The 1,153,433-nt window shown below is 42.6% G+C and overlaps 13 protein-coding genes, 5 long non-coding RNA genes, 2 other non-coding genes and 5 pseudogenes across 70 annotated transcripts; 16 read left to right on the top strand and 9 right to left on the bottom strand.

The window, feature by feature from the left end:
• Positions 1-108,655: 108,655 nt before the first annotated feature.
• On the bottom strand, positions 108,656-108,771 carry LOC149125109 (U2 spliceosomal RNA; annotated as a pseudogene).
• Positions 108,772-115,911: 7,140 nt separating this feature from the next.
• Positions 115,912-128,574, top strand: IBSP (integrin binding sialoprotein). The gene is made up of 7 exons (XM_008267617.5): positions 115,912-116,036; positions 118,316-118,383; positions 118,456-118,506; positions 118,602-118,679; positions 123,621-123,683; positions 126,396-126,557; positions 127,145-128,574. The coding sequence occupies exons 2-7, from the start codon at positions 118,330-118,332 to the stop codon at positions 127,664-127,666; spliced, it is 930 nt and encodes a 309-aa protein (XP_008265839.1). The 5' UTR covers positions 115,912-116,036; positions 118,316-118,329; the 3' UTR covers positions 127,667-128,574.
• Positions 123,345-123,416, top strand: TRNAM-CAU (transfer RNA methionine (anticodon CAU)). Its single transcript has one exon. It is a non-coding gene; the product is annotated as a tRNA-Met (tRNA).
• A 16,944-nt stretch (positions 128,575-145,518) lies between the features above and the next one.
• MEPE (matrix extracellular phosphoglycoprotein) lies at positions 145,519-167,277 on the top strand. The gene is made up of 5 exons (XM_051819576.3): positions 145,519-145,630; positions 147,522-147,596; positions 151,840-151,893; positions 153,187-153,279; positions 165,693-167,277. The coding sequence occupies exons 2-5, from the start codon at positions 147,534-147,536 to the stop codon at positions 167,142-167,144; spliced, it is 1,662 nt and encodes a 553-aa protein (XP_051675536.1). The 5' UTR covers positions 145,519-145,630; positions 147,522-147,533; the 3' UTR covers positions 167,145-167,277.
• LOC127483361 (U2 spliceosomal RNA) lies at positions 147,906-148,023 on the top strand (annotated as a pseudogene).
• A 155,611-nt stretch (positions 167,278-322,888) lies between the features above and the next one.
• On the top strand, positions 322,889-330,201 carry SPP1 (secreted phosphoprotein 1). Its single transcript, NM_001082194.1, is given in 7 exon segments — positions 322,889-322,963; positions 323,994-324,061; positions 324,172-324,210; positions 326,672-326,752; positions 327,013-327,054; positions 328,383-328,697; positions 329,394-330,201. Coding segments are annotated over 6 exon segments (936 nt in total). The 5' UTR covers positions 322,889-322,963; positions 323,994-324,007; the 3' UTR covers positions 329,799-330,201.
• A 21,649-nt stretch (positions 330,202-351,850) lies between these two features.
• PKD2 (polycystin 2, transient receptor potential cation channel) lies at positions 351,851-408,794 on the top strand. Of its 4 annotated transcripts, none has more exons than XM_002717010.6 (15): positions 351,851-352,559; positions 361,597-361,710; positions 375,364-375,497; positions 377,203-377,453; positions 382,182-382,406; positions 384,799-385,027; positions 389,888-390,055; positions 391,617-391,798; positions 392,886-393,006; positions 396,023-396,121; positions 399,873-399,994; positions 401,697-401,814; positions 403,138-403,301; positions 405,709-405,856; positions 406,620-408,794. In XM_002717010.6, the coding sequence occupies exons 1-15, from the start codon at positions 351,959-351,961 to the stop codon at positions 406,854-406,856; spliced, it is 2,913 nt and encodes a 970-aa protein (XP_002717056.3). In that variant the 5' UTR covers positions 351,851-351,958; the 3' UTR covers positions 406,857-408,794. The 4 variants fall into 4 exon arrangements, 3 of the variants coding, with proteins under 3 accessions (XP_002717056.3, XP_089159225.1, XP_089159224.1); XM_089303099.1 differs by having other exon boundaries at positions 351,955-352,209; XM_089303098.1 differs by having other exon boundaries at positions 352,250-352,270.
• Positions 408,795-423,455: 14,661 nt separating this feature from the next.
• On the bottom strand, positions 423,456-476,483 carry LOC100346814 (broad substrate specificity ATP-binding cassette transporter ABCG2-like). The gene is made up of 17 exons (XM_051819578.3): positions 475,908-476,483; positions 473,512-473,585; positions 462,210-462,431; positions 458,462-458,521; positions 457,293-457,407; positions 456,583-456,735; positions 452,350-452,507; positions 443,311-443,462; positions 440,841-440,945; positions 439,457-439,707; positions 436,213-436,295; positions 431,507-431,596; positions 429,857-429,981; positions 428,552-428,706; positions 427,133-427,222; positions 426,229-426,311; positions 423,456-423,657 (listed from the first exon to the last, which is right to left on the bottom strand). Exons 2-17 carry the CDS (start codon positions 473,583-473,585, stop codon positions 423,510-423,512), a joined length of 2,064 nt encoding a protein of 687 aa, XP_051675538.3. The 5' UTR covers positions 475,908-476,483; the 3' UTR covers positions 423,456-423,509.
• A 41,763-nt stretch (positions 476,484-518,246) lies between these two features.
• LOC127483174 (uncharacterized) lies at positions 518,247-538,869 on the top strand. Of its 2 annotated transcripts, XR_016212421.1 has the most exons (6): positions 518,247-518,469; positions 523,545-523,986; positions 525,277-525,457; positions 526,538-526,658; positions 538,140-538,238; positions 538,400-538,869. It is a non-coding gene; the product is annotated as an uncharacterized LOC127483174 (long non-coding RNA). The 2 variants fall into 2 exon arrangements; XR_016212422.1 differs by lacking the exon at positions 526,538-526,658.
• Positions 538,870-563,230: 24,361 nt separating this feature from the next.
• LOC100008640 (ATP-binding cassette sub-family G member 2) lies at positions 563,231-689,659 on the bottom strand. 14 transcript variants are annotated; one of them, XM_089301664.1, is made up of 17 exons: positions 689,075-689,659; positions 614,418-614,561; positions 606,647-606,868; positions 594,543-594,602; positions 593,730-593,844; positions 593,019-593,171; positions 590,674-590,831; positions 585,668-585,819; positions 583,545-583,649; positions 581,789-582,039; positions 576,518-576,600; positions 571,042-571,131; positions 569,546-569,670; positions 568,253-568,407; positions 566,811-566,900; positions 565,904-565,986; positions 563,231-563,435 (listed from the first exon to the last, which is right to left on the bottom strand). In XM_089301664.1, the coding sequence occupies exons 3-17, from the start codon at positions 606,847-606,849 to the stop codon at positions 563,288-563,290; spliced, it is 1,971 nt and encodes a 656-aa protein (XP_089157790.1). In that variant the 5' UTR covers positions 606,850-606,868; positions 614,418-614,561; positions 689,075-689,659; the 3' UTR covers positions 563,231-563,287.
• Positions 631,648-722,797, top strand: LOC103350759 (uncharacterized). 10 transcript variants are annotated; one of them, XR_016212416.1, is made up of 5 exons: positions 631,648-631,784; positions 658,902-658,965; positions 690,006-690,073; positions 696,241-696,368; positions 703,041-703,927. It is a non-coding gene; the product is annotated as an uncharacterized LOC103350759 (long non-coding RNA). The 10 variants fall into 10 exon arrangements; XR_016212414.1 differs by lacking the exons at positions 631,648-631,784; positions 658,902-658,965 and adding exons at positions 688,483-688,620; positions 722,529-722,797 and having other exon boundaries at positions 703,041-703,222; XR_016212413.1 differs by lacking the exons at positions 631,648-631,784; positions 658,902-658,965 and adding exons at positions 688,483-688,620; positions 720,465-721,935 and having other exon boundaries at positions 703,041-703,222.
• On the top strand, positions 656,181-656,287 carry LOC127483384 (U6 spliceosomal RNA). Its single transcript, XR_007909557.2, has one exon. It is a non-coding gene; the product is annotated as a U6 spliceosomal RNA (small nuclear RNA).
• On the top strand, positions 661,874-671,443 carry LOC149125108 (uncharacterized). Its single transcript, XR_016212420.1, has 2 exons — positions 661,874-662,010; positions 671,413-671,443. It is a non-coding gene; the product is annotated as an uncharacterized LOC149125108 (long non-coding RNA).
• LOC127483172 (nucleoporin SEH1 pseudogene) lies at positions 683,432-687,931 on the bottom strand (annotated as a pseudogene).
• LOC149125107 (uncharacterized) lies at positions 694,850-696,966 on the bottom strand. The gene is made up of 2 exons (XR_016212419.1): positions 696,829-696,966; positions 694,850-695,080 (listed from the first exon to the last, which is right to left on the bottom strand). It is a non-coding gene; the product is annotated as an uncharacterized LOC149125107 (long non-coding RNA).
• On the bottom strand, positions 699,474-725,026 carry PPM1K (protein phosphatase, Mg2+/Mn2+ dependent 1K). 7 transcript variants are annotated; one of them, XR_016212405.1, is made up of 8 exons: positions 724,633-725,026; positions 717,342-717,858; positions 716,021-716,121; positions 712,716-712,831; positions 709,104-709,269; positions 708,807-708,951; positions 706,565-706,699; positions 699,474-703,096 (listed from the first exon to the last, which is right to left on the bottom strand). XR_016212405.1 is itself a non-coding variant. In XM_008267615.5 (7 exons), exons 2-7 carry the CDS (start codon positions 717,779-717,781, stop codon positions 702,965-702,967), a joined length of 1,119 nt encoding a protein of 372 aa, XP_008265837.3. In that variant the 5' UTR covers positions 717,782-717,858; positions 724,633-725,026; the 3' UTR covers positions 699,474-702,964. The 7 variants fall into 7 exon arrangements, 3 of the variants coding, with proteins under 3 accessions (XP_008265837.3, XP_002717053.3, XP_051675540.3); XR_016212407.1 differs by lacking the exon at positions 712,716-712,831 and adding an exon at positions 711,628-711,656; XR_016212404.1 differs by lacking the exon at positions 712,716-712,831 and adding an exon at positions 711,369-711,558.
• LOC100345779 (putative E3 ISG15--protein ligase HERC6) lies at positions 724,924-853,562 on the top strand. 7 transcript variants are annotated; one of them, XM_089303095.1, is made up of 24 exons: positions 724,924-725,039; positions 778,761-778,832; positions 799,475-799,634; positions 800,487-800,563; positions 805,013-805,240; positions 806,816-806,910; positions 809,514-809,641; positions 810,695-810,831; positions 812,363-812,430; positions 817,112-817,233; positions 817,745-817,804; positions 821,228-821,321; positions 822,244-822,433; positions 828,347-828,498; positions 832,076-832,186; positions 832,488-832,595; positions 839,602-839,769; positions 841,521-841,664; positions 846,503-846,669; positions 847,726-847,789; positions 848,932-849,002; positions 849,823-850,006; positions 850,115-850,217; positions 852,113-853,562. In XM_089303095.1, exons 10-24 carry the CDS (start codon positions 817,178-817,180, stop codon positions 852,334-852,336), a joined length of 1,896 nt encoding a protein of 631 aa, XP_089159221.1. In that variant the 5' UTR covers positions 724,924-725,039; positions 778,761-778,832; positions 799,475-799,634; positions 800,487-800,563; positions 805,013-805,240; positions 806,816-806,910; positions 809,514-809,641; positions 810,695-810,831; positions 812,363-812,430; positions 817,112-817,177; the 3' UTR covers positions 852,337-853,562. The 7 variants fall into 7 exon arrangements, with proteins under 7 accessions (XP_089159221.1, XP_089159220.1, XP_089159219.1 ...); XM_089303094.1 differs by having other exon boundaries at positions 821,222-821,321; XM_089303093.1 differs by lacking the exons at positions 724,924-725,039; positions 778,761-778,832 and adding an exon at positions 731,115-731,605 and having other exon boundaries at positions 821,222-821,321.
• Positions 853,563-858,420: 4,858 nt separating this feature from the next.
• Positions 858,421-919,284, top strand: HERC5 (HECT and RLD domain containing E3 ubiquitin protein ligase 5). Of its 4 annotated transcripts, XM_051819569.3 has the most exons (23): positions 858,425-858,838; positions 860,853-860,973; positions 861,965-862,041; positions 863,992-864,213; positions 866,003-866,094; positions 866,314-866,444; positions 868,857-869,002; positions 873,594-873,670; positions 876,144-876,247; positions 877,042-877,101; positions 878,164-878,257; positions 882,185-882,374; positions 884,867-885,021; positions 892,628-892,741; positions 893,779-893,889; positions 896,051-896,221; positions 901,084-901,227; positions 901,810-901,976; positions 909,650-909,716; positions 910,752-910,822; positions 916,040-916,223; positions 916,311-916,413; positions 919,010-919,284. In XM_051819569.3, exons 1-23 carry the CDS (start codon positions 858,544-858,546, stop codon positions 919,213-919,215), a joined length of 3,102 nt encoding a protein of 1,033 aa, XP_051675529.2. In that variant the 5' UTR covers positions 858,425-858,543; the 3' UTR covers positions 919,216-919,284. The 4 variants fall into 4 exon arrangements, 3 of the variants coding, with proteins under 3 accessions (XP_051675529.2, XP_089159217.1, XP_089159218.1); XR_011378349.2 differs by lacking the exon at positions 910,752-910,822 and having other exon boundaries at positions 858,421-858,838; XM_089303091.1 differs by lacking the exon at positions 866,314-866,444 and having other exon boundaries at positions 858,783-858,838.
• Positions 898,705-899,776, top strand: LOC100340082 (biorientation of chromosomes in cell division protein 1 pseudogene; annotated as a pseudogene). The gene has a single exon (XR_016212408.1). The product of XR_016212408.1 is annotated as a biorientation of chromosomes in cell division protein 1 pseudogene (transcript).
• A 14,216-nt stretch (positions 919,285-933,500) lies between the features above and the next one.
• PIGY (phosphatidylinositol glycan anchor biosynthesis class Y) lies at positions 933,501-934,278 on the bottom strand. Its single transcript, XM_008267613.5, has one exon. The coding sequence runs from the start codon at positions 934,276-934,278 to the stop codon at positions 934,063-934,065; it is 216 nt and encodes a 71-aa protein (XP_008265835.1). The 3' UTR covers positions 933,501-934,062.
• PYURF (PIGY upstream open reading frame) lies at positions 933,501-936,316 on the bottom strand. The gene is made up of 2 exons (XM_002717003.6): positions 936,030-936,316; positions 933,501-934,509 (listed from the first exon to the last, which is right to left on the bottom strand). The coding sequence occupies exons 1-2, from the start codon at positions 936,215-936,217 to the stop codon at positions 934,368-934,370; spliced, it is 330 nt and encodes a 109-aa protein (XP_002717049.1). The 5' UTR covers positions 936,218-936,316; the 3' UTR covers positions 933,501-934,367.
• Positions 936,317-936,678: 362 nt separating this feature from the next.
• On the top strand, positions 936,679-997,156 carry LOC149125106 (uncharacterized). 2 transcript variants are annotated; one of them, XR_016212402.1, is made up of 5 exons: positions 936,679-937,442; positions 964,371-964,413; positions 987,287-987,392; positions 988,149-988,258; positions 995,001-997,156. It is a non-coding gene; the product is annotated as an uncharacterized LOC149125106 (long non-coding RNA). The 2 variants fall into 2 exon arrangements; XR_016212403.1 differs by lacking the exon at positions 987,287-987,392.
• Positions 989,159-993,418, top strand: LOC127483170 (protein-L-isoaspartate O-methyltransferase domain-containing protein 1-like; annotated as a pseudogene). The gene is made up of 2 exons (XR_016212401.1): positions 989,159-990,231; positions 990,444-993,418. The product of XR_016212401.1 is annotated as a protein-L-isoaspartate O-methyltransferase domain-containing protein 1-like (transcript).
• Positions 997,157-997,728: 572 nt separating the features above from the next.
• HERC3 (HECT and RLD domain containing E3 ubiquitin protein ligase 3) lies at positions 997,729-1,141,148 on the top strand. Of its 7 annotated transcripts, none has more exons than XM_008267611.5 (26): positions 997,729-997,892; positions 1,000,191-1,000,252; positions 1,018,950-1,019,204; positions 1,072,868-1,073,027; positions 1,075,637-1,075,713; positions 1,076,808-1,077,029; positions 1,077,908-1,077,999; positions 1,078,822-1,078,952; positions 1,079,480-1,079,640; positions 1,081,495-1,081,571; positions 1,086,478-1,086,602; positions 1,088,603-1,088,662; positions 1,091,458-1,091,569; positions 1,091,867-1,092,056; positions 1,094,173-1,094,336; positions 1,094,456-1,094,569; positions 1,102,003-1,102,026; positions 1,102,120-1,102,209; positions 1,103,691-1,103,861; positions 1,105,681-1,105,824; positions 1,108,091-1,108,257; positions 1,112,948-1,113,014; positions 1,113,498-1,113,580; positions 1,136,516-1,136,699; positions 1,136,902-1,137,004; positions 1,139,392-1,141,148. In XM_008267611.5, exons 3-26 carry the CDS (start codon positions 1,018,979-1,018,981, stop codon positions 1,139,598-1,139,600), a joined length of 3,153 nt encoding a protein of 1,050 aa, XP_008265833.1. In that variant the 5' UTR covers positions 997,729-997,892; positions 1,000,191-1,000,252; positions 1,018,950-1,018,978; the 3' UTR covers positions 1,139,601-1,141,148. The 7 variants fall into 7 exon arrangements, with proteins under 7 accessions (XP_008265833.1, XP_089159215.1, XP_008265834.1 ...); XM_008267612.5 differs by lacking the exon at positions 997,729-997,892 and adding an exon at positions 998,529-998,675; XM_089303086.1 differs by lacking the exons at positions 997,729-997,892; positions 1,000,191-1,000,252 and adding an exon at positions 1,018,231-1,018,369.
• On the bottom strand, positions 1,124,952-1,127,518 carry NAP1L5 (nucleosome assembly protein 1 like 5). The gene has a single exon (XM_008267610.5). The coding sequence runs from the start codon at positions 1,127,471-1,127,473 to the stop codon at positions 1,126,916-1,126,918; it is 558 nt and encodes a 185-aa protein (XP_008265832.3). The 5' UTR covers positions 1,127,474-1,127,518; the 3' UTR covers positions 1,124,952-1,126,915.
• Positions 1,141,149-1,153,433: the final 12,285 nt, after the last annotated feature.

The raw sequence follows: 1,153,433 nt of genomic DNA, 5'->3' as shown, positions 1-1,153,433 counted from the left end.
TGTTTACATAAATGCCTACTCTTCTAGGCTTTTAGAATAGTAATAATTATGTCTTCCTCCTCTATATATTCCTACTATCCAAACTTGAGCTTGACTTGCAGTTGGTAGTTAACTAATGTCAAAGTAAAGAAAGAAGAAAGAAAATATCATATGCTATGGAAATCCACTGTGTCAGTTCAGTCTCCACTCAAAAAGTTTAAAGGGTATAAATTGAAACAAGTTCAAATGAGTAAGAAAACATTTATCACATTTATGAAGATATTCTTAAAGTGGAAATTGAATCAAAAGACAAGTTCATTTCTGGTGCACAAATTTTTTGGAAATCTATGCATATGAAGGGTTTTCAAAAGTTTGTGAAAATGTTTATTATGAAAAAACTAGGGGCTGATGCTGTGGCGCAGCAGGTTAATGCCCTAGCCTATAGCACCAGCATCCCATATGGGTGCTGGTTTGAGACCTGGCTGCCCCATTTCCCATCCAGCTCTCTGCTATGGCCTGGGAAAACAGTAGAAGATGGCCTAAGTCCTTGGGCCCCTGCACCCACGTGGGAGACCTGGAAGAAGCTCCTGGCTCCTGGCTTCAGATTGGCACGGTTCCTGCCATTGTGGCCAATTGGGGAGTGAACCATCGGATGGAAGACCTCCCTCTCTCTCTGCCTCTCCTCTCTCTGTGTGACTCAGACTTTCAAATAAATGAATAAATAAATCTTTTTTATTTTTAAAAGAAATCCCATAGTTTGTATGACTCTACTGCTCTTCTAGAACACTCGGGAGAGACACTCAGGGACTAGCAAGGGTGGGATACCATTGCCTTTCTTTGGTACAAAAGCACCAAGGGAAGAAATTTTGCTGCAAGAACCTAGTTAGATGATAGCCTAGTAAGATAATAGCCACCTTGTTATGCAATTTACTTGTTTTTTATAGACTTGTTTACACCTGATCTCATGCATCATTTCCATGTAGTAATAGAATAAGTCCAACTTTGTGATTGGTGGGACAGAAAACATCCAGCTCATGATCAGAAGATTAGGTTATATGGTTACTTGGTATGGCAGACTTAGACATTCAGTCTCTTATAGTTTAGTAGCAAACTAGAACATTTTTGAGGGCTTCTGATGCTGTCTTCACCAGTGAATGTCTTGGTGAAGAAGGTTACCAGTCCTTCTGGATGGTATCATTAGAGAGTGGCTGAGCAAGTTCAGTGTAATAGGTTCACTCCAATATTATCATGTCCTTAAGGCTTACTCACCTTGCTCTTCAGTATGTCAGAGAAATTCTATCACTTTAGACTTATTGGCAATATTGCCAAGTGCATGAGGTAACACATTAAGTGTCAGAGTTGTGCACCCACATTGATGAATTTGGCCCAACACAACAGTGTATTTTTTCCCCTTGTTTTAAAACCTTAGGAGTGCACTCCTTGTAAGGAATTCAGAATCACCAGCACAAATTTGGAAGACCATACAATTTCTTCATCCTCTCTTGGAGCAGACCTTTTCTACTGATCAATAATGAGATCTGTTGTGCTTCTGGCAACAAGGAGGAATGGTGGGGAGGATCCCAAAGAGAATGGGTAGCCCCTCCTGAAGTTGTTTTTTTTTTTTTTTTTTTTTTTTTTTTTTTTTTTTTTTTATGTAAGGGGAGTCTGTTACCCTGGAGAAGATGAAAGGCTACTTCAGTTGGCAAGGAAGATTAAGAGAGATTTGCAGGACTTAGTGTGGTCCAATTCTACCACAAAGTTTCCATACTAAGGAGTAGAATCTCATTCCTTCACAAACAAGGTCCTTAGCACAACTTGACCAGATTTCTTATTAACTGATTTTAAAACTCTGCAGCATATGCGGTCAAATCTTGGGCTTAGTTGGTAGCTACATCTTCCTTGAAGTTACAGGAGACAAAAAAATTCCCTTTGACATATCACAGGGGCATTCTAATTTCCCCCCTTCACCTTGATTTGGTGGTGTAAGGCTTTAGGTATATCCATTCTTAACGATCTTAAAGGCAGTCAGAAGTAGCTAAGTCACCCCCACAGGTTTGCTATCCTCACTGAAGTAATAACAACAAATATCCATTGACTTGGTCTCTCAAACCTTGTTCACCACTTGCTCTCTATCATGTGCTGCTGCTGCTGATCAATTAGCATCATGCCTTTGCATGCTGCGTTGTACCTATGACATATTTCTTCTTGTTCAGGAGATTCTCTGGGACTCATGGCAGCTAATCCAAGATCTGCTTTGAGAATCTTTTTCTTGAGATCCTACCTGGTACCAATCATGTTGTCAGTCATTGTTAAAGGAGGAAACAGATGGCATTCTTAAAAAGATATAAAACTGAAGAGGACTTTATGAAAGGACTTTATACAGATGTCTGTGCACAATTAAGGAAACAAATGATGTTGAGGCAGTTGGGTTGCTGCAATAATTAGAAGCTGTTACCACTTACAGGAGGGTAAAGAGGAAGGAATGGGAAGAAGTTGACCTCTGATAGTGGGTGTGCCTGATAGGAATGACCAAACCACAGCAAGAAAGGGGGTTGGGGATGGGGGTTAGCACCATAAACTCTCTCCCCTCTCATCCTCTGATCTCCTGAGATGCTATTTCCTATTGGACAAAGCCAGATAGTCCAGATGGTGAAGAAATCAGAGACTCACCTGCAGGCAGCTTATCTCTTTAAATTTCCAGATGAAAGAAAATGGGGAATAGAGGTATGCTATACATTTCTTATGTATTAAACTAATATGGATTATATTTATGCATATTCTCAAATTACTAAGCCTGTTTATATTTCATCAGAATCTTAAATTTTTGTTAAAAGTCTGCATATTCAATAGATTAATATAATCTCGAATGAGGATACAAGACAGGGAAGTGGGAGATAGGAAATACATAGGCTCTAGAAAAAAGACACCTTAAAATGAGATTTTATCAAATTAAAATTCTGAATTAAATGATCTGACTTCAATTTGACCCTTTTATTTTAACTTCCTATAAAGAGAAAAGCTCAGGAGAACATTTACATGTGGGTAATGACTTCAAAATAATGTTTTCACAAGCATAAGTAAATAAAAAACAACTTGAAATGTTTCATATTGCACTTAAGATGCTCTTGTAGGAAGTTAAGAGAAACTAGTCGGGAAAAAAATGATGTGCTTTGAATTCGATTCATGTTTGGAGAACCCTTCAAGAAGGTTTCCCTCTAATTCAGCAAAGCCACTTGGAACAATAGTAGTTATAGCATTTTATTGTGAGTCCTCCTAAAGTCTCCTCTAAATATAGATAATCCTATTTTTCTTTCACCGTGACTGATAAAACTCTTCAATGAGGTAAAGAGAAAGATTAATTTGAGTAAGGTTAAACATAAAATGTGTGGGGCCGGTGCTGTGGTGCAGCAGGTTAACACCCTGGCCTGAAGCATCGGCATCCCATATGGGGGCCGGTTCTAGTCCCAGCTGTTCCTCTTCCATCCAGCTCTCTGCTGTGGCCTGGGATAGCAGCAGAAGATGGCCCAATACCTTGGGCCCCTGCACCAGAGTGGGAGTCCCAGAAGAAGCTCCTGGCTCCTGGCTTCAGATTGGCATAGCTCCAGCTGTTGCAGGATGGAAGACCTCTCTCTCTGTATCAACCTCTCCCTGTAACTCTGTCTTTCAAATAAATAAAGTAAATCTTTGAAAAAATAAAATAAAAGGGCGGAGCCAAGATGGCGGAATAGTGAAGGCGCGCACCGATAGTCCGGGAAAATTTAGTTTAATAAAAGCGGAGTTACGGTAGCCTCAGAAAAAAGAACCAGGAAGATATTGCAGAGGAAACCCTTCTGGATTGAGTGGTCGTAAATCAGAGGACCTACTGGGAGAACAAGGTCGCCCACCTCGCGGAAGCCGAGCCGCGGGACTGAGCCGCGGAAGCCGAGCCATGGGACCGAGCTGCGCAAGCCGAACCGCGGGACCGAGCCGCTGGAACGCGAGGTGAGCCGAACCTCAATAGCCCGAGACACCGGCAGGCAAGCGGAGAGAGGAGACTAGAGGGAACGACCCCCGGGGCGGGGGGAACTTCACCAGGCTAACTGGAAGAGAGAGAGGGTGACTGGCACGGACACGGGTTTCTCTCTCTCCGCTCACCTCTCAAGGGCGAGCAAGACAAAGAGCAGGCGCCATCTTGGACATACGTCATAAGCAGAGCGACCTCAGGTCTGCACCAGCCCTGAGCCTAGCAGAAAAACCTGACTCTGGGCGGGGCAAATTAACAGGAGATTAGGACCTAGTAAATTTGTGGTGCTACTGAACTGAGACTGTGAAAAAAGAGACGGTGGGGGAGAGAACTCACAGAATTCACGTGAGCACTCTCCAGAGATGCTATAATTCCATAACTTTGGCAACCCAGTGGGAGACTGAAGGAGAATTTGAGCCCACTCTGAGGGCAGAACAGATTCCCTGTGTGGTCCTTGGGAAAGAGCTTCTGATCTCTGGCTCCTGTGGGTATATCATTTGCCTGCTAACTACCTCCAACTTCGTTCAGCTGTGCAGAATAACTTCCCTTTTGAATCAAAAAAAAAAAAAAAAAGAAAGAAAGAAAGAAAGAGAGAGAGAGAGGTTTACCACGCCTAACCTGGGAGTGTCACCTTTGGCACACCAAACAGAGCTCTCAGGCCACACCCATCTCAAGCCCTAAGGCTCCATCAAAAACAGATAGTCCACTTAATCTAGAGTCATAGTATAACAAGAAAAAGCACCACAGTGAAGAAACCAAATATCTCCAATATGCCAAATAACAAACGCAAAAACCAAGGTAATAAAAACAAGGAAGTCACCATGAAGCCCTCAAATGAAAAAGACACCCCAATTCAAGATTATGAGGATGATGATATAGAAGAAATGCAAGAAGCAGATCTCAAAAAATTGATAAGAACATTAAGAAGTTCTCAAAAACAAATTCTTGAACTACAGAAATCCTTAATGGACAAGATAGAAAATCTCTCTCGTGAAAATGAAATATTAAGGAGGAATCAAAATGAAACGAAACAACTAGTACAACAGGAAACTGGGATAGTGACTGAAGTGAAGAATTCAATAGATCAAATGAAAAACACAATAGAGAGCCTTACAAACAGAATGGGTGAAGCAGAAGAGAGAATATCGGACTTAGAAGACAGAGAACAGGAAAGGATACAGTCAGACCAAAGAAAAGAAGAGGAAATTAGGATTCTAAAACATATTGTCGGGAATCTTCAGGATACTATTAAAAAAACCAACATTCGGGTTCTAGGAGTTCCTGAAGGTATGGAGAGGGAGGAAGGATTAGAAGGCCTTTTTAGTGAGATATTAGCAGAAAATTTCCCAGGTTTGGAGAAGGACAGAGAAATCCTAGTACAGGAAGCTCACAGAACCCCTAATAAACACGACCAAAAGAGATCCTCACCACAACACGTTGTAATTAAACTCTCCACAGTGAAACATAAGAAAAGATCCTAAAATGTGCAAGAGAGAAACGTCAGATTACTCTCAGAGGATCTCCAATCAGACTCACAGCTGACTTCTCATCAGAAACTCTACAAGCTAGGAGGGAATGGCGAGATATAGCCCAGGTACTAAGAGAGAACAACTGCCAGCCCAGAATATTATATCCTGCAAAGCTCTCATTTGTGAATGAAGGTGAAATAAAGACTTTTCATAGCAAACAGAAATTGAAAGAATTTTTTGCCACTCGTCCAGCCCTGCAAAAGATGCTTAAAGATGTGTTACACACAGAAACAAAGAAACACGGTCATCAATATGAAAGAAGGTAAAGGAAGGAAAGCTCACAGCAAAAGATCACAGGGAATTCAAAGCATATATTAGAACTTATCTTTGGCAAATGGCAGGGCAAAGTTACCACTTATCATTAGTCACATTGAACGTTAATGGCCTGAACTGTCCACTTAAAAGACACCGATTGGCTGATTGGGTTAAGGAACAAAACCCATCTATTTGCTGCTTACAAGAAACTCATCTTTCCAACAAAGATCCATACAGACTGAAAGTGAAAGGCTGGAAAAAGATATACCATGCCAACAGAAATGAAAAAAGAGCAGGCGTAGCCATCTTAATTTCAGACAACATAAACTTTACCACAAAAACTGTTAAGAGAGATGAAGAGGGACACTACATAATGATTAAAGGATCAATTCAACAGGAAGATATAACAATTATCAATGTATATGCACCTAACTACAGGGCACCGGTTTATCTAAAAGATTTGTTAACGGACTTAAAGGGAGACTTAGACCCCAATACTTCAATACTCCACTCTCAGAAATAGACAGATCAATAGGACAGAAGATCAACAAGGATACAGTAGATTTAAACGACACTATAGCCCAAATGGATCTAACAGATATATACAGAACTTTCAATCCTACAGCTAAAGATTTTACATTCTTCTCAGCAGTACATGGAACCTTCTCTAGGATTGACCACATACTAGGCCATAAAGCAAGTCTCAGCAAATTCAAAAGAATTAGAATCATACCATGCAGCTTCTCAGACCATAAAGGAATGAAGTTGGGAATTAGCAACTCAGGAATCCTTAGAGCATACGCAAACACATGGAGATTGAACAACATGCTCCTGAATGAACAATGGGTCATAGAAGAAATCAAAAGAGAAATCAAAAACTTTCTGGAAGTAAATGAGGATAACAGCACAACATACCAAAACTTATGGGACGCAGCAAAAGCAGTGTTAAGAGGAAAGTTTATATCAATAGGTGCCTACATCAAGAAATTGGAAAGGCACCAAATAGATGAGCTTTCAATTCACCTCAAGGATCTAGAAAACCTACAGCAAACCAGACCCAAATCTAGTAGGAGAAGAGAAATAATTAAAATCAGAGAAGAAATCAACAGGATTGAATCAAGAAAAACATTCCAAAATATCAGCCAAACGAGGAGCTGGTTTTTTGAAAAAATAAACAAAATTGACACCCCATTGGCCCAACTAACTAAAAAAAGAAGAGAAAAGACCCAAATCAATAAAATCAGAGATGAAAAAGGAAATGTAACAACAGACACCACAGAAATAAAAAGAATCATCAGAAATTACTACAAGGACTTGTATGCCAGCAAACAGGGAAACCTATCAGAAATGGATAGATTCCTGGACACATGCAACCTACCTAAATTGAACCAGGAAGACATCGAAAACCTAAACAGACCCATAACTGAGACAGAAATTGAAACAGTAATAAAGGCCCTCACAACAAAGAAAAGCTCAGGACCAGATGGATTCACTGCAGAATTCTACCAGACATTTAAAGAAGAACTAACTCCAATTCTTCTCAAACTATTCAGAACAATCGAAGAAGAGGGAATCCTCCCAAATTCTTTCTATGAAGCCAGCATCACCTTAATTCCTAAGCCAGAAAAAGATGCAGCACTGAAAGAGAATTACAGACCAATATCCCTGATGAACATAGATGCAAAATTCCTCAATAAAATTCTGGCCAATAGAATGCAACAACACATCAGAAAGATCATCCACCCAGACCAAGTGGGATTTATCCCTGGTATGCAGGGATGGTTTAATGTGCGCAAGACAATCAATGTGATACACCACATTAACAGACTGCAGAAGAAAAACCATATGATTCTCTCAATAGATGCCGAGAAAGCATTTGATAAAATACAACACCCGTTCATGATGAAAACTCTAAGCAAACTGGGTATAGAAGGAACATTCCTCAATACAATCAAAGCAATCTATGAAAAACCCACAGCCAACATCCTATTGAATGGGGAAAAGTTGGAAGCATTTCCACTGAGATCTGGTACCAGACAGGGATGCCCACTCTCACCACTGCTATTCAATATAGTTCTGGAGGTTCTAGCCAGAGCTATTAGGCAAGAAAAAGAAATTAAATGGATACAAATTGGGAAGGAAGAACTCAAACTATCCCTCCTTGCAGATGACATGATTCTTTATTTAGGGGACCCAAAGAACTCTACTAAGAGACTATTGGAACTCATAGAAGAGTTTGGCAAAGTAGCAGGGTATAAAATCAATGCACAAAAATCAACAGCCTTTGTATACACAGACAATCCCATGGCTGAGGAAGAACTTCTAAGATCAATCCCATTCACAATAGCTACAAAAACAATCAAATACCTTGGAATAAACTTAACCAAGGACGTTAAAGATCTCTACGATGAAAATTACAAAACCTTAAAGAAAGAAATAGAAGAGGATACCAAGAAATGGAAAAATCTTCCATGCTCATGGATTGGAAGAATCAATATCATCAAAATGTCCATTCTCCCAAAAGCAATTTATAGATTCAATGCAATACCAATCAAGATACCAAAGACCTTCTTCTCAGATCTGGAAAAATTGGTGCTGAAATTTATATGGAGGCACAAGAGACCTCGAATAGCTAAAGCAATCTTGTACAACAAAAACAAAGCCGGAGGCATCACAATACCAGATTTCAGGACATACTACAGGGCAGTTGTAATCAAAACAGCATGGTACTGGTACAGAAACTGATGGATAGACCAATGGAACAGAATTGAAACACCAGAAATCAACCCAAACATCTACAGCCAACTTATATTTGATCAAGGATCTAAAACCAATTCCTGGAGCAAGGACAGTCTATTCAATAAATGGTGCTGGGAAAATTGGATTTCCACGTGCAGAAGCATGAAGCAAGACCCCTACCTTACGCCTTGCACAAAAATCCACTCAACATGGATTAAAGACCTAAATCTACGACCTGACACCATCAAGTTACTAGAGAACATTGGAGAAACCCTTCAAGGTATTGGCACAGGCAAAGAGTTTCTGGAAAAGACCCGGGAGGCACAGGCAGTCAAAGCCAAAATCAACTATTGGGATTGCATCAAATTGAGAAGTTTCTGTACTGCAAAAGAAACAGTCAGGAGAGTGAAGAGACAACCGACAGAATGGGAAAAAATATTTGCAAACTATGCAACAGATAAAGGGTTAATAACCAGAATCTACAAAGAGATCAAGAAACTCCACAAAAACAAAACAAACAACCCAATTAAGAGATGGGCCAAGGACCTCAATAGACATTTTTCAAAAGAGGAAATCCAAATGGCCAACAGACACATGAAAAAATGTTCAAGGTCATTAGTAATCAGGGAAATGCAAATCAAAACCACAATGAGGTTTCACCTCACCCCGGTTAGAATGGCTCACATGCAGAAATCTACCAACAACAGATGCTGGCGAGGATGTGGGGAAAAAGGGACACTAACCCACTGTTGGTGGGAATGCAAACTGGTCAAGCCACTGTGGAAGTCAGTCTGGAGATTCCTCAGAAACCTGAAGATAACCCTACCGTTCGACCCAGTGGAAAGAACAGGTCTTCAAAGAAGGAGGTACCTTTCTCTGAAGGGAGGAGAGAACCTCCACTTTGACTATGAGCTTGTCTAAACAAGATAAGAATCGGAGAACTCAGAGGGCTTCCATAGGCTTGGAAACTCATGACCGGAGCATAGGGAGACTGCTGATGCCATAGACAGGAGTGTCAATTGGTAAAGTCAACAACAGGAGTCACTGTGCACTTACTCCTCATGTAGGATCTCTGTCCTTAATGCGCTGTGTATTGAGATTTAATGCTATAACGAGTACTCAAACAATATATTTCACTTTGTGTTTTTATGGGGGTGCAAACTGTTGAAATCTTTACCTAATGTATACTAAACTGATCCTCTGTAAAAAAAAAAAAAAAAAAAAAAAGAAAGAAAGAAAGAAAGAAATTGTCAACTCCCAACTTGACTCTCACTGGGATTAAACATGACAATAGGTCTGATCTGATTTCATCATCATTTAAAAAAATCATCTATTATTTTTCACTTTTTGTTTTTGTGTGAGCAAACTGTTGAAATCCTTACTTAATGTATACTAAGCTGATCTTCTGTATATTAAGATAATCGAAAATGAATCTTGATGTGAATGGAAGGGGAGAGGGAGTGGGAAAGGGGAGGGTAGCGGGTGGGAGGGACGGTATGTGGGGGAAGCCATTGTAATCCATAAATCGTACTTTGGAAACATATTCATTAAATAAAAGTTAAAAAAAAGAAAAAAAAAGAAAAAATAAAATAAAATGTGTATCTGGGGTAGCGTAGGCTCTCAGGCAATTGAGAAGGGCATAAACTTTCCTTTCATGTTTCTAATTCATACTTCCAATTTACAAATGTAAAGATTACTTTACACCTACAAAGAAAAGCCTATGCAAAAGATTAATTGGAAAGACAATGAATTGCACTTTGCTTTATTCTTCAGTACTCTAGTAACTGAGACATTACTTAAAACACTGACATTATCTGACCCACACATAAAATAACATAAAAGTACTGGGCATTTTAAAATGTATAAACTGGCAAACCTTCTCTCATTTTTCCTCTACTTTTAAAATATCTAGGATCTAAAACTTTTAAAATAGTTCAAAACATTCACATATGCTAAGTGCCTTAAGACTCTAAATTTGATCTAAAGCTAGTGTTTTATGATTTAAATTCATTTACAAAGATTTAAAAAATAACTTTTAAAGTGATTTGAAAAGTAGGAAGAGAAACAGAGGTGGACAGAAACATAGAGCTTGTCCAACCCTGTATCATTTCCCCAGTGCCCACGAAATCTGGAGCTGGACCTGGCTGAAATCAAGAGCCTAGACCTCAGTCTGGAGCTCCCTCATGGGTGGCAGGGATCCAAGTAGTTAAGCCATTACTTGCTTCCTCTTAGGGTACACATTTGTAGGAAGCAAGAATTGAAAGAGTAGCCAGGATGTGAACCCAGACACTCCGACATGGGGTGTGGATTTCCCAAGAAGTGTGTTAATGCTGAGCCAAATACTCAATCGAATTTGCAAACATTTTAACAAATTATTACATATGCTTATGTTTATAGCTTTTAACAAAAACCTTGACTGATAAAGGATAACAAAAACAAAGCTAGGTAAAGCCACTATGAAGATACTTCAGAAATTTGAATATAGACTTACCAATATGACCTACCTCTTCCACTTCTAGGAATTTACCCAAAGAAAATAAAATTAGCATATGAAACAGTTATCTTCACCTCCAAGTTTATTGCAGCTCAATTCATAATAGCTCAGACATGGAATCAACCCAAATGCCCATCAACTGAAGACTGGATAAGGAAATTATGGGATATGTACACTATGGAATACTACACAGTGGTAAAAAATGATATCTGATCCTTTATAACGATATGAATAACCCAAAAATCATCATATTTAGTGAAATAAGCCATTATCAAAGGGACAAATACCCTATGTTCTCCCTTACCTATAGTAACTAATAGAGCACCTAAAAGACAATCTGTAGAAGTAAAATTGACACTTTGAGAAGCAAGGGTAGGAACAGCCCTTGTCTTGACTGTTGAGGAACAGTTTTTTTTTAATACTATTTGTTGAACTCTTGACTTAAATATATGTGTATAAAGTCACTTGAAAATAGATCTCAGTAAAAAATAAGAGTGGGAATAATAGAGGAAGGAAGAAGAGGGGTAGGAGTATAGTGGGGAGGGTGAACATGGTGGAAAGAATCACCATGTTGCTGAAGTTGTAATTATGAAGTGTATGGAGTTTATAACTCTAAAGCTATATAGTTCTGTATTCATAAGGATACAGTTTAAAAACTTGCCGTGGGACCCCAAATCCCCTTAAGCTGGATGGTAAAAATATCATCTTAAGTGTTAAAGTGATCATATGGATAGGATTGAGTTTATGGTAATAATAACAGACAGAATTAAAAAGGAGTGAATACTCCAACATGGGAAGCAGTTTACACAGCAGACTCAATCACTTTAAATGGCACTCTGACCTCAGAATCAGCCCTTAAGTCATTCTGGTCTGGCTGAAAAGCCCATGAGAGCATTTCAGGCATGGAAAGCCAAGACACTGTGGCAAAAAATGTCCTATATGAAGGGCCTTGGTGGGTGAGACCCCAGTGGAAAGAAGTGGTCATCAAAGAAGGAGGTACTTTTCTCTGGTGGGAGGAGAGAACTTCCACTTTGCTTATGGCCTTGTCTAAATACTGACAGAGTTTGTGGACTCAAAAGTCTTCCATAGCCTAAGCAGCTCATGTCAAGAGCCTCAGGTGATCACTGACCTCATACATAAGAGTGTTAATTGTTAAATTAACAGTGGGAGTCACTGTGTATTAACTTCCCATGCAGGACCTCTATTCTCAAAGATTTGTATTATAATTATGTCTAAGTGCTCACAAAAAAATGTATCATTCTTAGATGATTCGGTAAAGTTAATTAAGTTTCTAAAAAAAGTGAAATTAACTTCAGTTTGTAAAGATGCAAAGACTTTGAATAGCCTTTGTCTTGACTGTTGAGGGATAGGTTTGTGTGTGTGTGTGTGTGCAAATTTTTTACCTCTTTACTTTTTACTTAGTATAGAGTTAGTCTTCTGTGTACAAAGTTAGTCAAAAATGGATCTTAGTGGAGAATGGGACTGGGAATGGGAGAGGGAGCAGGAGGAGGGGTGGGAGAGTGGGTTTGGTGCAAAGAATCTATGAAATGTATGAAATTTGTATTCCTTAAATAAAAGGTTTCTTTGGGGGAAAAACAAAGCTAAGTTTAAGAAGTTTTAAAATTGAAGTATACTTTCATAGAGTAAATGCATAGATCCTAAGTATCTAATTTAATGAGACAAATTATGTACACACAAATATGTACACACATATCATTCACCCTGCTATTAAGAAATAGAAATTTTCTGCTACCCAAGTCTTCTGTGCCTCTTTACAGACAATTGTCAATTCTCTACCACCACCACCACCACCAAAAGAGGCAGTTGCTGTTCTATCACCATAAATGAGTTTCACTGTTTTAGAATTTCAAGCCAATGCACTCTTACCATATACTCTTTTGTTTCTGTACTTTCATAATGATGGTTTTGACACATCTCTATTTTTCGTTCATCAGTAGCTCATTCCTTTTCACTGTTGAATAGTTCTCAGTAGCATGAATATTGAACTATATGTGTTTATCCCATTTTCTGTTGAGGAATATTTGAGTTATTTCCTATTTATCCTTTTATTATAAATGGAACTATGACTACAAATATTTTGTAGATATATACATGAATTCGTAGCAGCTGGCTTTCATTGGCTGTATAGTGCTGTTGTGTGTCCCTTCCTAGCGTTGAGTTCTATTATGTTATGTTTATAACTTAGAATTGGTAATGGTAGAAATAGTCACACAACAGAAATGGGCAATGTTACAAATAAGGGCTTTAATTTTTTAATGTTTATCATTAATTAATTTTAGAACTGGTGGTTAAATATTAATAAATAAGTATTGGGTAGATATCTAGGAGTGGAATTGCTGAGTCACATATTCAACTTTACATGATGATAATTTTTCAAACTATTTGTGTGATTTTCTTTTTTTAACATTTATTTAATAAATATAAATTTCCAAAGTACAGTTTGTGGATTACAATGGCATTTCCCCCCCATAACTTCCCTCCCACCCGCAATCCTCCCGTCTCCCACTCCCTCTCCCCTTCCATTCACATCAAGATTCATTTTCAATTCTCTTTATATACAGAAGATAGATTTAGTATATATTAAGTAAAGATTTCAACTGTTTGCACCCACAAAGAACATAAAGTGTAAAATACTGTTTCAGTTCTCTGAAGGGAGGAGAGAACCTCCACTTTGACTATGACTTTGTCTAAACAAGATAAGAGTCGGAGAACTCAAGGGGCTTCCATAGCCTTGGAAACTCATGACTGGTGCATAGGGAGATTACTGATGCCATAAACAGGAGTGTCAATTGGTAAAGTCAACAACAGGAGTCACTGTGCACTTACTCCTCATGTAGGATCTCTGTCCTTAATGTGCTGTACATTGAGGCTTAATGCTATAACGAGTACTCAAACAGTAAATTTCACTTTGTGTTTCTGTGTGGGTGCAAACTGTTGAAATCTTTACTTAATGTATACTAAACTGATCTTCTGTTAAAAAAAAAAGAAATTAGCAATTCCCAACTTGACTCTCGCTGGGATTAAACATGACAATAGGTCTGATCTGATTTCATCATCATTTAAAAAATCATCTATTATTTTTCACTTTATGTTTCTGTGTGGGAGCAAACTGTTGAAATCTTTACTTAATGTATGCTAAACTGATCTTCTGTATATAAAGATAATCGAAAATGAATCTTGATGTGAATGGAAGGGGAGAGGGAGTGGGAAAGGGGAGGGTAGTGGGTGGGAGGGACGTTATGGGGGGGAAGCCATTGTAATCCATATTCTGTACTTTGGAAATTTATATTCATTAAATAAAAGTTTGAAAGCAAAAAAAAAGGCAAGTCTGTAACTATATTTGGAAAATGTAGCACAACTCCCTCATCAGTTGTTAGAACTATGGAGGAGGGACCAGCACCATGGCTCACTTGGTTAAAAAAAATACTGTTTCAGTACTAGTTATAACATTACTTCACATTGGACAACACATTAAGGACAGATCTCACTTGAGGAGTAAGTACACAGTGACTCCTGTTGTTGACTTAACAATTTGACACTCTTGTTTATGGCATCAGTAATCTCCCTAGGCTCTAGTCATGAGTTGCCAAGGCTATGGAAGCCTTTTGAGTTCACCGAATTCGATCTTATTTAGACAAAGTCATAGTCAAAGTGGAAGTTCTCTTCTCCCTTTAGAGAAAGGTACCTCCTTCTTTGGTGGCCCATTCTTTCCACTGGGATCTCACTCACAGAGATCTTTCATTTAGGTCATTTGTTTTTTGCCAGAGTGTCTTGGCTTTCCATGCCTAAAATACTCTCATGGGCTCTTCAGCCAGATCCGAATGCCTTAAGGGCTGATTCTGAGGCCAGAGTGCTGTTTAGGTCATCTGTCATTCTATGGGTCTGCTGTGTATCCCACTTCCCATGATGGATGGTTCTCTCCCTTTTTGATTCTATCAGCTAGTATTAGCAGACACTAGTCTTGTTTGTGTGATCCCTTTGACTCTTAGACCTATCAGTGTGATCAATTGGGAACTGAAATTGATCACTTGGGCTAGTGAGATGGCATTGGTACATGCCACCTTGATGGGATTGTATTGGAATCCCCTGGCACATTTCTAACTCCACCATTTGAGGCAAGTCTGATTGAGCATGTCCCAAATTGTACATCTCTTCCCTCTCTTATTCCCACTCTTATATTTAACAGTGATCACTTTTCACTTAAATTTAAGCACCTAAGAATAATTGTGTGATTTTCTACTCTATTCAGCAATGAATGAAAGATGTAATTTCTCCACATATTTGCCAGTATTTGATGTTGCTATTCAGTGGAATTGTAGTGGTATTTCATTGTAGTTTTAATTTTCATCAATGACTACTGTCTTGAGCACTTTTTGTCCATGTTGGCTTTTGTCAACTTTCTGTTGAAGTCTTTGCCCATTAATTTTATTGTGTTGTTTGTATTTTTGAGTTATATGACTTCTGTATTCTCTATAGAAGTCTTTATTCAATATATGTTTCATCTTTTTATACTTTCACATTTTAACAATATCTTTTGCTGACATAGTAAGTCTAGATATAAAATAATATAAGCTTTTTAATTTTGTTCTTTGGTTACAAAGTAATCTAGATCACTTGAGTTTCCAAATATAGTTTAGAATTTGCTGGGACTCTGATTGCAATTGCATTAAATTTATAAGTTAATTTGGGAAGATTTGTCATACATATCTCACATCTGCATGAACATGTTCATGCCCATGAGGTGTTACAAATGGTGTTATAATGTTAATTAGATTAAGTTGATTGACAGTGTGGTCCAAATCTGCAACCTTACTATTGTATTTCCTCCATAGTTCTTTTTTTTTTTTTTAATTTGACAGGTATAATTACAGACAGTGAGAGAGAGAGAGAGAGACAAAAAGAAAGGTCTTCCTTCTGTTGTTTCACTCCCCAAATGGCCGCTACAGCTGGTGCTGCACTGATCTGAAGCCACAAGCCAGGTGCTTCCTCCTGGTCTCCAAGCACTTGGGCCATCCTCCACTGCCCTCCCGGGCCATAGCAGAAAGCTGGACTGGAAGAGGAGCAACTGGGACTAGAACCCGGCACCGATATGGGATGCTGGCGCCGCAAGTGGAGGATTAACCAAGTGAGCCATGGTGCCGGTCCCTCCTCCATAGTTCTAACAACTGATGAGGGAGTTGTGCTACACTTTCCAAATATAGTTACAGACTTGCCTTTTTTTTTTGCTTTCAAACTTTTATTTAATGAATATAAATTTCCAAAGTACAGAATATGGATTACAATGGCTTCCCCCCCATAACGTCCCTCCCATCCGCAACCCTCCCCTTTCCCACTCCCTCTCCCCTTCCATTTACATCAAGATTCATTTTCAATTCTCTTTATATACAGAAGATCAGTTTAGCATACATTAAGTAAAGATTTCAACAGTTTGCTCCCACACAGAAACATAAAGTGAAAAATACTGTTTGAGTACTAGTTATAGCATTGAATCTCAATGTACAGCACACTAAGGACAAAGATCCTACATGAGGAGTAAGTGCACAGTGACTTCTGTTGTTGACTTAACAAATTGACACTCTTGTTTATGGCATCAGTAATCACCCTAGGCTCTTGTCATGAGCTGCCAAGGCTATGGAAGCCTTTTGAGTTCACCGACTCTGATCATATTTAGACAAGGCCATGGTCAAAGTGGAAGTTCTCTACTCCCTTCAGAAAAAGGTACCTCCTTCTTTGATGGCCTGTTCTTTCCACTAGGGTCTCACTCGCGGAGATCTTTCATTTAGGTTTTTTTTTCCCCCAGAGTGTCTTTGCTTTCCATGCCTGAAATATTCTCATGGGCTTTTCAGCTGGATCCACATGCCTTAAGGGCTGATTCTGAGGCCAGAGTGCTGTTTAGGTCATCTGTCATTCTATGGGTCTGCTGTGTATCTCACTTCCCATGTTGGATCATTCTCTCCCTTTTTGATTCTATCAGCTAGTATTAGCAGACGCTATTCTCGTTTATGTGATCCCTTGGTTCTTAGTCTTATCATATGATCAGTTGTGAACAGAAATTGATCACTGGGACTAGTGAGATGGCATTGGTACATGCCACCTTGATGGGATTGAATTGGAATCCCCTGGTATGTTTCTAACTCTACTGTTTGAGGTAAGTCAGCTTGAGCATGTCCCGAATTGCACATCTCTTCCCTCTCTTTTTCATACTCTTATATTTAACAGAGATCACTTTTCAGTTAAGTTCCAGCACTTAAGAAGAATTGTGTATTGATTACAGTATTCAACCAAAAGTATTAAGTAGACCCAACCAAAAAAATACTAAGAGGGATAACATATCAAGTTGCTCATCAACAGTCAGGGTGAGGGCTGATCAGTCACCGTTTCTCATAGTGTTCATTTCACTTTAACAGGTTTCCTTTTTGGTGCTCAGTTAGTTGTCACCTATCAGGGAGAACAAGTGGTATTTGTCCCTTTGGGATTGGCTTATTTCACTCAGCATAATATTTTCCAAATTCCTAACAGGGATCACTTTTCAGTTAAAATTTAAACACCTAAGAATAATTGTGTGTTAATTACAGAGTTCAACCAATGGTACTAGAACAAAAAATACTAAAATGCATAAAGTATTACATTGTACATCAACCATCAGGACAAGAGCTGATCAAGTCACTGTTTTTCATAGTGTCCATTTCATTTCAACAAGTTTCCCCCTTGGTGCTCAGTTAGTTGTTGCCAATCAGGGAGAACATATGATATTTGTCCCTTTGGGACTGGTTCAATTCACTCAGCATGATGTTTTCCAAATTCCTCCATCTTGTTGCAAATGACCGGGTTGTAGCTTCATTTATTTTTAAGGTCTATTATGAAGTTTTTGCAATGGTAGTATAGTTATGCCATTGTATCAGCCGTTTTATCATAATGAAAAATTTTTTTTTAGCTTTTCTAATGTTTCTTATCCTGACGTGGTATACTTTTTGAACATTAATATGGTCATTCCATTCCAACTTCTGATTAATATTTTTCCTTGGTAAATCATCTTTTTAAATCCTTTTACTTTTAACCTGTGTCTTCATGTTTGGAGAGAATCTCCTGAAGATAGCATATAGTTGAGCTTTGCCTCTCTGCCTTTTGATTGGTTGCATATCTCTTTTATGCTTGACATAATTACTGACATGATTAAGTTTAAGTTTACCATTTTACTATTTGCTTTCAATTTATCCCACCTGCCATTTTAATTTTTTATTTTTCTTTGTCTCCTTTTTCTTTAAGCAATCATTCTTTTTTATTTTTATTTTTATCCTTTTCTTCTTTAAATTTAATTTTATTTTTCCTCCCAAAGAAAACTTTTATTTCAGGAATACAAGCTTCATGAGCTTCATAAGTACAACTTTAAGAATATAGTGATTCCTCCCACCATAATCACCCTCCCACCCATCCTTCTGCTCCCTCTCCCATTCCCAGTCCCATTCTCTACTAGATCCATTTTCGATGAACTTCATACAAAAAGAACAGTTCTATACTAAATAAAGCATTCAACAATCTGTACATACATACACACACAAAACAAAACTGTTCCTCAATAGTCAAGACAGGGGCTGTTTCAAAGTCATTGCATCTTGAAGTTAATTTCACTCATTTTTTAGAAATAATCAACTTTACCAAAGCACCTAAGAATGATATATTTTTTGTGAGCACTTATGTTGCAGTTTATTTCTTCTGAGAGGAGGAGCATGGTAGGGGCAAGATGTGTGGAGTCACCACACAGGCCCCGGGAGTCAGGTGAAAGCAGGCCAGAGGCGAGCAGCCTACAGACTCATTTATTTAAGTTGGTACAATAGCTTATATAGCCAAGGCAGCCAATCCAGTCAAGAGGCGGTCTATGATCTAACTAATCACAGCCTGTTGCCAGGCAGTATCTAAAGCCATCCAATCACAGCCTGTTGCCAGGAAGGCTCTGTTTGCCATGTGGGTTTCAAAGTCATCAATCACAGCCTGTTGCCAGGCAGGCTCCATTGCCAGGTGGTTTCCCAGGGAGTTTTCAAAGCCACTCCTGAGTAACTGACGTTCACTTGCCAGTGGCCATCTTGGCATGGCCTTCTCATTCCACCACACACTTACACATAATTATAATACAACTCTTTGAGAACAGAGGTCTTGCATGGGATGTTAGTACACAGTGACTCCCACTGTTAATTTAACAATTAACACTCTTATGGATGATGTCAGTGATCACCTGAGGCTCTTGACATGAGCTGCTTAGGCTGTATTTAGACAATATAAAATAAAATATAGACAATATAAATAAAATAATATAAATATAGCTTAGGCTATATTTAGACAAGGCCATAAGCAAAGTGGAAGTTCTCTCCTCCCACCAGAGAAAAGTACCTCCTTCTTTGATGACCACTTCTTTCCAATTGGGTCTCACCCACCAAGGCCCTTCATATAGGACATTTTTTGCCACAGTGTCTTGGCTTTCCATGCCTGAAATGCTCTCATGGGCTTTTCAGCCAGACCAGAATGACTTAAGGGCTGATTCTGAGGTCAGAGTTCTACTTAAAGTGATTGCCATTCTATGAGTCTGCTGTGTGGACTTAAGCAATCATTTTTAAGGGTTTCTTGCAACACCAGGCTTTATTTTTGAAATTTATTTATTTATTTGAAAAGGAGGGAATGAGATGGAGAGAGATAGAGAAAGACAGCAGGACAGAGAGAAAGAGAGAGAGCACTCCCAGCCACTGGTTCACTCCCTCCAAATGCCTAAAATAGATGAGGCTGGGCTAGGGTGAATCCAGGAACCAGGAACACAATCTGAGTCTCCCACACAGATGGCAAGAACCTAGTTACTTGAGATCTATTACTGTGCTCCCCAGTATTCACAGCAGCAGGTACCTGGAATAGGAGGCAAAGCTGAGTCTCAAACACATGTACTCTGTTTAGGAGTGTTAAGTATCCGAAACAGCATCTTAACCAATATGACAAACATCTGTTCCTTAAATATTTCTTATTGTGCTTTATTTCTTGTTTTGGCTCATCATCTCATTCTTTTACTTCTCACTTCTTTAGAGATTTCTGTAGGGTATAAAATATGAATTCTTAACCATCACATTATAATATATCATAATATGTCACTTCATCTTTAGCATAAAATAATTTATAAATATACTCCCTTATACCTTCTTCTCTCCTCTTTTTAATTTATCATATATCTTACTTCTGTACATTATGATTCCCATCGACGAGGCTTCAAGCAATCAATTGCTTTGCAAAGAAATTAAGGAAGGAGAAAAATGTGTCCCACTCATTCTTTACTTGTGTAGATCTGCTTTCCACCTGGCACAATTTTTTTTTCAATCTCAATTTGTTATTTAACATTTCTCGTAGTGTAGGCTATTGCTTTTGCTATTCAAAAGTATCTTTATTTGTCTTAACTTTTAACAGGAAATTTTGCTTAATTTCGAATTCCAATAGTTTATTTCTTAGCATGTTAAAATTTCATTCTATTGTTCCCTGAGTTGTGTTGCTTCTGATGAGAATCCAGTGGTTACTCTCTTGTTATTTTCCTGTCTGAATATCATTTTTCTTCTGGCTGTTTTGAAATTTTTTCTTTTAATTTAGTTGAAAACAATTGCAATAAGATATGCTTAGAAGTGGTTTTCTTCATGTTTATGTTGTTTGTGATGCATTCCTCCATCATTGTCAGTATCCTAAATTGGGATTTTCAAAACCACATTGGAAAATGTTCATTTCTTGTTAAGGAAGTGGAAGAATGTCCTCAGAGACATTAGCAACTTGGTGCTTGACAGTAATACCCTGCAGGTTGTTATCTTAAAATTAAATGAGAAATTTTGTACAATTACTTCTTTTAATTTTTTTAAAGATTTATTTATTTATTTGAAAGACAGAGTTACAGAGAGAGGTAGAGACAGAGAGAGAGGTCTTCCATCTGAAGGTTCACTCTCTAGAGTGCTGTGCTGATCTGAAGCCAGGAGCCAGGAGCTTCTACTGGGTCTCCCAGTGGGTGCAGGGGCCCAAGGAATTGGGCCATTTTGCACTGTTTTCCCAGGCCACAGCAGAGAGCTGGATCAGAAGAGGAGCAGCCAGGACTAGTACCAGCACCCATATGGGATGCCGGTGCTTCATGCCAGGGCTTTAACCTGCTGTGCCACCGTGCCGGCCCCAAGCATTTTTTACCCCAAGCATTTTTACTGAACTCCTGGGTCTTCTATTCTACACATAATAGAAGACTCTGCAATACTCCACAGATCACTAAAGCTCTGTATCTTTTTTCAGTCTTTTTTTTCCTTCTGTGCCTCAATTTGGATAGTTTCTATTTACCTTCCTCAAAATGTTTTCTTTTGCCATACCCAAAATGTTGTTAAGCCCAATTCAGAAAATTTTCAGATGCTGGGGTATTTTTGAAGCAATGGTTTTATTTTCTCTCTTCTCTCTCTTTTATTTTCCATCTATTTGCTGAGATTGCTATGTGTTTATCTTTGAAATTAAATATTTGATCATATTTATTGATAATCCTATTTATAATAGTTGCTGCAAGTCTTTGTCTATTCATTCCATCATCATTGTCATCTTTTTTTTAAGATTTATTTATTCATTTGAAAGTCAGTGTTAGAGAGAGGCAGGGGCAGAGAGAGAGAAGAGAAAGATCTTCCAGCCACTGGTTTACTCCCTCAAGTGGCAGCAATGGGCTGAGCCAATTTGAAGCCAGGATCCAGGAACTTCTTCCAGGTTTCCCACATGGGTGCAGGGGCCCAAGAACTTGGGCCATCTTCTACTGCTTTCTCAGGCCATAGCAGAGAGCTGAATTGGACGTGGACAGCTGGGATTTGAACTGGTACTCAAATGGGATGCCAACACTTCAGGCAGTGGCTTTACCCATTATGCCACAGTGTTGGTCTCAGTCATATGTTTCCATTGCCCCTTTTCCCTCCTGCTTTGGTCATTTGTTTATTCTTTATATGCCCAGTAATTTTCATTTTTTTGCCTTAAAATAGAATTGTACATTATTAGGTTTTGATTTATTTGTCTTCCTCTAAGGGATGTTGCCTTTTATTTTGGCAGGGACTTAATTTTGGAAGCTCTATTTGCTTCTGCCAAGCCTTGGCTTTAAGCTTTATTAGAGCAGGTCTTGACTGTCTCTAATGCTAGGGCTAAAATAGTCCTATTCCTGAATCATAACTTTTCTGGGACCTCAAGGTTGTTGGTATTCCACTGTCTCCCAGCATCATATATGCTCTGATATTTCCATCTAGGTCACATCTCCAAAGAAGTTGCTGTTTACTATGCCTCTCTAAATTTTACCATATGCATGTACAGGTGTCCAGAGAAATAGTGAAAAGACACTTATATAGATCTAGGGGCTCTTCCCTTGCTAAACTTCCTTCTTTCTGTAAGCTCTAGGTGCATTTTCCAGTTACTCGGCTAGTCCCAAACTTCAACCTTATATTCATATGACCAATGATACTGTTTCCCTCTGTTTTGGTTTTACTTTCCAGGGGGCAGAATTTGGAAATTTCTCCCAGGTGGTAAACTAGAAGAAATATGGCATTCATCTAAGCTTCAATACACCCTAGGATGTGAGCTCTGTGTTAAACAAAATCTGAAAAGAATTGCATCATGTATTTTGTCCAGTTTTATAATTTTTAATACTGAGAGGACAAGTCTAATACCTATACCTTCCATCTTGGCCAGAGGCAGAAGTGATTTTCAAAACTCAGCTCATTTTCTACTTAATGAATGATTTAATATCCTCGCAGGTATTAGTTATTTGATGCTTGAGCAATGTCCTTCGACCACAAAAACGTATCTTCATTGAGCAGTTTCTATGCCATGTTTCAGACTAAATGCTTCTTATATACTTATTTGACAGGTAGAGTTACAGACAGTGAGAGAGAGAGACAGAGAGAAAGGTCTTCCTTCCGGTGGTTCACTCCCAAAATGGCCGCTATGGCTGGCGCTGCACCGATCCGAAGCCAGGAGTCAGGTGCTTCCTCCTGGTTTCCCATGTGGGTGCAGGGTTCAAGCACTTGGGCCATCCTCCACTGCCTTCCCAGGCCACAGCAGAGAGCTGAACTGGAAGAGGAGCAGCCTGGACTAGAACCCGGTGCCCATATGGGATGCTGTCGCCGCAGATGGAGGGTTAACCAAGTGAGCCATGGTGCCGGCCTGGAATTGTGTTTTCTTTAGATGTTTGCTAGAATTCATCAGTTAAGCCGTCCAGTCCTGGGCTTTTCTCTGTTGGGAGGGTGTTTATTACTGATTTAATTTCTGCCTTGATCATTGTTCTGTTTGGGGTTTCTATGTCTTCATGACTCAATTTTGGTAGATTTTACATGTCCAGGAATCTGTCCATTTCTTCTAGATTTTCCAGTTTGTTGGCATACAGCTCTTACTAGTAATTCCTGATGATTCCTTTTTATTTCTGTGGTATATGTTGCTACATTCCCTTTTTCTTCTTTGAATTTCTTGATTTGTGTCTTCTCCCTCTTTTCTTTTGTTTGGCCAATAGTGTGTCAATTTTGTTTATTTTGTGAAAAGAGCAGCTCTTCATTTTGCTGACTTATTTTTGGAGTTTTTTCCTATCTTTTTTTATGGAAAGCTTTTTTTAAAATAAATATAAATTTCCTAAGTACAACTTTTGGATTATAGAGGGTCTTCCAACCCTTACCTGTCCTCCCACCCCCAAACCATTTCATCTCTTGTTCCCTCTCCCATCACACTCTTCATCAAGATTCATTTTTTAACTTTTATTTAATAAATATAAATTTCCAAAGTACAGCTTCGGGATTATAGTGGCTCCCTCCCCCATAACTTCCCTCCCACCCACAACCCTCCCTTCTCCTGCTCCCTCTCCCATTCCATTCACATCAAAATTCATTTTCAATTATCTTTATATACAGAAGATCGATTTAGTATATATTAAGTAAAGATTTCAACTGTTGCATCCACACAGAAACACAAAGTATGAAGTACTGTTTGAGTACTAGCTATAGCATTAATTCACATTGTACAACACATTAAGGACAGAGATCCTACATGGGGAGTAAGTGCACAGTGACTCCTGTTGTTGACTTAACAAATTGACACTCTTGTTTATGGCATCAGTAATCACCCGAGGCTCTTGTCATGAGTTGCCAAGGCTATGGAAGCCTTTTGAGTTTGCTGACTCAGATCTTATTTAGACCAGGTCATAGTCAAAGTGGAAGTTCTCTTCTCCCTTCAGAGAAAGGTACCTCCTTCTTTGATGGCCCCGTTCTTTCCAATGGGATCTCACTCACAGAGATCTTTCATTTAGGTCTTCTTTTTTTGTCAGAGTGTCTTGGCTTTCCATGCATGAGAAACTCTCATGGGCTCTTCAGCCAGATCCAAATGCCTTAAGGGCCGATTCTGAGGCCAGAGGGCTGTTTAGGACATTTGCCATTCTATGAGTCTGCTGTGTATCCCGCTTCCCATGTTGGATCGTTCTCTCCTTTTTGATTCTATCAGCTAGTATTAGCAGACACTAGTCTTGTTTGTGTGATCCCTTTGACTATTAGACCTATCAGTGTGACCAATTGTGAACTGAAATTGATCACTTGGACTAGTGAGATGGCATTGGTACATGCCACCTTGATGGGATTTTATTGGAATCCCCTGGCACATTTCTAACTCTACCATTTGGGCAAGTCCAATTGATCATGTGCTGAACAGTACATCTCCTCCCTCTCTTATTCCCACTCTTATATTTAACAGGGATCACTTTTCAGTTAAATTTAAACACCCTAAGAATAATTGTGTGTCAAGATTCATTTTTAATTAGCTTTATATACAGAAGATCAGCTGTATACCAAGTAAAGATTTCAACAGTTTGCACCCACACAGACACACAAAGTATAAAGTACTGTTTGAAGACTAGTTTTACCCTTAATTCTCATAGCACAACACATTAAGGACAGAGGTCCTACATGGGGAGTAAGTGCACAGTGACTCCTGTTGATGATTTAACAATTGACACTCTTATTTATGACATTCACTGACCTTTTGTATTTTTCTTCTCTAATTTTATTTCTTCTGTATTTTTAACTATTGCTTTTCTCCCATTGATTTTTGATTTGATTTGTTGTTGTTTTTCTATGTTCTTGAGATGTATTGGTAGCTCACTATTTGGGACCTTTCTCATTTCTTCATGTAGGCACCAATTGCTATAGTCTACCCTCTTAACATTGCTTTTGCTGTATCCCATCAGTTATGATATGATGTCTTCATTTGTTTCCAGAAATTATTTGATTTCTTCTATGACCCACTCCTCATTCAGGAGTATGTTGCTCAGTCTCCATGTGTTTGTATATGTTCTGCAGATTCTTGAGTTTTTGATTTCCAGCTTCAATCCAATGTGATCAGAGAAGATGCATAGTTGGATGTCAAGTGTTTTTTGAATTTTCTGAAATTAGCTTTATGACCTAGCATATGACCTAGCATTGATGAGAAGGTGTATTCTGCTACTGTGGGGTGAAAAGTTATGTAGATATCAGTTAGGTCCATTTATTCCATAGTGTTGATTAACTCTGTTGTTTCTTTGTTGATTTTCTAATCTAGTTGTTCTGTCCATTGATAAAAGTGGGGTTTTGAAATCCCCTGTTACTATTTTATTGGAGTCTATGTCTTCCTTTAGATTCATGAGCATTTCTTTTAAATAGCCAGGGACCCTTTAATTGGGTGCATATACATTTATTATAGTCACGTCCTCCTGTTGAATTGATTCCTTAATCATTACACAGTGCCATTTTTCGTCTCTTTTAACAGTTTCTATGTTAAAGTCTATATTGTCTGGTAGTAGGATGGCTATACCAGCTCTTTTTGGTTTCTGCTAGCATGGAATATCCTTTTCCATCCTTTCACTTTCAATCTGTGTGTATCTTTGTTGGTGAGATGTGTTTCTTGAAGGTGTCAAACAGACGGGTCTTGTTTTTTAACCCGTTCAGCCAGTCTGTGTCTTTTAACTGGAGAGCTGAGGCCATTAAAGTTCAAGGTGACTACTGATAAGTAATGACTTGGCCCTGCCATTTTTCCATAAATATTCCTATTGTTTACTTTGGATTTCCTTTGTACTTTTACTGGAAGATTTTCTTTTTTCATTTTCTTTATTTGTAATACAGAGTTAGAGAGAGAGAGGTACAGAGAGAAAGGTCTCCATCAGCTGGTTCACTCCCCAGTTGGCTGCAATGGCTGGAACTGTGCCGATCTGAAGCCAGGAGCCAGGAGCTTCTTCCAGGTCTCCTACACAGGTGCAGGGGCTCAAGGACTTGGGCCATCTTCTACTGCTTTCCCAGGCCATACCAGACAGCTGGCTCAGAACTGGAGCAACTGGACCTAGAACCAGCGTCCATATGGAATGCTGGCACTTCAGGCCAGGGCTTTATCCTGCTGCGCCATAGTGCTGGCCCCACTGTGAGATTTTCTGCCTTCACATTCTTTCATAATGATGGCTAGTTCTGTCTTTCTGTGTGTAGCACATCCTTAAACATCTTTTGTAAGGTTAGATGAGTGGTGACTTTTTTTTTCCATTACTGTTTGTTTTGGAAGGTCTTTATTTTTCCTTCATTCATAAGTGTGGGCTTTGCAGGGTACAGTACCCTGGGTTGACAGTTTTTTCTCTTAAGACTTGGACTACATCTCGTTGTTATCTTCTAGCTTTTAGGGTTTCTATGAGAATTCAGCTATGAGTCTAATTGGAAAATCTCTGAAAGTAATCTGTCATTTCTATCATGCACATTTTAGAATCTTTCCTTTATGTTCTACTGTGGAAAGTTTGACTACAATGTGTCATGGTAAAGATCTTTTCTGTTCATATCTGTTAGGAGTTCTATGTGCTTCCTGTTTTGGACATCCCTTTCTTTCTCCAAATAGGGAAAATTTTCTGTAATTATTTCACTAAATAAGCCAGCGTCACGGCTCACTAGGCTAATCCTCCGCCTTGCGGCGCCAGCACACAAGGTTCTAGTCCCAGTTGGGGCGCCAGATTCTCTCCCAGTTGCCCCTCTTCCAGGCCAGCTCTCTGCTGTGGCCAGGGAGTGCAGTGGAGGATGGCCCAAGTACTTGGGCCCTGCACCCTGTGGGAGACCAGGATAAGTACCTGGCTCCTGCCATCGGATCAGCATGGTGCGCTGGCCGCAGCGCGCCGGCCGCGGCGGCCATTGGAGGGTGAACCAATGGCAAAGGAAGACCTTTCTCTCTCTGTCTCTCTCTCTCACTGCCCACTCTGCCTGTCAAAAAAAAATTCTAGTCCATTCTCTCTTTCTATACCTTCAGGAACTCCTAAGACCCATAGCTTAGGTTGTTTAAGATTATCCCATAAATCTCCAATACTAATTTTAACTTTTATAACTTCTTCTTTTTTGGTCTGACTGAAGATTTCCAAATATTTATCGTCAAGTTTGGATATTCTGTTTTTAAGTTTTCTAACTTCTTTTTGTTTTTCATTTGTGTGTGTGTGTGATTGAATGATTTTCAAGTATTTGTCTTTTGGCTCAGATAAAAACAGATATTCTTTCTTCTTCTTAACCATGTCTGCTGTTAAGGTTTTCCACCACATTTTTTATTTGATCTATAGAATTCTTCATTTCTAATAGTTCATTTTGATTCCTCTTTAAAAATCTCAATTTCATGGGAAAATTTTCATTCATGTCATAGATTGGTTTTCTTTAGTTCATGGATTTGCTTCTGAGTGCTTTTGAGTCATCCTATGATTAGTTTTTTGAATTGTTTCCAGGATTTCCTCAATCTCTTCATCTTCGCATTCTAATATTGAAATGTTTTTATGTTCCTTTGGGGAGAGTTATGGTGTCTTCCTTATTCTTGTTTCTTGAATTTTTGTATTTGTTTTTAGGCATTTGTGGAGTTGATTTTTGTTTTTTTCCTCTGATGGCTTTTATCTTTGAGCTATGCCTATATGGTTTGGAGGAATGTCTGCACTTTCAGTGAATAACAAGAGGTGTGGGCTCAGTGTGGCAAGGGAGCTTGCTCTAGGACAGGATGAATATCTAGGGTAACACCCAAGCTGGGCATGGTAGATCTCAATGGCCAGGTGTTAGACACCAGTGTGTTCTCTACCACTATATGAACTGCAAAAATGATCTGTGCAGTCCTCACTGTGAACATAGTTACCACTACAATTACCTTCTCTAGGCAACCAAAGAGCTCCAAGCACATAGAGCCAGACACAGTGATTGTCCAGAGACCTGGCTGCACCCTGCATCTTCCCTTGTAACCACTGAGTCCCCACAGTCTCAGCACACCAGGCTCCCACAGTCGCTGGGTGCAGGGATTTCTCTCTGCCCATCAGCCTGCCTAGTCAACAGAGAGGCAGATGCTCCCCGAGACAGCTCTGCCTAAGCATCTTGATTCTGGGAGGTTGTGGGTCCCTGACCATCCTACGTGATTGCCCAGCCACCTCCCAGCGAGGTTCAAACTCAGAGGAGACAGTGGATTGTTCTCCTTGCAAGAATCTTTGGATCAAACGCATATACAAGGACCGCTGGCCAAATGTTGCTCTCTGCCCGCTACTGCCACCAGTACTACCAAGAAGATGGCACTCTGTCTCAGCCAGTTGCTGCCCACACACAAAGTCTTCAACAGCTACCACTCAAATCCAAAATGGCGCCTGCCATTTCTCAACCAGGCAGTGGGTGCTGTTGTGGGGAAGTTGTAGTGAGATAAATGTGTCCCCTCTACTTTCACTGGGTCTGCAGGCAACTGCTAGCCACTGCTAGCCCCTAGTCAGGGCAGCGTTTTCAATGGAAAATTTCAGCAAAAGGAGTGAGATTCTCAAGCATTTCTTGGAAGAGTTAGAATAGGTGATTAAAGATGCTTTTATCTGTATGATCCTCAACACAAAGCATGATGAAAGCAATGGCTACCAAGAGGTAGATATGGTATATCAAAGAAAAAGCTGATCAGTCAAGAGCAAAGGTCATGACAACAGTTCTTTGGGATGCTCAAGATATTTTGCTTGTTGGGTTTCTCTGGGGTGGGGGTGGCAAAGAACAATAACATCTGCTTCTTACAAGAATGTTTTGAGAAATTGAGCCAAAGCTTTTCCATAAAAATGCTCAGGAAATCTTCACCAAAGTGTTCTTCCCTGGCATGATAATGCCCCTATTCCCCTCATCGAATAAGGGCAGTTTTTCCAGACTCATCATGGGCAATCATTAGGCACTCCCCTTACAATTTTTATTTGGATCCTTGTGACTACTCTTTGTTTCCCAATATTAAAAAAAATATCTAGGGGCTGGCGCTGTGGAGCAGTAGCTTAATGACCTGGCCTGAAGTGCCAGCATCCCATATAGGCACCGGTCTGAGTCTAGGCTGCTCCATTTCCAATCCAGCTCTCTGCTGTGGCCTGGGAAAGCAGTAGAAGATGATCTAAGTCCTTGGGCCCCTGCACCTGTGTGGGAGACCTGGAAGAAGCTCCTGGCTCCTGGCTTCGGATCAGCACAACTCTGGCCATTGATAGAGCTGATGCTGAGAAATAGTTTATATATATTTTTAAATATTTATTTTATTATTTGGAAGGCTGAGTTACAGAAAGAGAGGGAGAGACAGAGTAAGGGAGGTCTTTCATCCACTGGTTCACTCCCTAAATGGTTTCAACAGCCAGGAGCTAGGAGCTTTTTCTGGGTTTCCTCCATCGGTACAGGGGCTAAAACACTTAGAACATCTTCTACTGCTTTCCCAGGCCATAGCAGAGGGCTGGATTGGAAATGGAACAGCCAGGACTTGAAATGGATCCCATATGGGATTCTGGTGCTGCAGGCGGCAGCTTAACTTGCTTTGCCACAGCACTGGCCCCTATTTTTATTTTTATCTTTTAATTCCATTTTTCCATGAACATTTTAAGTCCCCTTGTACCTGTGTTAGCATGCACAGATTCTAAAGACATACAAATATTTCTTTTTATAAATTCAGTTTGTAGATAAAACATTACACTCATTGCTCTGTGCATGATGACAGAGTTATGTTAAATAATCCTCTTATTCCAAAATGAAAGGTGTTCAATCAAAAGTAAATAATTACAACATGTTAATAACCAGGGAAGCTGATTGTGGCATATACAGGAAATCTACCATTTCACAATTTTTGTTTTGTCATTTAAAACTACTCTGAAATAAAAAGTTAAAAAACAGGCAATGAGGAAGTCTAACCACCTTGCTTTCTTTTCTAACATGGGTTTTTTTTTTTTTCAAAACATATATTTTAAAATCTATTTCATACATGCTGTCCTTTCTCTTTCCTAGAGTAAATATAAATAGAAAGGCTACCATACATATGTAACAAGGGTTTCCAAATAGGCCTTTTACATATAGGCCCTTGATTGTGATCCCTCCAAGCAAAGCTCACAGAAACAGAGGTGGTGGGCTCGTGCGGCGAGGCAGGTAAAGCCACAGCTTGTAGTGCTGGCATCCCAAATGAGCACTGGTTTGAGACCCGGCTGCTCCACTTCTGATCCAGCTCTCTGCTATGGCCTGGGAAAGCAGTAGAAGATGGACCAAGTCCTTGGGCCTCCTGTATCCACGTGGAAGACCCAAAAGAAGCTCCTGGCTCCTGGCTTCAGATCGGCCAAGCTCCGGAAGTTGCAACCATTTCAGGAGGGAACCAGTGGATGGAAGACCTCTCTTTATGCTTCTGCCTCTTCGTAACTCTGCCTTTCAAACAAATAAATTAATTTTAAAAAAGAAAAAAACAGAGGCAGTGAGACTGACAGCTGTTTGATCTTGTGCTGTTATATTTTGTATTTTCATACACAGAACAGGTTGGGAAGTTACAGACATAGAAAAATATAATAAAAAGTTCCAGATTCATTTTTGTTTGGTTTTAATATAGTCATTTTCTTTTTTCCACTTCCAATGTGACTGAAAGATTTAATTTGAGTCATGCCACAGGAATGTGGTTTCAAAGAGAAAAAGAAGTCTAAATATCCACCTTCCTGTTCCTCATTTAAAAAGAGAATAATTTGCTATAATATATATTGAAAGGCTTTCAGTGGTGTCCTTTTTTTTTGGCATTTGAAGTCTTTCTTAACAAGCAAATACATATAAAATACATTAAAATTAAAATATGGTTCTCAAAAGAGGACTTCAAGCAAAATACAATTGTTCTTTTGATGTGTTTCAAAACAATATCATGAGTTAATTTTATTAAGAAAATAACAAATTTAATATGTGTGTAGCTTCTTTTTTCCCACTCCAAAATTTTTTTAGCTATAATTTCTCCTGAGATGCTTATTGAATTTTTCTGAGAACCCCATCAGTCTTTATAAATAGCAAATTGGAAACAGGGGGCATATAGCTCCAAGTCTTTAATTTGGGGGGATGATGGGCAATTACAACGTTGGAACAATACAGTCAGTACTTGGAAGGCAACGGACTGGAGCAAAGAGGTATATAGAATTGCTGCAGGCCTAGTCTTATTTAGTTTCCAGCAGCACTGATAGACTCAAGTTACCATCTCTCTTTCCCTGTATCTCCTAAAAATTGTACTTGGTTCCTGTAAGTTAGTCCCTTTCATAATAGTCTTTCTTCTTTTATCTTTGAGTTTGCCACACTCCTTCTATGAAACCCGATTCACAAACAGTTTGCTGACCATCAATGGAGCAGGGACAACACACCCAATGAGTGTTCAGATTGGAGCCCACAGCAATGATGAGCTCTTTCTATGGGCCAAGAACTCTCCACAGAGTTCTCTGACTTAATTTCAGTGACAACCCAGGTGGGTGAGAATCATGATGTCCATTTTATTGATGAGCAAATGGAGGACTGGAGAATCTCATGCCCAACAAAAACAACAGAAAGTGGAACGGAAATCAAATCCACCCTTGTTCAACTCGAAGTCCATTTGTTTCTCATAGTGTCCATTTCACTTCAACAAGTTTTCCCTTTGGTGCTCAGTTAGTTGTCGCTGATCAGGGAGAACATATGATATTTGTCCCTTTGGGACTGGCTTAATTCACTCAGCATGATGTTTTCCAAATTCCTCCATCTTGTTGCAAATGACCGGGTTTCATTGTTTTTGACTGCTGTATAGTAAATGGACACTATGAGAAACAGTGACTTGATCAGCTCTTGTCCTGACGGTTGATGTACAATGTAATACTTTATCCATTATAGTATTTTTTTGTTCTAGTACCATTGGTTGAACTCTGTAATTAACACACAATTATTCTTAGGTGTTTAAATTTTAACTGAAAAGTGATCCCTGTTAGGAATTTGGAAAATATTATGCTGAGTGAAATAAGCCAATCCCAAAGGGACAAATACCACTTGTTCTCCCTGATAGGTGACAACTAACTGAGCACCAAAAAGGAAACCTGTTAAAGTGAAATGAACACTAGGAGAAACGGTGACTTGATCAGCCCTCACCCTGACTGTTGATGAGCAACTTGATATGTTATCCCTCTTAGTATTTTTTTGGTTTGGTCTACTTAATACTTTTGGTTGAATACTGTAATCAATACACAATTCTTTTTAAGTGCTGGAACTTAACTGAAAAGTGATCACTGTTAAATGTAAGAGTGGGAATAAGAGAGGGAAGAGATGTGCAATTCGGGACATGCTCAAGCTGACTTACCTCAAACAGTAGAGTTAGAAACATACCAGGGGATTCCAATTCAATCCCATCAAGGTGGCATGTACCAATGCCATCTCACTAGTCCCAGTGATCAATTTCTGTTCACAATTGATCCTAATGATAGGACTAAGAGTCAAAGGGATCACATAAACAAGACTAGTGTCTGCAAATACTAGCTGCTAGAATCAAAAAGGGAGAGAACGATCCAACATGGGAAGTGAGATACACAGCAGACCCATAGAATGGCAGATGTCCTAAACATCACTCTGGCCTCATAATCAGCCCTTAAGGCATGCAGATCTGGCTGAAAAGCCCGTGAGAGTATTTCAGGCATGGAAAGCCAAGACACTCTGGAAAAAAAAAACAAAACCAAAAAAAAAAAAAAAACTAAATGAAAGATCTCCGTGAGTGAGATCCCAGTGGAAAGAACAGGTCATCAAAGAAGGAGGTACCTTTTTCTGAAGGGAGCAGAGAACTTCCACTCTGACTATGACCTTGTCTAAATATGATCAGAGTCGGTGAACTCAAAAGGCTTCCATAGCCTTGGAAACTCATGACAAGAGCCTAGGGTGATTACTGATGCCATAAACAAGAGTGTCAATTTGTTAAGTCAACAACAGGAGTCACTGTGCACTTACTCCTCATATAGGATCTTTGTCCTTAGTGTGCTGTACATTGAGATTTAATGCTATAACTAGTACTCAAACAGTATTTTTCACTTTATGTTTCTGTGTGGGAGCAAACTGTTGAAATCTTTACTTAATGTATGCTAAACTGATCTTCTGTATATAAAGAGAAACGAAAATGAATCATGATGTGAATGGAAGGGGAGAGGGAGTGGGAAAGGGGAGGGTTGCGGGTGGGAGGGACGTTATTGGGGGGGAAGCCATTGTAATCCATAAGCTGTACTTTGGAAATTTATATTAATTAAATAAAAGTTTAAAAAAGTCCATTTGTTTTCTCTTTCACATGTGACTTTACAAATATCTGGGAAACAAAGCTTAATTTTTTTTAATTTTCTTTTTTTAAAAAGATTTATTTATTTGAAAGGCAGAGTAACAGAGAGAGAGAGAGAGAGAGAGAGAGAAAATAATTTTCCACCTGCTGGTAAACTCCCCAAATGGCTATAATGGCCAGGGATGGGCCAGCTTGAAGCCAGGAACATGGAGCTTTATCTGGGTCTCCCACATGGGTTTCAGGGGCCTAAGAAATTGGGCCATTTTCTGATGCTTTCTAAGGGGGCATTAAGAGAGAATTGGATTAGAAGTGAAGCAGCCAGGACTGGAATTTGTACTCATATGGGAGCCAGCATTATAGGTGGTGGCTTAACCTGCTGTACCACAATGCAGCTCCACAAAGCTCAATTTCTGAGATTCCAGTGAAGAAGGTCTTATGGCCTGTACATTGCTTGGCCTTATGTAATGTAAGTCATGAAATCTTCCCTCCTCTTGTATTCTTGCCTTTTGGTTCTGTTCTTTCTTCTAACCTTGCAGTCTAGCTCTGAGTTCTGTCTTCTCACAGTCACTTTGGTTCCACTTTGCATTATCACCCTAAAAAGCCTGAACCAAGTTTACAAACTCCTTTTAGGGACCAAAATTGTGGGATAGCAGGTAAAGACACTGCCTGCAATGTCTGCATCTCATATGGGTACCAGTTCATGCCCTGGCTGTTCTATACAGGTCTCTGCTAATGCATTTGGGAAAAGCAGCAGAGGATGTTCAAGTGATTGGGCCCTTACCATCCACATGAAAGACCTGGATGAAGATGCTGGTTTTGGCCCTGCCCAGCCTTGTTAATTATTATTTATTTGAAAGTCAGTGTTACTGAGAGAGAGAGACACAGAGAGCGAGAATCTTCCATACACTGGTCCATTTTATAGATGGATGCACTGCTTGAGCACATAGAGTAAATCAGATACTGAGTTAAATAATGTTTACAAGATGTATAGATAACTATTAGAGATACCTTAAGGCAATATTAGCAGGGCAAATAAGAAAAATACACAAGCACCATAAACAAGAGTGTCAATTTGTGAACACCATGAGAAAGTAATAGGGCTAAAAGAATCTAGAAGGCAATGAGGAAGAGAGAAGGATTGCATGCAAGTGCAGTAGAGGATTTTGTTAGGAAATATTGGGAGAAAGAGCATTCACATTGGCAGGCTTTCCTGAATACAGGCTCAGAGCTTGGTAAGGGCACTATCATGGAATAGCAAGTAGCTGTGGTTTAGATGATTGTTGACAATTATTTTTAAAATATCTACTTATTCGAGAGGCAGAGAGACAGAGAGAGAGTGCTCCCATGTAACAGTTCACTCCTCAGATGCCTACATGCCCAGAGCTGGGCTGGGATTGCAGCCAGGAGCCAAGAAACCAGTCTAGGTCTCCCACATGCACAGCAGACATCTAATGACCAGAATGAGCCCTGTTGCTTCCCAGGATTGGCATTGTGAGGAAATTGAAGTTAGGAGCAGAGCTGGGAATCAACTTAGGAACCCAGATATTGGAAACAGTGATTAACCAGCTTCTGAACCACTAAGCCAAGCATCTACCCCTGGCTGGGCTTTAAAGGACATTAAGGAGAATTGTAGGGAAAGAGTATGTGATGGAAGATGTTAGAAACCATGTAATGTGGGGCCGGTGCTGTGGTGCAGAGGGTTAAAGTTCTGGCTTGCAATGCTGGCAGCCCATATGGGCACCAGTTCAAGTCTCAGATGCTCCAATTCTGATCCAGCTCTCTGTTATGGCTTGGGAAAGCAGTAGAAGATGGCCCAAGAGCTTGGGACCCTGAACCCAAGTGGGAGACCCAGAAGAAGCTCCTGGCTCCTGGCTTTGGATCAGCTCAGCTCTGGCTGTTGCAGTCATTTGGGGAGTGAACCAGTGGATAGAAGACTCTCTCTCTCTTTCTTTCTCTCTCTCTCTGTAACTCTGTATTTCAAATAAAAAAGGTAAATCTTAAAAAAAGAAATCATGTAATGTTATCATGGGGGAAGGCAGAATCATTAGAAACTTCTGTAGTGGTATAATCAGGGCAATGTTTTGACAAAAACTCATTAAACATGGGTTAAAGATCTAAATCTATGACCTGACATCATCAAATTATTAGAGAACATCAGAGAAACCCTGTAAGATATAGGCACAGGCAGACTTCTTGGACAAGACCCAGAAGCACAGGCAGCCAAAGCCAAAATTAACTATTGGGATTGCATCAAATTGAGAAGTTTTTACACTGCAAAAGAAACAGGAAAGCAAAGAGGCAACCAACAGAATGGGAAAAAATAGTTGCAAACTATGCTACAGATAAAGGATTAACAACCAGAATCTACAAAGAGATCAAGAAACTCCACAACATCAAAACAAACAACCCACTTAAGAGATGGGCTAAGGACCTCAGTAGACATTTTTCAAAAGAGGAAATCCAAATGGCCAACAGACACATGAAAAAATGTTCAGGATCACTAGCAATCTGGGAAATGCAAATCAAAACCACAATGAGGTTTCACCTCACCCCGATTAGATGGCTTACATACAGAAATCAACAAGCAACAGATGCTGTTGAGGATATGGGGAAAAAGACACACTAATCCACTGTTGGTGGGAATGAAAACTGGTAAAGCCACAAGTGGAAGACAGTTTGGAGATACCTCAGAAACCTGAATATAACCCTACCATACAACCCAGCCATCCCACTCCTTGGAATTTACCCAAGGGAAATTAAATTGGCAAACAAAGAAGCTACCTGCACCTCAATATTTATTGGCTCAATTCACAATAGCTAAAACATGGAATCAAATTAAATGCCCATCAATGGAAGATTGGATAAAGAAATTATGGGATATGTACTCTGGAATACTAAATAATAGTTTAAAAAAATGAAATCCGGTCATTTGCAACAAAATGGAGGAATCTGGAAAACATCTTTCCCTACAATTCTCCTTAATGTCCTTTAAAGCCCAGCCAGGGGCAGATGCTTGGCTTAGTGGTTCAGAATCTGATTGATCACTGTTTCCAATAGCTGTGAAATCAGTGAGTGAAATAAGCCAGTCCCAAAGGGACAAATATCATATGTTCTCCCTGATAGGTGACAACTAACTGAGCACCTAAAAGAAAACCTGTAGAAGTGAAACTGACACTATGAGAAGCAATGACTTGATCAGACCTTGTCCTGACTGTCAAGGAACAGCTTACTATTTTATCTTTAGTATTTTTTCTACCTAATACCATTGGTTGAACTATCTAATTAACACACAATTATTCTTAGGTGTTTAAATCTAATTTAAAATTTATTGCTATTAAAAATAAGAGCTGGAATAAGAGAAGTAGGAGATGTACAGTTCGGCACATGCTGACTTGGACTTACCCCTAGGGGTAAAGCTAGAAACTTGCCATAGGACTCCAAATCCCATTAAGGTGGCATGTACTAATTCCATCTTACTAGTTAAAGTGATCAGTTTAAGTTCATAACTGATCATAAATATAGGATTAAATGTCAAAAAGATCACATAAATAAGACCAGTGTCTGCTAACAATAATTGATAGAATTAAAAGGGAGAGAATGATCCAATGTGGGAAGCGGGACACACAGCAGACTCATAAAATGACAAATGCCCTAAACAACACTCTGGCCTCAGAATCAGCCCTTAGCACATTCAGATCTGGCTAAAAAGCCACGAGAGCATTTCAGGCATGAAAAGCCAAGACACTGTGGCAAAAAATGACATAATGAAAGATTTCTGTGAGTGAGATCTCGGTGGAAAGAAGGGGCCATCAAAAAAGGAGTTAACTTTGTCTGAAAGGAGGAGAGATCTTCCACTTTGATTATGGCCTTGTCTAAATAAGGTCAGAGTTTGTGGATTCAAGAGGTTTCCATAGCCTTGGGAGCTCATGACAAGAGCCTGACATCATAAATAAGAGTGCCAATTGTTAAATCAACAACAGGAGTCACTGTGTACTTGCTCCCCATGTAGGATCTCTGTTCTTAATGTGTTGTACTATGAGAATTAAAATTATCTTCAAACAGTACTTTATACTTTGTGTGTCTGTGTGGGTGGTGCAAATTGTTGAAATCTTTACTTAGTAGAGAGTTGATCTTCTGTATATAATTTTTTAAAGATTTATTTATTGATTGATTTGAAAGTCAGAGTTACAGAGAGAGAGGAGAGGCAGAGAGAGAGAGAAAGAGAGATCTTCCATCTGATGGTTCACTCTCCAATTGGCCACAACGGCCAGGGCTAGGCCAATTTGAAGCCAGGAGTCAGGAGCTTCTTTTGGGTCTCCCACGTGGGTGCAGGGGCCCATCTTCTGCTTTCTCAGGCCATAGCAAAGAGCTGGATCAGAAGTGGAGCAGCTGGGACTAGAACCAGTGCCCATATGGGATACCAGTGCTTCAGGCGAGGGTGTTAACCTGCTGCGGCACAGCGCCGGCTCCTGTATATAAAGATAATTAAAATGAATCTTAATGAAGAATGGGATGGGAGAGAGAGTAGGATATGGAATGGTTTGGGGTGGGAGGGCGGGTGGGGGGAAGAACTGCTATAATCCAAAAGCTGTACTTAGGAAATTTACATTTATTAAATAAAAACTTTCTATTAAAATTAATAAGAAAAATAAAAGATCTAAAATAAAAAAAGAATCATGTTTTGCATGTCTTCCCTAATTAACAGCAAATCTGTTAAATTTAAAATAATGTTTGCATATTTCTTTCACATTTTCTTAGAACTCACCACATGGGCCAATGTTGTGGCACAGCCAGTTAAGCTGCTGCCTGCAACACTAGCATCCTTTAGGGGAAGACTGATTTCAGTCTTGTCTGCTCCACTTCTGATCCAGCTTCCTGCTAATGTGCCTGGAAAGGCAATGGAAAATGGCCTAAGTACTTGGCACCCTGCCACCTATGTGGGATTCCTGGGGGGAGTTCTGTCTTTCACTTAGCCCCAGAACTGACTGTTGTGGCCATTTGTTGAGTGAACCAGAGAATGGAAGATCTTTCTTTCACTCTCTGTCACTTTGCCTTTCAATAAATAAATCTTTAAAAAAAAAACTCAGCAAAAACATGAACACAAAAGAATATTAAATAAATAGCCAAAATGATTACTAAGTAACAAATTATACTTGATAGTTTCTTGACATATTTTGCAATTTATCAACTTTCATGTCTATTAGAATTTGATTTTCTTAAAAAATTGTGAAGTATAGAGTCTAAGTTAGACGATCTGATATTTAAGGAAATTATCCTTTGTCTCTGAATCAGCTTACTGACCAAAAGTATATATTAGGGAAGCTTCAGATAAAGCACATATTAAATCACAACTTTAATACTCATGATATTAACCTCATTTTTTCTATTATAGATTCTAAAAATTTGTATCTGCAATTTTTCTTCAGGTGTTATCAAGTACCTGGAAGATCTTTCCTTTTATTAAATATTTATTTATTTAGAATTCAGAGTTACAGAGAGATAGAAGACAGAAAGAGAGAGGGAGAGATCTCCAACTGGTCTTTCACTCCCCAGATGGCTGCAATGGCCAGCCCTGGGTCAGGCCAAAGCCAGAGCCAGCAGTTTCTTCTAGGTCTTCCACATGGGTGGCAGGGGTCCAAACGCTTGGGCCACCTTCCTCTGCTTTTCCAGGGAGCTGGATCGGAAATGAGGCAGCCGGTACACAAGTCGGCTCCCATCTGGGATGCCGGTGCTGCAGGTGGTGGCTTTACTCACTATACCACAACACTGGCCTCATGATGTTTTCTTAAAAAGTTTTTTCCCCTTGTTTCTTTATTTTTCACTGATGCACACTTATACAAATTTATGGGGCATAATATGATGTTTGAATACATGTGTACATTGTAAAATTGAGGAAATCAGGGTAATTATATCAATTACCTCAACCATTTATCATTTCTTTGTGATAAAATATCCACAATCCCCTTTTCCAGCTATTTTGAAAAACAGGGTTCTTTGTTATTGGGTATAAGTTATTTTGCCACACAAGCAGACACCAGAATGTAGGCCTCCTCTCTAGCTGTAATTGTTACTGATGAACCTTTCTCTAACCCTTCCTCCCTCTTATCCATTCCAGACTATGGCAACCATTCTCTTACTCCTGCTTTTGTGAGATTGACAATTTTTTATTTAGTAAATATAAATTTCCAAAGTACAGTTAATGGATTACAGTGGCTTCCCCCCCATAACTTCCCTCCCACTCACACCCCTCCCATCTCCTGCTCCCTCTCCCATTCCATTAAGATTCATTTTCAATTATCTTTATATACAGAAGATTGATTTAGTATATATTACGTAAAGATTTCATCAGTTTGCACCCACACAGAAACACAAAGTATAAAATACTGTTTCAGTACTAGTTATAGCATTACTTCACTTTGGACAACACACTAAGGACAGATCCCACATGAGAAGTAAGTACACAGTGACTCCTGTTGTTGACTTAACAATTTGACACTCTTGTTTACGAAATCAGTAATCTCCCTAGGCTCTAGTCATGAGTTGCCAAGGCTATAGAAGCCTTTTGAGTTTGCCGACTTCAATCTAATTCCAACAGGGTCATAGTCAAAGTGGAAGTTCTCTCCTCCCTTCAGAGAAAGATACCTCCTTCTTTGGTGGCCCATTCTTTCCACTGGGATCTCACTCGCAGAGATCTTTCATTTAGGTCTTCCTTTTTTTTTTTTTCCAGAGTGTCTTGGCTTTCCATGCCTAAAATACTCTCATGGGCTCTTCAGCCATATCCGAATGCCTTAAGGGCTGATTCTGAGGCCAGAGGGCTATTTAGGACATCTGCCATTCTATGAGTCTGCTGTGTATCCTGCTTCCCATGATGGATCGTTCTCTCCTTTTTGAATCTATCAGCTAGTATTAGCAGACACTAGTCGTGTTTGTGTGATCCCTTTGACTCTTAGACCTATCAGTGTGATCAGTTGGGAACTGAAATTGATCACTTGGACTAGTGAGATGGCATTGGTACATGCCAATTTGAAGGGATTGAATTGGAATCCCCTGGCATGATTCTAACTCTACCATTTGAGGCAAGTCCGATTGAGCATGTCCCAAATTGTACATCTCTTCCCTCTCTTATTCCCACTGTTATATTTAACAGGGATCCCTTTTCAGTTAAAATTTAAACACATAACAATAACTGTGTGTTAATTACAGAGTTCAACCAATAGTACTAGAACAAAACAAAGAAAAAATACTAAAATGGATAAAGTATTACATTGTACATCAACAGTCAGCACAATAGCTGATCAAGTCACTGTTTCTCATAGTGTCCATTTCACTTCAACAGGTTTCCCCTTTGCTGCTCAGTTAGTTGTTGCCAATCAGGGAGAACATATGATATTTGTCCCTTTGGGACTGGCTTAATTCACTCAGCATAATGTTTTACAGATTCCTCCATTTTGTTGCAAATGACTGGATTTCGTTGTTTTTGACTGCTGTATAGTATTCTATGGAGTACAGGTCCCATAATTTCTTTATGCAGTCTACTGTTGATGGGCATTTGGGTTGGTTCCAGGTTTTAGCTATTGTGAATTGAGCTGCAATAAACATTAATGTGCAGACAGCTTGTTTGTTTGCCAATTTCATTTCCTTTGGGTAAATTCCAAGGAGTGGGATGGCTGGGTTGTATGGTAGGGTTATATTCAGGTTTCTGAGGAATCTCCAGACTGACTTCCATAGTGGCTTAACCAGTTTGCATTCCCACCAACAGTGGGTTAGTGTGTCTTTTTCCCCACATCCTCTCCAGCATCTATTGTTGGTAGATTTCTGAATGTGAGCCATTCTAACCGGGGTGAGGTGAAACCTCACTGTGGTTTTGATTTTCATTTCCCAGATTACTAGTGATCTTGAACATTTTTTCATGTGTCTGTTGGCCATTTGGATTTCCTCTTTTGAAAAATGTCTATTGAGGTCCTTGGCCCATCTCTTAAGTGGGTTGTTTGTTTTGATGTTGTGGAGTTTCTTGGTTTCTTTGTAGAGTCTGGTTATCAACCCCTTATCTGTAGCATAGTTTGCAACTATTTTTTCCCATTCTGTCGGTTGTCTCTTCACTCTCCTGACTGTTTCTTTTGCAGTATAGAAACTTCTCAATTTGATGCAATCCCAACAGTTAATTTTGGCTTTGACTGCCTGCGCCTCCAGGGTCTTTTCTAGGAAGTCTTTGCCAGTACCTATATCTTGCAGGGTTTTTCCAATGCTATCTAATAATTTGATGGTATCCGGTCATCGATTTAAGTCTTTAATCCATGTTGAGTGGATTTTTGTGTAAGGTGAAAGGTAGGGGTCTTGCTTCATGATTCTGCATGTGGAAATCCAGTTTTCCCAGAACCATTTATTGAATAGACTGTCCTTACTCCAGGGATTGGTTTTAGATCCTTGATCAAATATAAGTTGACTGTAGATCTTGGATTGATTTCTGGTGTTTCTATTCTGTTCCATTGGTCTATCCATCTGTTTCTTTACCAGTACCATGCTATTTTGATAACAACTGCCCTGTAGTATGTCCTGAAATCTGGTATTGTGATGCCTCTAGCTTTGTTTTTGTTGTACAAGATTGCTTTAGCTATTCAAGGTCTCCTGTGTCTCCATATGAATTTAAGCATCATTTTTTCTAGATCTGAGAAGAATGTCTTCGGTATTTTGATTGGTATTGTATTGAATCTATAAATTGCTTTTGGGAGAATGGACATTTTGATGATATTGATTCTTCCAATCCATGAGCATGGAAGGTTTTTCCATTTCTTGGTGTCCTCTTCTATTTCTTTCTTTAAAATTTTGTAATTCTCATCAGAGATATTTAATGACTTGGTTAAGTTTATTCCAAAGTATTTGATTGATTTTGTGGCCATTGTGAATGGGATTGATCTTAGAAATCTTTCTCAGACATGGCATTGCCTGTGTTTACAAAGGCTGTTGATTTTAGTGCATTGATTTTATATCCTGCTACTTTGCCAAACTCTTCTATGAGTTCCAATAGTCTCTTAGTAGAGTTCTTTGGGTCCCCTAAATAAAGAATCATATCATCTTGCAAAGAGGGATAGTTTGAGTTCTTCCTTCCCAATTTGTATCCCTTTAGTTTCTTTTTCTTGCCTAATAGCTCAGGCCAAAACTTCCAGAACTATATTGAATAGCAGTGGTGAGAGTGGGCATCCCTGTCTGGTACCAGATCTCAGTGGAAATGCTTCTAACTTTTCCCCATTCAATAGGATGTTGGCTGTGGGTTTTTCATAAAGTGCTTTGATTGTATTGAGGAATGTTCCTTCTATACCCAGTTTGCTTAGAGCTTTCATCATGAAAGGGTGTTGTATTTTATCAAATACTTTCTCGGCGTCTATTGAGATAATCATATGGTTTTTCTTCTGCAGTCTGTTAATGTGGTGTATCACGTTGATTGTTTTGCACACATTGAACCATCCCTGCATAATGGGGATAAATCCCACTTGGTCTTGGTAGATGATCTTTCTGATGTGTTGTTGCATTCTATTGGCCAGAATTTTATTGAGGATTTTTGCATCCATGTTCATCAGGGATATTGGTCTGTAATTCTCTTTCAATGCTGCATCTTTTTCCGGCTTAGGAATTAGGGTGAGGCTGGCTTCATAGAAAGAATTTGGGAGGATTCCCTCTTCTTCGATTGTTCTGAATAGTTTGAGAAGAATTGGAGTTAGTTCTTCTTTAAATGTCTGGTAGAATTCTGCAGTGAATCCATCTGGTCCTGAGCTTTTCTTTGTTGTGAGGGCCTTTATTACTGTTTCAATTTCTGTCTCAGTTATGGGTCTGTTTAGGTTTTCGATGTCTTCCTGGTTCAATTTAGGTAGGTTGCATGTGTCCAGTAATCTATCCATTTCTGATAGGTTTCCCTGTTTGCTGGCATACAAGTCCTTGTAGTAATTTCTGATGATTCTTTTTATTTCTGTGGTGTCTGTTGTACGTTTCCTTTTTCATCTCTGATTTTATTGTTTAGTGTTTTCTTTTTTTAGTTAGTTGGGCCAATGGGGTGTCAATTTTGTTTATTTTTTCAAAAAACCAGCTCCTCGTTTGGCTGATATTTTGGAATGTTTTTCTTGATTCAATCCTGTTGATTTCTTCTCTGATTTTACTTATTTCTCTTCTCCTAGTAGATTTGGGTCAGGTTTGCTGCAGATTTTCTAGATCCTTGAGATGCATTGAAAGCTCATCTATTTGGTGCCTTTCCAATTTCTTGATGTAGGCACCTATTGATATAAACTTTCCTCTTAACACTGCTTTTGCTGTATTCCATAAGTTTTGCTCTGTTGTGTTGTTATCCTCATTTACTTTCAGAAAAATTTTGATTTCTGTTTTAATTTCTTCTATGAACCATTGTTCATTCAGGAGCATGTTGTTCAATCTCCATGTGTTTGCGTATGCTCTAAGGATTCCTGAGTTGCTAATTTCCAACTTCATTCCTTTATGGTCTGAGAAGCTGCATGGTATGATTCTAATTCTTTTGAATTTGCTGAGACTTGCTTTATGGCCTAGTATGTGGTCAATCCTAGAGAAGGTTCCATGTACTGCTGAGAAGAATGTAAATGCTTTATTTGTAGGATGAAAAGTTCTGTATATATCTGTTAGATCCATTTGGGCTATAGTGTCATTTAAATCTACTGTCTCCTTGTTGATCTTCTGTCCTGTCCTTGTTGATCTTCTATTTCTGAGAGTGCAGTATTGAAGTCCCCCAGTACTATTGTATTGGGGTCTAAGTCTCCCTCTAAGTCCCTTAACAATCTTTTAAATAAACTGGTGTCCTGTAATTAGGTGCATATACATTGATAATCGTTATATCTTCCTGTTGAATTGATCCCTTAATCATTATATAGTGCCCCTCTTTGTCTCTACTAACAGTTTTTGTGGTAAAGTTTATGTTGTCCGATATTAAGATGGCTATGCCTGCTCTTTTTTCATTTCTGTTGGCATGGTATATCTTTTTCCAGCCTTTCACTTTCAGTCTGTATGCATCTTTGCTGGAAAGATGTGTTTCTTGTAAGCAGCAAATAGATGGGTTTTGTTCCTTAACCCAATCAGCCAATCGGTGTCTTTTAACTGGACAGTTCCGGCCATTAACGTTCAATGTGACTAATGATAAGTGGTAACTTTGCCCTGCCATTTGCCAAAGATATTTTCTAATATATGCTTTGAATTCCCTGTGATCTTTTGCTGTGAGGTTTCCTTCCTTTACCTTCTTTCATATTGATGGCAGTGTTTCTGTGTTTCTGTGTGTAGCACATCTTTAAGCATCTTTTGTAGGGCTGGATGAGTGGCAACAAATTCTTTCAATTTCTGTTTGCTATGAAAGGTCTTTATTTCACCTTCATTCACAAATGAGAGCTTTGCAGGATATAATATTCTGGGCTGGCAGTTTTTCTCTCTTAGTACCTGGGCTATATCTCGCCATTCCCTCCTAGCTTGTAGGGTTTCTGATGAGAAGTCAGCAGTGAGTCTAATTGGAGATCCTCTGAGAGTAATCTAACATTTCTCTCTTGCACATTTTAGGATCTTTTCTTTATGTTTCACTGTGGAGAGTTTAATTACAACGTGTCGTGGTGAGGATGTCTTTTGGTCATGTTTACTAGGGGTTCTATGAGCTTCCTGTACTAGGATGTTGCTGCTCCTCCGCACGCGGAGGAGCCGCACTGGACCGGACACTTGTTGTTCCCTTTTTTTTACAAGTCCTTTCTATAGTAAAGTAAGAATAAGTAAACAGCAAACTCCCAAAGCAAGAATGAGTAGAGAGAAATGAGAAAGAACGAAGTAACGAACTTCCCCGCGAACTCTCCAACGCACTCTACAACCAACCCACACCACCGTGCCGTCTCTCTCCTCCTATATAGTCCTCTCCACCAATCCGTGCTCTGCTACCCACATGCCGAGCACGCCACTCTCCTCCAATCAGGAGCGGCTCTTGCAGCTTGTCAAGTTGGTGAGAGGCAGCTGGGTAGAAGCTGTACGCTCCTCTCCCAGCGCCACATTGTGGGAGAGCAGATGCATAGAATAAGTCTTAATTCCAGTAACAGTATAGTCCAAGTTGCTCCCCACAGGATGTCTCTGTCCTTCTCCAAGCTTGGGAAATTCTCTGCTAGTACCTCACTAAAAAGGCCTTCTAATCCTTTCTCCCTCTCCATGCCTTCAGGAACTCCTAGAACCCGAATGTTGTTTTTTTCAATAGTATCCTGTAGATTCCCAGCACTATGTTTTAGATTTCTAATTTCCTCTTTTCTTTGGTTTGACTGTATACTTTCCTGTGCTGTCTTCTAAGCCCGATATTCTGTCTTCTGTCTCACTCATTCTGTTTTTAAGGCTCTCTAATGTGTTTGTCATTTGATCTATTGAATTCTTCATTTCATTATGATTTCTCATCACTATCACAGTTTCATGTTCTACTAGTTGCTTCATTTCATTTTGATTCCTCCTTAATATTTCATTTTCACAAGAGAGATTTTCTATCCTGTCCATTAAGGATTTCTGTAGTTCAAGAATTTGTTTTTGAGAACTTCTTAATGTTCTTATCAATTTTTTGAGATCCACTTCTTGCATTTCTTCTATCTCATCATCTTCATAATCTTGAATTGGGGTATCTTTATCATTTTGGGGCGTCGTAGTGTCTTCCTTCTTCTTGTTACCTTTGTTTCTGCATTTGTTTGGCATTGTGGAGATATTCTTTGGTTTCTTTACTGTGGTGTTTTTTCTTGTTATACTTCAACTCTAGATTAAGTGGACTGTCTGCTTTTGATGGAGCCTTAGATGCTTGAGATGGGTGTGGCCTGAGAGCTCTGTTTGGTTCCTCAGGGTTAAGGGTGTGCCAAAGGTGACACTCCCAGGTTAGGCATGGTAAATGTCTCTCTCTCTCTCTCTCTTTCTTTCTTTCTTTTTTTTTGATTCAAAATGGAAGTAATTTTGCACAGCTGAACGGAATTGGAGGTAGTTAGCAGGCAAATGATATACCCACAGGAGCCAGAGATCGGAAGCTCTTTCCCAAGGACCACACAGGGAATCTGTTCTGCCCTCAGTGTAGGCTCAAATTCTCCTGCAGTCTCCCACCGGGTTGCCAAGATTACCGAATTGTAGTGTCTCCTGAGAGTACTCGCGTGAATTCCATGAGTTCTCTCCCACACCATCTCTTTTTTCACAGTATCAGTTCATTAGCACCACACATTCACTAGGTCCTAATCTCCTGTTATCCCCCCCACCAAGTCAGGTTTTTCTGCTAGGCTCAGGGCCGGTGCAGACCTGAGGTCGCTCTGCTTATGACGTATGTCCAAAATGGCGCCTGCTCTTTTTCTTGCTCGCCTTTGAGAGGTGAGTGGAGAGAGAGAAACTCGTGTCCGTATTGGTCACTTTTTTTTTTCTCCTCTCTCTTCTAGTTAGCCTGGTGAAATTTTCCCCACGGGGTTTCAATCCTCATTCCCTCTAGTCTCCTCTTTCCGCTTGCCCGCTGGTGTCTCGGGCTATTGAGGTTTGGCTCACTTTGCGTTCCAGCGCTGGTGTGTTGAGTCTGCCACTGGTGTTCTGAACTGTGGGCTCCCACACTCTCCACGCAGGTCCACTGTGAATCACTGGTTCCGGAAGAGTTTCCTCTGTTGTTTCTTCCCCTATTTTTCCTTGAACCTGCAGTATCTCCACTTTTATTAAACTGTCTCTTCCCGGACTATCAGTGTGCTCCCTTCCTAATCCGCCATCTTGCTGCTCTCTCCTATAACAACTCGAGATTGACATTTTTATATCCCATGTAGGAGTGAAATCAAGCAGTATTTCATTCTGCATCAGGCTTATTTAACTTAGCATGAAGTCTTCCAGGTTCATGAAGTTGCTGCAAATGACAGCACTCCCATGTTCATTGCAGCACCATTCACAGTATTCAAGAAACAGAAGCAACCTAAGTGTCCATCAGTGATGGATGGATAGTGAAACCAGTGTGAATACACACTGGAATGCTATTCAACCAGAGAGAGAGAGGGAGTGAGAGAGAGAGAAAAGATCTTTTTTTTCTTTCCTTTACAAAGTGTGATTCAGTCATTTTGTATGCCCACTTCTAATATGTAAAAAATTATCGGTTAGAGTGAATGCTTTCAAAAGCCAAATCAACAGCACTGGTGGTTTAGACCAGGCCAGAAAGTTCAGGAAAACCAACTACTCACTCTCTGACCTCCTGGCACGAGCAACCATAGAAGTGCCAAGGCTATTCAAGGGCTGTGAAAACAAACCAAAATCCTCTCCTATTTCCTCCGAGGATTCCCTCATTGGAATCACGTACATCTTCCCAACGCCAAGGATGAGGAGCTGAAAGATAAAAATGATTGGGTTATTAATTCTCACAAACCAGTTCTTGGTAGAAGGCAATTTTGCTCAATTGGGGAGGATCCATTCATTATGGATATTAATGTGAAGTGAATGGTGTACAGAGATCATTTAATTGATCTGTGATGCTGTGTGTACCAAGTCCTCAGTTCAAACCTGTAGTGAGGATACTCCCTCAGAGCAAGAGGAAGAATTCTTGAGAGGAAGGTTCATCAGGTTATAGAAGGAGAGAGCACCTTTATAATGTATCCTGCCTACAGGCAAAACATGCTCCTTCGGACCAAATTCCTTCTTACTGGTCAGCTGTAAAATATGCTGTAGGGAAAATAAATTTATGCCCAGATAATACTCTAGGAGTAGCAAGTAAATATAGAGCTGTTTGGAACATTTATTTATAACTATGGAAACTTTCTTCATAAAAACTCAAAATTCTTTCAGGAGAGGTTGATGGGATATTTGCATCTACCTTATTTTCCAGCAAAATTTAGCAGGTTGTGCTATTTGGAAATATATCCCATTTTAGGTTGGAATCATGCACTTATTTTTTTAAATGTCATCAATATTCCTGGCTTCCTTTCATTTGTCAAACTAGCCTTGTTGCTTACAAAGGAAAGTACTGTGTGTGCAGTGTTTTCTATACTTGAGAAATTCTTTGGTTTGCTCTTTTGGAAAAATAATTACTCTGGAGTCCAATACAGATATTAACATTGGCGACATCTGGTCCCATAGCAGTGCAGGGTCAGGAGAGATGTGTTTGAGCTGCACTAGTTGCATAAAAGACTACTTAGTGTTTTTTCCTAAGCTCAGGAAGGACTATAGTTGCAAAGTGAGTCAACATCCTGTAGCTTCCCACAATGTATCAGGCGGAGACATTTATATTTTCTTTCTTGTATGTGGTACTGTCTATAGTGTCTCCCTTCTTTCTAAATATGCTCTTCCCAGACAGTGCTGGTCTAGAAGTTGTTTGTACTGAGTGGTTTTGAGGGGGGGTTAAAATAGCAAGTCCAAGCACATTATTATTATTTTCAACCTTCTCTTCAAAAAATGCCAGGCACTGTATGCATTTACTCGTATGAAGCAAAAATGGTAATTCCCAGTAGAACTACGGTATGGAGGAGGGGAAACAGACGCACTGGTCAGATTCAGAGCGTGACTACCACATACCACAGAAACATGAAAGAAGAAAGCTATTGTACAATACCCATGCTCTGACTTCAATGAGCAAATTGACCTAGATGGCATGTGTGCACCTTATTTCAATGACATTTTGCTAACAGTAGGTTGGCTTGGTTTCATATTGCTCTGGGTAGTCAAGGAACATTTCAATGTATTTGATGTATATTGCCCAATTGTTTTGACTCTATATTGCAGTGGGAGAGTGGTATCATGGACAGAGACAGACACACAGTTCCTTCATCTAGATGGAGAAAAATAAAGATTTAGGGGAATGACTGAGGAATAACCGAATCATCACATTCTTAATTGTAAACAGAGAAATCTCTTTAAAATTTTTCTGATGTTGGATGAACATGCATCTTAGGGTGAGTGCCCCAGAAGCAGATCTTATGAAAAGGATTGAGTGAAGTAGCCAACTGAGAGGTGATCCCAACAAGTGAAGTTTGCAGTGTGTAACCCTCCTGTCACATGGATGTGTTCCAGTTTACAAAGTGGAAATTCTTCAGATTCTAATGTTTCAGACCTTCATGGAGGTTCCATTAGTTAGGCAAGGTGGATTAAATTATTCCCCACTTGTCATTGAACTCATTTTTCTATCCCTTCTCCCATCCCTGGAGAATGGGAAGTAGAACGGAAATTCCTGAACATCTCGTTGTTGATTTGTTCCTCTGACAACCAGCTCTGATTCTGTAAGCCACCTCATGAGCACAAACTTGGATATGGTTTGTGAGACTTCTTATGAATACCAAAAATCATTCCTCACACCTCTATCACTCAAGAGATTAAAAGGATTTTAGAAATTCTATACCAAGAACCATGGGCAAGGAAGAAATATGTATTCCTTATTAAGTCACATTCATGAAAGTCAAAGAGAGATTGATGATTTATTTTATTTTATTTTGAAGACTTATTTTCTATTTTAAAGACAGAGTCACAGAGAGGCAGAGGCAGAGAGAGAGAGTCTTCCATCTGCTGGTTCACTCTCCAAATGGTTGCAACGGCTGGAGCTAGGCTGATCCAAAGTGAGGAGGTAGGAGCTTCTTCTGGGTTTCCCATGTGGGTACAAGGGCCCAAGGACTTGGACCATCTTTTTACTGCTTTCACAGGCCATAGCAGAGAGCTGGATCGGAAGTGGAACAGCCAGGTCTCAAACCAGTGTCCATATGGGATGCTGGCACTGCAGGCAGCAGTTTTACCTGCTATGCCAGTTTCAACTCCAATGATCTATTTCAGACTGAAAGTGTCTAAAGAGATATGGCAACTCAATATGACATGTGATCTGGACCTTTTTCTACAAAGGACATTTTATGAGATAAAATCTTGAATGGTGTCTGGAGATTAGATATAGTGATAATTAATGATGATTTCCTAATGTTGATGCTATATGTGAGTATACAAGGATAGGAGCATGTTCTTATTATAGAAATAACACATTTAAGTATTCAGAGTGATGGGGCATCTTGGTAACTTATTTTCAAATGTTTTAGGATAAGACAGTCTGTACCATTCATGTAACTTTTCTGCAAATGTGAGATTGTTTCAAACAAAAGTAAATGATTAAAAAATAGAGACTCAATTACATAAAATCTATCCACACCCTTTTCCTTTTCAAAAAGGTCTTTCCTTGGTGGTGGGAAGGCCCACACAGAGCATCATTGCACCACTAGGTAAGGACTACAGAGCCAAATAAGATAATACATGCCAGAACTCCAGTGGATGACCAGTCTGGTTAAGCAGACTTTTAGCTGCAGAAGAACTACCTGATGCCAATACCCTTGTTCATAGTTAATCCCCTTCCCAAGTGTTTGAAACAGGTAAGAAATCTCATGGCTATTCTTTAAGTAAGTTTTAAGAAAGGAATGTGGGCCGGTGCCGCAGCTCACTAGGCTAATCCTCCGCTTTGTGGCGCTGGCACACCGGGTTCTAGTCCCGGTCGGGGCGCCGGATTCTGTCCCGGTTGCCCCTCTTCCAGGCCAGCTCTCTGCTGTGGCCAGGGAGTGCAGTGGAGGATGGCCCAAGTGCTTGGGCCCTGCACCCCATGGGAGACCAAGATAAGTACCTGGCTCCTGCCATCGGATCAGCGCAGTGCGCCAGCCGCAGCACACTGGCTGCGGCGGCCATTGGAGGGTGAACCAACGTCAAAGGAATACCTTTCTCTCTCTCTCTCTCTCTTTCACTGTCCACTCTACCTGTCAAAAAAAAAAAAAAAAGAAAGGAATGTGGAAACTGTGAGGGATACTTGACAGAGTCTTGAATTTATAGGTACAAGAATTTTGATTAATATTTTTAATAAAATCATTCATGTAAATGTGCATTATGAAAAAAGTATGCATGGATTCCACAATTTTATATCAAAATAAATATATCTTTTAATTCTACTTCCTCACAATCTTTTTGAAGTCTCTTTATAATAATTGTCCTTTAATAAGAAGGATATTAGTATATAAAAGGGTTTTAATACAGTTTAAGATATGTAGAAATTGCCTAATTTTCCCACAGAAACAATAACTGTGTAGTTCTTAGTTTGATCCTCCTTTATATAGGTATGCTAAGATTGAACCAGACACAGCAGGAAAGCAACAAGTACATTGTCTCTTCCCTGAAGGTGAGGTGAAGCACTCTCCATGTTTCTCAAAAATTGGAGTACATATTCAGATCTGTGGTTTACAAGGAGAGTGACATTTTTTTAAGGTGAAAAAACATATCTTTAGAATTAGCCAACTGGATTCAGTTTAGATGACCTTAATTTTGTTGGTGACATCCAAGGCATCATAATCAGGAGCCAATCAAGCATACACCTTCTTCTCTCCATCAGGCCTGATCAAGATACTGACTTTGGCTACATCAGTGTCATAGGGTTTCTGTTCAGCCTGTTTGATCTGGTGCTTGTTGGCCTTACCATTGATAAACATTGACAATAAATACAAGTGTATTGTCTTCTCTTTTCCTCATGGCTGACTCAGTGGTCAGGGGCAACTTGACAATGGCATAGTGGTCAAGCTTGTTTCTCCTGGGGGTGCTCTTCACAAGATATTCGGGTCCCACTGGAAGCATAGTGTCTTGGGCATGGATCTTTGTCTTTGTGTGGCTATGGATACCTTTCAGTGGCCTTCTTGGCCTTCAGAGCCCTTGCTTTAGCTTTGGCTTTGGGAGGGGCAGGAGCTTCCTTCTTCGCCTTTGGTTCCATCTTGGTGAAAAGCGAGAATGAAATTATGAGTCAATCTTTTCTTTTGTTTGCCACCTAAGAGTGTTATTTTTTTTTAAAGAAAGTGTATCTAATTCATGTGCTTTAAAATTAATTCCTCCTGCTGAATGGATGAAGACTTCCATTAATTATTTTTAAATCATTAAATACGCTTTTGTGAAGCACCACACTTGCCTGTCACCATGACTCTAGACACATTGTAAAAAGCCATACCACTACTGAATGTAACCCTTACAATCAGGGGTGAATCTGGTTTCTCCACCTGTTCTGATAACATTGCTTCAACACAACAACTGAATAAATATGGGATACTTTGAAAATCTCATGAAGAATGGAATAAAAAAAGTTTATTTTGACACAAAACTTTTGAAATACATGGACAGGGGAGTCTTCAAACAGCTCATAGAAAATGCATAAGTACTTGAAACAGCTATGGATGGATTTCCAAAATCTTTGCAGCAAACTTATCCATTAATTTCATTATCCACAAACTTTTTGAAATATGTTCGTATTACTCATATTACTTTATCCTCTCAGCATCTTCAAAGAATCATTCCTTACAGGCCTCTTTCCATTTGCATGATTGCTGTTCCATTTCTATATGTGACCCTTGGTCATAATGATTGCTTGGTTAAGTCATGTGACCCAAGCTGGGTCTATCAGTCCTTTTGCCAATAATTGCAAGAGTAAAATAAAGATATCAGTGCTACAACTTATAAAGCTCATAACAGTCACCAGCTACATCTTTACATATTTTATATAATTTATTCACTTGAGAGGGAAAGAGAGAGAGAGAGAGGGAGGGAGAGAGAAAGATAGATCCCATCCACTGGTTCACTCCCAGGCAGGCTGAAGCTGGGAGCTGGGATCTCAATCCAATCACTAGAGTCATCACTATTGTCTTGCAGGGTCTATTTTAGCAGGAAGCTGGAGTCAGGTTGAAACCCAGCCATACCAATGTGCGATGTAAGGATCTTAACTAGCATCTTAATCTTGGGGCTAAATGCCCTCTCTTCTTATTTAGTTTCATTTTTTATTTGAAAGGCAGAGCTAGATAGAGACAGACAGACAGAGACTTTCCATCTTCAGGTTTACTCCCCAGATGCTTGCTACAGCCAGGGATGGGCCAAGCCAAAGCCAGAGCCTGGATCTTAACCTAGATCTTCCAGATAGCAAGGATCAAAGTATTTGAACCATCATCTACTGGCTCCAAGGGTATACATTATCAAGAAACTGGATCAGAAGTAGAGGAGCCAGGACTAGAATCATATAATATAGGATGTGGGCATCCCATGCAGTGATTTAAGCACTGTGCCAACTTTCCTCCCTACTTCTCATTTGGAGTGTGTTGAGCAACAAAAAGATGGGATATAGACAGCAAGACAAATGAAGCTGCCTTATAGAGACAAGAAAAGAGAGATGGAGAGAATTTTATCAGTTTTGAATTCTTAGTTTTGCTGTTCCTAAAGCCCAGCTGCATTTCTGTCTTCAGGTTTCATCCACTGTCCTAATATCCTTCTCCATGAATTCTCTTTTTCTGCTTAAGCGAGCTAAATTTAGTTCACTTACCTGGAGCCAAAAAGTATCAATTGGAGATTGACAACATAAAAGTGGGTTACTGCAGAAGACAGACCCTAACACATAAGAGCTAGTGACTTCATATGAAAAGAATTGAGAATTCTGCCACCTTTCATGCTTGTATGGGAACTACAGTTCTTGTACAGTGACAAAACAGCCAGCCAGACCATTTCCTTTTGGTCCTCAGACCTTGTGTCCATGAAAGCAGGAACAATGAGGCCTAATAACAATTTTGCAGGATTCCCATGTGTTTAGAAGTTGTAGAGAATACTAGAAAAAAAGACTAGCTCCTGGCAGGTCTGCTCCTTGGAAAGCAGATGAGTGTCACCAGACAAGTGTGTCATCTTGTGTCTCAGGCTGTTTATTGAAGTTTGTTAGCTCACGATTCTGGAGGCTGGAGTTCCAACTAGCATCTGGTGAGAGCCTTCTAGCTTCATCAAAACAAGGTAGGGCTGCCCACATGGTGAGGCATGGCAGGAGCCATAGCTTCAGGCTCGCTTCCTCTCTTTATAAAGCCACAAAAGCCCTCACGGGGTCCCCACCGCCATGACCTAATTACCTCCCAAAGTCCCATCTCTGAACATTGTTCACACATGAAATCGGGGATTAGGCTCCCAGCGCATGAATTTTGGGGGAATATTCAACCATAGCACCCTATGAAGAAAAGCCATTTTCCATCTGAACTAAACTGTTGGAGGCTATGAAACACGAGATAATCAGTGCCTTGCTGTATTATAACTGCCAAATTCCCTGTTGAAGAAAATGAAGGGATTCTGGTATTTGAAATGGGGGGAAGCTAGAAGAATCAGGAAGCGCTGAATTTCCTTTAGAAACTCACTGCTGTAAATCCATTGCCAGTTAAAATACCCTGTGCACATTGATGAGCACATGGGCTGGAATACAGCCAGGGGATGGGTGCAGAGTTCTAGGCCAGATCAACCTTCTTCATAACACCACCACCCAAGCCTCAGAGAATCTTGTGACTGATTCTATAAAGTTCAAAGCTGTCAGAAAAAGCAGAGCATCCACTAAGATTGTGAAGAAGCCAAGAGTATGGGGCCCTGCTTGAGGTACAGAATCAGAGTTCAGATGGTCAACCTTTCTGTCTTTTGGTTTTATGAAAGGAATTTTTTAACATATTAGATTTTTACAGTAACAGTAAATGCATGATAATTACTACAATACAATTCTCATGTTAATGTGATATTCATACAAAGAAACAGGTTCAAAATAATTCCTAGGTACAAGTTTAAGAATATAATACTGCTCTCTAAAATGCAATACACCAGCAGTGTAACACAGCATTAGGGGAATTGTAATGCAACAAACATCAAGCCCTTGCTCAGAGGACTCTGGGATTTTTCAACCCAAAAGCAATCTCTAGAAACTCACCACGGCTGGGCTATTAGGGTGGAATGGCTGTCCCACAGGAAAGTCCTTTTCTGTTCTCAGGAATGATCCTGAAAGACTGGACAAGGGAAGCTGAAGCAGCCACATTGGTTCAGCAAAGAATTCACTCTACTCCAATTAAAACTGCCACAAAGCATTAATAATGAGAACACAGGCAGAAAGATGACAAAATCCTATCAAGAGCACAAAGCTATTAAAATTAGACAAAGATAAATAGCCTTGTTCCAGCAACACTACACCCATGATACCTACTGGCTCTCAGAAGACGGAACCTAGTTCTGCTACTCATGAGACATATAACACTGGACAGGTTTTTAAAAACATGTACCTCAGTTTCCTCTCCTCTCAGTAGGTAGAATAAGAATAGTGACCATCTCCCGGTGTAATTTGGAGGATTATATGAACAAACGTGCAAGTCCCTTAGCGTAGTACCTGGCCTTGCTACTCTGTTGTTATTTATGTTGTCAAATTTTAGGTTCCTTGTGAAAGACAAAACATTTCATGGCTGAGTCAAAGCTTCTCTAACCCTGATCAACCCCTATTGTGTCTGAAGTAGTTACATGTTGAACCTGCTCCATATTTTATTGCCAGCATCCACAAACTGCTATTGACTACATCCACAAATGGCTCCAAACTTGGGTGAAGTATCTCAGTTGAGGTTAGACTTTGTTTTATGCCTTCCACCAAATCTTGTTAATCTGTCCATTGGCGATGCTTGTTTTTATTAGGAAAAGGAATAAACTATAGAATACTCTAAATTTGATTTCAGTCTAAAATTCATTTAAACCCTATGTGTTATGAGTGACTCCAGTAAACATGATTTAGTTCTTGTTCTCTTGAAATTCACAGTTTAGCAGGGGAGATGGATTTCTTCATGGTTCATACAGTGAGACAAGGGGCCATTAGTGGTTTGTGCAGGACATGACAGGAAATGCACAGTTGGGTGGAGCCATGATAGCTGAATGATGAGGACATTTCAGGCCAGGGTGAAATTGTGAACAAGACTGTGGAGATTTTGAAATCTCCTCTTGCAGTTATACCATGGTTAAGATGCCGCGTCCCACATTAAAGTGCCTGGGTTAGTTCCAGTCTCTGACTTTAGCTTCCTGCTAACACAGACCCTGGGAGGCAGTGTTGATAGCTCAAGTGGTTGGGTTCCTGTTACTTATGTGGGAGACCTGGATTGAGTTCTCAATTCATATTTGGCCTCAGCGCAGCACTGGCTGCTTTGGGCATTTAGGGAGTGAACCAGTAGATAGGAGTGTTCTCTCTCTCTTTGTTAAATAAATTTTCTATTCAAAGTAATAAGACAGATATTTACTTGGTAGACCACCTAGTAATTTCTTGAGAAAAAATAGTGTCCTGTGGGGTATTGGATGTGAGAAACCATTAGGAGCCATCCAGGTATCACATGATGCAAGTCCAAGAGCAGCTGCTACAGATGAGAAACTGACAGCCCTGTGCATAGCTGGGTGATGACAAAGGAGTCCCTTCATTAGAAACCTTCCTTTAGGACGGCTTGTAGAACAATAATTAATTTTATTATAGCTTGAGTTCTTCCTCTAAATCATTACTTTTTCAATGAAATAAATACCATCTACAGGTGCTTATTTTTATAATAACCACCTCGTTTATTTACAGGTATTTCTTAGCTTGGCAATTATAGGTTTCTCTTAGTCACAAAAGCTTGTGACTACTAGGCAAACAAGATACTTTCTGTCTTCAGTCATGTACATCCAAGTTCAAAGAATATATGGAGCCTAGTGGAAAGCATCATTAAGGGCTTAAAATTGTTTATATGAAATACATGAAATCTGTTCTCTCTATATGAAATAAAAAATTTAAATGTCAAATGTGTACTTTGAGATTGTAAGGAGTAAAATTATGAAAACTGGAAAAATGTTGCATCTGGAAATTTTGAACAATATTGAGTCCTGAGCCTGGTGAAAGCCCTCTTAACTGAAACTGTATAAGAGTGGGCTTGGGATGTTGAAATCATGATGCAACTGGCTGGCAGGTTAGCAGATCACAATACTCAATGGAGCTTTGTTTAAGTTTGACATCCTCCTTCACTAATCTCCTTGAGACTCAGGTTTATGTGAACTGCTTTTCTTTCTCTCTTTTTTAAGAATTTTAAAAATTTATTTTCTCTTTGTTTGAGAGCCAGAGAGACACACACAGAGAGAGAGATCCTCAATTTGCTGTTTCATTTCTCAAATGTCCACAAGAGCTAATGCTGGGTCAGCATGAAGCCAGGAGCCAGGAGCTCAAATCAGGTCTCCCAAATGGGTGACAGGGTCAGAAATAGTTGAGCCCTCATCTGTTACATCCCAGGATATGAGTTAGTAGGAAGCTGGATCCATTGAAGAGGAGCTAGGACTTGAACCAGGCACTCTGAAATGGGATGAGGGAGGTTCAAACAGTGACTTTTTTCATTGCACCAAATGCCTGCCCTGTTTTTCTTTTGAAAATAATGTAGTGATATTTCTTTTTTATAGAAAATTTTTATTTAATAAATATAAATTTCAAAAGTACAACTTTTGGATTATAGCGGTTCTTCCCCCCCCCATAACACCCTCTCACCCACAATCCATCCCATCTCCTACTCCCTCTTTCACCCCATTCTTCATTAAGTTTCATTTTTAATTATCTCTATATACAGAAGATCAACTCTATACTAAGTAAAGATTTTAACAGTTTGCACCCACACAGACACACAAAGAATAAAGTACTGTTTGAAGACTAGTTTTACCATTAATTCTCATATTCTCATAGTAAAACAAACAACAGTTTACACTCTTATTTATGATGTCAGTGATCACTTGAGGCTCTTGTCATGAGCTGCCAAGGCTATGGAAGTCTCTTGAGTTCACAAACTCTGCCCTTATTTAGACAAGGCCATAAGCAAAGTGGAAGTTCTCTCCTCCCTTCAGAGAAAGTACTGCCTAAAATAATGTGGTAATATTTCAAAAAGCCTTTATGTTCAATTATTCTTTCTCTCTTTACATGTTTCTCTTATCTGGCCATGTATCACATACTGAAGTTTCCTCAGTGTTTTGGGCAATTACATTTTAAAAACATTTATTTATTTACTTGTTTGTTTAACTAACTTGAGAGGGAGAGAAAGAGAGCGAGCACTTTCATTTGCTGGTTCTGTCCCCAAACACCAGCTATGGCCAAGGCTGAGCAATTCCTAAGCCAGGAACCAGGAACACCATCCAAGACTCCTGTGTGGGTGGTAGGGGCCACCCTATCACTTGAGCCTTCACCTGTTGCTACCATAGGTGTGCAAGCAGGAAGCTGGAATTGGGAGTGGAACTGAGACTTGAACCTTGGTACTCTAATAATGGGTTGCAAGCATCCTAAGCAGTGCCTTAAGCACTGTGCCAAACAGGATTACATTTTTCTCATGACATGCTCTTTTAGGAAATGTTATCTGGTCTTGTGGCTTCAGTGACCACTTCTAGCATATGACTTCGTCCCAGACTTCGGATTTCTGTGTGCTATTCCAGCTGGACTTCTCTACCAGAATGGCCCACCAATGTGTCAATGTTCCTCACCACCTTTATACCACTATTCTACTCTCCATTCTGTTTTGTCTTATTATAAATATTTCTGTTTAGACAAAAACTATGGTTGTACTTAAAGCTGATTGAAGAGATAGAGACACTCTTCTATGGATGTTCCAGACTTTTCCAGGAGTTTCAGAACTTCATGATTCTGTAAAATGTATCATTGCCTTAGAACATTTGTTTCTTTCTTGGTTTCCTTTTTTTCCAGTGTATTTCCTGCTTTGAGGATTATATGGCTCATTTCTTTGTTGTGGCGGCACTTAGACTCAGTTCTAGTTACTATGTGGTAAGACTCACTGTGTGTAGCAGGCAGCTAAAATTTGCTAACCAAATATCTATTGCCTACTGTATATTCCTAGGGGTAGGAAGATGATTGGTTGCAGTGTGTGTGTGTTGGGGGGGGGGTCCTGATAGAATTTTTCTTTTTTTTTAAACTTTTATTTAATGAATATAAATTTCCAAAGTACAGCTTATGGATTACAATGGCTTCCCCCCCATAATGTCCCTCCCACCCGCAACCCTCCCCTTTCCCACTCCCTCTCCCCTTCCATTCACATCAAGATTCATTTTCGTTTCTCTTTATATACAGAAGATCAGTTTAGCATACATTAAGTAAAGATTTCAACAGTTTGCTCCCACACAGAAACATAAAGTGAAAAATACTGTTTGAGTACTAGTTATAGCATTAAATCTCAATGTACAGCACACTAAGGACAAAGATCCTACATGAGGAGTAAGTGCACAGTGACTCCTGTTGTTGACTTCACAAATTGACACTCTTGTTTATGGCATCAGTAATCACCCTAGGCTCTTGTCATGAGCTGCCAAGGCAATGGAAGCCCCCTGAGTTCACTGACTCTGATAATTTTTAGACAAGGCCATGGTCAAAGTGGAAGTTCTCTCCTCCCTTCAGAGAAAGGTACCTCCTTCTTTGATGGCCCATTCTTTCCACTGGGATCTCACTCGCAGAGATCTTTCATTTAGGTGTTCTTTTTTTTTTTTTCCCCCAGGGTGTCTTGGCTTCCATGCCTGAAATACTCTCATGGGCTTTTCAGCCGGATCTGCATGCCTTAAGGGCTGATTCTGAGGCCAGAGTGCTGTTTAGGACATCTGCCATTCTATGGGTCTGCTCTGTATCTCACTTCCCATGTTTGATCATTCACAAAGTTATGGAAATAGAGTACCAGTACCTAGATTGTGGTGATGGCTTCAGGTCTATACGCATTTGTCAAAAACTGATCCAGCTGTAGTTTATCATATCTAAATTATGCCTTAATAAACATGACTTGTTCAAAAGCTTCCTGTGGTACAATGGTTGTATGGGTGGGCCACCCTCCTGAGCAACTGTGATGGTTGGGAGAGGGACACAGAGAAACTGGAAGATGGTGAAGAACAATGATTTTGATCTTTTGGAGAGGTTTCAACAGAAATGTTTCTCTGAAGATGCCATCTGGGTTGTCTTGTCCTGTGATTCTCACCAAATATCCTTCAGCGTATTTCCTTGTCAACCCAGAAAGTAAAATTCTGGAGTTGGACACTTTAAACAAAATCCAGAGGTCAGCTGCTCATAGGAGCAGACTAAAAGGGCCACCTGGCAAGATGCAAAGTCACAAAATTAGAGATTGGGAAGCAACCGCTTATTCTAAAACAACAACAACAAAAGAAAATGAACAAACAAAAAACCAGACTGATGAGATGGAGGGGAAGAACTTCTAAGAATGAGAAGAGGAAAACAAACCAAGATTGTAAATTGCCATTCCCCCGTCTCACGTCTCCTGCCCCTAAACCATCTTATGTGGGTTTGTTTACCATTGCTTGCAAAGGTTATTTCTAGTTGCAGCATTTCTGTGCAACCCCAAAGCACACTGCGGGAAGAACAGAAACACCCTTCTGACATCATACTTGTTTTGTCCTTGATGATTCCTTTAGTACCTTAAAAATATTTCACTTATGGCCTCAGATGATCCAAGTTGCATTTCAGGGGTTCAGCATACATCAAGAGACAAAAATAAGACATTCTTGTCCCGAAGAGCTGACATTCTAGACAAAGGCAGACCCCAGAGATGAAAACAAAAGCAACAAACACTAACAACAGGTGAAAATCAGCAAGTAAATTACCTGGCTTGCTGGAAGATCAAAGGAGCTGATCTAGTGTTTTAGTTGTATGCCCCAAATTCCTAGGTTGTAGTGCTTACCCTTAGTACCCTGGCATGTGACACTTGGGAATAAGGTCATTACAGATGCAATTAATGAAGATGAGGTCATCATGTGGGCTCTGATCTAACATAAATTTGGATACAGAGGGACAGAAATGCGTACAGGGAGAATGCACGGGGAGAACACCATATGAGCATAAAAGCAGCATCAGGGCCATACATTTACCACATCAGAGATTGTCAGCAATCATCAGAAACCAGGATAGCAGGAGGGAACAGATTCTCCCAAATTCTTCAGACGCTTAAATAAAAGATGTATTTATTTGAAAGGCAGAGCCACAGAGAGAGAATTCACACACACACACGCATAAATGCACACACACAGACCGAAAGAGAGAGAGAGAGAGAGAGAGAGAGAGAGAGAGAGAGAGAATGAGAGAGATCTTCCATCTGGCTGGTTCACTCCCCAGTCAGCTGCAATTGGGCTGAACCAAGTGGAAACCAGAAACACAGAACTCCATCCAGGATTCACAAGTGGGTGGCAGGTGCCCAAATGCTTCATCTTCAGCTGCTTTCCCAGGCTCATTATCAGGGAAATGGACTGGAAGTGAAGCAGCTGGGATTTGAATTAGCACTCATATGGGATTACAGCATCAGAAGCTGTGGCTTAACCCGCTGTGCCACAGTGTCAGCCCCTCATCAGACACCTTGATAATGGACTTACAACCTCTAATTTCTTGAACAAGAAATTTCTGGTTTTTAACCACTCAGGTTCTGTTATTTTTTTTTATAGTAGCCCTAGTAAATAGGTACTGGGGCTTTGAAACAAAACAGAAGGGAGTAAGAGGTATTGGTAATCCCTTCCAGGGAACTGGCTCATTTAGCCATTTTTCATTTAGAGAAACCAAGAAGAATGACCATTCTTATATCAGAGTGCACCAATATCCCATATAAGAGTACCAGTACCACTGGTTGCTCCACTTCCAATCTAGCTTCCTGCTAATGTACTTGGGAAGGGAGCAGAAGATGACCAAAGTACCTGAGTCTGAGCCATCCATGAGGAAGACCTGGACTGAGTTCCTAGTTTCTAGCTTCAGCTTGGCTCAGACTTGGCTGCTTTTGGGGAGTGATCTAGCAGAAGTGTGTGTGTGTGTGTGTCTCTCCCCCTCTGTCTGTTGCTCTGCATTTCAAATAAATAAATAAATCTTTAAAAGATCATCATTGGGGCTGGCGTTGTGGCATAGCCAGTAAAGCTATCACCTGGGATCATGATATCTCATACTGGCACTGGTTTGAGTCCTGCTGCCCCACTTTTTTTTAGATTTTATTTCTTTATTTGAGAGGTAGAGTTACAGATGGTGAGAGGGAGAGACAGAGATAAAGGTCTTCCATCCACTGGTTCACTCCCCGATTGGCCACAATGGCTGGAGCTGGACCAATCCAAAGCCAAAAGCCAGGAGCTTCTTCTGGGTTTTCCACGCAGGTACAGGAGCACAAGCACTTGTGTCATCTTCTACTGTTTCCCAGGCCATCAGCAGAAAGCTGGATCGAAGAGGAGCAGTTGGGACGCGAACTGGTGCTCATATGGAATGCCAGCACTGCAGGTGGAGGATCAACCTGCTGAACCACAGTAGTGGTCTCTGTTCTACTTTCAGTCCAACTCCCAACTAATAACATGGCAAAAGCAGTGGAGGATGGCTCAAGAGCTTGGGTCCCTGCCACCTGCTTGGGAGACCTGAAAGAAGCTCCTTGCTCCTGACTTTGGTCTGGCCCAGCCCTCGCCATTGTGGCCATTTCAGGACTCTCTCTCTCTCTCCCTCTCTAATTCTGCCTTTCAAATAAATAAAAAATAAATCTTAAAAAATATTATTTAAAAAATGAATAAAACAAGCAACCTTTTTATTTTTTAACTTTTATTTAATGAATATAAATTTCCAAAGTACAGCTTATGGATTACAATGGCTCCCCCTCCCCATAACTTCCCTCCCACCTGCAACCCTCCCCTTTCCCTCTCCCTCTCCCCTTCCATTCACATCAAGATTCATTTTTTTTTGATGGGCAGAGTGGACAGTGAGAGAGAGAGACAGAGAGAAAGGTCTTCCTTTTGCCATTGGTTCACCCTCCAATGGCCACCGCGGCCTGTGTGCTGTGGCCAGCGCACTGCGCTGATCCAATGGCAGGAGCCAGGTACTTATCATGGTCTCCCATGGGGTGCAGGGCCCAAGCACTTGGGCCATCCTCCACTGCACTCCCTGGCCACAGAAGAGAGCTAGCCTGGAAGAGGGGCAACCGGGACAGAATCCGGCGCCCCAACCGGGACTAGAACCCAGTGTGCCAGCGCCGCAAGGTGGAGGATTAGCCTAGTGAGCCGCGGCGGCGGCCTAAGATTCATTTTCAATTCTCTTTATATACAGAAGATCAGTTTAGCATTTATTAAGTAAAGATTTCAACAGTTTGCACCCACATAGAAACATAAAGTGAAAAATACTGTTTGAGTACTAGTTATAGCATTAAATCTCAATGTACAGCACACTAAGGACAAAGATCCTACATGAGGAGTAAGTGCACAGTGACTCCTGTTGTTGACTTAACAAATTGACACTCTTGTTTATGGCATCAGTAATCACCCTAGGCTCTTGTCATGACTTGCCAAGGCTATGGAAGCCTTTTGAGTTCACCGACTCTGATCGTATTTAGACAAGGTCGTAGTCAAAGTGGAAGTTCTCTCCTCCCTTCAGAGAAAGGTACCTCCTTCTTTGATGACCTGTTCTTTCCACTGGGATTTCATTCGCGGAGTTCTTTCATTTAGGTGTTTTTTGGTGGTGGTGGTGGTGGTTTTTTTTTTTTTTTTTTTTTTTTTTTTTTTTTTTTTTTTTTGCCAGAGTGTCTTGGCTTTCCATGCCTGAAATACTCTCATGGGCTTTTCAGCCAGATCCGAATGCCTTAAGGGCTGATTCTGAGGCCAGAGTGCTGTTTAGGACATCTGCCATTCTATGGGTCTGCTGTGTAATAAGATCATCATCCATAGAGTATCATTAGTGGCCTCTCTTTGGTGGAACCAGAGTTCAATTCATGGAATAGATTTCCCAGGGTAGTGATGACGGCAGGGAGAGCACTGGGTCGGAAGTTTTTGCCTGCTGTGTAGGGCTTGTGCCTATTTCCCATTCAATAAACCAAAAATGGTTACAACACTTCTTCACAGGGTTGTTGTTGTAAGAGTTAAATAAACCAGCACATGGAATGAGCTCTTCAAATCATGCCTGCCATTGAGTGAGCCCTCAAAGTGTTATACCTGTTGTTATTGTTCAGCGAAGATGCACCTGAACAGACTTCTGAAGTCATCCAATAACTTACAGGTTGTAAAGCATGAATCTGAGTCAATGTTGATAAAAAGAGTTTACAGAATTGTTCCCATTGTGCATTGGGTTGACAAACTAATGGGAAAAGCAGAGAGTAATAAAAATTTCAAAACAAATCAGCAGTGCCTTTGTGGTTATTCCTATGAATCGACAATACGTAGTACTTTCAGGCCACAAATAGGGCCTGCAATTGGTTCACGGGATTGGGAATAAAGAGTAAAATTTCAGATGTAAGAATTGACTACTGAGAATGTGAAGAACAAGGTTCCAGGAAGAAACTGAAGATCTCCAAGGGTCCTTTGTCCATAAGGACTTTTCTTGTTGAATAAGGAAAGGAAACCATTGTATGTGGGGTGTAGCAAGTGAGAAAAGCATTGTTCAAAGTGAGGTTGTGTAAAAACACAGCAGTCAGCTCACATGGACTTTGTCACCTTGTTAATTATTTGACACAATGGAACCTGTGTAAGGTGTTGAGTCTGAGTTGTGGTGGTGATAGAGAAGGGTCTCTCCAGGACCAGGACCAGGTTGCTGGATTATGTCATGGTTAGAAAGAGTATCATTCACTGAGAAAGAGCACACTGAAGAGAGCTGATTTGGGATAAATTGAGTATATGATGCCTTTGAGACAACTAAGTAAAAAGTGTCCAGTGGTCAGTTGAGCATATGGGCTCATGGTGCAAGGATGAGTCACGTAAACATGAGGCATTCTGGCATCCATTTCCTGAGAAAGATGTAAGGCAGTGGGTATTTTGTGGTCTGACAGTACCCTCCTGGAATGCAGGGCTAGTCCTTGGGAAAGAAATGGACCAACTGGCTTAGTGTGTAATACTTTCTTCCTTTTTGACAATTTCTATTTTGAGCCCCCAATCCCTTCATTGCTCAAACATAACCACAGTCGGTCAGAGACCTAGAGATTTCTATAGAGCTGTGTCTAAATGGGCGAGCTTGAGCTTGGGTGGTAGCAGTTGTCTTGCAGGGTAGGCTGATGATCTTCAGTGCCATCCATCTGCACAGTTAAGTCCTCAACCATCAGTTCATACAAGCACAATGAGATATTCCTTATCCTATCCACTTGATCCTCTCAGGTGTAGCAGCTCTTTTTGTTTCTTCCTCATAACACTTGGGAGAAAGAATTTTTCTGTTGCTTCTGTACAGTTTGAAGAACAGGAACCTATGACTGTAGGCCTGCACCCAACATCCAACTTTCCCCCTTTCACTCCCTGAAGACTCCACCATGAAAGTAGATAGTATATACCCTCTGACTCCAGGTACCCCAAACCTCTGGAGGTTTTCAGCCTCACCAGGGCTGTCAGCAGGATGTGGGAGACCATGTTTCCCAGTGAGCTTCTCCAAGACCTCTTAAGGATCCTGTCATCTCTCAGTGACTCTAAACCATAAGGCATGGGAACAAGCCTCAGCTCGGATTCCCACTCACTTCCCTCTCCTTGATGTGATTCCTCCCTCCTCCCTCCACCTAGCTGTGGAAAAGTCTTCTCATCTGCTTTCATCTGAGATCTTGCTTTCGCTGAGGATTTGGCTTTTACAAACCAAATCAAAGCAGGTTCTTCATTTTTCTTCTATCTCATATGATTCTTCTGGATTCAGAAGAAAGCAAATCCTCAAAGATAGTAAAGACAAGACATTTGAAAGACAGGCTCAAAGTGCTTTTTTTTAAATGCCTCATGACAGTCAAAAGAGAAAGATACCCTTTACTTCTTTTAGATGATTTTACAATCAGATTACACTGTCTAGGTTGCCTATGTTAAATGCCTGTTTGGTGTATGTTGCATAATTACTCTTGTGGCCAGAAGGAGACCATGTTTAAGAACCTCTATGACTATTTTTACTTGCATAAATCTCAATTGACCTGAAAGTTCATTGCATATGCTATTTTCCTTCTAGTACCTTCTTAAAAGAGTTTAAGTGGAGTCCTGTGAAGCAAAACTAACAGAACCTGCAAAACCTCATGAAATTCATGATGTTTAAATCATTCTATTTTCTTGTCTAACAAGGCCCATTATATAAAACCCTACTCCAGTCATATTTCATAACACACTCTTTTCTCGGTTTCCAAGAGCCACAGGAGCTATACATTAATTTTTAACCATTAATGTTGTGGGTATGGGGATGAGCTTTGAATGTAATATAGCAAAAATAAAAGTATCAGTACATATTATTATATTGTTAGAAGAATAAATATTCAAGGAAAGAAAGAAAAATATAATATTGGATTTTCATTATGCTACATTTTCTACCTAACCTAATGAAACATAAATTCTGAAAGTTTTACACTTAAAGATATACTCCATCTTTCTCTAGTATCAGAGAGAAAAACAAATCAATGGTTTTAAGGTAATACATGTACAGTTAGAGCACATCAGTATGTTCATTTTATGAAGGTGTCATTTGTGAACTGATACTTCAGAGCTTGGGATATAATTGGCTGTCAACAGTGTATAACTGGATGAAAGATGTTTCTGTTCATAACATCAGTACCTAAATAGAGGTGTCTACAAGAAAGAAGGTTAAAAGAATAATGTAAGTATTAGCATACAACCTATTCCTTTGGATGCTATTAACTAACTCGGGTAATCTACTGCACTACTTCTTGGCTTTACAATGTTTCCATATACTAGCAAGATGAACAAGAATTTTCTTTATTAAATGGTAGACTACAATATATGCAATATATTTTCCATTATCTATTATTTTCTGCAATATCTTTCTTCCCCAAATAAAGGAATTTTAATACAAAGCGGTTGCATACAGATATTATAAAATCTTATTCTTTCTTAGAACGGGTGGGAGGTGTGAAGTAAAATACCATTAATTATTGACTTTTTCTTTTTCTTTTTTTTTTTTTTTTTTGACAGGCAGAGTGGACAGTGAGAGAGAGACAGACAAAGAGGTCTTCCTTTGCCATTGGTTCACCCTCCAATGGCCGCCACGGCCGGCGCACTGCGGCCGGCACACCACACTGATCCTAAGGCAGGAGCCAGGTACTTATGCTGGTCTCCCATGGGGTGCAGGGCCCAAGCACTTGGGCCATCCTCCACTGCACTCCCTGGCCACAGCAGAGAGCTGGCCTGGAAGAGGGGCAACCAGGACAGAATCCAGTGCCCCAGCCGGGACTAGAACCCGGTGTGCCAGCGCTGCAGACAGGGGATTAGCCTATTAAGCCGTGGTGCCGGCCTAATTATTGACTTTTGAGAGAACTCTACACAGGTGAAGGCATATTTGCAAAATTCTCATAATGGATGAACAAAAGAAAAAATTCAGATTCTTCATTAATTCAGATTTTTCATTTTTGTATTCTTTAGTACATTTACAATTCTTCCTTCAAACATTTCTGACAGGTATTTCTGAGATTTTTCTAATATTCCAACACCTTTTTAGAAATATTTATTTGTTTGTTTGAGAGGCAGATACACAGACACACAGAGAGAGCTCTGGGGCTTGTGTTGTAGTGCAACAGGTTAAAATGCTACCTATGACTCTGGAATCTCATATCAGATTTGAGATCTGGCTGCTCTACTTCAGACCCAGCTCCTTGCTAATATGCCTGGGAAGGGAGCACTTGGGCCCTTTATACTCATGTTGGAGGCCCAGATGGAGTTCTTGGCTCCTGGCTTCAGCCTGGCTCATGGCTGGCTTTTGTGACTATCATTTTGGGGAGTGAATCAGTGGATGGAAGAGTCTCACCCATGTGGGAGACCCGGAAGAAGCTCCTGGCTCCTGGCTTCGGATCAGCGCAACTCTGGCCGTTGTGGCCATCTTGGGAGTGAACCAGCGAATGGAAGAACTCTCTCTCTGTCTCTACCTCTCTCTGTAACTCTGTCTTTCAAATAAATAAAATAACTCAAAAAAATAATGGAGATGGAAAAAGATCAGTATAGAAGCTGTATACCGATCCTTTAAAAAAGACAGGCAAAGTAAAGAAAGAAATAAAAACACTCATCAAATAACTGTTGCTATAAAACAATAAATATGGTGAACAAATATTGTCATTAATTTAAACAAGTGTAATGAGGTAATTGTTTCTGTGAAGCAAGACAAAATGTATACTTGAAAACCCATGGAGGAGATGCACAGAAGGCATAAGGACATGAAACATTATTAACTAGTATAGCTCAAGAATAAAAGGAGTCAGAACAATTATGGCAAAATTGAAAGGACCATAAGAGAGAAGAAATATTGCAAAAACATAACAATGGACATAGTACACAAAGTTGAGAAAACAGGTGATTGAACAAGAAATAGTTTGGAAGGCTTAGAGAGACAATGATAGATACAGAAAGTAGGCAACAGAGCGTCAAAGCAAATATAAGCATGGGTATCAACAAGAAAACAGAGTAGAACAGAAAAAAGTTGAAGAAACATTTTTTGATGTCAAAGGAAATTCAGTCTCAATTGACAAGGCATAATATGAGTTGAAAAGTTGATAAAAAAAATTCTCAACCCTGAATAATTTTAAATTTATTGCACATCAATAGTAAAGAAACTTTTGGACTTCCAGGCAAAAAACATAAGCTAACTCACACAAGAAAAAATAATCAGGCTCACCTCTGACTTCTTGACATCAAATTAAATGTCAGAAAATAATTTAGTAGGGCTGGTGCTGTGGCATAGCAGGTAAAGCTGCCACCTGCAGTGCCAACATCCCATATGGGTTCTAGTCCTGGCTGCAATACTTCTTATCCAGCTCTGCTATGGCCTGGAAAAGTAGTAAAGGATGCTCCAAGTTCTTGGGCCCTTGTGCCCACGTGGGAGACCTGGAAGAAGCTCCTGGCTCCTGGCTTCACATCAGCCCAGCTCTGGCCATTGCAGCCATTTGGGAAGTGAACCAATGGATGGAAGATCTCTCTCTCTCTCTCTCTCTCTCTCTCTCTCTGCCTCTACCTCTCTGTAACTCTACCTTTCAAATAAATAAATCTTTTAAAAAAAGAAAATACTGTTTATATTTAAAAATAATAATGATGTAGTGATAACTAAAAGTTATCAAAGAAAGAAAACACCATCCAAAGATTTCATAGATAGTCAAAATACAAAAAGTAAAAGCTTGTAAAACTGGAAAGAGAAGGAGAAAAATCTGTAATTGTAGATGGAGGCTTCATTACTTCAACATTTTAAAAGAATGATTTATTTTTATTTATCTGAAAAGCAGGGAGAGCAGAGAGAGAGAGATCTCTCATTTGTTGCTTCACATCCCCAAAGCCCTCAACAGCCAGGAACCTGGAACTCAGTCTGGGTCTCCCACGTAAATGGCAGTGACCCAGGTACTTGAGCCACCACTTGCTGCCTCCCAGGGCATTTATTAGCAGGAAGCTGGATTGGAAGCAAAGTCTGAACTCTAACCTAGGCACTCTGATATGAGATGTGGGCATTCCTAGCAGTTATTTAAGCACTACACCTCATGCCTACTCTAATACCTTGAACATTTTAATCAATAGAACAAGTATAGGAATGTATGTATTTCAGGTCACCATTGTGTAAACTGTGAAAATACAAATCCACAATTCCCTGTTTCTACAAGCAATTCTGTTCAAATCAGCTCTCTTACTTCCCCTGGCATTTCCAAAAGGGGAGAAAGTGATTATGATGTTGTTGGCGGCAAACTTTTGAGAGTTTATCTGCAACAGGAGAAAATATGCCAAATGACGGATGTAACCAGAGTCAAGAAATGGATACCCTGCTATTTATATGAGGGGAGCACCTCAAACAGGGTTTGCAATCTTGTTTCACTTCCAATCACTTCTATTTATATGCCATTCACTGCTCTAGGCACTAACAATATAACAATGCACAAAACAATGATGTCTCTGCTATTATTGGGTTCATATTCTATTGAAGGTGTGAGGTGGAAACAAACTTGCAAATAAATGTGTATGCGTGTATGTTTGTGCTAGTATATGTGCTTATGCCATAGTATCAAGGGGTTGTAAATCCAAAAGAAAAATAAAATATATGTATATGTGTGTATGTGAGGGGTATTATTGAAGAATGACTAAGGTGCAAGCATGGTCTTTTATAGGATCATTAAGTTTTTCTGATAGAGTGAACAGATACTTGAAGGAAACAAACTGAAAGCAACAGAACAATAGCAAGGTGTGCAAAGCAGAAGCATGGTTGACATGTTCAAAAACAGCAAGGCAGTGTGAGAGTGTATAAGTGTGTGTGTGTGTGTGTGTGTGAGTGAGTGTGTGTGATAGAAGATGTTAAAGAGGAAGCAGGGAGCCAATAACTTGGAGCAACGTGATCACCATAGTGCAAAATTGTTCCCTTAGAAAGATAGAAAAGCCTTTTGGAGGGTTTTTGACAGAGAACTGACATGTTCTTGTGGGGTTTTTGGTCTCTCTTTCATAAAGTATGAAAAGACATTCAATCAAAATTTTTCTTCCTTTTCATAAGCCTGTTCTACCTACCCTTGCATGAAATCACTCGGAACAGTTTCTTGTCAATTGTGCCAAGGTTTCTTTATGCATGTATAATTATATACAAACCTTACTATTATTATCTCACTTTTTTACACAAATGGTTACAATCTATACAAGAATGTTGTGTTGCATGTTTCTTTGTTGAATAAATAAATATATCTTGTTATATCCATCTATCTTAATAAATATTTTGAAAATGTCCATATTAGTACACAGAGAATTAAATATGAAAATTATCTCAAGAAATGATGGCATCAAAGTTATTTAACCAGTATCTTATTGACAAGCATTTGCAAACAGTGCTGCAATGACTAAACTTGTATGACATTATTTCTTTGTTTTTGTAAAGATTTATTTTTTACTTATTTGAAAGAATTACAGAGAGAGGTAGAGGTAGAGATAGTGAGATAGTGAGAGAGAGAGAGAGAGAGAGAGAGGTCTTCCATCTGCTGGTTCACTCCCCAAAATGACCCAACAGTCAGAGCTTAGCTGATCCGAAGCCAGGAGCTTCTTCCGGGTCTCCCACACAAGTGCAGGGTCCCAAGCGCTTGGAGCATCATTCACTGCTTTCCCAGGCCATAGCAGAGAGCTGGATTGGAAGAGGAACTGCAGTAACTAAAACCAGCACCCATATGGGATGCCAGCTCTTCAGGCTGGAGCTTTGACCCACTATGCCACAGCACTGGCCCCGTGATGTTATTTCAAATGTGTCCAAGTACATCTATAAGATAAATTCATGTAAGTGAAATTGATTAATCAATGGACATGTTCACTTGTGATTTCACTAGATTCTGTCAGGAATTGCAATAATTTAGAGTTCCAGTAACAATGGATATGGTTGAGTGTTTTCTTCCAGCTTTCCCCACTCCAAATGCTGTTTTAATGGGAACAACTTTTACTAAGAGCTATTGTAAGCTCATTACAAAAATTTATACATTTAATCCTTAAAGTAACTCCAGTATGGAGGGGTATAATTATGAAGCCCAGGAAACAAGTAATAGAGAAGTTGATGAATGTGCTCATACTTACTCTTCTAGTAGGACTTCGAGACTTAGAGCCCACTGGCTCAGAACATAGGCTCCCTACCAGAACTCCAGTCTCTCCAATAAACTTTTGCACTTTGGCCAATGTGAGAGGTAAAAATTATATCTTTTTTATTTCTCTCATGAGCAGAGGATAGATCTGTTTAATTCGTTAAGATTCAAATTATGATTTATTCTTCTCCAAATTATTTGTTCATAGCATTTACCAATATTGTGTTGTTGCTGTGTTTTTATATTCACTTCTGTAATCCTTTATACTTGAGTAATGACTCTTTGCTTGTAATATGAGTTATACAAGTGGCAAATATTTTTTTCATTTAAAACACACACACACACAGAAAGAGAGAGGGAGAGGGAGAGGAAGGGGGGAGAGAGAGAGAGACAGAGACAGAGACAGAGAGAGATACAATAGAAAGTTCTTATCACTGGTTCACTCTCCAGATTCTCAGAATAGCATGGGCTGGGCCAAGACTGGATCCAGGAGCTGCAAACTCAATCCAGGGCTCCTATGTAGATGGAAGGAAGCTTATTTCTTGAACTATCACTGTGGCTTTTTAGAGAAGGCATTAACAGGAAACTGGAATTAAGAGTGGGATCCAGGGATTGAATCCAGGTACTCCAATATGGAATGTGGGCATTTTAACTGCCAAACTAAATGACTGCTCGTTCCTTATTTTTTATGTCACTTTGTATATTTTTCCTCATACATTAGAATTCCATTTTTAAAGAGTTATTTACTTATATGAAAGTTAGAGTTACAGAGATAAAGGGAGAGAAAGACAGAGAGATATTCAGTCCACTGGTTCACTTCCCAAACTGCCACAATGGCTAGAGCTGTGCCGATCCAAGGCCAAGAGCCAGTAACTTCTTCCAGGTCTTCCACATGGGTGCAGGGATTCAAGGACTTGTGCCATCTTCTGATGCTTTCCCAGGCATGTTAATAGGGAGCTGAATCAGAAGTGGGGCAGCTGGGACCTGAACCAGTGCCCATATGGGATACCATCAGACACCAGCACCATAGGTGGCAGCTTTACCCACTTTCCCACAGAGCCAACCCCAACATTCAGTTTAAATACCTGGCCATATTGAGAATTTGTTGAGATATCTGAAGAAAACCTACCTGTTTATATACTAGTAAGAATTATCTAGCAGAGAAGGAAATTTCTTAAATAAATTGAAGATTGCTGGAATGGTGCATGAGCAGGTAAGAACAGGTGGATCCCCGTGCAAATTAGACAGGATAACAAAAAATTTAACCATAGTGATACATGGAAAGGAAGAGTGCATGGCTCATCAAGTTTCAGCCTGTCTCGTTTTCTACCGTATGTAATTAGGGTATAAATTTCTATCTAGATACAGTTTTTTAAACTAAGTATTGTAAGTTTTTATAAACAGAATTCTTAATTCTCTTGCCTTTTTTTCCTGAATTGGAGCATACAACTCTTGATTAAAATGGAATAGGTAATTGGATTCTGCAAAGTACATGGCTCTCTGCTTCTGCTTTATCCTCTGGGGTCACTTGGTGAGCTCATTGTCATACAGTCACACCACCTTCTTTCCATTTCTGGAAAACATTAAATATCTTTCTGCTTTATACTTAATGCTATTGTTTTCTTGTTTTCAGTGAATTTACTTTGGCATACTTGTGTCTTGAGAAAGTCTCAAGGTCATAACTGAATGTACTCACAGCATATTGCTGCTGACAATTTGTTCAAGGTCAGAAACTGGGATGTATCGTGCATAGCTGGTGTCACATAACTGTATTTTGTCCTCTGTATTACATGCCATATTTCCAATGTGTCATGACCCTAACTTTTTTAGATCTTTCTCCTCCAGGACAGCAAAAAAGTCTTCAAAAAGTGAAGCCATTGGGTGGTCTCTTGGGTGCTGACCTCAGAGCTGATGCCAGAAGTTGGGTGTCCACCCTATGAAAAAATAAACACATCCCATCATTGTTGACACTAATTGTGTCCTTCACTTGTGTCTCCTCAGAAGAAAAGCCAAGAATGCAATTTCCATGAAGGACAAGCTCCTTCTCCTCTCTGGGGGTGGCCTCTTTAGTACAGGGTTGAAGTTAAGTTCCAGTGTGGTGTGGGATTGTGCACATGGCCAATGACTGTGCTATTCCTAGTATGTAGAGAAGGGAGGCAAGATACTCTCTTGGGGCATCTATTATCCATGACTCAAGTAGAAAATCTTTCTACAAAAATTAAGGGAAAGCAGAGTATGCAAAATAATAATAATAATAATAAGACTCAGTGATTGTTCAGAATTTTATTCCATTATACATAATTGCATAGGTATGATATTTTATCATTTAACATAGTATTATATATAACCAGATTTGTAAATTATTAACTTTTTTTTTATCTTTTATTTAATGAATATAAATTTCCAAAGTACGACTCATGGGTTACAATGGCTTCCCCCCCCATACCGTCCCTCCCACCCACAACCCTCCCCTTTCCCACTCCCTCTCCCCTTCCATTCACATTGTATAAACAATATACTCAGCAAGAGTTGAACTACTGATTAGTAAAATGTGATATTGGTCAGTCTCCCACAGGGTAAGTCTGAGTTGCAGTTACTAAACGTACTCAACTGTCACACATTCTATGGTATCATCTTCATTAGTAAAAAACCGATATTTACTCTTCAATAGCCAGGGCTGGATTCATGGTCTTATGATTCAAGCAGTTGCTCAGGGTCTCATACTTAAAAGTGCCTAGTCTTGGTTTAATGCTCTGCTGTCATTGTCTTGAAATTCTTAACGGTCATTCACAGGGGTTCACATTTCTATTTTGCACTGGGACATGTAAACTTAAAGACAGAGCTACATATTCCATTTATATTCCATTCACTAGCTTTTCTTTTCTTTTTAAAGATTTACTTATTTAAAAGGTAGAGTGAGAACAAGAGGTAGCTGATTCTACCTCATGAAGGGTGGGGCCCAGTACTTGGGCTATTGTCTCTGCTTCCCAGGTGCTCCTTCTGTGGGCAGTAAGTGTAACAGATTCCATTAGCTACTGTATATATTGTACTTTGTCCTACCAGTATGTATTCTGGGACTAGTCAATTGTTCATGACTACTTTAGTTTGCATCTACAGACTTGAGTACTTCCTGTAAAATTTGGCCTATTGTCTGAGATAAGCCGCCCAAGTCAATAAACAGATGTTTTAAAGTAACTTTATTAGGCATAGTAGGAAATTCCTCCAATTATGGAGAAAGAATTCACCAGGGAATTTTTTTTTTTTTTTTTTTTTTTTTTTTTTACAGGCAGAGTGGACAGTGAGAGAGAGAGAGACAGAGAGAGAAAGGTCTTCCTTTGCCGTTGGTTCACCCTCCAATGGCCGCCGCTGCAGCCGGCGCACAGTGCTGATCCGATGGCAGGAGCCAGGAGCCAGGTGCTTTTCCTGGTCTCCCATGGGGTGCAGGGCCCAAGCACCTGGGCCATCCTCCACTGCACTCCCTGGCCATAGCAGAGAGCTGGCCTGGAAGAGGGGCAACCGGGACAGAATCCGGTGCCCCAACCGGGACTAGAACCCGGTGTGCCGGCGCCGCAAGGTGGAGGATTAGCCTATTGAGCCACGGCGCCGGCCTAAGGGAATTTTCTTGCCAAGAGCAGCCTCCTGAGAGAATCAGGAGAAGAGATAGACAAAATATATCTGCCATGAAGTACAATAGCCTTGATATGAAAAAAAAACAAGATTTTACTTATATTTTTGCTTTTTAAATAAATATTTGAAATCTTCAATTGGCTTACATAGTAGGCAGACTTACCCTCTGTGTGTACCTGAAAGGACTCAAAAGGTAAAAAGTTTAATCCTTGACAGATATACTTAGATAGAAATTTCCTGCAATTTAACTACAGTAGGAATACTAATTAGTACCTGGTAAGGTCCCTTCCAATAAGGCTATAAATGATCAGAAGGTGACTCTTACTTTTATATGTTTAACAAAACTAGACTTCCTGGGGGAGATTGACTGTTCATGGCTTTTGGGGTCTGGCACTGGGAGAATTTTATTACACTAGTTTTTCAGAACCCTTTGTACCTGACCTAGATTGATAATAAGCTTTATCTGATCTTGAGTATCTGAATCAAAGAGGATGTCAGAGATGCTATCCTCATCCTGAGGAGGGTAATAGACAATAAATTAAGCCACTATTCTGAGCTCTATTGGCAACAATTAGCCAGAGTCCTATGAAGAGTATGATTAGCTGGAAGCACTGGTGCACTCACTTCCCGAAAGCATGCAGATCTTACTGTGGCCCCTGAATCTAGCTGCTTAGAAAAATAGTAGGCCACCAGCCATAAAGTTGGACCCAATTTCTGAGTGAACACACCCAGGTCTATTCCCTGTATCTCTGTTACAGAGTGAACATCTTGTCCAAATTTCAGATTCTCAATGTCAAGTCTTCTCATAATAGCTCTCAATTCTTTGGAAAGTCTCCTCTCTTTCCCCTGTGCAATGAAGTAGATCTGTATCAAGACTCTTTAACACCTCAGATAAAGGTTTGGCTATCAACCCAAATCCTAAAATCCAAATACTTCAAAAACATACAATCCCCAGGAATGTCCTTAGTTATTTCTTTGTCTGGTGGCACAATACATAATATAGATTTCTTCATATTAATAAAAAGAGCATGTTGGCCGGCGCCGCAGCTCAGCAGGCTAATCCTCTGCCTAGCGGTGCTGGCACACCCGGTTCTAGTCCCGGTCGGGGCGCCGGATTCTGTCCCGGTTGCCCCTCTTCCAGGCCAGCTCTCAGCTGTGGCCAGGGAGTGCAGTGGAGGATGGCCCAAGTGCTTGGGCCCTGCACCCCCTGGGAGACCAGGAGAAGCACCTGGCTCCTGCCTTCAGATCAGCGCTGTGCGCCGGCCGCAGCATGCTGGCTGCGGTGGCCACTGGAGGGTGAACCAACGGCAAAAAGGAAGACCTTTGTCTCTGTCTCTCTCTCTCACTATCCACTCTGCCTGTCAAAAAATAAAATAAAATAAAATAAAATAAAAATAAAAAGAGCATGTTTCCTGGAGTCAGAATATATCCTTAAATGGTTTACCTTCTATTGAGAATTCTGACCTTTGGCTGGGAACACTCTATACCTTTGCTTCCCTAAATAGTTTAAGACATATATAATATCTTCATCAGAATTTTCCTGATAATGATATCATCTACAAATTGTATAATGGATCCAGCCTTTAATTGGAGCTCCCTAAGTTCCTTTGTTAAGAGAATTGCCAAATCTGACCTGTTGATTAAGACCTTGCTTTCCATATCGGAGTGCCTGAGTTTGATCCCCACCTCCAGCCCCTGACTCCAGCTTCCTGCTAGTGCAGATGATGGGAGACAGCATTGATGGTTCTATAATTGAGTTCCAGCCATCCACATGGGAGACCAGCCTTGAGTTCCTGGCTCTGGGTTTAGACCCAGCCCAGGCTTTGGCAAATATTTTGGAAGTTAATTAGCAGATGGGAACTCTTTCTGCTTATCTGTATCCCTCTCTGTGTGCCACTCAAATAAATAATTTTTTGGAAAAAAAAAGAGAATTGCCGAACAAATGAAGACTATCTATAAAGCTTTGAGGAAGGGCTATCCAAGCATATAATTGGTTATATTTGGAATGGATCAGTACATTCAAACGCAAAAAATACTGAGATTCTGGGCTTAATGGTATTCAGAAGAAGGCACTCTTTAGGTCTGGAGCTGTGTACCATGAGGTGCCTTGAGCTATCTGTGTTAGCAAAGTGTAAGGTTTTACCACAATTTGGTAAAGTGGAGTAACTGTGTCATTAATAGCCCTGTGATCCTGGACAAATCTATATTCCCAATTTGGCTTTAAAATGAGCATAATTCGTTATTACAAGGATGCTGACATGGAACCAGATACCATGTTTGGAAAACTTACCAATCAAGTGTATGAGCCCCTATCCAGCTTCTGGTTTTATGAGAAAATATAGTCTTGTCCTTTAAGATGACTCTGACAGATACAACATGTGTAGCCCATCCCGGTATTTCCTGATCCCAGACCTGAGGATCTGCCACATTTCTTATTTTAGCAGGAAGATCTTTCAGACTGGAGTTTGCCTCAGTGCCGATTAACTAACAAATGACTTAGGAGAAATTAAAGGCCAATATTGTGACGCAGCAGATCGAGCCACTATTTGCAATGCTGTCATCCTTATGTGTGCCAGTTTGAGTTCCAGATAACCCATTTCTGATTCATCTTCCTGCTAATGCACCTGTGAAAGCATGGTTAGAGGGCTAAATTATCATATATTAAGTGTAGCAGAAGCTACATCCATATGCCAGGAGCCAGATGACAGGTATGTTTAAACCTGCCTTTCTCTGGATACTAGTTAGCACAGAACAGAAAGATTACAGTGGCCATCAAGCACAAATCAGACTGTGAGTAGGCTGGCTGCCACCCAAGAATTACTGTCACTGTCTGTCTTGTGCCCTCAAGGGAAGAGTGGGGACTGCCCCTTTTCTGCCAGAGCAGGAAATCCCACCTCTGGTGGCTAGATGTAGTAACTCCTACCACAGTTAAGATTCATCATCTGGGGCCAGCGCCGTGGCTCAATAGGCTAATCCTCCACCTTGTGGCACCGGCACACCAGGTTCTAGTCCCGGTCGGGGCGCTGGATTCTGTCCCAGTTGCCCCTCTTCCAGGCCAGCTCTCTGCTATGGCCCGGGAGTGCAGTGGAGGATGGCCCAAGTGTTTGGGCCCTGCACCCCATGGGAGACCAGGATAAGCACCTGGCTCCTGGCTTCGGATCAGCGCAATGCGCCGGCCGTGGCAGCCATTGGAGGGTGAACCAACGGCAAAAGGAAGACCTTTGTCTCTGTCTCTCTCTCTCACTATCCACTCTTTCTGTCAAAAATAAAAAAATAAAAAAATGCATCATCTGGGGCTGGTGCGGTGGTGTACTAGATTAATCGTCCACCTGCGGTGCTGGCATCCCATATGAGCACCAGGTTCTAGTCCTGGTTGCTCCTCATCCAGTCCAGCTCTCTGCTATAGCCTGGGATAGCAGTAGAAGCTGGCCCAAGTTCTTGGGCTCTTGCACCCGTGTGGGAGACCGGGAAGAAGCACCTGGCTCCTGGCTTCAGATCGGTGCAGCTCCAGCCATTCTGGCCATTTGGGGAGTGAACCAATGGAAGGAAGACCTTTCTCTCTGTCTCTCTCTCTCACTGTCTGTAACTCTACCTGTCAAATAAATAAATAAAAATCTTAAAAAAAAGATACATCATCCCCAGTGTCTTGATGTAGTAACTAGATAACAGGAATCTGCTTCTTGCCCTTCCTCCTCCTGCTAAACAAAGGAGAGGGGTTAAGAAGGCAGGCACTAGGCTGAAGACAATATGGAGGACAAACATGAATCGGCTACCTGGTGTCCAGCAGTTATGAATCAATGCCAGGAACTGACCTGTCCCACAAAAGACACTAGCTCTAGGAACACAATGACACCAGATTGTGGCCACTTATGCACTATAAATGGGTGGCCAAGGGCTTGTATTTTCTTTCCACCTGTTCCCACGTATCATTCCTTCCCCTGTCTTCAACCTTAATGTTTCCAGATTGCAGCTTATCTCTAACAATTACTAAGAGAAAGAATAGAAGAAGTGTGATTTGCTTTTCAAAAGCTTTCCCAAGATTTTAAAAACAGAGAAATGTACCTTTAAACTGACCAGTTTCTCCAAACCCTGAGAAGACTGTGACCATGGATGGGTGTGAGGGTTCATTCATCTAATGCCAGTTTTTGGGTAACAGTCATGTTCCAATTATTTCTACCTCCTGGATCATTCATCAGTTGTGATGTGGGCATGAGTATATTCATTCCCAATCAAGGTTCTTATGTCACACAGAGATAAAAATTCTAACTGGAAACCACTAACATGCACAAATAGGAAAGAGATTTATTTAACAGTGAGGGAATAAACATATATTCACATGTTGGAGTAGGCTGCTGCCCCACGAAGAGAAATACCCACCATGAGTGGGCCAGAGAGTTGCCCATGAAAGAGAGAGAAAATAAGAACAGTACTTCAAAACATGATATGTGGCAAAAAAAAAGAGCTCTCTCCCACTCTCTGATTTTTTTATGAAGTAGAGGATGGTAGTACCTTAACCAAGTATAGAAATGGGGTGAGGTCTTAGAATGTGCCCTGGTCCTCGGTGAGCACAATACATCCAGGGAAGGTAGGTATATCAAGCTAACAGTTAAAGAGATCAGGTAATATTTCAGGGTTGTAAGAAATTTTAGTTTAAGATTTACATGCTGGCACTCCAGTGATATCTGGAAAGACCAGCGGTAATAAGAGGAGGGGGCATGTGTGACAGAGAAAGATCTCATATTCATGGTGTTTTAATGCATTTTGAATTTCACACATAAGTAAATTAATATTTTAATTATGATTAATATGACCATGCTTTGACAGCACTGACTCCTTTCTGAACTTGTGCTTGTTACACAAGCTGTAACTGAGCCTAGTGGCTGACTGACTAAAAGCCACAATAAAAACTGTGTGGAAACCTGCAAGGGAGATGACTGGGTCTTCGTTTGAAGCTATGGGGCAATAAATACCAGGACCTTCAAACTGCCATTTGAAGCACATCTTTCTGTGACTCTACTCTCTGCAAGAATGCACTCTGAAAATACATCAGTCATAAGAGGCTCTTCTGGAATGAAATGCCCTTTATATCACTGCTGATGGCTTGTTGACAACCTAGAGTCATTGAAAGTCACCTTGAAGGAGCATATTTTCTCAGACCATATGGAAAATTTTCTCCATGAATGCATGGTACACATTCTCATTACTCACATTCCGTGCCTGAGTAATTTTCTTTTGACTAGCTTTTCAGATATTCTTTTTGCTTCTTTTTTTGCCTACTCTGCTTGTGTATATTGTACAAGCTCATTAACTCAATAACTATCTTTGTTCCATTTGGCTTGTCATTTGATTACAAGGTAAGAGGATTTACCATTCTTGGAAAAATTATAATCCTTGAGGCTGAAATTGTCATGGTATTGGGGAAGCTGGACCACTCTGGCTGGTCCAGCTGATACATGGCCATTGATGCTTTCACAAAATACCATGTCCGTGTTACAGGAAGGAATAGTCCCCTACAGCAACTGTAGAAAGTTATACACAAAATTATCATCTTCCATCTATATAGACTCCTACGCTATCTTATTTCAGATTGGAGCCCTTCCTTTTGCTTATAAACTGTTTCCTGCCTACCAGATTAAAATTCAGTGTCCTTAGCTGACCATTCTTAAACCAATAGTTAGGCAAAATGAATTGCCTCTCAGAATAGTACTAACAGCACTACTCACTTATAATTAAAGTATTGTTCCTTCCTACCACTTAATTAACATAAAATAAATTCATCTACTTTTACAGAAACACTACAATTGCGACAATGATGATTTCTGGCTCCTGTTTTCTATTCCAACATCTTCAAAATAGATTATTTCCCTGGAGAAATTCCTTGTTACACATCAATTTACAATAGTAATTCTTCCATGAAGAAAAAGGTAGCTTGTGTAAAGTAAATATAAGGGGGGAATCTAGTGCAAATGAAAAATTGAATATCATTTATTTGTCTAATATCTCCAATCTAGTCCCTGGAGTTTCCTTTTTTTCCTTTAAGATTTATTTATTTTATTTTAAAGACAGCATTACAGGTGGGGGAGAGGAGAGAGAGAGAAAGAGAAAGGGGGGAGTCTTCCATCCGCTGATTCACTCCCCAATTGGCAGCAATGGAGGGAGCTGTGCCAATCCAAAGCCAGGAGCCAGGAGCCTCCTCCGGGTCTGCCATGTGGGTGCAGGGACCCAAAGACTCGAGCCATTTTCCATCGCTTTCCCAAGCCACAGCAGACAGCTGGATCAGAAACAGTGCAGCTGGGACTAGAACCAGTGCCCATATGGGATGCTGACACTGCAGGCAGTGGCTTTACCTACTATGCAGCAGCACCGGACCTTCCTCTTTTTTCAGTCTTTTTTTGCTCTTTTGAGTTTTAAACAAATGTGCCAGGGGATTCCAATTCAATCCCATCAAGGTGGCATGTACCAATGCCATCTCACTAGTCCCAATGATCAATTTCTGTTCACAATTGGTCACACTGATAGGTCTAAGAGTCAAAGGGATCACACAAACAAGACTAGTGTCTGCTAATACTAGCTGATAGAATCAAAAAGGGAGAAACGATCCAACAAGGGAAGTGGGATACACAGCAGACTCATAGAATGTCAGATGTCCTAAACAGCACTCTGGCCTCAGAATCACCCCTTAAGGCATTGGATCTGTCTGAAGAGCCCATGACAGTGTTTTAGGCATGCAAAGCCAAGACACTCTGGCAAAACAAAACAAAACAAAACAAAACAAAACAAAACAAAAAAAAAACTAAATGAAAGATCTCTGTGAGCGAGATCCCAGTGGAAAGAATGGGCCATCAAAGAAGGAGGTACCTTTCTCTGAAGGGAGGAGAGAACTTCCACTTTGACTATGATCTTGTCTAACTAAGATTGGAGTCAGCGAACTCAAAAGGCTTCTATAGCCTTGGCAACTCATGACAAGAGCCTAGGGTGATTACTGATGCCATAAACAAGAGTGTTAATTTGTTAAGTCAACAACAGGAGTCACTGTGCACTTACTCCCCATGTAGGATCTCTGTCCTTAATGTGTTGTACAATGTGAATTAATGCTATAACTAGTACTCAAACAGTATTTTACACTTTATGTTCTGTGTGGGTGCAAACTATTGAAATCTTTACTTAATATATACTAAATTGATCTTCTGTATATAAAGATAATTGAAAATGAATCTTGAAGGAGTGGGAGATGGGAGGGTTGCGGGTGGGAGGGAAGTTATGGGGGGAGGAAGCCATTGTAATCCATAAGCTGTACTTTGGAAATTTATATTTACTAAATAAAATTTTTTAAAAAACCAAATAGCTCCATTTGTTTAAATTCTTCCTTCCCATACTTTAAAACTTGCTTCCATTTCTTCTCATCATATTCATTCCATATTCTTGCAATCCTGTATCTGTTTTTACGATCTGGCTACTCCACTTGAGTTCTTCAGGAAAAGGAACACAGAGACACAGAATGATGTTTCTATAGTTTATAAGTCTATGTTGGAGTTTAAGTTGGGATCTTTGGCATCACAGCTGAGTTTAACAAAGTACAGAAACCAAGAACTCCGTAAAGGAAATTAGTTTTCAAAGAGAGCAGAACAAGAAAGTGTGGATATACCACATTGAAAGAGAAAACTTACCTGTGGCTTTCTGTTGCCATTGTATTGTTCTAATTGAGTTTCCATTTCCTGACACAGCTTAAGAAGATTTTTGCTTCAGAAAAACACATGATTCTTCATGAAATATGTCCCATTTTTCTGGATACTTTGGTTTCTACATCTGCTAGAAAGTCTGTGACCAAGTTCACCCTAGTGGACAAAATGGTTTCCATTGACCATCACTTTTTGTTAAGTAAAGAATTTTCATTTCAATGTGACTTTTCACTGAATGAGCACTTAAATGTGTATATTAGGTATGCATTTCCTCACTAGGTTGCAATTTTCAGATTGTAATTTTCATTTCTTTCTAATCCCTTGAAGCCTTTATTCATGATAGATGATCTCTGGATACTTGTTGAATGAATAAATAAGTAAATAGTTGACTCTTCTTTATTAGTGTTTAGAAAGATGATAGTAGCAAGAAACTCTGAAATCTTTGGACTCAAAAAGAATAAGCCATGATGAATGGAGAAGCCTAAATGGGAGAAATACTGGTGGTGTTTCCTCTTCACAGAAGATCAGAGGATGAGCCATGGAGTGAGCCACTGCTCAGATCAGAACCTGAGGCAGGTGCAAGTGGTCTTCCAATGCTCCAGCATCCTAATTCATTTTCCCCTTTTCCCTTCCAGTGACCTTCAGTACTACCAAAATAAATCCCAACAGAAATAAATTATATTTATGTTTAAAAATGGGGAAGTATATTCAGACTCAAACATTGTTTTAGCAGTAACCTCACTACCTGCAATCTGAGGGACATCACATTCATTTATTTTGTTTTTCCTTGCTTTGCGTATTTCTGGAAATGTGGTTTCTCTTTAGAATAACTCTAGGGTGGAAACATGTGAGCATTCTCAAGTTGTTAAAACAACCACTAGTCCTCACATTCAAAAGGGGCAAATAGAAATGGTGACTTCTATTTCAACAAGCTAGGAAAATAATATTTAGGGGAAGAAAATAAGAGGGAAGAAGCCTCAATACACTTGCAAGAAATGCTTAAAGGTGATCCAACCCTTTGCTCTTAAAAGTTTGGCTATCTAAAGAGAAACATCATGGAGCCACACCTTCAGTTGGCTAAATATGTTTTTAAGACACTAAGCTGCTCATTTACAGATTTCTGCTTAAAATTTCAACCACATTTTAAACACAAAACTTTGTGGTCCATTAGTTAACAAGATGTCACCAAAGAAAATACTGCTGCATAGGGTGTTCCTCTTAAGACACTTGGAAGCATTAGACTGTAGTTGATTCCCCCACCCGCTACAGTGACCCTTTGGGTTACAAAGCACTGGTTTGCTAATGGTTGGTTTCAGGCTACAGTGTCCCACAAACTGTCATATTCTTTTTCTATGGTCTGTGAATGATATGCCTTAAGAAATCATGGCTGATATTTTTTCATCTTCCTCCCTAATTTTCTCACTAAAATGTTTAATTAGTGAAAAGACAGCATATTTATAGATATAATAAAACAGTAGAAGAAAAAATGTTTTAAATACATGCACACTATGTTATATTGGGATATATACACACCTACGTACATACACTCACATATTTATTTATTTAAAGGACACTTTAAATTCACAGAATTGCGATTCAGAAAGCTGTGCAGTTGTGTTTCTCTGGGCCATGATAAATGTGAATTAATACCCAGGCAACAAATTCCTCCAGATGTTCCAAAGTAGAAGGAATACATGCACACAAGAATTATGAAAAGTGGTGTTCAATGTTACATTGATTTAATTTAAGATCTATGAAGTGAAACATATTGAAGGTCTACAATAGCAGATAGAGATATACTCATGAAATTTACAAGCACTCTCATTTTTCACAAAAACCTTAAAATGGATGTCATCATCCCTATTTTACAAATGCAGAAACTGATAAATAAGCTAAAATGAGAGGGTCTTGAAAATTAGTTATTTGAAAAAGAGGGAGAGGGAGGGAGGGAAGGAGGGAGGGAGGGAGAGAGAGAGAGAGAGAGAGAGAGAGAGAATCTCCCAGTGCAAACTGTGATTTGCTTCCCCAAATGCCTGCAACAGCCCAGTCTGAACTAGATTTAAGCCAGGAGCCTGAAAATCAATCTAGGTCCCTCATGTGGGTGGCAGGGGCCCAAGTAGCTGATCCATCACATGTTGTCTTCTAAGGCACACATTAGCAGGAAGCTAGAAACAGGAGCAGATCCAGGTGTGTCAAATCATGACACACCAATATGGGGTGTGGGTGTCCCAAGTGGCATCTTAATCTTTGTGCTAAATGTCTGTCACATGAGTTTTAATTATAATAAATAAGTACTCATGTGAATAGCTATGCCAACAACTTCTAAATTTGTGATTTGATTTTTGGCATGATTTCAATGTTTATCGTGTAATGAAAATTAGTGATGCAATATTATGAATGGCAATATTAATGCTCTCTATTTTTTTTGTTTGTTTCCAAAGTCTCTAGTAAGAATTCTCCAATCAGAGTCAAAAAAGATTACAAATAAAAGTAGTGGAATCAGAATAAAGGAAAAGGTAATATTTCTGGACGTTTATATTAAACTGTGAAAATTAATGATGACAAATAATGTGTGAAAAATGCTTAATAGTGTGATTCAGTAAATCATGCTGTAGATAAAGAGAATCAAACACAAAATATAATTTAAATTGAGAAAAGCATTATGTTTTACTACATTTATTAATAGATTCCAATTAACAGAAGCTATCAGTAAGAATTAGCCACCTAAATAACCAGCATTGTAAAATCTTAGGATAGGGGCCAAACTGTTTTTGTTGGTTATGCCTGGAAAGTTTTACTCCTTTTCTATGCTATCAAGAGTTAAAATAAAGAATAAGATCTCTGATATCACACAAATTTACAACAGATATATTTTCCAAGATCAACCTCTAGTTCTAGAATTTTTGGATCTCAGTACAAGTCTAACAGAAATTTTCCTATTGTAAAATTCTTTTAACACACAAATAAATTCATTTAACTAATACAGTTGAGAGGGAAAGATTAAAATGGAAGGGATTCATTTGCAATATTATGTAATGCTGAACAGGAAGTATCAAAAAAAGAATTGAATAGAATTCTATAAATGCCTTCCAAGTTATATATATGCTCAAGTAAAAAAACAGACCCATGGACTCATGTCAGTCTTTGGCAGGACTTATTTATCAGACTTGCCCCAAATGGTGGAATGAGAAATGTGCCAGGGGATTCCAATTCAATCCCATCAAGGTGGCATGTACCAATGCCATCTCATTAGTCCAAGTGATCAATTTCAGTTCACAATTGATCATACTGATAGGACTAAGAGTCAAAGGGATCACATAAACAAGACCAGTGTCTGAATACTAACTAATAGAATAAAAAAGGGAGAGAACGATCCAACATGGAAAGTGGGATACACAGCAGACTCATAGAATGGCAGATGTCCTAAACAGCACTCTGGCCTCAGAATCAGCCCTTAAGGCATTTGGATCTGGCTGAAGAGCCCATGACAGTATTTTAGGCATGCAAAGCCAAGACACTCTGGCAAAAAAAAAAAAAAAAAAAAAAAAAAAAACTAAATGAAAGATCTCTGTGAGTGAGACCCCAGTAGAAAGACCCCAGTAGAAAGAATGGACCATCAAAGAAGGAGGTACCTTTCTCTGAAGGGAGTAGAGAACTTCCACTTTGACTATGACCTTGTCTAACTAAGATTGGAGTTGGCGAACTCAAAAGGCTTCTATAGCCTTGGCAACTCATGACAAGAGCCTAGGGAGATTACTGACACCATAAACAAGAGTGTGAAAAGATATTTTAAAGGGTATATGTAAACTCTGGTTTCATTAAAAGGATGTTTCTTGGCAAACAATTTTTATGATAGAGAACATTAAATTTTAACATTATACAACATCAGAGGGACAGATGTGTAATTATTATTTCAGAAAAATAGACTTAAAATAGACTTAATTGATTTTGATTTTTAAGAGAAAATTTCTTATTCAATCTGAAATTTTTGTTTTTTAATTAGTGTTGAGTCCATGGTACAGTGTTCAGCCCATATGGACTATTTATACTTTAATTTTTATCTAATTTAATTCATAGTTATTGATGTGATCAATGACATATTAGGTTTAAACCTAACTTTCCCTTTGTACCATTTTTTATATCTTTCTATCTCTTTTCTTAGTCTATCTTGGATTAATCAAGGATTTTTTATATTTTATATTTTCCTCATCTATAAGTTTACTAGTTGTGCACATGCATCGGATCAGCATGGTGCGCCGGCTGCAGTGCGCCGGCCCGGCGGCCATTGGAGGGTGAACCAATGGAAAAGGAAGACCTTTCTCTCTGTCTCTCTCTCTCTCACTGTCCACTCTGCCTGTCAAAAAAAAAAAAAACAACAAAAACCACAACTTAGTATAATCTTATGAGTATAAAGTAACCTGAAAATAGTTCTTTGTAAAAATTAAGAGTGGGAATGGGAGAAAGAGGAAGAAGAAGGGTGGGAACATGGGCAAGAGGGAGGATAGAGTGGAAAGTATCATTATGCTTCTAAATCTGTACATACAAAATACATGAAAATTTTTAAAAATTTTATTTAAGTTATATAAAAGAAATCAATAAGAAAAAAACTGATGAAGAGAAGAGAAGAAGGGAGGGGGCTTGGGGACGAGATGGGGAAGGAGGGAAATATGGTTGTCTCCTTAGAACTGTATGTATGGAATGCATGAAATATTTGTCTTTTTTATTAATATAAAGAGAACAAAGTGAAATGTACCTACAATCTGTAATGAATATGTTAGATTAAAATTATTTTAAATAAAATTTAAAAAAAAGAAATTTGGGACACTTGAAATTCATTCATTCCTTTGTCTTTTGTAATATAGTTATGTATACTTATTTTACATATTTTTGGGCTTAGTAAGATATTGTTGGTATTATTTTTAGTCAATATTAATTTCATTTGTTTGTGTATTTCATCCTTTCCCTTACTCTTCAGGAAATATTTCCTGAATTTCCATGTGGTCTTCTGAATCAATTGTCCTTATTGAAGAACACCTTTTTTTAGTGCAGGTCTGATGGTGAAAACTTCTCACCTTTTGTGTGTCTGGAATGTCTCTATTTCATTTTCACCTTTGAAATTTTCACCTTTGAATTTGAAGTTAGAGATTATTTTCTTCTCGTGCCTTAAAAATGTTATTTTATTGTTTCTGTATTCCATCATTTCTGTTGAGAAATCATCTGTCAGTCTTACTGATGATTCTTTGAATTAGTGTATTTTTCATCCTCTGGTTGATTTTAAGATTGTACGTTTGTCGTTGGTTTTCATGGCATTACCCTGATGTGCCTCTGTGTGGATTTCTGTATATTTAGTTTTATTATTTATGCATTTCTTGAGTCTGTGACTTTATGTCTTTTGTCAATTTTGGAAGTTGATCAGGTGTTTTCTCTTCAAATACTGCTTCTGCCTTATTCCCTCTTCTTTCTTTCAGGACTTAAAATGCATAAATGGAAGAAATTTGTAACATTCTCTTCTTTTTTCTTATTGTGTTTCAGTCTAGAAACTTACTACTAAACTATATTTCCGTTCATCAATTCAAAGATACTTCAAAAAGTTCGTGGAAATGTAATTAAAAATGTTTATTTTTAATGACTGCCAAAGTTGAGTACCTGTAACTGCATCCAGGTCTCCCATGTGGATGACCAGGTTTCTAGTACTCAGGCCATCCTCCACTGCCCATTAGCAGAGAACTGGATCAGAAGTGGAACAGCTGGCACTCAAACTGCCATTCAGATAGGAACCTGACATTGTGGGTAGTGGCTTAACCCACTTGTGGCTTAACCCACTGAGCCACAACACCGGTCCCAAAAGACGTTTATTTTAATGCCAAAAATTTAAATTCATGCACTGTTTTTTTTTATAATATGTGTTTCCCATGAACTTTTGAAAACTCTTTGAATTCTCTTCAGCTGTGTCTATTAAGTTGTTAATGCAATGTATTGTGATTTTAATTTCAATTATTGTGTTTTTAGTTTTTGAGTTCCTATTTGAATCCTTTTTATAAGTTTCTGGGATCTGATAAAATTCTTTATATTTTTTGACTACATTAATAATTGTTGATTTAAGTATACATGTGATATCTGCAGTATCTAGGCCACTTAAAAGTCTGCTTCCATTCTCTAATTTTTTCTTGGTCTTGTTACTTGGTATAACATAACTATGTTGACATATTAGGTGTTGTTTAGGGGAAAATGTAGAAGCTCTGAATGCCATTATAATCCCATACAGAGGAGGCAAATGAGGTAGTTGAACTGCCCAAGTGAAGAAGTTTTATTCTGTAGGTGAACATTCTGTAAACACTCTGCTTCGCCATTCTTTTCTCTCAGTATGCACATCAGCATCCTTTTCCAGAAGGATCCACATTCTCTGTAGGGAAGAGATTCAGGTGTGAATTGGGTCCTGCAAGGTGAACACCCAGTTGCTTCCTTTACTCTGTGCTGACATACTCATGCAGCTCGTATCAGGGGTGTTGTTGCTTACTGTAGGTCACAGCTCAGTCCTCTTGTAGACACTCCAGAAGGAAAGTGTCTCCCCTTACAGCAAATCATACTCACTTCCTGAATGTAGCTCATAACCAAAAGCTCCTCAACTCCCAGCTTTGCTGGGCGTGCAAAGTTGTAGATTCCACCTGACTTAATTCAGGGCAAGGCCCAGCAGCATCGCTGCTTCAGAGCTCCCAAGGGGTCATCGTGGGCGAGCTGGGGAGTCTGTTACAAATGAGTCACAGCTCAGCTTCCCTTATTCACAATTCTGCTTCCCCCTCCACTTACAGAGATTGCTGCTGAAGGCTTTCATCATCTAGGTAGGGGTGGGCAGTCCAGTGAAATTACTTAATCAATCTACTGTCATCAATTGTCCAGTGGCTCACACCTGCTCTTTGTCCCGATTTCAAACTCAGAGATCCTTCAGGACTTCCTTCACAACAAGTGTTACTATTAAATCTTATTTTCTTTCTTTGTTTTCTGTTCACATCAATCCTGTCTGTGCCAATCCTCTAGAAGTGTCTTTGAATTCTGACCAACTAATAGCATTCATTTTCAATAGTATGGTTATTATTCATTCCTTTGTGGAAAGAAAAATCTGTTCACATTTAGTGAAACTTGGGGATGGGGCTGGCGCTATAGCATAGTGGGTAAAGCTACCGCCTGCAGTGCAGCATCCTATATGGGCGCCGGTTCAAGTCCCTGCTGCTCTGCTTCTGATTCAGCTCTTTGCTATGGCCTGGGAAAGCGGTGGAAGGTGGCTCAAGTCCTTAGGCCCCTGCACCCGCATGGGAGACCCAGAGGAAGCTCCTGGCTCCTGGCTTCGGATTGGCGCAGCTCCCTCCATTGCTGCCAATTGGGGAGTGAACCAGCAGATGGAAGACCTCTCTTTCTCTCTGCCTCTCTTCTCTCTCTGTGTACCTCTAACTTCCAAATAAATAAATATTTAAAAAGAAACTTTGATGAGAAATAAGAAAGACAAATGTATTTAGTCCCTCAACAGAGATAAGTGTCATCATGCCATATCTTGCACTAGAACTGTCCTTTGTGAATTTTTTTCCTATAAATTTTGAGGTTGTGTGGTAACACCAAGAGGTCCTGTAGAGTTTTAGATAAAGGTCTCATTAAATGTTTTAAGGTATTGACTTTTCCATCTCACTTGATTAATGTTTTAAACTGTGTTATTTAGGAAATTAAAAATGAAAAATTCATCATATATTTAATTATTTATGCTATTTTATCCTGTCACAATATCAAAATAAATATACTTCAATAATTTCCACTAAATGGTCTACTACTAAGTTTGATGAGAAACTATTCTATGCATATTTAAATATTTATATCTTTTTTTCTTGCACTTAAGTGTACATATTTTCCATTTTTCCTCTAAAATTAGTGGGTATTAATTATGTAATCACAAGAATTTCAAAAAACAGTTTTAAAATATCATATGGAGTGAAATATCAAATTTCAGTTGTCTAAAAATTCTGTGGAAGCAATGAATTTCTGGTGACATGACCTGAAATATGAATAAAATTGAGGCTGTCTACAGATGGACAATTACCCCATCTTTCAAATGTTTTCTCTTAAAAACAGATGATCTACTCTGGGCACTTGAGTAAAGCTACACAGTGGACAAGTCATGCCTGATGGCATTGGATCCACCTGAAAGTTGTTTATGTATGTGTATACTTTTCATCAATCATCACACATCCACATTTAGATGTGGTCAACATTTCTTCATTTTCCCTGGCCAGGAGGTTGAGTGGTTAGCCACTGGGGTTCCCTTGGGTTGAGTCAAAGCTTAATGGATATGGAGTCCTAGATTTGTTTGGATTAACAGCAATTTTAAAGAAATGATTATGGCTTTAAAAGACTTTTAGTCCACAAGTTCACCAAATGGCAGCTTATAGCATTAGAGAAACTCTATAGAGAATCTTTAATTTCTGGGAGGACAAAATTGTAATGGATCCAGTTAAATGTGAAATAAAACCGCCAAATGACCATTTAAGCTGTCTTTCAGTTTAATGTTATCTATCTTGATTTCTAATCACATTGAATAAATGTAACTATTTAGATCTGGGAATCAAGAATATATAAGTGTTTCTCCTGACTGTAATTACTTCAGAGATTTAACTTCTTCCCTGTCACTTTTTAACTGTTAAAGTTAGGACTATGCTATCAGCAGAAAAGAGAATTTTCTGAATTATCTTTCTTCTGATCATCACATATCCACATTCAGATATATTCAACATTTCTTCATTTTTGAGTGGAATGCCAGTATTAATATCAACTCTATTTTAAACTTGCTTTATATAAATCTACCAGATAAATTTCTGGGTTTAGACTGAATCCTGTCTACCTTTACAAAATTCTTGGCTTTTGTCATTCTAGTGTTTTTGTTGGTTCTTCCTGAAAGCTATAATCAATGTTGGATTTACCCAGCAGCTATGCTAAACACATCCTTACAACACGAGCAGGGTGAAGTCACCCAAACCATTTTTTTGGAGGAAAATATATGCTGGTTCAAATTTTGTTTAAAATGCTTTAAAACTCTCACAGAAGAAAACAATGCCTTAAAACTAACATCATGGATAGGATCCAAGATGACTGAATAGTGAGAAGCTGCATTGACCTCCACCACAGAAAGATGCTGGAAAAACAAAATAAGAGCCCAGAGGACTGATTGAGAGAAATTTTCATGGAGAAATGACAGAACACAGATTCCATAGGGCAGCTAGGAGAGAGGACAGACAAGCTGCTATTACCAGTTGTGCCAACAGGCACTCCTACATCCATGCTACCAGCTCCCAGCTGGGAAGCATCACCTTGGCAAGAGAATGTAGGAAGATGCCACAGCATTCACCTCTGGCAGCTTTAACTGAGAAAGAATTCCACAGTTCCCACAGACTTCAATTTCAGCCTGGAGAGCTGACAGGGATCTGAGCAAGTACTTTGCTCAAAAAAAAAGCCACGTTGCTTCCCTCCCACCTGCCCAACAAAGTGCCAGACTCAATTTGCTGTGGTCGTTGCTGCTGGACTCTCATCGACTCAGGGACAGCAGGCAGTCCTGCTACTATTGGAGGCTGCTGGATCCAGAGACAAGGCAGTTTACAGAGTGGAGAGCTGACCCTCTGTGCCCAGTTATTTTGAGAGTTCTGGACATAAACCTCAGAGCTGGGAAGGTTGTGGGTTGTGGCTGGGTTTTTGTGTATCTACCAAGTCTGACTGTGGAGACACTGAGATCCTTGCACACTAGGGATAGATATCACAGTGTGGTTGGGGGACACAATGTAGAGTGAGTCCGTTCTCTGGATATGGCACATGCCTGGGTGAGTGCATGCACTGGCCCCATGGACTCACTCTGAGCTGTGAAATGCCTAGATCACACAGGCACAGAGGAAGGCTGGGACTTTGGGCACACCAGCTGGATGCAACATTTTCTCACCTACTGACTGTAGCCAGAGGGGCTCCATCATGCCTATCTTGGGTGTCACTCTGGACCCTTGTCTCACCCATCAATGGTGATTAGAGTTCCCTGGTCCAACCCAGCACACATCACACAGTCCTACCCAGCACATAAAGCTCAAGTGTAAGTCTTAGGTGCCCCACTGAGCCCCAGAGACAAATCTCCGGAAATAAAGCCTTGAATAAAAAAATCCACCAGAAGAAATAGAAACAAGAAATCCCTCTAGATGCACAAAAATTAATGTAGAAATGTAAGAAACAAAAACAAGGAAGGCATTATAACTCCCTGAAATGAACACAATAATACATTAATATTGGACTGTGAAGAAGGGGAGAATGACAAAATGCCTGAAAAGGAATTCAAGAGAATGATTGCAAGGTTGGCCAAAAAATAGAAACAGTTAAATGGAATAGGAAACCAGGCGATGACATGGATCAGAAATTCTGAAGAGATAGAAATATATGAAAAATCAACAGAAATGTTAGAAATGAAGTATTCCATAAATCCAATAAAAATATAGTTGGAAGCCTGAACAAAAGACCAGACAAGGCAGAAGAAAGAATATCTGATCTAGAATAGAGGATTTTTGAAATATCTCAGTCAGAAAATAGCAGATGAGGAGGAAAAAGAAAGTATGAAAACAGAGCAGGATATCTGGGATGAACAAATATGAGTCTTAGGGGTTCCTGAGGAGTAGGGACAAATAATGGCTTAGAAAACCTATTAAATGAAATAACCGCAGAAGTTTTCCCCAATGTGGTGAAAGATAAGGACATCGAAATAAAGGAAGTATATAGAACCCCAAATAGGCATGATCAGGAAAGATCCTCACTATGACACAATGTGGTCAAACTTTCAAAAATAAAACATAAAGAGGATATCCTAAAATTTGCAAGAGAGAAATACAGCTCCCATCAAATTGATAGCAGATTTCTCAACAGAAATGCTATAAGCCAAGAGAGAATGTGAAAAAAATAGTCCAAGCTCAAAAAATAAAAAATTGCCCAACCCAGAAAAGCTTTCACTAATAAATGAGGGCGAAGTACAACCCTTGTAAGACAATTAAAAATTGGAATAATTTGTCACTACCCAATCAACTTTAATAATAATAATTAATGAAATATTACACAGAGAAAGACAATCAGCATCATGAAAGAATACTGAGGCAGAAAACCTTCTGATAAAAGAAAAAAGGAGATTGAAAACAAACAATAGGATATTTATAGAAACATTGTGGGACCAAATCATTACTTATCAATAAAAACCTTGAATGTAAATGGACTACATGCCTCAATTAAAAGATACAGAGTGGTTGAATGGATAAAAAAAAAAGACCAATCTTTATGCTGTCTGCAAGAAACATACTTCCCCAACAAAGTGAATTGAAGGATGGAAAAAATATTCCATGCAAATGGAAATCAAGAGTTCAGGAATAGCCATACTCCTGTCAGACAAAATAGGCTGTGAGACAAAGACTATCAAAAGGTACAAAGAATACCATTATGTAATAAATAGGGAATCAATTCAACCAGAAGACGTGATTATAACAAATGTATATGCACCCAGGGCACCTAGTTTTATAAAGCAAATGTTAATGGCTCTAAAGGGAGACATAAGTTCTAATATAATAATGGGGAACCTCAACACCTCAGTTTCATCAATGACCAAATTGACTAAACGAAACCACCAAGTAAGAAGTAGCAGAACTCATCTGTACTATAGACCAAATGGATCTAACATTTATCTGCAGAACATCCCATCCTACAGCTGCAGAACAGGCATTCTTTTATCATTGCTTAAAATATTCTCTAAGATAGACCATACACTAGGCCACAAAACAAGTCTCACAAATGTAAAAACTGAAGTCATACCATGTATCTTTTCTGATCACAATGGAATGAAGCTAGGTATTTCCACAAAATGAGCTCTAGAAAATATACAAACACATGGAGACTAAAAAACATGCACTTGAATGAATAACGAGTCATAGAAGTAATCAAAAAGGAAATTAAAAATGTATTTAAATTAATGAAAATTAAAGCAAAAACATATCAAAGCTTATGGAATACAACAAAAGCAGTGTTATGAGGAAAGTTTACAGCAATAAGTAGTTACATATAAAATTGGAAAAGTATCAAATAAATAACCTAACAATTTGTTTGGATGACATATAAAAAGAAGAGCAAACCAAGTCTCAAATTAGTAGGAGAAAAGAAATAATAAAAATTGGAGAAGAAATAAACCAAATAGAAATAAAAAAAACTATGCAAGAGGTCATTGAAATGAAGAGCTGTCTTTTTGATAAACAATATTTATGAACCATTGGATTAACTAACAAAAAAGTTATAATAACCAAATTAAGTCAGAGATGAACAATATGTTACAATTGATATCACAGAAATACAAAGACTCATTAGGAGTTATTACAAACAGCTATGTGGAAATCTAAACAAAATAAATACATTCTGGAAATACGTAATTTACAAAAGTGAAAACAAAGACATAGAAAATCTAAATAGACCAATAACCAAAGCAGAGATTGATTCAGTTATAAAGGACTTCCCCAACAAAGAAAAACCCAGGACTAGCTGGCTTCACTGCTGAATTCTACCAAACTTTTAAGGAAATACTAATGCCAATTCTTCTTCTTCTTCTTCTTTTTTTTTTTTTTTTTTTGACAGGCAGAGTGGACAGTGAGAGAGAGACAGAGACAAAGGTCTTCCTTTGCCATTGGTTCACCCTCCAATGGCCGCCATGGCCAGCGCACTGCGGCCAACGCACAGCGCTGATCCTAAGGCAGGAGCCAGGTACTTATCCTGGTCTCCCATGGGGTGCAGGGCCCAAGCACCTGGGCCATCCTCCACTGCACTCTCTGGCCACAGCAGAGAGCTGGCCTGGAAGAGGGGCAACCAGGACAGAATCCAGCGCCCCGACTGGGACTAGAACCTGGTGTGCCGGCGCCGCAAGGCAGAGGATTAGCCTAGTGAGCCGCGGCGCCAGCCCATCAATTCTTCTTAAACTATTCAAAACAATTGAAATAGAGGGAATCCTACCAAATTAATTCTATGAGGTCAGTATCTCCTTACTTCCAAAACCAGAGACAGATACAACAACAAAAAAGAAAATTATAGCCCGGTATACCTGATCAACACAGTATTAGCAAATTAACACAGATGCAAAAATTATCAACATATCACACCAAAAGATCATTCACAAATCAAGTGGGATTTATCCCAGGGATGCAGGATAGTTTAACATGTGCAAATCAGTAAATGTGATGCATCACACAAACAAAATAAAGAATAAAACCATATCATCATCTCCATAGATGCAGAGAAAGCACTTGGCAAGATATGACATTCCTTCATGATAAAAAGCTTTTAAAAATTGCATATAGAAGGAACATAGTTAACACAATCAAGGATATATTTGGCAAACCCACAGCATCACATTGAATGGGTAAAACATGGAAGCGTTTCCACTAAGATCCAGAACAAGAAAAGGATGCCTACTCTTACCACCATTAGTCAATATGGTTCTGGAAGTTTTAACCCAAATCATTAGGCAAGAGAAATAAATCAAAGGGATACAAATTAAGAGAAGGAAGTCAAATTATTCCTGTGTGCCAACAACATTGTCCTTTATGTAAGAAAAACAAAGGACTCCACCAAGAGACTGTAGAACACATAAGAGAATTCAATGAAGTTGCAGGTTATAAAATCAACAGAGCAAAAACCAATAGAATTCTTATACACCAACAAGATCCTGGCTGAAAATGAATTTATACAAATAGTTCCATTAACAAAAGCTACAACAATTTTGAAATATCTTGATATGAATTTTGCCAAGGGTGTGAAAGAGCTCTACAATGAACATTACAAAACACTAATGAAAGAAATAGAAGAAGCAAAAAATGAAATATCTTCCATGTTCATGGATTGGGATATTTAATATCATCAAAACTTACTCAAATTAATTTATAGAATTATGCCATCCCAATCAAAATTCCAAAGGCATTCTTTACAGATCTAGAAAAAATCCTAAAATTCATATGGAAACACAAAAGACCCCAAATAGCCAAAGCAAAATTAAACAACAACAAAAAAAACAAAGCAAGAAGCATCACGATACCAGATATTAAGACATGGTGCCACAGGGCTGTTATAATCAAAATGGCCTGGTACTGGTACAAGAACAGACATGTTGATCAATGGAACAGAATAAAAACCCAGAAATTAATCCATGCATCTACAACTATCTAATATCGACAAAAAGGTAAAATGACTCTGTGGAAAAAGGACAGTCTTCAAAAACTGGTGTTGGGGAAATTGGATTTCCACATTCAGAAGTCTGAAACACAACCCCTACCTTACACCTTACACAAAATAAATTCAAAATGGATCAAGGGTCTGAAATTAAAATGTGAAATTATCAAATTACTAGTAGAAAACATAGGGGAAATGTTACAAGACATTGGTCTAGGCAAACCAGTACAACCATTTCCCATGTCACAATAACCATTTTTAAAAAAACACTTATTTTGGAAGGTAGAGTAACAGAGGGAGAGATAAGATTCCAGAAGCAGGGCTGGTGCTGTGGCACAGCAGGTTAAAGCCCTGGCCTGAAGCGCCGGCATCCCATATGGGCACCGGTTCAAATTCTGGCTGCTCCTCTTCCTATCCTCTGCTGTGGCCTGGGATAGCAGTAGAGGATGGCCCAAGTCCTTGGGCCCCTGCACCACGTGGGAGACCCGGAAGAAGCTCCTGGCTCTTGCCTTTGGATCGGCACAGCTCCGCCTGTTGCGGCCATCTGGGGAGTGAACCTGCAGATGGAAGACCTCTCTCTCTGTCTCTACCTCTCTCTGTAACTCAGTCTTTCAAATAAATAAAATAAATCTTTTTTAAAAAAAATCCCAGAAGCAGACAATTAAAAACAAAAACATACAAATGGAATTACATAAAGCTAAGAAGATTCTGCATTGCAAAGGAAAACGATTAACAAAATGAAGAGACTAACAACAGAATGGGAGAAAATAATTGCAAACTGTGCATCCAATAAATGATTGATGTCCAGAATATATAAAGAACTTAAGAAACTCAACAACAACAAAATAAATAATCCAGCTAAGAAATGGGTTAAATATGTGATCAGGCATTTTTAAAAGGAGGATATATATATGGCTAACAGAAACATGAAAAATGCTCAGAATTGGGACTGGCACTGTAGCATTGTGTGTTAAGCCACTGCCTGCAGTGCTGGCATCCTATGTGGGCACCAGTTCAAGTCCTGGCTGCTCCACTTCGGATCCAACTCTCTGCTATTGCATCTGGGAAAGCAGTAGAAAGTGTCCCAAGTGCTTGGGACCCTGCGTTCACATGAGAGACATGGAAGAAACTCCTGGCTCCTGGTTTTGAATCAGCTCAGTTCTGGCCGTTGGGCCATTGTGGCCATTTGGGAAGTGAACCAGAGGATGAAAGATTTCTCTCTACGACTCTCTCTTTTTCTCTCTGTAACTCTGCCTTTCAGATAAATAAATAAATCTTTAAAAAGAAGAAGAAAAAATGCTCAGGATCACTAGCCTTTAGGGAAATGTAACTCAAAACCACAACGAGGTATCACCTTCCTTCAGGTTAGTTATTATCCCAAAATCAAAAATAACAAATTCAAGTGAGGTTGTGGAGAAAAATGTATCCTAAACACGGTTGGTGGGAATGCAAATTGGTACAATCATTATGGAAATCAATATGAAGATTCTTTTGGAACCTAAAAATAGATTTACCATATGATTCAGGGATCCCATTCCTGGGAATACATTAAAAGTAAATAAAATCAGCATATGAAAGTTACCAGCACTCTCATGTCTATAGAAGCTCAATTCACAATACTAGGATATGGATATGGAATCAATGTCCATCAACTTATGATTGCTTAAAGAAAATGTGAGATATTATATATATATATGTATATATATATATGATGGGTTATTGCCCAGCCATAAAAAGAATGAATTCCTGATATTTGTTAAAGAAATAAATAAATAAAAAATAAAAACAAAAAAAGATGCAACTGGAGATCATTATGCTAAGTGCAATAAGCCAGATCCACTAAGGCAAATATCACAAGTTTTCTCTGATTTGTGGAAGTTAATATATAAAGAGAGTATAAAAATTGTGTAGATGTCATATCCTTGGGTATTTAGTTACATACCACTTCACTCAATTAGACTAACTAAATGACAATACACACTTGTTTCTCCACATTATGATCACTGTTATGAATCCCTCAAGCTGAAATATTAATATTTCTATTTTCAAGAAAATAGAATGTTGTGTATATTTAAAAATATCTACATTTGCAGTGAATGAGGCAAAATGTTTAAAAATTAGAAAATAAAAAAGTTTAAAAGGAAATAAACATCATAAAAATCAAATTATGGAACTGTCATAATTATTTTGTAATTTTAAAAAGGTTTTAATTTCATGTCGGGAGCACCTGAATTTTTTTTCAGATGTTCTACAGACTTCTTAGCTTTGCTCTTATTTGCTTCTTTGCTTCAGTTCCGATAAATCATTTAAGCATCTTCTTTTAATCTTTATTTTAAACAAAATGAGAGTGATCAATTTATATTTGTACTTTACCACATTAAAGTCATTACTTATGCTTTTATCCTAGATCTTCCTATATGATCAGGGAGCATTTCAGAGGAATGACTGATGAGTTCTGTGTGGGATACAGAAAACAGTTCTTGAGAAAAAGTGTTATAGGTGTCATCATATGAGTAATTGTGGAGGAAAAGAAGAGGAAATCACATTTGTTTTATACTTTCAATGTGCCAGGCATTGCCAGTTGTTCATCAAACCTGTTTCCTGTTGTTTCTATGCTGAGAATGACATCATATTTCCCAGCCATCCTTATTGTCAGGTGTTGCAAAGTGACTGACTTATAGCTGGTAGAAAGAGCATGGATACTATGTTCACTGCTTCTAGTTCTGATCATCCTCAAAATGAGATTTGCAACACATACATGTATAAATACACACCTATACACACATGTATAAAGTTTGGTATCTGGGCCGGCGCCGTGGCTCAATAGACTAATCTTCTGCCTGTGGCACTGGCACACCAGGTTCTAGTCCCGGTTGGGGCGCCAGATCCTGTCCCGGTTGCCCCTCTTCCAGGCCAGCTCTCTGCTGTGGCCCCGGAATGCAGTGGAGGATGGCCCAAGTGCTTGGGCCCTGCACCCCATGGGAGACCAGGAGAAGCTCCTGCCTTAGGATCAGCGTGGTGCACCGGCTGCAGTGCGCCAGCTGCGGTGGCCATTGGAGGGTGAACCAACGGCAAAAGGAAGACCTTTCTCTCTATCTCTCTCTCTCTCTCTCACTGTCCACTCTGCCTGTCAAAAAAAAAAAAAAAGTTTGGTATCTGATTATTTTAATTGATTAGATTTGGCATGCCCTTAACACATCTCATTTTTTTTTTTATCTATCAAGATGGATTCTCTTTTATAGATGAGATGATTGAGGTTCACAAGCTCAGAATTGTCAATTTATGTTAGGTGACTGAATCAGGACTTCACCCAAGTATGTGAGTATGTCTGCACAGTGTGATTCTACCTGATGTCTATGTCTTCGAGGAGCCCTGGAATCGGGTGTGTATATATTTATTATAGTCACATAGTTCTGTTGAATTGATCCCTTAATCTTTACATAGTGCCCTTCTTCATCTCTTAACCGTTTATGTATTAAAGTCTACTTTATCTGATATTAGAATTGCTACACCAGCTCTTTTTTGATTTCTGTTAGCATGAATTAAGTTCTTTCATCCTTTCACTTTTAGTCTGTGGGTATCTTTGTTGGTGAGATTGTTTCTTGTAGGCATCAAATAGATGGGTTTTTTATTAACTTTTATTTAATAAATGTAAATTTCCAAAGTACAACTTCCGAATTATAGCGGCTTTTCCCCCCATAACCTCCCTCCCACCCACAACCATCCCATCTCCCAATCGCTCTCCCATCCTATTCTTCATCAATTTTCATTTTCAATTATCTTTATATACAGAAGATCAACTTAGTATATACTAAGTAAAGATTTCAACAGAGTGCACCCATACAGACACACAAAGTATGGAGTACTGTTTGAGTAGTAGTTTTACTGTTAATTTGCATAGTACAATACATTAAGGACAGAGATCCTACATGGAGAGTAGGTGCACAGTGACTCCCATTGTTGATTTAACAATTGACACTCTTATTTATAATGTCAGTAATCACCCGAGGCTCTTGTCATGAGCTGCCAAGGCTATGGAAGCCTCTTGAGTTCACCAACTCCGATCTTGTTTAGACAAGGCCACAGTCAAACTGGAAGTCTACTCCTCCCTTCAAAGAAAGGTACCTCCTTCTTTGATGGCCCGTTCTTTCCACTGGGATCTCATTCACAAATATCTTTTACTTAGGTCATTTTTTTTTTGCCACAGTGTCTTGGCTTTCCATGCCTGAGATACTCTCATGGGCTTTTTAGCCAGATCCGAATGTCTTAAGGGCTGATTCTGAGGCCAGAGTGCTGTTTAGGGCATTTGTCATTCTATGAGTCTGCTGTGTATCCTGCTACAATGGGTCTTGTTTTGTTATCCATTCAATCAGTCTATATCTTTTAACTTGAGACATAAGGCCATTTACATTCAAGGTGACTTGATAAATAACAACTTGGCCCTGCCATTTTTTCATAAATACTCCTATTGTTTACTTTGGATGGCTTTTGTACTTTTACTGAGAGATTTTCTGCCCTCACCTTATTTCATAGTGATGGCCATGTTTCTCTGTTTCTGTGTGTAGCACATCCTAAATCATCTTTTGTAAGGCTGAACAAGTGGTGACAAATTATTTCAGTTTCTGTTTGTTATGGAAGGTCTTTATTTCACCTTCATTCATAAATTAGAGCTTTGCATGATACAGTATCCCAGGTTGACAGTTTTTTTCTCTTAAGACTTGGACAATATCTCAGCATTCTATTCCAGCCTGTAGGGTTTCTTATGGGAAGTGAGCTGTGAGTCTAATTGGAGATCCTCTGAAAATGATTTGGAATTTCTCTTGTGCGCATTTTAGAATCTTCTCTTTATGTTTTACTGTGGAAATATGACTACATTGTGTCATGGTGAAGATATTTTGTGGTCATGTCTGTTAGGAATTCTATGTGTTTCCCCTATTTGGGTATCCCTTTCTTTCTCCAAATTGGAGACATTTTCTATAATTATTTCACTAAAAAGGCCTTCTAGTCCTTTCTCTCTTTTCACATCTTCAGGAAATCCTAAGATCCATATGTTACATCATTTGATAATATTCCATAAATCTCCAACACTGTTTTTAAGTTTTATAATTTCATTTTTTTTGTTTGAACTGAAAGATTTCCCAATATTTGTCATCTAGCTTGGATATTCTTTCTTCTACCTCATCAAGTCTGTTGTTAATGTTTTCCACCACAATTTTTATTTGAGCAATTGAATTCTTTGTTTCTGTTATTTCAGTTGGATTTCTCTTCAAAATCTCTATTTAATGGGAACATCTTCATTTGTGTCATTATGGTTTTGTTTAGTTCATGGGTTTGCTTCTGACTGCTCTTGAGTAATCCTATAATTAATTTTCTGAATTCCATTTCTGACATTTCAGCAATCTCTTTACCTTCATATTCTAATTTTTAAATGTTGCGTTCCTTTGAGAGGTGGTGATCAAGTTCTTCCTTGCATGGAAAACCTTTACATAATGATCAATATACTTATTAAAATATACTATTTATGAGATGCATTTTTAAAAAAGATTTATTTTATTTATTTGAAAGGCAGAGTTACAGAGTCAGAGAAGCAGAGAAAGATCTTCCACCGTCTGGCTCACTCTCCAAATGGCTGCAATGGCTGGGGCTGGGCCAGGCTGAAGCCAAGAGGCTCTTTCTGGTCTCCCACATGGACTCATGGGACCAAGCACTTGGGCCATCTTTTGCTGCTTTTCCAGGCCATTAGGAGGGAGCTGGATCAGAAGTGGAGCAGCCAGTGGCCAAATGGGATGCCAGCACTGCAGGCTGCAGTTTAACTCACTATGCCACAATGCCAGCCCCATGATAAGTCTCATATAAAAAATAAATGTAGTTATTACACACAGAAGTTAGATAATAAGTGTTCAAAATGTTTTCTGAATGTATTGAAAAGTGAAAGACTATTGACAAATCGATCAACTTTAAATCCAATTATAAATGAAAATAAAATAATTATATCAAATGTAAATAAAAGGGAAAATTAAGTAATGAAGGGGCAGCAAAGGGATATTATTTCTCAGCAATAATATGTTTTATGCAACTGCACTTTCTTTCTTTACAGTTTGGAACAAATAACTAGATTGTGTTAACCAAGCTTGGTTTTAGAAAGTGAATGAAGCCATTTTCTTCCTCCAACTAGCGCTGTAGAAGAGCTTTGTCTGACCATGAATTTTCTTTTGCTTTTTTGACTAGGAATAGCAAGTCGCTTAGGGTCTGCCTTAGAGCCATGTATTTTTTTTAACCACGATCTTTGCTCCCACTGCTGTTTCTCCAGCCACTGATGAGACTGTGCTTATAACTTCTCAATGGGCCTCTGAGTTGGACAACGAGTGGTTCCCTTGCAAGCCAATGGCTCATTTGATGCATTATCCTGCTTGCTTTGCAGTCTTTTATTCGATTGTTCTCAATTTACTTATTCGTCTGTGAGCCTTCTCTCTGGTCTTGAACAATATGTAATACCAGTTTTACAGTCTTTGAATTTCATTCTAATAATTTCAGTTTGAAAAACTTGGTTCTGGGAAGCCAATAGCAACTAGAATTATTGCAAAAGTTATTGAAGCAACATTTAGTCTTGGAAGCAAATAATAAATTGGACAAATTATGTTTAAAATAAAGTGATATTGTAAATGATAAATTAACATTAGCACAAAATAATACAAGAAATATTTTCATCATATGTTGCTATCACTACCTTGACTCAAATCAATTCCTAGGGCTATATATAATATCAAGACTAGTGTCATATTTGTGCAATACCATATCTAGATATATATTCATGAATTTAAGAGAGATGCAAGTTTTTCAAGAGTTCATCCATTTTCATCTTTATCCACCCAGCATATATTCTGTTATTCTGTTGAGTATTTCTTAGAGAAATATTCTCATTACAGTTGTACCTTTGCAGGACACTGCCACCTATTTCTAACATTATTTTGCTTTAAATGTGCAGGGTCAATAAGCTGTTAATATTGTACTTTAGACCTTTTGACAAACCAAAGTTTGTGAAAATTATATCGTTTACTTCCAATTTTAAAGCATCCAAATCCATAGGAAAGTTTTGTCACTCATGGTGGCCAACACTCCTTCCACCACAGAGACCCATTCTGGCTTCTTGCGGGTAGTGGCTTCTCACTGTTTGATATAGTAGCACTGACAGAAGCAAAGCCTCTGCCCGTTTACCTTAATAAAGTATGAACTTGAACATGGAGAGAGCTTTTGAGCTATTACAGGAAAACATAATTACAAGGAGGACTTGGCTCTGGTTTTGAATCAGCCTGAAATTGTAGGCAGATCCCTTGACCCCCACCCTAGATGTAAAGCCACAAGACCAAGAGAGGACACCATCAATGCCAACTCATCAGATGTAGAAAAACAAGGAGTTCCATATGTTTTACTTTTATGACTTTATGCAATTAAATGGAAAAGCTTGAAATTTTAATGGGCTCTTTATTGTCTCACAATTTTATTTACTATTTTCTTTATACTAGAGAGTACTGAATCTACTTTGACAACTTAATTTTATATTTCCATCATGGAATAACTATTTCTAGGGTTTTAGATATTTCTATCTCTAATTGACACACAGTTTTTAAAATGCAGAGGTTAGTCTTCTTCTGAAACTAACACTTTTCTGGGTATCAGATAAAAATAGGAATTTCCTCATAATTTTTGATGGTTATAATGACAAAAGTTCGTGATTTTTAGAGTAGTTAAATTTCTTACATAATCTGATTTATTTTATTTTTGAGCTTGGCCTATCATTTAGCTATCACTTAATTTCATTTGTTTTTATAAAAATTTAATTTTTTTTTTCATTTTAGAAATGGAGAAGGCACATGTCATCTCATTCTCTGCTTCAGAACACAAATGTACCAGGAGAAGATAAAGGTATGAATAACTATCTTGATTTTAAAAATCCCTCTGAGAGAGGTGTTTTTCAAACATTTAAGATTTTAGGTCTAAATAATTGGTATTTTCACCTTTAGTGGGGTTGATAAGGGACTAGGTGGAGAACAGAACTTACGTCTCAAGCACAAATTCTGGTATAGAATCACTGACAGCAGGGGCTAGAGACTACTACAAGAAATCATCCAGTCAGTCACCAAGTATTTAATGAAGTTCTTTTATAAATGCTGAGCCATGATGACAACACAGAGAATTATTTGAAAGAAAGAAAAACAATGAAGCAACTAGAAAATGAAAAAGCACAAAGAAAGAAAGCTAAAAGTAGAAATGTTTAGGCCCGAGGATGTACATATGAAAACCTGGTTGTGGGCATGGCAGTTGGGAAAGAGCCAGCTGCAAGAAAATGAGAAATACATAGAGAGATTCTTTTTCCAAAGGGAGAAGCTTGCTTAGCATGCATCAGACCAGAGGTATTCCTGAGAACCTATACTGGACACAGTCAAGCACAAAATACCCCTGTAGTTCTCAGTCAAGGTCCACTAAGTGATTAGCTGATCTCAGATACCCAATGGGGGTTGGTTGTAGCCTTCATAGTTGTTGCAGTAGAGTGAGCCATATTGCACAAAATCACAACAGGACCACAATAGACTGGCAGTGATTTCTCTGTGTGTGTAATCACAAACTGTTATTACTGTAGAGTATTGCAAAAGGTCCGGAGGAGTGGAAAACCTAGGGAACACCAAAAATATAGCACAGCAGTAACTCTAAGACTATACTTGTCAATTGTGGAATTGCTGAAATCATGATTTCTGAGAACAGATTTCTTAGTTCTTCAGCAAAGAATGTGCTGATATGATAAAAACATTAAGCCTTTAAACATAACAAAATGAACACACATGAAACATTCAGGTTAGTCACAAAGTAATTGAATAATCAAATAATATAAAACTTTCTCACTGATAAGTAAAAATGTATTTTTGGCTGAAAATACAGAGCCAAAGAAAAGATTCCCTATTGGGTAGACAAAATCTAGTTCTTAGTGTTAGAAAAAAATCCTAGATATTTACAATGGTTTGTGGCTCTCCAAAAGCTGAATCCTATCCAACAAAGTTTTATTCCTTAGTATTTGATTTGTTTCCTTGGAGAATTTTAAATTAAATTAAATTAAATTTTGCTCCTATGCAAGATGATACAGAAAAAAGTAGGAAACACCATGAGAGTTGATCTCTCATTCATTTATTATTAATCAGGGATTATTTCCGGAATATTTCCGGATGCATTACCTACATCAGGCATTGTGCTAACAGGCCATAGATACAGTGGGCAATGAGACTTCACCCCTATCTTCAACAAATCATAATTTATGTAGAAGGCATAAAAGATAAGTAACCAGCCAGAGAAGAGGCAGATCTGTTATCATTGGGCAGAAGAGGGGCTACAGTGATGTATAAAAGGAGTTTCCCAACCCAGGAGTGCTAGGGTTGGAAATCAGGACAGGCTTCCTGCCAGACAGGCCTGCAGAACTGAGTCAATGTTAGCACAGCAAAATGAGATAGAAAAAGATAGCATGTGCAAAGGCCCTGAGAAAAATGACATGCGATATGGGAAGGAAATGATTATTTTAAAATGGTTGATCTTGATATGTGAAAGTCAGGAGGGTAGGTATGGAGTCACACATAAGAAGCAGGCTCTCAAGGGCTTTCCATGCAACTCACAGGCTTCAAACTTTCCCTAGAACCATGGGAGATTTGAAACAAAGATCTAAAATGTGTCAGTGATATTTTAACATTTGCTTTGATCACAGTGTGAAAATATCCACTGATTCACAAGCATGGAAAGCCAAGACACTGTGGCAAAAATGACCTGAAGGAAAGATCTCGGTGAATGAGATCCCAGCTGGGATCTCTGCTTCAATTGTCAATTGTTAAATCAACAACAGGAATCACTGTGCACTTACTCCCCATGTAGGACCTCTGTCCTTATTGTGTTGTACTATGAGAATTAATGGTAAAACTACTACTTGAACAGTACTCTATATTTCGTGTGTCTGTGTGGGTGCACTCTGTTGAAATCTTTACTTAGTATGTACTAAGTTGATCTTCTGTATATAAAAGAGAATTGAAAATGAATCCTGATGAAGAATGGGATGGGAGAGTGGGAGATGGGATGGTTGTGGGTGGGAGGGAGGTTATGGGGGAAAAAGCCACAACAATTCAAAAGTTGTACTTTGTAAATTTATATTTATTATTTAAAGAAAAGAAAAAAATCCACTGCAGGGAAGGCAGTAAAGTGGCTCTTGTATTGACCCAGATAAAGCAGCAGTAACCTCCATGAGGTAATAGTGGTTGTACAGGTGGATGGAAGTAACAGTGGAAGAAGGGCCTGAGAGTGCCACCTTGGGGGGAAGGTAGAAGTAGGTGATAAGGGCGATGTTAGATTTCTACCTTGAGCAACTGGATGAAGAACACAGAAGAAAGCACAGTTAGGAATTTGAGGAAATTTCAGAACCTGGAAGTGGAGTTTTCCATTGTAAGTTTAACTTAGGACCTTGAGACAAAAGAGGAAAGGCTGTACTAAAATAGCAGATTTGTAATTGAAGTCATGGGAATAAAAGGGCTCATCCAGAGAGACTACAGAAGAAGAGATGGATAAGGAAAGAACCATGAAATGTAAGAATAAAAAAGGCAGGTGAGAAAGAGTCGCAAACAATGCAGCTGCCAATAACAGGGAGGGAAGAGGAAAGGCAGAGAGTACCATGGCATGGGTGTGGTAGAAAGGCAGAGCTTTAGAAAGAGGAGAAAGTAGCCTGTGCCTCAACTGCTCTAGAGACCACACAGGTATCAGAAAAGGAGTGAAAATTCTCCATTCCAGTTAGCAAGCAAGAACTCATTGACTGACGCAAAAGAAGTCTTTGATGATCTCTATGAAAACAGTTACCACACAGTTGTGGAGGCAAAAGCCATTTTGCAGTAGTTTATGAGTGGATAGAGAAGAAATTGAGATATAAAATGTTGGCCACTTTTGGGGGCTGATGTTGTGGCATAGTGAATTAAGTTGCTGCCTGCAATGCTGGCATCCCACATGGGCACGGGTTCATGACCCAACAGCTCCACTTGCTATCCAGCTCTCTGACAATGCGCCGGGAAAGTAACAGAAGATGGCTCACGTGCTTGGGCACCTGCCACCCATGTGGGAGACCCAGAAAAACCTTCTGGCTCCTGGCTTTGGCCTGGCTCAGCCTTCGCGGTTGTGGCCGTTTGGGAAGTAAGCCAGTGGATGGAAGATCGAGCTCTCTCTGTAACTCTGCCTTTCAAATAAATAAATCAGTAAATCTTTAAAAATAATGTTGGTAACTTTTACACACTTGATCTTAGCCAAAAGGCCGAGAAGCGATGTTGTTGGTAACTTTTAAGAAATTGTAAAGAGGAAGCAAGAGACGTGATAAGAGGTGGAAATGTGTATGGGTGGGAGAGGGTTTTGTTTCTTTGTTTCTGAAAAAATATTTGAAAATTTAACTCCAATGAAAGAAAGCCAATAGAGAAAAATTGATATAGTAGGGAGATAAAGAATAAAGTGGAAAGCTAGAGAAAGATCCAACAAGATTTAGCCTAAATTCACTCATCCCAAATCCTAAATAAAGATGATTTGGAAAAAGAGAAGCAAAGTTGAGGGTTTTGCTTGTAGACAGGAACCACATCACAAAAACCCGTCTCCAAATCCTGCACCCTCAGACCTCCCATCTGCAAACAGTATTGAATGCCCACCTCTGATTTCTTCTTGGGAAAGGATAAGGAATCAGTTGATACATTTCCCTGATGTCCACCTGCTGGGAAGTTCTACTAGAACTGCCAGTCTTATGTAAATAACCATAGATGTGGTCTCCCTGACTACACATGAAGTAATTCAAACAGAGGCAGTCCTTGCCCTCTAGACGATCCCAGTGAAAAAACAGACGACGTGGAACCATCCACCACCACCACCACCACACGAGAACTTGATGGTCTCAAATAAGAACCTATATTAGCTCCAAGTTTGGTGTTTGGTGTTTGTTATTTCTGGCACATGGAATACATGAAAGCTTTGCTAGGAACTGGGTGGCATTAGAAAAAGCATTACTTAACTTTCCCATACATGGGGAAGGCCTGGGCAGAAAGAAGAACGCTAGGGCTTTGATTGCATTATAAATTCTAAGGATAAAACTTGTATATGGTGTCCCCCACTACTCAGGCTTCCAAGAGCTCAAGAAGCAACAACAATTGACTGATTGTTTAAAATCCTAGAGCCAGAGGCTTATTGATGGGAAAACTAGGGAAAGATTGAACAGGTAAGTCTGGGTGGGAAGGGAAGGTTGAATGATGGCGTATGAAAGAGCAATGAGAGGATGGGGAGACAGCTGAGAAGAATTCTGCAAAGATTTGGTTTCAGAGATAATAAACAGGATGTGGAGGGTAAGAGAGAAATAAGAGGAGTAGCTAGTTTAGAAATAAATATAATGTTGATATAGCAAATATTTTAGCATTTTTCTGATATACTTTGTCAGTTAGTCCAGAAAGTTCAAGCTGATTAAACTTTCAAAACAGAGCTGCAAAGAGATTTTACATGAAAAAAATATTTTAGAAATATTTATCTACTTTTTAGCCATGGCTATTTGTAAGTATTATACAAAAATAAAGGAAATATATTCTAGCAGGCAAGAAGGAATAAGTGAGATTAGAAAGGGAGGTAGGGATTAGCTATATTTAGGTTGAGCATTTTACTCAAAGCCAAAAGCTAGCAAAAAGGCAATTTAATGGAATGGGAAAAAGTATTCACAAACCATGAATCTCATAAGGGATTACTTTTCAGAAAAATAGAAACTCCCACAAATCAATAGCAAACAAGGAAACAAAATTAATAACTCAATTTTTAAAATGGGCTAAAGACTTGAATAAGCATTTATTCAAAGAAAACATACAAATGATCAGCATGTAAATGAAAAGACTTTTTAGGGCCACTAATTATCAGGTAAATGTAAGTAAAATCACAATGAAATATCACTTCACTCTAGTTCAAATGGCTATTATGAAAACAGAAGCCAAAATACTAATATTGGAAAGAATGTGGAGAAATTGGAATCTTTGTATATTATTGGTGGGACTATAAAATATTATAATCACTATGGAAAAGATTAGGAAGTTTTTTAAAACAGAAATAGAACTGCATGATCCAGTGACCCCACCTATAAATATTTATCCAAAGGAACTGGAATCAAGATCTTTATAGAGATATTAACACACCTATATGTTCATTGCAGCACTGTTCACAATAGCCAGATGTGAAAACAACTTAAATGTCCAGAAATGACCAACTGAATGAAGAATAGTGACATATGTATACAAGGGAAAATTTTTCAGACTCAAAAAGGAAGGAAATTTTGGGGGGGCAGGTGTTTGGCCTAGCAGTTAGGATACTGGATCAGAAGGCCATATCCCATATTTGAATGCTTGGGTTCAACTCCCAGCTCCACTCTGACTTCAGCTTCCTGCTGATGAAAAGCCTGGGAAGCAGCGATGATGACTCCAGTAATTGGGTTCTACCACCAATGTGGGACACCTGAATTGAGTACCCAGTTCCTGACTTTGGTTGCAGTGGTTGGGATCTTACTCTATCTATCTGCTTATCGAAAAAATGATTTAATTAATTTTTAAAAAGGAAAGGTGGGCCCGCATTATAATGTAGTAAAGCTGCTGCCTGTGATGCTGGCATCCCATATGGGTTCTGGTTCATGTCCCAGTTGCTCTGCTTCTGATCCAGCTCCCTGATAATTGCCTGGGAAAAGCAATAGAAGTTAGCCAAAGTGTTTGGGCTCCTTCCACTCAACTGGGAGACCCAGATGAAGTTCCTCTCTCCTGCCTTTGACCTGGCTCAGCCTTGGCTGTTGTGGCTATTTAGGGAGTGAACCAGCAGATGGAAGATTCCCTCTCTGTCTTTCCCTATCCCTCTCTCTGTGTAACTCTGACTTCAAAAAGAAGAAGAAAGAGAAGGGGAAGAAGAAGAAGGAAATTCTGCAATGTGAGGTAATATGGATTAGCCTAAAGTCTATTATGCTGAATGAAATAGGCCAGTCCCAGAAAAACAATACTGTGTGATTCTACTGATGTGAGATTTTTACAATAGTCAAACTGGTAGAATCAGAGCGTAGAATAGTGATTGTCAGTGGCTGGGCAAAGGGAGAAATGTTGGGTTGCTAATCAATAGGCATTAAGTTTCAATTATTCAAAACAAGTAAGTTCTACAGATTAGTCAACTATATAATGTGCCTATAGTCAACAGAACTGTCTGAGATTTAAAGAGGGAAATCTCATTTTAGTGTTTTACCATAATAAAATAAAATTTTAAAATTAGAGAAATAACAAAATAAAAGCTAGCACGTGATAAGATCAAGATTTCACTCCAATATTTTTTTCCAAGTTGTATGACCATAGAATTGATTGGAAAGGGAAGTAGGCAACATGCCCAGGATTTGAATATTATTACAATAGCCTGGTAGTAGTAATGAGGACTTGAACAAAGATACAAGTGACTAGAAGGGAGAAGATTGGATTCCAAAGAAAATGTGGCAGTGGTATTAATAGAATTTGACAACTGGGTATGTGTGGCAGGTAAGAAAGAGGGTCCATTACAATGAGGATGGGGTTTTCCCAGAAATGACTCATCTTACAATGCACCTGCTCATGTAAGATGAATGTCTGTTCACATTCTGTCTACAAGCACCAATTCATAACAACCCATCTAAATGCAGTGTTGTGATAGTGAGAATTGCAGTCAGAGGTGTTGTTGAGATAACCCTGAATACAGGAAAAGCAAAGTTAGATAGGATCTGTGATTTTTTTTTCCTTCCTCTAGTACTATTCCTTGGGAAGAATGCTCCAAAGAGTATATATGAATAAATCTAATCGATTTTTTTTCCACAAGACTGTTGGTGAGGGTATATCAGGTTTAATAATGTGTTGAAAATAAGATACCACAGAATATCAGAAACTGAAATAGCCTTAGAGGTCAACTAGTTCAATCAGCACCTTAAAAAAACCCTTGTTTACAAACCATTTCAAACTCACAAAAGTGGAAAGAAGCATCATGAATCCCATTAATCTATCACCAGTTCCCCAAATACCAACTTATGATCAGTCTTCTTTTATCATTTTCCCCACCCTAATTTAACTGTTTCATCTAAAAAAGATAAAAACTATTTTAAAAACAAGTAATAATGAGACTAAGATAATTGCTAAATGGATCCATTTTACATGTTCATCTAGCCTTGTATAAGGGTGCTTCAAAGTTCATGGAGAGGTGGGAGTATGACAGAGCAGTTAAAATGTTGCTTGACACACCCACATCACATATCAGAGTGCCTGGGTTTGAGTTCTGGCTCTGTTATATGCATCCTGGCAGACTTGGCTGTTGCGGGCATTTGGGGAGTGAATCAATAGATGGAAGATCTCTGTCTCTCTTTTCCTTCAACTCTGCCTTTCAAGTAAATTAAAAAAAAAAAAAAGTCCATGGGTGCTGGCATTTGTGGTGTAGCGGGTTAAACGTCTGCTTGTGACACAGGCATCCCATACTGGAGTACCACTTCAAGTCCCAGCTGCTCTGTTTCCTGTCCAGCTTCCTGCTAGAAGTGTGTCTGGGGAAAACAGCAGATGAGGCTCAAGGACTTCAGGTTCTGCCTCCATGTAAATCTGAGGAGTTTCAGGCTCCAGGCGTAAGCCTGACACCTCTCTCTCTCTCTCGCTCGCGCTCTCACTCTCGCTCTTTCTCTCTCTTTCTCTCCCCCCCCCACCGTGTGTCACTTGTCTTTCAAATAAATAAATAAATTTTTTAAAGGAGTTCATGGAAATGGAATGAAAAGATGAGTGAAAACCTGAAAATTTTGAAAGCCATCCACAAGGGGTCTTCATAAAGTTCATGGAAATTACGGGAAAACTATGCATGGATTTTAAAATTTTACACCAAAATAAACATCTTTTCATTCTATCTTCATTAACTTTTAAGGTCTTCCATCCACTGCCTCACTCCCCAAATAGCCCCAATTGCCAAAGCTGGGCCAATCAGAAGCCAGGAGCCAGGAGCTTCTTCTGGGTCTCCCAAACAGGTGTAGGGGCTGAAGGGCTTCAGATCAGCGCAGCTCCATTGTAGCCATTTGGGGAGTGAACCAGAAGATGGAAGACCTCTCTCTCTCTCTCTCTCTCTCTCTCTTTCTCCCTCTCTCCCTCCGCCTTTCCGTAACTCTGCCTTTCAAATAAATAAATAACTCTTGTTAAAAATTTTTCCTATTTTAAAAATATGGGCCAAGCTGGAACCTCAGAGTATTAGGTAGTAGAGTCAAGTTGGTAGGAAAGTTAAGAATAAAATCCCAGTCTTTTGTTCTTTGTCGCTACCCCTTGTATCACATGGTGGTCAACAAATTCCAGCTGCAATGCAGTGGACACTCTATTGGGCGTTGCACAGATACGGTCCTGTCACTAACAAAATCCAGAAGTCATTCAAGTCTTGTATCTCCTACTTCTACTTGGGCCCACCGATTTTATGTTCTTGCCATCTCTGTCATTTATTCCTGTCTCCCCATCCCACTGCTCCTGCTGTGGTTTGTACCTTTTCATTGCTCTCCTGGACTACTTAAGAACCCTTCCTCTGTAACAACCATGGTTTCCTGACCACCTCTCCCTTGTCATCAAGAGTTTTCCAAACTGCCAATTGGAACATCTTACTTTTCTGCTTTTACTGTTTGGTATCTCAGTTTCTATGATAGGGTTTATTGTCCTTAGTGTGACCTATCTATTCTTCCATCTTTATCTGGCCTTGACTATGACTAACCTCATCTATCCCCTCACTATACTCCAGCCCACTGAACCACTGACATCTTCTTTATCTGACAGCAGATATATGTAGTGTGTGGACTCTAGAATTGCACAGACTTGTCTTTGATCCTTGGATCCTTCCATTTCCTAGATGTGCAATCCAAAGCATACTTACCATCTCTGTGCCTCAAGTACACCACTTGAATAATAAGAATAATCTCAGAATCATTCTCTCTCTCTCTCTCTCTCTCTGTGTGTGTGTGTGTGTGTGTGTGTATTGAACAAAATAGTGCAAGTGAAGAACCAGTATGTAAACATCTGGTGAATATGAGATAGTGGTATTACGTGGCTTCATACTTTTTCACATCCTTTGAATTTATTCCCAAGAATGCTTCCCTCTTCCTGACAACTTTTTCCCTCCTGATAACCCAGAAGATCCCTACTGTTACATCAAGGACAGCTCTACTGCTCTTTTGTCAGTTAGTCAAATATCCCTACTTTCACAGCACCTCTGGCCTTTGCAGAAATTTTGGCTGTTGTGCCCTACAGCCCTAGGACTGTCTCCTTACACAGATGTGAAATTTTTAAAGACAGGGATTAGATTTTTCTTGTTTGGCTCCCCATGTCCTGTAACATAGTCTGGCTCAGTGGCAAACTCAGTAATTCAAGGTTTGGTAAATTGAACTATATTTACAAGGTCGAATTGAATTGAAAGAACCACTTCTATTGTTATGAGTCCATGTTCTCCAAGCAACTTTCTGAAATAAAAATGGAGTTTATCCAAAGAATCTACAGAGTGACTGGCAGACAATTTAAGGATATTTATTAATTTTGAGTTTCTAAAGTAAATCTTGCAACTAAAGGAAAAATAAAAGTGACTGAACAAGAATGTGCAAACTACTAAGCTAGATTTCCCATTGCAAGTTTAAAAATTAGTACTTGTAATTTCAGTTTTCATGCATTTTTTCCATAACAATGGATGACTCTTGCCAGCTACAGTCATTTTTTCTATATTGACAAGAAAAAAGAAATAAATAAGAAAATGAGTAGAAAAGAGGTTTACAAAAGTTCAAGAGAATAAAATGCACAACATGAAAGGATGACACAAATGGACAATCTAAAGTTATTTATTTTAGGAAACAAAAGATACAATCTTCCCCTCTGTAGCATGTTCCTTGAAAGTTCTAACTTCTAAACTTAGCATTGTGTTTAGAAAATGTAACTGATAGAATCCAATGGATTTAATTTATGTTATCAGTTCTAATTTATGAGTCTCTGTGGTCTATTTCAGCAGGAAGTGTAAAATAATGACATTGAAATATTAATTATTTATCAGCTCCTTTTCCTTGAGTTTCTTAATATTTTAAAACTAAACTAACATAGGATTTTATCTGATGACAGTAATTTTTTCTTTCAACATAATAAAAATTTGCATAATTATGAAATTTTAAATGGTAAATCTTTTCCCATTTATTTTAATTCAAATCCAGTATATTATTATATATATTCGGAACTCAAACTATTCATCTTCATCTAAACCTTCAATTAAATTCCACAATGCAAACCTCTTGGCACTAGAACCACGTTTCATGTTTATTCAACTCAGCCTGTGTTTGAAAAAGTGTTGAAGTTTGGGGGTTTTCTGGTGAGACTCCACATTCTGACATCACCTTGGCCGCAACAGTGATTGGCTGTTGGAAGGCAAAGAAGGGTTTATAGCCTGCAAGAGCAAGTGAATGAGTGAGTGGGAGAGCAGAGAAAGCACTCAATCTGTGCCACTCACTCTAGTGAGCTTGCCTCTTCACTCCAGGACAGCTGAAGGGTAAGCTCAAATATGACAGTTTGATTACCTTAAATCAGACATTCCACAGTTTACATCTCTGGACTTGGCTTTGATTTTTTAAATTTAAATACTGATGTTATTGCATTGTGTAAAATAGCTATGATTTTAGATTCTTAAAGGCTAACCTTGTTAACCTAGGTATGTAAATAAGTTCATATTATATTCTTAAAACGTTATGCACATGAACTAGAAAATGCTTTTTATTTTCTATCTCTATACATCATATATAAATGTTTGCTTTCTCATCCTGATGCATTCACATTAACCTAACTGAAATACTATTTTGCATTTGCAAATCTGCCTAGTTATATGTAAATTTCTCCATGAATTATATCTAGTCTATACTTGCATTGCAGATAATATCTTTTTAATAATTATGCATTAGGTTTTAAAGTGTTACTATCCTATAGTTCTAAAATCAGTACAGAGGCCGGAGGGAGGATAGAGTGGGAAGTATCACTGTGTTCCTGAATCTGTATATAGGAACACATGAAATTTGTATATCTTAAGCAAAATTTTTAAAAAAAGAAATAAAAAATAAAATAAAATCAGTACAGAAAATGTGTGGTACTGGGGAAGTAACTAACTTGAGTGGTTCATTTTACCCTTCCCAATAAAAATGTGTCATTAAATTCTCAAAACTGTCCTTCAAGAATGTCTGAATTGTTGTCTGGGTTAGTAGTGGTCACAATACAAGTATTTGCTTTTTGATGAGTCACAAAATAAATAAAATGAGATTTATGTAGGCAGCCAACTGTGACTTACTTGAATCACTTGGTTCTCCCAGCCATGTTCTTACCTGGTTATTTCATGGTTGTTATGAAAAAAAGTTTATGCAAACAAAACTCCCTCTGCAGTTATATGTGTTTGTGTCTCTAGCTCTTTAACATACTATAAATATTCCAACTCTTCATAGATCTGCAAAATGATAGTCTTCCAGTCTGCTGATGGGCTTGACTTTGAGTGGCAAAATTCAAAGCATTATTTAGAGTACCCTAATTACAATGGAAGCTTCTTAAACAGATGGAACCTTTCAAGGGCAAAACTTTTTTATTTTCATATGGTCATCTAAGAGAAAGAAGTGTGTAGGCATCAAAATCAAAAGACAAACTGCCGATAAAAATAGAGTGTAATTCTCAACGCATAACAGCTTCTCCAGGCTTCATGTCTTACTCTCTGCAATGCTTATCTTAGTGTCAATACTCGATAAGGATGCAATATATTGTGAGTGATAATGACAAAATACAAAACCTACCTGTAGGGAGTAATTAAATATGTTACTTTTTGAACTGTGTTTCTGGGGAAATTGCCATCACAATTACATATTGCTTCCAAAGTGTTGCCAGCACCATAACTATATGTGCAAAAGTGCTCTCAGTTAAATGTGTCTGTAAATGCAAGTAGGTGGTTGTTCATTAGTGTCCAGTAAAGTTTGTTCAAGCTCTCTAAAGGTGCAATTTCGAAGTAGAATTTTATTAAATGGAGTAACACTAAAATAGGATTCGTTACCTCCTTTTACTTGCGAGGAATTTATGTGGAACTGAGGTTCTTTGCATGACTGTTAACATAACCCAAGGACTGTTTAGGAACTGTTCTCATTTTGAAAACTGCATCTTCAATTTTTGACAGAATCTATGTCTCCATCCATGCTCATCACCTAACCCTGAAGAGTCTTGATTCACCCCATTACAGTCTTTCAAAACACATAAATACCAAGTATTCTGAGGTATCAATAGGAAAATGGTTTCTACTCTCCACTTTACAAACGAAATTTTAGTTCAAAGCTTATCAGAAGCAGGAAACTGCCTGTCGGATCATTGACATGAATGTGATCATTTAAAAGACATTCAATTTTTGCTTAGTTTTTAATTATAAACAAACAAGGCACATAACTACTACTTTAGCAATTCAATCCATTTAGCTGACACTTCTATGTGAGTGCCAACAGGAGACTCCTTCAACCCAATGTGAAGTAATCTTAAGTATTCAAACGCCTTGCATGATGAAATGATCCTCCAGGATTGCGTCATACTGCAAATAGGTTAAAGCCAAATATAAACTCAAGATGATGGAAACAGACCAAGTAAGCTGAGTCTTAATGCATATGACTTAAATGGAGGTGATAATTTAGTTTTAATTATTCCAAAGGATAATTATACACAAATGAAAACAAACTAAGTACTTCCTCTTCAAGTGCAAACAAAAACATAACGCTCTTAGTTTTCACACTTACTACCTTACCATTTCATTCATTCCAGAAACAATCACCAAAATGAAGACTGCTTTAATTTTGCTCAGCATTCTGGGAATGGCCTGTGCTTTCTCGGTAAGTTCTTGATTGAAAGAACTTTGTATGTAAAAGAAAGGATATGTAATGACTAAGTGTTCTTTTAAACAGATGAAAAATTTACATCGAAGAGTCAAACTACAGGATTCTGAAGAAAATGGGGTAATGAATTTTAGCATACTTCCTTGGCCTGATCCCATTTAATACAGGCCTATTGCACACTGAACATGAATATCTTGTTTATTTTGTTTCTGCAGGTCTTTAAGTTCAGGCCACAGTATTATCTTTACAAGCATGCCTACTTTTATCCTCCTCTAAAACGGTTTCCAGTTCCGGTAGGTATAAAAACTAATTTTCCTTCTCACTTATTATCATTTAAAGGACAGCAAATTTAAGTGCAAAATTCAACTCTCACTGAAATTCAGTCAAAAAGACTACTTATTACAAAATATTTGTTTTTAGTACAGTAAATAATGTTTATTTCTATGTTCTGTTTTTGAAACTGAGCTAACACACAGAGTGTAATCATCTGGGTCTAGTACAAACGCACACCTTTGCCCATTGAATGAACTCACTGACAAAGTGTACAACCTTATCAGTTGTTGGCAGTTAAGTCAGCGGTAAAGTCAGCAGCTGTAATAGTTGGTTCAACACTGTCATACAACCGTTTTACAACAGACAAATGAAAGTCCTGTAAATAACAGGGGAATAAAATGACTTCATAAACAGCAGAGATGATTCAAATAAAGAACCCGGATAATTAATGAAGATCTTCTGGACCCTTGACCTTGTAGGTGACCAGAACACTGATCATACATAGGAACATAATTACAACAAAGTGTGGCCTACGACTACAGAGGAGAGAGGAATTCATTAAGTGCTCAAAGCTTATTTATGAGAAAAGCAAAACCTCCATAACATTTGTAAACAAAAGGGAAAATAGCTAAAATGAAAAATAAGAGTTTCCATTTTTGCTGGGTTACCTGTGAAGAGGGCCTTTGAAAAGTGGAGGGCATGGGGTGTGGTGTTGATTTTAAATATAGGACAAGCCAGTATTGTACTATTTTTATTAAAATACAGTTTGGGCTCAGGGCACCAATTATGCACCATTTGACCCAGGACTCTTGAGACACTAAAAGCAGTCAGGATTCTGAAAACAATGTCCTAGCACAGTGGCTTGGCAATGCAGCTCACCATATGTTGGGCTAACTCCCCTCCAACTCATACAATGAGAAATGATCATCTTGAAGTAGTTCCAGCACCATCATAATTATGGGGAATTTGGGTGCCCACAGAAATATGAGCATAAATGATATAAGAGTTGTGGGTTTTCAGATTTATCTTCCATCCCTCGGTTGACCTCAGGCCCATAAATAAACACTGCTCATTTGGAAGTTTATTCTGCTTTCTTTTTTAAACTCAATGATAATCAATTCAGCTTTCTGACTAGATCCTCACTTTTTTTTTCAAATAACAGTTATGTAAAGATATTTCCTGTCATCTAGATATTTTTACAGATAGGTATGTGTGATCCAATTAAAATGGCCATAGTAAAATGAATTACAAGTTAGATTTCTCATTATTGATAGGCTCAAAGTTCATAGATCTTTAAGTAGATTTTCAATACACAAAATATATAAAATCACATGCAATTAATCCCCTTTCAACAAATGTAGAATGTGTAAGATAGTTGTGGCTTTTTTTTCTTACTATTTGTTGAAGTCATTAATTAGCGGAGGGTTAAGCTTATGATTATAAAATAAATTGAAAGTATGTCATTGTAAAGATTAAAAGAAAGAATAAGAAAGGAAGGAGGAGGGAGGGTGTGAGCATGGGCAGGAGAGAGAGTAGGGTGGGTAGCATCACTATGCTCCTAAATCTATCTATCTATCTATCTATCTATCTATATGATGTACATGCAATTTGTTCACTTTATATAAATAAAAAATTGAAAATAAAATAAAATTCAATAAAACCTATCTCCAAATCTGACTTCTGACCCAATAAAAGGGTATTTCAAACGTTTATGGAAAATGGAATTAAAAGGTAAGTTCGTTCTGGTGCAAAAACCAGACTTGTTTTATTTTATTGTATTTCTGACATATTCTCCTGCTTTACATAATCTGATTTCTCTTAAACTAGGTATTTAGTGCCCAGATTGTCACCTCAAAAAGAATTAAGCTGTATTGGCTTTGAAATGCACATTTTATTCAAACAAATCTATGTATATACAAATCACTCCTACTTTTTTTATAAGATTTATTTATTTATTTATTTGAAAGGCAGAGGCTACAGAGAGGCAGAGGCAGAGGCAGAGGCATGGAGAGAGATATTTTACATCTGCTGGTTCACTCTTCAAATGGCCACAACAGCCAGGGTTGGGCCAGGTCAAAGCCAGGAGATTCTTCCAGATCTCCCACATGGGTGCAGGGGCCCAAGTACTTGGGTCATCCTCTGTTGCTTTCCCAGGCACATTATCAGGGAGCTGGATTGGAAGTGGAGTAGCCAAGACATGAACCTGTGCCCATTTTGGATGCCAGTGCTGCAGGCAATAGCTTTACCTGCTATACCACAACACCAATCTCACAAATCATTTCTAGAATATCAACTTGCCTGACATTTGTTACATGGGTTACAAAGCTATCAGCAATCTACTGTAGCTTATCTAGGTGCTAGATTATAGAAATCAAAGTATCATTAAACTTAACACCTTAAAGTGTTTGAATTGAAAAAGAATTTTTTATTATTCAAACGACTCTTTAAAAAATATTTTATTTATTTGAGAGGTAGAGATACAGATAGGGAGAGAAGAGAGAAAGGTCTTCCTTCCATTGGTTCACTCCCCAAATAGCCACAATGGCCAGAGTTATGCCGATCCAAAGCCAGGAGCCAGATGCCTCTTCCCGGTCTCCCATGTAGGTGCAAGGAACCAAGCACTTGGGCCATCCTCCACTGCTTTCCCAGGCCATAGCAGAGAGCTGGATTGGAAGAGGAGCAGCTGGGACTAGAACTGGCACCCATTTGGGATGCTGGCACCACAGGCGGAGGATTAACCTACTGCGCCACGGCGCTGGCCCCTCGAATGATTCTTGATCAGTATGTGAACTCTCATAGGGAAATAACTTATATTTCTTTAATCACACTCAAGAGCTGGATACAGGCTGGCGCCGTGGCTCAATAGGCTAATCCTCCGCCTTGCAGCGCCGGCACACCGGGTTCTAGTCCCAGTCGGGGCGCTGGATTCTGTCCGGTTGCCCCTCTTCCAGGCCAGCTCTCTGCTATGGCCCGGGAGTGAAGTGGAGGATGGCCCAAGTCCTTGGGCCCTGCACCCACATGGGAGACCAGGAAAAGCACCTGGCTCCTGGCTTCGGATCAGCGCGGTGTGCTGGCTGCAGCACGCCGGCCACGGTAGCCATTGGAGGGTGAACCAATGGCAAAAGGAAGACCTTTCTCTCTATCTCTCTCTCTCTCACTGTCCACTCTGCCTGTCAAAAAAAAAAAAAAAAAAAGAGCTGGATATAAATATTGTGGATTTCCAGGATTATTGTCCATTTTTGAAGTCTTTCTTGCATATATTTTATATCTGACTTCATTTCAGACTTCTGGAAGAATCAACAGAACTTAGTGACAAAAAGAAAATTCTAGGGCTTCAAGACATTTCATATGGTTTTTAAACTTTTCTCACTTTAGGTTCTAATATAAGAATGATGTGATTGAGTTAGGGAGAAAACAGTGAGGAAGCAAGTTTAATGCCTGAAACATCCCCACTGAGAAAAGCAGCTCTCATTACATAAATATACCATTATACCATCCTCTATATTTAATTTAACCAGCAAATAGAAATAGTTCAAAAATAATCTTCTTATGTATTCACCCTCTGGGTTAGGGAAGGTACAACCATCAAGGTCATAGCAGTAGAAGAGCAGGTCTAATTATTCTCTTCTCCACCCAAGGTTATTCTTGGCTCAAGGGGACAGGCATTCCCTTTCCTTGGGTGGATGACGTGGCCATCTGAAGAATGAAGCCAACAGGGCTGGCCCTGGACAGGCCAGGACCTGAGGTTTTCTCATATCTGGTGTCTAACCCAGAGGATACAGATCCTTCTGCAGCTTTATTTTCTACATGCATGATGCCTCACCGAGTCATTGAATCAAAGCTAAAATTTGCAGAGTGGAAACAAGACTGTTGACTAGGTTTCCTTTTGTATAAGCGATGCCATTAGGGATGATTGCAGAAAAGGAAGGACTATTTGATTTGGGTTATTACTGGGGGAAACATGAAAATCCTCCTCAATGTCTCCCTACTGTTTTTAAGCCTCTGGATGCAGGTGTTTAGGTTTATATTTCCTTTTAAAACTTCACACAGCTCATTAACCTGTGACTATATTATAAGACACAGATGCATTGGATAAATCACTTTCATTCAATACTTTAGTGGTATAGTACTGCATAAATTCTTAAATAAATGTTAATAAATTTTTGTTACCTAACTTGCCTCACTTACATAAATTAACCTCTTTTTAGAATTAGGTTTAATTAGATTAAAAGATACTGTAAATTTTATGTAATTCAATTTTTGAAAGTAAATTCTAATTTAAATTCACCAGGAGAGTTTATTATATAAGAGAATCATCCACCAACAACATGTATCTTATAATAAACTGAATCATATTTTTATTTTTTATATAAAAAACATATGATTCGTGCCTTAACACAGTATCTTCCTTGAACCGGTTGGAGAAGTCAGCATTCTTTGTCTATAATATTTAAAACTTGGAACAGATGGTTCCCTTGTTTCCTCAGAATTAAATAATTCCAAGATTCATTGCTCTAGTGTTTACCTATAAAATGTTTCAACTTACTGTCAATACTTTCGGTTACTGAAGATGAGATATCCCAAATTGTATAACACTTTCTTCTCTCTAATCTTATCTCATTTATGCAGTCTTGTCATATATTTCTCACACTAGCATAAGACCTATTCTAAGGAACTAGCACAGAAGCAGAGTGGCGCAGCGGAAGCGTGCTGGGCCCATAACCCAGAGGTCGATGGATCGAAACCATCCTCTGCTAAGTTCTTTTTCCCTTCAATTTTCTACCTAAAATTCCGTAGTTTAATTTACAATAAAGTGTTCATATGTTTGAAAAAAATGGCTCAATCAAAAGAGTAATATTACTTAGTCTGAGTAAATGCTTGGTTATATTTTATCTTATTTCAATCAACAGGAAATTTTAATTATTGAATGTATATGTACTCACGTGTGTGTTTTATTATAGAGCAGTGACTCATCTGAAGAAAATGGAGAAGGTGATAGTTCAGACGAGGAGGAGGAAGGAGAGGTAAGAATTTTACAGTCTTTTCATAATAAACCAGGCAGCACAAAAAAGCAACTAGGAAACCTGTCTACTGTACTCTGGATTCAGCAAATTGCCACTGCCACCTTTCCAACTGCCTAGTCTTACATTCTGGGCAAGTGGAATATTATTTAAATCAGAATCAACTAAAATACCATTTAAAATACTGTTGAAGTTCAGGGTTAAATTTACCTGTAAGTGGTACACAAATATGAAAGTATCTCCATTTTAAGTGGAAGAAACACAAAACCTGAGAAAGGCAACAGAAAGTATTATCTATATTTAGGCAGATATAACAGAATGGTAGAAGACAAGTAAATAATAATCTTAAATTCAGTGCCATGGCTTCCTAAAAGACTATACTTTAAAAACTTCATGTACTAAGGGGGGTAGTACATAAAAGCTGTTACTACAGTTCATCCATCTTTCATAATTCACAGGATAGGGTTATTCTTTTTAATAGTAATTCCATCTCTTTTTGTCTAATAGAAAATTCATGTTCTTACAAAAATGCAAATACTCAAGATGTATAAATATTTTCCTACATAGTTCTATAACTTAGTATAATCTATGGCTAAAAGTTATCTGCATATCCTGAAAATTGTGCCAACATGTTTATAACTGACACTCTTGCCTCAGGCAACATACCAATTAGAATGCATTTTCCTGGATAGGCAATTATAGTTATCCACTAGTCTGGGAAACTTCTAAATTCAGATATTCTGAAGTGCTATTTGTGAATGGACAATGACAGTCAGAAAGGGATCAGGTATAAATATCAACCGTTTTGAAAACAAAGTGGTGTGGGAACCTGAAAGGTAACAAATTATTAGTTAGTTTGTTTGTTTGTTTTTTTAGCCCACAAAAGTAACATTGCCATACTATAATTTACACTAATAGCTTGAAGGAAGGCCTTACAAGAATTTCAGGCCAGTACCCGGAAAAATACCACCTACAGAATCCCACGAAATTTGCCTGGAGTTCCACATAGCAGACTTACACAAGAAGCTATAGCTAACATCCATTTGCGCTGCATAGTGACTGTACAATTGCATTTCCCAGTTAGATTGCATACTTTTGGGCAATGGTCCTTCATTTATTGTGATGGTGGTTGAGAATGGAAGAAGGTTAAGACTGGTTTGGGGTTCTGATGAAAGAATGTCCAACCAATGCTTTGCCAGCAGTCTCCGAATACGTACAGTCCTCCCAGTGTGTATCTGCAAAGCCCTCTTGACTCAGATCCCCTGAGTTTAAATCCCTGCATTGAAGAACTGTATAGTTCCATAATATACATCTCCTTATACTGACAGGCATAATTTGTTTTTAAAAAAATATTGATATAAAGAGAACAGATTTCATGTATTCTAAGAAGATAACTGTAATATCTTCCACATGCATGATGCCCAGTAAATACCTGATGCTTTTATTTTGAAACTTCAGAGGACTAACTATTCCAAAGATCATTCATTAAACGTGATAATGGAAAAGTGGATGAATAAAACAGGGAGGCATTCATCCTGAGGAGATTCTAGAACCTCTTCTTCCTCCACTTCTTCCCTAAAACTGTGTTAGAAAATTAATTCTAAATTGTTAAATTTAGAATCTGCAGAAGTTGTATTTAGATGAGGAATGTACTTAGGCATATTTTCTACATATGCTTGGTGATAATACTTTTTTTTCTACTCCTAAACTATTTAGTCTCACTTTTATAAAAAATTATTAAAATATATATAATAAAATTATTCTAAGTATAGAGTGCATTGAAATTATAGAATTTTAACCAGGAACTTTTTTTCTAGGAACTTCTTGAAGACCTCTTGAATATTCTCCTACTCTAAGGATATTTCCAGTTATTGTAATTTTAATTTCTCCTATACTCTTGAAAGATTTAGTTTGTTGAAGTAAGGTATAAATGTAAAATATAGATGGCTTAGTGTTGTGGAATACTTGGAATTATTAGTTAGGATGTTCTTTTGGGGTGGACTCCAATAGTATTAAGACCCTTCATGAAAGAGTATAATTTAAAATTTGATGAAACAAACACATTTCAATTTAGTCACTTTGTTTTAGTAGCAAAACAGAATAAACTGAGTTTTGTTTATTTGTTTTGAAGTCTGAAGTTATCCTAACACCACATTCTCTTTTAAAAATATCACTGAAAGAACCTCAATTTTCGTTCTCATGTATAGCATGTGAGTGCTATCAACTTGAAATCCTAGCTTTTACTATTATCTATGAACTGCATTAGGAGATTAGCTAGATTCATAAATAATTGCATTAGAACATGAAATAAAAGCAAAAGAATAAAATGTTAAAGATTATAATACACCTTCATTTCAAGAATATTAGTTTTAAAATATCTTGACATAATAACCTAATACACTACTAAGAATTTCTTGGAGTATTTAGTTTCTTCTTGTAAAGAAAAATTGGTTTGGGACCAAATGCCTGAAATACAAATATTTTTGAATGTATAATAGAGAAATGAGAAATAACTAAAATACACTATGGAGTGGATTAAATAACTTCGAGTTGAATTCTTAGGAGTAGATGTGAAATGGCTTAATGGAAGGCAGAATTGTCACTTCTGGGTGACAAGCAAGCTGAGGGATACAGCATCTTTCCAAATAATGGTTCATAATTTCTTAAAATCTTGAGCCATAGTCCAGTAAAATCACTTCTCTTGCTATGGACCAGGAGACTTCTAATGAAGAAGAAAACAACGAAGATTCTAATGGAAATGAAGATGAGGAATCTGAGGCTGAGAATAGCACGCTTTCTTTCACAACACCTGACTACGGAGAGATCACACGTGGAACAGGATATATAGGATTAGCTGGAATCAAACTTCCCAAGAAGGTAATAATTCCTCCAAGACATTCACTGTTTTCATTTTGTGACTGAAGTCAAAACTGTCCCAAGTACTATACACGTAGTATTTGACACTATCTTCATGAACTCTTTGTCAAAGGGAAAACAGTCACCACTTTCCCTCCCATTGACCATTTTCCCGTTGACAGAGAAATCAGGAAAGATTTTTTTCCCCAGGCACGTTCTCTTGCCAGTAGTTAACACACTGACTCCTCACTTTGTAACAGAAGATTCTGGGTGAGCAGCTAGGAACAGATAAGCAGGTCCTGAGGGATGGAATCACATTTCAGATTCCAAGACAGAAAGAGTTAAGCATCATGGCTATAAGCTTTATGCCCCCCAGAGAAGGCTTCTCAGGCGCATTCCTGCCCCATCAAAACCCATGCCAAGGTCGTTGTCTTGAATTTTTCTTTTTCAAGGCCTTACCAATCCTTTTCTAAATAAAACTGGTTTCCATTCAAAATGATGCCTACAACAAGCGGGTCAGTACAGAGCACTGTGTTGGATTAGGTCAAGGCCGTAGATTTAAAAAGTTTCACACCTAGATTCGGGTTATTTCAAACTTTTCCTTCCAGGCTGGGGCCATAGAAAACAAAGCAACAGAAGAGGAGGAAAGTGATGAAGAAGAGGAGGAAGAAGAGGAAAATGAAAACGAAGAAAACGAAGCAGAGGTAGATGAAAACGAGCAGAGCATCAATGGCACCAGCAGCAACAGCACGGAGGCTGAGAACGGGGAAGCAGGTGAAGGAGAGAGCGTCACCGCCACCGACGCAGCCGGAACCGCGACCCGGGGAGAGTGGATCAGCAGGGCCGCCGAGACAACCACCGCTCCTAGTGGCGGGTTCGAACCTACAACGCCGCCACCGGAGGCCTATGGCACCACCTCCCCGCCTTTTGGGAAAACCACTGCCGCTGAATATGGGGGGGAGTACGAACAAACAGGTAACCACGGATATGACGATGGTTACGAAATCTATGAAAATGAGAACGGGGATCCTCGTGGGGACAATTACCGAGCCTATGAGGATGAGTACAGTTACTACAAAGGGCGTGGCTATGAGGGCTACGAGGGTCAGGATTATTACTACCACCAGTGAAGGTCCGGCCAGGGATGAATTCCTCCACTCTGGCTCTGCATTTGGCGACCATTTCCAAAATTTAACTCAGGAAGGTTCACTATAGCAAATGTGCATGTTACAATGTGGAACAGGTCTACCGTTCCGGAGTGATTTTCTGTTAATTGCTTCTACAAGTAATGGGCTTCTTGTTGCTTTTCCCTATAGTGTTATTGAAGGGCCACTGTAAATGAGGGCCACTGATTAAAATGATACACCAGTCCATGAGATCAAATTTGAATGCTCTGGGGTTGTAGTACTACAAAAGTACTTTTAACCTGTTTGCAATAGTGTCAACTTCAAAAGCACACTCTGTACCAGAAATGTTTCCAAGAAGAGATTCATTGACATTAATGGTACTGTATACAATATATGTGCAGTTCCTTAGTCATACTACCTATGCAACACTGTGTATCAAGTTTAATTAACATTCTCATGTATTTTTATGTCACCTGGATGTATAGGCTTTCTTGGGATTTTATCGCAAATAAAAATGCAATCCTTGAAATGTGTTATGATTAAGAAGAAAAGTGGGAAATCAAAATGGAAAAAGGTTAAATAGATAAAATTTAGAACAAAAGAACTAAAGCTTAATTTAGAACTAAATAACAAAAGCTTATTTCCACTGTGATTTAAGACTCAGAGGACTGTAAACATTTTCTTAGATAAATCAACATAGCTAAGCCTTTTCCATGTTTATGGATAGCATCAGCCATGAGTTGACTGAACCAGCAAATACAAATTTAGGATGCTTAGCTAAATTTACATTCCAGATAAACAAATAACTTTTAATATAAACAAATCCCAGGCAATGTTTTACCTTTGTGAAATATTCAGGAAGTATTTAAACTCAATAAAAAATTCACTATGTATCTGATATTCAAATTTCACTGGATGTCCTGTGTTTTCTCTGGCAGTTCTACTCCTACGTAATTTGATTTCAGATGAGGTAGGAGGTAGAATAAAGTAGAAAACTCTTACACACACACAGACACACCCACAGAAGGGCTGATACACAAAGCCTTAGCAGCAATTTAGGCTTCTAAGATAAATATGAAAACAAATTTCAAATGGAAGTAGTGAAGGATTGTGGAAAGGAGTAAGAAGAGTGGAAACATGTATCCATCTTTTTTATTTACTAATTGATAAGCTATATTGAACATGTACTAGAGATACAGACAAATGTTTACATATTGTACAGATAAAATGAAGAATGCTGTCCTAAGAGTGATTTGGGTCCCATTGCTGTCAGTTGTATGGTGTCACATGCACCAGTTCATTGTCCATAACTTTTTATTTTGGAAAATATCAAGTCTCCAGAAAAGTTGGAACACTACTACATGAGCACCATATTGTACCTTTCACCCAGATTCATCAGTGGTTAACATTTTGTTGTGTTTACAAGCTCTTTCTGTTCCTGTGTGTCTCTCTGCACTTATATATACATCTTTACCAGACCATGGAAGAGGAGGTTGGTTGCAGACAGCACGACCTCAATATGCTTTATGCCTAAATTCTATGGCATATAGCATTAAAAAATTATCCTACATGGGCATACTAGGATTCTCATTCTCAAGAAATTTCATATAGATACAACACTATTTTCTAAGAATCTGTCCATATTCAAAATTTCCCAATTGTGCCAATAGTGTCATTTATTGTAACTCACTTAATCTTCGCAAAACTTGGACAGGTAAGAATTATTATCATCCTCAGTTTTAGTGAGAGGAGACTGAGGCATAAAGAGGTCCCAAGTAGCTGAGCTGCAGTCAGAGCAAAGGCAGGGTGGCTTTGCCATCTGTGCTCTTAAGTATGATGATTCATCAGTGCATATTTATTGGTAATGGATGGGCAGGAAATCTCTGCTGTTGAGAGCATTCTGAAAAGAAAATCTTGTCTTGTATCACAATTTTCTGAGGCCAGCCATCTTTTCTGACTTGGATATGAAAGGATATTTTCAAATATACAATCTGCTTATTTTTTGTATATCTGTCCCTGGAGATAAAGAGCTGTGAGAGAGTTAAGTAATAAGGTTTTACTGGGGATAGGGCATCCGTCAGAATGGAAAGGACAGAGAGAGGGTGCCCAGTCACTCGGACTGGGGGAGAGCGAGATTACATGGTTGAATGGAGAGAATACACCTGGGCAGGCCAGGCGGGTGGCTCAGCAGAGAGCAGAGAGTTGAGCACAAAGTCTTTGTTGGGTGAAAATTAGCAAATTCCTCCCCAGATTTGCTAGCACCAGGCAGAGTGAAGGAGAGTCCCTTAGGGCGTCTGTGTAGGTTTTATTGCCCCATATTATCAGGTCAGGCCCATTTGGTCCAGAGGAGAGAGACCACTCCAGGGAGCTCTCCTTGGGAGAAGGGCTGGGATCACCTGGAAGGACATCAGGGTCTGGGCAGGACTTTGAAGTGCAAGATGCTGGGCTTCTGGAGCTTCTGCAGTAGGTGCTGGTCTTCAGGCCCTTCTCACACAAACATAGGCTAATTTCTAACTTCTTGCCTAACATACCTTTCTAGGCAGCTTGATAGTGTGCAAAGCACATAATCTCTGAGCTTGAATAATGATGTTGCCAAGATTAAATTAACTTACATTTCTAGTTTTCTATTTTATTTATTTATTTTTATTTGAAAGAGAGACAAAAGAGAATATCTTCCATCTTCTAATTTAATCTCCAAATGTCTACAACAGTTAGGGCTCGGCCAAGCCAAAACCAAGATCCAAGAACTCAATCCAGGTCTCCCACGTGGGTGTCAGGGACATAACTACTTGAGCCATCACCTGTGGTCCCCTAAGGTGGGCATTAGCAGGGAGCTGGAATTAGGAATAGAGTCAGGACTCAAACCAAGGCACTTCAATATGGGATGTGGGTATCTGAAGTGATGTCTTAACCATTGCACCAAATGTCTGTCCTTGCCCTAGTCTTTCTTCCATCATCTCCATATAAGGATGACATTCAGTTGTTGTTCAGAACCTGATGTGTTATGAGATATTCAGTGTAACCACATCTCTTCCCTGCCCTCCCCTCCCCTCCTATTCCCTTCACTTCCTCTCCCCTACCTTGCTACCTTTTAACAGCAGTGAGAGGTACCTTATTGTAATAAAATTAATGGGCCATAAAAACAGTCTTTTGAGAACCCAGCACACTTTTTTTTTCTTGTCTTAATGCATCCTTGCCAAAACACTCATTTTGATGAGATTGAGGCGTTGGGACCAATGTAATCAATACTTTTTTTTTTAAAAGATTTATTTATTTATTTTAAAGTCAGAATTACACAGAGAGAGAAGAAAGGCAGTACCATCCATCTGATGGTTCATTCCCCAACTAGCTGCAATGGCCAGAGCTGAGCCAATACGAAGCCAGGAGCTTCCTCCGGGTCTCCTACATGGGTGCAGGGGCTCAAGGACTTGGGCCATCTTCTACTGCTTTCCCAGGCCATAGCAGAGAGCTGGATTGGAAAAGGAGCACCTGGGAATAGAACCTGCGCCCATATGGGATGCCAGCACTTCAGGCAGCAGCTTTACCCACTATGCCACACCGGCGACCCCAATCAGTAACTTTTTTAAGAAATATAGATACTCTTTGTTATTTATCTTATTGTCACTAACTACTTCAGTATATCACAGAATCATCATGTCATATATTTGGAAGAATCTTTATAGCCTGTGAAGTAGATTTATTAATATTCAGAAGTTACTAATTTTTATGTAATAAAATAAATCAATCTATTCTGTCGTAGTTTCTCCTTTAGCTTTTGGCCTGTGGAATATGCATTTCCACACCTCCCTCTCCTACCTAGGGGATTATGCAAGCTCATTTCTGATTCCAAGTGTAGAGAGTGCCCCTTCCATTCCTCCAAGCATCCAGGCATTGCCTTTAGGTTACTGGGTCTTTTGAGGGGAACTGTGGTAAAGCAGGCACTCGGAGAAGCCAACAGCAGCAGAGGGAAGTTTCATGCCACTGCCAGATACTAGCAAGAGAAGGTAGTCAGACAGAGAGGCCTGTAGACAACCACCTCACTCAAGGCTCAGCTGAAGGCAACATCAAGTTCACAGAGGAAGACTAAAGGAGCTGGTGAGAGCTGTGATTTAGCACAGCTCTTGGGCACGCCACTGATGCCCCTCACAGAAGTTCTCTCAGCCAAATCATGTAATATCTTCTACATGATAGTCCCTCCTTGGCCAAAATATTTTTCCTACTTAGATCACATGGTAGAGTTTTAGTGTCCTTCTACCATCATAGTTAACTAGCTTCCTAACCACTGGCTCCAATCTCCATTGAGCTTGCTCACCAAAAGCTATATACAGAAAAGTCACTCTGTTTAGATAAGTGAATTTATCTAGAAATCAGAGGAAGAAATTTCACATAAGAGAATATATAACACTTGGGACCGGTGCTATGGCATAGCAAGTAAAGCCTCCACCTGCAGTGCTGGCATCCCATATGGGCACTGGTTCAAGTCCTAGCAGCTCCACTTCTGATCCAGCTCTCTGCTATGGCCTGGGAAAGCAGTAGAAGATGGCCCAAGTCCTTGGGCCCCTGCACCTGGGTGGGAGACCTGGAAGAAGCTCCTAGCTCTTAGATTCAGATTGGCACAGATTGGCCATCTGGGGAATGAACCACCAGAATGAACCACCCCCCCCCCCCCGCCTCTGCCTCTTTGTAACTATGACTTTCAAATAAATAAAATAAATCGTCTTTTTTTTTAAAAAAAAAGAATATATATAACAACCCTAGCAATTATTTACTCCTTTGTCCTTTGATCTTAATGAGATGATGTCATTTTAGAGGTTTCATGTTCAGGTGATCAAAGAAGAACCTCTTTCAGAATAGACTGCCAATAAACAAGGAAAATGCTCTTGCATGCTATTGTCAAAATAGAACAACAAGGTGGGAATTTATTCTATTTAAATACATCCAGTGTTATGATAAAGGTGTTTTTTTAATAGTGGACAGAAACTGGTTTATGTGCAGGGAAAAGGGCACTAAATGGTTTCTGTGCTCCCAGTCCTGATGCCATTCATCTGGCCCTTTCATGTTAGATCATTTTACCCCAAACCTTAGGTCAGCCTCAAGTTGATCCAGTTCTTACCTTGCACCAAGGGCTTTCCAGCTGGGTCTTTGGTGTGATGGTTTGTCAGCGTACTCTAGGACGTTAGTCCTATTCTCGAACCCAAAGTCCATCAACTATCTCTGATATCACTCAACACTCTCCGCCAGAATCCACACATGGTACCTGCAAGAATCTTCAGTCTCCTTTTAATTTATCAGGACCTTCAACTCATGTCTACCACTGCGTCTTCAGAATTGTACTGAGTATCCATATTAAATTTAATTCTTATTTGGAACTTTCTTACTCAATTTTAAGTTCTTGTCTAAGATATCCCATTAATAATTGTGTGTTTGTGCTGATGCATGAGGGTGGAACATATAAGATATTAAGATTAAGTCTATAGGGCCAGCGCCACGGCTCACTAGGCTAATCCTCCACCTGCGACACTGGCACCCCGGGTTCTAGTCCTGGTCGGGGCGCCAGATTCTGTCCCGGTTGCTCCTCTTCCAGTCCAGCTCTCTGCTGTGGCCCGGGAAGGCAGTGGAGGATGGCCCAGGTGCTTGGGCCCCTGCACCCACGTGGGAGACCAGGAGGAAGCACCTGGCTCCTGGCTTCGGATTGGCGCAGCGCACCAGCTGTAGTGGCCATTTGGTGGGTAAATCAACAGAAAAGGAAGAAAAGGAAGACCTTTCTCTCTGTCTCTCTCTCTCTCTCACTTTCTAACTCTGCCTGGCAAAAAAAAAAAAAAAAAAGAGAGAGAGAGAGAGAGAGAGAGAGAGAGAGAGAAAAGATTAAGTCTATAAGAAGAATAATATAACATATATTGGAGGACCTCAAAAAGTCTGGAAAGTAGAATTCAAAGATAAGTTCATTTGCACAGTTTTTTCGTCTGAAGACCTCTTGCCTGGTGCTGTTTTGAAACTTTATTTGTATGTTCTACTCCAGAATTACTATTTCTAGCAGAATCTATCACTACTTCGTCTTTGTTCCTGTGTATACACACTAGAGGTCCTACATGGAGTTTTTGTAGTTTTCTTCTTTTAGCTGGAGGGCAAGACAATGTACTGAGTCCTTGCATATGGGGCCATCTGGACATTCCAAGGGTTCCCAGGAGGAATACTTAGCCAGTAAGAAATTGGCTACATTTCCTTTCCCTGAATGAAATTATTGAGTTGTGTCCCCAGAGAGGTTGAGCCCCTGTTGTCCTCAGTGGTGCTCATCTCATGGTTAGCCTTTCTCCCTTCCTGTCTCACCTGGAATTCCCAGGATCATCAAATCAATTAGATCCACCCAGATCCTGGTCTCAGTGTCTCCTTGGGAGAGAGCCTAATCGTAGGTGCTACTTCATGATTACATTGCTTCAAATCTGAAATTCAAGAATTTTTCCTCAAGAGAAGATGCTGTGGTCATCACAACAAGGTTACGTAGTCAGGACTGGAATTTTGGACCTTCTTCACTCTTGCCATATTTACCCGTTTGCATCAACACCTTAATTGCCTTCCTGCTCTTCTAGTAGCACTCTACACCAGAAACAAGAAAAGGTAAACTGTTAAGAATTAGACTTCCAAATTATTTCAAAACCAATGTGAAATAAGCTAAGACCTGATGTATAGCTGAAAGGAAAGTAGTGGAAAATAGAATTGAAACTATGAGTTTATTTTGATGCAAAATTAATTTTGAAATCCATGCATTTTTTAATAATATGTATTTCCAGTTATTATGAAAAAATACACCAAAATAAAATCACACTTTTAATTCTACTTTCCATTAACTTTTTGGATTACCCTCATATAGGTTGAATATATATGTTTTGAATACCTTTTAAGATATTTTAAAAATTCAATGAAGACAAAGAGATGGGTAAAAATAGTTCTTTGTGCTGTTTCTTTTGATGTTTTATTAAAATGAGGTAAAATCTTGAACTATACTTATTTTTAGTCTTACTGTAGCTGCCTAGTCTGACTATTGCTGTACCTTATGGAGTCCACTGAAGGGAATTCTGAGGTTCCATGATCCTTGAGCGATGCACATACAAAGAGACTGAGGGAGATAACAGCATAATCCTGTAGGGGGTGGTCCTTACAGCCAGATACAAGACCTGAGCACCATGATTCATCAGTGAACACTTAAACGCAGACAAAGGGCAACTGGGTGTGATCCTATAGTTGATGCTTAAATGTGCACTTACAGGGTTAACCATAAATAGTCGTCTAGGCCTTTTTTCAGTTCCTAACCAATTAGCCAAGATAGTGCCTGCGCATTATCAACACCCAAACTGTCGTGTTCTAACATGGGACAGCAACTGAGTTTGGGCTTTAAAAATAATCTCACCTCATTTTCATTCTTGGAGGTTTATCTCTCACCTATCCTCTGTTGAAATGGATTTCACTTTTGGCAGCAGGACTTCCACTTGTCAATCAGTCCTTAATCTGAGTCTTTTTTTGTGTATTTATTTTACATTTTTAAGGTAGCTGGAAACCCAATCACCTTGACTCATCATACATTCCAGGATAAATCATGTAGTTTTGAGTAACTTGTGCAGTTATGGTAGACTTCATGATTCTCTACCTTACCTGAGTGCAGATTTCCCGTACTTTTCTTTCATATCTTATCAAGTGGTCCTGAAGCTGCAGAGTTATTGGTAACCTGGCCAAGAGAATGGTGACTACAGTTGCTTGGTTCACATGCCATACTTCCATAGATTCAGCGAGTAAGGAGATAAGAAGCTCAAATGGGATAAGAATATGTATTTACACAGAGAGCAAAAGCAGGCTCAGCATAGTGTCTGCTCCCTGCATCCCTTTCCCCACAGGAAGACACTGATGTGGAGGGGACAGATGCCACAGGTGGATGGTCATTCTGCTGTTGAGAAGCCAGCAGCTCAAACCCTCATCCAAGCAGGTAGGCTTGCAGAGGAGTCCACAGTTAAACCCTAAAGGGATGAGGTTGAACGTCCAGTGCTTAACAGAAACCAGGGAGATGGATGAGAAATGGTCTTGTGGTCATCTCCCACAGGATAGGGAAGTGGCTTCTATTTACTAAGCCACTCATCTCTTCTTGCTCCAGAAGGAATCACAGGCACTTTTTCAGGACTCCGGTTGGGCTAAAGTTAATTCTTGACTCATATGTAACCCATCCAGGTGTAGCTTATATGGAGCTGTGCAAGGCTGTCAGGGCGGTAGAGTAGAAGTACTCTCCTATTTACCTCTTTCAGATCTCAAAAGCTTTACATGTCCTGTATGGTTCTAAAGGAGGCTAGCCACACATGAGCGTTCAGCCAGGATAAAGAAGTTCTTAGAGCCTGAAAGAGGGTGACTTCTACAAAATGACGCATGGAAGACATGCAAGCCTTCTACATGCCATGGTATGTTAAATGGTTTTTCCATACAGGCCACATATGGAGGTGGATGGTCTGTGGATATTAGTGTGCCCATAGGATAGCTGCTTCTCAAAGGTAACCTGCTCCCTTCCTGTGGCCACCCCATGTCCTAACCTCTCATTCCAAGTCCCTCTTATTTCCTTCAATGTAATGTCCCAATCAATATCCCCCAGAGATGGCAGCCCAGGAGACCTATGTTTAATTTGTGGGGAACACTCAATATCCTCCTTTCTCTTTTGGTTTATTATTGTGACATAAATACTACACTCTACATAATTCAGAGTTGACAGTGTTGATTTTCTACCATCCTTTCTTCTCTTAATGAAATTTTACCATTGCAAAAAAAAGCTTTGGCTTTCAAAAATGATCTGATGTGGGCTTCAAGAGTCTATTTCAGCAGTTAAAAAAAAGGAAATGCTTACTTTCTTCCCATTGGGTTTCTTTATATTAAAGACTCAGTCCTTCTCCAGGGAAAGGGAATGAGTTTGACTGATGAGAACAAACAGTGCAAGTGTGACGAAGACAAACAAATGTAAACATGTTATTTTGAAAAAGAAAACCTAAAGTCAAGAAATATGAATCTCACTTCAAAAAAGGAATCAACTTTAATTAAAAATAAACCCTGAACCAATCTCTTGGCTGTTTGTTTATCCAAAGGAAGTGCAGTAAATATTTCCTGCCCTTAGATCTTTAAAATACTCAGTGGGTTAGAAACCCATTAACTTGATTTGTTGGTCTTTGAAAAAGAGTTCCCATGCAGATGATATTCTTATCCTGTTCTTTCTCAGGAGGTTTCTAGGATTCTAGGATTCCCAGGGTCCAATAAGTTAAGACCTCTCCCAATAAGACCTCTCCCAATGTGCACAGAACTTATTTTAATTTATTTCTTGGTTCACTCCTCAGATTCCTGGAAGCTGGGAACTCCGTTCATATTTCCCATGTGGGTGGTAGAGTCCCAAGGACTTGAGGCATCACCTGCTACCTCTCAGGGTGCACATTAGCAGGAAGCTGAATTTGGGAGCAGTACCAGGACTTAAACCCAGGTATCCCAAGCAGCATTTTAACCACTGCACCAAACATCCACTCCATGTTTCTTTTAAAATACAAATTCAACAGGACTAGTGCTGTGGTGCAGTGGGTTAATCCTCTGCCTGTGGTGCAGGTATCTCATTCTATATGAGTGCCAGTTTGAGTTCCAGTTGGTCTGCTTCTGATTTAACTCCCTGCTAACGTGCCTGGGAAGGCAGTAGAAGATGGCCCAAGCACTTGGGCCCCTGCCACCCACAAGGGCTCCTGACTTCAGCCTATCCCAGCCCCAGGTGTTATAGCAATTTGGAGAGGGAACCAGTGGATGGAAGGTCTTTCTCTCTCTCTCTCTCTCTCATTCTCCCTGTAACTCTGATTTTCAAATAAATAAATAAATCCTTTAAACACCCTCAGATTTCTTGGTGTTTGATACAGCAGTCTGTGAGTCCTCTCCTTTTTGCAGCTATTTAATAAAAGATTTCTGACATTTCCTGTATCTAAATAAAACAAGAAGTATTCAATAAACATTTTGTCATTATGCTACAATTTCAAGTTCTGTGACAGAGATTACGAGGTATGTCTCACCACTTAGTCAGCTGAGACAAAGCTTGGTCTTGATTCTAGTTGTAGGATCATTGTATAACATCAACAGCACTACTTGAACCATGGCTCATCAATGGGCCTTTATCAAATGGTCTATCATCAGATCCAGAACAGCAACCATTGTGAGAGTAACTGGGTGAACGCTCACTACTCGAATTGCTACTGGGGAATGTCTTCACCTCATTGTGTTCTCCAGAAATGGCTGCAACATTAACTCCTATTTGACAAGCTCTTCTGCAGGATGAGGTTGACACTTCTCCATCAAAGTACAGGACCTATATCTGCACCTCCTTCCATCTAACTGTTTTGATCAACATGCAGAAAGTGACTCTGTAACAGCCTAGGAATTAACCCATAAAACTGGGTACGGTGGGAAGAATTATTATGTTCCTAGTGTTGTATTTATGAGATGCATACAAATAAAAAAACTGACTTAGCAGGCTCTGCTTTCTGTGCTTGAGACCCTAGGACTCACGAAATACAGGAGGAAAACCTCCTGAGAAAGAACAGAATATAACAGAATGCAATTTGCATGAGACCTCATATTTTTAGACCAATAGCTCCAGTTCATGAGTTTTCAACTCATAGAATATTTAAAATTTATTTATTTATGTTTTTATTTAAAAGGCAGAGAGACAGAGACAGAAAGACAGAGAGAGATGCTGTATTTTCTGGTTCATCTCCTAAAGGCTGAAAACAGCTGAGGTTGGGCCAGGCTAAAGACAGGAGCCTGGAACTCAACCTATGTCTTCCACATGGGTGGCAATGACTCAACTCTTTAGGGCATCACCTGCTATCTCCTAGGGTGTGCATTTGCAGGAAGCTGGAATCAGACATGGAGCTGAGACTCAAACCCAGGCTCTCTGAGTTAGAATACAAGCACCCCACACATGTCTTAACCACTGTGCCAAAACCCACCCATACCCGTGGAGTATTTTTGAGTCTTGAGACACCATGCAGGAAGTCCAGCCTACTGTGATGGATAGAGGTCAGGTGGAGAAGTACCAAGGCGCCATGTTGGATGTGCAGCGCAGTGATGTGTTCAGATGACACCTGCACATGCTACTCTCTGATTGTGCTGTTCCCAAGTTAAACCATGCAGCTGAGCCAAGTAAACATATAGAACATTGAGGGAAAATAAGAAATTGATGCTTCATGCTACTAAGTTTTCAGGTGGTGCATTATAGAGCAAATGATAATTGGAACAAAAAGTGACAAGCATTGTGAAAGAAGAGCTAAAGTAAAATGATAATGCAATGCAGATTAACACGAAGTGAAAAATTAAACACTGGGAAGACTAGATATGCCCTCATTGGGGAAGAAAATATGTGCCTGATACAACGAATAACTACCTGGTAATGTCCTCATGTCCTTTCTCCTGCAGAGAAGATTCTGAGTCCTGAAAAACAAAACGACAACTCCTGCAAAAGACTATTTTGAGAAGAAGAGATATTTTCCCTTTCACGTCGCACAACAAGGTCCTGCAGCCACTTCCAGCAGTGTCACCATGTCCTGAGGGAAAGGGCTGGGATCATTATAATTACATTTTAACTACATCCTCTGAGCTACATTTTAAGATGTAATAAGACATCTTTCTAATATAAAAATAAAAGCTAATTATATTGACATGTCTTCCCTTTGCTCAGTAATAGCTGAATGAGTAAACAAAAAGCTCAGAGCCAGCTTCGTGCTGCTCTGTGACTCTCCATGGTTCTGGATCTGGCTGAAATTTTTATGTACTTCTGTTGAAATTCCCAAACATTGAGAGAAAAAATAATAACTAAAAATAAAAATAATTTGAGGGTAAATGAGAAAGTTGGTCATAAGTGACATCTTAGAAAAAGTGACCCTTTTCTAGCTTAGGATGAATCTTGATATCCCTGAATGAATGTATTTCACACAAAAACATTTTCTTCTGCTAAAAACAGGGCCAGACTCCCAACACACTCATTTCAGAGTCTATTTCAGACATCAATGGGAACTAAATATTTCTATGAAATGCCAAAGGCTTGACAAATCTCAGTGTCTGGCGAAGAGGAGAAGGCTTAACAGGGGCCCCTCTGTTCTCACACACGGTAAAGATTTCTCCACTGATGCAGGAGGGAAAATGTTTATTTGCTGCAAGAATTAGGAAATAGGGAGTAAATTCAGTTGAACATATCAAAGATGCATAGTTTATTTCTAACCATTTAGTATGACAAGAAATATAAATACATTACCTTTTTGGTGTTAACAAGAAATTGAGAACCATGATCACAGAGTGGGGGGAAAATCTCCTACAACACCAAATTTTTAAAAAAATGTATATCAAAGCATTTGGGCCCAGGGCACAAGCACAGAGAAGATGAGTCCCAGAAACAGTGAGAAAATAAAACAAAAGAAGTTATTCCTAGGTGATCACCCACTAGCTGATACTGATGTATGGATTCCTGGCTAGTTAATATTTTATATGATTGAACACACTCCAGTGAGGGGTAAGAAATTAAAAAGCTATCACAAGTCGAAACATGTTCCATGGGTTATTTTATTTGAGATTTCTTTGAGGAGCAATTCCTTCTGTCAGTAATGCTCGGAAAATGCCAGGTCAAGTGCACCATCAGTGGGGGTGTCCATTCTCCAGCCATGGACCAAGAACCAGAGGAAGTTCAAGTGGCCATTGTACCTGTCTCTGTCACTTCCTCCTTTTCTCTTACTTAGCTTTGTTTTCCAGTTAAATAGAGATGATGTGAAGATAGATAATCTTTTTGAGTATAAGTGAATTTTTTAGTCTTAAAATTTAACAATTTTTGAGCCGGCGCCGTGGCTCACTAGGCTAATCCTCCACCTTGCGGCGCCGGCACACCGGGTTCTAGTCCCGGTTGGGGCACCGGATTCTGTCCCGGTTGCCCCTCTTCCAGGCCAGCTCTCTGCTATGGCCAGGGAGTGCAGTGGAGGATGGCCCAGGTGCTTGGGCCCTGCACCCCATGGGAGACCAGGAAAAGCACCTGGATCCTGGCTCCTGCCAGGATCAGCGCGGTGAGCCGGCTGCAGCGGCGGCCATTGGAGGGTGAACCAACGGCAAAAGGAAGACCTTTCTCTCTCTGTCTCTCTCTCTCACTGTCCACTCTGCCTGTCAAAAAAAAAAAAAAAAAATTTAACAATTTTTAACATTTTTCCACATTCACTTCCTATATACATATGACATACATATTCATATACACTATTTTTCTTGAAAGCAGAGGTATTAACATCATGAAATGAGTGACACATGACACTGATCACAACCTTGGCTTTAACTCTGGTTATTGGTTCTGAGTAAATATTATAGTAAAACTCTTTATTAAGCAAAAACATTCAGGACACTTACATTAAGTGCTTCAACTTAAGGGGCAAGTTCCAAGAGAGTTAGAAGTAAAATCTCTACTTCCCAGAACTTTAGCAAATGATCACCCTTTTAATTTTTTTCCCAGAATTTCTTCTCTGCATCCTTCCCAGCCAGAACAGGCTGTTCCTTTTTTTGCGTTTGTCAATTGCAGGTTCTAAATTTAAGACTCGAGTTGAATTTTTTTTAGCTTTGAATTCATTTTAATTTTGAGAGCATGTATATTTAGCTACTGCCAGTTCCCTCCTTGGTAGAACTAGTTTTTTCTTTTAAAATTTTATGAATTTTTCCTTCCTAGAACACAAGTTCTTCTAGATCAGAATTAGATATTTTCCCACTAGTTAAATGAAAGGGAAACACACAAACTAAAATCGTGAAGAGAGAAAAACTAATGAGAAGCACACATGAGAAACGTCTGAAACCATCTGTACAGTAATCTTAGTGACGATAACCAGGAAACATTGCCTAAGGCTGTACCATATACAGGGCACATTACCAGCTGCCAGATGTTTCAAAATACACGTTTAATGCTATGGACAAGTGTTAATGCTTAAGATATTGCATAGCTTACAAATTGTTATAGAAATCCCTTCATTGTTATTCATTATTACAAGAACATCCAAAGTTGACATTGAGCATTTTCCTGATTTTCCCATCTGTGTACTGTTTATACAGCTGTTGTTACATTGGGAACAGTGAGTTACAGAAGATGCCAATGTCTCAGGGCCGAATTATGGAGTCTTTATTTCTGAACGCTGGCGGCTGCCTGGGGGCATGTGCTCTCCAAATCATGCAGCCCTGATTGAGCTCAGGGCTAAGCTCATAAAGGCAAAACCACATCTTGCTGGAAGTTAATTATAAAGCCAAGCATTTGTTGCAGAAGCAAGAGCAAGCAAGGTTTCCCAGCACTTAATGTAAACAAACCTTACAGATAACATCCTTACAAGATTAGTTTTTGAGCAGATAGCAGTTGTGCGCTGGTTAGAGGACACCCAGGGACAAAGTGGAGGTCACTGGCACTTCACTGTGTCTCTGTCCAGTCCCAGAGTTGACCGAATGCTCATATTTATTGCCTTACTTTCTTTCACTTCCACTTCCTCTTTAGCCTCTTTCCATATCACCCAAATCATGAATATTTACAATCTAGAGAAATCTTAAACTCTATGTTTCATTGCATTTGCCTCTGCATGGAATAGGTCATGACTGACAACTGTCAGGAAAAACAACAAAGGACAGAAAGGAGATACCAGATTTGTATTTTTTAAAGTATTTATTTTATATATTTGAAAGGGAGAGAGAGATGTGTGTGTGTGTGCTAAGAGATGTCCTAACCATTGTTTCACTCCCTGAATGCTCACAACATCCAGGGATGGGCCAAGCCAAAACCAACAGCCTGTAACTCAATTCAGGTTTCCCACATGGATGAGAGGGACCCAAGTACTTTAGCCATCACCTGCTGCCTCCCAGGGTGCACACTAGCAGGAAGCTGGAAGCAGGAAGCAGTGTTGGATCTAAACCCAGGCACTCCAACATGGGATGTGGGTGCTCCAAGCAGCATCTTAACTGTTGCACCAGATGTCCTATTATTATTATTATTATTAATGGGAAGAATCGATGAGATGAGTAGCTACTTTAGCAACTAATTGGGCCCTGGGCTAAGCACTTTCTGGGGTTTGTTAATCCAATGTTCATGCTAATCTTATTGAACAGTTGTGCAATGGTTTCAAAACCTCAGTTTGGAGTAAGATTATCTAATTGTAATCTCTGACTTTTCTGCTTATTTGCTGATATGTGACTTTAAGCAAGTCACTTAAATGCTTAATGTTATGTCAATAAAATCAAAAGTATGATAATAGTATCTGCATCCCAGAGTTATTGTGATAATAAATGAGTTAATATAAACAATTAAACAACGCTTGGAACACAGCACTTTCTCACTGATAGTTCAGCTTATTAGTAGGCTCCACATTTTCAGATGGAGAAATAGAGAGACGAGGGATATGATTTGGTTATTTAAGCAACTTGTCACAACAAGCCAAGATTAGAGGTTGGATTTGAACACAGGCCTGTTTGAGGCTCAAGCTACCAAAGTCAAATGTCTCTGTTATCAGTGACAATGTTTAAATATTCTAAAATCCAGGGTTAAGTGGTTGTGAATCAATAAGAGCTCCACCCCCAATAGCTCAAATTCTAAGTGGTTTTTAAAAAACCAGCCCAGGACACTTAAAGGAGGATTTGCAAGACTTGGAGAAAGCAAAATGGGATTTGCCCTGAACTAGAAAAGGCACCATTCTCTCTCCAAAACTGTCCAAGGCTGTTTTGTTTGTTTATTTTGGTTTTTGTCTATTCGGGGAGGTGGGAGAAATTGAGAGTTTACACTTCAGTCTCATTACATATCATTTCTAGTCTGTAAAATTTGTCTTTAACTGTAAGTTGTTCTTGTCACAAAGTTTAGGTTAAATAATTCTTACATAACCTCTTAGTAACACTTTCACATATAGATTTAATATAAATAATTCCATTAAATATTATAATATTTTAGACTGAGTGGAGTCTTCCAAATTGTTATAATCATGATTTTGGCAGGCAGTTTGAGCAAAGCATGTGGGAAGATGATTGTCCTGGAAAGGTTTACTGTAATACAGCTGTGCCCTAGTTTCACTAAGAAATTCAGTGTCCGAAATGAACCAGTTTATAAAATGCAAATTCAAATCCAAACTCTCAAAGTTTCCCTTAAAACCATCTTCTTAAGAATTTTCCCTGTATCAATAAAAACAACTTCATTCTTACACTTGGTCAGGGCAAAAGCTTTGGTGTCATCCTAATTTTGAGTTTCTCTTATAGCCCATACCAGCTCCACCAGCAATCCCATTGGCTTTCCTCTCTAAATATAATCAGAACAGGATGGCTTTCCACCTTCCCTTCTGCCACCACTCTGGTCAAACCCCAGTCACCACTTGCTCCGATTATCACAAGAGCCAGTCTGTTCCTTTTCTTACTTCAGTTTCTCCTTCAGTCATTCCTCTGCTCAAAACCTCCAAGCACTTCCCTTTCGGCTCAGGGTCAAATCAAAAGCCTTGCCACAACCTACAGGCCCCATATCATCATCTATGTAATACATTTTCTTACTTCATTTACTGCTCTTCCCCTTGCTCAGTCCCTACCACCAAATTCTGTTTCTGGGACAGGCCAGCAGGGACAGGCCTGGCCTCTTTTCTGTTTCTCGGACAGGCCAGCAGGCTCCCGTGTCTGGCCCTCTGCTCCTCATGTTCCTTCTGCCATAGGTGGGGTATCTTAGTGCATTTATGCTGCCATAACAAAATAGCACAGAGACACGTTGTTCACAGCTCTGGAGGCCGGAAGCTCAAGATCAAGACACCAACAGCTTCAGTGTCTGTTGACGGGGGCTATCCTGCCTCCAAGATGGCACCTTGTTACTGCATCCACTGGCGGAGACAGATGCTGTGTCTTTACATGACAGAAAAGCAGAACAGCAAAGAGGGCCTGGCTAGCCCCTCCAGCCTCTTAGATGGTCACTGATCCCATTCCTGAGGGCTGTGTCCTCATGACTTACCCTCCACCTAAAGGCCTCTCCTCTTGATACTGTCACAATGGGACTTAAAATTGCAGCACAGGAAGTTGGGAGAAACACAAACGAGGGGTCTTCCTAAAGCTCATAGCAAATATGTGTTATGGAAAAAACAGTGCATGGATTTCTGAATCTTTTATTCAACTATATACTTATCTTTCAATTCTATTTTTTCTATGAACTTTTGAAATGTCTTCATATGTTCAGATCATAGCAAGGTCCTTACGCAGTCACCTTCTCATGAAGCCTTCCCAGAACTCCCTACTAAAAATTCCCCACCCTCAGTGATTCTTATTCCTCCCCCTGCACCCAAAGTGCTTTTTCTCCTTAGTCTATGTCAACATCCATTATGAATATAATGTATTTTGCTTTTTGATTGTGTTGTTTATTGTCTGTCTATCCACTTCACACTGAATTCTATATTCCATAAGTACAAAGATTCTTTTCTGCTTATTCTGGTCACTGCTGTTTGCCCCATGCCTGTCACAGAGTAGGTGCTCAAAACATTTTTGCTCAATGTTGCTGAATTTCATTCAGGCAAAACTGAGATTATATAGCTTCTGCATAAAAGGAGAGCAAGCCTATTTCCCACTTATAAACTTGGCGGGCATTCAGTTGATTCTAATTAATAGTTATGAAATCAGTTCTCATTACCTGACAACATGATGCCCAAACCGAGGTATTTATATTTTCTGTTTATCCCACTTTCTGGAACATTTGATAGCAGCTTTTCACCACAAAACATTTTTAGATTAAAATTACTTTGCCCCCTATGGTTATCTGTGGGCACCTGTAACAAATTGTTTGCCAATGCTAAGTGAGCCAGTGCTGATTGGCCCCTGGGAACTTTAACAAACTTTAAATTTCAGCAAAATGCCCCCAAGCCTGCTAATGCTGCAGAGGAAGGCAGATATTCTGAAGGTAGAAGATTCCAGGTAATTTGACTCTCTTTATGTTCTTGATAGCAAATAGCTTTATCCTGGAGTTGTTTACATTTTCAAGATACCACCTAAGAAGGGTTATTGATTTTGAAAGCTAATGAAATTGAAAATATTCTCTACTGAAAACAACTGTGTAATAATTGGTGCTTTGTTTTTATGAAATAGAATGTGTATTACCAAACTCTAGAAACCATTGACTATAATGGATAGTTTGGTAGCAACCTTGCCTTGGCTTCAATCAGCAGTGTGATTGAGATCCACAGGTAACACAGAGATGCTAGTTTTCTTCTATCCCTTCACAAACCAGGTTGTATTCCTTTACAAACTGGAATCAGAAGAATCTGATCTTATCCCTATTCTCAGATCTCATCTGTGCTTATATTTCTACTGATCTGCCCTAAGTTATTGGAGAAGTGACTTATGTTGTCCTGACCTAAAAGGTATTTATTTGGAAAGGCTGAGATCCAGAATAGCTTATTATTTGGGGATATTTTTAAAAGTTATATATATATGTGTGTGTGTGTGTGTATATATATATATGTCTTCCAATAAAATTTTTTACTTTGAATCAATTAGATTAGAAGAATACATTATTTCTTCCCTGAAAAGTGGTTTTTCTTCCAAGTAATCTCAAATACTGGTAGGCTATAAGGATCACTCTATGTCTGTGTGACAGTTTGTAAAATATTTAATGTTCATTAAAGTAGAAAAACTGGTGGTCCAAAGCTGCATTGAATTTTTTTGTTAACTAATGACTATGTGACTTAATTGAGCTCACTAGATCCTTTTAATACATTTACTAAAATATAAATATGTACCATTATCTGCTAACTGTGATGTTTTAAGCAACATTTTGTGGAAGCCAATAAAACATATGATTTATATGATTTACTTTTTTTCTTTTAAATATTTGTTTATTTATTTGAAAGGCAGAGTTACAGAGAGGCAGAGGGGGAGAGGGGGTGGAGAGAGAGAGAGAGAGAGAGAGAGAGAGAGAGAGAGAGTCTTCCATCCTCTGGTTCACACCCCAGATGGCCACAATGGCCTGAGCTGGGCTGATCCAAAACCAGGAGCCAGGAACTCCCTCTAGGTTTCCCACACAGGTGCAGGGTGCCAAGGACTTGGGCCATCTTCTCCTGCTTTCCCAGGCTATAGCAGTGTTAGATCAGAGGTGGAGCAGCTGGGACTTGAACTAGTGCCCATATGGGAAGCTGATACTGCAGGCAGCAATCTTACCCACCATGCCACAGCACCGACCCCATAATTTGTTTTTAAGTCAAACACATGTAAACTTTCTGTAATAAAATAAAATAGAGAACTATTTAAGACAGCATAGAGTCCTTATCGTGAACACTGTGCAGTAATATTGCTTGACTACTTATCCCAGTCCTTCTCTTTAATATCTGTGAATTAAAAAGGAGTCTCTGACCCCTGACAGACTTAACAGGACTGGTGAAAGTTGCTACATTAATTGAATGCCGCTCAGCATTACACAGGTAATTAAATTAAATAATCTCTAATGAGTTTGGATTGACAATCAAGCAAATAAATATATACTTATAAAATTCATTTCTATAAGTGAATCTATTATTTTAATGACTTTCAACAATTTTTATTTTGACTTTAGAATAACCAGATAGACAACATTCTTAGATTATAATATGTACACTTGTGTTTTAATAAATTATACATAGTCACATAAACATATATGCTAGTTTTTCACATATAAATTAGTCATAAATACATAAGAGTATGTATTTATATATGTACAAAACAAAAGACCACGGGCTGCTACTGTAAGGATGTTTATGTATTTACCTGAGTATTTTTGCTGCAATTCTTCATTGAAAATACTTTGGGGTAAAGCATTCTTGTCTTTTCACAGAGATTCTCAAAAATGCCGGTTATCTACATAGGACTGCTCCTCTTAGGTGTGTCCTGGGCAGCACCAGTGAGCATGGTAAGCACCTAAACTTGATTTTGTTTCATATGATTCTTGCTCTCTGTATTTTTCTTTTAAAGCAATGCTTATTTAAATTAGTAGCATTTACCTAATTCTGTTACAATAAAATACCAAGCTAATAGAATGCATCCAAACACCTACTACCACGCGAGCAGGCCCTCAGCAAACACCCTGAGTTACAAGATATCTTACCTTCTAAGGAACACCGGGAACGATATTTGTGAGAAAACTAATAGCCAGTCACAGCATTGCAAATCATCTGAGACTAATGAATGATCCTCAAATTCTCAATTTAATGACACATCAATCACTTCTTGGCCTTTTGGCTAAGATCAAGTGTAGTATCTGTTCTTATAAGTTTAATGACACATCAAAAGAATCTTTCAATATTTCACTAGAAACAAAGAATTTGGCATGAACATATTAAAGTTACTAACTAAATTTTATGAATGATGATGTAAAGAGAGGAGAATATTTTTATGTTTCTTGCAACACCCCAAAACTGCAGGATCATGTTAATGATGTTTTCCTCATCAGTGAAGAAAAAGATAGGAAGTAGGGCCCCTAAGCTCAACCCCAGGTCAAGTTCTTTACTCCTTTTATGACTTTTCTCCTGACTCACACAGTTGCGTATTCAGGATGTGACCAAATTGTCTTGTGACAATGCTGTTACAGACATTTTCTGCAATGCAGACACAGTGCAAATTAGATAATGTCTGAACAGCATCCCAACTTCTCAGAGTAACCTTTTTGGTTGGAGAACCTTGGAAACAAGCAATCTTCCCATTGTTTGTCATGTTTAAATATAAGTCCTGTCTGACAGGGTGACCAGTTGGTACCAGACTGACAGGGACAAACCACACCATCCCGTGAGGACTGTAGAAGCACACATCCGTACACAGTCCTGAGGGTGGCCAGCTGCTTAGCACAGGCTTCTCTTGGGTCCAATCCACATGATGTGGTTCAGTGAGGGCCATAGAGGCGTGCACTCAGGGATGATGGTGGAAGCCTGGTCTTGCTGACCCAGCCCAATCTAACCAGCTGAGGATGCATTTATTTTGAGCAGCACATTCCAAGGAACAGCTGGAGTAGTATTTTCTGACCATTTTCCAGTAAAGTGCTATGTCAACATTGATCCACTAACCACTGGTCAAAACAGGGTGCCAGCTTTCCTTCCCAGAGGGAGACAATGTCATCTTCGTCACAAGGCCACGTTCAAGCATGGGACAACTGCCAAGTGGGTATGGGGGAAGAAAGAGGGGTGCAGATTTCAAACCAAAGAGTCAGCAAGAACAGAGAGATGAAATTCAGAACTGCAAGTGGTCAAATGTGGTTTTTCCCTCTTATATATAGATATCACTTTAGCAATTACCTCAATTGTTTAATAATAGATCAGTGGTATAAGACATGAGTATATACCAAGTTGCTTACACATGGCTTGGAATTGTACTCCAAATACCAAACAAGTTTAAAATGGAAGAAAATAGAAGATGATTATTGGACCTGCAATTCAATTAATATTCATCAGTATGTAATTAGCCTAGAAAGACTAGGTCACAATAAGTACTGAATTATACAAAGGTTCTCTATAGTGTCAAGTATATATTTAATACATACATAAGTGTGTGTGTGTGTGTTCTTAAAGAAAAAACCTAATGTCCCTTATGGTCATTTTCTGCTCAGTAACTGCCCATCTCATTTTGGTTTTTCATTTTTTTTAAACTTTTATTTAATGAATATAAATTTCCAAAGTACAGCTTATGGATTACAATGACTCCCCCCCCCATAACGTCCCTCCCACCCGCAACCCTCCCCTTTCCCACTCCCTCTCCCCTTCCATTCACATCAAGATTCATTTTCGATTCTCTTTATATACAGAAGATCAGTTTAGCATACATTAAGTAAAGATTTCAACAGTTTGCTCCCACACAGAAACATAAAGTGAAAAATACTGTTTGAGTACTAGTTATAGCATTAAATCTCAATGTACAGCACACTAAGGACAAAGATCCTACATGAGGAGTAAGTGCACAGTGACTTCTGTTGTTGACTTAACAAATTGACACTCTTGTTTATGGCATCAGTAATCACCCTAGGCTCTTGTCATGAGCTGCCAAGGCTATGGAAGCCCCCTGAGTTCACTGACTCTGATCATATTTAGACAAGGCCATGGTCAAAGTGGAAGTTCTCTCCTCCCTTCAGAGAAAGGTACCTCCTTCTTTGATGACCCGTTCTTTCCACTGGGATCTCACTCACGGAGATCTTTCATTTAGTTTTTTTTTTCCCCCAGAGTGTCTTGGCTTTCCATGCCTGAAATACTCTCATGGGCATTTCAGCCGGATCCGCATGCCTTAAGGGCTGATTATGAGGCCAGAGTGCCGTTAGGAAATTTGCCATTCTATGGGTCTGCTGTGTATCTCACTTCCCATGTTGGATGGTTCTCTCCCTTTTTGATTCTATCAGCTAGTATTTGCAGACACTATTCTTGTTTATGTGATCCCTTTGGTTCTTAGTCCTATCATTATGATCAATTGTGAACAGAAATTGATCTCTGGGACTAGTGAGATGGCATTGGTACATGCCACCTCGATGGTATTGAATTGGAATCCCCTGGTATGTTTCTAACTCGACCGTTTGAGGCAAGTCAGGTTGAGCATGTCCCGAATTGCACATCTCTTCCCTCTCTTATTCCACGCTTATATTTAACAGAGATCACTTTTCAGTTAAGTTTCAGCACTTAAGAAGAATTGTGTATTGATTACAGTATTCAACCAAAAGTATTAAGTAGAACAAACAAAAAAAATACTAAGAGGGATAACATATTAAGCTGCTCATCAACAGTCAGGGTGAGGGCTGATCAAGTCACCGTTTCTCATAGTGTTCATTTCACTTTAACAGGTTTCCTTTTTGGTGCTCAGTTAGTTGTCACCTATCAAGGAGAACAAGTGAATGGAAGGGGAGAGGGAGTGGATAAGGGGAGGGTTGTGGGTGGGAGGGACGTTATGGGGGGGGGAGTCATTGTAATCCATATTCTGTACTTTGGAAATTTATATTCATTAAATTAAAGTTAAAAAAAAAATGAAAAACCAAAATGAGATGGGCAGTTACTGAGCAGAAAATGACCATAAGGGACATTAGGTTTTTTCTTTAAGAACACACACATACACTTATGTATGTATTAAATATATACTTGACACTATAGAGAACTTTAGTATAATTCAGTACTTATTGTGACTTAGTCTTTCTAGGCTAATTACATACTGATGAATATTAATTGAATCTGCTAGCTACCTCCATTTTTCCTTCTCTGAATTAATGTTGTCCCAGTTGATGGCAACAATCAGGTTCCATGCTTGGGTGTGACCCTACTATTTATATACAGGGCTCTGGTTTCACTCCTGCTGGGCCATCAGGAGCACATTAATTCAATCTAACAATTGCTGGACTTTACCCAGTCAATGCACACATGTAGTCCACTTCCCTGAACTCCAGTTTGAATTCATGCAAACTCAACAACTTCTTTTTCAGTGAAAACCCATGCTCCAATCTCTTCTACCTGGGATGCCATCCTGCCCTTCTCCCCTCTCCACCCACAGGGCAGTTTGCTGTGCTGGAATTGGTTTCTGTGATGGAGATGGCACTGCTCCCAGTAGGGGAAGAGAGCTGGTGCTCACTTTTGTCATACCAAAATCAGTAGTAAAGATGTATGTGCCTGGGCCACTGCTGTGGTGCAGCAGATTAACACCCTGGCCTGAAGCACTGGAATCCCATATGGATGCCAGTTCAAGACCCGGCTACTCTGCTTCCAATCTAGCTCTCTGCTATGGCCTGTGAAAGCAGTGGAGGATGGCCCAAGTGCTTTGGCCTCTGCACCCACATGGGAGACCCAGAAGAAGCTCCTGACTCCTGGCTTCAGATCAGTGCAGCTCCGGCCATTGCGGCCAATTGGGGAGTGAGCCATAGGATGGAAGACCTATCTCTCTCTCTCTCCCTCTCTCTCTCTCTCTCTCTCTCTCTCACTCTTTTTCTGTGTGTGTGTAACTTTGACTTGAAAATAAATAAATAAATCTTTAAAAACAAAAAAAGATGTATGTGCCTATCTTTTTTGGTCAGAATGACCTTCCACATTGAACAATACAACCCAGTGAGGGAAAAACAAATGAAACAGCTGTTGTTTGAAGAAATGAATGAAAGAATGAATGCTCCATTTGGTGAAGTTGTATTTCTTGTTTCCTTTCAGACATTTCGACCTCAGACGAAGGAAACTCAGCGAGGCTGTGTGGAAGAGCAGAGGGTAAACAGGATTCTTCTCAAATAATCTATTTGGGGTCTGTCAAGGAAAAAGTCCCTAAGAGAAGATGTTGACTGTCAAAATATTCCTGGGTTCTTAGAATGGAAATGCAAAATTACACAACATGATTTTGACACTTTCTGGTTAATCAGGTATTATAATGCACACAATATGTGACAGGAAAGAGGAAAGCATTCTATACGGAGATTTCTTCCTCTTCAGTGTGATTTCTTCCTTCAAATGAAACAATAGTTTGCCAGGCAACATTTAAGGGATAATTGATAAGAATTACGGGAGACTAGCAAACACCATTTCTCCACCCATGCACGTGAAAGCTAACTATACATAATGGAGGAAAAGTAAAGGTGGTTAACAGGTCTGTTTACAAAATATTTATTTATTTGTTTGTTTGAAATGTAGAGTGAGAGAGAGAGAGAGGGTGAGACCAAAATGGCCAGGTTGGTCAAGCTAACCTCAGGTGCCTAGAACTCCATCCAGGTCTCACAGGTGGTTCCTAGCACCTAGGCCACCTTTAGATGCTTTCCCAGGCACATTACTACAGAGCTGGATTGGAAGTGGAGTAGCTGAGACATGACCTGATGTTCATATGGGATGCTGGCTTTGCAGGCAGCAGCTTAACCAGCTGCGCCACAACACTGGCCCCAGTTAACAGGTCTCAATGGGGAATTCCGTTCACATGAAGTTAGTTTCTATATACATCCAGAAAATTAAACAAACACTAGATGCTTTTCAAAATGCAGACTACTTTTACACATCACGATTTTCCCCGTCAGTATTAGAAAACTCCGTTCTAAGAACTAACAATCTTCTGTTCTTTATCTCAGCTGACAATTACAATGGCCAAAACTACAAATTTAAGAGCCTACATGTTCATACTATGAGGTTTATCAATTGGATATCAGACATGAGTGTTGTAAAAAACCTGCCTTTTCTCCTAAAACCCCACCCTCTCCCATCTGAGAATATTTCCACATGCTTCATTTCCACTGAAACTTAGTAATAAAATTGATGCACCCTGAGAAGGAATGCAGTTGACAGTCAGGCTCAGAGAAACCAGATTTAGAGACACCCAGTAGAAAACTTGGAGGAACAAATTACTATCTTCAGGAGCTGGCTGACGTGCACCCTCCTGTGGTTATAAGAAGTACTACCGATTGTCAGAGGCAGAATGCTATTTTCCCCAAGTTAAAAAATAAATGGCTCAATGAAAACTAGAACCAGAAAGCTTCTCGGTAAGAGATAAACTCACCTAAACGTAATGTTCTGGTTTTGTAGATGACGTACAAAGGCCACCATGAGAAGCATGGGCATTACATTTTTAAGTGTGTTTACACACTGCCTGGGAAGAAAAATCAAACCAACGTAAAGGTAAGCTGCATATCTAGGTGAGCATCCTCAGCGTAAGCCAGACCATGGCCCAAGCCTAGGGGGAAGCATAGGGGAGAGGAAGTTCGTTTTTGCCTGCTCTCAGGTTTCTCTCTGTGGCTGCCACCTTTCCCCACACTCCTGACTCTTCACGCTCCTCTACCATGGAACTCTGTTCCAGAAACTTCCTGACCTCTATCCCAGGGTATCCCTTCCCTCTGCCTCAGAACCTGCTGCTGCAAGTGTGGTACTCATGGATCCCAGTTGCCCAAAGATGGCCGTGTTAGTGCTTCTTCGTCACATCTGGTCTCTCAGGAGGAGGTCGTCTGGATAGATTTCACCATGTGCTGTTGGTAGGGTTTTCAACAGAAGAAAGCATTTTGGCCCAAAAGTGTCACGTCTTAGTGTCTCTCAGACTCAGTCTACAGGCGACAATTCCCGCTGTGGCAGGGTGCTCAGAAGAGAAAGAATGAGGCCCCTGTCACAGGATGACAATAGTTCTTTTCACTCAGTGCCTTCTTGCAGATTCATGGGCCAAAGAGCTGGAAAGAGCCTAAGATGCCATCAGTCAAAGACTATTTGCTTTTCCCAATCTGGCTTGCTTCCCATGGAAGTAGTAGTTTCCTTTCAGAATGCTTTTTTCTTCTGCTCCACATCCTTTCCATGACATCTCTAAGGCTACATCTAATTGCCTGTTAAAATTCGTTTCCACTTATTCATTGTGACAAGTGGATATTGAGCTCTTGCTGTTGTGCGAGATACCATGTGAGGGAAAATAATTGAGACAACTTACTTCTTTCCCTCCAGGATCTTGGGCTTAGTAAAGAAATAAAAAGTACTTCCAAAAATCACCATAGGCTGAGAGAGAATGTGGAAAGTACTATGTGAGTGGTGCAAAAAATAAAAGCATAATTTAGGGGCTTCAAGTGGAAAGAAATTAGTTCTTGGCTTGGTGTTCAAGAGAAGTTATGTACTGGAAATAATTGAGCTGGGTCTTAGATGATGAGTGGGATTTGAATACACAAAAGCGAATAGGAGAGGCCATTCTCCACCAAAGGAATAATATAAGCCTATGATAGACCTTCAGTCAACAGTATCATCAGAAATCATTTAACACAAGCATTTTTTTGCATTTAAATTATTTTCTGCAATGCACAAATGATTAAACATAACATACCACAGTTTAAAAGTTTTTTCATTTACAAAACATTCTTCTAACTTATAAACTCAGTTTTCTACTGAGATGTACACAATTCATTATTATTATTCAGACTACTCTTAAAACTGGTAGAAGCATCAACAATCAAGCAAAATTTCCCACTTCAGAGCAAGAGCAGAAAAACTAGGAAGGGACTATTCTAATCTAATTTTCTAACCTACTTGTTTAACTAAAAGGGTTATTTCAGCAAGGAGTAAATGACTGTGATTACAAAAGGAAATACAAATGTCCAAGTTAAACTCTCTAATACTTAATGAATTAGTCAAATGTTTAAAAACTTTATTCAGAAATAAGTCACTACAAAGTTTACTTCTAATTTTTTTCCATAGCAAAGTCTTACATATTTTCAGAATATGCCTGCCATATAAAATATTGGTGAATTAGTGATGTCATAACTTCAACAAAAAATCATTTCATGTGGCATGTTAAAAATACTACAAGGTAGCGCTTTTGTAGATCATTTATTAACAAACTTCTTGAGAGTAGAGAGCATCTCTAAAGGCATTTTTATCTTGAGATTTAAGTGTGAGCTGATTCAACACCTCCCCCACTGCCTCCAGCAGTGTAAACTCAGGGAATCCTCTTATTTGGGAGCAAAATAAGACATCAGGGGTTTGGGAAGGGGAAGAAGGAAGGGAGAGGGAGCAGCCAATCAGAATCTTTTTTCGATAACATAGCATCAAGAGCCACAAGCTTATGGGACCCACAGGCAGAGGGTGACAGTACATAAGCAGAGGGGTCTAGAATAAGTTCATGGCCATCAGCCATTTCAGATAATAGTGGAGAAGTCTGGAGATCGGGAGAATAGCTGTGTGTCCTATAATGAAAGAAATATCATTAACATTATGTGGGAAAGCAACCCAACATTCATTAAAGAGACACATACAATTCTGTATGAAATGGTAGTAACTGCCGTTGATATAAAGCATTTTTGTGCTAGACATTGTGCTAGATGCTTCACATGCATTATATCATTTATGAAAATCATTTAATTCACCGAAAAATTTTTCTTATTTTGTAACTGAAGAAGTTGAGACTCAGAGAAATAAAATAGGTTTCCCAAGCTCACACAGCTCATAGGTGACAGAGTTGGTAACTAATTCCAAAAAAGAAAGGCCACTTGGCAACTCGGTCCTGGCTCCCCTGGATCCACTTTTTTGTTTGTTTGTTTGTGAGGATTAACAGATTTATTTTTTCCTTTCTATTATTTCTTTTTCTCACCTTATTGTACTTCTTTTTTTTTAACTTTTATTTAATGAATATAAATTTCCAAAGTACGGCTTATGGATTACAATGGCTTCCCCCCCATAACGTCCCTCCCACCCACTACCCTCCCCTTTCCCACTCCCTCTCCCCTTCCATTCACATCAAGATTCATTTTCGATTATCTTAATATACAGAAGATCAGCTTAGTATACATTACGTAAGGATTTCAACAGTTTGCTCCCACACAGAAACATAAAGTGAAAAATAATAGATGATTTTTTTAAAATGATGATGAAATCATATCAGACCTATTGTCATGTTTAATCCCAGTGAGAGTCAAGTTGGGAGTTGATAATTTCTTTTTTTTTTTTTTTACAGAGGATCAGTTTAGTATGCATTAAGTAAAGATTTCAACAGTTTGCACCCCCATAAAAACACAAAGTGAAATATATTGTTTGAGTACTCGTTATAGCATTAAATCTCAATACACAGCACATTAAGGACAGAGATCCTACATGAGGAGTAAGTGCACAGTGATTCCTGTTGTTGACTTTACCAATTGACACTCCTGTCTATGGCATCAGTAGTCTCCCTATGCTCCAGTCATGAGTTTCCAAGGCTATGGAAGCCCTCTGAGTTCTCCGATTCTTATCTTGTTTAGACAAGGTCATAGTCAAAGTGGAGGTTCTCCCCTCCCTTCAGAGAAAGGTACCTCCTTCTTTGAAGACCTGTTCTTTCCACTGGGATCTCACTCGCAGAGATCTTTTGCCAGAGTGTCTTGGCTTTCCATGCCTGAAATACTCTCATGGGCTTTTCAGCCAGATCCGAATGCCTTTAGGGCTGATTCTGAGGCCAGAGTGCTATTTAGGACATCTGCCATTCTATGAGTCTGCTGAGTATCTCACTTCCCATGTTGGATCACTCTCCCCTTTATTTATTCCATCGGTTAGTGTTAGCAGGTACTAGACTTGTTTATGTGCTCCCTTTGACTCTTAGTCCTTTCATTATGATCAATTGTGAACTGAAATTGATCACTTGGACTAGTGAGATGGCATTGGTACATGCCACCTTGATGGGATTGAATTGGAACCCCCTGGTGTGTTTTTAACTCTACCATTTGGGGCAAGTCAGCTTGAGCATGTCCCAAATTATACATCTCTTCCCTCTCTTATTCCCACTCTTATGTTTAACAGGGATCACATTTCAGTTAATTTTTAACACTTAAGAATAACTGTGTATTAATTACAGAATTAAACCAGTCATATTAAGTAGAACAGACAAAAAAAAAAACTACTAAGAGGGATAATGTATTAAGTTGTTCATTAACAGTCAGGGCTATGCTGATCAAGTCACCGTTTCCCATAGTGTCCATTTCACTTCAACAGGTTTCCTTTTTGGTGTTCAGTCAGTTGTCACCGATCAGGGAGAACATATGGTATTTGTCCCTTTGGGACTGGCTTATTTCACTCAGCATGATGTGTTCCAGATTCCTCCATTTTGTTGCAAATGACTGGATTTCGTTGTTTCTTACTGCGGTATAGTATTCTAAAGAGTACATATCCCATAATTTCTTTAGCCAGTCTACCGTTGATGGGCATTTAGGTCGGTTCCAGGTCTTAGCTATTGTGGATTGAGCTGCAATAAACATTAGGCTGCAGACCGCTTTTTTGTTTGCCAATTTAAATTCCTTTGGGTAGATTCCAAGGAGTGGGATGGCTGGGTCGAATGGTAGGGTTATTTTCAGGTTTCTGAGGAATCTCCAGATTGACTTCCATAGTGGCTTGACCAGTTTGCATTCCCACCAACAGTGGGTTAGTGTCCCTTTTTCCCCACATCCTCGCCAGCATCTATTGTTGGTAGATTTCTGAATGTGAGCCATTCTAACCGGGGTGAGGTGAAACCTCATTGTGGTTTTGATTTGCATTTCCCTGATTACTAATGACCTTGAACATTTTTTCATGTGCCTGTTGGCCATTTGGATTTCCTCTTTTGAAAAATGTCTATTGAGGTCCTTGGCCCATCTCTTAATTGGGTTGTTGGTTTTGTTTTTGTGGAGTTTCTTGATCTCTTTGTAGATTCTGGTTATTAACCCTTTATCTGTTGCATAGTTTGCAACTATTTTTTCCCATTCTGTCGGTTGCCTCTTTGCTTTCCTGACTGTTTCTTTTGCAGTGTAAAAACTTCTCAATTTGATGCAATCCCAATAGTTAATTTTGGCTTTGACTGCCTGTGCCTCCCGGGTCTTTTCCAGAAACTCTTTGCCTGTGCCAATATCTTGAAGGGTTTCTCCAATGTTCTCTAGTAACTTGATGGTGTCAGGTCGTAGATTTAGGTCTTTAATCCATGTTGAGTGGATTTTTGTGTAAGGCGTAAGGTAGGGGTCTTGCTTCATGATACTGCACGTGGAAATCCAGTTTTCCCAGCACCATTTATTGAATAGACTGTCCTTGCTCCAGGAATTGGTTTTAGATCCTTGATCAAATATAAGTTGGCTGTAGATGTTTGGGTTGATTTCTGGTGTTTCAATTCTGTTCCATTGGTCTATCCATCTGTTTCTATACCAGTACCATGCTGTTTTGATTACAACTGCCCTGTAGTATGTCCTGAAATCTGGTATTGTGATGCCTCCAGCTTTGTTTTTGTTGTACAAGATTGCTTTAGCTATTCGAGGTCTCTTGTGCCTCCATATAAATTTCAGCACCAATTTTTCCAGATCTGAGAAGAAGGTCTTTGGTATCTTGATTGGTATTGCATTGAATTTATAAAATGCTTTTGGGAGAATGGACAATTTGATGATATTGATTCTTCCAATCCATGAGCATGGAAGATTTTTCCATTTCTTGGTATCCTCTTCTATTTCTTTCTTTAAGGTTTTGTAATTTTCATCGTAGAGATCTTTAACGTCCTTGGTTAAGTTTATTCCAAGGTATTTGATTGTTTTTGTAGCTATTGTGAATGGGATTGATCTTAGAAGTTCTTCCTCAGCCATGGCATTGTCTGTGTATACAAAGGCTGTTGATTTTTGTGCATTGATTTTATACCCTGCTACTTTGCCAAACTCTTCTATGAGTTCCAATAGTCTCTTAGTAGAGTTCTTTGGGTCCCCTAAATAAAGAATCATGTCATCTGCAAAGAGGGATAGTTTGAGTTCTTCCTTCCCAATTTGTATCCCTTTAATTTCTTTTTCTTGCCTAATAGCTCTGGCTAGAACCTCCAGAACTATATTGAATAGCAGTGGTGAGAGTGGACATCCCTGTCTGGTACCAGATCTCAGTGGAAATGCTTCCAACTTTTCCCCATTCAATAGGATGTTGGCTGTGGGTTTTTCATAGATTGCTTTGATTGTATTGAGGAATGTTCCTTCCAACCCCAGTTTGCTTAGAGTTTTCATCATGAACGGGTGTTGTATTTTATCAAATGCTTTCTCGGCATCTATTGAGAGAATCATATGGTTTTTCTTCTGCAGTCTGTTAATGTGGTGTATCACATTGATTGTCTTGCGCACATTAAACCATCCCTGCATACCAGGGATAAATCCCACTTGGTCTGGGTGGATGATCTTTCTGATGTGTTGTTGCATTCTATTGGCGAGAATTTTATTGAGGATTTTTGCATCTATGTTCATCAGGGATATTGGTCTGTAATTCTCTTTCAGTGCTGCATCTTTTTCCGGCTTAGGAATTAAGGTGATGCTGGCTTCATAGAAAGAATTTGGGAGGATTCCCTCTTCTTCGATTGTTCTCAATAGTTTGAGAAGAATTGGAGTTAGTTCTTCTTTAAATGTCTGGTAGAATTCAGCAGTGAATCCATCTGTTCCTGGGCTTTTCTTTGTTGGGAGGGCCTTTATTACTGTTTCAATTTCTGTCTCAGTTATGGGTCTGTTTAGGTTTTTGATGTCTTCCTGGTTCAATTTAGGTAGGTTGCATGTGTCCAGGAATCTATCCATTTCTGATAGGTTTTCCTGTTTGCTGGCATACAAGTCCTTGTAGTAATTTCTGATGATTCTTTTTATTTCTGTGGTGTCTGTTGTTACGTTTCCTTTTTCATCTCTGATTTTATTGATTTGGGTCTTTTCTCTCCTTTTTTTAGTTAGTTGGGCCAATGGGGTGTCAATTTTGTTTATTTTTTCAAAAAACCAACTCCTCGTTTGGCTGATTTTTTGTAATGTTTTTCTTGATTCAATCCTGTTGATTTCTTCTCTGATTTTAATTATTTCTCTTCTCCTACTAGATTTGGGTCTGGTTTGCTGTAGGTTTTCTAGATCCTTGAGGTGAATTGAAAGCTCATCTATTTGGTGCCTTTCCAATTTCTTGATGTAGGCACCTATTGATATAAACTTTCCTCTTAACACTGCTTTTGCTGCGTCCCATAAGTTTTGGTATGTTGTGCTGTTATCCTCATTTACTTCCAGAAAGTTTTTGATTTCTCTTTTGATTTCTTCTATGACCCATTGTTCATTCAGGAGCATGTTGTTCAATCTCCATGTGTTTGCATATGATCTAGGGATTCCTGAGTTGCTAATTTCCAACTTCATTCCTTTATGGTCTGAGAAGCTGCATGGTATGATTCTAATTCTTTTGAATTTGCTGAGACTTGCTTTATGGCCTAGTATGTGGTCAATCCTAGAGAAGGTTCCATGTACTGCTGAGAAGAATGTAAAGTCTTTAGCTGTAGGATTGAAAGTTCTGTATATATCTGTTAGATCCATTTGGGCTATAGTGTCGTTTAAATCTACTGTATCCTTGTTGATCTTCTGTCCTATTGATCTGTCTATTTCTGAGAGTGGAGTATTGAAGTCCCCCAGTACTATTGTATTGGGGTCTAAGTCTCCCTTTAAGTCCGTTAACAAATCTTTTAGATAAACTGGTGCCCTGTAGTTAGGTGCATATACATTGATAATTGTTATATCTTCCTGTTGAATTGATCCCTTAATCATTATGTAGTGTCCCTCTTTGTCTCTCTGAACGGTTTTTGTGGTAAAGTTTATGTTGTCTGAAATTAAGATGGCTACGCCTGCTCTTTTTTCATTTCTGTTGGCATGGTATATCTTTTTCCAGCCTTTCACTTTCAGTCTGTATGGATCTTTGTTGGAAAGATGAGTTTCTTGTAAGCAGCAAATAGATGGGTTTTGTTCCGTAACCCAATCAGCCAATTGGTGTCTTTTAACTGGACAGTTCAGGCCATTCACGTTCAATGTGACTAATGATAAGTGGTAACTTTGCCCTGCCATTTGCCAAAGATAAGTTCTAATATATGCTTTGAATTCCCTGTGATCTTTTGCTGTGAGGTTTCCTTCCTTGGTTTCCTTCCTTTACCTTCTTTCATGCTGATGACTGTGTTTCTTTGTTTCTGTGTGTAACACATCTTTAAGCATCTTTTGCAGGGCTGGACGAGTGGCAACAAATTCTTTCAATTTCTGTTTGTTATGAAAAGTCTTTATTTCACCTTCATTCACAAATGATAGCTTTGCAGGATATAATATTCTGGGCTGGCAGTTTTTCTCTCTTAGTACCTGGGCTATATCTCGCCATTCCCTCCTAGCTTGTAGAGTTTCTGATGAGAAGTCAGCTGTGAGTCTGATTGGAGATCCTCTGAGAGTAATCTGACGTTTCTCTCTTGCACATTTTAGGATCTTTTCTTTATGTTTCACTGTGGAGAGTTTAATTACAACGTGTCGTGGTGAGGATCTCTTTTGGTCGTGTTTATTAGGGGTTCTGTGAGCTTCCTGTACTAGGATTTCTCTGTCCTTCTCCAAACCTGGGAAATTTTCTGCTAATATCTCACTAAAAAGGCCTTCTAATCCTTTCTCCCTCTCCATGCCTTCAGGAACTCCTAGAACCCGAATGTTGGGTTTTTTAATAGTATCCTGAAGATTCCCAACAATATGTTTTAGATTCCTAATTTCCTCTTCTTTTCTTTGGTCCGACTGTATCCTTTCCTGTTCTCTGTCTTCTAAGTCTGATATTCTCTCTTCTGCTTCACCCATTCTGTTTGTAAGGCTCTCTATTGTGTTTTTCATTTGATCTATTGAATTCTTCACTTCAGTCACTATCCCAGTTTCCTGTTGTACTAGTTGTTTCGTTTCATTTTGATTCCTCCTTAATATTTCATTTTCACGAGAGAGATTTTCTATCTTCTCCATTAAGGATTTCTGTAGTTCAAGAATTTGTTTTTGAGAACTTCTTAATGTTCTTATCAATTTTTTGAGATCTGCTTCTTGCATTTCTTCTATATCATCATCCTCATAATCTTGAATTGGGGTGTCTTTTTCATTTGAGGGCTTCATGGTGACTTCCTTGTTTTTATTACCTTGGTTTTTGCGTTTGTTATTTGGCATATTGGAGATATTTGGTTTCTTCACTGTGGTGCTTTTTCTTGTTATACTATGACTCTAGATTAAGTGGACTATCTGTTTTTGATGGAGCCTTAGGGCTTGAGATGGGTGTGGCCTGAGAGCTCTGTTTGGTGTGCCAAAGGTGACACTCCCAGGTTAGGCGTGGTAAACCTCTCTCTCTCTCTCTTTCTTTTTTTTTTTTTTTTGATTCAAAAGGGAAGTTATTCTGCACAGCTGAACGAAGTTGGAGGTAGTTAGCAGGCAAATGATATACCCACAGGAACCAGAGATCAGAAGCTCTTTCCCAAGGACCACACAGGGAATCTGTTCTGCCCTCAGAGTGGGCTCAAATTCTCCTTCAGTCTCCCACTGGGTTGCCAAAGTTACGGAATTGTAGCGTCTCTGGAGAGTGCTCACGTGAATTCTGTGAGTTCTCTCCCCCACCGTCTCTTTTTTCACGGTCTCAGTTCAGTAGCACCACAAATTTACTAGGTCCTAATCTCCTGTTAATTTGCCCCGCCCAGAGTCAGGTTTTTCTGCTAGGCTCAGGGCCGGTGCAGACCTGAGGTCGCTCTGCTTATGACGTATGTCCAAGATGGCGCCTGCTCTTTGTCTTGCTCGCCCTTGAGAGGTGAACGGAGAGAGAGAAACCCGTGTCCGTACCAGTCACCTCTCTCTCTCTTCCAGTTAGCCTGGTGAAGTCCCCCCCCCCCCGGGGGGTCGTTCCCTCTAGTCTCCTCTCTCCGCTTGCCTGCCGGTGTCTCGGGCTATTGAGGTTCGGCTCACCTCGCGTTCCAGCGGCTCGGTCCCGCGGCTCGGCTTCCGCGGCTCGGTCCCGCAGCTCGGCTTCCGCGCGGTGGGCGACCTTGTTCTCCCAGTAGGTCCTCCGATTCACTACCACTCAATCCAGAAGGGTTTCCTCTGCAATATTTTCCTGGTTCTTTTTTCTGAGGCTACCGTAACTCCCCTTTTATTAAACTAAATTTTCCCGGACTATCGGTGCGCGCCCTCACTATTCCGCCATCTTGGCTCCGCTCCGGATCCACTTTTTTTTTTTAAAGATTTATTTATTTATTAAAGATCAGAGTTACAGAGAGAGGGAGAGACAGAGTGAGCAGTCTTTCATTCGCTTATTCACTTGCCAAATGGCTACAATGGCCAGAACTGGACCAATCTGAAGTGAGGAGCCAGGAGCTTCTTCCAGGTCTCTCACAGGAATGCAAGAGCCCAAGCACTTGGGCCATCTTCCACTTTTTTCCCAGGCCATCAACAGGGAGCTGGATCAGAAATGGAGCAGCTGAGACTCGAACTAGTGCCCATAGCAAATGCTGGCACCTCAGGCACAGGCTTAACCTACTATACCACAATGCCAGCCCCCTGGATCCAGTTTTGCATATTCTTTGTAATCACCCCTAAGAGTGAGCTTCCAGCTGGCCATCTTTATTTCTCCATCAGTGGCCTTTCACCTATTACCACATCCTCAATTAACACTTCCAAGAAGATGTTCACACATTCAACAAAAGCCAACAGATTGAAATGTGGCAGAAAAGGACAGAATTAAGCTGTATTAGTAAGAACAGGACTGTGGCCAAGGCAAGGAAGCTAAGAAATGCTGTGTGCTTTGTGCCACATCAGCATCTACAGCTGATTTGTGATTCAAAGCCAAAGGAGAATTAGACAGATGATGGGTCTGGTCATAGGGACCCAACAAGAGAGAACTGCAAGTATCAACACTCTGTACCCTCCAGGATGCTACCTTTGCTGTTCAGGAAGTCATTTGGCACTGCTTAGGACAGGTGGTGCACAGCTCAGTTCCACACATGTCCAAGTCCCTCAATAAATAACCCATAATGATTTCATCTTATTCACCAGTTCAAATGCCCACATAGTGACCTTGTAAACTCTAGCTCATTCTGCAACTTGGAGATAGAAAGAAAGTGTAGCATTAATTCTTCTATAATTATTTTGGTACACAAGAACTCCTAGCCAAGGGATTAATACAGAAACAGGAGAAGGTGCAGAACTTAAAATCAACTTGTTTAAACTAAAGGTCATCTAACAATTTTAATAGTTCTCTAGGTACATCCTGCAGTCTCCTCTAGCTAAATATTCTCGGGCCCTCGCTCCTTTGTTGTTTCTTAATGACGACACCCAGGTATGGCATACATCACCTCCACACAGCATAGACCTCGTGTGCAAATGGGCCTTGCTTCACAGCAGAGAGGAAGACTTGGGATCTTCAGACACACATGAGACAATGCCGCAGGACTTGTGTGTTCTTGGCTCCACAGCGAAGGATCTATTCAGTACAACTGCGGTGGGGCCCAGGGGTGATTCATCTTTTCTTGGCTCTCACAAGCAGATTTGACCCCTCTTTGTTTATGATTCAGACTTGGCCCCAGTGTGTGTGCTCCATCTCCATTGCTCCTTTTATGGTCACATCGCTCCCTCTATGATAACACCATCTGGAAACCTCTGGACTGGACTCTCAGACCATATTTTATTTTTTATAATTTTTAAAAGCTATTTTTACTTATTTATTTGAGAAATACAGTGGCAGAACTCCACCTACTGCTTTATTCTCCAAATACCTGCAGCAGCCAGGGCTGGGCTAGACTAAAGCCAAGAACCAGAATTTTAATCCAGGTCTCCCATATAAGTGATAGGAACTCAAATACTTGAGGCATCCCTGCTGCCTCCTTCTCCCCCCAGGATTAGCAGCAGGGCTGGGAGACGCACCCAGACACTCTGACATGGGATATGAGTGTCTTAACCCATTCTCATCAGTAGGCCAAATGCTCAGTCCCCTCAGGACACTTCTGTGTCCAGCTTGTGTCACAGAGAATCACTGAGTGACACAGGCCAAACTCAAATCAGCTCCTTAGTTCTGTGTTCTGCCAAGTGTACTCCAGGTTGGCCTCGCACTGGCTGAGAAGTAGCATCTACACAGAGTCCACCCCAGTCTCTGAAAAAGGAGAAACAGAGACACAGGCCTCCGCTTTTTCATCATCCAGAAGCTGATCACAGATGCAGATTCTCCAGCCCAGCCCTGGACCCACTGAGTCAGACTCTCTAGCCATTGGCCAACAATTTTGTTTAAGCAAACCTTCCAGATAATTCCTATAAATGGTAAACTGGAGGACTACTGATCTAGACTATCAAATTTGCTTTATTATGTGACAAAGGCAGAAACAAAGAAAATTAATGGATACTTTTTTTAGACAATAACTGGGCTGCAAAACTGCTGCAAAGCCCTATATTGAAAGTCAGAGCTGAGTATTACCTGCGATAATTTATTTGTAGATTTTGTTAAAAAGAAAAAGGAAATCTTGTGGTAACTCATGATGATCAGGACAAACACACACACACCACAAAAGTTTAATTTTAAATAAAATTCATTTCACTTGCTATGATCCCTACGTACAAAATGAGAACCATGCTCTTTTTATCATGCTATTCTTAACTTCAGATCCTCCTTTAAAATCTGGCTCTAAGCTACATTTTCAAATTCTGTCTCTCCTAATAAACTCCTATAGAGTTAATAGACTCTTTTTTTATCGAATATCTGATGGATAGCTTTCTATACTGCATAGGAATTGTTTGATTTTTAAAAATTTAACATAAGATAATCGCTATGTATTGAAAATTGTACTTTAGGAAGAAGAGAAGAAAGACAAAGAGAATGCCGCTCTTGACCACTTTGACAAGAGAAGAAATCAGCAGCTGTCACCTAAAGATACTGCGCAGGGAAGAGATCTGGCCCTTTTGGAAACCATTGGAAAGAACCGGAGTGTTAAATCTCAAACACCTTCCACAAATAGGCAGACCCTGAATGAAGACCTCAGCGTTATTACCACCAGTGTCCACAATGACCGAGAAATGTCCATTTATCCTGAACCCACTGGGGACAGAGGGGTTGAGGATGGAGATGATGCCACTGGCAAATTCCATGACCAGGAAGAGTACAGTACAGGGCTCATTGGAAAGAATACACAGCACACCATGGGGCCCATGATGGTGACTGGAGCCCTGGGGGAAGAAAACCGAAAGAGTAAACTTAGGAATGTTGTAAGGAGCATTCCAGAAGGTATTCACTATGCCAAAATCCACTCAAAAGAAAAAAGGAACCATCAAAGAGATTCTCAAGTACAGAGTAGTCCAATAAAAAGCAAGAGCATCCGTCATATCCAACACAATGCTGATTACCTAAAACAGCTCCCCAAAGTCAAAAAGGTCTCTAGGGATTTTGAAGGTAGTGGTTACACGGGGAGAGGGGACAATGACATCACTCCATTCAGTGGAGATGGCCAACCTTCCAAGGACATTCCTCGTAAAGGAGGAGTGATTGGTCCCGACCCAGGAGGTATAGATGTCCAAACAGGGTTTTCAGGTCCAAGGAAAGCTGAGGCTATCGATCCCGACACAAAAGGACCAGGCTATAATGAGATCCCAGAGAGAGAAGAAAATGGTGGTGATGCCTTTGGAACCAGAGATCAAACAGCGAAAGAGGCTACTGATGTCAGCCTTGCAAAAGGCAGCAATGACATCATAGGTAGTACCAATTTTAAGAAACTCCCTGGAAAAGAAGGAAACAGAGTGGATGCTGACAGCCAAAATGCCCACCAAGGAAAAGTTGAATTTCATTTCCCTCAGGCACCCTCACAAGGAAAAAGAAAAGAAGGCAGTCGTGATGCAACCCCAAGTACCAATTACAATGAAATTCCTAAGAATGGCAAAGGAAGCAGCAGAAAAGGTACGGGACACTCTGATAGAAACCAAGTAAATGTACATGAGAACCAAAGATTTTCCGCCAAGGGCAAAAGTCAGGACCTGCTCAGTCCTTCTCGTGGTCTTGATAATGAAATGAAAAATGAAATAGGTTCCCATGGTGGCCCCAATAACAGAGGGAATACAATAACACACAGCAGAAAAAATCATTATGTACCTCACCCACAAGACAATGAGGCGTGGAATAGCGGTGTGCCTCAAAGGAAAGGCTTGTGGGGTTACAGAAGATCTCATTCCAATAGGAGTTTTAGGCTCCGTAAAAAGGACGACAGCAGTGAATCATCAGACAGCGGCAGTTCAAGTGAGAGTGATGGTGACTAGTCCCCAGGGATGCCAGCAGGCCGTGGTCTGAATACCTAGCCCCCTGCAAGCTGACAACAGCCCAGAGCCACCCAACAGCAAACCAGTGCCGGGGAGGATAGAGTGGGAGAACCAAGTGAACCAAGGAGCTTGGTCTCCTCCGGGGAACTTTCACAACTTTAATGGTCACAGTATGAAATTCTATTCCAAGTTATAAGGTTCTTTAAGCAAAACAAAAATCTTATTAAGAATTTATGGAATAAGTACTATTTGCTTGAATGTATGCCATTTAAAACATAGTCTGTGACTCTCACAAACATCTTGTTATGTTGGTTGTATTGTAGCCTTGAAGATAAACGATCTCTTTTTGTGATAATCTCTAATTAAATGATCTATAGGAAAGGCCGTTGTCTGTGGTGCATCATTACCCAGGCAGGGAGATCAGTCCCACCTCTAGCAAAAGCAGCACCCATGGAATTAAAGGCTGGATGGAATCTGAAGGTGCTTCCCCCACCACTCTGCTTCAGCCACCTCTTCCTCTTCCCTCTGACCCTATGCCTGGTAAAGATCTCCTACTTCATACCCTTCCATGTTCCTCCCCCTTACTCTTTTACAACATCTTATAACACAAATGGTATTTCCTGAAATAAATCTCAGCCCTTTTGTCAATTCTACCTCCTTCCAGAGAATAGAGTAGATGGAGGACGGATAGAAGACATGAAATTTGAGGAGGAAGACAAGGACAAAGGCAAAACAAAATGTAGGTAGACAGATACTGTTCACCGGCCATTCCTAAATCATTTCTAGCCTACTTCTTTCTTCTGTCATTCAATGTAGAAGCGACATCATTACCAATGTGACACCATTCTGGAAATTAGATATAAGAATCCCAGTAAAAGAAGAGAAAGCATTTTTCAAGGCTTTTAATCTTCCTGATAAAAATAAAGCCAACCATGACCTTTTCTCCTTTCTCATGCTCTTCTTCTTGAATCAGCATGAACATAATGCCTGGAGGAGCAGCAGCCATTTTGTGGCCATGAGGAAGTGAACAAAATAATCACAGAGATGCAACTGAATCAACTCCATCATCCTCCATCTTTCAGCACCCTATGTTCTGTGAGAAAAATAGTTCTTTAGTAGCTAAAGACTTTGCTTCACTTTGCTGTAACGTGTTTGTCATTTTTTGCTATTAAATTGAATTCCTGATATGCCTCTCCATTCCTCTAAACAAGGACAATAGGAAAAAGAAGAGGACAGGTGGGAGGTGGAGAGAGAAAGGTGCGTGTTATTTCTCTGGTTTCTTTAACATGTAAGTTTCCAAGGAGCAGAGAGTACTGCTGCCACATTCAGTAAGCTAGGCTACTGAGTTGAGTCTGCTACTTGTATAAATACAAGTCAATGTCAGTACAATATTATGATGTCTTCAAAAACAATCCAAACACCCCCAGTGGATAGTTAGAAGTGCTTCTCTCCTAAAAAAAATGAGAGCACGAGCTGTGGCTAAATCAGTGTCTCCACATACACACAAGTAACTGTGGCTACTGTGGCTTGAGTGGCTCCCAAACGGCATGCTTCCGTAAATCCTTTAGTCTGCACAGCTTCCCTGTTACCTGGGAATTTTCACATCCTGCAAATGAGGAAACAGACACAGAACTGTAAGTGTCCCAACTATTAGCAGGAATCTGGGCCCAGGCAGTCTGCTCCAGAGACTGCTGTTCCCTACTCCCTGCACTGCCATACATCACAAAGATAGATACACATAATATACAATGGACGCCGTATGTGTAGGCAGATGTACTGGGACTTCTATACACACATACACACACATGGATATTGTAAGACTATGTGTGTACACGGTGGGGGGAATGCTAGGTAGAATCTGAAGACAAGGAATATGGCTTTTTTCTCTTTTGTTTTCCATCTTCCAGACATAACAGAGGCCAGTATCAATGGAAAGACAACATATCACCCCATGTCACCATCAGAGTTCGCTAAGAAACTATTTATAGTACTTCGCTTTTTAAATAAAACATAATTTGGCATTAAAAAAGCTGAATGAAATGAATAAAACTATCAGAATAGGAATTGCAGATAAATGAATTGAAATCAGCCTGCTACTTGTATTCCAGGTTATATTAGACTTCTCCATGCAAGAGGTCTGCTCACAGGAAAAGTACTTGGTGTGGTAAAGGAGAAATGCAACCTTCTGGAGAGAACAGATGTTTTCTACGGGTACTTCCAGGTGGGGCCTCCCAGAGGTCATCCACCTGGCCTGCTCTCTAGTCAGGAAATCGCACATTTCTGTTCCCTGGTCCCATTTTGTCTCTTGTCTTCTACCTTGAATGCTCATGGCTGTTTCTTCAAAACACTGACAAGATCCATGCTTCTCAGCTTAAGGAAAACAGGAAGCACATCTGCCAGACATTGTTCTCAGATTCTGCAGACATGGGTGAGTTCTTCCAGACAGGGAAGGACCAGAGAGACACACACAGGGACAGCCGGCACGCAGGCCACTGGCCTGTGCTTTGTCCAAACTCATGTCTCAGCCAGCAAGCTGCACCAGCTTCCTTCATTCCTCCCCACCCATGAACACAGGAAACACCAGCTCTGTGTGGCTGCCCTGTACACAATGACTGACGTGGACATAGTCTGCCACCTTGTGTCTGCAAAGAAAAGCTCACTGTGCCCAGCCCTGGGAGCAGGCTCCAGGTTCTGTCACTGATTTGCACACCCGCCACTGCTTCCAACCTCTCCTTACCTAGATTTCCCCACTTGGAAGAATCTACCTTGCTGTCATAGCCCTAACTATTCTGTTCTTGGCAACTGCCCACCATCAAGGAAACATAGCTGATCCTGCTTAGCATAACATTCAGCCCACTGGAAAAGGGTTGGCTGAACAATAATATTGTGCAAAATGCTATGGGAATTAAAAGAAGAGATGCTCTGACATTTATCAATGGGATCATGCAGTCAGGGAGAAATGCATTTAAAGTTCCAAGATAGAAAGCAGTAAGTTCAATAATAGAAAGTAAGGGTACTTCAAAAAGGTCCTGGAAAATTGAATTAAAAGATAAGTTTATTTTGGTGCAAAGAAAGAAAGAGAAAGGAAGGAAAGAAGGAAGGAATTAAGGAAGGAAGGAAGGAAGGAAGGAAAGGAAAGGAGGGAGAGAGAGAGAGGAAGGAAGGAAGGAAGGAAGGAAGGAAGGAAGGAAGGAAGGAAGAAAGAAAGAAAGAAAGAAAGAAAGAAAGAAAGAAAGAAAGAAAGAAAGAAAGAAAGAAAGAAAGAAAGAAAGAAAGAAAGAAAGAAAGAGGGCCAGCACTGTGGGGCAGCAGGTTAAGCCGCTGCCTGCAGTGCCAGCATCCCATATAGGGGTCGATTCTTGTCCTGGCTCCTCCACTTCCAATCCAGCTCCCTGGTAATGCACCTGGGAAAGCAGCGGAGGATGGCCCAAGTGACTAGGGCCCTGTACTCATGTGGGAGACCTGGAAGAAGTTCCCGGCTTCACCCTGGCCCAGCTTCAGCCATTATGGCCATTTGGGGAGTGAACCAATGAATGGATAACCTGTCTCTCTGTCTCTCCCTCTCTCTCTGTAACTCTACATTTCAATAAATAAAATAAATCTTTAAAAAATGAAATGCATGCATTCAAGGGATCTTTCAATAGTTCATGAAAATGAGCATTATGAAAAACTGCATGGATTTTTTTAAAAATTGCAATAAAATAAAGTTCTTTATTTCCTATTTTCCAGGAATTTTGGCAAATCTCCTTTCACACAAATTCTGAGGAAAGATGAACAATAGCTGCAGGGAAGAGTGAGGATATAGTAAAAATCCATTTTCCCTAAGGCAGAATACTGTTAGAGAGGATACAGGCAGTAATAAGTCTCAACAAGTAAGAACCTGCACGGCAGGTGATCATAAATTCTACAATGAGTGTTTCAGGGATTAATAAAGATCACCCCCTCCAGAGGACTGGAAAGAGGTGGTGGATGAGGTAGGAGCCAGGAGAATTGAAGGAAGCAATCTGGTTGTCAGGAGGTCACACAACAGGCTATTGCTGTAGACAACTACAACAAATATGGTATCTCCTCACTTGGGCTTTAGGACAAGCTTTGAAGCAGGAACTCACACGATGTAAGTTTCAAAGTCGCTAAGGCCCTCTCACAGAAGCCCAGCTTCCAAAAACAACTTCTATAAGCATGATCTCTGCTAGATTTTTCAAAAGATTTTGTTTATTTCTTCAAATGGCAAAGTTGGAGGAAAAGGAGAGGGACAGAGAGAGGGAGCTCTTCTATCCAGTGGTTCACTCCCCAGATGGCCGCAATGGCTGGGGCAGGACCAGACTGCAGCCAGGATCCTGGAACTCCATCCTTGTCTCCCACATGGGTGCAGGGGCCCAAGCACTTGCGCCATCTTCTGCTGCTTTCCCAGGCAAATTAGCAGAGAGCTAGATGGCAAGTGAAATAGCTGAGATCAAGCTGGTGCCTAAATGGAATGCCAGTGTTGTAGTGGCAGCTTGTCCTGCTGCATCACAATGCCAGCCCCCACTAGTCAGGATACTGATACTTAAAACTGTCAGTGTTAAAATACAGTCATAGACATCGCAAAGGAAAAAGAGAAGAAATAGATGAGTCTGAATGAAAGCCCCAAATGGAGCATTGTGGGAGTGGGGGGACATTATGCTGCAGTGAGTTAGGCCACCATCCAACACCAGCATCCCACATATAAGCACCAGTTCAAGTTCCCGCTGCTCCACTTCCAATTTAGTTCCCTGCTAATGCACCTGGGAAAGTAGTGGACAGGGGTCTTGCCTCCATGTAGGGAGTCCTGGATGGAGTTCCAGGTTCCTGGTTTTGGACTGGCCCAGTCTTGGCCATTGTTGCCATTTAGGGAGTGACCCAACAGTTCCGAACAGTTGGAAAATCTCTCTCTCTCTCTCTCTCTCTCTCCTCTCTCATTATGGCTTTCAAATAAATAAAATAAATCTTTAAAAACATGAAAGGGGAACTGGGGGCAGAAAGCAAAGGGATGGGTGAGAAAGGATTAGAAAAAAAAAACCAATGATATAGTCTGGAAAGTAGAACAAAACTCCAATACAAACAGAGACTCTGTTAAGAAAAAAGTAAAAATGGTAAGTGGACTCACATGATATCTATTAGAAAATGTGCATGAACCTAGATAACTTAGACTAAGAAGAGCTGCAAGTTAACTCTGCCTCATTAAATATAAATTTATAAATTTATGGGGACAGTTTAGTATAGCATACATGTTGCCTAGTTAGAATTATTTCTGTTGCTCTATTTGAATTTTAAGCAGTTTGCTTTGATTGTTCGTTTAATGGATTGTAACAGTATTTAAACACTTTTTATTTAAACTTTTTTACTTAAAATAATAAGATAGAAGGTCTCTATATATTACCCCAGGGATAGGAGAGTACTTCAAGAAGTTAATGAGAACATGAGATGAAAAGATAAGTTTATTTTGCTGCAAAAAGTTTTGAAATCCACACATATGAAATTTCTTCAAAAGGTTACTGGAAAATCCAGATTATAACAAAATATCTATTATATGATGAAAGCAATCTTCCATTTTAGCCAGAGAGGATTCTGGTGCAGGTGGTCTTGGGACCATCTTAGAAACACCACACTAATGAGTGGGTGCTGGCCTAAGGCCATGAATAGAATCCAGGGTTTTACATTGGCAGCAGGTCCTCAAATGACTTTAACACTGGCCAAGCTTGGAAACCACTTGTAAGGCCATCTTTCTCAGTCACCTTCAAACCAGTGTTGTGCTTCTGTTGGTGGTCTAGGCCAGTCCAGAGCATCCCTGTATTAACATCAACAAATAATAAAAATACAAATGAAATGGAATGTCTAAGCCACCATGCAAAAATCGAGCAGTAGACAGGCTCTTGTGAAACACAAACTGTTCAGAGTGTGAACACGGCTTCCCCCATTCACTGCCCCATGGTAACTCCTCTGGTGGTTATGTATGCATGGTGTGCTGCAGGTCACGCAGGAATCAGTCATTCAAAGAGGGTATGACCACACTATTCAAAGTTATGTCTCTGGACGAGACAGAATGAAAAGTGTCACAGGGAAACAAAGGAGGAACTGAGGGGGCAAAAGCTCAAGTGCAGAGGAGCAAGTCTGCGTGCTGACCTGGGACAGAGCTTGCTGCCTGTCCTTGCACAAACGTTTGCATTCTGGCAGACTCTTCCCTGCAAAGAGCAACTTGGGTTAGCAGAGCTTTTGAGCAATGACCCATGAGTCTGTGTTGCTGTATGAAATCTGCCTTTTCTCCTTGTTCGGTGCTTTTTCAGTGTTGTCCACAGGAGATCAGCTTGTTTTAAGGCAGAGAGCCCTGCCAGGGAAAGCCCCCACAGCTGCACCACTGGGTTTCATAACGAACAGCAGGAGGTTGGTGGTGCCAATGAAGTTGGTGCATAGAGTTGTGAAAGCCCAGGCCTCCAGTCCACCCCAAAGCCAGCAGACCCAACTCTCCACTTGATCTGCGACAGGGTGCATGGTCTTTCAGGGACTGTTAAATGAGGAGGTCTCATGGTTTCAAATTCCTCTTGCTTGTTCACTTTTCTCTTAGTAAAAGCATGTGACAGTAAGCCTTGAGTCTGTTTGCATGGATTTGCTTTTCAAAATGATATTCCTAATCATAAAATAAGTTTTTAGTATGTAAACTTACAAAAATGTAAATGTGAAGAAAAATACAAAGGAAAAATTAGGTTCAGCACATTTTCTCTCTAGTCTTCTTTCTAGGTATTACTTACATAGATTTTAATAAAATTTTTTATTCTTTTTGGTATCTTGTTCTGTTATCTCAATATGTCATTTTACAGCATGACTAAATATGTTCAAATCATTTCAAAGTTTCATTATATGAATCTATCACAATTTGTTAAGCTTAATATTAAAAGATATTTAGTGTTTTCTCTTGTAGGTTGTTTTTTTACATCAACTCTTGATGCCACTAGTATTTCATCATTATCCATAATACTTACTCTACCTTTTTTCAGCTTCACTGAAGAGGTATTGGCAAATAAAAATTGTATATCATGGCAGTCCATTATTTTTTTTTTTGACAGGCAGAGTGGACAGTGAGAGAGAGAGAGACAGAGAGAAAGGTCTTCTCTTTCCGTTGGTTCACCCCTCAATGGCCGCCACAACTGGCACGCTGCGGCTGGCGCACCGCGCTGATCCGAAGCCAGGAGCCAGGTGCTTCTCCTGGTCTCCCATGCGGGTGCAGGGCCCAAGCACTTCGGCCATCCTCCACTGCACTCTCAGGCCACAGCAGAGAGCTGGACATGAAGAAGAGTGACTGGGACAGAATCTGGCGCCCCAACCTGGACTAGAACCCCGTGTGTCAGCGCCGCAGGCAGAGGATTAGCCTATTGAGCCACGGCGCCGGCCAGGAGTCCATTATATTTAAATGTCTGCACAGCACTTCACTGCTTGGACAATTTTTAGCTAAATTCTATTAATGGACATTGAAATTGTTTTTTGTTGGCAGGCGCCATGGCTCACTAGGCTAATCCTCCGCCTATGGCGCCGGCACTCCGGATTCTAGCCCCAGTTGGGGTGCCGGTTCTGTCCCGGTTGCTACTCTTCCAGTCCAGCTCTCTGCTGTGGCCCGGGAAGGCAGTGGAGGATGGCCCAAGTGCTTGGGCCCTGCACCCACGTGGGAGACCAGGAGGAAGCGCCTGGCTCCTGGCTTCAGATTGGCGCAGCGTGCTGGCCACAGCAGTCATTTGGGGGGTGAACCAATGGAAGGAAGACCTTTCTCTCTGTCTCTCTCTCTCACTGTCTAAATCTGCCTGTCAAAAAAATTATTTTTTGTTAATCATGACTAAAACCAGCTTTAAAATAAACATCTCTGGTCACAAATTTTTCATGTATAGCTAGACAGTAAATTCCTGGCTTTGTTTTAAATATCAGATACAAAAATGGATCATTAAGTTGCATATGTCTAAAACTAGGTTCTTAAAGCAAGTAGGTAAGTAAAGATGGTCCCCAACTTACAATGATTAAACTTGGGATTTTTGACTGCAGGATGTGCAAATGCAACATATATTCAATAGAAATCATGTTTCAGGATCTATTCCCAGATCCACTTCCTGACTCCAGGATTTTGCTAATCCAGACCCTGGGAAGCAGCACGTAATAGGTCAAGTAATTGGTTCATGCTACCCACATGGGAGACCCAGATTGAACTCATGGCTCCCAGCTTTAGCCAGGCCCAGCCCTAGCCATTGTGGGCATTTGGGGAGTGAACCAGCAGATTGAAATTCTCTTTCTCTCTCTCTCTCTCTCTCTCTCTCTCTGCCTCTCAAATTAAAAATGAATGAATGAATGAGAGAGGGGAAGTAAGGAAGGAAGGCAGGCAGGCAGAAGGAACTGTAGTTTGGATTTAGATTTTTGCTCTTTTCCCCACTTAATGACATGCAATGCAATTCTCTGTCCAGCAACCACAGCTCCCAGTGAGCCATGTGATCAGGAGAGGAAACAGCAGATGCTCCACAGTGTACAGTGTTGCTAGGCTGTGATGTTCAGTATGGTAAGTGCATTGAATGCCTTTTTGAGTTCATATATCTTCACCTTACAATAGGATTATTGAGATACAGAGCCAGGTTTGAACTGGAGACTGATTATGCCATGGAGAGCCATATTCAAGAGCCTCTGTGACTGGAAAAGAGAAAATCGTCACTAGATGGCAACCTTACATGCTTTTCTCAAGTACTGAAAATTAAGAGGAGGAGAGAGACTATCTCCCTTACTGTGTTATTGTGAAAATATACAAGCAGGTGCCTCTCTTTTATAATGTCCATATCCCATTATGTTTCAACTCCATAATCAAAAATAAGGGCTCTTTTGTTTAAACAGTGATAGCCTCCCCAGCAAATTTTTAATTCTGGTTTTGTTTGCACACATCTCTCCAATAAAACCCTGGATTTCCTGTTTCCTTTGATGATAGTTGAAATTTATCTTGACTAAAAATATCTCTTGTCTTTCTTACTAATGTCTGGATGTCATTAAAGCTGAAGACCAGCTGTGCTCAGTTTTGTGAGACTAAACCCCTCAACTCTGACTCACCCTACAGAGGTTCATAGACTCTTGGAAGGAAACTTAGGGGTCATCTGGTACAGTGATTACCTAAAGCAGGATGACTTTGTCTTATCAAGGCTGACTGAGAGCCTAGACTTCTGCTCTTGAGAGGCTGTCACTGGTGCCTCCACCCCATCACCACCATGGCAGCTGCCTCCACCACCATCACCACCACCACCATGCTTTGATCAGAGAAAACTTAGAGCTGAGACTTCCATTCCAGCCAACCTGAAATGAGCGCAAGATAGACCACTTCCACTTGGCAACTCCTTGCTGGAGTGGAGCGGAGGATATCAAGTGGAGAGTCATTAGCCAGTGCCTATCAGTAAGGATGCCTCCCATGCAGGCTATCAGCAGAGACCAGATGGGGAGCCAGTGCCCTCACCCCTGCCTGGAGATAGGAAGGAGCTCACTCCCTCGACCCCGAATGTCCATGGAGGCCAAGAGGAAAGCTGGGCTTCTACTTCCCCCTGCTGGAGTGGTGTTACAGAAAGTCAGCAGAATCAGAAGCACCCACGATCCAGAGCCTCATAACGCAAGGTGAAACTATCCAAGACTCAGCAGAAAATCAGTCATCATACAAAGGAACAGGAAGATCTTGAACTGAATGGAAAAAGGCAGTCAATGGATACCAACAACTCAGAGGCACAGATGTTAGAATTATTGAACAAATCATTTAAAGCCATCATAAAAATTCTTCAATGAGAACTTCATAAACACACTTCAAACAAATGAAAAACAGAAACTGCTAGTCAAGAAATAGAAAAATATAAGAAAGAACCATGTGGAATATTAGAACTGAAAAAATAATGACAGAAATGTTAAAAAAAAAAAAAAAAAAACCCGTAGGGGCCAGCGCTGTGGCGTAGTGGGTAAACCGCTGTCTGCAGTGCTGGTATCCTATATGGGCGCTGGTTCGAGTTCCGGCTACTCCACTTCCAATCCAGCTCTCTGCTATGGGCTGAGAAAGCAGTGGAAGATGGCCCAAGTCCCTGCATAGGAGACCTGGAAGAAGCTCTTAGCTCCTGGCTTCGGATCGGCACAGATCTGGTCATTGCTGCTAATTGGGGAGTAAACCATCGGGTGGAAGACCTCTCTCTTTCTCTCTGACTCTCCTTCTTTCTCCATATAACTCTGACTTTCAAATAAATAAATAAATCTTTAAAAAAATAAAACTTAGTAGATGAGAAGAATGGAGGGAGCAAAGGAAAGAACTCATGAACTGGAAGATAGAACAATGGAAAATATTTGGTCTGAACACAGCATTTACCATTGTAAAACCAAGGACAATTTTATAACTTTTTTGTACATAGCTGTTACATGTAGGGCAATCTGTCTTTAAGTAGGGGTAAATTACTCTTAAAAAATGAATCCTAGATAGTTTTCCTTGCAAGTCAAGCGTCTTGTTGTTTAAATAAACTTCTTGTTTAAAAAAAAAAAAAGGAACAGGGCCTTAGTGACCTGTGGAATTATAACAAAAGACCTAGTATTCGTATCACTGGAGTTCTAGGAGATGAAACAGAGAGCCAGGCTGAAAAAGTACATGAAGTAATGGCTGGAGAATTTCTAAATACGGCAAAAGACAAAACCCTATAGATTCAAAAAGCTGAGTGAACCCCAAACAGTATAACCCTAGAGGAATCTGTAATGAGCTAGAAAAATCATATAGATTTCCCCACTCTAAATGAACCTAGTGAGAGAATCTGAAGCACCCAGTTACCTAACTGTCCCACAGTAAGATCATTGGATCTCCCCTTTAATGGAGGCATCTATTTCCTGACCTAACTAGAAGGTTTACAGAATCATAACACTATTGCATTCACCACAAGGGAGTATTTCATGCAAGTTGCTTATTGGTGAGTCTTTAGTGGTGGAGATTTTATTATGCCTTAGGAAACAGGATTTTCACTGTTGTCTTCTTGCTGATAGGAGCTTAAACGTATGGCAGAATTTTGTTGGAGACTTACTTCACTGTTAGATACCACCATGGCAGTAAAGGTGTGAGAAGCAACACTCCTAGTTACTGCGTATTACCAACACACACTAGAAGAACCTGAAAATTGTGAATAACAGGATCAACTTAGGCCATTCACAACAATACAATACAAGCATATTAAAACAAACAGCCTAAACAGTTGGGATACATTTTTATAGTTTGTATACTTGTAATATATTACACCAATCCTCTTTATTTAGTGGTAATATATTTCCTGCAGGAAATATCATATTATGTGGTTTAGATGTAGAGGAATAAAGAGTATAGATAAAATAGATAGTTTATAGATAAGATAATAAGAGTTGAACTTAATTATTACATATTTGAATTAAATATTTGAGTAGAGCCCCACTTCCTGAAGATTTGAAATAAATACAATAACTGACAGTAACTAAAGGAAAATCAGATAACATGAAAACTAATGTAGGTTTGAGTCATCAGAGAAATATATTTATAAATATCAGCAAACCACACCAAAATTTAAAGGGTTTAAAATACCGAGTTGTTGTTGTTTTTTTTTTTTTTTTAATCTCATAGACCTTTGGCTTATGTAAGTGCTCCTTCCTGACTGGGCTTCTCCATTGACCTCGCCAAGGTTCTCCTCAGCACCTGTCAGCTGGGAGCTGGTTGATGCAGTGTAGCACTCACAGGTCTGCTGGCTGGTAGGCAGTTGCCTCAGTTCTTGCATTTGTGACCTTTCAACCTCCAGCAGGCTATCTCTGGCTTACACTCACAATCATCTTTTGTGTAAGCACTTTCCAGTGTGCCGCTTGCTTCATGATTGCTAAAGACTCATTGGCAAAAGCAAATCAGAAAGCTGAGCTCTAAGACAAACGACTACTTAAGCAATAACCACCCAAATAACTAAGGATGTGGTTAGAAAAGGGGAAACATTGCAGCTACTTTTTCATCACCCTTAAAACATTGTGTCAACCATGCATATTATACCAATGTATGTCAATCTTTGTCTATTCTTTTACTGAATAATTTTTTTGCCATGGCAAAATGGTCTTCTGTAGTCTAATCTTGCACAAAAATTAATGTTAAGTGCCTTATGTTTCAAATTTAAATGAGCTCAACAAAAGGATAGCAGTAAGAATTATACTCATTTAATAAACAAGTATCTATTGAAAGCCATCAAGGTAGGACATCGCCCTGCACAAAATCAGCTAAAATTCCTGCCTGTAGTAAAATCTCACAAATTTGTTGGTTACAGAGAATAAACAAGTAAAATATATGGTATATAGCAACAAATGTTAAGAAAAAACCTAACTTGGGAAAGACGGCTAAGATTGTGTGGGAAAGGCTAACATTTTATGTAGGGTTCCAAGAAGTGCTCTTGATGAAAAAATGACTTTTGAATTAAAGCCCAGAGAAAGCAGGGAGGCAAGCAAGATGATAAAATGATGATGGAATAAATGCTCCAAGCAGACAGAATAGCCAGTGCAAAGATCCTGAGGCTAGAGTGTGCGTGGCATGTTTGAGGAACAAGTAGGACTTGTAGAGCTGAACAACAGTAGCCAGGTGACTATGGGATGAGATTGGAGGTATAGCAGAGTTAGGGCAGACACAATGCCAAAACACTTGATTTTATGTTCCATACAAAACACTTTGGTGTTTAAGTCATAGAGGAAAGCCATCAGAGTGTTTCAGGCAAAGCAGTGCCATTATCTGACCTATATTTCTGTAGGATTACCCAGCTGCCAGGCAAAGACTGAAGCAAAGGCAGAGGCAATGGGGCAGGTTAGGAAGCCATCAGTGTAAGGCAGCAAGAGGCAAGAGTGGCTCAGAGTAGTGACAGAGTTAGAAGTATTTGGAATCAGGATATATCTGAAGGCAAAGTGGCTAAAGTTTGCTGGTGGATTGGATCTGGCGTGTGAGATATATGGAAAGGACCCAACAATGAGTCCCAGCTTTTCAGCCTCAGCAATAAAAGGATGGAGCCGCAATCCTTTTTTAAAAGATTTCTTTCTTTATTTGAAAGGCAGAGTTATAAAGAGGCCAGAGACACAGAGAGAGAGGGTGAGAAAGGTCTGTCTTCCATCAGTTGGTTCACTCCCCAGATGGCCATAACAGCTAGAGCTGGGCCGATCCAAAGACAGAGGCCAGGAGGGAGCTTCTCCCAGGTCTCTCACACAGCTGCAGGGGCCCAGGGACTTGGGCCATGTTCTATTGCTTTGCCAGGCCATAGCAGAGAGCTGTATTGGAAGTGGAGCAGCTGGGACATGAACCAGTGCCCGTATGGGATGCCGGCACTACAGTGGCAGCTTTCGCCACTACACCACAGTGCCAGCCCCAGAGCTACACTTCTGAGATGGGTAGGAACAGAGTGGCAAGTAGCAAATACCAGACGATGTTAAATTTGAAGTGTCTGTGGCACAAACAGCTGATACTCCTACACTCTGTCCTCTCGCGCACTCCAGTGCACACCAACCCAAACTCCATGAATGCTTTATTGGATTTCTTCATGGCTTTGTTTCTCCTCCTGATTACCTTATCATCATCTCCTCCTCCAAAACAAAACAATGAAAAATCACAGCAACAAAAGCCAAGTACCTAGATCCTTTCTCAGTCTATTTCTGGTGCAACTGAAATTAAAATAATACCTGTTAGACCCCAAAAGGCAATGCCATGGAGGAGATATCCACTCCTTCTTGGGGATTTAAGAACAATCAAGCAAGGGATATAAATTTGAGAGTTGTAAGAAAGCATGAGATCATGAATGGAGCTTAGCCATCTTAATATCAGACAAAATAAACTTTAACACAAAAACTGTTAAGAGAGACAAAGAGGGGCACTATATAATGATTAAGGGATCAATTCAACAGGAAGATGTAACTATTAAAAAAGTATGTGCACCTAATTACAGGGGACTGGGTTATTTAAAAGATATGTGAAGGGACTTAAAGGGAGACTTAGATTCCAATACAATAGTATTGGGGGATTTCAATATTCCAATTTCAGCAGTAGACTGATCAACCAGACAGAAGATCAATAAGGAAACAGCAGATTAAATCGACACTATAGACCAAATGGATCTAACAGATGTATACAGAATTTTTCATCCTACACTTGAAGAATTTACATTCTTCTGAGCAGTGCATGGAACTTACTCTAGGATTGACCACATTCTAGGCCATAAAGCAAGTCTCAGCAAATTCAAAAGAACTGAAATCATACCATGCAGCTTCTCAGACCACAATGGAATGAAGCTGGAAATTAGCAACTCAGGAATCCCTAGAGCATATGCAAACACATGGAGACTGAACAACATGCTCCTGAATGAACAGTGGGTCACAAAAGAAATCAAAAGAGAAATCAAAAACTTTCTGGAGGCAAATGAAGATAACAATACAACAAATCAAAACTTATGCGATACAGCAAAAGCAGTGTTAAGAAGAAAGTTTATAGCAATAGGTGCCTAAATGAAGAAATTGGAAAGGCACCAAATAAATGAGCTATCAATACATCTCAAGGATCTAGAAAAAAAATACAGTAAACCACACCAAAAACTAGTAGGAGAAGAGAAATAATTAAAATTAGAGAAGAAATCAACATAATTGAATACAAAAAGACATTACAAAAGATCAGCCAAACAAGGAGCTGGTTTTTTGCAAAACTAAGCAAAATTGATAAACCATTGGTCCAACTAACTAAAAAGGGGGCAGAGAAGAACCAAATCAATAAAATCAGAGATGAAAAGGGAATGTAACAACAGACAACACAGAAATAAAAAGAATCATCAGAGGCTGGCGCCGCGGCTCACTAGGCTAATCCTCCGCCTAGCGGCGCCGGCACACCGGGTTCTAGTCCCGGTCATGGGTGCCGGATTCTGTCCCGGTTGCCCCTCTTCCAGGCCAGCTCTCTGCTGTGGCCAGGGAGTGCAGTGGAGGATGGCCCAAGTGCTTGGGCCCTGCACCCCATGGGAGACCAGGATAAGTACCTGGCTCCTGCCATTGGATCAGTGTGGTGTGCCGGCCGCGGCAGCCATTGGAGGGTGAACCAATGGCAAAAGGAAGACCTTTCTCTCTGTTTCTCTCTCTCACTGTCCACTCTGCCTGTCAAAAAAAAATTAAAAAAAAAGAATCATCAGAAATTACTACAAAGAGTTGTATGCCAGAAAACTGGGAAATCGCAGAAATGGATAGATTCTTGAACACATACAACCTATCTAAATTTAACCATGAAGACATAGAAAATCTAAACAGACCTGTAACTCAATCAGAAATTGAATCAGTAATAAAGGCCCTCCAAAGATAGAAAAGCCCAGGACCAGATTGATTCACTGCTGAATTCTACCAGACATTTAAAGAACTAACTGCAATTCTTCTCAAACTATTCAGAACAATCGAAGAAGAGGGAATCCTCCCAAATTCTTTCTATGAAGCCAGCATCACCTTAATTCCTAAACCTGAAAAAGATACAGCAGAAAAGAGAATTACAGACCAATTTCCCTGATGAACATAGATACAAAACTCCTCAATAAAATTCTGGCCAATAGAATGCGACAACACATCAGATCATCCACCCAGACCAAGTGGGATTTATCCCTGGTTTGCAGGGATGGTTCAATGTGCGCAAATCAATCAATGTGATATACCACATTAACAAGCTGCAGAAGAAAAAACATATGATTATCTCAATACATGCAGAGAAAGCATTTGAAAAATACAACACCCTTTCATGATGAAAACTCTAAGCAAATTGGGTGTAGAAGGAACATTCCTCAACACAATAAAGGCAATTTATTTAAAACCCATGGCCAGCATCCTATTGAATAGGGAAAAGTTGGAAGCATTTCCACTGAGATCTGGTACCAGACAGGGATGCCCACTCTCACCATTCCTATTCAATATAGTACTGGAAGTTTCAGCCAGAGCCATTAGGCAAGAAAAAGAAATTAGAGAGATACAAATCGGGAAGGAAGAAGTCAAACTATTGTTCTCTGCAGATGATATGATTCTTTATTTAGGGGATCCAAAGAACTCTACTAAGAAACTATTGGAATTCATAGAATAGTTTGGCAAAATAGTAGGATATAAAATCAATGCACAAATCAACAACCTTTGTATACACAGACAATGCCATGACTGAGAAAGAACTTCTAAGATCAATCCCATTCACAATAGCTACAAAAACAATCAAATACCTTGGAATAAACTTAACCAAGGATGTTAAAGATCTCTACGATAAGAATTAAAAACCAGGGACCAGCACTGTGGCACAGCAGGTTAACCCCTAGCCTGAAGCACTGGCATCCCATATGGGTGCCGGTTTGAGTCCTGGCTGCTCCTCTTTCAATCCAGCTCTCTGCTATGGCCTGGGAAAGCAGTGGAAGTTGGCCCAAGTCCTTGGGCCCCTACACCAACGTGGGAGACCTATAAGAAGCTCCAGGCTCCTGGCTTCTGATCAGCCCAGCACCAGCCATTGCACCCATCTGGGGAGTGAACCAGCAGATGGGAGACCCCCCTCTCTCTCTCTCTGTCTCTCTTTCTGTGTGTGTGTGTGTGTGTGTGTGTGTAACTCTGCCTTCAAATAAATAAATAAGTAAATCTTAAAAAGAAAGAGACAATTACAAAGCCTTAAAGAAAGAAATGGAAGAGGATACCAAAAAATGGAAAAATTTTGCCTGCTTATGGATTGGAAGAATCAATATTATCAAAATGTCCATTCTCTCAAAAGCAATTTATAGATTCAATGTGATACCAATCAAAATACCAAAGACATTCTTCTCAGATCTGGAGACAATGATGCTGAAACTCATATGGAGGCACAGGAGACCTCAAATAGCTAAAGCAATACTTTACAACAAAAACAACGCCAGAGGCATCACAATACCTGATTTCAAGACTTACTGCAGGGCAGTTATAATCAAAACAGCATGGTACTGGTACAGAAACAGATGGATAGACCAATGGAACAGAATAGAAACACCAGAAATCAATCCAAACATCTACAGCCAACTTATATTTGATCAAGGATCTAAAACCAATTCCTGGAGCAAGGACAGTCTCTTCAGTAAATGGTGCTGGGAAAACTGGATTTCCACATGCAGAAGCATGAAGCAAGACCCCTACCATACACCTTACACAAAAATCCACTCACCATGAATTAACTATCTAAGCCTACAACCTGACATCATCAAATTATTAGAGAACATCAGAGAAACCCTGCAAGATATAGGCACAGGCAAAGACTTCTTGGAAAAGACCCCGGAAGCACAGGCAGTCGAAGCCAAAATTATCAATTTGGATTACATCAAATTGAGAAGTTTCTATACTGCCAAAGAAACAGTCAGGAAAGTGAAGAGGCAACCAACAGAATGGGAACAAATATTTGCAAACTATGCAATGGATAAAGGTTTAATAACCAGATTCTACAAAGATATCAAGAAACTCCACAAAAACAAAACCAACAACCCACTTAAGAGATGGGCCAAGGACCTCAATAGATATTTTTCAAAAGAGGGAATCCAAATGGCCAACAGACACATGAAAAAATGTTCAGGATCACTAGCCATCAGGGAAATGCAAATCAAAACCACAATGAGGTTTCAACTCACCCCGGTTAGGATGGCTCACAAAGAGAAATCAATAAGCAACAGATGCTGGTGAGCATGTGGGGAAAAAGACACACAATCCACTTTTGATGGGATTGCAAACTGGTAAAGCCACTATAGAAGACAGTTTGGAGATTCCTCAGAAACCTGAATACAGCCTTACCACATGACCCAGCCATTCCACTCCTTGGAATTTACCCAAAGGAAATTAAATTGGTAAATAAAAGAGTTGTCTGCACCTCAATGTTTATTGCAGCTCAATTCACAATAGCTAAGACCTGGAACCAACCTAAATGCCCATCAACAATAGACTGGATAAATAAATTATGTGATATGTACTCTACAGAATACTACAAAGCAGTAAAAAAAATGAAATCCAATCATTTGCAACAAAATGGAGGAATATGGAAAACATGATGCTGAGTGAAATTAGCCAGTCCCAAAGGGACAAATATCATATGTTCTCCCTGATCTGTGACAACTAACTGAGCACATAAAAGGAAACCTGTAGAAGTGAAACTGACACTATGAGAAACAAGGACTTGATCAGCCCTTGTCCTAACTGTTGAAGAACAATTTAATACTTTATCCCTTTTAGTATTTTTTGTTCTACTTAATACCATTGGTTGAACTCTTTAACACACAATTATTCTTAGGTGTTTAAATTTAACTGAAAGGTGATCCCTGTTAAATATAAAAGTGGGAATAAGAGAGGGAGTAAATGTACAGTTTGGCACATGCTCACTCAGACTTACCCCTAATGATAGAGCTAGAAACATGCCAGGGGTTTCCAAATCAATGCCATCAAGGTGGCATGTACCAATGTCATCTCACTAGTCCAAGCGATCAGTTTCAGTTCATAATTAATCATAATGATAGGATTAAGTGTCAAAGGGATCACATAAACAAGACTAGTGTATTCTAATAATAACTGATAGAATTAAAAGAGAGAGAATGATGTAACATGGGAAGTGGATACACAGCAGATTCATAGAATGGCAGTTGCCCTAAGCAGCACTCTGGCCTCAGAATCAGCCCTTAAGGCATTCAGATCTGGCTAAAAAGCCCATGAGTGTTTTTCCAGCATGGAAAGCCAAGACACTGTGCCAAAAAAAAAAAAGGACCTAAATGAAAGATCTCTGCGAGTGAGATCCCAGTGGGAAGAACGGGCCATCAAAGAAAGAGGTACCTTTCTCTGAAGGGAGGAGAGGACTTCCACTTTGACTATGACCTTGTCTAAATATGATCAGAGTCGGTGAACTCAAAGACTTCCATAGCCTTGGCAGCTCATGACAAGAGCCTTGGGTGATTACTGACATCATAAATAAGAATGTCAATTGTTATATCAACAACGGGAGTGACTGTACGCTTGCTCCCCATGTAGGATCTCTGTCCTTAATGTGTAGTACTATGCAAATTAACAGTAAAACTACTATGCAAACAATTCTTTATACTTTGTGTATCTGTGTTGGTACAAACTGTTGAAATACTTAGCATATACCAAATTGATTTTCTGTATATAAATATAATTGAAAATGAATCTTTACGAAGAATGGAATGGGAGAGGGCATGGGAGATGGGATGGTTTGCAGGTAGGAGGGAGGTAATAGGGGGAAAAGCCACTACCATCCAAAAGTTGTACTTTGGAATTTTATATTAAATAAAAGTTTAAAAAAATAATAAAAAAAGAGTATTGATTCCTGGGTCCCACTGCAGATTGATACAAACAGCATCTCTGCTTCCCCAGGGTCACACTGGAAGTCTGCATTTTTAAAGTCTTTTGAGACATATCTTAATCATAGTAGGATTTGCTATGGTTTTGTTGTTGTTTGTCTCCCAGAGGTTTATATATTGGAGCTTGGTTCCTAATATGGTGATACTAAGAGGTGGTGGAACCTTTAAGTGGCAGGGTTATTGGAGATGCTGATGTTGGAAAGAATTAATGCTGGTCTCAAGGAGTGAATTTGTTCCTATGAGAATGGTTATAACAACAAAAAGAGTCAGATTAATCCCTGAATTCCTCTGGCTTCCTGTCTTATCACATAGCCTCTCTTTCTTGGGTGCACGCTTGCCATTAATACCATCTGCCATGCTGTGGCACAGCCAAGGAGCCCAGCAGAGGCTCACACCCTGCTCTTGGGCTTCTACAACCATGAATTCAATAATACTCTTCTCTCTACAAATTACCCAGCCTAGGGCCTTTTGTTATAGTAGCAGAACATGAACTAATCAAGAGACATTGACCCTCAGGAGCTTACATCTTTTCCTTTTTGGGAAATTGGTGGTATTAGTGGCATGACACAAATAACTTTTGTTCTTTCCTGGTATGTTCAAAATAGAAAAAATTTCCAACTGTAACGGGACTTCTCAGTAGCTTATCTCACTACCTAAGCAAATTGTGCCCTTGTAATTAAGATTATATGGATCTATTTTTCTGGGGTTAAGGTCAACTGTAGTTCATAATGTTCAGTTGCTTGAGGCTTCATATTCTTAAGCTAGACTAACCCAAAGCAGGTCTATAGGAAATTGTATTCTTTCTAAGATGTGAAATCAGATCAGATAGTAAGGTTTTAGTTTTACCATGGTTTTACAGATTTTTTTTGCAATAATGACTATATACTAGTGATATTGATTATCTGTACTATACATACTTATGTATCCAAGTGAGAGCTCTTTGAAATAGTTGTCTAGGGAAGTTGTAAGCTTTATTTCTGAAAAGGTTTTAGAAACACCATCAGAATTCATGGCAATTATAATATTTTACTTTGGCTTCTTCATTCTCTTAGGTAGTCTTGATTTTAGAATTAATAATGTAGGCCGGCGCCATGGCTCACTTGGCTAATCCTCTGCCTGCGGCACCTGCACCCCGGGTTCTAGTCCCGGTTGTGGTGCCGGGTACTAGTACCAGTTGCTCCTCTTCCAGTCCAGCTCTCTGCTGTGGCCTGGGAGAGCAGTGGAGGATGGCCCGAGTGCTTGGGTCCCTGCACCCGCGTGGGAAACCGGGAGGAAGTACCCGGCTCCTGGCTTCAGATCAGCGCAGCGCCGGCCGTGGTGGCCATTGGGGGAGTGAACCAATGGAAGGAAGACCTTTCTCTCTGTCTCCCTCTCTCTCACTGTCTAACTCTGCCTGGCAAAAATTAAAAAAAAAGAATTAATAATGTAAACACTCATAAGAACTAACATCATTTCATGACTCTCAAACGCTTACTCCTACATAATAACCCCATGAACATTTACTACACATCACCATAATACAAACTGAAGATTTTAATGTGGTCACTTCATAGCTGAAAACTCTCTAAAGGTATTATGACAGTTAGTCTCATGTGTCAACTTGACAGGGCTAAAACACGTCCAATAACTGGCAAATGTTATTTCTGAATATGTCTGGGAGACTGTTTCTAGAAGAAAATAGCATTTGAATGAAATTTAGTAGAGAAAATCACTCTTCCCAATGTGGTGGGCATCATTTAACCGACTGAGGCCCTGAGAAGAATAAAAATGTGGAGGAAGGTACATTTGCTCCCTGCTTGAGTTGTGACATCTATTTTCTCCTGCTCCAAGGTACTCCTAATTCTCAGGCCTTTAGACTCCAGAACTTATCCCAGCAGCTCCCCAGGTTCTTAGGCCTGTGTTGGACTGAATGATACTCATTACTGGTTCTCCCTGGCCTCCAGTTGGCAGGCAAGCAGATCATGGCACTTCTTAGCCTCCATAACCACATGAGCCAATTCCCATAATAAATTGCCTCATTTATCTCCATGTATCTTCTTGAATCTGTTTCTCTGGAGAGCCCTCACTAATTCTAGTATAGAATAAAAACCTGTAGAGATCCATAGAAAGATGGGACCAATGACCCAATCTGCAAAGGCCAGTAAGCATAAAGTGTAGTCTCTTGTTCCAAGAGCAGAGGAACATGCTGTTCTGTAATGAAATATAAAGCTCTTTCCTTCTTGTGAATATCTCATCTGCTCAAGCACATACTACAGTGTCTCATCAGCCTTCTCTGATAAACCGTAAGTTCAATGATAACTACAAAGAATTTAAAGATGGCAAGAGCAAAGCAATAAACCAAACATGGTCCTTATGAGTGTAGCATTCCACATGATAGCCCAGGTCACAAGCCCAGGAAGCCAGCCCTGCAGAAATAACTGCTACCCAGACACTGCCAGCTTCCACTGATGTATGAGCATGCTTCAGAAAGAACATGGGAAGTGAATTAAAAGGTAAGTTTATTTTTGGCACAAAAAACTTGAAATCCACACATAGTTTTTTCATAACATGCATTCTCCAAGAAGTTATTAAAGACTCCATCTTTTAAAAATTCCCAACTTTGTCTTTACTCTTTCTTTTTGCAAAAAAAGTGTTTGTGTTTTTAGTTTTTGTTTCCTTTTAGGTAAAACAGCAAGAATATTCATGATGCTGAGACAGGTATACTTGTTAGGGTAACAAAAAGCATACCTGAGCAGTGGGTTCAGAGAAGGGAACTGTGGGGAGACAGCCCCTTCCTGACTGGCTTACTGAGGCAAGCCCCCAAATCCAGCATATGGTGCCTTAATTTACCTCATGTTCAAACAAAGCAACATTCACCCGTGGGTGGGTTTCTACAAACACTTTGAAGATCCTGTTATACAAATCTTCATGGAAACAAAGTGGAAAAAAGCTAGTATTATCCCTGTCCACTCTCTTCATCCCACTTCATTTCCTCTGCTTCCTGTGGCAGCCATATCTAATTCAACAGACATTCACAAACCTCATGGCTATTAGACAATGGGTGGTGAATTCATATGCTCCACATGTTCTAGGTGTCTGAGAAAGCACACGTTGATGATTTAAAGCAGGGTCCTAGTTCTGAAACTGAAATTCTTCAGTCCCAGAAGCAGCTGCATGAGAGCATTGTTCATAGTATTAGGAGAAAATAGAGATAACATGAAATTCATTTTTAAATACTAGGTTTTCTTTTTACTTCCAGAAAAGTCATCTGCCACTACCCCAATCATATTGATAATGTGTTAACCAAGGTTGTGCTCCCTAGATTGAACTTCACAGCTTAGGTGTAAGAAACAGAATATCTATAATGAGAAAAATAGCCATGACTAAACTGAAACTGATGCAATGCAATGCATTGCTGTTTGACAATGAGCCTGAGGAAGAAACTCTCAGACAAATGAGCAGAACTTTCCATGAGGCATCTCAGACAGAGGGGAAGAAAGCAAGCAAACTGGTGAGGGAAGAAATTAGAACAGCAAAAACTAAAAGTTCCCCACAGTGAACATGAGGTAGAAGGTTTTCCAGTCACAATGAAAATAGAATTTGCTGATGAGGTCATAATCACATTGGACACTCAAAACTGGGAAAAAAGAGATTTACAGAAAGCATTGCTTATTTTTAACACAAAATTTAGAATATTTCCAAACTCCATTTGGGAAGTGCCAGCCTGCTCCTGATCATTATTTGATTCCTGTTTCTCTCTCATGTCCATCATTTCTTTACCAACACTCAGAGGCCAACTTAAGAGTGGTGGAGAAACACCACACTGCATTTAAAGATTCTAGCCATGTTTTGCTCCTTTAACTTACATAATTGATTCAGGTGATTTTGATATTTATCATTGGAAAGGCATTTCTTATTAAAGAGATGGGAACATTTGTGCTCTTAAAGTAATGCAAAAGCTCCATGCTTTCCTGACCTAAGAGCTCTTGCATTATTTTTGAGAAGCCTAGTTTGGTACTAGTATTGTAATCCATTGAGCAAACAACCTCACACTTCAGTGAAGTAAGCCTTCTCTGGTTACCAAAATACTTTATTCACAATACAGTGAATGGCTTTAAGTATATCCCTGACAGTGAGAAATGAACCATTGATTTGAGAAAAGATTCTATTAACTTAAACAAGGTAGACCTCACCATTTCCTAAGAATGACCTAAATCTGCAGCATAATATCTAAAGAACCATTTCTTCTCTTTACACCGCTAGAAGACATAGCTGCTTTTGAAAGCAGATTGTAAGGACACCTGGTTCCTTAGTAGATTCTGACACTAGATTTTTAGATTTCCCATGGAGATGAGTTTCCAAAGTTGGAGGATTCCAAGATGGTGGATTAGGGAATGACATATTGCGCTAGGCAAGAAAAAAAAGGAAAAAATAGGGTAGAAAGTGCAATCTCAGGGAAGAATTGGAGAGAAAACCCCACTGGAAATCTTACAAGAAGAAGAGGAATGCTGTGGACCTGTGTGGAGGGTGCAGACATGCAACACGAACATGAACAACTGCAACAGCCAAGAGCCAGAGTGGGAGGTGCTTGGTGGAGGCTTGCAGAAGGAGGTGGGACTGGACTGCAGCAACGGAGTGGTGTAGCCAGAGGAAAAGCATGGTGTGAGTCTGGGCAGGAGCCCTGGGGGCTATTGGTTGCTAACAGCTGCCCTTGGATTCATTGGAATTAGAGGAGGTGCATTCATCTTATGCCAACTTCCCCACAACAGTGCCCACTGCCTGGCTGAAAAGAACGGGTGCCATTTTGGGTTTGAGTGGCATCTTTGGAAGCCTTTGTGTACATGCACAGTGACTGGCTGAGACAAGACACCATCTTCAGCAGTACTGATGGCAGTGGCAGGGAGAGAGCAACATACGGTCAGTGGCTCTTGTGTACATGTGTGAACCAAAGATTGTAAAGAAGGGAAAATTCTGCAGTCCTCACTGACTTTGAGCCTGGCTATGAGGCAGCTGGGCACCCACATACATCGGTGAGGCACCCCAAGCCTCCCAGGATCAAGATGCCTAGGCGGAGCTGGTTTGGGAAATATCTGCTGCTCTGTTGACTAGATAGACTGGCAGGGCAGAGCCAAACCTCTGCACTCAGCAACTGTGGGAACCTTCTGTACTGAGACCATGGGAACTTGGGGACTCGGTGGTTACATGAGAAGGTACAGGTTGTAGCTAGGTCCCTGGGAAATCATGCTCAGAGCTTCTTGGTTGCTTGGGGGTAGGTAATTACAGCAGAAATTGTGCTCATAGTGAGGATTGAGAAAACAATTTGAGCAGTTCATACAGTGGAATGGATGAGTGTTGAATATACTGGGAGCTAACACTCAGGAATTCCTCAGCTTGGAAGAGGGAAGTAGAGGGGGAGATCACACCAACAGAGGTGACCATTCCCCCACTTCTGTAAAAAGAGGTGACCTACCATGCTCAACTCAGGAGTTACTCTGGATACTTACCCAACGCTGGAGTACTGACCAGAGATACCTGGCCACACCCACCATACACCTCTTGGTATTCACTGAAAGTGAGGCATTCCACTAAGCCACAGAGTTGTAGCTCAAAGATAAAAGCCATCAGAGAAAAAAAGAAGCAATTAACTCCACAAATACCTAAAAACAAACACAAAAATTCAAGAAACAAGAATAAAAAAATACCATGACACCTCCAAAGCAACACAATAATTTTAGAATGTGAAGATGATGAAATTGAGGAAATACAGGAAATTAAATTCAAAAATTAATCATGGGATTACTCAAAAGCAATTAGAAGCAAATCCATGAACTAATAAAAAAAAAGAAAGAAAAAAAATGACATGAATGGGAACTTTTTCCCATGAAATTAAGATTTTAAAGAGAAATCAAACTGAAGTCTCAGAAATGAAGAATTCAATAGATCAAATAAGAAGTGCAGTGGAAAGGCTTAACAGCATACTTGGCGAGGTGGAAGAAAGAATATCCAAGCTAGAAGACAAATCTTTAGAAATCTTTCAGTCAGACCAAATCCCCTCACCCCCCCCCCAAAGCCAACAAGAAATTAGAAAACTTAAAAACAATGTTAGACATGGGAAGCAGTCCACACAGCAGACTCATAGAATGACAAATGCTCTAAATAGTACTCTGATCTCAGAATCAGCCCTTAAGGTATTAGGATATGGCTGAAAAGCTCATGAGAGCACTTCAGGAATTGAAAGCCAAGACACTGTAGCAAAAAATTTTCTACATGAAGGATCTCTGTGAGTGAGACCCCCAGGGAAAGAAGTGGCCATCAAAGAAGGAGGTACTTTTCTCTGAAGGGAGGAGAGAACTTCCACTTTGCTTATGGCCTTGTCTAAATACTGACAGAGTTTGTGAATTCAAAAGGCTTCTATAGCCTAGGTAGCTCATGTCAAGAGCCTCAGGTGATCACTGATGTCATACATAAGAGTGTTAATTATTAAATTAACAACAGGAGTCACTGTGCACTTACTTCCCATGTAGGACCTCTGTCCTCAATGAGTCATATTATGAGAGTTAACTGTGAAACTAGTTCTCAAACAGTTGTGTGTGTGTGTGTGTGTGTTGTGGTGTGTATAAAATGTTGAGATCTTTACTTGGTATAGAATTGATCTCCTGTGTACAAACTTAATTGAAAATGAAGCTTAATGAAGAACGGAACTGGGAAGGGGAAAGGGAGGAGGAGGAGGGGTGAGAGTATGGGTGGGAAGAATAACTATAGCCCTCAAGTTGTATTTATAAAATCGGTATTCCTTTAAAAATAAATTTATTAATTAATTTAAAAAGAGGGAATTTTATAGCAATCAGTGCCTAAATGAAGAAATTAGAAGCCGGCGCCACGGCTCAATAGGCTAATCCTCTGCCTAGCGGCGCCGGCACACCAGGTTCTAGTCCCGGTCGGGGCGCCGGATTCTGTCCCGGTTGCCCCTCTTCCAGGCCAGCCCTCTGCTGTGGCCAGGGAGTGCAGTGGAGGATGGCCCAGGTGCTTGGGCCCTGCACCCCATGGGAGACCAGGAAAAGCACCTGGCTCCTGGCTCCTGCCATCGGATCAGCGCGGTGCGCCGGCCGCAGCGCACCGGCTGCGGCAGCCATTGGAGGGTGAACCAACGGCAAAGGAAGACCTTTCTCTCTGTCTCTCTCTCTCACTGTCCACTCTGCCTATCAAAAAAATTTAAAAAAAAATAATAAATAAATAAATAAAAAGAAATTAGAAATGTCCCAAGTAAATGAACTATCAATGCTTCTCAAAAAAACAACAACCCAAACCCAAAATTAATGGGATAAAAGAAATAATTACAATTAGAGAAGAAATAAACAAAATCCAAACAAAAATACAAATGAGCAGTGAAATGAAGAACTGGTTTTTTGGAAAAAAAAAAAAACTAACAAAATTGATACACCATTGGCCAAAAAACAGAAAAAAATAAGATGGAAAAGACCCAAATCAATAAAATCAGAGATGAAACAGGGAATGTAACAACATATAACACAAAATGAAAAGAATCACCAGGAAATATTACATAGAACTCTATGGCAACAAATTGGAAAACTTAGAAGATATGGATAGATTCCTTGACACTTACAATCTACCAAAATTGAGTCATGAAGACATAGAAAACCTAAACAGACCAATTACCAAGACAGAAATTGAACCCATAATAAAGACCTTCCAAAAAAGAAAGCCCAGGACTGGGCAGCTTCATAGCTGAATTCCATGACATTTGAAGAATTGATTGCAATTCTCCTCAAGCTATTCAAAACAATGAAAGGGAGAGAATCCTCCCAAATTCCTTCCATGAAGCCTGCATCACCTTAATTCCTATACCAGAAAAAGGTGCAACAGAGAAAGAGAACTATAGACCAATATCCCTGATGAACATAGATGCAAAAATCCTCCACAAAATATTAGCTAATCAAATCCAACAACACAACAGGAAGATCATTCACCCAGACCAAGTGGGACTTATCCCTGATATGCAGGGATGGTTCAACATTCACAAATTAATATATATATATATAATACATCACATTAACAAACTGAAGAAAAAAATCTTATGGTTATCTTGATAGATGCAGAGAAAACATTTGAAAAGATATACATTCTTTCGTGAAAACTTAAGCAAATTGGATATAGAAAGAAGATTCATCAACAGAATCGAGGCTATTTATGAGAAACCCATGGCCAGCATCCTATTGAATGGGGAAACACTGGAAGCATTCCCCCTAAGATCTACAACCAGACAAGGGTGCCCGCTCTTACAATTGCTATTTAATAAAGTCCCAGAAGTTTTAGTCAGAGCAATTAGGCAAGAAAAAATACTAAATAGATACAAATTGGAAAGGAGGAAATCATACCATCCTTATCCACAGATGACATGATTCTATATTTAGGTGACCCAAAAGACTCCACCTTGAGACTCATTATTGGAACTCTAAAAATTTTGAGTTTTATAAAGTGGCAGAATATAAAATCAACACAGAAAAATTAATAGCCTTGTATACACAGACAATTCCATGGTTTAAAAAAAAAAAACTTTTAAGATTAGTCCCATTGACAATAGCTCCAGAAAGAATTAAATATCTTGGAATAAATTTGTTCAATCATGTCAACAATTTCTATGATGAAAATTAAAAAACACTAAAGAATTAAATAGAAAAATACATTAAAAATGGGAAATCTTCCATGTTCACACTTACCAAAAGCAATTGACAGATTCAGTGCGATACCAATCAAAAGACCAACAGTATTCAACTGATAAAAGGTTAACATCCGAAATCTATAAAGAGCTCAAGAAACTTATCAACAACAAAACAAATAATCCAGTTAAGAAATGAGCAGAGGACTGGAACCAGCATTTTTCAAGAGAGGAAATTCAAATGGCCAACAGACACATAAAAAAAATTCTCAGGATCACTAGCCATCAAGGAGATCAAATCAAAACCACAATGATGTTTCACCTCAACCCTGTTATAATATCTCACATATGAAAATCAAGAAACAACAAATTCTGGTGAGGATGTGAGAGAAAAGGTATACTGGTCTACTGTTGGTGGGAATGTAAACTGGTGCAGCCATTGTGGAAGACAGTATGGAGATATCTCAGAAATCTGAATATAGACCTAAATATGATCCAGCCATCTCACTCCTGAGAACTTACCCAAACCAAAAGAAATCAGCATATGAAAGAGTTATCTGTACCCATATGTTCATTAAAGCACAACTCACAAAAGCTAAGATATCAATCCCAATGTCCATCAACTGTTTACTGGATAAAGAAATTATTATATATATACATTAGGGAGTACTAATAAGCTTTTTAAAACACTGAAATCCTGTCTTTTACAACAAGATAGATACAACTGGAAACCATTATACCTAGGGAAATAAGCCAGTTACAAAAAGACAGATATATGTTTTCCCTGATCTCAGGTAACTAATAGAGTACCTGAAATGTAATGTTTAGGAGTGAAATGGACATTTTGAGATTATATGATTGTTTACAGCCCTTGTCTCTTGTGTTGAAGAATAGTGTTGTTTTTTTCTTCATACTATTTGTTGAACTACTTTACTCAGTGTATGGTTAACTATAAGAACATTAAGTAAACTGAAAATAGATCTTTATAAAAATGAAGGATAGGAATGTGAAAGGGAGGAGAAAGAAGGGTTGGTGCTTGGGTGGGAAGGACTCTAGGGAGGGCAGTATCAATATGTTCCTAAATCTGTATATGAAATACATGAAACTTGTATAACTTAAATCAAATAAATAAAAAAATTTAAAACTAACGCTAAAATTTTAAAAAGTAAAGTTTCTCTAGAAATTAATATCTCCTTGGGGAGCCATACCAAATACATGTAAACTACTTCAACAGAACAAGTTAAATAATATTTTTGAAACAACATGAAAGGCAACAAAGAGTAATATATGACCAATTGGCCAATGTATGGCTAACTGTTCAAGAGAAGTAGGGATGGCTAAGAGTACAAGTGACCAGGAAGAGCTTTCTAGAATGAGGCCTGAGACTTGGCAACTGCTCTTCAGTTGCCTGTGTAGACTAACACAAACATCTAAGCCAGAACAAGTCCTGCTGGCGAGAGTTAGTTAAAAGTGTTACTGAGTATGTTGGGTTCACTATGAACTCAATCATTGGCTGGACCTAAAACATTAAAGCACAATGAAACATTTGAAAATCCTGGTGACGTCCACTGTTTACATATTGGAAAAGCAGAATTATATATTTTATAGTCTGGGGATGCCAGAGTGGCATCCCTTTGGGATCCACAAATTCCCTCCCTTTTTAAATATAGTTGTATATTTAGGATTTGGGGTTAGACACATGTTAAAATATGACACAAATCTTTCCTGATGGATAGTTCAAAATGCCCAGTTGTAATTATGTAAACACAGAAATAATGTTACAAAGGAAGTAAGAGGTTTACATATTAAAATGAACACTAACATTACCAGTGGTGCACAAATATAATTTAAGTCTATTATAAGAAAATGTTCAAGATTTATCCCAATTGTGTCTGCCAAATTTTGCTTTCATTCTGTGCTAGCATTTGTAAAAAGTTTTAAAGAAAAATTTGTGTTTTATATTATCCAAGAAAATGATTTTGTGTTAATAATTGTCTCCTAATGAAATGTGGAATCTTGACAAGAGTATTAAGGGGAATGGAACTAGTGGCTAAGCATTGTTTTGCTGATTTTTTTCAATTTATTCTCCTTTGATCAAGCTTTCAGGGGACTTCCTGAAGCTGACACCCACGGCAACCCACCAAAGAGGAAATGATTTAGAAGAATAACAAATCCAATGTGAGGGAGGATAATTTGCTGTTAAATATAGTATACATGTGTATCTAAAATTACTGTGAAAGATTCTCAAAATGTTAATACCTAGACAGATTAATCAACTAACAATTAGTAAGCCTTAGGGTAAATACAGAAAACCTGCCAGTTTTTCTTTTTTAATTTAGGTATTTATTTTGCAGACAGAGTAAACCCACAAATAAAAAAAGATCAACTGTTTAAAGGGTTAAGCAAACACTTTTCTGTTGTGCCTAATGTTAGTGCACACTGAAAGAAGAATTGAATGGGTGCTCTGGTAAACAAGTCTTGCTTTCACAAAGTATATTCCCTAAAAAGACATCAAAGTAGTGTTCTACTTAAATACACAAGTATACTATAGTGCCTTTTGATTTCAAATCTGGGAAGATGAGGAGACCATAAACAGCTTGAACAAGGGTGGGACATGGTGTTAAAAGGCTAGGTACAGGCCTGGTTGTGGTGTAGCAGATAAAACTGCCACCTGCAATGCAGGCATCCCATATTGGCACTGGTTTGTGTCCTGGCTGCTCCATTTCACATACAGTCCCATGCTAATGGCCTGGGAAAAGCAGCGGAGGATGGCCCAAATGCTTGGGTCCCTGCATCCACGTGAAGACCTGGAAGAATCTCTGGGCTCCTGGCTTTGGCTTGACCCAGCCTTTGCAGCCATTTGGGGAGTGAACCCCTGGATGGAAGATAATCTCTCTCTCTCTCTCTTTCTCTCTCTTTCAGCCTCCCTCCCATTCTCTCTTTCCCTCCCTCCTTCTCTTTCTGTAACTCTGACTTTCAAACAAATAAATAGATCTTTAAAAAATAATGAAGGCTAGGAAACACCTTAGCCCATTACAGATACACTCTGGTCATGATATACCTGCACCTCAATGAGCAGGAAAGTCAGTGGCACGAGGACGAATAAGTCAACGAAACTGATTTCTTTGTAAAAGAGATGATCATAGGAACAGTGACAATGACTCCAAAAATTGGAACAACAAATGTGTATTAGGAAGGGATGTTGTCTATTTTATCCAGAGAGCAGCCTTTACAAGTACAAATGCCATATTCTAAGTCTCAAGTGTTGTGGACCACAAAATCAAAGCCTTTTAACTTGCGGGAAATTGCTAAAACTCACAAATAGAATTTAATATATGATTAAAAGAATCTTACAGAAAATTGACTGAGAATACTCATTATGGCAGTTTCTAGTTTTGCCATCTTTTTCATCAGAAAGCAAGCCCTGATTTAGGGCATAATTATACTTCACCACTGATTTGTTTCAAAAAGTACATTATTCTGTCATTTCTTTGAAATCTAAAAACATCCTGTTCCTTGAGTGACTAAAATATTTTATTTAGACTTAATAGTGAAGGAATCTGTAGGCTTAACTTTGTTTAAAGAAAAAAAAGCACTGTTTTTGCCAATTACAAAACATGGAAAATTGTAAGCAATACTGTTGGTTGCACTACTCATAAGACTCGGTGCTTCTATTTTTCCCTTCTCTGCACACTGCTTAAACTTGTTGCTCCTTCCTCTGCTAAATATAGCTGGCTTCCTGCTATTTTCACAGCCGACTGGAGAATTTCATTAGGAAGCTGGAAATCTAACACCATCACTCTGATGAGTAAAGCGGTCAGCTGATATCTCACCTTGTTCCAGTGGAAAAATTTACCACTAGAGGTGCTGAGTGACAGCATTGAATTCATTAAAATAGCCGATTAGCATGATCAACAACAGGTAAAAGCCTTCTTCTCACTGCTCTCCCTTGGCGGGCAGATGTTGAAAACTCTGGTTGGAAGTACCAAAGGGATGCCAACTCTTCTTGTCCAAACCCTCTGTAGTTTTTTGAAATATGACTGGAGACGGCTCTTCCCAGCCTGTATGCAGGTCAGGGAGTCTCTCCATCACTGACCAGCCCTATAAATTTCTAGTGACTTCTCGTTGCCTGCAGAATGAAGGCCACATCCTCAGACCAGCCTTCAAGGTCTAGATGTTTCTTTCTAACTTTATCTGCATTTCCCTCTTATACAAATCTTTTGCCTCAAAGAAGTAGCTCAACTCTGCCCAAGCACACCTTTGGATCTTTCTCATCTTTGTCTGGAACACTCCAGATCGCCTCTCCCACTGATCCTGATGTGGCAAAGTCGCATTCAAAACTTAGATCTGTTAGCTTTTAAACTTAGCTGAATAGACATTAGCCTCCGTGTATAAGAGGAGCCAAAGAAAATGGGACTTTTTAAAGAAAATAGATTTCTGTGCAATGGAACAAGCCCTGAAAACAGACCAGCAACTACATCAAAGTAATTGCTGTTGTTCCAGAACTGTATTAGATGGGTTTTAGCCCCCTCTCTGGGACAGCTTAGGGGACTCTCCTCTGACCTCCACAAAGGGGGCTATTAGGTCCATAGCACTATGCTGATAAGGTCCTGGGAGGATTTTCATGAACTCCACATCCAGAAAACCCGAGTAATTTTTCAGAAGAGGAAGGGGGAAGGAGAAATGGGGGACCCATACTCATGTCCATAAAATCTCCAGCCTGAATGCAAACTGGGCTCTCAGTTCTTTACTGTGATGCCTGCCTGGTCTGTCAGTGCACTCCCTTCACTAAACTTGGCTAGCATGCTTGCTGTTACTGTCTCACGTCTGAATTCTTCCTTGCACAGACAGGGACCTCTGAGTCGCCATCTGGGATAACAAGCTCATCTCTGATAATTCCCTGGCCAGCACTAATTCGTTTACACAGTACTGTGTTCTAACCCAGTGTTTGAGCTTCTTCTCATTGACATAGATCATTGATCTAAGGTGCTGAAGTTTCTAGTTGCTGCCAATTGTTAATTGCCTTTAGCACTGAAGAATGGAACCATCTCTACTGGTTTAACAATTGTCAGTGATAAGATCCTGTATATGAATGAAGTATTCTTATATAAATATTGAACAAACACAAAATTTTTCCCAACTTCACCTAAAGCTGTAGATTATTTTAAGATGATTTAATTAAAAATAGTACACATTTTCTGTGTTTAATTGTAGAATTATATACAGTTCATAATAGAGTTCCATTTCCTTCCTGGCCACAAAACTGAGTTCACAAATGGTGACCTACAGACATCATTAAATAGACATTTTCTTGATATGTTGTAAAAATTGCACAGTTCATAATATAAACATAAAATTATTCATTTAATCCATCTTCTGCTAAAGTAAATTTGAGGAGATCTGTTTCCAAACATTTTATAATTATTCTTAGCACTGTAAAGATATTCTCTTCATCTATCCTTGGAAGTTTGTGGAGTGTCTAACGTGGAATCTCTGAGTCACAGAGGTTTTGATGCATTTTGAGAAATCTTGTCAATTAATTCTGGTGCCCTTTAGTTTCAAATGTGGGAAGATGAGTGGGTCATAACCTCAATATAAACAAAAGGGCAGCCGGCCCTATGGCGTAGCGAGTTAGGCCGCCGCCTGCATGCCAGCATCCCATATGGGCTCCAGTTCGAGTCCCAGCTACTCTACTTCTGATCCAGCTCTCTGCTGATGGCCTGGGAAAGCAGCAGAAAATGTCCCAAGTTCTTGGGCCCCTGCACTGCGTGGGAGACCCAGAAGAAGCTCCAGGCTCCTGGCTTTGTTGGCTTCGTATAGGCTTAGCTCCAGCCATTACAGCCATTTGGGGAGTGAACCAGTGGATTGAAGATATCTCTCTCTCTCTCTCTCTCTCTCTCCTTCTCTCTGTGTGTAACTTTGACTTTCAAATAAATAAGTAAATCTTTAAAAATTAAAAAATAAAAACAAGCAAGCAAAAAAAAAGTGGGATGTGGTGTTAAAAATCCTGAGAAGGGTCCTAGCTGCTAATCAATAACCTACTGCTGTGTGGTAGTTATGATTAATTTGTGAAATTTTCCCGTGCAATAAAACCATTAATATGACACATTATTAAAAAGAAATATAATAATATGGTGCTTATGTTCCAAAAACACATGACATTAATTCTAAAACCATCTATGGATGTCAAGAAAATTGTTGGTAAAAAAAATCTAGGGGCCAGTGCTGTGATGTAGCGGGTAAAGCTGCTGCCTGCGGCACCGGCATTGCATATAGGTGCCAGTTTGAGACTTGACTGCTCTACTTCTGATCCTGCTCCCTACTAATGAAAGCAGCAGAAGATGGCCAAGTGCTTGTGCACCTGCTACCCACGTGGGTGACCAGGAAGATGCTCCTGGCTCCTGGCTTCCAATCAGCATAGCTCCGGCCCTTGCAGCAGTCATTTAAGGAGTGAACCAGCAGATAGAAAATTCTCTCTATCTCTCTCTCTCTCTCTCTCTCTCTCTCCCCCCTTCTATAACTCTTTCAGATAAATAAATAAATCTTTTTTTTTTTAAAAAAAAGACATTAATTCAAAGTTGTATTGAAAAATTGTGAAACTTGAAAATTCCTTAATGACTAAGGAAATATGAATAGGGTCTTGATTCTTATTAGATAAGAAAGAGCAAAATATAAGTTGTCCTGTGGCCAAAGAGGGATTAAAAGTCAATGAAAGAATATAATATCACCATCCTGCAAAGCTAATGAATGAATAGGTCTAGCCAACTGTCATCAAGTCTTGTTAAACTCAGAAAAGAGACGGCTCCACATGGAGTATCTCTTGAAATTACACAAAACCCCCTATGAAAGTTTTGTCCAAAAAGTCATATCCAAATCTGACCAAAATTGAAACTGTAGATATAACTACCATACTACAAAAAATAAAGAAGTTGTTGAGACAATTTTATTAATTTGCAATCAACAAAATCAGACCAATGACCCATTCCTCTGAGAAAGGAAAAGGGAGACAAAAAATTCATAGATTGAAAAACATTTACGGAGGTTTATGTACAGTATCTGCATCCTGATTCCAACAAATCATAAAAATAAAATACAAGAAAACTGAGAAACTTAATACTGGCTGGAAAGTTTGTGAAATAAAATTAGTGTTATTTTGAGGCATAACAATGGTATTATTTTAAGTCCTTATCTTTTATAAAAGCATTGTGAGATATTTATAAATGAAATGATATTACACCTGGGATATGCTTCGAAATAACCTCAGTGGGAAAAGTAGATGATGAGACAGGTGCAGGTGTAGAAGAGACAGGATTGAACAAAAGTTGGTTGTTGTTGAAACTAGTTAAGAGGGACATGAAAGTTCATTGTCTTATGATCTATATTTTCTATATTGTTTGAAATTTTTCTGTAACCAAATACTTAAAAACAGAAAACATTTAAGACATTGTAGAATGTTCTTTGCTAACTGTTAAGATCCATTTCAGATGGGTGGTTTTAGAAAATTGGAGTACTCCTACACAATGGCCACAACTTCACTAAATGACTGGAGGCTGACTTCCAAACCCTCTGCCTGTGATTGTAGGCAAAAGCAAAAACAGGGGCAAGATGGTATGGAAAGCATACTTACAAGTGGCTTCATCAGCCAAACGAAAGCTGTAATTTAGTCAAAGGAACCAGCAGTCTTTCTTAGCTTTCAAAATGTGTTTGCACACAGAAAGGGGCATGTATAGAGACCCAACAGAAACGTGTAATCTTTGGCCCAGACAAATGGATGCCCTTGTGGACAATCACAACGTGGAATTTGTCATCTCCCTCACATAGAATTTGCTTTGGTTACAAAATCTACCCACTTCCTTCCTCAGGGGGTCCTCTTTTCCTCTTGTCCTTTGGCAGGCTCCACCCCACTCCAACTTGTACCAAAGAAAATAAAATATTATTTTCCTGGCCCAGCTATTCAAACATGAGGGTGAGAACTGACTTAGTAAACACATGATAAAGTGGGTTCCTTCTGGCCAGTCTTGTTTATTGATCAGGATCTTTAGTACAAAGTTCAAACTGACGAGTTTCTGGGAAATATTGCCTCTCTCCAAGGTTATCAGAGCATCCATTGTTTCTTTGTTTGTTTTTTAATTGAAATCACAACAGAGAGTGACCCTCAAATGTTCCTTTCATTTCCATTCAATAATATTACTCCCTCCACTTCTCCATATCATTATGTTCAGAGTTCATTGAGAAGTCTTAGCGTTAGAGCCAAGAATGGGTATTACAAATCTGTGGAAACTAACAAGATGTTTCCAAGATAGGAATGGATCGTGGTCATAGAATATAGCTAGGAGTAGTTCATGCTGATCTAATGAAATAATTTTGATTCGAAATCTTTACTTTTTTTCATGCATGTTAATAGAACACTCTGTATTACTGGTGAAAAGAGTTAAAAGATCCCTTCAATTTTGATGTTTAACATTAAAAAATGATAATTTATGTATATGTGCACTTTTTAAATAAAATAAATAAATGCAAATCTTAAAGAAAATAAATAAAAGTGTTTTAATTCACAGATGACATAATCTTTTGGGTAGGAAATTCTTGTAGAACTAATATACATTAGTTCAGTGAGGTCACAGGCTACAATATCAACAAACCAAATTCAATCTATTTTATTATCTATTAACAATGGACACAGACACTAAAATTAAAACGTTCACTTGTTCAACAAAAATGTACTACTTAAATATAAACCTATAGAACTTAAGATTTTAAACTACACAGTGTTTATGAAAGAAACAAATAAACAGAGACACATCATTTGTTCTTGGATTGGAAGACATAACAGAGTAAACAAGTGATAAGTCAACAACAGGAGTCACTGTGCAATTACTCCTCATGTAGGATCTCTCTCCTTAGTGTGTTGTACCATACAAATTAACGGTAAAACTAGTATTCAAACAGTATTTTATACTTTGTGTGTCTGTGTAGGTGCAATCTGTTGAAATCTTTACTTAGTATAGAGTCAATCTTCTGTATATAAAGATAATTAAAAAATGAATCTTAATGAAGAATGGGATGGGAGAGGGAGTAGGAATCTTAATGAAGAATGGGATAGGAGAGGGAGAGCAGGTGGGAGGGTGGTTACGGGGGGAAAAACCACTCTAATCCAAAAGTTGTACTTTCGAAATTTATATTTATTAAATAAAAGTTTTCTAAAAAATGTGAATGATAAAGAAAGTAAAATAAATGGTAAATGACAAGAAAAAAATAAAAAAAAAATGTTGAATAGGGAAACCTTAGGAAAAAGACCAAGCAAAAAATTAAGAAGCTGTTGGATATACAAAGGAATAAGAAAAAAAAAAGAATAAACAAGTGAGTGCATGCAATACAGCAATTATACTCGTGAGCATTTATGTTCTCACAAAACCTTGAATAAACATCTCTTGTAGCTATAATCATAATAATAACTAAAATCTGAAAATAATTTGGATGTCTTTCAACAGGTGAATGGTTAACCAAATTATGGTGCATTGATACTATATTTGAGTGGTCTTTAAAATGTCCCTAGAAACATGTATTAGGGAAAAACTATACATGTATTTCAAAATTTGTTGTACCAAAATGAACTTATCACTTAATTCCATTTTTCCAAGAGCTTTTTGAGGTCCCCTCTCACTATTCAGCAATAACAAGGAACAAATTATGGATACATATAAGTATCTCCAAAAATAATTCTGAGTGAAAATAAAATCAATCTCAAAAGGTTACATACTGGGGCTGGTGCTGTGACATAGCAGGTTAAGACTTCATCTGTGGTACCAGCATCCCACATGGGCACCAGTTTGAGTCCCAGTTGCTCCACTTCCAATCCAGCTCCCAGCTTATGGCTGGGAAAGCAGTAAAAGACAGTCTAAGTGCTTGGGCCTCTGTACCCACATGGGAAACCTGGAAGAAGCTCCTGCGCGCGCTCTCTCTCTCTCTCTTTCTGTCTCTCTCTCTCTGCCTCTACCTCGCTGTAGCTGTGCCTTTCAAGTAAATAAATAAATCTTTTTTTAAATTAGCTTATTATAGAATAATGATATTGCTTTACCATGCATTGCACTATGATCTGGGGAAACCCAAAAATCATTTTATAGGAATATACTTATAAAAGAGTTTATGAGGCCAAATATTGAGATATATAAGACTTCAAAGAGTTCAAGGAAAACAGAATTAAAATTGAAATCCATTCATATTTTGTTCATAATATACATTTTTGTAGACCCTGCATTGTGAGTATTTCAAATTATTTTCACAAAAGGAACTGCATGTTTTAGTTCCATTTTCCATAAACTTTTAAAAAAATATTGTATTTATTTATTTGAAAGGCAGAGTTATAGAGAGGCAGAGGCAGAGAGAGAGGTCTTTCATCTGCTGGTTCACTCCCCAGATGGCCACAACAGTCAGAACTGCATCAATCTGAAGCAAGGAAACAGGAGCTTCTTCCGAGTCTCCCACATGGGTACAGGGGCCCAAAGACTTGGGCCATATTCTACTGCTTTCCCAGACCATAGCTGAGAGCTGGATCAGAAGTGGAGCAGCCGAGACTCAAACTGGTGCCCATATGGGATGCCAGCACTGCAGGCAGCGGCTTTACCTGCTATGCCACAACACCAACCCCTCCATGAACATTATGAAGTACCTTGCATATCATTCATACACTGTATGTATGTTATATATGCCATATGCGTGCACATGTATACATATAACAAGTATACATTTAAAGAATAGTATATTTATATACTAATAAATATATACTCATATACTTAAATAATAAATCCCAGGACACATAAAGCAATTATATGTGTGTGTATTTTTAATACACACACACATACATACAGTTCTGGAAAAAGAGTAAGGAATACTCCAAAGCATACTTACACATACTTTAATAAACCAAATAATAAGGTGAAAAATTTATCAAAAAAGTGGGTATATCTATTGGAGCACAAGAGAAGCAAACATTTGATAAGAAGCTTCATTTCATTTAATACTTTCAGACACCATAAGAGGTAATCATTACAATATTTATCTTATCAATGAAGAAAATGAGATTCAGGGAAAGTAAAGAATTTATCTAAGATCATAAAGTTACATATATCAGGGACAAAATTAGATCTCAGTTCTTTGCATCTTCAAGCCTTAGCTTTTTTTTTGTCATGTTAAACTATCTTATCCAGGAAAATATTAGTATTTTCAGTTATAAAGGCATTTAATTTTTCCAAATGGCTTCTGCATATGTTCTATCTTTAAAGTGGTTGAGGTGCAGGCATTTGGCACAGAGGTTAAGATGCCGCTTGGGGCACCTATATCCCACCTTGGGCTATCTAAGTCAGAACCTCAACTCTGCTTCCAAACTAACTTCTTGCCAATGTATATTCAAGAAAGGCAGCAAATAATGGCTCAAGTAGTTGGGCCCCTGTCACTCATGTGGGAAACTCCAATTGATTTTCAGGCTCCTGGCTTCAGCCTGTCCCAGCATTTGAGGAATGCACCAGTGGATGGGAGCTCTCTCTAGCTACCCTCTCTCCTTCTCTCTCTCTCTCTCTCTCCCGCCCTGCTTTTAAAGTGGAATTAAATAAATAAAAATTTGAAAGCATAAAATTAAACAACTCCATGTGTTTACAAGGGTAGATACTATTCTCTATATTTTATGTTTAACAAAACTGAAGTGGGAAAAGGTTAATGACTTGCCCAAGGTCAACTGTTCCATCAGGGCAGAAATCAGAGCCAAAAGCTAAATCCCAAGTTTCCTGGACTGGAGCTATTTTCATAGCATCGCATTCTTTCTGCAGCAGCTGTAAGAAAACAAGCTTGGGTTGTGGGAGGAAAGTCTCACCAGCCTGGGGAAGTGGCATTGGGCAGGGAAGAGGGGGTGGCACGTCTGTGACTCAGAACTGAATGGAGCCTAAGAGGGCAGGGAAAACCCTCCCTCAGGTGAGGCAATAAGCCACATCCTTGACTATTTGTGTGAAGAGTTCCCCTGGTAGCTTCCACAAGAATTTTACATTGGCCTTAACGTGTCCTTTTTGGTTAAAGCAAAAAATATTTTTCTGAGAATTTTTATTAGATAGCCTTGACCTAACCTCTTGACCTATGTTTTTCAATCCTGCACACATTCAGAAGCTTCCCTATACCTTTGAGGATAGAATTCTTCCAGGGCAATAGAACTAACCACAGTCATGAAAGGAAGTAGCAATAATAACATGAAATGAAGAAGATGAACAGAGAAGGCACTAGCATTTGGGGTTTACTCCAGGCCTGGCATGGAACCAAGTTCTTAACATCAATTACATCATTTAATCCTCAAAATGCTCTGTGAGATTGGTGCCATTTTCCTCTGCTTTTTACATATGAAGAAATTAAGTCATGGAGGAATTGGGTAATTTCCCTAAAATCCAAGAGCTTTCAAATTTCAAAACCAAGATTTGACTCTGTGGTTTCAAAATCTTAACTCAGCTCCATGCAAGAACATTTATTTACCCAGTAGTTAATGTTCTTATTGAGTAGGTGAAAAATCCGTAACCCCTATAAGCTCAAACTGCTAGTGATATTGTTAATGCTTAACAACCATTGTTAACACTGATTGAACAAGGGGTTTGTGACAAGCACTGAGATAGGACTTATATCTATCATTCCATGTAATCCTTGGTGGCAATACTATGAGACAGGTATTATTATTACAATCAGCAAATAAGAAAATTGAGGTATAGAGAGATTAATTGTACAAGGTCACTCAGTAAACAAGTGGTTTGAATCCAAGAAGTCTAACTATAGTAATGTCAAATTTTTTCAAATATTAAATATCTTTGTTAAAATTTGTTTTGAAGTCTAGTTTTTTATTTTTTGTAATTTTTTTAGTTGTTTGCTTGGTTGGTTTATTTCATTGCCTGCTATAGGTGGGGCTGAAACAGGCCAAAGTCAGGAACCAGGAACTCCATCCAAGTCTCCCACATGAGTGGCAGGACCCAAGAACTTGAAACATCACCTGCTGCCTCCCAGGTGCAGGAAGCTGAATCAGAAGCAGGGGTAGGAATTGATCATAGGCACTCCAATATGGGATGTAAGAATCCCAATTTATGACTTAACCCACTGCACTACAACACCTGTCCCTAAAAATGATGATATCTTAAAAGAAGATTTTGTGACCAATTAATAGAACAATGTTTACCTATTCAAAAGTTATTCTGACATTTGTTCTGAGAGCATAGTATTCTAAGTAGCAAAGTTAACTAGTTATTGACAAATCCTGAAGACAAATCAATGGCATTCAATCACTTAGAAATCATAACAACAGAAAATTTTCAACATCCCATACAGAGTAGAATTCCAAGACCTCTACGAAGTTCCCACAGCAAATGTTTCACAACTCTCCATCTACCCACCATATCCTGCACCATTACCTGTTTTTGACTTGAAAATACTAGGAAGACATTAATCTACTCAAAAACAAAAGAAAATAACCTGCAAATTTCATACTATGTTGTTGCTAAGATATTAACTTTGCCTAAAGGAACAACAAAGGAAAACAGACTTTCAATTGTGTTTGGGTATTGAGGTTCTTGGAACCTTGACCTCAGTATTTCTACACTTTTAAAGAAAGCAGGAGGCAGGCATCTATCCGAGCATTAAGACTTCCCTGTCTCATGTCTGAGTACCCTAGGTTTCATGACCAGCTCCACTTCCTCATTCCACTTCTCAGAGTGCTAATGCAGCACTCTGAGAGGCAACAGTGATAGTTCAGGTAATTGGGTTCTTTAACTCCTGTGGGAGACTTGGATTGAGCTACCTCCTTGCTTTTACCCACAACATGAGTCATTAGAGACATTCGGAGAGCAAACCAGTAGATACAAGTGTTTCTCTCTCTCTGTGTCTCTCTCTGTTTCTCTCCTTCTGCCTCTCTCTCCCTCTCTCTCTGATATATAGATAGATGATAGATGATAGAAAAAGAAAGAAAGAAGGAAGGAAGGAAAGAAAAAGAAAGGAGAAACGTCCAAATGTACCTGTAGCTTTCTCTTGCTCCATGGGGAAGAGAAGACTTTCTCTTTGGGAAAACACTGACTTTGACACAAAATTCAATGTGTCTTACAGTTATGACTGCCTGAATCTGGTATCAAGCCTTCTGCTGGAGAAAGAAGTGAAGGAGAATGGGGAGTCATGTTACTCATGTAGAAAGTGTTGGGCAGTGTGAGCTCAGGAATAATTATGATGAGTATGAGGATGTTAACTTGGGGTTGAGCATGGACAGCCAATTTCCCTTGGGAAAAAGGAGTCTGGAATCTAGAAATAGAGGTGCACCCAGCTGGAATCCTATCCGGCCTGCCATGGGCATAAGTAGGGCAGAGAGATAGGTGGACCTCTGTGGAGGTATTAGGCTGGCAATTGTTACAAATATCTTGGGCTTGAATCCATTGATACCTAACAGAGTGTCATGATTTTCTCTCTTCCTGCATGAGAGTTTCCCTCTGTAATTCATGAGCCTTTTGAAAAGTTTCTCTCAATGCCACTACATGCTGATAGTTATGTTTGGGCACACGTGGAAGGAGCTCACATTCACATTGGGGGAAATTGTGTAAGGGGTGGAGACAAGAACCCTAGAAGGCTGGTCACTAGATGCTAAGAGGTGACCCAGGGGAGGTGGCTAAGGAAACCAAAATTGTCAAAACAGAAATCTGATGTAAGTCCAGATCACCTGAGCACTAAACAGATCTCCTTAAGTCACTTTGGATAAATTTACTTATTTTTTTCTATGTTAAAAGGTTCCAAATTATTTTTATTATGAACAAATCAACAGGAATGGCCCCACTCTACACACAAGGTCTTTGAGAAAACATGACTTGGTGTTAGTAAGAACTTGTGATTCAAGGGACAGAGAGCCCGTGTTTTTGTTCAAGTCCTGCCCTTCACTCAGCCCTTCTGAGCTCGGTGTCAGCGCAGTGCAGTGGGGATGGATGCGGATGGGCTTGCTGTGCCTGTGTATGGAGTCCAGGGATGGGTATTGACAGAGACCCTTTTTTTTTAAGGTAGAAGTTAAACAAAATCTAAACAACTAAAAAAAATTGTGCTTTAAAAAGAAAGATAAACTGAACGAGTCCTTACAGTCATTCATTCAGCACCACAACTATGTAATATGTCACCAAAAACAGTAACGGGAAGACCTCCATTGTTCTTACCAAGGCCTTTGCAGTGCAGGCCCACACATTTATGAACTGTGTATCCATATCAGCTGAATGTTCCCTGGTAGACACTGGGAAATAAAGAATTAGAGAAGTCAGGTGTTCCTCTCTCTTCGGTTCTACCTAAATAAGAGCAATAATTGGTCTCTTTCAGAGGAAACAGAAACTTCTCTTCAAATGGATTAAATAACAAAGAAAAGTACCACCAAGGCCACAAATCTTAATTTGATTATGCATGTCTTTTAATTACCTTATCTAAGTTTTGCTTCCACATTCATCTCTTTATCTGAACTCCCCAATCCCATACACACACACACACAGAGAGAGAGAGAGAGAGAGAGAGAGAGAGAGAAAGTGATGTATCTATCTTTCATTGACTTACACAAAAACACACACAAACTAGAAAGACGGATTTTGATTGTTTTTTGTGTTTTGTTTTAGTAATTAATCTTCACAAGCAATCATTTCATTTGGGCACATCTTAAAGGATACAGAGTGGCAGAAATTGAGTTTTAAACCCTATCTTCTCATCTGATCATTGAATTGTGTTAAAAACAAAAAAGAAAAATAGGAACATGAACAATTTCCTTCTTCATGCTTATTGTTTTAAAATGATGATGAGATTCTGCCTAGCCCAAACTCTTCAAAGGACACACTAAACTCCCCACACACAGAGCTAACATTCCAAATTCTTTCCTTCCTTTTCCTTGCTCAAGTTTAAAATCTTACCAGTATTAATTTCAGTGTTCTGCCCCTAGCTATTAAGTCACAAACCACACTGGGCTGGTAAGAAACAAAGAAAGAAAAGAACCATTATTCACAGTCAAACCAGACAGTCTACAAATAGCTCTATAAAGTCAACTGAATTATGATTTTTCGTTTCCCCATGAGTCAGAAAAGAAAAGCTCTCACCATCCAGCTATGCAAGTTTGGGGTGGGGATCATTGATTGGACAATGAAACAGACTTCACTTGCAAAAGATATAAAATTGGCCAAGAAAGCATGCTTTAGTCTTTCCTGATAAGAATGCAATACAGAGACCAGATTCTGATCATGCTTCCAGGTCTGTCTCATGTCTCACAGCATTGCACCCCACAGATGGCCATGCTTGTCGTGCCACCCTGTCACTGTGTCTTTCTTTCTGCCTCTCCCACCCCGTCATTCCATATGCTCACTACATCTTCTTCTTTCCCCCTAGAAACCCCAGTCTCAGCCTCCTTCAACCACAGTGGACAGCTCACTGTCCAGTGCTCCCAGGACACTTTCTATTCTACTCTATCGCCTACCCTCATTGGTTGTTCTGAGTGTTGACTGAGTGCATGTTCCCTACCAGACTTTGGAGAGTCCATGAGAATGATCAATTTGTCTTGTCTGGTCCTGTAGTTCCCTCATGTGCTCTGGACATGAAATAGGTCTAATATATTTTAAATGTTTTTTTTTTCTAATGTGTGTTCTTTGATTAACCCATTCTTTTATTCATCTCTCTCTGTGTCAAACACCATATATTTTAAAGCTAAGAATATGGCTGGAGTAGCAAAAATGAAATCTGAAGTTGCAGGTGACAGGCAGAGGAAGGAAGGAAGGAGGAAGTCTCCTCAGGAGAGGAACAAAGGTATACAAGGTCAGAGAGGTACAGCCTGAACTTGGTAAAAAAAATAAATAAGATTTGTGAAGAGGTAGGCAGTTCCTAGGGCAGAAGCAACAATTACCTGTCTTTCCAGGGAACAGTGGAGAAGAGACCAAGCCTCACAGGAAAGTACCACATCCAAAAAGAAGCTCCCAGGAAGTGGCAGAGACCCAGTAGTGTGTTTTGATAGGGCAGTCCAACAGCCCAGTTAATGCTTGTGTGCTGACTCTCAAGTGTGTAAGGAACCCAGGAACTCCAACATGTCCCTGAGTAGGGACAGAAGAGAGAGCTGGTCAGGGACTGATAACCTGGCCTGGGGACACCCACAATGAAGATGCTGTATGGTAGACAGCCTGGAACACAGACTGTGTGAATGTCACAGCGGACATCCAAAACACCCAGGGAAGGGTTAAGGCAGCAGAAGTTAAGCAGTCTGGATCCTCACCCAGCCGAGAGAACAGATTACAAATTTGCCAGCTACAGAACAGTTCAGTGGAGGACAACAGGTCATTCAACAGCCACTCTGAGGCCGTCAAGGAGAGTTCAAGGGACAATCGCGGGAGGAATTTTCTTCTTGCCTTCACTGAGCAAGCTAGTCCCATAGCCCAGTGGAATGGATGCCTATCGGAGGAATCCCCCCAGAGGGAGAGAAGATTGTTCCCAGTTCCCAGGACAGAGATTGTCAATTAAATGGACTCCCAAACTTTCAATCTGGATACCAAAGGAAGACAGAATTCATGTGAAGATGACACAGACTCCAGATCCACTCAAAGACTACCTAAGTTCACCTCAATGCCGCATGGTATTGTGGTAGCCCTTTGATATTATGGTCCCACATGGTGCCCAAAGTGCCCTAACGGCCCAGAGACATTTGTCATGGTCTCAGAAACAGGAAGATGCTGTATAAACAGAATTAAATACTTAAGGGAAGCAATTATGAACCCAGAGAATACAGGTAAGTTTAAGTGCAAGGTCATCATCTTATGGGGGAAAAAAAAAGAGTTGTAGTATTGGCCAAGTTCTCCACCAACTTTTTATTCTTCTGCCACACAAAAGCAAAACAAAAACAAAAATGACTCTCAGGATTCAGCCCCCACCCAAGATTGCTGAAGATTTCATGGGAGACAGAAGTTTCTACCATGTATCACACAAGGGGAGAAAAAAGACCAATAAAGCACCCCCAACCTTAGACATTTCTCCTTCCCTGCAAATTCCTCATCAGAGGTCTCCACCATGGACCCTACCTCCGTACTTGCAAAGGCAGTCTTCAAAATCACCCCCCCTCCCCAGCAGTTCAGCCTTGTTCCTAAACTTGCAAATTTAATCAGGAGAATGAAATCCTAAATTCTAAAATAAACTCAATGGTAATTGAGCAAACACCTTGTGCTCTTTCATCAAATTTCCAGTTTCTTTTCCCTAAACCTCCATCCCACGCAGACTGACAACCTATACACCCCAAAATAATGGATTTAGTTTTTAGCCACAGAACACTTGATGAATGTGAATTACATGTTGCCTCTATATTTACAATTGTATTATGTGCACATGGTGGCAGAGATCTGGTTTGTAAACTAACGTGTAGAATGTAACAGGAGAAAGGTGTCTGTGTTTTCTCCTGTGCCTCACTTTGCCTCCTGTCTAATGTTTATGGTTCTTTCCTTCTGACGCACACATGCACACACTCACTGCTCTGCATTAAGGCCCCACTGAACACCAGCACAATCATAGGAACTCAAATATCACTGATCTCACAGCCTCCCTTTCAACTGCAATCCAGAGTGTTTATATACACACAGTATTCCAATCTACTTTTAAATATAAAATGTAATCATATACGTTAAAAAGTACTTATTCTGTTTCCAAGGTAGAAGTTCTATAGATAGAAAGGGGAAAAATAACTTCAGTTATTTATTAATACTCTTCTTCTTTTCCTTAAAATTAGTTTTATTTTAAAAGGAGAGAGAGAGAGAGAGAGATCTTCCATCCACTGGTTCACCTCACCCCAAATGCCCATAGGAGTAGTGGCTTAGCCAGGCCAAAGCTGGAACCAGAACTCTGGGTCTCCTCCAGGGTGACAGGGACCCAAGTACTGGAGTCATCACCTGCTGCCAATCAAGGTGCACATTAGCAGGAAGCTGGAATGGGAAGCAGTGCTTTGAGTCAAATTCAGGCACTCTGATACACTGATACAAGATACAAGCATCTCAAATGTTGTCTGAATTCCTGGGGCAAACATCAGCCCTTCCTATTATTTGCTGATGTGGAGTATTCTTAAAAGTTTCTAGGTTTTACTCTTAAAGCAAAATTGAATATCAGTGTTGTCATTTGTTTATTTCTTGATCCTGAACATGTGACAATCTCTCTGCACTACAATAAAATAATAAGAAACCTTATAATACAATGACAGACTTAAATTTCTTAGCTCACTGCCTGGCACATGATAAATCAGTAGGAGCGTGCTAGCTATCATAAACTAGGAACTTACTAAAGATTTAATATTTATTATTGTATTTAACCTAGACAATAACCCTGGGACTTGGGTACCATTATTGTCTTCATTTTAGTCAATGAGAAAACTGAGTTTATAAAGTTAATAAATATGGTTAATAAAATGAAGTTAATAAAGTTAAATGATGAAGGGGGAATTGGACACCAAGTCTGTTTAATTCTTCATCACTGAAATAGGGCTAACAATTCTTCTCTGACAGTATTGCTATCTGGACTAAATGAGCTAGTTCTGTACCACACAGAATGTGGCAGTCATTCAATACATTTTCATTTTCCTCCTGTTCTGCTTTGTTGTAACTTGACCTTTCATGTGGCTTCTCATTGAATTTAAAATTATTAATGTTATGCTACAGAGTTGGCACTTCCAATGGCCCCTAACTTTTTAGCCATTTGTTAAGAAGTTTATTTGAGAGTGCTCATAATTTCATATAGAACATGCTAATGCCTATCCATTGCATTTCCATAGTTTCAAGACATAGCAAGGTAAAAGCAAAACCCAAAGTTTACCATTTACTTATTACTAAATAGGCACTTATATGGCTACTTAGAAACTACAAACTTCTAAAAAATATAGGTAGTAAATTTTTTTTAAAATTATCATTTAGAATTATTTTAAAAGAATAACTTTTCCTTTGAAACCATGCTAAAATCAATACACTTTCACCTTTCTCTAGCATCTAGACAATTCTCAGGTTATTTTATTTTATGTATATATATTTGTATGTATTTTATAAATACAATATTAGGAGCGTAGTAATTCATCCCACCATACCCTCCCTCCTACCCACTCTCCTTCTCATTCCTCCTCCCTCTCCTGTTTAGTCCAAGAAAGAAAAAAAAAAGAAAGAGAGAGAGAGAGAGAAAGAAAGAAAGAGGGAGAGAGAGAGAAAGAATTGAATAAAAAAAGGAAATCTACTCCTCAACAGTCTAGACAAGGGCTGTCCTATGATCTTGTTTCTCTAAGGTGATTTCACTTTTTTTATCCCTTCTTCTTTTCCCTTCCTTCCTCCTCCTTCATCCTGTTTAGAAACTTAATTGCTTTGATTTTTAAAGACTTATTTATTTATTTGAAAGGCAGAGTTACAGAGAGGCAGAGGCAGAGAGAGGGAGGTCTTCCATCCACTGGTTTACTCCCTAGATGGCCGCAATGGCTGAAGCTGTGCCAATATGAAGCCAGGAGGCAGAAGCTTCTTCTGTATCTCCCATGTGGGTGCAGGGTCCAAAGGACTTGGGCCATCTTCTACTACTTTCCCAAGCCATAGCAGAGAGTTGGAAGGGAAATGAAGCAGCTGGGACTCGAATAGGCACCCATATGGGATGCTGGCACTGCAAGTGGCGGCTTTACCTGCTATACCACATTGCCAGCCCCCTTAATTATCTTTAAATAGGAACCCAAGAATGATACAAGTTTTGTGAACTTTTAGGCAGAACTATAACTTATGAGACTAAAAGGAAGTGATTCTTAAGAACAAGTTTTACTGTTAAGTATCATGATACTACTCTTTGGAGACAAAAGTCCTGTATGGCAAGTTAGTACACAGTGACTCTTGCTGTTTGTTTATCAAATAACACTCTCATGTATGACATCAGCAATCACCCAAGCTCTTTACATGAGCTTTCTTGGCTATGGAAGCCTTTTGGATCCACTATCTAGACAAGGCCCTAAGCAAAGTAGGAGTTCTCTCCTCCCATCAGAGAAAAGTGCATCCTTCTTTGATGGCCACTTCTTTCCACTGCAGTCTAACCCACAGGAGTCCTTTATGTAGAATATTTTTTGCCAGAGTGTCTTGGCTTTCCATGCCTGAAATGCTCCCCCTTGGGCTTTCCTGCCAGACTGGGATGACTTAAGGGCTGATTCTGAGGTCTGAATGCTACTTAAAACAGTTGTCATTCCGAGTCTGCTGCTGTATGGGCTGTTTCCCATGTTGGAGCATTCACTCCTTTTTAATTCAGTATATTATTATTTCCAAACTCTTAATCCTATTTATATGATCACTTTAGCACTTGATCCTATCTAAATCATCACTTTGCCTATTGTTGCTTTTGCAGTGCAGAATTTGATGTAATCACATTTGTCAGTATTGGATTTGATTGCCTGGGCCTCTGGGGTATTTTCCAAGAAATCTTTATCTATGCTGATGTCTTGTAGGGTTTCCTCAGTGTTCTTTAATAATTTCGTGGTGTCATGTCATAGATTTAGGTCTTTAGTCCATTTTTAGTGGATTTTTGTGAGAAGTATCAGGTAAAGGTCTTGCTTCATGCTTCTGAATGCAGCAATCCAGTTTTCCCAGCATCATTTGTTGAAGAGACTGTTCTTGCTCCAGGGATTGATTTTAGCTCCTTTGCCAAGTTAAGTTGGTTATAGATACTTGGGTTGATTTTGGGTGTTTCTTTTCTGTTCTATTGGTCTATCCATCTGTTTTTGTACCAGTACCAGGATGTTTTGAATATAACTGCCCTATAGTATGTCTTGAAATCTAGTATTGTGATGCCTCCAGCTTTGTTTTTGTTGTACAAGATTGCTTTAGCTATTTGGGATCTCTGATGTTTCCATATGAATTTCACCATCATTTTTTCTATATCTGAGGAGAATGTCTTTGGTATTTTGATTGGTATCACATTGAATTTATAAATTACTTTTGGAAGAATGGACTTTTTATATAATTCTTCCAATCCATGTGGAAGATTTTTCCATTTTTTGGTATCCTCTTCTATTTCTTTCTTTAATGTTTTTTAATTCTTATTGTAGAGATCTTTGACATCCTTGGTTAAATTTATTCCAACGTATTTGATTATTTTTGGTAGCTATTGTGAATGCGATTGATCTTAGAAGCTCTTTATCAGCTGTGGCATTGTCTATGTATACAAAGGCTTTTGATTTTTGTGTGTTGATTTTATATCCTGCTACATATCCATGCACTTCTCTGAGTTCCAATGTCTCTTAGTGAAGTCTTTTGGGTCCCCTATGTATATGATCATGTCATCTGCAAATAGGGATAATTTGACTTCCTCCTTCCCAATTTGTATCCCTTTATTTCTTTTTCTTGTCTAATGTTTCTGGCTAGAAATTCCAGGACTATATTGAAAAGCAGTGGTAAGAGTGGGCACCCTTGTCTGGTTCCAGATCTCAGTGGGATTGCTTCCAACTTTTCCCCATTTAGTAGAATGCTGGCTGTGGGTTTGTCATAAATTGCCTTAACTGTGTTGATAAATATTTCTTCCTTTCACAATTTGCTTAAAGTTTTCATCATGAAAGGGTGTTGTATTTTGTCAAATGATTTCTCTGTGTCTATTGAGGTAATCATATGGTTTTTATTCTTTGATTTGTTAATGTGTTGTATCACATGGATTGATTTGTGAATGTTGAACCAACTTTGCATGCCAGGAATCAATCCCACTTGGTCTGGGTGGATGATCTTTCTGATGTGTTGTTGAATTTGATTCACTGGGACATTGTTGAGGATTTTTGCATCTATGTTCATTTGAGTTATTGGTCTGTAGTTCTCTTTCTCTGTTATATCTTTTTCAGGTTTAAGAATTAAGGTAATGCTGGCTTCATAGAAAGAATTTGGGAAGATTCCCTCCTTTTCAATTATTTTGAATAGCTTGAAAAGGATCTGGGTTAGTTCTTTTTTAAATGTTTGGTAGAATTCAGTGGTGAATTCATCCAGTCCTGAAATTTTTTTGTTGGGAGGGTATTTATTACTGATTCAAGATCTGTCTTGGTTATTAGTCTCTTTAGGTTTTCTATGTCTTCATGGCTCAATTTTGGTAGGTCATATGTGTCCAGGAATCTGTCCTTTTCTTCTAGGTTTCCTAATTTGTTAGCATACAGTTCCTTATAGTAATTTCCAATAATTCTTTTTTATTTTTGTGGTGTCTGCAGTTACATTCCCTTTTTCATCTCTGATTTTATTGATTTGGGTCTTCTCTCTCCTTTTTTTGGTTAGTTGTGCCAATAGTGTCTCAATTTTGTTTTTTTTTTTTTTCAAAAAATCAGCTCTTAGTTTTGCTTAGTTTTGTATTGTATTGGTTTTGATTTTGTTGATTCCTTCTTTAATTTTAATTATTTCTTTTCTCCTACTAGTTTTGAGTTTGGTTTGCTGTTGTTTTTTCCAGATCCCTGAGGTGCCTTGATAGTTCATTTATTTGGTGCTTTTCCAATTTCTTGATGTAGGCACCTATTGCTATAAACTTTCCTGTTAACACTGCTTTTGCTGTATCCCATAAGTTTTGATACGTTGTTTTGTCATGATCATTTGTTTCTAGAAATTTTTTTAAATTTCTTTTCTGATTTCTTCAATGACCCACTGTTCGATCAGGAGCATGTTGTTCAGTCCCCACATGTTTGTATTGTTCTGGGGATTCCTGAGTTATTGATTGCCAGCTTCATTCCATTGTGGTTGGAGAATATGTATGGTATGATTTTGAATTTTTTTAATTTGCTGAGCATGAGGTCAATCCTAGAGAAAGTTCAATACACTGGTAAAGGGCCGGTGCCATACAACTTGCATGAAGGGGGAAGGGATTCTTCTGAATTGTTATCACCCCGCTGCTTGAGTGGGGGGTGAGGTGACCTCGGGTATTGGTGGGCACTCTCATGGAAGCTGGGGACAGCCACCACCCACCTGCATTCAAAAGTTTAAAAACAAATCAAAGGAGCAAAATGGCTTCTCCTGCTGGCTTCCAGTCCCAGCCAAGTGGCTGGTGGTGGGAAGAGGGTTATGCCAGCTCCCTATTTGTTTGTTTTTTTCCACATGGAACTTCAAAAGCAGTTCACCATACTCTCCCTTCCGCTGTTATCTGCTGTGCTACAGGCCCACGGATTCCCTGCTCATCTGGTCCGCTAAGGCCAGCACTCCTCTCCTTGGGTCCAAGCTTTGTTGTTTTTTTTTCCTCCCTGTTTGCTCTCCCGGGGTGGTCCTGGACAGTCTCTGCTGTTCCTGCTGGATTGCCTGCTTCAAATTTCCCACAGCTTCATCTCAGGCACATAGTTTCTCCTCTTTTTTAAATCTTAATTTTGCCCTACAGAATTCAGTCCATCCTGTCATTATTCTGCCATCTTGGGGCCCCCCTTAGGCCATTTTAAAAATGTCTTTCCTCCCATATTTTTGATCTGAGGTCAGTCTTACTCCTCATTCACAAATCTGTGATGGTTCTTAGCAGCCTGTTACATTAATTACAAAATCCATAATCTGACAATTAACGCTGTCCATTGCCTTACCTAGTAAGAGTCTGGCTGACTTAATCCCACTCCCTGCCAAGTGTGTCCCAGTTTGGACCAAACTCCCCCTGAACACACTGGCTGACCTTACCCATAGCATCCCCATTCCCCATGACTCACTCATCTTCCTTCCTCACTCTAGAGGAAAGATGTTTCTAGGGACCTGCTTCTGTTGCCTCAGAATGCTCTCCACAAGCATTTCACACATTCTTATTAGCCTCATTCTTAATAGCTCACATATTTGCTGCTAGTTCTAATACATTTCCAAATTGATCACTGCTGGATAAACGAACACCCCTAATGAGCTGATCTGGCCACTCATCAGTGTATCAAAGCCTTTTAGTAGGTCTTCTGCCAGTTTTCTATACAGTATAGATTTGTTTTATCATTTAAAAACGTTTCCAAAAATAATAGCAGCAAACATTTCCTACTGTACTGTGAACACACACAGGAGCAGTTCTAAATGTTTCCCGTAGGAAAACTCATTCATCTTGCTGAAGTATGTTTTTGTTTTTAACCCCAGTTCACAGATGAAGCAACACAAACACATACATACACATACACACACACAGGGAAATAGTTTGCAAAAGTCCACAAATCAGGAAGTAAAGGAATTGGTTTTTGAGGTCAGTCAGTCTAGCTCAAGTGTCCACACTCGTGACTTTAGGGTATATTTATTTAGTTGCTTTTATAAAGAAGGGCCATAAAGTCAGAGAGCCTTGGGTTTTCCATTCTGGTCTTGATTTGGGGAAGTCACAGTGTCACTGTGCTTCAATTTACCCGTCAGGAAATTGAGGTTAATCATAGCTGCTGTACAGAGCTTGTTTAGGAACTCAGTGAGAAATATGTGAATGTCCATGATACAGACAGCACAGACACAGTAGCCACTGATGCCACCATTCCCTGCTGTCTCTAATGATCTTCAGTCACTCTTGTCTTGAAATCCTATTGGTCTATCTCTGAACCCCCCAGGGGCTCTGGGTCTCTCTCTGTCAATGGTCCTCTTCCCCACTAAATTGTGTCTTCTTTTGTTTCCTCTCAACAAAGCTCTGTCTTCCACCCAGAATCTGCTCAGCATATGTTGTGTGTTTAAAAAAATTGTTCAAATTCACTGGTTATAAAAACCATGAACACATCTGAGTCTGGCCTGCATCAGCTTGCTTACAGCAGCATGTACTCATTTCAGAATGACACATTTCCAACAGGTAACCCTGTAAGAAAATCCACTGGCTTTCCACTTCCACACTCACAGGCATTGCTTTGGCCAAGTTACTACAAGCCCTTTGTACATTCTGCATACAAGTGATCAATTTGCTCCAAGTTAAAAAAAAAAATCCTTTGTTATTTTATGGGAAAAACAGCTTTTTCAAAGTGACTTATTTTCATTCACACAAAACAATGGCATTGATGGAGGAGAATGAACCAGGGAATCTGTTGAAATCCTTCTAAGAGGAAGAAAGCCACCCTCCCTTTGTGAAGTGGGCTTCGTGTGATCATGCTCAGAGGAGGCTGATTCATTCCTTCCCCTCTCCTCAGCCACCTCAGGGGCCTTCTCTCCTCTTTCTGTGCCTTTCTGAATCCCATCACTCTTGCCACTGGGTCAGCAGAACACAGATCGGTCAAACAGGAAGAAAATCTAAACTAAAGTAGGAGAAAAAGAAATATACTTTCCTTTTTAAATTAGAGAAAAATAAAAGGCAACTCTCCTCTGGGAACCTTCTACAATTACTAATAGAGTTAATCAAACCACGCAGTAATCCTTTTTAAATCTTATTGTAGTGTACGTATATATAGCATGATGCATAAATTGTAAGTGTGCAATTTAATGGACTTTACACATATATTTAGGTACCTATGTAACTGTGTGTGTGTATATATATATATAAACCATACAATCCCACCAAGATCAAAAGATACCATAGGGGTACACATTTGGCCTAAGGGTTGAGATGCTCTTTGGATGCCCACATCCCATGTGGAAGTACCAGATTTGAATCCCAACTCCACTCCTGATTTCAGCTTCCTGCTAGTATGGACTCTGGGAAATAAGTGATGGCTAAAGCAGTTGGGTTCCATGGTAAAGCCAGATTAGAATTCCTAGTTCCTGGCTCAGCCTGACCCAGCCCCAGACTAATTGTGGTCATTTGGGGAGTAAGCCAATAGATATGAGCGCGCTCTCTCTCGCTCTCTCTCTCCACCTTTCAAATATATCAATAAGTAAATATTTTCTAAAAAATATATATAATACATCCAAAACTCAGAAAACTCATGCTTCTTCCCTTTCAGTTCTCACAGAGCTAACCATTCTAAGTTCTCTCACCGAAGATTTATTCCCTGTTCTTGGACGTTTTGGCATAGGAATCCAGCTCATTCTCTATGCGTCTGGCTCTTTCCACTCAGCCTTGTGTCTGTGAGATTCACTCATTGTCATGTAGAGCAACAATTTGTTCTTTTTTTATCCCATTCTTCAGATTTTATGAATAGAGCAGCTATTAGGAATGAAGCACTATAAACGTCCTTGCATTTTGATGGCTATAGAAGAACTATGTACTAAATTTTTACTGAATCCTCCTACTTCTGCTTCTCTACCTCAATCTAATATAGCCACCACCATCCCAGGAATCTCCCTGCTCCTCTTCTAGGTCTCAATGGATCTGTCCTTGTCTATGGAGGATATTTCAACTCCCAATCAGTCTTTCAATGTCCTCCATGATTTGGCCACAACCTAATTCTCTAGGCGTATGCCCTGTCTAATTTCAAGATTTATTATGCTCCTGCAGTCTCTAGTCAAAACACATAGCTCGCTGTTCTCCACACATAACTCAAACGATTTGTTTATGAACATACCGATCTCTCCCTACCCAGAAACTATTTTATCACCAATTATAAATTAAGGATAAATATTTGAATTTCAAAAATTTGTTTGCCTCAGATTATTTTAAAGACATCTTCCTGATATGACTTTGGAGGAAGGTTATGAAAAGTGACACAAATGACTTCTCGGAATTTTCCACAACAGTTTGGAGGAAGCCTGGTGCCTACACTTGATTTTACAAACAGGTTAAGTTTAAGGGCTTCAGAGAATACTGATTTTGCTGCTTCCTAATGATATTACCTGGAGTAAAATATTTAACTTTTCTTTTTTTTTTCTTTTTTTTAACTTTTATTTAATGAATATAAATTTCCAAAGTACAGAATATTGATTACAATGGCTTCCCCCCCATAACGTCCCTCCAACCCGCAACCCTCCCCTTTCCCACTCCCTCTCCCCTTCCATTCACATCAAGATTCATTTTCGATTCTCTTTATATACAGAAGATCAGTTTAGCATACATTAAGTAAAGATTTCAACAGTTTGCTCCCACACAGAAACATAAAGTGAAAAATACTGTTTGAGTACTAGTTATAGCATTAAATCTCAATGTATAGCACACTAAGGACAAAGATCCTGCATGAGGAGTAAGTGCACAGTGACTCCTGTTGTTGACTTAACAAATTGACACTCTTGTTTATGGCATCAGTAATCACCCTAGGCTCTTGTCATGAGCTGCCAAGGCTATGGAAGCCCCCTGAGTTCACTGACTCTGATCATTTTTAGACAAGGCCATGGTCAAAGTGGAAGTTCTCTCCTCCCTTCAGAGAAAGGTACCTCCTTCTTTGATGACCCATTCTTTCCACTGGGATCTCACTCACGGAGATCTTTCATTTAGGTTTTTTTTTTCCCCCAGAGTGTCTTGTCTTTCCATGCCTGAACTACTCTCATGGGCATTTCAGCCGGATCCGTATGCCTTAAGGGCTGATTATGAGGCCAGAGTGCTTCATTTGCCATTCTATGTGTCTGCTGTGTATCTCACTTCCCATGTTGGATCATTCTCTCCCTTTTTGATTCTATCAGCTAGTATTTGCAGACACTATTCTTGTTTATGTGATCCCTTTGGTTCTTAGTCCTATCATTATGATCAATTGTGAACAGAAATTGATCACTGGGACTAGTGAGATGGCATTGGTACATGCCACCTCGATGGGATTGAATTCGAATCCCCTGGTATGTTTCTAACTCTACTGTTTGAGGTAAGTCAGCTTGAGCATGTCCCGAATTGCACATATCTTCCCTCTCTTATTCTCACTCTTATATTTAACAGCAGTCACTTTTCAGTTAAGTTTCAGCACTTAAGAAGAATTGTGTATTGATTACAGTATTCAACCAAAAGTATTAAGTAGAACAAACAAAAAAAATACTAAGAGGGATAACATATTAAGCTGCTCATCAACAGTCAGGGTGAGGGCTGATCAAGTCACCGCAGAATATTTAACTTTTCTAAGCCTTAGTTTTCTCATCTGAAAAGTAGAAGCAAGAAACTTCCTAATAGGGTTTTCATAAAGGATAAATGAAATTACTTACAATCATGATAAGCACAAAGGAAGATGTAAGAAATCATATTTATCATTAATAAAGAAGCTGTAAATGACAGAGGCTAAGAGTAAGAACTTTAGGGCCAAGGTGCTGGAATTCAAATCCCAGCTCCTCTACTTGATGTTCTAAGACGTGGGTATGTTGCTAACCAGCCTATAACATGGTTTCCTCATCTGAAAGTGGCAATTACAATAGTACCATCCTCAGAAGGCTTTGGAAAGAGTGAAAGCATTCGTCTGTGTAAGGCACTGTATGTGACAAACACACAGTGACAGTGTTCTGTACGTCTCAGCTACTTACAGCACTGCCGTTATTATACAACAACCTCATTAGTGGAACCACCACTCTTTTTTTTAACTTTTATTTAGTAAATGTAAATTTCCAAAGTACAGTTTATGGATTACAGTGGCTTCCCCCCCCCCATCATTTCCCTCCCACTCACACCCCTCCCATCTCCCACTCCCTCTCCCATTCCATTCACATCAAGATTCATTTTCAATTATCTTTATATACAGAAGATTGATTTAGTATATATTAAGTAAAGATTTCATCAGTTTGCACCCACACAGAAACACAAAGTGTAAAATACTGTTTCAGTACTAGTTATAGCATTAATTCACATGCGACAACACATTAAGGACAGAGATCCTACATGAGGAGTAAGTGCACAGTGACTCCTGTTGTTGACTTAACAATTTGACACTCTTGTTTATGGCGTCAGTAATCTCCCTAGGTTCTAGTCATGAGTTTCCAAGGCTATGGAAGCCTTTTGAGTTTGCCGACTTCGATCTTATTTAGACAAGGTCGTAGTCAAAGTGGAAGTTCTCTCCTCCCTTCAGAGAAAGGTATCTCCTTCTTTGATGACCCATTCTTTCCACTGGGATCTCACTCGCAGAGATCTTTCATTTAGGTCTTCTTCTTTTTTTTCCCAGAGTGTCTTGGCTTTCCATGCCTAAAATACTGTCATGGGCTCTTCAGCCATGTCCGAATGCCTTAAGGGCTGATTCTGAGGTCAGAGGCCAGAGTGCTATTTAGGACATCTGCCATTCTATGAGTCTGCTGGGAACCACCATTCTTAAGTATTCAAAGTCTTGCTAGGCAAGGAAAAGACTAAAGCAATTAACTTCGAATTTTTTCTTTCTTTCTTTTTTTTTTTTTTTTTTTGAGAAAGATCATTCCGAATTGGAGAAAAAAAAAAAATCGGTAGAGGCAGAACAGCAGATCCAGAAGAACCACTATAATGGTATGGTTACTGACACATGCCACATGACTGAATTACCTGAATCCAAGCTGAATTCAGGTTTTGAAATGAATATCTCTGAGAGCCCTTGCCCAACATGCAGGTAGTGCTTAGTAATTCACATTGATTCCATGTGTGAGCCTTGAGACCCCTTATTAACTTCATCAATAGAGCCTGTTTACCACAGAAAAACTGGGCTCCCTCACACTAGCTTCTAAGTCATTCAAGAGTAATTTATACTTTCTGAAGACAAATTACAATAAGAGAATAAGGCTAGTGTTCATTGCATATAATGATAGAGTGACCTCTTTATTATATTTTTAAAAAAGATTTATTTACATTTGAAAGCATAGTGGGGGGGGCAGGAAATTACATCTGCTGATTCACTCCTTGAATGGCTGTAACAACCAGGGTTGGGCCATGGTAAAGCCAGAAGCTCCATCCAGATCTCTCATGTGGGTGGCAGGGACCCAAGTGCTTAAGCCATCATCTGATGCTTCGACAATCGTGTTAGAAAGGAGTTAGATCAGAAACAGAATAGCTGTTCAAACCAACACTCCAATATGGGATGTAGATGCCCCAAGAGGCCACTGTACCATAACACCTGTCTCCTTTGTTTTATTATCTTGCTCCTGTTTCACAAATGAGTAAACTCTGAAATAAGAACAAGGCAAGGGGCCGGCGCTGTGGCGTGAAGAGTAGGACCACTGCCTGCAGTGCCGGCATCCCATATGGGCACCAATTCAAGGACTGGCTGCTCCACTTCTGATCCAGCTCTCTGCTATGGCCTGGGATAGCAACAGAAGATGGCCCAAGTCCTTGGGCCCCTGTGCCCGCATGGGAGATCTGGAAGAAGCTCCTGTCTCCTGGCTTCAGATCAGCGCAGCCCCGGCTGTGTGGCCAATTAGGAGATGAACCATCGGATGGGAAGACCTCTCTCTCTCTCTCTCTCTTTCTCTCTCTCTCTCCCTCTCCTCTCTCTGTGTAACTCTGACTTTCAAATAAATAAATAAATCTTTTTTTAAAAAAAGAGCAAGGTAAGTTATCTATAACCAAATAATTTGAGAAGCAAAGACAATGATATAAACCCACATATTTGAATCCAGAACCTATGAGATTCCCACACAATGAGCAAACTTCTAAATTTTTTGGCTGGTGGGAATTTCTTAAAAGTGACTTTCAACAGAGTAGATCCATTGGAAAAATTAGGTAAAAAAATTCCTCAGAGCTGGCGCTGTGGTGCAGTGGGTTAAAGCCCTGGCCTGAAGTGCCAGCATTCCATATGGGTGCCGGTTCTAGTCCCGGCTGCTCCACTTCCAATCCAGCTCTCTGCTATGGCCTGGGATAGCAGTGGAAGATGGCGCAAGTCCTTGGGTCCCTGCACCCATGTGGAAGATCTGGAAGAAGCTCCTGGCTCCTGGCTCCTGGCTTCAGATCGGTGCAGCTCCGGCTGTTGCAGCCATCTGGGGAGTGAACCAGCGGATGGAAGACCTTTATTTCTATCTCTACCTCTCTCTGTAACTCTGTCTTTCAAATAAATAAGATAAATTTTTTTTAAAAAACCTCAAATTCTTTAATGATAGGATAAAATAAAAAGGAGCAACTATGTCAGTTCCTTCAGAACTCTCTGGGGTATGTTTTGCTGTCCAACAAGAAATGGAGAGTGATGGAGAGGGTATAGGAGTGACGTTTGCTCTGCTTTCCACGGAAGTCTAGTTTTCTGATGAGAAGAAACAGGATGAATGCTGCAATGCTGAGGAACAGAAGTTTTGGCCACCAATGAGGTCTACGGGTCAGATGGAGGTAGTTTTATGGTCCCCAATCACACTTGTGCCTCTGGATCCCTCTAGGTTCCATTGCCCCTTGGTTCCTTCCTCCTTACCAAATGTTTTCACTTACTGCTAAACCATTTTCATCAACACACTCAAAAGTTCTTTGAGTTGGTAAACAGGAAAAATACTGTAACATCTCATTCTGTAAAACGACAGCACCCGTTTCTTACCCTGGGGTTAGAAACTTTTCTCAATAAGCCCTACTTAGAAATGTTAGAATAAAACTTCTGGGGCCAGCATCTGGCACAGTAGGTGAAGCCTCCTCCTGAGACATTGGCATTCCATATTGGAGTGCTGGTTCAAGTCCCAGATACTCTGCTTCTGATTCTGCCCCCTACTAATGTGCCTGGGAAGGCAGTGGATCATGATCCAAGTGTTTGATCTCCTGGCACCCATGAGGGAGAGACCATGATGGAATTCTTGGCTCCTGACTTTGGCTTGGCCCAGATGTAGCTGTTGTAGTCATTTGGGGAGTAAACTAGCAGAAGAAACAAAACTGTATTTTGTTCAAGATGAGTAGTGAGCACATTTCAAGTGATGGTAGTGACACACGCTAGTGACTTGCCTATTTCAGTGATATATGGGTGGAGAGAGTTGTGTTACCACCTCCCATCTGTTTGTCAGGAAGTGCTTCAAGGGGGAAGTGGAGGTTAAGTCAGAAAGGGAAGAGTTAGGAGAAATATATTTGGGGCAGACACTGTGACATTTTTGGGTCACCTGCATCCTGTTTCAGAGTGCCTGGATTGGAGTTGCTACTCCATTTCTGATCCAGGTATCTGCCAATGTGAAGCCTGGGAGGCAGCAGATAATGGCTGAAGTACATGGGTTCCTGGCACCCATTAGAGAGACCTAGATGGAGTTCTGGGCTCCTGACTTTGGTCTGGTCCAGCCCTGGCTGTTGAGGGCATCATGGAAGTACGGCAGTGGATGGAGGACCTCTCTCTCTCTCTCTCTCTCTCTCTGCCTTTCAAATACATAATACACTTTGCAATGAAAAATTATATTCAAGGAACAAAGCATCACCTAACAAAACAATTCTAGGAAATAGAATGGCAGATGTCCTAAATCAGCCCTTAAGGCATTTGGATCCAGCTAAAAAAGCCCATGAGAGTTTCTGAGGCATGGAAAGCCAAGACACTCTGTCAAAAAAAAAAATGACCTAAATGAAAGATCCCTATGAGTGAGATCCCAGTGGAAAGAATGGGTCATCAAAGAAGGAGGTATCTTTCTCTGAAGGGAGGAGAGAACTTCCACTTTGACTATGGCCTTGTCTAAATAAGGTCAGAGTTTGTGAACTCAAGAGGCTTCCATAACCTTGACAGCTCGTGACGAGAGCCTCAGGTGATTACTGACGCCATAAACAAGAGTGTCAATTGTTAAATCAACAACAGGAGTCACTGTGCACTTACTCCCCATGTAGGATCTCTGTCCTTAATGTGTTGTACTATATGAATTAACGTATAACTAGTACTCAAACAATACTTTATACTTTGTGTTTCTGTGTGGGTGCAAACTGTTGAAATCTTTACTTAGTATATACTAAGTTGATCTTCTGTATATAAAGATAATTGAAAATGAATCTTAATGAAGAAGTGGATGGGAGAGGGAGTGGGAGATGGGATGGTTGTGGGTGGGAGGGAGGTTATGGGGGGAAAAGCCGCTATAATCCAAAAGTTGTACTTTCAAAATTTATACTTATTAAATAAAAGTTTTTTTTTAATTCTAGGAAATAAATGACAAATGATATTTTACAGAAAAGGGACTCTAAAACTGCTTCAGAAAACAAAGGAGTTGTGTAAGTTTAAGAAGACATGTCACTGCTCTGCAGGGTCTCATCCCTCCGGTGCTCACCGCTCCATGTCCAGAGCTTGAGCTCTCTTAGGGTATCAGCACTTTCTGCGTAAATTATTTGAATTCCACCGCCCATATCTCCATACTCTGAGATGAAATTGTTCTGTGTGTAATGCTCAAGAACGGAAATTTCAGCCTAAATTAAAATCTCTCCCCTGACCAACCATGTTCTGCACTCGGGCAGGTGGCAGTTGTTCTATTACTTTGTGTCTTTCTATCGTTAGCATCACTTTTCTGTGCTGAATCTCTCTTCCTAACATTGTCAAATTTGATGAAGCCAAAGAACAACAACTGTGCTTCTTTGTTTAATCCCCAGAAAATGTGCTTGGTACACATTGTACATAATAAATATTGCTGGCATAGGTTTACAATCCAAACTTAAGCTTATTTCCTTTGATGGACATCTTGCATGTTTTCCATTCTCTTTTTATAAATATCACCACCATACTTCATATGTCAGTCAGGTATTCTGAGGAGCAGACTAAAATGAAATGCATGAATTTACCAAGGGAGGGAGCCCAGGACATAACCCTAAAATCGTCCTCCTTGCTTTGAGTGTACATACCAGATCTTGTGAGTGTGTAATTAGGGCACACATAGTATGGAAAATACCTCAAGTTTCTTTTGCGAAGATTTTTTTTCCACTGAGGAAAGGAAATGTTACTCTAACTTCAAAACAGAGAAGGTAAAATCCACTAAACGAGGCGCTCATTTCTTGCAAAGTGTCCAGAGCGTTCTGCTGTGGAGAGATTACCAGGAAGTGTAGACTGAGCTATAAATATTCGCAGCGGATCACGGAGCATCTGCTTTTCATTTGTGCCTGGGTGGCTTATACATCAGACAGGAAAACATGCCTGGTTTTAAGAGGTTTGAACAGACGCCATTCGGTAAGTGCCCATTTCCCAGGGTTTGTTGTCATTTTGGTTAGAGAGCTCCACCTACCCAAACAAAAGTGAGCACCAGACCTCCAACGCGCGCCTTCCAGCCTGAGCTTTAACACTTAAAAAAACGGAACAGGGAGCAAACCTTTTGGCCTGTTCTGCCACACAAATATGTTTAAGCCAATGATTCACAAAATATTTTCAACACTTTATTTGAGCAAATGATATGGTCTTTATTTATCAGTCTAATTCTGATGTTTATTCAACCTCCATTTTGTTACTTCTGTGCCCTGCCATGGTTATTGTTGTACTCTAGAGCTCTGACTGTTTTGTATTTAACTTAACAAAACATGCTTCTAGTTGATTAATGTTCCATTTGATCATTATTACAAGTAAATGCAGTATGTTAATAGCTTAAGAAAAGGGCGTTGCAATAGTAGGCAGCACCACTCTCGGCCTTTTGGCTAAGCTCAAGCATAGAATCTAGGCAGCAGTTACCAGCTATTTAGAAAAAGTGGGTCAAATTGGAAATTTGCAAAGCCTCTTTGGCTCTTTTATTCTTCAGTTCTGCCTGATGTGTTACATCCTCCCACATTTATATTGCGAGCATGTGGAGTGCTTCATAAACTGAGCTTGGTCAAGGTCTCAAGTCCCACAACACAAGTTTTCATGATTGATTCTCTGCCTTCAATCATGCAGCCATCAAATTTGTTTTCTTGTAGCAAACCAGGCTAACAGGGGCTGGTGCTGTGGTACAGCAGGTTAAGCTGCTGCTTATGACACAAGCATCCCATATGAGTGGAGGTTCAAGTCCCGGTTGCTCCACTTTCAATCTAACTTCCTAGGAAGGCAACAGAGCTGGACCAAGTACTTGGACCTCTGCCACCCTTGTGGAAGACTTTGCACTCCAAGCTCCTGGCTTCAGCATGGTCCAGCCCTGGCCCTTGCAGTTATTTTGGGGAATGAACCAGCAGATCAGCTCTCTATCTCCCTGTGTGTGTTTCCCTCTCTCTGCAGCTCTGTCTTCCAAGTAAATCTTTCAAAAAAAAAATAGAAAAGAAAACCAGATTGACTTAAAAATTCCCTTTAACAATTTCTCAGCTTATGTGAGAAAAATATTTCTCAAGATAACTATAATTTATATTTTCTGACCTAAATATATAATTCATGAGTTCCACAAACTAGCTTTCTCTGACCCATATCTTGAACAGCTCTCCCAAGACTTTGGTCCTTATCAACCGTTCATGACCAAAGAATAGTCTTTTGACTTGAACTTTAGTTGGTTAGCTTTTTTTTTTTTAATTGTAACCATGCTAGCCAAGTTTAATGGGAAGAATATACCTGACAGACCCAGCTGGCATCTCAGGAAAGAACTGAGAGCCCAGTGTGCATTCAGATTGGAGATTGCTGCGTGGAGGGTTTCCCCCGCGTGGAATCCCGGAAATTCCTCCCAGAACTTCATAGCACAGCATCACTGGACCTAACAGCCTCCGTGGTACACAACAGGGAAGAATCCCCTAAGCTGCTCCCACCTAAGAAGGACTGAGACTCACCTAAGAAGCTTATTGAACAAGGGCAAGACTTTTGATATATAAGTGCTAGTCTGTTTCCAAGGCTCGCTTCTACATGTTTCCTCATTCCACTACACAGAATAAATCACTATTTTCTTTAAAAAAAAATTCCCGTTTTCCTCAGCCCCTCTTTAACACATAAGTTAAGGTCTACCCAAGTTAAGGTCACACATAAGTTAAACTACCTAATGACTGAAGATTCATTGTGTTTTGAACACACATGCAAGTGAGTATAGAAAACAAAAGATGCAAAATAATCCCTCAGAAAGCTTTACTCTATGGTGGATGTCTTGGTCTGTTTTTTTGTAGTGTTAGAACAAAATACCTGCTACTGGGTAATACATAAAGAAAAGGAGTTTGTCTCACAACTCTAGTGGCTGGGAAGTGCAAACAGTATGGTGCCATAACATGGCGAATGGTATCACATGGCAGGAGCACCTGCAAGTTGTGAGCAGTGCCTATGGTGAGAAGCAAGAGGCTGGGGGGGGGGGGGTGGCGCTAGGCCCAATCTTTTATGACAACCTGCTGTCTTATGAACTAATCTGGCACTGTGAGAACTACATTAATCCCTTCTGAGGGTGGTGCCCACGGGAACTAATTCTCTCTTAAAGACTCCACCAGTGGGGTCAACACTGTGGTGCAGCAGGTTAATGCCCTGGCTTGAAGCGCCAGCATTCCATATGGGTGCCGTTTCTAGTCCCAGCTGCTCCACTTCTGATCCAGCTCTCTGCTATGGCCTGGGAAAGCAGTGGAAGATGGCGCAAGTCCTTGGGTCCCTGCACCCATGTGGGAGACCCGGAAAAAGCTCCTGTCTCCTAGCTTCGGAATAGGCACAGCTCCAGCCATTGCACCAATTGGGGAGTGAACCATCGGATGGAGGACCTCGCTCTCTTTCTCTTGCTTATCCTCTCTCTGTATAACTCTGACTTTCAAATAAATAAACAAATAAATCTTAAAAAAAGACCCCACCACTTCAGTACCAGTACACTGAGGACTACGTGCTTCAGACCCTACCACTCATGTGGTTGACCTGGATAGAATTCCAGGCTCCTGACTTTTATTCCTAGCCCAGCACTGGCTCTTGCTGCCATTAGGGGAGAGAGCCAGTGGATAGAGGTGCTCTCTCTCTCTCTCTATTTCTCTCTCTCTGTATGTGTGTGTGTGTCTCCCTCTCTCTCTGTTATTATGCCTTTCAAATAGTTAACAGCAATCACTATGAAAAATATGGTGTGGACAGTGCAGTAAGAATGTTGTGGGAAATGGAAAGAACATATCAGACCTCAGAGGGAAAACAGCACAGACAGTAGAACCTGCATGGGAGATGGGAAGATGTTAAAATCATTAATTAAGCATGATAACAAGTATTTATATTCTCCTGCCCCACCCCCCAAAAATGTCCATAACTCCTAATTTATCAGGCCAGTTTCTATCCACTTCCTCTGAAGTCAGTCTCTCTGACTTCAGTTTCCCAGTCCCTTGGGGCACAGAATTAGAGACCACAAAGAACATTAGAGAACCCAAAAACCAAGAGGAAGGAAAGGACCTAGCAAGAGAGGCGGCTTTGCAGTTGGTGAATGAGCATCTAAAAGGTCGAAGATGTGAAAAAATAGGGACCCAAGAAATATTCCAGAAGGCCATAAAATGTATACACTTTAATGCTTTTAAAGATATACCATGAACAAATGGAATGGCTTCTAAAATGTTGAGTTGGAACTGTGGTCCCCATGTGGCAGCTGCAATAAGGTCACCCAAATAGATGCAGTTGTAATAGTGCACTAGGACTATGAGCTAAGGGACATCCATAAAAACTTTTTCATAGGGTAGAAATGCAAATGTTGGTGTTGCTAGCCAGTCATGGAAATGGGCACTCAGCCCATTGCCCAGTCTAAGCGCATAATTAACCCCACAGATTTCTTGGGTATTTGGAGTCCAGGAAAGCCTGCAGGACCTAGTCCTGAAGTTCATAGTTTCAGTGGCAGAAAACACCTCCTTCTCTTCTTGGCTGAGCTCACTCCCATCACTGTAGAGGAAAAACACAAAGATACATGTGCATGTTCTTCTTTTTTTTTAAAAAAAAATTATTTATTTGATAGATTTACAGAGAGGGAGACAGATAGAGATTTTTCCATTTGCTGGTTCACTCCCTAAATGGCTGCAGTGGCCAGAGCTGGACCAATCAGAAACCAGGAGCCTGGAACTCCTTCTTGGTCTCCATGATTGGCAGGGGCCCAGGCACTTGGGCCATCTGCTGCTACTCTCCCAGGCCCACCATTAGGGAGCTGGATTGGAAGTGGAGCCCAGGGCTCAAACCAGTGCTCACATGGGTTGCTGTGCCACAGTGTGGTCCCATGTGCCTGCTGTTCTACAACTCTCATTGTGTTTATTCCAAACCACCTTTTCCTGTCACGGGGCAAAGGAAGAGAATTTATTGTCGAATCTAGCAGGCCTGGAGGTAGAGAGCACCTTTAGACTTTCCACTGGAGCACAGTTTTCTAATTATGTTCGTGATTGTCAATCATCTGTCATACACAGGAGGTAAAATGATAAACTAATAAGATTTTTTCCAATAATACATGAAAGATGTAAGTGAAAGTATGTGATTTCTTTCCAAAGGGTTACCATGGGTCATTTTACCTTGAATCTGAAAATGCTGACCCTCTTCTATTTCTGAAGTAAATTTTGCAAAAGACAGACAGACCTATTTTAGGAGTACACAAGAAAATGTCACAGTATTGGTATACTTAATTAATTATATTTGGTTTCAATGACTTTCAGCCAATTTCAATATCAAATTTATCCCCAGAGTATGACAATATGCCATTGAAGAATTTGTTCAAAGAATGAGAGGTGCCGGTGCTGTGGCGTAGTGGGTTAAGCTGCTGCCTGCGGTGCTGGCATTCCATATGGGCGCCAGTCCAGCTCTCTGCTGTGGCCTGGGAAAGCAGTGAAAGATGGCCCAAGTCTTTGGGCCCCTGCTCCAGCATGGGAGACCCAGAGGAGGTCCTGGATCCTGAATTCAGATCGGCACAGCTCTGGCCATTGTGACCAATTAAGGAGTGAACCAGCGGATGGAAGACCTCTCTACCTCTCTCTCTCTCTCTCTCTCTCTGTCTGCCTCTCCTTCTCTTTCTGTATAACTCTGACTTTCAAATAAATAGATAAATCTTAAAAAAAATGAGAAATAGCTTTTAGTGCAGCTGGAAAAAGAGGGGCTCCAGTCTGTTTTAAGCATGGTTAAACTAATTTAAATGAACAAATGGCTTGCTTCAGGGACTGACACAAATGGGAAGAGAATTAATATTAGAGGTCTATTTTGGAAGAAATAGATCATTTTCTTTTGAAACACATTGAGATATAATTCATATAGCATAAAATATCCTGAAAATTTAATAGTCCTTATTGTATTCACCAAGTTGTACAATCATCACCACTATCTAATTTTGTTTATTTATTTTTAAAGATCCATTTTATTTATTTGAAAGGCAGAGTGACAGAGAGAGAGAGAAAAAGAAAGAGAGAGAGAGATCTTCCATCTGCTGGTTCACTCTCCAAATGGCCGCGATGATCAGGTATAGGCCAGGTAAAATTCCATCCAGGAATCAGGAATTCCATCCACATCTTCCATGTGGTAGCAGCGGCCTAAGTACTTTGGCGGTCTTCTGCTGTCTTCCCAGGTGCATATGCAGGGAGCTGGATTGGAAGCAGAGCAGCTGGGACTCAAACCAGTGCTTTGATGTAGGATGCCGGAGTCACAGGCAGTGACTTAACCACTTAACACCAGCCCCCATTATCTAATTTTAAAACATTTCCATCATCCCCAAAAGAAACCCTATGCCCATTAGCAATCACTTCCGTGTCCCCACCTCCCCAGTCCTTGGCAACTGTGGTTTTGTGGACATTTCATATAAAGGGAGATACACAGATGTAGACTTTTGTTACCTCACAGTCTCCAAAGAATGTTAATACCCATCTTTTTTTTAAGATTTATTTATTTATTTGAAAGTCAGAGCTACACAGAGTGAGAAGGAGAGACAGAGAGAGAGAGAGAGAGGTCTTCTTCTGTTGTTCACTCCCCAGATGGCCACAATGGCCGGAGCTGGGCAGATCCAAAGGCAGGTGCTAGGAGCTTCCTCCAGGTCTCTCACGCAGGTGCAGGGGTCTCTCATGCAGGTGCAGGGGCCCAAGGACCTGAGCCATTTCCTGCCGCTTTCCTGGGTACATTAGCAGGATGTCCACCTTCTGTTAATGACAAGAAGAAACAATGTCCTGAATAAGCTACTTGATTTAAATAAAAACATAAGTGATACAGCACTTTACAATGAAGGCCATATTGGGCTGGTGTATGGCTCACTTGGTTAATCCTCCACCTGCAGTGCCAGCATCCCATACAGGCACCGGATTCTAGTCCCGGTTGCTCCTACTCAAGTCCAGCTCTCTGCTGTGGCCCAGGAAGGCAGTGGAGGATGGCCCAAGTGCTTGGGCCCTGCACCTGAATGGGAGAACAGGAAGAAGCACCTGGCTCCTGGCTTCGGATTGGTGCAGCGCTGGCTGTTGCGGCCATTTGGGGAGTGAACCAATGGAAGGAAGACCTTTCTATCTCTCTCTCTCACTGTCTATAACTCTACCTGTCAAATAAATAAATAAAATCTTTAAAAAAAATAAGGGGAAGATTTTTATTTCTAGATACCTGCAGTGATTAAAGATAGTTACCCAGTAATTACAGCAAAATATTTATTCAGAAGTTTTTATTCCTAAGGAGAAGACTGCTGGTGGGCTTTATTCAGCACCGCGGCAAGTCGGGGCACATGCAAACAGGTGTCCTGATTCCCAAACTGAAGTCCTACTGCTGGCCCCTGCTGCCTGAATACCACAGAGCCCAGTGATACACAGGGCTTTGCTCACCACTGTTTTGGGTTACACTTGTTTTCCATGCTATCTCCCTTGTGGGGAACATTAACAAGATAGTTGGCTAAGAGAGAGAACAGAGGTGGGAACACGAATGAAATGAAAATGGAATATTATGAAAAACTCATATTCAAAAGGAAGGATCACAGTACAAGGTCACAATTCCATTTTGAGAAAATGAAAGTATCTTACTTTTCCAAAAGTGAAAAGGAATTTTCAGTATGACAGTATTATCATAAAAAAAATTTATGTTGAACTGCCTATGTACCGTGGTGGAATGACAAGGAAATTTGAAATAACAATAGAACCAAATTCAACTCTTCTCTCTCCCATCCTCTTCTTTGCATTGAAAAAAAAAGTTGAATTCATTTATTTGAAAGGCAGAGTTATATATACAGAGGGGGATCTTCCATCTACTGGTTCATTTTCCAAATGGCTGTAATGGCCAGGGCTGAACCAGGCCAAAGCCAGGAACCAAGAGCTTCATCTGGGTCTCCCACATCGATGCAGGGGCCCAAGCTTTTGGGCCATCCTCCACAGCTTTCTCAGGTGCTTTAGCAGGGAGCTAGATTGGAAGTGGAACAGCCGGGACTCCAATTGGTGCCCATATGGGATGCCAGCCTCACAAGTGCTGGCTTTACCTGCTGTGCCACTCCACTGCCCACTCTGTGCGTTACCGGATGCCATTCATCCATTGACACTGGGATATAACAGGAACAAGTCAGTTACAGTCCTTGGCCTCTTGGCACCTTGTGGAAGGTGCTAGGCAGACATAAACAACTAGTTGCAACTCTGATATGCACAATGCAGTAGGAATATGGGTCAATCTATTTTTCACACAAATAACCCTAAGTAGTATTAGTTGAAACAATAATTAAAATTGTCAGTCTTGGTACTTTAAGTTTCAAAAAATTCATTTCTTATCCAACATGGCATCTAACAGATGCCAGTCACACCTGGAACATTGCTCGTAGGTGTAATTTAGTAAAGATAGGCCCTGTTGGTGCAACTAAGTTTTGTGCAGCAAAAAGTTTCACTCTTCCTGGATTGTTATTCATTTAACAGCCAAATGAATCCTTTTTGACTCCCAGCTGGAAAAGTTCAAGCTTTGCTAACTTTAAATTTGAAACTATTAAAATATACTTTTTTAAAAAAGATTTATTTTATTTATTTGAAAGACAGAGTTACAGAGAGAGGTAGAGACAGAGAGAGAGAAAGGTCTTTCATCTGCTGGTTCACTCCCCATATGGCCGCAGTTGCTGGAGTTGAGCTGATCTGAAGCCAGGAGCCAGGAGATTCTTCCTGGTCTCTCATATGGATGCAGGGGCCCAAGCACTTGGGCCATCCTCCACAGCTTTCCGAGGCCATAGCAGAGAGCTGGATCAGAAATGGAGCAGCCTGGACTCAAACTGGTGCCCATATGGGATGCCAGCACTGCAGGCAGGGGCTTTAACCCACTATGCCACAGCGCTAGCCCCAATAGAATATACTTTTATTCTAAAATGTTTCAAGTCAACAAACATTTGGTAGGATGAGGTACCAGTGTACACTGCATCCGCCCCTGTGTTCACTTGTTGAAGGTGCCACAAAAAGTACCACAAACTGAATGACAACAGAAAAACAGTTTATTCTCTCAAAATTCAGGAAGCTGAAGTCCAAAATCAAGGTCTTGGCAAGGCTCTGCTTCTTCTGAAACCTGTATGGGAAGGATCTTTCCAAGCCCCTCTTCCCAAGTTCTTTTTTTTTTTTTTTTTGACAGGCAGAGTGGACAGTGAGAGAGAGAGACAGAGAGAAAGGTCTTCCTTTTGCTGTTGGTTCACCCTCCCGGTCCAAATTCCCCATTTACGTGGATACTAGTCCTATTTGATTAGTGTCCATGCCACTAACCTCATTTAAGTTGATTACCTCTGGGTGAAGACCCTATTTCATATAAAGTCATAACCTGCTGTACTGGAGAATAGGACTTCAACAGTTCGACTCATCACAGCCCCAAGAAAACCGATACATTCTTATTACAAAGGTATTTTAAAAATTGCTTGTTTAACCACCCCAGCCCAGCAGAAAGCTTCAAAGTCAGCCTACGAGTTTACAAATGAAGGGAGCGAAGCACTACCTCTCCTGTGACTGTAGTTTTCCATGTTCATGAGAAAGAGGCCCGAAGAGATTAAATGTTTTTAAATGTCTGGAAATTTCCATCACATGGAAAAGAACCTGAAAACAATGGGAAACTTTATAAAGGAAACTTGATATAGCACTGAATTAGATTTTTCTTATCATGATCAGAGATGTGCCTTATGCCTTGAGTCAAGTGACTTCAACAGCTAAGTATGATGAGAAAGGCACAGCAGGGCATCAAAAACCGTAAGGTCAGCTCCACTATGAGGAAGAATAAGAGTAAATAGTTGGGTTCAACAAATATTTATTAAGCACAACTATGTACAGATACTGTGCAAGGCAGTGTGAGGACACACAATTGAATATGGACTTGCCTTTAAGAAGTCTATCTCTCTGAAAGAAGATATAAGATACATATAAAAATGTCTATAACACAGGATGGTTTCAGAGGACAGAGGCAAGAGACTTATCCCAGTGGAGGAAAAGGGAGAACAAAGTAGCATCTTGAAGTAGAAGTGTGCTGTCGGGGCCATCACTGTGGCGCAGTGGGTTAACAACCTGGCCTGAAGCTCAGGCATCCCATATGGGCGCCGGTTCTAGTCCCGGCTGCTCCTCTTCCAATCCAGCTCTCTGCTATGGCCTAGAAAAGCAGTAGAAGAAGGCCCAAGTCCTTGGGCCCCTGCACTCATGAAGGAGACCTGGAAGAAGCTCCTGGCTCCTGGCTTCAGATCGGCACAGCTCTGGCCGTTGCGGCCAATTGCGGAGTGAACCAGCGGATGGAAGATATCTCTCTCTCTCTCTCTCTCTCTGTCTGCTTCTCCTCTCTGTGTAACTCTGACTTTCAAATAAATAAATCAATCTTTTTTCAAAAAAAAAAAGTGTGCTGTCTTCCCAACAGTCAAATACGCAATGATGGCAACCGATGTGCCTATTTTTAGTATTCCACGCCATTTCCAAGTGCTGCATGAGCACCCTTTCTCTGGTATAATACTGTGACTTTGATTTTTAAATAGAATCAGACTTCTATGTCTTAACAGGCACTCAGTGATTTAGGTAGTATTAAAATTTGAATGGAACAAAATGCTCTCATTTTGAAAGCATTTTCCTTTCTCCATAATCCTCAAATAACAATGAACAAAGCCAAGCTTCTACCTCCAAAAAGAACCAGAATGTAAACATGTCAATTTTTAAATTGTTATATGTAATGATGTATCAGAATCTACTCATAATAAACTGCAGAAGATACAGACAAAACTAGAGCTTGCTATTAGATGAAGCACACTCAAAACTACAGTGGGGTACATTACCACACTCATAAAAGATGCCCCCAGTGATGTCGTAATCATCAGAAAGGAAATGGTGTTTATAGACAGCTGGTGCTTACACTTAGCAGTAACCAAAGCCTCATCTCTCCCCTAGGGCAGGGTCACCCACCCAGCTCAATGTTAGTATCTAACATAGTATTTTTAAAGAGTAAATATGGACTTTAAAAGCATAATTATGAGGATTATTTTATTTTTACTGTATTACTTCTTAAACAATACTTTAAAAGCTATAGGGGCTTGGTGCTGTGGCATAGTGGGTAAAGCTGCTGCCTGCAGTGCCGGCATCCCATATGGGTGCTGGTTCAAGACCCGCTGCTCCACTTCTGATCCAGCTGTCTGCTATGGCCTGGGAAAGCAGTGGAAGATGGCCCAAGTCCTTGGGCCCCTGCACCCACGTGGGAGACCCAGAGGAAGCTCCTGGCTTCAGATCAGCACAGCTCAGGCTATTGCAGCAAATTGGGGAGTGAACCAGCAGATGGGAGACCTCTCTCTTTTTCTCTCTGCCTCTCCTTCTCTCTGTGTATAACTCTGCCTTTGAAATAAATAAATAAATCTTTAAAAAAAAGTTATACATACTGATGTATGCATGATCTTCAAAATAATTATGGAAAGCATTCATTAGCTTATACTTCAACTTTTTCTAAAGCTTTTTAAGGTACCCTCATCGAGGCTGACCCTGATGGAGCCTGGTAGGAAGAGTGTTGAGACGTGATAAGAGAGAAAAAACTTTCCTCCACCCTCTCAGGGCTGAGAATTAAGCCAACAAAGGACAGATTTACAGGAGAATGCCATGCAAGCTTTCTTGAACATTTTCACATGTGCCTGGGAGCTTACAGGAAAAATGAGCACTCAAGTGGTTAAGACCAAGAGCTTAGTATGCCTTTTCACAACCTTGACAAAACAGGGGCAGGCGCTTGGCATGGTGGTTAAGATTCGGCTTAGGATAGCAGAGCACCTGGCTTTGCGTCCTGGCTCCACTTCTGACTCCAGCTCTCTGCTAATGTGCACCCTAGGAGGCCTCAGGTGATGAGTCAAGTAGCTGGGTCCTGGCCACCCTTGTGAGATTGGGTTCCAGGCTCCTGGTTTCAGCCTAGCTCAGGCCCAGCGGCTGCATGCATTTGGGAAATGAATTAAAGGGTGAGAAGGCCGGCGCTGCAGCTCACTAGGCTAATCTTCTGCCTTGTGGCGCCGGCACACAGGGTTCTAGTCCCAGTCAGGGCGCCAGATTCTGCCCGGTTGCCCCTCTTCCAGGCCAGCTCTCTGCTGTGGCCAGGGAGTGCAGTGGAGGATGGCCCAAGTGCTTGGGCCCTGCACCCCATGGGAGACCAGGAGAAGTACCTGGCTCCTGCCATTGGATCAGCATGGTGCGCCGGCAGCAGCACGCCAGCCACGCCGGCCATTGGAGGGTGAACCAATGGCAAAGGAAGACCTTTCTATCTGTCTCTCTCTCTCACTGTCCACTCTGCCTGTCAAAAAAAAAAAAAAAAAAAAAGGGTGAGAGATCTCTGTTTGTCCATGTCTGCCTCTCTGCCTTTCAAATCAAATGAAAATAAATAAATAAATTTAAAATTGGCATAATCATGGTTATGGGGTACAGCCTGATATTTTGATATAGGTACACAAACGTAACTGTATTTTTTTTAAAACAAAAGAACAAAACAAAGGAAAAGGAGCTTAAATTTTTAGAGGCAGTAAATTGTGGGAAAGTGACCAGGAAGTACGAAGGCAACCAGTGGAAGATAAGAGCTATTTTAGTAGGCTTGTTTAGACAGGTCCATTTTGGTGTTGATTTCCCAGTGTCTGGTGATTAGAATAGTCTGTTCCCGTTACACACAGAGCACCTTCCTCATGGGCAACTTTCTGACCTGCTTTTAGGTAAGAAGGAGGAGAGAGGTCAGAGAGTCCTGCCTGTATCTGTTGTTTCTCAACACCTTCAGCTCAAAATAATCAATACACCAAAGCGGCGTCCTGGGGTGGTAAGTCCTGACTCTGTTAAAAGCTGAGCAGATGTGCAGTATGACCAGAGCTTAAAGGATGATTCTTAAGGACAACATGGGCGGCTGCAGGGTAACAGAAGCCAAATGCAGAAGCCAAATGGAGCAACTCAACCAGCATTTTCATCTGGACCACAACCAGCAACACACTGGTTATTGACGCTGAAGAAATGAACTGGACACACTGGCAAAGAAAAGCCTACACATGAGGAGCAAGCCACCACTGAAAGTTACCTTGTCTTCAGTCCACTTCTACTTCCTCTGCAACTCCCTGTGCCCCAGATGAGAACCTTGCTTTTCAAAGCTTTGTGTTTTGGGTTTTTTTGCAATTCCTCATTGGACTCATAAAATATTACTTGACTATACCACTAGCTCCTCAGACTTAATGTGTCTGAAGCCTAACCCAAAGATGGGTGGGCATTGTGGCACAGCTCGTAAAGCCACTGTTTGGAACGCCTGCATGCCATATCTGAGTGCCTGGGTTCTAGTCCCACCTCTGCTTCCTATCCAGCTTCCTTGCTAATGTGCACCCAGGGGGCAGCAGGTGCCAGCCCAAGTACTTGCATCCCTGCCACCGACTTGAGAGACCCAGATGGAGTTCCTGGCACTTGGCTTCAGCCTTACTCAGCCTTCTTTGGAGAATTTGGGAGTGGACTAGTTAATGGAAGATCGCTTTCCATTTCAAATAAATATAAATATAAATATAAATATAAATAAATTAAGTAAAAGCTAACCCAGCATTCCCACTCATAGCCTGTGTGTACAGTAGTGACAGCCCCATCATCCAAAGCACCCAAATAAAAATTCCACCTTCTCCTTTCCCTCACTGGGTGGCCAAGACCTGTATAATCCAAGACCTGTACAACACCAAGACCTGTACAATCCACTAAGAACCTCTAGACATTGCCCCTGCTTTTCTTCCCCTTTGGCAGTCAAGATTCATTTTTTCCTGTGTGGACAATGAACCTCACCCTAATGTATCTCCCCACTTGCTTCTTTGGCTCTTCCTCCCCTCAACATCCAGCTCACCAACTTGCTACTGAAAAGATTTTGTTTTAAATAAAAATATGATCACATTTGAGCTTGTTTTAAATCACTGAATGTATCTTCATTGTCTTCAAAGTGGGGGAAAAGCTCTTTCACACGAGTTACGAGGTTGTTTGTGAACCAGCCCCTGCCTATCTCTGGAGCTTGCTCTCCTGCAGTGTTGCTATGCATGATGGCCACAGCCAGACTGACAACTGACAGAATTTTGAACACTCCTTGGACTCTTTCAGCCATTATTATGCTATTCTCTTACCCAGAATGCTCTTCTCTGCATTCCCACTAGATTTAGCAGGCGGTTCCTTCTGAGGCTTCAGGAAAGAATCTGCTTCCTTGCCTTTTCTAGCTTCCAGAGAGCCTATGTTTCCAAAGCCGGTGAGCCCCTCCTCGTGCTCTACCCTGACCTCTTGCTTCCCTTGTCACATCTCATCTCTCATTAGATCTCCTTCTCTCTCCCTTTTAGGAGTGTGCTTCAGATTATGTTAAGGGCCCCCCCCCCCAAATAATCCAGGATATTCTGTCTCAAAATCCTTAATTTAACCACGTCTGCAAAATCGCTTTTGCCATATAAGATGCCACTCAGCAGTTCTAATAATTAGGACCCGTGGATTTCTCTGGGGGCCATTATCCAACCAATCACACCTCCCTTGGTTTACCGCCACCTTTCCAGATGCAGTGTGAACATTTGTCTCCTCTGGAAAATTCCTTTACCTATGATTCCCTTCCTCCTTCCCCTTTCTACCTCCTACCATACACATTGGATACTTTGCTAAGGCAGCCAAGTGTCTGGGTTTGCCTGGGACTGAAAGGGCTCTCCAGTCCCAGGAACTTCAGGGAGGAAACCAGGAAACTGCCGGATGCATTAGAATATGGGTCAGTTATGCTGAGTTCCCAGCTCCCTTTCCTACCAGCCTACCACAAAGCACCCAACACGTGGAACTGTGACTTATAATTCTCAGTTCTCTTGTCTTTCTCTCTGCTGGGCGGTGGGCAGAAATGTGTTCCTCTCTTGCTTATGATGCTTATGCCTCAGTTTCCAGCACAGGGTAGATGCCCCCTCAGTGAGTGGATATTGATGGAGTTTATAGAGCGACCCTGCAATGGCAGCCAACCTAGACCTAGTGGAAATTTTCCATCCTGTGGCCTGAACAAAAACAAAATGAAACAGAACACCAAACACCAGCATAATGCGATATGTTCTCTTTTTGGGTACTCTTCTTTTTTTCTTTCCTCAACCACACTTGCAAATTGAGTTTCACTAGACACCATTCTTTACAAGAACCCAGATGTGCACAGTTATTGATGGAACACACTGTCTTCTATCACACAGTGGCTCCACTATTTACAGCTGATTGCTTCACCTCTTGTCTTGCCCGTTCCTTGAACTCCCCTTACCACCAAACAAAGCAGATTGAAAAGAGAATTTTAGCCAGGTTCTGGGAGTCTTCTAGTATTTCTCTATTCTTTTCAACATGGATAAAGTCATCCATTCTTGGAATTTGCATCCTGAAAGTCATAGTGGCTGGAGCAGTGGATATGTAACTCACTCAGAAGACACTTCCCCCTGTGTGCTTTTCTGCCAACTTTGTTTACCTCCATAACAGTGTCCGTCGATAAAGGCACCCTGCAACATAGTCAGAAATAATGGAAAAGTTACTGAGGTAAACATCAAAAAGCAAGACTCAGACAAAGACATCATTTAGTCTGAGCCAGACCTATTGATTCTACAGTCTCAGTTCTGAGAAAAGTCTTTTCCATTGCTGAGTAGTGACTTTTATGCCCTGAAACCATGTGTGCCTATAAATGCTTGGAAACCATCACTTGAATGCAACCTTGGGACAGATAAAGGAGTGAGGGGAAGAAATAATTAAATACACGTCTTCCAATACACCCTTTAAAAAAGAGAGAGAAACTGGGAAATCAAAACTGATTTATGTTACACATACGCAAAAACAGTTGCTAAGAAGTTGAGATATTCTTTTTTTAAAAAATATGTATTTATATATTTGAAAGTCATAGTTACACAGGAGAGGAGAGGCAGAGAGAAGAGGGGTCTTCCATCCAATGGTTCACTCCCCAACTGGCCCAAACAGCAGGAGCTGTGCCAATCTGAAGCCAGGAGCCAGGAGCTTCTTCCAGGTCTCTCACAGGGGTGCAGGGGCCCAGGACTTGGGCTATCCTCTACTGCTTTCCCAGGCCATAGCAGAGAGCTCAATCAGAAGTGGAGCAGCAGGGTCTTGAACTGGTGCCCCTATGCTATGCCGGCTTTCAGGCTGAGGCGTTAACTCGCTGCACCACAGCACCGGCCCCAAGATATTCTTAATGAATGAGAAAATAGCACATGGAAATTTTAAATGAACATCAATTCAATTTTGTTTATATATATATATATATACATATAATGATGAGCTATGCCTTTCATATAGACTTAAATCACATCAACCAACGTGAAGGATTCAGTGCAAATGTAATTCTAGAGGGAATTATTTGGAAGACTCCCAAACATTGTAGATAAAAGGCAGTTATGAGGGATCATCAAAAAGTTCATCGTGGCATAGTGGGTAAGGCTTGCAGTGCTAGCGTCCCATATGTGCGGCAAGTTGAGTCATGGCTGCTCCACTTCTGATCCAGCTCTCTGCTATGACCTGGGAAAGCAATAGAAGATGGCCTAAGTCCTTGGGCCCTTGCACCCATGTGAGAGACCTGGAAGAAGCTCCTGGCTCCTGGCTTCAGATCAGCACAGTTCTGGCCATTGCAGCCAGTTGGGGAGTGAACCAGTGGATGGAAGACCTCTTTCTCTCTCTCTCTCTCTCTCTCTCTGCCTCTCCTTCTCTCTCTGTGTAACTCTGACTTTCAAATAAATAAATAAATCTTTTTTAAAAAGTTCATGGAAATATGTATTATGAAAAATAATTTTTTGACAGGCAGAGTTAGACAGTGAGAGAGAGAGAGACAGAGGGAAAGGTCTTCCTTCCATTGGTTCACCCCCCAAATGGCTGCTACGGCTGGTGCACTGTGCCGATCCAAAGCCAGAAGCCAGGTGCTTCTTCCTGGTCTCCCATGCGGGTGCAGGGCCCAAGCACTTGGGCCATCCTCCACTGCCTTCCCGGGCCACAGCAGAGAGCTGGACTGGAAGAGGAGCAACCGGGACTAGAACCGGGGTGCCGGCACCGCAGGCAGAGGATTAACCTAGTGAGCCACGGCACCAGCCATGAAAAATATTATTATGGATTTCAAAAAATGTTTTGCACCACAATGGATTTATTTTAATACCATTTTCCAAGAACTTTTTGAAATACCCTAATACATTTTGGTTTGGAAAAATATCTTAAACTGTAGTGAAGTGATAAAGAGGGAAAACTCTTAATGATTCTATTTTAAAATACATGTTTTATGTAAGGTTAGGATTAGGGTTAGTGTTAGGGTTAGCTACAAGCTCCCTTCATGGAGGTAACCCATAAAAGATTATGACAGGTAAGTGACTGGTCTACCCAAATATAGCCACCAATGCCCTGATTTAAACCTTGGGGACCCAGCTCTTTAAGCTCTTGCCATCATTTGCCTGCAAATGTGTCTTCATAGTTTCAATTTCATCTCTAAACTCACTGAAGGGTCATCTGTCACTGATTTGTTTTTACTACTTATTAATGAGTTACAAGGCAGACTATTAAAACCAACTATAAGGGGGAAAATAGATTTCCTTAGCTTTTTGTACTGTCCAGATACAGGACATATGACTACCAGAAATGAAAAGGAAAGAAAATGTCCCCTCTCTCCTCCCACGGAGTCTGACCTTCTCATTACCTGCTCCATCAGATTAAAATTTTGAAATGAGACTAGTTAAGCTGGTTTAAATAATCTCTCTTACCTAACCATGAGAAAAATTGCAGAGCCCCAGTAAGGTCATGTTAAATGTTAACCTCTACCAGGAATTAATCCAAAGCTTTGCCAGCAGAACAGGAAGGCACATTTTATGAATCTGTGGTTGATTTATTTCTACTGTGTTTGCAGAACACTGGGTGGCATTAATCCACAATTGCTACCAAAATAATAATAACAATCTCTTTGTCTTCATAATATTTTTGTGTCTATGTTCCTTTTTATTTGTTACTTCTCTTATCCTCTAACTTGGCCAAAATCTTATTTCTCTGAGTCCTTAATATTTTATCTTAGAGCTGCAGAATTTTACAGTCAAGACGGGATCAACAACTAAGGCAGTAATTCCCAGATGCTTTTTTATGCGAACTAGTAAAATTTCCCAAATGTTGGTAACTGATTTCAAGTTGCCAAGTTTGTATTTTGTCTGGTATATTAAAAATCAAGACAGAAAGAAAAACTGCCAACTGCCATCAGCATCATTTCATAAATGAAAAGACTTGTTCACTCCAAGAGAAGGCTACAACCTTGGGAGGGTAAAAAGAAGATTCTGTTTGAACTTATTTTTACCTTAAAACTTACCGATTTGTTTCTTCTTTTTTAATCACAGACTGATAGAACTTTGTCCAAAATGAGACTGATCCACAGACTGTACTTTGGGAACAACTGATCTAATTTTATTCCCTAACCTTCAGCAGAAATAAAGCTCAGAATCACTGAGCCAAAAGCACACAGCTCATTACTTGTGGAGGGAGCCAGGCTTAAAAAACTAGGTCTCCTGACTTTATGCAATGTGCACTCCATCCTACTCACTGCCAACTCTCTACCCCAACGGAGAGCTAACACTACCTTTTTTATATAACATTCATGTTAATTCGTAAGGTTAAATAAAATTATATATGTATTTTAAGCCTGACACTACCAAGTATACAATAAGATTATACAAAATTAAGGCTTTACTCCAATCTGTAATGATTATAAAATTAGGAGTTTAGCACCATAATTTTCTAAATTCCTATATTCAAAAGCAAAGTAACAATGTCAAGCAATGGACTAATTTTACCAATTTTTCAAATGATGCAAAATCAATGTTTAAAATTATTTTATTATGAAGTTAATTTAAAATCACTGCATAAAACCATGTGGACATATTATCCCAAGATGACAAACTAGATTAAAATATGTGTCTACTTAAAAGACCTAAAGACAACATTCCAAAAATGGCAATGGTCATGTCTGATGATAGTAGGAGGAATAGCTTGCAAATATGATGATAAACCATGAATACATTTTCCTTTTTTTTTTTTTTTTTTGACGACAGGCAGAGTGGACAGTGAGAGAGAGAGAGAGAGAGAGGAACAGAAAGAAAGGTCTTCCTTTACTGTTGGTTCACCCTCCAATGGCCACAGCGACCAGCCGGCGCACTGCGGCCGGCGCATCACGCTGATCCGAAGGCAGGAGCCAGGCGCTTCTCCTGGTCTCCCATGCAGGTGCAGGACCCAAGGACTTGGGCCATCCTCCACTGCTTTCCTGGGCCATAGCAGAGAGCTGGCCTGGAAGAGGGGCAACCGGGACAGAATCCGGCACCCCGACCGGGACTAGAACCCAGTGTGCCAGTGCCACAGGCAGAGGATTAGCCTATTGAGCCACGGCGCCAGCCACATTTTCCTTTTGAAAGGTCCTATATTTTTCACTCTTTTAAGTAATGTTCATATTTCCTTTTGAAATCGTAAACATCAACTATATTTTTAAGGCCAAAGAATAAAATTATATCCAACATCATGTTTGTGTCTGTAGGTTATGCCAACATGCTCTTGTTTTTTTCAAGTAAATTGACATATTTATCTTGGATTCATTTTGGATGAATGGTTTGATGAAAATCCAAATCGCATGCCCATGAGTAAACTCACAGCCCCACGTGACCCTGTACTGCAAAACTGAAGTGTATCATTGCTTTTCACAGATGGAGCAGCAGCAACTTTTGGAGGAAAGAGGCTGTGTTTGCACCATCCCTGACCAACATTTGAGTAAAGTGCACATGCCAGAAATCACAATGACAAAAAGGCGGCATCTTCCTTTCATTAAATCACATTTCATTAAATCACAATGGGCACACTACAAACGCTTGGTGGGGGGAGAACATCAATTTGAGTGAAGGTGTATGTACTTTCTGTTTTTGCAATGCAGCTTAGGAAGATTAGTGTTAAATGTACGGAACTACGTGTGTTTTTCCTATGTATTATTAAAAATAAGTAATTTAATTTGTTTACAGGTAATGGAAATTTAGAAATTAGAAAAATCACACATTTTATTTCACTTCCCACAATTAATTTCAAAAAAAAAGCCATAACAACTGAAGAATTCACAGGAGGAAAAATGGAATTAATAATGTTAAATTATTTTATGGCTTCACTTGCTGCTAAACAGTAAACAGATGCTTGACCCTGTTAACAGAATCCTGGGTCACAGTGAACAGTCTCCGTAAGAAATATATGCTTTTAAATGTGTTATTTATTAGGCCGGCGCTGCGGCTCACTAGGCTAATCTTCCGCCTTGCGGCGCTGGCACACCAGGTTCTAGTCCCGGTCGGGGCACTGGATTCTTCCCGGTTACCCCTCTTCCAGGCCAGCTCTCTGCTGTGGCCAGGGAGTGCAGTGGAGGATGGCCTAAGTGCTTGGGCCCTGCACCCCATGGGAGACCAGGATAAGTACCTGGCTCCTGCCATCAGATCAGCGCAGTGCGCCGGCCACGATGGCCATTGGAGGGTGAACCAACGGCAAAAGGAAGACCTTTCTCTCTGTCTCTCTCTCACACTGTCCACTCTGCCTGTCAAAAAATAAATGAATAAATGTGTTATTTATTTTAACTGTTATCACAAAATCACTTAAAAAAAAAAGACGTAAGAATGGAGAAGAATAAAATATTGTGAAAGCTTGGATTGTTTGAATCCAGGTTTCAAGATTCCAATCCAAATTGGCCGAGGGGAAAAGGAGAACTCATTGTTTTATATAACTGAAAAACCAAGAGAAGATCTAGCTTCAGTTGAGGCTGGCTCCAGGACTCCACATGATGTCTGCAGAATCTGTTTCTCTCTCTCTCTCTCTCTCTCTCTCTCTCTCTCTCTCTCTCTCCTGAATCTGCTCTCTTCTATTTCTGTGTTACTCAGCACTCCCAGGTACAGACAACAGAGCCCAACTGGGGCTAGTTTAAGCAGAAAAATAAATGTATAAAGTATTTTAGGGAGCTCACACCATCTTTGGAAAAGTTAAGAACCAAATTTGGGACTTGTAGCCAGAAACAACTGCAAGTTATGTTAGGAACCAGCTCACAGGAGAAATCATTGCCAGGACAACTGGACCCAATAGCTCTGGTTCCAGGCACTGGATGTTCCCACTGGAACCATCACAAGGATGCTTCCATAAATGGAGTAAAGCTGCCACCCGCCTCCCGGAATAAGTCCTTCTTCTCCATCTCACTGGCTTTGATTAAAAATCTGACAAGAGAGGGTCTGAGTGGCCGAGCTAAGAACACCCATGCAGGTTTGGGAAACAATGGCCCACAGGCCAGACAAGGCCCACAAAATCATTTAGTCTGGCCCTTCCAAGGAAACCACAGACAGGACTTGAAATTCAATCAATCTATAGCAGGCTAATTTTTAAGCTGATAATTTTGTATGGCCCATGAATGAGGTTCTGCTTATCTAAAATTTGGCCCTTGGCAGAAGGAAGTGTTCCCCACACCTGGAGAAACTAGGTAGGTAAGAATCTAGGCTTTACTGAGGCCAGCATTATGAAACAGGCAGCTAAGCCACCACTTGCAGTGCCAGCAAGTTCAAGTCCTGGCTGCTCTGCCTCCAATCCAGGTTGCCGCTAAAGCACCTGGGAAAGCAGCAAAAGATGGTCCAATGACTTGGGCCCCTACCACACATGGGAAACCAGGACGGAGTTCCAGGTTCCTGGCCTCAGCCTGGCCTGGCCCCAGCTCTTGCAGTCATTTGAGTAGTACACCAGTGGATAGAAGATCTCTCCCTGTTTGTCTCCCACTCTGCTTGTCTCTCTGCCTTTCACGTAAATAAAAGAATAAAAGATTCCAACATTTACAGATGAAGGCATTCTCATAAACCAGGGGATTCACTGACACAGGAAAGTTGTTAGAAGGTGATGAGTGGACAAAAAGAATCTCAAATACACGTCACAGCCTTAGGCATTCTTTGCTGCCAAATGGCTGTCAACTGATAACATCTGCTCAAGTTCAGATCATAACAAAGAAAACATCTGTGATCTTCCTGCAGCCCTGGTGAAACACTTACCTCCCACTTGCTCTGATAATCTCTCATGTCCAACCTAAACCAATCATGTGGCTGGGAAAATGTGTAATTATGATTGGCCAGCCCTGAATCATGTGCCCACACTATGGACCTAGAGGAGATGCCAATTCTACTTGCAATATTTGAAGTGCTTGGTCTGAGAGCAGAGAGGATGTGGTCCCCTGGAAAGAAATGCTTGATGGTTTCCAGAGGATGAGTGGAGGAAAGTATGAGGGAGCAAAAGTGACAGATGTTTCCTATCAACATTTTGATATCCAGCTTAATTTCTTAGTCCCATCAAAAAAACAAAGTGGTCTGGTCAGACCATGTGATCTGATTTGGATGACCGTTGGTCATTCTAGTAGAAAAAATAATTACAAGGGCCAATGTTGTGGCAGAGCAGGTAAAGCCGCACCTTGAATGCAAGCATCCCATATGGGCACTGGTTTCAGTCCCGGCTGCTCCACTTCTAATCCAGCTCCCTACTAATGGCCTGGAAAAAGCAACAGAAGATGGACCAAGTGTTTGGGCCTCTGCCACCCACATGAGAGAATCAGAAGAAGCTCCTGGCTCCTGGCTTCCTCCTGGCTCAGCCCTGTCAGTTGCAGCTATCTTGGAGTGAACCAGTGGATGAGGGTCTTTCTCTGTCTCACCCTGTGTTTTTTGTCTTTAAGATTTATTTATGTATTTGAAAGTCAGAGCTACAGAGAGGGAGACAGACACAGAGAGGGATAGAGAGAGATCTTCTACTTGCTGGTTCACTCCCCAGATGGCCACGATGGCTAATGCTGAACCATGCCGAAGCCAAGAGCCAGTAGCTTCATCCAGGTCTCTCACGTCGGTGCAGGGGCCCAAAGACTTGGGCTATCTTCCATTGCTTTCCCAGGCCATAGCAGAGAGCTGGATCCAAAGTGAAGAAGCCAGAATACAAACCAGCGCCCATGCGGGAGGCCAATGTCACAGGCAGCAGCCTTACCTGCTATGCCACAGCACTGGCCTAGTGTCTCTCCCTCTTTCTGTAACTCTTTCAAATAAATAAATAAACCTTTTATATAACAATAATAATAATTGCAGTAATAATCACAGTAACATTTGAATGACGCTAGACTGTTCTGAGCTATTACATATTTGGTACATACAATGTTGTGCTGTGTGACATTATCTCCATTCCATAGATGTAGGGATCCTGAAGCACAAGGTTTTAAATAATTTGGTCAAAGTGAGATAGCTAATTGAGTAGAATAACTGGAATGTGAACCAGGGCAGTCTGACTCCAGAATCCCTTTTCTAGTCTATATAATATTGATTCTTTAGAGAATGGGTTACCTGTCACTGGTGACAGAGAATTCTCAGAGGCTGTAGAAAGGGAAACGTGAGAGGTATTTTGCTATGTAAAGAATAATTGATGATGTTTCCTCCTCTTGGCCAACTTCAGGCAAAAAAATGCCTCATGAAGAACTCACAAACATTCTTATATGCCCCAAGAGTATGGGTTCTGGTAGCTGGGGACAGGTCAGACACAGGGGATTGCATGACTCATGTCTCCCAGGCTGACTCAGTTTGCCAATACACTCGTTTGTTGCAAGAAAAACTACTTCTGGAAGTCTGTGGCCTATCTGGCTGCCAGAAGTTATTCTCCAACTCATCAATTCCCCCTGGAATTCCCCTGCCCATTGGCCAATGAAGGAGCACCGCCAGATTTCTAAGTAGCTTCTGGGATCTTGTGCTGAGTGTAGACAAAACTGTGTGGTCCACCTGATTGACCAGCCTTTCTTGCTTCTCCCACAGCCATGTGATGCTAAGGAGAGCCATGAATGCTTCCCAGCCTCATACACAAAGCTGTTAGTCAAAATACAAGTTGTACTAGAAAGCCAATCTAATGTCTGCTAAGCTCTATCTTTGGTATCTACATCTGGCTGTGGCAATTTTTGCTCTTTCTCAACCATTGTCACCATGTCACACATTGAACATGTGGCAGCAAAGCTAATTATTTCCATCTACACTACAAGAAAGACATAGCCTCCCCTTTTTCCAGCTGATAGAGGCTGAAAGTATTGGACTCCATTGCTTCTGCTATAAGACAATTACTGGAAGTCTTTGTTTTTTTGGGAGACTATGCCCTAAAAATAACAAATAACAGGATATATATGTATGTGTATATTGTGTGTGTGTGTATAAAATACATCACCCCAGAAGAGTCTTGGGCAATACCCCACAATTAATCATATTAACACCACTACAGTAAAACAAGCAAATATTCCTATAATATGAGAGGAACACTTTGAGGACCTTACTTGTAATTCAGGTCACACCTTGCCATCAAAGAGACAGAAAGAAAGAGTTCCCATCTGCTAGTTCACTCCCCAGAAGCCCACAATAGGTCTCAGGTCTCCCACATGGGTAGCAGACCCCAATTATTTAAGTCTCCACTGCTACCTCCCGTGGTCAGCATCAGTAAGAAGCTGGAGTCAAGAGCCAGAGAAAAGTGTCAAACTTAGGAACACCAATATAGGGTTCAGGCTTCTCCTTTTTTTGTTTTAGAAAACTTTTATTTAATAAATATAAATTTCTAAAGTACAACTTTTGGATTATAGCGGCTTTTCCCCCATAACCACCCTCCCACCCACAAACCATCCCATCTCCTACTCCCTCTCCCAGATCATTCTTCATTAAGATTCGTTTTTAATTATCTTTATATACAGAATATCAACTTAGTATATACTAAGTAAATATTTCAACAGTTTGCACCCACATAGACACACAAAGTACAAAGTACCACTTGAAGACTAGTTTTACTGGGATCTCACTCACAGAGATCTTTCATTTAGGTCATTTTTTGCCACAGTGTCTTGGCTTTCTGTGCCTGAGGAATTCTCATGGGCTTTTTAGCCAGATCCGAAAGCCTTAAGGGCTTCCAAACCACTGCACCACTGCAGTTTTTAAATTTGTCTGTTCTTACTTCTCTGTTCCTTTTCCTTTTTCTTCTCTTTCTTCTATTCATCAGACATCCCATTGTCTGCCTACTTCCTTTTCTTCTTTCTTTCTCCTGAATTTTAGAGGAAAATTAATTTTTCATACTGAACCATAACCAACAAGCAAATTTAAAAAGATACACTTGTATATTACTTAGCATCTTAAATCAAAAACCCATTGTCCTTGTTCAAACCCTAGGTATCACTGTGGCCAGTGCTGTGGCACAACAGGTTAAAGCCCCAGCCTGCAGCACCAGCATCCCATATGGGTGCTGGTTCGAGTCCTGACTGCTCCACTTCTGATCCAGCTCTCTGCTATGGACTCCTGAAAAAGCAGTAGAAGACGACCCAAGTCCTTGGGCCCCTACACCCATGTGGGAGACCTGGAGGAAGATCCTGGTTCTTGGATGCAGATCAGCTCAGCTCTGGCCATTGCGGTCATCTGGGGAGTGAACCAGTGGATGGAAGACCTCTCTCTCTCTCTCTCTCTTTCTCTTTCTCTCTCTCTCTGGCTCTATATATCTCTGTAACTGTATTTCAAATAAAATAATGAAATAAATCTTTAAAAAAAACTAGAAATCACTTCCAAATTGTCCACACAGCTAGGTTTTCAACAAAACGAGCAACTGACTTAATCTCTAGATACTTCCTCTTTATATTTATGTAGCAAATATTTATTGAACATCTACCATGATCCAGAAACTGCTCTAAGTTAGTGTTGTTAAAAGGAAAATTCCTTAGGCCAGTTACACTTGGTAGAATTTATTTGAACAAACAAAATAAAAGTGATTCATAAATTAGGTAGCTCCAGTCCCAGATCAGATTCTGAGAACTCCAACCAACAACATAATCCAACAGCATTTGTAGGAAAAACAGAGGTGAGAAATAGAAAACCATTTAACTGGCTACAATCTAGTCAATTTTTAGTCAATTGGTTAGAGCTTAATCAGTTGATTGCTACAGCTTCTTAACAAGGCCTTTGGTAATCAACTGAAGGTCAGTTATTGTAATTAAACTCTTGTTTGGTTTGGGGAGTCCAAAGCAGGTATTCTGTCCAATTCTGTGGTCTTCTACAAAGTTTTAATTAACAGCAAAAGTGAAAAAAAAAAAAACAGAGACTCCTGCTCTCCAGAGGTATATATATTCTGTCAGCATGATATGAAAAGACTTCAACATTTTAAAAATACCGTGAATGAATATCATCAACTGATGAGTTAGTATAATTCAACAAAACTATGATACAAAACACCAAAATTAATACGTCCAGTATTCTATACATCTGAATCTCAATGAATGAGAAAAAAATATCTCTGTGCATAGATCATGTGATCTTATTGTTAGAAAACCTTAGAGGTTCCTCAAAAAGATTTCTTAATAATAATAGTGAATTCAATAAAAGTACAGGATATAAAACCAATATACAAAAATCAGTTGCATTTCTACACTAACAATGATCAATCTGAAAAAGCAATTAGGAAAATGGCTTCATTTTCGGTAATATGAAAAATAAGTACAATACTGAGGAGTAAACTTAACCAAGGAGGTGAAAGACTTACACACTGAAAACTACACAAGATTGCTGAGGCAGGGCAGGGGGCACTAAAGATGCAAATAAATGGGAATGCTCCCCATGTTTGTGGACTGAAAGAATTAATATTTTTAAAATAACCAATGTGATCTGCACATTGAATGCACATTGAACTTCAAATGGCATTTTTACTAAAATGGAAAAACAATCCTAAAACTCCTGTGGAATCTCAAAAGATGCTGAGTAATCAAAGCAATCCTGACAAAGAAGAATAAAGCTGAAAACCTCACACTTCCTGCTTTCAAAAAATATTACAAAGCCACTGTAATGTGTTCCAAAAAGCAAGAACTCAAAACAATATTTGTATTTGCTCACACATGTTCAATGAAGCATTATTCACAACAGTGAAAAGATAAAAGTAACCCAAATGTCCATTGATGGGTAAATGGATGAAGAAAATGTAGTATACAGTGAAAAATATTCAGGCTTAAAAAATAAAGAGGTCCCCTCAAATACTGCAACATGAATGAACCTTGAGGACATTATGGTAAGTGAAAAAAATCAGATGCAAAAAAGACAAATACTATACAATTACCCTTATATGAAATATCTAAAGTAATCAAATTAATAGAAGCATAACATAGATTGATGGTAGTCAAGGGTTGGAGGCAGAGGGAAAAGACAAGTTGCTATTCAATAGATATTGAATTTCAGTTTTGCAAGATGAAAATATTCTAGTTATCTGTTGTCTAACAAATGTGTAAGTAGTTATCTCAACACTTTAAGATGGCAAAGATGGCAAATTTTATGTTTTTATAACAAAAGGAGAGAGAGAAAGGAAAGAAGAGAAGGAAGGAAGGAAGGGAGGGAGGAGAAAGGAGAAAGGAGGGAGTGGGGGAGAGAGAGAGAGAAATTATTGCCAGCACCCCAGAAGTCCCATAGAAATTGTCTTAGTCAATAACTACTGACCCCCTCTTCAAAGATGATTAATATGTCTAACACTGTAATTTGATTTTGCTTGTTCTTAAAATTTATTTCAATAAAAAAGTATGTAAAATAGCATCAGTAAAAAAAATTTTTTTAAACTTTTAATAAAACTTATTTTTCCTTTTCAGAAAATTATTTTTCTATTTTCATTAATATAAAGACCAGGTTTCATGTATTTCACAGACATAATTCAAAGAAGACAGCCATACTTTCCTCCCTAGGTTTTCAAATACCACAAATTTCATTTGTCAGTCAGCAAATATCTCAAGTATTATGTCATATTAATTACTTTTACCTCCACCATTTTTTCTCAAAAGTATTCTAGTTTAGAGGAAAAATTCTTTTGTAACTCTGGTCAAAAGTGTGTTTATCTTCCTTCATAATACATAATGGTGGCCTGCGCTGCTGCTCAATAGGCTAATCCTCCACCTGTGGCGCGGGCACACCGGGTTCTAGTCCCAGTCGGGGAGCCGGATTCTGTCCGGGTCGCTCCTCTTCCTGTCCAGCTCTCTGCTGTGGCCTGGGAGTGCAGTGGAGGATGACCCAGGTCCTTGGGCCCTTCACCTGCATGGGAGACCAGGAGAAGCACCTGGCTCCTGCCTTCAGATCAGCACGGTGCGCCGGCCGCAGCGCGCCGGGCCACGGCGGCCATTGGGGGGTGAACCAACGGAAAGGGAAGACCTTTCTCTCTGTCTCTCTCTCTCACTGTCCACTCTGCCTGTCAAAAAAATAATAATAATAAATACATAATGGCAAACTATTTCTCAAAGTGAATGAACCCATCCATACCCCCACCAGTATATCTGAGAGTTCCAGGAACTTGGCACCTCATTCACCCTTAGTACCATCAGTCTTCTCTAAGTTTGTCAATCTTCTCTAAGTTGTCATGATCACTCATTATAATGTTTATTTGCCTTTCCAGATTACTGTTGCATGAAACACCTTTATATTTGTTTACTGACATTTAAATGGGCCTTTTACAGATTCCTGTTCATGGTTACTGTACATTTTTCTTCCAGATTATCTTTCTTTTCCTTATTTAGTTCTATTTTTTATGTCTTTGAAATTCATTCTTGGGCATATTGTCTGTATTGCAAAAATATACAACTCTTAAACTTGACTGTTAACACTCCTAATAATACCTCTTGATCAAAAAATGTTCCTCATTTTAATGTATGCCAATTTTCCACATTTTCCTTTAATATTTGTCCTTTTTACATGATCTTCAAATAAATTCTTTCTACTCAAGATCATGAAGGCATTCTTAATTATCCTGTAGAAATTTTTACATTGTCTTTCATGTTTTCTGTACAATGGTTCTGGAATAGATTTTGGACACAGTGACTAGGACAAGGATCATTTTGTTTTCCATTTGTATATCCAACTGAAGCATTATTCACTGTTTTGAAGCTGCCCTTTCCTTTTTTTAAGAAGAATTTATTTAATAAATATAAATTTCGAAAATACAACTTTTGGATTTAAGCGATCCCCCCCCATAACCACCCTCCCATCTGCAAATCATCTCATCTCCTACTCCCTCTCCCATCCCATTCCTCATTAAGATTCATGTTTAATTATCTTTATGTACAAAAGATCAACTTAGTATATACTAAGTAAAGTTTTCAACAGATTGCACCCACACAGACACACAAAGTATAAAGTACTGTTTGAATACTAGTTTTACCATTAATGTGCATAGTACAACACATTAAGGACAGAGATCCTACATGGGGAGTAAGTGCACAGTGACTCCCGTTGTTGATTTAACAATTGACACCCGAGGCTCTTGTCTTGAGCTGCCAAGGCTATGGAAGCCTCTTGAGTTTGCAAACTCTGACCTTATTTAGACAAGGCCATAATCAAAGTGGAAGTTCTCTCCTCCCTTCAGAGAAAGGTATCTCCTTCTTTGATGGCCCCTTCTTTCCACTACAATCTCACTCACAGGGATCTTTCATTTAGGTCATTTTTTGCCATAGTGTCTTTGCTTTCCATGCCTAAAATACTCTCATGGGCTTTTTAGCCAGATCTGAATGCCTTAAGGGTTGATTCTGAGGCCAGAGTGCTGTTTAGGGCATTTGCCATTCTGTGAGTCTGCTGTGTATCCCACTTCCCACGTTGGATCATTCTCTCCTTTTAATTCTATCAATTATTATTAGCAGACTTATTTTTGTGATCCCTTTGACACTTACTCTTATCTTTATGATCAATTATGAACTTAAGCTGATCACTTTAACCAGTAAGATGGCATTGGTACATACCAACTTAATGGGATTTGGAGTCCCATGGCATGTTTCTAGCTCTACCATTAGGGGTAAGTCTGAGTGAATGTGTGCTGAACTGCACATCTCCTCCCTCTCTTATTCCCACTCATTTTTAACAGGAAGTTGTCAGTTCCTTACAGTGCCATCATTGTTATAAATCAAATGTCTACACACATGAGTCTGTTTCTGGGATCCATATGCATCCCATTGATTTATTTATCACTCTTTGCATCAATAACATATTCTCTTAATTTTGTACCTTTGCAATAGTAATTTCTGTTTACTGAAGTAGGTTCTTGCTCCTCGTTTTTACCCATGAGTTTCTTTTCTGTGCCCTTTGTTTTTCCATATGCATTGTAGAGTCACCTTTCAATTTCATCAAAAGCCATATTGGACGCCTGCAGCACGGGTACTCTGGGTTCTAGTCCCAGGTGGGGCACCAGTTCTGTCCCAGTTGCTCCTCTTCCAGTCCAGCTCTCTGCTGGTGGCCCAGGAAGGCAATAGAGGATGACCCAAGTGCTTGGGCCCTGCACCCGCATGGGAGACCAGGAGGAAGCACCTGGTTCCTGGCTTCTGATCTGCACAGTGTGCTGGCCGTAGCGGCCATTTTGGGGGGTGAACCAACGGAAAGAAGACCTTTCTCTCTGTCTCTCTCACTGTCTAACTCTGCCTGCCAAAAAAAAAAGCCATATTGGAAACAATAATGATATGACAAGTAAGTTTTACATCCTATATTTAACTCTGTTAACTTACAATTATACTCATTATTTATCTTTGGATGTCATGAGGGCACCAACTCATTATTTTGAAAGCTATTAAATAAGGACACATCTGGACATGGTCTGAATGAACTATGGTCTAAATGCTTGTGTTCCCCAAAATTCATAAGTCCTAATTCATAAGTTAATGTTATCAGAAGGTGACATTCAAGCCTTTATAAATGAAATCAGTACCCTTGTTTTAAAAACTAACAGGGGCTGGCATTGTGGTTTAGAGGGTAAAGTTATTGCCTAAGAAGTTGCCATTACTTATGGGTCCAGTTAGAGTCCCAGCTGTTTCACTTTTGCTCCAGCTCCTTGCTAATGGTCTGGGTTTGGGTCCCTGCCACTCACCTGGAAGACCCAGAAGAAGCTCCTGGCTCCTGGCTTCAGATCAGCTCAGCTCTGGCCATCACAGCCATTTGGGGAAGTGAACCAGAGGATGGAAGAGATCTCTCTCTCTCTCTCTCTGTAATTCTGCCTTTCAAATAAATAAATAAATCTTCTTTTTTCTCACAAACTTATGTCAACCACTGATATTTTCATGGATTTTGTAGTGTTTTATTTTAGAAGATGTCTTTTTTTTAACTTTTATTTAATGAATATAAATTTCCAAAGTACAGCTTATGGATTACAATGGCTTCCCCCCCATAATGTCCCTCCAACCCGCAACCCTCCCCTTTCCCACTCCCTCTCCCCTTCCATTCACATCAAGATTCATTTTCGATTCTCTTTATATACAGAAGATCAGTTTAGCATACATTAAGTAAAGATTTCAACAGTTTGCTCCCACACAGAAACATAAAGTGAAAAATACTGTTTGAGTACTAGTTATAGCATTAAATCTCAATGTACAGCACACTAAGGACAGAGATCCTACATGAGGAGTAAGTGCACAGTGACTCCTGTGGTTGACTTAACAAATTGACACTCTTGTTTATGGCATCAGTAATCACCCTAGGCTCTTGTCATGAGCTGCCAAGGCTATGGAATAAATCTTTTTTTAAAAAAAGTCTGAGTGAGCTCTCCCATCCATTCTGTCATAAGAGGACATACGAGGATTCAACTCTGCACCTGAAAGCATGTCCATACCAGACATGGGATCCGCTGGCACATTGATCTTGATTTTCCCAACCTCCAGAACTGAGAAATAAATTTTTGTTGTTTATGCACCATCCAGTTTGTGGTGTTGTTATAACAGCCTGAATACACTAAGATAGTCCATCTCTTGATAGAAGTGCCACTACCTGTGAAGTGTTCTTGCCAAAATTTAAACTTGAATCTGATCCAGACAACCAATTAATAGGAAATATAGAAGCAGTGGCCCAAGGGGGAGACACGGAGGAAGCTCCTGGATCCCGGCTTCCAATCGACGCAGCTCCAGCCAATGTGGCCATTTGGGGAGTGAACCAGCAGATGGAAGACCCCCCCCCCCCCGTGTGTGTATAACTCTGACTTTCAAATAAATAAATAGATATTTTAAAAAAAGATGACAGAGAGTAGGATCATATTGAATCAACTCAGATGTCCTTTAACCGATGATTGGATAAATAAATTGTGGTATATATACAAGATGGAATACTACTCGGCTGTAAGAAAGAATGATCCTGTCTTTCACAACAAAATGAATGCAACTGGAGACCATTATGCTCAGAAAAAGAAACTAGTCCCCCCCCCAAAAAAAAACACAAATATTATATGTTTTCCCTTATTTGTGGAAACTAATATACAGAGTATTTAAAAAGTAATATATATGAGTAAAACTGACATTTTGAGATTTGATTACTGTTTACAGCCCTTGTCCACACTCTTGAAGAACAGTGATTTTTCTACTTACTATTTACTGAATTTTTTATTTAGTGGTGGGTTAAGCTTGTAAACATAAAGTAAATTGAAAGTATGTCATTGCAAAAATTAAAAGAAAGCTAAGAAAGGAGAAGGCAGAGTGAGTCTAAGGGAGGGAGGGTAGTTTGGAAAGTATCACTATGCTCTTAAAACTGCATATATGAAATATATGAAATTTGTTAAAACAAGAAAAAAAGATCACAGGAATTTAACTGAAAAAAACTGGGTTATTGACAATCTGAAGGACTAGTTTCCTCAACAAATAAATTGTAGGCGGTTGCAAGGAGAACAGCTAGGAGAAACTAAGAAACAGAAGGCGAAACTAAGAGAGACTGGAGACCGATCTGTTGGGAGACAATTCCCCATGGGTCTCTTGTGTTTCCACATGTCTTGACAGCAGACGCATTTGCTGCCTTTTAGTTCTGGATTATCTTCCCATGAATATTTTTATAGTGAATAGGTTCAGAAGCCAGAGATAATAAAGAAGTATCTTCCTCAAGGGCTGAGCCTGCCAGGCGTGCCTGCAGCTCATTCTAATGAATCAGAATCTGCTGGAATTGGGATTCTTCTCTTCATCTGTAATGCAGAACTATGATCTGCAGGGTCTACCCAGCCACCCCACTCCACACTCATGGGGTTGAAGGTAAAACAAGCCAACATTACTATGAGTAATAAAGTCCTTTGTCATTGACATTTTTTAAAAAATTACTTAAAACATAGACAAGGAGAGTGATAAAGGGACTGGCCAAGAAGCCACTGTGCACACGATGTTTTGTGTCAAAGATAAAGAATATTGAGTTTACAGAACCCCAATTTTTCAAAGGTGCTGCTAGCAAACTTAACCAACTTTTGCCCTTCAAGGAGACTTTCCCTTGGTCAGGAAACAAATCTGCCTCTGACTAAGAAAGAGACAGTGGAATTGCTGGCTCATAGGGTAGTTCTATTTTAAAATTTTTGAGGAACTTCTGTGCTGTTTTCCATAGCAGCTATACAATTTCACATCCCCACCAATAGTGTACCAGAGTTCCAACATCTCCACATCCTTACCAGAACTTATTTTCAGCTTTGTGAGGCAATCTGTCATTGTGCTTTTGATGTGTCTTTCCCTGATGACTGGTGACACTGAATATAAGTTTGTATACTTGTTGGCCATTTGAACATCTTCTTTGGAGGAATGTCTGTTCAAGTTCTTTGTCAATTTTTTAATCAGGCTATTCTGGGTTTCTGTTATTGAATTATAGAGGTTCTTTATAAATCCTGGATATTAACCCCTTGTCTCATATATGGTTCACAAATATTTTCTCCCATTCTGAAAGGTGCCTTTTACACTATTAATTGTTTCCTTTACTATGCAGAAATTTTTAAATATTATGTAAAGCTTTTGTCTATTTTTGCTTTTGTTGTTTATGCTTTTGATGTCATTTCTAAGAAATCATTGCCATATCTAGTGTCGTGAAGATTTTTGCATGTTTCCTTCAATAGTTTTATAGCTTTAAGTCTTACATTTACATATCCCACACGTTTCACACTTAGTTTTCTATTGTCATTCAGTTTAAGATAATGTTCACTTCAATTTTGATCCCTCTTCTGACCCATAAATAATTTCAGTTAATTTTTAATTACAAAACAGTACAGAATCTTCTAATCCAGTGCTAACGAAAATTGTGGAAGTTTAAGCAATGTCTGTTTCTCCTACTTAGCAGGACTTGGATTTAATTTGGGTTCCTCTGGTCTCTAATGCTAACAAAAGTGCTGCTCAGAACTCTGGCTTCATTTCAGACGTGGAAAGCCAAGACACTGTGGCAAAAAATATCCTACATGAAGTATCTCTGTGAATGAGACCCCAGTGGGAAGAAGTGGCCATCACAGAAGGATGTACTTTTCTCTGAAGGGAGGAGAGAACTTCCACTTTGCTTATGGCCCTGTCTAAATACTGATAGAGTTCGTGGTCACAAAAGACTTCCATAGCCTTGGTAGCTCGTGGCAGCTCAAGTGACCACTGACATCATAAATAAGAGTGTTAATTGTTAAATTAACAACAGAAGTTACTGTGCACTTACTCCCCATGTAGGATCTGTCCTTAATGATTTGTACTATGAGAATTAACTGTAAAACTTGTTCTCAGTGCTTTATACGTGTGCGTCTGTGTGGGTGCAAACTGTTGAAATTTTTACCTAGTATAGCATTGGTCTTCTGTATATGAAGTCAATTAAAAATGAATCTTAATGAAGAATGGGATGGGAGAGGGAGTAGGAGGTGGGATGGGAGTGTAGGTGAGAGGGTGGGTATAGAGGGAAGAACTACTGTATTCCTAAAGTTGTACCTATGAAATTTTTATTCATTAAATAAAAGCTTTTAAAAAAAGAGAAAATAGATAATTTTTCCAATGTACCTGATATATTACCTTGTGTATCATAACTATTTAATATGTAGAAATCATAATTCACATTGTCTTAATAAAAGAGTTACTCATTTTTTTTATCTGTCTTTCCAGGAATCAGCAGGTCTTCCTAGAAGAATCCCAGCCTGCTGAACTCACTTCTCTGAGTTTTCTTCTCTCAGCTCTTAGATTTATAATTCTTCACTGCTATTTTAGCTCTCCAATGACTGCAATCTGGTGTTTTGATTTTTAAAATATTTTGTTCCAATTGTTCAGTCGTTCTCATAAGAAAGATTAATCCAATCTAACTATGCTGTCATTTCCAGAAGTATAAGTCCGTCAGATGGAAGAAAAATACTCTCTCCCTCCCTCTCTCTCTCTTTCTCTCCCTTAAACACACAAACACACACACACACACACACACACAAGAGGTTTTCAAAAAGTTTGTGTAAATGTGTATTATGAAAAAAACTGTATGTGGATTTTAAAAGATTTACAGCAAAATGAAATTATCTTTTAATTCCATTTTCCACAGACTTTTTGAAGTGCCCTTATAATGTGTATGTGTTTGTGTTGTGTGTGTGTGTGTGTGTGTGTGTCTGTTTAACTGATATGCAGGTTTATGTTATTTAGTATTTGAATAATGATTCTCCGTTTGGCAATAAAGTCTGATACACTCATGAATGGTGTGGGAAGAGATGGGTTCATGTATTGGAAGGTTGTATAAATTGGCAAAAGGACTAAATTTCACATCTTGTTCATTATGGTGTGGAGCCAAGACATGCAAGAGAAAACAGGAGCCCAGAAAATGGAAGAGGTCCTGAGAATTTACGGAAGTCTTAGGGAGAGTTTTGGATACTCCCATGTCAGTCTTTCATAAGTATTGACGATTACAGACCTCTGGGTGGCAAAGACCTATGTGTCACTCTATTCATCTTAAATCATTCTTTACCCATGCATTCCTTTGTTTCTTTTGTGAAACATGTGTGGGAATTGTAAACTGTGCTGCAAACAAAATCACAATAGCATCCCAAAGCTAGAGGTAATGAAAGAAACTGAGAGGCTACTAATTATATCAATGCAAAGGTAAACAGATCAGGTCTAAATCTGTTATTGTCAGTTTTGATAATTTAACTTGTTTCATCAGGTAATAGTGAAGTCTTACTGTAAATTGGAAAACATTTTTTAAATTTCTGTGGGAGAAATAAATTTATTCTATTTTTAATTTTTTAAATATATTTATTAATTTGAGAGACAGAGAGAAAGAGAGAGAGCTCCCATCCACTAGGTTTCCTGCACAGGTGGCTGGAACCCAATTACTTGAGCTGTCACTGCTGCTTCCCAGGTCTACATTAGCACAGAGCTGGAGTCAGGAGCCGGAGCTGGGACTTGAACCCAGGCACTCCAACATGGAATGCAGGCATCTTAACCACCAGGCTAAACCACATGATCCTTCTTATTACCTCTATAGACATTCTAGGTGAAGGTCCCCCTTTTTGATGAAACATCTTATTTATTTATTACCTAATTTTTATTTCTTGAGCCTTCTTGGGCACGTGACTCACGATAGAGCAGAACAGACTACAAACTTCCGCTGTGCACACTGCTGGCGGTGATGAGACAACTGACCTTAACCCTCCTTTAGAAATTGTCTGGATCTGAGCAGAAGACGTCCATAACAGACTTAAAAATGTTTTAATACTGCTGCCAGCGTACTCAGTCAGAAATAATATGTGGTTTGACCAGAGAAATAAAAAATTGGCCGACACATACTTGAAAAAAAAAAGGAATGCTTTCACAAATAAGCGAAATAAGTGACACACAAGAAAATCCAGAGGATGTCATTACAAGCATACTCCTTTTCCTGCTCTACACACAAGTAATTATTAAATTTATCTTTGTAATAAATTGTTCTGCCAGTATAATGCCTGTCACTATTTGATTCAGTGTTTTTTTAAGATTTTATTTATTTATTTGAGAGGTAGAGTTACAGAGAGAAGGAGAGAGAGAAAGATTTTCCTTCCCCTGGTTCACTCCCCAGATGGCCACAAAGGCCTGAACTGAGCCAGTCTGAAGCCAGGAGCCAGGAGCTTCTTCCAGGTCTCCTACCTAGGTACAGGGGCCCAAGCACTTGGTCCGTCCTCTACTGCTCCCCCAGGCCACAAGAGAGAGTTGCATCAGAAGAGGAGCAGCCGGGACACGAATCTGCACAATATGGGATGTCCATGCTGCTGGCAGAGGCTTAGCTTACTACACCACAGTGCCAGCCCCTGATTCAGTGTTTATTCAACTTTGTTGCATCAAATGCATGTAACAGTAAAATTCTCAATTCAGTAGAATTCTCATAAAACATGAGTATTTTCTATTATAACTAGTTTGAGAAGTTAGCAATGATGAAGCACAATCCTCAACTTTTGCCTCCCAGTGTCCACTCTCATTCTTTGCCTGTATTACAACCTTGTGTCCCCAGTCAGTTACCAGATCATCAAGGTCAGTTCACTTATAACCTAAAAGATTAGCCACTAGCAATGTTCTTCATAAAAAGAGGGGAAGGGAAGATGGGTAAAAGAAACAATTCTCCTGAGACATAGCTGTTAAATCTCTGCTTCTTCAATTAGTCACCAGATCTATTGTTAAACAACCATGGCTTTCCTACAACATTCATCCCATTTTTATACTTAATCTCTTCAAGCATCTTGGTTGGATGGTTCTTAACCTGTTTGCCCAAATCAAAATTTTAGTCCTGTAAGAGCTGACTCATTTGTTGTTGCTATCTTTATTGCACTGCTACAGTTCTCTATTGCTGGGGCCATAGGGTTACAGAGTTCTAAGTAGTTAAAAGGCCCATTGGCTTCCACAAATAATCCTCCTCATTCCCACTGTGTAGCAGAACTTAGCTTCCTCTTGATTAACTGGATTAATCAATCCAGACATAATATTAATCCCTTCTGTTTGTCTTTCTTCACCAGCCTAAAATGAGAAATGGAAAATTTCAACTTCTTTTTTTTAACTTTTATTTAGTAGACATAAATTTCCAAAGTACAGTTTATGGATTACAATGGCTTCCCCCCCCCATAACTTCCCTCGCACCCGCAACCCTCCCATCTCCTGCTCCCTATCCCATTCCATTCAAGATTCGTTTTCAATTATCTTTTTATACAGAAGATCAATTCAGTATATATTAAGTAAACATTTCAACTGTTTGCACCCACACAGAAACACAAAGTGTAAAATACTGTTTCAGTACTAGTTATAGCATTAATTCACATGCGACAACACATTAAGGACAGAGATCCCACATGAGGAGTAAGTACACAGTGACTCCTGTTGTTGACTTAACAATTTGACACTCTTGTTTATGGCGTCAGTAATCTCCCTAGGCTCTAGTCATGAGTTTCCAAGGCTATGGAAGCCTTTTGAGTTTGCCGACTTCGATCTTATTTAGACAAGGTCGTAGTCAAAGTGGAAGTTCTCTCCTCCCTTCAGAGAAAGGTACCTCCTTCTTTGATGGCCCCTTCTTTCCAGGGGATCTCACTCACAGAGATCTTTCATTTAGGTCATTTTTTTTTGCCAGAGTGTCTTGGCTTTCCATGCCTAAAATACTCTCATGGGCTCTTCAGCCATATCCGAATGCCTTAAGGGCTGATTCCGAGGCCAGAGTGCTGTTTAGAACAACTGCCATTCTATGAGTCTGCTGTATATCCCACTTCCCATGTTGGATCATTCTCTCCCTTTTTTATTCTATCAGTTAGTATTAGCAGACACTAGTCTTGTTTATGTGATCCCTTTGACTCTTAGACCTATCATTATGTTCTATTGTGACCTGAAATTGATCACTTGGACTAGTGAGGTGGCATTGGTACATGCAACCTTGATGGGATTGTATTGGAATTCCCTGGTATGTTTCTAATGCTACCATTTGGGGCAAGTCAACTTGAGCATGTCCCAAATTGTACATCCCCTCCCTCTCTTATTCTCACTCATATTTAACAGAGATCACTCTTCAGTTAACTCTAAACACCTAAGAATATTGTGTGTTAATTACATAGCTCAACCAATGGTATTAAGTAGAACAAACAAAAATACTAAAAGGGATAAAGTATTAAATTGTACATCAACAGTGATGACAAGGGCTGATCAAGTCATTGTTTCTCATAGTGTCCATTTCCCTTCAACAGGTTTCCCCTTTGCTGCTCAGTTAGTTGTCGCCAATCAGGGAGAACATATGATATTTGTCCCTCTGGGACTGGCTTATTTCACTCAGCATGATGTTTTCCATATTCCTCCATTTTGTTGCAAATAACTGGATTTCATTGTTTTTTACTGTTGTATAGTATTCTATAGAGTACATGTCCCATAATTTCTCTATCTAGTCTACTGTTGTTGGGCATTTAGGTTGATTACAGGTCTTAGCTATTGTGAATTTAGCTGCAATAAACATTAAGGTGCAGACAGCTTTTGTGTTTGCCAATTTAATTTCCTTTGGGTAAATTCCAAGGAGCAGGATGGCTGGGTTGAATGATAGGATTATATTCAGATTTCTGAGGAATCTCCAGACTTACTTCCATAGTGGCTTGACCAGTTTGCATTCCCACCAACAGTGGGTTAGTGTCACTTTTTCCCCCACATCCTTGCCAGCATCTGTTGTTGGTAGATTTCTGAATGTGGACAATCTCAACTTCTAATACCACTAAACTATTACTGTATTTCCCCATGAATGCATCCCTCCCTATGGTATTGTAAACCCACAGAATCCAAGGTTGCGTGGATAGAAGGAAAAAAAGTCCCCAAAATAATAAGGTCCATTATCACCTACAGCCCTGTCTCCTGTACATAAGGTTTCCAATACTGGGGAAGATGATACCATATATTGGCTTCTGGTTTAAGGCAAATACTGCATCCTGATTTGCCATAAGTGAGCCTTCAGATGACATTCCATGGTTCCACAAAGTTGACCTATGCATCGCAAATATTGTCTCATTGAGGGGTCAGTGATATCCTCTGGCTGCAGATTGGATAATCAGTGAAAGTAGCTACAGATAAGTCATGATGAATATGAGCCCATGTTCATGAGTCCACACATAGTCTCCACATAGATGCCCAATGTCAACTTCATAAGCCTCCATTGATCAATCATATGAATGGCTAGGGACAGAGGCTGATTGGCATTCCTAAAGGAAATGATCCTATCCATTCAATTATTGAAAGCATTCGTCCCACACTTGGGTACCCTCTAATGGACATTTACATGGGGCAAAAATGCTCTCCCTCTCTGCATCCATGCTGAGAGACCCACCATGTAACTTTCTCCCAAACCTAGTTACCAATCTCACTTATTCTTTCCAAGACTTTAGCTGCTGGCCAATAATTTTGTCTAAATCCATACTCTAAGCTATTTTCTCTTCCATGTTAAGTGGAAAATCAGAAGATGGCCCCAAATGCTTTCCAGTGAGAAGAATTTGTTCCCATGCTGTCTTTCAGCACCACCTCCAAGTGAAGCTGAAGGCAGGGGCTACCCATCCATCTGTTGGATGCCCACCTTTCATCCATTCATATACCAGGCCCATTCTTTTTCCTTCTCCTTTATGGTCACAGATAATTCTTCCAATGAGAATACATGTGTCATCTGATTTTCTGTTACAGTTGTTGTTACTCTGATTGGCAGTTTTTTTCTTTTTTTTAAGATTTATTTTATTTTTTTTTGAAAGACAGAGTTACAGAGATAAGTAGAAACACACACACATACAGAGAGAGAGAGAGAGAGAGAGAGAGAGAGAGGTCTTCCATTGACTGGTTGACTCTTCAAATGGCCCCATGGCCAGGTTTGGGGCAGGATGCAGCTAGGAGCCAAGAACTCCGTCTGGGTCTCCTACATGAGTGGCAGAGGGCCCAAGCACAAGGGCCATCCTCCCTTGCCTTCTCAAGCACATTAGCAGTGAGCTGGCTCAGAAACAGAGTAACCAGGACTCAAAAGAGCACACCGATGTGGCATGCCAGCATTGCAAACACTAACTTTGATGTAGACAGGCAGAAAGAAGAAAATTTATTGAGTCTGTAGAATGGCAGATGTCCTAAATAGCACTCTGGCCTCAGAATCAGCCCTTAAGGCATTCGGATATGGCTGAAGAGCCCATTAGAGTATTTTAGGCATGGAAAGCCAAGACACCCTGGAAAAAAAAAGGAAGACCTAAATGGAAGATCTCTGTGAGTGAGATCCCCTGGAAAGAAGGGGCCATCAAAGAAGGAGGTACCTTTCTCTGAAGGGAGGAGAGAACTTCCACTTTGACTACGACCTTGTCTAAATAAGATCGAAGTCAGCAAACTCAAAAGGCTTCCATAGCCTTGGAAACTCATGACTAGAGCCTAGGGAGATTACTGACGCCATAAACAAGAGTGTCAAATTGTTAAGTCAACAACAGGAGTCACTGTGTACTTACTCCTCATGTGGGATCTCTGTCCTTAATGTGTTGTCGCATGTGAATTAATGCTATAACTAGTACTAAAACAATATTTTACACTTTGTGTTTCTTTGTGGGTGTAAACTGATGAAATCTTTACTTAATATATACTGAATTGATCTTCTGTATATAAAGATAATTGAAAATGAATCGATGTGAATGGAATGGAAGAGGGAGCAGGAGATGGGAGGGGTGTGAGTGGGAGGGAAATTATGGGGGAAAAATCCATTGTAATCCATAAACTGTACTTTGAAAATTTATATTTACTAAATAAAAAATAAGCAAAAAAAATGTATTGAGTCTGTAAGCTGGAGACCATGCCCTCTACCACACCCGCTGTGTGATCTCATGCCTGTACCTGATCTCACCTGAATGCCCGCCTGCCCATCAGGGTACATAACCACTCCCCTTTGGGAGTGAATAAAAGGCCTGGAGCACTGGCCCCTTCCTTTCGTGCCCTTGTCTTCAGGGTGTGGGTGGCCTTCGGGCCACCCACTCCATGCTTTCCTGCCTACATAATTGCTGCACGTGGCTTGCTCCTGGCCTGCTCTCTGCTAGGTGTGGACCCAACTTAGCCTCTAGACTTCTCTTTCTCACTTAAATAAAGATCTCACTCTTCTGTACATTTCTCTCACTGAATAAAATCTTTAAAAACTTACCATGTTGTCTGGTCTGTTTATGTAATATTCAGAATTCTCTGAATATGTGGCAAGAGCCCACAAACTTATTAACATTGAAATGTTAATAAGCAGGACAGTATCAACTTGACCCACTGAGCCAAAACATCAGCCTCATTTCTCACTTTAGATGGAATATCTCCAAATACCCAAAACAACTGAATACCTAAAAACTTACGTGGTAGATCCTTGAAACGGAATTGTCTTCACCCTCCACATGTGTCTGTCTTACTAAGGCAGGTAAGTGTTAGAGAGTTCATGCTCCCTGGGTCCAATTAGCATAATTTCATCAAATTGAGCCACTAGCATAATTATGCTCCATCATGCATCAGCATGATCAAGTCCCCTCCAAATCACATTAAAACAGAAGCAGAGTGAGTTGATGCAGAGAACCCTTTAGTAGGTTAGTAAAGTGTCTTGCTATCCCAGCTACTTGAAAGCAAACTGCTTGTATTACTTGGCTGATAGAGATGCCAACAAGCATTTTCCATATCAGCAGCTATATACCAAGCCAGAGGCTATGTTTTATTTGCTGTTCCAATGAAGATACAACACTCAGGATTTCAACTACAACTGACATTACCGCCTTATTATGTCTATGATAATCTAGTCATTGATAAATGGTCAAAATGTCAATATATTAATGGATTTTCTCCCACTGCTACAGGGACTTAGCAAAATAATAAAAATGGTTATTTCCTCAAATGGAAATAATGCCTGGCCTCTTGTTTCTAAATGCTGGGTTCTTTTGCCTGCAAAGGTGTTAACAGCATGTGGGTTTGAGGGCTAGAGTGGGAATTAATTAGACGGGACTTTTAGTGGAGGATTTGAGGCTTTGAGGTTGAAGGGAGGTCTGGTCTCCCTCCAGGAGAGAGTTGGCATCCTGGAGTTTAAAAGAGTGATTAGGTAAGCCCTAAAGGCACTCGGATCTGGCTGAAAAGCCCATGAGAGTATTTCAGGCATGGAAAGCCAAGACACTCTGGCAAAAAGATCTCTGTGAGTGAGATCTCAGTGGAAAGAACAGGTCTTCAAAGAGGGAGGTGCCTTTCTCTGAAGGGAGGAGAGAACCTCCACTTTGACTATGACCTTGTCTAAACAAGATAAGAGTCGGAGAACTCAAGGGGCTTCCATAGCCTTGGAAACTCATGACTGGTGCATAGGGAGATTACTGATACCATAAACAGGAGTGTCAATTTGTAAAGTCAACAACAGGAGTCACTGTGCACTTACTCCTCATGTAGGATCTCTGTCCTTAATGTGCTGTACACTGAGGCTTAATGCTATAACGAGTACTCAAACAGTATATTTCACTTTGTGTTTCTATGGGGGTGCAAACTGTTGAAATCTTTACTTAATGTACACTAAACTGATCTTCTGTTAAAAAAAAAAAAAAAAAAAAAGAAAAGAAACTATCAATTCCCAACTTGACTCTCACTGGGATTAAACATGACAATAGGTCTGATCTGATTTCATCATCATTTAAAAAAAAATCATCTATTATTTTTCACTTTATGTTTCTGTGTGGGAACAAACTGTTGAAATCCTTACTTAAGGTATACTAAGCTGATCTTCTGTATACTAAGATAATCGAAAATGAATCTTGATGTGAATGGAAGGGGAGAGGGAGTGGGAAAGGGGAGGGTGGTGGGTGGGAGGGACGGTATGGGGGGGAAAGCCATTGTAACCCATGAGACGTACTTTGGAAATTTATATTCATTAAATAAAAGATAAAAAAAAAAAAAAGAGTGATTAGGTAGAAGTTTCCATAAGAAGCAGAGTTGTGTGTCCTTTCCAGGGCAGCACCCTTTGAAATTATCAAACTTCTGAATAGAATGGCAACATGGATCTGAAACAAATCCACTAAGAACCTTCACCCGTGCAACCAGCAGAGGGCCAGTGGTCAAGCTCAGCTCACAGAAGCCAGTAGTTATCCATCTTCCAGTGACCGAAAGAGCTGGAACAATGAGCATAGTGGTAAGCAAGATGGATCAAGGGAAGCAGATGGTTCTTGCGCAATCCCAAGGAGAAGGAAAGAAGTTCCATGAAAGATGAAGGCATTTACATTAACAGGTTACCTAGGCAGCCCGCAAAAAGACAGTGATATTTACCCAAGAAGATCCCAAAGGTGTTTTATTCTGCTGCATACATTCATTTGTAAAACCCTTTGAAGGAATCCTTGATACAAAAGTACTCAGAAGTCAACCATATTCAAACCATGAGTGCAAACCCAAGGACAATGCAGGCGTGACTTTTGAAGAGTGGAGTTAGAACAAAGGAACTACCCTTTATTTCCCTCTATGAATCTATCAACCTTGCTTTCACACTACATCCTCTAAAGTCTTTTCATAAAGCTCTTAATAGACATGTCAATGTAGCACCTTTTAAATATTGTTTAAAAGGTCCTATTTGGGGAAATTTCATTAAAAGGAGAAATCGCTACCCTGCTTTTCCATCCTCCTGATAAAAATCCATAGAATATTATTTTCACAAGAGCTAAAGTTTTACATGTAATGTTTTCACAAAGAATATTTTAGAATCAGTCTTGCTTTAAAAATAGTCCTGCTCACTCCATCAGTTCTTAATTAAGTGCAGATTTCTCAACACACTTTGAAAAGTAGAGTAATTTGCCCCAGGTCTGTGGCTTTCTACATAATTCTAGTGCCAACACAAAGAACGCATTCTCTGCTTGCCTCTTCTAGTTGCATAGTGACTAAATATCCATCAGGAGAATCATCTTCTGCTTGAAGTTGGAAGGCATTCTTCATTGGATTTTTCATAAACACTCAACCATTATATCTTTTTGACAAATTCGTTTCTTCTTCTCTAGTTAGCAAAATGCATCACACTTTACTTAACTCGACACAGCTTACATTTGAAATCTAGCTGCTGAGCCACTCTCTCCTCTTACAGATTCAAATGACGCAAAGGCCTAATGAATTTTTCTTGTTCTAGACCACTGAATACTTAGCACAAACATATACTAAAATGCAGAATTTCCCAATTCTATCAAAAAGTGTTTTTTACTTTTTAAATTTTCCTACTCACAGAAATACAAGAACATGTAAGTCATATCCAGAAATTATTCAAGAGCCACATTCTTCCATTAAAAAAAGAAAATGAGGATCACTGGGTGGGCATTTTTCCCAACAATTAAGATGCAGATTAAGACAAACACATGGGGCTGGCACTGTGGCATAGCAGGTAAATTTGCTGCCTGCAGTGCCGGCATCCCATATAGGCACTGGTTCGAGTCTCAGCTGTTCCACTTCCAATCCAGCTCTCCTCTACGGCATGAGAAAGCAGTAGAAGATGGCCCAAGTCCTTGGGACCCTGCACTCACGTGGGAGACCCAGAAGAAGTTCCTGGCTTCTCACTTCAGATCTGCACAGCTTTGGCCATTGCGGCCATCTGGGGAATAAACCAGCAGGATGGAAGACCTCTCTCTCTCTCTTTCTCTCTGCCTCTGCCTCTCTCTAACTCTGCCTTTCAAATAAATAAAATCTTTTAAAAAAATATGTACACACACCATGTTGGAGTGCCTGGACTTGATACTCAACTATGCTCCTGACTCCAGTTTCCTGTTGATGCAGACCCTGGGATGCAGCAATGATGGTTCATGTGATTGGGTTCCGGCCACCTGGATTGAGTTCCTGGCTCTCAGGTTGTTGCAGGTATTTGGGAAGTGAATCAGCAAATGGGAGCCCTTTCCTTCTCTTTCTCTCTTTCTCTCTCTCTCTCCCGTAAATAATTTTTTTTTAAATTGAGGATCAGCCACCAATGTTATTATATGTGCAAGCTGGGATATTCAGAGAAAGTTTAAAGGAAAAAGGAGAGACTGGAAATGTCCCCAAAAAGCCTCTCTAAACAGTTTCTATAATTTACTCTTATTTGTTTTCACTTTTCCATTTGTGGCCTAATAATGGCATAACCGGATCTAGAAACATCATCCACCAATATGACAGGTGAGGTTTTTCCACCCACATGAGCTCATGCATGAAACAGCAGGAACTCATCATTTTCCAGGCCTATGGCTTTCAAAAATTAAAAAGTAAAATAAAATAAACCTTCCAAGAACACTATACTCTGGTTACTTTGGTATAGTGAAATGTTCACCAAAACTGGAAACAATATTCTGTGGGTGTTCTCCAGACAAGCTGGTGGCCTAATCCTGGATCCCTCTAAGAGGAGTTTGTTGTTGATACAGCTTTCGCAAGGAGTCAATTACTCAGGCTTGGAGTGGGTGTTTGGCTCAGCAGTCAAGACGCTGCTTGGGACACCTACATCCCATATTGGAATGCCTGGGTCCCAGTCCTGGCTCAGATCCTGATTCCAGCTTCCTGCTAATGTGTAATCTGGGAGGCAGCAGGTGATGGCTCAAGTACTTGTACTTGGTTTCCTACCACCAACATGGGAGACCTGGGTTGAATTTCAGGCTTTCCCGTGTCAGCCTGACTCAGCCCTAGCTTTTGCAGACATTTGGGCAATTAACTAGCAGATTGGATGTGTGTGTGTGTGTGTGTGTGTGGTTTGCCTCTCAACTGAAATATATATTTATATGATTAGTCCGGGTTTTTCTTCTGCGACACTAAAGTTGTACCTCCACCAAGTCTATAGAAGGTCAGTTCTCCTGGGATCAATCAAGTCAATAATTTAGTTGGAAGTTTTCTCTCCTTTAGTCGAAAATTGAAGAATATTATAGATCTCTACTGCTACAAATAGAAAAGTACAATCAAAGGGCCAGCGCTGTAGCTCAGGGGGTTAACACCCTGGCCTGAAGTGCCGGCATCCCTTGTGGGCGCCGGTTCTAATCCCGGCTGCTCCACTTCTGATCCAGCTCTCTGCTATGGCCTGGGAAAGCAGTAGAAGATGGACCCGGCCCTTGGACCCCTGCACCCACATGGGAGACCCAGAAGAAGCTCCTTGCTCCTGGTTTCAGATCTGCACGGTTCCAGCCATTGCAGCCAATTGGAGAGTGAACCATCGGATGGAAGACTCTCTCTCTCTGTCTTTCCTTCTCACTCTGTGTAACTCTGACTTTCAAACAAATGGATAAATCTTTAAAAAAAAAAGTACAATCAAAAAAAACAGCAAGATAAAAACTATTGGTAGAAGAGCTTTTTAATCTGCTACTACAGTGCGGGAACTGAATGAAAAGAAGTAAAAATACAGTCTGTCAGGGTTCTTCTTTCTTCAATTCAACATTTCCCTAAATGAACATTAAAGCAATGAAACACTGGACTCATGCATGACCTCTGTCTTCTTGGCTGAGGAAGAAGCACCTCAAAGTTTTCTTTAGTGTTAACAGTGTACAGTGGACTCCGTAGATGGATTCAGAATCCCTTCATCTTTGCATTCTCTTCACTGTGATACCTTTGTCAGCAGCTGCAGTGCGCTGCATGTTTCTGGACAGTTCCTTTTCAAAGGAACAAGCCCTTGTCCATGGAGGCGATTAATAAGCCTTTTTAGGGGGTTGTTAATCAGGGATACCAAATTTCTGTTACCTCCCCATGAACAGCAATATTGATTCAAGTTTGACTGAAGACCCACAATAATATTATGTTAGTAAATATCTCATCATCTAAATGAAAGCGCACAATATATCAATTTCTTATGTATTGGTAATATTTTATTGTTTTAAAAACAAAAACAAACAGAAAAACAATGTAGACTGCAAGACTGCAGTTTCTCAGTTTGGGCACAACTGCTCATGGTGTCCTTGACAATGTGCGTACCAGCTGCTTCCCCCAGGCCCACAACAACTGCACTAAGAAATGCTAATGTTCAGTACATGGAACCTTCTCTAGGATTGACCACATACTAGGCCATAAAGCAAGTCTCAGCAAATTCAAAAGAATTGAAATCATACCATGCAGCTTCTCAGACCATAAAGGAATGAAGTTGGAAATGAACAACTCAGGAATCCCTAGAGCATACGCAAACACATGGAGATTGAACAACATGCTCCTGAATGAACAATGGGTCATAGAAGAAATCAAAAGAGAAATCAAAAACTTTCTGGAAGTAAATGAGGATAACAGCACAACATACCAAAACTTATGGGACGCAGCAAAAGCAGTGTTAAGAGGAAAGTTTATATCAATAGGTGCCTACATCAAGAAATTGGAAAGGCACCAAATAGATGAGCTTTCTATTCACCTCAAGGATCTAGAAAACCTACAGCAAACCAGACCCAAATCTAGTAGGAGAAGAGAAATAATTAAAATCAGAGAAGAAATCAACAGGATTGAATCAAGAAAAACATTACAAAAAATCAGCCAAACGAGGAGCTGGTTTTTTGAAAAAATAAACAAAATTGACACCCCATTGGCCCAACTAACTAAAAAAAGAAGAGAAAAGACCCAAATCAATAAAATCAGAGATGAAAAAGGAAATGTAACAACAGACACCACAGAAATAAAAAGAATCATCAGAAATTACTACAAGGACTTGTATGCCAGCAAACAGGGAAACCTATCAGAAATGGATAGATTCCTGGACACATGAAACCTACCTGAATTGAACCAGGAAGACATCGAAAACCTAAACAGACCCATAACTGAGACAGAAATTGAAACAGTAATAAAGGCCCTCCCAACAAAGAAAAGCCCAGGACCAGATGGATTCACTGCTGAATTCTACCAGACATTTAAAGAAGAACTAACTCCAATTCTTCTCAAACTATTCAGAACAATTGAAGAAGAGGGAATCCTCCCAAATTCTTTCTATGAAGCCAGCATCACCTTAATTCCTAAGCCGGGAAAAGATGCAGCACTGAAAGAGAATTACAGACCAATATCCCTGATGAACATAGATGCAAAAATCCTCAATAAAATTCTCGCCAATAGAATGCAACAACACATCAGAAAGATCATCCACCCAGACCAAGTGGGATTTATCCCTGGTATGCAGGGATGGTATAATGTGCGCAAGACAATCAATGTGATACACCACATTAACAGACTGCAGAAGAAAAACCATATGATTCTCTCAATAGATGCCGAGAAAGCATTTGATAAAATACAACACCCGTTCATGATGAAAACTCTAAGCAAACTGGGTTTGGAAGGAACATTCCTCAATACAATCAAAGCAATTTATGAAAAACCCACAGCCAACATCCTATTGAATGGGGAAAAGTTGGAAGCATTTCCACTGAGATCTGGTACCAGACAGGGATGTCCACTCTCACCACTGCTATTCAATATAGTTCTGGAGGTTCTAGCCAGAGCTATTAGGCAAGAAAAAGAAATTAAAGGGATACAAATTGGGAAGGAAGAACTCAAACTATCCCTCTTTGCAGATGACATGATTCTTTATTTAGGGGACCCAAAGAACTCTACCAAGAGACTACTGGAACTCATAGAAGAGTTTGGCAAAGTAGCAGGGTATAAAATCAATGCACAAAAATCAACAGCCTTTGTATACACAGACAATGCCATGGCTGAGGAAGAAATTCTAAGATCAATCCCATTCACAATAGCTACAAAAACAATCAAATACCTTGGAATAAACTTAACCAAGGACGTTAAAGATCTCTACGATGAAAATTACAAAACCTTAAAGAAAGAAATAGAAGAGGATACCAAGAAATGGAAAAATCTTCCATGCTCATGGATTGGAAGAATCAATATCATCAAAATGTCCATTCTCCCAAAAGCATTTTATAAATTCAATGCAATACCAATCAAGATACCAAAGACCTTCTTCTCAGATCTGGAAAAATTGGTGCTGAAATTTATATGGAGGCACAAGAGACCTCGAATAGCTAAAGCAATCTTGTACAACAAAAACAAAGCTGGAGGCATCACAATACCAGATTTCAGGACATACTACAGGGCAGTTGTAATCAAAACAGCATGGTACTGGTACAGAAACAGAAGGATAGACCAATGGAACAGAATTGAAATACCAGAAATCAACCCAAACATCTACAGCCAACTTATATTTGATCAAGGATCTAAAACTAATTCCTTGAGCAAGGACAGTCTATTCAATAAATGGTGCTGGGAAAATTGGATTTCCACGTGCAGAATCATGAAGCAAGACCCCTACCTTACACCTTACACAAAAATCCACTCAACATGGATTAAAGACCTAAATCTACGACCTGACACCATCAAGTTACTAGAGAACATTGGAGAAACCCTTCAAGATATTGGCACAGGCAAAGAGTTTCTGGAAAAGACCCGGGAGGCACAGGCAGTCAAAGCCAAAATTAACTATTGGGATTGCATCAAATTGAGAAGTTTCTGTACTGCAAAAGAAACAGTCAGGAGAGTGAAGAGACAACCGTCAGAATGGGAAAAAATATTTGCAAACTATGCAACAGATAAAGGGTTAATAACCAGAATCTACAAAGAGATCAAGAAACTCCACAAAAACAAAACCAACAACCCAATTAAGAGATGGGCCAAGGACCTCAATAGACATTTTTCAAAAGAGGAAATCCAAATGGCCAACAGGCACATGAAAAAATGTTCAAGGTCATTAGCAATCAGAGAAATGCAAATCAAAACCACAATGAGGTTCCACCTCACCCCGGTTAGAATGGCTCACATTCAGAAATCTACCAACAACAGATGCTGGCGAGGATGTGGGGAAAAAGGGACACTAACCCACTGTTGGTGGGAATGCAAACTGGTCAAGCCACTATGGAAATCAGTCTGGAGATTCCTCAGAAACCTGAAGATAACCCTACCTTTCGACCCAGCCATCCCACTCCTTGGAATTTACCCAAAGGAATTTAAATTGGCAAACAAAAAAGCGGTCTGCAGCCTAATGTTTATTGCAGCACAATTCACAATAGCTAAGACCTGGAACCAACCTAAATGCCCATCAACGGTAGACTGGATAAAGAAATTATGGGATATGTACTCTTTAGAATACTATACTGCAGTAAGAAACAACGAAATCCAGTCATTTGCAACAAAATGGAGGAATCTGGAACACATCATGCTGAGTGAAATAAGCCAGTCCCAAAGGGACAAATACCATATGTTCTCCCTGATCGGTGACAACTGACTGAACACCAAAAAGGAAACTTGTTGAAGTGAAAGGGACACTATGGGAAACGGTGACTTGATCAGCATAGCCCTGACTGTTAATGAACAACTTAATACATTATCCCTCTTAGTAGTTTTTTTGTCTGTTCTACTTAATATGACTGATTTAATTCTGTAATTAATACACAGTTATTCTTAAGTGTTGAAATTTAACTGAAATGTGATCCCTGTTAAACATAAGAGTAGGAATAAGAGAGGGAAGAGATATATAATTTGGGACATGCTCAAGCTGACTTGCCCCAAATGGTAGAGTTAGAAACATACCAGGGGACTCCAATTTAATCCCATCAAGGTGGCATGTACCAATGCCATCTCACTAGTCCAAGTGATCAATTTCAGTTCGCAATTGATCATAATGAAAGGACTAAGAGTCAAAGGGAGCACATAAGCAAGTCTAGTACCTGCTAACACTAACCAATAGAATAAATAAAGGGGAGAGTGATCCAACATGGGAAGTGAGATACTCAGCAGACTCATAGAATGGCAGATGCCCTAAATAGCACTCTGGCCTCAGAATCAGCCCTAAAGGCATTCAGATCTGGCTGAAAAGCCCATGAGAGTATTTCAGGCATGGAAAGCCAAGACACTCTGGCAAAAGATCTCTGTGAGTGAGATCTCAGTGGAAAGAACAGGTCTTCAAAGAAGGAGGTACCTTTCTCTGAAGGGAGGAGAGAACCTCCACTTTGACTATGACCTTGTCTAAACAAGATAAGAGTCGGAGAACTCAAGGGGCTTCCATAGCCTTGGAAACTCATGACTGGAGCATAGGGAGATTACTGATGCCATAGACAGGAGTGTCAATTGGTAAAGTCAACAACAGGAGTCACTGTGCACTTACTCCTCATGTAGGATCTCTGTCCTTAATGTGCTGTGCATTGAGATTTAATGCTATAACGAGTACTCAAATAATATATTTCACTTTGTGTTTCTATGGGGGTGCAAACTGTTGAAATCTTTACTTAATGCATACTAAACTGATCCTCTGTAAAAAAAAAAAAAAAAAAAAGAAAAAAAAAAAAAAGAAAAGAAAAGAAAAGAAAAGAAACTATCAACTCCCAACTTGACTCTCACTGGGATTAAACATGACAATAGGTCTGATCTGATTTCATCATCATTAAAAAAAATCATCTATTATTTTTCACTTTATGTTTCTGTGTGGGAGCAAACTGTTGAAATCCTTACTTAATGTATACTAAGCTGATCTTCTGTATATTAAGATAATCGAAAATGAATCTTGATGTGAATGGAAGGGGAGAGGGAGTGGGAAAGGGGAGGGTTGTGGGTGGGAGGGACGGTATGGGGGGGAAGCCATAGTAATCCATTATTCGTACTTTGGAAACGTATATTCATTAAATAAAAGTTAAAAAAAAAAAAGAAATGCTAATGTTCTCTCTCTCTCTCTCTCTCTCTCACACACACACACACACACACACACCCATCTTTGGCCACAACACTCTGTGTTTTGTGTTTTTGATTCCTGTTAAATAAAGTAAAATGTAATCAAACTCAGCAGTGTGTCTATCTGGGATAGGAGAGGGTTGGGGGGAAGATGCAATTGAGGGGGTTGTGTTTTTTTCTATGCCAACTTTAAAATTATCAGTGTGTTGGTTGGCTAATTGATCATCTGTTTTACTAGGAAAAATAAACCTTACTAACGGGAAAATAAATTATTTTTGAAGTCATTCAATGTTTTACTTTGGGTATATATATATATATCTCCTTCTCTATGCAACCTACTTCATCTGGGTCAGCATTCCTTTGAGAAGGAACCCTATTACATTCCTTTATTTTCTTAAGAAGAAAAGTCGGCAGAGTATTTTTTGCCTGATTAGTTTTGCTTCTTATTTTTATCTATTTGAGAGGTAGAGGGACAGATAGAAAAACAGAGTTTTCATCTGCTGATTCACTCCCCAAATATCCACAATGACTAGGATTGAACTGGGGCCAAAGCCAAAAGCTACATGGGTGGCAGGAATGCAATTATTGAGCCATCACTGCTGCCTCCCAGGATCTGCTTTACCAAGAAGCTGGAGTTGCAATCTAGAGCCAAGAATGGAACCCAGGCATGCTAATGTAGGACACAGGAGTCTTGAATGGTACCTTAGAAGTTAGGTAGGAAGTTAGAAATACGCCTGTGTGTGAGGGGCCTAAGGAAACCGGCATCTACAAAATCCCACATTGGAAGCAGCCCAGCATCTACACATCAAAGTCCTGCCCAGATCTTGATAACCCTTCAGGTAGTCCCAGCCCTTCCCCCATGGGAAAGCTCTCTCCTCAGCACCACATGAGTTACCTGGCCTGATGACAGTGAGCAATAAAACCTCCATATTCTCCTCCAAGGCAGGCACCCTAGGGAAGCCCCCTCAGCCTGGTGCCAGCAAGACTTGCCTGTCTGAGAACAACAGTGGCATTTACACACAGCAAATCCTTTGTCCTGGAGGAGGAGAAGGAAGTGAAAGAGGAGGAGGAGGAGGAGGAGGAAGAGGAGGAGAAACCTCGACCCTTTTCCCCTTTCCTGGAGTCTAGACAAAGACTGTATGCTCAGCTCGCTCAGGTCTCTGCTGAGCCCTGAGCTGCCCACATGGCCTGCCAGGTGTATTCTCTCCACTTAACCATGTAACCCTGCTTCCCCCCAGTCTAAATGACTGGGCACTCTCTCTCTATCCCTTCTGTCCTTACAGATGCTCTGTCCCTAATAAAACCTGCCAACTCTGCTCTGTGTCTCATGCCTGAACTCCTTCTTGACAAGAACCCCATGGCTTCTCTCTGCTGACATTAACAAGCAGGCCAAATGCTCCCCTGGGCTCTGTTACTTTGTCATGTCTACATGGTTCTAAGAACAGATGTGTATGATCCATCCCAGGTCAATAATGACAACGCAAGTCTGAATTAAATCAAAAGGTGCCCTGTTGCTGTATGCTTCCCATCAAATACAAGCAATTTAATTATACCAAAGGCACAAGGAAGCATAAGTACCAAAACCAGTACTTAGGCAACTTCATGTAAAGGATGGTATGAAAAAAATCTAGGAAAATGTGTCAGGTTAAAGGCTTATCTCCTTTCTCTTCTCAAACTCACCAACATGGCCACAGAGGAAACAAATCTTACCAATTCAGAGAAAATAGAAAAGGAAACAACAGTGAACCAAGGATTAACACGTTTTTGGTAAACAGCAATGGCAGGAGAGGAGGTATTGAGCCTGCTGAAGAGAGGAGGTGTTGCCCAGAGCCTGGAGGGAGCATTGCTCCTGCAGATTAAATGATCCATGGAATTGAGGCAGTGGGCACTTCATACAGTGAGATTGAATTGTGAGGCTGCTGCCAGGGAACCTGCTAAAAACCTCTGTTGAAAAGATCAGGTCACCCCCTTCCCTTTGTACATCAAAGCAACGCTCCCTCATTCTTCTTACTACCTACACCCTACTACAAAGGCCAAAGGTATCTTCTCTGGGGATGTTCAATCAGCAAGGCTCCATATTTGTAAACAATGGCTAGAATGAGAATGAGAAGTCAGGGTAGGGCTGAAAGGGAGAGCAAATGTAATGTCCCTAGGGAACTGTATTTTCATTCTTTCCCTGGCCCTATTCTCCAGGGCTGGGAGCCAGGAATATATTCACCAGGTTGGAGAGTGAAGGACCCCTTTCTGGAGACATGAATGGTACCTGGGACATAGGCAGTGGGCAGTGCCCTGCTGAGAAAAGACAGTTCAACCCCAGTGTGCCACAGTGACATGTATTTAAGCACAAGTCCCACCCAAAGCAGACAGTGTCCATCCAGAGAGGCAGTGAAGGCGCTGGTTAACAGCACAGACTCTGCGGTCTGGATTCACATGCAGGCTTCAGCTCCCCAGGCCCTCTTTGACGTTGGACTCAAAACCTCCCTGTGCGTCTGTTTTTCATTATCAGTGAAATGGAAATAACAGTGGCTCCTTCCTTGTGATTATTACATTGGGGGACATTTATTTTACTCTTCTGGGGCTTCCATAGTGAAGTGTCACAGGCTAGCTGGCTAAAATAAGAGAAAATCATTTTTTCACAGTTCTGGGGGCTAGAAGTTCTGGGGGCCATCAGGAACAAAAGCCAAAATTACCTGACAACCTAAGTAAGGCCTCCAGCTTAAAGGCCTAAGACCAAGAAACATTGCTTAAGAGAAGGAATTTGGAGTAAACTGAGATACTACAGAGAACAAAGGAAAATGTCAAAGAAACTAATGAACGTAATTAGAGGAATGATTGAAGGTCTTGGGATCAAGTGAAGAAAGAAGAGAATAAAGCAAAGGGCAGTTTAGGAGAAACATAAAAACATTAGAAGATCAAACCAAGAGATGAAAATGTTTCTGCAAGAAAGTATTTTGCAATCATGCTCTTGGAATCCACATCTGTGAGGAGGATAAAGGAAGAAGGACTGGGCAAGGGCAGAAGTTAAACTGCAATGACGTGGCAACGCAGACCTAGCCAAGTCTATTGGGGGAAGGATTTCCCATTTTTAATGTCTTCTTCTATTTCTTTCTTTAATTTTTTTTTAATTTTCATTGTAGAGATTTTTTTGACATCCTTGGTTAAATTTATTCCAAGGTATTTAATTCTTTTTGTAGCAATTGTGAATGGGACTCATCTTAAAAGATTTTCTCAGCCATGTCATTGTCTGGGTATACAAAGGTTATCGATGTCTCTCTGTTGATTTTATACCCTGCCACTTTACCACTCTTTCAGGAGTTCCAATAGTTTCACAGTGGAGTCTTTTGGTTTCAATACACATAGAATCATGTGATCTGCAAATAAGAATGGTGTGATTGCCTCCTTTCAAATTTCTATCCCTTTGATTTATTTTATTTATTTATTTATTTATTTATTTATTTATTTATTTTTGCCTAATGATTCTGGCTAAAACTTCCAAGACTTGTTAAATATCAATGTGAGAGTGGGCATCCTGATCTGAGGGATAATGCTTCCAGTGTTTCCCCTTGCATTATGATGATGGTCATCTGTTTATCATAAATTGCCTTGATTCTGTTGAGGAATGTTCTTTCTAAACCCAATTTGCTAAAGGTTTTCATCATGGAAGGATGTTGTATCTTATCAAATGCATTCTCTGAATCTATTGAGATAACCATATGATTTTTTTTCTTCAGTTTGTTAATGTGCTGTATCACATTTATCGATTTGTGAATTTTTTAAACTTTTATTTATTAAATATAAATTTCCAAAGTACAACTTTTGGATTATAGTGGCTTTTTCCCCCCATAACCTCCCTTCCACCCGCAACCATCCCATCTCCCACTCCCTCTCCCATCCCATTCACATCAAAATTCATTTTCAATTATCTTTAGATACAGAAGATCAATTTAGTATATACTAAGTAAAGATTTCAACAGTTCACGCCCACACAGACACACAAAGTATAAAGTACTATTTGAGTACTAGTTATACCATTAATTCACATAGTACAACACATTAAAGACAGAGATCCTACATGGGGAGTAAGTGCACAGTGACTCCTGTTGTTGATTTAACACTTGACACTCTTATTTATGGTGTCAGGAATCCCCCGAGGCTCTTGTCATGAGTTTCCACAGCTATGGAGGCCTCTTGAGTTTGCCAACTCCGTCTTATTTAGACCAGGTCATAGTCAAAGTGGAAGTTCTCTCCTCCCTTCAGAGAAAGGTACCTCCTTCTTTGATGGCCCATTCTTTCTGCTGGAATCTCACAAAGATCTTTTTGCCAGAATGTCTTGGCTTTCCATGCCTGAAATACTCTCATGGGCTTTTCAGACGGATCCGAATGCCTTAAGTTCTGATTCTGAGGCCAGAGTGCTGTTTAGGACATCTGCCATTCTATGAGTCTGCTGTGTATCCCACTTCCCATGTTGGATCATTCTCTCCTTTTTAATTCTATCAGTTATTATTAGTATACACTAGTCTTGTTTATGTGATCCCTTTGACTCTTAATCCTATCATTATGATCAAGTATAAACTGAAACAGATCACTTTGACTAGTGAGATGGCATTGGTAGATGCCACCTTGATGAGAATGAAGTGGAATCCCCTGGCACGTTTCTAACTATACCGTCAGGGACAAGTCTGATTGAGCATGTGCCGAGCTGTACATCTCTTCCCTCTGTTATTCCCACTCTTTTATTTAACAGGGATCACTTTTCAGTTAAATTTAAACACCTAAGAATATTGTGTGTTAATTAAAGAGTTCAACCAATAGGATTAAATAGAACAAAAAATACTAAAAGGAATACATGTAAGTTGTACATCAACAGTAAGGACAAGGGCTGATCAAGTCACCATTTCTCATAGTGTCCATTTCACTTCAACAGGTTTCCTTTTAGGTACTCAGTTAGTTATCACCAATCAGGGAGAACATATGATATTTGTCCATTTGGGACTGGCTAATTTCACTCAGCATCATGTTTTCCAGGTTCCTTCCTTTTGTTGTAAATACCAGATTTCATTGTTTTTTACTGCTGTATAGTATTCTATAGAGTACATATCCCATAATTTCTTTATCTAGTCTACTGTTGATGGACATTTGGTTGGATTACAGGTCTTAGCTATTGTGAATTGAGCTGCAATAAACATTGAGGTGTAGACAGCTCTTTTATTTGCCAATTTAATTTCCTTTGGGTAAATTCCAAGGAGTGGGATGGCTGGGTTGTATGGTAGGGTTATATTCAGGTTTCTGAGGAATCTCCCAACTGACTTCCATAGTGACTTTACCAGTCAGCATTCCCACCAACAGTGGGTTAGTGTCCCTTTTTCCCCAACATCCTTGCCAGCATCTGTTGTTGGTAGATTTCTGTATGTGAGCCATTCTAACCAGGGTGAGGTGAAACCTCATTGTGGTTTTGATTTGCATTTCCCTGATGGCTAGTGATCCTGAACATTTTTTCATGTGTCTGTTGGCCATTTGGATTTCCTCTTTTGAAAATTGTCTATTGAGTTCCTTGGCCCATCTCTTAAATGGGATGTTTGTTTTGTTGTGGAGTTTCTTGATCATTTTGTAGATTCTGTTTATTAATCCTAATCTGTTGCATAGTTTGCAAATATTTTCTCCCATTCTGTTGGTTGCCTCTTCATTATCCTGACTATTTCTTTGGCAGTACAGAAAGTTCTCAATTTGATATTATCCCAATTGTTAATTTTGATTTGACTGCCTGTGCCTCCGGGGTATTTTCCAAGAAGTCTTTGCCAGTGCCTATATCTTGCAGCATTTCTCCGATGCTCTCTAATAATTTGATGGTTTTGGGTCATAAATTTAGGTCGTTAATTCATGTTGAGTGGATTTTTGTGTAAGGTGTAAGGTAAGGGTCTTCTGCCTGTGGAAATCCAGTTTTCACTGCACCATTTGTTGAATAGGCTGTCCTTGTTCCAGGAATTGGTTTTAGATCCTTGATCAAATAAAAGTTGGCTGTAGATGTTTGGAATGATTTCTGGTGTTTCTATTTTGTTCCATTGGTCTATCCATCCATTTCTGTACCAGTACCATGCTGTTTTGATAACAACTGCCCTGTAGTATGTCCTGAAATCTGGTAATGTGATGCCTCCAGCTTTGTTTTTGTTGCACAAGATTGCTTCAGCTACTTGAGGTCTCCTGTGCCTCCATAAGAGTTTCAGCATCATTTTTTCCAGATATAGAAGAATGTCTTTGGTATTTTCATTGGTATCGCATTGAATCTGTGAATTGCTTTTTGGAGAATGGACATTTTGATGATATTGATTTTTCCAATCCATGAGCATGGAAGATTTTCCATTTTTTGGTATCCTCTTCTATTTCTTTCTTTAAAATTTTGTAATTCTCATCATAGAGATCTTTAATGACTTGGTTAAGTTTATTCCAAGGTATTTGATTGTTTTTGTCACCATTGTGAATGGGATTGATCTTAGAAATTCTTTCTCAGTCATGGCATTGCCTATGTATACAAAGGCTGTTGATTTTTGTGCATTGATTTTATATCCTGCTACTTTGCCAGACTCTTCCATGAGTTCCATTAGTCTCTTAGTAGAGTTCTTTGGAGCCCCTAAATAAAGAATCATATCATCTGCAGAGAATAATAGTTTGACTTCTTCCTTCCCAATTTGTATCTCTTTAATTTCTTTTTCTTGCCTAATGGCTCTGGCTAAAACTTCCAGAACTATGTTAAATAGCAGTGGTGAGAGTGGGCATCCCTGTCTGGTACCAGATCTCAGTGGAAATGCTTCCAACTTTTCCCCATTCAATAGGATGCTGGCCGTGGCTTTTTCATAAATTGCTTTGATTGTATTGAGGAATGTTCCTTCTATACCCAATTTGCTTAGAGTTTTCATCATGAAAGGGCATTGTATTTTTCAAATGCTTTCTCTGCATCTATTGAGATTATCATATGGTTTTTCTTCTGCAGCTTGTTAATGTGGTGTATCACATTGATTTGCAAACATTGTACCATCCCTGCATACCAGGGATAAATCCCACTTGGTCTGGGTGGATCATCTTTCTGATGTGTTGTCACATTCTATTGGCCAGAATTTTATTGAGGAGTTTTGCATCTATGTTCATCAGGGATATTGGTCTGTAATTCTCTTTCTCTGATGCATCTTTTTAGGTTTAGAAATTAAGGTGATGCTGGCTTCATAGAAAGAATTTGGGAGGATTCCCTCTTTTTCGATTGTTCTGAATAGTTTGAGAAGAATTGGAGTTAGTTCTTCTTTAAAAGTCTGGTAGAATTCAACAGTGAATCCATCCAGTGCTGGGCTTTTCTTTCTTGGGAGGGCCTTTATTACTGTTTCAATTTCTGTCTCAGTTATGGGTCTGTTTAGGTTTTCTCTGTCTTCATGGTTCAATTTAGGTAGGTTGTATGTGTCCAGGAATCTATCCATTTCTGATAGATTTCCCAGTTTGCTGGCATACAAGTCTTTGTAGTAATTTCTGATGATTCTTTTTATTTATGTGTTATCTATTGTTACATTCCCTTTTTCATCTCTGATTTTATTGACTTGGGTCTTTTCTTTTTTTAGTTAGTTGGGCTAATGGTATGTCAATTTTGCTATGTTTTCAAAAAACCAGTTATTCGTTTGGCTGATTTTTTTATAATTTTGGAGGGATTCAATTCTGTTGATTTTTTTCTCTAATTTTAATTATTTCTTTTCTCCCACTTTGGGTCTGGTTTGTTGCAGTTTTGCTAGATCCTTGAGATGCACTGAAAGCTCATTTATTTGGTGCCTTTCCAATTTCTTCATTTAGGCACCTATTGCTATAATCTTTCCTCTTAACACTGCTTTTGCTGCGTCCCATAAGTTTTGGTATGTTGTGCTGTTATCCTCATTTACTTCCAGAAAGTTTTTGATTTCTCTTTTGATTTTTTCTATGACCTAGTGTTCATTCAGGAGCGTGTTGTTCAATCTCCATGTGTTTGCGTATACTCTAGGAATTCCTGAGTTGCTAATTTCCAGCTTCATTCCATTGTGGTCTGAGAAGCTGCATGGTATGATTTCAATTCTTTTGAATCTGCTGAGACTTGCTTTATGGCCTAGCATGTGGTCAGTCCTAGAGTAGGTTCCATGTACTACTGAGAAGAATGTGTATTCTTCAAGTGTAGGATGAAAAATTCTGTAGATATCTGTTAGATCCATTTGGTCTATAATGTCGATTAAATCTGCTGTTTGCTTGTTGATCTGTCTGGTTGATCTGTCTATTTCTGAAAGTGGAGTATTGAATTCCTCCAATATTATTGCATTGGAGTCTAAGTCTGCCTTTAAGTTCCTTAACATATCTTTTAAATAACTCGGTGCCCTGTAATTAGGTGCATATTTGTTTATAATAGTTACATCTTCCTGTTGAATTGATCCCTTAATCATTATATAGTGCCCCTCTTTGTCTCTCTTAACAGTTTTTGTGTTAAAGTTTATTTGGTCTGATATTAAGATGGCTACACCTGCTTTTTTTTTTTTTTTGGTTTCTGTTGGCATGGAATATCTTTTTCCAACCTTTCACTTTCAGTCTGCATGAATCTTTGTTGGAAAGATATGTTTCTTGTAAGCAGCAAATAGATGGGTTTTGATTTTTAATCTATTCAGCCAGTCTGTGCCTGTTAACTGAAGAGTTGAGGCCATTTACATTCAATGTGACTATTGATAAGTAGTGACTTTGTCCTGCCATTTTCCCAAAGATATTTCTAATATATGCTTTGAACTTCCTGTGATCTTTTACTGAGAGGTTTTCTTCCTTTACCTTCTTTCATATTGATGGCCATGTTTCTGTGTTTCTGGGTGTAACACATCATTAAGCATCTTTTGCAGGACTGGACGAGTGGTGACAAATTCTTTCGATTTCTGTTTGCTATGAAAGGTCTTTATTTCACCTTCATTCACAAATGATAGCTTTGCAGGATATAATATTCTGGGCTGGCAGTTTTTTTCTCTTAGTACTTGGGTTATATCTCGCCATTCCCTCCTAGCCTGTAGGGTTTCTGAAGAGAACTCTGCTGAGAGTCTAATTGGAGATCCTCTGAGAGTAATCTGACGTTTCTCTCTTGCACATTTTAGGATCTTTTCTTTATGTTTCACTGTGGTGAGTTTGATTACAATGTGTTGTGGTAAGGATCTCTTTTGGTAATTTTTATTGGGGGTTCTATATGCTTCCTGTACTTGGATGTCTCTTTCCTTCTCGAAACCCGGCAAGTTTTCTGCTAGTATCTCACTAAAAAGGCCTTCTAATCCTTTCTTTGTCTCCATGCCTTCAGGAACTCCTAGAATCCAAATGTTGGGTTTTTAATAGTATCCTGTAGATTCCCAAAAATATTTTTTAGATTTCTTATTTCCTCTTCTTTTCTTTGGTTTGACTGTATACTTTCCTGTGCTGTCTTCTAAGTCCGATATTCTGTCTTCTGTCTCACTGATTCTGTTTTTAAGGTTCTCAAATGTGTTTGTCATTTGTTCTATTGAATTTTTCAGTTCATTTTTATTTCTTTTCAATATCTCAATTTTATGTTCTACTAAATTCCTCATTTCATTTTGATTCCTCCTTAAGATTTTATTTTCATGAGAGAGATTTTCTTTCCTGTCCTGTATGGATTTTTGTAGTTCATGTATTTGTTTTTGAGAACTTCTAAATGTTCTTATCATAGATTTTTTGAAATCTGTATCTTGCATTTCTTCTATCTCATCATCTTCATAATCTTGTATTGGAGTGTCATGTTTACTTGGGAGCATCATAATGTCTTCCTTATTCTTGTTTCCTCAGTTTCTGTGTTTGTTGTTTGGCATTGAGGAGATATTCTTTGGTTTCTTCTTTTTTTTTCCTCACTGCGGTGGCTTTTCTCATTATACTATGACTCTAGATTAAGTGGACTGTCTGCTTTTGGTGAATCTCTAGAGGCTTGTGGTGGGTGTGGCCAGAGAGCTCTGTTCAGTTCTTCATGGTTAAGGGTGTGCCAAAGGTGACACACCCAGGTTTGGTATAGTAAATCTTCTCTCTCTCTTTTTTTTTATTCAGAAGGGAAGTAATTCCACTCAGCTGAGCTCTTCTCCTTGATGGCAATCAGTGCCTGAGCGCTAGCCCCAGTGGGTATAATGTTCCTCTGCCCTATCCCAAGGACCACACAAAGGATCTGTGCAGTTCTCAGTGTGAGCTCAGATTCCCCTGCAATGTCTCTCACCGGGTTGCCAAGGTTACTGAGTTTTTGCCATCTCCCAGCGAGACCACTAATGTCTCAGTCACACTGTGAGTTCTCCCACACACCCTCAGTTTTTTTGTTTGTTTGTTTGTTTTTTGTTTCACAGTCCCAGTTCATAAGCTCCACACACTCACTAGGTCTTAATCTCCCGTTATTTCTTCCCATCAGAGTCAGGTTTTTCTGCTTGGCTGAGGGTGGGCGCAGCCCTGAGCTGGCACAGCTGTTACATATGTCCAAAGTGGTGCCTGCTCTATTGTCTTCCCTGGCTTTGCAAGGTGAGTGGAAAGAGAGATTCATTCCATACTGGTCCCTTTTATTTTTTTTTCTCTCCTCTAGTTAGGCTGGTATACTTTCCCCGACGGGACTTCAAGCCTCATTCCCTCTAGGCTCTTCCTGCCACTTTTCTGCCAGGGTCATGTGTAGGATTATATTCAGGTTTCTGAGGAATCTCCAAGCTGTGGAAGGTCTTTATTTCACCTTAATTCATAAATGAGAGCTTTGCAGGGTACAGTATTCTCGGTTTACAGTTTTATCTCTTAAGACTTGGACTATGTCTCGCTATTCTCTTCTAGCCTTTAGGGTTTCTATGAGAAGTCAACTGTGAATCTAATTGGAGAACCTCTGAAAGTAATCTGCTATGCACATTTTAGAATCTTTTCTTTATGTTTTAAAGTTTGACTACAAAGTGTCATGGTAAAGATCTTTTCTGTTCATCTCTGTTAGGAGTTCTACATGCTGCCCATTGTGGACATCCCATTCCTCCTCAAAATTGGGGAAGTTTTCTATAATTATTTCACTAATAGGACTTCTAGTCCATTCTCTCTTTCCACACCTTCAGGAACTCCTAAGACCCATATGTTGGGTTGGGTTGTTTGATAGTATCCCAAAAATCTTCAACACTAATTTTAACTTTTCTAATTTCTTCTCTTTTTTTTTTTTGTCTCATCGAAAATTTCCAATTATTTATCTTCAAACTTGGATATTCTTTCTTCTGCTTTATCAAGTCTGCTGTTAAGGCTTTCTGCTGTATTTTTTTTCTATTGGATTCTTCATTTCTGATATTTCATTTCTCTTTAAAATCTCAATTTTATAGGAAAAAATTTTACTCATGTCAAGTATGGTTTTCTTTAGTTTGTGGGTTTGCTTCTGATTGCTTTTGAGTAATCCCATGATTAATGTTTTGAATTACGTTTCCAGCATTTCCTCAATCAGTTCATCTTCACATTCTAATATTGAAATGCTGTTGGTTTCCTTTGGGGATGTCATGGCATCTTACTTATTCTTGTTTATTGAATTTTTTTGTGTTTATTTTTAGGCATTTGTGGAGTTGTTATTTTTTTCCTCTGATTTTTTTGTCTTTCAACTATGCCTCTGGGGCTTAGTGGAATGTCTGCACTTTCAGTGAACATCAAGAGGTGTGTGGTGGGTGTGGCCAGGGAGCTCTGGTCAGTGCTCCAGGGTGGGACGAGTATCGCCCAAGTTGGATGCAGTAGATCTCCTCTTGTTAACAGAAGAAGGGGAATGGTCACCTTTGTTGATGTGATCAGCCCCTCACCTCCTCCTCGCCAAGCTGAGGAATGCCTGGGTGTTAGCCTCCAGTGAGTTCAATACTCATCTGTTCTGCTGAATGAACCACACAAACGATCCGCACAGTTCTCACTGTGAGCACAGTTTCTGCTACAATGACCTGCCCCAGGCAACCAAGAAGCTCCAAGTGTGTGGAGCTGCAACCAGTGATTACCCAGACACCCAGCTACACCCTACACCCGCTCATATAACCACCAAGTCCCCACAGTCTCAGCTCACAAGGCTCCCACAGTTGCTGGGTACAGAGATTTCATTCTGCCCTGCCAGCCTGCCCAGTCAACAGAGAGACAGATGTTCCCTCCCTTAGCATCACACGTGTACACAGAGCCACTGGCCAAATGTTGCTCTTTCCCTGCCACTGCCATCAACACTGCCAAAAAGATCACATCCTGTCTTAGCCAGTTGCTGTTCCTGCACACAAAGACTTCCACAACTCCTGCCCAAACTCAAAACTGTGCCCACCCTTTCTCAGCCGGGCAGCGGGCACTGTTCTGGGGACGTTGGAACAAGATAAACGTGCCCTCTCTACTCCCACTGGGTCCATTGGCAACTGCTAGCAACTGCTAGACCCCAAGGATCCAGTCCAGACTCACGGCACACTCTCCCTCTAGCTATATCATCATGGATTGCTGCAGTCTGGTCTCACCTCCATCTCCAAGCAGCCACCTGCTCTGGCTCTTAGCTGCTGCAGTCGTGTTGTGTCCCTGTCCGTGCTATGCATCTGTATCCTCCACACAGGTCCACAGCATTTCTCTTACTCTCATGGAATTTCCGTGTGGTTTTCTCTTCTGAGTGCACTTCCTACACTACTTTTTTTTTTTACTATTTATTCCTAGCCTAGGGCAGTACATCATTACCTAGTCTACCATCTTAGAGTCTAGCTATTCTTTTATTTTAAAGATTTATTTGTTTATTTGAAAGGCAGAGTCACAGAGAGAATGGCAGAGGGAAAGAGATCTTCCATCCACTAGTTCACTCCCCAAGTGGTCACAAAGCCAGAGCTGAGCCAGGCCAAAGCCAGGACCTGGGATGCTTCATCTGGGTCTCCCACATGGGTGCAGGAGCACAAGCACTTGGGCCATCTTCTATTTGTTTCTATTTGTGGAGCAGCCGGGGCATGAACAGGTGCATATGGGATGCCAGCACTGTAGACAGCAACTTACCCAGCCATGCCACAACACCAACCCTGAGGTTTTTATTTTTATTTGAAATCTAAGTGCCATGCCTATTTGGAAGACACCACCTATCAAGGACTGGCTACATAAATCACAAGGCTCAGCCCAGAGTAAAAGTGTTGCCCCTTGTTCTAGGAGTGTTAAGAATTTCAGACAGCAGCAGCAGGGCAGTAAACCTAGGGTGGCATCCTTCCAAACATGAGCTGGGATGGACTGCACAAACCATAAGCCCCTGATTCCTGGTTGTCTCTCCCAAGCTTTCACTGCTGTGATTAGCAAGGGCAAGTAAATAGAGTTAGCTAGGAAGTCTGTATAAACACTTTTGTCCTTGCATGCAGAAAGTGTCAACATCTGGTAAGCTCCATAGTTGAACATGTACAAGGCAAGGCTCTCCCTGTGAAGTTCCTTTAGGCCTGTGTCTCCTCCCCTTCCCCCACCATGCTCTGCTGCTCCAGGTGCACCACACACCTGATCTGATTCCCATGGTTCCTTCTACCCTGGAATATTAACATGGCTGGCCTGGAGTGAATCTCACGGGGTGACAGAAAAACACAGTTCTGAACTCTGGAGCTTGAGGGACTGCGTTCCCATTTGCTTGCTGGTGACTGCTCATGTGCGTGGCAGATTCTGCACATTCTCAGCAGAGGACTAGAGAGCGAGCCATGGGGAAGAGGAACGGCATTCTTTGCAGAGTGATTGGTCAGACGTGGGCAGCGGCCAGTGGTGTGGAGCAGCCTGCTGACTTCGGCGTTAGAAAGTCCACTTCAGAGTAACAGCAGTTAGCTTTTTGAAAACTTAAAAAGGCCTGGTGGGAATTAGCACATGGGCTCATGGGCTTCAGACTTCTTCAAAGAATTACAGTAGTTCTTCCCCTTCTAAGGGAAAAAATGAACTGAAGAACACTATTAAAACCCGAATAATGCCACTTTGCCAGGTGGCGGAGATGGGTGGGAGTTCCACAGAAGCCCCCATGTTTTTGAGAGCCCTAACCCCTTCCAAAACTGACGACTTCTCACAGTTTCATGTTTTCTATGAGAGCAAACTTACGATTTGCTCAGTTTGATGTTGCTCAACTCCATGGTTTTACACTTCACAAAGAAGCCCTTTCTGTCATCGGGAAGGCTGAAGTGATAAAAGAAGAATGTTTCGGGACCAATTTGCGGTAGCAAAACAAATAATTACAGTTAAAAGTGGTTTTTTTTAGCTTCCTGGAACCTCTGGGTCAGGAATTCAGGAAGGACTTAGCTGAGCAGCTCTGATTTGGGGTCTCTCATGCAACTGCAGCCAGCCATAGCTGAAGCTGCATTGATGGCAACTGGGGCAACATCTCTCTCCATCCATCTCTCTCTCTCTGTCTCTGTCTCTGTCTCTGTCTCTCTCTGGATTGAGGGTCTCTTCCTGTGCTCTCTGCACATGGGTGAGTTTGGGCTTCTTCACAGTACAGCTGCTCAGGGCAGAGGGACTGTTCATGTGGCAGTTGACTTCCTTGAGAGCAGGTACCAGGAGAACCTGACAGAGGTACATGGTGATTTCAGGACCTGGCCTCATAAGTCACATGGTATCACTTCCATCATGACTGCACATTCGAGGTAATCACAGGGGCCCTCCATCTTCAAGGAGAATGGCCTGAGAGCCCATTTTGATTGGGGGCATGTCAAAACAGGGACAGCACATGGAGAATCTAAGATATTAGTGCCGCTATCTTTGGAAAATGCAGCCTTCAGACATGACATCGATGCCATTGTCTCAGTCCATTTGGACACTATACACAATACCATAGACTGGGAGGTTCAAACAACAGTAGCTTATTTTCTCACAGTTCTGGAGACTAGGAAGTTGAAAAGCATGGTGCCAGGATGGTTAGGTTTGGTCAGGACCCTCTTACTGGTTCACAGACAGCTGTGTTCTGACTATGTTGCCACTTGGTGATGAGCTGAGAGAGAGGAAACAGCTAATTCACACCTCTTCTTATTCACACTGTTAGTACTTATATCAGTTTCAGCACATGCAATGAATCATTACAGCACTTGGTATCTAGAACTCTTTTTTTTTTTTTTTGGACAGGCAGATTGGACAGTGAGAGAGAGAGAGACAGAGAGAAAGGTCTTCCTTTTGCCATTGGTTCACCCTCCAATGGCCGCCACAGCCGGCGCGCTGCGGCCGACACACCGCGCTGATCCGAAGCCAGGAGCCAGGTACTTATCCTGGTCTCCCATGGGGTGCAGGGCCCAAGCACTTGGGCCACCCTCCACTGCACTCCCGGGCCACAGCAGAGAGCTGGCCTGGAAGAGGGGCAACCGGGACAGAATCCGGCGCCCTGACCGGGACTAGGACCCGGTGTGCCGGCGCCGCTAGGTGGAGGATTAGCTTACTGAGCCGCGGCGCCGGCCTCTAGAACTCTTGAAGCATACATGAACTTGATGTAACACCCCAGTCCTGAGGAATGTGTATGTCTTTTAAGACAGGCTCATTGCTATAAGAACAATCAAGGAAATTTTTTATTTATTTATTACTTTCAGTGTTGAGGTAATAAGAGCAGTATCAATAGTTATGTCTGAGCACAGAGATAACATTTATATTGCCTTCAGGTAGTAAAATAACCCACGAAGAGTTATAGCATCTCATTACCAGAGCACCCCTGACCCTCATCCAACCAGAATTCATTAGGTCCTGATTTGTTTATACTGTATCATTATTTTTTTCCCTTAACACATTGCACAGTAATCAACTCAGATCCTTGCTGTGTCGCACATTCATTTTGCAAACATGAGAAAGTTATGTATTTTTGTGCTTTTTCCCATATGCACAATGGTAATAAAAGTTAAGAGTTGTTAGGAGGACATAAACCATTTAATAAAAATTGTGTTATGTCTTTGTCTTTCTTCCCAATCATGACTCAGATGAAGCAAACAATATAGACCAAGCAGTAAACATAGACACGTGTATCTCAATCATTTCTTGTTATGCAGAGATAAAGGCAAAAAATCCAGTTCTGGTGACATTTTAACTGAGCCTTACTGATGTATGCAAAGATACGTATGACAAATATAATAATAAAAAAAAGATTTTGTTCCTGAACCTCTCTTCAACCTATGTTTATTTCCTTTGGCCCCTGGCCATGTTGTTTCATTCTTTTGCCTCTCCTGCTGGACTTGGCATCTTAATTCACCTTTTGAACTCTTTCTTAGTTTGTGAACATCTCATTTCTTTTCCAAACTTTCACTTGTTAGCTGTTTCCTGGAACAGTGTCTCAATAAGTTATGGTCACTTGGCCTTGACCCAGAATGCCACCCTGTTTAATTCCCCCCACCAACTGTGGTGCACCACATCTTGCTGCACATGACCCTGAGGGGCATGACTCACTTCTCTCCCTGCATACACCACAGAGGGCCAGCCAGTGATCCAGTCAATGTACAAACCAATATCAACAAGGACGGGAGCACAGAATGCAAAATTAAGTATTAAGAGTCATCTTATGAGACAGTAAAATTAGGGATAATGTCCCTCCCTCTGCAAATAAAAGCATACTTCCAAAAGTGGGGGGGGTGCAGAATGAAATTAAAAGTTAAGTTTATTTTGCTGTAAAAATTATGAAAGCCATGCATATAAGAGGTCTTTAAAAAGTTCCTTGAAAATGTGTATTATAAAAAATTGTTTGCAGATTTCAAAAGCTTTGCTTGCTAAAAGCAAATGTATCTAATTTTCACTTTTTAAAATTCTATTCATTTGTTTTTATTTGAAAGACAGAGTCACACAGAAAAGAAGAGACAAAAGTGAGAGAGAGCCAGCACCGTGGCTCACTAGGCTAATCTTTGGCCTGCAACGCTGGCACCCCGGGTTCTAGTCCTGGTTGGGGCGCCGGTTCTGTCCCGGTTGCTCCTCTTCCAGTCCAGCTCTCTGCTGTGGCCCGGGAGTGCAGTGGAGGATGGCCCAAGTGCTTGGGCCCTGCACCCGCGTGGGAGACCAGGAGGAAGCACCTGGCTCCTGGCTTTGGATCGGCACAGCGCACCGGCCACGACGCGCCGGCCGTAGCAGCCGCTTGGGGGGTGAACCAACGGAAAAAGGAAAACCTTTCTCTCTCTCTTTCTCTCTCTCTTTCTCTCTCTCTCTCTCTCTCTCTCTTTCTCACTGTCTAACTCTGCCTGTCAAAAAAAAAGTGGTGAGAGAGAAAGAGAGAGAGAGAGGGAGATACTCCATCCACTGATTCACCCCCCGCCCCATATGGCAACAGCCAGGTCTGGGTCAGGCTAAAGCCAGGAGCCAGTAACTCCATCTTGATCTCTCACATGTGTGGCAGGGGCCCCAGCACTTGGGCCATCGTCTACTGCTTTTCCAAGTTCGTTAGCAACAAACTGGATCAGAAGTGGAGCACCTGGGACGGGAAGTGGTGCTCCAGCATGGGATGCAGACATTCCAAGTGGCAACTTGACCCACTGCACACACTGCCCTCTAAATTTATCTTTAATTCCATTTTTTCACCAACTTTTTTTTGACAGGCAGAGTGGACAGTGAGAGAGAGAGAGACAGAGAGAAAGGTCTTCCTTTTTTCCATTGGTTCACCCTCCAATGGCTGCTGCGGCCGGTGCGCTGCTACCAGCGCACCGCACTGATCCGAAGTCAGGAGCCAGGTGCTTCTCCTGGTCTCCCATGGGGTGCAGGGCCCAAGCACTTGGGCCATCCTCCACTGCACTCCCGGGCCATAGCAGAGAGCTGGCCTGGAAGAGGGGCAACAGGGACAGAATCCGGCGTCCTGACCAGGACTAGAACCCGGTGTGCCGGCACCGCAGGCGGAGGATTAGTCTAGTGAGCTGTGGCGCCGGCCTCACCAACTTTTTGAAGTGCTTTTATATTCATTAATTTTGGAAAGGATAGGGGAGAGGAACATAAACATGAATAGATCTTACAAACCCAAATATTTGTGACTAAGAATTCTGAGGTTTCCAAACTTTTGTGAGTTTGAAATGTGGAACTCTCTTTAAGTCTGTTATTATTGTGCAGTACAAGGAGCAGAGATGCAATAACCTGGCAGACATCAGATTCTGCTTCTGTCATTAAATAGAATGCCACTGAAAATTGGACCTATAACCTCTCATCTATAAAATGTGCTTAATAATACCTGCCTTGCAGCAGTGTTGTGAACAAAATCCTCAACAGTTAGGACAGGGCTTGGGACACTGACATCCCATATCTGAGTGCCTGGATTCAAGTCCCAGCTCCACCTCTGATTTCAGCTTCCTGCTAACGCACCCTCTGCGAGGCAGCAGGTGATAGCTCAGTATTTGGGTCCCTCCCACTAATGTGAGAGACCTAGATTGAATTCTTGGCTTCTGGCTTCAGCCTGTCCCTACTATTGTGGCCTTTCAAATTAATAAGATAAATTTTTAAAATAAAAATGTTTAGGGGCTGGTGTTGTGGTGTAGTGGGTTGAGCCTCCACTTGCAGCACCGGCATCCCATACAGTGCCAGTTCAAGTTCTGGCTGCTCCATTTCCGATCCAGCTCCCTGCTGATGACCTAGGAAAGCAGCGGGAAATGGCCCAAGTGCTTAGGCCCCTGAACTCACATGGGAGATCCAGAAGAAACTCCTGGTTTTGGATTGGCTCAGCTCTGGATCTTGCAGCCATTTGGGGAATGAGCCAGTGGATGGAAACCCTCTCTCTGTAACTCTACCTCTAAAATAAATATTTAAAAAATTTAAATAATTTTAAAAAGTTTTAAAACCCTGAAATTGATATTTGATCAGCAGACAAGTTACTTCCTTTCCTCTCTGAATTAGCACGTCTACAAATCCTTATTGGAACCCAAGTGAGTAAAGGCAAGAGAAAACATGAGTGCATGAAAGAAAACACAAGCACCTCAGCCAGCGGTGACCATCCAGAGGCCCTGTGGAAGCTCCAGGTCAAAGAGAAGGAATCATATTAGTCCCTCCTGTGCACCAAGACTGATGGCGAAAAGAATTGATTCATGAGAAACTGTAGTCAACTGCAGCCTAAGAGTATTAAAGAAAAGATTTCAGAAATAACAAATCATAAACTTGAAGCTGTGCACCATTCTGAGTAGCAGGGTGAAATGTCACACTGTCCCCCTCCATCTTATCCAAGACATGAATGGTCCCCTTTGTCCATCATATCCAGGCTGTGTACATTATCCACCCAGTAGTCACTTGTTAACCCTGTAGATTCATTACAGGGACTGATGCAGTGCCACAACGCTCATGTTCAAGCAACCTTTATTTTTTTTTTAAGATTTATTTATTTTATTTGAAAGTCAGAGTTACACAGAGAGAGAAAGAGAGGCAGAGAGACAGAGAGGTCTTCCATCCATTGGTTCACTCCACAGTTGGCCGCCATGGCTGGAGCTGCGCTGATCCAAAGCCAGGAGCCAGGAGCTTCCTCTGGTTCTCCCACACAGATGCCTTGGACCATCTTTTACTGCTTTCCCAGGCCATAGCAGAGAGCTGAATCAGAAATGGAGCAGCCAGGTCTCAAACCGGTGACCATATGGGGATGCTGGTGCTTCAGGCCAGCGTGTTAACCCACTGCGACACAGGGCTGACCCCAAGTAACCTTTATTTTGCTTAACAATGATCCCAAGGCACAGCAGTAATGATGGTAATTTTGATATACCAAAGAATTGCCATAAAGTGCTTCTTTTACATAAAAAGGTAAAAGTTCTCAATCTCCTAAGGAAAGAAAAAAATGTATACTGAGACTATAAGACCCACAAACAGGGGCCGGCATGGTGGCATAGCGGGTAAAACTACCACCTGCAGTGCTGGCATCCCATATGGGTGCCAATTCGAGTCCCAGCTGCTCCACTTCCAATCCAGCTCTCTTTTCTACAGCCTGGGATAGCAGCGGAAAATGGCCCAAGTCCTTGGGAGACCAGAAAGAAGCTCCAGGCTCCTGGCTTCTAGTCGGCACAGCTCCAGCCGTTGCAGCCATCTGGGGAGTGAACCAGCAGATGGAAGACCTCTCTCTCTCTCTCTCTCTCTCTCTGCCTCCCTGTCTCTGTCTCTCTGTCTTTAAAACAATAAAAGATTATTTTTGAAAAGTCAAGCTTAGTGAAAAAAAAATTTGAAACCCATGTATCTTGGAAGATCTTCAAAATGTTCATAGAAAAATGCATATTATGGAAAAAACTATGTATGAGTTTCAAATTTGGTGCAGTAAAATAAACATATTTTAATTGCATTTTTCACTAAATTTTTTGAAGTCCCTTGTAGGTTTGTATGTATAAGCAAAAACACGATATTTATAGATTTCAGTACTCATTATGATTTTGGACACCTGGAGTTCGAGCATTGGAACATATTCCCCATGGAGAAGGGGATTCTTTAGGACTTTATTTTTTTCTGCTAGCTAAGAAAGAATTCTCCATCACAAGAATAGTTCTATAAGCAAGGATTTCCTCACTAGTGACCAAATTTTGAAGAATACATTTTTAAAATATTGTTGAATTGACTTACAAATTACTATTCCAAACAATTGACTTTTGAGGGCTCACATACTTATCTTTTTTTTATGACTGTAGTCTTTGTCCACTTCGGTAGGGTTCTCCAGTGTAATTTTCAGCTTCTGAGACAGAGCTATGAGTTACACGATTTTTGCTAACTCAGCAGTGTGCGCCCATGCGCTGCGGTGAGGGTTTCATCTTGAGGCTGTGCTTATGTGCGGGGGCCAAGCAAAGGTCTCCAACGGATGAGCTATCATTATCACTCAGGCACGCAGACTCTTCACAACTTACACAGGAAGTTAAGGAGACAAGAACCTTCTGCACAAATCCAGCTACACATACCGGGAAAAAATGCATAAACCAGAGCCAAAAATAACTCCCTGATATCTGCTCTTCAGCCCCAAGGTACTTTCCAAAAACATAGCAAACTCCGATCATTGTAGTTTATCCAGGAACAGGCTTTCCATTATTTTCTTAAACAGGCAAAAATAGAAATTCTCACAACAGGCAAACTTGAATATAAGTATTTTGATATTGAAAGCTATGAACACAATTTGCTATTTTTTAAAAATATATAACTTCATCTTCTTTTTTAAGATGTATTTATTTGAAAGTCGGATTGACAGAGAAAGAAAGAAAGAGAAGTTTTCCACCTGTTCATTCATTCCCCAAATACATGCAACAGCTGGGTGTGGGCCAGGTTAAAATCAGGGTATAGGAACTCAACCTGAGTCTGCCACATGGGTGGCAGCGGCTGCCTCCTAGGGTGCACTTTAGCAGGAAGCTGTATCAGAAGCTGAGTAGCTGGACTAAAACCAAGCACTCCAACATGGGATGTGGCATCTCAAGCGGCAGTTTCACCTGCTGTGCCCAACATCAGATCCATCACAGTCTGCTATTTTAGTGCATTGCTCACTACGTGATGTTATATCGTGCATTTATTTGTTAAAGTTCACGGTCAGCTTTCCCACTAGAAATCAAGCTGCTTGAAAGCAGGGCTTTGTTCTGTACATTTTAGTTTTGCTGAGTAAATGAACTGCTAGTTACCAGCACATGCTTGAGTATCATGCTTCTTTTCTTCTATAAAAATAATGAAACTAACTAACTGCATCGTAATAGTAAGGTACAAAATAAAATCATTCTGCCATTCCATAGCTGCAAACATGGTTAGATTTCACAAGCATATTTTGTGACTACATTGAGTACTTATTGCCTTTTTCACTGGCTTTGGACTCCTGTTACTTTCAAATGCAAAGGCATAGTAATAAAGTTACTTGGTACACTTATAATTCTCCCAAATGATGAGCTAACAAAAGGACACACTTTTCAAAAACCAGTGACTATTTGCATTGGATTTTATATAAACTTTTAAATGGAAATACACTGATAAACTTATATGTTTGTGAACCACACCAAAGTTTAAGCAGAAGTATCTTTAATTGATGTTATCTTTTTTGTAGATGTATTTATTTATTTGAAAGGCAGAGTTACAGAGAGGCAGAGGCAGAGAGAGAGAGAGAGAGAGAGAGAGAGAGAGGTCTTCTAGCCGCAGGTTCACCCCACAGATGGCCACAATGGCCAGAGCTGCGCCAATTCGAAGCCAGGAGCCAGGAGCTTCTTCCAGGTCTCCCACGCGGATGCAGGGGCCCAAGGACTTGGACTATCTTCTGCTTTCCCAGGCCATAGCAGAGAGCTGGATAGGAAGTGGAGCAGCTGGGACTCGAACCAGTGCCCATATGCGATGCCGGCACTGCACGCAGCGGCTTTACCCACTATGCCATAGTGCCAGCTCTGATACTATCTTTTATGATTTAAACTTTCTGTGATCAGTAATTTGGTAGAAGTAGTTCCTGTGTTTTTTTGCACTGGATGAAATATGTTAAATAATACAGCTAAATCTACTGTGTCTGGTCAAGCAACATATTCCAGAAAAATGTAGTACGTTTTTGTAATCATTTTTGACCAACAAAATTAAATGTAGTACTTGGGTCCTCTGGCACACTGGAAGTTTCCCTCAGTTCCAGTCATACAGGCCGAAATTTCCTTCTTCAGTACAAAGCACAGGACTTTTTGTTTCTTGGGGCCTTTGCCTGCATCATTCTCTCTCAATTCATTCTCTCTCTCTCTCTCTCTCTCTCTCTCCCTTTCTCATTCCTTCCCCTGCTTTCATAGCCACTTCCTTATTCACCTCTTCAGAGAGGCCTTCTTTGATCACACCATCTACATAATTTATTTGTAATAAAGAATCCAGCTCTTTGCTTGGTTTTGTTTTGGTATTTTTCCCATTTCCTCCCTGTCCCAATCTCCTGAGAGAGAAAGTAGGTGTTAGTCCCCATGAAAAGGAGCATATTTCAAATTCTCTGGCCTTTTCAAGAAGAGAGAGAATCGAGCCGGCGCCGTGGCTCAATAGGCTAATCCTCCACCTTGCGGCGCCGGCACACCGGGTTCTAGTCCCGGTTGGGGCGCCGGATTCTGTCCCGGTTGCCCCTCTTCCAGGCCAGCTCTCTGCTATGGCCAGGGAGTGCAGTGGAGGATGGCCCAGGTGCTTGGGCCCTGCACCCCATGGGAGACCAGGAAAAGCACCTGGCTCCTGGCTCCTGCCAGGATCAGCGCGGTGCGCCGGCTGCAGCGGCGGCCATTGGAGGGTGAACCAGCGGCAAAGGAAGACCTTTCTCTCTCTGTCTCTCTCTCTCACTGTCCACTCTGCCTGTCAAAAAAAAAAAAAAAAAAAAAAAAAAGAAGAGAGAGAATCATCTCTGGGGATGACCAGGAAGGTTTTGTAGGACAGATGCTTTCCCTTCCCACCACAAAGGGAGAGACATCACATCTTGTCCATGCAACCAGTGTGGCCTCTGCTTGCCCCATTTGAGTCCAGCTTCCTGTCCTCGATCAGCTTGGTGCTATGGCTGCCCAGTTGCCAATCCTCACTGTGTTTGCTACACTCATTTTTCTTCTCTGATCATAAACTTTTGAATTCACTCAAAAGTTGTGATTAATCTCACTTGTCTTAGCTACTCTGAGCCCTTCTTCCCTCCAAGTACTTGTAGTCTCACGGTGGGAGAGGGTTCAGGATGTGGCAGTGGCCCCTTCACTGTAACAATAAATCCAGGATAAAGTCAGTGATCTGGGCTTTGAATGCCCCTGAAACCTATCTCCCTTCAAGCTTGAGCACATAATGACCATTCGCTGTCATTACTTTTACTCTCCACCTTTGTGTTCTTATCTCTAGTTTTGTAAACACTGCTCATCTTTAATAAATATTCTGGGCTATCCACTGCATACTTGAGCAGGTGCAGCATTAAACTTACCAAAGGTTAGAGTTGTTTCCAAATTCAAACAAGAGCCTAGTGCCAAAACATGGCCTGTGTTTGGCATTAAGTGCCACAAGATCAATGGCTTCACTACGAAAAAGCAAAAGGAAGATGCACTGCTGTTCAGTGTCTAATAGCTCAAAATCACAATGACACACTTCCTATCTTTCCGTAGAAGCAAGAGCGGCCATCCCCATAGTAGCATGTAAACCTGTTACTCCAGCCAGCTGAGCCAGCTGAGATGGTAATGCCAGCTCATTTGAATTAACACGTATTAACTTTGTTCTGGAAGGGGAAAGTATGATCCTAAATTCCCTGAAAGTATGCACATAGTTGCACTTTCCTAAATCTGAATAAATAGTGCCACTTAGCTATTTTTAAATTAAGCCTCTAGTTCCCATGGTTCTCATATAGAAAATCCTGCAAGGACTGTCAGCCATCAAAGTCATCCAAGCAGGACTTGGGGCCTGCTACAAAATTTGTGTCCCTACATTGATAATACTGTCATGGATGCACACTCAATAATGCAGCTTGAGCTGGTGCTGTGGCATAGTAGCTTAAACCTCCACCTGTGGAGCCTGCATCCCATGTGGACACAGGTTCACTGATCCAGCCCTCTGCTTATGTCCTGGGAAAGCAGGAAGATGGCCCAAGTGCTTGAACCCCTGCACCCACATGGGGGACCCAGAAGAAGCTCCGGGCCCCTGGCTTCGGATCGGCCTGGCTCCAGCCATTGTGGCCATTTAGGCAGTGAATCAGCAGATGGAAGACATTTCTCTCTTTCTCTCCTTCCCTCTGTCTGTAACTCTACCTCTCAAATAAATAAATAAAATCTTAAAAAAAAAACACATTCTTTACCAAAAAACTGCAGCTTGTAACCTTTTATTGCTGGGTTGATATTTGTTAAAATGAAGATTGGTTCTACCATTTATCAGGAGGAAGCAAGGAACAGAGGCAGAAAGGGAGGTGGGTGGGGGAGAGAGAGTGAGAGGAAGAGACAGAGGGAGAGAGAGGGAGAGAAAGAGAGAGAAAAATGAAAGAAGAACCAACCAAAGTTTCTATGAAATGCTTTCTATCTAAACTATTTTTAAAAAATAGTTTCCTTTGCACTTACAGAAAAGGTGATGTCTCACCCAATCAGGACACGTGCTTACTTCCCTAAACAGCTCATAATTTTCCATCCATAAAAGCAGTCACTTGACTTCAGCAAGCTAAAAACTCCCAGGAAACAGAGAGAACATGAGCTGAAGGCTAACCACAGTTTCAGACTTCACATTTCCCGATATATTGCCCAGTTAAATGCAGTGAGTGTATTTGGCTGCCGAGTCCCCAGCCTATTTATTTGACATTATAGCAGTCACGTTTCTCTTCATTGCGTATATACAGAATCGAATTGCCTGACGCAAAGTTTCATTTTTAAATATTTTTTATGGTTGCGTATTTGTCAAATCTCCCAGCTGTCACAGTTTGTTTTCTTCTTTCTCCTTTGCTTATAAGATAGAATAAGAAATAAGCCAGCGTGATTTCCTACAATTAATGTGGGATATAGCTTCATGCATTTCTGTAAAACGTGTTTGACATGCTTTGAATTTCACACAAGTGCTAGAATCACAGCTAACATTTCTGAGAGATGACAACACTGAACCTTCACTGATGCCTTGTTAAACTCCAGGTACTTGGCTCAGCTCTTTATTACTGATCTCATTTAATCTTCACAGTAACATTCGGACAAAGGTGCTATTTCTGTCCTTAGCTGACAGTGGAAGCCTGAGAGCTGTGAATAACTCAGTGCCTCTATAAAGAAGTGACCGATGCCACAGGGCTACCACGAAGTCCTTGCTCTTAATGTTTCTGCTACCTTGTATAGCATGAATGCCTTGAGACAACTAAGTGTCTTCCTCACACTGCAAGCCCGAAAGCAGTGAGAGGGTCTGTGATTCAGGCAAAGCCTAATTCAAGCTTTGACCTCTCCCTACAGGTCAACCAACAAGGCCCTTAGCTCACAAAGCTGTAAGGACCCAACCAGCAGCAAGGCATTTCACACCCACATAGACCAAGACCGTGGGACTGCCTCCCCACCATCAGTGTGCTGGCTGCTCAACTCTCAGGCTCACTGCTTTCGCTGAAATATTCTCCTCTCTGTTGCTGGTGAAGAGTTCACTGAGAGATTGTGTCGTTAACAGTCTTAATGCACATAGTAAACACCATGACCTATACTGGATAACGGTTTATGATTTCATGCAAATCTCTGAACTATGTTGATGAACTGCATAGTTATGAGCAACGTTCCTGGGGAAATAGTGTTTTGTAAGTTCCCTTTCAATGAAAATTATTGTCCTCCCCAAAGAGTACAGTTATATTATCTGATTCTGCATCATCTTCCTATTTTCTTTTCCTTATCAATTTTTTCCATTCCATTCTTCCTTTCTTTGTTCTCTGTTTTCTTACACATCCATTCTAAGAAGTATTCATCTAGAAATGATAGTACCCCCTCCCTTAAAAGAACATATTGTGGAGAAAATGAAGAAAATCTTGGCTTGAGGCAAAGCACAGTCATGTTCTATAAGCAAAACATTCTTAGAAATCTGGAAACACTGCAGTCTCTGATCCTTGAAACAGAGAAAGCACTAGGCCTAAAGGAACAGTTGCTGACTTTTTTATGTGAAATTCCCTGAAGAGGGTACCAAGGAGACAAGAATGATGGATCCTTAATCTCTGTATGTTCTCCAAAATCTATTATCTCTGGATTGATCAAACTCTCAGAAGGAAGCCAGAAACTATTTTAACCAAAAGAATTTAGCACTGGGGATTGATATTATGGAAGATGAAAGATTTGAAAAGTCAAATGGGCGTAGTGACACAACAACATCAGGTAGTCACTCCCCCACGCCCAAAACCAGAGGAAGGAAAGGGAATGGTAGTAGAGGCCTGGACCTGGCATGAAATAAAAGCTGGAGCAATGAGGAAGACACATGCTTGGTCAGAGATGCTGCTGGATGCACAGAGAGGGAAGAGGAAATGCCTGGGCTTCTCCCTTCTACCTTCCTGCCTGTCTCCGTAAGCACCACTCATTGACTGAAGCCAATCAAAGGCAAGGCCATGGATGCTTGAGAAATGCAGCCCAGAGGTGACTTCCTCTGATCCAGAGCTGAGCAAGGAGAATGGGAGAACTGGATCCAAGGACAGCCGAGCTCTGGTTACCATGTTCCCATTCTCTCTTCCACAATCATGTCGTATTTTATTTTATTTTATTTTATTTTATTTTATTTTATTTTATTTTTATTTGAAAGTCCGAGTTACACAGAGATATGAGAGGCAGAGAGAGAGAGAGGTCTTCCATCCAATAGTTCACTCCCCAATAGGCTGCAACGGCCAGAGCTGCACCTGCCCTACATGTCGCTATTTCTAGTCATCCCTTCTCCCACCAAAAAGCTATAACTCAAAATGTGAGGAATTTCAGAGCTCATGTAACAACTGCTGATTATCCAATAATGTTACGACATGAGGATAAAGTTCAAGGAATAACATGTGTGAAACTGAAAGAAAATCTACTAAATTAAAGTGCAAAGGATGGGGCTGGTGCTGTGGCACACAGGGTTAAAAGCTCTGGCCTGAAGCGCCAGCATCCCATATGGGTGCCAGTTCTAGTCCCGGCTGCTCCTCTTCTGATCCAGCTCTCTGCTGTGGCCTGGGAAAGCAGTAGAACATGGCCCAAGTCCTTGGGCCCCTGCACCCATGTGAGAGATCCAGAAGAAGCTCTTAGCTCCTGGCTTCGGATCGGCACAGCTCTGGCCATTGTGGCCATCTGGGGAGTGAACCAGAAGACCTCGCTCTCGCTTGCTCGCTCGCTCGCTCTCTCTCTCTGCCTCTCTCTGTAACGCTATCTTTTAAATAAATAAAATAGATCTTTAAAAAAAATTTTTTAAATAAAGTTCAAGGGACCTTGACATAAATGCTTCATGTTCTGGAAGACTTATTAAAATTTAGTTGTAGACTGTTTCCTTATTGAGTTTTCATCTTATGCTTTCCTAGAATATAGCCATCAAGCCAAATTTGGCAAATTTATACTGGTAAATCACATTCTGCCAAATTATATTATTTCTTTATGCTTCCACAGAGATATTTCAATGACTATTTCAGAATAATTGAAGAGATTATGAGGACCCAAAAAACCAATAATGCAAGGTACTTTTAAAACATTTTTTTTTAATTTCCCAATTTTCAAAAATACTCTTGTCTTAAACACCCATTATATCTCGTTATTTTTTAAAGCCGCAAATGTATTTAAAAAATAAAAATCCTAAAGTAGGATATAAGAGGCATTGCCAACAACTTGACCTGTTCAGCATAGATTTGCTTCCTTTTTGTCTTTTGTCACACCACGAGAGTGCCTATAACAAGTGCCAACAAAACTAAGACTTTGTGATCTTGAAAGTGAGAATGGGCCTTGGTTGATTTCATATTCCAGCGCCTGGTCCAGTGTTGCACACCATACAGGCATTCATGAATGTTTCTTTAAAGGATTAGCCCTCACATCAGAAAGAGAAGAAGAAGGATCTTGGGATATCATAGAAAATAATGAAGAGAGGCTGATGATTTTAAATTCTGCCAAGCAAAATCTACACTGCTTTTTTTTCATTGTCCTTTGGATAGGGTTACCAGACAGAATAAGTATATACCTAGTTAATTGTGATTTTTAGATACATAATGAACAATTTTATAAAATCAATAAGTCCCAAATATTTATGTATGAAAATGTTTGTATATTCAAGACATGATTAGACTAAAATGTTGTTCATTGTCTAGCTAAAATTCAAAGTTAGCTGATTTTCTATGTTTTTATTTGCTAAATCTGGCCACCTCATCACTTTAATCCATTTGTGCTAATATAACAAAATATCTGATACCAAAAAATTTATAAAGAACAGACATTTTGGGGCCAGCGCTGTGACATATCAGGTTAAAGCCATGGTCTACAGCGCTGGCATCCTATATGGTCACCGGTTCAAGTCCCAACTGCTCCACTTCCAATCCAGCTCCCTGCTAATATACCTGAGAAAGCCACAGAAGATGGCTCAGGTCCTTGGGCACCTGGAACCCAACTGGAAGAGTTGAAAGAAGCTCTTGGCTTCTGACTTTGGATCTACACAGCTCCAGCCATTGTGGTCATTTGAGGAGTGAATCATGGGTAGAAGATTCTCTCTCTCTCTCTCTCTCTCTTTCTTCTTCTTCTTCTTTCTTCTTCTTCTTCTTCTTCATCCTCCTCCTCCTCCTCCTCTTCTTCTTCTTCTTCTCCCTCTCTCTCTGTAACTTTGCCTTTAAAATAAATGAATAAATCATAAAGAAAAAAAAAAGAACAGACATTGTCCCCACAATTCTAGAGGTTGGAAGTGCAAGGTCAAAATGCAGCAGGTTGGTTGTCTGATGACAACTGTTCTGTGCTTCCAGGACAGCTCCTTGTTGCTGCTCCTTGCAGAAGACAAAAGTGATATTTCCTTGGTCAAAGGCCCTCCCCCAGTCAAGCGCTTTAGTAAGGGCTCCTAATATCATTCATGAAACAGTCCTCATAGCTCAGTCACTTCTAGAGACCACACTCCCAGCACTGTTGTGTTGGAGATTAAGAACCAACATGAATTTTAGAGGGGGCAAAAACATTCAAACAATAGCACACACCACAAGGTTAAGTACAAATTTCTGTTTTATCATGGTTTGAAAATAGATTATGGAGCAGGTGTTGTGGCACAGTGGGTTAAACTACTCCCTGCAACATCCACATCCTCAGGCCGGCGCTATGGCTCACTTGGCTAATCCTCCGCCTGTGGTGCCGGTAGCCGGGGTTCTAGTCCCGGTTGGGGTGCCAGGTACTAGTCCTGGTTGCTCCTCTTCCAGTTCAACTCTCTGCTGCAGCCCCGGAGGGCAGCGGAGGATGGCCCAAGTGCTTCAGTCCCTGCACCCACATGGGAGACCAGGAGGAAGCACCCAGCTCCTGGCTTCAGATCGGCGCAGCGCACCAGCCATAGCAGTCATTAAGGGGACTGAACCAACGGAAAGAAAACCTTTCTCTGGCTCTCTCTCTCTCACTGTCTACAATTCTCTTTCTCTCTCTCACTGTCTAACTCTGACTGGCAAAAAAAAAAAAAAATCCATATCCTCTATTGGAGTACTGGTTCAAATCCTGACTACTCAGCTTCCAATCCAGCTCCCTGCTAATGGGCATAGGAGGCAGAGGATGATGACTCAACTCTGTAGGTCTCTGCTACCCAGGAAGGAGACTTGGATGGAGTTCCCAGTTCTAGTTTCAGCCTGGCCATCTGTTGTGACCATCTGAGGAATGAGCCAGTGGATGGAAAATATATCCTTAAATATAGCATTCCCTCACTCTCTGTCACTCTGCCTTTCAAATAAATAAATCTTTTTTAAAAAATAAATAACCAGGCAAATTGGGTGGTGATAGCCATCCAATGAGGTTAGCAAGATATCAGTGGAGAAACTAACACAGATCATTCTTTTAAGCAATTAAAAATTTACTTTTTTTTTTTAGTTTTTTTTTTTTTATTTGAAAGGCAGAGTTACAGTGAGAGGAGGGGAGAGAGAGAGAGAGAGAGAGAGAGAGAGAGAGATCTTCCATCTTCTGATTCACTCCCCAAATGGCTGCAACAGCCAGGGTTGGGCCAGACCAAAACCAGAATCCTGGACCTTCTTCCGAGTCTCCCATGTGAGTGCAGGGACATAAGGACTTGGGCCATCTCTGCTGTATTCCCAGGCACATTCGTTGGGAGCTAGATTAGAAGTGGAACAGCCAGGTCTTGAACCAGTGCTCATATGGGATTCTGGCATTGCAGGTGAAGACTTAACCTGCTACGCCACAACACCATTTAATTACACCATTACATTACACCATAATGTAAGTGAATAAAATAATTTGTGTAGTAAATAAATAAGTGATCAAATAAGTAAATAGAAGAGAAGAATTTTGGATATTCAAGCAAATGGTTTTGCATGCCCTGATTTGGCCATTAAAATTAATTATTATAAGCTAATATATAGAACAAGATGTTTCTTTTCATTCCAACACTTACAAACTTCATTGATTTCTTTTTTTTTTTTTTTTTTTTTTTTTTTTTTGACAGGCAGAGTTAGACAGTGAGAGAGAGAGTCTGAGAGAAAGGTCTTCCTTCCACTGGTTCACCCACTAAATGGCCACTATGGCCGGCATGTGGCAACAATCTGAAGCCAGGAGCCAGGTCTCCTCCTGGTCTCCTATGCGGGTGCAGGGCCCAAGCACTTGGGCCATCCTCCACTGCACTCCCGGGCCACAGCAGAGAGCTGGACTGGAAGAGGAGCAACCGGGACAGAATCCGGCGCCCTGACCGGGACTAGAACCCAGGGTGCCGGCCGCTGCAGGCAGAGGAATAGTCTAGTGAGCCACGGTGCTGGCCAACTTCACTGATTTCTTAGCTTTCTTTCCACCAAATTCCTCATTTACCATATATTCTTATGCTTACTGTATATTCTTAATGCTTATAAATTTTTGTAAAAACAAAAGTTTCAAACCCTTTGTGTGTAAGAGCTACACATATATAGCCATGCATTCACTCAACCCTGATATAGTAAGATAAAAGTTTAACTGATTTTATTTCCTGGTCCTATTCCTGCCCACTAAGTAAACACTCATGATAGAAGATAGGACCACAGAGGGGCAGGCGTTTGCCATAGCAGTTACCCTGCCTCTTAAACACACATCCATATGGAAGTACCTCGGTTTGAGTTCTACCTCCATTCCCCATTCCAGCTTCCAGCTAATGTACTTCCTAGAAGGCAGCAGTGATGGTTCAAGGGGTTGGGTCCCTGTCTCCTATATGGGAGACCTGGATAAAGTCCTTGGCTCCAGGGTTTTCTCTGGCCCAGCAACCCTGGCTTTTGTGGGCATTTGCAGGGTGAATCGATAGATGGAAGATCTCTATCATCTACCTATCTCCTCTCTCTCTCTCTCTCTCTCTCTCTGCCTTTCAAACACATAAAAACGTAGTTTTTTAAAATATGTTTTAAAAAAAGAAAATAGGACCATGTGAAATAAATCAGTTACCCAATTTTACAAAATACCATGAAGGTAAGGTAGATTTTCTTGAATAAATTATTGCATGTAGGACTTTTTAGCCTTCTTTTTAAAAAGTACAATTTTAATTCATTCACATCCCAAAGAGTCAAAGATTAAAAGATGTAAATGAAAGTCTCAGATCCTTTTCCTTCTGAATTCGAAATATTATCACCTGTAAGATAAAAACTGGATTCTTAAGAAACCAAGATTGGTGAAACAAGATATATGTTTAAAATCTCAGTGGGGGTCAAGACACCACAATGTTACATGTGTCTGAACCACCTCCACAAAAACCAAAATAAAGCTGAAGCCCAATCTGAGACGCCTTGGCACTGTCTAAAAGCAGAAAAAGGCCCCTTGATGACCCCAGCCCGCACTTCCTGCACAGCCCAGACGAGTGGGTGCACCAGCTCTGCTCAGAAGCCACGCAGAACTTCTTTCACTTCTTCACTAAGAACTCTGGCTAAGCCCTCCACACACCAGGAGACCACCAAGGGTTGGGGAATAGCAATGAAATGTACAGGAAAGGGTCAGAACTGCAGCTCCCAGCCATAAACAGTTTATAGTGTAACTGACTCTTCCCTCTAATTATGGCCATCCCCATATTAGGATGGCAGAGTGTTTTAAAATCCTTCAAGTTTCCTAGAATTTACCACCCACACAATATTTGATCTGGTGAGAGGCAACCAAGACTAAAATTAATCTGTAAGCACATCCCTGCCAGTGAGCGGAAGTCACCCGAAGCCTGCAGACAACATGACCCTTAGTTCTCAGCTATAACTGGATGGGTCGATTTTACTCTCCTCACTACCTGCCACTGTCTTCCCCTTGGTGTGCAGGTCAAAAAGTGAAAGGTGTCCCAAAAACTGGTAGTTCCGTTAAGGAGTAAAACCAAAGGATGCTGCGTGAACAATTCAGAAGTCTCAGGTTGATTTACCGTGTAGTAGGAGGTAAAAGCTGTAGCCTCCTCCTTTGCAGAGCCAAACTATCTAAGCAATGTTTAAGGACTTCTGTGCTAGAGACAGCACAAATGTGAGGTCCCCTGGTTCCCAACATAGGACACTTAAATCTGTACTAAAGCGGACTAATCTGATAAAAGTGGGATAAACAAAAACAGACAAGAAAACGGTGGGCACTGAGTGGAATAAGCCGCTGCTTAGTAGGAGAACCACACTGAGTTCTGGGCTCCTGACTTGGGCCTGGCCCTGCCCAGGCATTACAGCCAATTGGAGAGTGAATGAGTGATGGAAGCTCTTTCTCTCTTGCTCTTGCTCACTCTCTCTCATTCTCGTGCTCTGTCACTCTGCCTCTCAAATAAATACAAACGTTTTCAAAAACAGACAAGAGGAACCTGCTATCCTAGTCACTAATATTTACTGATATTACACACTACCTCCATATGAAATTAAATGAATTACATATTTAATATATAAAATAATCACACCCAATTTTTAGCATATTAACCTCATATGGGCTTATTTTGCATTTCAAAATAGGTAAGTAAAAATTAATAGAAAATACGTATGTATAAAGTTATGGCATTATAATTTAAACTTACTCTTTGGGGTCTGGTGATCTGGAACATAGATACTAGGATTCAAAAGCTGTGGTTTGAGCAATATTATGTGTATGATATTGCATTAATTAAGGTAACACCTGCTATTGTAACAGACACCAAGATCCTTACAGCAATAGAAGCGTAGTTCTCCCTCATGAAGCACCTAATAACAGGGTTCTTGGCTAGCAGACAGCTCAAACTATGACTTCCTTGGAAACTTGACCTCCAAAAATGCTTCAGAGACCTCCCCATTTAGCCAAAATGTGAGGAAGAGGACTGCGGAGGAGGCACACTTAGCTTTTAGGCACATCAACCTGAAAGTAAAACACATCACTTGAGTTCACAGTTGTGGGGAGCAATTCGGACTGGACTGAGTTACTGGAATTAAGACTTATTCTATGCATCTGCTCTCCCACAATATGGCGCTGGGAGAGAAGTAAACAGCTTCCGCACAGCTGCCTCCGGTTCAACCAATAAACTGTAGGACTTGCTCCTGATTGGAGAGCAGCGTACTCGGCGTGTGGGCAGCCGAGTTAGGATTGGCGGAGGAGGACTATAAAGGAGGAGAGAGACGGCATGCACCGGGAACATCTAAGGGGAACATCTAAGGGGAACATCTGAGGGAACACCTGTGCAGCCCCCGAGAGAGCCGGCCGGCGGTGTGCCGCTCCCCTGCGGAAGTGGGGAATGTGGCCAGGGGGAACTGCCCTTCCACGGAGGTGGAAGGGATAGTAGCCAACCCGGGAAGAACCAGCAGCAAACCCGGGGAGGGCCGAGCAGACGAAAGAACAGCGCAGGGTCCTGTGTTGCTCCTCCACGAAGAGGGGGAGCGACAACAGTCTTTCGGCAAGAACAAATCACAGGGTCACATCCAAGTGCAGGGGATGATGAGAAGTGCAGCTTCAGCTGGGCAGCTGCTTCCCAGAAGCTGCTCTGAAGAAGCTGGACCTCCAGTGTCCGGTCAGAGGTGCCTGGCACAGTTGTTATGCTAGATGCTATGAAGAACTCAAATGGAGAAAGATTGAGGCCAGCTGTGGATTGCGCCTTTCTCTAGATATATGGTACCTGTTAAAATAGAGCAATCAGTTCAAAGTGTAGAATACAGTCAGCTAATATTCAAGGCCATTATATGTATTAAATATGAAGCTAGTGATATTAGCCCTCAATCAGTAGCTGTGTTTGGAACTGATGGATCATAGCAGCCTGAGATCAGCAGGGATGTAACATTCCCTCCCTGAATGGCACAAGGCCACAGCATGATGCTACCTGAGGAGGAGGGCTATGTAGAAAAACAAAGCTTTGCTTTATTCTTAGAGCTGAACCTGTTAGAGACAAGACTGTTCACTCATTCTACAAGCTATCTCTCATCAATCTTATTATAATGTATAGCTCTCATTTATGCTTGGTTTTTATTTTAACCAACTTTGGCCAAAATTGGATGCCTCTGATTTTTATTCACATCTTAGAAGTTGCCCCCTAAATGTAGGTTCCTCAACTGAATTGCAACTGAGCATCTTAGAAGATTTTTCCAATTCTAGCAGATAACTAACCATCTCCTCATCTGGTTCCCTGCTGGACCTGAAAATATACTCTATTTTTTAGAGATTTTTTTTGTTTTTTCTTTGTAAAGATTTTATTTATTTGAGAGGTAGAGCCATATATAAACAGAGGGAGAAATAGAGAGAAATTTCCTCCATCTGCTGGTTCATTCCCCAGATGACCCCAATGACGGGAACTGAGCTGATCTGAAGCCAGGAGCCAGGAGCCAGGAGCCAGGAACTTCTTCTGGGTCTCCCATGTGGGTGCAGGGGCCCAACCACTTGAATCATCTTCCACTGCCTTTCCAGGCCATCAGCAGAAAGCTGGATCTGAAGAGGAGCAGCCAGGACACAAACTGGCACCCATACGGGATACCTGCACCGCAGGTGGAGGCTTAGCCTACTACACCACAGAATGGGCTCCAGAAATATATTCTTGGATGTCTTTACAAGGAATGAAAGAAAAACAGGTAAACAGATGTGACTGTCAGAGCAAATGGCTTCTATTATGATGATTTGAAACAATGGAGGCCCTAACAGCTGAATTCATATAGCTGTTAGAAATATTAGACCTAGTGTTTATTTTCAAATCTATTACATCATAGGTGTTCCATTAAAACATAGACAGCTATCATTATCTTATTATAATTACTATTAGTATTTTTAACATCTCTCCTTCAATAAGCTAAGGCAGAAGCTTTGTTCTTTATTACTACAGAGGGCATAACAATTATAAGGAAATATTTCTTAGGGACAAAAAACAAGCAAGAGAAATTGTGGTAGGACAAATATGGTTACAAACTTTGATTGTGGATAAACTCTTGAACAATGCCATCAGGTACTAAGTAAAATTCAAAGTTGTCTAGACCAGTGACATACAAAGATATCTGTAAATGAAGAGGATGTGAATACGGGAAAGAAAAATCTAAAAACATCTCCAGATTACGATATGCCTGATCTGTTTGACCATGAAGCTGCCCCTAAAACCACAGGAATTCTTTTCCAGGAAAGAAGCCAGCAAGCCTCCTCAGCCAGTTTCTCCTCAGCCTCCCACCACTGGTGCAAGGGAACCTGAAAGACACGCATGTGACCCACAGTGAGAAAATGTGTCTAGAAAACCCATCGTGTGGAATTGTGGGAGGAAAGGATAGCAAATCTCCAGTACATGAAAGACTGACTTCCTAAAGTGGGATGCTGGGAGTGATTTCCCTCCTTTAAAGAAAGCTTTATTTTTGCTAATGGAATACTCCTCAGTGTTTACCTGTGACTTCCAGTATAGTGAACACACATGGTATTTTGCTTAAACACATCTCAACTCTTCAACTTTCACCACCTGTAGCTCTACTGGAGATTCTTTGTGGCAAATTTTTCCCTTCCTGGTCTTTGGCTTGAACCTCTCTCACATTCTCCGTGCCACCTCTCTTTCTATAACCCATTTGCTCTTCCCATTGTAATGTCAATATTTGATTCCTCATGAATTTAAAGCAGAAACATAAAAATCACAGAATTTTAGAGCTGAAACTGACCTGGTAAGTGATCCAGGTTAACTCTAATAAGGAATGGGAGACCCAGATAAATGTAAAGAAATTTCAGAACCCCAGAGAAAAGGGGAGAAGGGAGAGGGAGAAAATCCAGATTCTTCACATTCTGCAAAGGTATTTTTTAAAATTTATATAAATCATTTCAAGAACCCAGCAATATTCCAGCTCCTTGGAGTTGAAATTAAATGCAAATGTTACATGTCACTTCCATGGGATTAAGCATTATTAAAATAACACTCCTTTGTTCATTTGCCCCATCAAATATTGACTACCCAGCAGGAATCTGGATCCAGATGTGAATAAACCCCAGCCTTACCTTGCAAGAAGTTTACCTTTCAGTGTAAGGAGACAAACATATGAGGCAATAAGATATCCTAGGTGCTATGCTAGATCAAGTGCACGGTGCATGAGGCACACAAAGGTGGGAGAGGTTAGTTCTACCAATTCAGAATTTAAAATGCTTTTAGAGGATGCTTTGATGCTTGACATGAGCTACTCCTAGAGAGATGTGTGACCATTTCAGTAGCAAGCTTGGATGAACTAAAGGGATATTCCAGACATGAGGACCATGCAATGTAAGCAAAGGTACAGAGACTTGAACCCCACGAGGCTTGTTAGAGAGTACAAGGAGAGGAGTTGGTGAAAAACAAGGCTAGAGAGTTGGAAGTAGGCTAGACCCCATCAGACCTCATGTTATGTAAGAAATAGTTTCACCTGATCAGTCTTCTGGGCACAGAAGTTCTCAGGTGTGAGCTGGCTATTCATGCTGTGAGCTACTTTTAACAGGATCCAGAGAAGTTGCTTAATTTGCAGCTTTGTGAGAGTGATTGAAAATAATTATCAGGGGACAGATGTTTTCTGCCGCAGCTAATACCCTGCTTCCTGGTGGGTGTTGTGGAGTAGCAGGGCAGATAAGGTGCATTTGGGTCATACACAGATCCCATATGGGGTCCCTGGGGTCATATGCTGCCATCACTTCCGATCCACCTTCCTACTAATGTATCTTTGGAGGCAGCAGATGATGGCTCAAGTTCTTGGGCCCTGCTGTGGGCAAGGGAGAACAAGATAATCTTTAAAGAAAAAGAAAAAAAAATGTGTTTGAGGATTACCGCATTCTATATTGGAGAACATGGGTCTGAATCCTGCTTCCAATTACAGCTTCCTGTTAATGTGCACCCTGGGGTCCAGTGCTGTGGCATAGTAGACTAAGCCTCTACCTGTGGCGTTGGCATCCCATATGGGCCCTGGTTCACATCCTGGCTGCTTCTCTTCCAATCTTGCTCTCTGCTATGACCTGGGAAAGCAGTAGAAGATGGCCTAAGTTCTTGGGCCCCTGTACCCACATAGGAGACCCAGGAAAAGCTCCTGGCTCCTGGCTTCAGATTGGCCTAGCTCCAGTTTGCAGCCATTTGGGGAGTGAACCAGCAGATGGAAGACCTCTCGCTCTGTCTCTCCCTCTCTCTGTCTACTCTACCATTCAAATACAAAACCAAAATCTTTAAAAAAAAAAAAAAAAAAGTGCACCTGAAAGGCAGAAGTAATTGTTCAAATACTTTGGTCCCTATCGCCATATGTATATATTTAGCTGCTTCTTTGTCTAGTTTTTTTTTTTTACTCTTACTTCTGATTTTCTGTTCTACATAGAAATGATCACCTTTTTATATAAACCTTATAAGTTCTCTACCAAAAGTTACTCAACCACCAGATATTAAGTAAGAGTTCTCATAAATTGATCTTGATCTCCCCTCAAATGCATCCTGCAAAATGCCTCTTACTGGTTGCTCATTGTCACAAAATATCTCTTCCTTATGAACAGTGAGTGACCGTGAACTTTTTAAAGTATCTTTATACAGGACCCATGAAATCATGGGCAAGGGAAGGAAAAATAAGGTTAAAATAAGGTTATTTTGGTGCAAAATCAAAATATATACAGTTTTATTCATAATGCATTTTCCATGAACTTTTTGAAAGTCCCTCAATGCACAAACTTCACATTTTTGCACCAAAAAACTTCTCTTTTAATTCCATTTTCCATGAATTTTTTAAGTATCTAGTATTTTCAGATCACAAATCACCCTTTGAATTTTTCTTCCTACATGGATTTATAGAACATTTGGAGAGTCTGACCTTTCAATTCTAACAAACAACCATTAGACTAAACAAGAATGGCAACATTACAGATCAAGCCTCTGTGATTTAAATTATTCAGCATGTTAATTCTGACAATTGAAAAATCCTACTCAGAAAAAATGTCAGCAAAAGTTTGTGTACAAAAAGCAAGAAATGTGAATCCCCCTCAGAAATCAGAAGAACACACTGTCCGTTCCAGACATTACAGAATCGTCTCCCATTACAAATCATTGTTCAGATTGGAAGCATCCCAGACACATTCTTCAAGCGTGAATTCTCAAGGCTGTACTGGGAGTGAGACCTCGAGTTGGTAACCTTCAGGTGAGTGTAGGCAAGGGGGAACTAGGACAACAGGGTCTACCTGGGATTGCTGAAGGCACCAACAGAGCAGAACAAGAACGCCTCGCTTCTCCTGGTCCCTGTCCCTGACTGCGTAGTGCATTGCCGCTGGGAAATACTTCCTCATCCAGCATTCTAGGAAATGGAGGCTTCACAGCTGTGAGGCATTTCTGTCGTAAAATGCACGGATGTTCTACCCTGATGGAAGAAGGAAAGTGCTAGAATCGGACTGAGACCTGGAGTCCTTTTCACAAAGGCTGCCACCCTGTGGTACTCTGTAGCTATGCCCACAAGAGTCCTGAGAAGGGTCACAGGGTTCCTCCCACGATGGCTGGGCGCCAACAACCTCTATTCCTATAACTCTCCAAATTCATATTGAATCATCCCCTTGGCCACAGAGTAAACGACAGCAAATCCTGTGGAAATCTTGTTGTTTTTAGAATTTGTGGACTTCCCTCCACTAAAACGACAACATGACAAGCTCATGTGGGTAATGTGTTTAAAGGGAAAAAACAAATCATTTTTAAAAGCAGAAATAAGAAATCTATTTTGCAACTCTAAAACCTGTGTCTTTTATATGTTATAGAGCTAACTGCCATGTTGATTATTTAAGTGTGTGTTTATAAGCTACAAATTAACAATACCAACTCATTTGGAACACAACCAATTTAAAAGGGACGTAACCCCACCATGACCAAATGTTAATTAAACCTACAAATTAGTTATACTAATAACACTGCAAGAAATTTAATCTATATTTATATTAAAAGAAATATTTGTAAATAGGACTGACACCTTGGAACTAATAATAAATAGCATCATTTTATTTTTAATCTCAACTCACATATGATGCTTGCAATGGACGTGTAGGATAAATGAAAGTTTCAATCCTCATTTCACAGCTAAGTAACTTCCGAAAGAGGAAACGTAATCTAGAAATGATATTAAATATCTGCTACCTTTCTATTCTACCCCAGTATTCAGAATTGAACTGTAATTTTCTTCTCTCAAATAATGTGTAGATATCCAGTAAAGCTTTTGAATATACAAATTATTTTTTTCTCATTAAATAACCAAATTCATATATTTTGGAAGAAAAACTGGGAAAAAAACACAATTCAGAAATCTAATCTTCCCTTAACATATGCATAGCCTGGGGCAGGCCCTTGGTCTAGCTGTCAAGCTCACATCCGACACTGGAGCGCCAGCTCTGGCTCCTGATGCCAGCTTCCCATCAGTGCAGACCCCGAGAGGCAGCAGAGAGGGCTCCAGCAACTGGGCTCCTGCCACCCACGTGGGAAACTTGGATTGTTGTCCTGGCTCCTGGCTTCAGCCTCAGCCCAGTCTTGGTCATTGCAGGCATTTGTAGAGTAAAGCAGCAAATGGGATCTCTCTCTCTCTCTCTCTCTCTCTCTCTGATAAATAAAAAATCTGTATTTTTCAATTGAAAAACACACTAGGGCGTTTGCCTCTAATGCATACCCAACATTGTTATTTGTACATATACTGACTCATGTAAACCTCTCAAAAGTTCCAGGAGCTGGGTTAACAGGGTCTGCATTTCACAGATGAGGAATACAGGTATAGATAGCCTAGTGATGTGTCCAAGGTCAGGCCAGCAACTCTAGACGGAGCAGGGTTCAAGGCCGCAGCGCGGCTCCTGAAGCAGCCCTCTCAGGCGGTCATCCTGCTCTCGGTCAGACACGGCCCTGACTGCTGCAGCATCCACCGTAAATCGCCGCTCACTCTCTTAGTTGGTGCGGTTTTTATACGTATTTACCAGATTCATCACCTCTGAACAATTCAGACCGTGCAACAAAAATCCATGTCTTTGAAAGGTCACTGCAAGTCTTCCAACGGAACGAGCATGAATAGGGACCTCAGTGTCACTAAGATCGTTCATCTAAATGACAAGCTGCTGCTGACTTGAAGTCACAAAACGGAGCTTGAGTAGAAAGGGACAGAGGGACGCTTCCTCTCGCTGGGCCTCGACAGTGGCCTTCGAGTTCTTCAGGAAACAGAACGGCAACTGTGGTTGCGGATATCACCTTCATCTATTACTTGGGGAAACAAAAGCCCTTTCTATTTCATTTCATTCCAGGCTGATTTACATGCGTATTTTTTCGCCTAACTCAGAAATTATAAATAAAATCTCTGTAAGAACTAGTTACTTTCCCTTTCTTTTAGGAGACCCCTAAGTGCTCTTCCAGGAGTCCGAATGCCATTCCAGTAAATGGCAAAGCCAGTTAACATTGTGCATAAGTGCGTGTGTGTGTGTGTGTGTGTGTGTGTCAATTTTGGTTTCTTTTGTTTTTTGTTTCTAACCACAAAACCAGAAGGGGAAGTGTGGGAGCAGGTGGGCTGGGCTGTGGCAAACAACCTCATGACACATCTCTCCGCCTCCCTGTGTTGCTGGAGGATGTTGGAGCAGCATTTAAATCCCGAGAGGCTCCGGCTGTCAGCAGCAGGAGGAGGCAGAGAGCGCAGCATCCTCTGGGACTGGACTCATCTCGGGCCAGTTGCAGCCTTCTCAGCCACACGCCGACCAAGGTAAGCCTGCAGCCTGCTCCGACTGTGTTGCTGTCCATACTTTCAGTTGAATTTCATGGGCAAGTTCAAGTTGTAAGGAAAATAGTTTAAGCTGTGATGCTGTAACAGTTAGACTGCAGTTTTTGTGTTGTTGAATAAGCAGATCAGATATGTTACAAGTCTGGAACCAAAGTACTCAGATATTTTGAAAGCCAAATGCAAAACTTAGAAACATACCTATTGAATTCTCCAAAGACCTGAAGCAACTGCTTCCAGTCAGAAAAAAGTAAAATTCTATGCCCCCTTGGAATGAGTGTGTGTCTTTTAAATGGCTGGATGACTGTGGAGGCATTAAATAAAGAATAATCTTTTGTGCTATTGTAAACCACTGATAATGCTATTTTTAAATGATTTGGTCTATCTCATTTTCAAGGAAAAAATCCTTTCTGCATATTTTACTTCTGTGTTTAGCTGTTAAAAATGTCAACAAGAAATTTTTTAAAACCTGTATGCTTTCACTATTTTCTTCTTCATTTCAAACTTCTAGACTACCTTACCTAAATAACTAACTTGAAAGATAGCTATAATTCAACTAAGCAGCAGCTTCTTAATAATTTGGGTGTAAGAATGTGTTTTAAATGCATGCTGGAGAAATGGGGACAGCAAATTTCTTTCATTTTTTTTTTGCCCTTTGTGTTTTTCTTCTCTGAATATTAGGTACTCCCATGCGTGCTTATTATTTTAATTAAATTTCTGTTGATAATGCTTTTAGGTTTAGATATCGAGTAGGGGTGATATAATCTCTGGAACTCTAAATTAAAAACTGAATAAAATGGAGACTTGTAAAATTCCCCTCTCACTTGTCTAACAGTGAAGTGGAAAATGGAAGTGACAAACATGAATTCCAAAGACCATGTTACAAACAGACGAGTTAGTCCAACAAGTAGAATACATTCAACAGAATGTTTTACTTGTGATTGTTGATTATTTTGTAATGTGGCAGATTTTTACATTTTAACCTATGAAGCTGTTCTTACAAAATATTTTGCAGGAACAATCACCACCATGAGAATCGCCGTGATTTGCTTTTGTCTCTTGGGCATGGCCTACGCCCTCCCGGTGAGTGCTGCTACTCTTACAGGAAATTCACAGGAATAAGTGAACTGGGTGCCTTCTTGTGCTAGAACACAATCCCGCAGTAACGTTGCTTCCTCTTTTCTGTTTGAAAGGTTAAACACGCTGATTCGGGCAGCTCCGAGGAAAAGCAGGTAAGCACCTTTGAAGTCTGTCATCTAGTGAGATTGGTCATGTATTCATTGCCAGGAGTAGCCAAACATCTTTGTTGCAATTTGACTTACCTTCATGGTCAAGCCCATTCATTTACAACCCTGCTAATTGACCTCTGTTATGAATCTAGACCCAACCTAAGCACAGTATAGTTTTTGATAAATGCGTGTTCTTAAAAGCAAGCTGGGCTTGTTTTAACATGATAAAATAATTATCTGGGTCATAATCACATGTGAAGTGAATTCCATGAAGTGGTGTGACTTTCTTTCCATGAGTCAACCTGCTTTTCTAGAAGCAGAAAATTCCATCCTTTGCTTTACTTAGGGGAAAGCTATGTTTGAAATTCACCTTGGCTATGGCTCAGGACTGTTGTCTGACCACAATATCGCCTAAGAAATTTGTAGGACGCCCATTGTGCAAAGAAGGTCTACTTGTGCTGTTTGTATCTATTGTGCTTGTCAGCTGACTTTAGATCACATTTTTCAAACCAAGCATAAGACCAAACCAAACTATTATAATGATTTGACCAACACCCTAGAGGTACCTGCCCCTCCACAATAGATGAAGCTGTGCCAGCCACACAACAAATGGGCCTTGTTCTGAGAAGCTTGGACAAAAAGGCACACAGAGTTCAATTCCAGATGAATAGAATAGAGGCCAATGCAGAGTTGCCTAGGGTCACGGCCATTAGACTGCTTAATGAAGACATGAAGAGAGGTGCTCTGTGTGTGTGTGTGTGTGTGTGTGTGGCTGTGCATGTGTGTACATGTGTCTGTTGATTTGCGAACACAGATAGAATCACAATAACAAAGTAGAAAAGCTAACATCTCCAAAGAAGGTACAAGCCATACTATTCAAGGAAAGAACTGGTGCCTTTTAAAACAGAATAAAATCTGGCAAGGGTACATTGATGAAAGGCACATAGGCCATGACATTATGTCACTAAAGTCATGTACCATTGCTAGGAGAAATTCTCTCTCTTGCTCTCTCTCCCCTAGCATATTATAGTCATTTTCTAGACAAATAAGTCTCTGGCGGCTTAGAAAAATAGAATTCTTGTGCAACAATGTTGATATATTTTGTACTGTCTGATAAGACAGCCACTGGACACACATGGCTACTGAGCACTCAGAATGTGACTATGGCACCGCATTGGCCTGGTGGTTAAGATGCTGGGTAAAGACTCCATGTTCCATCTCAGAGTGCCTGAGTTTAATGCCCCATCCCAGCTTCTGATTCCAACTTAACGGCTTATACAGACCCTGGTAGGTGGCAATGATGGCTCAAGGGATTGGATCCCTGCCACTCTTGAGAGAGCTGAATTGGGTTCCATTCCCTGGCCGGCACTGCAGCTCACTAGGCTAATACTCCGCCCTGCGGCGCCGGTACCCCGGGTTCTAGTCCCAGTTGGGGTGCCGGATTCTGTCCCGCTTGCTCCTCTTCCAGTCCAGCTCTCTGCTGTGGCCCGGGAAGGCAGTGGAGGATGGCCCAAGTGCTTGGGTCCTGCACCTACATGGGAGACCAGGAGGAAGCACCTGGCTCCTGGCTTCAGATCAGCGCAGTACACTGGCTGTAGCGGCCATTTGGGGGTGACCCAACAGAAGGAAGATCTTTCTCTCTGTCTCTCTCTCTCACTGTCTAACTCTGCCTGTCAAAAAAAAAAAATCCATTCCCCAAATGGTCACAACAGCCAGGGCTGGGCCAGGTGGAATCCAGGAGCCAGGAGCTTCTTCCAGGTCCTCCCATGTGGGTGGCTAGGGCTCAAGTATTTAAATCATCATCTGCTGCTTTTTCTAGACTATTAACAGGGAGCTGGATCAGAAGTGGAGCAGCCAGGACATGATCTAGCACCCTATTTTTTTCATATTAATTAACTTATACTGAAATAGCCATGTGTGGCTAGTGGATACCATACGAGCAGCCTTAGGGAGTTTCTCCTTGCTCCACAAAAGGGAAACAAGGAAGATCGGCTGTAATTCCAGGCATCCCTGCTTCCAGTTCTTTATCTGAGCTGAAAATCCAGTCGGCAAAGACAGGACAGGAAAGCACAGTATTAGGATCAGTGTTAACAGCCAGTGTGCCTGGGTTTGAGCTCTACCCCTTACTACGACTTAGCTCACTGTGGCTGTTTCCTGATGTGTGGAATGGGCAAACTCGCGATGCCTGTCCTGCAGGCAGCTGAGAAGCCGCAATGAATTCATATTTGTAAAGCAGGTGAAAAGAATAACTGGCCCACGGCAAGTGCTACTAGGAGTTCAATGCATGAATCTGCAAGCAAACTAAATTATAAAAACAGACTCTAAGTCTCTGGCTGACTACATGAATGCATACTGTGTCTGTCCATCCAGAGGCTCAGTGAAGCATAGCTGTTTTTTCAGGTGATCTCTTATAGACCTTTGTTTCTTTCATTAATAATGACAAGCATGCAACTTCTTTTGACAGCTTTACCACAAACACCCGGATGCTCTGGCCACATGGCTAAACCCTGACCCATCTCAGAAGCAGAATCTCCTAACACCGCAGGTATTTTTAAACTTCTTAAAACTAAACAACAAAAGACAGCTTCCAAGCAGGCCACCGGGGCTGGATAAATGGATCATTCCTGCCTTTTGATAAATGTGTACTTAAGAGACCAATTGATCTGCCACATTGGTTTCTTCCTGTACTAAGGCAATGACCAATGAGATTGAAATATAATGCTTGCTTTGGGTCGGAAAGACTAATTTTTGAATCAAACGCTATGGATATACGATGTATACTGATACATGCCCTTCTTTCCTCAGAATGCTATGTCCTCAGAAGAAAAGGATGACCTTAAACAAGAGGTGAGGTCTCACATTCAGTTTAGGAAGCATTACACCTTACAGAGACAGGAAAACCCATTGCAGGGCCTCTCTTCTAAAGAAATTCCATTAGCAAATTTCTCGGGAAAACATCAGTCCTAAAACTTGCTCAGAAAGAAAACATGTATCTATTAAATGTCATTAATACTATATTTCTTCAGATAAGTTTAGTGTTGCAGGAAATGTTAATAATGCCTGCTATTTGAAACACTCAGCCTCTTGCAATGCATTTATGGTGTTTTGTAGATGTCTTATCTAATATCTAAAGGTATCTAATCAATGCCTTCCAAGGCCAAGAGTGTATCCGGGAGGGTTTCTGTTCCTAACATAAGAGTTTACTTGACAATTATTCTGTTCATTAGGATTATTAGTATGCCTTGCTGAGCAAAGGAATGAATTACAAGGATTTTCTGGGGCAGGTATTCAGCCTAGCAGTTAAGATGGTGGTTCAGATGCCTGTGTCCCATACTGGGGTACCTGAGTTTGATACCAGGCACTGGTTCCTCATGCCAGCTTCCTGCTAGTGTAGACCCTGGAAGGCAACAATGATGGCCCAAATTAGTGGGCTCCTGCCACCCACATGAGGGACCTGGATTGAGTTACTGGATCCCGGCTTTGGTTCAGTTCGTCCCTGGCCACTGCAGGCATTTGAGGAGTGAGCTGGTAGATGGGAGCAAGCGCCCCACCTCCCCTTCTCTCCCTGGCTCTTAAATAAATAAATGGAATTGTATTTCTTTTAATGTTATTTTCCTTAAGATTCAGTTTGAATATGCTATTTAGATAAATGATTCATTGTACTTGCGGATTTGAACCATATTAGACTAACTGGTTCATATTGAGCTGCAGTTCACCCACACATGCATAACAAGGTCACCTTTCGATTATCCCTATAGAAGGGAGTCAGTTATCGGCTTTGACACATGCATTAAAATATGAATGCTCTGAACTCTTGGGAATTCTCACAACTCTGTATCAGTATCTATTGCATTATTGAATTTAGTAAAATAATATCTAATATGTACAAGAAATGTTTTTATCAATATGAATGTTATATTTATGAGTCAAAGAGATCTATGAAAACATTTTTATTGAAAAGCAAGAAAAGTACCTGAGAATATTATTCTAGTTATCCTTGCAATAAAGAAGACGTTACAACATGACCACTTTGGTGCCTAAAAGCCATGGAGTATACTGTGGGTGCAAAGATTCTGAAAATCAGTAAAAGGAAGACAGTAGAATACTAATGCATTTAAAGCCTAAGGAAAAATAAAAGCCCATAGACTAACTTCCTGTGCCAACCTGATTTTCAGACCCTCCCGAGTAAGTCCATTGAAAGCCATGACCACGTGGATGATATTGATGAGGATGAGGACGATGACCACGTGGATAACCAGGACTCCAATGAATCCGACGATGCCGACCACCCCGATGACTCTCACCACTCCGACGAGTCCCACCAATCTGATGAGTCTGATGAAGTCACTGTGTACCCCACTGAGGATGCAGCAACCACAGTTTTCACTGAAGTCGTTCCCACAGTAGAAATATACGACGGCCGTGGTGACAGTGTGGCTTACAGACTGAAGAGGTCAAAATCTAAGATGTTCCACGTCTCTAATGCCCAGGTAAATCTTTTAACAAGCACGTCTGATGATTGTGACCAGAGCTCAGCTCTAGGAAACCAGAGTCTACACATTCATTCTTGCATTCAGCAAGCAAATGTTTGTTAGTAACTTTTCTTGACACTGAGGTGAAACCTTCTTCCACTTGGTGGGTTTTGTTTAAGTTTATGTGATTTTCCCCTCATGTTGTCTCACACAAAATTCTATTTTTTCGAATTCTTGTTCTAAAGCATTTATTGTGCTCAGTTTTTTTGGACCCCCCCCAAAAAAATTTTGGAAAACTATAATTGGTTTTAATACATAAGGGTTGTGTTTTGAGGTTAGTTACCACTGAGGAATTATAGAGCTGCAAATTACACTGAGCCTTCAGTCAGAGGGTCTGGATTTGACATAGTTTGTCAGTGACTATGCACTTTACATTTTAACTTTTAATTCACTCTGCCTTTAAGTAAAACAGATAGTGAGACCTATTTCCCAGGCCTTATGATATATAGGTGATGTACCTATTAAATTAAGGATATGACTGACATGAAAAGGCTGCGTAAAGTACAAAGTAGCATGCTGGTATTTTTTTTTAATTCAACCAAATTTAGACAATTTTCAGTATAATTTGATCTAGAAGTTAGAAAGCTGAAAGGAATGACAATGTCTCCCCCGTGGCTGTCCAAATACTTCTATTTCTGTTTGTGCTCCTATTAGTATCCTGGTGCTTCAGAGGAAGACCTCAGCTCACACGTGGACAGCGAGGACTTGGATGATACACCCAGGGCCATCCCAGTGGCTCAGCACCTGAATGTACCTTCTGATTGGGACAGCCAGGAGAAGGACAGCCATGATGTAAGCCAGGTGGATGACCACAGCGTGGAAACCCAAAGTCACGAGCAGGCCAGACAATATAAGCGCGAGGCCAATGATAACAGCGTGGAACATTCCCACAGCATCGATAGTCAGGAAAGTTCCAAAGTCAGCCAGGAATCCCAGAGCCGTGAATTTCGCAGCCACGAAGACAAGCTAGCCATCGAGCCGAAGAGTGAAGAGGATGAAGAGCACAGACAACTCCGTGTTTCTCATGAATTAGATAGTACATCTTCGGAGATCAATTAAAAAAGAGAAGGAAAGCCTAATTTCTGATTTTGCTTCTAGTAAAAAGAAAAAAAAATACATGATAGCAAGATGCCAGCCAATATGAAATGCTGATTTCTCATTTTGGTGGATGAATGTATACGTAAGTGAATCTGGAAATAGAGAATGTTTTTAATCAGTAGTGTAGTTTGTTGTTTCGTGTTAACTCCTTCATAAAATAAAAGCTCCAGCATTTTGTCTAAGTTCTCCCCACAGAAGAAATGCAAACTATCAATGCATTTTAATGTTTGGTTGTATTTTATGAGTAGAAACTTATGGAGAAGGATGTAACACTTTATGTCATTATCGTCTTTTGTTTTTCAAATTAGTGTATATTTTGTTGTGATTTTTGCTGTGAATAAATCTTTATCTTGAGTGTAATGAGAGTTTGGTGATATCAGATGCTTTCCTTGGGGGGTTTCCCACAGCTGTGGGAATTAACAAAAGGGGACTGAGTAGAGAGCAATCTAGGTCCTGGGAGATCAGCGAGATCAGCTGTTCAGTTTACTGATGGAGCTGCAGTTCCCCGCCAGGGAGACAGGGGGCGAGGGGAGTTGAAGTTCAGTTGGAACTCCTCCAGCCAGAGGCCACAGCCACCCAGGAGAAAGGGCTGTTTTCTAATTTTAACAAAGCTAATGGATAAATCACTGAAAGCCTAGATGCAATCAGAAATCAATTTTGTTTCCCATTACTACCCATTAATGTGCTCAGTAATTGCTACTCCATTAATGTGCTTTCCTGTCCTTGATGAAACCTTGTATAGATCCCATAACTATTCTTTTTTTTTTAACTTTTATTTAATGAATATACATTTCCAAAGTACAGCTTATGGATTACAATGGCTTCCCCCCATAACTTCCCTCCCACCCACAACCCTCCCCTTTCCCGCTCCCTCTCCCGTTCCATTCACATCAAGATTCATTTTCAATTCTCTTTATATACAGAAGATCAGTTTAGCATACATTAAGTAAAGATTTCAACAGTTTGCACCCACATAGAAACACAAAGTGAAAAGTACTGTTTGAGTACTAGTTATAGCATTAAATCACAATGTACAGCACATTAAGGACAGAGATCCTACATGAGGAATAAGTACACAGTGACTCCTGTTGTTGACTTAACAAATTGACACTCTTGTTTATGGCCTCAGTAATCACCCTAGGCTCTTGTCATGAGTTGCCAAGGCTATGGAAGCCTTTTGAGTTCACCGACTCTGATCATATTTAGACAAGGTCATAGTCAAAGTGGAAGTTCTCTCCTCCCTTCAGAGAAAGATACCTCCTTCTTTGATGGCCCCGTTCTTTCCACTGGGATCTCACTCACGGAGATCTTTCATTTAGGTGGGGGTTTTTTTGTTTTTTTGTTTGTTTGTTTGTTTTGCCAGAGTGTCTTGGCTTTCCATGCCTGAAATACTCTCATGGGCTTTTCAGCCAGATCCACATGCCTTAAGGGCTGATTCTGAGGCCAGAGTGCTGTTTAGGACATATGCCATTCTAGATCCCATAACTATTCTGATCACTCCCAGATAATTTTAAAAATATAGAGTCCATTTGTAATGGGAAAATTATTTAAATTACTTTTTTAAGGAAAGGTTTTGTTATTTATTTGAAAGGCAGAGTTACAGAGAGAGAGACAGAGAGAGAAAGACATCGTCCATCAGCTGGTTCATTCCCCAGATGAGCACATCGGCTGGGCCAAGCCAGGTCAAAGCCAAGAACCTGGAATTCCATCCAGGTCTCCCATAGGGGTGGCAGGGACCCAAGCACTTGAGCCATCTTCTGCTGTTTTCCCAGGTGAGGGCTGGGTCAGAATGGAGCAGATGGGACTTGACCCGGTGCTCATATGGGATGCTGGCATCTCAGGCTGCAGCTTAGTCAGCTGCACCACAACACCGACACACAGGAAAATGTTTAAATTCTGTGTCAGAAGATAATCAGAATCCTCAATTTCATTTAAAACTAAAATTTCTGGAAGACTTAAGTAAAATAAGCTCCTTTAATCTGTGTCTTATTAATCTGCTTTTTCTAAAACTAGATATTACATATGGAAGTTTTAAAAATCTTCTATTGTCCCTTGGAATTAAAGGAAAAATATTAAAATTGTGCAATTTCTAAAAAGGAAATATTGAAAACAAAATCTATAGGATAGAATGATACCAATGATAACATGTAAATCCATAATCTTAAATTCTTACAAGAATCTAAAAAATAAGTAAATTGAGCACACATTTTTTAAATAAAAAAATTATCAAAGAAAGCAGAATAAAGGAAAGTTAAAAGTAAAAGTAATGAGGTAGAGAATAGAAAACAGTAAAAACTAATAAATCAAAATTATGCTTCAACAAAATAGGTAAACCACTAACTAATCTAGTAATTTTTCTAAAATAAAACAAATACAAAATAAAAACAAAAAGATAACCAATAAAACTAAGGGAATTTTTAAGTTACAAGGAACTACTATGCACAATTCTATACAAACCAAATAGAAATTTGACAAATTTTCTTGGAAAATATGATACTACACCAAAATCAACCTTTGTATACATAAAAAGCATAGACAAATATATTTCCATAGAATAATGAGAAAAAGATTATCAAAGAATAACTATAAAAAAACTAGATCCACAATATTTTATGGGGAATTCTATCAAATCTTCAAAGATCAGATGATTTTAATGTAGTTGAAAGCATAGAAGGATACAAAATGAAGGAAAATCCCCAAGTGATTTATACAAAACAAGTGTGAATTTGACACGTAAATCTGAAGAAGAATGCCAACACACGCACAGAACTATCCTGCAGTCTTACACGTGACTAGCAATGGAAGAATTCTAAATAATATATCCACAAACAGGTGTCAAAGCAAGTGCAAAGAACAAATCATAATTAAGGAAGGCCTATGCCAGCACTTTGGTGCTTCAGTTATCTGTGGATTCATTCTTAGAAGTCACCATATTTCTAGTGATAAGGAGAAAAATGCACGAATAGATTTCTCAAAATTAAACAGGACTTTGTATTAGTTCTTGCTGTGAAAATAAGTAACAAACACACTCAAATTCTCTCAATGACTACAACATGTAGTATTTACTTTTCTCTCTCAACAGTCTCTGGGTTAGCCATGGTTCCCTGTGATTCAGGCCATGGGGTGGATTCACGTCTGCTTCATTTCTCTCCAATTAGGAATCCACATCTACCCAGGACATGTCCTACCAATGATAGAGGAAGAAACATCAGAGAAATGAGCAGAGACATGATGTGTTAGGCTCAGAACTGGAACAAGGCCACTTTTAATCAAAACCCATTGTTCAGAGCAAGTCATATGGTCAAATGCAATGGCAGTAGAAAGTAAAATGTTCCCCTCCCCTGGTGCATCATGATAAAAAAGGGGAACTGGAAATACTTGTGAGAAAATTATAAAACTGTAAAAGCTTGTGATGAATTTCAACACATTCCTGATTTTATAAAATAAAGTTACAATTAAAGGACATTTTCTTAAATGGTGAACAATTGTATACCTCAACCTCAAAACCAGCAACATACTTAATGGAGAAACACAAGGGGCATTCCCATTGAAATCAGGGACGAAGCAAATATGTTCTTTATCTCCACTACAATTTTTGTTAGGTGCTAATGCACCTAAGAACTAGTTAGGAAAAAATTAAATATTTCTGCATAAGTGATAGAATATTATACCGGGAAAACAGGGAATGACTATTGACAATAAGAACTAATAAATTCAGTAAGATAGTATGATAAAAATTTTACCTAAAACAGATTTTTTTAAAGCACAAACAACAGGCATTTAGAAGATATATGTCATTTGATACAGAAATTTTAAAAGGATAAAGTATTTTAGGGTAGATAGATCTATATCAGAAAACAAAGCAAAATAAAGCAAAACTAAACAAAAGATTGTTCCTCAATGGAGGAGACAAAGACTATAAACAATTATCCATTCTCCAAATGACTATTCTGTTCAAATACATTACATTTCAGGTACTCTATTAGTTGCATCAGATCAGGGAGAACATATGATATTTGTCTTTTTGGGACTGGCTTATTTCACTATGTATTATAGATTCCAGTTGTGACCGTCTTGTTGCAGAAGACAGGATTTTGTTTTTTTGTTTTCTGGTGGTTTTTTTACAGCTGAGTAGTGAGCAAACTGATAATAGATCATTGTAAAAATTAAGAATGAGAATCCTAGAGGGAGGAAAGGGAGGATTGGAATGTAGGTGGCAGGGAGGGGAAGCCCCACTTTGTTCCTAAATCTGTATATAATAAATATATGAAACTTGTATAACTTAAACAAAAAAAAAAAAACAGAAAAACAAAACTAGTAGAGTACTCTTGAAATGCAAAAAAGACTTCAACAAATCAAAATAAATTGTTATTGTTTTTATATAGGACTGTTCAATACTATAAAGATACTAATTCTCACCAAGTAATATATAATGTAATGTTATTCCAATCAAAATAAAAGTAAGCTTGGACCAGCGTTGTGGTGCAGTGGATTAAGCCATCACCTGCGCTGCCAGTATCCCATGTCACAGTGCCAGTTCAAGTCTCAGCTACTCCATTTCTAATCCAGCTTTCTGCTAATGCACCTGGAAAACGCAGTTGAAAATGGCCCAAGTGCTTGGGCTCCTGTCACTCATGTGAGAGACCCCAGTGGAGTTCTGGACTCCCAGCTTCCACCTGGACCAGCCTTGGTTGTCGCAGCCATCTGGGGAGTGAACTAGTGGATGGAAGACTGTCTCTCCCTCTCTCTGTGTTACTCTGACTTTCAAATAAGTAAATAAATTTTAAAAATAAAATGAGGGGCCGGCGCTGTGGCATAGCAGGTAAAGCCACTGCCTGCGGCACTGGCATCCCGTATGGGCACCAGTTCAAGTCCCATTTGCCCTACTTCCAATCCGGCTCTCTGCTATGGCCTGGGAAGGCAGTAGAAGAAGGCCCAAGTCCTTGGGCCCCTGCATCTGCGTGGGAGATCCAGAAGAATCTCCTGGCTCCTGACTTCAGATTCGTGCAGCTCCGGCCATTGCAGCCAATTGGGGAGTGAACCAGCGGATGGAAAACCTTTCTCTCTCTCTCTCTCTCTCTCTCTCTCTCTCTCTCTGCCTCTCCTCTCTCTGTATAACTCTTTCAAATAAATAACTAAATCATTTTAAAAAATGATGCTGGTATCCCAGCTGGACTCTGGTTTGTGTCCCTGCTGCTCCACTTCCAGCACAGTTCCCTGCTAATGCACCTGGGAAAAGCAGCAGAAGATGGCCCAAGTGCTAAGGCCCTGCCACCCACATGGGAGATCCAGATGAAGTCCCTGGCTCTTGGCTTCAGCCTGGCCCAGCCCTGGCCATCTGGGCTATCTAGGAGTGAACTAGCAGGTGGGAGATCTCTCTCTCTCTCTCTCTCTCTCTCTAACTCTGACTTTCTAATAAGTAAATATTTTAAAATAAATAATAGAACATATTTGAAAATAAAATTTAAATTTAAAAAATCTATAAAAGTAAGCTTTTCCTGTAGCTATGCAAACTAATTCCAAAGTTATTTTTCTGTATAGAAAAATAAGCGTAAGTAGAATGTGAAGGAAAGCAATGACAAATTAAAGCACTAAAAGGGGCACTCACCCTAACAAATATTATAACATACTGTGACACCTCTCTAATCGAGACATTGTGGGACTGGCACGTGAATGGTCAGTGGAAGAGAAGAGAACAGTAAGTCCAGAAATAGATCCAGGCTCTGTTGGAAACTACTGTATGATGACGTGATGTCAAAGATCACTTGAGAAAACAGAGACTTTGAAATAAATGGTGCTGGGAGACTGAATATCCATTTGGACAAAAATAAAATTGGATCTGTATCTCACACCATACAAGAAAATAGTCTCCAAATAGATCAGAGATCCAAAGGTAAAATGAAACCAAAAGAAAAAATATCAACTACCTGAGCGAGTTTACAGTCTTCGTGTGGGGAAAGCTTTTCTACCTGTGAAAAGAAAATGCCACCATGCTCGAGGACACCCCCAGTTAAGTGCAGCAGTCGCTTGCACTCCGTGTGGCACTTCTTCATGATCAACCACAGGTGACAGCCTGGGTAACACAGCATCCCATTTGCCATGGCAAGTGGCTCAGCACAGTGTTCAAATCCAAGGGTGTGACTACGTTAATCCTGCAATTGCATTTGTGAATGATAGTCCCATTCTGCAGGCTTGTCCCACGAGGCCCATGCACTGTGGGATGCTGGGGCAACCATATTCTTAGACAGGAAGCACCAGGGACGAGTTTTGGTGAACATGTCCGTTTTATCACCGATCAAGCTAATTCAGGGCAACACTAATTCTATAGGATAGAACCGATATTGGTGCCACTATGTTTGTCCAATCTGCTTGAAGGTCACGTAGGCTAGTAGCTTCCCAGGTGGGCCTGGGCCACACCCGGGAGCAATTTACCCGATTGGCCTTCAACAGAAGGCAGGAGTGGGGGAAGTGTGCCTGGGGCTCCTGCTGCCTGCCAGCAGTCAGGTTAACCCCCTGCATGGGCAGTCTCCCAGCCAGGTACAGGACCACCCAGACCATTCAAAGACTTCCCTGAACCACTTCTCTAGCAGTCGGGGCTCATTCAGAAGACAAGAAACACCAGTGATTTCAGCAGGGAAATTTTAGGATAAGGAGTTATGAATTGCAACCAGGGCTAACCAGAGAGGATAAAAAAAGACCTTGATCAATTTTGTAAAACTGAGAGAGCCCAAATAAGGAACTGCTTGCAAAGCAGAGCTCCCTCTCCCAGATGCTGAGATTCAAACTTCTTTGGAGAGGGTGTCTCTGAAACTTAAGGAATGACAGAGAAGTTTTCTGTGTTATCTTGGATCGAGCCTAGTGCACCACTGGTGGGCTGAAGTTAGCAAACAGGATACTTCCCACAGGGATGCCAGCAGGACAAGGCTGGAAAGGAGCGGGAAACCACAAGATGGGACCACTGTGCAAGAAATGAGATAAAGTGAGTGCCACGGGGTGTTCTGTTGCCTGACACGGAATAGCCACACAACCAGGCAGCCAACTTAAAAGCTAGAAGACAAAGATATCAAAAACAGCCTGTTTCCCGTAGTGTCTCACCATCGCCCTCTACTGGCGAAACTTGCCAGGTGCCAGCTGGCACAGGAACCACGTTTAAAACGTCCAACTAACGAGATCACGAAGTAGGACAGAAGCAATGAATTTGGAGCAAGGAGACAATCAACTGATAGCCAGCACACATTCATCAGGGAGAAAAGGCTAATTCCTGCACAAAACGAATCCAGGATATCTTTTTATGAGAGAATGAAAGCAAGCACTCAGAGACAAAATGAAGTCCTAGCCAATGGACCAGAAGGCTTGAAGGGAGCCTCCATTGACCAAAACTAGAGTAGCTTGCACAGTAAAGAGAATAATGACAGGAAGGGACCATAACAAAATAAATTTTTAAAAGTCCATTAGTGTAGCTGATATTTAAAGAGAGAATGAGAGAGGCATAAAAGAAAGCTCTTCTTTATAGATGAACGCCACCTAATAAGAATGCATAGGAATGATCATACTACAAATTCACCTTGCAAGACACATCACAATAATTTACTCAGGGGGTTATCACTAGTGAATATTAAAATCACTGCCCAAAGGTGATTGGGAAAGGGATTCACCTGGTCTCAGAATATTACCCTACAAATTACCCCATCAGGAAGATGGTGCTTTTTTTTTTTTTTTTTAGACATTTGGTGTTCACCATCTACATCCAATATTCAAATTTAGCTTCACTAATGGGGTTATGAGATGCAACAACAACAAAAAGTGATGCAACGAAAGCTGCAACAATATCTACAAAATGTTTTTGTAAAAAATGTTAAACAGACTCAAATCACTATAAAACATACAAAAAAATTAGTGGCCCAGTAGAGGTGTCCAGCATTACCTTCCTCTTCGACAGAGAAGAATCAGAATAACAAACAACCATCTTCATTTTGAGGTGTCCACCCGAGAGAGAACATGGGGATTCAGCAAGGGAGACACAGGAACCCTCTAGGACACAGAGACCTAGGATGGCAGCATAAAGAGAACAAAACCCTATGACAGCTGTGACCCTGGCCCCCCAGCGTGGCGAATCCCCATTTCAGGAGAAAGGACAGAAACGAAAGCCACCGCAGAGCCCATGTGCATGAGCCCCTTACACCAGCAATCCTAGCTACCAGAGGGATCCATCACAGACGTGAAGCCCTCCAAGGGAGTACCTGGGGAGCTCGTGGTAGCTTTGATTCAGAGGAGGAACTCCCATTCTCTTGTCCCCTCCCAACTCTCAAAGCACAGGCTGAAGCAAAGCGGTATAATCTTGAGAAAGTGGTCACTGTTGGAATTCACACTGCTGACAAAACCCCTGATTATCCCCAGCCCTAACACACCACAGACATTCCACCACAGTTGGAACAAAAGATGGCAACCTCACAAACTCAACTAGATGCAACAGAGCAGGCGTAACCCCAGCACCCCAGCTCACACAGAGCTGTGCACAACAGGACAAGAGGTGAAGAAGAGCAGGGGGATCCTGCACCCAGGACACTAGAAGGGGCACTTGCCCCCTCTTACTGGAGACCCATCATCACCCACCCTCATCCCTCTCCCATCATCACCCACCCTCATCCCTCTCCCATCATCACCCACCCTCATCCCTCTCCCATCATCACCCACTCTCATCCCTCTCCCATCATCTAAGGCATCTCCTGCTACTTCTGTGATGATGCACATTGGAAAGGCTGCCCTGGGTGCCTATAACCCAGCTCCTCAGATGGCCACTGGGCTGCCCATCCTGCCAAACTGATCCTCAAAGACCTATCTTCAGGATAAGTCTTTTGAGAAAGCCACCCTTTAGAAGCAATTAAGACAAATACATGAAATTTGTTTACCTTAAGTAAAAAAATTTTTCATAAAATTTATTTGCCTTGGAGCCGGCTCCGTGGCACAGTAGGTTAATCCTCCACCTGCGGCACCAGCATCCCACATGGGCGCCGGTTCTTGTCCCAGCTGCTCCTCTCCCAATCCAGCTCTCTGCTGTTGCCTGGGAAAGCAATAGAAGATGGCCCAAGTCCTTGGGCCCCTGCACCCACATAGGAGACCTGGAAGAAACACCTGGCTCCTGGCTTCAGATAGGCGCAGCTCCGGCCATTGCGGCCATCTGGGGAGTGAACCAATGGAAGGAAGACTTCTCTCTCTCTCTCTCCCTCTCATTGTCTGTAATTCTACTGCTCAAATAAATAAATAAAATCTTTAAAAAAATTATTTACCTTAAATAAAAAAATAAATAAAAGCAATAAGAACAACTAATCCAACAACTATGTGGATATCAAAGTAAGGATGTCAAGAAATATGAAAACCAAGGCAACATGATGTCACCAAAGGAGTACAATAATCTTTTAATGAAAAAACTCCAAATAAAAGGAAAATGATGAAATGGCTGATAAAAAATTGAAAAGGAAGATTATAAACATACCCAGTAAGATATAAAAGAATATAAATAGTTTAATGAAAGGAAGAAGTCAGCATATCACACAAATGAGAAATTCAGTAAAGAAATAGATGTAGAAAATAACAAACAGAGGGGCCGGCACTCTGGCACAGCAGGTTAAAGCCCTGGCCTGAAGCACCGGCATCCCATATGGGCGCTGGTTCTAGTCCTGGCTGCTCCTCTTCGGATCCAGCACTCCGCTATGGCCCGGGATAGCAGTAGAAGATGGCCCAAGTCCTTAGGCCCCTGCACCCATGTGGGAGACCCGGAAGAAGCTCCTGGCTCCTGGCTCCTGGCTCCTGGCTTTGTTCGCATCGGCACAGCTCCAGCCATTGCAGCCATCTGGGGAGTGAACCAGCAGATGGAAGACCTCTCTCTCTGGCTCTACCTCTCTCTGTAACTCTTTCAAACAAATAAAATTAAAAAAAAAAAAAAGAAAAGAAAATAACAAACAGAAATGTTGGAAATAACGACAAGTAAAAATAAAGTTGAAACAACAATAACAGGTTATAACAAGCAGAATAAAGAACATCTTATCTTAAAGACAAATCTTTTGAAATATCTCAGTAAGACAAGAAAATAATGAAGACAGGTTCTGAGACCTCTACAACACCACAAAATTAACAAATATTTGCACTTCGGGTTTCCCTAAAGTACAAGAGAGGATTACTAGGGCAATTAAACCCATTTAATGAAATTATAGCTTAAAACTTCCCCAGTCTTTGGAAAGATGTGGACATTCAGGTACAGTAGTCCCATGGGACTCTAAATAGACATGACCAGAAGAGGTCTGATCATCAGACTCTCAAAAGCAGCACACAAGAGACAATTCTAAAATTTGCAAAAGTTCAAATCACATAAGTTATCCCCCAGTAGACTAATATCAGAGTTTTCAACATAAATCTTACAGACCAGGAGAAAATGGAATTATATATTCCAAGTTCTGAGGGAAAAAAAAAAACTTAAAATCAAAAGTAGTATACCCAGCAAGGTTATTCTTCAAAAACAGTGGAGAAAATAATTCTTTCCAAGATGAGCAAAAATGGGGAAATTCAGCACCACCAGAACAACCTTACAACGAATGCTTAAGGGAATCAGATATCCAGAAACAAAAGATAGCCACCATCATAAAAACCTGCATAAACATATAGCCCATTAGAAGAGCAGGTACCCAAAAGAGAAATAACAGAATCAAACCTTATTAATAGAGCAAACAATCAAACCAAAGATTAACAATGAAAGAGGAGGAAAAAAATATTACAGGATATTAGAAACAAACAGGAGAAATTATCTAAAATGACAGAACCCTTTTTAAAAATTATATTTATTCATTTTATTTGGAAGGCAGATACAGAGAGACAGAATTAAATTATTTATCAGAGACAACCTTGATTGCAAATGGACTAAATTCTATAACCAAAAATAAAGACTGGAGCTGGCAGTGTGGCACAGTGGGTTAAGGCACTTCCTGCTATGGCAAAATCCCATATGAGTGTCAGTTTGAGTCCTGGCTACTCCACTTCAGACCCAGCCCCCTGCTAATGTGCCTGGAAAAGCAACAGAAGATGGCTCAAATACTTGAGCCCTGGCACCCACGTGGGAGGCTTAGATGGAGTTCCTGGCTCCTCGATTCAATTTGAACCTGCCCTGACTGTTGCAGCTATTTGGGGCGTGAACCAGTGGATAGATAGAAGGTGTCCTCTCTCTCTCTCCCTCTCTCTCTCTCTCTCTCTCTCTCTCTGTGTGTGTGTGTGTGTATGTGTGTGTGTATGTGTGTGTGTGTGTATGTGTCCCCACTCTCGGTAACTCTGCCTTTCAAATAGATAAAATAAATCTTTAAAAAACAAAGACTAGGGGCAGGTGCTGTGACTCTGCCCGCAGCACCAGAATCCCATACAGACTCCAGTTCGTGTCCCAGCTGCTCCTCTTCCAATCAGGTTCTCTGCAATAGGCTGGAAAAGCAGTAGAAATGACCCAAGTGCTTGGGCCCCTGAACTGGTGTGGGAGATCTGGAAGAAGCTCCTGGCTCCTGGCTTCAGATCAGCGCAGCTCCAGATCAGCGCAGCTCCAGCTGTTGCAGCCACATGGCGAGTGAACCAGCAGATGGAAGACCTCTCTCTCTCTCTCTCTCTCTCTCTCTCTCTCTCTCTCTCTCCTTCTCTCTGTCTGTAACTCTACCTCTCAAATAAATAAATGAAAGCTTAAAAAAAAAAAAACTAAATGGATGGATAAGAAGGAAGAACCAATAACACACTGCTTACAAAAAACCTAGTGGCCCGGGAAAGACATAAACAGACTGAAAGTAGAAGGATGGAAAAAGATACTCCATGCAGATGGAAACCAAAAGCAAGCTGGAGTAGATAAACTTGAATCAGACAAAATAGTCTTTAAGATAAAACTGTGAAAAGGGACAAAGAAAGTCACTATGATCAAGGGATTAATTCAACAAAATAACTATTCAATAATTATAATGTGTATGCACCTAACACTGGAGCACCCAATTTTGTAAGGCAAACATTACTAGATCTAAAATAAGAGATAAACTCCAACGCAGTGATAGTGTGAATCTGGAACTTCCTACTCCTGTCAATAGACAAATCATCTAAACAAAAAATCAGCAAAGAATCATAAGAGTTAAACTGTATTATAGACCAAACAAACCTACAAGACATTTACAGAAAATCATATTCACCAACTGCAGAATACACATTCTTTTCATCAGAACATGGAGTATTTTCTAGAATAGACCCCATATTAGGTCACAAGATAAGTCTCAATAAACTCAAAAATTGAAATAATATCATGGGAGCCGGCACTGTGGCGCATTGGGTTAACACCTTGGCCTGAAGCACTGGCATCCCATATAGGCACCGGTTCGAGACCTGGCTGCTCCACTTCCGATCCAGCTCTCTGCTGTGGCCTGGGAAAGCAGTAGAAGATGTCCCTAGTCCTTGTGCCCCTGCACCTGCATGGGAGACCTGGAAGAAGCTCCTGGATCCTGGCTTCAGATCAGCGCAGCTCTGGCCATTACAGCCAATTGGGGAGTGAACCAGTGGATGGACAACCTCTCTCTCTCTGCCTCTCCTTCTCTCTCTGTGTAACTCTGACTTTCAAATAAATAAATAAAACTTTTTAATAAAGAAATAATATCATGTACTTTTCAGAATAAAAATGGAATAAAACTAGAAAAAATAACAAAATAAACTTTAGAAATTGTGCAAATATACAGAGGCTGACCAACATGATTCTGAGCAAATAATGGGTCGTTAGAGAAATCAAAAGGGAATTTAAATGTTTCTTGAAAAGTAAGCTAAAACAGAAACACAGCATAACAATTGTTATAGAACACAACAAAACTATCACTAAGAGGTATGTCTTTGGCAATATAACCCACACTGAAAAATAAAAATATATCAAATAAACAACTTAATGATGGCTTTCAAGGAACTGAGAAAGCAAAAATAAGCCAAACTCAAAATCAGTAGATGGAAAGAAAATACAAAAAGTGGAGGAACATTTACAGAATCTTAAAAAGAAGGTGGGAAATTGAACCAAGTATATTATGCTCCAAGCCATTTGCTTTATGTTTATGGCAACACAAAAGTATTCTTAACTTTGTGCAGATTCTGGGAATAATAAAACATTAATGACTGCATCTTTAAAAAAAAAAAAAAAAAACAGGGCCAGCGCTGTGGCATAGCTGGTAAAGCCTCTGCCTGCAGTGCCAGCATCCCATATGGGCTGCTCTACTTCCGATCCAGCTCTCTGCTATGGCCTGGGAAAGCAGGAGAAGATGGCCCAAGTCCTTGGGCCCCTGCACCCACCTGGGAGACCCCGAGGAAGCTCCTGGCTCCTGGCTTCGGATCAACTCAGCTCTGACTGTTGCAGCAACTTGGGGAGTGAACCAGGAGAAGGAAGACCTCTCTCTCTCTCTCTCTGCCTCTCATTCTCTCTTTGTAATTCTGGCTTTCAAATAAATCTTCAAAAAAAAAAAAAAAAACCTACCCAGTGAAAAATCTATCCAGGAATATCTGAGTCAGGAGAAAACTTAAGAAAGTTGAATCCATGTTTCAAAGGTACTGACAGTGAGCAATGAGTACATTTAATCGTATAAGAGAAAAAAAAAAAAAACCTAAATGAAAGATCTCTGCGAGTGAGATCCCAGTGGAAAGAATGGGTCATCAAAGAAGGAGGTACCTTTCTCTGAAGGGAGGAGAGAACTTCCACTTTGACCATGGCCTTGTCTAAATATGATCAGAGTCAGTGAACTCAGGGGGCTTCCATAGTTTTGGCAGCTCATGACAAGAGCCTAGGGTGATTACTGATGCCATAAACAAGAGTGTCAATTTGTTAAGTCAACAACAGGAGTCACTGTGCACTTACTCCTCATGTAGGATCTTTGTCCTTAGTGTGCTGTACATTGAGATTTAATGCTATAACTAGTACTCAAACAGTATTTTTCACTTTCTGTTTCTGTGTGGGAGCAAACTGTTGAAATCTTTACTTAATGTATGCTAAACTGATCTTCTGTATATAAAGAGGAATGAAAATGAATCTTGATGTGAATGGAAGGGGAGAGGGAGTGGGAAAGGGGAGGGTTGCGGGTGGGAGGGACGTTATTGGGGGGAAGCCATTGTAATCCATAAGCTGTACTTTAGAAATTTATATTCATTAAATAAAAGTTTGAAAGCAAAAAAAAAGAAAAGAAAAAAGAAAAGAAAAGGCAAAACTACAGACTCCATTTAAAAAAAAAACAACTCAGTAATTGTCAGAGGCTAGTGGGGAGGAGGAGAGGAACTGAGGATCTTTGAACAATGGATCTGCTTTGTATGCAGCTATGATGCTGACTGCATGTCCCCATACATTTGGCCAAACTCACACAAAATACAACATTAACAGTGACTCCAAACATAAAAATGGACTCTGGATGATAACAATCCCCTCTTGGGGATGTGGATAATGCAGCCTGTGCATGCATGGGGGTAGGTGGTGTATGGGGAATCTCTGTACCTGCCACTTAATTTTGCTGTGAACTTAAACTGCTCTAAAAACTAGTCTACTTTTAAAATCATGCTTTAATTTTAAAAAGTGCTTATATTGACATTTACATTTATAATCATTTCTATATATCATTCAGACAGAAACCCAACACAGCTCGCTAATGCTCACTAATAAACTAATGAGTACTCCTTTATGAGCCAAAGTATGGATTATAACCAGAAAAAGTCATTACATAAAATTAAAACATTGAAGTTTATAAATTTAAAATATCTTATGTATCCAGTAAGCAAGCATATGGAAAAACCTCTGTAATCAAGCCAGGATGGTGTTAGCTAAAGGGCCAATATAAATACAATATCAATATCAATAACAAAACATTCAGAAATACAATCACACATATATGATATGGTCAATTGAATTTCGACAATGGTACAGAGATGACTCAATGGAGAAAAGGATAGTATTTTCACCTGCTTTAAAACAATTTGATGTTCATTTGCAAAAAGACAAGCAAAACAAACACAAAAGCAAAACCCTCCATCCATACCTCACACCATATACAAAAAGTATCTCAAAGTGGATCACATGCCTACATGTAAAACCTCAATAACAAATCTTCTAGGAGAAAATATTTGTGATCTTGGGTCAAGCAAAGATTTCTTAGATAGGATATCAAAAAGAAAAAAGTATAAATTAAAGTGAATCAAAATTACAAACTTCAAAAGAGTACCATTAAGTGGATATAAGGATACTTTTTAGAAGGGTCTTTGAGACACTGTTTACAGCAAAGATTTCAAAGTTATAATTTAATGATATTTAAAAAGGAAAGTAGAGTACACACTTCCCAAGGTGCCTCACTTCCTAATGCTTGCAGACTGGAAGCCTTTCAGCCATCCCATACAACTTACCTGTCTAAGTAGCTCAGACAAGGGGCCCAACCATGTATTCCTATGTCTGCCTGTGCATATGACTAACACAACACCCACCAGTCTGTATTCCAATCTATTACTTAGTACAATATTATGTGCAAATGATAGAAACCCTAACTTAAATAAATTAACCAAAAAAGGAGAAAATTTTGACTCATGAAGTCCAGAGATGGATCTAACTTCATTTATTACTGACTCAATGAAGAGCTCAAACGATCTCATTAAAATGTGATCATTCTCCATCTCTTTGCCACATTTTTTTTTTTAAGATTTATTTATTTATCTGAATGTCAGAGTTACACAGAGAGAGAAAGAGAGGCAGAAAGAGAGGTCTTCCATCTGTTGGGTCACTCTCCAATTGGCCGCAACGGCTGGAGCTGTGCCGATCTGAAGCCAGGAGCCAGGAGCTTCTTCCAGGTCTCCCACACAAGTGCAGGGTCCCAAGGACTGGGGTCATCCTCTACTGCTTTCCCAGGCCATAGCAGAGAGCTGGATCGGAAGTGGAGCATCCAGGACTCGAACCAGCTCCCATATGGGATGCCCACACTGCAAGTGGCAGTTTTACCCACTATCCCACTATCCCACTGCCACAGTGTCTTAAAATACAGATTCCTAGGACCTACTTAAGGCTTGAAGAGTCAGAATCCCTAGAAGTTAGACTCCAGAATCTGTATTTAAAATAAAACAGAAACACCTTCCCAAAAGAATGCCACAAAGCTCTTACTGGTAAAATGATTTGTCTGTGTATAGCAAGCTAACTACAAGTGTCTTGCAGATGAGGACAACTTCTTTTTGCACCCGAATCGTATCTAAGATTGTACCAGATGGGCACAAAACAGGTCCACTGCCAAGTTTGATAGCTATGGGAATGCTGTGAGCCTCACTCACACTAGCATCAAAGGCACTGGGAAAAAAATTCTGATGAGCTTTTAGAGACATCTGGGTTCGTGTAAATATAGCTGGAGTTAAAGTTTCTTAAAACAATTAGACCCGAAGGGTATTAATGGATAAATTAGAATTAGTGAGGAAAAAACCTCACACAGCATTTCAAAGAGCTCTATTCTTGGCTCCACCTTGTTCAACATTCTTTTGAACTTGGAAAAAGACATAGATGATAAATATAATACCTGCATCTGATAAAATTAGGAGATGACACATGATAAAGGGTGTATTTTATAATGTTCTTGAACAACACGCTCACCGAGCCACGTGTTCAGTTTTGGTGTTCCGCCAATCGGCATTGTGCGTATTTTCTTTTTCGTGCCTATATTGCTGGCTCCAGTTTTCTTCTGAGTATCAACATTTTGGCCGCCAGCTTGTCTAGACTTACATCTTTACAGCTCCAAATCTTCTGGGAAGAACCGGTTTTTCTCTTCCAAAAACTGGGGAAAAGTTCTGGCCTGATTTTCATCGAACAGAACCAGACACTCCACTTGCTATGAAACACCAGTCACAAGGGCCACGGGACACAGTGCTGTCATTGACCCTGACTATTGTCCAGTCTTGTCACTCAGGAGCTGGTGGTAATGTCAGCCACAGCTGAGACAAGCACAGATGCTTGTAGGTGGTCCACTCTCTCTCAAAAAAGTGGTTGCTGTTGTCATTAGAAAGGGGGCTGGCTGCTGAGCCTCTGAACAACGGAAAAGCCAGAGGCGCCTCGCACCAGGAGCTCATGCTCTACTCAGGAAGACGACTATCAGTGTAAGATGGTAAGTGCTGGGAGAAGGGTTTACAGAGTAAAGGGTAAGCAAGTTCACGCGGAGGCCATGGTTGTGGCCCCAGGAGACATCAGAGGGAGTTGATGGCTAAGGATTCTTGTCTGTGTGTGGTGTAGAAGAGGAAGTGGGAGTCACATGAGGAGGTTTCCAGCTATTTCCAAGACTTGATTGCCCTTGAAGGTAGGGATCATGTCGCGTGGTTTGTACCCGCCACTGCTTGCTGGAGTCAAATCCCCACTGGGAGGCTTGAGAGGGTGGAAACTCAGTCTGACCGCGGTGTTTCGAGGTGGGATCTTCAGGAGGTGATTAGGATTAGACAAGGGCCTGAGGGTGGAGCGTCCATGTTTGGATGCTGGCTCTATAAGAAGACACCTTTGCACTGGTGCCCTGCCTGTCTTTTGCCGCGGGATGAAATGCACTACCTCACATCTTGGCCAGGACTTCACCACGTGGTGCCTTGACCTTGCACCTCCAGAACTGTGAAGCAAAATGAGCTTTTTTTCTTTTAAACTTTACTGTGCTATGGTGCAAAAAGCAACAGAAAGTGAACTAATACCCACGTCTTATCTTTGCTTCCCCAGAAACCAATATGGTACTGGTGTCTAGAGACAGTCAATAAATGTTTGACGAACTCCTTAATATTCCCTCACGGCTCTTCAACAAGAATCTATCTAATGGTGGATTTGGAAGGTGACTAGCTAGCTTCCTATTCAGGGAAGGAAACGGACACAGCCAGCTTAGGTCATCACAGTTGCGCCACCCCCAGCCAGTGACGATGCCAACACTATCCCTGCAGAGACAGGAATACACGCAGGCCAATCCAAACCAAAATCCAGACAAGAAGAAGACTCGCTTTTGTAAAAAGCAGCAAAATGCGAATTAGAATAAAGAAAACGTTTCTATGGTGCTTAGAAGTTCTTTTTCTAAAGCCCCAAACACCACTAATGATTACAGATGTCAAGTGGTAAAAATGTATTTTACAGTGTTCTTGAATAAATAAGGCCTGGGGAAAAAAAAATGAGGGGGAAACATGTTTGTTTGGGTGAATTGCTAAGCAACACCACACAGCCAGAAACTCCTTTTGGATTTCCTTTTGAAGGTGGAGACTGCGAGACCAACGGATACATTGGCTCGTGCCTGTTTCATCAGTTCATGTTTGAAAATAAAAGCAAAACAAGGAGACAATTCTAATAATACAAAAGCTAGAGGTGCGGAGACTACTATGTATTAAATTAGACTGTGTTTTTAAGGTTGCCTTTTAAAATGGCTTCCTCGAACGTCCACCGTGGCACCAAGATGAAGTAGGGTTTGCACATGTCTCCAGAAAAATCTACTACTCGGATGAAATGGAACCAGTGTGTGGACTGGGCTATCTATGCTATTCAATACTGAACACCCTATAGATTGCTAGAATTTGTCATCTGAAAACAAGATTGTAAAAATCAGGCATTTGGCCAGCACCGCGGCTCACTAGGCTAATCCTTCACCTTGCGGCGTCAGCACACCGGGTTCTAGTCCCAGTCAGGGCACCAGATTCTGTCCCGGTTGCCCCTCTTCCAGGCCAGCTCTCTGCTCTGCCCCGGGAGTGCAGTGGAGGATGGCCCAAGTACTTGGGCCCTGCACTCCATGGGAGATCAGGAGAAGTACCTGGCTCCTGCCATTGGATCAGCGCGGTGCGCCGGCCGCAGCGCGCTGGCTGCGGCAGCCATTGGAGGGTGAACCAATGGCAAAGGAAGACCTTTCTCTCTGACTGTCCACTCTGCCTGTCAAAATAAATAAATAAATAAAAATAAAAAATAATCAGGCATTTAGCATAGCATTACGATGGCACTTAGGACGTCTGCTCCCATATCAGAGTGCCTGGGTTTGAGTCCTGGCTCAGCTCCCACTTCCAGCTTCCAGCTAATGCACACCCGAGGAGGCAGTAGTGATAGCTCATGGACTTGAATTCAGTTCCTGGCTCCTGGCTTCAGCCTGGCCCATCCCTGGCTGTGGAGGGCATTTGGAGGGTAAACCAGCAGATGGGAGATATTTTCTCTCTCTCTCTCTCTCGCTCTCGCTCTCGCTCTCGCTCTCTTTCTCTCCTATCCACCTTTAAAATAAATAAACATAAGTCAATAAAAATTTTTAAAAATAGGATGTGGCAAGCAGATGCAGAAAAACACAACTTTCTGTATCACACGTCGGTAGTAAGAGAAACCTTTTGAGAAGCAGGGCTTCAAGATGGGTAATAAAGGAAAGAATTCTGTGGGAAGGGAGAAAGTTATGCCTCAGGGCCAGCCCAGGCAAAGAAGAGACTCTCTGCAGGGGAAAGTCGTGGGAAGACACAAACACAATAGGCAACAGTAAGAAAGCAGACAGACTGCATGTACTGGAATACACGGCTTGGGTGGGGTTTGTGAAGCCTAATATCGAAATTAATACAGTGGAACTCCTGGAATATAAGATCCAGGAGCCACGGAACAACTACTATTCAAGTAACAGTACACACAGTTGGCTGGGAACATTTCTTGTGACGCTCTAGAAATAAACTTTGGGGTAGGCACACAACAACGTCAGAGTCGGGGATATGTAGACACATTCTCAGTCCATCTGAATTATCTTAAGGGTAGGAATATAGTCTCAGGAAGAATGCTTCAGATTTTAATAGAGAGAAAAACCCTTGGGTTCAGGGTCTGTTCCCCCTTCCTGGGCCTGCCTCTCCTCTCTGGGCCATGCGGGGAGGCGTCTTCATCGCAGGAGGTCCCTGCATGGCAGGCATCATAGCCCTCCCCCACGACTGCTGGGGGCCCAGGGCTGTGCCATTGAACGCTTCGCATGCCTACCTCCTAATTCAGCGCACCAGGCATTTCCTCAGAATGAATTGCTAAAGAGCATGAGCCCTGGCCGGCCTTGCCTTTTGAGAAGCCAAAATGAAGTGAAGAACGCCTATCCCTAGGTAGAGCCATAGCAGGATCATGCAACAGGGAGCCAAAACAACCCCAGTAGGAGTGGATCCTATGAGCACAGGGCACCAACAAGTACAGTTGCACAAATAAGCAGTGTGGGAGGCCACGCTAGAGAAGTAGATCGGCAGTTGTTACGGCTAAACGGGGTCCTCTCAGAAACTGCCATGCAGAAGTCCTAACCAGGGTATAGGGCCTAGGACTTTAAAGAGGAAATTAAGGGGGCTGCCGCTATGGCGCAGAGGGTTAACACCCTGGCCTGAAGCACCGGCATTCCATATGGGCTCCGATTCTAGTCCTGGCTGCTCCTCTTCCAATCCAGCTCTCTGCTATGGCTTGGGATAGCAGTGGAAGACGGTCCAAGTCCTTGGGCCCCTGCACCCACGTGGGAGACCCAGAAGAAACTCCTGGCTCCGGATCAGCGCAGCTCCAGCCATTGCGGCCATCTGGGGAGTGAACCATCAGATGGAAGACATCTCTCTCAGTCTCTACCTCTCTCTGTAATTCCGTCTTTCAAATAAATGAAATAAATCTTTAAAAAAAAAAAGAGGTAATCAAGTATATTTAAAGAAGTCATCGTGTTAAAACGAGGGCATCAGGGTAGGCTCTCCTTCAGCACCACTCTCTATCCCTACAGGAAGAGAAAAGCAGGACACAACCCTTTGCAGAGGGAAGCTCATGTCAGGACACAGACAGAGGGATTCCTGCACACCAAGGAGCCAGGCCTGCGGAGACGCCCACCCTGCCCACAGCTCAGGAGAAAATTGACGTCTCTGCTTCCAGCCCCGCCTCCCAGGTTCTCTGGTACAGAAGCGGTAGCGAACAGATACAGGAGACGATTCTGAAAACTGGGCCGAATCACGACATAAATTAAATTTTATGCTCTAAGCTTCCGGAAGCCCACAAAGGTGTCTACACAATCAACATGCCCAATGAGCACCTTTGCTTCTGGAATACAATTTGGGGACACTGTGGGTGCTGCAGTGGAGGATGGAGGTGGAATTGACAGGGATCAATCGATCCACGTGGAACCGCACGGGAAATAAGGCTCCAATGAGAAACCAGGAATTGTTGGGGCGGACAGAAGATTTGGGGAGGGGAGGAACGCAGACAGCAAGGGCATCAGGCAGAAGGGTATCCTGGGAAGAGAGGGGATAGCGAAGTCCCAAACCTCAGCTAGCAAAAGGGGGCGTGGAGCAGGTTTGAAAAGAGGGACAAAGATTTTTGTAAAGCGCCAGACCCTTTCAGTCAATCGGAGCTCTGGGCCTAGGGCCTGAGGCGCGTCTGTGTCACTCCAAGGCCATCACTGGGCACTGGGGGTGGGGGGCGAGGGCAGGAGGGGGACACCAAGGATCTGACAGTCCCAGGACAAACCCCTGGGATCCCCACAAGGTGTGGAGGTGGGAACCCAGCAAAGATAGAAGAAACCACCCCCAAAGGCCGCAAAGTCAGGGAACAGAGGCAGTGTGTGCAAAACAAGTGAGTGTTTGCAAGTTCAAGGCTCCTTGCCAAGAGGGAAAGACGTTTGTGGCCCCGCTGCAGACCCCAGCTCGGGCTGGTTTTCGTTCGTCCGCACCATCCTACAAAAGGGGTTTCTCGCTCTCCCCCTCGACACTTTGGGAAATCGAGGCAGAAGTGGCTGACGGATAACGGAGACGCACGCATCCTGCCAAGGTCAGGCAGGGGGGCCACAGCTCCAGGAGCCCTTTCCCCGCAGGTGGGCGGGCGAGCCGGCGGGTCGGCGACTCCCTCCCCGAGCCTTCCACCCAAATGGAATGTGGGCGCCCGCGCCCGCCTGGGCTCCGGCTCCACTTGGAACGCGCGCCCGGGGCGAGCGCGCGGGCCGCTGGGCGCGGCGAGGGGCGGGGAGGCGGACGAGGGGGCGGGGGCCGCGGGCTGTGGGGCGGTCGGGGGCGGGGAGCAGGCGGCGGCGGGCCCGGGGAGAAAAGAACATGGCTCCGGCGGTGGGCAGCGCCGAGCGCCGCGCCGTGCGCCCGCGCGCCGGCCGCCAGTGACCGCGATGGTCAACTCGAGCCGCGTGCAGCCGCAGCAGCCGGGGGACGCCAAGCGGCCGCCCGCGCCGCGAGCGCAGGGGCCCGGCCGGCTGGCGGCGGGCGTCACGGCCGCGGGCGCCGGCCTCGCAGCCCCGGGCGGCCTCCGCGAGCAGAGGGGCCTGGAGATCGAGATGGAGCGCATCCGGCAGGCGGCCGCGCGGGACCCCCCGGCCGGAGCCTCGGCTTCCCCTTCTCCTCCGCTCTCGTCGTGCTCCAGGCAGGCGTGGAGCCGCGATAACCCGGGCTTCGAGGCCGAGGAGGACGAGGACGAGGAGGAGGTGGAAGGGGAGGAAGGGGGCATGGTGGTGGAGATGGACGTGGAGTGGCGCCCGGGCAGCCGGAGGTCGGCTGCCTCCTCGGCCGTGAGCTCGGCGGGCGCCCGGGGCCGGGGACTGGGGGGCTACCACGGCGCGGGCCACCCGAGCGGGAGGCGGCGCCGGCGAGAGGACCAGGGCCCGCCGTGCCCCAGCCCAGCAGGCGGCGGGGACCCGCTGCATCGCCACCTCGCCCTGGACGGGCAGCCGCCCCGAGTGGCCTGGGCCGAGAGGCTGGTTCGCGGGCTGCGAGGTAAGAGCGCCTTCCGCAGCGGCCGCGGCGCAGCCCAGGGCCGCGGGCGCCGGCCGAGCGGGCAGCTGTCCGGGCTCCTGCTCGCATCCCGCGCCGCGTCCCCGCCTCCCTTGGAAGCGCCTCTGCTCGTTGGGCTCCATTTCCGGTACCCGGCGCGGAATGCCTCTGCACCCTCGTTAGCCAGTGCCTCCCTCTTTGGGATGTGTGAGCATTTTCTGTTGTACTGCTGAAAATAAGGAAAGGCTCGGTTAGGAAAGGGTCCGCCTTTTTGTCTTTTTGTCTGCTGCATGGGGGAGAAAGTGAATATTGCTTCCTAGTATAACTGAGGATGGTTGCAAGCACGCTGTTGCTTCTGCCAGAAAACCCAAAGAGAAGTTCTGCACCGGCACCCGCGCTCTTGCCCAGGTCCTGGTGCTCCTCCCCATCCCAGCCTGGAAAGGGTGACCGCCCGGGTTATCCCGGGCGTGGGCGGGGTCTGCCTCGTTGGGTTGTCCCTATGTTGTTTTGGTGATGCTTTGTTGATGTTTTGGGGAGAAGGAGTTGTTGGGAATGCCACGAATAGAAGAGAAATGACCTGAAAACAGTGATTTGGTCATTTCGAACTTGAGACTTTTTTTTTTCCCTAAAAACAAGTTGCAAAGAAAAGCCTCCATTACTTAAAAACATTTGGAAGTATGTTTTTACGTAACTAAATTCACCTTCTTTGAAATGCTGTCGGAATGAAGTCACCATATACCAATTGATAAATGTGTCAGAACTCAGTGCCCCAACTCTTCGGAAGGCAGGAAAGGAATTTGCAAAATTGCTAGTGCTGAGTAAGAGGACTCGAATTTTCCAATAGCAGATGGGATGCTGTTTTTACAGTTTTGTCAGAGGCATCATCAGGAAAACGTTGCATTGGCTCTTACCCTCCAGATTATTTTAATCTCCATTTTTGTAGAGTTTCTGTTCTCACTTCTTTTGCGCTATTCCCTGCCTTCTGCTTGTTGTCAGTTTTGAAAGGCCAAGGGAAAAGCTATCCTGGTGCTATTACGGCAGCGTGATTGAAGACCAGGTCGGACTTGCGTTCCTGCGTTCAGAGCCCAGATCCCATTTCTATCACTCATTGGCTGTGTGACCTTGAGCAAGTCATTTGACCTTTGTGAGCCCCAGTTTTTGCACCTTTTTAAACAAAAGAGATGCTCCTCATACTTAGTGTGGGGTTTACTGGAAAATTAAATTAGGTAAGACTTGTAAAATGTGTAGCAAGTCTTTGCCATGTTGAGACTACATCAGAAACTGATAAAAGTATGCGTTTTGGTGCTGCTTTTATAATAGTACTCTAGTTAATTCAGGAAAACTTGTATGAATGTATTCATAAAATACTAGTACTTCTAAAGGTTCAAAAGGAAATTATATATCACTTTACACTACTTAGAATATACTCTTTAAAAATATTCACTGAAGTGAAAGAAGTTTCTTAGAAGTTAATAAATAATGGTAAGTCACATGATCGTTTTAGCTCAGTTTAAGCATTTGACAACCCACTTAACCTAGTAGGAATAAACTCAATATGGAATACAATGAAACAAGTGTATATACAAATTTATTTCTTTTGAAAAGATACCAGAGGAGCCAGCTTTGTGGTACAGCAGGTTAGATTGCCACCTGCAGTGCTAGCCCCAGCTGCTCCACTTCCCAGCCAGCTCCCTGCCCTGGGAAAGCAGCGGAGGATGGCCCAAGTCTTTGAGCCTCTGCACCCATGTAGCAGATCCAGATAGAGTTCCTGACTGGCCTGGCCCAGTCTTGGCCGCAGCCAACCAGGGAATGAACCAATGGATGGGAGATTGCTCTTTCTGTCTCTAACTCTGCCTTTCAAATAAATATTTTCATCAGTCATCGATGTCAGAAGATGTATATTGAATGAGGTCAGCCTTAAAACTTCTAGTCAAACCACATCAGTGGTCTAATTTGTCAGCAGGCAGACTACATTTTTAAGAAACTTTAAAAATTCATTCTATAACTTTCCTTTATGAAGAGGTGTAGTTGATATTCTTATCATTTATCAGAAAGGCTATGTTTATTAAAGATTTTGCAGCACTAGCAGCTACAAAAAGAAATGAATAGCACATCACCATTTTCCTACAGACAAAACCCAGAAAGTAAAATGAATAACCAGGAACAAGCTGCGATTTTTACCTTGTTGGGCTCACACGCACCACCAAAGCAGCACCCCCAGACCAGCACAAAGTGACTTTAGCAATTTCTAACTGGGGGGAGATAGGACAAGTTTGGAGTTGATCAGGACCTTCCCTACCTTTATGGCTTCCTACAATTTACTCAAAACTTCTGGGCCTCAGCTTCTCGTTCATCAAGTAGGGGAGTTGAACCTAATCTCCAAGTTCCTTCCAGCTTCACTGTGCTCTAGGTTCTTTAAATTCTAATGTATTTGTTTTGTTTGAAAGAAAGAGATCTGCTATCTGCTGCTTCACTCCCCAGACTGTCTACAATAGCCAGTCAGAAGCCAAGGGCCAGGAACTCAAGTCAGACTGTCACACGTGGGTGGCAGAGACTCAGGTACTTGAGCCATCACCTGCTGGCCCTGGAGTGTGCATTAGCAGGGAGCTGGAATTGGAAACTGAGCCAGGACTCCATCCCAGGCCCTCTAATCTGGGATGTGGGTGTCCTGACCGGCAGCCGGACCACTGTGCCAAACACCTGGCCCCTGGATGGTTTAACTACGTGAATCCAAAGTGGACAACAAGTGGTGTTTTTTGCCCCTTGGACAATGGATCGTGTGTGTCCTTAGCAGAAGAAAGATAGTAAAGAAAGGAAAATGCTTGGCTGTGGGCTGCATCATCTAACCAAGGCATTAGAAATATGCCCCCAAATGTTTGAAAGCTTTTTAGCAGGCACCAATGTGCTGAAGGAGACTGAGTGAACAGTGTGGGGTGCAGGAGAGCTTTCAGACGGACACGCCTGAGGCCAGAAACCCAGGTAGGACACAGCCAGGGACAAGGTGACGAAGTCCAGGACAAAAGGAAGCAAGGCATGGCTTAAAGGTTAAAGGGTGCCCGGACCTACAGGTGTCTCCAGCAATCTTGTTCATTCTTTTTAACAAATGCCTTTTAGGGTAAAGATAAAAAACTAGCATTCTAGTTGAGTTTCCAAATTTTTGGAATTCCTACAGTTGAATGTTTTATGGGTGTATCAACTTGTTGAAGTCAGTTCTTATTTGTTATTGTAGACAAATGTGTATATTCTTAGACTTTGTGTATGTGATTTTGCTTTTTTGTTCCTGGAGAAGTAACAACATGTTAGCTACACTAGTTGGAGTAGGCTAAGCTTCTAAAACGGAAGCCCGCCCTCCTGTTCAGTGCCTTTGCTCGTGTATTGTTCCTAGGAGGGTATTCTGAGTTAGTGGCTTTGCTCCATGCGGTTATTCCAGCACCCAAGTTCCTTCCCTCTCATGACTCTCCCAGGAGTGCTGTCATTATCCACATGGTGCAGGCTGGACAGCCGCATCCAGGTTCTGATGCAAAGAGCTTCAGGAAGACTCACCAGGGCCGTTGACACAAAGCCCTCACCCTGGATCTGGCCTGCGTCTCTTGCATTCCAGCTCTGTTGGCAAGGCTCTTAACTGTGTGACCACGGGGACCTGTAGGGGCAGCTGGAGACTAAAAGGCAGGCACACGTGCTGGAGGAGAGGGGTGGATTTTGTCAAGTTAAGAATTTTTGTCACATTACTGCTAGGGCTCTAGTGAGATAGTAGGTCTACTGGTCTCCAAGAGTCTGACTTTGACATTGAAATGGGCATGCTGTTTAAGTGACCTCTGACACAAGCTTGGTCACCATGAATTTTGCCATGATCTATTTAACTTGCATTTTTCCTGCCTTCCCTTCTGCTGTCTGAAAGGGAGCATATTCAGCAACTGGAAAGATTATTAAGACTCAAAGATCAGAACCTGACTCTAGGTGATGGCGCCACACAGAAACTGCGAACATCCAACCCACCAGTCTTTCTTGCAGATCTCATACAGTGACTCATAAATCTAGTCTGCCCTGAGGCTTCAGAGCAGAGTCTCATTTCATCCCCAGCTGAGCATTTTCCCAAATTAGAAGTTATCCAGGGTGTAGAGGACAGTTTTGCCCCTCAAAACATCTGGCAGAATGTGCTAAGGGTAGCAACGGTCCCACAAGAGAATCCCCAAAGCAATGAAAAGCTAAGATCTGGAAACACACTTCATTTTCCCAGCTGGTGCAGGGGGAGGGATGTAGCTCCTGTTAACTCCTGGATTAAATTAAGGATGCTGCTGACAAACATCCTGCAATGCACATGACATCATCTCTGCCCGCCCCCCTCCCCACCACCACCCTGCCTATCCGATTCAAGTGGAGTCCGACAGTGTGTGTCCTTTGGTGTCTGGCTTATGTCACTTAGCCTGATGGTCTGTCTCTCCGTTGGTGTCCATTTCAGAATGATGTAGAGATCCTGCTCTAAATGGATTTGGGGTTCATCACAAATAGCATGAGGTTCCTGCGTATGGTAGCATGTATCTGGATTTCATCCCTTTGCATGACGGAATTCTGTCCCACTGTATGTACATGAATGGACATGCCACGTTTTGGTTTTCCACTCATTCTTTGTTGGAGACTTGGGGTATTTCCCTATCCTTTTTGGGCTACTCTGGCTCTCCCTTTACTTTTAATTCAAACTTTACCCATCTCTTCATCTTTTTATTTTTTTAATTTACACTGTAATTTTAAGCAAAGGAGATGAAATATTTTCATGACTATGGGGACTTTTTTGAGGGGGTTTTGCAGTCAACAAACATTTTTTGAAAAACCGACTCTGGTAGATCCTAGGTCCCATGGATACAGATGAATAATACAAGCTTTGCACTTTGAAGCAGCTCAGAGTTTAGTAGGGGCAACAGAAGTACACATAATTGCAGTGCAAGTCACAGGTGAGGGAGGAACCCAAAGAAGAAAGGATCTACTGCACCTGGGGAAGTCAGAGGAGGCTTCCAGAGGGAGTGAAACTTGAGCTACATTTTGAAGAATTAAGGGAAATTCAAAGAGGGGAAAACAAGAACAAGACTAAGCAATCGGAACCTTTTCAAGTAGGCATTTGGAGTCAGTGGAAGCTTCAGGCAGGAGGCTGATGTCTTCACCTGTCTGGGAGTGAGGTGGGTGGGATTGGCGGCTGGGAGGCCAGATCAGGAGGTGAGCCTGCAGGGGAAGGTGAGGAGAACTGTGTCCGAGCAAGTGAGAGGGATGGCAGGGAACTGGAGGAAAGAACTGTAGAACCTGCTCCATGTGAGAGAGAAGAGAAAGACGTGTTCTAGGTGAAGTCCTAGATTCTGGCTTGGTAGCATCGACCCAAACAGGGAGAATGGGTTTCTTGAGAAAGAAAAAGTGGCCGGTGCCGCAGCTCACTAGGCTAATCCTCCGCCTAGCGGCGCCGGCACACCGGGTTTAGTCCCGGTCGGGGCGCTGGATTCTGTCCCCGTTGCCCCTCTTCCAGGCCAGCTCTCTGCTATGCCCCGGGAGTGCAGTGGAGGATGGCCCAAGTACTTGGGCCCTGCACCCCATGGGAGACCAGGATAAGTACCTGGCTCCTGCCTTCAGATCACCGCAGTGCGCCGGCCACAGCGCGCCAGCCATGGCGGCCATTGGAGGGTGAACCAACAGCAAAGGAAGACCTTTCTCTCTGTTTCTCTCTCTCTTACTGTCCACTCTGCCTGTCAAAAAAAAAAAAAAAGAGAGAGAGAGAAAGTAAGACCTTTGGGGGGCATGTGAGTGAGGTGTCAGCAGAGAATACAGGTGAAACTGACTGTTAGCCACTGTGTACACAGGGTCTTCAAAAGGATCCTGGGAATGGGTACTACGAGAAACTACACATGGGTTTCAAAAATCATCTTGCATCAAATAATCCTTAACATCCATTTTTCCACAGACTTTTTGAAGGACCCTTATATACAAGTTTGCACCTCAAGAGAGGGCTGAGAATTCAAGATTCAGGAGCTAGTATCATTGAAAGTAGCAACTGACTAGACTAGAAAATGGACCAAAACTAGTAAAATGTCACTCCCCTTTCTAAATGTGTCTTATAATTCAAATGTGTATTGAGAGGGATTGCATTCCTCTGTCTGAAGAAGCCCACATGTTTCTTAGAGGATTGGCTCATCACGTTAAGACACCAGAGAGTTTGGTCACACTATTCATAATGAACTGAAAGTCTATTCAGATCTGGATCTTGACATCATTCTGAAATCTGGACCAGCTGGGTGTCCGCAGTAGGACATTTTATAGGTTTGAATTTGTTTCTGGAGCTATAAACAGACCTCTTCCAAGCACTCTTAAATGCTTTATACATGGTATTTCTAATTCCCAGGAACTTCCACGAAGTAGTACTCTTGTTCCATTTTCAATTGGGGGTCATGACCTTAGGTAAATTCTCACAGCTCATAGGTGGCTGGGTTAGTGTGAGGCATAAAACCTATGCTGAACACCTTTTGACATGGAACTGGAATATTTACAGAAGAAATAGCGCAGCTGGGATTGGTTCCCCAATGGTTGAAGAGGACGTGTGAGAGTTTCAGTGAAGCACAGTCACTGACAAGCTGATAGTTGTGGGGCTTGATAATAGATGGTAAGAGTGCATTATATCAGTCTCACTTTTTGATGTTTTCTGAAATAAAAAGGTTTTGAGAAACCTAGGAGAAAATTGTTGGGGAGGCGACTTTTTTTTCAAAGTCAACTGTTTATGTTTGGGACATCTTTTGTTTTGAGTCATCCATCTCAGAGAGTCCACAGAGGGTTCATATTAAGTAACAGCGTGCAGAGGAACACGCTGTGTAGGTGATGTCCTCTGGCTGCAGACCCTGGCATTAGCAAAGCGCCCTCTTGAAACTAAAGGAAGTTGGAAAGCTGCCCAGTGTCCCTTCCATTCCACTGTCTCCCTGACACCTGGAGATACCCTGTTTACTTGGACATGAGCACCTAGAATGCAGGGAAGGTACTGCACACTAACCAGGGGGATTGTGGGAAAAGACCGCAGTTAATTCTGATGAATGTCATCCTTTAGAACACGGCCTCCATCCTTAACCATTCGTATCCTATCCATTCTGCTTAACCCAGGAAGTAGCTATTTTTCCTGTTTGTGGATGCTGCCGTTTCTCACCCATCAGCAAGTGAACAGGTTCCAGGGGCAAAACAGAATGAAAATTTTAAAGCAGTAAATATTTAGGGAAGTAAGTAATTTAGAAAAAGTAAATTCATACAAGGGTACTATATGAGAATATAAGTAAGGGGACGTGTTTCTTTCATGGTTTCTTTTACTATTTTATCTCAAAGGCTAGGATTCAATTGCCCTAGACTATTGCAAGTTTAGGTTAAATAAAACTTAATAAGAGTTTGTTTTTTTCCTACATGTAGGCCACACAAGTGCATTTGTAAATATTAAGAGCCACACTATTCCTTAGTGCATGGTTATCTATAAACTATGGGAAAAACTGAAATCACGGACCAAGTGGGACAGGGCAGAAGTCTTTCATGATGATAGTCTAACAATCTGTATTTACATGCATATTTTAGGCTTGGCTGCCAAAGAAATCTTTCCCGAATAAATGGCGGTGTGGCTGTTACAGGGCTACCGAGCCTAACACTTGGCTGCCTCTGTGTTATACTGAGTTGTAATTTTCCATGTCATCTACATTTGTAATAATTCCTTAATATGATAGAGTTTTAACGAACAAACATTCTGCTTGCTGCATTTCTTCTGAGTGAGTAATTCCCTGACAACTACCAGATCTTGGCAGAAGCAAATCTGGTCATAAGTTAGGCTCCACTTTCAGTGTGCGAAATTTAGGATGCGTAATACGATGTATTTGAATTCAGATACAGATTTTTCCTAAAGGAAATTTAGAGAGAAAAGGAAATGAAAAAACCCAAATTTAGGAGTAGAACTAATATTTTATTATGACTTAAAAAAATACATAAACACTAGTGATGAAGTCATTTCTTTGATGTGAAAGACCATAGGCCATTTTTCCCTCTTCTTGGTGTGGTTTGATTGTGGCTTAAGTGCTGAGTTTCCATGATTGAAAGAGTTAAGATGTGTGGGATAAAAGCGCGAGGCAATATGCAGGGGCCAGGTTGGTTTCTACTAACAGTCAACCCAGTCTGAAAGCCCTGAGAAGTTTGTCTTTTTTGGAAAAGGTTAAGGTTCTTCCAAGTAAGCAGCAATGTGACTTGACCACACTATTCATTAACGGGTTTGGACAGCCACCATGTCTGTCTGCCAGCCCTATCCCAAACTGCAGGAACTCTCCAGCAAGCTCGCCGAGGGTTATGTCATCTGCACTTAGCCAGCCCCACTCTTTTTCCATCTGCTAAAATAGAGAACATGGTTGCTGATTTTACTCTTTCTCCAAAGGGGGAGACAGAAGTTGGATGAGTTGTTGCTCTTAATGTAAACAGCATGTTAATTGGCTTTTGAAAAATCTGTTCAACCAAGCATGCGTAGTGTAGTCAGTCACCATTGAGTTTGTTTCAGGACAAAGACCAGCACAGAGCAGTATGTTAGATGCTTGATTGATTGCTTCCTTGTCAATTTGAGCCATCCGAGGCTTCTTTGAATCAACGTGACTTAGAAGATATTATGTGTAATGTAGTCATGATGGGTTTAGTGGGAAGATAACAAGTGGGATTCTTGCCCAGATAGGAGGAGCTATGTGTTAGGCACATCTGTTTAATCTTAGTTTTAACTCATTTCCTGTTCTGTTTCTAAACTTTTACTCAGATGTCCACAGTGGTCTTGAGAGTTTAGACAATGATCAATCATTGCCTTGTGTTTTGCACATTTTGGGGGAAGATTGCGAAGTAACAGATTCTCCTGCTAAGCCAGAGTTTCAGTTGCATTCAGAGTATGCTAGATACAGATACAGGAGAATCTTCCATACAGATTATACTCTTTATTCTGTTTTTTTTTTTTTTCCTTTTTGTCATTGATGAGATTTCTTAACTAAAATGACTTTTTCCCATTATATTGAAGGTCTCTGGGGAACAAGACTCATGGAGGAAAGCAGCACTAATCGAGAGAAATACCTTAAAAGTGTTTTACGGGAACTGGTCACATACCTCCTCTTTCTCATTGTATTGTGCATCTGTAAGTAGACTGTTTCCTTTTGAAATATGGGAATGTTTGAAAGTGTTTGACTTGAAAATATCATATTTAAAATAAAGGACCTGTACATGCACCAGAAGACTCAAGTTAGAAGTTGCCTACCCGGTCTTGTTGCCAGTTCCAGTCTAGAATTTGGCTAAGTTCTCTTCTGCCCTCTGACAAACATTAACTAAAAATCTGCATGGCCAGTTCATTGTCAGTTGTGACCATTTTTGCTAATAAATGCACATGGCAACCTGCCAGAAACGAAGAAGCTAAGTAAAAGGATGTTTTGCATTGGATTTTGTAAAAATATATTACCACTATTATTAGATCAACAGATGTAAAGTCTACCTAAGAATTGTCTGCAGCAAAATCACATTTCACAAATAACATTACCTAACATCATTGCTTTTGACACGTATTTGGAGAGAAGTACACATCCCAGGCAGTGGGAGTGGTGTGAGTAAGGTAGAGATCATGGATGTTTGAAAGTCCCCAGCTTTGGGATTTGGATATGTCCTATCAGTCTACCTCATTATTTCTTTTAACTCTTCAATAATTAGTAGGCTTTTACCTACTGGAAATATATGCAAACCTTTGTCTGTCTGTCTTCTCTTCTTCAGTTTGTCCCTATATCCTCCAATAGGGTAGTGTAGGGACACCTTAGCTAAAAATTAGCTACAGAATCCATTTGCTCCAAGTCTGGAAATTCATAGGCAGTGGATCTACCCTCTGCTGTATCAGAGCATGTTGGGTGGTGGATTTCATGCGTGCCCTCTGTAAAACCTTTTATGAGAACAGATAAGGTACCATATTCATGACCCTTAAGACTTTTTTTAAAAAGATTTATTTATTTATTTGAAAGTCAGAGTTACACAGAGAGAGAAGGAGAGGCAGAGAGAGAGAGAGAGAGAACAAGAGATCTTCCAGTCATTGGTTCACTCCCCAGCTGACCACAACAGCCAGAGCTGTGCCACTCCAAAGCCAGGAGACAGGAGCTTCTTCCAGGTCACCCATGCGGGTGCAGGGGCCCAAAGACTTGGGCCATCTTCCACTGCTTTCCCAGGCCAGAGAGCTGGATTGGAAGTGGAGCAGCCATGTCTTGAACCGGTGCCCACATGGGATGCCGGCGCTTCAGGCCAGGGCATTAACCCACTGCGCCATGGCACTGGCCCTGAGACCTCCTTTTTAAAAAGTCAATTATTTGTTTGAAAGGCAGAGTTAGAGAGAGAGAGAGAGAGAGAGAGATTGAGAGATCGTCCATCTGCTTGTTCACTCCCCAAGTGGCCTCAATAACCCAGGCTGGGCCAGTGTAAAGCTAGGAGCCAAGAACTCCATCCAAGTCTCCCACGTGGGTGCAGGGGCCCAAGCACTTGAGCCATCTTCTACTGCTCTCTCAGGTGCATTAGCAGGATAGGAAGTGGACTAGCCAGGATTCAAAACAGTGCCCATATGGGATGCTGGTGCTGCAAGTGGTGGCTTTGCCCACTATGCAACAGCACTAGCCCCTATTGGCTTCTTTTTTTTAAAAGATTTATTTATTTGCAAGAGTTACACAGAGAAAGAAGGAGAGGCAGAGAGAGAGAGATAAAGGTCTTCCATCCATTGGTTCACTCCCCAATTGGCCGCAGCAGCTGGAGCTGTGCTGATCCAAAGCCAGGAGTTTCTTCTGCGTCTCCCACGGGGTGCAGAGGCCATCTCCTACTGCTTTCCCAGGCAATAGCAGAGAGTTGCATCAGAAGTGGAGCAACCAGGTCTTGAACCAGCACCCATATGGGATGCTGGCACTGCAGGTGGCAGCTTTACTCACTACGCCTTAGTGCCAGCCCCAATTGGCTTCTTATTTTTAAGTGTACAGTTGAGCAGCTATCACAATCCAATTTCAAAACCTTCCACCATCTCCAAACTGTCCCCCAAACTCTGCTCTGTTGGCTGCGTTGGACTGAGTCAGCACCGCCCTTTCTCCTGCAGACACTTTCACTTGGCATTCTGCTGGCTGCACCCTCCTGGCTTTTGCCGGCCGAGGAGTTCTTGGTGTTTGTCCCATTTGTCTAAGACCTTCCTGGTGCCCCACCATTCTGCCACCTGCTTCTGAGTTTGACTGTTTTAGATTCTTCTAGTTTTTTCCCTATAGAATATGTTTGATAAGGATGCATCCGAACAGTCTTCTTTAATACATGTTGTTGTTGGTGTCGCATACTTTCACAGCAGCATGGAGCTGTCAGGAAAAATATTTCCAAAGTTGCCCTCTGTTAGCCACTGAGAACAACCAGGGCTGCCAAATTCAGACAGTTCACTTACTTGTCTAGAATCAGTAAAAATCTTCATAGTTGATCTAAGATGTTTATTTCTCTACTGTGTCAAAATCTCCTATAAGTGGCATGACGTTATTTTTTAAACATATTATCTAACACAGAAATACTGACAAGTTATTCATGCAGTTAGAGCCGCAAAGCAAGAGATGTGGTATTTTTCACTTTTATGTTCTAAGCTGTTAGAGCTTGAAGTGCTGAGGTCACATTGGCTCCTGCAGAGAAGTGGTGCTTAAACATTAAACTGCAGTGGCCTGAAATATTAACAGGCTGTTCGCAATGATGGAGGTTTTTCTATTTTTTCTTATACAGAATAGTTTACCTCTGTACAGCTAGGATTTCAGTGGTCCCCTGAACTACCTGGGCATCAAAATCATCAGGAGACTTTTTTTTTTTAATTACAATTTGCCCGGATCAACTAAATCAGTGCTTCCAAGATGTGACCAAGGGAACTGAATTTTCTGATGCACTGATAAGTTTAAGAAGTAGGCTGGATAAGTGAACTAAAGACCATGAGTTTTAGGAAACATGCCTGAAGTCACATAACAAATCTTTCTTTCTCATCTTAGAATTTTCATGCTTTCTGTTCATTTTCACAGTAATCACATTGTTTCTTATAGCAATAGTTCCACACTTTACAAAAATAAGATCTTATTTTCAGAATATTATGCAATCTCTGGGTAAGAAGTTATACGGCCAAACTTCCACTGAATGCTGAAAGCTCCCCCACAGAGTCCCCCCAGAATGGCCCGTCCTGCTGCCTCTGAGCAGGAGTCCCAGGTGGAAAGAGTAACTTGCTTGGAAGAATTCACCTCACTTTTCTGTAGCGAGTTAGAAAGTTTTTCCTTGTATGAAGCTGAAGAGAATCCCCGGGACAGCTCCCGGTCGCCACCACCAGCCTCACCTCTACCCAGTACCTTTTCCACAGCAACCCCGCAGAAGTCTGGAGACATACACCCAGTCTCCAGATTAAACCTTTCCGGTTTCTTCAGCTGTTGTTCATGTGATTGGAGACGAGATTTTGAATAACACACACAAGGGAAACTTCAGCTGGCACATGTTCTGTTTGTCACTGTCCCCAAGGAGCAAGAATGTCACCAGGAGGAAGGGGCCAGCAGCTTCCCCGGCCAGACGCTGACTTGAGGTCCATGCATCCTACCATGGCCAGACCACTGAGGCCGCCTCAGCACAGGAATGATTGATCCCTTAGTGTCCTCCCTGGAATCTGTAGCGCACTGTGTCGCCCTGCTCATGTCTGAGCACTTTTTTCCTGGATCCTGCTGAGGGACCTCCCTCTCCGCCGTGCTAAATTCATCTCGGTAGGATCTGCTCATCATTCCGATCTGTTGAAATGATCTTGGATAGAGATCCGTCTCACACATCAGCCATTCCTCTCAGCTTACAGGATCGGCAGGGTTTCATCTTGTCCTTATCTCTGTGAGCTAATAAATGCAAACAGCCTGAGAGTATCAGTCCATTAATCAATACTCTTTGGGTGGAGTTTACCTCATTATGCTATCATCCAGCTCTGAGCATTCCTGAAACAGCATAATAGGAAACAATTTTTTCTCAGTGCCTGTCTGCATAACTCCACCATTCCTCTGTCAGCTGTTGGCAAGAGTAAGTGAGGATAAACACCCAGCACAGCCCTACTGGCTCCTTGTGATGGGATTTTCCCCCACTGCTCAAAAGCTGCCTTCTAAGACTTCTAAAATCTTAACAACAAAATTACTACTAAATGACCAAGAATATCAGACATGTCACTTTGTGTGCAAATGCTAGAATTTGTATTTAACCTTATGCTTTGTAAGTTGAAAGCTGTTAATATCAGGTAATTAGGGCTCTGGAAGACAGCTTGACATAGTGGGAGAAGTGTGGGTTTTTTTGCATCACACAGTTCTAAGTTCAAATCCCAGCTCCACCACTGACAAGCTAGGTAAACCTGGAAGTGTTACTTAACTGTTTCCAAGTCTTTGTTTCCTCATCTGTAAAGTACTTGTTGAAAGATTGTTGTGAAGGGGCTGGCATTGTGGTACAGTGGGTTAGACCATGCACTGGCATCCCATATGGCCGCCTGTTCAAGTCCCAGCTGCTCTACTTCTGATCTAGCTCCCTGCTAATGCCCCTGGGAAAGCAGCGGAAGATGGCCCAAGTGCTTGGGCCTCTGCACCCAAATGGGAAACCTGAAAGAAGCTTCTGGCTCCTGGCTTTAGCCTGGCCCAGCCCCAGCCATTGCAGCCATTTGGGAAGTGAATGAGTGGATGGAAGATCTCTCTCTATCTCTCTTTCTGTAATGTTGCCTTTCAAATAAATAAATCCTAAAAAAATTTTTGATTGTTGTGAAGATGAGAAACAATAAGTGAAAAGACCTTTGGGTGCTCTCTGTCATACAACAGTAGTAAGAAGTCAGTCTTCCCAAAGATTGGTGGCAGTGACTGAGTTATTTCATCAGAACTACAGGTTCTGATTTTGTGCTTCTAAACTCCAGTTCCCTCGGAGCACCCAAGTGCCTATGAAGAGTTTATATTTCATCTTGCCAATATTAGCTCCCTCCTCTCTTTTTTTTTTTTAAAGATTATGTATTTATTTGAAAGAGTTACAGAGGGAGGGAGAGACAGATCTTCCATCCGCTGGTTCATTCCCCAGGTAGCCACAAGGGCTGGGGCTGGGTGAGGCAGAAGCCAGTAGCCAGGAGCTGCTGCTGCTGCTGCTGCTTTTATTTTTTAAGGTTTATTTATTTATTTGAAAAGCAGAGATACAGATAGAGAGAATTCTTCAATCCACTGGTTCACTCCTCAAATGGCCATAATGGTCAGTACTAGGCCAAACTGAAGCCAAGAGCCAGGAGCTTTTTCTCTGTCTCCCTCTTGAGTATAGGGGCTAAAGTACTTGGGCCATTTTCCACTGCTTTCCCAGGTGCATTAGCAGGGAGCTGGAGAGGAAGTAAAGCAACTGGGACTCCAACCAGCACCCATATGGGATGCCGGCATTGGAGGTGGTAGCTTTACTTGCTATACCACGATGCTAGATTGCATTTGAAAAATCAGTCTACCTTAACCAAGGGTCAGAAATGACATTGAAATTATGTAGTCCCAGTTTGTGTAATTTAGGATTAATTCTTACTTGAAACCTAGATTGCTATGAATTCACCATCAAAGTACTTGAGAGAGAGAGAGAGATATAAATAAATAGATGTTACTGTTAAAAATAGCAGTGATATTTCTGTTGTGTGAGTTAGCTGAGGTAAAGGAAGGAAGAAAGTGTATTTTGGAAGTTCTTTGACAAAGGCAAAGGGAAGTGGTTGGTGAATCTTTGATGAAAATGCTTTTGCTTTTCCTTTTCCTGTGCTGTCATTCTATGACATTTTTCTGAACTCTTGAGTTCAAACTCAGTAATAGAAATCACAAAAACTGCTTGAATCAACATCATAGATGTAGTACTTCTTTCTGTCAAAGAAATAGGCAAAATTTAAGAAGTAGAAAAGGTAGCAAATGTCAAGTCACAAAAGATTGATTTTTTGACACATTTGAAATTCACAAGTCCCTGAGAAAAACAGTGGACTTCTGTAAATTTTTACAGAGTATAAAAGATAATCCGTTATTGTGCCAAAGTCTTTAAACTCATTAGTACCCAAGTAATGAAAATTGAGAAATGAACAACAAAACCATAACACAATAGGCTGTGTCCTGTGACAAGAAGAGCCCTTCTAGGAGGAAATGTATGTGTCTTTTTTCTTTATCTTTGGATGGAGACTTTGACTTGTTCTTTTAAAAACAAAGGGTCGGGGGAGTGAGACCTTTTATTTCACTTAGGAGAGCCTCGTCAGGATACTAGTATACAGACAGTTTTCTTGGTTTCCCAGAAAGTCCATGGGGATTGAGTTGTTGCTAGCAAGGCCCAGAAGTCTGTCAGTGGGTTAATCACACCAGCAGGGAGCCGATTCCATTCCTGGTGGTAAACATCCTGCCAGCTCCCCACCGAGCTTCCCACAACAAACACCTTCAGTCTGAAGAGCACAGGGTCCATGGGAAGTAACCATTGATGTCTTTAACTATGGCTGGAGAGTTCCCTGTCCTTTTTGATCAACTCAGTTTTAGGATCAGATGTGTAGTGCAGCCACTTTGGGACCCCCACATTCCATATTGAATGGAGTACTGGGTTCCACTCCTGCCTCTGCTTCCAATGTCAGCTTTCTGCTGATGTACACTCTGGGAAACAGCAGATGTTCGCTCAAGTGCATGGTCCCTACCACTCATGTGGGAGGCCCAGATGGAGTTCCAGGCTCCTGACTTCGGCCTGGCCATGCCTCAGCTGTTAAGGGTATTTGGGGAGTGAACTAGTGGATAGATCTCTCTCTGTGTATATGTCCTTCTCCCTTTCTTTTGCTGTCTTTCAGATAAGTGGTGACAACAAATGGAAGATCTGTAGCTATTACTTTAAACTTGACCTTTACTTGCATAACTTTTTGTCTTCTTGCTCATATATATGTCAATAGTGAATATCTTTCTTGTTTTAAAACAAAACAAAACAAGATACTAGGCCAGTGCAGGCATTCTCAAAACCACTTGTGTTAACAGCTTCCACCCTTTAAAGATTCTTACTACAACTTATTACTTAACAATTTTCTTTGAAATTATAACCAAAATTGGATTCAAATGTTTGGGGGTTTGCCTTTATTTCATGGACTCTCTTATTGATTCTGCAATCTCACGTTGGTCTCCTCAAAAGCCCTCCCCAGGCCTCTGGGGGATGAGGCTTTTTTTTAGTTGTCAAGTTCTGTAGGCTGTTGTCAGCCCCTCTGGCATCTACATTCTAGAAACTTCTCTCTCCAGGTTCTGTGACTTCTGTGTCCCTCATCGCTCTGTTCTCTAAACATGTTCATACAGCGTGTCCTCTGCGACTGAATCTTGGACTTTCTGTTGCAGACACACTTCAACCAGCGCATGTGTGCTCCCGACTCTATAACTACACCTCTCTGATGGGTGCAAACCCCAAGCCAGCTTCTACTGGACATATCCAGTGGGATAGCTCATGGGTATCTCATCCCTAAATTCCAAAACCTGCAGTCATTGTTCCACCCATTCACACCTGCTTGCCAATTAGCACACAGAGGGACCCCAGAGAAGGTTCAGGGACCTGCCTACAGTTTGGCCCAGAAAACAACCTTTGTCACTCCTCATGCTTCAAGATCAGCGCAAGTGCCAGGTCCAGGAAGAGTCTTTATTGGTGCCCAGCTGAATCAGCTCCTTCCTGCAGGCTGTGCTGCGGGCGCTCTGGACCCACCTCTGTCAGGTTCACACCCCTCCCTGTGGATCACTGGCCCAGTCCATGCATCCGACTCCCTGACAGCAAGCCGGGAAAGGATGCTCTCATGCACATCACAGGATAGGCACAGAATGTTGACAGCGTTGGCCATTCCCGTGAGCTCTCTTATCCACTAATGCTCCTCATTCATCAGTGCCCAGAATTTTTTCCCAGTACTGGTACCTACTGAACCAGTTCCAGCCTGAAATTTCTTCAATTTGTGTAGCGCATTGGCATAGAGATGTGCACTTGTGGTCAGTAGAGTCCCTTCACGTCTATGTCCTTTGTCTTCATCAACTCCTGAAAGACATTAGGTTTCTTTTGAACAGTGGTGGCTTCACTTTGTGACAGCCTCGACGGCTCGAATGAGGGCATCTGGTGCTCCCTTTCCATTAGATTCAGGTCTATTTTTGTGGTACTTTTGGTTTCCTCTTTGGCCCAAGGGTTATTAAGAGAAAAAAAAAAATACTTTATTCCTCAGTGACTTAATTTTGTATGTGTAAACTTGTGTATTCTCGTGTTCATTTTCAGAATTCGTGGTTAAAAATGTTGCCTGCTTGGCTTTTTTGTTTGGTTTTTGAGGTTTGTTTGCTTTCTCTTTATGGTATAAAACAACAGAAAGATATTGCCTACAGTTGGGAAGGAGAAAAGTCTGAAACCAGGATACTGATGGACCATGCGCCCCCGGCAGCCCTCAAGGCCCCTCCTGGCCTCTGTCTCACTTCTGCTGGCTTCCCAGAAGTCCTTGGTGGCCTCGGGGTGCACCTGCATCACTCCAGTCCTCGACCTTCATGCACACATCTTCTTAGGACGCCTTCCTGGTTGCTTAGGGATTTACTGAAGCTCCCTGTGGGGCCCAGCATATTTACCAATTTTTGTAAATGTTCTGCAGAGATTTGAAAAGTAATATCAGTAATCCCTGTTGGTACTGAATGAAGTTTGATGTATACATTCATTTCAAACCCTTCATAGTCCACGTAAATTTTCTCTCCTTTCTCTCAAAAGTTGAGAGATGGTAGGGTTAAAGTTTCCAACCACAATTATGGCTTAGGTATTATATTCCTAGCAAGCATTGTTCCATGTGTCTGGATGCCCTGTTATTGAATACATGGAAATTCATTATCGTTCACTCTTAGTGCATGGCATCATTTTTCACTCTAAAGTAATCTTTTTATCAAACTCAATTCTCACTTTATCAACTCCTTAGTCAGATGATTACAATTCCACTTAACACTTTTTTTTTCCAAAGGTTTATTTATTTTAAAGGCAAAAGTGAAGAGAGAAGGAGAGATAGAGAGAGACAGAGACAGAGAGATTGATTGATCTTCACTTCTCAGATGGCCACAACAGCCGGGGCTGGAACAGGCCAAAGCCAGGGGTCAGGAGCTTTCTCCAGGTCTGCCACATAGATGCAGGGGCCCAAGCACTTGGGCCATCTTCTTCTGCTTTCCCAGGCACATTAGCAGGGAGCTGGATCAGAAGTGGAGCAGCCTGACTCCAACTGGCACCCTTACAAGGTGCTGGCCCTGCAGACAGAGTCTTAACCTTCTATGCTATAGTGCTGGCCCAACCGCTTAACACTTTTTTTTCCTTGATAGATTTCTTTATTAACATTTTTAAAAGCTTTTATTTAATGAATGCATTTTTCATAGGTATAACTTTAGGAATATAGAGGTTCTTTCCCCCATACCACCCTCCCACCTTGACTCCCATCCCACCTCCTACTCCCTCTCCCATCCCCTTCTTCATTTTGGTTCATTTTTAGTTTAATTTTATATACAGAGGACCAACTCTATGTTATGTACAAATTTCAACAGTTTGCACTCATGCACACACACAACATATAAAGTACAGTTTAGGAACAAGTTTTGCAGTTAATTCTCATAGTACAACTCATTAAGGATGGAGGTCCTACATGGGGAGAAGTGCACAGTGACTTCAGTCACTTTACATTTTTAAAAAGATATTTGTTCCTGATATATTTTCTCATCCCTTTATTTTGAATGGGTTTCTTTTAAAAATTCTAGAGGCAGGCTAGTGCCGTGGCTCAATAAGCTAAACCTCCACCTGCGGTGCTGGTACTGCAGGTTCTAGTCCCAGTTGGGGTGCTGGTTCTGTCCTGGTTGCTCCTCTTCCAGGCCAGCTCTCTGCTATGGCCCAGGAAGGCAGTGGAGAATGGCCCAGGAGCTTGGGCCCTGCACCCACATGGGAGACCAGGAGGAAGCACCTGGCTCCTGGCTTCAGATCAGTGCAGGGCACTGGCCGTGGCAGCCATTTGGGGAATGAACCAATGGAAAGAAGACCTTTCTCTCTGTCTCTCTCTCTCATTAACTCTGCCTGTCCAAAAAAAAAAAAAAAATTCTAGAGGTGCATTTTTTTAAAACTTTTTAATCCGTAATTTAAAACTCCTAATCTAATAAATTTAATCCCTTCACATTTCATGCTTCTGTCAAATCTCTGTCACTTTTATTTTTTTCTCTCTTTTTTATGTTTTCCTTTTTCCTTTTGGTAAATTATACAATTTTTCTTTGCTTTTTTATTCTAGTCATTTGGCATTTATATAATAGATATGCTTCTCCCCATGGGAGACCAGGAGAAGCACCTAGCTCCTGCCTTCGGATCAGCGCAGTGCGCTGGCTGCAGCACGCCAGCCGTGGCGGCCATTGGAGGGTGAACCAACGGCAAAAGGAAGACCTTTCTCTCTGTCTCTCTCTCTCACTATCCACTCTGTCAAAAAAAAAAAAAATAGATATGCTTCTACCATACCTGTTATTTGTTGTAATATTTGAACCTATGTTTTTCAGAAGTATCAAGAATAAAATAATATCCATGACCTATTTTGAAATGGTAGACTGTATTTAAGGCAACTTTTGTTAATTTAGATGCCAGCTGTTTAGAGATGCCATGTTTTAACATATTTTGTTCTTCCTTATTTTGTAGAAAAATGGAAATGGGGTTACCATAAGAGATAAATAGCAGAAGAAATATTTGCACATACAGAGACAGTGGATGCCACCTTGCAAGTGGGCTTTCTCCACCAGGCACTAAAGGGGAAAGGATGTGGCAGTTTCTTGCTTCCATTACTTTTAGAGTGTGCAGATATCATCACGTGCCTTTCTCCACTTGAGCTTCATAAACACTGTAGATATCACCATTCTCATTTTCTAGATCACAGCATCAGGCTCAGAAGAGTTCAGTAGTTGCCCAAGATGCCAAGACTGCAAGGCCCACAATCACAAACACAGAAGCAGATAATGGGACTGAGCCAATTGAAACTCAGACCCAAACCATTTTGACTCAGTATCTAGGGATCATTTAGCTGCCACTTACAAAGGCTTATGGTTTGGCTAACTCCTGGAGTGTGTGGAGCTGTCACTCAAGGATACCCTGGACCAGTTGAGGCCTGGCACAAGGGAGGGACCCAGTTAATGTTGGGGGAAAAAATAGGGATTGTTTCTCTGGCTGTCCAGCAGAGGGTGCCACATAGCCAAGGAACTTTGTTGCTTCCCTTTCTATAAATACAGCCATTAAAGCCAATACTGATCCTGAGAATTTCAAAAGTAAAACTCAGTATTGGTTTTTGAGAGAGATTTTAAAGTCAGTGGCTAAAATCCTTATATATTCATACTTGCATTTAATGATGCCATATTTATAAATAAAAATTTAAACAATGGCTCACATTTCGTTTTTAACAACAAACCCACAGGTAAAAACTCCAGAATACAAACCGATCAATCTAAAATCCATCAGCATTTCAAGTTAACTGAAAACAATCAACTCAATTTTTAGTAGGCTTTGGGGGGCCTTTCTACTTACTTTTCCATATCAACTGTGTCCCCTTGAAGGACAGATGCCCTTTGCAGGGTGCAGTGTACCTGCGTCCATCCCTTTGAGGGAGCTGGGGACACCCTCCCTGGGTACACTGGGAGCTGCTTCTTGAAGACAGCTTGCTCATCTGCATGTCTGACACCTGTTCCAGGAATGTTAGAACTCCAAGCCCTGGCTCAGTCCGGTTTTGAGAAGCAGCTGGCATGCTATGCTGCGCCTGAAGAGGGCAGCACTTACCCTGATTACAGTGGCTCATGGGCTGGCAGGTGAGGGATCTGAGCAGTGCACAAGTTGTGTGGATTATGCATACTCTTCGCTTAACTGGCTGCTTGAGGAGAACTCCAAAACTGCCTCCTGTTTGAATCCCGATGCCCTCTCCCTTCATAATCTTGACTTTCTATGATGCTTGAAAGGGCTGTAAGAAGTCAAACTTTACTAGGGAGCATTTAATGCCAAAATAATTTCATACAAGTTTAATATGCATTTTGTGATGCCTAAAAACTTACAGAATGAGATCTGTGTCAGTCACTTCCTGGGAATTCAGGGCTACTGTCAAAAGAAGTATAAAATGCCTTCCTTCCCTTTGAAGCTTTCTCATCAGCTAATTGTAGGAGTTACAGCATAGTACACCTGTGATCATTAGAGTCCAGCATAAGAGAGGACTTGTCAAGGTGCTGAGATTTTTAACAGGTGTGTTAGGGCAATCCCCGTGAGGAGGAAAACCCCCCACTATTAGATGTAATTTTATTGCCTTTTTTTCAAGTTCAGTCACAATCCCCATGGGAATGTTTTTATTGAGGAGACAGGAATTTACAAAGTAAAGTCCAGAGCTCCCGGTGAGGATGCCCCCATGAGGCTCAGAGGTGTCAGTTGGTGGAGGCCACGGGGACTGGAGGCCAGCTCCCAGAACTGCAGACCTCGTAGCCCATGTCCATCCCGGGTGAAGAAACAGCTGAGAACTGCCCAGAGGAATGACAGCCAGGAGCCCCAGTTGGGGCCGGCCTGCCGAGTGTGGCCCCAGTAGTCCAAGACCCCGGGAATCAGGGTAACACGAGCGGCATCACTGTCATGGGAGGGACGGTGGCTCACAGCCAGTGTGGGCCACTGCCTGGTATGGGTGCAGCAATTGTAAACGCGGTAATGAATCCTAGAACCTGGGGGAAGCTGCATCTGATTTCTGATTTCCACCTCAAAAGCATTGGGAGAACCACAGAGAAAATAAGTATAGAGATCTGACTTCCTTAAAACAGATATTTGTCAAGTGTTAGCCACTCGTGGGTAAATTTCAGCTATTTTAAGAACCCCAAAAAACCCTATGGGGTAATTAGGCCTTCTTACAGAAAAGGAAATTTAAGCTCAGAAAGTATAATGAGCTTGCCCAAGTCACTTATGAATTCCGAGTGGTAATTAAAGGAAGTGTAATGAAGGAACTATTCGTATAGGTGAAGCAGGGTTAAGGTAACCAGAAGAGGGGGGTGAGTCACTTGGGAAAGGACTGAGGGACTCAGGGAGGGGATGGGATGGCATGAACCCAGTGCAGCTGGGGCAAACTGATTCTTCCGGAAGCAGTGGCCAAGGTTAGAGGATGCACTGGCAGGTACATCCAGATCGTGAGGGAGTAGAATGTAGGAGTGGAGGGAACAAACCAACATCTCTCTCTCTCTCTCTCCCCTCCCCCTTTGACTCCCAAGGGGCACAGTCTCCCCGGTGGCACAGTCCACAGAAACCAGCCTCAGGGGCAGAGCAGAATGGCAGAGGCACTGATCTGGAGGGAGCCAGGGCCTGGTGTCCTGAGCAGCTGTAGGGAGAGGAGGCAGCAGGTGCATGACTGAGCATGAAGAGCTCAGCCCAGATTTTCCTGGGGCCGGTGCAGCTCAGCTAACTGGGATGTGGGCTCCAGTCCTGGAGGCAGGTGGGAGGTGAAACTGAACAGGCCTGATGGAAGGGCTCAGTGTCCAGTGAAGGCCCCTGATCTTAATTTGATTCTCAATAGTGAGTCAGTGTTGTTTCACATAATCCAACAAACATGTTTTTTTTCTAAGCTAATGAGATGAGGAGATGGACTGAAGAGGGAAGGCAAGGGTGAGAGAAGACCTTGTGTGGCTGACTGCCCATCAGCCGGAACCGTCCTTTTGTGAGGGCTTTTGGCTGGTGAACAACGTGTCTGCAGCTTCTTTGTAGAGTTCACTGGGCTCCCTCTGTGTTCCAGTGACCTACGGCATGATGAGTTCCAATGTGTACTACTACACCCGGATAATGTCCCAGCTCTTCCTGGACACTCCCATTTCCAAATCGGAGAAAACTAACTTTAAAACTCTCGCTTCGATGGAAGACTTCTGGAAGGTATTTGCAAATGACTTTGAAAGTACATCTCTATCACTGAAAATTGTTCATTTAGCTTCCTAAGTTCAGTGCATGAATGTGTACCTGCAGGGCCTGCTATGTGTTTAGCACTATGAGATGTTGTAAGTTGAGTGAGTTGGTAGAAGTTACTGTTCCTACCCACCAAGAAGAGTAAACTAATATTCACTGGGAACCATGCATGTGCCTTGCACCATGCTATCTCATACCTGATTTACTCTCCATAGTCACCTTCCATGGTAAATGCTAATAATTGTCCCTCAGTTTGTAAATGAGGAAGAGGAGACTCAAGGTGCTTTCGTTGATATGGTCACATGGCTAAGGAATAAGAATAGTGGGCGTTTTTCTAGTCTGACAACCACTTCTTCATTCTAGTTTATAATTCATTCAGTCATTCATGATCTCATAAATAGTGAATGAGGTCTCATAGGACATAAGACCCTGGAGAACAGTGCAATTGCTCTGTGTTGCTTCATTCTCTGTTTCATCTTGTTGATGAGTGTGTATGTCGCTGGCCCCAGCGTGGTGCCTGATTCGAGGTAATCACGTCATTTCAAAGCCCTGCTAATGTAAAAGTCAACTCAGCCCCTTCCCCAGTTGCCACAGATTCCAGCATAGTAGCAGGACATAAGCAATGAGTAATATCATAGGAAAATATTAAAAGAATCTAAGAAAATTGAAGGGAAATTGGGAAGGAAATGATTGTTTTCTCTAGGGAGATACTTTTGAAAATTTTTGCTAAACCCTGGGTCACAGCTGTTGATTTCACACACTGATAAAATGAGGTTGAAGGAGCCTCTTCACAGGGGGCAAACCACACTTCACAGTATGGCTGTTTTCATCACCCCAGGAGGGCCATCAGCCTATATCTATTCATTGTCCTTCTGATAAGGATAATATGCTGATAAATGACTAGATCTATATTTAGTTATGCAAACTAACAAGAGCCTTCTCATATATACAGTTTCGTGACACTAAATGCCAACCCAAAACAGGTAGGCAGGGGTTGCGGAGTTCATCATGTAGCAAGAGCAAGCCCATGTTTACAAAGCCCAGTTCACAATGGACTATGACTTATCCAGAAAAAAATGAAACCCTAACAATTGCAACAAAATGAATGGAACTGGAGATCTTTATGCTAAGTGAAAAAAGCCAGAGCCAGAAAGATAAATAATCACATTTTCTTATTTTGTCAAAGTTAATATAGAAACAGTATTCAGAAACAATAACAAAAAAAGAAGTCCAGACAAATGAAAGACCCACCAGAGGGTAGAGTGTGGCCTTCTCTCTGTGACCATGTGGGTTGCTTTTTCTCAAGGGAAAGAAGAGTTGATCGTGGTTGTGGATTTATGCAACACCATTCCTCCCTCACCTTTAGTCCTAGAACAGAACTCAGGGTTAGCATTTGTTAAGCGCACACTTGGTGACTCTGTGCCAAGTTCAGTGACCATGCAAAGGATGAGTTTTTCGGAGGCAGGATCCCTGGGTCAGAAGCCTTTGTTCCAGGCTTCACAGCTAGCAAGCTATGGAGCAGCAGCCAAACCAAAATCTTTCAGGTGGCAAAACCCATTCTTAACACTTGCCTGTGTTCCTACAGTCGCCGGACTCGGCTGTGTGAATTGTCTAGGCAGGACCAAGGATAGCCACTTAGCTTACAAGTTTTCAAAAATGATACCTTTGCTTGCAGTTCACAGAAGGCTCCTTGTTGGATGGGCTGTACTGGAAGATACAACCTGACAACGCGACTGAAGCTGACAACCGCAGTTTCATTTTCTACGAGAACCTGCTGTTGGGGGTGCCACGTATACGGCAACTCAAAGTCCGCAACGGCTCCTGCTCCATCCCTCAGGACTTGAGAGATGAAATTAAAGAGTGCTATGATGTCTACTCTGTCAGTAGCGAAGACAGGGCTCCATTTGGGCCACGAAATGGAACCGCGTAAGTGTCAGTGATTCCGGCTACTTGGTGGCATCCACTCACTCATTCATTCCCAACCTCCTGCTGAGTTCATTCCTTTGTTCTCTAACAGGTCACTGAGGGAAGGATGCCTTCAGAGATCCTTCAGTGCCTATCCTTGTGCCATGGCCAATTTCTTAGATTTTCTCTACCTTTGAACCCCTGTTCTGTTTCTACACACCTGTTTTTCAAAAGGCTAACTTGTTGACCATACAACCCATGAAAAAGAAAGTATCTGAGCCTTTGAAGTTTGCATTTAAGTTGCTGGGGCTGTTTCTGTAGATCCAGTAACATCATCCACTAGATTTTTTTAGTAGGAAGTTTTCTGAAATTCTTTTATTAGCTCTTACAAATAGGATTTTGCTCAGAATGTAATTATTTAAAATGTAAGCATGTGAGGCAATCTTCTGTCTGGGTCAAAGCCCATGTGTTTATGGCTTTCACTACAGTATGTATTTGTACCTGTGACTGTTTGCAGGTTCTTTTGTGCATGTTGGTACCTCTTCTTCGTATCTTATATTTTAATGGGGGGGGGGGGGGACTTACAATTTTTAGAAGTGTTATAATTGTAATGAAGAAATGGGAAGAGTTGGGGCTGACACTGTGGCACAGCAGGTTAAGAGACCACGTGTGAGGCCAGCAGACGCAAGATCTCTCTCTCTCTTGCTCCCTCCCTCTTTCTCTGTAACTCTGCCTTTCAAATAAATAAATCTTTAAGGAAGAAATGGAAATACCTTGGAGGCTGTCTCAGGGTGGAACTCTAGGGGTCAGTGCACCACCTGAGTCACTGTGGGCAGTGTTGTTTTAAGCTTTGCTAAACGGGTTCTATTAGTCCACCTCCATCCTTTTCTCGGGGACTTAGGCAAACCAGAGTCCAGGTTCGTTGAGAGACAATAGGACAGACACCTTTGGTGACCAGATTCTTTGTCTCCCATCCAGTGTATAATCTGTTTGGTACCAGAGGTCATAAGAAACAAATCCAATAAAATGTTAACCAGGAGATTTGGAGCAAAGGGCCTGAATAATCTTGAAAGATTTTGCAGCTGAAGATGGTGATGGCACTTATTAATTCTCCCTTTCTAGTTCCTGCAAAGCATAAGAGAGCCCTTCATCTGTGCCACCTGTCCCATAGTTTGCTGCTCAGAAGAGAAAGAGGCACAGCCACCATCACCCCATGCCAGATAGTGTTTATAGATGCTGTTCTGTCATCCGTCCTTTACAAAACCACTCTCTAAAGTACCTGTCACCTCTATTTCATATGAAAAACACTGAGGCAGAAAAGTCTGGCACTTGATGAACTTGTCCCTCTTTAGGGACCTCAAGTCAGTCCCTGAGTCTGGTCACCCAAGGAAGGCAGCCACATCCTGTCAGCACTCTGGAGACAGATGTCCTGATGTAGGGTCTCGACTCCATCCTCTAAAGCTTTGGGATTAAATTGACCTCACTGGAAGGGCATCAATATGGAGGAATAAGGAGGGAGCTTACTGCTGTAGTCTAGGGGAATATATTTTTAAAAACGTGGCGAGACTGCAATCTCAGGGAAGAGTTAGGGAGAAAACGGCAGAGGAAACGCCATGCAAATTAGAGGGGCAGTGTGGATCTGTGTAGAGGTGTGAACACGCACATTTCAGGACCCAAAGCTGCAGCAAGAGCTTAGCATGACTCTGGCTTAGAGCCCTGTGGGAGACAGTATACCTGCTAACCTAGAGGGAAATAATGGGGCACTGGTGTCCTGTAACTATGTAAAGAGTGGGTAGGTGCCATTTTGAACAGATGTAACAGCTGCACCAGCTCATGTCTGCACCCACAGCAATCAGCTGGGAGGACATATGTGAGGCTGGCTGGGAGAATTGATGGGGGTTGGTTGCTCATTACTGTGGGAGTCTTGTGTTCTGGGACTGTGAAAACACTGTAGCTGCATGTGAGGGTACAGGGTGTGGCTGGGTTTTTGGGCAGTCACTGTGGGTGGTGGCTCCACATTGCTCAGGGCTCCCTGATTCTCTGGTGAGGGTCATTGCTGTAAGATCTGATCCTTTATGTGGTTCTTGTGCAGTCCAGATGGATATTGTACCCACTAGGGCTAGCAATCAGGCATTGGTATCTTTGGAAGAGAGGAGATAAGCATAATACTACGCCAACAGAGCTGAACAAATATCTCCTCTGATAAAACAAACAAACAAAAAACATTTACTACACCCAATTTGGGAGTTACCTTGGATACTCCCCTCACCTTGGAGCACTGAACAGAGCTCCCTGGCAACACTCAGACATACTCCAGGTTATTCAGTGAAAGAGCAGATATTCTACTAATCCACAGAAGCATAGTCCAAAGATAAAAGCCATCACAGGAGAACAAAAAAGTAAACCAACAAGTATCCTCATAAATGCCTAAAAATAAATGCAGCAATTCAAGAAACAAGATCAAGGAAGAAAACAAGACACCCTCAAAGGGACACAACAACACTTCGATACTGAAATGTGAAAATGAAGAGATTGAAGAAATGCCAGAAACAGAATTCAAAAAAATTGATCATAGGATTATTTAGAAGTAATCAGAAGCAAATCCACAAAGTAAAGAAATACATACATTACATGAAAGAAAATTTTTCTCATGAAATTAAGATTTTAAAGAGAAATCAAAGTGAAATATTGGAAATGAAGAATCCAATGAGAACAGATAAAAAATATGATGGAAAACTATAACAGAATCTGTGAGTCAAAAGAAAGAATATCCAAGTTAGAGAACAAATCTCTGGAAATATTACAGTCAGACAAAAAAAAGAAGAAATTAAAAAACTAAAAAACAGTGTTGGGGATCTAAGGGATGCTATCAAATGACCCAACATATGGATTCTAGAGTTCCTGAAGCCATGGAAAGAGAGAATGGATTGAAAGACCTTCTTAATGAAATAATTACAGAAAACTTCCATAATTTGGAGAAAGAGACATCCTAGTACAAGAACCACATGGAACTCCTAATCGACATGACCAGAAAAGATCTTCACCACAACACGTTGTAGTCAAACTCTCCTCAGTAAAGCATAAAGAAAAGATTCTAAAGTGTGCACAAGAGAAATGCCAGATTACTTCCAGAGATCTCCAGTTAGACCCACAGTGGACTTCTCATCAGAAACCCTACAGCCTAGGAGAGAATGGCAAGATATATTCCAAATCTTAAGAGAAAAAAATATTAACCCAGAATACTGCACCCTGCAAAGCTCTCATTTATGAATGAAGATGAAATAAAGACCTTCCATAACAAACAAAATGTAAAGATTTTGTCACCACTCATCCAGCCTTAAAAATATGCTTAAGGACATGCTATATACAGAATCACAGAAACATGGTCATCACTATGAAAGAAGGTGAAGGCAGAAAATCTCACATTAAAGGTAAAAGGAAATCCAAAGTAAACAATAGGAATATTTATGGAAAAACAACAGGGCCAAGTTGTTACATATCAAAAGTCACCTTGAATGTAAATGGACTCAACTCTCCAGTTAAAGACACAGACTGGCTGGCTGGATTAAAAAATAAAACCCATCTTTTGCTGCCTACAGGAAACACATCCCACCAACAAAGTTACATGCAAGCTGAAAATGAAAGGATGGAAAAAGATAGTCCATGCTAACAGAAACCAAAAAAGAGTTGGTGTAGCCATCCTAATATCACACAAAATAGACTTCAATACAAAAACTGTTAAAGGAGACAAAGAAGAGCACTGTGCAGTGATTAAGAGATCAATTCAACAGGAAGATGTGACTGTAATAAATGTATACACACCTAATTACAGCTATTACAAGAAATGTTGATGATCTAAAGGAAGACATGGACTCCCATGTAATAGTAATGGGGGACTTCAATATCCCACTTTCAGCAGTGGAAAAATCAACTAGACAGAAAATCAGCAAGGAAACAATAGTTATTCAACACTATAGACCAAATGAACCTAATGGACGTCTACAGAACTTTTCATCCTACATTTGCAGAATACACGTTCTTCTCACCAGTGCATAGAACTTTCTCTAGGATAGACCACAGGCCAGGCCATAAAGCAAGTCTCAGCAAATTCAAAGGAATTGAAGTCATACCATGTATCTTCTTGCCCACAATGGAATGAAGAGGGAGATCAACAACTCAAGAATCTCTAGAATATATGCATACACATGGAGACTGAACAGTACACTCCCAGATGAACAGTAGGTCATAGAAGAAATCAAAAGAGAAGGCAAAAAACTGTTGAACATTTTTTCATACTATTTGTTGAAATCTTTACTTAGCATAGAATTAATCTGTGTATAAACTTAATTGAAAATAGATCTTAGTAAAAAATGAGAATAGGAGAGGGAAGAAGAAAAAGAGTGGGAGTGTGGCAGGGGGAGGGTGAGTAGGATGGGAAAAATCACTGTGTTCTTAAAGTTGCATTTATGAACTGCATGAAGTTTGTATACATTCAATAAAAGGTTTCTGGGGGAAAAAATTGACCGCACTAAGTCTCAGGACCCTCATTCCTAAAATAAGCCAAACCACTGTGTGAGAATTAAGTAAGAAAACATGCAGGAAACACTGTGCAAAGCACATCACCCAATCTGATAAGATGTGTTTGATACTTAATCTTAACCAGGAGCCAGCTGTCTTTGTAGTTGCCACAAATGTTCCACTGATTTTTCACCACTGGGTTTTTTATTTGGGTCTTTATTTCTCAACTAGTTGGACCTACACAAGTGAAAAAGACTTGAATGGGAGCAGCCACTGGGGAATGATTGCCACGTATAGTGGAGCTGGTTATTATTTGGATTTGTCAAGAACCAGAGAGGAAACAGCTGCCCAGCTTGCTGGCCTCAAGAAAAACGTGTGGCTGGACCGAGGAACCAGGGCAACATTTATTGACTTTTCAGTATACAATGCCAACATTAACCTGTTCTGTGTGGTCAGGTGAGTGCTGAGGGCAGTAGCCCTCCCATTTCTGTGTGGGTGTGTGTATGACCTTTTCTGGAAAGAGGTCAGAAAACCCTGGCCTGCAGTTGTCTTCAAGATCCAAACTGAACACAGGGATGGGGTGAAAGCTGAAAGCTTACTTAGAAAACCGCCCTAGAACATTGCAAGTTGGAAAAAACCTGAAGTCTAGTCCAGGTTCATCCCAATACTGGAATCTTTCTAGAAACCACTGTGTTTTTCTAATATTTATCCTGAGCCATTGTAAGAATGCCCCTTCCACCAGGTCCCCCAGCCAGCAAATCCTGCACCATTTCCCTGAGTGTCCAGCTTGCAGATGATGCCCGTGCTATTTGAACACAAGGGCAGTTATCGGGGGTGACGCCTGGTGTTCACTCAGTAGGATGCCTGGGTACCTGCTCATGCTCAGCACTCACCCGTGGCCCATAAAGTTCCATCCCCACATTCTGTGACATTGCCATCATGACTGCTCTGGGAGATGGTGAGGAAACTGACAAAGATTCCACTGGCCTCCCTGAGGACTCATTCACTCATCATTTACTGAATGCTTAATGTTTGCCAGGCACTGTTCTAGTCTCTTAGGACAACCATCCATGTCCTTGAAGAGCTTATGTTCAACAAGGAAGATATAGATAATAGACAATAAGCAAAAGAAAACATATATATAGTATGTTAGAAGGTAATAAATGCAGGAGCTGGCAGTGTGGCACAGCAGGTTGAGCCACTTCCTGTGCTGCTAGCATCTGATATGAGCTCTGGTTCAAGGCCTGGCTGCAGTGCTTCCTATCCAGATCCCTGCTAATGCACCTGGGAAAGCAACATGTGGCCCAAGTGCTTGAGACTTTGCCACCCACGTGGGAGACTGAAGTGGAATTAGTAGCTTTTGGCTTTTGGCCCATCCTTGGGCATTACAACCATTTGGGGAGTAAACCAACAGGTGGAAGATCTTCTCTATCTTTCTCTCTCCATAACTCTGCCTTTCAAATAAATAAGCCAGTTTTAAAAAGAAGGTGATAAATGCTATTTAGAAAGAGAAAGATACAATGGAGCAAAGCAAGGGCAAATAGAGTTTGCCTACTTGAATCTTCCTGGTGAATGTGTCACAACACCCAAACACTGGAGCATGGACCACCTATACTTACATTCAGACACAAAATGAGAAGAACATCGTCTCATAATAACGCTGTTGTCATTTTTGAGGTTAATCTCAACACTGCTTTATATGGCAGTTGAATTTTCCCAGTCCATGTATTTAAAAACTTTCGCAGAATCACATTAGATGAAATAGTAGTTGTTAGCAGAGATGAATGAGAATCTATTGTAGTTATCATTGAGCTTTTCCTAATAATTGCAGTTACGACGGAAAGAGGATAGAGGTAAAGAGATAAAGAGGTAGCTCTTATTGAGTATTAAGTAGCTATCTGTTGATAGATGCCTTGAGTATTTCTTTCATGTCCTCCCCATACTGTAAAGATGACCATGGTCAAGGCTGTTACTTCGTTTCTCTACCTGCTTTCTAAGTTGCTGACATGGTGGCAAGTGCAGGGCCAGATGAGGTCAGAGGGAGATGACCGGACAGTCAGAGGCCACTTCCTTCCCTTCCGAGCTCATATGGAGGCTGTCACAAGGCTCCTCACTTCAGTGTTGCTCTTCTGCGTGTTTGGTTCTCACTTTCATGGTCTAACATCTACAAAATGGGAATTTGACCCCAAAAATCCTCAGCCCAGTTTTGATACAGTGTCACCAGAACGAATGTCAAATAAGGGAGGTTAGAGATGATAAGCACTTCTTGAGTACCTGTTAAGGATAAGGCTTTGTGAAAGAGAGAAAAAAGTACCCCAGAAGCCAGTCTCTTTGATGCTAATGAGTGTTAACTAATGAATGGATGAGTAAGAGACTCAGTCCCATATTTGTACAGTACAAAATATATATCCCACTTCTCAACCAGATCATACATGTTTTGAACACATGGCTTATATTTCTTTGTTCTTTGTGCTGTGCAGTAGAATGACTTGCAGTGAATAGAAGTCCTTAGCAGGCTTGTTTGTTGATGAACTTTTATGTGTAAAAAATTATAAAGCATTTTGAGCAGTATAAGTATCAAAATATCTGAGGGAAAACTCAAGAGGAAGTAATCCTTTTGGAGTGAGAGACCTTGGGAAGCCTTAGACCTTTTAGGGACCCAAATTCTACAAGTATGGAGTTACCGGCTATGATAAAAATGTTTTGCCACTAGTAGGGGTGACTGGGAGGAGTAGTTTCTCTACTTTATACTGCAGGACAGAATAGAAGAATGTTTAAGAATGTGTTCCTAGCACCTCCATGTGTTGCTCTTGCTGCTATTGTTTTAATTGTTCTTATTGCCACGCAGGTTATTGGTTGAATTCCCAGCAACAGGCGGCGTGGTTCCATCGTGGCAGTTTCAGCCTGTAAAACTGATCCGCTATGTCAGCACTTTTGATTTCTTCCTGGCAGCCTGTGAGATCATCTTTTGTTTCTTTATCCTTTACTATGTGGTGGAAGAGATACTGGAGATTCGCATTCACAAGCTACACTATTTCAGGAGTTTCTGGAATTGTCTGGATGTTGTGATCATTGTGGTAGGTTTGAGGGCAACTCCAAATTCCCCTCTCTGTTCTAAACACATGTGAATGACAGTCTCTGATCGCTGCAGCCTTGTGTGTCTTGATATTCCCAAAAGAGAATCTCAGATTTCCCCTCAGTAGACCAGCTATGTGGTGTTACTAATTATTTATTCACTATGCCTAAATAATCTTTCTAGACATAGAAGTGGAGCAGCATTTCCTGTATGTTTGCAGCCACATTCATATTGAGAATAACTCAATAATTCATGTTTGGCTTCAGCATGCTCTGTGAGGTATAGAGGAAAAAACAGTTTTATCTTGTTTATTTTGCTCTTTTGCTAGTGCTATTTTTTCTTCAACTGCTAGTAAAGATTAATTTATGTTTTTCTGCACTTGTGTAAAGTTGTGGCAAGAAGAAACATGCTAAAAATACCTTGAGTGGCAGAAAAAACTTCCTGCAGCTTAAAATTTCTTGTAAAGAAAGTACAGTTTATGTAATTGAACATTAACCAGAACATAATTTGATTTGGAACTCTGATGGATATAAACTCTACGTTTTTGCTTATGTGATTCACTTATATTGAATTCATTGAGAATAATGATAAAAATATGAGTGTGATATTACGCTAATAACAGGCTTCTCCTTTTTTTGCCAAATATTTCAGTACCAACAAAAGACTAATCAGTAGTATTCAGCTCTTTGATCTTGCAACCTATCAGTGAGAACTTTGACTATATAGCCTAATGAATTTATTTATAAACTGTGTGTGTATGTGTTTGCTGTTATAATAGGTAAATCTGTGAGGCTATAGATATACATAAGATTTTAAAGTGTATAAAAATAAGTACTAATAAAATTATAAAACATTCTAGTTTTAATGCCTTCTTCCCACACCCCATTAAACTGCCTAACACCCCATTTGGAGATCACAGGGAAACTAGCCGATGATGTCATGAAACGTGAAGATAGTTTATTTGGCTCAGCAGCCACAGCATTTTTTTTTTATCTTTTATTTAATGAATATAAATTTCCAAAGTACGACTCATGGGTTACAATGGCTTCCCCCCCAATACCGTCCCTCCCACCCACAACCCTCCCCTTTCCCACTCCCTCTCCCCTTCCATTCACATCAAGATTCATTTTCGATTATCTTAATATACAGAAGATCAGCTTAGTATACCTTAAGTAAGGATTTCAACAGTTTGCTCCCACACAGAAACATAAAGTGAAAAATAATAGATGATTTTTTTTTTAAATGATGATGAAATCAGATCAGACCTATTGTCATGTTTAATCCCAGTGAGAGTCAAGTTGGGAATTGATAATTTCTTTTTTTTTTTTTTTTTACAGAAGATCAGTTTAGTGTACATTAAGTAAAGATTTCAATCGTTTGCACCCCCATAGAAACACAAAGTGAAATATACTGTTTGAGTACTCATTATAGCATTAAGCCTCAGTGTACAGCACATTAAGGACAGAGATCCTACATGAGGAGTAAGTGCACAGTGACTCCTGTTGTTGACTTTACCAATTGACACTCCTGTTTATGGCATCAATAATCTCCCTATGCTCCAGTCATGAGTTTCCAAGGCTATGGAAGCCCCTTGAGTTCTCCGACTCTTATCTTGTTTAGACACGGTCATAGTCAAAGTGGAGGTTCTCTCCTCCCTTCAGAGAAAGGCACCTCCCTCTTTGAAGACCTGTTCTTTCTTCTGGGATCTCACTCACAGAGATCTTTTTGCCAGAGTGTCTTGGCTTTCCATGCCTGAAATACTCTCATGGGCTTTTCAGCCAGATCCGAATGCCTTTAGGGCTGATTCTGAGGCCAGAGTGCTATTTAGGACATCCGCCATTCTATGAGTCTGCTGAGTATCTCACTTCCCATGTTGGATCACTCTCCCCTTTATTTATTCTATCGGTTAGTGTTAGCAGACACTAGACTTGTTTATGTGCTCCCTTTGACTCTTAGTCCTTTCATTATGATCAATTGTGAACTGAAATTGATCACTTGGAATAGTGAGATCAGCCACAGCATTTTGCAAGCATTTCTTTGAAAACTTGCTTCACTGTGCCAAGACAACAATTCGGACAGTGTATGTTTATAGAGAGCAAGGAAGGGCTCCTGGAGTCCCACTTCTCCTGTGAAAGGTTTTCTGACCAACGAGAAGGAAGGGCTCACCTACTCACCCCCAAAGCCGGTCCTGTGCCCCAGGGGCCCTTTAAACCTATGATAAGAGCCAAGGCATTTGTCTCAGCTGGTCTACATTTGCTTCCTTCCAGCTGAAACCTGAAAAGAAACTACATTCCAAATGTAAATATTTCATCTTTAAATCCTTTGAGGTTCTGTCCAGTGTGTTCCAATACTGTGAAGTCTACAGACTTCCATCAATCAGCTTTTTGTCCTCAGCCACAGTCTTTCAAAACTAGTGGAATTAATAGAAGAACACTCTCAGCAACTCTAAACTTAAATAATGCTGTTGATCGCCAACTTCCATAGGATGGAAATGACTCAGCCGTTCACTCGGTGAATGTTGTCTGAGCATCTGCAATGAACTTGGCTCTGATCTAGGCATTGGGAATATAGGAATGCATGAAATAACCAAAATTCTCGCCCTTAAAAAGCTTATGTCTTGTACAGAGAGAGAGTTCTGTTGTAGCTAGGGGTGAGAATCTCAAAGAAAAATCAGGATTCAACAGCTTGAATGCTCACAACATCTCTTTCCTCTTCTCTTTTCTCTCATTTTCTGTTTGGAGGAAGATTCGCAGAGAAATGTAGTGAATTTGTATTAATGCTGTTCCAAATGTTCCATATTTGTATAAAGGTTTGTCCTGTGCAGAGTGAAAATAACTGGACGGGATAACAAATTTTACCTACGAGAGTTGGGCAAAGGGTTGTTACTGGAGTCACTTTATCAGCCTGGCGTCTTCAGCCCCCTCGGCTAAATTTATGTAGAAAAACATTTTTGGTGTAGCCCAGAGAGTCACAGAAATTATCCCAGCATAGAAATACAGTATGGCCTCTGGAAATCCTTCATAGGAAAGGCAGATGGTAAGGTTATCATTTTAGCTGTGATTCACAGCCACACAGGTCATTTCTATGGCAGTAGCCTGGGATGAAGGTCTGGCCTGCAGTCTTTGGCCGTCATCCAGGGGCAGAGAGACGCAATAGACTGCAAAGGTCAGAGCACCTGCTACAGGCCACCTTCTGCAGATTGCCATCTCACTTGGGAGCAAGGTTATGATTAACCGCCAGACTGTCTACACATGTCCCTTAATTCAGTGACAGTCGGCTAAAGGGGCTGGTGTGCCCTTGGATCTGGTTGCATAGCCCAGGGCCAAAGAAATGTGAGAAGTTGTGTGGTCCTGAGTTAGGGGACATAAATTACTTAGTTGTTGCATTTATCTGTTCTTGACTAGAGTATAAGTTTCTTTTTGTTTTAATTCAGTTATTTGTATTGTATTCACAGAGTTATGCAATTATCAACATAATCTAATTTCATAATAATTTTGTTCCCCCCGCCAAAGAAACTTTGCAACATTAGCAGCCATTCCCAATCCCTGTCTTCTCCCAGGCCATGGAAATCACTAACCTACTTTCTGTCTATGGATTTGCCTGCTCTGGACTTTTCAGATAAATGAAAGCATGCACTAGGTGACCTTTTCTGTCTGTCTTCTTTCACTTAGCATCATGCTTTCAGGGTTCATCCAAATCAGGATCTGAATCAGTGTTTCTTTTGATGACCAAATTATATTCCATTGTATAAATATACTGGTTTTTTGTTCGTTCATTCATTCATCAGTTGACAGGCATTTGGACTGTTCCCACTTCTTGATCATTAGGAATAAAGAAGTTTCCTTTTTGTTGGTTATATACCTAGGAGTGGAATCACCGAGTCACATGTTAACTCCATGTTGAACCTTTGGAAGAACTCCAAACTGTTTTTCTTTATTTTTATTTTTATTTTATTTAATGAACATAAATTTCCATAGTACAGCTTATGGATTACAATAGCTTCCCCCCCCCATACCCAACTGTTTTTCAAAATAGCTGCACCATTTTCCACTCCATCAGCAAAACACACGAAGTCCAGTTTCTCCTCATCTTCAACACTGACTATTTTCCCTTGATTTGGTCACAGCCATCAAAGTAGATATGAAGTGGCATCTCAGCATGGTTACTTTTCATTTCCCTAATGACCAATGAAGTTAAACATTTTTCATCTGCGTATGGGTCATTTGCATGTGTATTTTTATTTTTTAAAGATTTATGTTATTTATTTGAAAGTCAGAATGACAGAGAGAGAGAGAGAGAGAGAGAGGGTCCATCCACTGGTTACAAGTTTCTTGAAGGCAGGCTTTGTCCAGATTGCTCCTGTTTATCCCTCCTAGCCACCCCCCCACCAACACACACACAGTGCTGTGTCCCATAGACATCTACAGAGGAGTTGTTGAGCAGAAGAAAACATAAATGACTATAAATCAGAGAATGAACAGAAACTAGAAAAAAAATTTTTACTTTTAAAAACCATGAACAAAGATGGAAAACAAGATGAGGTCAAGAAAGCTAAAGAGTGGACAGTGATTTTAAATAAGGGTGGCAAAAAAGAACTGCTTGAGTTTGAGTGTGTTTCAGCATCATCCCTTGTGAACATGGATGTGGGTGTGTGTACATGCATGTTTGTGCACGCACATGCACGCATGCATTCATTGGATTTCCTAACAAAGCAGGGGACATGTTCTTTACTGAGTGAGTAGCTTTTGTGAACGCCATTGGATAAGTGAGTTTTAGAGTTCATGGTGAACAAAATAAAGTAGTCATTTTGAAGTAAATTCCATATTGCTAAAACACTAATCAGAGATCTTTTCTTTTCCAGCTATCGGTGGTAGCTATAGGAATTAACATACACAGAACATCCAATGTGGAGGCGCTGCTGCAGTTTCTGGAGGATCAAAATACTTTCCCCAACTTTGAGCATCTGGCATACTGGGAAATACAATTTAACAACATAGCTGCCGTTGTAGTATTTTTTGTCTGGATTAAGGTAACTTACAAATGTCATGTTCTGGATTGTTAATGTTTTTTTCTCTCTTTGTATTACCATGAGTCACATAAAACACTGGAGGACTTGAATTTACCTTTGTAGCAAATGTGTGTCAGCTGAGCCTGGAGTCCTAGGCTGAAACAGCGGCAGGTGCAGTGTCAGCTGATAGGGGGTGACCAGATGAAGGAAAGGGAACTAGAGAGAAGGGGCGGGATCTCCTGGAGGAGAGGAAGAGATGCTGTGCTTGCTAGAAAGACGCCTCTTTCCAGGTGAGACTGAGGGGAGCTTTCCCTAGGACTGAGGTTGGGACAGACTTCTCTGGGTAGTATCTCACTCATTTCCTTCTCTTCCCAGGGCATGTTGTTTGTATCCATGTGTGTGAAATGCTAGGGCATTTGTACACAATGAGCCTCAATTCTGGAGGTGCAGGACTTTCAGTAATTCTGGGGCAGCTGCCAGCCTCTCAGCCTATTCTACAATTATGCCATTCAGACAGTAGCTGCCAGCCACCTGCAACAATTGAAATTTAAGATTACATTCAATTAAAACTTCAGTTCCCCAATCCCACCAGCCATATTTTAAGTGCTCAGTGTCCATGTAGCAAGTGACTAATGTATTAGACAATGGAACTAGAGAACATTTCCATCCGCAGAGAGAGTTCTTTGGAGCAGCACTGTTCTAGAAAGTGCTTTCCTGACTTAATATTTGCTCCTGGAAGGCCTGAGGTTTCTGAAAGGGCCTAGACCTTATCCTGTGTCTCTCTTGTTTATCCAGCTAGGTGGTTATTCAAGAGATGCTATCACTAACACATTAAGCCTTCATCATATAATAGTAATAACAATCAAAATCTCAAATGAATAGGAATTCTGTTAAGTCATGTTATTACAACCACACTCAAAATTTTTTCATTGTGGCCAGAGACAATTTATAAGAAAAATCTAGATGGGAATGGTTTTGTGACATAGCAGGTTAGGCTGCCGCCTGCATAGCCAGCACCCCATATTGGCACCTGTTTGAGTCCTAGCTGCTGTGCTTCTGATCCAACTCCCTGCTAATGCCCCTGGAAAGGCAGCAGATGGTGACCCAAGTACTTAGGACACTGCACCCACATGGGAGACCTGGATGGGACTGCTGGCTTCAGCCTGGCAAAGTCCTGGCTGTCGCAGCCACTTGGACAGTGGGCCAACAGATGGAAAATCTGTTACCTCCTTCTCCCTCTGTAACTCTGCCTTTCAAATACATAAGTCTTAAAAAAAACTCTATAGAAATTTTCATTAGGTAAAATTATGGAAATCTTTCAACATGTGACTCAGGCTGTTGTGTTTAGTGTTTTGCTTGGAGGTATCTTGCGCCAGACACTTGGCAGTTAAGTCCTTTGAGGCAGGGATTGTGACTTGACTTCTAAGATCCCCATGTGCTCTTCCACCAGGATGTTTACCTAGAGCCGTGTCACATGTGACAGAATTCCATTGCTTTCCAGAGCTAAAGAAAAGTGCATTATATGTATAGACTACATTTTGTGATTTGCTTCACATGCTGATGTCCTTCCTGTCTTTCACAGCTCTTCAAATTCATCAATTTTAACAGGACCATGAGCCAGCTCTCCACAACCATGTCTCGGTGTGCCAAAGACCTCTTCGGCTTTGCTATTATGTTCTTCATTATTTTCTTGGCATATGCTCAGTTAGCTTACCTTGTCTTTGGCACTCAGGTTGATGACTTCAGTACTTTTCAGGAGTGTATGTAAGTATCTGTGGAATTAAGAAGAAAGACTTGGTCACAGATGTCACTGCTTTCTTAAGGATAAAGAAATCTTCTGGGTTGCTATTGACCACCAAGAATTTAAAAGTGGTTATTGACAATAGAAATGAATTACCTTTTCCAGAAACATTGACCCACCAGTCCAAAGACATACATTCAGAAATGCCAATGCTTAAGACAGCAGTCCCAGCGTCATAAGATACAGAACATCCATAGCCAACCAACAGTATTACAAAGGCCAAGGTCATCTTACTGGAGATGCAGATGGTAGCTTTGGAAAAGCCATGTGCCTATACTTTCATTCCCATTGAATATCATTGCATACATTTTGAACTTCAAGTTATTTTCTGAGGGGAAAAAAGATATTTCTAATTCCAAGAGAAACTCAGGCCACTACTGGAATTTTCAGTCTTTTTCCAAAGGTGCCAAATATAAATTTCAAAACAAAACAGAACAGAAAAATAGCCAGTCTTAGATTTCCATGTAAGTGAGAAAGCAGTTAGGAAAGGAGATCATGGAAATGAAAATTGATAGAACTTTGGCACAGGGGTCCCTAGTTAATGCTATTTGATGCAAATGAGGAATGGAAATGGTTTTACTGGCAAAGGCCCAAGACTAGCAACATTCAGCCACTTGAATCCCACTCCAGGTACATGTAAGAATATTGGGTCTTTGAACACATGTGATATTGTTTCTCTTGTTTTTTTTTTTTTTTTCTTTAAAAGATTTTAACTTAAGATCTTTGTGAAGATTTCAGGTTATCATCTCCTCTCAAGATTAGGAAGTTTTTCAGCCAGTTGCTTTATAAGTCAGTTAATGATTATCATATTTTCTTTTTAACCAAATGGAAATAACGTACGTAATAGGAAAACATATTAAGATTCTTCCAGAAAGCTCCAATAGATGGTTTATATAGCAATAGTTCTCTAGAGGGGTTGGCCGTTCTGTTATTTGGCAGCTATCTAACTGCTAAAAAGTTCCAAAAATGTGAAATCATCTTTAAGAAGAGTTACATCACCTGCAGGACATTCTTAGTTTTTGTGTTGTGGTGTTTTGTTTTGTTTTATAGCTTTACGCAGTTCCGTATCATTTTGGGCGATATCAACTTTGCAGAGATTGAGGAAGCTAATCGAGTTCTGGGACCACTTTATTTCACCACCTTTGTGTTCTTTATGTTCTTCATTCTTTTGGTATGTACATTTTTGTTCATCATGAAGGGATTTATCTGTTCCATGTTCATAAATCACCTCTTCTGTTTTCTCTCACATCCTACTCCATATATTTAAAATAAAGACCCAAGAAGTAGAAAAAAAGTGGATGTGAGGAAATTTGTTTTATTTTCCATTTTGTTGCTAAGCAGTGTTAAAAGTCTTTACAGTGGGCTTTTTTTTTTTTTTACCATATATGTGTCTATACAATGCAAAAACAAAAAAAATAGGTCAAGTACAAATTTATAGTTACCTGAAATTGTGCTTTTCTCAAAAGTCAGATATGCTCACATGCTTTTCTCCTTCAGCACACGTGTCAGCATTTTCAGTCAGTTGCTAGCATGACTCGGCAGTTTTCTGCTTCTTCTTTCCTCTTTAGAAAACAGGAACTAACAAAGCCAGCCGAGGTCCAGGATGTCCAGAGTAGTATTTAAGTGGATGCTTTACATGTCAAAGTGAATGTTCTAGCTTAGGCATAGTTCACACATGCAGAGACTGCCTACATAGAATATTGAAATATTAACTCTACAAACCTAACAGTGAATGGAAGTTGCTTTAAAATTATTTTATAAAAATTCTTTCACTCTCAATTTGGTAAAAATTAACATCTTTAATGCTTTTGATCTAAGTGATTTGAGTTTTTTAAAGGTGTTTGTTCTTTGTCTTAACATTCATATGTTCATCTGTACACTCAGGTGGTATTAAATTAAGTTACCTTAAATTAGGCAGTGATTTTCACTTATACTCTCACATTTACAACTTTCTTTATGTGAACTATCATCTGAAAAAAAAACAACAAAACTGTTTCCATTTTCAATAAATGCTCCAAAGATCATGTGTAATAGGTGAAGTAAATAATCACATTTTCAGTTATTCAGTGTCATATTGCCAGTCAGTCCAGGTATTTTTGGTTGATGTAAGGTGTTTACTGATTATTACCTATCCTTTAATAGAAAAAGTGAAAGGGTCAGGAATATCACACATGTCCATTTGAGTCTTGCTGTGTGCAAGTATCATGGCTACTCTTTTATAGATTGATTTTATTTATTTAAAAGGCAGAGTAAAGAGAGAGAACGAGAGAGGTCTTCTGTTCACAGGTTCACTCCCTAAATGGCCACAACAGCCAGGGCTGGGCCAGACTGAAGCCAGGAGCCAGGAGCTTCCTCTGGGCCTCCCATGTAGGTGCCAGGGCCCAGGCCATCCTCCATTGCTTTCCCAGGCACGGAAAGCAGGGAGCTGGATAGGAAGGAGCTGCCAGGACTTGAACCAGTTTTCATGCTGTTTTTTAAATTTAAGCCTCTCACACTTGAAGAAGAAAATTGGAAAATAAAAGCAAACCTTTGTTACTCACTAACATGGGTAGGAGTTTGGATTTCCAAGCATCCATATCTCTACCAAGAAAACCAAAACCAGGAATTTAGAGTTCTGCAACTTGACCGTTTAGCTGACCTCAGGACACCTGGTTTCACAGTATATCTGTGTGTCAAGTAAGGGTTATAACTTGGCCATGTGAAATGCTCAAATTCAAAAGAAGCCGTTGGTGGGAATGGTTCAGTTGAGCCTGGAATCTCCCTCCCTTTCTCCCCCCATCAGGGAAGGACCTCCCACTGCAAATGGACTTCTGCATTAAGTGACCCCTGTGAGACAGGAAGCAGGGAGGGGCGGGGTGCACTTCCTCTCCTCATCCCCTCAGGAGCCTTTCTTAGCCAGTATCTATTTTTCAGCACCTCCTCAGGGGACCCACGCCTTAATCCATTTCTAGGAAGACATTTGCAGGCATTAGTTCACAGTCATTTGGAAACAAAAATACATTAGATGCCTGGGCTGGAGGGAAGAAACTGGAAGATGTTACTCCACCCTGCCCTGATAAATATCCACCCCTGGAATTGAATTTTTATCCAGGAACTCATATGTATTCTATATTCTCTTCTCACTTATTCTATAGAATCTTCTAAAGTATTCCTTTACTGAGAGACATTTAATAGCATATTAAAATAAAAGAGTCCCTGATGATGTTTCCTTGGACTTGTGGGGAATACAGACATAATCAAATACACCATCATGTAGTTATAAAACTCATTTATGTGCCGCAGAAGAAAAACAAAGGAAGCACATGTGAAAGATCTACTGGAATGCAGTGCTTTGAGAAGACCTGTTAGAAACACAAACCATTGCCACTGGGGGAGGATAAAGTATAGAAAATAGACTAAGCTTTCCTGGGCAATAATAATAAGTTACATAGCCCTTACCCTGCCTTGGGGCTTCTCCTAAGCACTTTCTGTACATTATCCTGTTGACCCTCACAACAAATCTCTAAGGGAGCTACAGTTTTGCCATTTTACAAATGCAGCAACACATACATCAATCTTTCACATGAGGCTTAGAAAAATTAAACAGGGTAGTCTCAGCCCAAGTTTGCTTGCGTCCAAAGTCTACATGTTTTCTACAGAGCTTGTCTTTCCTGTCTTCCAGCCAAGCCTAATGTCCTGCCATTTGCAGAGGTCTTTTTAGCTCTTCAATACCTGTTCTGTACATCTCAGATACGGTTGTAAAACAGAATTTGAATAAGCATAGACTTATGCTTGTCTGTGTTCACTTTTGAAATGCGAAGAATTGTTTTAGATCTTTATACCCATAGTAAATTATGTAAAACTTTTTATTCATATAAAACATAGATGAGTAAAAAATAATAAAATAATCCTGCTATCCACAGGTAAATACATTAGTACTTTGTCGCATTACATTCTTGCCTGATTTTGCAATATATATCACAACACCTGGTTTTGTAAGTCAGAATATATATTATGTTTTCCCTGTGCTATGACTTAATGGGAAAAAAAAAAACTTTTCAAGAAATGTAGCAGCAAAACTATTAACTTGTGATTTCATAAAGCACTCAGATTGGGGGAAAAGATAAATAAAAAGGTATGTGTTGATATTTGTAAAATGTATTTTGATTTCTTCCTTTAATCTCTACCTTCCTTTGACTTACAAACAGAACATGTTTTTGGCCATCATCAATGATACTTACTCTGAAGTAAAATCTGATTTAGCTCAGCAGAAAGCTGAAATGGAACTGTCCGATCTTATCAGAAAGGTAAGAAAAATGCATGTTCTCACAATTGTTTCCTATATGACATGAGCTTTGTTTCAAGATGTCAAAAGTAGTATTTCCAAATCAACATTGAACCACTCAAATTGATTAAAGTAAAAAGATTGCTTTGTTTCAGGAATAATTTAAATGTTCTGTGACTTGGAGGCTTGATAAGTGTACTACCAGCTTGGACTTGGATTCTGGGAGTCCTCACATACCCTGGAATGAAATTCTCAGTGATCTTTTTGACTCCTAGAAGCTACTGGGCTGTTGATTTTACCTCCTTGCTTTGTTGACACCTCCTGTAGTTGGCGTGGACTTGGAAATGCAAAGTTTAAAATAAACTGGAGAGGACAATTATATACATAGTTCCTACCTCTGCTATGTCAGTTACAACTTCAAAATGAAAAGAGAGGCTTCAGCAGAAATGCTTGGTGTTTGACCCTTTTGCCCTTCCAGGGTGGTTTTTAAAAATATTCAAAGGAAAAGGTGCATTGTTTCAGGCCATCGCCTGAGGGCCTGAGAACTTTTCCTGGGTACCTTCTCAGGACCTGCTTAAGTTGGACAGGAGGGCAGGACTGGGAAAGTTGTGCATATTTGTTCTTCTCATGGTGACTTCTTTGTTTGGTTTAAGGTATAAAACTTAACACAACAACAAGTAATTACATTTAAAGTGTGTGGCTTGTTCTCTGACGTTGTTTGCGGAGATAGACTGGATCTTTCACTGTAGTGTTTGTCTTTGGCTCAAGCCATGTTGCCCGTGGATTATATTCATCAGAAAACTTCAGCTTCTCAAAGCAAAGGCTGCTGGATGGGACCAAAGAGTCATGTTATCCTGAATTCCACATAACAGTGTTGACATCATAGCAGCTCCCCACAGTGCATTATTAGCCCTTCTCACTTTGCGCCGTTCTTTACCAGGGTGCAGTTAAGTAACACCAGGCCCTTAACACAGAGTTTGGTTTCATTATAGAGTACACTAATTGTGAGTGCAGAGTACTGATCTGCACTGCCAGCTGTTGGGGCCACAGATCATTACCTAGGTAACCGACATGTGTGATGTTCAGTGACCAATCATGACTTGAGTTTCAGTCTGTTGCTGATTAGTCATTGAACATCTACTCTTGGGTTCACATACAAAGCACATGTTGTTTCCTTGACTCCCCATAATAAATCTGTGTGACATTTTGCAAAACTGTACATGATAAAAAAAAAAAAAAGAGAGAGTAGGGGGCCAGCAAGGATGAAAGACCAAGAAAGAAATGACAAATTATGACACTGGAAACAGTGTACTGGAGTAATCAAAGGAGTAGTTGGCCATGGAAATATCGACACTGCTGCCATTTGAGAGATGCAGCTATGCAGCTGGGAAGACGTAGTGAAAGCAAATTGATCAACATGGATGAGGAAAGTCGTTATAAAGGAAAGGATGGAGATGTCTTGAAGGAAGTGCCACCTGCAAAAACTTCACAGTGGAGGAACTCTTTTATGAGAGCTCTTTTGTGAAATTAACAGTGCAAAAAGTATACTGGAAGTGGGCCCTTTATAAAGGAGTTTGACAAGTGACGCGCATAAAAGGTCTCCCAGTCCGTATCCCAAGGTATGCAGTGTGGTACAGCATGAGAAGAGAAAAGCAAGCACTGGAGTCCTCTCCTTCCTGGTGTTCCTAATGTTGTAAATGTCAGTGTATTGCATACTAGCTCTGCCTTTAAATTCCTCTCTGCCTTTGTCACTGACACAAAGGCAGTGGTTAATGTTTTGACAAAGTTCTAAAGGTCACAGAGCAATCATAATCTTCCCTAGGTGACTCAGACTGCCCTGCACTAGGCCAGCTTGAGGGGAGCATTCATAGTCCTGCACCAGCACGCAACACCCTGTCTGCCTATATTTGTCAGTGAAAAATCCTTATCCGCATTTCACTGGGATTTTTTTTTACATACTTAGCATATATCAGGACATTTCTGACTACAGCACAATATTAGAAATATAAAATTAGGGGCCAGCATTGTGGATTAGTGGGTAGGGCTGCCGCCTGCAATGCCGGTATCCTGTGGGCGCCAATTCATGTCCTAGCTGCTCTCCTTCCATTTAGCTCCCTGTTGGTAGCCTGGGAAAGCAGTGGAAGATTCTTGGGCCCCTGCTACCCATGTGGGGAGACCTGGAAGAAGCCCCTGGATCCTGGCTTCAGCCTGATCCAGCCCTGGCTGTTGCAGCCATCAGGGAAGTGAACCAGCGGATACAAGATCTCTCTGTCTTTCCCTCTCTCTTTGTCAATTTTACTTTCAAATAAATATATCTTTTTAAAATATTAAAACTGAAATATATAAAAATAACCTATGACTCAGGTTTCATAGTATTTTTTAACTTTTATTTAATAAATATAAATTCCCAAAGTACAGCTTTTGGATTATAGTGGCTTTTTACCCCCATAATTTCCCTCCCACCCGCAACCATCCCATCTCCCGCTCCTTCTCCCATCCCATTCACATCAAGATTCATTTTCAATTATCTTTATATACAGGGGCCGGCACTGTGGTATAGTGGGTAAAGCTGCCGCCTACAGTGCCAGCATCCCATATGGGCGCCGGTTCTAGTCCTGGCTGCTCTACTTCCTATCCAGCTCTCTGCTATGGCCTGGGAAAGTAGTGGAGGATCGCCCAAGTCCTTGGACCCCTGCACTAACATGGGAGACTCTGAGGAAGCTCCTGGCTCCTGGCTTCAGATTGGCACAGTTCCAGCCGTTGTGGCCAACTGGGGATTGAACCAGTGGATGGAAGACCTCTCTCTCTCTCTCTCTCTCTCTCTCTCTCTCTCTCTGGCTCTCCTCCTCAATGTAACTCTGACTTTCAAATAAATAAATAAATCTTTAAAAAAATTATCTTTATATACAGAAGATCAACTTAGTATATACTAAGTAAAGATTTCAACAGTTTGCACCCACACAGAAACACAAAGTGTAAAGTACTATTTGAGTACTAGTTATACCGTTAATTCACATAGTACAACACATTAAGGACAGAGATCCTACATGGGGAGTAAGTGCACAGTGACTCCACTCCTGTTGTTGATTTAACAATTGACACTCTTGTTTATGGAGTCAGTAATCACCCGAGGCTCTTGTCATGAGTTGCCAAGGCTATGGAAGCCTCTTGAATTCGTCAACTCCGATCTTATTTAGACAAAGCCATAGTCAAAGTGGAAGTTCTCTCCTCCCTTCAGAGAAAGGTACCTCCTTCTTTGATGGCCTGTTCTTTCTTCTGGGATCTCACTCACAGAGTTCTTCATTTAGGTGTTTTGTTTTTGTTTTTGCCAGAGTGTCTTGGCTTTCCATGCCTGAAATACTCTCATGGGCTTTTTAGCCAGATCCAAATGCTTTAAGGGCTGATTCTGAGGCCATAGTGCTGTTTAGGACATAAGCCATTCTGGTTTCATTGTATTTTTAAGAACTGTTGGACATAACCAAATACTCTGGGGCAGATGTGAGCTATGTAGTAGTTATCATTTCTGTCACATGAACATCTATGAGTAAGAGACCTTAGTTCTTGATGTATTGAAAGACCCTGACTCTTTCCTTACATCTCACCTGAAGAGTTTTATGGAAAACTAAGGATACATTTATAATTTATTCATTTGATACCTGCTTGCTGAGTGGCCAACTTACACCATGCTTTGTAGTATTACTATTCTAAACAAAAGCTAAAGTAAGTGCAGAAGGAAAATTGAGTATTTCTGTGTATTTTTTTCCTCCTAATAGGGCTACCATAAAGCCTTGGTCAAACTGAAACTGAAAAAGAATACCGTGGATGACATTTCGGAGAGTCTGCGGCAAGGGGGAGGCAAGCTAAACTTTGACGAACTTCGACAAGATCTCAAAGGGTAAGAATCCCACTTCCTGAAGGCCAGGAAAATTCTTGCTGCTAAGGATAAATTGGAGATAAAGGAATTTCTGGCCCAAGGACTCACAGAGAGACTTTCTTAGTTTCAGAAGCGGGTGTTTTTCTGAACAATTTGTAAGGGGAGTGCTGGCTACTTAGAGGATGAAAAGAATGATAGTGCTTATAAGCACTGTGAATCCTGTTGTGTTTGAGGCATCCAAAATTCACGTGTTTGCTAGATTTTTCTCTTGAAATCCTGCTCTTCTTTTCTGTGCTGCATGCATTTACTGTTATTATTGATGTAAAACAGCAGGGTTCAAGTGTCATTATATCTGTGCTCATTGTGAATCCCATAGCTTTTCTAGTTAGGAAAAAAATAGTCTCAAAAATACTCTGTCATTTTTTAGTTAATATTTTCCCACTAATAGTATTTTAGAAACCTTTAGTCATTTTAGTAAGGTGTCTACAAAAATTTAAAACATTACATATTGTATTTGAACTAGTTAGTGAAGAGCGAAAAAAAAAACTAGCTTAAGCTTATTGAGGCTGTAGGTGTTCCATTAGTTGAATTTCAAAATTGTTCATCAGAGATAGGTTGAGACCGGACAGTACTCATTAAACTAGCTCCTGTGATGTGGAAAGGCACCCCGGAAGCATTGGAGGGCATGTGAGCGCATTTACACACCATGGCTGTGGTTGTGATGTGCTCGTAGTTACATACAGTAGTGACACACCAACATTTGTGTTGCCCAATAATCTGGAGTTGTGTCCTTCATTTGTACTAAAGTAACTATAAAGTAATGCCATCTACAAAAAAGAAACTTTATGACTGTATTGTATTTGGGAGCCTTTGTACAGCTAGGTAAAGTTTCCATGATACAAAGTATTTGGATTTTAAAATTTACTATTATAGGGAAGAAAACATGGCATTATTCCATGTGCTTAAGTGATAACTTGTTTATTGAGTTTCAGAAGAAAACATATGAAATGAGTAATTGTCATTGTTAGCTGTAATGATGTTAAATTGGCAAGTTGTAGCATAAAGCTTAAATCTCTGTTTCTCAAATGTGAACTATAGTAGTCTAATGCTGCTTTGTATATACTGTAAGTACTACAGATAGTCTCAGCACTGAACAGGTATTGATAACTCTCGAATGCAGCCTTTGATGTAGGTATTCTGATACGCCTCAGAAAGTATCTCAGTGTCTGCAAATTTGTTAATCTGTTTGATAATGAAGATACTTCTGCTCTTTAGTTGTTTTTGTTCCATATTATCATGTTTAAATTTGAATTTTTACATTTTTACTACTGTTAATTTAAGTATAGTTTGTTCAGTGGTTAAAATGGGGTTGTCAGTGAAGAAATTTAAAAAGAGCCTCATTCATGTAACTGCTGAAGTAAAAACTACATTTTGTGTTTTGTGTTCATACACTTTTAATGATCAGTATCTGTTTAAATGTAAGTGATGATATCTAAAAAAAAATAAACACAGTAGTATATATCTAAAAAAGAAAGAAAGAAAGAAAGAAAGAAAGAAAGAAAGAAAGAAAGAAAGAAAGAAAGAGAGAGAAAGAGAGAGAGAGAGAAATGCTGGTCCTCCCATTCAGTGATTTCCTCTTTTCCTCCTTCCATTTTGATGTCTCTGTGTTTGGTCTGGATCATATACAGGAACGAGTTCATCTGTATCCTCTCAATAATTTCAGGAAGGGCCATACTGATGCGGAGATCGAGGCAATATTCACAAAATATGACCAAGATGGAGACCAAGAACTGACGGAGCACGAACACCAGCAGATGAGAGACGACTTAGAGAAAGAGAGGGTGGGTCTAGGTTAGGAGAAGGTGATTTGCCTCAGCCCCCACGGTGTGTCAAACCCTGTCTCTCTGGGGGGCTACTGAGATACCTCTCTTTGTGTGTGTCTCTGTCTCTATGGTTTATATATTAGTACCCCACTTATTCCATAAAGATATTGTTCTGTGAAGGTGCAATAAGTTAGCATGAATATAAAAAGTCAAAGTTGGCCCTAAGCTTTCTAGTAATCAATTGAAAAGAGAAGCTTGCTTAAGTTGTATAGTTCACAATGTCAGTGAGAGTGTGGGAGAGAACAAAGATTTAACTCTTGCCTTCCATTTGATTACTTACACAAAGTAGCTGCAGGTAAGTTGAAATGAACTTTTATAAACAGAAAGAATAATTACAAGGCTTTACCATTAGCTTTCAAAAACATGGCTTAACAAACGAAAAGATGCATGATGGCTGAGAGACATACAGAGAATGCCGAAGAATATTGTACACAAAAACCACTTTCCTATGGGAAGTCTAAAACAGCAGCTTCCAAATGCTGTTCCAGAGAACAATGCTAGTAGGTGGCAAACTTTACCAGCCACAGTGGGATGTGAGCACACACAATGAGTAAGCTCTTCATGAGGCCATGTTTCGTCAAAAAAAAAATTTTTTTTAAGACTTTATTTATTTATTTGAGAGATAGAGTTACAAAGAGAGAAGGAGAGACACAGTGAAAAGTCTTTCATCTACTGATTCACTCCCTAAATGGCCACAATGGCTGGAGCTGGGCCATTCTGAAGCCAGGAGCCAGGAACTTCCTTCTGGCCTCCTCTGCGGGTACAAGGGTCCAAGTACTTGGGCTGTCTTCCACTGCTTTCCCATGCCATAAGCAGAGAGCTGGATCAGAAGAGGAGCAGCCAGGACATGAACCGGTGCCCATGTGCAATGCTGACACCACAGGCAGATGCTTAGCCCCTTGTGCCACAGCACTGACCCCAAATTTTTATTCTGAAATTATTATATCCCTCCTGACTTTAGATATCTTAAATTTTATCTTTTATCAGACGAAAGTGAAAATGTAGTTCTTCACTTACATTTTTCTTTGTTGTATTTACAATGTTCTTGCTTGTCCAAACAAAAAGCTGGCAATTTCTTGCTCTTTGTTAAAATCTGTTTTGAGAATTTGTCAATCCATGGAATTGAGAAGTGTGGGAAACCTGGTGTGTGTGGATTTCTTTGACCACAAAGAAATCCTAGGTAAATGGCAGATGCCCATTTCATATTGCCCCGACCCATGGCGAAACTTCCTTGGGGTCTCAGTGCTCCTGCTCCTCACGTTCTGACCCTGTGTGCTTCAGGAGGACCTGGACTTGGATCACAGCTCTTTACCACGTCCCATGAGTAGCCGCAGCTTCCCAAGAAGTCTAGACGACTCTGAGGAAGACGATGACGAAGACAGTGGACACAGCTCCAGAAGGAGGGGCAGCATCTCCAGTGGGGTTTCTTATGAAGAGTTTCAAGTGTAAGTGTAAATGAACTGACAGAATTCGAGTTGACAAGGATCCAAAGGAGACAAAACAGTTTCTTCCATCTGTCTCACTCCTTTCCATTACTAATCATCAATTCTTTTTTAACTTCTGTCATCATTTTCTTTTGATAAAAGAGTTGTGTTTATGATAGGAAAATTAGCAAATGAGAAAAAGCAGAATATATTAAAGTGTTCCACATTCCTACCAATCCAAAATAGCTAATTATATTTTAGTTTTTGTATTTCTGTGCACATGTGTTTATCTGTGATTTATGCCTGAACATGTGGTCTATCCTGGAGAATATTGCATGTGCACTTGAAAATAATGTGTATTCTGTGGCTGTTGAGTGAAGTTGAGTGTTCTGGTAATGTTTGCTAGATAGAGTTGATTTATAGTGTTATTCAAGTCTCCTGTTTCCCTGTTGAATTTCTTCCTCTTTCTATTTTTGAAAGTGGGGTATTAAAGTCTCTAACTATTATTATTAAATAGTTTATCACTTTAATTTTATAAGAGTCTGCCTAGTGCATTTTGGAACTCTGTTATTAGGTGCATACATGTTTGTAATTATGGTTATGTGCTGCTTAATGATGGGAATACACTCTGTGAAATACATTAGGCAATTTAATCAAACTTCATAGAGTGTACTTACACAAATCTAAATGGTATAGGCTACTTATAGGCTATATATTATACTTTGTTGATCCTAGGCTATAAGCCTATACAGCCTGTTACTATATTGATCACTCTAGGCAATTGTAACACAATGATACTTATGTGTCTATATTTATCTAAATGTAGAAAAGGATACTGTAAAATTACTACACAGTAGGAATTTTTATTAGAGATTTAATTATTTATTTGAGAGGCAGAGTTACAGATAGAGAGAGGGGAAGACAAAGAGAGATCTTCCATCTGCTCATTCATTCCCCAAATGGCCACAACAGCCAGAGCTGGGCCAATCCAAAGCCAGGAGCCAGGAGCTTCTTCCGGGTCTCCCACATGGGTACAGGAACCCAAGGACTTGAGCCATCTTCTACTGCTTTCCCAGGCCATAGAGAGAGCTGGATAGGAAGTGGAATAGCCGAGACATGAACTGGAACCCATATGGGATGGGAGTGCTGCAGACAGAGGCTTAACCTACTAAGCCACAGCTCTGGCCCCTGCCGTAGGAGTTTTCTAGGTCATTATAACCTTATGGGACCACTGTCCTATATACAGTACATATTTGACCAAAACCTCATTATTCAGCCCCTGACTAAAGGATATTTCCCTTTTCTAAAAAAGTAAAAAAGGTTTATTTGTTTATTTGAAGGGCAGAACAGCAGAGAAAGGGAGGGAGGAAGTGAAAAGGAGAGGAGAGGTTGAGAGATCTTCCATCTGCTGGTTCACTCCCCAAATGCCCACAACAGCCAGATCTGGGCCAGGCTGAAGCCAGGAGCCAGGAACTCCATCTTGGTCTCTCATGGGAGTGGCAGGAGCCCAAGTGCTTGGGCCATCTTCTGTTGACTTCCCAGGACCATTAGCAAGGAGCTGGATGGGAAGCAGAACAGCCAGACTCAAACTAGCACTGCAGTATGGGATGCCAGCATTGTAAGCATTGGCTTAACCCACTACACCATAATGCCAGCTCCAGTATGTCTTCCTAGTAGGCTGATCCTGTTTTCATTGTAAGACGTCCCACTGAATTTTGGCATTTTTAGCAGCATCTTAGAATTCTGTTTCATAAATGAACAATCCTCTAACCAATCTCCTGTCCATTGGTTACTGAGCCAGTTTTCAGTGACCCCAGCACTTTAGTGCATATCCTTCTAGCTAAAGTTACACCTGAAAAAACCAGGATGTCTGAAGGAAGGGATTGTATGCACCTTTTAAGACCTCTGAGAGGTGGCCGGCGCCGCGGCTCACTAGGCTAATCCTCCGCCTTGCGGTGCCAGCATACCAGGTTCTAGTCCCAGTCGGGGTGCTGGATTCTGTCCCGGTTGCCCCTCTTCCAGGCCAGCTCTCTGCTGTGGTCAGGGAGTGCAGTGGAGGATGGCCCAAGTACTTGGGCCCTGCACCCCATGGGAGACCAGGAGAAGCACCTGGCTCCTGCCATCGTATCAGCGCAGTGCACTGGCTGCAGCACACCGGCCACGGCGGCCATTGGAGGGTGAACCAATGGCAAAGGAAGACCTTTCTCTCTGTCTCTCCACTCTGCCTGTCAAAAAAAAAAAAAGACCTCTGAGACAATGTTGACTTGCAGGCGAGGTTTTCCAGTTAGCTCTACTAACTAGTGGCTGAGAGTCCAAAGCCCAAGAAAGTGTTTCAGATTATCAGACTGCTTGAGAAACAGGTCTCAGCGTTTCCATGCAAAAAGACACTGACAAGTGGCTTGGCCCCTCCCCACTGTGCTTCCCGCAGGCTGGTGAGACGCGTGGACCGGATGGAGCACTCCATTGGCAGCATCGTGTCCAAGATCGATGCCGTGATTGTGAAGCTGGAGATCATGGAGCGGGCCAAACTCAAGCGAAGGGAGGTGCTGGGGAGGCTGCTGGACGGAGTGGCCGAGGTGAGAGTCACTGTGGGCTGGGACCCCAGGGTGTACTGATAAAAATAGATGTGGATACCATTTCTAGTTCCAAGGACAGTTTGCATTGATGCTATAAAAAATCATGTGGTCATATTGTATAACCCTTATCCTGAGATGCTTGTGTTTCTCCATAACCGAGGATCAGATGGTAATTCCTAATACCCCACACACTGATGCACCTACTGGAGGACAGAATGAAATGGAAAGTTACTCCAGGCCAGCGCTGCGGTTCAATAGGCTAATCCTCCACCTAGCGGTGCCGGCACCCCGGGTTCTAGTCCTGGTCGGGGCGCCGGATTCTGTCCCAGTTGCCCCTCTTCCAGGCCAGCTCTCTGCTGTGGCCAGGGAGTGCAGTGGAGGATGGCGCAAGTACTTGGGCCCTGCACCCCATGGGAGACCAGGAGAAGTACCTGGCTCCTGCCATCGGATCAGCGCGGTGCGCCAGCCGCAGCGCACTGGCCGTGGCAGCCATTGGAGGGTGAACCAACGGCAAAGGAAGACCTTTCTCTCTGTCTCTCTCTCTCACTATCCACTCTGCCTGTCAAAAAAAAAGAAAGAAAGAAAAGAAAAGAAACTCCAGTGATGCTGAGAATTTCCTTCATTTGCTGCAAATCGCTCACCTAACTACTGATAGATTATTTAGTGCCTGGATTTCCTAAGGCAGTTTCTTAATACAAGAGAGCACATACCAGAGTGTGCATGACCACACCCCCTAACATCCTAGTTTCTTTTTCTCTCTTAGGATGAAAGACTGGGTCGAGAGAGCGACGTCCACAGGGAACAGATGGAGCGGCTCGTTCGGGAAGAGTTGGAGCGCTGGGAATCTGATGATGCAGCTTCCCAGCTCAGCCACGGCTTAGGCACACCAGTGGGCCTGAACGGTCAGCCTCGCCCCCGGACCTCGCGCCCTTCTTCCTCCCAGTCTACAGAAGGCGTGGAAGGTGGAGGTGGAAATGGGAGTTCCAATGTGCACGTGTAAGGTGTGCCCTGGCAGCTGTGTTCCCAAGAAGTGAGAAAGGCCACGAGTATTTATGTGCCCTGAACACCATCGATGCTGGTCTTTGGGACCGATTGCTAATCTTCTGCACTTTAATTTATTTTATGTAAACTTTACCCATGGATCAAAGATATTTTTTCTTTTTGTCATAGAAGAAATTGAGGTGTAAATATTGAGTATAGGAAAAACAAATTCTTTGTAAAGTTTATAGAGTGGTTTTTCCCAATTGCTACCGTGACTGGGTCTCCTCAGTTGACAATGAAGTGGCCTAAAAGCTACAAGAGAACAGTCAAAGGGCTTCTGAGTGTCACCTCCCACCACAAAATCAGTGTTGTCATTTTTGTCCAGCGTGTGAAGGGAACGCAGGGCATTCCTTTCCACTCAGGAGTAGCTCATGAGCTTCATACAAAGCTTCCTTTGAAGAAAGGGGCCTGTGATTTCAACTACCTTCCTGGGGTAAACTTTTCTAAAGCATGAACTGGAAAAGAACTCCAAACCATAGAATGGGTATGTGGTCATTATGCGAGCATTCGTGTGAGTGGTTGAATCCTGTTGAGTACTATGCCTCCTTATTATTTCACCGTATCTGTTGTCTGCGGAACTCGCTGTATCACTTCATTCTTCTTGTTTTGCCTCACGTGAAATGAATTAAGTGAAACCAAAGAATGGTTATAAGATAAAATGAAATCTCTAACCATAAGAGAATTGTAAGGGAGCACTAAGTTGTTATTAGATTTGGCTTTTTCTGAAAATTTTAGTACAAAGATTTATCCATATGTTGTCTTTCCCATGTGGCGCAACTCACTGCAACTAAATTTGGTATTATAATTAATCCAGTAAAACAGACTTACTAAAGTTCTTAATAGGCACTGAAAGATTTAACTCAGCAAATGTGTGCATAATAAGCAAACTTTTATTTCAGAATTTATAAAGCATTGTAAAACTGAAGCTTTGGTTTTATGCTGTCTTAAGGTAATTCTCAAATATTCTTGGTCTTATATTGCAGAACTAGAGTTTAGAATCCAAATGAAGCTCAACTCATTAAAAAGGAAGTTCTCATGCTGAAAATTCATCTATCAGCAGTATCAGCCCAAATGTGAGTTAGCAGCAGTTGTCTTCATTAGGAGACAGGCTCACCAAATTTATGAGGAAATATCTATTTCTCAGTGAAAAAAGAAAAACCTTATCTTTCAAGTGTTAAGGAACATGACCTTTTGAGAGCTAATGGGACAAGCAAGACAGAACAAAGTGGTCATGAGTAATCTTCACTTGGAGAACAGTCAAAATCTCACTAGAGGAGAGTCCTGTGGTTAATGCTGTATTTTTACATTCACAAATGGCCCACTTAATTGGTAAAATATGTCAGTCAAATTTCCAGGGAATAAACAGCCTCTCTAGGTTAGCTTCTATAGAAGTGAACCACACTGGGTTTCTTTAATAGTTAATCCTAACTAGTTCATTTCTATATTTTCTTTCTTCTGAATATGCTACACAAAATTCTTTATTATTCGGTACTAAGGTTTGCATTCCAGGGATACTGAGTGTACGTGTTTATGAGTGTGTACCATGTTGTTACATGTAAACAAACTTCAATTTGAAGTGCAGCTCTATGTGGTATCCATGTGTATTGACCATGTGCCATATGTCAATTATGGTCACTAGAAAGTCTTCCTGATACTATTATACTGGTTTTCATTTCACTTGTAAACTTTGGCAGAATTCTTTGTTTTTACCAGTAAGTTGCATATGTTTTCCTGTAGTCATGAAGAATTCCCTCCTCACCCCTTCCCTGTCACCTCTCCCTCTATGTTGATATAATTATGAAGATGTTACATATGCAAGTCTTTCGCAACAATCAGGAATTTCATAAACGTGTAATACGGAGCACTTTACTTCCTAATAAACACTTGACCAAACACAGATGTAAGGGCCGTCTGTTTCCTAAGTACAAGCTGTCGGGTAATGTGCCTTTTATCATGACACAGGTAGTAAAGGCTTAGACTTCGAAAAACACACCTTCCCTCTCCATGTCCAAAACCTTAGTTGACACATTTCCATGTTATACCGAATACTCATGTCAAATAAGGCAGGGGTGGGGAATATCTGGCCCACAGGCCATATGAGCCCCGTGAAATCATTTGGTCTGGCCCTGCCAAGGCAACCACAGGTGCACTCGAAATCCACTAAGTCTATAGCAGGCTGCTTTTTAAGCTGATGGTTTTGTATGGCCCACAAATGAAGTTGTAAATATCCACGTGGTCCTTGGCAGAACAAAGGTTCCTTACCCCTGCCTTCAACACAGGGCTCTCATTCATGATGTCGTGTTTTTTAGTTCCCTCATCAAACCCCAAGACAAGGAATGCACGGCATGGTTTATTTGGGAGGCATAGGCAGTGGAGGCAGTGGAGTGGGGGAAGACAGGGAAGGAAAGGTGTCAAGGAAGGGTCTGTCACCAGGCTGGCTCCCACTGCAGGGCGCTGTGGTGAAATTCAGTGCAGAACACACGGTTCAGACTTACTCCACCTGAGGGGCTAGGGCTGTGATGGGGAGCCTGCTCCGGGAGGATGGTTGTGATTTCCCAGCACTTCCGTAAGAGCAGCCCTGCTGGCCTCAGAGGAAGCCCACAGAGAGCTGCGGAGCTGGTAGCTGAAGTGCTGTAGCACACGGGATATGGGCAAGGGGCCCACGGTAACCATTACGTACAGTCATGGGGCTCATCTCCAGGGAATTCTGCTCCCTTAGAATACAATGCAAATGGTGCCCTTGGAGAGTTGTGCCACACGACTTTCCCTTTGCAGTCCATCCGTAAACAGGGAAAGTCTACAGTAGAGGGAAAATAACACTCGGCTAGGGTTCTGGTCCTTACTGTATGCCCAGTAGCTATATGGCTGTGCCAAGACATCTGACACAGGAGTCCACTTTGTCTGAAGATTCTATCCTCATTGTAAACTGAGAATTATCTCCCTCATGGGATTCTGTTGACAAAACACCACATTACAGCTGGATTTTCTGTTACAAATGGAAGGAGGTAGAATGGTACCTAGCAGTTAACTGCTGAACAAAAAACTGTGTTCAGTCAGCAAAAAGGAAATGATTTCAAAGACAAATAAAGGGTACGGATATTGCCAAATGATTAACCCAATATGTATTTTAGTCTCCTGTAAGTTAATATACACACAAGTTTATATATTTTTTAACTGGGATGTTGTGCAGGATAATAAGCCTTAGTAACACCACCTTGAGTTTTGCCCTCCATTTTTGGTTGTCTCTCTCTTTCTGAATGATCCTGACCACCTGCCTGCCTAGCTAGCACAATCATAAAGTTATCACAAGCCTTCCTGGTTAGGCTAAGAAAATGAACAGGACATCTGATACCAACTCCTAAAACATACATAGCCAAATGTCAGGTGTTTCTGTTTTTTAATTTCTTTGAGAGGAGAGAGGTAAGACAGGAAGAGAAAGGGATGACCATCCACCGGTTCCCTCCCCAGATGACTACAGTGAAGTATTTTACAAGCTTCTACCCTGGTTCCCTATTGATTTTTCAATGTATGAATTTGTTGTTTTGTGAAAAATCATGCTAACAACTTCTGACCAGATCACCTGTCTGTCCTGGTGGAGTCCCATGTGTAAGTTGCCTAATAAACTCTCATTCTTCTGTGGAGCTTCCTTCTTCCTTTTTTGGTCTCAGGATCCCTTCTCAGTTCAGGGTTGCATTACAAAGATGCTGTGCCGGGTTGGTGTTATGCAGCAGGAGAAGCAGTCATTTGTAATGCTGGCTTCCCACTTGAGCTGTCCTGCACGCAGATTAAAAAACTGAATATACTATACCATTCACTGTGAACCTACCAAATGGAGTAAACACTGGGAAAATTTGATCCTTCAAGAAAATGGAAGCTATGTTCTATTTATAAGCAATAGTTAATAATGTTCTATTTATAGTTAAAAGCTATTGAGTACCTTAGAAAATGAAATAATTTTGAAAAAATGCAGGGGCCAGCACTGTGGCGCAGCGGCTTAAAGCCCTGGCCTGAAGCACTGGTATCTCATATGGGCGCCAGTTCTAGTCTGGCTGCTCCTCTTCCGATCCAGCTCTCTGCTATGGCCTGGGAAGGCAATATAAAATGGCCCAAGGCCTTGGACCCCTGCACCCATGCAGGAGACCTGGAAAAAGCTCCTGGCTCCTGACTTCGGATCGGCTCAGCTCCAGGCGTTGCAGCCATTTGGGGAGTGAACCAGTGGATGAAAGACCTCTCTCTCTGTATCTATCTCTCTGTAACTCTGTCTTTCAAATAATATAAATTTAAAAAAAAAAAAAGAAAAATGCAGTATTCATTAAGATTTGAAGGCAGCCAGTGCTTCCAGAAAATCCAAATGAAATGCCCTTGAACTTCAGCCTTAAAGAGATGTATTGAATGGCCAGAGTTAAAGCTGTTACCGTAAACTTTATTATTTATCCTGCTTCCTCTCTTACTTCATCAAAGAAATCTGAACACAGCACTCAGATGAATGTGCAGCTGCAGATACAGAAGCTTGTTCCCTCCATTGTAGCTAGTTCTGACACTCATGAAAAAACAAAAAATTCAAAAAAAAACAAATTCAAAAGAACATGTACATAATATTAAGTAAATTCTATCAAATAGTATTTCCTTTTCCACTTTATAGGAAAAGAAACTCACTTTTTATAATGTTCCTCAGTTTCTTTGCTGTCCACCAGGCTGAGCTTTCCCAAGCTTGATGAGGAAGAACCAGTGATAATCCCAGATGCTTATGACAGGAAGGAGAGGTGAAAGGAAATGGCTAACGTGGAAAATTGCTTTCATGCTTCTTACCTCAAAAGAGCATAGGAAAAGGCTGTTAGAATACAGAAGGAGGATTAGAAGACTGGTAGAGGAGGCAAGATGGCGGAATAGGAAGGGAGCACACTGATAGTCCGGGGAGAGATAGTTTAATAAAAGTGGAGATACTGCAGGTTCAAGGAAGTGTAGGGGAGGAAACAGCAGAAGAAACTCTTCTGGAACACATGATTCACAGTGGACCTGCGTGGAGAGCATGGGAGCCCACAGTTCGGGACACCAGCGGCAGACTCAACACACCAGCGCTGGAACACAAGGTGAGCCGAACCTCAATAGCCCGAGACACCGGCAGGCAAGCAGAGAGAGGAGACTAGAGGGAACGACCCCCGGGGGGGGGGGGAGTTCACCAGGCTAACTGGAAGAGAGAGAGAGAAAAAAAAAAAAGGTGACTGGTACGGACACGGGTTTCTCTCTCTCCGCTCACCTCTCAAGGGTGAGCAAGACAAAGAGCAGGCGCCATCATGAACTTACGTCATAAGCAGAGCGACCTCAGGTCTGCACCGGCCCTGAGTCTAGCAGAAAAACCTGACTCTGGGTGGGGCGAATTAACAGGAGATTAGGACCTAGTAAATTTGTGGTGCTACTGAACTGAGACTGGGAAAAAAGAGACGGTGGGGGAGAGAACTCACAGAATTCACGTGAGTACTCTCCAGAGACACTACAATTCCGTAACTTTGGCAACCCAGTGGGAGACTGAAGGAGAATTTGAGCCCACTCTGAGGGCCGAACAGATTCCCTGTGTGGTCCTTGGGAAAGAGCTTCTGATCTCTGGCTCCTGTGGGTATATCATTTGCCTGCTAACTACCTCCAACTTCATTCAGCTGTGTGGAATTACTTCCCTTTTGAATCAAAAAAAAAAAAAAAAGAGAGAGAGAGAGAGAGAGAGATCTACCACCCCTAACCTGGGAGTGTCACCTTTGGCACACCAAACAGAGCTCGCAGGCCACACCCATCTCAAGCCGCTAAGGCTCCATCAAAAATAGACAGTCCACTTAATCTATAGTCATAGTATAAAAAGAAAAAGCACCACAGTGAAGAAACCAAATATCTCCAATATGCCAAATAACAAACGCAAAAACCGAGGTAATAAAAACAAGGAAGTCACCATGACGCCCCCAAATGAAAAAGACACCCCAATTCAAGATTATGAAGATGATGAGATAGAAGAAATGCAAGAAGCAGATCTCAAAAAATTGATAAGAACATTAAGAAGTTCTCCAAAACAAATTCTTGAACTACAGAAATCCTTAATGGACAAGATAGAAAATCTCTCTCATGAAAATGAAATATTAAGGAGGAATCAAAATGAAACGAAACAACTAGTACAACAGGAAACTGTGATAGTGACGAGAAAACATAATGAAATGAAGAACTCAATAGATCAAATGAAAAACACAATAGAGAGCCTTACAAACAGAATGGGTGAAGCAGAAGAGAGAATATCGGACTTAGAAGACAGAGAACAGGAAAGGATACAGTCAGACCAAAGAAAAGAAGAGGAAATTAGAAATCTAAAACATATTGTCAGGAATCTTCAGGATACTATTAAAAAACCCAACATTTGGGTCCTAGGAATTCCTGAAGGCATGGAGAGGGAGAAAGGATTAGAAGGCCTTTTTAGTGAGATATTAGCAGAAAATTTCCCAGCTTTGGAGAAGGACAGAGAAATCCTAGTACAGGAAGCTCACAGAACCCCTAATAAACACGACCGAAAGAGATCCTCACCATGACACGTTGTAATTAAACTCTCCACAGTGAAACATAAAGAAAAGATCCTAAAATGTGCAAGAGAGAAACGTCAAATTACTCTCAGAGGATCTCCAATCAGACTCACAGCTGACTTCTCATCAGAAACCCTACAAGCTAGGAGGGAATGGCGAGATATAGCCCAGGTACTAAGAGAGAAAAACTGCAAGCCCAGAATATTATATCCTGCAAAGCTATCATTTGTGAATAAAGGTGAAATAAAGACTTTTCATAGCAAACAGAAATTGAAAGAATTTGTTGCCACTCGTCCAGCCCTGCAAAAGATGCTTAAAGATGTATTACACACAGAAACACGGTCATCAATATGAAAAAAGGTAAAGGAAGGAAACCAAGGAAGGAAACCTCACAGCAAAAGATCACAGGGAATTCAAAGCATATATTAGAACTTATCTTTGGCAAATGGCAGGGCAAAGTTACCACTTATCATTAGTCACATTGAACGTGAATGGCCTGAACTGTCCAGTTAAAAGACACCGATTGGCTGATTGGGTTAAGGAACAAAACCCATCTATTTGCTGCTTACAAGAAACACATCTTTCCAACAAAGATCCATACAGACTGAAAGTGAAAGGCTGGAAAAAGATATACCATGCCAACAGAAATGAAAAAAGAGCGGGTGTAGCCATCTTAATATCGGACAACATAAACTTTACCACAAAAACTGTTAAGAGTGACAAAGACGGACACTATATAATGATTAAGGGATCAATAGAACAAGAAGATATAACAATTATCAATGTATATGCACCTAACTACAGGGCACCGGTTAATCTAAAAGATTTGTTAACGGACTTAAAGGGAGACTTAGACCCCAATACAATAGTACTGGGGGACTTCAATACTCCACTCTCAGAAATAGACAGATCAACAGGACAGAAGATCAACAAGGATACAGTAGATTTAAACGACACTATAGCCCAAATGGATCTAACAGATATATACAGAACTTTCAATCCTACAGCTAAAGATTTTACATTCTTCTCAGCAGTACATGGAACCTTCTCTAGGATTGACCACATACTAGGCCATAAAGCAAGTCTCAGCAAATTCAAAAGAATTAGAATCATACCATGCAGCTTCTCAGACCATAAAGGAATGAAGTTGGGAATTAGCAACTCAGGAATCCCTAGAGCATACACAAACACATGGACATTGAACAACATGCTCCTGAATGAACAATGGGTCATAGAAGAAATTAAAAGAGAAATCAAAAACTATCTGGAAGTAAATGAGGATAACAGCACAACATACCGAAACTTATGGGACGCAGCAAAAGCAGTGTTAAGAGGAAAGTTTATATCAATAGGTGCCTACATCAAGAAATTGGAAAGGCACCAGATAGATGAGCTTTCAATTCACCTCAAGGATCTAGAAAACCTACAGCAAACCAGACCCAAATCTAGTAGGAGAAGAGAAATAATTAAAATCAGAGAAGAAATCAATAGGATTGAATAAAAAAAAAAAACATTACAAAAAATCAGCCAAACAAGGAGCTGGTTTTTTGAAAAAATAAACAAAATTGACACCCCATTGGTCCAACTAACTAAAAAAAGAAGAGAAAAGACCCAAATCAATAAAATCAGAGATGAAAAAGGAAATGTAACAACAGACACCACAGAAATAAAAAGAATCATCAGAAATTACTACAAGGACTTGTATGCCAGCAAACAGGGAAACCTATCAGAAATGGATAGATTCCTGGACACATGCAACCTACCTAAATTGAACCAGGAAGACATCGAAAACCTAAACAGACCCATAACTGAGACAGAAATTGAAACAGTAATAAAGGCCCTCCCAACAAAGAAAAGCCCAGGACCAGATGGATTCACTGCTGAATTCTACCAGACATTTAAACAAGAACTGACTCCATTTCTTCTCAAACTATTCAGAACAATTGAAAAAGAGGGAGTCCTCCCAAATTCTTTCTATGAAGCCAGCATCACCTTAATTCCTAAGCCGGAAAAAGATGCAGCATTGAAAGAGAATTACAGACCAATATCCCTGATGAACATAGAGGCAAAAATCCTCAATAAAATTATCGCCAATAGAATGCAACAACACATCAGAAAGATCATCCACCCAGACCATGTGGGATTTATCCCTGGTATGTAGGGATGGTTCAACATTCGCAAATCAATCAATGTGATTCACCATATTAACAGACTGTAAAAGTAAAACCATATGATTATCTCAATAGATGCAGAGAAAGCATTTGATAAAATAAAACACCCGTTCATGATGAAAACTCTAAGCAAACTGGGTTTGGAAGGAACATTCCTCAATACAATCAAAGCAATCTATGAAAAACCCACAGCCAACATCCTATTGAATGGGGAAAAGTTGGAAGCATTTCCACTGAGATCTGGTACCAGACAGGGATGCCCACTCTCACCACTGCTATTCAATATAGTTCTGGAAGTTCTAGCCAGAGCTATTAGGCAAGAAAAAGAAATTAAAGGGATACAAATTGGGAAGGAAGAAGTCAAACTATCCCTCTTTGCAGATGATATGATTCTTTACTTAGGGGACCCAAAGAACTCTACTAAGAGACAATTGGAACTCATAGAAGATTTTGGCAAAGTAGCAGGGTGTAAAATCAATGAACAAAAATCAACAGCCTTTGTATACACAGACAATGCCATGGCTGAGGAAGAACTTCTAAGATCAATCCCATTCACAATAGCTACAAAAACAATCAAATACCTTGGAATAAACGTAACCAAGGACATTAAAGATTTCTACGATGAAAATTACATACCTTAAAGAAAGAAATAGAAGAGGATACCAAGAAATGGAAAAATCTTCCATGCTCATGGATTGGAAGAATCAATATCATCAAAATGTCCATTCTCCCAAAAGCAATTTATAGATTCAATGCAATACCAATCAAGATACCAAAGACCTTCTTCTCAGATCGGGAAAAAATGATGCTGAAATTCATATGGAGGCACAAGAGACCTCGAATAGCTAAAGCAATCTTGTACAACAAAAACAAAGCCAGAGGCATCACAATACCAGATTTCAGGACATACTACAGGGCAGTTGTAATCAAAACAGCATGGTACTGGTATAGAAACAGATGGATAGACCAATGGAACAGAATTGAAACACCAGAAATTAACCCAAACATCTACAGCCAACTTATATTTGATCAAGGATCTAAAACCAATTCCTGGAGCAAGGACAGTCTATTCAGTAAATGGTGCTGGGAAAACTGGATTTCCACGTGCAGAAGCATGAAGCAAGACCCCTACCTTACACCTTACACAAAAATCCACTCAACGTGGATTAAAGACCTAAATCTATGACCTGACACCATCAAGTTATTAGAGAACATCGGAGAAACCCTTCAAGATATTGGCACAGGCAAAGAATTTCTGGAAAAGACCCGGGAGGCACAGGCAGTCAAAGCCAAAATCAACTATTGGGATTGCATCAAATTGAGAAGTTTCTGTACTGCTAAAGAAACAGTCAGGAGAGTGAAGAGACAACCGACAGAATGGGAAAAAATATTTGCAAACTATGCAACAGATAAAGGGTTAATAACCAGAATCTACAAAGAGATCAAGAAACTCCACAACAACAAAACAAACAACCCACTTAAGAGATGGGACAAGGACCTCAACAGACATTTTTCAAAAGAGGAAATCAAGTGGCCAACAGGCACATGAAAAAATGTTCAAGGTCACTAGCAATCAGGGAAATGCAAATCAAAACCACAATGAGGTTTCACCTCACCCCGGTTAGAATGGCTCACATGCACAAATCTACCAACAACAGATGCTGGCGAGGATGTGGGGAAAAAGGGACACTAACCCACTGTTGGTGGGAATGCAAACTGGTCAAGCCACTATGGAAGTCAGTCTGGAGATTCCTCAGAAACCTGAAGATAACCCTACCATTCGACCCAGCCATCCCACTCCTTGGAATTTACTCAAAGAATTTAAATTGGCAAACAAAAAAGCGGTCTGCACCCTAATGTTTATTGCAGCACAATTCACAATAGCCAAGACCTGGAACCAACCTAAATGCCCATCAACAGTAGACTGGATAAAGAAATTATGGGATATGTACTCTTTAGAATACTATACCGCAGTAAGAAACAACGAAATCCAGTCATTTGCAACAAAATGGAGGAATCTGGAACACATCATGCTGAGTGAAGTAAGCCAGTCCCAAAGGGACAAATACCATATATTCGCCCTGATCGGTGACAACTGACTGAACACCAAAAAGGAAACCTGTTGAAGTGAAATTGACACTATGAGAAACGGTGACTTGATGCGCATAGCCCTGACTGTTAATGAACAACTTAATACATTATCCCTCTTAGTAGTTTTTTTTGTCTGTTCTACTTAATATGACTGGTTTAATTCTGTAATTAATACACAGTTATTCTTAAGTGTTGAAAATTAACTGAAATGTGATCCCTGTTAAACATAAGAGTGGGAATAAGAGAGGGAAGAGATGTATAATTTGGGACATGCTCAAGCTGACTTGCCCCAAATGGTAGAGTTAGAAACATACCAGGGGATTCCAATTCAATCCCATCAAGGTGGCATGTACCAATGCCATCTCACTAGTCCAAGTGATCAATTTCAGTTCACAATTGATCATAATGAAAGGACTAAGAGTCAAAGGGAGCACATAAACAAGTCTAGTACCTGCTAACACTAACCGATAGAATAAAAAAAGGGGAGAGTGATCCAACATGGGAAGTGAGATACTCAGCAGACTCATAGAATGGCGGATGTCCTAAACAGCACTCTGGCCTCAGAATCAGTCCTAAAGGCATTCCGACCTGGCTGAAACGCCCATGAGAGTATTTCAGGCATGGAAAGCCAAGACACTCTGGCAAAAAAAAAAAAAAAAAAAAAAAAAAAACCAAACCTAAATGAAAGATCTCTGTGAGTGAGATCCCAGTGGAAAGAACAGGTCTTCAAAGAAGGAGGTACCTTTCTCTGAAGGGAGGAGAGAACCTCCACTTTGACTATGACCTTGTCTAAACAAGATAAGAGTCGGAGAACTCAAGGGGTTTCCATAGCCTTGGAAACTCATGACTGGAGCATAGGGAGATTACTGATGCCATAAACAGCAGTGTCAATTTGTAAAGTCAACAACAGGAGTCACTGTGCACTTACTCCTCATGTAGGATCTCTGTCCTTAATGTGCTGTACATTGAGGCTTAATGCTATAACGAGTACTCAAACAGTATATTTCACTTTGTGTTTCTATGGGGGTGCAAACTGTTGAAATCTTTACTTAATGTATACTAAACTAATCTTCTGTAAAAAAAAAAAAAAAGAAAGAAATTATCAATTCCCAACTTGACTCTCACTGGGATTAAACATGACAATAGGTCTGATCTGATTTCATCATCATTTAAAAAATCATCTATTATTTTTCACTTATGTTTCTGTGTGGGAGGAAACTGTTGAAATCTTTACTTAATGTATGCTAAACTGATCTTCTGTATATAAAGAGAATTGAAAATGAATCTTGATGTGAATGGAAGGGGAGAGGGAGTGGGAAAGGGGAGGGTTGCGGGTGGGAGGGACGTTATGGGGGAAAGCCATTGTAATCCATAAGCCGTACTTTGGAAATTTATATTCATTAAATAAAAGTTAAAAAAAAGAATACAGAAGGAGTATTAACACAATGGGATATATTTAAATACTTTATTTTAAAGAAAATTTATTCATTTACTTGAAAGGCAGAGTTACAGAGAGAAAAGGGAAGAGAAAGAGATCTTAAGGCTGGGCCAGGTGGAGGCCAGGAGCCAGCAACTCCATCTGGGTTTCTTACACGGGTGCAGGGGCCCAAGTACTCAGATCATCCGCTGCCTTCCCAAGCAAATTAGCAAGCAGCTGGGTCAGAAGTAGAGCAGCCAGGATTCAGAACCAGCACCCATATGGGATGCTGGTAATGCAGGAGGTGGCTTCACCCGCTGCACCCCAATGAGAGCCCAAAATTCTTATTAATATAACAGTAGGTTCTGGGGCCAGCACTGCAGCGCAGCAAGTTAACCCACTGCCTGAGACACCAGCATCCCCTATTAGAGAGCGGCTGCTCCACTTGCAATCCAATTCCCTGTTAATGAACCTGGAAAGACACAGAGGATGGTCCAAGTACTTGAGCCCCTGCCACCCATGTGGGAGACCAGGATGGAGTTCCTGGCTCCTGGCTTCCACCTAGCACAGACCTGGCTGTTGTAGCCCTTTGGGGAGTGAACCAGCAGATGGTAGTGATGCACTCACTCTGTCTCCTCCCTCTCTGGCCATGCGTGTCTCCTTCTGTGTCACTCTGCCTTAAAAATACATACTTTTCAAAATAAGCAGCTATTAAAAATTGTTCCATGGGGCAAGCGCTGTGTCACAGTTGGTTAACGCCCTGGCCTGAAGCGCCGGCATCCCACATGGGTGCTTGTTCTAGTCCCAGCTGCAACACTTCCGATCCAGCTCTCTGCTGTGGCCTGGGAAAGCAGTAGAAGATGGCCCTAGGGCTTGGGCCCCTGCACCCACGTGAGAGACCCGGAAGAAGCTCCTGGCTTCAGATCGGCGCAGCTCCAGCTGTTTCGGTTAATTGGGGAGAGAACCATCAGATGGAAGACCTCTCTCTGCCTCTCCTTTCTTCTCTCTGTGTAACTCTGACTTTCAAATAAATAAATAAATCTTAAAAATAAATTGTTCCTCTGTTACATTTATTTTGTGTGTGAAGTATAGGTATATATTCTCCATGGAAAGAGGGATGTCTGCACACAGGTCATTATGACCAAACCTTAGTTAAATAAAAAGCAGCAATTGTACCAAGAACAGGAATAATGGATTGAACTTACTGATCACATCATAATCATATAATAGGATAACATGTCACAAGATGATGCATTAATCATAAAAAGAAAAAATGCTCATGATCAAAGACAAAAAGAGAATGCTGTGTCCAGGGCCTGCTGTTGCAAGAATACGGCAAGGCAGCTCCTGCCAGGCCAACCACTGCTCCAAGACGGCCACAGTCACAGGGGTCTCCCTCGGCAGTCTGCACTCCAGGGATTCACCAGCTCACTTAATTCCTGTAAAAACACTGCAAAGTATTTTAAAGGGGGACACAAGAAGCACTGTGGTCTCCTGAACTGGATCCTGGAGCAATAAAAGAATACGAGATGGGCAGGCATTTGGCCCAGCCGTTAAGACACTGGTTGGGATGTCTGCATCCCTTCTTGGAGTGCCTGGGTTCAACTCCTGACTCCGGCTGTTGATTCCAACTTTGCGCCTGTGCAGACCCTGGGAGGCAACAATGATGGCTGCAGTGGTTGGGTCCCTGCCCACACATCAGGGACTGGATTGAGCTCCTGTCTCCTAGCTTCAGCCCAGCCTAGACTTGGCCACTGTAGGCAGTTGAGGAGTGACCCAGTGGATGGGAGCTCTGTCTCCCTCTCAAATACATAAATAAATAAATAAATAAATAAATAAATAAATAAATGTTAGTGGAAGAGTGGTGAAATACGAATAGAGTATATGGTTACTTAAGTCATGTACTGATGTGAATTTCTTAGCATGGACAAACAGACCCTGGTAGATACAATTTTCACAGTAAGGGATGCTGGGCAGAGGTACACAGGAACTTGCCACGTTACCTCTGCAGCTTTTCTATAAATCTAAAATGACTTCAAAGCTAAAAGTTTGCTTTTAAGAGTGGGGAGACATAAGTACATACTGTATACACAAGGAGACGAAACTGAGCTGTGGTGAATTCTGCTAACACCAGAGAAGAACACCAGTGTCATCTCAGAAATGGCCTAGGGAGAGGGAGGAGCAGGTGACTGGGAGAGGCACGGTCCCTGTGCACTGCTGATGCTCCATGCATGAGCAGGGCTGGCAGGTGCACATGCGTGTTCATTTTATAATTCACTGAACTGTACTTTGCCACACATTCTCCTTAAATAGAAGGATTTGAAAATACTTCCCTGCTCATGATAAACATTTTCCCATTCCTGCTAAAGATTAGAACGAGGCGGGCACCATGGCTCAATAGGCTAATCCTCTGCCTTGTGGAGCCGGCACACAGTTTCTAGTCCCGGTCAGGGTGCCGGATTCTGTCCCGGTTGCCCCTCTTCCAGGCCAGCTCTCTGCTGTGGCCCAGGAGTGCAGTGGAGAATGGCCCGAGTGCTTGGGCCCTGCACCCACATGGGAGACCAGGAGAAGCACCTGGCTCCTGGCTTCGGATCAGCATGATGCGCCGGCCACAGCGCGCCAGCCGTTGCGGCCATTGGAGGGTGAACCAACGGCAAAAGGAAGACCTTTCTCTCTGTCTCTCTCTCTCACTGTCCACTCTGCCTGTCAAAAAAAAAAAAAAAAAAAGATTAGAATGAAGGGAAGATACAGGAATAATTGAGTTCTATAAGCAGGGAACTGAGACAGGCAGAACAGTCATTAAATTCCAACTAAAATTTTCAGTGTAGAAGGGGTCTTGGAAATGACAAAATCCAGGAGTAGCCAGCATCCTTTAGAGCAGTGATCTTATAGACATGGATGCAGAGGAACCAGGTATTTTTGCAAAGTCCACCGGATGATTCTCATGCATACTCAGATTAGGAACCACTACAAGAAGGTTAAGAGACTTTCCAGAGCCAGCATGTCCCAGAAATGGCACAGGACTCACTATCACCAGAATCCTGGCCCTCTAACTCCACTTACCATCTAAAGCCCCAAGTCAAGACTCCTGAAATATTTTAATGCCATCAGGGAAACGGCAGTAAGTTCCAACTCTAATATACCTATCAAAGACACTTGTTTCCCATCATAACTGCTCTCCAGAAAAAACACTGGTTTTTCCAACATGGTTTAGATAGCATACTTCCTATACAACACTAATACATTTGTTATTTGTTAAATATGAATTGAGCATCCCAAATCCAAGAATCTGAAATCCACAATGCTCCCCAAGGCCAAACTTTTTAAGTACCGACATGATGTCCAAATGGAAAATTCTATACCAGATGCTTTAGGTGAGTTGTAGTCAAAATACAGCCACAGTAAGTATTATGTGTAAAATTACCTTCAGGCTGTTTGTATAGGTGTAAATGAACAAAAATGAATTTTATATATAGACTGGGGACCCTTCCTCAAAATATTTCATTGTTGATATGCACACACTCAAAAATCTAAAACCTGAAACACTTCCATTCTCAAGCCTTTTGGATAAGAGATACTCAACCTGTAATGGCAGATGATTGGTTCATAAGATAATTAAACTGGAGGGTACAGTCATAGCTACTGAATTTTAAAAATGAGGAAACTGGTACCAGAAGTATTAGTAATCTGTCCAGAGTTTCTAGAACTGAATTCCCCTTTTTTAGGTCAATAAATTAGACTAAACTTCCCCCACAGTTACTGTCTGACAGATGAACTAATAGACAATGAGTAGCATCATTAATTTTTGACCTGGGTTTTTTCACATATAATGCAATTCTCTGTGACTTCTAAGAATGTTTTTGTTGAAAATAAGTGTTGCTGGGCTGGCGCCACAGCTCACTAGGCAAATCCTCCGCCTGCGGCGCCAGCACCCCAGGGTTCTAATCCCAGCTGGGGCACCGGATTCTGTCCCGGTTGCTCCTCTTCCAGTCCAGCTCTCTGCTGTGGCCCGGGAAGGCAATGGAGGATGGCCCAAGTCCTTGGGCCCTGCACCCGCATGGGAGACCAGGAGGAAGCACGTGGCTCCTAGCTTTGGATAGGCGCAGCACCAGCCATAGCGGCTATTTGTGGGGTGAACCAATGGAAAAAGGAAGATCTTTCTCTCTGTCTGTCTCTCTCTCTCACAATCTAACTATGCCTGTAAAAAAAAAAAAAAAAAAGAAAGAAAGAAAGAAAGAAAGAGAAAAAATGTGTTGCTGACGCATGAGGGATGATGGCAACGGAATAGAAGACCACACAAAAAACTTAACTGAATACTTAAAATACATCAAATAGCTCCTTTTTAATATTAGGACAACTCAAAGTAAATTAAAGGGAAATCATGAATATTTTTTAAGAAATAACAGTTTTAGGTAGGCAATTGTGAGGAAGATGACCATCATACAACCCAAAGCCACGTGATTCTTCCACAAGCTCCAGGGTGAGAGATCGATGCCCTGATTGGTCAGATACTCCTTGCCAGTACATCTGAAATTCAACAGAGCAAGAGTGTGAGTTCAGTGCTAGCATCTATCAAACCCCATCAATCCATTCATGTTCCACAGTTAAAGAAAGAAGCCAAGTATTCGATAGTTCTCCCTTCCTATGGGAGTACTTCTCAAAGGGGCAGGTGTTGTGGTGCAGAGGGTTGGCTAAGCTGCCTCTTCAGATTCCCACATCCCATCAGAGGCCTGGCACCTCCGCTTCCCATCCAGCTTCCTGGAGATGTGCACCCTGGGAACAGCAGGTGATGGCCTAAGGACCTGGGTCCTGCAACGCCCATCAAAGATCCAGCTGGAGTTTCGGGCTTTTGTTCTTGGCCTGGCCCCAGTGTTCCAGCCATTTGGGGAGTGAGCCAGGGAAATTAAGGTATCTCACCACCCCATCACCACCACCACTACCACCACCAAATAAAAACTCTGAGGGGAAAAACGGCTGTGGGAAAATGGCATTAAAAGATAACTTTCTTTTGGGGCAAAAATGCTTTGAGAGCTAATAATGGCCGGCGCCTCAGCTCACTAGACTAATCCTCCACCTGCAGCACTGGCATCCTGTGTTCTAGTACCAGTTGGGGCACCAGATTCTGTCCCAGTAACTCCTCTTCCAGTCCAGCTCTCTGCTGTAGCCCAGAAAGGCAGTGGAGGATGGCCCAAGTGCTTGGGCCCTGCACACACATGGAAGACCAGGAGGAAGTACCTGGCTCCTGGCTTCAGATTGGTGCAGCGCGCCGGCCATAGCGGCCATTTGCGGGGTGAACCAATGGAAGGAAGACCTTTCTCTCTCACTGTCTAACTCTGCCTGTCAAAAAAAAAAAAAAAGAGAGAGAGAGAGCTAGTAATGGATACTGTGGTTACCCAGCTTCAAGACTTACAGCACAGGCAGTAATCAGGTTTAAGCCTCTGAAGTGTAACAGCTGGAGTAGACTGGGATGGCAGGGCCCTGCCACGGCCTGGTACAAAAACTATCTGGTGCTCCCAGTTACCGCTGGGTACCATGTGTTTGTGCACCACTTGGAATCCAGCAGTTCCCCAAACAACCACTGCCTGTCTTTGTAAGAGTAGTGTCCTGCTTCGTCCTGTCAAGACAAGGCCTTAGCTTACGCGTCCTATGAAGTCTATGGTGGCTCCTCATATGGGCACCACTTTCCCCACCCATTTCATCACGACCAGCTGGCTGGCAGTGACTTGGGGCCTCAAAGAAGTCACACACAGATCAAACCCAAGGCAGCGGGTAGAACTCAGAAAACCTCTCTCCAGGCCGGTGCTGTGGCACAGTAAGCTAAGCCTCTACCTGTAGTGCTAGAATCACATATGGGCACTGGTTCAAGTCCCGGCTGCTCCACTCTGATCCAGCTCTCTGCTAATGGCCTGGGATAGCAGTAGAAGATGGCCCACGTCCTTGGGCCCCTGAACCCACAGGGGAGACCCAGAAGAATCTCCTGGCTCCCAGCACTGGTCCAGCTCAGCTCTGGCCACTGCAGCTATTTGGGGAGTAAACTAGCAGTTGAAAGACCTTTCTCTCTGTCTCTTTTTCTCTCTGACTGTAACTGTTCCTCTCAAATAAATAAATAAAATATTTGAAACAAAAAAAAAAAGAAAAAATCTCTCTCCCCTCTCCCTAGAGGTTTCTCACATGATAATTCAAAATACTAATTTATCCTATTACTAATAATTATTCCTATTGACATTCAAGAGAGATTTGAGATACCACTCTCATTCATTTATGCATCGAAATTGAAACTTCAGGGACCAGCATTGCAGTATAGTGGGTAGAACTGCAACATGCAATGCTGGCCTCTCATATGGATACTGGTTTGTGTCCTGTTTGCTCCAATCCAGCTCCATGTTAATGCACCTGGGAAAAGCAGTGGAGGATGGTCCAAGTACTTGAGCCCCTGCACCCACGTGGGAGACCCAGATGAAGCTCTTGGCTCCTGGCTTCAGCCTGGCCCAGCCCTAGCCATTGTGGCCATCTGGGGAGTGAATCAGCAGATAAAAGTTCTCTGTCTCTATCTCTCTTTCTATCTCTCCCTCTGTAACACTTTCAAATAAATGAATATTTTTTAAAAATTGAAACTTCCCATTAATCATAGAAAAGGACATGCTATTAAATTTCTTAAAAGAGTATCTTCTAATTTTATTAAAACCTGCATTTCTATTTTAATGACATTAGGCAAAAATGAGATTTCCTTTTCAACTCAGTGAAATGTGTGTGGATTTGTTTAGGGGATACATCCTTTTGCACGGAGTATTCTGAATCAGTTGAAGCAAAAAAAGAATTAAAAAAAGAATGACAACTGTGCAGCCTTTTATTTCACGATGTCTCCAAAGCGTGGGATGCAGAAGTGCCAGGATCTTTACAAAGAAAATGCACACCCCCTTTACACTAGTGCTGCTTTTTAGCTCCTCCTCCTGTCCACGGGTTAGACACATCACCCATACAATTCTAGGACTCTAAGCCCTATTAAAATATCCAAGCAGCTCATCTCAAACTCAAATATTCTCAAGAATCACACCACAATAAGAAGCCAACGCATTACGACACTGAATGCAAACTTACATTGCATAGTCACAGGTACTGTTTGCCGTGACATTCAGTCCTGGGCAGAAGTTCTGTCCCAAAAATTCATTATACTGCAAAGCCTATAACACAACGGGAGCAGGGCAAGGTAAATAGTTTCAAATTTCAAAATGTTTCCAAAGAATTATCACAATCATGTCCTCTGAGTGTGGTCTTTATTGCTATTTCTAAAAACATAGCAGGTTTCACATTCACAGTCTTTCTAACAACAAAGCAACTGTTTTCTCTGGCAGGGAAGAGGCCTAGGCTTTGGATTTTTTGGTTTGTCCAATACAAAGGAACCAAATGTCTGGCTAAGAGGGGAGATCTCTGGCTACATTACCCCATGGTTCTTTCCTTCTCTTCTCAACTTTCTAATTTTATATGATTTTATTAATTTATTGTCATAATCTTTTGCTCTTGCTGATTTTCATCAAATCCAGCTGTGATTGTCCAGAGTCAGAAACTCAATTATGCTATATTCACACAATGACAGTTTTCTTTAGCCAAAGCAAATATGGCTATGTGTATTATTTAGTCTTGGTTTTCCTTCTACTCCCTCTTTCAATATAAACTATCAATTCTAGTCTACCATCTTCTCATTTGCTTACTGAACTGAAACACAGCCGTATGTTTTCTACCAGTTACTTGATCTGTCTTCTTTAAGGGGAGATACCTTCCTTCCCTTACCTCCCTCACACACTGAGATGACTGGAGAAAATCCCAGTGACCCCTGACCTGTGCTAAGCAGCTCTGATAGAAATTTCTCACACATTGCTCCCAAAATGAAATTCCCAGATGGGAGATTTTCCCCACCATGCCTGGGTAAATGAGGGGGAGAGGCTTTATTTCAGCTCTTCCTAGCTTGGGAACCCAATCACAGGGACAGCCAAGGACAACTTACGGTATAGCCATATTTAGGGATGCTCAAGTACTGAAGCCAGGACAGCCAAGATGCAATGGTTGTGAGGTTTACCAACAGACCTGAGAAAATCTATGAAAGAAAACGCCCAGGGTCAAAACCGGTTGAGTGATTACATGAAGGAATATAAAATATCCTCAAGTCACCTACAACCTGCTATACACTCCTGCTCAGCCCAGCTCTTCCTGGATATTCTTTCCACTTACTCCAAACGCCTGCTAAATCTTCCTCCCTTGCATTTGCATATTTGTACATTTCTGAAGTTGTTTATGGCTTTAAAGGGCGGATAATATACCTGTAATCTATATTAGATCTTCCATTTAGTTGGAAGATCTTTAATTGTCAAGACCATTCTCAGCTTTCCCTTTAACTGCACACAGCAGAAAATCAAGAACAGGGGCCGGTGCCGTGGCTCACTTGGTTAATCCTCTGCCTGCGGCACCGACATCCCATATGAGCCCCTAGTTCTAGTCCTGGCAGCTTCTCTTCCAGTCCAGCTCTTAGCTGTGGCCAGGGAGGGCATGGAGGATGGCCCAAGTGCTTGGGCTTTGCACCCAAATGGGAGACCAGGAGGAAACACCTGGATCCTGGCTTCGGATCGGTGTAGCACCAGCCATAGTGCCCATTTGCAGAATGAATCAATGGAAGGAAGACCTTTCTCTCTGTCTCTCTCACTGTCTATAACTCTACCTGTCGAATAAAAAGAAAAGAAAATCAAGGACCGCTGTCCTTTAGTATTCATGGAGCACTGGTCCAGGACACCCCCTACTCCCACATGCACACACACAGATGCTGAAGTTTCTGATTCCAAATGGTGTACTATTTACACATAACCCATATAAACCCTGATACTTTAAGTATACGCATCTTACACATTTTAAATCATTTCTAGATCACTTGCAATACTTATATAATATAAATACTATGTAAATAGTTGTTTACTGTATTGTTCAGGGAATAATGACAAGAAAAAAGTCTGTTCATGTTTGATACAAATGCAGCTTTTCCCCCAAATATTTTCAATCCACAGTTAAACCCACTTTGGACAAACAGCTGGCAGTTCTTTAAAACCAGCTGAATGTCAGGCAAATAACCTGTCATTTTAGTCTGTATGTATCTTCTAATCAAACTTTTGATTTCCAGAGATCAACCTTATCAAGGTTTCATCACGTGTCACGAGCAGTGGTGTATTAACTAAAGCGATAGTGACCATTTGGAAACAGTGGCCCAAAAGGCTGGATAAGGAGGAGGGAACCCAGCGCGTCCCCTCACACAGGCTGTGTTTCAGTACACATCTTCCTCAAAACATCAGAGTCCCATTTACAGAATCCCCCAAGGCAGGTTTTACACAGCAAGGGAGCGTGCAGGCAGACGCACAGTTCACACAGTTCACACACTCACCATCATGAACACGAACAAGATGTTCATGAGAAGCATGGCCATGGACACCACGCTCTGACCTGCTGCTATGGCCAGCGCCATGGAACTGGCAGAATACGCCACCATCATAAGGGTAAACATCATGATGAAGAAAGCATCCACCGTTGGTTTCAACCCTGGGTCAGACAGAAAGCAAGAGGTCAACCCAACTGCCTAGGCGCCATGAATGTGGAATTGTGTATTGGGCATGCAACACCATGATATTTTCAGAAACCAGTATCAAAATGAAATATAGTTATCTACTATCTAACTACCCCAGATCAACAAATTCATTGCTTCCCTCTGTGTAACTGCATAAAGTTGCCATATAGTTTTCTTTTTTCTACTTAACTACATAAGCACATTTTCTTGTATTATGCATATTTGTATGTGTAATTATGAACCATTTCTGAGTTCCTGACAAGGGGCGCTACAGGCAACACAACTGGACAACATTCTACTGCCTTCTCTTCTCACAGGAAACCCACCAGTAGTGTATTCGTTTACCCAGACATCACTGCACTGCTCACTATTGCTGTAACTACATGAGTAAAGAAACTGTGACCATCAGGGTTGCATGAACTCACAGTGGCTTTACTATCTGCATCCATAACCTAATCATCTGGACAAACTACCATCTACCTCGGAGAGAATGGTGCTACCTCACGTTTCATAAGATATATTTTATATACTATATTGTGCCAATTCTACAGGTCACACAGTCTGAAAAGTTTTGCAATAGCTCTAAGAATACCAGTCAGGAGTCCAGGGGTCAAGATCTTTCTCCTAATTATGAGATATCTCTCATTGGTAAAATGGAAGGCTTAAGCTTAATCAGGCATTCTCATGCTGTAGTACCTGGCCAAAAATAAGTATCTTGAGCACATGTGTGTGTGTCAGTGAAATACATGAAAATTCTGATACACTGAGCCTGGAGGAAGCTTGGGCATACACAAATGATGTTGCCTACACTTATGTATCAAGATAATATCTCAGCTCCTCCAACAGAGTCTCTCAAATACTTTTATAAATTCTTTCATTGCTTGTGCCTGACACAGCCTACCTCAGTAAAATACAACTTTAAATAGCTGTACAAGCCTGGGGAGGAAAAACCCTTAACAAAAATGGCAACAGGGAAGAGCTATTTTACAGTGCACAATACAGACTGACACTTCCCCATCCCAGGGCTTGGTCTCTAGGTCTGAGAACCAAACCACACTGGCACAGGGAAACTGGATGCCCATCCAGCTCAAGACATAAGACCCATCCTTTTTGCTCGTTACTTACCTAACATGAAGTATATTATACAAGTAAATATAATACTTGGCAACAACTGCATGAGTAGTAAATCAGAAAACAGTTTTCCAAAGAAATAAGATGATACTCTGTAGTATCCACTGATGTATTCGTGTCTGTGGAACAGAAGCACATGTTGCACACCCCAGATTAGAAGGCACAGACCAGGTGAGACTGCTTGCTGGGCAGACTTCCGCTGCCACAAGAACCTAACACCACAGCTCCTCACAGCCTCCAGGCTAACCCCACCCCGCCCTGCAGCGCCTTAGATGTCAGCTTCCTCCCTGAACACCCATGAAGTCTCCCTTCAGTCGTCTGTCTCATTCTTCATGAAGGTTTGTCTGACCACGAAGGTGGCACTGTTATTCTCCAAGCCCCCGATGCAGCTTCGCATTACTAAACACTTTCTACTTCTACTCTCTTGTGAAAGAGAGAGAGAGAGAGAGAGAGAGAGAGGAAGGAAGGAAGGAAGGAAGGAAGGAAGGAAGGAAGGAAGGAAGGAAGGAAGGAAGGAAGGAAGGAGGAAGAAGGAAGAAGGAAGAAGGAAGAAGGAAGAAGGAAGAAGGAAGAAGGAAGAAAGAAGAAAGAAGAAAGAAGAAAGAAGAAAGAAGAAAAAAGAAAGAAAACCTGGGGCTGACATTGTGGTGCCGTGGGTTAAGCCACTGCTTGCAGTGCTAGCATCCCATACAGGAGGAGCGCCAGTTCAAGTCCCTGCTGCTCCGCTTGTAATCCAGCTGCCTGCTATGTGTCTGGGAAGGCAGCAGAAGATGGCTCAAGTAGTTGGTGCCCTGCCACCCATGTGGGAAACCAGGATCAAGTTCCTGCCTCCTGGTTTCAGCCAGGCCCAGACTTGGCTATTGTAGCCATCTGGGGAATGAACCAACAGATAGAAGATCTCTCCCTTGGTCTCTCTCTCTCTGTTGCTCTGCATTCAAATAAACAATTTTAAAAACAACAACAAAGGTGTCTCCCTTCAATGATCTGCCTGTCAGTCATATATCCCTGTCCGTTGTCAAATCTTAATCCTCATGCATCCTGAAATCATTCTCCCACATCTCCAAATTATTCCCTACTATCTTCACTCTTTCCCTCCCGAGTGATTCCTCCACATGTGAGCAGAGGCGAATCTCTCCATCTCTGGAAACAGCAAAGCAGCCCTCTTGTTACTGGGAGAGTGCCTTCTGGCTCTGCCCACTTCCTAGTCCAGGGAGGCTGAACTGGCTCTCACTCTTTGTCCACTTTGCCTCCCCACATTCAAGTGGTTGCTAAATGAGCCACACAACCTCTCCTTGCAAGGGTCATCCTGCCTATTATTTGCTAACAACAAGGGTACACTTGGGCTCCTGCATGGCTCGCTTTCTCTGCAGCAGGTGAGCTTGCTGACTGGGCCCTACCATACAACTCTTCTTCTCCCTTCTGACGCATGTTCTCACTTAATAGTGGGTACCCCCATGCATATTGCAAAACTTCATGTTGAACATGATAGCATACAATGCTTTTTTGGAAATTTTAAAAATAAGAACAGAAAAGAAAACAAAAACCACTAGTAATCCCCAGGATCCCATCCTTGGCCCAATCCTGGAGGTGACCAGGTAGACCAACAGCCATGGATGCCCCTTCCCAGGACACAGCTCTACTCACATAAAGAGCTTCTTCTCCACTACAAAGAGCTCCACGGCCGACATGCTGCTGAAGCACTGGTTGGTGGTGAGGAAGAAGAGCACCCCAGCTCTGCCAGGAGAGGAAGGAAGCAAAAGTACCACGGTCAACGCACCACTCATGGGTCAATTTTCCACCCACAAAACTTGTTCCACAAAGGATATCTTACAACATTAAACAGGCCCCAAAAAGTAAAACTGTCCTGGCTGAAATAAAGAAGAGAGGGTGGGCACTGGGCCTAGCAGGTAAGACACTGCCTGGGACACCTGCATCCCACATCACAGAGCCTAGGTTTGAGTCCTAGCTCTGCTTTCAATTCCAGCCTTCTGCCAGTATGCACCATGAGAGGCAGCAGCTGACAGCTCAAGTAGCTGAGTCCCTGTCACCTATGTGTGGGAGACCTGGACTGTGTTCAAGGCTCCTGGCTCTGGCCTGGGCCAACCCTGACTGGGGAATAAACTGGTGCATCTCTCTGTATTTAAAATAGGGAAGAAAGAAAGGAAAGAAAGGAAAGAAAGGAAGGAAAGGAAGGAAAGGAAGGAAAGGAAGGAAAGGAAGGAAAGAAAGGAAAGAAAGGAAGGAAGGAAGGAAGGAAGGAAGGAAGGAAGGAAGGAAGGAAGGAAGGAAGGAAGGAAGGAAGGAAGAAAGGAAGGAAGGAAGGAAGGAAGGAAGGGAAGAAAAGAAAAAAGAAAAGAAAAAGAAAAAGAAAAGGAAAAGAAAAGAAAAGAAAGGGAAAGGGAAAGGGAAAGGGAAAGGGAAAGAAAGGAAAGGAAAAGAAAAGAAAAGAAAAGAAAAGAAAAGAAAAGAAAAGAAAAGAAAAGAAAAGAAAAGAAAAGAAAAGAAAAGAAAAGAAAAGAAAGGAGGGAAGGTTAGGAAGGAAAGGAAAATAGTTCATAGGCACGCAAATATTATTATAGATTTTTTATTTTTAAAGATTTATTTTTATTTGAAAGGCAGAGTTACAGAAATTGAAAGACCAAGAGAGAGACAGAGACAGAGACAGAAACAGAGGCAGACAGAGATTTCTGTCCACTGATTGGTTCACTCCCTAAATGGCTGCAATGGCCAGGGCTAGGCCAGCCTGAAGTCAGGAGCCAGGAGCTTCATCTGGATGTCCCATGTGGGTGCTGGGGCACAAGACACTTGGACTGTCTTCCACTGCTTTCCCAGGCATATTAGCAAGGAGCTGGATCAGAAGTGGAGCAGCCAGGATTCAAATCCACACCAATATGGGATGCCAGTGTTGCAGCTGGCAGCTTTACCTGCTATGCCACAATGCCGGCCCCTCAAAAATGGTTTTAACACTTAAGGAATGAAGAACTAAGTGTACAAGCTGTTTTAAAAGTAAATGTTTATATGACATTAAAATGAATGGAAAATAGCCAGGCCCAGTAGACAAATAGCGATGTACCTTTCTGTACAGAAATGAATCTAATGATATCAAGTTAAAACCTAATTTAAGAAACCTGGGACACAGCCTAGTTCAATTTATTGTCATACATCTAACGGTACAATAATATTCCCAGTGATTCTGAAACAGCAGACAGTGAAATTCCTTCTAAATCACAAGATGATTTATTTTATAGTAAGTGAGGTTTTTTATTAGCACAGAACTTATGCATCCTAATTCCTGTCAAGGTAGTAACCCACATGTCATACCTGCTTGCTGATCCAATGTTTTATTTTATTGTGCATTATTCTGGACTGTATCTACCACTCTGTGCAGTAACTGACACTCTGGACCTTCTGACCATCACCTCCTCATTCGCTCCACCCCCGGCTCTGGCAATCACCACCTTACTCGCCAGTGCTGAGACTGATTGTCTTAGATGCTACCTTAGTGAAAACATGCGATATTTATTTCTTCACACCTCACTTACTTCACTTACTGTAATGTTCTCCAATTCAATACATGCTATCACAAATCACAGTATTTATTCTTCATACTGAGTACTATATATATAGGTGTACATGCACCACATTTTCTTTATCCATTCATCTGATGACACTTAGGTTGATTCCCTGTTTTGCCTATTACAAGCAGTAATGCAATGAACGTGGTAGTGCAGACGTCTCTTCAATATATTTCACATCTTTCGGGTAAATGCCCAGAGATGGGATACAGGATCCAAAGAGTAATTTTTCAAAATGCCTTTCCCTTAGCATAGACTATTTAAGGGTTTCAATGGCAAATTTCCAGTGCATCATTAAAATTTCAATTGGAGACAGATTTCTTATTTGACTTCCCAAATGCCTCTTTTTGCACAAAATAAAAGATTCTTGGCCTCTAGGGTCTATAGGGTCTGTGACATCTATGCTGGAAAGGAAATGGCATCTGAGGCGGGTGCTGTGGCATAGAGGTAAAGCAACCCCCAATGATGCCTACATCCCAAATGGGCGCCAATTCATGCCCTGACTGCTCCACTTCCGATCCAGGTTCTTGCTAATGGCCTGGGAAAGAAGCAGAAGATGGCCCAAGTGTTTGGGCCCCTGCACCCACATGGGAGACCTGGGGGAAGCTGCTGGCTCCTGGCTTCAGCCTTTCCCAACCCTGGCCATTGGATTCATCTGGGGAGTGAACCAGCAGATAGAAGATCCCTTTCTCCCTCTCCCTTTCTCTAGAACTCTTTCAAATAAATAAATTAGTTTTTTTTTTTTTTAAAGAAAGAAACAGCATCTATGAAGAGTATAAGCCATCCATTACTGTGCACTTGGAAACAACCCAGAGACTGCAGTCTTCGGGGAAAGTAAATGGATGAACAAGGGCACAGCTCTGGAAATCATCACAATGATAACCTCATGAGATATGAGATAATGGATTCTGTGTGGAAAAAAAAAGTATTTTACCTGAATAAGGATCAACTTTTATGTTTATTCCTTCTTTCAAAAAGAATCGGCTTTCCCCAGACCTCAAAGTGGATTTAACCTAAGCTTCTCCAGCCTTCCCCAAGTAGTAGAATGGGACGAACCCATCCAGCCCTGTGGCCTTGGGGAGGTTAGCACAGAGCCCCGGTTCCTCCCACAGACTCTCTCAGCACACGGATTAGGAGAACGCTGAGGTCTGGGCCACTGTGGAGCACCTACATTCAGAACATGACAGGGTCATGGAAAAGTCTCATCATACGGGCAGGCATGTGGCACACCAGTTAGAATGCCAGATGGAGCCAGCTGCACCCCAACTCAGAGTCCCTGTGTTCTATTCCCGGCTAGGCTATGGGTTCCAGCTTCTCACAAATGTGCACCCTGAGAGGCAACAGGTGATGGCACAACCCATGTGTGAGACCCCAACTGAGTTCCCAGCTACTGCCTTTGGCCTGGCCCAGACAGAGCACTGGGCTAAGCTGCTGCCTGCAATACCAGCATCCCCTATGAGCACCAGTTCAAGCCCAGGCTGTTCCACTTTGATCCATCTCCCTGTTAATGCTCCCTGGGAAAGCAGTGGAAGATGGACGAAGTGCTCGGGCCCCTACCACTCATGTGGGAGCCCTGGATGGAGTTCCAGGCTCCTGGCTTTGGCCTGGCCCACCCCAGCCATTCCAGCCATGTGGAGATTATGCAGCAGATGGAAGATCTCTCAATTTCTGTCTCTCTATGTCACTCTGCCTGTCAAATAAACAAAAAAAATTTTAAAAAAAGAATAGAAAATGGTGCAGCAGTTATGGAAGATAGTATGGCAGTTCCTCCAAAACTTCCTAGTGTTTCTCCATGACCCAGAAATTCTAGTTCTGGTCATTCACCCAAAGAACTGAAACCAGGACCTCCAACAGATATGTATGCACTCACAGCAGCATTATTCACGATGCCAAAAGGTGGAAGCAGCACAAGTGTCCATCAGTGGGTGAATGGGTAAAGAAAATGTGGTTTATACATAGAAGGGAATGTTACTCAGCCTTGACAAAGAGACTCGGATACACCCAACAATACGGACGAACTTTGCAGACATTATGCCAAGGGGAATAAGCCAGTAACCGTGAGATTCCACATGGTTCTTGTTTAATGGGTAAGGGATTTCCATTTAGGAAGATGAAACTTGTCAAGATAAGTGGTGATGGTGGTTGCAACAACGTGACTGTATTTAATGCCTCTGATATCTACACTTAAAGACGGTTAAAAGTATAAAATTTATGTTCACATGTCTTATCACTTATCCATACACATATACTTATACAGCAAAGCTTTCAATTCACTGATTCACCTTACTCCTCAATAAAAAAGTGACATTTACCTGTACTTTTCTTAAATTAAGACTCTTAAATGTACTTTCATAAGCTTGAACAAAGTAACAACATGGTCTCAAGATCCAAGGTCCGGCTGGCGCCACGGCTCACTAGGCCAATACTCCGCCTGCGGCGCTGGCACACCGGGTTCTAGTCCCAGTCGGGGTGCCAGATTCTGTCCCGGTTGCCCCTCTTCCAGGCCAGCTCTCTGTTGTGGCCCGGGAGTGCAGTGGAGGATGGCCCAAGTCTTTGGGCCCTGCACCCACATGGGAGACCAGGAGAAGCACCTGGCTCCTGGCTTCAGATCAGCGCGATGCCCTTGCCGCAATGCACCGGCCGCATCGGCCATTGGAGGGTGAACCAAGGGCAAAAGGAAGACCTTTCTCTCTGTCTCTCTCTCTCACTGTCCACTCTGCCTCTCAAAAAAAGAAAGAAAGAAAAAAAAAAGATCCAAGGTCCACACTGACTTACCTATTCTGGATTCCAGCAGAATCATTTTCTAGCCCAAAGTAAATGGCACCTATAACCAGTCCCAATACAGTTGTGACAATTATCTTTTCAAAAGAGAAACAGAAAAGAGTTTCAATTAGAGATAAAAACACACCTAAACCATTCATTATTATAGCATATGTATCTACTCAATCATTATTATTGCATATGTATCTACTCAATCAGCTGTCTCCAATAGCTTAGACACTGTGAGTGACCTGGCCCAGAGTCCTTGGCAGAATAACACGGGACACATGAGACTTCTTTCTAAATTAAATTAAAACTTTAGTTCTCTGGGCTTTGAAGACAACAAATCAGAAAAGTGGAGATTCCCAGGGCTCTGCTTTTAGAGGAAGAATCCAAAGTCCAAGGGACCACACCCTAAGCTGAACTCTCACCCTGTGTGCCCGGGAACAGGCCCTGTTTTATAATTCTAGTGGTTCAAGGGAAAACAGGATGTTCTTATTCTGAACCTTGGAAATAAATAAAAGTTTAAAAACACACATACGCAAAATCTAACAATGGAATTGTTCATATCAGGGAAGGCAGAGGCACACTGAAGTCTGCCTATCCAAGCTCTGGGGGGGAGTGGCAGTGGCACGCCTGCCCTGGGAAAGTGCAAGGTCATGGTCACCAAAGCATCAGCCAGCATTCCGTGTGGGCACCTGGGGCTTCTGGTGCTGCTCCCTGGCACTCTGCTCCACCAGCCTCAGCCAAGGAGCCCTACAGCCCGTGCTGCACACCGAGGCTGCAGACTCTCACCTCCTTATCTACCTTCGCCCATTCAATCTGTGTGGCTTGCTTCTAAAGAGACTAGACAAATATCACATCTGCTTTTAGGATTCAGGGTCTCTTAAAGACACTTCAGTTAGCATTATAATCACTCAAGGACATGGCTGGCATGAAGCAAATCAAAGTGGAAAAAGCGCATTGTGACCTGTCAAGAGCACGATCTAGAAAAAACACTACTTAGATGTGTCACTTACAGAGATGTCCTTTCAAATTTCCTCGGCTAATAAGACAGAAATTTGGAAATCCATTGCCTGCATAATTTCATTACCCTCACAAAAAAACGATGCCACTTCACCAGGTTAAGCTTCCCAAATGAATGCTGATGACCCTATCAACAAGCAGGCACACACATCTTTACTAGAGGTACACTGTCCCATGGTATAACCTTGTATTTTATTATTTGAAAGGCAGAGAAACAAAAACAGACAGAGACATCTCCCATTTAATGGTTCACTCCTCAAACAGCCACCATAGCCAGGGCTGGTCCAGGCCAAAACCCAGAACCTGGAACTCAATGCCTGTCTCCCACATGGATGGCAGGGACCCAAGGACCTGAGCCAACCCTTGCTGCCCCCCAGGGCATCCATTAGGAGGATGCGGGAATGGATAGCACAGCTGTGACATGAACCCAGGCACAGCTGTAGAGGATGCGGGCATCCCAAATGGCATCTTACGTATAACTTTTAAGAATATTTGGGCTGGGCAGTCGCCGGGGCTCACTAGGCTAATCCTCCGCCTGCGGCGCTGGCACACCGGGTTCTAGTCCTGGTTGGGGTGCCGGATTCTGTTCTGGTTGCTCCTCTTCCAGTCCAGCTCTCTGCTATGGCCCAGAAAGGCAGTGGAGGATGGCCCAAGTGCTTGGGCCCTGCACCCGCAAGGGAGACCAGGAGGAAGCACCTGGCTCCTGGCTTTCGATCGGCACAGCGCCAGCCGTAGCGGCCATTTGGGGGGTGAACCAACGGAAAAAGGAAAACCTTTCTCTCTGTCTCTCTCTCACTGTCAAACTCTGCCTGTCAAAAAAAAAAAAAAAGTAATATTTGGGCTTTTCCAACTGGCCACTCATATTTGTTTCTTTTGCACTCAAAACTTGATATCTTATACTAACACTGTGAGAATTATCATTAGGAAGTTTCCTAACGGTTTCAAAGTAGTTAAAGTATTTAATTGTGTCACGTATTTACAAGGTGTGCCCATGTTATTCTTTCTTACATGAAGGAAAAGAAAACAAACAGGCAAACTAAACCTTAGACAATGTAGCACGTGACCCTGTCCATGACTTCTGTGTATCAGATCTCTGATCTCTGGCTTCTGTTTTAAATACAAGGCTACAGATGTTCAAATGTGCTTAACCAACATTTCTCAAGGTATGTTCTGAGAGATGCTTGTGACTGTCACTGGAAAAAGAAAGAAATTTATCCATAATCAAATGTTTAATATGCTCATAGAAACAATGTATCTACAAGAGATTAATGGGAATGTCTTCCAAACTGATTTGATCAGGAAACCTTCCAAGTATGAAGGGACCATTCTCTCTCTCTCTCTCTCTCTCTCTCTCTCTCTTTCTCTGTCTCTCCACCTTTCAAGTAAAAATAAAGATCTCAATCCAAGATCTTCCAAATACAACCTTTAGTTAGAAGCCAAGTCTGAGTTCTATCAATAAATAACTAATCCTAACCAAAGTACAGCTGTAAGACAACAGACACAAGCCTTATCAGCAGGAAGCCATTAAACATTCTAACAACTCCATATTCAAAAACTTCGAGAAGCAAAAAATACACAAGATGAAAGACAACAAGCCATAAGTCAAATAGAGCCAGCCAGCTATTTTTTTTTTCAGCCCACTAACTGAGGATGGTTTTCCCATTTTTTTGTAATGATGGGGGTGGGGAGTATATAAAAATAGTATTTTTTGCAATAAAAAATTTATACAAAAACTAAAATTTCAGTGTCCATGAGTAACGTTTTATTGGAATACTGCATGTTCGTTCATTTAGGTCTTAGTTCTGCTGTTTTCAGGCTAAAGTGGCAGGAATGACAACCTGATACCACATTACCCACAAAACCTACATTTACCCGGCCTTTTACCAAAAAAGGTTTATTTCCTCTTAAGCTAACATTCCAGTATTTATAAATCTGAATAAGAACTGTCCCAGTTCTGGCTATTGCAGGCATTTGGGGAGTGAACCAGTGGATGGAAGATCTCTCTATCTCACTGTAACACTTTCAAATAAATACAGAAATCTTAAAAAAAAAAAATTCCCAAGAATAAGAACATGACTGTGTTTTACTTGTCCTACATCCCAAAGGGTGTAGGAGTAACAAATAAACAGACGTGTGGGTAGAAGACACACAGAGTCAGGAGTAGAGTACATCAGAACCAAAATCTTCCCAAGTGAGTATTTCATGGCTTAATTGAAAGAACCTGTCAGGCTACCTGAGCTATGGAGGCCTGAGGATTGCCCAGCAAATTTTTGAATGAACGCCTGATGATCCAGCAGAACTGATGATAGAAGGAGGTGACATAAGTGATCTCCTTAAAGGCTATGCTCCTCTTCTTTTTCTGAGCCCCTGCGAGTTGATCTAGTTCCGCTTTTGTTTCTCTGTAGAAGCAGGACATGGTATAAAACTCGGCTAACGTGTCTATGAGTGGCTTCTCTCTCTTAGAAGGCTCTTCAGTACTGTTGGCTTGGGAATAAAAGGAGACAAGGAAGGGAACCATTACTGACAAACTAACAACAACAACTGACTTGGCTCATCTCCCTGCCACCCCTTTCTCAGATTCTCAAAACATCTTAATGCTAAAGCTTGAGTACAAAACATTTCCGGCTCTGTCACTGCTTTAGACGTTAGCAAAACACAGCTACTCGACCTGACCGATGCCACAATCTTAGGCATGCAGCAAACATAACTGACCTTGCTCCAATTATTTGGAACCTCATTCTTCTAAAATAGATGGCTTACCATACAGAGATATAATCATTTCTTTAAACAGTAGAAGATGGCTTCCCACACCTTTATTAATAATAGTATTGAAACCAGCTCTCTGCTGTGGCCTGGGAAAGCAGTAGAGGATGGCCCAAGTCCTTGGGTCCCTGCACCCACGATGGAGACAGAGAAGAAGCTCCTGGCTCCTGGCTTCAGATGAGCTCAGCTCCAGCCAATGCGGCCATTTGGTGAGTGGACCAGCAGATGGTAGACCTTTCTCTCTGCCCCTCCTCCCTCTGTAACTGTGCATCTCAAATTAATAAATCTTCAAAAAAGATTTGCTTTCTCCTATGCACAAATGCATCAGGTGCCAAGAATTTTTAAATACAATGTAAACAATTAGTATTTTCATGGACTCTCCCCTTAGAATAGACATATCATATAAATGCTCTTTCATAAATTAAATAAAAAACACCCACAGCATTCATGGAGAACAAAATTTATGTGTTAACTGGCACTAGGAAATTTATTAACATACCATTGACGAATCAATCATGTTTTAATTTTTGTTTTATTTGAGAGGCCAGAGAGAGAGCACTCTCTCATCCACCAGTTCACTTCCCAAATGCCCACAACAGCCAGCACTGGACCAGGGCCAGAGCCAGGAATTCTATCCAGGCCTCTCACCTCAGTGGCAGGAACCCAATGACTGTGTCACCACTGCTGCCTCCCAGAATGCATTCGAGGAAACTGGAATTGGAGGCTGGAGCCAGACAGCAAACCCAGGCATCCACACTACCCCCAGGGAATCACTCCCTCCCCCAGGCTAATGAGTCATTTCATTGCTAAACTTTAGTCAATCAATCAGGCAAAAATCCCTTAGATTCACTTACCTTCACTGCCCTCTTCCTCTCTGCTTAACACCACAGCAGAGGAGTCTCCATTGATCACATCCAGGAAGAAGTCCGCAGGGTTGTTGTAGGGCTCACAGCGGTAACCTACAAAAGAAGGCAACCCCAAGAGCACAAAGATGACCTTGGAAAAGAGAGAGGATTCACTTCAGAGGGAGCAGGAGGAGTGGCTCGGGAAGCCAAGAACTAACAACGTCTCCACTGCCTTCATTAAATTAGCCTTTCCTTTTACATATGCAGTCACACAACACTTCAATAATTCTCTGTCTCTGGTACCCATGAACACGTATGTTCCAAACCTCTCTTGGACTGGTCCTCATCTTCGGTGAGTCCTTACCAATCTTAACTCACAGAAACAGCTGCCAATATACACTGCTGCTCATCTGTACTTCCTCCAAAGGCTAAATATCGGTCCCAAGAAAGAAACAGTAAAAGCCCAGGTGCATCCCCCTGTCTGGGAAGGCTGAGGTGGAAGAGTTCCTCTCCTGAACGCAGACGTCCACATCATCATTGGCCACGCTGCCAGAATTCCAAGGAGAGAACTAGCCTACAGGGCAGCATTGTCAGGATGTGTGCAACACAGCACATCTGACCTGACCTCACCTTCTTAGGGCACAACCACCTGAACTCAGCTGGGCCCAGAGTCTGACTCTTAGATTCACCTGCCCTAGACTGCCGGGCTCATGTACAAGGGATTTTCAAGAAGTCTATGGAAAATGCAAGTTATAAAAAAAAACTATGCACTGTTTTTGTACCCAAATAAACCTCTTAATTCCATTTTTATAAACTTTTATAAACATCATGTTCTTGATTACTTTAATTGTTAGAGATTTTTAAAATAAGTTAAGAAAGACTGAATATTTAAAACTTCATTTGGAGTCATGAGGAATCATCAGTAATCATATCTAAATTATCCAACTGAAGCAGACTACAGGAACCATTTAATAACTCACATAATTAATCTGAAATGTAAAGAACCAGACAGCTTTGAATTATGAAAAATGTTGGTCCATCAACATCAAATTTAGGACTAGCCTTCATATTAGCTGATGGGTCACTCACACCCTTTCAAGGCCTAAATCTGTGATCTGCTCCATGAGTCCTTATCAAGACAAACCAATTTGCCACAAGAGGAAAAGTGATAAAACCTAATCTATTATGTGGTCAAAAAGACAGTGATATTAGGCCTTTCCAAAAGTGCTGAACTGACAGAATAATTGGCTGTGAGTCCAATATGTCAAATTTTATTTTTTTAAAGATTCACTTATTGGGGCTGTCGCCATGGCTACTTGGTTAATCCTTTGCCTCCGGTGCCAGGATCCCATTTGGGCACCGGGTTCTAGTCCCAGTTGCTCTTCTTCCAGTCTAACTCTCTGCTATGTCCCGGGAAAGCAGTGGAGGATGGCCCAAGTTCTTGGACCCTGCACCTGTGTGGGAGACCAGGAAGAAGCACCTGGCTCCTGGCTTCGGATCGGCGTAGTTCTGGCCATAGCAGCCATTTGGGGGGTGAACCAACGGAAGGAAGACCTGTCTCTCTGTCTCTCTCTCTCTCTCACTGTCTAACTCTGTCAAATAAAAGGGAAAAAAAATGATTCACTTATTTACCTGAAAGCTAGAGTTACGGGGGGGGGGGGGGGGGCGGGGAGGGAGGGAAAGAGAGAGAGTGAGAGAGAGATCTTCCATCTGCAGGTTTTCTCCCCAAGTAGCCACAATGGCCAGGACTAGGCCAGGGCAGAGCCAGGAGCTACATTCAGGTCTCCCACAATGGGCATTCTCCACCACTTTCCTAGGCACATTAGCAGGGAACTGGATTAGAAGTGGAGCAGCCAGGACTTGAACCAATCCCCATGTGGGATGCCAGTGTCGCAGGTGGTGGCTTTACTCACTATGCCATAATACCGCCCCCCCAATATGTTAATTATTGAATTTTCAGGGAATGGTCAGAGATATAGGCCCAACAGAAAAACACAATCCAGCTCCCTGCTAATGCACGTGGGAAAGCAGCAGAAGATGGCCCAAGTACATAGGCCCCTACTACCCTTTTGGAATACCCAGATGGAGTTCAGACTCCTGGCTTCAGCCCTTGGAGCCCTTTGGGGAATAAACCAGAGAATGCAAGATCTCTCTCTCTCTTTCTCTGTGTGTGTCTCTCTCTCCTTCTCTCTGTAACTCTGCCTTTCAAATAAATAAATCTTGAAGAAAAAAAAACCACACAGACACACACATGAATGCATATGCAAATAGAACAGGAAAAGCAAAACAACCCAAGCAATAAGCAAGTGCTGCAGAATGAGGAACAATCCTAGCAAGCACCAGCTGACCACAGAGGTCTCGAGGGCCGGAACTCATGGTGCGTCTACCCAAAGACCAGACAGCGCTCCTATGGACCCCTCTCGTTCTTGTTCAGGATTCTAGGAATGCAGGGTCTTCTGCATGGAAGGGTCAACCATACCAGCTGATGCGAAGTACTCCAAAGCCTGCTGAGCCGGTCCATGGAACATAAGTTTTCCTGAGGCCAGTAAGGTGAGGCTATCAAACAACTTGAAAATGGAATACCGAGGCTGATGAATGGAGAAGATGATGGTTCGGCCCTGCGTAGACATTCTAAGTTAAAAGAGAGAAAAGAAGTCATTCAGTAGCTGAAACTTGTACTTCTTAGTAACATAATTTAGTACTGCCTTTGGAACACGTGATCCTGATTTAATTTGATTTTTCTCTAACCTCTCATATTACCCACCTGGAAGATGGGAAATATACATTCAATGCTATTATTTTTAAAAAATATTTATATATTTACTCAAAAGTCAGAGTTACACAGAGAGAGGAGAGGCAGAGAGAGAGAGAGAGAGAGAGAGAAAGAGAGAGAGAGGTGTCTGTCTTCCATCTGCTGGTTCACTCCCCAGTTGTCCGCAATGGCTGGAGCTGCGCAGATCTAAAGCCAGGAGCCAGGAGCTTCTTCCAGGTCTCCCACGTGGGTGCAGGGGCCCAAGGACTTGGGCCATCTTCTACTGCTTTCCTAGGCCACAGCAGAGAGCTGGTTTCAATACTATTATTAATAAAGGTGTGGGAAGCCAGTGTCGTAGCACAGTGTGTTAAGCCACCACCTGCAATGCCGGCATCCTACCAGTTCAAGTCTCAGTTTCTCCACTTCTGATCCAGCTCCTTGCTAATGTGCTGGGGAAAGCAGCAGAAGATGGCCCAAGTGCTTGGAACCATGCATCCAGGTCTCCCACATGTCTCTCCCTCTCTCTCTCTCTGTAACTCTGCCTTTCAAATAAATAAATAAGTCTTAAAATTAAAAAAAGATGAGGGTTTCTTACAGTGTGCTCCATAGAGAGTATAGAATCAACTATAACATTTACTAAAAAGGCAGATTCCTGGGTAGTCTTTCCAGTCGCTGCATTAGAATCTGTGAAGATGGGTCTAGGGAGTCCTGTGTAATTTTAACCAGCACTCGCCTCTTGGGGGCGGAGCCAAGATGGCGGAATAGTGAGGGCGCGCACCCGATAGTCCGGGAAAATTTAGTTTAATAAAAGCGGAGTTACGGTAGCCTCAGAAAAAGGAAAATTGCGGAGGAAACTCTTCCGGAGCTATTCGCTGTGACTCAAAGGACCTACTGGGAGAGCAGGGTCGCCCACCACGCGGAAGCTGAACCACGGGAGCCGCAGAGTCAGAGCGCCAGTGCCAGAAGGGGAGTCTATGTGACAAAGACACCAGCGGGGAGAGGAGGGACGCCCAGGGCTCCAAGTCCACACATTGGCGCTGGAAGCGGAGGTGAGCTCAGTAACCGGAGATATTGGCAGGGAAACGGCAGACAGAATTTTAGAGGGACGCGGGTTTTGAAGCGGGAAAGTCCAGCAGACTGACTACAGGAGAGAAGGAAAAATTAATAAATAAATAAATAAATAAAAAGGTGGGGGCGTACTGGTACAGACAAGTTCCACCCTCCGCCAACCTTGCAAAGGCGAGCAAGAGACAAAGAGCTGGGATATACATAATAAAAGGGGAGAGTTAAGGCTACAATTCAGTAGCCTAGGCAACCCAGTGTGAGTCCTCAGGAGAAACCAAGCCTGCACAGACTCTTTGGGTAGAAGCCAGAGATCGGAAGCTAAATACCATCCATTCTGCTCAGCCTTGCAGTATTACTTACCTCCTGAACAAAAAATAAAATAAAATAAATAAATGAATAAATAAATAAATAAAGAGAGATTTACCATGCATAACGTGAGGGTGTCACCTTTGCACACCTGTAACCCTGAAGAACCAAGCAGAGCTCTCAGGCCACACCCATCTCAAGCCTCCAAGGCTCCTCCAACAGCAGGCAGTCCACTTAACACGGACATAATATAATAATAATAAAAAAAAAAAAACTCACAGTGAGGGAAACATAATTAACCATGCCAAGCAATAAACACAGAAATCGAGGGAACAAGATCAACGATGACATTATGATGCCTCCAAATAAACAAAACACCCCAAGCCAAGATTATGAAGATGATGAGATAGAAGAAATACAAGATACGGATTTCAAAAAATTTATGATAAGAACATTTAGAAGTTTTCAAAAACAAATCCTTGAAGTACAGAAATCCTTATTGGACAGGATTGAAAATCTCTCTCGTGAAAATGAAATTTTAAGGAAGAATCAAATGAAACGCAGAAACTAGTAGAGCAGGAAAGTGTGATAGTGAAGAGAAATCAAAATGAAATGAAGAGCTCAATAGATCTAATGACAAACACATTAGAGAGCCTTAAAAACAGAATGGGTGAAGCAGAAGAGAGAATATCAGACTTAGAAGACAGAGAACAGGAAAGGATACAGTCAAACCAAAGAAAAGAAGAGGAAATTAGAAATCTAAAAAATATTGTTGGGAATCTACAGGATACTATTAAAAAAAACCAACATTCGGGTTCTAGGAGTTCCTGAAGGCATGAAGAGAGAGAAAGGATTAGAAGGCCTTTTTAGTGAGATATTAGCAGAGAACTTTCCGGGTCTGGAGAAGGACAGAGACATCCTAGTACAGGAAGCTCATAGAACCCCCAGTAAACATGACCAAAAGAGATCCTCACCACGACACGTTATAATTAAACTCACCACAGTGAAACATAAAGAAAAGATCCTAAAATGTGCAAGAGAGAAACGTCAGATTACTCTCAGAGGATCTCCAATCAGACTCACAGCAGACTTCTCATCAGAAACACTACAGGCTAGGAGGGAATGGCGAGACATAGCACAGGTGCTAAGAGAGAAAAATAGCCAGCCCAGAATATTATATCGTGCTAAACTCTCATTTGTGAATGAAGGTGAAATAAAGACCTTTCATAGCAAACAGAAATTGAAAGACTTTGTGGCCACTCGTCCGGCCCTGCAAAAGATACTTAAAGATGTGCTACACTCAGAAACACAGAAACACGGCCATCAATATGAAAGAAGGGAAAGGAAGAACACCTACCAGTAAAAGAGCATGGGAAGCTCAAAGCATATACTAGAAAATATCTCCAGGAAAATGGCAGGGCAAAGTCACTATGTATCAATAGCCACATTAAACGTGAATGGCATGATCTGTCCAGTTAAAAGACACAGACTGGCTGACTGGCTTAAGGAACAACACCCAACTATTTGTTGCCTACAAGAAACACATCTCTCTAACAAAGATGCATGCAGACTGAAAGTGAAAGGTTGGAAAAAGATATTCCATGCCAACAGAAACCAAAGGAAAGCAGGTGTAGCCATCTTAATATCAGACCAAATAAACTTTAACACAAAAACTGTTAAGAGAGACAAAGAGGGGCACTATATAATGATTAAAGGTTCAATTCAACAGGAAGATGTAACTATTATAAATGTATATGCACCTAATTACAGGGCACCGGTCTATTTAAAAGATATGTTAAGGGACTTAAAGGGAGACTTAGATTCCAATACAACAGTACTGGGGGACTTCAATACTCCACTCTCAGAAATAGATAGATCATCCAGACAGAAGATCAACAAGGAAACAGCAGATTTAATCGACACTATTGCCCAAATGGATCTAAAAGATATCTACAGACTTTCAATCCTACACCTAAAGACTTTACATTCTTCTCAGCAGTGCATGGAACCTTCTCTAGGACTGATCACATACTAGGCCATAAAGCAAGTCTCAGCAAATTTAAAAGAATTAGAATCATACCATGCAGCTTCTTAGACCACAGTGGAATGAAGTTGGAAATTAGCAACTCAGGAAACCCTAGAGAGTATGCAAACACATGGAGACTGAACAACATGCTCCTGAATGAACACTGGGTCATAGAAGAAATCAAAAGAGAAATCAAAAACTTTCTGGAAGTAAATGAGGATAACAACACAACATATCAAAACTTATGGGATACGGCAAAAGCAGTATTGAGAGGAAAGTTTATAGCAATAGGTGTCTAGATCAAGAAATTGGAAAGGTACCAAATAAATGAGCTTTCAGCACATCTCAAGGACCTAGAAAACCTGCAGCAAACCAAACCCAAATCTAGGAGGAGAAGAGAAATAATTAAAATCAGAGAAGAAATCAGCAGGATTGAATCCAAAAAAAAAATTACAAAAAATCAGCCAAGCGAAGAGCTGTTTTTTTGAAAAAATAAACAAAACTGACACCCCATTGGCCCAACTACCTAAAAAAAGAAGAGAAAAGAACCAAATCAATAAAATCAGAGATGAAAGAGGAAATGTAACAACAGATATCACAGAAATAAAAAGAATCATCAGAAATTACTACAAAGAGTTGTATGCCAGCAAACAGGAAAATCTATCAGAAATGGATAGATTCCTGGACACATGCAATCTACCTAAGTTGAACCATGAAGACATAGAAAACCTAAATAGAACCATAACTGAAACAGAAATTGAAAGCGTAATAAAGGCTCTCCCAACAAAGAAAAGCCCAGGACCAGATGGATTCACTGCTGAATTCTACCAGACATTTAAAGAAGAACTGATTGCATTTCTTCTCAAACTATTCAGAACAATCGAAAAAGAGGGAATCCTCCCACATTCTTTCTATGAAGCCAGCATCACCTTAATCCCTAAGCCAGAGAAAGATGCAGCACTGAAAGAAAATTATAGACCAATATCCCTGATGAACATAGACGCAAAAATCCTCAATAAAATTCTCACCAATAGAATACAACAACACATCAGAAAAATCATCCACCCAGACCAAGTGGGATTTATCCGTGGTATGCAGGGATGGTTCAACATTCGCAAATCAATCAATGTGATTCACCACATTAACAGAAAAACCATATGATTATCTCAATAGATGCAGAGAAAGCATTCGATAAAATTCAACACCCTTTCATGATGAAAACTCTAAGCAAATTGGGTCTAGAAGGAACATTCCTCAATATAATCAAAGCAATTTATGAAAAGCCCACAGCCAGCATCCTATTGAATGGGGAAAAGTTGGAAGCATTTCCACTGAGATCTGGCACCAGACAGGGATGCCCACTCTCACCACTGCTATTTAACATATTTCTGGAAGTTTTAGCCAGAGCCATCAGACAAGAAAAAGAAATTAAAGGGATACAAATTGAGAAGGAAGATGTCAAACTATCCCTCTTTGCAGACGATATGATTCTTTACTTAGAGGATCCAAAGAACTCTACTAAGAGACTATTGGAACTCATAGAGGAGTTTGGCAAAGTGGCAGGATATAAAATCAATGCAAAAAAATCAACAGCCTTTCTATACACAAGCAATGCCACAGCTGAGAAAGAACTGCTAAGATCAATCCCATTCACAATAACTACAAAAACAATCAAATACCTTGGAATAAACTTAACCAAGAACATTAAAGATCTCTACAATGAGAATTACAAAATCTTAAAGAAAGAAATAGAAGAGGACACCAAAAAATGGAAAAATCTTCCATGCTCATGGATTGGAAGAATCAACATCATCAAAATGTGCATTCTCCCAAAAGCAATTTATAGATTCAATGCAATCCCAATCAAGATACCAAAGACATTCTTCTCAGATCTAGAAAAAATGATGCTGAAATTCATATGGAGGCACAAGAGACCTCGAATAGCTAAAGCAATCTTGTACAACAAAAACAAAGCCAGAGGCATCACAATACCAGATTTCAGGACATACTACAGCATGGTACTGGTACAGAAACAGATGGATAGACCAATGGAACAGAATTGAAACCCCAGAAATCAACCCAAACATCTACAGCCAACTTATATTTGATCAAGGATCTAAAACCAATTCCTGGAGCAAGGACAGTCTATTCAATAAATGGTGCTGGGAAAATTGGATTTCCACGTGCAGAAGCATGAAGCAAGACCCCTACCTTACACCTTACACAAAAATCCACTCAACGTGGATTAAAGACCTAAATCTACGACCAGACACCATCAAATTATTAGAGAACATTGGAGAAACCCTTCAAGATATTGGCACAGGCAAAGAATTTCTGGAAAAGACCCGGGAGGCACAGGCAGTCAAAGCCAAAATCTACTATTGGGATTGCATCAAATTGAGAAGTTTCTGTACTGCAAAAGAAACAGTCAGGAGAGTGAAGAGACAACTGACAGAATGGGAAAAAATATTTGCAAACTATGCAACAGATAAAGGGTTAATAACCAGAATCTACAAAGAGATCAAGAAACTCTACAACAACAAATCTAACAACCCGCTTAAGAGATGGGCCAAGGACCTCAATAGACATTTTTCAAAAGAGGAAATCCAAATGGCCAACAGGCACATGAAAAAATGTTCAAGGTCACTAGCAATCAGGGAAATGCAAATCAAAACCACAATGAGGTTTCACCTCACCCCGGTTAGAATGACTCACATACAGAAATCTACCAACAACAGATGCTGGCGAGGATGTGGGGAAAAAGGGACACTAACCCACTGTTGGTGGGAATGCAAACTGGTGAAGCCACTATGGAAGTCAGTCTGGAGATTCTTCAGAAACCTGAATATAACCCTACCATTCGACCCAGCCATCCCACTCCTTGGGATTTACCCAAAGGAATTTAAATTGGCAAACAAAAAAGTGGTCTGCACCCTAATGTTTATTGCAGCACAATTCACAATAGCCAAGACCTGGAACCAACCTAAATGCCCATCAATGGTAGACTGGATAAAGAAATTATGGGATATGTACTCTATAGAATACTATACCGCAGTAAGAAACAATGAAATCCAGTCATTTGCAACAAAATGGAGGAATCTGGAACACATCATGCTGAGTGAAATAAGCCAGTCCCAAAGGGACAAATACCATATGTTCTCCCTGATCGGTGACAACTGACTGAACACAAAAAAGGAAACCTGTTGAAGTGAAATGGACACTATGAGAAATGGTGACTTGATCAGCATAGCCCTGACTGTTAATGAACAACTTAATACATTATCCCTCTTAGTAATTTTTTTTATCTGCTCTACTTAATATGACTGGTTTAATTCTGTAATTAATACACAGTTATTCTTAAGTGTTGAAATTTAACTGAAATGTGATCCCTGTTAAACATAAGAGTGGGAATAAGAGAGGGAAGAGATGTACAATTTGGGACATGCTCAGGCTGACTTGCCCCAAATGGTAGAGTTAGAAACATACCAGGGGACTCCAATTCAATCCCATCAAGGTGGCATGTACCAATGCCATCTCACTAGTCCAAGTGATCAATTTCAGTTCACAATTGATCATAATGAAAGGACTAAGAGTCTAAGGGAGCACATAAACAAGTCTAGTACCTGCTAATACTAACCGATAGAATAAATAAAGGGGAGAGTGATCCAACATGGGAAGCGAGATACTCAGCAGACTCATAGAATGGCGGATGTCCTAAACAGCACTCTGGCCTCAGAATCAGCCCTAAAGCCATTCGGATCTGGCTGAAAAGCCCACGAGAGTATTTCAGGCATGGAAAGCCAAGACACTCTGGCAAAAAAAAAAAAAAAAAAAAAACCTAAATGAAAGATCTCTGTGAGTGAGATCCCAGTGGAAAGAACAGGTCTTCAAAGAAGGAGGTACCTTTCTCTGAAGGGAGGAGAGAACCTCCACTTTGACTATGACCTTGTCTAAACAACATAAGAGTCAGAGAACTCAAGGGGCTTCCATAGCCTTGGAAACTCATGACTGGAGCATGGGGAGATTACTGAGGCCATAAACAAGAGTGTCAATTTGTAAAGTCAACAACAGGAGTCACTGTGCACTTACTCCTCATGTAGGATCTCTGTCCTTAGTGTGCTGTACATTGAGACTTAATGTTATAACGAGTACTCAAACAGTATATTTCACTTTGTGTTTCTATGGGGGTGCAAACTGTTGAAAGCTTTACTTAATGTATACTAAACTGATCTTCTGTACAAAAAAAAAAAAGAAGAAGAAGAAGAAGAAGTAGAAGAAGAAGAAGAAATTATCCATTCCCAACTTGACTCTCACTGGGATTAAACATGACAATAGGTCTGATCTGATTTCATCATCATTTAAAAAATCATCTATTTTTCACTTTATGTTTCTGTGTGGGGGCAAACTGTTGAAATCTTTACTTAATGTATGCTAAACTGATCTTCTGTATATAAAGAGAATTGAAAATGAATCTTGATGTGAATGGAAGGGAGAGGGAGTGGGAGAGGGGAGGGTTGCGGGTGGGAGGGACGTTATGGGGGGAAGCCATTGTAATCCATAAGCTGTACTTTGGAAATTTATATTCATTAAGTAAAAGTTAAAAAAAAATTTTAACCAGCACTCCAGGTTGTCTGTTAGTATGCTCCAGTGTGAGAGGTATTTATACACTAGCATCAACGCAATGGTGGTAGGCCCAGTTCTCACTGCTGATTCGATTAACATCACCAAGTACTTGGAGTATCTTTGCTGAATGCCTTAGAGATAACTTCATTTCAATTTTCACAGGACTCTTATAAGGGAGTTCCACTGGTATTACCACTTTCATTTTACAGATAAGGTCGAAAGGGTCAAAACTGGCCAAGGTGTCCTGATGTAGTAGGGTGCAAGCCTTAGATTTGATCTCTGGTCTCACTCCATGTCAGAGACAGCACTAAGCTACCTTTTCAGCAGAGTTAGCACTTATAAGAAACAAAGGCCAAAATCACTATTCAAAAGTATCACTCAAAGGATTTTATGAGAAGAATCACTTCAATGTTAGCATTTTTAAGCACCTACCATAGGTTAGCAACATGCACAAGTGTATGCTGGCTCACTGAGGATCAGGGCAGGAAATCAATTTCAATTCAATATTGAAAAGTAACTAGAGGGGTCGGCGCTCAGGTGCAGCAAGTTAATGCCCTGGCTTGATCCAGCTCCCTGCTAATGCACCTGGGAAAGCTGTGGAGGATGGCCCAAATGCTTGGGACTAGGCATCAACATAGAGGACCCAGATGGAGTTCTATGCTCCTGGCTTTGGCCTGCCAGCTCTGGTGTGGCCACATGAATAAATAAATAATTTTTACAAAGAACAATGTTCTCACAGAGTTTACCTTTTCAGGAGCAGAAGGACAGCATTTGCTGTGCTTGAGTCTAAGCTGGTGTTGGGCTCATCCAGGAACAAGATGGAAGGATCCGTAATGAGCTCCATTCCTATACTGGTCCTTTTCCTCTCCCCTCCGGACACCCCACGGATAAACTGAGTTCCAACCTAAAACACAAATTTATCAGCACCGTCAACAAAACCACCACAGTCACTCTCACCGGGACCTCCCAGCATCGCCACCCCTTAGGAGACTTTCCATCTCACTGTCCTCATTCAATACAAACAGCAAACCATGAAGCCTGGGAGGAGGACAGTGGTCTGCTGTGTGAACTACGGCTCGGGTCAGAGCTGCTGACGAGGCCCAGGTCTAACAGTTCACAGTGTTCCTTACCAAGTCAGCTAGTTTTAAGACAGTCAGGTTAGAATGCTCAAACATGGCGCTGATATAGTGGGATCACAGTCTAGAAGGGGAGACAGAGATGGGAGAGGAATGGATAGGTCTTCTAATAACCTCCCTCACTCACGTCGGCAGTCGCCAGGTGGACGAAGGAGACTGGACGCGGGCAGCCAGGAAACTCACTCTCTCCCACACCCTATTAGCGCTGAGGTACCCCAGACTGACCCTGTGCACACCCTGCCTCCCGCAGAATTAACCCTGGTCCACTGTTTCAGACAAATCCAGAAGGCAGGATATTCTACAGGGCAATGGGTTCCACTTTTTCAGCCAGACGATGTCACTTTGGTAGTGAAAAGAAGACGACTTTGGGGTGACAGGAAGTAGGAATCAACTTTTACATTAAGAATCTCCAGAGACGGGGTGGGCAGCTGGCACGGCAGTTAAGGCACACTCAGGAAGCCGGCTTCCCATACTCGAGTGGCTTCTTCAAGTCCTGCTCCTCGGCTTCCCATCCAGTCCCACGCTAATGCGCACCCTGGGAGGAAGCAGGTGATGGCTTACGTACCTGCGGCCCTGCCACCTATGTGAGCAACCTGGATGGAGTTCCAGGCTCCCGACTTTAGCCTGGCCCAGCCCCAGCGGTTGCGGTCATTTGGGGAGAGATTGAGAGGATGGAAGACCCTTCTCTCTGTCGTTCTGTTTCTCCTCCTTTCAAATAAAATGAAAATAAATAAATCTTTTAAAAGTTTTTTTTAAGATTTATTTATTTATTTTAAAGTCAGAGTTACACAGAGAGAAGGAGAGGCAGAGAGAGAGAGAGAGAGAGGTCTTCCATCCGCTGGTTCACGCCTCAATTTGCCGCAACAGCCAGTGCTGTGCTGATCCGAAGCCAGCAGACAGGAGCTTCTTGCACGACTCCCACATGGGTGTATGGGTACAGGGGCCCAAGCACTTGGGCCATCTTCCACTGCTTTTCCAGGCCATAGCAGAGAGCTGGATCAGAAGTAGAGCAGGCGGTGGCTTTACTTGCTACGCCACAGCGCTGGACTCTTAAAAGTTATTTTTAAAAAAAGAGTCTCCAAAGAGAGAGTGAAATGCAACCTCGGCCCTTGTGCCCTGGATCCTAGTATCAGTCGAGCTACAAAAGTCACCTGGAGACAATCTGGGAAATGTGAATGCATGCAGGTGCGACACGGTTGATGCTATGAAGAAACTGTTCCTTCTGTTGATAATGGTGTTGTGGTAATGTAGGCAAATGTCTTCACTGTTTTACAGATGCATAGTGAGTGTGCAGGGGTTAAGTATGACTTTCTTTAAACTATTTCAGTGAGAAAAAACCTGACGTAATTATGGACTAAGATGTTAACAACTGAGAAATCTAGGTGAACAGTATTAGTAATCATACTCGTATTAATTACCTAATAATCATATAATTAATACAGCAATCAATGTTCTCTACTTTCTGTTTAAAATTCCATGAAAAGTAAAAAACATCTAAAATGTGTTATTTCTTTTTCTTTTTTTTTTTTCACAGGCAGAGTGGACAGTGAGAGAGAGAGACAGAGAGAAAGGTCTTCCTTTGCCGTTGGTTCCCCCTCCAATGGCCGCTGCGGCCGGCGCACTGCGTCCAGTGCACCGCGCTGATCCGATGGCAGGAGCCAGGTACTTATCCTGGTCTCCCATGGGGTGCAGGGCCCAAGCACTTGGGCCATCCTCCACTGCACTCCCTGGCCACAGCAGAGAGCTGGCCTGGAAGAGGGGCAGCCGGGACAGGATCCGGCGCCCCAACCAGGACTAGAACCCAGTGTGCCAGCACCGCAGGCAGAGAATTAGCCTAGTGAGACATGGCGCCGGCCTAAAATGTGTTATTTCAATCAATTATTTCATTCAATGAGACCACATGAATTCTAAGACATCACCAACTGCCTTTGTGTATTTTCCTCAAGAATCCAAGTAACTTAGGGTAATGATGCCTAGTGGTAAAGAACAGAGTAGAAGAAAGGACTTTACTGAAAATATGTGGAGCCAAAGCAAAGCTAGCTCAGAAAACAAAAATAAGGACTAAATGGGGACATTTCAGTTACTCTTCCAAACAAAATACAGCAAAACATGGTCAGTGTCATAGGAAGCAGCAGCCAGCCAAGTGTCCCAGCTTCACTGCCATTGAGTGAGGGTTCTCACAGGGATTAAACCATAGCCACCACACTGCAGAAGCTCACTTCTCTTGCTCTCTCTCCTTCTCCCCCCAACCACAACTCAAATCTAATCGGGTTGTTTTAATGGAGCAGGTGTTTAGTCCAGCACTGAGGTCACCTGTGTTCCACATTAGAGTGCCTGCCTGGATTAGATTCCCAGCTCCGATTCCTGATTCCTAACATAGGCCCTGGTAGGCAGCAGGTCATTAGGCTCCCACCACCCAAGTGGGAGACCTTGACTGAACTTGATTCAGCCCCAGCTGTTGCAGGCATCTGGCAAGTGAACCAGTGAATGGAAGCTCCTGTCTCTGTTTCTTTCTGCTTTTATCCATCTGTCTGTCTACCAATCTATTAACCTATCAGTAACAACATCTCTCTCTGCCTCTCAAATTTAAAAAAGAAAAATAAATAACAAGCTCATTTTCACCCAAACCATCAAGTGGATTTTCAGCAAAAATTCCATACCTATTAATGGACTGTATGGTTCACTTATTTTTTTCTTCCTAATCTTGCACAACTCACAAAAAAAGATACTTTGTTCACTCTTTCTTAATCCTACACACAACTGTATCTCTTAAGCCTCAAAGACAACTTGGTATATAACAGTCTATACATATAAATTGTTAGAAGAAAAGAAAGGAAGGAGATGATGGGAGACAAAAACGCCAAGAGGAAGGCTGCAGAAAAATAACTTGGACACTACACAGACCAGAAATATATCCTTATTTGACCATGTCACTCCCCCTCTTCGTGGAGGAGCGACACAGGACCCTGCGCTGTTCTTTCGTCTGCTCGGCCCTCCCCGGGTTTGCTGCTGGTTCTTCCCGGGTTGGCTACTATCCCTTCCACCTCCGTGGAAGGGCAGTTCCCCCTGGCCACATTCCCCACTTCCGCAGGGGAGCGGCACACCACCGGCCGGCTTTCTTGGGGGCTGCACAGGTGTTCCTTCAGATAGATGTTCCTCTTAGATGTTCCTGGTGCATGCCGTCTCTCTCCTCCTTTATAGTCCTCCTCCGCCAATCCCAACTCGGCTGCCCACACGCCGAGTACGCTGCCCTCCTCCAATCAGTAGCAAGTCCTACAGTTTATTGGTTGAACTGGAGGCAGCTGTGCGGAAGCTGTTTACTTCTCTCCCAGCGCCATACTGTGGGAGAGCAGATGCACAGAATAAGTCTTAATTCCAGTAACTCAGTCTAGTCCGGTTTGCTCCCCACAGACCAAATATAATTCTGGAAGCCAATTATAGCCATATTAAACATTTGGACCAAGAATCCTGAGGTTCTTGCCGTTTATCAATTCCAGAAATATTTGTCCACAAAGCCATGGAACACAGTCCCCAAAGGAAGACAGAGAAAACAACAGTGAACAAGGGAAGAACAAAGAAGGAGAGGACAAGTTGGTGCAGAGCTGCCAGTGCACCTGACTTCCCCGGTGAGGGTGGCAGGGCACGAGAAAGCCTTTCCCCTCTGGGCCACACCCCATTTCCGGGATGCATCCATTGTTAAGAGTTCTGTGCAGGAACCTTCCCACCGTGGAACGAGCCACGTTTGCCCACACACATTATAGCAAGCTCTGAATCAGAGGCCCGTCGCCCACTCTGGGGAGATCCAACGTGCTGCTCTGACCCCATGCGTTTCCTTCACATTACCTTGGAATCTGCCACTTTTTCCAGACCCAGCTCTCGAATGACCTTGTTAATCCGTTCATTTTTTTCATGGTTCGACATAGTGGTTGGAAGCCGAAGCGTTGCGGAGAACTGCAAGTTTTCTCTCACCGTCAGAGTGCCCATCACGACATCATCCTAAAGGGAAAATGGAATCGGAATGAGACCTAGCAAGTCTTTTCCAAGATTGTCACGCTCCGGTGTGTGTAACTAATGCACAAAAATAACACACCTAGAGTGAAGTCCTGTCCCTTTCAGGAAGGCACTGATAACTGTGTGCAGAGGCAGCTGCAGGCCTCAGGGAACTATTTCCATCCCCTCCCCTGCACGCCCAACTAGAACACAGGAAGGGTCACCACCACAGCACCCATTTCCAGACTGCCCTACACAAGGGTTTGCCAAAACATCTCTCTAGGCAGGGACCAGCAGGAAGGGTGAAGGCAGGACCAAAGAGGACAACCGTGGTACCCTGTAGGATGGACCCAATAACTAGAATTGACATCACTGCCCTGCCGAGGGTCACACCCCAGGTGCCCCCACCTTTCCATGGAACCCTCCCTCAAGCTTTGGAAGATTATGAAAATCTGGCGTCACAAACACTGTTTCCACAAGCACACTAATGATCGACTGGATGCACACTCCACCAGCAGCCAAGATGCTTGCCCACAGAGAAATGCCAACCCAGGAATACTTACTTGCACCACATACCCCGAATTACACTTGAAATTGGCAGGTTGTGGTGCTCCGTTTATCAAAACATCTCCAGTCAACCCGTGTGGATCTTTCCTGGCGGCCAACACATCCAACAACCTATCAAAGGACACAGATGTCAGGGTCTCTTCCTCTCCAGCACAGGCTATACACCAAAACCTGAATCCAAACTCTGCTCAAGTTAGAAAAACCACTGGAATAAATGTGTAGACATTTCCTATTGCTACTGCAGGGAGTCAAAAGTTACATACAGCTTTTCAATTGTGTGGAGGTGTCAGAGCCCCTGACCCCTAAGTTGATCACGGTCAACTCCACTGCTATATTTAAATTCTCACCTTTCTTTTTTCATGATACACATTTATAATGCCCCAAAACACAAAAGCAAGACACCATGACTGATCTGGCACAGAGCCCCCCAGTGACTCTCCCAGCTGTCCAGCCTCGGTGGTCCCTACAGAGGCAATGTGTTCCTTTATCTCAGGCTCAGGCTCACTTAGGCCTTCAACTCTATCCTCTGACTTTTAATATGATCCTCTTCTCTCTCTTCCAACCCATTAGCTCTTTTTTTTTTTTTTTTTGACAGGCAGAGTGGACAGTGAGAGAGAGAGACAGAGAGAAAGGTCTTCCTTTTGCCCTTGGTTCACCGTCCAGTGGCCACTGTGGCTGGCTGCAGCCAGCGCACCGCACTGATCTGATGGCAGGAGCCAGGTACTTATCCTGGTCTCCCATGGGGTCAGGGCCCAAGCACTTGGGCCATCCTCCACTGCACTCCCGGGCCACAGCAGAGAGCTGGCCTGGAAGAGGGGCAACCAGGACAGAATCCGGCGCCCCAACCAGGACTTTAACCCGGTGTGCCAGCACCCCATGGCGGAGGATTAGCCTAGTGTGCCGTGGCGCCAGCACCAACCCATTAGCTATTAATATGGCCAACCTCTGCCAATCAACTTATCCTGTCTCATTAGTAATGCTGACCTAGTAAGACCTCCTGTTCCTTGGGAAAGAACAACAAATTAACACAACTGCATGGTGTCCACAGCACCTTGACATTGACTGGGCACACACAGCAAATGCACAACCAACTCCCATGAAAGTGATTCTGGAAAGCATATGACAAGTGCACAGCAGACACCTGCTTGGAATCTTTTATACTCACGAAGATTTGCCTCCACCTGTGGGTCCCAGGATAGCATTGAGGCCAGGCTTCATGATCCCACTGTAAACACAAAAGCATACGAATTTACTTTTCCACTCAACACTGAATATATTCAATGAAGGTCGATGAGATTATAGACAGAAAACAAGCACAACCAACTCTTAAAGACAAAAGATGTGAACAGAAGTCTTGTGTCCAAAGTATGCTTATCACAGTAAGAAAGTGACCCTGGTCCTCTAAATTCCTCTCATTTCTTCTCCAAACCTCTTGTAGCTTGTACAAAGTGACACATCCAGCATTCACAATTCCTTGAAAAGTACCATTTAAAAAAAAAAAAAAAACCAGAGTTAGAATCAGAATCAGAGAGGGAGGACAGAGAGAAAGATTTTCCATCTGCTGGTTCACTCCCCAAATGGCTGCAATGGCTGGACTAGGCTAGGCTGAAGCCAGGTGCTTCATCCAGGTCTCCCACATGGGTGCAGGGGCCCCAGTATGTAGTCCACCCTCCATTGCTTTCCCAGACACATTAGCAAGAAGTTTGACTGGAAGTAGAAAAGCTACTGCCAGACACATTAGCAAGGAGCTTGATTCGAAGTAGAATAGCTGGGACACAAACTTGCATCCATATGGGATGCTGGCATTGAAGCAGGCAGCTTAACCCACTACATCACAAAGCCAGCCCAGAAAAAGTAACCTTCTTGTGAAGTATCTCTGTTACACTTACTCTTCTTGACACAGAATCAGGACAGAACAGCTTCTGAGTACTATTTCACTATCAACCTATTCAGGCCACCTCACTTGCAACCTAGTCAAGTTCTATACAATTAATTAATCACTGAATTGTAGAATACCAACAGCAGTGTTTGAACTGCTAAAATCTAATAACAACAACAACAACAAAAACCCACATCTTAAATAGAGATCCAAAAGTGAGGGGCTGGCATTGTGGCATAACAGGTTAAGCTATCACCTGCAAAGCCAGCATCCAATATGAGTGCCAGTTCAAGTTCCAATTGCTCCACTTCTGATCCAGCTCCCTGCTAAAGTGACTGAGAAAGTGGACCCTGCACCCATGTGGGAGATCTGGAAGAAGCTCCTGGCTCCTGCTTTTGCCTGACCTAGCCCAGGCTATTTCAGCCATTTGGAGAGTGAACCAGCACTCTCTCATTCTCTCTCTCTCTTTTCCCTGCTTCCCTCCTTCCCTCCTTCCCTGTAACTCTGCCTTTGAAATAACTAAATTATTTAAAAAAATAAAATCCAAAAACAAGAATAAGACACTTCAGAAGAAAAAAGAAAATATCAACACAGTTCTTAACCTCAAATAAAAGGGGAGGGAAGTCTTAATCCAATTAATAAAGTAAAACATACACCACAAAATAAATCCTTTTCTTCCTTGTTGAATGTCAGACATGTTTAGAACTTCAGTAGGGGATGGGGAATCCACTAAGTGCATGTTTGAAGGTAGTGTGAATATTTGGATCGAGTATCGGAGCAGAAAAACCTGTAGCAGTGTTGACTCTGCTGAGACTCAAGAAGGCAACAAAGAAAATGGTGAAGTGGAAAGAACCAGCGAAGGAAACTGAAGGACCAGTGCTCTGGTGTGGAGGGTAAAGCCACTAGTGCCGGCATCCTATACGGGCGCCAGTTTGAGTCCTGGCTGCCCCTTTTCCAATCCAGCTCTCTGCTGTAGCCTGGGAAAGCAGTAGAAGATGACCCAAGTTCTTGGGCCCCTCACCCTCATGGGAGACGTGGAAGAAGCTCTTGGATCCTGGCTTCAGATGAGATCAACTGTTCCCGAGCGTCCCACAGAGACAAGAGGGTGTTTTCCACGTGAAAGGTCAAAGCTGAAGCCACCTCATTCTCAGGAAAAAAAAAAATTGTGAAGGCTTGAGCCAGCACACTGTGCTGATCCGAAGCCAGGAGGCAGGTGCTTCTCCTGATCTCCCACTTGGGTACAGGGCCTAAGCACTTGGGCCATCCTCCACTGCCTTCCTGACCACAGCAGAGAGCTGGAGTGGAAGAGGAGCAACAGGGACAGAATCCAGCACCCTGACCGGGACTAGAACCTGGGGTACAGGCACTGCAGGCAGAGGATTAGCCTAGTGAGCCACAGCGCCGATTGATTCAGATCCTAATTTTCATTAGTTCACATTCCAACTACGTAAGTCAAGCTAAACTATAGTTGTGTTATATTTAAATACATTTTCTGCCTGTCAGAGAAAGTATTAAGGGAAAATATTAAGTTCATTGTTAAGACTAACAGGCCATTAAGTTAAAACAGGACAGATTTTTTCTTTTTTGTTTTCATGAAAAATGTTGAACTCTTTACTTAGTGTAGAGTTGGTCTTCTGTGTATAAAGATAACTAAAAATGGATCTTAGCGGCAAATGGGACTGGGAATGGGAGAGGGAGGAAGTGGAGGGGGGGAGTGAGAGTTGGAGGGCGGGTATGAACTATATTCCTAAAGTTCTACTTATGAAATGCATGCAGTTTGTATTCCTTAAATAAAAGATTTCTTTGGGCGAAAAAGAATTAAAAAAAAAAAGAAAATCAAAGTACTTGCTCAGTATACTGTCATTTCTACCTCCTTGCTTCAAGAACATAAAAGGCAGAAAGTGTTCAAGTACCTAAAAAGCACCTGACTTACAAGTAAATCAGAAAGTCTTCTATTTCACAGATTAGAAAACCGAAGCTGAGAGTTTAAAATGATTTCCACTCAGAGCAGATGTTTAGCCTAGTGGTTAAAAGCACACATTCCACATCAGAGTAGCTAGGTTGGATTCCTGTTTCTGGCTCCTGACTCCAGCTTCCTGCTAATGCACCCATGGACAGTAGCAATGATGGCTCAAGAACCTGCGTCCCTGCCACTCATGTGGCATGGAGTCCCTAGCTTCTGGGTTCTACCTGGGCTGGCTCCAGTCACTGTGGCTACTTGGGGAGTGAACCAGCAAATGGGAGGGCTCTCTGTCTCTGTCTCTCTACCTCTCCAGTGAATAAATACAATTTTAAAATAAATAAGTAAAATAAAAATTATTTTCACCATTAAAAGAAAGCAGTAAATCAAACAGCCAGCCTCTTTCCATCAAAACTCAAGATTTATCCAGGAAAAAGCAAATGACACACCAATTGTTCAGCTGCCCAAGCAAAAGATGATGTACATGGTACAAACACTTCTAAAAACAATTTGGGAGCTGGTGCTGTGACAGAGAAGGTTAAAGCCCTGGCCTGCAGCACCAGTATCCCATATGGGTGCCAGTTCATGTTCCTGCTGCTCCACTTCCAATCCAGCTCCCTGCTAATGCAGCAGAGGATGGCCCAAGTCCCCCAAGTCCTTGGGCCCCTGCACCCACATGGGAGACCAGGAAGAAGCTGCTGGCCTGGCTTCAGATCAGCTCAGCTCTGGCTGTTGTGGCCATCTGGGGAGTGAAGCAGCAGATGAAGACCTTCTCTCTCCCTCTCTTCTCTCTCTCTTTCTCTGTCTCTACCTTTTGGTAACTTTCAAATAAATAAAATAAAGCTTAAAAAAAAAAAAAACAATTTGGCAGATCCTCTGAAAGTTAAACAGAAGCCCTACACGTGACCCAATCATTTCACTCCCAGTCTAGCCTGAAGAAATGAAAGCATGTGTGTGAGTATCTGTACAAAGACCTGTGCCTAAGTGTTCGCAGCAGCCTTACTGGTAAAAGGCAAAACTATAAAGGTTCATCTCAGGTCAACAAAGCATCTCATAGAAAGCGCATGCACATATTTGATGTCTGACAGGATTTCTTTCTCAACTGTTTTGCGACACAGGAGAAAGCCACTCTTGACTTTTACTCGATAGCGGATGTTATGAAAACTTAACACGGCTCCCTCATTCGGTGTCTTCAGGTCGTTGGTGGCTGTCCCAGGGAGGCCATTGCTGTTTCTTTGTGACATTGGCACAAAAATCTGGACATCGTCGGAAGACATCGGGAAAGTTTCTGCCTTTCTGTGGGGGGAAAACAACTATAAGTTGACAGTCCAGATAAACCAGGTTATACACACTAGGTAACAACGTATTTAAAACGAGTCTGCTTTAACCCGTGCTGGGCAGCCCACGTGGCTGTCATCTCACCGCAAAAAGAACAACCACCCAGGAAAAAGTGCAACAACAATTAGAAGTGAGCCTTGATTTTTTAAGGTCTAAAGGATGGAATAAATTTACAAAAAACACAGGGCCCTCTCAAACCATTCAGTTTCTGGGAATAACTTAGAATCAAGTGCCTTCCCAAAGAGGTTCACACCTCTCTTAAAATGTACCCCTGTAAAAAGTAAATAAATAAATAGGTCTGGGCCTCATAACTAATAAGGCCTTAAAGCCCACATATACTTTGAAGATGGAGGAATGTTTCTTTTATGCTGATTATACAGGGGTAGTCCGAGAAAACATAGCGAAGGTGTGGAAAGGTTTAGCAAGACAAAAAGGGGACGAGTGTCATAGAGCAATGGTTTGAGGCCTGGTTTAATCAGTCACCTTGGCTGACCACCCTTATATCCACCCTTCTCGGTCCCCATGGGAGGCTTTCGTTAGCTTTGACCATAGGTCCATGTTTCTTAATAAGCTTATAAATCAAAAAGTCAATAAATGCCGGCGCCACGGCTCACTAGGCTAATCCTCCGCCTAGCGGCGCCGGCACACCGGGTTCTAGTCCCGGTTGGGGCGCCGGATTCTGTCCCGGTTGCCCCTCTTCCAGGCCAGCTCTCTGCTGTGGCCAGGGAGTGCAGTGGAGGATGGCCCAGGTGCTTGGGCCCTGCACCCCATGGGAGACCAGGAGAAGCACCTGGCTCCAGGCTTCAGATCAGCGCGATGCGCTTGCCACAGCGCGCCAGCCGCGGCGGCCATTGGAGGGTGAACCAACGGCAAAGGAAGACCTTTTTCTCTGTCTCTCTCTCTCTCTCACTGTCCACTCTGCCTGTCAAAAAATAAAAAAAAAAAATTAAAAAAAAAAAGTCCATAAATGGTAAAAGTTCACAAGTATAAAAGCATGTTCTTGTTAAGGAAAGTTCAAAGGAAAAGAGGTTTTTAAATAAAGGAAGGACATGGTTTGTAAAAAATTTTTTATCTTAATGGCTAGTTTATGCTATACTGGAATGGAAAAAAAGAAAGATTTGAGTAAGTTACAGAAGGTGTAAGAAAGTCACAAAATATTATGGGAAGAAGAAACTTTTGGTTACAAAACTATTAGTCTATTTTCTTTTACATAAAATCAAAATCTGATCCTCTTTTAAAACAATGAGTTAAAGTAATCTCTTATGTTCTCTTGATGTCTCTGTTAAATTCTAATTGCTTAAAAAAAGCTGAGTTTTTATTAAGAGCATGCGTGGTTCACAGATGGGTCAACAAAATATATAGGGCACCATAGATATTGGAAAGCTGTGGCATATAACGCAAAAACCACCATTGTATTAGAGTCCCAAGAAGAAAACCTTAGCAGTCAGTTTGCTGAATTACAATTAATATACCAGGCTCTAAAACATGAGAAAGGAAGGGAGTGTCACCTTTTTACTGATTCGTGGGCCATAGCTAAGAGTCTAACTACCTCGATCACTAAATGGAAAAAGGATAATTGGCAAATTCATGGCAGACTCCTATGGGGGGATAAACTATGGAAAAAAGAAATATGGGAATTGATTCAATGTACTAATGTCACTGTCTTCCATGTAGATGCCCACAGTACAGTGAATTCTACGGAACATAAGTATAACGTGGACGTGGATCGATTGGCTACCATAGCAGAGGTAGCTACAGTTCTTCTTGCTGAGCTACTTGTCAATAAAGTGATTTCATAGTTCCATAAAAGATACACGGATCAGCTATTCTTTTTTTTTTTTTTTTTTTTTTAACAGGCAGAGTGGACAGTGAGAGAGAGAGACAGAGAGAGAAAGGTCTTCCTTTGCCGTTGGTTCACCCTCCAATGGCCGCCGCTGCAGCCGGCGCACCGCGCTGATCCGTTGGCAGGAGCCAGGATCCAAGTGCTTTTCCTGGTCTCCCATGGGGTGCAGGGCCCAAGCACCTGGGCCATCCTCCACTGCACTCCCTGGCCATAGCAGAGAGCTGGCCTGGAAGAGGGGCAACCGGGACAGAATCCGGCGCCCCGACCGGGACTAGAACCCGGTGTGCCGGCGCCGCAAGGTGGAGGATTAGCCTATTGAGCCACGGCGCCGGCCCGGATCAGTTATTCTTGTATCAAAACAAATTTGTTTCTGTTTCCAAAGCAGCACAAAACTGTGGTAACATTATGTTTCTTTTAAATATAGAAAAGTGCTTTAAAAAGTAAAATGTTGTATACTTCAGGATAAGAACAACAAATCCATAAGATGATTAAGTGTGGCAATAGCCGGGAAAGAAAATGCTGTTTCTTTGGAACTCTCTTCTAAACAATTGTTACTGAACCCGATTCCATTCCTCAAGGGGAAAAAAAAATAGGCGAGTCCCAAAGAATTAAATCTGATCTCTGTCCCTAAACACATTTCATATTTTTTTAAACCAAAATACTGTTGACCAAAATAAAACAGTCATTCCTGGAAGCTCACAGCATTTTGTTCACAATTCCACATACAATGGGAAGCCAAGGAAAGAAAAACAGTGATGACTTACCTGCCAGGGTTTTCCTATAAAAGTCCCAAAGATCTCCAGCAATGTCTCAATCCTGAGATGACGCCTTTAACACCTTGTCTTCCAAGCCCCCTGAAGGCCCCCTCAGCACTTCCCATATTGCAGTAAGAGCCTGATTCCTGACCCTTCTCCTCCACACTGCACTGTGCACCTCCAATTCCCACGTCATTTTTGAACGCACAAGTCACAGGTGGAATTTGCCTACAGACAGTGAACTCCTGTGAAAGCAGGGAGGACCAATGCCTGCTGTTAAACCTTCAGACCTCCTCAGACCCCGCTCTCCCTGTTGCAGAGGGGCTTAAAGGTAAGACACGCGCCAGCAAGATGAAGTCACTAGCAGTCAAGTTAAGGAGCAGACGCTCTGGAGTCCCCTGGAGAGCTGAGACTCTGGGAGGATTACTCAACTGCACACTAAGTATACAATGAACAAGGGCAGGTGTTCAGCCGAGTGGTTAGGATGCCCCCATCCCACAGAAGAGCACCCAGCTTTGACTCCTGCCTTCAGCTTCCGGCTACTGCAGATCCTAGAAGGCAAGAGTGACATGATGCCTTGAGTAACTGGACCCCTGTCATTCACATGGAGTTCCCAGCTCCTGGCTTCAGCCCTGGCCTACCCCAAGCACTTGAGGGCACTTAGGGAGTGGACCAGCCAACAGGAGCTCACTCCATCTGTCGGTTTCTCTGCCTCTCAAATAAGCAAACAACAATTAACAGAAAAAAAGTGAAAATACAAACATACACGCATGGGAGGAGAGAGAGAAAGAGGGACTTAGCCTCAAATTTTCAAACGTGAGGATAAATCCTAAATTATGTCATCTAAGAACTCAATGTATATAAGAGTTCAAAGAAACTGTAATTCTCCCACTTCAAGGCAGGACACGCAGGGTATGGCCTTCCCGACTTCACTCGCTACAATCTCACAGCCTCTGACTACTGAGAGATTAAGACCTGGGAGTAGCCAGCAGCAGGCTAATGGAGAAGACAAGCAGCAGCTCTAGTGAGGCAGGAGAAGCCCTGAAGAGGTGATGGGCAACATATGCAGTTCCTTCTGCAGGACATTACCTCTCAGAGAGAGGCAGCAAGAAAACCAGGCTGGGGCAGGCATTGAGGTGTATCAGCTAAGCCACATCTCCCAGCACCTCCACTTCTGATCCGGCTCTCTGCTAATGGTCTGGGAAAGCAGTGGAAGTTAGACCAAGTAGTTGGGCTCCTACCTTCCACGTGGGAAACCCAGTTGGAATCCCAGACTCATGGCTTCAGCCTGGCCCAGCCTTGGTTGTGACAAGGGACTGGGTAAAGCCAGCAAGGGAGCTAAGGGAAATTCATGGCTCATTACCAAAAGAGAAAAAGTGTGTCTGGACAGTGCTACTCACCGTTCAGACTAACCATTGTTTTAGGGTCAAGTTAACCTCAAGGACTATTACAAAACAGTGAAACTGACCCTCTGTAGGCACAGTCACTTTCAGACTTTTGAAAGTGTGCGCAGTAGTGTAAGCTCCACAATGGAGAAACAGACCATTTCCATCACCCCAAAGAAAACCCGCTCTCCCCACCTCAGCCCCTGAGGGCCACTGAGCTCTTTCCTGTCCCTTTCATTTCTCAGTGTATCTGAATGCTCTCCTTAAATACAAATAAATCTCTGTCGCTCCCCGTCTTCGTGGAGGAACGACACAGGATTTTGCGTTGTTCTTTCATCTGCTCGGCCCTCCCCGGGTTTGCTGCTGGTTCTTCCCGGGTTGGCTGCCGTCCCTCCACCTCCGTGGAAGGGCGGTTCCCCCTGGCCACCTTCCCCACTTCCGCAGGGGAGCGGCACACCGCCGGCCGGCTCTCTCGGGGGCTGCACAGGTGTTCCTTCAGATAGATGTTCCCCTTAGATGTTCCTGGTGCATGTTGTCTCTCTCCTCCTTTATAGTCCTCTTCCGCCAATCCCAACTCGACTGCCCACACACCGAGTATGCTGCTCTCCTCCAATCAGGAGCAGGATCAGCTCCTGGAGGTCATCACTCAAGTTGGCAAGAGGCAGCTGCGTAGAAGCTGTTTCCTCCTCTCCCAGCGCCATATTGTGGGAGAGCAGATGCACAGAATAAGTCTTAATTCCAGTAACTTAGTCTAGTCTGAGTTGCTCCCCACAGATCCCCCTTTCTTTTTATTTTTGGCGTTGATACGTGCCTGTCTTCGGTGCCCCGTGGCACACACTCTGCTCTGCTTGCTAGAGTTGCCCACAGGTGCTTACAAGCCCTACCAATCAGGCAAACCGAATCCAGGTCCTCTCTTCGCCATGTTGTGAGGAGGTTTTTAGGCGCTGATGCGTGCCTGAGTTCGGTGCCCTGCAGCTCATGCTCTGCTCTGCTAGAACTGCCTGCAGGTGCTTACAAGCCCTAACAATCAGGCAAACCGAATCCAAGCCCTCTCATTGCCGTCTTGTGGGGAGACTTATTGGTGTTGATAACGTGCCTGTCTTTGGTGACCTGCGGCGCATAAGCTGCTAGCCGCCCGCAGGTGCTCACCACCTCCCTAATCAGGCAGACCGAATCCAAGCTCTCTCATTGCTGTGTTGTGGGGAGGCCTTTCTCTATCTCCGGGCATTCCTATTTCTCCTATTTTACTTCTATCTACCAGCATTCCTATTTCTCTCATTTTACTTCTAGACTTCTGTTTCTCTTATCCCTGTGGCTTCCCGGCGCCCGCCCCGAGGCTGCTTCTCGGCGGCTTCCCGGCTCTGAGCCGCTTCAGCCAGCGCTTCTCTCATCTGCGCGGCTCGGCTTCGTGCGCGCACTCTGCGGTCTCCGCGCCCCTTCACGCCCGCACCACAGCCTCGCACTAGCCCCACGTTCCCTATCTATTCACGCCCCGTGCTCTCTCTGCACGCGGCGGCTTCCGCGAGTCACACAGCTCCAGCTCACGTTTCCGCCACTGGTATTCAATCTAAGTTCCCCGGGCTAACCTGGCGAATTCAACCCAGCCCACGCTTCCGCCTCACGGTTTGGCTTCCCGTCTTTTGCTCCCCAGGCTAATCTGACGTATTCCAACCTAGTGGCCCACGTCTCTGCCTCTGGTTCCAGATTTTCGCCTTTTGCTCCCCGGGCTGACTTGAAGAATCCCAAGATAGCTTACGTTTCCGCCTCGGCCTGCCCCCGCAGCTTCAATTTCCCTAACATTTTTCTCTACCCGGTATGTTTCCCTAAGTTTTCTTCCAACAATATTCCTCCCTCATTTCTCCTGGCTTCTCCCCACAGTCCGTATCCGAGTCTGTTTGTTCTGGCTTTCACTTTCGCTTTCGACCTTAGAGATTTCTCCCAACTTCCCCCCGTAGTCCGTATCCGAGTCTATGCCTAGGCTTTTGATAGCTTCTTCCGGCACCTTTTCCGTCCGGCTTTCCCCTAGGCTCTTTGCTAGTCTCTCTCTCCGGTAATTTCCCACTTCTTCCCATTTTTTCCCTCCTAGGTTTCCGATCCGAGTCACGGCACCATTATGTCGCTCCCCGTCTTCGTGGAGGAACGACACAGGATTCTGCGTTGTTCTTTCGTCTGCTCGGCCCTCCCCGGGTTTGCTGCTGGTTCTTCCCGGGTTGGCTGCCGTCCCTCCACCTCCGTGGAAGGGCGGTTCCCCCTGGCCACCTTCCCCACTTCCGCAGGGGAGCGGCACACCGCCGGCCGGCTCTCTCGGGGGCTGCACAGGTGTTCCTTCAGATAGATGTTCCCCTTAGATGTTCCTGGTGCATGTTGTCTCTCTCCTCCTTTATAGTCCTCTTCCGCCAATCCCAACTCGGCTGCCCACACGCCGAGTACGCTGCTCTCCTCCAATCAGGAGCAGGATCAGCTCCTGGAGGTCATCACTCAAGTTGGCAAGAGGCAGCTGCGCAGAAGCTGTTTCCTCCTCTCCCAGCGCCATATTGTGGGAGAGCAGATGCACAGAATAAGTCTTAATTCCAGTAACTTAGTCTAGTCCGAGTTGCTCCCCACAAATCTCCATGTGACTTTTCTCATTTTACATTCCCCAAGATCTGCAAGAAATGTGTCCAAATTGTTTTCTCCAGGGATAGCAAAAAAAAAAAAACCTTCAGTCTGGAAAATACCTAGTCAAATAGTAAATAAAGCAATCTAGACCAAGTGTAATTTACATGTGTGTTACAGCCCAAACTCTCTTCATCTTATCTGTAATTTAGCAGTTGTCTAGGAAAGCCTAAGGCCATCCATAAAACACTCCCTAAATCCTCCTAGAATGGGTGGGACTTGAGTTCCTCCTGCCTTTGAACTTACCAGCCATGTAACCTTGGGAGAAGGGCTTAGCTTATGTAACCTGGCAGGCACTTGGAGATACAGAAGCAACTAATAAAACAGATCAATATCCCTGCCATTGGGCAGCTCAGGGGGTGCCACTCCTAAGCAATGCCAGTTGGCTGTGACTGTTGAGACTGGAAAGCAGCAGAACAGGATGGGATCTGTATTTACAAGGACTGTTGACTTGGGTGGGGGTAGGGACAGTGCAGGGGCCCCACTGTGATTGTTAGGAAAAGGGCACAGTTTTATCTATGGTGTGATCTACACCTTGACACCATCCTAGGCTCTAGCCCCCACTGCCATTGCTGGAAGCCAGGTGGCCACATGGCCCAAGCTCCACCCCAGTCCTAATGGGATTCACTGCTCCTGCTGCCCTTCCTGACTTCCGACAAAGTTTTAAAAGGACCTGTTCCTGAACACATGGCTCTCTTGGCTCCTCTCATGCGCTCTCCTCTCCTCTCATCTCTATCTTCTCTCCTCGCTAGCTCCTTTCTTCTCTGTCTCTCTCTTATACTCTCCTTCTCTCCCTTTTTCCCTCTTCACCCCTTCCCTCCGGTCTGTTCTGCTGGAGTTTCTTCAACAAACCCTTTCCCTTACTCCAGTGTTTGGTGTGCTTTGTGACGGCCTAACAGTGATGAGCCAAGATGGAGACATGGCCCTGAACCCCCTTCCTTCAAGCTCCTTAAAAGACTTTTTAAAGCAGAGAGGGAGAGATCTTCCATTTGCTGGCACACTCCCCAAATGCCCACAACAACTAGGGCCGGTCCAAGCCAAAATCAAGAGACCAGAATTCATTCAAGGTCTCCCATGTGTTGCAGGCACCCAGCTACCTGAGCTGCTGCCTTCCAGGGTGCCCACCTGTGGAAAGCTGGAATCAGGAGCGGAGCAGGGACTCAAACCCAGGCACTCTGATGTGGGATTCAGTCAACAGCTTAACCACTAGGCCAAACACCTGCCCACTCCGAAGTCTTATTTCTCTCTGTAGGTTCTGCCCTAACCCAAACACCAGAACAAAACACTGAGAAACTATAAACAGGAACAGCCCAAGGAACCCCAGATACACACCTGACGATGCCAGCGATACTCTCTTCTTAGCTGCCAAGAAGGTGGGGATGGCACTGAAGCCCCACAGGCAGGAAGCACCTTATTCCCACAGCAGTCACAGCCAAAGAGGGTCAGTGAGGACCCCAGCAGGTTCCCCTGGTTCCCAAAACATCCCCCATCCCACCTCTCCCCAGACTCCTCAAACTGGGAAAAACACAGGCAAAAATAAATAACAATCCTTTAGCTTCAGGCCCAGGAAACTGGGGGGGGGGGGGGGACACCTAATTTATATTTCAGAGGAGCTACCTGAAAAGCTCCTAACAAAAGGAGGAAGCTTAGGTCCAGGGTGAGAGCAGGCAGGTGCAGGCACAGGCCCTGGGGACTCCACCTTCCTTCCCACTTCTCCCTGGGCAAGGCTGACCCCGCCTCACTGGCACTGTGGGGAGATAAGCAGCAGGGAGAGACGGTGACTAGAGACATTTGGAATCCAGGGGTCCAAAGGAAAAAAAGAGGGAGAGGCAAAAGTTAAACCAAGTCTGGTTAGAATTTACCTGAAGCAGGGGCCAGAATTCTGTGGTGCCCGCATCCCACATGGCCGCTCTACTTCCCATCCGGCTCCCTGATGATGACCTGGGAAAGCAGTGGAAGATGGCCCAAGTCCTTGGGCCCCTGCACCCGGGTGGGAGACCCTGAAGAAGCTCCTGGCTCCTGGCTTCAGATCTGCCCAGCTCCAGCCTTTGTGGCCATTTGGGGAGTGAACCAGTGGATGGAAGACCTCTCTCTCCCTCTCTGTCTCTCCCTCTCTCTGTAACTCTACCTCTCGAAAAAATAAATAAATCTTTGAACAATAAACAAACTTAGAATATTTTAAAAAGAAAATTTTACCTAAAGCTACAGAGCACTGGGTCTATAACCCCATTCTTCTCCCCCAAGTCTCCTCAAGTCTAACACAATATCCATGACAAGAAGGACAATCCCTGTCCCCTTCCTGCTTTTAGTTCAGTAATCATCTCGATCTGATACTAATAACGATGAACAGAAAAGCAGGTGGACAAGCAGCACTTGGCTCTCAATGTACTCATTCAGATCTGCCTAAGAAACACATCCCACATCCTGACCCGCATCCCACATCCTGACCTGCATCCCACATCCTGACCCAGGACACAAAGGGTAAGTGAGGGAACAGAGACATAAGCCTCCACCATTGCCCAATATACAGATAAACATTGCAATGCCTTCCTTGCCTTTGAATCTCAATTGGGTCTCACATCCTATTGCCTTCATACCCCACCCCCAACAGCCATCCCTCTTCCTGCGGCCCCCTCCCCCAGCCCCCAGCCCTAACCCTCCTAAGATATAAAGAGGCCTGGCCCCTGAGGGTCCCGGTCTTCTGCCAGGTGCATGTGGGCAGTTGGCCACCACCTCTGCGAATTTATTTTCTCTGAATAAATTCAGTCTGGCTATAAATTCACACACTGCCTCCTCCCTCTACTGCGCCTCTTTTCCTAACATTTTGGTGCTCCCTGTGAGGAGGGGAGCCAGGAGTCAGCATCCTGCCAGATCAGCCGCTCCTGCATTCTCTGGGTGAAAGCTGTGATCCCCACCCTTCCTCCAAACTCTCTTCTCCTGAACTCCTTCCACTTTTTACTGCCTCTGCTCACCCCGACCTTCTCTTTCCTACAATCTCCTTTTTCTCTGCTGACCAAGCAGCCCTGAGAGACACCCCTCTGGAACACATCCTCACTCCTGCTTGCACTTCTTGGTTCCCAACGAATACACAGCCAGAGCCCTTTGCAGGATCTCATTCTCGACCCATCAGACTGGTAAGAGAGACCTTTGTCACCTCTAGGGAGCTGGGGCAACGCTCAGGACTGGTTCATTCCCCTCCCCCTCCCCATAGGGCCTGGGCTGTTTAGTGGTTTCCTTTGCTTAGGGCACTTGGACACTGGTCTAAGCTCGGGATTTCTCACTCTCTCCTCTTAGGAGGACTCAGAACTTCAGGTTGGGGTAATCCTTTCCTGGGGGACCCCTGTGAGAAGCACCCTCTTCCCTCAGGCCATATTTTCCCTAATCCACGGATTCCAAAATTTCTAGCATTTCACCCAACTCCCCTTGGGCCTGCCTCTTAAAAAGCTTGTGCAAGCTAGGCCTAAAGGGAAAGACAAAATGGTGAGCTGATTAAGAAAGCTCTTCTCGATGCTGCCTAGCTGCCAACAAAATCCACTGAAACAATACCTATCCACTAAAACAATACCTACCCGAAGCTAACAAGGCTGATCTGACAGCTAAAGCTGTGGCTCCTGGGGAACCAATCCCATCTTCTCTCTTGAACTTAGCTCCTGTATACTCAGAAATCTCTCAGTTCCAACAACAAGGGGTATTTAGAAAGGACTCATGTGGCTTCTAGATGAAAAACTAATACTCCCTTCTTTCCAAGCTAACTTTCTAAAAAACCTCCCGCCCTTAGCAGGCCAGACAGGATGGAGAATTGTAAATGAGATCTCTTGATGGTTTTTTGTCCCCGCCTGGTAACTGAATGACAATCTAATTGTCAAGGTTTTTTCCCTCCAAATTGTTCTTAAAGCCAACTGCAAGCAGTCCCCTTTGGGTTTTCCTCTCTTGCAAGCCCCCCTCCAAGCCGCTCTGGCTGGAAGTCCTTGATTCTAATAAATACTTTTAAATATCTTTGCTGTCCGCTTGGAAATTTTTCTTCCATGTGAGACAAAGAACCGTTAGAGGTTAAAGGTTGAGGCATGTCTGATCCTCATTGGTTGACCTTTAGGTGCCCAGGGGGACCTAGACAAGGACTTTTCACTTCCAGAAGTGTGGGTAGGGAGTCCCCATTCCTGGAAGTGTGGGCCTTTTCTCCTTGTGGATCCCAAAGCTACCAGTAACCCCCTACAACCTCACCCACATGCCACCAGTTAGGCGAACATGTTACCTTCTGGTGATGGTGGACACCTTCTCAGGGTGGGTAGAAGCTTTCCCCAGTACTAACAAAAGAGTTTCCACTATTATTATTAAATGATATTATCCCCAAGATTTGGATTATCTGCTTCCATTCAGTTAGACAATGGACTGGAGTTTACCTCTCAAATTCCTCGAATCCCATCTGCCTCTCTTCATGTCTCATGGCATTTTCACATTCCTTGTCGTCCCCCATCTTCAGGAAAAGAAGAACGGATGAATGGAATTTTCAAACAGGCTCTAACTAAACTCTCCGCCCAGGTCCTCTTAGACTGGGGAAAACTCCTCCCTTCAGCTCTGGGAAGAATCAGACCCCTTCCCTGGAAGCCCTTAATGCGTAGCCCATTTGAAATTCTCTATGGAAGCCTCTCCTTCACGTAACTTTCCTCCCCAACAGAACTCTGAAGCTATTCCTCCACCTCTCCCTTTCCCTCATCTCACCGAAATGCACTCTCCTTTATGAACCGATGCAGCTACCCAAACCACTCTCTGCCTCCCGACTATATTCCTATCTTTCAACCTCATGACTGGGTTTATCTAAAACAAAATGAGGCTGCTCGACCAGGTGATACTGACTACCCCACCACTGCCAAACTCAAAGGGCACCCTCCTTAGGTGCATTTTATTTCATTAAAACTAATAACATCCCCCTCACTTAAGTCTACCCCCACAGGACCCACCTCGCAGGCTGTCGCACTAACAGGATGTATTTACAAGGTAATTCTGCCTCATTTTGGCCATGGTTTCCACCGGAGGCAATGTCTCTATTATCTCCTTTGGTACTCATAATCATAGTGCTCCTATTTCTGCCGTATATAATTAACTTATTCCAAAGGTTCTTGAAGGAGCATCACAAGACCCTCACTCAAGTCCCGGCTCCAAGTCTATGCTCCCTATCAGCAGGAAGTAGCCCCATCTCCTTATCTATACTCAGAGTCAGGATTGATGGAATAAAGACAGATAAACAGTGGAATGTATTCCTTGCCCTTGAATCTCAATTGGGTCTCCCACCCTATTGCCTTCATACCTCATCCCCCACAGCCACCTGAAAGACAAGTTGCTGGAACACCTGAAAGACTAGTTCCAGGAATTCCCCTCCCTGCTGCCCCTACCTCACCCCAATCCCTAGCCCTCCCTAAATATAAAAGGCCTAGTCCCAGAGGGTTGGGGCCTTCTGCCTTGTGCTCTACACCCACCACCCAGAGTGTTCACAGCCAGTACATTGCTAACCTCCAATGCAATCATTCTCTTAATACTTCATTTACACCTTCCAACAAGTTAATTATGTGGCTCAAAACTCAACAGCCACTTTTCTCCCAGTGAAGGACACATGACAGGTAATTAGGATGGGTTTGAGGGGGTAATGGGGGCTGGTAAAGAAAATGATTGCTTAAGGCCGGCGCTGCAGCTCACTAGGCTAATCCTCCGCCTGTGGTGCCAGCACCCTGGTTCTAGTCCCGGTTGGGGCACCGGATTCTGTCCCGGTTGCTCCTCTTCCAGTCCAGCTCTCTGCTGTGGCCAGAGAAGGCAGTGGAGGATGGCCCAAGTGCTCGGGCCCTGCACCTGCATGGGAGACCAGGAGGAAACACCTGGCTCCTGGCTTTGGCTCAGCGCAGCGTGCCAGCCTTTGCAGCTATTTAGGGCGTGAACCAATGGAAGGAAGACCTTCCTCTCTGTCTCTCTGTCTAACTCTATCAAAAAAAAGAAAATGATTGCTTGTACAACTCTGTGATTATAAAATAACCAGAGTGGTACCCTTCTAATAGGCTGACTGTATTGTCCCTGAATTACATCTCACTCAAGCTGTTACTGAAAAGACAAAAACCACGAAACCAAACTCGTTTTGAGATTATCAATGACTAGTTTACATCCTAAAGTGAACTGGAAACAGATTAAAAATAAAAAAAAAAAAAACTTTGCAAAGCCTGCACTGTGGTGTAGTAGGCTAAGCGTCTGTCCTGGCATCCCATATGGGCACTGGTTCAAGTCACAGCTGCTCCACTGCTGATCCAGCTCTCTGCTGTGGCCTGGGAAAGCAGCAGAAGATGGCCCAAGTGCTTGGGCCCCTGCACCTGCACGGGAGAAACAGAAGAAGCTCCTGGCTTTGGATTGGCCCAGCTCCAGCCATTGCAGCCTTTTGGGGAAGAACCAGCAGATGGAAGATCTCTCTTCCCCCTTCTCTCTGTAACTTTGCCTCTCAAATAAATAAATAAATAAACCTTTTTAAAACATCCTTTGCTTTCTGTAGCCTTATGCAATTGACAGATAAAGAAAGGATGGACATTTGAGCTCTTCAACTTCCACTAAAACAACCCAATCCTAACTTATTACAGCTGTAAGCAACACAGAATAAACCTTCCCACTAGGTATCACCTTCAATTGCTGCCAACCCCTACAGAAACCACTGAAGGAGAGAAATGTTTAGAGTCATTGAAGAACATGAGGGCCACCTGCGCCTCTATAAAAATCCAGATTTATCCCCCTTCCCTCTCCCCCGCGCGCTCTGCTCCACACTCACCAAGGCGGCCTGCCTGGCCTCAAGTCCAGCTGCCTCGGGTTCGCACAGCTGGCCCGCACGCAAACTGCAGGGCCTTGGACACCAGATGGTCACACCTAGAGTCACCAGGCTGGTTTCTGATGAATGACTTCAACAATGAAATGCTTGCGCTCCCTGGACTGATAAAATCAGGAACAGAATCTCAGGGTGGGGAAGGGAGAAGGTCTTTTGGATGAAAATATGCCCGTGAACAGTTGAGGCTTGATTCCTCACAGTCCGGTACTGAGGCCTTTTCTGGAGTGTTCTGGAGCTGTGCAGAAGCTGGGAAGCAATCCTGCGAGTTGAGAGGAGATTCGGACCCCCTGCATGTGTGTGGCCCTCCCAACCCTCATCTGCTGTGGCTGCCCCCGAAATGATTAGGATGGAGCTATTTTCCGGTTTGCCTTTATACAAACAAAAATCAAAATCTCAGTGATTTAAATCCACATGGATTTAACCCAATACAAGAAAAGTTTTAGCCAAGAAGCCGATATAAGAAAAGCTGACTGTAAATAATGCTTTCAAACAGTAGGGGCCTGCGTCGTGGTGTAGCTGGTTAAGCCGCTGTCTGCTGCCATGCCCATGCTGGCATCCCATACCTGCACCTGCTGGAGTCCAGCTACTCCACTTCCCATCCAGTTCCCTGCTATTGCGTCTGGGAAAGCAGCGGAAAAGGGCCCAAGTACTTGGGTCCCTGCATCCATGTGAGACAGCGGGATGGAGTTCCAGGCTCCTGGCTTCTGCCTGGCTCTACCCTGGCCATTGTGGCCATTTGGGAAATGAACCAGCAGATGGAAGATCTCTCTCTTTCTCTCCCTTTCTCTGTAACTGACTTTCAGATAAGTAAATCTTTAAAAGAAAATAGCAAAAAAATACTATGAGTTTTAAAGGAATTTAAAATATATATCCACAATACACCCAAACGTTTGCCTGAAAATTTTTTTGGATTAATTTCTGCCACTTTAAAGATACTTAGATACTTATTCAGAAATCCATTTTAATCATACTTCATTTTAGGGTGAAATTAGGATAATTTCTCAGACTTGGCTTTTAGTGACGGCAAAAGTAGAAAAACATCCTCCAAAGAGTAAGGTTTTAATGATACTAGCAGCTCTGAAGGCAGTTCAAATATTGTAAAAACACACATGCAATTGCTATAAAGCACATCAAGAAAAGTTGAATAACATTCTGGGATTATATATACAAAAGAAACCAAAACCTAAATATGGAAAATAGCTGGGGGGACAGCACTGTGGCACAACAGGTTAAAGCCCCCATCTGCAGTGCCAGCATCCCATTTGGCTGCCAGTTCAAGTCCCGGCTGCTCCACTTTGATCCAGCTCTCTGCTATGGCCTGGGAAAGCAGTAGAGGATGTCCCAAGTCCTTGGGCCCCTGCACTCGCAAGGGAGACCAGGAGGAAGTTCCTGGCTTCTGGCTTTGGATGGGTGTAGCTCCTACTATTGTAGCAATCTGGGGAGTGAACCAGCAGATGCAAGACCTCTCTCTCTCTCTCTCCCTCTCTGAACTCTGCCTTTCAAACAAACAAATAAATAAGTCTTTAAAAGAGAGAGAGAAAAAAAAAATAGCTGGACACAGCAATACAGGAAAATGTTAGTTTGTTTCAAGGAGTAAGAGAGATCTTTTTCTATTTCAGTAACTATTGTCATCTTTTTTTTTTTTAAGATTATTTATTTTGAAAGAATTACAGAAAGAGAAGGACAGAGATCTTCCATCTGCTGGTTCACTCCCCAGATGGCCCCAAAGGCCAGTACTAGGCCAGGCTGAAGCCAGGAGCTTCTTCTTGGTCTCCCACGTGGGTGCAGGGGCCCAAACACTTGGACTCTTTTCCACTGCTTTTCCCAGGCTATTAGCAGGCGCTGGATAGGAAGTGGAGCAGCAGGACATGAACTGACACCCAGATGGGATGCCAGCATCACAGGCAGCATTTTAACCCGCTCTGCTACAATGCAGCTCCCGCCATGCCCCATCATGTGTCTTTCCATGTACACTTTATCCATTTATCTTTAAACAGCACTCATTATAAAATTATATGCCTGCATTAAATCAAATTCAGAATTACACAGAAAAGAAGGGGAAGAAAGGACTCAAATCCTTACCACAAATAAGGCTAAGACCTCTGAAACAACAAAAAATTATTTTAGTCTATTTTTTTTTTTTGACAGGCAGTGTTAGACAGTGAGAGAGAGAGAGAGACAGAGAAAGGTCTTCCTTCCGTTCCTTCCATTGGTTCACCCCCCAAAAGGCCGCTTGGCCAGTCCAATGCCAAGAGCCAGGTGCTTCCTCCTGGTCTCCCATGCAGGTGCAGGGCCCAAGCACTTGGGCCATCCTCCACTGCCTTCCCAGGCCACAGCAGAGAACTGGACTGGAAGAGGGGCAACCGGGACAGAATCCGGCGCCCCAAACGGGACTAGAATTTGGGGTGCCAGCGCCGCAGGTGGATGATTAGCCTAGTAGCCACTGCGCCGGCCATTTTAGTCCATTTTATAAATACTTTCTGGCTTGTGGTTTTCCTATTGATCAGTCCATTTATAAGGGTACTTCAAAAACTTCATGGGAAAGAGGAATGAGACTGTTTGTTTTGCAGCAAAACATTTGAAATCCATGCATAGTTTTTCATAGTATGTATTTTCTGTGAACTATTTGATAACCCTGTATGTGCTACCTAATATAACTAAAGTTATATTAAATATATCACCCTGGTACTTTATAAAGCGGGTCTTAAGTGCTATCAAACTTTGCCAAATTGAGATTAAGTCGGCTTTGTATAAGTGTCTTACACGGTAAAGAAATGAGCCATTTTGATTTGAAAGCTAGCATTTTCTTTGGGGGCTAATTGTTTTCAAGTGCCCTGATTTCACCTTCAGTGTTTGAGGATTTTAGGTTACAGAACTTTAGAGAGGAAGGAACCTTTAGATGACTGACTCACTTCACAGATGTGTCATCCATTCACATGAGCCCTGAAGTATCACCTTGACAGTATGGACTCCATTTTGGAGAACCTGAGACTCCATTCCAGGTAGGTAACCCCTCCCCTGCCCTGTGAGACTCTGATCTGAAACTATGATCTAAAACAGTTGAACAATAGCAGTCCACTACGTCACACTTAGCAGAGCATAGAAACCCCCAAGCATGATCGCTCAAGCTTGGAAGTGGATAGGCTGCACCTGGGTTAATGATAAAAATGTAATTTGTCTATGTCCTACATATGATTAAAACCAATACCTGGATTAGTGTCAAGAGTATAATTAAAATTGTTAAGATTGTAACTGGTATTGTCAAGATTATAACCGATACTAGTTTCACATAGATTTTAGATCAGCTTTACCCCAGTAACTATGTATTCCCCCCAATCCTAGCAACCATGTATTCCCCTCCCGATTTTGCGGTTTTTACCTTAATAAACCCTATTGCTTTGGGCTTCAGGGTCGAGAGTCCTTTAGGGCATGGACCCACTCTCCACCGCCAGCAATAAAGGACCATCACATTTTATCAATGTGTGGTGCTCCTTTGTTTACACTTGCTCAGGTACAACAGCCCGATTTGTCCAAGGTCAAATTAGGTGACTGCAACCTCTGCCACCACTGCCCTCTGCCCTCCACCCTGTGACTGCTCTTGATTTCATCTGCGAAGAATGACTGCCCAGTATTTACAGGGCCCAGTGCCGGTCTCCTGGGAAGGATCCATGCATTCCTTACAGCTGATTCCAGTGGTGAATTTCCAAAGAGGGCTCATCATGGCATGGTGGGCATGGTGATCTGCCAAGGCTCCTGGGAGGCCTCTGATGAACTTGGTAGAACAAAGTTCTCTATCATGGCTCAAATAGTGCTAAGTAAATGAAGGAGAGGAAGGTTCACTCTGAACAGGAGATGAGAGAAAAGAGTACAGCAGTGCTCAGGGAAACTATTTTGCATTTGACTTGAATTAGCTGGGTCAGGACATATGTGCCTTCTAAGAAGACAAGCCAAAAAGAAGAAAGCAAATATGGTCATTGGGGGTCCAGGTACCTTGGTAAGCAGATAGAAATGGAATCCAGAGGAATTTGAATGTGAACACTTTTTTTAAAAAAATTGTGGCAGTGTAAAATCAGAATCAAAATGGAATGAGTGTGGCTAAAACTTAATTGCAGACCTCTTATTTCTGTACATATTAGCTTTGCTTGCTAACGGCTAAGGGTGTATCTTGTGAAACTATGTGGGCCCAAATTCCCAGGAACTAGGTTGACCGAAATGTGTCCTCCACTGTTATCTTGGATCTGTCATTGAGTTTGTTATCATTAACCATTATCTTACAACCATATCTTGGATCTGTTATTGGGATTGATATTGTTATCTTACAACCATATTCTGGTTTTCCTTTTTATTGTTCACTGCATGCCAGGAGTCTGGTTCGAAACTGTGAGCCCTAGTGGACAGAACACTATAAAAAGCTGTGTAACCCACTGTTGGGGGCCGCACTCTGGTAAGGAGTGTCTGTCCCAATCAGTGGCTGGTCCCCATCAGTTACCTTGCCTCTCATTTGCTTCTTATTTTCAATAAATTTCATGCATGACTGTCACTGGTTCTTATAACATTTTGTTTTAGCTGACAAGTGGATGCAACAGCAGAAGAGATAGAGTCAGAATATACCCTCATACAGAAATGAGGGGATTGGAAAAAAAATTTGTATGAATAGGATAAAATATAAAAATATAAGGTTTATTTCTCAATGCAAGCTTCATCAAGATCAAGACACTTTTGTAAGTGATGATCCCAACCATTTTGTCCATCCATAAAGCACTGAGGGTCCTTGGAATTTAACCATGGGAACACGGTCTTTCTTATAATAACTGAAGAAAAACGGATGCCCTTCAAGATTTGCTCATTTATTTATTTTAAGGCACAAAGACAGAAAGCAATCTTCCATCTGCTTGTTCACTCTCCAAATGTCCGCAACAAGTAGGCCCAGGCCAGGCCAAAGCCAGGAGCCTAGAGCTCAGTCAGAGTCTCCCATGTGGGTGGTGGGCACACAAGTAACTGAGCCATCACCTGTTGCCTTCCAGGGTGCAGATTAGCAGAAAACTGGAATTGGAAGCAGAGCCAAGTCTTGAACCCAGGCACTCCAATATGGGATGTGGGCATTCCAAGCTGTATCTTTAACTACTCACCAAACTGCTGCCCCTAGAGATTTTTTTTTTTTTTTGACAGGCAGAGTGGACAGTGAGAGAGAGAGACAGAGAGAAAGGTCTTCCTTTGCCATTGGATCACCCTCCAATGGCCGCCGCTGCAGCCGGCGCACCGCGCTGATCCGATGGCAGGAGCCAGGATCCAGGTGCTTTTCCTGGTCTCCCATGGGGTGCAGGGCCCAAGCACCTGGGCCATCCTCCACTGCACTCCCTGGGCACAGCAGAGAGCTGGCCTGGAAGAGGGGCAACCGGGACAGAATCCGGTGCCCCAACCGGGACTAGAACCCGGTGTGCCGGCGCCGCAAGGTGGAGGATTAGCCTATTGAGCCACGGCGCCGGCCACCCCTAGAGATTTTTTAAGATTGAGAAACAAAGTCAGAAGGACTGAAATGTGTAAGGATGCTTATTGGTTTCCCTTTGAAACTCACAAAATGGCTGTGTTTGTTGAGAGGAACGAGCCCAAGCATTCTTGTGGGGAAGAACTCTCTGGCGAAGCTTTCCCAGGCATTTTTCTGCTGAATTTCTCAAAACACTCATTAAGAAGCAGATATCATTATCATAAAGTCAGTAAGCCTTGAGCAATCCAAAAATTGTTGCTGTGAACTTTGCCCTTTACTGGCCCACTTTTGCTTTATCTGGACCACACCTACCTCTCTGTACCCATTACTTTGGCCATGCTTTATTTCAGGATCACACTAGTTAAGTCTTGTCATCTACCTTTCCAGGTCCTCCAAGAAATGCTTCAGGATCTTGATCCTACTTGTCTAGGATTTTCATGGAAAACTCTGCTCTTGTCTGCAGCCGAGTGGGGCACAATTTTAGCACCTATCCAGCAGACTCTCTCTGTGTCTGCTCTGTCTCTTCTTATTTATCACCTTGCCTTTCAGGAATAAATAAATAGATCTTTAAAACAAGATATGGAAATGAAACAAAAAGTGGGTATATGATTAATCCAGAGAAGGACAAGCAGAGTGTGTGTTTTGTATGGCTACTACAGGCATGTCCTAGGTTCTTCTCCCTTTTTTTGTGTGCTTATCATGTTTGCATTGCTCTATTGCTTCGGGGAAAATTCCTCACTGAACTCCCCACAGGCAAATTTTGATTTTTCTGGTAAATTAATACTATAAATAAAGAGAAAATTAATCCTTTGCACTCTTTCTATAAACAGATAACTTCCGTGTTTAATTTTTCTAATTATTTTTAAACATTGTTTCCTAATATCTTCTCTACTCCTGCCTTCTTGATAATTGACTTTCATAGGTGTCTCATATGTTATCTTTTATCAGTTCTTCCAAGGAAAGCTATTCATTCCCATTTTATAGACAGATCATAAGTACTTAAATCAGGGCAAGGAGACTTCAAAATGTTCATAAGAAAATGGAATTAAAGGCCGGCGCCGCGGCTCACAAGGCTAATCCTCCGCCTAGCGGCACCGGCACACCGGGTTCTAGTCCCGGTCGGGGCGCCGGATTCTGTCCCGGTTGCCCCTCTTCCAGGCCAGCTCTCTGCTGTGCCCAGGGAGTGCAGTGGAGGATGGCCCAAGTGCTTGGGCCCTGCACCCCATGGGAGACCAGGAAAAAGCACCTGGCTCCTGGCTCCTGCCATCGGGATCAGCGCGGTGCGCCGGCCGCAGTGTGCTGGCCGCGGCAGCCATTGGAGGGTGAACCAACGGCAAAGGAAGACCTTTCTCTCTGTCTCTCTCTCTCACTGTCCACTCTGCCTGTCAAAAAAAAAAAAAATGGAATTAAAAGATAAGTTCATTTTGTTACAAAAATGTTGAAATCTGCATATGTAAAGGGACTTTAAAAATTTACAAAAATGCATGTTATAAAAAAACTACGTGTGATTATCAAAAAGAGTTTGGATCAAAGTAAGCTTCTCTTTTAATTCCATTTTTCCTTGAGTTTTGGGAAATACCCTTATACTCTACAAGAAAAAAAGAAGACAAATTTTAAAGTAAATTTTATTTTAAATGACATGCCTTCTGCAAAAATGAAATGCCCTTACTCTTAATTTCCTAGAGTCATAAATTGTTTCTGTGACCTGTAAACTGTGTCAAGTGATAGCAGGTATTTTTCACTATGTAAGAAGCCAGGTAGATAGTGTCCATGAACAGTGATTGAAAAAAAACTACTTAACAACAAAGCCCAGTTTACTAAAAAGAGATTTAAGAGAAAAAATTCTGGAAAAGAGAAGTAAAAAGACTTCTGGTAGTGTGCATTAGATACATTTATATAGAAAATAATGTTATCCACTGTGAAAATTATGATGGTAGAACATAATGGAAACACAAACATAAAAGTGCATCAATAATGAAAAGTAAGAGGGAGGTAAAAAGAGGAGAAGTACCTGGCTCCTGCCATTGGATCAGCACGGTGCGCCGGACACAGCGTGCCGGCCGCGGCGGCCATTGGAGGGTGAACCAACGGCAAAGGAAGACCTTTCTCTCTCTCTCTCTCTCTCTCTCACTATCCACTCTGCCTGTCAAAAAATAAAATAAAAAAAAAAGAAAGAAATGTTCTCACACTTTATAGCAGGGAATTATTTGATGCCATTAAAATGAAAACAATTAAAAACTTATGTGTGCAATTTCCAAATATTCATTATAGCATCAAATTAAATCAAAATATTTTTAAGATTAATTTATTTATTTGAAAGACTGAGCTACAAAGCAGGGGGAGAGAGGGAAGAGAAAGACATCTTTCCTCCACCAAACGTCTGTAACCCCTGGAAATCCATGTGGGTCTCCCACATTGGTGCAGAGGCCCAAGCACATGCACCATCTTCTGGGACTTTCTCAGGCACATTAACAGGGAGCTAGATCAGAAGTGGAGCAGCCAGGTTGGAACCCACACTCATATAATATGCCAGCATCACAAGTAGCAGCTACATCTGTTCCACCACAACACTGGCCCCTCAGAGCGTTTTTTTTTAAACTCAAGGTTAACGTTCAAAATGTGAACTATTATTTTTACTACTCACTTCATAAAAATTTTCTACATTGAGTTATTTGAAATGACATGTATTGTTCTTTTGGGGAAAAAAAGTGAGCTTTTATAAGAATGGAATTTCTAAAGTGGTAACGAGCCAATTTAATCATCTGTGTTAAGGAGCATGTGTAAGAGAGGATGCCCTTCCAGATATTCTTTTCTGCCTTTCTGATCCATATCTGAAAATATACTCTCAAAATCTCAAACTTGGAATGCTTCAACTTGGGCCAGTGTATGCCCACCACTGAGGATGTCTGACATGTTCAGTAGCATTTTGATGGTCATAATGTCCAGAGATACATGCAATGATCAACAGTAGCAGAACAGAAAACAATCTGTAAAACAAGTGGCAGCATCATACGGAAGAAATCAAGGCCAAGTCAAACACCATAATGATTTCCTTTTATGTTTTCTTTCAAGAATTCTTTAGTTTTAACCTTTACCTTTTAGCTTTGATCTAATTTGGGTTACCTTTTTATATATGATATGTGATAAAGGTCAAATTTAGTTATTTTGCATGTGACTATTCAGTTGTCCTGGCACCATTTATCGAAAAGAGTGTTCTTTTCCCATTTAAAGATCTTGATATCCTTTTTGAAAATCAATTGAGATTGGATTAAGATGGCGGAGTAGGGAGGGAGTTTACTGCTAGGAGTCTAGGAGAAGATAGTTTAAAAAAAAATGGAAACAATGCAGTCTCAGGGAAGAGTTAGGGAGAAACCAGCAGGGGAAACTCTATGTAAACTGGAGGAACACAGTGGACCTATGTGGAGGGCAAAGACGCACACAGCGAAGGCCCCCTCCAGCCGAGAACCTCCAGAACAGCGTAGGAGAGCTAGGTGAGATCAAACTGCAGCAGCTCAAACCACTGGTGAGAAAGCTGCAGGAAGAGGGAATCTGGCTTGAGACTCATGGGGGATAGTGTGCCTGCCAAGCTAGAGGAGAAAAAACAAAGGGGGGAGCACTTTTTCTCTCTCCCTGAGAGATCCAGGGAGCTGGATCGGAATGGAGCAACCAGGACTCGAACTGGCGCCCATTTGGGATGCTGGCATAACGCCACAATGCTGGCCCCTAACCTGATTGATTTCTATTTTAACAAAATCTCTTGTAGAGAAATAGATTGATGCCAATGCTTCTATTCTACATCACAAAATCTTGTGAAAAATGCATTATAGTCACCTTTATGGATAGGCCCAAACTAAAACTGAATTATATACGAGTAGTTTTACAATAGTCCATCAGAACAAAGAATATGTTAACACAAAAGGTCTGTCTGGTGTACATAGACCCTACAGAGCACGTGCAGTGCATGGCTGGCTCAGGGAGCTCTGCATCTGAGCTTGCCTCTGGGTTTTAACTCACCTGGAGGCTGATTTTGTCTCAGTCATTTAATCTGCCAAAGGGTGGATCATCTTTTTCTGCAAAGTTTTGTAGGGATAAGTCCTAGCATGGAACAAATACCCCATAAAGGATATCTTTGTTATTATTAATCACAATTACCAGAGTTGGGGAACACTTAACTATGCTTTTCACACTGGATCAGGGTAATGTGAAATCTCCAAGCACTGAAGACATGATTCTGTCATGGACAGAGCTAGCACCACAAGGACTTTCCATTGCTTGGATGTAAAGGCTGTCAAGTGCATCCACTTTTGTATTCAGGTGCATAGAAGTGCCTGGTAGAACGGAGTGTCTCTGTTGTAGTAATAAATATCACACAAGAAGACCAATTAATTACCGTTCTCGATCATACCTCAATTTCTTGAGTTTAATTATTACGAATCAGCCACCATGAGTGTCATCTGCACAAGTACACTGACGTGTTTCTGAGCCCACAAAGCTAAGGCCCAGCCTCTTAGCTAGGTTGATCTCCCTTGCCAAGTGCCGGTACTCCTGCTTGGTCAACAACTAATCCAGGTATCAAGACAAACAAAAGATCTGTTTGCTAGAGCTACTGAGGCAAGAAGTTGGCATTTGAAACATTAACAGACTTCCAGTTGCTGGTCAGTCACGGAGCTTGGAAGCTGCCACTGCGTTCTAATTACAAGCAAAAAGTTAAAACAAGCTGCAAAACCAACAGCTCTTCTTTGAATTAATTTGAAGGTGAGGGAGATGAAAGAAAGAGAGAGAGAGAGATGAGAGAGAGACTCAGAGAAAGTTTTCATTTGCTGGTTCACTCTCCAAACGCTCCTGACTGAGGCTGACGCCAGGAGTCATGATCTCAATCCAGGTCTCTCTGATGTATTTGGCAAGATGCCGCGGGCGTCTCGGGGAGTCTGGCCAGCCGACTCAACCCAGAGCCCGCGACGACGGTTTCTCGGGCGAGAAAAGAAGAACGAACGACGCTTATCGGTCTTCAGTAGACTTTTTATTAGAGAAAGTAGACGTGACAGAGGTAGAAAGGAAAAAGGAAAGGAGAGGAGAGAGAGAGAGCTTCCTCCTCACACCCGCGGCTTATATACAAAATGTGACCAATCAGAAGCAAGCTAGAGTCCATGCATCAGGCACACCAATCTGGTCTCTGTTCACGTGAAGGGCACGCGTCCTTCGGCCAATCAGGTGAGGTGTCACGCAGCAGGCAGGCAGGCAGACTCACTGTGGGGGGTCCTGGCGCCATCTTGTTGTTTACCGCGACCTCCATCCCTCCGCCTCAGAAGAACCCCGCCTGTTGGAAAGCCCCCAGTCAAAACTGAAACTAAAAACCTCCGCCTAGCGATGCCACCGCGGACTATTCCCTGACAGCAAGAACTTTACTTGGACCACCACAACTGTCTCCCAGGGTCCACACTTGGAGGAAGCTGGAATCAGGAGCTGGAGCCGGGCATCAAACGTAGCTACACGGATATGGGACACAGCCATCTTAAGCACCAGGCTAAATGATGCCCTTCCCTGATGAGCTTATTAATAGAGTGGTCTCAGCTGAGGAACGAGTCTAAGCTTGAGGATGCATCAGTAGAAACTGAAGACTAAAGAAAAAAGAGCAAAATATCCAAGAACCAGCAGTGGGAAGACCAGCAGGAGTTGAAAAAAGGACAAAAGCAATATTTGAAGCAACTCTGAGAATTTCTTCCAAAACAATGTCAGATACCAAACCACAGATTCAGAAAGTTCACCAAACACCAGGCAGGATAAATGTCAAGTAAATTACATACAGGTATATCTCATTCAAACTGCAGAAAATCAAAAAGAAAAAAAAAGTCTTGAGCGGAGCCATAGAGGAGCACTGGTAAGAATTACATCTCTGCGGGCTGGCGCCGTGGCGCACTAGGTTAATCCTCCACCTGCAGCACCGGCATCCCATATGGGTGCCAGGTTCTAGTCCCAGTTGCTCCTCTTCCAGTCCAGCTCTCTGCTGTGGCCCAGGAGGGCAGTGGAGGATGGCCCAAGTGCTTGGGCCCTGCACCCACATGGGGGACCAGGAGGAAGCACCTGGCTCCTGACTTCGGATCGCCATAGTTCTGGCCGTAGCGGCCATTTGGGGAGTGAACCAATGGAAGGAAGACCTTTCTCTCTGTCTCTCTCTCTCTCACTGTCTACAACTCTACCTGTCAAATAAAAATAAATAAAATTTTTTAAAAATTACATCTCCAGGGGCAGGCACGTGGCACAGTGGTTAGGATGCGGTTTGGAGCACCTGCAGCCCGCATCAGAGCACCTGGGTTCAAGTCCCAGCTCAGCGGTGTCCCAATTCCAGCTTCTTGCTAATGCAGATCATGGGGGCAGCAGGCGATGGCTCCAGTAATTAGGTTCCTGCCAACCACAGGGACACCTGGCTTGAGTTCCGGGCTGCTGGCTTGGACGTATCTGTTAAGGGGATTTGAAGGAGTGAGCCAGAGGATAACAGACCTCTCTCTTCGTCTCTTTGTCTTTCAAATGGAGGAAGTAAATCAACAAATTGTTTAAAAGAATTATATTTCAGGACAGGTGTTTGGTTCAGTAATTAAGATGCCTGCTTTTGGGGCCGGCGTTGTGGTGCAGTGGGTTAACGCCCTGGCCTGAACTGCCGGCATCCCATATGGGTGCCAGTTTGAGATCCAGCTGCTCCACTCCTGATCCAGCTCTCTGCTATGGCCTAAGAAAGCAGTGGAAGATGGCCCAAGTCCTTGGGCCCCTGCACCCACGTGGGAGACCCAGAAGAAGCTCCTGGCTCCTGGCTTCAGATCGGAGGTGGAAGGGACGGTAGCCAACCCGGGAAGGACCAGCAGCCAACCCGGGAAGAACCAGCAGCAAACCCGGGAAGGGCCGAGCAGACCTAAGAACAGCGCAGGGTCCTGTGTCGTTCCTCCACGAAGAGGGGGAGCGACATAATGGTGCCGTGACTCGGATATGAAGCCTAGGCAGGGTTTAGTGTCGTTCCTCCATGAAGAGGGGGAGCAACAATAGGTCAAGCCACTGGGTTCTGGCCACCCACATGGGAGACCTAGATTTCGTTCGTAGCTCGTGGCATCAGCCCTGGCCCAATCTTGGCCATTGTGGGCATTTGAGGAGTAAACCAGCAGTTAGGAGATCATTCTATCAATCTGTCTCTGTCCCTCTGCCTCTCAAATAGATAAATTTAAAAAATTTAAAACACTGGCCTGTTTGGGAAATTTGGCAGTTATCTAATTCTGACTTCTTGGGATATCAGATAAGCAGTTTAGTTTCAATTTGATGAAGTAGACTTTTGCAGGAGTGATTCCATTTTTATTTGTAGCCTATTTGGGGGGGGGGGCTCTGTGGGGAGCAATCCGGATTGGACTAAGTTACTGGAATTAAGACTTATTCTATGCATCTGCTCTCCCACAATATGGCGCTGGGAGAGAAGTAAACAGCTTCCGCACAGCTGCCTCCAGTTCAACCAATAAACTGTAGGACTTGCTCCTGATTGGAGGAGAGCAGCGTACTCGGCGTGTGGGCAGCCGAGTTAGGATTGGCGGAGGAGGACTATAAAGGAGGAGAGAGACGGCATGCACCGGGAACATCTAAGGGGAACATCTAGCTGAAGGAACACCTGTGCAGCCCCCGAGAAGAGCCGGCCGGCGGTGTGCCGCTCCCCTGAGGAAGTGGGGAATGTGGCAGGGGGAACCGCCCTTCCATGGAGGTGGAAGGGATAGTAGCCAACCCGGGAAGAACCAGCAGCAAACCCGGGGAGGGCCGAGCAGACGAAAGAACAGCGCAGGGTCCTGTGTCGTTCCTCCACGAAGAGGGGGAGCGACAGGGCTCAGTGCAGAAGCTTACATCAAATCTAGTGGCCTCTTATAATTTTTATGCAACAATTTCCCTCCAGGTAGTTCTACTTTTCATTTTTTGGGCACTTCCTTACTTTTACTTCCATACCAGCAGTACTAATCCACATATATATTTGTTGCTGTATCACACCCCAACACGTCACTCCTGAAATCAGACTGTCACCTTTCTCCCGGTTTTAAACTTTAGTCTAAGAAGTTCTTTTTTATTTTAATTTATTTTTTTAATTTGACAGGTAGAGTTATAGACAGTGAGAGAGAGAGAGACAGAGAGAAAGGTCTTCCTTTCATTGGTTCACTCCCCAAGTGGCCACTATGGCCAGAGCTACACCGATCCGAAGCCAGGAGCCAGGTGCTTCTTCCTGGTCTCCCATGAGGGTACAGGGGCCCAAGCACTTGGGCCATCCTCCACTGCCCTCCTGGGCCACAGCAGAGAGCTGGACTGGAAGAGGAGCAACTGGGACTAGAACCTGGTGCCCATATGGGATGTCAGTGCCGCAGGTGGAGGATTAACCAAGTGAGCCATGGCACTGGTCCCTAGTCTAGGAAGTTCTGCCAAGGTCCAAACACCATGTCCTCCTCTCTGCACACCAAGCTATCAATTATATCAAGTCAATCTGAACCCCTTTTGGCTTAGCCACTCTCCCAAGACACTTGGGTTGTTGTGTCCCGGACCGCATAGATAGGAAGAACCAGCGAGACTCACTGTAATGCAAAGAACAAAGAGACTTTATTACGGGTCCAGCATGCTGGGGCCTGACCTCCCATGCAGCGCAGAGCTGGGAGACCAAGACCCCCTTTCTTTGTTCCCGGGGTTTTTATAGTTCTCAGGCATCAAATATTAAGTCCACATTCCTTTTCCCTCATATGGCCATACATGGAGCCCCCTCCATTAGCTGCCCCCTTTCCCCACCTGGCCCTGGGGGACCAAGGACTGCCCTGTGTCAGGTTTCCTCTCCTCATACCAGGTGCATCCTGGGCCTAGCCAGTTCCTTTGCCTTGTGTGAAGCCTGTCATGGTGTGGCTCTGGCCTCTCACATTCCCCCCCTCTGACAGGTAACTTAAACAGAGGAATCCTCCTCTGGATTGGGCGGTAGGGATTGATACTGTTGCCTTAAAACCATGAGGTGGACAGTGTTCACTCTCTCCTCTACAAAGTTTACAAGCTTATTAAGAATACCCCAGCCTATGGTCAAAGCTAGCAAAGGCATCACAAGGGGCCCGAGAAGGGTGGATATAAGCCTGGCCAGCCAAGGGGGTCAATTAAACCAGGCCTCAAACCATCCCTCCTGTGACATCCACTCCCTTTCTCGTCTGGCTACACCTTCCGCACCTTTGCCATGTTTTCTCGGACTACCCCTGCTTAATCAGCGTGAAACAACATTCCTCCCCCAGTGCTGTGCAAACCCCCCTCGTTGCAGGAAGACTCAGTCTAATCCCCTTCTGTTTTGCAGTACTGCTTCTGACAAAGAGGTTAAGGATTTTTCTAAATGGGTGATGGAGTCTTCTATTCTTTTCATGTCTGAGTCAACAGCCGCCCTCAGAGCCGTCAGTCCCTGGCCCAGCCCCTGCTGACCCTAGTCCTAATAGTGTTGCCAGTGTTATTGCAGTTACTGGCTCTCCACAGACTCTGTACCTTAAATTCCCTTCCCAGTGGGCATACATTTCTTCTTCTGTGTGATATAACACCCTAGGCAAAGTAACTATCATTACACAGAACTCCTTGGAGGCATTGAAAACCCTACTGTTAATACACGGGGTGAGTCCCGTTTTTCAGCATATCCACCACCCCTCTCTCCCTGGAATGATCCATTTAGATTTTCCAGTATTGTTAAAACTTATGGCACAAAAGTCCTGCCTGGCCTTTGGGACTTGCCCCACACAGGAACCCACCCCAGAGACTTCCTGTAGAGCTATCTTGGGTTTCTCCTGATGCATCCAATTACAGAACTGGCTGGTGTTGGCTTCTAAAGGGGTTGCATTCAGTCCCACTGCCTCATAATAAGGTGGTCTGACATCATAACACAGCCAACAGGCTTTGGTTATCTCAGGCGTAGAGTGATTTAGCACGCTATATGTGGCTCGCATAACATCCCACAGTGGATCCCCATACAGAGCGTTCCCTGCTTCAGGGACATTAGTATTGTGGGTTTGGTTTTCCGGCCCAGGAGTGGAGGTTGAGAGACCAACAGGGGAAGGCTTTGGACCTGTCAGTTGGCCCCTATTTTTCTTTTTTATTTTGGTTTGATTACTTTATTTGGCCCTAGTGCTACTGGGGGCGAGAATACAGTCTGTTTTAGCCTAACTGTAAACAAGATTCCAGAATCCGTCCTGGACTGATAGGACATCATGCCCCAGGTATATCCTACTGACCACCCTGGGACCTTTTTGCCTTCCTCTGTGAAGGTAAGAATAACCTGATTACAGGTCTTAGGAGATGACACTTCTTCATGGCAGAGTTTCCTACTCCTGTCATCGGAAGATTAACTGCTGCATCCATGACACAGAGTACTGCCCAGGAGTAGGGTAAGCAAGTCTGCAGGGGCATGTGCTGGAGCAGCTTCCTTTTATCCTGCTGTAATCATCTGAGCTATCCCTAATCCAATACCCTGACCTGGTGGCCTTGCAACGCCAGCTCTTACAGAAATAGTTTTCTGGCCCCCCACATTTCCCAATTTTTTTTTTTTTTTTATGTCCAGGGCATACATAAAACTCGAGTTTCCTCAGCCAAGCGATGCCTGGCCCATTTGCACACCAGTGGGTTGGGTGTTCACGGAATGTCTGGTCAGCAATTTTCTTCACTATATTACATAAGTCAAAGGTAATCTCAGGGAACCAGGTCCCGGCCGGCTGATGCCTGGACAGTGCCTGTATAACTCTTCTTCCCACGGGATCGATCATTTCCCAGGTGAGGTTACTCGGACAGTGGGGTTCGTCCCCATACTCATTTTGGAAACGACCAGCAGGTACAGGATCGATAGAGTCAACATCCAGGCGGGTCAGTTTCAGCCAAAGGTGGCCTTCCAGGTGCTCTCGGCCATGGGGATGTCTGGCCCTCGGGCACGCCTCACATGTGAGTGGTGAACCCAGGCCTTGATCCCATCCACCTTAACAGTGGGAGTCACAAGAACAACTACTTAAGGCCCCTTCCATCGTGCCTCTAAAGATTTTTCACTACGGCGCTGCACCCATACCCAGTCCCCTGGTTCCAGGTCGTGTCTAGCATCTCGAATTTGTCAGTTTCCTTGGTCAGCTCCCAAAGTGCTGGCCACAGCTCCCGGTGTACCCCGTGAGTGCTCTCATGGTATCTAGGAGTTCCTTGGTGGTACTTCCGGTTAACTTATGGTCCCCAGGCAAATCTGGGCATATGAGAGGGGACGACCCATACATTACTTCAAACAGAGTCAAGTTAAGTGTATACGGGTGTTCCTTACACGGAACAGCACATAAGGAAGGAGCGTCACCCAGTCTCCACCACTCTCCATTACCAATTTAGTTAGAGTCTCCTTTAAAGTTCGGTTCATCCGCTCAACCTGTCCTGAACTCTGGATATTGTACTCACAGTGTAATTTCCAATCTATCTCCATTGTTTGAGCCAATTCCTGAGTGACCCTACTAACAAAAGCAGGGCCATTGTGGGACCCCAAGGCCCTAGGAGAACCATACCTGGGGATAATGTCTTCCAGAGTACCTTAGCCACAGTATTCGCTGTCTCTTTCTTGGTTGGAAAAACTTCCACCCACCCCGAAAAGGTGTCTACGAAGACTGAAAGATATTTATATCCACACTTGCCTGGTTTTACCTCTGTAAAATCTATCTCCCAGTTTTGTCCTGGCCTCCACCCCCTTGCCCTTACGCCTGTGTGTTGTCCTAGCTTTTTTCTGGCATGCATCACCTGGCAAGCCTGACACCGCTCCCCCATCTCCTGGATGTGCACTTCTGCAAGGGAAACCTTATCCTGACGGTGTCTAACAGAGCAGTCATCTTAGTTTTTCCCAAGTGAGTGGTTCAGTGTAAGTGGTAGACAAGATGCTCTCCAAGATTCTCGGCAGGATGAGGTTGCTGTCCACATCCCACCCCATCCGTCGCTGTCAACGTGAATCCCTTTGCTTCCCATCCACTGCCAATCCTGTGCATCCTGGGGTCAGGAAGGTAGCTCTCCCATCCCTGAGGCCGGCAGACTCAGGGGCAGAGTAGAGATGCAGTCCAGCCAGGCAGCCTCTCTGGCTGCCGTGTCAGCCCTCCAGTTTCCCTGCACAATGGGGTGATTCCCCTCTCTGGTGGCCTAGGACATGGACCACAGCAAGGGCTTTAGGCTTTCTAGCCACCTCTAGAACATGTAATATTTCCACCTGGTTCTTGATCTCTCTCCCATCTGAGGTCTTAAAACCCCTCTCCTTGTATATGGCGTCGTGTATGTGTAGGATGGCAAATGCATACCGGCTATCAGTGTACACTGTTAGTCTTTTTCCCTCTGCCAACTCCATAGCAGCAGTCAAGGGCACAAGTTCAGTCTTTTGTGCCGAGGCGTTTTTCCCCAAGTTTCTCTGGTAAATAACTGTCCCTTGAGTATCGACCACAGCCGCCCCCACGTATCACACTCCCCTTTCCATGAAGCTGCTGCCATCCGTGAACCAAACATAGTCACTTTGTGGCAGGGGACAGTCCCTCAGATCCTTTCATACAGCAGCTACCTTGGATAAGACGTCCTCACATTCATGTAGAGGCTTCTCCAAGTCCGGATTAGGCAGCAATGTTGCCAGGTTCAACACAGGAGGGCTTTGAAACTGGATCCCAGGAGAGTCCAAGAGCAGCCCTTGATAATGGGTCAGTCTGGCATTTGACATCCATTTCCCAGGGGCTTGCCGCAATATCCCCTCTAATGTGTGTGGCGTTGTGATAACTAAGGGCCGCCCCAACGTTAACTTGTCAGCATCTTGGACTAGGAGAGCAGCTGCTACGATAATGTGCAGGCAAGTCGGCCACCCCACTGCCACAGAGTCTAGTTTCTTTGACAAATAGGCCACTGGCCCCAATGTCTGAGTTAACACTCCTTTTGCAATTCCTTTTTTTTTTTTTTTTTTCATCCAGAAACAAATCAAAGGGCTTGCTAGGATCCGGGAGAGCCATAGCCGGTGCCGATAACAAAGCTATTTTTAATGCCTTAAAGGCTTTGTCCTTTTCCGGGCTCCGTGTCCAGTCTTTACTCTCCTTACAGCCTTCAAACAACGGTCGGGCTATTTCTGCATACCTGGATATCCACAACCAGCAATATCCTACTGACCCCAGAAACTCCAGCACTTCCCTCACATTGGAAGGAGTGGGTATGCTGAGAACAGTCCTTTTCATAGCTCCCGTCAGCCACCTTTCTCCCCCCTCCAACTTGCATCCCAGATAAGTTACCTCTTTGCAGCAGATCTGTGCCTTCTTTGCACTCACCTGGTATCCCAGGTCCCCGAGAGTCTGGAGGAGGTCTCGAGTGCTCTTGAGGCAACTCTCTTTTGAGCCGGCTGCAATCAGTAAATCATCCACGTGCTGCAAGACGGTGATCTCAGGATGGGAAGTCCTGTACTCACCTAGGTCTTCACTCAGGGCTTCACTGAACAGCGTGGGGGCTATTTCTGAAACCCTGGGGTAGACAGGTCCAGGTTAACTGCCTGTGCCAGCCCGTCTCATCATCTCTCCATTCAAAGGCAAAAAGCTCTTGACTTCAGGGGGCCAGTGGTATGCAGAAGAAGGCATCCTTCAAATCTAAAGTAGTGTACCAAACTTGGGAGGGCACTAGTCTGCTGAGGAGTGTGTATGGATTGGACACAGTGGGATGTATATCCTCCACCCTGTGATTGACTTCCTGTAGGTCCTGTACTGGGAGGTAGTGCCCCCCTCCCCGCTTCTTCACCGGTAATAGGGGTGTGTTCCAAGGCGACTGACACCATCTCAATATCCCTGCCTTTATGAGTCTCTGTATGTGGGGAGTTATTCCCTGTCTAGCTTCCGACATCATGGGGTATTGGCATACTTGCACCGGTTCTGCCCCCGGTTTTAGTTCGACCAGTATTGGTGCTCGATGCGTAACCATTCCCATTCCCGCGGTCTCCGCCCAAGCACCCCGGACTTCCTGTAGCAGAGTGCCAACCACAGGGGAAACATCCCTGTTTCAGTCATCATCATCTGAAATAGTCAACATTCATCCTGAATTGCCATAGTAAGCACCTGAATAGGCTTCCCTTGTCACCTTTATTCCTTCATCTTCAAAGTTTATGTGGGCTTTTACTTTGGTGAGAAAGTCTCTCCCCATCAGGGGGGCTGGGCATTTGGGCACAACCAAAAAGGAATGGGACACTTTCTTAGATCCCAGATTTGCTCTGTGCTTTGTAGTCCACCTACATGGTTTAGATCCCTTAGCACCCTGGACCCAGCTCGTTTTAGACGTTAGCTTCCCTCCTGCTGTTTTCATCACCAAGCCTTGAGCCCTGGTGTCTACTAGAAAGTCCACAGGCTTCCCCTCCACCATAAGTATGACCCAGGACTCAGGGAGGGGTACTGAGCCCCAACCTCCCTAATCGCTGTTGCTTTCTCTTCCGGCAACTAATACCTTGGGCTTCGCTCCTGGTGGAGGTTCCAATTCGCCTGACCTTTCAGGGTATTCATTTTTCCAATGCCCTTGTTGTTTACAGATTGTGCACTGATCTCGCTGGAGATGGGATTTGCAGTCTCCAAGTGGAGGGGTGGGATTGCGGCTTGGCTCCTCCTGCCACCACCCCCATATCCCAACTCCATCTTAGTCTTCAGGACTCTAGCTGTTCCTCCCTAGAAACCATGATCCTAGTTAGTTCCTTCTGCTGTCTATGATTCTCCCGGTGCTCTTCCTGCCTAAACCTCTCTTCCCTCTCTTCTGGGGTCTCCCTGCTGTTATAGACACCCGTTCTGCCACCTTTAACAGGTCCTGTATGGTCTGATCCGTGAGCCCCTCCAACTTCTGTCATTTCTTTCTAATGTCTGGTATAGACTGACTTATGAAAGCTAACATCACAGCTCCCCTAGTTTCCTGCGACTCTGGGTCCATGGGTGTGTACTGCTGGAAGGCCTCTAGTAATCTCTCTAGGGATGAGGCTGGGATTTCATCTGGCCCTTGTCTGATTGAATTTACGTTGGACAGGTTATCAGCTTTCTTGCCACAGCGCGGAGACAGGATATAAGAGTCTGGCGGTACCCTCGGAGATGCTCCCTACCTTCCGCTTGATCAAAGTCCCAGGCTGGCCAGGTTAGCAGGAACCCTTCATTGATGAGGTTGAGCTGAGTCGTGGGCTGCCTGTTGTCCCCATGTACGTGCTTCTGGGCCTCGTTTAGAATCCGTTCCCGCTCCTCCGTAGTAAACAGGACCTTGAGGAGTTGCTGGCAATCGTCCCAAGTAGGATTATGGGTAAACAAAATAGAATCTAAATGGCCAATGAGATCCTGCGTTTTTTCTGAGAAAGGGGCATGTTGAGCCTTCCAATTATAGAGGTCGCTGGTGGAAAACGGCCTACACTCCCTGTTCGCCCCTGGAGGCCCTATGGCCCACAATGGAAATGCATGCACCATAGAGGATGAAACCAAAGCTTCCTACTGTAGAGGGCGATGAGAGCGGGTGCCATAAGCTGGTCCCGCATTAAGAGAGGGAGGTGGGGGAAGTAGAGTGCTCCTCACCTCAGTTCCCAAGTAAACCTGAGCTACTTGAGGGGACAGCAGTACATGCGATACAGCCCCACTGGGAGGGGCAGGGAGGGGAGGTGCAGTGCTCGCCCCCGAGGACCTGAGCTACTTGAGGGGGCGGTGGCACATACGGTGGAGGTACCTGCATCTCCCCAACCTCTAAATCTAAGAGACTCGGGTAAATACCTGAGTCAAGCAGAACCGGGTTGTTTTCTAGCCCCCTTGCGCGCCTGCACGTTCTCCCTGGGTTGTTTCGCTACTAGCACCCTCGGTCCCTTCTCTGCAGGGGGCGCAAAGTGAAAATGTTTCAGCCAAGGCGGGTGGTTCACCACCATATCCTGTCACACTAGGATCTAGGGTAACTGGTCCCGGTGTCCCTGGCGCCCTGGCCTCAGTCTTCTCTTTGACCCTGCTTGTTTTTGCCTGGTCTAACATTCCCTCGGGGGGCCAGCCTACCTCAAAAGCAGGCCACTCAGTTGAACAAAGAGTTACCAATTTTCCTTTTCTTACTTCCATGGAGAGGTCACAAGCCCTGGATCGGAAATCTGGGAAGTGTGAAGTGACCAGCGACAGTGGTGTACTTACCTGCTGGCCCATGATTCCTTGCCACTCTCTGAAAATTAAAGCCGTGAAGCAAAACAGCATCACAGAGGCACACAAAGACAAGACAGTAATACGTTCTGGACTGTAGAAAAGGGGACAAATTCTCACCAATAACCGTGAACTATGCTATGTGTATATTGCTCTGCGGGAGTGACCCACTTTATCTTAGTCCAAACAATTTAATCCTAACAGTGCGCACACCCTTACCTTGGGGTTCTTGGCCAGTAGGGGCGTCTTCCTGCTGACAGACCGAGGCCCCCAGTGCGTCTGCTTCTGGCCACACACTGGTCTCCCCCTCTTTCTCCTTTACCCCTTACGCCTTCCAGAATCCTCCTAGAGTCTGTGGCCCTCTTACGAAGAGACTAGGCCTTGGCATGTTACCTCTTACACCTTCCAGACTCCTCCTAGAATCTGTGGCATTCTTACGAAAAGAATAGGCCTTGGTGTGCTACCCTACAAATAAAGTCCCACTACAGTGAGGGGCCACTTCTTGCGGGCCTCTCCAACCAGACAGATCCCGGATGGGCCACCAAATGTTGTGTCCTGGACTGCCCAGACAAGAAGAACCAGCAAGACTCACCGTAATGCAAAGAACAAAGGGACTTTATTACGGGTCCAGCATGCTGGGGCCTGACCTCCCGTTCAGTGCAGTGCTGGGAGACCAAGACCCCCTTTCTTTGTTCCTGGGGTTTTTATAGTTCCTGGGCAAACAAGTATTACATCCGCATTCCTTTTCCCTCATAGGGCCATACATCGAGCTCCCCCATTAGTAGCCCCTGCTCATCTGGCCCTGCCAGACCAAGGACTGCCCAGTATCAGGTTTCCTCTCCTCATACCAGGTGCATCCTGGGCCTAGCCAGTTACTTTGTCTTGTGTGAAGCTTGTCATGGCGTGGCTCTGGCTTTTCTCAGGGCTTCTTCAGTTTTCTGGTTTTTCTCTTGCTTTCTAGATTACTGAGAATTCCTGCTTAGTCCAACAATCAGAACTGAAAGAGGAAGCAGCCAGGCAACCAGGGCAGATGGACAAGAAGTTTATCAAGCTGGACAGAGTGCAGACTTGAGGAACCATGGGCAGGTATAGTACTGACAGACAGTCACAATGAAGTAGGCATTTCTGGAAATTATATTTCCCATGTGGTTTGTGGGCAGCTGGGGCAGGGAGGGGTTTTAGTTTCAACAGGGCTGATAAATCAGAGGATATGCTACTTGTGGCTATAAGAACTAGACCCTGAATGGGGCCAACCATAGCACAAGCTGAGATCTGAAGACCTGGAATCAGTCCTGGGGCTCCACCTCTTGAAATTGAATTTTTGAGGACTGGATACAGAGTGGTTTTGCAGTAAGATCTAAAAACTATTTTGGTGCCCCATATTTTTTAATCATAATTGATATAGCTTGTTGCATTTAATTAATTCATTAATCCAATAGATTATCTCAGGTATTGGCCATACGCAGAACATTGTGGGTGATACATCTATGAATTGAGGTAATTCTTGTTCTTGGTGAATTTCTAATCTGAAAAGAGGAAAAAGGAATGTCCACAACATAAGCATGAGGCAGGACATTTGTTTCATGAGTAATCCAAGTTAAGAGTTCAAAATAAGGAAAAGCAGTCTCTGTTGAGATATCGCACTTAACCCTCACAATCAGCGGGAATGATGAACACTACTACTCCCGTCTTACAGGTAAGGAAACTGAAGATCAAAGATTGTGCCAGGCATTTGACCTAGAAGCTAAGACACCTGCATTCCACATCAGAGTGTCTGGATGAAATACCCAGCCCCTGCTCCTGATGCTAGCTTGCTTGGAGGGCAGTGGTGATAGATCAAGTAATTGGGTTCCTGCCTCTGATATGGGAAACTGGGATTGAGTTCCTGACTCTTGGCTCATGCCCTGCCCAGCCCAGCCCAGGCCCTTGAGCCCATTTAAGAAGTGAACCAGCATAAGGGAACTCTGCCTCTCTCTCTCTCTTTTTAAGTTAAACTTTGTTGTAATATTTACTATTTTTTTCTTTTTTAAAGATTTATTTATCTGAGAGACAGAGTTACAGAGGGGGGAAAATAGAAAGAAGTCTTCAATCTGCTGGTTCACACCCCATACGGCTGCAATGGCTGGAGCTGGAGCTGGACTGAAGCCAGGAGCCAGGAGCTTCTTCCAGGTCTCCCACGCTGGTGCCAGAGCCCAAACACTTGCACTGTGTTCCACTGCTTTCCTAGGCTGTAAGCAGAGCACTGGATCAGAAGTGGCACCGCTGGGGCTTGAACCAGTGTCCATATGGGATGCCAGTCCTGTAAGGGGAGGCTTAGCCTGCTTCACCACAACGCCAGACCCTCTGTCTGCTTCTCAAAAAATAAAGCTTTATAAGATGGTTAGTAAGTCTCCCTAGGCTGAACAGCTCCGCACTCCCACTCCCCTTCCACTAAAGCAGCAGTGACCCAGGGTTGCAACATTCAGGTGTGGAGATCATAATCATTTTCCCTTTAGTGTTCTCTTACTCCTTCCCTTCCCATCTTGGTTTTCACTTGGTCATTACTTAGTATAATTACAATAGCTCTTTCTACTTTGGATAGCTTGGAAATTGCCATGCTTCCTGGGGGAAGAGAGACTTGAATTGTGCCTTTAAGAAAAACAAACTACCATATTTCACTGACTCTAAGATGCTCACTTTTCTCCTATCTTAGCATCACTGACATCAGGATGAATTTTCCCATCAATGGCAACTCAGTTACTGTTCCTTAACCCCATCAGCCAATCAGTGTCTTTTAACTGGACAGTTCAGGCCATTAATGTTCAATGTGACTAATGATAAGTAGTTTTGCCCTGCCTGCCCTGCCATTTGCCAAAGATATCTTATAATATATGTTGTGAACTTCCTGTGATCTTTTGCTGTGAGGTTTCCTTCCCTTACCTTCTTTCATATTGACAACCGTGTTTCTGTGTTTCTGTGTGCAACACATCTTTAAGCATCTTTTGCAGGGCTGGACGAGTGGCGGCAAACTCTTTCAATTTCTGTTTGCTGTGAAAGGTCTTTATTTCACCTTCATTCACAAATGATAGCTTTGCAGGATATAATATTCTGGGCTGGCAGTTTTTCTCTCTTAGTACCTGGGCTATATCTCGCCATTCCCTCCTAGCTTGTAGGGTTTCTGATGAGAAGTCTGCTGTGAGTCTAGTTGGAGATCCTCTGAGAGTAATCTGATGTTTCTCTCTTGCACATTTTAGGATCTTTTCTTTATGTTTCACTGTGGTGAGTTTAATTACAACGTGTCGTGGTGAGGATCTCTTTTGGTCATGTTTATTAGGGGTTCTATGAGCTTCTAGGATTTCTCTGTCCTTCTCCAAAGCTGGGAAATTTTCTGCTAGTATTTCACTAAAAAGGCCTTCGAATCCTTTCTCCCTCTCCATGCCTTCAGGAACTCCTAGAACCCGAATGTTGGGTTTTTTAATAGTATCCTGTAGATTCCCAACAATATTTTTTAGATTTCTAATTTCCTCTTCTTTTCTTTGGTTTGACTGTATATTTTCCTGTTCTCTGTCTTCTAAGTCCGGTATTCTCTCTTCTGCTTCACCCATTCTGTTTTTAAGGCTCTACAATGTGTTTGTGTTTTGATCTATTGAATTCTTCATTTCGTTAAGATTTCTCGTCACCATCACAGTTTCATGTTCTACTAGTTGTTTCATTTCATTTTGATTCCTCCTTAAGATTTCATTTTCGTGGGAGAGATTTTCTATCTTGTCCATTAAGGATTTCTGTAGTTCAAGAATTTGTTTTTGAGAACTTCTTAATGTTCTTATCAATTTTTTGAGATCTGCTTCTTGCTTTTCTTCTATCTCATCATCTTCATAATCTTGAATTGGAGTGTCTATTTCATTTGGGGGCATCATAGTGTCTTTCTTGTTCTTGTTACCTCGGTTTCTGCGTTTGTTGTTTGGCATATTGGAGATATTCTTTGGTTTCTTCGGTGTGGTGTTTTTTTCTCATTATACTGTGACTCTAGATTAAGTGGACTATTTTTGATGGATCCTTAGAGGCTGTGATGAGAGTGGCCAGAGAGCTCTGTTTGGTTCTTCAGGATTAAGGGTGTGCCAAAGGTGACTCACCCAGATTGTTCTCTTGCTCGCTCGTTCACTCTCTTTTTTTGACTCAGTTGGGAAGTAATTCCACATAGCTGAGTGGAATTGAGGGTAGTTGATGTATGAAATCTGGCCCCTGTGGGTATTTGTCTGCTTACCCCTGGGACCACACAAAGAGTTTATGCAGCCTTCAGTGTGGTCTCAAATTTCTCTGCAGTCTCTCACCAGGTTGCCCAGGTTACTGAGTTTGTGTACTCAGTGAGTTCTCTGCCCCCCTCAGATTTTCACAGTCTCAGTTCGTTAGCTCCACACTTTCACTAGGTCTTAACCTCCTGTTATTTCTCCCCACCAGAGTCAGGTTTTTCTGCTTGGTTAATGGCGGGCGCCGCTTTACATACGTAAAATGGCGACGGCTCTTTGTCTTGCTCGGCTTTGTAAGGTGAGTGGAGAGAGAGGCTAATGTCCGTGCTGGTTCCCCTTATTTATTCGTTTTTTTCTCTCCTCCAGTCAGCCTGGTGAACTTTCCCCAGTGGGGCTTCAGGCCTCATTCCCTGTAGGCTCTTTCTGCCTTTCCCTGCCAGTGTCTTGGGTTACCGAGGTTTTTGTCTCACCTCCCCTTCCAGCGCTGGTGTGCAGATTCTGCAGCTCGGCTTCTGTAGCTTGGCTTCTGCAGCTCAGCTCCCGCGGCTCGGCTCCTGCAACTGGACTTCCATGCGGTGGGCGACCTTGCTCTCCCCGTAGGTCCTCTGTGTCACATCCACTAGATCCAGAAGAGTTTCCTCTGCAATTATTTCCTGAGCCTTTTCCTGAGGCTACAGTAACTCCACTTTTATTAAACTATCTTTTCCCGGACTATCAGTGCACACCCTCACTATTCCTCCATCTTGCTCTTTAAATATGATTTATCAGGCCGGCGCCGCGGCTCACTAGGCTAATCCTCCGCCTAGCGGCGCCGGCACACCGGGTTCTAGTCCCGGTCGGGGCGCCGGATTCTGTCCCGGTTGCCCCTCTTCCAGGCCAGCCCTCTGCTGTGCCCAGGGAGTGCAGTGGAGGATGGCCCAGGTGCTTGGGCCCTGCACCCCATGGGAGACCAGGAAAAGCACCTGGCTCCTGGCTCCTGCCATCGGATCAGCGCGGTGCGCCGGTCGCAGCGCACTGGCCGCGGCGGCCATTGGAGGGTGAACCAACGGCAAAGGAAGACCTTTCTCTCTGTCTCTCTCTCTCACTGTCCACTCTGCCTGTCAAATAAATAAATAAATAAATAAATAAATATGATTTATCACAACTCAGTTACTGTTGTCTGGGGGCAACCATGAGATCGTTCTTGTCACTGCTGATATCGGCCTGAACATCCAAAGTATCAGCCTCAGAACTTGCAGGGTGGGCACCACCTGCCTGGAACAAAATGGCTAGAACAGCAGTGGACCACACTCTGCCTTTGTGAATCAAACAGTTCTTAGAATGGGACAGGGTAATACACTGGGCAACATACCTGGGTGTTCAGTGTGGGCCTACTCTGCATAACCTGAAGCCAGTTAACAGCCCAGCAACAGTTCCTTTATGGACTATGCAAGAAGGAGTCATATCACTACCACTCTTGAAGGCACAGAGACATCCATGACTGCACTCAAAAGTGACTTGGGGCAGGCTTTAGGCTTTTGGCCTACTGATTAGAATTCTTACTTCCTGGATTTTATTTGCAGCTCTGAATCCTGATTCCAGCTTCCTGCTAATGCATGCCCCAGGAGGCAGCAGGTGATGGGTTCAGTATACATATGGGAGACCCAGATTGAATTCCAGGCTCCTGGCTTCTGTTTGGCCCAGCCCTGGCCATAGCAGACATCTGAGGTGGGAGATCTGTTTCTCTTTGGAATAAACAACTAAATAATTGACTAAATATATATATATATATGTATATTAAAAAGTCAATCAGAAGAGTCAGTTTGGGGAGAATAATTTTGTTAAATTTATTTTAAGAAATCTTATATTTAATGAGTACAAATTTCATTAGTACAACTTTAGGAATATAGAGATTCTTCCCACCAAACCCACCCTCCCATCCCAACTTCCACCTCCTCTTCCCATTCCCAGTCCCGTTCTCCAATAAGGTTTGTTTTCAATTAACTTTATACACAGAAGACCAATTTTATACTAAGTGAATATTTCAACAATTTTCACAGATACACACAAAATATCAAAACTGCTTGAGAACAAGTTTTACAGTTAATTCTCATAGTTGAACTCATTGAGGACAAAGGTCCTGTATGGGAAGTAAGTTCACAGTGACTCCTGTTGTTAATTTAACAACTAACACTCTTTTATTTATTTATTTATTTATTTATTTATTTATTTATTTGAAAGTCAGTCAGAGTTACACAGAGAGAGGAGAGGCAGAAAGAGAGGGGGGTGGTCTTTCATCTGCTGGTTCACTCCCCAGTTGGGAGCTGCATCTACCAAAGCCAGGAGCCAGGAGCTTCTTCCGGATCTCCCATGCAGGTGCAGGGGCCCAAGGACTTGGACCATCTTCCACTGCTTTCCCAGGCCATAGCAGAGAGCTGGATCAGAAGTGGAGCAGCCAGGACTTGAACCGGTGCCCATATGGGATGCCAGCTCTTCAGGCCAGGGTGTTAGCTCACTGTGCTACAGCACTGGCCCCACTACTAATACTCTTATGGATGACATCAGTGATCAGCCGAGGCTCTTGACATGAGCTGCCGAGGCTACGGAAGCCTTTTTGAGTCCACAGTCTCCATCAGTATTTAGACAAGGGCATAAGCAAAGTTCTTTCCTCCCTTCAGAGAAAGTACATCCTTCTTTGATGGCCCCTTCTTTCCGCTGGCCTCCCACTCACCGAGATTCTTCACGTGGGACATGTTTTTATGCAAGAGTGTCTTGGCTTTTCAAGCCTGAGATGCAGGAGAATAACTTTTAAGAGTACCTTAACCAGTTAGTTTTATTTTTATTTATTTTCTAGGTAGGTACATATGATTTTTAAAATCTCTAATCAAAGGTAATAGCTCTTTCCTAAAGTAAAAAAATAATTCTAAGTGAAAAAGAATGATTTTTTTCAGTTTAATTAGCAAAAATTAATTAGCAAAAAATCTCTTCAAAGAACACTTTTAGACTACTTTCAAATGACTGAGGTACTTTGGGAAGTAGAGCAATTCTCTTACTTGAATGTATGACTGTAATCAAACTAGCATTGCACTGAGGGGAAAAATAAGATGGTAATAAAGATAATGAAGGATGAAGGGGTCGGCGCTGTGGTGCAGCAGGATAACGCCCTGGCCTGAAGCGCCGGCATCCCATATGAGTGCTGGTTCGAGTCCTGGCTGCTCCACGTCCGATCCAGCTCCCTGCTATGACCTATGAAAGCAGTAGAAGATGGTCCCAAGTCCTTGGGCCCCTGCACCCATGTGGGAGACCTGGAAGAAGCTCCTGGCTCCTGGTCGGGTCGACGCGGCTCCAGCGGTTGCAGCCAACTGAGGAGTGAATCATCAGATAGAAGACCTCTCTCTCTTTCTCTCTGCCTCTCCTCTCTCTCTAACTCTGACTTTCCAATAAATAAATCTTTAAAAATAAACAAACAAAAAGATAACGAAGGATGTAGCATATAAACGAAAGTCTGTCTTGACCTCTTCCAAATGAAAACAGGTTTGGCCATTTATCTCTTAACCATCTGTATGTTAAAGTATTTTTAGTGATTTACTAGAAGTAGAGCTTTCAGTGCAGACTGGCTCTTTAAAAAAAAAAAAAAAGATTTATTTATCTGAAAAGCAGTGTTACAGAGAGGCAGAGAGAGAGAGGTCTTCCAGCCACTGGTTCACTCCTCAAATGGCCACAATGCCTGGAGCTGTGCTGATCCAAAGCCAGGAGTTTCTTACAGGTCTCCCACATGGGTTCAGGCATCCAAGGACTTGGACCATCTTCTACTGCTTTCCCAGGCCATAGCAGAAAGCTGGATTGGAAGTACAGCAGCCGGGACTGGAACCTGTGTCCATATAGGTTGCTGGCACGGCATGCTGCAGCTTTACCCACTATGCCATGGCGCCGGCCACCTGGCTCAGCTTTAATTGTTCATGATGGTGCTTTCTAGGGCATAGTGTGAGGACATGGTCCAGTTTGCATGAGCAATCACAGGTTACAGGTGTTGTCCCCACTTAAGTATTAGTAGTGCTCCCTCCCCTGTACATCCAGATGCTCTAGCTGGTCTAGATGAAAACAACAATAATCCTTTGCTGGACTCTGGCGCCCTCTTATGATTAGAGGCTGAAAAGTCTTGATGGAAACCAAGGAGCGCCCTGGGCCATTTCACATTCTGATACTGCATATTCTGAAGAGAGAAACCACCACAAAGTAGGAGCTTACCAAACGGATCATCTAACATCTCAGTTTTGTACTTTCATATCAAGAGAGTGTATCACCGACGACCCCTCGTGGTGCTGCCATCTTCAAATCTAGGGCCCCTTCCCCCTCCCTCAGTGCTCTCAGCTCCTGGGCCACCACCACCACACTCCCTCACATTACTTCTGTCCTCATGCTTGGTGACTTCGGCATACACATAGATAACCCTCCCAGGGTGCTGGCCTCTGGCTACTTCAGACTCTTCTCCAAGGAGCTTGTTCTCCACCATGCCTCGGCTATGCACTCCCAGGCATTCCACAGACATTACTATCAATCTTGTTTAGTACATCTCACTCACCAACTACCATGTTTTGTCTCTCCACTTAACTCTCTCTACCCTCCCAGCTCCTGCAGCCCACTGTAGTCCAGTATTTCACTGTGCCTCATGCCCACTGTCTCCATGTTGTGATGGATTCCATACTTGCTGAAATTCCATGACCACTCAATACCATTGTACCCTTCCAGACACCTTCAATGTCCTTGCTCCTCTTTTGCTTGGCAAAACCACAAACCCAAGTTACATTCATGTCTCCTCCACTGTTTGCCTACACCCCTGCACCTGGATGTAGTAGAGAAAAACACATAGGAATAATCAATCTGATTTCAAATTCGTGATCAAGAATCCCAGTGCCAGGGTCTTCAAGGGTGCCAAGTAACTCATACTGAATGTCCCTAGTCCAGTCATTCTTCTATTTTCCTATTACAATTTCACCACCTTTTCTCCTTTCTCTCCTGTAGTCATTTTCAGCTGATAACCAAATGCCCTAATAACCATATGCCCTATTTTACTGAACTAGAGCAAGCAAAGGAAAGTTCTAGATCCCCGTCACCATGTCTGTCCAAATACCAGACCTCTCTGCCTCCCCTTCCATGTCTCTAACCTGTAGGAACTCTGGTTCCTGTCTAAGGCCTAAGACATTGTCTTTGCTTTGCATTAAATTCCATCCTCACTTTCCCAACTCACTGACAGCCATTTTCCCCTTTCTCTTCTATATCCTCTGTACCAGCCCATTCCCATGCTGTTATTTGTTTATTCCATCTCTAAGAACATTTCTCCTGCTCCCATGTCTCCTGCCAATTACTGCTGTGTCCTCTTTTACAACAAACCTCTTCAAAAGAATTCCTCTGTACTCACTCCTCCAGCCCCTCCCCAATTCTCTTTCAAACTCAGTCCAATCAGAATGAGGAGCCAGAGTGATACATGATGGCATTAGGCCCCCTGGGTTTTAGAGTGGTTTGCTACAGTACAAATAAGTGGCAGAGCACCTCAGAGAGTGCAGTGCAGGCCTTCTCTAGGAAGAAGAGAGCCCCTATCCTCAAAGAGTTGTGCACTTTTGCCTCCTTGTTTCAGCAAAAGAGGAGTTAAGGGTACAGATTGCAAGCATGTTAGACCAATGGAAATCAGATGTTTTAACTGAGCCAAAGTCACTGATAATGATTGGGGTACACTCCCAGAATTTGAAATTTAGCATGTTGGTGGGAGTCCTGGGGTGGTGCTAATGATATGCAAGGTTGGCTAATGAAAGCTGGGATTCATTAATAGTCTAGAGTTAATGGGGCTGAAATGCCAGGAATTCCCTAACACACTCTTCAGGGAAATAGAACTGGTCCACTATGTTCTACCTCCTCAGCCACTCACTAACTTGACGCTTGTGGGAAGAGCTATTAAGAGAGAATAGAAAATGCATCAGGGAGGCAGGCTCTTCCTGAAGAGCCCTGAGGTCAGAAACAGTGGAGGACAAGACAACAGCAGAAATGCATGCACTTAGCCCAGTGGGAATAAGGGAATTCAAGCATGTTCAAGGCCAAGTGGGAGTGTGTCAGTGTCAGGGACAATGTGGTCCACTTTCCCAAGTCACAGAGATGGAGCAGTAATCAGACTGCTCAACCTGCTGTGCCCTGTGGCAAGGAGCTTCCAAGAAATCAGAAATCAGAAACTGACTGCTTCCTATGACGCTGCTTGACATAGGGAGGCAGGAAATAAAATCTAGGTCTGCTAGGGCAGAAACCCAATCCAAATTACCAGTGTGCCTTCTACTTAATAACCCACAACTGAGTCAGTTCAGAGTCTGAGAGTCCCTGATGCCCCTGACAAAAGTTCTTGCAATATAGCAGTAGGTGTATTCCAGGGATCTTCCACTAAGCCAGTGCACTACGGACATTCTGGGCTGGGCATTTCCTTGTTGTGGGGGCCATCCTGGGTATGATGGGAGGTTTAGCAGCATCTCTGGTCTCTATATCCTGGATGCCAGAAGCATTTCCATTCTCTAATTGTGACAAATATTTTCCAAATATTCCCAGGTAGTAAGATTACCAGATTTGGCAACTAAAAATACTGACTAAATTGGAATTTTGGTTTCAAACTATTGGATGGGCCATACTTATATCCAAGATTATTATTCTATACATGTATCAAAGCATCACATAATATCCTATAAATATGTACAATTTTAATATATTTACATATTTTTATTTCATTTAAAATATTTGGGTTTTTTGGTCTTAAAATTTAACTGGGCACTTGTATGATGTATTCAGAGTGGCAAGTTATGGAAATGAGCAGACAGATGGAGTCTTGGTCTGACTTAGGCTGACAGTTGCCCCCCACAGGGAGCACCAGCTGTTATGGTAGGAAGCATCAAATGCAATCTCCCAACCTACCCTCTCACTCCTGCCTTTTTGCTACCAAGATAAGAACCCAGAGATAATACAGGCTGAGCATTCCTAATACAAAAATTTGAAATCCAAAATACTCCAAAACCCAAAACTTTTTGAGCATTGATTTGATGCCACAAGTGGAAAATTCCATACCTGACCATATGGGCTGAGTTGCAGTTAAAACACATATGCTCTAAAAATATTGTATAAAATTGCCATCCGGCTATGTGTATAAGGTGTATATTGAAATGTAAATTAATTTCATGTTTAGAGGTGGGTACCAAGGTATACCCTAAGATATTTCATTGTGTATAAACAAATATTTCAAAATGTGATCAAAAATTCAAAACCTAAAACACTTCCAGTACCAAACATTTCAGATGAGGGTTACTCAATCTGCACCACTTTCCCAGGAGAATTGTAGATTTAATACCACCACAGGGACTTCTGGGATACAGGGGCAGTAATTCAACTGATATTCCAATTTAATTCATCTAGTTGGCTGGTATGACAGTCAGATGGGTCACACAGAAGGGCATTACATTACTCTAATCCTAACCAATTGGTGATGCCAATCTCAGTGGTGGTTCAAGATGAGGTATCTTGGGGACTGGTGTTGTGGTGCAGTGGGTTAAGCCAATGCTTGTGATGCTGGTATCTCATACTGGAGGGTTAGTTTATGTCCTGGCTGCATTGCTTCTGATCCAGCTCCCTGATAATGCACCTGGGAAGGCAGTGGAAGATGACCCAACTGCTCCCCATGTGAGAGACCTGGATGAAGTTCCTGGCTCCTGGCTTTGGCCTGGCCCAGCTCTCTCTGTTGCAACCATTTGGGGAGTGAATCAGCAGATGGAAAAATCTCTGTGTCTCTTCCCCTTCTCTGTTACTCTGCATTTAAATAAATAAATAATCTGTTTAAAAGATCTTAGTATCTCAGTATCTTACAAGAGAAAATTGATATAGCACCTGGTACCTTATAAGCAGATATTCAAGGAGAGAGGCGCCTTTCTCTGAAGGGAGGAAGGAACCTCCACTGTGATATGGCCTTGACTAAACAAGTTCAGAGTCGGTGAACTCAAGGGGCTTCCATAGCCTAGACAGCTCATAGCAAGAGTCTTGGGTGATTGCTGACGTCATAAATAAGAGTGCCAATTGTTAAATCAACAACGGGAGTCACTGGGTACATGCTCCCCACGTAGGATCTCTGTCCTTAATGTGTTTTACTATGAAACTTAAAAACAACACTACTAGTTGAACAATACCCTATACCTTGTGTGGTTGTGTGAGTACAGCCTGTTGAAATCCTTACTTAGTATATACTAAGTTGATCTTCAGTATATGAAGGTAATTGAAAATGAAACTCGATGAAGGGCAGGATGGGAGAGGGAGTGGAAAAGGGGAGGGCCACGGGAGGGAGGGAGGTGGGGGGGGCACAACAATACAAAAGTTGCACTTTGTAAATTCACATTTATTAAATAAAAAAAACTATATAACAAACAAAAAAAAGAAAAAGAAAAAAAAGAACTTAATACTTTACCCTTTTAGTATTTTTTATGTTCTACTTAAAACTATTGGTTGAACTCTGTAATTAATACACAATCACTCTTAGGTGTTTAATTAATGCTATAAAACTAGTACTCAAATAGTATTTTACACTTTGTGTTTCTGTGTGGGTGCAAACTGTTGAAATAGTTACTTAATATATGCTAAATTGATCTTCTGTATATGAAGATAATTGAAAATTAATCTTGATGTGAATGGAGGGGGTGAGGGAGTGGGGGAGGGGAGTGTTGTGGGTGGGAGGGAAGTTATGCGGGGGGGAAGCTATTGTAATCCATAAGCTGTACTTTGGAAATTTATGTTCATTAAATAAAATTTAAAAAGCAGATATTTACCTATCAAATAAGTGTTTCCTTTCTTATCGATTAGGAAAACTGAAACAGCTTGCATTTACCTGGCAAGAACAATAACATACATTCATGTTCACCTATATACCTACGGCAGCTCTGGCATCCCATATGGGCACGGATTTGAATCTTGCCTGCTTCACTTCTGATCCAACTCTCTGCTACAGCCTGGGAAAGCAGTAGAGGCTGGCCCAAGTGCTTGGGCCCCTGCACCCACATGGAAGACCTGGAAGAAGCTCCTGGCTTCGGATTGGATCATCTCTGGACATTGCCGCCATTGGGGAAATGAACCAGTGGATGAAAAACCTCTCTCTGTTAACTCTGTCTTTCAAATAAGTGAAATATTTCTTTAAAGAAAGTACAAAGTAGAAAACTCTTCACTTACATGTATGAGTGCCAAAAGGTGGGAGTTAAACCTCTTTTTTTTATATAAATTATTACTTTTTTGGAAGATTTATTTATTTATTTGAAAGGTGGTTTACAGAGAAAAAGAAGGAGAGACAGACACAGACTGATTCACTCACCAAATGGCTGCAGTAGCTGGAGCTGTGCCAGGGGCTTCATCTGGGTTTCCCATGCAGGGCAGGGGCCCATGTACTTGTGTCATCTTCCACTGCCTTCCCGGTGCATTAGCAGGGAAGTAGATCGAAAGCAGAACAGTTGATTCTCAAACAAGCACCCATATGGGATGCCAGCATCACAGGTGGCAACTTGCTCACTGCGCCACAACGCTGGCCCGAGGATATCCCTTTTTAAAAGCAAGTTTATTTATTTGAAAGGAAGAGTGAGTGAGAGAGAGAGAGCGAGATTTTCTATCTGCTGGTTCACTCCCCAAATGCCTGCAATAGCCAGGGCTGGGCTAGGCTGAAACCAGGAGCCAGGAACTCCATCTGGGTCTCCCATGTGGGTGACAGGGACCTAGTTATTGAGCCATCATCTGCTGCCTGCCAATGTGTGTGCATGGACATTTAGGAATGGACAGTGTGAAAGTTTTGTGCCATGTGTATGTTCAACAGCAGGTGTCGTTGGTGGTAGAGAGTTTTAAACTCTAGGCCGGCGCCGTGGCTCACTAGGCTAATCCTCCGCCTAGCAGCGCCGGCACACCGGGTTCTAGTCCCGGTCGGGGCGCCGGATTCTGTCCCAGTTGCCCCTCTTCCAGGCCAGCTCTCTGCTGTGGCCAGGGAGTGCAGTGGAGGATGGCCCAAGTGCTTGGGCCCTGCACCCCATGGGAGACCAGGAGAAGCACCTGGCTCCTGCCTTCGGATAAGCACGGTGCGCCGGCGGCAGCGCGCCTGCCGCGTCGGCCATTGGAAGGTGAACCAACGGCAAAGGAAGACCTTTCTCTCTGTCTCTCTCTCTCTCACTGTCCACTCTGCCTGTCAAAAATAAATAAATAAATAAATAAACAAACAAACAAACTCTGATGGTCAAGAGAATCTATTTTGTGAGTGAGTGTGAGCAAGCCTCTGCAGGGCATCTCAGGACTTGCCCAACAGGTGCATGTCCAAAGTGGCTATGGCTGCATGGGAGGAAGGCATGTGTGGCCTAAAACATGGTCTTCACCTCACCATGGCCACTCTGCCTGTACTGCTGAGTACCCAATCATCCAGTAGCAGAAGCTGATACTAAGCCACGAATGTGGCCCCGCTGTGTAGACTGAGCAGGTGGCACTGGTAGTGGTAGATCTTGTGCACCCTTCCCTGTCCGCTCAGGGATGGCTACAGATTCAGGCTACCAGTCTGCATTCCCTGGCCGCAGAGCCTCTGCCCTTTATTACCACAGAGTTACAGAGCACGGCCTCTGACCATGGGCATGTGTTAAGGCAAAAGAGATCAGGAAAACGATCTCATGCTCTCAAATTCACTACATGCCTGCCCTTTGAGAAGCAGTTGATACAAGCTTGAACAGGCCTTTCGATGGCATGATTACAATGCGAGTGGGAGTATCTGTACAGTTAGGACATTGTCCATAGGATGGGGTAGATGCCTTGAACCTGCGGCCAATATTGCACATCACTGGGATGTGTGCACATGGGAACCATAAGGAGGAATGGAGCCTGTGGCTACGCTGGGCTCCTGGGTGTTTCCCTGGCATGCCAGAGATACACATGCCCCTCTTCCTCTACCTGAAGTACTCTCCTCCCAGATTGTCTCTTGGTGCCCTCACAGAGTGTCTTCAAATATTTGTTCAGATATTCCACTTTGACTATGGCCTTGTCTAAATAAGATCAGAGTTGGCGAACTCAAGGGGCTTCCACAGCCTTGGCAGCTCATGACAAGAGCCTCGAGTGATTACTGACATCATAAATAAGAATGTCAATTGTTAAATCAACAATAGGAGTCACTGTGCACTTACTCTCCATTTAGGATCTCTGTCCTTAATGTGTTGTACTATCTGAATTAACAATATAACTAGTACTCAAACAGTACTTTATACTTTGTGTGTCTGTGTGGGTGCAAACTGTTGAAATCCTTACTTGGTATATACTGAATTGATCTTCTGTATATAAAGATAACTAAAAATTAATCTTGATGGGAATGTGATGGGAGAGGGAGTGGGCGATGGGATCATTGTGGCTGGGAGGGAGGTTATGGGGGCGAAAAGCCGCTATAATCCGAAAGTTGTACTTTGGAAATTTATATTTATTAAATGAAAATTTAAAAAAATATTTGAAAAAATAGGTGAGATTGTATAAGAGATGGATTGTATTAATAGAATTAACTGTAAAACTTTAAAAAACTTGTTCAAATGTCAGATTTTTTTACAACTTATTTATTTTTATTTTTAAAGATTTATCCTATTTATTTGAAAGGCAGAATTACAAAGAAAGAAGGAGACACACACCCACAGAGAGACAGACTCTTCATTAGCTGGTTCACTCCTTAAGTGGCTGCAACAGCCAGGGCTGGGCCAGACTGAAACCAGGAGCCAGGAGCTTCTCCCAGGTCTCCCATGTGGGTGCAGAGGCCCAAGCACTTGGGCTATCTTCCACTGCTTTCCCAGGCCATAGTAGAGACCTGGATAGGAAGTGGAGCAGCCAGCACTTGAACATGCACCCACATGGTGCCACAGGTGATAGCTTTACTCACTAAGCCATGGCGCTGGCCGCTACAATTTATTGAGAGACAGGGAAACAGACTGTAGAGAGAGGATTAGAGAGAGAGAGAGAGAGAGAGAGAGAGAGAAGGAGAGAGAACACACATGAGATCCCATTTGCTGGTTCATTCCCCTGATACCCACAATGTCCTGTGCTAGGCCAGACCAAAGTTGGGAGCCCAAAACTCAATCCAGATCTCTTCTGTGGATGGCAAAGTTCTGATTACTTGAGCCTTTATCACTGCCGCTGGGAATCCACACTAACAGGAAGCTGGAACTGGCAGCTGGAGCCAAGAATTGAATCTAGATACCACAATATGGTACACTGGCATCCTGCCCTGTGTTTAACTGCTAGGCCAAAGGCTTGCCCCCAGGTGTTGCCTTTTTAACAAGGCCTATTCTGTCCACTCTTAATAAAAATAGTAAACTTCCCTGTGTCTTCCTGATCACCCTGACCTTACTCCATGTTCTCTGTGACCCTTTTCACCCTCTAACATATTATGCCATTTGTCACTTGGCCCTCTTTTCTGGTGGTAAGCTTTGTAAAAGCAGCAGTTTCTCTTTTATTCACTGTTCTACCCCCTGCACCCAACACAGTGCCTTAAACACAGCAGGGTATCGATGCATATTTCTTGATATACTTACATGGATGTTGTGAAAATTCTTGGAGAAGAGTGCACAAGTCTTAAATCTACTACCTTTACCTACATCATGAGTTGGTTGGAAAAGGTTTTCTATAGAAGGCCACAGAGTAAATACTTCAGGGACAGGGATTTGGCCAAATGGTTAAGCTTCCGCTTGGGACACCTGCATCTCATGTCAGATTGCCTGGGTTCCGGTCCTGGCGCTACTTCCAATTCCACCCTCCTACTAATGTGCACCCTGGGAGGTAGCAGATGACGGCTCAAGTACGTGAGTCCCTGCCACCCACTTGGGAGACCCAGATGGAGTTCCCCACTCCTGAATTTGATCTGGCCCAACTCTGGCTTTTGTGGACGTTTGGGGAATAAACTAGTAGGTGGAAGAGCTCTCTCTGCCTCTTTGTCTCAGATCTCTCTCTCTCAAATAAATACTATGAAAAATAACCAACTAAATAAACCGAGGTTTGTGGGTCATGGAGCCTCTGTCCCAGCCACTCCAGTCTAGCCTTGTACCTTGACAGCATCCACTGGCAGGGGGAAGTGGCTGGGAGATACACAGAAAGGGAACGAGATTGTCGAAAGCCTGGGAATTAGGAGCCTGTGTGAGAGCTGAGAAAGTTTGTGAGGGGAAGCATTTTGCACAAATATGCTTGGTACATTTTTCTTCACATTCTCTCTCTTCACTATCCCAACCAGTACTGCAGGATTCTTGAATAGTGCAACGCTGTCACAGAGTGCGTTTACAACCATGACCTCCAGGTGGAGCCCTTTCTTAGTCTCAGTAGCTCATTTCTTCAATTTATTTATTTATTTTATTTTATTTGAAAGGCAGAGACTGCTGTGGCCTGGGAAAGCAGTAGAAGATGGCCCAAGTCTTTGGGTCACTCTACCCCTGTGGGAGACCCAGAAGAAGCTCCTGGCACTGGCTTCAGATTGGCGCAGCTCCGGCCATTGCAGCCAATTGGGGAGTGAACTATGTGATGGAAGACCTCTCTCTCTCTCTGCCTCTCCTCTCGCATTCTGTGAGTTGTCTTTTAATACTCTTGAAATATCTTCCGATGCATGAAATGTTATATTTTTATAACTCCAATTTATCTAGCTTTTCTTTGTCACTTATGCTTTTGGTGTCACATACAAGAATCATTACTAAATCCAGTATCATGAAACTTTTCCCTTTTTTTTTTTGTAAAGATATATTTTTGTATTTGAAAGGCAGAGTTACAGAGAGGCAGAGAGAGAGACTTCCATCTGCTGGTTCACTCCCCAAATGGCCACAATGGCTGGAGCTAGGTCAGAACAAAGCCAGGAGCCAAGAGCCTCCTCTGGGACTCCCACACAGGCACAGGGCCCAAGGACTTGGGCCATCTTCTACTGCTTTCCCAGGCCATAACAGAGAGCTGGATCAGAAGTGGAGCAGCTGGGACTGAAACCAGTGCCCATATGGGATGCCGGCACGGCAGACGGCGGCTTTACCTGCTACGTCACAGCGCTGGCTGCTTACTGTGTTCCCAGTCACATAGCTGGAAGCTGGGTTGGAAAGAGAGTAGCTGAGAATTCCAGCATCACAACTGGCAGCTTTACCTGTTGCACCACAATGCCGGCCCCTAATGTAAAGTTGTTGAGAGTGGAATGACTTTTAAAAATTGTCGAGTAATTTTTATTTACCAGTACAAAGCATTATTAATAATTGTATATATTTATGGGGTACAGTGTGACACTGCAATGCATGTTTGCAATGTGCTCTGATGAGGGGAGAGTTTTAAATCAGCGTTAAAAATGAGTTCAAAGGACTACAGCAGGGGTTGGCAAACTTTTCCTGTAAAAGGCCACCCATGTGGGAGACTGAGGTGGAATTCCTGGCTTTTGGCCCAGCATTGGACATTACAGCCATTTGGGGAGTAAACCAACAGGTGGAAGATCTTCTCTATCTTTCTCTCTCCATAACTCTGCCTTTCAAATAAATAAGACAGTTTTAAACAGAAGGTGATAAATGCTATTTAGAAAGAGAAAGATACAATGGAGCAAAGCAAGGGGCAAGTAGAGTTCGCCTACTTGAATCTTCCTGGTGAATGTGTCACAACACCCAAACAACTGGAGCATGGACCACCTATACTTACATTCAGACACAAAATGAGAAGAACATAGTCTCATAATAACGCTGTTGTCATTTTTGAGGTTAAACTCAACACTGCTTTATATGGCAGTTGAATTTTCCCAGTCCATGTATTTAAAAACTTTTGCAGAATCACATTAGATTAAATAGTAGTTGTTAGCAGAGATGAATGAGAATCTATTGTAGTTATCATTGAGCTCTTCCTAATAATTGCAGTTACGACAGAAAGAGGATAGAGGTAAAGAGATAAAGAGGTAGCTCTTATTGAGTATTAAGTAGCTATCTGTTGATAGATGCCTTGAGTATTTCTTTCATGTCCTCCCCATACTGTAAAGATGACCATGGTCAAGGCTGTTACTTCGTTTCTCTACCTGCTTTCTAAGTGCTGACATGGTGGCAAGTGCAGGGCCAGATGAGGTCAGAGGGAGATGACCGGACAGTCAGAGGCCACTTCCTTCCCTTCTGAGCTCATATGGAGGCTGTCACGAGGCTCCTCACTTCAGTGTTGCTCTTCTGTGTGTTTGGTTCTCACTTTCATGGTCTAACATCTACAAAATGGGAATTTGACCCCAAAAATCCTCAGCCCAGTTTTGATGATACAGTGTCACCAGAACGAATGTCAAATAATGGAGGTTAGAGATGGTAAGCACTTCTTGAGTACCTGTTAAGGATAAGGCTTTGTGAAAGAGAGAAAAAAGTACCCCAGAAGCCAGTCTCTTTGATGCTAATGAGGTGTTAACTAATGAATGGATGAGTAAGAGACTCAGTCCCATATTTGTACAGTACAAAATATATATCCCACTTTTCAACGAGATCATACATGTTTTGAACACATGGTTTATATTTCTTTGTTCTTTGTGCCGTGCAGTAGAATGACTTGCAGTGAATAGAAGTCCTTAGAAGGCTTGTTTGTTGAACTTTAATGTGTAAAAAATTATAAAGCATTTTGAGCAGTATGAGTATCAAAATATCTGAGGGAAAACTCAAGAGGAAGTAATCCTTTTGGAGTGAGAGACCTTGGGAAGCCTTAGACCTTTTATGGACCCAAATTCTACAAGTATGGAGTTACCGGCTGTGATAAAAATGTTTTGCCACTAGTAGGGGTGACTGGGAGGAGTAGTTTCTCTACATTATACTGCAGGACAGAATAGAAGAATGTTTAAGAATGTGTTCCTAGCACCTCCATGTGTTGCTCTTGCTGCTATTGTTTTAATTGTTCTTATTGCCACGCAGGTTATTGGTTGAATTCCCAGCAACAGGCGGCGTGGTTCCATCGTGGCAGTTTCAGCCTGTAAAACTGATCCGCTATGTCACCACTTTTGATTTCTTCCTGGCAGCCTGTGAGATCATCTTTTGTTTCTTTATCCTTTGTCGCTCCCCGTCTTCGTGGAGGAACGAAACAGGACCCTGCGCTGTTCTTTCGTCTGCTCGGCCCTCCACGGGTTTGCTGCTGGTTCTTCCCGGGTTGGCTACCATCCCTTCCACCTCCGTGGAAGGGTGGTTCCCCCTGCCACTTTCCCCACTTCCGCAGGGGAGCGGCACACCGCCGGCCGGCTCTCTCGGGGGCTGCACAGGTGTTCCCCTTAGATGTTCCCCTTAGATGTTCCTGGTGCATGTTGTCTCTCTCCTCCTTTATATTCCTCTTCTGCCAATCCCAACTCTGCTACCCACACGCCGAGTACGCTGCTCTCCTCCAATCAGGAGCAGGTCCTGCAGCTTGTCAAGTTGGTGAGAGGCAGCTGGGTAGAAGCTGTTTTCTCCTCTCCCAGCGCCATATTGTGGGAGAGCAGGTGCATAGAATAAGTCTTAATTCCAGTAACTTAGTCTAGTCCGAGTTGCTCCCAGTTGCTCCCCACAATCCTTTACTATGTGGTGGAAGAGATACTGGAGATTCGCATTCACAAGCTACACTATTTCAGGAGTTTCTGGAATTGTCTGGATGTTGTGATCATTGTGGTAGGTTTGAGGGCAACTCCAAATTCCCCTCTCTGTTCTAAACACATGTGAATGACAGTCTCTGATCGCTGCAGCCTTGTGTGTCTTGATATTCCCAAAAGAGAATCTCAGACTTCCCCTCAGTAGACCAGCTATGTGGTGTTACTAATTATTTATTCACTTTGCCTAAATAGTCTTTCTAGACATAGAAGTGGAGCAGCATTTCCTGTACGTGTGCAGCCACATTCATATTGAGAGTAACTCAATAATTCATGTTTGGCTTTGGCATGCTATGTGAGGTGTAGAGGAGAAAACAATGTTTTATCTTGTTTATTTTGCTCTTTTGCTAGTGCTGTTTTTTCTTCAACTGCTAGTAAATTTATGTTTTTCTGCACTTGTGTAAAGTTGTGGCAAGAAGAAACATGCTAAAAATACCTTGAGTGGCAGAAAAAACTTCCTGCAGCTTAAGATTTCTTGTAAAGAATTCAGAGTATAAAATTGGAGTTGTGTCCGTGTAGGTTTTCAGTATGAGGTACAGGAAATCATCTGGCAGAGTCATGAGATAGTTAAGACTGCAGCACCTGGTAGATGCTGTGCCTACCCTGAACACTATTATAGCTCCTGTTTTCCACTCATCTTATTCATTAGTTAATTAAGCATCATCTCAGTCACTTCTGGAGGCCTCCATATAAAAATGAATTTGTACAAATCTTTCTCCCTTTAGCAATAGCAACTCACCTTTGGCTAAGCCCTGCCGTACATTTAAGCATACAACACCACACTCAATTGTTATGTGCTTAAAAGTGCTGTGTGACATTGATGGATCATGTGTTATTCTATGTGACTCCTTCCCACTATCCTATGAGACATGGTCTTTCAAAAATCTCAACAATGACGCCTTATCCTATTAGCATTCTGTCTTTCCTTACCTTCTTCATGAAAAAAAATTCTTCCTGTCTCTCTGTCCCTAAAAATCAGTTTGTGTTTTGTGAAGCATTGGCTTCAAGTCTTTATCCAATCATTTCCTACTAGAATTGACAAAATACAGAAAAGAACTACCAGGACACCTGTTGTGTGGCAGTAACAATGCTACCACTGATAACAACAACAATAGTAATAGCTAACACTTTAGAAGCTACTATGTGTTAGTCACAGCCCCAAGTGCTTTGCATATACAGAAGCCCATGTCAGAAGACATTGACCCTCTTAATCATTCTGCCACTGCCTCTCAAACCATGTACATGTGTTCTCCAGAAAGAGCTTCTACTCAGAGAAGTACCTGTGGAACCCATCAGACCATGACACTTTCAGACTTGCCATTTAACACGATGGCACAACATCAAGGCAGCTCCTTGATTTTCAAATGTTTAATGTTTCAAGGAGCAGAGTTACAAAATAATTTCAGTATTTAAAGAGGTAGGAGAGGCAATAACATTGCACATATTTTTTCAGAATATTTCTGTACTTAGTAATGGCAAAGTACATTTTATGTAACTGAACATTAACCAGAACATAATTTGATTTGGAACTCCGATGGATATAAACTCTACGTTTTTGCTTATGTGATTCACTTATATTGAATTCATTGAGAATAATGATAAAAATATGAGTGTGATATTATGCTAATAACAGGCTTCTTTTTTTGCCAATATTTCAGTACCAACAAAAGACTAATCAGTAGTATTCAGCTCTTTGATCTTGCAACCTATCAGTGAGAACTTTGACTATATAGCCTAATGAATTTATTTATAAACTGTGTGTGTATGTGTTTGCTGTTATAATAGGTAAATCTGTGAGGTTATAGATATACATAAGATTTTAAAGTGTATAAAAATAAGTACTAATAAAATTATAAGTCATTCTAGAGGTTTTAATGCCTTTTTCCCACACCCCAGTGAACTACCTGACACCCTGTTTGGAGACCACAGGGAAACTAGCCGATGATGTCATGAAAATTGAAGATACTTTATTTGGCTCAGCAGCCACAGCATTTTGCAAGCATTACTTGAAAACTTGCTTCACTGTGCTCATTGTTTTGTTTTAACTCTTAGTACTGCCAAAGCAACAATTCAGACAGTGTATGTTTATAAAGAGCAAGGAAGGGCTCACCTACTCACCCCCAAAGCCGGTCCTGTGCCCCAGGGGCCCTTTAAACCTATGATAAGAGCCAAGGCATTTGTCTCAGCTGGTCCACATTTGCTTCCTTCCAGCTGAAACCTGAAAAGAAACTACATTCCAAATGTAAATATTTCATCTTTAAATCCTTTGAGGTTCTGTCCAGTGTCTTCCAATGCTGTGAAGTCTACAGACTTCCATCAATCAGCTTTTTGTCCTCAGCCACAGTCTTTCAAAACTAGTGGAATTAATAGAAGAACACTCTCAGCAACTCTAAACTTAAATAATGCTGTTGATCGCCAACTTCCATAGGATGGAAATGACTCAGCCGTTCACTCGGTGAATGTTGTCTGAGCATCTGCAATGAACTTGGCTCTGATCTAGGCATTGGGAATATAGGAATGCATGAAGTAACCAAAATTCTCGCCCTTAAAAAGCTTATGTCTTGTACAGAGAGAGAGTTCTGTTGTAGCTAGGGGTGAGAATCTCAAAGAAAAATCAGGATTCAACAGCTTGAATGCTCATAACATCTCTTTCCTCTTCTCTTTTCTCTCATTTTCTAGTTGGAGGAAGATTCACAGGGAAATGTAGTGAATTTGTATTAATGCTGTTCCAAATGTTCCATATTTGTATAAAGGTTTGTCCTGCGCAGAGTGAAAACAACCGGACAGGATAACAAATTGTACCTATGAAAGGTGGGCAAAAGGTTGTTACTGGAGTCACTTCATCAGCCTGGCGTCTTCAGCCCCCTCGGCTAAATTTATGTAGAAAAATATTTTTGGTGTAGCCCAGAGAGTCACAGAAATTATCCCAGCATAGAAATACAGTATGACCTCTGGGAATCCTTCATAGGAAAGGCAGATGGCAAGGTTATCATTTTAGCTGTGATTCACACCAACATGTCATTTCTATGGCAGTAGCCTGGGATGAAGGTCTGGCCTGCAGTCTTTGGCCGTCATCCAGGGGCAGAGAGACGCAGTAGACTGCAAAGGTCAGAGCACCTGCTACAGGCCACCTTCTGCAGATTGCCATCTCACTTGGGAGCAAGGTTATGATTAACCGCCAGACTGTCTACACATGCCCCTTAATTCAGTGACAGTCGGCTAAAGGGGCTGGTGTGCCCTTGGATCTGGTTGCATAGCCCAGGGCCAAAGAAATGTGAGAAGCTGTGTGGTTGTGAGCTAGGGGACATAAATTACTTAGTTGTTGCATTTATCTGATCTTCACTAGAGTATAAGTTTCTTTTTGTTTTAATTCAGTTATTTGTATTGTATTCACAGAGTTATACAATTATCAACATAATCTAACTTCATAATAATTTTGTTACCCCCCCCAAGAGAAACTTTCCAATATTAGCAGCCATTCCCAATCCCCCTCTTCTCCCAGGCCCTGGAAATCACTAACCTACTTTCTGTCTATGGATTTGCCTGCTCTGGACTTTTCAGATAAATGAAAGCATGCACTAGGTGACATTTTCTGTCTGTCTTCTTTCACTTAGCATCATGCTTTCAGGGTTCATCCAAATCAGGATCTGAATCAGTGTTTCTTTTGATGACCAAATTATATTCCATTGTACAAATATACTATTTTTTTGTTCGTTCATTCATTCATCAGTTGACAGGCATTTGGACTGTTCCCACTTCTTGATCATTAGGAATAAAGAAGTTTCCTTTTTGTTGGTTATATACCTAGGAGTGGAATCACCGAGTCACATGTTAACTCCATGTTGAACCTTTCGAAGAATTCCAAACTGTTTTTCAAAATAGCTACACCATTTTCCACTCCATCAGCAAAACACACGAAGTCCAGTTTCTCCTCATCTTCAACACTGACTATTTTCCATTGATTTGGTCACAGCCATCAAAGTAGATATGAAGTGGCATCTCAACATGGTTTCTATTTTCATTTCTCTAATGACCAATGAAGTTAAATATTTTTCATCTGTGTATGGGTCATTTGCATGTATATTTTTATTTTTAAAAGATTTATGTTCTTTATTTGAAAGAGTGACACAGAGATAGAGATAGAGAGAGAGAGAGAGAGAGAGGGTCCATCCACTGGTTACAAGTTTCTTGAAGGCAGGCTTTGTCCAGATTGCTCCTGTTTATCCCTCCTAGCCACCCCCCCAACACACACACAGTGCTGAGTCCCATAGACATCTACAGAGGAGTTATTGAGCAGAAGAAAACATAAATGGCTGTAAATCAGAGAATGAACAGAAACTAGAAAAATTTGTTTTACTTTTAAAAACCATGAACAAAGACAGAAAACAAGATGAGGTCAAGAAAGCTAAAGAGTGGACCGTGATTTTAAATAAGGGTGGCAGAAAAAAACTGCTTGAGTTTGAGTGTGTTACAGCATCATCCCTTGTGAACATGGATGTGGGTGTGTGTACATGCATGTTTGTGCACACACATGCACGCATGCATTCATTGGATTTCCTAACAAAGCAGGGGACATGTTCTTTACTGAATGAGTAGCTTTTGTGAATGCCATTGGATAAGTGAGTTTTAGAATTCATGGTGAACAAAATAAAGTAGTCATTTTAAAGGAAATTCCATATTGCTAAAATACTGTATTCTTTCTCTCTTTTTTTTTTTTTTTTTTTTTTTTGACAGGCAGAGTGGACAGTGAGAGAGAGAGACAGAGAGAAAGGTCTTCCTTTGCCATTGGTTCACCCTCCAATGGCCGCCGCGGCCGGCCCGCTGTGGCCGGCGCACTGCGCTGATCCGATGGCAGGAGCCAGGTACTTATCCTGGTCTCCCATGTGGGTGCAGGGCCCAAGGACTTGGGCCATACTCCACTGCACTCCCAGGCCATAGCAGAGAGCTGGCCTGGAAGAGGGGCGACCGGGACAGAATCCGGCGCCCCAACCAGGGTTAGAACCCGGTGTGCTGGCGCTGCAAGGCAGAGGATTAGCCTAGTGAGCAGTGGCGCCGGCTTAAAACACTGTATTCCAACAGCGATCTTTTCTTTTCCAGCTATCGGTGGTAGCTATAGGAATTAACATACACAGAACATCCAATGCGGAGGCACTGCTGCAGTTTCTGGAGGATCAAAATACTTTCCCCAACTTTGAGCATCTGGCATACTGGGAAATACAATTTAACAACATAGCTGCTGTTGTAGTATTTTTTGTCTGGATTAAGGTAACTTACAAATGTCATGTTCTGGATTGTTAATGTTTTTTTCTCTCTTTGTATTACCATGAGTCACATAAAACATTGGAGGACTTGAATTTACCTTTGTAGCAAATGTGTGTCAGCTGAGCCTGGAGTCCTAGGCTACTCTTAAACAGCAGCAGGTGCAGTGTCAGCTGATAGGGGGTGACCAGATGAAGGAAAGGGAACTAGAGAGAAGGGGCGGGATCTCCTGGAGGAGAGGAAGAGATGCTGTGCTTGCTAGAAAGACGCTTCTTTCCAGGTGAGACTGAGGGGAGCTTTCCCTAGGACTGAGGTTGGGACAGACTTCTCTGGGTAGTATCTTACTCATTTCCTTCTTTTCCCAGGGCATGTTGTTGCATCCATGTGTGTGAAAGGCTGGGGCATTTGTACACAATGAGCCTCAATTCTGGAGGTGCAGGACTTTCAGTAATTCTGGGGCAGCTGCCAGCCTCTCAGCCTATTCTACAATTATGCCATTCAGACAGTAGCTGCCAGCCACCTGCAACAATTGAAATTTAAGATTACATTAAATTAAAACTTCAGTTCCCCAATCCCACCAGCCATATTTTAAGTGCTCAGTGTCCGTGTAGCAAGTGACTAATGTATTAGACAATGGAACTAGAGAACATTTCCATCAGCAGAGAGAGTTCTTTGGAGCAGTACTGTTCTAGAAAGTGCTTTCCTGACTTAATATTTGCTCCTGGAAGGCCTGAGGTTTCTGAAAGGGCCTAGACCTTATCCTGTGTCTCTCTTGTTTATCCAGCTAGGTGCTTATTCAAGAGATGCTATCACTAACACATTAAGCCTTCATCATATAATAGTAATAACAATCAAAATCTCTAATGAATAGGAATTCTGTTAAGTGATGTTGTTACAACCACACTCAAAATTTTTTCATTGTGGCCAGAGACAATTTATAAGAAAAATCTAGATGGGAATGGTTTTGTGACATAGCAGGTTAGGCTGCCGCCTGCATAGCCAGCACCCCATATTGGCACCTGTTTGAGTCCTAGCTGCTGTGCTTCTGATCCAGCTCCCTGCTAATGCCCCTGGAAAGGCAGCAGATGGTGACCCAAGTACTTAGGACACTGCACCCACATGGGAGACCTGGATGGGACTGCCGGCTTCAGCCTGGCAAAGTCCTGGCTGTCGCAGCCACTTGGACAGTGGGCCAACAGATGGAAAATCTGTTATCTCCTTCTCCCTCTGTAACTCTGCCTTTCAAATACATAAGTCTTAAAAAAAAAACTCTAGAAATTTTCATTAGGTAAAATTATGGAAATCTTTCAACATGTGACTCAGGCTGTTATGTTTAGTGTTTTGCTTGGAGGTATCTTGCCCCGGAAACTTGGCAGGTAAGTCCTTTGAGGCAGGGATTGTGACATGACTTTTAAGATCCCGTGTGCTCTTCCACCAGGATGTTTACCTAGAGCTGTGTCACATGTGACAGAATTCCATTGCTTTCCAGAGCTAAAGAAAAGTGCATTGTATGTATAGACTACATTTTGTGATTTGCTTCACATGCTGATGTCCTTCCTGTCTTTCACAGCTCTTCAAATTCATCAGTTTTAACAGGACCATGAGCCAGCTCTCCACAACCATGTCTCGGTGTGCCAAAGACCTCTTTGGTTTTGCTATTATGTTCTTCATTATTTCTTGGCATATGCTCAGTTAGCTTACCTTGTCTTTGGCACTCAGGTTGATGACTTCAGTACTTTTCAGGAGTGTATGTAAGTATCTATGGAATTAAGAAGAAAGACTTGGTCACAGATGTCACTGCTTTCTTAAGGATAAAGAAATCTTCTGGGTTGCTATTGACCACCAAGAATTTAAAAGTGGTTATTGACAATAGAAATGAATTACCTTTTCCAGAAACATTGACCCACCAGTCCAAAGACATACATTCAGAAATGCCAATGCTTAAGACAGCAGTCCCAGCGTCATACGATACAGAACATCCATACCCAACCAACAGTATTATAAAGGCCAAGGTCATCTTATTGGAGATGCAGATGGTAGCTTTGGAAAAGCCATTTGCCTATACTTTCATTCCCATTGAATATCATTGCATACATTTTGAACTTCAACTTATTTCCTAAGGGGGGGCATATTTCTAATTCCAGAAAATCAGATCACTACTGGAATTTTCAGTCTTTTTCCAAAGTTGCCAAATATAAAATTCAAAACAAAACAGAACAGAAAAATAGCCAGTCTCAGATTTCCATGCAAGTGAGAAAGCAGTTAGGAAAGGAGAAGATCATGGAAACGAAAATTGATAGAACTTTGGCACAGGGGTCCCTAGTTAATACTGTTTCATGCAAATGAGGAATGGAAATGGTTTTACTGACAAAGGCCCAAGACTAGCAACATTCAGCCACTTGAATCCCACTCCAGGTACATGTAAGAATATTGGGTCTTTGAACACATGTGATATTGTTTCTCTTGTTTTTTTTTTTTTTTCTTTAAAAGATTTTAACTTAAGATCTTTGTGAAGATTTCAGGTTATCATCTCCTCTCAAGATTAGGAAGTTTTTCAGCCAGTTGCTTTATAAGTCATTTAATGATTATATTTTCTTTTTAACCAAATGGAAATAACATATGTAATAGGAAAACATATTAAGATTCTTCCAGAAGGCTCCAATAGATGGTTTATATAGCAATAGTTCTCTAGAGGGGTTGGCTGTTCTGTTATTTGGCAGCTATCTAACTGCTAAAAAGTTCCAAAAATGTGAAATCATCTGTAAGAAGAGTTACATCAGCTGCAGGACATTCTTAGTTTTTGTGTTGTGGTGTTTTGTTTTGTTTTATAGCTTTACGCAGTTCCGTATCATTTTGGGCGATATCAACTTTGCAGAGATTGAGGAAGCTAATCGAGTTCTAGGACCACTTTATTTCACCACCTTTGTGTTCTTTATGTTCTTCATTCTTTTGGTATGTACATTTTTGTTCATCATGAAGGGATTTATCTGTTCCATGTTCATAAATCACCTCTTCTGTTTTCTCTCACATCCTACTCCATACATTTTAAATAAAGACCCAAGAAGTAGAAAAAAAGTGGATGTGAGAAAACTTGTTTTATTTTCCATTTTGTTGCTAAGCAGTGTTAAAAGTCTTTTCAGTGGGCTTTCTTTTTACCATATATGTGTCTATACAATGCAAAAACAAAAAAAATAGGTTAAGTACAAATTTATAGTTACCTGAAATTGTGCTTTTCTCAAAAGTCAGATATGCTCACATGCTTTTCTCCTTCAGCACATGTATCAGCATTTTCAGTCAGTTGCTAGCATGACTCGGCAGTTTTCTGCTTCTTCTTTTCTCTTTAGAAAACAGGAAGTAACAAAGCCAGCCGAGGTCCAGGATGTCCAGAGTAGTATTTAAGTGGATGCTTTACATGTCAAAGTGAATGTTCTAGCTTAGGCATAGTTCACACATGCAGAGACTGCCTACATAGAATATTGAAATATTAACTCTACAAACCTAACGATGAATGGAAGTTGCTTTAAAAATTATTTTATAAAAATTCTTTCGCTCTCAATTTGGTAAAAATTAACATCTTTAATGCTTTTGATCTAAGTGATTTGAGTTTTTTTAAAGGTGTTTGTTCTTTGTCTTAACATTCATATGTTCATCTGTACACTCAGGTGGTATTAAATTAAGTTACCTTAAATTAGGCAGTGATTTTCACTTATACACTCACATTTACAACTTTCTTTATGTGAACTGTCATCTGAAGAAAATAAAATTGTTTCCATTTTCAATTAATTCTCCAAAGATCATGTGTAATAGGTGAAGTAAATAATCACATTTTCAGTAATTCAGTGTCATATTACCAAAGTCAGTCCAGGTATTTTTGGTTGATGTAAGGTGTTTACTGATTATTACCTATCCTTTAATAGAAAAAGTGAAAGGGTCAGGAATATCACACGTGTCCCTTTGAGTCTTGCTGTGTGCAAGTATCATGGCTACTCTTTTTTTATAGATTGATTATTTATTTAAAAGGCAGAGTTACAGAGAGAGAAAGAGAGAGGTCTTCTATCCGCTGGTTCACTCCTCAAATGGCCACAACAGCCAGGGCTGGGCCAGACTGAAGCCAGGAGCCAGGGGCTTCCTCTGGGCCTCCCACGGGGGTGCCGGGGCCCAGGCCATCCTCCATTGCTTTCCCAGGCAGGGAAAGCAGGGAGCTGGATAGGAAGGAACTGCCAGGACTTGAACTAGTGGTTTGTGGCTGTTTTTTAAATTTAAACCTCTTATACTGAAAGAAGAAAATTGGAAAGTAAAAGCAAACCTTTGTTACTCACTAACATGGGTAGGAGTTTGGATTTCCAAGCATCCATATCTCTACCAAGAAAACCAAAACTAGGAATTTAGAGTTCTGCAACTTGACCGTTTAGCTGACCTCAGGACACCTGGTTTCACAGTATATCTGTGTGTCAACTAAGGGTTATAACTTGGCCATGTGAAATGCTCAAATTCAAAAGAAGCCGTTGGTGGGAATGGTTCAGTTGAGCCTGGAATCTCCCTCCCTTTCTCCCCCCATCAGGGAAGGACCTCCCACTGCAAATGGACTTCTGCATTAAGTGACCCCTGTGAGACAGGAAGCAGGGAGGGGCGGGGTGCACTTCCTCTCCTCATCCCCTCAGGAGCCTTTCTTAGCCAGTATCTATTTTTCAGCACCTCCTCAGGGGACCCACGCCTTAATCCATTTCTAGGAAGATATTTGCAGGCATTAGTTCACAGTCATTTGGAAACAAAAATACATTAGATGCCTGGGCTGGAAGGAAGAAACTGGAAGATGTTACTCCACCCTGCCCTGATAAATATCCACCCCTGGAATTGAATTTTTATCCAGGAACTCATATGTGTTCTACATTCTCTTCTCACTTAATCTATAGAATCTTATAATTCCATAGAATCTGTTAGATAGGAAGTCAGAAACGAGTTATGTGTGTGTGACAAAGGCCTAAGGAGCTGACATTTAGGTCCAGCATCCGCATGTCAAAGTCATCCTGATAACCTTCAGGTGCAGCCCAGCATCTGCTCTTCAAACATCCTGTCCCTTCTACCCAATAACCATCTTTCCTCTAAGGCTCCCCTAAGGTGGGTGACGGGTGATGCCAGCCAGGCTGCCCCTGTCTGATAACTTCAGGGGGAAAACTCAGATAGGAATTTTTCATATTTACATCCAAAAAGTCCTTTGTTCCAGGAGGAGAAGATGTAGGGAGGCAAGACCCATCCCCTTAAAAACCCCTGGCCTCAACCAGACTGGGTGCTCAGCCCTCTGCCTCTCTTCTGAGCCACCCGCCTGGCCAGGCCAGGTGTATTCTCTCCACTAAACCATGTAACCTCGCTCTCTCCGAGTCTGAGCAACTGGGCACTCTCTCTCAGGTTCTGTCTGGAGAGGTGCTCATCCATTCTTACAGATGTCCCTACCCTAATAAACCTTGCTATTTTGCTTTCCACTTACTCTCGGTCTCACGCCTGAATTCTTTCTTACTCGAAGACAAGAACCTTTGCTTTCTCCAGTAACAAATCTTACATTCTTCCTTTACTGAGAGACATTTAGTAGCCTATTAAAATAACAGTCCTTATTTATTCATTCATCAGTTATGTAATATATGCTGAGCCACTGTATTTCAGTTCCCATGAACTTTTGGAAGATCTCTCATATGCATAGATCTCAAAATTTATTTGCACCAAAATAAACTCACCATTTAATTCCATTTGTATGACCTTTGGAAGTTTCCTTGTGTAGTATATAACATAGTCCAGCATTGTTGTATAATTCTATGCTGTGAGGCAGTGTGTTGAATACTGAGGATGCCATGGTAAGGAAAGCAGAGGCCCTGCCCTGATGATGCTTCCATGGACGTGTGGGGAAAACAGACATATTCAAATACACCACAACATAGTTACAAACCTCATTTATGTGCCGCAAAAGGAAAACAAAGGAAGCACATGTGAAAGACCTGTTGGAGTGCAATGCTTTGAGAAGGCCTGTTAGAAACACAAACCATTGCCACTGGGGGAGGGGAAAGTATAGAAAATAGACTAAGCTTTCCTGGGCAATAATAGAATAAGTTACATAGCCCTTACCCTGCCTTGGGGCTTCTCCTAAGCACTTTCTGTACATTATCCTGTTGGCCCTCAAAACAGATCTCTAAGGGAGCTACAGTTTTGCCATTTTACACATGCAGCAACACATACATCAATCTTTCACATGAGGCTTAGAAAAATTAAACAGGGTAGTCTCAGCCCAAGTTTGCTTGCGTCCAAAGTCTACATGTTTTCTACAGAGCTTGTCTTTTCTGTCTTCCAGCCAAGCCTAATGTCCTGCCATTTGCAGAGGTCTTTTTAGCTCTTCAATAATGTTCTATACATCTCAGATATGGTTGTCAAACAGAATTTGAATAAGCATAGACTTATGCTTGTCTGTGTTCACTTTTGAAATGCGAAGAATTATTTTAGATCTTTATACCCATAGTAAATTATGTAAAACGATTTATTCATAGAAAACATAGAGGAGTAAAAAATAATAAAATACTCCTGTTATCCATAGGTAAATACGTTAGTACTATGTCGCATTACATTCTTGTCTGATTTTTTTTTAACTTTTATTTAATATAAATTTCCAAAGTACAGCTTATGGATTACAGTGGCTTTCCCCCCCTCCAATAACTTCCCTCCCACCCACAACCCTCCCCTTTCCTGCTCCCTCTCCCCTTCCATTCACATCAAGATTCATTTTCAATTCTCTTTATATACAGAAGATCAGTTTAGTATACATTAAGAAAAGATTTGCACCCACAAAGAAACACAAAGTGAAAAATACTGTTTGAGTACTAGTTATAGCATTAAATCACAATGTACCACACATTGAGGACAGAGATCCTACATGAGGAGTAAGTGCACAGTGACTCTGTTGTTGACTTTACAAATTGACACTCCTGTCTATGGCATCAGTAATCTCCCTATGCTCCAGTCATGAGTTTCCAAGGCTATGGAAGCCTTTTGAGTTCACTGACTCTTATCTTATTTAGACAAGATCATAGTCAAAGTGGAAGTTCTCTCCTCCCTTCAGAGAAAGGTACCTCCTTCTTTGAAGACCTGTTCTTTCCACTGGGATCTCAATCACGGAGATCTTTCATTTAGGTCTTTTTTTTTTTTTTTTGACAGAATGTCTTGGCTTTCCATGCCTGAAATACTCTCATGGGCTTTTCAGCCAGATTGGAATGCCTTTAGGGCTGATTCCGAGGCCAGAGTGCTTTTTAGGACACCCGCCATTCTATGAGTCTGCTGTGTATCTCGCTTCCCATGTTGGATCATTCTCCCCCTTTTTTATTCTATCAGTAGTCTTTGCAGACACTAGTCTTATTTATGTGATCCCTTTGACTCTTAGTCCTTTCATTATGATCAATTGTGAACTGAAATTGATCACTTGGACTAGTGAGATGGCATTGGTACATGTCACCTTGATGGGATTGAATTGGAATCCCCTGGTATGTTTCTAACTGTACCGTTTGGGGCAAGTCAGCTTGAGCATGTCCCAAATTGTACATCTCTTCCCTCTCTTATTCCCACTCTTATATTTAACAGGGATCACTTTTCAGTTAAGTTTCATCACTTAAAAATAACTGTGTATTGATTACAGAATTAAACCAATAGTATTAAGCAGAACAGACAAAAAAATACTAAGAGGGATAACGTATCAAGTTGTTCATCAACAGTCAGTCCTATGGCTGATCAAGTCACCGTTTCTCATAGTGTCCATTTCACGTCAACAGGTTTCCTTTTTGGTGCTCAGTCAGTTGTCACTGATCAGGAAGAACATATGATATTTGGCCCTTTGGGACTGACTTATTTCACTCAGCATGATGTGTTCCAGATTCCTCCATTTTGTTGCAAATGACCAGATTTCATTGTTTTTGACTGCTGTATAGTATTCTATAGAGTACATATCCCATAATTTCTTTATCCAGTGTACTATTGATGGGCATTTAGGTTGATTTCAGGTCTTAGCTGTTGTGAATTGAGCTGCAATAAACATTAAGGTGCAGACTGCTTTTTTGTTTGCCAATTTAATTTCCTTTGGGTAAATTCCAAGGAGTGGGATGGCTGGGTTGAATGGTAGGGTTATATTCGGGTTTCTGAGGAATCTCCAGACTGACTTCCATAGTGGCTTGACCAGTTTGCATTCCCACCAACAGTGAGTTAGTGTCCCTTTTTCCCCACATCCTCGCCAGCATCTGTTGTTGGTAGATTTCTGTATGTGATTCATTCTAACCGGGGTGAGGTGGAACCTCATTGTGGTTTTGATTTGCATTTCCCTGATTGCTAGTGATCTTGAACATTTTTTCATGTGCCTGTTGGCCATTTGGATTTCCTCTTTTGAAAAATGTCTATTGAGGTCCTTGGCCCATCTCTTAAGTGGGTTGTTGGTTTTGTTGTTGTGGAGTTTCTTGATCTCTATGTAGATTTTGGTTATTAACCCTTTATCTGTTGCATAGTTTGCAAATATTTTTTCCCATTCTGTCGGTTGTCTCTTCACTCTCCTGACTGTTTCTTTTGCAGTACAGAAACTTCTCAATTTGATGCAATCCCAATAGTTGATTTTGGCTTTGACTGCCTGTGCCTCCCAGGTCTTTTCCAGGAAGTCTTTGCCGGTGCCAATATCTTGAAGGGTTTCTCCAATGTTCTCTAATAATTTGATGGTGTTGGGTCGTAGATTTAGGTCTTTATTCCATGTTGAGTGGATTTTTGCGTAAGGTAGGGGTCTTGCTTCATGATTCTGCACGTGGAAATCCAGTTTTCCCAGCACCATTTATTGAATAGGCTGTCCTTGCTCCAGGAAATGGTTTTAGATCCTTGATCAAATATAAGTTGGCTATAGATGTTTGGGTTAATTTCTGGTGTTTCTATTCTGTTCCAATGGTCTATCCATCTGTTTCTGTACCAGTACCATGCTGTTTTGATTACAACTGCCCTGTAGTATGTCCTGAAATCTGGTATTGTGATGCCTCCGGCTTTGTTTTTGTTGTTCAAAATTACTTTAGCTATTCAAGGTCTCCTGCATCTCCATATGAATTTCAGCAGCATTTTTTCTAGATCTGAGAAGAATGTCTTTGGTATCCTGATTGGGATTGCATTGAATCTATAAATTGCTTTTGGGAGAATGGACATTTTAATGATGTTGATTCTTCCAATCCATGAGCATGGAAGATTTTTCCATTTTTTGGTATCCTCTTCTACTTCTTTCTTTAAGATTTTGTAATTCTCATCGTAGAGATCTTTAACGTCCTTGGTTAAGTTTATTCCAAGGTACTGGATTGTTTTTGTAGCTATTGTGAATGGGATTGATCTTAGAAGTTCTTTCTCAGCCGTGGCATTGCTTGTACATACAAAGGCTGTTGATTTTTGTGCATTGATTTTATACCCTGCTACTTTGCCAAACTCTTCTATGAGTTCCAATAGTCTCTTAGTAGAGTTCTTTGGATCCCCTAAATAAAGAATCATATAGTCTGCAAAGAGGGATAGTTTGACTTCTTCCTTCTCAATTTGTATCCCTTTAATTTCTTTTTCTTGTCTGATGGCTCTGGCTAAAACTTCCAGAACTATGTTAAATAGCAGTGGTGAGAGTGGGCATCCCTGTCTGGCACCAGATCTCAGTGGAAATGCTTCCAACTTTTCCCCATTCAATAGGATGCTGGCCGTGGGTTTTTCATAAATTGCTTTGATTATATTGGGGAATGTTCCTTCTATACCCAATTTGCTTAGAGTTTTCATCATGAAAGGGTGTTGAATTTTATCGAATGCTTTCTCGGCATCTATTGAGATAACTATATGGTTTTTCTTCTGCAGTCTGTTAATGTGGTGTATCACATTGATTGTCTTGCGCACATTAAACCATCCCTGCATACCAGGGATAAATCCCACTTGGTCTGGGTGGATGATCTTTCTGATGTGTTGTTGCATTCTATTGGCGAGAATTTTATTGAGGATTTTTGCATCTATGTTCATCAGGGATATTGGTCTGTAATTTTCTTTCAGTGCTGCACCTTTCTCTGGCTTAGGGATTAAAGTGATGCTGGATTCATAGAAAGAATTTGGGAGGATTCCCTCTTCTTCGATTGTTCTGAATAGTTTGAGAAGAATTGGAGTTAGTTCTTCTTGAAATGTCTGGTAGAATTCAGTAGTGAATCCATCTGATCCTGGGCTTTTCTTTGTTGGGAGGGCCTTTATTACTGTTTCAATTTCTGTCTCAGTTATGGGTCTATTTAGGTTTTCTATGTCTTCATGGTTCAACTTAGGTAGATTGCATGTGTCCAGGAATCTATCCATTTCTGGTAGATTTTCCTGTTTGCTGGCATACAACTCTTTGTAGTAATTTCTGATGATTCTTTTTATTTCTGTGGTATCTGTTGTTACATTTCCTTTTTCATCTCTGATTTTATTGATTTGGGTCTTTTCTCTTCTTTTTTTAGTTAGTTGGGCCAATGGGGTGTCAATTTTGTTTATTTTTTCAAAAAACCAGCTCCTTGTTTGGCTGATTTTTTGTAATTTTTTTTTTTTTTGGATTCAATCCTGCTGATTTCTTCTCTGATTTTAATTATTTCTCTTCTCCTACTAGATTTGGGTTTGGTTTGCTGCAGGTTTTCTAAGTCCTTGAGATGCGCTGAAAGCTCATTTATTTGGTACCTTTCCAATTTCTTGATCTAGACACCTATTGCTATAAACTTTCCTCTCAATACTGCTTTTGCCGTATCCCATAAGTTTTGATATGTTGTGTTGTTATCCTCATTTACTTCCAGAAAGTTTTTGATTTCTCTTTTGATTTCTTCTATGACCCAGTGTTCATTCAGGAGCATGTTGTTCAGTCTCCATGTGTTTGCATACTCTCTAGGGTTTCCTGAGTTGCTAATTTCCAACTTCATTCCACTGTGGTCTAAGAAGCTGCATGGTATGATTCTAATTCTTTTAAATTTGCTGAGACTTGCTTTATGGCCTAATATGTGATCAGTCCTAGAGAAGGTTCCATGCACTGGTGAGAAGAATGTAAAGTCTTTAGGTGTAGGATTGAAAGTCTGTAGATATCTTTTAGATCCATTTGGGCAATAGTGTCGATTAAATCTGCTGTTTCCTTGTTGATTTTCTGTCTGGATGATCTGTCTATTTCTGAGAGTGAAGTATTGAAGTCCCCCAGTACTATTATATTAGAATCTAAGTCTACCTTTAAGTCCCTTAACATATCTTTTAAATAAACCAGTGCCCTGTAATTAGGTGCATGTACATTTATAATAGTTACATCTTCCTGTTGAATTGATCCCTTAATCATTATATAGTACCCCTCTTTGTCTCTCTTTAACAGTTTTTGTGTTAAAGTTTATTTTGTCTGATATTAAGATGGCTACACCTGCTTTTTTTTGGTTTCTGTTGGCATGGTATATCTTTTTCCAACCTTTCACTTTCAGTCTGCATGCATCTTTATTAGAAAGATGTGTTTCTTGTAGGCAGCAAATAGTTGGGTTTTGTTCCTTAATCCATTCAGCCAGTCTGTACCTTTTAACTGGAGAGTTAATTCCATTAACGTTTAATGTGACTATTGATACATAGTTACTTTGCCCTGCCATTTTCCCGGAAATATTTTCTAGTATATGCTTTGAGCTTCCTATGCTCTTTTACTGGTAGGTTTTCTTCCTTTACCTTCTTTCATATTGATGACCATGTTTCTGTGTTTCTGAGTGTAGCACATCTTTAAGCATCTTTTGCAGGGCCAGACGAGTGGCGGCAAACTCTTTCAATTTCTGTTTGCTATGAAAGGTCTTTATTTCACTTTCATTCATAAATGAGAGCTTTCAAGGATATAATATTCTGGGCTGACAGTTTTTTCTCTTAGTACTTGGGCTATATCTCGCCATTCCCTCCTTGCCTGAAGGGTTTCTGATGAGAAGTCAGCTGTGAGTCTAATTGGAGATCCTCTGAGAGTAATCTGGTGTTTCTCTCTTGCACATTTTAGAATCTTTTCTTTATGTTTCACTCTGGTGAGTTTAATTACAACTCGTGGTGAGGATCTCTTTTGGTCATGTTTATTAGGGGTTCTATTAGCTTCCTGTACTAGGATGTCTCTGTCCTTCTCCAAACCCAGAAAGTTCTCTGCTAGTATCTCACTAAAAAGGCCTTCTAATCCTTTCTCCCTCTCCATGCCTTCAGGAACTCCTAGAACCCAAATGTTGGTTTTTTTAATAGTATTCTGTAGATTTCTGACAATATGTTTTAGATTTCTAATTTCCTTTTCTTTTCTTTTTTTTTATTTTTTTTATTTTTTTTATTTATTTTTTATTTTTTGACAGGCAGAGTGGACAGTGAGAGAGAGAGACAGAGATAAAGGTCTTCCTTTTGCCGTTGGTTCACCCTCCAATGGCCGCCGCTGCAGCCGGCGCACCGCGCTGATCCGATGGCAGGAGCCAGGAGCCAGGTGCTTTTCCTGGTCTCCCATGGGGTGCAGGGCCCAAGCACCTGGGCCATCCTCCACTGCACTCCCTGGCCACAGCAGAGAGCTGGCCTGGAAGAGGGGCAACCGGGACAGAATCCGGCACCCCAACCGGGACTAGAACCCGGTGTGCCGGCGCCGCTAGGCGGAGGATTAGCCTAGTGAGCCGCGGCGCCGGCCCTCCTTTTCTTTTCTTTGGTTTGACTGTATATTTTCCTATTCTCTGTCTTCTAAGTCCAATATTCTCTCTTCTGTTCCACTGACTCTGTTTTTCAGACTCTCTAATATGTTTGTCATTTGATATTGAGTTCTTCATTTCATTATGTTTTCTCGTCACTAACACAGTTTCATGTTCTACTAGTTGTTTCATTTCATTTTGATTCCTCCTTAAGATTTCATTTTCGTGGGAGAGATTTTCTATCTTGTCCATTAAGGATTTCTGTAGTTCAAGAATTTGTTTTTGAGAACTTCTTAATGTTCTTATCAATTTTTTGAGATCTGCTTCTTGCTTTTCTTCTATCTCATCATCTTCATAATCTTGAATTGGAGTGTCTATTTCATTTGGGGGTGTCATAGTGTCTTCCTTGATCTTGTTCCCACGGTTTTTGTGTTTGTTTCTTGGCATTGTGAATTCTTCTTCCCTGTTTTTTGTTTTTTTTATATACTATATCTGTGTTAAGTGGACTGTCTGCTGTTGGAGGAGCCTTGGAGGCTTGAGATGGGTGTGTCCAGAGAGCTCTGCTTAGTTCTTCAGGGTTAAGGGTGTGCCAAAGGTGACACACTCGGGTTAGGTGTGGTAAATCTATCTTTATTTATTTATTTATTTATTTATTTATTTTACTCCAGAGGGAAGTAATACCGCCCAGCTGAGCAGAATTGATGCTATTTAGCTTCCGATCTCTGGCTTCTATGTGTATATCATTCGTCTGCTTTTTTCAACAGACCACCCAAAGAATCTGTGCAGGCTCAGTTTCTCCTGAGGTCTCCCACCGGGTTGCCTAGGTTACCGAATTGTAGCGTCTCTGGAGAGTACTCACGTGACCGCCATGAGTTCTCTCACCCACTGTCTCTTTTTTCCCCCGACTCAGTTCTTTAGCTCTACCCTTTCACTAAATGCTAACCTGGTATTTCACACCCCAACCCCACCCAGAGTCAGGTTTTTCTGTTTGACTGAGGGCAGGCGCAGCTCTGAGTTCACGAACAGCTCTGACGTCCCACACAGGTCTGAAGTCACACACCTGTTACGTATATCCAGAATGGCGCCTACTCTTTGTCTCTTGCTCACCTTTGCAAGGTCGGCAGAGAGAGAAACTCATCGGTACCAGTAACCCCCCACCTTTTTTTTTTCCTTCCCTCCTGTAGTCAGTCTGGTGAACTTTCCCCAGTGGGGCCTCAAGCCGAGTTCCCTCTAAGCTCTGTCTGCCGTTTCCCCACCAATGTCTCGGGTTACTGAGCTCACCTCCCCTTCCAGTGCAGATGTGTGGACTCGGAGCCATGGGCATCCCTGCTCTCCCCGCTGGTCGTCTGTGTCACATCCACTAGATCCTAAAGAGTTTCCTCTGCATTTTTTCCCTGAGCCTTTCCCTACAATTACTGTAATTCCTCTTTTATCAACCTATCTTTTCCTGGACTATCAGTACGTATCCTCCCTATTCCGCCATCTTGGCTCCACCTCTCTTGTCTGATTTTGCAATATATATCACAACACCTGGTTTTGTAAGTCAGAATATATATTATGTTTTCCCTGTGCTATGACTAAATGGAAAAAAAAACTTTTCAAGAAATGTAGTAGCGAAACTATTAACTTGTGATTTCATAAAGCACTCAGATTGGGGGGAAAAAGATAAATAAAAAGGTATGTGTTGATATTTGTAAAATGTATTTTGATTTCTTCCTTTAATCTCTACCTTCCTTTGACTTACAAACAGAACATGTTTTTGGCCATCATCAATGATACTTACTCTGAAGTAAAATCTGATTTAGCTCAGCAGAAAGCTGAAATGGAACTGTCCGATCTTATCAGAAAGGTAAGAAAAACGCATGTCTCAGAATTGTTTCCTACATGACATGAGCATTGTTTCAAGATGTTAAAAGTAGTATTTCCAAATCAACATTGAACCACTCAAATTGAGTAAAGTAAAAAGACTGCTTTTTTTCAGGAATAATTTAAGTGTTCTTTATCTTGGAGGCTTGATAAGTGTACTACCAGCTTGGACTTGGATTCTGGGAGTCCTCACATACCCTGGAATGAAATTCTCAGTGATCTTTTTGACTCCTAGAAGCTACTGGGCTGTTGATTTTACCTCCGTGCTTTGTGGACACCTCCTGTAGTTGGCTTGGACTTGGAAATGCAAAGTTTAAAATAAACTGGAGAGGAAGATTATATACATAGTTCCCACCTCCGCTATGTCAGTTACAACTTCAAAAAGAAAAGAGAGGCTTCAGCAGAAATGCTTGGTGTTTGACCCTTTGCCCTCAACCTTCCAGGGTGGTTTTTAAAAATATTCAAAGGAAAAGGTGCATTGTTTCAGGCCATTGCCTGAGGGCCTGAGAACTTTTCCTGGGTACCTTCTCAGGACCTGCTTAAGTTGGACAGGAGGGCAGGACTGGGAAAGTTGTGCATATTTGTTCTTCTCATGGTGACTTCTTTGTTTGGTTTAAGGTATAAAACTTAACAACAAGTAATTACATTTAAAGTGTGTGGCTTGTTCTCTGACGTTGTTTGCAGAGATAGACTGGATCTTTCACTGTAGTGTTTGTCTTTGGCTCAAGCCATGTTGCCCGTGGATTATATTCATCAGAAAACTTCAGCTTCTCAAAGCAAAGGCTTCTGGATGGGACCAAAGAGTCGTGTTATCCTGAATTCCACATAACAGTGTTGACATCATAGCAGCTCCCCACAGTGCATTATAAGCCCTTCTTACTTTGCACTATTTTGTAGCAGGGTGCAGTTAAGTAACACCAGGTCCTTAACACAGAGTTTGGTTTCATTATCAGAGTACACTAATTGTGAGTGCAGAGTATTGATCTGCACTCCAGCTGTTGGGGCCACAGATCGTTACCTAGGTAACCGACATGTGTGATGTTCAGTGACCAATCATGACTTGAGTTTCAGTCTGTTGCTGATTAGTCATTGAACATCTACTCTTGGGTTCACATACAAAGCATATGTTGTTTCCATGACTTCCTGTAATAAATGTGTGACAATTTGCAAAAACAATACATGATTTAAAAAAAAAAGTAGGGGGTCCGACGCCGCGGCTCAATAGGCTAATCGTCTACCTAGCGGCGCCGGCACACCGGGTTCTAGTCCGGGTCGGGGCGCCGGATTCTTTCCCGGTTGCCCCTCTTCCAGGCCAGCTCTCTGCTGTGGCCTGGGAAGGCAATGGAGGATGGCCCAAGTGCTTGGGCCCTGCACCCCATGGGAGACCAGGAGAAGTACCTGGCTCCTGCCATCGGTTCAGCGCAGTGCACCAGCCGCAGTGCGCCAGCCGTGGCAGCCATTGGAGGGTGAAGCAACGGCAAAAGGAAGACCTTTCTCTCTCTCTCTCTCACTGTCCACTCTGCCTGTCAAAAAAAAAAAAAAAGAGTAGGGGGCCAGCAAGGATGAACGACCAAGAAAGAAATGACAAATTATGACACTGGAAACAGCGTACTGGAGTAATCAAAGGAGTAGTTGGCCATGGAAATATTGACACTGCTGCCATTTGAGAGATGCAGCTATGCAGCTGGGAAGACGTAGTGAAAGCAAATTGATCAACATGGATGAGGAAAGTTGTTATGAAGGAAAGGATGGAGATGTCTTGAAGGAAGTGCCACCTGCAAAAACTTCACAGTGGAGGAACTCTTTTATGAGAGCTCTTTTGTGAAATTAACAGTGCAAAAAAGTATACTGGAAGTGGGCCCTTTATAAAGGAGTTTGACAAGTGATGCGCATAAAAGGTCTCCCAGTCCATATCCCAAGGTATGCAGTGTGGTACAGCATGAGAAGAGAAAAGCAAGCACTGGAGTCCTCTCCTTCCTGGTGTTCCTAATGTTGTAAATGTCAGTGTATTGCATACTAGCTCTGCCTTTAAATTCCTCTCTGCCTTTGTCACTGACACAAAGGCAGTGGTTAATGTTTTGACAAAGTTCTAAAGGTCACAGAGCAATCATAATCTTCCCTAGGTGACTCAGACTGCCCTGCACTAGGCCAGCTTGAGGGGTGCGTACACAGTCCTGCACCAGCACACAACACCCTGTCTCCCTGAAAAATCCTCATCCGCATTTCACTGGGATTTTTTTTTTAACATACTTAGCATATATCAGGACATTTCTGACTACAGCACAATATTAGAAATATAAAATTAGGGGCCAGCATTATGGATTAGTGGGTAGGGCTGCCGCCTGCAATGCCGGCATCCTGTGGGCGCCAATTCATGTCCTAGCTGCTCTCCTTCTGTTTAGCTCCCTGTTGGTAGCCTGGGAAAGCAGTGGAAGATGGCCCAAGTTCTTGGGCCCCTGCTACCCATGTGGGCAGACCTGGAAGTAGTTCCTGGCTCCTGGCTTCAGCCTGATCCAGCCCTGGCTGTTGCAGCCATCAGGGAAGTGAACCAGCGGATACAAGATCTCTCTTTCCCTCTCTCTCTGTAATTTTGACTTTCAAATAAATACATCTTTTTAAAATATTAAAATTCAAATATATAAAAATAACCTATGACTCAGGTTTCATAGTATTTTTTTAACTTTTACTTAATAAATATAAATTTCCAAAGTACAACTTTTGGATTACAGTGGCTTTTTCCCCCAATAAACTCCCTCCCAGCCACAACCCTCTCCCATCCCATTCACATCAAGATTCATTTTCAATTATCTTTATATACAGAAGATCAACTTAGTATATACTAAGTAAAGATTTCAACAGTTTGCACCCACACAGAAACACAAAGTGTAAAGTACTGTTTGAGTACTAGTTATAGCATTAATTCACATAGTACAACACATTAAGGACAGAGATCCTACATGGGGAATAAGTGCACAGTGACTCCTGTTGTTGATTTAACAATTAACACTCTTGTTTATGACATCATTAATCACCCGAGGCTCTTGTCATGAGTTGCCAAGGCTATGAAAGCCTCTTGAGTTCACCAACTCCGATCTTATTAAGACAAGGCCATAGTCAAAGTGGAAGTTCTCTCCTCCCTTCAGAGAAAGGTACCTCCTTCTTTGATGGCCTGTTCTTTCCACTGGGATCTCATGTGGGGAGCAACCCGGACTAGACTGAGTTACTGGAATTAAGACTTATTCTATGCATCTGCTCTCCCACAATATGGCGCTGGGAGAGAAGAAAGAGGCTTCTACACAGCTGCCTCCAGTTCAGCCAATAAACTGTAGGACTTGCTCCTGATTGGAGAGCAGCGTACTCGGCGTGTGGGCAGCCGAGTTAGGATTGGCGGAGGAGGACTATAAAGGAGGAGAGAGACGGCATGCACCAGAAACATCTAAGGGGAACATCTAGCTGAAGGAACACCTGTGCAGCCCCCGAGAAGAGCCGGCCGGCGGTGTGCCGCTCCCCTGCGGAAGTGGGGAATGTGGCCAGGGGGAACTGCCCTTCCACGGAGGTGGAAGGGATAGTAGCCAACCCGGGAAGAACCAGCAGCAAACCCGGGGAGGGCCGAGCAGACGAAAGAACAGCGCAGGGTCCTGTGTCGTTCCTCCACGAAGACGGGGAGCGACAATCTCACTCACAGAGATCTTTCATTTTGGTGATCCTTCTTTTTTGCCAGAGTGTCTTGGCTTTCCATGCCTGAAATACTCTCATGGGCTTTTTAGCCAGATCCAAATGCCTTAGGGCTGATTCTGAGGCCAGAGTGCTGTTTAGGACATCTGCCATTCTGGTTTCATTGTATTTTTAAGAACTGTTGGACATAACCAAATACTCTGGGGCAGCTATGAGCTATGTAGTAGTCACATGAACATCTATGAGTAAGAGACCTTAGTTCTTGATGTGTTGAAAGACCCTAACTCTTTCCATATAACTCACCTGCAAGAGTTTTATGGAAAACTAAGGATCTACCTCAGCAAATGTGTGCATTATAAGCAAAACTTTATTTCAGAATTTATAAAGCATTGTAAAACTGAAGTTTTGGTTTTATGCTGTCTTAAGGTAATTCTCAAATATTCTTGATGTTATATTGCAGAACTAGAATTTAGAATCCAAATGAAGCTCAACTCATTAAAAAGGAGGTTCTCATGCTGAAAATTCATCTATCAGCAGTATCAGCCCAAATGTGAGTTAGCAGCAGTTGTCTTCAGTAGGAGACAGGCTCACCAAATTTATGAAGAAATATCTATTTCTCAGTGAAAAAAAGAAAAACCTTATCTTTCAAGTGTTAAGGACCATGACCTTTTGAGAGATAATGGGACAAGCAAGACAGAACAAAGTGGTCATGAGTAATCTTCACTTGCAGAATCCATACAAGAGAGTCCTGTGGTTAATGCTGTATTTTTACCTGCACAAATGGCCCACTTAATTGGTAAAATATGTCAGTCAAATTTCCAGGGAATAAGCAGCCTCTCTAGGTTAGCTTCTATAGAAGTGAACCACATTGGGTTTCTTTAGTAGTTAATCCTAACTAGTTCATTTCTATATTTTCTTTCTTCTGAATATGCTACACAAAATTCTTTATTATTCTGTACTAAGGTTTGCATTCCAGGGATACTGAGTGTACGTGTTTATGAGTGTGTACCATGTTGTTACATGTAAACAAACTTCAATTTGAAGTGCAGCTCTATGTGGTATCCATGTGTATCGACCATGTGCCATATGTCAATTATGGTCACTAGAAAGTCTTCCTGATACTATTATACTGGTTTTCATTTCACTCGTAAACTTTGGCAGAATTCTTTGTTTTCACCAGTAAGTTGCGTATGTTTTTCTGTAGTCATGAAGAATTCCCTCCTCACCCCTTCCCTGTCACCTCTCCTTCTATGTTGATATAATTATGAAGATGTTACATATGCAAGTCTTTTGCAACAATCAGGAATTTCATAAACGTGTAATACGGAGCACTTTACTTCCTAATAAACACTTGACCAAACACAGATGTAAGGGCCGTCTGTTTCCTAAGTACAAGCTGTCGGGTAATGTGCCTTTTATCATGACACAGGTAATAAGGCTCAGACTTCGAAAAACACACCTTCCCTCTCCATGTCCAAAACCCTAGTTGACACATTTCCATGTTATACCGAATACTCATGTCAAACAAGGCAGGGGTGGGGAATATCCAGCCCACAGGCCATATGAGCCCCGTGAAATCATTTGGTCTGGCCCTGCCAAGGTGCACTCGAAATCCACTAAGTCTATAGCAGGCTGCTTTTTAAGCTGATGGTTTTGTATGGCCCACAAATGAGGTTATAAATATCCACGTGGTCCTTGGCAGAACAAAGGTTCCTTACCCCTGCCTTCAACACAGGGCTCTCATTCATGATGTCGTGTTTTTTAGTTCCCTCATCAAACCCCAAGACAAGGAACGCACGGCATGTTTTATTTGGGAGGCATAGGCAGTGGAGGCAGTGGAGTGGGGGAAGACAGGGAAGGAAAGGTGTCAAGGAGGGGTCTGTCACCAGGCTGGCTCCCACTGCAGGGCGCTGTGGTGAAACTCAGTGCAGAACACACGGTTCAGACTTACTCCACCTGAGGGGCTAGGGCTGTGATGGGGAGCCTGCTCCGGGAGGATGGTTGTGATTTCCCAGCACTTCCATAAGAGCAGCCCTGCTGGCCTCAGAGGAAGCCCACAGAGAGCTGCGGAGCTGGTAGCTGAAGTGCTGCAGCACACGGGATATGGGCAAGGGGCCCACGGTAACCATTATGTACGGTCACGGGGCTCATCTCCAGGGAATTCTGCTCCCTTAGAATACAATGCAAATGGTGCCCTTGGAGAGTTGTGCCACACGACTTTCCCTTTGCAGTCCCTCCGTAAACAGGGAAAGTATACAGTAGAGGGAAAATAACACTAGGCTAGGTTTCTGGTCCTTACTGTATGCCCAGTAGCTATATGGCTGTGCCAAGACACCTGATATATGAGTCCACTTTTTCTGAAGACTCTGTCCTCATTGTAAACTGTAATCGTCTCCCTCATGGGATTCTGTTGACAAACACCACATTACAGCTGGATTTTCTGTTACAAATGGAAGGAGGTAGAATGGTACCTAGCAGTTACTTGTTCAACAAAAAAGTGTGTTCAGTCAGCAAAAAGGAAATTATTTGAAAGACAAATAAAGGGTACAGATATTGCCATATGATTAACCCAATATGTATTTTAGAGTCTCCTATAAGTTAATATGCACACGTTTATATATTTTTTAACTGGGATGTTGTGCAGGATAAAAAGCCATAGTAACACCACCTGGAGTTTTGCACTCCATTTTTGACTCGCTCGCTCTCTCAGAAAGATGCTGATCAGTTGCCAGCGCTGTGGCACAGCACGTTAAAGCCCTGGCCTGAAGCGCCGGCATCCCATATGGACGCCAGTTCTAGTCCCGGCTGCTCCTCTTCTGATCCAGCTCTCTGCTATGGCCTGGGAGAGCAGTACAAGATGGCCCAGGTCCTTGGGCCCCTGCACCCACGTGGGAGACCTGGAAGAAGCTCCTGGCTTCTAATCGGCACAGCTCTGGTCGTTGCGGCCAATTGAGGAGTGAACCAGCGGATGGAAGACCTCTCTCTCTCTCTCTGTGTCTCTACTTCTCTAACTCTTTCAAATAAAATAAAATAAATCTTCATTATTATAAGCCTTCCTGATAAGGCTAATAAAACTAACAGGACATGTAATACTAACTCCTAAAACATATACAACCAAATGTCAGGTGTTTCAGTTTTTAATTTCTTTGAGAAAGAGAGGTAAGACAGGAAGACAGAGGGAAGACCATCCACCGGTTCCCTCCCCAAATGTCTACAGTGAAGTATTTCACAAGCTTCTACTCTGGCTCCCTATTGATTTTTCAATGTATGAATTTGCTGTTCTGTGAAAAATCATGCTAGCAACTTCTGACCAGATCACCTGTCTGTCCTGGTTAGAGTCCCATGAATAAGTTGCCTAATAAACTCTCATTCTTCTGTGGAGCTTCCTTCTTCCTTTTTTGGTCTCAGGATCCCTTCTCAGTTCAGGATCGCATTACAAAGATGCTGTGTGGGTTGGTGTTACGCAGCAGGTGAAGCAGCCACTTGTGACACTGGCTTCCCATATCCGCGCTAGTTCTGAGTCTCCCAGATGCTCTGCTTCTGATCCAGCTCCCTGCTAATGTGCATGGGAAAGCAGCAGAAGATGATCCAAGTGCTTGGGCCCTGCTGCCCACATGAGACCAGGATGGCATTCCTGGCTCTTGGTTTCCCTGTGGCCCAGCTACTCCAGTTGAGGCCATTTCTGGAGTGAACCAGCAGATTGAAGCACTTTCTCTCTATCGCTCTTTCAAATAAATAAATAATTTCTTCAAATATGCTCTGGTGACATTCAGACATTTTGTACAGCTTTGATTACTGCTGATTCTCTCCCCCATACCTGAAATGGCTCCCAGTTGGGGCCAAAGCCAGAAACTCATTCCAGGTCTCCCACATGGGTAGCAAGAACCCGATTACTTGAGTCATCATCTCTACATCCCAGGGTATGTATCAACAGTAGCTGAAGTGAGCCAGATGGATATCGAACACACACTGCAATGTGGGACGCCTGCATCATAACCAGGAGGTGGTGTGTGTGTGTGTGTGTATATATATATATATATATATATATGATTTATTTATTTGAAAGAATTACAGAGAGGCAGAAGCAGCAGAGGTAGAAGCAAAGAGAGAGAGAGAGAGAATCTTCCATCCACTGGTTCACTCCCCAAATGGCTGCAATGACTGGAGTGGGGCCGATCCAAAGCCAGGAGCTAGGAGCTTCTTTGGGATCTCCCATGTGGGTGCAGAGGCCCAAGGACCTGGGCCATCTTCCATGGCTTTCCCAGGCCATCAGCAGGGAGCTGGATAGGAAGTGGAGCAGCCAGGGCTCAAACCGTCACCCACATGAGATGCCAGCACAGCAAGCGGTGGCTTTACCTGGTGTACCACAACAGCAGCCTCCCATAACCAAGAGTTTTAACCTCCAGGCCAAAAGCCTTCCCCTGACTAAATACCTGGAAATGAAATAATTAGATGAACAAGTGTGAACATACAGCCTTGACATAACCTGCTAAACAGTTCTCCCAAACGTTTACATCAAAGTGTAAAGAACCAGAATGCTAAGTGCTCATTTGCCAACTCAGAAGACTTTTTTTTTTTACAGAATTATTTATTTTTACTTGAATTTAAACAGAAGGAAGGATGCATACAAATGAAGATGTTACTGAAGGTCTGACCCTCAGGTGATGCCTCACACAAAAAGGATGATTATTCTAGGGCTGATTCTGAGGCCAGAGTGCTATTTAGGACATCTGCCATTCTATGAGTCTGCTGAGTATCTCACTTCCCATGTTGGATCACTCTCCCCTTTATTTATTCTATCGGTTAGTGTTAGCAGGTACTAGACTTGTTTATGTGCTCCCTTTGACTCTTAGTCCTTTCATTATGATCAATTGTGAACTGAAATTGATCACTTGGAATAGTGAGATGGCATTGGTACATGCCACCCTGATGGGATTGAATTGGAATCCCCTGTTATGTTTTTAACTCTACCATTTGGGGCAAGTCCGCCTGAGCATGTCCCAAATTATACATCTCTTCCCTCTCTTATTCCCACTCTTATGTTTAACAGGGATCACATTTCAGTTAATTTTTAACACTTAAGAATAACTGTGCATCAATTACAGAACTAAATCAGTCATATTAAGTAGAACAGATAAAAAAAACTACTAAGAGGGATAATGTATTAAGTTGTTCATTAACAGTCAGGGATATGCTGATCAAGCCACCGTTTCCCATAGTGTCCACCTCACTCCAACAGGTTTCCCTCTTGGTGTCCAGTCAGTCGTCACCGATCAGGGAGAACATATGGTATTTGTCCCTTTGGGACTGGCTTATTTCACTCAGCATGATGTGTTCCAGATTCCTCCATTTTGTTGCAAATGACTGGATTTCGTTGTTTCTTACTGCGGTATAGTATTCTAAAGAGTACATATCCCATAATTTCTTTATGCAGTCTATCGTTGATGGGCATTTAGGTTGGTTCCAGGTCTTAGCTATTGTGAATTGAGCTGCAATAAACATTAGGCTGCAGACCGCTTTTTTGTTTGCCAATTTAAATTCCTTTGGGTAAATTCCAAGGAGTGGGATGGCTGGGTCGAACGGTAGGGTTATCTTCAGGTTTCTGAGGGATCTCCAGACTGACTTCCATAGTGGCTTGACCAGTTTGCATTCCCACCAACAGTGGGTTAGTGTCCCTTTTTCCCCACATCCTCGCCAGCATCTGTTGTTGGTAGATTTCTGCATGTGAGCCATTCTAACCGGGGTGAGGTGAAACCTCATTGTGGTTTTGATTTGCATTTCCCTGATTGCTAATGACCTTGAACATTTTTTCATGTGCCTGTTGGCCATTTGGATTTCCTCTTTTGAAAAATGTCTATTGAGGTCCTTGGCCCATCTCTTAATTGGCATTCGGATCTGGCTGAAAAGCCCATGAGAGTATTTCAGGCATGGAAAGCCAAGACACTCTGGCAAAAGATCTCTGCGAGTGAGATCCCAGTGGAAAGAACAGGACTTCAAAGAAGGAGGTACCTTTCTCTGAAGGGAGTAGAGAACCTCCACTTTAACTATGACCTTGTCTAAACAAGATAAGAATCGGAGAACTCAGAGGGCTTCCATAGCCTTGGAAACTCATGACTGGTGCATAGGGAGACTACTGATGCCATAAACAGGAGTGTCAATTGGTAAAGTCAACAACAGGAGTCACTGTGCACTTACTCCTCATGTAGGATCTCTGTCCTTAATGTGCTGTGTATTGAGATTTAATGCTATAACGAGTACTCAAACAATATATTTCACTTTGTGTTTCTATGGGGGTGCAAACTGTTGAAATCTTTACTTAATGCATACTAAACTGATCCTCTGTAAAAAAAAAAAAAAAAGAAGAAGAAGAAATTATCAACTCCCAACTTGACTCTCACTGGGATTAAACATGACAATAGGTCTGATCTGATTTCATCATCATTTTAAAAAAATCATCTATTATTTTTCACTTTATGTTTCTGTGTGGGAGCAAACTGTTGAAATCCTTACTTAATGTATACTAAGCTGATCTTCTGTATATTAAGATAATCGAAAATGAATCTTGATGTGAATGGAAGGGGAGAGGGAGTGGGAAAGGGGAGGGTTGCGGGTGGGAGGGACAGTATGTGGGGGAAGCCGTTGTAATCCATAAGTCGTACTTTGGAAATTTATATTCATTAAATAAAAGTTAAAAAAAATAAAAAATAAAAAAAAATGTGTAAGAAAAAAAACAAATAATTTTGAAAAATGCAGTATTCATTAAGATTTGAAGGCAGCCAGTGCTTCCAGAAAATCCAAATGAAATGCCCTTGAACTTCAGCCTTAAAGAGATGTATTGAATGGCCAGAGTTAAAGCTGTTGCTGTAAACTTTATTATTTATCCTGCTTCCTCTCTTAGTTCATCAAAGAAATCTGAACACAGCACTCAGGTGAACGTGCAGCTGCAGATGTAGAAGCTTGTTCCCTCCATTGTACTTAGTTCTGACACTCATGAAAAAAACAAAAAATTCAAAAAAAAATTCAAAAGAACATGTGCATAATCTTAAGTAAATTCTATCAAATAGTATTTCTTCCTTTTCCACTTTATAGGAAAAGAAACTCACTCTTTATAATGTTCCTCAATTTCTTTGCTGTCTACCAGGCTGAGATTTCCCAAGCTTGATGAGGAAGAACCAGTGATCATCCCAGATGCTTATGACAGGAGGGAGAGGTAAAAGGAAATGGCTGATTAGCGGCAAGATGGCGGAATAGGAAGGGAGCACACTGATAGTCTGGGGAGAGATAGTTTAATAAAAGTGGAGATACTGCAGGTTCAAGGAAGAGTAGGGGAGGAAACAGCAGAAGAAACTCTTCCAGAACGTGTGACTCACAGCGGACCTGTGTGGAGAGCGTGGGAGCCCACAGTTCGGGACACCAGCGGCAGACTCAACACACCAGCGCTGGAATGTGAGGTGAGCCAAACCTCAATAGCCCGAGACACCGGCAGGCAAGCAGAGAGAGGAGACTAGAGGGAACGACCCCTGGGGGGGGGGGGGGAGTTCGCCAGGCTAGCTGGAAGAGAGAGAGAGAGAAAAAAAAAAGGGTGACTGGTACGGACACGGGTTTCTCTCTCTCCGCTCACCTCTCAAGGGCGAGCAAGACAAAGAGCAGGCGCCATCTTGGACATACGTCATAAGCAGAGCGACCTCAGGTCTGCACCGGCCCTGAGCCTAGCAGAAAAACCTGACTCTGGGCGGGGCGAATTAACAGGAGATTAGAACCTAGTAAATTTGTGGTGCTACTGAACTGAGACTGGGAAAAAAGAGACGGTGGGGGAGAGAACTCACGGAATTCACGTGAGCACTCTCCAGAGACGCTACAATTCCGTAACTTTGGCAACCCAGTGGGAGACTGAAGGAGAATTTGAGCCCACTCTGAGGGCAGAACAGATTCCCTGTGGGGTCCTTGGGAAAGAGCTTCCGATCTCTGGCTCCTGTGGGTATATCATTTGCCTGCTAACTACCTCCAACTTCGTTCAGCTGTGCGGAATTACTTCCCTTTTGAATCAAAAAAAAAAAAAAAAAAAGAAAGAAAGAGAGAGAGATTTACCACGCCTAACCTGGGAGTGTCACCTTTGGCACACCAAACAGAGCTCTCAGGCCACACCCATCTCAAGCCCTAAGGCTCCATCAAAAACAGATAGTCCACTTAATCTAGAGTCATAGTATAACAAGAAAAAGCACCACAGTGAAGAAACCAAATATCTCCAATATGCCAAATAACAAATGCAAAAACTGAGGTAATAAAAACAAGGAAGTCACCATGACGCCCTCAAATGAAAAAGACACCCCAATTCAAGATTATGAAGATGATGACATAGAAGAAATGCAAGAAGCAGATCTCAAAAAATTGATAAGAACATTAAGAAGTTCTCAAAAACAAATTCTTGAACTACACAAATCCTTAATGGACAAGATAGAAAATCTCTCTCGTGAAAATGAAATATTAAGGAGGAATCAAAATGAAATGAAACAACTAGTACAACAGGAAACTGGGATAGTGACTGAAGTGAAGAATTCAATAGATCAAATGACAAACACAATAGAGAGCCTTACAAACAGAATGGGTGAAGCAGAAGAGAGAATATCGGACTTAGAAGACAGAGAACAGGAAAGGATACAGTCAGACCAAAGAAAAGAAGAGGAAATTAGGAATCTAAAACATATTGTCGGGAATCTTCAGGATACTATTAAAAAACCCAACATTCGGGTTCTAGGAGTTCCTGAAGGCATGGAGAGGGAGAAAGGATTAGAAGGCCTTTTTAGTGAGATATTAGCAGAAAATTTCCCAGGTTTGGAGAAGGACAGAGAAATCCTAGTACAGGAAGCTCACAGAACCCCTAATAAACACGACCAAAAGAGATCCTCACCACGACACGTTGTAATTAAACTCTCCACAGTGAAACATAAAGAAAAGATCCTAAAATGTGCAAGAGAGAAACGTCAGATTACTCTCAGAGGATCTCCAATCAGACTCACAGCTGACTTCTCATCAGAAACTCTAAAAGCTAGGAGGGAATGGCGAGATATAGCCCAGGTACTAAGAGAGAACAACTGCCAGCCCAGAATATTATATACTGCAAAGCTATCATTTGTGAATGAAGGTGAAATAAATACTTTTCATAGCAAAGAGAAATTGAAAGAATTTGTTGCCACTCGTCCAGCCCTGCAAAAGATGCTTAAAGATGTGTTACACACAGAAACACAGAAACACGGTCATCAATATGAAAGAAGGTAAAGGAAGGAAACCAAGGAAGGAAACCTCACAGCAAAAGATCACAGGGAATTCAAAGCATATATTAGAACTTATCTTTGGCAAATGGCAGGGCAAAGTTACCACTTACCATTAGTCACATTGAACGTGAATGGCCTGAACTGTCCAGTTAAAAGACACCGATTGGCTGATTGGGTTAAGGAACAAAACCCATCTATTTGCTGCTTACAAGAAACACATCTTTCCAACAAAGATCCATACAGACTGAAAGTGAAAGGCTGGAAAAAGATATACCATGCCAACAGAAATGAAAAAAGAGCGGGCGTAGCCATCTTAATATCGGACAAAATAAACTTTAACACAAAAACTGTTAAGAGAGACAAAGAGGGACACTATATCATGATTAAGGGATCAATTCAACAGGAAGATGTAACTATTATAAATGTACATGCACCTAATTACAGGGCACTGGTTTATTTAAAAGATATGTTAAGGGACTTAAAGGTAGACTTAGATTCTAATATAATAGTACTGGGGGACTTCAATACTTCACTCTCAGAAATAGACAGATCATCCAGACAGAAAATCAACAAGGAAACAGCAGATTTAATCGACACTATTGCCCAAATGGATCTAAAAGATATCTACAGACTTTCAATCCTACACCTAAAGACTTTACATTCTTCTCACCAGTGCATGGAACCTTCTCTAGGACTGATCACATATTAGGCCATAAAGCAAGTCTCAGCAAATTTAAAAGAATTAGAATCATACCATGCAGCTTCTTAGACCACAGTGGAATGAAGTTGGAAATTAGCAACTCAGGAAACCCTAGAGAGTATGCAAACACATGGAGACTGAACAACATGCTCCTGAATGAACACTGGGTCATAGAAGAAATCAAAAGAGAAATCAAAAACTTTCTGGAAGTAAATGAGGATAACAACACAACATATCAAAACTTATGGGATACGGCAAAAGCAGTATTGAGAGGAAAGTTTATAGCAATAGGTGTCTAGATCAAGAAATTGGAAAGGTACCAAATAAATGAGCTTTCAGCGCATCTCAAGGACTTAGAAAACCTGCAGCAAACCAAACCCAAATCTAGTAGGAGAAGAGAAATAATTAAAATCAGAGAAGAAATCAGCAGGATTGAATCCAAAAAAAAAAAAATTACAAAAAATCAGCCAAACAAGGAGCTGGTTTTTTGAAAAAATAAACAAAATTGACACCCCATTGGCCCAACTAACTAAAAAAAGAAGAGAAAAGACCCAAATCAATAAAATCAGAGATGAAAAAGGAAATGTAACAACAGATACCACAGAAATAAAAAGAATCATCAGAAATTACTACAAAGAGTTGTATGCCAGCAAACAGGAAAATCTACCAGAAATGGATAGATTCCTGGACACATGCAATCTACCTAAGTTGAACCATGAAGACATAGAAAACCTAAATAGACCCATAACTGAGACAGAAATTGAAACAGTAATAAAGGCCCTCCCAACAAAGAAAAGCCCAGGATCAGATGGATTCACTACTGAATTCTACCAGACATTTCAAGAAGAACTAACTCCAATTCTTCTCAAACTATTCAGAACAATCGAAGAAGAGGGAATCCTCCCAAATTCTTTCTATGAATCCAGCATCACTTTAATCCCTAAGCCAGAGAAAGGTGCAGCACTGAAAGAAAATTACAGACCAATATCCCTGATGAACATAGATGCAAAAATCCTCAATAAAATTCTCGCCAATAGAATGCAACAACACATCAGAAAGATCATCCACCCAGACCAAGTGGGATTTATCCCTGGTATGCAGGGATGGTTTAATGTGCGCAAGACAATCAATGTGATACACCACATTAACAGACTGCAGAAGAAAAACCATATGATTATCTCAATAGATGCCGAGAAATCATTTGATAAAATACAACACCCGTTCATGATGAAAACTCTAAGCAAACTGGATTTGGAAGGAACATTCCTCAATACAATCAAAGCAATCTATGGAAAAACCCACAGCCAACATCCTATTGAATGGGGAAAAGTTGGAAGCATTTCCACTGAGATCTGGTACCAGACAGGGATGCCCACTCTCACCACTGCTATTCAATATAGTTCTGGAGGTTCTAGCCAGAGCTATTAGGAAAGAAAAAGAAATTAAAGGGATACAAATTGGGAAGGAAGAAGTCAAACTATCCCTCTTTGCAGACTATATGATTCTTTATTTAGGGGACCCAAAGAACTCTACTAAGAGACTATTGGAACTCATAGAAGAGTTTGGCAAAGTAGCAGGGTATAAAATCAATGCACAAAAATCAACAGCCTTTGTATGTACAAGCAATGCCATGGCTGAGGAAGAACTTCTAAGATCAATCCCATTCACAATAGCTACAAAAACAATCAAATACCTTGGAATAAACTTAACCAAGGACGTTAAAGATCTCTACGATGAAAATTACAAAACCTTAAAGAAAGAAATAGAAGAGGATACCAAGAAATGGAAAAATCTTCCATGCTCATGGATTGGAAGAATCAATATCATCAAAATGTCCATTCTCCCAAATGCAATTTACAGATTCAATGCAATACCAATCAAGATACCGAAGACCTTCTTCTCAGATCTGGAAAAAATGGTGCTGAAATTTATATGGAGGCACAAGAGACCTCGAATAGCTAAAGCAATCTTGTACAACAAAAACAAAGCCGGAGGCATCACAATACCAGATTTCAGGACATACTACAGGGCAGTTGTAATCAAAACAGCATGGTACTGGTACAGAAACAGATGGATAGACCAATGGAACAGAATTGAAACACCAGAAATCAACCCAAACATCTACAGCCAACTTATATTTGATCCAGGATCTAAAACTAATTCCTGGAGCAAGGACAGTCTATTCAATAAATGGTGCTGGGAAAATTGGATTTCCACGTGCAGAATCATGAAGCAAGACCCCTACCTTACACCTTACACAAAAATCCACTCAACGTGGATTAAAGACCTAAATCTACGACCTGACACCATCAAGTTACTAGAGAACATTGGAGAAACCCTTCAAGATATTGGCACAGGCAAAGAATTTCTGGAAAAGACCCGGGAGGCACAGGCAGTCAAAGCCAAAATCAACTATTGGGATTGCATCAAATTGAGAAGTTTCTGTACTGCAAAAGAAACAGTCAGGAGAGTGAAGAGACAACCGACAGAATGGGAAAAAATCTTTGCAAACTATGCAACAGATAAAGGGTTAATAACCAGAATCTACAAAGAGATCAAGAAACTCCACAAAAACAAAACCAACAACCCACTTAAGAGATGGGCCAAGGACCTCAATAGACATTTTTCAAAAGAGGAAATCCAAATGGCCAACAGGCACATGAAAAAATGTTCAAGGTCATTAGCAATCAGGGAAATGCAAATCAAAACCACAATGAGGTTTCACCTCACCCCGGTTAGAATGGCTCACATGCAGAAATCTACCAACAACAGATGCTGGCGAGGATGTGGGGAAAAAGGGACACTAACCCACTGTTGGTGGGAATGCAAACTGGTCAAGCCACTATGGAAGTCAGTCTGGAGATCCCTCAGAAACCTGAAGATAACCCTACCGTTCGACCCAGCCATCCCACTCCTTGGAATTTACCCAAAGGAATTTAAATTGGCAAACAAAAAAGCGGTCTGCAGCCTAATGTTTATTGCAGCTCAATTCACAATAGCTAAGACCTGGAACCAACCTAAATGCCCATCAACGATAGACTGCATAAAGAAATTATGGGATATGTACTCTTTAGAATACTATACCGCAGTAAGAAACAACGAAATCCAGTCATTTGCAACAAAATGGAGGAATCTGGAACACATCATGCTGAGTGAAATAAGCCAGTCCCAAAGGGACAAATACCATATGTTCTCCCTGATCGGTGACGACTGACTGGACACCAAGAGGGAAACCTGTTGGAGTGAGGTGGACACTATGGGAAACGGTGGCTTGATCAGCATATCCCTGACTGTTAATGAACAACTTAATACATTATCCCTCTTAGTAGTTTTTTTTATCTGTTCTACTTAATATGACTGATTTAGTTCTGTAATTGATGCACAGTTATTCTTAAGTGTTGAAAATTAACTGAAATGTGATCCCTGTTGAACATGGGAGTGGGAATGGGATAGGGAAGAGATGTATAATTTGGGACATGCTCAGGCGGACTTGCCCCAAGTGGTGGAGTTGGAAGCATACCAGGGGATTCCAATTCAATCCCATCGAGGTGGCATGTACCAATGCCATCTCACTGTTCCAGGTGATCAATTTCAGTTCACAATTGGTCATGGTGGAGGGACTGGGAGTCAAAGGGAGCACATAGACAAGTCTAGTACCTGCTAACACTAACCGATAGAATAAATAAAGGGGAGAGTGATCCAACATGGGAAGTGAGATACTCAGCAGACTCATAGAATGGCAGATGTCCTAAATAGCACTCTGGCCTCAGAATCAGCCCTAAAGGCATTCGGAGCTGGCTGAAAAGCCCATGAGAGTATTTCAGGCATGGAAAGCCAAGACACTCTGGCAAAAGATCTCTGTGAGTGAGATCCCAGTGGAAAGAACAGGTCATCAAAGAAGGAGGTACCTTTCTCTGAAGGGAGGAGAGAACCTCCACTTTGACTATGACCTTGTCTAAACAAGATAAGAGTCGGAGAACTCAGAGGGCTTCCATAGCCTTGGAAACTCATGACTGGAGCATGGGGAGATTACTGATGCCATAGACAGGAGTGTCAATTGGTAAAGTCAACAACAGGAGTCACTGTGCACTTACTCCTCATGTAGGATCTCTGTCCTTAATGTGCTGTGCATTGAGATTTAATGCTATAACGAGTACTCAAACAATATATTTCACTTTGTGTTTCTATGGGGGTGCAAACTGTTGAAATCCTTACTTAATGCATACTAAACTGATCCTCTTAAAAAAAAAAAAAAAGAAATTATCAATTCCCAACTTGACTCTCACTGGGATTAAACATGACAATAGGTCTGCTCTGATTTCATCATCATTTTAAAAAAATCATCTATTATTTTTCACTTTATGTTTCTGTGTGGGAGCAAACTGTTGAAATCCATACTTAATGTATACTAAGCTGATCTTCTGTATATTGAGATAATCGAAAATGAATCTTGATGTGAATGGAAGGGGAGAGGGAGTGGGAAAGGGGAGGGTTGTGGGTGGGAGGGACGGTATCGGGGGGAAGCCATTGTAATCCATAAGTTGTACTTTGGAAATTTATATTCATTAAATAAAAGTTTAAAATAAAAAGGAAATGGCTAAGGTGGAAAATTTGTTTCATGTTTCTTACCTCAAAAGAGCATAGGGGCCAGCACTGCGGCTCAATAGGCTAATCCTCCCCCTACGGCGCCGGCAAACCAGGTTCTAGTCCCGGTTGCCCCTCTTCCAGGCCAGCTCTCTGCCATGGCCCGGAAGTGCAGTGGAGGATGGCCCAAGTCCTTGGGCCCTGCACCTGCCTGGGAGACCAGGAGAAGCACCTGGCTCCTGGCTTCAGATCAGCGCGATGCGCCGGCCGCAGCGCGCCGGCCGCGCTGGCCATTGGAGGGTGAACCAATGGCAAAAAAGAAGACCTTTCTGTCTCTCTCTCTCACTGTCCACTCTGCCTGTCAAAAAAATAAAAATAAATAAAAAAAAGAGCATAGGAAAAGGCTATTAGAATACAAAAGGAGTATTAACACAATGGGATATATTTAAATACTTTCTTTTAAAGAAAATTTATTCATTTACTTGAACAGAGTTACAGAGAGAAAAGGGAAGAGAAAGAGATCTTCCATTTGCTGGTTCATTCCCCAAAAGGCCATAATGGTTAAGGCTGGGCCAGATGGAGGCCAGGAGCCTGGGACTCTGTCTGGGTTTCCTACACGGGTGCAGGGGCCCAAGTACTCAGATCATCCGCTGCCTTCCCAAGCAAATTAGCAAGCAGCTGGGTTGGAAGTAGAGCAGCCAGGATTCAGAACCAGCACCCATATGGGATGCTGGTGATGCAGGAGGTGGCTTCACCGACTGCACCCCAATGAGAGCCCCAAATTCTTATTAAATCAAACAGTAGGTACTGGGGCCAGCACCGCAGCGCAGCAAGTTAACCCACTGCCTGAGACACCAGCATCCCCTATTAGAGAGCGGCTGCTCCACTTGCAATCCAATTCCCTGTTAATGAACCTGGAAAGGCACAGAGGACGGTCCAAGTACTTGAGCCCCTGCCACCCATGTAGGAGACAAGGATGGAGTTCCTGGCTCCTGGCTTCCACCTAGCACAGACCTGGCTGTTGTAGCCCTTTGGGGAGTGAACCAGCAGATGGTAGTGATGCACTCACTCTGTCTCCTCCCTCTCTGGCCATGCGTGTCTCCTTCTGTGTCACTCTGCCTTTCAAATACATAGTTTTCAAAATAAGCAGTTATTAAAAATTTTTCCTTCTGTTACATTTATTTTATGTATAAAGTATAGGTATATATTCTCCATGGGATGAGGGAAGTCTGCACACAGGTCATTATGACCAAACCTTAGTTAAATTAAAAGCAGGAATCATACCAAGAACAGGAATAATGGATTGAACTTACTGATCACATAATCATCGGAAAATGAGGTAACATGTCGCAAGATGACACATTACACACAGAAAGAGAAAGGAGAGACAGAGAGAGATCCTCCATCTGCTGGTTCATTCCCCAAATGGCCACAATGGCCAGAGCTGGGCCTGTCTGAAGCCAGGAGCCAAGAGCTTAATCCAGGTCTCCCATGTTGGTGCAAGGGCCCAAGGATTTGGGCCATCTTCTGCTGCTTTCCCAGGTGCACTAGCAGGGAGCTGGATCGGGAGTGGAACAGCTGGGAATTGAACCAGTGCCCATATGGGATGCCAGCACTGAAGATGGTGGCTTACCCTGCTGCACCACAATGCCAACCCCAGCGCTCTCCTTCTCACTAATTCCTTGGGTTCTACAAGCTCCTTAATAATTAAGTAGAGACTATACTGGTCAAGATTTCCTTGGTTACAAGTGACAGAAACTCAAACTGGCACAAATTTCAAACAGGGCTATTCAGTGGCTCAGATGAGTATTTGTAAACTGTGAAAGGCAGTAGGCCTTGCTTCAGGTTCAGATGGATCCAGGGGCTCAGAGGATGACAGCAGACTCAATCTCTCACTTTCCATCTCTCTGCTAATTTTTTTAAGTTTTCTTATTTATTTATTTGAAAGTCAAGAGTTACACAGAGGAGAGGCAGAGAGAGAGAGAGGTCTTCCATCCAATGCTTCACTCTCCGATCGGCTGCAATGGCCTGAGCTGCACCGATCCAAAGCTAGTAGCCAGGAGCCTCTTCCAGGCCTCCCATGTAGGTACCTGCTGTGCCACAGCACCAGCCCCTGCTATTTTTTTTCTATATTTGACTTTTCCTCTTGGTAACTCTGGCACATTGTCTTCACAGTACACAGATCCCTGTACTTACGCTCAAAAATTGTCCAAGGTTAAATCAACCACTATGACTAGGGAGAGAGAAATGTTTTTGATCAGATGAGAGTCAGATTATTATAGGCTGAGTATTGCCCCCTGCAGCTCTGTCTGTTGAAGCTGTAACCCCCAGTATCTCAGAAAGTGACTGTAGTTGGCGATAGGGGCTTTAAAGAGGTCGTCCAGGTTATATGAGACCATTCAAGACAATCCTAGTCCAATTTGGGGTCCTTATAGAAGTAGTTGATTTGGACAGATGAGCACGTGTGAAGACACGGGGAGAAGATAGCCACCTGCAAGCCAAGGAGAGAAGACTCAGGAGCAGTCAGCCTCGCCAATACCTTTGTTCTGGATTTCTTGTCTCCAAAACTGTGAGAATAAGTTTCACTGTGGAAGCCACCCAACCCAGGGACTTTGATAGGGCAATCCCAGCAAACTAATATAGAGATTTAGCCCTGGGATCACAGGGGTGTGTTTAGTCCCACCTTGAGTAGAAGAGAGGTGGTTTCTCAAAGGAAACCCCCCCCCCAGGATGCCTGGTAGGGGGTAGGGGGGGTTGACAGATTGTTCACCATTGTGTTAGATTCATGAAAATGATTGAACATTCATTGTGTGTTAGGTTTTGAAAGCACTTTATAGTTAATACAACAACTATAGTTGATATTATTGTTTTCCCCACTTTACAAGTGAGGAAACTGGGGAACACAGATCTTAGCCGAGATCACGCAGTCAGTAAGGAGTAGAGCTAATTCACTCACTTGTCTGACTCTAGTCTCAGCTTTTTAGCCCCAATGCCTTTTTTAGAGGCAATGACTCCAGCTTTGGATTCTTTTGTTCTTCTCCTGCCAAGATTGGAAAAGCTTTGACTTTAGGCATGAGAAAGGTGTATGTTTATATGTTAATTAAGGAAACTTTGCAATCTGTAGAATTCATTATTTCCTTTTTAGAACTGTTACTGCTGTACAACTGATAAAGGGTTAACATCCAGAATCTATATCTATAAAGAGCTAAAGAAATTCAACAACAGCAAAATAAACAATCCAGTTAAGAAATGGGCAAAGTGGCTGGCACCACGGCTCAATAGGCTAATCCTCCGCCTGCGGCGCCGGCACACCAGGTTTTAGTCCCGGTCAGCGCGCCGGATACTGTCCTGGTTGCTCCTCTTCCAGTCCAGCTCTCTGCTGTGGCCCGGGAGTGCAGTGGAGGATGGCCCAAGTGCTTGGGCCCTGCACCCCATGGGAGACCAGGAGAAGCACCTGGCTCCTGCCTTCAGATCAGTGCGGTGCGCCAGCTGCAGTGCGCCAGCCGCAGTGGCCATTGCGGGGTGAACCAATGGAAAAAGGAAGACCTTTCTCTCTGTCTCTCTCTCTCTCACTGTCCACTCTGCCTGTCAAAAAAAAAAAAAAAAAAAAAAGAAATGGGCAAAGGACTTGAACAAGCATTTTTTAAGAGAAGAAATTCAGATAGCCAACAGACACTTGAAAAAATGCTCAGAATCACTAGCCATCAGGGAAATGCAAATCAAAACCACAATGAGGTTTCACCTCACTCCAGTTATAATGGCTGTCATACAGAAATTAACAAACAACAAATTCTGGTGAGGATGTGGGGAAAAAGATACCCTGATCCACTGCTGGTGGGAATGTAAACTGGTGCAAACACTGTGGAAGACAGTATGGAGATAACTCAGAACTCTGATGTAGATGTATGATCCAGCCATCCCACTTCTGGGAATTTACATAACCAAAAGAAATCAACATGTGAAAGAGTTACCTGCACCCCCATGTTCATTGCAGCACAATTCACAACAGCTAAAATATGGAATCAATCCAGATATCCATCAACTGTTGACTGGATAAAGAAATTATGGTATATATACACTATGCAGAACTACTCAGCTGTAACAAAAAAAAAAAATCCTGTCTTTTGCAACGAAATGGACACAACTGGAAACCATTATACTTAGTGAAATAAGCCAGTCCCAAAAAGATAGAAACCATATGTTTTTGCTGATCTGAGGTAACTAATAGAGTACCTAAAATGTAATGCATTGGAGTGAAATTAACATTTTGAGATTCAATGATTGTTTATAGCCCTTGTCTCTTCTGTTGAGAAACAGTGTTTTTTTTTTCCTTCATATTATTTGTTGAACTCTTTAACTTAGTGTAGAGTTAACTTTAACTTTACGATCATTAAGTAAACTTAAAGTATATCTTTGTAAAAACTAATAGTGGGAATGGGAGAGGGAGAAAGAAGGGTTGGAGAGTGGGTGGGAGGGAGGGTAAGATGGAATGTAACACTATGTTCCTAAATCTGTATATATTAAAAACAAGAAACTTGTATAACCTAAATAAAATTTAAAAAAAAAGATGACACATTAATCATAAAAAGACAAAAAATGCTCATGATCAAAGACAAAAAGAGAATGCTGTGTCCAGGGCCTGCTGTTGCAAGAATATGGCAAGGCAGCTCTTGCCAGGCCAACCACTGTTCCAAGTCTCCCTCAGGCAGTCTGCACTCCAGGGATTCACCAGCTCACTTAATTCCTGTAAGAACACTGCAAAGTATTTTAAAGGGGGACACAAGAAGCACTGTGGTCTCCTAAACTGGATCCTGGAGCAATAAAAGAATACAAGATGGGCAGGCATTTGGCCCAGCCGTTAAGACACTGGTTGGGATGTCTGCATCCCTTCTTGGAGTGCCTGGGTTCAACTCCTGACTCCGGTTGTTGATTCCAACTTTGCGCCTGTGCAGACCCTGGGAGGCAACAATGATGGCTGCAGTGGTTGGGTCCCTGCCCACACATCAGGGACTGGATTGAGCTCCTGTCTCCTAGCTTCAGCCCAGCCTAGACTTGGCCATTGTAGGCAGTTGAGGAGTGACCCAGTGAATGGGAGCTCTGTCTCCCTGTCAAATAAATAAATGTTAGTGGAAGAGTGGTGAAATACGAATAGAGTATATAGTTTACTTAAGTCATGTACTGATGTGAATTTCTTAGCATGGACAAACGGACCCTGGTAGATACAATTTTCACAGTAAGGGATGCTGGGCAGAGGTACACAGGAACTTGCCACATTACCTCTGCAGCTTTTCTATAAATCTAAAATGACTTCAAAGCTAAAAGTTTGCTTTTAAGAGAGGGGAGACATAAGTACATACTGTATACACAAGGAGACGAAACTGAGCTGTGGTGAATTCTGCTAACACCAGAGGGGAACACCAGTGTCATCTCAGAAATGGCCCAGGGAGAGGGAGGAGCAGGTGACTGGGAGGGGCAAGGTCCCTGTGCACTGCTGATGCTCCATGCATGAGCAGGGCTGGCAAGTGCACACGCGTGTTTTTTATAATTCACCGAACTGTACTTTGCCACACATTCTCCTTAAATAGAAGGATTTGAAAATACTTCCCTGCTCATGATAAACATTTTCCCATTCCTGCTAAAGATTAGAACGAAGGGAAGATATAGGAATAATTGAGTTCTATAAGCAGGGAACTGAGACAGAAAAAACAGTCCTTAAATCCCAAACCTAAAATTTTCAGTGTAGAAGGGGTCTTGGAAATGACGAAATCCAGGAATAGCCAGCATCCTTTAGAGCAGTGATCTTATAGACATGGATGCAGAGGAACCAGGTATTTTTGCAAAGTCCACCGGATGATTCTCATGCATACTCAGATTAGGAACCACTACAAGAAGATTAAGTGACTTTCCAGAGCCAGCACGTCCCAGAAACGGCACAGGACTCACTATCACCACAATCCTGGCCCTCTAACTCCACTTACCATCTAAAGCCCCAAGTCAAGACTCCTGAAATATTTTAATGCCATCAGGGAAACGGCAGTAAGTTCCAACTCTAATATACCTATCAAAGACACTTGTTTCCCATCATAACTGCTCTCCAGAAAAAACACTGGTTTTTCCAACACGGTTTAGATAGCATACTTCCTATACAACACTAATACATTTGTTATTTGTTAAATATAAATTGAGCATCCCAAATCCAAGAATCTGAAATCCACAATGCTCCCCAAGGCCAAACTTTTTAAGTACCAACATGATGTCCAAATGGAAAATTCTATACCAGATGCTTTAGGTGAGTTGTAGTCAAAATACAGCCACAGTAAGTATTATGTGTAAAATTACCTTCAGGCTGTTTGTATAGGTATAAATGAAACAAAAATGAATTTTATATTTAGACTGGGGACCCTTCCTCAAAATATTTCATTGTTGATATGCACACACTCAAAAATCTAAAACCTGAAACACTTCCATTCTCAAGCCTTTTAGATAAAGAGATACTCAACCTGTAATGGCAGATGATTGGTTCATAAGATAATTAAACTGGAGCGTACAGTCATAGCTACTGAATTTTAAAAAACTAATAGACAATGAGTAGCATTATTAGTTTTTGACTTGGATTTTTTCACATATAATGCAATTCTCTGTGACTTCTAAGAATGTTTTTGTTGAAAATAAGTGTTGCTGACCCTTGAGGGATGACGGCAATGAATAGAAGACCACACAAAAAACTTAACTGAATACTTAAAATACATCAAATAGCTCCTTTTTAATATTAGGACAACTCAAGGTAAATTAAAGGGGAATTCATGAATATTTTTTAAGAAATAACAGTTTTAGGTAGGCGATTGTGAGGAAGATGACCATCATACAACCCAAAGCCACGTGATTCTTCCACAAGCTCCAAGGTGAGAGATCGATGCCCTGATTGGTCAGATACTCCTCGCCAGTACATCTGAAATTCAACAGAGCAAGAGTGTGAGTTCAGTGCTAGCATCTATCAAACCCCATCAATCCATTCATGTTCCACAGTTGAAGAAAGAAGCTAAGTATTTGATAGTTCTCCCTTCCTATGGAAGTACTTCTCAAAGGGGCAGGTGTTGTGGTGCAGAGGGTTGGCTAAGCTGCCTCTTCAGATTCCCACATCCCATCAGAGTCCTGGCACCTCTGCTTCCCATCCAGCTTCCTGGAGATGTGCACCCTGGGAGGCAGCAGGTGATGGCCTAAGTACCTGAGTCCTGCAACGCCCATCAAAGATCCAGCTGGAGTTTCGGGCTTTTGTTCTTGGCCTGGCCCCAGTGTTCCAGCCATTTGGGGAGTGAACCAGGGAAATTAAGATATCTCACCACCCCATCACCACCACCACTACCACCACCAAATAAAAACTCCGAGGGGAAAAACGGCTGTGGGAAAATGGCATTAAAAGATAACTTTCTTTTGGGGCAAAAATGCTTTGGAAGTTAGTAATGGACACTGCGGTTACCCAACTTCAAGACTAACAGCACAGGCAATAATCAGGTTTAAGCCTCTGAAGTGTAACAGCTGGAGTAGACTGGGATGGCAGGGCCCTGCCACGGCCTGGTACAAAAACTATCTGGTGCTCCCAGTTACCGCCGGGTACCATGTGTTGGTGCACCACTTGGAATCCAGCAGTTCCCCAAACGACAGCCTGTCTTTACTGTAAGAGTAGTGTCCTTCTTCATCCTGTCAGGACAAGGCCTTAGCTTACGCGTCCTATGAGGTCTATGGTGGCTCCTCATATGGGCGCCACTTTCCCCACCCACTTCATCATGACCAGCTGGCTGGCAGTGACTTGGGGCTACAAAGAAGTCTCACACAGATCAAACCCAAGGCAGCGGGTAGAACTCAGAAAACCTCTCTCCAGACCAGTGCTGTGGCACAGTAAGCTAAGCCTCTATCTACAGTGCTGGAATCACATATGGGCACTGGTTCAAGTCCTGGTTGTTCCACTCTGATCCAGCTCTCTGCTATGGCCTGGGAAAGCAGTAGAAGATGGGCCAAGTCCTTGGGCCCTGCACCTGTGTGGAAGACCCGGAAGAAGCTCCTGGCTCCCAGCTTTGGACCAGCTCAGCTCTGGCCACTGCAGCCATATGGGGAATAAACTAGCCGTTGGAAGACCTTTCTCTCTGTCTCTTCCTCTCTCTGACTATAACGGTTTCTCTTAAATAAATAAAAGCTTTAAAAAAGCAAAAGCAAAGAAAACCCCTCTCCCTCAAGGTTTCTAACATTGATAATTCAAAATACTAATTTATCCTATTACTAACAATTATTCCTATTAACATTCAAGAGAGATTTAACACACCACTCTCATTCATTTATGCATCAAAATTGAACCGTTAGAGACCAGAATTGTAGTCTAGTGGGTAAAATTGCAACCTGCAATGCCAGCTTCCCATATGGGCACTGGTCGTGTCTGTTTGCTCCACTTCCAATCCAGCTCCCTGCTAATGCAACTGGGAAAAGCAGCAGAAGATGGCCCAAGTACTTGGGACCCTGCACCCACATGTGAGATCCAGATGAAGCTCCTGGCTCCTGGCTCAGCCTGGCCCAGACCTGGACATTGTGGCCATCTAGGGAATGAATCAGCAGATGAAAGAGCTCTCTCTCTCTGTCTCTGTCTCTCTCTCTCTCTCTCTGCCTCTGTCGCCTTCTCTGTAACTCTTTCAAATAAATAAATATTTTTTTAAAAATTGAAACTTCCCAATAATCATAGAAAAGGACATGCTATTAAATTTCTTAAAAGAGTATCCTCTAATTTTATTAAAACCTGCATTTCTATTTTAATGACATTAGGCAAAAATTAGATTTCCTTTTCAACTCAGTGAAATGTTGTGGATTTGTTTAGAGGATACGTTCTTTGGTAAGGAGTATTTAAGTCAACTGAAGCAACAACAACAACAACAAAGAACCACAACTGTGCAGCCTTTTATTTCACGATGTTTCCAAAGCGTGGGATGCAGAAGTGCCAGGATCTTCACAGAGAAAACGCACACCCCCTTTATACTAGTGCTGCTTTTTAGCTCCTACTATCTATGGGTGAGACAAAGAACCCGTGAGCTCACATCATCCATACAGTTCTAGGACTCTAAACCTTTGTTAAAATATCAAAGCAACTCATCTCAAACTCAACCATTCTCAAGAATAATAACTCAAACCCAAAATCTAAACATCAGCACCATCTTTTAAAAGGCACAAGGCAGGCAAGAGTAACCCGTCGGAACCACTTCCCCACATGAAACACAGCTGGGCTAGAGTAGGATACTGAGTTGTGCTTTAGTGCACAACTCACTTGTAGATGAGAAAAGAGTTCAGTAACCTGGAAAAACACGTACCAGCTCTACGCTTCTCTGCATCACACCACAATAAAAAGCCAATGCATTACAACACTGAATGCAAACTTACATTGCATAGTCACAGGTACTGTTTGCCGTGACATTCAGTCCTGGGCAGAAGTTCTGTCCCAAAAATTCATTATACTGCAAAGCCTATAACACAACGGGAGCAGGGCAAGGTAAATAGTTTCAAATTTCAAAAAGTTTCCAAAGAATTATCACAATCATGTCCTCTGAGTGTGGTCTTTATTGCTATTTCTAAAAACATAGCAGGTTTCACATTCAAGGTCTTTCTAACACCAAAGCAACTGTTTTCTCTGGCAGGGAAGAGGCCTAGGCTTGGGACTTTTTTGGTCTGTCCAATACAAAGGAACCAAATGTCTGGCTAACAGGGGAGATCTCTGGCTACATTACACCATGGCTCTTTCATTCTCCTCTCAACTTTATAATTTTATATTATTTTATTAATTTATTGTCAAAATCTTTCGCTCTTGCTGATTTTCATCAAATCCAGTTGTGATTCTCCAGAGTTAGAAACTCAATTATGCTATATTCAGACAATGACAGTTTTCTTTAGCCAAAGCAAATATGGCTATGTGTATTATTTAGTCTTGGTTTTCCTTCTAATCCCTCTTTCAATATAAACTATCAATTCTAGTCTACCATCTCCTCATTTATTTGCTTACTGAACTGAAACACGGCCATGTGTTTTCTACCAGTTACTCGATCTGTCTTCTTTAAGCGGAGATACCTTCCTTCCCTTACCTCCCTCACACACTGAGATGACTGGAGAAAATCCCAGTGACCCCTGACCTTGTGCTAAGCAGCTCTGATAGAAATTTCTCATGTTGCTCCCAAAATGAAATTCTCGATGGGAGATTTTCACCACCATGGCTGGGTAAATGAGGGGGAGAGGCTTTATTTCAGCTCTTCCTAGCTTGGGAACCCAATCACAGGGACAGCCAAGGACAACTTACGGTATAGCCATATTTGGGGATGCTGAAGTACTGAAGCCAGGATAGCCAGGATGCAATGGTTTTGAGGTTTACCAACAGGCCCGAGAAAATCTATGAAAGAAAACGCCCAGGGTCAAAACCGGTTGAGTGATTACATGAAGGATTAGAAAATACCCTCAAGTCACCTACAACCTGCTACACACTCCTGCTCAGCCCAGCTCTTCCTGGATATTCTTTCCACTTACTCCAAACGCCTGCTAAATCTTCCTCCCTTGCATTTGCATATTTGTACATTTCTGAAGTTGTTTATTGCTTTAAAGGATAATATACCTGTAATCTATATTAGATCTTCCATTTACTTGGAAGATCTTTAATTGTCAAGACCATTCTCAGCTTTCCCTTTAACTGCACACAGCAGAAAATCAGGAACAAGGGCCAGCGCCATGGCTCACTTGGTAAATCCTCCACCTGCGGCACCAGCATCCCATGTGGGTGCCAGATTCTAGTCCCGGTTGCTCCGCTTCCAGTCTAGCTCTCTGCTGTGGCCGGGGAGGGCAGTGGGGGATGGCCCAAGTGCTTGGGCCCCTGCACCTACTTGGGAGTCCAGGAAGAGGCACCTGGCTCCTAGCTTCGGATTGGCATAGTGACAGCCATAGTGGTCATTTGGAGAGGGAACCAACAGAAGGAAGACCTTTCTGTCTCTCTTTCTCTCTCACTGTCTATAACTCTACCTGTCGAATAAAAAGAAAAGAAAATCAAGGACTGCTGTCCTTTAGTATTCATGGAGGCCTGGTCCAGGATACCCCCTACTCCCACATGCACACACACAGATGCTGAAGTTTCTGATTCCAAATGGTGTACTATTTACACATAACTCATATAAACCCTGATACTTTAAGTATACACATCTTACACATTTTAAATCATTTCTAGATCACTTGCAATACTAAATACAATATAGATACTATGTAAACAGTTGTTTACTGTATTGTTCAGGGAATAATGACAAGAAAAAAGTCTGTTCATGTTTGGTACAAATGCAGCTTTTCCCCAAATATTTTCAATCCACAGTTAAACCCACTTTGGGCAAACAGCTGGCAGTTCTTTAAAACCAGCTGAATATCAGGCAAATACCTGTCATTTTAGTCAGGGAATCTTCTAATCAAACTTCTGATTTCCAGAGATCAACCTTATCAAGGTTTCATAACTTGTGAGCAAGAAGCATCTTCGAAAGCTAATGCGCAGTGGTGTATTAACTAAAGCGATAGTGACCATTTGGAAACAGTGGCCCAAAAGGCTGGATAAGGAGGAGGGAACCCAGCGCGTCCCCTCACGCAGGCTGTGTTTCAGTACACATCTTCCTCAAAACATCAGAGTCCCATTTACAGAATCCCCCAAGGCAGGTTTTACACAGCAAGGGAGCGTGCAGGTAGACGCACAGTTCACACAGTTCACACACTCACCATCATGAACACGAATGAGATGGTCATGAGAAGCGTGGCCACGGACACTACACTCTGACCTGCTGCTATGGCCAGTGCCATGGAACTGGCGGAATACGCCACCATCATAAGGGTAAACATCATGATGAAGAAAGCATCCGCCGTTGGTTTCAACCCTGGGTCAGACAGAAAGCAAGAGGTCAACCCAACTGCCTAGGTGCCATGAATTTGGGATTGTGTATTGGGCATGCAACACCATGATATTTTCAGAAACCAGTATCAAAATGAAATATAGTTATCTACTATCTAACTACCCCGGATCAACAAATTCATTGCTTCCCTCTGTGTAACTGCATAAAGTTGCCATATAGTTTTCTTTTTTCTACTTAACTACATAAGCTCATTTTCTTGTATTATGCATATTTGTATGTGTAATTATGAACAATTTCTAAGATCCTGACAAGGGGCACCACAGGCAACACAACTGGACAACATTCTACTGCCTTCTCTTCTCATAGGAAACCCACCAGTAGTGTATTCATTTACCCAGACATCACTGCACTGCTCACTACTGCTCTAACTACATGAGTAAAGAAATTGTGACCATCAGGGTTGCATGAACTCACAGTGGCTTTACTATCTGCATCCATAACCTAATCATCTGGACAAACTACCATCTACCTCGGAGAGAATGGTGCTACCTCACATTTCATAAAATATATTTTATATACTATATTGAGCCAATTCTACAGGTCATGCAGGCTGAAAAATTTTGTAATAGCTGTAAGAATACCAGTCAGGAGTCCAGGGGTCAAGATCTTTCTCCTAATTATGAAATATCTCTCATTGGTAAAATGGAAGGCTTAAGCTTAATCAGGCATTCTCATGCTGTAGTACCTGGCCAAAACTAAGTATCTTGAGCACATGTGTGTGTGTCAGTGAAATACATGAAAATTCTGATACACTGAGCCTGGAGGAAGCTTGGGCATGCACAAATGATGTTGCCTACACTTATGTATCAAGATAATATCTCAGCTCCTCCAACAGAGTCTCTCAAATACTTTTATAAATTCTTTCATTGCTTGTACCTGACACAGCCTACCTCAGTAAAATACAACTTTAAATAGCTGTACAAGTCTGGGGAGGAAAAACCCTTGACAAAATGACAACAGGGAAGAGCACAATACACAGACTGACACTTCCCCATCCCAGGGCTTGGTCTCTAGGTCTGAGAACCAAACCACACTGGCACAGGGAAACTGGAAGCCCCTCCAGCCCAGGATTAAAGACCCATCCTTTTTGCTCGTTACTTACCTAACATGAAGTATATTATACAAGTAAATATAATACTTGGCAACATCCGCATGGGTAGTAAATCAGAAAACAGTTTTCCAAAGAAATAAGATGATACTCTGTAGTATCCACTGATGTATTCATGTCTGTGGAACAGAAGCACATGTTGCACAGCCCAGATTAGAAGGCACAGACCAGGTGAGACTGCTTGCTGGGCAGACTTCCGCTGCCACAGGAACGTAACACTACAGCTCCTCACAGCCTCCAGGCTAACCCCACCCCGCCCTGCAGCGCCTTAGATGTCAGCTTCCTCCCTGAACACCCATGAAGTCCCCCTTCAGTCATCTGTCTCATTCTTCATGAAGGTTTGTCTGACCACGAAGAAGGTGGCACTGTTATTCTCCAAGCCCCCGATGCAGCTTCGCATTACTAAACACTTTCTACTTCTACTCTCTTGTGGAAAAAAAAAAAAAAAGGAAAGAATAAAAAAGAAAGAAAACCTGAGGCTGACATTGTGGTGCTGTGGGTTAAGCCACTGCTTGCAGTGCTAGCATCCCATACAGGAGGAGCGCCAGTTCAAGTCCCTGCTGCTCCGCTTGTAATCCAGCTGCCTGCTATGTGTCTGGGAAGGCAGCAGAAGATGGCTCAAGTAGTTGGTCCCCTGCCACCCATGTGGGAAACCAGGATCAAGTTCCTGCCTCCTGGTTTCAGCCAGGCCCAGACTTGGCTATTGTAGCCATCTGGGGAATGAACCAACAGATAGAAGATCTCTCCCTTGGTCTCTCTCTCTCTGTTGCTCTGCATTCAAATAAACAATTTTAAAAACAACGACAAAGGCATCTCCTTTCAATGATCATGCCTGTCAGTCATATATCCCTGTCCGTTGTCAAATCTTATTCCTCATGCATCCTGAAATCATTCTCCCACATCTCCAAATTATTCCCTACTATCTTCACTCTTTCCCTCCCGAGTGATTCCTCCACATGTGAGCAGAGGCGAATCTCTCCATCTCTGGAAACAGCAGAGCAGCCCTCTCGTTACTGGGAGAGTGCCCTCTGGCTCTGCCCACTTCCTAGTCCAGGGAGGGCTGAACTGAGTCTTACTCTTAGTCCACTTTGCCTCCCCACATTCAAGTGGTTGCTAAATGGGCCACACAACCTCTCCTTGCAAGGGTCATCCTACCCTATTATTTGCTAACAACAAGGGTACACTTGGGCTCCTGCATGGCTCGCTTTCTCTGCAGCAGGTGAGCTTGCTGACTGGGCCCTACCATACAACTCTTCTTCTCCCTTCTGACGCATGTTCTCACTTAATAGTGGGTAGCCCCATGCATATTGCAAAACATCATGTTGAACATGATAGCATACAATGCTTTTTTGGAAATTTTAAAAATAAGAACAGAAAACAAAGCAAAAACCACTAGTAATCCCCAGGATCCCATCCTTGGCCCAATCCTGGAGGTGACCAGGTAGACCAACAGCCATGGATGCCCCTTCCCAGGACACAGCTCTACTCACATAAAGAGCTTCTTCTCCACTACAAAGAGCTCCACGGCCGACACACTGCTGAAGCACTGGTTGGTGGTGAGGAAGAAGAGCACCCCAGCTCTGCCAGGAGAGGAAGGAAGCAAAAGTACCACGGTCAACACACCACTCATGGGTCAATTTTCCACCCACAAAACTTGTTCCACAAAGGATGGCTTACAACATTAAACAGGCCCCAAAAATTAAAACTGTCCTGGCTGAAATAAAGAAGAGAGGGTGGGCACTGGGCCTAGCAGGTAAGACACTGCCTGGGACACCTGCATCCCACATCACAGAGCCTAGGTTTGAGTCCTAGCTCTGCTTTCTTTTTTTTTTTTTAACTTTTATTTAATAAATATAAATCTCCAAAGTACAGTTTATGAATTACAATGCCTTTCCCACCCCCCATAATTTCTTTTTTTTTATTTAATAAATGTGATTTTACAAAGTGCAACTTTTGTATTGTTGTGGCTCCCCAGCCAACCTCCCTCCCTCCCGTGGCCCTCCCCTCTCCCACTCCCTCTTCCATCCCGCCCTTCATCGAGTTTCATTTTCAATCACCTTCATATACAGAAGATCAACTTAGTATACACTAATCAAGGATTTCAACAGGCTGCACTCACACAACCGCATAAGGTATAGGGCATTGTTCAACTAGTAGTGTTGTTTTTACGTTTCATAGTAAAACACATTAAGGACAGAGATCCTACATGGGGAGCCTGTACTCAGTGACTCCAGTTGTTAATGTAACAATTGGCACTCTTATTTATGACATCAGCAATCACCCGAGACTCTTCCTATGAGCTGTCTAGGCTATGGAAGCCCCTTGAGTTCACCAACTCTGAACTTGTTTAGTCAAGGCCATATCACAGTGGAGGTTCCTTCCTCCCTTCAGAGAAAGGCGCCTCTCTCCTTGATGGCCTGATCCTTCTGCTGGGGTCTTGTTCACCAGGATCTTTCATTTAGATTGTTTTTTGCCACCGTGTCATAGCTTCCCATATAGCTCTGCTTTCAATTCCAGCTTCCTGCCAGTGTGCACCCTGAGGGGCAGCAGGTGATGGCTCAAGTAGTTGAATCCCTGTCACCCATGTGTGGCAGACCTGGACTGTGTTCCAGGCTCCTGGCTCTGGCCTGGCCCAACCCTGGCTTGGGAATAAACTGGTGCATCTCTCTGTATTTAAAATAGGTAAGAAAGAAAGAGGAGGGAAGATTAGGAAGGAAAGGAAAATAGTTCATAGGCACCCAAATATTATTATAGATTTTTTATTTTTAAAGATTTATTTTTATTTGAAAGGCAGAGTTACAGAAATTGAAAGACCAAGAGAGAGACAGAGACAGAGACAGAAACAGAGGCAGACAGAGATTTCCGTCCACTGATTGGTTCACTCCCTAAATGGCTGCAATGGCCAGGGCTAGGCCAGCCTGAAGTCAGGAGCCAGGAGCTTCATCTGGATGTCCCATGTGGGTGCAGGGGCACAAAACACTTGGACTATCTTCCACTGCTTTCCCAGGCTCATTAGCAAGGAGCTGGATCAGAAGTGGAGCAGCCAGGATTCAAATCCACACCAATATGGGATGCCAGTGTTGCAGCTGGCAGCTTTACCTGCTATGCCACAATGCCGGCCCCTCAAAAATGGTTTTAACACTTAAGGAATGAAGAACTAAGTGTACAAGCTGTTTTAAAAGTAAATGTTTAGGCCGGCGCTGCGGCTCACTAGGCTAATCCTTCACCTTGCGGTGCCGGCACTCTGGGTTCTAGTCCCGGTCGGGGCGCCGGATTCTGTCCCGGTTGCCTCTCTTCCAGGCCAGCTCTCTGCTGTGGCCCGGGAGTGCAGTGGAGGATGGCCCAAGTGCTTGGGCCCTGCACCCCATGGGAGACCAGGAGAAGCACCTGGCTCCTGGCTTCAGATCGGCGCGGTGCGCCAGCCACGGTGGCCATTGGAGGGTGAACCAACGGCAAAGGAAGACCTTTCTCTCTGTCTCTCTCTCTCACTGTCCACTCTGCCTGTCAAAAAAATAAATATATAAAAAATTTTAAAAAAAGTAAATGTTTATACGACAATTAAAATGAATGGAAAATAGCCAGGCCCAGTAGACAAATAGCGATGTACCTTTCTGTACAGAAATGAATCTAATGATATCAAGTTAAAACCTAATTTAAGAAACCTGGGACACAGCCTAGTTCAATTTATTGTCATACATCTAACGGTACAATAATATTCCCAGTGATTCTGAAACAGTAGACAGTGAAATTCCTTCTAAATCACAAGATGATTTATTTTATAGTAAGTGAGGTTTTTTATTAGCACAGAACTTATGCATCCTAATTCCTGTCAAGGTAGTAACCCACATGTCATACCTGCTTGCTGATCTGATGTTTTATTTTATTGTGCATTATTCTGGACTGTATCTACCACTCTGTGCAGTAACTGACACACTGGACCTTCTGACCATCACCTCCTCATTCGCTCCACCCCCGGCTCTGGCAATCACCACCTTACTCGCCAGTGCTGAGACTGATTGTCTTAGATGCTACCTTAGTGAAAACATGTGATATTTATTTCTTCACACCTCACTTACTTCACTTACCGTAATGTTCTGCAATTCAATTCATGCTATCACAAATCACAGTATTTATTCTTCATGGCTGAGTACACATGTATAGGTGTACATGCACCACATTTTCTTTATCCATTCATCTGATGACACTTAGGTTGATTCCCTGTCTTGCCAATTATGAGCGGTAATGCAACGAATGTGGGAGTGCAGACGTCTTTTGGACAAACTGATTTCACATCTTTTGAGTAAATGCCCAGGGACGGGATTACAGGATCCAAAGAGTAGTTTTTCAAAATACCTTTCCCTTAACATAGGCTAATTTGTTTAGCAACCCTGTAAGGCACTCATTCCAGAGAAGCCCTTACAGACTTAATTAAAACCCAGTTTCTCAGTTCCACAGCTTAGAAAGAGCAATGGGAGTCCTCATCTCTCTGGGAGAATTCATCCCAAAAGAAAAGAAGTAAACCCTTGGCCTTCTGAGCAATTGTGAACGATGAAATACAGATCTTCACTCCTGAACTAAACTTTGAAGACCTGTGTTTCACATATGACCCTGAAACATTTTTTTCTAATCAAAAGAATCAATCACTAATCACCCAAGAGGGAATGAATAAACCACACACTCGGCTCTCTTTCATAGTCCCAATTCTTATTAAAAATGGCGTCAAATTTTCAGTCAAAACTACAAATTAAAATAATTTTGCTCCAGAAAATGTTTAGAGAAACAACTTAAAGTTCTTTCTGTCTCTGGATTTTTCGATGAAGTGTTTTAATGGCAAGCTTTCCAGTGCATCTTTAAAATTTCACTTGGAGACACATTTGTTATCTGACTTTCCCAAATGCCTTTTTGCACAAAATAAAAGATCCTTGGCCTCTAGGGTCTATAGGGTCTGTGACATCTATGCTGGAAAGGAAATGGCATCTGAGGCAGGTGTTGTGGCATAGAGGTAAAGCCACCTCCAATGATGCCTACATCCCACATGGGCACTGATTCATGTCCTGGCTGCTCCACTTCCGATCCAGGTTCTTGCTAATGGCCCGGGAAAGAAGCAGAAGATGGCCCAAGTGTTTGGGCCCCTGCACCCACATGGGAGACCTGGGGGAAGCTGCTGAATCCTGGCTTCAGCCTTTCCCAACCCTGGCCATTGGATTCATCTGGGGAGTGAACCAGCAGATAGAAGATCCCTTTCTCCCTCTCCCTTTCTCTAGAACTCTTTCAAATAAATAAATTAGTTTTTTTTTTAAAAAAAGAAAGAAACAGCATCTATGAAGAGTATAAGCCATCCATTACTGTGCACTTGGAAACAACCCAGAGACTGCAGTCCTCGGGGAAGGTAAATGGATGAACAAGGGCACAGCTCTGGAAATCATCACAATGATAACCTCATGAGATATGAGATAATGGATTCCGTGTAGAAAAAAATGTATTTTACCGAAATAAGGATCAACTTTTATGTTTATTCCTTCTTTCAAAAAGAATCGGCTTTCCCCAGACCTCAAAGTGGATTTAACCTAAGCTTCTCCAGCCTTCCCCAGTAGTAGAATGGGACGATCCCATCCAGCCCTGTGGCCTGGGGGAAGTTAGCACAGAGCCCCGGTTCCTCCCACAGACTCTCTCAGCACACAGATTAGGAGAATGCTGAGGTCTGGGCCACTGTGGAGCACCTACATTCAGAACATGACAGGGTCATGGAAAAGTCTCATCATGCAGGCAGGCATGTGGCACACCAGTTAGAATGCCAGATGGAGCCAGCTGCACCCCAACTCAGAGTCCCTGTGTTCTATTCCAGGCTAGGCTACGGGATCCAGCTTCTCACAAATGTGCACCCTGAGAGGCAACAGGTGATGGCACAACCCATGTGTGAGACCCCAGCTGTGTTCCCAGCTACTGCCTTTGGCCTGGCCCAGACAGAGCACTGGGCTAAGCTGCTGCCTGCAATACCAGCATCCCCTATGAGCACCAGTTCAAGCCCAGGCTGTTCCACTTTGATCCATCTCCCTGTTAATGCCCCCTGAGAAAGCAGTGGAAGACGGATGAAGTGCTCGGGCCCCTACCACTCATGTGGGAGCCCTGGATGGAGTTCCAGGCTCCTGGCTTTGGCCTGGCCTACCCCAGCCATTCCAGCCATGTGGGGATTATGCAGCAGACGGAAAATCTCTCAATTTCTGTCTCTCTATGTCACTCTGCCTGTCAAATAAACAAAAAAATTTAAAAAAAAAAAAGAATAGAAAATGGTGCAGCAGTTATGGAAGATAGTATGGCAGTTCCTCCAAAACTTCCCAGTGTTTCTCCATGACCCAGCAATTCTAGTTCTGGACATTCACCCAAAGAACTGAAACCAGGACCTCCAACAGGTATGTATGCACTCACAGCAGCATTATTCACGATGCCAAAAGGTGGAAGCAGCACAAGTGTCCATCAGTGGGTGAATGGGTAAAGAAAACGTGGTTTATACATAGAAGGGAATGTTACTCAGCCTTGACAAAGAGACTCGGATACACCCAACAATACGGATGAACTTTGCAGACATTATGCCAAGGGAAATAAGCCAGTCACTGTGAGATTCCATATGGTTCTTGCTTAATGGGTAAGGGATTTCCATTTAGGAAGATGAAACTTGTCAAGATAAGTGGTGATGGTGGTTGCAATAACAACGTGACTGTATTTAATGCCTCTGAAATATACACTTACAGATGGTTAAAAGTATAAAATTTACGTTCACGTCTTATCACTTATGCATACACACATATGTATACAGCAAAGCTTTCAATTCACTGATTCACCTTACTCCTCAATAAAAAAAGTGACATTTACCTGTACTTTTCTTAAATTAAGACTCTTAAATGTACTTTCATAAGCTTGAACAAAGTAACAACATGGTCTCAAGAGCCAAGGTCCACACTGACTTACCTATTCTGGATTCCAGCAGAATCATTTTCTAGCCCAAAGTAAATGGCACCTATAACCAGTCCCAATACAGCTGTGACAATTATCTTTACAAAAAGAAAAACAGAAAGAGTTTCAATTAGAGATAAAAACGCTCCTAAACCATTCATTATTATAGCATATGTATCTACTCAATCAGCTGTCTCCAATAGCTTAGACACTGTGAGTGACCTGGCCCAGAGTCCTTGGCAGAATAACACAGGACACATGAGACTTCTTTCTAAATTAAATTAAAACTTTAGTTCTCTGGGCTTTGAAGACAACAAATCAGAAAAGTGGAGATTCCCAGGGCTCTGCTTTTAGAGGAAGAATCCAAAGTCCAAGGGACCACGCCCTAAGCTGAACTCTCACCCTGTGTGCCCGGGAACAGGCCCTGTTTTATAATTCTAGTGGTTCAAGGGAAAACAGGATGTCCTTATTCTGAACCTTGGAAATAAATAAAAGTTTAAAAACACACATACGCAAAATCTAACAATGGAATTGTTCATATCAGGGAAGGCAGAGGCACACTGAAGTCTGCCTATCCAAGCTCTGGGGGTGAGTGGCAGTGGCACGCCTGCCCTGGGAAAGTGCAAGGTCATGGTCACCAAAGCATCAGCCAGCGTTCTGTGTGGGCACCTGGGGCTTCCGGTGCTGCTCCCTGGCACTCTGCTCCACCAGCCTCAGCCAAGGAGCCCTACAGCCCGTGCTGCACACCGAGGCTGCAGACTCTCACCTCCTTATCTACCTTCGCCCATTCAATCTGTGTGGCTTGCTTCTAAAGAGACTAGACAAATATCACGTCTGCTTTTAGGATTCAGGGTCTCTTAAGGACACTTCAGTTAGCATTATAATCACTCAAGGACATGGCTGGCATGAAGCAAATCAAAGTGGAAAAAGCGCATTGTGACCTGTGAAGAGCACGATCTGGAAAAAATACTACTTAGATGTCTCACTTACAGAGATGTCCTTTCAAATTTTCTTGGCTAATAAGACAGAAATTTGGAAATCCATTGCCTGCATAATTTCATTACCCTCACAAAAAAACAATGCCACTTCACCAGGTTAAGCTTCCCAAATGAATGCTGATGACCCTATCAACAAGCAGGCACGCACATCTTTACGAGAGGTACACTGTCACACGGTATAACCTTGTATTTTATTATCTGAAAGGCAGAGAAACAGAAACAGACAGAGACATCTCCCATTTAATGGTTCACTCCTCAAACAGCCACCATAGCCAGGGCTGGTCCAGGCCAAAACCCAGAACCTAGAACTCAATGCCTGTCTCCCACATGGATGGCAGGGACCCAAGGACTGAGCCGACCCTTGCTGCCCCCGCCCCCCGCCCAGGGCATCCATTAGGAGGATGGGGGAATGGATAGCACAGCTGTGACATGAACCCAGGCACAGCTGCAGAGGATGCGGGCATCCCAAATGGCATCTTAAGTATAACTTTTAAGAATATTTGGGCTTTTCAAACTGGCCACTCACATTCCTTTGTTTCTTTTGCACTCAAAACTTGATATCTTATACTAACACTGTGAGTATTATCATTAGGAAGTTTCCTAACGGTTTCCAAGTAGTTAAAGTATTTAATTGTGTCACGTATTTACAAGGTGTGCCCGTGTTATTCTTTCTTACATGAAGGAAAAGAAAACAAACAGGCAAACTAAAACTTAGACAATGGAGCACATGACCCTGTCCGTGACTTCTTTGTATCAGATCTCTGGCTTCTGTTTTAAATACAAGGCTACAAATGTTCAAATGTGCTTAACCAACATTTCTCAAGGTATATTCTGAGAGATATTTGTGACTGTCACTAAAAAAAAAAAATTAATCCACAGTCAAATGTTTAATATACTCATAGAAACAATGTGTCTCCAAGAGATTATGGAATATCTTCCAAACTGATTTGATCAGGAAACCTTCCAAGTATTAAGGGACCATTAATTCTTCTTATGCAAGGGCAGGCATTTGGCACAGTGGTCAGGATGCCACTTTGGACAGCTGCATCCCTAGTTGGCATGCCAGGGGTGAAGTCCTGGCTCCACTCCCAGTCCTAGCTTCCTGCTAATTCCCATCCTAGGAGGCAGCAGGCACAAGCACTTGGGTCCATGTCACCTACCTAGTGGGCCCAGATTCAGTTCCACACCCCTGGAATCTAGCCCCAACTGTTGCATTTGAGACCAGTAGATGGAAGAGGTCTTGTTTCTCCCCACCTCCCCGCTACCCTTTCTCTTTCTGTCACTCCACCTTTCAAATAAAAATAAAGATCTCAATCCAAGATCTTCCTAATACAACATTTAGTTAGAGGCCAAGTCTGAATTCTATCAATAAATAACTAATCCCAACCAAAGTACAGCTGTAAGACAACAGACACAAGCCTTATCAGCAGGAAGCCATTAAACTTTTTTTTTTTTTTTTTTTGACAGAGTTAGATAGTGAGAGAGAGAGAGACAGAGAGAAAGGCCTTCCTTCTGTTGGTTCACCCCGCAAATGGCTGCCACAGCGGAAACTACGCGGATCCGAAGCCAGGAGCCAGGTGCCTCCTCCTGGTCTCCCAGGCAGGTACAGGGCCCAGGCACTTGGGCCATCCTCCACTGCCTTCCCAGGCCACAGCAGAGAGCTGGACTGAAAGAGGAGCAACTGGGACTAGAAACCGGCGCCCATTTGGGATGCCTGAGCCGCAGGCGGAGGATTAACCAAGTGAGCCAAGGTGCCGGCCCCAGCCATTAAACATTCTAACAACTCCATATTCAAAAACTTCGAGAAGCAAAAAATACACAAGATGAAAGACAACAAGCCATAAGTCAAATAGAGCCAGCCACCTATCTTTTTTCAGCCCACTAACTGAGGATGGTTTTCACATTTTTTTGTAATGATGGGGGTAGGGAGTATGTAAAAATAGTTATTTCTTGCAATGCAAAATTTATACAAAAAACTAAAATTTCAGTGTCTGTGAATAAGGTTTTATTGGAATACTGCATGTTCATTCATTTAGGTTTTAGCTCTGCTGTTTTCAGGTTAAAGTGGCTGGAATGACAACCTGATATCACATTGCCCACAAAACCTACATTTACTTGGCCTGTTACCAAAAAAGGTTTACTTCCTCATAAGCTACCATTTCAGTATTTATAAATCTGAACAAGAACTGTCCCAGTTCTGGCTGTTGAAGGCATTTGGAGAGTGAACCATGGATGATCTCTATCCTTTCAAATAAAAATAAACAGGGGCCAGCATTATGGCGTAGTAGGTAAAGCCTCCACATGCAGCTCCTGCATCTCACATGGGTGCTGGTTTGAGTCCCAGCTGCTCCACTTTCAATCTATCTCCCAGCTAATGCACCTGGGAAAGCAGTGGAAGATGGCCCAAGTGCTTGAGTCCCTGTACCCATGTGTGAGACCTGGCTCCTGGCTTCAGACAGGCCCAGTTCTGGCCATTGCTGTTATTCGGGGAGTGAACCAGCAGATGGAAGATCTTTCTCTCTCCCTGTAACTCTGCCCTTCAAATAAATAAATCATTAAAAAGAAGAAGAACAGAAATAAATAAACTACTTCTAGAGGAAAGCAAAATTTACTTTCCAAGTAAAAAACTCTCATAAATCACACTAAAGATTCATCTCATTACATCATCTCACTGCTGACCAATGGGTAACCCAGGTGGATCTAACTCAACAGAATTATCTCCAAGTGACAAGAAAACTACTCCCAAAGAACAGAACTACCTTTGGTTGACAAGACATAAGGGTGCCCATGTTTGGACAAACAAACAAAAAATACCAAGTACCAGAAACATCTGCAGCAATGAGCAAAATGACTCCAATAGGGACACAGGCTCTGCAGTATGCTTGGAAGATGACAATACTTCAACATGAAAATTAACGTCTCATGTGTTAAGACGTCATCAGAGCCAACAACATGGCCCTCAATAAAAACTTACTGACTGAAAATAAAAATAACCCAGAAGCAGGACATCAACTGATGTCCTCATGAATGGCAGACTAAATGACTGGGTGTGAGAGAGTGAAGAACATCAGAAAACCCATAAGGGTTAACACCCAGCAAGGACCATGGAGCCAAAAGAAGAACAGAACGTTGTCTCACTGCAATTACCAGAAAGTTGATTTGACCACAAGTTTGCTTGCGACTTTTGTATAAACTGTGGTGTCTGGTGCTTTGTGAGGATCAGAACTCCTAAATAAGGAGGGTCAATTACAAGGAAGGGCAGTTTGCATACAGGCTCCGCCCCCGGCCACAGGACAGCCCATCCTCTCTGCAGGTGCACTGGGTGACTCTGGGAAACTTTCCCAGACCACCTGCTCTGGGCTGCAAAGCAAGCCCCTCCTCCCTGCCTGCCTTTCTCTCCTTCCCCTCTTCACTCCCCACTACCACTTCTCTGCTCCAACTTTCCTTCCATTCCCTCCCACCATCTGACATGCTATGTATTTTATTTCTTTATTCATTTATCAATTCTCTGCCCTCGCAAAAAAATAAGTTCCATGAAAGCAGATTTTGGTTGTTGCCTGGTTTGTTCACTACCATAGCAATCCCCCAGAAGCAACACATGCCCTTGGGTTGGACTTGATGGATGAAATCAAGGAATGAATGTGGACAGCTATTAGAAAACCAAATGGACCTGCCAGTTCTTTACATCTTTGTGGGGAAGAAATAATTTCTACTAAGATTATTCATTACAGCTTGTCTAAAACACCAAAATGCTGAGTCAAGGAGTCCAAGAAATCATTTAAAAAAAAAAAAAAAAAAAAAAACTCCCAGGGCTGAAATCTTGGTAGTGAGTAAAGCCACCACCTGCAATGCCAGGGTCCTATACAGGCACTGGTTCATCTCCCAGCTGTACCACTTCTGACCCAGCTCCTTGCTAATAGCCTGGAAAAGCAGCAGAAGATGGCCCAAGTGCTTGGGTCCCTGCACCCACATGGGAGACCCTGACAAAACTCCTGGTTCCTGGCTTTGGCCTGGCATAACTCTGGCCATTGTGGCCATCTGGGAAGTGAACCAGTGGATGGAAGATCTCTCTTTCTATCTCACAGTAACTCTTTCAAATAAATACGGAAATCTTAAAAAAAAAAATTTCCAATTAGAACTTAACTGTGTTTTACTTGTTCTACATCCCAAAGAGTATAGGAGTAACATAAACAGACGTGTGGGTAGAAGACACACACAGTCAAGAGTAGAACCAAAATCTTCCCAAGTGAGTATTTCACGGCGTAATTAAAAGCATTTGTCAGGCTACCTGAGCTATGGAGGCCTGGGGATTGCCCAGCAAATTTTTGAATGAACGCCTGATGATCCAACGGAGCTGATGACAGAAGGAGGTGACATAAGTGATCTCCTTAAAGGCTATGCTCCTCTTCTTTTTCTGAACCCCTGTGAATTGATCTAGTTCCGCTTTTGTTTCTCTGTAGAACGAGGAGTTGGTATAAAACTCGGCTAATGTGTCTATGAGTGGTTTCTCTCTCTTAGAAGGCTCTTCAGTCCTGTTGGCTTGGGAATAAAAGGAGACAAAGAAGGGAACTATTATTGACAAAATAACAACTGACTTGGCTCATCTCCCTGCCACCCCTTTCTCAGATTCTAAAAACATCTTAATGCTAAAGCTTGAGTACAAAACATTTCCGGCTCTGTCACTCCTTTAGACGTTAGCAAAACACAGCTACTCGACCTGACCAATGCCACAATCTTAGGCATGCAGCAAACGTAACTGACCTTGTTCCAATTATTTGGAACCTCTTTCTTTCAAAATAGATGGCTTGCCATACAGAGATATAATCATTTCTTTAAACTTTATTTTTCTTTATTTGAAAAGCAGAGACAGAGAGAGATCTTCCATATGCTGGTTTTCCATACAACAGCTAGGGCTAGAGTCGGGCAGAAACCGAGTCCAGAACTCAATACAGGTCTCCCACTTGGGCAGCAGGGACCCAAGTACCGGAACCACCACGTGCTGCCTCCCGGGGTGCACATCAGCAGGAAGCTGGAATCACAAGCAGAGCTGGGACTTGAACCCAGGCACTCTGCTAAGCGATGTAGGTATTGTACGCAGCACCTTAACCCCTGTGCCAAATGCCAATCCATAGATATTTCCTAATATAAAAATTAAGTCCTTGTGGCCAGCATTGTGGTATAGTAGGCTAAGACTCTGCCTGCGGCACCAGCATCCTATATGGGTGCCAGTTCTAGTCCTGACTGTTCCTCTTCCAATCCAGCTCTCTGCTATGGGTTGGGAAAGCAGTAGAGGATGGCCCACGTCCTTGGGTCCCTGCACCCACGTGGGAGACAAGAGAAGAAGCTCCTGGCTCCTGGCTTCAGATGAGCTCAGCTCCAGCCAATGCGGCCATTTGGGGAGTAGACCAGCAGATGGTAGGCCTTTCTCTCTGCCCCTCCTCCCTTTGTAACTGCGCGTCTCAAATTAATAAATAAATCTTTAAAAAAGATTTGCTTTCTCCTATGCACAAATGCATCAGGTGCCAAGATTTTTTAAATACAATGTAAACAATTAGTATTTTCATGGACGCTCCCCTTAGAATAGACACTATCATATAAATGCTCTTTCATAAATTAAATAAAAAACACCCACAGCATTCATGGATAACAAAATTTATGTGTTAACTGGCATCAGGAAATTCATTAACATATCATTGACGAATCAATCATGTTTTAATTTTTGTTTTATTTGAGAGACCAGAGAGAGAGCACTCTCATCCACCAGTTCACTTCCCAAATGTCCACAACATCCAGCACTGGACCAGGGCCAGAGCCAGGAATTCTATCCAGGCCTCTCACCTCGGTGGCAGGAACCCAATGACTGTGTCACCACTGCTGCCTCCCAGAATGCATTCGAGGAAACTGGAATTGGAGGCTGGAGCCAGACAGCAAACCCAGGCATCCACACTACCCCCAGGGAATCACTCCCTCCCCCAGGCTAATGAGTCATTTCATTGCTAAACTTTAGTCAATCAATCAGGCAAAAATCCCTTAGATTCACTTACCTTCACTGCCCTCTTCCTCTCTGCTTAACACCACAGCAGAGGAGTCTCCATTGATCACATCCAGGAAGAAGTCCGCAGGGTTGTTGTAGGGCTCACAGCGGTAACCTACAAAAGAAGGCAACCCCAAGAGCACAAAGATGACCTTGGAAAAGAGAGAGGATTCACTTCAGAGGGAGCGGGAGGAGTGACTCGGGAAGCCAAGAACTAACAACGTCTCCACTGCCTTCATTAAACTAGCCTTTCCTTTTACATATGCAGCCACACAACACTTCAATAATTCTCTGTCTCCGGTACACATGAACACGTATGTTCCAAACCTCTCTTGGACTGGTCCTCATCTTCGGTGAGTCCTTACCAATCTTAACTCACAGAAACAGCTGCCAATATACACTGCTGCTCATCTGTACTTCCTCCAAAGGCTAAATATCGGTCCCAAGAAAGAAACACTAAAAGCCCAGGTGTATCCCCCTGTCTGGGAAGGCTGAGGTGGCAGAGTTCCTCTCCTGAACGCAGACGTCCACATCATCATTGGCCACGCTGCCGGAATTCCAAGGAGAGAACTAGCCTACAGGGCAGCAGTGTCAGGATGTGTGCAACACAGCACATCTGACCTCACCTCACCTTCTTAGGGCACAGTCACCTGAACTCAGCTGGGCCCAGAGTCTGACTCTTAGATTCACCTGCCCTAGACTGCCAGGCTCATGTACAAGGGATTTTCAAGAAGTCTATGGAAAATGCAAGTTATGAAAAAACTATGCACTGTTTTTGTACCCAAATAAACCTCTTAATTCCATTTTTTATAAACTTTTATAAACATCATATGCTTGATTACTTTAAATGTTAGAGATTTTTAAAATAAGTTAAGAAAGACTGAATATTTAAAACTTCATTTGGAGTCATGAGGAATCATCAGCAATCATATCTAAATTATCCAACTGAAGCAGACTACAGGAACCATTTAATAACTCACATAATTAATCTGAAATGTGAAGAACCAGACAGCTTTGAATTATGAAAAATGTTGGTCCATCACCATCAAATTTAGGACTAGCCTTCATATTAGCTGATGGGTCACTCACACCCTTTCAAGGCCTAAATATGTGATCTGCTCTTACTAGGAGATTAAGTAGCATCTCCTTGAGTCCTTATCAAGGCAAACCAATTTGCCACAAGAAGAAAAGTGATAAAACCTAATCTATTATGTGGTCAAAAAGACAATGATATTAGGCCTTTCCAAAAGTGCTCAACTGACAGAATAATTGGCTGTGAGTCCAATATGTCAAATTTTATTTTTTTTAAAGATTCACTTACTTACTTGAAATCTAGAGTTACAGAGAAGAAGGAAAGTGAGAGAAAGAGAGATCTTCCATCTGCTGCTTCACTCCCCAAATAGCCACAATAGCCACAATGGCCAGGGCTAGGCCAGGCCAGAGCCAGGAGCTTCATCCAGGTCTCCCACAAGGGCATTCTCCACCGCTTTCCAAAACACATTAGCAGGGAACTGGATTAGAAGTGGAGCAGCCGGGACTTGAAGCAATCCCCATGCAGGATGCCAATGTCGCGGGTGGCGGCTTTACTCACTATGTCATAATACTGCCCCGCAATATGTTAATTATTGACTTTTCAGGGAAAGGTCACAGATACATGCCAAATAGAAAAACACGATCCAGCTCCCTGTTAATGCACGTGGGAATCAGCAGAAGATGGCCCAAGAACATGGGCTCCTGACACCCTTTTGGAATACCCAGATGGAGTTCTGACTCCTGGCAGCCATTTGGAGAGTGAACCAGAGGATGAAAGATCTGTGTGTGTGTGTGTGTGTGTGTGTGTCTCCTTCTCTCTGTAACTCTGCCTTTCAAATAAATAAATCTTAAAACACACACACACACACATATATGAATGCATATGCAAATCGAACAGGAAAAGCAAAACAACCCAAGCAATAAGCAAGTGCTGCAGAATGAGGAACAATCCTAGCAAGCACCAACTGACCACAGAGGTCTCGAGGGCCGGAACTCATGGTGCGTCTACCCAAAGACCAGACAGCGCTCCTATGGACCCCTCTCGTTCTTGTTCAGGATTCTGGGAATGCAGGGTCTTCTGCATGGAAGGGTCAACCATACCAGCTGATGCGAAGTACTCCAAAGCCTGCTGAGCCGGTCCATGGAACATGAGTTTTCCTGAGGCCAGTAAGGTGAGGCTATCAAACAACTTGAAAATGGAATACCGAGGCTGATGAATGGAGAAGATGATGGTTCGGCCCTGCTTAGACATTCTAAGTTAAAAGAGAGAAAAGAAGTCATTCAGTAGCTGAAACTTGTACTTCTTAGTAACATAATTTAGTACTGCCTTTGGAACACGTGATCCTGGTTCAATTTGATTTTTCTCTAACCTCTCATATTACCTACCCGGTAGATGGGAAATCTACATTCAATGCTATTATTAATAAAGGTGAGGGAAGCCAGTGTCGTGGCACAGTGTGTTAAGCCACCACTTGCAATGCCGGCATCCTACCATTTCAAGTCTCAGTGGCTCCACTTCTGATCCAACTCCTTACTAATGTGCTTGGGAAAGCAGCAGAAGACGGCCCAAGTGCTTGGAACCATGCATCCAGGTCTCCCACATGTCTCTCTCTCTCTCTCTCTCTCTCTCTGTGTATGTAACTCTGCCTTTCAAATAAATAAATAAGTCTTTAAAAAAAAAAAAAAAAGATGGGGGCCGGTACTATGGCTCACTTGGCTAATCCTCCACCTGCGGTGCCGGCATCCCATATAGGCACTGGGTTCTAGTCTCGGCTGCTCCTCTTCCAGTCCAGCTCTCTGCTGTGGCCCAGGAAGGCAGTGGAGGATGGTCCAAGTGCTTGGGCCCTGCACCCACATGGAAGACCAGGAAGAAGCACCTGGCTTCTGGCTTCAGATCAGCATAGCGCTAGCCGTAGCAGCCATTTGGGGAGTGAACCAACGGAAGGAAGACCTTTCTCTCTGTCTCTCTCTTACTGTCTAACTCTACCTGTCAAATAAGTTTAAAAAAAAAAAAAAAAGATGAGGGTTTCTTAAAGTGTGCTGCATAGACAGTGTAGAATCAACTATATATATATATATTTACTAAAAATGCAGATTCCTGGGCAGTCTTCCCCGTTGCTGGATTAGAATCTCTGGAGATGGGTCTAGGGAGTCCTGTTTAATTTTAACCAGCACTCCAGGTTGTCTGTGAGTATGCTCCAGTGTGAGAGGTAATTATACACTAGCATCAACGCAATGGTTGTATGCCCAGTTCTCACTGTTGATTCGATTAACATCACCAAGTACTTGGAGTATCTTTGCTAAATGCCTTAGAGATAACTTCTTTTCAATTTTCACAGGACTCTTATAAGGGAGTTCCACTGGTATTACCACTTTCATTTTACAGATAAGGTCGAAAGGGTCAAAACTGGCCAAGGTATCCTGGTGTAGTAGGGTGCAAGCCTTAGATTTGATCTCTGGTCTCACTCCATGTCAGAGACAGTGCTAAGCTACCTGTTCAGCAGAGTTAGCACTTATAAGAAACAAAGGCCAAAATCACTATTCAAAAGTATCACTCAAAGGATTTTATGAGAAGAATCACTTCAATGTTAGCATTTTTAAGCACCTACCATAGGTTAGCAAGGGGCACAAGTATATTCTGCCTCACTGAGGATCAGGGCAGGAAATCAATAATTTCAATTCAATGTTGCAACGATGTAACTAGAGACTCCATTAAGCAAACAGGAGACTTAGGATCTGGTCTGGGGAGGTATCAATGGAGTAACAAACAAGAGGCCCAGCAGGAGTAAACTAAGAAAAGACACTCAAAAGTAGAGAAACAAGGGAACAAAGTATGAAATAGAAAGGTCTATTCAGCAAACTATGAGAAGCTCAGCAATGCAGAGCCAAGGGCTTGTGTGTGTGTGTGTGTGTGTGTGTATGCATGCATGCAATACATATTTGTGGGGAGTGGTGGGATGTGTTTATGTGTGTGTGTTTGTGTCTATGTGTGCATGCTGGGGGGTACTTGGACATGTGTCCATGTGTGTATATGGGAGTATTTGGGAGTGTGTGAATGGGTTTGTTTGCGAGTGAATATGTGTGTGTACATCTGTGTATACGTGCAGGTGTGTGTGTTCAGGGCTGGATGAAGAAGCCAGTCAAAAAGACTGTGACAAAACAGGTGCACAATGAAAGCCTTCACCCACAGACAGCACTCGTACCAGCAGGCAATCAGCAGCTGCTGACGGGCAGGATGTGGGGAAGGGGAGCCACGGGAGAGTCCTCCTCCTGAACTGTGCTCTCGTGACCAGCGCAGGCAGCCAGCAGCTCCCCTTAGAATCTCCCACTGCAGACCTACAGAAACAGGAGCTGCATTTTCACAAGCCCCAGAAGCTTCTGATGCACACCGGAGCTCAAGAAGAAACGAATGGACCACAGCCCTGCAGCATTAGAAGAGTGCTTCTGTGCTGAGCTCAACACAGCAAGATACTTACGGTGATCCGGATCGATGCTCCTCTAACACTCACTATTACCATCATTACAGGCAATAAAGATATCAGGGACACGATCTCTGTCTGAACCTGAACTGCAGAGCCATCACTTGGCATCCTCACCGATATGCGTAATTGACATCTCAAACCTCAGGGGTGGGCACAGGGAGGGGAAGCCATAACAAGGTAGCACCTCCGGCAGGTTTTTTTTTTTTTTTTTGAGACAGAGTCAGACAGATAGTCAGAGAGAGCCATCACTGTTACCTCCCAGGATTTGCATGATTTAAAGGAAGCTGAAATCAGAAGGAGAAGCAAAACTCATACTTTTCCACTCTGACATGGGACGTGACATCTTAATCCACCCCTCTGGCAGCTTTCAAAATGGGGCAGAAGAAGATCCAGAGGTGGTGACATAGAGGTTATGCTGAACAACGAAGTCAGCTGGCTAAGCAAGTAGAAAATATATTGAGATGACGGCAGCTAAGTGTCTCATTGTCTGAAAAATCACTGACAAAAATGGAAAGGACAAAGACTAAAAATAACACTGCAGTGCTAGACTGGAGTTAGAAACATCATTATGATTCCTGAGCTTTTTAATATATACACACCAACAGATACAGCAGTAGTTATAACATGCTATGTTTACATCTTTCTATTCACAAATACAGCTGTACACATATGTGAAACACACTTACATTCAATATATATTTCCAAATACAGAAATATAGTTTTTACACACACACACGAACACACATGTGCATGTGTATTTCCTAGGTCTGTGTGCTAAGAAGATTTAAGAGTGACACTGCAGTAGCTGTGACACACTCCAAGCCACAAGATCTTGGTTTCTAAATAATAATTACATCAGAAGAACCAGGGCTCCTTAGAAAAACAGTTGACACAAAAAAAGTACAAGAGGCTGGCATTGTAGCATAGTGGGTCAAGCCACCACCTGAGATGCCGGCATCCCATATAGGCTCTGGTTTGAGTCTCAGCTGTTCCAGTTCCGATTCAGCTTCCCACTAATGTGCCAAGGAAAGCAGTAGAGGATGGCCCAAATCTTGGGGCCCCTGCATCCACGTGGGAGACAGGATGAAGCCTGGTTCCTGACTTCAGCCTGGCCCAGCCCTGGCCATTGCAGCCATCTGGGGAGTGAACTAGCAGATGGAGGATCTCTCTCTCTCTCTCCCCCTCTATCTATATAACCCTGCCCTTCAAGTAATCAGTAAATAAATCTTTTTTTTTTAAAGGAAAAGTACAAGATAAGCCAGGAACATAACATACAGATCATAAAGTAAAGAAACGCTTGAAGAATGACTAGTGACATGTGAAAAAGACACCAAAGGCACACTGAAGGGGCTTCCACTGGCTGCATTAGGGTTAATATGACCACCAAAATAAAGAATAACAGATTACAATCCACTGAATGAAACAGAAACATGAGTACATCAGTACAGAAGGAGAAAAACCTCTCCCGGGCAGAGAATGCCAACGCTGACACATTTGGCAACTGTCACACTAGCAGTGCATACCCGCAGGCGTTAAGGCGTGTTGAAACTAGTGGGCAGACTTCATGAAGAACAGAATCTGGATACCACAGCCAATTATCTCACCACAAAATACTAATCAGTTACCAACTGGATCAAGTACTTGGGTTCCTGCCACTCACGTGGGAGACCTGGCTGGAGTTCCTGGCTCCTGGCTCCAGTCCCAGCCAGGAGCCACGGTGGACATTTGGGGAGTGAACCAGCAGAATGAGACTCTGTTCTTCTGTCCGGCTCTCTATTTCTCTCTCCCTCGCAAATAAATAAAAAATGTAAAAAGAGAAGAAATAAAAGGATGAAGGAGGAGTTTCTGGAGGGCACCTAAGGCACACAAGTAGAGGCGCCAGCGAGACAGTGGCCACATTAGCAGGAGGGGAGGCCGGCAGTGCTCCCTGCTGGCCGGGAGGTCTTTGGGGGGCCTGTCTGGTTTCTGGGAGCCAGCCAGTGGGATATTTAGGGCAACAAGGCCATGATGTTAGCAATAGGGATGTAAGGGAAAGTGGCTGTGGCAGGTGCAATGAAAAAAACAGTTGGGAATGTAGGTAAAAGGACATTGATTGTCTTCTACTATTATAGCTTTCCTATGAATTTGAAATTTGTTAAAACTTTAAAGAAAATGTCCCACATCCTGCCTTGCCTCCACTCTTGCTTGCTTCACTTTTCTTCATAACATTTATCACTTCTTAACTGAATGTTTCTGTTTCTCTACGACCAGGAAGGAAGAAATTGTTTTGTTTGTGTCTAAATCCCTGCCAACAAGACTGTGTTACATGGCAGGGACTAGAGAGCCAGTGAATGAAGAACAGTGATCCTGGAGCTGGTGTCACAGTGTAGCAGGTGAAGCCGCAGCCTGGGATGCCAGCATCCCACATGGGCACCAGCTCAAATCCTAGATGCTCCGCTTCCACTCCAGCTCCCTGCTAATGTACCTGGGAAGGCTGTGGAGGATGGTCCAAATGCTTGGGACCAGGCATCAACATAGAGGACCCGGATGGAGTTCTATGCTCCTGGCTTTGGCCTGCCAGCTCTGGTGTGGCCACATGAATGAATAAATAATTTTTACAAAGAACAATGTTCTCACAGAGTTTACCTTTTCAGGAGCAGAAGGACAGCATTTGCTGTGCTTGAGTCTAAGCCGGTGGTGGGCTCATCCAGGAACAAGATGGAAGGATCCGTAATGAGTTCCATTCCTATACTGGTCCTTTTCCTCTCCCCTCCGGACACCCCACGGATAAACTGAGTTCCAACCTAAAACACAAATTTATCAGCATCATCAACAAAACCACCACAGTCACTCTCACCGGGACCTCCCAGCATCGCCACCCCTTAGGAGACTTTCCATCTCACTGTCCTCGTTCAATACAAACAGCAAACCATGAAGCCCGGGAGGAGGACGGTGGTCTGCTGTGTGAACTACGCCTCAGGTCAGAGCTGCTGATGAGGCCCAGGTCTAACAGTTCACAGTGTTCCTTACCAAGTCAGCTAGTTTTAAGACAGTCAGGTTAGAATGCTCAAACATGGCGCTGATATAGTGGGATCACAGTCTAGAAGGGGAGACAGAGATGGAAGAGGAATGGATAGGTCTTCTAACAACCTCCCTCACTCACGTCGGCAGTCGCCAGGTGGACGAAGGAGACTGGACGGCGGGCAGCCAGAAAAGCTCACTCTCTCCCACACCCTATTAACACCGAGGCACCCCAGACTGACCCTGTGCACACCCTGCCTCCCGCAGAATTAACCCTGGTCCACTGTTTCAGACAAATCCAGAAGGCAGGATATTCTACACGGCAATGGGTTCCACTTTTTCAGCAAGACGATGTCACTTTGGTAGTGAAAAGCAGAAGACGACTTTGGGGCAACAGGAAGTAGGAATCAACTTTTACATTTAGAATCTCCAGAGACGGGTGGGCAGCTGGCACGGCAGTTAAGGCACACTCAGGAAGCCGGCTTCCCATACTCGAGTGGCTTCTTCGAGTCCTGCTCCTCAGCTTCCCATACAGTCCCACGTTAATGCGCACCCTGGGAGGCAGCAGGTGATGGCTTACGTACCTGCGTCCCTGCCACCTATGTGAGCAACCTGGATGGAGTTCCAGGCTCCCGACTTTAGCCTGGCCCAGCCCTAGCGGTTGCGGGCATTTGGGGAGAGATTTAGAGGATGGAAGACCCTTCTCTCTGTCATTCTGTTTCTCCTCTTTTCAAATAAAATGAAAATAAATAAATCTCTTAAAAGTTATTTAAGATTTATTTGTTTATTTGAAAGTCAGAGTTACACAGAGAGAGGAGAGGCAGAGAGAGAGAGAGAGGTCTTCCATCCGCTGGTTTACTCCCCAATTAGCCGCAACAGCCAGTGCTGTGCTGATCCGAAGCCAGCAGCCAGGAACTTCTTCCATGTCTCCCACATGGGTGCATGGATGCAGGGGCCCAAGCACTTGGGCCATCTTCCACTGCTTTTCCAGGCCATAGCAGAGAGCTGAATCAGAAGTAGAGCAGGCGGGACTCGAACCAGTGCCCATATGGGATGCTGGCACTGCACGCGGCGGCTTTACTCGCTACGCCACAGCGCTGGCCTCTTAAAAGTTATTTTTAAAAAAAGAATCTCCAAAGAGAGAGTGAAATGCAACCTCGGCCCTTGTGCCCTGGATCCTAGTATCAGCCGAGCTACAAAAGTCACCTGGAGACAATCTGGGAAATGTGAATGCATGCAGGTGCGACACGGTTGATGCTATGAAGAAACTGTTCCTTCTGTTTATAATGGTGTTGTGGTAATGTAGGCAAATGTCCTCACTGTTTTACAGATGCATAGTGAGTGTGCAGGGGTTAAGTATGACTTTCTTTAAACTATGTCAGTGAGAAAAAACCTCACGTAATTGTGGACTAAGATGTTAACAACTGAGAAATCTAGGTGAACAGTATTAGTAATCATACTCGTATTAATTACCTAATAATCACATAATTAATACAGCAATCACTGTTCTCTACATTTCTGTTTAAAATTCCATGAAAAGCACAAAATCTAAAATGTGTTATTTCAATCAATTATTTCAATGTGACCATGTGAATTCTAAGATGGCAACAACTGCCTCTGTGTAGTTTCCCCTCAAATCCAAGTAACTTAGGGTAATGACTGCCTAGTGGTAAAGAACAGAGTAGAAGAAAGGACGTTACTGAAAATACACAGAGCCAAAGCAAAGCTAGCTCAGAAAACAAAAATAAGGGCTAAATGGGGGCCTCTCACAGTTACTCTTCCAAACAAAATACAGCAAAACATGGTCAGTGTCATAGGGAGCAGCAGAGTTCTGTGCAGGAACCTTCCCATTGTGGAACGAGCCACGTTTGCCCACACACATTATAGCAAGCTCTGAATCAGAGTCCCGTCGCCCACTCAGGGGAGATCCAACATGCCGGCTCTGACCCCACGCGTTTCCTTCACATTACCTTGGAATCTGCCACTTTTTCCAGACCCAGCTCTCGAATGACCTTGTTAATCCGTTCATTTTTTTCATGGTTCGACATAGTGGTTGGAAGCCGAAGCGCTGCGGAGAACTGCAAGTTTTCTCTCACCGTCAGAGTGCCCATCACGACATCATCCTAAAGGGAAAATGGAATCGGAATGAGACCTAGCAAGTCTTTTCCAAGATCGTCACGCTCCGGTGTGTGTAACTAATGCACAAAAATAACACACCTAGAGTGAAGTCCTGGCCCTTTCAGGAAGGCACTGGTAACTGTGTGCAGAGGCAGCTGCAGGCCTCAGGGAACTGTTTCCATCCCCTCCCCTGCACGCCCAACTAGAACACAGGAAGGGTCACCACCACAGCACCCATTTCCAGACTGTCCTACACAAGGGTTTGCCAAAACATCTCTCTATGCAGGGACCAGCAGGAAGGGTGAAGGCAGGACCAAAGAGGACAATCGTGGTACCCTGTAGGATGGACCCAATAACTAGAATTGACATCACTGCCCTGCCGAGGGTCACACCCCAGGTCCCCCCACCTTTCCATGGAACACACCCTCAAGCTTATGGAAGATTATGAAAATCTGGCGTCACAAACGCTGTTTCCACAAGCACACTAATGATCGACTGGATGCACACTCCACCAGCAGCCAAGATGCTTGCCCATAGAGAAATGCCAACCCAGGAATACTTACTTGCACCACATACCCCGAATTACACTTGAAATTGGCAGGCTGTGGTGCTCCGTTTATCAAAACATCTCCAGTCAACCCGTGTGGATCTTTCCTGGCGGCCAACACATCCAACAACCTATCAAAGGACACAGATGTCAGGGTCTCTTCCTCTCCAGCACAGGCTATGCACCAAAACCTGAATCCAAACTCTGCTCAAGTTAGACAAAACACTGGAATAAATGTGTAGACATTTCCTATTGCTACTGCAGGGAGTCAAAAGTTACATACAGCTTTTCAATTGTGTGGAGGTGTCAGAGCCCCTGACCCCTAAGTTGATCACGGTCAACTCCACTCGTATATCTAAATTCTCACCTTCCTTTTCTCATGATACACTGAAATAATGCCCAAAAACACAAAAGCAAGACACCATTGACTGATCTGGCACAGAGCCTCCCAGTGACTCTCCCAGCTGTCCAGCCTCGGTGGTCCCTACAGAGGCAATGCGTTCCTTTATCTCAGGCTCAGGCTCACTTAGGCCTTCGCCTCTGTCCTCTGATTTTAATATGATCCTCTTCTCTCTCCCCCAACCCATTAGCTCTCAATATGGCCAACCTCTGCCAATCAACTTATCCTGTCTCATTAGTAACGCTGACCTAGTAAGACCTCCTGTTCCTTGGGAAAGAACAACAAATTAACACAACTGCATGGTGTCCACAGCACCTTGACACTGACTGGGCACACACAGCAAATGCACAACCAACGCCCATGAAAGTGATTCTGGAAAGCATATGACAAGTGCACAGCAGACACCTGCTTGGACTCTTTTATACTCACGAAGATTTGCCTCCACCTGTGGGTCCCAGGATAGCATTGAGGCCAGGCTTCATGATCCCACTGTAAACACAAAAGCATACGAATTTACTTTTCCACTCAACACTGAATATATTCAATGAAGGTCGATGAGATTATAGACAGAAAACAAGCACAACCAACTCTTAAAGACAAAAGATGTGAACAGAAGTCTAGTGTCCAAAGTATGTTTATCACAGTAAGAAGTGACCCTGGTCCTCTAAATTCCTCTCATTTATTCTCCAAACCTCTTGTAGCTTGTACAAAGTGACACATCCAGCATTCACAATTCCTTGAAAAGTACCATTTAAAAAAAAAAAAAAAAGCAGAGTTAGAATCAGAGAGGGAGAGACAGAGAGAAAGATTTTCCATCTGCTGGTTCACTCCCCAAATGGCTGCAATAGCTGGACTAGGCTAGGCTGAAGCCAGGTGCTTCATCCAGGTCTCCCACGTGGGTGCAGGGGCCCCAGTATGTAGTCCACCCTCCATTGCTTTCCCAGACACATTAGCAAGAAGCTTGACTGGAAGTAGAAAAGCTACTGCCAGACACATTAGCAAGAAGCTTGATTCAAAGTAGAACAGCTGGGACACAAACTGGCACCCATATGGGATGCTGGCATTGAAGCAGGCAGCTTAACCCACTCATCACAAAGCCAGCCCAGAAAAAGTAACCTTCTTGTGAAGTATCTCTGTTATACTTACTCTTCTTGACACAGAATCAGGACAGAACAGCTTCTGAGTACTATTTCACTATCAACCTCTCAGGCCACTTCACTTGCAACCTAGTCAAGTTCTATACAATTAATTAATCACTGAATTGTAGAATACCAATAGCAGTGTTTGCACTGGTAAAATCTAATAATCAAAACAAACCAAACCAAACAAAAAACCCACATCTTAAATAGAGATCCAAAAGTGAGGGGCTGGCATTGTGGCATAACAGGTTAAGCTATCACCTGCAAAGCCAGCATCCAGTATGAGTGCCAGTTCTGATCCAGCTCCCTGCTAATGTGACTGAGAAAGTGGGCCCTGTACCCATGTGGGAGACCCAGAAGAAGCTCCTGGCTCTTGGCTTTGGCCTGATCTAGCCCAGGTCCTTGCAGCCATTTTTGGGGAGTGAACCAGCACTCCCCACCTCACCCCCTCTTTTTCTCTCCCTGTAACTGCCTTTGAAATAAATAAAATAAATATTAAGAAAAAAAAAAATCCAAAAACAAGAGTAAGGCACTTCAGAAGACAAAAGAAAATATCAACAGACTGTTCTTAACCTCAAATAAAAGGGGAGGGAAGTCTTAATCCAATTAATAAAGTAAAACATAAACCCAGAAAATATATCCTTTTCTTCCTTGTTGAATGTCAGACATATTTAGAACTTCAGTATAGGATGGGGAATCCACTAAGTGCATGTTTGAAGGTAGTGAATATTTGGATTGAGTATCAGAACAGAAAAACCTGTAGCAGTGTTGACTGTGCTGAGACTCAAGAAGGCAACAAAGAGAATGGTTACATGGAAAGAACCAGCAAAGGAAACTGAGGGACCGGTGCTCTGGTGTGGTGGGTAAAGCCACTGGTGCCGGCATCCCATAGAGGCACCAGTTTGAGTCCCGGCTGCTCCACATCCAATCCAGCTCTCTGCTATAGCCTGGGAAAGCAGAAGAAGATGGCCCAAGTTCTTGGGCCCCTGCACTCGTGTGGGAGACGTGGAAGAAGCTCTTGGCTCCTGGCTTCAGATCGGATCAGCCCAACTCTTGGCCGTTGCAGCCATTTGGGGAGTGAACCAACGGATGGAAGACCTCTCTCTGTCTCTGTCTCTGTCTCACTCTCTCTCTCTCTCTCTCCCCCTCTGCCTCTGTGTAACTTTGCCTTTCAAATAAATCTTAAAAAAAAATAAAAAATACTGTATTAAAAAAAAAGGCAACTGAAGGGCACTGCCACTGCAGCTATTCAAACACGGCGACACGGAAGGCTGGACTCATCCTCTCAGTCTCTGTTTATACCCAGCAAGCTGTTCCCAAGAGTCCCACAGAGACAAGAGCGTGTTTTCCATGTGAAAGGTCAAAGCTGAAGCCTCCTCATTCTCTGTGCTGATCACAAGGTCAATCCTATGATTACACAACTGTCACGAATGGTACTGATCACAGCGTGCCAGTTAAGGACTTCAGCATTTTACTGCCTGTTGTATTGTCACCATTAGACAGGGCTGGTAGGTGCTAAGGTGAAATGCACTTTCCACTCTACTCATTAACTGAGGGGCCTCTCATCAAAACACCATGCAAAGACAGGAATAAACTGTGATGTAAAAAAACCTGATTCTTTGGGTGACCTTCGCGTGCACCGTAAAGACTGGCCAGTGATGGGGTGACTTGTCAAGGTACATTAATATATAGCTCTTTTTTTTTTTAAAGATTTATTTATTTGGGGCAGCCGCTGTGGCGCAGTGAGTTAATGCCCTGGCCTAAGTGCCGCCATCCCATATGGGCGCCAGTTCGAGTCCCGGCTGCTCCACTTCCGATCCAGCTCTCTGCTCTATGGCCTGGGAAAGCAGTGGAAGATGGCCCAAGTCCTTGGGCCCCTGTACCCTCATGAGAGACCCAGAAGAAGATCCTGGCTCCTGGCTTCAGACCGGTGCAGCTCCAGCCGTTGCAGCCAATTGAGGAGTGAACCAGAGGATGGAAGACCTCTCTCTCTCTCTCTCTGCCTCTCCTTCTCTGCACCGATCTGAAGCCAGGAGCCAGGATCTTCTTCTGGGTCTCTCATGAGGGTGCAGGGGCCCAAGGACTTGGGCCATCTTCCACTGCTTTCCCAATCCATAGCAGAGAGCTGGATTGGAAGTGGAGTAGCTGGGACTTGAACTGGCACCCATAAGGGATGCCAGCACTGTAGACAGCAGCTTTACTCGCTACACCACAGCGCCGGCCCGATCTATAGCTCTTGATACATCTTCTTTACTGACAGCTACCTAGTACCTGCTTCTACAATGACCAAATAAGCTTGTTATCCATGGATGCTCATTGCCAGTGTGAAAGGTCAGAAACTGAACGTGAATCTTCTACAAGAATTTTACAGGTCCCTGAAGCTGGCTGACTGGCACTACAGGCAGACACTACAGAAAACAGCAATGGGCAGCGATGAGTGTTGGAGCTCCAACTTGGGAGCCGTGGCTATTCCGCCTCCATTCACTCCACACAACCCCTAAATGTCTAATAGACATGGATCCAAGAGACTCTTCCAGGCTATGGGAATGGTCTGAGAAAAAAGCGAGCAAATAAATGAAAACCTAAGTTCCCGGTGCTTGTGGCACTGACAGAGACTGCACACCACGTTGGTCACTGCTCTGCGCTCATGAACGGTGTTATGGGGACGGAGTCGCACTCATCCACTGCTGTACTAGCTACAGCTGCACTCATGCTGTGAGGCCAGAGTTGAGTACACAGAGGTGCAGCCCATAAAGCTCAAGTATTTACTCTCTGGCCCTGGACAGGAGTTCGCTGATCCCTGGGTATAGTCCTCGCTTCCCTGGACTCCCCACCCTTCTATCAGCACTCAAAAGCCATTGCCCCATTATATTATTTTATAGCATTTGTTTGTGCTGGTTCTCCCTCATTACACCATAAAACACAGCCAGGGAGAAGGCTCCATCATATTAGCATCTCCCCTCCTGTCTCTTCCTGAACACTGACTACATGAAATGGAACTTAGCCAAAGCATTCCTGTCACTCCTATGACATTTCAGCACACAGTGGCCAATCTTTTGGTCTTATTTTGTTTATGGCTGAGAGGGGTCAATGCCGTTCCCACTGCTTGGAGTGTAGCCCCCTACACACACACACACACACACACACAGAGCGAGCAAGAGCAAGGTTGCACACCTTTCACATGCACATTTTTCACCTTCACAATCGCCACGCCCCAGCCCTCCACATTAGGGTTAGGGTTTCCACTGTGTCTTCCAATCCTCTCCCACAGTGGGAGAACACAGCTAAGGCGCTCTGCTTCACTGAATCCCCCACTCACCTGTAAAGCTTCTGAGCATACAGGACTTGCCTGTGTCACTAGTATCTCACACAAGGCAACACAGCCAGCAAGGCCAAGTTTGTTGACTAAATGAATCTCTCGTTTTTACACATGGGAACTACTTCTAAGGAAAAAAAATATTTTTTTCAGTAAACAAAGTCAGAAAGTAGGAAACAAATTATTAAAAAGCAGGTTTATTCTGACTAGAAAGGAAACTTGCATTTCTTATTTTTTATTTCAGGTTCAAATTATATGTCAGTCATTGCTTTCTCTCTATTTTTTTTTTAACATTTATTTTATTTATTTGAAAGGCAGAGAGAGAGAAAGAGAGGGAGAGAGAATCTCCCACCTGCTAGTTTACTCCTCAAAGGGCCTCTATGGCCAGGGCTGGGCCAGGCTGAAGCCAGGAATGAAGAGCTCCACCCAGGTCTCCCACATGGATGGCAGGGGCCTGAGGACTTAGGTCATCTTCTGCTCCTTTCCCAGGAACATCAGCAGAGAGCTTGGTTAGAATCGGCACTCTGATATGGCATGCTGGCCTCACAGGCAGTGGATTAGCTCGCTGTGCCAACACTGGTCCTGTGTCACTCACTCGATTAGCCTTGCCCTTCCCCTCCGTTTCTTACTGGGAAGATGATGGACACTCTGGGAAGAGGTGCATAATTGCCAGCACCCAGGAACACAAAGAGAGCTGGAAAGAGAGGTTGGGGGAAGAAAGGAGAGAGCCAGAGGGTCAAGAGATGGCTTCCATTGGGGAATAAGAAAACAGAGCTGGGGCGGCACTGTGGCACAGTGTTTTGTGCTGCCAAGTGCAATGCGGGCATCCCATATGAGCGCCAGTTTGAGTCCCAGCTGGGCCACTTCCAATCCAGCTCCCTGCTAATGCTCCTGGGAAACAACAGAACTGACAGCCCAAGTGCTTGGGCCCCTGCCACCCACGTGGGAGATCAGGATGGAGTTCCTGGCTCCAGGCTTTGGTCTGGCCCAGCCCTGGCTATTGTAGCCATTTGGGGAGTCAATCAGTAGACGGAAGTTCTCTCTCTCTCCCTTTCCCTCTCTCTCTCTGTGTCACTCTGCCTTTAAAATAAATAAATAAATCTTTTAAGAAACTGAACAAATCAGTGAGTACATTAATAATGATAGCCAGATCTTTCACTTTAAATTTTTTTTACTGTTATTATTATTTGAAAGGCTGAGAGACAAGGAGGAGTGGGGTAGACAGAGAGAGAGAGAGAGATTTTTCAATCCACTGGTTCACTCCACAAATGCCAACAACAGCCAAAGCTGGGCCAGCCTGAAGCCAGGGCCCAGGAGCTCAATCCAGGTTGCCCACACATGGTAGGAAGGAACCCAGGTGCTTGGGCCATCAGCGCTGCCTCTCAGGGTCTGCATTAGCAGGAAGCTGGGATCTGAAGCAGAGCCAGTACTCAAGCCCAGGCAAATGGGATTCAGGTGTCCCAAGTAGTCTCAGGCACTGTACCAAACGTCTGCCCAGTGTCTCACTTTTTGAGATTTTACAAACATGGAAACGTGGAAGGAATTCTGAGGCGCAGAGTAGAACTGCAGGTATTAAGGAGAAGTCACAGGTTCTGGCTACAGCCACAGACAGCTGTAGGAAGGTATAGATGGAAAACTCTCAAGGGGTTGCAGAGTGGCCACCCACTGCCTCTCTCTCCTGACCAGATCTGTGTGCACCTGTGCATAGGTCACTGGTTTTTTTTTAAAAAAAAAAAAAAGAAGAAGAAGAAGTTACAAGTGGGGCACAGATGTTGTGGCACACCAGATTAAACTGCTACTTGGGACGCCCGTATCCCATATCAGCGTGTCTGTTTTGAGTCCCAGCTTACTCCACTTCTCATCTATTTTCCTGCTAATGCATCCTGGGAGGCAGCAGGTGACTGCAAAGGCTTGGGTCCCTGTCATCCACGTGTGAGGCCGGGATGGAGTTTCTGGGCTCCTGGCTTTGGCTGGGCCCAGTCTTGGCTGTTAGAGGCATTTGGGGGAGTGAACCAGTGAATGGAAGATGCTCTCTTTGTGTGTGTGTCTCTCTCTCTGTCACTCTGCATAACATGCCAATAGCAATGAACAACCAAATCTTAGTTTATAGAAAGAGGTTAAGCACTCTACTATAAAAATGTGAAACCAAAAAAGCTCCAAAATCCAAAAATTTTTGAGCACCAGTGTGATGCTATAAAGAAAAAAAAAAATCCACACATGGTCTCACAGTCAAAATACAAGTATACTAAAAATACTGCATGAAATTACTCCTCACGGGGCTGGCACTGTGGCACAGTGGGTTAAAGCCCTGGCTTGAAGCACTGGCATCCTATATGGGCACCAGTTCTAGTCCCAGCTGCTCCTCTTCCAATCCAGCTCTCTGCTATGGCCTGGGAAAGCATTGGAAGATGGCCCAAGACCTTGGGCCCCTGCAGCCCCATGGGAGACCAGGAAGGAGCTCCTGGCTCTGGATCAGCCCAGCTCTGGCCATTACGGCTATCTGGGGAGTGAACCAGTGGATGGAAGACCTCTTTCTCTGTCTCTCCCTCTTCTGTAACTCTTTCATATAAATAAAATAAAAATAAATCTTAAAAAAAAAAGAAAAAAAATTACTCCTCAGCTAAGTGTGTAAGGTATATGAAATATGAATGAAATTCATGTTTTGGGTCCCATGCCTAAGATATCTCACTGTGTATAACAAATATTCCAAAATCTGAAACACTCCCAATCCCAAGCATTTCAGACGAGGAACACTTAACCTATACCACCCTCGGTGAAGGTGAACATCAAATTCCAGGACTGAGATAGAGCAAATGCAGTCAGAAACTTCAAGGCATGAGGTGATGCATCCAAAGAAAGGAGGTGAGACTCACCTTCAAAGTTCTCCCACTGGCTATATCAGAATCATGGGAGAATCACCAGAAATGATATAAACACCTTACTACTAATTGCTATCAAAAAAAAAAAAAAAAAAAAAAAAAAAAAGCACGAGTCCATGCATCTACACCAATACAAATACCCTAAATGAAAAAGAAATGATGAATGAAGTTTTTCCCTTTTAGTAGAATGGAAACTAAGAGATGGTGAAAACAGAAAATCACCTTTTAGCAATGATCATAAGGGTGGCTAATTCAGGCAAGAGTCCTCAATGGAGGCTGCAGCTGCAGCAAGCTAAGATTTATTTATTTTTCTAAATTTTATTTTTCTTTCCATTTACATGAAAGGTAGAGTGACAGAAAAAGAGAGAAAGACAGAAGTGGGGTGGGGGGTGGTTCCATCCATTAGTTAATTCCCCAAACGTCCACAGTAGCCTGAGCTGTGTCAGGCTGAAGCCAAGAGCTTGGAACTCCAGCCAACCTCTCACGCAGGTGGCAGGGACCCAAGTACTTGGGTTGTCATCTGCTGCCTTCCCAGGCACATGAGCAGGGAGCTGGATCAGAAGCAGAGCAGCCGGGACTTGAACCAGGCACTCCAGTATGAGATGTGGTGTCTCAAGTGCTGGCTTAACCTGCTGCACCACCACACCTGCCCCAGGTGAGCTGAGATTTACTGAGGAGAAGGATTCTGGAATAATGTCAGAGCATCTCTCTTCCTAATACTAATCGATGACAAAGGGGAAACAGGGGCATTGTGCAGAAGTATGGCAGACACCAACATGACCAGGGAGTCGATCTGAACATCAGACGCAGTGGGATGGGACAGGAAAATACCAGGCTGGATGGAGATGAAGAGACACAGCTGTGGTGGTCAGCCAACTGTGGGCGGAACATGGTCACCAATGGCCCCTCAGGAACCACTGCTTCCAGACAACAGGAGAAGGCCCTTATTTTTGGAAAACATTGGAAGGCATTAGACATCACACAGCATCACGTAGGTTCAGAGGGAATACTGACGACACGGGGAGGGTGCAGACATGGGGAATACCCACAGTGGGGGGATCTGGATGAAAGGAGTCCCACATTCCTGCAAGGGATGGGTTTAAAAGGCAATAGGATCCGACCATGAACAAACAACTCCTCTTGATGGACCAGAACCAAATGCACTCGATCTGAACAATGGCCTGAACATGAACTTGACTCATAAAAGAGATGCTTGAAGGCAGGGGATACTGATCCAGAAATCCTGCAGTGTGTAGAAAAAAGAGGAAATGGCACAGAAGCATGACCTCCTGTGACCGGCGAACAGAAAGTTCTTCAGATCAGGATACATATCTTTGCATCACATGTATTTAACTTTGGATTCTGGCCAGCTTTTTTTGGAATATAGATGATGACAGTGCTATGAAACATCAATGAATAACAAGACAAATGAGGGGCAGGTGTTTGCCCTAGCAGTTAAGATATCACTTGGGAAGCCCACATCCCATACTGGACTAACAGAGTTCAAGTCTTGGCTCTGTTCCTTCTGATTCCAACTTCCTGCCAATGTGCACCCTGGGAGGTGGCAGGTGATGGCTCAATTACTTGGAACTCTGCCATCCACATAGGAAACTCAGACTGAATTCCCAACTCCTGAGTGGAGCCTGGCCCAGCCCAGGTTGTTGTCAGCATCTGGGGAGTGAATCAGTGGACTAAAGATCTCTCCCTCTATCTCTGTCTCTCTTCCTTTCAAAGAAAATGAAAATAAATAAATAAAAATAGGCTAAATGAGAGCCACCCTTCCCCTACTTCAGAAACTACTTAGTTGAAGCCAACAGATAGGAGTATTACAGGCAGAAAAAGGATGACCTCTGTCCTAGAGACCTAAGTCAGAAACATTAGTAAGAAAGATGACCAGTCTTTGGTGTCCTTTCAACCATAAAAAGCTGAAAGAACTGTAATAGTTGACAGTTTTTATGAGCCTATAAAAGGGAATTCACCCTATGCTGAAGGCATAGGAAAAAGGCATTGTGAAGCCTTGAGCAGGTAAGCTGGTTAGTGCATCAAGTTGCTAATCCTCCAGCTTTAAAAGACAAAGATAGGCCGGCACCGCGGCTCACTAAGCTAATCCTCTGCCTTGCGGCGCCGGCACACCGGGTTCTAGTCCCAGTCGGGGTGCCGGATTCTGTCCCGGTTGCCCCTCTTCCAGGCCAGCTCTCTGCTGTGGCCCGGGAGTGCAGTGGAGGATGGCCCAAGTGCTTGGGCCCTGCACCCACCTGGGAGACCAGGAAAAGCACCTGGCTCCTGGTTTCGGATCAGCGCCGTGCGCCAGCCATTGGAGGGTGAACCAACAGCAAAAGGAAGACCTTTCTCTCTGTGTTTCTCTCTCTCACTGTCCACTCTGCCTGTCAAAAATAATAATAATAATAATAAAAAAAGACAAAGATAAACCTATCCTCACTCCATCTGTATTTTACATCTAGTCAACCTACACATACTCAGCTCATGTTACCCTCCATCTCTTCTTGCACTAAAGCCAAAGAGAACAACATTGTCTTGGAGAGCGTTGCTCACAAAAAGCTTGTCAGCTTTCCAGAAGTCAACTCTGCCTAGACACCCAGCCAAAGATGAAGCCTTGCACCCAGTCCTACATTTCTCCCCTGGCTCCCCTGGGCAAGATGGTGGGTGTGGCTTGCAGGAGAACGTTCTAATGCAGCACAGTGCTGGCCTCAACCTAAGAGTCTCAGATCTCCACTGTTTCCCTTTCACCTACAGCTCAGAATACTGCGCCTCATCCTGTGGTGTGTTTGCCCTCCGACAGCAGTCAGCTGCTACTAGCAGAACAGACCAGACTTCCACACCAAACACCCAGAAAACAGGAAACACGTAATCCGTGGTTTGCAGCCACACTTGGTCAAAGGACTCTTAGAACCTCTGCTCCAGCCTTGAAGAGTGGGGAAAAGTTTTTTGCTTTGTCCAGGAGGAATTACTTCCCTTATTAAGCAAACAAAACACCTATGCCATCTGAGCAAACCCGAATTCACACTACACACACAGAAGGGAAGAACTGGACTCAACTCTCCAGAAACCAGAAGAGCACCAAGTCTAGCAGGCAGCATCTGAAAAACAATGGCAACCCCTAGTCGTGAGCAGGTTCTACAGGAATGGTCATTTCCCTCCCTACCCCAGCGCACCTGAACCACCACGACAAATTCCCTGCTGGATGAAAACCGCACGTACCAGGTGCTTTTAAAATATAGTTAGGCAGAGGCAGGCCTGTGGCCTGCAGCAGTTCAGCTACCACATAAGACATTCACATCCCATACTGGAGTGCCGGGGTTCAAGTCCCAGCTCTGCTTCTTCTGACTCCAGCTTCCTGCAAATGCACACCCTGGGAGGTAACAGTAATAGCTCAAGAAGTTGGATCCCTGCCACCCACATGGGAGGCCTGGATTGAGTTCTGGGCTCCTGGCTTTGGTCTCACCCAGCCCTGGCTATTACAGGCATATGGGGAATAAACCAGCACCTGGAAGATCTCTGTCTCAGTCTTTGTCTCTCTGCCTTTTACACAAACAAAAATCATTAAAATATAATTAACTGCATTGATTCAGATCCTAAATTTTCATTAGTTCAGACTCCAACTATGTAAGTCAAGCTAAATTATAGTTGTGTTATATTTAAATACATTTTCCGCCTGTCTGTATAACAGAGAAAGCATTAAGGGGAAGTATTAAGTTCTTTGTTAAGACTAACAGGCCATTCATTTAAAACAGATTTTTTCTTTTTTGTTTTCATGCAAATTGTTGAACTCTTTACTTAGTATAGAGTTGGTCTTCTGTGTATAAAGATAACTGAAAATGGATCTTAGCAGAGAATGGGACTAGGAATGGGAGAGGGAAGAGGAGAAGGGGTGGGAGGGCGGGTATGAACTATATTCCTAAAGTTCTACTTATGAAATGCATGCAGTTTGTATTCCTTAAATAAAAGATTTCTTTTGGAAAAAATAATTTAAAAAAAAAAGAAAATCAAAGTACTTGCTCAGTATACTGTCATTTCTACCTCCTTGCTTCAAGAACATAAAAGGCAGAAAGTGTTCAAGTACCTAAAATGCACCTGACTTACAAAGTAAATCAGAAAGTCTTCTATTTCACAGATTAGAAAACTGAAGCTGAGAGTTTAAAATGATTTCCACTCAGAGCAGATGTTTAGCCTAGTGGTTAAAAGCACACATTCCACATCAGAGTACCTAGGTTGGATTCCTGTCTCTGGCTCCTGACTCCAGCTTCCTGCTAATGCACCCATGGACAGTAGCAATGATGGCTCAAGAACCTGCATCCCTGCCACTCACATGGCATAGAGTTCCTAGCTTCCGGGTTCTACCTGGGCTGGCTCCAGTCACTGTGGCTACTTGGGGAGTGAACCAGCATATGGGAGGGCTCTCTGTCTCTGTCTCTCTACCTCTCCAGTGAATAAATACAATTTTAAAATAAATAAATAAATAAAAATTATTTTCACCATTAAAAGAAAGCAGTAAATCAAACAGCCAGCCTCTTTCCATCAAAACTCAAGATTTATCCAGGAAAAAGCAAACGACACATCAATTGTTCAGTTGCCCAAGCGAAAGATGATGTACATGGTACAAACACTTCTAAAAACAATTTGGAGGCTGGCACAGTGGCACAAAAGGTTAAAGCCCTGGCCTGCAGCACCAGCATCCCATATGGGTGCCAGTTCAAGTCCCAGCTGCTCCACTTCCGATCCAGCTCCCTGCTAATGCAGCAGAGGATGGCCCAAGTCCCCCAAGTCCTTGGGCCCCTGCACCCACATGGGAGACCAGGAAGAAGCTGCTGGCCTGGCTTCAGATCAGCTCAGCTCTGGCTGTTGTGGCCATCTGGGGAGTGAAGCAGCAGATGAAGACCTTCTCTCTCTCTCTCTGTCTTCTCTCTTTCTCTGTCTCTACCTTTCGGTAACTTTCAAATAAATAAAATAAAGCTTTAAAAAAAAAAACAATTTGGCAGATCCTCTGAAAGTTAAACAGAAGCCTAACACGTGACCCAATCATTTCATCCCAGTCTAGCCTGAAGAAATGAAAGCATGTGTGTGAGTATCTGTACAAAGACCTGTGCATAAGTGTTCGCAGCAGCCTTACTGGTAAAAGGCGAAGCTATAAAGGTTCATCTCAGGTCAACAAAGCATCTCATAGAAAGCGCATGCACATACTTGATGTCTGACAGGATTTCTTTCTCAACTGTTTTGCGACACAGAAGAAAGCCACTCTTGACTTTTACTCGATAGCAGATGTTATGAAAACTTAACACGGCTCCCTCATGCGGTGTCTTCAGGTCGTTGGTGGCTGTCCCAGGGAGGCCATTGCTGTTTCTTTGTGACATTGGCACAAAAATCTGGACATCGTCGGAAGACATCGGGGAAGTTTCTGCCTTTCTGTGGGAGAAAAACAACTGTAAGTTGACAGTCCAGATAAACCAGATTATACACACTAGGTAACCGCGTCTAAAACGAGTCTGCTTTAACCCGTGCTGGACAGCACACGTGGCTGTCATCTCACTGCAAAAAGAACAACCTTGGAGGAAATTTCTAGTAAGTAAATGGGCCCTCACAAGTTACTAGGAACCCTATAAAAATTACTCAAAACTCTTAAAGCAGGGAACATCAGGGTGAGAGTTAAGACTTGGTCTGACTTGAGAAGCACATTGAGGTACAACTCAGCTCCAGGGGTGGACAGTATAATCACCCTCATGATACAGTGCATTTTTTTTACCTTTAGTGCCGATATTGTGTTTACTCAAGCAGGCACACGGGAGCAGTTTCTCTTAGCGCATAGCTCCAGATGTTGTGGCTCCAGTTGTCAGGTACCTGCAGTCACCTAAGGTAAGCCCCCAACTGCTTGCAATGACATCACCATTTCCTTAATGGGCAAACATATTTAAATTCTGGGACGATTTAATATTAACTGCGAAAATGATTAAGTACATCAAACCAACAATCAAGTGGCTCAAGATTAAAAAAAAACTGAATATGAATTATATAAAGAACTATAAAATGTTTCATTAAACAAGTTACAAAAGACCTGGTAAAAAGTAACTATGGGGGCAGGCACTGTAGTGTAGCGAGTAAAGCTACCACCTGCAATGCCATCATATATGGGTGCCATTTCATATCCCAACTGCTCCACTTCCTATCCAGCTTCCTGCTAATGTATCTGGGAAAGCAGTAGCACATGGCACAAGGACTTGGGCCCCTGTCACCCATGTGGCAGATCCAGATGAAGCTCCTGGTTCCTGGCTTCAGCTGGGAATTAAAAATTTCTAGTATTTAGTTGAAAGGAAGAGTTTCAGAGAGAGAGAGAGAGAGAGAGATCTTCCATCCGCTGGTTCAGTCCCCAAGTGGACTCAATGACCAGGTCTGGGCCAAGAGGAACCAGGAGCCAGGAACTCCATCCAGGACTCCCATGTGGGTGGCAGGGGCCCAAGTACTTGGGCCACGCCCCACTGCTTTCCCAGATACATTAGCAGTGAGCTGGATTGGAAATGGAACAGTGGGGACTGGAACTGGCACTCAGTAGCAATGCTGGCATCGCAGGCAGCCACTTAACCCACTGCACCACAAAGTTGCCCCAGTTTTATTTTTTAAAAGCTCAATTACTTTCTCTCTGCCTAAGCTATTTCAAACAAATAGCACCCCTAAGAACAACAATAAAAGCACACATGAGACATAAGGAGGAGTTTAAAGTGTTCTCTCTGATGAGAGCAAAGCAGCCAAGACTCCAGGAACCAAAATTCTGGAAAAGCGGGAGCAGCATAGGAGCAAACACAGCATCCTGTGTCCTCTCCTCAAGGTATCTGCACACATAAGTCACACACACACGGGGCACAACTCAGAACAACCGAGCGGGAGGAAACTGCTGGACACTTCTTTTTTAAGCCTCTAATATTTCTGGGTAAAGCCTTCTGTAGTCTCTACGTGCTCAGGAGACAAAGCATGGAGCCGCAGCTAGCAAGCAGGAGGGGCCCTGGAAACCATGCTTCTGAGATCCCAGAAGGACCAAAAAAAAGAAAAAGCGACACCAGACCAGCCTCTACTTGACCAAGGTGATGTGCTCAGACGCGTCTGCTAGAAGAGAGTGAACTCCTCATCCACATCTTCAACCAGGAAATGACCAGGCATGCTGGAAAACAGGACCTAACGTTCCAAAAGTGAGAACGCAGAAAGAGACCCACAGGTAACCTAGACATTGGTATTAGAACAACTGATTAATATGTCCATGAAAGTAAATGAAGATGGGTTATCACCAAAGAACCAGAATTTATTTTAAAAAATAAAAAATTAGAAACTCAGCAGATGAGTTCAATAGCCATTTAAACACAGACTAGGGAAAGAATTAATTCGTGACCTGGAAAATTGGTGCATAAAAACCTTGCAGAAGAAAATTATGAATGATGAAAATTATCAACAGGAGCAACAACAACAAAAAAGGCAAAGCTCTGTTAAAAAGAACAACAAGTACATAAAACAGCTGGGACATGTGCAAAAGTTCTGTCCTACCTGTACCGGGAGAGGAAGCAAAACAGAGCAGAGGCGATAAAGTTTTCAGGTCACACAGCAAAGAAGCTCTAGACTGGCAGCAGCATAAACACAAAAACACACCTAGGCGTATCAGAGTAAGACGCCCAAGTGCACAGTCATTTCGGAATAACTGTTTCTACACCCAAAACTGATCATTCACAACACTCTGCTTTGCAAGCTGGAAGAGCAGGAAACCGCATAAAGATTGACACCTGGGAAATGAAAGGGAAATAGCTGCTTTTTAATCAGCAAAGCCACTGAATATAATAATGAGCCAACGTTCTATTGTCTTGGAGCAAGGAAAGGAATTAATGAACTTCACACCTTGACCTCAAAAGCTTAGTAAGCCATCTCCTCCGATCTTCAGCAGCCAAACAAGGCTGATTCCCCCACCGGCAATCACGTCTTTTACTGCCATCCCCATTCATGTTTAGCCCCTGGGAACACTTGGCAACCTTCTGCCGAGACTTAGGAAAAGAACCACATAGCACACTGCCTGAATTTTAAGCCACTGACATGGAAACTTCCAAGAGATTTTCCTGAGGCTACCCACTAATTAGACATCACCAAGGCCCACACAAGACACAGGGCAGGGGCCCACGCTGTGTTGTAGCAGGTAAAGCCGCTGCCTGAAGTGCCGGCATCCCATATGGGCGCCAGTTCGAGACCTGGCTGCTCCACTTCCAATCCAGCTCTCTGCTATGGCCTGGGAAAGCAGTAGAAGATGGCCCAAGTCCTTGGGCCCCTGTACCCACATGGGAGACCCGAAAGAAGCTCCTGGCTCCTGGCTTCGGATCGGCACAGCTCCGACCCTTGTGGCCATTTGGGGAGTGAACCAGCGGATGGAAGACACCCCCCCCCCCCGCCTCTCCTTCTCTCTCTGTGTAACTCTTGACTGTCAAATAAATAAATAAATAAGTCTTAAAAAAAGAAAAAGACAAGGCAGAGCCTGATAAACACAGCAACGCTTGTAGAATGTGTCTTGTGGAGTGTTTACAGGGCCTGGCAATCCATGAGTCACAAACCCAGTGAGTGACTCAGGTAATCACCAGCTGAAACATGTGTTATCACAAAAACAGGATGATTTTAAAACTAACGATGATAAAAGCCTCAGCAGCCTCTAACCTGAAAGTGCCCAATATCTAGTCAATATGGTATTACATGACTCATGAAAAGTAGTAACTGCCTTCAAGTCAACATTTAACACTCCCCCACAGCCAGCCAGTTTCTGGTTACATGTGTTGCTTCTCTGCATTACTCATCACTTTTTCATAGAAAGAAAAATGTTGAAATCACATCTGCTTGTCCCAATTAGAAAAACGACCTCCCTTGGGCTGATGCTGGGGTGCAGCAGGGTAAGCCGGCATCTGCAATGCTGGCATCCGGTGTGGGCGTGGTTAGGAGTCCCAGCTATTCCACTTCCAATCTCTGCTTCTTGCTGCCTGCTAATGCACCTCGGAAAGCAGCAGATGATGGCCCAAGTACTCGGGCTCCTGCACCCACGTGGGAGACCTGGATGAAATTCCTGGCTCCTAGCTTCAGTCTGGCCCAGCCCAGTTCACTGGGAGTGAACCAGTGGAGCGAAGATATTTGTCTCTTTGTCTCTCCCTCTCTATCATTCTGTCTTTCAAATAAACAAACCTTTAAACAAACAAACAATCTCCCACCACCTGTTGAAGTTTCCCAGCTTCCAGAACACCTACTAATCTTGGGGGGTGGGTGTCTTTATTTAATAATCATTTTCTGAGTCCTAGGTGCTAGACCCACTGCAAAGATCTTAAGTTTGTAGACAAGAGCCCTGGAATGAATTTGCAGGTGACCCAAACCCAGGCTCTTCACGTTATCTGGCCTTGTTATCTGCCTAAATCAACTAGGAAATGCTGTCTAACAAAATCAAGGGGTTTTCCACCAAGGTCCTTTCCCCCTCTGTGGCACTCCCTGTTCCATAATTAAGAGTATGGTAAAGAGTAAAAAATTGAGGAAAGTGGTATTTTTAATGTAGATTATCATTTTTTCAGCCCATTTGAAAAGTAGAGAGATAGGGAGAGGCATACAGGGAGAGGGAGGGAGAGGGAGAGAAGGAGAGAGGGATCTTCCATTCCTGGCTAACTCTCCAAATGCCTGCAACAACTTGAGCTAGACCAGGCTGAAGCCAGGACCCAGGAACTTCATCTGAGTCTCTTACATGGGTGGCAGGAACCCAAGTACTCAGAAAATGATAATTAAAAAAAAAGACACCACCCCCCAAGATTAGTAGGTACTCTGGATACCCAGAAACTGCAACAAGGTAGTAGGAGATTGTTTGTTTAAAAGTTTATTTATTTGAAAGGCAGAGTGATAGGGAAATACAAAGAGACAGAAAGATTATATAGACAGACAGGATTAGACAGAGCACAAAGCCCAGTGTGCATAAGAGGGTACCTCAAAGTTCATGGAAAATACATATTGTGAAAAAACTGTTCAACTATGCATGGATTCCAAAGGTTTTGCAGCAAATTAAGCTCATCTTTTAATTCCATTTTTTATGAACTTTTTGAAGGATCTTCATTCAATGAAAACTGCAATCAAGTTAAAAAAAAAAAAAGAAACGAAACAGAAAAACAACAACAGCACACAGGCAGAATCTAAAGTCCTTGGCCAGGGACCTGCCCAGTTATAATTACTGCACAGGTAGGTGGAAGCCAAGGTAGCTCTCAAGCCAAGAGTTCTGTGCCCTCCCATGATGTTTCCTAGAGATTCCCTTGGTTTATGGAGAGTTGCACTCTGCCTTACAGCCATAGGCAGAAGCTGCAACTTAAGCCCCAACTCCTTAACTGTGCACTGTGGTTAATGCCAAGATATTACAATCTTGGAAAGGAGTGGAGGCAGGGCCTCAGGCCACGGTCAGGGGATTGCATCAGTGGACTATCTACAAAAGGGAAAAGCAGGAGGAACTCTGAATTTTGCTTTCCATGAAGTTATCTCTGGCATTTCCCATGGCTCTCTCCATCAGTGGGGCAGCAGGCTGTCTCTATGTGACAGACTCGCCCTGACCTGTCCAGGCTGACTGTGTGTTCAGGTTTGAAGGTTGCTCAGTAGTGCAGTTTGAGTCAGCCCAAGGTGTCCAAGGCCCCCACATCCCTGTAGCAGAGTGATCTGGGAGCATGGCCCAATTTTGCACAGGACAATACCTCACGGGTAGGCCTACCTGGTAGGGGCAGAGGGGATGCCCAAGCCTTTTAATGGGCTATACTGGGCCACACGATGACATTATGTAGTCAACGACAGAGTACATAAACTGGGGGTGGGGGGCTCAGACAATGACAGTGGAGCCGAAACATTCCTCACTGGTGATGTTATGGCTGCCGAAATGTAGCACCACACGTTACTCCAGTGTTTGTGCAGATGCAGGTGTGAACACCCACTGTACAGCCAGCTGCACAAAAGGACAGCACACTCAGCTGCATCCTGATGAAGACAAGAAATGACTCTCTTGGCTGGTGCCGTGGCTCACTAGGCTAATCTTCCACCTGCGGCGCCAGCACACCAGGTTCTAGTCCCGGTCGGGGCGCCAGATTCTGTCCGGGTTGCCCCTCTTCCAGGCCAGCTCTCTGCTGTGGCCCGGGAGTGCAGTGGAGGATGGCCCAAGTGCTTGGGCCCTGCACCCCATGGGAGACCAGGAGAAGCACCTGGCTCCAGGCTTCGGATCAGCACGGTGCACCGGCCGCGGCGGCCATTAGAGGGTGAACCAACGGCAAAGGAAGACCTTTCTCTCTGTCTCTCTCTCTCACTGTCCACTCTGGCTGTCAAAAAAAAAAAAAAAAAAAAAAAAAAGAAACGACTCTCTTGCTAGTGTATGTGTTTTCTACACTATGCTTTTCTTTGATATTTTTTGGAGAGTCCTCCTTTGAATCAGGCTGCTGGGTTCTCTCAGCAGCCTCACACATCTTTTGCATCTCAGGCTTGTCATGGTCCTAGGAGCAAAAGGCTAGACCACATACACTAGACCAGTCCTCACCATCGAGGCACAGGGGTAGGGTGTACGGTCATTCTGCGAAGTGTGACTGCAATTACCTCTTCAAATCACTGCCAGGGGGAGGCAGTGTTGCGGCACAGTGGGTAAAGCTGTCACCTGCGATGCTGGCATCTCATTTGAGCACCATTCAGAGTCCTGGCTGTTCTACTTACAATCCAGCTCCCTGCTAACCGCCTGGGAAAGCAGAGGAAGGTCCAAGTGTTTGTGCCCATCCATGTGGGAAACCTGGATGGAGTTCCTGGCTCCTGGCTTCAGTCTAGCCCAGTCCTGGCTGTTTACCACCATTTGGGGAGTGAATCAAAAGATGAAAGAACTCTCTCTCTCTCTCTCTCTAACTCTGCCTGTCAAATAAATAAACTAAATCTTTAAAAACTAACTAAATACATAAATAAATAAAGCAGCACTCTGGCTGCTGCGTGGAGAATGTCAGGGCGAGGGAAGGCAAGAGTAGAAGCAAGGGCCAGTTGGGAGGCTACTGCGGAACTCCAGGGCAGACACGTGTGGACCAGGCAGACAGAGGGCAGAGCAAGTTCCAGCTTAGTTTTCTGTTAAAAAAAAAAAAAATCAGGAACCACAGACAAGACTCAGGGATGACAAACTTCTCCACTCTCTTGGGGTCTTCATTAGGCAAAAACATACTGCCCTTAATTTTTCTTAAATGCTACTTTAAGGAAGGAAAACTTCCTCTCCTCTCCCCTCTAGATTCTGGGTGGGGGTGGGGGTGCCTGGCAATTACACTGACAACAGATTAACAACAGAAAAAAAGTGTAAGTATGTGTGAGAGTTTTACAAAGAGAGGAGACTCCAGGAAGTGTCCAGATGGCTTAGAATTATCTACCATCCTGGACTAAAAGAAAAAGGGCGGGGCTTCCAGGGGCAAGTTACAGCAAGGGAAGGGGAGGAAAGGAATTGCTAAGCAAAGGTTGTCTTGTTATGCAGGTAAGTCTCAGGTGACCTTGGAAGTGGAAAACTCCTTTACAAATATTTGTTTATTTGAAAGGCAGTAAGAAAGAGAGAGAGAAATGGCCGGCGCCACGGCTCACTAGGCTAATCCTCCGCCTAGCGGCGCCGGCACACCGGGTTCTAGTCCCGGTCGGGGCGCCGGATTCTGTCCCGGTTGCCCCTCTTCCAGGCCAGCCCTCTGCTGTGGCCAGGGAGTGCAGTAGAGGATGGCCCAGGTGCTTGGGCCCTGCACCCCATGGGAGACCAGGAAAAGCACCTGGCTCCTGGCTCCTGCCATCGGATCAGCGCGGTGCGCCGGCTGCAGCGGCGGCCATTGGAGGGTGAACCAACGGCAAAGGAAGACCTTTCTCTCTGTCTCTCTCTCTCACTGTCCACTCTGCCTGTCAAAAAAAAAAAAAAAGAGAGAGAGAAAGAGAATAAGAATCTTACATCTGCTGTTTCAACAGCCAGAACCAGGAGCCAAGAGCATCATCCGGGTCTCCCACGTGGGTGGCACGGTCCCCAGCACTTGGGCCATCTTCCTCTGCTTCCCAGGCTCATTAGCAGGGAGCTGGATCAGAAGTGGAGCAGCTGCTGACATGGGATGCATGCTGGGTAAGCAGTAGCTTCACCTGCCACACCAGGCCCCAGGTGCCAATTTCCTTTACAAAAGGGCACATGTATCCTCTACAGGTGTTAGGGGAAGGTGAAGAACTTTCAAAGAGTCCACAAGCTCTCAATCGCCTTATTCTCAAAATAAAACACAGAGGCCTACTTGGAGGCGGCATTTTCCTGGTGCCCTTCACCATAGACCCACAGCCAACAGAGCTACCCCCACCTCAGTGAGCTGCTCCGGAGCAGCCTCAGTGGGCTCACCCTGCTAGACACAGTTTAACACTCCTTGAAGTTCCAGGGAATGCCAGACTCCCTAGAGACCTTTATCCTCAGCCTCCCACCCGCCCCTCCCATTGACCTCTGTCTTCAGATGACCTTGCCCCAGCCACAGCCTCAGGTCAAACACTCTCCCCACTCCCTCCCATCTTCTCAGCTCTCTCCTTCCAGTCAGCAGTGACTCTGCTCCTAGGAAGTGGCTCTGGACACACCCACGACCCACAGAGCAGATGGCCAGATGGGCTGGAGTCCACAGCAGGGTGAGCTCCAGTCCACAGCCTGGAGACGCCCACATAGGGGTGAGCAGCTGAGCAGCAGCTAGGATGTGCCTAAAAGCAGAGCAGAGAAGGAGATGAACTCAGTTGCATAAATTCCCTGGGCAGGAGCTGGCGGCCAGGGAAGACCCACTCTGTCTTACATAGGGTCACAAAACTCTCCGGGAGGCCCACTCCTCCTTCCAACTCTCCCCTATCAAGATAACACACAAGCCCCAAAGGCCGTGCCCCTTTGAGTCCATTTTTTTTCCTTTGAACCTATGACTAAATCTGTCTCCTCTTGCTAATCTCTTTTGTCAGTTTCATTCACAGGCCCACAAACTGTAAAAACCTCACAAGATAGAGGCAGTTTTTTTCTCCCTACACCATAGACAAATAAGTTAAAGGACAGAGCTGTGAGACTCCATTTAAAATCACGGGGATCAGGAGGTACCAGCAAGTGGTGGGGAACTTGACAAAGTGAGAGCAAGCGATTTCCTTCATTCCCACAAGTTATAAAATGCTTGACTTAGAGAAAATGATTCGGTGCTCAGTGAGCAAGCAGCCCCTAACAGGGCCCAAAAGAGTGATTCTCTTTATGGACTAAGGAAAGGACCCCAAGCAATTTCTACTCCCTTCAGAAGTGGGTACTGTCCACTGGACACGTGGGCTCACCACCCACCTTTGAACTGTAAGTAATGTAAGAAACTGAACTTTTACCATTATTTAATTTCACTTAAGTTTAAATCACTCCACGTGACTGGCGTGGCTACCACATAGCACAGTACTTGTCTAGGCTATTTACTCTTAAGCTACAGTGCTTCTTGCTGAGCTACTTGTAAATAAAGCGATTTCATAGTGCTATAAAAGATACATATATCAGCTATTCTTGAATCAAAACAGATTTGTTTCTGTTTCCAAAAACAGCACAAAACTGTGGTAGCATTATGTTTCTTTTAAATATAGAAAAGTGTTGGATGGCACGCTAATCCTCCACCTGCAGTGCCGCCACCTGGGGTTCTAGTCCAGGTCGGAGCAGCGGTTCTGTCCCGGTTGCTCCTCTTCCAGTCCAGCTCTCTGCTGTGGCCTGGGAAGGCAGTGGAGGATGGCCCAAGTGCTTGGGCCCTACACTCGCATGGGAGACCAGGAGGAAGCATTATGTTTCTTTTAAATATAGAAAAGTGCTTTAAAAAGTAAAATGTTGTATACTTCAGGATAAGAACAACAAATCCATAAGATGATTAAGTGTGGCAATAGCCGGGAAAGAAAATGCTGTTTCTTTGGAACTCTCTTCTAAACAATTGTTACTGAACCCGATTCCATTCCTCAAGGGGGAAAAAAAATAGGCGAGTCCCAAAGAATTAAATCTGATCTCTGTCCCTAAACATATTTCACATTTTTTAAACCAAAATACTGTTGACCAAAATCTAACACAGTCATTCCTGGAATCTCACAGCATTTTGTTCACAATTCCACATACAACGGGAAGCCAAGGAAAGAAAAACAGTGATGATTTACCTGCCAGGGTTTTCCTATAAAAGTCCCAAAGATCTCCAGCAATGTCTCAATCCTGAGATGACGCCTTTAACACCTTGTCTTCCAAGCCCCCTGAAGGCCCCCTCAGCACTTCCCATATTGCAGTAAGAGCCTGATTCCTGACCCTTCTCCTCCACACTGCACTGCGCACCTCCAATTCCCACGTCATTTTTGGACGCACAAGTCACAGGTGGAATTTGCCTACAGACGGTGAACTCCTGTGAAAGCAGGGAGGCCCAATGCCTGCTGTTAAACCTTCAGACCTCCTCAGACCCTGCTCTCCCTGTTGCAGAGGGGCTTAAAGGTAAGACACACGCCAGCAAGATGAAGTCACTAGCAGTCAAGTTAAGGAGCAGATGCCTGGAGTCCCCTGGAGAGCTGAGACTCTGGGAGGATTACTCAACTGCACACTAAGCGTACAAAGAACAAGGGCAGGTGTTTAGCTGAGTGCTTAGGACACCCCCATCCCACACGAGCTCCTGCCTTCAGCTTCCGGCTACTGAAGATCCTAGAAGGCAAGAGTGACATGATGCCTTGAGCAACTAGAACCCTGTCATTCACATGGAGTTCCCAGCTCCTGGCTTCAGCCCTGGCCTACCCCAAGCACTTAGGGCACTTAGGGAGTGGACCAGCCAACAGGAGCTCACTCCATCTGTCGGTTTCTCTGCCTCTCAAATAAGCAAACAACAATTAAGGGAAAAAAATGAAAGAATACAAACACACACGCATGGGAGGAGAGAGAGAAAGGGGGACTTAGCCTCAAATTTTCAAATGCATAGGAGGAAGAGAGAGCAAGGGACTTAGCCTCAAATTTTCAAACGTGAGGATAAATCCTAAATTATGTCATCTAAGAACTCAATGTATATAAGAGTTCAAAGAAACTGTAAGTCTCCCGCTTCAAGGCAGGACACGCAAGGTATGGCCTTCCCAACTTCACTTACCATAATCTCACAGCCTCTGACTACTGAGAGATTAAGACCTGGGAGTAGCCAGCAGCAGGATTATGGTGAAGACAAGCAGCAGCTCTAGTGAGGCAGGACAAGCCCTGAAGAGGTGATGGGCAATGCATGCAGTTCCTTGTGCTGGACTTTACCTCTCAGAGAAAGGGAGCAAGAAAACCAGGCTGGGACAGGCATTGAGGTGTATCAGCTAAGCCACATCTCCCAGCACCTCCACTTCCGATCCGGCTCCCTGCTAATGGCCTGGGAAAGCAGCGGAAGATAGCCCAAGTAGTTGGGCTCCTACCTCCCACGTGGGAAACCCAGTTGGAATCCCAGACTCATGGCTTCAGTCTGACCCAGCCCTGGCTGTGACAGACATTTGGTGAGGGCGCTGCACTTCTCTCTGCAATCCACACACCTTGCAGACATCCTAATTCTTCCACCCACTGACAAGGGACTGGGTAAAGCCAGCAAAGGAACTAAGGAAAATTAATGGCTCATTACCAAAAGAGAAAAAGTGTGTCTGTACAGGTCACCCTACGCCAGTGCTACTCACTGTTCAGACTAGCCATTGTTTTAGGGTCAAGTTAACAGCAAGGACTATTACAAAACAGTGAAACTGACCCTCTGTAGGTACAGTCACTTTCAGACTTTTGAAAGTGTGTGCAGTAGTGTAACCTCCACAATGGAGATACAGACCATTTCCATCACCCCAAAGAAAACCTGCTCTCCCCACCTCAGCCCCTGAGGGCCACTGAGCTCTTTCCTGTCCCTTTCATTTCTCAGTGTATCTGAATGCTCTCCTTAAATACGCAAAGCACACAAATAAATCTCCATGTGACTTTTCTCATTTTACATTCCCCAAGATCTGCAAGAAATGTGTCCGAATTGTTTTCTCCAGGGATAGAAAAAAAAACCTTCAGTCTGGAAAATATCTAGTCAAATAGTAAATAAAACAATCTAGACCAAGTGTAATTTACATGTGTGTTACATCCCAAACTCTCTTCATCGTATCTGTAATTTATCAGTTGTCTAGGAAAGCCTAAGGCCATCCATAAAACACTCCCTAAATCCTCCTAGAATGGGTGGGACTTGAGTTCCTCCTGCCTTTGAACTTATCAGCCATGTAACCTTGGGAGAAGGGCTTAGCTTAATGTAACCTGGCAGGCATTTGGAGATACAGGAGCAACTAATACAATAGATTGATATCCCTGCCATTGGGCAGTTTAGGGGGTGCCACTCCTAAGCAATGCCAGTTGGCTGTGACTGTTGAGACTAGAAAGCAGCAGAACAGGATGGGATCTGTATTTACAAGGACTGCTGACTTGGGTGGGGGTAGGGACAGTGCAGGGGCACCACTGTGATAAACCAAGATGGGACATGGCCCCATGGCCCTGAACCCCCTTCCTTTGAGCTCCTTAAAATACTTTTTCTTTTTAAAGTACAGAGGGAGAGATCTTCCATTTGCTGGCACACTCCCCAAATGCCCACAACAACTAGGGCTGGTCCAAGCCAAAATCAAGAGACCAGAATTCATTCAAGGTCTCCATGTGTTGCAGGCACCCAGCTACCTGAGCTGCTGCCTTCCAGGGTGCCCACCTGTGGAAAGCTGGAATCAGGAGCGGAGCAGGGACTCAAACCCAGGCACTCTGATGTGGGATTCAGTCAGCAGCTTAACCACTAAGCCAAACACCTGCCCACTTCGAAGTCTTATTTCTCTCTGTAGGTTCTGCCCTAACCCAAACACCAGAACAAAACACTGAGAAACTATAAACAGGAACAGCCCAAGGAACCCCAGATACACACCTGAGGATGCCAGCGATACTCTCTTCTTAGCTGCCAAGAAGGTGGGGATGGCACTGAAGCCCCACAGGCAGGAAGCACCTTATTCCCACAGCAGTCACAGCCAAAGAGGGTCAGTGAGGACCCCAGCAGGTTCCCCTGGTTCCCAAAACATTCCCCATCCTACCTCTCCCCAGACTCCTCAAACTGGGAAAAACACAGGCCAAAATAACAATCCTTTAGCTTCAGGCCCAGGAAACTGGGGGGGGGGGGGGGGGGGGGGCACCTAATTTATATTTCAGAGGAGCTACCTGAAAAGCTCCTAACAAAAGGAGGAAGCTTAGGCCCAGGGTGAGAGCAGGCAGGTGCAGGCACAGGCCCTGGGGACTCCACCTTCCTTCCCACTTCTCCCTGGGCAAGGCTGACCCCGCCTCACTGGCACTGTGGGAAGATAAGCAGCAGGGAGAGACGGTGACTAGAGACATTTGGAATCCAGGGGTCCAAAGGAAAAAAAGAGGGAGAGGCAAAAGTTAAACCAAGTCTGGTTAGAATTTACCTGAAGCAGGGGCCAGAATGCTGTGGTGCCCGCATCCCACATGGCTGCTCTACTTCCCATCTGGCTCCCTGCTGATGACCTGGGAAAGCAGTGGAAGATGGCCCAAGTCCTTGGGCCCCTGCACCCGGGTGGGAGACCCGCAAGAAACTCCTGGCTCCTGGCTTCAGATCTGCCCAGCTCTGGCCGTTGTGGGTAAGTGGGTACTGAAAACCAGTGGATGGAAGACCTCTCTCTCCCTCTCTGTCTCTCCCTCTCTCTGTAACTCTGCCTCTCAAAAAAATAAATAAATAAATAAATCTTTGAACAATAAACAAACTTAGAATATTTTGAAAAGAAAATTTTACCTGAAGCTACAGAGCACTGGATCTATAACCCCATTCTTCTCCCCCAAGTCTCCTCAAGGCTAACACAATATCCATGACAAGGACAATCCCTGTCCCCTTCCTGCTTTTAATTCAGTAATCATCTCGATCTGACACTAATAACGATGAACAGAAAAGCAGGTGGACAAGCAGCACTTGGCTCTCAATATCCTCACTCAGACCTGCCTAAGAAACACATCCCACATCCTGACCCGCATCCCACATCCTGACCCAGGACACAAAGGGTAAGTGAGGGAACAGAGACATAAGCCTCCACCATTGCCCGAAAGACAGATAAACATTGCAATGCCTTCCTTGCCTTTGAATCTCAATTGGGTCTCACATCCTATTGCCTTCATACCCCACCTCTCAACAGGCACCCCTCCTCCTGTGGCCCCTTTCCCCAACCCCCATCCCTAGCCCTCCTAAGATATAAAGAGGCCCAGCCCCGGGGGATCAGCTGCCCGTTTCTTCCTAACATTTTGGTGCTCCCTGTGAGAAGGGGAGCCAGGAATCAGCATCCTGCCAGATCAGCCGCTCCTGCATTCTCTGGGTGAGAGCTGTGATCCCCACCCTTCCTCCAAACTCTCTTCTCTCTTCTGAACTCCTTCCACTTTTTACTGCCTCTGCTCACCCCGACCTTCTCTTTCCTACAATCTCCTTTTTCTCTGTTGACTGAGCAGCCCTGAGAGATACCCCTCTGGAACACATCCTCACTCCTGCTTGCACTTCTCGGTTCTCAACAAATACACAGCCAGAGCCCTTTGCAGGATCTCATTCTCGACCCATCAGACTGGTAAGAGAGACCTTTGTCACCTCTAGGGAGCTGGGGCAACGCTCAGGACTGGTTCATTCCCCTCCCCCTCCCCATAGGGCCTGGGCTGTTTAGTGGTTTCCTTTGCTTAGGGCACTTGGACACTGGTCTAAGCTCGGGATTTCTCACTCTCTCCTCTTAGGAGGACTCAGAACTTCCGGTTGGGATAATCCTTTCCTGGGGGACCCCTGTGAGAAGGACCCTCTTCCCTCAGGCCGTATTTTCCCTAATCCACGGATTCCAAAATTTCTAGCATTTCACCCAACTCCCCTTGGGCCTGCCTCTTAAAAAGCTTGTGCAAGCTAGGCCTAAAGGGAAAGACAAAATGGTGAGCTGATTAAGAAAGCTCTTCTCCATGCTGCCTAGCTGCCAACAAAATCCACTGAAACAATACCTATCCGCTAAAACAATACCTACCCGAAGCTAACAAGGCTGATCTGACAGCTAAAGCTGTGGCTCCTGGGGAACCAATCCCATCTTCTCTCTTGAACTTAGCTCCTGTATACTCAGACATCTCTCAGTTCCAATAACAAGGGGCATCTAGAAAGGACTCATGTGGCTTCTAGATGAAAAACTAATACTCCCTTCTTTCCAAGCTTTCTAAAAAAAAACCTCCATTCTCTCTATCACTCAAACTCTCTTCACCTCCTGAGATCACACATACACCTTACTCCCACCATACGACAAATTCTGCATAACATATCCCAGACCTGTAGCAACTGTCAAACCGCTAACCCCAACTCTAATATCTGGCCACCCCAATCCCCACTCACCAGGCCAATGGATCACTCCCAGGAGAGGACTGGCAGAGGATCCCAGTGCAATTTGGGGTGTAAAATACTTGCTTCCTTCCCCAAACCTTTATCTTTAGCAAGGACAGGCCTCCCTCCTTCCAAATTTACCAAGAGAATAGCAAGGGGTTCTTCTGGAACTCACAGCTTATTGTAAAAACAAGTTACCTATCCCATCCTTAGCAGGCCAGACTGGATGGAGAATTGTAAATGAGGTCTTTTGATGGGTTTTTTTGGTCCCTGGCTGGTAACTGAATGTCAATCTAATCATCAAGGTTTTTTTTCCTTCAAAATTGTTCTTAAAGACAACTGCCACCAGCCCCCTTTGGGTTTTCCTCTCTTGCAAGCCCCCCTCCAAGCCACTCTGGCTGGAAGTCCTTGATTCTAATAAATACTTTTAAATCTCTTCGCTGTCCGCTTGGAAATTTTTCTTCCATGTGAGACAAAGAACCGAGGTAACAATCATTTCTCTGTCACTGTTATCCCATAACAACCTCACCCACATGCCACCAGTTAGGCGAACACGTTACCTTCTGGTGATGGTGGACACCTTCTCAGGGTGGGTGGAAGCTTTCCCCACTACTAACAAAAGAGTTTCCACTATTATTATTAAATGATATTATCCCAAGATTTGGATTATCTGCTTCCATTCACTTAGACAATGGGCTGGAGTTTACCTCTCAAATTCCTCGAATCCCATCTGCCTCTCTTCATGTCTCATGGCATTTTCACATTCCCTGTCGTCCCCCCTCTTCAGGAAAAGAACGGATGAATGGAATTTTCAAACAGGCTCTAACTAAACTCTCCGCCCATGTCCACTTAGACTGGGGAAAACTCCTCCCTTCAGCTCTGGGAAGAATCAGACCCCTTCCCTGGAAGCCCTTAATGCGTAGCCCGTTTGAAATTCTCTATGGAAGCCTCTCCTTCACGTAACTTTCCTCCCCAACAGAACTCTGAAGCTATTCCTCCACCTCTCCCTTTCCCTCATCTCACCGAAATGCACTCTCCTTTATGAACCCATGCACCTACCCAAACCACTCTCTGCCTCCCGACCATATTCCTATCTTTCAACCTCATGACTGGGTTTATCTAAAACAAAATGAGGCTGCTCTACCAGGTGATACTGACTACCCCACCACTGCCAAACTCAAAGGGCACCCTCCTTAGGTGCATTTTATTTCATTAAAACTAATAACATGTCCCTCACTTAAGTCTACCCCCACAGGACCCACCTCGCAGGCTGATGTGCTAACAGGATGTATCAATTTTGGCCATGGTTTCCACTGTGGGCAATGTCTCCAGTATCTCCTTTTGTCCTCATAATCATAGTGCTCCTATTTCTGGCTCCTTGAGGGGTTAGAGATAGATTTCTCAGATTGGAGTGTGGGTTGAGAAATGTTCGGCTCATCTCCAAGTCCATCCTGTTGATCAATGATTCTGTACTTTCGGGAATTTTGATGGCTGCGAAGTGGGCTCCAGTCAGTCTAGGTGCTACAGGAAGGTGGTAGTTATTTTTTGGCTTGAGGGCCTGGGGTTCAGAGGTTATCTACAGGGGAGATAATGACCCCAGCGTCCAGTGATCCTGTAGGGCCAGTTAAACCACTCCTCAATTTTTAGTAAAATCAGGGCAAGGAATGTTTAAGCTGAGGGAGGGAGCCTAGGAGACTAGGACTATATGGTGTCTAGTACTGCATCAAGGGCACTGTAGAGGGAATTGTTTTCACCTTCACCAAAGTTAGGGTCATCAGAAATAAAAGGCATTGCACACCCCTGATAGGATGCACTGAGAAGAGCTCTTTACTCAAGCAGTACTTTTTTCCCAAAACAGACGTTCAACCTAATCATGATATTCCATCAAATACAAATTGAGGGACAATCTACAAATCAACTAACCCTGACCAATACTCTTCACTAACAACAAGGTCATAAAAAATTACTGAGACAGAGGAATTGTCAGAGAGTGGACAGATTATAGCAGTTACACATACAGCAGTTACTTGCATTGTAGGAAGCTAGATTTGATCTTGGACAGAAAAAGGGTAGCAGAAAGACCAGTGAAACCAAAACAAAGTCTGAAATTCCATTAACAGTATTACAGCATTGCACCAATGTTAATTCATGAGTTTTGACAATGATACTACAGCCATGCAAGAACTCTCTGTACTATTTTTTGCAACTTACTAAGTTTAAAAAATTAATTAACCAACATTTTTCAAAAGTTGGTAATGAAAGGGTAATATTAGACTGCACATATTTTCAAAGTTTCCTCATCAAAATCCACACAATCTGATCAAAGCTGTATTCTGGGAAGCAATGTTTTATGAACAACACATTAAAAAAAACATACATCTTCCTTGTTACTCTACATTTATGACGCACTAGAATTCAAATGACTCGCTCCTTCTAAAGCCCTTGAGGGAATATCTTTATCAGACAAAGAGGGAACGAGCAGGAGGTTTTAGAAACTTCTAAATGATCTGTACCTCTTCTGTTAGGTGGAAATCAAGGGGAGAAAGTGGAAAACTGCTCTTTGATGGAAAAGTCAAACCATTTGAATGTATTGCTTGTAGTGAGCCAGTTATTAATGGTAGACTTGTAACATTCCCTGGTTGTAACTACTGAGACTCTGCTTCCAAAGGTTGGAGTGGCATTCCATGAGGCAAAATGGAACCCCTCGTCCTGGGGGAAGAAGACGCATACCTCCTATGACATCAGGACACAGTGGGTAGGGGAGAAGCTACTCAGCTAGGATAAACCTATACTGGTGCAACTGGAATGGGTCCATTGGCCTTATCCTCCACTATGAACAAACAGTGGGCGTGCCACATGGATTCTATTCCTCTCTCCAATTTGAGGTGGACACAGAGAATGACTTGGCTTGATTCAAATAAGACTGGCAGATTTGGGTGCGACCGAAACGACACCATTAGATTTGTAACTACCGTGAGCCAATGGCTTTACAGCTTCTGAAGTACACCATGCATTACTTGGAGTCGCTAGCATAGGACATACTTTGGGGAATATAATGGGAAGAGCACACTCACCATTTGTCTCCTGCCATGCTCTTATAACACTTCTGAGATGGGCTTGAAGAGAGACCCTTCCTCCCCCTCCCCCAGCAAGTCTCCCACCCATTCACTAGTAGGGATGCTCATCCAATCTGGCTGTTCCAGAGATTTTACACAGGGCATCAGTACTGTGGCGCAGTGGGTTAAGCTACTGCTTGGGACACCAGCAGCTCCACTTCCAATCCAGCACCCTGCTAATGCACCTGGGAAAGCTGTGGAAGATGGCCTGATCAAACTCCCTGCTAATGCATCCAGAAAAGCAGAGGAAATGACCAAAGTACTTGGGCCCCTGCCTGCCCCTCACACGGAAGACCTGGACGGAGTTCTGGCTCCCAGCTTCAACCTGGCCCAACCCGGGCTGTTGCAGCCATTTGGGGAATGAACCAGTGGATGGCAGACCTTTCTCTCTGTCTCTCCTTCTCTTTCTAACTCTGTCTTTCAAATAAATAAATAAATCTTAAAAAAAAAAAAAAAAGAGTGATCAAAGGGGTTCATTAAAATAACAAGACACTCCTATCACTCAGGAAATTAGGAGCCCTGTGACAGGAATGGGGACAAAGTCCAAATATATTTCACATTATGCCATCCTAACATCATCCTTATGTTATGACACAGGAGATACGGATCTGAAAGATTATAAAACCAATTCTGAGGGAGGCAGGTAGAAGCAAGGGTCAGGTCTCTCACACTTCCCTGATCTCAGTAGGTAGGCAATAAAATAATGGACATACCTTAATTCCTACATTCCTATACTTCTTGCACCTGTATTCCTTCTGTATGTTTAAGAACAGTTAGGTAGGGGACAACACTGCGGTGTGGCATGGCGGGTAAAGCCATTGTTTGAGACACTAGCATCCCATATGGGTGTCGGCTTGCCTGGCTGCTCTACTGATCCAGCTCCCTGCTAATGGTTTGGGAGAGCAGCTGAGGATGGGTCCCTGCCACCCACATGGGAGACTCAGATGAAGCTGCTGGCTCTGGGTTGGCCTAGCCTTGGCGGATGTAGTCATGTCGGAAATGAATCAGCAGATGGAAGATTTCTCTCTCTCTCTCTCTCTCTCTCTCTATATATATATAACTTTCAAATAAATAAAGAAAAATCTTGAAGAATAAATAAATAAAGTAGAGGGACCAGCACTGTGGCACAGAAGGTTAAACCACCACAGGCAGTACCAGTGTCCCTATCAGTGCCGGTTAGAGCCCCAGCTGCTCCACTTCTCATCCAGCTCCCTGCTAATGTGCCTGGGAAAGCAGTAGAAAATGGCCCAAGTGCTTGGGCCCCTGAACACACATGGGAGACTAAGAAGAAGCTCCTGGCTTCTGGCCTCAGCCTGGGCTGGGCCATTTGGGGGGAGTGAACCAGGGGATGGAAGATTTCTCTCTCTCCCCCTCTCTCCCTGTAACTCTGCCTTTCAAATCAAATAAAAAAATCTTGAAAATAATAAAGTAGAAAAAAGACTTAAAAAATTGAGTATTAGAAGCAAGTTATTAATGACTAAAAGCAAAAGGCATATCTACAAATATATTACCTTTGGGATAAAAAAAGCTTCTATCTGTATCACTTGATGCCTACAGACCTGTGCTACCCAAAATGGCAGTCACTGAATATTTGAAATGTGGAAGCTCTGAACTGGAACATGCCATACGTGCAAGACACATACCAGATTTTGTAAAATTATATGAAAAAAGACATAAACTACCTCAATAATAATGTTACACTAATTATATATTAACATTATAATATCTAATATATTGTTTAATACATATAGATGAGGAATCTTCAGAGTTCATAGAAAATGCATACTATTAAAAATCTATACATGGCTAGCATTGTGGCATAGTGGGTTAAGCCACAGCCTGCGACACCAGCATCCCATACGGGTGCTGCTCTGAGTCTTGGCTGCTCCACTTTCAATCCAGCTCCCTGCTAACGCACCTGGGAAAGCAGTGGAAGATGGCCCAACTGTTTGGGCACCTGAACCCACATGGGAGATCTGGATGAAGCTCCTGGCTTCTGGCTTTAGCCTGACCCAGCCCAGGCCATTGAGACCATTTGGGAAGTGAACCAGCAGATGGATGACATCTCTCTCTCTCTCCCTCCCTCACTCCCTCTGCTTCTCCCTCTCCCTCTCTCCCTCTACCTTTCAAATAAGTAAGTCTTTTTTGAAAAAAATTATGCAAAGATTTCATAATTTTTTGCACAAATATAAACTTATAATTCCATTTCCACAAACTTTTCAAAGTACTTTCCTAAAAAGAGATAAACTGCAGTGTTTCTGTTTTTACACAATATTGAATTATCTCATCTGATCCTCCCAATTATGAGGTTAGCTGAACAGGAGACTCCATTAGCTGAGCACTGATGTAATACAACAGTGTAAACAAACAGTGAGGCACTGGGCATTCTTAGTGTTGGGTCCAATACGAATATTACGTGTTCTCAGCCCCCTTAACACTGTCTTACTATTGGGGCACTTTCAACTGAATCACCCTTTGTTTCTGGACTCCTTAAATAAAATACAGACCAATCCTAGAACCAACTATAGGAACCTGGTCCCAGGAACACACTGTACGGTCATCCACACAGGAGGTGCCTTTAAAAAGCACAGGTAGAAAATGAAAGTTCATTAGACTAAAGTTCACTCTGGATCTCCCTACTGCCAATCAATACATACACCTCTTCTTCCTGTCTATACAATGAGCAGCAGTTCCAAGAACACTAGAAAATACACAGAAAACACTGCCAGGTTGGAGAGGAGGGCAGGAAGAGGAAAGGGAGGTGAAGGAGGAAAGGCTTGGGGAACCTTAACAAAGGTCACTTGTCTTTTGTATCCTGAAAACTCTCACTTCCTAAATACTGCCTACGTGGAAGGCTTTATCTCAGCTCTGAGTGACGTGATGAATTGCCTATCTATGAATACGCGAGTAAAACACCATCCTGGAAGCCTAGTGAGTGCATGAGAGACAGTAAAAAACACTTGCATACAGTCAGCCCTCAAATGTCCACCGTGGCCACTTCCTTTTATGATTCTGAGCCTCTAAAGATCTCTTTTGTTTGCATTTTATTTGAAAGATCCAGAAAGAGAGAGAGATCATCTATCTGCTAATTCACTCTGCAACTGTCCCCCAAAAAGCCAGGATTGGGCCGGGTGGGAACCAGAAGCCGGGAACTCAATCTAGGCCCTTGTGAGTGGCAGGAACCCAAGTGCTTGAACCATTATTTTTGGCTCCACCAGGATGTGTATTAGCAGGAAGCTGGATTAGAAGCAGAGCAAGACTCGAACCCAGTCCCTGGGCATCCAACGGTCTTATCCAGTCACTCCAACCAACACGGGCAACTAAGGAAAAGGAGCAAAATGAAATGCTTTCTTCTTTCTTCTAAGGATTCTATTTCCCCATCTTACTTTTGAATCTCTTCTCCCTTCCATGCTAGGGTACAGGTGGTAGCTGGGTGCAGGGGAGACAGTGTAGGACGCACAGGGTGGGCCACCAGGAGCAGGGGGACAGACTTTCAGCATGAGGGTACACAGGGGTCAGCAAAGCTCAGAACCCCCTCAGCAGTCTTTTCCTCCCTCTGTAATGCCTACACTCACCTCCAGTGGCCTCAGAGGGCCATCGGAGTGCCACCTTGTACAGCTGTCCTTGTCACACTCCTGGATAAATTGAAACTCCACATAGGTAGATGCCACCTGAGCCTATGAACTAATTCTTCGCCAGACCCTTGTTCTAACTAGGAACAAGGCTTCTCCAGCTGCAAGCCCAAAGGACTGAGCTGATGATCAGCACAGCATCACAGCACTGGTCCAGCAGGGCTTCCAACCAGGCCCAGACTTCATTGCCTTTCCTGTGAAAACAGACTTACTAATGAAGATCAGGATGGGAGGGAGCTAGAGTGGAAAAGTAGTTGTGCTTTCTCCATACCCACCATCCAGATAGTAAACTGCCAGTACACTGCTAACCTCCAAAGAAATCATTCTCTGAATACTTTATTTACACCTTCCAACAAGTTAATTATGTGGCTCAAAACTCAACAGCCACTTTTCTCCCAGTGAAGAAGAAATGACAGCTAATTAGGATGGTTTGAGGGAGTAATGGGGGCTGGCGATGAAAATGATTGCTTGTACAACTCTGTGATTATAAAATAACCAGAGTTGTACCCTTCCAATAGGCTGACTGTATGGTCCCTGAATTACATCTCACTCAAGCTGTTACTGAAAAGACAAAAACCACGAAACCAAACTCGTTTTGAGATTATCAATGACTGGTTTACATCCTAAAGTGAACTGGAAACAGATTAAAAAAAAAAAAAAAAAAAACCTTTGCAAAGCCTGCACTGTGGTGTAGTAGGCTAAGCGTCTGTCCTGGCATCCCATATGGGCACTGGTTCAAGTCACAGCTGCTCCACTGCTGATCCAGCTCTCTGCTATGGCCTGGGAAAGCAGTAGAAGATGGCCCAAGTGCTTGGGCCCCTGCACCTGCACGGGAGAAACAGAAGAAGCTCCTGGCTTTGGATTGGCCCAGCTCCAACCATTGCAGCCATTTGGGGAAGAACCAGCAGAAGGAAGATCTCTCTCCCCCCTTCTCTCTGTAACTTTGCCTCTCAAATAAATAAATAAACCTTTTTAAAACATTCTTTGCTTTCTGTAGCCTTATACAATCGACAGATAGAGAAAGGATGGACATTTGAGCTCTTCAACTTTCACTAAAACAACCCAATCCTAACTTATTACAGCTGTAAGCAACACAGAATAAACCTTCCCACTAGGTATCACCTTCAATTGCTGCCCAACCCCTACAGAAACCACTGAAGGAGAGAAATGTTTAGAGTCACTGAAGAACATGAGGGCCACCTGCGCCTCTATAAAAATTCAGATTTATCCCCAAATAAGCCCCAGCATGCAAGCATTGCTCCCGACACTCAGGCTAAGGAAAAACTACACCTCGTCATCTCAGAACACCCGTTAGACCAAATGCTGCTGTCTGTGTTATGGGAGGGCATACGGATACTCTCACACTGCCATTCTTCAGTCTCCTGTGCATCCCTCTGTGGTGCCAAGAAAAGCCTCTCTCAAGAGGGGTGTGCTTCCTGGTTTATCAGCACTGAGCTATAGGACTGACCATTCCCTTTTTTTTTTTTTTTTTTTTTTTTTTTTTTTTTTTTGACAAGTAGAATGGGCAGTGAGAGAGAGAAAGGTCTTCCTTTTCCGTTGGTTCAACCCTCAATGACCGCTGTGGCTGGCGCGCTGCAGCTGGCGCACCGTGCTGATCCGAAGCCAGGAGCCAGGTGCTTCCTCCTGGTCTCCCACGCGAGTGCAGGGCCCAAGCACTTGGGCCATCCTCCACTGGAGGAGGAGCAACCAGGACAGAACTGGCATTCCGACCAGGACAAGAACCCGGTGTGCCGGCGCCACAGGCAGAGGATTAGCCTATTGAGCCGCGGCAGCGGCCCTGATCCTTCCCTTTCTATGTCTGTGGTGGAATGAGAAGGCCATGCCAAGATGGCCGCTGGCAACGGAGCCTGACTGGCAACAGGCTGTGATTGGTTAGGGCATAGACCGCCCCTTGACTGGATTGGCTGCCTTGGCTATATAAGCTGCTGTAGCACCTGAAATACAGGAATCAGCCAGCTGCTTGCCTCAGGTCTGCTTTCACCCAACTCCCCGGGTCTGTGTGGTGACTCCACACCTCTTGCCCCCATCACACTCCTCCTCTCAGAACAAATCCACAACAACATGTGGGCTTTCCTGACAACGCTTGAATCATTGCAAAGGGCCCTTCAATCTGCCCAGAGGCTCCCTCTTAATTTATCTGCAAGGCAGAGCCACAGGGGAGAAGGAGAGACAGTCAGGGACAGATCTTCATCCACTGGTTCACTCCCCAGATGGCCCCAATGACCAGGAACTCCACCTGGGTCTGGCTGTCTCTTACTTTTAAAACATTTATCACAGTTTTGTTCACTTCAAATGCCTCAGGGTTGCTTAAAATGACAATAAATGCAGAAACAGATTTTGCCTGTGTTTTAATATAATCTTAATAGAAAAGAACGTGTTTCCTAAGGAAATTCCTGCCCCAAGCCTGGAACAAAGATGCCAAAAAAACACTTGTTCCTGCCAATCTGTGTTTTTCTGAAAGAAGTATGAGCGTTTACATTTCTATTATTATGCAGGAAAATAAAACACTACAAATATATTTTTTAACTGCTTGCTACACTTGTTATCTAACTTTTTTGGCCCGAAACTATTTTTCTGTCGCGTTCAAACTTATTCAGATCTTTTTAATAAGCATGGTAATTAGCTGGCTAAGTTTTGAAATGAGTAAAACTCAGTAACCCACATAAAAATTGCAAAAAGGAACTCACTAGCAAAGCATTCAAAGTCGTGGACAAACTTTAAGTCCTAGAAATAAGCACAACCCCCGTGAAATGCTACTATTAACAAATTTCTCCCCCACCTGTAGTAACTTCCATCCAATAATAACTAGAGCTAGTTTCGGCACATTTGGAGAAAGGCAAGAGTTTGGCTACCAACCAGCCCTGAACATGCAACCAGACCCAGGATCAGCTGCACTAGTCTGTGATTCACAGAGGCTCCAATCATCCCACCGAAGCCGTTTTCCTCTTTCCAACAAATACTAGGCAAAGCCACAGGCTCCCGGCCCCAAGTTGGCCGAACACCCCGCGGCCCGGGCGGGCAGGCGCGGCGCTCGCGTGCGAGTGCGCCCCGGGCACAGCAGGAACCACCGCTGGGACAAAGCTGGGATGAGTCAGCCGGTGCTGTCACACACGCGCGCGCGCGCGAAAGCAAGCAGCCTTCACTAACCTGGGTAAGCACCCACGCCGCGCTCTCTCCCCCTGCGCGTCCCGCCTCGGCGCGAGCGCCGGGGACTCCCCCTTCCCTCTGCGACGCGCCCGCGCGCTCCGCTCCGCACTCACCGCGCGGCGGCCGGCCTGGCGGGGCGCGCGCCGGGGTAACGGTCGGCGGCGGCGAGCTGCGAGCTCGGGCGAGGAGGTGAGCGCCGGCCACTGGGACGCGAGCTTCTCCGTGAGCACTTCTGGCTGCGGCCGGCCCCGGCGCAGGACGCGGCTCCTCCCTTGCGCCCCGGCGCCCTCCGGGTCGTCGCGGACAGGCGGGCGGAAGGCGTGGCGTCGCCTGTCAGGCCCAGATAAGCGCTCAGCGCCTGGGAGAGGCTGAGTCGTCCTGCGGGTCGGGGACCGCTACGGTGAAGCAAAGCCCAAGTCTCCGTCCGGACTCTTCCGGGCGCTCAGGGCCGCGGCGCAGACTCCTGCCTCCCGCGCGGGGCGAAATGGACCCGGGCAATCAGCTCTACAAATCGGCGGGCGCTGCTCTGGTCGATCAGTAGCGCCTCAAGTCGGGCTGGCTCGGGTCCCCGCAGCTGCCCCGCGCGCAAACTGCGTGGCCTCCGGACGCCGAGGTTTCTTGTGTGGCGCCGGACGGTCACTCCTAGAGTCACTAGGCGGGTTTCTGATGAGTGAACTTCGGAACAATGAAATGCTTGTGCTCCCTGGGCTGATAAAATCAGGAACAGAATCTCAGGGTGGGGAAGGGGGAGGGTCTTTTGGATGCAAATATGCCCGTGAACAGTTGAGGCTTGATTCCTCACAGTCCAGTACTGAGGCCTTTTCTGGAGTGTTCTGGAGCTGTGCAGAAGCTGGGAAGCAATCCTGCGAGTTGAGAGGAGATTCAGGCCCCTGCATGTGTGTGGCCCTCCCAACCCTCATCTGCTGTGGCTGCCCTCGAAATGATTAGGATGGAGCTATTTTCCGGTTTGCCTTTATATAAACAGAAATCAAAATCTCAGCGATTTAAGTCCACACGGATTTAACCCAATACAAGAAAAGTTTTAGCCAAGAAGCCGATATAAGAAAAGCTGACTGTAAATAATGCTTTCAAACAGTAGGGGCCTGCGTCATGGTGCAGCGGATTAAGCCGCTGTCTGCTGCCATGCCCATGCTGGCATCCCATACCTGCACCTGCTGGAGTCCAGCTGCTCCACTTCCCATCCAGTTCCCTGCTATTGCATCTGGGAAAGCAGCGGAAGATGGCCCAAGAGCTTGGGTCCCTGCACCCATGTGAGACAGCGGGATGGAGTTCCAGGCTCCTGGCTTCTGCCTGGCTCTATTCTGGCCATTATGGCCATTTGGGAAATGAACCAGCAGATGGAAGATCTCTCTCTTTCTCTCTCTTTTTCTGTAACTGACTTTCAGATAAGTAAATCTTTTAAAAGAAAATAGCAAAAATACTATGAGTTTTAAAGGAATTTTAAGTATATATCCACAATACACCCAAACGTTTGCCTGAAATTTTTTTTGGATTAATTTCTGCCACTTTAAAGATACTTAGATACTTATTCAGAAATCTATTTTAATCATACTTCATTTTAAGGTGAAATTAGGTTAATTTCTCAGAATGGGCTCTTAGTGATGGCAAAAGTAGAAAAACATCCTCCAAAGAGTAAGGTTTTATTGATACTAGCAGCTGTGGGGAGCAATCCGGACTAGACTAAGTTACTCGAATTAAGACTTATTCTATGCATCTGCTCTCCCACAATATGGCGCTGGGAGAGAAGTAAACAGCTTCTGCACAGCTGCCTCCAGTTCAACTAATAAACTGTAGGACTTGCTCCTGATTGGAGGAGAGCAGCGTACTCGGCGTGTGGGCAGCCGAGTTAGGATTGGCGGAGGAGGACTATAAAGGAGGAGAGAGACGGCATGCACCAGGAACATCTATGGGGAACATCTAGCTGAAGGAACACCCGTGCAGCCCCCGAGAAGAGCCGGCGGTGTGCCACTCCCCTGCGGAAGTGGGGAATGTGGCCAGGGGGAACTGCCCTTCCACGGAGGTGGAAGGGATAGTAGCCAACCCGGGAAGAACCAGCAGCAAACCCGGGGAGGGCCGAGCAGACGAAAGAACAGCGCAGGGTTTAGTGTCGTTCCTCCACGAAGAGGGGGAGCGACAAGCAGCTCTGAAGGCAGTTCAAATATTGTAAAAACACACATGCAATTGCTATAAAGCACATTAAGAAAAGTTGAATAACATTCTGGGATTATATATATAAAAGAAACCAAAACCTAAATATAGAAATTAGCTGAGGGCATGGCACTGTGGCATAGCAGGTTAAAGACTCTATCTGCAGTGCCAGCATCCCATATAGGCGCCAGTTCAAGTCCCGGTTGCTCCACTTTGATCCAGCTCTCTGCTATGGCCTGGGAAAGCAGTAGAGGATGGCCCAAGTCCCTGGGCCCCTGCACTCGCAAGGGAGACCAGGAGGAAGTTCCTGGCTTCTGGCTTTGGATGGGTGTAGCTTCTACTATTGCAGCAATGTGCGAAGTGAACCAGCAGATGCAAGAGCTTTCTCTCTCTCTCTCTGCCTCTCTGTAATTCTGCCTTTCAAATAAATAAATAAATCTTTAAGAGAGAATATAGCTGGACACAGCAATACAGGAAAATGTTAGTTTGTTCCAAGGAGTAAGAGATATTTTTCTATTTCAGTAACTATTATCATCTTTCTTTTTTTTTTAAGGTTATTTATTTTGAAAGAATTACAGAAAGAGAAGGACAGAGATCTTCCATCTGCTGGTTCACTCCCCAGATGGCCCCAAAGGCCAGTACTAGGCCAGGCTGAAGCCAGGAGCTTCTTCTGGGTCTCCCACGTGGGTGCAGGGGCCCAAACACTTGGACTCTTTTCCACTGCTTTTCCCAGGCTATTAGCAGGCGCTGGATAGGAAGTGGAGCAGCAGGACATGAACTGACACCCAGATGGGATGCCAGCATCACAGGCAGCATTTTAACCCACTCTGCTACAATGCAGCTCCCGCCATGCCCCATCACGTGTCTTTCCATGTACACTTTATCCGTTTATCTTTAAACAGCACTCATTATAAAATTACATGGCTGCATTAAATCAAATTCAGAATTACACAGAAAAGAAGGGGAAGAAAGGTACTCAAATCCTTACCACAAATAAGGCTAAGACCTCTGAAACAACAAAAAAATTATTTTAGTCTATTTTATAAATACTTTCTGGCTTGTGATTTTCCTATTCATCAGTCCATTTATAAGGGTACTTCAAAAATTAATGGGAAAGAGAAATGAGACTTTATTTTGCTGCAAAACATTTGAAATCCATGCAGTTTTTCATAGTATGTATTTTCTGTGAACTATTTGATAACCCCGTATGTGCTAACTGAAGTTATATTAAATATATCACTCTGGTACTTTATAAAGCTGGTCCTAAGTGCTATCAAACTTTGCCAAATTGAGATTAAGCCAGCTTTGCATAAGTGTCTTACATGGTAAAGAAATGAGCCATTTTGACTTGAAAGCTAGCATTTTCTTTGGGGGCTAATTGTTTTCAAGTGCCCTGATTTCACTTTCAGTGTTTGATGATTTTAGGTTACAGAATTTTAGAGAGGAAGGAACCTTTAGATGACTGCCTTGCTTCACAGATGAGTCATCCATCCACATGGGCCAGATTTGCCCAAGGTCAGATTAGGTGACTGTAACCTCTGCCACCACTGCCCTCTGCCCTCTACCCTGTGACTGCTCTTGATTTCATCTGTGAAGAATGACTGCCCAGTATTTACAGGGCCCAGTGCCGGTTTCCTGGGAAGGATCCATGCATTCCTTACAGCTGATTCCAGTGGTAAATTTCCAAAGAGGGCTTATCATGGCCCTGGGAGCATTTGGGTAACATCCAAAACAGAGGTGGGGCACAGGTGTGTTTCTGGCCACTACCCCTTCAAGTTGAAAAGCACTGGAGGGCCGGCATTGTGGCTCACTTGGCTAATTCTCTCTCTGCGGCGCCGGCACCCCAGGTTCTAGTCCCAGTTGGGGCACCAGGTACTAGTCCCTGTTGCTCCTCTTGCAGTCCAGCTCTCTGCTATGGCCCGGGAGGGCAGTGGAGGATGGCCCAAGTGCTTGGGTCCCTGCATCCACATGGGAGACTGGGAGGAAGCACCCAGCTCCTGGCTTCGGATCGTAGTGGCCATTAGGGGAGTAAACCAATTAAGGAAGACCTTTGTCTCTCTCTCACTGTCTATAACTCACTCTTTCTCTCTCTCTCTCTCTCTCTCTAACTCTGCCTGTCAAAAAAAAAAAAAAAAAAAAAGCACTGGAAGAGAGGCTGTAGGTGTGGTGATCCGCCAAGGCCCTGCTCCTGGCTTCTGGTGGGGGGCTCAGATGAACTTGGTGGAAGAAAGTTCTCTATCACTAAGTAAATGAAGGAGAGGAAGGTTCACTCTGAATGGAAGATGAGAGAAAAGAGTACAGCAGTGCTCAGGGAAACTATTTTGCATTTGATTTGAATTAGCTGGGTCAGGACATATGTGCCTACTAAGAAGACAAGTCATCAGTTACCTTAGAAAGCAGAATAGAAATGGAATCCAGAGGAATTTGAATATGAACACTTTTTTTAAAAAAAATTGTGGCAGAAGAGGTGGAGTCAGAATATACCCTTATACAGAAATGAGGGAATTGAAAAATAAATTTGTGTGAATATGATAAAATATAAAAATATAAGGTTTATTTCTTAATGCAAGCTTCATCAAGATCAAGACACTTTCGTTAAGTGATAATCCCAACCATTTTGTCCATCCATAAAGCACTGAGGGTCCTTGGAATTTAACCACGGGAACACGGTCTTTCTTATAATAACTGAAGAAAAACGGATGCCCTTCAAGATTTGCTCATTTATTTATTTAAGGCACAAAGACAGAAAGCAATCTTCCATCTGCTTGTTCACTCTCCAAATGTCCGCAACAAGTAGGCCCAGGCCAGGCCACAGCCAGGAGCCCAGAGCTCAGTCAGAGTCTCCCATGTGGGTGGTGGGGACACAAGTAACTGAGGCATTGCCTGGTACCTTCCAGGATGCAGATTAGCAGAAAACTGGAATTGGAAGCAGAGCCAAGTCTTGAACCCAGACACTCCAATATGGGATGTGGGCATTCCAAGCTGTATCTTTAACTACTGCACCAAACTGCTGCCCCTAGAGATTTTTTAAGATTGTGAAACAAAGTCAGAAGGACTGAAATGTGTAAGGATGCTTATTGGTTTCCCTTTGAAACCCACAAAATGGCTCTGTTTGTTGAGAGGAATGAGCCCAAGCATTCTTGTGGGGAAGAACCCTCTGGTGAAGCTTTCCCAGGCATTTTTCTGCTGAATTTCTCAAAACACTCATTAAGAAGCAGATATTATCATTAAAGTCAGTAAGCCTTGAGCATTCCAAATATTGTTGCTGTGAACTTTGCCCTTTACTGGCCCACATTTGCTTTATCTGGAGCATGCCTACCTCTCTGTACCCATTACTTTGGCCATGCTTTATCTTCAGGATTATACTAGTCAAGTCTTGTCATCTACCGTTCCAGGTCCTCCAAGAAATGCTTCAGGTTCTTGATCCTACTTGTCTAGGATTTTCATGGAAAACTCTGCTATTGTCTGCAGCTGGGTAGGGCACAACACTTCTAGCACCTATCCAGCAGAAAGTTTGCTCTACTTTACTTTTTCAGTCAGAATTGTGTATGCTGCACCAGCTGAGATGTCTGTGGTGTTGGCTATTATGTCTACTGTTTATCATGGGTCTTCTTCAGTTAGGGCATGAACAAGATGAATTTTTCCTCACAAATTGATATGGATGGCCTGCCAGTGTGGACTTCATCTTCAACATCAGTCCCCTCCCTCTCTCCCATCTTAAAGAGAGTTATCCCATTTGTAAACTGATTTCTTTGGGATATTGGCCCATAAAATTTTCATGAATCATCAATGGTTTTATCATTCTCCCAGCCAAACTTCAGCATAAATGGGATACTTATTCTCTCTCTCTCTCTCTCTCTTTTTTTTTTTTTTTTTCCTGACAGGCAGAGTTAGAAAAGACAGAGAGAAAGGTCTTCCTTCTGTTGGTTCACCCCCCAAATGGCCGCTACGGCCGGCGCAACGCCAATGCATTCCGAAGCCAGGAGCCAGGTGCTTCCTCCTGGTCTCCCATGCAGGTGTAGGGCCCAAGGACTTGAGCCATCCTCCACTGCATTCCCAGGCCACAGCAGAGAGCTGGACTGGAAGAGCAGCAACCGGGACAGAATCTGGTGCCCCAACCAGGACTAGAACCCGGTGTGCCGGCGCTGCAAGCAGAAGATTAGCCTAGTGAACTGCGGCACCAGTGGGGATGCTTATTCTTAATTTTAGTAGAAGTCATGTTGCTCTGAGAGGAACTCTTTTCAAACTGATGTCTTATCCTTCTTATTACCTCATACTAGCTCACATCCAGACATTTTATAAAGCATATGAGTTTATTTTGGTGCAAAAATACCATGCATAATTTTTTCATAATATACATTTCTCATGAATTTTCAAAGGCCATTTGAAAATGTTTTAATTAGGGAAAAGAACAAGTTCAAGTGAATGTCTAGCCTATAACTATACTTTCTCTCTGAAGTTGGAGGACCTGGCAAGGGCATGGTGTGAATGCTAAGAGGCAATAACAAGCATTGGAATCAACCTGTATTCATTTTCTCTTGCTGCTCTAAAAGTCACTGTTAGCATAGTGACCGAGAATAGTGCAAGCTTTAATCTTACATTTCCATAGAAGAAAAGTCCAGGACAGGCCTACTAAAGTCAAGAAGTCAATGGGTTCCTTTCTGGAACCTGTCCAGCTTGCTAGGCTGTGGGCATTCCTGGGCCTGTAGCCCCATTCTCCCATCTTCAAAGCCAACCTCATCATAGCATCTCTCTGACGCTGCTACCGTCATCACATCTCTTTCTCTAACTTTCTTCATCTGTACCTGTATTCCACACTGTGCCCATCACATAAGCAAGAATAACCTCCCTTTGTGAAAGTCGTCGGATGAGGACCTTCATTCTGTCTGAAACCTTAATTCTCCTCTGCCATGTAAACTAACATACATCCTGGGAATTACAACATGGAACACCTTTAGGAGGCCCTCATTCTGTCTACCATAGACTAAGGAAACGGAAGAGGGTGCTAATGTAGAGACCTACCAGGACACACGAGGTGGTATGAAGACTATTTTAAACTGAAGACATTTATAATATATCAGCAGCAGATCGAAGGCATTTAGGAGCTTCCCTTGTCTGATTAAAGGAGAATCTTCCAGGACTCAAGTTGCTGTAAATCAACTCTCATGGAGCCTCACAGGCAGGAGAGAGACCAACTACCTGTGTTCCTGGGGTGAGAGGTTGCGTAAGCAAATGTCGCAAACTGGCCCCCCATTTGTTTCCATAAAGCCCTTTTAGTCCCCCATAAAAGTCCATTCCTCCCCCTCTTCCCCTGTGCCATGCCATCCTACCTCTAGCTGTCCAAAAAGCCTCCAAACCTGAATGCCCCTGCATGTATCCAAATAAACCTTGTGTATTCTCCTGGTAAACTGTGAAACTGCAGGCTCCCAACCACTAGACCAAAGTTGAAAGAGGAAAAGGTTTCCTCCCAACACTCATAAGGGACCCAGAGTTTTTTTGGTTTTTTTTGTTTGTTTGTTTGTTTGTTTTGACAGGCAGAGTGGACAGTGAGAGAGAGAGACAGAGAGAAAGGTCTTCCTTTGCCGTTGGTTCACCCTCCAATGGCCGCCGCGACCGGTGCACTGTGGCCGGCGCACCGCGCTGATCCGAAACCAGGAGCCAGGTGGTTCTCCTGGTCTCCCAGGTGGGTGCAGGGCCCAAGCACTTGGGCCATCCTCCACTGCACTCCTGGGCCACAGCAGAGAGCTGGCCTGGAAGAGGGACAACCGGGACAGAATCTGGCGCCCCAACCGGGGCTAGAACTCAGTGTGCTGGCACCACAGGCAGAGGATTAGCCTATTGAGCCACGGCGCCAGCTGTGACCCAGAGATTTGACAGCAGTGCCAAGGGCGCCTGGGATTGGATTCTATAAACACAGTGGCATGTAAGCTACAAAGGGGTATGGCTTTCTCATTCACAGAGATGGGAAGGCAGTGGGCTGAGTGGGTTCTAGGATGTGGTTTTGCTGGGGTAGGTAATGCAACAGAACAATGGAGCAAAGGAGTGGAATGAGTGCAGTGACATCATCATAGGGCAGTGAAGCCAGGAAGAAGCAAGTCAGAAGGGAGCATTTGGAGGGTGGTTTGGAGGCTGGAGGAGCTGAATCGGGATGGTGAGGTCATGGACTGAGATACTGGCATTTAGCATTAATATTTCCAGGTTTTGACAAGACCCTGTGATTTGAACAGGAGAGTGAGGTTATGCATGGAAGAACAGTGTGTGGAAGAACAGTGAATTTGTTTTTTGGTTTTTGTTGTTGAGTAACAAATTACTATCAAGTTAGTACTTTCAAATAATACCCATTTATTATCTCCCATTTGAGGAGGTCACAGTATCCTGAGGTCAAGTGCAAGTGTCAGCCACCTGTGCTCTTAATCTGAGGCTTTTAGCTGGCGGATCTGCTTCCAAATAGAGTCTGGTTGTTGGCAGAGCATGGTTTGGGGACTGAAGTTCCTGTGTTCTTGCTGACTGTCCACTGGGGCTGCCCCAGCTCCCTCCAGGCTGGCTGCGTTTCTTCCTAGGTGATCCTTTCCTTCTTCAAGGCCCATCAATTCTCTCATACTTCAAATCCCTGGCTTTCCTTTCTGCCTTTTAAAAGGGCATTGTGATTAAATCAGGGTCGCCTTTACAAGCTCGCATTTTAGAGTCAATTGACTTGGGACTTTGGTTACAACTACAGATCAATACCTAGATTTGTGTCTGATGAAATAATCACAGGATGAACTGGAATCTTAGGTTCTGGGGGTGAGGAAAATCCTTAGAATATTGCTTGCCATGGAGATGAAGTTGAGAACAGCAAAGAACACGGAAGCTTGATTGATGGGTTGATTATCAAAACTAACATGGAAGATATTAATGATTTTGTAGAGAAGATAAATGCCACAGATCAGGTGTCAAAACTTTTTAAAGATATGGAGGAGCCAGTGCTGTGGCACAGCAGGTTAAAGCCCTGGCCTAAAGCGCCTGCATCCCATATGGGCGCCAGTTCTAGTCCTGGCTGCTCCTCTTCCATTCCAGCTCTTTGCTATGGCCTGGGAAAGCAGTGGAAGATGGCCCAAGTCCTTGGGCCCCTGTACCCACATGGGAGACCTGGAGGAAGCTCCTGGCTCCTGACTTCAGATCAGCTCAGCTCTGGCTGTTGTGGCCATCTGGGGAGTGAACCAGTGCATGGAAGACCTCTCTCTTTGTCTCTACCTCTCTCTGTAACTCTTTCAAATAAATAAAATAAGTCTTTAAAAAAAGATACTGAAAGGAGGGACCAGCATTGTAGCACAACAGATTAAGCTGCCACTTATGAGGCCAGCATGCTATATCTGAGAGTCCCAGTTATTCCACTTGCAATCCAGCTCCCTGCTAATCCACCTGGGGAGACAACAGAAGATTGACCCTACCATCCACATAGGAGATCTGGATTGAGTTCGGGATCCTAGCTTTGTCCTGAACCAGTTCTTTGTGGAGTGAGTCAGCAGATGATCTCTCTCTCTCTCTCTCTCTCTCTCTCTCCATCTCTATCATTTTGCCTTTCAGAATAAATAGATATTTCAAACAAGACATAGAAATGAAACAGAAAGTGGGTATATGATTAATCCAGAGAAGAACAAGCAGAGAGAGAGAGAACGAGAGAGAGAAGAGAGAGAGAAAGAGAGAGAGAGAGAGATGCAGATGAGCACATGCTTAGAAGGGGGAGGGGATGGGGGCAGTGTCAGGGCTCAGCTGCTGGAGCCAGATCACCTTGACTGATACAGTTTTCTTTATATAACTGATGAGAGACCAATTAAAAAAGCATTTATAAGTTATGAAGTTCACAGAGGTAATCAAGCCCTATAAAATGGGGTATATCTGATTAGGTATTGATAATTAACCTGAGTCAGAGAGTACAGTGGAATATATAACATTTGGCCCTGAAAAATAGGCTGAAAGGTTAAATGTTAAGAGTTCACCAAACTAAATTTCAATGACCCATAAAGGTATTTTGTTTTACCTAACTTTTTATTGAAGTATAATGTAAAAACACTACACAAATCTAGGTAAATAGCTTGATGCATATTTCCAAAGTAAACACATTTGGATATCTGCCATCCATAATTTTTATTTTATTTTTCCCTAGGATTTGATTTTTTTATGAAAGAAATTTGTTTATTTGAAAGCTAGACTTATAGAAAGAGAGGGAGAGACAGAAAGAGAAAGATTTTCATCAATTGGTTCACTCCCCAAATGTCTGCAAAAGCCAAGGCTGGGCCTGGCCAAAACTAGGAGCCTAAAAGTCCATCCATGTTTCCCACATTGTTGGCAGGGGCCCAAACACTTGCGCCATATTCCTCTGCTTTCCCAGGAGCATTAGCAGGGTACCAGATAGGAAGTGGAGAAGCTGGGGCTCAAAGCAGTACTCAAATGGGATGCCGTGATGCAGGCAGTGGTTTAACCCACTGTACCATATTGCCAGCCCCTGGGGTTTGATGTTGAATATCAAGAAAAAGTCATCCAAGCTCAAAACAGCTAAAACCAAAGAGTTATATGCATGTCCCAGTGCTCCCTGCCCCCAGCTGATAGGGGCAGCACCATAAGCCCTCAGCACAGCCACCAGATTTTTTCTTTATTTAAAGATAGAGTATTAACAATTGCCTAGGAGCCTCTCTCATATTCCGACTACATCATTAGCCCCTCTTGAAAGTAACCACTATGCTGACCTCCTTCACTACACATGTGTGTCATCGGTTTGTAAATTCTGTGTATAATGAAGTAGATACTACTTTGAGCCTGGCTCCTTTTGTACAACGTTACTTATATGAGACTCATCCACATATTTTGCATTTAGTGAAACCTTATTCATTTTTATTTCTGTCTGGGATTCCATTGTCTAAATACATTGCCGTCTATCAATCTACCATTGATAGTCTTTGCGTGTTTTCCAGTTTGAGAAACACCATAAATTGTTAGATTGGGAAAGAGTGCTGATGGTCAACTAACCTATCATCCATTAGAATGGGACAAATGGAGGCTCAAAATGTGAAATCATCTGCCCCCCCCCCCCCAAATTGTGCTTGAATTAGCCAAAAGAGCACATCATGAGGATGGGTGTTGTAGAGGAGAGCAGACAAGTAAGCCACGGCCCACTTCTCCTGTAGTAAATGTCACCTTGGCCTCCCCCTCCTCAGCCCACTCCAGCCATAGCAACATTTTCCTGAGGGTTCCCTGGTGTCAGATGCTATATTTGGTGCAGAGGAAGAGAAAACACACACAGTAAAAGAGAGACAGACACCTAAGTGGACAAATCACAATGCAAAAGTAAAGGAAAAATGTCATAAGGGCTGTCTGGAGGGCAAGGCTAAGTCTGTCTGGGGCTGAGGGTCATAGACACTGGAGTCTGGAGGAAACCTCTAAGCCTAGTATGCAGAGTTGGTTACAAATCTCTGAATGATTGAGGGGGATAGGTACACACAATGTTGATGATACACAGTACTGTGAATGTATTTAATGTTATTGGTTGTCTACAAATCAACAAAATGATAAATTTTATGTATATTTCACCACAATACATTGTATCTCTAAGCCATTCTTTTGTAAATAACTTACGTTAATTTTTAAATATTTATTTATTTGAAAGTCAAAGTTACAGAAAGATTGAGAGACAGAGAGATACAGAGACAGAGAGACTTTTCCATCCATAGGTTCACTCCCCAAATGATCACAATGGCCAGATCTGGGCCAGGACAAAGCCAGGAGACAGGAGCTTCTTCTGGTCTCCCACGTGGGTGCAGGGGTCCAAACACTTGGGCAATCCTCCACCGCTTTCCCAGGCACATTAGCAGGGAGCTGAATTGGAAGTAGAAGAACCAGGACATGAACTGTTGCCTGTATGGGATGCGAGCATTGCAGGCTTCACCTGCTATACCACAAGGCCGGCCCCTCATTAATATTTTTTTAGGTTTCTAATGTGAGTTCTTGTTTTTTTTATTGGCTCACTTGTTACCCTGAATTGGTCCCATTCATTCTTGAGGTCTGTTGTAGTTACACAGGTAGTACAAACCAACACTGGAGCATGAAGTCACTTTCAACTCTAAAGCACTCTGTGCCACTGATACAAGGGTGCTTTTCAAAGTCCATGGAAAATGGAATTGAAAGATAAGTTTGTTTTGGTGCAAAACAATTTGAAACCCTTGCATACGAGTGATTTTGAAAAAGTTTAAGAAAATGGATATTATGAAAAAAGTGTGGGGCCAGCATTGTAGTATAGTGGGTAAAGCTGCCATTTGTGATGCTGGCATCCCATATGGGTGCTGGTTGTTGTCCCAGCTGCTCCCCTTCCAATCTAGCTCTCTGCTATGGCCTGGGAAAGTAGTGGAAGATGGCCCAAGTCCTTGGGCCCCTGCACCCACATGGGAAATCCTGAAGAAGCTCCTGGCTACTGGCTTTGGATTGGCTCAGCTCCAGCCATTGCAGTCATTTGGGGAGTGAACCAGCAGATGGAAGACTTCTCTCACTCTCTCTCTCTCTCTCTGCCTCTCTTTAACTCTGCCTTTCAAATAAAATTAACAAATCTTTTAAAACACACACACACCCACACACAAGATGAGGGTCAGTGTTGCAGTGCACTGCCACCCCCCACTAATGCCAGTATCCTGTATTGTGAGCACTGGTTTAATTCCCAGCTACTCTGTTTCTGATCCATATCCCTGATAATGTTCCTAGAAAAGCAGCAGAAAATTATCAAGTGCTAGGGCCTTTTGCCACCTACTTGGGAGACCAGGATAGGGTTCTAGGCTCCTGGCTTCAGCCTGACACAAACCTGGCTGTTGCAGCCATTTGGGGAGTGAACCAGCCGATGGAAGATCTTTCTCTGTTCCTCTCTCTCTCTCTCTCTCTCTCTCTGGCACTATGCCTTTCAAATAAATAAAATAAATCTTAAAAAAAGAACCCCCTGGCCGGCGCCGCAGCTCAATAGGCTAATCCTCCGCCTGCAGTGCCGGCTCACCGGGTTCTAGTCCCAGTCGGGGCACCGGATTCTGTCCCGGTTGCCCCTCTTCCAGGCCAGCTCTCTGCGTGGCCCGGGAGTGCAGTGGAAGATGGCCCAAGTGCTTGGGCCCTGCACCCCATGGGAGACCAGGAGAAGCACCTTGCTCCTGGCTTTGGATCAGCGCAGTGCGCTGGCTGCAGCATGCCAGCCACAGCGGCCATTGGAGGGTGAACCAATGGCAAAGGAAGACCTTTCTCTCTGTCTCTCTCTCTCACTGTCCACTCTGCCTGTCAAAAAAAAAAAAAAAAAAAAAAAAGGAACCCCCTAACCAAGATCAAAGTGGAATAGGTAGGTCCCAGCATTGGGAAATATGCATACAACGTGTGGCATTGGAACCTATCCCCTAGGATTCATCTCAAAGGTAGTATTCTATACAACATGAAAGAAAATGGTGAAGGCCTTGAATGCCAAGTCGAAAATCTTGCAAGTGAGAGATTATTGAATATGAGAAACCATTGAACAGTTAGTGTAGTGTAAAAGGATGGCATTGTCCAAGTAGTGTTTTGGAAAGGCTTATCTGTTCATGTATTGAATCCTTGGGAAGAGGTGGGAGGCAGAGAGCAGTATAGAAAAGAAAAGATGAACTAGAGCAATGGTGGGAAACCTGTGGATAAAGGGCATGAAGGAACCCACATAAAGGAAGAATCTGTAAGAGTTGATGACTGATAGATCATTAAAGGTCAGAGGCAAAGAAGCCAGAGCTGACATCAAGGTCTGAAAACCTTGTAGTACCGTAAGTGGAAATGACGGAATGAGCGTATTTCTTATGTATTGCCTAGCTCAGTGCTTTGAACACAACCATTAGCTGATAAGTGTTTATGGATTGACTAAGAAAAGTGAGTGTACCCTGGATCATTCAGGGGCTTATCTACTTTCACCTGAATCGGAGGTTGTAAAAATGGAGCAGAGTCTCACGGAGACTGGCCTTTTCCACATGACACTGTTCTGACTGCTGAGACGCATTCATTGCTTGTAGAGATAAGAGTTTATTTGGGGTCAACTAAAGTTAAGGGTATAGAGCATTAAATGATATTATGATTCACCATGCGATGTCTGATGATTTTTCACATCTGATCAGCGTGCTTAATATTGTAATGGATGGTGTTAACACAGGTAAAGCTTGTGTCCTCATCCAGAACTACACTTTAGTCTCTTAATGCCCTCCTTAAATGACCCCAAGAAATAGACATTAGATTCTATGTATGACAGAGCCATTAGTCAACTTCGATATGGCCCAGGTTTTGTCCCAACTCTGCAGTTTCGATGCTGGCTGCCTCCTTTACTTCAGATTAGGGGTGTTAGTATCTGTGCTACAGGGTTGAATACAGATTAACTAAAATAATGTGCAATTTTGGAAAACATAAGGTGATCTCAGTGTTTATCCAAGGCCAAGAATAACAGCTAACATGTGTTGAGACTTGCTACTTGCCAGGCAGTGTTTAAGAAACTTAGGAGGGGCACATGTTGTGGAACAGAAGGTTAAGCTTCCACTTGTGACACCAGTATCCTGTCCAGGCTGCTCCACTTCCTATCCAGCTTCCTGCTAATGTGCCTGGGAAAGCAGCAGCAGACAACCCTAATGTTTGGGGCCCTGCCACCTAGGTGGGAGACCAGGGTGGAGTTTTTTGGCCTCTGGCTTTTGCCTGACCAAAACTTGGCTGTTACAGCCATTTAGAGGATGAACCAACAGATGACAGATATCTCTCTCTCTCCCTCTCTCTATTGCCCTGCCTTTCAAATAAATAAATAATTAATTAAATAAATCTTTAAACTTCAGGGTGGGTAGTGTGTGAGTGTGCATGTCTGTGTCTCTAAATTTCCTTTAATCTTCACAAACAATGCTCTTACATAAGCTCTACTGAAATCTCTATCTAGGAGATGATGAGATTGAAGCACAGTGAAATTAAGCAAACAGCCTGAAATGGTGCAGCCAGTCAACAACTAGCCTCACCTCCTGACTCTCTGCATTAGTGCGGATGTAAGAAATGATGCCACTTGGGACCAGCGCTGTGGCATAGCAGGTAAAGCCACCACCTGCAGTGCCAGCATCCCATATGGATGCCGGTTCCAGTCCCGGCTGTTGCACTTCCAATCCAGTTCTCTGCTATGGCCTGGAAAAGCAGTAGAAAATGACCCAAGTCCTTGGGCCCCTGTATCCACATTGGAAGACCTGGAGGAAGCTCCTGGCTCCTGGGTTCAGATCAGCTCAGCTCCGGCTGTTGCAGCCAGTTGGAGAGTGAACCAAGACCTCTCTCTCTCTCTCTGACTCCTTCTCTCTCTATGTAATTCTGACTTTCAAATAAATAAATAAATCTTTTAAAAAAAAAGAAAAAGGAAATAATGCCACCAGTATTTTCTGTGAAACTGTTGGCAGAAGTAGTATTTGGAGAGAGAAAGTGTTGCAAATTCATTCACCCTTCATAATCTTCCTCAACCATGGATCAAATTAAAGAAGAAAAACAAGACAGGGTAAGCAGTTGCAAATCCAAGATAAATGTGTCTCCATGACAGAAACCCACAATGGGAGGAATGACTAATGCCAGCGAGAGGAGGGTCTTTGGTCTAGAAGCAGGCAGTGCTGGGAAGGAGTGTGGCTTAAAAAAAGAGTGCCAACTGTAGGAAACTGGTACACAGGGGAGGAGGTGCCAGGCTGGCTGTCCACCCAGCCAGCTTGCCTCCCTGGTGCTCTGTAGGTCTCCATGTCTAGGAAGCCAGTGGAGACTGAGTTGCTGAGACTCCTGAGACTGATGGAGAGAATAGACAGGGGGCTGGATGCTCACGACTATGGGAGGCTTGTGTGCTGGGACTATGAAAACTCTGAGACCACGTGGGAGGACTCAGGGTGTGGCTGGACACTGGGCAGTCACTGCAGGAGGCTCCACATAATCAGGACTCCCTAGTTACTTGGTGAGAGACATTGCTGGGGAATCTGAGCTTATCCAGAGGACTGTAAGATCCTTGGTATGGTCCTTGTGCCAAAGCAGACTAATGATATACTCACTGGGACTAGTGCCAAGGCACTAGTCTCCTTGAAGGAGAGGAGCTCAGCTGAGTCTATGCCAACAGACAAGAAACCTACCATAGGGAAAAAAAAAAAAAAAAAGAGAGAGAGATTTACCATGCCAAACCTGGGTGTGTCACCTCAGATACAACCTTTACCCTGAAGCACTAAACAGAGCTCCCTGGCCACTCCCATCATACGTCTCTAGGTATTCCCTGAAAGCAGACACACCACTAATCCAATCAGACATAGTTCAAAGATAAAAGCTGCCACAGTGAAAAATCAAAGAAATGAATGAGTACCCTCACAAATGCTGAATAACAAATGCACCAATCCAAGAAGCAAGAACAAGGAAGACAATATGACTCTCCCAGAAGAACACAACACCTGAATTTCAGATTGTGAAGATTATGAAGTTGAAGAAATGTGAGAAATGGAATTCAAAAAATTGATCATAAGATTACTTAGAAATATCACAAGCAAATGCAAGAACTAATGAAATCCATACATGACAAGAAAGAAAATTTCTCCCATGAAATTGAGATCTTAAGGAGAAATCAAAATGAAATCTTGGGGGGCTGGCACTGCAGTGTAGCAGGTAAAGCCACTGCCTGCAGTGCCGGCATCCTGATGAAGCTCTTTGCTGTGGCCTGGAAAAACAGTAGAAGATGGCCCGAGTCCTTGGGCCCACGCACCTATGTGGGAGACCTGGAAGAAGCTCCTGGCTCCTGGTTTTGGATTGGCACAGCTCCGGCTATTGTGGCCAATTGGGGAATGAACCAGCAGATCAAAGATCTCTCTCTCTCTCTCTCTCTCTCTCTCTCTCTCTGCCTCTCCTCTTTCTCTGTGTTACCCTGACTTTCAAATAAATAAATAAATAAATCTTTAAAAAAATGAAATCTTGGAAATGAAGAATTCAATGGAACAGATAAAAAAATACAATGGAGAGCCTCAACAACAGAATCAGTAAAGCAGAAGAAAGAATATCCGACTTTGAAGACAAAGTACAGGAAATTATACAGTCAGACCAAACACAAGAAGAAGAAATTAGAAATCTAAAAAACACTGTTAAGAATCCACAGGATATTATCAAACAACCCAACATATGTGTTCTAGAAGTTCCTGAAGGTGTAGAAAGAAAGGATTAGAAAGCCTTTTTAATGAAATAATAACAGAAAATTTCTCCAATTTGGAGAAAGAAAGGCGCACCCAAGTACAGGAAGCACATAGAACTCCTAATAGACATGGCAAGGAAAGATCTTCACCACAACACATTGTATTCAAACTCTCTACAATAAAACATAAAAGATTCTAAAATGTGCATGAGAGAAACACCAGATTACTTTCAGAGGATCTGCAATTAGACTCACAGTGGACTTCTCATCAGAAACTCTACAGGATAAGAGAGAATGGTGAGATATACTCCAAGTCTTAAGAGAAAAAAACTGTCAACCCAGAATAATGCACGTGCAAGCTCTCATTAATGAAGGAAGGTGAATTAAAGACCTTCCGTGACAAACAGAAATTGAAAGAATTTGTCACTAGCCATCCAGCCCTGCAGAAGATGCTTAAAGATGTGCTGCACACAGAAGCACAAAAACATAGTCATCATTACAGAAGAAGATAAAGGAAGGAAAGCTTCCAGTAAAAGTACAAAGGAAATCCAAAGTAAAAAATAGGAATATATTTGGAAAAATGGCAGGGCAAAGTCATTACTTACTAATTATCACCTTGAATGTAAATGGCCTTAACTCTCCAGGTAAAAAACACAGACTGGCAGAATGGATTGAAAAATGAAATCCATCTATTTTGCTGCATACAAGAAATACATCTCGACAACAAAGATGTACACAGACTGAAAGTGAAATGATGAAAAAAGATATTCCATGCCAACAGAAACCAAAAAAGAGTTGGTGTAGCCATCCTAATATCAGACAAAATAGACTTTCTCACAAAACTGTTGAAAGAGACAAAGAAGGGCACTATGTAACAATTAAGGGATCAATTCAAGAGGAAGATGTGACTATTATAAATGTATATGCACCTAATTACATGGCACCTGGCTATTTAAAAGAAATATTAAGGGAGATGTAGTCTCACATACAATAGTAATGGGGAGATTTCAATACCCCACTTTCAGCAATGGACAGATCAAGCAGACAGAAAATCAACAAGGAAAAACAAGCCAAAATTGACAAATGGGATTACATCAAACTGAGAAGCTTCTTTACTGCAAAAGAAACACTCAGCAAAGTGAAGAGGCAACTTACAGAATCAGAGAAATTATTTGTAAACAATGCAACTGATAAAGGATTAATTACCAGAACATACAAAGAGATCAAGAAACTCCACAACAACAAAATAAACAATCCAGTTAAGAAATGGGCCAAGGAGTTAAACAGACATTTTTTGAAAGAGGAAATCAAAATGGCCAACAGACACGTGAAAAAATGCTCAGGATCACTAGCCATCAGGGAAATGCAAATCAAAACCACGATGAGATTTCACCTCACTCCAGTTAGAATGTCTTTCATACAGAAATCAACAGACAAAAATGCTGGTGAGGATGAGGGGAAAAAGGTACCCTAATACACTGTTGGTGGGAATGTAAACTGGTAAAAACCACTAGGAAGACAGTGCAGAGATACCTCAGAAATCTGAATATAGACCTACCATATGACCCAGCCATCCCACAACCAGGAATTTACCCAAGGGAAATGAAATCAGAAAATAAAAGAGTTATGTGTACCCCCATGTTTATTGCAACTTAATTCACAATAGCTAAGACTTGGAATCAACCTAAATACTCATCAACTGAAGACTGGATAAATAAATTATGGGATATGTACCCTATGGAATACTATACAGCAGTAAAAAAAGAAGTCTAGTCATTTACAACAAAATGAATGAATCTAGAAAACATCATACTTATTGAAATAAGCCAGTCCCAATGGAACAAATACCATATGGTTTCCCTGATCTGTGATAACTAATAAAGCAGCCAAAATGAAATCTGTATATCTGAAATTGACACTTTGAGAAGCAATGCTTGAACAGCCCTTGTCTTGACTGTCAAGGAACAGTTTGTTTTTTTTTTTTTCTTAATAGAGAATGGGACTGGGAATGGGAGAGGGAGAAGGAGATTGGGTAAGAGTGGGGATGGGAGAGTGGGTATGATGGAAAGAATCACTATATTCCTAAAACTGTACTTATGAAATTTGTACTTATTAAATAAACAGTATCTTTGGGGAAAAAAAAGAAAATCAATTCCCCAAAATGGTCACAGGTTTTATCTGGGCTCTCACTCTATTAACTTGTTTACATGTCTGTCTTTATGCCATTAATATACTGGTTTAATTACAATAGCTTTTTAGGAGATTTTGAAGTAAAGAAGTGTGAGACCTCCAATTTTGTTCTTTTTTAAGATTCTATTTTTTACATCTTTTTTTAAACAAATATTTATTTATTTATTTGAAAGGCAGCATCAGAGAGAGAGAGAGAGAGAATCCATCTTCCATCCTCTGGTTCACTCCCCAAAAGGCTGCAACAGCCAGAGCTGAGCCTATCTGAAGCCAGGAGCTAGGAGCTTCTTCTGGGTCTTTCACATGGGTGCAGGGGCACAAGCACTTGGATCATCTTCTGCTGCTTTCTCAGGCACATTAGCATGGAGCTAGATCAAAAGTGGAGCAGCTGGGACTCAAAAGTATCACTCATATGGAATGGCTAAACCTACTACACCACAGTGCCAACCCCTACTCTGACTATTAAGAATCCCAGGAAACTCATATGAATTTTAAATGGATTTTTCTATTTCTACAAAAAACGCCATTAAAATTTTGATAGGGTAGGCGCTGTGGCATAGTGGGTAAAGGTGCCGCCTGCACCAGTTCGAGTCCCAGCTGTTCCACTTCCTTTTTCTTTCCTTCCTTTCTTTCTTTCTTTCTTTCTTTTTTTTTTTTTTTTTGTTATTCAGGGCTTAATTTTATTTCTCTTATTCAACTCCTGCATCTGTGATATAGCATTTCCATATGTCTTTTTTAACCTTTATTTAATAGATATAAATTTCCAAAGTACAACTTTTGGATTACAGTGGCTTTTTCCCCCCATAACCTCCCTCCTACCCGCAACCATCCCATCTCCCACATCTCCTGCTCCCTCTCCCATCCCATTCACATCAAGATTCATTTTCAATTATCTTTATATACAGAAGATCAACTTAGTATATACTAAGTAAAGATTTCAACAGTTTGCACCCACAAAGAAACACAAAGTATAAAGTATTGTTTGAGTACTAGTTATACCGTTAATTGCTATAATACAACACATTAAGGACAAAGGTCCTACGTGGGGAGTAAGTGCACAGTGACTCCTGTTGTTGCTTTAACAATTGACACTCTTATTTATGGCGTCAGTAATCACCCGAGGCTCTTTTCATGAGTTGCCAAGGCTATGGAAGCCTCTTGACTTCGCCAACTCCGATTTATTTAGACAAGGCCATAGTCAAAGTGAAAGTTCTCTCCTTTCAGAGAAAGGTGCCTCCTTCTTTGATGGCCCATTCCTTTTAGTTGGTTTTTTTTTTTTTTTTTTTTTTTTTTTTTTTTTTTTTTTTTTTTTTTTTGCCAGAGTGTCTTGGCTTTCCATGCCTGAAATACTCTCATGGGCTTTTTAGCCAGATCCGAATGCCTTAAGGACTGATTCTGGGCTGCTCCCCTCCCAATACAGCTCTCTGCTATGGCCTGAGAAAGCGGTAGAAGATGGCCCAAGTCCTTGGGCCCCTGCACCCACATGGGAGACCTGGAAGAAGCTCCTCCCTCCTGACTTCGGATTGATTCAGTTCCAGCCATTGCAGCCAATTGAGGAATGAACCAGCAGATCAAAGACCTCTCTCTCTCTCTCTCTCTCTCTCTCTGCCTCTCCTTATTTCTCTTTGTTACTATTTCAAATAAATAAATAAATCTTTTAAAAATTTTTGATGGGATTTGCATTGAATCTGTAGACAACTTTGGGTAGTGTCGTCATCTTTACAACATTAAATCTACCAATTCATGAGAATAGGTCATATTCCCACTTATTTATGTTTTAATTTTTTCCAGCAATATTTTATAGTTTTCAGTGTACAAATCTGCCTCTTTGGTTAAATTTATTCCTCAGTTTATTCTTTTTAGTGTTATTAAAAATAGAATTGTTTTCTTTCTTTTTTCAAGTTAATTGTTCATTATAACACTGTAAAATGCAACTAATTTTTATGTCTTCATTTTGTATCCTGCTACTTTCCTAAATTCTCTTAACAGCTCTAATATTTTTGTGGCAAGTGTGTAATCTTTAGGGCTTTCTACATATAATATCACAGCATCTGTGAATAAAGATGACTTAATTCTCCCTTTCTAATTTGGATGCCATTCTTTTTCATACTTAATTTCTTTGGCTAAAACTTCTAACACCATGTTGAATATATGATGGGAAAATCAAGCATCTTGTCTCACTCCTGATTAAAGGAAAAGCTTTCAGTCTTTCACCATTGAGTATTATGGTAACTCTGTGCTTTTTTTTTTTTTTTTATCAAGCTGAGGAAGTTTCTTTTTATTCCTAGTCTACCAGGATTTTTTTGTGTGTTTGTTTTCCTCATTACATAGTGCTGAATTTATCAAACACATTTTATGCATGAATTGAAATCAACATTATAAGTTTGACCTTTCATTCTGTTAAGGAATTGTATTAAATTAATTGGTTTTCAAATGTTGAGTGGGTTCTCACATTCTAGGATTAAATTTCACTTCATCATGGTGTATAGTACTTTTAATATATTGACGAATTTAGTTTGTAGTATCTTATTGAAGATTTTTGCATCAATATTTATTGGGGATTATGATCTGTGGTTTTCTTGACTTAGTTTTGATCTCAGAGTAGTGCTGACCTTATAGAATGAGTTAGGAAATATTGTTCCCTCTTCAGTTTTGTGGGACAGTTTGAAAAATGATTGGTGTTACTTCTTGAAATATTTCACAGAATTCACATGTGAACACATTTGGTCCATTGCTCTTCTGTCGCTCCCCCATTCGCGGAGGAATGACACTGGACCCTGCGCTGTTCTTTCTGCCTGGCTCTTCCCGGGTTAGCTGCCGGCATCACTCGTGGAGGAACGACGCCGTCCTGGGTTAGCTGCCGGCCCCTCCACCTCCGTGGAGGGGCAGAACCCCCAGCCGCTTTCCCCGCTTCCATGGAGGAGCAGCACACCGCCGGCCGGCTCTCTCGGGGGCTGCTCAGATGCTCCTCAGGTGTTCCTGGTGCATGTTGTCTCTCTCCTCCTTTATAGTCCTCTTTCACCAATCCATGCTCTGCTGCCCACATGCCGAGCACGCTGCTCTCCTCCAATCAGGAGCAGGATCAGCTCCTGCAGTTGATTGGTCGAACTGGAGGCAGCTGCGTAGAAGTTGTTTGGTCTCTCTCTCAGTGCCATATTGTGGGAGATCAGATGCATAGAATAAGTCTTAATTCCAGTAACTTAGTCTAGTCTCAGTTGCTCCCCACACTCTTCTTTGTCGAGAAGCTTATGATTACTGATTCAATCTCTTTGCCCGTTATTGATTTTCTATTTTTTCATGAGTCAGTTTTGGTGGATTTCATTTTTTGAGGAATTTGTCCATTTTATCTATATTATCCAAATTGTTGATGGGAAGTTGCTGCCAGTATTCTCCTGTAATTCTTTTCATTTCTTATAAAATCAGTAGCAATGTCTCCAGTGTTAATTTCTTATTTTAGTAATCTGAGTCTTCTTTCCATTTTCCTTAGACAATCTAGCCAAAGGTTTGTGAATTCTACTGATATTTTCAAAGAAACAACTTTTGATTTCATGGTAATATGTTTATACTTATAAATATACCTGATAATATAAGAGGTACTTGGTTCATAATGTTTTGGGGAACCATATTTGGTTTTCATAATTTGACAACTGCTTATTTATGTTTTCCTTATAAGAGTATAAGCTACTTTTTTAGCACAGTTATAATAGGTGCTGAATAAATTCACTGTTAAATGAACCAATTAATTTAATAAGTTATTAAATTAGTGAATTGTGAGCTTTAAAGAGGTTTTTTTAAAAAAAGAAATGCAGAGGCATGGGGTTATTTGAGGTAAATGTTCAAAGTCAGCCTTATATACTGAACACAATACTTAACTGTGTGAGTTTTTGCTCATTTTTTTTTCCCTTTTTTAAAACAACAAACAGTATTTGCAGCGGTGTCTATTTTTAATGCCTAGGTTTTACTGTGTCCAGAGTTCTCCCTTCCTGTCTTTGATGCCTAATCCCCTTTATCTGTAGCCAGAAAATAAATCCTAGCCCCATCAAGAAACACTGATTTTCCCAACTTGCACTCCTGTGCTACCTGAACACATCCGTACTGATGTCTCTGTTAATCCTCAAATCCAAGCTGAGTCTCCATTTTCCGTAAAACCTTGCATTTGGGGATCGCAGCTAAGTCATTCAGACATAAAGGAGTCTGTTTATACAGTGTACCTCAAAAAGTTTGTGAAAATCATTAAAAGATAAGTTTATTTTGGTGTGAAAATACTTTGAAATTCACAAATAATTTTTCATAACATACATTTTTTCATGAGCTGTTTGAAAACCTCTTTGAAAACGGATTTGAATTTTTTTACACCAAAGAAATTTAAGTTTAAATTCCATTTCCCATGAACCTTTGGAAACATTCTTGTAAAATTAGAATGGTGTCTGGTTAATTGCAAGGTCTCTTCCATCTCCACCAGTCCATGGTTCTGCTGAAGATACGTTACTCTGCTTGCTAAATTTAAATGTCAGTGAAACACTCACTTGCAGTATATTTCACTATGGACCGATACTCCTCAGGGCACTTAATGGAGGCTTCATAGAATTCACAAACTTTTATGTAAATATCATTTCTAAAATGTATTTTAAACATTAAGACAATGAAAAAAAGTCACAGACTGAGGGAAAACATTTGCAAATAAAATATATGATAAATATACTTATAACTATAACAAAGATTTCTATACACACATACACTCCAAAAAGGAGTCTTCCTTCCTTCCTTCCTTCCTTCCTTCCTTCCTTCCTTCCTTCCTTCCTTCCTTCCTCTCTCTCTTATATAAAAATATCTTTTGACTCTATTTTGAAAAGTAAATTAAAGAAACTATATATGGTGCTCGCTTTGGCAGCACATATACTAAAATTGGAATGATACCGAGAAGATTAGCATGGCCCCTGCGCAAGGATGATATGCAAATTCATGAAGTGTTCCATATTTTTATGAATCTTGATAAAGAATGGGATGGGAGAGGGAATGGATGTGGGTGGGAGGGAGGCTATGGGGGGAAAAGCTGCTATAATCCAAAGGTTGTACTTTTGAAATTTATCTTTATTAAAGTTTTTTTAAAAATATTATATGTGTTTCTTTTGTAAAGATTTGCTTACTTATTTGAAAGGCAGAATTATGGAGAGAATATATATATATATATATATATATAGAGAGAGAGAGAGAGAGAGAGAGAGAAAGAAAGAAGAGAGAGAGAGAAAGAAGAGAGAGGAGAGAGAGAGAGAGAGAGAGAGATTGATCTTCCATCCATTGGTTCATTCCCCAGATGGCCATAACAGCCAGGGCTGCGCCAGGCTGAAGCTGGGAGCTAGGAGCTTCATTCAGGTCTCCCGCGTGGGTGGCATGGGCCCAAGTACTTGAGCCACCTGCTGCTTTCCCAGGTGCATTAACAGGGAGCTGGATAGGAAGTGGAGCTGCCAGCACCATATGGGATGCTGACGTCATAGGTGGCTTAACCTGCTGTGCCACGATGCTGACCCCATACATGTTAATTAATAATAAGTACGTGATCAGATGTCCAACATCATTGATTTTTAGGAAATACAAATTAAAACCACAACGAGATACCTCTTCAATCAAAATGATGGGGACAGATGTTAGCACTGCAGTTAAGATGCCCACATCCCGTATCTGAGAACTTGGCTTGGATTTCCAGCTCCAGCTCTAGCTTCTGGCTAATGCAGAGCTGGAGAAACAGCGGTGATGACCTAAGTAGTGTGGTTTCTGACATCCATGTGGCAACATGGAGAGCTTTCCTGGCTTCTAGCTTTAGCCCTGGCCCAGCCCAGGCCACTGAGGGCATTTGAGGAGCAAACCAGTGAATGGGAGCTTACTCTCTCTGTCTCTTCAAGAGCGAGAGAGAGAGAGAGAACACATATATCAAGTATTGGTGAGAGAGAGAGAGAGAACATATATCAAGTATTGGTGAGAGGATATAAAGAAACTGGAACACTTATCCATTGTTCCAGGGGTTGTAACATGATACAATCACTTTGGAACAGTTTGACAAAAATACGCTCAATGAAAGAAGAGAGACAAAAGGATTGCAAGATTCCATTTCATGCAATGCCTAGGGAGGCAAATCTTTACAGTTAAAAGTTGTTTGGGGCTTGCATGGCACAAGAGAGTGCAAATGGGCATGAGGAATCTTGAGGTGAAAGAAATATCGTAAAACTTGATTGCTACTGGTTTATTCTACTTATTACTGAAATTCATTGAATCATACACTTAAAATGGGTAAATTATATGGGACCTAAATTTCAACAGAACAATTTCTCTTTTTTTTAAAGAATTATTTTATTTGTTTGAGAGAGAGAGAGAACCTTCCATTCCACTTGGTTCACTCCCAAATGACCGCAACGACCAGAACTGAACTGATCTGAAGCCAGGAGCCAGGAACTTCTTCCAGGTCTCCAATGCGGGTGCAGGGGCCCAAGGACTCGGGCCATCTTCTATTACTTTCCCAGGCCATAGCAGAGAGCTGGATCAGAAGAGGAGCAGCAGGGTCTCAAACCAGTGCCCATATGGGATGCCGGCACTGCAGGCTGGGACAAAACCCACTGCGCCACAGTGCCAGCCCCTCAACAGAGCTATTTCTTAAAAAGTCAGTACAAATATTCTAATCTAAATATGTGTAAAACTGCATCATTATTTCTTTATTGGTAACATCTAAGAGGCAGGTGTTTGGTGTAGCAGTTAAGGCACCACTTGGGATGCCTGCATTCCATATTGGTTTGCTTGGGAATAAGTCCTAGCTCTGCTCTGGATTCCAGCTTCCTGCTAATGTGCAACCTAGGAAAGAGCAGGTGTTGGCACAAGTACTTGAGTGCCTGCCACCCATGTGGGAGACATAGATTGTGTTCCCAGGCTGGTCTAGCCCAGGCGCTTGGGGAATGAAACAGAGGATAGACTCTCCTTCTGTCTATATCTCTGTCCCTGTTTATACCTGCTTTTCAAATAAGTAAATTTTTAAAAAGTAAAAAAAAAAGTTAACAATAAAATATTTAAGAAATTGTCTAAAGATAAATTTCCATGTCTTTTTGTAGTACTATGCATTCTAACATATTGGAAATGTGTATGTTCACTTTTACTATTTTTAACTGTCAGAATAAATTTTCTCTTGTCATCTCTGTTTAATTAGAAAGTCACAAAATTATAAGATGAACAAAAGAAAAATCTGAAACCACTTCTGACCACTAGACCATGAATCTGATTTTTTTCTCAAATTGTGCGACTATGATAAATGCCAAAAGAAATTTATTTCAGAGGCTTACTACAACTATAATCTAGAAATTCCTTTTCACGTTTCCATGCCCATTAAAAATATTCTGTGTTCATTGACTAACTTCCTATTAGGTAAATGTTATACATTTTTACATGTAAAGTACATATATCAATAAATGTGTTCTGTATTCTCTTTGATATATTGGGATATACAGTTATTTTTAACTTTAAAAAGCATTGCTGTCGATAAAACTAAAGGTATCTGAATTCTCCTGGGTCACAGGTAGTACACAAGATCAACCTTCACTCCATTTTTGTTCACAGGCTTGTTACAAACAAGGTCACGTGAACAGAGCCCTGATTAATGTCTCCTAAAGCTGCTGTGGAGGTGGGTAGATGGGCTTTCACTTCATACAGCAAAGGTTTATCATGTTTTAAACATCACATGTTCCTTCCCCTCCTTCAGCCAGCGGTTCATGGGAGCCAGGAGCACTCCTTGCCCTTCCTCTTTCTGCTGGCGGGAATCCAAATGTGAGGACTACAGGGATTCCTGTAGCCCTCGGGGATTGGGAAATGGTTTTGAAGTGGAAGCTACACTTGGCAAAGCAACAAGCCAGAAGCAGCGTGGGTTCCTGAAGCTACGGGATTATTCCTTGTTCTCTTGGAAAATGCATTCCAGGACTCCTGAGGATACCAAAATCCACAGATGCTCAAAGGCCTGACACTAAGTGGTGCAGTGTCTGTCCGTAACCCATGCACATCCTCCTGTCTTCTCTAAATCATCTCCAGATGACTTCCAATAACTAATTCAGTGTAAGTGCTCTGTAAATAGCTATTATGCTGCATTGTTTTGGGGAATAATGGCCAAGAAAAACTGTCTGTACATGTTCAGGACAGATGCAAGGTTTTTTTCTGAGTATTAAAAAATGTATTTATTGGGGCCGGCGCTGTGGCGCAGTTAGTTAACGCCCTAGCCTGAAGCGCCGGCATCCCATATGGCCACTGGTTCGAGACCCAGCTGCTCCACTTCCGATCCAGCTCTCTGCTATGGCCTGGGAAAGCAGTACAAGATGGCCCAAGTCCTTGGACCCCCGCACTCACATGGGAGACCCGGAAGAAGTTCCTGGCTCCTGGCTTCAGATGAGCCCAGCTCCAGCTGTTGTGGCCATCTGGGGAGTGAACCATCGGATGGATGGAAGACCTCTCACTCTCTCTCTCTGCCTCTCCTCTCTCTGTGTAACTCTGACTTCCAAATAAATAAATCTTAAAAAAAAAAAAAAAAAAAAAAGATGCCTGCTTTCCACATCAAAGTACCTGGGTTTAACACCTGCCTCTAACTCCTGATTCTAGATTCCTGCTAATACAGACCCTGGGGTGCAGATGTGATGGCACAATTCATTGGCTTCCTGTTACCCAATTGGGTAGATTGAGTTCCTGGCTCCGAAGCTTCATTCTGGCCAGTTGCAGGCATTTAGGGAGTAAGCCAGCAGATAGGTGCTCTATTTGCCTCTCCTGTCTCTCTCACCTTTCCCAACAAAGTGATAGGAACTCTCATTAATTACTAGTGGAAATGCAAAGTGGTATAACCACGTTTGAAGTCAATTTTGAGGCTTTTTCAAAACTAAACATGCTGATACCATCTGGTGCAGCAGGCATGCTCTTTGGTATTCACACAGTAAGGTTGAAAACTTGCATCCACATAAAAGCCAGCACTAATGTTTAGAGCAGCTTTATTCAAAATTGCCAAAATGTGAAAACATCTAAGACATCTTTAGTAGGTGAATGCATAAACTGTGTTATATCCAGACACTGGGGTTATCAAAAAATAAGTGAACTGTCAAACTGTGAAAATGCATAGTGCAAACTTTAATGCATATTTCTGAGACTAGCCAATGTGCAAAAAGGTTGTGCGCTGTATGATTCCAACTATGTGACAGTCTAGAAAAGATAGAACTATGGAGAGGAAAATGATCAGCATGGTGGGGCAGGGTGGGGAAAGCGGCACTGTGGCATTCTGGGTAAAGCCACCGCCTGCAGTGCTGGCATCGCATATGGGTGCTGGATCTAGTCCCGACTGCTCCACTTCCTATACAGCTCTCTGCTATGGCCTGGAAAAGCAGTAGAAAATGGCCCGAGTGCTTGTACCCATGTACCCGTGTGGGAGACCCGGAAGAAACTCCTGGCTTCTGGCTTCGGATAGGGCCAGCTCTAGCCATTGCAGCTATTTTGGGAGTGAACCAGCGGACAGATTTCTCTCTCTCTCTCTCTCTCTCTCTCTCTGCCTTTCTGTAACTCTACCTTTCAAATAAATAAATATTTAAAAGAAAAAGAAAGGGGGGGGGGTTGCACTGTGGCGTAGTAGGCTAAGCCTCCACCTGTGGTGCTGGCATCCCATTCTGGCACTAGTTCATGTGTCGGCTGTTCCACTTCCAATCCAGCTCTCTGCTTGTGGCCTGGGAAAGGCAGTGGAAGATGGCTCAAGTGCTTGGGCACCTGCAGTGTGGGAGACCAGGAAAAAGCTCCTGGCTCCTGATCAGCTCAGCTCTGGAAGTTACAGCAATTTTGGGGAGTGAACCAACAGATGGAAGACCTTTCTGTCTCTCCCTCCATCTGTCTGTAACTCTACCTTTCAGATAAATAAATGGAATCTTAGAGAAAGTGAGAGAGAGAAAGGAGTATGAGGCCCACAGAGGATTTTAGTGCAGTGAAACCACTCTTTTTTGTTTTGTTTTGTTTTGTTTTTAGGTTATTTATTTTATTTGAAAGGCAGAGTTACAGAGAGAGAGGAGAGACAGAGAGAAAGGTCTTCCATCTGCGGGTTCACTCCCCAAATGGCCGCGACGGCCAGATTTGCGCCAATCCGAAGCCAGGAGCCAGGAGCTTCTTCCGGGTCTCCCACACAGGTGCAGGAGCCCAAGGACTTGGGCCATCTTGTACTGCTTTTCCAGGCCATAGCAGAGAGCTGGATGGGAAATGGAGCAGTCGGGACAGGAACTGGCACCCATATGGGATGCCGGCACTGCAGGTGCAGGCTTTACCCACTATGCCACCACGCTGGCCCCAAAACCACTGTTGATATTACAGGGGTCATTATGATGTGAGGTAAATAGGCAGGAAGCTAGCTAGATGTGATGAGGGGCTACAATGATGCTGTCTCTTTAACTGTTGACGATACATCCACCTTCCCAGGATTCACCTGTTGCAGACCCTGCTTCATTTGCAGAACCAATTGGTGCGTTACTCCACACCTTCCCCCTCTTCTTTATAAAAGAGTTGGAAGCAGGAAAGCGCTCTCTGCCTTGGACCCTGCTCACAAGTACCACTCTCTGCGCTCTTTTCACTGTGGGATGTACTCAGGAGCACAGCTCTCATGGGCGCGGCTCTCATGGGCGCTATTCCTCCTCGGAGCTCAGGCCCACCCTCCCAATCACAGGTACCATTTTCCATTTTCCTTTTCTCTCGTTTACAGGTGATCTTCAGCCACTCATGTTGAGTGTTTCTCATGTGAATGTGCATTTATTCCCTCACTGCCAAGTAAAGTCTGTTCCTATTTGCACATGGTACCAGTCTTCACTTATTTCTATCTCTGTGAGAGACAAGAACCTAGATCAGTAACCAACATCTTAATTGCCCACATCGGTTATACATTTGTCCAAACCCAAAGAATGTACAACACCAAGAATAAACTCAAATATATTGCTTTGGGGGATCAAGATGCCTGGGTGAGAGGTCATCCTCTGAAATAAAGGTACCACCTTGGCAGGGGATGTTGAGAGCAGGGAGGCTGTGTGAAGCACTGGGGCCAGGCGGCATATAGGAACTCTGCTCCACTTTACAGTGAACTGAATTACAAAATGAAGTCTATTTAAAAGGAACAAAATATAAGAATTTAATAAAGTAACTGAGGTTAACAACGTAGAAACCAGTGAAACTCAAAAATCGTATAGTAAGACTGCCAGCCTTCAGCCTTCAGATCCCTGCTCTTCTGTATCCCACGTGTGTCAATTTGGCTAAGTTCCTCAGTCTTCTGTCAAAAAAAAAAAAAAAAAAAGAGAGAGAGAGAGAGACCTAGGGCTGGCATTGTGGCTTAGCCAGTTAAGTCGCTGCCTGCAACACCAGCATCCCACGTGGGTGTGGATTCATGTCCCAGCTACGTCTGACCCAGCTCCCTGTTAATACACCTTCGAGAGCAGTGGAAGAGGCCCAAGTGCTTGTGCCCCTGACACCCACTTGGTAGAGTCGGAAAAAGCTCCTTGCTTTGGCCTGGCCCAGCCCTGGCTATTGTGGCCATCTGGGGAGTGAACCAGAGGATGGAAGACCTTTCCCTCTTTCTCTGTAACTCTAATTTTCAAATAAATCTTAAAAACAGAACAGGTTGCTGAGAGGAAAACAAATGAGTTGAACTATGTAAACTGTTTATAAAAGTGTCCAGCAGTTGCAAATACTCAGTAAGTGTAAGCTATTATTTCTATTCAAAGGCTGAAACAACACAGCATTTTATAAAGTCCATCATGCCAGGAGATGGCATATCTGTCTGCTGTTGGGGAGAAATTAGGAATTATTTCAATGTATCACAAGTATGGGCCCAAGAATGTGGAAAATAGCACATTGTGACAAAACTTGTTCTGTAGACCAGAAAGTTGCTTTGGATATACTTAAATAAGACAAGGCTATTTAGTGATTCTGCTATAATTTAAAGTAGAATTACTTAAAAAAAAAAGTACAGAAACACTCTAAGTATGAGGTTCATGCTGAAGCAAGACTATGAAAACTGCAGGAAATAAAGATCACTGCCTAACAGGAGTGAAAGTGAGATTTACAAATAAAAGGCAAAGGGGCAGAGTGGTTAGATAGCCCAGGGCTGAGAGTTCCTACACCCTCCCACCCCGCCCCGTGCTGTCCTCATCTCTTAATGTACATCAGAATCACCTAGGAAGCTGCATAAGAAATGTAGAGGCCCAGGCTTGCACTGTGTAGGTTGCTCCGCCTGCATCCCATGTGAGCGCTGGTTCTAGTCCAGCGGCTCCTCTTCCGATCAAGTTCCCTGCTAGGGCCTAGGAAAGCAGTAGAAGATGGCCCAAGCCCTTGGGCCCCTCACCTGTGTAGGAAACCTGGAAGAAGCTTCAGGCTCCTGGCTTCAGATCATCCCAGCTCCAGCAGTTGTGGCCATTTGGGGAATGAACCAGAGCGTGGAAGATTTTTCTCTCTGTCTCTACCTAAGGAAGGGAATCTGAAAGAAAGGAAGGAAAAAATGCAGAGGCCTAGGTTCCTTGAAGTAGAGTAGGATGAGATCTGGCCTTTGTGTTTTACCCAGATTCTCCAGGTGATTGTGATGGGGACCACAGTTTGATGTAGACCACTTATCCAATTCCTCCCTTGCTACTCAAAGGGTTGGGGAAGACCATCATGGCTTCACCTGGGAGCTGGATAGAAATGCAGACTCTTGGCCGGCGCCGCGGCTCAATAGGCTAATCCTCCGCCTGCAGCGCCAGCACACTGGGTTCTAGTCCCGGTCAGGGTGCCAGATTCTGTCCCGGTTGCCCCTCTTCCAGACCAGCTCTCTTCTATGGCCCGGGAGTGCAGTGGAGGATGGCCCAAGTGCTTGGGCCCTGCACCCCATGGGAGACCAGGAGAAGCACCTGGCTCCTGGTTTCGGATCAGCGCGATGCACTGGCAGCAGTACATCGGCTGTGGCGGCCATTGGAGGGTGAACCAACAGCAAAAGGAAGACCTTTCTCTCTGTCTCTCTCTCTCTCTCTCTCTCTCTCACTGTCCACTCTGCCTGTCAAAAAAAAAGAAAAAGAAAAAGAAAAATAAATGAAGACTCTTGTGCACCATTCCAGACCCATGCTCAGAATCAGTGTATATGCTTATCAAGGTCCACAGATGACTCATATACACTGTTAAGTGTTGAGAAGCCCCAGTCCTCAAGCTGTCAGCATTTAGAGTCTCTTGGGAGAGATTCTGATTTAATTGGTATGGGTATGACCTATACTTGGAGGTCTTTAGCAGGTGAAACCGCCGCCTGCAGTGCTGACAATCCCATATGGGTTCCGGTTCAAGTTCCAGCAGCTCCTCTTCTGACCCAGCTCCCTGCTAATGTGCCTGAGAAAGCAGCGGAGGATGGCCCAAGTGCTTGAGCCCCTATACCCACGTGGGAGAATGGAAGAAGCTCCAGGCTCCTGACTTCAGACCGGCCTAGCTCTGGCCATTGCTGCCATTTGGGGAGTGACCCAGCGGATAGAGGACCTCGCTCTGCCTCTCTATAATTCTACCTTTTAAATAAGTTTTAAAAAATAAAACCACCTCAGGCTATTTACAATTCTGGCTAGTTCAAAGAATTTTTTTTGTTTTTGTTTTTTTGGACAGGTAGAGTTATAGACAGTGAGAGAGACAGAGAGAAAGGTCTTCCTTCTGTTGGTTCACCCCCCCAAATGGCCACCATGGGCGCTGCTGCACCGATCTGAAGCCAGGAGCCAGGTGCTTCTTCCTGGTCTCCCATGTGGGTGCAGGGGCCCAAGTACTTGGGCCATCCTCCACTGCCCTCCCGGGCCACAGCAGAGAGCTGGACTGGAAGAGGAGCAACCCGGTGCCCATATGGGATGCTGGTGCCGCAGGCAGAGGATTAACCAAGTGAGCCATGGCGCCAGCCCCCAAAGGATTTTATCAACCATAGTATGAGCAGGAATGGATTTCAAATTTTTTTCCACTAAAGTTTTAATCTTTTAATTCCATTTTCCATGACCCTTTTGAAGTCCCCTTATATTGTTTCAGGGGCAGGTGTTTGGCATAGTGCTTAACGTGCTGCTTAGGATGCCCATATCTCATATTGGAGTGTCTGGGTTTGAGGCCTGGCTCGGCTTCCAATTCTAGCTTCCTGCCAGTGTGCACTCTGAGAGGTAGCAGATGATGTCTCAACTACCTGGGTCCCTGCCACCTGGGTGAGAGACCCAGGATTCAGTTCTAGTTCCTAGATCTTCACTTCAGTCTAGCCCAATTCTGGCTGTTGCAAGTATTTGAGGGGTGAACTGGTAGACAGGAGATCTTTCTCTCTCCCCTCCCCTTTCAAATAAGTAAAATAAATACACAGCTATTTAAAAACAAAAATATTTGTTTCAATAGTAGTACTTGACTTTCATATTTGCAGTAGGTGGGTTCTCGATAGAAATAGACATGAATCCAAGGTCCTAAGCTGCTCCAGTATCTGCCAGTGAAATACAAAACATGTTTGCATATCCCTTAAAACAGGAAGATCCGGCTGGCTGGAACAATGTTACCCAGTTAGTAAGACCATAGCAAGTCCGTAGTCTTGGCATTGCTTCCTTAAAGCTGCTTCCTTCTTGGCCAGGAGTTGTCAGTCTTTTCCTGAAGCACATCGACCCACAGGGACACATTAGGAAATGTCCAAAGAATTCCTACAGTTCTGTTTCCTTCAGTGTCCCCTGGCAGAGACCTTGACAGCCTCTTCTCTGAAGTACAATGGGCAAACATGTTTGTCCTGGGCCTTCTCTTTAGGTAACAACTGGAAGGTCTTCCAGAGACTCTAGCAGGTTGCAACACATCGCTTCGGCAGCAGCACATCACCCCTCTTGACTCTTTCTACAGGTTCATTTGGTAAAAGCAAGATTCTAATCATAAAAGCGCATAAGCACGAAACCTGGAGGGTATGCATTCCTGTTATGTTTTGACTTGCAAAAGATCTTTTCTCTCCCAAAAAAAATAGGGATCTGAACTTTATTTTTCTTTCCTTTTTTTGTTTTAAAAAGATTTATTTATTTATTTGAAAGGCAGAGTTACAGAGTGGCAGAGAGAGAGAGGTCACCCATCCGCTGGTTCACTTCCCAAATGGTCGCAACAACTGGAGCTGGACTGATCTAAAGCCAGGAGCTTCTTCAGGGTCTCCCACAGGGATGCAGGGGTCCAAGGACTTGAGCCATCTTCCACTACTTTCCCAGGCCATAGCAGAGAGCTAGACTGGAAGTGGAGCAGCCGGGACGTGAATGGGTGGTGGCTTTAACCTCAATGGCACAGTGCTGACCCCAAGGAATCTGAACTTTTGCACTACTTTTATTTATTTATTTATTTTTAATTTATTTGACAGGTAGAGTTAGAGAGAGAGAGAGAGAAAGAAAGATATTCCTTCCATTGGTTCACTCTCCAAATGGCCACAACGGCCCAAGCTACGCCAATCCGAAGCCATGAGCCAGGAGCTTCCTCCTGGTTTCCCATGCGGGTGCAGGGGCCCAAGTACTTGGGCCATCCTCCACTGCTATGCCAGGCCACAGCAGAGAGCTAGACTGGAAGAGAAGCAACTGGGACTAAAACCGGCGCCCACATGGGATGCCGGCGCCGCAGGCAGAGGATTAACCTAGTGCACCACGGCACAAGCCCCTGCACTACTTTTCTACAGATAGAATTATTTCAACCAACTTGGTGTTGAAAAGAAAAACTAAAAATATGAATGACTCATGGAGGCATACTTCATTCTAAAAACTTGCCCTCTTGCACTTTCATAAAAATACTCTTATCAGTCTATCAATTCCATCAATTCTTCCTTTGTAATGTGTAGGGATTCTGTTTCTTCATAACCTCTGATCATACATTTCTTAGTCCTTTATCATTACATATCTGACCATTTTCTATATTTTCTGCCAATGGCATTCCCTCTCTCCTCCAACTTGAACTGTCTTACACCTTGTCCCAGGATAGTTGTTTTTTTTTTTTTTTTTTTTTTTTTTTTTTTTTTTTTTTAAGATTTATTTATTTTGGGGCCAGCATTGTGGTATAGAGGGTAAAGCCACTGCCTGCAGTGACGGCATCTCATATGGGCACTGGTTCAAGTCCCAGCTGCTCCACTTCTGATCCAGCTCTCTGCTATGGCCTGAGAAAGCAGTAGAAGATGGCCCAAGTCCTTGGGCCCCTGCACCTGTATGGGAGACCTGGCAGAAGCTTTTGGCTCCTGGCTTCGAATTGGCGCAGCTCCAGCCCTTGCGGCCAATTGGGAGTGAAACAGCAGATGAAAGACCTCTCTCTCTCTCACTCTTTCTCTCTCTCTCTCTCTGTGTAACTCTTTCAAATAAAAAAATTTAAGAAAGATTTATTTTATTTGAAAGAGTTACAGAGAGGGAGAGGGAGAACTTCCATCCACTGGTTCACTCCCAAGATGACTGCAAAGTCCCGGGCTGGTCCAGGCCAAAGCCAGGAGCCAGGGCCTTCATCCAAGTCTCTGACATGGGTGTCAGGGGCCCAAGGACTTGGGCCATCTTCCGCTGCTTTTCCCAGGCCATTCATTAGCAGGGAGCTGGATTGGAAGTGGACAGCTGGGACATGAACAGGAGCCCAAATGGGATGCTGGTGTCGCAGGTAGCGGCTTTACCCACCTACAAGGGCCACAACATTGGCCCTTGCCAGCATAATCTTATTTCTAGAACTACCAAACTCTTTCTTCCTATCATCACCTATTGAAAAACCATTCATTCTTCTCATTACTAAAAAGTCTAAACATCTGAGCCCGGAAAGCAAGGCCACCATATCCTGAGACTTAGAAGCTGTTTCCTACTCTTCTTTTGTAAGACAGCTAGGATGCAACACAAATGGTCAATCTGTATCTCGTAATCATGCCTCTGAATCTCTCAATTCCGTCTCTCTGGTTTTTTTTTTTTTAAAGGTATTTTTTATTTGGGGTGCAGAGGGAAGGTATAGGCAGAGGCAGAGTCACAGGAAGGGATAGGCAGAGGCAGAGGGAAGTCTCCTTGTTCATTCCACAAATGGCCTGTGCCAGGCCAAAGCCAGGAGCCAGAAGCTTCATCTTGGTCTCCTACATGGGTACAGGGGCCCAAGCACTTGGGCCATCTTCTGCTGCTTCCCCAGGTGCATTAGCAGGGAGCTGGATCAGAAATGGAGCAGCTGGGACTCAAACCAGTGCCCATATGGAATGATGGCACTGCAGGCAGTGGCTTTACCTGCTATACCACAGTGCCAACCCCAACAGTCACATTTTGTAATTTAAAAACTAAATATTCCCAAGTGCTCAAACAACAAAATAAGTCACAAAACAAATTGAAATTAATATGGTCAAAGGTAGTTATTTTAAATATCCCATTGTCTTCTCCAAACTTGTAAGATTTCAACTTTATATCACAAGCCTAAATCAATTGAAATTTTGACAAAATTGTTCTCATTGTACTAGACCAAAGTCTATTGAATAATGTAAGTATAGAAATAGCAAGTAGGTAAACATTCTTTAGTATAAAAGTATTCATATGTGGGGCCGGCGCCATGGTTCACTTGGTTAATTCTCCGCCTGCGGCGCCAGCATCCCATATGGGCACCAGGGTCTAATCCTCTTCCAGGTCAGCTCTCTGCTGTGGCCCAGGAAGGCAGTGGAGGATGGCCCAAGTGCTTGGGCCCCTGCACCCACATGGGAGACCAGGAAGAAGCTCCTGGCTTCGGATCGGTGCAACACTGGCTGTAGCATCCAGGGGGAGTGAACCAACAGAAGGAAGATCTTTCTCGCTGTTTCTCTCTGTCTGTCTATAACTCTACCTGTCAAATAAAAAAAGTATTCATATGGGTTTGATACCTTAAGCATTTCCTAGAATGAAAAATGTTTTCCCCACTAAGGAGACTACTGTACATACCAGAATAGCTTTTGGCAGGTGTCTTAGAAGCTTGTTGAGGTTGTGTGATCCTAGGAAGTAAAGACTTCCCCTGGGATTGATTTCTTGCACTGATTCTGATTTGGGACGATATAATTTCATGTTGCAATGTTGTAACAACCTTCCACCTACAGCATATATTATATAACGCTTCTGATTACTGACCAAAGTATGTCATTTACACTAAGGTTAAGTATTGCTTGGATGTTGCTCTTTTTTTTTAATTTGGAAAAGGACATCTTATTATAATTGTCATTTTGGCCTTAATGTTAAGCTTTTTGAGCTTAACAAAGTCCTTCATTCTTTCATATTCTTACCATCTTTTAAGATTACACAACTTTTTTGGACATGATCAAGGATAAAGTTACAATCAATTTGTTTTAAAGGCATTAATTGGCTTTATTTAAAATTCTAGAATTCCATAAAATAGAATAATTATTCCAGTGAGCTGAGCAGAAGAGGCTAGTTTTGTAGACAGAAAGGACTGAAGTAGAAACAAAAGTAAAAAGTAGGCTGGTCATTTCAGTTATGTTCTCTGTAAAGCAGGAACAGAGACATAATAATAGAAAAATAACTGACTGGTTAATGTCAGTAAGAATTAAGGCAGGGGCATAGTGAATAAAGCCGCCACCTGCAGTGCAGCATCCCATATGGGTGCAGGTTCGAGTCCTGGCTGCTCCTCTTCCAGTCCAGCTCTCTGCTGCTATGGCCCAAGAAAGCACTAGAAGATGGCCCAAGTCCTTGGGCCCCTGCACCTGTGTGGGACACCCAGAAGAAGTTCCTGGCTTTGGATTGGCCAAACCCCAGCTGTTGTGGCCATTTGGGGGAATGAACCAGCAATGGAAGACCCCTCTTTTTTTCTCTCTCTCTCCCTCTCTCTCCCCACCCCTCTCCCCACCCCTCTCTCTGCCTCTGTCTCTCTGTAACTCTGCCTTTTAAATAAAATAAATAAATCTTAAAAAAAAATTAAGGCAGGAGCCTGTGTTGTGGCATAATAGGTGAAGTTGCTGCCTATAGTGCGTGCATCCCATATGGGTACCTGATCCAGCTCCCTGCTATTACGCCTGGGAAAGCAGTGGAAGATGGCCCAAGTCCTTGGACTCCTGTACCCATGTGGGAGACCTGGATGAAGCTCCTGACTAGACCTGGCCTAGTCCTGACGTTGTAGCCGTTTGGGGAATGCACTGGTGTATGGAAGATCTCTTCCCTCTCTCCTCTCTCTGTAACTCTGCCTTTCAAATAAATTAAGTAAATCTTAAAAAAAAAAAAAAGGATTAAGGCAGGGTGAATTTTATTATCATGCCAATTAAAACTGGCATATGTTTAGCTTAGGAGTTTAGACTAAGTCACATTGGCTAGAGCGCCTGGGTTTGATTCCTGGCTCTTGCTCATGACTCCAGCTTCCTGCTAATGCAGGCTCTGGGAGGAAGCAGGTGATAGGTCAAGCTACTGGGTTCTAGCCATCCACATGGGAGACCTAGATTCTGTTCTTAGCTCATGGCTTCAGCCTGGGCCCTGTCCTGGCCTAGATCTGGCCCAGTCTCGGCCATTGTAGGCATTTGAGGAGTAAACCAGCAGTTAAGAGATCATTCTATCAATCTGTCTCTGTCCCTCTGCCTCTCAAATAGATAAATTTTAAAAATTTTAAACACTGGCCTGTTTGGGAAATTTGGCAGTTATCTAATTCTGACTTCTTGGGGTATCAGATAAGCAGCTTAGTTTCAATTTGATGAAGTAAACTTTTGCAGGAGTGATTCCATTTTTATTTGTAGCCTGTTTTTTTGGGTCCAGTGCAGAAGTTTACATCAGATCAGTGGCCTCTTATTATTTTTATGCAACAATTTCCCCCAAGGTAGTTCCACTTTTCATTTTTTGGGGCACTTCCATCCTTTTATTTCCATACCAGCAGTGCTAATTCAAATATATATTTGTTGTATCACACCCCAACTCTCACATGCCACTCCTGAAATCAAACTGCCTCCTTCTGCTTGAAGGCCTTCTTTCTCCAGGATTCAAACTTAGTCTAGGAAGTTCTACCGAGGTCCAGACACCATGTCCTCCTCTCTGCCACACCAAGCTATCGATTACATCAAGTCAATCTGAACCCCTTTTGGCTCAGCCACTCTCCCAAGACACTTGGGCTTCTTCAGTTTTCTGGTTCTCCTCTTGCTTTCTAGATTACTGACAAGTCCTGCTGAGTCCAACAAACAGAACTGAAAGAGGAAGCAGCCAGGCAACCAGGGCAGATGGACAAGATTATCAAGCTGGACAGAGTGCAGACTTGAGGAATCATGGGCAGGTATAGTACTGACAGTCACAATGAAGCAGGCATTACTGGAAATTAGATGTCCCATGTGGTTTCTGGGCAGCTGGGGCAGGGAGAGGTTTTAGTTTCAACAGGACTGATAAATCAGAGGGTATGCTAATTGTGGCTATAAGAACTAGACCCTGAATGGGGCCAACCATAGCACAAGCTGAGATCTGAAGACCTGGAATCAGTCCTGGGGCTCCACCTCTTGAAATTGAATTTTTGAGGACTGGATACAGAGTGGTTTTGCAGTAAGATCTAAAAATTATTGTGGTGCCCCATATTGTATATAATCATAATTGATATAGCTTATTGCATTTAATTAATTCATTAATCCAATAGATTATCTCAGGTATTGGCCATACACAGAACATTGTGGGTGATACATCTATGAATTGAGGTAATTCTTGTTCTTGGTGAATTTCTAATCTGAAAGAGGAAAAAGGAATGTCCACAACATAAGCATGAGGCAGGACATTTGTTTCGTGAGTGATCCAAGTTAAGAGTTCAAAATAAGGAAAAGCAGTCTCTGTTGAGATATCGCACTTAACCCTCACAATCAGCGGGAATGATGAACACTGCTACTCCCGTCTTACAGGTAAGGAAACTGAAGATCAAAGATTGTGCCAGGTGTTTTACCGAGAAGCTAAGACACCTGCATTCTACATCAGAGTGTCTGGATTAAATACCCAGCCCCTGCTCCTGATGCTAGCTTGCTTGGAAGGCAGTGGTGACAGCTCAAGTAATTGGTTTCCTGCCTCTGATATGGGAAACTGGGATTGAGTTCCTGGCTCTTGGCTCATGCCCTGCCCAGCCCAGCCCAGCCCAGGCCCTTGAGCCCATTTAAGAAGTGAACCAGCATATGGGAACTCTGCCTCTCTCACTCTTTTTTTTTTTTTTAAGTTAAACTTTGTTGTAATATTTGCTATTTTTTTCTTTTTTAAAGATTTATTTATTTGAGAGGCAGAGTTACAGACAGAGGGAGAGCAAGAGAAAGAAGTCTTCAATCTGCTGGTTCACGCCCCATACGGCTGCAATGGCTGGAGCTGGAGCTGGACTGAAGCCAGGAGCCAGGAGCTTCTTCCAGGTCTCCCACGCTGGTGCCAGAGCCCAAACACTTGCGCTGTGTTCCACTGCTTTCCCAGGCTGTAAGCAGAGCACTGGATCAGAAGTGGCACCGCTGGGGCTTGAACCAGTGTCCATATGGGATGCCAGTGCTGTAGGGGGAGGCTTAGCCTACTTCACCACAGCGCCAGACCCTCTGTCTGCTTCTCAAAAAATAAAGCTTTATAAGATGGTTAGTAAGTCTCCCTAGGCTGAACAGCTCCGCACTCCCACTCCCCTTCCACTAAAGCAGCAGTGACCCAGGGTTGCAACATTCAGGTGTGGAGATCATAATCATTTTCCCTTTAGTGTTCTCTTACTCCTTCCCTTTCCATCTTGGTTTTCACTTGGTCATTACTTAGTATAATTACAATAGCTCTTCCTACTTTGGATAGCTTGGAAATTGCCATGCTTCCTGGGGGAAGAGAGACTTGAATTGCGCCTTTAAAAAAAAAAAAAAAAACTACCATATTTCACTGATTCTAAGATGCTCACTTTTCTCCTATCTTAACATTACTGACATCAGGATGAATTTTCCCATCAATAGCAACTCAATTACTGTTGTTTGGGGACAACCAGACAATGTTGCCCCTACCTAAGTATTAGTGCTCCCTCCCCTGTACATCCAGATGCTCTAGCTGGTCTAGATGAAAACAACAATAATCCTTTGCTGGACTCTGGCGCCCTCTTATGATTAGAGGTTGAAAAGTCTTGATGGAAACCAAGGCGCACCCTGAGGCATTTCACATTCTGATACTGCATATTCTGAAGAGAGAAATCACCACAAAGTACGAGCTTACCAAACGGATCATCTAACATCTCAGTTTTGTACTTTCATATCAAGAGAGTGTATCACCGACAATCCCTCGTGGTGCTGCCGTCTTCAAATCTAGGGCCCCTTCCCCCTCCCTCAGTGCTCTCAGCTCCTGGGCCACCACCACCACACTCCCTCACATTACTTCTGTCCTCATGCTTGGTGAATTTGGCATACACATCGGTAACCCTCCCAGGGTGCTGGCTTCTGGCTACTCAGACTCTCCTCCAAGGAGCTTGTTCTCCACCGTGCCTCGGCTATGCACTCCCAGGCATTCCACAGACATTACTACCAATCTTGTTTAGTACATCTCACTCTCTGACTACCATGTTTTGTTTCTCCACTTAACTCCCTCTACCCTCCCAGCTCCTGCAGCCCACTGTAGTCCAGTATTTCACTGAGCCTCGTGCCCACTGTCTCCATGTTGTGATGGATTCCATACTTGCTGAAATTCCATGACCACTCAATACCATTGTACCCTTCCAGACAGACACCTTCAATGTCCTTGCTCCTCTTTTGTTTGGCAAAACCACAAACCCAAGTTACATTCATGTCTCCTCCACTGTTTGCCTACACCCCTGCACCTGGATGTAGTAGAGAAAAACACATAGGAATATTCAATCTGATTTCAAATTCGTGATCAAGAATCCCAGTGCCAGGGTCTTCAAGGGTGCCAAGTAACTCATACTGAATGTCCCTAGTCCAGTCATTCTTCTATTTTCCTATTACAATTTCACCACCTTTTCTCCTTTCTCTCCTGTAGTCATTTTCAGCTGATAACCAAATGCCCTAATAACCATGTGACCTATTTTACTGAACTAGAGCAAGCAAAGGAAAGTTCTAGATCCCTGTCACCATGTCTCTCCAAATACCAGACCTCTCTGCCTCCCCTTCCATGTCTCTAACCTGTAGAAATTCTGTGTTCCTGTCTAAGGCCTAAGACATTGTCTCTGCTTTGCATTAAATTCCATCCTCACTTTCCCAACTCATTGACAGCCATTTTCCCCTTTCTCTTCTATATCCTCTGTACCAGCCCATTCCCATGCTGTTATTTGTTTATTCCATCTCTAAGAACATTTCTCCTGCTCCCATGTCTCCTGCCAATTACTGCTGTGTCCTCTTTTACAACAAACCTCTTCAAAAGAATTCCTCTGTACTCACTCCTCCAGCCCCTCCCCAATTCTCTTTCAAACTCAGTCCAATCAGAATGAGGAGCCAGAGTGATACATGATGGCATTAGGCCCCCTGGGTTTTAGAGTGGTTTGCTACAGTACAAGTAAGTGGCAGAGCACCTCAGAGAGTGCAGTGCAGGCCTTCTCTAGGAAGAAGAGAGGCCCTATCCTAAAAGAGTTGTGCACTTTTGCCTCCTTGTTTCAGCAAAAGAGGAGTTGAGGGTACAGATTGTAAGCATGTTAGACCGATGGAAATCAGATGTTTTAACTGAGCCAAAGTCACTGATAATTGGGGTACACTCCCAGAATTTGAAATTTAGCATGTTGGTGGGAGTCCTGGGGGTGGTGCTAATGATATGCAAGGTTGGCTAATGAAAGCTGGGATTCATTAATAGTCTAGAGTTAATGGGGCTGAAATGCCAGAAATTCCCTAATAGAACTGGGAATTAGAACTGGTCCACTATGTTCTACCTCCTCAGCCACTCACTAACTTGACGCTTGTGGGAAGAGCTATTAAGAGAGAGAATAGAAAATGCATCAGGGAGGCAGGCTCTTCCTGAAGAGCCCTGAGGTCAGAAACAGTGGAGGACAAGACAACAGCAGAAATGCATGCACTTAGCCCAGTGGGAATAAGGGAATTCAAGCATGTTCAAGGCCAAGTGGGAGTGTGTCAGTGTCAGGGACAATGTGGTCCACTTTCCCAAGTCACAGAGATGGAGCAGTAATCAGACTGCTCAACCTGCTGTGCCCTGTGGCAAGGAGCTTCCAAGAAATCAGAAATCAGAAACTGACTGCTTCCTATGACGCTGCTTGACATAGGGAGGCAGGAAATAAAATCTGGGTCTGCTAGGGCAGAAACCCAATCCAAATTACCAGTGTGCCTTCTACTTAATAACCCACAACTGAGTCAGTTCAGAGTCTGAGAGTCCCTGGTGCCTTTGACAGAAGTTCTTGCAATATAGCAGTAGGTGTATTCCAGGGATCTTCCACTAAGCCAGTGCACTACGGACATTCTGGGCTGGGCATTTCCTTGTTGTGGGGGCCATCCTGGTATTATGATTATGGGAGGTTAACAGCATCTCCGGTCTCTACACACTGGATGCCAAAAGTATTTCCATTCTCTAATTGTGACAAATATTTTCCAAATATTCCCATGTAGTAGGGTTACCAGATTTAGCAACTAAAAATACTGACTAAATTGGAGTTTTGGTTTCAAACTATTGGATGGGACATACTTATATCCAAGATTATTATTCTATACATGTATCAAAGCATCACATAATATCCCATAAATATGTACAATTTTAATATATTTACATATTTTTATTTAAATTATTTGGGTTTTTTGGTCTTAAAATTTAACTGGGCACTTGTATGATGTATTCAGAGTGGCAAGTTATGGAAATGAGCAGACAGATGGAGTCTTGGTCTGACTTAGGCTGACAATGGCCCCCCACAGGGAGCACCAGCTCTTATGGTAGGAAGCATCAAATGCAATCTCCCAACCTACCCTCTCACTCCTGCCTTTTTGCTACCAAGATAAGAACCCAGAGATAATACAGGCTGAGCATTCCTAATACAAAAATTTGAAATCCAAAATACTCCAAAACCCAAAACTTTTTGAGCATTGATTTGATGCCACAAGTGGAAAATTCCATACCTGACCATATGGGCTGAGTTGCAGTTAAAACACAGATGCTCTAAAAATATTGTATAAAATTGCCATCCGGCTATGTGTATAAAGTGTATATTGAAATGTAAATTAATTTCATGTTTAGAGATGGGTACCAAGGTATACCCTAAGATATTTCATTGTGTATAAACAAATATTTCAAAATGTGATCAAAAATTCAAAACCTGAAACACTTCCAGTACCAAACATTTCAGATGAGGGTTACTCAATCTGCACCACTTTCCCAGGAGAATTGTAGATTTAATACCACCACAGGGACTTCTGGGATACAGGGGCCATAATTCAACTGACATTCAAATTTAATTCATCTAGTTGGCTGGTATGACAGTCAGATGGGTCACACAGAAGGGCATTACATTACTCTAATCCTAACCAATTGGTGATGCCAATCTCAGTGGCGGTTCAAGATGAGGTATCTTGGGGGCTGGTGTTGTGGTGCAGTGGGTTAAGTCAATGCTTGTGATGCTGGTATCTCATGCTGGTATCTCAAACAGGACATGTATCAACATGTCCTGGTTGCATTGCTTCTGATCCAGCTCCCTGATAATGCACCTGGGAAGGCAGTGGAAGATGACCCAAGTGCTCCCCATGTGAGAGACCTGGATGAAGTTCCTGGCTCCTGGCTTTGGCCTGGCCCAGCTCTCTCTGTTGCAGCCATTTGGGGAGTGAACCAGCAGATGGAAAAATCCCTGTGTCTCTTCCCCCTCTCTGTTACTCTGCATTTAAATAAATAAATAATCTGTTTAAAAGATCTTAGTGTCTCGGTATCTTACAAGAGAAAATCGATATAGCACCTAGTATCTTATATGTAGATATTGACCTACCAAGTAAGTGTTTCCTTTCTTATCGATTAGGAAAACCAAAACAGCTTGCATTTACCTGGCATGAACAACAACATACATTCATGTTCACATCCCAGGGATGTGCCACCATGATACAGTTTTGGAGGGGTCTTTGTTGTCTTGATATCCCAAAGGAATATGCTGATCTTTTATTTTAATGTCATTATGCCAGTTGGATCTGGGAGCAGAAAGAAACGAGCATCAAAAATACCCCACATTAGAGTACATGTTTCAAGTCCTGGTTCTGGCTCGTAATTCTAGCTTCCTGCCAATGCAGAGATGATGGTCCTGTCACTCATGTAGGAGACCTGGGTTGAGTTTACAGCTCCTGGATTCAGCTTGGGGAGGCATCAAGTATTTGGAGACAGCCAATGGTTTGGAGCTCTTGCTTTCTTTTTGTCTGTATCTCTCTGGCTATCAAATAAAGAAATAAAAGCTTTTAAAAAAATACAAAAAAGGGGCTGGTGCTATGGCGTAGAGGGCTAAGCCTCCTTCTGCAGCTCTGGCATCCCATATGGGCACGGGTTCGAGTCTTGGCTGCTTCACTTCTGATCCAGCTCTCTGCTATGGCCTGGAAAAGCAGTAGAGGATGGTCCAAGTCCTTGGGCCCTTGCACCACATGAAAGACCTGGAAGAAGCTCCTGGCTTCGGATTGGCTCATCTTTGGACATTGCCGCCATTGGAGAAATGGACCAATGGATGGAAAACCTCTCTCTGTAACTCTGTCTTTCAAATAAGTAAAATAAATTTTTTAAAAAAGTACAAAGAAGAAAACTCTTCATTTACATGTATGAGTGTCAAAAGGTGGGAGTTAACTCTCTTTTTTGTCTTTATAATTTCTTACTTTTTTGGGAAGATTTATTTATTTATTTGAAAGGCAGAGTCACAGGGAAAAAGAGGGAGAGACAGAGACACAGGTCTTCATCTGCTGATTCACTCACCAAATGGCTGCAGCAGCTGGAGCTGTGCCAGGCCAATGCCAGGGGCTTCATTTGCGTTTCCCATGCGGGGCAGGAGCCCATGTACTTGCGTCATCTTCCACTGCCTTGCCAGGTGCATTAGCAGGGAAGTAGATTGAAAGCAGAACAGTTGATTCTCAAACAAGCACCCATATGGGATGCCAACATCACAGGTGGCAGCTTACTCACTGTACCACAATGCTGGCCCGAGGATATCCCTTTTTAAAAGCAGTTTATTTATTTGAAAGGCAGAGTAGGGGAAAGAGAGAGACAGAGAGCAAGCGAGATCTTCAATCTGCTGGTTCATTCCCCAAATGCCTGAAATAGCCAAGGCTGAGCTAGTCTGAAACCAGGAGCCAGAAACTCCATCTGGGTCTCCCATGTGGGTGACAGGGACCCAGTTATTGGACCATCATCTGCTGCCTGCCAATGTGTGTGCATGGACAATTAGGAATTGTGAAAATTTTGTGCCATGTGTATGTCCAGCAGCAGGTATCCTTGGTTCTAGAGATTTTCAAACTCTGATGGTCAGGAGAATCTATTTTGTGAGTGTGAGTAAGCCTCTGCAGGGCATCTCAGGACTTGCCCAACAGGTGCATGTCCAAAGTGGCTATGGCTGCATGGGAGGAAGGCATGTGTGGCCTAAAACATGGTCTTCACCTCACCATGGCCACTCTGCCTGTACTGCTGAGTACCCAATCATCCAGTAGCAGAAGCTGATACTAAGCCACGAATGTGGCCCCGCTGTGTAGACTGAGCAGGTGGCACTGATAGTGGTAGATCTTGTGCACCCTTCCCTGTCCGCTCAGGGATGGCTACAGATTCAGGCTACCAGTCTGCATTCCCTGGCCGCAGAGCCTCTGCCCTTTATTACCACAGAGTTACAGAGCACGGCCTCTGACCATGGGCATGTGTTAAGGCAAAAGAGATCAGGAAAACGATCTCATGCTCTCAAATTCACTACATGCCCTGCCCTTTGAGAAGCAATTGGTACAAGCTTGAACAGGCCTTTCGATGGCATGATTACAATGCGAGTGGGAGTATCTGTACAGTTAGGACATCGTCCATAGGATGGGGTAGATGCCTTGAACCTGTGGCCAATATTGACATCACTGGGATGTGTGCACATGGGAACCATGAGGAGGAATGGAGCCTGTGGCTGCACTGGGCTCCTGGGTGTTTCCCTGGCATGCCAGAGATACACCTGCCCCTCTTCTTCTCCCTGAAGTACTCTCCTCCCAGATTGTCTCTTGGGGCCTTCACAGAGTGTCTTCAAATATTTTTTCAAATGCCATATTTTTTTTACAACTTATTTATTTTTATTTTTAAAGATTTATCCTATTTATTTGAAAGGCAGAATTACAAAGAAAGAAGGAGACACACCCAGAGAGAGACAGAATCTTCATCAGGTGGTTCACTCCTTAAATGGCTGCAACAGCCAGGGCTGGGCCAGACTGAAGCCAGGAGCCAGGAGCTTATTCTGGGTCTCCCATGTGGGTGCAGAGGCCCAAGCACTTGGGCTATCTTCCACTGCTTTCCCAGGCCATAGTAGAGAGCTGGATAGGAAGTGGAGCAGCCAGTACTTGAACACGTGCCCACATGAGATACTGGTGCCACAGGTGATAGCTTTACTTACTAAGCCACAGCGCTGGCCCCTACAATTTATTGAGAGACAGGGAAACAGACTGAGGAGAGAGGATGAGAGAGAGAGAGAGAGAGAGAAAGAGAGAGAGAGAACACGCATGAGATCCCATTTGCTGGTTCATTCCCCTAATGCCCACAATGTCCTCCTGTGCTAGGCCAGACCAAAGTTGGGAGCCCAAAACTCAATCCAGATCTCTTCTGTGGATGGCAGGGATCTGATTACTTGAGCCATTACCACTGCCACTGAGAGTCCTCACTGACAGGAAGCTGGAACTGGCAGCCGGAGCCAAGAATTGAATCTAGATACCACTATATGGTACACTGGCATCCTGCCCTGTGTTTAACTGCTAGGCCAAAGGCTTGCCCCCAGGTGTTGCCTTTTTAATAAGACCTGTTTTTGTCCACTCTTGTCTTCCTGATCACCCTGACCTTACTCCGTGTTCTCTGTGACCCTTTTTACCCTCTAACATATTATGCCATTTGTCATTTGGCCCTCTTCTCTGGTGGTAAGCTTTGTAAGAGCAGCAGTTTCTCTTTTATTCACTGTTCTACCCCCTGCACCCAACACAGTGCCTTAAACACAGCAGGGTATCGATGCATATTTCTTGATATACTTACATGGATGTTGATGTGAAAATTCTTGGAGAAGAGTGCACAAGTCTTAAATCTACTACCTTTACCTACATCATGGTTTGGTTGGAAAAGGTTTTCTATAGAAGGCCACAGAGTAAATACTTCAGGGACAGGGATTTGGCCAAATGGTTAAGCTTCCGCTTGGGACACCTGCATCTCATGTCAGATTGCCTGGGTTCCGGTCCTGGCTCTACTTCCAATTCCACCCTCCTACTAATGTGCACCCTGGGAGGAAGCAGATGACACCTCAAGTACTTGAGTTGCTGCCGCCCACTTGGGAGACCCAGATGGAGTTCCCCACTCCTGAATTTGATCTGGCCCAGCTCTGGCTTTTGTGGACGTTTGGGGAAAAAACTAGTAGGTGGAAGAGCTCTCTCTGCCTCTTTGTCTGAGATCTCTCTCTCTCAAAGAAATACTATGAAAAATAACCAACTAAATAAACCGAGGCTTGTGGGTCATGGAGCCTCTGTCCCAGCCACTCCAGTCTAGCCTTGTACCTTGACAGCATCCACTGGCAGGGGGAAGTGGCTGGGAGATACACAGAAAGGGAACGAGATTGTCGAAAGCCTGGGAATTAGGAGCCTGTGTGAGAGCTGAGAAAGTTGGGGAGGGGGAACATTTTGCACAAATATGCTTGGTACATTTTTCTTCACATTCTCCCTCTTCACTATCCCAACCAATACTGTGGACGGATTTTTGAATACAGCGCAAACGTCCACAGAGTGCGTTTATAACCATAACCTCCAGGTGGAGCCTTTTCTTTTTCTCAGTAGCTCATTTCTTCAATTTATTTATTTATTTTATTTGAAAGGCAGAGAGACTGCTGTGGCATGGGAAAGCAGTAAAAGATGGCCCAAGTCTTTGGGTCCCTGTACTCACATGGGAGACCCAGAAGAAGCTCCCGTCTCCTGGCTTCAGATTGGTGCAGCTCCGGCCGTTGCAGCCAATTGGGGAGTGAACCAGCAGGTGGAAGACCTTTCTCTCTCTCTCTCTCTGCCTCTCCCCTCCCATTCTGTGAGTTGTCTTTTAATACTCTTGAAATATCTTCCAATGCATGAAATGTTATATTTTTATAACTCCAGTTTATCCAGCTTTTCTTTGTCACTTATGCTTTTGGTGTCATATACAAGAATCATTGCTAAATCCAGTATCATGAAGCTTTTCCCTTATGTTTTTTTTTTTTTTTTGTAAAGATATATTTTTGTATTTGAAAGACAGAGTTACAGAGAAGCAGAGGCAGAGAGAGAGGCCTTCCATCTGCTGGTTCATTCCCCAAATGGCCACAATGGCTGGAGCTGGGCCAGTACAAAGCCAGGAGCCAAAAGCCTCCTCCAGATCTCCCATACAGGCACAGAGCCCAAGGACTTGGGCCATCTTCTACTGCTTTCTTTTAGCAGAGAGCTGGATCGGAAGTGGAATAGCTGGGACTCGAACCAGTGCCCATATGGGATGCCGGCTTGGCAGACGGCGGCTTTACCCACTATGCCACAGCGCTGGCCGCTCACCGCGTTCCCAGTCACATAGCTGGAAGCTGGGTTGGAAAGAGAGTAGCTGAGAATTCCAGCATCACAACTGGCAGCTTTACCTGTTGCACCACAATGCCGGCCCCTAATGTAAAGTTGTTGAGAGTGGAATGACTTAAAAATTGTTGAGTAATTTTTATTTACCATTGCAAAGCATTATTAATAATTGTATATATTTATGGGGTACAGTGTGACACTGCAATGCATGTTTGCAATGTGCTCTGATGAGGGGAGAGTTTTAAATCAGCGTTAAAAATGAGTTCAAAGGACTACAGCAGGGGTTGGCCAACTTTTCCTGTAAAAGGCCAAGTAGTAAGTACTTGAGACTTCACAGACCTGTGGTCTCGGCCCCTCTCACTCTACTCTGCTGCTGGAGCACTGGAGCAGCTGTAGACAGCACAAAAACAAATGCGTACAGCTGTGTTCTAGTAAAACTTTATTCATAAAACTGTTGGCAGGACAGGGTTGGCTCAAAGGCAGTCGTCAGCCACTGCCCTGGAAGCCACATCTCAGCATTTTTCAAAAGCTTGAAGGAAATGCAGCAAGGAAAGAACAGCGGGGAGAACAGGTGATATGGTTGGCGAGAGGCTGCAGCCAGATCACACAGAGCCTTGTAGAGCACAGGAGGGTGGGACCTATTCTTTTTTATGCATTCACTCACCAAATGTCCATGAAAGACCTAGCAGGGACTAGGGGCTGGGACTGTACAAGAATTAGCTCCTAGGACTCACAGGACTTCTGCTATGGTTTGGATATTAGTTTGCTATGGTTTGGATATTAGTTTGCTTAACCCTCAAAAGACCCATGTGTTAAAAGCTGGGTTCCCCAAAGTTTGTTTTTTTGTTGTTGTTGTTTGTTTGTTTTTATGAAAATTCCAGTTAAAATTCCTGTGAAAACAAAAGACATATGCCCATATTCTCCAAAGGGAGGAAAATATTTTCCCTTATCACAATTTCTTAGAAGGCTGATAATGACATTTCCATTTTTAAACTCAAGTTAGTTTCAGGAACATTTCAAAAAATTGTTTTGGTGACATCTCAAGAAAAAACTTCTCTATTCATATCGCAAAAGTTTCAAATATTATCATTAGAGTGACTAGTACAAAAAACTGATACCCACCGTCTTTTTCTTTCTTTTTAAAGATTTATTTATGTATTGTGAAAGTCAGTTACAGAGAGAGGGAGAGAAAGAGAGAGAAAGAGAAAGAGATCTTCCATCTGATGGTTCACACCCCAGATGGCTGCAATGGCGGGGGCTGGGCCAGGCCAAAGCCAGGAGCCACCAAGAGATTCACTGGGGTCTCCCACATGGGTGACAGGGGCCCAAACACGTGGGCCACCCTCTGCTGCTTTTCCCAAGCCATTAGCAGGGAGCTGGAGCAGCCAGGGCATAAAATCTGGCAGCGTAGGTGGTGGCTTTACCCACTAGACCACAATGCCAGCCCTACCCACTATTTTAAGGCCTTTTTGGACTGTGTGTAAGCAGGCTGCTGATGGATCATAGGGAGGAGTCAAAAGGCACTGGGGAAGGGGAATAGGAGTCCACAGTCTATCCCAGTGCGCATGCAACAAGCAGCAAAGTCGCTCCTGTTAGCTTGTACCCAGCCGTGCTTTCAGTCAGCGGAAGAAGCACTCAATGATTTGTGAAGATTTTGGAAGGACTTGCACTTACATTTCTCTCCTGAGAACTCACATTGGCTGGGCTCCCACTACCTTTCAAAACAGGGTACATCCCAATTGTCCACATCAGCTCCCCACAATCTTACACAGCCATCATCTGCGAAGAGTGTCACTTAATCACTGTTCCTGATTCTAACTCACTCACCAGACCCAAGAACTGTGGTTATCTAACCAAGCCACTACATGGACTTCAAATTTTGTGGGTCCACCAGAGGAAGTTCTTTCCTCACAGGTGTTAGTATAAAAGTTCTCATGTCTTTGGTTGCTAATGCGAGAATAGTGAAAGATCTTCCCAAGTTTGAAGCAAATAGAATATCACGTACATGATCAGAGTTTTCGTTTTTGCGTACTTCCTGGTGCTTTCATTATATTTGAGAATCTGAACCTTGGCCATTGCATTGGGACTACTGTCATCACTTCCTGCAGCTATCATGGGAGAATGAGCATAAGAGCTTGAAGAGTTCCAAGAAATACAGCTACAGCTTAGCTTATATGAGCTGTCAAGATGCAGGCCCCATTGGCTGAGATTCCTAACATCCAGTGCCTCATGTATCCCCACTCTACTAACTGATGGACAGGTTGCTAACATTAGACCCATATGCCTGGGAACCAATTTCACACTGGTAATGGGTATTCTTCTCTCCATCAGAGGTGTCCTATTAACCCAGTGACTCTGTCCTCAGTTTATCATTTGACTCTGTTTTTTCCCACATAGCAGATGGTCAGTCACAACAACAGGAAGCCAAAATCTGTCCAAACTCAAGGTGGGTCCAGGTCACACCATACAGTGTGTCTTCCAACTGGCAGTACCATGCCCATCCCCATTTTTCACTTTTATTTCAAACCTCGACACACTGGTCACTAGAGCATATGGCCATCTGCCACCCATAGAAGTTGAAATGATATGGTGTGGATAGGCATGGAGTTGGTTGTGCTAGGTGAGCTAGAATGATTGCCAGCCCTGCAATGTAACTTTTTTTTTTTTTTTTTGACAGGCAGAGTGGACAGTGAGAGAGAGAGACAGAGAGAAAGGACTTCCTTTGCCGTTGGTTCACCCTCCAATGGCCGCCGCGGTTGGTGCGCTGCTGCCGGCGCACCGCGCTGATCCGATGGCAGGAGCCAGGTACTTATCCTGGTCTCCCATGGGGTGCAGGGCCATCCTCCACTGCACTCCCTGGCCACAGCAGAGAGCTGGCCTGGAAGAGGGGCAACTGGGACAGAATCTGGCACCCTGACCGGGGCTAGAACCCAGTGTGCCGGCGCCGCAAGGCGGAGGATTAGCCTACTGAGCCACGGCGCCAGCCATGCAATGTAACTTTATCTTTTCACCTGTACATCTAAAACACCCACCTTCCCGGGAGGCACCTGTGTCCACTCTGGTACCAGAAGGAGGAGATGTCATTATGACCATAGAGAAATTAAATTCCACGTAGAGGTGCCAGAAAAATCCCAGAGAGCTTCACACTGCTAAGACGCCACTCCGTCTGTTTATTCATTTAAGGCACCACCCCTACCTCATAAAAACGGCTGAGAATGGGGAAGAGGTCTCTCTTTGCCCCCTCACCACACTTGGAGGTGCTACTCTCCTCTTTTTCTCCCTCCCTGCTCGTGGGTGGCATGCTGGCCCACTTATGACAGATATTTCTCCTTGTGGGGCTGCCCATACGCACACATGAATGTATGCTGGCTCTCTCACCTTTAAATGAATCCTGCTCTCACTTATGCAGCATACTATGCCTGCACCTGGAATACTTATCTCTGCGGGAGGCAAGGACATGGATTAAACGTTAGGGTACCTAGGCCCCATCAGACAGAGACATCAGAGATGAGACCCTCGTGGTCCCCCACCATGCTGCTCCAAGGGCCCATACCTCTGAAGAGGGTGGTGGTGTGGGTGTGAGGCCCACAGCCCAGGCTTATGTTAATGGTACAAAGAGGGCAGAAACTTCATCCGGTTCTGCTGTGTAGAGGTGCAGGTTTGGGGAAGTGAACAAGCTGGATTTGGCAATCAGGGGAGCCCCTGACCTCATCCTGGTGGCTTTGTGGGGAAAGACATGGACACAGGTGCCCTGTCTTGCTTGTGATGCTGTGCACCACCAGGACCCTGGCAGCAGGGACACTGTCACCAGAGGCCAAGCAATGGGCCACTCGGGCGGGGGCTGAGGACCTCCAGAATTGTGAGCCAAAGTAAACCTTTTATCTTTATAAAGTTAGTCCCTCTCAGCTGTTTCTTTTTTTTAATTTTGTGAAATTCATACATAGCTTTTTCTTTTTTTTTTTTAGAGTTATTTATTTATATGAAAGGCAAAGTTAGAGAGAGAGAGAGAGAGAGAGAGAGGTCTTCCATCTGCTGGTTCACTCCCCAAATAGCTGCAATGGTTGGAGCTGGACTGATTCGAAACCAGGAGCCAGGAGATTCTTTCGGGTCTCCCACGTGGGTGCAGGGGCCCAAGGACTTGAGCCATCTTCTACTTTCCCAGGCCATAGCAGAGAGCTGGATCGGAAATGGAGCAGCCAGGACTCAAACTAGCACCCATGTGGGATGCTGGCACTGCAGGTGATGGCTTTACACGCTATGCCGCCGGCCCCTCAGCTATTTCTTTATAGTGATAAAAAGCTGACTAATACAAGACACAAGCTTAGAAGTTGTAATACGGCATTCTGTTTCCTTTCTGAGTCAAGGCGTGCGTTCCTTCCATCAACTAAACCATGGGGTCCCTGCTCTGTCCTACTGCCCTAGTTCCAGTCTTTATTATTTCTCTTTAGGACTATTTCAGCAGCCCATTCAAACAGGTCTCTGTCTAATCTCACCTTTCAAACTAGCTTCCTCTTGGCAGCAAGAGGCACACTCCTCAGGTTATAACTACACTGATGACCTTTAATCACTGTCAGAGTCAAGTCCAAGCCCTTAGGACAATTTATAAGGCCCTGCCAACATCTCAGCACTTCTCTCACTCCCTCTCTCCCTCTCTCCCCCCTCACTCCCTCTCTCCCTCTCTCCCCCCTCACTCCCTCTCTCCCTCTCCCTCTCTCCCTCTCTCCCACACACACACACACACACACACACACACACAAACATGTCTGACTGTGATTAAACCTGATGTAGCACCCACATCAAAGAAGAGCATTTGATATCTGTGTGATTTCTTGTTGGCAGTGCATCTAGAGTAAAGTGTAATTATGAATTGGGCAAGACTGAGTAAAGTTATAATCACAGCAAACTCTTACAAAGGTAGTCTGTGCCTGTGCAATGTTAAATCGTCTAATACTCACAGCTACCATAAGGGGTAGGTAGTTCATCATTTCCATTTTACAGGTTAGGCGACTGAGGCAATGAAAGGTTAATTTCCTCAGGATCCACCATCTGGCACCTATGATGGCATCCTTCTCGAAACTCTGCAATTCCAGCTGCAAAGTCTGTATTATTAAGCACTCTAAGTGCTCTTATAAAACCATGACTGTGTTCTCTCAAAAGGGGACCAAAACTGTGCCCTGTCTTTTAAAAGTGTGGTCTTGGAATGACAGCATCAAGAGCCCCGGGAGAGGACAAGAAATGCTTCTCCGCAGGCCTGGGCTGGACCCACTGAAGCAGGAGCTGCGGCGCTGGGGCCCTGGGTTGAGTTTTAGCAAGCTCCCCTGGTGCGGTTTAAACTTGAGAATGTTTGAGACATGCTGCTGTAAAAATACCTTGTTCCTGGAGAGAAAACACCTTAAATGAAGGGAAAACAAGACAAACACAGGCATAATTTTAACAAAAGAAGTACAAGTAGGATTCTTTTTCATGCAAAGGCTTCAAATTATGAAATAAAAAGAAAACAGACAATGCAGAGCAACATGGGGCAACAGAGATTTTGAAAAGATGCTAAAGTGATAGAGGAACAGGATCCACCTGAACTTGGAGCAAATAGGGCCGTGTTTGCATCCTGGCACGGCCACTAACCAGCTGTGCCTTTTGGCAAATTGCTTAACTGGAGCTTCTGTTTCTTGATGGAAAGGTTAAACTTACAATCTCCTCAATCCCTAGCCAGGACGGTTGTGAAAAAACAAGTAGGGGCCACCTAGGGGGCAAGGCTTTGTACAGGGGCTAGGACAGCATGGTGACCAAGTTTCATTTTCTGTTTCAATGCTTTTCCAAAGAATGCACACACTTTCCCTTCTCCTACTCGGGAGACAGGCTTTGGACTTTGCTGTGACTTAGAAGTCTGTGTAGATTGCCGGAGATACGCAGCTGGAATGAGAGCTTGCTCTGGGCTTGAAAGCTGAGGGGATGGCTTCACCTGACAGCGGGCCAGTGAGCTGGCAGATGGTGGCAGGACAATGGTCATGTCTCTTGATTCATCGATAGCTCTACAGTTTCTCCCCCTGAGAAGCTGAAACTCGGCACAGCTTGCTGTGGAACAGGCTTTTAGAGCTGGCTTGTGTTCTGCTTGCTCAGTGCTCAGGCTACAAGGGCAGTTAGCTGCTTTACAAAACGTCTCCGGTTATACCCCCAGTAGAGGGGAATGCTCCGTGCAGACTGGGACTCCAGCCTGTCTGGGCAGGGCGGATCCGTCCCGAGTGGGCTTCACAGCCCTGCCTGTTCCTCTGGCCTTCGTGCCGATCGCGCAGCCCTTCCTCCGCTTAGCGAGAAACACCTTCAGCACGCTGATTAGAACACCCAACGGTACCGCTCACCTCCTCTGTCTGCAGCTCATTGCTCTAGGACTCCCCCGTGTGGGCTGCACGGCTTCAATTTCCGGGCTGGAGTCTGACTCTGGAGCTGCGTCTCCTGTGGACGCCTGGCCCACGCTCCCCTTCCCTTCTCCTGTTAGCTCCCATCAGTGACGTCCTACTGACCGCACTGGCCATTTCAGACCCACGTGTGTTGTTGAGGACAGTGGGGCACATTCCGTTTCGGGAGGGGCCTTCTGAGGCCTCTCACCGGAAGCTCGAGCATATTAACCGTGTTCCTTGCTCAGACTGATGTCCAACCACGACACCGATCCACATGCCTTACAGACTTCGACTCCAAACGGTAAGAGGACAAACTCAGCCATTTTTCTAGCAAGTGTTATTTTTTTTCTTTAAAATGTTCATATGTCCTCCAGCCACACAAATTGAGACCTGATACATGCAGTTAATCCTAAACTGACCAGAAGACTTCTGGCTCTACTCAAAGCAGCCCATATAATCTAAGGAGAACCCCAGCGTCCCCTATCACTTGGGGTAACCCGGCTTCCCAAAAACCTAGTGGGTTCAAGCCCTGTTACTCCAGGTGTGCTCCACAGACCACAGCACTGAGGCTCCCAGGCAAGCTGTTACAAATGCAGGCTCCAAGTCCGCCCCTCCCCACCCCACCGAATTCTACGAAACCCATTTTGCAACCAGGACTCCGGGTGAGTCACGTGCCTATTGCAGGATGAGAATGACGCGTTTGAAAAACGAATTGGGATTTGCTGCTCAGTAACAACAAAACCAGCCCGACTCACCTCAGTAGGGACGTGTGATGCTGGAAGGAAAGCAGCCCCAGCCTCAGGACAGAGTCAGCGGCGATGCCAGGACCTCTACGCCTGCAGGGTTTTCTTAGCCTTCAGTCAAGATCCATGCCTGCTAAAAGAACGAACAGCAGCCAGCAGTGCCCTTTCCTGCTGGCTCCCGGAGGAAATTTACCAGCCCCCAAAGCAGATCCTGCGGCTACCAAGACAGCTGAGGCTTTCCGGATCAACCAGCTGCTCTCAGATCCCCCCCAGCTCCATTGTCCTCTGCCAGGAGGTGGGCATTGCCCATATGAATTCCTCCATCACCGGGATTCACGCTGGTCTCCCTAGGCCTCCGATCAGTCTAGGATCCTTTTCCAGTGAAAAAAGGAGACACCCGCGTCAGGGAGAGATTTTTATATCTTGCTTTTTGTGCAACAGAGTCCTGATAACAGCATCTCCCGCTGTTTTGGAAACGGATCTAAACGAATTCTAGCAAATGGTTTTGCTCTGTGTAAACTTCCTGTCTCTTACCAGCCCTGGAGTATGGGGGTCGCCTTTCACAAGCCCTGCCTTCAGAAAAAAAAAAAAAAAAAAGTACAAGCAGGAAGATGACCCAGATTTGAAAAGGAAGCGAATGAAACCAAAGTAGAGACAGAGTTAGGTTTCACTGCAGAGGCCCACGAGAGCTAAGGGGGAGACAGAAGCGGAACTTGAACATGCTGTCTTTCTAGCATTGTTCTTTCCCAAGCCACAAGTGTAATAGGAAGTGAAGACTGGGTTAAAGAGGCACTTAATATTCTGAAAACATGATGGATGTTACGTGAAAAAATAGAACAATTACTAAGAGCTTCTGAATTCGCTCTTTCCTGATCTTGACGTGCTTTTAAATGCACGCCTTCCTAACTATACAAGAATGGTAACAGTAATGCGTTTCTTACAGGGCTGTGTGGTAACATCTCAAGATACAGAAATGCTGGTTATTTCATTTTCCATACTACAAACTTACGTGTAAGTCATCATCCCCATTCTTCAATGTACATAGGACAAGTTAGGTATTCAAGAAACAGTTATTGAAAGGATGTGAGAGTTTCAGAAATCTTGAAGTTGTTAAGACACTCCATTTGTCTGTTTTTGTACTTTTGTTATACTGTGGTAAAATGTCGGTAGCTTAAATTTTGCCATTTTAGCCATTTTAAGTGTTTAAGTGGCATTACATTAAGTTGTGCCATTCTTTCTAAAACTATTTCTTTAGCACAAACAGATACTGTATCACCACTTACGCAGTAACTCCTTCAGGTTTATTTTAAATATGATGATTAATTTTCAATTAGAGGGAATCCCTTTTCCTCCTGTGGTAATAACTGTACTTTAAATATTTCTGAGAAAATATTTAATGTCAGGAATAACATAGGGAATTCCTTTAATAAGTTTGTATCTTAATTATACTATGCAAACCTTTGCACATTTGAAATATGCATGAAATTATTCTTTATACAAATTAGAAAAAAGATTTAGGATAAATTTTGGAAGAAAATTTCTTCATCTCTGTGCCTATGTTTGAACTTCTTTTTTGAATTTTTATTTATTTGAAAAGCAGTTAAAGGGGGGCTGGTGCTGTGGTGTAGCAGGTTCACGCCCTGTCCTGAAGCGCTGGCATCCCATATGAGTGCTGGTTCGAAAACCCCACTGCTCCACTGCCAATCCAGCTCTCTGTTATGGCCTGGGAAAGTGTTAGGTAGGAAGTCAGTTATGAGCTTATGTGTGTGTGACAGGCCTAAAGAGAAGACATCTATGTCCAGCATATGCATCTGCATCTCAAAGTCATCCTGACAATGTTTCAGGGGCAGCCTGGTATTCGCATCCTGCCCTGCCCCCTTCTACCTGATAACCTGCCAGGTGGGGGGGTCCCTGCCCCTTCTGCCTGACAAATCTTCCACAATCTCCCAGGTGCAGCCCAGTATCTGCACTTCAAACACCCTGCTCCGGAACCCCATTCTCCAGGGGGTCTTGCTCACCCTTCCTCCTAGGCTAGGCTTCCTCCTGTCTGATACCTTCAGGGGAAAACTCAGATAGAAGTTTTTCTATTTACATTCAAAAAGCCCTTTGTTCCAAGAGGAGCAGAGGTGGGGAAGCAAGACCCATCTCCTTAAACCCCCACCCCCCACCCCACCTCAACCGGACTGCTCGCTCAGCCCTCTGCCTCTCTGCTGAGTCACCCCGCCTGGTCTGGCCAGGTGTAATCTCTGCACTCAACCAAGTAACATCGCTCCCCACCCCCAACAGTCTCTCAGGCTCCGTCTGGAGAGGTGCCCATCCTTCTTTACTGATGTCCCTTCCCTAATAAACCTTGCTATTTTACCTCCCACTACTCTCTGTCTCACACCTGAATTCTTTATTGCGTGAAGACAAGAACCCTGCATTTCTCTGGTAACAAAAGCAGTAGAAGATAGCTCCTGTACCCACGTGGGAGACCCAGAAGAAGCTCTGGCTCCTGGCTTTGGATCAGCACAGCTCTGGCCGTTGCGGCCAACTGGGGAGTGAACCATCGGATGGAAGACCTCTCTCTCTCTGTCTCTGCCTCTCCTCTCTCTGTGTAACTCTGACTTTCAAATAAATAAATCTTTAAAAAAGCAGTCAGAGATTTTCTATTTATCGGTTCACTTCCCAAATTGTTGCAATAGCTGAGGCTGGGCCAAACTGAAGTCAGGAGCCGGGAACAGCAACCAGGTCTCTCTCACATGTGGGTGGCAGGGGCCCAAGTATTCGAGCCATCTTTTTTTTTTTTTTTTAATTTCTTTATTTGAAGGACAAAGCTACAGAGAGAGGTAGAGAGAGAGGTAGAGAGAGAGAGAGGACTTCTATCCTCTGATTCACTCCCCAAATGGCTATAATGGCTGGAGCTGCGCCAATCCAAAGCCAGGAGCCAGAAACTTATTCCAGGTCTCCCACATGGGTTCCAGGGACCCAAGGACTTGGGTCATCTTCCACTGCTTTCCCAGGTGATAGCAGAGATCTGGAGCAGCGAGGTCTCAATCTGCTCTCATACCCAAAGGCAGAGGCTTAACCTGCTGTGCCAACACAGGCCCCTGAACTTCTTTTTAATGTGCTCTACCTTTTAAATTCAGAAGGCTAAGTATTTCCCTGTGAAAGCAGAGTAATTAGCATTTATTGGTACCCACTCAGTACCACCAGGTGTTCAAATCTCATGCTGTTCTTTTTTTTTTTTTCTGTAAGAAGACAATGTTCATATACAAATAACTACACACAAAACACCAGGGAACACATACATAGAGACGTTTATAATGTGTATAGTCTATTTGTCCAGGAGGCATGGGGCCCTCCACACCTCACTGGCAAGCTTAGGGCATAACACACCTGGAGGCCCTTCACTGCCCATTCCAGGGGCCCTTAGTGCACACCAATAACCAAGGCCTTTTCATTAAAACAGCCCTGACAACAGGAATCTGAATCTTGGTGGGAAGATGGCCACTCTTTCCACCAAAGTAAAATACATCCTTTGAATCAGCTATGAGCCTGAGAGACTCAGATCCCAAAAGAACTGAAGTTGTGCCTCTTTGTGGAGCATTTTCACATGAAGAGAGCTATGTTCTGAGGCTGACTTGGAGGTAGTCTATGTAGGCCTGAGTTCTGATGACATAACGCTGGTGGTACAGGTCTGCCACGTGAGAGTGGCCTGATGATAACTTGGAACTTCCAAGGCTCTCTTTGGTTTTTTTTTTTTTTTTTTTTTTTTTTTTTTTTTTAACTTTTATTTAATGAATATACGTTTCCAAAGTACGAATAATGGATTACTATGGCTTCCCCCCCATACCGTCCCTCCCACCCACAACCCTCCCCTTTCCCACTCCCTCTCCCCTTCCATTCACATCAAGATTCATTTTTGATTATCTTAATATACAGAAGATCAGCTTAGTATACATTAAGTAAGGATTTCAACAGTTTGCTCCCACACAGAAACATAAAGTGAAAAATAATAGATGATTTTTTTTAATGATGATGAAATCAGATCAGACCTATTGTCATGTTTAATCCCAGTGAGAGTCAAGTTGGGAGTTGATAGTTTCTTTTCTTTTCTTTTTTTTTTTTTTTTTTTTTTTTTTTTTTTTTTTTTTTACAGAGGATCAGTTTAGTATGCATTAAGTAAAGATTTCAACAGTTTGCACCCCCATAGAAACACAAAGTGAAATATATTATTTGAGTACTCGTTATAGCATTAAATCTCAATGCACAGCACATTAATGACAGAGATCCTACATGAGGAGTAAGTGCACAGTGACTCCTGTTGTTGACTTTACAAATTGACACTCCTGTCTATGGCATCAGTAATCTCCCTATGCTCCAGTCATGAGTTTCCAAGGCTATGGAAGCCCCTTGAGTTCTCCGACTCTTATCTTGTTTAGACAAGGTCATAGTCAAAGTGGAGGTTCTCTCCTCCCTTCAGAGAAAGGTACCTCCTTCTTTGAAGACCTGTTCTTTTCACTGAGATCTCACTCACAGAGATCTTTTGCCAGAGTGTCTTGGCTTTCTCTTTGGTTTTTTATGTCCCCTATGCTTTCCAGTACCCAAAGGACAAAGGTCAGCCATATGACTTCAGTCCAGACAGCGTTCCACACTTCTCCTGGCCCATGATTGGCATGTTTTTGCTCTGTATGCTATTCATAGCTAAAATAGTGCTCTTGGAGAAATCCTGGCAAAAATAAACCTTAAAATGTACATAAACATTGAACAAACTCCTAAAGGTACATGCTTCACTATGTGACTACTTGTACTACTCTAAACATAGTGAAAATGGTTCCTTTGCCTGGTTAGTTGTATTCTTGCATCCAGGATGCTTCAACTCCTAATCTATGAAAGTCTTGAGAGGTGGTCACTGTTGCCTTCATTTCATATCCATCAGACGAAACTGTTACTCTTCCTTCCTATAAACCCGGGGGCCTTCCTATAAACCTTGGCGCCTTTCCACAGAAAGAGCTCCTACACCTCCTCCAGTACACTGTCGGGTAATTTCCGTCAGGAATCAGCATTACAGTTGTCCCGTCCTGCGGGACAGCAACTGGGGCTGAGCACCTCAAAATTTGGAAAGCCGATGTGTGGATGGAGGTCGTGGAGCGTTCGGTGGCTTGGAAAGAGTTCCGGAGATGTGCTTCACGACCGGCAAAAATCCAGGACCCCAGAGCACTGGGGGACGCTGGATTACCAATATGAGGCTATCCGAGTCACGGCACCAATGTTATATCTTAATGTTAGCAGTCGCAAAGCACACGGGACACCGGAGTAAGGGAAAGGGTTTATTGGGGAACAACCTACAAACCGGAGTGAAGGGGCAGTGAAGGAAAAAAGGGGAAAGAGAATATAAGAGAGAGAAACAGAGGAGAGGAGCTATCAAAGAGAGAAGAGAGAACAGAGAAGAGGAGAGCAGAGCCAAGAGACCAGAGGAGGAGGCTAGAGAGAGGAACTGAGAGAGAGCAGGAGACAGGAGAGAAGGGGCAAGAGAGCCTCATGCTGTTCTTTATTATAACTATGTGTGAGTGTGAAGATTATTTTTGCACTATTATATGCCCCTGGCTGATAATTCTCCTAGATACTGCACATTGAGCATTCTGTTGTGATGGGCTCTTGGGAAAGCAGATGTGATGTTTAACTGAGAAAGGCAAGTGTGTGTTATACCAGTGTGGTAGTGTAGTTGTTTGTACACAAGCAAGGCCTGGGCATTGGTAAGGAGCAGGCACTTGAGCAAAATTACAAACTCCCCAATCAATGATACATTTTTTTAAAAGATTTATTTTATTTATTTGAAAGACAGAGTTACAAAGAGAGGTAGAGACAAACAGAGAGATCTTCCATCAGCTGGTTCACTCCCCAGATGGCCACAACAGCCAGAGCTGCGCCGATCCAAAACCAGGAGCCAGGAGCTTCTTCCAGGTCTCCCACATGGGTGGAGGGGCCCAAGGACTTGGACCATCTTCTACTGCTTCCCCAGGCCATAGTAGAGAGCTGGATCAGAAGAGGAAAAGCTGGGACTCAAACCGGTGTCCATATGGGATGTCAGCACTGCAGGCCAGGGCTTTAACCCACTGCACACAGTGCTGGCCCCAGTGATACATTTTTAAAAGTTAATCTATTTGAATGGCAGAGTGACACAGAGCGAGGGAGAGGGAGAGAGAGAGGAAATCCTCTATCTGCTGGTTCATTCATCCAAATGGCCTCAACAGTGGGGCCTAGAGCAAGCTGAAGCCAGAAGCCAGGAACTGCCACTGTGGGTGGCAGGAACTCAAGTACTTGGGCCATCACCTACTGCCTCCTAGGCATATTAGCAAAAACTGGACTAGCAACAGAGTAGCTGGTACTCGAACTGGCACTCTTGATATGGGATGCAACCGTCAAACAGTGGTTTAACCCACTGTGCCACAAAGCCCACCCTAACAATACCTTTAAAAGAATTTCTATGGAGCTTGTGATATGGTTTACCAGGTAAAACTGCCTGCAATACTCTCTGAGGACTGTCTTCTCTCGTCTCTGCTTGGTAGTGTGCACGCCTTCTAGGAAACAGCCAGGCCAGTTTGATACAATCTCACTCCTAGCTCTTCCTGTTGTACAGCCAGAGAGCCCACCCAGCTCTTAGTCTAATTTTTAAAAAATATTTATTTTATTATTTTATTTATTAATTATTTTATTTATTTATTTATTTGAAAGGCAGAGTTACAGAGAGGCAAAGGCAGAGAGAGAAAGAGAGGTCTTCCATCTGCTGGTTCACTCCCTAAATGGCCGCAATAACCGGAGCTGGGCCAATCCAAAGCCAGGAGCCAGGAGCTTCTTCTGGGTCTCCCACATGGGTGCAGGGACCCAAGGACTTGGACCATATTCTACTGCTTTCCCAGGCCATAGCAGAGAGCTGGATCGGAAGTGGAGCAGCCAGGTCTCAAACCAGCACTGCTACTCCGCAGTGCCAGCCCCAGTATATGTTTTTAAGAAAGAATATGGTGGTTGATGAGCCAAGGATTGACTCTACTAAGGATCAGGTAGTCCAAACAGCAAGAAGCGTCCCTTGCTATAAACCCAGACAAGCAATGAAACAGGAGCTATGAGTAAGGGGCAGTTTCTTGGAATGAGGGTTTGACCTTGGACAAATATTTCCTTTTTTTTTTTTTTTTCAGTCTTGTTTGCTAAAAGGAGTTTAAATTTAGTGGCTGCTGTCCAGAACCTGCCTTCTGGATAGAAGGAAGTCTTCCTGGAGCTGCTAGGGGCCCTGCAGGGAAGAACACCCATCCCCCATCCTCTCCAGGTATTTGCTCTAGCAGAAGAGAGCCTCCTTGTCCACAGTCATGTTCTGTTTGTTTCCAAGGACACTCTGCATGCAATGACTGGTCACTGTGGGTGTCAGAAAGCCCTTTTTCCCAGACCCTAACAAGGCGGCCGTAACTCTAAGGGTCAGCCCAACCCCAGAGCTCCCTGGGAGGGAAGTACATCTCTGTTGTGACTGCATCACAGTCCTACTTCTGCCTCGGCCCAGTCCTGCTTACTTCCCTTCCCTGTCCCATGCAATGCTCCCAAGAGCATTCCCTGATAAACTCCAGGCACAGTCCTCTCATCTGAGTCTGCTTCTCAGGGAACCTAACCCGGGACAAGACAATACCTTATTCTCAGCTTATAGTATTTTCAGAAGCAATGAATCTCCTGAGGAAAGGTGCCTAGGACTGATTACATTATAATCTTTACTGAAGGCTGGTTTTCTTGGCTCTTACCATGAATGTTTCTTCTGCTGCTTTTATCACTTCTGTGGGGCCTGTGCTCTCTTAGCATTTACACGGTTCTGTAAGGCACCGTCCTCGGCTTGTTTATGTTATGCTTCTTTCTTTGCTCTGCTCTGCATTAACTGGCAGCGTTTGCTCCCAGAGAGTATTTGCCCTGTGGTTAGGGTCTGCTTCATCAGTGTAAAATGTGTAGCCACACAGGACCTCGTGCTTGGCTTGATGCTCTGTACTTGCCATCTTGAAGTTATTGATAGATTTTTAGGGAGGGCCCTGCATTTTCACCTTTGCACTGGACTCCATGGAGAATTTCACTTGTCTTGCCTCTGGCTCCCTGTCTCCTAAGAGATGTCATAGGTATCCCATTCCTTGAAAGAATTTGTCCTCGATGTGTGACCCACAATTTCTATTGCTGGTTTGATAGCTCTTGCTTCCACAAGGATGTTCAGGTCACCTACTCAGTGTTCTTTCTGGTATAAGTTGCTTTTCTCATTTTTTAAATTTCCCAATGAAGTTCTTCTAGGGAGGAAAATCAACTCCCACTTTCCCCAAGCCCCACTGGACCCACCCTGGTGTTCTTCACAGAAATGTACAACAAGTTCTCAATGGTTCCTCTTTGGACATCCATATGTGGTCATGTCTAAGTCCTGTCCCATTGGGGTGGGCATTGTGGTGTGGTGGGCTAAGCTGCCTCTTGAGACACCTGCATCCATTAGCTGAGTGCCTTGGGTCTAGTGCCTCTGATGCTTCCAATCCGGCAACCTGCCAATGCCCCTGGGAGGCAGTGGACAATGGCCCAAGGACCTGGGGGTCCTGCCACCTGTGTGGGAGACCTGAATGGAATTCCCAGCTCCTGGCTTCAACCTTGTCGCTCCCCCTCTTCATGGAGGAACGACACAGGACCCTGCGCTGTTCTTTTGTCTGCTCGGCCCTTCCCGGGTTTGCTGCTGGTTCTTCCTGGGTTGGCTACCGACCCTTCCACCTCCGTGGAAGGGCGGTTCCCCCTGCCACATTCCCCACTTCCGCGGGGGAGCGGCACACCGCCAGCCGGCTCTCTCGGGGGCTGCTCAGGTGTTCCTTCAGATGTTCCTGGTGCATGTTGTCTCTCTCCTCCTTTATAGTCCTCCTCTGCCAATCCCAACTCGGCTGCCCACACGCCGAGTACGCTGCTCTCCTCCAATCAGGAGCGGGATCAGCTCCTGGAGGTCATCACTCAAGTTGGCAAGAGGCAGCTGCGTAGAAGCTGTTTTCTTCTCTCCCAGCGCCATATTGTGGGAGAGCAGATGCATAGAATAAGTCTTAATTCCAGTAACTCAGTCCAGTCTGGGTTGCTCCCCACAAACCTGACCCAGCTGTGGCTGTTACAGGCTTCTGGGGTACCAATGGATGGAAGATCTCTTTGTGTGTCTCTGTCTCATTCTGCCCTTCAAATAAATGAATAAATACTGTAATTTTTTTAAGATGGTAGGTTTTTTTTTTTTTTAAGATTTATTTATTTATTTGAAAGTCAGAGTTACACAGAGAGAGGAAAGGCAGACAGGCAGAGAGAAAGAGAGAAGTTTTCCATCCACTGGTTCACTCCCCAATTGGCCTCAACGGCCGGAACTGCGCTAATCCGAAGCCAGGAGCCAGGAGCCTCTTCCGGGTCTCCCATGCAGGTGCAGGGGCCCAAGGACTTGGGCCATCTTCTACTGCTGTCCCAGGACATAGCAGAGAGCTGGATCAGAAGTGGAGCAGCCAGGTTTCAAACCAGCGCCCACATGGAATGCCGGCTCTTCAGGCCCGGGCGTTAACCCTCTGTGCCAGAGCGCTGGCCAGGTTTTGATTTTCTTTAGATGAGTTTTAGAGCCAGATTATGAATCATATTGTCCTAACTTGTATTTTTAGAAAGGCATAACTGATCATCATCTAAACAGATACCAAGGGAGATGACACTTCTTCACAGAATTAACTACTACACTTTGCTTAGTTATTTAAAGTGTCTAACACCCATTTCCCCATTATTTAAGAGAAATTCAATCCAATGCATTAGCTTACTCACTTAGCAAACATTCATTTTTGTGCCTTATTGTGAAGGTGCTAGAGAAGGAGTTTGAGCAAAAGAGTACAAATCTCTGTTGCCAGAGTTTATCAAGCTACCATCAGGGATACACTCTACAGGAGGCCCCTGTGCCTATGGAATGTGAACTACTGTATTTTATTCAGTCAGCAGGATGTTAAAAATTGCTCATGTTAAATGCATACTGGGAGTTTTGAGAGTGCCACTGCCAAACACCTGTTTCTAATTTACTATTGAAGATGCTTCTGTGAAATATATTGCAAAATTTCTGCAACCACAAGCAAACCAGTGTAGAGAGCATCATGATCTTTTCCCTCTGATGGGCCAACAGAAATTTTAGAGGAAGGAACTAAGAGATGAATTTTGCTTTAGACTGAAGCGAAAATATTTGAATAGGTAAGAGTGTATCCTTTTCCCCCCAAAGATTCTTCACATCAATTTTGCAAACAGCCAGAATTTGGCTCCTGAAAGAAATGTCCAACTATTCATTGATTCTTTGATATCATTCTTTTGTAGTGTTCACAGGACCACATCCATAATAAATGTTGGACAGTTTGGATGCCAAATAAACACAATTGTATTTTAAAGTGTTTAATTATGTATTTTATTAGAAGGATATTTTGAACACTGAGAAATGCGATTTTAGTCTGTTCATAGTTATTCTAATACATATATATATAAAACAATGATCACAAAAGCAATTACATCAACTTGCTGTAGAAGGCACAATACACCCAAGGAGTACTGTAATTTTAAAACAAATGTACACAAGAGCACTTCAGGAGAAATTAATTCAGGATGCACTGAGTTGCTAAATTCCATTCTGGAATCCAATGCAGATTGAGTCATTCTTGGAGATGGAAGAAATCCATGATTTCCCATCCCAGAACACTAAGTGTGACCGTGAATGGACCATCTAACAACCAAGGGGAGCTGCCAGAGAGTCAGCTGGTCTCAACCTGGATGCCAAAGGCAACAGGTCAGCCACTGCAACTTGGTTTGTTCACTGAAAAGATGTGGCTTTTTATTTCTGCTTAAATCATGCATGTAACAGAATCTTATAAACACATAAAATGCAATACAATCAAAATCTCGTGTCACTATTAACCGACATGGGTATACATGAACCATTGCAGTATTAAAAGGAAAGCACAAATACATGCATGTGTTTAACTGTTTAATACTAGACTTTCACTTCCCCCTATCTGGAAGCATTTCCTTACTATAGTGTTACCATGAAATTAAATCTATGTCCATTTTTAGAAAGGAAATAAATGTCCAGTCTGATACTAAAGAACTAGCATAGACCTACTCATTTTCTGCCTAAATTCTTTCCCCAAATAAAGTTTTACTTAAAAAAATAATTTCTGTATTTTAGATTATGTGTTAATAATTCTTGGAAGTAATTTTTAAAACATCGGAACATAGGGAAGGCTCACATCACATTACTGGGTACATAGAATCAAAACTGATCCCTCCAAAATAAATTATTTTACAGAAAAATTCATGACCTTGAAGCACGTAGGAAACATAAAGGTCTCTAACAAGTGAATAATTGATGAGAGTAGACCTACATTTGCTTCTGGATATGTAAGCTACTTAAGAATTTATACTTGTGAAATATTATAACAATTTTAAGACTATTTCAATGAATAAACATCGGCAACACATATTGAAAGACGATTTACATAATACATATAAATGAAAGGAAAACATAAATACAATCAATGTGTTTTATTACAGTAATATAATTTATACCATGCTTATATCCACATAGGAAATTCACAGTTACAATGAAACAGCTATATATAGAGCAGTCCTTTCTTTTTATTACTATTTGCATAATTTCTAGTAATAGACTTAGAAATCTAAGACACACATGCTTATGTTTTACAGATTTTAATAATCTACATTTTAAATTGTACTTTAACATTATGGCTTGAAAACCCATAAACACCAGTATGCTCTATGCTTTGTCAAGGTTAACTCACTTTTCCAGGTGCAGCCTACTCAGATCCACCCCAGTCATCCTCCTATAAACTCCCCTTCCTCAGAACTGGCAACCACTGCAGTCATCCATGGCCCTCAGTCCTTTGAACATGCCAACATCACTCCTAACTAGTTTTTAAGGTAAAGGAGGGAGGGATGGCAATATGAAAAATTCACACAAAACCAAAACCTGCATCTTTAGAATGTCATCTTGGAGCTTTAGCACTTTCCTTTGTTTGGTTAGAAATTCTCCAAACTCCTAAATGTGGCTTCCACACTTCTGTTGGAAGACCTGACTTGGAAAGAGCGAGCCGATTCCCAGCTGTGCTTGGGCTCTTGGCCTCACAGACAGTGAGCAGGAGAACATCTTCCTGCCCATAATGGTTTTCCTCCTTTCACCTAAATGCCTTGAAAAAAAAAAATCGAAATATTTAGCACTTTTTTTCAAATGACATTCCTGTTTAAGATGGCAGGAAAATTGAAAATTTATTTTCTTCTGTTCTCACATAGGTGAAAAGGCATGAGCATTTATATTGGGCCCTCTTTCTTATAATAAACCTAAAAATGAAGCTTACAGAAAAGAAAAAAAGTCAATCCTGAAAAAAGAGTTGAAAGTACATTCTCTATCAAAGTTCTCCTTTTGGTTTGTTTTTCTTTTGTTTCTACTATAAAATTCCATATCATTCTTGGGAGTCATTATTTTTATCATATTATTTTATATGCAAATGACCATCTAGAAATGTAGCATCAAGATTCTGGCCCTGTTCCTGGGTTTTCCAGACAAATTATGTGCCACAAAATATCTCCTAAAATCTGTTTCCTCACCTGCTGATAACCACTGGCTCTGCACTTAACAGAACTGCCTCAGTTTATCAAGAGTCTTCAGAGTTAAATACAGAATAATTTAAAGATAGTTAACTGGTGAAGGAGCTACACAAGATTGTTCCCTTTAATTTTATATTACTCCAAAATATACATATGTACACACACCCACACACACGGGACAAATTTAGAGTCTGCAGAAATAAACTGTAGATATCATTCCAATCATACATGTACAAATTCACATTTAACAGCAAACTTACATGCAGGTAAATAGTTTCACATGCCTAAGCTATATATAACAAGCTGAAATACACAGTTTTAATGTTTGTTTCAGACATATCCTTCCTTGTAAGTCTTAGAAATGAGCAAAGAGGAGACATAAACCTTAAGCTTTGTCTATGGCACTGTGGGTCAATGTGGTATTTTTTTTTACTAACAAATTAGCCAGCTTGCTTACTCTATACAAAAGGTGATATAAACATATATACAAAACACAGAACACCAACTTATTTGGAAACTATACAAAATACTTGATACCACAGTATTTAACTTTGTATAATTTTGACTGGAAGACCCTTAGCCTGTGTCTTCTTTTCTGATAGTAGAGTCAAATCTATATAAAATTTACAATTACAGAAAAATAGGATAGAGTGGGAAGGGGGACTCTGGTGATGCAGTTGAAATACACAAATGCACTGTTTATAAATATGCATGATTTGGCAATATAGTATCTGAATCGATTTCTGCTGCACAATTACTGTTATTGTAAGTGGCCTAGTATACAAAATATGATAATAGATAACTCAGTTTTCACATTTACTCCTTGGCACAGTTATCAAAAATAAACACTTGCAGCCAGTACACGGAATAGTCGTCAAAATTCAAACTGACTAGTGTTGAACTTGAAGAACCTTTCAAATGAATTAAGAACAAAAATAATCGATAGAAACAAATAGCTGCCTAAGAGTCTTAATGATTAGAAATTGAACACTCACTGAAAGTACTGAAACCACTTTTCATTTGCTTGCTTAGAAGCTCACACTAGCTTGGTTATAGTTATTTGCGTACTAGGCATGTACAGTTGATCATAAATATGATTATTCATAAAAAATCACTATGCAAATAGTTACTAGGTTTACACTGACTTGTATACTGATCTGGTGGGTCACTGGTTCAGACAGCATTTGTGATTTGATCAGTTTCTTGACATTCTTAGTTAAAAAGTGTTGCACAGAATCGTGGAGTCCTGGCCAGCAATCAGGCCCATCGCCCACTGGAGGCAAAGCTTCTGCTGAAGGAGAAGTTGATTTCAGAGTTCTTATATTTTCCCCAGGCGCCAAAAGGCACTACGACGGCCGTACTGTTATCCTCAGTGCCATACTGGATCGCCTACGAGGTTTGGCAGGAAGGAGAGAAAAACACAGGAAATCAGAGTCTCTGCAGAGAAAGCATTGATCCTCTGAAGAGCCACACTGGCTTTCATGCACTCATAGCCCAACTATGTCCCAGCACCTGGTGAGTCTTTGCTGCTGCATCAGTGCCCACAGGGTTTATTAAATTGCACATGGAATAACAGGTGGCCCCAAACATCCCTGTTATCAACATTCTTGGCAGAGTGACTCCAGTGGACTAGGAATGTTTATTATTCATGGTTCAAAATAGAAAAGTGAGCATAAACTAAATGCTCTAAAGGAGAATTATAAATCAATTTTACAAACCATTTCAAATAGCAGATGATACAGTCAGCATTGTAAAGTAGTGCTTAGGATGTCATTTAACATCTAATGTGTTTCAAAAGACTTAATAGCCTGAAGAAACTTTGAAGGAAGGGGTTGATAAAAATATCTGTTGTAAAAAGCTTCAATGAAGAAAAGGTTTTACAGATTAAAAGAAAACATTTACAATATCAAAGCACTGTAATACTTAATATATAGGAAGTTCTTACACAATCAAAAACACACTGAGAAGGCAATAGGCAGAAGGAAAAAGGTTTGCACAGACAAGAAATACAACTGGCTAACAAACGTATGGAAATGGTTAACTTTAATAACCAAGAAAAAAAGATGGAGACATAAATAACAAAATTTGACTTTTCTGCTTTCGAAGAGGCAAAAAACAAAGCTTATGATAAGAATTTGGAAAAACAAGATCCAAGCCATGTTAGTTTAAGTGTGAATCGCTATCATGAGAGATCTTCCAAAATTTCATGAAAAAATGTGTGTTATGAAAAAAATTATATACTGCTAAGTCAAACACCAGTCCCTTTCCATGAACTTTTTGAAGGACAATTTGGAGGGCAAATAGATACAAACATATTTATTACAGTGCTCCCCCTGCAGTATGAAAAAATGGTCAGAAACTAAATTTGTTGATCAGGGGAACTGTTGAGCCAATTACGGTATACAAGTAAGATAAGACTTTGCTGCAGTCATTGAAATTGTCATTGCCTGCGGTGCCAACATCCCATTATAGGCACTGGTTTGTGTCCTGGCTGTTCCATTTTCGATCCAGCTCCCTGCTTAAGGCCTGGGAAAGCAGTAGAAGATGGCCAAAGTGCTTGGGCCCCTGAACCCACATAGGAGACCTGGAAGAAGCTCCTGGTCCCTGGCTTCAGGTTGGCCCAGCTCCAGCTGTTGCAGCTATTTGCAGAGTGAACCAGCAGATAGAAGACCTTTTTGTCTCTGTCTCTCTCTGTAACTCTGCCTCTCAAATAAATAAACAAACTTTTTAAAAAACACACACAAAAGTACCTACAAGATGGACAGTTGAAATTAGACAAGAAGTGTTCATCCACGGAATCAGGCCCATTACTTCCATTTTATGAGGACTCCACTTAGTACTGGGTAAGGTAGACATCACAGCAACCAAGTAAATAATTCATGCATTAGAATTGTGTGGCAGGCACCACGGCTCACTAGGCTAATCCTTCGCCTTGCGGCGCCGGCACACTGAGTTCTAGTCCCAGTCGGGGCGCCGGATTCTGTCCCGGTTGCCCCTCTTCCAGGCCAGCTCTCTGCTGTGGCCAGGGAGTGCAGTGGAGGATGGCCCAAGTGCTTGGGCCCTGCACCCCATGGGAGACCAGGAGAAGCACCTGGCTCCTGCCATCGGATCAGTGTGGTGTGCCGGCCGCGGCGGCCATCGGAGGGTGAACCAACGGCAAAGGAAGACCTTTCTCTCTGTCTCTCTCTCTCACTGTCCACTCTGCCTGTCAAAAAAAAAAAAAAAGAATTGTGCATGGGGGCCGGCACTATGGCATAGCAGGAAAGCTGCTGCCTGCAGTGCTGGCATCCCATATGGGTGTCAGTTCGATTCCTGGCTGCCCAACATCCAATCCAGCTCTCTGCTATGGCCTGGGAAAGCAGCAGGAGATGACACAAGTGCTTGGGCCTCTGCACCTCCATAGGAGACCCGGAAGAAGCTTCTAGTTCCTGGCTTCAGATCAGCGCAGCTTCGGCAGTTGCGGCCATCTGGGGAATGAACCAGAGGATGGAAGACACTCTCTCACTCTCTCTCTCTCTCTCTCTCTCTCTCTCTGCCTCTAAGTCTCTGTAACTTTGCCTTTCAAATAAATAAATAAATCTTAAAAAAAAAAAATTGTGCTTGCCCATTTATTTTCAAGCAAATCATCCTTTTTTTTTTTTTTTTTTTTAAAGATTATTTATTTGAAGAGCCGAGTTACAGAGAGGCACAGAGAGAGACAGAGAGGTCTTCCCTCCACTGGTTCACTCCCCAGATGGCCGCATCAGCCAGAGCTGCACTGATCCGAAGCCAGGAGCCAGGAGCCAGGAGTCTCTTACTCCATATAATAAATAAATAAATAAATAAATAAATAAGGTCCTATGTTTTCATTACAAATACTGGCACTTAAAAGTTTGGGCTGGATTTTGCACCTTAATTAAATATGTAAAAACGGGGAAATGTGTTGGATTAAAGCATGCCTCTAATGATCCATAATGTCTATAACTTAGAACAGCTAATCAAAACAGTATTTTCTATTTTCAAATTTCCATTTTCAAATTTTAGCTCTGACACCATCCACACATTGTATTTTTCCTTGTCTTTTTCACACACCCATCAATTTTTAATTATTTTTTTTGAGAGGCAGAGTCAGAGAGATGGGGAGAGAAGAGCGCCTATCTGCTAGTTCACTCCCCAAATACCTGCAATGGCCAGGACTGGGCTAAGGCTGAAGCTGGGAGCTGGGAACTCATCCCAGATCTCCCATGTGGGTGGTAGGGATGCAGTTCCTTGAGGCATCACCTGCCACCTTTGGGGTCTGCATTGGCAGGGAGCTGGAGTCAGCAGCCAGAGCTAGGGATCCAACCCAGGCACGGTGATATGGACACAGGTGTCTTACTCAGCATCTCAAGTGCCACACCACACATCCACTTGAACACTTTGTTTTTAATAACCAGAAGCTGACTGTGCTATAATTTTCCTTAAAATGGATATTTACTGGGAGCAGTCTAGTTTAACAGTTAAGTAGTTGGACTTGGGAACCTGACTGCATTCAAAGCCTCTGTAGCTCAGTTTTCCACATCTGGGACAATAATAGCTTCAGTCTCTTCAGATTTGTGTCATTACATGAATTAATTTATATGAGTAGAATAGTGTCCAGCATGTTTTCTTGACATTAATTTTACTTAGCAACTTGTGGGAATTGTAAAACATGAGCTAATTTAAGATACCATGGAATCAAAATATTCACCATTTGACACTCAAGCTGAAACAAAGCAACCTCGAACATGCGGTGGCCACTCTAGTCTGCACTGGGACCACACGCCTGGGGTTGTCCTTCTGTGCATCCCCCACCCCCCTTTGCTTGAGACTTTCCTAGCAGAAGCTCTGCTGTATCACCTGTTCAGTCACTGCATGGGCAGCTTCGTTGGGATCATGGCACTGATTGACAAAGTCACAGATCTCTTGACTATTCACCATGAAGTTGATTCCATCTGTGGTGAGGACCAGGAAGCTGTCATCAGCATGGTGCAGCTGCAATCAGAACCAAATGCACAGGATTAGAAACCAGGCTCTGGGCCGGCGCCGCGGCTCACTAGGCTAATCCTCCGCCTTAAGGCGCCGGCACACCGGGTTCTAGTCCCGGTCGGGGCGCCGGATTCTGTCCCGGTTGCCCATCTTCCAGGCCAGCCCTCTGCTGTGGCCAGGGAGTGCAGTGGAGGATGGCCCAGGTGCTTGGACCCTGCACCCCATGGGAGACCAGGAAAAGCACCTGGCTCCTGGCTCCTGCCATCGGATCAGCGCGGTGCGCCGGCCGCAGCGCGCCGGCCGCGGCGGCCATTGGAGGGTGAACCAACGGCAAAGGAAGACCTTTCTCTCTGTCTTTCTCTCTCACTGTCCACTCTGTCAAAAAAAAAAAAAAAGAAACCAGGCTCTACCTTAGAGTAATCTGGGTAATTCTAAGAGTTTAATCTGTTCTGCTATAGGCAAACTTCTGTAGGAAAATGTAGTTTGCATGTAGGGTACAAGTAGCAACATTTAATATCAAGCACCAAGGATAAACCTGACATTTACTTAGTAGTGCCACAAAGGACAAAGCCAGAAAGCCGAATGCTGAGAGGTGGTTAAAGGGTGCTGCCTCCTGAGCCAGGCTCCAGCCTCTGTTAATGCCTGGTAAGCAGAGGTGAGTTGATCTCTACATGTTTTTAGATTTGCCAAGTGGGGACAACGGTACCTGTTTTGAACAGAGCCTGGCACACAGTAAACCACACACAGGCATTTGTAAAATAAAGTGAACAGAAGTGTAATATCTATGGGACATGAAACCTCTCATGGGGCTGGCGCTGGGGCACAGCAGGTAAAGCCACCACCTGCAGTGCCAGCATCCCATATGGGCACTGGTTGGAGTCCCAGCTGCTCCACTTCCAATCCAGCTCCCTGCTTATGCACCTGGGAAAGCAGTGGATGATGGCCCAAGTGCTTGGCTCCTGTACCCATGTGGGAGACTCAGATGAAGCTCCTGACTCCTGGCTTCTGACCGGCTCTGATCTAGCTGTTGTGGTCATTTGTGGAGTGAACCAGTAGATGGAAGATCTCTCTCTGTCTCTCCCTCTCTGATTCTGCATTTCTTTATTTCTTCCTTTTTTTAAAAAATGATTTATTTTGTTTTTTAATTTTTTTTACAGGCAGAGTTAGTGAGAGAGAAACAGAGAGAAAGGTCTTCCTTTTCTGTTGGTTCACCCCCTAAATGGCTGCCACCACTGGCGTGCAACGCCGATCTGAAGTCAGGAGCCAGGTGCTTCCTCCTGGTCTCCCATGCGGGTGCAGGGCCCAAGGACTTGGGCCATCCTCCACTGCCTTCCCGGGCCACAGCAGAGAGCTGGACTGGAAGAGGAGCAACCGGGACAGAATTTGGCGCCACAGGCAGAGAATTAGCCTAGTGAGCTGTGGCGCTGGCCCTGATTTATTAATTTTGAAAGAGTTATAGAGGGAGAGAGGGAGATCTTTCATCCACCGGTTCATTCCCCAGATGGCCACAATGTCCAGTGCTGAGCCAGTCAGGCTTTACCCACTATACCACAACGCCAGCCCCCAACTCTGCCTTTCAAATAAAAATGTTTTAAAAAATAAAAGAAACTCCTGGTGCAATTAATAGGCAAACAGTGGCTGGCATTATTGGAAGCTTACACTATGCTATGCCAGGTCCTAGAGCTGGCTTCCTTAGGTGGTTCAGAGAAGGATGTGTTAGCTGTTGGACTGGAATGTGTTGGGGGCAGTTTAGAGTACCCAGGCACTGACTTGTAGCAGGTAAAAATGCCACAGAAACTCAGGAGGGCCATGCTTTAGGTTGGTGGAAAGGGAAGTCAAGGTCAGTTTCCGAGCTGAGAGGATACCGCATGCTCAGGTGCAGGTGGGGAAGGGCAGCAGCACCATTTCGCCAGGAGAATTCCTCAGCAGGAGAAACAAAAACCCAAGACTTCTTATCCATTAGGCCAGGAAAGTCGTATTTTATCTGAAAAGCCTTCCTCCCCTAAATTACTCCCCATGAAAGATCATGAAGCAAGCAAGGGAGCCTGCAGCTGAAGACAATCCTGCATCTGTCCTTTGTGTGTGCATCAAGCACTCCTCACTCCTTCCTTACCTTGATCCTCTTTGTTTCTGGCTCGGCTATCACTCCGCTGGCTTTGAGATCTAAATCTCCAATGCTCCTCGTCATGGCCAGTCGGCCGTTTACGTGAGGTTGTCCCAAGCTGTTCCAAGCTACAAAACCACCACATTTCTTGATCCTGAAGAAGGGAAAGTTACAAGACTGGAGATGTGATCCACAGAAAACCATGTCACTGTGACACTTAAACGACATCAGTTTAGAGATGCAAAACTTCACTTCTTGAACTACAAACATCATCCCCATGGAATGACCAAGTAGGGGTAGTGGTACCTTTCTTTTTCATCTTTTCTTTCTGGAGTATGATCAATGGTCAGCTTCATGGGTTTTCCTTTTCTACACAAAATAGCTCGGCTGTCCCCAACACTGGCTACCACCAGTTCAATACCATCTCGCAGTAGGGCTACTGTTGCAGTAGTCCCAGAGGTCAGAATGCTTGCTACAAATGGTATGAAAAAAAAAAGTTAGTGACAGTCGAAGGACTGGATATGGAATTTTTATTGCAAAACAAAAGGCAAGCATGATCAACTAGTACTGGAATGTATCATTCTAATATAACTACAGCTATGCAAATAAAATGCAAATGAACTAGGTGACTACCAGCATGCAAAGAAACAATTATCTATTTCAGAAACAAGGCTCCATGCAAACAGAAAAGGCTGCTAACCTAATTTAGTCAGCAATGCATCACTGCCCCTAAATGGCTTCTATTCACAGAAAGTGGAGCTGGCTTGAACTTACAGTTACAATGACATTTCTATTTGTAAAACAATTCAACCTAACAAGACTGGATAATAATGGGAGGATGGATGTGGTCTACTGAGCCCATCCAGGCAAGCCGACTTTTCTGTGATTTATGGATTTGGAAGGTTTTCTCTTCCATTTCTGATTCCTATCCTGTGAAAGTATTAGCAGTTAAAAAGCTAAGTGAGACATGCCACAGGCATACCATTTGCTCTTCATATGCTAGATTTTATATTCTTTCCTTTAACAATTTTTTTTATTCAAACGTTCACCAAAAAAAATCCTAAAATAGTCAAAAAGCTCACATTGTTTTTTGTTTATCTTTGTCTTCCCTAGACAAGAACCAAAGTTATAGCCATCATTACACTGGCAGAAAATTTATGGAGTGGGGAATGAAATTCATTCTGGTTTCTCATCATCCCTGGCTCCAGAAGACTCTAATACAAAGAGTCTGTCTCCAAGTGCAGGACAGCATTGCCAGTGCTACTCCTGTGGTGCTGCCTGGGCCCAAAGTAGTCTGAGAATATTAGTTTTCTCTGACAACAAACAAAATTCAAGGTTACTGGGCTCACTGTTTTCCATCAAAGTCAAATTGCTCTTTTGCACTTGCCTTTAACTTACTCTAACAGTATCATCTAAGTTCTTTACCCCATGTTAGAAACTTTAAGGTGCATTGAGCCTTGCCAAAAGTAAAACTACAGTGAAGTTATAGGCTAAAAAATAAAGCAAAGTGGAAGAAATTATAAAGGATAACTTATTTAAAGCAGGTATTGTGTCAGTAACATTGTCAGTTCTTTAAAAGTATCTAAATAAAATATTCAAGTGATTATCCAATGATGATTTTGACTTTAAAGGTAGATTTAGGGAAAATGAAGTGCTATTGATTTGATTGATTGAAAATGTTTCCAACTTTTTTTTAAAGACAATTTCAAAAACTTAATAATAATGCATTTTGCAATATAATTTACACATAAAAAGATTTTCCAATCAGTATATTAAAATGCCTGCTTTAATCAGAAAAGTAAAATGAAGAAGCATGAATAAACTATTTAATCTTTTTATAGACATGCTGAATTTACTTTACTGAGAATTAGCATTTATATTGCACTATCCTCCCATTTATCTCTTGATTTTGGAACAGTTGTACCAAAGTAGTAATCTCTACAATGCTAAAATAGCTTATGCATTTGTGACTGTATCACATAAATGTTTTGGCCTAAATATCAGTGATGTTTGTATTACAATTGCTAAGTCTTGAGATTACTCAAATGAATGACTTTACAACAACAACAACAAAATCTTTACAACAAAAGGAATCTTTGCAGTTTAACCTACTGTAATATTTTCAAATGATTTAAAGAGCCACTCAAGAGAATGCAGGCATTTATTCAAATGCTACTTGCCAAGGGAATTTAATATCCTTCCCCTTTCCTTAAGACTGTTGGCAACAGCTTTTTCAAAAGATTTTAATTGGCCACACGACAAAAAAAAAAAAAGTTAAAATTTCACAGTGAAAGTTTAGTTGTTCAGGCTTGTAGTTCATGGCTCTGCCATATAAAAATTTAAGAAGAGTTTGAGTTCTTACCAACCCAATTTCACAGTTCCAAAATCCCAGGATTTATGGGAAAGGTTTCAAAACTATTGATTCAGGTTTGCTAAGCATCTAAGAATATAAATATTAAATCAGCATTTATTTTCATTTAACATTTAACATGGAAGTAAAATTTCTCACTTTTTGCCCTAATAACAAAACTATAAAACTAAGACATCTTTCAATAAGTTCTTAACACTCACTGGACAATTTCTACTGCAAGTCAGCTCAACTAATGGGACAAAGAGGATGTGGGAGCCTTCCAGTAGTCCAGGCTAGGAACCGCTGGACTCCTTCACCTGAGACAAAATTAAGCAGATCTCTCTTTCCACTGAAGCCCAGCATAAGTGTCCACGGGCTCCAGGTCTAGAGCTGCTGACCAGGCACAGTTCTCTGCCACAAATAACACGCACAGAGGCAAATAGGAAATTCACCCAGGAATTGTGCTCAAACATTACAAACCTGCAACACAGGGGAGAGCAGAGAAAGAGCTGCAAAATAAGGGGAAGGGTTTTTATCGGTGAAAATGTCACTAGCAAATGTACATAATATTCCAGGAGATGCCAAATCAATGATTTCAGAACTCAGTTTGCTCAAGTTGATGGTATTTTGTAGTTGAATCTGTTTTCTCAACACAGAATAACACTTCTTGCCTAGTTTTTGTGAAAGCCAAGGTAGGGAAAAAAATGATATGCAAATGCCTATGTAGCAAAAATCATCAATGGTGAAACATACATATGTGTACACACTCTCACACACTGGTATACACTTGAACACAGCAAATCAGTACTTTAACTGAGTTGCAGAAAATGTACTGTAAGTTTGCTGGGTATCAGAATTGTAGCAATATCAAAAGGGTCAATTCAGGGTTCTAGTGCTGAGTAATTTGTGTCTGATAAGCAGCACACAGGAGAGGGTATGAACTACAATATACCACCAAATTATTAGAACTTAAATATACAACAAGAAATAAAGCACCTCTAGAGTAGAGACAAGGAGTAACACATCCGTTAACGGTGCTTCATGTGGGGGTTTAGTATCTAGAAGGCATTTTTGAAGTAGAATGATTAAGTTTACTTCTCTTACACACTAAAGTAGCTTTATCATTTTATGTAATTCACACAACGGGTATTTTTCTGCAGCTCTCTCTCTTTTCCCCAGTGTTGCAGGTCGACACAATAAAAGAAATATGATCAAGATTTTAAATGCCAACATAAACAGTAAAAGCTGAATTGTTCAAAGTATAACAACCCCAGTAATTATTCAATTATGTAAACAATATGCATCAACCAATACAGTTTCAATACTTATTCAAAATGAGTGTTCTAGTCAGGGTGACTCATCAACACTGACAGCAAAGTAATGAGCTGAAGCAGTAGCAGCAAATAAGACCACCTCTTCCACGCTGTCCCTGGGGCTTTTCCAGTGGCTGCTCCCAGCATAAAAGGGGCACTCAGAGAGGCTGCATTTAGACCCCTAATATTTTGTACTTTAGTTTTTCCACAAAGTCCCATAATATAAAGAGTGTGAAAGTTTCCCATGAGACTCACAATGCTGTCCATCAATGTCTCCCACTCTGAACGTCAGAGCAGCAAGTCTTCTCTTTTTGATCCATTTGTCCCCTGGGCAGCTTTGCTGCTTTCAAAGCTTAAGCAATCTAGAAACACTTTGAAGAGTTTACAGGATATATAGGATTATAATCTAAGTCTTCTACCATCTGATCTGTTTTTAAGTGACTATCTGTAAACAACAGACTGATGGGGTATCCTTGAATCCACTGATGGGTTTCATTCATTGTAAAAATACACATTGCTGGTACAAACTGAATATGAACAAGTCAAAGAAGGTGATAACGTTACCTATCTGAAAAAAAAAGGGCAAATTCAAAATGCATTGACACATTCATAAAAACAGCTAGCAACTTAAGGGTACAGAAAACTTCTGTTTCTTGATAAGTGGCATTCTGGTTTTATTCTCTTTATCCCCAGCTAAAACTGAAATAGTAAACATTTGAACCGCTAATGAGACAGCCTGAAGAAGTTTAGGTATAGGTGACAGCTGTGGCACTGAAGTCTAAAAGAGATGTTTTATTGTCACTTTATTTCTCTTAGGAAAGTTAGCATGAAATAATTGTGGGGGCATTCTAACCACTACACCTAAAATTTTACCATCAGTGATTCTTGCCTATGGTTTAATCATCCATTTTCAGGTGTCTGCTACTCAGAACTCAAATTTGCTTAGGAGTGACAACTCATTAAAATACATCCATTTTATTAATAATTGGGTTAAATGAGCTACATTTGATTTAATAATCAAGGCATAAATTATAATAAGTGGTGAGAAAGAGTAGGTAGTAGAGATGAGTTCAGTCCAAATAGTGAATACCTTCCAGATGCCAGGCAGGGTGCCAACCACTGGAGATTCAAAAAGAAACAAGCCATCCTGATCTCACAGGAAGGGTTTAAGAGGACAGAAAGTGGGCTGATGCCAAAAGAAGAGAGAAGGTAAGAGAGAGTGGAGTGGGCTGCTAACCACGCAGCTGCATTTAGCTAGCTCTGAGTCTACTACAGATCTACCAAAAGGAATATTATCCACTCTTATAATACTGATACTGCTTCAGTTCTTACTAAAAAATTTACTTTTTTAAAAGTTTAAGTAACTCTGAAATGGCACAATTTTGGAAATCCATAAATTGAAGAGTTCAACATTACAACATTCTATCTTTAGTGACTTTTAACATATTTCATAAAATAAGCCCCAAATAGCTAAAGGCAATTTTTGTCATCTTTGAAAGTTTTGGTAACTTAATAAGAATAAATTTTTAAATATTCTCAAAACATTAACTTAAAAAACACATACTAATAGACTTATAACAACAAATATAAAATAGTATCTAATGACACTGTTATGAGATTTTTAGTAGCATACTAGACATCATTCTATCCTGCTCCACTATACTTTCACACAAATGGTCATTAAATGAAAATTAAAATATCTTATAAAAGTTCTGGGATTATTACCTCAAAGCATATGACAGAGGGAATAAATAATATGTTTTAATTTCATGATTAGAAATTATTTTACGATTGATTTCTTTACACAACTGCTTGTGTGTAAAGAACTGTAACTTGTGTGTAAACTGCTTTATGTGACAAAGCCAAATTTAGAAAGTTTAAGATATGCAAGTTAAATAAATTCTCTAGTTCAAAACTCCCTCTCATACCCTACACCAAATCGACCAGTGATTGTTTTAATTATCTCCTGGCTGCACCCATGAAGGGTTAATGTCTTAGATTGTTGGCCACATCCTGACATTCTTGAACATTCTCTTCTGAAAACCTTTGCACTAAGCTGCAGCTGCTTGCAGAACAGCTGGGGCTCAGCACCTGCACTACAACTCACAGGTGTGAGCTACAGTCCCATTCACAGACAAACTGGTTACAGATGAGATAAGAGCATACCAGAACTCGGAGAGTTACAAAAATGAAACTATCAGAAGGCATTTTGTTTCCTCTTCTCCTTCCTGTGTTTTACTCAAAAACAAAAGCTAAATCTTATGCGTGAAATCCCCCCTTTTTCAACTCCTATCTTCTTAAAGGTGAGGGACCAGATGAGAGGGGAAAAAAGTCCAAAGGAATGGAAGAAAAGAAAAATGGGCCTAACTCACCTACAAACTAAATAAATCCCTGAACAAAACGGGAGGGTGGAGTGTAATGTTTTCTGAGGACTGTGATGATAAGATAAGGTTCTCTTAAAAAAAAAAAAAAAAAAAGAGAGAGAGCAGGAAAACCTCTCAAGATGGTAAGTAGAGGCAGACGTTTTGCCCTTCCCAGATCAGAGTATTTGGGTTTGATTCCCAGCTCTGCTCCTGACTGCAGCTTCCTGCTACTGCAGACCCTGGGAGGCAACAGCATGGCTCAAGTAATTGTTGCTCTTATCATCCATATGGGAAACCTAAAGTGGGTTCCCAGCTGTTGTGGGCATTTGGAGAGTGGCCTAGTGGATGAAAGTTCACTTTTTAGCATGCTCTATGTCTGCTTCTAAAAAAAAAATTCATGGAAAAACAGATTTAAAAGATAGACTTTTTAAAAATTACTTTAAAAAATGGCAAATAGAGCCATCCTACAATCACCTTCTCTTCCTCCTCATTATCAAACATCAATGTGAGAGATCACTTTGGGTGTCAGGAAAATCCCAGCCCCAGCTCTGAACTGATCTTTGACTCTCTTTGAACTTCAATTTCTTGTCTGTGAACTGGGGAAAATTTCTATTCCTGTGCAGTCCAACTGAAAACTGTGAATATGACATTTCTGTAGTGCATTTTTTTTTTAAGCTCCTGGCTCCTGATCATCTCCGCTAGGGCCATTGCAGCCATTTGAGGAGTGAATCAGCGCATGGAAGACCCTCTCTCTGTAACTCTCAAATAAATAAAATAAATTTCAAAAAAAGAGAGGGCAAAATAGCTTCCTTGTAATTATACAAACTAGTGCATATTAGCCATTGTTCCTTCTTACATGGGATCTTTTAGCACTTTTCTTCTTGTCTGGACATTTAGTGTCCTAGATAAATGTGTTTTCCCTGCAGAGTATTTCAGCAGATGCCTCAAAAACAAAACAAAACAGCCCCAAATCCTCTGGTAGTATGAGTTCTTTTGCATACAGTAAGTAACCAAACATGAAAACTGACATTAGTTTGGATTCCAAACAGCATTCCCAGTGACTATGTAAGAACATTTCTACATAAACTTCCTCACAAGTAAGCATACATTAAAATGCCCACCCCTAAAGGACTTCAATGAATTCTTTTGTACCCTCCTTGACTCCAAGACTCTGAAAAATGTGATTGTTTTACATACCATCAGCAGACAGGTGGGCATGACTCGCAAAGGCTTTATCTATTTCTAGAAAAGCCAAGGTCAACACAGTTTCCAAGTTCTTCTCCTTAGGAAGCAAATCCCTTTGTGGGGAGGAAAAGAGAACCCCAGTCATTTACCATAGGTTTCTCTTGTCACAGTCCCTCTGTCTAGCAAAGTCCCTCCACTCAATGGACCCCAAGAGTTGCCTTTCAGATGCATAAGAGCTACTAGTTAGGGATGTTTATTGAGCTTTTATGGTACCAAATCACAGGCACTGTGATGAGCTTTTAAGAGCACAAAAATAAAAGTCCAGATCTCTATCCTTAAAGAATGAATCTTTATAAAGACCACAATGCTGGAGACACTGAACTCCTTCATATGAAACTTAAACCTCAGAGTTCTTTGTGGAATGAGGTAAAATAGGCACAAATCAACTGATAAACAGTAGTATGCATCAACCTTGCAGTACACAGGAAGGCAAGGAATTACACATAGTCAAAATTCCGTCACATGTTTTCCCCTTGTTTTAATTCTAGCAAGAGTGTGAACCTCAACAATACTAGCTAGAGGTACATAAACTAGTGAAAGTCCCCCAAACACCAGCATTAAATGCACTCTCACCCCCGACTAATGCCAACCATCCAAAGTTACTTTTCAGCAAGTCCAGTATTCAGAGCTAGTCTATGGGCTCTGCATTGATAGGAGTAAATGCTTCTCACAGGTTAGCTGGTGTATAAGGCATTTCAACACGTTCATGCATAAATGGAAGTAAAAGATAAGTTTATTTCAGTACAAAAAATTTTTGAAATGCATGCACAGTTTTTTTCATAATACACATTTTCCATGAACATTGTGGAGACTCCTGGACTTTATGTCCATTCACTCAAAATGATCACGGGTCAAATATTGTAAATTCTGGTCATCAGAATCTACTTTCATCAGGGAATTAAGACATGTATTTTAAAGATTTTTGAGTGTGTGTGTTTATTTTCATCTACTTAAAAGGCTGACAGAAACAGAGAGCTTCTGCTGGTTCGCTCCCTTCTCCCCAAATGTCTGTAACAGGCAGGGTTGTGCCAGGCCAAAGCCAGGAACCCAGAATTCCATCTGGGTCTCCCATGTGTGTGGCAGGAGCCCAAGATTTTGAGTTATCATCCACTGCCTTCCCAGGTACATTAGCAGGAAGCTGGGTCAGCAGCAGAGCAGCCAGCCACAGTGGGTCATAAACCACTGGCCGCACCACCCACCCAAGACACACGTTCTGAGGCAGCAATGATCATCAGTAATAAGTAATGAGTCTCATGAGAGTCATGGTACGTACAGAATACATTTCTCCATGCGGGTGTGGCAGAAATTAGCGGCTGCGGGTCCGCCGTGCCCATCATACACAGCGAAGTACAGGACCTCATCTGTCAGCTGGGCGAAGTCGAATCGATCTTCATTCTCTTTCCGTTTGCCAATGTGCGAGGCGCAGCCCACGTTTTCCAGGCTGATTTTGGGGATCGGCTTGCCATACTTAATGCTGGGGGGCAGTAGAATTGGCTCGTCAATGCGGTTGTCCCAGATCCCGAAACTGTCCCAGGTGGCCGGACGCCCACTGCCGTCCGGGTCGAATCGAGAACACCTGGGCTCTGAGGTGGAGCTGTGGCAGGTGGCCGGCAGGCGGCGCTCGTCCTGCAGCAGGCGGGAGGTCAGCAGCGCTCTCCTTCTCACCTGGTTCCCGCCACTTCTAACCAAAGTGATTAAGGCAGCTGTTGACATCACTCAGCTGCAGGGGACTCAGTACAGAGGCGGAGGTTGGCAGACAATAGTGGACCGTCTTCAAGAGAATGATGTACCTGGGGAGAAGGAGGGCTTGGTCAGCAATTGTGAGCCTAACTGAATATCAGCACCAAAAACAAGGGCCATCTGGGCCTGACAGGAAATACTTACTATACTTATGTTATGCACTTCGTAGGCACCCAACAGCCCGATTTTCATAACAATGGATGAAAAATAGCTCCATTTGCCTTATCCATTCACAGTAAAAACAAAAATCTGACAAGGAGCACTTTTGATTGAACCTGTCTCTCCAGCTTAACCTGCCATCATTGGAGGAAAGGAAAGCTGCAGGTGCTTTTTAAAATGCCATCATTGGAGGTGCTTTTTAAAATGCAAATTCTGATTCACTGGATATGAAGTGGATCTTGGGATGCTGGTAATAGGAGCTGCTGATCTTCAGGCCACACTTTGCCTAGCAAGAATATACAACACGGGTAGAAATAAATATTCCTCCTCTCATTAATTCCACTGCTCTGAAAAAAGGTAGGGGCAAATATTAACGATAGCACCAAAGTGCTAAAAATAAAAGGAAAAGTAACTGGTTCACAGAATATTTACAATAGCTTGTACACAGAATAGCCAAGTTTTCGTAAAGACACAATTTAGGATCTGAGTTTTTTTTTTTTTTTTTTGACAGGCAGAGTGGACAGTGAGAGAGAGACAGAGAGAAAGGTCTTCCTTGGTTCACCCTCCAATGGCCGCCGCGGCCGGCGCGCTGCGGCTGGCGCACCGCGCTGATCTGATGGCAGGAGCCAGGAGCCAGGTGCTTTTCCTGGTCTCCCATGGGGTGCAGGGCCCAAGCACCTGGGCCATCCTCCACTGCACTCCCTGGCCACAGCAGAGGGCTGGCCTGGAAGAGGTGCAACCGGGACAGAATCCGGCGCCCCGACCAGGACTAGAACCCGGTGTGCCAGCGCCGCTAGGCGGAGGATTAGCCTAGTGAGCCGCAGCGCCGGCCTAGGATCTGAGTTTTGTTTGACAATTTCTCAACATACTTCATTTTCCATCTGCATGGTTAATGTAAACTGGTTCATGCAAACACACCCATAGGCCAGTTCCTATGCTGCCTTTGTGGGAGACACTCTCATGGAGAGGGTTGGGTGCAGAGGTCTCAGGAAACGGTGTCACTGCATTTGTGACAAACAACTGAGGTTTAAGCAGATGAACCATGCATTTTCTCTGCACCTGCAGCTTTCCTTTCCCCCAATTCTAGCAGCACACCCACACCTGAAACTGTGTGTCTTTAAAATTATTACCTGGCACCCCTACTTGTAGACTCTTCTCTCAAGCTCAACCCTAAGGACTCTCTTGGCATTACAGAATGTATCAGGGAAAATTCCCACACTCTTGCAGGAAGAGCTGTCTTTCTGGCAATTTCCATACAAACAAGGTTCTAAGCAGAAATTAATCTCAATAGTACTTCGTTCCATTATTTATGAGTTAGGAATCAACTTGCCATAATGGTATAATATTAAGATTTGATAATGCTGGTGGAGGGAATACAGGTGCTATATTATTCCCAATTGTAGGTTTGGATTATTTCACAATAAAAAAAAGAACTTGGTAAAAAGAGGGTATCAAAGAAGTATAAACACACACATATAAAACTCAGTTTGAGGGCATTTGTGAGAAAATGCATTAAAGATTTCAAACAATTGCTTGTAAGTGAACTTTGGAAACCAGGCTAGGTTCCCATAGAAAGGCCTTACTGCTTTCAAGAGAAAGGAAGAGGTTCCAAAAGAGAACATCCTTAGATATCTAAGCAAGGAAAAATGCATGAGCTCTGCCTTCATAGGATTTAGAATAAAAATGGCCATAAAGATGGTTATCATCTGTATAAAAAGGAAATTCACTTCCTTTTATGACAAAATTGGAGTAGGGGAGGAGAGAGAGCATCTCTAGTTAATGAGAAGTTACACATTCAAATACAAAAAAAAAAAAAAGGTGTTTGTTCCTTTGCATCTCATTCAAGGTTATTTTTACCCAGAATCAGTAATTATATGTAAATTCTTATATAGAAACGGAAAATTATAATACAATTTCACAGATAATAGAAATTTTTTTTTAAATTTATTTATTTGAAAGACAGTCACAGAAATTGAGGAAACACACACGTACACAGATCTTCCATCCACTGGTTCATTCCCCAAATGTCTGCAACAGCTGGGGCTGGGCCAAAGCCAGGAGCCAGGAGCTCCATCAGGGTCCCCTGTGTGGGTGGCAGAGACTTAAGTACTTGAGCCATCTGATGCCTACCAGGCACACTAGCAATAAGTGGAGCAGCCATGAATCGTACCTCACTCAGATTTGGTACTTGGGTGTCCCAAATTGCAGCTAACCCACTGTGCTGTAACACCTGCCATAGAAGCACTAATTATTGATGGAAATAATTGCAAAGCAGTTTTGCATTATAAAGAAAAAATAAAACTTTAAATGTTTATTAGAAAATACATTCATATTTGAAGAATGCACCAGATACTGTAGCAAATTACTACTCCCCTGGGTTCACCTTAAAGCATACATGCCATAGTCAGGCTTGGGTTACTTTGCAGTTGTGTACATTCATTCAATAAGAGTACTAGAATTACAAATACTGAATACAGTTTTCCCACATCTCTTCTAGGATACCTGCCCTCCCCCCCTTTTCTCTCTCTCCTCTCTAAAATTTTTTAAATGATAAAATAGAATGCATTCTTCGTGGAAAACAGCTATCCACTGGAAACATTTTTTAAGAATGAGATAAAACTCAAGTTGGAAAGTTTCTTTAGGCTTGCATTCACTAAAATCAATCATCGACTTGGCCTCAGTCCTGGGACTATCTCCAGAATCATCTCAGAAAGTCAGCAGAATACAGGAAAACGTCTGTTCTGAGCAACATTACTGGCACAGATGAAGTGTGAGTTAGTTATAGAGGTAGTTTATCAATAGTACAAAACTAGGTCTCTTCGGCACAAAGAGATTCTGTTTAAGAAGTGGTTTAAGAAAAAGGGGCAGAATTAGGGATGGGGCTCCTAAGGAGACTGGGGAGGGAAGATGAAAAACAACAAAAACCCCAGAAGTTCTTTTCTATGTTCAGTGTGACTGAAGTATATGACTCCATTCTGTGTTCAAGAGGAAACAATTCAAAGAGAATCTGTGTTCCTAAGCTAAAGAATACAGAAGTAAACCTGAACATCAAGAAGTTTCCTCTGGAGATTTCAAACTTGGAATTGGATCGCCTAGGCTCCACAGCTCTCCGGATGCCCATGGAAATGACTCTGCACTGCCTAGCAGAGGAATAGAATCTGTGATGGGAACAACAAAAACCTCTGCCACCCCCCATGGGGTAGGGGGACCTACCACACATTAGCAGAGAACAAACTGACAAAGCAAGGAATTGCTTTCGTTTGCCAGCTCGGTAATTATGAATTGGGATGAGTTTATCATTCTGAAAACTAAGAATATTTCTGAGTAAGCAGGGCGCATTCATGTCAATCTATCAATCTGAAATCAAAGCTTGCTTATTTTTATAAGCCACTTGAACAATCATATTCAATCTTTGGAACTCAAGTCATGCTGATGGAAGTCATTCCACTGAAAAGCTCTTTGAATACACAAAAGTGTGACAGTGAGAGTGAAATGAACTAAAAGTACCTTATGTCACACATTGTATTCCATTGTAAAAATATTAAACACTATGCTAAAAAACAAAATGATTGAAATCCTTGCAACATCGATTACATAATCAACCTGAAATATACAACAAAAGGAAAAACATCAGCCTAAAAACTGTTCTCCAAATCTGTTTTTACTTCCCAATCAAAATTAAAATGTAGGAGTGAGTGTTTGATGCAGCAGTTAAGATACCCTTTGGCCAGCATTCCTATCTACAATGTTTGGGCTTAAGTCCTGGTTCCTCTTAGGATTCCAGCTTCCTGCTAATGCATACCCTGGGAGGCAACAACATGGTCCAAGTACTTGGGTCCCTGTCACCCACATGAAAGATTCAGATGGAGTTCCAGGCATTTGGAGAGTGAACCAGTAGATGGAAGATATCTCTCTGTCTCGATCTCTCTTCCTCTGCCTCTCAAATAAATAAAATAAATATTTAAAAATTTTGATGTGTCAGAATTTATTCAGGTGAATCTGTAAGACACATGGATATGCATACTCATGTATATACATTCACAAAAGTATGTACACATTCTAGTACTCTCAATAAATAATCTCATGAAAATACTTTCTCTGGGGCCAGCATTGTGGTGCAGTGGATTGAGCCACCTGTGGCTTTGACAGCTCATGTGGGCACCAGGGCAGTTCCTGGCTGCTCCACTTCCAATCCAACTCCCTGCTAGTGTACCTGAGAAGGCAAAGGAGGATGGCCCAAGTACTTGGTCCCCTGCCATCCATGTGGAAGACCTGGATGGAGTTCCCGGCTCCTACCTTCAGCCTGGCCCTGTCCCAGTTGTTGCAGCCATTTGGGAAGAATGAACCAGCAAATGGAGGCTCTCTTTCTGTCTGTCTCTCTCTCTCCCCTGTGTATCTGTGTCGCTCTGTGTGTGTGTGTGTGTGTGTGTGTGTGTCTACGGCTCTGCCTCCCAACTAAATAAATCAATCAATATTAGGGGGAAAAAAACCTTTTCTTTTCACCATTTCCATACTGATTTGTGTAACCATGCCTTTCCCATCTTCCTCCTCCTGTGGCTAGGAAACAGTTTGTTTAACCATCCCGACTGACTGACAAGGGGAACCTCAGCAGAGAGGTTTAAATGGGAAGAAACTGCAAGACCATGAAGGCATGCATAGAGATGCTCAGTGAGTACTGGCGACAAACCTCATCTCAGGAGTGGGAAGCCCCAGGTCAAAAGCATTAGGATGGAAAAAAAAATGCATTTGGTTTGCAAAAAACTTTTGAACTATATCCCTCATTTAAAAGTAAAAGGAAGCAGTGAAAAAAGGCAACTACACAGCTACAAATTTGCTTTGCCAATTTTATGTTTTCTTCTTGCTCCCACTTTAGAATTCCTCCATGGTTTAAACACCCTAGGCTGTCCAAATTTATTTTTGGAAACAGGAGGCACTGTGTGTCTGGCAGGAGGGCGCACAGGGATTTGAGGTTTAACCGCACTTCAGCACCGAAAGCCAGGTCAAAAGAGTAGTTCATTGCTGTCATTTTAAGCCCATGCCAAAATTTCCAGGAGTTCTAAGGATTGGCACTATTAAAACCTGCTTAGGTTGTATTCTTCTAGAAAAAAAAATCTTTAAAAAACAATGCCTATCTGCCTATTACTATAAAGTGGTACTATAAAGTGGTAACTTCCACAATTGAAAAATTACCCAAGGTAATTAACTAACCAATTAATATTCTTAAGCTAACTATTTCTTTCTCAACACTCCTTAAAAAGCAACCAGAGCATTCTGAACACTTCAAATAGGATGGAAATCTCCAGAATGTATCTCAGCAAATTTGGACTCTATGCCTTCTTTACCCGTATCCCGCTAGGAGGAAAGGAAAGACATGGTACCAGGCTAGCTGCGGGAGAGAAGTCCATGTTGACATGTGTGAATAGGGCGGACAGAACACAGAGCTGCGGAACCCTTCCTACCTAAAATGCCCTCGCTGCCTTTGCAAACATCTGCCTTCATGAGGTCCCCAAGTCACAGACCACGTTCCCAACCTGGAACCTCAGAACGTTCCTTTCCCTTCTATCCCAACATCCCACCTCATGGGCCCCGGCCCGGCTCTCCTCAGAGTCCCCAGGCACGGGAGGTGCGGCGTGTTCCGCCGGCATCCGCAGAAAAGCGGCTCAGGCTGCAAGAAAGAGGCATCGAGAGAACCCAGCGCCCCGGAGCCATTTCACCACACAATGGGCACCACACTCGGCGACAGACACACAACGCGCGCGCGCCGCTCCTCTTCCGGCCACGGCGGCACCGCGCACCGCTTTGGTTCCCTCAGACGTTGGCCACCGGCCGCTCTCCTTTAATGGCTCACTCTGAAGCCGCCAGAAAGCCTCGCTCTTTCCCCCTGCCCTGGCGGACGAAGAGCGCTGAGCAAAGACCAGGCCGGGCTGCATATTTCCGGCCCGAAGCTCACAAAGCCCGGTGCAGCCCCAGAGAGCCCCCACACTCCCCCATCCTCTTATCTTTAGCCTCGTTTTGGTCACCGCCTGCGAATTCCGGCATCTACAAAAAGCGTCTGCTAAAAAGGCATCACCACAGCCGCAGGGCCTGGGATGACAGCGCCGTCCCGTCCAAACTGCCACCCTGTCCTGCCATCAAACCAAGTAGGGCATCCTTCTCGGCACCGGCCTCCTGGCCTCCGGCCGCGCCCGCCCGGGGCTGAATGGCTCGCCCTGCTGGACGCCAGGCAGCACACACAGCCTCGCGCCCCCGCCCCGCCAGCAGCTGCACCCCGGCCTCCCCGCCTCGCTGATCCCGGGGCGTCCCCGCGGCACCGACCCCTGCAGCATCCTCGCCGGCGGGTCGCACAGAGCACGCGTGGCGGCCCCCTCACCTGGCCGGCTCGCGGTCAAGTTCAAGGCCGAGCGCGATCGGGGAAGGAGCCCTTCGCCCGCTTCCCGCAGCGCTGCCAGGGTGTGCCCCACCCTGAAAAAAAAAAAAAAAAACAAACCGCTCTTGACCTGGAAAGGGAAGAAAACAGCTGCCGGAGACCGACCGTAGGGGCTCGGAGGCTGAAGAGGTGAAACCAGGGAGTCGTTCTCCTCTTACTCTTCATCCCCTGGGCCGCCAATAAGTAATATTATGAACGGTGGGCAGAAATAAATGAATGGCACCCTCCGGGCTCTTACCTCCCGATGGCTATGTCCCTTGGAAGTGTTTCAATGAGCTAACGGAGGGCAGTGCAGGGGCTTTCGTGCTCGTTAAATAAGATTGCCGTCTCCTTTGTCTTGCGATCTCCGGAGCAAGCAATCGAAAGCACCACTCACTGCTTCGTCTGCTGGAAATTCTCGAAAATGTTTCACCAGCTGCGGGCCAGAGGGAGCGAAGGGAAGTGTTCCCGCTGACTGACGGCAGCTCCGGCCAATCGCACTTGGCGAGGCGGCGCGTCGGCCCTCCACCTTAGCCAATCACAACTACCGCTGGGAACGAGCCTCCCCGCCGCTGCGATTTGACTGTGCCGACTGGCAGCCGCGCGCGGTAGAGCGACGTCTACATCGGCCAGTAGCTGCTTGCGGCGGCGCCCCACCCTCCTGAGGTAGGCGCACCGGCCAAAGATGGGGCGCGCCTGGACGGTGGGTGGGGACGAGACGCTTGGTGACCGGCCAGCGGGTGGAGAAGCCGAGAGTGTCGTGAGGGGGCGGTGGTTGTGACAGCTCGGGGACCGAGGCCAGGAATGCCTACGCTTAGCTGGAAGGGCTTGGGGTTTCACTGCCTCTGCCTTGAAAAATTCGCAGCGCAGCGTTCGTCGTGGCCAACAAGCATCTTGAGTTCCCTTTGAGGGGAGGGGGTGAAGGACCTTCGGGATGCCAGGCCCTCGCGAGGCGCCGGCCCTACAGTCCTGCCCCACACACTCATGTTAGCTGCCTCGGTGGCGTCTGCGGTCTGGTTAGGAAGGCAAGGGAGAAACCCGACAAGTACACAAGGGTGGAACATTAGTGAACCGTGTCCAGAAACGACACAGACAAGGCGTGAACATAGCGGATACTGGGGTTGACTCCGGGTGGGTAGGGGATATTTGTGTGAGAACCTTGTAAGACGGCGTGTGGGCTGCGTCTCACAGAGAGAGGAAGTCAGGTAGTCAGGCCGTGGAACGAGCGGAGTGGCGGCCTCTCTGGGCGGTGGGGACAGCCGAGCAAAGGCCCTGAGGTTCTGGAAGCGCAGAAGGAGGTCGGTGTGGCTCCTGCCTAGTGAGGGAGCAGAGGGCAGCAGCAGAAGAGTGAACCGCTTTGGTTAATGTGGAAACAGAGAGGCTGGGCTGGTGGTAGACTGGTTAGGAGAGGATGGCTGGCGAGGTTCAAGGTGAGAAATGACATGGGTTAAAAACCAGACAGATATCACTGGGAGTAGAGAAAAGAGGAGATTAGGGATTTTAAATGTAAAGGGTTTACTTATCTTGGCATTTCAGGGTTCTGGTGCAGGCTGGTGCAGGGAGTCCAGTGCACTTAATACTCTGCTTAGAAGGTGATTCTTCCACCGCTCACAAATTCTGGTAGTGACTTTGAGGATTTCTGTGTCGGATTGACAGTCACTTTTCATGGATGTCCTGGATTTCTTTTTATGCTTTTGCTAAAATATAATACACATATAGAAAAGTACATACATCTCAAGTGTATACGACACAAGGAGTGTTCACGGTCTGAATACATCTTTATCCAGAACTCAATCAAGAAACACTTTTTTTTTTAACTTCTGAAAACTCTAACAGACTACCTTCCGGCTTCTTCCTCCTTCCAAGAGTAGCGTCTATGATGACTTTCAACAACGTAGATCAATTTTACCTCTCTTTCTACTTGGTATAAAACAATTAAGTATGCATTCTTTTATATTTGGCTTCATTATTTTGTGAGATTTTTGCGTACTGTTGTGGACAGTTGTAGGTCATTGAATTCCATTCTGCGAATAAACTAGAATTTATAAATTTATTCTTCTGATGGAAATTAAGATGATTCCCAGTTTGGAGCTATTATAGACTGTGCTATAATGAACATTCTTTGGGGGATGGCCTTTTCTTTTGATGGAGCATTTTAGTAGCTGAGTCACAAGTTATTTTTAATGTGCTCATCATTAAGTACCACTTATGGGGCCTTATGGGGCCAGCACTGAGGCATAGCCAGCATCCCATATGGGCGCTGGTTTGAGACTCAGCTGCACTACTTCCAGTCCAGCTCTCTGCTATGGCCTGGGAAAGCAGTGGAAGATGGCTCAAGTGCTTAGGCCCCTGCACTTTCATGGGAGACCTAGAGGTTCCTGGCTCCGGGCTTCAGATTGGCCCAACTCAGGACATTGTGGCCACTTGGGGAGTAAACCTGCAGAGGGAGGACCTCTCTGTCTCTGCCTCTGCCTCTGCCTCTCTGTAACTCTACCTTTCAAAATAAATAAATAAATAAATAAATAAATCTTTAAAAAAATACTGCTTATTTAAATATCTCAAATGTTTGGACCAAAGTTTCGAGGCAAATAGGGAAGAACATTGCTTTCACAAATGTGAACATTTTTGGCAACAAGGAACAGCTGATGTGGGAAATTTTAAGCTTGGAAATAGAAAGTATTTTGAATTCTCCTTGGGGCTTTGACCTTACTTTTAAGTACTTACATGCCCAGCATTTGAGAACATTAATGACTTTGCTGTATCCCTTTATTTTAATTGACATATGATAAACAAAGTCAGACTGTCCTGAAGAATATATCTGTTGGTAATACAGTCCTTGAAATTACATTTTCAGGGAGCTGGCGCTGTGGCATAGTGGGTCAGGCTGCTGCCTGCTGTGCCTCCCATAAGGGCGCTGGTTTAGTAGCTGAGTCACAACTAAGTTATTTTTAATGTGCTCATCAATAAGTACCACTTATGGGGCCGGCGCTGAGGCATAGCCAGCATCCCATATGGGCGCTGGTTCGAGTCCTGGCTGCTCCTCTTCTGATCCAGCTCTCTGTTATGGCCTGGGAAAGCAGTAGAAGATGGCCCAAGCCCCTGCACCCGCGTGGGAAACCCAGAAGAAGCTCCTAGCTCCTGGTTTCTGATTGGCACAGCTTCAGATTGGTGAAGCTGTGGCTGTTGTGGCCATTTGGGGAGTGAACCAGCAAATGGAAGACGTCTCTCTCTCTGTCTCTGCCTCTCTGAAACTCTGCCTTTAAAATAAATAAATATTAAAAAAAGAAATTACATTTTTAAACCATACCATTACACATCCTATCACAGCTCAGTAACAATAAATCCAGCAGTTTACTTTTTTTGAATTAGATTTTGTGACTTTTTAATCTATGCTTTTGAAGCATAGCTAAATATACTACAAAAAGAATTCACCACAGGGGCTGACCTGGCGATCACTGCTTAATGTCCCAAAAGAGAATCAAGAAGATTCTGCATTCCATGCCTTCATTAAGTTTTTTTTTCAGTTAATGTGTTAAAGAAATCATTTTCTGAAAACAAGTAGCTATTGGTAAATGATACACAAAGCATGTCACAGGGCTTTGAAAAGGTTGGTGGTGTAGGGTCATGTAAATAAAAAGGATCTGTGACTCTTGAGTGAGCTATTTGAGATACAGGTGAATGAGCCATTGGAATTCTACCCATTTTCTTGATTAGTTTCCAATCCTTCTGTGCAATAATGAATAAATTAATTTTATTAATATTCACTAGTGAGTAATCAGTTTATTTCTTGTTTTAAGTTAGAGAGGAATATTTTTGTGTACTCAGAATCCACAATCTTTCAGGTCATGTTGTTTGTTATTCTTGGCCTCATGCCTAAAGCATGACCTTGGGATACCAGGATGTATTTTTCCACGCTTCATGCTGCTCTGTCCTGAATTGTTACCCCAGATGTCCCTTCTCTGTGGCACCAGGATAATAGCCAAAATACTGGCATGAAGAATTTTTTAATCTTGTCCATGAACCCAATTAAATTGCAGCAATGATTTTATTTTATAATGATTGTTACTTCATGTCCCCTGGTAATTTACCTTCACAATGTGGAATAAATAAACTTCACCCGGTACTAGTGGATATGGAGATTTGAATCATCTATTTCTTCTTCTATTTGATTATTATTCTATCTGATCTTATTCAAGCATTCAATTTCACTATCACTTTCTCATCAGAGCCAGTGTGAGGACGATGTATTTTCTAAGTATACTAGTCTGTTTTTGTTATCATAATGAAACACTTGAGGATGGCTAACTTTATAAAGAGGTTTACTTAGCTCACAGTTTTGGAGGGTCAAGGTCATAGCACTGGCCTTGGCTCAGCTCTAGTTGGGGGGGAGTCTTGATGGTGTCACATCAAGGCAGATGGTGATAGCAGAAGCACATGTGGAAGGAATAGATTTCATCTTGAAACAGAAATCCAGAGAGAGGCTGGGGTCCCACAAGCCCTTCCAAGGGCAGAGCCCTTGACCTAAGGGCTTCCCACTTGACCCCACCTCTTGAAGGTTCATATCACCTCCTTGCTGCCACACTGAGGGCCAGGCCTCACACATGTGGACCTTAGAGGGACACACACCATGTCCAAACCATAGCAACAATAAAGGTTATAAGCAAAATTGCTTTTTGTTATTTAAATCACAAAAGCTCAAAATCAAGGAAATGAAACTCGATAGATATTGCTAGCACTTGGCACTTGGTGGATTATTTCCTCTGTCTCCCACCGAGGCAGTACCTGGACTCCTTTGTGGGTGAGGCCAGAAGAGGGCAGGGTGCCTGGGACCAGTTCTGGTCAATGACTTGTGCGTGGAGGTGGCAGCGTCATTTCTGAGTTGGTGTATTGAATGTTCCTATGCAAGACCCTCCAAGACTCACTGTCCTCTGCTGTTGCAACCAACCATGTTCCAGATGAGGCTACTCCTTCACCAAAAAAATCCCACAGGCAGTCCATGCTGGCTGTGCAGTATGAACAAGAAACAAACTTTGTTGTTTGAAGACATTCAACGTCACTTCACCTTCTCTGTCTCAACTGAAACAGATATTATCACCAACTTAAAATTATGTGGTTGAATTTCACTTGGGGCAATTTTAATCTAAGAGATATTTTCATTAGTTGCTTCAATAAATATTTATTGAAATATTCCTGCCATCTATTATGTATGTTTGGCTCTGGATTTCTAACTATGAATGTATGGTTTAAGCTTGGTCTCTGCTCTCATAAAAATTGAGAGGGAACATAGGGAGACAGTAGGCATGTGCCTAAAGTAAGATAAATGGAAAAGTATTGTGTTATTATTCAGCTGTTGAATATTATACACAGTTACCAAGAAAGAATGGAGAAACATAAGTTTCTTTTTCCCCCTTCCATGTACTTTATTCTTACTATTTTCTTATATTTCTACATCTTTTTAAAAAATATTTATTTGTTTATTTGAAAGAGTGAAAGAATGAAGGACAGAGCTAGAGATACAGAGAAAGAGAATGAGGGAGACAGAGATCTTCCATTTGCAGATTCACTCCCTGAATGCCCACAATGGTCAGGGCTCAGAAAGGCAGACGCCAGGAGCCTGGAACTCCATCTAGGTCTCCCACTGGATGCCAGGGTTTGGGTCAGCATCTGTTGCTTTCTAGGCCCATTAGTAGGAAGCTGGATTGAAAACAGAGGTGGGTCTCGAACCCAGGCAGTTTTATATGAGATGTGGGTGTCCCTATCAACATCTCCCCCGCTGCATCACAACACTTGCCCCAGTTTCTACCTTGAAAAGTGCCATGGAAACATACAAAATGTATCTTTTATCATATTTGGTTCTGGAGCCTCCCAGGGCTCCAACATTGCTTTTGACCAACCTAGGAGCTCAGACAAGCAACTTCCCTATGCCTCTCTTTCATCATCTATAAACAGCCCTAAAGATAACCTGCTCTGCATGACTTATAGAACTGCTGCAAGGATTCAATTAGGCAGAGAACATAAGTGTCCCATAAAAGCAGGCAGTGTTATTATTCTTTGAAGATTTTACAATGCATTGGAAGAACTCATGAAGTCTAAAAGAAATCATGAGAACACTGTAAATGCTATAAAGCACTATAGACACAATCAAATTAATGTTTTACCCTTCTAGCTGTGGGAAATGGAGCCAAATGACACAGTGAAAATGACAGCTTCAAGATTTTAAAGCAGCATTTATAATCAAGTAATACCTGCAAATGCACTGCTGTTCAGATATGGCTGAAAGAGACCCCAAATTCCCTTGTAATCCTCACCAAGCATATGCAGTACATACTTTTCTTGTCAATGGAATGAAGTAGATGTATGAATAACTATTTTTTTGCAAGTGAAAAACAACAGAAAAATGCATGCAGTTTTAGGAAACTGTCCTTGTTTCTGAAATCTGTCATGCTAGAAGTGTTTATAAACGCTTGTGACCTGTTGGAAATGATATCTAGTTTTCTAAACTGGCTGCTCTCTTTAGAATCTCATTGAGATTAGAGCTGGAAATCTCAAGGTAACATTGTGGTAGATGATGAAAGGCACATTTGTCACTGGTTGTCAAGCAACCAAATGAATGCTTTATTGGCGTGTACAAACACCTCTCCTTATTTTGTACAAAGAGTGGGTGTAGGTGCTGAACTGCTTTTCTATTGGTCAGCTTCTCCTCCAATGGCAGATAAGAAAGTATTATTTTTCCAGTTAATTAGCATAGTCTGGGAAAGTAACCAACTGTGTTTCTTTCCCTAGCAGTGTTAAATATAGACTTTAAAACCAGGGTTAGTTTCTTTTTTTTTTTTAAGATTGGCTTTATACGTTATTTTGGCTTTGGATTATCTAGATTTTATATGAAAAAATACTCCAGAAAAAGTTTTAAAATTCAAATAAACTAATAGCATGTAATGGTTATGATATAAATTACTCAAAAGATATATACATATTAAAAATAAGAAAAAATATTAAGAGAAGAATCCACAAGGCATCCTCTTATGGTGAAACCAGGAAAGACTTTACCCAAGTCAAAAAGGACAACACAAATGATCTGCCCTGCCCCCATCTGACCTGTGCACAAGCCATGGGAAACTGGGTCCTGGGAAGAAGCCAGGTTCACAGCAGAGAAAAAACAGAAAGAAGACCAAGAGAGGGACATCGTTCTGCCCTGATGAGGGACCTCACTGTGTTCTCAAGAGTGGCCCCAGGTAAACAGTGTGAGACAGCTACTGCCCGGCTGCTAATGAACTGTGCTCATGAATATCGGCATGGCACCAGTGTGCATGGGTGTTTTCCACCTGCTCTCTCCCTCTCCCTGGTTCTTTCCTCCTCCTAAGTAATCCTGTACTCATTGACATTTTGTTATCTTACAGCACTGGTTTCACAAAGCCTCACCAGCTTCCCATTTCTGATAGGGGAATAAAAACCTTGAACTTCAAAGGCTGAAATTCAACTTTTCCACAGGCTGCTCCCACTCATCACCAATCATAAGTCCCATTACTCCCTACAGAGACCCTCATTCTACTCAGGCTCCTCATGTCCTAAGCCTGCCATGAGCATTCTTGCCTCTTTGTATCTTTCCAAGGCACATTTTAATTTTCTCCTCATAGTTTTCTTTTATCTTCAGAGTTGGGAGGATTAAGGTGAAAGGTCAGTGTGATTACGGATTGCCTGTGGTTGAAACAAAGCATTAGGATAAAGGATATCAATTCATGATGCAAACAGAGATAATAATTGCTAACTGTGTTAGAGTTCTCCAAAGAAACAGTGCGTACATACAGGGATCTTCAAACAGTTTGTGGAAAATATATTTTAGTTGGTAGAACTGCTGCCTGTGTTGCAGATACCATATGGGTGCCGGTTCATGTCCCAGCTGCCCCACTTCGCATCTAGCTCCCTGCTAATGGAAGAGCAGCAGAAGATGGCCCAAATACTTGGTCCCCTGCCACCCATGAAGTTTCAGGCTTCGGCTTGGCCCAGCGCTGACATTGCAGCCATTTGGGACATAGAACCAGTGGATAGAAGACCTCTCTCTCTGTCTCTCCTTCTCTCTCTTTAACACTGTCTTTTGAATAAATAAATCCCCTTTTTTAAAAAAGGTGCATTTTATTAAAAAAATGCATGGATTTCAAAAATTTTTTGTTGTGGGGCTGGCACCATGGCTCAGTAGATTAATCCTCTGCCTGCGGCATGGGCATCCCATATGAGTGCAGGTTCTAGTCCTGGCTGTTCCTCTTCCAGTCCAGCTCTCTGCTGTGGCCCAGGAGGGCAGTGGAGGATGGCCCAAATGCTTGGGCCCCTGTACCCAAATGGGAGACCGGGAGGAAGTACCTGGCTCCTGGCTTCGGATCGGCACAGCTCCGGCCATTGCAGCCATTTGGGGAGTGAACCAATGGAAGACCTTTCTCTCTGTCTCTCCCTCTCACTGTCTGTAACTCTACCTCTCAAATAAATAAATAAAAATCTTAAAAAACATTTTTTTGTACTCAAATCAATTTACTTCATTTTTTTAAAGATTCATTTATTTTGCTTGAAAAGTCAGAGTTACACGGAGAGAGAGAGAGAGAGAGAGAGGGAGAGAGAGAGAGAGAGGTCTTCCATCCATGGTTCACTCCCCAGATGGCCACATCAGCTGGAGCTGCATCGATCCAAAGACAGGAGCCAGGAGCTTCTTCTGGGTCTCCCACACAGGTGCAGAGACCCAAGGACTTGGGCCATCTTCTACCACTTTCCCAGGCCATAGCAGAGAGCTGGATGGGAAGTGGAGCAGCCGGATCTGGAACCGGCGCCCATATGGGATGCCACCACCACAGGTGGCAGCTTTACCTGCTATGGCACAGCACCAGCCTCAACTTACTTCTTAATTCCACTTTTCTATGAACTTTTTGAAATCCTCTTGTGTATATGAGAAGAGAGAGAGAGAGAGAGAAGAAAGAAGGAAGAAGTGAAGGAAAGTATTTCCCATCTTCCCATGTAGAGATTTGCTGGTATCTTGTATTGGAGACTGCTGTGAGTGGAGAAAGTTGGAGAGAACATTGCTCTCCCTGAAGTACAGGTGTGAGGGAAATGGGCAGTTAGGTTCATTCAGTCAGAGAAGAATATAAATTGAGCTTGAGGGGTGACTTTGACTTGGACTGGCCTGGGCAAGAGCTTCCAATGTGAAGCGAAAGGGATGATAGAAGTCGCTCCTTTTGTGATCCATGTGTGAAGTGTGCTCCTCCTATTTAGGTTAGGTGAATTTATTCCCAGTCTATTTTTAAGTGCTTGCTGTAGAAAGCTTTATGAGGAAACTTGGTTTCCTACTGGGGCCCTTGAGAAGGCAAAACACACTGTGGCGCACAATAGATAAAGATCACAATAGAGCTGCGCTCACTCCCATAAGAATTTTCACCTCTTCCTTAACTCTGACGAAACCTCACAGTGTGGCAGAGGTGACACACAGAAGTCCTTCAGCTGTCCAGAAGTCAATATGATCACAGAACTTTATACCTAGGAGGTAATTTTGGACTCATTTCTTCTACTTCTTCCCTTCTTTATGTAGAAAATTCAATGCAAACACTGACTGGTGAGGAGATTTACCCAAGATGGAAGAGCTGGTATCTACAGAAGGGAATACAGGCCACATGCCTATCATCCCAGGCACATGGCCTGTGCTACTCCCACCTTTTCACACACATGCAGGCTGACTCCTATAAGCAGACAGGTGACAAGCTAAGGAGCCTCTTAAGGAAATGTCATTTTGTAGAAATGTTTTTGCAAAACTGGATGTACTTCTTCTGTAGCACATGTGGGAAGGACACTAAGGCTACCCTAGATAGGATTGACTCTGGGCAATATTGGGCAATAGGTAAAGTTTGAAGGGCCTCACACTTGCCTCTTCTCCAAGGCTGTGTATTGTAGTAATTGAGAAAGTGACTCTGAAGGCACCTGGCCTGGTTAAATCTTGGCTCTACCATTTATAAACAGTGTGATTTGGGTCTAGTTACTCAAATTCCTATGCCCAGTGTTCTCACATATAATGGAGAAGATAGGAATTCTCAAATCATGTTCTCTGTATAAAGTATCTAGAGTTGTTCTTGGTTCTAGGGAAACTAGTAAATTTAGGATTTTTTTTAAAAGATGTATTTTATTTATTTGAAAGAGTAAGAGAGGGAGAGACAGAGAGAAATCTTCCATCTGCTGGTTCACTCCCCAAAATGACTGCAGTAGTCAGGGTTGGGCCAGGCCAGAGCCAAGAGCCAAGAACTTCTTCTAGGTCTCCGCTGTAGGTGCAGGGGCCCAAGCACTTGGGTCATCTTCTGCTGCCTTCCCAGCTGCATTAGCTGGAGCAGGACTGAAAGTGGAGCAGCAAGGACTCAAACTGACACCTATATGGATGCTGCTGTCGCAGGTGGTAGCTTTATCTGGTATGCCACAACGCAGGCTCCTATTTTTTTCTGTATCTCCTGGGATGCCCTATCTTACTCTATGCTAAGCTTGTCTCTGACATTGTCTTCTGCTCACAAAATGTATCTTCCTCTCATCTTCCATCAAAATGCTTCCTCTTTATTTGTTCAATAACTGTTTATTCATTCAAATAATATTTATTAAATGCATTGTCCCATATGTCAGGAACTATTCTAGGAGATAAAGAGGCAGTAATGAACAAAACAGACAAAATCTCTGCTCTCGTGGAATGTACACTCTAACGGAACAGAAAGCATACTGGTAAATCTATTATTTGATCTCTATAACCATCAATGGTCTGTTGAACAGTCACAGTGAGAATGGAGTAGGGAAGGGAGTACGGGCTGGGTAAAGGAGGAAGTCGGAAAAGCCTCTTTGAGTTAAGGGCTTTTGGGGACTGAAGCCAAAAAGGAAGCAGGGAAAGTATTCCAGGCAGAGAAAAGGGCAAGTTCAAAGGAACTGGCAGAAGTGGGACAGGGAAGCCAATGTGGATGAGTGAAATTAAGCAGGAAAGATGTTGGAGAGAAGACAGATCCTACAGGGTCTTACAGGTCAACACAAGAAATTTGCAATTAGGCTCAGTGTTGAGAAGATCTTGGAAAAGAGAGTAGACAAGTGTTAAGAATTGATTCGTGACTGAAAAGAGTCACCTAAATTATTGTGCAAAGAATAAACTGCAGGAGTAGCAACTTGGGGCCGGGGAAGGGGTTGGGTTAAAATCTTCCTGATGGAGGCTGGCACTGTGGCATAGCAAGTAAAGCCACTGCCTGTGGAGCTGCTGTCCCATATGGGTGTCAGTTAGAGACCTGGCTGCTCTGCTTCCAATCTGGCTCTCTACTAATGGCTTGGGAAAGCAGCGGAAGATGGCCCAAGTACCTGAGCACCTGTACCCACATGGGAGATGCAGAAGAAGCTCCTGGCTCCTAGCTTTGGATCAGGCTACTGTGGCCATCTGTGGAGTGAACCAGTGGATGGAAGATCTCTCTCTCTGTCTCTTATGCTCTCTCTCTGTAACTCTGCCTTTCAAACAAACAAACAAACAAAATCCTCCTGCTGGAGTTGGAAGAGAACCAAGAGTTTTACTTTGAGAAAGTTAAGTTGATAATGCCAAGTAAACATACAATTTAGACAATGACAATTGGATGTATTCTTTGTTGTTCCACAGAGAAGCCTAGGCAAGGAATACAAATTTGGGAGTCATCAGGGTCCAAGTGGTATGTAAAGCCACAAGAGTGAGGTGATCAAAGGGGTGAAGATAGAGAGAAAGGAAGTTAGAGGTCAGAGCCACAAAATCTTGAAGAATTAAACATTTAGAAAGAGGAAAAGGGTTGGGGACTAGGAGGAGTAGCATTAAGGCAGGAGGAAAACCAATAAAAAGGCGGAGAAAGCAATAAAAAAATTTCAAGGAGGATATGGTTGCACAGTATGATGATTGGATTTGCCCATATGATGGTCAATGACAGAAGCAGTTTCTGTGCAGCGGAGTCACATTGACTGGCAGAATGAGAAGTAAGGAATACTCTAGAAAGAGCTGAGGGGTCTCATCTTCAGGTGGACACAGGGATGGTGCAGCAGTGAAGGGATATTTCACTGTTAGGAGAGTGTAGAATATATGTTTGCTGACAAAGAGTTCTGAAAGGAATGAAACACTGACTTATAAGGAAGAGTGAGAGATGATTATGGCATCAAGGTCCCTGAGTAGGTGAGAGAGGATGGGAGTCAGAGAACAACTGGGAGAAATGGGCCACAGATAGTTCCTCTGTTGTAACAGGAGACAAGGTGGAATATAGGGGCACAGATAAGGACTGGTTGGTGGGTATGATGGTAGAGATCTAAAGATATGCTATTCAGATTACTTCTCTTTTCTCCATAAAGTAGGAGCTGATATTATCTGCAGGGAGTCAAGATGAAGAAAGAGGTATGGAGGTATTTGAGAAAAGGGGAAAATTAGCCATCTCAGATTAGAAGAGTTAGAGGACTGCAGAAGCATAGCAGGATAGCCAGACAGTCGAAGAGGAATTTAGAATGAGGCCAGTTAGCTGGCATTCATTTTTTCCTTCTTCTGGTTGCTTGAGTGCAGATATAGATGAGATGAAGAGTTAGATTTGAACCTGGTTAAAGTTCAGCTACATGGGGATAACAATGCATGAGAGGGACAAAAACCTGGGTAACTATGACAATTGGCTATGGGATCCAAGTTGAAGTAATAGAGAAGATAGGTCATGGAAGGGGCCGTGGAAATTGAAAAGTTGGCAGGGTCAAATCGCTTAGCAGACTATTCCTTTGTACAAAAACGTAAGATGGAATATTTTTTAAAAAAAATACTATAAAAAGTGAATGATTGAATAAAATAAATCCTTTTTTAAAAAAGTGAATGATTGGTGAATGGCATATAAAGGTAACCCCCCAAGCATTTAATGAGAAGATAGATGCTTCTTAACACTAAGGGATGAATTTCTAATGTGAGAATTATGGAACAATCTGATGAAATAATAGAATAATATTGACAGAAAGAATCGCAATAATACTATATATGGACTTCCCTACTTGGCCTAAGTGTATGGCTGGCTGTGCTCCAGAGACCCAGTAAATGTAGTGATTTGCTGCTTTCTCAGTAGTAGACAGGATTTCATCATCAACTGGAAGACCAATGAAATGAGGACATAGAGATCCAGCTGTGAGTACAAGTACCACATTTGCTGGAGCAATCCCAATTTCATTATTTTCAATGGAGGCAACTCATTGGAAATAAAGTTAATGTTAGCTAAAACCATATAAGTAAATATCTTTAATATCTAATGTCAGTTAAAATGTAATTAATAATAATATAGCTTTATAAGAAATATATAAGTAAATTCACACCTAAGAATAAAAAATGCTAATGGTCCACACATCCCACTTTTGGGCATAGTGTTCTGTGCCAAGCACAATGGTAGGTTACCGGGGCTACAAAACAATTAGAACAAGGGATGTTTTATAAAAAGGCTGGAATTTACATTTGGAATTTAATAATATATTTTCCAGATGAAAGAACATGAGCAAAGGTGGACTTGCTTAATAATTGACTTCAGTCATCATTTAGTACATAATAGAACATGGTATAATATAGAGATGCTTCCATGAGGCACGATCCATTGTGTATAGTGGCAGAGATAGCTAAATTCCTAATCTGACATCCCTTCTACCCTTCTTACTTACTAACAGGATGCTGATTTTCATATGAGCTCATTGTTGGCCAAAATATAAGATTATTTCATAACTTCCCTTGTAATTAATGTGGTCTGGTTGCTAAACTCATTCCAATCAGACACAAGAAGAGGAGTTAGTGCTGTAGTGCAGCGGGTAAAGCTGCTGCCTGCAGTGCCAGCACCCCATATGGCCACTGGTTCAAGTTCAGCTGCTGTACTTCCGATCCAGATCCCTGTCAATGGCCTGGGAGAGCAGTAGAAGATACCTCAAGTGCTTGGGCCCCTGCACCCATGTGGAGACCCAGAAGAAGCTCCTGGCTCCTGGCTTTGGCCTGGTGTAAGCCTGGCTGTTGTGGCCATTTGAGGAATGAACCAGTGGTTAGATCTCTCTCTCTGTCTATTTCTCCCTCTCTCTCTCTGTAATTCTGATTTTTCAAACAAATAAAGAAATAAATCTTTTTTTTAAAAAAATGCAAGTAGAAATATGTGGATTTCTAGAAAGTCACATTGTGAGGGAACTCCCACAATTTTGTGTAAAAAATGGAACTAAAAAGTTTATTTCGGTACAAAAAATTTTTTAATTGAAAAATGTTTATTTAGCTGCAAAATTTTTAAAAATCCATGCCATTTTTTATCATCATTTCAATGAACTTTTTGGAGACCCCCCTCCAGTTTTCTTTTCCCTTTTAAAAATGTTTTATTAATATAAAGATAACAGATTTCATGTATTTCATAGGTACAATTCTTTTTTTATTTTTGTATTTTTTTTTAAAGATTCATTTATTTATTTGAAAGTCAGAGTTACACACAGAGAGAGAGAGAGGTAGAGAGAGAAAGAGAGAGAGAGAGAGAAGTCATTCATCCACTCGTTCCCTCCCCAATTGGCCGCAATAGCCGGAGCTGTGCCGATCCGAAGCCAGGAGCCAGGAGCTTCTTCTGGGTCTCCCACACAGGTGCAGGGGCCCAAGGGCTTGGGCCATCTTCTACTGCTGTCCCAGGCCATAGCAGAGAGCTGGATTGGAAATGGAGCAGCCGGGACTTGAACTGGCGCCCATATGGGATGCTGCCACTGCAGGCAGTGGCTTTACCCATTACGCCACAGTGCCAGCTCCTCTTTTTCTTTCTTTCTTTTTTTTTTTTAAGGATTTATTTATTTATTTGAAAAGCAGAGTTACAGACAGAGAAAGGGAGAGACAGAGAGAGAGTTCTTCTATCTGCAGGTTCACTCCCCAAATGGCCCCAATGACCAGAGCTACGCCAATTCAAAGCCAGGAACTTCTTCTGGGTCTCCCACATGCGTGCAGAGCCCCAAGGACTTGGGTCATCTGCTTTCCCAGGCATGTTAGAAGGGAGCTGGATTGGAAGTGGAACGGTGGGACACGAACCAGTGCCCATATGAAATGCCAGTGCTACAGGCAGCAGCTTACCCACTATGCCACAACACCAACCCCTAGGTACAATTCTAAGATGATAACCATAATGCCCTCCCTTCCTTTCTCCCTCCTTTAATCTCTTCCCTCCCTCCTACCTTTCTTTCCTCCCTCCCTTCCTCCCTCCCTCCCTCCCTTTCTTCTTCTCTTTCCTTCCTTCCTTCCTTCCTCCCTCCCTTTTTTCTTTAACTTTTGTAAATACGTAATTTCATTCCACTCTATAATTATAGACTTAATGCACCACTAACCATAAGATTCAACAAGTAAAAATAAATTAAGACCTTTTGAAAGTCATGTATAGTTTTTTCAAAAAATGCATTTCCTGTGAACTTCTTGAAGACACACTTATACAAGGGAGGAGGCATACAATTCTGTGACGTCATAGGTGGAACTCAAGAATTGTCTTTGGTCATGAGGTGATATGGTAGAGATGGCAGAGCAGTGAGAAGAAGGCTGAGTTGCTGGTGAATGTGGGGCAACCATCACAATCTGGAGTGTTCACCTTTTTTTGTGTGGGCATTTTTTTTTATACAAGAGAGATAAACTACTATATTCTCAAGAAAGCCCCACTGAAAGTTTGGGACTCTGTTACTTGTTGTTAAAGAGAATAATAACAAATATACTTACTTATCACTGTAGATGGTACAGTCCCTAACAAGATGTTTACATACACTAGTAACTCAACAAATATTTGATGAATAAATGCCATCATTTGTGATGATAGTGTTGCTTCTAGAAGTGCTGCTTTTAGTAGAAATGCTAATCATATTTCTTAACATATATCAGTTCCTTTTCCATTTTTTCCCCCTATTCTAATTAAGGGAAGCTCTCAAAGTGTATATAGGGGCCAGAGTTATGGCATAGTGGGTTAAGCTGCTGCTTTAAAAGTCTATATAGGACGGCGCCGCGGCTCAACAGGCTAATCCTCCGCCTAGCGGCGCCGGCACACCGGGTTCTAGTCCCGGTTGGGGCCCGGATTCTGTCCCAGTTGCTCCTCTTCCAGGCCAGCTCTCTGCTGTGGCCAGGGAAGTGCAGTGGAGGATGGCCCAAGTGCTTGGGCCCTGCACCCGCATGGGAGACCAGGAGAAGCACCTGGCTCCTGCCTTCGGATCAGTGCAGTGCGCCAGCCGCGGTGGCCATTGGAGGGTGAACCAACGGCAAAAGGAAGACCTTTCTCTCTGTCTCTCTCTCTCACTGTCCACTCTGCCTGTCAAAAAAAAAGTCTATATAAGTATCTGCATATATCCATATATAAATAAATATGACAGGTTATGGGTTTTCTTTATCTTTGGAAAATATTTCCTTGCATCTATTTTATTTATTTATTTAGATTTATTTTCTTTATTTGAAAGGCAGAGTTACAGAGAGAGAGAGAGAGAGAGAGAGATCTTCCATCTGCTGGTTAATTGCCCAGATGGCTGCAATAGTTGAGGCTGGGCCAGGCCAAAGCCAGAAGCCAAGAACTTCATCTGGGTCTCCCATGTTGGTGGTGGGGACCAAGCGCTTGGGCCATCTTCCACTGCTTTCCCAGGCATATTAGCTGGGAGCTGGATCAGAAATGGAGCAGCTGGGACTCGAACCAGTGTTCATATGAGATGCTGGCATTGCAGGCAGGTGACTTTATCCACAATGCCATAACATGGGCCCTTTTTAAAATAATTTATTTATTTGAAAGGCAGAGTGAAAGGTGGAGAGAAAGAGAGAGAGAGAGAGAGAGAGAATGGCTCTTCCATCCAAGAGTTCATTTCCCAAATGGCTGCAACAGCTAAGGATATACCAGGCTGAAGCCAGGAGCCAGGAGTTCCATTTGAGTTTCCCACATGGGTGCTGGGAGCACAAGTACTCAAACCATCTTATGCTGCTTTCTCAAGCCCATTATCAAGGAGCTGGATCAGAAGGAAAGCAATCAGGACTTGAAGCAATGTTCTGACATGGGATGCTGGCATCAAAGGTAGCAACAACCCATTGTGTCGCGATGCTGACCTTGGTATTTTTCCTTGAAAACTGACACATGTACTGGTTAGTTATTGCTGTATAACAAGTCACCCAAATACTCATTGGCTTATGTGGTATAATAAGAATGATATATTTGGTCTTTCTCCCCAGTTCCTGACACAGAGTACCTAAAACCCCTGTAATTTCTGAATAATAAAGGTGATCTTGTGTAATTTTGGTCTCTGTCCTTGGTTCCTGACACAAGTGTTTCTAAGACCCTGGAAACCACCAGAGTGATGAGTGTCTTTCTGTATGCTGATGAGATGACTGATGGGTGGGGGTCCCTTGATAGCTCCAGGATGAGATATGGTTGCCAGAGGAGACAACCAAGTGATTGGGGGTTTAAGACTTTCAGCTTTACCTGTTTGCCCCACCCTGAATTTCAAAGAGGAGAGAGGGGCTGAAGGTAGAGTTCAGTGACCAGTGATATGGGGAAACCAGGATTGAGTTCCTGGCTTTGGTCGTGGCTTAACCCCAGCCATTGCCTGGGATGGTTTCTCTGTCTCTCACTCACTCACTCACTCACTCACTCACTTTCTGTATAATAAATAAAAGCAGAATGAGAACACATATATGAACCATTCTGCTTCTGGTGTATTTTGCAAAGAATTCTTCCAAGGGTCTATGTAGGAATGTGTGCAAAGATGCTCCCTGCATCTGGCAGGGAGCTGGAGACCATTTATGTGCTCATGGTTGGAAAGTGAATGGTAAAATGTGCAGAGTGTCTACCCAGAGTCTAATGCCTCAATGAACAGTGTCAGGTCAGATGTAGCCAAGCAGTGTGGCTGACTCTTACATAGTCATATGCATGGGTTTCTCCTCTAAAATATACTTAATCTCTCTATTCCATTTTTTTCACAAGCACTAGGCAGTACCCTTGTACATGATCTTAAGTGGAAAGATGTAAAAAATGGAAATTATAATAGAATACCATCCGATATATTTTATTTATTTTTTAAAGATTTTATCTGTTTACTTGAAAGTCAGAGTTAGAGAGAGGCAGAAACAGAAGCAAGAGAGAAAGAGGTCTTCCATCCACTGCTCCACTCCCCAGATGGCTGCAACGGCCGGAGCTGCGATGATCCGAAGCCAAGAACAGGAGCTTCCTCCAGATCTCTCACGCAGGTGCAGGGGCCCAGTGACTTGGGCCATCCTCCACTGCTTTCCCAAGCCATAGCAGAGAGCTGGATTGGAAGTGGAGCAGCTGGGACTTGAATTGGCACCCACATGGGATGCCAGCACTGCAGGCGACAGCCTCACCAGCAACACCACAGCGCCAGCCCCCATCCAATATACTTTAAATACATGTACTTGAGCCAATATGTTTGGCAATAATACATTAAAATGTAAAAATAGCCCACTTATTAAAAAAAAAGGGGGGGGGGCGGCGCCGTGGCTCACTTGGTTAATCCTCCGCCTGCGGTGCTGGCATACCATATGGGCGCCAGATTCTGTCCCGGTTCCTCCTTTTCCAGTACAGCTTTCTCCTGTGGCCCAAGAAGGCACTGAAGGATGGCCCAAGGGCTTGGGCCCTGCACCCGCATGGGAGACCAGGAGAAGCACCTGGTTCCTGGCTTCGGATCGGCACAGTACTGGCCACAGCAGCCATTTGTGGGGTGAACCAACAGAAGGAAGACCTTTCTCTCTGTCTCTCTTTCTCGCTGTCTGTAACTCTACCTGTCAAATAAATTTAAAAAAATAATAAAAATAGCCCACTTAAATAAAGTGGCAACTTGTCTTATGCCTAGGATTTCCCTCTCTTATAAGTCATAAAAACCAGAATATTTAGAGTTAGAAGAAAGATCAAAAAGTATCCATCAGTAAGACTGTGGGAGAATTAGTGCCTGGGATTAAAGGGTGTTTTCACATGACCTGTAGTTAGATAAACCAAACAACCCTGTCAGTAAGATAACAGATGTTGCAAGCTTATGGCCACATCAAAATGAATTATAGCTTCTTTACCCTTTTTTTTTTAATTTAAAGATTTGTTTATTTAAGAGACAGAGTCACAGAGAGAGAGAGAGAGACAGACAAAGAGAATGGTCTTCCATTCACTGGTTCACTCCCCAAATGGCTGCAATGGCTAGAGAGGGGCTGATCCAAAGCCAGGAGCTTCTTCTGGGTCTCCCACTCAGGTGCAAATACCCAAGCACTTGGACCATCTTCTAGCACTTTCTCAGGCCATCAGCAGGGAGCTGGATTGGAAGAGGAATAGCCTGGACTCAAACCAGCACCCATATGGGATGCCAGTGCTGCAGGCAGAGGCTTAGCCTACTACGCCCCAGCACCAGCCCCAGCTTCTTAACCCTTACAGAGGTCAATGTCAGAGGTAATTTTTGCAAAAACAGAATTTGAATCTTGATTCTCTGAAACTTGAAATTGGTTGACTTTGTGCTAGCCTGAGGTTCAGGGACCGATTCTACAATGGCCTTTGGTCTGCACCCCCAGCTTTTCTGTCAGCATTAGGTATACCATAGCCTGGTTTCTTTCAGACAAATGTGCCCCCTTGTTCACCCCACAGCCCCACTCTTTTACATTGTTCTGCCAGTGACTCTTTACATTCTCTACCTAGTGCTCAAACGGACTAAGCCAGATCCCATGGCATGTGGACTTGGCTTCATCTCTTAGCTTTGCCAGTTATAGCTGAGTGTTCTTGATGAAGTCACCTAAGTCTGATCCTCAGAGTTTCTCTTTGTCTATATAAAAATAGAATAAAAACAAACTATGTGTCAGCTGTCCTTTCAAAGTGTTTTCTGTGCGACTACAAAGATCCATATTTAAGCTCAAGTTCCCACCTTGTTTTCTTTTTGGAGTTTGCGGTTCACTCTTGGGTTAAAATATAATAACAATTCCTCTTTTTTATTTTTTAATTTTCCTTCTTGGATCTTCTGGATAGTAAAGAAAAATATTACCCTTACCTGTTTTTCCTGTAGTGCTAACAGAGGACTATTGACACTATGATTGTAGAGTCTGCTTGTAGAAGATATGTCTGTACTTAAAGGTTGTTTAAAAATTTTATTTATTTATTTATTTATTTGATAGAGAGGAGGAAGAGGAGGAAGTGAAGGAAGAGGATGAGAGACATGAGGAGGAAGAAGAAGAGAGAGAGAGTACTCACATCCTCTGGTTCACTTCCCAAATGCCTGCAATCATGCAGGCTGAGTTGGGACCGGAAGCTGTGAGCCAGGAACTCATCCAGTTCTCCCACGTGGGTGGCAGGAACCCCAGAACCTGAGCTATAATCTGATGTCTCCCAGGGTGACTAATCACAGAGAGCTAGAATCAGAAGCAAACTAGGGGACTGGCGCTGTGGCACAGCGGGTTAACGCCCCGCCCTGAAGCGCCGGCGTCCCATATGGATGCTGGTTTGAGTCCCAGCTGCTCCTCTTCCGATCCAACTCTCTGCTATAGTCTGGGAAAGGAGTAGAAGATGGCCCAAGTCCTTGGGCCCCTGCACCCACATCGGAGCTCCTGGCTCCTGGCTTCGGATGGGCGTAGCATCTCCAGCCGTTGCGACCAATTGGGGAGTGACCCTTGGAAGGAAGACCTCTCTCTCTCTCTCTCTCTCTCTCTCTCTCTCTCTTTCTCTCTCTCTCTCTGCCTCTCCTCTCTGTGTAACTCTGACTTTCAAATAAATAAATAAATAAATCTTTAAAAAAAAAAAGAAAAAGCAAACTAGGACTCAAACCCAGGCAGTCCAATATGGGATGCAGGCATCATGAGCCACGTCCTAACCACTAGGACAAATGCACACCAGAGGTTGATTTCAACAAAGCAAGCTGAGTACCAGTAAGATGCCTTTAGCTGTGTCATGACTTCTTGGACTATAGAAGAAAAAGCCTTCCTGGTTCTTAATGTCATCTTATTAAACCACTCTCTGCTTAACCACTCTCTTGCTGCCTTGAGAGAGATCACCATAGCCGGCAGAGTCAAAGTTCCCATGAGGGTGAAAAGAAATGTTCAGGAATTCTGGGGACATCTTATTCACCTATAGTGTGTTGAGCACCTGGTGTGCCTTAGAAGCATCTTTGTACTTTGTGTCAAATGCATCCCCATTTGCCCTTTGAGAGTTTTTCAGCTTATTTTCTTTTTTTTTTATTTTGTTTTCCTTTGTTCTCGTTTTCTTATTAATTAATTTATTTATTTATTCAAAAGCAGAGTTACACAGAGAGAGGAGAGGCAGAGAGAGAGAGAGAGAGAGAGGTCTTCCATCCGATGGTTCACTCCCCAATTGGCCGCAACAGCTGGAACTGCGCCAATCCGAAGACCAGGAGCTTCTTCCTGGTCTCCGACACGAGTGCAGGGGCCTAAAGACTTGGGCCATCTTCTACTGCTTTCCCAGGCCATAGCAGAGAGCTGGATGGGAAGTGGAGCAGCCAGGACTCGAACCAGCGCACATATGGGATGCCAGCATTTCAGGCCAGGGCATTAACCCACTGTGCCACAGCGCAGGCCCCTGTTCTTGTTTTCATTAAACAAATTATTTTTGAATGCCTATTCTGTATGAAATGCTATAACAGATGTTAGGAAATAAATGATGAGTCAGAACGTAGTCCCTCTTTCTCATGGAGTTTACAGCAATTCTCTCTCCATGAACATCAACCACAGACTAACACAAATGGTGTGCTTCCCTCACCACTGAGACAGAGAGAGAGGAATGCCCCATTGTTGCATGGCTGGGGTAGTACAGCCTGTATACGATTTGATTCATCTTTACTATACCCCTACTTATGCTCCTACCAATGTAGATATCACCTGTTGTATTAAACCAGTCCACTCATTTGTTAATTCATCCATTCACCACATAGTTATTAAGAACCTTTGATGTATCGAGTATGTGGGTGTGACTCTGTGCAGATAAAAAATGTGGCGTAGTCCCTGACCTTGAGTAAATCATAATCTATTGAGAAAGACCCATAAACACATAATTCCAGCACAACCTGTTATGTGCAAAGGCAAAGCTATGTATCAAGTGACATGGAGACAGAGAGGAGGGAATGACTAACTGTGGGCTCATGCCGCAAGGCCCTTGCACTGTCTGCATGGGTGGGGCGATGGCGCTTTTCAGCAAGGAGCACCTGAGACAAGTTTCGGTGAACATGTCCATTTTATTAACGAGCAAGCACACCTTTTAAAGGGCAGGCAGAAGGGGTGTAACTAACTCAGAGCAACACTGATTCTATAGGGAAGAGCCAATATTGGCATCGCTACACTTCTCCAATCAGCTTGAAAGTCATGCAGCTTTCCTGATGGGCCTGGGCCACACCCAGGAGCAGTTTACCTGATTGGTGGGGTGGGGGAAAATGTGCCTGGGGCTTCTACCGCCTGCCAGCAGTCAGGCTAACCTTCTGAGTGAGCTAGGCAAGCAGACTCCCCTCCAGGTACAGGATCACCCACTAACTTTGCCTGGGGTTGCTGCGAAAGAGTTCAAAGAACATTTTTCATTAGGGTCTTGAAGGCTAGGTAGCAAATCATTAAAGAGTTATAGGAAGGTCTCTCCTGAGAAAGACGTGCAGAGACCTGGAGTTGTACCAGTGCAAGGTGTGCACTGGCAGTGTTGACATAAGGGTGGGACACAGTAGGGCTTGAGGATGAGAGGTTAACATTGACCATAGCGCAGGGTGTCAGCTGGGGACCATTTTGAAGGAAGCCAAGGCTAGTAGATGCTAAGGACAGAACAAGCTGGTAGCTATTGCTGAGAATTAAGCTAGAGTTAATGAATCCACCAAGGCCTTGGAGAGGAGAGGGATATTTAGGAGGATGAATCATCAAAACTTGGTGACTGCTTAAGTTTTGGGAGAAACGAGTAGCAACAACTGAAATGAGATCTCAAATTCTACACGGTTATTTTTGAGCCAGAATCTGCTCAGAATGCTTTCAAGGTGGCATTGGTTGAACTCTGAAGTCCCAGAAAAATACTAGCTAAGTCATGCATAGCTGCATAGCTCTTTTAGCATAGCCAGGCACTGTTTCAGCTATGGGTACATTTTTGTTTAGGTAATCATCACAACTCAAGGTAGACAGGAATGTGTCACCATTTTACAGGTGGGAAATCAGTTCAATGAACAGAGAGGTAAGTTGACTTGCCCAGGTTTATACAGCCAATATCTGATGGAGTCAGGTTTCAGAATGCAAGCACCCTATCTTGATATAGTCATCTCCCCTTGGGTGCGGTGGATGATTCCCAAGACCCAAGTGAATGCCTGAAACCACAGATAGCACTGAGCCTCCATATATGAGGGGACTTCAAAAAATTTTTGGAAAATGGAATTGAAATACAAATTCATTTTGGTGCAAAAATATTATTTTTTTATATTATCACTTCTTTTTTAAAATTATTTGATAGGTAGAATTCTAGACAGGGAGAGACAGAGAGAAAGGTCTTCCTTCCGTTGGTTCACCACCCAGATGGCCGTTACATCCAGCGCTGCTGATCCAAAGCCAGGAGCCAGGTGCTTCCTCCTGGTCTCCCATGCGGGTGCAGGGGCCCAAGCACTTGGGCCATCCTCTACTGCCTTCCCGGGCCTCAGCAGAGAGCTGGACTGGAAAAGGAGCAACAGGGACTAGAACCTGGCACCCATATGGGATGACAGCGCTACAGGCAGAGGATTAACCAAGTGAGCCATGGCGCTGGCCCCAAAAATATGATTTTTAATAATACACATTTTCTATGAATTTTTAAAAATATTTATGTATTTATTGGATATCAGAGTTACAGTAAGAGAAGGAAAAACACAGAGAAATCTTCCATCCATTGTTCACTCCCATATTGTTCACTGGCCATATGTCTGCAATGGCCAGCGCTGAGCAAGCTGAAGCTGGGAGCCAAGAACTTCATCCAAGTTTCTCACATAGGTGCAGGGGCCCACATTCTTGGGCCATCTTCCACTGCTTTTCTCAGACTATCAGCAGGGAGCTGGATTGGAAGTGGAGCAGCCGGGACTCTAAGTGATGCCCATATGGGATGCCAACATTGTAGGTGGCAGTTTTACTTGCTGTACCACAATGCCAGTCCCTCCATGAACTTTTTTTTAAGATTCTTTCAAATGCATGGCTTTCAAAATGTTTGCACCAAAGTAATCGTTTAATTTCATCATTGCATGATCTTTTCCCTTATTTACATAGCTATGATAGTTTAATTTTTAATAGATTAACAATAACTAATAAATTAAAAACTAATAATAAAATAGGATAATTATAAGCATATATTGTAATAAAATTGCCAGCATCACTATACTTTGCTCGTGGGGCAATTATGAAGTAAAATGGGGTTACTTGCAAACAAGCACCTTGATACTGACATAGGAATGCGTTTCCCAGGTTTTTTTCCAGGCTTGCCCTTGCCTAAGATAATTCCAAGCAGAAGCATAAGTGAAGTGCAATTGTCATAGCAGCACTTATTTAGAGTGAGAATAGGTATACATCTAGGCATGAGGGTGGGTAACCCCATGAGTGTATGAGAGGGCCGAAGAGAGAGAGCTGCTCACAAGGAGAAAGATCAAGAGAAGGCACCCGTGGGAGGGAGAAAGAAAGAGAGAGAGAGAGAGAGAGAGGTCCCCCCATCCAGTGGTCCCCTTTACAGAGTAGTGGTGGTGCCCTAATTGAATTTACAAATAGGGTGGAGTTTGGGCAGGGTTTAGTGAGGTCCTCCCAGAGAGTTTAATGACATCTCCACATGGAGCTCAGTCTACATGGCCTCATCATGGCGCCTTCTCCTTCCTGATCCTGAAGGAGACTCTTGGAGGTGCTTTCCGGGTTCTGAATACTGTGAAGTGGGCGGGAAATCTCAGGCTGTGCTGTGGTTTTCCCCCTTTGCACATTAATAGATTTGTATGCCTTTTCTCTCATTTCATCTTGGTCAGGTTCTTCTGGGAAACCTTGAAAAGGCAGAATCAGGGGAAATTTCCCTTGGCCTCTGCAACAGCTTCTATGCACTGGATAGGTGAGATTTCACTGCCATGTGTAGAATGACTGCAGTTTAAAATTTATGAATCGCCCTTTCCAAAATTTCCCACTTACTTTTTGGACTGTGATTGACCTCTGAAAACAAACTGCAGAGAGAGGCTCCAAGGATAAGGGGCAGCCACTACACTGTTTGGTAGAAGCCTAGACAGTAAGGGTGGAGGCCAGTGCTAGGGGATGCAGCATATTCCAAGGCAAACTTCCCTAGAAATCCCCTTTAACACCCCTCTCCCTCCCCAGAGTGTACAAGCCCTGGCAGCTCACCTCTGCCTCCTCCTCCTTGATGTGATTGCTGCCCTGCTGCTCCTGCTGGCTGCTTACTCCTGCCCTCTGACAGGCTCAATGTCACTTAGCTCTAAAGAATGTGACCCTCCCGGCCTAGCATCCACCTCTGAGAAATGAAGTTCCCTGTTTTTTATAGTTTTTTTTTTTTTTTTTTTTTTTTTTGGAGCGAACCAGGCCCTGCTTTGCATATGGGGAAAGGTAGGAGAGGGAGCAGAGGTGTGGGAACATGAAGGCGTCCACAGGTGAGATTTGACTCGACGTTGTCTTGTTTGTGATGTCTCAGATATTCCAGAAGAAAAACCTCAGGGAGGAAGCCAGAGGAGACTTGAACTCTGTTGAAATGACTCGTCAAATGTTTAGTTTCATGCTCCTCCCAGAAACACTCACACAGTGTCTCCCGAGTTATTCCAGCACTTTGGAAAGCAGCCTTTGTAAACAGCTAAATGTTTGGGTTTTGTTGTTGTTTTTCTAAATAACTGTGAAAAGGAAACTAAATCAATCATGCTCCACTGGCCAAGGTTTTGAGTCTTTTGTTTAAGTAGGATTTCATTCTGAAGACAGCTCAGGATCTATATTCTCAATCTTGCCATTTACCCCGAACATATGTGTACAAGACATTTGATAAGCCCATATATATACATATGTGTGTGTATTTTTAGTTTTTGTAATTTTCATGATTATGGAAAGCATGTGTGTTCACCAAAGAAAACAAAAAAACAAAAGCCAGTAGTTTAAAATTTCTTCTTACAGTCACCTAGATGCACCATTAACCTTTTTTGACAGATTCCCTTCCAGTTTCCTTGTTTCTTTCTCTCTTTTGGATTACATTTGTTTTACAGATACAGTTGTTGCCAATGTTCTGTTTCAAACAGCTATTTCTTCCAAATGATGTACAAGCTGCTTTTTTTTTTTTTTTAAATCTTTGTTTAAAAAATAATTAAAATAATACACTCTCATTTTTAAGAAAAAAGCAAAAACTCTTGCCATAAAAAAAAGAGAGTCAAAAGTATATATTTCCCTGATCCCATTCCCCAAGGCTATCTCAACAGTTTGGATAAATCCACAAGTTTTTCCAAAAGTGAAACAATTTGGGAGATAATTTTTTTTCTCTTCATGTCTGTATTCTAAATCAATCTAAATATATTTTCTCTAATGTGGATTAGTATTTCTTTATGAGTGGGTTTTCAGACTCGTTGATGTTGAACTCTAAATCCTGAGGCCACCTACCCATTGTGCAACAAGTAAATTACTGACACAGAGGTGGTGGAAGAAAAAGTAAGTGTTTTATTTTGCAATGTGCTGAGCAAGAAGTCAGGCAGTTATCATTCAATTCCTGAACTCCTCAATGTCATGGGAAGTGACTTATGGAGGTTGGCTTTGCAGATGGTTAAAAAAAAAAAAAAAGTTCACCTGAGTGAGCAGAGTTAGATTTATTGAACAAGCTTCAAGGGAGCAGCTGCCAGGCAGGACAGCCAGAGGCTGACTGATGCAACAGGGACTGTAATCCGAGGGGTGCACTTGTAACTGTAGCCTCCTTCTTGCAGTTAGGGTGAATTTTCCCAGTTAGATGATTTACTCTTTTGGGCAGAGCTCCAGAGTTTTTTCTGTCCTTGGTTAGGGACCTTCCCAGTCCACCAAGTGTCCCTGGGATGACCCTTTACACCTGAGGGATTAAGGGCATAAGTTTTAGAGATGAAACTGGAGATTGAGCAGTGCATGATCGGTTCATATGTGGGTTTCTGGTTGGTCCACAGTGTTCATGGCCCCCTTTGATTGCTTAGCAACAGGAGGCCTGGACGTTCTTCTGAAGATGCTGTAATGGCAGAGTGGACCCCAGCCCTTTTGGGGTCTATGTACAGATTGGTTATTATTTTGTTTGTCCATCACCTGGAGCTTCTGTGAGGCATCTCAGAATAGAGTCTGACACTAGGATGTTAACTATAGAGGTGATCCTTGAATTCTGAGACTTGTGATCAGGACTCTTGTAGGGTCAGACTGACCCTTGTTACCCTTCCCTTAATTTAGTAAACTAACCTTTAGTAAGGAGCCGACTTGGCAATCATCAAAGTGAAGACAGAGGAACAACAAGCCAAGGGAAAGAGACTGTGGCTTGATAAAGGACATTGAAGGCTCAGTTTCAGTCCTCACATCCTCCCCATCTCTTGTAACTCCTCACCCTTGAGGGGCACAAGGGGCAGCAACCATTCCAGCTACTTCACACTGGTAAGGCATAGAGCAGGATTTTTCAAGATTAGAAGAGAAGTAGCTGTAGGCATTTCTTCAAGAAAATCTCAAGTCCCAGGCTTAGCTTAGGAGATTCTCTAAATCATGATAGGGTTTGACACAGGCAGTTTCTTCCTAAATTTATCTTGCAAGTGGCATTGTCATTCCACAAAAACAATAAAAACAGCAACATGTAAATATTCCAATATCTGTAATGCAAATCAGAATCATTAGCCATTTTTGTTCTAGTCTGAAACCAGGGAAAGAGCCAATCATTAAGGCTCAGCGTGGCATCAGACATAGGGTTAATCTGGGCCTGCCTATCCTGAAGTGCTAGGGAAACATTCCCAGAGTGAACTATTATGTGCATGCAATATTCTGTTTTAGTGAGGACATACATGCCCCTTGGATGGCCATGAAGCATCCAATGCCATTTGTCGAAGGACATCTTTCTTCAGTCAAAGAACTTTGGCATTTAACAAGGACAGTCCTCTGGGACTGTAATTTAAAAGACATTGGGTATAATTTGTTAGTGCTTCAATGTATCCTATCATGCTCTCCAGCCCTCTCAGATGGATAGCAAGTGAGCATACCACTGGGAGATGGACCTGGTCCATCTATGACGTGGATTTGGAAAGTTGCAGGCTTTTGTATATTTCTAACACATCTTCCTTGAACCCAAGGGAGGTCCAGAGTGTATCATCTTATTCATCCTGGGGAAAGCCACGGTCACCCATGGGTTCCCTGTAGGGTGGCCACCATATTCCTAACCTGTGTTCCCAATTAGTCGCAAACTAGTCATGTACCTGCAGGACCATAATATGTTGATAGTGGTACACAGGGATCCACCCCATTTCTCAGGGTTATTTGGTCATATGACAAGAATAGCTTCTCTGTTCACAACATGGAGTGGTCTCCTGGCTCAAGGATCCTATAATAGGGTCAGCCAGACATATGCATCTCTTATTTCGAAATACATGATGTCTCTTATTGTTAGGTAACACTTTAGGGACATGAAATCTGATTCCTTCCAGTGGGGTTTGGCTACTGATTGAACTTTGACTTAAGTCTGCACTAAGGAGAGCAGGAACTCAATCCAGATCTCCCATCTGGGTGGCAGAAACCCAAATATTTGATCCCTTACCCACTGCTTCCCAGGGTGCACATCAACAGCAAGGTGGAATTGGAAGCAGAGCCAGGAATCCAACCACACATTCCAACACAGAATGCAGGCGTCCCTTATGGCGTCTTAAGCACCGTGACAAATACCCATCCCTAGCTATTGTCCTTTATAGGGCGTGTTTCATGTTTTCAGTCTTGCCTGAGGTCTCTAAGAGGCGTGTAAATTCCGTGTAATCCCTAGCTGTTTATATATTTCCTGCATGATACTAGCAATGAAGGCACTCCCGTTACTTCCTTGAGTAGAGAAGGGCAATGCAAATGAGAGATGATTTCTTTTAACAGAATTTTACCTTCCTCTCATGTCCCCTCTGAGCAACAAAGATGACCCTCCACTCATCCAGTGAAAGTATTCACCATCACCAAGAGGTATTTGAAGTTTCCTTTTGACTTTGGCATTATGGTTTCATTTATTTGTGCCACCCTTCTCTGGGCCTCTCTCCCCTGGCTTGCATTCCCAGCTGCTCAGGGGACAGGCCTGCCTTAGGACTGCTTTTAGTGCAAGTCACGTAGTTTTATATGACTCTCTGTATGGTCCTCTGCATGTTTGGACCCATTATTATTTCGAATACACTGGAGGTTGCACTGCTCCCACTGTGGGCGCTCTGATGTAGAAGCCTAGTGATAACCCCCTTCAAGTGCCAAAATTGCTCCTCAGCATTTTCCTAGCCATATTTCAGGTTCCTGGAATCAAAACCCCATTCCTGCAACTGCTCCAAGTCCCTTGCACAGTCTAGATCTGGAAAAAGAACCATTACTAAAGGGCTCTTAGTTTTCATTGGTATCTTTGCTCCATGGTCAGCTCTAATATTTTCTCGAGGAAGTAGCCAGTGTGATTTTTTATGTGTGGGACAGTGTACAACTGCTACTTCACTTGGCTCCTGCACAGCCTCTAGCAACCTTCAAATCTCTTGAGCATTCTCTCTCTGTCTGTTCCCCCGACCCCACCAGCACTCCCCTAAAGTCAGCATTCCTCTTTCCTTCCAGACAACGCTGTGGGCTTATAATACAGACAAAACACACTTAGAGCTGGTGTAAACATTGGCTGTCTGACCTCTTCCAAGATGTAGGGCATGGGTGAGTTGAGCCTTTTGGGCTAAGATATCTGATGGCAATATTTCTGCTTCCAAAGTCTGCTGGAGTTACTACTCCATATCCAGCCATTTCCCTGCTCATGAAGTTGCTTCCATCCATGCAGAGTTCCAGTTCTGGAGCGTCTGGGGTCAGTCAGGTGAGGTCTAGTGGAATACACTTGTCCAGTAACCTATAAGCAGTCATGCATAGGTTCCCCAGAGAGGTCTGCTAGCCAGGTAGCTGGATTTAAACATGATATAATTTCTGGAGTTACATTTGGGTTATTGGGATACTATGGTTTGGTATGGTTTGGTATTTCCCCTGGTTGGCCAGAAGTGAGCCAGTTCCAACAGATGTGTTCCATGGTGAAGTGTGTGCACCATAGGGGGCTGCCCCAGAGGGAATATCTCTGCTTCCTGCAATGTTGCAGGTGGCTGCTGCTGCTCCCAGACAAGTTGGTCACCATTGAGTGACAGTGTCCAGATTTTTTATTTTTTTAAAAGATTTATTTTATTTATTCGTAAGACAGAGTTACAGAAAGAGGTAGAGACACACACAGAGAGGTCTTCTGTCCACTTGTTCACTCTGCAAATGGCTGCAATTTCTGGAGTTGAGCCAATCCAAAGCTGGGAGCTGGGAGCATCTTCTAGGTCTCCCACATGGGTACAGGGACCCAAAGATGTGCGCTATCCTCTGCTGCTTTCCCATCTGCATTAGCAGGGAGCTGGATTGGAAATAGAGCAGCTGGGACTCAAACAGGCACCATATAGGATGCTGACACAGCAGGCTGGGACTTTAACCTGCTGCACCACAGCGCTGGCCCCAATGATCAAATTTTTTAAAAGAAGTACACTACCAGGGGTTTCATTTGTCCCAAATTTTGATTCAGCACTCCCAGTCCTTGCATCTTGTGCAGGAAAAGGTCAAAGGACTTCTTCAGGTCTGGCAACTGCAACACAAGTGTTGTTAATAGTTTTTTCACAATATTCTCAAAGACTCCCTGTGATATTCTCCATTCCACAACGAAGTCTCACTATTGGCTCCTTTAAAGCTCTATGAAGGAGTTTTGCAATCAGTCCAAACTTGTATATCCAGATCTGACAAAAGCTATCCAGCACCAGAAATACCACAGCTATCTCTTGGTGTTGGGAGGGTCTATTGGGGCAACTCCTTCCTGCCTGTTGGGGAGCAGATTTTTTGACCTTGGTTTAATTCAAAACCCAAGTACTTTACTGAGGGATGAGAAATTTTGAGACTTTTTATATCCTTCTTCTGCTAAGAAACTCGTAGTCGTCATGGTGTTTTTGTCCAAATCATTTTTGAGGGTGCTAGCTATCAAGATATAATCAAGACACTGCAGCAATCACTCCAGAAGCTGGAGTTCTCTTGTGTCTGTAAGCAAGTACCTCCCCAAACCGGATGGTAGAGTTTTTTAATCCCTGCGGCAAAACCATCCAGATAATATTGCTATTTGCTTTAGTTTCTCAGTCTTCTTGTTCAAAGGCAAAATCTATGGTGACTCCCTTACTAGTTAAAGTGATCAGTTTAAGTTCATTACTGATCATAAAGATAGGATTAAGTGTCAAAGGGATCGCATATTGGAGTCGGCGAACTCAAAAGGCTTCCATAGCCTTGGCAACTCATGACAATAGCCTAGGGAGATTACTGACGCCATAAACAAGAGTGTCAATTTGTTAAGTCAACAACAGGAGTCACTGTGCACTTACTCCTTGTATAGGATCTCTGTCCTTAATGTGTTGTTCAATGTGAATTAATGCTATAACTAGTACTCAAACAGTATTTTACACTTTATGTTTCTGTGTGGGTGCAAACTGTTGAAATCTTTCCTTAATATATACTAAATTGATATTCTGTATATAAAAATAATTGAAAATGAATCTTGATGTGAATGGAATGGGAGAGGGAGCGGGAGATGGGAGGGTTGCGGGTGGGAGGGAAGTTATGTGGGGGAAAAAGCCATTGTAATCCAAAAGTTGTACTTTGGAACTTTATATTTATTAAATAAAAGTTAAAAAAAATATAAAATAACTGATCATAAAGATAGGATTAAGTGTTAAAGGGATCACATAAATAAGACCAAGTGTCTGCTAATAATAATTGATAGAATTAAAAAGGAGAGAACGATCCAACATGGGAAGCGGGATACACAGTAGACTCATAGAATAACAAATGCCCTAAACAGCACTCTGGCCTCAGAATCAGCCCTTAAGGCATTCAGATCTGGCTAAAAAGCCCATGAGAGTATCTCAGGCATGGAAAGCCAAGACAATGACCTAAATGAGAGATCTCTGTGAGTGAGATCTTGGTGGAAAACAGGGGCCATCAAAGAAGGAGGTACCATTCTCTGAAGGGAGGAGTGAACTTCCATTTTGATTATGGCCTTTTCTAAAAAAGGTTGGAGTTTGTGAACTCAAGAGGCTTCCATATCCTTGGCAGCTCATGACAAGAACCTCAGATAATTACTGACATCATTAATAAGAATGTCAATTGTTAAATCAACAAGAGTCGCTGTGCACTTGCTCCCCATGTAGGACCTCTGTCCTTAATGTGTTGTACTATAAGAATTAATGGTAAAACTAATCTTCAAACGGTACTTTATATGTTGTGTGTTGTGGGTACAAACTGTTGAAATCTTTACTCAGTACAGAGTTTATCTTCTGTATATAAAGATAATTAAAAATGAATCTTAATGAAGAATGGGATGGGAGAGGGAGTAGGAGATGAGATGGTTTGCTGGTGGGAGGGTGGTTATGGGGAGAAGAACCACTATAATCCAAAAGTTGTACTTTTGAAATTTATATTCATTAAATAAAATTTTTCTATTAAAAAAATCTATGGTGACTCAAGGATTAGAGGCACACAAAAGAATGTGTCCTTTAGGTCCATACAGTAAAGCAACAAATGTCCCCAACAAGGTCATTAATAGAGGGCATGGGATTGGAACCATGGGAGTAAATGTCTTAATTATTTCCCTGATAGCCCTAAGTCTTGAACAAAACTGTACTCGCACATGTACTGTGTGGTTTTGTACGTTTATAGCGAGAAAGAGCTCTTTTAACTGCTGGTTCACTCCTCAAATGCTTGCAACAGCCAGGGGGCTAGGCTAGGCTGAGTCCAGGAGCCAAGAACTTCATCAAGATATCCCATTTAAGTGGCAGGGACTTAAGTACTTGAGCCATCATCTGTAGCTTTACAGGGTGTGCATTAATAGGAAGCTGGAAACAGAAGGAAAGGTTGAACTTGATCCCAGGCACATCAATATAGAATACAGGCATCCTAAGCAGAGGTTAACTCACTGCACCATAGCACCTGCCCCTTAACAGGAAGATAGGAGTGTTGTAGGGTGACTGGCAGGGGCAGACCAGTCTGTGCTCTAGAAAGGCATCAGTAAGGGAGTGTATTCTCTTCCTCACCTGTTCCCTCAATGAATACTCCTTTAGGCCTAGAATTTTCACACCAGGCTTTAGCCTAACCTTTAACAGCAATTTTGCTCTTCCTGGCCTCCCATTTGCTCATACTCCTAGATTTGACACTCCCTGTGTCAAGACATCTTCCTTGGTGTGACAGTTTAGAAGAGTGGTGTGGAGAGAACAGGCTTGCTCAAATGGTACTTGAAGATCCACTTTTCTAGAGCAAAGAGTACTTTGGCTATTTGGCTAACAAGTCAGTCATACTCCAACAAAGGAATGGAACAGTCTGACATGTATAAATAACTATGCTTTCATATATATATATATGTACATGTATATTTCACTTATATATATACATAGCTATGGTATACAACATGATTTTTTTAAAGATTTTATCATTTTTAATCTTTTAAAAAATATTTATTTGAAAGGCAGAGTTACAGAGAGGCAGAGGGAGAGAGAGAGAAAGAGAGGTCTTCCATCCGCAAATTCACTCCCCAAATGGTCCCAACAGCTGGAGCTGAGCCAATCTGAAGCCAAGAACCAGGAGTGTCTTCCAGGTCTCCCACACGGGTACAGGGGCCCAAGGACTTGGCCCATCATCTACTGCCTTCCCAGGCTATAGCAGAGAGCTGGATTGGAAGTGGAGCAGCCGGGACTCGAAGCCACACCCATATGGGATGCCGGCACTGCAGGCGGCAGCTTTTACCCACTTTGCCACAGCACCAGCCCTGATAAGTAAGTTAGTGGCTCCCAGCTGATAGTCCAAGACTTGTAGAAAGGGCTTCTGTGATGGCTTTCTTGAAACCTGAGTAGCCACCATATTTTCTTTCATCTTTTCAGTATTTAAAACTGAGAAGGTGGGGTCTGCATTGTGGCCTAGTGAGTAAAGCCACTATTTGCAATGCCAGCATCCCATTTGTGTTCTGGTTCAAGTCCAGGCTGCTCCACTTCCAATCCAGCTCCTTGCTAATGTGCCTGGGAAAGCAGCAGAGGACAGCCCAATTGCTTGGGCCCCTGTACCCACATGGAATACCTGGAAGAAGCTCCTGGCTCTTGGCTTTGGCCTGGCCCAGTCTGGCCATTGCTGCCATTTGGTCAGTGAACCAGCAGATTGAAGATCTCTCTGTCTGTCTGTCTCTCCCTGTCTCTCACTCTCTCTGTAACTCTGCCTTTCAAATAAACAAATCTTTAAAAAAAAAATCATGTTGTTTATTGGAGACACAAATGACCTTGCAATGTGGGCTGCACCATTCCCACAATTAAAAACAACAACTACTACTGAGATGATGGCTCCAGTATCCATTAGGAAATCAATCTGTTTGTTTCCCACAGATAGAGTTTCCAGGGCTTCTGCTGGGAGATAGGGATGTGCCCTTTTACCCTACTGGGGATTCCCAGGCCCCTTCATTCACCTCCAGTCATCCCAGTAATGACCAGCATCTTTCCTTCCACAGCTTCATTGCCCAGCTTCCTTTTCAAAGGTGGACATTCCTTCTTCCAGGGGCCCATCTGCTTACAGCAGGCAGCACTGCTTAGAGCCTACTATTGCATATTTTTTCTGAGCCACCCTCCTCTTACTATCTGCCTTCCGATTTGTCCAGTTAGTACTGCTACCAGCAAAATAGCCTGGTTCCTTAATTCCCTTTCCCTCTTTGTTCCAAAGGCTTTTCCCTGGTATTGGAAACCTTAAAAGTGACTTCTAAGAGATGTGATATGGGGAGACGAAGGCTCCTATTTTCGGTAAATTTTTCTGGCTATCAGAGATGCTCTGTGCAACAAATGCCTGGCTAACCTGATTAAAATTTCCAGGGTGGGTCATCTGGATCCACATCTGTATATTGCTGATAAGCTTTGTATAGTCTTTCCAAAAACCCAGAGGGGTTATCACGTGGCTTCTGCCATAAGTTAAAACTTTGTTAAAACTGTGTTATTTGGGACCCCATTTCTTAAGCCTACCAAACCACAATTTCTAGAATGTTCAGTGCAGAATTTCTGGCCATTCATGTCCCATTCAGAGCAGTTGGACTGGGAAATGAGCCACCTCAATGTCACCTCTCATCATAATTGTACTTCCTGGGTTTTGCTCATGTGCATAGTCATTTTCTGCTGAGGTTTTTTTCAAAGGCCACACACCTCTTCTTGGCAGGCAATAACATTAACAAGTTCTAGACATCTGCCCAGTTGTGATGGTGAACAGTGCAAATGGCAAAGTCACTCTTCCTTTCATTTGGGATTGTCTCAATATGAGGGCATGTTATTCTTCCACTTAAACAAACTGAAGGCTGAAACAGAGATAAGATAAACCCAGATAAGACCTACTGGCTGACCTTGGCTATTTGTTCCCCCAAATGTGACCTGGCATAATGGGAATTTCCCTTCCTGAAACACAGTGGCTCCCTGACCAAACTGAGTAGTCTGCTTGGCGTGTGAGGGAATACATTTCCCCTGGACCTCATTTCATGTCAAAAAGGGCCCAGTTGGCGGGCGCCACTGCTCACTAGGCTAATCCTCCTCCTGCGGCACTGGCACTCCAGGTTCTAGTCCCGGTTGGGGCGCCGGTTCTGTCCTGGTTGCTTCTTTTCAGTCTAGCTCTCTGCTGTGGCCCGGGAGGGCAGTGGAGGATGGCCCAAGTGCTTGGGCCCTGCACTCACATGGGAGACCAGGAGGAAGCACCTGGCTCCTGGCTTCGGATCGGCGCAGCGCACCAGCCGTGGCGGCCATCTGGGTGGTGAACCAACGGAAGGAAGACTTTTCTCTCTTTTTCTCACTGTCTAACTCTGCCTGTCAAAAAAAAAAAAAAAAAAAAAAAAAAAAAAACCAGACCCAGTGCTGGGGTTGGGCAACTGGAGGGAGACTTACTATAATTTCTGGGTTAGGTGGCCAGATGCCTTGGCTGCTTCTTCCCCCAGCCCCCAATGTGGTAGGAGTGGAAAGAGCTGTGCGGAAATGTATCTATGGCAATAACATCTCACCTTCTGGCTCCCGGGCATCGGGTAATCCTTTTTTCTCCCCTTCCTTTGGGGAGACTTCTCTCTGGACTGTTATTCTAGGCATATTACACTCCCTCTGTGTCAGTTCACTCTGATATAGTAGCATAAACACTGCACATATGGAATTTGCTCTCATTTTCCCTCTTTCTCATAGAACATTTGCAGCTGGAAAATAGTAACATTAGCTAAGGATCCACCAACTGGTCACCATCCCCCAGATCTCAGGGGGATACTCGAGGCCAGGCTGTGTTAGAGTAAAATACCATCTTTTTGTTTCTTACACGTGCATAACAAAAAAGATTTCAGTTCTGCAGAACACAGACTAAAGGGCTGTAAGATGGAATAGAGCTCTGATTACTCATTGGTCTCAGGAGGACCAGTTGGAAAGAAGTCAAGTTTCAAAACAGGTTTCTCAGGTTACAGAGCAAACTCTCAAAGCAGTGCTTCTTTCAGCTCCCAAATTGGAGATTCCCTTTAAAACCCAATGTCTAGCTGTGGCCAAACCAAATCGCATGCAAGCTTCCCAAATTCAAGACAAATTCCAGCTTACTTTCTTCCACCTAGAAAGCACCTTAGGCCAATGACACCTGGCCAATGGTTGGTCACTAGGGGGCTGTCCCTGAAGCTAACAAATGCTCAGGCAGCTCTTAAGGGTGGCTGATGGACAGAGACTGGTGTGCCACAGGCAAGAAATCCATTTGAGACTAGAATGCCTCCATAGTTAGCAACTTCTATAATTCCAAATCCCAAGTCTACTCACCCAATGAGCAGCAAACCAGTCACTAAGGCTGGGGTTGTGAAAGAAAGTAGGTGTTTATTGTACAATAGGTAGAGCAAGGAATCAGAGAGCTACTGCTCAATTCCCAGCCTCCTTGGGGGACTAAGGTTGGTGACTCTTACAGACTAAAGTAGGGGTTGAGCAGCACATGATCAGCTTGTGTGTGGGTCCCTAGTTGATCTGCCATGCTCATGGCTCTCCTTTGATTGGTCAACAACTGAGGCTGGCACGTTCTTCTGAAGATGCTGTGATGGCAGAGTGGGCTCTGGCCCATCTGGGGTCTATGGGCAGGTTGGCTATTATTTGGTTTGGTCAAGGTCTGGAGTTTCTGTGAGGCATTGTGAAATAGAGTGTAGCATTAAGATGTTAACTATAAAGTTGATCATTGAATTATGAGTCTTTTTTAAAAAGCTATATTTTATTTATTTTAAAGATAGAGTTACAGAGAGAGGTAGAGACAGAGAGAGAGGTCTTCCATCTGCTGGTTCACTCTCCCCAAATAGCTGCAACTGCCAGAGCTGAGCTGATCTGAAGCCAGGAGCTCTTCTTGGTTTCTGATGTGGGTATAGGGGCCCAAGGTCTTGAATAATCCTTCACTGCTTTCCCAGGCCACAGCAGAGAGCTGGGCTGGAAGTAGAGAAGCTAGGACTCAAATCAGTGCCCATATGGGATGCCAGCACTGCAGGCAGGACTTTAACCTAGTATATCACAGAGCCCGCCCCTAATTCTGTCTTGTGACCAGTGCTTTCAGGGGGCTGACCCTTGTGCTACTTCCTTAATTTAGTGAGTTAATCTTTAGCAAGCAGTTGATTTGTAATCACCAATATGAAGAGGAACAGAAAGCTAAGAGAAAGACTGGAATTTGATAAAGACTACATCAAAGGCATTAGAGATAGGGACTCAGTTTCACTTTTTTATGTAATTTTTTAAAAAAAGATTTTATTTATTTGCTTGAGAGGTAGAGTTACAGACAGAGAGAGGGAAAAACAGAGAGAAAAGTCTTCCATCTGCTAGCTCACTCCTCAAATTGTTGCCATGACCAGAGCTGAGCTTATCCGAAACCAGGAGCTAGGAGCTTCTTCCGGTCACCCACTCAGGTGCAGGGCCCAAGTGCTTGGACCATATTTTGCACTGTTTTCCCAGAGAGCTGCAATGGAAGAGGAGCAGCCGGGATGTTAACCAGCACCCATATGGGTTGCCAGCACTGCAGGCAGAGGCTTAACCTACTGTGCCACAGCGCAGGCCCTTATGCAATGTTTTTAATAGTTATGTCTGGTGAAATGTTGCTGAAACACTGTGAAGTGATTTGGCCTTGCTTTGAATGAGCTGAGGGAGGATTTCACACCCAGGGTTTCAGTGGTGCCACTACAACACAATCATTCCTTGAATAGTCAAAGACTAATTATGACTTGGACTCTCTTCTTTTTTCACAGTGATTCTTAAAACTAAACCTTTAGAAGATCTCTATTCTATTCTCTTTCAAATAAATTTTAAAAATTAAAAATGAACTGTTTGGGGCAGGCATTTTGTACAATGGTCAAGGCGTCACTAACTCTGCATCTCTTATCAAACTGGCCAGGTTCAAGTTCCACCTCCCTTTCCAATTCAGCTTCTTGCTAATTACACCCTGGGAGGCTAAGAGAAATGGGACCAGAGCCAGGACTTGACCCCAGGCCATCTGATACAGGATGTGGGCACCCCAAGGGATGTCGTAACCATTGTGCCAAAATGCTCTCCCCATAAACCAGGTTTTTACAATACAGTTAGAATAGAATCCCTCACAAACTGGTCTTAATACTTTTTAACAAGTTGTGGTAAAATGTACATAATAAAATTTGCCACTTTAATCATTTTAACAGTACAATTCAGAAACATTGATTTAGCATACATTTAAAGCCTTTTTGCTAAGAATGCAATTCTTACCCTACTTAGTGTATTCCCAGAAAAGAACTCCTGGACCTCCTGGAGGCCTGTGCTTCCCTTAGTATGGGTTCCTTAACTTAGAATGCTTTGCTCTTTCATATGACTCTTAGGAGCCCAAATTTACCTTTCTATATTGACCAAATCTTCCTTAATCTATTACAGTTTTGACTAAGCCCTGCTTGCTCTAAATTCTTGAGGCCTATATTTAGCAATTCTCAAGCATCTCCACTTATGTGCACTCTCATCTTTTGTGTGTATATTTGTGTTAACATTAAGATGTATTTATTTATTTAAAAGGCAGAGTAATCCAGAGAAAGGGAGACACAGAGATGGAGAGAGATCTTCCTTCTGCTGGTTTATTCCCCATGTGGCCCAGCTGAAGCCAGGAGACAGGAACTTCATCCTGGTGGGTGGCAAGTATTTGGGCCATCTTCTGCTGCTTTCCCAGGCACATTAGCAGGGAGCTGGATTGGAAGTGGAGCAGTTGGGACTTGAACTAGCACTCTTAACGGATGCTGGTGCTGCAGGTGGAGGCTTAACCTGCTGTGCCTCAATGACAGCCCCTCCTACCAACATTCTCCTATGTAATTCAAATTGAGTTGAATCTACTCTTTGGCTTGTTAAGTGGGAATGTCATCCAGGCTTGTCTTAGAAGAGTAGCAAATACTCTTGCCCACATTGATTGGTTCAGTGGTGTGCACACAGCCCACACTGAGACAGAAGGAGAAATCCTGGCACTATTGTTGCAGGACACCTGGGGAAATGGGTCTAGGTTGGTGTCCTGGAGTTGAGGAAAATTTATGAGACCAGACACAATGGTGAGAAGAGAAGAAATGAAGTTTTATTTGAGTAGGAAACAAAAGCTCCCAGCAAAGGGAGGGGCTGGTGAAAAAGTGACAGAGCTGCTGAGGACTCATGGTCTAGAAGTATTTGTGTCTTTAACACATCATCTCCAAAGAACCAATTCTGTGGTTATACATTAGCTATTATGAAAGCAGGGGCAGGTTTTAGTGAAATTTCTTCCAACTTGTTTTTGTCAAAACCTAAGCCACATAGCTCGATGCCACTACATAACTGCCTGACAATGGAACCACCACAGAAGAAAGTAGAGCCTAGGGCTGGGTGAGAAGGCAAATGTTCTCATTTGAGTGCCTGGATTAAGCTTTGCCTTATGTTTTCACCTTGAACTTTCAGGGACTAAGCCAGTCAATCCTTTCTTAAAAATTGTGTATTTATTTGAGAGGCCAAGATACATAGAGACAGATAGACAGACAGTGCCCCTATAAACTGGTTCACTCCCCAAACTGAAGCTAGGAATCAGAAACTCAATCCAGGTCTCCCACATTGGTGGCAGAAACCCATTTAATGCCTTCTCAGATCTACATTAGCAGGAAGCTGGAGTCAGGATGTGGAAGTAGGTATCTAACACAGGCACCCCATTAGGGGACATAGACATCCTAAACAGTATCTTAATGACTAAGCTAAACACATGGCCCTCAGTCCTTTTTGTAAAAAAAAAAAATAACTTGTGGAGGAAGGCATTTGGCACAGCAGTGAACACCCCACTTGGGACACATGCACCTCATATCAGAGTACCTGGTTCAAGTCTTAACTCTACTTCCAATCCAGCTTCCTGCTAATGTACACTCTGGGAGGAAGCAGGTAGTAGGCTCAAGTACTTGGGTCCTATAACCCATGTGGGAGAACAAGACTAACTTCTAGTTTCCTGGCTCTGGCCTGGCCCAGCCCTGGCTGTTATAAGCATTTGGGGAGTAAACCAGTAGATGGGATCTCTCTGTCTCTCTGCCCCTCTACCTTTCAATTAAAAAGTGAAAATAAATTAAAAAAAGAACTAATCTGGATTAGTTGGATTTCTTTTACCTACAACAGAAGGAGTCCAAACATGTCTTATATGTGCCCTCTACCCCTTGATATTATGAGCAAACAGCTTTGAGTCTTGGGCTTTCTCTAGATCTTTATGCTAATGCTGAATGTAATCTCACAATTAGGGCTCAGGCCTGTTCAGACTTCTCTGTTTCCCAGAGACCTTGTGCACAGGTATGACAGAAATCCTTTTGTCAGAATAGCCTTTATACTGTTTTGTGCATGAAAAGGGGGTTCAGCTAATGTAGATAAGGATATTCTCAATGTCATCTTTCCTTGAGAGTTCTCTGACTCTCTCACTTCTCTGTGGGGTGAAGAGAATCACTTAGAGTGTCCTCTGATTACCCTTTAATCTAGCCCTCTTTACCCTATGTGGCCACCGTTTCTCACCTGCTCTCTCAAGTACAACTCCTTTTGTCTTTTTTATGTAATCTCCAACATTCAGCCTACTGATTCACACAAAATAGGCACTTGACATACAATTGTTCAATGAATGCAAGACTAATGAATGGTGGAGAGAATTATATAAATTAATGGAAATTCTCTTTTCCCTCCACTTCTCTAAGGAGGCTTCAGAAAATCTGAACCGAGATCCAAAAATCCTACTCACTGATCTTGAGGCCTTCTATGAGCCACGCACTTAGAGAGAGATATTGACAAATTATCCAAAACTGGCAACAGATGTGAAATGCTGAAAACATGGTGAAGAACAATGGACCGAACTAGAGAGTTTAGCTTGGGAAATGAAGATTTGGCATGGAGAATATTATTGTCTTCAAATATTTGAGGTGGATGGAACCCAGTGCAAAAAAGCATGTCAATAAATTCAGATGGAAGTTCTCTGGTAGTAGAGAACTCCAGGACTGAGGGCTGCCAGAGATAGAGCAAGCTGCCCCAGGAAGCCCAGAATTTCCTATTCCTAAAAGTACTCCTGGGGAGGCAGATCCCAAAGATCACTTGATGGAGAGCCTAGACGACAGATTCCTGCTTTAGATGTGCTGCAGGGATGCAAATACCTGACCTTGACAAAGGTCTTCTGCCACCTTGAGGACATTCAGCTTCTAGAGTTTTTAAACATTCTAAAATTAGAGACTTAAGAATTCTTTTTATCCCACCAAAACTCTACTCCTTGTTTAATGAAATATTTGAAGAAAGAGTTCTACACACCTCTTGTTCAAATGCTATGCTGATGGACAAGGCTATCATGTAGCCCAAAAATGTGCTCTATGTTTGGTTCAGACAGCTCAGAAGCCTGGATCATCTGGCATATGCTCTGCACTCTGCTCTAACTCATGCTTAGGGCTTTATCAGTGTGACCTTTGCTCAGCATATGTGTGTATTTGTATAATTTTTGCTTGTTGTCTTAGGTGGTGGCTGGTTAGTTAATGATGTAGGCTTTTCATATGAGAGCCAACAATTTGTGTTTGGAAAAGGATAGTTCAAGGACTGCCAGCATCAGAATCTCTTAGGATAGTTTTTTTTTTTTTTTGAAAGATTTATTTATTTATTTATTTGAAAGGCAAAGTTACAGAGAGGCAGAGAGAGAGAGGGAAAGGGAGAGGGAAATGGAGAGGGAGATGGAGAGGAAGAGGGAGAGAGATATCCTCCATCTGCTGGTTCACTCCCCAAATGGCCACAACAGGTGGAGCTGGGCCGATCTGAAATCAGGAGTCAGGAGCTTCCTCTGGGTCTCCCATGTGTGTGCAGGGCCCAAGGACTTGGACCATCCTCCACTGCTCTCCCAGGCCATAGCAGAGAGCTGGATCAGAAGTTGAGCAGCCAGATTTTGAACCAGTGCCCATATGGGATGCCGGTGCTGCAGGCAGCAGCTTTACCCACTACACCACAGCACCAGCCCCTCTTGGGATGTTTTAACAATGCATTTTCCTGGGTCCCCACCAAGACTTATTATATCTAACTCTGTGTTTTTTTTTTTTAAGTTTTTTTAAAATTTATTTGGGGGTAGAGTCACAGACACAGAGAGGGAGAGACAGAAGGGTCTTGCATCTGCCATTTCACAACCCAGATGGCTGCAACAGCAGGAGCTGAGCCAATCTGAAGCCAGGGAGCTAGGAGTTTTTTCCAGTCCCCCAATTGGGTACATGCCCAAGCACTTGGGCCATCTTCTATTGCTTTCCCAGGCCATAGCAGAGAACTAGATAAGAAAAGGAGCAGCTGGGACATAAACTGGCACCCATATGGGATACTGGTGCCACAGGCGGAGGCTTAACTCACTACACCACAGAGCTGGCCTCAGGAATCTGCTTCTCAAAAAGCAGTTGTGTTTTTGTCTCTTTGATTTCACAGGTTAGGATTTCTTCTGTGTGTGCCTAGATCCCTCTGTACTTCGGTGACTAAGTGTTAAACTGCCCTTCTAAGAAAACGAGAGCTTTAAAAGATTATGGCTGGAGCCTGTTGTTGAAGCATAGGACGGAGAAGATTGGGCAAACATAGCAGGAGGCTTTTGAGTTTCAGGAATGGCAAGGAAAACTTGTTCAAGGTGCACTCCAGTTTTAACACATTACATCCTTTGTTCTAGGTCATAAAAAGCTCAGTTGTACATGAAATGATCCCTGAGATTTGCATTTGTTTTTTTGTTGTTGTTGTTTTGTTTTGTCTTGTTTTTTTGACAGGCAGAGTGGACAGTGAGAGAGAGAGAGAGACAGAGAGAAAGGTCTTCCTTTTTGCCGTTGGTTCACCCTCCAATGGCTGCCACGGCTGGCACGCTACAGCCGGCGTACCGCGCTGATCCGATGGCAGGAGCCAGGTACTTATCCTGGTCTCCCATGGGGTGCAGGGCCCAAGCACTTGGGCCATCCTCCACTGCACTCCCTGGCCACAGCAGAGAGCTGGCCTGGAAGAGGGGCAACCGGGACAGAATCTGGCGCCCCGACCTGGACTAGAACCCGGTGTGCCGGCGCCGCAAGGGGGAGGATTAGCCTAGTGAGCCGCAGCACCGGCCTGCATTTGTTTTTAATTAGAGCATACTTGTTCAAGAAATACCCCCAGTCAAGTGCATTTTGGAAGAGGTTGCTGCTACACATAAACTGAGATAGCAGACATACTCTCACAAGTAATGACCAAAAATCAAAAGTGACACCAAAAACCTGGAAATTTAAACAAAGACTGATATTCTTGAAACCCAGTATTTTTAAAAAAAACATTTATTTATTTATTTATTTTGAAAGGCAGAGTTATGGGGGGGGCGGGGAGGGTCTTCCACCCACTGGTTCACTTCCCAGATGGCTGCAATGGCCAAAGCTGTGCTGATCTGAAGCCAGGAGCTTCTTCCGGGTCTCCCATGTGGGGACAGGGCCCAAGGACTTGGACAATCTTCTACTGCTTTACCAGGCCATAGCAGAGAGCTGGATTGAAAATGGAGCAGCCAGGACTTGAACTGGCACCCATATGGGATGCTGGTGCTGCAGGCAGAGGCTTAATGTATTGCACCACGGTGTTGGCTCCTCTTGTGTTCTCAAATAGTAGCTTACCCCTAGTCTCAGTCCATGGTTTTTTTCTTATTTTCATTGCTATAACTAGAACTCATATGGGTTGAAGGCTTACTTACCATCCTATTGTCATTCACTGCCAAGCTGTCAATCAAAATATCATGATACTCAATGTTCTGAGTATTTTCAGGTAATCAGGCATTGGTAGGTAAGAACATCATAAGATTTTTTAAAATATTTATTTTATTTATTTGAAAGAGTTACAGAGAGAGGTAGAGACAGAGAGAGGCCCTCCATCCGCTGGTTCACTCCCCAGATGGCTGCAACGGCCAGAGCTGAGTGCATCTAAAGCCAGGCGCCAAAAGGTTCCTCTGGGTCTCCCACCTAGATGCAGGGGCCCAAGGACTTGGGCCATCCTCTGCTGCTTTCTTAGGTCCATGAACAGGCAGCTGAATCAGAAGTGGAGCAGCCAGGACACTAACCAGTGCCCATATGAGATGCTGGCGCTGCAGGCCAGGGCTTTAACAGGCTGTGCCACAGCATTGGCCCCATCAGATATTTTTGACTTTGTTTAGGATTAAAGCTCAGGAATGTCATGTTGTGTTGTGTTGATGAGATTCAGGAGGTAAATATAAAAAGAATTGCAATCAACTTTATTTACCCAGTATACTCCAGATGATGTTTGGTGGATTACAACTGTTAAAACTCTTTTTATTAAAGTATAACATATATATATATATATATAAATGTGCACAATTGCATTAATTATAAATATGCCCTTTAATAATTTTTTATTAGGTATATACCCAGCAGTCTCCATCTATATCAAAGGATAGCAATTTTCAGTCCTCCATGAGACACAATTTGTGTTGCACTTAGAAGGGGACTCTTGTCATATGCTTGCAAGGGAGCAGTGGGCTGAACAATTGCAATATGGGATATATTCCAAGATGCATGCTTGTAACTGCAGTATTTTATCCGGGTGTTTTCTATGCTCCAAGAGGTTTTCCCAAGTAGCCGACTTTCATCTCTAGGTGGAGCTGGGGAGCTTATATTCCCTCTATTTTAGGAGACTCCATCAAATGCCCTTGGGCCACCCTCCACAGAAGGACTGAATCAAAGTCCAGCAAGGCTTATGCTTTCTCTTGGATGTTGGGCAATCTTATCTTCCCACTCTTCATTTTCATTAAGTGATTTCATCTGTTTCCGCATCTCTACTTACTAAATATCATATGCGACTCCCAAATCTAAATCTCTAGCACAGACCTATCTGAGCTCTGGGTCCCAGAAATACAGCTGTCTTCTTGACATCTCCCAGTGGAGAGGCTTCCAAAGACCTCAAATGTATGACCTCCCTGCTTATTCCCAGGTTTGCTCCCTTTCTTGTGTTCCATACATGCAGTGCCACAAGCCAGAAGCTCAGGGACCATCTCAACATATCCTAAAACTGAGTCCCTACCCCTAATGCCTTTGATGTAGACTTTATCCAGCCCTCAAATCTCTCCCTCAGTTTGCAACTCGTCTTTGTTCTAGGAACTCACTAACTTAAGGGAGTGGTACAAGCATGAGGCCAGAGTCATGATATCCTGATTCACAAAGACTCAGATCACCCCATAGTTAGCTGTTGCTCCCCCTCTTCATGGAGGAACGACACTAAACCCTGCATTGTTCTTTTGCCTGCTCGGCCCTTCCCGGGTAGGCTGGCAACCCCTCCACCTCCGTGGAGGGGCGGTTCCCCCTGCCACTTTCCCCACTTCCGCGGGGGAGCGGCACACCGCCGGCCGGCTCTCTCGGGGGCTGCACAGGTGTTTTCCAGATGTTCCTGGTGCATGTTGTCTCTCTCCTCCTTTATAGTCCTCTTCCACCAATCCCAACTCTGCTACCCACACGCCGAGCACACTGCTCTCCTCCAATCAGGAGCAAGATCAGCTCCTGCAGCTTATTGGTCGAACTGGAGGCAGCTGTGTAGAAGTTGTTTACTCCTCTCCCAGCACCATATTGTGGGAGAGCAGATGCATAGAATAAGTCTTAATTCCAGTAACTTAGTCTAGTCCAAGTTGCTCCCCACAGTTAGTATCTCAGTGCTAAGCTCTATTCTGGGCACTTCCCAGGAACTGACAGAACCTGATCAAATAACATGATACCCAGTCTACCCTTAGATCCCAGACAGCCCAGAGTCCACTTTGCCATTATGTAAGAAACACACTGGCCCTTATCAGTGAACAAAGAAAGGAAAGCTTATCACACACTGCTAATCCCCAAATCTAAGATTCACCATTTCTAGTAGTCTGGGAATTGAGTGATGTCTGCCCAACTCCTTGCTCTGTAAATAAACTCCTACAGTCTTCCACCATCCTGCTGTCAGTGATTGGCTTGCTACATGTTAGGTGAGCAGAGCCAGCCTTGGGGGTTCTATAAACAAGTTCCTCCAATCCACGAGAGATGTTCTATAATAATCCTTCTCCTCAACTCCTGGCCCCACCCATTTTTAATCTCCAAAATCTATCTCAAACACAATGACTCTATGGTCAACTTACTGGTCCTGCTACCACTGATATGAGGAAACTTAGCAGGGAGTTAGATAGAAATAGGTAAGCTGGAATTTTTGCCAGCCCTGCCTTGTAACTTTATTCCTTTACCTGTCAATCTGATAGGCCTACCTTCCCAGGATGCACCTGTGTCTCACCTGGGATCAGGAAGGAGGAGATGCCATGATGGCCACATGGAAATTAAATTCCACGTGGAAGCACCATAAAAACCCCAGAAAACTTCACACATGCTAAGACCCAACCCTGCTTGTTTATTCAATTAAGGCATCATCCCTGCCTCATAAAAGAGACTAATAATGGGTCATCTTTTGTCCTTCAAGGTGCTAGGGGATCTTTCTGTCTCCTCATAGGCAGCTCTCTGGCCCACTCGTGATGGGCATCTCTCTGAGTGAGGTGGCCCACACTCACACTTTTTTTTTTAAAGATTTATTTATTTATTTGAAAGTCAGAGTTACACAGAGAGAGAAGGAGAGGCAGAGAGAAAGAGAGAGAGAGAGAGAGAGAGAGAGAGAGAGAGAGAGGTCTTCCATTTGTTGGTTCACTCCCCAGATGGCTGCAATGGTTGGAGCTGTACTGGTCTGAAGCCAGGAGCCTGGAGCTTCCTCCAGGTCTCCCACATGGGTGCTGGGGCCCAAGGACTTGGGCCATCTTCTACTGCCATCCCAGGCCATAGCAGAGAGCTGGATAGGAAGTGGAGCTGCCAGGACTTGAACCAGCACCCATATGGGATGCTGGCACTGCAGGCAGTGGTTTTACCAGCTACACCACAGCACTGGCCCCTCACACGCTATTTTAAATGAATCCTACTCACTTGCACACTATATATAGATGCCTCTGCTTAGTATTTAATCTCTTTGGGGGCAGAAACCTGGAATAAAGAGTAAAATGCGTAGGCCCATATCACCATCGCCTCTTGTTCAGACAACACCCATGACCCCCTGTTGCTCAGCATCCATTCTTCCCAAACTTGCTACTAGTTCTCCATGCTACAGTTGGAGGGATCCTTTTAAAGTGCAACTGTGTTCTTGTTTACACACACACAGACACACTTCTTTCTTTTTTCATTACATTTTAGTGACTTTCTATTTCTCTTATCATAAAAATATTTTAATGGCTAATATGTATTGGGTATTGATATTTACTATTACCTATGCACCACATTCCTAATATTTTATTGTACTTATTCTTTTTTAAAAAAGGATTTCTTTGTTTAATTAAAAGGCAGAGTGATGGTGGAGTGGGGAGAGAGAGAGAGAGGAATCCTTCCATCTACTGGTTCACTCTCCAAATACCTGCAAAATCCAGAGCTGGGCCAGCCCAAAGCCAGGAGCCAGGAACTCCATCCAGGTCTCTCACATGAGTGGCAAGAACCCAAGTACCTGGGCCATTGTGTGCTTTATCCCGAGTGTGTTAGCATGATGCTGAATTAGAAGCACAGAGTAGCTGGGACTTGAATTGTTGCTCTGATATGGGGTGTAGGCATCTCAAGCAACAGCTTAGCCTACTGTGCCACAATGCCCACCCATGCACTTATTCTTAATTAGAAAAAAGAATCCTCCCACCTAAATGTTATGCTGATTTTACAGTTCAGAACACAGATGTTCAGAGAGATGAAGAAATTTGCCCAATATTATATATCCAGTAAATAACAAAGCCTAATTTTGAACCCACCTTGTCTCGATGCCAGAGCACTTGCCTTTATGAGCTACCTAGCTCTGCCTAGGTACAGCTCATGATGTCTTTCTCATCCTAACTCACCCTCATCCAGTGGGTAAGCACCTAAGAACACTTGAATGGTCTTAAACTGCCAAACACATCGTTATCACAAACACCATACACCTTGGAAACAGAGGGTAAATTTATCCAGGTTCAAAACAAAGCCTGTCTCAATTTGTGATTGAGCATATCATTAGTGCTGGCACAATGCTGATGCTCAACAAAATGTATTTACTGAGCGAATAAATGGATCACACCTGTCACACCACCTAAAGCCTTTGGTTGGATTAGGAATATTTCCCCGTATAATTTCTCCACAATTCAGGGTCCTCTCCAGAAATACAAGGTTTCCTTCTTAAGTCACTTTCAATGGTCCAGACTATCAGATTGTAAATGCATGATCTTGTCACCCATTCATTGGTTGATAACTATTAACCAAGCTACAGTGTTCCCAGCCTTTACCTTGCTAGAGAATGGAATTCATGTTTTCTCTGATGACTGTGCAGTCTGACATCTCTTCTGTCTTCTCTCCCTTAATAGGCAGGCCTGTCTAGTGCTTCTCTCTGGGAGTCTCCACTCAGGCATGCGGGCTTCATCTATCACTGGTTATCTCCAGCACTCCTTTTTCTTTCAAGCCTTACCTACCTTGTATTGCCACAGGTACCTTGCATAGGTGCCACAGTGACTATGATTTTTAGAAACCATTCTTAATGAAGTTAACTCTCTCACTGTAATAGAAAAGAATCCTTTCCTCTTATTATGAAAGAAATGAATATTCACTGCATAAAATTTTTAAGATCTCATATAAGTTTCCCGATTTATGATTATACTAGATAATTTTTAAAGAACCTGTGCTGTGCATTAGGCATAGAGCTAACACAGTCACATTACTGTATCAATTTACAGATGAGGAAAATCCTCAGAGTGTGAAAGGACATTCTAACTCCTTAGCTTATGAGTGGGGGTCCAGACTTAGCTGCAGGTCTGTCCAGGTCTGAAGTCATCATCCTCTACTACTTACAACTTCTCTCTCTCTTTTTTTAATTAATGTATTTATTCTCAGAGGTAAAGAAAGAGACAGAGAAGGAGAAGGGAAGAGTTCCCATCCATTGATTCACTCCTCAAACACCAGCAGTAGCCCCTGGTTATGTGGTGGAGGCCAAAGCAGGAAGCCAGGGACTCAATCTAGGTCTCCTGTGTGGTGGCAGGAACCCAGTTACTTGAGCCATCACTCCTCAGGTCTGCATTAGCGGGAAGCTGGAGTCAAAAGGAGAACTGAGTATTGAACTAGGCACTTTCATATGGAATGCAGGTGTTCTTACCACTAGGCCAAATACAGACCTCTGACAGCATCTTTTTTTTTTTTTTAACTTTTATTTAATAAATATAAATTCCCAAAGTACAACTTTTGGATTATAGCGGCTTTTTCCCCCCATAACCTCCCTCCCACCCGCAACCATCCCATCTCCCACTCCCTCTCCTATCCCATTCACATCAAGATTCATTTTCAATTATCTTTATATACAGAAGATCAATTTAGTATACATTAAGGAAAGATTTCAACAGTTTGCACCCACACAGAAACACAAAGTGTAAAGTACTGTTTGAGTACTAGTTATACTGTTAATTCACATAGTACAACACATTAAGGACAGAGATCCTACATGGGGAGTAAGTATACAGTGACTCCTGTTGTTGATTTAACAATTGACGCTTATTTATGACATCAGTAATCACCTGAGACGCTTGTCATGAGTTGCCAAGGCTATGGAAGCCTCTTGAGTTCACCAACTTGACAGCATCTTTAAAAAGCCAACTGGTATTCTGCTGGATAGGTGCCCCAAAATACTTAGCGTGTCTTCTCTGTGATTAGATATTTAGATTGCTTCCAATTTTTTAGTAATAGAAAATAGCACTTCAATGGACATTAAAGTTAAACCTTTTCTCAGAAGTAAAAAATAGCCTTATTGTTGCTTTCAGAGCACATACATAATTCATGCTTACAATCTTAGTCTGTTTGGGCTGCTTTAACAAAATGCCTTAATTTGGATAATTTGCCAACAGTAGAAATTTATTACTCACAGTTCTGGAGGCTGGGAAGTCCAAGATCACTGCACCAGCAAGTTGATGAGAGTTTGTTCCTCATAGATGGTGACTTCTACTTTGTCCCCATGTGCAATAGGGTGAATAAGTTCCTCTTCACATAAACAAGTCTAGTACCTGCTAATACTAACCGATAGAATAAATAAAGGGGAGAGTGATCCAACATGGGATCCTAAACAGCACTCTGGCCTCAGAATCAGCCCTAAAGGCATTCCAATCTGGCTGAAAAGCCCATGAGAGTATTTCAGGCATGGAAAGCCAAGACACTCTGGCAAAAAAAAAAAAAAAAACAAAACAAAACACAACAACAACAACAACAACAAACCTAAATGAAAGATCTCTGTGAGTGAGATCCCAGTGGAAAGAAGGAGGTACCTTTCTCTGAAGGGAGGAGAGAACCTCCACTTTGACTATGACCTTGTCTAAACAAGATAAGAGTCGGAGAACTCAAGGGGCTTCCATAGCCTTGGAAACTCATGACTGGTGCATAGGGAGATTACTGATGCCATAAACAGGAGTGTCAATTTGTAAAGTCAACAACAGGAGTCACTGTGCACTTACTCCTCATGTAGGATCTCTGTCCTTAATGTGCTGTACATTGAGACTTAATGCTATAACGAGTACTCAAACAGTATATTTCACTTTGTGTTTCTATGGGGGTGCAAACTGTTGAAATCTTTACTTAATGTATACTAAATTGATCTTCTGTAAAAAAAAAAAAAAGAAGAAATTATCAATTCCCAACTTGACTCTCACTGGGATTAAACATGACAATAGGTCTGATCTGATTTCATCATCATTTAAAAAATCATCTATTATTTTTCACTTTATGTTTCTGTGTGGGAGCAAACTGTTGAAATCTTTACTTAATGTATGCTAAACTGATCTGTATATAAAGAGAATTGAAAATGAATCCTCATGTGAATGGAAGGGGAGAGGGAGTGGGAAAGGGGAGGGTTGTGGGTGGGAGGGACGTTATTGGGGGGAAGCCATTGTAATCCATAAGCCGTACTTTGGAAAGTTATATTCATTAAATAAAAGTTAAAAAAAAAAAAAAAAGTTCCTCTGAGCATCTTCTGTGAGGATACAAGTCCCATTCATAAGGATTGAGCCCTCAGCATTCAATCATTCCTGGAAGCCCCCCCTCCCTTATTACTATCACATGGATTATTAGGTTCAAATATGTGAATCTGATGGAGAGGGTACAGAAATATGCAAATCATAGTAGCTTTGACTTTAAGAAATCAAAAACTATATGATACTATAAAAGAGGAAGTAACTATAATCCCGAATTCCAGCAACCTGGAACAACCACCATTAACATTTTGCTGATCACCGTTTCGTGCCTCTTTTATCCAACCACACATGCACAGCATGGATAATTTTACCAGCATGAAATCTTGCACCTTTTCTTCTTTTCTGTATTCTCTACCTTCCACCCAAAAAAATGTTACACATGGAAGTAGATGAGGTGCTTATTTTTTGTTTTACAAAAATAGGATTGCATTATGCATATGTCTCATTTGTTCTCACTTAAAAAACAAATTATGGGTGGGTCAGGCATTTGGTGCTGTGGTTAAGGCACCCTTGAAATGCCGACATCCCATATCAGAGTGCCTGAGTTCGAGTCCCAGCTTCAAGCCTGCCCAATTCCAGCTTCCTGTTAATGCATACCCCTGGGGGTCAGATGACGGTGCCCAAATAGTTGGGTCCCTGCTACCCATGTAGAAAGCCCAGATTGAGTTCTGAGCTTCTGGCTTCCTCCTAGCCCAGTCCCAGCTGTTTCAGGCATTTGGAATAGTGAACCAGGAGGTAGGCTCTCTCTCTCTCTCTCTTCTCTTTCTTTGTCTAGCTTTAAAATAAAGGTAAATTAAAAGAAATAAAAAAATTCCTTCAAGACTACTAGAATCAATCTAATTCACTCTTTTAAAAAAAGATTTATTTATTTGAAAGTCAAAGTTAGAGGCAGAGAGAGAGAGAAAGACTCTTCCATCCACTAGATCACTCCCCAGAAGGCCACAATGACCAGGGCTGGACCAGGCTGAAATTAGGAGCTTTATCCAGGTTTCCCTTGTGGGTGGCAGGGACCCAAACATTTGGGCCATCTTCTGTTGCTTTTCCCAGGCTATTGGCAGGGAGCTGGATCAGAAGTGGAGCAGCCGGGACATGAACTGGCCCCTATATGGGATGCTGGCATTGCAGGCAGCAGCTTTAACTCTCTGCCAACCCCTTGGTCAACATTGTTATACCGGTATCCTTATCTCCTGGTGCCTTTGCTTCTGTGGAGTATATTTCCTGTGGTCACAGAGTTGGCCCACCAGGCCAAAGCTGGTCTGCCCCTTCTGATTTGCATGGCCTGTGAGCTAAGAATGGATTTTTACATGTTTTTAACTGGCTGAAAGCAAGCGAAAGAAGAAAAAACTGGCAGTGGGAGCACATGAAAAGTACATGAAATTCAAATCTCAGTGTATATCTGATGGGAAAACACTGTCCCTGCCGCACATTTCTGTGACAGGATGTGTTGGGGGATTTTTCCCACCCTCCAGGCAGTTCTCTGGTGGACGCCAATTCAATTCTGACATTGTCTACCTAGAGATGGCATCAGATCCTACACATTAAGAGCTCAATCTTACAAGACTCCCCCACTTCAGATGCCAATCACAAGCCCCAGGCTGTTATGAAAACAAAATCAATAGCTAAAGAACTTAGGGAGTATTTAAGGCCCTTTAAGAAAGTTATACCTATTGAGTATATTCCCTCTGCATGAAAATAAACTCGATGTTCAGATTTAATATTTTTTAAAGATTTTTTATTTATTTATTTGAGAGGTAGAGTTACAGACAGTGAGAGTGAGAGACAGAGAGAAAGGTCTTCCGTCTGTTGGTTCACTCCCCAATGGCTGCAACGGCTGTAGCTGTGCCAAGCCGAAGCCAGGAGCCAGGTGCTTCTTCCCGGTCTCCCATGAGGGTGCCGGGGCCCAAGGACTTGAGCCATCTTCTACTGCTTTCCCAGGCCATAGCAGAGATCTGAATTGGAAGAGGAGCAGCTGAGACTAGAACCGGTGCCCATATGGGATCCCAGCACTGCAAGCGGAGGATTAACCTACTGCGCCACAGCGCCAGCCCCCAGATTTAATAATTTTTAGCATAGGTACAATATATGGGGTGATGGGAAGATATGTTCTTTGAAAAGGTTGCAGTTGGTAAAAAAGACATTGGTTTCTCACAGTGTAGGACTGAGATAGAAATCTTAGCATGCAGCTCAGCTTAGATTCCTTCCACAGTGCTCTTGGCTGCCTGCGGTTGGCCAGGCAACCAGCTTCTACTCTAAGCACCCTGCTAAAATAAACAGAACAACAGGGAGGCTCAGTGTGAGAAGAAGCTGTTAAAAAGCAGAAGAAAGCTTATGACTAATACTTAGCAGAGTCCAGCAAGAGGACATGGAACTGCAGAGAGATGACAGCCCTGAACAGGAGGATGTGCACGACAATGGAGTGGAGGGAAATGCCAATGGGGAGAAAAGCTCGTGCCATGTATCTTCTAGCTAAACTCGGAGAAGTAGCTGACTTCCCTTGTCTCTAGATGTGTCTATAGGGCTGACGTTGTGACTCAAGGTGCCCTTGGAAAGTGAAAGCAATTAACAGGGCTGTACTGGAAGTTGCAAATTCTGAGAAGCAGGAAGAGTGAGTGGACAGGAAGGCCAGTCAAGGGGTCTGGCAACACATCTGTGAGATTTTAACAATCTCTTCTCTGTAGGTTTGGTTGGTGGGAGCAGCTTATTTGCTCACCATCGGCAGAAGGAATCCTGAATTGCAAGCCTGCTTCCTGGTGAGTTCTGAGAAAAGCACTGGGAGGACCTGTCCCACAGAGTATTTTATTTGCAGCAAACAAGGTGACAATAAGGAATCATTTCTAAAGCTGTAAGCAGGAGAAACTAGTATCTTTCATCATAGCAAGAAGTGACCATGCAAGAAGGGAAGTTCTTGCCATTTCCCAGAGGGCTGGGTACAAGTTTATACAGGTGCAGTTCAGGAAAATGCACCAACTTACATTACCTGCTATGGTGATAAGGCTTAAGCTGCTCTCGGGGTGGAGATCTTAGTATTCAAATGCAGCAAAGGGTGACCTTTGGATATTTTTTGACTCATCTGTGGAGGTGTTGCCTTTGCAGTAGGATCTGGACCACTCCAGGGTGGCTGTGATTTCATCTCAGACTGAAAACCTGAAAAACAACTTGGAGGGAAGCCTTAGGGTCTTAAAGTAGAAATGAGTCAAGATAAAGATTTTTGAGCCCCACAGAGCTTAGCTGGAGACAGTCCTTCCTATCCCTTTGCCACCACAAGGCCTGCTGGTTTCTAGTCAGTCAGCTGTCAGGTGTTGATGGAGCCCTGATACACCCCAAGCCTGCCCACCTTGTTCCACAGTAGCAAAGCAGTCGGAGCTCCTCAAAACCACAGCCACAATAAGTCAATATGTGCTATAATGTTTAGAGGCAAAGAGAAGTGATGAAAAAATGAAGCAGGGAATGGGCTGGTGGTACAAGGGTGGGTGTTTTCTTAAATAGCACAATCAGAAGGAGACTTGTTTGCTAGGACCCAAAGAGGTGAGGCCCAAGCATGTGCAGGCTGGTGCTGGGACTCCAGGCAGAGGGACCCTGCAGGGCACCAGGTCTGGGTGAAGGAGACCTGGCATTGTAAAGGGAACTTAGGAGTCCAGGCTGCTTGGGTGAAGCAAAGGAAGAAAACAAAACAAGAATGGGGCTGCAGAGTTCAGGGGCTGGTGATCAAAGTGTCTTTGGCTTTGACTCTGAGTGAACTGAGTGGAATTCTCCCCATTAAACCTGAAATCCACTTCTAAGTCTCTATTCCTTCTGCCATCCCTCATCATCACCATCCCTCCCGAACATCACAGACAGCTCACCCTGGCTCATATTGGGGTGAGGTGAGGGATACACTCACCCTCTGTGCAAAATTTAAGGGAGCTCAAAAATCTCAGGAATCATTGCGTTTCCTTTGCCTCTGGCTCTGATAGGGTACAGAGCAACCCTGTTCATGATCCTCTATTTAAATGTTCATGTTTTATTCATGAATTTTTTTGCATTCATTTTGAGTTTTGAAAATTCTATATTCAAATACTATTTGATTACTGAGTTCCAGGGGTGCTACTCTCTTCCCTTAAACTTTATGCACAAGGTGTGTCCCCCACTCACCTTCTTCTGGCTCTTGCCAGCATCTCCTCCCTGTTTCTGGCTCATCAATCTAAACCAGAGGGCTGTGCACAGTTTCAGTAAAGGGGGAAAAGTGAATGTTTTAGGCAGTTTTTTGTCACAACTCTGCCACTGTGCCATGGAAGGTGCCATAGAAAACAAGCGATTGTGGCCATGTTTCAATAAAACTTTATTTATGAACACTGAGATTTGAGTTTCATAATATTTCTTGTGCCAGAAAATAGCATACTTCTTTAGAGTCTTTCCTCCCATTCATTTATGAACATCAAATCATTCTCAGCTCATGAACTATACAGAAACAAGAGGCCTGAGGGTGGGAAGCCCTCTGAGCCCATGTGTGGCTGCTCCCGCAATTGCTCAGGCATCTCTAGGGTACCACTGCCAGGGCAAACTTGCTGCCTCTTTCTGTTTGGCCTCACGTCCTCTAGTGAAGCTGTTCTCTTCTCTCAGATTCACTCTCTGCCTGCAGAGCCACAAAGTTCTCCTCACTGTCCTCATTGTTTACCACCTGCCCTTGTTCTTGTCACTCTTCTCTCTAGAAACTTCCTTCCCATCTCTCCTCTTACCCAAATGCCAGCATCCCTGCACGCTCATTCTCCTTTTCTGACTCCACCAGCCTATCACGGCCTCCTCTTCTCTGAGCTCCTGCCCGCTCTTGCCAGTAGCACTCCCCTGAGTGCTGGATGCTGATGTGTGCTTGCTTTTCTCTACCTATGTTTGCTCCAGGGATGGTCCTTTTCTTTCAATCCTTAGAGTACCTAGTTCCTGAGCTGAGCACAGCGGAAACTTGATGTACAAGAATGGACTAGTTCTATCCCATTGTATTATATTTCTCTCTGAAAATCAGATACTCAAACAAGACTGATGACATTCTTCTGACATGCCACTGGGTGCCTGGAATAACTGCCTTCTCGCTTCCTTTACTTTTGTGCCATTTCTAAGACTTTCTAAGATTTCTAAGACTGAAATCTCCTTGTGTGCCAGATATTTCTATCATACCCCCTACCTTTTCCCAATCCACCAATTTACAAAAAAAAACTATGAAAAAAAAATAACACTTATTCCATTCAGCTAAACAGAGACCTTTCTGACCACTGTCAGTTAATGGAAAAGGAAAAATGATAATCATTTATCTAGCACCTACTAAGCTGACAAGCAGGAAATTTGCACAAGGTGTGAAGGTTATTCCTGTTTTTCACTGGGGAGATTGAGATTCAGAAAAGTTCAGTTGCTCGTTGAGCAGAAGTGATGGAAATGAAGCTAAAGACTCAGAAAGTACTTGTGAAAGGCATTTAAAGAGAGGTTTAGACTCACTGCTAGGATCAGGGCTGTCTCTGTGTCTGCACTGCTTCCTCCCACCCTCATTCCTACCAGACTTTCTGATAGCCATGCTACATCATGACTAAGAGGATTAAATGAGATGTGGTGTAAGCTCACAGCACAGAATCTGGCACATAATACCCACCTCAGTAGTGTTAAGTGTTCCTCCTCTTAATCCCGTCCACTTCTATCTCCCAATATCTATGTATTTACTTACATTGAGTGAGGATTTTTAGATCACAACTACATTGTAATCCTCATTGTGGTTCACCAAAGTATATTTAAGATGAAAAGTCACAAGGGCCGTGCTTCCATATGTAAGTATCAGAGAACCTAAACCAAGGACCTGGTATTTGTGGTAGATGCTCAGAAAATTCTTGTTGAGCTATATTCCCTAGATCCAAACCTAAAATAACCAGGCCTCACGCAGGGTAGAATCATGGTGCTCCTGTGTTCAGCTCCTGTCAATAATTCTCCATGGCTTAATAAAGTACATATGGAGGACTTGGCCACCCAAGTCTACCAAGACTTTCTTATCTTTACAGCTGATCACCTGTACTTCTATATCCATTCTAAACAAATTGGCCTATTCTGTTTTATGTCCTTCAACAAAAAGATTCATTAGCACTTTGACTTGAAAACTAGAAGATTATTTAGGAAACTTTTCTCCATATTTTGCTTTTTCTGTGTTTCTTTGTTCATGTTATTTCTTCATTATGGGTTCTCTTGCATCCCTTTCTGTCAGTTAAAATCTTCCACCTTTAAGGTAATCCAGAGGGACAACATCCTCCATGAAGCTTATTCTGACCTATAAAGGGGATCCGCATTTGCTACCCCAAAATGTGCCCCCTTTGGCATGAGGGTATTTTTGAGCTGAAGGCAATTGCGAACCAACTGATATAAGAGAGTCTCTAGTCTTCCTCTACTTTACTTAAAGCAGAGCCCAGATTTCCCTTTGTGAAGGTGCTGCCCTCAACCAGAGAGAGAAGAGTGGCTCATAGCAAAGACAGAGAGTCTACATCAAGATGAGTTTGATAACCAAACTGTACTCATATAGTCTTTATTGCCCATTCGTTTCCCCCATACACTTCCCAGTCACTTCCCCACAATTACAGTCTCTTCAAGCTCGAGCTCTCTTTTCTTTGTTAAGAAGGATATATAAGCTCTGAATCTAACTAGTTTCACTTCCTGTCTGCGAACTCTTATACACATAAATATCAATAAAAATTGTGTGTGCTTTCTCCTGTTAGAGTCTGTCTTTTGTTAGTTAATTTTCAGCCTCCCAGAACTATAACACATACAGGTAGAGAAGAAGTTTTTCCTCCCACCACCTCTGTAGCCAAAATTAGTCTCTTCCATTGAATGCCTGTAATTCTTTGTTTGCTTCCCAGCCATGACACCTTCATATAAAGCCTTTGCTATAGTTAGACGTCTATCTTTCTATCTGTTGTCTCACTATTATCTATCTATGTCAAACTCATCTGTTATGTTAGATGTACTCATCCAAAGCAGACATTCCATGGAATGTCTCAACTGTTGCTTCGTATTATTGAGGTAATCAGTTTGTGGCACTTAAGTGAATGGATGGAAAATGAACACAGAAACAGTATAGGTAGTATCTCCCGCCACCCCATTTCAGGAGAAAGACTTTAACCTACCCTAGAAACTACTCTAATGAATTCCTCTTTACCTGGAGAGTGATTTTGTTTTTCATTAGCTAAGAAACAAATTCTCTTTTTAAAAAATATTTATTTATTTGAAAGGCAGAGTTATGGAGAAAGCAAGAAGAGACTCGGAGAAATGTCTTCCATTCACGGGTTCTCTCCTCAAATGGCTGCAATGCCACGGCTGGGCTAGGCTGAAGTCAGGAACCAGAACTCCATCCAGGTCTCTCCACGTGGATGGTGGGGACTCAAGCATTGCATTTACAGGAAGCTGGAGTCAGGAGCTGGAGCTAGGGATCAAATTCAGACAATCTAACATGGAATGCGGGCATCTTAACCATTAGGCTAAATGCTTGCCTGGAAAAGAAATATTTTAATATTCGGCTTGGAAGCTGAGAAAATAAGAACAAGTGGGCAAGGTGTCCGGTGTTAGCCGTCATAAAGCACACCAAACACCGGAGTAAGGGAAAGAATTTATTGGGGAAAACCCAGCAGACTGGAGGGGAGGGACTAAGAAGGATAAGAGAGAGAAAGAGAGTATAAGAGAGAGAGACAGAGGAGAAGAGCTTGTGAGGAGAGAAGATAGAGCGGAGAGAAGAGAGATGAGAGGAGGAGAGGAGAACAGACGAGAGGAGCCAAGAGAGCAGGAGAGAAGAGCCAAGAGAGCCACGTGTTTAGGGGGTCATTTCCAATATCAGAGGTACTTCACATTCCTTTGTTCATATTAATTCTCTGAAATTGTTGTATATTTTACATTTACAACTGTCCAAGGGCAAAATTATAATAATGTAAAGATCCTAATTGTCTTTTTTTCCCTATAATCAGGCAATACTTAATTCTGTAAAATAGACTAAGTTTTCCAATTGGCTGAGTAGAGGAAGTTGATTTTACAGACAGAGCAGGGCTGGAAAAAGCAAAGACAAAGAACAAAACTTGGATTGGTCATATGAAGGTTACTTTCAGGGGCGGGTATTTGGTGTTGCAGTTAAGACACTGCTCAGGAAGCCCATATCCCTTATTAAAGAGCCGGAGCCTGGGTTAAAGTTCTGGAAGCAGAATATGCCTCAAAGTAGTTGGGTCTCTGCCACCTACATGGGTGATCTGGATTGAGTTTCTGGCTCCCTGCTTCAGCTTAGCTTAGTCTAGGCTGTTGCAGGCATTTGGGGAATGACCCAGCAGATGGGAGGTGTCTCTCTCTCTTTCTGCTTCTCAATAAATAATGCTTTTAAATTCCAGGAAAAATAATTCTGATTAGAGTTTTGTGCCCAATCTTTGAGCCATCCACCAATGTCAAGGCAGCACTGTAATTTATCTAGTTGGGTGACCAGGAGCCAGGAATAAACAGAAGGAATGAGGGCAGGGGGAGTCATTTAGATGGAGTCATTGGGGGTAATTATGTTACCTAAACATCTGTTCCACTTTGTGTCCATTACCAGCTTCCAGTTTTTTAAACAGTTAAATATTTCATTAGAAATATATTATTTTATACATAATTATATAGTGGTAAGTTTAATTTTGTATCTTCAACTCTGTAGTTGTTTATAGTTGAAGGGAAGAAACATTTTCTTCTACCCTCTGAAAATTTGTGCCATAAAGTCTGAGAATTCAATTGGCAAAAGGCAGATCAACAAGAAAAAAGGTTGCAACAAGAGAAGTAGCTGACTCACTAAATGACTAGAGCTAGAGGCCTGTATATCTAATTGAGTAGGGGAAAGAGAGGACAAGAACAGGTTCTCAAGAGAAGAATAAATAGGTTTCTTTAGGAAAGACAAATGGAATGGTTTCCAGAACAAACAATGATAAGAAAGTTTGAGATAGTGTTGTTTATATAAGTGTAAGTGGTCTTTGATCTTTTTCAGGGTCACAGGACACCTCAGAGATAAAACTCCCATAGGGAAGTGGTTATTTGGTAGATTTATTTCTGGTCTCCTGGAAGTGATCCTGCCCCAGAGAGGGAATTAATAGTAGTCCTCACATCTGAGAACTATCAGCTTTCAGCCAGATACCGAGAACAGGAAAGCTGCTTTCTGCATCTGTTGAATCAAAAACGTCTTCAGCTTAACATAATCTTAATACTAGCTCTGGGGTCCTGAGTGTGTCCCATAAATTCAACACAGGTAATAGTGCTTGAAAGACTGATTTTTGATTTTTATTTTATTTATTTGAAAGAGTTACAGAGAAAGATAGAGCCAAAGAGCCGGAGAGAGGTCTTCAATCTGCTGGTTCACTCCTCAAATGACTGCAACGGCCAGAGCTGAGCTGATCCAAAGCCAGGAGCCAGGAGCTTCTTCTGGGTCTCCCACGTGGGTGCAGGGACCCAAGGACTTCCATTGTTTTTTCCAGGCCATAACAGAGAACTAGATCAGAAGTGGAACACTGGTGCCCATATGGGATGCTGGCACTGCAGGCCAGCGCTTTAACCCACTGTGGCACAGTGCCAAGCCTTGATTTGTTCTTGAACCATGGGGATACATATCCATTCTGGCTCCAATTTTATCTCAAGGATGGTAATTTTTTTTAAGATTTATTTATTTGAGAGTTACACAGAGAGAGAAGGAGAGACAGAGACAGAGACAGAGAGAGAAAAGTCTTCCATCTGCTGGTTCACTCCCCAACTGGCCACAACGGCTGGAGCTGCGCCAATCCAAAGCCAGGAGCCAGGAGCTTCTTCCAGGTCTCCTATGTGGGTGCAGGGGCCCAAGGACTTGGGCCATCTTCTACTGCTTTCCCAGGCCATAGAGGAGAGCTGGATTGGAAGTGGAGCAGCTGGGACTTGAACTGGCACCGATATAGGATACCAGCACTGCAAGTGGCAGCTCCACCCACTAAGCTACAGTGCTGGCCCCCAAGATGGTAATTCGTCTCCTTCCTCCTCCTCTTCTTCTTCCTCTTCCTCTTCTTCCTCTTCTTCATCCTCTTCCTCTTCTTCCCCTTCCCCTCTGCCTCCTACCTTCTTTCTTCTTTCTTCTTTCTTTTTTGTTTATTTAATAAGTTTGAGAGAGACCTCCCATTCTGCTGGTTCAGTCTCCAAATGACAACAATAGCAAGGACTGGGCCAGGCTGAAGTGTGGGGAGCAATCCGGACTGGACTGAGTTACTGGAATTAAGACTTATTCTATGCATCTGCTCTCCCACAATATGGCGCTGGGAGAGAAGAAAACAGCTTCTACGCAGCTGCCTCCAGTTCAACCAATAAACTGTAGGACTTGCTCCTGATTGGAGAGCAGCATACTCGGCGTGTGGGCAGCCGAGTTGGGATTGGCAGAGGAGGACTATAAAGGAGGAGAGAGACGGCATGCACCAGGAACATCTAAGGGGAACATCTAAGGGGAACACCTGTGCAGCCCCCGAGAAAGCCGGCCGGCGGTGTGCCGCTCCCCTGCGGAAGTGGGGAATGTGGCTAGGGGGAACTGCCCTTCCACGGAGGTGGAAGGGATAGTAGCCAACCCGGGAAGAACCAGCAGCAAACCCGGGGAGGGCCGAGCAGACGAAAGAACAGCGCAGGGTCCTGTGTCGTTCCTCCACGAAGAGGGGGAGCGACACTGAAGCTGTCACCAGAGAAAAGGCCACAGAAGCCATGGGCTTCTTGTCTTCATGCAAGAAAAAATTCAGGCTTGAGACAGAGAAGGAAGTGGTAAGGCTTTACTGAGGACAGGGATCCATCAGAACAGAAGGGACAGATAGAGGGTGCCCAGTCACTCAAACTGGGGGAGAGTGAGGTTACATGGTTGAGTGGAGAGAATACACCTGGGCAGGCCAGGTGGGCTGCTCAGAGGCAGAGGGCTGGGCCTGCAGTCTGTTTGGAGTCCTTAGGTTTTTAAGGGAGTCTGTTTACCCACCTCCCTTTCTCCTCCAGGACAAAGGTTGAGAGTTCTAGCAGAGGGATTTGTTGGGTGAAAATTAGCAAATTCCTCCCCAGATTTGCTGGCCCCAGGCAGAGTAGAGGGGCTTCCCTTAAGGAGTCAGTGAAGGTTTTATTGCCCATGTTATCAGGTCAGGTAACCCATTTGGTCCTGAGGAGAGAATTCTCCTGGGAGCTTTCCTTGGGGGGAGGGCTGGGACCACCTGGAAGGTTATCAGGGTCTGAGCAGGATCTTGAAGTGCAAAATGCTGGGCTTCTGGAGTTTCTGGCATAGGTGCTGGTCTTCAGGCCTGTCTCACACACACAGACACTAAATTTCTGACTTCCTACCTAACAAAGCCAGGAGCTCCATCTGGGTCTCTCACATGAGTAGCAGAGACCCAAGTACTTGAGCCATCCCTTACAGCCTCCCAGTGCTAATGTGTGCATTAGCTAATCTGCTAATGTGCATTAACAGAAAGCTGGAATTCAGAGCAGAGCTGGGACTTGAAACCATCCAGTATGGGATGTGGGGTCCCAAGCGGTGTCTTAACCACTGTGCCAAATACCTATCCCAGTGTTTCGTTTTTTTTAAATAAGTTGCAAGAAAAATCATGTAACTTTTACACAATTGGGAGGACAGTTGGGTTTTATCTCTATCTCAGGCTTTACAATAGCTTCTTAGATCCATAACTCCTTACAGAGCTTCGCAGAGGCTGGAGTTGATGATTTAAGTGAATCCTAAAGTTTGCCCTCTGGTGGAAGTCTCCATGAACTGAAGCTGTGACTGCTCCTCCAAGCACTTGACTCTGGTGATGGTATGAGTTTGTAGCCATCACTTGGCTCTACAAGCCTAGAAGATTTGATTGCAGTCAAGGCAATTCACTAATGGGAATGAGTTCCATGTATGTAATTTAGTTATGAATTCTTGGACTTTCTTGAGAAAATTAGCATGTTTTATGTGTATCTAGTTAAAAATGTAGTGGACACATGTAATTAAGTGTACTAAAATAAAAGCTTTAATTTCTGCAGCTTCTCAATTTGTCACAGTATTTTCTTTTTGCTACTTAATATTGTTTTGAGTAAATAAAATTAAGCTTTTAAGCTAGTATCATGAATTTTACCATTCATCTTGTCAAAATAGGGAGATCCTCTCCCAAGAATAATGATATTTATTTAGGAACAGCAGAGCATTGCAATGGGAATACATGTGCCGTAGCCAGCTGGTGACACATTCCAAGGGGTTGAGGCAAAGGGAAGTTTTTAAAAGCAAAATGAAGGAGGATCACCTTAGATATTTGGAAACAATGATCTCTGGCCACGATGATTGGTAGGCAGGGTGCCATGATTCCAAGGGTGGACAGACAGCTGCTGAACAGATGTCCCTGTTCTTGCTGGATAAGATTGTGGTGGCCTCCATACTGTACTGCAGTGGCAGCAGATTCTTGTCACAGTTACCATGAGGCAATCACACAGAACACTTCCTTCACAGCCTCCTAGCTTTCCATCTTTGTTTACCTTGGGTTAAGACTGACATTTGGATTGTGACAACTTTCACCATCTTTGCATTGTACCATTGATGGGGCTCAGTACACACCACTGCGAAAAAGGACTATAGGAGACCAGAATACGTGGTTCCAAACATGCCTCCATGGCATAAGTATTTTGAACTGGTTATTTTGAGAAACTGCAGACATGGAATACCTACAAAAACATGGCTAGGAGTTGTTCCTTTGTAAGGGAAATTTATAAAGGAAGTGTCTATATGTGCGGGGGAATCCCTGAGTACCAAGAAGTGAGGGACAATTAAATCACCAGGAACTCTTCATCTACTTAACTCTGCATTTGCATCCTTCCTTTCTGGCCATCTCATCATAACCAGGCCTTTCCCCCTTATTTATCTTTCTTTGTTTCAGAAAGCCCTATATTTAAGCCTGAAATCTAAAACAACTCTTTTTTTTTTTTTTTTTTTTTTTTACTTATTTGACAGGTAGAGCAAACAGTGAGAGAGAGAAACAGAGAGAAAGGTCTTCCTTCTGTTGGTTCACCCCCCAAAATGGTCGCTACGGCCAGTGTGCTGCGCTGATCTGAAGCCAGGAGCTAGGTACTTCCTCCTGGTCTCCCATGCGGGTACAGGGCCCAAGCACTTGGGCCAGCCTCCACTGTCTTCCCGGGCCACAGCAGAGAGCTGGACTGGAAGAGGAGCAACCGGGACTAGAACCCAGCGTTCATATGGGATGCTGGTGCTGCAGGCGGAGGATTAGCAAAGTGAGCCACAGCACCAGCCCCTAAAACAGCTCTTTCTACTCTACTAATTTCTCTGGGTTATTTCTCACATATACAGGAGGCATACATGTTATTAAACTTCTGTTTTACTCTTATTAATCTCTTTTTACAGGGAGTTCTAGATAAGAACTTCCAGAGGGTGGAGGAGAAAGGAGAAAATTATTTTGCCTCCCCACTACTAGTTTTTTGTTTTTTTTTTTTTTTTTTTTTTTTTTTTAAGATGTATCTATTTGAAAGGCAGTGACAGAGTTAGGAACACACACACACACACACACACACACACACACAGATTGTCCATCCACTGCTCAACTCCCCATAATGGCACAACAGCCAGGTGTGGGCCAGGCCAAAGCCAGGAGTAAGGAACTGCATCCAGGTCTCCCATGTGGTTGGCAAAGATCCAAGTACTTGGGCTTTCTTAGGTTGCCTTCCTAGCCTCATTAGCAAGGAGCTGAGCTGGAGGCAGAACAGCCAGGACTTGAACTGACACTCTGAAGGGGCATGCCCATGTTGTTCATGGCAGCTTAACCCCCTGTACCACAACACCAGCCTTTCCACCAATTTCAAATGCAAATATAAGAGCATTTAATTCATATGCAAAATCACTGAAATTATGCAGTTCATACTTAACAGTTCTTATATGCTTATCTGTTTTATTATCAAAACAGTGGGAAGAAACATTTCACAAAACTCATTCAACTGTTTCATTTCTTATTTTCAAAAATTTAGCACTTTAATTTTTTTCCCCAAATTGAATAGGCAGAGGACATACAACGAGAACTCCCATCCTCTGGTTTTTGTTCCAAATGCCTGAATTGCAGGAGATGAGCCATGCTGAAACTGAGAGTTGGAAACTAAATCCAGGTCTTCCACACAGGTGGCAAGGACCCAACCAATGGAGCCATCATGGTTACCTCTCAGGATCTGCCTTAGCTGGGACCCAGGTACTCTGATACGGTTTGCAGGCATCTTAATGGATGTCTTTATCATTAGGTCAAATGCCTAATTTGAGGAGAGAGGGAGAGGGAGAGGGAGAGGGAGAGGGAGAGGGAGAGGGAGAGGGAGAGGGAGAGGGAGAGGGAGAGAGAGAGAGAGAGAGAGAGAGAGAGAGAGATTGAAACAGAGAGGTTCCATTCGCTGCTTCACTCTCAAAAATGCATGCAGTGGTCTGGGCTGGACCAAATACAGAAGCTGGGAACTTAATTCAGGTCTCCGTAAGTGGGCAGCAGAAACCCAATTACTTGAGCAATCACAATTGTCTCACTGGTCTACACTGGCGGGAAACTAGAGTCAGGAGTTAGAGCTGGAACTCAAATCCAGGCACTTTCCTGGGTTGTGAGAGTACTAATCAGCATCCTAACCACTAGGCTAACCAGTCGCTAATTCACTTTCTGATACATACATTCCCCCAGCACTTGCTACTATCAGCTAAATGGTAAGGAAAAACTGAAAGGAAAAAGAATTATAATTACCTTATTTTTTTCTTTTTTAATTTGAGAAGCAGGGAGATAGGGACAGCAAAGAGGGGGAGAGAGGAAGAGAGAGAGAGAAAGTGCTCTCATCCACTGGTTCACTTTCCCAAATGACTACAATGGCTGGGCTGGGTTGGGTCAAAATTGAGAGTTGGGAACTCAATCCAGGTCTTCCACATGAGTGGCAAGAACCCAGTTACTTTGAGCCATCATCCTGTCTCTCCAAGTATGCATTGCTAAGGAGCTGGAGTCAGGAGGCAGAACCAGGAATCAAACCCAGGCATTCCAATATAGAACATGGGCATTCTAGTCAATAAGCCAAAAATGCCTGCTCACTTTTTTTTCCTTCCTATGTCACTATTTGCTAACATTGGAAGTTGTTGGCTAGCATTGGAAAGTAACAGGAGTGAAAAAGGATATGTTAGGGTTCCTTGCTTGTTTCTGTTCTTAGAATGCCTTTGCTTCTTCCTGTGCTGGAAACAAGTTCCCCTGCAACAAAGTGTGGTCTCTAGGGTCTGTCTGTGCCCTTACTTAGTGAATCAAAGATGTAACCTCGTTCACACTGGCTGTGGGTCTTCCTGAGCTCCCACGCAGAGTGAATCCCTGCGAATTCTGGGTTCCTGGGGTACCTTGAATAGTATCTAAAAATGGGGCAGCAAGGAGCAGTAAAAACTTTTATTTTACGTAAACGTTTTATTTAGAGGCAGAGAGAGGCAGACAGGGAGTGGGGCGGGGAGGAGAGAGAGAAACACAAGAAACATGGAGCTTCCACCTACTGTTCTCTCCAAATGCCAGTAATGGGCAGGACCAGGCCAGGACAAAGCTAGGAACTCGGACCTTAATTCAGGTCTCCCTCATGGGTGGGAGGCCCAAATACTTGAGCCATCACCTGGTGTCTCCCAGGATGCACATTGCAGGAAGCTGGGATTGGGAGCTGAGCCAGGACTCCAACCAGGCCCTCTGATAAAGCTTGTGGGCCTCTCAAGTGGCATCTTAACCACCACACCAAATGCTTACCTCCCCCTCCCTTTTCTGTGTTTGAGAGACAGAAGCACAGAGACACAGCAGATAGACTGTATCTCCTCTGCTCACACTCGTGCTCCAGGTTTCCATCAGACTTCACTTATAAAACACAAGCGCAAAGATAAAATTATACAGAATTTTAAGACAGCATAGTAGAACATTAAACCAAGCAGGAAGTGGGGGTGGGCTAAGAGTAGGATGCTGCGCTTCCAGCTGCTCTGGCCACATAACCATGAAGCTGACCCTTCCTGCTATATGTGTTTAGACCAAAAATCTTTTCAAATTCCTGGCTGGTAGGTTGTGGGGTGACTGCTCATTGCCCACTAATATCTCTTCCCTCCTTCCTTGACAATGGAAATCCAATTTTATTTGGGTTTGCACTAGGCTCAGCTGAAGCCCACATTTTCCAGCATCTTCTACAGCTGCTGTAGCCATGTGAAGAAAATTTGGGTAGTTTGGTGCACACAGAAGTGTTGTTCGGGAGTTGTGGGAGAGTAGCCTCATTCCTTCTTTCACCTGTTTGGAGTAGAGTTGTGTGAGCCACAAGTCCACCATCAGGAACCCTGGAGGTTGTCAGTTGGATTCTCAAATGACCCAGAAAGAAGGCACCTGAGCCTCTGAAAAATCACCAAGTTGCCCATAAGCCCTTGGCTGTTCACCTTGGAAATTTTTATGTGTAAGAGAAATAAACCTGTACTTGTTAAAACATTGTTATTTGCAGTTTATTTTAGGCAGGTAAACCTGATCTTCACTTGCATAGAAGACTCCACTAGTTCACATAGCTTATCTAATTAAGTTAAACAATGTTTTAAATATACATCTCAGAGTACCCTAATTTGAGTGGCAGTCATTTCTAGGATTCCTCTGAATCCTCCCTTTTCTTCTTCCTTCCCAGTTCAAGTCCATTTTCTTCTTTAAAAAATATTTATTTATTTCTTTGAGCAGCAGAGTGAAAGAGACAGAGAGCTCCTATCTGCCATTCATCCAGGGCTGGCTCAGCCTGAAGCCAGGAGCCTGGAACTCAATGTAGGTCTCCCACATGGGTGATAGGGATCCAACTAGTTGAGCCATCACCTGCCATCTGCCCTGGTGTGCATTGGGAGGAAGCTGGAATCAGGAGCAGTGCCAGGACTCTGCACTTTGATGTGGGGCAGACATCTTTGTCCCCCCCCCCCATATATTTTCTGGAGCTGTGAGATTGCTGGCAAACTCAGATATATATTGATTGTAATTAATTTAAATACCAAAACATTGCAAAGAAAATAGAGAATAAAACCATAAAAAATAAGAATAATAATGACTACATATTAAGAAAGGTATCAACTATTAGTCTACCAATAATGAAAAATACATGTTAAGATTAAAGAAATAGGGGCTGGTGCCATTGCTCACTTGGTTAATCCTCCGCCTGCAGCACCGGCATCCCATATGGGTGCCGGGTACTAGTCCTGGTTGCTCCTCTTCTAGTCCAGCTCTCTGCTATGGCCTGGGAGGGCAGTGGAGGATGTCCCAAGGGCTTGGGCCCCTGCATCCGCATGGGAGACCAGGAAGAAGTACCTGGCTCCTGGCTTCGGATTGGCACAGCTCAAGCCATAGCGGCCATTTGGGGAGTGAACCAACGGAAGGAAGACCTTTCTGTCTCTCTCTCTCTCACTGTCTATAACTCTACCTGTCAAATAAAAAAATTAAAGAAATAGGGCCAGCACTGTGATGTAGTGGGTAAAGCTGCTGCCTGTGATACCAACATCCCATAGGGATGGTGGTTTGAGTCCCAGCTGCTCCACTTCTGATCCAGCTCTCTGCTAATGGCCTGGGAAAAGGAGTGGAAGATGGCTCAAGTGCTTGGGCCCCAGGACCCGCTTGGGAGACCGGGAAGAAGCTTCTGGCTTGTTGCTTGGCCTGGCCCACCCCTGGCTGTTGAGGCCATTTGGGGAGTAAACTAGCGGATAGAAGACTCTCTCTCTCTCTGTCTCTCTCTCTCTCTTTCTCTGTGTGTGTGTGTGTGTGTGTGTGCGCGTGCGCGTGCACGTGCTTGTGTCCCCGCCTCTTAACTCTGCCTTTCAAACAAGTAAAAAAAACAAAAAAATTAAAGTGATCAAGTAGACTAGTGCTGCCATCTAGAGGTAGAATTCACAATCCCCATTTTGTTTTAAGGAGAATGTGAAGGTCCAGTTTGAGCAGGTCTCCTTTTCCCAGTGATTTGTACTGGGCCATCCCAATTGTGTTGTCCGTTTGTGATGAAACACTAGGAGAATTCTCCGGGGAGTAGACTGGAAGTGATTGGCATGGCAGTGGGAGTCTAAAAACTAAGCTGATTAATGGGTGTGTTCTGTTGCCCACCTTGTGCACTTTGATCTCAGAATATTAGGGATTAAAGCAGAGGAGAGGGGCTGGTGTTGCTGTGCAGTAGGTTAAGCTGCTACCTATGATGCTGGCATCCCATATGGGTGATGGCTCAAGTCCCATCCAGCTCCCTGCTAAGGCACCTGGGAAAAGCAATGGAAGCTGGTCCAAATGTCTGGTCCCCTGCCACCTCTGTGGGAGACCTGGATGAAGCTCCTGGTCCTGGCTTCAGCCTGGCACAGCCCCGGCATTTGTGTGGCCTTTTGGGGAGTAAACCAGCAGGTGGAAGATCCCTCTCTGTCTCTATCACTCCCTCTCTCCCTTTAACTCTGTCTTTAAAATAAATAAACAAATCTTTTTAAAAAGCTGAGTTCAGTAGGAGGAGGACAAAGGGAAACTTCCCCACAACTTCTAAGGTTCTCTGGAATAAACTGATGGAGATGAAATTGGAGAAAAGCCACACAAATTTACTGAGGTGCAAAAAGGGAATGCACAATGTAGACAATTCTGAGAGCAAGTGACTTTTGGGGGAGCTCTGGTGGCCTGCAGAATGCACAGTGGTTTGTAAGTGATGCTCCATGGAACTGGTGTGCAACAAAAATTGCTCCAGACAGGAGGATATCAGAGGAAAGCCTCTTCTGGCATCTGCTTTCTAGGTTCCCTTGATTGAAATAATCAGCCCGGGGCAGGCGGTTGGTGTAGTGTTTATGACATCTGCGTGCCACATCAGGGTACCTGGGTGTGATCCCTGTCTCCAGTTCCTGATTCCAGCATTCTTGCTAATGCAAACCCCAGAAGGCAGCAATGATGGCTCAAGCACTAGGTCACTCAGATGGGAGACCTAGACTGAAATCTCAGCTCCCGGCTTCATCCTAACCCAGCCCAGCCATTGCAGGCATTTGTGGAATGAGAGCTCTTTCTATGCCTCTCTGCCTAACCAATCAATAATTAATAAATAGTATTAACCAAAGATAGAATATTCTGGCAATACAAAGTGGAATTGCTCTTAATTTGGAGATTCCCATGCCCCTCCCCCATTTCTCAAATGCTGCTTCATCAGGGAAATCTTCCCTGATAGTTTCTCAGAGATGTTAGTTCCTTCAGCCTCTGCCCTCTACTGCCTGTTTCATTCTTCTTGATGCCACCTGATGTTACACTGTATATTTATTAATCTGCTTGTGTTCTCTTAAATACACCGTGAAGATGTTTTTCTTTACACGCTGTGTTTCCAGTGCCAGAAACAGTGTCTGGGGGTGGGTAGTCGCTCAGATGCTTTTACTAAGCTCACTAGGCGTTATTCCAACTCTTTAAATGTTACTGCTTGAATCATTCTAACATATTTGTTATCTTACTGTCCATTTTTATTCCTTTCTTCCTAATCAGAGTGCCCGTTCGAGTCCTTGTTCCCTCTGCCCCCCCCCTTTTAATAAGTTTTTTTTTTTGAATGGGGAGGGGGAGAGGGAGACCTCCCCCATATGCGGATCCACTCCTCAAATGCCTGAAGGACAGGATTGGACGAAGGTCCAAGAACTCCCACGTTGGGGATAGGGGTCCAAACACTTGGGCCATCTCCTGCTGCTTTCCCAGGCCATTAGCAAGGGAGCTGGATTGGAGCTGCCTGGACGCCAGCCAGCTCTAGTTTATAGGATGCCACCGCCAGCAGGGGTTAACCCAACGCCAGCCCCAACTGTCCACTTTTCCTAGATGAGGCAACCTTTCCCAAAGCGGCACCGCTGAGGATCACGACTTAGGATGGGCGTGCCGGCGCTCTTCCTCTCCAGTCCGCTCTGCTCTGGAGCCCCGGGAGCTGGGCAGGGCAGCGAGTAATCTAAGTGAACTCGAGGAGGGGCTACGCTACTGGGGCGGGTTGGCAGGCAGGTGGAGCTCAGAGAGGAACCCAGCCACCCAGCCTCCTGACTTCCAGGAAAACTTCGCACCACGAACTCTAGCATCTGGGCGCGAGCGCGGGCGGCAGGGCGCACGGGATGTACTGGTGCTGGGGCGCCGACGCGGGGAAGCCGCGGCACCAGCGCGTGGCGGGCGGCGCGGAGCTGCGGCAGGCGGCCAGCGGGGAACGCCACTCGCTGCTGCTGCTGACTGATGGCACCATCCAGTCGTGCGGGGACAACGGCCGGGGCCAGCTGGGCCGGAAAGGCAGGTGTCCTGCGGAGCGGCCAGGTGAGGATGGGCTTCGGATGCTGGGCACGGGCGCTGCGAGCCGAGCGGATGGGGTGCGGGGACGGCTGGCGTGCTGGGCCACAGCGCGGGGTGGAGGTGGCGGAAAGGATCCCCGGAGCAAGCTGCGGGTGTAGTTGCTTAGGTTTCGTTTCCTCCCCGCGCCTCGCGTTCGTTTCGGTTTCCATTTTCTCTTCAAAGCAAATCTGAGACGGGAAACCGTGACGGTGCTCCTGGGGTCACCAACGAGGTGCGCTGCTCTGGCGTGCGCGGGCGAGCTGGGGGAGGCGGGCTGACGGTCTGCCTACAGATGGGACACCTGCGACTCCCTCAGGGTCATCTTCTCTTAACGTACAGAATACAGAATAGCATAGCGGTTTTACCGTTCCTGATTATTGTAGAAGCGGGACAGAAATAATCCGTAATTCCAGCATCCGAATACGACGCCCGTCAGTGGGTTTCCTCGATACACAGTTTCGTATGTGCAGTATCTGTACCACTCTGTAAATTGCATTGTCACCAAACGTAATTTCATCAACATAATTTTCTTTTATAATTTTTTAAGATATATTTAAGTTTCTGAATTAACATTTTGGGCTCCAGGAGCTCCCCTCCCCTCCTCTCCTTCCTCCCCCTCTTTCTCCCTCCCCTCCTCTCCCCTCCCCTCCTCGCCCTCCTCCCCCCCCTTTCTCCCTCCCTTCCTCTCCCCTCCCCTCCTTTAACTCTCCCCTCCCCCTCCCCTCCCCCTCCCCACCCCTCCCCACCCCTCCCCTCCCCTCCCCCTCTCCTCTCCATGGACAGACAGAGGGAGAGGCAGAGAGAGGTCTATTCATTCACTAGGTCACTCCCCAAATGTCCCTAAGGAAACCCAGAGCCTGAAGCTCCATCCTGGTCTCCCAGGTGGGCTGGGAGTTTGGGCTGACCTCTTCTGTTTTCCCAGGCACATGAGCAGGAGCTGGATGGGAAATGGAGCAGCCAGGACTTGAACTGGCACTGTGATCTGGGATGAAGGTAGCAACTTAACTCAAGCATCACAGTTTTTCCACTTGTGAAAATTAAGTCATGACTCATTAGGGACTTTTATAAATAAGACTGACTTACATTCCTGCAGGTAAATATTTGACCTTTTTAAAAATTTTACTTAAAATAATTTCAAGAAGTGTTTGGAAGAACCTACTCTCTTAGAGTGCCCAGGGACTATAAATTAACCAACAAAAGACAGATTAACAGTAAATAAAACATACTACTTTATTAATCTTTTCTTGGGGGGGGGGGATTTCCACACATGGGAATTCACAGAACATAAGTGAAGCCCAAAGAAGTGCTTAGGGTCAGGTGCATGTATACTGTATTTAACAGAGAAAATGTGGTTTGGGGATCCAGGGATAATTGATGACTAGGAAACACACGGGAGAACCTAGTGATGATAACAGTTGTGCTGTAAGGGTTGTTTATGGAAGCTCGTCTTACTGCTGACTTCATCTAGAGCAATATGGGTTGCTCTTCCTGGTACATGAGAGGAGGCACCTTCAACAAAGATATGTTAAAACCTGTTTTTAGGGCTATAAAAGAACAGAGAGCCCTTACTCCTGTTGATTCTCAATTGCCTAAAGCTCAAAATTATCCTCATGCCAAAGTGGCGTATGTTTCGGGTGGCATGTCCTCATCCCTTTCATGTGGAGATGACGAGCAGCATGATACTTCCAAACTGCTGTGCAGGAAGGCTGTGCCTGTTTCTACCTTTGGGAGTGTGTGGATCTTTGAGAAAGTTCTTGGCGTCACATAGATGAAAAGTAAATAGTTCGATAAGGTGGGTGTTTGGTGCAGCTTAGCATGCCTGGCACCCATTTTGGAATGTCTAGGTTCAAATGCTGGTTCTACTTCCAATTCCAGATTCTTGCTAATGTATACCCTGGGAAACAGCAGGTGTTGGTTCAAGTTCTTGGGTTCCTGTCACCATGTGGGAGACTTGGATTGAGTTCTGGGCTCCTGGCTTCAGCCTGACCCAGCCCTCTATGCGGTAGGCATTTGGGGAAGTAAACCACAGACAGAAGGTCTCTCTGCCTTTAAAATAAATAAAATTAAGCAGCTGGAAGGGATAAGATCACAAAGGTAAAACAAAAATAAAAGTCGTTAATGTTACAAAAACTGTACTGATAGTGATATTCTGAATGCCAGTCTCTAATTCAGAGACAGACCATTTGGGAAAACAGTTTAGATCTGCTTGTAGGAGAGTGTCATCAGGTTCTCATTTGCAGACACGTTCAGGGGCTCTGGAAGTGCATGTTTCTGCACTTTTCTTTGTGGGAGGATCTAATATCTGCCTATCACACCTGTGAGGCAGACATCTTGCCAACTTCCTCCTAAGCAAGGGATTCATTGCTCTCCATGTTCAGCGTTTGGGAGACAGAAGAGTATAGCGGAGGACGTCTCATCTCTGCCCCCCTACCACCACCCTGAGTTTTGCCTCCACCATCAGAAAGAAGCATGTGGCCAAGAGTCATAGTCCCTAGAGTTCCCCTCTCTCCATGATGCCTGCCCTTTAAAATTGCAGCTGATAAAAGATAGACTTCAGTACTTGAAACTTCCAAAGAGTTTATTGGCACTCTCAGCAATTCATGAACCGGTGTTGACATCTCACACGTTGGGCTCCACCAGACGGAGAAACAAAGGATGGAAGGGAAAAGCGTGTATGAAGTGTGTGAGGATGCAAAGGCTGAAAATATTTGATTGGTTGGACTGGGAAGTCCCTAGTTAGAGGTTAGTTGGTGGTTTCTGATTGGCTATGCTTAAGTTTCATTTGCCCAATCTGCGGCGACCATGTTCTCTGAGTTGTGTTTCAGTTTGCTTACATAGGAAGCCAAGGTGGTAGAGTCAGCTCAGCTGAATGACTGTCCAATGAATTACACTAACACAACTGTGTTCCCATAAAGACAGTGTAACACATAGGAGCTGATTTCCTTGATACTTCGCATAGATATTAGGCCTTGATTTGAAAGTTCACGGGAGGGGACAAAGAATCTGGGAGACCCATCTTTTGGAAGGAAAGTGCTGTCTTCAACTCTTTGCTCAATTAATGACATCCTGGGGGCTGTTCTATTTTGTTTTTCTTCCCAAAGAACAAATTCAGGCCTTGGAAACTCTACAAGTGGAATTCGTGAGCTGCGGAAAGGAGCACTCCCTGGCTGTCTGCCACAAGGGCAGGGTCTTCGCGTGGGGAGCAGGTTCTGAAGGGCAGCTGGGGACAGGAAACTTTAAGGAAACCACGTTTATACCTTCGTAAGTATTTCCATTCATGCCTTTCTTCGTGCATTGTTTTTGAGTACTAGGCACCATGAAGGATGAAGGATACAAAGCTGACTATGACAAGTGCAGTCCTTAACCTTGAGGATTGTGGAGCAGGGAGCAAAGAAGGCACAGGAAAGTAGACTCCAGTTGCTACTTAATTGGAGTCCCAGGAAGGAAGAGGACAGAGTGGAATGTGAGCATGTGGCCTTGATAGCTTAATCTTATCTGTGGGAGTGCAACTGTGGGCCGTTTGGAAAGCTTGGGTCAAAGTGAAAACATTTGGCTACAGAAAATGCAGAAGGAAATCTTCACTGGACTTCTTGTATCCAACTAAAGCAGAGCCTCCCCAAAACACAGTTGATAGCACCTACCTGCTTTGGGGATCTCTTGGAAATCAGATGCCCATTACCATTGCTTCACCAGATGTGTTATCTGGGATACTTTCGTTTATTTTTTAATTAATTTATTTGAGAGGCAGAGAGAGAGAATTCCTGTTTGCTGTTTCACACCAACTGCCCATAATAGCTGGGACTGGGCTACGTCAAAGCTAGGAGCTGGGAACTCAGTCTGTGACTCCCACATGAGTGGCAGGGACCAAAGTACTTGAGCCATCCCTTGCTGCCTACAATGGTCTGCACTAGCAGGAAGCTGGAGTCAGGGGCCAGAGCTGGGTATCAAGCCCAGGTTCTCTGGTATGGGATGCTGCTGTTTTACCCATTAGACAGAGTGCCCCTGCCCTCCCCCACCCCCAGCCCCAACCTCAGGAGTCTTCTAAATATCTATTGTACTTGGCAACTCATCCTGAATAAGGATTAATAGATTTTTGTATCCTTTTTATTGTAGGAAAATAAAAGCTCTGACTGATATAAAAATAATACAAGTAGCCTGCGGACACTACCACTCCCTGGCACTATCAGCAGGTAAAGAACAGCTTTTGGACCTCAGGGCTTTCATATAAATGACAACCATGGCTTTTGAATATGTTGGGCTTCATTTTAATGCACTTAGAGCATTTGAACTTTCCACTTTCATAAGATGTGTTGCTGTTCATTTTTTCCTCACCTTTCTTTGTTCTTATTGTACTCTAAATACTGCCTAATGCATATCATACAGCCATAAAGGGCCATCACTGGGACCGCCCTCCACCCTTAGAACTTGGTAGTGGCTTTATTTCCAGGCGCTCACCCTTTATGCTGAATAGCCTGTCTACAACTGGCAACCCTCGACTGATTAAGGACTATTTGTCTTTTTTATTTAGATCAAAGAAAGTGGAGTCTAGCTATTCAAATCTTAATCCTACAATTTGTTTTGCTAAACTCCCCTATACTTTGTCTGTCCTTCATTCAAATTTCTTAGTAGTGATTTCAGGGAGGACCAACAATCCCTGTACCCTCTTATTTATTTATTTACTTTTAAAGATTTATTTATTTATTTGAAAGAGTTACAGAGGGAAAGAGGGAGGGAGGGTGGGAGGGAAAGAGAGAGAGAGAGAGAGAGAAAGAAAGAAAGATTTTCCATCTGCTGGTTCACTCTCCAAATGGCCACAGTGGCCAGAACTGGGCCAATCCAAAGCCAGGAGGCAGGAGCTTTTTCCAGATCTCCCATAGGTGCAGGGGCCTAAGGACTTGGGCCATCCTCTGCTGCTTTCCCAGGTGCATTAGCAAGGAGCTGGATCAGAAGTGGAGTAGCCAGGACTTGAACTGGCACCCATATGGGATGCTGGCGCTGTAGGCAGCAGCTTTACCTGCTATGTCACGGCACTGGCCCCAGTCCTGTATCCTCTTATATGTAGTGAATAGAGCTTGAAAATTAAGTGGACAGAAGACAGATTAACAGAAAAAAGGCAATGAATTTTTACAAGTATTTTTGTGCACAGAAGGTCACAGAAAAGAAGTGGAGCTCAAAGCGGTGGTTAGACTGGGGCCTCATACTTTAACCAAGGGGAGGGAATTTGGGCTTCAAGAGATGAAGAATTGTGTGGGAGGTGACTGGAAATGAAGGGAAGGGAAGGTTGTCTTAGGCCTGTTTATGCAGACTCATCTCGATGCTGGTTCTCTCCAGTGATAAGTCACTCTCCTCTCCTTGGTATGAGAGAGGGGGACACCTCCACAAAAGGAAGCATGTGCCTCGTTTTCAAGGCAGGTGTTAAGGCAGAGAACTCTCCTTGCACGCATTGATTCTCTGTTGCCTTCCACTCACAATAATCCTATGACAACGTGGCATATTTTGGGGTGACATACCTTGGTCCTCTTCAAGGGACATGTAACACTTGTGTATTCTTCAGGTGACGTCTTATGCATCATTGCAGTTGTGCAAAGGAGCTTTGACTGCCTTCTATATGCTGGTTTCTGTGTTAAATACTTTGCTTGTGTTGTCTTACACAATTGCCTAAGAAAGAGAGAAGCTAGCTACTGTTTGTAAACTAGTCTCAGACAGGAGCAAGTTTGGGCTCAGAGGCTTTCAATAGTTTGACCAAGGTTTATACACTAAGAAATGTAAGAAGTGGAATTTGAACTGCTACTGGTTATGTCCCATACTAAGTGCTTAACCACCATACCACACAGACTGTGAGAATCACAGCATGGTTCTCATGCCTTAGGTATATACTTAGCTGAGATCCTAGCTCATATGATTCCTTTTACCTACCACTTCTAGCTATTTGTGGACAAGTGAACTTCACTGAGTCTCACTGTTCTCTCTATAGGATATTGATGCCTAACTTACAAGTTTATTTTATTTTATTTTTAAAAATTTACCTATTTATTTGAAAGTCATAGTTACACACAGAGAGAAGGAGAGGCAGAGAGAGAGAGAGAGAGAGAGAGAGAGAGAGAGAGAGAGAGAAAGTCTTCCATCTGCTGGTTCACTCCCCAATTGGCCGCAATAGCCAGAGCTGCACTGATCTGAAGCCAGAAGCCAGGAGCTGCTTCCAGGTCTCCCACACAGGTGTAGGGGCTCAAGGACTTGGGCCATCTTCTACTGCTTTCCTAGGCCATAGCAGAGAGCTAGATTGGAAGTGGAGCAGCTGGTTGAGCTGGCATCTATATGGGATGCTGGCACTGCAGGCTGCGACTTTACCCACTACCCCACAGCACCAGCCCCAACTTACAGGTTTAATTTTCCTTCTCCCTCCTTCCCTCCCTCCCTCCCTTCCTCCCTTTTTATTTGTTTTAAAGGCAGAGAGACAGAGAGAGATTCTTCCATACACTGATTTCATTCCCCAAATGCCTGCAACAGTTAGGCGTGGGCCAGGCTGAAGGCAGGATCGTAGAACTCAATCTGGGTTTGCCATGTGGATGACACAGACTCAAGTACTTGAGTATCATCTGCTGCCTCCCATGGTGTGCATCAGCAGAAAGCTGGAATTGGAAGCAGAGCAAGGATTCAAACCCAGGCACTCTGATAAGAGGTGCAGGCATCCCCAAGCAGCATCTTAATCCCTGTGCCAAATTCCTGTTTCAAGCTGTTGAGAAAGTTTAGTGAGAGAAGGTACATGTGTATAAGTCATAGCATGTAGTGGGGATGCTCATGTAGGATAACACATGAACAGAGACCAAAAGGAAGGGAGAGAGAACTGATGCAAGCAAGGAAGAATGATACAGGCACAAAGGCCTTGAGGTAGGAGCATGCCCAGCACTGTGTTTCAGGGTTAGCTAAGATCTGGAGAGTTGTGAGCTGGGGGAGAGGAGATCTAGGAAGTGGTGACCATGAGTACTGGTGATGTGGGAGCCATGGTAAGAACAGTCCTTTCACTAGTGAGGGAACTGTATTTTTTTTAACTTCTTAAATATTTATGTATTTGAAAGGCAGAGTGACAGAGAAGGAGGGACAGAGAGAAAGAGCTCATCTATCCTCTGGTTTACTCCCCAAATGGCCACAAAGGCCAGGGTTGGGCCAGGCTGAAACTTGTAACTTGGAGTTCCATTCAGTCTTTCACGTGGGTGGCAGGTGCCCAAGCACTTGGGCCATCTTCTGCTGCTTTCCCAGGTGCATTAGCAGGGAGCTGGATCAGAAGTAGAGCACCTGGGACTTGACCCAGTGCTCTGATATGGAATGCGGGCACCTCAGGATATGGCTTAACCTGCTGTACCACAGCATTGTCCCTACACCTAATGTTTGGAGAATGAAATGCTGGGGCAAAGGTGGAGTCTGGGAGACCAGCACCAGCTTTTGTAATTTTCCAGGAGAGAAAAAGATGGTGACTTGGCTAAGATGGCAACAGTGGAGAGGTAGGAAGTGGTTGGATTCTGGATAGATTTTGGAGGTAGAGGTTTGGGCCTTGCTGGGTGGAAGGTCTAAAAGAGAGGGCTCAAGGCTGACTTCAGATTTTTGGTTTGAGTGGTTAAAAAAGCACAAGTCATGCTCAGCTAGGGGGACAAGAGTGGATGTTATTTGAGGATAGCCCTACCCACCTGTCTGGTCTCGTTTCTGCCTTTATTTCTCTTTTATTTTTTATTTTTTTAAAAGTCTTATTTATTTGACAGGTAGAGTTACAGACAGTGAGAGAGAGAGAGAGAGAGAAAGGGCTTCCTTCTGTTGGTTTACTCCCCAAATGGCAACAGCCAGAGCTATGCCGATCCGAAGCCAGGAGCCAGGTGCTTCTTCCTGGTCTCCCGTGCGGGTGCAGGGGCCTAAGCACTTGGGCCATCTTCTACTGCTTTCCCAGGCCACAGCAGAGTGCTGGACTGGAAGAGGAACAATCGGCATATGGGATGCCGGCACCTCAGAAGGAGGATTAACCTAGTGTGCCATGGTGCCGGCCCCTTCTCTTTTATTTTTTAAAGATCAGTAGAATTAGATACAAATATAAATGTGAAGGAGATCCTGCCATTTTGGACCACATGGATGAACCTGGAGGAGCAGGTGAAAGAAGTGAGACAGAGAAAGACAAACACTGTATGGTCTCGCTTAAATACAGGCTCTAAGAAAGCTGAATTCAGAGAAACATAGTAGAATGGTGGGGAGATGTTGGTCAGAGGATACGAACTTGCAGCTGTAGGATGAACAAGTTCTGGAGACATAAAGTACTGCATCGTCACGATGGTTAACATTGCATGTACTCGCAATTTCCCAAGAGGGTAGAGCTTAAGTATTTCATCACACAAGAGAATGGTAACTGTGAGAGGTAATAGATTGTTAATTAGCTGATTGTGGATTTCATTTCACTACATATGTATGTATGTGTGTGTATGTACATATATATATATACACTCTTCACATTGAAAACCTTACATATATGTAATTTTTTATTTGTCAATTGTACTTTAATATAGCTGTACAAAAAAAGATTTCTGGGTTTGGGGTAGTAGTTTTGACTTGTGGTATCCCATGTGTGTGCAATTCTGAACTTCTCCTCTTTATTTTTATAGATAGCCAAGTGTTTTCATGGGGGAAGAACAGCCAAGGGCAGCTGGGCCTGGGGGAGCAGTTCCCCTCCCAAGCCAGTCCACAGAGGGTAAGATCCCTGCAGGGGATCCCCGTGGCTCAGGTGGCGGCAGGAGGGGCTCACAGCTTCGCCCTGTCTCTCTCTGGGACTTCATTTGGCTGGGGAAACAACAGTGCAGGGCAGCTGGCCCTCAGCGGAGATAATGTCCCAGGTAAGGATTTAGGCTCACTCTCGCAATAAATCATTATCTTTTTGCAGTTGGTACACAAACCCAGCAAAGAGCAGTCTCCCAAGCTTTGTGACATGTTGGAATCATCTGGGGTGCCAAGTTAGTTCCCTCTGGCTGGCAAGAATTATCCCAAACTCAGTGGCTTAAATATGACCTTGTAGTTTGGTGGCCAGAAGTCTGACCTGGGTCTCCCTGGGTTCAAGTCAAGGTGTCAGCAGGACTGCCTGCCTCTCCAGAAGCTCCAGAGGAGAATTCGTTTTCTTGCCTTTCCAGCTTCTAGAAGCTGCCTCCATTCATTGACTCATAGCCCTTCTTCAAAGCTAGTGATGGCCGATTCCATCACCTTAGTCTGACCCTTCCTTCTCTGTTTTCCTCTTTTAAGAGACCCTTGTGACTACCTGGAACAGCTTGGATAATCCAGGCTAATCTCCCTGTTTTAAAGTCGGCTGACTAGCAGTTGTTATTCCAACTGCCTCTTTACCTCCCCTCTGCCATGTTCCCCAGCATAAGCATAGGCTCCAGAGTTAGGAAGTGGGAGGCCATTAGTGTGTCTACCATAGGGCCCTTTAAAAGCTCCAGTGCCCAGGCTGGGCTCTGTATCGCTTAAATCAAAATGCCTGGGTGTGAAGGCATCTGTGGCTATTTGGGATCTCACAGGCGATCCCAATGTGCAGGAGAGCTTGGGAACCACACTACTCGGCATGGTTCCTCTGGAAGTAAGACTCACCAAACAGTCTTCCAGAAAAAACCATCTTGCTCTGTTCAGTTCTTTACAGTCAGCCAACATGCATTTAGCACCCACTGTGTGCCTGTGCCGTATGGAGCATTTATTTCATTGAGCCCTCTCAGTGAGGGGTAGGTTCTCTTGTTATCTCGCTTATTGTTACATATTTTCAGAGCACCTACTTTCTGATAGAAATAAATACATGACAGTGATATTATTGAGGAAAAGAGTCTTGAGGCTTAGCTTTCTAGGTCAATAGCCTCAACTTTCCAGAAGATTCCAGAAGAGCTTGCAGACATAGAAGCTAAAGGACGACTTATTTTTGGTCTTTTCCAAAACAGAGTTTTCACTCTGTTTTATACTTCAATCATTCACTTTTTTTTTTTTAAAGATTTATTTTATTTATTTGAAAGACAGAGTTACAGAGAGGCAGAGACAGAGAGAGAGAGGTCTTCCATCCACTGGTTCATTCCCTAGATGGCTGCAACCGCTGGAGCTGTGCCGATCCGAAGCCAGGAGCCAGGAGCCAGGAGCTTCTTCTGGGTCTCCCACGTGGGTGAAGGGGCCCAAAGACCTGGGCCATCTTCTACTGCTTTCCCAGGCCACAACAGAGAGCTGGATCAGAAGAGGAGCAGCTGGGACTAGAACCAGTGCCCATATGGGATGCCAGCACTTCAGGCCAGGGCTTTTAACCCACTGCACCACAGCGCCGGCCCCCAATCATTCACTTTTAAAGTATGCTAACATATCAGATAATAAAATATGAAAATATAAAACCTCATGAAATCTGAATCCATTTCTTATACCGTAGGCATTCTGCTTTCTTTCAACAGTGCAAAGCCCCAAGCCTCATTCCATTGGTGCCCTGAAGAAGCTGGGCGTGATTTATATCAGCTGTGGTTCTGAGCATACAGCAGTGCTCACTCAGGTAATCCTAATGTGCTGGTATTTTTTAAAATCCCAGAGTAGTGTTAACAAGGTACCTGTATTCATTAGCGTGCAAACCAAGATATTTTCATCTATCTAGACTGTTAAAATATCATAAATCAAGAAGCTCGTGAACATAGAAACGTGTTTCTCCCAGTTGTGGAGGCTGTGATGTCGCCGGTCGTGTTGTGAGCAGATTCAGAGTCTGATGAGGGCCAGCTTTCTGATTAGTAAATCACCGTGTTTTTGTTGTGTCCTTATTTTGTGGAAGGGGTGAGGAGTCTCTCTAGGGCCTCTTTTATAAGGGAACGAATTCCATTCATGAAGGATCTGCCCTCAGGCCCTAATCATTTGCCTGACACATCACCTGCAGATGTCATCACATTGAAGGTTAGGGTTTCCAAATGGATTTTGGGTAGGCACAGCCATTCAGACCACAACATAAGATGTGCAACAGTGTGTAGATGTACCCATTAACACATAAATACCTGGAGAGGAAACATGAACCAAATTTAAATCACAAGAGTTTTCAAGGTCGTATGATCAAAGCTACTTTCTGCTTTGGAAATATTTTCAGATACCCTCTAAGTTAGATGAATATAGGAGCTAATCCTTTTAGCAGTTGCTCATGGACAATGCAGTTCTATGGATAAAATTGATCATAGAAGCAGCAAAGTAATTTTTGCAATCCTTTGATAACCTACTTTATAGACTAGAACATATTTCCTTCCATTTCTTGCTTGGCAGAATATGACCCAGTGTCCTAATGTATTCTTGCCCTTTTTATCCTGGCCATGCAACCTTTTCCAATGGGATGGGCTCTTTCTGTAGCCATAAAGAATAGACTCAAGGGGGCTGGCACTGTGGCGTAGTGGGTAAAGCCACCTCCTGCAGTGCTGGCATCCCATATGGGCGACGGTTTAAGTCCCAGTTGTTCCACTTCAGATCCAGCTCTCTGCTATGGCCTGGGAAAGCAGTAGAAGATGGCCCAAGTCCTTGGGCCCCTGCACCCCCATGGGAAAACCCAAAGGAAGCTCCTGGCTCCTGGCTTCGAATCAGTGTAGCTCCGGCCATTGTTGCCATCTGGGGAGTGAACCAGCGGAGGAAAGACCTCTCTCTCTCTCTGCCTCTCCTTCTCTCTCTGTATAACTCTGACTTTCAAGTAAATAAATCAATATTTTTTTAAAAAAAGAATGAATCTAAAAAAATAGACTTGAGAACTCTTTGTGTAGTTGAAATATTTGATTTAAAAATATATGCCCCAATGACTTCTGCTGTTTTTATTCATTTTATTTTTTAAATTTATTTGTTCTTAAAGATTTATTTATTTATTTGAAAGGCAGAGTTGGAGAGACAGAATGAGAGAGAGAGAGAGAGAGAGAGAGAGATCTTCCATCCGCTGGTTCACTTCTCAAATGGCCTCAGCAGCTGAAGCTAGGCCAATCTAAAGCCAGGAGCCAGGATCTTCTGGTTTCCCATGTGGTTGCAGGGGCCAAGGCACTTGGGCCATCTTCTAGTGCTTTCCCAGCCACATTAGCAGAGGGTTGGATCGAAAGTGGAGCCACTGGAACTGGCACCCATGTGGGATGCTGGCGTTGCAGATGGTGGCTTTACCCACTATGCTAATAGCACCCGGCCCCTGTTGTTTGTTTTAAAAAAGCATGTTTTAAATTAGGAAAACCGGCTGGCGCCATGGCTCAATAGGCTAATCCTCTACCTAGCGGCGCCGGCACACTGGGTTCTAGTCCCGGTCAGGGCACCGGATTCTTTCCCGGTTGCCCCTCTTCCAGGCCAGCTCTCTGCTGTGGCCCGGGAAGGCAGTGGAGGATGGCCCAAATGCTTGGGCCCTGCACCCCATGGGAGACCAGGAGAAGCACCTGGCTCCTGCCTTCGGATCAGCACGGTGCGCCAGCCGCAGCGCGCCAGCCATGGCGGCCATTGGAGGGTGAACCAATGGCAAAAAGGAAGACCTTTCTCTCTCACTATCCACTCTGCCTGTCCAAAAAAAAAAAAAAAAGGAAAACCTCACTTGTTTGGATTTTGTAGTTCTCTGTTGATATGAGGCAGTTAAAGTTGTTTTTAGTCATAGAATCATCTTTTATACTTACATGTTGGTGTTACCTTGATTCAGTTAATTTGTGCCTCCATTCATTCAACAAATGTTTAGTAAGTGCTTGGTTCTTCCCCCACCCCTGGCTTTATTGTGGTATAATTGATAAATAAAAATTATATATATATTATGAAATGATTGTCATAGTCAAATTCATTAACATGTATCACCTCACCTTTTATCTTTTCATGTGTAGTGAGAATCTTTAAGATTTACTCTTAGCAGTTTTTAAGTATATAACACATTATGCCTAACCATAGTCACCATGCTGTACAATACATCCTTAGAGTTCCTGGTTTCTAAAGGAATGCTAGTGATTTTTCATGTTTTATATGTTAACACTGTATTCACTATCAGAAATAATAAAGAATCCTCTTATTTATACAGAGCTGATATTTCACATAGAACTCTAATAGTAACTATTATGTGAAACTTAGTTTATAAATTTTAGTGGCCTTTTGAACCTGGACTAATCTGATTTCTTTTCAAAACAGGATGGGAAAGTGTTCACATTTGGAGACAATAGTTTTGGACAGCTGGGACACAGCTCCACTGCTGAAAAGAGAGGTCCACAGCTGGTGGAAGGAATTGATGGCCTGGTCTCACAGATTGATTGTGGAAGGTAATAGCCTTTATTTATTTTTGTAGCATGGTTAAAAAGTGTTGTATTTTATTACTTAGAAACAACTCATATAGAAAATATTCAAACCTTGAAACCCTAAAATATGTGACTTCTCTTTTTTGTGTGTTAAAAAATTATTAGAGAGGCAAAGGGATATGAGGATGGTGGGGTAGGGGGGAGAGAGAGAGAGAGAGAGAGAGAGCGAGTGAGCCCACATTTGCTGGTTCACTCTTGTATGTCCCTACAATGACCATGGCTGGGCTAGGCTAAAGCCGGCAGCCAGGAATTCAATCCAGAACTCTCATGTGGATGGCAGAAACACAGCTGCTTGAGCCATCACCCGTCTCCTAGGGTCTGTATCAGCAGGAAGCTGCGACCAGGATCTGGAGCTGGGAATGGAACCCGGCGCTTCAATGGGTGACGTGGGCATCTCAGCCACTGGGCTAAATGCTTGCCCCATGGCTTCTCTTTTTATGGAGCATTTTTATTTCTGAAAAATTACTTCTTTCATTTCAAATACAGTTCAATTTTTCAGGTTTTCTTCATCAGACACTTCATTTATTTTTATGAGAAATTATTAGACATCTACTGTGTAAGGGCCACCCTACTAGATGCTGCAGAGTAGGAGTTTATTGATAACAAAAATGGTAGTGCTTGCCTGCTTGAGTGGATAACACAGAGTTAATCTCAGGCCTGAAGAAGATGATATATATTTGCCTGTGTATTCGGAGTTATGCGTGACCTAATTATGGGGACACTTTTGAGTGTTTACCAAATGCATTAAGAAAAATGCTGGTATGTAAAATGCAAATGATAGAAACGTGGTAAAGAACCATTCATAATACTCTGTCTTTAAGATTGATACTGAGTGTGTATATTCACTCACCCTCTGTTCAGCTACATCATTTGGTGCCCTCTGACAGTGACACTGTGATGGGGCACTGGGTTCTTTATAAGTGTGAATCTCTTATTTTATGTTAAGGGACATCATCCTTCTCAAAACCCGTGAGTATGGCTTCTGGACTTCATTATAATGCACTCTCTCTCCTGTAGTTATCACACCCTTGCATTTGTCTACACCACTGGCCAGGTGGTATGTTTTGGTTGTGGAGCAAGGGACAGAAGCAATCCAACTCCTCCAGAGGACCTGCCAGAGGACGTTGGCGTTAGCTGCCTGATTTCTGCTGATGGTATGAGTGGTCCCACTGCTTCAGATTTTGTGTTCATTGATGTCACTGGAGAGAAAATATTAATGTACTTCCTTTCTTTGTTAAAAAATTGTTTGTTTATGGGAAAAGTAAAGAGAGATCCTCTATCCACTGGCCTACTCCCTCAAATGCCTGCAATAGCTAGGGCTGGGCCACGTTGAGGTCAAGCTCCTGGAACTCAATTTGGGTCTCCCATGTGGGTGGCAGGGGGCCCACTACTGGACCCCTCCCCCACTGCCTCCAAGGGTGCACCTCAGCAGAAAGCTGGATCGAAAGTAAAGCCAGGACTCAGCTCAGGAACTTCAGGATGGGACATGGTGTCCCGAGCAGCACCCCAACTACTGTGCTGAAAGCCTGCTCATAAGCCACTTTCTTTTCTTCTTCTTTTTTTTTTTTTTATAAGATTCACTTATTTGAAAGTTGGAGTTACACAGAGAGAAGGAGAGGCAGAGAGAGAGAGAGAGAGAGAGAGAGAGGTCTTCCATCCACTGGTTCACTCCCCAATGGGCTGCCACACTGGAGCTGTGCCGATCCGAAGCCAGGAGCCAGGAGCTTCTTCCAAGTCTCCCACATGGCTGCAGGGGCCCAAGGACTGAGCCATCTTCTACTGCTTTCCCAGGCCATAGCAGAGAGCTGTATCGGAAGTGGAGCAGCCGGGACTCGAACCGGTGCCCATATGGGATGCTGGCACTGCAGGCGGCAGCTTTACCTGCTATGCCACAGCACTGGCCTCTGCCACTTCTTTTCAAAGGAGCCCCTAGAACCATGGTTCTTCAAGTACTTTTCTTTTCTTTTTTTCAACTTAGGTGTTGTGTTTTTTTTTTTTTTTTTTTTTAATGCAGTGATTCCTGGTATATTTGGTAATCACTTCTAAAGATGGAGATAATACAAAAGAAGGTCCTAAATGGTTACTTAAGCACCTGAATAATATAGTTAAAACTTTTTTTTTAATTTGAGAGGCAGACAAACACATAGATAAGGAGCTTCCACCTGCTAGTTCAGTCCCCAGATATCTAAAATGGCCTGGGATGGGCCAGCCCAAAGCTGAGAGCTGAGAACTAAGTCCAGGTCTCTTAACATGTGTGGCAGGAACCCAGTTACTTTAGCCATCACTTGCTATGCCTGCGGTTTGTATTAGCAGGGAGCTGAGTAAGGAGCTGCAGCTGGGATTTGAACACAGGCACTCTGATATGGGACACAGGTCTCTTAATCAATGTCTTAACTGCTAGGCAAAACATCCACCCCCGAATAATGTACTTTTATATATTTAAGCCAACCTCTTCTAAAGCAGGTCAGGCTGGCTTCATCATGCAAGTGCATGGAAAATTGAGCTTTAAACTAAGTACATGTATGATGTGTAATCGATGAAATTTACTGTTTTGTGGTTTTTATAGTCAAAATTCATTTTGGAGACTGTAAATTGCCAATAAGTAACTAAATTTGGCTTGCTAATGTATCACATTTATTTCTTACTTTTAAAAACTCTATGCATGGATTTATGACTTCCTTTTAGACCTGGTGGATGTTCAAGTCAAACACATTTTTGCTGGAACCTATGCCAACTTTGTGACAACTTCTCAGGTACCTATTACACTGTGTTGCTTTTAAAAATTATATTTTTCTGTAGATTTCAGAGTGTTATTTCAAACATTGTCTTATCCATATAGTAAGATTTCTTACTAAAAATAATGAAGTCCTCTGTTACAATGCTTTTGAAAATATGTTAAGCAATTTTCACTTCTTCATTTGTCAAACTTCTTAATAGATGTGAACTCAAACGCAACGTCATTGGTTTTGTACTAGCATTTATAAATCTTTTTTATTTTTTAAAAAATTTTTAGAAGATTTATTTATTTATTTGAAGAGCAGAGTTATAAAGAGACAAGCAGAGAGAGAGAGAGAGAGGGAGGAGAGAGAGAGGTCTTCCATTTGGTGGTTTACTCCCCAGATGGCCGCAAAGGCCGGAGCTGGGCTGATCCGAAGCCAGGAGCCAGGAGCTTCTTCTGGGTCTCCTACGTTGGTGCAGGGGCCCAAGGACTTGGGCCATTTTAAACTGCTTTCCTAGGCTATAGTAGAGAGCTGGATCAGAAGTGGAGCAACCGGGTCCCAAACGGGTGCCACATGGGATGCCGACACTGTAGGCAGCAGCTTTACCTGCTCCACCACAGTGCAGGCCCCAGCATTTAAAAAAAAATTTTTTTTTTTTTTTTGACAGGCAGAGTGGATGGTGAGAGAGAGAGAGAGAGAGAGAGAGAGAGAAAGGTCTTCCTTTTCTGTTGGTTCGCCCCTCAATGGCCACTGCGGCTGGCGCGCTGCGGCCGGCGCACCGCGCTGATCCAAAGCCAGGAGCCAGGTGCTGCCTCCTGGTCTCCCATGCGGGTGCAGGGCCCAAGTACTTGGGCCATCCTCCACTGCCCTCTCTGGCCACAGCAGAGAGCTGGACTGGAAGAGGAGCAACCGGGACAGAATCCGGCGCCGCGACTGGGACTAGAACCCGGTGTGCCGGCGCCGCAGATGGAGGATTAGCCTATTGAGCCATGGCGCCGGCCCCCAGCATTTTTTTTTTAGCAAGTAATATTGATGCCAGTAATAACATTAATTATTAACATGAGTGGTATTAACCACATATCAGGCCCCTGTCAAGTATTTCAAAACGATCAACATGTTGAATGCGTATGTCAACTCCAGTTGATGTTATTTTTTCCTTTGAAAAACTGAGGTGAGCTTATCCAAAGTTGCTGTATTCATGAGCGGTGAGCTAGATTAAAATCCAGGGAGTACATCTACAAAGCCTACTCTGTTACCTACCACACGTTTGTGTCTTCCTGATTCTGAATAGAGAGGATTTTGCTGTTATATTTCTGAGAAATGTTTGTGTGGAGATTTAAAGCACATACACGCACGCACACACACACACACACAGATGTAGTTATTTTCCTAAAGTGTATGCTTTTGTATTACTGGGGCTGTTTCAAATTTGATCTCTATATAGATGTTCTGTATTCCTTGGGACGGAAAATGACCAGAAGCAAAAGGGTCTGTGCTACTGGGGACAGTTAAGAGATGATGCCCGGGTTGTTCTTTTAACAGCTATCAGTCAGTCAGTCAACAAACATTGAGTGCCTTTCTGGGATCAAGCTCTGCTCTTGGCTCTTGGGACAAGAGTAAATAATACAGGCAAGGTTGCCCTTGTTCATAGCTTTTGTACTTTACAGGAAGTACCAGGAAATGAACACATGAGTGTACAACAAATAAGAATGCATTAGAGAGTGACGAGTACTTGGAAGAAAACGTAATGTACCATTTGAGTTGGATGAGATGGGCTTCTCTAAAAATATCTGTCTGCAGAGGCCTCAGAGACACTGCGAGGTCTGAACAGAGATCTTAGCCATGCTTAGATCCAGAGAAAGAGATGGGCTTCTCTGAAAATATCTGTCTGCAGAGGCCTCAGGGAGACTGTGAGGTCTGAACAGAGATCTTAGCCCTGCTTAGATCCAGAGAAAGAGCCTTCAAAGTAGGGGGAACGGAGCAGGGAAAGGCCCTGGGGCAAGGATAGGCTTGGCAGGTGGAACAGAAAGGTTGTGCGGGATGAGCCGGTTGTGGAGGATGGGGCCAGCTGTGTGGGATGTGGGCCAGAAGACCCAAAGGCTTAGGTAAAGTTCCGGATCTGCAGCGTAGGGGAGGTGTTGGCAGTAGGAGATACACGTGGTTGGTATCCGACTGTGCATGGTACTTAAAGTAGAAATGAGAAGAGGGGGACAGAATCGAGCCCCACCAGATTTCTCCATGAGAGGACAGATGGTGGAGGAGGAGCCAGAAAGGGAGCAGGTTCTGAGGTGACGGGAACCCAGGAGAGGGTGTCTCATCAGGCCAAGAGAGGAAACTGGTGGGGACGGACTGTCCAGCCCACAGGCCCTATGAGGGCTGTGGAATCATTTGATCTGGCCCTGCCATGGCAACCACAGGCTGGACTCAAACGTCAATACATCTGTAGCAGGTCGATTTTTGAGTTGATAATTTTGTGTGGCCCATGAAGGAGGTTATCAACATCCACATGGCCCTTGGCAGGAAAAAGGCTTGCTAGGCCTGATAGAGGGGGGAAAGTTTAGTTCCCCTTGAACACAGTTGAGAGGTCAAGTGAGGGTAGCACGGGATGTTGGTTTTTGCCATGGGAAGCTTGTGTTGCTTCAGCGGAGAGAGGAGAGGAGCCTGAGTGGAACAGGCTGGACACAGTAGGAGGGGAGCAAGCAGAAACTATGCCCGGGACAACCCTAAGAAGCTGGGATGGGAAAGAGAGTAGAGAATTAGGAAGAGTAGAAACTGGTGTCTGAGCAAGAGTGAATAATGGCAGAAGCAATGTCCCTGACAGGAGAGAGGAAGCAGAATCTGGTGCAGAACTGAGGGCTTAGAGCAGAAATCATTGTCCCCCTGAAAAAGGGAAGAGCACCCTTGAGGTGGGTGAATGGTGGGAGGCCTCCAAGTGTGGTCCCCAAATGGGGAGCATCTTCATCACTGGAGAATTGGTGAGGTGCAAATTTAAGAAAAATTTTTTTAATTTCTTTTTTTTTTTTTTACCAGAGAGAATTAGAGTTGGTTCCTATTTGTGTTCATTCCTCCAGTGCCTAAAATGGCCAAGGCTGGACCAGAGTTGAAGTCAGGAGCTGGGAACAATCCACTGTCTCCCATATGGGAGACATGGACCCAATTATTTTGATCCTTCACTGCTGCCTCCCAGGGTCTAGCTGTAAGTTCTTGAGTTCTGCCCTGACCCACCTGTGACATTGCAGCTAGAAAGCTGTTTTAACACCCCCGCCCCCAACCAGCATCACCTGCCAGGTGATTCTGATGCCATGAAAGTTTGATTTAATCTATTAGAAGGCCAGAGAGATTGGTATTGTTATTCAATTTATTTTTGTGATGAAATACATAGCATGTAAAATTTGCCATTTTAGAGGTTTTCAAGTATGTAGTTCATTGGCATTAATTACATTCACTGTCCATGTCCAAAATTCTGATCACCCCAAGCAAATGTTTTAACTATTAAATGACAACTCCTCATTCCCTCCCCCAACCCTAGATAATCTCAAATCTACTTTCTGTCTCTAGGAGTTTGTCTATTCTAGAGAATTCATATAAGTGTAATCATATAATATTTGTTAATATTGTATCTGGCTTATTGAACTCAGCATGTTTCCAAAGTTCATCCACATTGAAGCATGTATCAGAATTTCACTCTTAAGGCTCAATAATATTCCATTGTAGGTATTTACACATTTGTTTATCCATTTGTCTGTTAATGGACATTTGTGTTGTTTACATCTTTTAAAAATATTTATTTATTTATATGTTTTGAAGGGCAGGGAGATGAAATAGAGGGAGAGAGAGACAGAGATTTTTCATCCTCTGGTTCACTCCTCAAATGCCTGCAACATTTGGGGCTGGGCCTGGAACTAGGAACTCGATCTGGGTCTCCCAGGTAGGTGGCAGGGACCCAAGTACTTAAGCCATCATCTGCTTCCTTCCAGGGTCTGCATTAGCAGGAAGCTAGAATTAGAAGTGGAGCTGGGACTCAAACCAGGCATTCCAGTATGGAGTGCAGGTGCCCCACTGCACCAAATGTCCACCTCTGTTTCCATCTTGTTGTTGTTATTGTGAATAATGGTGTAATGAATTTTTAAAAAGATTTATTTATTTGAAAGAGTTACAGAGATGGAGAGGGTGGAAAGAGGTATTCTAGCCACTGGTTCACTCTCCAAATGGTCACAGTGGCCAGAGCTGAGCTGATCTGAAGCCAATAGCCAGGAGCTTCTTCAAGATCTCCCATGCGGGTGCAGGGCCCAAGGACTTGGACCATCTACTTCTTTCCCAGGCTGTAACAGAGAGCTGGATCAGAAGTGGAGCAGCCAGGACTCGAACCAGCACCCATATGGGATGCCGGCACTGCAGGCGGCGGCTTTACCCTCCACACCACAGCACCAGTACCTGTAATGAATATTGATTAACAATGATCTGTTTGAGGTCCTGTTTTCAGTTATTTTGTATTATTCTATTTTTTTAAAAAAAGTGATAAAATTCAGACTGAGCAGCATAACCCAGGCTAGGAAGTGCAACAGCCAAGCCATTCTTATGCTAAGCTTCTTCTACCAAACACCTGCCTGAGTGGGCAGTGCCAAATGTTTTACCTTATCATCTCTTATTCAGCACGTGTGTGTGTGTGTGTGTGTTTTGTGGTCATAATCCTGTTTTTTTTTCTTCCTTGAAGGATGCTGGTTCCACAAGAATTCCCAGGAAAACCCTTCCAGAAATAAGCCAAATTAACCAGTCCCTGATGGAAAAATGGATAGCAGTGAAAAGAAGAAGTAGTGAACAAGAAGTGGCTAAAAGGTGGCTCTGTCTGTTAAATTATAAACCACTCTTACCTGTTTCTGAAGCCTTGGTCATTTTATCCTAGACATAAGAAACAGGATATGCATTGTGATGAAGGCCTTTGCATTTCAACCATGATTCTCTCCTGTTATCTCTTAGGTTGAGTAAGTCATTGATGGATCTAGCCATGCACCTTTTATTTAATATAAATAAGAGATATGCTGAGTGCATAAGAGAGCCCAGGTACCATCATAGGTGAGGAAAGATGCAGGAGGGAATCCAAAAGGCTCACAAAGACTAAGATACACTGTTTTCGTATCTTCATAGATTACTCTATGGAGTTTCATGACTTTTAATCGCCATAGGATGGATTTTATTTATAAAGAGTTTTAATCTATTCAGAATTTGGGAGACCTTTAAGAGATTAATTTTTTTATTAATAACATTTTCACAGTATTTATTCAGATATGATAAAAGAAGACATGCTTTGTAGAATATTGTAACTTAACCCTTGTTATTTCTTTTTCAGGGAAATTAGGATGATATTTTCATCTCCTGCTTGTCTAACAGCAAGTTTTTTAAAGAAAAGGTAATACTTGTATGAAACTGTATTTGTTTAAAACACTGGGAATATTTAAAATATGTTTCTAATTAGTCACTTTCATTTGTGCATTTTGTAACCTATAATACAAAAAGTCCAGCCTGGAGAATTGTCATAGAATTCCTCCATTTTATGAAGTGATTTGCTACAAGACAACTATAAGTTATGATTACTAATAAACATTGTTTACTTCCTCTGCACTTCCTTCTTCTATTATCTGATTGGACCAAATGATTTTTTAAAAAGATATTATTTATTTGAAAGATAGCATTGCAGGGAGAGAGGGAGAGAGAGAAAGAGAGATCTCCCATCCACTGGTTTACTCCTATCGTGGCAGAGGGTGGACCAGCCCAAATCCAGAAGACTGGAACACCATTCGGTCTCCAACATGGGTGACAGGGGCTCAAGTACCCGGGCCACCTTCCACTGCTTTCCCAGGCGCTTTAGCAGGGAGCAAGGTGGGAAGTTGCTGGGGAAATAAAGCAGCCAGGACTCAAACTAGTTTCTGTGGGATGCCAGTGTCAGAAAGGCAGCTTAACCCACTGGACTGCAAGGCTGGCCACCGAATGATGTTGTTTCAGGATCTTTGTGTCGACAATCGATTAGCTTAATCCCACATTGCTTTAGCACTTCCACGCCAATGGTGCACTTTACTTACCATTCCGACTCTGTGAAATCAATAGGGAAATAGATCTTATTCTACCTTGAACTCATTGCTGCAGAGGAAATTCTGATTTTTCTGCTGTTAACTTGGCATCAGAAGGTTCTACATGTTTGACTCCCTCCTGGCCGCTAGGTGGTACTCATTTAACCCTTGCTGCCATCTCTTGCATGTACACAACCTCCAGTAGTGTTACTGGTTCCCAGCCTGGGTGCGTTCGAGGTCAGCTTGGGGCCTCACCGAACTGTTGGGGCCTAACAGTTTCTTTTTTTTTTTTAAAGATTTATTTTTATTATTTGAAAGTCAGAGTTACATAGAGAGAGAAGGAGAGGTAGAGAGAGAGAGAGAGAGAGAGAGAGGTCTTTCATCTGCTGCTTCACTCCCCAAATGGCTACAACAGCTGGAGCTGTGCTTATCCGAAGCCAAGAGCCAGGAGCCTCCTCCGGGTTTCCCACGTGGGTGCAGGGGCCCAAGGACTTGGGCCATCTCCTATTGCTATCCCAGGCCATAGCAGAGAGCTGGATCGGAAGTGGAGCAGCTGGGTCTCGAACCAGCACTCATATGAGATGCCAGCACTTCAGGCCAGGGCGTTAACCCGCTGCACCACAGTGCCGACCCCAAGGGCTCTAACAGTTTCACCAGAAAAGCTCAGGAAGCTCTTAGGGCTTCTTGCTATCACTTCCTGAAGAAGCATGCTGCTGGAATCCAAAAGGCATCCCTATTCATCTTTACTTATCCCGCCAAAAGCAAGAGAATGTTACTGAAAGAGGTAGATCTGCTGCCCAACGCCTACACACACCAGTCTGTAACACTTGTCTTTGCTGGCCAGCAAAAAGGAGACAGGTGTTGTGACTCAAATAAAAAGGAGACAGGTGTTATGACTCAAATCTGCCTCCCCAAAGAGTGGTCTGGAGTAAACTTTTATGGATTCAATAGGAAAAACTGGCGAGACAGGCTTTGATTGGGGTGGGGCTTGGAATCAGGCCATTTATGGTGAAGTTTAGTAAGACAGGCTCTGGCCCAGGATTTTCTTGTTCATGGGACTGCTGGCTTGGAAAGGGCTCCGGTGCATCCAAGTTCCGGTCCTGCTTGCCTCTCTTTGGTTCCGCAGGTGAGGTCTTTTCTTCTGTGTGCACTGGAGTCCCTCTGTGCATGAGCAACTAAGTCTTTGAACCAGCTCTTCTGGACAATAGGAGCTGTAAATGATGTGATCAGACGTTTATAAAGGCTGAAACCTACTGTTCAAGTGTAGTGCAGCAAGGAAGGTTGGGGGAAACACAGTTTGAGGCTTTTGCTCTCTGGGGTGGTAAGGGGAACCCAATTAAGGGGATGTTCTGGTTTCAAAACCAGGACCACTTCCCTCTTCTAATTCTGTCATCTTTCTCTCCCTTTGCCTTCTTCTCTTTGCTACCCTTCCATACTGGAGGGGAAAGACTGTCTCAGTCAAAGGATTCTATTTCTTCCCCACTGCAACCTCAGAGAACCCTATATACCTTAAAAATATTATCTTTGTGTGGCAGCAGGTTAAGCCACCTGCCCACCGGTGCTCCATTTCAGATCCAGCTCTCTGCTAATGGGCCTGAGAAAGCAGCAAAGATGCCCCAAGTGCCCGGGCCCCTGCCACCCATGTGGGAGATGGGGATGGAGTTTCTGGTTCCTGGCTCTGGCCATTTGGAGAGTGAACCAGCAGGTGAAAGTTCTCTATCTCTGTAACTCTACCTTTCTTTTTTATTTATTTTATTTTTTTGACAGGCAGAGTGGACAGTGAGAGAGAGAGAGAGACAGAAAAAGGTCTATCCTTTGCCGTTGGTTCACCCTCCAATGGCCGCCGCGGCCAGCGCTGATCTGAAGGCAGGAGCCAGGTGCTTCTCCTGGTCTCCCATGGGGTGCAGGGCCCAAGCACTTGGGCCATCCTCCACTGCACTCCCTGGCCACAGCAGAGAGCTGGCCTGGAAGGGGGGCAACCGGGACAGAATCCGTTGCCCCAACCGGGACTAGAACCCGGTGTGCCAGCGCCGCAAGGCGGAGGATTAGCCTAGTGAGCTGCGGCGCCAGCTTGTAACTACCTTTCAAATAAACATTAAAAAAATTGCCTTTCAAACTCAGCAAATTATCCACACATGTTTCTCAGGAGTTATGAATTCTTAAGGTGTCAAAGGCTATAAAGGAGAACATACTTTAAGGAGAAACTTCCAAATCTTTGCTTACTACTTGCACAAATATTTTAGCCCTGATACTATTTCTTGGTGGTCTATTATTTTAAACATTGTTAGACTTGTCAAATGTCAAACAACTTGTTAATAAGACAGCCAGTGAGAACACCATACCTGGATGGTCTTTCGGTGTGGGAAGCAAAGACTGGGAGCTTGACTGGTTTTTGGTAAATATTCAGCAATCCAGAATTGGTGGAAACAGCAAGGTAAGTAGGTAGTTGCAATTCTTAGTGTACAAGCTGAGTGTAGTGTAGATGGCTTCACTTAACAGACTTAGTATATACAATTGTAAAAATATTTCAGTCCAAACTTGATGTAACCAATATTGAGATAATAAATTGTTACCTATTCTCTTAACAAGGAAGATATATAATTTATGTTTTATTGTGTCAAGTAAGTTCATTATTTTGAAAAGAGGTAAGCTTTGAAAAAAAAGTCTGTCTTTTATGCAATAAAATAAAGCAAGTAATGCATGAAATTTGGAAATAGCGTTCTGTTTATATCTTTTTTTTTTTTTTTCGTTTCTTGTGGTCAAAGGGGAACAGGAGAAGCTATTTCCATGGATGTGGACTTACAAAAGGCAAGAGACACCTTCAAGAAGTTAACAGAAGAGAATTGGATTTCTTCTTTGGTAAATAGCTAATACTTGAGAAATAAAATAGCAGAATTTCTTTACAGGAAGGACTATGATTATAGTTTAATTTTATTCAGGCTGGACGAGGGATCTAGTGTTCAGCATTAAGTTTCTATATTCTAGACACTGTCTCACACATAGGGGGCAGTAACACAACTACTTGGCCATCTTCACTGGCTCCAGGGTCTGTGTTAGCATGAAGATGGCATCAGGAGCTGGAGCTGAGTACAGAACACAGGCAGTCTGATGTGAGATGTAGGCATCTTAACCACTATACTAAATCCTTGTCCCAATTTATCTTTTAATTTCATTTTCCACGAACTTTTTGAAGTTCCCTTTTACTAGCATGATATGTATACAGTATTGCTCTAAATTAGGGGTTTGTGTTATGTTTTTTTTTTTATTATTTAGTTTTTCCCCCAAAGAAACCTTTTATTTAAGTAATCCAGACTTCATGCATTTCATAAGTACAACTTTAGGAATGTAATGATTCTTCCCACCATACCCACCCTCCAACCAACTCTCCTACTCCTCCCTCTCCCATTCGCAGTCTCATTCTCCACTAAGATCCATTTTCAATTAACTTAATACACAGAAGACCAACTCTATACTAAGTAAACAGTTCAACAGTTTGCAAGGAAAATAAAAAACAAGACTTCCAGTTCACTCAATATGTCCATGTCCATGAGGTTTGACTTCATTTCTTTTATACACCCTGACATAAAATGGGGCGGATGGCTCTCACATACCACCTCGGGGACATGTGGGATGTAAGGAGGGATGGCATTTCACCAGTAGGTTTCAGAAAGAATAAATGATTATTCCCCCTGGAACCTGTCAGCTGGAACCCTGGTCACAGAGCTTGTTTCTCAGAATCTGCCCTGTGTGGGCTTTTTTCTGGATCCTTTTCCCACCACAGATACAGACAAGTCTTGAGGATAATCTGCTCAAAGCTCTTCCATGTCATTCTCCGCACCAAGAAGCTTTGTTAATTTTCCTTCTGCTCCCAGAATGTCCTATGATGTGTGATTTTGAGAACTCAAACAAGCTGGTGGCTCCATTTGCAGAGGCTGTTTGTAACATGAGTAGCAAGTCTTTACAAATACTGAGTAAGTTTTATGTCATATTATCTGTATTGTTAATAGAGTTGCTGTCTGAAGTAGAAGTTTGGCAAATTTGGGATAGAAGGTTCCAAAGTACACAAATACTTGAATGCATGGGGTATTAATTTCTTCACAGATTAACCTAAATCTATTAAAACCATCAGTATTAGCACGCAGAGCAGGTGTAGTTCTTACACCTTTAGACTGGGCCAGCACCGTGGCTCACTTGGTTAATCCTCCGCCTGTGGCACCGGCATCCCATATTGACAACGGGTTCTAGTCCCGGTTGCTCCTCTTCCAGTCCAGTTCTCTGCTGTGGCCCGGGAAGGCAGTGGAGGATGGCCCAAGTGCTTGGGCCCCTGCACCCACATGGGAGACCGGGAGGAAGCACCTGGATCCTGGCTTCAGATCAGCGTAGCTCCAGCCGTAGTGGCCATTTGGGGGGCAAACCAATGGAGGGAAGACCTTTCTCTCTGTCTCTCTCTCTCACTGTCTAACTCTATCTGTCAAATAAATATAAATAAATAAATAAAAACGAAGCACACATGGCTTTAGATGTGAGTTTGATAACCATAGAGTTTTCACTAAAGATCAATCCATATTTACAAACTTTTTGCTCATGTTATTTTTAAACCTTAGATATTTTAACTAGAGATGATGAAAAACAAATGTTAAACTTTTTATTATTGTTTATTTTATTCAATACTATGGGCTGCATTTTTATCATTTTATCATTTTAAGATGAAGATCTAAAGCTTAAAAGGTAAAAAAAGATATACAGTAAAATATAGCCATGCAATTTTTGTCCTGGTGGTTATGGATTCTTACATAAACCTCAAAAGTTTCTTGTATAAACCTCTCTCTCTCTCTCTCTCTCTATATATATATATATATTATAGTCACTATAGTATATTCACTATATATAGACACAAACAAATGTCCTTTTTATTTATTTTTTTAAGTTTTTTTTTTTTTTTTTTTGACAGGCAGAATGGACAGTGAGAGAGAGAGAGAGACAGAGAGAAAGGTCTTCCTTTGCCGTTGGTTCACCCTCCAATGGCTGCCTCGGCCGGCGCAACACGCTGATCCGATGGCAGGAGCCAGGTGCTTCTCCTGGTCTCCCATGGGGTGCAGGGCCCAAGCACTTGGGCCATCCTCCACTGCACTCCCTGGCCACAGCAGAGAGCTGGCCTGGAAGAGGGGCAACCGGGACAGAATCTGGCGCCCCGACCGGGACTAGAACCCGCTGTGCCGGCGCCGCAGGTGGAGTATTAGCCTAGTGAGCCGCGGCGCCGGCAGTCTTTTTATTTATTTTTTAAAGATTTATTTATTTATTTGAAAGGCAGAGAGTTACAGAGAGGCAGAGGCAAGAGGGAGAGAGAGGAGAGAGAGGGAGAGAGAGAGAGAGAGAGAGAGAGAGAGAGAGGTCGGTCTTCCATCCATTGATTCACTTCCCAGATGGCTGCAATGGCAAGATCTGCGTTGATCCAAAGCCAGGAGCCAGGAGCTTCTTCTGGGTCTCCCACATTGGTACAGGGGCCCAAGGACTTGGGCCATCTTCTACTGCTTTACCAGGCCATAGCAGAGAGCTGGATCAGAAGTAGAGCAGCCAGAACTCAAACCTGTGCCCATATGGGATGCCAGCACTGCAGGCTTTGGCTTTACCTGCTGTGCCACAGCACTGCCCCCCCGCCATGTCCTTTTTTAGAGCATTTATTTATTTATTTGAAAGCTAGAGTTAGAGAGAGAGAGAGAGAGAGACAGAGAATGTGTAATCTTCCATCCATTGATTCACTCCCCAAATGGCTGCAATACTGGGCTGAAGCCAGGAGCCTGAAGCTTCTTCTGCATCTCCCATGTGGGTACAGAAGCCCAAGCACTTTGGCCATTTTTCATTACCTTCTCAGGCACATTAGCAGGGAGCTGGTTGGAAGTGGAGCAGTCAGGACTCGAACTGGCACCTATATGGGATGCCAGCATTGCAGGTATTGGCTTTACCCTCTATGCTGTATGCTACAATGCCAGCTTCCTCCTTCCTTCCTTCCTTCCTTCCTTCCTTCCTTCCTTCCTTCCTTCCTTCCTTCCTTCCTCCCTCCCTCCCTCCCTCCCTCCCTTCCATGCACATTCTTCTTAGATCACTTGGTTTTTGCCACTTAATGATGTTTCATGGAGATCCTTCCATTACAGGACCTATAGAAATGCCTCCTATGATGAGAGGATATACTATGGATAGTTGTTTCTATAACAAATACTGTTGCAAGTACAACAGTGCTAACATGCATTTCTTTGCACATATATATATATATATACACATGTGTGTAATATATATGTATGTATATATGTTACCCATGTAGGAAACATTCTGGGAAGCAAAGTTAATGAATCAAATTGTATGTGAACTTTTATTTTGAAAGATTTTGCCGAATAATCCTCCATAGAGGTCAGGGCCACTATGTCACCCAACTTTAAGTGGCTAACATTCACTCTGAAGTCTATGTAAATTGCAGTCCTGGATCTGGGCAACATGGCAGCCATGACAGAAGATGTAGCAATTTATACATCAGCAAATATGAAAATATTGGCCTACAAACTTTTTAACAGCATTATCAGACTGATCTTTGCCATTCCAGAAAAATAAGTCTCTTTGATTTTAGTTGGAATGTTTCTTATTATGAATGAGATTGTATTGATTTTCTTAGATCTACTTCAATATAATAGTCTATGAACTATAGACTACTGTCTTGGCCCTTTTTCTATTGATTGTTAGTGTTTTTCTGTTTTATTTTAGGAACTTTTAAACTATTAAGGAAGTTAATCTTTTATCAATAATAAGAATTGTAAGAATTTTTCTCCTTATATTATGAAAAAAATTCTTACTTTGTGTTATTTTTCCCATGCATAATTATTTTTAAAAATTTCTATATAGCTTACTATTTTTTGTGGTTTCTAGATTTGAGAATCATTCTTTTTAAAGATTGATTGATTGGTTTAAAAGGTAGAGATACAGAGAGGAGAGAGAGAGAGAACAAGCGATCAAGATTTTCCATCTGCTGGTTCACTCTCCAAACGGCTTCAAAGGCTGGGGCTGGGCCAGGCCAAAGCCAGGAGCTTCCTCTGGGTCTCCCATGTGGGTGCAGGAGCCAAGCATGTGGGCCATTGTCGCTCCCCCATTCGCGGAGGAACGACACTGGACCCTGCGCTGTTCTTTTGTCTGCCCGGCTCTTCCCGGGTTAGCTGCCAGTCCCTCACTCGCGGAGGAACGACGCTGTCCCGGGTTGGCTGCTGGCCCCTCCACCTCCGTGGAGGAGGCGGCACCCCCTGCCGCTTTCCCCGCTTCCGCGGAGGAACGGCACACCACCGGCCTGCTCTCTCGGGGGCTGCTCAGATGTTCCTCAGGTGTTCCTTCAGATGTTCCTGGTGCATGTTGTCTCTCCCCTCCTTTATAGTCCTCTTCCACCAATCCCAACTCTGCTGCCCACACGCTGAGCATGCTGCTCTCCTCCAATCAGGAGCAGGATCAGCTCCTGCAGCTTATCAAACTGATGAGGCAGCTGCGTAGAGGTTGTTTGGTCTTTCTCTCTCAGCGCCATATTGTGGGAGAGCAGATGCATAGAATAAGTCTTAATTCCAGTAACTTAGTCTAGTCTCAGTTGCTCCCCACAGGCCATCTTTTGCTGCCTTACCAGGAACATTATCAGAGAGATGGACTGGAAGTGGAACAGCCAGGACTGAAACCAGCACCCATATGGGATGCCAACACTGCATGTTGGCATCGTAGTGCTGACCCCAAGGATCATTCTTCAAAAAACTGACCTCACCCTGAAATTTTAAAAATTCTCATGTTACTACTATATTTATATTATTATATTTATATAATAATATATAACAATATAATATATATTTATTATATTATATTTATATTATTACTATATTTATATTATTTCATTTTTATGTTTAAATTTTTGATCCATCTGGAGTTACTTTTTTTTCTGAATGTTTCCAATTGTTCCCACACATTTAAAAAATAATATATATTAATTTACTTTCATTTTTTTAAACTTTTATTTAGTAAATATAAATTTCCAAAGTACAATTTATGGATTACAATGGCTTCCCCCCCATAACTTCCCTCCCACCCGCAACCCTCCCAACTCCCGCTCCCTCTCCCATTCCATTCACATCAAGATTCATTTTCAATTCTCTTTATATACAGAAGATCAGTTTAGTATATATTAAGTAAAGATTTCAACAGTTTGCACCCACATAGAAACTCAAAGTGAAAAATACTGTTTGAGTACTAGTTATAGCATTAAATCACACTGTATAGCACATTAAGGACAGAGATCCTACATGAGGAATAAGTGCACAGTGACTCCTGTTGTTGACTTAACAAATTAGCACTCTTGTTTATGGCATCAGTAATCACCCAAGGCTCTTGTCATGAGTTGCCAAGGCTATGGAAGCCTTTTGAGTTCACTGATTCTTTTTTTTTTTTTTTTTTTTTTTTGACAGGCAGAGTGGACAGTGAGAGAGAGAGACAGAGAGAAAGGTCTTCCTTTGCCGTTGGTTCACCCTCCAATGGCCGCCGCGGCCGGCGCACCGCGCTGATCCGATGGCAGGAGCCAGGAGCCAGGTGCTTTTCCTGGCCTCCCATGGGGTGCAGGGCCCAAGCACCTGGGCCATCCTCCACTGCACTCCCTGGCCACAGCAGAGGGCTGGCCTGGAAGAGGGGCAACCGGGACAGAATCCGGGGCCCCAACCGGGACTAGAACCCGGTGTGCCAGCGCCGCTAGGCGGAGGATTAGCCTAGTGAGCCGCGGCGCCGGCCGAGTTCACCGACTCTGATCATATTTAGACAAGGTCGTAATCAAAGTGGAAGTTTTCTCCTCTCTTCAGGGAAAGGTACCTCCTTCTTTGATGACCTGTTCTTTCCACTGGGATCTCACTCGCAAAGATCTTTCATTTAGGTTGTGGTTTGTTTTTTTTTTTTTTTTTTTTTTTTTTTTTTTTTTTTTTTGCCAGAATGTCTTGGCTTTCCATGCCTGAAATACTCTCATGGGCTTTTCAGCCAGATCCACGTGCCTTAAGGGCTGATTCTGAGGCCAGAGTGCTGTTTAGGACATCTGCCATTCTATGAGTCTGCTGTGTATCTCACTTCCCATGTTGGATTGTCCTCTTCCTTTTTTATTCTATCAGCTAGTATTTGCCGACACTGGTCTTGTTTATGTGCTCCCTTTGGCTCTTAGTCCTTTCATTATGATCAATTGTGAACAGAAATTGATCACTGGGACTAGTGAGATGGCATTGGTACATGCCACCTTGATGGGATTGAATTGGAATCCCCTGGTATGTTTCTAACTCTACCGTTTGAGGTAAGTCAGCTTGAGCATGTCCCGAATTGCACATCTCTTCCCTCTCTTATTCCCACTCTTATATTTAATAGCGATCACTTTTCAGTTAAGTTTCAACACTTAAGAATAACTGTGTATTGATTATAGTATTCAACCAAAAGTATTAAGTAGAACAAACAAAAAAAATACTAAGAGGGATAACGTATTAAGTTGTTCATCAACAGTCAGGGCAAGGACTGATCAAGTCACCGTTTCTCATAGTGTTCATTTCACTTTAACAGGTTTCCTTTTTGGTGCTCAGTTAGTTGAACAATGTTCTTCAAATCCATAGTTTGAACTTTTAATTCTAATGACACTTAACCAGGGCAAGCATTTCCTGCCCACATCTGTGAGTAGTGTTGTCTAGAATGAGGGCCTTGGAAAGGATATGTCATGGGTTGTGACATCTCAAGTGGAGAACATTATTCATTTCTTATATTAAAGAACTTGGTAGAGACTGAGGGACTGGTATGGGGGGGGTGGGACATAACTGGACTGTCTTTATCATGACTGATTTTATACTCCTCAGAAAGGTGTTGGGCATCTTTGCAAGAATCTTCTCTGAATACACTGATCCAGATGCTTAAAACAGCTGTCGTCTCCCTGGCTTATGGCCCTCGAACCTATCAGAATGATAATAATCTTAAAGTTCTTCTAGGAATGATGAAAAAAGTGCATAAGGTAAGGGCTCATCTAAAGGAATGTGTATGCCACTTTATTAAACCACAATCCCTTAGATCTTAGCCACTTGGAGTCTTTTCTTCTTAAAGATTTATATGTTTGAAAGGCAAAGTGACATAGAAAGGGAGAGACAGAGAGAAGGAAGAGAGAGAGAGGGAGAGAGTTTCCAATGCTGGTTGCCTTCCCCAGTGGCTGGGACTAGGTCACGCTGAAGCCAGGAACCTGGAAATCTGTCCAGGTCTCCAATGTGGGTGGCAGAAACAAATTACTTGGGCCATCCTCCACTGCTTTTCCAAGAAGCTGGATAAGAAGCAGAATATCTGGGATTCAAATTGGCATTCCAATATGGGATGAGGGTGTCATAAGCAGTGGCCTACCTGCTGGCTGGGGTCTTGAGAAGACAAATAAGTGTCATGAGCAGTCAATTTTTTTTTTAAAGTACAGTCATCCCTCAATATCTGCAGGGGATTGGTTCCAGAACCAAAAAGCACAGGTGCTAAGTCCGTTAGGTAAGATGACATAATATTTACATATAACCTATGTCCATCTTCCTGAATAACTTAAATTATCTTTAGGTTACTTTTAATATCTAACACAATGTAAATGATATGTAAATAGTTATGTTGTTAAGGAAACAATGACAAAGAAAAAAAAGTCTGTACATGTTTATTTAGTACAGATGTGGAGGGGCTTTTTTGATTTTGTTTTTTTGAGTAATTTTGATCCAGGGTTGGTTGAATTTGTGGATGAGAATGTCTGTTGGATATGGAGGACTGACTGTAATGTGTAAAAGGGAAATATCTGGAATAAAATAATTGAGGAATTAAAATGTGGGAAACTTTATGGGACTGAAGAGGCTTTTTAGTGAACCTCATTCATTAAGAAAAAGTACACTGAGGATACTACTACATGCATAACACGGAAGAATCTCATTGACAAAGGGGCAAAAAATTGCATACTTGATTTTTTTTTTTTTTGACAGGCAGAGTGGACAGTGAGAGAGAGAGAGAGACAGAGAGAAAGGTCTTCCTTTTGCCGTTGGTTCACCCTCCAATAGCCGCTGCGGCTGGAGGGCTGCGGCTGGTGCACCGCGCTGATCTGAAGGCAGGAGCCAGGTGCTTCTCCTGGTCTCCCATGGGGTGCAGGGCCCAAGCACTTGGGCCATCCTCCACTGCACTCCCGGGCCACAGCAGAGAGCTGGCCTGGAAGAGGGGCAACCGGGACAGAATCCGGTGCCCCGACCGGGACTAGAACCCAGGGTGCCGGTGCTGCTAGGTGGAGGATTAGCCTATTGAGCCGTGGCGCCAGCATACTTGATTTTTATATGAATTTCAAAACAGGTAAATTTAATCTGTAATGATAGTTCAAAAGCTGAATGATGTTACCTTTTGGTGGGGAGGGCAGTTGACTTGGAAGGAGCCTGAGGGAACGTCCTGGAGGCCACTGGAATGTCCCATGTGTTCATCCAAACAGTACTTACTTAAGTCTGTATGTGTGCAAAAACTCTCCAAGCTGTGCATGTAAGATTTATGCACTTACTGAAAACCAATAAAAATTGAATAAAAAGAAAAAAAGAAAAGTTCACAAAGGATTATGGCCAGAAGAAAGAAAAGGCCTATGGATATTGCTTTATTATTTCATTCTAACTGCCCACATCAGGATATTTGTTAAATCTCTGTAGGGTGATTAGGTAAGGCCATTAGGCTTTGGTATCCGTATGCTCTGTGGCCCTGTTGACCCTGTTGACATTTGGTCGCCAGAGGGCTTGATCTTTTACATAAGGGCTACCTGGAATCAGTGGTGTCCAGAAGTCCAGGACTTCTTATGTCATCTTCACTCAGCTGTCGGTGGTAGTTCTAGGCTGGAACTTTTTTTTTTTTTTTCTTGAAAGCTGAAGTCTTAATGACTTTCCGTGAGTTAAAATATTTAGGTTTCAGCAAGTCAAATCTTGTAAAGGTCTGCATATATTTTTTTTAAAGATGAAATAAAGTCTGTGCAAAAGCTTTAGAAGAAATGCCTCTGCCTCGCCTGCCTACATGCAATGGACATCACCTTAGTCTCTGTCCTCAGACACTGTTGGGAGTTCTTCCTGTGCTTTCCTTTTTTTTTTTTTTTTAAGTAAATTGTATTATAATGGTAATCCAAGAAGTTCTAACATTGACATGGAAGTCACTGTGGCCATTTAGTTAATGAGTTAATGGTGCAGAACACGTTGGTGTTTGAAATGTTGGCTCCCCCTTTCCCATACGTGAATACGTCTGTGTGTGGCAGAATGTGTTCAGGTCCTTCCCCCACCCCAATATTGTACAAATCTTTTATTATGTGTAAGTTAAAAGTTTTATTTTGAACTTGGAATGTTCCCAGTGATTTCATTCAGCAGGGTCTTTTCTGCCTTGTTGGCAGATGGAAAAAAAAATGTATATCTTGAGATTTATTTGCTTAAAAAAAAAAAAAAAAGAAAAGAAAGCATAGTATTAAGTCATGATAACTTAGCCATGTATCCTGGGAGCCAGATTTATTTTCATCAGTTGTTTCTTTCTCGCTTTTTCAGGTTTCATTCTTTCTGACTACACATGGGGCTTCATATGAGGGTACTTTCCCTTATACCTGACTCTCTTTTTCCCCTTCTAGGTTGATTTTACTTCTTAATAAAATAGATCTCCTCCCCACACACCCCCGGTACTGTGTACTATTCCTTATGTTCAAAATAAAGTATTTAGCCATGGGTCTGTTCATCTATTTTTTTTTTTTTGAAGATTTACTTATTTGAAAGGCAGAGAGAAGGAGAGAGGAGAGGAAAGGAGAGTAGAGGGGAGAGGAGAGGGAGAGAGAGAGAGAGCTCTTCCATCACTGTTTCACTGTCCACATGGCTGCAATGGCTGGGCTGGGCTAGGCTGAGGTCAGGAGCCTGGAACTCCGTTTGAGTCTCACATGAAGGTGGCAGGGGCCAAAGCACTTGGGCCATTATCTGCTGCTTTTCCAGACACATTCACATGAAGCTGCATCAGAAGCAGAGCAGCCAGAATTTGAACTGGCACTCTGGTTGCAAGTGGTGACTTAATCCACTCCGCCACATGGCTGGCCCCTGTTCATCTTTTCTTGTTCAACATTGTCCTCGTTACTGTATCTTTATAATAAATATTGACATGTATTAGAAGAATCCAGGTCAGTTTTTATGTTATAGTTTGTCCTATGCCTGAAAAAATAGTGTGTGCCAAAATAATATTCATTAATTAATGGAGAAAATGCTGAATGTGTCCAGAGTACATTGGCTTTTCATGGTGCTTTCAGACTGAAGATCTGGAAAGTTTCCAGTAAACCCAAGCCCTATGGATTAGTTTATTAATCCCCACTGCCAGCATCCTATATCTTTGACAATTTTTTTTTTTTATGAAAATTGGAGAAATTGTAGGGAAGAAAATGGAAATTGTGTAACTGTTTCATCACTGACAAATGTATTAAGTTTGTGGACATCTATTTTGGTTATTGATATCATCACCATATGTATATATCTGTATAACCTAGATTAAATCATTTATTGATAGAAAGTGAAATTCTAATGTCCTGTTCTCTTTAGGTAAACAAAACTATCTGTCGACTGCCAGAAAATACTTTCAACATAGATGAACTTGACAACTTAAACTTTTACACCGAGACAAAAAGACGGCTCTTTCGGAAACAGAACATGGTTAGAATAATGTTTGCACTCACTACAATGTTCATACTTGGAAATGGGATAACTTAGTAGTGTGTAGATAGTCCTTTGATAAATGTAATGCTGACTTTGCTAAAACAGATGATCATTAAAACCTTAAAAAGATTTTTCACTTATAAAGCAAGTCTGTTTTCTCAAAAATTTATTGTTAGATAATTTGAATTTTGAGAATTCCAAGAATTCCAGCATCATAGAGGGAAATAATTTTAGTTGATAAGGTAATGGAATGATTTTTTTCCTTTAATTAAAAAATAATTGTCTCTTTATTTTTTAGAAAACTGCAGAAAATTCCAGTCTTGTTGTTTTCAGTGATTTCCCATTTATCTTTAATTTGCAGTCCAAAATTAAATTATTACAAGCAGCTTCATATATAAAAATTGAGGTATGTATGTTATATTAGTCCATTTTGTATTGCTATAATGAAATACCTGGGGCTGAGGACTTTATTTATTTATTTTTTAATTTTTATTTTTTGACAGGCAGAGTGGACAGTGAGACAGAGAGACAGAGAGAAAGGTCTTCCTTTTTGCTGTTGGTTCACCCTCCAATGGCTGCCACTGCCGGCGCGCTGCAGCCGGCGCATCGCGCTGATCTGAAGCCAGGAGCCAGGTGCTTCTCCTGGTCTCCCATGGGGTGCAGGGCCCAAGCACTTGGGCCATTCACTGCACTCCTGGACCATAGCAGAGAACTGGCCAGTGTGCCAGCGCCGCAGGCGGAGGATTAGCCTATTCAGCCGCAGCGCCGGCCATGGGGCTGAGGACTTTAAAGAGGCTTATTTAACTCATGGTTCTGGAGGCTTAAGAATGTAATGGAGCAAAAAGGCCACTTGCTAAAGAGGCCAACTACATGCCTGGCTTTATAATCCCCTCTCTGGAAAACCAATTCACCCCTAGAGACCAGCAGTAATCCCTTCTGAGGGAGGTGCCGGGTGACATAACCACCTCCCATTAGACCCCACCTCTTAAAGTTTTCATCAGCTTGATACCACCACACTGGGGACCAGTGTTCTAACATATGAACATTTGGGGAACACACTCAAATCATCACCTGGTCCCTGTTTTTTTTTTTTTTCTATGTAAAGTTTCAAACCTATATAACCTACAGATATGATCTAATCACCAGGATACACCACTTATCATAACCTATAAACATATTGCCATGGTTTCTTTATCTGCTGATTTTGTTCTTACTGTTTTTGCTGGAATATTTTAAAGCAAACCCCAGGCTCAATTTCTTTCTACCTTTCTGTGCCCTAATGCATTTGCCCTGGTTGTCTCAGTCTTGTTCATACTGAGATTCACCAGGGGGTTCATGTGACAACCACAAGAATCTTCCGTTGCAGTGTTTCCTGTCAGTCTTTTGAACTTTTATACACATAGACTGTTTATTTAATAATTACATGCATTGTTTTTATTCAGGTTTGCCAGATGGTGGTGTTTCTAATCTTACCACTCCCTTCAAAGTTGTTAATTGGAATTCTATTTAAAAGAAAAAAGCAAAACTTTTCCTCATCAGTCAAGGATATTTGCTTACCCTACAATGGTTAAAAAATCCACTTACATAAAAAATCCACTTACATAAGACAGTAGAGTAATACTTGGTCCTTTTCCGGTACTTATTAAATGTTGCCAAATCATCTTATATAGTCTGTACCAATTGATGTTCCTACCATCAGTGTATGAAATGCCTCTTCCACATGCTTTCACCAATGCACAGTGTCACCAATCTCTGTAATCTGTTCCAGTATGATGAGTTAATCATATTTCAGTTTAACTTAAAAAATTTTATTTATTTGAGAGGTGCAGAGACACAGACAAAGAGAAGGAGCTCCTATTGCTGAATCACTCCCCAAATGCCCAAAATGGCTCCTTGACGGGGCCAAAGCTGGGAGCCAGAAATTGAATCCAGGTACCCCGTGTTGGGGGCAGGAACTCAGTTACTTGAGCCATCGCTGCTGCCTCCCAGGGTGTACATAAGCAGGAAACTGGAATCAGAAGCTTGAGGAAGGCATCGAACCCAGACACTCTGATCTGGGATATGGGCCACTTAACTGGTATCTTAGACACCAGGCTGAAGACACATTGCTCAGTTTAATTTTAATTTGCATTTCACATTATTATAGGATGTTTACCTATTGTTTCCCTACTGTGAGCAGTGCTGAGACTAGCAAACTGAACTTTCCAGCTCTCCTCTCTTCCTCTAATCAATTTCAGTATTGACACTACTTTGTTCTTAGTGCTGGTCTTTGGATTTTAATATCTCTTCAGATTTCTTGGAGCTTGATTTTTCTTTTATTCTCAGATAATGCCTATTAGTCAATGAGTTTATTCTGTTTTCCACTTACTCTCACCCTTCCAGTCCTTTCTGGTAGTTGTCTTATTTCCACATGCTATTGTGTTTCTTTATTCCTGTCAGCCTTCATTCTCAGGTGTACATACTGCTTATTCCCCGGACATTGTGCTGAAGATTTTCCAAGCATGCTTTTTTAATTGCTGAGGCTTATTTTCTAGGTTACGCCTCAGTTAAGGATTGTATCTATTTATCTATGCATTTATTTATTTATTTATTTACTTATTTGACAGGTAGAGTTAGTGAGAGAGAGAGACAGAGAGAAAGGTCTTCCTTCCATTGGTTCACCCCCCCCAAATGGCCGCTACAGCCGGCATGCTGCACCGATCCGGAGAGCTGGACTGGAAGAAGAGCAACCAGGACTAGAACCCGGCGCCCATATGGGATGCCGGCGCTGCAGGCGGAGGATTAGCCAAGTGAGCCGCGGTGCCGGCCCTGCATTTATTCTATAATGATATGAATTAGAGGCCAGCGCTGCGGCTCACTAAGCTAATCTTCCACCTGCGACACCGGCACTCTGGGTTCTAGTCCCAGTTGGGGTGCCGGTTCTGTCCTGGTTGCCCCTCTTCCAGTCCAGCTCTCTGCTGTGGCCCGGGAAGGCAGTGGAGGATGGCCCAAGTGCTTGGGCCCTGCACCCGCATGGAAGACCAGGAGGAAGCACCTGGCTCCTGGCTTCAGATCGGTGCAGCACGCCGGCTGCAACACGCCAGCCGTAGCGGCCATTTGGGGGGTGAACCAATGAAAGGAAGACCTTTCTCTCTGTCTCTCTCTCACTGTCTAACTCTGCCTATCAAAAAAAAAAAAAAAGATATGAATTAGAAATCATACTCACTAGTGACTTTTTTTTTTTTTGACAGGCAGAGTGGACAGTGAGAGAGAGAGACAGAGAGAAAGGTCTTCCTTTTGCCGTTGGTTCACCCTCCAATGGCTGCCGTGGCCGGCGCGCTGCGGCCGGCGCACCGCGCTGATCCGATGGCAGGAGCCAGGAGCCAGGTGCTTCTCCTGGTCTCCCATGGGGTGCAGGGCCCAAGCACCTGGGCCATCCTCCACTGTACTCCCTGGCCACAGCAGAGGGCTGGCCTGGAAGAGGGGCAACCGGGACAGAATCTGGCGCCCCGACCGGGACTAGAACCTGGTGTGCCGGCGCCGCTAGGCAGAGGATTAGCCTAGTGAGCCGCGGCGCCGGCCTACTAGTGACTTTTATTAATAACTCAGAGGACATAGGCCATCTAGAGGGGACATAGATAAGTATAAGATACCATATTCACTAAAGGAGCCATTTCAATTAGGAAACATTTTCTTTTCCTATTCTATTAATTACAGAGCTTATATGCCATATCCCCGTGTGCCATGAATTCATCACTTCCAGGTTTATTTACAATAGGCAATCTAAACACAAGGTACATCCTATTAGCCTGCCACAGGTAAAGCCTGCCCTCCTGGTTACTGTTAAAGAATATCTATTGGCCAGCGCCGCGGCTCAATAGGCTAATCCTCCACCTAGCGGCGCCGGCACAGCGGGTTCTAGTCCCGGTCGGGGCACCGGATTCTGTCCCGGTTGCCCCTCTTCCAGGCCAGCTCTCTGCTGTGGCCCGGGAGTGCAGTGGAGGATGGCCCAAGTGCTTGGGCCCTGCACCCACATGGGAGACCAGGAGGCAGCATCTGGCTCCTGCCTTCGGATTAGCGCGACACGCCGGCCGCAGTGCGCCAGCCGCGGCGGCCATTGGAGGGTGAACCAACGGCAAAAGGAAGATCTTTCTCTCTGTCTCTCTCTCTCGCTATCCACTCTGCCTGTCAAAAAAAAAAAAAAAAAAAAAAGAATATCTATTATCAGTATGTTTATAAATAGATTTGACCAGGTCATCTTTTATTTTGTTTCTGAACTATCTCAGTTTTTATTTTCCTAACATCCTTGGTAAGTGGAGAAAGTAGATTAAGCCTTTCCTCCCCAAACCTAATCTCCCCATAAGTCTCCCTTAAGCAAATCCTCCCCTCCCTGATATGTTCTTCCATCACAGTGTTTCTCCCTGCTGAATCTGTCTCTTCTGTTGTTGAGGAGTTGAGGCTGACCTGGATAGTGGACCCAGGTGGGCTGTACATTAGGAAAGACTGGGGAAGAAATGGAGTGAAATTGGAAAGCAGATATCACAATCCTGTTCTTTAAAGGGGATAAGTGCCAAACAGTTCATATGTGTCATTGTAGAAAGGAAAACCCAATATATAGACAAGAGGAGTAGAGAATATAGACAAGAGAGGCAGGAGAATAATATAAGATGCGTCTTTCCAACCCAGCTCTTGATTAGATGAGAGAAGCTATAGAAACCTCTTCCTGCTATAGTCAGTGCAGGACTTTGCTAGATACTACCTGTCACCCAGGGCCATGGGATATACTACTGAGCAGTCAGTAGGATGGTATGCCAAAAAGTTAGTGAAAAGGTGAAATTGAAAGATAAATTTACTGTGGTACACAAATTTTTTGAACTCCATGTAGTTGCACAGCAGGTTAAACTGCAACTTAGGACACTCACATCCCAAATTAGGGTACCTGGGATTGAGTCCTGCTTCCAGTTCTGATCCAGCTTTCTGCTAATGTGCATGCTGGGAGGCGGCAGATGATGGCTCAAGTCCTTGCCACCCACTTGGGAGACCTGGATTGGGTTCTGGGCTTCTGGCTTTGACCTGGCCCAGGCCTATCTGTTGTAGGCACTTGGGAAGTGAGCCAGAAGATGAAAGATCCCATCTCTCTATATATATTTCTCTCTTTTCTATACATATACAAAAATGTGTGTATGTATAAATATACATATATATATAACCTTGCCGTTAAAATAATTAAAAATAAACTTAAAAAGTTGTTAAACTCCATTCATTTTTTCATAATATGCATTTTCATGAACTTGAAAGCCTTTAATGCATGGATTTTTCTTAATGTAGGTAGTATTCTTTTAAAATTTTTATTTACTTTTTGAGATGCAGAGAGAGAGAGAAAGCTCCTTGTGCTATTTCACTTCCCTGGCTGGGCTGGGCTAGGCAAAGCTGGTAGCTGGGAACTTAATCTAGGTCTCCCATGTGAGTGGTAGGAGCCCAATTACTCAAGCTATCATTGTTACCTTCAAGGATACTCATGAGCAGGAAGCTGGAGTCAGAAGCCTACTTCAAACTCAGGCACACTGTGGTTATCCCAATGAGCATCTTAGCCACCAAGCCAAACATCTACCCCATATGTATGAATTCAAATTTGTTTTGCACTAAAATAAACATATATATATATATTAAAGATTTTATTTATTTGAGAGGTAGAGTTACAGACAGTGAGAGGGAGAGACAGAAAGGTCTTCCATCTGTTCACTCCCCAAATGGCCGCAACGGCTGGAGCTGCGCCAATCAGAAGCCAGGAGCTTCTTCCAGTCTCCCACACGGGTGCAGGGGCCCAAGGACTTGGGCCATCTTCTACTGGACTAGAAGAGGAGCAGCTGGGACTAGAACCGGCAGCCATATGGGATGCCAATGCCACAGGCAGAGGATTAACCTACTGCAACATGGCGCCGGCCCCTAAACTTATCTTTAAATTTCATTTTCCGTGAACATTTTGAAGTACCCTTGTATTACCAACACATCCCAGAGCTGTAGACGCCTGAGCCTCAGGGAAGGAAAGAGAAAGGAAAGGGAAAGAGAAAAAGAAAGGGAAGGAAAAAATCACCTAAAGGAAAACCCAGAAGAATCTAGTGGTTTCATTGCTCAGTATCGAGTGGTGGCACGGATTTTCCAGGCCCTGAATCAGAGGTACACTTTCAGGGGTGCATGTACAGAGCTGCTGTAGGCAAACATACCCAGCCACAAAAATCTGGACCAAGATCACTGTGATCCACTGGTCTTGCTGCCACGAATGCAAGACAAGTCCCAAGGGGGCCATGTCGGTTTTTGAGTCCTAAATACCCTGTTGTTCTGGTGATATATACCAAACCCTAGAGATGTGTTGAAGGTCAAAGCAAGGAAAGCAGGTTCAACAGTACATTTCTAATCTGAAGGAATTCAGAAGAAACGAGAGCAGGGATTAAAGTGGTGAGGGAATGTTGATAACTCAGGAAACCTGAAGAGCAGTATCAGTTAGGGTGTGTGGAGCATTGCTGTATACAAAATGGGGCCACTGGAGGTCTATTTTGAGAGTTCCAGTGCAGTTGAAAGATTGAGTAGCTGCATCCTCAGAATTTTATAGAAGAGAATCAATCTTCTCTAAGCCTTGCCTCTTGCCCTTTCCCTGTAGGGCACACAATGTCCCTGAGCCACTGCCCTGCCCTTCTCTTCCTAGGGTTATGGTACTAGCACCCTGCTTCTTAGGTCTGATGGTCGATGAATGTCTCAGCATGTTGAATACCAATATTTCCTTTGAGAAGCATATTTTGTATTCTAAGTGACCTGAGATAGCTTTTTTTTTTCTTGTTTCTTTTTGGCTAGGTAGAGTTAGACAGTGAGAGAGAGAGAGAGACAGAGAGAAAGGTCTTCCTTTTTCTGTTGGTTCACCCCCCAAATGGCCGCCACGGCCGGCGCAGTGCACTGATCCGAAGCCAGGAGCCAGGTGCTTCCTCCTGGTCTCCCATGCGAGTGCAGGGCCCAAGCACTTGGACCATCCTCCACTGCCTTCCCGGGCCACAGCAGAGAGCTGGACTGGAAGAGGAGCAACCGGGACAGAATCCGGCACCCTGACCAGGACTAGAACCCGGGGTGCCGGCGCTGCAGGCGGAGGATTAGCCTAGTGAGCCGCGGCGCTGGCCCGAGATAGCTTTTCATTATTGAGCTGTCCATCTGCAATGACTGATCTGCTGTACACAGTTCCTAGGTGTCATGGTTTGTCCGATCCTGTGATCACTTTATCTTCTGTAATTTAGGCATGATGCTCATTTGTATAATTACCATGTGAGTATACATAGCAACGGTAGGATTAACTGTTATGTACACGAAATATGTTCATTAGAAGTATTAATCCCTGGGATTCCAATGAGGTCAAAAAATGAAGCTAACTCAGCTCTTTCTTTTTCTAGGATTTAAAACCGATAGAAATGACAGAAATGTCTTTAAAACACCCATTGCTACAAAGAAACCCTGAACCTCCCATATTTCAACTTAGAGTCAGACGAAGCCACCTGGTTGAAGATGCTCTGCGTCAGTTAAACACTGCTGAAAGCTCTGACTTCTGCAAAAAACTGGTGGTATGGTAAAAGGTGTCCCTGAATGCTTTTACTGGGGTGGGAGGGGACATCCTAGAGCCTGCGCTTGAAGCCATGGTTGTCAGCCTTACCATTTCAGGATTCCCCTCTCACCCTTCCAAGAACAGTAATGAGATGTTCAGTTTCACAGTGGGCTATGAGTTAACTATTAACTACTTATGGCTTCATAATGAACCGTACCCATGCAAGCCTAAATAACAGTACCTTAGTTTACAGATCTGCAGTTTAGCTCAGACTCTGCTGGTGTAAGCTGAAGTCACTTGGGTGGCTTTGCAGATTTTGTCTGAGTGTGTTTACGTGTCTGGGATTGGCCAGGGATAGGCCTGGCTGGGGTGGTTTGGTTCTGCTTTGTATGTCCTTCCACTTCCTCCTGTGATCACCAAGCACATTCTTCTCACAGCAGTGCCAGAAGTGCAAGGTAAAGATCATGCGACAAACATTGCTGTAGTCAAAACAGCCACACAGCTGAACTGAAGTCAAGGACTGGGGAAATATACTAAGCCTGTGCAGTGGGAGGAAACACACAGTCACGTGCAAAAGACGTTGTTCAAGGAGGCGTTAAGAATTGGGGCTACTCACGTGCCGACCAAGAAGCAAAAGGAATGGATGCTTTTCCTACATTTTAGCTCTAGTTTTAGATGAAGGATTTCAATTCCAGGCATCCTTCACTTCATCCTTTGTGGGTGCTGTTTCATTTCCTTTTCCATTACTTTAACTTTCCTTCTTGTGAAGGAAAAGCTCTATTTCTGCTTATAGATTGAAGGTCACGGTGAGGATCTGGTGGAGGCTGGTCATGGTGTAGGAATGATCGCATGGTCAACTGGGAAACAGAAAAGTTAGGCTGAACTCGAATTCAAATAAACAACCCTCTCATGAGAACTACCTTCTGAGGGCGTGTGTCCCACAAAGACCTGAAGACCTCCACCAGACCCACCCTAATCAGATCAGGTCCCCACCCTTAACATCAAGACAGTAGAGCTTAAACATCTGCATGAGTGTGGGGAACCAGCTTCTCTTTGATCTGTAACAGGTACCTGTAGGATTTCTGTTGTGTGGCACTTTTGGTCATTTGGGGAATGAACCAGTTGATGGGAAGTGCTTTCTGTCAAATAAAATAAATACTTTTTTTCATTTTTTAAAAATTTATTTGAAAGAGTTACAGAGAGAGAGAGAGAGAGAGAGAGAGAGGTCTTTCATCCACTGGTTCACTCCCCAAATGGCCTCAATGGCTGGAGCTGCGCTGATCCAAAGCCAGGAGCCAGGAGCTTCTTCCTGATCTCCCATGTGGGTACAGGGGCCCAAGGGCCTGGGCCATAGCAGAGAGCTGGATTGGAAGAAGAGCAGCCAGGACTAGAACTGTGCCCATGTGGGATGCTGTTGCTCTAAGCCGGGGCCCGAACCCACTGCACCACAGTGTCAGCCCCAAAAGAATTTTTTTTTAATTAAAAAAAAAAACTAGCATAATTAGAGAGTGCCAGTCTCCGCCTCTGTATAGCACATGTGGCAGTATAAAGTATCTATGTACTCACCACACAACAGTCTGGGTGTCAGTAGGTTCGTGGCCCCTGCTGATCAGAAGCAAAGGGAGGGAACCCAGATTACAAGGAGGAAAGATAACGTGGTTCTGGTAACTCTTGTCACTGCGGGAATGGACGTTAGAGGCTTAAAAGTTTTCCATAGTGATCAAAGCATTGCATTTTGAATATGGACCAGGAAATGTTGTTTTCCCTTAGGTTGGATTTGTTAAAGAAATTCGTCCCGAGAGTGGAGGGGTCCGGTCGGAATTCTTCCATTGTATATTTGAAGAGATGACCAAGCCAGAGTATGGGATGTTCATGTATCCTGAAAATGGTTCTTTCATGTGGTTTCCTGTCACTGTAAGTCTTTTGTTTCTTTTCTTAAGGTTTTTCAGAACAGAAAAAAATACCATATCCAGCAACATGAGACCCACAGAAAATAATATAAAAGTAGGTCATTGTGACCTTATTACTCATATTTTGAACAGTATTTATTTATATGGTCCACAGAACTTCATCTGTAATATTACCTTGGAACTATTAGGAAAACAGAACCTGAGGCTTTACCCTAGACCTGCAGAATCAGAACAGCCCAGGCAATTCACTGTATGCCTGGGGCTTAGGGCCCAGGCTTACCAGATTTGGATCCCAACAGTCAGAGAACATCTCAGGGTCGTTTGTGGGTTTATATCTTCTTTACTCAGAGTGGCCCCCAAAGGTGGTGGTGCCACAGGAGATACCCACCTTTGTGTCTATGGCTGTGGTTGGACACACACACAGAGACATCTGAACACACACATGGCCAGATGTCCACAGGCAGCCGCATACCTGTCCACATCCATCCAACAGCAGTTGCGCCTAGCCATGCCCCCAGTTGCTTATGTTTGTTTACAGATAGAAGTGGCCCAGAGCCAAACGGTGCCATAACAAGATTTGTGGGTAGCTAGCCAAGCATGTAGGCTTGTCAGTTACCATGACATCAGTTACCTCAGAGGCACAGAGGTAAGGGGACAAGGGCAAAAGGAATTGGAACTTGATATCTGCAACTTCCCAAGTTTATCTCCTCAACATTCATACACACCCACATGGGAGACCAGGACTGAGTTCTGGGCTCCTGATTTTGGCCTGGCTCAGTCCTGGCTATTGCAGGCATTTGGGGAGTGAGCCAGTCGATGGGAACTGTCTTAATTTAACTGCCTAACAATCTCTCTCTCTTTTTAAAAACAACTTTAAGGAAGCATAATATATATAATGCTTATTTACATATATTTATATATTATGCATATGTTTACAGGATCCAATTTGATAGTTTTTGCTCTGCACATACACTGTGAAACTGTCACCGCAACCAAATAGCAAACATGTCCATCATTGCCAGAAGTTTCCTCATCTTTCATTCCGACCCCTTCCTCCCACTCTTCTCCCCCAGGGATCTGCTTTCTGTCACAATGGAGTGATACTGTGGTCTGAATATGGCTTGAGTGTTCTTCAAGGATTCATGTGTTGCAAGTTAATTCCTGAGGTGGGTGGGTATTATGGTGTAGCAGGTTAAGCCACTTACTTGTAACACTGGCATACCATATCAGAGTACCACTTTGAGTCCCAGCTGCTCCATTTCTGACCTGGCTTCCTGCAGATGTACCCTGGGAAAGCAGCAGAAGATGGCTCAAATATGTAGGCCTCTGCCACCGATATGGGATACCAGGCTGGCGTTACTATTATTATTCTTTATTTGAAAGGAAAGAGTTACACAGAAAGAGGGAGAGAAATCTTCCACCCATTGGTTCACTCCCCAGATGGCTGCAATGGTTGTGACTGAGCCAGGTCAAAGCCAGGAGGCCGGGAACTTCATCTGGGTCTGTCACATAGGTTCAGGGTCCCAGGTCTTTGGGCCACTTTCCACTGCTTTCCTAGGCGTATTAGCAAGGAGCTAGATCAGAAGTGGAGCAGCCAGGACACCAAGTGGCACTCATATGGGGTGCTGGTGCTGTTGGTGGCTTAACCCACTGTGCTACAATACCAGCCCTGGATTCTTGACTTTTAGATCATAATGTTGATGATTTTGAGTCTTTCCCTTTAGGCTTTGATTTTTGTGCAGTTTGGCTGGACTATATTGTATAAATTTCTTCCCTGGAGCTTTTTTTCTTCAGTTTTCTCCTCATCAATTTTCTCCTCTTCCTTCTCCTGCTTATCTGTTTCCTCAGCAACCCCAAGTTTTCCTTTATGCCAGGAAATCTTGTCATCGCTCAGGGGCAGATTGCTGTCCAGGTAACACTTAAAAGTCTGACATCCTCCTCCTCCTCCTCTTCCCTCCTGACTCTGAATCTTTCTCAACAGCTAACCCGCTCAGGCCCTGAGCCACACTTCCACCTTCAGACCCCAGGTAATATTATTTCAAGCACCTTAAGGGTTGAGCATAGGCCGTACAGACATTTTCAAAGTTGCCAGTGCTGCTGAAGTGGGCTGCCATTGTAATTCACTGCCCGTGCTTCAACAGTGCGCACTTCCTCCTTTGTACCAGTCCCTAAGCTGGCCTTTCATAAAGGTGAATGGTGCTCATTTTCGTCTCCATCCACCTTAAAGTGGTCATCTGTCGTTGGCCTTTAGTTCCCAACCACAACCACAACCTTGGTTAAGTCCCTTCTCTGAGCATGAGATCGTCACTGGAAGTGTGGGGCTAATTCCATTGAAAAGATAGTTCCGGGTCCTCAGGGGCTAATATCCACGTCCATCAAGTCTTTCATGGGGTGGGGGCGTGCACTCAGGTGGGAGGGAAGGTTGATAGAGATAAACAACTACGGCTGCAGAGAGGAGCTGCACAGCATAGAGCCAGGCCAGAGCTCGGGAGCTGTACATGTTTGAGGGATCTTTGTTGAGGACAGAAGGAAATTAAGGGAAGACTTAAGTGGTTGGAGAAAGTATGGAGGAGAAGTGCAGACCAGAGGTTGATGGTAAAGGACTGAAATCAAGTGGGCCAAGGAAATCCAAGTGGAGGAATGGAAAAGAGAAAAACAAGTCTCTGAGGTGGGCATGTGGTTCAGCAGTTAAGCTGCTGCCTGGACACCCACATCTCGTATCAGCAGGCCAGTTGGAGTCCTGGCTACTCTGCGTTTCTGACGTAGCTTCCTGCTAATGTACTTGGGAGACAGCAAATAGTGGCCCAAGTATTTGGGTTCCTGCCACTCACTGGGGAGACAAGGATGGAGTCCCTAGTTTCTGGCTTTGGCCTGGCTTAGCCTTGGCTGCTGTGGGCATTTGGGGTGTGAACTTGCAAATCGAATATATTTCTCTCTGTCTCTCTCTCCCTTTCTGTCACTATGCATTTCAAAGAAGTGAATAATCTTTTTTTAAAATAATAAACCTTAAAAAATAAAGAAAAAGAAATCTTATATTAACTCTGTGAGATGGATGGTTTATAGTCACACTTTACAGATGAGGAAACCGAGGCTCAGAGAGGTTAAAATAATTGCCCAAGGACATATAACTAGTAAGTGACTAAGCCATGATGTAAATTCAGGACTGTATGACCCTGAAGTTCTTTTTTTTTTTAAATTATTTTACTTATTTGAAAGGCAGAGTGACAGAGGAAGAGATGGAGAAACAGGGAGAGACAGAGAGAGAAAGAGATCTTTCATCCATTGATTCTCTTCCCAAATAGCTGCAACAGCCAGGGCTGGGCCAGGTTGAAGCCAGGAGCCTGGAACTACATCTGGGTCTCACATGGGTGGCAGGGGCCCACCTACTTGGGTCATCTTCTACTGCTTTCTCAAGTGGAAGAGCAGCTGAGACTTGAGTCAACGCTCTGATATGGAAGCTTAATACTCTGTGCCACAATGCCAGCCCCTGGAGTCCTTATCCTTAAGCATTATGCCATGTTACCCGATAGAAAACAGAGACCAAGATACAAAGCAAAACAAAAATCTGAACTAATTTGTGTATGGCTCAGCGAAGGGGCAAAATCAGCCGGAACCAGAAGACATGGACAAATTATGGGAAAGATTGATTGGCCACCTTGGAGATTGGTGTGCTTTTACCTGACTTTCAAAATTGAAAATCAAAATCAAAATTAAAAATTATTACTTTTCCTTACAACTACTCTACTCCTAGTTGTAAGAAGAGAAAGTAGATTTGGGCACAGAATGTCATATGGGTGGCCCAAGGTCATGCAACTGCTAACAAGACTGGCATTAGAATCGAAATCTTAAGAGTTTACAGGATTGTGACTTGTCTGTCCTTCCTGGGATCCAGTGACAGCTTGGACAGAGAGAAGTCAGGGTCTTCTCTCCTCCAGGACTACAAAGTGCAGAGAAGGGAAATGAAGCCAGTTTCATAAGGACTCTTTCCTTCCTCCCCTGCTTTCTCCTCTCCACCTTCATGGTCAGCAACGTCAGTCACCTCCCTGCCACACACGCGTGTTCCTGTGAGCACACCTCGGATGTGGGCTTCATCGCAGAAGGGGGCAGCACTCATGGGACATGGGTCTCACAGGCCTGACACCCACTGGAAGTGTAGAAAAAGTGCACCCTCCTTTCTCTGTATGAATTTGAAGGCGAAGACTATAAAATTAAATTGTGAAAGCTTTATGAGGCTATCTGAACACATTGTTTATATTCAAAATATGCAGAAATAGCAGACAAGAAATTCGTTTATTTAATGTTCTGAACTGTTAATTTGTATTGACCATTATGGAAGAAACTTAAGATTTATTTATTTTTAAATTTATTTGAAAGGCAGAGTTACAAAGAGAGGAGAGACAGAGAAAGAGAGAGATCTTTCATCTGCTGGTTCACTCCCCAAATGGTCACAATGCCTGGGGCTGGGTCAGACCAAAACCAGGAGCCTGGAGCTTCTTCAGGGTCTCCCATGTGGGTACAGGGGCCCAAGGAATTGTGCCATCCTCCACTGCTTTCCCAGATGCATTAACACGGAGCTGGATCAGAATTGGAGCAGCCTGGGCTTGAACTGACACCCATATGTGATGCTGGTGTTGCAGGCTGAGGCTTAACCTGCTATACCACAATGCTGGCTCCATATGGAACAAATTTAAATAGTATTATATCCTGTGAAAGAAATGTCCAATTTTTATTTCCTAATACCTACTTTGCTTCTAATTTCTGATTTTTAAAGGAAAAAGAACTTTTTAAAATTAATCTACCAATTCATTTATGTTAGAGTTATTTTTTTTCCTCCCTTTTCAGCCTCAGTGTGAGAAGAACAACTACTTACTCTTTGGGATCCTCTGTGGACTTTCTCTCTTACATTGCAATGTCGCCAACCTTCCCTTCCCACTGGCTCTGTACAAGAAACTTCTGGACCAGAAGCCGTCGTTGGAAGATTTAAAAGAGCTTAGTCCTCTTTTGGGGAAGTGAGTACATATAATTGCTTTCTCAGGACTGTACCTAGCAAGTCTCCATTGTTGAGGCAAAAATAATGTCACATAAGACTCAAAGACAAGGCCTTCAGTTTTAATAATGTTTGCTCTTTAGGTGAATTTGAATTTTATCATGAGTTATAATTGAATGTAATTCAATGGAGAAAAGCTAACCACTCCTCAAATTATTAATTACTGTTGTAAACACAGCTGTAGTTCAGTCTTTGACTTCATCCAGGAAACAGGTACTTTGGATAGGATACAATATAAGTGTGAAATCACACACACACACACACACACACACACACGATGGCTTAAAAATCTGTGGAAAATGGAATTAAAAGAGGATGTGAATTTTTCATGAACTTAACTATATATTTGAAAAGCAGAGTGACTGGGATAGCGGAAAAGAGGAAGAGAGAGAGAAATAGAGATTCTTCATACACTTGTTCTCTTCCCAAATGCATACAACAGCCAGGGCTCAGCCAGGCTGAAGCCAGGAGCCTGGTGCTCCAGGACCCAGAGGTGTGTCCGTCCTCTACCATGTGGGTAGCAGGTGCCCAAGTACTGAGGCCATCTTTTGGGTTCCCAGGCAAATTAGCAGGAAGCTGACTGGGAAGCGGATCAGCCAGGCCTCAAACTGGTGCTCTGATATGGGATGCCAGCTTCCCAGCTGGGGCTGTTTAATTTTTTGTTGAGTGGCATTTAGGCTCCTTCCCCACTAGGTGCCAGTAGCAACTCTCCCTCTAATTATGACAACTGAAGATGTCTCTGGACTTTGGGACACAAAACTCGGCTGGTTGAAAATCCCTGGTCTAGTGAAAGGAGACCCTTCATTTATTTTTCACAAGCACAGCAGTGTCTGTGGGGTAGCCATGGGACAAGTCAAACTGTAAAGAGAAGTTAACTCTAAGAGGAGGGAGTGAGAAGGTAGAGGAAAGAAAAATTTACATTGCATTTTAGACATTTTAATATTTTTCAACGGAAATTTATTACTTGGAAATTTTGTAAGATCAAAATATTTAATTTTTAAATCAACATTTTCATTAGGAATTTGCAAGAAATTCTAAATGGTGAAGCTGATGACTTTGAAGATCTCAGCATGTATTTTTCTGTAAGTACGTAAGAGCCAGATTACGGTTAATTTTTTTTTTTTTTATTTTTTTATTTTTTTATTTTTATTTTTTGACAGGCAGAGTGGACAGTGAGAGAGAGAGACAGAGAGAAAGGTCTTCCTTTGCCGTTGGTTCACCCTCCAATGGCCGCCGCGGCCGGCGCGCTGCGGCCGGCGCACCGCGCTGATGCGATGGCAGGAGCCAGGAGCCAGGTGCTTTTCCTGGTCTCCCATGGGGTGCAGGGCCCAAGCACCTGGGCCATCCTCCACTGCACTCCCTGGCCACAGCAGAGGGCTGGCCTGGAAGAGGGGCAACCGGGACAGAATCCGGCGCCCCGACCGGGACTAGAACCCGGTGTGCCGGCGCCGCTAGGCGGAGGATTAGCCTAGTGAGCCGCGGCGCCGGCCAGATTACGGTTAATTTTAAATTGAGATTTTAAAGAATAATTTTATTACAATATGTTATAGATATTCCCCCCCTTTAAAATTATTTATTTATTTTTTTTAGAAAGAGTTACAGAGAGAGGAAGAGACAGAGAGAGATCTTCCATCCATTGGTTCATTCCCCAGATGGCTGCAATGGCCAGTGCTGGGCCAGGCCAAAGCCCAGATCCAGGAGTTTCATCCAGGTCCCCCACATGGGTACAGGGGCCCAAGGGCTGGGCCATCTTCTGATGCTTTTCCCAGGCCATAGCAGGGAGCTGGATCAGAAGTAGAGCAGCTGGGGCTTGATACTGGCATCGCAGGCAGCATCTTTACCTTGCTACACCACCATGCCAGCCCCGAGATTCCATTTTTAAAAGATATTATCCTTGCATACTGCAAGGATTTCCCTACCCCCACTCCTCATTTGATACTTTGTGCATGTATTCTCAAAGTTTAATTAAGCTAAAATTATTAATCAATTACTTTGAACAATGTGAACTAAATAGAATAATTTAGGCTTGAAAGCTACATGCAACATATACTAGGGTAGGTTTTAATAACTTTTCTATATATTTAAAAGATTGAATGATAAAAATATTTAGCACCCAGTTACTTTAAATTATCTAGGGAAAAATATATTTGCAATAGTGGTATTATGGGTGGTTGATATTCAGAGTTCCTTTCACATTTGGTACCTGGACACATCTTACTTACAGATACATTGGGACCAAAATAATGTTGATTTAATTCCAAATGGGATCTCCATACCTGTGGACCAAAGCAACAAGTAAGTCTCGAGACCTGGACGATCTGCTTTTGAAGTGGAAGAGGTGTGGTTTAATTTTTATTACAGATTCTTGCCCACAATGGCAAAAGGCCAAAGAAAAGGGCTGTGCCCACTGTGTCCCAGGCCTTTGATCCACTTCCAAAGGGGAGTAGTTAATTAGCCTGATTGGCTGGTGGGCACACAGGTGTGGCCAGGTAAGGGCATGAGGTCACACAGGGGCATGGTGAAGGCGTGGTCTTCCAGCTCACAAACCTGATCCATTTTACCCTGTATGCTTGCCTACATCATTCCCTGCTCAGAGACTCCATTCCCTTAATCCTAAGAGATGTTGAAGGGTATAGAATCATCATTGCTTCTGTAGCTGCTTCCTGCTTAGGAGGGGCTTAGTGCAGGCCCTGCCTGTCCTGGGTCTGGAAGTCTATCTATCTTATCTAACAAATTCACTCTGTGAATTGGAGCAGGACTTAGTGACATTTTCAACATACAACAGGTTTATGGGGCTCTGACTACCCCCCCTCCCGCCCTCTCAATTGTAAGTCTGGGAGCGTCTATATTCTGATTACTGTTTTTTAAAAAGTCCAGAGTGCAGTGAGGAAAATGAGAACAAAATAAAATCTTAGTCCTTCCATAGATATTGTCTGAGGTCCCTTCCCCTGGTTGACCAGGCCCTTCTGTCCTCCTTAGGTACAGGCTTGTGTGCCCTGTAGAAGTCATTGTCTTGTTTTTCTCGATAGACACAATTAAAAAGAACGAGGTAGAGAATAGAATATTTTAGTCCCTGGTTAAGTATGTGATGGAGTTTTTTCTCCCTTCCTGAAAGGAAAGACTATGTCTCTCAATGTGTTGACTACATCTTCAACGTCTCTGTAAAGGCCGTGTATGAGAAATTTCAGAGGGGATTTTATAAAGTCTGTGACAAGGACATCATCGAGTATTTCCACCCTGAAGAACTCATGACAGCAGTCGTTGGAAATTCTGATTATGACTGGGAACAATTCAAAAAGGTAGGTGGTATCTAAAGTGTCCCTAATTTTTCTAAACAACTCCTAAGTATTCCTTCCCCTGGCCCCAGCCTCCAAAATTTTTGTTTTTCTTTTTTTTTTCCTCTCAAGAATTCAAAGTATTTAGAAGGATACCACGAATCAGACCGCACTATAGTGTTGTTTTGGAAGGCGTTCCACAAGCTGACTTTGGATGAGAAGAAAAAATTCCTCTGTGAGTACTATAGTAATAGATGGGCCACTCATTTTACATCTTGTAAAAAGTTAAATATCGTGTTTTCAGTGAAGTTGCCCTTAATGGTAGGTCACATGTGTTCATGGAGAGCAAGGATGAGCACTCAGGTTCCCTGCCTTCCAGGCCAGCGTTCTCACTCTGACACAAGCCTGTTTCCCATTCTTTTTTTAAAGATAGAGATTGTATTACTGTTTTTAAAAAAAATTTATTTACTTGATGGGGCTGGCGCTGTGGCGCAGTGGGTTAATCCTCCGTCTGTGGCACCAGCAGCCTGTGTGGGCTCTGGTTCTGGTCCCGGGTGCTCCTCTTCCGGTCCAGCTCTCTGCTGTGGCCTGGAAAGGCAGTGGAAGATGGCCCAAGTGCTTGAGCCAGTGTACCCGTGTGGGAGACTGGAGGATGCTCCTGGCTTCTGGCTTTAGATCGGTGCAGCTCTGGCCTTTGCGGCCATTTGGGGAGTGAACCAGTGGACGGAAGACTTTTCTGTCTCTCCCTCTCACTATCTGTAACTCTGTCTCTCAAATAAATAAAAAATTTTTTAAAAATTATTTATTTGAAAGGTAGAGTAACAGAGAGACAGAGAGAGAGAGAGAGAAAGAGAGAGAGAGAGTGAGATCCATCTTCCATCAACTGGTTTACTCCCCAAATGCTACATTAGCCAGGGCTGAGCCAGGAGCCTGGAGCTCCAGCTGGGTCCCCCAAGTACTAAAGCCATCACCTGCTTTCTCCCTGACATACTGTCAGGAAACAGGACTGAAAATAGAGTAGCTGAGACTGCAGCAAGGCGCTCCGCTATGAGATGCTGGGGTCCCAAGTGGCAGCTTAACGCATTGTACCACACAATTGTTCCACATTTCACTACCTTTTCTGTCGACTCTAATCCCACCTCTGGGTTTCATATCCTCTTTCCATACTTCAGTTAGTTGGTTCTTAAGCCCTCTGTCTCACATTGCTGTAGTCATTGTGTTATCTGACTCCCAGGAAATGAAGATGATATCACTGCCTCTATTTTGTTGTTTTAGAAACAACAATAGCGATGGCCACCAACAATGGTAGTAGTAACAGCAGTGGCATTTTTGTGTGCTTACTCTGTCCCAGCCACTGTATCGATCACTTTATTTTTATCATATCCCATTATCCTAGTAGCAACCCCTTATGGGGTTGTTATACTATTTTTTTCCCATTGTAGAAATGAGGAAAAAGGCTTGGGGCATTTAGTGCTTGTCTGTGTTTGCACAGCTAAGCTCTGTGACCTTATGGCTCCTCCTGGTGGGAACTCTACAGCTTCTTTGGGGCAGACATTATGATTTATTCTTTCACCATCTCATCCCTTTTATTCACTTTTCTTGACATACACATCTTTCATCTTCTTGCTGTTTTCACTGCTTATTGGAGGACAATTCTGACATCTCCTCAAAACCAACCCTTCTGGTCTCTCTTAATAGGAAACTCTTGCTTCAGCCCAGTAGTTCAGCCAGTGAGTCCACTCACATCTTCCCACCTCTGGCTTTTTCTTGGGATTGTCCCTGTGCCTTCAAAGCTCACTCAATCCCTCTCCTTGAGGATGGGCCAGGTGTAACCCCTGGACATCTCCTTGCCCTCAGTCTCAATTAAGCTCTTAACCTCCTACTTCCCAGTTGGCCTACATCAAGTGTCCTTCTATCTTACTGTTATTTTCCTCCCAACTAGACCACAACCTCAAAGAGGACAAAGACCACCAGCATGATTTTTCTGTGTTCTGCACTGTCCTCTGTAGTTAGTTCTCTGAACAAGGCACTCACTAAACGCTTACTGAATACAGTCCTTAATTTCCTCTTTTTCACTTTCAGTTTTTCTCTTTCTATAAAATATCTTAGCCAAATTTTGTTCCTTTCTAGTTTTTCTTACAGGATGTGATAAGTTTCATGCAAGAGGCCTACAGCAAATAGGAATATTATTCCGCTGTCCTAAAACCATGAGTGAAAAAGACAGCCCAAGATCACTGACGTGCCATTGTATCCTGGACCTGCCTAAATACTCTACAATGAAAAGAATGGAGGAGGCGCTTCAAGTAGCCATCAGAAACAACCGGGGTTTCACCTCGCCTGAGATCACGCTGTAGTCAGCACCGCCGCGGGTCTTGGAAGAACCTCAGATGCTCGAGCAGTGTCACCCTGGGATTCTTCTGTTCCCTTACATCTGACTAGTGGTTTGACAGATTTTAGTTAGGATTTGTTGAAAAATGTTGGGATAAAGTGGTAAGTCAAGAATAAGATTTTTAATGAAACAAAGTTACATAAAACAACACTTCCTGTATATCAAACCTTAATATTAGAATGTTTGCTTTTACCAAATTATTTCCTGAATACTAAATATCATCTGCAGTGCTGGAATCCCATATGGAAAACCAAGATCCCAGCACTCAATCCAGGTCTCCCACATGGAGACTTGCTGTCTCCAAGGGTATACATTAGCAGGCACTCTGCTACAGGATTCCCAGCTGCTCCACTTCCAACCTAGCTTTCTGCTAATGTGCCTGGGAAAGCATTGAACATGGCCCAGTTGCCACTCCCCACTATGGCCATTTATGGAGCAAACTCTTGACTCTCTCTCTCTCTCTCTCTCTCTCTCTGTAACTCTGCCTTTCAAATAAATCTTTTATAAAAAAAACTCTAAATTTGAAAGAACTCATTAATTTATTGAATGATTACTTGTACTCAATTTTGATTACCATTCTAAATGCAGGCATGGTCACTTTGGCTAACCACTGAGCCCGCTCCATTGTAATTGGAGAGATGTTAAGGAGGATCAACTGTGTCTCAGTGCCATGGCTAATGGAGTAAATAGAGATGTAACTAAGGTGGGAAATTGCCAAGTCACTTTGTGGGCCAGTTTTAGTTAATATTAAAATTTAAGCTGTTAATATAGCTTTGAAATGATTCCAGGCACATAATTTGCTATATGAGTAACATGTTTTGCTGTGATAAGAGCTTGGGAGTGTGATCCCCCTGCCAATGAGAATTTTATATATTATTCCTTCTCAGATCAGACTCTATAAGTTAGTGACCTCAACTCTTGGACACCAAAATAGTTGTAAACACAATTCGGATAGCTGCTTTGAGAGCTCAGGCTGTGGCAGGGCCATACCCTGTTAGCTGTTGGCCTCAGCTCCAAAGTCTTGCTAGCCAACACTGGCACCACCCTTCCATGTCTTCCTGGATCGCCACTGTGTTGTCAAGCCAGTCTCTCCTGAAGACCACTTGGATCTAGAGATACCTCACATTTTAATGATGCTTCATCCTGTCTGAATAACTAGACTTTAACAACTGGACTCTGATGAAACTGGTCCTTGCTTGTTCTGTGGTTAATGTTCCTCCTCTATCGAGTGTTCTCCCTGTGAATTTGTTCTCCCCTGCTAAAGCGTTGAAAAGAAAAACTTCTGGGTGGCAATAATCACTGGCTACATGAAATGGTACTTTGATCATCTGCTTATTTTAACTATTCAAAATAAGCTATAAGCTTTTGAATTAGGATGTAATCTTTCATAACCAACATTACATTTTTTTAAATATAAATGGGTAAGTTGTACTAAACAGTTAAGGAAGAAATAGAACCAATTCTTTCTTTCTTTATTTTACTCATTTGTATTTTATTTGGAAGGCAGAGAGAGAGAGGGAGAGAGAGAGATTCCATCCACTGGTTCAACCCTCAGTGCTCACAGCAGCCAGGGCTGGACCAGGCTGAAACCAAGATCCCAGCGCTCAATCCAGGTCTCCCACATGGAGACTTCTGTCTCCCAGGGTACACGTTAGCAGGCACTCTGCAACAGGATTCCCAGGCAGAAATTCAACTGCTGATCAAATGCCTGCCTCAGGACCAGCTCTTTATACTTTCTTTCAGAAAACAGGGGAAGAGGGAACATTTGCCATTTAGTTCTATGATTGCAGCAATATTCTAATATCCAGACCAGAGAAAGACATTACAAGGAACAAAAAAACTATGTATCTTTCATGAACATGGACACAAAAAGCCTTTACATATCAAAAATTCTTTGACACATCAACTATATAAAAAAAATTGGACAGTGCCTCAGAACTAAGTGGGGGGGGTAGCCCAGAAATGCATTTGAAGATCAACTATATTTCATCTCTGAATAGAAGAGGGAAAGTTACTTCATTACTTCAGTATAAGCAGCAAAGAAAATTGACAAAATTGAACACTCACAAGCAAACCAGGACTAGAAGGACTCAACTTGATAGAACTTACATCTAGCTAACCTCATACTTAGCGGTGCAAGACTGATTGCTGGGGCCAGTGTTGTGGTGTAGCAGTTAAGCTGCTGCCTGCCATGCTGACATCGCACATGGGTGCAGGTGTATATCCTGGCTGCTGCACTTTCCATCCAGCTCCCTGCTAGTGGTCTGGGAAAATCAGCGCAGGATGGCCCAAGTGCTTGGGCCCCTGCTACTCTCTTGAGAGACCTGAAAGAAGCTCTTAGCTTTGGCCCAGCCCAACCCTCTCCATTCCAGCCATCTGGGGAGTGAACCAGAGGATGGAAGATCTCTCTCTGTCTCTTCCTTTCTCTCTCTCTGACTTTAAAATAAATAAATCTTTTTTTTTTTTAAGACTAATTGCTTTCCTGTTAGGAACAAAGTGAATATCTCCCATCATTGTTATTCAACATTGTACTGGTTGTACTACTCTATAGATTAGAACAAAGCAAAGCAAAGGCATATGGATTGGAAAGGAAGAAGTAATATGTATTTGTCGGAGACACTGTCAGCTACATACATGATTCTGAGGGATCTACAAAAACTACTAGAAATATTAATATAGAAAGGTCCTTAGATTCAAGGTCATTATTAAAAATTTGTTGTATGTCTATATACTCAGATTTAAAATTAAACAATCTCATAAAAATTTCAATTGAAAATTAAAAAAACACCATTTGCAATGAAAAGTAAATAAGGATAAATTAAATACATTTATACACTGAAAACTATAACACATTGCTGAAAAAAATTAAAGAAGTCTTAAATTAATAGATCACGCTCATGGACAGATAAACATGTCATTTCTTCCCAAAATGACCTAATTTAATGTAATTTCAATCAAAATCTCAGCAGTCCATTTTGTTGAAATCAAGAAACTGATTCTGACATATATATGAAGATGAGAAGAAGCTAGAAAAACCCAAACAACACTGAAAAAGAACAAATATTGGAGCAATTGTATGAACTAATTTTGGGACTTTGAATCTACAGTAAATAAGTGTAGTAGCGAAGTAAAAATATACAGATAAATAAGTGGAACAGAATTAAAAATCCAGAAATAAATCCAAGCATGTATGCAACTGAATTTTGACAAAGACACCAAGGCAAGTCAATGGAGAAAGGCAACCAAAACCACCGGAAATCACAGGGACAAAAAAGATTGAACCTCTACCCCTACATGATTTGAAATATAACAAAGGGGGCCTGCGCTGTGGCGTTGTAGTTAAAGCCTCCGCCTGTAGTGCAGGCATCTTCACTTCTGATCCAGCTCCCTGCTGGGTGCCTGGGAAAGAAGTGAAAGATGGTCCAAGTCCTTGGGCCCCTGCACCCACATGGCATTGTGGCCGTTTGGGGAGTGAACCGGTGGATGAAGGATTCTCTCTCTCTCTCTCTGTCTCGCTTCCTCTGCCTCTCTGTAAGTCTGCCTTTCAAGTAAATCTTTATTTTTAAAAAATTTTAGTTAAGTTATACAAGTTTCATTTATTTCATATATACAGATTTAGGAACATAGTGATACTTCTCACCCTACCCTCCCTCCCACCACTCTCCAACTCTTCTTCTTTCTCCCTCTCCCATTCCTACTCTTAAATTTTATAAAGATTTATTTTCAGTTTACTTAATGATTGTAAAGTTAACCCTACACTGAGTAAAAGAGTACAACAAATAGTATGAAGAAAAAAGCACTGTTCCTCAATGGAAGAGACAAGGGCTGTAAACAATCATAGAATCTCAAAATGTCCATTTCACTCCTAAACATTACATTTCAGGTACTCTATTAGTTACCTAGGAGCAGGGAAAACATATTATATCTTTCTTTTGGGGACTGGCTTCAAATAAATCAATAAAAAAAATAAAGACACCCATATCCCATACAAGAGTCCCTAGGTTTCAATTCTCTCTCTCCCTCTTTGTATGTATGTATGTATCTGCCTTGCAATTAAGTAAAACAAAATAAATAAAAAAACACAAAGATCTAAAACCATAAAACTTCCGGAACAAACAAGAACATCTAACTTTGTGTTCAAGAAAGATTTAAATAGACCCAAAAAATAAAGGCAAGAACTACACAAAAGAGAAAAATGGATCAACTACATCAAAACTAAAAAATTTCAGTTCTCCAAAAGGTAATTAATAAAATGAAAAGGCAAGCCACAGAGTGGTAGTAAAACATTTCAGTTACGTATTTAGGGACCAGCATTGTGGCACAGCAGGAAAAGCTGCCGCCTGGGACGCCTGCATCTCATATGGGCACTGGTTCCTGTCCTGGCTGCTCCACTTCAATCCAGCTCCCTGCTAACATACCTGGGAAAGCAGCTCAAAATGGCCTAAGCGCTTGTGCCCCTGCACCTAAGTGGGAGCCCCGGACAAAGCTCCTGGCTCCTGGCTTCAGCCTGGTCCAGCACTGGCTGTTGTGGCCATTTGGGGGGTAATCAGAGGATGGAAGATTCTCTCTCCACCTCCCTACCCCAACTCTGATTTAAATAAATAAATATTTTTAAAAAATCTAATAAAGGACATGGTGTAAAACAACACGTAAAGAATGCTTAGACGGGGCCGGCGCCGCGGCTCACTAGGCTAATCCTCCGCCTAGCGGCGCCGGCACTCCGGGTTCTAGTCCCGGTCGGGGCGCCGGATTCTGTCCCGGTTGCCCCTCTTCCAGGCCAGCCCTCTGCTGTGGCCAGGGAGTGCAGTGGAGGATGGCCCAAGTGCTTGGGCCCTGCACCCCATGGGAGACCAGGAAAAGCACCTGGCTCCTGGCTCCTGCCATTGGATCAGCGCGGTGCGCCGGCCGCAGCGCGCCGGCCGCGGCGGCCATTGGAGGGTGAACCAACGGCAAAGGAAGACCTTTCTCTCTGTCTCTCTCTCTCACTGTCCACTCTGCCTGTCAAAAAAAAAAAAAAAAAAAAAAAGAATGCTTAGACGATGTCAAGCCATCAAATTCATAAATGGGCAGAAGACGTCACACACTTCACCCAAGAGGAGATATGGCAAATTAGCACATGAGAAAAGATGCTGAACAGCATTCGTCATTAAGCGAATGCAAATTAAAATCAAAAGGACACTACTACAACTGCTAAAACGAAAAAAGCCTGGCAATAGCCACCATGGGCAAAAATACAGTGAGGGACAGATACTCTCCTGACTTCCTGGAGAGAAGGTAACCGGGCACAGCGCTTTGGAAAAGTCTGGCGATACATTTCACTTCCCACACGACCCAGCAATTCCACTTTTGGGCATGCGCCCCCACCCTCACCCCCGCAAAAACTAAAAGGAAAAAAAAAGAAAAGAAAAGAAAAAAAACAAAAAACACTTGTCTATCCGGAGATATGTGCATCAATATTCACAGCGGCTCCGCTCTTTGCCGCCAAAAGCCGGAAGGGAATGGATGAATACGCTGTGGTTCACGCACACAATGGAACCCCACGCAGCAGTCACGAGCAGGGGCCTGCAGACGAAACGGGAGGGGGGAGCGCAAAAAACCACGGAGGCATGCTTCGATTTGCATGGAATTCCGGAAAAAGGCCAAACTCTGGAAAGCGCTGTTTCCCAGGCACCCAAGTGCGCCGAGGGACCCCGGGCGTCATTTCGCCGCTTTCTGCGCGGCGCGACGCTCAGCCTACTTCAGAGTCCAAGTTCCCAGCCCGGCGCCGGATTCCCCAGAAATCCCGCCAAGTCGGCCTGCGTGCGGGCGCCCCCCAGCGGAGGCGCGGGGATTCCCGAAAGCCACCGGCGCCCGGGGCCGCCGTCGCCGTCCTGACGGCTCGCCAGATCAGCTGGCAGCCACCTGTTTTCCTGGGCCGCCTCCAAGGCCGCCCTCGCTTCATTTGAGTTTCCCTTTCCTTTTCCGAGACGATTCGACGCTCTTAAAAAAAAAAAAAATTCTGTTTCGTTTTCCTTTCGGCCCTGCCGGCCCCGCCCCCAAACGGCACGCTGCGGGCAGGGGCGGAGTAGCGCAGGCTGCGGTTCCTCGACGCCACGGCGCTCGGCGCGCTGCGGTCCCGCGGCGCAACGCTTGAGGGCTTCGGACGCCTTGTCGTCGTCTGCGCACCGCGGCGATGGAGCGCAAGCCTCCGAGGGGGTCGCGGGGCCGCGCGCGCCCACCGCCCCGGGCGACCCCGGGGACCCGGCCCGTGCCGGCCCGACCCGCCGCGTCCCGCTCCAAAGAGCAGTCGGGCACGCCGCTCTGGCTCTTCCCCGGCGCTGCGGGGCTCCGCAGCGCGCTGCTCCGGAGGTTCGAGGCGACGCGCCAGATCTGCTGCACGGAGGGGCGCCTGGCGGTGCTGGAGCGCGGCGGGGCCGGCGTCGAGGTCCACCCGCTGCCGGCCAAGAGCGACGGCGCCAGGAAGCCCAGTGAGTGGGGCCGGGGCAGCGCCGCTCGCCGTCCCGCCGCGGGCTGGGCGGCCGGGGGACGCGTCTCTGCGCGGGGGCCCGAGCGGTGGTCCACGCGGGAAGGGGGACGGTGCGGGGGCCGCAGACGCGCGCCGGGCTCTGGGGCTTTCCCGCGGCCGCGGTGCCGCGGGGTGCCGGCGCCTGACAGGACCGTCCGGTCTGCGAGCCGAGCGGCAGCCTCCTCCGCACCGCGGCCCCGACACTCGGCCTCTGCTCCCGGGGGTGGTCCCCCGATTCTTTGTGGGGCGTCCCTTCCCCGCCGCGGTGAGCCGAACCTCCGGAGTCGGGCAGGTTCTGGGGCGCGGCTTCTCCAGAGCGGGGAAGGGGTGCGGGGCCCGCCCTCACGACTTTAAAATGTGCGGTGAGGAAAACGGCCTTTCACCGTTTGGCTTGAACTTGAGCGAAGTCAGCGATCCTTGCACTTTCCTGGTGGTTATTTAGACTTTTTTTTTTGGGGGGTCTCAGTGTGTGGAAAACTGCCTGTTTTCTTTGCGTGGCTTCGTAAAAAACAAACAGACAAACAACTCAATCTTTGTTTGAAAGAGGTGTTTCAGTATTGAAGAATTGCTCTTGCCTGTCGTGTATGTTGTAGTATTTTTCTCAACTTGGCCTTTCGTGGGTGTAATTTTTTGCTGTGCCCAATTTAAACATTTTTAGAGGCTATCAAATTTGTATTTTAAAGAGTCTTGGTGTTTTTTTTTTTTTGGCTTACTTTCAAAAACTATCCACACTCCACGATTTTTTAAAAATGCACTTATCTTTATAGTAAACTTTTAAGTTTTAGCGTCTTTTTTTTTTTTTTTTTTTAAGATTGATTTGAAAGGCAGAATTAGAGGAGAGGCAGAGAGAGATCTTCCCTCCTGTAGTAACTTTAAGGTTTTATTTTTGAAGTTAAAATTTTGGGCATATTTGGAACTTATTTTGATTTATGAAGAGGAGTGAATTTAGAATTGTTTTCCCAAATGCTAGGTGTCCCAGCATCATTTCTTGACTGCCCCTCTTTTCCACTGGTATGAAATGCTGTTTCAACAAACATTAGTTTGTGTGGCCATTCATCATTACCAAGCTGTTCTGGTTCCACTTCTCAGCTTGTAGAAAGGGTTAAAAGGCACTGATGCCAACAAAAATTCTTGCAGCAGCATTCTCTTCATTTATTTATTTTTAAGATTTTATTTGAAAGGCAGAGTTACAGAGAGAGAGAGAGAGGTCTTTCCTCTGCTGTTTCACTCTCCAGATGACCACAAGGGCCGGAGCTGGGTGGATCTGAAGCTGGGAGCCAGGAGCTTCTTTTGGGTCTCCCATTGCCGGTGCAGGGGCCCAAGCTCTTGAGCCATCCTCCGGTGCTTTCCCAGGCCATAGCAGAGAGCTGCACTGGAAGAGGAGCAGCTGGGATGCCGGTGACAAAGGCAGAGGCTTAGCCTACTATGCCACAGTGCCAGCCTCAGCAGCATCTCCTTTAAAAGTAGTGCCCCAAACACAGTCTTTCCTGTTAGGAATTTAGCCTTTGGCTTCTTAGGAAGCAGTTGGAAAGTATTTATTATTGTTTTGCTTTTGGAGAGAATTTGCTTTTGGAGAGAATTCTCAGATACATGCAGTATATTTTGAAATGAACTGTGTTGTCTTAAAGTCTTACTGACCTTTTAAGGTCTTACAGTCTCTCAAATTTAGTTTCTCTGTCTCAGCTTACAAAACGGAAATCAAAAAGCAAGTGTTTATTTGGTCATTTCAAGAGACTGTTCCATTTAAATCAAAGTGTGAATCAGTGCCTTCCCAAATTAAAAAAAAAATCTATTGGCAAGACAATTGTCATTCCCAATTTGTTTCATGTACTTGAATTTCTTAAAAGTTCATGTTAAGTTAAAGGTTGTGTGCTTGAAGTTCTTATCTAGTGTTTCAAATGTATTATAACAAAACGAGAAATGAAAGCAGATGATAATTAAAGTAATAATGGTTCCTGGTTTGATTTGCTCCACAGAGTGCATTAAGTTAGGAAAAAAAATGAAGATCCATTCCATGGCCCAAGGCGCGGAGCACGTGCTGGTTCTATCCTCAGATGGAAAACCATTTGAGTACAACTATAGCATAGAACATGCAAAGTAAGGGATCGTTTTTTCTCATTAAAAATGGCTTTGATTCACTCAAAGAGCAGTAGTGATTTTTGTAGGAAAACAGTGCTATATGTGATTCTTGTCGCCTGCTTTATATAGTACAATTAACATCTTTGGTAAATGCTGAATTCTCAACTGACTGGTGAAGTCCATCAGTATGCCTCAAATCATAATGTCTCCTAGGGCACGTATCTTGTGTGTTATTTTGGCATTTAAAAGATGATTGATTGGTCCTCCTAGCCACAAATTAGACTTGAACATTCATTAACTTGTTTGATCCTCACAGTGATCCTAAAGGCTATATTTCCAAAAATAAAAATGTTCAGCCTAGAAAAAAATGTATTATCATAGAATGATTTGTATAACTTTTTTCCTTGTATATTTTATTTAAAGATTTATTTTATTTATTTGAAAGAGTTACAGAGTTAAGTAGAGACAGAGAGGTCTACCATCTGCTGGTTCACTCCCCAAATGGCCACAATGGCTAGAGCTGAGCAGATCCGAAACCAGGAGCCTCTTCAGGTCTCCCACATGGGTGTAGGGGCCCAAGGACTTGGGCCATCCTCTGCTGCTTTCCCAGGCACATTAGCAGGGAGCTGGATAGGAAATGGAGCAACCAGGACTCGAACTGATGCCCACATGGGATGCCGCCGCCGCCGGCCAGGACTTTAACTCTCTGTGCCACAGTGCTGGACCCTAGAACTTATTTTAATGTTTTATTTATTCCTGCATCATAAAATTATTTGCGTAAGAGTATTTCAGAGACATTTTATTGCAATTATATAATGCTCATTATTTTCCAAAACTGCTAATTAAAACATATGGTATTTTTTATAATTTTAGATGTACTGAATATTAAGCAATATGTTTGAAGCTTTCTTTTGAGCTTCTCTCCTACTTGAATGCAGTTAATAATTCTAACACCCATGTTGTAACTTTCACTACAGTGATTGAGATAAAATATATTTTCTTTTATCAGGTTTCAAAGCATTTTGCAAGAAAAAACTATAATTCAGATCACATGTGGAGATTACCATTCTCTTGCACTGTCAAAAGGTACTTTGGTGGTATATTAACTGTCTTATAGAAGAAGTAAACATTTGAACATGTGGAACAGTAGAAATGTATGTACTTTACTTGGTAACCAGACAGAAATACTGTGTTGAATCTGGTATGGTCAGAGTACTATTCTTATAGGTGTTCTTATACTATTCTTATAGGTGTTCTTATACTATTCTTATAGGTATAGTCTGGTCCAGGCCTACACCAATCCTTTCCCAGCACCTTCTTCCCTTGTCCTAGCATTCATTCCTCTAGCTCCAGTGGCAGTAGCTCAGGATCCCCCGATTCTCCTGGAGTGGCTGGGTTGCAGAATTCAATCTAGATCCTCCATGGGGTGGAGCCATCACTGCTGCCTCCCAGGGTGTGCATTTAGCAGGAAGCTGGAGTTAGAGGCACAGTTAGGGCTCAAACCCAGGCTCTCCAATATGGGATGCAAGCATCCCAAGCAGCATGTTAAGGGCATCTGAGCTGCTGTGCCTAATGCATGGCCTGTGTTTAACCATTTTAATTCCAGGATTTTCCTCCTCAGCCCTTCATTATTTCCTGTCTCCTGTCACGCATCACAATCGTAGGAACTGTAAGCAGTGAATATGGATTATTTTCTACAGGAATAAGTGAGGCGTGGAAATAATAGAGGGAAATGCAGGGTCAAATGTGTTTTAAAAAATACATAGGACAGATGTAGACATGGCTGCAAACCGAATGGAGGCTGACATTTAAGGAAAGTAAATAAGCAGGTATTTGACCTGCACTGAAAGCTCTGTTGAAGTTTAAGAGTATGAACTTGTACTGAAAAAAAAAAAAAAGGTCAATTGGTTTTGTCCATTTGTGAATAGTTCCTTCACGTTGAGGGGCAAGTTCCGGTTATGAAGATGAAACAGATGCATCTCACCTTCAGGCAGCCTGGAGTGTCGTGTTATGTGTGTGCGCGTGTGTGCACACCCGGAGTAGGGGTGTCCAGGGTTCATCACCAGTGGAGCACGGCCCAGGAAAGAATGAGGTGGAGCTGGTCATGTTCACCGTCAGCTTCCTCATCGCTGGTAGCGCATGCTCATTCTGTTGCAAGGACAGCCGCTGCCTGCCATTAGATCCTGCCGTCTCTTGCAACGAGGGGCTCAGTGAGAGCTATCTCCCTGATGTTTTCCAGAGTCCATGAAACACTGTCAACTCCAGTAAATAAAAAATATGCTCATATATATAATTAAATAAACAGCTGACTCTTCCAAGATGCTGCGCTATAATTTCAAGTGAATGTTTTTGAATGCTTATGTTCATATTCTTGAAAGGTAGAGAGAGTGAGAGAGAGAGAGATCTGTCTGCTGTTTATTGCACAAATGGCAATAAAAATACAATACAATCCAAGGCTAGATCAGGCCAAAGCCAGGAGGGTGGAACTCTAACCAGGTCTCCTACGTGGGAAGAAGGAGCCCAGGTACTTGAGCCATCAGCTGTTGCTCCCCTGGTACATTAGCAGGAAGCTGGATCCGAAATGGAGCAGCCAGGACTCCAGCTCACACTCAAAGTATGGGATGTAGGTGTCCCACGCAGCGGCTTAATCTGCTGTACCACAACAGCTGTCACTTAAGGTGTTTGAACATTTGGAATCTTCAGGTACATGAAAGGGAGAGAAGAAAACAGTAGTTCTAGGTTTTGTTTTCTCAGAGGTTTGTTTTTCATAGCCCCATACAGTGGGTTTTATAAAGTAAGAATTTCTTGACTCTGAAATGTTCAAGTAGCTTCATTCTATATTTTGAGGTAAAAGATTAGAAAATTTAACTATTATTGCTATAGCACAGATTCTTGTAGTTTTTTCTGAGTCAGACAAATGGGATCTGAGAATCCTGTCAACATGAGTGTAAGAGATTGGTATTATACTTCAAGCCTGGGGTAATGTCTGCTGCCTTCTACATTGAATAAGACAGCATTCTCTTTGTTTTTGTCAAGGTGGCGAGCTTTTTGCCTGGGGACAGAACTCGCATGGCCAGCTCGGAATTGGAGTGATGTGTCCCTCCGTCCCCACACCACAGATTGTGGAGCACCTCGCAGGAGTCCCCCTGGTTCAGATCTCTGCAGGAGAAGCCCACAGCATGACCTTATCCATGTCTGGAAACGTTTACTCCTGGGGAAAAAACGATTTGGGACAACTAGGCCTGGGCCACACCGAGAGTATGGAACATGTTTTCAAGTTTGATTTATCAGCAGATATACTGATGCACACACATGCACACACACATATATGTACTGATGGCACTGTTCTTCTGTGTCCTGAGGGCAGAGTTGGTCCGGGAGACATGGGCAATATGGACGTTGTTAGTGTGAGGTAGACCTGTTTCAAGGCTGTGTGGGAGGTGGGAAAACATTTTGCCTGAGGGTCACAGTGCCTGGGTTCTTGATACTTTCTTTTTTCTTTTTCTTTCTTTTCTTTTTTTTTTTTTTTTTGTAAGATTTATTTATTTGAAAAAGTAACTGGGGGGTGGGGAGGGAGAGAGATAGAGCGAGAGCGATCGAAGGCTTCCATCTGCTGGTTCACTCCCCAGCCAGGTCTGGGCCAGGCTAAAGCCAGGAGCAAGGAACTCCATCTGGGTTTCCCAGCAGGGGCCCAAGCACTGGACTTTTATACACTGTGTTCTTGGGCACACTAGCAGGGAGCTGGATCTGAAGTGGATCTGTTACTTGAACCAGGGCTCTGACGTGGGATGCCAGAGTCACAAGGAGCAGCTTAACCTGGCCCCTGTTTCCCACTTTGCAGTTTAGTAACTGCAGACCCTTGCTAGTTTCTTAACTTTTCTCAATACCTTAGTTTGTTTTTCTGTGACATGGTTAAGTTTGAATGAGATGACCTCCAAAGTGCCTTTGCACTTAAAGCATATTAATGTAATTCTACTATTACAAAAGGATATAAAAACCTTTCTTATTTAGAAAGCTTCCATGTCCTGATCCCATTCTATAAGGTGTTTATTTATTTATTTATATATTCGAAGGGCAGAGTTAGGAGCAGAGACACAGAAGGACATCTTCCATCCTCTGGTTCACTCCTTAAATGGCCACAGCAGCTGGGGTTGGGACAGGGCCAGGCAGAAGCCAGGAACTTCTTTTGGGTCTTCCACTCCGGTGCAGGGTCCCAAGGACTTGGGCTGTCTGTTGCTGCTTTCCCAGGTGTGTTAGCAGGGAGCTGGATTGGAAGTAGAGCAGCCAGATCTTGAACCAGTGCCCATATGGGATGCTAGTGCCATAGGCAGAGGCTTAACCTGCTACACCACAGTGCCGGCCCCCATTAGGTCTTAGTTATATCTGTAACATACGCATAAAAGACGGGTGGTTCCCGTTATTGAACTCTACCTCCTCAGAGCAGATGGTAAGGTTTCTCATGGCCCCAGACAGTATCCTGGGGTTCACAAGTGCAGTGCACTCTGCTGCTTTCCCCAGCTGTGGGAGCTCATTCTGTGTCCCTCTGGGTCATTGGTCCAACTCCACGTGCCTCCTTGACACAGACCCATACTAACTATACAGTGACTCCATGCTAGAAAAATACTCAGGGGAGAAAAAAAAAAGGAAAGGGCTTCGACTGGAAAACTGTAAAGGAAAAAAGAGGTACAAGGCAAGGATACCATGGAAGAAGATTTTAAAGGAAAGGAACGCCGTGTTTATGAGTAGCCACTCCATATGGAATTAAAAATAGCCATAATTCAGGCTGGGATAGACAGAAGACAGGGCACTGAGATACAGCTTGGCCTTTTCACAGGGGGTGCCCCTCATGACACCCTTTTGGTCTCTGCCCCAACCTCACCTTTCGGCCTAGCACCTGGGCCTGAATAAGCCCACGCTGGGCTTTTTCTCTCTGAATGAGATGGAACTGTCGCTGCTGCAGTCACTTAGCGGAAGCAGGTGCAGTAGCTCCAGGCAGGGTGGATTCAGCGTTTCTCTGGTCACTGCAGCTGTTCTTTCCCTTGTGTAGATAAAGACTCTCCTTGCCTTATTGAAGCACTGGACAATCAGAAGGTTGAGTTTGTGGCTTGCGGTGGCTCCCACACTGCCTTGCTCACACAGGTGGGTGTGCCCTGGTCTCTTCGTGACCCTACTTGTTCCAGAACACTCGGTATGGGCAGTTAGTACTTCCCAGGGAAGTCAGCCATCACTTCCCACCCACAGGGCTGTTCCCGGTAACTTGGGAGCTTCCCTTTGACGCTGCTTGGATTGATTCTTCGCTCATGCCAAGCATCAGTATTGTACTTCTCTAGCATCTGATACGAAGTTCCCTTTCCTTAGGACGGGCAGCTGTTTACTTTTGGTGCTGGAAAATATGGGCAACTTGGTCACAAATCAAAGCGGAATGAGCTAAAGCCCCGTTTGGTCACTGCGCTTGTAGCGAATAGAGTGACCCAGATAGCATGCGGAAGGTAAGTTGTCAAGGACTAAGGGAAATGCATAAAATCACTGCAACATACTTAGTTAATTTAATTGTTTCCTCAGATACTTTTCTCAGATAAAAGTATCAAACCTGTTCAAATAGGTGAAAATGCTGAATTTATATTACTAGATAATCATAATAAATCTTGTATATACATTGTTTTCTTTGATTTTTTTAGAAAACTTTTATTAAATAAATATAAATTTCGAAAGTACAACTTTCGGATTATAGCGGTTTTCCCTCCCATAACCACCCTCCCACCCACAAACCATCCCATTTCTTTGATTTTTAAGAAAATATATTTAAATTTTTAAATTTTTTATTTAAAGGTAGAGAAAGAAATAGAGAGAGAGCATCCATCTGTTGTTTTACTTTATTCCCCAAATGCCCACAATGCTGGGACTGGGCCAGAGCTGAACTCAGGAGCTGGGAACACAGTCCAGGTCTAACACTTGGGCGGCTGGAGCCAGGTATCCAACGCAGGTTCTCTAATATGGCTGTGGCTCCTGATTTCAGCTTCCTGCTAATGCAGAGCCTGCAAGGCAGTGGTCGTAGCTCAAGTGATTGGGTTCCTGCTGACTGAAGTCCTCTGGTTTAGGTTGCCTGTATCTTAACTAGTGTCATAACCACTAGGGTAAATACCCACCCCTGAGTTTTTTGTTTTTGTTTTATGTAATCAAATGCAGTTGACTTTCTGTTGCATGTGCATTGAAATACCTGTGTTAACAATTCAGATGCACATACATCTTTAAGGAAAAATGAAAGACTATTGTTTTTGAGGGAAGAATAAGCACTGATCACAAAGACTTACTTATGTAATCACCCTCTGTCAGGGCTGCTTGAGGCCAGCATACTTTCTAGTTGCCATAATTATTTCAGAGTGGTCTGCTCTGGTCACAGTGACGTATAAGACAATCAGTGGTGGTTTAAGTAGAAGAGTTCTGAGGAGTTTGAGTTTCCACATATTTTTTTTTTTTTTTAATGAAGGCAAAAATTCTTGCTCAGATTTCTTGGTCTGATAGTTTTCATTGGTCTCAGATCCATCAGTCCCATTCTTGCCTTTGGATATTGGGACTTGGTGAAGTTTTTTTTCCCTTGGTAAACATAAGCAAATTCTGACTTTATCTGAATATTAGGTTCATTTGTAAGTTTCTTGAAACTTTACTCCAAAAAATAGTGTACATATTTTTGGTTTATAGACATTTCTTTATAATCTTGGCGTCAAATTGTATAAATGGTTGATATTAAGATAGATCAAATTACTAGAATATGATTCTCTTAACCAAAGAATATTGTCTCTTCAATATTGAGACCTCATTTGATATCTCACAGCTGGAGAGATGTTCTCACCACTGTGGAGTCTTCATGGCATACGTTCCTCTGAGTGGCATGTTTTCCAGGCGAAGGAGCTGAGGTGGAGATACTTAGTGTATACCAGGGTAGTGCCCTGCTAGCATCAGAGAGCTCACTGGGAAGACTCACAGAACCTTCTGAAAGCTGTTGCACTCACAGTCAAACTTACTGCAGGAAAAGCATATAAATTAGTGCCAAAGGAGGAAATATGTAAGACAGGGATCAGGAAAGGTTGAAACTGAGTTTCCTGTTGTCAGCTCCCTTTGGAGCAGCTGGATGGCATTAGCATCTTCTGTCCTGATGTATGGCAATACTCACAGTATTGCCAGCCAGCAACACTCACCCAAGTCTACAGTTTCTACTGGGGTTTCTTTGTGTAAGCACGACTGATTGAATCATTGCTCATGTAATCACGCTGCGTCTGTCCTCTCCCCCCTATAGTGGGACTTACACCATAAGCCCAAGGAGCTCTCTGTGAGTCACAACCAGGTGTGCTCTCAGGGTCCCATCATGAAAAACAAGGACTCCTCTGCCACTTGGGAAATTCTGGAGGTTTAGAGTTTACCTTTCAGTTCCTGGGGTCAAAGACCAGCTTCTGTTTGGGCAAGGCCACTTTCCTTGCTGCACACCAGTGTAAGGGGAGAGAGGAAGTGAGTGCAGTGAAGGGCTTCAGGAAATAGAAGGGGAGTTCAGAGGAGGTCAGTGGCTAATTCAGTCTTCAAGGTTGGGGGAGAGGGGTAGGGGCTCAGGAATGGTTGCTAAGAGGAGGTGACTCAAGCCAAGGAGTAGGAGGCGAGGGGAAGTGTTTGTTCTCTGTAGATGGGATAGCATTTGCTAAGGTGTGACACTGGGGACTGCAGTAGACTCGGGGTGGCTCTAAAGTCTTCTCAGCCACATAGTAGTTTCTTGGTTTTCCAGATGGTGGTGAGCCTGTGGGTGAGAGTTGGGTAACAAGCTTCATTCTTATTGGGCAATCTGACCTATATTGCTAAATATTCTCACTGCGGAAGATAATTAGTAATTGACTATATGTGCTTGTATTTCATAGGTGGCACACACTCGCCTACATCCTTGGCTTGGGAAAGGTCTTTTCCTTTGGCTGTGGAAAAGAAGGACAACTAGGGAGCCATGGGACACAGAACCAGCTGGCACCACTCCCCGTGAGGTTGTCATCAAAGGAGGAACTCAAATTTGGTAAATTGCATAGGCACACAGGATTTAGCATATAATACCTTGTTAGAGAAAGTGTGTGTGACTGTGAAGGGAGTTTCTCTAAACACTGGTTTCATTTTTTTTTATCTGTAAACAATTTAAAAGATTCAAGATAATCTATCAAGCCAAAATAAACATTACTTTTCCATTACTCCTCCAGAATAGGATTATTGTGAATTTGAATGGTAACAAAAAAATAGATTCTGTGCATTCAGAAGTGTATGCAGCTTTGATGCCATTTTGCAAGGCACTTATTAATTTCATGGTGGTTGGTTTTCTGTGTGGTTAAGTTGACCCACAGTTGTGTAAAACTCACAAGAGCAGCTGTCTCATACCAGCTACTGTGGCTAGCTGCTCAGCACTTACCGTGTTTTCTTAATCCTTGTTAACGGTTCTGGGAGATGTGGTCTGTCACTCCCATTTTACTGGAGGATACAGAGACCTGGGGAGACAAAGAGGTGGGGATGTGGTTCGGCATAATTTTTTTTAAAGATTTATTTATTTATTTGAAAGGCACAGTTAAAGAGAGAGAAGGAGAGGCAGAGAGAAAAAGATCTTGGTGCTCAGCCCTCTGCCTCTATGCTGAGTCGCCCGCCTGGTCTGGCCAGGTGTCATCTCTCCACCCAACCATGTAACCTCGTTCCCCCCCCGCCCCAGTCCGAACGACTGGGCACCCTCCCAGGTCCTGTCTGGAGAGGTGCCCATCCATCCTTATGGATGTCCCTTCCCTAATAAACCTTGTTATTTTACCTCCCACAAAAAAAAAAAAAAAAAAAAAAAAAAAAAGGAAAAGAAAAAGAAAAAGGTCTTCCATCTGCTGTTCAATGCCCAAATGGCTGCAATGGCTAGGGCTGGGCCAGACTAAAGCCAGGAGCTAGGAACTACTTTTGCGTCTCATTTGTGTGCAGGGGCCCAAGCATTTGAGACATCTCCTGCTACTTTCCCAGGCACATTAGCAGAGAGCTGGATCAGAAGTGGAGCAGCCGGGACTGGAACCGGTGTCCATATGGGATACCAGCATTGCAGGTGGCAGTTTAACCAGCAGTGCCACAGTGCCTGGCCTTTGGCTGGAATTTGAACTATGCTCTGTGTGACCTCAGGCTGGGTGCTCTCAAACACTACTATAAAAGTGCTGTGGAGTATTTTTGCTACTTGTTTCTGAAAGCCTAGTGGTGACCTGAAATAATAGAATCCTCTCATTTCTGGGGAAAGGAGCTATAATTCTTTTGAAGAGTTACATGGGTTTGAGGCACTTGTTTATGTTCTTCACAGCCAGCAATCATGGGGGCAATCTTGATATCGTGGTTTTTAGTAATGGAGGCTGACTTAAACTAGACAACAGTTAATTCATTAAATATTTGTGCTTTCTGTGCAGACATTGATATCATGTATATAAATTAAACTGATGATGCATGTCAACTTTATCAATCACCTGCATTTGCCAATTAGACTTTACATTGAAGTATTTATAGTTCTATTTAATTGATGGGAAATTTGCTGAATATTTTTGTACTAACAAAGATAAAGAGACAATGTTTAAGAGGAACCTGAAATTTAAACAGAATGTGAATGCTTGTGCCAAACGACTTTTTTTCTTGAACTTTTTTTTTCAATTGACAAATTTTTTCTTTGAATCTGAATTTGTGTGTTCTTTCTAGATTCTAAAAGTAACACAGTTTTTTTTGATAAAACTTAGGAAATGTAGATATATGCATAGGCTACAAAAGTGAACATTATCTCATTGATTATAAAAATCAATTTAATATTTTATTAAAAATTTATATTTCTTTGAAAACTGATTTGAACAAAATTGCATTTTTATGGTGCACATTGTTTTTATTTTCTTTTTTGTGATTACAAGATAATATTTAAGTTCATTTAGACTTTAAGCCATTTTCTCTCAGCAGTTTGTGCACAGGAATAATTTTATGCAGATTGCAATGCAAATAATTATACATTACATTTTTTGTACTCCATTAGTTACCACAGATCAGGGAAAACATATTGTCTTTTTGTGACTGGCTTTTTTCACTAAATATAATGGTTTCCAGCTGCATCTATTTTGTTGGAAAAGACAAGATTTCATTCTTTTTTTACGGCTCAGTATTATTCCATAGTTTATATATACCACATTTTATTTATCCAGCTATTGGTTGATGGGCATATGGATTGATTTCATATCTTAGCTATTGTGAATTGAGCTGCAATAAACATGGGGTACAGAGAACTCTTTAATAATGCTGATTTCATTTAGTTTGGGTAAATTCCCTGGAGTGAGATTGCTAGGTCATGTGGTAGATTTATTTTCTGCTTTCTGAGGTATCTCCATAGTTTCTGCCCTAGTCACTATATTGGTTTCCATCCCCACCAGGAGGTGGATTAGGGAACTTTTTTCCCCACATCCTCACCAGTATTTATTTATTTATTTTAGATTTCTGTATGAAAACCATTCTAACTGGGATGAGATGAAACCTCATTGTGATTTTGATTTTGATTTTCCTAATGGCTAGTGATCCTGAGAATTTTTTCATGTGTCTGTTGGAGATTTAAATTTCCTATTTTGAAAAATGCCTGTTGAAGTCCTTTGCCCATTTCTTTGCTGTATTGTTTGCTTTGCTGTTGTTGAGTTTCTTGAGCTCTTTATAGATTCTCAATATTAATCCTTTATCAGTTTCATAGTTTGCAAATATTTTCTCTCATTCTGTCTGTTGCCTCTTCACTTTTCTGTGTTTTTTTTTTCTGCAGTGCAGAAGCTTCTTAGCTTGATGTAATCTCATTACCTATGTTTGCTTCAATTGCCTGTGCTTCTGGAGTCTTTTCCAAGAAGTCTTTGCTTATGCCAATGTCTTACAGAGTTTCCCCAGTGTTATCTAGTAATTTGATGGTATCGGGTCATATATTTAGGTCTTTGATCCATTTTGATTTGATTTTTGTATAAGATGTAAGGCAGGGGTCTTGTTTCATACTTCTACATGCAGAGATCCAGTTTTTCCAGCAGAGTTTGTTGAAGAGACTGTTCTTTCTCCATGGACTGATTTTAGCTCCTTTGTCAAAGATTATTTGGTTGTATATGTGTGAATTGATTTCTGGGGGTTCTGTTCCATTGGTCTACATGTCTATTTCTGTGCCAGTACCAGGCTATTTTGTTTGTAATTGCCCTATAGAATGTCTTGACGTCTGGTATTGTGATGCCTCCAGTTTTCTTTTTGTTACATAAGGTTGCTTTAGCTATTTGGTGTCTCTTGTGTTTCTTATGAATTTTTGTATCTTTTTTTTCTAGATTTGAGAAGAATGTCATTGGTACTTTGATTGGGATATCTTTAATCTTTAAATTGCTTTCGGTAGCATGGACATTTTATGATATTAATTCTTCTAATCCACAAACATGGAGGATTTTTCCATGTTTTGTGTCTTCTGTTGGGCACCGGTTCTAGTCCCGGCTGCTCCTCTTCCTATCCAGCTCTTTGCTGTGGCCTGGGAAAGCAGTAGAAGATGGTCCAAGTCCTTGGGCCCCTGCACCTGTGTGGGACACCAGGGGATATTCCTGGCTCCTGGCTTCGGATTGGCGTAGCTCCGGCCACTGCGGCCATTGGGGAGTGAACCAGTGGACAGAATACCTTTCTTTCTTTCTTTTTTTTTTCTTTCTTTTTTTTTCTTTCTTTTTTTTTGACAGGCAGAGTTAGACAGTGAGAGAGAGACAGAGAGAGAGAGATCTTCCTTCCGTTGGTTCACCCCCCAAATGGCTGCCACGGCCATTTGTATAAAGTGCTGAGTGCTGCACCGATCCAGAGCTAGGAGCCAGGCGCTTCCTCCTGGTCTCCCATGCAGGTACAGGGCCCAAGCACTTTGGCCATCCCCTGCTGCCTTTCTGGGCCACAGCAGAGAGCTGGACTGGAAGAAGAGCAACCGGGACAGAACCAGTGCCCCGACCAGGACTAGAACCTAGGGTGCTGGCGCTGCAGGCGGAGGATTAGCCTAGTGAGCCATGGTGCCGGCTGGAAGACCTTTTCTCTGTCTCTTCCTCTCACTGTCCATAACTCTGTCTCTCAAATAAATAAATAAAAATCTTTAAAAAAATTTATTCCAAGATATTTAAGTTTTTTTGTAGCTATTGTGAATGGAACTGATCTTACAAATTCTTTCTCAGCCACAGCATTGTCTGTGTATAAAGGTTATTGATTTTTGTTTGTTGATTTTATTTCCTGCAACTTTACCAAACTCTCTTTTGAGTTCCAGTAGTGTCTTAGTAGAGTCTTTCAGTTCTTCTATATATAGAATCATGTTATCTGCAAACAGGGATAATTTGACTTCTTCCTTCCCAATTTGTATCCTTTTGATTTCTTTTTCTTGCCTAGTGTCTCTGACTAAAACTTGCAGGACTATATTGAATAGTGATGTTGAAAGTGGGCATCCATGCCTGGTTTTGGATCTTAGTGGAAATGCTTCCAACTTTTCCCCATTCAGTATGATGCTGGCTGTGGATTTGTCATATATTGCCTTGATTGTGTTGAGCAGTGTTCCTTCTATACCTAATTGTCAAGTGACTTTCTATACTCTTAATTTTCCCTTTCAGAAAGCAGAACCTCAGAAAAGGAGTTAATAATGATTGCTGGAGGGAATCAAAGCATTTTGCTCTGGATGGACAAAAAGGTAAAAACAGATCTCTAGATGTTCTGTAAAGTGTTACTTTTGTATTTGAGAGAGAGCTCTCATGTGCTGGTTTACTTTCCAAGTGCCTGCAAGGATTAGGGTTGTGCTGTCTGAAAACTGGGAGTAAGGAACTCAGTCAGGTCTCCTACACGGGTGGCTGGAGCCCAGTGACTTGAGACATCACAGCTGCCTGCCGGGTCTGCATCAACAGGCAGCAGTGGGCAGGAGCTGGAGGACAGCAAACCCAGCCATTCTGTTATGAGACACAGATAGATAACCCAGCATTCGAAGTGCTAGCCAAACACCCACCCCTGGCTTTGTATTTTAAGCAAAATAAGGGATTCTAGCATCAAGATTTGCTGAATTCCAAAATCATCAGATTACCAAGATGACTTTTTTCGGAATAGCCAGCCATTTTTAACCCTTTGTTATCTAAGCTATGTATTTTCCCACAGAATCAGTAGACTTGTCCCTGGTGAATGTAGGGTCAGTCTGGTTTCTTTAAGATTCCACTTACCTTTTGGGGGTCTCCTTGCCAGTGGCACTTGGTCAATGTCCTAGCATGCTGACAGGTTGATAGATTTTAAAAATGACTTTGCCAACAAGTGCAGTACTAATAAAGACTTACAAATGCTCAATCTGTAAATCCCCTGCCCTGTTCCACCAAGGGGAATCAAGCTCTTCCCACCTGGGCACAGCCGTGGGAGGATCATGCCCTCGGGCCTCTCTGATGTTCAGTGTAATCTGCTCGTGCTTGTATAAAGTGCCGAGTGCTGGGGCATTCAGAGCAAGGTGCTTTGAGACCAAGCCTCCTTGATTAAGAAATTGGAAACCAGGCAAAATGATTGGCTGCTCCTTGGGAGAGGCTTATTTTATGATTGACCCAGAGCTGTATTATACATATTTAAAAATTAGTATTACCCGCTGTTCTTAGAATAAACCTAAAAGCTGGATTACCATGTTTTAAAAAATTTGTAGCTGATAAATAAAATATGAACATACTTACAGGATACCATGTGCTGTGTTGATACAGGTGTTCACTTCGGGGTAAATGTTGAGTATTTCTTCAAATGTTTATCATTTTTTTTTTAGTTAAAGATTTCAGAATCCTCTCTTCCAGCTTTATATTTTATACATACACACAGAGTACATAATTGTATCACCCTATTGTGCGATAGGACACCAGAACTTCTTAACCCTGTCTTATTACAACTTTACCCATTAATCAGCATTTCCCCTCCCCTCACTTTCCCCTGCTCTCCCCAGCCTCTGGTAACCACCACTCTTGTATGAGAATAACTTTTTCAGATTATGTATGTGAGTAAGATCATGTAGTATTTATCTTTTTGGCCTTGGGCTTAGTTCATGTAACGTGGCCTCCATGTTGTTGCAGATGACAAGATTTCCCCTTTTTATGGCTGCATAGTGTTCCCATCATATATATGGACCATATTTTCTCTTTCTATTCATCACTTGATGAACTCCCAGGTTGTTTTATTTCTTGCTGTTTAATGAACGTGGAAGTTAAAATGTCTCTGACAGACTGACTTCATTTTCTTTAGCTATGTACCGAGTAATGGGATCACTGAATCATGTGGTACTTTGATGTTTAATTTCTGGGGGGAACTTCCATACTATTTTCCACGATGACTATCCTAATTTACATTCCCTCAAGCAGTGTACCAGGATTCTTTTTTTTCTGTGTCCTCACTAGCATCTATTGTCTTTTGGGTTTTTGATAATAGATTAACTAGAGTGAGATAGTGCTTCATCACTTCCCTGATGATGAGTGACTTTGAGCATCTTTTCATGTACCTGTTGGTCTATTCAGATCTGTTGCCTGTATGTTAATTGGATTCTTTGCTCCTGTGCTAGTGAGTTGAATTCTTCTAATAGCCTGATTATTAACCATTTGCGCGTTGCATAGTTCACAAGTATTTTCCCCCACTTTCTGGGTTGTCCACTCCATTTTCTTTCTGAAGTCTCACATGCCAGTTTATAAAATTCTTGTCCAATCCATTGTCTTGAAGTGCTGCCTCTGTGTTTTCTAATAGGTTCTTGTCACATATTTTGATCTTTAATCTATTTTGAATTGCTTTTTGTATGTGATGAAAGATAGGGGCCTAGTCTGATTATTTTACATGTGGATATCAAATTTTTCCACCACCATTTATTGAAGAGACTGTCATTTCTCCAGTGTGCATTCTTAGCACCTTTGTTAGACTTCAGTTGGCCATCAATGTGAATTTACTTCAGTGAGTTCCCTGCCTTCTGATATTTTCTTTTTACTTGTCAGCACCTCTTCAGTTTGAGGAACACTCCAGCGTATCTTCTAGGACATGTCTGGAGGTGATAAATTCTCTCAGCTTTTGTTTGGGAGTGTCTGTCTCTCCTCGTCTGAAGGTTAACTTCTGACCAGGCACCCATTTCTGTACTTCTAGATTACTGTTTTTTACTTTATCCTTGTTCACAGAATTCCTATGTTAATCTGAGAAGGAAAATTCCTACATTGAATGAAAGCACCATTAAGAGATGGATTGCTGATGTGGGGACCAAGCAATGGCAGAACACAAAAAGGTATGTGCGTCCTGCATGTCTGACTGTGCTTAGGTATTTGCAGACAGGAACTGCTGAAACTGCTTCTACACAGATTGGAGGTGGGGAGGTTCTGTGGCCCACCAGTGTGCTTGCTAAGATTGTGAGAAGCAGAACCAGCAGGAGTTGGGTATTTCTGTCTGCTGATCGGCTGATAGATCTGTCGATAGAGAGATTAATTTACTTTAATGAGTGGGATCCTTTGATGTGAGGGCTGGACCCCAGTGTTTGTGTGTTTCCTATTCACAGATGAACAGTTGGAGCAGTCTGCTTCAAGCCTTGCAGTTTTCTACCCTGTGTAAAGATCATGCTTACTCTTACAAACATCATCTTTCAGAAAAATTTTCATATAGGGCCTCTAATGTTGGAAAAATTGTTGTACAAAACAGTTGCACGAATAATTTTCAGAGCATAAAACTACATATACCCCCTTCATTTAATTTCTGATCATTTATTTTGTTTCCACTTCAGTGGAACAGAAATAAATAGGGCTTGCACTGTTGGGTGGCATGAGAGTTATTTTGTTTGTCCAAGAAAATAGTGACCCTAAACCAAGTTTTTTCCTATTTCACCGAGGCTTTTCTAAGTATATATCTTTTTATTTTCCATGTTTGCCACTGAGATTTTGTTATATCACAGAAGAACTTGCAAGAAAATAATGGAAACAAATAGAAGACAAGTTTGAGGACAAGTTTAAGATGTTTATTTATCATGTCTCATGCGGTAAGGAGACATACTGAGGATTTGGTTTAACCACTGTATTTTTCCTAATGTAGGGAAATTCGAGAGATATTTACGTCTTCTGCTTGCCTGACTGGAAGTTTTTTAAGACAAAGGTAAAATATATAATAAAATCATCTTACACATATATGGAAGAATATATAAGATGATTAAAGGGTAAAGTAATTATCTCTTTTTAAGATTACTTTTTAAACAAAAGCATAGATTTATTTGCTGTACAAAATGTCAAAACTACAGACACAAACAAAAAGAAAATGAAATTTACCCATAATCTACCACTTACGAGTGAATATCCTTTTTCTATGTAAACATACTCTTTTACAAAAGAGGGATCATACTGGGTTTTCCACACCTTAATTGATTTACTCAGTTGTTTAATGCTAGATACTGAAGATTCTTAAAAATTTTTGAGTATTAGAAAAAGCAACTTTGTACTTCTTTTCCTAAATATTTGTGTATTTCTTTAAGACAATTTCTTCATGTTTTTAGATGCTATTATTTTATAGACTGTATGTATATTTAGACAGTGAATGCACTAAATTCAGCATAAATGTAAATCAAGGGTTAAGCTATTTATCTGTTCCAGTGATCATTTTCTGTTGGAAAGCTAAGAATTTATGGTGCTGAAGCCTTTCTTTGGTCCTCACCTTTCAGTTCATGTGACTGGAAGAAATAGTCATATTATTTCAGAAACAATAAAAACTTCTGTCATTTTTCTGTGTCTGTTTTTTACACTGGAAAATAAATACTTAGTGATTATCTATTTAATATTCGACAATACTTGAGTTAAAATCTTATAGTATTATAGTTGATACAGCCTTGATAGTTTCTGCCATCTTAGAAATAATTGTATGTTTGCTGTTGCATTTTCAATTGTACCTGTACTCAGACAAACTATTATAGTTATTTTTTATTTATTTGAAAGGTGGAGAAACAGAGACAGCTAGCCAGAGTTCTTCTGTCTGCTGGCTCACTTCCCAAATGCCTGCAACAGCTAGGGCTGGGCCAGGCTTAGGAAGTTGAGGAAAAAGTCCTTTTATTGAAATGTGATTATAGAAGAGATATTGCCTCTAGGTAGATAATCCAATGGAGTGCTTCCTCTTGAAGTGTCCTTTTCAGTTTACTTATCCATTTATGTGTTTCTCTTCATTTTACAGAAAGGCTGCAGAGCCCAAGTCTGTTCACGTGGACTTAAATATAGCAAGAAATGCCTTTAAGGAGTTGACCCAGAAGGACTGGATCACTAACACGGTGGTATCCCTCAGATTGCTACTTGAGGAATAAAATATACTGGACTGTCTCTTAAAAGAACCCAAAATTGGCCGGCGCCACGGCTCACTAGGCTAATCCTCCGCCTAGCGGCGCCGGCACACCGGGTTCTAGTCCCGGTTGGGGCGCCAGATTCTGTCCCGGTTGCCCCTCTTCCAGGCCAGCCCTCTGCTGTGGCCAGGGAGTGCAGTGGAGGATGGCCCAGGTGCTTGGGCGCTGCACCCCATGGGAGACCAGGAAAAGCACCTGGCTCCTGGCTCCTGCCATCGGATCAGCGTGGTACGCCGGCCGCAGCGCGGCGGCCATTGGAGGGTGAACCAATGGCAAAGGAAGACCTTTCTCTCTGTCTCTCTCTCTCTCACTGTCCACTGTGCCTGTCAAAAAAAAAAAAAAAAAAACAAAACCAAAATTTCAGAAGAAATATCATGTTTAAAATATTTGGAGGCACTGTCGGGTATCTGGATTAAGTTAAACTTAGCATTCAGGGGTGCACCCATTTAGGGTGAATGAGTTGGTATAGTGGTCAGTCAGGTTACAAATTGTGTAAATGTTGCATCTGTACAAACACACACACTAACATGCCCATACATTCCTGGGAAGGTATCTTTTCAACTCAGGACTTAGGAAGATGGTTAAGAATTTGTTGAGATTGTCATATTAGAATAAGAACATTTTATACGCGGTTCTTTTAAGTATACAGAAATGAGAATGTGAACATCTCCCTCACTAAGGACGATTTTGCATCCTTTTCCTCTATGCTTTGTTGTATCACACATCTTCCTTTTCTGTAGGTTCTAGAATCTTCTTTGTGGAACTGTTGCTTCCTGTTTCAATAGCGTTATTACTCTCTTTAGTGTTTTCTACACTTGTAGATACCCCAAATGTGCCTTCTCTGTGACTTTAGTCTTCTTGATGCAGCCTCTCTAATTTATTTCTTCTTCTTCTTCCTCTTCCTCTTCCCCTTCTTCCCCTTCTTCCCCTTCTTCCCCTTCCCCCCCTTCCCCCCCTTCCCCTCCTCCTCCTCCTCCTCCTCCTCCTCATTCTTCTTGTTTGTTCTTCTTGTTCTTGTTCTTCTTCTTTTTTGGCAGGCAGAGTTAATGAGAGAGAGACAGAGAGAAAGGTCCTCCTTCCATTGGTTCACCCTCCAAATGGCCACTATGGCCAGGGCGCTAGTGGAGGGCAGTGAAGGACTAGCCTTAGGATGTCTTCTATTTGTTTGCATTATTTTCTTGCCTTCTTGCCAGTTCTTCTGTGATATAACAAAATCTCAGTGGCAAACATGGGAAATAAAAAGCTCTTAAAAAGCCAGGAGCCAGGTGCTTCTTCCTGGTCTCCCATGTGCGTGCAGGGGCCCAAGGACTGGGCCATCCTCCACTGCCTTCCTGGGCCACAGCAGAGAGCTGGACAGGAAGAGGAGCAACCAGGACTAGAACCTGGCGCCCATGTGGGATGCTGGCACCACAAGGGGGAGGATTAACCTAGTGAGTCACAGCGCTGGCCCCTGCTCCTTCCTTCTTGTCCCTGCACAACACCCACACTCCTCAGTCTGTCCCTCTGTTTCTCTGTCATTTTCTTATATCTTCTTCCCGGCTTCCCTGCCTACAGTGTTGGTTTGTCTACCATAGTCAGCATTCTCTATTTGAGCTCGTATTTTTTCTTTCACATGCCTTTTCTCTTAGATGGCAATGGAAAGTAGAATTCTGCTGCTTCTGATAGAATTGTGGCCTGGTGAGGGATTTCAGACAAATGGATCCCTTATTATGTGCTCCTGTCAGGACCTGGGAGCACTCAGCAGTGCTATGACACTGAGCAAAGATGGGTCATGTGGACTCTTTATCAGTGTTTGTTGCTGCTCACTTTTATTTAAAATCTTGCCCTTGAGGAGCTTAGCTCTGTGTAAGAGTCTGAGCCTTGCCACTGTGAATGCAGCCATCAGGTGGTCACCAGAAGTGTGCAGCCATTTCCACCTCTTAAGGGAAGGGTTAGGACCAGTTCATCACTACAGGCCCTCTTGCTTACTGATTATGTATCAATTGGGCCAGAGAAATAACCTGTAGTGTACAAGTGTTAGTATCATGGGGCATTCTTCCCCTCCATTGCTTCAGTGGGAAATGAGATCAGATCTGTGATGTTTCTATCTGAGTCCACATGTGGACTCACGGGCTTTCAGCACTTGTTCACTTACTCGGCAAGCATTTCAGCAGTGCCCCATGCTAGGCCCTGGAGTGATGACTGGTGATGACAGACGTGCCCCCTGTCCTTCTGAAGCTTGTCGTGTAGTTGGGGGGCGCAGACACAGACATGCTGGTGTCACAAGACCCGTGTGTCTCACACCCCGTTGTCTTTCCTAATGCTGAGCTTAGCATGTGTGCAGTGAGTGCGTAATTGCATAATTGTTGCTGTGGAGGGCAGTGAAGGACTAGCCTTAGGATGCCAAGCACAAGCTGCCCAGAGTTTCCTGGCTGTCCACAGGGAAAGGGCATTCCACGGAGCCAGGAAATTGTCATCAAGGCATGCAGGGTGAAACACCAGAACTGGCTTGGGTGGATTGCTGTCATGCTGAAGGGTTTGGAGTAGGTGGCGTGTGGTTCCAGGCTGAGGTTCATGGTGAGACAGGAGGTGGGAAGAGTGCCACTGGATGTTGACTGAGGAGAAGTGTCAGGAGTTGTGTGTGACTTCATGAACTGAGCCTCATAGGACGAGGCCAGGATCACAGTTTAACATAAAAGTAGTAATTATGAGAGTTTGTTTATTTAGAGATAGAGTAACAGCACATCCAGAGGAGATTCCCCTTTAGCTGTGTGACCTTGAGCAATTGCTTAATTTCTCTGAGGCTCAAATTTCTCATCTATAAAATGAGATTGTTAAGAATATTTATAATATCTGTAAACCATTTAGCACAGTGTTTGGCAAATGCCAAGTACTCCATAAATATTACCTGATCTTGATAGTGGATTTTTAAGCAAATTGGTTACTGCAATCTGAGCAGGCATTATGAAAATTCAGAATTCAGTCTGAACTTTTCCTAAACAGTTGATTCTGAATTAAGGAAACTACAAGGAGATTAGAAGGCCTAGAAATAAGAATTTGTGATGGACACAGGTATTTCTGAGAGGGTATTAGGAAATCATGTTGGGTTTTGTTGTTGAGGTTGTTGCTTTTTGTTGGGTTTTTGGTTTTTATTCCATTTGGCTTTTCTGGGGTTATTATCTTCCTATTAAAAAAAATGAGGTGGGATAGTTTAACCCAGAGGGTACAATATAGTGCTTACTTAGTGGAGAGAGCTGCCTGTTTATTCTAAATCCATTGTTCATCCAGTGTGAGTCTTTCTTTCTTTCTTTTTTTTTTTTTAAGATGTAGTTTATTTATTTGAAAGATGCAATTACGCAGAGAGAGCTTCCTTCTGCTGGTTCACTCCCCAAATGACTGTAATGGCCAGGGCTGTGCCAGACTGAAGCCAGGAGCCAGGAGCTGCTTCTGGGTCTCCCACATGGGTGCAGGGGCCCAAGCGCTTGGGTCATTCTCTGCTGCTTTCCCAGGTTGCACTAGCAGGGAGCTGGATCAGAAGTGGAGTAGGCAGGACTTGAACCAGCACCTGTATGGAATGTCGGCATTGTAGGTGGTGGTTTTATGTGCCGTGCCACAATGCTGGCCTCCAGTGTGAGTCTTATATGTGGGATTTCTTCTGGCTCTCCTTCCTGCCCCTCAGAGTTGAGTTGAATTATCACATGAGTATGCCTCTGGTACTTTGGAGGCCAGGTGAGATGTCAACATAGGTTTTAGAAAAATGGGTTATTCTCATTTCATAGTGGAATGAAACTCTGGCTTCTGTGCCTTGCTTCAGTACAATAAGTGGAACCGGTTCTTGCTGAGTTTTGAATGCCTTTCCCTAATCCTTCCTGACCACAGATAACCACTTGTCTCCGTGATAATTTGCTCAAGAACCTTCCAGTTCATTCTCCACACCAAGAAGCCTTAGAAGTTTTCTTCCTTCTCCCAGAATGTCCTGTGATGCATGCTTGTAACAACTGGGAGAGCCTGGTGCTTCCATTTGCAGATGCTATTTATAGATTGAGCGACCAGTCTTCAATGGTTCTGGGTAAGCTTGATGATTTACTTTTGTAAAGACTGTGCCCATCTAATCAGTGGGAAATAACATCTAGCAAAGTTATAGTAAAGCTGAGGTAATTATAAATGTTTTCTTTTGGGGGAGGTCTATAATTTTAGACTCCTCTAAAGATTATATAATGTAATAATTATATATAATATAATAATTACTGTGGTGATAGAAAATAAATTATTCTAGTACCTTCTTAGAGTTCTTGGAATGATGCACCTGCATTGTTTGGCCATGAGGTCCTGTGTCCCCAGCTTTCCATTATGAAAAATTTAACAAATAAAAGTTGAAAGAATAGTGCAAGAATTACCTGTGTGCTCTCTTCCCTAGAGTCAGCATCAGTAGACTATCAGACTTTGTCTCTTTATGTATGGATTGTATTTCATTTTGATTGAACTATTTGAAAGTAAGTTATGGACCCAATATTTCACCATTCACCTTAGAATATGGAATATTCTATTACCATGACATCATTCTCATATCTAATGAGATTAGCCAGAAATTGTAATAGTCTAATACTGAAACCATATTCAGATTTCTCCAGCTTTCCTAAAAAATTGTATAGATTAAAAGAATTATTTATGATTTAAGAGGCATAGGACAGCAGAGCTCCTGTGTATTGGTGTACCCGCAAATGCCCACAGTGGCCAGTCCAGATCTCTCACATGGGTCGCAGGAATCTAGCTATTTGAGTCATTACTGCTACTTCTCAAGGTCTACATTAGTGGGAAACTAGAGTCATAAGCTAGACCCAGAAATCAAACCCAGTCTGGTTTGGGATGCAGGCATTGGCCACCAGGATAAATGGCCCCCCTCTTTTTTTTTTTTTTTTTGGTAAGAATTCAGGTAAATTATATTAGATTCCCACATCCAGACTGTCTGGTTATTTCTTCCTCTGTATTTCCAGTCCACTAGAAATTAAGTCTAGGGGACAGTATAGATTCTGGTGGGGATTTTAATATTTGTAGTGTGCTTAACTTAAGGAAGTCCATTCTTTGTTTTATTAAATCTGGATAACTTTGTTAAAGCGTATAAAGCTACTATGGAGTTTTATAAGTATTGTTTATTTGAGAGACAGAGAAAGCTCCCAGCCTCTAGTGTACTCCCAAAATAGCTGGGGCTGACAAGGGGGCAGAGCCAGGAGCTGGGATAGCAATCTAGGCCTGCCATGTAGGTGGCAGAAGCCCAATTACATGAGCCATCACTGATACCTCCCACCATCTGCATTTGTAGAAACTTGGAGTCATGAGCTGGATTCTGGGATCAAACCCAGGCACTCTGATGTGGGCACCTTTCCTGCTAGGTTTAACATTCACACGCAATTGGTTTGTTTTTCAAAATGCTGAAAGATTTTTTTTTAATAGTTAAAAACTTGGGGGCCGGCGCTGCGGCTCAATAGGCTAATCCTCCGCCTTGTGGCACCGGCACACCGGGGCCTAGTCCCAGTCAGGGCACCGGATTCTGTCCCGGTTGCCCCTCTTCCAGGCCAGCTCTCTGCTGTGGCCAGGGAGTGCAGTGGAGGATGGCCCAAGTCCTTGGGCCCTGCACTCCATGGGAGACCAGGAGAAGCACCTGGCTCCTGCCATCGGATCAGCGTGGTATGCCAGCCGCAGCGCGGCGGCCATTGGAGGGTAAACCAACAGCAAAGGAAGACCTTTCTCTCTGTCTCTCTCTCTCACTGTCCACTCTGCCTGTCAAAAAAAAAAAAAAAAAAAAACAAAAAAAAAACAAAAAAAAAACAAAACCACAAAACACAAAACAAAACAAAAAAAACTTGAGGTCAGCAGGTTAAGCTGCTGTCCGCAACATCAGAATTCCATGAGTGCCGGTTCAAGTCCTAGCTGCTCTACTTTCCCATCTAGCACCCTGCTAATGTACCTGGGAAAACAGTGGAAAACGGCTCAAGTGCTTGGACCACCACTACCCATGTGGGAGACACAGATGAAGTTTCAGGCTTCTGGCTTGGACCTGGCCCAGCCCCAGCCATTGTGGCCATTTGGGGAGTGAACTAGTGGATAGAAGATCAGTCTGTCTGTTTTTCGTCTCCTCCTCCTCCTCCTTTTCCCTCTCCCCCTCTGTCTGTCTCCCTCTATCACTCTGCCTTGCAAATAAATAAATAGAACTTTAAAAATAGTAGTTAAAAACTCAGTTTATATAACCAATTATTAATCTAGTTTTTAATATATTATGCTACTTCATGTAGGGAAAGAACATGATCAATTTGATTTTGTGTGTGTTTTTCCACTGATTAATTAGATCTGTTTCTATGTTCTGTCAAGGAATTTTCCCAGGGGATTAAAATCTTAACTTTCAATGGGAGCTGTATTTATTCACTGAAAATGTATGGTTTTGTAATTGTAATACATAGTAAACTGTGTTATGGAGTGTACAGTGAAATATTGACCACTTTTAACCTTTAAGATTCCAAGACTAAAAATGCAGACAGTCATATTTACCTTTTTGATCTTCCTCAGAGGAGTACTGGGCAACTCTGGAAGAATCTGCTTTCAGGCGAATAGTCCAGATGGCCAAAAGCAGCATTGTCTCTCAGCTGCGTTACTGGTCCGAGAGTACTGAGAATAACTATCACATTAAAGTTCTCCTGGAAATGATGAAAAAGCTACACAGGGTAAGGGCTCCTCTAGCTACCTCTGCATCTTGGTATTTGGCAATAAACATTCTCTTGCTTTGAGTTGGCCTGAATCTTAAGCAGACTGATAGAAAACAAAGTTTATATTGCTATTTTATATTTATTTGAAAGACATAGTTACAGAAAGAGAGAAGGAGAGACAGAGAGAGATCTTGTGTCTGTTGGTTCACTCCCCATATGGCCAGGAATAGACCAGGCTGAAACCAGGAACCCAGAACTTCATCCAGGTCTGCCACATGGCTTGGGCCGTCTTCTGCTGATTTCCCAGGCCATTAGCAGGGAGCTGGATCAGAAGTAGAGCAACTGGGACACAAACAGGTGTGCCACTGGCTCAGGCAGCGGCTTTACCCATTATGCTATAACACCAGCCCCTATATTACTGTTTTTTAAATGTTTTTTGTGAGTTGAATGATACATGTAAATGAATACATACATAATATTTATGTACAGTTTGAATAAAAATAATATTAGTGTACCTACCATCCATGTTATAAACAAAACATTTCCAGTGTTTAAGAAGTGCCTGTGAATCTCTCACTGATTATGCCATACCTCTACCTCCCAGAGGTAGCTGTAATCCTGGATTTGGGGGTAATCATGCTCTTATTATTTTATGATTGTATGCCTGGACACTCTGTTGTTCTGTTATTCTATTTTTGAAGTTTATTTGAATGTAATGTATGTGTACTCAGCAGTTTTATAGGTTTATCTAGTTTAACCATGTGCCCATCTTCCTTTCCACTCTGCATCACAGACCATTGTATGAATGTGCCATAATTGATTTGCCTGTGCCAGTATTCATGCACATGTTTGTTGTTTGTAGTCCGTGGTTGGTTTGGTTTGGGAGTTAGGACATTCCTCTCTGGAAAAAAAGCATGCTCCTGAAACACTCTGGTAGCATTTCTTCTGGTCTTCCTGTGTTAGGAATGGGGTTTTGGTTTTCTTTTTTTTTTTTTCCTGGAATATTTATTTATTTTATTGATTTAAAAGGCAGAGTAACAGAGAGAGAGAGAGAGAGAGAAAGAGAGAGAGAGAGGAACAGACAGACATCTTCCATATGCTGGTTCACTCCCTAAGTGGCTACAACAGCAAGATCTGAGCCAAGCCAAAGCCAAGAGCCTGGAACTCCACCTAGGTTTCTCATTTGGGTGGCAGCATCTGAGCCATCTTCACTACCTATCCAGGAACTGGAGCAGGGAGTTGGATTGGAAGCAGACAGAACTCAGATTGTCACTCTGATGTTTGATGCAGGTGTGCAAGGTGACTTAACCCACTGTGCCATAATGCTGGTCCCCTGGATTTGGTTTTCATATCTGATTCTGGGATTGATAAATTGAGGCTGGGTGTGTGTTCCTTATGGTGTGCCAGTCCCTCTTCTGAAATGGCTGGGCCAGGTTCAGTTCCCTCCTGGAGATGATGAGAATTTCTGCTGCTCTGCATCTGATTTGAAAATTCCAAAAGTATTTTCAGTATGAAATGGTGCTGAATTATGGCTTCGTTGTATTTCCCTGTTCTAATGCCCCAGAGCATCTTGCATGTATATAATTGTAGCATTTGTTTCCTCTTCTATGAAGTGCCTATCCTTGACTATTGTTCACTTTACTTAGATGTTTGACTCGTTTTAGTGACTGTAGTTCTTTTCATAGCTTGTTTTTCACTCTTTGGTGTTTTCTGATGAAATCATATTTTTTTACCCAAAGATTTACTTTATTTATTTGAAAGAGTTACAGAGAGAGGTAGAGATAGAAAGAGAGAGATATCTTCCATCCACTGGTTCACTCCCCAAATGCTGCAACAGTTGGAGCTGAGCCGATCCGAAGCCAGCAGCCAGGAGCTTCTTTCGGGTCTCCCACGTGGGTACAGGGGCCCAAACATGTGGGCCATCCTCTTCTGCTTTCCCAGGTAGCATTAGCAGGGAATCAGATCAGAAGTGGAGCAGCTAGAACTCGAACTGGTGCCCATATGGGATACCAGCGCTGCAGGCCAGGGTTTAACCCACTGCACCACAGTGCTGGCCCCTGAAATCATATTTTTAATTTTAATGTACATAAATTTATCAGTCTGTCCATTTATTTTTTTTACTCCTGTGTTCCAGTTACAAACTTTTTTCACATCAGGGTTTTTAATGATTACTGCATGTTAGGGATCAGCAGTTTTTTCTGAAAAGAACCAGATCATAACTGCTTTCTACTTTGTGAGGTGTATGCTTTCTGTCTGTGTTCCAGTAAGACTTTGAAAAATAGCTGAGAGCTGGATTTGGTCCCTAAAACTACCCTTGGTAGTCTTCTAGGAGGATGGCCAGAGAAAGAAAACAGAGGCCCATGTAGCACGTTAGAATCTGTAATAGATTAGATATAGAAAGCTAGCTAACAAACCGCTCAGGAAGATAAAGTATACTGTGTCCCCCTGCCTTGACAAATGCACCTGCATGGTGATGGGCAAGGCTAGGGTCGAGTTCAGAAGTCTCAGGCTCCTTAAAGTTCTGCGCTGACAGGCAGCAGCTCCAATGGAGCCCTTCCCAGTCCTCTGCTCTTCATTTCCTACCTTGATCTTGCCTGCCCAGCAAGGGGTGTCATGTGCACGTATGTGGACACTTCTGTCCCACATGCAAGTTCATTCCACTTGCCACTGTGGGCACAGTGTAGCCAGCCTGGGACCTGGGAGGGTGCTAGTCTGTGACTCAGTCCCCTCTCAGAGACCAGGCCCGGGAAGGAGCCTGTGCAGGTCGTGGAAGCTGGGGCCATTTGATGAGGAAGTTCCGAGTCCTGGCTATCCAGAGGCCAGGCTGGCAGGGGATGTGTGGGCTGCAGTGAGCAGAGAGCGTTGGCACTGTGGGAAGGGGCTTGGCTGGAGGAGGGCTGCAGCAGGGACAATGAGATCACAGTCCTTGGTTGAGAATTTCAGCTTTGCTTTCACAATTTGGTATTTAATCCAATTGGAAATTTATTTTTCATATGCTAAACAGTGACACCTCACCATTTACCGACATGTTGCACTTTCCTCATTACAGGCAGTATAAATCTGTCCTAAGACAAATGCCTGTGGGTGGGGCACGTTGCTAGGTGGTCTTCTGCACATTGGTTATGTGTGCAGTCCCACGTTAATTTCGTGTGTCTGGGAAGTGAAGTACTCATCTGATTTTTAAAGTATGTCCTGGCTTTTTTGGGCATTTGGTTCTTCCCAATAAATTTTAGGATGTTAAGTTGCACACACATGTGCATGCACACACACACATATACACAGGAAGTTTGATTGGAGTTATACTGAAACTATTTCACTTTGGGGGAAACTGACATCTTCATTATTGTGAATTTAACAGTGTCTGTTTCTCCATTTATTGGGGTTTCATAAGGTTTTCTTACTTACTGTGAAAGTCTTAGATACATTAGTTATACATATCCCAAGATATTTCAGTTTTGTAGGTTATCGTAAAAGGTATTTTAAAAATCTTATCTGTTACTGGTTTATAGACATTCACTGGATTTTGGATATTGAGTCTTATATTCAGCAATTTTGCTAAATTCTTAGGCTATAGCTAGTAACTTACTTTTTGAATTTTCTATGTTTTCTTTCTTTTTTTTCAGACTTATTATATTTATTTGAAAGAGTTACAGATAGAGAGGCAGAGAGAAAGAGAGGTCTTCCATCTGCTGGTTCACTCCCTAAATGGCCACAATGGCTGGAGCTGTGCCATTCCAAAGCCAGGAGCCGCTGCAGCCGGCGCACCACGCTGAGCCAATCAGAAGCCAGGAGCCAGGAGCTTCTTTCAGGTCTCCCATGTGGGTTCAGGGGCCCGAGGACTTGGGCTATCTTCCACTGCTTTCCCCAGTGCATTAGCAGGGAGCTAGATTAGAAGTAGAGCAGCCAGGACTAGAATTGGCACCCATATGGGATGTTGGCACTGTAGGCCAGGGCTTTAACCTGCTGCACCACAGCGCCAGCCCTTATAATTTTTTTTTAACCAATCAAAACGTGGGAAAAAAAGTTCATGGAGGAACTGATGCTGTGGCATAGCAGGTTAAGCTACCATCTGCAACGCCAGCATCCCATATGGGTGGTTGGAGAACTGGCTGCTCCGCTTCTGATCCAGCTCCTTGCTTATCCACCTGGGAAAGCAGTGGACAGTGCCCGAGGGCTTGGTCCACTGCACCCACATGGGAGACCCAGATGAAACTCCTGGCTCTTGGCTTTGGCCTAGCCAAGCCCTGGCCATTGCAGCCATTTGGGGAGTGAATCAGTGGATGGAAGATCTCTGTCACTCTCTTTCACTCTTTTTGTAATTCTGACTTTCAAATAAATGAGTAAATTTTTTAAAAAAAAAAGGTCATGGAAAATGAAATTTAAGATGAGCTTAATTTGGTGAAATACACTTTTAAATTCATGCATGGGGGTATTAAAAATTCATGGAATACATGGAGGGAGGAAGATATGAGGAGAAGTATTATATTCTTAGAATGGTATCTATGAACCACATGGAATTTTTTTCATTGCTTTAATAAAAATAAGTACATAAAAACTATGCTATGAAAAACCAATGCATGAATTTGAAAACAGCAGCCCTGCAACACAGCATTGGTTTACCAACATGAAAAATAGAAGAAAGACTTGGCAAATGAATATTGCCATTGGTCAAACAGTCATTAAGTATTACTGGATCTGTCCGATATGTAGTATTGCCAAATAAGAAGCCTCATTCCTGATTAAGTGGAGCTGATAGCCATTATGATTTATTTTTCTGAAACTCACTTCTTTGAAGAGCTGGAGGCAAACCTGGGATCAAAAAGCCACTGTCTGGATTGGCCATTTGCCTCATGCACATCAGCCGATTACACAGTTACTTAGATTCCTTGACCATCAAACTCATATATAGAAGTAAGTTTTTTTTTTAAGATTTATTTATTTATTTGAAAGTCAGAGTTACACAGAGGGAGAAGGAGAGGGAGAGGGAAAAGGAGAGGAGGAGGAGGAGGAGGAGGAGGAGAGAGAGAGAGGTCTTCCATCTGCTGGTTCACTCCCCAGTTGGCCGCAATGGCTGGAGCTGAACCGATCTGAAGCCAAGAGCCAGTAGCTTCTTCCGGGTCTTCCACATGGGTGCAGGGTCCCAAGGACTTGGGTCATCTTCTGCTGCTTTCCCAGGCCATAGCAGAGAGCTGGATAGGAACTGGAGCAGCTGGGTCTCAAACCGGTACCCATATAGGATGCCGGCACTGCAGGTGGTGGCTTTACCCACTATACCACAATGCCGGCCCCTGGGTCTCATGTTGATGGGGGTAGGTGTACCTGTTATTTCTCTAATTTGAACAATCTGGACATTGTCTCTTTTTCCGCTGAAAAATTGAAGTTCAAGTTCACTAGGTTTGGCAGATGCTCTTCAGTAAAGCCACCTTCATTCAGTTAGTGTTTGACCTGATGATCCCATGTCTACTTAGAAAATTGGCAGTTTCTTAAGTATGCCAGTGATAGCTTTCCTGTATTCTAGTAGTTCTTAGTGTAATGTGACACCTAATTTATCACACAACTGAAGAAAAAAATCTACCATACTATTGAAAAGCAATGGTTATGCTTGACTGTTATTGAAGGTTTTGTATAAAAGAGAAGGAAGAATAAAAAAAATTTGTTTTGAAAAATTGAGAAATTTATGGAAGAGCTCAAGAAGAGTAGATTCCAGTGAGCTTTTGCCACTTTGAGAGTTGGGAGAAATGCTGATGCAGCCACAAAGAGCTCTTCAGGGGATCCTGCTCTGTCCTTTGACCCTAACAGAATATTTGATATTTATCAAAGCCCATACCTCAGAAGGGGGCCACAAGAGAACATGAGGACGAAGCACCCACTGCACTCACCATTTCGTGATTTTGGGGACCCTGAGCCTAATGGCAGTGCAAGGCCAGGGTCAGCAGGACCCTTGCCACAGGGGTGAAACAGCCTCACCATAATTGGTAGTTCCACTGGAAGGCAGGGATCATTTGGAGTTGCAGAGCCACTGGGAATATCACAAACTGTTGGTCTTATTGTACACAGGGAAGAAAAGTTTATAGAAAACCTTCTGAGAATTAGAATGGCAGGCAGGTGTATCCATATCCAGCTCAAATCCTGGTAGTCACTTGATGTCCCAAGTCTAGTTTCATGAATACTCAGGACCTTTACTGACTGATGCCAGGGTATTCATGTGTCACAGCAAATCCATCCATCTCATGAGACGGAGGGCTGAAAAGCTCCCACAGTTCATTGAAGGAATGTTCCGTGAGTAACTAAGCAGAGAGGACGTCTATAAGTGGTAGTTTGTTAAGCTCTGAAGAACAAACCATAAAGAATTAGGCCCTATGGAAAGCCAAGACACTGTGGCAAAAAAAATGACCTAAATCAAAGATCTCTGTGAGTGAGATCCCAGTGGAAAAAACGGGCCATCAAAGAAGGAGGTACCTTTCTCTGAAGGGAGGAAATTTCTTCCACTATGATTATGGTCTTGTATAAATAAGGTCGGAGTTTGTGAACTCGAGGCTTCCATAGCCTTGGCAGCTCATGACAAGAGCCTCGGGTGATTACTGACATTATAAATAAGAGTGTCAATTATGGCCAGCGCCACGGCTCGCTAGGCTAATCCTTCACGTGTGGCGCCGGCACCCCTGGTTCTAGTCCCGGTTGGGGCGCTGGATTCTGTCCCAGTTACTCCTCTTCCAGTCCAGCTCTCTGCTGTGGCCTGGGAAGGTAGTGGAGGATGGCCCAAGTGCTTGGGCCCTGCACCCGCATGGGAGACCAGGAGGAAGCACCTGGCTCCTGGCTTTGGATCAGCGCAGTGCTCCAGCCGTAGTGGCCATTTGTGGGGTGAACTAATGGAAGGAAGACCTTTCTCTCTGTCTCTCGCTTTGTCTCTCTCTCTCTCTCACTGTCTAACTCTGCCTGGAAAAAAAAAAAAAAGAGTGTCAATTGTTAAATTAACAACAGGAGTCACTGTGCACTTACTCCCCATGTAGGATCTCTCTCCTTAGTGTGTTGTACTTTGTGAATTAACGGTAAAACTAGTATTCAATACTTTATATTTTGTGTGTCTGTGTGGGTGCAATCTGTTGAAATCTTTACTTAGTAAATACTAAGTTGATCTTCTATATATAAAGATAATTAAAAATGAATATTAATGAAGAATGGGATGGGAGAGGAAGTAGGGGATGGGATGGTTTGCGGGTGGGAGGGAGGTTATGGGGGGAAAAGCCACTATAATCCAAAAGTTGTACTTTCAAAATTTATATTTAATAAATAAAAGTGAAAAAAAAAGAATTAGGCCCTGAGGTACTTTGGATTCATATTATGTTGATTTTTGTCCCTTGGACTTAAAATTCTCTGAAGTTTTCATATGAATTGAGAGTATCTAGAAGTTTATCATTTTATCATTAGTCTCCCTTATTGAATCTTAGGTATTCTTTAATATCCATGGAAATTTGGGGTTTTGGCAGTGGAGGAGGTGTTGAACAGAATTTTATTCTGGTCACTAAAAGTGTTTAATTTACTGTTTTCCTCTGATAACCTAATATTCTTTGAGAAAAATTGTCATTAAATATGAAACTTTCTCATAAGTCACATTTTATTTCAGGTAAATCAGACTAAGTGTCTTGTGCCTGAAGAAGTGTTCGTAGTGGATGAACTCTTAGACTGGCTCAACTTTTATGGAGAAGCATACGGAAGGTGCTCTGGGAAAACGAACTTGGTAAGCATTGCATTTACAGGGGGATATTGATAATCCAGAAGTTAAAATGGGCCTTTCTGCTGTAACTTTCAACATGAGTTTCTTAAAATCCTTGCATTCTGCAGAATTACACAATAGAGGCCATAGGGCATAAGGGAAAAGCAAGAATCCTCAAAACCTGTGTGATTTTATAGCCAGAGTCCTGGCAGAAAAGTGTCTGATACCCAGGGATCGACCAGGCAGTCAGCTCATAGCGCTACGAGCATGTGAAAATGCATGAAAGGAAGACTGGTAACACTGAGACAGCCCAGATGGATGTGAGCTCTGATGGACTCCAGGTCACCACGGGAGGCAGTGTGACTCCCCCGGAGCTAAGAGCCAGCAAGGGAGGGCTGCTGCTCTGGGAAGGGTGGCCTGGGGGTGGCAGTGCTGTTTCATTTTCTTTTCTTTTTATTTACTTATTTTGTTTGCATACATTTCATAAATACACCTTTAGGAATATAGTAATTCTTCCCATCGTACTCACATTCCCACCCTTCCTTCTCTTCCCTCTCCTTTTCCCAATCTTGTTTACTACCAAGGGCTATTTTTCATTTTCTAAAATATAGTTCAAGGGCTCCTCTTGCCAGTGCAGCAGCTGACTGAGGAGTTTTTCCTTTCTCCAAAGACTATAACTCTTTCTCCATCTAGCACATCAGCCCCTGCCCAGCAACAACCCTGTGTGAGCTCACCAGCTATCCACATTTTATCAGCCTCCCTCTTACCAGGCGCAGGTGAGCTCATTCCCACTGCAGAAGCTCAGGTGGCAGCAGAACTCTTTTGGAAGGTGTCCAGAATTTATTATTGCTAAGTTAAATAGGCACTGAAAACACGAGGTTTATATACCTTTCATTGATACTTACTAAACACACTTTCTTCTACTAGTACTACTGACCAGCATTTTGGATTGCTTTGTCTGGAGTTCTGAGTCCTTAAACTGTCAGGGATTTAAGACTACAAGGTAAGATCTAAGATTTCTCTGTCCTGTAATTTATAATAGTTGTCATTTCCATTTTTAGGAAACTTCAGCAGAGGAACAGCGTTGTGTTTCATTCAGTGACTTTTCATTTGTCTTTAATACTCTGACAAAAATTAAACTGCTATATGCAGACTCACTTTTAAAAATTCAGGTATGTATACATATTTGCCTTCATTAACATAAACCCCATGATAAATACCTTTGTAAGCATGCTGCACTTGGGGAGTGATAAGGGAGCTGCCCACTGTGAGACCAGTGATTGTGGCATTTAGGAGCTCAGACTCTAATGCAGGCAGGGCGGATGGTCATCATTTGGGCTGGCTCAGCCTTGAGATGTATCAGGGCCTCAGTTGTGCAGGCTGGAGCTGGGCCAGCAGGCCCTGTGCTAGAGTTTGTGCTTGAAGTTGGCATCTGCATCCTCCCATCTTCTGAGTAGGACTAGAGAGGGATAATAAAGTTGGGCTTGGTTAGGACAAGGCCATTACTTGCAGAGATGCAGTCAAATGAAAAAAACATCAGGGAGAGAGGGTTCTTGAAGGTAGGACCACTATAAATGACTGGTGCTCTGTGATGGTGCCATAATAAAGGTTTGTAAAATGTTCCCCTCTTCGTGTACTACTGTTGCAGGACAATGAGGGTGATCTCAGTTCTTGTCTCAGATCAAAGAATTTCTACTCAGACAGGGACACTGAGCAAAGTGAAGTTTATTGAAAATGAGAAACCCGTCCCAATAGTCAGGAGGCTGACTCCAAAGGAGGAGTTGCCAGAGAAGGTTACAAGTGCTGACTCTTTTATATACAAAATGGCTCTCTCTGATTGGCCACTTTCTGAGAAGTGAGTATAGATTTAACCAATCAGAGGAGGGGCAGAAGAACAACCAATCGGAACTGAAAGTGTATGCTAGTGAGGCATGCTACATGAACCAGTCAGGGAACTGACTTTGGAGTAGCCTGTTTTGCTCAGAAGTGTACAAAATGCTTATTCACTTCTGTTCCACAGACTCAGCTACATCTGAAGGTTACTCCTCACATGATGTATTTTTTCTTTCTTTTCCAGGGACCCTTGGAGTCCCTATCACTACTGTGTCCAGCTGAGGGGGTTCTTTTTGTCAGTGTGTACAACAGGTGGTTTTTAACTTAAAATGGAACAATTGAAAATGCCTAGGAAGATATATCTGATGATCCCTACCTCACTGATTTTTTTATGAGGTTTAAATGTGTTGATGTTGGTGAAGCATTTGAAGTGGTACATAGTACAAAGTACCTAAAAGTGTTCTCTGTACTTACCACTTTTACATACAGAAAAAAAAGATACAATAACTTTTTTTTTTTTTTTTTGACAGGCAGAGTTAGACAGTGAGAGAGAGACAGAGAGAAAGCTCCTCCTTCCGTTGGTTCACCCTCCAAATGGCCGCTATGGCTGGTGCACTAGGGCCGGCATTGCACTGATCCGAAGCCAGGAACCAGGTGCTTCCTCCTGGTCTCCTATGCGGGTGCAGGACCCAAGCACTTGGGTCATCCTCCACTGCCCTCCCGGGCCACAGAGAGAGCTGGACTGGAGGAGGAGCAACTGGGACAGCGCCCCAACCAGGACTAGAACCTGGAGTACCGGCGCCCGCAGGCAGAGGATTAGCCAAGTGAGCCGCAGTGCTGGCCAATAACTTTGTTTTGCTTTAACTCTTGAAACCTTTTAAAACAGGCTTCTGGTGATAATTTTACAAAACTGCTGTTTGAATGCTCTTTGTTCTGCTGAGAGGTCAGCCTTTCATGGCCTCAGATTATCATGAACATTCTGTGTGTGTCTGTCTCCTCTCTCCATCCCTTGTATATGCGCTCTGTAGATGAAACGGCCCATTCAATCCCTTGTCTAGACTTTCTCCTCAGATGGGATCTCTTTGGAGAGGCCTCTCCCTCCTGGATTCTTCCTGCAATCTGCTTCCTTTCTAAGACCTGAGCTTCTGACTGAGAATTTCAGTTCCGTGCCCTGTTCCTATAGATTTCCGTCACTCTCTTAGGCTGCTATGATCAGTGACTTTGGTCACTGAAGCACAGTTGCGTTTCCAAGAAAAAGTGGCCCAGGGGAACCCATAGTTGGGCCTTTGCTGCCCATCCAGGTGGCTGCACACAGTATTATGTTCTGCAGGTCCCGCGTCTCCTGTGCTTCACGAGAGAAAATACCGATGGGTTAGCCACCCCCAGGCATCTGCCCCGAATGTGACGTGTGCTTTCAAATGGAGCTGGTTACTCTGATATACCAGGTTTCTACTGATAGGGCAAATGGCAAGAACAAAGTGACACATTTCTGTATTCTAGGAGAAGAGAATCCGAGCGCATATAAGATTGGCAAGATTTGTTGAAGGGGAGGAGTTAGAGCCGGCTTTTCTGCCCACCTTTAACCTAAGAGTCCGGAGGAGCCACTTGATCGAGGATGTTTTGAATCAGCTCAGTCGGTTTGAGAATGAAGACCTGAGGAAGGAGTTGTGGGTAAAGTATATTTCTCACTCTCGATTTTGCTGCTGAAGGTTCTCATGGAGAGGAAATAATCTCCCTTTGCTACAGAGGGGTCTGCTTGGGGGTCTAATTCCCTAGTTAGTCTTTTTTTTTTTAAGAAAAAAATGTGTGGGGGGGGCAGCATTGTGACAGAGCAGATGTATCTACCACCTGTGTCACTAGCATCCCATATGGGTGCTGATTCATGTCCTCAGTGCTCCAATTCTGATCCAGCTCCCTGCTAATGTCCTGGGAAAGCAGCTGAGGATGGGCCAAGTCCTTTTCCCTGCCACCCACCTAGGAGACACAGATGAAGCTCCAGGCTTTGGCCTGGCCCAAACTTGGCTGTTGTGGCCATCTGGGGAGGGAGCCAACAGATAGAAATTTCTCTCTCTCTCTCTCTCTTTCTCTCTCTGTGTGTGTGTGTGTGTGTGTGAGAGAGAGAGAGAAAGAGAGAGAGAGAGATTTTCAAAGAAAATAAAATCTTTGAAGAAAAAATTTTAATTTCTTTGAGAGATACAGAGAGCTCCCATGTATGGGTTCATTCCCCAGGTGGCCAGGGCTAGGCAGGAGGCTGAGTCTGGAGCTAGGAATGCAATCTAGGTCCTTCAGTTGGGTGACAAGAGCCCAATACTTCAGCCATCACCACTGCCTCCCAGAGTCTGCTTGGCAGGAAACTGGAATCAGGATATGGAACCAGAAATTGTACCAGGCACTGATGTGGAACACAGGCAAGGCCCTGGTGCCTCCCTAGTTACCTTAAATTTGGCATGGTAGCTATGGACACCCAGTATGTTTGGGCTAAGAAGCAGCAGGCTCAAGGGTGGTTCTCCTCCCACCCTGGTCTGGGAGGAGGTCCAGTCCCATCTGAGGTCTTCCTTAGCCTGGCTAGTCACCACCTTGCAAGAGTTCAGAGAGATGGGCTTGATTCCAAGGAGTAGTAAAGCCTACTTCTGCTCTCGAGCAGAACCCAAGGTGTTTTGTAGAAGAGGAGGCATCCCCTTTCTTAACTGCACAGTTGTTCTGGTATTTAATGCAGATGGAACTGTGTTCTGAACATTTCTAGATGGTTTTTTATATAATTACCATATGACTTGTCTTACTAAGATATTTGTTATAGAATTATAATGATTAGTAGATTTATTGACTGCTTTCTTTGTACTTAGAAATGTTGTCTTACACTTGTCTAACTCTTTCAACACTATATGGTAGGTTTTGTTTTTCCCTCCTGTTAACATGTAGAGAAACTGAGGCACAGAACAATGAGGTAACTTATCCCAAGAACACACAGCCACGAAATATCACAGCTAGAATTTGGGCCCAGTCATCAGGCACTAGATTTTCTACTTAAGACAAATACAGATTGCTCTGATAATATTGATTTGAGTAGTTTTGATGGGAGATTTTAGTTTATCACTAATTCTACTCAGATTAAAGGAAGATTGACTTTACTAAAGCTCAGAATACTGTTTGAAAAGTATGGTTGTATTAGTAGTTTGCTATTAGAGTTAGCCTTTCCACGTGTTTGCACAGAAATGATGTTATAACTAATGAATGCAACATGTGCTCGTTAAGCCATCCACTCAGTTATTTTAGCTCCACTTTGATTCATTCTTTTTTAAAATTCAGGTCGCATTCATTGAGCATTTCTAATTTTCTAGATTCTTCATGAGGCCTTTTGCATGTGTTATCCCATTTAATCTTTCTGTTAATTTTGTGGGGGAAAGCTGATGCTTTTGTAAGATCAGGCAACTTATCCAGAGGAAAGAGAAGCATATGGATTTGATAGTTGGTCCTAAGAGAAAGACTGGAAATATTTCACTTAGTTTTGAAACTTGCTTCTCTGGGGAATGAAGGAGGCACCCCTCCAAAGAAAGAAGCTAGCAAGAAGAGCTCCAGGGAGTGTTAGAGGCAGCCAGATGGAAGTGTAGGCTAGGCTATGAAATGAGCACCTGTCAATCAGGAGGGAGAATAGAATGGGTGGGAAGGCTAAATGTTTACAAGGAATGGAGCAAACAGGGAAAGAGCAGGGAGCAGGGACATCTTAGAATGTCAGGATGAGATGCAACAAAAAGTAGAGACAGAAGTAGAAGCCTGAATCATGTTTTGTAAGAGAAAGCATAGGAGAAGAGTGCCAGAAAAAGGAAGTGGTCAGGAGTGTGGAGTGAGTTAGAGAAAATCGGGAAGATGCAATGAGAAAAAGTACCTGGGACTGTGGATTCACAACTTCTTGGTCCTCTTGGAGGACCCACCGCTGGAGGAGTGGGCAGGCATGCATTCTCTGAAGTTTGGCTCCCACAGTGAAAGGAGCCAGTGCTGTCTGTGTTGGAGACAGGGTGTTGCGATTTTCTTTTCTTCTAAGGATAAGGGAGATCTTAACACATCTGTGAATTGAAGTGAAAGATTCCAAGGAGAGGGATGATGGAGCAGGAAACTGAAGGAGAAAGGAGGGGTATGTTTTCAGCAGAGAGTGAACAGCCACAGCAACAAATACCATATGTATACCCTGCTTTTTCAGATTTTTGGGAAATTCTAATCTTTTTATTTCCTTCAGTTTATTTTCATTATATTTAATGAAACTAGTAAGTATGAAAGTAATGCGACCTGCCCCACAATGCAATGGGAAAGGTGACGCCATCGGGAGCGCGCCGGGACCGCCGTGGGCGGTTTCTGCAGTCTCCACAGCTTGGGAACCTGCCTGCTCTGCCGTTGCCCTCGCCACCTACGCCGCCACCATTATTGCCACCACTATTACCATCCCCGCTGCTGCCTCCTTGGCGCCGCCCTCCTCCGCGTCTGCCTCCAATCCCACACACTTCACGCTCTCTGTCGCGTGTTTGGCATCCTCCACGGGCCTTGGGCGCAGGCATGGCGGACAGCGGCGGCGGCGGCGGGGGAACGTGCGCGGTGGGCGGCCGAGGAGCAGGCCACGCCTCTACCGGGCCGCGACGGGTGCGGCTGGGGCCGGCGGGAGCGGCGGCCCCATCTACCCGGCCTCGTTGCCTCGCAGCTCATCGCCCTCATTGTGGAGCAGCTCAAGAGCCGAGGTCTCTTTGACAGCTTCCGCCGGGACTGCCTGGCGGGACTTGCCTGGACACCAAGTCAGCCTACCAAAACCTGAGGCAGAAAGTGGATAATTTCGTGTCCATGCATCTGGATAAGCAAGAGTGGAATCCTACAGTGAACAAGAACCAGTTGCGGAATGGCCTGAGGCAGAGTGTGGTTCAGTCAGGGATGTTGGAAGCTGGGGTAGACAGATTATCTCAGGTGGTGGATCCAAAATTAAACCACTTCAGACCCCAGATTGAACGAGCAATACATGAGTTCTTGGCAGCCCAGAAGAAAGAAGTGGTGCCGGCGCCCCCTCTAGAGCCTGAGAGCCAGGAGCCTCCAGCTCCAAACCGAGACGCCTCCTGAGAATGTGCCTGACACCGTTTGAAAGCTCCATTTAATTCTGGTGAAGGAGTGGATTCAGTTACATAAAAGAACAACTTCCAAAAGGAGATGGGCCACACTCACCAGTGATCTCCTGATTTCTGCCTTGACTGGGGCAGCGTCCGGATGAAAGAGGGAGCTGTCGGCAGTCAGGGAGTTGACTGTGTGCCCCTGCATTGCGCTGCCATTGGCCCAGCTGTACACGATTCTGACACACAGGAGGCGCTACAGAGATGTAAAGAAACACTACAGCAACCTCGGTTGCCCTGAAGCAAACTTGCACACTTGAACACGGAGACTTGTGCGTGGGTTTTAGGGTTTGCACTCTGGGATAAACAAAAGCTGCAGTGAGTGAGCATGACCAGTCCCAAAGATAACGTCAAAGGATAATGGCAGGCCGGCGCTGCGGCTCACTAGGCTAATCCTCCGCCTTGCGGCGCCGGCACACCGGGTTCTAGTCCCGGTCGGGGCGCCGGATTCTGTCCCGGTTGCCCCTCTTCCAGTCCAGCTCTCTGCTATGGCCAGGGAGTGCAGTGGAGGATGGCCCAAGTGCTTGGGCCCTGCACCCCATGGGAGACCAGGATAAGTACCTGGCTCCTGCCATCGGATCAGCGCGGTGCACCCGGCCGCAGTGCACTGGCTGCGGCAGCCATTGGAGGGTGACCAACAGCAAAAGGAAGACCTTTCTCTCTGTCTCTCTCTCTCACTGTCCACTCTGCCTGTCCAAAAAAAAAAAAAGAAAAAGAAAAAGAAAAAAGAAAAAAAAAAAAAGATAATGGCAGTGCAGGTTACCTGGGAGCAGGTATTTGGTGGTGCTTTACTTGGTGTCTTTGAGTCTCTGAGTTGCAAACTAGAATGTACAAAGCATTAGCACCAAATAGCTTTAAAGTTATTGTGACTTGTATGTCAGTCCTCTAGCCAGTTTCCTTTGCCTTGTACAAGATGACAACATGGAATCCTAGAATGTGTGTAGAAGTTCAGACGGGGTGGGGGAAACGGTTGCAGGCTCTCCACCCAGGGCATCTTCCTGTCCTACAGGGCCTGGTGAGTCTTGGGTGTTCATCTTATTCTCCCGGTTGTTTTTTAGAAAACTGAATGATCAATAAGTGGTATAAGTTTTATAATAAAATAATTTGCTACTAAAAAAAAAAGAAAGTAATGCCAGTTGAGGTCAATTCAGTTAGATTCCTGGCAGAAATCCATGTAGTCACACCACCTTGCTGTTGTATAAATGGGAAAGTTGTTTAAATTCTGGAAGTTTCGCTGCTCTCACAGAGTTAGTGGAATGGTGATACAGGAAGATGCTTACCACAGTGCTTACGAAATACTTGGGTCCCTGGTTAGTGCCCACTGTTGCTGATATCAAGGGACTCATAATGTGGAGCCCTGGAAGTGAGACCATGTTTGCTGTGTTTGCTCAGGTTTCATTCACTGGAGAGATTGGGTACGGCTTTAGAGGAGTCATGACAGAGTTCTTCTACTGTCTGTTTGAAGAGATGACCCGGCCAGAATATGGGATGTTCATGTACCCTGAAGAGGCTTCCTTCATGTGGTTTCCTGCCAAGGTAAGTCCTTTGTTTTTTGCTTGTGCTGTTTCGTGAAGACAAAATGATTGGATATCATGGAAAATTAGGTTTAGACCATTTCACATTAGGAGCGGAGTTGTTGACGTAATTGTAGAGTTAATCTTCAAATTTGACACATTTATTGTTAGATGGACTCCTTGTCTCCTTGTTGCTTGGGTTCCCATGTCTGCCCTCACAGGAGAACCCAATAAATGTACAAACAATGTGCAAGGTTCAAAAATGAACCCTTCCTTTCTCAGGTACACATTCTTTGTTTCAGGTTCTGTTTTTCTTGATGAACTTAAAAAGGCAGAGGCCTTTTTAAAAAAACGTGCAAAACAAGTTTTTAAGGATTGTTGAGCCTTGTACATCACTATTCCTATTATGCTTTTAGTAACGAAACCTATAGCAGGGATTTAAATTGGCCTCATGGCCAAGTATAAAGTCTAAATACTCTTATCTTGGGTTTTCCTGGTATTAATTTAGATTTGATTTTGTGAAAAGGGAGAAAGGTGTTACTAACATTCCATTGTTCTGATAAAAAAAATCATGATATTTTAAGATTTGTTTTCCCCTTTTCAGCCTAAGTTTGAGGAGAAGAGGTACTTCTTCTTTGGGATCCTCTGTGGACTCTCCCTGTTCAATTGCAATGTTGCCAACCTCTCTTTCCCACTGGCGCTATTTAAGAAACTTTTGGACCAGAAGCCATCATTGGAAGACTTGAAGGAACTCAGTCCTGTTTTGGGAAAGTAAGTAACATAGTTCCATTTTTAGAATTCTAAGATATATTTTGTTAAAATATTAAAAACAAATGCTTCAATAATACATTCATGTTCAATAGTAATATTTTAAGTACTTTAAACCAATTTCAACTTTGGCAAAAATTGTTGGATAATATTTCATTTTCTAAAATTAAGAAGAGTGGATTGTTCCCATGATTAGTGCTGAGTGCTTATGTTAAGCTTTGAACTTTTTCTGTGTAGAAGCCGTCATAGATAGAGCATAGGTATACAAAGTACTTCAGAAAATGGGAAAATGATATTACTAGGTAAATTTATTTTAGGACTGGTGCTGTGGCACAGCAAATTAAGCTGCTGCCTGCATTGTGGGCATCGCATATGAGCCCAGTTCGAGTCCTGGCTGCTCATCTTCCTAGCTCCCTGATAATGTACCTGTGAAGGAAAGTCCTAGTGCTTGGGCTCCTGCCACCCACATGGGAGACCCAGATGGAGTTCCTGGCCCCTGACTTCAGCCTGGCCCATCTTTGGCCATTGCAGGCATTTGGGGAGTGAACCAGCAGATCAAAGATCTCTGTCTTGCCTCTCTCTCTGAATCTCCCTTTCAAATAAATAAGTAAGTGAATCTTTAAAAATAAGTTGTATTTTGGTGTAAAAATTTTTGAAATTCATAATTTTCATAATATGCATTTGTCATTAACTTTTTGAGGACCCCCTTATATGTATGTATTTCAAAAACTTTTTGCAGCAAGATAACTAAGCTTTTAATTCCATTTTCCATGGAATTTTCTGAGTACCTTCATATGTTGGTGCAAAATATGCTAGTGATGTTTACATTGAATTTTGTTTCATACCGTCTGTTGTTGCATGTCACCTTTAAGGTAGAAACTTATTTCTAAGTTAACACACAAACCAATACTTCCTAAAAAAATGAGCAACGTATATTATAGAAAGGATTACTAACCCTGCTATGCAAAGCATTCCTGTACATCCATAAGAAAAACTGATAAAGTATCCAAGAAGGCAACCCACAAAAGAAGCAGTAGCAATTGTGCTTAAATAAGATGCTCCAACTCACCAGTGCTCATGCAGTGCATGAGCCGCTGATTGATCCTTCATTGTGTCACTGCTTTGAAGAATAAATGCTACCAGGTGTTAGCAAGGATTTGAGAAAAGGCTCATCCTAATTTCTTTTTTTTTTAAGATTTATTTTTTTATTTGAAAGTCAGAGTTAAACAGAGAGAGGAGAGGCAGAGAGAGAGAGGTCTTCCATCTGCTGGTTCACTCCCCAATTGGCCACAATGGCTGGAGATGCACCAATCCGAAGCCAGGAGCCAGGAGCTTCTGAGTCTTCCAGGACTTGGGCCATCTTCTACTGCTTTCCCAGGCCATAGCAGAGAGCTGGATCTGAAGAGAAACAGCCGGGACTCAAACCGGTGCCCATATGGGATGCTGGCACTGCAGGCGGCAGCTTTAGCTGCTACACCACAGCTCTGGCCCCTTATCCTAATTTCAAGTGTTGCAGTAGAAGTGTGAATTGACCTTTTCAGAGAACAATATAGCAGTATGTGTCAAAATAAAAAAATATGGGAACAAGCATTTGGCTCAGTGGTTAAGAAGCTTGCATCCCTTATTGGAGTGCCTGGGTTCAAGTCCCAGCTCTGCTCTGATTTCAGCTGCCTAATGTATGCCCTGGGAGACAGCAAGTGAGCAGTAAACAGGTAGGCAGATCCTGCCACTCATTTAGGAGAGTCAGCTTGAGTTCCAGGCTCTTGACTTCAGCCTCTCCCAGTCACAGCTGTTGTGGACATTTGGGGAATAAATCAGTGGATGGAAGTTCTGTCTGTCTTTGTCTCTGTGTCTCTCTGTCCTTTCCTCTTTCTTTCCTTCTCTTTCTCTACTTCTCAAACAAAAGGTAAATAAGCAAAAAAGAAATCTTACTAATTAAAAATATGTTTGCCAAATCATGGAAATCATCTGAGTAGGTGACCAATACAAGGAATTACATGATCATTTAGATTAAAGGTTACAAAGAATTTAATAAAATTCAGCATCAAGAGATTAAAAAATCAACTATTAAAAGATAATTAAAAACAGTGATTTGCTTATTTAGATCAAGATTGTCTAAAAGGAATGTACAACAAACTACTTACTACAGTATCACTGAAGATGTTTTCCCTGTAACTCCACCAAGACAAAGATACCTCTAGCCCTCTTTGACGTTATACTGGGGCTGTATTCAGGGAAATAAAATAATAAATATAAGACAAAAAATCAATATTCTGTGAAAATAAGAAATGATGTGAACCCCTTTAAAGCAAGACTATTGAAGAGACTTTGAAATTCCTGTTGTTTTGAGAGGATGCACTTGCAAATCTTTGGGGTCTGGCCTTAATTTCATTTGTTAAATGAGCACTGGATGAGAGAATTCACTGGGTCTGTACAAGTTTGTCTTGTATCCTATGTGTATACTGTTTGTTATATCTGAGTGAAATTTCAGAGTCTTCCCAACTCCTATAAGAGGAGTTTTCAGAAAATTCATTGAGTGTGCATGTTATTTTTAATTCAATTTCCTACAAACTTTTTGAAATATTGTGTAGAGTGAGCCAGGGAGTCCCTGACCATCACTGGCTTTTAAAGAATAAAATATGAGGCCGGCGCTGCGGCTCACTAGGCTAATCCTCCGCCTAGCGGCGCCGGCACACCGGGTTCTAGTCCCGGTCGGGGCGCTGGATTCTGTCCCGGTTGCCCCTCTTCCAGGCCAGCCCTCTGCTGTGGCCAGGGAGTGCAGTGGAGGATGGCCCAGGTGCTTGGGCCCTGCACCCCATGGGAGACCAGGAAAAAGCACCTGGCTCCTGGCTCCTGCCATTGGATCAGCGCAGTGCGCCAGCCGCAGCGCGCCGGCCGCGGCGGCCATTGGAGGGTGAACCAACGGCTAAAGGAAGACCTTTCTCTCTGTCTCTCTCTCTCACTGTCCACTCTGCCTGTCCAAAAAAAAAAAAAAAAAAAGAATAAAATATGCATCAAATTTTCCCAGAAACAAACAAACAAACAAAAATATGTTTGCCCTCTTTTGACCCAGCTGGTCTACTTCTATACATGTCACATTCCGAAATTTCAGTCCTGCAAGCATTTAAGTATGCTAATGTATATTATATTATGATTCATAATAAATAAAGAATACATTAATGTTCCTTAATTAGAGAATCGTACATTTTTGGTATATACCAGTGGAGCACTATAGAGATATTTTTTAAAGAATGAAAACAGTAATATAATCTTATTATCCCAATTTTCCAGATGAAGAAACTGAAACAGGTTAGGTAACTTGCCCAAGGCACCATAGTGGCAGAAACATGATTTTAACACAGCCTGACTTCAGAGTCCAGTGTTTTGTTTCATTTTTAAAATGTATTTATTAATTTATTTATCTGTCTATATATATGTCTGTCAGAAAGGCAGAGTTACAGAGAGTTCTTCCATCTGCTGGTTTACTCTCCAAATGGCCTCAATGACTAGGATTGGGCCAGGCCAAAGACAAGAGCTTCTTCTGAGTCTCCCATGTGTGTGGCAGGGACCCAAGCACTTGGGCCATCCCTGGTTTCCCATTAGCAGTGAGTTGGATTAGAAGTGTACTAGCAGGACACAAACTGGCACCCATATGGGATGCCAGCATTGCAGCAGTGGCTTAACTCACTACTCCACAGCACCAGCCCCCAGAATCCAATTGTTATTCATTATGCTAATTTTACTAGTCAGACAAGGAGAAAAGCATCAAAACCACAAGATTTGGAAAAGGAGATAATTTTTTTTATTGAAAATATTGAAGGTGAATCAAATAGTCCTTGTACCTAAGATGGCTTTATGAACTTAACACACACAAACTGAGTAAACAAAAATATATTTAAATCTCTGAGTGTGTATCACTATTTCTGAAACTTTACAGGTCTTGAGATTCTCTTAAAATGATTGAAGACTACAAAGAGTTTTACTTGTGTATTGGTTACACCTGTCAATATTTACAGTATTTGAAATTTAAGGTGAAATTGTTTAAACATAGGAATATATAAACACTCATTTTGTTAGCTATCAGAATGTTCCACAATATCATATAGCCTCTGGAAAATTCTGTGTGTTTGTGACAAAATGCAAAAAAAAAAAGTCCAGTAACATCTGAGTAAGGTAAAAATAGTTTTGATCTCATGAGCCCCTGGAAGAGCTCTCAGGATTCCTAGGAGTTGCTGGCCTGGACTATACACACTAAGAATCACCTAACTTTGTAGTTAGAAAAACTCTGGTTTTAATCTCAGCAGGCTGTGTATTAAACTTGACAAGCTGGTTCTAAAATTTATGTGAATGAGTAAAGAGCCTAGAATAGCTAGAAATAGTTCTTAAGGCAAATAAGGATGGAGAGTTTGGCCTACTAGGCATGAAGAATTACTAGAAGGCTGTATTGATAGGACTGTTTTCCAGAGTCACAAAAGAGCTCAGAACTTGACGTGTATTGTTAGAGGTGGCATATTAAATGGAGCCGGAAAGAAAATCATCCACTTAAAAAAAAAAAGTAAATCATTGCTTTATGCAACACACAAAGATCAACTCCACATGGATGAAGGCCTTAAATATGAAATGTGTGTTGATAAACATGGGGACGAATAGCTTTCTCACTTCTGGAATTTCTCAAGTGAAGATGGATGAATTTAACTGCTCTAAGATTAAGGAACTCTGTCAGAAGACACTGTTCAGACTTTGAGGATGGTAGAGGAAGGGGAGAGGGGAGGTGCTGTGGGTGGATCCCAGTGCTCATTATTAAGAGGTGGGCCTGTAGGAAGGATTAGGTCATGAGGAGACTCCACGAATGGATTAAGGCCCTCATGAGAGAAGCCTGGGGGAGCTGGTTCCTCCCTCTGTCACATGAGGGCACAGAGAGGGCACCAGCTGTAAGGAATGGGCCCTCATGGGACCTTGAACCCATCGGCTCTTGATCTTGGACTTTCTAGCCTCCATACTGTACGCAATAAACTTCTGTTGTTTTTAAATTGCTTACCAGCAGCCCGAAGATATACAAACAGAAATTGGTACTGGGAGGTAAGGTGTTGCTGTAGCAAATACCTGACGGTGTAGAAGCAGCTTTGGAACCGGGTAATGGATAGGGGCTACGTGAGTTTTGAAGTGCATGTGAGGAAAAACAGGCTTACAAATGGACTGAAAAGGGCAGCTCTCAGAAGAGGCTCAGAAGAGGAGAGCTGTAGAGAGACCTCAGTCGTCTTAGAAATTACACAGGTAGTCATGACCAGGGAAAGCCGGCAGGAATGTGCGCTGTAAAGGCCGTTCCCATGAGGTCTGAGTGCAAGTGAGATGTTACAGGAAACTGGAGGAAGGGCAACCCCTGTTGTACAGTGGCAAGAAACTTGGTAAACTATACGTCCTAGTGTTTGAAAGTTAGAACTGGTGAGTGATGGACTAGGACTTATGGTGGACGAAATCTAAGCAGAGTCTTGAAGGAGGGACATGGCTTTCTCAAAGAAGAAAAGTAATTTGAAGATGAAACTTACCATCAAGACAGATGCAGAAGTTAGATTTGGACAGTTCTCAGCCTGGCCCTGGTGGAAAGAACGGAATAGTGTTCATGCAAGGACAAGAGTGTAGCCAAGCAGTCTTTGAAAGAGACATCAGTAAGGCAGGTGGAGCCTGGTGCAGTCCATCAATACGATGCAAGGACAACCTCAGAAGCATTTCAGAGATTGTGGGGCTGCCAGTGCTGTCACAAGTCCACAGTGCCAAGGCCTGGGGGATAGAATTATGTCAAAAGGGCCTTGTGCCCTGTGAAACCTTAGTGCTGATGCGTGGCACTGCTTTAACTCTGCTTCCCACTTTCTGTTGCCGTGCTCCTCGGCCAGCCTGGGGGTGGATCTGGTGGCCACCCCTCTGGAGTAAAAAGGGGGGCCTAGGGGGACTCAGGTAGTGCCATCTCTGCTGGTATGCAGAGCATATGAGCTGCTTTCTCCTCGATTTCAAAGGATGCCCTGTAGAGCCTTTGGGGCCCAGGCAGAAAGCTGCCAAGGGAGAGAGCCTCCCCTAAGACCCCAGAACAGTAGAGCCACCAGTGTGCAGCTGCAGTCTTATCCATGGGCACACAACTCCAACCAGTGAGAGCTGGGGTGTGGGTTGGGCCTAGCAAAGCCATGCTCGCAGGGCTGCCCAGGGTTGGGTCTCCAGCCCCAGCCCTCGTGTGTCTGGACAGGGTGGGACGCTGAGTTGCAGAAGATAATTCTCAAACCTTAGGATTTAAATGTTTGTCTTTTTGGTTTTGTTTTTGTTTTTGTTTTTGTTTTTTTTTTTTTTTTTTTTTTTTTTTTTTTACTTACTTGGGACCCTCCTTTCTTACTTCTTACCTTTCAAATAGGAATGTCTTTTATAGCCCTGTTCTGAAAGCATTTTGTTTATTTCCTCCCAAGAAAAATAATGAATAAACATCACTGATTATATCACAGTATAGCAGTAAAAGTCCATTAAGAAAAAGTCCACTTGAATTTCATCCTCTCCCAAAGACCTTTGCCAGAGACTTATATCGCTGTGCAGAGTTAACCAAGTCCTTACAAACTGTACCTCTATCACTTGCATAGTTTTCAGGCTGCACATATCTCACTGTAGTTGTAGGTAAAACTTGGATCAGTGTATCTCACCTACGGTCTCAGGGGTTATCGTCAGTAATGTCTTAGTTTCAACCTCATATATCCCCTATGCCGACAACATTAGGGGCCGCTTGTATGTTTGTTGAATGAAGGAACAAGTGAAGGATCAAACAGTACAGTATGAGACATACTACTTTAAAGTGAGTATAAAGCACCATAGGACAACAGGAGGGAAGTAAAGAGTGGCTGCAGTCCATTTGATAAAGCTTCTGTTCTCACAGATATCTTCAACAAGGTAGTTACATTTCAGATCTGTCTTGAGCATGTTGGTATGGATTGGGACAAGAGTTACAGAAAAGGTCCAGTGACCCAAGCAATCCTCAGATTTCCCATGGGATACCTCATACTTAATGACACCTATTTGTTTAATAAATAAAGTTAAGAAGCTTCAATAAACCCAGCACTGTGTCAGTAAATATGCTGTCACTCCTTTTTTATTGTTCAAAATTTGTTTTGGAGGCAGAGAGCTCCCATCTGTTGGTTCTCTCTGCAAATCCCTGCAACAGCCCACTGCTGGCATTAAAGCTGGATTCTAGAACTCAGTCCAGGTCTCCCACATGGGTGGCAGAAACCAAGTTGCCTGAGCCATCACCACTGCATGCCAGGGTCTGCATGAGCAGGAAGCTGGAATCAAGCTGGAACCAGGAATCAAATCCAAGTATTCTATTGTGAGGTGTGGACATCTTAACACATAAGTGAAGTACGAGGCTAAAGGCCTGCCCCATTCATTTTCTGACACAAACCTGGGTAACTCACTGAGTTAGGAAGTTAGAGTCTAAGGAAGAGAGCTGTGGAATTGGAAGTAAGTATCCTAAACCATACACTGGAGTGTGGACCTGTATAGGCTGTCAGTACACAGAAATAGACTGTGAACTGTGCCTGACTTCTTGTCTTCAGAATAGCTATCTGTGCACTTGACATTTATTTTAGATGGTGTATCTACTAAGCACGATTATTGCCCTTTTAAAAACAAAATTATTTGTCGTTTAGGAGTTTAGAAGTACTTCTGGATAATGAAAGCAGTGACTTTGAAGAACTATTTTACATCCATTTTAATGTGAGTAACATAAACCAGGTAACAGGTGCATTTTGGTCTGACCAACCCTCTGTACTCGCCTAAACATGTCACCTTTGACTTAAAGCAAAACAAAAACACTTCTGAATTAGGCTAGTGGAAAAGGTTTATTTCTCCATTTTTTAATGAGCTGATTTAGACGGGGTAGGGAGCACCCAGCCTACAAGCCGTATAAGGCCTATGAAATCATTTGGTCTGGCCCTGCCAAGGCAACTGGAGATGGGACTTGAAATTTAATGAATGTATAGCAGGCTAATTTTTTGAAAAAAGATTTATTTATTTATTTGAAAGAGTTACACAGAGAGAGAAGGAGAGGCAGAGGGGGTGGGGGTGGTCTTCCATCCGCTGGTCCATTCCCCAATTGGCTGCAATGGCCGGAGCTGTGCTTATCTAAAGCTATGAGCCAGGAGCTTCTTCTGGGTCTCCCATGCAGGTACAGGGACCCAAGGACTTGGGCCATCTTCCACTGCTATCCCAGGCCATAGCAGAGAGCTAGATCGGAAGTGGAGCAGCTGGGTCTCAAACTGGCACTCATATGGGATGCCGGCACTGGAGGCAGTGGCTTTACCCACTACGCCACAGTGTCAGAGCTGCAGGCAAATTTTTGATAATCTTGTATGGCCCATGAATGATGTTAGGAATATCCAGATGGCCCTTGGTAGGAAAAATGGTTCCCCACCTGAATAGGATTTTACTGTGTAACAACCAACTCCCAAATGTAGTGGCTTAGAAAAACAAACACAGTTGTATAGTTTTCTGGGCCACATGGTCTACAGTGGCTTCACCTGCATAACTGGTGGTTGGAGGGCTGGTTGGTTTATAGGGTGTCAGCTGGAGCTCTGACCCCCTCCTGAAGGCCAGCGGTGGCTTCTTCATAGTAATTTTTATACATTTCTTGCAAGATTTTAATGACAGAAATGTCGGGTTTTCTAAGTTCTTTAGGAAAAGTGTTTTTGTTGATAAAAGATTGTTCTGAGTTATTTTGCAGATATAACCTGAGTTCATTTGTGGTTACAGATACATTGGGACAGAGACGATATAGACTTGATTCCTAATGGAAGTTGCATAATTGTCAACCAGACTAACAAGTAGGTACAGAATGAAGTATTTCGTTTGTATATACACTATGTTTCACTGGGCTGCAGACTCTTTAGGGGAATTCCGTTTTTCAATAAGGCAGAGAGGGGCCAGCATTGTGGCACAGGGTTAAACTACCATCTGCGGTGCCGGCATCCCATATGGGCACTGGTTCTAGTCCTGGCTGCTCCACTTCCAATCCAGCTCTCTAATGTGGCCTGGTAAATCAGTGGAAGATTGCCCAAGTCCTTGGGCCCATGCATCTGCAGGGGAGACCCAGAAGAAGTTCCTGGCTCCTGGCTTCGGATTGGCTCAGCTCTGGCCATTATGGCCATTTGGGGAATGAACCAGCAGAATGAAAACCTCTCTCTTTCTCTCTCTATGCATTTGCCTCTGCCTCTGCCTTTCTGTAACTCTTTCAAATAAAATAAAGAAATCTTAAAAAAAAAAATAAGGCAGAGCAATTGGTGTGTGTGGTGTACATGTATGGAGACATATACATCATGGAGTTTATACTGTGATAATCAATGGAAATAGCTTCTTAGAGAGGCCTTCCCTTTTCCTCCTGTCTAAATTGTCCACCCTCTTTCCACTTTTTTAATAAGATTTATTTATTTATTTGAAAGAGTTACACAGAGAGAGAAGGAGAGGCAGAGAGAGAGAGAGATGTCCTCCATCTGCTGGTTCACTCCCCAATTGGTCGCAATGGCTGGAGCTGTGCTGATCAGGAGCCAGGAGCTTCCTCCAGGTCTCCCATGCAGGTGCAGGGGCCCAAAGACTTGGGCCATCCTCTGCTGCTTTTCTAGGCCATAGCAGAGAACTGGATCAGAAGAGGAGCAGCCAGGACTCGAACTGGCACCCATATGGGGTGCCGGCACTGTAGGCGGCAGTTTCACCTGCTATGCCGCAGTGCCAGCCTTCCACTTACTCTTTTACTTTTCCTTTTCATATCAAGCATTATCTACCTTTAGGATTTACAAAGGGAATGGAAAAATGGAATTAAAAAATAAGGTCATTTTGTTGCCTAAAGATTTGAAATCCGTGCACAATAATACAAGTTATTTGAACTCTGTGAAGAGAGCTGGCCCATTTTTCAGTATTTCTGTCCTGTAATGAAAGCTGTGAGGACTAGGACTGTGTTCTTCACCCCTGTGTCTCCTATGCTAGAGCCCTCTACAGCAGTGCTTGGTGCATAGCAGGCACTTTGTATTTGTTGAAGAACTTCCTGTGTTACTTCATCTTCCCAGCACCTAAGGGATGTCATTTAAAACCATAGAGTTTGGGATTCTAGGATGGTCCCTTGATGTTGGTCAAAGCAGAAAAGAGATCTTCAAAAATCTGGCCTATAACAGATCTTTTTCTTGGATAATTTAATCTTGGGGTTTCTCCCCTAAAATTACTTTTATATTGAAGTATTTTATACACATACATACACACACACACACAGATACACACACAGAAAATTGCACATATCCTAAGGGTACAGCCCAATGAATTTAACAAAGTGAACATACCTATGTAGTTACCAACCAGATCAAAGATGGAACCTTCCAGCTGATTGGTTGTATACTTTTTATCACAGTTTATTTATTCATAATTTTATTGGAAGACAAGATGTGTTTCAAGTCTTGAGCTATCATGAATGGTGCTCCCATGAACATTCTCACGCTTTTGTTGCTGTTAATGTGCATGCATTTCTGTTGCTGTATTTTTGAGAGAATTGCTGGTTGTCTTGTGGTTGCTTCATTCATGGCAAAATCAAAATTTTCACTCAAAATTAGTTTGCATATTGATGCTGACGCTGCCACATGTATACCAGAGAGTATGAAAATATTTATTACTCACATTAAAGGAGGCTTACGGGGAAAGCCAGGCAGGCACCCAGCTGGTCTGTTTGAAGCAGGTGGCTCTGGCTTTCAGGGTGGCTCAGGCTTGGCCCCAGTATGAAGGTTCCCATGCAGTCCAAAACTTGCCCTATTTAAACTTCCCTACTGCTTCCATGGGGGAGAGCACCTGGGCGTTTTATCCGGGTTGTGTGTAGCTGTGGGGATGAAGGGAGGAGCGGGATCTGGAAGCCGTCTGTAAACACATCGGAACTGGAGGCAGACATGGCATCAGCAGGGAATGAGGTCCTAATTGCTCTGTGTCCTAATACTTAGTTTTAGTCTTTAAAAATCAGCTGTTCTGACACTTGTACAGGAGCAGTTTGTTGTTTTAATTAAACCTCTCTGATGACCAACATTGAGCAACTTGTAGGCTTATTGGCCATTGTTCTGCAGATATCTTCTCCCATACTGTAGCTTGCCTTTTTTGTTCCTTTAATGTCTTCTGATGAATTAAAATTTCTAATGGTGACATAGTCCACTTTATCAGTGTTTTAAGTAATTGTCACGTTTCTTTTGTCCTGCTTTAAAGATCCTTCTGTATCCCAAAGTTGTGAATGTATTCCCCTGTGTTTTTTTATAGAAGTTTACTATTTCACTTCTCACATTTAGATCTAAAATCTACCTTTAATTTATTTTTAGTAAGAGGAAAGGTAAGATCAAAGTTCATGTGATTTCTCATGTGTGGGTTGTTCCAGTATCATTTATTGAAGAGGCTCACCATTTTTTTCTATTTTGCACGCCATTTTTTTCTTTTTTAAAATGATAATTACTTGCTTGTAATGCTCTTTTTTTCCCCATAAACCTTTTATTTAAGGAATATACACTTCATTTCATAAATACAACTTTTGGATCATAGTGATTCTTCCCACCGTATCTGCTCTCCCCCCCAAACTCCCACCCCTCTTCCTCCTGCCTCTCTTATTCCCATTCATATTTTTTTTTTTACTAAGATCTATTTTCAGTTAACTTTATACACATATGCTTAACTCTGTGTTAAATAAAGAGTTCAAATAGTAGGAGAAAGAAATTGTTCCTCAACAGTTGAGACAAAGTCATTGCATTTCAAAGTGTCAATTTCAGTTCTATAGATTACCTTTTAGGTGCTCTGTTAGTTATCACAGATCAGGGAGAACATATAGTGTTTGTCCTTTTGGGACTGGCTTATTGCACTAAGTATGATGTTTTCCAGTTTCATCCACTTTGTTGCAAATGACAGGATTTCATTTCTTTTTACCGCTGTGTAGTATTCCATGAAGTATATATCCCATGATTTCTTTCTTTAGTCTTCAGTTGACAGACATTTGGGTTGATTCCATGTCTTAGCTATTGTGAATTGAGCTGCAATAAACATAGGGGTACAGATAACTTTTTCACAAGCTGATTTCATTTCCCTTGGGTAAATTCCCAAGAGTGGGAAGGCTGGGTCATATGGTAGGTCTTTATTCAGGTATCTGAGGTATCTCCATACTGTCTTCCATAGTGGCTTTACCAGTTTACATTCCCACCAATAGTGGATTAAGATACTTTTTTTTCCCACATCCTCACCAGCATTTATTGTTTGTTTATTTCTGTATGAAAGCCATTCTAACAGGGAGTGAAGTGAAACCTCACTGTGTTCTGATTTGCATTTCCCTGATGGCTGGCTAGTGATCCTGAGCATTTTTTCTTGGGTCTGTTGGCCATTTGGATTTCCTCTTTTGAAAAATGCCTGTTTAAGTCTTTTGCCCATTTTTTAACTGGATTGTTTGTTTTATTGTTGTTGAGTTTCTTGATCTCTTTATATATTCTGGTTATTAATCCTTTATCAGTTTCATAGTTTGTAAATAATTTCTTCCACTTATAATGCTCTTTTCTGTTCTTTCTGTGCCAGTACCACAATGTGAAATTACTGATCATTTTGAAATCTGATTATTAAGTCTTCCAGCCTTGTTCTTTTAGATTGTCTTGACTGTCCTTGGTTCTTTCATTTCCATATATTTTACTATCAGTTTCCCAGTTCCCACAACAACCAAAAAACCTACTGGGATTTTGAATTGTGGTTGAACTGAATCTATAAATCAATTTGAGGATAGTTGATATCTTAAAATACTAAGTTTTGGGGCCAGCATTTTGGTGTAGCAGATTGAGTTGCCACTTGTGAATTAGCATATCATGTCAGCATGCCAGTTTGAATCCCAGCAGCTCTGCATCTGATCCAGCTCCATGCCATTGTGCCTGGGAAGCAGTGGAAGTTGGCCCAAGTACTTGGACCCTTGCCATACATGTGGGAGACCCAGATAGAGTTCCTGCCTCTTGACTGTAGTCTGGCCCAGACTGGGCTTTTGCAGCCATTTGGGAAGTGAATCAGCAGATGGAAGATTTCTCTTCTCTGTCTGTTTCTCTCTCTGTTTCTCTGCCTTTCAAATAAATTAATAAATACTTTAAAAAAAAGAATTGAAAGTCTACAAGGTAAGTGAAATACTGGGCTTAGGTCAGTGAGCTTCCATTCTCTACATAGTTGGCCTCTTGAGTATTTGGGATGCTTGAGCCAGATGTGTTTTTGTGTTTCACTTAGCTTTATACTGCTGCTCAGTGGGAGCATTTTTCAGCTATAAGCTACAGAAGCAGAAATCTCCTTTGTGTTTTGTGTATAGCTACAAATATTAGTTGTGCACGGTGGTAAATTCAGAAAATTCACGAGTATAAAATAAAAAAATGAAATTTGCACCATCTCCAAAGCCCATTCTCCAGAGATTAATCATTGTAACATCATAAGTTTTATTCCAAACTTTTGCTATTCTCAGTGTTGATTTTCCTGAGTCTAGTCTTAAGCAATCACTTAACTTCACTGTCTCTGTTTTATAGTATGAAGTCTTGGGAGGGGTGTTGTGGTGCAGCAGGCTAAGCTGGGACACCTAGATCCCATATTGGAGTGTGTGGTTCAAGTCGCCAGCTGCTCTGTGCTTCTGATCCAGCATCCTGCTGATGCACCTAAGAGGCAGAGGATGTTGGCCCAAGTCCTTGGGTTCCCACCGCCCTCGTGGGAGATGCAGATGGAGTTCCTGGGTCCTAGCTTTTCCTGACCTAACCTTGGCTGTTGTGGGGATTTGTGGGGAGTGAACGAATGTATGGAAGATCTGTCTGTCTCTCTCTCTGCCTTTTAAATGAAAAAATAAATCTCTCGAAAAACAGTCTTCCTCAGAGAATCATTATAAAAATTAGATAATACATAAAAAGTAATAGTTACAGCCATGGCACGCAGTAAGCACTCTATATATAACTGTTATGTTAGCTTTTATTTTTTATCCATCAGTTTTGCTAAGTTCTTGCAGCAAATGGCAATAATTTTCTGTTTCATTGAAGGAGAGACTATGTTTCTAAGTGCGTTGAACACATCTTCAACATCTCTGTAAAGGCAATATATGACGAATTTCAGAGGGGATTTTATAAAGTATGCAACAAGCAAATTATTGAATGTTTTCGTCCTGGAGAACTGAAGGATGCGATTGTTGGAAATACAGACTTTGACTGGGAAACATTTGAAAAGGTACATCATAAAGGCCAAGCTGATTGAATTCAGTTTCCCTTCCTGTTCTACAAATGACTTTTCTTTTCTTTTCTTTTTTTTCTGTAGAATGCACATTATGAACAAGGATACAACAGTTCACATCCCACCATCGTGATGTTTTGGGAAGCTTTACACAAATTGTCTCTGGAAGAAAAGAAGAAATTCCTTGGTAAGTCTTAACAAGGAGTAAATCTTTAAATGTGTGTGTTTTTCACAGAATAAAAATCTGTGAAAGGTGGCATGGGTAACAAACCATCCTGTTGGAACCACTCATAGTCCATCTGCTTGTCCTCTCACAGATGTTCATAAAGAGGATCTTGCCCCTGTGATTTCGTCCTTGCTTATGCCTTTTAATATTTTCTTCTGGAGGCCAGTGTTGTGGTGTGGCAGCCACCCCTTGAGATACCCTCATCCCATAACAGTGTCAGTTCAGGTCCCTGCAGCCCTACTTCCAATCTTACTTCCTGCAAATATGCCTGAGAGGCTGCAGGTAATGGCCCAAGCTGTGTTCCTTAGGCCAACCACACAAGAAACCTGGATGGATTCCTGGTTCCTGGCTTTGGCCTGGCCTAGTCCTGGCTGTTGCAAGCATTTGTAGAATAAATGATCAGATGGAAGATCTCTTTCTTTCCCTCTCCCTCTGCATTTCACATCAGTAAATAATCTTTCAACATCGTTTTTCTTCATTTCTTCATCCACACTAAAGTGTAAACTTCTTTCTGTAGTCTGCATCATCATTAAATTATCTGGCTCTTATTGGATTAGCTAGGATTATTTATTTATTTGAGAGGCAGGAAGACACCTGCATACACACACAGAGCAACTCAATCCAGGTCTTCTACACGGGTAGCATGCACCCAATTACTTGAACCATCCCCACCATCTCCCAGGGCCCGCATTAGCAGGAAGTTGAAATCTAGAACTTGGGATTGAACCCAAGTACTCTAATGTGGGACCTAGGCATCCTAACTAGCATCGTGACACCTAGGCCAAATACCTGTGTCAAAGATATTTTATTTGGCTAGTTTTTACTATTGCTGTATTATTATTATCACTCTATTATTGTTTTACACAGCTATTTTACTTGTGTTTCTAGTTCTGTTTTACCTTTCTTCACAGTTTTCAACCTCAGTTTTATGCTTACGTGGTGGTTTCCTAGGACAGTCTTAATGAACTTTCTCCCTCATTTTTGTACTCAATTTCCTCACTTGTTTTTGAGAACCATTTATCTTCTTGTTCTCATTGTTGTGGATTACCTTTGTTAGGAGAGACTCAGACTTACACTGAAACCCAGCCTGCCTTTCCAGCCTTCATGCTGGAGGATCTCTGTCATCACAGTTCAATGGTGTGTGCACCCCTGAGCCCCCCTTGCAGCTCCCCTGTTCCCCCTTTCTCTGCAGCTTCTTCTCCTGCCTTCACTTCCCTCCTCCCTGGAGCCTCCCTATCCTTTCCCTTCTTAAAAGTCTGGCACAGTCCTGACCCCAAGGACATTTCCCCAGTCTTCCCTCCCAGTGCTCGTCCCTACTTCAGAAAGCAGCATTTACCCTGGGGAGGCTGGACCTCCGTGGTGCTACCGTTGGCTGTCATACCTTAGATACAACAGGATCTTGTTGTGTGTCTTTTTCTGCATCAAGAATCCAGTACAGTGGTTATCTGTGCTTTCATTTCCTTTGATTTCCCTTGGTCTATATGTGTTAAAAGGGAAAATTCCAGAAATAAACAGTTCATCAGTTTCAATTCACACATCATTCTGAGTAGTGAGGTATCAGTCACACTGGCCTGCGCCCCCTTTGTTCTGCGTGTCCAGGCTGCATTTTCTACACACCCATTAGTTACTTAGTGGCTGTCTGGGTTGTCACATTGACTGTGATGGTATTGCATTATTCAAGTAATCCCTATTTTACTTAGTAATGTGCAATTAGGGGCTGGTGTTGTGGTGTGGTGGGTTAAGCCACCACTTGTGACTCCAGTATCCCATCTCAGAATGCCAGTTCCAATCCCTTCTACACCACTTCTGACCCAGCTTCCTGCTAATGCACATGAGAGGGCAGCAGATGGTGGCACCAGTGCTTGGGGCCCTGCCACCCACATGGAAGACCAAGATGGGGTTCCTAGCTCCTGGCTTCCACCTGGTGCAGACCTGGCTGTTGTGGCTATTTGGGGAATGAACCAGAAGGTGGGAGATACCTCTCTTTCTCTTTCTCTCTCTCTCTCTCTCTCTCTCTCTCTCTCTCTCTCTCTCTCTCCTTCTCTCCCTCTCTCCCTCTCTCCCTCTCTCCCTCTCTCCCTCTCTCCCCCTCCATTCATCTGCCTTTCAAATAAATAAATAAATATTTTCATAAATAATGTGCAAGGGGAGCAATGCTGGCAATTCTAATATGCTGAAGAGAAGCCGTAAGATACTTCCTTTAAGTGAAAAGGTAAAAGTATATCATGGATGTGTATATATAAGAAAACAACATATTATATATAGAAAAAAACAAGTATGTATAGGGTTTGGTCCCTTTCCAGAACTTTTGTCATCCTGTGGAGGTCCTGGCATGTGTTCCCCCATAGATTCGGGGGATCCATTACATTCCCATGCAGACTAAGCTGCCGAAGACAATGACTGTGTGTCAGATGTTGTCCTAATACAGTCTCCAGTGTGCTAATGTAGAACTCTATACGTACATGCTCAGAAAAGATTTTTGGATAAACAGATTTTTGTCTTTAAGAAGAGATTTCAGTCTCTGAAAAAGATCACCCAATTTTCTTCTTCTTTTTAGTGTTTCTTACAGGAACTGACAGAACACAAATAAAAAATTTAAAGAACATGAAAATAACATTCTGCTGTCCTGACAATTTGAGTGAGAAAGACCCCATGCGAGCACAGACGTGTTTCTGTCTTCTCTACCTCCCTAAGTATTCCACCATGGAGAGGGTGGAGGAAGCCTTTCAGGTCGCCATCAACAACAGCCGAGGGTTTGGCTGAAGCTGCACCAGAGTCTTTACCTCTTTGGGGAAATATTGTCAAAAATAAAGTTCAAAATGCAAAATCTAACAGTTGCTTGTTCGCTATTTAGTGTGTTGGCCTATTTTAAACTTGGCTGGCATTGCATGCAAGACATAGTAGGATGTGGACTGGGCTCTTCTGTGACACATACTTGCATGATCTGGCCTGAGGGAGAGTGTTTAGCTTGGTTGTATTTTTTAAAGGCTGCCTAATATCTGTTTTCCCTTCTTTAGGTACAGATACCCTAAATGGTGGGAGTGACATTGTGCCCCATTTACAAAACACAACATATTTTTCAGCCTCCCCTGATGGTAGGGGTGGGTGGTAATGGTTGCAAAAGTCTCTGGAGGAAGCTTCTGAAAGGGAGACTTTTGCCACTGGCAGGAACTGTTTGGCTCTCTCTTCATTTCTCCCTTCCTGGAACAGAGGCTTGACAGCTGGAGCTTCAGCTGTGTCTTCAGACCATTAGGGAGAGTCAGAGGAGACAAACACCTTTTCTCTACCATTCTTAAGCTTCATTGTCAGATACTGGCTACATCTGAACATCTTGTGCAAGTTGTGTTTAGCAAAGGTGTAGTAAGGTCTGCTATAGTCAAGCACATTCCTTACTGATACAATGAATTAAAAATGGAAATGTAATGGGCAAAGACATTAAAGAAAGACAAAAGGTGACAGAAAGCCAAAAGCCGATGGTACTGAGAACAAAGCCACTAGGGAAAAGGACATGAAGCCACCTTAAAGGTCAAGGGTAGGTTTTGTGAAGGATCTGCACTGTGACAGCTTCTGTAGGGCAGGAGCAAATAGTGTTGTATGTGAAAATTCGTGGTGAATCTTTAAGTATAGCTGATGTATCTTTTTCTGGCACATACTCAATTCAGACACAGTTTGATATGTTTATAAAGTAGACCATTGATCTTTGTACATCAGTATCATTTTAGGTAGAGAAAGGGGTACAGTGAAACTTGTCCCAAAATCATATCTTTGTTTGAGCTAGATTTTTGGATGGACAATTTCAACCTCTATTTTACCTTCCTATTTAGAGATTAGAGAGGAAAGCTGTGTCTCCCTTGACCTTTATGTGAATTAGATTCCTTCAACAGGATACATTCATTGTGTTTGCAAAAGATTTGGAGTGTGACAGAAGATGGCTGTCTGTGGAGATGGGCTAAGGGCAGCAGAAGAGGAGGCATCAGATGTTAGTGCAGGCAGCAGCTGTGTCCCCACCAGCTTTGTGGGTGTGTGGTGGCTGTGGCTGGTGGCATTGGTATCAGTGGCAACAGCAGCTTCTGGCCTTTGAGGTAATACTGAACCTAAATCCTGTGATAGCCTGCCTACTTCCATATACACAGCCCTTCCAAAGGTTGTGTAAGCATCTGTTTCCCTGAATTAGATCTTCCTGCTGGGTTGTCTGGAGGGATCGTTTCTTACACTGAACTGTGCTAGGGGTTACCACAGTGATAATCTCTGAGACTCACATGCATACACACAGGAAGAAAGGTTTATCTCGGTTCATGGGTTTGGAGATTCACAGTCTGAGATTGGGCAGTCCCCCTGGTTGGGCATTTGGCTGGTGAGGCTGATAGATAGCAGTGGTGGATTGATTGTGGAGGAAGGATCACAGGGCAAGCCAGGAAGACAAAGAAGACTATATACATGGGGGACTTAAAGAGTTCACCAAAAATGGAATTAAAAGTAAAAAACATGAACTTTATTTCTCTCTTTTTTTTTTCTTAAAGATTCATTTTATTTATTTGACAGGCAGAGTTACAGAGAGAGGTAGAGACAGAGAGAGAGGTCTTCCATCCACTGGTTCACTCCCTAGATGGCCGTAGTGCCAGAGCTGAGCCAATCTGAAGCCAGGAGCCAGGAGCCTCCTCCAGGTCCCCCACGCAGTTGCAGGGTCCCAAGGACTCGGGCCATCCTCCACTGCCTTCCCTGGCCACAGCAGAGAGCTGGATCAGAAGAGGAGCAGCCGGGACTAGAACCGGCACCCACATGGGATGCCGGTGCCCCAGGCCAGGGTGTCAACCCACTGAGCCACAGTGCCGGCCCCATGAGCATTATTTCTCAATATAACCACCAAACAAGCTCAAGACACTTTTGTAAGTGATGACACCAATTTGTCTGTCCCTGAAGAGCTGTGGGTCCTAGGAATTTAACTATGTCAGTGTGGTCTTTTTTTTTTCTCTTCCATTATTAACTGGGTACCCTTTGAGGACTTAGGAAGCAAAAGAAGTTCTGAGGAGGCAAGCCAGGACTGTCAGGTGGATACTGAGTGACTTCCCATTGAAACTCACTACACTGCCCTTGTTTGAGAGAAAAAGGAGTGGGAGCCTGGATGTGCTGAGTAAGGACTCTGGTGACGCTTTCCCAGGTGTTTTTCTGCTAAAGTTCGCCTCACTTCCCCAAAACACTGTCCTAATAAGCAGATGTTATTCCTTGGCCTTCCAGAAAGTCATCAAAGTAAATGCCTTGAATATCCCAAAAATTTCTTGCCATTATCCTTGTTCCTGGCCAGGCCTGCTCTGGCTTTGACTGGACCACTTCCCACTCTTGGCAGCCAGTGCTTTGACTGTGCTTTGTCTTCAGGATCGTGCTGATGAAAGCACTTCTCATCTCCTATTAAGATTCCTTCAAGAATGTTTCAGGATCTTGATCCTATTTGTTGAAAGTTTCTATTGAAAACTCTTCACTTGTCAGGAGCTGATGTGGGCACAGTAGTTTTAGGACTCACTAAGCAGAAATTCTGTTCCAGTTTAATTTTTCAGTCAGGATTCTGTAGGCTGAACTAGCAGAATTCCATGCTGTTGACTTGTTTCTTCTGTTAATCGTAGGTCTTTAATTAGGACGTGAATAGGATTAATTTTGTTTCTCACAATGTAATGTTGATGGTCTTCCACTAAGGGATTCACCTTCAACATTGTCTTGTCTCTTCTAAAAATGAGTTCTCCATTTGTAAACCGCTAGTTTGTTTGGGACATTGTCCCCATAAATTTTCTGTTTCAGCATTCTACTCAAGGTTTAGAATAAACTGGATGTTCCTGCTTCGGTTTTTGCAGAATTCATGTTGCTCTGATAGAGTTGTCTTCAAACTGATGTCTCATCCTTCCTGATGCCCCAAAGCAGCTCCTGTTCAGATATGTTAGAGCAAGTTGGTGTGGTTTATTCTGATGCACGTGAATTAGAAATCCATGCCTACTGTTTTCAAAGTAGTCACTGAACGTTTTGAATACTCTTCATTCTGTGTAATTATATAAAATTTAGAAAATGCAAGCTCAAGTAGAGTGACATGAAGCAGATCAGTGATTGCCTAGGGACAGAGATGGGGTAGAGAGGGGCAGGAGAGGAGGATTACAAAAGGGAAGGAGAAAACTTGTGGATGATGCATATGTATGTTATCAACACTTAGTTGATGTTTCTTGTGTCAGGAGTGTGATTTTTAGGGGGACCTAATTTATGTGGACAACTTTGAGTTGGCAGTTGATTTGCCTCAGGCCTCAAATCCCAAAGATGATTAATTCAGGCATTCCCTTGGCTCTAGGTTTTACAAGAGACATTTGTAATGTAGAAGAGAAAGAGCGAGGTTTTGAAATTGCATTAGGAGACAGTAGTTTGCTAAGAGAGTACATGAGTCCAATATTGAAATGATGCAAAGTCATTCAACAGCATTGAGCACATACTCTCCTCTACTTGGTAGTGGTTCTTATAGTCTCAGGCAGAGAGAAAAATGGGATGAAATCAATCTACTTTATTTCAGATACTTAAATTTTGAAATTTATTTTCATTTTATTTGAAAAGTAGAAGGACAGACATAGAAAGAGATCTTCTATCCACTGGTTCATTCCCAAAATGCTCACAGACAGGCAGATCTGAGCCAAGCTGAAGCCAGGTCTCCCACATAGCTGGCAGAAACTCAAGTACTTGAGCCATCAGCTGTTGCCTACCAACGTGCATATTAGCATGAAGCTGGATCCAAAGTGGAGTAGCAGGGACTCAAACTTGGCACTCCGATATGAGAGATGACATCCAAAATGGCAACTTAACCACTGTATTTTTAAAATGTGTTCAGAATCATGATTATGACAGCAACGAGAGCAATAAACTTCCTGGTTATGGCTGGTATAGTGACGTAGTGGGTAAAGCCTCTGCCTGCGACACTGGCATCCCATATGGGCTCCGGTTAAAGTTCAGCTGCTCTGCTTCTGATCCAGCTCCCTGCTAATGCACCTGAGAAAGCAGTGGAAGATGGCTCGAATGCTTGGGCTCCCGTACCTACCTGGGAGACCTGGAAGAAGCTCCTGGTTCCTGGCTTCCACCTGGCCCAACCGCAGCCATTGTGGCCACATGGGGAGTGAACCGGCAGATGGAAAATCTCTCTGTCCATCTCTCTGTAACTCTGACTTTGAAATAAATAAATCTTAAACATCCTGAACGTGGTATGTGATGTCCACCAGGTTTATCTTAGTGGGGTCCCCCTCTGGAATTTCCTGTGTGCAACCACCTACAAACCCAAGTCTGCCACTCTTTGTTTCTTGGTCCCTGTGTCAGAGCTGTCTTGTGCTCCACTTAGCTCATATCCCATCCTGCCTCCCCCGGGTCTTCTCCATCGTTTTCCAGTGTTTCCTGTGTCTTCTCATCTCCCATGGCTTCACCACAGGCTCTTCCAAAACCGGCACTTCTGCCATTGAGGTAATGAAATATTTATCTGCTCTCTACATATATTAAAATCTTACATTGTATTCCATAGATAGGTATAATTGTTGTTAATCAAAAAATACTATTTAAATGTTTAAAAAATATATGAAAAATATTCAAAAGTTCAAAGGATACTAAATTTTAAAAAAATTTTAAAAAACCCTTCACTACATGAGGTACTTCAAAAAGTTCATGAAAGTCCGGCATCCCATATGGGTGCCGGTTCAGGTCCTGGCTGCTCCATTTCCAATCCAGCTCTTTGCTATGGCCTGGGAAAGCAATGCCTGGGGAAGCAGTAGAAGATGGCCCAAGTCCTTGGGCCCCTGCACCTGCGTGGGAGACCCAGAAGAAGCTCCTGGCTCCTGGCTTTGGATCAGCTCAGCTCTGGCTATTGCAGTCATTTGGGGAGTGAACCAGTGGAGGGAAACCTTTCACTCTCTCTCTCTTTTTCTCTGGCTCTACCTCTCTCTGTAACTCTGTCTTTCAAATAAATAAATCTTTTTTAAAAAAAGGTAAGTGTTAGTTTTGATGCAAAAAGATTTTTTTTTAAGATTTACTTATTTATTTGAAAGAGTTACTGAGACTTCCATCTGCTGATTCGTTCCCCAAATGACCACAACGGCCAGGTCTGTGCCAGGCCAATGCCAGGAGTCAGGAGCTCCCTCCAGGTTTTCTATGTGGGTTTCAGGAGCCAAAGCTCTTGGGCCATCTTCTGCTGCTTTCCCAGGCACAACAGCAGGAAGCTAGATCAGAAAAAGGGCAGCTGGGACTCCAGCCAACACACATACAGGATGTCGGTGTTACAGGTGGCGGCTTAGCTCTCTATGCTACAATGCCAACCCCTTTGCAAAAGAACTTTTTAAATTGATGTAGTTTCTTTATAATATACATTTTCCTGTAATTTTCTGAAGATCCCTTGTATATTTTCTTTGATTTTCTTCCTGTTTTTCCATAAACATCTACAGTTGCTGTCCCTGCCTCCTACTTTGTCCTCTCCTTAGCCCTGTGGTCTGCCCTCCAGCCTCTCACCTTTCCCACTCTACTGCTCTGGGAAAAGCCACTGATGATTCTCTTGCAAATTTCATTGGAAACTTGCCCATTTCCATCTTAAGTAGTCTCTACTGTGTTCTCAGCTGTTGACTGCTTCCCCTTCCAGTTGTTGTGAACTGCTAGAATGGTCACTCCTTTTCCATTTCCTCGGCATCCTTTTCTTATACTCCCCTGTGTCTACACGTCTTTCTTGATAACCACGGGACTTCAGTTAACCACATCATGCAGATGGGACTCAGGTATATAATACAAATCACAGCAACTGGTATACTTACCTGTAGCACAGCCAATTTTCTGTGGAGTCTGTCTCCACTCCTTACTCTCAATGTGTTCATGATTGAAGTTATCATTTTCCATTTCCCCAGATGTTTTTTCCTGTACTTCACTGGGAGTAGTACCATGGATAACTCCAGGCAGAGCCATCATCCGTTCTTCCCTCTTCTTCAGCTCTCTGTTCTTTATAGATCAGTCAACTCTTGATGAGTCTGTTCTAAATCTCTCTGCATCCCACTACCCATGCCCTAGTTTAAGCTTTTATCTCCTCTTCTGTTGCAGTGGCCTTGCAGCCGGTCTCCTTACCAATAGACCAACACAGTCCAATAGAACTTTATGAGGGCTGGAATCCCAGGCACCATCTGAAAACGTGGACCCATTCTGTGGATGAGACCCCAGCATTCTTTTTTTTTTTTTTTTAATTTTAAAGTTTTTTTTGACAGAGTTAGACAGTGAGATAGAGAGTTATAGACGGTGAGAGAGAGAGACAGAGAGAAAGGTCTTCCTTTTCCATTGGTTCACCCCCCTAATGGCCGCTACGGCCAGCGCACAGCGCCAATCCGAAGCCAGGAACCAGGTGCTTCCTCCTGGTCTCCCATGCGGGTGCAGGGCCCAAGCACTTGGGCCATCCTCCACTGCCTTCCCGGGCTACAGCAGACAGCTGGACTGGAAGAGGAGCAACTGGGACAGAACCGGTACCCCAACCGGGACTAGAACCCAGGGTGCTGGCACCACAGGCAGAGGATTAGCCTAGTGAGCCATGGCACCGGCCTCCAGCATTCTTTGGAGAATTTTGAAGAGAGATGTTTTCATTGGTAGTAGTGAGCAAAACAGTCCATCTAGAGCTGTGCTGTGCAATGTGTGGCTTTTTTTAGAAATTTAAACTCAGTTCCTCATTCACACTAGGCACACTTCAAGGGCTCTGTATCTGCACATCACGAATGGCTACTGGGTTAGTGCAAATACGAGCACCTAACCACAGGGATACAGTAGTTTTGTAATCTTGTACATACTTTTGGGTTTTTCTGGTTTTTTTTTTTTTTCTTTTTCTGGGCAGAAGAGCCAAGCGACAAAATCCGATGTGATGTGCCCTGTGTACAGCTGCAGCCTCGCCTCCCACCACCCCTGTTACCAGTGTTCGTGAGGATTCTGTCTCCTGAATGGGGCCACTTTCTCCTCTGGCAGGAGCTCTCTTCTGGTCCCACTCTCCTCGCTCCCTTTCCTCACTTCCTCTCTTCAGTTCTGCCTCCCCTGCTGTCTGGGTTATTCCCACCCATCTTTTGCCATTCTTTTGGCTGTCATTGCATTCTAGTAGATGCTAAACAGACGTCTGGGACGCGGCTACCTCACTCCGCATTCCACAAGGGCAGTCCTCTTTCTGGTTCCTTTTGAGCACTTGATTGCCAGTGTCCCATATGTTAGTGAAAAGCGCCATCTAGTGGCATAGAGGGAAGACAACCATCTCCTACGAACGGAGCATTGCCTGAAACCAGCACAAGGTGAGGGGCAGGCCTTTCTCACTGTACATGGCTCTTGGCTGTGCCAGGTAATTTCGTATTTTCTACATCAGTTAAACTCTCACTGGGACAGCGACACTCTGTGGTGTGTTTGGAAACAGAAGGGTCTCCGTGCTACACAGGGATTAGCAGTGGACACCCAGAAGGATGTCCAGCCCCCACAGCAGCAGCCAGTGATACAGGTGTGTGCAGAATGTTGCACAGAAAATGAAATAAAGTCCAGGGATCCAATCAGTAGGGATAATGTAGATCCAGAAGAGTGTACAAGAAAAGGACTGAGAGATGGGTGGGTTTTAACACAGTTAAACGTGCAAGTTCAGAGGACTATCTTCATTTGCACTTGGATTTGCTGTTAGTGTTTCTCACGGTTGCATAGCTTTTGGTTTCGCATACTCATCTTTATGAATACAACTGTATACATAGGATTTAATTTTTAAAACAATATTTAGGTATCTGTTCGTATAAAATCTTTATGCATAACTTATAATTTAATTTTGTTGTTTATGTACTCTGACACACAATGAAGGTTAAAACTGCTTCCTCAAACTATACTTTTCATAAGCTAGAATCCTCTGCAGTCCCTGTTAAAATGAAGTCAGAAAGTCTGATTAAATAAATTCTTTGGAAACCACAGCAACCAAAAAACAAAAAGCCTCCCACCTGCTCTGGAAGTGCGCATCGTTTCTTCCGTCTCACAGACGCAGTCCGAGGTTCAGAGGAGTCTCCCGCAAAAGCCTTCTCTTTTCAGGACCGGAAGTGAGTGGAGAGGGAGCGGACGTCATACCAGATCCCTTTATTTTGCTCCCTCAGAGTGGGAGCCTCATCTAGAGCTAATGGGAAAGATCTCACTAATGAGCTGGTTGAAGGCGATCCCTGTCAGCGATGCCGCTGAGGGCGCTTAGGAAGATCCTCCTTTAAGAGGCTCTAGGGAAGCAAGTGGTCTGCTATGCTGGTGAAGGAATTACCGAGGCGTGGGCAGTAGTTCCAGACTGGCGAGGAGAACGTGTTCATCAGCGTGCAACAGCTGGAGGAGCTGGGGTCGGTGTGGTGGGGTGTGGCATGAGCTGTGTTAAGAGGAAGCTGGCAAAGGAGAATCCCCATTAACAGGAAGTCAGGCTGCTTTCCAGAGAGAAATCTGAGAGAGAAATGCTGGAAACCTGCTGGAAGAATTCCCAAGAAAATGTGGCCTGAGAGGATCGCTAGAAGTAGCGCCTTGTGGTAGATAAAATGTAGAAGGCTTAAGACCTGCCTTCCACTTTTGGCTGGCTGCTAGTCAACAAATGACTTGAACTTGGGCTGCACATTTGGATATCGCTTTTGTTTTGGTTCAGTTAGGTCTTGGTAGCAGCTTTATTGAGCTGTACTGCACATGCACACATGGCGGCCTCCCTCATCCTTGGTTTCACTTTCTGCTGTTTCAGTTACTCACGGTCAACTCAGTGCAAAAATATGAGTATTTGTCTTGACTGTTTCAAGAGAGAGTTCACATTCACGTAACTTTCATTATAATATAGTTACCTATTTTATTATTGTTTATCTCCTTGCTTAAGGAGTAAACTATATCATGGGTTATGTATGTATAAGAGAAAATGTAGTATGTAGAAAGTTTGCTACTGTCTTAGTTTTCTGTTGCTATACCCAAATACTGGGAAACGTATAAAGGAAAGAGGCTTCTTTAGCTCCCAGTTTTGGAGGTTTCTAGGACGTTGCATCGAAGTTGGTTCCGCTCAGATAACATCACAAGATCAAGGGTGGTGAAGGAGCGGGAGAACACGATGCCAGACAGGGAGCCAGAGTGGGAAGGGTCAGGCTTGCTCTCTTAGAACAACCTTCTCATGAACTCTAACCAGGCTGCCATGAGAACCACCTTAATTCTTCCAAGGACAGCGCCCCCAGTGACTTTCCAGTAGGACCCATTTCTTCATAGTTTTACCACCTCTCACATGGTCACCCTGGGAACCAAGCTGCTGACATCTGAACCTTAATAGGACAGTCAGACCACATCCACACCATAGCAGGTCCTCTCTGTGGTTCAGGTATCCACTGGAGGTTTCAGATGTGTGCCCCACAGACTAGGGGGGATTACTCTCATTCAGCCATGTACAATATGAAACTGAATGAGTGTTAGTATATGCACAGAAGTGTACAACCAGCACCACAATCAATTTTAGACTTTCATTACCCAAAGAGAAAACCTGTGCCTTGTAGCCATATCTCCATCTCCAGCCCTGGGTACCCACTAATCTGCTATCCATCCCCATAAATTAACCTATTAGGGACATTTCATGTAAAAGAGATGAAACGATTTGTGATCTTTGAAAACCAGCTTCTTAACTTAGCATAACATTTTCAAATTTCATCTATGTTGCTGCATAGATCAGTACTCAATCCTTTTTTATTTCCAAATTTCATGGTGTTCATACCACATTTTATCTTTTTTTTTTTTTTTTTTTTTTTTTTTATTTTTTTTTTTATTTTTTTATCTTTTATTTAATGAATATAAATTTCCAAAGTACGACTCATGGGTTACAATGGCTTCCCCTCCCATACCGTCCCTCCCACCAACAACCCTCCCCTTTCCCACTCCCTCTCCCCTTCCATTCACATCAAGATTCATTTTCGATTATCTTAATATACAGAAGATCAGCTTAGTATACCTTAAGTAAGTATTTCAACAGTTTGCTCCCACACAGAAACATAAAGTGAAAAATAATAGATGATTTTTTTTAAATGATGATGAAATCAGATCAGACCTATTGTCATGTTTAATCCCAGTGAGAGTCAAGTTGGGAATTGAAAATTTCTTTCTTTTTTTTTTTTTTTTACAGAAGATCAGTTTAGTGTACATTAAGTAAAGATTTCAGTCGTTTGCACCCCCATAGAAACACAAAGTGAAATATACTGTTTGAGTACTTGTTGTAGCATTAAGCCTCAGTGTACAGCACGTTAAGGACCGAGATCCTACATGAGGAGTAAGTGCACAGTGACTCCTGTTGTTGACTTTACCAATTGACACTCCTGTTTATGGCATCAGTAATCTCCCTATGCACCAGTTATGAGTTTCCAAGGCTATGGAAGCCCCTTGAGTTCTCCGACTCTTATCTTGTTTAGACACGGTCATAGTCAAAGTGGAGGTTCTCTCCTCCCTTCAGAGAAAGGCACCTCCCTCTTTGAAGACCTGTTCTTTCCACTGGGATCTCACTCACAGAGATCTTTTTGCCAGAGTGTCTTGGCTTTCCATGCCTGAAATACTCTCATGGGCTTTTCAGCCAGATCCGAGTGCCTTTAGGGCTGATTCTGAGGCCAGAGTGCTATTTAGGACATCCGCCATTCTATGAGTCTGCTGAGTATCTCACTTCCCATGTTGGATCACTCTCCCCTTTATTTATTCTATCGGTTGGATAACACATTTTATCTAACATGCATCAAGTGACAAACAATTGTGTTGTTTCTACCTTTCATTAAAAAATTTTTTTTTACTATTATGGATTATGCTTATGTGAACATTTGCTTCTAAAAATGTTTGTGTGGACATAAGTTTTCATTTCTCTTGGGTGAATGGTATATGCCTAGGAGTGGAATTGTGGGGTCACATAGTAACTCCATGTTTAATCTTTTAGGGATTATCAACTGTTTTACAAAGAAGTTTCAGCATTTTATAGTCTCACCAGGAGCTAAAAGATCTTTTAACACTGCACATTTGTTCACAAGTGTGACAGTAAGGCAATGAAACACTACTTTTATATATCTGTATTCCCTTTCACCTCTTTTATGTGATATTATTGCCATGCATATTACCTCTATTACAAACCCAGCAATATGTAATTTGATGTCTGTGAAAGAAACTGAAAGAAGAAAAGGGAACAAGTACTGTATATATCATTAGCTATATTATCTTCATTATTTATCTTTACATGTGTTCCTGTAAATTCAAGTTACCATCTAGTATCATTTCTCTATTCTAAATACAGCTCTGCTTAATCCATGTCCTATGTACTGTTACAATAAATATGTTCCCCATGGGAGACCAGGAAAAGCACCTGGATCCTGGCTCCTGCCATCGGATCAGCGCGGTGCGCCGGCTGCAGCGGCGGCCATTGGAGGGTGAACCAACGGCAAAGGAAGACCTTTCTCTCTCTGTCTCTCTCTCTCACTGTCCACTCTGCCTGTCAAAAAAAAAAAAATAATAAAAAAAAAAACAATAAATATGTTCTATGTGAGGGTACTTCAAAACACTCATGGAAGATAGAATTAAAATATATGCTTATTCTGGTGCAAAAAAATTGGCATCGTAAGTAGTTTTTATAATACACATTTCCCATGAACTTTTTGAAGACTCCCTTACACATTATAGGCCCCCAAATACAATTGTTGTTATTCTGTTTTCTATAATTGTGCTGCCAGTTAAGAAAGGGGAAGAAATTGCATTTATAGTTTTATATCACATAATTGCATTTACTATTCCAGGAGCTACACATACCAGGAAATACCACCTCACCCAGAGGCTGGGGGGAAAAGCAAGCCTTCTGTTGGTGGCTACACCCTTGTGGAGTGGCCACCACTGTGAGCTGAGTGTGGAAAGTGGCTGGTTGGGGGTTCAAGAGCCACAAACTCACCCTTTTTACGTAGATTTTCTGGACTGTTTTGATTGCTGTATGCCCTCAGGACAATTTCTGGAGATTTAAAAAGGTTGTTTTACAATTTTCTCCTGGTGGGTTTGTCTCACTAGGGAAAAGGTCTGTAGAGCTCCTGATTGGCCAGCACACTGCCATCAGTTTCACTTGGTTCTTTACCAAGGAATTTCACCTATCAAACTTAGTTTCATCCTCCAGTTTTATAAAAGAAGCAGGGGAAGGATTTCTAGCCCTAAAGGTGAGATGTGGAGAGGTGAAGTGGCTTGGGGGAGCCATGTGCTCACTCAGGAAGCAGGTGCCAGCTCTGGGCTAAGCTAAGCCTCAGGTGAATTCAGCAAATGGTGGTGAAGTCAGTGGGGCACCTAATCCTGTCTTGCCTAGGTAGAACCTACACATTTTAACTCCTGCTCCTGTTCTTCTTGTAAACAGAAAGGAAGAGTTTGCTCAAAATGAAGGAGCAGGTTACAGTGGTTAGAGAAGCAGACCGAAGCTAGGTGACCAGATGGTTTACATTTCAATCATTACCGACTGTTACCGTGGTCAGTCATCCATCTCTGCCTGTTTCCGCCTCTGTCACCATGATCAGTCACTTCATCTCTGCTTGTTTCCTCATCTGTAAAATGGTGCCAGCATCACCTGGCCCTTAGGCCATGGGAGTAAAGATGAGTATATGAATATGCTTAGAACTGTACGTGGTGTAGCGTGAACTGTACAAGTGATGGCTGGATATATTCTACAAGGGAGAGAATGAAATACTGAACCCCCTCAGGGACATGTTTGTCAGTTTTCCGTAAGTTAAAATGCTAAGACACTTAACTCCAAAAGCTGAAATTAGCTTCTCAGAATACAGAGCTTGCTTCTTGTTAATTTCATTTAATTTTATTTGAAAGAGATCTCCCGTTCACTGGTTCACTCCTCCAAATGCCCACAACAGCCTGGGTTGGGCCATGCTAAAGGCAGGAGCCTGGAACTCTAATCTGAATCTCCCACGGTGGGCAGCAGAGATCCAACAACTTGAGCCATCACTTATTGCCTTCTGGGGTACACATGAGCAGGAAGCTGGAATTAGCAGAGCCAGGACTCAAACCCAGGCACTTCAATATGAGATGGCAGTGTTGCTAAGTGGTGTCTTAACTCTGTTGCACCAGACATGTACCCCACAGTGCTTATGTTATCAGAAAAAGTTTTTCAGGGGCCGGCACTGTGGTACACACTGGCCTGAAGCACCCGCATCTGGTATGGGCGCTGGTTCGATACCTGGCTGCTCCACTTTCGATCCAGCTCTCTGCTATGGCCTGGGAAAGCAGCAGAGGATGTCCCAAGTCCTTGGGCCCCTGCACCCGCATGGGAGACCCGGAGGAGGCTCCTGGCTCCTGGCTTCGGATCAGCGCAGCTCTGGCCTTTGCAGCCAATTGGGGAGTGAACCATCAGATGGAAGACCTCTCTCTCACTGTCTCTCCTCTGTGTAACTCTTTCAAATAATAAATAAATAATAAATATTTCATTTAAACCAACCAGAGTTCCTAGTTGGTTAAAAATGTATGAGATTTAGGGTTGTTTTTAAAATGATTTGTACTATAGCATACACTGAATTAATGCAAAAAGAAAATATATCACTATCATGTTTTAATTTCCTTTTAATAGATCAGAATCACTGTCCAAAACATCTCCTAAATGACTCTAAGATTCTAATAGGAATCAATTAATATTCGTTTTTAGGTTACTTTAGGGTAACTACTGAAATATTTATGCTATACTCCTGAAATACTATACTGAATTCAATCATCTTGGAAATTCTGGAAAATCAGGATCTGTTAATGTCAAATGCCTATGGCCTTAGGAATGCTAAACAGACCTCCAAAGGCAGGAAAAAAAATTTAAATGTGGCTCAAAACATGGCTCTACACTCAACAGGACACAATCAGCTATTTGAAGTCCTCCTACTCCATCCCTACCCACCAGAGGGCCCCACTGTCCCAGAAAATGACTACTTCGTGTGTTAAGTGCCTCTGTAAACAGCATACATTCAGAGCATCTTCAATTTCCCTCCCTTAATAACATATTCTTTTGATAAAGCAAAAATTCCTGCAAACTGTTTTTTGTGGGAAAGTATTTTATTAGTTATAAGCATTTGAACCAAAGAAATGCAGGTGATTTTACAAACTAAGGATTTTTAAGTAAATGAAATTTCCAGTTTATTATACAGTTTTATGTCACACCAGTTTAAATGCATTTCTCTATAACTACATCAACACAGGTCCTTTGAGATTATTTCTGTCATCCCTACCATGTCACTTTACCAACAAGCTTGAAGCTAAACAAACAGAATTACAAATGGCTAACTTTTAGATGAATGGGGTAAGAAGTGGTCACCAGATGTGCATTAGGGTTGTTACCTTCCAACAAGACACTCTGTTACAAGGTTCCTTCTACACAGCAGTTATGTCAGAACCTTCGAAACACAAGGGCTGTCAGAATTAGAGTACAGTAAAAGACGCTTCTGCAGCTTGTCTCTCGTAGGCCCAATCCTGAGAAGCAAGGCAAAGCATCCTTCCTGCAAAAGCAGTGTGTCTCCAGCATTTCCACCTAGTTGAGCTTGCAGAGATGGATGCCCTAGACATATCACGAATCTATACACCACCTTGGCTCTGGCTCCCTTAGTTATGCCTGAAGAGTTTAATCCCCATCCAAGTCCAGAGGTGGAAGAACACATACACTGGTATGGTAATGGGCAGGAGCAAGCTGTAGAAGCATAAGCTGGTGGAGCTGGTGCAGCCCTGTGGGAAGTTTTCTTCCACAGAGGCCGCATAGAAAAGACCTGCGAGAGAAATTAGTGGGATAAGGACGGTCAGTGTAGGAAGAGACAGAAACATTCTCCTCTCCCACTTAACCCCTGCCACCTTGTTTTAAAACGGATATGGTATTGAGAACAGTTAGTGTTGTGGTTTTTAAAAATAATGGTCTAGTGCTGCTCCGTTTCTTCTTGCTTCTTATCTTGATGGGTCATCCTTGCTGCCTGTGGTATCATATTAGGAATTCCATCAATGATTGGATAGGCTATTCCCAGCTCTTCATTAATTAATTCATTTGTTGACGCTTCATATCTGAGAGGGGGAAAAAGGATAAAGTGAGCTGTGGAAAACAAAATGCCAGGGAGAGCCTGACGCTCAATAAGTAACCTCACTCCCCATTCTCAACACAATATTAATCCCAGAGTAATCTCTAGCAACAGCCAGTTCAATTATTTCCCTTAGAAAATTCTTAGACCCTATAACCGTCTCCTTTCTAGTCAATTTCTGATGCTCTTGTTTGCTTTATTCTCCAGTTATAACTTAACTTTTAATACCAGTAACAAAAGCTCTCCTTTTACCCAAATATTTCCCCATTACTTTGGTGAACTCCAAAACCAGTCTACTTAACTACTGGAACAGAAAGTAGAGAAAAACTCAACTTTCTCAATTTCAGAATCCTAAAGAAAGAAACTTAACTGATCTATTAGAAAGGAATCACTGAAAAAATAAAAATATGCAAAATAAAAATTGAGAAAGAGGAGAAGGCAGAAACAAACTGGAAACCAGTTAGTGTGCAGGGAGCTATCAGTGAGCTGAAAGGCAGATCAAATGGGAATTTCAAGGGTTAAAATGGACTGTGCACTACAGAGAAACAGACTAGAAAATACGAAAGTAAAACTTGCTAGCAATGTACCACCCAAAGATAACCAGAGAGAACATTTTCTTAAAATTTGTTTTTATTTATTTGAAAGGCAGATGGGGGGCGGGGTACAGGGAGCGCCATCTTCATTCACTTGCTCACTCCCTGATCAGCCTCAGCAGCCAGGACTAGGCCAGGCTAAGCCGGACCTCGATCCCGGTCTCCCTCATGGGTGGCAGAGGCCCAGGTGCACATTGGCAGGAAGCTGGAATCCGGGGGAGACAGGACTTGACCCAGGCACTCAGACAGGAACTCCGATTCAGGATGTGGTGTCCCAAGCTGGCGGTGGGCGCTGCACCAAACGCCACCACCACTGGCAACACTTCAGTGTTTAGTTTATGTCGTAGGAAATACTAGTTTTGTCCATATTCAGTTTTAATAGCCTGGAACTGTAGCGCTGTGTCCCCAAGAACTGGGTCTAGGCTTAAAGCGGCTTTTGCAGAAACCAGCTAGCCTGCAACTGAGCGAGCCTCTAGGCAGCACACGCGGCTCAAGCGCAAGACTGTCAGGCGTCAGCAGGGCAGGGCGCGGCGCCGTCGTCTTGGCTTAGAAACTTGAATGCCTTGGACTTGTCAGACTCTTACTCCTCCAATCGCCGCGGGACCTTTGTCCAGGCCTTGCCGCACGCCTGGGGCTGGGCCGGGGTGGTGGGGGGCGTCCCGGAATCCGCCCGCTGAGCGCATCGCGCCGGTGCCAGTGGCGGACCCCCAAAAGGGCTCCGACCCCGGCCTGCGGCCGGCGATTCGATGTGGCAAGGTGTGGGACTCGGCCCCGCTCCGGCCTCCGGAAAATGGCAGCGGAGACTACTTGGTCTGACCCGAACGCCGTCCCCCCGCCCGCAGCGGCTCTGGGAGGCCGCACGCTCCCCGCCACAGCAGGCGGCGGAGGGAAGCCCGACGCCGGGCACTCTCACCTGAGCGGCTTCTTGGACAGGGGGCACACCAGGAACTCCAGCAGCGCCGGGTCGAAGGCGCTGGGCGGCTGCCCCGCCCGCTCGCTCCGATCTGCCGAGGGCCGCGACCCAGTCGCGTGCAGGCACCTACGGCCGACCCCCGACGCCCGCAGCGCTGAGGCGAGCCTGCCGCGTGCTCCACTAAGCATCGTCCGGCTGCCGGCGACCCCTGCTCGCGCGCCCTCCGCCAGCCGCGCGGCGTCCCGGCCGCTCAAGCCCCGCAGGCCAGACCTTACCCTCCGGTGCGCGGGGAAACGCTGCCCGGGCGCCGGCGGAAGCTGGCGCTTTGGTTCCGGGGCCGCTCAGGGCCGCCGCCTGGACCCAGAGGCCTCGAGCGACCGCTGCGCTGAGGTCACGTGGCTTAAGTGGGGTCCACAGTATTAAGGTTGGAGTTACGTGTTATCTCCACCTGAGAGTGCAAAGACACTCAGATTGGATGTATTGCCAGTTAATTGGTTTGATGTAAATCCTTACTTTCTAGTTTCTGTAACCTGTTTGGCTTTCTCTTTTTTATCATAAAATAAGAAAGTTTAAGAGGCTGGCATTTGGCACTTGGGACTCCTGCATCCCATATTTTTATTATCATTATTTTAAAGATTTATTTACTTACTTGAAAGTCAGGGGTACACAGAGAGAGGAGAGGCAAGAGAGAGAGGTCTTCCATCTGATGGTTCACTCCCCAGATGGCTGCAATGTCCGGAGCTGCGCCGATCCGAAGCCAGGAGCCAGGAGCCTCTTCCGGGTCTTCCACGTGGGTGTAGGGGCCCAAGGACTTGAGCCATCTTTCACTGCTTTCCCAGGCCATAGCAGAGAGCTGAGTTGGAAGAGGAGCAGCCAGGACTAGAACCGGCGCTCATATGGGATGCTAGCGGTTCAGGCCAGGGTGGTAACCCACTGCACCACAGCGCCGGCCCCTCCTGCATCCCATATTTAAGGGCCTGCGTTCAAGTCCCACCTCAGTTTCCAGTTGTAGCCTCCTGCTAATGCACGTTAACAGGTAGCAGATGATGGGTCCCTGCCACCCACATGGGAGAGTCAGATGGAGTTCCAGCCTATTGCCTTCAACCTGGCCCAATTCTGGTTGTTGGCATTTAGGAATTGAAACAAAGGATGGAAGATCTGTCTCTCTGCCTTTCAAATAAAATGAAAATTAATTAATAAATTAATTTAAAAAGCAACACTTAACCTGAAAGGAAGGGCTTAGGACTCTTGCAGTGGGACCAGCTGTTACCTAACCCAAAGTGGGTTCACTTCCTGATGAGTGGGAATCAGAAGCTGCACTGGGAGGATTTATGCAGAGTAATCTCTGTGTGCAGCAAAAGAGACCACGGGGAATCATTTCAAAAGCTGTGGCTCCCTATGCAAGGAAAGCAGGTACCTCTGATTTGGGGTGGGGAATGACTATTCAAGAGGAAATGTTTTGTGGTTACACACGGTGGGGTATAAGCCTGCGCTTGCACCGTTTGGAAGCATGCTCTTACGTACATTGCTTGTTACGGCATGAGCCTTAAGCTCCTCCTGGGGTGGAGGTCTTAGCACTAAAAGGAAGCAAACAATGACCTTTGAACCCTTCTTGGGCAATCCCTGTGTAGATGTCATTTTTGCGGTAGGGTTTGGCCAGTTCAGGGTGACCAGTGATTGCATCTCTTGCCTGGAATGTGATGGAAAACAACTTTGAAAGACACCAGGTGCTTTGGAAACTTTAGGGCTTTGAAGTAGAAATGCATCAGGGTAAAGGCTTCAGCTGCTGCGGGTATTAGCAGGTGACACATTGTTGTGAACTCAATTTCTTTCTTTTTTTTAACAGAGAGAAATATTTTCAAAGTATTTTCCTTACTTTTTGGGTTAAGATTTATTTATTTATTTGAAAGTCAGAATTACAGAAAAAGAGAGAGAGAGAGAAAGAAAGAGATCTTCTATCTGCGGGTTCACTCCCCAAACAGCCACAAGAGCCAGGGGTGGGCCAGGCCGAATCCAGGAAGCCAGGAACTTCATCCGGGTCTCCCATGTGGGTGCAGGGGCCCAAGCACTTGGGCTGTCTTCTGCTGCTTTCCAGGCCATAGCAGAGAGCTGGATCAGAAGTGGAGTGGAGCAGCTAGGACTTGAACTGGCGACCATATGGGAAGCCCGTGCTGTAAATGGTGGCTTAACCCTCTATGCCACAGTGCCATCCCCTGAATTCAATTTCTTAATAATATAAAACTTCCTTCTGGGGCTGGCGCTGTGCCTGCATCCCCATATGGGTGCCAGTTCAAGTCCCAGCTGCTCCACTTCTGATCCAGCTCTCTTCTATGGCCTGGGAAAGCATTAGAAGATGGCTCAAGTCATTGGGCCCCTGCACTCAAGTGGGAGACCCAGAAGTTCCTGGCTCCTGGATTCGGATCAGCACAGCTGCAGCTGTTACAGCCACCTGGGGAATGAACCAGCGAATGGAAGACCCCTCTTTCTGCCTCTGCCTTTCTGTAACTCTGCCTTTCAAATAAATTAATTAATTAAAAAAAAACCAAACCTTACTTCTATAGATGAGCTTGATGGTCAAGGAATCTCAGTAACTGTGTAATCGGCTGACGTGCATGAGACAAATGGCCAGTCCAGGCAGTGGCTTTTTGAATCCAGGTTTGCCTCCAGCTCTCCAAAGAAGTGAGGCATGTTTGGTGTCTTTCTTATAGTGTATTAGGTGAGAACTTTGGCTCTTGGCACCCCACAGTTTGGTTCTATGTCCACAGTTTACTAGCTGGATAATTCCAGCAAATGACTTAACAACACTTCCTTGCATATGCAGGAAGATTAATAATTATAACTATTTTGTGAATTCCTCTCAAGGTAGGAGTTAAATGTGATAGTGTATGCAGTCATCATCTTAAAAAGTGTGCAAATTCATGTTATCTATTGTTATTTTTGTTTTATCTATTCTTCCTAGTTCTACATACTCAAAGATTCATTGTCAGACATAGGTTTTTTTCCCCTTTGTTTTGCTGATTATTGGCTGGCTTTATCATTTCATACCTTGAGTTCCTGGGAGAGAGTGTGGGATATACAGGTACAAATACAAATTTGTGTTTTCGATTTTCTCCTCCACTCAATAATGTAATAGTCACTGGGGAAGTGTTTATGTTATTTGTTCATCCTATTTAAAAGAACCCAGAATATCATTTGATGCTCATAAGATTTCTTAAGGCTTGGGTACTGAATAGAGTACTGAAAAGGAAACTTCTCTGGGCAGGTGGATACTTAAGAGATAATGAAAGCCAGTGGTAGCCAAGCCCTCCCTCCCTGACAGAGAATCTTTGACATTCAGAGCTTTTCTTTATTAGCGTTGCTAATGGACTAGAGAATGGAACAGTTGTTAGGGTTGTTCCTGTGTTACCTGCATGCTGTTTCCTACTAAAGAAGTAGCAGGAATTAATTTTTTAGTTGAAGTTAGCTGATCCTTTGGCCCCGAGGGAGAAGGTGAACGCTAGGGTATGTTTCAGGTAGAGGGAAGTAGATCTTTTTTACTTCAGCCAGCACTGAATGGACCCAGCTGTTGGCCCTGGTGGGGCAGGGTCAGGCACCCATACTTCAAGTGAATTTTCTTAGCTTCAGCCTGACTGACTGATCCCTATCAGCTGGGTTTTCTAACAACTTATAAATAAATTAGTGTCCGTTTGCCTCCACATAGAAGGTTTCAGGCAGATTGGTTTACTTTGCCTTGTATTTGGGGGAAGAACAGAGAGTAACAGAAAAGTATTGAAAACATCCTTGTGTTTATAACACCAAAAAATCAACAACTAATATTTAAGTAGCATCTGAATGTGTGACTGAAATAGTTCAAACTATGTGCGTATTAGGTTGCCAAGTATCATAGCAAAATGTCCCTAAGCAGCCCTCCTTAGCGAAGGAAGAGGACTCGGTTTGCTGTACTTAACTAAATAGAGGTGACAGCGTCGCCTGCAGGACTGGACTTGTTGCTTCAGATGTCAGTCCCTTTTCACTGTTCACATGACTATGACCTTTCCTGTCACCTAGGCCTGGGCACACATAATCACTTGTTAGGTTCCAGGCTCAATTACAGTATGAACTGTGCGACCTTGGGGGAAGTTAGCTAACGCTCCCCCTCAATCTCCTCACGTGTAAAAGAGGATAAGAAGAGCCATGGACCTTTTAGTTTTGAGCAAACGGAACAAAACAACACAGATGAAGCCGTTAGTACGGGAGCTGACACAGACTACACATTTGAAGAATGCTATCAGCAACAAACTTAGCGAACTTTGTGTAAATTCTGATAAAAATGGCAAACAGTGTATCTCGGGTTGCTAAATTGACAATTAGCTGAAATTTTGATAGTTTCCAATAGGGATACCATCAAAACACAATTCTTGGCCTGTCATACACACAAAGCAAGTCACCAGTCTCCAGGCAGAAGAGGAGCTAGACAGCGTATTTTGACAAAATTCCATAAACACCAATTGGGGGTACTGAAATTTGGGAACATTTAATCTGCTTATATAAGTCAAAGTAAGTTTTCCCACTAGATGGCATCATCTACTATTGGAACAAACAATGATCTCTTCCTGTTCTTGTCTCATTACAAATCATTTTGCTAACTGTTTTCTTTAATTTGATGACATCTATTTTAGGAACAAAAATCACAAAAATGCTGCTATTAAACTGCAATTACAATGATTTCTTTAAAATCAAGGTTCCAATAGATCAGTGGACAAAATATTTGATAAGAAAGTCACAAGAGAAAATAGTTAAAGAAAATGTAACTATTTTCAGTAGCAAAGTAATGCAAGCTTCAAATATCAAAGATGTTTTCATTCCTTACCTATTAAAACAGTAAATATTTTATTTATTCTTAGTATTTGTCAATCGTTCATTAATTTTTTAAATGCTCACTATGTGGCAGGCATGCACCATTATGTAGCTTTAAAAATAAAAACGCAACAACTCAGAAAATGATTATAAGAAAGCAGAATACATGGCTGTATGTACAATGATTAACATTCGTTTTTAAACCAAAATCCTAGGTATAGGGAAAAAAAACGACTAAAAAACAAAACAAAATTTTCTTCAGCTGGTTGAAATACTGTTGAATTGTTCTTTTAAATGTTTCTCTTTTTAAATTTTTTTCTGATAAAGTAGTTTTAAAATATAAATATTAGTTCTTAAGTGATATAGGCAAACTTTATTTTGAAAGTATTGATTCAGTTTAATGAATAATTATTGATCACTTCTTATATTTTCAGTGTTATGAGGCTACTTAAAAAACCTCATGTAAAATGTGTCATAAAAGAACTGTGCATGGATTTAATAATTTTTTGCACCAAAATACATTTATCTTTTAATCTCATTTTCACACAAACCTTTGGAACTCCCCTTGCAGATCAGAGGATAAAAAGGAGGGGTATAAAGGCTTGTAAGAAACTCTCCCTATTTTAAAGAAATGTATAGGCTTATGGAGAATAAACAGCATAGAATAAAGTTGAATAAAAATTTAGGTTTATATATAATGCATTCTTTTGTGTATTATATTTAAGGTTTACTTATACACATATGTATAAGGTAGGCACACAAAGAATTGGGGTAATGTTTGCGCTAAGGAAGGGTTGGAGGAGGGTCCGTATGGGTCATGTAGTGTAGTGGAATTATTTAGTAAAACCCCAGAAGAAACCCATTTTCTCTTCTTTCAATTTTGTTTTTCAAAGTGATAAAACTTTATTGGGGATAGGGCATCTGTCAGAACGGAAGGGACAGAGAGTGCTCAGTCACTCAGACTGGGGGAGAACAAAGTTACATGGTTGAGTGGAGAGAATACACCTGGGCAGCCCAGGTGGGTGGCTAAGCAGAGAGCAGAGGGCTGAGAGCTCAATTTTATTTTTAATCCATGCAATTAAAATATTAATTTTTTAAGTTGAACATAAAAGTTTGCTAGGCAGAGATGATTGTAATGAATTGTCAACACTATACAGCAGCTTAGAGTAGAATGAATAACAGACTTGAGTGAATATTGTAGAGCTGCACACTAATACTAATGCATTTCAAAAAGGTCATGGACAAAGCCGGCGCCGCCGCTCACTAGGCTAATCCTCCGCCTCGTGGCGCCGGCACACCGGGTTCTAGTCCCGGTTGGGGCGCCGGATTCTGTCCTGGTTGCCCCTCTTCCAGGCCAGCTCTCTGCTGTGGCCCGGGAGTGCAGTGGAGGATGGCCCAAGTGCTTGGGCCCTGCACCCCATGGGAGACCAGGAGAAGCACCTGGCTCCTGCCTTCGGATCAGCGCGGTGTGCTGGCAGCAGCGCGCCAGCCGCGGCGGCCATTGGAGGGTGAACCAACAGCAAAAGGAAGACCTTTCTCTCTGTCTCTCTCTCTCTCACTGTCCACTCTGTCTGTAAAAAAAAAAAAAAAAAAAAAAAAAAGTTCATGGACAATGAAATTAAAAATTTAAAAATCAATTTTCTTTTTCAACAGAACCTTCAACAGGTTCAGAACACTTATTTAAGTAATGATACCAACCAATCTGCCCATCTTTAAAGAACTGAAGGCCCTAGGAATTTAATCATAACAATGTAGTCTCTTTTTTTGCATTATTAACTTTAGAAAAATGAGTGCCATTTAAAGACTTTCTTTTTTTTTTTTAAAGATTTTTTTATTTATTTAAAAGTCGGAGTTACATAGAGAGAGGAGAGGCAGAGAGAGAGAGAGAGGGAGAGAGAGGTCTTCCATCTGCTGGTTCACTCCCCAAATGGCCGCAATGGCTGGAGCTGCGCCAATCTGAAGCCAGGAGCCAGGAGCTTCTTCTGGGTCTCCCACGTGGGTACAGGGGCCCAAGGACTTGGGTCATCTTCTACTGCTTTCCCAGGCCATAGCAGAGAACTGGATGGGAAGTGGAGCAGCTGGGACTGGAACCAGCACTCATGGGATGCCGGTGCTTCAGGTCAGGGCATTAACCCACTGTGCCACAGTGCCGGCCCCAAGACTTTCTAAGATTAATGAAGTTAAGAGGAACCAAATCAGAACTGTAAGATGGAAACCAAATGGTCTCCCATTGAAATTCTCATAAAATTGCCTTTTTAAAAAAAGATTTATTTATTTATTTGAAAGTCAGAGTTACACAGAGCGAGAAGGAGAGGGAGAGGGAAAAGGAGAGGAGGAGAGAGAGAGAGAGTCTTCCATCCGATGGTTCACTCCCCAATTGGCCACAATGGCCAGAGCTGCACCGATCTGAAGCCAGGAGCCAGGAGCTTCTTCCGGGTCTCCCACGTGGGTGCAGGGGTCCAAAGACTTGGACCATCTTCTACTGCTTTCCCAGGCCATAGCAGAGAGCTGGATCAGAAGTGGAGCAGCCAGGTCTCAAACCAGTGCCCATATGGGATGCCGGCGCTTTAGGCCAGGGCGTTAACCTGCTGCGCCATGGCGCCAGCCCCCAAATTGCCTTTGTTTGATCAGAGGAAAAGGCAGAAGCCTGGTCATGCTGAGGCAGGACTCCCTGGTGTGGGTTTCCCAGGTAGTTTTCTGCTAAAGCTTTATCTCACTTTCCCAAAATGCTTCCCTAAAAAGCAGGTGTTATGATTCTTTGGCCCTCCAAAATGTCAATAAGCAAAATGCATTGAGTATACCCTAAAACAGATGCATACCCTTCACTCCTGACCAGTCTGCCTTTGCTTTGACTGGGCCACTTTCAACTCTCGATAGCCACTTCTTTGATTGTGCTTTGTCTTCAGACTCATACTGGTTAAAGTCATGTTTCATCTCCTGTTCCAAGTATCCCAAGAAATGCTTCAGGATCTTCCATTGAAAACTCTGCTTTTGTCTGTGACTGATCTGCGTGCAATAGTTTTGGCACTCTTCAAGAAGAAAGTTTGCCGTTTTTAAATGTTTCAGTCAGAATTGGGCTAAACCAACTGACAACATCTACAGTGTTGGCTGTTGTTTCTGCTTTTTACCACTGGTCCTTTTCAATCAGGACGTAAGCAAGAATAACCTTTTTTCCTTGAAAATTGATGTGGATGGCCTGCTGCTGTAGGCATCATCTTCAACACTATATTGTCCCTTGTTAAAATAGGTTTCCATTTGTAAACCACTGAGTTCTTTGGGCCATTGTCTCCATAAACTTTTCAGAAAGCATCAATGGGGCCAGCGCCATGGCGCAGTAGGTTAATCCTCCACCTGCAGTGCCGGCATCCCATATGGGCACTGGTCTAGTCCCAGCTGCCCCTCTTCCAATCCAGCTCTCTGCTATGGCCTGGTAAAGCAGTAGAAGATGGCCCAAGTGCTTAGGCCCCTGCACCCACATGCGAGAGCTGGAAGAAGCACCTGGCTCCTGGCTTCAGATCGGCACAGCTCCGGCTGTCGCTACCATCTGGGGAGGAACCAACCGAAGGAAGACCTCTCTCTCTGTCTCTACTTCTTACTGTCTGTAACTCTACCTCTCAAGTAAATAAATAAAATCTTTAAAAAAAAAAAGCACCAATGATTTAATCAAATTTGTCAAAAATTTCACAAGAGGAAAAATTATACATACTTCATTTTAAGTTTTGTGTGTCTTCAACTTTAACCAGTTTTATCTCTTTTACTTCCTTTTCCATCTTTTCAACTCCCATACTTCTTTCTTCCCCATTATTCTTCTGCTAATGGATAAATGGATCCATCTTAGGACAATGGTTTCCCAACTTGAATGTGCATATGAATCACTTGGAATCTTGTTAAAATGTAAATTGTGATTCAGTGTGACTGGGTTCTTGAAATTCTTATTTCTTCAAAGGTTTTGTGTGATTCTGTTGCTTTGCAGACTGCACTTTTAGTAACAAGACTGTAGAATAGTAGTCTTCAAAGTAAGATGATTTTGGCCTCTGGCATGTTTGGCAAGGTGTTGAGACATTTTTTAAAATAGATTTGTTTATTTATTTGAAAGAGTTATATATATAGAAAGGGAGAGATACAGTGAGAGATCTTCCATCTGCTGGTTCACTCTGCAAATGGCTGCAATGGCCAGAGCTGGGCAAGGCCCAAGCCAGGAGCCAGGAGTTTCTTCTGGGTCTCCCACGAGCTCTTGGCCCATCTTCCACCACTTTCCCAGGGGCATTAGCAGGGAGCTGGGTCAGAAATGGAACATCTGGGACTCGAACTGGCAACCATGTGGGATGCCAGCATTGCAGGCATTGGCTTTACCTGCTATGTCAGGCTGGCTCCTGGAGACATTTTTGATTGTTACAATGGGGTGGTGCTCCTGGGTAGAGACCAGGGATGCTAGCAGCTAAGCATCTTACCAGACCCAGGATAGGCACTCATGACAAAGAATTATCTGGCTCAAAACGTTAATAATGCCAACGAGGAGAAACCCTGATCTAGAATGATCTTGGATGTTACAAATACCCAGAGGGGTCTTCTATTAGTGTAAGAGTCTTTTTTTCCTGGAAAAATACTTCCAGTCCTCTTTCTACTTCTTTGCTAGTTCCTGTGACTGAAAGGATTTCTCTATTGTAGCAGTATGACTTTTTTTCATTCAAAAGTCTACCAGCCATTAGTCATATCCTTTTCCAATTAATTAAATGAAAATTATGAATGGAATTTTCCATGGTATTAACATGATCCTTGTACTCCTGGAAATGGGTAAAAATTAAGGCAGCAAGTTGACAGCCTTGAAATGTGTGATCCTCTATAATTGTATATGCATGTTTAGGCTAGTACATGGAAAACAACTGAGGTGATTCTCAAAATGATCATCTAAAGGTGCTTTACCCTGTGTGTGTTTTCAATGGCCTGTCAGATCTTATCAGGGAAATAGTCACTAGTGAAAAAGGAAAGGAACAAAGGAGTCTTTCCCTATATGGGGTCTTCAAAGAGTTCATGGCAAATGCTTTATGAGGAGTGTTTGGCACAGTGCTAAGATGCAGTGTGGGGCATGGATTCAAGTCCTGGCTCAGCTTCTGGTTCCAGCTTCCTGTTAATGTGGATCCAGGGAGGCAGCAGTGATGACTCAAGTACTTGGGTCCCTGCCTTCTCCACATGGGAGACCTGGATTGAGTTCTTGGCTCCTGGCTTTAGCCTGATCCAGCCATGGCTCTTGTGGGCATTTGGGGAGTGAACCAACAGATGGAAGATATCCTCCTCTCTCTCTCCCTTCCAAATAAATAAAAATAAAAGAGAAAGGAAGAAAATATATATGAAAAAACTGTGCATTTATTTCATTTTTTCGTTAAAAATGTTAATTAAAATTTTTTAAATTAAAACAAACATTTTGATTCCATTTTCCATAAACTTTTTATTTTATTTTTTATTTATTTATTTTTATTTTATTTATTTATTTTTTTGACAGGCAGAGTGGACAGTGAGAGAGAGAGACAGAGAGAAAGGTCTTCCTTTGCCGTTGGTTCACCCTCCAATGGCCGCCGCGGCCAGCGCGCTGCGGCCGGCGCACCGCGCTGATCCGATGGCAGAAGCCAGGAGCCAGGTGCTTTTCCTGGTCTCCCATGGGGTGCAGGGCCCAAGCACTTGGGCCATCCTCCACTGCACTCCCTGGCCACAGCAGAGGGCTGGCCTGGAAGAGGGGCAACCGGGACAGAATCCGGCGCCCCAACCAGGACTAGAACCCGGTGTGCCGGCGCCGCTAGGTGGAGGATTAGCCTAGTGAGCTGCGGCGCCAGCCCATTTTCCATAAACTTTTGAAAAACCCTCCTAAGAAGATGGGGACTGTCCTAATTCTACAGCCACAGAGATTCTGGAATTTGAGAACTGTCAATCGATTTGGCTCTGCAGGCAGGTTGCTTGCACAAAGGAGTTATTGCATATGAAAGATAGGATGAATTTTCATCAGCATCATGATTAGATGAAACTAAACTGAGGCCTGAGTATTTTTGTAAAACACAGCCACAAGTCCAGGTTTTTGAGTCTGCTTTTCCTGACTTGTGAAGCCTGTCAGGTGTCTTTGGCTGACTCTCAGCCCAGCGTGGGAGGTAGCATCGGGCCTGCTAGCATCCGCTGCTCAGCCCTGTGATCTGCTCTGCCCTGGTTTCTTCTTGATCACAGCACAGGAGAAAATCATACTGATTCTCTGAGTGCTTTGAGTTAGGTGAATTGACGAGGAATATTTTCTTATGTAAGGACCTAATGGAAAAGTGGTTTATTCACCAACTTGTAGAATTCATAAACTGAAAAATGTTACGTAAGGTGATCAAATCTGACAGAATGAGCCTTTTAAACTGATTGTCTAATCCCTTCCCATCCCCGAACTCTCCTCTTTTTTTTTTTTTTTTTTTTTAATAAGAGATTTATTTGAAAGGCAGAGTTATAGAGACAGAGAGAGAGGTCTTCCATCCACTGGTGCACTCCCCAAATGGCCACCACAGCCACGGCTGGGCCAGGTGAAAGCCAGGACCCAGGAGCTTCCTCCAAGTCTCCCGTGTGGGTACAGGGGCCCCAACACTTGGGCTCTCTCCCATTGCTTTCCCAGACCATTAAGCAGGCACTGGATGAGAACTGGAGTGGCCGGGACACAAATTGGCGCCCATATGGGAAGCTGGTTCTGTAGGCAGTGGCTTAACCCAACCTGCTGCACCACAATGCCAACCCCTGATAGGCTTTATTAAAAAAAAAAAAAAAACAGTTTTAGATTCACAGAAAAATTAAGGAGAAAGTACAGAAGTACAGAGTTCCCATAAACTACCTCTTCCTATACACTCACATCTCACCCACCATCAACATCCCAATTCAGTGTGATTCATTTGTTACAAGTGATGAACCAACACTGACACATCATTATCAAACTAAGTGCTTAGTTCACACTAGTTTTTGCTGTGGTGTTGTGCATTCTATGTATTTTTTTTTTTTTTTTGACAGGCAGAGTTAGACAGTGAAAGAGAGAGACAGAGAGAAAGGTCTTCCTTTCCATTGGTTCACCCCCCAAATGGCCGCTATGGCCGGCGCGATGTAGCCAGCGCACACTGCGCTGATCCGAAGCCAGGTGCCGGCACACCAGGTTCTAGTCCCGGTCAGGGCACCAGATTCTGTCCCAGTTGCCCCTCTTCCAGTCCAGCTCTCTGCTATGGCCCAGGAGTGCAGTGGAGGATGGCCCAAGTGCTTGGGCCCTGCACCTGCATGGGAGACCAGGAGGGAGCACCTGGCTCCTGGCTTCGGATCAATGCGGTACACAGGCCGCAGTGCACTGGCCACAGTGGCCATTGGAGGGTGAACCAACGGAAAAGGATGACCTTTCTCTCTGTCTCTCTCTCTCACTGTCTACTCTGCCTGTCAAAAAAAAAAAAAAAAAAAGCCAGTTCCAAAAAGACAAATATCATGTTTTCCTTGATCTGAGGCTACTAACAAAGTACAAATTAAAGTTATTGCATTGCAATCTGCATTTAATAATGCCTGTGCATCAACTGTTGGCAGTAAGTAGCCTTTTACGACTGGCTTCTTTCACATGGCAGTATGCTTTCAAGTTTCCTCCATGTCTTTTCATGACTCAATGGCTCATTTCTTTTCACTGTGGAACAACATTCTGTATTCATTTACCTATCGAAGGACATCTTTTTTTTTTTTTAAAGATTTGTTTACTTATTTGAAAGGCAGAGTTACAGAGAGGAAGAGGTAGAGGCAGAGAGAGAGAGAGAAGTCTTCTATCTGCTGCTTCACTCCCTAAATGGCCTAAATGGCCAGGACTGGGCCAGACCAAAGCAGGAGCCTGGAGCTTTTCCTGAGCCATATTATGTTGCCTTCGTAGGCGCTTTAGCAGAGAGCTAGATTGGAAGTGGAGCAGCTGGGACTTGAACCAGTGGCCATAAAGGATGCCCACACTGCCGGCAGCTTAACCTGCTATGCCACAGTGCCAGCCCCTTGAAGGACATCTTGAGGACAAATTGCTTCCAAGTTTTAGCAATTATGAATAAAGCCACTGTAAACACTTGCGTGGGTTTTATGTGGACGTAAGTTTTCAGCTCATTAAGTAAACATTAAGAAGTATGATTGTTGGATGTTGTGATAAGAACATGCTTAGTTTTATAAGAAACTGTCAAACTGTCTTCCAAAGTGGCTGTACCAGTTTTAAATCCCACCAGCAATGAATAAGGGTTCCTGTTATTCCACATCCTTGCCAGCATTTGGTGCTGTCAGTGTTTTGGACTTTGACCATTCTAATAGATAGGTAGTGGTATCTCATTGTTTTCTTTTTTAAGATTTATTTATTTATTTGAAACTCAGAGTTACACAGAGAGAGTGATTGGTAGAGAGATAGAGAGGGGAGGGGCCAGCACTGTGGCATAGTGGGTAAAGCCTCTGCCTGCAGTGCTGGCATCCCATATGGGGGCAGGTTTGAGTCCTAGCTGTTCCACCTCTGATCCAGCTCTCTGTTATGGCCTGGGAAAGCAGTAGAAGATGGCCCAGGTCCTTGGGCCCTTGTACCCACGTGGGAACCTGGAGGAGGCTCCTGATTCCTGGCTTCAGATTGGCGCAGCTCCAGCCATTGTGGCCATCTGGGGAGTGAACCAGCAGATAGAAGACCTCTCTCTCCCTCTGCCTCTCCTTCTCTCTTTGTGTAACTCTGACTTTCAAATAAATAAATCATTTTTTTAAAAAAAAGAGCTTTCAGTTAAAAAAAAAAAAAAGAGAGGGGAGACAGAGAGAGAGAGGGGATCTTCAATCCACTGGTTCATTCCCCAGATGGCTGCAATGCCCAGGGCTGGGCTAGGCTGAAGCCAGGAGCTTCATCTGGGGTCTCCCATGTGGGTGCCAGCGGCCCAAACACTAGAGCCATCTTCCAATGCTTTTCCTGGGCCATTAGCAGGGAGCTGGTTTGGAAGTGGAGGAGCTGTGACACGAACCAGCACCTATATGTGATGCCAACATCGCAGGCAGTGGCTTTATTCACTGTACCATAATGCTGGCCCCCTGGTTGTTTTCATTGCAATTCCCTAATTATGTATGATGCAGAGCGTCTTTTCACATGCTTGTTTCTCTTCCGCACAGCATCTTTGTGAGGTGTCTATTCAGATCTTTTGCCCACTTGAACTTTAAGACTTTTTTTGAGTATTTTGGTATTTTGGATAGAGGCCCTTTATAAAAGATATATTTATTTGAAAGAGTTACAGAGAGACAGAGAATAAAGAGAAACAGAGAGAGTATGCTTCTGTCTGCTGGTTTACTCTCCAAATGGCTATGACGGCCGGGGCCAGGATGATGCCAGGAGCCTGTAGTTCAATTCAGGTCTCCCACATGGGTGGCAGGGGCTCAGACACTCAGGCCATCTACCGCAGCCCCTTCCTAAGCACATTGGCAGGGAGCTGGATTGGACATGGAACAGCCGGGACTTGAATTGGCATTCATATGGGATGCTAGCATTGCAGGTGTGCCACAGTGTCAGTGTGCGCCAGATAACAGTCCTTGATCAAATATTTTTCTCACAGCCTGTGGTTTATCTTCTCATTTATTTTTTTATAATAGTCTCTTCTTTACTACTGCCCACATTTACATTTTTTTTTTAAGATTTGTTTTGGGGCTGGCGTTGTGGCACCCAGGTAAAGCTGCCATCTACGATGCCAGCATCCTATATGGGTGCTGGTTTGAGTCCTGGCTGCTCCACTTCCAATCCTACTCCCTGTTAATGTGTCTGGGAAAGTAGCAGAGGATGGCCCAAGTGCTTGGGCTCCTGTACCCATCCATGTTGGAGGCCCAGAGGAAGCTCCTGGCTCCTGGCTTCAGCCTGGCCCAGCCCCAGCCATTGCAGCCATTTGCGGGGTGGATAGGTGGGTGGAAGACCTCTCCCTTTCTGTTCCTTTCTCTCTGTAACTCTGCCTTTCAAATGTATAAAATAAGTCATTTAAAAATAAAAAAAGATTTATAATTATTTTATTTGAAATTCAGAGTTACAGAGAAAGAGGGAGAGACAGAGAGTGAGATCTTCCATCTGCTGATTCACTCCCCAAATTGCTGCAATGGCCCACCCTGGGCTGGACCAGGCCAAAGGCAGGAGCCAGGAGCTTCTTCTAGGTCTCCCACATGGGTGGCAAGTGCCCAAGCACTTGGGACATCTGCTGCTGCTTTTCTCAGGTCATTAGCAGAGAACTGGATTGGAAGTAGAGGGGCTGGGACATAAATCTGTGCCCATTTGGGATGCTGGCATTGCAAGAGGTGGCTTTACCCACTTCACCACAATGCTAGCCCCAGGAGTACATTCTAAGATCTTGCAGAGGATGCCTGAAATCTCAGGTAGTACTGAATTCTATACATGAGGATACTAGTTTTCTTTTTTTAGACATGCATACTTATGATAACATTTAATTTATAAATTGAGCATAGTAAGAGATTAATAACAATAAATAATAAAACAATAATGGTATGCCATAACAAAAGCTTTTTAAAACTTTGCATTATTTATTTATATAATTTTTCATTTAATATTTTCAGGTCAGATTGACTGAGGGTAAGTGAAACCATGGGAGTGAAACCTTGGATGGGGTAAGGGGAGGGCCCCCAATGGATTGTCCATAAGTCAGTAAATAAAGATTCAGAGACGTGAGACAGCTAGGAATCAGAAAGATGTTTCCTCATTTTTTAAAAAGATTTACTTCTATTTATTTGAAAGACAGAGTTACAGAGAGAGGGAGAGACATCAAGAGGAGTTTTTCATCCACTTGTTCACTCCTAAAATGGCTGCAATGGCTGGAGCTGAACGGATCCGAAGTCAGGAGCCAGGAGCTTCTTCCAGGTCTCACACAAGGGTACAGGGTTCAAGGACCTGGGCCATCTTCTACTGCTTTCCCAGGCCACAGCAGAGAGCTGGATTGGAAAATAAGCAGCCAGGACTAGAACCAGTTCCCGTATGGGATGCTGGTGCTTCAGGCCAATGCTTTAACCCACTGCGCCACAGTGCCGCTGGCCCCAAGATGTTTCCTCGATTTTTACTCAAGATAATCTTAAGTAATCAATGTCTGTGTCCTAAACTTGTGACTCAGCCTTCTGATGGTAAGATTTCTGTCCTTCATTCCCATCCTTTTGTAGACCTGAGCAGAGATCTTTGATCCTTTGTCCCCTTGGTGTATGAGAGGCAAACAAAACAAGAGGCATACCCGTGATCAAGCACTGTGCTCCTAACTGGGCCACTGCTTCTCTGCCTGGAATGAGCACGAGATGATTAGCAGCAAGGACATTCCGTGACAACTCGAACTTCTCGTTTGGCACAGTAAGAGCCAAACCCCCTCCAATCTCTGTAGAGCCCTTCAAAAGTAGAAAAAATGCAAATATTTTTATGTCATTATTTGAGGTATAAAGATGTGAGAACATCTCACTCTCCGTTCCGTTCCCTTATTATGATCAACACAGGTCATGTCATGGGATTGGAATGGCCTACTGCCATATACGTTGCTTTGCCTGTGATGGCTCAACAAGTTAGTTATTCACAGACGCAGATAAATGGCTTCAAACCGTTTCTGTGAGATTGTGCAGAGGTTGCTGGCACAAAGGCTTAGGAGGCCTTCAAGGAATTGGCCCCAGTCTTTCTCTCCACCATCCCCTCTCACTGTGGCCACTTCCCATCCTGAATTCATCCATACTGTATTTGCTGTCCCCGGATACTGTAGATTGTTTCATAGCTCTATGTCCTTAGCTTAAGTCATTTCACTTACCTAGAATCCTACCTCCTCTCTCTGTCCATCCAAACCACTACTCAAAAAAAAAAAAAAAAAAAAAAAAAAAAGATTTGTTTAATTGGAAGGCAAAGTGACAGAGAAAGACAAACAGAGATCTGCTGATTTACTCCCCAGATAGCTTCAATAGCCAGGGCTGGGCTAAGCCAAAGCCAGGAGCCATCTGCATCTCCTGCATAGGTGTAAAGGACCTAATACTTGAATCAGGAAATATCTGCTGCTTTGGGGAGGATTAGAACTGGCATTCTGATATTGGATGTGGGTGTTCCAAACAGAATCTTTATTCTCTGTGCCATAGTGTCCAACCCACTACTCATATTTTTCAAATCCAGTTCAATTAGCTCAATCTCTCATGAGGATCTTTCTAACTGCTCTCTGGGAATTGACCATCCATCTCTTATGTACAATGGTCGGCTACACACAAATACACAGACACATGCAATTACTATAACACCTATATTCATTATAATTATTCACTTTATTCATTTTTATGTCTGTCTCCCCTTTTAATCTGTCAGATCCTTTAGGTCACACACCATATGTACTTTATTTCTGTATTTCTTTTTTTTTTTTTTTTTGACAGGCAGAGTGGACAGTGAGAGAGAGAGAGACAGAGAGAAAAGTCTTCCTTTTGCCGTTGGTTCACCCTCCAATGGCCGCCGCGGCCAGCGCGCTGCGGCCGGCGCACCGCGCTGATCCGATGGCAGGAGCCAGGAGCCAGGTGCTTTTCCTGGTCTCCCATGGGGTGCAGGGCCCAAGCACCTGGGCCATCCTCCACTGCACTCCCGGGCCACAGCAGAGGGCTGGCCTGGAAGAGGGGCAACCGGGACAGAATCCGGTGCCCCGACTGGGACTAGAACCCGGTGTGCCAGCGCCGCTAGGCGGAGGATTAGCCTAGTGAGCCGCGGGGCCGGCTATTTCTGTATTTCTAAATCTAGCATAGTGATTGGGACATGATAGGTGTTTACTAAATGTTTGTAAAAGAAATGTAATGTCCAGCCTCAAGTGTTACATGTTCTTAGCTTATCAACAGAAAAAAATAACACACAGCCATAGAACATGTTGAGAACGTAGCTACAGTGAAAAGAACAGCACACTGAACTTTTTCCATTTAGAGAAATTCAAAATATATAAGCTCTTCTCAAATTGATTATAATTTCCAGCCTCGTATGTTAGAGTGGAGGTACTAGAATGAGCACTGTATCAGATCTGTCTTCTGAATCCTCTTTTGTTTGAGCGGACCCATGTTAGCCCCAGTGGTTAAGCTGCTGCTTGAGATTCCCACATCCCATACTGGAGTGCTGAAGTTTCCGTCCTGGCTCCACTCTCCATCTTGTGAAGAAGCAGCAGATAACAGCTCAAGTGGTTGAGTCCCTGCTACCAACATGGGAGATCTGGATTGAATTCCCTGCTCCTGGCTTTGACCTGACCCAGCCCTGACTGTTGCAGACATTAGAGAAATGAAACCAGAGATGTAAGGTCTCTTTCTGTCTCTTTGCCTTTCAAATAAAATAGATAAATACATTTTAAAATTCCTGTTTTCCTGACATTATATAATTTTAAATATATACATTGTATTACATTAAAGTTATAAAATACAACAAAGAATTCTTTTTCACTGTTTTCTAGACTCCCTAAACTAACAGCTTTCTAAAGACTGAGTAAGGCCCATTTACACTGAAATGCTTCAAAACCAAACCAAACCAAAAGAAATTCTCTTATAGCAGCAATACAATTATTAGAATCAAAGCATTAATATGGATATACTATTACTTTATAATTTATAGACTTAATTTCATCATTTGATTCACTGGTGTCTTTTTAAAGCAAAATCAAAAACATTTCTGGCCCAGGACCCAGCAGCGGATGAAACATTATCCTGTGTCTTTCACCCCTTTTAATCTGAGATAGTTTATTAGGCATTTTTGGTCTTTCACAACCTTGACATTTTGAAGCAAATAGGAAGTCCATCCACAGCCTGCTCATTTGGCGTTTGTATCTGATATTTCTTCCCGATTAGATTCAGGTTATACCTTGTTTTAAAGAAAGTCTTTACAGTTTATTAATCTTCTCAGGAAAAGATTTGCATAGTCGTTGCCGATGGTCTGCTGGATTTGTCCTCCTGCTGTATCCAGCCCCCTGCTCCCTTTCTGCCAGGGAAGCCTTGGCCTTTGCAGCCCCTCTGTCTTTTTAAGTTCTGATTGTGCATTCCTTTTGCTATTTCCTTGAAGTCTTTTTCTTCTCAAACAGGCCTGGCCCTATAAATCTGTGTTGGAGTTCATTTTTCTTTGCATAATCCAAGCAATCATAAATCATCTCAAAGCCAGTCGTCTTGCCGCCACCAAAATGGGTTCTGAGATGATATCCAGTGTGGTCTTGCACATGTCCTACTGAATTTCTTAGGATGCTGTTCGTTCACTGGGTGAAGGACATTGTGACAATTTGTTTCCTCTGTTGTAGTCTGGTGGTCCTGAAGTTCTTGGTCTCCTCTGCAAAGACAACTGAGTTTCAGGCCATGTTAGACAATTTGCCAGGAATACACAGAAATGACATTGCATCCTTCTTAGTGCAACATACTGAAGTCATTCCTTGTTATGCTGCCTCTGACCATTGTATTAATGGGGTGTCTACATGTTGTCTCCACTGTAAATACTGCTTTCCTCCTAGCCAATTCGTAAGTTTCGACTGGGAATGAGATTATGTTTCAGGCTAAGCAAAAGAGAGAGCAAATTCTTATGTTATCTAATTGTTTATAGCTTTGTTATTTGACCTTCCTGAAGATTACACATAAAAATTAAAAGATTGCTGAAAGTGGTGATCTTCTGACATTTTTAGTGCTTCAGCTGCAAAGCTATTTACAAAAACAAGATGTGGCTCTGAATTCCATAGAGATGAATATTCAAGGCTTGAGTAAATGGGAGTTCTGCAGCCAGCAGCTCCTCCGGGAGCCTGAATAGTGGCAGAATTGTTTCTTTGATGTTCTGTGTGCTGTCGGATCTCTCTTTAAAAGTCTCTGACAGGAAGATAATGCCCTGTGTTATTAGTCCTACTTTACAGTCAAGAGAACAGGCTTATGTTGTTGTTAAAACTAAGAGTACTGACTTCCACCCTCTTTGTTCTACCCACATATTCTTTCCGGGGGAAATATATTGAAATTGTACAGGTGAGTCGGTGCATGTTTACTCATTCTCTGGAGTTGCAGATCTAGCACACTGAGTAGGATGCTCCTAAACTCTTCTTCCAAGTGGTTCTACTTCAAAGGAATCATGCACTCCAGGGGACCACATGTGTCTTTCCCTCTGGAGACCTTCTCCCATTGGGATGCCCTTGGGGCTGACACCACACGACATGGAGAAGGCTTCCTGGACCAGTTTGCTAGGGCAGCCCCAACAAAGTGCCACAGTCTAGTGGCTTAAACAACAGACGTTTGTTTTCTCCCAATTCTTTGGAAGTCTGAGATCAGGGTGTCAATGGGGTTGATTTCTTCGAAGGCCTTTTTGGCTTGCAGTTAGTCATCTTCTTCCACTTTCTTCATGTGGTCTTTGCTGTGTGTGTCTTTTGTGTATTCTAATCTCCTCTTGTAAAGACATCATTTTTTATTGAATGAAGTTCTGCCCATGTGACCTCATTTTACTTTGCTTCTTTAAAAGCCCCATCTCTAAATTTGAGGGCACTTTGTGGAAAATGGGAATCAAAAGATAAGTTTTATTTTAGTGCAAAACATTTTTGAAATCCATATGAGGAATCTTCAAAAGGTTTATTAAAAATGTGGGGTTAAGACTTCAGCATCTGAATTTTAGTGGGAGACACAATTCAGTTCACAACTCTGTTTTTTTTTTTTTAATAGTTAAGAGATTTTATTTCTAATAGCTATAATTACAGTGCTTGTCGAAATGAAAACTGAAAACAAGTATACAAAACAGTTGATCACTAATCGTGTATTGAAAGCAGTAAGAGGTTCCACGACACCAAATAAAACAGTTCTGAGGTTTTCCCCAAGATAAATTTAACAGCTCCAGCTTCTTCAGTGTTTATCAAAATACAAAAGAAAAAAAGTAGAGGTCTTTTTCGATGGCAAATCGGACCCTTGCAGGCTGAGGGAGAGAAAGCTACTTCACACATGGAGGTGGGGGTGCTTCCGGGGGCTGTGGCTGTAGAACGGGCCAACCCTCTCAGCTTGCACGCGCTCCTGCTGGTGAGACCCCACACATCCCGCCAACGTGTCTGAGCAAGTGCGTGAGCGAGTGGGTGCCAGGAACTGGCCGCGTGCTTCACCAAGGGGGGCCTGAGGGAAAAGTTAGATGCCCTGGCCTCCCAGCCCCCTCCCCCAGGTGACCATGTGAGCAGGAGCACAAGCACAACGCTATGGAATGCAGGGTGACCCAGAGACAGCCATGCAGAGTGCATCATGGGGTGGTTTTGTCCCCAAAGGGGAGCAGACGATCCAATGGACCAGTACTCGGGCTGTTACTGCAAACCCCACACTAGGCAGTCTCCCTGCTGTGTGTTCAAGTGTTCTCATCTTGTATTTTAAACTGTTTTTAAAAATGCACTGAGTTCGGATTAAAACCAACCACTAAATGGATCTCAGCAGATCTAACACCCAGAGGTACATCTAGCTCTTAACACAGCCACGGACTCCTGGAGGGCAGGTGTCAATGTGCCCAAATCCCTTCTCAGTACTAAACAGTGAGTTGATTTTTTTTTTACAATAAAAAAAAAAAAAAAAAAAAAAGCTGAGTAATATTGCATAGGAGTACCAGAAACTGCCTCAGTGGAAACAGAAACTATTTACATTAAATAAGAACCTGGCTGCAGGCTGTGTCTGCACAGGGACAGCAGGGTGCGATGCACACTGTGACCCACCCATGGAGACAGCTTCTGGCACTCAGGACCACAGAGTCGCACGTTTGCCACATGAGAGGAAAGCACCTCCTCCTCTCCACAACTCTGTTTTTCTAGTTGCTCTGGCTTCATATAAGAAGTTCTTAGTTATTCTACCAACTCTACAGGATTTAAAGGAGGGTATCACACATTCTATAGTCTCTTAGTAGACATTACCATTCATATTTAAATGTATTTAATTATTTAAAGGAAGTAAGTCATTTGGAGAATTCTTAATGACTGGGGAATTATGTATGAGAAACATTCATTTTTAAAGTAATTATGGCTCCAAGGAAAATATCTATTTTCTCTTTTCATGTGCTTGAAATGAACTTGGACTAAAAAGAAATTTTATAGTTTGAACTAAAAAGAAAATTTTGTTCAGGAAAATTCTAAACTAAAACACAAAGTAAAGTTCTAATACAAAGATATAATCATTTAAGCGTCCTTCATATCTCTTCCTTCCTTAAGAGTGACATAAATGTGAATCCTGACCAAATAGCCCAGAAGGGACTTCCTTGCCCTTTGGGAAAGGATTAATTAGGATAGATGAGGTATATTATTTAATAGAAACAACTGCCAAATCTCATTGGTTCAAAATAACAAGTTTATGTGTTCATGCTGTTAAGTTCCAGTGTTTGACAATTTTTGAACTAGAAATATAAGTTTATATGGATCAATGCAATCGGTGGAGTCACAGGCTGGTTGTGATCTCTACTCCAGGTTGTCTTTCCTGAGGAGCACAGTCTAACAGAATCCAACTGCTAAGATGTTGCCAGTTACCTTAGCAGAAGGAAAATAATCTAAGAAAGTATGTACCTGTCAATCAGCACTCAAATTCTACCAGTCAAAAAGTGATAAAGCTGTGTCTAATTTCAACAGGGCCAGGCAAAAGAATATGAAATATTATTAACTACCAAATTTAGTAATATTTTTGTCAATGCTACTCAGTAATTCTTTTAATGCTTTTCTAGGCCTTTCATGGATTATGTAAAGTGTTTTAAAGAAATTGCATGGCTCAATTATGCAGATATCATTTGTATTTTTATTTTTGTTTTTGTTGACTCTATACCTTGCTAGATAAGTCTGTTGTTATTTAAATAGGCTTCATCAGAGTCTCAAAAATAGGTTTTGAATCTTGCTTTTGTTAAAATAGTAGGCTTCCTGAGTAATTCTTCCATAATGGGCCATGTTTCTCTAAAACATGTAATATGGTTCCTATGCTAGAGCTGTCTATCTTTTCAACTGTTTCTGAAAAAAAAAGCACATTTCTTTTTCTTTTCATAGTTGTCTTTAAAACATTTATTTTTTTAACTTTCATTTTATTTGAAAGAGAGAGAGAGAGACAGACCTTTGATCCATCAGTTCACTCCCTTAATGCTTGCAACAGCTAGGACTGGACAAGCCTGAAGCCAATTCAGTCAGTGTCTCCGCATGGGTGGGAAGGAATGGAGTGCTAGAGCCCTCATCTGCTGCCTTTGAGGGTGTGTGCTGGTGAGAAGCTGGAATTCGGAGCAGGGCCAGGACCTGAATGCAGGTCCCCGATGTGGGATGCCGGCATTCCAAGCGGTGTCCTAACCCCTGTAACTCATGCCCGCCTCACAAGCACCTTCCAGTACTTCCTGGTTTCTGTCTTCCATCTGAAAGCATAATGTAATCTCCTATGAAATGTTCATATAATATTCATGTTTAATAGTGAAGTGACAGACATCTTTATGAAACTAGTTAGTTTTATTAGTCAATAAGAAATTACTAGTTTAGTGAAGATCCAATTCTTTACTGGAGTAATTGTATGAGAATTGTCTTATAATTTTTATTTATAAAGTATAGCAAGTATCTAGTCACTCAATTATGTTAACAAACTCAAAGGAAGGTATACTTATACTTTTTAGTAGCAGCTTTATTGGGACAAATTCATATACCACACAATTCCACAATTTAAAATGTATGATTTAATAGTTATTAGAATATTCACAGAATTATACAATCATCACAAAGGCCAGTTTCAGAACATTTTTATCATCTCAAAAAGAAATCGCAGGTACTTCCATTTCCCCATCTCCCTGGCCCTAGGTAACTACTCCTCCACTTTCTGACTCTATAGATCTGCCTGTTGTCGATATTTTCCATAAACGGCATCATGCAGTATTTACTGTTTTGTGACTGTCATATTTTTAATTTTTTTTTAAAAAGATTTATTTATTTATTTGAAAGCAGAGTTACAGAGAGGCAGAGGTAGAGAGAGACAGAGAGAAGTCTTCCATCAGCTGCTTCACTCCCCAGATGGCCACAACAGCCAGAGCTGGGCTGATCTGATCTGAAGCCAGGAGCCAGGAGCTTCCTCCATGTGGGTGCAGGGGCCCAAGGACTTAGGCCATCTTCTACTGCTTTCCCAGGCCCTAGGAGAGAGCTGGATCGGAAATAGAGCACCCAGAACTAGAACCAGTGCCCATATCGGATGCCAGCACTGCAGGTGGTGGCTTTACCCGCTACTCCACAGTGCCTGCCCCTGTGACTTATTTTATTTAGCATAATTTTTCATTGTTCATCCATGCTTTGCATGCATCAATATTTCATTCCTTTCTATTGCCAAATAATATTCCATTATGCAGATATCCCACATTTTATTTATCCACTCATCAGTTGATAGACATTTGGGTTATTTACAACTTTTGACTATTATGAATAATGTTGTTCTGAACATTTGTCTTTATGCACGTATATGTGTGTTTTTATCTCACTGAGGCTTATGCCTGGGGTTAGAATTAGTGAGTCAAGTGGTAGCTATGTTTGATGTTTTGAGGAACTTCCTGGTTATCTTCCAAAGTACCTGCATCATTTTACCATCCTACCAGCAATGTGTGAGGGCTTCAATTTTCCACATTTTTTCCTGAACTTGTTATTACCTGTCTCTGATTATAGTCATCTTAGTGCATGTGATATGGTATCTCCATGTAGTTTTGATCTGTATTTTCCTGATAGTTACTGTTTTGAGAATTTTTTTTATGTGTTCATTGGTCATTTGTTTATCTTCTTTCAAGAAGTGTCTGTTCAGATCCTTGGAACATTCTGTAACCTAATTTTTGAGATATGAGAGTAGTATATACATTTTGAAGGCAAGTCTCTTATGAGATATACAACTTGTAAATACTTTCTCTCATTCTGGAGGTTACTTGTTTACCTTCTTGATGGTGTCCTTCAAAGTGCAAAGTAATATTTTTTTCTTCAATTGCTTACACTTTTTGTGTCATTGCTAAGAACCTCTAATCCAAAGGCTTATGCCTCTGTTTTCTTCTAAGAATTTCATAGTTGTAATTCTTACATTTAAGTCTTAGAACAATTTTCAGTGAAATTTTTTATATGGTAAAAAATTCCTACAAGGTATGAATCCAACTTTATTCCTTTGCAAAATGTGAATGTAAGTTGTACCAGCACTATTTTTTGAAAAGACTTTCTTTACTAGTTGGAAATCAGTTGACTATAAATGTGAGGGCAGCTTTATACGCTAGTCTTCTGATCCATGGACATGGAATGTCTTCCCATTTGTTTAGATCTTTTTAAGATTCTTAAACAATGGTTTATAGTTTTCAGTGTGTGAATTTTTAACTTTCTGTTAAATTTATCCCTCAATATTTCATTCTCTTTGATACTATTACAACTGGCTTTTTAAAAAAGTTTCATTTTCAATGTGTTCATTGCAAATATGATTGACTTTGCATATGAATTTTGAATCCTGAAGCCTCACAGAACATGTTTATTATGTTCTGATTTTTTTTTTTTTGACAGGCAGAGTGGACAATGAGAGAGAGAGACAGAGAGAAAGGTCTTTCTTTGCCATTGGTTCACCCTCCATTGGCCACCACGGCCAGCGCGCTGTGGCCAGCGCACCACGCTGATCCGAAGGCAGGAGCCAGGTGCTTCTCCTGGTCTCCCATGGGGTGCAGGGCCCAAGCCCTTGGGCCATCCTCCACTGCACTCCAGGGCTACATCAGAGAGCTGGCCTGGAAGAGGGGCAACCGGAACAGAATCTGGTGCCCCGACCAGGACTAGAACCCGGTGTGCCAGCGCCGCAGGCGGAGGATTAGCCTAGTGAGCCGTGGCGCCGGCCTATGTTCTGATTTTTTAAAAATATGCTGGATTACTTAGGGTTTTCTACATATAAAACCACATGATCTGCAATAGAGGTAGTTTTATGTCTTCATTTCCCAATCTGAATGTCTTTTATCCAGTTTTCTTTCCTATTTGCCCTCTCTAGAACCCCCAGAACAATGTTGCATAGAAATGGCAAGAAAAGACATCCTTGTCTTATGCCTGATCTTTAGAGAGAAACATTTACTCTTTCACCACTAAGTGTGATTCAGGTATGGGTCCTTTATAGATGTGTAAATAATCTTTTAAAAAATTTTGAAAAGAGTTTAGGCTTATTATATATTTCTCTTATTCAATTTATTACTTCTATATGGTAGATTAATAAAATTTGATAAAATTGAGATAAGCATTAGGCGAGTCTCAGGTTATATTTTATTGTCTCATCTATAGCTATTAGACACTTTCATCTTTAAGGAAACTGACCAATGGACCCTGTTGTCTCAGGAGTCATAACTACTATCATGGTGGTATCTGTCCTATTTCCTCACCCTCTAACCCCATTCATTAGATGAGATCAATCAACTGACCCATGATACCTCCTCAAGTGAGGGAGTAATCTTCACATTCTAAGGCCAGATGCAAAAATTCTAATTTGACCAAATGAATTATCTTTCTCATAAATTGGATCAAAAGAACAAAAAAAGTTGGGGGGGCTGGTACTATAGCGTAGTGGGTAAAGCCACCGCTTGCAATGCTGGCATCCTGTATGGGCACCGATTTGTGTCCTGGCTGCTCCACTTCCAATTCAGCTCTCTGCTAATAGGGTGTGAAAAAGCAGTGGAAGATGGCCAAGTTCTTTGGCCCCTGCCACCCATGTGGCTTTGGCCTGGCCTAGCTCTGGCCATTGTGGCCATCTGGGGAGTGAACCAGCAGATGGAAAAAGATCTGTCTCTCCCTCATTGTCTGTAACTCTGACTTTTAACTAAATAAATAAATAATTCTTTAAAAAACAAAAACAAAAGAATTTTCCTATTCTTGGTGGAAGTTTTAGCTGAAAATTTATGAGACAGAATTGGCTTGGGAGCCTATAATGGACCATGAATAAAATTGTGGAGAGGTAGAAATTATAAACAAGCAGAAGCAGCTCATTAGAACAGGATAGATAGAAGTAGATTCATAGAATAGAGCTGAGTAACACTTAACAACAGTCCTTGGGGAGAGATTCTTGAACTATCTGTAGCCCCGGTTCTTGAACCTCCATGAGATCCTAGTCTCTTCATTCCTCCACATGATCTAACTTGAGAGGCTCTCATTGCTTGTAAGTAAATGAAATAACTAAAAACACTCAGCATAAATACTTCACAAGTGATTTTTTCTAATTTTCTGAACTCTAAAAGACATGAGTAAAGAGGATGAAAATTATTTTAGAAATGTTTAAGGGTAAAATTCACAAAAATAGTGATGAAAAAAACCAGAATGTTAAGGTCCTTATCTTTAAGGAATCTATGATGTTAGAAGTGTGATTTGTGTTGATTAAATCCTATTTAGAAGAGATAGTTGATAATGTGCTAATAATGAAATTCTTTAAATGGCAATGTTGTGCTGGATAAATTTCCAAGAATAAGGCAGTTGGGAAGAAACCTTGTTAATGATAACATTCTCCTATGGATTTAAAGTGGGATGGTGGTAATATCATGTATAGATGATGCCAGTGGCTGCAGGTACATGATTTGCAGTGAAGAGAAGAAAGAGAAAAAGAGAAAGAACTCCCATCCCCTGGTTCACTCTCCAAATGCCTGCAACAAGCCAGGGTTATTCCAGGCTGATTCCAGGAGCCTGGAACTCAATCTGGGTCTTCTGAGTGGGTGACAGAGACCCAAGCAGCGTTAGAAGGAAGCTGGATTGGTCAAGGAGCTGGGACTTGAACCAACCACTTTGATATGGGATGCAAGTGTCCCAGGAGGTGTCTTAACCACTGCACCAAACATCCACCACAGGCTATAATTTTTCTTTGTTGAATTCGATTAAGTCCTCTCAGCTGCCAAATAAAGTTGAGACTTTGCTCATGGAAGACAGGCATAACTGATGGACCTATGTAGTTGAGGGCAAAATTGGGGCCTATTTTGGACATGTTAGAGGAGTTTATGAAGAAGTAAATGCATTTGATTGAGAAATAGATAAAGCCTAGCTCCTATAAGTCCTAGAATAAGAATTATCATGACTGAGATGTGGGCTTATATTTCATTTGCTGGACCAGTAATCAGTCCCTATTAATTATAACACACATACTAAAATATGCTGCTACTTTTTTTGATTTTAGATGGTGATTCTTAGCCAGCTGTTAATTCCAGCTAATGTTTATGGAGAACTAAGCATAGGATTCTTTTTAGAATTAAACTAAGTAAAACAATTATCTCACAGGTGAACTTTAGTACAGAGATAATACAGCATCAAGCAATATTTTTAGAATGTCAATTCAACAGTTTAATTAACTGACTTCACTTCAATGTAGTAGAGTGTGAGAACATGCAAGTTCTGCATTGTCTTATTCAGGTCTGAGTCCTAAAATTTTTCCATCAAAATAACTCAACATTCATATTTATGATTGCATAAAGTAATGCACAAGTAATTATGCACAAGTAATGCACAAGTAACATGCACAATTAATTATGATGCAAATTTGAGATGTGTTAAAAATTTTGATTTGTTTCAGGTGCAGAAATTTTATTCGCAAGCGGCCACTGGCTTTGCTGCAGGTAGGGATTTGATTGAACTCATGGAATTCAGGCGTATGTTTTTATTTGGATAATTACTGTTAATTGTGATAGGATTTGATATAATTGGCTCTTGAAAAAAATATTTTTGTATGTTTATTAAATGTTGCCATATTATATTACTAAAACATTAAGCAGATGTGAAGAATTTTTTATATAGACTGAAATAAATTTAAATTTATTTACTGCTCAGAAATGATGGTGGTCGTTTAAGGGAAAACACAGTTAAGTCCTGTGATAACCAGAGACTGAGCAGGGATTTTCTGTTTCTTAGTTAAGCTTGTTCTGATAAGGATAGTGAGAGGAGAAATACAGAGAATGTCATTCTACAGGAAATTGGTGGATCATGAAGCTCCTGTAGGAAGTCTCACTGTTTGGTAAGATTATGTAGCTAAGAGAATAGACTGACAAATTATAGGTAGTGGATATGCATAGTAATCTCTAATCTGTAGGCATAATTGGGTCAGGTTTGGGGTGGGGGAGTTCAGAACGAGCTGAAAGCTTCGACTGGGTGCTAGGAGGTTTGATATATGTGGTGTTGGAAGTTGCAAAAATAGGGCAAAGAAGCTGTGGATATTCTTCCTCTGTTGACATGAGCTTTCCAGGCTACAACTTCTTGGCATAATCCATAACATCTTTGCAGCCTTCTGAAACTTCTTGCCAGTCTCCAATATCTTTTAATGAAAATAATCAATTGCGATAGAGCAACTGTATTCCTTAGGAGGTACACTGGAGCCTCTAAGTGGCAAGTGTCATTGTGAAAAGCCATCTTTTTTTAATATTAGCACCTCTTCAGCTGTCCAAAAGTTTTGTGCAAGCATTTCCAGTACTGGATTAAAACATGAATACAACGATAGTAGACTCTAATAGTTCTACAACCATACTCTTGAAGCATTAACTGAAACAAACACTCTTATTTTGGAAGAATTATTCAGTGGAGACAACCCCATTCAAAGGGAGAAAAGCAACCTAATTACATTCTACCAGCATCCGTAAGTGGCTGTTATGTGAAAATAATCACTGTGGTAAGAGCTGTAGGAGAGGCATTCTTCAACTACTTTCTTTTCGCAAACCTGCCCCCCAGGCCAATCACAAGCCCTGTAAATTCCACCTCTTTATGCTGCCTTGGTTTAGACACTCAACCCGCACTGGATCCAGCCTCATCACTGATCTTGCTTGCTCATCTCTGCGTTCCATCTTCCATCCAGCCACCACAGCTGTCTTCTTCCAACCCCAAACAGGTCATGCTGCCTGCCTGCCAGAATTCATCAGTGCTCTGAAGGCTTCAGAATGAATTATTTTTCTTTTTCAAGATTTATTTATTTGAGAGGCAGAGAGAGAGAGAGAGAGAGAGAGAGAGAGAATGAGAATGAATCTTCCATCTGCTGGTTCACTCCCAGATGGCAGCAAAGCCAGGAGCATCTTCAGGTCTCCCATGTGGGCAACAGGGGCTCAAGCACTTGGGCCATCCTCCGCTGCCCTTCCCAGGCACATTAGCAGGGAGCTGGATTGGAAGTGAAGCGGCAGGACATGAACCAGTGCCCACATGGGATGCTATTGTTGCAGGTGGCAGCTTTCCCTGCTACTCCACAGTGGTGGTACCCAGAATGAATGTCAAACTCCTCTGCTTGGAACAAAGCCCTTCTTGTTCTTATCCTGGTTTCTTCAGTCTTGTTTCTCACCACATGCTCTCATGTACCTGTGCTCACACGTGGCAAGTTATTTGCGGTTCTGGGAAATGATTGTATCTTTCCCTGTTCCCTCTATGCATCCCCTCCAGATCCATTTCCTCTGGCAAACACCAGCCACCTCTCATCCCTCCCCACTTACTCTTCAGCTACTTTCCAATTCTTTCCCCAATCTGAGTTCATCAACCATAGCATCCAGTTATGCCCATTTCATGATGATGTTTCTATTTACTTAGCGTTGGTTTACTGTCTGCATCCATAAATGAGTTAACAGTTACTTAAAGATAAGAGCTACTTTCTATTCTATATCCTTAGTAGTTAGCACAATGCCTTGCTCATCACATAGATACAATAAACAAGTAGTCATATATGCAGTCAAATCTGCTTCCTAAATATCATTTAGATGCATCTCCTCATTTTCATCCCTGCTGTTATAATGTTAGCTCAGATTCTCATGGCTCATCTGTATTGCTAAAACAACCTCTGTCAACAATTGGTTTGCATTATTTCCAGTGGCAATTCATTCTTCACATGTCATCACCGGTACATATTTTGAATACATAGATATAATCATTTGATTGAATGACTGGAAACCCATTTTGTGTCTCCTCACTATATTAAGAATAAAGTACAACTCTTTAACAAACTGCGCAAGGGCTTTTGGGATAGGAGTCCTCCCTTTCTGGTCTTGTCACCCACTGTGACTCATCCTCATTGCAACCACATGCTGTACTCCGAAAGTGCCTTGTTCTCTAAGGTTATATCTGCTCGAACTTTATTCCCTCTACACCACCACTGACAAATCCAAATCATCCTTTAAAAGCTGCAACCTGAGTGTGGTGTTGTGGTGCAGTGGGTTAACTCACCACCTGCAATGCCAGCTTTCCTTATGGGTACCATTCAAGTTCTGGCTGCTCCACTTCCTATCCAGCTCCCAGCTAATGTGCCTGAGAAAGCAGTGGAAGGTGGTTCAAGTACTTGGTAAGCTCCTGGCTTTGGCCTGACCCAGCCCTAGCCCTTGCAGCCATTTGGGAAATGAACCAACAGATGAAAGACCTCCTTATCTGTCTCTTCCTCCTCCCCGCCCCGTAACTCTGTCTTTCAAATAAATAACCTAAATAAATAAAGATGCATCCTCTCAGAAACGTTTCATGCCATACTCTGTCACCCCTCGTTTCTATATCCACTATATTATAATGGTTGCCTTTCTAATATTTCTCCAATATAGATCTTTAATGAAAAAATCTTGTCTTGTCCATTTCTCCAGTTGCTGATCAATCAATAAACATTTGTTTAGCAAGTAAATGACGTACATATTTAATATCATCAGATATATTAATGAGGCCAGCACTGTGGGGCAGTAGGTTAATCTTCCGCCTGTGGGGCGGGCATCCCATATGGGCACCAGTTTTAGTCCTGGATGCTCCCCTTCTTCCAGTCCAGCTCTCTGCCTCTTCCAATCCAGCCTGGGAAAGCAGTGGAGGATGGCCCACTGCTTGGACCCCTGCACCCACATGGGAGACGGAGAAGAAGCTCCTGGCTTCTGGCTTTGGATTGGCACAGCTCCAGCTGTCACAGCCATTTGGGGAGTGAACCAGCAGAGGGAAGACCTTTCTCTCTATCTCTTCCTCTCACTGTCTGTAACTCTATCTCTCAAATAAATAAAAAAAAATCTTTAAAAAATAGATACATTAAGCTGGAATCATTTATTTCTTTGTTTCCAATGATACACATATTCACTATATAAAAAGTTTTGGTTGATCTAAGAACCTTCAGTAGGTTTCAAACTCTCAGTTGAATAGCAGGATTGAAACCCAAGTGTCATATTCATTTATTATTTCGTAGAAACAGTTTTGAATACTATGTTCCAGCTAATAAATGGTAAAACTATTGCTGGGCTTGATTTTCTTTCTCAGCTGTCCAGTGATGAAATTGTTACTATTAGAAGTGGTATCAGCAACATGGAGAAATAGGACATGCTTGCAGAAACATCAGTTTGAAGAACTATTTGTGCATAAAAATACCTATACAAGAACTAAGGAAACCAGGTGAGAGAGTGTATAGCACCTGGCTATACCAGAAAAATAAGAAAAGACACATTGAAGAGAGTGAGAAAGATAGTTTCGGGGCCAGTGCTGTGGCATAGTAGGTTAAGCCTCCACCTGTGGTGTAGGCAGACATCCCATATGGGTACCAGTTCCAGTCCTGGCTGCTCCATTTCTGCCTGGGAAAGCAGTAGAAGATGGCCCAAGTGTTTGGGCCCCTGCACCCATGTGGGAGACTTGGAAGAAGCTCCTGGCTTCGGGTTGGCCCAGCTCTGGCCATTGCAGCCATTTGGGAAGTGAACCAGCAGATGAAAGATCTCTCTCTCTGTCTCTCTCTCTCTGTCTGTAACTCTTCTTCTCAAATGAATAAATAAATCTTAAAAAAAGAAAGATAATTTCATATTACCCAAGTCACTTTGTCCCCAACCACAGACTGCACAGCATGAAGTGAGGACCCTTGTAAGTGGGGAAGAAGAAGGAAATGAGAACTGGGATTTGCCTGGGATCCCCAAACCCAGATTGCCCCAGTAAAACCCAGTACCAGGCCAGCCCCCACAGCCCCAGACTACAGGCCAGTACCCGCAGACCAGCCTCTAGGCCTTCTCCAATTCCAAACAAGCCCCCAGAGCCCCAGACTTCCGACCTGTTCCAGGGCCAGGCCAGCCCTGTAGACTGAGTCTCCAGGCCCACCCTACTACTGGGCAGGCCCCAATAGTCCCAGGCTCTGGATTACCCCACCAGTACAAGCCCCCAGCTTTAGACCCATCTCAGTGCCAGGTCAACCCACAAAGTCTGGTTATCAGACTGGCACCCACAGATCCAAGCCCACTTCCATGCCAGGGGACTTTTTTCATGGCTTGGCCATGAGAATCTGTAGATTCCACCTCTAGGCTGGTCCCTGAAGGTATAGGCCCCTGGTCTGTCCAATGCCAGGTTGGCCCCTGCAATCCCAGGCTAGCACTCATGACCTCATGCTCTAGCAGACGTAGGGTACAGGCCCACCCAGGGTGCTAGACTCCAGGACCTCCCCTGGAGACCCAAGGTCCAGGCTGATCTCCATGGCCCTAGTCTGAAACACAGGATGCAAAAAAGCAGCTCTGAGAGGGGAAATTGATACCAATAAATGCGTACATCAAAAAAGATCTCAAGTTAACATGTACCTTAAAGAATTAGAAAAGGAAGAATAAATTAAGCCTAAAGTAAGCAGAAGGAAGGAAATAATAAAGATCAGAGCAGGAATCAATGAAATAGAAAGTAGAAAAACAGTAAAAAGATCAATGAAATCAGAAGTTTCTTAGTATTTGTGTGTGTGTGTGTGAGTGTGTGTTTTAAAATTTATTTATTTATCTGAAGGAGTTACATAGAGAGAGAAGGAGAGGCATAAAGAGAGAGAGTCTGCCATCCACTGGTTCACTCTCCAGCTGCGCCGATCCGAAGCCAGCAGCCAGGAGTTTCTTCCAGGTCTCCCACATGGGTTCGGGCCCAAGCACTTGGGCCATCTTCTACTGCTTTCCCAGGCCATAGCAGAGAGCTGGATCAGAAGTGGAGCAGCTGGAACTTGAACCGGCGCTCATATTGGATGCCAGCACTGCAGGCAGTGGCTAGGAGTCAGGAATTGAATCCAGGTCTGATGTGGTGGCACATGAGACTACTTGAGCTACCACTGCTGCCTCCTAGGGTTTGCATTAGCAGGAAGCTGGAGTCAGTAGCCAGAACTGGGTCCCAAACTCAGATACTCCGATATGAAATGCTGGTATCATAACAGCTAGGCTAAACATCTACCTGTCTTGATTTGTTTTGGCACCAAATCTGTCTTTAATACTAAATCAGACATTCAGAAAGATGTAAAATTCACAGTAAAATTCACTACCCTGCAACCCTACCATAGCAGCATATGATGTTTTGCTTAGTGAATTTGTGGGTACATTTGTACAACTTTCTGACTAAGGTAGCAAGTTTACATGGAGGTTAGAGGGAGCATATTAGTCAGATTCTTGCAAAGACTATAGCAAGTTATCCTATGTTGAACTGACCTGACTTATTTAATTGCATATGGCTAATCTTTATAAAGATATCTATATAGATACAGAACACTTTCTTTTCAATGAATTTAATTATGAATTATTACCTACTTTCATTCTTCATGCCTTTCTCTTTTCATATCAGTGAGATTTCTCAGTGAAAATAGTCCAAGTTCTCTCCATTTAGTGTTGGTTTTATTGAAACATCTACTTATTTACTGAATAGGGAGATTTTGCCTATGTTATCTCACAGAACTCTTATAATGACCTTGTCAACAACTATCATTATCTCCAACTTGTAAATGGGAGAAAGTGAGTTTCACAGAAGTTAAATGTTATGTCCAAGATCATACATGACCTGGAAACAAATCCCTGTCTCTCTGCTCTATTCTCTTTGCATTCTGATTTACTGCCTGTAAGATAAACATTGAGTTGTGCACAGTTATGCTTCAGAACTTGACCAAGCTTTTTTTTTCATTTTCAATTATCTTTATATACAAAAGATCAATTTAGTATATATTAAGTAAATATTTCAACAGTTTGCACCCACACAGAAGCACTAAGTGTAAAATACTGTTTGAGTACTAGTTATAGCATTAATTCACATTGTACAACACATTAAGGACAGAGATCCTACATGAGGAGTAAGTGTACAGTGACTCCTGTTGCTGACTTAAAAAATGGACACTCTTGTTTATGGCATCAGTAATCACCCTAGGCTCTTGTCATGAGTTTCCAAGGCCATCGAAGCCTTTTGAGTTCGCCGACTCGATCTTTTTTAGACAAGGTCATAGTCAAAGTGGAGGTTCTCTCCTCCCTTCAGAGAAAGGTACCTCCTTCTTTGAGGGCCTGTTCTTTCCACTGGGATCTCACTCACAGAGATCTCTCATTTAGGTGTTTGTTTGGTGGTGGTTTGTTGTTGTTGGTTGTTGTTTTTGTTTTTGTTTTTTTTTTTCCACAGTGTCTTGGCTTTCCATGCCTAAAATACTCTCCTGGGCTCTTCAGCCAGATCCGAATGCCTTAAGGGCCAATTCTGAGGCCAGAGTGCTGTTTAGGACATCTGCCATTCTATGAGTCTGCTGTGTATCTCGCTTCCCATGTTGGATCGTTCTCTCCCTTTTTTATTCTATCAGTTAGTATTAGCAGACACTAGTCTTGTTTATGTGATCCCTTTGACTCTTAGTCCTATCATTATGATCAACTATGAACAGAAATTGATCACTTGGACTAGTGAGATGGCATTGGTACATGCCATCTTGTTGGGATTAAATTGGAATCCCCTGGTATGTTTCTAACTCTAGCATTTGGGGCAAGTCAGATTGAGCATATCCCAAACTGTACATCTCCTCCCTCTCTTATTCCCACTCTTATATTTAACAGAGATCATTTTCAGTTAAATTTAAACACTTAAGAATAATTGTGTGTTAATTACAGAGTTCAACCAATAGTATTAAGTAGAACAAAAAAAATACTAAAAGGGATAAAGTATTAAGTTGTTCAACAGTCAGGATAAGGGCTGATCAAGTCACTGTTCATGACCAAGCTTTTCAAAGAAAGTCTCAGTCATGATATTCCTGTCTTCTATTTTCCCCTCATTCCACTATGTCTTCATCCCATTTTCCATCTAAAGGGCTACCTTTGAGAAACTCATCTCTATTGAAGGAAATGATGTCTTGGTTTGCTGTTTTAATATTTGAAAGTCCATGCTTTCTAGGAAATGTGATTCCTACATAAATTAATTCCTTCATGCTTTAGTTGAAATCAAAACTCCTATTAATGTAGTCAGTGGAAGGGAAAGAAGCAGAGAGGGAAGGCAATGAATCATTCAGAGCCCCTCTGCCAGGATATACGGTACACGTGTTTAAGACCTTAGATTGTTTCAGCCTCAGCGTCATCTCTAGGGTAGATGTTATAAAGACCATTTGATAGGTAGGGAAACTGAGGTACAGCTGACTTAGCTGCAGAGCTAGGACTTGAACTTTAATATCCAGAGTCTAAGATTTTTCTCCTGTATTATGTTGAACATTCTTTCCTTTACTTAGTTGAAAGTTCTTATTGAGAGATTCTTTTTCTAAAACATAAATTCCATTTTATATAGTTAAAGTATACAAGATGACATCTGAGATATGTATATAGTAAAAAGATTACCAATAGTGAAGAAGATTAGCATATCTGTCTTCTCATCTTTTTGTCTTTTTTTTTTTTTTTTGGCAAGAGTAGCTAAAATCTCCTTAACATGAATCCCATATATGGTACAATTTTGTTACCTATATTTCTCATGTGTGCATTAGACCCCTAAACTAAACTTTTGCAATCTAGGTATCTGCTGATTGTATCCATTGCCTCCTACTCCTCTTACCATCTACTTTTTTGTTTTCTGTCCCTGTGTATTTGTATTTTTTTTGAGATTCCACATGTAAATAAGATCATACAACATTTTTCCTTTTGTGTTGATTTAATTCACTGAACATAAAGTCCTTTAGGCTCATCCATGTTGTGGTAAAGAGCAAGATCTTGTTCTTCCTTAGTGCTAATTAATATTCCATTATGTATATGTAGCACAGTTGCATTATCCTGTTATCCATTGATGGGCACTTTACTTATTTCCATATCTTGGCTATTGTGAATAAGGTTGCAATGAGTTTGGGTGTGTAAATCTTTGTATGAGGTGATGATTTCATATTTTTAATACACACCCAGAGAGGGATTGCAGTATTATATGGTGGTTCTACTTTTAATTAATTAATTAATTAATGAGGAGAGAGAATGCAAGAAAGGGGGCACATCCATCTTTTGGTTCCCTTCTTAAATGCCCGTAAGGGCCAGGGGGTCAAAGCTGAGAGCTGGGAACTCACTCCAGGTTTCCAACATGGTTGTCAGGAATTCAATTAGTTAAACCATCACTTGTGGCCTCCTAGAGTCTATGTACATTATCAGGAATCCAGAGCCAGAGCCAGGGACTGAACATAGACACTCCAGTGAGGGATACAGGTGTTCTGATTGCCATCTTAAAGGCATCCTAATTGCTACATCAAACACCTGTCCCAACGGCTCTCCTTTATTTCTTTAGAAATGTCCATATTGTTTTCTAAAATGGCAGCACCAATCTACATGCCCACCAACAGTGTGCAAGAGTTCCCCTTTCTAAACACCCTCAGCAATGTTTGTTATCTTTGGACTTTTTGCTAATGGGCATTCTAGTGGGTGTGAAGCGCTATCTTCCAGTGGTTTGAATTGTATTTCCCTTATTATTGATGATGTTGAGCACCTTCTCATAGGCCTGTTGAACATTTTTATATCTTCTCTGGAGAAATGCCTATTCATGTCTTTTGCCCATGTTTTAGTTGGGGTATTTATTTTCCACTATTGAGTTGTACAGGTTCTTCATACATTTTGGATATTAACCCCTTATTAGATACATGGTTTGCAAAAATTTCCTCCAATCTCTCGGCTGCCATTTCATTATGTCAATTGTTTCATTGCAGTGCGGAAGCCTTTTGGCTTTATGTGGCCCCATTTTAAAAGTTTTGCATTTATAGCCTGAGCTTTTGGTGTTTGATATTGGTCAAGGCCAGCATCCAGGAGCTTTCTCCTGCTTTCCCTTCTTGGAGTTTTGTGGCTTCAGGTCTTGAGCATTTTATCCATTTTGAGTTGCTCATTGTGTATAGTGTAAAATAAGAGTCCAATTTCATTCTCTGGAGTGTGGAAATTCCATTTTCCCAGCACCATTAATAGAAGAGACCATCCTTTCCCAATTGTGTCTTCTTGGGGCCCTTGTCAAAAATTAGCTGAGTGTACATGTTTCAATTTATTTCTGGACTCTCAGTTCTGTTCCACTGCCTTATGTGTCTGTTTTTATTCTAGTACCATCCTGTTTTGATTATTATAGCTTTGTAATATAATTTTGAAACAGGATGTGTGATGTCTTCAACTTTGTTTTTCTTTCTTAGAATTATTTTTGTCTGCTTGAGGTATTTTATGGTTCCATACAAATTTTAGGATTGCCTTTTCTATTTCTATGAAGAAAGTTGCTGGGATTTTGATAGAGATTGCTCCTTGAGAGACTCTATTCAGCAGTAGTCATAATATTAAGATAAGAACTGAACTCCATGTTTTTAAGTCTTTATTTTCTAATTGCTCTGCATTGCTTATTGGTAATTTGTACCATTAGTACCTGGAACATAATAGGAACCTCAATATTTGATGTTATATTTATTTCATTTTTACCCAAGAATTGAGCTGTTACTTTGTATATATGTAATTTGTATCCTAAATATACTACTTTAAAGTTATTGTTTTTAGAACATTTTTTTATTTGTTTATTTATTTGAAAGGAAGGGGAGAGGCCGGCACTGCAGCTCAATTGGCTAATCCTCTGCCTGCGGCGCCGGCACACTGGGTGCTAGTCCTGGTTGAGGTGCTGGATTCTGTGCCAATTGCTCCTCTTCCAGTCCAGCTCTCTGCTGTGGCCTGGGAGCAGTGGAAGATGGCCCAAGTCCTTGGGCCCTGCACCCACATGGGAGACCAGGAGGAAGCACATGGCTCCTAGCTTCAGATCGGTGCAGCGCACTGGCCATAGTGGCTATTTGGGGGAGTGAACCAACGGAAGGAAGACCTTTCTCTCTGTCTCTCTCTCTGTCTAACTCTGCCTGTAAAAAAAAAAAAAAAAAAAAAAAAAGGAAGGGGGAAGCAAACCCATCAACTGGTTCACTCTCCAATTACCTGTACAGTCAGGACCAAATCCAGGAGCCCAGAACTCCACCCAGGTCTTTCATATTGGTAGCAGTGACCCAAGTAGTTGGGCTATCATTTGCTGCCTCCCAGGCACATTAACATGAAGCTGAATCAGAAGCATGGAGTAGCCAAGACGTGAACCAAGGCACTTCACTATGGGATATAGGTGTCCCAAATGTCAGTTTAACCTGCTGTACCACAATGCCCAGCCCTGTGCCAAACTTTTAATTCTCTTATCTTGTTTAATCCACACATACTCTCTACAAGGCAAGTACTATTATTATCCTTTTTTTTTTTTAAAAGATGAGAAGAGGAGCCTTAGGGAAGTTCAGTGTTATAACTAGTGAGGAAGTCATCTCAGAGTAAAGAGAGACTATGGAAATTAGCAGTGGAAGTATCTCTAAAGGTAAGTAGGTTGATCCATGTTTTAGAGCAGTGGAGCATTTGGACCTTGAATGTCCTTGGCTCTAAAATTAGTAGCAGCAGCAGATGTTACCCATGGGTTGAAAATATTTCCAGGGGTTGGTACTGTGGCTCAGTGAGTTAATGCCCTGGCCTGAACCGCCGGCATCCCATATGGGTGCCAGTTCAAGACCCAGCTGCTCCACTTCCATTCTTGCTCTCTGCTATGGCCTGAGAAAGCAGTAGAAGATGGCCCAAGTCCTTAGACCCCTGCACTGTCATGGGAGACCTGGAAGAAGCCCCTGGCTCCTGGCTTCAGATGGGCACAGCTCTGGCCGTTGAAGCCATTTGGGGAGTAAACCATCCGATGGAAGACCTCTCTCTCTCTGCTTCTCCTCTCTCTGTGTAACTCTGACTTTCAGGTAAATAAATAACTCTTAAAAAAAAAAGAAAGAAAATGTTTCCAAAGATTTCTTCTGCGATCTCATTCACCCTTTGTTTTTCTTAGATAGGTCCTGGAAGGATGAACTTAGTATGCAAACTGGAGGGCACAGGTACAAAGTCTCAAATATCTCTAATCATAGCCTTTGCACATGCATGTGTTTAATCATCAGTATGTCTGGGACTTTATTATTGTTGGTAGGCCCTTGATGTCTTCAGACTGTGAGATCTGTCAGTTCAAAAATCTGCCATTCTAACAATTAACTTGGAAGTCTCCAAAAACTTATGTTTGTGCCATAATATGAATATAATTTATATATATTTTGTATGCTTAAAAACAGTTATCATCTAAGATTACTTTATTCCACCTAAGCCAAATGTAAAACACAAGAAATCTGTGAACTGGTGTTATGGGCTGAACTGTGTCCCTTAAAATTCCTGTGTTGAAATCCTAACCTCCAGGGCCTCAGAATGTGACATTTGGAGATAGGAGCTTTAAAATGGTACTTGAATTAAAATAATGTCGTTAGAGTGGGCCCTAACCCAATATGGCTGGTGTCCTTATAAGAGGAAATGAGGGTACAGGCACAAATGGAGGGAAGACCATGCGTAGTAGTCCACTTTGTGTTACTATAATGAAATACCCGAGGCAAGCTAACTTTTATGGAAAAAAAAAGAGAAGTTTCTTTCTTTTTTTAAGATTTTATTTATTCTAATTGAGAGGTAGAGTTACAGACAGTGAGAGGGAGAGACAGAGAGAAAGTTCTTCCTTCCGTTGGTTCACTCCCCAAATGGCTTCAACGGCCGGAGCTGAGCTGATCCAAAGCCAGGAGCCAGGTGCTTCTTCCTGATCTCCCATGTGAGTGCAGGGGCCCAAGGACTTGGGCCATCTTCTACTGCTTTCCCAGGCCATAGTAGAGAGCTGGATTGGAAGTGGAGTGGCCAGGACTAGAACCAGTGCTCATATGGGATACTGGCACCGCAGGCAGAGGATTAACCTACTGTTCCAAGGTGCAGGCCCCAGAAATTTTTTTAGCTCACAGTTTTGGGCACTGAAAGTTGAAACAGCATTGTGTAGGCTCTTGTAAGGGTCCTCTTGGCTATATCACCTCATGGCAGATGGCAACAGGGGTGGTGTGTGTGCAAGGAAGCCAGAAAGAGGTTGAGCTCCCATAATCCCTTCTGAGGCGAGGCCCTCAAGTGACCTGAAGATCTCCCACTTAACCCTTTCTCTCGAAGGTCCCATCTCCCACATTGCCACCATGGGGACCAGGGTCCCAACAAATGAACCTTTCGGGGGAAACACCTAAGCCACATCTGAACCATATCATCATGTGAAGTCCCAGGGAGAAGATGTCATCTATGAGGTGAGGGACATCAGAAGGAGGTCCAATATCTTGATCTTGGACTTCCAGCCTTCAGAATTTTAAGAAAATAAGCTTTTACTTTTTGAACCACTCAGATTATGGTATTGTGTTACGGAAGCTGTGGAAACTAATACAATTGGCTTCCAAATTTGTGCTGACAGAGTTACAAATTTCTAATTAGATACATTCATTTCAGATGCTATAATGCAATACCAAAGATGTCCTCCAAAATAACCTATTTTGACAATATGATTTTCCTGGTACTATTAATTACAATACTACTAAGAGTTATGGCCCTTGTTCAGTTGGTGGCATTAATGAAATGTATTTGGTCTTATGCCATTTTCTAACCAAAATTATTTATCAGTAAGTAAAATTGGTATCATTTGGATCAAAGCCTTTATGAAGCCTATAATTAAAATTACTTAAATGGAGAAATTTTAATCACAAATTCAAAATTCATAAATTGTCACGAAGTTGGTAATCTGATTCTATAATCGGAAAAATTATATTTTAGAAATACTCTTCCCTTGTGTATCTGATATAAAAATCATGGAACAAGACCATAGAGAGAAAAAGAGCGGAAAAATCATTCACTGAATCTTAATTAAAATCTTATTTGTTGAGTGTTGCAGTTTTCTAGAATGAAAGACATGTATATGTTGTAAAAACCAATTAAGATTGCTTTTTGCTCATAAAAAGAAACAGCTGGGTTTTAACATCTGAGTGTATTCAAGATCAGTGTTCACTGAGAAAAAGAAAATTCATGGCCATTTGGAGAAGAAAATGAAAATTCAGCTTACTCATCAGCCATTAAGAAACATTCTTCATGTGAACATGTAGCATAAAGCTCATCAGATTTAGAATCCAGCCATGCTTTCGAGTATTACAAAGCTCAGCCTCTTGATTAGATGCCATTTTAGCTGAATATTTTAATCCTGAAATTAGAAATTTGCACTGTGTAACCATTATGTCCACTGCTACCTGACAGTGTCACTAGGGACCTATGAACCATGGACCTTGGTCTCCTCTGACTGCCGGCTAGGATGATGGGACTGTGACCCAAATAATTTAGAGCTCCCCTTCACCCTCTTCTCTCTCCATTGGTTTAAAATTGAATTCTAAACTTCTCTGAGAATGAATCTGAGAAAAGAGAATTCCTCATTGTGATTCGTTGGTAGTCCCAAAGGAGATTCTGATTCCTTAATCTGCCCTTTCTAAAACAAATCAGCAGAAGGAGTAAAGAGAAAGTAATGATTTTAAGTGGCATCTGGCTCACAGCCCTGACTAGCTGTCAGAGAAAGACCTGTGATGTTCCAGAAAAGATGAAAACCTCAAATTCCCCCTCCAAAAATGGTAGTTTTTTTCAGTCTACTGCCAGAATCTATAAAGCACTTCCATTATCCATGAAGCAGCAAAAACACAATTGAAAAATGAACATAACTGACTGTTCTGCCCAAATTATGCTGCCAGAAATGGAATAATCTTTCTAGGTGAAAGTAGCTACACAGACCCTCCAGCCTCTGCTGTGCCTTGACCCTGTGGGTACTGCTTTCGGAGGCAGGCAGCGGGTCTATCCCTACCTCCACCCCCAAATCAGTCAATCATCATATGAGAATTAGAACTCCCTGAAGTCACTGGGCAAGATCTAGAAAGAATCCTGGATGTAAAAATCCTACCACACCAGACACTTCAGAACATAAAAGAAGGGACAGGGGTGAGTGGAGTCCTTGTGGCAGGCCACACTGAAGTTGTAGCTTTGTGTCCACCCCATCTCTAGAGCTTTAGGAACTGGGAAGTGAGAGAGGGAGAATGCACTGTCTTATTCCTCCAGAGTTGCAGTAGATGCGATTCTGCTAATTACTACAAATGGGTCTAAGTCAAGATTTCTCAACCTCAGCACTATTGAATGTTGGGGCTGGATAATCCTTTGTTGGTGGAGGGGACTGTTATTTGTATAACATAATGTTTAGCTACATCTCTGTCCTCTCCTCATTAGATTCTTGTAACACCCTCCCCACTCAACTGTTACAAGCAGCAGTGTCTCCAGATGATACAAAATGCTCCTTGGGGCCAAAATCTGTCTTAGTGGGAAACCTCTGCATAGGTGAAGAAAATAATCAAAGACATCATTGCAATATAGGTTACTGAGAAGAAAAAAAAACTGGCCTAGATATAGCAACCAAGATGGATCTCCGAGTTCCAGGCAAGCTCTGTAACTCTTGATGTTTTTGGAGCTCACATTATCTGCGATGTCGAGTTGTCGGTTGTGCACCACATTATCTCATTTAATCTCAGACTTTCCTATGAGGTAGATATTGTCCCTGTCTGTATTTTACATCTGAGGGAATGGAGACACAAAAAGGTAAGGCCGGGCCCACAGGTAAAGGTCCACACACTTGACTCCAGAAGTAGTTTTCTACTCAATAAACTATAAAAATGTATTGGTACCCCCGTATGTAGCCCTTTAGAAGTTGCAGGGCATTTTCTTAGTTTGCTTCAGTTTCTCTCCCTGACTCATTTCCATGGCACCATGGTTTCTTCCTACAGTTTAACCAAAGGCAAGTGCAGTATCTATTTTGACCAAGGCAGGCAGCGTAGCTTCAGTGCCAGACTGGCCAATTGGGGCCTGTTATTCATTCTAATGCATTAAGTCTAGAATCTGAAATACCCAACTGAGCCACAGCCTTCCTCTATGTCCCTCTACCCTGGAACATACCTCTGGTATGTTTTCTTCTTGGGTGTTCCAGATAACTTGAATGCCATCCACTTGGCCTAGACTTTGAACAATGTAGTTCTCAGCCAGCTTCAATTATAAGGCATACTCCAGGGCATTGTTTTCCTTGTGGGACTGACCCTCCGTGGATAGGAGCCTGTAACTGTTGTGCACCTGGGTCGCTGACACTGCCTTGCTCCTCAGGAGGAAGCCCTGTAACACAGCCAGTCCCTCTGGTTCTGGTCCCATCCAGCCCAGACGTTCACCATCACGTTTCTCTAGAATTGTTTTTAAAGACTTATTTATTTGAAAAGCAGAGTGAGAGAGAGAAGGAGAGAGTAAGACAGAGATAAAGAGATCTTTCATTCACTAATTTACTCCCTAAATGGCCACAATGGGTCAGCCTGGGTCCGGGTCAAAGCCAGGAGACTGGGACTCCATCCAGGTCTCCCATGTGGGTGACAGAGATTCAAGTACTGGGCCACCATCTGCTGCTTTCCCAGGCACATTGGTGGGGAGTTAGATCAGAAGCGGAGCAGCCAGGATTTAACTGATGCTAGGATATGGGATGCCTATATCACCTTAACCTGCTGTGACAAAATGCCAGCCCCCTCTTGCACTTTTTAATCTTGCAAAGTTGAAACTATGCTTTTTATACAACAACTCCTCATTCCCCTCTTCTCCCAGTCCCTGGAAACCACCATTCAATTTTCTGTCTCCTTAAATTTGACTAATCTAGGAACCTCATAGATATGAAATCATACAGTATTTCTCTCTTTATGACTGGTTTATTTAACTGAACATTATATCCTCGTTTCATCCATGAGGTAGCATGTGTCTGATGGTACTTTTTTAAGGTTGAGTAAAATCTCATTTATGTATTTACCACATTTTGTTAATTCATTCAATGGTTGAAGGAGTCTTAGGTTGCTTCTACCTTTTAGCTTTTGTGAATAAAGCTGCTGTGAACTTGGGTGTATGAATATCTCTTCAAACACTGCTTTCAGTTATTTGGGGTATATACATATATGGAAGAGGAATTGCTGGATCATCTGGAAATAATAATTATTTTTAATACTTTCAGTATATAATTTTAATATTTTAAAAAGTGTTTTACTTGGCTGTGCTAGAGTTTGTTGTTATTGATATTGTTGTTGTTTTAATCTCCTTTACACAAGATAGAAAGCTTCAGCTCTGGATATATTTAAGTGAGTTTGAGGTCTCCCTGATGAAATCTAATTTTCAGTGATGGCAGTGACAATGTTTGAATAGTAAAATTGAAACTTACTATTAAACAATAAGTTGCAGTAGTAAAGATGCTGGATGCCAAATACTTGTTGAAAAGTATTACATTTTAGCTGGCGCTGTGGCTCACTAGGCTAATCCTCCGCCTTGCAGCGCCGGCACACTGGGTTCTTGTCCCGGTCGGGGCTCCGGATTCTGTCCCGGTTGCCCCTCTTCCAGGCCAGCTCTCTGCTGTGGCCAGGGAGTGCAGTGGAGGATGGCCCAAGTCCTTGGGCCCTGCACCCGCATGGGAGACCAGGATAAGTACCTGGCTCCTGCCATCGGATCAGCGCGGTGCACCGGCCGCAGCGTGCCAGCCGTGGTGGCCATTGGAGGGTGAACCAACGGCAAAGGAAGACCTTTCTCTCTGTCTCTCTCTCTCTCTCACTGTCCACTCTGCCTGTCAAAAAAAAAAAAAAAGTATCACATTTTGATACCTCTTGGTGGAACACCAATGAAGATACACTTTTGTATCCTTTTGAATAGGTTTTTTCCTTCCCATACAATGAACAATCCATAATCTAGTAGAGGTGGGACATTCAAATAGTATGTTCCTGTGATTGTGCTAAAAACCACATTGCCCTCGGAGTTTAAAAACTGAACACTGCTCTGGTCTCCATGTCATTCTAGAGCTTCTGTGAGCCTGTCAAATCTGATGAGCATCCACAGCTGACACAAGATGACGTCACTTGCTCTCTTGTTTGTTCCCCTGTCTCCTAAAAGCCAGTGGTACAAAGCTGCAATGCCTTTAGAGTCAACTCTGTGGCACAGTGGAATTTAAGAGCTTCCAGCAGTAGCCCTCATCTCTAGTGAAATTCTTAGGACGTTTTCTTCCTGAAGTACTTGTTTACAGCATCAGACATTCTGTAAAAATTCTCTTTGCTCCACATAAGCTTACATATGTAGCAAATGTTTACTTACCGCTATCACTTCGTGCATAAACTTGAAATGTGAATCTTGTAACTGTTTCCCCATGTATTAGTTCATTTAAATTTACAGAATCTCTTTTTGTGGGAGCTGGGATGGTCAAAATGTTATAGGATAGTCATCAAAGCAGTTCAGTTTGTATCCATTAACTCAACAAATACTGCCACACTGCCACTTCCGTCAGGCAGCATGCTTGGTGCTCGGTACAGGCTGGTGAGCAGAGTTTAAAATAGACATTCTCAAGGACCTTATCCTTTTAGAGGACACTCTAGATTTATTTTCTGAACTTGCTCCTGTCTCAGTCTTCTTCACCTGAGTAAAGGACATCACTATTTAACCAGCAGCTCAAGCCAGAAATCCAGGACTTTGCTTTGCTTTTTCCATCTCCTAACTCTCTGCTCCTAGCTCTTTTTTTCTTCAGCCTTCAAAATAGCTCTTGACTCCGTGTGCTTCTCTTCAGTCATTAGTGGAACCAAGCTACTGCCATTTCTCATTTGGATTAATGGACCTGAATTACTAGCTCTAACTAAGTCAACAACTATTACTTGATTGGATATCATTTGAAATTATCTTTGTTATTACAATGCTATTTTACATAAGCGTAAGTATAAAAATATATTTTGTTCTAATGGAAAGACTTTATGTATGCATACATACACACACATATGCACCTATGTAATTAGTCATTTGATTTAGGATAATATAATGAAATTAACTTTTGAATACAAATATATAATTAAAGCTGAAAATGGGAAAGTGTAATTAATATGGTCTTTGGCCAGAAATACCCAACTCCTGGGTTAGTAACCTCTTCTCTTAAGGTCCACAAGGAAATACATGCATGGAGGATGGGATAAAGTCAAACTACCTAGATAAGGCTCTAGATAAGGTTGTAGTGGACATTAGGGTAGCAAGATCTAAGATGTGGATTTGAACTTGGGACTCTAAATGCCAAATCTTAAGGCAGAACTTTAGGGAACTAGTTTATAACTGGAGGGCAAAGTATTTTGCTGAAACTTCATTAGCTTCAAGGATCTTGAAACAAAACAGGGGCCCATTCCTGTATTTCTGCCCCGACCTCTGAGATCTTGCTGTTCTAATGCCCACTACCATCTGACTGTGTCTCCATCACAAGATTCTACTCTGGGAAAGCATGGTCCACTTAGTTCCTTAGCTTTACCAGTCCACATAGCTCCTCTTCCTTGGAGGAGAGGATTAATGATCAGAGCCAATTATCTGGGCCAGGGAGTGGGAGGAAGAGAAATTCCTCCTTTACACCACATAGCAAAATCAATTCCAGGAAAAACTTCAGTGATTTTCCACAAAATTTTGTGGCAAGAAAGGACTCTGTGACCATAAAGCCCAGGAACAAAATGAAAAAATTTGATGAATTTTCATACTTGAAGCTTACAGCAGAAAATTAAATTTCAACAAAGTGGAAGGGCAACATTTAACTGGGAAAATATTTGTACTAGATATGACAAAGAGCTTTTTCAAATAAATACAAGAAAATTCTCTTAGCTGTAACAGAGGCCTCGATTAACACACGCAACACAGACACACACACACACACAAATGGGGAAATCTTGCCATCATTTTTAGGAGATCCTCCCTGAAGAGAACACATTTAATTTAAAACCTTAGGGATGTGAGGAGTTGCCAGGCAGGGGAAGAGCACCTGGGCCTAGGGAACAGCATGTGTGAGAGCTCTGAGGCCAGGAAAGGCTTGTCATTGTCACAGACAGCACCAAAGCAACTGAGGGATCACAGGTGTGGCAGCACGAGATAAGTTTAGACAAGTTTTGGTTTTACACGAAGTGCAGTGAGAAACCACTGGAAGGTTTTGCAACAGATTGTTGCTCCCTGGATAGATGGACCTGCAGGAGGGGAATACTGGTGGAATTGGAGAGACTAGTCAGGAGAGGTAGGGGCCATTGATCCAAACTAGAAATGGTAGCAGCTTGAGTTCTACTGATGGCTATCAAAATGATATAGGTGGAGTCAGGGGCTATTTTGAGATGTTAGTATTTATAATATTTAACTTGCATAGAGGCTTCATAATTTGTTGTATGTACATTTTAAGATTTATTTATTAGAAAGATGGAGAGAGAGAGAGAGAGAGAGAGAGAGAGAATCTTCTATGTGCTGATCTGCTGGTTAACTCCCCAAATGGCTGCAGTGGCCTGGGTTGGCCCAGGCCCAAGCTAAGAGCTTCATCCAGGTCTTCAACGTGAGCTATCTATTGCTACTTTTCCAGATGTATGTTAGCAGGGAGCTGGATTGGAAGCAGAGCAGCCAGGACACAAACTGGCACCCATATGGGCTTAACCCACTGTGCCACAACGCTAGCCCAGGATTTGTTCTGTTAAGAGTTATTTGCTGAAAATGTGCTCTTTAAAATACTCTGTTTTGGTGCTTTACAGAATATTTCATCTATGTTTCTTGTAGGATTTTTCCCTGAATACTATAAACACTAGTATTGCCACAAAGTGAGCATTAAAATAATCCAGTAAATAATTATCATTGTCAATCTCTTTTTGAAGACTAGATTAAAAAGGTATCTTCTAATTAACAGCAATTATTTTTGATTCAGTGACATCACTGAGTTGCCCTGTTGATCCTCAACTAAAATGTTGCTCCAGTGAAATTGGATGTCAGCCCTATATACCCAAGAGATCTTTCTCAACATAGCTTAGATTAAGCAGAACAAACTCACTGCATGTTTCAGAGGCTGACCCAGGGTCAGAGTCCAAATCTCTCCCCTAAGCAATTTATTTAGGCTGTTGATTTTCCATTTCTAAACAGATCAGAATGAACAGTTTCCATTTTATTTTGCAATGAAAGGTTGAAGCCATCTTTTATAAAAATTCTTTAATTATTTGAAAGGAAGAGTTACAGAAAAAGAGGGAGAGAGACACAGAGAGATCTTCCATCTGTGAGTTCATTCCCCAGATGGTCACAATGTCCAGTGCTGAAGCCAGGAGCCAGCACCTTCAACTGGGTCTCTCACCTGGGTAGCAGGGGCCCAAGCACTTAGGCCATCTTCAGCTGCTTCTCCCAGGCCATTAGCAGGGAGCTAGATTGGAAGTGGAGTAGCCAGAACATGATCTGGTGCCCATAGAGGATGCCAGCAACACAGGCAGCAGCTTTAACCACTGGGCCACAGTGCCAGCCCCTGAGGCTTTTTATTTATTAATGAAAATTTATAGTATTGAGATTTCTTTTTAATTTCCCTATTGATTTCTTAGTAAAAATGGTCTACATCTGCAATTTGTTTCTTGAATAGCTTTTTTTTAACAATATATTTATCTATTTTAAAGGCATAGTTAGAGAGAGAGAGAGAGAGAAAGAGAGAGAAAGAGAGAGAGAGAGAGAGAGAGAGAGAGAGAGAGAGAGGAAGCTCTTCAATCTGCTGGTCCACTCCCCAAATGCCTGCAATGGCCGGCACTGGGCCAGGTTGAAGTCAGAAACCTGGAACTCCATCCTGGTCTCCCACATGGGTGGTCAGGGGTCCAGGTACTTGGGCCATTGTCTGCTGCTTTCTCAGGAGCATTGGCAGGGAGCTGGATTGGAAGGAGAGCTGCTGAGACTCAAACCTGGGCTCATATGGACTAACTTGCTGTGCCACACAACTCCAGCCCCCTGATGAGAATGATTGATTTTCCTGAGTCCTCTCTGTAGGCATGATGTTTCACCTTATGGCATAACTAATATATTCCAACAAGTAAAACAAATGTAAATAGGCCGGCGCTGCGGCTCAATAGGGTGCCGGCACACCGGGTTCTAGTCCTGGTTGGGGCGCCGGATTCTGTCCTGGTTGCCCCTCTTCCAGGCCAGCTCTCTGTTGTGGCCCAGGAGTGCAGTGGAGGATGGCCCAAGTGCTTGGGCCATGCACCCGCATGGGAGACCAGGAGAAGCACCTGGCTCCTGGCTTCAGATCAGTGCGGTGCACCGGCCGCAGCGGCCATTAGGGGGTGAACCAACTGAAAAGGAAGACCTTTCTCTCTGTCTCTCTGTCTCTCTCTCTCACTGTCCACTCTGCCCGTCAAAAAAAAAAAAAAAAAAAAAAGTAAATATTTTTTAATTTCTGCTATAATAGTTAAGTTAGAATAGTAACTGCCCTGCTATAATATCCAGGAAAATACAATGACTTGTCTTTGAAATGACTAGAATTTCATCAAAGTTGAGGCTTATATGAATTTAATCTTACTGATGCTTATGCTTTCTGAGTGAACTGATGTAGAGTTATGATTTGGCTGATAGTACTACACAGCATCAGGTGAGAGACACTTTGTGGGATGGATTTGGCTAAGACTACATTTGCTGGCAGAGAGATGTCAGTGCTTGTTGGACACCACTAGCCAGCGGGTAGAGCTCCCCATTTACTTGACTACTGCTTGACACTTGGGAAAGAACATACATGGAGATCTTGGGGGAGGGGAACTATGGACGAAGAGGCCAGAGTAGTTCACCGGTTCTGGTAACTAACCTGCTGACAGATGCCACAGATACTCTACGATAAATTCTACAATAGGTGTTGCTTTGTGCATCATCCTTACCTTCTGTGTTGGTTTGCTAGGACTACTATAGCAAAGGAATATAAACTGGGTGGCTTACCATGGACATTTATTATATCAATTCTGGAAGCTCTAAGGCCCAAATCAAGGTGTCAGCAGTGTTGGTTTCTTTTGGAGGCTCTGAGGGAGAATCTGTTCCATGCCCTGCTCTGAGCTTCTGGTGGTGGCTTGGCATCCCTTATGGGTACCAGTTTGTGTCCTGGCCTTATAGATGCATCCCTCACCTGAACTGGTGACAACTCCAAGCTCTCTGGTTCCAAATCAGTTCACATTCTGAGAGCTCTAGCAGACACAAATTGAGAGGCAGGCGACTGTTTAATTTATACATTCTGAGCAATTTGCATTCTGAAACATCAGCAAAATTCATTGGCACACAGTGCTAATTAGGCCCATGTGCATGTTCCATTCCAGGTATTAGATGAGTCATTTCAGCTGGTTCTTGGCTGACAGCTGTGCACCTATTGCTATGGTCTGAGTGTTTGTCCCCTCTAACGCTCATGTTGAAATATAATTGCCACTGTAACACTATTAAAAGGGGAGACCCTTAACAGGTGGTTAGGCCACAAGGACTCTGGCTTCATGGGTGGGATTAATGTGATTACAAAAGGACAGGTTCAGGAGCCCCTTTGCCTCCTTGCTGTTTCGCCATGCAGGACAGAGTTCCTCTCTTTGCCCCTTTGTCTCATGAGGATGCAGCAGGAAGGCCCTCGGGGACCAGAGGTGGGTACCCTGACATCGAGCTTCCCAGCCTCCAGCATGGTGAGCCAACACATTTTTGTTCATTGTAAATTACCCCGTCTGTGGTATTTTATTATAGCAGCACAAAATACACATAAGGCAACAACCTTGAAATCTCCATTTAATCCAAAAGGGAGTGAGGTACGGACTTGAAAAGAATAGTACAATTCCATCCCCAAAGGCTCTGCCGTTCTATTTGGGGTGCTAAAACAAGATACCACAGACAGGGCCTCTTATCAACAGAAATTTGTTTCTCACTGTCCCAGAGGTTGAGAGATCTAAATCAAGTTGCCAACAAATGTGGTGTCTGATGAGGACTTGTTTGCTGGTTCACAGATGGTGATCCTCAAGTGATGCGAAGGGGTAATGAGATCTCTGGGTTCTCTTTTCTGAGGGCAGAGCTCTCATGGCCCTACCCACCCTTCAAAGGCCCTACCTTGTCATACCATCACCCGGGGATTGGGACTTGACATGTGAGTTTGGAGGAAACCTTGATAGTCAGACCATAGCATCTACAAAAGAACTCAAAGTATGAGTCCATCCCACAGTTGATCAGTAAAGCTGCTTTCCTGTAAGAAGCCTAGGACCTGCTGGTACACATTCCAAGGCATTGATGGCAGAAGTGATTGGCCAACAATGGATGTTGCAAGTTGTGACACTAACCTTGCTTTCTGAGAAATGGACAATAAAATGCCTTCTCTGGCTTATTTATGTTCTATTACTGATGACACAATGCTGATGCTTTGTCTGCTTTTTATTTCCCTATGGAACTTGGAGAACCATCAGCTCATTGTTATTGGCTCGTACATGTGTACTGAAGATGAAAATGAAGAACAACAGTTTGAATTTGTACAAAACTTCCTTTCTGGAACCTTTATTTTTGGCAGGTAGGTGGGAGGACTGGGGAAACACATGACATCAAATAGAATTTTGGCAAAGGGCCAACAACCCCCAATAATAAATCTTTAGCATTTATGTAATTTGTTATATGACTATTTAGAAACATCTTGCTTAAGCTAATGTGTAAATGTGTATACATTGCTTTTTACTTTACCAGAATAATGTTTAAATCTTATTTTTTGCTTATGCCTATATATTTCAGAAAAGACTTAAGGTGACTTACAAATTAATACAATAAAGAAAAATTTTGAAAGATTAATGTAAGGGGGCCAAACAGAAGTCACTGTGTGTGCATGTGTGCACATGTTCACGTGTGACTGTTAGGGAAACTTCACAAACAATAAACCATTAAGGGTTTGCATTCTCCCTGGTCTAGCGATCCCACTTTTATCAATTTATTGGAAGGAAATAATCAAGGGTGAGGGCAAACATTTAGCTTTATTCACTATGTTTCCTTGTTTTGCACAATTGTTTACAAGGGCAAAGAATTGAAAACAACTTAAATGTGTAACGGGGAAATTGATTAAATAAATGACAGTATATCCTTTTTGTGAACAATCATGCAATTGTTTAAAAAGATGCTGTAGGGTAGTATTCAATTCTATTAAATGTGTCCAGTGTATATTATTGAATTCAGAAGAGTGAAAACATATTCTAAGCCACTTTTATAAAAGCATGATATGCATTGAGAAATGCCAAACTCAAGAATCAGATGTGGCTGATGAAAGGATAAACTACCTTTATTTTTTCCATTTCTCTTATATGTATTTGACACGTTTGAAACAGTGAATATGTGTTACATGTATGAAGCGAAAAACAAGTTGTTTCCTATTTTTTAAGTAGATAAGAAAATGAGTATAGTGAGAAAATGGCATAGGAAAGTTAAAATTAACCTTGAGGGGTAGTATGTTTGGCCAGGTGGTCAAGACATAGGTTAGGATGCCCACATCCCACATGGGAGTACCTGGGTTTGATCCTGGCTCTGCTCTTCACTGTAATTTCCTGCTAATGCATAGCCTGGGAGGCAGTGGTGATAGCTCAGGTAAAGGGGCTCTTGCCACCCACGTGGGAGACCTGGATCGAGTTCTTGGCTCTGAGCTTTGGCCAGGGCCAGGCTGCTGTGGACCTTTGGGGAGTAAACCAGCAGATGGATACTCTCTGTCTCTGTGTCTCTTTGTCTATCTTCCTCTCAAATAAATACATAAAAATTAAAAGGAAAAAAAAGAGCCTTGAAGTTACTGTCAGGACGCATGCAGGATGCCATGGGGCTCAGCAAGTGCTAGTGGCTGGCCCTGCACAGACTGTACTGGGTGACTGGATCATGGTGCCACAGGCTTAGTTTATTTGTGTAAATCAAGTACAATATTAAAAGGAAAGAAAGCCACACCATATTACTGGAAGCCATTTCTACTAATTTTATTACATTTTAAAATTTATGATTTGATTTGGATACTATCATGAAAGAAACTGTGAGTGCTAGGGAAGATAATGATGATTTAATTGATACCTGGAATTCGCTCAACATATCCAGGATTCTTCTTGCTGGGTTGTGGAGACTGGTATGCAGAGTCACAGAGACAGTGCTTATGGAGACTTAGCCTGGCAGCATGGAAACACCTGGCATTTATCCTGAAGGTATGGAAGCATTGAGACTTCAACCAAGACTGTCTTTCCTTAATGTGAGCAGTGGAACTAGGTATTTCAGTACCACATCCCTTTAGGAATTATTCAAGGGATTGAGCTTCATTCAGATGTGGTAGATTATGCCCAGGAAATCGAGTGCTTCATCAAAAATAGTGATTGCTTTGATAAATTTAAGTTCTGTGAACCAGCATTTGTGGTGAGTAATTGCCTCCAGATAGTATCTGACAGTCATCAGTGTGATCAGATTTAATGTGGAGCTGGAATCCAGAAAGACCATGAACACAGGACTTAGAGCTGGAAGCATAGCTGTCATGCCTCTGGAGCAGGGGTCGGGGAGCTTCTTTCTGCCCAGGGCCCTCTGGGTATTTATAACATCCTTCATGGGCCATACCAGATTATCTATTAAAAATTAGCCTGCTATAGATTTACTGAGTTTTGAGTCTTGCCTGTGGTTGCCTTGGCAGGGCCAGACCCAGTAGCTTCACAGGCCTTCTTCTGGCCCGAGGGCTGCAAGTTTCCCACCCCTGTGGTAGAGAATCAGCTAACACAGGTTAGGCCAAGGGGAGAAACATGAGACTATTCGTGTCCTTCCTCCACTGTGCAACTGAAACAGAATCACAATGGCAAAGCCGATTCAGTGGGTTCCCCCACTGTCAGGAACCTACAGGACACGGCTGCTACTCACCTGCACCTTGGCACACTTGGAAATTTCATACATGATGGGATGCAGGCCAGGGAGACTCCCCAAAGGACTCCAAAGGAAATGAAAGTTACACGGAGTCCATACTTGGGTATTTTTTGGTAACCAGCATATTCCTCAGCCTCTGGTCAATGAGGCGAATGAGGAAACAGGAGAAACAAGCAAAGACAAGGAAGAGGAAGACCACAGTGAAGCAACAAAGCCAGAGGAGCTACCTCAGAGTTTACTACGAGGAAAAAGTCACGAAGCTGCCCCTCCCGGAACCTTTCAAAGCAAACTTGACATATTGTAGAGACAAATCACAGATCAACAGAAAGAACGCCTGCTGGTAATCCCATTAGTCTTGAGAACGTAGCATTTGTTAGGAGTTAAAAGAGAAGTATTTCTTTCATCGGAGTAAATTACGGTGAAAAAAGAATAACTTGTTTCTGTCAGTAACAAAAATGAGATATTCAGTGATTTAAAAGAATCACTTTTGTAAAATCGATTTTTCTTTAACTCTTGGAAAAATGCTGTTTTAACACAGAGTGATTTCAAAGTGGAATGTAACGATAGTCCAGATTTTGTGTCCTATAAATCCTTTTCTGATTCTTTACATATATGTATTGGGGAGGATTAGAGTTAATTTTGTTTAAGGTTAATATGTGAAACCTATAAATCTGATTTGAATTGAACTTTTTCCATTTCCTCTTTGAAAATTTTGTTAAGGAAATCAAATGTTTTTTAGACCTATTCACCTTACAAATGTTGCAATCACTATTTCTGACTTGCTGTAGATATATTCTAGACAATATATGAGTGCAATCATGAAAGACAGTTAGCAGTAAAAAAAAAACCCAAATTTATGGAATTTACAGTCCTGCAACTTTTGTTTTAACCTGTTGCCAAAATATCTGCTTCTCTCACAAGAGAGATTTTGAGAGCACAGTTAAATAAATATTAAAGTAGAAAGTATACAGCTCTCAATTTGCATACATTTTCAGTATTTAAAATGAATGAGATCATCTTAACTCTCTAAGATTTTATAAATTTCTATTTGTTTTTGACAGAGAGAGGCTGGGGTGGGGAGATATCTTCCATCCACTGGTTCACTCACCAAATCCCCCCAACAGTCAGGGCTAGACCAGGCTGAAGTTAGGAGCCCAGAACTCCGTCTCAGGTGGGTGACAGGGGACCAAGCACTTGGGTCATCCTCTGCTGCCTCGCTGGTTATGTAAACAGGAAACAGTATCAGAAGCATAGAAGTCAGGACTTGAACTGCACTCTGATGCAGGATGTGGCTGTCCCAATGTCCCAATTGAGGGCTTAGCCCACTGCTGCATAATTTTAAAAGACAATATATTTAGAATTGTTTTCTTGTTCTTTATGGAAGTATTCAGAAGTATTTCTAAGAAGCTGTATGTAGATGCTTTTTTTTTTTTTTTGAAAATCTCCTTAGGAATCATATGTGATCTTTGGGACCTACACCATGTTCATCTAACAACTTCTCATTTTTTTTAAATGTTTCTTTGGCAACATTGTAATGGTTTTCATTTTTGGTTAATATCACATTCTTAACCATTTGAGTTTTGTTGTAGCTTATCATTGATAAAACAGGCAGCAAATGCAAGCAGTCATTCCTTGTTAAGAAAGTGTACAATGGTGGTGGGCATTTGGCGTAGTGGTTAAGACTTCTGTGTCCCAGCTGTGGCTCTTGGTTTCAGCTTCCTGGCAATGCAGACCTGCCTTGAGAGGCGTGGTGATAGCAACAGTAACGGGGATCCTGCCACCCACTTGGGAGACCTGGATTGAGTTCCCGGCTCCTGGCTTTAGCCTGGCCTCCGCCAGGCAATTTCACATATTTGGGAAGAGAACCCAAATGGTGTTCTCTCTTTCTCTCTGTCCTTCAAATAAACAAGTAAATAAATATTTCTTAAGAGAAAAGTATATATAACAATGTTATATTAATTATATATTTTAAGGGAAAAATTTGAGAAATCATGTATTACCATCAGCATCATTGTTCAAATTTGCTTAAGGAAACTCAGTAATTTTATAGTAAAAGGATTATTATGTCTCTACTAAGATTCAAATACTGTTTCAAAAATCTCAGCTCTGATAATTCCACACATCTAGAAACAAGTGTTTGAAATAATTTAAATATGAAATTGTCCTAAGTAATTGAGTCTATTTTTAAAATGTGAAAGAAAATTGTATGGAGAGTATTGCTTTACACCAGTGGACCTGGGAGTATCAGTACACTTTTACTTAAATTATTACTAAGTTGTTATTAAACATGCCCCTCTTATTTCTGTCTAGGAAAGAAAAAGTCAGTTTCATGGTGTTGTCACCTGTTAGAAAGTTCATTTTGTTTTGAAATAACTGTTTTAAAGTTCAATATTGAACCTTTGTTGCCCACATATTTTTATCTATTGAACCTGAGGCGAGCTATCATCTTATCTGTCTCTTCCCCTTTTTTATTTGGCTAGTGTCCAGATATATAAAGAAATATTCTTAGATGATGATTTTACTCTTTAGGAGAGAGGTTTTGTTAAGCATATATTTTTAGATTGTTTTTTCATGTTGCCTTTCATTCTTGTTGATTTATGTAAAATGTACAATAGATGTTTATGGCCTATTTTTGTCATTGAAATATATCTATGTGTTTTTAATTGAATTTGCTTTATAGTTGTGACTCTATCATTGACTTTAAATAAAGAGGCCGAAAAAAAATGAAGATTCGGACCAGATAGGCCACATATTTTGCTTTAGTCTTTCAAGAGCCAATGGAAAGAGGAAAATGGAATCAACTATAATAGCTCTAGCACCTGTAATATCAGAACAATCTGTTAATAAACAATTTATAAGTAAATATAATGGCAGATTTCACTGGGCTTTTGGCTTACATGTAGACCAAAACCAAAATGCTGAAGAGTAGCAGAAAGTTAAATGCCCAAGTATCAGTCCATCTTTATATAATGAGTGGCTCTAAAGTCTGGACACACAGACAGTATTACTTTATTTTTTGCAGATTTTTACAGATTGAACTCACCTGATGACTTACTTCTTCAGGGTATGGTAAAGGTACAGGTTTATTCAACAAAAATCAGGGCAACAGAAAACTTGGCAACACTGCAGCTGCGTTTGCTGGGATTGAGGAAAATGTTGAGTCACTACACTGTGGTCTTTGTAACGTGAACTATGCACAGTTATAAGGGACAACACATTTAACAGATCATATAATGTCATCAAATACATCAAGTGCTATAACAACAAACCAGTTATTACATATCTTTGCCGGTGTTGCCAGATTTTATGGCCAACCTATAAAACTGTCTGGTATTATTATATATGTGTTCTTGCAATTGCCCAAGTTCATTTTAGCTTTTTGAGGATATAACAGAATTTCTTAAATTTCATTTGACCCAGATTTAGTCAAACTTTAAAGAAAGGGAGTATTTCACATTTATGATTTTTTTTTTGGTTTTGCACAAGTTAATTATTGAAAGTATGTCTCTTTGCCTCTGGGAAGGTAAACCAGCTGCTTGGTTTTGGCAGTTAAAGATGTGCCCACTTGGCAGCTACAGTGGCAGACATGATCTTGACTACATTTCCTCAAGAGTACTTTTGTCAGTCCAGTCGTGGTGAAATGTTGGCTGCCATTTCTAAGTGTACAGTTTTGGGGATCTTTTGAAAAGAGAGAGCGTCATGAACATTTTCACTTCTTGAAGGTGTTATTGCATGAAATCCCTGGAGACAAGCCAACATTCAACCTAAAGGCTTTCTTAGATAATGTTCAACATTCAAACCTGTTTTAAGTCATAGGACAACAATGAGTTTTTTATCTTAAGGTAAGGTTCTTGTGCTTCATCCAAATGACTTCAGGAAAAAAAATTGCAAACAAACTGAATAGTTTCAGAAAAATAAATCATAATGGCTATCAGCTCCTTTTAATCGGGAATGAGGCTTCTTATTTGGCAACACTACATATAGGACAGATCCAGTAATACTTAATGACTATTTGATTGATGGCAATATTCATTTGCCAGGTCTGTCTTCCATTTTCATGTTGGTAAATCAATGCTGTGTGTTGCAGGGCTGTTTTTAATAAACACAGCCGGGGTGTGCATACACCTCTATTCAACAGCCAAAAATAGTGAGAACTGATTTTTCCCATGAGAATAATCCTAGACTGAGAAAATGGGTACTTCTTCTGGGAGTAGGTAGCTGAGAAACTTTTGTTGCTATGTAGCCACATAAGGTACACATGTTTGAAATAATCAGTGCTTTCCCCTCCTGGAGGTGAGGAAACCTGTTCTTTAAAAGTGTGTCTCAGACACCACCTGCAGTGCTGGCGTCACATATAGGCACAGGTTTGAGCCCCTGCTGCTCCACTTCTTATCTAGCTCTCTGCTATGGCCTGGGAAAGCAGTAGAAGATGGCCCAAGTCCTTGGGCCCCTGCAGGCACATGGGAGACCCAAAAGAAGCTCCTGGCTCCTGGCTTCGGATCAGCTCAGCTCCTGCCGTTGCAGCCAACTGGGGAGTGAACCAGTGGATGGAAGACTTTCTGTCTCTCTCTGACTCTGCCTCTCTGTAACTCTACCCTTCAAATAAATAAATAAATCTTTTTTTTTAAAGTGTGTCTAAGAGAGTCTAAGAGAAAGAATGTCACGGCCAACCTGCTTTCTCCGCAGGTTTCATCAGAGATATCAGAAATCTATATGTCGCTAAGTTCACCCAGTGAATATCTATCTATAGGGCAAGTGCATTTAATAGAGAGAGGAAGGAAACACAGTCATCATTAAATGGTGTTCCTGTTCGACTGAAAACCTGTTTCAAGTCAAAGTAGGCATATGCTTTTTAAGAAGTGAGCTGTGAAGAATGGAGCAAATCAACTGTGTACAGGTGGAGGTGCAGCAGCCCTGGGCTGTGTCCCCTTGTCACTAGCGATTCTCCATCTGCCAGGGATGGAGCTGAACCACATGGTCCCTTCCTCCTGTCAAAAGCTATGGTTAGAATTTATTTCATCTTTTATTGTCTTACAGGAATATTTCTCTTTCATAAAATTTTGCGTGGTGAGCAACTATACATTTGCTTCTCCCTTGATGGCAACAGGGACAGTACTGTTTTGCTCACCAGTGTACCCACAGGGACAGGCATTATACTAGATGTTCAATTTATAGTATGTCGGTTAGAGAACATATGGGAAGGCAGAAAGAGATGGTTGGGAGACCGGGCTGTTGAAATGAAAAAGCCAGTAAACCATAGCCTCTTCAAATGGTAAATATATGCTGTTTGGGCGTGGACATTTGATGTAGTGATCAGGACACTGCTTGGAATGTCTGCATCCTGGTTTGCTTCCTATTCCAGCTTCCTGTAATACACAACCTGGGAAGCAGCAGGTGATGGCTCAAGTAGTTGGGTTCCCCGTGAGAGAGCCAGATTGAATTCCTGTCTCCTGCCTTCTGCCTGGTCCTGCCCTGGCTACACCAGAGGACAGATATCTGTGTCTCTGCATTTCAAATAAAATGAAAATCAATAAATAAAAATGTCAAAATATACATGCTGTTATAACTCTTGTTGGTGCTGGAGCCACTTCAGGTCGTTTTGGTACAGGGAGCAAGACCTGCTAATTGGGGAAATTAACATTTTTACATTTTCAGTTAAGAAATTTAAATGCACTGTGGTATCTTCACTGTCTTACCTGTGAGCAAGTTGCCGGGGCTCTGGCTGCTTGCTAAAGGAAACTTCCAGTGTCTTAGTTGGTTATTTAGACATTGCTCTTACCCCTCCTGCAGGCTTCAGTCTTGATAACCAACCTCATCCCCCCATGATGGGCCAGATATACCAACTCTGAACACTAAGCTGTGTTGACAAAGCTCATATCTGGCACATTTCCTACTGTGATTCCTCTTTGGCCATCTTCCCCAGTTCTTTTTGGTGATGCCATGTCTAAATTGGGATTATGCCGGTGGACAGTGCACACCTGGAGTGTAAGTGAATTGTGTTACTCTTGGCCCCAGGTCCACTCTTATTTTCTTAGCCCCCTGGTGACTGAGGTCCCACGTTCCTAGCCTTCTTTTCTCAGGGGTATTTGGCAACCTGCCTCACTTTACGAGGGTTCCTATTGCAGCTAACCTTGTTCCATCCCTGGGGAGTACCCCATTCCTCCACACTTGTTTTCTGTTTGGTCAACCTGGGAGGTTCTCAGAGCAGGTGACTGCAGACTTAAGGGGACTCTGGCCTCAAGGGGCCTTCCTGGTGCAAATGCCAGCGGGTAGAAGAACTTGTACTGCGACAGTCACTCCTTTGGGTTGAAGCCGTGTTTCCCAGGGTTCTGTGCTTCAAGTCGGGCCGGCGGGCAGACAGGGCACGAAGACTCATTTATGAGAATGTCTTCTCCCAAAGATTATCCATAGGTCCCATACGGACCAGGGCAAGACTCAAAGCATCTGTGACCTTGGCCAGGGGTCGAGGTGGAGGCTCTGGGATGCAGAGCCAGGGAAAGTGGAGGAAGACGAACTTTTTAGCCATTCCTAGGCTTGCGGCCAAGGGTGTCTTTCTGATGTCCAGTGTACTGTCTCGTGCTTGGCGATTGCTCTCCGTGTTCCCCAGGTTCCCCACCCGCCCCTGCCTGCTGCCGCACCGCTCGCCCAGGCCAGCCGTAACTCTCGGCGGGGCGCCGGCAGCGCCGCGCGCCTCCCGCCCCGCACGCCGCCCCGCGTCTCTGAGCCGCACGCGCTCCAAGCCTCCGACAGCGAGGAGAGCCACAGACTCCAGCTCTCGCCCTCCAGCTTTGCCCCCCGCGCCCAAGGCTGTCGGTCACCTCTGAATAAATCAGAAGAACCCGAGCTCAGAAGCGAACACACCAAGCGCGGGTCAGTCCCGCTCGCTTCCCCGCCAGTAAAAGCAACGCTCTCCGGCGCGAGCGTGCTGGGCCCTGCAGTCCGATCAAGGCTGACACATCCGCGCCGCGGTTCCCGGGCCCGGCCCCACGGGTCCTGTCACCTCGCGCTGCCGCGCCTCCCTCCCCAGCCTGGGCCTCTCCCCGCCTCCCTCCCGCGGACCCCGCCGCCCCGCCCCCGGCCCGCGCCGCCGCGGCCGCCATTGGTGCGGGACTGCCCCAGAAGGACGCCCATTGGCCACGTGGGAAGTCATTCACCCAGCGCATTCCGCCGCCCTCAGGCTCGCGGGGAAACTTCCTTATTATTGTGACGCCGAAAACGGAGAAACCCCGAGCCGGGCCAGAGGGGCTGTGACAGTCGGAATCCCGGGCTGCGGTTCAGCTGCTGCGGAGGTGCGCGGAGCCGGGGCCGGGGTTCCAGGGAGGAGGGCGCCGCGGCGCTGCAGCCGCGCGGCCGCCGCGTTCCATCGCGCCCGGCTGTCAGCGCGCCGCTCCCGGAGGGGCGGCTGCGGCTGCTCGCGAGGCTCGGGCGACCGGGGCGGTTCGGGCGGCGGCAGCGGCGGCGGCTGCATGGCACCTCCGCGGCCGCGGCGCGGGCGGCTGGGCTGCGCCAGGGCGCCCCGCAGGCCTCGCGTGCGCCTCACTGCTTTGCTGTCTTGGGGGCTCGCGCTTTTACCTCACAGCCTGTCTCCGGGAGAGGCTGGAGAGCCTTCCAAGAAAAAAAAAAAAAAAAAAAAAAAGGGAGCGTCTCCTACCCTGCCCCTGCTGCCCGCAGCCCGGGAGGGATTGCGGCGCAGACTCCAGATGAGGATCCTCTCCTGCCCCCATTTAAATTCTGGTGCTCGGAGGCAGCCTTGCCGGGAGGATTTGGGAGCGGGCGAGGCCTCGGCGACTGACGGGAGCTGCAGGCAGCTGCCGCCAGGAGTTTGCGCCGAGGACGCGCGCGGGGCACCGCGTCCGAGCTGACAGCGCCCGTGGGGCCGCGGCTCCCAGCGCCGCCCACCTGGCGGAGGCCGCGCCCGGCTCGCCGCGCCTCCTGGGCGGAGCCGGCGGCGAGGGTGTGTGCGGACACGTGTGTGTGTGCGCGCGCGCGTGAGTGTGTGTGTGTATGTGTGTGTGCGGGCACGTCAGTACGCGGCCGGCAGGGGGGAGGCGGCAGACAGCGGTCCGAGCCAGGTGCGAGTGCGCGGAGTGGGCCGGGTGGGACGATCAGACCCAGCGGAGGAGCGGGTGGAGAGGGCGCCGACCGTGACCGCGAACGCGCGTGGATTGCCGTGTGGGCGCGGGGCTCCAGGGAATAAGTATTTCAACTTTGCTGTGTGGCTGTCGCTGCGTCTGGCTGTGGGCAGGTGACGTGTACTTCGGCTTTGGAGTCAGCGCCCAGAGGAAGCACCTTGGAGTCCCAGGCGAGCCTTCCAGGGTCTTGCCTTTTTCCGTCACGCACGGAATGGTCTGCGAAGAACGGTTCACGAGCTCCCTTCCATTTTTTTGTGTGTGCCTTCTGGCTCTTTCCGCAAATAGGAAGCTATTTCCAGAGCCTCTCATTTGGTGATTTGATAACCTCCAGTGAGCTGATTTTTTAACTCTAGCCTGGGAAGAAGGAAAAGTGAAATGAAGTGAGGATTACCAGGCTTTCTAACTGCAGCGGCTGGAGAGAGAGAGGGAATCCTGTTTCAGTAGGCAGATTAGGGTGAAGCTCTCCCTTTGGGTATTGTCCTTTATCCCGGGGGAGGAGGGACTGGCATTGCAAATCAGAAGAGCAAAATAGATGAATTACATATGTTCCATGTCTTTGGCCCCTAAGGAGGCTGGGAACCTTCTGAAGAAAGTATAATGCAGGAATCAATGAGACAGGTTAAAAACCTCTTTGGTGTAGCTCCTCCTTCGGCAAGAGAAAAGCATCCAGCTCTGCTAATTCAGTCAGTAGCTGAGGGGTCATTTTTGAAAAAAGAAACCGGGATTCCAAAATGTTCCTGGTGGCCAGGTTGAAGCCACTGCGATATAGCATTGCGTTCCGAGGGACAGGTTTAAGTTTCTTAAGATTTGTGTGACCAATTAAAAACGCTTTTAATCTATAGTGAGAGTAGCACCCCTACTGGAGGCACAGTTTTGCATCCGTTTCAGAAATAAAAGTGGTCTTCTCCAAACTGGATGGGCTTTTCTTATAGCAAAGTAGAAATAAAGGGCTGATGATGCCATCTTGGAGTCCTGCAGGTGCCTTTTAGCTGGTCTCTGTGTTTTGCATGACAGAGGATGTGGTAATGAGGTGGAATGAAAGAAGAAAGTTTTCATAATTGTTGTGGCAAAAAAAAAAAATCTATAATGTATGTGATCCATGGGAAAGTAAATAGACAAAATTGAATTTTCTAAGAATTTCTCTTTCTAATCTAAGTGGGAGATTTATCATCATACTACCACCTGTCAAAATGCCAGGAGTTTTATGAGGTGTCATTGTGTCTCTAGTTGGCTTTTAGAAGTGGCAGTCATCCTCATAGTTGTTGAGAGGTTATGATACTGCTGTATTAACCAAACTGGAGTCTTAGGTTAGATAAAAGGTTTGGGGAGTACCGGAGCTTCAGTTATTTAAAGATACTCTTATTTTCAGAAGTTTACTCCTTTTTGTTTGCCATAACATGGAAGCACTTTGTAGAGTTCTGTACTAAGGTTACATATTATTTCTTGGATTTGCAGATCTACACGGTGAGGCGGAACAGGCCTGGCTTCTGGTTTGAATACCAAGTGTGTGATCTGTGGTGAGTGACTTAAGATTCTCTGAACCTCAGTTTTCTCATCTTGTGTGCGGAGATAATAAGGAACTCTTGGAATGGAACTCTAAGAAATGAACAAGAGTCAGGCTGGTTTCGCTGAGGGAGGGGACCCTAGCATATCTTACTGTGGCCTGCTGAGATGAGGTAGCGCAGAGAACCAGGTGAGTCCAGCAGGTCAGACAGACCTGGTTTTTGGCCTCTGCTTAAACCATTTCTTGGCAGAGCAAAGTCCCTGAAAGTCTCAGCTGCATTAAAACAATGTTAGGAATATTAATGTCTTGCTTTCAACTTGGACCAAGTGGACTTCAAGTCCTCTTTAATAAGATTATCCCTGTGATGAGAGAATTCTGCCCCATTTAGACATTTACTGCATTCAGAAAAAGTACTTGTTGGGGGGCAGTCACGTATGTTTCTGACTAAGTGATCTGGTTTCATTAGAAGTCAGGGTGAACATGGTGGCAAGTATGGTTAACTGTTGAGATGACTTTGCTCACCCCTACCCCGCTGGCTAACCTAGGTCCTAGCTGCCTATAAACATCACCAGTGATACAACTAGTGTGAGCTCACCGATTACACACAACACTCTCTTTCAACTTTTATTTTCAAAGTGGGAGAAAGGGTGTGGCCTTTGTGGTGGCTTGACTTCTTTTTGTTTGAGAGATGGTATGGTGTCATGTTTGAGAGCATGGAATTTGGAGTCTAGGAAGGGAGATTTGGATCCTGCCTTGGCTACTTGGTAAGTTTCCATTTCAGCTACTTATTTACATATCCTAGGCCAGTGACTTAACCTTGCTGTCCCTTGGGGTTCCAGAGTGGTTTTGTCCATTTACATACCCCTTCCCCCTAGCTGTAAGGGTCTAGCTGCTCTATATCCTTGATTTGACAAAGGGTAGATTAAATGGACTAGCACAGACCCAAATTCACTGTAGGCCTGTAGTAATAGCAACTATTGTTTGGTCTTTGTACAGCAACTCTTTGTTGAGCCCATGTGGTGTGCTAGGCTCTTAGTATAGTCTCTAGGGATAGGGATGTGCCCAAGAGTGGCTCAGTCATCTTGTGGAGTGTCCACTTCTCAGTTCTAACTTGCTGGTGGTGTCGAGGCTCAGTGTTTCATGACAACTGCAGTTGTAAAAAGCTTTCCATTGTCAGATATGCTAACATGTAGTGAGGAGAGATGGCATTTTATTTTCATTTAAAAAAAGTTTACTTATTTGAAAGGCAGAGGAAGGCAGAAAAAGAAATATATCTTTCATCTACAGGTTCACTCCCCAAATTCTCACCAAAGCCAGGGCTGGGCCAGGTTGAAACCAGAAGCTAAGAACTCCATCAGGATTTCCCACATGGGTAGCAGGAACCCAGGAACTCCAACCATCATCTTCTGCCTCCCGGGATACACATTAGTAGGAAGCTAGACTGGAAGTGGAGGCGGGAATTGGTCTGCAGACACACGGATATGAGATACCAGCATCCCAAGTGGTAGCTTAACCTGCTGTGCCACAATGCCAAATGCACTTTAGAATGGAGGAGATATATTATTTTTTAAAAAGCACTTACTTATTTGTTTGAAAGTCAGAGTTCCAGAGAAAGGGAGAGATAGATGAGATCTTCCATCCACTGCTTTACTTCCCAGATGGCTGCAAGGGCCAGCACTGAGCCAGGCTGACATCAGGAGTCAGGAGCTCCATCTGAGTCTCCCACATGGGTTGCAGGAGCCCAGACACTTGGGCCATCCTCCGCTGCTTTTCCCAGGCCATTAGCAGGGAGCTGGATCTGAAGTGGAGCAGCCTGGACATGAGCCATCGTCCCTATAGGATACCGACATTGCAGGTGGCATAACACTGGCTCCACATTGTTACTTTTTGTTACCCTATGGAGGATCTTTAATTCACCTGATCTGAAAAACAAAACTGTTTACAAATTGAGATTGTGGGAATCTGGTTTCCTAAGATCAGGGTTCAGTTCACTAGGCACTTGTCAGGCCTCTGCTGGGCCCCTTCTTCACTCTGCCAAGCCCAGTAAACACAAAGAGGAGGGAAACAGTTCCTGCATGGGGAAGCTTGCAGTCTCACTTGTATCCACTCTGGTGGAGGAGACACAGGAAGCAGCGGCACTGCCTCAGTGGCACTTTTCATTTTTTTATACATGGTGAAGTGTTCATAAGCATAAAATTATGTGATATTTATGTTAAGAAGATCGTAAAAAGACAGAAGCAGAGCATCAGCCCTGCTGTTGAAGCTGTTTCTCTTGTGTGCCTTCCAGATTTTTCTCTGCATCCCTACTGCCTCCAATCATAACTTTGTATTTTGTATTATGATTGTTTTGCTTTTCTTCATCGCTTTACCACAGTGTATTTATTTACAAATAATGTATTTGTTAGGCTTGAGTTTGAAATTTATAAAAATGCAACATACTCTGAACTCTGTCACTGAATATTCTTATTAAGATTTAGTGAGGCTGGCGCCGTGGCTCACTAGGCTTATCCTCTGCCTTGCGGCGCCGGCACACCGGGTTCTAGTCCCGGTCGGGGAGCCGGATTCTGTCCCGGTTGCCCCTCTTCCAGGCCAGCTCTCTACTATGGCCCGGGAAGGCAGTGGAGGATGGCCCAAGTGCTTGGGCCCTGCACCCCATGGGAGAACAGGATAAGCACCTGGCTCCTGCCATTGGATCAGCGCGCTGTGCTGGCTGCAGCGCTCTAGCCACGGCGGTCATTGGAGGGTGAACCAACAGCAAAGGAAGACCTTTCTCTCTGTCTCTCTCTCTCACTGTCCACTCTGCCTGTCAAAAAAAAAAAAAAAATAATTTAGTGAGACTGGCTCTTGTAGATGGAATTTCACCGCTGTACCATATTCTGTTTTATACATGTGCTACAGTTTATCTGTTTTCCTATTAATGGGCATTTGGGTCTCACTCTCTTTGTTGTTGTTGTTTTTTTTCCCCCTAATTTGAAAGAGAGAGAGAGAGAGAGGTAATGGCGCTGTGGCATAGTGTGTAAAGCCAGCTCCTGCTGTGCTGGCATCCCATATGGGCGCTGGTTTGAGTCCCGGCTGCTCCACTTCCAATCCAGCTCTCTGCTATGGCCTGGGAAAACATTGGAAAATGGCCCAAGTCCTTGGGCTCCTGTGCCACATGGGAGACCTGGAAGACGCTCCTGGCTCCTGGCACCTGGCTCTGTATTGGCTCAGCTCTAGCCATCTTGGCTATTTGAGGAGTGAACCAGTGGTTGGAAGACCTCTCTCTCTATTTCTCTTTCTTTTTCTCTCTCTTTCTCCCTCTGCCTCTCTATAACTCTGCCTTTCAAATAAATTAATTAATCTTTATTTATTTATTTGAAAGGCACAGTTACACATAGAGAGAAGAGAGAAGGAGAGGCAGAGAGAGAGAGAGAGAGAGAGAGAGGTCCTCCATCCAATGGTTCACTCCCCAATTGACTGCGATGGCTGGAGCTGTGCCAATCAGGAGCCAGGAGCCCCCTTTGGGTCTCCCACGTGGGTGCAGGGGCCCAAGGACTTGGGCCATCCTCCACTGCTCTCCCAGGCCACAGCAGAGAGCTGGATTGGAAGTGGAGCAGCCGGGACTAGAACCGATGCCCATATAGGATGCCGGTGCTTCAGGTCAAGGCGTTAACCTGCTGCACCACAGCGCCAGCCCCAATAAATAAATCTTTAAAAAAAAAAAAAAGAGAGAGGGCTATCCCATCCTCTGGTTCACTCCCCAATGCTGGCACCAGCTGGCTGGGGGGTCCAAAGCTGAGAGCCAGGAATTCAGTCCAGGCCTCCCATTTGGGTGGAAGGGACTCAGCTGTGTGAGCCATCACTGCCACCTCCCAGGGTCTGCCCTAGTAGGTGGCTGGAGTCAGGAGCCAGAGCCAGGTAACTGACCTCAGGTATCTGATGTGGGATGCAAGGATTTTAACTGGTATCTTAACCAGGAGGCCAAACACCTGCTCCTGATATGAACATTCTTATACATATGTCTTGGTGTATGTATTCAGGAGTTTCTTACTGCTTTGTATAGTAAGATAGCCATTAGCCATATGTGAGCACTTTATTTTTTATTAAAATTGCTGCCTTTTTATATATTTATTTATTTATTTGAAGGGCATAGAGGGAGAGAGAGAGAGATCTTCCATCTGCTAGTTCACTCCCCAAATGGCTGCAATGGCCGGAGCTGAGCCAATCTGAAGCCTGGAGCCAGGAGCTTCTTCCAGGTCTCCCACATGGGTGCAAGGGCCCAAAGATTTGGGCCATCTTCTACTGCTTTCTCAGGCCATAGCAGAGAGCTGGATTGGAAGTGGAGCAACTGGGTCTAGAACTGGCTTCCATATGGGATGCCAGCACTGCAGGCGGCAGCTTTACTCATTACACCACAGTGCTGGCCCCTGTACTTTTTAAAGAGAAAATTAATTAAAATGAAAAATTATTAACATTTTAGTCCTTCAGCTGATTTGCCACATTTCAAGTGCTAAACTGCCTCAAATGACAACTACTGCTTACCCTAGAAGACAGTATAGATACGTAGTATTTCTCTCCTTGCAGGAACTTCTGTCTCCAGGTTTTACTCGTCTTTGTGTCTGCAGTTCTCAGCATGGTGCTGGAGCACCATAGATGCTTAATAAGTAGAACAGTGCTGGTCTTAACACCCAGGAGTCAAGCGACAGTGCTGTGGGACTTTTATATCTTCATCTGCACTCAATAATGCCGACATGTTTTCCAAGTAGTTATGCCAGTTTATGTGCCTGCCAGCTGTGTACAAGGCTGATGCACACTTGACTTGATACCATCTGATTCTTCAGTTCTTGTGGTCAAGCCTCATTTGAAGTTCACCCATGGCTTACACAGACAGGTGGGAGCTCATTCTTCCAGCTTCACAAAACCTAGTCCAAGATAGTGAAGAAGGCGCAACTCTAAGGGGTGATCAGGGCAGAGGTAGGAGTGTTTCACATGTTAGCTCAGAGGATCAGAGGCAGAAGTCCAGTGTAAACCAAGGAGAGGGAGGAAACAGCAAGGAGTGGATTCATTTTCTCCAGGAACCCCCTTTGCTATCCGCCCCATTTCTGCCTTTTGTAGTAAAGTGTTTGATGGTGAAGTGTATCAGTGGAATTCATCTTTGTCAGTGGGATTAATCCTACAGTTAATTCTGCATTTTGGTTTTGTCTCTTGATTTATTTAAAGCTTGGATTTTGGAGTGCCTGCAATGCACTTAGGCTTTGGACATGGCCTATTCGTGCTGTTGAAAAAGATCCTCCCGCTCCACACACACACACATTATTGCTTCAGAATGTTTGTGGAAAGTACATTGGGGAAAAACTGCATGGATTTCAACACTTGTTTTTTGCACCAGAATAAACTTATCTTTTAATTTCATTTTTCCATGAACTTTTTGAAATACCTTCACATGTCATTCAGGTAATTGCTTTTAAGTTTATTTGAGAGGAAGCTTATCCTATTTTAAATGAGATTTGGAAGCCCTGCCCGAATGTTGTTTAGGTTTCAGTGACTTTCAAAGGAGTAGGAATCAGGCTGCTGTGTGCATACAAGTGTGGGGATGGGAGGCTGTCTTTCAGCAGTCCCCTTAGTGAGAGTGGAGAAATATTTGTCTACCACGCCACTCTCTCAGGAGTGCACAAGACACAGTTGATGCTGGAGACAGTGAGGAAGGAAGGAGCCACACCCACGGCCTCCCATGGGGACTGTCCTGTCTGCTGAGTTCTTACTGCACAGCACCAGGAGTGGAGGTGACAGTGACCATAGCACCACACGGAACACTTTCTGTGTGGGTTTTCTCAGGAATCCTCATGGCGTCCTGCTGCTCCTCTCCCTGTTTTAGAGACAGTAAACAATGTTGAGTGGTTAAACGTTTTCCCATCCTCTGCCAGGTTTCCTAGCCAGCAGTGGTAACTTCAGGGCTGGAACTTGAGTCCTAATGACCCTTGAGTGTCCTGAATCTTCTCTGGAGAACAGATGAGCAGGAGGGCAGAGGAACATGCCAGGGGTGACCTGGGGGAAAGTCATGTCTCCCTTTGTTTGGCAAAAGAGCAGGGGCCAGGCCTGAGGTGGTGTAGGACAGCTGGGAGCACTGTGGTCCTGTTTTCTGCAGCAGGCTTTGTAATTGTGTGTTTGGAGGGGAAATGAAAGATCTTGTGGAGAAGCAAGGGAGACAGTGAGTGTGGAAAGGTGGGTGGGAGGGCGCACAAGATCAAAAGGCCCTTTGGTGCAGACCATTGCTGAAGCTGGGCCTTTGAATTCAGGCCCCAAGAGCCACCAAATCTGTGACTTCAACCGGAGTGTGCTGAAAGTGAAAGCCACGCGTACGGCTGGCTCCCCTTCAGCGCACTGAGCTCTCTCCTGAGAGCTCGCTGATGTGAGTGCTCTTTACTGTAGTTCTGGCTGAGCATTAGGATGACCTAGATCGTATTTCCAAGTAGGACTGATAGCTCATTCAGGGATTCATCTTATTGGTGGGTGCTTCTCTCACCAGTTTTTATTTGTCTACTTGGAGATTCCATTACTGTAACTCAGGTGGGAAGGAGTTTTGGTTTTTGTAAACAATTGTTCCTTGTCTGTTTTTCATAAATTGTTTCTACTGGCCCATCAGGGATGAGGCCATACCTCAAGTTGCTCATCCGGATTGTACTTGGCTGAAATACTCAGAGGTCAGCTGACTGTCAGGGACTGACTCTTGCTAAATAGACTTACAGAAAGCTGATAGACTCAGGATGCCAAATTAATAATGAAGGCTAGAAGTGCCAAGGAGGCTGGGGCCAGCTGGTCACGGTGTTCTGTCCCTGTCGTAAGATCTGCCCTGGAAACCAAGTTATTTTAGGTTGCTTGTTAAATCATAGAATCTCAGTAAGGCAAGTGGCTGGGTGAATTTAGTGATTGGGCTTACGGAGTATGATCCACTCATCTCCATTATTGGGAAACAATTACTTAGCAGATGAGAAAGCTACACTGACTGATGACAGTGATGGAGACACAGTGGGGAATCTGACCCTTTGGTTGTCCATTTTCTTGGCTCTTTATTGTTTAGCATAGTGGTCAAGAGTGCAGAGACTTCCTATCTCTGCTGCTGCCTGGTTTTGTGCTTTAGTCAAATCATTGAATAATCTCTGTCTCATTTGTGGGAGGGAGGACATGTGGATTTCACTGTATCTATAAATTAAAATAGTAACAGCAGTACCTGTCTCATAGATGTTTAATAGCTGCGAAGTACATAGAAAAGTGCCAGACCCAGAATAAGCATAAATGGTGTTACCTGCTATTATTAATTACCTAATTATTATATTATTGGTGAGGATTTTTTAAAATTATAACTGAAAGAAAGAGCTTGACAAGCTTAAGCAAATGAAAAGGTGCTGATTGGATTATGAGGAATCTTCAGTTAGTCCATGGAAAATGTATATTATGAAATTTCAGTGTGTGGATTTGAAAATACAGTTATTTATTATTTTTAAAGATTTATTTGTTTATTTTGAAAGGCAGAGAGACAGAGAGAGATCTTCTACCTGCTGGTTCACTTCCAAATGGCCTCAATGGGCAGGACTAGGCCAGGCAGAAGTCAGGAACCTAGAACTCCATCCGGTCTCACACATGGGTGGCAAGGACCCAAGTATTTGGGCCATCATCTACTGTTTTCCCAGGTGCATTAGCAGGGAGCTGGATCAGAAGCAGGGTAGCCAGGACTTGAATTGGTGGACTGATATTAGATATCAACATTCTCACACTGAACCCTGAAAATAAAATTTTTGCATCAAAATAAACTAATGTTTTAATTCCATTGTCATCATTTACAGCAGTCATGTTCTGTAAAGTCGCTGTGAGCACCAGATTTGTGAAAACAAAATCAGTGCTTGTAGGCAAATACAGGACTAACTTCCTGCAAGCCTCTGAGCACAGCATTCCGTCAATGGATCGATCCCTAACCTTGTTCTTTGTCTGTTTCTGTCTAGACACCTTAGTTAGCATCTATTGCTTACGAATAATTATAAGCAATGTTTCTTTATTATAAAGCATGAGTCTTCCTGACCCTGGGCAGTGGGACAATAAAATTCTTTGGCTTTCAGCCTCACATCGGTGTTGTCCACTCTGCTTTCTGTTGTTTACTGGTTGCTGTCTCATGAATGTAGTTTAGTTGCCTTTCCATCTTTTATCATGGTCCCTGAGCACTTTTCTGGGGATGGCTGCACTTTTCAACTGGAGGATTTCCTCTTGCTTTTGTGGATGCTCCCTAGCGTCCCTTCACGTCCCTTCGTTAGCATTGAACTCACTGCCAGCACCATAGTTCATGCCTGAAGGACACTTCCCTAACATGCATATTTTTCTCTGCAGGGCACATTGCAGCCTTCTTGTGCCTAGGAACACTATCGTCTACTTCAGCTCTATACTCTGGGGCTGTTTGAAACAGCAAAAAATCCTCAACTACAAAAAAGCCCCCAGAGTGTGAAAAATGTGGCACTAAGTAGACTAACAGGACACTTATTTATGCTGTGCAAGTTGAAACAAGAAGGCAGAGCACTGCCTTGTTTGACTTCTGCCAGGAATGTGTGCATTGGTTGACCCAAAATATTTTTCTTTCTGCATGTGTCTGAGAATGACTGAAAAATACCTCAACTATTGATTTTGGGGTTACAAACAAATTTCAGTGAGTAGTCAAATTGCCAGGTATGGAATCCACAAATAATGAAGATCAGCTATACTTAGAATGAGTAAAGGTGGTGATGCTGACACCAGGCAAGAGAGGATCAAAGGCTCCATCAGCGTCACTGGGACTCTGTCTTGTTGGACTCTCTGGGTGGTAGCATCATAATCTCTCAGAGGTATCCTCCTTGTGGTAGGGAAGGTACTTTCCAGCAGCCTTGGTTGTCTTTCAGGGCAATAGTCAGTCTTCTATCAGAGTTCCATGTAAGTTGAAAGAGAAGGACTCTGGCTTGGTTGTAAGTATGTACCTGTTTTTGTCTCAGTCACCATGGATTAGGGGTGATATTCTGTGATTGGCTTGGCATAGTCATGTGGTTTGGCTTAGGGTGGCATTCACTGATTTTCTTGGTGTGGGTCATGTGGTATGGATTAGGGTAATGTTTTCTTATTGGCCTGGCTGGGGTCACCCCTGTCCACCCCCTATTCAAAAGGGGAGTGGTTTGTTAGCAAATAAACAGGGACCTTGGGAGAGATATTAACAGAAAAAAGGCTTAGATAAAACACACTTGAGGAATTTTTAAAAACTAACTCTAATTGTTTAGAAATAAGAACAATATTAGGTTGTAGCTTTCCTTTATATTAAATGCATCTTTGGTGCCAACTTTCAATTAGGAGTTCTTAAGATCTACTACACAACGTGGTGACTCTAGTTAATACAGCATATTATACATGGTTGGTCCTCCACACCTGTAGGTTCTGCTTCCATGGATCCAACCCACTGTATGTTGAAAATATTTTTTAAAATTGGATCTGTACTGAACATGTACGGGCCTTTTTTTCTTGTCATTTTTTGTAAACAATGTAGTATCATAACTGTTGCAGAGCATTTGTATTGTATTAGGTATTACAAGTAATCTAGAGGCCGGCGCCGCGGCTCACTAGGCTAATCCTCTGCCTAGCGGCGCCGGCACACCGGGTTCTAGTCCTGGTCGGGGCGCCGGATTCTGTCCCGGTTGCCCCTCTTCCAGGCCAGCCCTCTGCTGTGGCCAGGGAGTGCAGTGGAGGATGGCCCAGGTGCTTGGGCCCTGCACCCCATGGGAGACCAGGAAAAGCACCTGGCTCCTGGCTCCTGCCATCGGATCAGCGCGGTGCGCCGGCCGCAGCGCGCCGGCCGCGGCGGCCATTGGAGGGTGAACCAACGGCAAAGGAAGACCTTTCTCTCTGTCTCTCTCTCTCACTGTCCACTCTGCCTGTCAAAAAAAAAAAAAAAAAAAAAAAAAAAAAAAAAAAAAAAACAAGTAATCTAGAGATGATTTAAAGTATACAGGAGGATGTGGGTAGGTTATGTGCAAAAACTATACCAATGTATATCAGAGACTTGAGCATCCTTGGATTTTGGTATCCTCTGGACGGAGGTCCTGGGACCAATTCTTCGTGGATACCAACAGATGACTGTATTTCAAAATTGCTAATAAACTAAAGTTCAGATGTTCTCACTACAAAAAAATAATGGTAAGAATAGGAGGTGATGAATATGTTCATTAACTTTATCATTCCACAGTATATAGGTGCATCAAAATGTCATTTTTTATCCTATAAATATATACAATTATTGTCCATCAGAAATGTAAACAAATGTTTTAAAATTTTTTGTTTCCATTGTATTTGAGAGACAGAGGAAGAGAGAAAGACAGAGTGCTCCTATCTCTGGTTCGGTTCCCAGATAACCATAATAATCAGGACTGGGCTGGGGCTAAAGCTGGGAGACAGAAATTCAATTCAGGTCTCCCACAGCGGTGGCAGGAGCCCAGTTGTTTGTACCATTACCACTGCCTCCCAGGGTCTGTGTTAGCAAAAAGCTAGAGCCAGAGCTGGGAACTGAAGCACTACCAAGTGAGACATGGGCATCTTAACTGCTAGACTAAATGCCCATTACTGCTAGGAACCTATTTTTAAACATGTTTATACTAACTTTAATACTACAGCTGCCTAGTGTCAATCATACTATCTTTTTAAAAAATATTTATTTTCCTCTACTTGAAAGGCAGAGTGACATACACAGAGAGAGAAGGATCTGCCTTCCCATCTGCTGGTTCACTCCCCAAATGGGGGCAACAGCCAGGTGGAAGTCAGGAGCCTGGAATTCCATGTAGGTTTCCTAGGTGGGTGTAGGGCCCCAAGTACTTGACTGTCTCCCAGGCACATTAGCAGCAAGCTGGGTTGGAAGCAGAGTAGTTGGGATGAAACCAGCACTCTGATGTGGGATGTGGATGTCACAAGCAGCGGCTTACCCTCCTGTGCACACACCAGCCCCTTAACCATTAGCTCTTAATTCTGACTAGTTTCACACTCAGAAGGCAACCATTGTTTTCAAGTTTTCAGGATATCCCATATTATCTACTGACTACAATTTAGTCATTATGTAGGTATTTTTAAAAATTATATCCTTGTTGGTGACATATAAATCTACTTGGTGGCAGTGTAGTTTATGGATAAGAGTGTAGACAGACATTGGCATCAGGCCTGGAATCACAGCCTGGTGCTACTTCTTCCACCTGTGTGACCTCAGGCATGTTTCTCAATCTCTGAACCTTGTTTTATCTGAAAATGAAGCTAAAAATAGCCCTTACAGAACAGGGTTGTAGTGGAGATGCAATGAGAATGATATAAAGTGCGTATCAGCATAGTGACTCACATAACAAGCCCTATTATGTGATTTATATGATTATTGATAGGAGAGACAAGACAAACTCATGTAACAATCAAAATGAGAAAAGAAATCTGTGTGGATAAGGCAATTGAAGAAGTTGGGGAAACTGGATTACGAGTTTAGATAATTAGATAATGTCATATTGCCGGTTTATCTAAATGCACATCCTACACTACCGCCCTCTCCCACCCTTGCCAGTTTGTATTTTCTCTTCCCTTCCCCCTCGGTCTTTGCAGTCAACTCAAAGAATTTTGTTTGAGCTGAGTACTTTTTCATTTTAGAGTCTAGATAAATAATACAAATCACAGAGAGAAGTAGAACTTTCTGGTTAAGATTCCTAATTGAGATCCAGTGTTTTATTTTACTTTGGACCTTTTCATGTATTTCTACAAAGCCTCAAGAGTTCAGGGTAAATCAGCATTACCATAAGGCAGTTGTAAAATTAAGTTGTTCATACAAATTAATGTAATCGAGTTAAGGACAAGTACTGTAATTGTCATCAAGAATGGTTGAAAGAATTAACTTCATCTGTGTTGTAGACTCTAATTTGTAGCCATTTGGGCATGGTTTTCTAGTGGAAAGAAGAGTTTCTCATTTTAAAAGCTGAGTTTGCACAGAATAGCCAATTAGCTGTCTCCTTTCTATGTTTAGGTTCATGGAAATCAGTGAAATCCTATGCTGTAGCTTGGTAGGTAAATTAAACCCTGATGTGTTCTGCCCAGTGGCATACTTTGTGGTAAGACATTGCCACTTCCATTAGAATCTGTTCTTTTGGTATTGGGATCCTGCAAAAGATTGGGTGAGACACCTTTGATGTCTTTACTCTTTTCCTTGAAATCTTGGTACTTTGACCTGTAGACCCTAGAAACTGATTCCCAATGTGGTGAGAGTAATGCTTTAAGAAATATAGTTAGGAAAGGATATAATTTATGTATACATATATTTTAATAATTTCTTAATTTGAAAGGCAAAGTTACAGAGAGAGGGGCTGAGAGATAAATAGAGAGAGGAGAGAGAGATCAATATCTAACAATCTTCATCCACTGACTGGTTCAGTCTCCAAATGGCTGCAGTAGTCTGGATTGGGCCAGGCTAAATCCAGGAAACAGGAACTCCATCCTGGTTCATGTGGATGGCAGGGACTCAAGTACTTGGATCATCTTGTGCTGCTTTCCCAGGTACATTAGCAGGGAGCTGGATTGGAAGCAGAGCAGCTAGGCACAACACAGGCCCCTCAAGATAGCCAGTGTTATCATTAAAATTTATACTTGGAAACTGAAATGTAATCTGAATATCTCTAAGACCAGTCTTGTGTAGTTTCCTTTCATACGGAAATAAAGTGATTCAAGCCCAAGATCATGCTGTATCCTCCCTCAATTTCTAAGAATTCCCCAGGATGGTTGACTTGGTCATGGTTCACCCAAAATTCTTGCTTTCCAGGCAATCTTAAGCCTCTATAAGGTTTCTGCACAAGATTCTTTTGATTTTATCCATGTTTGGCAAAATACGATTATTTTGGGGGGTTTATTGGGTCTTAGCTTTGACAGAAAGTTTAGGATTGTGAAAAGTAATTACAGAACAGGCAACAACACCACTGCTTTCAAAGTTCATATTCTTGTTGTCTGCCATGGAGAATCCACTGCTCAGTGGCTGTACTCCAAACTTGCAGCCACATTTCAGGCTTTGGTTGCTCTCTGTTAATTCAGTGTCTTCAGCAGAGGCTTTGACTTGTTTATAAGACATGCGAGAGGGGCCGGCGCTGTGGCACAGTAGGTTAATCCACCACCTGCAGCGCCAGCATCCCATATGGGCACCGGTTCTAGTCCTGACTGCTCCTCTTCCAATCCAGCTCTCTGCTATGGCCTGGGAAAGCAGTGGAAGGTGGCCCAAGTGCTTGGGTCCCTGCACTCATGTGGGAGACCTGGAAGAAGCTCCTGGCTTCTGGCTTTGGATCAGTGCAGCTCCGGCCATTGCTGCCATTTGGGGAGTGAACCAGTGATGGAAGACCTGTCTCTCCCTCTCACTGTCTGTAACTCTACCTCTCAAATAAATAAATAAAAATCTTTAAAATATATATATATATATGAAAAAGACATGCTAGGGTTTTCCACCCTCTCCTTTCTGCTCTGGTCCTACACCTGCGGCATTTTCCTCCCTAAGATTTCCAGCTTTAGCAATAGAAAGCATCAGAACTTCTGGAGTTACTGTGGATTTTTTTGTTTGTTTCTGACTGAGGCATCAGACAGGGTTTCTTTTCCTCTTAAGGCTTTGTAAACAGAAGGGAGCCATAGAAAATCGATAATCAACCCCCAACTTATCCATAGAAACTCTAATGGTTGTTCCTTCCTCCATTCTCTTCCAGGAAAAATACTTCTGTTAAGAATTTTGGGCCTGTTATTTATATGATAATTCTAGAAATTGTCGCTCCCCGTCTTCGTGGAGGAACAACACAGGACCCTGCACTGTTCTTTTGTCTGCTCGGCCCTCCCCGGGTTTGCTGTTGGTTCTTCCCGGGTTGGCTACAGTCCCTTCCACCTCCGTGGCCACTTTCCCCACTTCCGCAGGGGAGCGGCACACCGCCGGCCGGCTCTCTCGGGGGCTGCACAGGTGTTCCTTTTAGATTTTCCTCTTAGATGTTCCTGGTGCATGTTGTCTCTCTCCTCCTTTATAGTCCTCTTCCACCAATCCCAATTCTGCTATCCACACGCCGAGTACGCTGCTCTCCTCCAATCAGGAGCAGGTCCTACAATTTATTGGTTGAACTGGAGGCAGCTGAGTAGAAGGTGTTTTCTCCTCTCCCAGCGCCATATTGTGGGAGAGCAGATGCATAGAATAAGTCTTAATTCCAGTAACTTAGTCTAGTCCGAGTTGCTCCCCACAGATCCCCCTTTCTTTTTATTTTTGGCATTGATACGCGCCTGTCTTCGGTGCCCCACAGCACACACTCTGCTCTGCTTGCTAGAGTTGCCCACAGGTGCTTACAAGCCCTATCAATCAGGCAAACCGAATCCAGGTCCTCTCTTCGCCATGTTGTGAGGAGGTTTTTAGGCGCTGATGCGTGCCTGTGTTCGGTGCCCTGCAGCGCATGCTCTGCTCTGCTAGAACTGCCTGCAGGTGCTTACAAGCCTTATCAGGCAAACCGAATCCAAGCCCTCTCATTGCCGTCTTGTGGGGAGACTTATTGGTGTTGGTTCGTGCCTGTCTTCGGTGACCTGCAGCTCATACTCTGGTCGAGCTGCCTGCTGGTGCTTATCGCCTAATCAGGCAGACTGAATCCAAGCCTTCTCATTGCGGTATTGTGGGGAGACTTATTGATGTTAATTCATGCCTGTCTTCGGTGACCTGCGGCGCATAAGCTGCTAGCCGCCCACAGGTGCTCACCACCTCCCTAATCAGGCAGACCGAATCCAAGCTCTCTCATTGCCATGTTGAGGGGAGGCCTTATTTTTCTCTATTTCTCTATCTCCGGGCATTCCTATCCCTCCCATTTTACTTCTATCTTCCAGCATTCCTATTTCTCTCATTTTACTTCTAAATTTCTGTTTCTCTTATCTCTGCGGCTTCCCGGCGCCCGCCCCGAGGCTGCTTCTCGGCGGCTTCCCAGCTCTGAGCCGCTTCAGCCCGCGCTTCTCTCATCTGCGCGGCTTCCTGGCGCCCGCCCTGCAGCGGGTTCCCAGCTCTGCTAGGCTTCCCGGCTTCATGCCGCACTCCGCGATCTCCGCGCCCCTTTGCGCCTGCACCACAGCCTCGCACTAGCCCCACGTTCCCTATCTATTCACGCCCCGTGCTCTCTCTGCACGCGGCGGCTTCCGCGAGTCACACAGCGTAGCTTACGTTTCCGCCACCACCGGTATTCAATCTAAGTTCCCCGGGCTAACCTGGCGAATTCAACCTAGCTCACGCGTCTGCGCCTTCGGTCTGGCTTCCCGTCCTTTGCTCCCCGGGCTAATCTGACGGATTCCAACCTGGCGGCCCACGTCTCTGCCTCTGGTTCCAGATTTTCGCCTTTTGCTCCCCGGGCTGACTTGAAGAATTCCAAGCTGGCTTACGTCTCCGTCTCGGCCTGCACTCGCAGCTTCAATTTCCCTAACATCTTTCTCTACCCGGTATGTTACCCTAAGTTTTCTTCCAACAATATTCCTCCCTCATTTCTCCTGGCTTCTCCCCACAGTCCGCATCCGAGTCCAAGCCTCCTCCAGGTTTCACTTTCGCTTTCAATCTCCTAGCTTCCCCGCCATAGTCCGCATCCGAGTCAATGAAAGCTTTCACTTTCGCTTTCAATCCTAACTTCTTTCCCACAGTCCATATCCGAGTCTATGCCTAGGCTTTCGATAGCTTCTTCTGGCACCTTTTCCGTCTGGCTTTCCCTAGGCTCTTTGCTAGTCTCGCTCTCTGGTATTTTCCCACTTTTTCCCATTTCTTCCCTCCTAGGTTTCCTATCCGAGTCACGGCACCATTATGTCGCTCCCCGTCTTCGTGGAGGAACAACACAGGACCCTGCGCTGTTCTTTTGTCTGCTCGGCCCTCCCCGGGTTTGCTGCTGGTTCTTCCCGGGTTGGCTACCGTCCCTTCCACCTCCGTGGAAGGGCGGTTCCCCCTGGCCACTTTCCCCACTTCTGCAGGGGAGCGGCACACCGCTGGCCGGCTCTCTCGGGGGCTGCACAGGTGTTCCTTTTAGATGTTCCTCTTAGATGTTCCTGGTGCATGTTGTCTCTCTCCTCCTTTATAGTCCTCTTCCGCCAATCCCAACTCGGCTGCCCACACGCCGAGTACGCTGCTCTCCTCCAATCAGGAGCAGGTCCTACAATTTATTGGTTGAACTGGAGGCAGCTGAGTAGAAGGTGTTTTCTCCTCTCCCAGCACCATATTGTGGGAGAGCAGATGCATAGAATAAGTCTTAATTCCAGTAACTTAGTCTAGTCCGAGTTGCTCCCCACAGAAATTAAACTCAAAGTGTTACTGGATGATGTAGACTCAGAAGCAGTGGACATGTAGCAAGAAAAAGAAAAAAGTACTTAAAATTTTTTAATTAACACATTGTATATATTTGTGTGATAAGGTGTGATATTTTGATACATGTATGCCATGTCTAATGATCAAATCAGGGTAACTGGTGTATCTGTTACCTCAAACATTTATCATTTCTGTGTAGTGATGACATTCCAACATCTGTCTTCTAGCTATTTTGAAATATACAATAAATTATTGAGAACTATTGTCACCTTATTGTGCTATAGAACACTAGAACCTATTCCTCTTATGTAACTATAAAAAAACTTTATTGGGGATGGGCTTGTGGCACAATGGTTAAGACTCCACTTGGGAAGCCTGTATCCCATATCAGAATTCCTGGTTCAAGTTCCAGCTATTCTGATTCTGCTTTCTGCCACAGTGCATCCTAGGAAGCAGCAGATGATGGCCAAAGTACTTGAGTTCCTGTACCCACATGGGAGACCCAGATGGAGTTTCAGCTTTGGCCTGACCCAGCCCTGGTTGTTGTTGTGGGCATTTGGGGAGTGAACCAGAGAATGGATGGAAGATCTTTCTCTTTCTCTCTCTCTTTCTCTCTTTCTCTCTCTCTCTCCCTCTCCCTCCCCCTCCCCTTTTCTCTCCCTCTCTCCCTCTCCCTCTCTCTCTCTCTCTCTTTCTCTCTGTCTCCCTACCTTTCAAGCAAATAAAACAAGTAAATATTTGAAAAAGGTTTTGCTGATATACTATTTACATACCATAAAATTCACCCATGTAAAATGTAAAATTCAGAGTTTTTTTATATTTAATTTTTTGACAGGCAGAGTGAGACAGAAAGAAAGGTCTTCTATCCGTTGGTTCACCCCCCAAATGGCTGCCACAGCCGGTGCGCTGTGCCGATCTGAAGCCAGGAGCCAGGTGAAATTCAGAGGTTTTTAATATATTCACCAAATGATACAGCCAGCACCATAGTCTCAATTTAGATCATTTTCACCACCCCTCAAAGGAAGCAGATAGTCGCTGACCATTCCCCTCTCTCCCTGCAGCCCTAGGCAACCACTTATCTACTTTCTGTCCTAGAGATTGGCCTGTTCTATACATTTCATGTTAGTGGAATCTATATGGTCTCTTGTGACTGGCTTCTTTCACTTAATATGTTTTCATGGTTCCTCCACTGTGTGGCTTTACTCTGTCGTGTGTTTATTCATCAGTTGACGAACTTTTGGGTTGGTGGCACCTTTTGATATTCTGACTCACACTGCTGGGGGCATTCTCGTCCACGTTTTTGTGTGGATGTATTTTTGCAGTTCTCTTGGGAGAATACCCAGAATGAAACTGCTGAATCATCTGCTAACTCTGTTTCACTTTTTGAAGAACTGCCAGACTGCTTTCCAAAGCCACTGCACCATGTTAACTTCCCACCAGCCACGTCAGAGGGCTCCAGTTTCTCACATCGTCACCGCTGCTTATTATCTGGCCGTCTTTGTGGATGTGAGCTGGTAGAGGGAGACGAGATTTTTGTTTTTGTTGGTATGAAAGGGAAGCATGAATTTTTAAAAGGTAGTGAAACTCGAGGCTAGGGTCAGCTCTAATCAATCAACCCTAAGTTAACCAAGGCTCTGCTAAATGGGAGAAGTCTGTGCTTTACTGTGGTCTCCGTTGGTGGAGATGAAAATCTGCTGGGGAGTTCAGTCGTAGAGCGAGAGAAGGCTACCAGTGAGGGCCCCCGGCAGCCATGCTGGGGGCATGCAGACTGGCGCACGCTGGAATGGTCCCAGAAATCCTCAGGTAGGAACTGAAGCTTGACTGAGCTCCTGAACATTGTGGGTAAGAGAGGATGACAGAGAAGGTAACACTTTTTCCCCTTTATCATTTCAAGTGGTGAGATACCACTAACCAAGCTAACAATGGGAGTTAATTGGTTCAAAAAATTTTCATAATTAAATAAGCAGGACATTCAAAGGAAAGGTGCTTTGATAAAGGATAAGGCAAAATTACTCATGAGAGTCATTTCAAAACTGTTATTTCCTTTAATGGTCCACAGAGATCATTCCTGCCAATCTCCTGTGCTCAGGGCTGCTTTGTAGTGCCATACAAACCACAGGATGTGTTCACTCATTCGTTTTAAACAATTTGCTTAAATTTCAGACTCTTACTGACAATGCTTTAGCATCATTACATTCTATAACTATGTTCAGCAAATTAGAGTGCTTTATTTTGCCATGCAAGATACCTGAAGAATATTAGGAGAGAGCTGTGGTGCAAATTGGTTACATTCATTACCCAAGTTGACTTCCTCTTGACCTGCTTTTAAACATTTTTTTGATTTTAACCTTTTTTTTTTTTTTTTTAAACAATTCTCTTCTAGGCTACATGATTCTCTGAAGGATAAGAACAATGTTATGCTGGGGATATTGGTCTCTGGGCCAGCCAGGTATCAGCAGCAACCTGCAAGGAATTGTGGCCGAGCCACAGGTGTGTGGCTTCATAGCGGACAGAAGCGTCAAGGAAGTGGCCTGTGGAGGAAACCACTCCGTGTTCCTGCTGGAGGATGGGGAGGTGTACACGTGCGGCCTGAACACCAAGGGGCAGCTGGGCCACGAGAGGGAAGGCAACAAGCCAGGTGAGTCCTCCAGCCCGCCCGATTACCAGGGAGCGGGGGAGGCACACCGCCTCTCTCTGCGGCTGTCTTCAGGTCTTCCCTACTGTCGGCCACCTTGGTGTCTCAGCCCTGCCTTTTGAGAGAAAAACAGACCTTTTTCATCTTACTGGAGAGGGAGTGGGGGAGTAACTAGTGAGTTCAGAGTTAGAGAAACAGATTTTCCCCCGTAAGTGAACACTGAGTGGTCGTGGTTTTGCCAATAGGTCACACTCATCAGTACCAGGAGCTTTGCTCCTAATGACCTGTCCATGCCTTTGTTTCTGCAACATGGTTTGGTGCTAAGCACCGTGCCTGCTGTTGAGAGAAGGATGAAGGCGACACGGTGTTGAGGTGGCGCCATGGATGCCCTGTGGCAGGTCTTTGAGGATGTGTGTGTGCAGTAAGCTGAAGAATATGCTGGGGGTGGAGGCGGGCTGAGTGGGAAGGATGAGTAGGACGTTGGTGTCAGAGAGAGAGGGACTGACTGTGTCAGGAACAGCACACTTCCTGCATGCCGAGTGTATCCATGGTACAGATAGAAGGGGCAGTACTTGCTCAGGGCACACTGAACAGTGTGCCGAGACTGAGAGGGCAGTGGAGAGGAGAAGCTGGAAAGCTAAGGGCTAATCAGTTTCCTTAATTGTTAGTGCTTTTTATCTGTTTATAACAGGTGCCATGTGTATGTAAAGCCTGTTGATTTCAATTATTTTTCCTCCTCTTAGAAAATTAAGTTTGACTCTCACTACCTGTGTCTTACGGATTTATGAGATACTTTGGTGATGTTGAGACGAGTCTCCTTGGTGCAGGTGTTTGGTGTAGAAATTAAGACGTTCGAGTCCTAGCTCTGCTCTGGGACCCAGCTTCCTGTTGATGCACAACCTGGATGGTAACAGGTGATGACTCAAGTACTTGGGTCAGGATTCGGTTCCTGGTTCCTGGCTTCAGCCTGTTCCTGTCCTGGCTGTTGTGGGCATTTGAAGAGTGAACTAGCGGATGAGTTAACTGTCTTTTCCTGCCAAATAAATTAAGTAAATCTCCTTGTGGTGAAAGATGCCAGGGTAGGGCCTTAACTGTGACCCTGTATTTGTTGCACTGGCATGGGGGAAGGGAGAGAGGGGCTGTCTGCCATTTTCTTTGTTACATGTGGTCTTTTTCATCAGGCCTGATTCAGGAACTGAAGTTTGCTAAAAGAACCACTTGGCTATTTTTTTTTTTCTAGATGATTTTACTCTTTTGTGTTCATTTAGGCAAGTACATTTGGGATTGGGGTGGACTTTCTTCCATCTCCCTCTTTGCTCAAGTTTCTTCTCTCTCTCAGTAAATGACCATGCTCCCTGGTAACCCTGCACAGACGCCAGTGTTCATTTGTAATCATTACTTTCTGTGCTGACCATTGGGTAAAGGGCTATAGGGCCTGTCTTGAGCAAAATTGTAAGGTGGGCTTTGTGTACCCCCACTTCCTCGTTCTCTGCCCCAGGTTCCTACTGTGAGTTAGCCCATCAGGTCTGCTCAGCCGGGAGCAGTACCCCCTGTTCTAGCTGGGGAATTCCTCACCTGTGTGTCCCCAACTCTTGATGTCAACAAAGGGCTTGGCAGAACCACCTGTAGGCCAACACCTTGTGTGTATCTACAAGGCCCCTAATCCTACAGATCTCACATGATCCTGCTGTTTACAAAACAAAAATTCAGTTAAAAGTGCCACACATTCATAAATTAGCAAATCCTATTCATTATGCCTTTTACCAATAAATATAATGCAGCAATATAATATGTAACAACTAAGGAGGCAGCAAAAGATTTTGACTTTTACAAATAGTCTTCATACTGGAAAAGATTAAAAACCAAGGCTTCCTTTCCCTGTCTCCCGTTCAAGCTGACCTGGTTCTGTTTCCCCAAGTGAGAGCCAGTATCTCAGAACAGACGCTTCCAAGGGTTGACGGCAGGTCTCGGTCCTGAGGCTTTCCCTTCCATGGGGGAATTGAAGGATGAGGACACATCCTGGCCAGCCTTTTCCTTTCTTTTTCCCCATTTTTTAAAAATTTATATAAGGTGAACACATTTCATGTATTTCATATATATAGATTTGGGAGCACAGTGATACTCCCCACCCTAGCCTCCCCCCTGCCTTCTCCTCCTTCCTTTCTTATTCTTTCTTTTAATTCTTACAATGGCATGCTTTTGGTTTATTTTATAACCATAAGCTTAACCCTTCACTATGTAAAGATTTCAGGTAATAAGAAGAACACCATTCCTCAACAGTAGAGAGTAGAGACAAGGGCTGTAAAAAATAATTCGCAAAATGTCAATTTTGCTTGTATACATTACATCTTTGTGCTCTTTTACCACAGGTCAGGAAAAGCGTGATATTTGTCTTTTTGGGACTGGCTTATTTCACTAAGTATAATGGTTTCCAGTTGCATCCATTTTATTGTGAAAGACAGGATTTCATTTTTTTTTATGGCTGAGTAGTATTCCATAGTTTATCCCACACTTTCTTTAGTCAACAGTTGATGGACATCTGGGTTAATTCCATATCTTAGCTATTGTGAATTGATCTGCAATAAACATGGGGGTACTGATAATGATTTCATATACTAATTTCATTTTGGGTAAATTCCTAGGAGTGGGCTCGCTGAGTCATGTGGTAGATCTATTTTCAGATTTCCAAGGAATCTTCTTTTAGGATTTATTTATTCACTGATTTGAAAGAGAGTGGGGAGGAGAGAGGATGAAATCTTCCATCCACTGGTTCACTCTCCCACCTGAAGCCAGGTTCCAGGAACTCCATCCTGATCTCCCAAATGGTTGTCAGGGACCCAAACACACAGGCTGTCTTCTGCTGCTTTCCCAGGTGCATTAGCAGAAAGCTGTCTCTGGCCTTGTATTGCAGCTTGTCAGTTACTTACTGCTGTGTCTTCATGGTGAGTGCTTCAAAGTTGTGCTGTGTTGGCCGGCAACATGGCTCAATAGGCTAATCCTCTGCCTGCGGCGCTGGCACACCGGGTTCTAGTCCCGGTCGGGGAGCCGGATTCTGTCCCGGTTGCCCCTCTTCCAGTCCAGCTCTCTGCTATGGCCCAGGAGTGCAGTGGAGGATGGCCCAAGTGCTTGGGCCATGCACCCACATGGGAGACCAGGAGAAGCACCTGGATCCAGGCTTCAGATCAGCGTGGTACGCCGGCCACAGCGGCCATTGGAGGGTGAACCAACGGTAAAGGAAGACCTTTCTCTTTTTCTTTCTCACTGTCCACTCTGTCAAAAAAAAAAAAAAAAATTGTGCTGTGTTTATTTTTCGTCCTGCCTCTGCAAACCTGTGACGACCAGAAGCGCCTCCTATAGGAGCAGACAGGGGGAGAGCTGGGGGTGGAGCGCTCTTTTTTAAAAATATTTTTTCCTTAAAAGATGTACTTATTTTCCATAAAAGCAGAAATAGTAAAGTAGAAAGTCAAACCAAACTAACAATTTAAACAGAATGACAACATGGCGCCATACACTTTTTTTTTTTTTTTTTACACACAGAGAGTGGACAGTGAGAGAGAGACAGAGAAAGGTCTTCCTTTGCCGTTGGTTCACCCTCCAATGGCCACTGCGGCTGGCGCACCGTGTTGATGTGAAGGCAGTAGCCAGGTGCTTCTCCTGGTCTCCCATGGGGTGCAGGGCCCAAGCACTTGGGCCATCCTCCACTGCCCTCCCTGGCCACAGCAGAGAGCTGGCCTGGAAGAGGGGCAACCGGGACAGAATCCGGTGCCCCGACCGGGACTAGAACCCAGTGTGCCGGCGCTGCAAGGCGGAGGATTAGCCTAGTGAGCCGCAGCGCCGGCCTCCATACACTTTCAAAAGGCACCAGAAAATAAAACTTCTTGAGTTAGGTAAATTAGATCACCTTTTTTCCCAAAATAATGTCTTCATTCTCTTGCCAAACTGTCCATTTAACTGCTCCCTAGAAAAAGTGGTCAAAAGCTTTTGTTTAACATTTTAGAGTTTTCATGTTTTTCCTCTTTGAAGATTGTACTTTGGGAATCTAGCATCCAACAGGTACTAAAAAATGGAAGCCAACATAGTACTGATGGTGAGAGAACTGTCTACACTCTCTTAAGTGAATATTCTAAACATCAGCTATGCCAACATTCACTGCTGATTCATGTGAGCCCCCGATCAGAAGCCTCATTCTTGAGGTCCATACTGAAGGGTCCCCATGGCTAGAGTACATAGGTCCCCACATGAGCTGACAGAAAGCAATGGCAATAAGTGTATGATTTTTCCAGTATTAATAACACCCATAAAATCGTAGAGAATTAAAAACGCACCTGAGGGGCTGGCGCTGTGGCTCACTTGGTTAATCTTCCACCTGCGGTGCTGGCATTCCATATGGGCACTGGGTTCTAGTCCCAGTTGCTCCTCTTCCAGTTCAGCTCTCTGCTGGAGTTACAGAGAAAGATTCCTGAGTTGGGAGTTTGAACACTATGGTCTAGTCCTTTATTTGTCAGGAAATAAGAGTGTGGCCCTGGGCAAGTTTCTTATTATTATCTTTGAGCCTCAGTCCCTTTCCTATGAAGGGAAGAGACTTCTTTTTCTAACATTGTATTTTTTTAAAAATTTATTTGACAGATAGACAGTGAGAGAGAGAGAGAGACAGAAAGATCTTCCTTCCATTGGTTCACCTCCCAAATGGCCGCTACAGCCGGTGATGGGATGCTGGCGCCACAGGCGGAGGATTAACCTAGTGAGCCACGGTGCCAGCCCCGAGTATTTTTTTTTTTTAATCTAAAGATTTATTTGTTTATTTGAAAGGCAGAGTTACAGGGAAAGATAGAGATCTTCCATCCACTGGTTCATTCTCCAAATGGCTGCAACAACCAGGCCTGGGCCAGGCAGAAGTTAGGCGCTTCAGCCAGGGCTCTCACATGGATGGCAGGGGTCCGAGTACTTGGGCCATCTTCCACAGATTTCCCAGGCACGTTAGCAGGGAGCTGGATCTGAAGTAGAACAGCTGGGACTTGAACCAGCAGTCTCATGGGATGCTGGCATCTCGGGTGGCAACTTAACCCACTGTACCACAATGCTGGCCCCAACATTGTAGTTCTTGGTCAAGTAATTACAAATGGGAAAGCAGACTCTGCAAAGTGATCTGCAGCTTGTGAAGGCTGCCCTCCTTCTCTGTGGCTTGGCTGTCTGTCAGGCAGGGCCTGGAGCTCAGACACTCCTCCTCACACACCTAGGACATAGCAGCCAGGGTGAGAGGACTCACCTGCTGTGGTAGGTGGGAGAGAAACACACCTTACAGTACAGCCATGGCAAAGCTCTATTGGAGCTGCAGTAGAGAGTGCGTCTGCTTGCAGTTTGACATTTCTCCAGTGGAGCCTGTGACACAGCTCCATGGAGCTGGTGTCAGGCAGCTGGTGGGCCCTGGTTGTGAGTGAGCCATAGCAGGGTAGTCACTTGGTGCTGGCCTACACACCACAGCCTCAATTGTCCTGCAGCTGCATGCCATAGGCAGTGCTGAGTGACTGCAAGAAATCCAAGGGAGGTGTGCCACAAGGACTGCCATGGATTTAGCCAGGGGGTCTAGCCCATGCTTGCGATCTAGCTCTGTAATAAGCCAGCCTCTAGTGTAAATTACAAGACATTCCAGAAATTCCTGCCATTGGTTAAGCTTGTCTGTTAATTACAAACTGCACATTGCGGCTGTGGAACATAGTGCCTGTTTGAATGGCAAGATTGTGTGGGTGGGTGCCTCCCTCCCTCTCTTTTTCACTGGTAGGTGTGTTCTAAATCTGGTTACCGTTTGGGTGTATTTTTAATGAATGGGAAAAAGAATGAGCTTGTTTTCTCTGTGCCTTATGGAAGAGCCCTGCCTTGGAGAGCTGCAGGCTGGATGGGAAGTTGGTGGCAGCCAGGCTCTGCCCCAGGCAGTCCACGCTGGCCCTGGCCCTCAGCAGTCTGTCCCCAGGGAGCTTCTGTGGTGTTGAGGAAGGGACGTGATGGAAGGCCCCTTTCCCAAGAGAGGATGTTCCTGGTGGGGAGTGGGTGAGCCTGTGACTTGACTTCACTGTCCAGATCAATTGCCTGTGAAATAGGAAGGATTTTAAAGAAGTGAGGCTGTGCCTCTTTCCTCTGAGGTGCTGAGAATATGGGGAAAAATAAGTCTGAGTTAATCCTGTGGTGGTCTACCTCTATTCTGAACACAAGTGGAAAACTCCGAATTTCCTTCTCTTGCTTCGCGGTACCGCTGCGAATGGCATAACGCCCGTCTGCCAACACCCACTGTAGGAACTGCTGCCATCTCCAGTCTTAGTGGAGCCTTCACCGGCACGGGTATGGATGTGTAGCACATGTCTGGAAGGTTCGTTTCTTTGCTGTGAAAATTTTCCTTTTAAAGTGCAAATGACTCCATCCTGACCTTGTTGAGGGGAAGGAAAGTTGGAGCCAGGTGGTGGTGGAGAGGCAGCCAAGTGGAGGAGAGCCGCTGGCAGGAAGTCTACGTACCCACGCGCCTTCATCTGCCCAGGCAGTCGTCAGCTGCCAGTTGATTCGCTTCGTCTCTAACTTGTACAGCTGTGAGGCACCTGAGTTGATTTTTTGGGGTGCATTTGCTAGATGAGGCACAGCAGAGGTAAAGCAATCCACAGTGACTTTAAGGGTCATGGGTCACGGAGACCCTTTCTCTTCCTCCTCGGAAATAGCCAATGATTACTATTGCTGTTGTTGCCTCCAAGGCTGCAGTGTTTTCCTCTCTGTTTTCCTCTCATATTTGTACTTTCCTTCTATGACCCACTTTACGTATGTGTCTCTCTGGTGGGGATGGGCGTGCCAAGGACACAGCGAATGCTGAGACTCTCAATTATGTAGCTCCCAGTCCCCAGTGTGCCAGGTCGTGTAGGGGGCTGGGTTAGGTGTGCCCATGACTCACACCTTTGTGTTAGGGGCCAGGGCAGGGCACCCTGAGATTCCCAGAGAGTTTTTTTCATTTGGAGACTATTATCGTTCCATGTAAACTCAGTGTCTTCCTTTCAAAAAAGGATTATAGGGGCCGGCACTGTGGTGTAGTGGACTAAGCCTCTGCCTGTAGCGCTGGCATCCCATATTGATATGGGCTCTAGTCCCAGCTGCTGCTCTTCCAATCCAGCTCTCTGCTATGGACTGGGAGGAAGTGGAGGATAGCCCAAGTGCTTGGGCCCCTGCACCCACATGGGAGACTGGCATGAAGCTCCTGGCTTTGGATTGGCACAGCTCTGGCCATTGCAGCCATTTGGGGAGTGAACCAGCAGATGGAAGACCTTTCTCTCTGTCTCTCCCTCTCACTGTCTGTAACCCTACCTCTCAAATAAAATATTTTTTAAAAAAAGGATTATAACTCTCCTAAAAACTCTTCTCCTGTAAGACTCTTCTTCATCTTCACACGCATGTACTCACGTGTTAGTGTCTACCTCGTCTCTCAAATCGGAAATCCTTGCAGTGACTACAGGCATTTGAGGATTATTATAATTTCTTCATGGTTTTGTCCATTGATTCATTTCATAATTGCATAAGACAGAGTCAGAGCTGGCCTCAAAGAAGACTTGTGTGCTGTCCTCTTTAAATAAAACAAACAAAACATGAATTTTTCCCTAAATGATACTTTATTAACTAAAGTGATATAACAACATTAAATATTGCATCTTTTTTTAAAAAAATTTTATTTATCTAAAAGGCACAGAGGGAGACATACACACACACACACACACACACAAACACAATCTTACATCCACCGGTACATTCCCCAAATGATTGCAATGACTAGGGCTGGGCCAGGCTGAAGCCAGGAGCCGGTAGCTTCTGTGTCTCTCACATGGGTGCAGGGGTCCACAGAATTGGGCCACCTGCTGCTGCTTTCCTAGGTGCATTAGCAGGTAGCTGAATCAAAAGTGGATCAGCCAGAACTGGAACCAATGCCCATGTGGGATGCCGCCATCACAAGTGGTGGCTTTGCCTGCTGTGTCACAATGCTAGTCCCAATCTTGTAGTCTCTTATTAAACTAAAATAGAAATTGTTTGCCCAGGGAAAAGAAATTCAGAATTTAAAAAAATTGTATTTGGTTTTGTTTTTTAAATTTGGATGACAGGGCCAGCACTGTGGCACAGTAGGTTAATCCTTCGCCTATGGCACTGGCATCTCATATGAGCACCAATTCTAGTCCTGGCTGCTGCTCTTCCAATCCAGCTCTCTGCTATGGCCTGAGAAAGCAGTAGAAGATGGCCGAGGTGCTTGAGCATGCATGTGGGAGATCCAGAAGAATCTCCTGTCTTCTGGCTTTGGATGGGCTCAGCTCCAGCTGTCGTGGCCAATTTTGGAGTGAACCAGTGGATGGAAGACCTTTCTCTCTGTCTAGCTCTCACTGTCTGTAACTCTACCTTTCAAATAAATAATAAATAAAATCTTTAAAAAAAATTTGGATGGCAGAGAGATGGTGAAGGGATGGGAAGAAGACAAGAGGTCTCCTGTCTGCTGGTTCACTCTCCGAATGCCTACAACTGCCAGGACTAGGCCATGCAAAGCTAGAAATGGAGAACTTGATCCAGGTCTCCCACATGGGTAGCAGGAACCCAAATACTTGAGCTATTGCCTGCCTCCAAGGGTCAGCGTTAGCAGGCAGCTTAAATGGGGATTGGAATCAGAATTGAAACCTAAGCACTCTGATAAGGGATATGTGTCTCCCAAGGGGCATCTTACCCTCTGTGCCAAACATTCTCTGCCTCACGTTTTAACCACAGTTCACTGTGCCTCTTTTTCCTGCACAGCCACATTGTAAGCACTACTCTTCAATTTTAAATGGACAGATAGTTCTCCTTTCCTCAAACAGACTCTGATTTTCGTTATTGGGACTTCAGCATAAATTAATCCTGTTACTAGGGGTCTGAATTTATGTAAGTGTCCTCTAACCTTTCTTTCTAAGTTAAGTAAGCAAGAACTGTGGTTGGTACAGTTGTTTAATCTAATTTGACTCTGTTAAATTTAAAAAAATTCTGCACAGACATTCCAGGAAACCTTTTCATAGCAAACCCCAAGGGTTAACAAATTATAAGCAGGCTCTAACATTTCTAAGCAACCCTGTTTGATTCATATCTATCATTGGTTCCTTTTACTTCCTCCTGAGTTAGCTTCTCTCTTTCTTGCAGGTTATTTAATCTGTTTCACATTCTCATTTTGCATTCAATCTAAGTATTTCTGTAAGTGTGCCCATCACCATATGTAACAGCTCGCCTGCTGTTTGATAAATGGGCTTTATAAAGCAGAACATTCTGAAGCCTCAGTTCTCAAAAAACCATCGTTGTTGCTAACCTTGGTAGGAGCCCAGCTTTCAGTGAGCTTATCGGGTTGCTCTAGGGCATCTGAAGGAGGCAGGAACTCTGTCATGTTAATCAGCTCTTGCTCAAAAGCAAACTAGCTGAGCTGAAAGGAAATAGAAGAAGTTCTGTAATGACTTCCTGTTATTGAAGTGCATGTTTCCACGGGCATAACTCTGATATCAAAGGCAGAGGATGCCATAGGAAATACTCAGATCACATCACTGCATTGGTGAGGGCCCCATCCCTTCTTCATTAGGGCTGGCAGGTGGTCCAGGAGGCAGCACATCCCTTTCTGATGAGGTAATAACCACAGTAAATAAAACCCATGGGCTGTGTTGCCCCCTGTAGTAGCTGCCAGGACAGCCTTTTCATTTAAGTCTAAGTTCCAGGAGCAACTGTAATGTAATAATTTTATTTTCTGCGTGGTTAATCAAGTTATTTTAGACTACAGTGGTGAGCCCATTTTCTTTCATGATTTGAGTATTTTAGAGTATATACTTATTAACAAGCATACTCATTAATGTGAATGACGAAGTATTATTTATGACTTAAAAATGTATAGTATTGCTTTTAAGTTATCAAGGTTATTTGCAGTGTGAAAGAAGAGGCTGAGTTTATTACTTGTAAAAGTGGTTAACTCTACATATGATAAGCTTTCTTCATCTCTGTCATGCTTACCATTTTTAAGCTGATTAGTCCTCATGATAGCCCAGCAAAGTAGGTCAGTATTATTATCATCTGAAGTATATGTAAAGGAGAAAAGGAAAGGGAATTTAGGCTCCAGACTTGGGGCCAGTGGGTTAATTCATTGCCTGCAACTCTGGAATCCCATATGGGTGCCAGTTGGAGACGTGGCTGTTCCACTTTGCATCCAGCTCCCTGCTGATGCACCTGGTAAGACAGCAGAAGATGGCCTAAGTAAGTGCTTGGGCCTCTGCACTCACATGGGAGACCCTGAAGAGTCTCCCAGCTTCACATTGGCTCAGCTCTGGTTATTGTGGCCATTTGGGGAGTAAACCATCAGATGGAAGCTCTCTTTATCTCTCCCTCTCTTTCTCTCTCTGTAAATTCTTTCAAATAAATGAATAAATCTTAAAAAGCTTAGTCATGTTCTGAAGCATGATCATGCACAATTCTGTCTTTCAAATAAATAAATCTTAAAAGGGGGGAGGGGATTGAGTTTGAGTCTTATTGGGGCTCTGACTGTAAAAATCCTAGAATTTTGACTATAAACATCTTTTTTTCTTTATAAAAAAGATTTATTTAAAATGCAGAGTTAGAGGGAGAGACAGAAATCTTCCATCTGCTGATTCACTCCCTAAATGGCTATAACAGCCAGGGCTGTGCCAGGCTGAAGCCAGGAGCCTGGAACTCCGTCTATCTCCCACATGGGTGGCAAGGACCCAAGCACTTGCCATCTTCTACTGCTCTTACAGGCATGTTAGCAGGAAGCTGGATTGGAAGCGGAGCCCCCAGCTTTCCCTGCTGTGCCACAGCACCAGCCCTTCCATGGCCATCTTTCTAAGCTCAGGCCAATTGGGAAGTCCTTTATAGAATTTGTTCTCAAATCGTTTTTCTTCTTTACATTTAATTTTCATGTAGTCCTAAGGGAAGGAACTAAAAGGATGTAAACTTTGCCACCTTGAGGCTTGAACTCTAACTTATTGGTTAAATACCAAGTACAATCAAGGCACTCTGATAAAAAGGGAATTGTTTCTTAGTACCTTTTATCTTTAAAGGCATCAGAGCATAGTTTGGCCTACTTTTTATGCTCTTTTTAGTACCAGCTAGTACTGGGCAAAAGTACACATGATAATTAACATTTCAAGGAGATCTATTTTGCTTGACAAGTTGTCTCTTGCTCTTTGTTCCTTTATTTCCTTGAATTATTTACTAACTCAGCCATTGATTCAGTGGATGTTTACTGAAGGACTACACTACTCGGCTCATTTATTCTAGGTACTGGTAGAACACAAATGTAGTGCCACTTTCACGCTTTGAGTTTATAGACTAGGTGGCGGTAGAAGGTACACCTGTAAAGTTTATATAGTATAGTCCATGGTGTGTCAAACAAGTGCTTAAGGTCCTAAGTGTGTCTGAATAAGAGGGCTAAGGTCACCAACAGTACTGAGTTCTGCTTTCTAACGTATCATCTTCTATTTCCCCCCACACATGAAGTTCATATTAATCTTAGACATCTCAGCTTGGGGAAAGAGTGAACTGCTACTTTTCCAAGGAAGAGAGAGAGTTTCTGCGATGGTTTCAGGGCTCCAGGGATGTTCCATGATTTAGGGAGTCCACCCTTTCATTCTGATTTGTGTTGTCTAGTGATTTTTGTAGCTTGGTGATTTTGATGACCTCCTGTGAAGACTGGTAATCTGTGATCCTGATAGATCTAGGATACGTAGACTGTTTCTTAATACATCATTCTGGGTGGAATCTGTCCAGTTAACTGATAGATCAAGAATGGAATTCCTTGTAAGCCTTTCTGAGTACATGCCCTTTGATAGCGTATAATGTTGAGTTAGCATTGCTAACTCTCCAGTGGATATACTCATATCCTTGCAGACTTTGAATGAGTTTGTCACTCATTAAAATATGTTGAACTTCTATTATAATTATTAAATGACTCACAGCAACTGATAATATTTTTAATTGAGAGTATTAGCTAATTATGGAGTCTATAATGAATGAGAGAGAGCATGAACTCTAGAGCCAGACTGCCTGGGTTAGAATGCCAGTTCTGCCATTCAGTAACTGTGTGACTCTCGGAGCATTGCTTAACCTGTGTCTGTTTTCTTAGTTGTAAAATCAGGTAGTGATGATATCAACTTATTACAGTTAGAAAGATACAAGAAATTGCAGGTCAGATGTTTAGGATGATGCTGGCCCACAGTAAGCACTTAGTTAGTGCTAGCTATTATTTATTGTGGGAGTAGTAATATTTGTTAGCATCTTCCATTACAAGTTTTTAGATCCTGCTATTCTAGCACATTAACAAGTTAATTCATTATACACATGCATGCGCAGACATACACATAATTGTATTGATCTTTTTAAAAGTATTTGAAAGGCAAAATAACAGAAGGAGAAATGGGGGGTGCAGGGTAATTATGATCCTCTCTATTGGTTCACTCCTCAAAAGCCTCAATGTCCAGACTGAGCCAGGCCAACACCAAGAATCAAGAACTCCATCCTGGTCTCCCCTGTGGACAACAGGAGCCCAAGTTTTTGGGCCATCTTCAGCTGCTTTTCCCATTTGCGTTAACAAGGAGCTTGGTCAGAATTAGAGCAGCTGGGACTCAAACTGTTGCTCACAGGGGATGCTTAATTTGCTGTACCATCATGTCAGCCTCATGTTCATTCTTTATAGGCTTCATTAATACTCTAGGATCTAATGGATGATTTCATTTGAACATTTGGGAGAGGGAGATGTTGTAAGCTAGGGTGCTTAAGAGAGTTCATACTTATGTTCATTTTATTTTGAGTTTTAAAGGACACTATTTTCAAACTTTTGAGGTCTTTTATTGATCCCAATAAAAGTACTTTGCATATGTTGGGTTCTCTTTGAAAATTAATTGTTCAAATATGGATGTGCAAACTATCTCTGCCATAGTTAACCTTGCCTCTGGCATTTTCGTAAAAAAATTGCAAAGCTGGAGAAGTCACATTAGGCCACTGTGAACATTAGGGCACACTGAGGACTACTCTTTAAAGTAAAGTCTTTTTCTTTATTTGAAAGAGAGGCAGAGAGAGAGGGTGGCAGAGAGAGAGAGGGTGGCAGAGAGAGAGAGGGTGGCAGAGAGAGAGAGGGTGGCAGAGAGAGAGAGGGTGGCAGACACAGAGAGAGAGGGTGGCAGACACAGAGAGAGAGGGTGGCAGAGAGAGAGAGGGTGGCAGACACAGAGAGAGAGGGTGGCAGAGAGGGAGAGAGGGTGGCAGAGAGAGAGAGAGAGGGTGGCAGAGAGAGGGTGGCAGAGAGAGAGAGGGTGGCAGAGAGAGAGAGAGGGTGGCAGAGAGAGAGAGGGTGGCAGAGAGGGAGAGAGGGTGGCAGAGAGGGAGAGAGGGTGGCAGAGATAGAGCGTGGCAGAGAGAGAGAGAGGGTGGCGGAAAGAGAGGGTGGCAGAGAGAGAGAGGGTGGCAGAGAGGGAGGGAGAGTACTCAGATACTAGGGGTGTCTGAGGTCTCCTCATGACTGCATCTCAGCCTATTCAGTTTTGGGATGGTTTGTACTGCTAGGAAGAGGGTCTTTTGGCTCTGGATTTCTACTCTTTACAGAGAGCCCTTCACAGATAATAAACCTTTTGCACTTCAGATACATTTGCAGTAGACCCGTGTACTTTATCGTATGAAGTAGATCTTTGGTTTAGTGGTTTGGAAATGATATGGAGCTATGTGAGCTGTGCTGATTGTGGTGAGATGAAGTAGGTTGTGCACCTTGCCTGTCTGCACAGAGCCTATTTGGGCATAGAGCCAATTAAGAGAGTACAGTGAGGTGTGGGCCATGATGTGTTTAGGCAGCAGGTGCCCTGGTTTCCCTCATGGAGGAGGAGGAACCTGGCAGCGAATGCTGCCTCTTGGCCAGGTCCTGCTATAGCTAGAGTGTCGAGGATACAGTAGTGAGAAGGGAAGGGTGGGAAAAGTGCAGGTGGCGCTCCTTCTAAGCTTGCTCGTGAAGTTCTCCTCCCTCCTCACCAGAAGGAACGAAGGCTGAGTTTATCATAGAGGGTTGTTACTTACTATTGAAGTAGTGAATGAATGGGATCCTTAAATTCGGGTAGATGTGAGTGAGAAGTTGCAGGTGTTTTGCTGTGTCTTTATGAACACTATGCTCTTTCCACCTTTCTGTTCTTCATTCTTCCCTAAATATAGCTTTAAGCAGACAAACATTGATGAATGCCTTTAGTAATTGCAGTATAGGGATACTGGGGGAATAGCCTTTAGTTATTTTGACCATTACCATCCCATTGGTCACTGAGGGTATAATTAAGATTGGCTATCTACCTGTCTTCTCCTTCACTGTTTTCTAATTTGTCATAAAGCCTCTGCTACCTTCTCATGGAGGGGGATCATCTTTGGTGAAGGTCTTGTAAGTAGCTGTTTTTTGTCTTTTGAAATTGACATGTAATTAGGAAAGGATAAGATGTGTGTGTCTGTGTGTGTCTGGGTCTGGCTGTCACTCTCTCTTTGTTGCATCACCAAGCCTGGATTAAGTTGGGGGAGGGTACCAGTACATTTCACTAACGGTTGGGCAGGGTCTCTAGACACAGGATTTCTTCTCCTTAGCATTGTATGACTTCAAGAAAAAACACAAAAACACTCATTCCAACCCTTCACTGCCATTGATTCATTATGGCGTTTTAGGAATCACTGTTCAACTGTCTAGGTTTAGGTATTTCAGGTCAGAAAACAACTAACACTATTCCAAATGTGTCTGCAGTTTGAATGAATCATTGACTTTGGAGGTGATGACAAGGCACACCCATTCCAGCCAAACAGATGTCTATAGACCTCCTTTTTTTAAATTAAAAAAAAAATTTTTTTTGACAGGCAGAGTGGACAGTGAGAGAGAGAGACAGAGAGAAAGGTCTTCCTTTTTCCATTGGTTCACCCCTCAATGGCCGCTGCGGCCGGCACACCGCGCTGATCCGAAGTCAGGAGCCAGGTGCTTCCTCTAGGTCTCCCATGTGGGTGCAGGGCCCAAGCACTTGGGCCATCCTCCACTGCCCTCCCGGGCCACAGCAGAGAGCTGGCCTTGAAGAGGAGCAACCAGGACAGAATCCGGCGCCCCAACCAGGACTAGAACCTGGTGTGCCGGCATTGCAAGGCAGAGGATTAGCTATTGAGCCGTGGCGCCAGCCTATAGACCTCCTTCTAACCCCTGTGTGTACAGCCAGACTGCTGTAGTGCCAGTGGATGGGACCAACCAGCGAAAGATTTGTGACAGGAGAGAGGAGCCAAAGATTTCTGTGCTGCATCCTCTGGGCTGGCCATCATGGTGAGGGCAGAGCCACAAGTCAAGAAGCAGCCATGCTTTGGTCTTCTTTTACCTATACTACTATCATTCCCCATCCTTTACAGCATTCTTGATTCTGAAATTTGTATGCCACTGCTCTTTGCATGTTTATATTAAAGTTTTAGAGTACTTTGACTTAGGCTATTATGTGGATTGTATTTCTGATCAGTGTAGCAAGGCTGCACAGGTCAGTCAAGCATTTGATAACTGGGTGCTTCGTGGAAAATCCTGATCTACTTAATACTGTTGGTATAATTGGCTGTTCTGGAGTTATAGTTTGTATAATTCTGCAGATGTTCCCCAGAAGCTCCTGTACTGGGGGCTTGGTCTTCATAGTTAATGGATTTATGCTAATGGTAAATGGACTCAGATTGGAGTCTTGATTTAATTAAATGTAATGAAAATGAAAGTGAATAAATATGGCATCTAGGAGTTGGCCCTAATGGGTCTTAAGGTTGTTGAGGGCATGTCCTTGGCAGGTAGTTTTTGAGAGAGCATAGGTTATAAAACCCAAGATGGACCTCACTACTCCTTGTTTCCTGGATCCCTATGAGATCATCCCTCCACCATACTCCAGCCCAACCAGGTGCTTGAACCTGTGGGGCCACCTGATCTTGAACTGTGAACCTCCAAAACCTTAAACCAAACCAAGGTAAATCTTCCTTCGTAGGTATGTCCTTTCGAATATTTTAGTTGTAGTAATGAAAAGTTAATTAATATCCCTATTGTGTGGAGTTAGACTCCTTCCCTCCCTCTGTATTTTAAAATAAGTTTCAGATGTGTGCAAGATAGAAATGTAGAAAATTACAAAAATAGAAAAATATTAAGGGAATGTGTTTAGAACCCTGAGGATTCTAATGTAAGATTGTGATCCAGAAGCCATACAGGGAACAGTTGGCAAATTTTCATGAAAATTAAATTTTCTATTGCATAAGACATTCACAAACAAAACCAAAAGACTTTGCTAGGTAAAGATTTTATAGTTCTAATACAGTGTAATATCTTTAAATTGATAAAAAGATAAGCAACCATGTAATAAAATGGATATCTTACAGAGGAGTACTTGCAAATTGCCAAGGAATGCAAATATGTTCAGGGAAATGAATGTTAAAATGAGATAGTAATTTTTCGTCATCCATTTGATTGACAGAAAATGAAAGTGAATAATACCTAGTGCTCACTTATGTAGAAAAATGAGCACCATTATGTGCTGATTCAGGAAGTGTGAGCTGCTACAATTTTTATAATTCAACAGGCTGTGTTTGGTGAAATTAAAATGTTCATACTTTTGAATGAGGAATTCCATTTTTAGGACACTTATGCAAATAGGAATGTTGAGGAAATATTTCTAAGCGTGCTCATTGCAGTAGTGTTAATGGTAAAATAATGGAGAAAGCTACTGGTTTTCTGGGAAATGGGTTGAATACATATAATGGAAGGTCTCGGGACAAAGCTTATATTACTGAGTCACAAATTTTTCTAGATTCAACTTCACCAAGTTTCAGAGTTGATGTTCCCTTAAATTCTCATCTTGGGTATGTATTTAACATCTTAACTTTATGCTTAGCATAACCAAAGCCAAACTGATTTTCTCCCTTAAACTTATTTATCACCCTATTTTCTCCAACCTGTATATAGCAGTTCCAAAACTGTAGAGTCATCACTAATTTATCTTGTTGTATTTCACCCTGCACTTGTAATTCAGGAGAACTCCCCATCTATGTAGGATCTACCTTGAGACTATACGCCAGGTTATTATCCCACTTCTGCCTCTCTGGTCCAGCTACCATTGTCTCTCATTTGAAGCATTGCAGTAGGCACTGAGTGTTCAGCCTTTTTCTGCCCTGACTCCTCTCCACACAGTAGTCATCTTATTCTCCCTTCAAAATCTTCTGGTGGTTTCCCAGCTCATCTGTAACTGCTCTTCCCCTCACATGCTGTGTTCTTCTGACCTCATTGTCCATCTCCAAAGCGTTCACACTTGCTAGTCCCTAAACTGGAACTATCTTCCTCTGGTTTCTACGTTACTGATGACTTCACTACCGACAGCTCCTTGCTCTCATGGTATCTAGTTTCCTCCCTTTACTACCTTGTATATTTCCTACCCTCCCAAGCATCTTATCTACCTTCCTAGCTTTATGTTTTTCTGTAGTGTGTATCTGTATCTGATATACACTGACTCTGTCTCTCTGTTTCTGTCTTGGTGTCATGTCTCTATCATTTGTTTAAAAAGCTCCATGAAAGTTAGGGAATTGTTTTGTATCCCCATAGAGTAACATTTAGTATTTTTTGAGTAAATGAATGATTATATTTTGAAAAGAAACAACTTAAGAAACATATAATCACTTTTGTATGAATAAAATTAAACCCAAACTTTTAAAAAAAATTTATATGCCTTTGACTTTTCCTTGCTATATTATGTAGAATTCCTTTCTGGAGTGGTTCATGGTTTCTGATATCAGGTATTTGCTTGGTGGCCTATAGTGATCTACATGTCTTGCTTGTGTGAAGTGAAGAGAAAGAAAGGTCACACTTAGAAATTCTGCCTGCATTCCTGAAGCAGTTGGCCTAATATGCTTTTCGGTTTGAAATATTTGTGTAATCCATTGGGAATACACTATTGGTGCTACGAACTCAAATGTGGTGACTATTGCTGTCCTGTAAGTTTGAAGATTTCTTTTGTAATCCTAAAACTTTGAATATTTAAAAATTAGAAGCAATATGATTATATATGAAGTAGCTGATTGCTCTTCATTGCCATGACAGTCTGCTAATTCAAGTGGGGATCAATTTTCCACCCTGAAAAATTTTTTTGATAAAAGCTTTATTGAGATATAATTTGTATACAATACATTTGTCTTTCTAATATGTACAGGTCAGTGAATTTTTTCCTATACTCACAGATCATCATCTATAATCATCACTACAATCAATTTAGGACAATTTCTTTACCGCATAAAGAAATCCTATACCCATTTGCAGTCATTCACTGTTTCTTCCAGACCTGGCAACCTTAATCTATTTTTTTTCCATTGATTTGCCTATTCTGGACATCTTATGTAAATGAGATGATACTTGAAAACATGATAAATAAAAGTTACTGTATTTAGTAATTAGTATTTTAGCTTGAAATAACCCATCGTATGGATATGCCATACTGTGTTTATATGTCTATCAATTGGTGGACCTTTGAGTATATCCTTCTTTTGGCTATTGTGACTAATGCTACTGTGAACATTTGTGCAGTTTTTTGTGGGTGTGTGTTTTTATTTCTCTTTGGTAAATACCTAGAAGTAGAACTGATGGATTATATAGTAACTATGTTTACAGTTTTGAAGAATTTCCCAGACTGCTTTCCAGAGGGAATAGACTGTTTTATATTTTTAGTAGCAGTGTATGATGGTCTGAGAGATCCTTAAAAATGCACATCTGTTCATAAGAGTGCCTGTCTCATGGGGTTGTGAAGATTGAGATAAGAGGTAATGCCCTTATAACAACACATGGCATGGACAAAACAATCAGTAAGTGCTGGCTGCTTTCTTTTCTGTTACTTGCTTTTTTTTCTTACTGTTGCAACAGTGGCTACTCCATGTGTATAACGAGTGTCTTACCGTGGTTCTCCATGGTTCTTACATCAGAATCACCTGAATGCTTTTTCAAAATAGATTGCTGGTCATCTTCCCTAAATTTTCTGATTCAGGTGGCTGGAATGGAACAAAGTGTGTTTGTTTAGAGAGATCCCCAGGGCTTCTGATGTTCATCTTGTGTTGTCTCTGTCCCCTCCTTTCCCCTCCCCTGCCCTCTTTCATTTGAAAGTTAGTTACAAAGAAAGAGAGAAAGAGAGAGAGATGTTCCATCCACTGGTTCACTCCTCAGATGGCTGCAATGGCCAGAGAACTTCATCTAGTCTCTCATGTGGGTGTAGGGTCCCAAGTACTTGAGCCATCTTCCTCTGCTTTTCCCAGACCATTAGCTGGGAGCTGGATCAGAAGTGGAGCAACTGGGACTTGAACCAGTGCCCATATGGGATGCCCTGTCACAGGCAGCAGCTTTACCCGCTGTGCCACAATGCCGGCCCCTGATGTTCATTTTCTGTTATGAATCACCACATAGGGACCATTGCGGACATTAACTACTCTCCTTGGGCCAGCTTAGATGGTGTGGTTCCTCCTCCTATGTCCTTTCATCATGTGCTGCCCATTATTTCACCATTGGCATTATCTCTTTGTCATTTAATCTTTTTTAAAAAAGAGTTATTTATTTAAGAGGCAGAGGCAGAGAGAGAGGGAGGGAGGGACAGAGGTGTCTTCCCTCTATTGGTTCACTCCCCAGATAGCTGCAATGGTCAGACCTGGGCTGATCCAAAGCCAGGAGCTTTTTCAGGGTTTCCCACATGGGTGCAGGGGTCCAAGGACTTGGGCCATCTTCTGCTTTACTAGGCCGCAGCAGAGAGCTGGATCAAAAGTGGAACAGCCAGGACTCGAACTGGCACCCATATGGGATACCAGCAGTGCAGGCAGTGACCTTACCTACTAAGTCACATCGCCAGCCCTGTAATTTAATCTTTAAATCTGTCTCCTGTTGCAGAGTTTGTGTCACTTTGAAGGCATGCATGGATGAATGACTAACTCCTTGTCATTCAAGGTACATCTGGGTAGTAGTACATCTTCCCAAAAGCCTTTCCTGACTGTTTTCCATTGGCATATTGGGTTGGATTTGCTGCCCTTGTCGGGGGCTCCTGTTAGCCATCTGCACCCATCTCTTGGGTGATGCTGCTGGAACATCATTCCCCATGATTCTGTGTCTTCTCCCTTCAGTCCACTGGGACTCCAGTGTAAAACAATGGGTTATTTATCTTTTCATCCCTCATATCTACAAAGAATCGTATCTGTGACAAACTCTTTCTTATTGTATATGACTTATTTTAAAATCAGCTTTATTGAAAGATAATTTTACATGTAGTAGTATTCACCAGTTGTAAGTGTATAGTTTAATGAGTTTTGACAGTCCCTGAGAGTTAACTGTTATGACAATCATAATACCTCAGACACTTATTTTGTGCCCCTTTGTAGCCATCTGTCTCCTTGCCAATTGTTTTGTCTCCACATCTGTTTTTTTGCTACTGTAGTTTGATTTTTCTGGAATTTTTGGTAGATGGATTTCCATATTATGTAATCTTTTGTGTCTGGATTCTTAAAATAGTGTTCTTGAGAGTGATCCACATTATTGCATGTGTCAGTGGTTTGTCCTGTGTTGTTACTGAATGGTATTCCCATTTTTTATGGATATACCACATTCACACATTCAGTAGTTGATAAACTGCTGGATATTATATGATCATTCAAATGCAAGGTATGTTTTCTTTTTTAAAAGATTTATTCAGTTATTTGAAAGGCAGAAAGGCAAGTTACAGAGAGAGGGAGAAGCAGAGAGAGAGATCTTCCATCTGCTGGTTAACTGCTAAAATGGCTCCAACGCTAAGTGCTGAGCCAGGGCAAACCCAGGAGTTTCTTCTCTGCCTTGCATGGAGGTGCAGGCACTCAAGCATTTGGGCTGTTCTCTTCTGGTTTCTCAGGTGCAGTAGCAGAGAGCTGGATTGGAAATGGAGCAGCGGTACTAGAATTGGTGCCCAATTGATGCTAGTACCTCAGGCATTGGTTTTACCTGCAATATGCCATAGCACCAACCCCTAGATAATCCAGTTTTCAGCACTGTTGTTGAAAGACTATTTAACCTGGGGGGCGGAGCCAAGATGGCAGAATAGTGAGAGCGCACACTGATAGTCCGGGAAAAGATAGTTTAATAAAAGTGGAGTTACTGTAGTTTCAGGGAAAGACTTGGGAAAAAAATTGCAGAGGAAACTCTTCCGGATCTAGAGGATGTGACACAGAGGACCTATGGGGAGAGCAAGGACGCCCACGTCTCAGGAGCCCAGCCACGGAGTCTATGCACCAGCACTGGCAGGAGAAGTGAGGTCAGTAGCCTGAGTCATTGGCGGGGAAATGGCAGAAAGAGCCTAGAGGGGATGAGGCTTGAAGCCCCACTGGGGAAAGTTCACCAGGCTAACTAGAGGAGAGAAAAAAATAAATAAAAGGGACCGGCATGGACATGAGCCTCTCTCTGCACTCAGCTTACTAAGGCAAGCAAGACAAAGAGCAGGTGCCATTTTGAACACACAGAAAGTGGCGCCTGCCATCAGCCAAGCAGAAATACCTGCCTCTGTTGGGGAGAAATAACAGGAGGTTAGGACCTAGTGAAGGTCTGGAGCTAATGAATTGAGACTGTGAAAATCTGAGGGTGTGGGAGAGAACTCACGGAGTACACAAACTTGGTAACCTTGGCAACCTGGTGGGAGACTGCAGGGAAATTTGAGATCACATGGAGGACTGCATAGACCCTTTGTGTGGTCCTTGGGGCAGAGCAGACAAATATTATACCCACAGGGGCCAGATTTCATACATTGACTACCCTACCCTCAATTCCACTCAGCTGTGTGGAATTACTTCCCTTCTGAGTTAAAAAAAAAAAAAAAAAAAAAAAACCTGGGTGAGTCACCTTTGGCACACCCTTAACCCTGAAGAACCAAACAGAGCTCTCTGGCCACATCCATTACATGCCTCTAAGGATCCATCAAGAGCAGACAGTCCACTTAATCTATAGTCATAGTATAATGAGAAAAAACACTACAGCGAAGAAACCAAAGAATATCTCCACAGTGCCAAGCAACAAATGCAGAAACCGAGGAAACAAGAGCAAGGAAGACACTATGATGCCCCCAAATGAACAAGACAGCCCAATTCAAGATTATGAAGATGATGAGATAGAAGAAATGCAAGAAACGGATCTCAAAAAAGTTGATAAGAACATTAAGAAGTTCTCAAATTCTTGAACTACAGAAATCCTTACTGGACAGGATAGAAAATATCTTTCCGAAAATGAAATATTAAGGAGGAATCAAAATGAAATGAAGCAACTAGTAGAACATGAAACTGTGATAGTGACGAGAAATCATAATGAAATGAAGAATTCAATAGATCAAATGACAAACACATTAGAGAGCCTTAAAAACAGAATGGGTGAAGCAGAAGAGAGAATATCGGACTTAGAAGACAGAGAACAGGACAGTATACAGTCAAACCAAAGATAAGAAGAGGAAATTAGAAATCTAAAAAATATTGTCGGGAATCTACAGGATACTATTAAAAAACCCAACATTTGGATTCTAGGAGTCCCTGAAGGCATGGAGAGAGAGAAAGGGTTAGAAGGCCTTTTTAGTGAGATACTAGCAGAAAATTTCCCAGGTTTGGAGAAGGACAGAGACATCCTAGTACAGGAAGCTCATAGAACCCCTAGTAAACATGACCAAAAGAGATCCTCACCATGACACGTTGTAATTAAACTCACCACAGTGAAACATAAAGAAAAGATCCTAAAATGTGCAAGAGAGAAATGTCAGATTACTCTCAGAGGATCTCCAATCAGACTCACAGCAGACTTCTCATCAGAAACCCTACAGGCTAGGAGGGAATGGTGAGATATAGCCCAGGTACTAAGAGAGAAAAACTGCCAACCCAGAATATTATATCCTGCTAAGCTCTCATTTTGAATGAAGGTGAAATAAAGAGTTTTCATAGCAAACAGAAATTGGAAGAATTTGTCGCCACTAGTCCAGCCCTGCAAAAGATGCTTAAAGATGTGCTACACACAGAAACACAGAAACACGGCCATTAATATGAAAGAACATAAAGGACGAAAAACTCCTATCAAAAGATCACAGGAAGCTCAAAGCATATACTAGAAAATTTCTTTGAGCCGGCACCGCGGCTCACTGGGCTAATCCTCCACCTTGTGGCGCCGGGACACCAGGTTCTAGTCCCAGTCAGGGCGCCAGATTCTGTCCCGGTTGCCCCTCTTCCAGGCCAGCTCTCTGCTGTGGCCAGGGAGTGCAGTGGAGGATGGCCCAAGTGCTTGGGCCCTGCACCCACATGGGAGACTAGGATAAGTACCTGGCTCCTCCCATTGGATAAGCGTGGTGCGCCGGCCACAGCGTGCCAGCCGTGGCGGCCATTGAAGGGTGAACCAACGGCAAAGGAAGACCTTTCTCTCTCTCTCTCTCACTGTCCACTCTGCCTGTCAAAAAATAAAAGAAAAAAATTTTTTTTGGGAAAATGGCAGGGCAAAATTACTACTTATCAATAGTCACATTAAACGTTAATGGCCTCAACTCTTCAGTTAAAAGACACAGACTGGCTGAATGGATTAAGGAACAAAATCCATCTATTTGCTGCCTACAAGAAACACATCTTTCCAACAGATGCATGCAGACTGAAAGTGAAAGATTGGAAAAAGATATTTCATGCCAACAGAAACCAAAAAAAAAAAAATGCAGGTGTAGCCATCTTAATATCAGACAAAATAAACTTTAACACAAAAACTGTTAAGTGAGACAAAGGGGGGCACTATATAATGATTAAGGGTTCAATTCAACAGGAAGATGTAACTATTATCAATGTATATGCAACTAATTACAGGGCACCGTTTTATTTGAAAGATATGTTAAGGGACTTAAAGGGAGACTTAGACTCCAATACAATAGTACTGGGGGACTTCAATACTCCACTCTCAGAAATAGACAGATCAGCTGGACAGATCAACAAGGAAACAGCAGGTTTAATCGACACTATTGCCCAAATGGATCTAACAGATATCTACAGAACTTTCAATCCTACATTTAAAGAATTTACATTCTTCTCAGCAGTGCATGGAACCTTCTCTAGGATCAATCACATACTAGGCCATAAAGCAAGTCTTAGCAAATTCAAAAGAATTTTGAATTCTCAGACCACAGTGGAATTAAGTTGGAAATTAGCAACTCAGGAATCCCTAGAAAGTATGCAAACACATGGAGACTGAACAACATGCTCCTGAATGAACACTGGGTCATAGAAGAAATCAAAAGAGAAATCAAAAACTTTATGGAAGTAAATGAGGATAACAACACAACATATCAAAACTTATGAGATACAGCAAAAGCAGTGTTGAGAGGAAAGTTTATAGCAATAGGTGCCTACATCAAGAAACTGGTAAGGCACCAAATAGATGAGCTTTCAGTGCATCTCAAGAATCTAGAAAAACTGCAGCAAACCAGACCCAAATCTAGTAGGACAAGAGAAATAACTAAAATAAGAGAAGAAATCTACAGGATTGAATCCAAAAAAATTACAAAAAATCAGCCAAACGAAGAACTGGTTTTTTGAAAAAATGAATAAAACTGACACCCCATTGGCCCATCTAACTAAAAAAAGAAAAGACCCAAATCAATAAAATCAGAGATGAAAGAGGAAATGTAACAGCAGACACCACAGAAATAAAAAGAATCATCAGAAATTACTACAAAGAGTTGTATGCCAGCAAACAGGGAAATCTATCAGAAATGGATAGATTCCTGGACACATGCATCCTACCTAAATTGAACCATGAAGACATAGAAAACCTAAACAGACCCATAACTGAGACAGAAATTGAAACAGTAATAAAGGCCCTCCCAACAAAGAAAAGCCCAGGACCAGATGGATTCACTGCTGAATTCTACCAGACATTTAAAGAAGAACTAACTACAATTCTTCTCAAACCATTCAGAACAATTGAAAAAGAGGGAATCCTCCTAAATTCTTTCTATGAATCCAGCATCACCTTAATCCTTAAGCCGGAGAAAGATGCAGCATTGAAAGAGAATTACAGACCAATATCCCTGATGAACATAGATGCAAAAATCCTCAATAAAATACTGGACAATAGAATGCAACAACACATCAGAAAGATCATCCACCCAGACCAAGTGGGATCTATCCCTGGTATGCAGGGATGGTTCAGTGTTAGCAAATCAATCAATGTGATATACCACATTAACAAACTGCAGAAGAAAAACCATATAGTTATCTCAATAGATGCAGAGAAAGCATTTGATAAAGTACAACATGCATTCATGATGAAAACCATAAGCAAATTGGGTATGGAAGGAACATTCCTCAATACAATCAAAGCAATTTATGAAAAACCCACGGCCAACATCCTATTGAATGGGGAAAAGTCGGAAGCATTTCCACTGAGATCTGGCACCAGACAGGGATGCCCACTCCCAACATTGCTATTCAACATATTTCTGGAAGTTTTAGCCAGAGCCATCAGGCAGGAAAATGATATTAAAGGGATACAAATTGGGAAGGAAGAAATCAAACTATCCTTCCTCGCAGACGATATGATTCTTTATTTAGGGGATCCAAAGAACTGTTCTATGAGACTATTGGAACTCGTAGAAGAGTTTGGCAAAGTAGCAGGATATAAAATCAATGCACAAAAATCAACAGCCTTTATATACACAAGCAATGCCACAGCTGAGAAAGAACTTCTAAGATCAATCCCATTCACAATGGCCACAAAAACAATCAAATACCTTGGAGTAAACTTAACCACGGATGTCAAAGATCTCTATGATGAGAATTACAAAACCTTAAAGAAAGAAATAGAAGAGGATACCAAGAAATGGAAAAATCTTCCATGCTCATGGATTGGAAGCATCAATATCATCAAAATGTGCCTTCTCCCAAAAGCAATTTATAGATTCAATGCGGGCCAGCGCCGCAGCTCACTAGACTAATCCTCTGCCTTGTGGCATCGGCACACCGGGTTCTAGTCCCGGTCGGGGCGCCGTATTCTGTCCCGGTTGCCCCTCTTCCAGGCCAGCTCTCTGCTGTGGCCAGGGAGTGCAGTGGAGGATGGCTCAAGTGCTTGGGCCCTGCACCCCATGGGAGACCAGGATAAGTACCTGGCTCCTGCCATCGGATCAGCGCGGTGCGCCGACTGCAGCGCGCTGGCTGCAGCAATTGGAGGGTGAACCAACGGCAAAAGGAAGACCTTTCTCTCTGTCTCTCTCTCTCACTGTCCACTCTGCCTGTCAAAAAATTAAAAAAAAAAAAAGACAAAAAGGATTCAATGGGATACCAATCAAAATACCAAAGACATTCTTCTCAGATCTAGAAAAAATGCTGAAATTCATATGGAGACACAGGAGACCTTGAATAGCTGAAGCAATTTTGTACAACAAAAACAAAGCCAGAGGCATCACAATACCAGCTTCAGGACATACTACAAGGTAGTTGTAATCAAAACAGCATGGTACTGGTATAGAAACAGATGGTTAGATCAATGGAACAGAATAGAAACACCAGAACTCAACCCAAACATCTACAGCCAACTTATATTTGATCAAGGATCTAAAACCAATTCCTGGCACAAGGACAGTCCTTTCAATAAATGTTGCTGGAAAAACTGGATTTCCATGTGCAGAAGCATGAAGCAAGACCCCTACCTTTCACCTTATACAAAAATCCACTCAACATGGATTAAAGACGTAAATCTACGACCCGACACCATCAAATCATTAGAGAACATTGGAGAAATCCTGCAAGATATTGGCACCGACAAAGACTTCTTGGAAAAGGCCCCAGTGGCACAGGCAGTCAAAGCCAAGATTAACTGTTGGGATTGCATCAAATTGAGAAGTTTCTGTACTGCAAAAGAGACAGGAAAGTGAAGAGGCAACCAACAGAATGGGAAAAAAATATTTGCAAAATATGCAACAGATAAAGGATTAATAACCAGAATCTACAAAGAGATCAAGGAACTCCACAACAACAAAACAAAAAACCCACTTAAGAGATGGGCCAAGGACCTCAATAGACATTTTACAAAAGAGGAAATCCAAATGGACAACAGATACATGAAAAAATGTTCAGGATCACTAGCAATCAGGGAAATGCAAATCAAAACCAAAATGAGGTTTCACCTCACCCCGGTTAGAATGGCTCACATTCAGAAATCTACCAACAATGGATGCTGGCGAGGATGTGGGGGAAAGAAGGACACTAACCCACTATTGGTGGGAATACAAACTGGTTAAGCCACTATGGAAGTCAGTGTGGAGTGTCCTCAGAAATATGAATATAACCCTACCATACAACCCAGCCATCCAACTCCTTGGAATTTACGCAAAGGAAATTAAATTGGCAAACAAATATTCTGCACCTTAATGTTTATTGCAGCTCAATTCACAATAGCTAAGACCTGGAATCAACCTAAATGCCCATCAACAGTAGACTGGATAAAGAAATTATGGGATATGTACTCTACAGAATACTATACAGCAGTAAAAAACTAGGAAATCCAGTCATTTGCAACACAATGGAGGAATCAGGAACACATCATGCTGAGTGAAATAAGCCAGTCCCAAAGGGACAAATATCATATGTTCTCCCTGATCAGTGACAACTGTGCACCAAAAAGGAAACCTGTTGAAGTGAAATGAACACTATGAGAAACAGTGACTTGATCAGCCCTTGCCCTGACTGTTGATGAACAACTTACTACTTTATCCCTTTTAGTATTTTTTTTGTTATACTTAATACTATTGGTTGAACTCTGTAATTAATGCACAATTACTCTTAAGTGTTGAAGCTTAACTGAAAAGTGATCGCTGTTAAATGTAAGAGTGGGAATAAGAGATGGAAGAGATGTGCAATTTTGGACATGCTCAAGCTGACTTGCCCCAAACGGTACAGTTAGACACATACCAGGGGATTCGAATTCAATCCCATCAAGGTGGCATGTACCAATGCTATCTCACTAGTCCCAGTGATCAATTTCTGTTCACAATTGATCATAATGATAGGACTAAGAGTCAAAGGAATCACAAACAAGATTAGTGTCTGCAAATACTAACTGATAGAATAAAAAAGGGAGAGAACGATCCAACATGGGAAGCGAGATACACAGCAGACTCATAGAATGGCAGATGTCCTAAACAGCACTCTGGCCTCAGAATCAGCCCTTAAGGCATTTGGATCTGGCTAAAGAGCCCATGAGAGTATTTCAGACATGGAAAGCTAAGACACTGTGGCAAAAAAAAAAACAAAAAAACAAACAAAAAAAAAACACACAACAACAACAAACAAACACCACCAAACAAACACCTAAATGAAAGATTTCTGTGAGTGAGATCCCAGTGGAAAGAACAGGTCATCAAAGAAGGAGGTACCCTTCTCTGAAGGGAAGAGAGAACTTTCACTTTGACTATGACCTTGTCTAAAAAAAGATCGGAGTCGGCAAACTCAAAAGGCCTCCATAGCTTTGGCAACTCATGACAAGAGCCTAGGGTGATTACTGATGCCATAAACAAGAGTGTCAATTTGTTAAGTCAACAACAGGAGTCACTGTGTACTTACTCCTCATGTGGGATCTCTGTCCTTAATGTGCTATACATTGTGATTTAATGCTATAACTAGTGCTTGAACTGTATGTTTCACTTTGTGTTTCTGTGTGGGTGCAAACTCTTGAAAGCTTTACTTAAAATATGCTAAACTGATCTTCTGTATATAAAGAGGATTGAAAATGAATCTTGATGTGAATGGATGGGGAGAGGGAGCAGGAAAGGGGAGGGTTGCGTGTGGGAGGGAAGTTATGGGGGAGGAGCCATTGTAATCCATAAGCTGTAGTTTGGAAATTTATATTCATTAAATAAAAGTTAAAAAAAAAAGTCTATTTAGGCCGGCGCCACGGCTCACTAGGCTAATCCTCCGCCTAGCGGCGCCGGCACACCGGGTTCTAGTCCCGGTTGGGGCGCCGGATTCTGTCCCGGTTGCCCCTCTTCCAGGCCAGCTCTCTGCTGTGGCCAGGGAGTGCAGTGGAGGATGGCCCAGGTGCTTGGGCCCTGCACCCCATGGGAGACCAGGAAAAGCACCTGGCTCCTGGCTCCTGCTATCGGATCAGCGCGGTGCGCCGGCCGCGGTGCGCCGGCCGCAGCGCTCTGGCCGCGGCGGCCATTGGAGGGTGAAGCAACGGCAAAGGAAGACCTTTCTCTCTGTCTCTCTCTCTCTCACTGTCCACTCTGCCTGTCAAAAAAAAAAAAAAAAAAAAAAAAGTCTATTTAACCCATATGATATGTTACATGTGTCCAAAAGCTTATCCATTTCTTCTAGGTTTTGAAATTTGTTGGTGTGTACTTATTCATAACAGTCTCTGGAGATCTTTTGTATACTGGTAATTTAGTTGTTAATATCTCTGTTTTCGGGGCCAGTGCGGTGGCTTAGCAGGTAAAGCCAACACCTGCAGTGCCAACATCCCATATGGATGCTGGTTCAAATCCTGACTGCTCCACTTCTGATGCAGCTGTCTGCTATGGCCAGCTCTCTGCTATGGCTCAAGTGCTTGGGCCCCTGCATCCACATGGGAGACTTGGAAGAAACTCCTGGCTCCTGGCTTGAGATCAACCCAGCTTCAGCCATCTGGGGAGTGAAGCAGGATATGGAAGACCTCGATCTCGCGCTTTTGTCTAGCTTGCTCTCCGTGCCTCTTCCTCTCTTTAACTCTGCCTTTCAAATAAATAAATAGATTTTTTAAAAAGTCTGTTTTCATCTTTAACTTTGAGGCTTATATTTTTTTTCGAAAAAATAAATTATTTGCTATTTGCTACTTTTCTTTGTCTCTATGTATTTCTGCTTCTGATCTTTTCTGATCTTTATTTCCTTCTAATTTTGATTTGGGTCTTTTAGTTTCTTGAGTTGCGTCATTAGGTTGTTTATTTAATTGAAATATTTATTTTTCTTTTGGTGTGGGTTCTTATTGCCATAAACTTTCCTTTTAGTTCTCATTCACTGTGACCCGTAAGTTTTGGCATGTTGCATTTCTATTGTCAGTTGTTTTGGGAAGTTTTTAAGCTTATCTTTTGACTTCTTCCATGACTACTTTATTCCAAAGATAAAGTCGATGGATTCATAATGCGGGGATATTTTGTCTGTTGTGATAAAAATCTATCCAGATCTATAAAAATCATGTGGGATTAACTATCTTTCACAAACCCCTCCAGGGATTTGTGGGAAGTAGTCAGTTATTTTTTAAAAATTTAAAGAATTCCATGTAACAGAAGTGATAATACATGCTTATTGTTCACAATTTAGCCATAAACAAAGGAAGCAAATAAATTCTTGAACTCTGCTACTCTGAACAAAAAACATTGGTATTATTTAGGTTTATATCCTTACATTGATGTTAACAAGAATAATGAAATTTTAAAAATAAGGTCATATCATAAACTACTTTGTAACCTACTTTTCCTTTAATATCTCATGATTTCTATGGTGATCATGTTTATGCCAATCTCTATCAGTTTTTTTAATGACTGCATATTTTATAATGTATAATTCTAGTATATTTCTGATTTTCCCTCTTAATAGCAATGTTAGTATATGTTATTTCTTTAATATACAAATTTCTAGAAATGCAAATGTTGGATCAAAGATATGTAGAATTCTAAGGATTATTGTCTCAGTGCCTGCCTTAAAGTTTGTACTGATAGATGGTTTGCTAACATTAAGTATCTACTAACTTACTTTTTGGGGAGATATAGATTGAATCTGTATCATAACCTCAATTTGTTAGCTCTTAGAAAGAAAATGAAGGAAGAACTAGCAAACCCGTTATCTGTACATCTTCTGATTTAATCAAATATAATTTTTGCATTTGATAGTTTAAATGCTAAGTTAAAAGACTTTGGCCTCTTTGAAAAGAATTGGAGCAGTGGGCATTGTTGTGATTGCACAGATAAACTGTGTCAGTTTCTCAGTGTGTAGTTTGTAACTTGGTATAGAGGGTTTTTATTCTCTTTTGGGTCAGTTGTGGGTACTGGCTGCCTGCCAAGGAGGCCAAAGTTAAAATATTTGAGCTAGAAGAAAGCAGACTAGTACTAGGGACAAAGTGTAGCATGATGTGAAAATTGGGAGGGATTTATTTTGTCCTAGATGAGCATGAATGTTCTACTTATGTTGGTGCATCTATCCCAGATTAATTTATTTCCTAAATGGACCTGTCTTGGTTCTGTCACTTCACTGATTCATGGATCTTTTGAAAATGTTTTAGTTTCTCCATTATACTCCATTTCTCCCATAAAGGCTGATGGCATTTTGAAATACCTGTGAACTCCCTGAATGATTTTGAAATAACCAGTTTGTTTTCCCCTCCTTGAACATGAATGATAGCATTGTAATTTGTCTGCAGTCTCTTTGATAATCCTTCAAGAGGTCTGAAAGTGTGACCTTTTGTGTTCTGATTATTCAAGACTCAGCAGGTGTTCCTGCGCATTTGAGATTATGGCCTTGCATGAAGATGTGTGAGGCTGTGTTTCTAGAGCTCCCACTCCAGTGCTTCTGGCTGCCCTTGCAGGCAGTAGTTGTACAGAAAAGCGAAGATCTGTGCAGGAGAAAGGTTCCTGGAAGCATGTGAGCGGGACCTTTAGTGTGTGGTGCCTGAGAGTGAAAACCTTGGTCCTGTCACCACTGCAGCATCCTTCCTGCTTTTCAGGTCGCCTCTACCACCATCCCCAGGTGGTTTTCTAATTTACAGTCTCCGTAGTGTTAGATTATGCCATGGCTGGCAATTTTGAGTTCCTGACAATAACTGAGTCACTGCAGCCCATCTTGTTCTGACTAGTGGAGTTACCAGTGACTCAAAGCGACAGTCTTCTCCCCTCCTGTTCCCCGTGACAAGACTGCATATGTTGTCATCGGCTTAGTCAGTGTATCTGGCTTATTGCATCTGCAAGAATACGTGGTAAATTTAGATTCATGGCTTTAAGAAGAAAATATTTTCAGAAACACTTTTCATACTGTATGAAGTTTTTGGCATTTGTGTATATACATTAAGGCCCAATGTAAAAGTCACCTGCCCCTGAACTGAGAAATACTACTTGGAATTCTATCAGAACTAGACATTCCCTCTGATGCTTTAGTTGGAACAATTTGGTTTGCTGATTGTTTTAAGTTGGGCAGTGGTACTTGGAAGGGAGCAAGTACGTATGCTCAGTTAGCTTAGATGAAGCATAAGTTGCTCAGAGATACTGCCCACCTCCAGGAATCCACCGTATAGCAAAATTAAACCCACTTGCTCTGAAAATAAATGAGTCACTGCAGTTAGCTGGTAGGTTTTGAAGCATTCGTGGGAGGGCTGTGTCTTTATTTTTTTTATTTAACAAAATTGAACAAAGACTGCAGATTTTTCTCTCCTTTAAAAATAAAAACATGAAACAGGAAAAAAAAAGTGTTATTTTAAAAAATCTGGCTCTGAGTTTCCTGTTCTGGGAAGCATGGGTAAGTACATTCCTTCCTGTCTCTCCTACTGAATACAACCGAGGAGCCTGGATGAGAATGCATGGAGCAACTATTTGAGGACTCTGAGAAGCAAACAGTAGGTTGAGGAAGAAGAACAGGATTGGCAAGGAGTTTTCCATTTTTCCCTTCTGCTCTTCCTGCCATTTGGCCCTAGAGGCAGAAGCAGCTGCAGAGATGCATAGGCTGGCGGACTGAAAGGAAGCCTGACTACTGTGGAGACTGCAGAAAGGGAAGAGCTTGGAGAAGCAGCTTCATATAGCTGTCAGTGAACCCCCAGGCCCCCCTCGAGCTGTACATGCCTGGATCATAAAACAACTTCGACAGCTGGCAGGGAGACAGCCATCCAGACTGGCCACTGCACACAGGACACACATCTGAATAGTACTGCTTTGAAAATGAAAACAAAATGTTCTCCAGAAGATTTAAACAAGACTCAGGGTCTTAAAATATTTAGAATGCTTATGATATAATCCAAAATTACTCAGCATAAGGAAAACCACTTTGCATAGGAAGAGACAGTCAATAGGTGGATGCCATTTGGGATGATATAGATGTTGGAATTATCTGATAAAGACTTAAAGCAAGCCGGCGCCACGGCTCACTAGGTTAATCCTCCGCCTGAGGCACTGGCACACTGGGTTCTAATCCTGGTCGTGGCGCCGGATTCTGTCCTGGTTGCCCCTCTTCCAGTTCAGCTCTCTGCTGTGGCCAGGGAGGGCAGTGGAGGATGGCCCAAGTGCTTGGGCCCTGCACCCGCATGGGAGACCAGGAGAAGCACCTGGCTCCTGGCTTCGGATCAGTGTGGTGCGCTGGCTGCAGCGTGCCAGCCTCAGCGGCCATTGAGGGGGTGAACCAACGGCAAAGGAAGACCCTTCTCTCTGCCTCTTTCTCTTATTGTCCACTCTGCCTGTCAAAAAAAAAAAAAAAAGACTTCAAGCAGCTATTTTATAAATGTCACCACAAGTTGGCTAAACCTTTGTGAAACAAATAGAGAAATTTCTCAGTAAAGACATAGATGATGTAAAGAAGAGCCAAATACAATGACTAAAATGAAGAACTCAGAATGGCACAATGAAGATGACAGAGAAAAGAATTAATGAAGCAAGGATAGCTGAATAGAAATTATACAATCTGAATAGCAGATAAAGACAATCACAGAAAAAATAAACAGGGTCTCCTGGATCTGTAGGATAAGAACAGAAGTTTGATACTCATGTCATTGGAGTCCCAGCAGAGAGGACAAATGATATGGTGGTAAAAATGATGATTGAAAAGTTTCCAAAGGGAGCAGAAGACATAAATGCCCCGGCCCACGGGGTAATCTACTAGGACATGAGGAGGGCAGACCTGAATGGAGAGACAAACCAGACACAAGAAGGGAGACCAAGACAGTACTCTGATCAAGGTCTCACTTTATTGGAGAAGGAGGCAGCTTATATAGTACAAGGCAAGGATTGTAACAGTCGAGGGTAAGCAGGGATCATCTTACAACATAGTTCAAAGGAATAATTTCACAGGAATCAGTATTAATTTGACAAAGGGAGTTAGAGAGGTCTTACAGCTACCAGACGTGCTTATCGAGGTACAATAAAGAGAGCACTGAAGCCAGATGGCCAAGCACTAACCATATCAGTGAGCTGTACAAATGGAATTTTCTAGTGAATCCTCCTTACAGGAACACAGTTGAAGGTTAGTCTAAAGAAAGGCCTATACAGGGAAACCAGCACAGTGGCTCCCAACATCTCCCCCTTCTTTGTATATAGCAAGATGAGGTTACATGTCATTAGTGTTGTACCTCTACGTTTTTGTGAGTAGTTTTTTTTTTTTAATTTTATTTTATAATGAAGCAAACGATGGTGCCTGTCTTAGGTTGTGGGTTCCACCTGCACATTCTTACCCGTCATCAGAATCCATAGTCATCGATGAATCCCTGTCTTAGGATGATATGTGCGGCAACCCATCTTACTCGTCATTGGCTACCCACCGTCTTGTCTTCTGAGGGACTTCTAAGGCCTAGCTAGAAAATACACGAAACACCTGCCAACAAGACGGGCTGTAAGAAGGCTTATGAGGAAGATTACAATCCCCATAAACAGTTTTTTAAGCCAGGAGAAATTTGGCAGCCAGGATGTAAGCCAATTGAATAAGCTTTTGGACCCTTTGTCTTGAGTAAAGTGAGAAGCAAGTTCTGTGAGTTTTTGGATTTCAATAGCAATACTATGAGAGTTATCAGTAAGATTAAAACAACACATATTTTTAACTTGATTGCATTTTTGTGATGTAATAAGAGAAGATAATCAATGGCTGCACTATTATCTAGAATACCTTGCCGTAACACTTGATGTTCTTCGTTTAATAAGGATATGGCAGTTGAAGAATGATTGATTTGTTTTTAAAGTCAGTTAAATTTAGCAGTGGGGGGTTGTATACCAACTTTAGTGACACTAATGTTGATAAGTTCTGATAACCCACTACCATTGGACCAGCCTGACATTAGGCGAGAGATGAAACATATAGCCAAATATCAATTATTTTTGATTACAAAGGAGGTTTGGTACAAAGTTTTAAATGATGAATGTCAGTCCATACAGACTGTAGCGAGGTTAGCACAAATTGCAGAACACACGGAAAACATCCCATACAAAGTAGGAAAAGCAGTAGCGGTCCAGCCAACATTAATAACCAATGAATCCATTGAAACCCTCCAAATGAATAGTGGGTTAGTAATAAACATATGTTGCATTTTACTCTTAAGTTTATCAATAACAGACTCTATATATGGCACATTGTTAGTAATGTTAAAACAACATCCCCCTGGTATAGATTTATAGTTTATATGATCTTTTAACAGCAAATAATTGATAGCTACTCAGTTTAAGAGTATTCCTGAACGAACTTGATCCATTTCTTCAGCTATATTGGATAGCGCAGTAGCAGTAAGATTGATTGTTTTGGTCACCAAACATGTAAGCCTTCGTAGTTCATGATTATTTCCATAAGCCAGTCCAGGAACTCCCACTAGCTGTATAGCTATGGTAAAGGCAGGTCTCCAATTAAGATGACATCATCATCACAGTTCTCAGGTAATGAGCGTAGCTGTCGTGTCTTTGGAAATACAGATGTTAGCATCGGGGCCACACGGCCCAATGAACAGTTGCGAAAATCATCAGGGGCTAACAATGTAAAAGCAAATTGGTTTCATAAAAATACCCATCCCTTAGTAGCCCGCGTCCCATACCAGTACTGGATCAGGTCCATTCCATTGATTGGTGATAGGATCCTTCCATTTTACCATTGTTCTTACCCCAGCTGTTTGTGGATGCCAGTGTTGATCAGCTGCAAAACGACCATCTTTATCCAATGTGAAAAAATTTAAAATGAAAAAGCATGTGAGAGCCATTTGTTAGGAGAATGGGCAAGAACCCCAAACTCCCCCTTTTTTATTTTATTAAAGCATTGCTTTAAAGTATTATGTGTACGTTTAACAATGCCTTGACCCTGAGGATTATAAGGAATGTCAGTAACATGAGATATAAAAAAGTTACACAAAAATTTTTAAAAGAGGCAGAAATATAAGCAGGTCCATTATCCATTTTAATCTGCTTTGGAGTTCCTAGGGAAGCAAAAGCTTGTAAGCAACGGGCAATAACATGTCTTGTAGCTTCACCTGTATGTAAGGAAGCAAAAATAAATCCAGAACAAGTATCAATAGACACATGCATATATTTTTGTTAACCAAATTCCATGAAGTGGGAGATATCCATTTGCCATAGTTGATTGGAGAATAAACTATGAGGATTAATTCAAAAGTGAGGTACTGGTAACTGGATGGAGCAAGTAGAACAGGATTTTACAATTTGTCGAGCTTGTTCTTGAGTAATATTATGTATTAAGCGTAACGTATGAGCATTTAAATGATGTAAAACGTGATCTTTTGTTGCTGTATCAATAGAATATATGCATAGAGCAGAATCTGCCAAACGATTGCCCTCTACCAAAGGTCCAGGAAGATTGGAATGTGCTCTAATATGACCTATAAAGAAAGGGCAGGTATATTGTCGAATGACAGTGTAAATGCGAGAAAACAAAGGAGAAACAGCTGAGGATTCAGGAATGAACAAGTTTCCAATTGAGGCACTGATAGGAACACATATTTGCTATCAGTGTATATGTTAACCACTACATCCAAAGTAGACTGCAATGCAAGTGCAACAGCAGCTAATTTAACTAGCTGTAGAGATGAAAAAGGGGTGTTAATAACTGTATGGTTACCATCACAAATTACAGAAGCTTGACCATTGTTGGAACCCTCTATAAATATCAAGCCAGCATTCTCTAAGGGTTGAAAGCTTGTATTTCATGGAAATACACAGGAATGATGTCATAAAAATTGTATCACTTTATCTGCTGGATATGCAAGAGGCCAGTCTTCAGTGAAAGACAGGAGTCATATTAGCTATTTGTTAGTATATGGTTGACATATACATGTCAGCTCTATTCCAAATATCTTTTTGACATTCTAGTCTCCCTTTAGCTATAATCTCAGCTATTGCATTATAATATGGTACAACATTATTTTTAAGGGTAGCCTGTAAATATATCCAAAGTAAAGGGGCCTCTTGCCACAACAGAGCAGTGGGTAAATAATCTGTAATCAAAATAATAAGAATTAAAGGTTGATTATAATCAATGCAAGAAACAAAGCTCTGAGATAAGGCTTGTTGTACCTTTTCCAAGGCTAGGCATGTTGTGGGAGTAAGCACTCGTTGGGAGGTAGGGGAACTATCTCCCTTCAGGATATCGAATAAAGGTTTAAGGTCTCCTGTTGTGAGGTGGAGATGTGGACGAAGCCAATTAATATCCCCTAGAAGTTTTTGAAAATCATTTAAAGTCTGTAAAGAATCCAATTGTAAGGTGACTTTCTGTGGAAGTATTTTTCATGGGTACAATTGGAAGCCTAGATATTGATAAGGATATTGAAGTTGCATTTTCTCAGGGGCTATGATAAGACCAAAAGCAGATAATTGCTCTTTCATTACTGTCAGACATTGCCATCACCAAAAATTCCTCGGGTCCAGCTATCAAAACATTATCCATATTGTGTATAATATATAAATTGCTGTAGTTTTTGCAAATTTTTTGAAGAGCAGCATCAATGAATTGTTGGCACAAAGTAGGGCTATTAGTGATTCTTTGAGTTAAGATCCTCCATTGGCATCTTTGCATAGGTTCTTTAAAATTTACTGATGGAACACTGAAAGCAAATTGGGGACAGTCTTTTGGATGTAAAGGTATAGTATAAAAATAATTTTTTAAATCTATTATTGCAATATAAGAGTCCTTTGGAATTGCAGTAGGCAATGAATGGTAAACCTGGTTGTAAAGCCCCCATAAGCCAGCGCGCGGCTCACTAGGCTAATCCTCCGCCTTGCGGCGCCGGCACACCGGGTTCTAGTCCCGGTTGGGGCGCCGGACTCTGTCCCGGTTGCCCCTCTTCCAGGCCAGCTCTCTGCTGTGGCCAGGGAGTGCAGTGGAGGATGGTCCAAGTCCTTGGGCCCTGCACCCACATGGGAGACCAGGATAAGTACCTGGCTCCTGCCATCAGATCAGCGCAGTGCGCTGGCCACAGCGCATCGGCCATTGGAGGGTGAACCAATGGCAAAGGAAGACCTTTCTCTCTGTCTCTCTCTCTCTCACTGTCCACTCTGCCTGTCAAAAAAAGAAAAAAGAAAAAAAGCCCCCATAATTTCCACAGTAGCATTAACAGCCCTAAGGCCTTGAAGCAATTGCTATCTCCCAGATTTCTTTCTGATAACAAAAATAGGACTATTCCAAGGAGAATTAGAAGGAACTATATGTCCTGCTGTTAATTGTTCTTCCACCAATATCTGTGCAGCATTTATCTTTTTTTGTAGTAAAGGCCACTGATCCACACACACACAGGATTATTTGATTTTTATTTTATTTTATTTTTTGTATGGGGCACAGGCTGACCGGTAGCCATCAAGGGAAACCCAAGCCTCTCTGGTCATGATTGACAGTTAAAGTAACTGGAGATGTGATGCTTTGTTGTTGTTTGCCTAAACCCTTACCTGGCAAATGACCTTGTTGAAGTATGTTAATGGTAACAATCTTATTTGGACTATGCATTAAAGCCCCCATTTGAGTTAGAATATCACGTCTCCATAGATTAACAAGTAATGCAGTCAAAATATAGGGGCGACAGGCTCCAGCATTATCTGCTTCATCCTCCCATTGCAGCAATTTGGAACTTTGTGCTGATCTCTGACTCTGACCAATACCTCGCAATTGAGTCATGGTAATTTTCTTTCTCCAATTTGTGGGCCAGCTTGCTGCTGAAGTAACAGAGACATCAGCTCCAGTATTTAAAAGACCACTGAATAACTTTTTATTTAGTTTTAAGAAAAATCTGGGTCTGTCCTTAGTTATGGGTTGTATCCAATAAGCATCAGAAGATCTAAAACCTTTATTTTTTCTTTTATTTAAAAAAGACTTACCAATTGAAGAGAAGGGGAGCAGAATCAATTGAGCAATGCGTTGTCCTGGAGTTAAAGTTACATCATTGGCTTGAGTCATAATTTTTATTTCACCAGTACAGTCAGCGTCTATAACTCCAGGAAACACCTGTAACCCTTTCATAGTTATACTACTTCTGCCCAGTAGGAGACCAAAAACCTAGTTGGCAAAGGACCAAAAATCCCAGTAGGGAGGGCTTGTGGGCCCATCTCAGGGGTCAATACTGTATAGGTCCAGTCCTGCACTACCTTCTGTGGCTCTGTGGAGGGAATTGACGGATTTAGGGTGTTCTGTTGAGGAACAAATGTCATGGCCCCCAAAATTTGTTGGTTTTGTTGGGGTGGGGCCTGGGGCCAGCCCCGCTTCTAGTTTTTTGAACTTTATTCTTTTAATGAATTACCTTTTTTATTGGTTTTGGAGTGACATTTATTGGCCCAATGTCTTTCTCTTTTGCATCGGGGGCAAATCCCAGGAGGAGTTTTATTTTGATCTTTAACTTTTGGACAATTTTTTCGCACATGTCCCTGCTGCCCACATTTATAGCACCCTCATTTATCGGGCATAGCCCTTCTTGTTGATTTTTGTAATGGCATACCAAGTAGAGTGGCAGGTCCTGAATGTCCTGTTTTTAAATTAATCCATTTTGTTAATCTCTCATCAAAGGGATTGTCACAGAACACCTCAGCCACAATAGCCAATCGATCCATATCTGCATTGTACTTATGTTTTGTAGAATTTAAGGTACTGTGGGCATCACTAGGAAATCTTCACACAGCACCAGAAAAGGATCCATACTGAGAATTAAACATCATTAGTAATCATCACAGGCACGTTTAACATTCAGCTTGACTGCGTATTCCCCCAGGATGAAACAGCAGCCGTAGAGGCTTGCTCCAGCTCTCCCTTATAGCCCCCAAGGACAAGGGTGGCTCATTGCCAAGATTTTAGGCAAGCAGTGCGTCCCGTCCCCGATCTTGGCCAGAGAGCCGAGACACGAAGCATGCCCACCTGTTTATCAGAAAACATACCTTTATCCCCCTCCCTGGGAACTGGCCAGGCTCCCAAGGAGCAGGAGAAGGTGGTTATTTGGCAGACAAGTTACTTGTTTATCAGAGCCGAACCTAGATATAAGCCTCTCCATCCCAAAAATCTGTCCTTACATTTGGCCCTAGAGTTGCACCAAGGTATAGGCATAATTAACACATCATAAGAATACAATACAAATTTCTCATACAAGTATACATTCAGCAATCAAACACAATAATATTCAATGTATTTAAGGATAAATTGAAACATATCTGAGGGAATTAGCCTCTTATTTGTAATTATTACATTTTTGCAGGTTTGTGGAATCTTAACTATTTGTGGCATATTTTGATTTACATTTTTTTTTTGTAAAGCAAACCAAGCATAATCTGTCCAAGCATTCCTATCAATAATAGGGGTAGAGTTAGTACATAGAACAGAAACAGAATGGGTAGTCCGGACACTTTGTCACCACAATTCCTCATTTCACATAGTAATATTAACTTCACAACAGGTAACATTTACTTCAAATGAAATATTTAAATGCAAGGTGAGTGTCCAGTGTACACTGATCTATATTTTTTACTCCCAGTGTTTCTTATCCATAGCACCCTCTTCAACAAACCAAAGACTAATTTTTTCAACAGCACTGATAAACTGCTCTATGGTTTGTTTCTTTAACCCTATTCTCTACGTCTGTAATAAAGTTTTCACAGCCTTTGTCACGGCTTGCTTTGTTTCTTTAAATGCACATTTAAATCTTTTCCGAGCAAATCCCAGTGTTGCTCATTCACGACTCCTTCTGCGAACCAAGGACTGACTATTCCTATAGCATTAATGAACTGTTCTATGGCTCGCCTTTTTTAGCCCTTGCTCCTCGCGCCCTGAGTGATGCTTTTAACCCCTTCACAAAGAGTTCCTGCTTACTTAGTGTTTGCCCCATAGTTTCGTTGCTCCGCTTACCCTCGTAGCCTGTACCGCGGATGGGTCAGGACGCGGTGGCCACTATGCAGGTCTTCACTCGCCTTCTTCGGGCCTGTATCACAGATGAATTGTCTGTGGTGGCTCTTATGAGATGAGGCAGCGACCTAAATGAAACAGCCGGCTTTTCCAGTGACGTTCAGCTCAATTCCCATTCCTCATGCCCCACGTTGGGCGCCACTTGCCCCGGCCCACGGGGTAATCTACTAGGACATGAGGAGGGCAGACCTGAATGGAGAGACAAACCAGACACGAGAAGGGAGACCAAGACAGTACTCTGATCAAGGTCTCACTTTATTGGAGAAGGAGGTAGCTTATGTAGTACAAGGCAAGGATTGTAACAGTTGAGGGTAAGCAGGGATCATCTTACAACATAGTTCAAAGGAATAATTTCACAGGAATCAGTATTAATTTGACAAAGGGAGTTACAGAGAGGTCTTACAGCTACCAGACGTGCTTATCGAGGTACAATAAAGAGAGCACTGAAGCCAGATGGCCAAGCACTAACCATATCAGTGAGCTGTACAAATGGAATTTTCTAGTGAATCCTCCTTACAGGAACACAGTTGAAGGTTAGTCTAAAGAAAGGCCTATACAGGGAAACCAGCACAGTGGCTCCCAACACATAAACCTGCATATTCTAGAAGTCTAAGATAGGGCTCAACATTGTGCCTGCAACACCGGCATCCCATATGAATACCAGTTTGAATCCCTACTGCTTCACTTCCAGTCCAGCTCCCTGCTAAAGTGCCTGGGAAAGCAGCAGAATGTAACTCAAGTACTTTGGCCCCTGCCACATCCCCGTGTGGGAGACCAGATGAAGCTTCTGGCTTCTGCCTGGCCCAGCCCTGGCCATTGCAGCCATTTGGGGAGTGAACCAGTGGATGGAAGATCTTTCCCTCTGTGTCCCTCCTTCTTTCTCTGTGACTCTGCCTTTCAAATCAATAAACCTTTTTTTAAAAAAAGAACAAGGTAGACATACAGAAACACATATCCAGACACGTCTTAATCAAATTTCTGAAAACTAATTTTTAAAAATATTTACAAGAGTTGCAGAGAGGGAGAGACAGATACAGAGAAAGAGATCTTCCAGCTGCTGATTCACTCCCTAAGTGGCTGCAGTAACAGCTACGGCTGAGCCAGTACCAAGCCAGGAGTTTCATGCAGGTCTCCTACATGGATGCAGGGGTTACAGGGCTTGGACTGTCTTCTGCTGCTTTCCCAGGAGCATTAGCAGGGAGCTGGATTGGAAGTGGAGTAGTGGGGACATAAACCAGTGCCCATATGGGATGCCGGAGTCATAGGCGGTAGCTCAACCTGCTATGCCACAACACGCCCCAAAAGTAATTACTGAAATTAAAGAAAATGTTAACAGCCCTTGTCTCCATTGTTGAGGAGCAGTGCATTTTTTTTTCTTTCTTCATACTATTTGTTGAACCCTTTACTTATAAGGGTTAATCTTAAGAGTATAAAGTTAAAGTAGATTTTTGTAAAAAAAAAAAAAAGATTGGGAATAGGAAAGGGAGGAGGAAGAAGGGTGGGAACATGGATGGGAGGGAGGGAGGTGGGAAGTATCACTATGTTCCTAAATCTTTATATATGGAATTTGTATACTTTCTTTTTTTGAATTTTATTTAATGTTGAAAGCAGGCAAGAAAAATAACAAATTACACGTGAGAAACAATGATTTGAATGACAGGATTTCACACCAGAAATCATAGGATCATAAAGAAGTGGCCCAGTATTTTTAAAGCACTGTCCAAAAAGGACTGTTAACCCAGAATTCTGTATGCAACAAAAATAGCCTTTATAAGTGAAGGTAGTGGCTGGCTCTGTGGCACACAGGTTAAACTCCTGCTTGTGATGCTGGCATCCCTATCAGAAAGTCCACTCCAGTCCCGGCTGCTCTGCTTCTGATCCAGCGTCCTGCCAATGTGCCTGGGAAAGCAGCAGATGATGGCCTGAGTATTTGGCCCCTGCCATGCATTGGGAGACCAAGATGGAGAAGCTGGCTCCTGGTTTTGACTGACCTGGCCCCGGCCATTGTTGGACATTTGGGGAGTGAACCAGCAAATAGAAAATATGTCCCTCCTGTGCCAGCACTGTGGCTCACGTGGTTAATCCTCTGCCTGCAGCACCGGCATCCCATATGGGCTTCAGGTTCTAGTCCCGGCTGCTCCACTTCCAGTCCACCTCTCTGCTGTGGCACGGGAAGGCAGTGGAGGATGGCCCAAGTGCTTGGGCCCTGCACCCACATGGGAGACCAGGAAGGGGCACCTGGCTCCTGGCTTTGGATCAGCGCAGCGCCGGACGTGGCGGCCATTTAGGGGGTGAACCAATGGAAGGAAGACTTTTCTCTCTGTCTCTCTCTCTCTAACTCTACCTGTCAAAAAAAAAAAAAAAGTCCCTCCTCTCACCCTTGTCACTCTGCCTTTCAAATATTTTTTAAAAAATTAATTGAAGATGAAACATGCATTATCAGAATAAGAAAAAAATCAGAATTCACAGCCAGAAAGTCTGTATGTAGTGAATAATAACTAAAATAAGTCCTTTTTACAGAAGGGAAATGATATTGAAAAGAATATTAGAACATCATGAATTAAGACCAACAGAAAAATAGGTTTCTGAGTAAATATAATAGACTCTTCTCTTGCATTCTCTAAATCACATTTGGTGGTTGAAAGCAAACATTCATCTAATATTGTGATGATGGAATTCTCAAATTATATAGATGTAGTATTATAGACTATTGTTTTGAGTAGGGGGGCGTGACCTGTCTAGTGGTAAGTTTTCTATATTCCACTTAAACATGTGAAATATTGATTCTAAACAGTCTCTGAAAAGATAACTATTGATATTACAATCCCTAGGGCAATAATCTAAGATAAAAAAACCCAACAAGCAAAGTGAAATACTAAAAAAGTGTTTCTTAGCAGAATGCAATTGGTGCAATTATGCTGTAAAATAGTTTAGTGGGGATTTTTTTTTTTTAAATTTTTTGACAGAGTGGACAGTGAGAGAGAGAGACAGAGAGAAAGGTCTTCCTTTTGCTGTTGGTTCACCCTCCAGTGGCCGCCGCGGCCGGCGCGCTGCGGCCTGCGCACCACGCTGATCCGATGGCAGGAGCCAGGAGCCAGGTGCTTATCCTGGTCTCCCATGGGGTGCAGGGCCCAAGCACCTGGGCCATCCTCCACTGTACTCCCTGGCCACAGCAGAGAGCTGGCCTGGAAGAGGGGCAACCGGGACAGAATCCGGCGCCCCAACCGGTAGTGGGGATTTTTTTAAAAACTCAAATATATGCATATCATATGACTAAGCAGTTTTACTCCTGGGTATTTTTTTTTTAAAGATTAACTTATCTGAGAGGCAGAGAGCCTCCATCTGCTGGTTCACTCCTCAAATAGCTGCAATGTTCAAAGCTGGGCTGATCTGAAGCCAGGAGCCAAGAGCTGCTTCTGTGTCTCCCATGTGGGTGCAGGGCCCCAAGCATTGGGCCATCTTCTGCTTTCCCCCTGCCATTAGCAGAGAGCTGGATTGGAAGAGAAGCAGCTGGGACATGAACCAGCACCCATATGGGATGTTGGCACCGCAGGTGGAGGCTTGGACCACTATGCTACAGTGGTGACCCCCTCCTGGGTATTTACTCCAGTGATTAGGAACACTGATTTGCCTCCAACAGCCTCTATGCCTCCACATGAATGTTCATTGTATCTGTATACTCACTAAAATTAGGGACAGTATTCTGAGGTCAATCCATACTACAGTAGGATACTGCTCACCAATAAAAAGGAACAAATTATGGAATATGCAACATTTTGAGTGAATCTCAGAGCCATTAAACTAAGTGGAAGAATGCAGTTTCAAAAATTAGATACTGTATGATTCCATTTACATGATAGTATTGAAAAACCAAACTATAGTGATTGGATCAGTGGTTGTCAGGCATTAAGCTTGAGGAGAGAGTGTAGCTATATGGGATAGCACAAGGGCCTCTTTCAGGGGCATTGGAATGGTTGTGTGTGTTTTGATTGTAGTGGTCCTTGCAGGTGTTTAAACTTCCACAATTGTACACTCAGAAAAAAAGGCGAGAACAGCAAATCTGAGTTGGGTGCATGTGAGGACTTGGGATCTACAGATGTCGGGACAGAGACCTGAATTTTCCATAGTCTTTTTTCTGCTCTTAAAGCGTCATCTTAAGTAAACAATTTGGAAAAACTCAGATGAAAGCTTAACTACTTTTTTCATACCAGCTGGCAACATATAATTATTATGGTTTTATTAAAAATTTAGTGCGAAATATTGTGTATTCTCTACATTCCACCCAACTCTTCATATGATCAATGGCAAGCCATTAATTGATGGCCATTTCAGCACAGGGAATGATGGTAAAGACTTAATACTCTACTTGTGGATAATGGGAAATTCAGTTTATAGATTACTTTTACTAATTTAAAATACATGTAGTGAGGTGGGCATTTGGCATAGGTATTAAGAGGCCAACATCCCATGTTGGAGTACCTGAGTTCAAGGTCCCTGGTTCTGAGTCCTGATCCCAGCTTCCTTCTAATGCACACTCTGGGAGGCAAAAGATGATGGCTCAGGTAGTTGGGTCTCCGCCACCCATATGGGAGACCTGGGCAGAGTTCCCTGCTCCCAGCTTCAGCCAAGGCTGTGCCAGGCTAGCATTTGAGGAGTGAACCAACAGATGGAAGCTTGTCTCCTTCCTTCCACCTCCTGAATGAATGAATGAATATTTTAAAATTCCTTTAATTCTTCTCATGAGGAAAGACAGTATAACTTAGTATGTATAATGAGCTTGGGAGTCAGAGAGCTGATGTTCATCCTAGTTCCACTGCCTATTGTGGACCTTGGCCAAATTATGAACTATTTCTGAGCTAAGGGTGATTGGAGAGCCCTAGTCTCACCATTGTTGCAAAGCTAGAGTTTCATTATCATTCCTCTAACCTCTAGGTATACGTCATCTCTTACTGTTCTTTGATGGTTTAATGCCAAATTTACCATTAACTCAAATAAAAAAAGTAAAAGATTATGATAGGCTCAAAAACTCAGCAGAAATACTCCTGGTAATGTCTGTGCTGCAGACCTGCTGACTTGCTCTAGGCAGCCATCCACATTTCCAACTGTGCCACCCCACTACCATGACTCATCTGGGCTGGTAACATTGCTAAAGACTTCAAAGTGTTGCTATGAGAGGATCAGAGAGAAAATATACTTCTATTCTTAAAAAATGCCAAATGCTTCTTCAGTGTGTTTAATTATTTTAACATGTGGGTTGAGGTTCTGTCATGATCTGCAAAATATAGCATATACTCTTAACAGAATGAATCAGAGGAGGCCACCTGTGAAATGTGTGCCACAGCCTGGATGCTCCCAGCTGGAGCAGGGGCTGGGGTATTCAGGAAGCAGAGTGGATGAGGCATTCATCTGCACATTGGGCTGACCCAGGGAGTAGATTCTTGAAGAGGGATTATAGCTCTGTTGTGGCAGAGCTGTAGCCTGAATCAGATGAGCACAGCTTTCTGGCCTTGTGTAACCAATGGTTGAAATTTCCACCATGCTTTGTATTACTGAACAGTTCCTGTAGGGCTGCACTTGCTATTGTGCTGGTGAAGGTAGAAATTGTACAAGGTGGAAATTTGATCCAAGGAGTAGAGTCTGAGTCCCTTGAGCTCTTTTGGTAGGTGTTTTTCACTTTTTTGCAAAGTAGGACTGCGACTATTCTTCATGCCTGGGGCACAGATGAGTTTGTAGTAGAGATCTAGTAGCAAGTAGAGGTTAAGGAAAATGTGTCTGAATAATTTTATATTGCAAACGTATATTTCATTATCTTTACCCATCTGTCTGCTGATGGACACCTAGGTTGATTCCATATCTTTTCTATTGTGAATAGTGCTGCAACAAACATGGTAGTGCAGATGTCTCCTTAACATACTGATTTCTTTTTGTTTGGGTATATTCCCAGTAATGGAATTGCTAGATCATATGATAATTTTACTTCTAGTTTTTTTTCTTTTTCAAATGATTTACTTATTTTTATTTGAAAGGCAGAGATATCTTCCATCTACTGGTTCACTCCCCAAATGTTCTCAACAGCCAGCGCAGAGCCAAGTAAAAGCCAGGAGCCCAGAACTCCTCTTTGGCTGTGCATAAGTGGATTTACTTTTATCTGTGTGTGTGTTTTTATGCCTGTACCATACTGGGTTTGGTTACTATAGCTTTATAACATGTTTTGAAATCAGGTATGTCTCCAGCTTTGTTTATTTTGCTCAGGATTCCTTTGACTATTTGAGATCTTTTGTGATTCCATATAATTACTGGAATTTTTTTCTACTTCTGTGAATATCATTGTTATTTTGACAGCAAATGCATTGAATCTGTAGATTGCTTTGGAGAGTATGGACATTTTAACAATATTCTAATTTATGTTCATTAGATGTCTTTCCATGTTTTAGTGTCCTTTTCAATTTCTTTCACCAGTGTTTTGTGATTTTCATCATAGCAATTTTTTTTTGCCCCTTGATTAAATGTATGTCTAGGTATCTTATGTTTTAGTAGCTATTACAAATTGGGTTGCTTTCTTGATTTCTTTTTCAGCAGGTTTGTTATGTATACAGACATGCTAGTGATTTTTACAAGTTGATTTTGGTATCCCACATGTTTCATTTTTTAACAAGTCTTTGGGTGGAGTCTGAAGTATGAGTGGTATTGACTAGTAAATGGTTGTGGTGCTAGTGATTGGCATTTGTGATTGACACCTATGAATTGCTTACTGTTGGGCTCTGCACATGTGACTGTAAACTTGGCTTTCCTGGTTTGGCTGAGCTCCTGTTTTATCAGGATACTTTAACCACAAGTAAAACTGCAAAGTGGGTGGTCTTGGGTATGTCCTCATGGAGGATCCTTCATCCTTGGAGAAGACTCTTGTGGCTTCTCCCCGTTTGCTCATGTCTAACTCTCTTTGACATACAGTCTTTATTTCTTATTTATTATGTTCTTTCTAGACCTAATTTATTGAGAGTTTTAGTAATGCAGGGATGTTGAATTTTATCAAATGAGTTTTCTGCATCTGTTGAAATGATCGTATGGTTATCTTTCATTTTGCTAATGTGATGATGTATCATGTTTATTGATTGGTGTATGTTAAATTGTCCTTGCATCCCTGGGGTAAATCCTACTTGATCATGATGTATAATCTGTTTGATGTGTTGTTGGATTTGGTTTGCTAGTGTTAAATTGTTGCATTTGTGTTTATCAGAAATACTGATCTGTAAGCTTTTTGGTGTGTTTCTTTGGTTTAATATCAGGGTAATACTGGCTAAATGGAATGAATTTGGAAACATTCTCTCACTTTGTTTTTTTTGAACACTTTTTTTTAACTTTTATTTAATGAATATAAATTTCCAAAGTACAGCTTATGCATTATAATGGCTTCCCCCCCCATAACTTCCCTCCCACCCGCAACCCTCCCCTTTCCCACTCCCTCTCCCCTTCCATTCACATCAAGATTCATTTTCAATTCTCTTTATATACAGAAGATCAGTTTAGCATATATTAAGTAAAGATTTCAACAGTTTGCACCCACACAGAAACACAAAGTGAAAAATACTGTTTGAGTACTAGTTATAGCATTAAATCACACTGTACAGCACATTAAGGACAGAGATCCCACATGAGGAATAAGTGCACAGTGACTCCTGTTGTTGACTTAACAAATTGACACTCTTGTTTATGGCATCAGTAATCACCCTAGGCTCTTGTCATGCGTTTCCAAGGCCATTGAAGCCTTTTGAGTTCACCGACTCTGATCATATTTAGACAAGGTCGTAGTCAGAGTGGATGTTCTCTCCTCCCTTCAGAGAAACATACCTCCTTCTTTGATGACCCTGTTCTTTCCACTGGGATCTCACTCACAGAGATCTTTCATTTAGGTTTTTTTTTTTTTTTTTTTTTTCCAGAGTGTCTTAGCTTTCCATGCCTGAAATACTCTAATGGGCTTTTCAGCCAGATCCGCATGCCTTAAGGGCTGATTCTGAGGCCAGAGTGCTGTTTAGGACATCTGCCATTCTGTGAGTCTGCTGTGTATCTCGCTTCCCATGTTGGATCGTTCTCTCCCTTTTTTATTCTATCAGTTAGTATTTGCAGACACTAGTCTTGTTTGTGTGATCCCTTTGACTCTTAGTCCTATCATTATGATCAATTGTGAACAGAAATTGATCACTGGGACTAGTGAGACAGCATTGGTACATGCCACCTTGATGGGATTGAATTGGAATCCCCTGGTATGTTTCTAACTCTACTGTTTGGGGCAAGTCAGCTGGAGCATGTCCAAAATTGCACATCTCTTCCCTCTCTTATTCCCACTCTTATATTTAACAGCGATCACTTTTCAGTTAAGTTTCAACACTTAAGAATAACTGTGTATTGATTATAGTATTCAACCAAAAGTATTAAGTAGAACAAACAAACAAAAAATACTAAGAGGGATAACGTATTAAGTTTCAACACTTTTTTTAAAGGATTTTTTTGAAAGGCAGAGTTACAGAGAGAGGGAGAGATATAGAAAAAGGTCTCTCTTCTGCTGGTTCACTCCCCAAACGGCCACAATGGCCAGAGCTGGGCCAACCTAAAGCCAGGAGCCAGGATCTTCCTCCAGGTCTCCCACGTAGGTGCAGGGGTCCAAGGACTTGGGCCATCTCCATTGCTTTCCCAGGCCACAACAGAGAGCTGGGTAGGAAGAAGAACCGCTGGGACATGAACTGGCACCCATATGGGATGTTGGCATTGCAGGCGGAGGCCCAAACCACCATGCCACAGTGCCATCCCCCACTCTTTAGAAGAGTTGGTGTGTGTTCTTTAAAAATTTGGTAGAACTCAGCAGTGAAGCCATCCGTTCCTGGCCTTTTCTTTGTTGGGAGACTTTTATTAATGATTCAGTCTCATTGCTCATTATTTCTGTCTTCATATTCCAAACTTGGTAAGTTATGTACATTCAGGAGTTTATCCATTTCTTCTAGGTCTTACAGTTTGTTGGAATATATTTGCTCATAAGAGTTCCTAGTGATCTTTCGTATTTTTTAAATATTTATTTATTCACTTAAAAGAGTTCTGGAGAGAGATACACAGAGAGATCTTACATTTGCTCATATATTCCTCAAATGTCCATAATGGCCAGAGCTGGGCCAGGCTGAAGCTGGGAGCCCGAAATTCCTTTCAGGTCTTCCAGGTGTGTGACAGTGGCCCAACTATTTGGGCCATCTTCTATTGGTGTCCAAGGCACATTAGCAGGAATATTGCTTTGGAAGTAGAGCAGCTGGGACTTGAACCAGTGTCCATATGAGATGCTGACATCGCAGGTGTTGGCTTAACCTGCTGTACCACAACACCTACCCTGATCCTTTGTTTCTGTGGTAACAGTTTATTTTCTCTTTCATCTCTGGTTTTAATTGAGTCTTCTCCTTTTATGTAAAGGTTTATTGTTTATTTTTTAAAAAATTATTTTGATCTTTTGTTTTTTATCTTAATTTCATATATGTTTTATGATTTTTCCTTCCTTCTGCTAATTTTGAATTGTTGTTTTCTAGCTCCCTGAGTTGCCTTGTTAGATTAATTAATTGAAACGTTTCTATTTTTTGATGCAGGTATTGATTGCTATAAAGTTTGCTCTTAGTACTCTTTTGCTATGTACCATAGGTTTTGCTATATTGTTTCTATCTTTATGGCATAGTGATGATGAATTACCTTAGTTCTTATCTGAAAAAGAATATATTTCTCCTTTTCCACAGGATAGCTTTGCTGGGTATGACATTCTTGGATGGCAATTTTGTCTGTCAGTACTTTGAACATATTTTCTCATTCTCTCCTGACCAGAAAGGTTTCTGCTGAGAAATCTGTTAATCTACTGGGAATTCCTTTATATGCGATTTTTTTTTCTCTTGAATTAGATATGCCTTTCTCTTGTTGCTTGCAGAATTCTGATTGTCTTGAATTTTGGCATGTTGATTATATTGTGCCTTGGAGAAGATTTCTTTGGATTGAGTCTAATTGGGATTCTTTGATCTTCATGAGTCTGGACATTCATGTATCTCTCTCTCTCTCTCTTTTCTTTTTAGATTTATTCATTTGAAAGGCAGAGTTACAGAGAGCCAGAGCGAGAAAGAGAGAAAGAGAGAGAGGTCTTCCATCTGCTGGTTCACTCCCCAAATAGCTGCAACAGACAAAGCTGGGCTGATCCAAAGCTAGGAGCCATGAGTTTCTTCTGGGTCTCCCATGTAGGTTCAGGGGCCAAAGGACTTGGACCATCTTATACTGCTTTCCCAGACCATAGCAGAGAGCTGGATCAGAAGTAAAGCAGCTGAAACTTGGACCAGCTCCCATATGGGATGCTGACACAGCAGGAAGTGGCTTTACCTGCTACACCACAGTGCTGGCCCCAATGTATCTCTTAAGACTTGAAAATTTTTAGTTATTATTTCAACAAATCAGCCTTCTTTACCTTCATTTTTTTCTCCCTCCAGAATACCATAGTCCTTTTATTTGTTCTATTAATGGTATCACATAGGGTTTTGTTTTTTTTTTTTTTTTTTTTTTTTGGACAGGCAGAGTGGACAGTGAGAGAGAGAGACAGAGAGAAAGGTCTTCCTTTTTGCCGTTGGTTCACCCTCCAATGGCCGCCGCAGCCGGCATGCTGCGGCCTGCGCATCGCGCTGATCCGATGGCAGGAGCCAGGTACTTATCCTGGTCTCCCATGCGGGTGCAGGGCCCAAGGACTTGGGCCATCCTCCACTGCACTCCCTGGCCATAGCAAAGAGCTGGCCTGGAAGAGGGGCAACCGGGACAGAATCCGGTGCCCCGTCCGGGGCTAGAACCCGGTGTGCCGTCGCCGCAAGGCGGAGGATTAGCCTAGTGAGCCGCAGCGCCAGCCATCACATAGGTTTTGTAATCTTCATTTTCCCTCCCCACCCTGTCCTGACTGGGTTAATCCAAAAGATATTTTGAAATTCTCTTTGCTTGAGCCAGTCTTTTGCTATGTCTCCCCATTTTATTTTTAGTTTCTTTTTCATTCACTGAATTTATCATTTGCAAGATTTCTGTTATTTCTGCATTTCTTGTTCAGATCATGAATTGCTTTCCTGATCTCATTGTGGTGTTTTTCTTTACTCTGTTGTATGTTACTGAGATTTCTTAAGATTGTTATTTTGAATTCCTTTTCGGACATTTTCTAAACTTCCTTTACTTTAAGGTCTGTTATTACAAAATTATTTTTTTCCCTTGGGGGTATCTTGCCTTTTCATATTCTGTATGCCCCTACATTGATATCTGGACATCTTGAGCAACAGTCACTTTTTCAGTTTTATTGAGGGTTTTGGGTTTTTCTTTGGTAGGCAGAGGCTTTTCATGTGTAGGGATGCTAGGGTGGCAGGTGTGCTGTGCTAAGTTTAATTCTGGGTGGACACAAAGCTGTGCAATTCCTTCAGCTGTAATCTTTGTTAACATCTGTTGCATCAGTTGCCTAGGCTACAGGTATTTGTGATTGCAGTGTTATGGTGTAGTTTTTCTGGGGATGGGGTTACCTCCTTGTTGGCTATTGGGCTGGGCACAGGCACCTATGGGTGCTACAGGTGGGTAGCTCAGTGTTGGGCTTTCCTGTGGACCAGCTGTCAGCCTGGGCTCACATACAAGGGTGTTATGAGCCAGCCTGGGGGATTGGATCCACTGTCCAGCTTATCAGGCTGGGTTTGGGTGTATGCTGGTGCTGGCAGTCTGGCTACCTGTGCAGTGGGTTCTCTGAAAGGACAGGACTATTGTTGGGTGGTTGTGGGCACGTGGGGATGATGGTCATGGGTTGGATTTCCCTATGTGCAATTCTAACTTCCATGAAGGCTAGAGTGCCACCTGGGTTTGAAGTTGGGGTCTCAGCCTTACTGTTGAACCCAGAGTCTGAGCGGCCAGGGTCATGGTATAGCAGTCATCCATGTGAGAAAGCATGGTGAGATGGCAGCAGACTGAAGGATGGAGACGCACTGTGCCTGCGCACCTCCAGTTTGGGATGTGCTCTAGCAGGGAGTCTGGTTTCAGGATGGTACCAAGTTGGACCAATTTTCCCAGTGTGTAGCTGGATACTGACAAGACTGGGTTCTGGAACTGATGAGAGAGAGGTGTTTAGCATTCTGGGTGTGTGGGTGAAGGAGTTGTGCCTGGTTGTTACAGGCAGAATTTTACTCAGTACCACTCGCATTTGGGCCTCTCTGGTTAAACATCTCCAAATATTAAACTTTCAGGCTTTTTCCTGGATGGAGAAGTACCAGGCTTGGTAGGTTCAAGGAACACCTGGCATGTGTGCTACCCAGTGTAACTAGAACCTAAGTTGATAAGTGTTTAGAAATAAGTAGTTTATAATTGATGGAAATACACAGATGTAGAGATTCTTTTAAGAAAAATTGCTTGGAAAGGCCCTTCTGTGGAAGGGTAGCAGTGTTCCTGTTTCTCCACTGAGCATTTTCTCCCTTTGGTTTGATCTCTTGCAGAACAAATTGGAGCTTTAGCAGATCAGCACATTGTGCATGTGGCATGTGGTGAGTCCCACAGCCTGGCCCTCAGCGACCGCGGCCAGCTGTTTTCTTGGGGTGCAGGGAGTGATGGTCAGCTAGGACTCATGACAACTGAGGACTCAGTGGCAGTGCCCAGGTAAGAGTGTCACATAAGGAATCTGTTTCACATGTCAGTTGCTTAAAAATTATATCCTGCTCTTTTGTTAGACTCTTTGTTTCATTTTTTCATGGATTTGCTATTCATTTGTGCCACTGCTGTGAGTTACACTGTTTTAGCACTATCACAAAATTGTAATTATTTGTAGAAGTATCTGTTTCCAGTTCAAAAATGTCAGTTGGTCAGAAACTGCACTTTGTTCGTTCAGTAGCCTGGTTTCTAGCTGAGTGCCTGGCACTTGATAAATGTTTGAAATAAAAGGGCATCTTTTCACTTCCTGGACTTATTAACCCTCATCTTAAAATTGCAAGTCTTAATCAATTATTCAATTAAGCAATTTAAAATAGAATCACAAGGCTGACTCTAATAATAGGCCAAATTACCATCAGCATTATAAATCACCAGAGTGCCAAATATGCACAGATTCTTTAACACAAAATCATATAGTGATTTGAGTCTCTTAAATATTTACTTAATTCTAAATCTTACATTATGTAGCTAAATATCTAACAGATGCTTCATTGCTAAGAAAGCATCCAACATATTCAGTTCCTTTTAGTTCGACCTTTTGGGAGTGGTGTCTCAGTTTGTTGAGGCCTTTTAATGATCCAAGAGACTACCAGTTTATTTTCTTCACATAATTCCTATCCCATTATGCTGCAAATGTGCCACATACCGCTTGTGCTAGTACTTGTCACAGTCTCTGTAACTGTGTTTAATGTCTATTTTAGTAGAGTGGTGAGCCCTGGTTGGGTTATGCACGATTCATGTTAGCATCGCCATTGCTAAGGATGCATGGCGCTTGCATTGCTCAGTTCAGTAAGTGGCCTCTCCTCCCCTGCCCAACCACCGCCCCTCTAAAGGACAGTGTGTTCTTCCCTCTGCCCTTCTTAGATATTTATCTCTTAAATCAAAAGCTGTTCTAAGAGAAAGAGCAGCGTGGAGGTAATACTGATTTGATTCACTGCTTGCTTTAGGACAAGTGATATCTTAGATTCATTTGTTCCAAAAATTAAGTTAATTTTGGGGGAGGTGGGAAAGGATGAGCGTTAGCATATTAGTGTTGGTGGGAGAAGAGGTGCTATATTTTAGTGAAGTGCTATGTGATATTAGGGGAAAGATTCCTGACATTAAAGATAAGAGTGTTTCATTTGTTGATGACCAAAAACTCAATTAAGGTTTTTAATGACATTTCATTTCTAAAAGTGAGAGAATCTTTGTTACCGTAGCAATTTAATTTTCATTAATCATGCCTAAATTGTGGATGGTTTCCAATGCTTTGATTTGTGCATAGTATTATATTATAACTTCATTGAAATAAATTCATTAATTTATACCTTGGTATTATGGAAAGTAACACAGCTTTGAAGTCAGATAGTCTTGGCTTCTAATACTGGCTCTAAACTTACAAGGTGAGTGACCTTGGGCAAATGGTTTATCATATCTTAGCCTCAGTTTCCTAACTTAAAAATGGTACCATATGTTAGTTCCGTGGAGGATAGAATGAGAGGTGGCGGTAAAACACAGATTGTGCTTGCACTGTGTGCCCGGCCTCCTCCCCACCTCAAGGGTACAGTTTCCCTGTTACTTGTCTTTGTCCTGCTTCTCTTTTGTAATAATGACTGAGAAGTTCTGACAGGGTCCCAGTGATCTATTAAGGGAGCATTCTGGGGGATTTGGAAGCTGGACAGGAAAAAGGGCTGTTGCTGCATGGTAGCTCTGGAAACACTGGTCCTCCAGGAAGTAGTGTGGTTCCCAATTTTAAACAATAGTGGGGTTCTACAGTCTGTTGATGGACATAGCCACTTACATGAATATCCATGGAACTGTTCTGAGTGGAAAAAGCCAATCCTAAAACATCTCGTATTGTGTGGCTCCATTTATTATAGCAGTAAAACTTCCGAAATAAATGGTAAATTGATGGTTGCCATGGCCTAGGTGTGGGGAACATGAGAGGTTATAGAAGTGCAGCAGGAGGCATCCTTGTGATGGTGGAGCTGTCCAGTGTTTTGATGGTGGTGGAGGAATCTGCACAGGTGGTCAAGTTAATCTATACAAATAAGTACAAGTGAAAGTAGGGAAATAGGAATAGGATTGAGCGATTGCATTAGTGTCAGTACCCTAATTGTGATATTATACTATGGTTTTGCACAGTGTTACCACTGGGGATAGCTGGCTCAAGTGCCCTGCTTTCAGTCCTTGTGGATGTGCACCCTCAAGTGAAATTGCTGCATCATGGCATTGCCTGAGTTTTGAAAATAATTTAGATGCTAGCTGTATTCTTAGAGCTCTCTCTTTTAAAGCTCCTTCTCTTTGTCCCTTAATGGGGATGAGCACGTGGAAAGTAACAGGACTGTTTTAGGTAGTCTGAGTGCAGATGTGTTTCTGTCTTTGACAACTACTTATAAGGCAGAAGGCTAGTGAAAGACCTAATAGAATTTACATTGTGTAAGATTATATGTTTGATTTTAAAATCTTTTGGGAAAGATGATGCTCTGTGTTGCAGATGTTTTATTTAGTTGGGAATATTTCTGATAATTGCATTTGTGTGTGAATACTCATCTTAAGAAAAGTCTTTTCTGATTTAGGTTGATACAAAAGCTGAACCAACAGACCATATTACAAGTTTCCTGTGGCAACTGGCATTGCTTGGCTCTTGCAGCTGGTATGTAACTAACATTAAGTATGTATTACCGTTAATTTTGAAAGTAGTTCTCATGGGTCGGTGCTCTGGCACAGTAGGTTAAGCCTCCGCCTGTGGTACCGGTTCAAGTCCTGACTGCTCTACTGATCCAGCCCCCTGCTAGTGTGTCTGAGAAGGCAGCAGAGGCCCAAGTCCTTGGGCCCCTGCACCCACGTTGGAGACCAGGGGGAAGCTCCTGGCTTCAGCTCAGCTCAGCTCTGGCCGTTGCAGCCATTTGGGGAGTTGGCCTGCGGATCAAAGACCTCTCTTTCTCCCTGTCTCTGCCTCCCTCTGCAACTCTGTCTTTCAAATAATTTTTTTAAATAAAAAGGAAAGTAGTTCTCTTTGCATTTTGGAAAACTTTTGACTGGTTCAGGCCTGTGCATTGCTGTTGGACAGTGACAGTTCTCAGTCTTTGTGTAGCTCATCCTTGCTTCAGGGTGTTGAGGAAGAGGTGGGTGGTCTTTGTTGCTGCTTCATCTCTGGCAGGGGAAGATGAGTAGGAGGCGGCACCATAACTAGGTGTCCTTCAGTATATAGAAGATTGGTTTTTCTTAGCTACAGCCTACACTCGGGCTATAGTCCACTATCAAGCTCCCAAATACATGTAAAAGAAATTCGATAAATCCAAGCCAGCCAGTACTGTGGTCTGTTGGACTAAATCTGCATTTGCATGTCCTCCATCATCTGGCAGTCCAGGGGGTCATTGCTGGACCTCCCAAAGTCCTGGCTCTCATGGTTTGAGTTTGGTCAGAACTAGTTCAGCTTGCTTAGTGGAGCTAAGATTGGTGATTGGCTGATTTTAAGATTGAGTTTACTTGAACATGTATTGTTTTCTTTGCATAAATGTAAGTATCCCTTGAAGGATACTCAAGACACAACCATCTTTCTATTGCCACATCAAGTGGGGGGGTTTGGTTTTGGCAATTTTATAGCATGAGGTGCCTAGTCCCTTGCTCTGGGGTGGGGAGTGTGTGTGTTGGGGGCAGCTAACCAGTAACCCTAATAACTGGCTTATTTTGATGGATTGAACTTGTGTCATTTGGGTAACATCAGTTATCCTCTTGTCATTTCAGATGGCCAGTTCTTCACGTGGGGAAAGAACAGCCATGGGCAGCTGGGCTTAGGAAAGGAGTTCCCCTCACAGACCAGCCCACAGAGGGTGAGGTCACTGGAAGGGATCCCGCTGGCTCAGGTGGCTGCTGGAGGGGCTCACAGCTTTGCCCTGTCTCTCTCAGGAGCCGTCTTTGGCTGGGGAATGAATAATGCAGGGCAGCTAGGGCTCAGTGATGAAAAAGGTAGGTAAACCCTTCATGTGTACTCTTTAGTTCAAAAGCACATTCTTGTGCATCTTGATCTGTGTGCTGGGTCCATGCTACGTACTACGTGAGCAGCAGTGAACAAAATAGAGCATCCTTGCCTTACTGGACACTGTTCCAGTGAGTGGAAGCCAACAGCAAACTAGTAAATAGCATGTCAGAGTTTGAGAGTAAGCTTTTCATTTTACCTAAGGGCCTCTCCTAGGATAAAATGTTAGAGCAGAGCCCTGTAGGAGGTCAGGTAGCAAACAACAAAGCAGCTATCTGGGTGGAGAATGTTCCGCTCAAAGGGAACAGGCTGTGTACAGCCTCTGTATGGGGAGAGTAGGAGGAGCAGCAGAGTGGCACCTGCAGGGCGGGGCTATCATTCTGGATGCTTCCCTCAGTGTGGGTAAGAAGACCCTGAGGGTTTTGAAGAGTACAGTAAGCCAATTTGATTTTGTCTATACTGGGCCACTGTGGGTAGACCAGTGTGGGAGGTAGTAGGAGTGAAGTTGGACTTGGAGTGCTTTTTGAAGGTGAGGCCAGGTGATTTTGCTCATTATTGAATGTGTGGTCTGAAATAAATGAAAACCAGAAGGATAAGGTACTGGTCATGAAATGGGGACAATGGTATGTGTGCATGCAGGACAGGATCTGCTGGGTGTGGGCAGAGTTGGGGAGTGTGGGGAAGCCATGAGTTAGATTTTGAATACACTGAAATGGAGGTGTCTGTTCTACATCCCAGTGGAGATGCAAGCAGAAAGCTGATTGCATTTCAGGAATCCAGGGGGACCCACATTTCATGCTGAGATGATTGTATGTATTTCATCTCAAAAGCCAATGGTAGTAACATTTTCATATTTACCTTGTTCTAGATCGAGAGTCTCCATGCCATGTGAAACTCTTACGAACACAAAAAGTGGTCTATATTAGTTGTGGAGAAGAACACACAGCAGTCCTCACGAAGGTGAGGGCACAGGGTACTTGTTCTGGTGCTGGGCGATTATCATTGCTTATTTTAGAGTAGTGATGGTGCTTAATTATGGTGCTGTGTTTTTGAACTTGAATGCCCCCTTTAATTTTTGTTAGGTAATAAGAAAGAGACTGCTTTTTTTTATGTCTGTGTTTTTCTTTTTGGTAATCTTATGACTTCTCTTAGTAACATTTGAAAACAGTTCAATGTAAATAACTTTAAAATGTAGTGTGTGTGTATATATAAAAGAGCATCTTTTGTTCCTTTGAAACAAGCCATTTAAATACATGAAAAAGAAATAGCAGTTTGTGTTTTAAGATTATCCACCTGGGTTTTTTTTTTTTTTCCTTCTAAATACAGTTGCATTCTAGAGAGAATGAAAAAGTATTTTCATACTGAGCAAATGCCCTTATAGATCTACTTCAGTAAAATGCCCTAGCATTTAAATACAACTGTAAAGAAGTCTTACTCGACAGGAAGCTTGTGCAGCACTTAACTTTCTTCTGTGTGAATGATCATGCAAAGTCATCTCATTTCCTCCAGCTCCTGGTTTCTCCAGTTTTTGTTTTGCTTCCTAACACATCGCTGTGCTTTTAAAATTCACAGATGGCACACATACCCTTGAGCAGTTACTTGTCTGTGTTCCTTAAAGATGTGGTCTTCAATTTCCTTTTTATTTTTCTATCTAATGAACATTCTAAAGAAATGATTTTGGCCAAGTGTGAAGTGTTGTGATGGGAATTTTGTTACGCAGGCTTTAGAGTTGTGTCCTCAAAGTGAGATGCAATGAAGTCCTAAGGTATTGTTTCTTGTTAGAGCGGAGGTGTGTTTACCTTTGGCGCTGGTTCCTGTGGGCAACTTGGACATGACTCCATGAATGACGAGGTTAATCCGAGACGAGTTCTAGAGCTGATGGGCAGTGAAGTAACTCAGATTGCTTGTGGCAGGTGAGTGCTCCTCAGAGCCTCTTGACATCTGCTAAGCCCCAGAAATGGATCTTGTCTTCATAGGGAAGGGACCTACCTACTGTCATGGTAAAAAACCTTAGGTGCACGCACACCTACAAGTGAAATCTAGACAGAATCAGATTTTAGTAGAGTGTAGTAAGGAAGGGTGTTAGATGGGCAGAGTAGCATGGAGACACTGTCATCTTTAGGGAAAGGGAGAAGCAAGATGTGGACAAGAGATGAATAAAAAGAGAGTCTCAAGACCTTGAAAGTTTTGCTTACGTCTACCTTGCTTGTTCCCTGTCATCCTAAAGGCCAAGTGCAGCGTGTCATTTAGCTTTTTCCATGAGTTGCCGTCTTCCCCGTGTGCTTGAGTGTCAGACAAGGATGGTGTTATGGAGAGATAGCCACTGCAAAAAGAGTCAGCTGTTAACATGGGGGAGGCCCTTCAGGCCCACCCCCAGGAATTGTGGTGCTCAGTCCATGTCAGTAGAGCCTATGCTGTGAGTTAACTTATTTTCCCACAGGCAGCACACCCTAGCCTTTGTGCCTTCTTCTGGACTCATCTATGCATTTGGTTGTGGAGCTAGAGGCCAACTGGGAACTGGACACACTTGCAACGTTAAATGCCCATCTCCCGTGAAGGGTTACTGGGCTGCCCACAGTGGCCAGCTTTCAGCCCGAGCTGGTAAGAGTGACTTCTCACTGGAATTTAAGGATGTCTTAAATGATGAAAACAGTTGTTTATAGAACGGGGACCTGTTATTTGCCTTGAGATCTTTTGGAGGGAATTAATAAAAGATTTTCTGTGAACATTAATCAGCAGCAGATACTTGAGGACTTATTATACATGAAGCTTTAGAGCTGAGATCCTGGAGAATAAACAAAGCTGAGAATGACATTGTGTACCCAAGGTGGCGATTTATTGGTTTTAATTTATTGTTAATAATTATAGTTAACATTTACTGAATTAAAGTACTATGCTAAGCACTCAGAACAACTTAAGAACTAGTGGTTGTTATCCCCACGTTAGAGATGAGGGAACTAAGTTAAATAACTTGCCAAACATCACATAGGTTTTGACGGCGGAATTTGAACCCACTTCTGCCCCCACTCTAAAGCCTGTGCTCTTCGTGCTTGTACTGTGTTACTTCCACTTCACTATTGGTCTTTTGCTCATAACATTTCTTTTTGTGCCACTTTTTTTTCCTCTTCTATAAATTGTTAAATAGCAGACTGTCTAATTCATTGGATAGCAGATTAAGGCAGTCATTCATATTGAGTGACAACTTCATCATGAAATGGTATATCCAGGGGCTGAAATCAACTGGAGAGTCATTAAAAATAAATAATAGTATATTTTGATTTAAAAATCTATAAAATGATCTATATATGGCTTGATCAGGTTGTTTTCCTTTTTTGTTTAACAATAGTTATAAGTTCTGAATTAGATTATAAGAAGCTTAAGGCCAAGAATTGAACCTTTTCCTCAACCTAACATATAACACAGAACTTGGCATAAACTTGTCACTCAGTAAATATTTATAGAATGGATTTATTAATAAATATCTGAAAATGTAGTAGAACTTAAAATATAAAATGGCATTTTGTTTGGATGGTCTTCCTAAAAATGATGTCTTCTCTGTCCTTTGTGAATCTCTTTTCTCCAAGGCACTATACTTACACTTGAAATGCTTGAGATATTTCTTAAATAGCAGTGTTTTGTAGGTCCATTTGAAAGCACACATTTTTGAAGTTGAATTACAACCTGACTTACGTTGTTATAAATTTGTTCTTGGTTATTTGCCAAAATGATTTCATAACCAAGGAGGTACATGTTGTGTTGGTGTGTTCGTACTGTGGATTTCAAAGCCTTTATGGTAACATAAGAGCCAAGAGGAAGGCGTGAAGGAGTGCTCCTGTCAAAGGAAGTCCAAACTGTCTTCTGGGGTGATTTGGAATTAGCCAGGGTGAGAGGGCTTGAGGGGAGGGGGCAGTGGTGAGGGAGCACCGTTGGATTCTGTGCTTGGAGAATACAGTGTGCATCACAGGTGGGGACAGTCAACAGTGTGAGGCGTCAGAAGCGACAGCAGTTTGGTGGCATTAGAGTGGCAACATGAACATGGTGTGTTGAGAGGGGCAAAGCAGGGAGCAGGAAATGGAGGTCCTTACATAGCAGGCTTCATCCTGAAGGGGCCAGGGACCACCACACTCATGGCAACTGTTTGTCAGGCACATGTTACCTGTTATAGCAGAGAGCATTTTGGATTTCAGGTCAGTGGCATTGATAGTGGGGATAAAAAATAGAAAGGAGGGCAGGATTAGCTGGCAGAGTGGAGGACACTATTTTATGTGTTTTATTTTTAATTGAAGTAGAAACAATCCTGGGCAGAGAGCCAAGAAAGAAGATTTCTTACTTCTGTGCCATAATTAAAATGCATAGGAAGCAACTCAGAAGCATAGTTCGCAGTGTTAGAAAGGAGATCAAGGAGAAATTTTGATTGTTGAAAAATCTGTTGTTGGAATTTTCTTCTTTTGACAGATCGCTGTAAATATCATATTGTTAAGCAGATCTTCTCTGGAGGAGACCAGACTTTCGTGCTTTGCTCCAAATACGAGGTAAAACATTTTTGGACTATTACCTTGGGTTGGAATAGCGATGACCCTGTATTTATTTAAGAAAATATTTGCACACAAGCCATGTTACCCTTTGTTTCCAATAGTTTCACCTTATTGGATGAGTAAACCTTGAGGGACATAACTTCATTTCGCTCCCTTGATATGCCAGTATTTTTCCCAGTATTGTAATCATAGACTTCTAATTTGTAACTCAAAATTATTTACTTATATCCATTGTGTTCCAAAATAAATTTAAGGAAGTCTAGAGAGTATGTGTTTTCTTTGGTATTATTTGACTTTCCATTTTTTTCCTTCCCTACTAAGTAGCAACAAATGCTAGGTGTTTGAGAACTTTGTTTGTTTGTTTGTTTTTGTTAGTTGTTATTGAGTATATAATACATGTCTGGGTGGCCATGTTGGTTCAGTGGTTAGGCCACGGCAAGAGACACCTACATTCCCTATCAGAATGTGTGGTTTGAGACCTGGCTGTGCAGTTTTTCCTCCAGCTTCCTGCTAATGTGTTCCCTGGAGGACAGCAGATGGCAGCTCAAGTACTTGGTTACTCAATTGCTCAAGAACCTGTCACCCACCTGGGTTGAATTCTAGGCTTCTGACCTCAGCCTGGACTGGCCCTGACTCTTGCAGCATTTGGGGAGTGAACCAATGGATGGAAGATCTGTCTCTGTCTGCCTTTCAGAATGGAGTGAAAATAATATAATACATAGAAAAGAAATCACACTATTCAGATTTTGTTGTTGTTTGTAGTCTGCTTAGACCTCACACCAAAATTTCACTCCTCTGGTCTCCGGCATTGCACACGATGGTTGTAAGCCAGGAAGAAGAACCTGCCAGGCTTCAAGTAGAGTGCAGGTAGCAGAGACCATGCATTAATGTGCTCTGCTCTTTGGCCAGCCTGCAAGCTCCACCAGAAAAGAGCCCCTGAGATTTGTTTTCAGCCCTCCTCCACGTGTTAGCTGTTCTGGCTTCCCCCGCTCTTTCCTTCCCTGCTAAGCATTTCTCAGGCCCAGCTATCTGCGACAGGCTTGCTCCTTCGTTTCCCCCTAGTGGAGCAGTGAAGGGGCTGCTAGTGATGCAGGGGAGAAAATGAGCAGCTGTGGAATCACTGGGCCCTTTTCAGTCCTGGCAGTACTCCCCTTAGTCTGCTGTGCGGCCATCTGTAAACACACGGGGTGCCGCAGGCAGTATAATGCTCTGGTTTCTGGTGGGAAGGTACGGAGGAACCTGCCGCTCCTCCTTGGACAGATGAAACCCACAATGCGTTGTTTGGCAGGTCAGGGCCTGAAGAAGGCTGTGGAGTGCTGTCTTCTGAGCTGACTTGGAATCGCAGCTCTGGACCTATTTTAGGCCCAGCTGCAGAGCTTCCCAGAGAGATCCTGAGGAAAGCTGAGCTTGTTTTTCGTTTCTTCAAGATGCCAGTAAAGCAAAATAGGAAAAGCTCTGCAGGATGATAACCTTGTGTGTGCACAAAGTAGCGTGCTGAGTATTTGTTCCCTAAGAAATGGACTTGAATAATGTTATCCGAGTTTAATTTTCCTGTGAAATTCTTCATGAAACATAGTTTCATTCCTTTCATAACTATGGTGTCTGCCATACAGAGTTGCATTTAAAATTTATTGTAATTAACACGGTTGGGCCTGAAAACAGCATGTGGAGAAGGGGTGAGTAGCTTCGCCTATGCTGGAAAGACAGGGCTGGTCTAAGTTTCAACAGCTGGTAAGAGGTGTGTGCTGAAAATGTAAGATGCCAGAGGAACAGGAAAGCAAAAATGGAAGGTGACTTTGGAAGGTGTCATTCTTCCTCTTAAAAACTGAAACCAATGCACTGTCACTTAAACTGTCATCCACAGATGTTTGTTGAGGTCTAGGGACTGATGAAATCATGCACTTACCCTGTTATCATGTCACTTGGAAGAGCCAAGAAAAGCAGGCTCTGTTTTTTTCAATTGATGACTCACTCATTAACCAGAGGCCTTGAGATAGCAGAAGGAAGCTTTAGATTCAGGTACACCTATACTACATTTGATTCCAGGTCTTGGCAGTTTAATGAGCGTAAGCAAAGACTCTCATCTTACCTCTTGTTCCCTGGAGAGAACTGAAGAGTCAAAATGATTAGGATTCTTCAGAGTATAAGTGTCTGTATGTGTGTCTGTGTCCACTTGTCTGTCTGAGTCTACTAGGTGATATATCCTGGCTTTTCTTGGAATAGTGATTCTCAACCTTGGCTGCTGATTGACTGTTCTGGGAGCTTTTAAAAATACTGGTAAGGCAGTGGAGGATGGCCCAAGTGCTTGGGCCCTGCACCTGCATGGGAGACCAGGAGGAAGCACCTGGCTCCTGGCTTCGGATTGATGCAGCGCGCCAGCCGTAGAGGCCATTTGGGGGGTGAACCAACAGAAGGAAGACCTTTCTCTCTGTCTCTCTCTCTCTCTCACTGTCTAACTCTGCCTGTCAAAAAAGAAAAAAAAAATACTGGTGTATCCTGCATGGGAGACCCAGAGGAGGCTCCTGGCTTCTAGCTTCGGATGGGTGCAGCTCCAGCCAGTGCAGCCATCTGGGGAGTGAACCAACAGATGGAAGACCTCTCTCTCTCTCTCTCTCTCTCTGCCTCTACCTCTCTGTAACTCCACCTTTCAAAATAAATACGTCTTTTAAAAAAACATACTGGTGCCTCTAGAGATTCTGATTTAACTGGTCTGGAGCATGACTTGGCCATTGGCCATCAGGATTTTTTTTTTAAGATTATTTATTTGAAAGAGTTATGGGGGTGGGGAGAGGTATCTTCTACTCCTGGTTCACTACCCAAATGGCTATAACAGCTGGGGCTAGGCCAGGCCAAAACCAGGAGCCAGGACTTTCTTCTGTGTCTCCAACATGGTGACAGGGCCCAGGAACTTGGGCCATCTCTACTGCATTAGCAGGGAGCTGGATCAGAAGTGGGGCAGTTGGAACTCGAACCAGTAACCATTTGGGATTCTGGTACTGCAGGCTGTGGCTTAACCTCCTGTGCCATGGCACTGCCCTGTCATCAGGATTTTTTTAAAGTTCCTCTGGTGATCCAAAGTCTAGTCAGAGTTGAGAAACTCTGGCCTATGGCATTTTTTTTTACTTTGTATTTTTCTGACCTGTATGTAATCAGAAGGCATAGAGAAATGCTGTTTTTCCTTGGTTCTGTAAGTGACTCTGAGGTTGTATTTCACTTAAGGCATGTGTGATCATTAGACATGTAATGAAGAATGAGAAAATTGTTCCAACGCTAAATTTTATAGTAAGTTTGTGTTAGAAGTTTTTTTTGTTATGTAGCTACCTCTTTGGGAGAAAAAACTAAAATTTACACAACAGTGGTTTTAAAACCGGAGTGGAAAGCAGGCACTTGGCTTAGTGGTTAAGCCACTTACTGGAGTACATGGGTTTGAGCCCTTATGCCACTCTGGATTCCAGCTTCCTGCTAATGAGCATTCTGGGAGGCAGTGCCAGTGACTCAAATTATTGGGTCCCTGCCATTCTGAGTTCTTAGCTACTGGCTTTGACCCAGCCCCACACCCCCAGCCGCTGTGGGCATTTGAGGAATGAACCAGTTGATGGGCGCGTGCTTGCTCTCACACATGCTCCCTCTCTATCTCTTGAATAAATACATTTTTAAGAAAAGAAAGCTTCAAGTAAACACAAAACAAATTTTAAAAAGCAGGATGAAAAGAGACAACCTTGGTGGATGCTCAAGTGACTACTTTGACTTATAAAGTCCCTCTATGTAATTAATTAAAGATGACTTTAGTTCTTTCAGTAGAATAGTTATCAAAAACCAGTTGATCAAAAATTTGCTCAAGCATCTCTGATTTATTACATGGTGTCCTCCTTTCACCCATAGTGATCTCTTAACTCATGACTGTGTGAAGAAAATTTACTTGGAAAGTTTTGTGTTTATGTGTAGGGACAAAGGAGAAAAAAATACCATCTTAAGAATTGATAGGTAAATGCTTTGATAGTATGTTGTTTCTTTTATTAATAACAAGTTTAGGAGATACAAAACACTATCATCTTTTTCTTAATTTCAGATCAAGATCAAGGTTTGGGGAAAATAAGCAACTTCAACAAATGAAAGTACATGCATGTACTTTTTTGTGTGTCTGTCTCTCTATGTGTATATATATACATATATGTATATATACACACAAAAACATACACACATGCGTGTATATATATAAAATTTAGAGAATGAAGGATGTATAATTTGGGGCAGAATTTGGAACTGTCAAGGCCATTAATCGCATCCTTTTGACCAATTTCTTATAAATGTATAGCAATATACTTGGAGCAAGAAATTAATAAGCATTATGGTTGCATAGATTATTTGTAGTATAGATTATAATTGAGCTCTGACATTTTAATAATACATTTTGTTTGGAGTCTGGTGAACAATTATGACAAATGACTAACGCCTTAGAAAACTGGTACTGTGGTAATTCAAAGCAAAGGGAAAAAGTGCAGAAAAATTGAACTGGGTTGGTTTTCCTTGATAGCAGACTTTGAGAGTCAGGTTTTGGGGAGTGTTTTCTAGATGAATATCTACTTGGGGAAGATGGAAGTGGTATTGGGCAGAGGGAGGGAGAAGTTGAACTTCAGCCCTGGGGAGCTCTGAAGTTGCAATGGCCTTGAATCAGCCTTGAGTTGAGGCAAGAGTGCTGGGCCATTATACTGCACCACCACCTGCCATTGGATATGGAAGGGTGAATCAGTAGCCAAAAGCTATTGTGAAGGGTGGGAGGGGATCTGGGAGCACATACTAGCGTTGGGTTCATGAAGGAAACACAGAGAGCATCAGGGGACAAAGAGGAGAAAGATCCCAGCCACATAATTTCTCTTTTTTACCATTATGCTTAATTCTCCAGAATTCTTCTCCTGCTGTTGACTTCAGGACTGTGAACCAAGCACATTATACCAGTTTAATAAATGATGAAACCTTAGCAGTGTGGAGACAAAAACTGTCAGAACACAACAACGCGAATACAATCAAGTATGTGGTTGCTGGTCTTCATTTTCTTTTTTTCCAAGGTGTATTGGAACTTTCTAGCTTAGTGACTTTCCCCTACTTGCACACTGAGATTATGAATGTAAGTGGAGTTTTACATTTAAAGAAATTTTTTCCCCCACAGTTATGTTCAGGGTATGTTCTCCTGAACTCCAAATAACAGAATGGGTGGCTCCTCAGTTTTCAGAGTGTTTGTCCACCTGCCTTGCTCAGTATAAGGTTGTAATTTGCTTCTCAGCCTTTCAAGGAAGATCAAGTACAGTGTAAGGTCTTAAAAATCCTGACAGATAAAGATCTGATAAGACCTTTCTGCTAAGAGAACTCGCTGCTGTCTTGTAAGCCCATGTGTTTCTTCACATGCATGTCTCAAAGCACCGGGAATCCAAAACTGCTGTTTCCTTGCCTTATCTGATTAGTCTCTGGCATTTTCCCATTCAAAATGGTTGAGTGGAAAAATCTCTAGTACTTTTCATTCAAAATGATTCAAAGTCATGTAGGGAAAATAAAAAGTAATGAGGACTTTTACCCAACTTATACCTAAGGTGAAATTTTTCTCTCTGTATTTAAGCATTTTCATTGGCTTCCCTTAGCATTTCTGTTTTATCTGCAGAGTTGAATGAGTAAATCAAACTCTGCTCACTGGTGGTCATTCCCTGAAATAGGCATGACAGGACTTGCTTTATGACATGTGCAGTAACAGAGCAAACGCCCAGGACTCTAAAATTTGGGACTCTCCAGGGGTTAACTTTCTGGGTGAGGGAACATTGAGAATGTCCTAGAGCAGCTCCATGGCTACAAATCCCTTGAACCTCAGCGTGGCTCTGCTGAGTTCAGGCCAGAAGGACAGTTAGGGGAAAGGGGCAGAGGCCCAGACTGGTCATCAGCTGGGCATTGTAGACATGGTGCTTTCCTGTCAGTTCTCTGTTTTCTCATTTACGAAGTGAGGAGAGAGGAGTGATCTCTGTATGTTTTACCCAACCCCAATTCTTTTTTTTTTTTTTTTTTTTTTTTGACAGGCAGAGTGGACAGTGAGAGAGAGAGACAGAGAGAAAGGTCTTCCTTTGTCGTTGGTTCACCCTCCAATGGCTGCCGCGGCCAGCGCGCTGCGCTGATCTGATGGCAGGAGCCAGGTACTTATCCTGGTCTCCCATGGGGTGCAGGGCCCAAGCACTTGGGCCATCCTCCACTGCACTCCCTGGCCACAGCAGAGAGCTGGCCTGGAAGAGGGGCAACCGGGACAGAATCCGGCGCCCAGACCGGGACTAGAACTCCATGTGCCGTCGCCGCAAGGCAGAGGATTAGCCTAGTGAGCCGTGGTGCCGGCCCCCAACCCCAATTCTATGATTAACAGAAGTTCCTTTAATTTCTTTCCCAGTTGTGTATTTGTTTCATTTCTTCCCTTTGCATTACACTAAATCATGCTGCAGACATGCAGTTTCACTCTGGGTCCTCAAAAACTAGCTATTTTCCCAGAGCCCGTGTAACCTTAGGTGAAAGGAATAAGCACCTATTTCACTAATTTTTAGTTTTCTTCAAAGATGAGCAACAAAATGGAAGTAGTTGGTCAGTTGTTCATTTGCAAGGATAATTTCTGTGTTTGGAAAATCAGCTCAGAAGCCCCCCCTGCCCTTTTTTTTTCTAGTTTTATTTTGTGCTTATGCTTGGAGGTGTGGCAGGGGGATGTGTGAGATGGTTGGTGGTAAAAGACTGTTCCTGATGGTTATCGGGGGCAGGTGTCTTCCTTTGAGGAGCTTTGATACTCTTAAAAAACATACAGAAAGTTTAAGTGCTTGTCCATTTTAAGGTGTGATACACTATTTCTCTAAAGCTAGTGTACATTTTCCAAGGCTTCATCTGCGTAAGAAATAGCTGCTATAAATGAAACCTGTTCTGATAGGGTGAACGGATTGATTTATTGCTGATATTTAAATATTATTTGTAATTATTAAAGGCTTCCCTCCCTCTTTTTCTTCTTCTTTGATCAGTGGTGTTGTTCAGATATTGTCTTCTGCAGCCTGTTGGAATGGAAGTTTTCTGGAAAAAAAGTAAGTGATTTAGCGTCTTTAAAAACTCAAATGTGATGCAGATACTTACTCAGCAACGACTGTGAAAGACTTGTGTTCTTCTTGATGGTGGTTGGCCTTAATTCAGTGAAGCTTTTTGTAACAATTGGAATGCCTAATAATGATGAATGAGAGGACATCAGGAAGGGCAATGCTGATTCATGTGTGGTTGGCAATGGAGCAGGTTACCAGTGAGCCTATATGCATCTTAGGAAGAACTGGTGTAATGAAAAGATTTTTCAAGGTATTCTAAAACATTACCCATTTTTGTGCAATATTTGTTCTTAAATTCTTAATTCTTTAAATAAATCTCCTTGATTCTTCGGTTTGGCTCGCATAGTTTTTCAAATGAAATGAGCTTAGGGAGAAGTTCCAAGAAGGCTTCAGAGGCTCCTTGGAATCCATTCCAGCTCACAATTAAATTAAATTAAAAACTCACCTGCCAAGTTGTAAATAGAATGTCTCTTCACTTGGCCTTATCACTTCTGCAAGCATGCAACCCAGGAACATGACAGAGCACAAGGATGTTGTCACACATTTGGATCTTTGGTGATCTCAAACCCTAATGATCTCTTAGTCCTTTTCTACCTGTGACCAGGCTGTTGAGATTTCAAGATGAGTTAGTCTTCAGTTCTGTGTGTGAATCCCATTTCTGTCCCTCAACTCCTGTGTTACACAGGGTTCTTCACAGAAAGAGTAGGTAAGACAGGTAGATAGAAGGAAGGATGGGAGAACGATGGATGGGTGAATGAAGGTTAGAGATAGGGAGCGGATGGATGATTTGCTATGGAAACTGGTTCACATGATTGTGGAGGCTGAGAGGCCCCATGAGTGCCATCTGTAAGCTGCTGAATCAGGGAAATTAGTGGTGTGACTTAGTCCAAATTCCAAAGCCTTAGATCTAGGGAAGCTGTCAGTGCAACTCACAGTCCGAGGCTATAGGCCTGGAATTCTGGGGAGGCCATTGGCCTAAGTCCCAGAGTTCAAATGCTGAGGAACCTGGAGATCTGACGTGCAAGGCCAGAAGAAGTGTGTCTCCAACTCCAGAGATAGAGCAAATTTACCTTTCTTCTGCCTTTTTGTTCTAGCTCAGTCCTTAGCTGATTGGGTGGATCTTCCTTCCAGTGACTCAAGTCTCTTCTGGAAATACCCTCACTGCAGGCCCATGAGTATTCCTTAACCCAGTCAAGTTGACATCCTGAAAGAATGTTTCCTGAGCTAGGGGTCAAGAGGTTGCTTCAGAGCTCTTCAGTTATAGTTTGAGATTAGGAGGTCATTTGTATCATTCAAGCAGCTGGAAGGAGATGACTCAGTTTGTGTTTTATTAAGTAATTAACCTTTGCCTGGGGGAAAGTATTCCGGATTTTGCTGATGTTGGTCTTCTACGATAGTAGTTCTTAACCAGGGTCATTTGTCTCCCCGCCCCCCAGGGACATTTGGCAGTATCTTGTGGTATTTCTGGTTGTTGCAGTAGGGGAGGGATATACTACTGGCATCTTGAGAGTAAAGACCAGACATGCCGCAAAAAATTGTCCAGTTCCACCAATTCAGCAGAGAATTGTCTGGCCCCCAAAGTCAGTGGTCCCAAAGCTGAGAAACTATTTTAGAAGGGTAGTATTTATAAAGGCTGGGTGTGGCTTTTCACCAGCATTGTTGAGTTATTCATCCTTGGTACCAAGGATTCACTAGAGTTGGAGATAAAGCTTTTTATTGAGCTGACATCTGTACTAGTTTGGGAAGCCTGCTTCTTCAGTTTATACAAAATACATCACAGGAAACCAGTCAAAATGAAGTCCAAAGTTACAAAGCAATGCACATATAGATAAGTATTTTCTTTAACAGCATGGTAGAAAATACCTCTAAACATATGGAAGTTTACATATGGGAGATCAGAATTAATTTCCATGTTTGGACACATTTATTTTGAGACCAACAACAACAGACCAGCAAAGTCCATGCAACTCCTCTTGTTTTTACCATTTAAATTCCAACACATATAATTTTTTTTAATGTCAGAAACTCAATTTATGTTTTCATGGATTGTAACATTGCTGTTAGAGGGTGTGGAAATTTAGCATCTCCATTACTCTTAAACAGAAGTCAGTTTTGTGAATAAATAAGCTCTGTTGTAAATTATAAGATGGATATGTTTAAGAGTGAGAACTTTATAAAAAGGTTCTCTAAGTCTAAAAGGCTAAGACAAAATTGAAATGATGATATAATCGCTAGGAAGTTAAACAGTAGCTATGAAAGTAGTCTTTGGTGGAATGTAATTGTATCTCATGTGTTAACTAAAAGAGACATTAGCTTTTGCATTTGTTGTAGATCTGATTTTTATTATATATGCCTCGTTCATTAGGCTTCAAATGGGGTGATTGTACTTGCCATTTGTTAATGAGTGGGCCAGTTTAGGCAGGGGGTGTTTTTTGCACCTCGTCACCACATGTACATCTCACTCAAGGCACCACAACTGTAGAAAAAGACCAGAAATACAATAGTCAGTCAAGGAAATAACACTCTACATATATACTTCAAGATAGGCTCAACTTGAAATGGTCCTTGTACTTGAAGAAAAAAATGTTGAAAATGTTAAAATCATCTTCAAAAAATGACTCCTGTGAGGTTTATTCTGTTGGGCTTCCCCAGGATGTAGTAGTCTGTCAAATTTAAATCTCATCAGTATGAGCAAACTATTTCGTTTACCTGCTTTTAATTCCTATTAGAAGATTTGGTTTGCTTTTCTTTTATTGCATTCTTTAACATTTTTATTTGTTTAGAATTGATGAACATTTCAAAACGAGCCCCAAAGTCCCTGGAATTGACCTGAACTCAACTAGGGTGTTATTTGAGAAGTTAATGAACTCTCAGCACTCCATGATTCTGGAACAGGTATGTTCCTTACGTTTACAAACCACTTGGGAATTTGAGCTATCTTTTGCTTTCTTTTGGCTTAAGTCTTTCCAAGGAAATGCTCTTCCAGAGTATAAAGCCTGCATAAGAAGGAATTTTGGCTTTTCTTTTCACTGGTGTGTCTTGAAAGCCTACACCAACAGCTGGCTCCTGCAGTTTCTCTGCATCCTGAATGAGTGGAGCTGTGAATCCATAAAGTAGCTTGTGAATTGAGACATGAATAAACTAGGTCTCAGGTATGTTTGACTTTCCTCATTACTGTGTTCCCTCCTACAGATCTTAAATAGCTTTGAAAGTTGCCTGATTCCTCAGTTGTCAAGTTCACCACCGGATGTTGAAGCAATGAGAATCTATTTAATACTGCCCGAGTTTCCTCTGCTCCAGGACTCTAAGTATTACATATCGTTGACTATCCCCTTGGCTATGGCTATTCTGCGGCTGGACACAAACCCCAGCAAAGTATTAGGTGAATTTACTAAGCTCCATACCAGTGGTTTTGTGCTTATTTATTTTGTTGGTTTGACCACTGGATCCCAGTGGATTGAAATCCAAGAATTTAATGACATTTAATATCTTTAACATTTAAACCTTTCTTTCTTTGCTGTTAATTTCTCTTATACCCCATTTGCAATTTAAGGAAATTGGGCCTTTATTTAGGTTGTTTGAAATGATTCATGTTAGACTAATCTTGATTTTAAAATAATCACGAAGTTCGATGATTTTAAATTTCTTTTTTTTTCCTCCCACATTTGGTTAATAGTGCCTCAGAAATTAGTATGCATCTCTTATTTAGGGGGTGGGAGTGAAATGAAGTTCAGGTAATACAGAAGTTTCCAGGAAAAAAAAAAATAGAAGGAGAGGAAGAAAATGACCTAGTGGGGACTTACCAAATGTTTGTTTTGTTTTTCTTTTTTAGGACAGTTGAGTGAACACTGATTTTTGCAGGCTCCGGACACTTTGCTGAGATAAGAACCTTCCGTTCCTCAGTGAATTGGACAGTGTCTCTCATGGGAGTAGCGCCTGAGATGTTTTTGTTAATCACAAAGTCTGTCATTTGGCTTTTACTTTTTTCCCCCCTGGTAAATTTTTTTAAGTGTTTGTTGCAACTCAGTAACTTCCGTGTTCTAGATGGACTCCGGTGTTACTTGAGTGTGGTCTCCCCATGAGTACAGAGACCTGTGTTCCTGGAAAACTGGCTTTGCCTGGTTGCCTCCACCTTTGCAGGAGAGAGAAATCAGAAATAGTCATGACAGCAGTAGTCCTCTGTCAGTATTTACGTTTTTTCAAGATCAAATGCCTTTTGGGACATGTTGTCTCAGGTGTTCTAGTAGATGTGAGATAGGTGTCAGTCTCTGGGAAAATATTACCTGACTTCTAAGCTTTGGGGTTTTATTTATTTATTTTTTTAAAGATTTATTTATTTTATTTGCAAGTCAGAGTTACACAGAGAGAGGAGAGGCAGAGAGAGAGAGAGGTCTTCCATCCGATGGTTCGCTCCCCAATTGGCCGAAATGGCCGGAGCTGCGCCGATCTGAAGCCAGGATCCAGGAGCTTCTTCCGGGTCTCCCATGTGGGTGCAGGGACCCAAGGACTTGGGCCATCTTTCATTGCTTTTCCAGGCCACATCAGAGAGCTGCATTGGAAGTGGAGCAGCTGAGTCTCGAACCAGCACCCATATGGGATGCCAGCGCTTCAGGCCAGGGCCTTAACCTGCTGCACCACAACGCTGGCCCCAGCTTTGGGGTTTAAAAATTTTATTTTTTCCAGGTCAGATAACACAAAGAGATTAGGATTATTCAGTGTTACACTTAATTTATTTTTAGCTGATCCTAATTTTCAAAATCTAAGAGAATACCCTAAAGTAGGGAGAACACAAGATGTACTCATCACACACAATTCAATAGGTGTCAGTATTTGGCTCTCTGTTTTATTCAGCCCCCACCCCCTACTGCCACCTTTTAATTTTTTTTTCTGGAATATTTTAAAGGAAATCTCAGACATCATATTATTTTATTGTCTAAATATTTCAGTAGGGCTGACTTTATTTCTAACAAAGTAGGTGCCAATAGAATAGGCTTCTTATCTGATTGTGAAAAAACATTGGTGAGAAACAAAATTAGTTTTCCAGCTAAATATGCCCCTGGAAGGGAAGGAATGGCCTCCATCTTGGTGAGGTTCTCAGGGTGTTGCTCTCTGCATGCCAGGTGTAGGATTTCAGTGGTGGCTGAGGGCAGGGCCAGAAGGACTAGGATATAGGGACACTTTTTGGACTAATACAATGGACAGCACTCCTGCCCCAAGTCTGTGAGTCCTGTCCATGTGTGTCCATGGGGCTGAATGTCTAGGTTAGCCTCCAGCGTGAGCAGCAAAGACTTTACAGAGAAGGCTCCAGTGATTCTTGTAAGATCCTACTCTCTCCAGAAATGTTTCAGTAGATTCTTTTTAAAGTCAGTTTTGGGAAACTGTTTTAGACTAATTTTTATCCTCTAACCAGAGCAGATTTTTAGCTGGTAGGCAGCAGACATAAAGACTTGCTTAAGACTACACATTAAAACATATCTGTTTTTTTTTTCTTTCTTAAGATAACTGGTGGTCTCAGGTGTGCCCAAAGTACTTCATGAAGCTGGTTAATCTCTATAAAGGTGCAGTCCTTTATCTACTGAGGGGAAGAAAGACGTTTTTAATTCCAGTACTATTTAACAATTATATTACAGCAGCTCTCAAGCTCCTGGAGAAATTATATAAGGTGAGCATATTAGGAGCCATTAGCAGGAGTGGTAAGTAGATGGGGTGAAGTGTTTGGGGTGTTCTCTGGGAAGCCATTTTCTCCTGGGCTTTAGTTGTTCTTATTCTGTTCTCCATCAGGTGAACCTTAAAGTGAAACACGTGGAATATGATACCTTTTACATTCCTGAGATTTCCAGTCTGGTGGACATTCAGGAAGACTACCTCATGTGGTTCTTGCATCAAGCAGGGATGGTAAGAATTCATGAAAAGTGTGTCTTAAAGCTTTTGTCTTTTTAGACTACAAATCAAGACAACAAAGCATGTTTGAGCTGTCTCTGACTTTGATGTTAATGTCAGACCTGTTCTTCACCCAGCTGGCTCTTGCATTCTTGAGACTTTGAGTGCTTTAAATAATCATAAGTATCACAAGGAGTCAGCAGTGTGTAGTTGCCCAGAATGTTACTAATTTTGTTAGTTGCCAGTATGGAATATCAGGCTATCTCAAATTTACTGGAATAAAGTAGGATGGTGGTTCCCATGGCCTGAGAGGAAGTGGTACTTAGTGGATATATAGTTTCAGTTTTGAAAGATGAAGAAATTCTGGAGATCATGGCATAGCAATATGAATGTATTTAATACTACTAAACTTTACACTTAAAAATGGCAAATGTTGTATATTTTATGTGTTTTTAACCATTGTATTAGCATTTCATCAGTATAACTAGTATCTGAGAGGAACTACTTAAGAAAGGTGGTTTATTGTGGCTTGTTTTGGACGTTCACAGTCCAAGATCCAGTGGCCCCATTGGTTGGTTGTCTGATGAGGGTGGTAGATGGGAAATGGTACAGCATGGACAGAGGAACCATCACACGATGAGCTAAGAGACAAAGAGCACACACATCCATCTCTACATGGTCTCTGCTTCTGAAACCTACATGATTCAGTACCCAACCTGAGTTGCCTAATCCAATCTAATCACATCCCCAAATACTCCACCTTCAGACACCATAATTGGATTAATTTCCATCCTTAATCTGTTAACCATGAACATTAATCCATTAACCATTAACATAAGACTTTGGGGACCAAGCCTTTAAAACATGAGCCTTTGGGGGACAGCTGAACTAATATCCAAAAGATAAGATCCATAATCTAAATAGTCAAGACACATAAAAACATGAATTTCCAGCTTTTCTTGAAAATTGGAAGTTCTGGCAAGACAACCTGTCTTCCCAGATGGCAACAATTGGCTGGAGTTCAACAGTAGCTCTTTAGATGAAGTTTAGACTGTATTACCACAATCCTCACTGCAGTTTGATTTGTGCCTGTCATTGAGGGAAAGGATCATTTGCTAATTATCATCTTCTGACAGCTAGCCTACTTCAGTCATCTTATATCAGCTGCCTGAATCATGAGGGGCCATCTCTGCACATATAATCCTAAATCAACAACGTCACATATCCCTGACCCAGCTCTCACTCTGTTATACATGCCATTCAGGCAAAGGTAGGAGCCACTTTTAATGGCAAACTGGCTTTGGGATATATGCAGGGCTCTTTAGGAACATTTGTCTGTGGCATTTGTGTAAATTTTAGTTACGTTAGAAAGCAGGATAATTTTTTTTAATGATGCCATGTACAGCAAATATACTTGAGGTGAGTGTTTGATAGTTTAACAGATTCGTCATCAATATTAGAGTGATATTTTCCCTATGGGGTTTTTGGAGATCAACAGTGGTCTCCATAAGCAAGGCATTGATAATAGGTAAGATTGTTTTCTTTGTCAAATAATAGATGATTAGTGCTAGACACACTGTTGGCATTTTTTTCTGGAAATTTTTAAAATTAACATGTTGTATTTTTTAATAATACTTTCTTATTACTCTGAAAAAAATAAACCTTTCAGTAAAAATGAATTGGTGTGTTCTGAAGGGGTTGACATGGGAAATTGAACATGGGGGTTAGCCATAACGCTGCTTTCACTGTTGAATTTAGATACGGTAAGAAGATAAACTTTCCTGTTATTATCAACTTGTGATTAATCATTAAATGATAAAGTGCTAAAGTAAGATGTATGGATTATTTAGGCTACTTGCTTTATTCCCAGGCTAAGAAATGGAGGCCCAGAGAAATTCACAATTTTTCCACCAATTCAATTTGCTGTAAAAGCCAGTTCTTCTCCTAATCTATTCTTTCTGTGACTTGATGCTGAGTAAAATAATTCTAATGGATTGACTTCTTTTTGACCCTGACAAGAAGTTGCTGATGAAAATCTAGATTATCATGACTGTAGTCTCTGAATGGAGATACATAAATGAGCAACATTTACCATTTTTTATAATTCTTTCTCTTAACATTTCATAATGTATCAGATCTTAAATATATAGATGTTTATCTTCTCTAGTAATTAAAGTGGTTACTATAAAGAGATGAAGTGTGACCTTTTGTGATTTCTGTAGCATTTTTTCTGTTGTATGAGGTATAAAGCTATTAGAAATCAAAGTTTTAAATTTCTTGATATCTTACATTTTAGCCTAATATGCTACAGCTATTCCATATAAATGTTTTTTATTTTACTTACTTGTAAATAGTAATAATAATAATAAATGGATTATTTGTTAATTTTTTTGGCTTGGTAGGTGAGACAGGAGAGTGTGTATATTATAGCACATGCTCCAGTCAGAAAGAACTGGGCTGAAGTTTCAGCTCTGGTCTGTTCGCTATATCTTTAGATGAGTTACTTAATTTCTATAAGCATCCACGTTTGCGAATGAGAACTACAACAGAATGTGAAAACAAATGGGAGAAGACATGGAAAGTCCTTACTTAGCAGAATGCTTAGTATATATAAGAAACCCTCAGTTAACTGTTTTCCACTAAGCAGTTCTTGAGCACCTACTAGTCATTGGGCATGGAGAAGTATGGGGACATGGTATCAACCTTTGCAGAATGTTTAGAGCAGAGGCGCAATAATTTTCCTTTTCAGAAATTACAATAGACTGTAACACATATGTGCAGAAGAAACATTGAGGAAGTGGCTGACATTTGCTCAGTTTAAGAAGTGCGGTAGTGGTTTATTTCAGTTAATAACCTGCCACCACGAGAGCTTGGAAACCAAACAGCAGAGACAGCGACGCCAAGCTCCCATAGAGGGCAGCACCAGCCAGGCATTCTGTGGCAAAACACAAATCCCTCAAAAGTGAAAGGGAATAGAAAGCATGGATCTTGTGTGTGTTCAAGGAGATGCAGCACATGGGGGCAGTGTTTAACTACAAGTTCTGGTACTGTCCACCTGTGAGACAAGGCAGGCCTGAAGCAAGAAACTCTTTCCTCTCCACACAGCAGGTATGGACAGTGTTTGGGCAGTGCCTCTGCCCCACATAGCCAGGTTTATGGAATATTGACTTGAAATATATATACTTATATTTACTTATTCGTTGGTTCTAGTTCACATACTTTAAAAATGAACTTGGGTCGCATTGCAACCCCTTGTCAGGCAGAGACACTTGAAATACAATCTGTCAGTATTTTGCTAGCTTTATATTTGTTACACTCATTTTGGGGGAATGAATAGGCCAGGACAAGCCGCCTGTTGGGGTGATCACATTTTTATTTTCATTTGCATCCTTCTAAGTTAGGGGTAGCAGTTGTGGCACAAGATCATTCAGATTTATTTTTTGCATAATACAGAAATGCCGGAATGAACCCAATTTCAAAAATATTCCATATTCAGAACATAAAAATCAGTGAAACTGTATTCAAATACACAAACTCATAGACTGAATACAAATTCTGTAGGTGTAAAAACAGCCCTTTTTCATGTGGCTCTGTAACTGATTTTTTTTTTAAATTTTATTTATTTATTTATTTGAGAGGTAGCATTACAGACAGTGAGAGGGAGAGAGAGAAAGGTCTTCTTTTCATTGGTTCTCTCCCCAAATGGCCGCAACCATCGGAGCTGTGCCAGTCTGAAGCCAGGAGCCAGGTGCTTCTTCCTGGTCTCCCATGCGTGTGCAGGGGCCCAAGCACCTAGGCCATCTTCCACTGCTTTCCCAGGCCACAGCAAAGAGCTGGATTGGAAGAGAAGCAGCCAGGACTAAAACTGGTGGCCATATGGGATGCCGGCGCCGCAGGCAGAGGATTAACCTACTGCACCACAGCGCCAGCCCCTGTAACTGCTTTTGCCTGAATGCCCCTGCCTCCTTTGCCTGCTGTGGAGCTGCAGCCTTGGGTTGTGTAAGGCCTCAGTGCCTTCCTGCCTGCCTCAGTGCCTGGCTCTCTGTAGACCACTGACTCTGGGAAGGATCTCTTTGGCCTTGGCTCTGTCTCCTAATGAAGCAATTTTGGATTTCTTTTCAGCCAGCCCACACAAAGGAAAGAATGGTAACCCTGCCCTCAGTTTAACAACTCTTCTTCTCTGGTAGCTTAACCTTTCCTCCAAGACTGGGTTCTTTCACTTCTGGGGCAAGGGGTGACAGGAAGAAGGACAGGAGCTGCAGAAGATGGGTGTTAAAGAGGGGCTAGAAGGACTCGGGATGGATTGTGGGAAGAGAGGCATTGCGGAGAGCAGATCCAGGAAGCTTTGGGATGGGAGAAATGCTGTGGCTCCTGGTCTGTAAGCAGAATGTGATGGAGTTTGCTGATAGACCTCAAGGGTTTTGGGTCTCAGTTTCAACAACCTGGGAAAATGGAACATTTCTGATGCTTTGGCCTGAAGCTGTTAATGTCTTACCTTATCTCCTGTCCTCTTCTCCATTCTTGGATCCCTGTAATCAAGTTTAGGAGCTCCCGTCGCTTTTTTTTTTTTTCTTTTTTTTTTTTTCTCTCTCTCTCCTCTAGTTAGCCTGGCGAACTTTCCCCAGCAGGGCTTTAAGCCTTGTTCCCTCTAGGCTCCTTCTGCTGTTTCCCCGCCAATGTCTCGGGTTACTGAGGGTTTGCCTCACCTCTCCTTCCAGCAAAGATGCGTAGATTCCGTGGCTGGGCTCCCAAGCGGTGGGCATCCTTGCTCTCCCCATAGGTCCTTCGTGTCACATCCACTAGATCCGGAAGAGTTTCCTCTGCAATGGTGGAGTTAGAAATGTGCCAGGGGATTCCAATTCAATCCCATCAAGGTGGCATGTACCAATGCCATCTCACTAGTCCAAGTGATCAATTTCAGGTCACAATAGATCATAATGATAGGTCTAAGAGTCAAAGGGATCACATAAACAAGACTGCTAATACTAACTGATAGAATAAAAAAGGAAGAGAACAATCCAACATGGGAAACGGGATACACAGTAGGCTCATAGAATGGCAGATGTCCTAAACAGCACTCTGGCCTCAGAATCAGCCCTTAAGGCATTTGGATCTGGCTGAAGAGCCAATGAGAGTATTTTAGGCATGGAAAGCCAAGACACTCTGGCAAAAAAAAAAAAAAAGAAAAAGAAAACCTAAATGAAAGATCTTTGCGAGTGAGATCCCAGTAGAAAGGGCCATCAAAGAAGGAGGTACCTTTCTCTGAAGGGAGGAGAGAACTTCCACTTTGACTATGACCCTGTCGGAATAAGATTGAAGTTGGCAAACTCAAAAGGCTTGCATAGCCTTGGCAACTCATGACAAGAGCCTAGGGTGATTACTGATGCCTTAAACAAGAGTGTCAAATTGTTAAGTCAACAAGAAGAGTCACTGTGCACTTACTCCTCATGTAGGATCTCTGCCCTTAATGTGTTGTCCAATGTGAAGTAATGCTATAACTAGTACTGAAACAGTATTTTACACTTTGTGTTTCTGTGTGGGTGCAAACTGATGAAATCTTTACTTAATATATAGTAAATTGATCTTCTATATATAAAGATAATTGAAAATGAATCTTGATGTGAATGGAAGGGGAGAGGGAGCGGGAGTTGGGAGGGTTGCGGGTGGGAGGGAAGTTATGGGGGTGAAGCCATTGTAATCCATAAATTGTACTTTGAAAATTTATGTTTACTAAATAAAAGTTAAAAAAAAAAAAGTTTAGGACCTCTCAGAATTTCTCTCTTAACTGTAGTCACTGATAATCACTTCTTCAGTATCACTTTACTTCAAAACTCTACCTTACCTTACACACCAATATATATTTGAGAATCAACTAATCTCTTCTGAAAGGAAAAAAAAATTCTGAATATTGGCACCAGTGTTAAGTCCACTTTCCCAAATTGCTCGTACCTTTTTTGTAGATAACTAGATAGAAAGATAACTTTGCACAGTGCTTTGTTATGATGATTTTTTGTTTTCCTCAATCCCAAGGAATTTGGTTGGTAGGCATGAGAGTGAGTCAGATCAGCCTGGAATTATGTACAGGAGTCCATACCCGGTGTCACTGGACTGGAACTGTCTTTCATTAGTGTTTGTTAGCTTCAGGACGTATTCCAAGATCCCTAATGGAACTTAATTCTAAAAGATTAACAAGGTAGATTTTAATTAAAATTGCCTTTAAATTATTTCATTTAAATGTCCATGTACACAAAAAGGTGTGTATATACTTCTCACACATATAGCATTTAAACAATTATAAAGCCAAAGCAAATGTAGAAATTAAGTACAGACAAAACGCCAAAATCAGTGGGATGCAGATTGACTGCACTGACTTACTGTTATGAACAGGCAAGTCTTGCTGAGGCTGAGCCCATCTTGCCGCTTGCAGCGTGGGTGAGGACTGCCTGCTGTCAGGCCTGGCTGCTGTGACTCAGCTCCCTTCTCTGCTGCTAAAGCTTATTCATCCACCCAGGCCTGCAGCGGCCTTTCGTTGGTACAGGTGCAGCATTTACCTGCCAAGACTGCTTTTTTCATTATCTGTGGACATTTTAAGTATTAACCTGACAGCGCAGTCATTAAAATAAATGTAAATCATTTGGTATGACATTATCATAAGCAGGTCATTCAGAATACATTTATCATTTAAAAAATTCATAGAGCACTCTGAGAAGAAATCCCCGGTTTCTGTTGGAGGAATATTGCTGTGGAATAACATGATTTATAGTGTTAGTTTTTGTTGCTTCTGTTAACAATGCTTGTTCTGTAACCTAACAAAAACTTTCTGAAGAGATTCCCTCCCCCCAATAAATGAAATTGTAATGTCCTCCTAGATATACGCCATAGTGGTTGAATTTATTCACTGCTAGTCTCCTCCCTAGAGAGTTCATCACCACATTCATGTATTGATGGAGTACCTTCTTTAGGCTGAGCACTGAGGCAGGGATGGCTTACTGGAAAAAGCTCTGTCGAGAGCACTCACAATTCATTCTCAGGATTTAGTTTCCCCAGGGGTAATGCGCCGGGTGTGTGTGTGTGTGTGTGTGTGTATAGGAAGATGCAACATGCTAACAAATAAAATACAGTCTGTATTGTACACTTTCCCCAGCAAACTAAGGCTCAAAGTCAAGACTGTAAAGCTCCTGGTTTGGAGTCAGATTTCTTATAAAGAGAATTCTGTTAATCTTGTGGATTAATGGAAAGTTAAGTGAAAAGAACTTTAAAGTCCTCAAAAATTCTAATTGGAATTTGCTCTTTTTTTCTCAGTCTACATCTGTCAGCCATTCAAATGTTATTTCCACTACCAAATAGATGGGCTGTATGGGTTTTTAAATTTATATTATACCTTTAGGGAGGTTAAAAATTCAAATTTTGTCATCTAAATAAGAGACTTTTTATTTTTCTTTACACAGAAGGCCAGACCATCTATAATCCAGGTAAATGATCCTTCTAGATTTATTTACGTATTTTTCTCCAGCGGAATTTTCAATGGAATATGATAATATTGCCACTAATATGTTTTATTCTAGGACACCGTAACACTTTGTTCCTACCCTTTCATCTTTGATGCCCAAGCTAAGACTAAAATGTTACAGACTGATGCTGAACTACAGATGCAGGTATGAGGTTTTAAAAATGATCTCTTGTGTTTCTCACATCCAAGAATGCAGTTGTAAGTTTTCTAATTAGGAGTAAGTATGTTTGCACGAAATGCCGTGGTAATTCTTAAACCTGTTTTTAAGTTTTTCACCAGCTTTATATTAAACAGAGCATACATTTGTGATTGTACATTTATGTGGATCAGCAGTTACAGTTGGCAAACAATTTTTGTAAAGTGCCACCAGCCCATATTTTAGGCTTTGTGGGTCATGTGGCATCTGTTACAACCTTTGGCTTTGTTATGGCACAAGAGCAGCAACAGATAATACCTACTGAGTGTGGCTGTATTCTAATATGTCTTTCTGTGTGTTGAAATTTGAATTTTATATAGTTTTCACATGTGGTAAAATATTCTTCATTTGATTTTTCCCCCTTCTATTTAAAAATATAAAAAAACACACACATTACCTCAAGGATTCTACAAAAACATACTGTAGGCTGGATTTGATGTACAGGTCCATTCTCTATTGACCCCTGACAAAGGGAATTAAATGGAATTTGGTAATTCCTTTATGAAATAAAAACTAGAGTTTCAGAGATTTTTTTAAAATTTATTTAAAATGCTTTTATTATAAAATATAATTGTTTTTTGACAAGCCTACAAAGAGATTTGTGAATTGGCAATATAAATCAACCAATCCCGACTATTGATGGATATAAATGTAACTTTCTATAACTTCTTCGTCTCTTTTCCTTTGTGTGTGTCTGTAGCTCTGTATTTAAATCATACCTATCCATATTTGCCTATTTTTGTGGCAGTTTGTCCATTATATTTAAAGAGAACAGGTCACACTGAAGTACCTGGCTCCCATACCCACCTCTAGCTCCCAGCTTCAGTTTCCTGCTACTGCAGACCTGGGAGGCAGAGTGATAGTTTAAGAGTGGGGTTTTTGTTCTCTACATGCGAGACCTGGACTACATTCCTGGCTCCTGACTTCAGCCCCTATCATTGCAGGCATTTGAGGAGTGAATCCGTGTATGGAATTTCTGTCTCTCAAAATTCTTATTCTCAAAAGGATTTTTTTAAAAAAAGAAATAAAGGCTTTCCAGAAAAATGAACACTTTTCAAAGTGTAAAAACCCTTTAACAAGTAGTTATTAGGCTTCCTTTCCTACCGTTTTTAAAGTTTAGAGTTTTTACCTACTCTCATGTTTCTTTAAGTGCAGCAGTATTTTCGTCTTACTCAGTTCATTTCAGTCACTCTCCTGGACATGGTTATACATCACATGATTCATAAACTCTTTTAGCTAATCTCTTGGAGTCCAGATTAGCAAGATTTGAGTGCTGTGTAAACATAAGTAACTTTGAAAGTCCGGGGAAGTTAAGAGAAAAGGTCAGAATGGAGATGTAGTCGGGCCCCTCGGTTGAGAGGCACAACTGTTGGCTGTGCCTGCTCACGGGTGCCCTCAGAGTCATGGTGTTCCTGGCTGTGCCGTTGCAGGTGGCGGTCAATGGGGCCAACCTGCAGAACGTCTTCATGCTGCTCACCCTGGAGCCTCTGCTGGCCAGAAGCCCCTTCTTGGTCCTTCACGTTCGCAGGAACAACCTCGTTGGAGACGCCCTCCGAGAGCTGAGCATTCATTCTGACATCGATTTGAAAAAACCTCTCAAAGTGAGCCCCTTCAGCATTTCCCCTAAATACCCTCCTTCCGAGTTTTCTTTAAACGGTGTTGAGGAAACAGCAATGGTCATCTTATTAAAACCGTGGAGTGCAGCTCTTCCTTTCTTTCCTTTCTTTCTACAAGAATTAAATCACAAACAGAACATCTCAACAGCAGATAGAAAGCCAGTGGATTCTTGAAGGCTTCCTGGTCTTTGCTGCTGCTATCTTTGGTGTACCTGTGCCAGCCTTACCAAAAATGAGCAGGTAACATAAACACCAAAGCTTCAACTCGATGAAGTTATGAAGCTATCATCTAGGAAAATTTTGGATAACAAAGATTTAAGAGAAGGCAAAACAGGAAAGCAGGTAGTGAAATCATCTGGGAAGTGACTGGACTCTTATGAAGTTACTAAGAAGTTGTCTTTCCCTGTACATCACACGTGTTTCTATTATACTTGCTGTATCCCACAGCTTGGCACAGTGCATTCTAAACAGAAGGTATCCTAGAAATATTTACTGAGTTATTTGACGCTGTTTAAAGTCACACATCTTTTCCTGCAGATGACTCCTATATCTCATATTTCCCATTCCTCTTACAAGTTACAGACACATACCTGCCACTTGCAACACTGGCATTCCATATCAGAGTCACAGTTCAAGTCCTGGCTACTCTGCTTCCTGCTAATGCATCTGGCATCAGCGTGGCCTAGACCTGGCTGTTGTGGCCATCTGGGGAATGAACCAACAGATGCAAGATAGATTGATATTCTGTCCTCCCTCTCTCTCCCTGTCATGCTGCTTTTCAAATAAATAACATCTTAAACAAGTGGCTAGTTTGGAGATTTGGCTACTATATTAAAAAAATAAAGCCTTATAAGCAAACACTAAACTGAGCCTCTCTCTAATATTGTTTCCCTTTCAAAGATTTGTAATAGGTAGACATCAGTCCTAGCAGTCAGCCTGATGGTTCTCCTTTGAACTTCTCGGTTGTATTTTTGATAATGCTTTTCTTTTTGCTGCCTGTTTTCAATGAGTAATTTGAATGAGTCATTTCTTGCTTGTAGTACGTCTGTGTGAAGTCTTCTGCCATCCGTGTAGTCAGAATTCTGTTTTTCCTGTGGAACTCAGTTGCAAATACAAGCTTTCAGAAATCCTGCTTCTAGCTCCACCTGAGCCATTGTCTGTAAAATGGGGATAGTAATAGCAGTCCCTAGGCATAAGGCTGTTCTTGAGATTAGGCTAATGGAGTTGTTTAAGTGCTGGCGTGATTTTGCTGTTGCTGTTACTCTGAAGGACCACGCGGGGCCCAGCATGCTTATTCACAGCCCCTCAGAGAGCCCATGTCAGTCCAGGATGCCTTCCTCTCTTTCACATGGATCAGTTACTTCCAGAACTCTATTAATAGTGATTGCTTCCAGAAAGTATTCCTTTATGTGAGTTAATCATTGCTTTTCTCTAGGTACCAGAATGTTGATCTCTCATTATGTATTTGACTCTTTGAAAAGAAAGTGTATTCTCTAATTTTTGTGTGAGCTTGCTGTACTGTCTTACAATAGATGGTAGCCGGTCTGTAGACATAGAGTAAACTTCTGACTTCATCCTGTCCTTTGAATCACCTGGGAAAAATTGTGCACATCTTGAAATACCTTGTTAAAAATGCTACCAACAATAATCAACAGATACACTTTGCAGTTTTCATTGCATCAATGTCTACTGTTTGTTATGTTTTTCTTTTTTTGTCCTGACTTTAGAATAGAATCTGCTAAAATAAAAAACAAACTTGCTGTAGATCTTTCTGATATATTAATTTTGTCTTCATTTTATTAAGGTGATCTTTGATGGTGAGGAGGCAGTGGATGCTGGTGGTGTCACAAAAGAGTTCTTTCTTTTGCTATTGAAAGAACTTTTGAATCCCATCTATGGAATGTTTACGTACTATCAGGATTCAAATCTCTTGTGGTTTTCCGACACGGTAAGTTAGCAAAGTCACAATTAAACAGATGAATTTAATTTAAATGCCTTGTTGTCAGTCCATTCCCCTTTTTCTTTAGATTGGCAAAAGGGAATGTAACAAAGATAATTATTTAAAATGTCTAAGTAATCTAACCAGTCTTCATTTTTCACCTGTTACCCAGGCCTCATTGAGCAATTTTTTTAGCCATCAGCTCTGTTTCCAGTTCTAGTAGATAAGATCCAGATCTTGTAAAAGGACCATAATGTGATCAAGAAATTGGTTTTAGTAACAGTGATAATGTATATGAATATACACACATCCATACACACTGATTTTTGGGAACTAGGAGAGTTTTAAGAGACATTCTAATGTAAACCAGATTATAGTTTTTTTCTGCCAGGGTTTAATCCCTAGATCTGCACTGTACCACAAAAGGTAGCCACCAGCTACATGTGGCCACTGAAATTTTATTTAAAATGAAATAATATTAAACATTGATCTGTTCAGTTGTACTAGCCACATTTCAAGTACTCACAGATAGCTAGTGGCTACCATATGTTGGTACTTCAAAAAGTTTGTGGAGATCAGAATTAAAAGTTTGTTTTAGGGGGACTGCATTGTGGCACAGTGGGTTAAGGCACTGCCAGCGATGCTAGCATCCCATATGGGTGCTAGTTTGTGTCCTGGCTGTTCTTCCAACCCAGCTCCCTGCTAATGCACCTGGGAAAGCAGCAGAGATTGACCCAAGTTCTTGGGCCCCTGCACCCACGTGGGGGACCCAGAAGAAGCTCCTGGCTTCGGCTTGGCACAGTCCCGGCTGTTGTGGCCATTTTGGGAGTGAACCAGCAGATAAAAGTTTCTTCTGCTCCTTGCCCCTCCCTCCCCCATAATTCTGCATTTCAAATAAATAAAATAAATTTTTAAAGAAGTTTATTTTGATGCAAAAAACCTGAAATCCCTGTGTAGTTTTTTTTATGTAATATGCGTTTTCTTTTTTAAGATTTTTTTTTTTTGACAGGCAGAGTGGACAGTGAGAGAGAGAAACAGAGAGAAAGGTCTTCCTTTGCTGTTGGTTCACCCTCCAATGGCTGCCACGGCCGGCGCGCTGGGGCCAGCACACCGTGCTGATCCATCAGATGGCAGGAGCCAGGTACTTATCCTGGTCTCCCATGGGGTGCAAGGCCCAAGTACTTGGGCCATCCTCCACTGCACTCCCTGGCCACAGCAGAGAGCTGGCCTGGAAGAGGGGCAACTGGGACAGAATCCGGCGCCCCGACTGGGACTAGAACCTGGTGTGCCGGCGCCACAAGGCGGAGGATTAGCCTAGTGAGCCACGGCGCCGGCCTCTTTTTTAAGGTTCTATTTGAAAGGCTGAATGACAGAGTGAGAGAGGGAGAGACAGTGATCTTCCATTCCCTCATTCACTCCTCCGATGGCCACAAGAGCCAATCCCCGGCCATACTAAAGCCAGCAGCTTAGAGCCTGGAACTCCACATGGATGGCAGGGTCCAAAGCATTTGGGCCATTTTCCTCTGCTTTCCCAGGGAGCTAGGATGTTAGTAGGGAATTGGATCAGAGGTGGAGCAGCCAGGGCACAAACTGGCACTTTTTTTATATATATTTATTTATTTGAAAGTCAGAGTTATACAGAGAGAAGGAGAAGCAGAGAGAGAGGTCTTCCATCCACTTCCATCCACTGGTTCACTCCCCAGCTGGTCGCAATGGTGTCAATCCAAAGTCAGGAACTAGGAGCTTCTTCTGGGTCTCCCATGTGGGTGCAGGGGCCCAAGGACTTGGGCCATCTTCTACTTCTTTCCAGGCAATAGCAGAGAGCTGGATCAGAAGTGGAGCAGCCAAGACTTGAACCGGCGCCCATATGGGATGCTGGCACTGCAGATGGTGGCTTTACCTGCTATGCCACAACGAAAACTGGCAGTTTGATACTGGATGCCAGTGTTGTGGGCCCTGATAACCCACCCTGCCCAGCGCCAGTTCCTTTAATATGCATTTTCAATGAACTTTGTGAAGACCCCCTACTATGAGACAGCACAGAATAGAAAGTTTGTATCATTGCAGAAGGCTGTAAGGACTTCCCTACTCCAAATGAGCTGTACGTGTTGTCTTTTTGGGGATCACTGAATTCTTGTCAGGAGTGTTTCTGTGCTAAACACTAAACATTTAGGTCACTAAATGTTAATGAGATCAAATATTTTCAGCATAAATAATGTTTTGAGGGCTGCAGACACTACGTTTCTTCTTTAACATGTTTACCTGTCCTAAAAAGTGTTTTGTAGAGCACAACTGGTTTCACTTGATCGGCATAACCTGTGGTCTCGCTATCTACAACTCCACCGTGGTTGACCTCCACTTCCCGCTGGCCCTCTACAAGAAGTTACTAAATGTACAGCCTGGCTTGGAAGACCTGAAGGAGCTGTCGCCCACTGAAGGAAGGTACAAAGCTCCAAGGCGGGCACCTCGGTGTGGGGAGCTGTTTGGCTGCCTCTGGCACTGGGGTTCAACTTTGAACATACACATGTACAAATCTGAGTTTGTTGAAACCTGTTAGATACTGTTGTGTAGGCTCTGACTTAAGACAGTACTGGCGCATAGCTTCTTGCTTGAGGCATTTCCTGTGTCGCTGTAAGGACAGAAGGGAAAAAGGAAAAGGGAGGTCATAGCTGCCCAGGAATACAAAATAATCTATGCTTTCCTTAACTTGAGCAAAAGCGAACAACTCTGAGGCTCATGGGCTAGAAATAACAAGAGTGGATTTAAAAGGAGCCTTTTTCAAAGCTCAGTATGTCATTTACATACTTAGACAATCCACCCAATTACAGTGTACAGTTCATTGATTTTTAGTGTTCTCTCAGAGTTGTTACCATCGCCACAATCACTGTCAGAATATTTTCATCTCCATAAAAAACCTGGTGCTCCTTTGTCATTATCCTCAGCCTCTTTATCCCTCTGCCCTAGGCAACCACTACTCTATCTTCCACCCCTATCAACTTGCTGCATACTTAGGAGATTTCATATAAGTAGAATACTATAATATGGGGGTCTGTGTATTTGGCTTCTTTTGCTCATCATGCTTTGAAGATCCATCCAAGTTGTCGTATATATCAGTGTTATGTGTATTGCATTGTCCAGATAGACCACATTTAGCTTCTCCATTCCTCGATTGATGGACATTGTTTTTTGTTTGTTTGTTTGTTTGTTTTTTTGACCACTATGAGTAATACATTTGTATATAGGTTTTTGTGGAGCCATAACCATAAGATTTTAGGTCCCTTGGGTGCATACCTAGAAGTGCAAGCTGGAACATGTGGTATCTCCACATTTAGGTTTTTGAGGAATGGCTAGACTGTTTTCCAATGTAGTAGAGTCATTTTTTGCATTCTCTTTCTTGCTCTTAAATCCCCTTTAATCCTTAAGTTTCTTTCTTGATTTTGGTAGCATAACATCAATTTACTTAAAACAAGACAAAACAGCTTCCACAGGAGGGAACATCTTTTTTATGGAAAAAGGGTACTGATTTTAAAGTCAAGCTACTGAAGGGATAGTCTCAAAAGTACCCTTCAGAAATGAACCTCTCAGGCCTCTTGAGTAGGGCACCCTTAAGGTGGAACCATAAAGAGTAGAAGGGGTGGGACACAGAGAGGAAGAGAACTTAGAAAAAATATTTGTAAAAATGGTAGAGGGGACCCAGGCAACATTAATTTTTTTGGTAACCAGAAGAGAAGGCTAGAGGGTGGCAGCAGTGTATGCTATGTACTTTGCCAGCCTGGCTGAACATGGTGTATTTCAGTAATGATTTTGGCTGAGTAACTGCTTGCAGATTGAAATTCCACAGTAGGGTGAATGAGCATTTGGCACACTGCTTAAGGTGTCTGGTGTTGTGACATGGCAGGTAAAGCTGCCACCTATGATGCTGGCATCCCTCATGGGTGTTGGTTCATGTCCCAGCTACTCCACTTCCAATCTAGCTCCCTGCTAATGGCCTGGAGAAAAGCAGAAGATGGCCCAAGTGTTTGGGCCCATGCCAGTCACATGGGAGACCCAGATTGAGTTCCTGGCCCAGCCCTGGCTATTTTGGGCATTTGGGGAGTAAAACACTAGATGGGAAGTTAAATGCAGGGTGGGGGGAAGTAAAATATTGAGAGCTATCCCTTTAAAAAGAATTCACAGTAGGAATTTTCTTCATAGGCAACTCTTGATGGAATAACAACACTGGTACTCACTGAAGAAAGTTTAAGTGAGGTTCTACTTATCAGAATATGCTCTCTTGAGACCTGGAAAATGATTTTTTTTTTTAAATAGTCATTTGGCCACGGTGGCCATTGGAGGGTGAACCAACGACAAAGGAAGACCTTTCTCTCTGTCTCTCTCTCTCTCACTGTCCACTCTGCCTGTCAAAAAAATAAAAAATAAATAAAAATAAATAGTCATTTGGGAGACAGAGGCAACAAGAGACACACAGAGGGCACCTAAACACTGGTTTATTTACCTAATGCCTACACAGCTGGGCCTGGTCCAGGGCTAAAGATGGGTCTTGGAAATACAATCCAGGTCTCCTGTGTAGGTGGCCAGAACCCAATATTCTAGACTGTTGGCTACTGCCTCCCAGGGTCCACATTAGCAGGAAATTGGAATCAGGAACCAAACCTGGGAATCTAATCTAGCTAGGCACTCTGATGTAGGACACTTGTGTCTTAACTGACAACTTAACCACTAGGCTGAAAGTCTGCCCCGTATTGTTCTTTTAAGGATATATATATTTTAGTCAGCACCACGGCTCACTAGGCTAATCCTCTGCCTGCGGCACCAGCACTCTGGGTTCTAGTCCCAGTTGGGGTGCCGGTTCTGTCCCGTTTGCCCCTCTTCCAGTCCAGCCCTCTGCTGTGGCCCGTGAAGGCAGTGGAGGATGGCCCAAGTGCTTGGGCCCTGCACCCGCATGGGAGACCAGGAGAAGCACCTGGCTCCTGGCTTCCGATCGGCGCAGCACAATGGCCTTGGCGGCCATTTGGGGGGTGAACCAATGGAAGGAAGACCTTTCTCTCTGTCTCTCTCTCTCACTGTCTAACTCTGCCTGTCATATATATATATATATATATATATATATATTTATTTATTTATTTATATATATTTATATATTTATTTATTTCAGCATTCCTTGGTGTGACAAATAATAAAGAGTATCATACAGAGCCCTCTGTGTTAATAAATACAAGGGCATTAAGTGATGCCAATCATAATCCTAAAAACACCATCTAGGTATAATCTCAAAGGTTGAAATCTCAGGAGATCAAAATCCCTAAAGGCTAAATCACAGTCCCAAAATATTAAAATTCCCAGTGTTGAAATTCTTAAGACCACAATCCCTATTGGAGAAAAAGGCTTTATAAGAGGGATAGATAGTTGATTTCTGGGGAAGGGATCGTGTGTTTTTGGTTGTACACAGGATGATTGCAACAGGTTTGGCAGAATGAATACCTAGAAACCTTGTAAAGCATTATTTTCAGCATATAGATGATGGTGAAGGTATTTCCAGAGGAGGGTGGTGTGTGGGTCTGAGTGGACTGGGTGGAGAAGATCCACCTTCCTTGTGAGTACCATCCAGTCTGTCGGGACCAGAAGAGAACAAACATGGAAGGCAAATTGGTCTCTGAAAGCTGGGACAGTTTGACTCTGCAAAAGTACATTATGAAATGTTGACTTTGTGTGTAAGGATTGTGTATGTACATTAAAAACGTTCAGGTTTCCTCTGTGAATGAAGAGATGCCCTTTTGTATATCTGCATTTGTGAAAAAGAAAAATCTCTTGATCTCAGTTCATTGGGTGACTACAAATGCAATTGTGATCCAATGTGGTTTTTGATCAAAAGACTAAAGCTTTTTTGCCCTCTCGCTGCTGGCCAGTCAGGCTTCCCCTACCTGACAGTAAACCTTTCCTCTAACAAACAAAAAAAGACTAAAGTTATCAATCATGGTGTTTTGGATGACCACAATTATAAAGCCAGTGCACACTATTACCAGCCATGGTGACAAACATTTATATATTTTGTACTTTGACTTAGGTCTTTATGAGTTATCTGCTCATAAGTGTTCTACATCATGACAGTCTTTAGTATACCTGAGTGTGCTTGCAAACATATGCGTGTTTCTGTTACCAATTTCATTGTGTACAGTGGTAAATTAGATAGTCTGTCATGTTTTATGTTTCTCAGGTCTCCTTTTAAGAATGTAAGTAAATGTCTTTTAAATATTTTTTATTTAAAAATTTGAGAGGCAGAGAGAGCGAGCGGGCACACATGAGTGCTCCTCCCCACTGGCTCACCCCCCCACCCCCCAAACGCCAGCAACGACTAGGGTTGGGCAGGGTCAAACCCAGGAGAAGGGAACTTAACCCAGGTCTCACATATCCAGCTACCTGAGCTGTCATTGGTGCCTCTTGGAATCTGCATTAGCAAGAAGTTGGAGTCAGGAACTAGAGCCAGATATTGAATCCAGGCTCTCTGATACTGGGATGTGGACATCTTAATTATTTGGCCAAATGACTACCCCTAAAGAATTTTTTAAAATTATTTTTCTAAAATTATATTTTGAGATGTTAGACTAATAGTTTTTGATTTTGGGGGGATTTCACCATTCAGGATTATGGGATTTGGAGTTCTTTTTGGAATTATGGCTCAAACCTACCAGATTCCTAAGTAGATGAGGTGACTGTGTTGAGTTTTTTTTTTAAACGATGAAAGGGTTATTGTACTAATACATAAGAGTGAGCCAGTCTGTAGGACCACTGTAGTACCATCTTCATATATATATATATATATATATATATGCATATATATAGCAGTGCCAGGGTTAAGAGAACACAAATTCATCAGATATAAATCCATCTGAATTTTTCCTTAAACCAATTAGATTTGTTAGTACAAAGAGGAGCAATTAAGTTCCTACAGATGGATTGCCATAATTCTTTCCAAGGGATAGGAACGTGATTTTTCTAACAGTCTGGAATTATGTTCATTCTTGAGTCATCTTTTATAGTTTTTCATTGCAAATGATGTGGACATGTAACTGAAGCAGAAACACTACTGCACTGCTGAGCCTCTGCTTTCCCTTTTCTGTCTCTCTGTGATCAGGAGTCTTCAGGAGCTTTTAGATTACCCTGGGGAAGATGTCGAGGAAACTTTCTGCCTCAACTTCACGGTAAGAGTTTCCAGTTTGCTTCTGACTGTGGCTGTCGCTTTCATCACACTTATGAGTCATAGTTAATGCTCATTTTCCTGCAAATCAAAGAACAAAGCCAGGGAGTAATCTGAATCAAATTGTTTTAGTCATGGTGTTTTGAGTATTGCAGGAATTCAATAAATGTGTTGAACAAATGAATCTTTGCATTTAGGAAAATTAGTGAAGCATTATTCCCCTTTACTCCTGGTAGTGTACAAGATATTTCATTGCTAGAGTTAATGTCATTTTCGCCTTGTTTACATCTGTTAGCAATTCCATGTCTTAAAGGATTTTTTTTTTTAATGCTGATATTTTCTGACTTAGGTTCTTTCAAGAATTTTCTATGGTAACCAATAGTTATTACACTACATTTGTTCCTAAAGCCTTTCTCAGTTGATTTGATTCTAAAAAATAAGTGGTAAACAAAATTGAAATTTGTATTTTTTCATTCCTTAAATACAGATCTGCCGAGAAAGCTACGGAGTGACTGAACAGAAGAAGTTGATACCTGGGGGAGACAAGGTGACTGTGTGCAAGGAGAACAGGTTAGTCCTGACCTCAGACTGATGTACATGTTGCTCCCTTATTTCTCTGCAGTTGAACTTTTTAGACTCGGACTGAAATTACATTCTGTTTCTACAGAGAAAAGTAAGGGTCATAGAGCAAGAATTTGCAAATTTTAATGAATGTTTAATAGTAAAACAAGCACCAGAACTAGATTCAGGAGATAATTGTCTTAGTTCTGGACCCACATCTTACTGGCTTTGATTCTTTGCAAATCATATAAACTATTTGGTCTCAATTTTCTTCCCTGTATAATGTATATTTTAGTACAGTGGTTGTGAGAATAAAGTGAGATAATTTATGAAAAATATTTTGGAATGAATTCTCAGTATCTAGAATAAGGTTTCTGATACATAGAAGAATGCCTAGCACAACTATGTTTTAAAAAAAGTTGAATAAATGCAGGTTAGAAAGGTGCTTACAGTAGTAGGAATACAAAATTGGTGTGTGTTGGTTATATAATTGATAGTAGCTAATGTCTCACTATATATGGGTGATATGAAGTCTGTGTTAATAACAGTGCTGAAGTTTCTAATACGGACAACTGACTAAAAGGCAATAGTCTATAAAGCAGACTGTGTGGAGAAGTTCCATATTGAATATGTTGATTTTTGACATGTGACTTCATTTGGAGCAGAAAATCTGCATGTCTTCCACAAAAGATCTTTTCTAAATTTTTTTTATTTTTACTTGTGATACAGAGATCTTCCATCTGCTCATATACTTCCCAAATAACTGCAGTAGCCAGGGCTGAAGCCAGGAGCTCAGAACTCAATCCAGGTCTCCCACATGGATGGTAGGGACCCAAGTACTTGGGCCATCATCTGCCTCCCTGGATGCACATTAGCAGAAAACGTGATCAAAAGTGGAGGAGCTGGGGCTGAGTCCATACACTCTGATATGGGAAGTGGGCATTCCAAGTAACAACTTGACTGGTGCCCAAATATCTACTCATTATGAAGCATATCCTATGTGAATATTTTGTTTGTTTATGCCACCCACAATCACCAGCGAATTTGACAGGTCAGCTAAAAGAACCACAAAGAAGTATGCAAGTACACAGTAAATAAAAAATAGGGGCTGGCACTGTGGTGCAGCAGGTTAAAACACTGGCTTGAAGTGCTGGCATCCCATATGGGCACCAGTTCTAGTCTTGGCTGCTGCTCTTCCGATCCAACTCTCTGCTGTGGCCTGGGATAGCAGTGGAAGTTGGCCCAAGTCCTTGGGCCCCTGCACCCACGTGGGAGATCCAGAGGAAGCCCCTGGCTCCTGGCTTTGGATCAGTGCAAAGCTTCATTTAGGGTGGCTGAGACGCTTCAATAGGAGAGGTTGGCAGTCTCTAACTGGGAGGGCTGTAGTGGATGAAGCCTCTGCAGAGGAAAGCAAGGCTTCATTTAGGGTATAGACAGAGTTATAAGTGTGGAGAAACCAGGTACTATTTGGAAGCATGCTGGGAAATGAAGTAAAACTAATTTGCTCTGGTCTTTAATTACTCTAAATAGTTACAAAGATGCAATCGGAGGTCCTATGAAAGTCACCCCATCCAAATGGTCTGCCTTGGTTTCCTTCCATAAATCTTTTCGTTTAGCAATAGTAATACCAGGAAAACTAATCTGCTTCATCTTCCATCCTTTGACATTTTTCAAAACAGCCAGATGCTGATAGGATCTAATATAACATTCAAGAGCCAGTGTTGGCCCGCGCCGCGGCTCACTAGGCTAATCCTCCACCTAGCAGCGCTGGCACACCGGGTTCTAGTCCCGGTCTGGGCGCCGGATTCTGTCCCAGTTGCCCCTCTTCCAGGCCAGCTCTCTGCTGTGGCCCACATGTGCAGTGGAGGATGGCCCAAGTTCCTTGGGCCCTGCACCCCATGGGAGACCAGGAGAAGCACCTGGCTCCTGGCTTCAGATCAGTGCGATGTGCCGGCCGCAGCGCACTGACCATTGGAGGGTGAACCAACGGCAAAGGAAGACCTTTCTCTCTGTCTCTCTCTCTCACTGTCCACTCTGCCTGTCAAAAAAAAAAAAAAAAAAAAAAAAAGCCAGTGTTGTCATGTAAACCTTCCGTGAAGTTTGTTATCTTCGAGGCCTCATCTCTGGGGCAAATGTGAGCTGTAATACCAGAGTTAATGTAATGATGCAGGTGTTGCCGGATACCGAACACAAATGGCTTCAGGTGATGAAATTGTCTCGAGTCTGAAGATCTCACATAGAGGCTCCTCTCATCTCAAGTAGATGTTGCAATCAAAGCCCTTAGTTGGAACTAAAAGCATTTTATCTATATCACTGGGGTGCTTTTGTTCAAAGCAAAAATTTTCTTTTCAGGACTTGCTTTTTTCTTAAAAACAGCCTTATTATTCCCTACAGTCTGATCATGTTTTTAGAATCAGAAAATTTATGGCTGATCCATAAAGCAGAGTTTTTGGCCCAGACTTTGTTTTCCCTCCTAGTTTTGATGATCCTTATATAACATATATGTTTGTGTGTGTATGTGTAGATATGTAGTTTTGGGTCACCTAATGATATTTAGTCCATGGTGGGTGGATTATAATGGGCTGAAAAATCCTTATCCCTCAGTGATGTCGCAGCAAACACAATGTTGGGGCAGTGCATTTCTCATGTGTCTGTGGTGATGCTGGTGAAAACAAACCTGTTCCGCCAGTCACTTGCAAGTACAGCTTGTGCTTAACTATGCAGAGTACAAAATACTTGATAATGACAGTGCTTCTAGTTTATGCATTTACTGGATACTTAAAAATATTATTTATTTGAAGGTCAGAGAGAGAGAGAGAGAGACAGGAAGATATATCTTCCATCCACTGGTTCACTTCTCAAGATGACCACAGAGGCCAAGGCTGGACCAGGCAGAAGCCAGGAGCCAGGAGCCAGGAGTTTCATCTGGATCTCCCTTGTGGGTGGCAGGGACCCAAGCACTTGGGCCACCTTCTGCTGCTTTCCTAGACTATTAGCAGAGATCTGGATCTGAAGTGAAGCAGCTGGGATATAAACCACCCATATGGGATGCCAATATCACAAGTAATGGCTTTTACCTGCCATAATGCCGGCCCCCATACTATACTTTTAATGATTTTAGAATGTACTCCTATTCATAAAGATGTACTGTAGAACAGTATGCTGGCAGCAGCCCCATCCATCTCATGTTTACTGGGTCTCTTGATCACTCAAGAGGCTGCCTGGTGATTGACCTGTCCATCTCATGCTCTGTGCTATTCATACACCAACACATTTGCCTGACAATGCGCTTTTTAGAACCTGTCCCCATGATTAAGTGACACGTAACTATGATAGCCTTTAGTCTTTCAAAGGGTGTCTTTGCTTTCGCATCAGGTTTCAGAAGATAACGTGTGCATCATTTGTCAGAGCGAACTATGTTGTAGGCAAGCAGCCTGAGGACGGGAACTGTTCAGAACACCTTTGTGCTCTGGGGGTCACCGTAGTGCTCTGTATGCCCAGTGCCCTGGGTGGAGAACGTGATCTGGTGCAGGCAGAGAAAGTTGGCAACCCTGGCTGCAGTCCAGGTCCTTGCTGGAACCTATAGCTCCTTTGTTTTGTTTTCTTTCTGCTCTGAGTTTTCCTCTTGTCCCTCTGCTTCTTTTTTCCCTATTACTCTTGTTATCTTTTTCCTTTTTCAACAGATTTTTTTTTTGAATCAACAATTGAATCAACTGACAGTTGTAAGACACAGTGTGTGGGAATACTGAAGTTTACCAGTCTGTTTAGGGTAATGAGTACAACCACAAATGGAATATGGAGACCAGATTGAGTGTCTGAATCTGAAGGCATTCAGAGGAATCAAGCTGGACAGGTGCACTGGGAGGACAGAAATGGGACGGAGCTGGGTTTGGAAGCCTGCTCAGGTTTGGTCATTGGCAGGTAGAGAAATGAAAGGTGCCCTGTAAAGTAGCAGGTAAGCCCTGGGTGGTTATTACAGACGGTGAACAGTGAGTGAGGGCAGAGCATTGCTGGGGAACCCTCATTGGGACACCCCACGTTAGCTGAGCTAGGGGACTAGCTGTAGGAGATTTTGAGAGCAAAGGCAGGCTGCATTCACGAGTCATAAGGAGCTGTTGTGGGTTTGTAAGCAGAGGAATCACAAGATGATACAAGTGGGTCCATCATCCTCTCCCACCGACACTGTTCTCGCATCGCTGCCATAGATGTGCTCATGAACATTGCTGAACCCCATGAGTGGTCTTCAAGGCCAGTGACCCCTGGCCCAGCCAGAAAGGCACACCTTTGTTTAAAAGGCAGGCAGATCCCTTTTTTCTGGCTTCTCAGTTATTTGCCTGTTTGACTTCAGGGCTGCTCCTGACAACACATTTACCACAGGGAGATGCCCGATGATGCAGATGTTCTTTAAGAGAAAGATGAAACATAATTCCATGAGTGATGGGAAAGTGAATCTCTCGTAGAAAAACAAACTCCAACTTAGTTTCTCTTCCTACACACTCACTACGTGGATCCCTTCTGTGACCCCAAAGGGTGTGGAGGATTTCTCCCCTTCTCAAGCAATTAATTCCCCAGCAGATAACCAGGTGTCCTGTACTCTAATTCAGTGCCGACCCTGTTTACCCGGAGGTAGTGTCAGATCCCACAGGCTGAGGGCTCAGCCCCACAAAACGGTCCTCCCTTCTTCACATGCCAGAAATTAGGGCTCCTGCAACTGCATACTCAGGTTTGAATAATTTGGTTGAGTGGTTCATGGAATTCATGGAAACACTTGGATTATTGGTTTATGATAAAGGATAAGTCAGGGATCCAGGTGAAGAGATGCATGTGGTGAGGTCTGAGGGGCGGGCCATGGAACTACGTGCTTGCTCCGGGCAGCCCCCATCAGGAACCTCCATGTGCTTGGCTATCTGCAAGATCTCAGAACCCTGTCTTTTGAGGTTTTTGTGAAAGCTCATCACAGAAACATGATTAAAGCATGACAGCTGTGCAGAAATGTGCTTGGACAAAAAGGAATGAACTCGTGCTGATACACTGATGAGGGACCCAGCAGGCCTGCCCAGATTCTTGTTTGGAAGAGGGGTCTTATGACCCCCTATCAGACAGGGAAGATCAGGGAGCTCAGTTTCCCTGTGGTTAGATCTTAAGGCAGGAGGAAGTCGAGTATCTTTTTAGCTGCCACGACCTGCCTTTGAGGGGGATGAGGAGGGCAGAAGGTCAGAGAGAGATACCTGGAGTGGCGCCCTGGCATTACCGCAGAAGACTTATCTTTTACCTTTCTTGCTCTGAGGCAATTCCGAAGCTGCTTTAGGAACCAAGGACAGCAGGTTCATATTTTAATCTTATTGCTCTGATCATTCTGGAAACCAGTAGGACTATGAGGGTTATGACCTAAGGAGTGCAAATGAAAACCAAAAAATATATCCCATAGTATTACAGAAGGGAATCTGTATTATTATCTGATGTATAACAAAAAATGGCATGGGGGGGGGGGTTTACTGTGGCTTTCTAAGCAATAGCAGCTAAAGTTTTTCAAGTCTTTGTACAACAGTGTCCCACGGTGCTAGATGCTGCTAACAGGGGATTCCAGTACACTGTGTCTGAGACTGAAGTGTGGAACAGCTCCTGTGTTGACTTGGAATTGTCGTTTGGCTTTTCCTCGTGCACTCAGTGGGCATGCAGCTCATCCACTCTGCTTTAGGCACTGCCGTGTATGTTTCTGTGTCACTTTGTGACAGGCAGGGGACCTATTGCTGTCAGAGTTACTGGGTTGCTTAGTTTTGATTGCTATAACAAAAAAAAATAGTTTGAGTGGCTTTTCAACAACAGACATGTATTTCTGACAGTTCTGGGGGCTGGAAGCCCAAGATTGGGCTGCTTGGTATGGTTGGGTTCTGGTTCTGGTGAGGGCTCTCCTCAGTTGCAGGCTGCTGACTTCTCACCATATCTACAGGTGGTAGAGAACAAAGAGAGGAAGTGAGTTCACTCCTGACTGTTACAAAGGCACTAGTCCCATTTGTGAGGGGTCTGTCCTTATGACCTCCTGTAATCTTCCCAAAGGCCTCCACTCTGAGTGCCGTCACATTGGAAGCTAGGGTTTCACTCAGTGAACTTGTGAGGCACAGACATTCAGTCTACAACACTGTTAGACAGCTTCCAAGAACCTGGTGTCATCACTGCCACACTACCTGATGTAGCTGTTGTGGTCATCAACAATCAGAAAAAACACAAGTGAATTATTTTTTCCCTTTTATGCTGTACACAACAGAAATAAATCTTGGCAGTGAAGTGCATTGTGATCCTGGTAAGACAGACTGTGTGAAGTTACAAAAGCTGATTCATTCCAGCTTCTATTTCCTTTGTTATATGCCATGATGTAGTCACTGGGGGTCCTGTGTTGTGTGACTAAGGAAATGAATTGCAAGAACTATAATAATGTAACTGCTGGAGTTCTAAAACTTGGCACTGAAGTTAATAGTAAGATACTTGCTGTGGTAGCTTTCCTGGAAGAAAATTCAACGAGAATACCAACTCCATATCTGTATTCTTTTTTTTTTTTTTAACTTTTATTTAATGAATATAAATTTCCAAAGTACAGCTTATGGATTACAATGGCTTCCCCCCCATAACTTCCCTCCCACCCACAACCCCTTTCCCACTCCCTCTCCCCGTCCATTCACATCAAGATTCATTTTCAATTCTCTTTATATACAGAAGATCAGTTTAGCATACATTAAGTAAAGATTTCAACAGTTTGCACCCACATAGAAACACAAAGTGAAAAATACTGTTTGAGTACTAGTTATAGCATTAAATATCAATGTACAGCACATTAAGGACAGAGATCCTACATGAGGAGTAAGTGCACAGTGACTCCTGTTGTTGACTTAACAAATTGACACAAGAAGTTTTTAACAGGTACGATGACATCTTTTCCACAGCTGATGTATCTGAGAAAAGGAGCTGGTGAGGCCAGGAGCATAAAGTGAGTTCATGAATGGAAATATCCAAGAGCTTGTTTTTATTGTAGATTCAGAGTGAATCCAGAGACAGTGACCCAGTGTGACCCATAGGAGGCCAGGAGGATGGCATTCTGCTCAAGCCCAGAATTTCTCTACTCTGGTGCTGTTGACATTTCAGACAGTTCTTTGCTGAGTGTTTGTGTGTGAGTGTGTGTGTGTGTGTGTGTGAGAGAGAGAGAGAGAGAGAGAGAATGTACCTGTGTCTAAGTGTGCCTGTACATATGTTGGGCACAGAGGGTGTCTTGTGCGTTCAATATGTTTAGCTGTACCTTTGCCCTCTATCTGAAAGATATAGGGAACAGCTCCCCAGTCCCTATGACCAGAATATCTATGGGCATTGTCAAGTATTGACAGGATATGTCTCTTTCAATACCACTATAGCTGGAACCTACACATTTGGTGATTTTTTTCCTTGGCTCTTTTGGTAAGGAACCACTTTTATTTAATGCATATAAATTTCCAAAGTACGACTTATGGATTACAATGGCTTCCCCCCCATACCGTCCCTCCCACCCACAACCCTCCCCTTTCCCACTCCCTCTCCCCTTCCATTCACATCAAGATTCATTTTTGATTATCTTAATATACAGAAGATCAGCTTAGTATACATCAAGTATGGATTTCAACAGTTTGCTCCCACACAGAAACATAAAGTGAAAAATAATAGATGATTTTTTTTTAAATGATGATGAAATCAGAGCAGACCTATTGTCATGTTTAATCCCAGTGAGAGTCAAGTTGGGAATTGATAATTTCTTTTTCTTTTTCTTTTTCTTTTTTTTTTTTTTTTTTAACAGAGGATCAGTTTAGTATGCATTAAGTAAGGATTTCAACAGTTTGCACCCCCATAGAAACACAAAGTGAAATATATTGTTTGAGTACTCGTTATAGCATTAAATCTCAATGTACAGCACATTAAGGATAGAGATCCTACATGAGGAGTAAGTGCACAGTGACTCCTGTTGTTGACTTTACCAATTGACACTCCTGTCTATGGCATCAGTAATCTCCCTATGCTCCAGTCATGAGTTTCCAAGGCTATGGAAGCCCTCTGAGTTCTCCGACTCTTATCTTGTTTAGACAAGGTCATAGTCAAAGTGGAGGTTCTCTCCTCCCTTCAGAGAAAGGTACCTCCTTCTTTGATGACCTGTTCTTTCCACTGGGATCTCACTCGCAGAGATCTTTTGCTAGAGTGTCTTGGCTTTCCATGCCTGAGATACTCTCATGAGCTTTTCAGCCAGCTCCGAAAGCCTTTAGGGCTGATTCTGAGGCCAGAGTGCTATTTAGGACATCTGCCATTTATCTGTAACTCACTTAACTGTGTAGCTCTTGTGCTAGGACAGACAACAATTCTAAGCCAGATGGAATGGAATAGAATACAGATATGGAATGGCAGATGTCCATATCTGTATTCTATTCCATTCCATCTGGCTTAGAATTGTTGTCTGTCCTAGCACAAGAGCTACACAGTTAAGTGAGTTACAGATAAACAGGTAAAAGGGCATCTGTGGCTGAATGCTGGTGGTGGTGTTGTGGCCGGATTGTCAAGCCGCAGCTGGTAGTCACATCTGGATAACACCGTATTACATGACCACTAATTGTTAAGTATTTCCAGACCCTACACCATGGGGTTATTACCATTAACAAAAGACCTATGCATTAGTCGACATTCCCCCAAATTTGACACAATTAAGTTAAATACAATTGCGTATTAAAAGAGTAAATAGTAAAAGGATCATTCAGTGAGAATTGCCAGGCTTAGCTAAGGTAAGCATACCTGGATGCTTCCACAGAGAGAACAGAGAATAAAACTTAGGCATGACAAGTTCCTTGAGTCCTATTGAAGTTGAGACTCTGACAGACTTCAGTTGGTATCTTGGGCTAGTCTCTTTAAGGTGTGCGTTGTGTTTGCATTGGACTGTTAGAGGAATAGCACGTAGTCAAAGTGCCGCAAACACTGGTGGGAGAGCTTACCATGGGTCAGGCGCTGTTCTATGTACTTGACATGTAAGCCTCTTCGCTTTACAGATCAGGAGACTGAGGCTCGGAGAGGCACAAGTCACTTGTCCAAACAGCTGCAAGCCCAGGATTCAGACAGGTGTTTGAGTCAGGTGTTTGTGCTCCCTGAGCGCCGACGAGCAGCCTCAGGCTAAGACTGGGGCTGCAGAGTGCCTGTCCCCTCTCCCTGTGAGAAGAAGGACTTTGTACAAGTTGGCTGTTTTTCTTTTTAGGCAGACTATGTAATCTTTAAAAACTAAGTTGCCATAGTTTAAAAAAACATATATATCTGTATGGGATGGAATGTCTGAATTTTTTACCTTTGGTGAAGATAGTGATTGCACAAGCTGTGAAATGTTGAAACCCTCTTGGACACGCTTAATAATGGCTGCATTGTCTGTGAATGTGTATTTTCTGTTCCTATGCTTTCAGATACCTTGCTTGTTCTTTTTTATCCCCCTTTTTCTTCTCCCATCACTTTTAATAAGATTAAACAATCTTATTAAATCTTATTAAGACATCTTATGCATATCAAGTTTTTTTTGCCTTTAAAATTGCTTTTTATTGATGAGCTCCCCAGGGTGAAATTGAATTAAAGTGTGTAGCTTTTGAATCCATTAGCAGTTGTTTTTGCTAAGTTGATTTTGTTCATGAACTATGCCAGTTGATGCATCATGTGTGTGTGAATCTCTATTTCACAGTCTTTACATCATGTTTTCATTTTACCAAAAAAATTAAGAAATACAATTTCATTGGAAACATATTCCACTTCTTTCATACGTAGGCATATTGTACATATTCTACACAATATTGATCCCTTTTACTGTTGTTCTAGCATATTTTCTGTTTTTAAAAGATGAATTAAGTGGTTGTGTGACATGGTGAATTTATAAAATGCTACCAATCATTCCCTGTAAAATGACTCAGTTTTTGTGATGTGAGTTTCATCGCAGTAAGAGGTGTGTGCACAGGAGCTGAGTGTCTGTGTGTACGCGCCGAGTGGAAAGCTCGAGGCAGGGAGAGCTGCTGAACCACACTTGCATGGGGAGTCTCAGTCATCTGCCCTGTTCTGCAGGATGCTCTCAGCACTGGCTCAGTGTGTGATGCCTCTCTGTCTACTCGTTACTCTGTGCATGGTGGGCTGATCTGGGCCTCCAGTAGGTTAAAATGGCCTGCTGAAGGCAGTTTTCTGACCTGCCTTGAAGGGAGGGTGTCCTGCTGGACGTTAACGTGCAGGTTTTATGGCTACCTGATGAACTCTTCAAGTAGTCCAGGAAGTGGGAAGGTACAGATCAGCCCAGTTAGGATACCGTGGAAATCACTTGCCAATAGGAAGGGCATCATAGACATCCCTATACATCAGAGAGCTAGAAGGCACCGTAGCTGAAGCCTTATCATAAGAGATTGCCGGCCAGCCAGAGCACACAGCTGGGAGCATGGCTCCTGATCTTGCCAGAGCCTTTGTGTCGAGCGCTGCAGTATAGAAACCCATCTTTTGGCCCCGGGATTGCTACGTTTCCTCTTTGAAAATGATATCCTTTATGTATGATGTCCTTTATGTATTACTCTCCTAGGACAACCTGATTTTTTTTTGTGATTTATATGACATCTTGATTTTATTAACACTGTTAACTTTTTGCCATCCTGTTTTATTGTAGATGTTATTCCCAGTTTGCATTTGAAAATGTCCATTGTATGTTTAAATCCTTGTAATTTAATTTTTGTGTTGCCATATCTGTTGATTATGTCTTTTAGTCTTCCTCTGTCTTTTCCCTAATCTTAGCCTTTCCCTGCCCAGGATTTGATATTTAATGTATTTTCTTCAATTAAAAAGTTTTGAATCTAAAAAAAAAAATCTGTTGTTTCTGTATTTCTACATTTTCCTAGCTATGCTTGTAGGTGAACATTAGAGTAATTATATTAAGTTCCAAATCCAGTTTGGGTTTTGATTTGGGACAAATTACTTTGAGTAATACACATATTTTTGTGATATTCAATCTTACAATCCAAAGGCCTGTGTTGCCTGTTTTTTTATATAGATTATATACATTTTTATTTAGCTGTTAAAAATGGTTTTTTATTTCTGCTGTAAGAGAGACCCTTTCCTATATATTTTATTAATGCCTAGAAAGTTACTGGTTTTGTATTTTTCTGATAACCAGTCAATACATCAAAACTTATAATAGCTTTTCAATTGATTATCTTCATTTTCATATACACACATGTGTATACAGATATATATATATAATTTTCATATACACACATATGTATACAGACATATATATATATAATTTTAAGCCTACAGGAAAAAAATTCCTGAAGTATACCCTTTGTGTTTTAAACATTTTTGCTTTTTACCAGAGATAGAAAATATATGAACTGACTATCTATTCTAGTCTTGGAGATAAGAAATTAATTTTTCTTTCTTCTATTAAGATAGTCATGAGTTACATAATAGATTATCAGGATTTTCTCTTGTGGTAGGTCTGCACATAAGAAAAGACTCACATCACCTCAGGCTTGTTCTACTCACTGTTGTCATTAGCAACAGGTTAGCACTGCCATCTGTGCCCCAGGGAAAGAACATTCTGATTTTTCTTCTGTGTAATTTTAACCTTTCAAGGAAACAGAAAATGGCATCTGATTTTTTTTTGTAGTCTAGTTTTTTAAATTATTTTTGCTTCATCTAGAATATCTAAATAGAAACTTGAAATAGCCTTTTTATATATACATAATATCACATTAAAGTCTTACTCTTTCTGGAAGGAAATCAAAACCTGATTATACATTGAGGAAACCAAAACAGAATAGTTTATAGTTTATTGAATTTCCTATTTCAGAAGTAAGGGGCATGTTCTCCTCTGATAAGGAACCATACATGTAGGCATATAATGATCATTTTCTCCCCTTTTGTAATGGGTGAGGAGGAGGAGGACTGGATTTCCAGTTGGTATCTTTATCTTTTCTGTAGAAATAATAATAGCTAAAAATTACTCAGCATTATGTGTCAGACATTGTTCGGTGGGTTTTATGTGTAGTAAGTTATTTGTTCTTCATTCTTGCCTCTGAGGGAAAGAGTCTTACTTTCATAGATGAGGAAAAGGTAGTCAGAATACAATTTTTTTTGAAAATACTGTTTTATTAATACCACAGTGGTAAACAACTTTGTTTCTTTATAGATCACTGGCTCACACATAATTCAAAACCCACAAAGAAGCTAAGTCTTTATGTGAAATGCCTTCTTCCTAAAAGTCCTTCCTGTATGCCAGTCTATCCTCAAGCAGTAAAATTCAATTATGCACCATTTTTTATTCAATATTTCACATTTACATAGCAAAATAATGAAGGCACAGCTAATACAAGCAAACTTAAACCCTTTATAATTCTGAGCTGGGGTAAGGGCACACATTTAGATTGGTTCTTCAAGTATATATTTTTTCCAAACGTTAGCTTCATTGAGGAGTTCTAAAAGCTACTTGACAGAAAGACTTCACAAAGATCAAACTATGTAACACTGGATGGATACACATGCTTTACAGGATATGCTACGTTCTACATCTCTTCGAGTAAATTAACACTTCTGAAATACTAGGGGACGTGATTCAAATACTTAAACGTCGGGGGGTATCTTTAAATCTTCATAAACAAGACACTACCCAGAAAAGACATCAACATGTGGGAACTGAGGAGAACAGATGTCAACGACATTATACAGGTTGGACACTCTCCCTTCGGGGAACACACCTCTCTCAGTATTCAGAACTCAAGAGTGGTCAGGATCCCACCGCCGCCTCACTCTCCCCTGCAGTGCAAAGCTGCTGAGGTCTGGCTTACGGAAACCAGGGCTCGAAGGTGGTGTTTTCTGGGCTCTGCCTTCAGCACTGGGCAGTGTCGGGACCAGAAATGTAAGGATGAAGCGCTGAGTCCGGGCTCCGGCTGGGCTGGGTGCTGTGCAGTGCGCGCGGTGCAAAGCCCGCGCTGAGGAGCCCTTCCAGCTCCAGACGCCTCTCCTGCCTCAGCCGCGACCCTCGCAGCGGAGAGAAGCCAAGCCAAGCAAAATCGACGGAAGCTGAAGTCGGCTTTCTTGGATACCTTGCGAGATATTTACTGTGGTCCCAATTGGAGTCGGATTGGAAACGGGCTGGCCAGGATCTGATTGCTGCCTTTTGAATCTATTTTAGAAATGTGAGGATAAATTCACATTGTATTTTGGTCCAAAAAACTGAGCCTTTTTAAAAGTCCACCAATACAGTATTAAAAGTCATCATAATAACACGAATGGGGTTGGTCTGTCGCCGGCTCTCCGCGTCTCGGCACCGCCGTCCCCTTACTTCTCGGCGTCCTCAGGCACCTCGGCGTGGGGGTGGGAGTCGCGTGCGGCCGCCGCCGCCCCCTCCACCTCCACCTCCTCCTGCTCACCCTCCTCCGCATCTTCGTACTCCTCCTCGTCCTCCTCCTCCCCTTCCAGGGTCCAGGCACAGCTCTTCACCTCGCTCCTGAGCTCTTGGACCTTGGCGAGGAGGGGCTTACAGATCTCGCTATACTTCCTTTCCAGTGCATGAAATTCCTTCTGGTACTTAGCTTCTATCTTACTGCACTGTTCCTGTAGCTTTTTAAGGGCCAGCACCCGGCATTTCACGGAGTTTGGCAGGCTCTCCATAAAGTCGCTCTTTGGCTTTGGCGTGTTCTCCACAGGGGTTTGGGTCTCCTGAGCAGCAGTGCTGTCAGAATCGCCGGGCGCACCGTCGGGGTCGGCGCCATCACCTTCGGACATTATTTTGTTCGCTGCTGCCGCCGGGCTCGGCTCCGCAGGGCTGTGGTCGGCCATGTTCAAAGTGTTGCCGCAGAGGTCTATGCTGGCTCCCACAGCGGCCGCGCAACCCATCTGCTTGGCAGAGGCAGCGGTGAAGAAGCCCGCGCGGGGTTAAGTCAGCCGCGGCCCCGCCCCCCCCCTCCCCCCACGCAGGCACACACCTGACTGGCTGCGGGCTGTCAGGTAACATCCGTGAGCTCCTACTGGGGTAGATCGCGCTGACCGCCCGCCTGTCCGCCCGCATTGCCGCCACCCTCGCCTGCACCTCCCTCAGCCAACCCCACCATCCGCCCCTGCGGAGTGGGGCACCCTGTGGGTGCCCGCGGCACTTGTCCCACTGCTGGACACCTGGCCGGTTAACCCCTAGTTTCCGTGCATTCCCACTCTCATCAAAACCTTGGGCACACGTGAGCTTCACAAATTTCCTGGAAAATGGAATTTCAAATGGGCACTTTTCCATGAACTTTTTGAAGCCCCCAGCACGCTGTGTCTTTTATTGGCTGTTTTTCACATCTCGCTGTAGTAAGCCTTGCCTGGGTGATAGGTCATTTCTACCTGTGGACTCCGCCTTTCTCCCCTCTCTGATTCCTCCACATTCATTTCCAGAGAGTGGAGACGCGGGAAACCTGGCTCCTTTCTGACCCTTTGGGAATCTGGTGTGCAAGAGTGTATACTAGGCAGTGTGCATTTCCAAGCCTCGTCGTGCCCATTAGTCTACCTGACTGCCTCCGTTGGCCATCTCAGACCTAGAGGCAAATGTCCTAGTGACACCAAGTGTCTCTTGGTGGGACCGGCCCTGCAAGCAGTTTTGGAGCCATCTGAGTAGGAAATCTCAGAGTTCTGAGTCCTGGTGTACATTCTAGAAGGTGTTTAGCCCTTGGGGAGGTCTGTAGCATGGGTCTTAGGACAAGGTCAGTTGAAGCTCGTGTTTAGTGTCTTAGGGACACACAGGCATGTGTCTGTACACACAGCCGTTGTCCTGGAGGAACACTGCAGTTCTGTGACTGCTCCATGTGTCTTGCTTGTAACTTGGCTCTGAAATCATGTAAACAGGGAATAGTTCTGTAGTAGCAGAACTTATCTTGTTTATTAAGTCAGTGTCAGGGCTTCTTGAATAAGAATTCATTTTTATTTATTTGTAGAGATTTGTATGTTGGTGTACACCCCAAGTGCCTACAAGAGCCAGGACAGGGCCAGGCCAAAGCCAGGAGCCTGAAACTCTGTCTTGGTCTCCCACGTGGGTGGCAGGATCCCAAGTAAGTTCTTGAGCCATCATTGCTGCCTCCCAGGATACACAACAGTGGGAACCTGGGTCAGAAACCAAAGTGGACTCTATTCCAGGCACTGGGGTACAGGATGTAGCCATTAACCATTGCACCAAATGCCTGGCTACGGAATGAAGAATTCCAGCACATGTGTTAGGTATGGCAGCAAATGGACTTTCCAGGGATCTGAGGAATACTTCCTCCTGTATTGGGATTTGCTGCAGCTTTACACGTGTGAATCTTTGCAAATAACTTTGCAACATACAGTTGGTGCTGTGTATCATTCTTGTGAATATTAGTGTGTAAATAACTTGGTGTTGACATGTAGCAGCAAGCTACATGAGTGTTTCACTTACAAAATGTAATATATAACTTGATGGGTATTTTTCAGTTTACAAAATGTTTTAGTATGCAGAGATAACCTACAGTAATCTTTTAAAACTGGACACCTTAGGTGCAAAAAGCCCAATATATTCCCATTACTTGGGCCCCTGCCACCCATGTTGGACACCAGGATGGAACTCCTTGCTACTGGCTTTGGCCTGACTGGTCCCTGGCTGCGGCAGCCATTTGGGGAGTGAACCAATGAGTGGAAGATCTCTCCTTCTCTCTCCTCTTTCCCTCTCCCCTTTGCTTAGGTGTTCTGCCTTTCGAATAAGTCATTAAAAAAAGTTGCAACTTCAGTCTTATTCCTGACTGAATTTGATGTATTAATTGGGGAGTCTTCAAAAACTACATGGAAAATGTGCATTTTGGAAAAAAAAAAAGGTCTGCTTGGATTTCCATTTGTTTTGGCACCATTGCATTTTTCCATGTAGTTTTGGAGTACCTGCATGTATGACATTTGGTTAGCTGACACTGTATCTGCTCTCTCGCCCATCCAGTTGATAAAATAATCTCTCTTGATGGCCACAGCCACCTTGAGAGCAGGAATGCTTTTTCTCATTTTATATATAATGGCGTTAGAAGCAGAAAAATAACATGGGCAGCTCAGTGCAGAAACCAGGCCTGCTGACTCATCATATAGAAGTTGGGACAGACTTCAAAACAAAACCAAAAAAAACACAAATTTTAGTCAAACCCATGTGACTAACTTGCTTCATCCAAGGTGTGCTCATCTTTTTAAGATTTTTATGTTTCCATTTCTTAGACATTAAACTTCAGTGTTAAATTAGGATTTTTAAAAGTGTGTTTTAGAGAAGTGTAATTTATATGCATTAAAATTTTGGGGGGAATGCTTTCACAAGTATAGTCATGTAAGCAAGTTATATAGTCATAGTAATAAGACTAAAACTATGACCATATAGTTATGATAATCAAGATACAGGGCAGATAGCATCATTCCAGAAGCTTCTTTGTGGCACTTGCCCCACTCCTAGCCCTGATGACCCTGATCTGTTAACCAGCTCAAGAATTTTGTTTTTCCCCTAGAATTTCATGTAAACAGAGTCATATACTTGCAGCCTTCTGAACCTGGCTTTTTTTTTTTTTTTACCTACCAGGATTCATTTGTGATTCCTCTGTATTGTCAGATACATTGGTAACTTGTTCCTTTTTATGGGTTAATAACCCCATTTGTGGTGTTTCTGGGTTTTTTTAAGTGATGATGATGAGTGATACTGCTGTTCACTGTGTGTTTCTGTATCAACATATGTTTTTACTTCTCTTGGAGAAAAACCCAACAGTGGATTTGTTGGATCACATGGTACATACATGTTTAACTTTATAAGAAGCTATCACACTGTTTTCTGAAACAACTAGACCAATTTTCTTTCACACCAGCAATGTAGGGTGTTTTACATCTTCGCTAGCATTTGGATTTGCAAGGTTGTTTATTTCCCATAATCTAATGGCTATGTAGGGATATCCTTAATAATGAGTGCTTATGGCCACTGTTATGTCTTCTTTGATAAAGTGTCTGCTTAAACATTTTACCTACCTTCTGAATTTTGTTTTTATACTTTTGAGTTTCAAAAGTTACTTTGTATAGGATGCAAATCCCTTGTGAGATATGTAGTTTGCAAATATTTTATCTAGTATCTGACTTTTCATCTTTGTAAATGTCTGCAGAGGGCAGATAGAAAAATCTAGATCAACTGCATTATTATTTTTCTTTTATGGGTGGTTCTTTTGGTGTCAGATCTAAGGAATCTCTGCCAAATCCAAGGCTATAAAGATTTTTTCCTATGTTCTCTCCTAAAAATTTTATAGTTTTAGATTTCACATTTGGGCTATGACCCATATTGAATTAACTTTTACATACTGTAAGGTTATTTTATTTATTTCTTGCATATAATGTCATTTGATCACTGCTTATTAAAAATGTTATCCTTTCTCTACTGAATTACCTTTGCAAATTTTATGATAATATGTGTGGATCTGTTTCTAGATTTTTTTCTTTCTCTTCCTCCTCCTCCTCCTCCTCCTCTTCTTCTTCAAGACCTGTCTTGTAGGATAGATATTCTTTTCTTCTGCCTCAGCAGTCTGTTAAGGCTTTTCACTATGTTTTTTATTTGACTTATTGAATTCTTCATTTTTATTGTTTCTAGTTGGTTCTTTTTCAGTGTCTGTTTCTAGGCCAGATCTTTCATCCATTTCATGTACTGACTTCCTAATATTTATTTCTCTGTATTTTTGAGTGGCCTTTCCATCATTCTTTTGAATTCTTTTTTAAGCATTACATCAGTCACCCTTGTTCTTCACAGCCCAATATTCATGCATTATTGTGTTCTTTTGGGGAATCATTGCCTGCCTTGTTCATGTTTCTTGTGTTATCACATTGATTTTTCTGCATCTGGGGTATCTCCTGTTTCTGTCACTTCTAGAGGATGGGGTTTTTTGTTTTTTGTTTTGTTTTGTTTTGTTTTTATATTGAAGGCTTTATTCCTGGAGACACACCTCTGGGGTTTGATAGACCACCTGAGACTTACACTGGAGCTCCAGTGTGTTTGCTAGCTGGTGCCAGGGAGCTCAGGCTACCATTTGTGGGTGGGGCAGAAGTCCAAGATGGTTGTGGTGCAGCACCTGTGGCTATGGGCAGTGGGGGGGGGGTGGTGGTGGTGGTAGAAATTGGGTCAGTTTCTGTGTTTGCAGTCACAGATTTTCTCCGCTCCAGGGTGAACTAGTTGATTAACAGCACAGAGTGAGCTCAGGGCACCAGCACAGTTCACCCACCCAGCATACTCAACGTTCAAAGCATTGACTCAACATGTGTCCCTGATCCCAATCTGAATTCCATCCATAGCATGCAGGGAGCTGAGTCTCTGTAGTCAACAGGGCGGGAGCCCAGGAACTCAGCCACAGCCTGGGGGCATGGGGGTGGTGGGAAAGAGAGTGATTCTCAGTTCCGACAGGGCTCAGTACTGAGGGGTATTCTAGTTGCCCTGGCCTCACTGTGCCACAGCACGGAATGCTGCATAGGCCTGAGTGCCATGGCTGCTGCTGCTGGGATGCAGGAATGTCTCTGGGGCTTCTGGAAAGAAGAGAGACAAGAACTTCTGCCAGCAGCTTCCCTCTCAAGATGGCGCATCCCAGCCACAATCCGGGCTCTGTGGAGGGGGGGGAGGAACTGTGGGGGTTCCTCCTTTGGGGTTTTCGTGGGAGCCCTCCTCACTGGGCTGCTGGGTGAGAAGTCTGAGTAGATGGGTTCTGCCTATGGCCCTTGTTGGGCCTCTCCCCTGAAACACGTGTTCCCCCAGCCCTGGGCCCTCAGCACTGCAATCAGGGAATGTGAGTCCCCAAATTTTGCTCATTCTTAAACTTTTTTGGCTTCTCCTGTTCCTTGGCTTTTTTTTTTTTGTATACGTTTTAGAATCAGCTTGACAAGATTTATAAAAGACTCTTATTACAGTTTGGATTCAGACTTCTGAAGACCACTGGTAATATATGTAGAACCTGTTCCTTTAAATTTATGCACCTAAAACATATGTCTCCTTGTGAAGGACTGTCTGATTTTGTGGGCTTTGTAGACTTCAGGGCATAAGTGGCACTGTGGTAACACATTGTTGTGAATTGTGTAGATGAGCTGGCACGCTGTGAGGTCTCTGTCTTGATTTACTATAACTGTTGTGCAGCTGTCACATTGGAAATGAAGCAAGGCAGGGGGAGCGGACTGCACTTTGGTGAGGCAATTGGGAGCACAGGTCTGTATTCAGACACCTGGCTTCAAAGTCTGCATCTGCCCTTGTACTAGTTGTTTGTCCTGCAGTCTGTTTTGAGTTGGAATAATGATCCTATCAACTCAAAGGATTTTCTTAATTGATCCTGTGTATATTTTGAGACATAATTCTCATACCATAAAACTCACTGAGAGAGTGGTTTTGAATATTCACTGAGATCACATATATCTGAGAACTTATTGCAGTAACTGACACCTAATGAGTGTAACTGTTCACAGTCATTGTTAAAGAAATGGAGAAAATGATGCTAACTGACAAGTAGAGATTAGAGTCTGTGTGCTAGTCTGCCGGGAGTGCTGCACCAAAGTACCAGAGACTGAGTGGCTTCACGCAACTTTATTGTTTCATAATTAGGAAGGTTAGAAGTCCAAAATCAAAGTTTTGGTGGGGCTAATTACTCCTGAGGGCTGTGTGGGAAGGATTTGTTCCAGGTCTTATTCTTGGCTTGGAGATGGCTGCCTCCTGTGTCTCTTTAAATCTTTCCTCAGTGTATCTCTGTGTCAAAGTTTTCCATTTTTATAAGGACAACAGCAGATGAGGGTATACCCTAATGGCTCATTTTAACTTGATTGTCTCTGTGAAGACCCTATTTCCAAAGAAGGTCATACATTTTAGCATGCCAGGGGTTAGAATTTCAACAAATGAATCTGGTGGGGACACAGTTTAGCACTTAATTCTGTGCCCACCCACCCCCATTCATGTCTTTCTTACATGCAAAATGCACTCACTCCATCCCATTATCCCCTAATTATCCCCGGATATTTAGCCAAATATGACTCTGGATGTGTTTGTAAAAATGTTTAAATATGAGTTTAACATTTGAATCAAGAAGGGAGAAAGTGGGTTGCCCTCCCTAATGGAGGTGGGCTTTATCCAATCAATCGAATTCTTGAGTATAACAAAAAGTGAGTAACTGGGATACCTTCCTGTCTTCAAATTGGACATCATTTTTTCCTGTGTTTGTACTGGAACACACCCATTGACTGTCATGGGTCTCTGTCTCATACATACACACACACACCCGATTTATTCTCTTTCTCTGTAGAACCCTAATAAATATATCATCTATCCTTTAAATCAAGGATGGGTGAGACTCAAAGTCTGATTCATCCCTGAAGCAAAATTCCTCTACAGCTTTGAGCATGTGAAATCAGACAAGTTATCAGCTCCCAAAACATGCTGGTAGGATAGGCATTCCCTTTCTAAATGGGAAGAATTTGAAGAAGGGTCATGAGTTCCAAGTATATCAGAAAGCTAGCATGGAAAATTTCTTTAGATTGTAATGTTTGAGAAAGCCTAAGGCACCTCTTTGGCTTCATGCTCTGATCTCTAAACCTCGTGGTCAGAGGTGGTGACCCCATTCCTTCAACCTGTGCCCTCTGGACCCACTGGGGAAGTGGCAACTCCACAGATCTCTGAACAGTCTTTGCTGTTATTCACCCCTTTTCTTGACAGATAATGTGTATTCATCAGCAGATACTTCTGTCAGTCCATTTCCTACCTATAGACTCCCAGAAATCCAACAGCCTTCCTCCATTCCACCCCATTCCTGTTCTTCTTATTCCGAGTGTTTCTGGCTGGTATGAAACATTTAAAACGCTTTTGGTCTCACAAGCAATTCACAGGGGCCTAAGCTATTGTACAAGAAGATCTACTCCATTTCTCCTGTATAACTGCATCTCTTTTCCTGACTTCTGGTGAGATGATTGGATCTGGGAGTCATATCCCTAATCTCTAGCAACTTATTGTTCAGCTACACTCTAGATCCCGTTTTGAGAGCATTCTATCTAGGTAGGCTGAGGATTTCACAAACTTTCAATTGTTAGTTCCTTTTTGCTTAAAAGCTCCCTCTTCAGTTTATCTGTTTCCTCTTGCCTTTTTGCTATAGGCAACAAAGAGAAACCAGGCTGCAGCTTTTGTACTTTGCTCAGAAATACCCTCAGCTAACTATCTGGCTTTATTGCTTACAAGGTCTGCATTTCACAAAACACTAGAACCAAAGTGGGTCATATTATTTGCAATTTATAACAAACATTGCTTTTCCTTCAGTTCCAAAAACGTTCCTCACTTCCACCCAAGACAGCACCAGAAGCACCTTTCGTGTTCGGAATTCTAGTAATGTTCTGTTTATGACAATACATGTGTTTTGTAAAGTCAATAGATGCTTTCTCTATGACTCTCCTCTCTTCCTGAGACCTCACTGAAATCTCCTTTGATGTCCATATTTCTACCAATGATCTCTTCAAGGAAATCTAGGCTTTTTCTATTAAGTTCTTCAGTATTCTTCCAGATTCTACCGTTACCAATTCCAACACCACATCCACATTTTCAGGTCTTTGCTCTTATTGTGCCCACTTTTCTGGTACCAAAATCTTTAAGTCCGGGTTCTCCAGAGAAACAGGCAGTGAACTGCACACAAGTGTGCATTTTTGGAGAGACAGGGATTGGTTTTAAGGAACTGGCTCATTGTGTATGTTGGGGTGGGGTGGAGGATGAGGAGTCAGCAAATCCAAAATCTGCAGGGGAGGATATCGGGCTGGAAACTCTGGTAGGAGTTGACATTGTAGTCTTGAGTCCAAAGGCAGCCTGGAGGCAGGATTCCACTAGGGAATTAGTGTGTTAAATGCAAGGTGAGCACTTTCAGCATCTATGATCAAGGTGTGCAGTTATTTGATGTAGTGACTTGACTTTGAAAACTGAGTGTTTATCTCATGTTAAAGATGAAAAAATAGAGGCTTAGTAGATACAGGACATGGCAGAGCCTGGATCACACATGCCTATGCCCCACTTATCCCTGTACTGTTTGTTGGTGAGTTATTCGTGTGGATAGTAACCATGTCAGAAGTGCCTGCTTGCAGGAAACTTGAGTCAGATGTGAAATGTTGTTATAGCATTTGATAAGTAGGACATATCCTTCTTCATGTTAAATTTCTAAAAATTTTAAATGTAAAAAAACAGAAGTACAAAGGATAATGTGACAAACATATTTATATCTATGATGCAGAGTAAACAAATGATTAAGATTTTTTAGTAAAAAAAAAAAACCTTATCCACTTAATACCATTCCTTTTCCCACCTTTCTTTCTTAGAGGCAAAATTTTTATGAATATGATGTGTATTTTGAGTTTTCATACATTATAAATAAGTGTTATTAAGGAATCTTTTCCATTAATAGTTTTATTTTAAAAACTGGATATGCGTATATCTTATATCACATTGGGGTGTCAAAAATTCATGGAAAAATAGAATTAAAAGATAATGTGAGGCTGGAATTGTGGTACAGCAGGTTAAGCTGGTACTTGGGACACCTGCGTCCCGTATTAGAGTGCCTGTTCCTGCACTAAGTTTTAAGCAGGACCTTAAGAAATGGAAACTGGAGCACTTCAGGTAAGGACAGCAGTGCAGTTCTACCTGTGTGGCCTCCTCCCCTTCCTCCCTGGCCTGCACTGCCCCAGATCACCTAGGACACTTGACAGAATCCTAGGACTAGGGACAGAGGAGGGAGAGTGGAGAGCCACCAACCTGCCAGATGCAGATGCTGCCTGGTGTGAGAATTTGAGGAAGTTTGATCTTCATCATTTTGAACCTCAGCATAGAAGAGGTAGCTTCATAAATGCCCTAAGTCTATGAGTGCAATGAATTGCTTTTTTTTTTTTTTTGTTTTCCTGCAGGCAGGAATTTGTGGATGCATATGTGAATTATGTCTTCCAAGTCTCAATTCACGAGTGGTACACGGCCTTCTCCAGTGGTTTCCTGAAGGTGTGTGGTGGCAAAGTCCTTGAGCTCTTCCAGCCTTCCGAACTGAGGGCTATGATGGTGGGGAACAGCAACTACAACTGGGAAGAACTGGAAGAGGTAAGCATGTAAGGTGTTCTCCATGAGTGCCGGTAGGGCAGTCACAGCCTGCACAGGTGGTCTGGGGCTGGTCTCCCTCAAGGCAGATGTGGAGCAGGAGGGCTTGAGGGTCACCTGCGTCTCAGGTGCAAACGTTCTAGAATGTCCACTGTGACACTGTTCTAGTTCTGTAAGGTGCGTTCTTTTTCTCTGTTTTGGACAGACTGCCATCTACAAGGGTGATTACTCAGCCACACATCCCACTGTGAAACTATTTTGGGAAACGTTTCATGAGTTTCCATTGGAAAAGAAGAAGAAGTTCCTCTGTAAGTATCTGTTATGCCAATCTGGTATTTGTCCACATTGTAGTCTTATGGAGAGTTGTACAATGGTACAGCCTGCAGGTAAGGTGTAACCGTTTTGGATGATAGTGAGTAAGTAAATGATTATATTGTGCTTTTTGTCTTGATATCTGAAGCACAACATAAGTTTTTAATCTATATCTACTACTAACAGAAAGCATTGCATGAAAGGAAGAAAAAAATCATTTTTGCAATTAGTTTTTTCAAGTATTGCATTTATGAAATTGTTTGGATTAGCCTCCCTCATCTCTTACACTTTTTAAAAATTTCGCAGCGTCCATTGATGATAGAACTGGGGAGATGTGACTTCTAGAGGTCTTACTGAGTTACGATTCATGTACTGAACTATTCACCTATTTAAAGTGTATGCTCCAGTGGTTTTTAGTCTGTGCAGAGTTGTGAACCTGCCACATAGTCCATTTTAGAACACGTGCTTCATCTTTTCTTTCAAAAAGAAATCCGTACCCATCAGCAGTCGTTCCCTGTTGCTTCCCAAGGCCTCCATCAGTCTTTCTGCCTCTGTGGATTTATCTATCATTTCCTATCCATGGGAGCATATTATGTTGTCCTCATGAACTAGATGATATTTAAAAAAGATAATACACCTGGACAGGAGAATGAAGTCTGGTTTACAGGAACAAATTTGGCCTCTTAAAAATAGTTGAAATGTGTGTCATTATGTCATCAAGGTTAGAAATCAGCCAGTGTGGCTGGCTTGGTGGCACTGCAGGCTAAGCTTGCTCCTGTGATGCTGGCATCTCAGCACGGCTTCGATCCAGCTTCCTGCTAATGCGCCTGAGAGTCAGCAGGTGAAGGTCCAAGTGCTTGAGCCCCCACCACCCATGTAGGAGACAGAGATGGAGTTCCTGGCTCCTGGCTTCTGCCTGACCCATATCTAGCTGTTGCAACCATTTAGGGAGTGAACCAGTGTATAGAAGATCTCTCTCTGTCTCTCCCTTTTTCTCTGTCACTCTACCTTCAAATAAATATTTTTTAAAAAATAACAAAAAATTAGCCAGTGACTATGAAAATGCATACTATGAAAAATTATGTGTGGATTTCAAATATTTTTATACCAAAATTTCTCTTTTAATCCCATTTTCCATGAACTTTTGAGGTCCCCTCATATGCATTTTTCTCCATATAAAACAGAGTTTGAAAGACAATTTCTTTTGGAGTTGGCATTGTGACATAGCAGGTATGGCCTCTGCCTGTGACACTGACATCCCATGTGAGTTTGAGTCCCAGCTAATCCACTTCTGATCCAGCTCCCTAATAATGGCCTTAGAAAGGCAACAAAAGATGGCCCAGATGCTTGGGCCCCTGCCATTCTAGTGGGGGACCCGGAAGAAGCTCCTGGCTTTTGCCTGGCCCTGCCCTAGCCATCTGGGGAGTGAACACCAGAGGTAGGAAGAACACTCTCTATCTATCTCTTCCTCTCTCTCTGTAACTCTTTCAAATAAATCTTATAAGAGAGAGAGACATCTATTTTGCTTTATAATGATGAGAAAATATTAATATATTAATACTATTGCAGGACTTACCCCCAGATTCCACCGCTTACATGGAGCAAGGATGAGAAAGAATGGAGATCTCGCCCAAGAATCTTACAGAGGGCTCTGTTTCTCCTCTGCCTAGTGACGTTGGCTATTGAGAGGCAGGAGCTTATGAGTGGCATGACAGAGTGAGAGCTGCCAAGTCAGCTTGGAGGGCTGTGACATTCAAGAGAAGCCTGCTCATGATCCTGGAGATTTCTTTAGACAAAAACATTCTATATCCAAAGACCAGTCTACTTCCAGAAATTTTTATTAACTCTAAGGATTTTGGCAAGACATTTTTGTATCACAGCCTCAGGCAATGGCAAGTTATTTGAAAGTTCTCCTTAACTGATGATTTCATTATAGTAATTTTCAGCCGTTCAACCAGGAGAAAGTTATCTGGTGCTGGAAAACACAGGGAAAGGCATCTGGCTCTCGCTGCTCTCTTGCTTCCCTCCGATGTCACAGTGCTTATCACAATAGTGGAAAGTCTAATACAGTGTCTGGGTTGGCTCTTGTATTTGGAGGAAAAAAGCAGATACAGGGAAAAGAGAGAAAATAGACCCCAAGTGGAAATGCAGTAGCTAAGGCGTTACAAGCACCAGATGTGTGAGCTCTGAGGAGACCTTTGAGGTCAGAGACGCTTCATCCTTTTTCCTGGCTGCCGCCTGAGCATCATGGCATTGAGCCCATGGTGGAACCTCTGGAGAACTTGAACTTCTCCCATGAGCCACAGGGTGTCAGCCGTTCTCCGTTGCCTGGAGAACAGCCCAGGTGCACTTGGCTGGTAATGCCCTCTGCTTCTCTCCCCAGTGTTCCTGACTGGCAGCGACCGGATTCCCATCTACGGCATGGGCAGCCTGCAGATCATCATCCAGTCCACCGCCAGCGGGGAAGACTACTTGCCTGTGGCCCACACTTGCTACAACCTTCTCGACCTCCCCAAGTACAGCAGCAAAGAGATTCTGAGTGCGCGGCTGACACAGGCGCTCGACAACTACGAGGGGTTTAGTTTGGCCTGAGGCTCCCCGGCTTGTCCTAGATTTCCCTTCCTTCCTCAGTGTCTTCATTGAGGGAGGCCTATACAGAAAATCATGGGGAGTGATTTCTATTTTTTTATTGTCTAAGTGGGTTGGGACTTTTGACTTCTGAACCTGGTTGGTGTGTTTCTGGGGTTGTGGGTAGCAAATAACCTTCTTGAGAAATCAAGGGTTGGGGATAGGGTGAAAGATTTGGATCTTGTATGGGAAGTGTTTCTGTTTTTGTTTTTGTTTTAAATCAAATTACCCAGTGTCTCTTGCACTTGCGAATATGTTGCTCTCTCCTGGATAAAATGGCTGTGGATTTTTAACCTTTCATTTCCCAAATGTGTGTCTCAGCCTTGACTTTTATGTGCCAGGCTTCCTGGTCCTCTTCCCGTTGCTCTGTAAGAATGACCTTGACCGTTCCATGTTGCCCAGTGCATGCAGGACACTCCTTTCTCTGCAGCCTTCAGAATGCCCCGGCTTGTTGCCGCCTGGCTCTATCCCAAAGAAGGAAAAGACCACTTCAGAAACGCCACCTTTCAGACAGCTGGGTCTGCATCCCTGGCTTTGGTGGAGCCCAAGAATCCGTGGGGGCTTTTATGAACACATCATCCAGAATGATCTGGAGGGAGCCGCAGCCTTCCCAAGGCTGTGCCCATCGCCAAGGCCTCCCACGAGATGTGCAGGGTCTCCTAGACCTGCAGCCGAGCCCAGGGGTGTGTGTTGCTCAGCCACGTCCATCTGACTAACAGAGAAGTGATAGGTCCCCCACCCTTCCGTTATCTCGCTTTGGGTGCGAGTTCCATTAGTTTTTTAAGTCTCTGTATTGTGCAAGAAAAGGAGAAATAATAAATTTCTTGTCCCTTTTGTCACTTTATGACCTCTTCCACGTTCCTTTTCCTCTCTCCTCCTTTCTGCACCTTCCCTCCTCTCTCACCAGACTTTCCTCTTTCCTTCATGTCATCCCATTTGTTGTCACTTGACTTACTGTTCCATTCTTCCTCTTTCTTTCTGGTAGATGCATGCAGTCCATTTTTTAAAAATTTTTATTAAAATTGCAAAATTTCTACTCAAATTGTTTTTCTTTTCCCTAAACTGCTAAGACTTAAGGACATTGTTTATGATGGAGTTTTTGTTTATCACATTTAAACTGTTTACAGGGGGATATTGGGGGGAATTGTGTTAATTAAAATATCTATCTGAACAATAATATGTGCTCAACCTTCCTCATCATGGGATAAGAAAATTCTAAGTGAACAAAGAATCCATATAATCCTAATTTTAAATTCCTAGTACCTAGACGAAAGACTTATTTATATAAAATGAAGTATTTATGAACCACGATGCAGCATCAAATCTCAATGAAGAATTGTAGATTTTTGCCTTTTGTTTTTAAAACTTACTCCAATTGCTAAATTGGTAGTTTTTCAGTCTTTATAAAAACAAGATTAAAAAAGAGATATACAGTTATATGAAATGTTTATTTTCTATGTGCGTGCATATAGTTCAATATTATGCAATAAATTTGGTGTTTTAACTTAAAAACTCTTTCTTATTGTCCTTGCAGAATGGACAGCTTCCTTTTCATAGAGGCCTTAGGTCATGCACCCAAGTCACCCAGTAGAAGGTCAGATTCGGTGGCCACCATGAGAAAGTAGGCCCAAATACTGCGGAACTGGAGAGGAAAGCTTAGGGAGCAGACGGCACTGAGGAGGGGATGGGGTTTGGGAAGGTTGTGCTGGGCGAAAAGGCATTGCCCTGGGAGGTGGAGGCTGTAGCAAAGACTTGAATGTGGGGCCACTTTTAGGGAAGGGCCAGGAACGGTTTGAAGGGCCCATCTGTGGACACAAGAGGACAGCGGTACAAAAGGGTGCCTACAGCTGTGGGATGAAGGGAGATTTGGCCCTGAGCACTCAGGCTGAGCATTGGAATTGTTCAGACCCTCAGGACCTTAGAGTAACACAACCCGAGTCATGGATGGTGTTAATTCAGAGTGGAGTGGGAAGCACTGACACAGACGGCAGCTGCAGTAGAACTAGGAGAGAAGACAACGGGAGGAGAGGGTAACGAATAGGCAGAGACGTGTTCATCCCATGATGGATGCGCACGGCCCACACCACAAGGGTGCGAACCACAGCCGCTACAGTCTAAACTTAAAAACAAGTACAGTGTACTAGGGTATCTCAAAGTCTGTGGGGAAATGGAATTAAAACCCAAGTTGGTTTAGGTGCTGGAATTTTTTTTAAAGATTTACTTATTTCTTTGAAAGGCAGAAGGAGAAAGGAGAGACAGATTTTCCATCAGCTGATTCACTCCCCAAATGGCCAGGCCAAAGCCAGGAGCCTCATCCAGGTCTCCCCCATGGGTAGCAGGGGCCCAAGCTCTTGGGCTATCTTCCGCTGCTTTTCCAGGCACTTTAGGGAGCTGGATGGGAAGTGGAGCAGCCAGGACATGAGCCAGTGCCCATAGGGGATGCCAGTACCTCAGGCTGTGGCTTAACCTGCTAAGCCATAGTGCTGGCTCCTGGTACAGGAATTTTAAAATCTTCATGCATTTGAGGGTTCTTCAGGAAGCTCACAGAAAATGCATATTATGCTTAGATTTCACATTGATTTTGCACCAAAATAAACTTACCTTTTACTTCACTTTTCCAAAAACTTTTCAGAGTATCCCTGAGTTGTTTCACCAGGTGGTTTAAAGATAGTCAGGGATAGGTAGCTTTCCTTTAATAACTTCCATTCAACAAACATTTAACAAACTACCTAAGGGGCCGTTGCTGTAGTGTAGCAGGTAATCACCACCTGCAATGCCAGCATGATATCGAGTGCTGGTTTGTGTCCTGGCTGCTCTGCTTCCAATCCAGCTCCCTGCTTGTGGCCCAGGGAAAGCAATCAAAGATGGTCCAATGTTTGGGCCCCTGTCACCCATAGCAGAGAACTGGAAGAAGCTCCTGGTTCTTGGCTTTGACCAGGTCCAGCCCTGGCTGTTGTGGCCATTTGGGGAGTGAACTAGCAGAAGGAAGACTCATTCATTACCCTCCCCCCTTTCAGATAAATCAACTTTAAAACAAACTACCTAAGTGCTAAGTTTAAGGGGAAAAAAAACCTCAGCACATTTAGTTTTGAACAAGAATACCCCAAGTTACTTTAAATCATTTTATGCCCTTAGTATTCTCCTTCAAAAATGAGACCAGATAATTTCTAACATCCTTTTGAACTCTAAAATTCTAGAGTTCCATCACTGAGAATGGTATCTGCATGTAAGAGACACCCAGGAAATATTTCTAAATATTTGTTGCAAAAATGAAATTCTGTAGTACTTCAAAGATAATGTGCTTTTTCTGGGGTATGTTCCCCCCCCTTTTTTTTTAAATGTGTATTGCTTAACATACTGTTAGTGGTAATGTGTTCAAGCTACAACTGGATACTAGTTCACATGAGTATTTAGGACCCCCCCCCCTTTAAGATTTATTGGTTTATTTGAAAGGCAGAGTTAGAGGGAGAGACAGAGAAAGAGATCTTCCATCGGTTGGTTCACTCCCCAAATGACCATGATGGCCAGAGCTGGGCCTTTCCTAAGCCAGGAGCCAGGAGTTTCTTCTCAGGTCTTCCCCCGAGGGTGCAGGGGTCCGAGTACTTGGGCCATCTTGCATTGCTTTCCTGGGCTGATTAGCAGGGAGCTGGATCTAAAGTGGAGCAGCAGGGTCTCTGGCACTTGTAAGGGATACAGCATTGCATGCAGCAACTTAACCCAATGTGCCACAACACTGGCCTCTTGGGCAGGCTTCTTAACCTTTCTAGGCCTCGTTTTTCTTCCTGTTCACAATAGAGACAGAACCATGCTGACTTCCTGGAGCTGTGATGAGTACATGAATGCCTGGGAAGCACCCAGAAGAGTGCCTCGCACATAATAAGTGCTCAGTAACTATAATCACCACTGCGAGCCCCAGTTTTTCACATGAGGAAATCAGTGTTTAGAGAAAATAACCTGCTCATTATCACAAAGGGATAGGACCTGGACTTGACTGTGAACCTGTATTATACTGAGCTGCTAGTGACAGCAAATTTGACTAAGGCTGCTTAGTGGCCAGATAACAAGGAACATTGTGAGGGTCAGGTAGCTTGCTGACGTCTGTAAGACAGTGCAGTGGGTCCCCAGGGGAGCTGAATGTCACTGGTATGGGTCCCTGTTGGCGGTTAGCAGAAAGGAGCCTGGTGCACTTCAGCTCCTATACTGCACAGGACAGTTTTTCTTGATTCCATCCGAGATGCCAGCGGGCCCTGCTCTGGTCTGAATGTGCCCCTCTGAAATTCATGGGTTGGAATCCAACTTAGCCCTTGGTGATGGTGTTAGAAATGAGGACGTTAGGGAGGTAACTGGATTAGGTGGATAGGCAGGGGCCTCATGCCTGCTCTTATAAAAGAGCCCAGAGAGGAGCCTTGCCCCTTCTGCTACGTGCAGACACAGCGAGGGAACAGGCCCTCACCAGAGGCATGAATGCCTTCACTGTGGGTTTGTCAGCCCCGGGACTGTGAGAGAGAACTTTCCCTTGCTTCTGAGTTGCCAGCCTGTTGTGTTGTGTTCCAGCAGCTGCAATGGACTTAAGACAGGCTTCTTCAGCAAACATGTAACAGGACGGATGTCATATACCTCAGGTGCTCCCTCTCTGTAGGGTCTGGTTCTTTTCCCCTAGAAAACTTATTTTTTAATACTTTACAATTTTGAATAACTCTAGATGTGTAGAAAAGGAACAAAGATATTATACTTTTTATATCCCTGCCTCAGTCTCCCATAATGCTGATGTCTTGTTATCACCGTGGCACATTTATCCAAACCAAGCAGCCAAGATTGGGAAATGACTGGTAACTCCAGACTTGATTTGGATTTTACCCGTTTTTCCACTCCTGTCTTTTTCCAAGATCTGATCCAGGATCCCACAATGCACATAGCTCAGCAGGCATTCAGGGGGCCTCTGGGCAAAGGCTGCCTCCTGCCAGAGCTGGGAGTGCAGTAGGTCCTGCCCTGGTCCACCCTCCCACCCCCAGCAGTGGTGGTGGTGGGGGCTTTCTCAGCAGGGGCTCTGAGTTCTCAGAGGCAGGAATAAGTGGATCTTGAGACCTCAGTAGTTGGCAAAATGCAGTTTCCCACGGGAAACACCTGGATGAGGAGGAAGCAGGTCTGCATTTACTTATGTTGTCTCTGGGTTAAAGAAAATTAAACTTTATTATAAGACCTATTAGACAACTTTGTGAATCTCTAAGAAGGGAATAGAAGCTTTAGAGTTTTTCACTGAATTCTGCATCATCTGGCAGGTGTTCCTGGGGGGAACTTTGTATCTATTAATTTCTCCCAGAACCATAGTTTGGAATTCATAGTACAATAGCTAACTGGATGATAGGTGTGGAAGTGTGATGAGGGGAGCCGGTAAGATAGAACAGCAAAACAGATTTGTGGGAAAACCCATTGAATAGAGTACTATGAGTTAAGCATAGGAGAAAAAGCAAATAACTTAAATAAAATCCCTGCTAATTTGGAGAATCGTATTTGAGCAAAATACTTGCATGTTGTCAAGTTTTCATTTACTCTTAAAATGAAGCAAGCAAATTTTAAAGCAGTTATTAAGTCTCTAAAATATCCAAGGCCTTGTGACCCATGTTGCTTTTTTTTTTTTTTCTTATTTGACAGGTAGAGTTAGAGACAGAGTCAGAGAGAAAGGTCTTCCTTCCGTTGGTTCACCCCCCAAATGGCCACTACGGCCAGAGCTATGCTGATCTGAAGCCAGGAGCCAGGTGCTTCCTCCTGGTCTCCCATGCGGGTGCAGGGCCCAAGCACCTGGGCCATCCTCCACTGCCTTCCCGGGCCACAGCAGAGAGCTGGACTGGAAGAGGAGCAACCAGGACTAGAACCCAGCACCCCAACTGGGACTAGAACCTGGGGTGCCAGTGCCGCAGGCGGAGCATTAGCCAAGTGAGCCACGGCGCCGGCCCCATGTTGTCCCATGGGGCTTTTTTTTTTTTTTTTTTTTGACAGGCAGAGTGGACAGTGAGAGAGAGAGAGAGAGAGAGAGAGAGAGAGGAAGGTCTTCCTTTTGCCATTGGTTCACCCTCCAATGGCCGCCGCGGCTGGCGCGCTGCGGCCGGCGCATCGCGCTGATCCGATGGCAGGAGCCAGATGCTTTCTGGTCTCCCATGCAGGTGCAGGACCCAAGGACTTGGGCCATCTTCCACTGCACTCCCGGGCCACAGCAGAGAGCTGGCCTGGAAGAGGGGCAACCGGGACAGAATCCAGCGCCCCGACTGGGACTAGAACCCCGTGTGCCAGCGCCGCAAGGCGGAGGATTAGCCTATTGAGCCGTTGCGCCGGCCCCATGTTGCTTTTAATCACTTTATGTGTGGCAGAGGTTGCTTGGCTTTGAGTCTTACTGGTCTGTGAATGTCTCCATTTTTGAGATGCACTTGTAGAGCATTGTTGGGAGCTATTGAACTTCACTTCTAGCCTTTCACTGGGGAACTGGCTCGCACAAAGCAGAGCTAGAGCTTGGGGCGGGAAGAAGATGAAGAGAGCAGGCAGAACAGGTAAAATATCTCCCATGGATTGGACTGAGGGGGGTTCCCCAGTTAGAAGTGAACCAGAACCTTTTGTGCCTTGCCCAGGGAGGATTTTGGTAAAGGACAAACCAACCCCAGGAGAGCAGAGCCCTGTGGAGGGGGCGGCAACTGATGATCTCTGACTCTCTGCTTTGGGATGCTACCCCAGACTGGCTCAGATGCAGGTAGGGGCTGTCTGCCCGCAGCGAGGCAGTGTGGGATTGAGGGTCTTATCTGGAATGCTCTTCACTTGCTGAGTGAGAGAGCAGGACAAGAAACTGGGAGAGGTGTCCCCCCCGGGGTGTGCATAGACGCCTGGGCTGTGTATTGGTAATACTCTCTCCCATGCGTTAGCCTGTGGTGATTTCCTTCTAATGGAATGGACTATGTATTCCTTAGTTTGTGTGTAGTTCCCAGCGTTCAGATGTTAGCTACCCTCCCCCGCCTCCCTGCCCCAAGTGGCTGAACCCCTCCCCCGCCTCCCTGCCGGAGTGGCCGGAGGCTTGGCAACAAGCACAATCTCATGGTCTCAGATCTTTGAAAAGCGGATTTGCCTCAGCCTAATCCCATGGGAGTTAGATACACGCTATGATAAGTATTGATTCGGTTCTGCGTGCTGTGCAACTTCCTGAGAAACTTAGAATTAAGAACGCAGCCCTCAGATGGAGCCACACACAACCAGATCAGTCTTCAGGGTCACCTCTAGTGTTAGGAGCAAAAGAGAAGGCACAGCTTTGGAAATAACTCCCTATCTCAGCCGGTCCTGGCAGGCCAGTGATCTGAGGGCAAAGGTCGTCTGAGCCAGCCAGGGCCTGGCCCATGGTCCCAGCCAGGCCAGCCTGCCAGTGCCAAAGCTTCCTGTTACACAGGAGTGTCTTGACCTTCCATGCCTAGGTAGTCTCAGGAACTCAGATTTTGTGAACCAGTTTCAAGGACTCTCAAGTTCAAGTCCCTGGAGGGGGAGACCTGGCATTTTTGAATTTTTGTTGGGGGTGGAGAGGGCAAAGTCTCATTCAACGAGGTCAAAGCTTGCCCTATTGCTGGCTTGAGCAGTGGCACCTTCAGTCGGGGTGATGAGGGCATGCAGGGTCCTGGGTACTTTCCCTGTCTCAGCCTCCACCGTGGGTGTTGACAAAATTCAGTAGGATGATTAGAAGCTTGCCAGCGGCCGGCGCCGCGACTCACTAGGCTAATCCTCCACCTTGTGGCGCCGGCACACCGGGTTCTAGTCCCGGTCGGGGCGCCAGATTCTGTCCCGGTTGCCCCTCTTCCAGGCCAGCTCTCTGCTGTTGCCAGGGAGTGCAGTGGAGGATGGCCCAAGTGCTTGGGCCCTGCACCCACATGGGAGACCAGGAGAAGCACCTGGCTCCTGCCATCGGATCAGCGCGGTGCGCCAGCCGCAGCGCGCCTGCCGCGGCGGCTATTGGAGGGTGAACCAACGGCAAAGGAACACCTTTCTCTGTCTCTCTCACTGTCCACTCTGCCTGTTAAAAAAAAAAAAAAAGCTTGCCAGCATCGGGCAGTTCCCCTCCTTGAGGGTACATTTAGTTTTTGTTAAAAACACACCCCAAGACAGAAACTGCGGGGCATTTAAGTGACCTGGAAATCACCCAAAGGTTATTCTGTTCTGTCATTCCCAGAACACAAGGATTTCCAAATTGGTCTCAGCTGTCTTTTCAGTTCATTCTTTCAACATCTCTGAGCAGACCTGACGTCCAAAATGTTTGGGGGAAAAGCAGACTTTGAGAGGTTTGCCCTCTTGCATAAGGGGAGGCTTTTAGCAAGCCTTGATCTTTCTGAGAAAGCAGCAGACAGGTTTTTGGTGTGGTTGTCTTTTTTTTTTTTTTTAAGACTTATTATTTGCTTGCTTATTTGAAGAGCAAAATGACAAGGAGGGAGAGAAACAGGTTTTCTATCCACTAGTTCACCCCATAAATGCCCAGAACAGCCAGGGCTATGCCAGGCTGAAGTCAGGAGCTGGAAACTCCATCTCCATCTCCCATGCGGGTGGCAGGGGCCAAAGTACTTGGGTCATCTTTTGCTGCCTTCCCAGAATTTTTTTTAAGATTTATTTATTTATTTGACACGCAGAGTGAAACAGAGGCAGAGAGAGGGAGGGGGAGAGAGTTTTCCATCCACTGGTTCACTCCCCAAATGGCCACAATGGCCGGAGCTGTGCCATTCCAAAGCCAGGAGCCAGGAGTTTCTTAAGAGTCTCCCATGTGGGAAAAAGGGACACTAACCCACTGTTGGTGGGAATGCAAACTGGTCAAGCCACTATGGAAATCAGTCTGGAGATTCCTCAGAAACCTGAATATAACCCTACCGTTCGACCCAGCCATCCCACTCCTTGGAATTTACCCAAAGGAGTTTAAATTGATAAACAAAAAAGCGGTCTGCACCCTAATGTTTATTGCAGCACAATTCACAATAGCCAAGACCTGGAACCAACCTAAATGCCCATCAACGGTAGACTGGATAAAGAAATTATGGGATATGTATTCTTTAGAGTACTATACCACAGTAAGAAACAACGAAATCCAGTCATTTGCAACAAAATGGAGGAATCTGGAACACATCATGCTGAGTGAAGTAAGCCAGTCCCAAAGGGACAAATACCATATGTTCTCCCTGATCGGTGACAACTGACTGAACACCAAAAAGGAAACCTCCTGAAGTGAAATGGACACTATGAGAAATGGTGACTTGATCAGCATAGCCCTGACTGCTAATGGACAACTTAATACATTATCCCTCATAGTATTTTTTTTTGTCTGTTCTACTTAATATGACTGGTTTAATTCTGTAATTATCACACAGTTATTCTTAAGTGTTGAAAATTAACTGAAATGTGATCCCTGTTAAACATAAGAGTGGGAATAAGAGAGGGAAGAGATGTATAATTTGGGGCATGCTCGGGCTGACTTGCCCCAATTGGTAGAGTTGGAAACATACCAGGGGATTCCAATTCAATCCCATCAAGGTGGCATGTGCCAATGCCATCTCACTACTGCAAGTGATCAATTTCAGTTCACAATTGATCATAATGAAAGGACTAAGAGTCAAAGGGAGCACATAAACAAGTCTAGTATCTGCTAACACCAACCGATAGAATAAATAAAGGGGAGAGTGATCCAACATGGGAAGTGTGATACTCAGCAGACTCATAGAATGGCGGATGTCCTAAATAGCACTCTGGCCTCAGAATCAGCCCTAAAGGCATTCGGAGCTGGCTGAAAAGCCCATGAGAGTATTTCAGGCATGGAAAGCCAAGACACTCTGGCTAAAAGATCTCTGTGAGTGAGATCCCAGTGGAAAGAACAGGTCTTCAAAGAGGGAGGTGCCTTTCTCTGAAGGGAGGAGAGAACCTCCACTTTGACTATGACCGTGTCTAAACAAGATAAGAGTCGGAGAACTCAAGGGGCTTCCATAGCCTTGGAAACTCATAACTGGTGCATAGGGAGATTACTGATGCCATAAACAGGAGTGTCAATTGGTAAAGTCAACAACAGGAGTCACTGTGCACTTACTCCTCATGTAGGATCTCTGTCCTTAATGTGCTGTACACTGAGGCTTAATGCTATAACGAATACTCAAACAGTATATTTCACTTTGTGTTTCTATGGGGGTGCAAACGACTGAAATCTTTACTTAATGTACACTAAACTGATCTTCTGTAAAAAAAAAAAAAAAAAAAAAAAAAAAGAAATTATCAATTCCCAACTTGACTCTCACTGGGATTAAACATGACAATAGGTCTGATCTGATTTCATCATCATTTAAAAAAAATCATCTATTATTTTTCACTTTATGTTTCTGTGTGGGAGCAAACTGTTGAAATACTTATTTAAGGTATACTAAGCTGATCTTCTGTATATTAAGATAATCGAAAATGAATCTTGATGTGAATGGAAGGGGAGAGGGAGTGGGAAAGGGGAGGGTTGTGGGTGGGAGGGACGGTATGGGGGGGAAGCCATTGTAACACATGAGTCGTACTTTGGAAATTTATATTCATTAAATAAAAGATAAAAAAAAAAAAAAAGAGTCTCCCATGTGGGTACAGGGGCCCAAGGACTTGAGCCATCTTCTGCTGCTTTCCCAGGCCATAGCAGAGAGCTGGATCAGAAGAGGATCAGCAGGGACTCGAACCGGTGCCCATATGGGATGCCGGCACTGCAGGCAGAACTTAACCTACTATGCCAAGCGCCGCGCCCCCCCACCAACACATTAGCAGGGAGTTGTGTTGGAAGTGTAGCAGCCAGGACTCAAATGCTGGTGCTACAACTGGCCGCTTAACCCACTGTGCCACAATGCCAGCCCATTTGTGTTTTCCTTGAGACCAATAATATCACAGTTCAGTTTCTCTCTTCCCCAAAATGATGATGTTCCCATGAGACCTTGCTCATCCTGGAGCTTGTGCTGCAGGTGTATTCTCTAACTTCAAACAAGGAATCAGAGAATGCTGGTGGGAGAAATGACACCAGGAAATACAATTCTTTTTTTATAGGGATTCCAAAAGGAGCTGCTGGACTACAAGACAGACAGAATCTGCCTCAGCGCTCATAATAGGAACCACGCCCATAGCATCAGCCAGCAAGGACTTACTGTGTGGCTACTTGGGCTACTTTGTAATCATCCAAGTGAGTTCCCATAATGACCCAGGAAGGTAGGTTCTATGAATGTGCCTGTTTTTTCAGATAAGGAAAGACTTCGGGGGGACACGTGATATGCCCAGTTGGCGTAGCTGAGCCATCTTCCGGCAGGGTGGCCTCCGTGTCCCCTGGCATTTGCCTCTGTGGGTGCTAGCTCAGGATTTTGAATTCATTAGTGGAGCTGCTCCACAAATACCCAGGACCCAGTCGTCCCCCTGCACTTGAGTTTGTCTTTATTTTCATTTCCTTTGAAAGGCAGAGACAGAGATCTTCCATCTGCTGGTTCACTCCCTAAATGCCTGCAACAGCCAGAGGTGAGCCAGGCCAAAGCCAGGAGTCCACAACTCCATCTTGGCCTCCCACGTGAGTGGCAAGAATGTGTGAACTTCAGCCATCATCTGCTGCCTCCTAGGGTGCATGTAAGCAGGAAGCTGGATTAGAAGCAGAGTAGCCGGGGCCGGCACCGTGGCTCACTTGGTTAATCCTCCGCCTGCAGCACTGGCATCCCATATGGACGCCGGGTTCTAGTCCTGGTTGCTCCTCTTCCAGTCCAGCTCTCTGCTGTGGCCTGGGAGGGCAGTGGAGGATGGCCCAGGTGCTTGGGCGCCTGTACCCGCATGGGAGACCAGGAGGAAGCACCCGGCTCCTGGCTTCGGATCGGCGTAGCTCTGGCCATAGTGGCCATGTTGGGGGGTGAACCAACGGAAGGAAGACCTTTCTCTCTGTCTCTCTCTCTCTCTCACTGTCAAAATAAAAAACCCTTAAAAGTATAAATAAATAAAAATAAAAAAAGAAGCAGAGTAGCCATGACTCAAACCAGGGACTCCCAAGGGCATCCCACAGAGCAACTTAAGCCCCTGTGCCAATTGCCTGCCCTCTTCCTCTGCAGAGAGGTCCTTGGAGGAATAGCATGGCAGCAGCTGGTTAGGCGGGCAGTGCCGGGCCATTCCCAGGCACACTGAAGTTGGGGAAGCACTGCTTTGTGCTGCTTTCACTCTCCCCCTCCCCCTTGTCTTCTTCAGTCATTGTACATTCTTTGAAAGAGACAGAAAAATCAGTGTCTCAAAGCGTCTTTCCAGGAAGGACTCAAAGCTCCTGAACACAGAAGCAGGGCAAGGGTTTCTATGCATCTTGGCATTGCTTTAGACAAAGTACAGGAACCGTGCAAACACTTAAAAGGTTCCAGAGATCACAGTAGCAGGTAATGTGTGTGCACGCAGGCCCAGCTCGGGTCCGGTGACCCAAGGCGGTCTTAAGAGACTTGGTTCTTCCTGTGTGCACTGGCTCTTGTTCCCAGGGCAGCTGTAGCACAAGATGGAGCCACCCTCACGGCAGAAGCCTTGTTGCTGGAGATGAAAGGTGAAAAGCCATCAACAGCCCCAGCTCCTGCCAAATCCCAGTGGCTTCCCTGCCAGCCAAGACTATATAAAATGCATTTGGGAATTTTGGCGTTTACCAAATGTGAAATCCTGTTAATATATAACTGTGGCGAGTTGACCCATCTTAGAGATAACTCAGCGGGCTTTGTCCTAGAAGATTTAGAGTCCCCTTCCAGAAACTGTCTCCTCCTCTTCGCACTCCCTGGCCTGTGTGCCCCAATCTGGGTGAGGCCATCATAGAGAGAAAGAGATTTTCTATCTACTGGTTCACTTCCCAAATGCCTAAAACACCTGGACTTGGCCAGGCTGAAGCCAGGAACACAGTCTGGGTCTCCCAGGTGGGTGGCAGAGACACAAGTACTTGAGCCATCCACTGCTTCCCAGGATATGTAATAGCAAGAATCTGCATGGGAAGTAGAGTAGCTGGGGCTCAAACCCAGGATTCCAATATGGGAATGTGTGTATACCACACATTTTTTAAAGATTTATTTATTTGAAAGAGCCAGAGAGAGGCAGAGAGAGAGGAGAGGGGGGGGGGGTCTTCCATCTGCTGCTTCACTCCCCAAAGGGCCACAATGGCGAGAGCTGTGCCGATCCAGGGGCCAGGAGCTTCCTCTGGGTCTCCCACATGGGTGCAGGGGCCCAAGAACGTAGGCTATCCTTTATTGCTTTCCCAGGCCATAGCAGAGAGCTGGATGGAAGTGGAGCAGCCAGGACTTGAACCGGCACCCACTTGGGATGCCGGCACTGCAGGCAGCAGCTTTACCTGCTACCTCACAGCACCGGCCCCTCCAAGGAGTGTCTGAACTGTTGCATCCAATGCCTGGTCCCCAGAGGTTAGTATATTTTTAGTGTTTATTTTTGTCACTTAAGGGAATTATGTGGATACTTTTATTTTTTTATTTATTTATTTTTTGACAGGCAGAGTGGACAGTGAGAGAGAGACAGAGAGAAAGGTCTTCCTTTGCCGTTGGTTCACCCTTCAATGGCCACCGTGGCCAGCGCGCTGCGGATGGAGCACCGCGCTGATCCGATAACAGGAGCCAGGTGCTTCTCCTGGTCTCCCATGGGGTGCAGGGCCCAAGCACTTGGGCCATCCTCCACTGCACTCCTGGGCCACAGCAGAGAGCTGGCCTGGAAGAGGGGCAACCAGGACAGAATCCGGCGCCCCTTGCCGGTGCCGCAAGGTGGAGGATTAGCCTAGTGAGCCGC

Source organism: Oryctolagus cuniculus, chromosome 8 (genome assembly GCF_051225735.1).
Source record: "Oryctolagus cuniculus isolate XC-2025 breed Fujian yellow rabbit chromosome 8, ASM5122573v1, whole genome shotgun sequence".
NCBI classification, from domain to species: domain Eukaryota; kingdom Metazoa; phylum Chordata; class Mammalia; order Lagomorpha; family Leporidae; genus Oryctolagus; species Oryctolagus cuniculus.
The sequence above is the reverse complement of the archived record's forward strand: the minus strand, read 5'-3'. Positions and strand labels throughout refer to the sequence as shown.

Coding starts and splice junctions, on each gene's coding strand:
- IBSP (XM_008267617.5), top strand. CDS start 118,330: ATGAAGACTGCTTTAATTTTGCTCAGCATTCTGGGAATGGCCTGTGCT. Junction 118,384..118,455: donor GAATGGCCTGTGCTTTCTCG/GTAAGTTCTTGA, acceptor TCTTTTAAACAG/ATGAAAAATTTACATCGAAG. Junction 126,558..127,144: donor GAATCAAACTTCCCAAGAAG/GTAATAATTCCT, acceptor TTTTCCTTCCAG/GCTGGGGCCATAGAAAACAA.
- MEPE (XM_051819576.3), top strand. CDS start 147,534: ATGCCGGTTATCTACATAGGACTGCTCCTCTTAGGTGTGTCCTGGGCA. Junction 147,597..151,839: donor GGGCAGCACCAGTGAGCATG/GTAAGCACCTAA, acceptor GTTTCCTTTCAG/ACATTTCGACCTCAGACGAA. Junction 151,894..153,186: donor GCTGTGTGGAAGAGCAGAGG/GTAAACAGGATT, acceptor CTGGTTTTGTAG/ATGACGTACAAAGGCCACCA.
- PKD2 (XM_002717010.6), top strand. CDS start 351,959: ATGGTCAACTCGAGCCGCGTGCAGCCGCAGCAGCCGGGGGACGCCAAG. Junction 377,454..382,181: donor GGGCCACGAAATGGAACCGC/GTAAGTGTCAGT, acceptor TTTCTCAACTAG/TTGGACCTACACAAGTGAAA. Junction 393,007..396,022: donor TTATGTTCTTCATTCTTTTG/GTATGTACATTT, acceptor ACTTACAAACAG/AACATGTTTTTGGCCATCAT.
- LOC100346814 (XM_051819578.3), bottom strand. CDS start 473,585: ATGGGGGACGACAAGGAATGTGAAAATGCCATGAGACATGAAGAGAGG. Junction 440,946..443,310: donor GGAGTACTTCGCATCAGCTG/GTATGGTTGACC, acceptor CTTCTTTTGTAG/GTTACCGCTGTGAGCCCTAC. Junction 429,982..431,506: donor GTGGAGAAGAAGCTCTTTAT/GTGAGTAGAGCT, acceptor TCTGTTCCACAG/ACACGAATACATCAGTGGAT.
- LOC100008640 (XM_089301664.1), bottom strand. CDS start 606,849: ATGTCTTCCGACGATGTCCAGATTTTTGTGCCAATGTCACAAAGAAAC. Junction 593,845..594,542: donor ACAGGTGGAGGCAAATCTTC/GTGAGTATAAAA, acceptor GTCCTTTGATAG/GTTGTTGGATGTGTTGGCCG. Junction 571,132..576,517: donor TCTGCTGGAATCCAGAATAG/GTAAGTCAGTGT, acceptor CTCTCCTGGCAG/AGCTGGGGTGCTCTTCTTCC.
- PPM1K (XM_008267615.5), bottom strand. CDS start 717,781: ATGTCAACAGCTGCCTTAATCACTTTGGTTAGAAGTGGCGGGAACCAG. Junction 709,270..716,020: donor TGCCCACCTGTCTGCTGATG/GTATGTAAAACA, acceptor TACCATTTGTAG/CAAGCATTCTGACCTCTGGG. Junction 703,097..706,564: donor CCCATGCAGTGACTGAACAG/GTGATACAGCAG, acceptor CAAACCTCGTAG/GCGATCCAGTATGGCACTGA.
- LOC100345779 (XM_051819570.3), top strand. CDS start 796,166: ATGTACTGGTGCTGGGGCGCCGACGCGGGGAAGCCGCGGCACCAGCGC. Junction 809,642..810,694: donor TCACAGATTGATTGTGGAAG/GTAATAGCCTTT, acceptor TCTCTCCTGTAG/TTATCACACCCTTGCATTTG. Junction 821,322..822,243: donor AGAATTGGATTTCTTCTTTG/GTAAATAGCTAA, acceptor TTCCCACCACAG/ATACAGACAAGTCTTGAGGA.
- HERC5 (XM_051819569.3), top strand. CDS start 858,544: ATGGAGCGCAAGCCTCCGAGGGGGTCGCGGGGCCGCGCGCGCCCACCG. Junction 893,890..896,050: donor ACTCACTTTTAAAAATTCAG/GTATGTATACAT, acceptor TCTGTATTCTAG/GAGAAGAGAATCCGAGCGCA. Junction 901,977..909,649: donor CTCAGTCCTGTTTTGGGAAA/GTAAGTAACATA, acceptor TTTGTCGTTTAG/GAGTTTAGAAGTACTTCTGG.
- PIGY (XM_008267613.5), bottom strand. CDS start 934,278: ATGTTTCTGTCTCTTCCTACACTGACCGTCCTTATCCCACTAATTTCT.
- PYURF (XM_002717003.6), bottom strand. CDS start 936,217: ATGCTTAGTGGAGCACGCGGCAGGCTCGCCTCAGCGCTGCGGGCGTCG. Junction 934,510..936,029: donor CTGTCCAAGAAGCCGCTCAG/GTGAGAGTGCCC, acceptor TCCCCCTCTCAG/ATATGAAGCGTCAACAAATG.
- HERC3 (XM_008267611.5), top strand. CDS start 1,018,979: ATGTTATGCTGGGGATATTGGTCTCTGGGCCAGCCAGGTATCAGCAGC. Junction 1,081,572..1,086,477: donor TGCTTTGCTCCAAATACGAG/GTAAAACATTTT, acceptor TTAATTCTCCAG/AATTCTTCTCCTGCTGTTGA. Junction 1,137,005..1,139,391: donor AAAGAAGAAGAAGTTCCTCT/GTAAGTATCTGT, acceptor TTCTCTCCCCAG/TGTTCCTGACTGGCAGCGAC.
- NAP1L5 (XM_008267610.5), bottom strand. CDS start 1,127,473: ATGGGTTGCGCGGCCGCTGTGGGAGCCAGCATAGACCTCTGCGGCAAC.